General features: G+C 35.8%; 2 protein-coding genes across 3 annotated transcripts; both read right to left on the bottom strand.

Moving 5' to 3' along the window:
- Positions 1 to 13,726: 13,726 nt before the first annotated feature.
- Positions 13,727 to 754,785, bottom strand: Cdep (Chondrocyte-derived ezrin-like domain containing protein). Of its 2 annotated transcripts, none has more exons than XM_090413128.1 (29): positions 754,603 to 754,785; positions 721,131 to 721,277; positions 692,898 to 693,001; positions 682,115 to 682,204; positions 676,241 to 676,442; positions 641,518 to 641,622; positions 638,033 to 638,157; positions 579,744 to 579,841; positions 544,944 to 545,067; positions 518,694 to 518,781; positions 497,209 to 497,364; positions 470,860 to 471,020; positions 461,812 to 461,886; positions 451,537 to 451,823; positions 390,349 to 390,581; positions 347,146 to 347,235; positions 324,250 to 324,383; positions 301,520 to 301,604; positions 292,004 to 292,190; positions 254,956 to 255,006; positions 193,276 to 193,334; positions 181,564 to 181,635; positions 138,352 to 138,420; positions 122,961 to 123,133; positions 87,803 to 87,909; positions 76,745 to 76,920; positions 64,662 to 64,769; positions 55,835 to 55,986; positions 13,727 to 14,102 (listed from the first exon to the last, which is right to left on the bottom strand). In XM_090413128.1, exons 5-29 carry the CDS (start codon positions 676,394 to 676,396, stop codon positions 14,060 to 14,062), a joined length of 3,114 nt encoding a protein of 1,037 aa, XP_090269254.1. In that variant the 5' UTR covers positions 676,397 to 676,442; positions 682,115 to 682,204; positions 692,898 to 693,001; positions 721,131 to 721,277; positions 754,603 to 754,785; the 3' UTR covers positions 13,727 to 14,059. The 2 variants fall into 2 exon arrangements, with proteins under 2 accessions (XP_090269254.1, XP_090269263.1); XM_090413137.1 differs by lacking the exon at positions 754,603 to 754,785 and adding an exon at positions 754,293 to 754,374.
- A 108,362-nt stretch (positions 754,786 to 863,147) lies between these two features.
- On the bottom strand, positions 863,148 to 960,065 carry LOC150109430 (SH2/SH3 adapter protein dreadlocks-like). The gene is made up of 3 exons (XM_090408151.1): positions 960,001 to 960,065; positions 912,532 to 913,553; positions 863,148 to 864,012 (listed from the first exon to the last, which is right to left on the bottom strand). Exons 1-3 carry the CDS (start codon positions 960,017 to 960,019, stop codon positions 863,812 to 863,814), a joined length of 1,242 nt encoding a protein of 413 aa, XP_090264277.1. The 5' UTR covers positions 960,020 to 960,065; the 3' UTR covers positions 863,148 to 863,811.
- Positions 960,066 to 970,348: the final 10,283 nt, after the last annotated feature.

The following is a 970,348-nucleotide window of genomic DNA, read 5'->3' as shown; positions in this document are numbered from 1 at the left end:
TAATGGAGGAAAGAAGTAAAGTAAAAAATAAAAAAAGGACAGAAAGAAGAATATAAGAAAATGGATAAGCAAATTAAAGATGAATGTAAAAGAGTAAATCAATGTAAGTAAAATAGATCAATCAAAAATATAAGGAAATAGAACAACTAGATGAAGAAAATAAAATTCCAGAGAAATATAACAAAATTAAAGAACTCAACCTTAAGAAAAATCGAATTAAAGGATCAGTCAAAGGAAAAGATGGAAAAATTATTGTCAAGCCCAAAGATATTAATAACAGATAGAGAGAATACATTGCAGAACTATACGATGACAGAAGCAGATCAGAAATCCCTAAAATTGAAGAAGGGAATGAAGGACCAGAGCTACTCAATGAAGAGATAAAAAATGCAACAGGTAGTTTGCCAAATGGGAAAACACCAGATGATAATATACTGGCAGAAATAATTAAAAACTTGGGAAAAGATGGAAGGAATTGTTTGAGAGACATTATAACGAATGTATACAACACAGGGAAGATACCAGAGGATTTCAAGAAGTCTAATCTCACACACACATCTAAGATTATATTGAAGATAATAAAAAAATCGAATACATGCAAAAATAAAGAACCAAATTAGTGAAACATAAATGGTTTTGCGGAAGGGAAAAGGCACAATGAATGCCATCTGGAACCAATCTTGTATAACTGAAAGAACAATTGAATTAGGCAGATTGATGCATCTGTGCTTTAGAGATAGACTTCCAGAAGGCATTTGACAGACTCAAACACAATAAATTATTTGAAATCCTTAAAGAGTATGATATTGAAAAAAAAAAAATCTGAAAATAATCTCACAACTGTATACTGCAGACAGAAAACTGGCTTGCAAGATGAGAAGAAGACGGACATTAAAAGGGAGTAAGACAGGGATGCGTAATCTCCCCAATACTATTTAACATCAATAGTTAATGAAGAACATTGAGGAAATTGAAATAGGAATCAAGATTAATGGAAAATACATAAATAATATAAGATATGCTGATGATACTGTCTGTGTTCATAGCTGATTCAAATACAGGATTGGAAAAAATGCTAACCAAGATAATCCAAAATGGAAAGGAGTATGGAATAGAATTAAACCTTAAAAAGACCAAACACATGATAATAAATAAAGGAAGTACAATAAAAAGCAAATTAGAAGTGTTAGGTCATAACATACAACAAGTAGAAACATACAATTTCCTCGGATGCATATTCATAGAGACTGGGACAGTCTCTATGAATATGCATTTAAAAGTTACAACCAACTTTTTTATGATAATGTTATTGACCAGTTCATAAAGAAGAACCATAGGGTAGAATTTGTATTCAAGTAGCTAAATTGAAAAAGATAGAATATCATTTGTAAAATAAATGTTGTATTTGTATGATTAAATGTACATAAATTTCTAAATATATAGTTTTAAATGGTCAGTAATTCATTATTCTGCTAATCAGACTTCAATCACACCTCTCACTCCCTGAATGATAACAAGAGCAAGTGTGAATTTCAAGACCAGCATTCGCCCCTGGAGAGAGTAATTGTAAAAATTGGAAGAAGATAGTGAGTGTAAGTAAGAGAGTGAATTTGTACTTTCTGAGGAATAACTTAAGATAGTTGGTAATATCCTTAAACAATGTAGTTGTGATTGAAGTATCAACACTGCTACCAATTCATGAGAGTGATCATGAATACTGATTTGGGAAGTGGTCATTCAGAGTAAGATTACTGTCAAGAGAAAATATACATGGAACAATTACTTTACTTTTTTTTTAATTGTAAGTATAGTAATTGCTCTAACAGATGTGTTTTTGTGTCCATAAATTCTACACAGTGATTTTACACAATCTTTCTAGAATTACACATGCAAAAAGTGTAATTCCTAAAATCCTAGAGGGACTGAAAGTGAAAGAATCTGAGGTGTGTTACATGTTGATGGGGTTAGATATTAGTAATGCTGTGGCTATGAATGACATATCACCACATATTTTTAGGGAATATGCAAAAGAGTTGACCAGTTGTTTAAATGAGAAGGGTCCATAAGTGAAGGAAGACAAAATAGTGTTATTACTCAATATTGGTGTTAGGAGAGATGGTTCCAGTTATTGACCAGTCTTTATATTAGCAGACAGGACTGGATTGATAAATATAGGATTCTCTATGGTGACATGCATTGGTTTGTGAAGGGTAGATCTTGCTTTGGCAATTGACTTGCATTTCATAAAAAGACAAAGGCATCAGATAAGAGACTTATGTAGTACAGTGATATTCTTAGATTTGCAAAGGCATTTGACAGATATTTGTCATGTCAAATGCCTTTGATGGGATTTGCTGCAGAAGATTGGATATTGATAATAGATTAGTTCTGAATGATACCAGCAGGTTGTATATGGTAGGATAGAGTTCCCAAAAAGAATGGTGACCAGTGATGTGCACAGGATTCTATTCCCCCCCCCCTCCATGCTGTTTAATTTATTTAATGATATTTCTTCCTAACTGACAGGAGATATTACAATTGATTGCTGATGTAAAACTGGGGAATTTTAAGAAGTGATGCTGATGTCATCTCCTTTCAGGAAGATTTAAATAGATTTTTATCTGGAATTTTCGGATGTCGTTGATTTATATCTTTGTGTGTTTCCTGTAGACACAGTATATCACAATTTAGTTCTTGACAAAGTTTATGCAAGAGTTCTTTATGTGTTGAGAGGCCCTCTATATTCACACAAATGATTGTCATTTTAGGCTCTGATAAAATTTTGTCCTCTCTTCTGAGGTCATTTTAAATAGATAAGATGTGGAAGCAAAAGTAAAAGGCTGTGCACTGTATGTATGGATGGAGCTGTGCTTCATGGTGGATAATATTCAGGATTGATGAGGGGGATGATGGTTCACAGTGACCCACAGTTCAGAGGGCACACTGCTAGTGTGAAAACTACACAGTGCATTGCTGTTATATGATATGGAGCACACTGACAAGTAGAGATAGGGAGATGGGTTGATGCATGGACTTGATTCAAATTTGGTTGCCTAGCCTCCATAGCTCAGTTGGTATAGATGAGCTCTTTGGTTAGAAGGACATGGATTCAATCGTTTCAATCTCTTTAATCAATCAAATGGTGAGTTAGTCTCTTACAGAAGTAGAGGTTTCGTCTCTCCTGGAAACTCTGTTTTTTCATCCCTCAGAACAGGCAAACCAGTCCCGTGAACACACAGATCTACAGCAATAAATAAATGGCCCTTAGGAGACGTAGCAGAGGGTGATGTGCCAGCTGCATTAATTCATCTTAACCTCATAATCAGGGAACTCTACCCATCCTAAAGGAAAGATGGGTTGAAGAAGAAAGGCCTCTTTTGTATGTGGAGACTGGCATTAGGCAGACCACACACAGACTGTACTGAAATTTGGTTATCTAGTTTCTTGCTCAGACCACACACACACGGACTGTACTCAAGTTTGGTTACTCAGTTTCCGTTGTGATGTGGAGAGACTGGACCCTCTACAGAGACAAATGACCGACTAAGGCAGTAGTAAGTCACTGAAATTTGGTTGGGAGAGATGTCGAGGAAAGGTAAATTGTAGAATTTAGTGCACAGTTGGAAAAGAGGCAAGATGATAAATGTTTCATTTGGTAAGGAGATTTTACTGGATTAATAAAGGTGTGTGTGTCTCTCTCTCCTTAACAAAATACATGCTATTTCTGTTTTTTTTCCACCAATTTGTCTCTCCACTTGCTATCATTTATATCTGGTTATGTTTATTTATTTAGAAAACAATCTGGTAATAGCAAATACTTTATTTAGCCACCCTCCTAGAAGACTTTACACATGGAAAAGTCCCGGAGACAGCTGTAGGAACCAGATTGACTATATAATGATTAAAAAAAAGATTCCGGAATAACATCTTACAAGCCAAAACATATACAGGGGCTGATATTGGATCAGACCACAATCCTGTGGTCATTAAAGTAGCAATAAAATTAAAGAAAACATAGAAAAATATGATCTTGGCTCCCTTAAAAATCAAGAAATACAAGATAAATTTTTAAAGGAACTGGCACAATCCACTGCAGTTAATGTTCCTGATCCCACCAAGTATCCTTACCCTAAAGATGAGATTGAGGATAGATGGTAGAAATTTAAAGAGGAAATAAAAAAGGCAGTAAAGCAAACAATTCCCAAATTTGAGAAAAAAATGAGTAAACCCTGGATGAATGACAAGATACTGAAAATGACGGAGGAAAGAAAGAAACACAAAAATCGTCTTCAATACAAGAACTTAAACAAGGAGATCAGGAAAGAATGTAGGATTGCAAAAGAACCATGACTCAACAACAAATGCAAGGAAATTGAACTTCTGGACAAAAAGCATAAAACCAGGGAACTTCATGAAAAAGTTAGGGAGCTAACTAACAAATCTTGCAAAAGGGGTAGGCTCTCATTGCATTGAAGATACCAGTGGAAGCATCCTAATGGAGAAAAACAAAATAAGGGATAGATGGGTAGAGTAGTCAAAGGAGCTCTACAATCGTGATAGAATAGATAAGCCAATGCAAGAAGATTTGGAGGGGCCAACTATTCTTACCTGGGAAGTAACAAATGCCATTAGGAAACTGAAACCAGGAAACGCTCCAGAAATGGATGGAATTATGGCAGAATATCTAAAGGCTTTAGATGATAAGGCTATAAGATCACTGACTGACATGTAACAAAATATTCGAAACTGGACACCTGCCAAAAGATTTTAAGCACTCAACGTTCCTACCAATACCTAAAAAATCGAAGATAATCAAATGTGAAGAATACAGAACAATCAGTCTGATCATCCTAGAAAGAAATAAACATAAAATCAAAATGGAAATTAATGAAACACAATCTAGTTTCCAGGAAAATAAAGGAACTAGAGAAGGACTCTTCAACATTAGAACTATTATAGAAAGATATCTGGAGAAGCAGAAAGAAGTCTACTTATGTTTTATTGACTACACAAAGCCCTTTGACAATATACAACATGAACAACTAATCAAATGCATCAGAAATTTAGGAGTAGATGGTAAAGATACCAGATTACTGATAAATCTATATTGGGAGCAAACTGCTTCAATAAAAATATCAGGAGAAATCTCAGAGGAATTCCCAGTAAAGAAGGATGTCAGACAAGGCTGTGTTCTTTCTCTTATATTGTTTAACCTCTATACTGAAAATATCTTCCAACAATTAGAAGAATTTAAAGGAGTCAACATAGGAGGCAGGAATATAAACAACTTAAGATATGCAGATGATACAGTACTGCTAGCTGAACATAAAAAAGATCTTCAAAACCTACTAGAAGAGACGTTGAAGCTAAGTGAAAATTATGGACTTAATTTCGACTTCAAAAAAACCAAAACCATGCTGGTAACAAGAGAAAAAGGGAAAATACCCGATATAAATATTAAGATCAGTGTAGAGAGTTATATATATTTGGGTCAACCAATTACAGAGAATGGGAAAGTGTGATAAGGAAATATTAAGAAGAATAGAAATTGCTAGATCAACCTTCATTCTGCTCCTTATGCTATATGGAGCAGAAACCTGGACAATATCAAAATATTGTGAAAATAAACTAAAAGCCTTTGAGATGTGGATCCTCAGAAGAATTCTTAGAGTCCTATTGCTGCCAAAAAAACTAATTTAGAAATATTAGAGATGATTGGAGAAGATAGGAATCTGTTGAAAACCATTAAGAAAAGGAAAACCACCTAGCTTGGTCACATACTAAAGCATGAATCCCTACAAAAAAAAAAAAACACTTCTAGAAGGAATGATACAAGGAAAAAGAAATTCTTAGTGAAAATTTAGGAATATATATTACATAGTACATATATATAGTACATAGTCTATATTTAGAACAAGTATAGACTATGTACTGCTTGATATGATCCCATTTACATCACATAATTAACATCACAAAACAAGGAAACTACAAGTTATTTGTAGTTTCCTTGTTTGCCTGTTTATTCTTTTTAGGGAATTAGGTTTCAACTGGTTTGAACTATAGTAATGGCTAAGTTCAATCAGTGCTTCAGAGAGCTTTTGTTCTACACTTTCAAAATGATCTGCCTGAGTGGCAATGGCACGATCATCAGTGTAGATAAAACTTTTTGTATCTTTGGGGAGAGGCTGGTCATTTGCACAGATGTTAAAAAGCATTGGGGCGAGAACACCGCCTTGAGGGAGGCCGTTCTTCATTCCTCCAGTGACTACATTGTCCTTGAAATTCAACAAAATATCTTTGATTCTGAAAAAGGCATCGAATTAGTTGAGCTACCTTATAATCTTTCATCATTTTGTACAGTTTACTTAACAAGATCGTAAGCAGCAGTTAAGTCTATAAAAACTGCCCCTGTTATTTTCCGGTTCTCAAAACCATCCTCAATATATTGTGTTAGTTGAAGAACTTGTGATGTACAACTTTTCCCAGCTCGAAAAGGAGTGGATCGATTATCCTCATTAGTTTTTCGAGGATCATTTGCTCAAGAATCTTATATAGATGACACAATAGAGAGATAAGTCTATAATTTTTGGGATCACTTGCATCTTTTCCTGGTTTGAGAACTGTAATAATTCTAGCTCTTCTCCAAACTTTGGGTATTTTGCAGGTATCAATACAATTGTTGAATAAATTCAGCATTCAGTCTTTGGTCACAGGACCAAATTCCTTGATTTGCTCAATACAAACTTCATCCAGACCCTGCAGATTTTCCTTTCTTACAAATTTTAATTGCTCCATTAAGTTCTTCCATTGTAAGAGGTTTTGAGAAAATAATTGTTTCTTTTCCGTATTCCCTCTGAAGTCCTGTCTTTTGTATTTGAATTGGATTTATAGGTTTGCCACTTTTAAGAAGCTGGTGTGGTATTTGATTTGCCGAGACATTAGAATGTGTCGAAGCTTTGTTTGGGTCATGGCTGAGGCACCTAAGTAGCCTCCTGGCTTTTTGGCTACTCCTTCCCATATCTATTTCATTCATTAACTTTATCCATTGTTCCTGTTTTGCTTCAGATATGGATGCAACAACCTATTGTCCGCTTGCTATAGTTTCATCACTAAAAGGATCTCTTTCAAATAAGTTGTGGTTATTTGAAATCCCGAGATAACTGATAGAAGTTGAGCAGTTATCTCGGGAGGTAATCCTTGGAAATAGTTAATTCTACATCCTCTTGAGATGGCTTCTTGGGAGCATTTCCGAACAGCTTCAATGAATCGATCATAGGCATCTGAAATTGGTTAATGTTCTTGATTTTCTCATCTAATAGGTTGGAAAATTTTTCCCAGTTTGCCTTTTTAAAATTATATCTTCGCCTAAAGCAAACAATTTATGGTCGAATCGCTGCTAGTAATTGACACATTATAGGTCGATGTTGTGAATTTGGAATAGACATACAAACAGCTTTTACGTACTGGTGGGCTACTTTGTCACTTACAAAGATGAGATCTGGGTTATAGCCCGTTTCCATCTTCTGCTGTAAAAATGAAAGAGGATGTTTACTGTCATGGATAAGGGATAGATGGTATGATTCAGCTCATTCCAATACAGCCTCTGCATTCGTATCATCTTGCAGGTAACCCCAGACGCTACTGTGGCTATTAAAGTCACCAATAAAGAAAGACACTTTCTGCCTGTCAACATTGGCAGGAGGTTTAAAGGAGAAAGATGCACTCAGGGGTTTGTAGATTGAATAGATGACAGAATTCCTCAATTCTACAGTGATTATCTGAAGGTCTGGTCTAATGAAAATGACACTATCATATTTGCTATGGGGATGTTCCACTGCCAATTTCATTCCTGGAATTTTCGGATGTCGTTGATTTATATCTTTGTGTGTTTCCTGTAGACACAGTATATCACAATTTAGTTCTTGACAAAGTTTATGCAAGAGTTCTTTATGTGTTGAGAGGCCCTCTATATTCACACAAATGATTGTCATTTTAGGCTCTGATAAAATTTTGTCCTCTCTTCTGAGGTCATTTTAAATAGATAAGATTAAAATCTTTAGCCACAATAACTGCATAAAAGTTGCTTCTCCAATAATATTTGTATATTTGAGTCTATATTTCAACCTGAAAGCTGCTCTACTTTGATTCTCTTTAAAATTTTCTTACACATTTTTCTTTTCAATATGATATTCAGTTTTATTCAGCTCAAAACTAAATGATCATTTCCTACTTCAAATCCCCTATATATATTCTTGGTATTGTAAATTAGCATGAAGATATCACTATCAAACATAGTTTTTCTTGTAGATAACATAGTTTGATAGTGAGATCTGCAACCTCCATATTTGAGGGATGATAAGCAAAAATTTCTCCCCTGCCAATTCCCCATTTTGATGCTTATACACACCATTATTTTATAAACCTTATAACATTAATACGTAATACGTAAAATCTTATAACAATATAAGATTTTTTTTTTAGAAAATTTTGCAAATTATAGATGCTCTAAAAGCAATTTTATTGCTCTCAACTAAAAAAATTACAATAAGCCATTAAAACTTATTCTTTTAATGGCTTATTCTACATTTCTAGTAGAGCAACAATACTTGAGGTTTCCTTGCTAGAAGAAAATTCTTTATTTGTTTTCAATATATCAATATCAAGGGTCCAACTTGAATCAGTACATAGTGAAACATTCTTCTTATAAATGTAGCAAGATTTTTTCAATTGGTTAGAAAGTAAATTTGACAAGAAATTATATTCCGGTTTTAATCCTTTACCTAAGTGTGAGTAAACAAAAGTTTGCAAATGAAGTTCTTCATGTCATGTCAAAAGGATGCTTCATGAAGAAGATAATTTTCTGTTATAGATATCAAAATTAAAATACTTTCTTTTGATAAAGAAAAGTATTAAAGCCTGTGCAGTTCTCACCAAGCAAAAAGTTTGAATTTTTACTTTGTGGATAAAGTATTAATTTAACTTTTCAAATACACAAATAGCTGTTACTGATATAGACCTCTAACATATGTCATACAGTATCTAATTGTATGTAATTTACAGTTCTTAGAGAACAATATCAATTATTTTAACAGGTTGTCCAGGTGTCCTGGGTTTCTTAGCCGTGAGGAGGTTGCGATCAAAAAAATTGCGGCTTAGGTCACATGTATCCGAGAGATACATTCATTACTAGTATGTGCTGAAATGCAATAAAAAAAAATAAAATGAAAAAAATAAAAAACACTGCAAATATAATACATGATGGTTTATTTATTTTCAGTTGCAATCTAGAAATTATTAAACAAAGAAAAAACAACACCTAAACCAATACTATACTGACATCAGAGTTCGCGGTATCTCTCAGATACAATTTACTATAAAATATCACAAACCTTTACATAACACGTGTTAAACTAAACTGATGGCATAAACAGTGCGGAATATCACTCGTAATATATGTATGCACAGCTAGTCATGACCTCCAAGCTATAACTGGATATGCGTAAGAATATTTATATTAAAACAATTTGTTTGTATCTGTCAAATCAGCTGCGACCTCTACAGGGTTAAGGACCAGAAGGTGGTAGAAAATTCAGACACGAGTGACTAAGCTGGTGACAGGTCTGTGGAATGCTCCCTATGAGGATAGGTTGCAAGTTTGTGGATTTACAAAGTTTAGTTGACAAGCAGAAAGGAGGGGGCATGATAGAAACTTATAAGATATTAAAGTGGATTTATAAAATTGATGGAGAGGAAAATTTTCAATATATACCAAATAGAGAACCATCTGTGGAAACTGCATAAGAGTGTAGTTAGTAGGGGGGGTGTGCAGACCAGATTTTTTGCATGGCGAATGAGTGGAATGGATTGCTCAAATTAGTTGCGAGTTCCTCTGACAGTGAATGAGCTTAAGGAGAGGTATGATAGGTTTTGTGTGCTTAATAGTTTAGTTTAGGTTTCCCACCATGGAGATACCACATAATAATCATTATGTGTTCCCCCTCCCCTCCATATGACTGAGGCCAATAATTAACAAGTTGACTTACTGCTGAAGTGAAGTCTGTAGTAACCATACAGGATAGAATTTCTATCCATTCATTTCTTGACATCTTGCAAGTTAGAACCCAATTTTGACGCTAATTTTCATTTTAATGATACAAATCACGCAACGATATTTAATTCATTATGAAGATTTTAGGTAAACACCATTAATTTAAACTATCATAACAACTCGCATCTTAATTATGAATTTTCATTTTTATAATTTCATACTTTAGTTCTTCTTTATGTTTTTCTCATCATTCTTTGAATTTGTTCCCTTTTTTCTGTTCTTTGTGTATTGTCCTTGATGAATAGTTCCTCACCAGTTCCCTTGATGTACCATTTACTCCTCCAATACCCTCAATGTTTCCCCACCATTTTGTCTGTTTACTGTCCTTAAGTATGGTTTCTCTATATATTTTTTACTTTGTTTTTGATTATATCATGCATATTTAGTTATTATGAAGATTTTCATTTAACTAGCATTAAACTATATGATTTTGAAGCAACTTAATTTTTCCTCCTGAATTTTTATAATTTCATACTACTATTTTAGTTGTGTTCTTTCTATCCTCTCTCCCTTTCTAGTTTTGCATCATTAGAAACAATTGAATAATTGCTATCAAATCATTTCATATATCACTGATGTAAAAAAATAAACAACAGAGAACCAAGTACTGAGGTTACCACTAGTCACTGGCCTTCTTCTGGATTTTCCTATATTCTACTGATATATATCCATCAGACACTCTCTTATTCCAATCATCAGCATTATCTCTCTCATTAGCTTCAATTTATGTAACAAAGTTCAATGGTATCCTGCCAAATGTCTTTGCAAAGTCCAGCAATATCATCAAGTAGTCATTACCCTTATCCAACTCTGTTGTGAAGGGTAGTTCTTGCCTTAGTTAGCTAATTTGTAAGGCAAAAACTACCCTTCACAAAGCCATGTTGTCCCTTATAAATTATCATATTGCTATTCACCCAGTCCTGAATTCGGTCTTTCTCGAGTTGCTCCAATACCTTAACCACCATTCCCGAAATAATGATTGGCCTATAATTTGCTACTTCTATCTTAGTCTCCTTTCTGCCTCTTTCCATTCCATTGGCAACCTTCCTGGTACTTAGGCTTAAATTAAACTGCTTGGTAAGTGAAGCTGAAACTCCCTTGCATATTCATGTAATGCATAGGTCAATATGCCATCTAATCCCATGGCCATGTTTGCATTAAGATTCTGTGATATCTTAAGCACCTCCAGTTCTTCAATCTTTATTCTTCTCTTATCGGTCACATTTGACATTGCAATATCACCACCTAGATGATACACTCTAGCAAAACCATTGCTTAATAACTATTTGGTTTGTTTCTCTTACTTCTCTACTATATTTTTCTTCTTCTAGCTTTACAAATCTTTATGAGTTTTAGCTTGCAAAACAATTTTTAGCCATTCTTTTCTTTTCTGTGCAATATTCTTCCAATTCTTAACTTTTAGAGTTCTAAGATCTTTTTGTACATCATCAAATCCATCTTTTTCTTGGTCTTTCTTTCTTCCTTTGTCCTAATGGTTTCCATTCAAATATTTTTTAACTCCTCTATCTTATTCCATTCTTTCTATATGCCCCAATCATGCTATTCTTTGTGACTTTATATATCTTCAAGTTCTTTCAAAGATTCTCAAATCTATCTTTTTGCGTTAATGACTTCTCTACCATCAGTATTTTTAAAATTCATCCTTCCATAGTCATTTCTCCTTTTACCTGCCACACAGCAAATGACCTCTTTAGGATTTGGCTTCATCAGAGCTTTCTCTCATAATTAGCTGTAGCCTTCCTTACCCATACAAGTCATCCTTCTTGCTTGTACCTTGTACTGTCATGGACAAGCTGATTATTTTTTCTTTATACTCTCTCTCCACAACATTTTCTCTGTCTGCAACTCCTGTTTAATGATGCTGTTCATCTATTTAACTCCAATCTGATTTATTCTTCTGACTGTGGAAATATAAATCTGATGCAGCTTTCTTCAAACATCCCTTGAACACCTTCCATACACCACCAAATGTGCATTAAACTAGCAGTTCAAATTCTGTATGCCATTGCATGCTAGTTTATTTGGCTTGAATTATTTTTCCTGAGATTACTCCCTTTTTATTTCTAGTAAAATTTTGATGTTTTCATCCATACTTTAAAAAATGATTCACAACATGAATTGGATTTATGCTTCTCTCCATGCAAAAGTTGAAAATAAAGACTGATAATGATTCTGATTAATATTTGATTTTTTTTTTTTTTTTTACTGAAAAACAATATAAATTTGTCACAGTATACTGTGACAAAGGAATATAGTTTAGTCCTTAGTTGTTTGAAGTTTAAATTACTTCATAATAGTTGGCTACCAACTTGAAACTACCATTTTTTTTTTTTTTTTTTTTTGATGGTGGTGGTGGTGGGGGTATAAATTAAGGACCAATTAAAGTCCTGTGGAGCAGGGAGAAATATAATCTAAAGATACTTGCTAAATCTTGGTATGAGATAAAGCAACAGTTACCCTACCAAATGTAACACTTTGTGTATTTATTTCCAGATAATGAGGTGAAAGATTGTTTTTTTTTTCCCTATAAATTCACTATAGCAAACTCTGTGCTAGATATAACAAACTGTTTCTCTGGTTTCAGTATAGTATAAAACATTTAGTGACCATGGCAGGACATCTAACCATCCATATCTAACATATTAAGAGAAAGATGAAACGACAAATGTTCTATGGTTATTTCCATATCTTAACCGGCCAAGACGTATATATACGTCCAATTTATTATGTATGCGAAGTGCATATTAAAATTGTAACACCATTGATATTACATTGAAATATATGATGGATACGAAGCGTATAAGGATGCGTATTTGATCCATATGGCCGGTAAGGTGGTTAATTATACTGGTATTTCTTAAGATATATACCCAAGAAAGTTTCCAGACCAAAAGTAATGTGACATAAAACAATGTAATCTGCATGATTCTGATGATGTGTAATAAAGTCTAATATTATGTCTAGTACACTAAGGTGGCATAACTAAAGTTGCACAGACATTAAAATTAGACAGCTGTTAACTTTTAATTCTGGCTAATTGCAAATGTTATTATTGATCTGTAGAACAGTGTTCAGTAGTCTTAAACCCATCACCTGTGTGGGATCCTCAAGAATGAGACAGACCTTGATTTGATATGCTACTACTACTACTCAGCGAAATAAAAAATTAGTTGCTTGATGTAGATTTTTATGGAAGGACTTTTATAGAACTATTATGATTATTAATATAATTCTTATTTACTTTATGAATGGAAAAATGGAAGAGGAATCGTGTGAATTACTCAAATGAGGCTCAAAACAGAAATACGATGATGAAAACTATTCTTTCCTTTTCCAACATTAGGGTTTCTGATTTCATATCTGCCATTACATATATTGACAGACATTTGTAGATAAATCTGATTATTTATTTATTTATTTTTTTTTTTTTTTGAGTGGGAGAGTGTGGTTTTGTTTTTACACACAAAATAAATTTCTTTTATTCAGAAGATATTTAAGTCACTTTATTATAAGCCATATCTAAGAACTAGGTATTCCATCTTAGGTAGAAAGTAAATTTCAGGTAGAAATCAACACATTACAGAAAATACAACTGTCTGGAGCTCAGTAACCTGCCACTATATCAGCACCATTTTATTTGTTATAAATGCAAATACCATAATCTTATAAACTGACAATGTGTAAACAGCATCAACATTTTTACAGAATTAAAAGTTGTCATGCCAAAAAGAAATAAAAATTTATAGTTGTCCAAACTCTAGGAAGTAGGGTCCTTATAGAGAACAGATGTCTCGGTTGAGACTTCAATAAAGTGTATGAATTGAGTCTTTTCTCATAGCAACATTATAATTTCAACAACACAAAAGATGATTTGATCATTGATGAGCTGCATTACATTTCACAGATGCCTGATATGTTCAGGGAATGATGTTATGCATCTCGTAGTGTGGCACTTTTTATCACTTCCACCCACCTAGAGAGGGGGAAAAAGTAAGTTATATTTTGATTAAAAAATAAAATACAGTAAAACAGATTTCTATAATTTGTTTTATGATGATGATAACATACACACACATATGCTTTGGAGTCCCCCCTATTACGGATTCCTTATACCAAGTAATTAGCTGAATAAGTCAACTCTATGTCCGTGCATAATCTATTAGTTTGTCAGTTACATGTATCTCAAACTGTTTCAAAAACTAAAGTTTTTTTTTTTTTTTTTTTTTTTTATTGTTTTTAACATTCTTGTAATTTTAGCCAATGACAGAGGACATCTCTATTACAGAGGAAATGATTAGATATCTTTATAGCAGGAGGTATTTAATGAAAATTAGCATTTTTGTATGTAAGTCTTGTGATAATTTTTGTAATTAAAAGGTTACAACAAGCTGCAAAACTTGCCTCTAACCTTTCCAAAGATTCAATGAAAGCAGATGCAGAAATAACTGTTATATAACCATTAATATAACTTATTTAAGTTAAGGGATATTACATCCCATATTGTTTCATAGCCGAATAAGAAACTCAAAGAGTTTCATGCTGAATATAGTAAATATATAAAGTTCGGTGAGTCCAAGCATAAGCAAATACCTGGATAGTGTTACAACTGACCCTTTAGGGAGTGCAACACTGAGGCAACTCATGGTAAGGGTGGAGCAAGCTCCGATCACTATTCTTGATATTTCCCCATAATGTGAAACCCAGCTCCTAGGAGCTGGGTTTCACATAATGTATTTCACATTATGGGGAAATATCAAGAATAGTGATTGGAGCAACTCGTGGTAAGGGTGGAGCAAGCTCTGATCACTATTCTTGATATTTCCCCATAATGTGAAACCCAGCTCATAGGAGCTGGGTTTCACATAATGTATTTCACATTATGGGGAAATATCAAGAATAGTGATTGGAGCTTGCTCCACCCTTACCATGAGTTGCCTCAGTGTTGCACTCCCTAAAGGGTCAGTTGTAACACTATCCAGGTATTTGCTTATGCTCGGACTTGCCGAACTTTATATATTTACTATATTCGGCATGAAACTCTGAGTTTCTTATTCGGCTATGAAACAATATGGGATGTAATATCCCTTAACTTAAATAAGTTTATGTTGCCGAATTGAAGCCTTTGGCTCTTCATATAATTAATACATTAATATAACATCTGCAAGCAAATATAAAAATATTTGCTTGTGGATGCTATACTTTTACTTTAACTGCAAGCAAATATCAATTTGGTATTTAAATACAGTTATATATTGTACAGCAAGCCGCCCATTATAACCAATTACTTGAAAAGTCCCAACTAAACCTCATAGGATATAATGCTATTTATGCTAAGAGAAATTCACTACAGCAACCTATAACAAACTATTTCCTGTGGTTCTTAAGAATTTATTATAGTGAACATCCATAGTTCTCTGTAGTCTATAGAGTAGGATTTCTCAAGTATGTAAGAAAATAAATACATAAAAAACATTTACAAAATCTTTTAGTTTACCTGCAAGAGAATGTAGGCTACAAATAGTTGAGACCTTGACTATGATAAGTAATCCAATGTTCATCCTCACTGCTTACACCACTCTGAAAGACCTCCACTTTGTTACTGACCAGATACTGGATACTCTTTGGAACACACTTATTTAAACTGCATTCTATATTGGTTCCAAAACTTGATTGTTAACAATCATCATGTTCTAATGGTACAACATAAATCAAATATCACACAAAACCTCACCAGCCCAGAAGTGTTGAGTTAACAATGATAAGTCATCTGCTTGAACTTCACTGAATCCAATTTAAGTATGCACATTTACAGTAATGCTGTTATTTATTAGTTTCTAAGAAAAAAAATCGAGTCATTAGAAAGAGCAATGAATTAAAGCATAAAGTTTTTTTTTTTTTTTTTTTTTAGAAAGCTTAAAAACAGAGTAAGAAATGAATTTTGTTGGGAAAAAGGGATAGAGCTAGTAATAGACAATAAAATCTCTTAAGAAGCACATGGTGGAAGGGCCATCTGGTTCTCCAAAAGATGCCCCAAGGCTGTGCAAATGAAGAACCAAGCATACTGCAACTGGCTATCATCAAGAACTCTGCCTTCTCTCACCACTTACAGCAAAGCCTGAAAATAGCTGCAAGAAAATCAATCCATCAAAAACCAATTTCCAAAGAGTCAAAAGCTGGAAACTTGCATCATAGCTAAATCGCAGCTATGCATTTTGGCCAAAATTTTTGTCCAACACTGCTCCCACTACTCTTGCACCCAGATGGGTCTATTGCATCAATCACCCAGAGAGAAAGACAATCTCCTTGCATCATACTTTTCCCCAAATGCCTACATAGATGATTTTTGGTAAATGTCCCCAGCCATTCCAAACACTCAACACCTCCTCTAACCTTTCACCAGAACCTGATAAGAAAAATACTATCCAAATTAGATACCAAAAAGTTCCCTGGATCTGACGGCATTTGTCCAATTGGCCTGAAGATTTGTACACCATAGTTGACTCCTATGTTGGCTTTTTATGCTTTCTTACTCCACAGGCATCTACCCTACACCCTGGAAATTAGCCATGTCCAACCTATTCCCAAGAAGGGTGACAAATCCTTACTATCAAACTATCACCCAATCTCTCTCACCTCAGTCTTCTCTAAAGTAATGGAGAAAATTATCAGCAGCCAACTTCTAAGCTATCTTAAAAGTGCTTAACTAATAAATGACTGCCAGTATGGATTTTGCATTCAATCCACCAATGCATTCAACAGGGGATCTGCTCACCTATGTCACAAACATCTCAATAAGCACCATGGAAAAGTGTGGTTGCACTAGATATCTCCAAGGCTTTTGACTGGGTCTTGTACAAGGGGGCCTATTAAGTAACCTTCCATCATTCAGCAACTGGGTTGCCAGTTTTCTTACTCAATGCACATTGTGTGTGATGGTTGACAGTTCCCTGTCTTCTGACTGTGCAACTAATGTTGGTGTCCCACAAAGTCCTGTTTCTTCTATACATCAATGATCTGCTCCAGAGTTGATCACCAATCCAATACACAGTTTTGCCAATGACAGTAAACTACATTCCTCCTCCTCACTTGACAAACCCTGCACTAAACAAACCACAACAATTTAAAACAACTTCTGCAAGCCTAAATTCTGATCTCCAAACCATTCTTTGATGGGGCTTGGATAACTTTCCTAATTCTATTTTGGAAGTTTTTTTTTTTTTCACTTGGTTAGACTAAAAATTATATATTTAATTTAATCCTTTATCCAAGTGTAAGCAAACAAAGTTAGCACCTGAAGTATCTTCAGGACTGGGGAAACTCGTGGCAAAGGTGAACTGAGTTCTCATCACTTTCCTTAGTATCCCATAATGCAAAGCATATCTCCTTGTGGACATGTATAATGCTATGCATTATGGGAAGGGTCACTACCAAGATCAGTTTCGACCTTTATTGAGGTCTCTTGAGTGGGAGCCAGACCCAGAGGGGATACCAAGGTTGAAGCAATGCAGAAATCATATTTCCATATGCCAGTTTATTAAATTACTCTGGATTAGAGAAAGATGTTGGAAGTTTTTTTTCACTTGGTTAGACTATATATATTCAGTTTAATCCTTTATCCAAGTATAAGCAAACAAAGTTTGCACCTGAAGTATCTCCAGGACTGGGGCAACTCGTGGCAAAGGCGGACTGAGTTCTCATTACTTTCCTTAGTATTCCATAATGCAAAGCACATCTCCTTGTGGACATGTATAATGCTATGCATTACGGGAAGGGTGCAAACTTTGTTTGCTTACAATTGGATAAAGGATTAAACTAAATATATAATTTATATATATTCTAACTGAGTGAAAAAAAAAATTCCAACACCTTTCTCTATTCCAGAGTAATTTAATAATACGGTGTGACATATTTCGGCAACTGGCATATGGAAATATGACTTCTGCATTGCTTCAACCTTGGTATCATCTCCGGGCCTGGCTCCCACTGAAGAGACCTCAATAAAGGTCAAAACCAGTCTGGATAGTGACCCTTCCCATAATGCATAGCATTATACATGCCAGCAAGGAGATGCTTTGTATTATGGGATACTAAACAAAGTGAAGAGAACTCAGTCCACATTTGCCACGGGTTTTCCCAGTTCTGAAGGTACTTCAGGTGCAAACTTTGTTTGCTTACACTTGGATAAAGGATTAAACTAAATATATACAGGTAACCCTCGTATAATGCAGTACTTATACAACGCAGTCTACAAATTGTAGTATCCCTAGTTCAACGCGGTCTATGATTTCTAGTAACCTAACCCTTTATTTTTTTTTTCATATTTTTCACCGCGGGACTTAAAAATCTAATTTTATCTTCGTTAAATTTGTGTCTGCCTGTATCGTGCAAGTAGTTATAAGTATCGAATTTAGTTTTATTGTATCACTGAATAAGGTACTGTACAGAGGGCTTTTGCAGTCTGTGTCATTCTCAACAAATAGTGCAATTAGAGACAGATGGAATAAAAACGGCACTAACTAATAAATCATGTCCCCTCCCACAGAAACTACGCTGTGTAGACTTAATTCTCATGGAAAGGCTTAGACGTTGGTGTTGCATTGTTACTAAATAATTTAAGGAAATTACAATGTAAACTAGGATATACATTAAAATAAATTTTAATATACTTCGATATTTCGGCAACGTCACGATGCCATTTTCAAGGAACTTAAGAACAAGACACGTGCACGCAGGCACAACAAACAGTAAGTGAGGAAGAAGCAAGAAGCTATTTTCTCATAAAGTCCTGATGGTGCCCCCTAGCAGGAAATGTTGGTATTCTTGGGCGATTGGGCTGAAAGTCTTCTGATGTAGATTTCCCAAATTTGAGGCAGGCTCATGCAGTCAAATTTGTTGAGGTTTGGATTGTTTCTTAGGGCTGAAGCTGATTCCATGAAAAGTCTTTCATATTTGTATTTACTACAGTGTATTATCATGGCTTTCTTCCACTGTATTCTATGGCAGGTATCCAGCGCATGGTCAGCAAGACCAGAGTGCCTGTATTGGTGAAACCGGATGTAGTCCTTGTGTTCTGAAATTCTGATATTTGCTGTCCTGCTAGTTTGGCCAAACTAGGACAGCTTACAGCTGCAAGGGACCTGGTATATACCAGGTAGGTCTGGGGGGGGGGGGGGGGTTGGTCTTTAGTAGAGCACATAAGGGATGCCAATTTTTTTATATGGTCTGTAACAAGAAGTCATGTGTTTTTAGGATTTTTGTAATTTTTTCCGAGGTGCCTCGGATATAGGGTATGGTGATGGATTTAGAGTAATCCTTGTTGTGTGTGTGTGGGGGGGGGGAGGTTGCAATATTTTTTTTTATTTTTTTTTTGGGGGGGGGGGGGTAGCCATTGGCTGAGAAAGTGTTGAGAATGTTAGTTCTGTGGTTAGGGCATTGTCATTTGAACAGATAAGTTTAGCCCTGTTGTGTAGTGTCTTAATGACTCCATATTGTTGCGATGAGGGGTGGTGGGATTATTTGTGAATGTATCTGCCTGTATGGGTGGGTTTTCCATAGACTAAGAAAACCAAGGTTCCATCAGGTTGGCGGGTGACTAGTGTGTCTAAGAAAGGAAGGCAGTTGTTTTTTTTCCTCTTCCGGGGTGAATTTGATTCTGGGGTGTTGGTTGTTTAAGTGTGTTAGGAAGGAGAGGAGTGCATCGGAGCCATGTGGCCAAATAGTGAACACATCATCAACATAGCGAAGCCAAATGGTTGGTTTTTGTGGGGCAGAGTTTAAGGCTTTCTCTTCAAAGGTCTTCATATAAAAGTTGGCCAAGGGTGGGGAGAGTGAAGAACCCATGGCTGTCCCCTCTATTTGTTTGTAGAATTTTCCTTGCCAAACAAAATAGCCTGAGTTCATTGTGAACTGAAATAGGGCTGTGATATCGGGAGGAAATTTAGCTTGGATTAGCTCTAAGGATTCTTTGAGTGGGACATTTGTGAATAAGGAGGAGACATCAAAACTGACCATTACGTCAGTGGGTTTGAGTGTAAGGTTTTCTATGCTGGCTTTGAAGTGGGCTGAGTTTTTTTTTATGTGTGAAGGTGTGTTGCCAGTATAATGTGAGAGAGCTTTGGCCAAATGTGGGGGAATCAATGGCATCCACTATGGGACGTAATGGCACATTTTCCTTATGTATTTTTGGGAGTCCATAAATACAGGGGGGTATGGAGTTAAATGGTTTTAATTTGTGAGTTATTTCCACAGGCCAAGAAGTGACTTTAAGGAGCCTGTGGAGTTTTCTAATTTGCGAGTTGGTGGGATTGTACTCGATAGGGAAGTAAGTATCCCGATCTAACAATAGAGCTTTCAGCTTACCGGTGTAATCCTTTTGGTTAAGCAATACTGTGGCGTTCCCTTTATCAGCTTTAGTGATTATTATTTCCTTGTTTTTCTTTAATTCTAGTAGAGATTTAATTTCCTCACTGGGCATGTTGGCTTTTGGTGGTTTAGCTTTGGTCAGAACACAAGCCACATCCAGTCTAATATTATTGGGAACGTGGTTTGGAAGGTGTCGTATCCTGCATTCAATTCGTATCATAATATCTTCAGCAGGTATTCTTCTGGGTGCAATGGCAAAGTTGTGGCCACGTGAGAGGGCATCGAGTGCTTCAGGTTTCACACTAAACGACGAAAGGTTGACTATCGTTTTGGTAGGAAGTTGTGGTTTCGAGATCGAGATCTTTTTTAAATTTTCAAATTTTTTGATGTGTCGATCTCGTATAAAATAGACCAAATTTTGTGGCTTAAGGTGCTTGAAAGGTCATCTTCGAGGCATTGGATAGTTAAGTTAGCATCATTCAGGAAATGGCGAGTCGTAGCGATTTGTTCCCTGAGCACAGCTTGGCTGGCACGGTTATAAAAACGAAGAGCTTTTGCGAAGAGAAACGGTGCTTGAATTTGAAATTTTAGGAATTACCTGGTTAACCCAGCAGCATTTTAGGAACGCAAGATGATTCAGTTGTCTGGATATCTTTAACTTCATTTTACCGTAATGGCATGCTTTACGTGCGATATCATTTCCGTGGATTATCGTAATTCTAGTGGAAAGGCTTAGATGTTGGTGTTGCATTTTTACTAAATAATTTAAGGAAATTACAAAGTAAACTATGATATACATTAAAATAAATTTTAATATACTTCAATATTTCGGCAACATCACGTTGCCATTTTCAAGGAACTTAAGAACAAGACACGTGCACACACAGGCACAACAAACAGTAAGTGAGGAAGAAGCAGGAAGCTATTATTTCTCCTAAAGTACTGATGGTATCCAACAACAGGCAATGTTGGTATTCTTGGGCGATTGGGCTGAAGGTCTTCTGATGTAGGTTTCCCAAATTTGAGGCAGTCTCATACAGCCAAATTTGTTGAGGTTTGGATTGTTTCTTAGGGCTGAAGCTGATTCCATGAAAAGCCTTTCATATTTGTATTTACTATGGTAGATGTAAGCTGTCCTACTTTGGCCAAACAGGCAGGACAGCAAATATCAGAATTTCAGAACACAAGGACTACATCCGGTTTCACCAATACAGGCACTCTGGTCTTGCTGACCATGCGCTTGATATCTGCCATAGAATACGGTGGAAGATAGCCACGATAATACACCGTAGTAAACACAAATATGAAAGGCTTTTCATGGAATCAGCTTAAGCCCTAAGAAACAATCCAAACCTCAACAAATTTGGCTGCATGAGACTGTTTGAAATTTGGGAAACCCCCACCAGAAGATCTTCAGCCCAATCGCCCAAGAATACCAACATTTCCCGCTAGGGTGCACCATCAGGACTTTAGGAGAAATAATAGCTTCGTGCTTCTTCCTCACTTACTGTTTGTTGGGCCTGCGTGCACGTCTTGTTCTTAAGTTCCTTGAAAATGGCAATGTGACGTTGCCAAAATATTGAAGTATATTAAAATTTATTTTAATGTATATCCTAGTTACGTTGTAATTTCCTTAAATTATTTAGTAAAAATGTGTAGACTTAAGCAAAAACCATACTGCACTGAAACACAGTATCTAACTAAAAACTATTGTCCAGTTTTTCAATTATGAAATGTGTTTTTTTATTGCAGTTGAAATTCTCGATGTCATTATGACAGATCACAAAGGCTAACTTAAAATTAAAGACTATCAAGAATTGAAACATGCCATATAATGAATGTGTGAGTTCGCCTGCTACCTCAAACGCAAACAAGAAGCCATAAAATTCAACTAAGGATAGAAACGTTTGTGTGAGTTGAGCCAGTTAGTAATGACAAGTTCCAACGGAACGATAAATGACACCCTGTTGTGAATGTGTAAAAACTAATAGTGAATGTTGTTATGACAGTTTGAGATATTATGGGATTTGATTGAAGAGAATTAGCATTTCAACTCAACACTTGTCGGTTGCTTTTGTCTTTGGGTCGCGCGTTCTTTTGTTAATACCGTACCAATCATATGTACGTCTTTATAGCTGCTGTCTTGTGTAAAACAAAATTCAGCTTCTACGTATTGTAACAATTAAAAAAAAAAACTTGAATAATTTATAAGCGTATAAAAGGATATCACCTGTAAATCGTTGACGTGCCACCTCTGGCACGAGTGCCATAGGTTAGCCATCCAGGGTTTACTGTAAAGTGTTTATTGTTGAAACTTGTCTTTGTTTTCTGCCAGGAAAGCGCATTTAAAATCATGAGTGTGTTATTCAAGCAGACCAGTTTATTTTCTGGTGAGTTACATATGTAATGCTTTTTTTTTTAATGTAAAAGTTTATTTTTATTGTAATGGCCACTAAAACTGCAATGAAAGGGAAAAAACCAACATTGAAGAGGAAATTCATTTCTCTCGAAAAAAATTAAAATCTTGGATCGGTTGAAAATTGGAGAAAACCAAGAAAACCTTGCAACCAGGAGTTGTTCAAGGACTCTGAATTTCAATGAATCAACAATTTGGACATTCAAACAAAATGAACATAAAATCCGAGAAAGTGTTATTGCTGGGTCAACAGTAAGTGCAAAGCAGGTTGCTCGTGTTCACGATATTCTAATAGAAAAAAATGGAGAAATCTCTAATGATTTGGATAGAAGATTGCACTCAAAAGAAAATTCCTTTGGATGGACACCTTATTAAGCAAAAAACTCTAAGTTTATAAACATTTAAAAGAACTCGATCAAGATTCTTCAGAAGAAATCACTCAGCATGGATTTTCTGGCAGCAAGGGATGGTTCGAAAACTTTAAAAAGCGGTTTTCTTTTGTATAATCTTAAAATCCAGGGAGAATCAGCATCAGCAGATGTTGAAGCTGCCCAGAAATACCCAGCAGAACTTTTAAAAATCACTAAAGAAGGTGGTTACAGTGCAGACCAGGTGTTCAATGTGGATGAATCTGGGTTATATTGAAAAAAAAATCCGAAACGCACTTATATTTCGAAAAATGAAAGATCAGCTCCTGTATTCAAAGTTTCCAAAGATAGAATTACTCTACTGTTTTGTAGTAATGCATCAGGTGATTACATGACAAACCCAATGTTTATTACCCGATCTGCAAATCCTTGTGCGATGAAAGAGCTCGACAAGTCCATCCTACCTGTTTATTGGCAGACCAACAAAAAGGCATGGGTTACAGCTAGCATGTTTGAAAATTGGTTTTTTAAGTGTTTTGTACCTGATGTAGAAAGTTACACAAAGAAAAAGAATATGGACTTCAAAATTCTACTAATTTTAGATAATGCACCAGGCCACCCAACAAATTTAAGCCATCCGAATATTAAAATAACTTTTTTGCTGCCTAATACTACTTCACTTATTCAACCACTCAACCAAGGAATAATATCAACATTTAAGTCATATTATATTCGGCAAACATTTCAATTAATTTTGGAAAAAATGGAATCTAATCCAAACATGACACTGCCTCAAGCGTGGAAAGAGTTTTCAATATTGAATTGTGTAAAAATTATTTCTCTGTCCATTAAGGAATTACAACCCTCTATGCTGAATGCTTGCTGGAAAAAAATAACGTAATGGAACAAAATTTTGTACCTCCAGTGGATGCCGAGCTACGTCGTATAATAAACGTCGCACACATTTTTGGTGGAGAGAGCCTTTGCGATATGGTTGAGAATGAAATTAGTGAATTAATTGACAGAGAAACAGATTTAAATGAGAAGGAACTAGTACAATTAATAGATGGCGTCGAACCAAATGGTGGGGAAAGTTCTGCCGAAGATTCTGATTATGATGAATCCGTTAAAGAAATCAGTTTAAAGAAATTAGCAGAAGGATTGGACTTGGCAAGAAAGTTAGGAAGTTATTTTACGGATAATGATCCCTCAATGGAGCGCTCGGGAAAATTCACGAGACAATTGGATATTTGTTTAGAACCATATTATGAACTTTATAAAAAATTGCAACATAGTGGAAAGCAAAGTCTTATTACTGACTTCTTGATGACTAAACCAGCCGAAGTATTCAATGAGAATTATACAAATGATGTCCAAGAGATTCCAAGTGGTGATGACCTCCGGCCACTTAAAGAACATCTATGAAATGTTATTTCTGAAGACAGTGATGACGATTAAAATATGTGCTTTATTTTATTGTCTCTAAAACATTTTATGCATTATGTGCAATGAAATTTATGTACAATTTGTAATTTTTATAATTTTATACTACGTATTTGTAATAGTTTATGTTTTCTTAACTTACATGAATTACCTGAATTAAATAAAAATATTGTTTTTGTTGGATATGTCATTGTTGTTTATATAATTTTAAAAAAAGACGACTTCGGAACCTAACCCTACTTTTTCTATGTGATCTATGCCTCATATAACGCGATTTATATAACGTGGCATTTCTATGGAACCTAACATCCGCGTTATACGAGGGTTACCTGTAATTTATTTGCTAATTTTAATGCCTGCAAAATTCAGTTCTGCCTTATTTCCCACAAAAAAAAAGAACCATATTATCCCAGCCTTACCTTTGACAACACCCAAATTTCTAGACAAGATGAGATCTCTCTTTGAGATTACCATGACATCAAGGTACTCTTGGCATAAACATGTTACCACCATTGCTTCCTCAGCATCCAAAAAATTAGGATTTCTCTTTTGAACAGCTATTAACCCTGTACAAATCACAAATCCATTCATCCAGCAAGTACTGCTCGCACATCTTAGGAGTGCCCCTAAGAGCTCTCTACAAATACTCAACACGATATGGAAGAGAGCAGTCAGACTGACTAATGACTCATCTCCTACCAACTCATTCCAACCACTGTTGCACAGGCACTAGTATCTACTGCATGCATCTTCTATAAATATTTCCATGGTAAATGTTCATCAGAACTATCCTCAATAATTCCCTCTCCCCTACTAAATTCACTAAATAGTGTTAATATTCACTGAAATGTCACTGAAATAGTGGATGTTAGGTGGCTACCACCCAACATCCCTTTATAGTCAAACTCCATACTCATAGAACAAGTTTCTCTTCCTCCTCCTTCATTTCTACTGTTGCTGTATTGTGGAACAGCCTTCCATCGCATGTGTTTCCCAAGGAATGCAATGCACATGCCTTCAAATCCAATGTGAACAAGTTCCTAGTTTCCCGATTCTCTTCCCACACATGGTACTAATGTGCTATAGGCTGACCAACCAATCTCTTGTGTGTGGGTCCAACATAAAAAAAAAAAAAGTAAATAAAATAAAAAAAAAAAATCAGGCTATGAGCATTGCCAACAGAAATCTTGCACATTTCTTCAGATTTGTATTGTCAGTGCTCACGTTATTGTTGTTTAACTTGAGTCTCATCACATACATAATTGAAATGAGTGGAAGAACAAGATAATTCCATTACACAAGGATGGAAGCAGTGGTGTAGCTAGGGGGGGTGCGGAGGGGGCGGTCTGCCCTGGGCGGCACTTTGAACCTTTTTGGACTTTTGCAGTTAATTCTAAAATACAGTTTCGAGAACTCATTTCCAAATATTGTAATACTAATGCGAATTTTCCTCACAATTGCTTTAAGTGTTGCTAGTTGTGAGAGGAGTTTTTCTAAATAAAATAGATTAAGAATTACCTAGGTTACTCTGAAATAGACTTCGCCATTGTCATCGACGATTTTGCGAACAGAAAAGCAAGAAAAATAACATTTTAAAATGTTGAAATTAAAGTTTTACTTCAAAAATAAACATAGTGTTTTAATTTATTTCCCTATACATTGTTTTGACTTTTTCTAGTATTTTTGAGAGGGGTGGCAAAAGCTCTAGCTATGCCACTGAATGGAAGCAATGACATATATGATGATCACATCAGTGGATTATCGTTGCTGTGATCATCAGAGTATTGGAAAGGTTGGTCAAAAATCACTTTCACCAGTAGGGAGATAGCAGCATGGTTTGTTTAAAATAAATCTAGTTTTAGCAATTTGCACACATTCTATAATGGAGTGACAGCAGAGGAGGATAAGAGAAATGGATATAAATGATATCTCTGGATTTTGCCAAGGTTCATTTCATAGGATTCCATATTCAAAGTCACTATACAAACTCAGAGGGTTTGCAAATTAGCTTGTGATATGCATAGGAGATTGACTGGCTGACATGTATCAGAAAGTGATATACGGAGGTGTTGATACTAAGAGAAGGCAGGTGACTAGTGATGTGCCACATGGTTTTATACTTGGGCCAATGTTGTTTAATTTGTGTATAAATGATATTCTGGATGATCTAGAGGATGATATCCAGTTATGATGCCAAGTTAGACAAATGATGATAAGAAAACATATCTGATACAAAATCTCTGCAGACTAATTTGAACAGCCTAATTCTGTGGAGAAATGTTTAAGTGTTTAATGTTTCTAAGTGTAAGTTTAGGGGCCAAACTGTTATTCACCCAAGTTATATGATTTTGATAAGATCACATATGGACTACTGTCTGATGATAATTGTCACCTAGGTTTCAAACATATAGAGAGACAACTGAATAGATCCATCTGCTGATAACTTGCCAGCCCATCCTAATTCTTTTAGCATCCAGTGGATACCCTTCTAACAGGATGTACAAGTGAGGGTGACAACTGAACATTAAGTCAGAAGCCCTAGTTGGTTCACATTCCTTTTATGTGGATGTCTACTTCCATTATCTAGCTTTGACCCTTCAGTGATCCTCAAAGAAAACAGCAATTATAGATATTATCTTGTATAGTAAAACTGCATAATGTAAAAGTTGTCTTCCTCAATCAAAACTAAACAACTATTGTTAAAGAAGCCACACATTTACAAAATATATTGTGATATTTGTTGTGTAAAGTAAAACAGGACATTTGGAAGAAATTTGAATAAGTGAACACACTGAAGATGCACAACAGAAAGAGAGCACATAAACAGGATTTAGTTTTTATATGGCTACAGACATTAAGATGTCTTATCATATTGCATAGAAAAACATGTATGAAAGTTTTCTGCTTTCAGAGGTGAAGATATTTGATTTGTTCAACCAAGGAGGTGTGTGGTGAAGCTGTTTTTCAAGGATAGAAAAATCCAAACTTTATGACAAACTCAAAAAGTTAAAGAGACAGTCCAGCACAGAAGAAAAGTTTCTCCCAAATAACTCAGCAGATACTCTCAGGGAAACAGAGTATCTGCTGAAAAATATAAGAAACATGAGCTATGTGAAAAAGTAGCAAACAAAAGATATAGGGAGACTTCAGTGAAAACGTTGGTTAATGTGTTCTCCAACCAACAGACTGCAGGTTTGAATGTTGCTGTAGACATGGATGATTCCAGTTCTTTCAGTGGGGATGGATCTCCTATAAGATGATGAAATGATCTCCTAAAATGCCTTAAAAAAAGCTCCAAATTTGATTATTAGAGCAAGGTTTCCACATTATGAAAAAATAAATGATAAATACAAAAAAATGTATAAAGTTAAAAAAATAGGAAATTATCCCTTGTCCATCCATGCTACTAATGTACTATATATAGATTTGCTGCCTTTCATTGGTGGGGATTTTAAAAGAAGAGGAAAGAGCAATAAAAGGAAACAACAACAGATATGATAAGAGTGACAGAGAAATTTGAATTTGGTAACATACAGAAACATGATAAAGGTAAGATATTCTGGATGATGAGCAATTACTTTAAAAGATTGTTCAATGAAATACATATTGACAAAAGAGGGGACAGGCAATATTAAATAGAAATGCAATTGGAGCTATAGGGAGACAAAGGTAAAGAAACTTAAAATGTAGAAAAGCATCTGGAATACATGATACTCAACCAGAAATGCTCAAATATAGAGGTATAAAAGCATACAGTGGCTTCATTGCATATGATTGGAATAGAATTTTCATATAATCCATCTATGAAAAATAAAAAAAATAAAATATATATAAAAAAACTGAATGTGAAAATTAGAGGAATTTCCCTATAGTGTGTTCCAGATAAAGCATACTTGAGAACAGACTACCAAAAATTGTGGAAGAGAAACAGTTAAGACTGGGTACTACTGGCTAGGAGCTGTCAAAACCAGATTTTTACCGTACAACAAATCTATAAGAAGGATTTATAGTTGAGTTTTTCATAGATCTGTTAGACATATGATAAAGCATATGACAAATGAAAAGATCTCAAAACACTACAGTTATGTGGTAAATAAAACATTGCACAAAGGAATATATAGCCTACTGAAGGAGGTATAACATGGTTTGATGTAAAATTAAGTGTAAGAAAAAGGATTTATCAGGTTTGTTCAAAAAGTTCCATGACAATTATTATTATTATAAAGAAAACTGGACATGCTAGCATATTGCTTTTTTAAGCAGAATATGTATACAGGCAGATCCTAACATGATGAAATAAGCCTGAAGTCACATATCACCTAAGTCACTTGCAGTGCTTCGATGAATGAACACAATCCCCCCCACACACACACCTGCCCTGAGTGTCCCAATGTCAGGAACACGCTCATGATTTGGTGGCTTGTTTGTTTAAAAAAAAAAAAAAAAGAAAAAAAAAAGAAAAAAAAAAAAGAAAAAAAAAAAGTCATTACCAATCAATGAATTGCTATTCAAGAGCTTGCCTGTGAAACAGAAATCTCACTTTTATCTTGCCACAAAATTCTGAAAGGAGATTTGGAAGTAAGGATTGCTGCAAAGTTTGTGCTGAAACTCCAGCTCTTTCAACTCGTGAGTTGCTGGCTCAAAAGAAAACAGTTGTACCTCGCTCACTCTATTCACTAAATGTGGCTCCCATGACTTCTGTTTACTCCTTAAGCTAAAATCTGTACTTAAAGGATGAGGGTTTGGGACATAAAATGAAAGTAAGCAGAATGCAACAGATTAACTCATTACCATTCTTTTAGAACAGTTACAGAAAATGCTTGGAACACAGTACTGAGGCAAGAGGAGAATATTTTGAACCTAGTTAAAAAAAAAAAACTGAAATATATTCCACTCAATTCTTTAATTTAGGCAGTTAAATCTAAACAAAATCAGTATCAGGTATAACTAAATTGAAACTTCTAGAAATTATCACTGCATTTTCAATGGAGAACCTATAGAACAAGTAACATATGTCAACTATTTATGCACAATTTTTAGTGAAGAGTGAAGACGGAAAATAAATTTGTAAAGAGATAATTGAAAAAAGAAAGCTAATATGGTGTGGTGGGTTCTAAATAAACAAAATTAAGCTAGCAGCACGTAAAACAATGAACAAGCTGATGTTAACTTATTAACACAGTAAAAAAATTATAAGCAAGCTTTCGTTTAATATGGGGTTCTTTACAATATGCTTTTTAGCTGCAGTTGATTTGATTAAATTAATGGAAGGAAGGCATTTAATAAAAATAATTGCATAGTGATATCAGCATTTTAAATTGTATACACTTTTTACTATTTTTTACTATGATTTTAGGTTTCTTATGTCCTTTTTAAAAATTTGAAAGTTTTTTCACTTGGTTATACTATAAATTAAAGCTGCCAAGAAATTATATTCTTTATTTCATCCTTTATCCAAAGTGTAAGCTAACAAAGTTTGAGCATGAAGTTGCTTCACGACTGGGCTACTTGCATATAGAGGCTAAAAGACTTCACATCATTAGTATCCTTAAATTGCTTTAGTATCAGGACTGGTTTCGACCTTTATTGGGGTCTAATCAGTGGGAGCCAGACCCAGAAATGATACCAAGGTTGAAGAGTAATGCAGAAGTCATATTTCCATATAGAAGTAGTCAAAAGGTGTCTCACCATTTTGTGTTTTACTTAATGTAATATTTTATCCTATAATTTATGTCTTAATTGAAAATCTTGTACCTAAATGACTCTCTTCAAATGCATCTCAACTTCAAAGGAAGCTAATGTAATTTAATTTCCGAGAATTCTGTTGTTCAAAGAGTAAACACTACAAAGATAGGCTAATGATATCACAACACCAGCATTTTCATTTAAATGCAATGCTCCCATTAATTTAATTTAAAGCAGCTGTAGCCAAAAAAATAATTTATTACTGTAGGGAGCTCCATACTAAACAAAAGCTTGCTTTCATTTTGTACTTCAGTCAAAGTAGCTACATGAACCACAGGTTCAGAATATCACTAAGTTATTATTAACACAGTTTTTCAATCTTCAAAGGTACCTGTGGCATAATTATAAAACAATAAAAATTACACAATAATCACAGTAATAAACTTTAATGACAATACAAATATTTCATACTGAAAATAACAGTACATCATCATTAGAGTGCGGAAACACTGTAATGATGATGGAAAAAAAGCAAATCAAAGAACAGGAATACAAAGTACACATGGAAAATGAGACACTCCAAACGTTAAGGAGAGAGTGACAATCATTCTGATTCAAGTTTGGCCAATGTAAAAGGGCTTCACAACTTTCTTTGAAAAAGTGTTCATATTTAAAACTGCTTCTATGAAAAAGACGAGCTTCATCCCATAGGATACTGCTAGTGTCAATACTATGCTCTGCCAGACCACATTTTTAAGGTTTCACATAGCCAATGTAGTACTGATGTACATTAATTAGTTCTTTTTTTCTATGGAACAACCTGTCTGCCCAACGTATGTCAAATTACATTCTCAAGATAATATTAAACCAGAAATAAACACTCACATATGGAGGTTTAAATGGCTGCAATGCATAATTTAGAAGGCATGGTCTGAATCCATTTCCAGATAAAAAGGGAAATAAAACAATGTGTGAGAAGTAGAGAGGAATTTCACTACTAAGAGTTCAAGTAGGATTTATGAAAGATAAAGCACCAAGAGAAAAGCTAGTCAAAATGTTAGTTATATAGTGTAAACTAGAGATTATATTGAACAATACATAGGCTTTTAAGAAGGAAGTTGTGAGACAAGGGTGCATACTATCTCCATTGTCATTCATAATGAAGGAATCTGGTATCAAAATTGGAGATGTCAATTTCACCTCCTTACTTTATGCATCGTGTTATACTCTTAAATCTAGTACACCTTTAGGATTCTTTAAATAAATAACTGTCATAAAAAATATGGCATGAAAATCAGCAATAGAAAGAACTATAAAAGAACATGGAAAATATGAACTATATTCTCAGTGGTGAACCTACAAAACAAATATATCAGTCCTCTCAAGTACGTGAAGATGGTAAAGTAATTATAAAAAAGATAATACAACAGAGTAAGCAAAGTGGTATAGTTGGGAGTCAACCAAATAAATTTGTGGAATAAGGGAGAAATGAGTCAAAACACTAAACTAGCTATATACAAGACAGTATTCAAACCATTTTTAACTTATGGAGGTAAGAGCTGAGTTAGAATAAATCAGCTGATCAAAGAGTAGAGGCCACAGATATGAGAGTTCTGAGAAAAATTAGAAGTGAACAGATTTGGTAAATTTAGAAATCATTTTCTGGAGAGTACACTGTGCCCAGCAAGGCAATGAAAAGAAAGTATCTTTAAACTCTAAAGGATACATCTCCAGAAGTAAATTTTTGTACAGTGTAGTAGCCTTCTTATGCACCATGGCTTGGTTTTCAGCAAAACAGGCAACTTTTTCACAATGGGGGTTAGGGAATGGTTGCACAACACCAATAATCTGTACTTTGATAATGATTAATCCATCCTCTCTTTTACTACAAGGATAGAATTTCTCACTCTAATTGGTTTAACACAGTTCTATGGCCTTTATTCTTCAACCTATATTCTCTATAACTTTCACTTCTACAACAACAGCCAAAGTTTCTATACTATGACAACCTACTCTGAAGTTCTTGTTATTGCATCTTATCCAAGTACAAACTCAAGATGACAGGACACTATTCATGTTTTGATTAAATATATATATTCAAATCCAGAGAGGAGGTGAATCTCATCCTGATCCACTGCTGCTGGCAGGAAACGTTTAGATTCTTGCAATGTTGTCCCATCAGCTGAATAATGCAGAATTAAAACCAATATTCAGCAAAGGCAGTTGTAATTAGTGTTTCCACAAACACCGATGTTATCTTAGCAGCAGCAAGACAATTGTAAAGTGGAGAGGGGGAAGATTTCTTTCCTTCTTCACTTCCTATAGTACATTTGCACTGTGGACTAATAATTAGGTAATCCTTAGATAATGATTAGAAAATCTGATTAGATAACCAGAAACTCTGCTCGGAAAACAGGAGCTTGCTTTTTTTTGTGCTGGTGATAAAATTCATCTACTATGTAAAAATATTCACAAACATCCACGTCCGCATGGTGAGATTCACATTCTGCTGTTGCTTGGTGAGCTGACAGAATTAACTTGTTTTTAGGTAATATTGTTGGATTCTGAATATATAGAGATTGGAGTAATTATTATTTGCTTCAGAATCCAACATGATCTTCCATCACAAAGGCTAGACTTGTAAATATTATTTAATGTAAACAACTTATTTTACATTTTAATATTCATATAACTACTTTAATTATGTCTAATATCTAATTATTTAATCAAAGATATATGTATTAATAATGAAAAGACTGTATTAAATATTATTAAGCTATTTTAGTTATTACTATGTTAATATTATAAGAACTTCTCGTAGATAGGCTTATACGTTGGTTATGCATTTCTAAATAATTTAGGGAATTGAAACAACGTAGATCCGAATATAAATTAAATAATACTTTAATAGATATTTCCGATATTTCGGCAATGTCTCATTGCCATTTTCTAAAGGAACTTACAAAAGGCAGGAGCACAACAGGCCCTAACAATATAGTAACTGGAAATATTGTTAGGGCCTGTTGTGCTCCTGCCTTTTGTAAGTTCCTTTAGAAAATGGCAATGAGACATTGCCGAAATATCGGAAATATCTATTAAAGTATTATTTAATTTATATTCGGATCTACGTTGTTTCAATTCCCTAAGTTATTTAGAAATATAAGAACTTCTATTTGATAATTTAACTGCGCATTAATTGAAATATAAATATTCTTTATTTATTCCTGTTTGTGAAAGTTTAACGTTATGCAATACCTCAATTTTATTATATTTTGTTTTGGTTGTCATGGAAACGTAAGTAAGCGAGCGCGAGAATTGGAATACAACGTGAGGAGAAGAGTTATTGAAAAGAGTTTTAGATCATGAGAACAATTTAGGCGGGAAAAACAGATATATAAGCAACGAACACTGGAATCATTAATTAATTAGGAGAGTAGAGCATTAGAGATTTATTAGAGAGAGAAGATTGGTATTAGGTTGAAATCGGGCATTCAGCATTCGGCAATCACAGTGCAATAATAGCGAGTCGGCAAGTCACTCAAGCAACTAAATAAAGTCTACAAGTTGAGAAGCAGTTAGCTAATAAGTTTCTGAATAACAAATAAAGCAACGGAAGATAGCTGAGTGACTACTGAATGACTAGCGATATTTTAGTTGAGATTTATTTTCAGGGCCGACCTGTCAAGGACACACTGAAACGTGAAGCATAGTAAGAAGTAACTAGAGAATAAATAGAGGCAACAGGGTTGCGTTTAATGATAGCGGTGTTTAGAATTATAGTGCCTAAAGAATTATTTGAATGCCGGAGGAATGAACATCTGTACATATAAAACCCCAAGTTAAAGAATTATTGTGTATTGCCCTAATTCAAGAGTAATCAGTAGTGCTTCATACAAGAACATCTGATTATATGTATTGTGCCCGTAAATTAATTCAGTTAATGCTAGAAGATTTATTTTAATGAGTGCTGTTTATTGTTAAAAGTGTTTACAGTTATAAAAAGTGTTTGTGTGTATGTTGATGAAGGTAGAAGCTTAACAGTAAGATTATTCCAACTTTAATATTTCTGTTCAGAGAAGTGTGCGAGTTTCATCTTAGAATTCCCTGATATTAACAGTAACTATCGCGGAGAATTAAAAGAATCATAAAATTAAAAGTGTTTGTTTGTTTGTGAAGAAAAATTACTGAAATTTTTATTGTATCTTGGAACTTAAGAAACTGTGAGAAGACTGTAATATAGAGGTATCAGATTTATCTTGTCAGAGTTTGTATGATTGTACTTATCGGAGAAGCTGAAGAATTTGTGATATCTTAATTACTGATTTGAAGTTAAGTGTGAAATTTATGATTTTAAAATTAAATGTTTGTTTCTGTTAATCAAAAGTTGTATTTTGCCTGAATCTCTTTTACTGCACCATTCATAAATTATTCGAACCAAAGCGGGTAAATTAAGTAAGTCAAATATACTCGGCCAGTATATATTTTAAGGAGAGATAGTTGAAGGTTGATTTCCCTTCAATTCTTGAACTAATTCAGATATAGAGTGGCGCAGTCTATAAATATAAATTTTCTCTATATTTGAATTAGAAACCAACTAGCAACTATTTTTAGGTTAAGAACATCGTAGTAAATAACATGTCGGATCCAGAGTATAGATTAAGAAGAAGTAGGATCCAACAATATCTTCAACCGTTTTTTTAGCTTCCATAATCTCCAAAATTATGATAGAATTATGGAAATTTCTAATGTATTAAGAGTAATAACTTTAATTTCCTGATATTTCTACCTTTATATTAATGTCACCATCTGGAGTACACACACGTGTGTGTGTGTGTCGAGGGAGTCTTTGGACTCCCTGGAGGTGTCATGTAATAATAATAATAATAATAATAATAATAATAATAATAATAATAATATATATATAGAAACAAGTTATATCATCATCATCAGAGTTTAAACCAGGGGGTCTTAAACTCAAATGCAGCAAAGGGCCAGTCAATTAGATGTATATCAGATGTGGGCCATATTCAATATTATTCTGTGAATCAAAACATAAACTAAAAAAAGAAAGGCTCTAACAAAGGCCCTTTTGTTGCTGGGCCTTTACGACTTACGTAAACAGTTACACCACCATTTAAATTTTAAATTTATAATCATTTTTATTTTTAAATTTTAAAAATACAACAAGTTTAGAAAATATACATTCAATTACATTTTATTCATACTTTAAGAAAATTATTTAAATACATATTGACTTATAAAAGTAAAGATTTTTATCTACGAGTCCTTTTTTTAATTTGATTTTGATTGTGTTGCAATATGAAGCATTGCATTTAATCTAGAATCTTTTATCTGTGAGCAGAACTTTGACTTATTAAGTTTCATAATTGAAAATAATTGCTCACATACATAGGTGCTTCCAAAGATTGACGACATTTTTGCACAATAAATTTTATATTTGGGATATTTACTGCCGAAGTATTTATAAAAATTTGGTATGCCAACTTCATTATATATTTTTTTTGATATAAAATTCAGAGAATTATAGCAATAAGTTTTACTTTTGTTTAAAGTGGTCATAAAACATTTAGAAGTTTGAATTTTTTCTGTTTTAATCCCCACAGGATGTTAGAAACATTGATTTTTAGAAAATAAATCATTAAGGTTGCGGGTCAGATACGAAGCCTTCGTGGGCCATATCCAGCCCGCAGGCCACCATTTGCGACCCCTGGTTTAAACAGTATGTCAAAGTAACACTAATTTGGTTTAATGCCACCATGTGTCATTTGGTTTAATGGAAAGGAAATCAAACTTCCAGAAGAACTGGAAAAGTATTAACTAGATATAATTAGCATTATTGAGACAAAGACATAAACAGGTAAGATCTTGCAAAATAATAAGTATAGGATGTTGTATTCAGGAAATAACAGTCAAGGAAAGGAAAGGAGGGAGTAGTGGTAGCATTCAGCACTGAACATAAAGATAAGCTTCTTGATTGGAAGGCAATTTCAAGTAGAGTTATGTGGCCAAACTTCAAAATGGAGAAATGAAACTTTGTGCATATGACCCCCAAAGAGGTTATTATGTTGGAGGTTTAATGGATTTTTTACAACACTCAAAAAGAATTAAAATAGAATTTAATACTTCCTATATTTCGTCCTAGTCACTAGGACATCTACGGGGATTACAAAAACAATTAATGTAACATGCACACAAAAACTTACAATACTAAGCCCAACCACGTGGGTGACACTAAAGTCCTATCTAGGTGGCCTGGAATGTAAGGTGGGACCTCTGGTGATGAGTGTTTCCCAAATCTTCGGAAGTTTAATACAACCATATTTATTAAGATTTGGTTGGTTACTGAAAGCTGCTGCTGCTTCTAAGAAAAGTCTCTCTTTCTTGAATTTCCTGTGGTGGAGCATGGTGGTTTTCTTCCATGATACTCTGTGGGTGGTGTCCAAAACAATGTCAGCCAAGCCTGAATGGCCATAGTTGTGTTTAACGATGTACGACTTGTGTTCCTCCAGGCGGATGGATGCTAATGATCTGCCTGTCTGTCCAAAGTACGCAAGCTTACAGGAACAGGGTACTTTGTAAACTCCAGGCAGAGAGAGAGAGGAGGGAGCTGATCTTTCGTAGAACGGATAAGGGTAGCAAGTTTGCAGTAGGGCTTATATGCTGTGTGTAGGTTATACTTTTTTAGTATCTTGGCTATTTTTTCCGAAGTGCCACGGATGTAGGGTATGGTGATGGCATTTTTAAAATCTTGTTGACAAGGGGGACGGGGAATGGGGGAGGAATTGATTATTTTTTTGATACTGTGTTCGCTGTAGTCATTGGAGAGGAAAGTTCTGTGTATGTGGTTAAGCTCAGTAATGAGGGCGGTTCCACTGGAACAAAGATTGTGGGCTCTCTTGGTAAGAGTTTTAATGATGCCATATTGTTGCGAGAGATTCAAAAAAATAATCAATTCCTCCCCCATTCCCCGTCCCTCTCGTCAACAAGATTTTAAAAATGCCATCACCATACCCTACATCCGTGGCACTTCGGAAAAAATAGCCAAGATTCCTCCCCCATGCCCCCTCACCGGAAATTCCGCTTCCTATATAAAAAACTCGACCCACTTTAAAGCCCCCACAGAAAATTTAACCTTGAATAATACAAACATATTAGTAAGCTTTGATATCTCCTCTTTGTTTACCAATATTCCCTTATCTGACACTTTATCTCTCTTAGAAAACGTTTTTCCCTCTGACATCTTAGATCTCTTTTCCTTTGCCATCAACTCTGGGTATTTCTCTTGGAAGAACAAAATCTACAAGCAGATAGAGGGAACCGCCATGGGTTCCCCCCTCTCACCCCACCCCTTGCCAATTTCTATATGGAAGATTTCGAAAAACGAGCCATAGACTCAGCCCCACTCAAACCTTCTATCTGGCTAAGATATGTAGATGATGTGTTCTCGATTTGGCCTCATGGCCCAGACACGTTAGACTCCTTCCTCAGTCATCTCAATAGCCTACATCCAAGAATCCAGTTTACTATGGAAAAGGAAAAGAACAATTGTTTACCCTTCCTAGACACCTTAGTCACACGCCTGCCTAATGATACACTTTCCTTCACTGTATACAGAAAACCCACACACACAGGCATATACATTCACAAACTCTCCCACCACCACCCCTCGCAACAATATGGCATCATTAAAACTCTTACCAAGAGAGCCCACAATCTTTGTTCCAGTAGAACCGCCCTCACTACTGAGCTTAACCACATACACAGAACTTTCCTCTCCAATGGCTACAGCGAACACAGTATCAAAAAAATAATCAATTCCTCCCCCGTTCCCCGTCCCTCTCGTCAACAAGATTTTAAAAATGCCATCACCATACCCTACATCCGTGGCACTTCGGAAAAAATAGCCAAGATACTAAAAAAGTATAATCTACACACAGCATATAAGCCCTACCGCAAACTTGCTACCCTTATCCATTCTACGAAAGATCAGCTCCCTCCTCTCTCTCTGCCTGGAGTTTACAAAGTACCCTGTTCCTGTAAGCTTTCGTACTTTGGACAGACAGGCAGATCAGCATCCATCCGCCTGGAGGAACACAAGTCGTACATCGTTAAACACAACTATGGCCATTCAGACTTGGCTGACCATGTTTTGGACACCACCCACAGAGTATCATGGAAGAAAACCACCATGCTCCACCACAGCAAATTCAAGAAAGAGAGACTTTTCTTAGAAGCAGCAGCAGCTCTCAGTAACTTAATAAATATGGTTGTATTAAACTTCCGAAGATTTGGGGAACACTCATCACCAGAGGTCCCACCTTACATTCCAGGCCACCTACTACTGCCCTTAGAGGGCGCTCCACCTAGATAGGACTTTAGTGTCACCCACGTGGTTGGGCTTAGTATTGTAAGTTTTTGTGTGCATGTTACATTAATTGTTTTTGTAATCCCCATAGATGTCCTAGTGACTAGGACGAAATATAGGAGGTATTAAATTCTATTTTAATTCTTTTTGAGTGTTGTAAAAAATCCATTAAACCTCCAACATAATGTCCTCACAGCACTTAAGCCTCTACACAAGAACCCCCAAAGAGGGTTCACCTAGGGAAGAAGTGGAAGAATGGTTTGAGTCATTAGACCAGGTAGCTGACGTAAAGAAAATGGAAAAAAAGGTGGTCCTTGTTGGAGATCTACACAGCAGAATAAGAAATGAATCCCTTCAGGCATACAGGAACTGTTTAGGAAAATTTGTAGAAAATGGCAAGGCAGTATCTGCTGTACTTCTGCTCATGAAATGGACTAGCCATTACTAACACCATGCTCCAACATACATATCTGCACAAGTTCACATGGAGAGAAGACACAAGAAATAAGAAAAGCATCATTGACTATGTCACTGTTGATAATGAATTCATGCTGGTTCAGGATATGAGTAATACAGAGGATTTGATATTGGAAGTGACCATTATGATGTTTTAAGGATACTTGTGACATAAAGACTGAATACATTTGAACGTTTATTCAAAGAAAGCGTAGAGGCCTTACTCCATTGTCCTAACCTGAATCGGAATGACTGTATATCTATATCAAAAATCTGGGAAAGTCTAATCAGGATAACTCATTAATTCATATTAATTTTGTTATTTAGTATTATTAATTAATATCTTTATTTCAATCATGTCTCTGCTTAAAAATATTCCGTTCATATTAAATAACAAAATTAATACGAATTAATGAGTTATCCTGATTAGACTTTCCCAGATTTTTGATATAGATATACAGTCATTCCGATTCAGGTTAGGACAACGGAGTAAGGCCTCTACGCTTTCTTTGAATAAACGTTCAAATTTATAACGGGAACTATTTAAGAGGTGAGTTTTTGACCAAAGGATGTTGTGGTTAGTTTCAGTCCCATGCTGAGCCAATCCAGATTTTTCAGGTCAGTTGTGATGAATGGAGGATTGATGTTCTTAGATTCTTTTTTCAAGAGAATGTCCAGTTTGTCTAAAATAGGAGAGATCACAGTTGCAGGGAATTTGATAAACTCCAGGAAGAGAACATAGTTGAGCGTTTGTTTTTAGAAGAAGGAAAATGGGAAGATAATTTGTTAATAGGTGAATACGTAGCTGTTAAATCATATTTCTTCAGAATTCTTGCGATAGGTTTTGAAATACCGGAGATATATGGAATTGGAACTCGACGTATTGAATCTTTATTGTTTTCTGGTGGATTATAAGAATCGAGAAGATGTTGAGTACTCTTTTCGGAAAAGCCATTGAGTTTCATGTGTTGTTGGATAGTAGAAAGTTCTTTCTGTAGAAAATTAGAAGCAGAACAATTAGTTTTGGCTCTTTTGATTAGACATTTTATGATTCTGTTTTTTGACAAGGATGATGGGCTGATTCTTTAAGAATATAACGACCTGTGAACGTTGGTTTCCTGTAAACAGTAGTTGTAAGAGTATTTGAAGGTGACTGGATGAGGAGAATGTTTAAAAAAGATAACTGGTTGTTTTCTTCCATTTCCATAGTAAACTATACGATGATGTAAGGGATTGATACTGTTTAAAAAAGAAGGTAAGGAGTCTTGTTGTGCGGCCATACAGTAAAGATGTCATCTATATATCTTACCCAAAAGGATGGTTGAGGGAAAATAGATGAGAAGAGGACTTTTTCTAGATGTTCTAAATAAAAGTTGGCTAAAACAGGAGAGAGGACGTCCCATGGCCGTTCCTTCTACTTGGCTGTAAAATTTGTTTTGACATTTTCAGAGCCTGAAACAGGCTCTGAAACACTTCTCTCCTTCTTAACACACTTAAACAACCAACACCCCAGAATCAAATTCACCCTGGAAAAAGAGGAAAAAAACAGACTCCCTTTCCTAGACACACCAGTCACCCGCCAGCCTAATGGAACCTAGGGTTTCTCAGTTTACAGAAAACCCACACATACAGGCAGATACATTCACCAACAATCCCCCCCCCCCCCCTCACAACAATATGGAGTAGTGAAAACACTATACAACAGGGCTAAACTAATCTGTTCAAATGACTTGGCCCTAAACACTGAACTAAATCACATCCTCAACACTTTCTCAGCCAATGGCTAACCCCCCCAAAAAAGTCCAAAAAATATTAGAACCTACAAACCACAGATCCCCCCCCCCTCCACAACAAGGATTATTCTAAATCCATCACCATTCCCTACATCCGAGGCACCTCGGAAAAGATTACCAAAATCTTAAAAAAGCATGACCTGACCTCCTGTTACAAACCTTACAGAAAATTGGCATCCCTTATCCGCTCCACTAAAGACCAACCACTTACCCTAGACCTACCTGGCCAGGTCCCTTGCAGTTGTAAACTGTCTTACTTTGGCCAAACGGGCAGGACAGCGAATATCAGAATTTCTGAACACAAGGACTACATCCGGTTTAACAAGTACAGCCATTCTGGTCTTGCAGATGGATACACGCCACAGAATATGGTGGAAGAAAGCTACAGTAATACACCGTAGCAAATACAAATTCGAAAGACTATTTATGGAATCAGCCTCAGCCCTAAGAAATTCTCCAAACCTCAACAAATTTGGTTGTATGCGACTGCCCCAAATTTGGGAGGCTTACATCAGCAGACCTTCAGCCCAACGGCCAAGAACACCTACTTAGCCCGCTAGAGGGCACCATCAAGACTTTTAGGAGAACAATAGCTTCATCTCTTCATTCCTAGTGTGTTTGTAGTGCCTACGTGCACGTGCCTTTTTTTGTAAGTTCCTTTAGAAGATGGCAACATGATGTTGCCAAAATATCAGAAAATATTTATTAAAATATAATTTAATTTATATCCTTAACTACGTTGTTCAATTCCTTAAATGTTTTAATAATGCATAACCAATGTATAAGCCTGTCTACGAACATATTACCTTTGCCTTGTGATTTCATGTAAATAATTCATATATCATTCTAGACTACTTCATTGCATACGTCCCTAGCTGAATCATTGAATTTTTTCTTCAGAATTTGCCACTGAAATTTCAAGGTTTAATTCTTGTTTTCAAACTATTTCATGTTTTTCAGTAATGTGTGTATAGTTGAATCAACAGTTTACGTGTAAAAGCGGATTAGATTTAATTCTTTTTGAAGTTTCTTACATGCTGTTCTTTTCAGTGGAATATTAATTTTTATCCTGCTTAGAACTAAGTAATGGTCACTGAATAATATAAGCATGTAAACACAAGAAAGATATTTAATTAACCAAACATTTCGGTCTGGAAATAGCAGACCATCTTGAGTGGCATTACAAGAACAGTTTAAAAAAAAAAAAAAAAAAAAAATACAAGGTGGAATACTAACAATAGATCATTTAAAAATAGAACAAGCCGTGTGATGTTATATCATTAAGTATTAAACGGAATATTTTTAAGCAGAGACATGATTGAAATAAAGATATTAATTAATAATATTAAATAACAAAATTAATATGAATTAATGAGTTATCCTGATTAGACTTTCCCAGATTTTTGATATGCTAATCAAAAAAAGTTAATCATATAGTGATGTCATAGTAGCCTGAACATCTTATGCGGGTACATATCAGGAAATTGATGACGATGAAAAATATATGAAACTGAATATGTATCCAGCTTAAGCATAACCATATGAATAAGATGCTATTGCCTCATAAAAGGCTACAAAATTCAAATTTCAAAATGAAAGCATAAACTTAACATACATCAACCACTTTATTAGCATAAACATATGTGAAATACATTCTGATTTACGCTCATGCGTAGACCCACACTTCACTGTGCAGGTGTGGGTCTATGCATGAACTGAAAATCCCACAGAATAGGTCAGTTTCTTTTCAGCAGGGAAGATGAATAGGCTGAATAATGCTCTGGATATGAGAAGGAAGCATGTGAGGAAGTTAATGATGGTGGTAGGAGCAAATGATATCGTTTGGCATAGGGAGAATGTGAGTATGGATATCAGAAGATTATTGAGAAGAGTGAAAGACAACACTGTGCTAGGAAGAGTAGTTGGTGTGCTGCACAAGTATAGCAATGAGATAAGGTGAGGTGGAGAGCAAAGATCATGAATGGTATGTTAGTAGAAATGTGTGTAAAGAAAGGAGTACAGTTTGTGAATGTGTAGGATTAGCCTGAGGGACAAATTAATTGTATAACAGTGGCAGAATTCATCTGAATGGCTCTGGTGTGAGTGATCTGGAAAGGCTGCTGCTGAGAAAAAGTGTAACGAGCAATGCAAACGAGGTGAGTGGAAGTCAGAGGTGAGCTAAATGAGCAGGAGAGTGGACCAGGTGAAACCAAAGTGTCTATGAATGGAGATGAGAGTAGTGTGAGGAATGAGAATGTAAGAACAGGAATACAAATTAGATGGTGTGGGTGTCTGTGTGGGGGGAACAACACTGTGATAAGGAGAGTGGATTCTGAAAGCAATAATGAATGCATATATGAGGATGGTGAGCATATGGATGGAATAGCCTGGAATGCATGAGGAGTGGGAGTCTGGGAAGAGATACGTGGAACAAAGGGCAGAGCTGAACAGCCTGAAGCAAATATGGAAAAGTCACAGATGAGGGAGTGACATGGGTAGGACTAGTTATAGACTAAGAAATGAATTGCTGTGCTTATTTATGAATGCCAAGACTATCAAAATGAAGGGAAATGAAATTGTTATGTTGATTGAATCTAATCAACCTAGTTAGAATAACAACTTGAAGAAAAATATCAAAATGGAGACAACAGTTGGGTCATCGAGTACAAACAAGGAAAATTAGTGCAAAAATCAAGTAACACCACTAGTAGCCACCATGGAGATCAGTATGCAGGCACTGCATAGGAAACATGCAAGACCCTAGCAGTCGAATACAGGGTGTTTCAAAAGGGTGTATACAATTTTGCAGAACAGAGAATAACTCAGAAGATATACAAAAGCTGTGAGTGAGTGTCATAATGTAGTGAAACACGTCAATTTTTGGTCACGTAACTTTATTACCAAATGACAACACTAGATGGAGTGATACATCGCACCATTTGAAAATGGGGACTTTCAATGGTGCAGAATGAGCACGTTGTGTGTTTAAGTTTGAGAAAACATGCAATACAGCAAAGAACCTCCTAGTAGGTGCACGATCTATGCATGGTACAAGAATTTTGTGGAAACAGGCTGTTCTATGTGTCATCCAAGGTCAATGCGAAGGCCATGTGCTGCCGATGTTGTTGAGGGTAAATTTCTAGAGTGTTAAATGTAGAAGTTTGGGAAAGTTTCCAGAGAAGACCTGGCAAGTCAACCAGACGGGTGCCTGGTTGACTTGCCAGGTCTCATCAAATTGGAATTCCACATACATCTACATTTAACACCCTAGAAATTTACCCTCATGCAACATTTGAAGAAAGATGATAAGAAGATATGCCAGAATTTCTGTACGGAAGTGATCGATAAGATAGAACAGAATGAGGACTTTTTGGCCATGATCATTTTCAGTGATGAGTGCACTTTTCACATAAGTGGGCAAAGAAACACAAACATTGCAGAATTTGGGGAAGTGAAAATCCACCTGTCATCATAGAACATGTTCATGGCACCCCAAAGGACATTTTTTGCACCATAAGCAAGAAGAAAGTGTATGGACCCTTCTTTTTTTGGGGTCTACCATACTGGTGGTGTGTATCTGGATATGCTACAAGAGTACTTAATACCACAATTAGACGACAATGACCATGATGGATGCTTATATTTCCAGCAAGATGGAGCACCTCCTCATTACCTGAGAGACGTAAGGTCGTACCTCGACACCTGATTTTCAAGCAGATCAATTGGTAGAGGGGCACCTGTAGCATGGCTGCCACATTACTCCAACCTTACACAGATTTTTTCTTGTGCGGCTTTGCGAAAGATCAAATGTTTGTACCACCACTACCAGCCAATTTGGATAAGCTGCATTCCAGAATTACTACCACCATTGCTGAAGTTATGCCAAATATGTTCTGCCACGTGTGTGGCAGGAAACTGATTACAGATGGGATATCTGCAGAATTACTGGAGGCAGTCATATCAAACTTTAACCATCTGCAAATACAAATGTAGCATAACAAAGTATTTTAATAAAAATAGCTTATTTATTGCTATTTACCTTCTACTGTCATTCAAAGTTGTATACCCCCCCCCCTTTTGAAACATTTTCTATATGCTGCACAGAGCCTTGCATATCCACTATCCACTTCACTAACATCTGTGGCCTCAACTCCAATCTTATTAGTGTCCACTACCATCTCCAGTCTACCAAACTCCACCTACTCTTCTTGGCAGAAACTCAAATTTGACCTCCCCCCAGTGCTATTCATCTCAATTTCCAAACTACACACTCTTTAACTCCTTTTGACCCAAGAGTGGCATCTGCGTATATATCTGCCCTGACATACTTTGCCAGAGAGATCCAACCTAGAATCACCCAACTTTGACCTTTGTTGGTTGAAAATCTCCCTTCCCCCATTCAGTCAAATTCTTTTGCTGTCTCTATCGCTCCCAATGCCACCACTACTCTAAGCTGTTTATTTTTCTCTCTTTAAAAACTGATTTTCTTCCGTCCCACTTCCCTAACAGTGAAATCATCCTCCTGCAAGATTTTAATGTCCACAACGCCAACTGGCTTTCCTCCTCCAGTTGTACAGATCTAGCAGGCAGAGATGCTGAAACATTTGCCATCACCAGTGACCCTTCCAAATACACAATGAATGTAGTGGGCCCTTAAGTAATTCCAACCATAATATAGTGCTCGTCTCCTCTCCCATGCAAACAAAGCTTACACAGCCACTTCCATACAATGGTAGGTTGGCATTATAACAGTGCCAAGTGGGACAGCCTCCGTGACTACTGTGCCTCATTTGGAAACAATTCCATGAGGAATTATTTCCATTCCCTGGAAACAATTGTGCCTCATTGCACAATTGTTTCCAGCCTAATTGCTTCCAACTTAAGCATATGCACCAAAAGTATCAGAAAAGTAATCCTTACTGGCATGGAAAAATACATTCCCCACACTACTTTGAACTGCCATCCCTTAACTACACCCTGGTTCTCCAAAAGATGCATAAATAAATAAAAAATCAAGCATACTACAACTGGCTGTACTGCATCATCACCCACAGAAAAAGCCAATCTTCTGGCTTTACACTTTGCCTTCATTGCATGCATAATTGACCATGCCATGGTAAATGCCTCCCAACCATTCCAGATACCCAATATACAATGCCCTATATTCCTTTGCCAGAAAGAGATCAGAAAATGTCCAAATTAGACACAAACATCTCCTGGTCCTGATGGCATTCCTCCAATTGCCCTGAAGGTTTGTATGCCAGAACTGACTCCTATCATATGTTGCCTGTCTATACTCTCTTACTCCATTGGTATATATATCCCACAGCCTGGAAATTGGCCTATGTTCAACCCATTCCCAAGAAAGGTGAGAAATCACTACTGTTAAACTACCACCCTATCTCGCTCACCTCAGTCCTATCTAAAGTAACAGCACTACCATAGATTCTAAAAACAACAAACGTTTTTTAGAATCTGTGGTGGCAATCAGAAATCAACCGAATTTAAATAAATACGGTAGCATTAAACTTCCCAAAATTTGGGAAGCATTAATTATCAGAGATTCCATCTTACCTCCTAGGCCACCTACAAATGCCCAAAGAAGGTGCACCACCTAGATAGGACTTTAGAGTCACCCAAGTGTTTTACTTAGTATTGTGTTGTATTTGAGTGTGTGACAATAGTTTTTTTGTAATTCCTGAAGATCTCAGTGACTGAGATGAAATATTGGAAGCATTAAAAATCAGTTTTAATCCTTTCCTAGTGCTGTACATATTCCATTAAACCTCCAACATGATGTCCTCACAGCACTTAAGCTCCAACACATGGGCAGTTATTGAATACTGCTCCTCTCGCATTTGGAGTGGGGGAACTGAGCGCTCCCTCAAAATGCTTGACTCAATACAGAGGATAATTAGATTGATTAATAACCCATCTCTTACCAATTCTTACCACATCTTACCTCCTAGGCCACCTACAAATGCCCAAAGAAGGTGCACCACCTAGATAGGACTTTAGAGTCACCCAAGTGTTTTACTTAGTATTGTGTTGTATTTGAGTGTGTGACAATAGTTTTTTTGTAATTCCTGAAGATCTCAGTGACTGAGATGAAATATTGGAAGCATTAAAAATCAGTTTTAATCCTTTCCTAGTGCTGTACATATTCCATTAAACCTCCAACATGATGTCCTCACAGCACTTAAGCTCCAACACATGGGCAGTTATTGAATACTGCTCCTCTCGCATTTGGAGTGGGGGAACTGAGCGCTCCCTCAAAATGCTTGACTCAATACAGAGGATAATTAGATTGATTAATAACCCATCTCTTACCAATTCTTACCACATCTTACCTCCTAGGCCACCTACAAATGCCCAAAGAAGGTGCACCACCTAGATAGGACTTTAGAGTCACCCAAGTGTTTTACTTAGTATTGTGTTGTATTTGAGTGTGTGACAATAGTTTTTTTGTAATTCCTGAAGATCTCAGTGACTGAGATGAAATATTGGAAGCATTAAAAATCAGTTTTAATCCTTTCCTAGTGCTGTACATATTCCATTAAACCTCCAACATGATGTCCTCACAGCACTTAAGCTCCAACACATGGGCAGTTATTGAATACTGCTCCTCTCGCATTTGGAGTGGGGGAACTGAGCGCTCCCTCAAAATGCTTGACTCAATACAGAGGATAATTAGATTGATTAATAACCCATCTCTTACCAATTCACTTCTCCCAGTATTGCATAGGTGTTTAGCTTCTGCAATATGTGTATTCTATAAATAATTCCATGGCAAATGTTCATCTGAAATAGCATCAATAATTCTCCACTCAGTACTAAGTCCGTTGGAACATGTGCAGCTGTAACCGTCACAGTACACCCTGAAACTCACAGAACAAGTTCCTTTTCCTCTTCCTTCATCCCTGCTACTGTTGTATTGTGGAACAGTCTTCCCCTCTTATGTTTTTCCCAAGGAATACAATATACAGGCTTTTAAATCAAATGTAAACAAGTTTCTCCTTTCCTAACCCATTACCCATATAGTACTAACATACTATAGGTTGATTAACCAACCTCTTGTGTATGGGCTCAACATAAAAAAATATGTTTATCATGAGGATAAGGAGAAAGAAGGGAGGGGTAGTGCTGTTGATAATAGCAGGGGAATTATGTCCACACAAAGTTGAGATATAAGGGGAAAATAGTGGCAGAGGTTTTTGAAGCAGTATGGTATAGGGTGAAGGTTGATAAGAGAAGACATTTAGTTGGGTGTTGCTATAGACAAGAATGTTGAGGGTGGAGATACACACATACAAAAAAAATTGCACAGGCACTGGGTTTAGTAAGCAAGAGAAGGGTGATTTTAATTATAGCAATATTGACTGGAATGAACAGACAGCATCAGGGAATAAGAAGAATGAATTTTTTGAGTTCTTTAAGAACAGCTTCTTAGGCAATATGTAATGGAGCACACATGAGGGTTAGTTTTAGATCAATTCATATAATTAGAGGGCTCACTTGTGAATGGAGTATCAAATCTTTCTCCATTTGGTGAGAGTAACCATGATGTGGCCAGAGTGGTCGCCAATCATGAAAATTTCTGTGAAGAAGGGATATAGTGGAGCTCCAAGAACAGTGATTATTGATCAACAGCTAATTAACAGCAAAGTCTGAGTATATTCAAAAGGTGAAAAGGCTAAATATGGTGGGAGTAAAATCGATGAATGAAGGGGCAGTGATAGAAGCATGAAATCTGGAAGAAGACACTGCAGTGGCAATACAAAATGAATGTTGGTCATCATCAGCTGCATGAAGGGTACGATGAACAGGCCAGGAAGGTAACTTAGCTGGTAAAGACAGCAAAAGTGTACTGAGAAGAAATTAGCCAATCAAGGCAAAAAAAAATCCTAGCAAATTCTTTCCATATGTGGTAAGTAGAAGACAGAATGACTGACTATGTCAGGGCAGGATGATGCTAGCAATGACAATGGTAAATTAGTACCTGAAGCAGAGGATATAGTTGTAGTATTCGATGTATTTCACTGTTTATCAAAGTATTTCATTCTTGTGATGATGACATTATGAGAAGATGGAGCATAGAAAGCATAGTGGTGGAGGAAGAACTGATGGTGAGTGAGCAAGAGGTATATGAGGACTTAAGTAAAGATTATGTTAATAAGGCAGCAGGACTTAACAATATATCACCGTGCATTTGGAAAGAATGCTCTAGAGCAGAGATTCCCTAATTTACTTTATTGGTTTGTGATACATTTTACACTTTGTCATTCTCTATGCAGGATACACAAAGATTATTGAAGAAAAAATGAAAGAGTTTGAGAACAGGAATCAAACCTTGGAGATTCAGTGGCAAACTCTGAAGAAAACATTGATTGATTCTGCCAGAGAGGCATGTGGTGAGGTTTGCCTGTAAGGATAAAAAAATCAGAACTCCCTGGTGGACACAGGAAGTTAAAGAGGTAGTGAAGGAAAAGAAGAAAGCATACCAAAAATTCCTGTCAAATAAGTCAGCTTGTGCTCTTAGAGAATATAGAGAACAAATGCAAGAATGCTAAACACTGTGTAAAACTAGCTAAACAAAAGTCATGGGAGGACTTTGGCAAGAATATAGAAAATAAATATCAAGAAGGTGGCAAAATATTCTGGAGGTTGTTGAAGAAGCTTAAGAATGGAGGAAAGAGTGCTGTAAAAGAAATTAGAGATGATAAAGGTGACATGAAAACAGGAGAAAAAGATATCCTTGAAGTATGGAGTAATTACTTTGAAAAACTGCTAAATGAAACAAGCAGTGATGACAGCACAGTGGTAAAAAACACTGACCAGGCATGCAGTCAGGAATACATATCCATACTTGAAGTAGAAAAAGCCATCAAAGGCTTGAAATGTGGAAAGGCAGCAGGAGTAGATGATATTCGACCAGAAATGCTGAAGTATGGTGGTATAAAAGTCTTACAGTGGCTGCACTGCATAGTTCAGAAGGCCTGGACAGAGGGACGAATTCCTGATGATTGGAGTAGAGCTCTCATAGTACCCATATATAAAAAGGGAAATAAAACTGCATGTGAGAATTACAGAGCTATTTCCTTACTGAGTGTTCCTGGCAAGATCTATGCAAGTATACTTGAGAAACGGTTGAGAAGAATTGTGGAAGAAAAGCTTGGTGAAGAACAAGCTGGATTCAGGCCAAATAGAAGATGTCAGGATCAGATCTTCACTTTACGACAAATAGTCGAGAAAGCATGGGAATATAACAAAGATCTGTATTTAAGTTTTGTCGATCTGGAAAAGGCATATGACAAGGTGCCAACAGAGAAGCTATTCAATACGCTGCAGTTATATGGTGTCAATGGGGCATTATATCAAGCAATACTTAGTCTTTATTTGAGTTGTAAGTCAGCAGTTAGAATTGAAGGAAGTACAGGAAGATGGTTTAATGTTAAATCTGGTGTGAGACAAGGATGTACATTATCCCCTCTGTTATTCATTATCTATATGGATCACATTATGAAGGAAAGTGGTATTAAACATGATATCAAAATTGGAGATGTTAATGTCAGCTCTTTGCTTTATGCGGATGATGTTATACTTCTAAATAAATCTGCTACAAGTCTGCAAGATTCTCTGACTAAATTGAATAGCTGTTGTAATAGATATGGTATGAAGGTCAGCAATAAAAAGACAAAGACAATGAAAATAGGCAGAATCATTGAAAATGTCAACTGTGTTGTGAATGGAGAACCTGTGGAACAAGTAAAACATTTCAGCTATTTAGGCACGATTTTTACTGAAGATGGTAAATTAAATATAGAAATAGACAACAGAATCAGCAAAGCTGGTATGGTGGGAAGTCAATTGAATAAATTCATATGGAATAAGAGAGAAATTAGTCGGAACACTAAATTAGCTGTATACAAGACAGTGTTCAAACCAGTTTTAACTTATGGATCTGAGAGCTGGGTCAGAAGTAAAACACTTGGCCAAAGACTAGAGACCACAGATATGAGAGTCCTGAGAAAGATTATAGGCGTGAGCAGATGGCATCAATGGCAATATCATGTTAAAAATGAGGATGTTAGGAAAATACTTAACTTTGTCAGCATCCAGGAATGCGTTAGCAGAGCTAATCTCAGGTGGTATGGTCACTTAAACAGAATGGGCGAAGAAAGATTAGCAAAACAAGTGTTCTCTGCCAGGTTGGCAGCAAAACGACCCAGAGGAAGACCAAGATATAGGTGGATTGATACGGTACAAAGTGCTTTAAACGATAGAAATATAAGATCTGATAATGTTGGAGTCTTGACAAGTAACAGACTGATTTGGAAGAAAATTGTAGATAGGAAATTAATAATAATGTAATTTTTTTCATGTAGTACTATCATATCTTGTACACCCCTTGAGGGTACATGGCAGGAATTTGATGATGATATGTAGGATACTAACAAAGCATTGTTTAGCATTGATACTTGTTTTAAAAATGTACTTTTTTTTTTGTTCTTTCAATTTCAAACTGTGAAATTGAAAGAACTGTGAAATTTTGAAACCACTGTTCTAAGGAATTAATTGCACCCTCAGCACATCTGTAACATGAGTCTTGCAACAGGGCAAATCCCAAAGGAGTGCAAAGTGAGAAAAATTGTTCCACTTCACAAAGGAGTGGAGTGGGGAATAAGACTAAGGCTACAAATTATAGGTAAATCTGTGTGTCTGGAGTGGTTAAGGAGGTTAGTAAAAACTAAGATTCAGAATTGGGTTGATAATAGCAATATTCTATGATTAGCATGAGACTGTTAGGGGGATTCATGTTTTAGCAGTCTGTTTATGTACTATAACAAGGTGTCAAATTCACTGGTAAGGAAGATGTATATACAGTGGTATACTTGGATTTTTCAAAAGCCTTTGATAGACAACAGAACAAGCTCGTAACTAAACTGAAACAGATGGCAGTGGATAAGAGACTAGTGAGCTGGATAGGTAATTGGCTGTTAGAGATATCAGTGAGTTGTGTATGATTTTGAGTGGTATCCAAAAGAGGAAGGTCACTAGCAAAGTACCAAACGAATTTATCTTGGGGCCATTATTGCTTAACTTGTATGTTAATGATATTGGGACTGGCTTAACTGGATATATGCAGTTGTTTGAAGAGTATGCAAAATTGGAAAGAATTATGAAGAGCAGAGCAGATGTTTTGGCCTTTTCAGGAGGATCTCAATAGACTATGTGAGTGGAGCTATCAATTTAATGTTGCAAGGTTTTGAAATTTGGTAAGCAAGATTGGAGGGAGAAATTTTGAAGGAGGTACAAAAGGGATGAGAGATCTGGGAGTGATGGTTGATAGAGGCTTGAAGTTTAGGGATCATCACGTTGCTAAAATTGGTCATCATAATGAATGATGGCGATAATGACGAGGACCTTGACATGTAGAAGCAAAGAGATCATGGTTCCCTTATATAAGACCCTGATTAGGCTGCATATTTACTATTGTTTTGCAGATTTGGTTATCTAATTTTGAAAGGGATGAGGATATATTAGAGGATCCAGAGAAGGTTCACTGTCAATTTCCTCGTAATCCCACATTCCATGGAATGTGGGATTATGAGGGCAGATTGAGGGAATGCACTTGCAGAGTCTTGTGAAAAGAAGATGAGTGGATATGTTGAGATGTATAAGTTGGTAAGGAGTTGTCAGCAGATTAATGTGGAGGAGATTTTTAAAAGAGTAAACAAAAAGAAGTGGAAGCTGTACAAGAGGGTGTGAGTGAGTGGAATGCACAGTGTCCGAGAGCATGGCAAGTAGAGAAACTGTTAATCTCCTGCAATGAGTTTTTACTCCATGGATGCTTGATGATAATAATAATAACAGTAAAACTCTTAATTTACCACCTTTCTAAGTTGGTAAATGTTGCTTATGGGTAGATGATCTTTCAATAAAGATGATGCAGCAAGTCTAATTTAGCAAGTTCAAGGAATTTGTGCTTTTTCCTGATGATTTGTTAGCTAATTAGACAGTGAAACATATCAAAGTTCATCTAACCATTGTACTAAAATCTACCTCCCTTACACCACAATAATGTGGTGTAAGGGATGTAGATTTATTTATTATTTTTGTGACTAAGAGATGTGACTAGAGATGCTGAAATGCAAGGTCTCACTTTCCAACATGCAGATTTTTTTTTTTAAAGCGAGTGTAGAGATAATCCTGTCTTTCCTAAAAATAAAGGAGAATGTTAATTTTTAAAAAGCTACGATAATTTATGAAAGAGCCAGTTTTGCTTTATTACAGCTTAAAATACAAATTATCAGATTAGAACTTTTCACTCTACAGAGTGAAAAGCTTATTATTATTTGCATGATGTTTTAGCCAGTTCATTAGTCCTGGAATGCCATATGCTGTATGCATTCTTTATATAAACTCAAAGTATATAAACTTTATATAAACTCAAAGTATATAAACTTTATATAAACTCAAAGTTAGACCAGGAAACTTATTCCGAGAACTAAGATATTTGTTCAAGAAATTTAATCACTTATACCATATCATATATGGAAATACAAAGTCTCTGCCAGTAAAGTAATTATAAATCTTTCTAATTATAAGCTAAACCAAACAGCATCTTCACAATTTTGAACAAAGATCTTGATTTTTCATTCATCCTGCATCACATTCTCAGGGTTGGCATAATAGCTAGTGTTGATAAAAGCCAATAGGTTTTTATCTCACTGATCCTCTTTAATGAAAGCTCATTTATCCAAAAGCAGCATTACTGCCTTAAAAAGGAATGCTTTAAGAGATTTACATAACAATCATGACATCATCATTTATCTCACTGCATCCTCTTTAATGAAAGCTCATTTATCCAAAAGCAGCATTACTGCCTTATAAAGGAATGCTTTAAGAGATTTACATAACAATCATGACATCATTATCTGCAAGTCTTTGAGAAATAATTTGATCGTTACCAAAGCAAAGAAAAGGCTGTAGTTGTTCCAGATAAACAAGAATACTGTAAGAAGATTACATTAATGCTTTGAGACTATTCTATTTATTGGCTTCCCTCGTTTGATCCAAATGGTAGCCAGATCAATAGGCTTAAATAATCTCATTGATAGTGTTTCGGATTGAATGAAGAATTAAGGAAAAAATTTAAGACTTCCCATGAACATCCTTCAAGATTATGTGGTTTGCCTAAGATTTTTGAACCTAGTGCTCAATAAAGCCTGTTGTTGATTGCATCAATTATCCTACTTACATGTTATCAAAATATTTATCCAATTTACTGGCTACTTCCACAAGAAATTCTTCAACTTATATTAAAAAAACTTTGGACTTTAAAAATCACTCTAGCAAGATATTTCTATCTGATATTGTCAAACTTTCTGATTTTGTAATTCACTTTGAATATTTCACCTTTCAAAACAAACTATATCAACAGACTGAAGGGGTAGTGATAAGAAGGTCCTCTTTTCTCCAACTTTTGCCAACTATTTTATGGAACACTGAAAGACATCTCCTTGACAATCTTTTGCTCAGAGCTACACACTAGTACAGGTATGCTAACAATGTTTTTGCAATTTGGAATGGTTCTTCTGATTTACAACATCTGATATCCAAAATAAATGCACTTCATTCCAGAATTCACTCTTTAGAAAACAACACAGTTTTTTTGGATCTGTTAATCCTTTGTCAGCCTCACGGCAATGACAATTCTCAGTATTGCAGAAGAATACTCACACAGACCACTATATTCATGCAGAATTATGCCATCATCCTTCTCAAAAAAAAAAAAAAAAAAACAGTTGGGATTACCAAGATCTTAATATATTGTGCCCGTTCCTTACATTCATCTGATGAACTTCTACAGAAAGAATTGCAACACATTTGGTCAACTTTCTTGTCAAATGTTTCTGTGAAGTCTTCATTGATAAAGCATTCAGCAGCTATAGAATCTATGCCTCTTCTGTTCAAGAGGAAATCATTTATATGCCACACCTTTATGTGACAGGAATTTCTGAACATATTGCAAAAAATTTATAACCATCAACATTTTTGTGGCCTTTTGTCTTGTCAATACCTTTCTCTCATCTCAAGAACAAGCTTACTCTTCTTAGTTTTTTTTTTTTTTTCTGGGTGCTTACCATGCTTATCTTATTATGGACAATCTGGAAGATTTGCTTTTATATGTTGCAAAGAACATAGGTCTTGGATCAAGAACCATGAGCATGAACATTCAGCACTTGCTGATCATGTTATCTCTATCAAACAGAATTCTTTAGAGGAATAAGACTGAACTCCTTCATAAGAGCAGATTTCTATGGAAAATCTTTACAAGGACTCTTGTACAAATGGTACTCTGTTGCTGAAACTTAAATAGATAGTCTAGAGTTGTTTCCTTTATGGGAGACAGTACTTTTTCAACATGCTAATGTTTCCTAATTTTTTTAAATTTTAGTTTGGAAAGTGTTACTATTTTTGTTACTTTACTGTAGCTACTATGGGAGTACTTTTTTTAAAATCTTTCTGTTATTTGTATAATTTACTGTTCCATTTCTGTTACTGAAGATGCCTGTGAAACATGAGCAAAAAAAATTTAATTAAATATCAAGATCTTTATGTGAGTTTTCTGTCTTATTATTATTAGAATGCCAACTCATAGTATTCCAGTTTTAAAACAAGAAGAAGAGCAGTGTTATATAAATTTTCCAATAAGCAAATTGCTTTTCATGCACTACTACAAATGTTAATGCATATAAATAATGTATTTTAACAACAGATATGCATACATACCGACTGTATGTATATTCACTTTCAGCTCTGAAAAAGTAAACATGATTCTTGAATTGCAGTTTGAACACATAATCTTTGTTGATGTTATCATGTTCACTTGGACTGGTAACTGTATATCCTAGAAGAGGTAGGCTGGCTAATGGAAAGTCATCCTAAGGGAGGGAGAAAAATATGAGGTTCTACAATCATCATTAACATGTGCGTGCATGCATGCATGCACGCACACACACACATACATGCAGATGTGAAAGTTTTATTATTTTTTTTAAATTATGGTAACAAAATAAACACACAATACAGCAATTCCTTGATTAATGCATTCTTTAAAACAGGTGTATTAATCGAAAACGCACTAATCAAATATAATAACCTTGGGAAAAAGTATAATTCGTTCCTCAAATTTCTTTTTTGACCCTTAATTTTACTGCTTCTTTCTTCATTTTCAAGATATTCTCAAGAGATTTCACAGAAACAATTTGAGTTTGAAAACAGTCAGCCAAATTGTTTCTGTGAAATCTCTTTTGGCTGATTGTCAGTGGTTAAATTTTCTTCATATTCTTCAGGATCTTCCCACTGTGTATCTAAATTTAGTAGGTTGGAATCATTCAATTTCTCAGAATGAGATTTAATTAACTCTTGGATGTTTTCATTATCAATCTCATCAAAACCCTGTTCACGTCCGATGTTGGCAATTTCCTCAATGACATTATCCATTTTAATTGAAAAACCTCTAAAATCATTTGCACAATGTGGAGGAATGTGCTTCCAAATGGTTCGCATATTACTAGCAGTATTTTCTTTCAACTTTGTGACTTTATAACCAGGCTGAGATTTCTCTGATCTGGTCAGAAATGTCTTGAAAGGCATTTACTTAAAAAAAAAACACGGTTTCATCGACATTCAATATTTGTTGGTCACAATAGCCACTTCTTTCACAGAGATTTTCTTCAAAATCTCTGTATGATTTGCAGCCACCTTCTTATCTGTACTTGCAGCTTTCCTGTGATTCGAATATGTAGGCTTTCTCTTTTTGAAATGCTCACATCACCCAGCATTAGTATGGAATTCTTCTTTTTCATCATTGATAGCCCTTTCTTTCAAGGTTGCAAAGAGACTTAATGCTTTTGATTTAATAAGGTCAGTGCTTAGTGAGATCCATTTTTGGTTACAATTTTCGATCCATGTAGAAAGAAAGCTTTCTAATTCAATCATTAAAATACTTTGATTTCGAGTGGTCTGCATGCATGATGAACTTGAAGCAGCATTATCTTTCTCTTTGTATTTAAGCAGTTTTTTATGCTTAAAGTTGCTCTTATAGTTGATTCACCTATTTTGTGTTCTTGTCCTATCTTTGTTCTAGACTTGCCTTGTTCATTTTTCTTTATTATTTCAAGTTTTTCTTCCAAAGATTACTTTTCAAATCTTTTTCACACTTCCACTTTTTTTGCTTACTAATTCTTTTACTTATGATTCAAGGTTGGGAAGATACTTTAAAATAAACAAACAAAAAGTAAGGAAAAAAATTGCAGAGGAGGCACGAGATATGATTAGCAAAATGCTATGTAATTAGCAGACAACATAAATTTTGGTGGTAAATCTGGAACATAGTGTACATGAAAATGGTATAATATGGTATTAAATAATAACTCTGTAAAATGTTTTAAATTGGTAACTAAATTATTTCATTCTGGTGAGTGATTTTTTAATAGTTAGCCATAAAAAAATATATAGATAGAATTTTTTTTTAAATCTGTAACATTTATTTTTAAGATGTATATAGATGCACTAATTGAATTTTAGAAGCACATTAATTGCATTTAGGTATAGAAAAAAATTGATGCACTAATTGAAAATGCACTAATCAGAGATGCATTAATCGAGGGATTGCTGTAGAGTAATTTTTCAATTAACCATCCTCTGATTGGGTGATATAGGCAAAATGGGAAAAATGACAGTTTTAGATATTTGTGGGTGTTGTACTTCTAAGGCCGGAACAGGCCATGCTAGGCCTAAATCCTCGATATGCATGATGATGATGATGAGATATTTGTGGATGTTAAAAAAAAAGGAATGTTTTGCATCTCTTTATAACTTGTTTTAAAATTCTTTTTTAAAGGTTTTTTCAATTATCCTTCTTCTGATTGGGTGGTATAGGCAAGATGGGAAAAAAAAGAGTTTTAGATATTTGTGGGTGTTAAAAAAAATAAATGTTTGCATTTCTTTATAACTTTTTAAAATTCTTTTTTGTATGACTTCTTTTACTTTAAAAAATGGAACCAATTAATTTTGCATTAAATATAATAATAATGTGTGTGTGTGTGTGTGTGAAAAATGTAAAATATTCACATTTAATTACTTTATGTATTTCAACGTATCCCACACCATCTTTTTTCATGCATTAGGCCTAAATGGCTTCATTCCAGCCAAGCATCTTCACTCCTATAAATCTGAGTTTGTTAATCATAGAGATAACTTGACATATAGGAATGTAAGAAATAATTAATAAACATAAGACAGATTTAACTTATGTATATATTTTATTGGTATAAAATTTTCACCCTGGTATCAAGAGTATCTTCGGTATGACTCAAATTAAACAACAAGAACAGAAACCAGTATATTCAACAATGAAACTAGAAAACTGCATGCGCGTGATGTAGAGCATCATGGTTCTAATTAAAAATAACTTTAACAAGAGATTTAAAAAAATAAAAATTAATTTAAATTAACTCAGGAATTTGTGAAGAACTATTTCCCATAAGAGGAATAAGTCAAATCCATCATTTGTATTTGGATTCGGTCAATGTAGCAAGGGCTCACAATTCTCTTTGTATAGCTGTTTCCAAGAGATTATTACTATTATCTAGAAGCTTAATTTTCTTCCAAATACCTCTGTGTCTGGTGGTGATAGCATTCTCTGCAAATCCCAAATGCTCTGGCTCATGGAATTAAATGTAGTCTAAATGTTCATCACAATGCACAGCTGCACATCTACCTCTTTGGCCAAAATACATCTATCTATATGTTCACTGAACATCCACAGATGCTGTATGGTCACTCCGATGCTCAGTGATGTTCACATCATTCTGATGAAACTGAAGTGCTATAGATCTCACCTTACCAGAACATGCATTGATAGTCAAGCTTTACTATCAACAATGCAGTAACGCTAATGTTGCGCTTCGAGAATTCTGATTTGAAGGATAGGAGGAGAAAAGGTCCAACGACAATAACAAATCTTAGAAAAATGATTTTACAATTTGAATATAGCAGATCTTTAGCAGTGAGGCCAGAACGAGGGTGCAAATGGATTATTCCTCAACAAGTTGGCAAAGGTGCAACTGCAGCCAACTTGTTGAGGAATAATCAAACTGCTGAAACAACTGCTGCCTTATTCATTCCATGGAATACGGAATGAATAACACACAAGACTCCAGCACTGTTGAAAGTTTTTCCACTTGTTTATACTATAAATTAAAGGTGCCAAGAAATTATATTCTTGGTTTAATCCTTTATCCAAGTTTGCAGGTGAAGTAACTTCACAATAGTCATTATACATGTCTGTAAGGATATGTGCTTTGCATTATGGGATACTAAGGCAAGTGATGTGAAATTATTAGCCTCTATATATGAGTTGCCCTGTGGTGAAGTTACTTCACATGCAAACTTTGTTTGCTTACACTTGGATGATAGATTAAACTAAGAATATAATTTCTTGCCATCTTTAATTTATGGTCCAGCAGTGCTGCAATATCAAGACACTGGACATGTCATACTCAAATGTGTGGAAAATCCTGCATCGAATGCTGAGGTTTTCCCTCTACAAGATCTCCCATACTCTCAAGCTCTGCTTCATGGTGATAAGGAAACTCGAATGAAGTTGTCCTGACATTCTTAGCTCGAATGGAGGTGAATGATGCATGGCTGTAGAAGATCTTGTGGATTGGTGAGAGGCACATTTTAATCTGAACAGTAGTGTTAACTCACAAAATTGCTGCATCTGGGGTGCAAATTCCATTAGCCGACACAGTCAAATTATTATATGAAGATTACCCTCCAAATATCGCCAAGATTTTTGAATTTGTTATCCATTCAGGTTATTTTAGTTGGAAAAACAAGTTCTACAAACAAGTTGAGGGTACTGCCATGGGTAGCCCTTTGTCTCCACCTCTGACTAACTATTTTTTGAAACAATTCGAAGAGACTATGTTTTCATCCATTCACCCTCAACCATCTCTTTGGTATCGTTATGTCAAAGATGTTTTTGCCATTTGGTCACATACTGAAGATGAGCTTTCCACTTTTCTACAACAGATAAATAGCCTTCACCCTCGTATCCAATTCACCATGGAAAAGAAAAATTCTGGTACTTTACCATTTTTGGACATCCTGCTTACTCGAACTTCTTCTAGTACCTTATCTACAAGCGTCTTTCGAAAGCCCATTTACTGGCAGATATATTCATAAAAAGTCTGCTCACCACACATCTCAAAAATTTGACATTCTTAAATCTCTAATTAATACAGCACATAAAGTTTGCTCTTCTCCAGAAATCTTACACCAAGAACTTTCCATCATTAAAAAGTTAATGGAATCTAATAATTACCACCCTAATCAAATCCAACAGATAATTGAATCTTATGTTCCAATCCCAAAGGTTTCTTCAACAGTCCGAAGAGTTCCAATCCCTTACATTCCAGGAATCTCAGAACCTATAGGTAGAATTTTAAAAAAAGTACCAATTGATTCCCACATATATTCCTATGAACAAAATTTCTTCCTTATTATGTTATTATTCCTTATTTCTTCCTTATTATGGACAAACTGGCTGTTCTGTGGAAAAAAGAATTAAAGAACATCAATATTATACTGATTACAACAAACCTCAGAAGTCTGGTCTAGCACAACACAGTATTAACACTACCCATAATATCCAGTTGTAAAAAGCTATTCTCCTTCATATTTGAAGCTTTAGATGCAGGTTCAAATATAAATGCCTCTTTAAAGAAAGTTGTAAAGTTATTTTACACTGACCGAATTTAAATCTGAAAACACACCCGAACTCAACATCACCGGAGTTAAAGATCAGTACTATCAACATAAGAAGCCTGAATGGCAAAGAAATGGAGCTAGCTGAGGAATTAAATAAGTACCATATCAACATAATAGGGGTGACAGAAACAAAAAAGACAAAAACTGGTGAGATCTTTCTGAACGATAAATACAAAATGTTATATTCAGGCAATGACAATCAAGGAAAGGAAAGAGTAGCCATAGTATTCAACACTAAATACGAGGCTAATCATCTTGAATGGCAGGCAGTCTCAAGTAGAGTGATGTGGGCAAATATGAGAATGGGGAACTGGACAATGAGACTTATTTGTGCCTATGGTCTCACAGAAGATTCTACTAAGGTAGAAGTGGAGGAATTTCATGCTTTAGAGAAAACCACTGACACAATGAAAAAAGGAAAAATGGTCCTTGTTGGGGATCTAAATAGCAGAGTAGGAAACGATTGTCAAACATACAAAAATATTTTGGGAAAATTTGGAGAAAAGAGCAAAGCTAATAATAATGGCAAATACTTGTTGGATTTCTACTCAGGACATGAACTGGTTATTACTAGCACCATGTTCCAACATAAAAATGTGCACCAATTCACATGGAGAGAAGAGGCAAGGAATGAGAAAAGTCTCATCGACTATGTTATTGTTGATAGTGATGTTTTCTCCCTGGTGCAGGACACCAGAGTGTACAGAGGATTTGAAATTGGAAGTGATCACTATTTAGTCTTGAGCAGGATAAAATTGAATTTCATATTGAAAAGAAGAACATGTGAGAAAGTTTTAAAGCAAATAAAAGTTGAGCAGCTCTTAGATGTGAACTGTAGACTAAAATATACAAACATTATTCAAGAAAAAAATGAAAGAGTTTGAGAAGAGCAACCAAACCTTGGAGATTCAGTGGCAAGCCTTGAAGAAAACACTGATTGATTCAGCCAGAGAGGCATGTGGGGAAGTTGTCTGCAAGGATAGAAAAATCAGAACTCCATGGTGAACACAGGAAGTTAAAGAGGTAGTGAAGGAAAAGAAAAAAGCAGATAAGTTCCTGGCAAATAAGTCAGCTTTTGCTCTTAGAGAATACAGAGACAAATGTAAGAAAGCTAAAGACTGTGTAAAACTAGCTAAACAAAAGTCATGGGAGGACTTTGGCAAGAACATAGAAAATAAATATCAAGAAGGTGGTAAGATATTCTGGAGGTTGTTGAAGAAGCTTAGAAATGGAGGAAAGAGTACTGTAAAAGGAGTTAGAGATGATAAACGTGAAATGAAAACGGGAGAAAAAGATATCCTCGAAGTATGGAGTAATTAATTTGAGAAATTGCTAAATGAAACAAGCAGTGATAGCACAGTGGTAAAAAACACTGACCAGGCATGCAGTCAGGAATACATATCCATACTTGAAGTAGAAAAAGCCATCAAAGGCTTGAAATGTGGAAAGGCAGCAGGAGTGGATGATATTCGACCATAAATGCTGAAGTATGGTGGTATAAAAGTCTTACAGTGGCTGCACTGCATAGTTCAGAAGGCCTGGACAGAGGCACGAATTCCTGATGATTGGAACAGATCTCTAATAGAATCCATATATAAAAAGGGAAATAAAACTGAATGTGAGAATTACAGAGGTATTTCCCTACTAAGTGTTCCTGGCAAGATTTATGCAAGTATACTTGAGAAACAGTTGAGAAGGATTGTGGAAGAAAAGCTTGGTGAAGAACAAGCTGGATTCGGGTCAAATAGAGGCTGTCAGGATCAGATCTTCACTTTACGACAAATTGTTGAGAAATCACGCGAATATAACAAAGATGTGTGTTTAAGTTTTGTAGATCTGGAAAAGGCATATGCCAAGAGTGAGAGAAGCTATTCAGCATTATATGGTGTCAATGAGGCATTATAACAGGCAATACATAGTTTTATTTAAGTTGTAAGTCGGCAGTTAGAATTGAAGGAAGTACAGGAAGATGGTTTAATGTTAAATCTGGTGTGAGACAAGGATGTACATTATCCTGTCTGTTATTCATTATCTATATGGATCATGCATTATGAAGGAAAGTGACATTAAACATGATATCCAAATTGGAGATGTTAATGTCATCTCTTTGCTTTATGCAGACGATGTTATACTTCTAAATAAATCTGCTACAAGACTGCAAGATTCCCTGACTAAAGTGAATAACCGTTGTAATAGATATGGTATGAAGGTCAGCAATAAAATGACAATGAAAATAGGCAGAATCGTTGAAAATGTGAACTGCTTTGTGAATGGAGAATCTGTGGAACAAGTAAAACATTTCATCTAGTTAGGCACGATTTTTAGTGAAGATGGTAAATTAAATACGGAAATAGACAACAGAATCAACAATGCTGGTATGGTAGGAAGTCAACTGAATAAATTTATATGGAATAAGAGAGAAATTAGCCAAAACACTAAATTAGCTGTATATTCAAGCCAATATTAACTTATGGATCTGAGAGCGGGGTCAGAATTAAAACACCTGACCAAAAACTAGAGACTGCAGATATGAGAGTCCTGAGATTAGGGGCATGAACAGATGGCATCCATGGCAATATCATGTTAAAAACGGGGATATTAGAAAAGAACTTGACATTGTCAGCATCCAGGAATGTGTTAGTAGAGCTAATCTCAGGTGGTATGGTCACTTAAACAGAATGGGAGAGGAAAGATTAGCAAAACAAGTGTTCTCTGCCAGGTTGGCAGGAAAACGACCCAGAGGAAAACCAAGATATAGGTGGATTGATACTGTATAAAGTGCCTAGACAATAGAAATATAAGATCTGATAATGTTGGAGTCTTGACAAGTAACAGACTGATTTGGAAGAAAATTGTAGATAGGAAGTTAGTAATGATGTAAATTTTTCATGTAGTATTATCATATCCTGTACACCTCTTGAGGAAACATGGCAGGAATTTGATGATGATGATGATGACGAATTTAAATCGAAATGACTGTCTCTCTCTCTCTCGAAGATCTGGGAGACTTTTATTTTATGTAATCATTAAAAAAAAACAATTATCTTAAATATTAATTATTTATTAATTTCTTTCATTTCCTAGCTCGCGACATTGTTGTCGCAAGCTAGGAAATTAAGTGATTCACCGAATGTTCGTTACTTGTATTCCATTCCTATCTGTTTGTAACATTGAAGTACTATTAGTTTTAGTATGAAATGTACTATTAGTTTTAGTATGAAATATCTGTACCTTATTTATTAATTAAAAGTTGTTACTGTGGGCCTACATGTTCTTTAATAAATGTACTGTTAATTTCAGTATGAAGTATTTGGGCAATTTCATGAAAGTTTATGACTATGTTTATTGTGTGTTTTTTCTAGTTATTCTGTAGCATTCACATAAATATCCTGTAAACACTTCGAGGGAAAGAAAGTATGATGAGTGATGATGACTCATCATCATCATTAAAAAATTTGTTTTAAATAAGCTATTTATTTAAAACAAATGTTTAGGAGGGAAAGAAAGAGGAAAAAATCGTGTCAAACAAACATAGGAACATAATTTCTATTAAGACACAAACACATATACATAATTTACCAAAAAAACCTGCCAAGTTAGAAATACCTTAGAAAATTAAGTTGTGTGTGTGTGTACATGTATGTATGCATACACTAGTTCTCGTTTTTTCTAGTATAACAAGAATATTTTATTAGGATTACTATTATTACAATTTCTGGAACATGAAAAATAAAATGTTTACAGAATTGTAAACAGTTCAAAATTTATATCTCACCTGATAAGATTTGTAGAAAAATAGGCAAAAATTAGTGAACACAACCCATAGCTTTTGCCAGCCACTGCTGTTTTTAAACTTTCGGAGAAGATAACCACTGAGGTAGTGCTATAAAATAAGATGACATTTTCATGTTAACAAATAATAAATATTATTTATTGCATTTACCTACAAAAAATTTTTTCTTGTTAATGTTTCATGATATTTAAGAAAATTTTACCAAATATATTTCTTTGTACATAAAAAGTACTAAAAAATTATAAAAAAGATCATGCTGAATGCAAAGTTTCTTTTACTTTCAGATACAGCAGCTCTTTTCTGTGATTTATGCATTTGATTTCAATGTCTCTTTCAAAAAAGTAGCATAATTGGCTATTAATGAATATAAATATAGATCAATGTAAATATATTCAGATATATAACACATTTATTACAAAGAAAGATCATATCCAAATTTAAGATATAATGGCTGAGTTGGGTATAAGAAAGAAAGAAAGAAATCTCTTTCCTCCATACATATCCAACTCATCTATGACCATGTTAGAAAAGAGAAAAGGAGGAGATAATTAGGAGAGTGGTAGATACAATGGTAACAGGTAATTGTCAAAGAGAAAGATCAAGAATTAGATTATGAGGATCTGTTAAGGAATATATGAATGAATGAATTTAATCCTGGGATCTGCCACTTGAACATAGTTCAAGTGGCAGATCCCAGGATTAAATTGCTAGAAAGAAGACCATATTTATTAAATATATTAATTATCACACCAAGATATTTGATGAAATGAAAAAGTGCAAAATACTAATATGTCATTGAATGTTTGATGCTTTCATAAAACATTAAAAATTATATATATATATATATAATTATATATAATTAATTTTTTAACTTGGGGATACTGTATATTAGGGTTACCAAGTAATTTTATAAGCTTGGTTATTTAACTCCTAATCCCAAGTAAGCAAACAATTAAGTTTGCACCTGAAACATAGTTCAAGTCGATGGTACAACACCAAGGCAACTCATTGTAAAGGTGGATAAAGCACATCTCACTAAAAGATGTATACTGCAATACATTATGGGTGGGGTCACTACCCGGATGGTTTCAACCTTTTTTGAGGTCTCCTCAGTGAGTACCTAGACCCTAAATACCAAGGTTTTTAGTAATACAGAGCATTATCAACTTTACCTATACAAGTTGCTGCAAGGTGTTTTTATTTTTAATAAGAATCTCTGGCGGAGATAATACAGATGTAATTAATTTTTTAACTTGGGGATACTGTATATTAAGGTTACCAAGTAATTTTATAAGCTTGGTTATTAACTCCTAATCCAAGTTAAAAAATTAATTACATCTATATCTCCTCCAGAGATTCTTATTAAAAATAAAAACACCTTGCAGCAACTTGTATAGGTAAAGTTGATAAGGCTCTGTATTACTAAAACCTTGGTATTTAGGATCTAGCTACTCACTGAGGAGACCTCAAAAAAGGTTGAAACTGGTCTGGGTAGTGACCCCACCCATAATGTATTGCAGTATACATCTTTTAGTGAGATGTGCTTTACATTATGGGAAAATACTAAGAATAGTGATCAGAGCTTTACTCACCTTTACAATGAGTTGCCCTGGTGTTGTACCATCTTTAGACTTGAACTATGTTTCAGGCGCAAACTTAAATGTTTGCTTACTTGGGATTAGGAGCTAAATAACCAAGCTTATAAAATTACTTGGTAACCCTAATATATATAGTAATCTACCATTAAACCAACACAATGGGAAAGCAATTTGCCATTCTGAAAATTGAAGGATTGGATAACTGAAGTACAATTACATGGTTCTGTACCAGAAGTCAGTTGACATGCAAGGATCAATTCACTGAAAGTTTGTTGTTTTAAAGGTTAGATAAATGGCACAGTGTACACACACACACACACACACACAGAATAATTTTGAATGAATTACTTTTGATGTCTTGTCATTTTAATATGTGAATAAGAATATGCTGAAAGGTTTGTTACAACCTATGAATAAACAAGACTGTAGATTATAAAAATCTACAGTCCTGTTTATCGTTACTCTTAGAGAGGAAGATTCCGTGGGTCGAATATGCCTTCCATATTTTTGGGATTTTTAGACCATCATTATTGTTCAGATTAGGATTGTTTGATAATAATCTCACAGGCTTCCTTAAATTTGTGTTCATATATGCAAATTTAATATAATATTTAATATAATTTTATTTGATTTTGAACAATAATGATGGTATAAAAATCCCAAACATATGGAAGGCACATATTCGCCCCACGGAACCTTCCTCTCTAAGAGTAACGATAAACATGACTGTAGATAATCCAGGATCCTAAATCAAAAATGACAATTGTAATGCTAAAAATAGGACATCATTGTTACTGAAAGAAAACTATCTATAAGAAAAAATGTTTGCTCATGTTATCATGAACAGAATTTAGCTCAATGTAGTTTCTAAATAATTAATTAATTTGTAATTTTTTTTTTCACTAGAGGTCATGCCAGTAGAATAACCTGTGATCAAATCATTGTTTCTCTAGCTTTCTGTGTAATGTAACTCAGCTTGTCCTGTATATTTGTATATGCTTCAGATGATGATCTTAATATGAGGATCGAAATGTTGGGAAATTAAAAGAGTTATTTATAACACGGTTGTAAAGTCCATAATTTCTAAAATGAGTAAAATATATTTCCTAAATGTTCTGTTTAATTTTTAGTATGTCTTTGCCTTATATTTGTATTCCTGAACAGAAATAACAGTCTTTTCTTGTTCTTACCAATGTAATTTTTAAATTATGTGAATCTTATCCATGCATGATTGTACACTTTGGATGGGATAAGGGTTAGATAATCTAGAAACCCTGCTCCAGAAAACAAGCATGGATCTTTTCCGAGCCACAAGGCTTCCAATGAGCAGAATGGTAGTTGCACACTTTAGCAGGCAAATGAAATTTATCTACCACCTAAAGGTATTCTGCAAACATCCATACCATAATATGAATTTGCAACAGATTAGTGGGAAGCAGGAATGCTATCTACTTTGTCAAACAGACTGACAATAATATTAATTATTAACATTATTAACATCAGTGTGTTAATAATTATTATTAACACACACACCATGCTAATCGAACTGTGCTTTAAACTCATTCAACATGTCTGCATTTAACACAATGTCAGGCAATGCAGTCTACTCACTGACCATTCTCCATGTAAAGAGCCTGTTTCTCATTCCCTTTTCACACCTGCCTTATACAATTTCTAGGACTAGCCGTTTATTCTATCCCACCCCTCCCATTCAACGAGAAATTTCTTCCATTACTATTACCAACCCTTTATCAAATTATGTACCTTAATCTGTCTTCATACACCACATTCCAAACACTAGTTACCACCTTGGTCAATCTTCTCTGGACCCTTTCTAATATATCCTCATCACCGTGAAAAATAGGTGATCAAATCATGCACAATAATCCATGTGGGGCCTGATCTGATATATATGACAGCCAGTTACTTATCCTACTCAATAATCTAGTATTCAATCCCATCTGTTTCAATTTAGTTACCAACTTCTATGGAAATCTATCAAAGGTTTTGGCAAAATCTAGGTATACCACTGTATATGCATCTCTTTTGTGCAGTGCATTCATCACTTTCTTAGTACATAAATACATATTAAAACATGATCTCCCTTTAACAAATCCATGCCAGCAGTCACAGAGAATACTGCTGTCATCAATCCACTTCTATCTCTCACCAACTTGTCCAACACCTAAACTACATCTCCAGATATACAAATTAGCCTATAATTTGTAGTGCCAGCCTTATGACCACCTTTGCAAAATGGAATAATTTTACCTTAATTTCAATCCTGTGGAACTTGTGCTACTGCAAGATCCTTGTTCATCAGGTATGCCACCTGACTAACTTCCTAGAATGTTCCCTTAAGAGAAGTGGTGATATGTCATCAAGTCTTATTGAAATCAAGCTTATTTACCATCTTATATACCTCTTGCTTGCTTACCTGTAATTCATCTTCTACCATTTCTTTTACAGTTGAGCTATGATTTCACACTAGTGAGGATGAAATACCCTGATGAATTGCTCACTGAATATCACAACTATGTCCTCTGAATAGAAGGTGAGTTTTAGACCAGAGAATGTTGTGGTCTGCATCTATTTCGTGCTCCAATCCAAATTTATCGAATTTGTTGTGAAGAATATAGGACTGATGTTCCTGTATTCTTTTTTCTATTGAAAGTCCAGTTTGTCCAAAGTAGGAAAGCTGGCAATCACATGGAACTTGATGTACACCAGGAACAGACAGTTTATCTTTAGATGATAGGAAATATGTGGACAATTCATTAATGGGAATATAAGTAGCTACTAAATCATATTTCCTCAGAATTCTTCAAAATAGGCTCTGAAATGCCAGAGATGTATGGGATTGGAACTCGATAGATTGATTGTTTGTTATTTTGGCTGGGTTTGTAGGAGTCAAAAAGATGTTGTGTAGTATTTTTTTTGAGAATCCATTTAGTTTCATATACTGTTTGATAATAGACAGTTCTTCCTGTAACTGATTGGGAGTAGAACAATTACTTCTAGCTCATTGAAACTAAATAGCTTCTCTGAAAAAACTACACAACATCTCGATTCCTACAAACCCAAGCAAAATATTTTATTATTTTAATAATAATAATAAAAAAAAAATAATGGGGTTCTAAAGGATGAAAGCGATATATCTGAGAGGAGACCTCCACAAAGCCTTTAAAGGAATGCGGAGAACCAATCAGGGCTTCTGACATAATGTCCAATCCTCACCTTCTTGTGGTACACCCTGTTCGGTAATTACCTGGATATTGAACGAACGAGGATGGGCTGGCAATTTGGGATTTAGCCGACCAAATTGTATTCTTATTGGCTTAAACCAAAATAAAAAATGATGGTACAACATGACAGAATTTCATGTCAGCTGGGGTGTTGCCCAGTTAAACAAGTTCCCCGTTGTTTTTGCCAGGGAACCAGGTCAAATAGAGAAAAGTCAGCTACTGGAATAAATCTTAAAACTCACCCCTATTTAACATCACCAGAGTTCAAGATCATTACTATCAACATAAGAAATGGAGCTAGCTGAGGAATTGGATATACCAGATCGACATAATAGGGGTGACTGAAACAAAAAAGGCAAAAACAGGTGAGATCTTTCTGAGCAATAAATACAAAATGTTATATTCAGGCAATGACAATCAAGGTAGTAGCCATAACACTAAATACAAGGCTAATCTTCTTGAATAGCAGGCTGTCTCAAGTAGAGTGATGTCAGCAAATATGAGAATGGGGAACTGGACAATGAGACATATTTGTGCCTATGGTCCCACAGAAGTTTCTACTAAGGTAGAAATGAATGAATTTTTTTAGGATTTAGAGAAAGCAACTGACACAATGAAATAATAAATTTAGTTTAATCCTTTATCCAAGGGTGAGCAAACAAAGTTTGCGCCTGAAGTATCTTCAGGACTGGGGTAAGGTGGTACAACACCAGGGCAACTCGTTGCAAAGGTGGAGCAAGCTACCAACACTCCTGTCTCAGTATCTCCTATAATGCAAAACACATCTCCTTGCGGATATGTCTAATGTTATGCATTAAGGGAAGGGCCACTACCCACACTAGTTTCGACCTTTATTGAGGTCTCTTCAGTGGTAGCCAGGCAATGAAAAAGGAAAAGTTGGTCCTTGTTGGGGATCTAAATAGCAGAGTAGGAAATGATTGTGAGACATACAAAAATAACTTTTAGAAAATTTGGAGAAAAGAGCAAATCTAATAATAATGGCAAATATCTGTTGGATTTCTGCTCAGGACATGGACTGGTTATTACTAACACCATGTTCCAACATAAAAATGTGCACAAATTCACATGGAGAGAAGAGGCAAGGAATAAGAAAAGTCTCATTGACTATGTTATTGTTGATAGTGATGTTTTCTCCCTGGTGCAGGACACCAGAGTGTACAGAGGATTTGAAATTGGAAGTGATCACCATTTCATCTTGAGCAGGATAAAATTTAATTTCATATTGAAAAGAAGAACATGTAAGAAAGTTTTAAAGCGAATAAAAGTTATTCTCTGATGTGAGAATAATCAGCCAGAGAGGCATGTGGCAAGGTTGTCCTGCAAGGATAGAAAAATTAGAACTCCATGGTGGACACGGGAAGTTAAAGAGGCACTGAAGGAAAAGAAGAAAGCATATCAAAAGTTCCTGGCAATTAAGTCAGCTTATGCTCTTAGAGAATACAGAGACAAATGTAAGAAAGCTAAAGACTGTGTAAATCTAGCTAAACAAAAGTCATGAGAGGGCTTTGGTAAGAACATAGAAAATAAATATCAAGAAGGTGGCAAGATATTCTGGAGGTTGCTGAAGAAGCTCAGAAATGGAAGAAAGAGTGCAGTAAAAGGAATTAGAGGAGAAAAAGATATCCTTGAAATATGGAGTAATTACTTAGAAAAATTGCTAAATGAAACAATCAGTGACAGCATAGTGGTAGAAAACACCAGGCATGAAATGTGGAAAGGCAGCTGGAGGTAGATGATATTCGACCTTAAATGATCAAGTATGGAGGTATAAAAGTCTTACAGTGACTGCACTGCATAGTTCAGAATGTCTGGACAGAGGGATAAATTCCAGATGATTTGAGTAGAGCTCACCTAGTACCAATATATAAAGAGGGAAATAAAACTGAAGGTGAGAATTACACAAGTATATTTGAAATATGGTTGAGAAGGATTGTGGAAGGGAAGCTTGGTGAAGAACAAGCTGGATTTGGGCCAAATAGAGGCTGTGAGGATCAGATTTTCACTTTACGACAGATAGTTTTGAAATCATGGGAATAGATCTGTATTCAATTTTGTAGAGATCTGGAAAAGGCATATGACAAGATGCCAAGAGCGAGAGAGAAGCAATTCAAAACGCTACAGTTATATGGTGTCAATGGGGTATTATATCAAGCAACTTAGTCTTTATTTGAGTTGTAAGGGAGCATTTAGAATTGAAGGAAGTACAGGAAGATGGTTTAATGTTAAATCTGGTGTGAGACAAGGATGTACATTATCCCCTCTGTTATTCATTATCTATATGGATCACATTATGAAGGAAAGTGGTATTAAACATGATATCAAAATTGGAAATGTTAATGTGAGCTCTTTGCTTTATGCAGATGATGTTATACTTCTAAATAAATCCGCTACAAGTCTGCAAGATTCTCTGACTAAATTGAATAACTGTTGTAATAGATATGGTATGAAGGTCAGCATTAAAAAGACAAAGATAATGAAATTAGGCAAAAACACTGAAAATATCAACTGCATTGTTAATGGAGAACATACGGAACTGATAACTGTTGCTATCGCTGTGCCACTGTATACTATGGCTATCTATTTATGCTGTATTATTAATTTCTTATTCTTGGTTCTATCTCTTACTCTACCTTCCGTGACACTATATTCTTATAATTGACTTATATTCAGTCTTTTCCGGAACCTTGGGTTAAGGATTGAAATCACCATACCTTCCCACGCAAACTCTGGATGTAAGTTTTGGAACCCCAGATATTTCCTTGTGACTCTCTTGATCTAAAATTTCGTCAAGATTGGCAACGCATTGGGCCTGGCTCGGCTGCTGCCTCCTTAGTTAATCGCTTCTGGTAACCATCATTTTTGATCTGGACGATTTGCTGTGATCGACCTTCACCTCATTACCTCCTTTCGACTTCTCTCTGTTCTAGCCACAACTGTTGACCTTGATGGCCTTATATTCAGTCTTTTCCAGAACCTTGGGTTAAGGATTGAAATCACCGTACCTTCCCACACAAACTCTGGATGTAAGTTTTGGAACCTCAGATATTTCCTCGTGACTCTCTTGATCTAAAATTTCTGCCGACTTCTCTTTTCTCCCCTTTCATATGTCTTTAATCCATTTTACCGGACTGTGGAACTATGTTTGAATCTTGCCACCCCTTTCTCCACTGACCTTGAGGGTCGTCTAAGACTGAACGTGTAAACAAAAGGGTTCTCTTACACTTTAATCAGAGCACTGACACCAAATAACCTTCTGATGGCAAAGGCATTGCCCCTGGCTTTACCACTTTGAAATTCCTTGTTTGTGCAAGCTAGCAAGCTAATTCCCTTTGGGCTTTATATATTGGCTTTTAGTATTCTATTTACAATAACAAAGTTTATTTTTACAAGCTTTTCTAGATGTGACCTCTGTAAAAGTCGATGCAATAAAAAATATAAAAATTTACTCTGCATCGAATTTTACAGAACAAGTAAAACATTTCAGCTACTTAGTCACGATTTTTAGTGAAGATGCTAAATTAAATATGGATATAGACAACAGAATCAACAATGCTGGTATGGTAGGAAGTCAACCGAATAAATTATATGGAATAAGAGAGAAATTAGCTAAAACACCAAATTAGCTGTATACAAGACAGTATTCAAGCCAATATTAACTTATGGATCTGAGAGCTGGGTCAGAATTAAAACACCTGACCAAAAACTAGAGCCTGCAGATATGAGAGTCCTGAGATTAGAGGCATGAACAGATGGCATCAATGGCAATATCATGTTAAAAATGCTAATCTCAGGTGGTATGGTCACTTAAACAGAATGGGAGAGGAAAGATTAGCAAAACAAGTGCTCTCTGCCAGGTTGGCAGGAAAACGACCCAGAGGAAAACCAAGATATAGGTGGATTGATACTGTATAAAGTGCCTAGATAATAAGAAATATAAGATCTGATAATGTTGTAGTCTTGACAAGTAACAGACTGATTTGAAGGAAAATTGTAGATAGGAAGTTAGTAATGATGTAATTTTTCATGTAATACTATCATATCCTGTACACCCCTTGAGGATATATATCAGGAATTTGATGTTGATGATGATGATAATAAAAATAATAATTTTTTTTGTCTTTTTGCTGAAAAAATACAGGATACAGGAAGCAACATTATGATAGGAGGCAATGTGCCTTGGATACATATGTAGGATGTGAAGGAAAAGAGATGCTAAGTCAGCATTATCTTTGGATAGTGTAACAGTGGTGTCATCAGGATGAGAGATTGGCAAAAGCGTAGGTGAACAGAAGGTGCATCCAATGGCTTTAGCAAGGGACAAGAAGGCATGGCTTCCATTTGGAGAGGAGGCAAGTCTTCATCTGTTGGCCTTTATGAAATTATATTTAGATCTGCTGATGAATATTTTGCATTTGTGGCATGTTTCAGCATAGACTGAGTACAAAACTGGAGTGATTAATGTGAGCCATCTGCAGTAAGCTTAATTTTTCCCTTCAGCTGCTTTGTTGCAATTCTGTTTATTTATTACCTGTCTTATTTGGCCTTTTGACCTTCGGAATGTAAATCCTCATTCCATGATATAGCTTCAAGCTGTTTACTAAGCTTTTTGGAATCACTGGCCTTGTAGTTCCACATATATACTTTTATCACACGTACTGATGGAATATAAGAATGTGTGCTAAAAGAGTGTTCAGCTGGACTGGCTATTCCTTTGACCAGGCTGTTTAACGAGTCTTAGAACAGAGAAGATTCCACAGGAATGGAAAGAATGTATGGTAATTCCATTGCACAAGGGTGGTGCAAAGACTGATGTATCCAACTATTGACCAATTAATATCTCAGGAGTGGTGGTGAAGATTTTGGAAAAGTTGGTTAGGGCTCACATTCAGAAATGGATTGACAGAGAATCTCTACTTTGCAATGAGCAGCATGGGTTTACTAAGGGAAGATCATGTTTTAGCAACTTGTTCACATTTTATAACAATGTTATCATTGAACTAGACAGGGGGGAATGAATACACCATTCTTCTTGACTAGTTCAATGTCAAATCCTTCCCAATATCATTAATGTACAGATTGAATAACAGTGGACAAGCACTGATCCTTGTGGTACACTACTTGTTACCTTAAATCTTGCAGACTCAGATCTCCCGTATACCACATTTTGATATCTGGCGTCAGCCATCTTCTTGTCCAAAAGTATCATGGTGTATATGATACTTTTGGATTTTGCTAAGGTTTTTGAAAAAATACAGAATGGTAGATTGTTGCATAAATTGGAGAATATGGGTTTGGATTATAGAATATTAGGGTAGATAAGAAGATGGCTGATGGACAGGTATCAAAAAGTGGTATACGGGAGATCTGAGTCTGCAAGATTTAAGGTAACAAGTAGTGTACCACAAGGATCAGTGCTTGTTGACTGTTATTCAATCTGTACATTAATGATATTGGGAAGGATTTGCAAAATGACATGCAGCTATTTGCTGATGATGCAAAGATAGGTAGAGTAATCAGGAATGCTGTTGATATGCAGTACTTCCAGAATGATTTGAATAGGCTGGAATTGTGGGTATGGGAAAATGGATGCCAGTTTAATGTCTACAAATGTAAAGTCATTCAGTTTGGCATGATTAGATATCCAATGTCATATTATATTGGTGGGATTATGCTAGAAGAAACTGATCAGGCTAAGGATCTTGGAGTGTTAGTAGATAGAAAGTTGAAATTTAGGGTCGATGTAGCAAAGACTGCAAATATGATGGTGGTCTGAAAAGTTCTATCTATGCACAAATAAATATCACCTATGCATCATATTTAAACCACATATCAAATTAGCAACTCTCATCCACTCACCTAAGGACAAGCTCTCTTCTTTATCATATCCTGGAGTATATGAATTGCCCTGTTCTTGTGAACTTTCCACTGATCACTCTAGTTTCCTGATGATAACAGTGTATATGCATACATGTGTGTGTGTGTGTGTGTGTGGAGGGGGGATAATTTTTGTATAATTCATTTGTAGATCCACCTTCAACCAATGCTTCTAACATTGATGGCATTTATCTTCAGTTCTAGTGAGATTTGTTTTTCACTTTTCACCGATCATCATAGTTTCCTGATGAAAACAGTGTATGAATGATATTTTATTTTATTATTTTTTTTTTGGGGGGGGGGGGACAAATCTTGTTTGATCAGACAATAGAGGTGGCATGATATGACATTTCATCATGATGTATGTCATCCCCCCCACACACACACATCTGTCAGCAATGGGAAAAGAATTTTGCTTTTTATAATTAATGAATTAAAAAACATTGATTTGAAAACCAACAATATGACATACAAATGCTTTATAATATTGTATTATGGAAATTTTAATTGTTCAGTCGGATTATTTTTTTTTGTATTCAGAAAGAAGCATTCTAAGAGATACCAAATTTTTGGCTAGGAGATACAGACCACCCACAGTATGCAACATTTACTGGGGGGGGAGAAACAATTCTGTCTATTTTTACTATGAGGTTTTTTAAATGGTTCCATTCTCTTAGTTCACTGTGGTCTCCAGTCAATTGCAGGAATGACTGGAGAATGATCCCAAGCACAGAAGGCTAACTCAAGGCAGTTAACTCAGATAAGGCTAACCACCCTGGGTATCAGTCATCTTTGCACTTAATTTCAATTGGTGTTTTTGTTTGTTCAGCTACTTGATATTGGTGAAAAAAAAATAAAAAATAATAGCCTTTGGCTACTTGATGATATAAAAAAGCTGAGGCCTTTTTTCCTATCTTGCATGCTATTCACCTGTCTTTTCTTTCTCCTTTTATTATCCAACTCTCTTGCACTCCTATACTAATTACTCTAACTCCATGATGAATACCCCTTTACTTTTACACCTCAGTAGAGGTTGAAACCGGTCTGGGTAGCGACTCTTCCAATAATGCACAGCATTTTATACGTCCAAAAGGAAGGGTGCTTTGCAGTAAGCAATACTAAGGCAATTAATGTAAAGTCATTGGCCTCTATATACCAGTAGCCTACTCGTGCAGATACTTCACGTGCAAACTTTGTTTGCTTATACTCAAATAAAGGATTAAACAAAAATATAATTTCTTGGTAAATTTAATTTAATTTCTAACCAAGTGAAAAAAATTTTCTACATGAGTGTTTTTCTAATAGTTTAAGAATAAAAAGTAATCACCAGCATTGATCGGCTATAGTCATTCTTTCCTACGCTAGTATTACGGTGCCAACACACATGAACAGTGGTATTAGATCGATACTGTTGATGCTTGTCAGTTGATCCTGTACCACTACTTAGCTGCTCTGTTGTAGAATAGCTGCCATCAGCCTTTTCAACAAGTTCATCTGATGAACCTAATAAAAAAATACAAAAATGATATTTTATTGAATATCATAAAACACATCTGTTGTGAATAAAACTTAAGTTCTGATAACTTCTGCACAGCTATATGATAGGAGCTAGTATAAAACAGCAATTTTTTTAAATAAAAGTCCAGAGGTATGATCACTCATTTAAGAGGGTAGCAGAAAGCTGCAGGATTCATATACAAAAGGTGATATGATTAAAACAAAAATTATATCAATGTATAGTGGGCGTGATGACCATATGCAGTGCTGAATTAGGTGAAGTTTTAAATCGAAGATGCATCAACATCTGTTGTATTCAAGAGACAAAATGGAAGGAGTTTAAATCAAGGAATATTGGAAATGGATGCAAACTCATCTACCATGGCAAGGTAGCAAATTGTAATGGAGTCAGTGCAGTGTCCAACAGTGAATTTCAGGAGCATATTATGGAAGTTACTTGAATAAGCAATTGCACAATCACTATTCATTAGCACTAGATATGTGACCATACATGAATGTCATCACTGCTTATGCCCCACAAACCATCTGCAGTGACCTAGAAAAACAGTTATTCTGGAATGATCTTGATGACTGTCAGCAGTCTATACCATCAAATGAGATAAAATAAACAAGGAGGTCTAGAAAGTTCTGATGAACACCTAGAACAAAAATGATATTAAATCAACTGATATAACCACAAGAAAGAACATATCAGAATATAAGTTACCTTCATAACTCTGCTACTGGTATATTCTTTCTTGTGGTGTTATATCAGTTGCTTTAATATCTTTTTTTGCTCTAGGTGTTTCCAGACCCTCCTTGCATAGGCAGTTATTTCAATGGCCATGTAGGAAGGATGAGTGAAATCTACCAAGGAGTTCATGGCAACAAAGGTTATGGGTCTATAAACCCACAGAGTGAAGACACTATGCTTTACATCAATGTATGATTAAGTAATTATTAATACCTTCTTCATGAAACCTACAGAACACTTTATTATTTATAAAAGTAGCAACGTAAGCACTCAAATTGATTATATTATGATAGACTGCCTGTCCCTCAAGACATTCAAAGACTGCAAGGTAATACTGGGAGAAATGCTGGTGGCAGAGCTTCTGATGCCGAACAGAGTGATGGTATATTCTTTACAGAAGATCTTTAAAATGCAATGGCATAAACTTGACAAGCAAGAGGGATAAAATCTATGTGAATATCTTGTGAATTATTTGCATTGCGAAGGACTTAGAGGCTCAGTGAATAAAATATGAGATGACTTCCAATGATATTGCACTAAACAGGCTGCACACCATTTAGACATATCGAAGGGACCTATAAATGGCAATAAGGAAACCTAATTGCAGAAGGAAGAAATACAGAACAAGTTTCACAATAAGAAAGTTCTTTTCAAACAATAACAGTGAACCAAAAAGTGAAGAAAACTGCATTGCATATCAAGCAGCAAAGGAGGCGAGAGGAACCATAGCACAAGGAAAAGCTTGCAATGCAGATGATTTTTTTATGCATTTCTTGAAATGGACAAAAAAAAAAAAGGAAATCTTCAAGATCACAAAACAACAATAGCTCAAAATACATAAAGAATGAACAGGGGGTGTTACTGAAAAAGAATGAGGACAAAAGATAGAGATGGAAGAGTATTACCATGACCTGCTAAATGAAACCTAGTGAAGTTCTGCCTGACCTACCAACAGAATGTCCTGTGTCAGAGATTACAGAATCAGATGTAAACAGAGGAACTGACAAAATAACAAACAACAAAGCCAAAGAGCTGATGATATTTTGGCTGAATAGTGGAAATGCTGGGCATGGTAGGTGTGACCTTTGTGACAAATTTTTTCAACAGGATTCTCACAGAGAGAATGCCAGACAAATCGAGAAAAGACTATCTGAAACCGTTCTATAAAAATAAAGGAGTGCATGTGACCCTGTGGGAAATATAGAGCCATAAAACTCATCTCTCATACATTCAAAATATGGGAGTAAGTGCTTAATTGGAGATTTCAGGAGCTAACAAATACCACTGAAAATCAGTGCTGGTTCATTTCAGGAAAATCCTCAATTGATGCCATACATTCAATCAGATCACTAGAAAGGCACAAAGATAACAAAAAGACATGCACCTAGTATTTATCGACCTTCAAAAGGCCTTTGATCACAGAAGATCCTGGAATATTATATTAGCAAAGTGAAAGACATATTGGAAGTCACAACCAAAGTGAGAGGCTCAGTAGGAACCACCAAACAATTGATTTTCTTGGTCATAGATTATTATTATTATTCCTGATACCTCCAAGGAGTCTGAAGACTCATCGCGGGAGGACATCTACAACTGTCTCTACACCTAACCGCTACTACGAATCATCTCCATCAACGCCATCTACTGCCCACCTCCACCGCCACCACAACTAGTAATTTTTGTCTGTAAATTGCGTGTGTTCTGAAGGGCCGATTTGTATGTATGTGGGATGAAAAACCCGAGTTTCCGGGAGAAAAAACCCTGCTACCTCCGTATGAGATCGGCTAACTCACCTTCGAATTGAAATTGACCAGATAAAGATTCCTCCCGTCGCGACGAGAATCGAACTTAAGCCTATTCCAATCGAAGGGCGCAATGTACCGTCGTTCTTCCAATTGCGCTACGGAGGACATCTACAAGGTTTTGGTATAAAAAAATTCTTTAACTATTCAGTTCCCATACTAAACCTGAATCAAGCAGAACTACTGAGGCAAATGAGAGATCTGTGAAGTGAAGCCATTCCTAATACTTCAATGATCTGGTGAAATACAGATACAGATACAGATTGCAAATTCATTATGTATTTGCAAATTTCCCTTTTATGTTTGACCTAAGTGAATAGTTGCCATTAGTACTTGCTGTGCATGTGTAATCTTCTGAACAGCTTGAAATTTGCAGTTTTCCCTTTTATATTTGACCTAAGCAAACAGTTACCATTAATGCCTGCTGGGTGTTGATTTACGTAAGGGAAGGGAACAAACTTCTGAAATAGCTTGTATGTCTCCTTTCAGTGGAGGCTACTACTTTCTGTATTCCTATGTATACAGATAGATAGATACTATGTATATGTAGCATACAGATAGATACTACGAAAATAAGGCCAATAGTTATTTCAAAAGAGAATTTGAAGATTTTGCTTATAAAGCTCTTCTTTCTAAGTGAGGATAAGAAACAAACAAATAAACATATCCAGTCTCCATCATAAGGATAAAAACTCTTTCTCTAAAGGTTTTGGTATAAAAAAATTCTTTAACTATTCAGTTCCCATACTAAACCTGAATCAAGCAGAACTACTGAGGCAAATGAGAGATCTGTGAAGTGAAGCCATTCCTAATACTTCAATGATTATCCAAAAGCAGACATTCAATGTTCTGCCCCATGAGATATTTTATATGCTGATGACACTGTCCTGATGAGTGATGACCCAGAAAACCTACAGTTGATGCTAAATAAGTGGAGAATAGCACTGGAAAGTGGTGGCTTGTGAATCAGTACAAGTGCTGTGATTTTTTGAACAGCCCTAACAATGACATCATATACTTTCAAGATACCCCACTCAAAAAGGCTGACAGCTTTAAATACTTGGGCTCAATCTTCACAAAGGACAGCACCATTGATGAAGATGTGGAACACTGCAAGAACACTGGTTGGATGAAATGGAGAATACTGTCTGTAGTATCATGTGAGAGAAGGGTGGCAGTGCAAGTAAAAGGGGAGATATATAAATCAGCAGTACAACCTGCCATTATATATGGCATAGAATGTTGGCTTCTTAAGAAACTACAAGAACAAAAGCTACACGTGTGTGTAATGAACACATTCATGTAAGCTTCAAAGTTAGATTTATTGGTGATAAAATAATTAGATGAAATGGAGACATCATGAGACAACCTGTGGATCACATGATGTGTATGGAACTTAGGAGGCATGGTAGACCCTGTTTAACATGGATATCCCTTATAAAAAAAAAAAATCTCCAACTGCCCATTTGGAGACATTGACAACCGAGGATAGAATATCCTGGCGATTACAGCCTAGAAGAGCCGAACCCAAGGATATTGCTATATATATATTCTTTCAATAATGAAGAAGATAAAAAATTGCTGGTTAATGTTAATGGAAACATCTTGAATTCAAAACAACAAAGATGAATAGACAAATAAAACCTGACACAGATAACTTTGGTGTGCTTGTTTTCTTTGCTGTTCAAGGACACTGGTGGATATCAGCATCTTAGTATGATTTCTGGTGCTCAATCATACAGATAGATACTACGAAAATAAGGCCAATAGTTATTTCAAAAGAGAATTTGAAGATTTTACTTATAAAGCTCTTCTTTCTAAGTGAGGATAAGAAACAAACAAATAAACATATCCAGTCTCCATCATAAGGATAAAAACTCTTTCTCTAAAGGTTTTGGTATAAAAAAATTCTTTAACTATTCAGTTCCCATACTAAACCTGAATCAAGCAGAACTACTGAGGCAAATGAGAGATCTGTGAAGTGAAGCCATTCCTAATACTTCAATGATCTGGTGAAACTGGTCAAGTACATAATGAATTTTCCTCAAGATGACATTCATAAGAATACAGAAAGTAGTAGCCTCCACTGAAAGGAGACATACAAGCTATTTCAGAAGTTTGTTCCCTTCCCTTACGTAAATCAACACCCAGCAGGCATTAATGGTAACTGTTTGCTTAGGTCAAATATAAAAGGGAAAACTGTGCAAATTTCAAGCTGTTCAGAAGATTACACATGCACAGCAAGTACTAATGGCAACTATTCACTTAAGTCAAACATAAAAGGGAAATTTGCAAATACATAATGAATTTGCAAATTTCATCAAAGATACATCGGCATTCACTCATACAGAGGTAGAAGGATTTTTCCTCCAGGAAACTCAGGTTTACAGACAAAAACACATTACATCTAATAGTTGTTGAAAGTTTTTTCTAATTAGTTATAGTATAAATTTAAAATGCCAAGAAATTATATTCTTGATTTCATCCTTTATCCAAGTGTAAGCAAACAAAGTTTGAGTGTGAAGTCACTTAACGACTGGATACTTGCATATAGAGGCTAATGACTTCACTTCGTTGCCTTAGTATCCTATAATGCAATGCATTATGAGAAGGGCCACTACCCAAACTGATTTCGACTTTTGAGGTCTCATCAGTGGGAGCCAGACCTCGAAGTGATATCAAGGTTGAAGTAATGCAGAAGTCATATTTCCATATACATGTAGTCAAAAGGTGTCATACCTTATTTGAGTATACTACGTATATATACAGTATTTTAGTAATAAGGAACGACACATTTTGACTACTTGTATATGGAAATATGACTTCTGTATTACTTCAACTTTTGTAGCAGCACTTCTGGGTCTGGTTCCCACTGAATGAGACTTCAATAAAGGTCGAAACCAGTATAGGTAGTGGCCCTTCCCATAATGCTATGCATTGCATTGGTTGATGTGAAGTCATCTTCTATATATAAGGTAGCCCAGTCATGAAGTTACTTCACGTGTAAACTTTGTTTGCTTACACTTGGATAAAGGATGAAACCAATAGTAATATATTGGTTTCTTAAGATGGTGCCAAATGCCTGTGGTCATTCTGGCTGTTGTATCATATGCTAATAATAATAACCTTGCTTATTTTTGCATCATCAGCAAATAGTTGTATGTCTCCTCTAATATCCTTCCCAGTGACATTAATATATAGACAATACTAGCAACCAAAACACTGATTCCTGGTGTACACCACAGTTTACCTTAAATACTATATACTCAGCCATCCTGTTATTCATGCTAATAGTTTATAATTCAATCCCATATCCTCCAACTTATGCAACACCCTTTCATGCTGTACTCTGTCAAAAGCCTTAGGAAAGTTCACAGTGTATCCATTCCCTCTAAAGCACCCATAACCTTATTATAAAATTACTGTACTGTGAATAAATTCATGAAAAGATGTGACAGCTGGTGAGGCTGATATATAGACTATCTCAATTAGGCAAAATGAGGAATTGAAGTATGTGTCAGGTTGTGAGATAGTTATGGTTGAAGAAAGCCAGAATGTGAGTGAAAATAGTGGCTTGATAGGGAATTGCGATGTAGTACAAGATGGCAATGAGAGCGGTGATCAAAGAGAGAGTGAAAGAAACTAAACAGAGAGAGAGAAAAATGGTTTAAATGACAAAAAAAATGAGAAATTATTTGTAGGGAGTGAGATCGCTAGGTTGCACGGAGTGATACAAAGTGCACAGTGGCAGTTGGAGCACCTGCAAAACTCTTTCCAGAGTGCCTCGGCTAATGGAAATAAACAAGTGTTTGAAAGGAAAAATAAGCGTAAGAGTGGGAGAGTTTCAGAAATGAAGGAAAGAGTGTTGTATGGTGACTCGATATTAAGAGGAGTGATAGATGGGAGTTTAACTAAATCGTACTTACTGGGTGAGAAATTTAAGGATGTAAGTGAGAGTATTAGAGTGCAAAAACAGAGGGTGAAAGAATTGATAGTTGTGGCGGGTACGAATGAATTGAAAGGAGATAAATTTTTTATGAGAGAGGACGTGAAAGTATTGTTAAAGGTAGCAAAAGAAAAGAGTGACAGAGTTAGGATGGTGAGTCTGTTGCCACGGTACGAGAGAGAGGAGTTTAATCACAAATATCATAATCACATAATCGCAAATGACTTTATGCGCAGGTTATGCAGACGGTGTGGTGTGGAAAGAGTTTGATGGGCAAAAGGATTTATATAAGATGGATGGCCTGCATTTGAATGGATTTAGTGTGCGGAGACTGGAAAAAGTGTTGCTGAATGAAGTGAAAATGGATGTGCAGAACCAGGGAAACTAGAACTGCCAAGGAGGGGGGGGGGAGTGGATATGTGGACATCAGTGAGAAAGTTGAGAGTAAGAATGTATATAATGTACCCAAGCCAGTACTAAGGACAAGAAATCGGAATGGCATAGTTAGAATAACACATCAAGATAGGGGTGGGACAAAGGGACCTCTGCATTTCATGTATACTAATGCCAGGAGTATTAGGAACAAGGAAGAATTTTTGGCCTTGATTGGCTCTTCCTGGCCACAGGTTATTGGCATTAGTGAAACATGGCTGACGGAATATGATATAGTTAGTGGGATAGAACGTGTAGGTTATAGCGTGTTTAGGAGGGACAAAGAGAATAAAATGGGGGGAAGGAGTGTTATTGATGATAGCTGATGAACTGCAGCCAAGTAGAATTGAAGTTGTATTGCAGGATAGTGAAAAGAACTCACTTGAGGCTATTTGGTGTGAGATTGAGACTGGCAGAACAAAATATACAGTTGGGTGCTGCTATAGACCAGGTGATGGAATAGATGGTGGAGATAGTATGCATAAACAAATTGATGAAATGAGTGGAAGGAGGGTAATTATTATGGGGGATTTCAACTATGGTAACATTGATTGGAAGGAGGAGGAGAGGACACATGTGAGGAAGGAAATGGATTTTATTCAATTATTAAGGGATAACTATCTGAGACAGCATGTAATTGAAAATACTAGGGGTTTGAGAGTGTTTGATGTGGTAATAGCATCTGAGAATTCGACTGTAATGAATATGACCATGTTGCCACTTATTGGTGAGAGTGATCATAGGGTCTTGACTTGGGAGGTGGCTAAAGGTGTGGAATTTTCAATTAAGACAGGGAATATGTGGAATTACTGTGCTGGCAAGTATGACAAGCTTAGGAGATTGCTTGGAGCAGTGCCATGGCATGTAAAATTGCAAGGGCTGGATGTCGATAGAGCATGGGAAGTGGTCAAGGAGCATTTACAGGAGGTTATGGCTGATTGTATACCTAGGGTCCGAATAGTAAAACAAGTAGGGGTTAAATGGATGAATAACACCATTAAGCTTGAGCTGCAAAAAAAAAAAGGAACAATTGTGGAGGAAATTTAAAGAGAAAGGTGACCCAGGCACATGATTGGTATAAAGCAGAGGCCAGATGGGTAACGAGTGTGGTAAAAAAAGCAAAAGTGGATTATGAAAGGAAACTAGCTATGCAAGCTAAAGAGAATCCCAAACAGTTCTTTCAATATGCTGCAAGCAAAAAAAAAACTATACACAGCAGAACGATTTTAAGGAATGCCGAGGGTAAGGAGGTCACTGAATTAGTCCATATAGTGGAATTACTGAGCGAGCACTTTGCAAGAGTATATCATCCAGGTGGTGGCATTGCAAAAATGAAGGAACCATCAGTTTATATGGGAATTGTGATGAATGAAGTGGAGGTGAATAGTCTATTACAGAACCTTAATGTGAATAGATCTGTGGGATTGGATGGTATACCGGCACGGGTCTTACTTGAAGAGGCTAAAGAATTATCAGTGCCCTTGACCATGTTGTTTAATCTGAGTCTCAGGTCTGGTTTAGTCCCAAAGGTGTGGAAAGAGGGGAAAATAGTTCCACTGCATAAAGGAGGATCCAAGACCACTGTTGCAAATTACCGACCGATCAGCATATCAGGAGTCGTTGTCAAGGCCTTGGAGAAAGCAGTCAAGGGAAAAAATACAGGAATGGACTGGTGAAAATGAGACACTAGATGGGGGACAGCATGGCTTTGTGAAGGGTAGATCATGCCTCAGTAACTTGCTCAAGTTTTATAACACAGTGACGGCTGAACTGGATAAGGTTAATGGGTTTACAGTGATACTGCTGGACCTGGCTAAGGCATTTGACAGGATACCACATGGAATTCTAATCCGTAAACTGCAACATACGGGAATGGATATAGGGTTGGTGAGATGGATAGGTGGGTGGTTGATGGAGATATATCAGAGTAGTTTATTCAGGAGTAGAGTCCAAAAGACGGCCTGTGACTAGTGGTGTACCACTAGTCACAGGGGAAAATTGTTCGTTAACGATATAGGGAAGGATCTAAGAGGAACAGTTCATTTGTTCTCTGATGATGCAAAGTTGGGAGGGCAATAGTGAATGCAGAAGATGTCAAAATCTTACAGGATGACTTAGATAGATTGGAGTTCTGGGCTAAGGAGAATGGATGTCAATTTAATGTGACAAAATGTAAGGTTATGCATTTTGGAGTGAAAAGATTAGCAGCAGTATACCACATTGGTGGAACTGTACTCCAGGAGATTGATGAGGCCAGGGACTTGGGAGTGTTGGTGGATAAGGAAATGAAGTTTAGGGGGCACATTGCTAAATCAGCTCATCAACTCACTTGGTTGTTGAAAAACACTTGACGAGCAGAGACAAGCAAATTATTGTACCTCTGTACCGAGCCTTGATAAGATCTCATCTCGACTACTGTGCCCAGATTTGGTCACCTAGGTTTCTTCTTGATGGGGAGGAGGTGGAGAGGATCCAGAGAGAGTGACCAAGATGATAGCAGGTCTATGGAATGAACCTTATGAGAACAGGTTGAAGATTTGTGGGTTGCAGAAATTGGTTGATAGGCGGAAAAGGGGAGATATGATTGAGACATTCAAATCGCTAAAGGGTTTCTATAGGATTAATTCAGAGGATATTTTTCAAATGCCTTAGCCAGGACTGGTGGTGAGATAGGGGACACCTATGGAAACTGGGCAAGAGTGTGGTTAGGTAAAGGGTGTTAGAGCTGGGTTCTTTACTTTTAGAGTGATAAATGAGTGGAATAAGCTACCAGAGTCTGTTGTGGGTGCTATGACAGTGAGTGAGTTCAAGGCAAGGTATGAAAGATACTGTGAGAATGTAGTATGACAGATACTGTGAGAATGGATAGTTGTGTGGACATGATGTTTAGGGCCTCCCTCGATGAGTCTAAGGACTCCGTGGAGTCACCTGTAATAATAATAATTATTATTATACATGTCTGCAAGGAGATGTGCTTTGCATTATGGGAGATACTGGGACAAGGAGTGATGAGAGCTTGGTCCACCTTTACCACGAGTTGCCTCAGCCCTGAAGATACTTCAAGTGCAAACTATGTTTGTTTACACTTGGATAAAGGATTAAACTAAATTTATTATAGACTAACCAAGTGGGGAAAAACTTCCAACATCTTTCTCTAAATTCAGAGTAATTTAATATTAAGGTGGTCCACCTTTTGGCAACTCATATAGGTAAATATGACTTCTCCATTGCTTCTGCCTTAGTATCACCACTTCTGGGTCTGGCTCCCACTGACAAGACCTCAATAAAGGTCGAAACCAGTCTGGGTAGTGGCCCTTCCCTTAATGCATAGCATTATACATGTCCACAAGGAGATGTGCTTTGCATTATGGGAGATACTGGAAAAAGGAGTGATGAGAGCTTGGTCCACCTTTACCACGAGTTGCCTCAGCCCTGAAGATACTTCAAGTGCAAACTATGTTTGTTTACACTTGGATAAAGGATTAAACTAAATTTATTATAGTCTAACCAAGTGGAAAAAACTTCTAACAATTATTATTATTAGACACCTCCAGGGAATCCAAGGACTCATCGAGGGAGGGCACTTGCTCTACAGCTCTGTCTCCACCACTCAATCCACCGACCGACTGCACCTACACCATCTACCGGCGACCACCACCACTACTGATTTCCACCGAAAATCACAAACATCCAGCACCATGGTGGGATTCGAACCCGCAGCTTTTTGGCTGGAGAGCGGATACGCTAACCACTAGGCCAGCCAGCCAGCCTGGCTGACCGAGTGGTAAATGCAAAAATATATTGGTGATATTGCTATTCCGTGGATGAGCCACACACCTAGTACACCCTGAATATTTGCCCTTGTTTATCAGAATCTGCAACATTAATACTTCAGAAATAAGCATATTTAGAATTTTTAATCTTCAAATATTATACTTAATCATTAGTACTTACTACAAGAATGCAGACTAGAATAAATCAGTCTGTCATCTTTATGGTCCCTAGCAGTTCTAATAGCTGCCGTTAGATCTGTTAACCACTTATGTCTTTCTTCTTCAGAACTATATGAAATAAATTAGACAATCTACTTTTAAAATATATCTTTCATTATAAAATTTAGAAGGAAATTAACTGAACATATACAGGGAAAACATGTGAAAGCATTAATGAACTTGTAGGAAGCAAAAAAAAAAAAAAACAAAAAAAAAAACATTCACTATAAACAACTGGGATTGGAGATAACATCTGTATTGCTTCTAGATGAATGCCTAAGTTTCTGTGGTTTAGCAGTCCTGTAGAGAACTTCCAGTATTGAGACCACACATTTTTAGATAAATATCGAGTTTAATAAGTCATCAGATTTGCATCAGATTGTAAGCTAAAGTCAGGGGTACTAGCAAAAGTTATACAGGAAAAAAAAAAAAAAAGACACTGGAAACGATTAATTATACATATTAGATGTTATTAGAACTTCACAACTGGTACATACAAACAAATAACAAGAATAAAAAAAAAAAGTTTAATTACTGTATACATGTTGGAACAATGCTAGTTCTCACATTCTGAAACTTGTAGAGCTAAAAACAAGTGGTCTCAATACTGGTAGCTTTCTACAGAATCCCTATTGTTGTGTCCTGAATAATCAAAAATTGAAAATAAAAAAATTTAAAGTATTCAGGAACAACTACCTTCAATTGTAGGCAGAGAATGTTGTGTTTTGGCATGGAAATTGAAATGAACATTATAATTTAAGGCAAAACTGAAGAAATGTCTAGTCTAAGAAATGTGTGACTTAACCCGTTTGGTACAGAGTCAAATGAAGGAATTTATTTAAGGTTATTATTTAATTACAGTATCCCATTCTATGTATTGTGTGAAAGCAAGTTGAGTGTAAGCTAAAGTCCAAGTCACACTTTAACCGTCCAGTACAATGTATGGCCTAAGAGAATGAGAATTTATAAGGAAAGCGAAGCTAGAACCCATTCTTGGAAGAACGCCACGCGCAAGTGAATGAGTGCCGTGCGGTAATCAACGTAATTAAGCGCGAGAATCTCCAAGAAAGAGAGGGAAAATATAAGGGTCAAGCTCCCCCGACACAGGGCTTTCTGGTTCCTGCGCTCTTGAAAGTTGGCTCTCCATCTCCACCAATGGGATGATTCCGGGTCGGCCGTAGAGGTCATGAAAGGCTTATCGAGGTTCGCGAAGCAGAGCTAGCTATCTCTTCATAACAGAATAGCTAAGCTATATTGAGTGACCGATGATATAGATGTATTCCTGAGGTTCCAGAGAAAGACCAGAACGGCACATCGCCTTATCGACTCGGAGAACCTGATTGTGGTGCTATCATAAGTGACCCGAAGAACGGTAGCCCACAAAGGTGCCTTGATGTCTAGACAAGGCTGAAGACAGAACAGAAAGTCATTCCATGGGATGGTAACGTAGAATGTTAAAGTATCTGATTTCCAATTAAAGATATGAGTGAACTCCGTAGGTTAATTTATGAATGGACAAGTTGTAGAGAACTTGAGTGATTATCCCATTTGGCAGTAACCTGTCCCTGTTTGGAAGAATGTTTCCCTAGAAAGGATCTGTATGTGAAATAACTTTAATATATTGCGAGAGATGATTAGTGACCTTGGTGATTAATGATAAGATAATTTAAGCTGAAAAATTGTAGGTTTATAGGAACTCTATGGTCCAAGTTATGGTTTATGCATTATAGCATTAGTATTGATATCAGAGTTTTGCTAGGAAGGTGTTTAAGTTAATCATGTACCTTATAAATTTCATGTATATCTCTTAAGCCTTAATAAATATGTTTTATATTATCTGCCTGAATCCAGCCAATTTTATGAATTCAAATAGCCACTCATAAAATTACCGAACCTAGCGGGAGGGACATATGAAGGTAGTTTAATCTTTCAGGCCATGACTGTATGTAAAACAAAGAGAAGTGAGAATAGTTAGATTAGTGTTTGAAATTTTATTACTGTGTATTATTCTGAGATAGCCACCTTGGATAAGAATCTTATCTATCCTCTGTATTGGCTGGTGCAGCAAAAAATAAATTCGTCAATATTTAACCGGCAGACTGTCTCAGAGGACATAATTTTAGGGCCTTGTCCCATACATAGACAAAGCCCTAATGAATGAAAGGATTATACATGACAAAATTTTGGGTGCGGCCTAAATCATGGTTTGTTTAAGAAAAAAAGTGATAGCTGATTTATTTAACTTATTATATTAGAAAACTATTACAGAAGCCGGAAAGGACGTAACTATATGGGAGAGTATAGAAAACAGTGGTGAAGACAATAGCAACGATAGGAATATACAAAGTAGAAGAAAACATAGATATAACACTATTGCTTGTTGGGAATAATACCAAAGAAAGTAGTAGTATTCAGAACAACTGAAAAGTCCAGCCAAAGTTAAGAATATTGCAATTTTAAGCTCATTATGATAGTGTCTGATAGCATAATTTAAAGACCTAAAATCAATGATCAAAGTACTAATCTAAATCTAACCAGCAACAAATACAACTTGGAGATTAATCACGATAAGACAAATGTCAATATTACAATAAATAATAAAAGAATAGAACAAGTAGACTGTTTCAATTATCTAAGATTATTAGTCAGTGAAGATTTAACTATCAAGCATTAGTGGTTGATAGTTTAGGATGGTCAGAAATGAAAAAGTTAAATAAAATATGGAGAACAAAAAAATTAGTCAAAGCCTAAACTCTTCGACTCAATGATCCTTCCAGTGGTGCTCTATGGAACAGACAGCTGGATCACTGGCAAACAAGAAAATTAAAAGGTTTTGAATTAAAGTGCTTGAAATGAATCAACAGCACAAAGTGGTTACTGAGAATGTTACTGGCCATCTGCAGTCTCATTTGGTGATGGGACTGCCATCTCGAGGCCTTCAAGCTTGTTTAAAGAGGTAGGAGGAAATTTTAAAGAGAAGACATAGAGATAGATTAGAGAACAAAAAAAGACAAATGATAAAGTAAAGGAAGGGTTGGGTTACACTGATAACATCCTAAATGGACTACATAAAAGATAGCTCCAGTGGTTTCGGCACATAGCCAGGACGTGCCAAGAAAGACTGCCTTATGTCCTTTATGGAAGGGTTGGGATTGACCAAGGAAGAGAAAGACTAAGAAGATGGTGTGAAGCAATGAAGATCTGCTCAGGCTTGGCTTCTTTACAACAGGTGGCAAGGTTGGCTAAGAACAGAACACAATGGAGGAAAAGAATCCACAGAATACTCATCCTATCCTGAATGGATGAGAATGATGATGATGCAACTTTGGATGGGGCTTTTTAGTAGTTTTTCATTATGGCAGTATTCATTATAGTGAATGTCTGTTATTGCAATATCTCATGATACAACAATATGACTGTAAATTAAAGGTGCCAAAAAATTATATTTTTGTTCAATCCTTTATTCAAGTATAAGGAAACACAGTAAACATAGTTTGCATGTGAAGGATCTTCATGACTAAACTACTTGTATGTAGAAGCTAGTTATTATCATTATTATTTTATAATACTTAAATATTAATATATTTAATTATTTTTAATAATTACATTTTTTAGAAAATACCTTGTGGCTTACAAACATTCGAAAAAAATATCCTATTTGGTTCTTGGGCTTTGGAAACTAGATAGAGAATTAAATTTTGCCACTAAAGTTTATTTTTATGTTTAAGATGATTAAGACATATCATCAGATATAACCAAAACACTGACTTGAGTCTTTTTTTTTTTAGTGAGTTAAAATTCAACTAAGAAAGTTACTAGCCATCTGCAGTCTAGCTTGGTGATGGGACTGCCATCTCAAGGCCTTCAAGTTTGCTTTAAAGCAGTAGGAGGAAATTTTAAAGAGAAGACATAGAGATAGATTAGAGATAAAAATAGATTGACCCATAGACCTAGATTTCTCGAATAACATTGGGGTCATGAGTTAACAAGAGTTAGCTGAGGAATCCTATACAGGAAACGTTAAAGAGCAATGGGTCTATCTCAATGAAGAGGAAGGAGAGAATAGACCTCGCTAGGAGATCATGAGAAAGCCACTTCCCTTGCTATCAAGATGATAATCCACTATGGCCCTGTTGGTTCACGAGTCCTTATTTAACATATTCAAACCATCCCACCATATCGGGTGGGCTTTCCTATCCTCCACCCAGGGGACGTGCTCTCTAGAGGTTACAGAGTCCTATGCACTAACTTGTAAGTTAAATGAAGTTTTCCCACTTCAGAAGGTTCTGATAATGCCACATCTGAACTGCTGCCAAGAAGAACTACTGAACTACTTGGCTTCCAAGAAGATGAGGAGATATCTGAAAAATTTTAGTAGAAGATAACCTAGATAACTGGCCTATGAAATTACACACATCAGAGCAAACTGAGAGAATGTGGTCTTCTTTAAAGTTTGAGGAGATATGATAGGACACAAGTGATATTTTGCAGATTATGGCAGGTGTATGTATGTGTGGGATGGGGGGGGGGGAGAAGAGGTGAAACCTGATGTCATACCTTTAAGCTGAGGAAGGATGTAGTTAGGAAGCATGTGAGGTTGAAGTTTTCATGGCATGTAAGTGTGTAATGGGCTACCATTAGACATTGTGAGTTCATCTTTTGATTAATATATTCAAAGAAAGAGAGATACTGTTACCATAGTTCTCCCTTATCTGCAGATTCGCTTTCCATGATAAACCCCGGTCTGAAAATATTAAATACAAAATTCCAGAAATAAACAATTCATAAGTTTAATTGTACACCATTCTGAGTAGCATGATTAAATCTCGTGCCATCGCACCTGGGACGTGAATCATCCTTATGTTCAGTGTGCTCACGCTACCATATACGCTATATGCATGTTAGTCATTTAGCAGACATCTCGGTTATCAGATAGACAGCTGCGGTATCGCAGTGCTTGTGCTCAAGTAACTTATTTTACTTAATGGTCCTAAAAGCTCAAGAGTAGTGATGCTGGCAATTTGGATATATGCCAAAGAGAAATAATAAAGTGCTCCCTTTAAGTGAAAAGGTGAACGTTCTTGACTTCATAAGGAAAGAAAAAAAAATCATATGCTGAGGTTACTAAGATTCCATTCACATTCACAAAACTTTTATTACAGTACATTATATAATTGTTCTATTTTATTATCATTTATTGTTAATCTTACTGTGCCTAATTTATAAATTAAACTTTATCATAGGTATGTATGCGTAGGAAAAAATGTATATATAGGGTTTAGCATTATCTGAAGTTTCAGGCATCCTCTGAGGGTACTGGAATGTATCCTCCACAGAGGGGGAGGGGAGGTTACTGTATTATTACAGTAACCTCTATGGAGTCAGCAGACTCATTGTGGGAAGCACACTTAACTAGCAACATGTCTATCTTATTGAACACTGAAATCACTTACACTCTCTGTATTCACAATACATTCCACTCACCAACCACTCTCTGCTTTTCATACCTTTCTACACCACATCTCTACACAAACTCCCAGAAATGGCTTCTCATTCTTCCCATCTTATCCTCCACTCTTTTTACAATCCCTTATGTATTAATCAGTAAAATACTTTATCTAACTTGAAGGTCTCTATTATATCACCTCTTTTCTTCCTATCTATGAAACTTTGCAATCCACATTCCCTCTACTGCTCTGCATAACCAACACTCCAGAGTTCCAATATTACTTCGAAAATTCTAGTGTTTCCACATCATAATGAAAACTAGATGATCAAATATGAGCACAATAGTCCATGTATGGTCTGACCAATCCCTTGTACAGATGTACCACAACCTCCTTATCCATACATTTCAATGTACTTATCATAGTAGCAGTACGATGTACAATCTACACAATACTTGCAATGTGCCCATGGAACTTTAATCTGTTGTCTACCATCAGTCCAAGATGCCAAATTGCATCAAATTCCTAAAGCACAGCTCCACCAATACAATATGCATCCCAAAGGGCAGCAGCTTGCATTTATTAATATTAAAACTCCAAGCAAAAAAAGGTGTATTCAAATCTTCCTGTAGAGAATTATCAGCAATAGTCCTGATGATATATATGACAGGTATTTATAGAGCAACCAAAAATGGCCCTCCCTGGATGAGTGCTTGGACTCCACAGAGGAGCATTAATAATAATAATATATAATTAAACAAAAGTTTTATCCTGACATTTTACATTTTATAATGGCTGTGCTTTATCCCCCCCCCCCCACCAAAAAAAGCTTTCCTTTTACTAAAAAGGGTTATTTATTTTATCCCATAAATCCAGTAAGAGTATACTCCAGAAAAAGGCAAAATGCACCATCAGTGATTGTTGTTGATGTTTAGAAATATGGCCAAAGAAATTAAGGCTTTGAGCCCAGTGTATTATGTTTGCTAGTTGTATGTGTTCTCCTGGCAAGTTTGCTTGTTTCACAGGATGAAATAAATGAGGTTTCAGGAAGAGTAATAATTATTATTCATTTTTATATGCAGTTTACAATGGTGCATAAATACTATTAGAGTTCTTCCTTCTCCATCTGTGATATATATAATGGTCTAGGCTAGATGCACCAATTTCAGTGAAATTAGGCATTTATTATTATATGGGCATTTCCAATAAGTCAGGAACTCATTAATGGAGGGCCCTTTGTAAATTATGCAATGCATAAAAACATGCCATAACCTCTCCTTGAAAAAAGTTTACAGAAAATCAGTGACAACTTATTTCATTCATTTACATATGCCATGAGAAGTACCTGGATCTCACATCTAGCTTTCAAGGAATATACCAAGTTGTGCCTGACCTGGCATGAGCTGCAAATTTCCCTTGAGTCTATACTATAAGATGGCCTTTTTCAATGTGCATGTTTCTATCAGACTACCTCTCTGACTCCTATTTTTCAAACTTAGAACATCTCACTCTACAGTCTGTCTTCATATGAAAAATTCCACAGACTAGACATTATCTTGGTCGCAGCACTGAATCTTTCTGGCAGTTTCTTCATCTTAATGTAACTCATGTTACTGTATCAAAGCACAGTAATCTTATCAAAGCCCTGTAAAATGCAGGAATAACTTCATTCTTCCTACACATTAGTGTTATTTTCAGTACTGCAGCTGTACAATGTGATGACTAACTACCTATCTATCTTAAAAATATGCATTCTAAACTTTAATTTACTGTCTTCTAACACCCCCCAAGTCTCTTGGATCTGAACCACTTGCAGCAAATTCCTATTAATATAATACTCAGTCTACAATGTCTTACTCTAAAAGGCATAATAATCTTTCACCTTTCATTTAATTTTAAATGTCAACTCCATGCACAAGATGCCAAAAATCTATACCATTACATTACCTTTTGTAGGAACGTAATGAGAGAAATGAAGACCTGATTAATGTGTTTCTTGAAGAGCTTGGGATTGTATATATTTCAGAAAATGGCATGGAGAAAGCTATTTCCAAGAACTGGGATGATATGATATGAAAGAAGAGTATCAGAAGTTATTCTGATAAATTTGTAGCCAAACTGTGTATGGATGTTGACTAGCAGCTGCTGATGTTCTTACATGATTAGAGGGAAGTGGAGAAATGGTGCTGGCCAGCTCTGTTATGAAATGCCTGTGAATGTGTAAAAAAAAATATGGCTGAAACAGGGCATCTCTGAGAAAGTGACTGATATGAGCCAGCGAGAGAGGGATTATCTATTAAGCAGAACTAACTTAATCAAATCATGTATTCTTAGAGAGGTTGTAGGTACACCACTCCACCTCAAATGCAAGAACAATATTCCAAGTTTGAGCAAATTTGGGTAAAGTAGTAGTAGGAGTTGTGCAGATGAAAAGCAGTGTTTTGAATGAAAGAGAACAGTGTTTTTTGGAGGCTATGAATGTGGTGTGTATTTTTACATATGCCCTATCCTGATACAAATTAGCTCAAGAAGTGTAAACTGATCTTGACTGGAGAATAACATACTATGAAAAGTAAGGGGAAGTGAAATAAAATCTTTCTTTCAAGAAATAAGGATTGTTTTTTGTTAAGACTAAAATTTCCTAGATTTTCTTCATGCCATCTGAGAATAGTAAGGAGATCAATGTTTAAAACATTGGGTACAGAAGATTTTGAACCTTGAAGCATTATAAGGCTTCTTGTATGAAGAAGAGAGATAGGAAATCAGCAAAATTATGCAGATGATTTGTGTTTATTCATTAATGTGCAGGAGGAAGAGTGTGAACAAAAGCACAATTCGCTGAGATACTCCCAGCGCTGATAAAGAAATCCAATGACAGGAGACCACCTACCATGACATGCATTGAATGACCAGAAAGAAAACTGGCAGTTAAATCACAACAGCGCAGGAAGGATACCATAAGACTGTAAGCTTGGTAAGAAGACCTATGTGATCAGACTGCAAAAATTTGGAAATATTCACAGTGAGTTTCTTCAGACTTTTCCATGGATTGTGTCCAAAGGTAAGTAAGGTCAGTTAAGAGATCTGCTATGGAACAAGAGTGGCAAAATCTGTACTAGTGAGCCTCTGGGTAGTAAAGAAATTGGTGGTTAATGACTTTCTACTTTGTTTTTGAGAGTAGATGAGGGACAACAGCTTGATAAGACAAGAAGTTTTTTAAGGACAGGCTGGATAAAGGTTTGATTTCGTGCTGTTAGGCATATACCAAATGAGTATAATAGCTTATATTGGTGATAGAGGATGGCTGTTAATTCTGAAGTACAAATTTTTAGCACAGTAGGAGAGATACTGACTGGATTGGGGACTTAAATTGATGCATATCAAGTACCTAACTAATTTTTAGGTAATGTTACCATCATACCATCTGGATGTGTGAGAGAGATGAAAACGAGTGATTTTTTTATTTGGGTGGAGAATGCAACACTTAATATTCTCTTTATAATCAACTGAGAGAGCAATGAGTGGGGATGAAGGTAAGAAAAAACATCTTCCCTAAATTTTAAACCATCATTATATCTTCAACACTGGAATTACACCTACAGCAAGAACTGCAGTTCTTCAAAAACTTGAAGAACTGTAGTCCCTGCATAATCAAAAGTTAACCAAATTTTTATCCTGGAAAAAAGTGTCAAATGGAACTTAGTCCTTTTTTAGACCTAATGACTTCTACCACATCACTATACTGTAAACCTACTTTTTTCTGGATATTACATAGAATGAACATCTGCATACCATCCTTCCAAAAAATACAAAATAATCATATCTTTAGTGTCAAGAGTTCACAATCTCTTCATCACAAACATCTCTTTGGCAAGAAATTATGATTATCAAACAGACTTATAGTCTAACTGGTTATAATCCAATAAATCATTAACCACTTCTCTCCAAAGAGATAACTTCCTCCATAGGATTCCAAATCCATATATTAAGGGCAGTTTGGCACACGTCTTCTGTTATTAAGAAATTTGAACTTTCTGCCATATACATACCTATCAACCAAATCACCCCACTGTTGTCATAATCCTAAAGATAGAATTTCCCCCATTGTTTCTGCCAGGAATCTGTCAAATTCCATTTACCTGAAACTTATCCTATTTTGGACAAACAAACTGATTAGTTGGACAATGTATTTCAGCATGCCAATCATATATTTAATTGATTAAAGATCACCAGTCTGACATTGTAAAACATAAGATTAACACTAGTCACAGGATTATTTAGAAGGGAAAAAAAATTTTGGGTATTTCAAATAGTATGGTCAATAAAGGAACACATCCTAGCAGATATTGTAAGAGTGCATAAATGGAACTAGTGGCATCCCTAACACTATTTTTATTAAAAGCCCTGTAAGTATTGTGCGAAATTCTATAACACAGTGATTTTAAGGAACACATATACTGCATTATAAGAAAGAAACAGCAGTAATATTTATTACTGAAATTATTATTATTATTATTATTTTTTGGGCCATGCATGCACAGCATGACTGCCATTTTATAATTATGCATAATCTCTAACTATAATAAGAGAGAGAAGACAATGCAAATATTACAATAATCAGAATAATAATAAAAAAAAGCCGATTCCATTTTTACCACATCAGTTCAATACATCTATTGAAAATACTATAAAAATTTTGTACATATGTTTTCTTACTTTATTTAAAAATGTGTGTGTGTGTGTGTATTTTTATAAACAAAAATTCAAAATTTCCAAATCAGATCAAAGAATCTGACATCACCAAATTTCAAAATTCTGCTTGCATAAAACACTATAATTTCTTTATTTTTTTTCCCCATTTTAGTTCAGGCAATTTTCAAAAACAACATACAACGATTAGCAAAAGATTTCTTGGGAATAAAATAAAATTTAAAAAAAAGCTAAATGTTTTGCATGCTATCAATCGAGCAAACAATCATTTATTTCCATTATGAGGCTTTGATAATTCTCCACACTCAAAAAATAAAAAAAATTCACTGGATTGGCTTGCATTCAGAGCTAGATTACTGAAGCAAGAAATGTGAAGTTCTTAGTAAAGTTGGAGGGTAGCTCTAATTTTAGCTTAACAGTCTAGAAAATCAATACAAATATAAATTTTTCCTGTGTAAATTTTGTCTAATTACACGAGGTTACAGTATTTTTTTTGTTCTTATGGAAACAAAAAACACATTTTTATGCTCTTCACAAAATTTATACAAGAGAACGATATTTCAAAAACAGTTGCCATTTGCACTACTTAAAGCTGCAATCCATTCTCACTATTTTCTACGTAATTGCAAATTACAAATTTACAATTATGTAGAGAGCACTGCATCATAAGACAAATGCTATGCTATGGAATCAAAAAAATTGGAATAATCAAAGAAAATGTGTTGAATGATTTGCAATTCTAATTTATTGCAGAGAAAATAATTATTACCAAATATGAATTAGCATAATCTAAATCTATGTACTATGTAGATTATAACCATATGTAGATAACCATGTAAACACACAAAAATGTTGTATAAATTATAAGAAAACTGTTATTAGAATTAGAATTGCAAATAATTCAACACACTTTGTTTGATTATTCTAATTACTAACTCCCTATCAGCAGTTTTCCTTCAGCTTAGTCTGTTATTTGTTGGAACTCCAATATTTCATCTTAAAACAAGTGTCAAACTGCATCAGTCCAGTTAGAATCAATACTGATCACCCTGTGGCAGTCCCCCCCCCCCCCAATCGCCATTTGCTAAACCTTCCTCTCCTGTTCCGTTTACGTGACAATATTAGGTTAGACATACTCATACATTCTTAAAGCTAACAATATTTGATCTTTCTAATATCTTCATTTTTAACGATTTTATCACTGATGCCATCTCTTTACTCCCCTTATTTTCTTATAACTTTCATATCTGTAATTACTATTCTCTGATCAACTGTTTTATTTTTCAAACAGCTCTCTGATCCATACGTTATGTATACAGCTGGTTTAGTGTTTTGACTAATTTCTCTCTTATTCTATATGCATTTATTTATTTAACTCCATAACCAACATTCTTATAGTTATTCTGTTGTCTATTTCCATATTTAATTTGGCATGTTCACTAAAACACCAAATAAACTATTTTATAAAAAAAAAAAAAAGATGTTTATTAACTAGCTTATATAGCTGGATTTCAAACCAGCATCTTCAGAGCACACAAAGCAATGTTGTAGTTTATATGTCACATTGAGTAAGTGAAACAATTCAAATTGTAACAGACAAAAAATCTCAAGTCCTATTTTGGTACCAGCTAATGTTATAAAAAAAATGAAGTCTTACAGCTATGTAGGAGTTGACCTTAAGATAAATCAACAAATTTTTGGTAAATTAATGCAATAACATACTTGTTCAGGTTAGGAGAATTCTTCATAGATGTGGCTGACTCTAAAATAATAGCTATGTGACCAGTAGGAGGAGAAATGATTGTGGAAGAATGACATTGTGGGATAAAAATGAGAATAGAGTGACTGATGCAGAGGACATAGTGGAATTGTTCAATGAACACTTTATTGGTGTATTTCATCCAGGAGGAGTAAATTTTAATACTAGAGGGATAGGGCAGGTTTGAGGTTTAGAGGTGCAGGAGGAGAGCGTGTTCCAAATATTGAGTACTCTGGATGTCAGTAAAGCTGTGGGACTGGATGGTATTTCATGAGTTTTGAGAGAATGTGCTAAAGAACTGACAGCTCCTTTGACTTGGCTTTTCAATGAAAGTCTGGCTATGGGAAAGGTGCCCAGGGAATGGAAGGAAGGTAAGATAGTGACATTGCATAAGGGCGGTAGCAGATTGGAAGTGTCTAATTATAGGCCAGTTTGTGTGTCATCAGTAGTTGTTAAGATCTTGGAGAAATTAGTTAGGGACCGTATACAGCATTAGGCAGATGAGGTAATGTTATCTGCGAAAGTCAACATGGATTTGTGAAGGTGCGTTCTTGTTTTAGTAATATGCTAGTCTTTTATAATAAAGTTACAAGAGCAGTAGATGTGGGAAAGGCATATACTGCCATTTTCTTGGATTTAGCAAAGGCATTTGACAGGGTGCCGCATGATAAGCTGATATTTAAGTTGCAGCACATGGGTTTGGATGTCAGGTTGGTCAACTAGATTCAGGATTGGCTGTCCGATAGTTATCAGAGAGTTGTGTATGGTGGGGCAGTTTCAAGGAGGCAGAGGGTTACAAGTGGGTACTGGGACCTATATTGTTTAACCTTTATATCAATGACATTGTCAGTGGATTGCAGGGAGATATTCAGTTGTTTGCAGATGATGTGAAGCTGGAAAGGGTTATTAGTAATAGTGCAGATGTGGTAGCCCTGCAGGAAGATTTGAATAAGCTAGACAGATGGGCAAATGAATGGGGGATGCCGGTTTAATGCAGCAAAACATAAGGTCTTGAGGTTTGGGACACTTCATACTCGACTGGAGTAGTTGTACTGGAGGAAGAAGGGGAGACAAGAGATCTGGGGGTTGACGATTGATAGAAACCTGAAATTCAGGGGACATATTGCAAAGGTGGTGAAGGTAACACAGAGGATTGTTGCAATAATGAGAAGGACGCTGACCTGCAGAGATAAAAGAGCTATCATTCCATTGTATAAGACCCTGATCAGACCACACTTAGACTATTGTTCTCAGATTTGGTCCCCAGGATTTGAAGGAGATAAATTAATTAAATTAACTGTGGAAAGGGTACACAGGCAGATGACAAAGATGGTGTCAGGACTGTACAATATAAGTTGAGGATCGGCTGAGGGAATGTGGACTGCAGAGTTTGGTGGATAGAAGAAGGAAAGGTGATATGATTGAGACTTTTAAACTGTTGAGAGGTGGTTACAGGGTTGACACTTGGGAGTTCTTTCGCTTGGTTGAACAGCAGGAAGGAGTGATGACAAGGGGCCATCCCAGGAAGTTACAAAAGGAAACTGTGAGCAAGGTGAGGAGTGGTTTCTTTGAATGGAGAGTGGTTGAACCGTGGAATGCATTGCCTGATACAGTGGTGAGAGCAAGAATGGTCAATGAGTTTAAGGAGTGGTATGATAAACTTTGCATTTCCTAGGAGAGACCTTCCATGATGAGTCTTGATAGACTGTGTTTCCTAGGAAGAATCTCCTACAATGAGTCATTTGACTCCTTGGAGTCCTAAATAATAATAATAAATAGCACATTCATTTTCTTCCATCTAATGTGAATTGGTAACCAAATTGTCATCTGCCAGTCCTGACTTGACATAATAATGGTAGCAAATGTATTTTGTATGTTCTCCAAGGCAGATATTAACAGATCCCGTCTACCCATAGTAGGCCAAATCATAGTCACAAGGAACTTCACACTCCAGCATATGTTAGAGGATGGAGTTTGTCCTTAGGAGAGTAGATCAGAGTTGCTAATTTAACATATGGTTTGATATGGTGCAAAGGCCATGTTTTATTAATAGTTTGGCTATCTTTTCAGATGAACCTCTGACACAGGTAATAGGAATAGTAATGTTTTGTTCTTGTGTGTTAGAGGAGGGAAAGTAATGGTCTATGTAGTATTTTATCTACAGGATGTCTGCATTGGACCTCCCTAGTTTCAAAGAATGGTAAAAAATCAAAATGCACAAATATGTAAGTTTTGGGTACGTTCCAGAGCCCCTACAAGTTTCATCCAGATTTTTTTTTTACAAAAATCTGGTGAGTGTTCCTTCTCATTTGTAAAATTTCAACATGGTCCATACACTTAAGTAGTAGTAATACGTTGAAACTAGGTAGGCCCAATGTGGACACCCTGTATTTTGTAGGAATTATAGACATTGGCCAAGAAAATATGGTGCAGATATTTAAGTCTGTGGAAGAGCTGTATCAATTTGAACAAATCACTCTGGCTCTGTGTGCAAGTGTTTTTAAAATACCATACTGCTGTGCAGGATGATGGTGTGATTATTTATGTAGATATCTTCCTGTGTGTTAGCTTTCTGTAAATGGAAAAAGATAGTAATCCATCTGAAAGGCAGGTGATTAACGTGTTAAGAAAAGGCAAATTATTCTTATTCTTTTTCTAGTGAGAAGTGAATTTTGGGGTGTTCACTGTTTAGGTAAGTGACATAAGCATCCACAGTCTTTTCCATGGGGGTCAAATGGCAAACACATCATCAATAAAGCGTAACCACACTAGGGGCTTGTATGTAGCTGTGGTAAATATTTTGTTTCTTTTTCAGACAAAGAGAAGGAGGGATCCATAGCAGTATCATTAATTTGTTTGTAGATTTTTCCTCCTCGTGTAAAGTAACCTGCATACATTGCAAATTTAAATAATTCAAAGATATAAGAGGAAAATTTAGACTTTATTAAATTAAAAGTGTCTATTAGTGGAATCATTAGTAAATAGAGAGGTGACATGGCTAATGGTTTCTTGGCCAATGGCTACAATTCCTAGAAAATAGATAGATAAAATACTACACAGCTATCACTTCTTAATCCTCTAACATGCACGAACAAACCACTATTCCCTGTTATGGTTTAAACGTGACAATCAGTAAGTGAAACAATTCAAATTGTAACAGACAAAAGATCTAAAGTCCTATTTTGGTGCCCTCTACATTTGCGAAAAAAGAATTATTGCTATGTAGGAGTTGATCTTATAACAGTCTCCAAATTTTTGCCAAATTAATGCAACCATACTTGTTCAGGTTAGGAAATTTCTTCATAGCCTAGGTTGACTCTAAAAATAATTTTTCTGATCTGTGATGATTTCTAAATAGCACATTGGTTTTCTTCTATCTAATCCTGTGTGAAGGGTTGTCAAAAGTATGGTCTGTCAGTCCTGACTTGCCATAATAATGTAGCAAATGTATTTTTTCTGTTCTTTGAGGCAGATGTTAATGGATCTTCCAGTCTGCTCATAGGAAAAGAAGTCAAAGTATTAATAAAACATGGCCTTCACACTACATTTAAACCACATGTTAAATTAGCAACTCTGATCTGCTCTCTTAAAGATAAACTCCAGCCTCTAGCATATCCTAGAGTGTATGAAGTTCCTTGTGACTGTGACTTGGTTTACTACGGATAGACAGGAAGATCTGTTAACATCTGTCGCAAAGAACATAAAAAATACATTTGCTACCATTATTATGGCAAGTCACGACTGGCAGACCATACTTTGGACACCCCCTTCACACAGAATTAGATGGAAGAAAATCAATGTGCTATTTAGAAATCATTACAGATTAGAAAGATTACTTTTAGAGTCAACCAAGGCTATGAAGAAATTTCCTAACCTGAACAAGTATGGCTGCATTAATTTGATAAAAATTTGGAGACTGTTATAAGATCAACTCCTACATAGCAATAATTCTTTTTTCACAAATGTAGAGGGCACCAAAATAGGACTTTTAGATCTTTTGTCTGTTACAATTTGAATTGTTTCACTTACTCACTGTCACATTTAAATCATAACATGCTGCTTTGTGCTCTGAAGATGCTGGTTTGAAATCCATCAAAACATAAGCCAGTTAATAAGTATTTTTTTTTATTTTATAAAATAGTTCATTTGGTGTTGTTTATGTTGTTATGTTGTGTTTTGCATTATGGGAGATACTGAGATAGGACTGTTGGTAGCTTGCTCCACCTTTGCAAGGAGTTGCCCGGTGTTGTACCACTTTACCCCAGTCCTGAAGATACTTTCAGGCGCAAACTTTGTTTGCACACACTTGGATAAAGGATAAAACTAAATTTATTATAGTCTGACCAAGTGAAAAATAAACTTTCAACATCTTTCTCTAAATCCAGAGTAATTTAATAAAAAGGTGGCACACCGTTTGGCAGCTCCTATAGGAGGAGATGACCTTGCTAATGCTTCTGCTTTGTTATCTCCACTTGGGCCTGGCTCCCACTGAAGAGACCTGTTTCCAGCGGCCTTGAGAGAAAGCTCCATGTTCCAGTCCTTCAAACCTGTTCCAGCGGATTCCAGCAACAGTTTACGAGAACCGAAAAGAGAGCTCCGATTGAAGTCCTGCTACCAACAGGGTCCTGCCTTGGTAAGATTCCTTGTTCTTTTTGTGGGTTTTTTAGGCCTATACACGGCATTCCGTTAATTTATAGGAATAGACTATCCTTGGAAAGTCTTCTTCCTTTCTTTCTTTAAGTAATAATGTCTTCGGTTTTACCGAGGGTAAGAACCCTCGGGTTCGAAATTGATGCTAATATTGAGAAGAGGACGTTTGCGAAGACTATAATTAACTATGTCGGGGCAGACAACATTTCTGGTTTTACCCCTTACGGGGGGGGGGGGGAAGGTTTCAAGTTGTATGCACTAACGTTGCAACTAGAGAAAAATTACTGAAAGGAGTCGAGTGCCAGGGAAAAGTTTTTCATCCTTTTGTGGTAGGAAGTTTTTCCAAAAGTGTAAGAATAGATCGTTTCCCAATTGAATATCTCAAAGAAGACACTGACATCATCACTAAAGTCTTCTCGAAATGGGGAGCCGTGCGGGATATAAAAATTGGAACGGACGCTGACTTCCCTCAATGGAAGTCAGGAGAAGTCACTTTTTCTGTCATGATGAAGGCAGAAATTCCGAATTTCGTCAAAATAGGATCGGCCAGGGTAATGGTTAGCTACCCTGGCGTAAAGCGACAGTGTTTTAAGTGCAGTGCCCTCACGCATCTCGGGGCTCAGTGCCCGAAAATGAAATGCAGGAACTGCCTGACAGCGGGCCATACATTGCAGAATTGCCAGTCGGCCTGTTTAAAATGTGGTAACACAGACCATAAAGTGGACACCTGTCCAAGTAGAAACCATGCAGAAAGAGTGGGAGGTACTATTACTCCCAACACTGCAACACCGGAAAACAATATCAGTGGCATGGAGCAGAACGACTTCCCAACCCTGGAGGCTGCACATGAAAGGGCAGCAACAAAGAATCACACCGCCACATCGCAAAATGAAGCAACAGAGAAACCTACAGCCAAAATTGTAGAAGCAACCAGGAAAGACACAAAGCATGAGGAGCAAGCCAACGACCAAACCACCACCACAGAAAATAAACAGAAACACCAGCAGGAAGGTCCTATCATGGTAGTTGAAGAAATAACAGAAGAAGAAACAGTAGAAATGGAAATTCATAGCGAAGAAACCACACAAAAAAGGCCAGGCAGCCCTGAAGAAGGAAATGTAAAAAAACCAAAACCAGGGAGTCCGGGCATAGCTGAACCTGGAAAGGTAATAGCAGAACCCACAAAGTACCCTTATGCAAAAGCCAATGCGACAATACCACATCTACTAAAAGACTTCCCCGAGGAAGAGAAGGCTTTACGAAATGGTATAGAAGCATTCGGGGATATCCTACTTATCCTCACAGGGAAAAACGGGCCTAAAGTGGTAAGCGCAGAGTGGAACGATATGTTTGTTGAAGACATAGATGAAATCACTCCAGAACAAATCGAAGAATTTATTGATGCAAAGGATGACGCAGGAGCAGCATTGTACAGAGGCCTAGGAATGTTAAACTACTCCCGCGGAGAAAAGTTAGCAGATCACATCCTCAAAACCCACAACAACAGAAAGCAGGAGGATGTAAGCCTTGCTTAACAGGCAGACAAGTCAGTAGATTCGTCGTACTGAGCGACCAGACTCGGGAAAAAAAAAAAAAAAAAAAAAAAAAAAAAAAAAAAAAAAAAAAACCCTTTTTCTCTTTCCATTTCAGATTAGAATTTTTGTTATGAAAAGGTATTTGTCTATTCCACAGGAGGGGGTACCCTGAGAACCTGGGCTGCGAAGGCCTACATCGAGGCAGTGCAGCTACTTGTGAGCTGCATCACTCAGGCCAGGCTCTTCCCCCGCTCTTCTGGTCATTCAGTTTGAAATTCCGAAATTCACCTAGTTTCTTATTTCTTTGGTTCTGTCTTACAAATTGTTATATGTACGTTTTAATGTTATTTACCAGTTTCCTTTTTCATGTGTTGCTTCTTTCATTTGTTTTTCCCCCGCTTTCCTCGGGCGGTCATCTGAAGAGGTGACCGACCGAGGAAAGCTGAAAAGAACGGATGGAGGGAGATAATGTCGGAGATCTGCTTGGTGCTGACATTTAAGTCAGGCCAAGTAGATCGACTGAGGCCTCTTTTAACTATCTACTACTATCCACTCTACCTTTCTCCTCCTCTCTCACTATCAAGCTGACTCTCAGCACAACTTTTTTTTAAATCTAAAGAGGCCAGTGATGAAAGGCATGAACTCCCATTCGACCTCAATAAAGGTCGAAACTAGTCTGGGTAGTGGCCCTTCCCTTAATGCATAACATTATACATATCCGCAAGGAGATGTGTTTTGCATTATGGGAGATACTGAGATAGGACTGTTGGTAGCTTACTCCACCTTTGCAAGGAGTTGTCCAGTGTTGTACCACTTTACCCAGTCCTGAAGATACTTTCAGGTGCAAACTTTGTTTGCACACACTTGGATAAAGGATTAAACTAAATTTATTATAGTCTGACCAAGTGAAAAATAAACTTTAATATATATTTTGGCAATGTCACGTTGTTAAAATGTATTATGAATAACATTCATCACCTAAGTTTATCTATTAGATGTTCACCAAAAATTGTATATAAATAGCTAACATATTTTACTTATTCTATACGATCTCCACTGATAATGCAGGTGATGTTATTTATGATAATGCTTATTTTCATCTTTTAATGCTAATTTTTATGCCAATTTGTTATTGCACTTATTCGATTTAGAGAATTATGAAGACTAGTTCAGGATGTTCAGTGGGATTAATGGGCTTTTGCACGTTATGTACACTAATGCCAGAAGCACTCGGAACAAGGGGGGGAGGATGATTTTTGGCATTGGTTAATTCATCCTGGCCAAAGGTTATTGGCATTAATGAGACATGGCTAACAGAAGATGATATAGTTAGTGTGATAGAACATGAAGGATATAGAGAAAAGAATTGGGGGGAGGGGTGTTCTTGATTATAGCTGATGAATTGAAATCAAAGAGAGTAGAAGTTCAACTGCAGTTAGATGCAACTACAGCCAGAGGATGGTAAAGATGATGAGGATAGTATGCATTGGCAAATAGCCTCAATTAGTGTAGGATGTAACTAAGATGAAAAGCCAAACGGCTATTTTTTTCTGGCGAGGTTGATAAGTTATAAAAATCCCTTATTGTTTTTCAGCCAGTAAGCGAAACTAAGATAGAAAACTACGATCTGAACGTTTCATGCCGACGAATCCAAGCGTAAGTGACCACTTGGTAGTGCCACACCACGGATGGGTAATTATTATGAGGGATTTCAACTATGGGAACATAGATTGGACAACTGCAGAAATTTTCATAAAATGTTTTTTTCATTAAAATAAGCACCTTCAACAATCAACAACTTTTTCCCAATGAGATACAAGTTTGTAAATTCAGCTTTTATTAAACGTTTTGTCTTTAGAAGTGATAAACCTAGTAACCTCGGCTTCGATCTCTGTTTTATTGCAGAAATGTCTATTTTGCATGTGATTATAGCATCAAAAAAGGGTGATAATCACTTACTCGGAGAAGTGTCACGAGAATATGAAGGTTGAGGGAGAATCTCCCATCCTAAAGCACAAATCTTCTCACAGGTAAGTTTTGCAGTGTGAAGTTTTGTGCTATCCTTTAAGAATAGCACTTTCTTCTGATTAACTAGTTCTTGCTGTTTCTGAAGCAATGCATCCTGCACACACTCAAGTTGCATCAAGTAGATCTCGGTCATAATTGTTTGGCCTGCAGCAAGAAACTTGTAATGGACAATACTGCCCCCCCCCCCCCCCCACACACACACAAAGTATAGTCTTCTGGGGATGAAGCAGTGCCTTTGAAGTGTGTGCCAATGAAAAGTTTGCTTTCTGTAAGAGTACAAGATCCATTTTTCATCACAAGTGAGCAAATAATTCAAAAAGGCTTGTTTTTATTATGTGAAAGAAGTGAAGAACAAATTGATAGCCATTGAAGTTTATTGTCATCTGATAATGCATGTGGGACTGCTTAGATTCCATAATTTTCCCAGTTGATGCAAGTGTAAATGAATTGTTTCACCACTCATGTTAAACATTTGTGCAAGTTCTTGACATGTTAATGTAGAATTATTTTCAACAGCGGCATGTAATTCTTCATTATCAATAATGGAGGGTTTTCTTAAACAGTGCATCTTCAAGAGATTCATCACCAGAAACAATTTTTTAAGTCATTTTTGCACAGTATATTCTGCTACACATATCTTACAGGATGGTTCTGAAGCCTTCAAACTGCATCAGTTTAAAGCATCAGAGACAAATTCTCTGATGAAATTACTAGATCTAGCACTCTTTAAACCTCCTAGTATATTCCATCACATGCTGTCTCAAGTAATTATTCCATAGTATCAGGTAACAAAAAAAAAAGTTTGTGTGGTTTTTGGTAGAGTTTGTTGCAATGACTTGTTTTATTTTGTAATAGTTTGTAGAGCCAATTTTTTATGTGTCATAAGGCACAAATACGCATCAGTCAATTGGTGCACTCTAACTTGGCGTGCACTCCTTTTCTGTGACTTTGAATTCTTTTAAAATGTGTACAGCATCTTTTCCAGATGCAACACGTATCTTACAGGATGCTTCTGAAGCCTTCAAACTGAGTTTAAATTCATAAAGCAAACAAGCCCAAATTACACCAGGTTCAAGTGACATTTTAAAAGGTTTAAAGTCACAGAAAAGGAGTACACACAAGTTAGAGTGCACCAATTGATCGACACATATTTGTATCTTATGATACATAAAAAATTGGCTTTGCAAACCACTACAAAATAAAACAAGTCATTACAGCAAACTCTACCAAAAACCACACAAACTTTTTTTGTTACCTGATACTACGGAATAATTACCTGAGGTAGCATGTGATGGAATATACTAAGAGATTTAAAGAGTGCTAGATCTAGTAATTGCATCAGAGAATTTGTCTGACCATGTTGCCACCAAATAGTGAGAGTGACCATATGGTCTTGACCTGGGAGGTAGCTAAATGTGTGGAATTTTCAGTTAAGAGGGGAGGAGCGGTATATGTGGAATTACAGGGCTGGTAAGTATGACAAGCTTAGGAGATTGCTTGGATTAGTGCCATGGCAAGTGAAACTGCAAGGGCTGGATGTCAACAGTGCATGGGAAGTGGTAAAGGAGTGTTTGAGGGAAGTAACTGCAGGCTGCATGATGTTTAGATCCTCCCTTGATGAGTCTAAGGAGTAGACTGTTATAATAATTTATTTCCAAAGTGTAACATCAGTTGCATAAACAAAGAGCTGAATTGAAGCTCTCCAATTTTGATATAACATTTAATGCCAATTTCCTTTATAATGTGATCCATATAGATGATGAATATGAATGCAGTTAGTGGTACTCTTGTTTTGCATATGATTAAAATTACATGTATCCAACGATTTTTTTTTTGTATACTCATGCTAGAGGTTTAATGGAATGAAAATAGAACACAAAATAAATAAAACAACAGTTTAATGCTTTGAATTTTTCATCTCACTGAAAGATCTTTAGGAAGTACAACATAAACTGTATCAAACACAGTTTGTTTGTGTTTAACATAGCCACATGTATTAAAATTATGTAAATACTCTTTAGTCCCAAGTTACAACCAATGCTTTCTACTAGTGTTCACAGAGGGTGCCCTTCCAAGCTGGCCAACAGAATTTAGTACTAAGTTCCACTTTACTTTGTGTTGCGTGTGTACCTGTGCCTGTTGTAATTTATATAGTGCACTCTGAAGACATTTGAGCAAAAGAGACAAAATGTTGAAACATTAAGTGTTTTTTTAAATTCATTCTTGTAGTGTTTTTATTTCGTTAAATGTCTAATTTGAGTCACATATAGAGCATGTACTTTTATCAGTTCTAAGTGAAGACTTACAACTTAAATATATATACTTTGCACAATATCTCTTTTACTACATACGACTATAGTGTTCCAGATTTAGAAATCATAAATATAGATTCTTTTCACATTCCTATGATTTCTCTACTACTATATCTGTGAAAATCTTATCTTGATAAATCCTGTATGGTTTGAACCCATACAGTCCATAGTCTTTCTTAGCTTCTTCTCAAGTAGGGTTATATAAATTTCAGATTTATACTTTCATTTGTGACTCAAAAGACAGTCAACCATTTGACTGGCTACATTTTGAATTATGTATTTTAGCAACTGCAAAATATGTACTATGCAAACTTGCATAGTATATAAGCAAGTATGTAAAACACAGGCTCCCTTTAACAAATCCATGCTGACAAGCACAAAGAATGCCATTGTTACCAACCCACTTTAGTATCCTATATCTCACCAACTTTTCCAATACCTTAACTACAACTTCAGATATACAGATTGGCCTATAATTGGTTACCTTAGCTTTCCTTCTACCCCTTTGGGACTTGTCGGTGCAAAATTCTTGTTAAACAGGTTGGCTAATGCTGGTGCTAATTACCTGGAAAATTTCCACAAGACACGTGGTGAAATGTCATCAAGTCCTATTGCCTTATTGACATCTAGCTTATTTAACTCCGCATATACCTCTTGCTTATTCAGTATTATGTCTTCACTAATTTCATTCTCCACACTTCGGCTTCTGATTTTGCATGGAGTATGAGACACCTTGATGAAACGTACACTGAGCACTTCAACTATGTCCTCTGCAACAGTCACCAAATCTCCCACTTCTATCCATTAACAGCATCTTACCATAATCAATTTTTCCTTCTACTTACCACATATCAAAAAAACTCAAGGATTTTTCTTAGTGTGAATTGCTATTTTCTACTTGTTCTGCATTCTTGTTGTTCTTTCCAACTGAGTTCACTCTTCTGGCCTTCTTTTGATACTCTTCATGCAACTGATTATTACTATTATTCATCTTGTGCTGCCTCCAAAGCCCCTTCTTCTTTCAGATTTCATGTTCCTCATTTAATTTCCTCGTTCATCCATTTTACATCTACATTATTCAGCCTTTTTACCTTTGGAAATACATTCACACATTGATGCTGTTATGTATTTCTTTGTCAGTTCCTAAGCAGTATTTTCATTATTGGTCAACTCCCCATTCCATGCCATAGTTCCAAGTTGTCTCCTAAGCTTGCCATAATCACTAGCCTTGCACTTCGACATATATAGTTTCGTCAAAGAAGCCTTCATATGGCTAGCCACAACCCATGTGATCACTTTCACCAACTGGAGGAAGGTGCGAAAGCTCACTCACAATTACATGAAATAAATTAAAGATGACAAATTATATTCTTGGTTTCATTCTTAATCCAAGTGTAAGCAAACAAAGTTCGCATATGAAGTAACTTCACGACTAGGCTACTTCTATATAGAGGATAATGCCTTCACATCAACTGCCTTAGTGGGAGCCAGACCAAGAAATGATAACCAAGGTCGAATTAATGCAGAAGTCATATTTCAATATATGAAGGGGTACTAAAAAATAACCAGAATTTTTTTATAAAAAAAAAATTATTAAGGTTATAATACCATATTCTAGTCTCCTTCAAAATACTCTCCATGTGAGTCCATGCACTTGTCCCAACGTTTTTTTCCCACTGCTGGAAACAGTTCTGAAACTGTTCAATTGGAATACTGTTTATGGGCTTCAGCAACATTTCTTTCACTTTGTCCATATCAACGAATCTTTGCCCTTTCATCATTTTCTTAATTTGTGGGCATAAAAAAAAGTAATATGGAGAGACAGAGATTGGGCAAGTAGCGAGGGTGGGAAACAACTGCCATGCTATTTTTTTTTTTGTTAAGAACTGTTGGACAGACAAGGCCATGTGGGCTGGGGCATTGTTGTGGTGCAGCAACCAATTTCCGACACTCCATATATCTCTAGCCATTTTTGTCACACACTATTGCCCAGTCTTCACAAAACGTCGAGATAAAAATGTTGGTTCACTGTCTATCCAGGAGGAACAAATATTTTGTGTACAATTCCATTCACATAAAAAAAAAAAATAAATAAATAAAATAAGATTGTCTTGAAGTTTGATCGAACTCTATGTGCCTTCTTGGGCCTCGGTGAATTTGCATGTTTCCATTGCCGCTGATGCTTGTTTTGTTTCTGGATCATAACTGCAGAACCAAGACTCATCCCCAATCACAACTTTTGAAAGCAAGTTCTAGTCATTAAGAACTTACCCCTTCAAATCACGGCAAATACTCACACAATTTTTTTTTTTATATCCTCTGTGAGCAAACAAGGCACAAATTTAGCAGATACACACATTTCATTTGCAAATCTTCTGTTAAAATTCACTGGCAAGAACTCCATGACAAATTCATCTCCTCAGAAATATGCTCAATGATTTTTTGCCAATTTTAATTGATTGCTTGGGCCAATCTCAGATACTTCATATCTCTAGCTGTTTTCGTCACACACTATTACAGTCTTCTCAAAACGGTGAGATAAAAATGTTGGTTCACTGTCTATCCAGGAGGAACAAATATTTTGTGCACCTATTCAATGTGTTCAGCATTTCTGCTTGACAAAGGTCAGCCAGATTATGGTTGGTCTTCAACTGATATGTCCCCATTTTTAAAATGGGAAAATCCATTCACAGACTTGTGTTTTACCTAAAGCTTCATCCTTAAAGGCTTGTTAAAGAATAACAATAGTTTCAGCTTCAGTTTTACTCAAAAGAACACACACACTGTTCCTTATGGTCAGCCATCACAAAATCGCCAAACTTTCATGTAAGCATTAACAACAACAACAAAACAGTTCACAGAGGATGACACCATTTGCCAGACTGGTGCACAAAACTATATATTTATGGGGCTTAGCTGCATCATCCATAACTGGTAAATCCATGCATTTTCCAGTTCCAGTATCCGTCAAAAGGTGTCACACCTTATTACTAAAATACTCTGGATTAGTGATAGAAGTTGAAAGTTTTTTCACTTGGTTATACTATAAATTAAAGATGCCAAGAAATTATATTCTTAGTTTCATCTTTTATCCAAGTGTAAGCAAACAAAGTTTATACATGAAGTACCGTATTTGGTGGCGTATAAGACTCACTTATTTTATTCGAAAATACGTCTGAAAAACAGGGTGCGTTTTATACACCAATACTTAGTTTTTTATTACTTTCATTTCTGGAAATTTTCTCTGTTCCGAGTTACACGATTTCTTTCTTGCTTCCTTGTGGCGTGTGTGAGAGAATTCCAGTTATGTAGAATTCAGTTGATGCACAGTCATCGACGATCACAATTGTGTTCCTGTTTGTTTAAACTTTCCAATTGTTGTTGCAGTTGTTGTGAATGGTGATAAATTTCTGCTGTTAAATTTTCCCGAAATTTCTTGGCAAATTATGGCTGAAAAAACAGTTACAATTTTTGTATATTTATATAATATACATTCAAATATATAGAAATATAAATATGTCATATTTATATTTGAAATACTGTAAATTCATTATAATATTCAGTGATAAAGTTTTTTTCCTAAAATATGTGCACAAAAAAGGGGTGAGTTTTATAGGCCAGTGCGTCTCATATGCTGGCAAATACGGTAATTTAACAACTGGACTGCTTGTATATTGAAGCTAATGACTTCATATCAATTGCCTTAGTATCCCATCATGCAAAGCACACATCTTTTTGGGCGTTTATGATGTTATGCATTAGGGGAAGGCACAATACTCGGACAGGTTTCGACCTTTATTGATGTGGAAAAATAAAAAAGTAAAGGTGTTCATCATAGGCCTAGAGTAGTCAGTATAGGGGTGCAAGAGAGCGAGAGCCTGATAATGAGAAAGAAAAGATAGATAAATAGTATGAGAGAGAGAAAAAAATGCCTCAGCTTCTTTAAATCATCATATAGCCACTATATTTTTTCATCAGCATCATGCAGCTGGACAACGAAAACACAAAGATGACTGATATCCAGGTGGTTAGCCTTATCTGAGTTAACTGCCTTGAGCTAGCTTTTTCTGCTTGGGATTGCTGTCCAGTCATTCCAGCAATGACCATAAAACCTGTTCCAAATACACAGGGCAAAAATGGCAGCTGTAGAATGCATGTTCTACTGTTTCCAATCGGTAAGAGATGTCACAGATTGTATCTCTATTTGGTGGCATTTACTGGAAGGCAACCATATGCAATTTTCCAAGCAAGATCCCTCCTGTTAGGGTATCTTTGGAACTTCAGTAAGTTATGAAACAATGTTATTGTCAGTATCCAATTGTGGAAGTTTGTGGTGAAACAGGTTAAAGATTTCTTCATACATAATTTTACTTTTATTCATGAAAAGAATGTCAATGTAGAATGTTGTAGCAATCTTGAGTTAAGACCAGAATGCTGTAGTATTCAGGAACAATCTCAGCTTTTGGACCTTTATAATCATTTACTCCAAAAAGATGAAAACTAAGGTAATACAGGAGAAGGTCTGCAATATTTTATGGATTTTTGAAGCTGTACTGCTTAAATAACAGAATTTTAAGACTGAAAGTCCAAAGCCTGCATTCTTATTTGATAGTTGAAGAAATTCTTTTATAACTTCTTGGCATTGGCTGGACCAGAAAAATTGCAGAGGTTTACTATATAATTATTTTTCTTCAGCTTCTGTAATGTCTGAAATATATTTTACACACAACTGAGCAGGGAAGATTATGGTTTTAAGTACTATGGCTTTAGAAGAAAAGGAAAGTGGTCCAATTTTCCAGTCTTCTAAGGTTTCAATGTTCCAGAACTTATATACAAAAACATTATATTTGGTAAGTGGAGAAGGGAATTCCAAGTATAATGAGGGGTTCTCTCTTTGGGGTTAGTCCAAAAGGAATGCTTCCAAGATCCCACTTTCCGAAAACTTTTAATTTTGTCTTGTCTGCATTAGCAGTTAATCCACTGATTTTGCTGAATTTTATCAAAATACCAAAAAAAAAATATATGTGGAATCATTATCCCTCAAAGTGCCTACTACATCGTCAGCATATGCTAATACCTTATTTTCCTTCACAGTTGAAAGAACTGTTATTTCTCTAAACAATTCAGCACATGTATTGTTGACTTACTGCAAGAAAGGTTCAAGAGCCAATGCAAAGATAATTGACTCTTTTTTGAATTTTAAGAGAGTCTGATAGGAACACATTAACTAGGAGGCAGGTAGTTGAACTGACATAGGCTCCTTAATAACAGATAGCAGCTATTTGTCCACATCATTTTGTTGGATGATGCAGAACAGAAAGGGAAGCTGGACATGAGTAAAGTTTACTGATGGCACTGTCATGCTGCTTTTTCATATTAAATAAGCAGAATAGATCACATAATAGAATCAGATAAAATTCTACTGCTCGGCCTGGAACTCTATATGCCTGGTACTTTTAGTTATGTATCTTAATATTTTGAGCCTGTTATTAATAATATGGAAAAACGTCTTGCAGTCAGTATTAGATAGAGCAATAGGCCTCCAGCTGTTGAATAAGGTATGACCTCTATTAGATTTTGGAATGAGCATGGTATGGCTTGCTACAAATTCACTTGTTATGTGTCCTACAGATAAGAATTAAACAGCATAACTAGAATGTGAAGAATAAAATCCCAGGCCTAGTGGTAAAGTTCTATCTCTAGATCAACAGGTCTTAGTGATTTTCTTGTCTGGTAATCTTTACAGGCTGTGATAACTACAGATGCTGTAGTGGGTCTGTTGAGCCTGTCTTGGATATGAACAGGAAAGGCATTAATATTCAGAGTTATAATTTCCCACAGAACTATTGTCTTCAATCAGATATTTACAGTGTTTTTGAAAGTTGTCAAGGATGTGTTGAGTGGTGGACATGTCTTCACCATCATTGCAATTTCGGTGATAGTCCTTTCTTCACGGAATTTGGTGAACTGTCTATTGAAGAATGCAGCTGTTGGTTTATCTACTAAGTGCTGCAGTATTCTTATTTTTAAATTTCTTTCTTCTACTTGTTTATGCCTTTCCACTTCTATCTCTACGTTTATGTTATATCATTAGATGCTGCTGCATTCTATACTATTGAGTTAGTTTGCTATGAACCAGCTTCTCGCTCTTTATACAGTTCTTGCAACTTTTTTTTTTCATTCAACGAAAGCCTGTTCCTTTCTGCAATCAATTACATTCTGTTCTACTGCTCATTTGAATTTTAACCACATATCCAATTTCCAGGTAGCATTATAGAAGTTTGAATAGAAGACCTGGAGTTTGATAAAAAAAAAAAAAAAAAAAAATCAATCAATGGGAAATTTGGTGGAAGTCTCCATGATCCAGAACTGATCTTTACTTGTTTCATGCAGCAGAATTTAATTAGTACGGGATTATGATCTGACATACTGATGTCAAGATGTTGTTGTGGATGTTCTACAGCAAGAGTGTTTTAGTATTCAGGAACAATCTCAGCTTTTGGACCTTTATAATCATTTCCTCCAAAGAGGAAAACCCTTATTGAGGTCTCATCAATGACAGCTAGACCCAGAAGTGATACCAAGGTTGAAGTAATGCTGAAGTAATATTTTCATATACAAGTAGCCAAAAGTTGTCACACCTTATTACCAAAACACTGCATTAGAGATAGATGTTGAAAGTTTTTCCACTTGGTTATACTATAAATTAAAGATGCTAAGGCAAGTGAAGTCATTAGCTTCTAGATAAGAGTTGCCCAGCCATGAAGTTGATTCAACATGCAAACTGCTTGCTTATACTTGGATAAAGGATTAAACAAGAATATAATTCTTAGCATGTTGAATTTTTAGTATAACCAAGTGGAAAAACTTTCAATGGCTTGTTGTTTAGCTTGTCAGTGTTATCCTCATATGAGGTAATGCAGAAAGGAGATGATATGATTAGTGAAGTGTTGCTGATAAGTTTTTATCTTCTAGATTTTGGATGAATTCTTCAGTCTGTGAAGGAGCAGTTGTGTAGCCTGCTTCTTATAAATTATTTTCCAGTTTTTTTACAGTTTCTTTCCATTATTTCAATTTCAAGACTACCATTCTTAATTTTGAAGCTAGTTATTTTCTTTTCATATAGATGATGAGTATACTGAAAAAACTTTGAATCAGTAAAAAAAACTTTATTATTTTTTCTTTAAAATAATAAAGTTTTCTTTACTTTTTGTGATTTTATCAAGTGTTTGTTTGAAAGTGCTGTCTTAATTAAACTAAATTGGAAGATCTGGAAACTCTTCTTTATGCCTCTCCAATATATGCACTTTCTTTAATTGTATCACTTGCTTTCTTTTTATTAGTATGAGGTGGCTCTTCATAGTCCATGAACTCTTCTGACTATGTGGAGTTTCATTTGACAATCCACAATCTTCTTCATCTTTACATTTTTTATGATTTCTTATTTTTTAATTTAGTTCCTTAGTACATGTTTTAATTTTTTTGTTTATCTTCTGTATTTTTTATTAATTTATCTTTTCCTTTTGATGATCTTGCCTGCAAATTAAGTTCTTTCACATGTCTTACTTGTTTGTCTGTTTCTTCTCCAATTTCTCTTTGTATAACAGTTTCATTTGCATTTCTGCCTGTATCTATTCAGTTGTTATACTAAGTTCATTCATTGGTAATTTCAACTAATGTTGTTCCATCCATATTTGACTCGGAAAGTGGCTCCAGCAGTTCTGGAATTTTGGGGCTAATTTCTGGTTGATTTTACTTGCACACTTTTTGTGATTTTATCAAGTGTTTGTTTGAAAGTGCCGTCTTAATTAAACTAAATTGGAAGATCTGGAAACTCTTCTTTATGCCTCTCCAATATATGCACTTCTAAATGGCTCTACCATGTTCTCACTTTTTTGTTGAAAGTTCTGAAAGACAGGTGGTAATGTGATGTTCAGAAATTTTGCATTTCTGACATGGTTTGAGATGATATCATTAAAGATATCATCAAATCACAAAAAGGGCACAAGTAAAATCAACCAGAAATTAGCCCCAAAATTCCAGATTAAAGAATACCTTCTAGATACTACATATGTCTAATGATATCTTTAGTATGATTTTATAAATTAAGTTTTTTGTATGACATTATAAATTTATACATGTAACTATTCTGCACTCTTATGTTTACCTTTCTTCAGTGAAATGATATGATTAACAATGTAACATCACACGGCTCGTTCTAATTTTGAATGATCAACTGTTTGTATTCTACCTTGTAAAAAACTGTTTTCTGTCTAGCCACTGATGATCATCATCATTTATTTATAATTTTCAAATTTTAAATAAGGAAACCAATCAAAACAAATAAGTAGTATGTGTACACTAAGATAGGACTTGGAGATTCTTATGATGTGAAGGAAAATCAGGCTTCTCTGTCATATGCTAATTGACAGATCTCTGATGCAGAGAGTTGGAGGAAATGGAGAGAATAATGCTGATGTAATTCCAACACTGAGTTTGGGGTCTGCCTCTTTTTCTTTATCAATCTGTAGGGGCGTTGATGACCACAACATCAAAAAGTCCAGAGGGCGGATGTCTGAGTTGGGCCAAGCCATTTAATTTGGTTTCTTTGAACAGTGCTGACTGGAGGATCTTGCTGGGTTTCATCTAATATAGTAGAGTTGGGAATGTGGTCTTGCAAGGAGTAATCCAGGATATTTCTTAGACAAGTAGTTCCAAAGCTATTTATAATATTGGTTGCTGCTTTTGTTGAGATGTTCCAGGTCTGGCAGCCGTACAGAAAGATAGACTGGCTGGTGCACTTGTAAAGATGAATCTTCATCTCCTTTGAGATGAGGCTCGATTTCCATACTTTATTAAGACTGCTGAGAAACTGAAGTGCTTTCTATTTTCTTGTCTTAATGTCTGTTAAGGAGTCTGAGATGTGTGATCCTAGGTATACAAAGTCCTCTACTTCGTGAAGGTGATCAATTTTGATTTATATAGATGTGTCAATCTATCTGATTTTTTAATATCTTTTTTTTTTTTTGGGAATTTATTTTTACTCGAAATATTTCTGCGGTTCTCCTAAGGCTGTTGAAGTGGTTTTGGGCATCTGTAATGTTGGAGTCAATGAGGCCTATATTTTCTGCAAAGATCAGGTCTTCAAGGTGCATCTGTATATATGGATCTTTGATGAGAATTCCAGATTTAACTTGAATCAATTTAAAAATATAGTCAGTCACTATGATGTATACTAATAGATTACAATTATAAATAGGGAAAACTGTCTGTTTTGTCTCCATTAACTAGTACTGTGGCTTGATATCCCGCAGGGTTCCTTGACTGCCCTGATAATTTAGGTGGAATGCCATAAAATTTGAGTGTTTCCCATAGTCGTTCCTCGTCAACAGAATCAAATGCTTTATTAAAATCAATAAAGTTCAAAAGCAATGGTAAGTTCTTGTTCTTTGAACTTCTATTAGTCTTCTGATGCAGTTTGTGTGTTCTAGAGTACCACATTTTTTGAGGAATCCATCCTGGTTTGTACAAAGTAATAGAGTCATATGTGGTTCAATTCTATTTAATATCATTCTATTGTAGATTTTTAGCGCAGTAGAAAGGAGTGTGATTCCTCTGATGACAGTTTGTTATTTTCAAACTGAAATATCTGGCAGTATATTAAATATACTTTTCTTGTGCTAACGTGCAGATAATTCTTAATTTAAAACATTTAGCCTTGGAGCAGTTACCACTGAACTGCCTGTGTGAGCCACAATGCAACCTTAAAGCCAGACTGGGAAGGGATAGCAAGGTTGAAGTAATGCAGAAATCATATATTTCCCATCATGAAATCTATGAGTGTAAGCAAAAAAGCTTTATGAGTGAAGTATCATCATGACCGAGATAAGTAGCCCAGCAAAAAAAAACTTTCAACATATAAATGACGAAATCTTGCAGTTTGTGTCCATTTTGAATACATCTATCTTCTGCAAATCTCCTTATATCTGTTTTGTATTTCCTGTTTCCTATTATAACATTTAAATCCCCTGCTTGTAGTAAATAGTCTGGTTTATCTCTAACTTTTGCAAAGAACACTACAGTTCTTTGCAAAAGATTTTACTTCCGGTAAATATGACCTGATCATTGTTATATGTCCTCCTAATGTTTTAAGTCTAATTTCTATTAGTCTTTCAGTCCAGTAATTATACAACATTGTTCTTCATAGATTTGTGTATCATTATACCTGCTACTGCTCAGTTTCTTTGTTTACACTGCTATAGATTTGTTTGATAGATTTGGTACCTTTTTGCTTTTTCTATTTCTATACAGTCTTGTCATAAATACTGTTACAACTTCCACATAGCCCATGCTACCCACAGAATTGCATTCCATTAGTGGCACTGTTTGCAGCCAACATAAACATGGTTTTCAGTAGAGAGAGAGAGAGTTGTCTAGCTGTATGAGCTAACATATATTGGGAAAATTATGAGACCAGTGTAGCAGTAATAGCACTTCACAAGGTTGAAATTGCCACCTGTTATTTTCAAAAAGCTAAAAACACTCAGGATCAGTAGGATGTTTGTATACTGGACTATTAACCATTATAACGATAAAGAAGACATATCTAACCACCAAAGAGCAGTTCAACCAATTTGCATGAGAACAAAACAGCTTGTAAGGGCTGTGAAGACACGCCTCACCGTAATTCTATGAAAGCAGAAAGCAATGTCGCAAGAGATGAAAATTTAACAGAGAACAAAGTTACAGGTACTAACTGATGACCTAGTGGTGAGAGCCTATCACTGTTCTAATGGACACTTCCTAACACCACAACTTAAGTGGCAGAGGGTGATCAAAGGCGCCTACCTGACTTCTCATCTGTGAAGAATATATTCTTCACACCTTCTTTCAGAGTAGGCAGTGGATCTTTCAACAGGACTCTGTCCCACACAAGGCGAGGATTTGCCTCCAACCACACAACAGTAGTTGGAGGCAAATGTGCCCAATCACACATCACCATCTGATTGGCCATCTGGAAGTTCTGATCTGAATGCGCTGGACTTCAAATCGTAGTTGAAGCTTGAGAGTGTAGCCTGCAAAAAATGACACCTAGCAATGCCAGCCTGAAGGTGGATTTTGAGCGAGCAGTGACAGCGTTTCTGTTGGATGTGTGCATACTGCCATCATTATGTGGTCTCACAAACTTTGGGCATGAAGGCAAAAGAGGGACGTTGCTACTGTATGCACTTTATACATGTGGTTTCTATGTGCTGGAAGCTGTAAAGGATTTACTGATAGATTAAAGGTTTTACATTGTTCAAGTTCTAACAGTATTTATGGCTAGACTACACACACATATATATATATATATATATATATATATATATATACACACACTAGGGGGCTCTGCCCCCTGATGCCTACAGCACCCCCCCCCCCCCCCGTGTTCCGGACTGGTAGGCCGGTTCTCCTTAAATTCTGATGACTTGAATTTTGAAGACTCGACACTCAGGGTAGCCCGAGTTTCAAAATGTTTCAAATAACTTGACAAAAACATTACAGCCTACATCTGTTTCCAATTTCAGCTTATCATTTTATAGTATAGAGTAGATATATATTTTTACATTGGCATGGTTTAGTTGTTCATCAAGTTCCCCTTCTGTTATCTACGATGCTCCTTACATTCCAAATTGCAGTTTTCATTATACATTCCTTCTTACAGTGTCATTACCTTTTCCCAAATCATGGTAATTTTCCCAATAGTCCGTCTGGCATTTCTTTGGCTGAGACTTGAAAGCATATCAAATTTCCCCAAGACAGGTTACTGGCCTTTCGCATGGCAGGTCCAGTGGTAGGGTTGCTATTTAATGCCTCTGGACAGGCAGTTCTAACAGCATTTGTTCTGGTAGGGTTATACCACCCATACCTGGTTGCCAGTGCCTTGTTTGTACTTTTAGAACAGGGTAGACCATAAGAGGATGAGGTTGGCATTTGAGGGGGGCTATATATTATGCTTGGCCATCCATTATGCTTCACACACCGAAGGCTGTGTGGTGTGAAGGTGGCTATTATACTTTATTGCTATCAAAATAGTTGGAAGAATGTAGGAAGTGCATGGATCCTATAAGAAATAGAACATTAAAATGTATAAAATGCCAACATTCACCAGGAGTAGACTTTTTTTTTTTAACTGGTTTGATTATGAAGCCTTTTTATTGGTTGTTCATTAATGCAATATTATTTTTTACATTTTATCGTGCTTTCTTAGATATATCATATCATACAACATGTAAACTTATTTCATTTTTCAACCGATTTAAAATAATGTATATTCAATAATTTATAATTTCTATCAAATGCCTTAATTATTATATAATTAAGGCATTAATTATTATATTAATTATACTACCTTGTTAAAGCCAACAGTACATTCTATGAGGATGAGACAATTAATGCCTTCAATAACAAATCTACATTATAATAATATTAATAATAGGTTTTTAAAAGACATTCAGAATATGCAATGTCTGATAGCAGAGAGAGAGATCTATTACACAGTAAATTCTCAATATACTAAACACTGTTAATGTAAACTCAGTCACTATAATAAACCACAGAAAAGTAATGGCTGAAACCAATAGCATCAATGCTATTCTTAAAGAAATTTTGCTATAGCAAACCTTTCACTATACCATACCTAGCTGCAACCATAAGTGCTCTATTTCCACCATAGATAGTGAAACAGTTAGTAACTCCCATTTTAGGCTCTGTTTCTTCTACCATTACTCCATGGAGAGCTAGCTGGCCATGCACTTTAAACTGAAGCTGAGGAGTTGCTGCCCGACTTGTGTACAGTAGCATATCTGAAAACTTAAAGTAAAAAAAGGAATTATGAACTAAATTATCAAATAAGTTGGTGAAATTTGCTCACTGTTTACTCAACATAAATGCTTCTTCAATAAGATTTGACATAGAGAATTTACTTTTAAAATGTGACTGCCATCTATGAAAAATTGAAACAATATTTTATCTAATTTTTGCCAGCCCATGTGTGCATGAAAAATATTTTATATGCAAGTTTCCAGTTTCAGACTCAATGTGTGTAGTACACATCTTTGTTAAAAGATCTTGTACATTGCATGCTAAATATTTTTCATATTTAGCATGCAATATGAAATTCGATAGATAACGCGCGTTATCTATACAAAAAGGTCTACATTTGTTAAAAATGAACATGCACGGTATACATTAGAAAGGTATGAGAGGTAAATCAAATGTAATAACAAAACTAAGGTAGAAGTATTACTTAATATTTATTGAACATTACACTATTCAAATCCAAAAAATTCTTCATCAGACTCAATACTGAAAGAATCAATTGCATTAAAAATTCCGTTTGGTATTTCTTCAGCTCCATAATCATTGTCTCCAGACACCACTGCATTCCCTTGTGCTTTAATGAAACCATTTCTAACACAGTTTTCACTTACAGCAGCCCAACTTTCTACAATCCATGTAACTATATCTTTATATGACATTCTTTTCTTCTGCCCTGTTTCGTTATATTCATGGATGCCATTCATCATCCAGTCTTCCCACTTAGCTCGCAAATTGTCTTTGAATGGTTTATTTACTGCAAGATCAAGGGAGTTGGAGTTTTTTTGTTAAACCACCTGGAATGACGGCCAATTTGGAATACTTACAATTGTTTTAACTTCTGCTGTCGTGTGTGCCCTACACGAATCCAACACTAACAAAGATTTTGGTTTGAAAAATGCCATTTTTCTCTTTCGGCACACATTCTCCAACCAAAATCCGGACAAACACCTTCTAAATCTCGTAGCATGTTTCCTCGTATGTAAACATTTCAGGATTGTTTCAGCCTTTTGCCATTCACGAACACTACTTTCTCCCACACTGAACAATCTACCAGCTTCACGATTCCATTTTTCCTTTACTACTTCTACCACTTCAAGATTGAACTGTGCTCTGTAGGGTTTTCTCTGATAAGTACTTCTGTCTTCCATGGGTAATTCAGATCTAATAACAAAATATAAACAAATAATGATTTACTTTATAACATATTTTAAAACAGGATATACAGAATAATCGACCACTGCTACGAGCAACACACATGCTTTCAATGAATTCCTCCATCCTCTGTCTGTACTTCCTAACTCTACCGCTAGTTGGTGCATGAGCGTTATCTATACATCAAAAGGAACGATAAAAATGTTGGGGTGCGCGTTATCCATCGAAAAATACGATACATATATATATATACACACCGCATATACATACATACATACATACATATATATATATATATATATATATATATATATATATATATATAAATGTGCAGTTTATAAACAAAAAATTACATCACATTTGTTCAGCCACTCAAATTTAAACAAATTTGCAGTTTTTTTTCTGCTTTATTTTAGACAGTGATATTTTGAGAGTTTGATGCACTAAAACCTCTAATGTAATATTTCTCATATTGATGTTGCCTCCCCTCCCCCCCCTTTTTTTTTTCATTTGACTATAACCTGTAAAATTGTGAGCACTACATGAATTATCTGAAATCTGCCAACACTGATTGAACGAGTTCAAGTGAATGTTCTGTCTTAGATAATAGACAAATATGCCTCTGTAACTTGCTGACATCAGCATTAGTTACTTTTAGCCTGTGATGTGTGGGTGTTCACCCACAAAGCAAAAGCTAAAGTAACTAAATAGAGTGTATTATGTTGGAATGAGTTGGAGCAATATTGAAGAGGAGGCAATGAAGAAATTACTAAATAAAATAAGTGAAAAGCATGATTGAACACATAATTCATTTTTATAGTATGTTCAAAAATTGACTGTAAATTAGAAATTCTGAAAGACTTAAAAAAAATTGTGCATACAGTTACTTGGTATGTGCACTCCCTTTTGGACCAGTGTCCACTGCACATATACATGGCTTAGAGGGAACACTGGTTGAAAACTTATTTCTTTTTCTTTTTATTTTTTAAATAATTCTGAAGTGCTGTTCCATAAGACCAAACATGAAACTTTTTTCGTGCCACTTCAAGCCTCTAATAAGTGAGGCAGTGATCTTAGACTGAGTGACGAAATTCATTTCCCACAGTCTGATTGTTGGAGAGTGAGTATATGTTCCAGTTAGCAAATCAGGCCTCTCAGAGTTTAAACATTTGAATGATCCTTACCTTAATATGAAGCTCAACTGTTTGCTTTCAGTGAAAATTCAGAAGCACAGCAATGTATTTTTCTTTATTAATACTTTCTATTAAATAACAAAGTTACACTTAGGAGACATTATTTCATTACTGCTTTTGGATCATCAGTCTTATCAAGTCTCTGACATAATTGGTTCTTACTTTTTAAAACTGTTCAAAAGATTTAAAGGCAATCCAAAGGCCTTCATGCCATTTTTGTTTCACCCCTGCTTTGCTATTCTTTTACTTGCCATTCTGTTTTCGTAGCTTAATTTCAAGGTATTTAAATTTGTATAACTTGTTGTGATAAATATATTACAATATGCATAATAAGAACTTCTTACTACTATCCTTATTTCATTGAAGGAAAGCAAAGAAAAATAGAATTTCTTGTTTCAGAAGAAGAGGGAGAGTGCATACTAGAGGCATGCAAACTTTTGTTTGCATACTCCCTAAGAGAGAATTTGCAATGTGTTATTATCATTATCTAGTCTTGGAGTTATTGAACAGTGAATCTCTTCAAATCAAGATTGCCCTCAGTATCTCTATCAATCTAGCTCGTGCTGAGGGGAGTCTGATAAGAGTCACAACTGAACTTTATACAAAGTCAATGGCTCTGTATAAGAAGCTTAGTCGTGAAGATATTTCAAGTGTAAACTTCTTCTTAGGCTTGGGTGAATAAATATGATAAAAGTGATGTGCAAGGAATACCATGTGCATAAGGATGATGTCAGTTATGAAAATTATAAGGAGCAGGCCAGAAGAGTTATGACAATTGTATGGTTAGATCTATTTTATTATTATTTATTAATTGTATGGAAAGTTATATCTGAGTATGAAAAAACTGCATGCATGAAAACAACCAAAAACAGATTCTATCATTATGCAGAAAGTAAAAGAAAAAATGAATGTGCAAAAGAATAGCTATTGAAGGTAGATGACATTCAACTCATTCAACAAAATGAGTGCTCATTTTTTAAAAAAGCTATCAACCTGGTGTATGCAATACAAAGCTCAACACTATCTGTATACTGGATGAAAAAACTCAGGTGTATGATGATGATGAGGTACTAGAGCTATTACATAAACTGTACACCATGATACTTTTGGACTTTGCTAAAGCTTTTGACAGAATTCCACTTTCAAGTCTGTTGCATATGTTGGTGGGTTATAAACTACTAATTTGGATAAAAGGATGGCTGGCAGACAGATTACAAAATGGTGTATGTGAGTCTGCAATAATTTAAGATGATTAGTTGTATACCTCAGAAATTAGTCCTTGGTCCATTGTTATTCAATATTTACATTAATTACATTGGGAAAGATTTAACAAATAACATTACAAGAAATGCAACAAGCAATACAGCAAAATAAATCAGGAAAATCCCATAGAAAAGATAGAATAAATATAGAACTTATTAAATTATTATTATTATTATTATGTGACACCTCCAGGGAGTCCAAGGACGCATTGCAGTAAGGCACTCTACTCTACTTCGCTAAATACATCTCACCATTTCCACTACTACTTAATCCTACTTCGACTACAACAATCAACAACATCTATCACCCATCATCACCAACAACAGTATTTTTTGTCTGTAAATTGTGTGTGTTCTGAAGGCTGATTTGTCTGTACATGGGATGAAAAACCAGAGTTTCTTGGAAAAAAAAACCTGCTACCACCGTATGAGATCAGATAACTCACCTTCAATTGAAAAAGCCTATATATACACACATAAGTTTGTCAAATGACTTTTAAAATTATTTAACAATATACAGCAGCAGCAAAGAAAAAACCTAGAAAGTTGGAATAAGGCATTATCATCCCAATATATAAAAAATGCAAAAAGTGCAACTGTGAAAACTACAGAGGAATAAGCCTCCTAAATACATGAATATTAACTTCAAAACTTAAATCATATGTAGAAGATAAATTTGTGAAAAACAAAACAGCTTCTGAAAAGGACAATCGTATATTGACCTAGATTTTACATTGAAAATCTTAATGGAGAAATGTTGTGAGTTCAACATAGAAACACACATAACATATGTAGATTACCAAAAAAATTTGACAGTCTTAAGGAATGAACTGTGGACCATACTCATGAAGCAAACATTCCAAATCGGCTGCTTGCAGCAATAACTAACATGCATCAAAACAACCGAATAGCTGTAAGAATCAGTTTTTGTTGAGAGTTTTTCACATGGCTATACATTAAATTAAAGATACCAAGAAATTATATTCTTGTTTAATCATTTATCCAAGTGTAAGCAAACAAAGTTTGCACATGAAATATCTTCACATAAGTTACTTGTATATAGATGCTAACTTCTCCATTACTTCAACATTAATATTTCTTCTGGGTCTGGCTCCCAATGTTGAAGTAATGCATAGGCATACAGGGTGTCTGAGCTACAAAAATACACACATATCTCAGCATCTGTATGGTTTATTAAAATACTCTTTTGTTATTATACAGAGTAACTCACCAAGTTTTTATGAAGGTTAGTGAAGTTCACCATGGGCATCCTTTGTAGCTGGACAGATGTCAAAATAATCCTCGAGCTCCTGTGAAATGTTTTCTGGCATCTGCAACTTTATTAGAGTGCTGCAATGATATGCTGTTTCAAATCACAGCCCAACCTCAAACTTTATCTGGTGTACACACACACACAAACACAGTCTTTAATATAAAGTCCCATGCAAAAAGTCCAATGGAGTTATATCCAGAGACCTAGCTGGCCAGGCAGTTAAGCCTCCTTTTCCGATCAAACGTCCATGCCTCATTCAAAAATGTAGTAATAACTTGATGAAAGTGTGGTGGAGCATCATCTTGCTGAAACGTGAAACCTGGGGGAATCTGTGGAAAAGCAAAGATCTGCAGCATGTCAAGGTGTATTCCATCACTGTGGGCTCCATGAAAAACAAATTGACCGATAATGCCATTTTTGTGAACTCCTAACCAGACTTTTGATGTGTCCCTTTCATTTTGGATCACTTGGTGAGGATTTTCATACCCCAAATGCAGCAATGTGTTATAACTTTCCCTCATATATGAAAGGTTGATTCATCACTGAATAACAACAGATAATTGGGATTGTCATCGATACAGCTGATCATCTCAGCAGTGAAATCAGCTCTCAAGTGATCATCTGGCTGAAGGTGTTGAAGAAGTTGAAGTTTGTACACATTGCAAACGGAGATGTTTGTGAACAACGTTGTGAACTGTTGAACAAGGGATCTGCAGTTCATTAATTGACTTACATGGGTTCCTACAGAATGACACATGCACCAGATCCACAGTCTCATCAGTCACACACTTTTTTGGGTGTTTCCCAGTTTGTAAAACTGGGAAACACTGGGAAACATTCTTATCCCAATGAAGAATGGATTTTGATGTGGGAGGATCTACAGTCCATTCCCATCATGCACACTGCTGAACATGTGTAACTGATTAAAATTCAGCTAACCAATGCACACACGGCACCTTTCACTGTGGTGTTCATATCTTGACTGAGGCAATAGCCATTTGGAAGTTTATTTTTCACTTGGTTAGACTATAATAAATTTAGTTTAATCCTTTATCCAAGTGTGAGCAAACAAAGTTTGCACCTGAAAATATCTTCAGGACTGTAGCAAGGTGGTGCAACTGTTGGCAACTCGGAGCAAAGGTGAACTCGGATAAGTCCACACACACTTGGATAAAGGATTAAACTAAATTTATTATAGTATAACCAAGTGAAAAATAAACTTCCAACATCTTTCTCTAAATCCAGAGTAATTTAATAATAAAGTGGTACACCGGTTGGCATCTCATATAGGTAAATATGACCTCTCTCTTGCTTTTGCCTTAGTGTCACCACCTCTAGGTCTGCCTCCCACTGACGAGACCTCAATAAAGGTCGAAACCAGTCTGGGTAGTGGTCCTTCCCTCAATGCATAGCATTATACGTGTCTGCAAGGACATGTGCTTTGCATGGTGAGAGATACTGAGACAAGGAGTGATGAGAGCGTGGTCCACCTTTGCTCCGAGTTGCCAACAGTTACACCACCTTGCTACAGTCCTGAAGATATTTTCAGGCGCAAACTTTGTTTGCTCATACATGGATAAAGGATTAAACTAAATTTATTATGTAATAGCCATTCTTATGCTGTTTTTGCACATACACAACTATGCATGTGCACTAGTGACCTTGAAAGTGTGACAAATTGATCTTTAGTTTGAGAAAATATAATGAGTGGTTCTCACATTATAAGCCATCATTTTTAGATACCTCTAGCCTGGAAACTCTATATATCTCCCACATACAGAGTATTTTAATAAGTTGTTACATCACTTCACTACTTGTATAAAGGAGATATATGACCTCTTCATTACTTCAACCTTAGTATCTCTTTTGGATCTGGCTTCCCACTGAAGAGACCTCAATAAAGGTTGAAACTAGTCTAGGTAGTGATCCCTGCTGTAATGCATAGTATTATACACCCAAAATGATGTGTGCTTTGCATTATGCAATACTAATTCAAGTAATGTGAAATCATTAGCTCTCTATATATAAGCAGCCTAGTCATAAAGATATTTCACATGCATAATTTGTTTGCTTATGCTTCGATGAAGGATTAAACAAGAATATAATATCTTGGCATCTTTAATTTAATGTAAAGAATCAATGAAAATGTAAATCAGTGATAGAGTAAAGAAATAGAAGAAAAAAATATAAAACCAGCATTTAAAGTGGATCATGAAACTATACTTAATATCCTTTTGTTTGTAGAATCAAATAATCATAGCAAGAAGTGAAGATTAACCCCAGAGATCAATATACTTCTTAAATATATTTTTTAAAAAATTTGGAATGCAATTATCAAGAAACAAGACAAAAATCATGCTTTTAAAGGAAATCTCCAGTGAGAAGTAAAATCATAATGAAAAATAAAATTTCAGAACTAATTAACTGCTTTCAATACCTGAGATGTGCTATATCATATACCAAAGAAGCTGACATTGATATCAAAATTTCAAACTTCCTAAAGATAACAGAGAGGATCAATAATATTTTCAAACTTCAAAAGCATACAAGAATAATAGTTTATAAAGTTTTGGAAAGACCTACTGTATTGTACAGAAGTGAATTATGGACCATAAAAACTATAAAATGCAAAAGTAAAAAGAATGAAAACTCAAGAAATGAAATTCCTACAAAGGATAGCAGGCTATGTTCTCTGCGACAAACAAAGAAGCACAGAAATACAAAGAGAACTAAAAATAGGAAAAAATATACTAATATCAAAAGAAGCAAACTGAATGTACCGAAGAGTTCAAGCCTACCCAAAAATATACTCCAACACCATCCAGATGAAGGACATGGAAGTCGGTGACAACCAAGGAAAAGATGGAATGAAAACAAAACAGGCTATTTGGCCTAAATCCCTGAAAGGATGATGATGGGAAGGATTTAACAGGAGACATATCTATTTGCTGATGATGCAAAGACAGACAGGGTAATTACAAATGCTACTGGCATGCAATGCATGAAGAATGTTTTGAATAAGCTGGAATTGTGAGCATTTAAAATGGCTGTCAATTCAAGTTCAATGTCCTACTTAGGAAACTTATGAACTTTGGTGTAATGAGATATCCAATTGGCAGGATTATATTAGAATAATCTGACCAGGCTAGGGATCTTGGAGTTTAGTAGATTGGAAGTTGAAAGTTAGAGCCATACAACTCAAGAAGATAACTGTAATGCTGAAACTATTGTGCACAGATCTAGTCGCCTTGTTTCTGAAGTGATGTACATACAGTGGAGAGGGGCACAAAGGAAAGTGTTAATGATGATATCAGGATGGTAGAATGTAGGTTATGAGGGCAGATTGAGAATTTGTGAACTAGCAAACAGGAGAAAGAGGAGTGACATGAAACAGACCTACAATCTTATGACCCTTTCATAAGTTCCTAAGGAGGATATCCATGGAAACTGACAATTAATGCAATCAAGAAAGGAGCAAGAGTCAGATTTTTTCCTCTTCAGGAATCTTTAACTAAATTGAATAATTGCTGTGACAATTTAACAAGAAAATTAGCAATAAAAATACAATGGCTATTGAATGTATACAGAACATACAAACTATCAACTGCATTTATTTTGTGCCATTCTTACTAAGCATTAACTAAGACTAAACATGATCACTCTGACATTCCCCAAAGTCTGATTCAGCTATTAATTGTAAACAGTTCAAATATTCCTGTTTTGTAGTACAGCATTTTTTTCTTGCTTAATTAATAGCATTTGTACAAAGAATAAAACCAAAGTGCTGAAAGCATCCCTCCCCTTTCCCCTGTTCTCAAAAGAAGCATTTAAATAAATAATTGCTTATTTACATAATTAGCTTCATATACTGCTTTTGATTTTTGCAGTAAACTTAAGCATATATTTCAAAGTGCTTTGCTTCTTGGAAAAAATAGTTATATCCTATATTACCTGATGCAAATTCCAAATAATTTCCATTATCTATTCAGCGAACTTGAAATATGTGAAAGAAAAAAAAAAAGGAAATTTATTTGAAGACACTCAAAACTGAGTACAGAAAGAGAAAGAACTTTAGCAGCCATTTTTAGGTATATTCATAATGTGAATTAGAGTATGCTTATACTGCTGTGTAAACATAATGTATGAGCTAATAACAGACTGCCCAAACCTGTTATGAACTTGAATACATTCATATTCACAAATTTATTATTTTTATGAAAGTTATACTAAATATGAAATGATAAGATCAGAGAGAATTGTAATCAAAGTGAGATAGCGTTATAATAGGAAATGCCTCTATGTGTTCAAAACTTAGAATACTATATGAAATGCCATTTAGCATTTTATCATATAAAAGATCATACAAAAGTATATTGGTCCAGATAAAGCATTCAGAAGGACGGGGAAAAAGATAAGAAAATTGCTTAAAAGCCAAATGAAAGTTTGCTACTTTTTTTCATTTTCTTCATTGTAATTATCCTTAGTTAATGTCATATCTCTGAAAATTAATTCTGGCAGAAGGAAGGAGAGAGATACTTTCATCCTGTACACAATACAATACATGTTTGCTATAGTAGATATCTATAGTATTTGGTCCCTGGGTAAGCAGATAAAAATCCCTAGTTTGAGTGTGAGATTGAAATCAAGTACAGAGTTGCATTTTTTGCATATATGTAATGTTTTTGTGAGATTGACCACTTCACTAAAATGAAACTTCACTAAAAAAGCTACCTTGGAAAAAAATTTTTCCAAGGTAGCTTTTTTCATCACAAGCTGGACGTCTCACTTGTCATATACTAGTTCCTTGCGGACCCAGAGAGGTTGCTAAAAGATGAAATTTCCCAATTAGCATGCAGGTAGATAGATGTTATCTGAATGGCAGATGATTATATCAAGGAAAGTAGACTCATTTAAGCACAAGTAACATATTTTTCCATGTATAAGACAAACCCTACTTTTTCGAACCCAAAATTAAGAAATCAATATTTTAAACATAAAACAGAACATATTTGATATTTTTTTAAATATTCAAAGTATATTTAGTAATTAGGTAATATTTTTAAGATACATACTAAGATGCATTTTTAGGGATGCATTTTCTGGGCTAACTTGGTTCATGTTTTCATGGTCAACCCTTCTCTCCTCATGAAGTTGAAGCACAATTTTGCCTTTCTTGTGAAATCAACAATGTTCATTTCTCTTGCAAACCTTTTTGCCTCATATTGAATAAGCTTGGTTGACACACATATCCCACTCTGGCGCTGCTCCATAATCCAAGTCTTAAGCCTCTGTTCCAAGTTTGGCCATTTTGCTGGTTTTCCTCTTAAGGCCCTCTTCATTTTTGGCATCTTGAGTAGTTGTTCTTCCTGTTTTCTCCACTGTCTAATCATACACTCAGTGGAAGGAGGTCTAAACTGTCTCTCTGAAGCTTTGTTTCCATGTTCTTTTGCATAATTGATGACTTTTAACTTGAATTTTGAAGAATATGACAATCATTTTTTTATTTTCGGACATTTTTGTGGGCTAGTGCTCAAAATGTTGTTAATGCATTGATTTACCCAGCCAAAGAGTTGCAGATGAATGAATGCTTTCAGAGTTCTGATTGGTTTATTCAGAATCAGTCGTTAATGACGTCAATTGACAGAGTTAACAAATGCTAGTGATTGACGGAAAACTGTTTACAGAGACAAGGTACTGGCAGTTCCCCACAGCAACTGCAGGTCTCTCAACCGGTTATCCCCTGTGTATAAGATGACCCCAATTTTTGGTCAAAAGTAGTTGGAAAGTTTAGGAAAAAGTACATGGAAAAATATGGTAATTAATAATATTTAATGGTCAGAGTGGAATTGAATGAATTGCAAAGCAATCTTCAACAGTAACAGATTCTGGGGAGTTAGCAATAATAATTAATTTTCTTTATTTATTTTTTTGATAGTCTCATTAAACTTACTTCTCCTCAATGAATATGTAACACATGGATGCAATAATGCAATGCAGGATTGTAAAGTCTCAGCACAGCAAATGATTAGTTAGCAATGGGAAGATACAGAAAGCAGTTTTTAAGTTTACAAAGTAAATGCATTGAATGTAAAATCTAAAAGCTTAACTAAGATGGAATAATTTTTAACCTTTTAACTGTGGAAAGCCATCCAACATCAACAATGCACAAAGTTTGTTGAAATAGCATTTTAAAGGGAAAACCTATTTTTAGTGGACGTTAATTTTACTTCCTGGTAAAGACTACCATTATGCATATTACTGAAGGACTGAAGTGGCTTGAAAAATTTCCCATTCGGTCTGTAGAGCATCTTTCTGGTTTATTTAACCCATAGTACCTTTCATGAACTGGCTTCACATAATAAAAGAATAAATAAATAAAATAAAGGAAGAACTTGAAATTATAAAAATAATTAATGAAGAAATGCCTAAAAGCCCAACCTAAAGTTATTAAAAGTCATAAAAAGACACATACAAAGTGTGACAATTTAATTCCCAGAACAGCTGCGTAGTATCGTCCCTATGGATTTGGTTGGAGTTATGCGAGTAATCATCTTTGTACATGTTTTAACTAATGTGCACGTAAACCTCAAGCCAAGAGCCATTTGCCAGTTGGCTATTGCAAAACAATAGAGATCAATGCATAAACCTTGGCATAAAAATGTGCGATTGAAATTTGGAGCAGCATGTTAACATCAAATTTTGTGTGAAAATCGACAAAACTGCTACTGAAATGCTGGAGCTGTTGAAAGTGGCATATGGTGTGGATACTCTGAAAAAGTCAAGTGTCTTTGAGTGGCATAAGAGATTTAAAGGTGGGCGAGAAGATGTGAACGACGACCCCAGAAGTAGGCAGCCAAAAACAAAAATGATGGATGCAAATGTGAACAGAGTGCAAGATTTGATATGGTCTGACAGATGATTAAGTGTGTGATTAATGGCTGATGAATTGCAAATGAATCGACAAACAGTCAAGGTAATTTTAACTGAAGAATTGGGTATGCGAAAGATTTCTGCCTTGGATCTTGATGGACGAACAAAAGCAGTGGGGGATTCAAGTTGTGACTGATCTTTCTACAAATAAGCACATGTTTCCGAGAGTAATTACAGGTGATGAAACCTGGTGCTTCCAGTATGATCCTGAAACAAAACGCCAGAGCATCCAGTGGAAAACCCCGAGTTTGCCACATCTGAAAAAAAGCCCGCATCTCATGTTTGCAGTTCAAGACCATGCTGGCGTGTTTCTTGGTTTCACAAGGGGATAGTCCACTATGAATTCATCGAACACAGACAAACAGTCAACCAACAATGCTATTTAGAGGGTGCTGAAAAGATTATGAGATTCTGTTCAAAGAAAAAGATGAATTATGGTCTGACAGGTGGATCATCCATCAAGACCATGCGCTCATCGTGAGAGAGTTTCTGGTCAAAAAATCTATTACCGAATTAGGTCATCCTGCTTATTCATCCAACTTAGTTCTCTGTGATTTCTGGCTGTTTCCAAAATTATAGACTGCACTAAAAGGATGAAGATTTTCTGACATCGCTGATATCCAGCATAATGTGATAAAGTTATAATATATAGACACGTTTACACAAGAATATTATATTTTAATTTGCCAAATATTTCAGTCTGAAAATAACAGACTATCTCAGTGGCAACATAGGAACAGTTTTTTTAACAAGGTGGAATACCAACAATTGATCATTCAAAAGTAGAATGAGCTGTGTGATGTTATATCGCTAAGTATTAAAGAGAGGAAAACCTTTTTTTTTCAGAGTAATGATTAAATTAAAGATATTAATTCAAAAATTCATATAATAATCTTAATTTATAAATAACATTAGACTAATGTAAGAATTAAAGTCTTAATTAAAAAAAAAAAAAAATATATATATATATTAATGTGTTATCCTGATTAAACTTCCCCATATTTTTGATAAAGACATACAGTCATTTCGATTCAAGTTAGGACGTTGAAGTAAGGCCTCGGCACTTTCTTTAAATAAATGTTCAAATTTATAGTAACATCTGTGTAGGAGGTGACTCTTGGACCAGAGGATGTCGTCGCTTGTCTCTATTCCGTGCTGAGCCAATCCAGACTTATCGGATTTGTTGTGTTAATGTATGATTAATGTTCCTGAATTTTTTTCTATAGAACATCCTGTTTGTCCAAAGTAGGACAGATTGCAGTTACAAGGAACGTGATATATACACACTAGGCAGAGACAGAGTTGAGCGTTTATCTTTAGAAGGGGAAATAGGTGGATATTTTGTTAATAAGTATATAAGTGACTGCTAAAATCATATTTCTTCAGAATTCTTGAAATTTGTTCTGAAATCCCAGAAATATAAGGAATTAGAACTCAACATATTGAATCTGTGTTGTTTTGGATTGGCTTGTAAGAATCGAACAGATGTTGTGTACTCTTTTCGGAGAAGCCATTTAATTTCATGTGGTGTTTGATGGTTGAAAGTTCTTTCTGTAATTCATGAGGAGTTGAACAATTAGTTCTGGCTCTTCGGATTAAACATTTTATGATTCCTGATTTTTGATAAGGATGATGAGCAGATTGTTTGAGAATATAACGTCCAGTGAAAGCGGGTTTTCACTAATGTTATTTATAAATTAAGATTATTATATGAATTTTTGAATTAATATCTTTAATTTAATCATTACTCTGAAAAAAAAAAAGTTTTCCTCTGTTATTTTCAGGCTGAAATATTTGGCAAATTAAAATATAATATTCTTGTGTAAACGTGTCTATAAATTATAATCTTAATGTCACAAGTTTCTCCAAAGAATCAAATGTGATAAGGAACTCAAGAGTATTCTGAAAAAAGAGTTCCAGGCCTGTTTCCAAAAATGGGAACACCATCTAAACCAGTGTATAAATGCAGAAGGGGACTACCTCGAAGGTGACAGTAGCCACTAGTGTATAGTTCCGAATGTAGGCTTTTTTTACAGGTGCATTCCGGGAATTAAATTGTTACACCTTTGACACTACATAAGCTTTATCATCTCATTAACAACATAAAAGAAGCAAACCATATTCATGCACCCATATATTAACCTTTGTCAGTACTTATCATGAATGGTTACGTCTCATTATTGGTCTGTTTAAACTTGTATGATAGCTGTTTCAACTGTTTTCACCTGAGATCAGAAACACAATATCTTCATCCATCAGAAGTACCAGAGCATAAAACATTTTCAACACAAATAAATTTATTGAAAATTAACAATAAAAGATATTTTTACTGAAAGTACCACTAAATCTTCAGTGTGAAATATTATATGTTGCTGTTTTTCAATAAATTTATTACCACTTATTATCATATAATAAATTTAGCTTACTCCTTTATCCAAGTGTGAGCAAACAAAGTTTGCACCTGAAAGTATCTTCAGGACTAGGGTGAGGTGGTACAACACCAGAAGACTCCTTGCAAAGGTGGAGCAAGGTACCAACACTCCTAACTCAGTATTTCCCATAATGCAAAACACATCTCCCTGCGGATATGTCTAATGTTATGCATTAAGGGAAGGGCCACTACCCAGACTAGTTTCGACCTTTATTGAGGTCTCTTCAGTGGGAGCTAGGCCCAAGTGGAGATACCAGCCAGAAGCATTAGCAGGTCATCTCTACCTATAGGAGTTGCCAAATGGTGTGCCACCTTTTTAATAAATTACTCTGGATTTAGAGAAAGATGTTGAAAGTTTATTTTTCACTTGGTTAGAATATAATAAATTTAGCTTAATCCTTTATCCAAGTGTGAGCAAAAACAAAGTTTGCACCTGAAAATATCTTCAGGACTGGGGTGAGGTGGTACAACACCAGGGCGACTCCTTGAAAACCACCTTTGCAAGGAGTTGCCCTGGTGTTGTACCACCTCACCCCAGTCCTGAAGATATTTTCAGGTGCAAACTTTGTTTGCTCACACTTGGATAAAGGATTAAGCTAAATTTATTATATTCTAACCAAGTGAAAAATAAACTTTCAACTTATTATCATAGGTTCACTTAATAAAGTTAAGAAGCACCTGCAGTTAATTAGCCATTAGTTAAGTGAAATCGTAAAACAAAAAGCAAGAAAAAGATTAATATGTGGGAAGTGTTTGCATCTTGGGGAGCATTTGTATCTTTTAAGTAAAGCAAAAGTAATGCAACTCATTCTGCAAATTTGCAATTTCATTTGCTCTTGATCACTTTTGAAATGTTCAGTTTCAATGGGTAGCAGTGTTTGACTACTTAGAGTAAAATAATAATAATGGAAATTTGTTTTCCTTCCTTTTAAAAGAGGAATTTGTAAAAAAGAGATGTTGTTACTTACAAGGAAAAACATTCGTTGTTGATAACCTTTTCTAGACAACTTCTGTAAGCATCCTTCACGTATAAATTTCTAAAAGAAACATTAACCAATTATAACTTTCATAATATATTTTAACTTTATAAATTTTTACTAATTCAAAAACAGATCTCTCCTTAGAGAAACCTTGATCTTACTAATACTGTGAACTAATATTGTATATTACAATAACAAAATCGTAAACATAAGAAAATCGACTGTAAAACCCACATTATTTCAGACAGTAACACATCCTGTTAAGGTTAGGTACCAAGAGATGGCAGCACTTGTTTGCAGCCTATAATTAGTGATAGGCCAGCTATCTCTGATTGGCTACCAGTGGAGACTGAACTGCCCACTCAATCTCCAAAAGCATAGGGTTAAAAGGCTTCGCCTACTCCCTATAAGGGAATAAAAGGCATTAGCTGATTATTATATATAACTGTATTTTCAAATTAAAATTTTGCACAGCCGGATTAGCATTTAAAGCAAGCTCTGTAGTCCCTTTTTTAAGGCCAGGTAAAACTCTGGAACAGTGCTATGGCTTCTGTTGCTATTTATGCACTGTGAATATTTGTACAAAATGCATTCATCAAGACCTTCAGAAACAATGCTTTAAGCAATTCATAGTTGGAGAAAATATGTTTTAAAACTGAAGTGAAGCTCCCTTTATGTAAGTGCCTTATAGTCCACAATTATGTGGAAAATTTTGCTATCTAGCAACATTTTGAAAGACACCCTCTTACAACAAATCAATCTTCATTAACTGATCAAATTCACTATGGAAAGGCGAATGCCAGTAATATATCCTTTATGGGCATCTTGCTTATCTGCATCTTCTTTGGCACTTTACCCAGGGGTGCTTACTGTAAACTCACTTTCACTAGCAGATATATTCAACATGATTTGGCTCATCATTCCTCTCAGAAGACCAGAATAATTAAAACTTACCTAACAAAGCCCATTTCTGCAGCTTTACAACAAGAGCTTCTCTCATCCAAACCGATGATACAATTAAATTATTGTAATCCTCCACAAATCTCCCATATCTTTGAATTACCCTAAATCCACTTTCACTGGACAATATGTACAAAGTTTTTCTCAGAAAATCATAGGTCAAAACATTACTTGGTACAGAACTTTACAAGAACTTCTTTTAGTCAAATGGGTGTGATGCAATTAAAAGGTTCACGGTTCAACAAATCCAACATAATTTTAATTACTACAGACCCACACCCTGGATTACCACAACAGAGTGTTGAGTTCCTAATGGATATTCTGAACCTGATGGTAGAATTTTGAGGTCCAGAGCAGGCTTTTACTAACACCTATTTATGCAGAATTCAAATCTATACTCTTTGCGGTAAACAAGCTATGGCTTTTACCAACTGAACTACAGAGGCAGGGATTTATTCCTATTAACAAAATTTCTGGCTTTGCAAAACCTAAGGATAAATTTTCTCCTCTTTCTTTTTTCTGGCATCTACCAAGGTCCACAGGAAGGTCACCTGTTGTATTTTGGACAAATAAGTTGCTCTGGAGAGAAAATATTACTGAGTATCAATGGTGCATCTATTATCATAAATCTTACAAGTGGAGACTGACAAAGTAGGGTCAATGTTGAACAGAGAATTCATTGGAAGGATACTCATCCATCTCCTAGTAGTTTTAATATGAATGTCTGTCTGTGTGAACTTTGAAGCTGAATATGAAGATAAAAGCTTAAAGACCCTATTATGGAGTCCTGATTTATATTAAAATAAGCTGTCTATTGCAAGTGCTACCGATAGCCATGATCAAAACCACAACACAAGTGCTGCATAACATATGTATAGGGTTCATGAATTCAACAACAAATGCCATCCAATTCCATTTCACAAATATACATGGTCTCTGTTCCAATCTCAACAGTGTCCACTCCATTCTGCAAAACCCTACATACTTTTCCAAAACTCAAATTTTAATATCCTTAAGCACTACTCCCATCTCAGTTCTCTCAATTATACACTCTTTGACTCCTTTCAATCCAAGGGTGACATCTGTGCCTATAATCACTTGACCTTTGATCTTCCTTGGCTAAAAATCTCCCCGCTCCCTCAGTCAAATTCATCTGCTGTCTATACTACTCTACTAATGCCCATTATAAACTCTCCTCTTCTCTTCTTGAATGATGATTTTCTCCATCTGACTTTCCTAATAGTGAATTTATATTCCTTAGAGATTTTAATATTTATAACACTAACTGGCTTTCCTTCTTCAATTGCACAGACCAAGCAGGTAATGATATACATGCCCAACCTTAGAGTTATCAAGCATCTATCTGACTTTTTCTAAATCTGTTCATGCCAATTGTCTATAGATGGATGACAGTGATAAAAGCAAGGTCTTGATAAAAATCAGCAAATTCCATTCAGCAGTGATTTATTAGATGAGAAAAATATAAGGTAATTCTGAGTTACAGGATAAATACAGTAATCATCTCTTGTTTATCCAACCATTGAATTATCAGAAGGGAAAGTTCTGATAATTGAAGTGAAGTGCACGAATACAATTACAGGGTGTTTTACCAGAAGTCAGTTGACATTCAAAGGTGGGTTAACTGAAGGGTCATTGTTTTGTAGGTCAGATAAATGATAGATTACTGTACTAGTGGAATAGGAGTATATGAAAAGACAATCCAAAACAGGAGTAACTGGAGCATAACTAGTCAAAATAATTAATAAAATGCAACCATGGCATCCAAGACTAGATAAGATTCTTTTTCCTATGAACAGTCCAAGCTTGCAATATGAAATGGTGAGTGTTTAAGATGACAAAAAAAAAAAAAGAAAAAAGCATTTACTGATATTATCAATGAAGCTAAATGTAAATAAAAAGACAGAGACTATTCTCCCTCCCACTTCTAAGGATGTGGCAGAGAGGCTTAAGGGACAAAAAAAAAAAGCAATTGTGTGAATACAATGTACATTTCATAATTATTTTCTAAACACTATTCTTTCATGTTACAATTAAGAGCTCTCATTATAATAATTATTGATGCCAAAATCACTGATTTCCATGTCTTTTACAAGAAAGAAAAATAATAAATTGAAAATGAGAAATCCAGTATGAAAATAATGTTTTTTTTTTTTACATACAGGCATACCCTATTCAAATGACATTAAGTTCCAAGCCACCATCCTATAGTAATAGCAAATCACTGCCTTTTTTTTTTTATTTGTGGATGCATGTAATAATTTAATAAAATTTTTTAAGCAGTCATATTACCTTGATAGACCTGTTTTACTCAGGATTTCTCCATGAGTGCAGATCTCAAAGATGCCTCCAACGATCTCGAGCCTCTCTCTTCCATGTTATACCCATAGATTTCACTAGTGGATCTTCCCATCTTGTAGGTGGTCTTCCTGCTTTTCTCTTTATTCTTGGTTGCCAGTTGAGTATTCTATATGTCCATCTGTTATCCCTGAGTCTGGCTATGTGACCTGCCCATCTCATCTTGCTTTCATATATTGCAGCTACCACATCTTTTATGCCTGATCTCTTTCTTAGTTCCATGTTTCTAACATGTTACAAATCCTGCGTTCTATTGCACGCTGAGTTATTCTGAGAGTCTCTTCTTCTTTTCTTGTCATGTTCCATGTTTCTGATCCATATGTGAGTGATGGAAGTATGTCACTATTAAATAGTTTTGCCTTCGCAGAGATGTCAAGATTTGGATCAGAAAGTGTTTCTTTTAGTCTGTTGAATGATAGCCATGCAGCTTTCTTTCTTTTTGCTAGTTCTTCAGATGAATCGTTATTCATTTTTATTGTTTGTCCTAAGTAATTATAGGAGTTAACTTGTTCTATAGGGATGTCATCAATACATAGGTGACTGTCACTTGTGTAGATGTTTTTGATCCATTTTGTTTTTTCTAGATTCATTTCTAAGCCTATCTTATTGCTGTTTGTGTATATTTTTTCACCCATTTCTTCTAGGTCTTTTGGTTGTGGGATATCAGTACTAGATCATCGGCAAACATAAGGATTTGTAGTTTTTCACCATTTATGCTTATTCCTCTGTTTGGGTCTATTTTTTTTTCAGAATGTATTCTAAAGTGCTGGTAAATAGATTTTGGGAGATCACATTGCCTTGATAGACCCCCCTCTCTTTATATCTGATTTATAGATTGATCAAATAAGGTTATTTGTATGGTCTGATTTTTGTTAATTTCTTTTATCATGTGGATGTAAGTAGGATCTACATTTATTTCCAGTAAGGCACTGATGACTGCATTGTGTTCTATGGTATCAAATGCTTTTTTAAAATCAATAAAGAGGAAACATAGAGGGATTCGGTATTCTCTGCATTTTTCTGTTAGTTGTGAAATGATCTAGATATGATCCATTGTGGAGAAGCCTTTTCTGAATCCTGCCTGCTCTCTACTGGAGTTGTATTCGAGAGTGTTTTGGATTCTGTTCAGTATTACTCTGTTCATGATTTTACATATGTGAGAGAGAAGACAGATTGGATGATAGTTTTTTATGTCTTCCTTGTTCCCTTCTTTTTTGAATAGAAGTATGGTTTTTGAGGTCTTCCATTCCCCTGGAATCTTTCTTTCTTTGAAGCACCACGTGAATCTGGCAGCCAACGCTTTGAAAATAATTGGTCCACCTTGTTGGATTTCTTCAGCCTTTACATGATCAAGTCCTAAGGCTTTACCTTTACTCATTTTCTTAAGGGTATGTTCTATTTTTTCTGGAAGTACATCTGGTATATTGCTTGGTTTTGGAATGATAGGTTCTGAAACTTGGCACTTAGTTGCATTTTAAAAATTCTCCACAATTTCTTCTATCCTTTTTCGATTAGTATGTTTTTCTCCATTTTGATCCTGTAAAGCAGATGGAATTGACTGTTTAAAATTTAAGTCTTTCTCTATTTTTTTCAGGCTGGTTTTGCCTACACTGCTTCTCTTAGTTTTTGTATCCTGAAAACGTTGTAGTCTTCTGGAATTCTTTTCCTTAGTAACTTACATATAATTTTGTATTCTAGAAAATTTTCTTCAGTTCTTTTCTCTTTTTCAGTAGTTCTATAGTTTGAGATGAGAGTCGTTCTCTTTTCTTTTGTTTCACAGGAATTTCTGATTTTTTCTTTCACTCGTTGAATTTATTAATAAAGTCAATATAGTCATCATTTATGTAACAGTTTTTAATAGTCCATTCAGTCTCTTCTATGTATTTCCTGAACTTGTGGTAGTCTATTTGTTTGGGTTGTCTTTTGCGGTTTGATATTGCCCTGATATGTTGTTCTTTTTTGTGGTCTATTCTTATAATGGCTCTCAGGAGTCTGTGGTCAGAATCTATGTTGAAGTATGTTTCACCTATTGTACCAGTCTTTTACAGTCTGTTAAAATGTAGTCAATTTCATTTTTTTGTGTCTCCATTTGGTGATTGCCAAGTCCATCTTCTTCCTGGTGTTTGTTGAAAAAAGTGTTCATCATAAAGAGTTGTTCAGCTGCAGCAAATTCAGCTAATCTCTCTCCTCTTCTATTTCTTTCTCCCAGGACATGTGGTCCTATAAACTTTTCGTTTTCTTTTCCACATCCTATTTTGGCATTAAAGTCACCACCAACGAATGTGTATGTTGACTTGTAATTTAATGCCTGTTCAAGATTCATGTAAAAATTTTCTATTTCTTGATTATCAGCTACAGATGTTGGAGCATAGCAGGATTTTAATTTTATTGTTATACTGTTCTCTATTCCAATTAAGAGTACACCTATTCTTTCAGATATGATGTAACGAGAAAAGATCGACATGGTGAGCTTAGGTTTAACAATGAAGCCCACCCCGCCTTGTTTGTCATTGTTTGAGGATGCTCCGAGGAGTATCTGTGAGCCATTGTAACATCTTGCTGTCAGTTCTTTCAATCCTTTTGTTTCATTCACTAGAAGGATATCCAAGTTGATATTGGTTAATCAATCTATTCTGTAGTCTCTTGCCAAAGTTCGAGTCATATATGTGCACATAAATGATGTAAATAAATCATTCATTTAAGTCAGATATACAAATGAATAATCTAGAATAATTTTTGCAAATGAAAAAGTTCTGAATAACTTGGTTTAAGGAAACAAATCAACCAGTTTGGTCATCAAGCTACACCATTAAATGTTTTTCCATTTTGGCCATAAGATTATAGCATGTGGCCTCTCTCTCAGTGTTTGATATGTCATCATCATTAAATTTAATAATTTTAATCTTAGTATTGTCCAACCACAGATAAGAACCCCAGTTGGCTAGGTGCCAAGAAGAAGAGTCAATTCATGTTGAAGGGGAGAAAGAAATAAGGGGATGTACTAATTGGTCATCGACATGCGAAATCACGTGCTTTTTACATAATATTTTCCAACTGTTATACAAGCAAAATAGTTACCACTTTATAAACTACAAAATATTCATAAGAGAGAAGTTAATTTTCTCACGTGTAATAATAAACAATTCATTCACGATATGGACTGATTACCCTATTATCGGGATGGATTCTCCTTCTTCTGACATGCCAGAAGTGTCGAAGGATCTCGCACCTGTGAGCACACTATATCTTTATATATACTTTTATATTTTGCAGCAAAACATAAAAAAACAAAGAAATACAGCAATGACAATGTCAGTTCACGAAAATTTCATATCGGCTGCATCATGTTGGTCTCGAATGCAGTGTCATAAAAGTGGGTGTTTGCAACTGAAGAGTTGAATGAATCAATCGTTGTAAAGCGAAGCATCATAAAGCCAGGTATTACTGTACAGCACTATTTAAATTAAGGGGGATATTAAATCCCACATTGTTTTAAAACCGAATAAGAAACTCAAAGATTGGAATCAGAGAGTTTCATGCCGAATATGGTAAACTATAAAAATATCGGCGATTACTAGCATGAGCTAATGTAAGTAGTCCTAGTACGTAGTACAATACTGGGCAACTCGCAGCAAAGGTGGCAAAGTTCTGATAGCTATTCTTGGTATTTTCCATAATGTAAAAACACATTTCCTAGGAAATGTATGCTGTTATTACATTATGGTGGGAGGTCACTACCCAGACAGGTTTCAGCCATTTTTGAGGCTTCATCAGTGAGTAGCTAGACCAAATTAATACCAAAGTGTATAGCAAAAAGAACTTATATACTCTGCTATATGAGTTGTCAAACAGGTGCACCCATTAAGTTACTTAAATATAAAGAGCCAGTAGGCTTCATTTCGGCGATATAAATATTATTTAAATTAAGGGGATATTAAATTCCACATTGTTTTAAAACCGAATAAGAAACTCAAAGATTGGAATCAGAGAGTTTCATGCTGAATATGGTAAACTATAAAAATATCGGCGATTACTAGCGTGAGCTAATGCAAGTAGTCCTAGTATGTAGTACAATACTGGGCAACTTGCAGCAAAGGTGTAATAACAGCATACATTTCCTAGGAAATGTGTTTTTACATTATGGAAAATACACATTATGAAAATGTGTTCCCTATCTGGCCGCATGGGTGACAAACTCTAAACACATTCCTTAGCCACCTGAACAAACAACATGAACGCATACAATTTACCATCAAAATTGAAAATCAGAACTCGCTCCTGTTCCTAGACACATTAGTCACACATCTCCCCTCAGGCATTCTATCCTTCACGCTCTACCGAAAACCAACACACACACACACACACACACACACACACACAGGTCAATACATACATACAAATTCATACCACCACCCATCACAAAAATATGGAGTCATTAATACCCTTAAAAACAGGGCCATAACAATTTGCTCTAACCAGCAAGCCCTGAAGCAAGAACTAAAAATCATCAGCGACACATTCATAAATAATGGCTATAACAAAAATACTATCAATAAAATACTCCATAAAACATCAACAAAAAAAGAATCTAGATTACAGTAAAACCATAGCCATCCGATACATTAAAGGGTTATCGGAAAAAATCAACAGAATCCTACACCATTATAACCTCAATGCCACCTACTAAACATAAAACCATATTCAACTCCTCTAAGGATCCTCTCCTCCTCCTCCTGAAGTCTATTGCATCTGCTGCACCTGTAATTTACCGTACATCGGTGAAACAGGATGTACAATCCCTATACGTAAGAAAGAACACATAAGACACATTAAATATAACCATTTTGGTGAAGCAGGCCTCTCATATCACGCGCTCAACACCTTACACCAAATCGCCTGGAAAAGCACCTGCTCTTCACACCATACAAAAACCTGGTAAAGGAAATTTAAGGAAGCCTGCGAAATTCTGATAAACCATCCAAATATTAACAACAATGGTGCCATGAACATTCCAAGAATCTAGATGGCACACATTCAGCCTACCTAATACATATGATCCAGCATAAGTCAGGACTCTAGCCAACTTCTAGCTAGTATCAGAAACCATTCCATACCAACTGGTTGGAATGTACATGTGTGTATATATATATATGTGTGTGTGTGTGTGTGTGTGTGTGTGTGTATTCACAAGCTTTGACTCGGTTGTTATGATACATTTTAAAAATAGAGATTTAATGACTTTAAACCGAGATAAAACATTAAGTTTTAATGAGAACGATGCAACTAGTTTCAGCTTTTTACAGCCTTCATCAGCATCCACTAAAGGTAGAAAATAATAATAAAAATTGAAGTTTCTAAAAAACTGAGAATCACAGGTAAAAAAGCAATACATAATTGACATATAAAAAATATTTTTTCAAGTTGTTCTATCCAATGTGCCATTGTTTATTGCATGCGTGCTTGTAGGCTCTCGTGAATGCCAGTATTGAACAACTGCAGTATGGCGATCAGGGATGTTGTAACTCAAATTGTTGTTTAAGTGTTCAGGATTAAGGAGGATTTCCCTGGATTCCACAATTTTCCTTTCAAACTCATCACTGCAGCAAAAAATGTTTTCGGATTTATCCTAGCAAACTGAGTGACTTCGGAGATCATCATGAGGATTGTTTGAGAAAAAACAAGTCTATGTGTATGTATATACACACACACACACACACACACACACACACACACACACACACACACACACACACACACACACACACACACACACACACACACTTGTTGTTGTGTCCAATGTAATTCTACAACCAACAGATAATATTAATAATAGGACTCTAGCATTGATGTATATACTATTTATTTATTTTTTTTCCACTAGAGGTCAGGGCAACAATTGTTGTAACGGTTAGTCAGTAACTTTAACAAACCAGATAGATTGTAGTGCAGCTTGTTCTCTGTATATAGTGCATATGCTCCAGAAGATGACCTTGATATAAAAGTTGAAACGTCGAATGCAGAGTTTAGTTATATTAAACTAAAGTTTTACTCAAACGCGGTAGTTGTCTCCATAATTTTCAAAAATGTGGATAGAGGGGACAGCCATGGATTCACCACTCTCCCCACCCCTGGCCAACTTCTTTATGGAGACTTTTGAAGAGAAAGCCTCAAACTCTGCCCCACAAAAACCCACTGTTTGGCTTTGCTACATTGATAATGTGTTCACTATTTGGCCACATGGCTCAGATACAATCCTCCTTAACACACTTAAACAACCAACACCCCAGAATCCAGTTCACCTTGGAAAAAGAGGAAAACAACAGTCTCTCTTTCCTAGACATGCTAATCATTCGCCAGCCTGAAGGATCCTTGGTATTCTCTGTTTAGAGAAAACCCACCAGCAATCCCATCCACCCCCATCCCCTCACAACAATATAGGTTCATAAAAACAATATATAACAGGGCAAAATTAATCTGTTCAGATGACAATGCCTTAACCACTGAACTAAACCACATCCTTAATACTTTCTTAGCCAATGGTTACGACCCCCAAAAAATATTAAAACCAGATAACCACAACCCCCCCACCCCACCTCTCATAACAAAGTTACACTATTATTAAATTGTGATAGATTGTGTTTTAGGAATTCTAATCTTATCATAGTTTAACATACATAACCCAATGAAAAGGAAAATAAATAGATGTGTTTGTCTCTAGGTATTATAATACGGCTTTGTAAATATGTTAAATGTTTCAAACTTAAGAAAAAAGAGTATTTATCAAGTATTTCAACAAAAGACCACTCACTGGTTTGTGTAAATAACAGTGGAAACGTAAATACTTAATATTTGCTAGAGCCATAAGTATTAAGAGTTGACTTGCATAAATTTCTAAAGGGGATGTAAATCCAAAGGTCACGAAGCAGCAATGCGAAAGGAGCGGTTTGCCCCGGCAATCGTGTACCGATGGCGCACGAGAAGGGTAGCGGAGAAAGGTGGACAATGTGACGTCGACCCATGTGAAAGTGCTAGGTGGACATTGCGGAGTGTGAGAATCGCTGAGATAAAAGGTGAAATAAAAGAATCAAGAACCCCCCCTACACAAGGCTTTTTGTTCCTGATCTCCTGGTGTTGTCTCTCGGTGCCATGAACTGGAGAAGGGTGGAAGCGCCTCCACTCCGGAGGTTTTGATAGAGACATCGGTGGAAGCTCGAGGTCCGTAGTCCCGTGGAGCGAGAATAGGCCCAGCTGTTTCCCAGAAGGAAGGGTTAAGCGCTCGTTATGCAGAGATCGCAAAAGTTCACCGAGAGCCACGTGCATGCTTAAAGCCAAAGAGGAATCTATGGAAAATTCGATCAAGGAGAAACAGATTCCTGAAGATTAATTAATGTGATGAATGTTCAAGATAGATAAGTAGAATTTATTCATTTTATTAGCTATGGATGAAAGGATTTGTGCCGTGTTGTGATTCAGAGGAAAGAACATTAACAGTATCATAAAGAACTGAACTGTAGTGATGTTGAGATAAATACCGTAAATTTACTGTCTCCTTAAGGAATTGAATTATAATATGTGTTTAAGGAGTGTTATGATAAAATTCAGAGTGAAGAGTGATATTAATAACAAATTGTAAAAGACATTGATGCTATCTAGAGTGGTTTGGTTGTGACTGGATTGGAATAATTATTGCTGTAAATATCATACCTAGTTACAGTGCTTATTTGTTAAGATTGATATTACGAATATAAAAATAATCAGTTTGAGTATCTGTATGTTGTTAGAGTGTTTTAATGTTAACCTAATTGTCAGGAACTCTCCTAGAATGAGAACTAAAATAACATGTACTGTATATATATAATTATAGTGTCCAATAAACGTTGCTTTTGAATCCAATTAAGACTGTCTGTAATTTGGAATCCGATGCACCTCTTATAAAAGTTAATATGAACCTAGGCAGGAAATTAGAAAGAAGAGATTTTGGCCACATCTGCAAGGCCAAGGTATCACTTAAGTACAATCTAGTGATCGCCTCTTGATTGATATAGTTTATTTAATCTAAAAGCCCTAAGTGGCGCAGCAATAAAAAATAAATTTCTTAGTGCTTTATGAGAGGTTGATATTTACTCTCTGATACTCCGGTATTCGCTGGACCCTGAAGCAATTCCATTGCTATTCAGAGGTACCACGTGATACATGAGAAAGAGTCTTATGAGTATTTGTATAATAGACTAAAAAGTACATATATTAGAAGGAAGACGACACAACATAAACGGCGCAGTCAGCTGACAGGATGTGGTTTGTATAACTAAAATAAAAACTATATACAAATCACAGTAAGCTGGTTTTGGATTCCAACCAGAAATTCTTAACAAAAGCAAAGGTTAATTAATATTTGTGTTACCTTAGAGGCAAACATGACGAACCCTACCAGTAGTTCCGAAATGAGTAATAGCGAATTTTTTAGATGTACCAACCCATAGTAAGTGTTTCCTCAATTCTCAGGGGAGGAAACAGAAGATGTCATGGCATTCTTTAGTTATATAGAGGAATTAAGAGAGGTTGGAAGATGAAGTGATTTTCAGCTGCTGGTTTTACTCCGAAGCAAGCTGATAGGAAAGGCCAAAACCTTCCTACACTCCTCTCCCATTCTTAGAGAGATCCTGGAATACTCAAAATTTAAGGAGGTCCTAATTTCTAAATTCCCCAAATTGAGAAGTCTGGAACCAAACCTATGGAAGCTCCAGAGGTGTTCACAGAAAGACAGAGAGAGTGTCTCTGAATTTCAGGACAGGCTGCTATTGGTGGCCAGTATGCTGAATGTCTCAAATGAAGAAAGACCTCACTACTTGGACTAGGCTGTGTTCCAGCAATTCAGAATGGGGGTGAGACAAGAGCTGAAAGAAACAGCCTTCAGCAAAGGAATATCCAACTTGAATCAGTGTTATCAAGCTGTGAAAGAAAAAAGAGCAGATGCTTGGGGATATTCATCCTGCAACTGCCACTGGCCTTGTGAACATCGTTGAAGAGGACGCAGCTCAGTCAAACATCAAGAACCAGAAAAAGAATACAAGGAGAGGAAGGATAAATCCAGACATAAAAAGGGAAGCAAAGGAGATAATGTTGAGACAGTAAATAGAGTAGCAGAAGCCACTCCTGACTTATGTGATATTAGAGACATAATCAAACAGGAAGTGGAAAGTCTTCAACAACCTGTTATGAACCGACTGGATGAAGTAATGAATAAGTTGGGAGCAATATACATGAGGACCCCAGAACCATCGAGTACCACAATTGAGGAAACCACGAAACTGATTCATGAAGAAGTTAACAGGTTACAAAAGCCCTTGCTTGATCAACTGGACTCAGTCATGTAGAGAATAGGAGCACTGACTTCCCAGAACATCTTAGAGCCTCCATCAAATTTGAGGAGAAATAATAACCAGAATGAAGGAAGGGAACCACCAAGATGTTTCAATTGTAACAAGATTGGTCATCTTGCTCACAATTGCTTCATCGGTAGGAGGCGATCTAGCAACAGTTATACCGAGGAACAAAGGTCACAGGTATATGCTAATAAGACATGGAACAGAGATCAAAGACGCAGGGAGAAATCATATGGAATGACAGTAAAAAGAAGAGTATGTGGATACCGTTGTAAGGCCCTAATGGACACTGGCTCTCAGTCCTCAATAATTTCTGAGGACTACTTCAAGTTACTGGAGCCCATATAAGAAACAAAGTTACATGCCTACAAAGGTCCATGAAAATATCTGGAGTTACACCTTCCACAACTCTGGTGACAAAATCCGTAAGACTGAAGGTGTATCTGCCTGAATTCAGACTGAGTGTTTGGCAAGAGTTTCTGGTCATGTCCAGAACATCTCTCCCACTCATCAAACTGATTTTAGGCGATGATTTCTTGAGGAGGTGCAGCTTTAGATGTGACTATGCAAGAAAGGAAATACATCTCCTTGGTAGGAGGCGAATCTTTCAAGAAGACCACATAACAAATTCTTGCAAGAAAGGATGGGGTTCATCCATAAATAGACCCCAGAGATGTAATGAAAGGGCACAGATCAACAAGTTGATTACCATACCAATGTGATGACTCGAAATTGAAGAAGCCCTCCTTGTCTAAAGAGACAGGCTCCCAAGAGCTCCATGTGTCTTTGACCGAAGGGACCTCAGAGATGGTTACTAACAATGTTGAGAACCCAAGCCCCACCAAAATTCAACCTGATATGGTGAAAGTGAACTATGTCCACATTAGGAAAGAGAGGGAGAGTGTCAAGAAAACCAAGGCTTAGTATTGGCAACACCAGTGATAATGGAAACAACCTTAAACACACACTGAGAAATTTTAAGCAAAACCGTTCACAGTACGAAAGAGGGAATTCTGGAAAAGGAAGCCTAAGCTCGAATAAACCTCGATATGTTGTACCAAGGACCAAATGACTAAGGTTTATCAGGCAGTTCTTTAGCAGCTTCAAACAAACATTGCATTTTAAAAAGCAAAGCCATCCACAGTATGAAAGGGGGAAAGGAAAGGAGCCATTACATGAGACCCCCCCCTTAGAACAGAAAGGAGGAACACTTGAAAAGGAAAATTTTAATTGGAAGGAGGAACCTATGTTAAATTGTGATAGATTGTGATTTTAGAAATTCCAATCTTATCATGGTTTAACATACATAATCCAATGAAAAGGAATACATGTTTGTCTCTAGGTATTATAATATGGCTTTGTAAATATGTTAAATGTTTCAAACTTAAGAAAAAAGAGTAGTTATCAAGTATTTCAACAAAAGACCACTCACTGGTTTGTGTAAATAACAGTGAAAATGTAAATACTTAATATTTGTTAGAGCCATAAGTATTAAGAGTTGTTGAATGACTTGCACAAATTTCTAAAGGGGATGTAAATCAAAAGGTCACGAAGCAGTAATGCGAAAGGAGCGGTTTGCCCCAGGCAATCGTGTACCGATGGCGCACGAGAAGGGTAGCAGAGAAAAGTGGACGCTGTGATGTCGACCCACGTGAAAGCGCTAGGTGGACATTGTGGAGTGTGAGAATCGCCGAGATAGAAGGCGAAATAAAAGGGTGAAGAACCCCACACACAAGGCTTTTTGTTCCTGATCTCCTGGTGTTGGTCTCTAGGTGTCATGAACTGGAGAAGGGTGGCAGCACCTCCACTCCAAAAGGTTTGATCGAGGCATCGGTTGGAAGCTCGAGGTCTGTAGTCCTGTGGAGCGAGAATAGGTTTAGCCATGGGCAGTTCCCTGTCACCACCAAGTGCAGATCTGTTCATGGAAAAATTAGAAAATGACATCCTAGCAAAAATAACTCTGAAACCATCAGGTTTGGTGGAGATATGTTGACAATGTGTCCATCGTTTGCAAAGGCACAGAAGATACCTTACATGAGTTCCTCAAAAAATAAATTCGTTCCATCATAAAATTAAATTCACATTAGAATTAAAAAACAACCATCTATTACCTTTTTTTGATATACTAGTTAAAAAACAAGAATAATGGATAAATCAAGCTTACAATCCATCGCAAACCTACAGACACCGGACGTTATCTTCATTTTACATCTAATCATCATTATGCACAGAAACTTAGCATCATACATATGTTAAAAAAAGAGCAAAAAATATCATCACAAAAATTCTTTTATTTTTAAAAAAAAAAGCTTTTATTATTAGAAATATCCAGTCATCTTTTAGAAGGGAGATGCATTTTATTAACCCAATTTGAGACTACCATTCTGCTTACTGGAGGGCTGAAAAGTGGCTTGAAAAGGGTTCATTGTTTGGTCTTTAGAGCTGGGTTTCTGGACTATATAAAAATTAAATAAAAATGAAGAGCTAAAAATCAAGAAGCAAACTTTAGCATACTCAAGGTACTAATGTACTATAGGCTTATAACCTTTTGTGGGTAGGAAATCACATAAAAAAAAAAAAAAAAAATTCTAATGAATTGGTCATTGTACTGTCAAGAGTTGTTTAATGTTATAGAGCATATACTGTCTTTTCTCATCTTCTTCTTCTGTTAGAAACCTTGATGAAATCTTAATAATATAGGCGAGCCTCTGATTCTGGAAAAGATACATAGCGTATACAAAGGTCCTGATTTTGCAATTATGCTTGAGACAATTATACTTTTTTTTTTTTTTTTGAGCTAACATTTCTGATGTGGAACACATTCTCAATAAGTCTAAACCTCCTCCTAATCTGGCTTATCTGGAACCCAGAGTTGCCATGCTACCCTTAAAAATACAATAAGGAGAGGATATAGTAGTTCAAGAAAGGAAAAATACTATAAATAAAATGAATTTTAATGCTGCATGACCACACCACATGTCATCCACTCTACGATGATCCAAATCTAGCCAGTTGAACAGACTAAACATATTGATTGATTCCATCTACATTTGAGATGATGAAACCAAAAGGAAGCTTAAAACCTACCACAGCTACCATCCTAGATTATATAGTCTTCCCATAATACAGAAAAAGATGGTCCATTAAAACCTGATATATGTGGTTGACTACAGCGGTTCACACGTTAAAAAGTCAAAGCATTTCTTTACTTTTCTTCATTTGTAAATCCACATCCTTTTATCGAAAGCATTATTGATTTTAAAGAAAAAAAATCTTAGAGCTTCATATTAGTCAAGATCACCTCTTTATTAGTCTTTATATCGTGTATCATGTCTTCATGAATATGAAGACATGATACACGATATAAAGTTATGTAAACAAGATTTTCATGCAGATAATGTTCTTTTTTCAATTCTGTTTATCCATTTTATTAATTAATATGTCTGAACAAATTTAATCAACAAACAGAGGGTACTGCCATGGATACTCCTCTTTCACTACTTTAACAAAGTACCCTAAGGAATGGTTTGAATAGTGACTGTTATTTAACATCCATTCCAGACCCTTAGTATATTACAAATAAGTAGATGAAATCTTTGCAGTATGGCAAGGTTCCCTATCTGAATTTACTAATATTATTATTCATCATCATATACAATTTATTCCAGAAATTGAAAATTACCAATGTATTTTCTTCCTAGACCTCTTCCAAATTATTTATCAGCCAGATGAGATCCTTCCATTTTTGATCTTTAGAGAGAAATCCCACACTAAACATCTATGATCTGTTACACCATAACTGTCAAAAATTTCACACCATCTGACTAAATCTCCAAATTATTTAGGTTCACTGGTATGAAAGTGGCCTTTGATCCAATTAATAAACTTCTCCCCTTTCTGAGTTCTGCAAAGAAGAGATTTCTCCCTTTGGCTGATCCTGGCATCTATCCAATTCCTGTGCCTCTCTTCTTGTCTACCATACTTCAGCAGCTCTGTTGCTGTTCACCACGAGAAACGTCCAGACTTGCTGAGCATGCCTCTCCTCTAAACAAAGGATCGTTTGGAGGTGATCACTGGATCACCTAAAGATGTGAAACTTTGTTATATCACACTAATCTGAAAAGATCTGATTGGTTTAAGCATTTCTCCTTATGAGAAACTATTCTTTTTTACAGAATTCACTAGAGGATTTTTTTAAATTATATATATATATATATATATATATATATATATATATATTATTAGAATGCTGGTTTGCTCGGTTTGTTATCATATTTGTTAAATTTTAATGACTAAACACCAAGGATTTAAAATTAGAACTTTAATAGAACACGACTATTTTCGTCAGAAAGCCAACTTCATCAGGTGTAACAGCATAAAAATATGTAAAACAGAAAGACCATAAAAGCATTGCATTTCTCAAATAACTAAACATGACAATTAACTGTAATAAAAGTTTAACTGGGAGAGTGAGTTCTAGTTGAAATGTCATGTGCATGCATGCATGTGAATTCACGTGTGTGCCAATATTGAATGACAGAACTATGCGAGCCTGGCAAACTGTAACTTAGGTTACTATTAATGTGGGAGGCATCAAAAACTATTTCTTTCAATTCCAGTATTCATTTCTCGAGTTCGTCGTAACATTTGTGAATGTTGGTTATTAAATTCTATTTGATGTTGGAGGCTTTCAACATTGGTGCTTGCAGAAAACAATACAAGCCAAATCTGGGGAATAGGGTGAATGTTCCAACAATTCATAGTACAGATCCCTTAATTTTCCCGTTGCCAAAACACCTTTGTGGGCAGGTGCATTGTCCTGATGAAAGATGATTTTTTTCTTCTGCAAACAGGGTCTTTTCTCCTGAATTTTTTCGTCTAGTCTGGCTAAAAGATCAGAATAATATTCCCTGGTTATTGTGTTAACCTTTTCAAGATAATCAATAAACAAAATGCCTTTAGCATCCCAAAACACCGATGCCATGACCTTTCCTGCTGATAGAACCGACTTTGCCTTCTTTGGCACTGAACAACCGGCTTCTGTCCACTGTTTTGACTGCTGTTTGGATTCTGGTGTGTAATGGTGAATCCAAGTGTCATCCATAGTAATAAATCGACGCACAAAATCAGTTTTATTCTTGTTAAAATGCTCCAAGCACTGTTCAGAGATTATCATGTAAATGTTTTTGATCTGCTGTGAGCAAGCACAGCATCCATCTTGGCAAAGCTTTTTCATTTGCAATTCTTCATGCAAAATATATCCTACATGTTCTTTTGAAATGCCTATAGTCTCAGCAATTTCACGCACTTTGACTTGCCGATCATCCAATACCATATTGTGCGCTTGATCAATGATTTCTGGTGTTGTTACACTTTTTGGACGTCCTTCACGTGAATCATCTTCAAGGCTGATACGGACACATTTAAACTCGGCAGGCCATTTCTTAATTGTTGTTGAAAATGAAAGAGAAGAGTGCCCATAAACTTTTATGAACTTTGAATGAATTTCTTTTGGCGTTAAACCATTTACAAAGAATTTATAATTGCACGATACTCAATTTTATCCGTTTCAGGGGAAACAGACAACACTTTTGCTTCTGAGCTGTATAAAACAAACTACTTGATAGAATGACTTGCAATTTCACATGGATGCTTATGACAGATGCACTAATTTAGAAAAAAAATTTTTTGCGGATAGCGTTGCCATCTTTGGCCGAGGCTGAGAACTTTTCGGACCACCTTTGTATACATATAAAGCAAAGTATATTAGATTATTAAAAACTGTATATCAAAGTCAACAGCCAGTCTAAAGCTAGAACATCAGGGAAAGGAATGTGGTATTGAGATAGGAGTAAGGCAAAGAGATCCGATATCACCCAAATTGTTTTCTGCTATATTAGAAGTCTTTAAGAATGTCTTCCGGGAGACTATGGAATTAGCAACAATGGAAAAAAAAATCATATTCGCTTATATTTTGCAGATGAAATGGTTCTTTTAGCATAAAATTAAAAAGAGGCTCAGGAAATGCTAAATGACCTCAATAGAGAAAGCAGGAAATAGGTTTAAAGATTAATTTTAAAAAAGAGAAAAACTAAAACCAAACCGATGCGAAACTGAGATCAAATCAAAGTATAATTAACAGATAATCATATTGAAATTGTGGAGGACAATATTTACCTTGGTCAATCAGTTAGTATTAAGGAAAAATAAGTTACAGAACCAAGTAGAAGAATCACATAAGGAAGCAAAGCATTTCAGTTATATAAAGATTATCTGTTAGGTGATTTACCGATATGCCTAAAGAAAAAGCTCTTTAATATATGCATTAATCCAGTGTTTACCTATGGAAATACAGTAGCGAATAAATTAATCCAAACACTCACATTTTAAAGAAAAATTTTAATTTTGCAAGAAAATAAGTACAAAAATTAAACTCCAACTTCATCTAATAATTTACATGTGCGCTTCTGTTCCTAATAAGATCATCAATTCACTTGGGCATGGACTATCAACAAAGAACACATTTTTCTGATTTCTGCATCTCAAAACCATATTTTTATAATGGATTATATTAAGTTATCCTTTGTATCACAATTAAATTTTCAAAGTCTCTTTTTCACTATGGCCCCAAAATTTTCTATTGGGTTAATGTCAAGAGAGTAACCTGGCCACTCAAGCAACTGGATACTGTGATATTTGAGGAACTTTTTCACTCATTTTGAAGTGTAGCATGGAGGAAGATACTGTTGGAAGATGTCTTTCTGGATCTGTGGAACCACTTCTTTCTCCAATATATTTATGTATTGGTCACTTTTCATCATACCCTCAAATAGGCACACGTGATCGTGGACAGCATGTGTAAAACAATGCTAGAACATCTTTTTTTAGCTGGATGTTTAGGAGTTTATTGACAAAGAAATGACTCTCATCTGAGAATATGACCTCCCAATTCTCAACAATCCAATCCTTGTAACACTTTTGCCCACTGGAGACGCTTATTCTGCATAGCCTTGATCAACAGTTGTTTCTTTTTTGCTCTGTGAACAGTCCACCCTGCTTTTAATAATTTGTCATGTAAGAAACATAAAGCAACTAGCTGCCATCTCAATTTAAGTCTATACCAGACAATTTGGATTTCATTTGCTTTTCCTAACTAGTAAATGACCTCGAGTAGGTGCAGTTTTCCTTTTTTGCCCACAATTTCCATTTCTGTCAGAAGAAAAGGTATCTATCTCCCTAAACCTCTTTAAAATCACATTAACAGTACCCAAACTAACACCATACTCATTGGCAATTTGTCTTTGTGTCATGAATGTGTGGGCTGAGAAAGAATACATATTTTTGAATGCTTTCTTGGAGATATATCCATTTTATAGCTACACAAAATGAATAAAACACTACAAATGCACTTGTTTACACTCAAACACCCAACACTATTAACCCTTTAACTGCTGAATTAATTTTGCAAAAAATTTATAAATAAAATCAATTAAAATTCTTACTGAAGTAAGAAGTCCGGACAGCATCATATATTCTTGATATACACTTGTTCACTCACAAAAATGGCAATAATAGTATTTTATAAAATTTGCATAATCAAGGTGTCCACTTGATTAAGCAAATCACACACATTAATTTATGTAGAATCACCAGGATCCTCTTCATCTGAAGTACACAATTCATTTAACTCCGTCAATTCTTCTCCTGACTCATTTGTTGTCAACAATTCATCAATTTGATCATCAGTAAGATAACGCAGATATTTACTGATAGACGCCATATTGTGACATCACGGATCCCACAGTCACGTGGTTTATGCATCATGCTGTATATTATTATTATTTGCGACACCTCCAAGGAGTCTGGAGACTCATCGCGGCAGGACACCCACTGTACAACTCTCAGTCTCCACCCGAACCTCTACTACCAATCATCCACATTAATGCCATCTACCATCCTCCACCACAACTAGTATTTTTTGTCTGTAAATTGCATGTGTTCTGTAGGGCCGATTTGTCTGTATGCAGGATGAAAAATCGAGTTAAATCAATTTTTCATTGATCGAGTTAACTGGATCGTAGCAAGGTCGCCATATAGCAGTTAAAGAGTTAATAAACATAGTAGCATGCAGCACTCAACATGATAGTGAATAGTGAACTAAAACCAAAACTGAAAATAGTAAACCAAAACCAAAGGTACTGTGAATTGAAACAAAAACCAAACCAAAACCAAAAACTTCATGAAAATTTGGCTTGTTCGAATTAATTTGCTTGCTACTGTATTGTCAACTGCGAATGGCACCATGTACAGTCTGTAAGTGTTTGTGTGCATAAGATTTGATAAATTTTAACTTTTTATAATAGATTTGTGTATATATTTTATGGTAGTAAATGATAAACTAGACTAGTATCTACATATATTTTATACATTCATGACATACCTAACTTTTTCTTAATTTTTTTTGATATTACTAAACTATATGGCTCGTCTATGAGTTTTTTCAAATTATTGTGAATCTCAAAAAACTTTTCTAATATATTTATTGAAAAAAATCCACATATCAGTGGACCCACACAGTTCAAAACCATGTTGTTCAAGGGTCAACTGTGATTTGATAATACAGTTTTCAATATGAATAAAATTCAAACAGTATAGTAAGGCTTCAGCACTTGTGAACAAATTTTTATAATTAATTAAAGATGCTTTGCTTAAGCAGTCTGGTCTCACAAAAGGATTCTATGGCTAGTGTCCGTCCATTCCATGCCAAGTCAATTCAGACTTATCAGGGTTTTATCAGCTAAATATAGTACTGACATTCAGAAATTCACTCTTCAGCTAAACAGCTTGTCTGACCAAAGTAAGATAGGTTACGGAATCATGAAACTTGAAAACATGACAACAAAGGGGCAAGGTGATCATTTATTTATTTATTTCTTCATATGGGGTTTCCTCCTCCCCATTTCTACTCCAGGGATTAGGTGTGTGTGTGTGCATATATATTTTACGACTGTAAATTTGTGTGTATTTATGGGGCTGGTTTGCTTGTTCTGAGAAATGAAAACCAGAGTTTGGAATCAAACCGAAGTCCAACCAAAGGGCTTTGTATATACCGACTGAGCTATGGAGGCTCTAAGATGATCATAAGAGAGGAAAATAGGTTTTAAAAAAAAATGATGGGTGGCAGTGACCTACAAATTCATGAAAACTCTCAAATCAAGTTCACAGATATTTCTCACATTTGGAGTAATAATCCTGTGGACTTCATCTTGAGTTGTCAGGTGCAGAAAGAAATGGTTAATAATTTTTCAATCACATTTGAATTAACCATTTAAAGACTTTATTTGCTTAGCAGTTGATATTTTCTGTCTTTTCATGTAATATTATTGCAAGTATACACCACTTGAGGATCATATTAGGAATTTGATTATGGCGATATTTTTGGGCTTGATGTGTAGAGAACTAATGCACTCAGCATCATTTGTTACAAACTGATGTAGAATAAGAACTATCAGTTTCTCACTAGAGAGGAATATCTAGAAAGGACAATACTCCTTGTATTTCCTTTTCAGGAATAAATATAAATTTTAGGATGGAGAAAATTTAATTTTTTAAGAAGTACATAAATATTTTGATATAAACTGATATAAATTTTTTTAGGAAGAGTAGAGAGAACAGAAGAGAAGGGGTGTGTGCTACTAATGATATCAGATAACTTGAATTTAGTTGGAGTTGAGACCTATGATTGTAACACTAGTAACAATTTTTCTTTAAAGCTATCTAGTGTGAGGTGGAATCTAACAAGATCAAATACATAATGAGGTGTTGTTACAGACACAGTGCATCAGTTGCTAGTGACGAAGAAATGCATCACCAAATAAAGACCATGGGCGTGAAAAAAGTAATCATAATGGGGACTTTAATTATCCAAACATTGATTGCTTAGCAATAAAATCTCATGATAAGTATTAAACTGAATTTATTAAGCTGTTTCTAGGCAACTTCCTCAGGCAGCATGTGACAGAAGGAACTCTAGGTCAAAGTGTATTAGATTTGATTATAGTGTCAGGGAGTGTTTCACTTAAATACCTAACTATTCTGCCTTCAGTTAGTGAGAGTGATCATGCAGTACTCACTTGGGAAGTGGCTAAGCTAATGAATGTTACATGCTGAACTAAAATGCAGGAAATTATGACTAACTGAGGAGTGTACTGAGTTCAGTGCAATGGTATAGGTTGCTGAATGGGAAGAATATCAACAGTGAATGGGAAGCAATTAAAAAATATTTAAATGATGCAATATCAGAATGAGTCCTGAGAGTTTGAAGAATAAATAGAGTAGAAGTCAAATGGATGAGTAATCTTATCAAACAAAAGATTTGTAAGAAAAGGATGATGTGGAAAGAATAAGAATACCATGTGCATAAGGATGATATCTGTTATGAAAATTGTAAGCAGCAGGCCAGAAGAATCACAACTGTTGTACAGAAAGCTAAGTCTAAGTATGAAAAGAAAGTGGCTCTACAAACTAAAGACAACCCAAAGAATTCTATCGATATCCTGCAAGTAAAAGAAAGAATGAATATGAAAGAATAACTCTCGTGAATGCAGATGGTGTGAATGTGACAGATGCAGAAGAGGTTCTTAGACAAATAAGTGCCCATTTTGCTAAAATCTATGAAGCCGGTATATGCAACATTGAGTTCACTGTTACCTCTTCAATGGATGAAGAAACTCAGCTGTATGAAGAGAAGTAGAGCTGTTACACAAACTGATTAGGAATTCAGCAATAGGAACGGATGGGATATGAGCCTTGGTGACAGAGTGTTCAGATGAACTGAATACTCCTTTAACCAGGCTATATAAGAGTCAAAGCTGTATAACTGAGAGGAGACTTCCACATAGCCTTTAAAAGGAATGAGAAAAACTGACCAGGGCGTCTGACTTAATGTCCAGTCCTCACCCTCTCGTGGTGAACCCTGTTAGGTATCTGCCTGAATACTGAATGAACGAGGATGGGCTGGCAGTTTGGGATTTAGCCGATCAAATTGTATTCTTATGGATTAAACCAAAATATAAAATCAGATACAACATGAAAGAATTTCACACTGGCAGGCTTCACTGAGTTTAACAAGGTTGTTTTCTCCATAAACCAGGGCAAGCAGTGAAAAGTCAGTTACTGAAACACATCCCAACTCAACATCACCGGTTTAAGATCGGTACTATCAACATAAGAAGCCTGAATAGCAAAAAAAAAAAAAAAAAAAAAAAATGGCGCTAGCTGAGGAATTGGTTAAGTAGCAGATACACAATACGGATTGATTGAAAGGAAAGGAGACAAAAAAGACAAAACATGGTGAAAATTTCTGAGCAATAAATACAAAATTTGATATTCAGGCAATGAGAATCATGCAAAAGAAGGGGCGGTATTGAACACAAAATATGAGGCTAATCTTCTTGAATGGCAAGCAATATCAAGGGGAAATAAAACTGAATCTGAGAATTACAGGGGTATTTCTCTAGTGAGTGTTTCTGGTAAGATTTATACAAGTATACTTGAGAAACGGTTGAGAAGGATTGTGGATGAAAAGCTTGGTGAAGAACAAGCCAAATAGAGACTGTCAGGATCAGATTTTCACTTTACGACAAATAGTTGCGAAATCATGCGAATATAACAAAGATCTGCATTTAAATTTTGTAGATCTGGAAAAGGCATATGACAAGGTGCCAAGAGAAAAGCTATTCAAAACATTACAGTTGTATAGTGTCAATAGAGCATTATATCAAGCATTACTTAGTCTTTGAGTTGTAAGTTAGCAATTAGAAAGGAAGTAAGTACAGGAATGTTAAATCTGGTGTCAGACAAGGATGTACATTATCCCCTCTCTTATTTATTATCTATATGAATCACATTATGAAGGAAAGTGGTATTAAACCTCATATCAAAATTGGAGGTGTTAATCTCAGCTCTTTACTTTATCCAGATGATATTATACTTCTAAATATATCCAGTATAAGTCTGCAAGATTACCTGACTAAATTGAATGACTGCTGTAACAGATATGGCATGAAGGTCAGCAATAACAAGGCAAAGAAATGAAAATAGGCAGAAGTATTGAAAATATCAACTGCATTGTGAATGGAGAACCTATAGAACAAGTAAAACATGTCAACTGCTTAGGCACAATTTTTAGTGAAAATGGTAAGAAAAATATAGCACCATCATTCTATATTTTCTATATTTTGAAAAATGAAAAGTTGGTCCTTGTTGGGGATCTAAATAGCAGAGTAGGAAATGATTGTGAGACATACAAAAATATTTTGGGAAAATTTGGAGAAAAGAGCAAAGCTAATAATAATGGCAAATATCTGTTGGATTTCTGCTCAGGACATGGACTGGTTATTGCTAACACCATGTTCCAACATAAAAATGTGCACAAATTCACATGGAGAGCAGAGGCTAGGAATAAGAAAAGTCTCATTGACTATGTTATTGTTGATAGTGATGTTTTCTCCTTGGTGCAGGACACCAGAGTGTACAGAGGATTTGAAATTGGAAGTGATCACTATTTAGTCTTGAGCAGGATAAAATTGAATTTCATATTGAAAAGAATAACATGTAAGAAAGTTTTAAAGCGAATAAAAGTTGAGCAGCTCTCAGATGTGAGCTGTAGACTAAAATACACAAAGATTATTGAAGGAAAAATGAAAGAGTTTGAGAACAGGAATCAAACCTTGGAGATTCAGTGGCAAACTCTGAAGAAAACATTGATTGATTCTGCCAGAGAGGCATGTGGTGAGGTTGTTTGTAAGGATAAAAAAATCAGAACTCACTGGTGGACACAGGAGGTTAAAGAGGCAGTGAAGGAAAAGAAGAAAGCATACCAAAAGTTCCTGTCAAATAAGTCAGCTTGTACTCTTAGAGAATATAGAGACAAATGCAAGAATGCTAAACACTGTGTAAAACTAGCTAAACAAAAGTCATGGAAGGATTTTGGCAAGAATATAGAAAATAAATATCAAGAAGGTGGCAAAATATTCTGGAGGTTGTTGAAGAAGCTTAAGAATGAAGGAAAGAGTGCTATAAAAGGAATTAGAGATGATAAAGGTGACATGAAAACGGGAGAAAAAGATATCCTTGAAGTATGGAGTAATTACTTTGAAAAACTGCTAAATGAAACAAGCAGTGATGACAGCACAGTGGTAAAAAACACTGACCAGGCATGCAGTCAGGAATACATATCCATACTTGAAGAGAAAAAGCTATCAAAGGCTTGAAATGTGGAAAGGCAGCAGGAGTAGATGATATTCGACCAGAAATGCTGAAGTATGGTGGTATAAGAGTCTTACAGTGGCTGCACTGCATAGTTCAGAAAGCCTGGGCAGAGGGACGAATTCCCGATGATTGGAGTAGAGCTCTCATAGTACCCATATATAAAAAGGGAAATAAAACTGCATGTGAGAATTACAGAGGTATTTCCCTACTGAGTGTTCCTGACAAGATCTATGCAAGTATACTTGAGAAACGGTTGAGAAAAATTGTGGAAGAAAAGCTTGGTGAAGAACAAGCTGGATTCAGGCCAAATAGAGGCTGTCAGGATCAGATCTTCACTTTACGACAAATAGTCGAGAAAGCATGGGAATATAACAAAGATCTGTATTTAAGTTTTGTCGATCTGGAAAAGGCATATGACAAGGTCCCAAGAGAGAAGCTATTCAATACGCTGCAGTTATATGGTGTCAATGGGATATTATATCAAGCAATACTTAGTCTTTATTTGAGTTGTAAGTCAGCAGTTAGAATTGAAGGAAGTACAGGAAGATAGTTTAATGTTAAATCTGGTGTGAGACAAGGATGTACATTATCCCCTCTGTTATTCATTATCTATATGGATCACTTTATGAAGGAAAGTGGTATTAAACATGATATCAAAATTGGAGATGTTAATGTCAGCTCTTTGCTTTATGCAGACGATGTTATACTTCTAAATAAATCCACTACAAGTCTGCAAGATTCTCTGACTAAATTGAATAGCTCTTGTAATAGATATGGTATGACGGTCAGCAATAAAAAGACAAAGACAATGAAAATAGGCAGAATCATTGAAAATGTCAACTGTGTTGTGAATGGAGAACCTGTGGAACAAGTAAAACATTTCAGCTATTTAGGCACGATTTTTACTGAAGATGGTAAATTAAATATAGAAATAGACAACAGAATCAGCAAAGCTGGTATGGTGGGAAGTCAATTGAATAAATTCATATGGAATAAGAGAGAAATTAGTCAGAACACTAAATTAGCTGTATACAAGACAGTGTTCAAACCAGTTTTAACTTATGATCTGAGAGCTGGGTCAGAAGTAAAACACTTGACCAAAGACTAGAGACTTCAGATATGAGAGTCCTGAGAAAGATTATAGGCGTGAACAGATGGCATCAATGGCAATATCATATTAAAAACGAGGATATTAGGAAAGAACTTGACATTGTCAGCATCCAGGAATGCATTAGCAGAGCTAATCTCAGGTGGTATGGTCACTTAAACAGAATGGGCGAGGAAAGATTAGCAAAAGTGTTCTCTGCCAGGTTGGCAGGAAAACGACCCAGAGGAAGACCAAGATATAGGTGGATTGATACGGTACAAAGTGCTTTAGACGATAGAAATATAAGATCTGATAATATTGGAGTGTTGACAAGTAACAGACTGATTTGGAGGAAAATTGTAGATAGGAAATTAATAATGATGTAATTTTTTTCATGTAGTACTATCATATCCTGTGCATCCCTTGAGGGTTCATGCAGGAATTTGATGATGATGATAAATATAGCACAAGACAATTACGACGCTAAAACGAAAGGCGCAGCCAATCACCCACAAATGCAGTTAGGAGCAACCAACGACCACCATCAGACCACTGTCTGGTTATCAACCAATCGGATTACAACCTCACCCAAGGTGAACTCTCGCTACTATAGAAAGGTTTAAATTACTCCATTGCTCAGAGGTCAGTAAATAAACTAGATATAATCTATCATATCGAGAGAGGTTTAAGATCCCTCCCTGACAATTTAGCTGAAAATACGGATGGAAATTGCCTGTTTACTAAATTCAACCAAAAAATTAAGCAGCAACCTAAACAAGGCTGAAAAACTGGCCCTCAAATCCCTGAAAAATAACTGTGAGATTATTATCACAAAAGCAAATAAAGGGAATGCCACTGTTGTTTTAAATCGGACAACCTACATAGAAAAAATGAACCATTTGGTATCGGACCACAACACCTACCAAATGATAAATTACAACCCCATGCAACGCAACAAAAAAAAAACTACTTAAATCAGTTAACACGTGGCCGGAAGAAACAATTAAAAAATTAATACTGCAGTATGCCCGCGCGCCCAGAATTTATGGCCTGCCAAAAGTACACAAAACAGACACATCATTACGTCCAATTGTGGAAGGAATCGACAGCCTGAATTACCAACTTGGCCAAAAAATTAGCAGCCACACTCAAGGAACTGGTTGGTCATTCCCCTTCTTACATAAAAAATACACAAAATTAAAAACATTACACTCAACGACCAAGATCTATTAGTCAGCTTTGACATAACTTCCCTTTTCACCAATGTCCCAATCAATGATACTATGGAAAAACTTTTATTGGGATTATATTGATCAAGTGTATATAATAAACAACTAAGTTATACCAACTAGTTTCACCAACTAAGTCTTTTGGCATCTTCAGGGTACATAACTGATGTAAGGCACTAAAAAGTAAAAAACTGTTACAAACTAAAATCAACCGATTCCAATTATATTAAACAAAGAACAGAGCGCGTACAATACATTCATAGAGCGTGGATGATCTCACTTGTTATTTAGGAACGTTCTATAGTTGGCACTATAATTGAGTTCTGGCGAGTTGAAGGATCTGATAAGGGTGTTCCAGATCACGGGCAAGATTAGTCCTTGGTTCCTGTTAAGGTTTTGTGTACAGCGGGCAACTGTTGTGGCCTCCTTAAAAATTCGGGAGCGGAAGTCCTCCTCCATGTAAGGAATTGTGCTTCTATCCCACTCTATGGTATGGTTCGTTCTTGAGAAATGAAAAGCTAAACCCGATTTTTCTTCTCTGTTATTATTGACGTCACCTATATGTTCTTTTTGCCTAATTTCAACGCTCCTTGAAGTTTGGCCGATGTAATTCAACCCGCACGAGCATGGTATGTTATAAAGCCCAGCATATTTTTAAAAGAACAATTCCATTCAAGACGAGAGAAACATATTTATTTTAAAACATCTTTGGCACTTCTACGAGAACGGATACAGCATACTAGATTTCTTTTAAGCCAAATAGATTTAGACTGTTATCAGCTTTATGACGATATTTCTAGTACTTTAGATCAAGATATATGGTCGCATTTGGATAGAATGGTCACTACTAGCTATGATAAAGCCTTTACAACAAGCAAACGAAACCAAATCAAAAAATTTAACGATCTTTATACAAAACGTTTTAAGTCAAAACTTTCTCTACCAGACAGCAAAGTTATTTTTAATTTGTCGGATCATGTATTAACAAAACCGGAGATCAATATACTAAAAAAAGGGTTCAATTTTGTGATAACACTTCATAATGTCCCTAAAGTGGATATCATTTGTAATATAGAAAAGGCAGTCTTGTCGTTACTGGAACCCATAGCTAATGATATTAGATTAAAAAGTAGTATCATCCTCTCATCTTCCAGAACTCCTAACAAAAACATCACTACTCTGGAAAAAAGAACATTGTACAGTTTAAAGAAAAAGAAAGACATTATCATACTGAAGGCAGATAAGGGTAATTCAACAGTGATTACGAAGATAAGATTAACAGCTTATTGTCGGATACATCAACCTACCGTGTCCTAGTCACAGACCCAACACTGAAGAACCACAATGATACCAACGATTTAATACGTCATATGGAAAACTGGTCTATAGACTTAAAACGAAGATTGAAATCCATGCATCCACTAACACAAAGACTATATGGCGCTCCTAAGGTACACAAAAATGGAATACCACTACGCCCGATTGTGGACGGAATCAATTTGCCAACTTATCTGTTATGTAAACACCTGGCAGGCCTCCTCAAACCTCACATCCATAATTCGGACACTTATATAAGAAATTCGCAACATTTCATTGAGAAACTGAACAACATCTTTATCTCCAATATGGATTTACTCGCCAGCCTGGATGTTACATCCCTATTCACTAACATCCCTGTGGAGGAAGTGATCAACATTTTAGGAAGTTTGCTCCCACAAGACGTTACTTCTCTGTTCCGTCATTGTTTAACATCAAACTTTTTCTTATGGAATAAAACCATATATCAGCAATTGACTGGCCTTGCAATGGGTAGCCCCATCTCACCATCTTGTGCTGATCTCTTTATGGAGGATTTTGAAAGTAAAATCCTTAACTCAAACAGACCCTAAACCCACAGTATGGTGGAGATACGTGGATGATATCTTTATCGTTTGGAACCACACAAAAAAGGACCTGTTCGACTTTCTTAAGAAAATCAACTCTCTACACCACACAATCAAATTCACTCTAGAACTTGAAGAAGATAACCAATTATCATTTCTGGACACTTTAATTAAGAAGCTTCCGAATGGTGGTATCAACCTCTCAGTTTACCGCAAACCTACCAATACAGGACGTTATTTACATTTCACTTCCTCACACCACATTTCTCAGAAACTTAGTATTGTACACATGCTGAAGAACCGTGCCTCTCTCCTTACAACAGATCAACAAGACCTCCAGGAAGAACTATCCCTGATATCCACAAACCTTATCATGAATGGATTTCCTCGAAGACTTGTCCACAAGATACTTTTCTCTGAACCCCGACAAAGACAACAAGATGATGTACGTTATATTTCTACCATCGTCATTCCATACTTAGGGACAGTTTCAAATAAGATTGCTAGACTCCTTAGACCACATAAAATAAGAGTGGCCTTTAAACCCACAGAAACGATTAGACAATTCTTAAGATCTCCAAAAGATAGCCATCCTTTCTCCAAATATGCTGGGGTTTATAACATACCATGCTCATGCGGGTTGAATTACATCGGCCAAACTTCAAGGAGCCCTGAAATTAGGCAAAAAGAACATATAGGTGACGTCAATAATAACAGAGAAGAAAAATCAGGTTTAGCTTTTCATTTCTCAAGAACGAACCATACCACAGAGTGGGATAGAAGCACAATTCTTTACATAGAGGAGGACTTCCGCTCCCGAATTTTTAAGGAGGCCACAACAGTTGCCCGCTGTACACAAAACCTTAACAGGAACCAAGGACTAATCTTGCCTGTGATCTGGAACACCCTTATCAGATCCTTCAACTCGCCAGAACTGAATCATAGTGCCAATTATAGAACGTTCCTAAATAACAACAAGTGAGCTCATCCACGCTCTATGAATGTACGCGCTCTGTTCTTTGTTTAATATAATTGGAATCGGTTGATTTTAGTTTGTAACAGTTTTTTACTTTTTAGTGCCTTACATCAGTTATGTACCCTGAAGATGCGAACAGACTTAGTTGGTATAACTTAGTTGTTTATTATATACACTTGATCAATGTAATCCCAATAAAAATTTTTCCAGAGCTTTTTGGTCAAGAAAATTAAACGTTTTTTAACAATGATACTATCTTGCTCTTACAGAACATATTTCAACACGACATTACGGTCCTCTTTGCCCACGTGCTCCGCTCCGGATATTTCGTGTGGCAAAACAATTTTTACCTTCAAAAAGAGGGTACAGCCATGGGCTCACCACCCCCCCCCCAATAGCGAACTTTTATATGGAAGACTTTGAGCAACGAGCTCTAGAGTTGGCTTAGATATATTGACGATATTTTTGCCATTTGTCCTCATGGTCACGAAGCACTAAATACATTCCTTAGCCACCTGAATAAACAACACAAATGCATCCAATTCACCATTGAAGTAGAAAAAAACAACTCTCTTCCGTTCCTAGACACACTTGTCACACGTCTTCCTTCAGGCTGTCTCTCCTTCTCAGTTTACCGCAAACCTACACACCCAGGCCAGTACATAACAAAACTTCTTATTACCACCCAAAGCAAACACTAGGGTTCATAAGCACCCTTAAACACAGAGCTCAAACTATTTGTTCAAATGAACAAGCTCTAAATCACGAATATGAGACCATCAAACATACCTTTATAAAAAATGGATACAGTATTAAAACCATTCACAAGATCCTCTACGAAGATACCACTAATAACAAAAAAAGATTTCAAGAATGCTATTGCTATACCATATGTTAGAGTTATTTCCAAAAAAATAGACACCACACAAATACAACATCAAAACCACCTTAAAACCCTCGACAAAATTAAGACACCTACTCAGTTCTTCCAAGGATCCTCTGCCACATGTAGCCCACCCAGGGGTTTACAAAATACAATGCACATGTAACATACCATACATAGCGGAAACAGGGCGAACCATCCCAATCAGGAAGGATGAACACAAACGACACATAAAATACCTCCATTTTGGAAAAACAGGCCTTTCTGACCACGCACTCCAAACATATCACAGAATTGATTGGAAAGGTACCAAGTCCCTACACCGCACCACAACCTGGTTCAAGCGGAAATTCAAGGAAGCATGTGAAATGCTCAAACATGATCCGAATCTCAATAAAAATGATGGTCTAACCATTCCAAGAATGTGGAGGATCCATCTGCAACCTTCATAGCAACCACAAAGAAAATTCTCAATACAAGAAGACTTGGTGAAGTGTTTTTTTTTTTTTCCCCCCCTGAACATTCAATAGCAACCTTACTGTACAAATCCAGAAGATAATCATAGTATAACAATATGAACTGTATAATTCCAGAAGAATCCTAGTACGTGAGGACTTTAGCAGAGGTTGTTTTTTTTTTAATCACTAGAGGGCAGGCTAAGAAAAAAGATTAGTTAACAATATAGATATAATTTACCTGTATAGAGTGCAACAGCATGTAGCTTGGTTCTTATACACATGTATCCTTCGGATGACCTCAATACAGGGGTCGAAACGTCAAGTTATTATTTTATTATTAATCAGTAGAATAATCTTTTCAACACGTGTGTTCCCTAAATTCATAAATATAAATAAATATCAATGTTGGAGCCTTGACAGGTAACAGATTGATTTGGAGGAAAATTGTAGATAGGAAGTTAGTAATGATGTAAGTTTTTCATGTAGTACTATCATATCCTGTACACCTCTTGAGGGTACATATCATATCATGAATTTGATGATGTTGATGTTGTTGTCAAAGATTTAAGTTTTTTTAAAGTGAATTTTGGCAGGTTGCTGCTATTAGCTGTGTAGTGCCACAATCTATGTTTATAAAAGATTCATTTTTCTATTGTTATCATTGGAATCCATGAATACAGTAATGCTATCTTTGTCTACTTTTTAAAAGTAAGATTCATGATTTTTATTTAGAGAAGAGGTACTTAATTTTGGAAAAAGAAATATCTAATCTTTGTTTTTGAACTTCAAAGTGCAACGTCTAAGTTCAAAAATACCAAGAAACTTTACTAAGAGAAAGATGATTAATGTTATGCTCTCATCAGGAAAGTACATTAGTTCATCCTCTGTTAGCATGTGATTGAAAAGATTAATCCCCCCCCCTTCTATCATTTGTATTTTAGCTGGTTTTTATCAAATATCAGTAGGGAATTTATATACTTCCAGTTAAGATATTAGAGTACTTTTTCATAAGATTTAATAAGCATGTTAAGAGAGATCAAATATCAAATTAGTGTCTAAAGCAGAGGTCGGGAACCGGCGGCTCTTGGCTGAACAAAGTGTGGCTCTTTTATATTGAATTAAAAGATACATAATTAATACAAACAACTAAATATTGTTTTTTGATACGGCCTGTTCGTGGTGCTAGATACTATGCATGTGATGTGTGTTACGCATGAAATTTTATGACACGAACAACTGACAACTACGTTACATTTGAAATAGCATTAAATGTTAACCCCTGCTTAAGGTAACTAGTGCCATGGCAAAAATAAATACCACGGTTTTTATCTGTCAAAATAAATATTCTGTTAGTTAACTTATTATTGTGGTACTAAACTGGTGTTTAATTTAGTGTCAGGTAATGTTATGCACAAATTAATTTTTATTATGTTATTATGTTGAATTTGTGTTTTTACATGCAGATAAATTTGTGATAATAACCCTCCAAATATGAGTTCAAGAAGAAGAAAAATAAATAAAGAAAACAGAGGATTCAATAAAATGTGGATAGAGAAATTTGCATTTATAGAAGTAAATGGAAATCCGCAATGTTTAATTTGCCATCTACGACTTCAAAATAACAAATCAAGTAATGTCAAACGACATTTTCGAGGAAAACATTTAGACTTCAGTAAAAAATATCCTGAGGGTGATAATTGAAAAAAAGCTATTGAAGAATTACAAAAGAAAACATTGTTTCAGCAAAGAAATTTGTCAACTTGAACGAAATCTTCATCGATTACTACTGAATAGTACAATTATAGAAGCACGTTTTTTGTTATCCTTTGAAATAGAAATGGGAAAACCTTTTACCGATGGTGAATTTCTAAAAAATTGCATGCATAATGTCTCTGAAATTCTATTTAAGGATATGAAAAATAAGGACGAGATACGTAAAAAAATTAAAGATTTACCTCTTTCGGCTAGAACTGTCAAGGAACTGATTGTAACAATTTCTACAGAAGTTTCAAATATGCAAATTATGGATATTAATTCTGACGATTTTATATCTATTGTGGTTGATGAATCAAATGATATTTCCGATATGGCACAATGCTATGTGATGGTTAAATATATGACATCTTCCGGTATTTGAGAAGAACTTCTTGATCTGCTAACACTTAAAGGACACACTACAGGTCAAGATATTTCAGAAAACCTTCTAACAAGTTTACAGAATAAAAATATAAATATTAATAATATAGTATGCACTGCGACCAATGGCAAGCCTTCTATGATTGCAAAAAATAAGAGGTTTGTTAAATTATTCTACACTCATATTCCACATGGAGCTATTTCATTTCATTGCATTTTGCATCAAGAAGCTTTAGTTGCAAATTCTTTGGAATTATAACCAAAACTAAAAATAGTGATGGATGTTGTTGTGCCAATGATCAATTTCATCTGATTTCAGGAGTTGAATCACAGACTTTTTTTTGATTCATTTTTAGAGGATCTAGGTAGTCAACATAAAGATTTAGGGACATTTACATCTGTACGATGGTTATCAAGAGGAAAAGCATTAAAAAGTTTTTCCAGTGCTTAAAAGAAGTAATAGTTTTCTTAACCACTAAAAATTATAACATAAATCATGTGGAACTTCTCAGTAATCCCAAATGGATACAAAATTTTTGTTTTTTACTTGATATGACAGAACATTTCAATAAGCTAAATTTAAAGTTAGCAGAGCTAATCTCAGGTGGCATGGTCGCTTAAATAGAATGGGAGAGGAAAGATTAGCAAAACAAGTGTTCTCTGCCAGGTTGGCAGGAAAACGACCCAGAGGAAGACCAAGATATAGGTGGATTGATACGGTACAAAGTGCCTTAGACGATAGAAATATAAGATCTGATAATGTTGGAGTCTTGACAAGTAACAGACTGATTTGGAGGAAAATTTGTAGATAGGAAGTTAGTAATGATGTAATTTTTTCATGTAGTACTGTCATATCCTGTACACCCCTTGAGGGTACATGGCAGGAATTTGATGATGATGAAATTTAAAGTTGCATGGGAAGGGAGACACAGCCTTACAATTACTAGAGGAAGTCCTTACCTTTGAACAGAAACAAAGAGTGTTTTTTCGAAGATGTTACTGAAGAAAAATTTATATATTTTGAAAATCTAAAAAAATTATAGATTGAATTTAAATCAAGAAAAAGTTGATTGCAAAATATTCGCTGCAATTTAAGATATTCACTGTAATATTCGCTTGTAAATGAATCTAAAATTACTGTAATTTTAGATTCATTTACAAGCAGATTTCAGAATTTTAAAAAACATCAGGAGATGATGAAATTTATATTACATCCGTTAAATTGCAATTTAAAATTAATAGATATTGAAGCTTTTCCCAGAATATCAATTGCAGAACTACAAATGGAGCTTCTAGAAATTCAGAATAAAAGCATCTGGGTACAAAAACTTCAGGAAATGGTAGCACAAATTGAAGAAAATGAGGAAACTATGGAAGAAACACCACAGGAAATTATATTTAAATGTTGGAATTCTTTCCCAACTAATTATTCAAATGCCAGGCAACTTGCTTTTGGGGTTTTGACTCTTTTCGGTTCAACATACAATTGTGAACAATTTTTCTCTCAATGAATTACATTAAAAATAAGTATAGGAACAAATTGACTGATGAAAGTTTGAAAGCCGAATTACTATTAAAGTGCACGACATACAATTCAGATTTAAGTAAATTGGCTGAGAAGATGCAAAATCAAAAGTATCATTAGTAAATTTTAAATCAAAACAATCAAATACCTATTAAAATACATAATATTGTATTTTTGTTCGGACTAATTCTTTTTGCAATACAAATTCTGACTTTTTTGCAATATTATACTTACTTAAACATGTTTTGTGATTAAAAACTTAATCAAACTTAATGTTGTTTTATTTATTGAACATATAAAAAAAAATGTATATGCAAACATAAAAGTGGAATTTGATATCTGGAAGTACTGAATTAAAAACAAATTTACCTAAGTTTGAACTAACAGCAACTTTGAGTCACCAGGAAAAAGCGAATTGAAGTTGCGGCTCCCAAAATTTTGTTTCAATTAATTTTTTTGGTGGAATGGCTCTTTGGTTCAAAAAGGTTCCCGACACCTGGAGACTGACATTTCTAAAGCATTAGAAATGTCAGTCTCCAATTCTGTGACTGCAAAAGCATTCTTAGGCAATTTTTATTTTGTTGACAAATGTAACTGATGAAAAACAACTTGACCGATGATAAATGTTATGTCTTTGCAGTGATCATGCAGTTTCTTTTATCCTAGTAAATAGATGAAGTAATTCAGCTGTTCATTTAAAAAAAAAAGTGGTGTAAAATCTAAAAAAAAAAAGTTACATTTTTAAAAATAAAGAATTTCAGACATATCGCACTTGCTGTATGCAGTGTCAATGTTCTGCATAAGGTCATAGGTGACTGCTTATATATAACTGGTAATTGACTTAAGGAATTTACAATGCATAAAACGGATATTAATTAAAGGAAACTTTAATGAATACCTTTAATATTTCGGCAACATCACGTTGCCATCTTCAGGAACATACAAATATGGTATGTGCAGGCAGGCACTAACAAAAGCAAATGAGGAAGAAGGCAAGAAACTAATATTGTTCCTAAAGTCCTAATGGTGTCCCATAAGGGGGCTAATTGGGTTGTCTTGGCCGTTGGGCTGAAGATCCCATGATGTAAGTCTCTCAAATTTGGAGCAGTCTCATGCACCCAAATTTGTTGAAGTTTGGAACGTTTTTTAGAGCTGCTGATGATTCCATGAATAATCTTTCATACTTGAACTTGCTGTGGTGTATTATTTTAGTTTTCTTCCAACAAATTCTATGGTGGGTATCTATGGCATGGTCTGCAAGCCCAGAGTGGCTGTACTGGTGAAACCGGATGTAGTCTTTGTGTTCTGAAATACTGATATTCGCTGTCCTGCCTGTTTGGCCAAAGTAGGACAATTTACAGCTGCTGTAAATTGTCCTACTTTGGCTAAATAGCAAATATCAGGACTGGTGAATAACTGGTGAAACCGGATGTGGTCTTTGTGTTCTGAAATCCTGATATTCGCTGTTTAGCCAAAGTAGGACAATTTACAGCTGCTGTAATTTGTCTTACTTTGGCTAAACAGCGAATATCAGGATTTCAGAACACAAAGACTACATCCGGTTTCACCAGCACAGCCACTGTGGGCTTGCAGACCATGCCATAGATACCCGCCATAGAATTCATTGGCAGAAAACTAAAATAATACGCTACAGCAAGCTCAAGTATGAAAGATTATTCATGAAATCATCAGCAGCTCTAAAAAACGTTCTAAACCTCAACAAATTTGGATGCATGAGACTGCCCCAAATTTGGGAGACTTACATCATGAGAACTTCAGACCAACAGCCAAGACAACCCAATTGGCCCGCTAGGGGGCACCCTTAGGACTTTAGGAACAATATTAGTTTCTTGCCTTCTTCCTCATTTGCTTTTGATAGTGCCTGCGTGCACATACCATATTTTTATGTTCCTGAAGATGGCAACGTGATGTCGCCGAAATATTGAAGGTATTCATTAAAGTTTCCTTTAATTAATATCCGCTTTATGTGCTGTAAATTCCTTAAGTCAATTACCAGTTATGTATGACCAATGTATAAGCCTTGCTACAAGGACTGCTTATGTAGGAAAGTTGAAGTATTGCAAGAATGGATTATTGACTTCAAATATTGTGCAGAATGAGACCCTAGTTCCTGTTCAGATTGCCATATAAGCAAACATCCATAGAAGTCTATTATGAAAAGATGACACAGGATTATTTTTGAGATAATGCATTAAAGCTGGTGATTATTCATGCTCTACAAAGATATGGGCAGTGAGGTCTGAGTATGCCCTGGTTCGAGGGCAATGTTGCTATAGTGTTCATTTTCCTGAATTTTGTAGCATCTATCAGTTGAACCTAGATAAGTTCTTGGAAAGAAACAATGTATTTTGGTAATTGCAAAAGGCTTTGAAGTTCCTCCATGTAGTTAAAAATGGAGTGATACTACTGGGTTCATTCCTAGTAAGAGAAATGAACTAACAAGCTCGATTTGATGATTTAAAGAAATAACTAAAATTTTGCCATCCTCTTGTTTCTAGGTTGTCTTTATAAATTTATGAAAGAAGACTACTACAAGTAATACTTTACCAGCAGATGGCAGAAGTTCCCCTAGTTAAGTCTTCTCAGACTATTTAAGCTAAACTTCTGAAGAGCCACACTGATTCTATGAAAATTCTCCTGAATTAATTGGGAAAATTCTCCAAAATTCAAGTCAATTATTCTGACATTCTCATTAATTATGAATATAGAGAAAAACTATTTTGTATACATAGTTGACTATACTATAGTCAATACTACTATTAACAAACTATAGTCAATACTACTATTAACAAACTTTGGGAAAGCTCACGATAAAGGTGAGCTTTCCCAAAGTCTAGCTGATACAATCCTATGTTAAAATAAATTCTTTATAACAAACTATCAACTATTATTACTAAATACTATTACAAGCAAACTATTTTTATGGTCCCTACCTGCTATAGCAAGAAATGACTGTACACAATCTGCTTTCGCTGAGTACACCTTTATTTATTTATTTATTAAACACTCTCTTTGCTACTTTTACTTTAAATGGAAAAACAAAATCTATAATCATCAATATGGTCTAGCTACAGGTTCCCCCTGTTATCACAGTGATGGCAAACTTATTCACGAAAAAAACTGTAGAAGCTTTATCACAACTTCTGAAACCAGACAAATGATAGCTTTACTTGGATGATGATGATGTTATAGTTTGGAAACAGCCACAAAAACACACAGATCTGAATAACCTTCTAGATTTTCTAGTCTCCAACAAGATATGAAATTCCCTACATAAGTAGAGAGGAACTACAGACTTCCCTTTCTAGATATGTTGTTCATAATGGAAATGGGCATATCACTTATATCCTCTGGTTGTGCCATATATTTTTACCACAACAAACAGAAGTTTGGCATTAGCATTACAATAAAAAAAAACAGAGCTATCCATCTCACAGGAAAAGACATTGAAAATACAAGTCCCAGTCCTGAAGATACTTCAGGACTGCAAACTTCATTTGCTTACATTCGGATAAAGGATTAAACCAAGAATATAATTTCTTGGCATCTTTAATTTAGTAGACCAAGTGGAAAAACTTCCAACATCTATCTCTAATCCAGAGTATTTTAGTACTAAGGTGTGGCACCTTTTATCTACTATTATATGGAAATATGACTTGTGCATTACTTCAACCTTGGTATCACTTCTGGGTCTGGCCCCCCACTGATGAGACCTCAATAAATGTTGAAACCAGTCTGGGTGGTGAGCTTTCCCACAATGCACAGAATTATACATGCTATGCATTATGGGATACTAAGGCAAGTGATGTGAAGTCATTAGCCTCTATATACGAGTTGTCCAGTCCTGAAGATACTTTAGGTGCAAACTTTGTTTGCTTACATTTGGATAAAGGATTAAACCAAGAATATAATTTCTTGGCATCTTTAATTTATAGTATAACCAAGGCGAAAAACTTCCAACAACAAAAACAGACATTGATAAAAAGAAAAAAAGTTTGGCCTTCTCTATGACCAATACATTCTTAATAATTGTAGCAATTAAATCATATCAATTAAAAAAAAAATTGTTTTAATTGCTATGCAGGAAAGTCCCATGTACCATTATGGATATACAGATATAAGGATTTCAAATGTACTGGGCTTCTATAGAATCTATATGTACACGTATATATATATATATATATTATTGAAATTAGGATTTACTCGGGATGTATACATTTATAAAAATAAATTTAACTGACTAGAACCCGAGAAAGTATAACAAAAACCTTTAATACATCACGACTAGTTTCATCGGTGCTCCGACTTCTTCAGGTGAGAAATAAAAAACATAAGATATAAAAATGACAAGGTAAAAAACATGGACTTTCCAGCTTAATAAAAAGCAGAATAGTAACAGTCATATTTGAATAGGTGACCGCGTGCTACCGTTGGCATGAGTTGAATGTGTGTGACAGCTAATTTTAGAGCGCCAGTACTGGATTGCTGTGCTATGGGAATCAGGCAAATTGTAGCTTAGATTGTTGTTCAAATGTGAAGAAGTTGGAGCACCGATGAAACTAGTCGTGATGTATTAAAGGTTTATGTTATACTTTCTCGGGTTCTAGTCAGTTAAATTTATTTTTATATATATATATATATATACTATGTTGACATAAGTATTTGGGCACCTAGTTGTGGTCAAAAAAACGAGTTTTAATTATATTTCTATTACCAAGTGGGAACACCTTTGGCCAGAATGAGTAGTAACTACCCTTCAGGGCAAGCTTTCAACTAATTTCTGATATGTTGCAACAGTAATATTCTTCCATTCCTCATGCAAAGCTACCCAATTGCTGATGATGGCTGCTGTGGTCTGGAGTGAATTCAGCATTTTAATTCATCCCAAAGATGTTCGATGGAGTTGAAGTCTGGACTCTGAGCCCAGCCAGTCCAACACTTCAACGCTATTTTGTAGCAACCAATCTCAGCCACACAGTGCAGTATGGCATGGAGTATTGCAGTGCTGAAACATGCAAGAGCATTGCTGAAGCACTTCCAAATGCAAGAAGCATGTAGTCCAGATAGCAGTCAAATGCCATGGTTTTGGGTGCATCGACCAATGGACCTAACCCTATCCAACTGAAACATCCCCATACCATTAACTGAGCCTTCACCAAACTTGACAGTTGGAATGATGCAGTCCTAGCAGAACTGTTCCCCAGGTAATCTCCATATCCAAGCACAACCATCAGAGTGAAACATTTGGATGTGTGGTTCATCACTCCATAGGAACTCTTTTCAAATCATTTATGGTCCAGGAAAGGCATGAAAGAACCAGTCCAAACATCATTTGGCATTGTGTGTGTGGGGAGGGGGTGATAGAATCTTTTCACAGCTGCTCTGCCATGGTAACCTAAGTTGCACCTCTCTGCAGACAATTCTAGTACTGACAGATGTTCATGCAGCCATTTCCAGGTTGACTGCAAGGTTCAGCTGCTATAACAAGACATTGCAAAACAGAACTCACCAATCTCAGTCAGTGAGTGTCGGTGCTACCACACCAAAGAAATGCCCTGGGAAGGGGCATTTCTTTGGTGTGGTATATTTGAATATTTTAAGTTGTCATGTTTAGGTTTAGCTGTTCCGAGTAGAAGGGAGTTTGGTAAAATAGTGAAAGAAGTGAATATTTTATATTTTTTGAGAATTTACAACTTTTCAGAAGTATGGTTATCATAAACAGCCATATACAGCCTCCATATCTGGAGGCTGTATAAGGAGGGTGTGAGCAAGGGAGTGAGGAGCAGGTTTTTTGCATGGAGAGTGGTGAGTGATTGGATTGCATTGCCCGAGAGTGTGGTGAGTGCAGAGAGAGTGAATATATTTACGGTGCGGTGTGCTAAACTGTGTGTATAACAGTGGGCCTCCCACGATGAGTCTTTGACTCCGTGGAGGTTTTTATAATAATAATAGTGATAAACAGACTATTAATAAACTGTTATTTTAACCCACCTGTTCACCATATTGAAGATAATAATTATATAAAAGGTATATAAGTAAAGTGGATATTAGATCCAGCATTATTTCAAAGCTGAATGTAGAAACTATGAAAGTTTCGTAAAAATAAGTTGACCAGAGAGCTTATGGGAATACACTCACTGGCATTCATGAGTGTTGCCTTAGTGCGCACCACTTAGAAAACATAGGCACTGCCCAAGTGTCTATATATTCACTTTCTATTAGGAAAAATTTCTGTTTCTACTAGAAGCCTTTTTGGGTCTTTATTTTAGTAAATTATGTAAAACGTTTTCTATCTCTTCCATATAGCAGCTGCATTTCATCAAAGTTAGCTAAAATTGAATTCAAGTTGAACTAACTTGATGAAGTCTTGTACATTCATATAATAGTTTTATTGTCATTCCTTGGCTTTTAGTCATTTAACCTTTTTATGATCAACATAAATATCACAATCTATAAACTCTGCTGTTTATACAGAAGGCATAGGTTAGACTGGAAGTTGCAAAATTTGGGAAGATGAACATCATAGCAACTCCTCCCAAAAATAAAATCAGGCCTCACTACTCATCTTTGCAGAACATCATGAAATAAGAGGGTCATCAGCTTTAATGCCTTATGTCAAAAATGACCTTCAGTCCCATCCTTCCAAGCAGACTGACAAAGATGTATGTTCACATGGCAGTCTGAACAGGAACTAATCTCATTGTGCATGATACTTGGAAGTCATTAATCATGTGATATACATGATCTTTCCTTAACTAAGAATGATAATGTAGCTCTGCTGTTGACAATACTGCACTCTTGAGGTATCAAAAGCAGAGCTACACCAGATTATAGCTAAATGCACAAGTCTGATCAAATGGACTGAATAAGTCCGAAGAAAGTGTGGAGAGAAAATACTGCATCTTTCAAATACAATGTCTAAATACCATGTTTTTCTGAAGTTATCTAATTGTGAATAATCTGATTATTATATTACCAGAAGCAAAGTGTATATATAATACTTATGCTTACCCGTCCTGAATGAAGAAGGTTATCAATTCCTATGAGATCTCTTTGAAGTTCCATGAGCTTTACAAAGTTTTCCTGTGCAAATGCAGAAAAACATCATATTATCCACCAAATGATAAATGCTAGAATAACTTAAAGTCTTTATTAATTTTTTTTAAAATTTTATTTTGCATACTGCAGCTTGTTAAAATTTAAGAATATAGAAATGAATAATGAATTCATGTTTATCATAATTTCTCAAGGAAAGTAGTAAAACTGCATGAAATATCACACAATTTTTGTGGCCTGAGTCATCTACTAGCATATGGGATATTTTGCAGATGACTCTGTATGAAAGAAAGGGAAAATATACATTTCTCATGCCAGACAACATATTGTATTGCAAGGGACTCTATCATAAATGGATTGAGTTCGGATTTATTGGCAAGGACAGTAAAGGTAATATAGTTAAATAACATCTTATGTACAGGAAAAAAATAATAGTAAGAAATACACACACACATGTATACAGTGGCTATAATTAAACTTCTATTCAGAGCCTTACATAGCTTGATCTAACAACCAAAATGTCATCAAATCCAGTAGAGAGACTAATCAAGACATGTGAAGAAGGATTTCGTGAAAAAAGTTTGAAAAGTCACTGATAGGGTGAATATGGCACTATACAATGTAAAAAAAAAAGGCATTAAAATAGATGCACAAATGAATAACAAAGCACACCGAGTTCCCCCCAAGCGAAAGAGGACCTGGTTCAATATGGCCACCATTCTCATGGACCATAAACTGCATCCTGTACACAGCATTCTCAACAGCAGAATGCATCATATCTGAAGGAATGTTCCTCACACTTTGTGATATACTGTCCTTTAAGACTGCCAAATTCGAGACACAGCAGCATGATAAAAGTTGGTCTTCAGGTAACTCCACAACCAAAAATTGCATGGAATAAGATCAGGGGAGCAAGGTAGTCATGCAACTGGAAGGAAACAACTAATCACGCTTTCTTCTGAAGTGATGCTGTAGAAGTTGCATCACTGGTCATGCAATGGATGGAGGTGCTCCATCTTGCATAAAAATGATCTCATCTAGACATTGTCCTGAAGTAGTAGAATGACGAAATTGTTCAGCATATCGCAATATTTCCATTGGGTAATGGAACAAGTTACTGGTCCTGTCAGAATATGTCCTCAAAAACGAATGACCCCTATTATAAACTCTCCTGTGAAGCCACACCAAACAGTAATTTTCAGTGATTGTAATGGAACTGTAAACACCGATAAATGTAAACAATTTTGTGTCTAGAGTCCCATCCAGATAAAAACGTAACTCATCTCCCCCAGAGAATTTTCTATGGCCAAGCATCGTTGACTTCCAATCTGACCAGAAATGTCAGTCGCTTATCATAATCATCGTGTGCAACTGCTGTACAGGGCTGATCTTGTATAGATAAAATGTAATAATTATGTGCAAGACTTTCCATACCGTGGAATAAAGCATATCCATTTGTTGAGCTACTTCCATGGGTGCTGCTACTTTCAGCAACATTTCTGTGTGACCTGTCAACAATGGTGGTGGCACTGGTTTCTGTCCTCTGCCAGGTCAAACCTAACTGTGTTAGCTGATAGAAGACCTCGATGCAAGTTCTGGTGGGTTCTAAACTCACAAAGAGTGACTGATGCACTGCATTCATTAAGGTCAAATAACTTTACAAGTAATGCATGATAAATTAAAGTGAGGTGCATTTTGAAACCAACTATCAATACAAATGTGTTTATGTTTATAGTGCTTATATCAGAAAAATAGGTGTTCAACTTTGTTTTATGCAAATTTTCAGCTTCGTGGGCTACAAGTGCCATATTCCCCCTATTGACAATTTTCAATTTGTGTGTTTACAGTGCTGTTTGTTAAATCGAGCTACATAAGGCTCTGAACAGAGGAAGCTTAAGTACTTGATACTTGAATATGATCAGAGTCCTTTTGACTCTGATCATAGTAATTTCTTACTTGGGCATGAGCACATTTGAAAGCAACATTGTACCTTTGGAAGATGAAGTCGATTGTGCTTTATTGGTACACAGACATGCTAAACCATTACTAAGGTTACAGCAGTACATAAGGTAATAAAAAATAAACAGATAAATTAGTAAATAACATGTATTTAAAAAAACGAATTTTTAAAATTAAGCAATGGTGTATCTAACACGAATAGCATATATGATCAAATGTATCTGTATAAATTAATTCTTGGTAAAAAAAAAAAAAAGTTAAAAACTTCACGCAATTGGAGTAAGTCTAAAAAGATCTGCCTGGGTGTATATAGGTAAATGCGATTAATAAAAATTTAATTCCTTTTTCAAGCGAAGCAATAGTATTTTGCCAGAACATGGCAAATAGCAAACATCATAAAGCAATAGATGTGGATTGTACACAGGGGTGAAGATAGCCTGTAAAGAACACAATGAGCTTCATAAATCATACATTTTTGATAGCAGTTTTCTTTTATGTGTGCAAAGGCAACCTGAAAGGCATGAAGTTCAGCTTTATAATTACTGCACTTGAGGAAGGTTTGATTGGATATAATGTGGTCAGGAAACACAGCAGCACAACTAATAGTGGTCACAGATCTAACTGTCATTACAGACAGGTAAGAAATCAGAGTACTCTGCTCTGTGCACTTTAAACAATTTCAGGCAGGCAGATGAAGTATGACTTCCTTAGTTAGCATAGCGAGAAGTTGCATGATGAAGTGCAAACCTAACATGGAGAAATGATGTTATTATGTTTAAAACAGATAATGTGTCAGCATTCATGCCAATAGCTTGCATAATCTCTTTCACATACATTCCAAATAGGTGAATAGCAGCTTGAGATATGTAATATTGAGCTTCCAAATGTAGAGATAAAATACTATTCCACATAGGGTGCTTAGGAAGAAACTTTATTTTTGAACATAGATAACTGTTTCTGTTGAGAGAGGAGGTTCATTTGCTTTGATGTAAAGGCTTTGAATGGGTTATGTGTGAAACACCAGTAGCTATTCATATACTCTGGTGGTTAGATCTTATCCAACCACCAGAGTTTTCTCTCTCTCAAAGTGTATACAGTAAATTCGAAACCCAGAATCAAGCTTTGATCGAACATGTGCATGATAAAGGTGAAGCAAAGAATATCAATCTGCACTCTATTCTGTGGACCACGAAGTGTGAAGGATATTCAACGCTTCTGGTGGAAAGATTTATACATTGGTAATGGTATTTATTTAAGGAAATTAGCAACATATACTATATATTAATTAGAAAAAAGCTTTTATTTAATACTTCTGATACTTCAGCAAAGTCAAATTTCCATCTTGAGGAAAAAAAAAAAAAAGAACAAATTGATATGTGCAGGCAGGCATTAGATAAAGCAAGATTCTTACTTAATCTATGCAGCATTTATGTGTATGTATCAATTTGCTCTTTGTTCCATTAAGACGAGTTGACTTTGCCAAACTATTAGAAGCATTAAGTTTTTTGTAATTAATATATAGTATATGAGCCTCCATAGCTCAGTTGATATAGACGAAGCCCTTTGGTCGGAAAGACCTGGGTTTGATTCCTGTCAGTGACACGAGAAAAATTTCTCTGGTCTAATATGGACGTAGGGGCATTTTTTGCCCAGAAAGTCCGGTTTTCATCCCTCACAACAGGCAAACCGGCCCCGTAAACACATGCATCTACAGACATAGGACACACCAGGAGGCATAGGGCTAACCACCTTATCCTTGAGTTACGGTTGCAAAGTCCAAGAATACTTGCAAAGGTCATGGGTGCTTAAGTGCCTGTTAGGACCACTGATAGGATAGGATAGTATACATTGTTAATTTCCTTAAATAATATGGATATTCAATTTTGTTTTGTACTTTTCCTCTTAGTTGACAAATGTGTGCAAGGAATGAAAACCTTCTGTCAAAAATGAGTCTTAAGAATTTAGTTTATGTTGCTACTGTCATAGGTTATCTCATCCTTAACTTTGGGTCTAGGTGAATAGTGTGTGTGTGTGTGTGTGTGTGTGTGTGTGTGTGTGTGTGTGTGTGTTGGCAGAAATATACACTGGCACTTTGTTTCTGCTAGAAACTTGAACCCATTACTACAAGCCTATGAAGAGATAGAATTTAATTAGTTGTTGAAGTAGCCTTTCTAATAAATTGTGAAGTCATCGACGCACAGTACTGTCTACTGTGAGAAGAAGTTGTTCTATGAAAGCCACATTATGTGCTGGAGGGAACACCATTGTTTCTAAATACCAAAGCAGTCTGATATTTGCAATTTTTTCCATTATCTTACAAAGATAGTTGTTCAGATTGATGTGTCATTAATTGTGTGCTTACATTAGAGAACTTTTCCTGGTTATGAGATGGCAATGACAATTGATTTATGCCATGAATCAGGAAACTCTCCATCAGTAAGTGTTCTGTTTTACAGTAAGAGAGGAAGATCCACTGAAGATGTTTTATCACCTCATAATGAAATCAGGCTCTACTGCACTGGCATGAGAAAGTAAAAGAGCTCTTTTTTGTTTCTCCTTCGAAAAGTTCAGCCACTGTTTCTCTTTATATTCTTTCAATGACAAAAATCATGAGGATAGGAAGCTGTTGCTGAGATTCTATCAAAGCTTTCCTCTAGAGCAGGGGTGCACAAGTTAAATACTACTGCAGACCAAACATGTAATTGTTACACTTACACAGGCTGCATTTTTTATAACTTGAATTTTTATGGAAAAATAAAATGTATGTAAAGTTCAATAGATATGTTTATTGAAAATAGCTAAAATGCTATTTTCAATAAATGTAACTATTGAACTTTATGTGATACACTATATTTTTTTAATCAAAAATTTTTTGAATATCCACCAGTGAATTGGAAGTTGCTGTTATCAATACGTCATTAAAATTTGTATCCATGAGATTTGCATGTAGCAGTTTGTTGCAGTATGCATGTGCTCCCAAATAATAATGTAATTCTTATACATTTGTATTTCCAGGATCAAAGAGTTTATAAAAATCGAGATAAGCATTCTTACAATGTCTGCTTTTCAATAGTGTTGAATTCTGCAGTTCCATTTCAAGTTACAAGTTTGGTTCATAATTTTCTGTGTTCATGGAAAAAGGATCTATAAACAAATTAAACTTGCCCTTTTTCCATTTCTAAGTCAAAAAATCAAACATGAAATTTGTGTACAATTGTGGACAATGATGACAAGAGTACCTGTGTACTGATCATAAACTGATTTCTGTTAAAGTGCAGGGATCATAAACAAACTCTTCTCCTTAATAAAAATATTTATTGACATCAAGAACAACAATATATCGATTACTGATTTTTTTAATAATTTAATATTATACAAATATTTTTTCTTCTATTTATTTAATTTACGGTGAAGGTTGCATCAGGCCCACGGGCCATATGTTATGCATACTTGCTTTAGAGTGTCTGCAACTGCTTTACATTCTGCAATTACACATCATGTTCCAGATAAATGAATGGTGTGTTTTACCTATCCTAAACTTTCTGGATTTATTCCATGCAACTTTTGAATTGGTTGTATAACTGATAGATGATGTAAACTCAATTCATGTTGTTTTTGTCTCTGATGTCTAACATAACATGCTTTGGCCCAAGCATATTTAAAAGATTTGATGAGTTAAGGTATCTGCAAAATATAGACCATGCTCTGTCTTGATATTTTCTGGCTGCTTGACACTCTGGGTTCTACCATAGCTTTGGACAGAGTGGAAATTGAGATGATGTTTTTTGGAATTGCAATTATTGCTGCCTGGACAATACAATCTATAACATACATCAATGTTTCACTGATCGGTGCGAGTGTTTGGCTGATTGATTCAGCAGTAATTTTTGCAAGATGGAAAAAAATATTCCAGCCAGTTTTGTCAATTTTTCATGTGGACATCTAGGTAGAAAAACATGGTCCTATGAGGATACAGTGCAAATCAAAGGAAAATTATCACTTCCATACATGTTCTTTTTGACATCCCACATGAACAGTGGAAGGATGGAGGAGGAGGAACAGATTGTAAGATCTATTGAGAATATGAATGGAAAGGCAGAAGAAGGTATCATGTTCATTATTAAGAAGGGAGGAGAGAATGTTATTGTCAACCATACATTCAATGATATAGCCTTATCTATTCATGCTGGCACTGCAGTTGGCACAGCAATAAGAGGTATGGACCGAGGCAGTCGCAACATAAGATTATCAAGGATGATCTAACACAGAACCCAGTGGTAAATAAAATAAACATATTTGTAATAAGAAGTCACACCTATAAGCATATTGCTATCACTTTCAGAGAAGTATTAAGCTGGATAAAATGGAAAGGAGTAAGTGTAATTGTCTATTAGCAGAGTGACTTCATCACAAGCAGGACCATCTCCAGTTGTCCTTATGAATAATAGTGCAATGCTTTAAGGTTCATTAAGTTTTAAATATGTTTTCTTTCTGACAGAAATAGACTGGTTTGTGTTTCCACAGAACAAACTTGATATTATTGATATTTTGGTGGAATCTACAAAATTTTCACTGTAAGAATTTCTCTATTATTCTGACTTTGTAGACTTGTCTGATTTCTGAGATATTGAGGGCTTACAAAGCTTTGTCTGGCTAATATTTGTCAATTGATTTAGGGAAGATGGGATGGGATGACTAGTACTGAACTCTTCTTCTGGAAAAATGTTTAATACATTAACTGATGTGTCTGGATCAGCTGTTGTGTTTAGTGTACTTTTAGCGGATTCAGAAGAATGCATTTTTTTTCTGTGGGGGGTGCTTTTCTGTGGGTGGTTTTCCTTTTAGTGATATCCTTGCCACATATTTTCTTCACAAATGGGTTTTCATTGAAAGTGATAATTTGAGGAGTTGTTTCAGGAGCAATACTGTAATAGGCGAGTTAACTAATGTGCTCCGCAGAGAAGTATGTTAAAATTATTGGTTGGTGCAATAGATATGTATTTGAATTGCTTTTGATAATTTCTTAACTGCTATCTTCTCAGCATAAGAGGATTTCAGGAAAGGCATTCTAGTTACTAGCTTCCAACTTTGCATCCCGATAAGATAAAAACAGAACAAACTACAGTCATCCCTTGAATTAGGCCTGGGATCTGATCCATCAGGCAGGAAGTGTCGATTCGAATGCAAGTTGATACGTTAAATCAATAGAGTTATAGGGATTAGGGACTTAACCGTAATAAGTATACTGTCATTTTAATTTTTAAACCTTATTATAAAACTGTACTGTGTGTTACTGCCACTAGAAAACAGGAGAATAATCACCCAAATCTTCCTCCACAATCACATCTTCATTACCTTTCCTGTGTGAATGATCCGGCTGTGGCTTTTCTGGTATAATAACCTTTGTTTTTTTGATAAAATGTCCAATTTGCTTTGCTTATTCCTCTTCTTCTTTTCAGCATAAATTTGTTCATAGCAAGCAAGCGCATCATGTATACTTTCGTTTCTATTATTAAGTAGCATTCAACATTGGGTGTCTATGTCTTTAGCCATTTTAAGAACATCACTAATTGCAAAGAACATTTCTGCAAGACTCTTCACTGTAAATTGTTTGACTACCTCTCTTCCTTTTCTCGTTTTTCCTCTTTCCTGGTCGAACTTGAGGAACAGTTGTTCCTCCAGTTCGACCATTTCTTCAGGGGAACTTTCTACGTCCTAGTTGTACTGAGGGTGTGGACGTGTCATCAACAGCATGAAGCCATGACCCAGTCATGCCAAGTCAACTCTATTCAAGGAGGTGGTGGCTCTGTGATGGTTTGGGGGAGCCTTCTCATGTGAGAGATTAGGTCCATTAGTGTGTGTGTGTGTGTGTATGTGTGTGTGTGTGTGTGTGTGTGTGTGTGTGGAGAGAGGCCCTTAAAAACTGTGAGTTACCAGTTGGCTGATCACCTCCACACTTTCATGGCCTTCAGGGATCCTGCAGCAGATGGTCTGTTTCATCAGGACAATATACCACCCTCTGGGCTGCAACCACCCAGACATAGCATGAGGAACACACATCTGAATTTGGGACCATCTAGATGCCCACAAGATTCTGGATTTAAATCCAATAGAATTTCTTTGGAATGCTGTAGAGCTATACATCAGATCCATGTATTCAAGACTGATGTCTAAGGTGCAGTTGATACAGGCATGGCTGAAATTACCTCCAACAACCCTTGCACATATGGTAGAGTCAATGCTTCATAAAATACAAGCTGTTATTCATGCTAGAGGAGGGCCAACATACTATTAGGTAGGTATCTCTAATGTTTTGCCCAATGAGTGCATTTTTTGTAATTTTAAAAAAATTTATTTAAAAATCTCATACATCCATATTTCTAGCATCTCAAACTGAATATCATCTAATCAGCTGCACTTTGCATCCCAATTACTGACAGCTTTTCCTATTTCCAGTATTGAAATATACTCATGAAGTGATCCCACAACATCATATTATATCCCTCAACATCCTATCATAGCTGTATGAGTGCCCATCTCATTTAATAATTTTTCAAACCACTTATTTTCCCTTTTTATGCACTTATTATCACTACTTTTACAATACTCTTTCCTCTATTTCTAAAATTTTTTAATAGCCTTCAGAATATTTTGCCTCCTTCATGATATTGATCTTTGATATTCTTCACATGTACTTTTCTTTAGCCATTTATATATATATATATATTTTTTATATTTCTTTGTATTCTCTTATATATTTCAGCTTTATTCTCTATAAGCAATTAAGCTTATAGTGAATAAATATATGCCATGAACCTTTGATATAATTTTTTCTTTTCCAAGACTGCCTATCTCTTCAAACTTTTTAAATGAAGTCCACCATGAAGTGAGATCTTCCTGTGATTCAAACAAAAGAGAATTTTATCATATGTTTCCCTAAATAAAACAAGCAATGCTTTCTTCAGATTTTGCCACTAAGTCTTGTTTTCCACTTTCTTTCCAATAATATTATATATTTTAGTCTACAGTTCATCCCTAAAAGGTATTCACAAGTAGTATGATTCTTTTTTAAAAAACTTTTGTACCTATTTTTTTCTTTTCAATGCAACAGTAATTTTTATCCTGCTCGAAACTGAATTACCAGGTATCTCAATTCCTATTTCAAATCCCAGTCTACTCTCATATTGTGAATGAGTCTTCATTTCGTACTCTGTTGTTAGATCTCTAATAGGACCAGCTTTCCTTCATGTCAGCTGTCGTCAACTAATGACTAGAAAAATCCCACTACCACTTCTTCCTTGCTATAAACTTTTGTGGGACTACAGTCATAAATAAGTCTCACTGTTTAATTTCCCACTTTAAAATTTTGAATATCTCATGACTTAACTGCAATTCAAGTTTATTTTCATGTTTAGTATTTAATACTAAGCCAGTCAACTTCCCTAATCATTACTTCCCAAACCTAACATCTCACAGTCATTTATTTATAAATTGTTTATAAATAAATATATCATAAATAAGTACCACACTTATAAGTACAGGTAACCCTCGTATAACGCAGATGTTAGGTTCCACAAAAATGCCGTGTTATATAAATCACGTTATGCGAGACTCAGATCACATAGAAAAAGTAGGGTTAGGTTCCAAAATCGTTTTTTTTTTTTTTTAAAGATTATATAAACAATGACATATCCAATAAAAATATATTTTTTATTTAATTCAGGTAATTCATGTAAGTTAAGAAAACATATAAACTATGAAACAAACACATAGTATAAAATTATAAAAAATTATAAATTGTACGCAAACTTCATTGCACATAATACATAAATGTTTTAGGCAAAATAAAATAAACTGCATATTTTAATCGTCATCACTGTCTTCAAAACTAACATTTCATAGATGTTCTTTATTTATGAGTGGCCGAATGTCGTCATCACTTGAAATCTCTTGGACATCATTAGTATAATTCTCATTGCATACTTTGGCTGGTTTAGTTATCAAGAAGTCAGTAATAAGACCTTGCTTACCACTATGCTGCAATTTTTTATTAAGTTCATAATATGGAGCTAAACAAATATCCAATTGTCTCGTGAATTTTCCGGAGCGCTGCATTGAGGGATCATTATCCATAAAATAACTTCCTAACTTTCTTGCCAAGTCCAATCGTTCTACTAATTTCTTTAAACTGAATTCTTTAACGGATTCATCACAATCAGAATCTTCGGCAGAACTTTCCCCACCATTTGATTCAATGTCTTCTATTAATTGTAACAGTTCCTCCTCATTTAAATCTATTTCCCCATCAATTAATTCACTATTGAAGAGATTGGAGCACTCATGAAGAAGTTCACGAAGGTTGAGTCTCATGTGCTGATTGAAACCGAATGCATCTTTCTTGTTCAATTGTTACCTTGGCAGTTTACAGTGAGTGGGTTTATCTCTATTAACAAACGTGTATATCACAAAAGCGATTTAAGTGGCCATTACTATAATTTTTTTTTCACATAAAAAAAAGCATTACATATTGTATGTAACTCACCAAAAAATAAAGTGCTCAGCTGAGATTAACACACTTATGATTTTTAATACACTTTCCTGGCAGAAAACAAAGACAAGTTTCAACAACAAATACTTTATACAGTAAACAATTGACGTACATGCATGCTAAAGGGTATTCCCCCTAATATAAATTCGCTACTTATAAGTACATGCACGCCATGGGTAGACGCAAATGTAACAAAGATAAAATTTGATTTTTAATCTGCACGTTGAAAAATATAAGAAAAGATAAAGGGTTACTACAGTTTGTAGACCATCCTAAATCGAAACCGCATTGTATATGTACCGCATTCAACAAGGGTTACTACAATTTGTAGACTGCATTATATCAAAACTGTGTTGTATAAGTAACGCATTATACGAGGGTTACCTGTATTTATAAAGTACTTTAATTGTTTATTTTCTTTGTCATGGTGTTTGCTAATCTCATATAAATGTGGAAGGGTTTTCCTTCTCAGAAATTTGGGTTTTTTTCATTTCTCACAAAACAAGCAAGCTTCTGAAAGTCATATGGCTTTTTAGGTTTAGTTGCTCTGGCTATAATTCCAAACACTAACAAAACAACTTCATCTTAGCAACACCAATTAAGTCAACAAGATAGTTCTGCTGGCTAGCCTCTTTTCCACAGTTTTTTTAGAGGGATGGATCCTAGCATCAATTTTGTCAGTTTCAGGTTGTTCCAGTAGCAGACTCACCACTTTTCACCTTGTTTCACTGACAAAAACACAAGGGAGTCTTGATTAATAAAACTGCTAGTCCATTATTCATTCATTCATTTGGCATTCAGGTGGATAATCTAGAAATGGGACTACTCCATATTTCTTTGTTTCAACGTATCCCTTGAGACACTTATGTAGGTATCATTCGTATTATCTAGCTTTGACCCTTAAATAATCTGGGAAGCATCTTCAAGAGCTATGAAGCCAGTGTATTATGTCTGTGTAAATTGTTGTTTTGTAGGTTTGTCTGTTTTGAGAGATAAAAACCCTAATTTCTGGGAGGAAAATCTGTGCCAACTACACATGAGACTAACTCACCCTTCAGATGAAAGCCTGTATGATATGTGAACTAAAAACAAAGTAAACTATATATAAGGTATGAGCATAGGATTTTATTATATAAAAAACTATTTCAATTATCACTTACCAGAGATGATACAGTTGATACATTATCACTAGTGACCTGCTTGAAGTTCATATGGACAGCTACATATAACATGTTAATACGTTAACTGATTACTGATTCCAAAATAAAGATTAACACTAACAAGTGTATAAATCAATTACACAATCTCACTCTCTAAACTAAAACATTCAAAATATAATTTATTTCGCAATTGCTTTCTCAAACACACAAGACTAAATAATGACACTTTTTAATTAAAAGAAATCAAAAATTTTAGTGTTCCAGATTGAAATGAGAATAAATCAGATAGCATATGATCAGAGTTTTTGGTTAAACACACAATTCTGGCTGCATCTTCCGTTTGGATAATGAATCGGCATACTACCCAGAGCAGAATAATGATTTACGAGCAGTAAATGTGATTATATATATATATATATAAATTATATATTACAGATGTGACAGCTTTAATATATATATATATATATATATATATATAAGATATGTTGTGATCACTACTGAAAAGCAATGCTATATTTGAATGCAGAATCATATAAGATACAAAAATAGTGGTCTGATGTTTGTGGATCATATTTACAATGAAATTAAAGTTTTTTAAAAAGCTGTAACCACATGCACTCACCCAGAATTTATGGTCTTTCCAAAGTTCAGAAACATAATGTTCTGCTGGTAAAGATAGAGACAGTTTTAATTATTACCTAGCCAAAAAACTGGCATCAACAATCAAGGGGTTGGAAGGTCAATCTCCCTTTTATATAAAGAACACCCAACACTCAGCAAAGATGATTTATTATTCAGTTTTGACATTTCTGCCCTGTCCTAATCAATGACAGAATTCTTCTCTTAAAGAACACATTTCTGTCTGAAATCACAGGTCTCTTTGCCCATGTACTATGTTCTGGTTACTTTGTGTGGCAAAATAATTTTTATAAAGGTTGGTCGATTGGTAGAGCCTCTGCTACTAATGGCTCAGTTAAGTAAGTTTGAGCACGGTTAGTAGTTGGAAGGGGGCCAATCGTTCGATGCTGTTGGCACACTCTCCCTCGATGAGTCTTTGGACTCCCTGGAGGTGTCAAATAATAATAATAATAATAATAATAAAAAGAAGGTACAGCCATAGGCTCCCAAAATCTCTCCCACACTCCCAATTGATAACTTTTATATGGATTCTGAGCAATGTGCTCTAGATTATTTTACTTTAAAACTTACAAGTTTGGCTTAGAAACATTGATGATGTTTTCATCTGGCCATGCAGCTGCAAATTTTAAACACCTTCACCAGCAACCTGAACAAACACAACATGAACAGATACAATTTGCCACATGAAACTGAAACTCACTTCCTTTTCTGGATACTTTTTATCATGCATCTTCCCTCAAGCAGTCCATCCTTCACTGTCTACTGCAAGTTCATACATACTAGCCAATATACACATGCTAACTCTTACCACTACGTTTCACAAAATTTATAGAGCCATTAATACCCTCAAAAATCAGAACTATAACAATTTGACCTAATGAACAAATTTTTTGCTCTTAAGCAAGAATTACACATTATTAGCAATACATTTATAAATAATAATAATAATTATTATTATTATTATGTGACACCTCCAAGGAGTCCAAAGACTCATCGAGAGAGGGCACCTACTCTACAACTCTCCGTCTTCTCCACCACTCAATCCACCAACCACAGCAAACCGCATCATCTATACCAACCATCTATGGCCTACCACCACCACTAGTATTTTCACAGACAATCACAAACATCCATCACGACGAGATTGAATCTGCAGCCTTTTGGCTGGGAAGCGGATATGCTAACCACTCAGCCAACCAGGTTGGTGACAACTATGGCAAAAATACCATGAATAAAATTTTTCATAAAACTACACCTAAAATGTAAATAATATAGATTACAGTAAAACCACAGGTATTCCATACATTAAAGGATTATCAAATAGGATAAACAGAATGGTACACTATTCCAACCTTAATGCTACTTTTCAATAACCCATAAAAATTAAAAAACATATTCAACTCCTCCAAAATGATTCACTTGAGAGCGATAATTCTGCACCGGATTTTAATGAAATTCTGTATTTAAGATCACTATTAAAATTTCTCAAAACATTTCAAATTTTAGTTTCAATAGAACCACTTGTAGTGACAAATGAGGCAAAGCAAATTTAACATCTAGAGCAGAGAAGGCAAAAAATGGCAAGTTTCATTAACTATGCTCTAACTCTGGTAAGGCTTCTATTTTTTAAAAAATAACAAAATTATCAACATTTAACGGAACCCCCTGCTATTATTCTGTGATACTGTGAACTTTTTACTGCCATCAAGATAATTCTCATGAAATGGCAGAAATATTGACAAGTTAAAATTCATTTCAAAAAGCTACAAACACCACTGTCTGTAAACAATTACAATAGCCTGCTATCTGAATGTATATTTGTTCACATGCATTCGATACATGCAGTGTATGACCTGGTTAGATGAGTGGATCTCTGCTTTCCAGCAAATAAGATGAAGATTCAAATTTGAATGTAGCATTGGCTGTTTGTGAATATCTTTCACAGTGGATGATGAATTTCATTATCTGATGTTTTTATTATTTATTTTTTATGTGAATACCACACACAAAAGGTTGCAAGCCTATCATGCATTATTAAAATGAGTAGAAGTTAAATAATTCAGAAACCATAGAAACCAAGCAGAAAATTTTCAATCTACTTCAGGCCTGAAGTGGCATGTCAACATCATTGGTGTTAGTGAAACAAAGGAGACCAAAACAGGGAAGATTCTTTGAAATAATTATTAAAATTCCTTAGAAAATGTGATTAAATAACAAATAAAATGTGTGGGTAGACACATGAAAGTTTATACTTCCATATGCCAGCCTGGATGGCCGAGTGGTTAGCATATCCGCACTCCAGCCAAAAAGGCTGCGGGTTCAAATCCCATGGGCATGGATGTTTGTGATTGTCTGTGGAAATACTAGTGGTGGTGGTCGGCGGTAGATGCCATTGATGTAGGTTGCAGTCAGTTGGTGGATTGAGTGGTGGAGAGAGAGAGAGTTGTAGAGCAGATGCCCTCCTTCGATGAGTCTTTGGACTCCCTGGAGGTGTCAAATAATAATAATATCAACATCTTGACAAGATACTTCTTGTCAACACTAAGGCATGGAAAAAAAACAGAGTTTATATATTTTATCTATGAATTTGAGTTTTTAAAGGTGCTTGTGGTAATAATGAACAACATTATACACATAAGCACAAGAAATTAAGATTCAACAGTCACAAAATAAGGAACCATCTTCAATGAAATACCAAATTCAAAAGATACGATAAAATAAAGGATTACACCTTCATAGTATAATTTGATTATTATTTTAAAATCAATTTATTTATATTTTCTGAGAATCAGAATCTCCCAAACTTTTGGTACAAAGAAATAATTTTGAATGAGCTTAAATCAATGCATTAAGACTTTAGGACCTTCTTTAAATAAAAATTCATATTCAAAATGTTGTCTATGGATTAGGTGTGTCTTTGACCAAAGAATCCTATGATTAGTGTCGACTACTGCCTGAGCAAGACCAGACACATAAGCTTTCAGATAAAAGATGTAATAGTGGCGAAGTCTCTTCTCATCAGAATAGCAAGTTTGTTCAAAGTATAAGAGATGATATTCACAAGGTACCTGGGAAGCACTCACACAGAAGAGTCAATCATCAAATTCCTGAAACACACTCTCAAGGGAGTGTAAAAGATACTATGAAAGGACTAGATGAAAAAGTTACATTCTTACTAACACCCTATTGACAACATTCCTCTAAATTAGCCAGTTATTTGTCAGGACTACAATACAATCAAAACAATAGTTAAGTAATTCTGCATACCTGTATGGGATTTATTTAAGAGTATAACAACATTATAAACTAAAAAACTTAGACTTACATCTTCATCTAGGCTTAATGCCACTTTCTTTATAGAGATTATGTAGAACAGTGGATCTAGTATATATTTCTTTCCTTTGATTTTACAAGAGTGGCTATCTCCTATATCTCCTTTAATTTTAACCATTGATTTACAACTTAAAAACAGACTGCGTATTGCTCGACATAATGTCCCGTTTACACTATACACTTGTAGCATTTTGAGCAGCTTTTCTCTTGACAACTCATCAAATGCCTTTTCCAGGTCTACTAAACTTAAAGAAGTCCTTGTTATCCCATATCTCTTCACTCTTACAGTGATAATCTGATCCTGACAACCCATATTTGATCTGAACACAGCTTGATCTTCTGTAAGTTTCTCATTCACAATTTTACTTTGAATCTTTTCAAGTATTTACATAAATCTTATCTGGAACAGTCATTAGAGAAATTCATCTGTAATTCACACATTCAATTTTATTTTCCCTTTTTTTTTTTTTTTTTTACAAATGAGTACTATTAGAGAGCTTCATTCCGATCATTAGAAATGATCTAACCATGACTTCTGAGTTATATAAGTGCAGCAACTGCAAAATGTTTAATATATTTGAGCATTTCTGGTCAAATACCATCTGCTTTGGCTGTTTTTTATTTATTTATTTATTTTTTTGGCATTAGGCTTCTAATGGTACTTTTTACCTCAAGTACTGATGTGTACTCCTGACTATATTTCCATAGAATATGTTCCATCATTCTTCTATTACTTCTTGTGTCTACTGCCCACCACCACTATTTCCACAATCACAAACATCCATGCCCATAGTGGGATTCGAATTGGCAGCCGTTTTTTTGGCTGGAGAACGGATATGTTAACCACTCGGCCAGCCATTATAGACTCTACAACCATGTTATAAATAATTATTTTTCATTTCCTGACATTTCAACCTTCATATTAACGTTATCATCTGGAGTATACACATATATATACAGACACAAGCTAACTTACATTTCACACAGTATGCTGAAGAGACAATGATTTGATCAATGGTTATTCTATTGACCTCTAGTAAAAATAAAATAAAATTACAATAAATATATGAAATAAAATAAATTAACTACATCTAAGCTATATTCTATTTAAGACAACATCGGAGAAACATTTTTTTATATAGATAGTTTTGTTAAAGTAAAAATGATGTCCTAATTTAACATGATAATTGTTATATTAGATTTAGGATCCTGGTTTACCTATGGTCCTATTTATAATTAACTCTTAGGGAGAAAAGTTAAGTGGGTAGAATATGTGCCTTCCAATTATTGGGATTTTTAGACCATTATTATTGTTAAGATTAGGTGATTGTAAAGAATCTCGCAGGCCTCTTCAATTTACGTTCATACCATGTTTTGGTGTGATGTAAACAATTGGTGCTTTTCCAGTGGATTCTATGTTAAGTGTTCAGGGCATGATCAAAAAGACCAGCTTGACCATAGTTATATTTAATGTGTCGTTTATGTTCCTTTTTTCTGATAGGAGTTGTGTGTCCTGTTTCCCCTACATAGGGCAAATTACAGGTGCAATGAATATGGTATACTCCAGGGTGGGCCAGTGGAGGGAGTGGATCCTTGGATGAGTTGAGTAAGTTCTTTAATTTTGTAGGAGGTTTAAAGGTGGCTTTAAGGTTGTATTTTTAATTTATACATTAAAATTCTGTTTATTTTGTCTGATATCTCTTTGATGTATGGAATGGTTACAGTTTTATTGTAGTCTTGTTTATTTTTGTTTCTAAGTGAGGTCTTCTACAGAATTTGTTGATAGTATTTTGACTGTAACCATTTTTTTTTATTAGGTAATCCAGGATCCTAAATCTAATATAACAATTGTCATATTAAATTAGGACATCATTTTTACTGTAACAAAAACTATTTATATGAAAGAATGTTTCTCTGATGTGTCTTAAATAGAATATAGCTTTGATGTAGTTTTCATTTCATTTATTTATTGTAATTTTATTTTATTTTCGCTAGAGGTCAGGCCAGTAGAATAACCATTGATCAATTCACTGTCTCTTCAGCATACTGTGTGAAATGTAATTTAGCTTGCTCTGTATATGTGTGTGTGTGTGTATATATATATATATATATATATATATATATATATATATATATATATATATATATATATATATATATAGTATCCCTTGCTTAACGCGGTTTTACTTAACGCAGCAAAATTAATTGCGACAATCCCTTGATATACGTGACAAGAGTTTTTTTTTTATTAAAATGTCTTTAAATTGACCACGCAAAAACATGCAAGTCTCAAGGAGTGTTTCCTGCCGAGAGAAAGAAAGTTGTAAGAAGACGTCGTCATTCCTTCCATTAAGCATTTAAGAGTGGGTATATTACAAGTTCCAATTGTTCTGGTGTATTTAAAAAATACAGCAGAACTTCGCGTTTAGATAATGCACCTAGTCATCCAAATTCTCTTAATGATCTGTGTTTTTATTTTTTCTACCAAATACGACATCATTGCTACAACCCATGGACACGGGCTTCATTGCAACTTTCAAAGCCTATTTTCTTAAGACATTCTCAAAGGCAGTAGAAACAACAATGGGAGAAAATGCGATTACGCTACAAGAATTTTTGCAAAATTTTAACATTAAACATGCAATTGAAAACATTCATGACTTGTGGGAGCAAGTGTCTTTTAGCTGCATGAGAGCTGTTTGGAGAAACCTTTTGCCAGAATGCGCTAATGACTTAAGTGGTTTTCAAAATCCTGTGAACAACGTGGTTGAAGAAATCGTTGCAACTGGTGAAGACTTTGGTTTTGGTGGTGTTGATGCAGAAGATGTTAAAGAATTATTGGATTCGAACTCAAAAGATTTCAGTGACAACAATCTTCTTGAAATTGAACAACAATGTGCATATGAAGATAACGAACAAATGGAATGTGAAGATGATGTTCCAAAAGAGATAACAATCAAAGAACTGGATGGAATATTTTACAGTTTTTAGAATCGCTTAAGCAGCAAGTAATGCATATGGATCCAGATATTAATCAAAGAATGCTTGTTTGCCGAGGTCTAGAGAGTCATTTTGCTTGTTATCGTAGAATTTATGCTGATAAGAAAAAACTAAAACTGTTCAAATGACTCTTGATAACTTTTTTTGATAAAAAATTGCAGTGACTAATGTAGGTACAAGCATTTATTAAACAATTACTTTGCATTCATTTTTTACCTTTCCTAAAAGAGTACCATATAAAACGAATTATTAATACAGTAATCGATAATGGACGAATTGTAATTTTTACCATTGATTATTATATTTGATTAACGCGATTTTGATATATGCGGTAACATTGAGGGATTAATTAATCGCGTTAATCAAGGGATACCTGTGCGTGTGTATATATATGTGTGTGTGTGTGTGTGTATACTCCAGATGATGACCTTAAGGAGATCGAAACATTGGGAAATTAAAAATATTTATTTATAGCATGGTCGTAAAGTCCATAATTTGTGTAAAATGAATGCTGATCACCGTATAACACTAAAGGAAAGGATCTAGAATCTTCAGTTTTCATATCATCTTTATCATCTGTAAAAGATTTCTTTTACATTACTCTTTCCTCCATTTTCATGCTTTTCAGTAGCCTCAAGAATATTTTGCCACCTTCCATATCTTACCAAAATCTTTCCATTACTTTTATTTAACTACTTTCACATATTGTTCCACTTTCTTACAGTTTTGTCTATATTCTTTCAGAGCACACAACTGAGAGAATAAAGAGAAAATCCAACAAAAGAACAGAAATGAGCAATAGTTCTCATCTTCCTTTTTACCCTCTTTTACCTTGCGGTGTCGAGGGTTTATTAATAATCGGACCTCAAACCATTCACAGGATTAGGTGGTCAGCCCTACGCTCTGGTGTATCGTATGTCCTGTAGTGTTGAGTTCTCAAGGCTGGTTTGCCTGCTTTGCGGGGTGAAAAACCCCAGGATAAACTGGGGAAAAAACCCTACTGTCCACTTGGATATGTCTGAGAAAGATCATTAGCTCCTTACGTCACCAACGGGAATTGAACCTAGGACACTCCTTCCCCAGGCATATAGTTGAGAAGCTAGGCTAAGCGAGCAACAATAGTTATTACTATTAAAAAATAAAAAAAAAAAGATGATCCTGAATTCCTTATATAGTAGAATATTAAATAATTAAACATTAGGGAACAATTTAAAAACACGCATCACATATACTGATTTTGAAAAGCATTTCATAAAGTAGAAAGAAATATTTTATTTAACATATGACAAGAAAGACAAATACCAAATAGCATTCTAAGAACTACTAGTGTGTGTAACCATAACGAAATATAGACAAAATTGAATTCTATCATCTTGAAGAGAAAACAAAGGGTTAGACAATGATGTCCCCCATCTGCTCCTGTATTTAACATACATTTTAGGAGTTAGACAAGGATACTTCCTATCTGTTACTCTATGTAATGTACTGCTGAATGCCATAAACCAAAACCATCAAAAAGGATTGGAAATACATTCAGACAAAACAAGATGTATGAAAAACAAATACTGCAAAGATTATACAATCATTCTAGAATTCCACACCATCGAAAAAGTTGAAGATTACATCTACCTTGGACAGTCTATAAAAATGAATAACAACATATCAAACGAAATAGCAAGGAGAAAAAAAACTGCTCTTGAATGGCCTTCAACAAAATAAAATCAACAATTACCAACCAAGACATAGATATAGAAATAAGAGCTCATCTTTTCAATAGTCATATCCTACCAGCATTAACTTCTAGCAGTGAGACATGGAACACAACATTAAAATAAGAACAAAGCTTATTAACTCAACATGCAATAGAAAGAACAATGTGCAATATAAATAAAATAGATCACATAAAACACACAGAAATCAGGAAGAAGTTTGGATTCAAGGCTTGGCCTCCCATTTTTGGGTATTATAACTCACTACGAGGTGGGGTCGTTACACCCATGCTCAACCATGTGTAATTGTCTGTTTAGTGTTGTGTTCTTAAGACCAATTTGCCTGCTTTGCAGGAGGAAAAATCCCAGATAAACTGGAGGAAAACCCTGCAGTCCATGCCCAAGACCGGCTAACTTGGATATGTCTGAGAAAGATCATTAGCTCCTCACATCAGCGACGAGAATCGAATGCAGGAAATTCCTTTCCCAGGCATATGGTTGCAGAGCGTGTAACCACTCAGCTAACTGCACAGACCAATAAAAGCAATCTACAACAGCAAAAGTAGATGGGCACAACATCTTGCCAGAATGAGAGACAACATATGGACAGTCGGAATAACAAATTAGTATCCGAGAGAAATTAAAAGGAAACCTGGAAGACCAGCCTTAAGGTGGGAAGACCCAACGATCAAGAAAGTTGAAAGAAAATGGAGAAGACAGGATCAAAACAGGAATGGCTGGACTCTTTACGACCTAAAGTCATGGGGAAATCCTGACGAAATCAGAGGTCCATTAAGGTAATAATAAAATGTAATGGAAAAAACCATCAATGTGTTAAACTATCCTCTAAGGTGAATTTAGATACAATCCTTTTTTGCCAATAACCAGGTGATTCAAAATAATAATTTAAAAAAAAAAAAAAGTAAAGATTTTAAAGGTTAGGATCAAACTAGAAGTAAAATAGTAATAAATAACAAAATATGCATTCTAAATATGTAAAAGTTAATTCTTTTACATATTTAGAATGCATAATTTCATATGAAGATGAAAAGCTATATAAAGATGAAAATTACAACATTCCTACAAATAGCAGGTGTAATAAATTCTGTTTAAACTCAACTTGGTAGAAAGACAGGATCAGTTTATAATACATTAGCTTTACAAACACTCCTGTATGGAATTGAAATTTGGACAATAAAACAAAAAATATAAATAAAGATTAATAGCAGATGAAATGAAATTTATGAGGTAACAGCAAAATATATCCTATTTGAACATAAAAGAAAAATGGAAAAAATAATGAATGCATTAAATCAAGAACCAAGAGAGAAAAAAAAAAAGAAATATAAATCCAATTGAATGGAGCATGTTAAAAGAATGCAAATGGAAAGAATACCCAAACAAGTTCATCATTATAAACCATCATGAAAAAGAAGACCAGGCTGCCCATTGAAAAAGAGTTGCTGATAGCTTCTGAGACTGGAACAGGCCATAATAAACCGAAATTCTTGAAGGGCATGATGATGACTTCTATACACATCATTTGTGGCAAAAAAAAAAAGGCATAATCAAAATCTTACTGAATAGAGCTCACTTCATCTGTTTAGCATTCTTCAACAAGAAATGGATTGCATTTGAACAATTACATGGGTTCAACTTCCAGAAAATCCAAAACACTGTACATTAACAATCTGATTTCATGTAACTCTAAAATTGAATGTAGAGTTTCATTTTCCTGCACTGCCTAGTATTCTTCTTTGGATACTTAGACATTTGTTGAAAGATTTTTCACTTGGTTCTACTATAAATTAAATATGCCAAGAAATTATATTCTTGGTTTAATCCTTTCTCCAAGTGTAAGCAAACAATGTTTGTGAGTGAAGTACCTTCACAACTGTGCTACTTATATAGAGGCTAATGGCTTCGTATCAACTGCCGTAGTATCCCATAATGCATATCACTACCCAGATTGGTTTCAACCTTTATTGAGGTCTTATTAGTGGGAGCCAGACCCAGAAGAGATGGGTTCTCCCATCTCTTCTGGGTCTGGAGAAAATTTTTGAGGCATTATTAGAGAAAGCATCTGATATAAAGAACAAAGAAAAGCTGGTTGTTCTTGGAGATCTTAATAGCAAAGTAGAAAATGATTACAAGACATACAGAAATGCTTGTGCAAAATTTGGAAAAAGAACAAAAGTAATAATAATGGTAAGCATCTCGGAATTTCTGTTCGGGACTACACTAGTCATTACTAACATCATGTTCCCAAGATATGAACAAATTCATATGGAGAGAAGACATTCACATGGAGAAAAGTGGTTGGAAGTTTTTCCCCACTTGGTTAGACTAAATTGAATTTAATAAATTTAGTTTAATCCTTTATCCAAGTGTAAGCAAACAAAGTTTGCACTGAAGTGTCTTCAGGACTGAGGCAACTTGTGGTAAAGGTGGACCAAGCTCACTCATCAATACTTGTCTTAGTATCTCCCACAATGCAAAGCACATCTCCTTGCACACATGTATAATGCTATGAATTAAAGGAAGGGCCACTACCCAGACCGGTTTCGAACTTTATTGAGGTCTCGTCAGTGGGAGCCAGACCCAGAGGTGGTGATACTAAGGTGGAAGCAATGGAGAAGTCATATTTACTTATACGAGTTACCAAAAGTGTCTCACCTTATTATTAAATTACTCTGGATTTAGAGAAAGATGTTGGAAGTTTTTTCCCACCTGGTTAGACTATAATAAATTTAGTGCAAAGCGCATCTCCTTGCAGGCAGGTATAATGCTACACGTTTAAGGGAAGGGCCATTACCCAGAACAGTTTCGAACTTTACTAAAGCGCATAGCATAGCATTATACATGTCTGCAAGGAGATGTGCTTTGCATTGGGAGATACTAAGACAAGTAATGATGAGAGCTTGGTCAACCTTTACCACGAGTTTCCTCAGTCCTAAAGATACTTCAGACACAAACTTTGTTTGCTTACACTTGGATAAAGGATTAAATGATCAACTAAATTTATTATGGAGAAAGTCATTGATTACATTATTGGTGAATAATGATATCTGAACACAAAAGCATAAATGGGATTTGAAACAGGTGATCACAATTAAGTTTTGAGCAGAAACTAAACATCATATTGAAAGAATAAGTAAAAAATCAAAGTTGTGCAGCTTGGAGATGAGCTGTGGTTTCAAATATTCATATATCATTAAAAAATCAAAGAGCATGAAAACAAGAACAATCCTTAGACTCACTAAAGAAAACATTAAGTGATTCACCAAATGGCTGCATCAATTAAAGAACACCAAAGAAGAACTATGTGGTGGACCAGGAAGTTAAAGAGGCAGTCATGGAAATTTTCTAGTAAGTGTAAGCTAGGTGAATTTCAAGAGAATACAGTAAAGAAATGCAAGAGAGCAAAGTAACGTGTAAAAGTAGCCAAAAAAAGTTATGAGAAAACTTTGGTTGAGAAGAATATAGAAAATAAATTTCAAGAAGGTGGCAAAACATTTTGGAGTTATAGAAATTATAGAAATTAAAGAAAAGAGTACTGTAAAAAGAATTGGATGATTCAAATGACATGAAAACTGAAGATAAAGATATTTTAGATGTCTGTTGTAATTACATTGAAAAATGCTAAATGAAACAAGAAGTAATGGAATGGTGATTGAAATTATTCAAACAGAACACAATCAAGAGTACATATTAACACTTGAGGTAAAAAAATCTATGAAAAACCTGAAATGTGGAAAGGGAACTGGTATAGATGATATTTGGCAAGGAAAGTTATGGAGCCGTTTCTCTACTGAATATTCTAGGTAAGAATTCTACAAGCATACCTAAGACGAGGCTAAGAAAAATTGCAGAAGGGAAACCTCAAGAAGAAGAAGTTGGGTTGAAGCCAAATAGTGGTTGTCAGGATATTAAGTTTTGTAGATATGGAAGAGGACAGGACAAGGTTCCAAAAGAAAAATTGTTTGAAATGTCAAAATTATATCGTGTAAACAAGCAAACAATATAGTCGATATCTAAGCTGAAAGTCAGCAGTTAAAATCAAAAGCAGATTGCAAGAAGATGACCAAATGTAAAATCAGATGTAAGATGAGGGTACACATTATGTCCACAGCTATTCATCATCAGTATGATGAATAGCTGTGGACATAACGTGTACCTTCAAATTATGAAGGAAAGTAGCATGAGTCCTGATATCAAACCTAGAAATATTAATCCTAGCCATTTCTTTTATGCTGATGATGTTATAGCCTTAAACAAAATCAGTATATGTTTTCTGGATTTCTTAACTAAAATGAATAACTACTGTAACAAATTGGGTATTATTATTTATATGGCTACCTATATAAATATAAAAGTATATATTTCTATTATTTATATGGGGACCCACACTATCCATTAACGAAATACCTATCATACATCTCCTTAAACTTACTCACTGTTTGGGGGTGCTCAAAGCCACTGATGGCAATCCATTCCACTCATTCACCACTCTCCAAACAAAGAACCTAGTCCACACATTTAATAGCCACACCCTTAGACAACTTCCAGGTGTGACCCCTTGTTTTTTCCCCCTACTCCCTGTGTAGTGAAAAATTTCTTTTGTGTCAATCTTATAGAATTTCTTTAGTAACTTATAAGTTTTTATTATATCTCCTCTCCTCTATCTGTCAGCTAACTCTGCAACCCACACTCTTTCAGTCTATCCCCACAGGAAACATTCCACAGACCGTTCACGGTTTGGTCACTCATCTTTGAATCCTCTCCACCAACACCCAGTTCCATAGAAACACAGGTGATCAAATCTGTGCACAGTAGTCAATATATGGCCAAATCACAACCTTATAAAGTGGGATAATAACTTCCCTATCTTTACCTGTCAATGTATTCTTCAACATTCAAGTAATCCTGTACTATACTATAGTAATGTACTATAGGTGGCGCCTGCGAATAAGTAATGTTAAACTTGTGCTCCCGCATTTTATCGTAATTGTGTTTTTTGTGCAAAATAAGCAGCAAACGGAAAAGCAACAGAAGGTACTAAGCAGCTGATTACTTCAGTACAACTCGTAAGTACCCAAAGTCCATTAAATCTGCTATATTTTACAACTAAAAAACAGCCACGTGAAAGTGTATTGCCTACTGTGTGAAGTAAAGATGGCGGCAATAAAGGCCAACAACGGAAGATTACCTCGAGTCCTGTCAGCGTAGCGTCACTGATCACCAACAACCGAATGACATTACGAAGTGAAGCAGCTGTGAAATCGAAGTCAAAGAAAGGAAAAAAGGTATATTGTGTGATTTCTGTTGCAACTGGCTACATATTTACTGCGTGAAATAAATGAATCGCCGCACAAGCTTTTTAACGATCTAAACCAGCGCTACTTCTGTACAACGTGCCTCCCTTTTGTAAAACAAATACTAATCCTAGGCAAAAGAATCAATAACCTCGTGATCGATACCTTCTCCTCCAAAATCGGAAAGTTGGAAACTGAGCTCAAGATGCTCAACGACCAGTGCTCGACCCTCAAGTGCGCCCGTGCCTGCTAACGAACTTCGTGAACTAATCACATCATCGGTACATGAGTCGCTTGAGGTCAAAAATAGAAACCTCAATGCTGTTATCCTGAAATTTCCGACGGAAAATGGTAAATCCTTAAAAGAAAACGTCGGCAAACTTGCAAGAGAATGCAATTTCAATCCCAGAAATATCGTCAAATGCCATCGTATCAGACCCATAAACAAAAGAATGGACTGAAAGAACTTTCCACGTCTCGTGAAAGTGACCTGCGACTCACCAATAAACACAACCAAATTCATAACAGCGATAAACAACAAGCTAAAGGACACTTGCCCCCCCCCCCCACCCAGTCACGCAAACGTGCTCGACCTGATTCAACCTTTGCTCACAGAGAGCAAAGACGTCAGCTCCGAAGACAAGTAGAAAAACCAAGTGACGCCACTAACAGCCAGAATGCAGACACTGCATAGGAAACGTGCAAGATCCTTGGGGTCAAATCCATGCCTCACAGAACCTTGCATATCAACTTCACCAACATCCGTGGCCTCAACTCCAACCTTAATAGCATCCACTACCATCTGCAGTCCACCAAACCCACCTACTCTTTTTTTAGAGAAACTCAAATCTCACCTTCCTCAGCACTATTCATCTCAACCTTCCTAACTATACACTATTTAACTCCTTTCGACCCAAGGTGGCGTCTGTGCATATATCTGCTCTGACATACCCTGCCAGAGAGAGCAACTAACTTGGAATCGCCTGACTTTCACTTTCTTTGGTTGAAGATATCCCTCCCCCACTCAGTCAAATTCATCTGCTATCTCTATCGCTCTCCAAATTCCACCAATCACTCTGAGCTCTTTCATTTCCTCTCCTTAAAAGTTGATTTTCTCCAATCCCACTCTCCTAACAGCAAAATCATCCTCCTGGGTCATTTCAGCGTCCATAACACCAATTGGCTTTCCTCTTCCAGTTATACAGATCCTGCAGGCAGAGATGCTGAAACATTTGCAGTCACTAATGACCTCACACAAATTGTTCAATAACCAACCAGAATACCAGATAACCCAAAACACTCCCCAAAAACCTTAGATCTCTTCCTTACTAATGACCCCCTCCAAATATGCATTGAATGTAGTGAGCCCCCTGGGTAATTCTGACCATAACTTAGTGCTCAGATCCTCCCCCATGGAATGCTTACACAGTCACTCCCATACAACAGTAGTTTGGCATTATAACAGTGCCAAATGGGACAGTCTCCGAGACTACCATGCTTCATTCCCATGGTTAGACTATTGTTTCCGGTCTTCCAGTCCAAAAATATGCACTGAACGCATCACCAAAGTGATCCACACTAGCATGAAAACATATATTCCCCACACCACTTAGACCTGCCGTCCTTCCTCCAAAAATTGTGCCAAGGCTGCATAAATGAAAAATCAGGCACCACAGCTGGCTCAAATCAAGAAGCCCATCCTCATTCAATGCCTATACTGAAGCCCGAAACAAATGCAAGAAAATTATCAATACTTCCAAAACAGAATTTGAACAGGCCAAAAGCAGGAAGCTTGCAGCCTGTCCAAAAGGCAGCCGTGCCTTTTGTTCTCTTACCAAGGCAATTGGCCGTAACTTTTGCCCTACACTATTCCCAACTCTTTCATACCCAGATGGCTCAATTGCAACATCACCCACAGAAAAATCTAATCCCCTAGCATAACACTTTGCCTCCAAATGCACACATAACTAAATAACTGCCCAACATACAATGCCCCCTGTATCCTTTTGCCAAAAACACATCACAAACCTGTTGTCTAAATTAGACACAAAAAAATCTCCTGGCCCTGATGGAATTCCTCCAATTATCCTGAAGGTCTGTGCACCAGAACTGACTCCTATCCTATGTCACCTGTACACACTCTCTTACTCCACTGGTATATATATATATATATATATATATATATATATATATCCCAAAACCTGGAAACTGGCCTATATTCAACCCATTCCTAAAAAGGATGACAAATCACTGCCATCTAACTACTGCCCTATTTCACTCACTTCGGTCCTGTCTAAAGTAATGGAGAAGGTCATCAACTCTCAACTCCTAATCTACCTGGAAGGTACCCGGCTATTAAGCGACCACCAGTACGGATTACAACAAAGCCATTCAACAGGATATCTACTCTCATACATCACCCATCACTGGACAAATGCCATGGAGAAATTCAGTGAATCCCAAGTAGTTGCACTTGATATCTCCAAAGCCTTTGACCAAGTCTGGCACAAACGTTTACTAAGCAAACTCCCATCATTTGGACTGCTTCAGGACTTCTGCAGATGGATTGCCAGCTTCCTGTCTGGACGTACACTATGTGTGATGGTAGATGGCTCCCTATCCTCTCACCATTCAACTAATGCTGGGGTCCCACAAGGTTCAGTTCTCTCACGACCCACTTCTTTCTATATATCAATGACCTACTTCAGTTGACCTCTAACCAAATACACGGTTTTGCAGATTACAGCACATTACATTCCTCCCTTTCATTTGACAAACCCTACTCTACACAACTCACCTCAACCCACAGAACATCAACCACCACTGCCTTAATTCCGACCTCCAAACCATCCGACAATGGGGCTCAGATAACCTTGTCAATTTCAACGCTAGTAAAACCCAGTTCTGTCTTATTTCTCACAAAAAAGAACCATTTCCCCCCAGCATTGTTTTCAATAACACTCGAATTCTCAGACAAGATGAAATTTCTCTTCTCAGAATTACCTTAACATCAAGCCTCTGCTGGCATAAACACATCACAACCACTGCATCCTCGACGTCCAAAAAAAACTAGGTTTTCTCTTTCGCTCAAGACTCTATTTCACCTCTAAACAGCTGTTAACACTATACAAGTCTCAAATCAGCCCAGCTCTCGAATACTGCTCTCGCATCTGGAGTGGGGCTCCAAAATGCTTCCAAAAAGCTCCCTCAAAATGCTTGACTATACAGAGGAGAGCAATAAGACTAATAAATGACCTATCCCTCACCAACTCACTTCCCCACTTTCACATAGATGCTTAGTCTCTGCAATCTGTATATTCTATAAATATTTCCATGGGAAATGTTCAACTGAAACATTATCAATAATTCCCCCACCCTGTACTAAGCCCATTGGAACACGTACAGCTGCCGCGCCCAACATCATTTCACAGAACACCTCGAAACCCACAGAACAAGTTTCTTTTACTCCTCATTCATCCCTGCTACTGCAGTACTGTGGAACAGTCTTCCCCCCAGACATATTTCCCAAGGAATACAACATAACAGGTGTTCAAATCAAATGTAAACATGTTTGTCCTTTCACAACCCACCACCCATATACGGTACTAACGTACTATAAGTTAACCAGCCAACATCCTGTATATGGGTCCAACATTAAAAAAAAAAAAAAAAAAAAAATCCTTTCAGCTATTTTGCAAACTCTTGCAGTATGAACTCTGAATTTCAAATCTCTATCTACCATCATCCCCAGATCTCTGGCCTCATCAATTTCCTATAATCTAGTACTATCAGTATATGAAATATTATTATTATTATTATTATTGTTGTTCCGGGCAACTCCAACGAGTCAACAGACTCATCGAGAGAGGCCCTAACATCATGTCAAGAACAACTATTCGACATTCACACAGTATCTATCATACCTTGCCTTGAACTCATTCACGGTCATAGCACCCACAACAGACTCTGGAAGCTTATTTCACTCATTCACCATTCTCCAAGTAAAAAACCTAGCTCTAACACTCTTGTCAACCACACTCTTGCCCAGCTTCCATGCATGGTCCCTAGTCCTCCCACCACCAGTCATATTTTCAAAAATATCTTCTGGATCAATCTTGTAGAAACCCTTCAGTAATTTGAATGTCTCAATCATATCACCCCTCCTTTGCCTATCGTCCAATCTCTGCAACCCATAAATCTTCAACCTATTCTTATAAGGTTCATTCCACAGACCTTCTAACATCTTGGTCACTCGTCTCTAGATCCTCTCCACTTCCTCCCCATCACGAAGAAACCCTGGTGCCCATAACTGGGCACAGTAGTCCAGATGGCATCTTATCAAGGCTTGATACAGAGGAACAAAAACTTGTTTGTCTCTGCATGTTAAAGTATTTTTCAGAAGCCAAGTGATTTGGTGAGCTGTTTTAGTCACTTTTGTAATGTGCCCCCTAAACTTCAATTCCCTATCCACCAACACTCCCAAATCCCTGGCCTCATCAATCTCCTGGAGTACGGTTCCACCAAAGCGATATACTACTGCTATTCTTTTCACCCCAAAGTGCATAACCTTACACTTTGCCACATTAAATTGACATCCATCTTTCCTACCCCAGTCCTATAAACTATCCAAATCATCCTGTAACATTTTGACATCCTGTGCACTCACAATTGCTCTGCCCAACTTTGCATCATCAGCAAACAAGTGAACACTTCCTCTCAAATCCTTTCCTATATCATCGATGAACAAATTGAAAAGCAGTGGTCCAAGAACAGAGCCCTGCGGCACACCACTATTCACAAGCCGTCTTTTAGACTCCACTCCTGCATAAACCACTCTCTGGTATCTCTCCTTCAACCACCCTCCTATCCATCTCACCAACCCTATATCTATCCCCATCTGCTCCAGTTTACTGATTAGGGTTCCATGTGGTATCCTGTCAAAGGCCTTGGCAAGGTCCAGTAGTATCACTGTAAATCCATTACCCCTATCCAGTTCAGCCGTCGCTGTGTTATAAAACGTGAGCAAGATACTGAGGCATGATCTACCCTTCACAAAACCATGTTGTCTGCCATACAATATCCCATTTTCATCTATCCAATCCTGTATTCTTTTCTTGACTAATTTCTCTAAGACCTTGACAATGATTCCTGATATGCTAATCAGTCGGTAATTTACAACAGCAGTCTTGGAACCACCTTTATGCAGTGGAACTATTTTCCCCTCTTTCCACCCCCTTGGGACTAACCCAAGACTCAAATTAAACAAAATGGTCAAGGGTACTGACAATTCTTTAGCTGCGTCTCGTACGACACGAGCTGGTATACCATCCAATCCCACGGATGTATTGACATTGAGGTTATGCAATAGACTACTCACCTCCACTTCATTCACCACAATTCCCGTATAATCTACTGGTTCCTTCATTTTTGCAATGTCACCACCTGGATGATATACTCTTGCAAAGTGCCCACTCAGTAATTCCACTATATTGACTGATGCAGTGACCTCCCTACCATCGGCATTCTTTAAAATCATTCTGCCATGTACATTTTTCCTTTTACTTGCTACATATCTAAAAAACTGTTTAGGATTCTCTTTAGCCTGCATGGGCAATGTTCTTCGTAATCCTTTTTTGCTTTTCTTACCACACTCGTTACCCTTCTGGCCTGCGCTTTATACCGTTCATGTGCCTGCCGGTCACCTTTCTCCTTAAATTCCCTCCATAGTTGTTTCTTTTTTTGCAGCTCAAGCTTAATGGTGTTATTCATCCATTTAACCCCTACTTGATTTATTATTCTGACTCTAGGTATACAGTCAGCCATTGCTTCATGCAAACACTTCTTAACTGCTTCCCATGGCTGGTTCATTCAGTCGACTTTTGCTCATATGCTCTAGCTGCTGTTTTGCCCTTTGTATCGCACCATTCAACAACGTGATCTCACTCATTGCATCTATCTCATCTTTTGTATTCTCTGTAAAACCATTAATACTATCATTCACACTCTCACAATTCTCTGGTACAACCTCGCCGTTTCTTGTCATATCCCTATTTTCTTCATTCTGAAGTTTGACAAAAATATCACACTCACGATCCGAAATACACTTCAATTCCTCATTTTCCCTACATTTTCTACACATATTCACTCCTTTATTATCATCTAACCACACTCTGACCGCACTCCGCAAAGCATACATTTCGCAGATAGTACACTGAATCATCTCCTTTACATTACCGTTCTTGAAAGAAGATAGCAAACCATCATTACTGGCCGCCATTTTCCTTTGTACTGGAGCCATACTAGTAACGTATTTTATCAAATTATAAATTATAAACACCAAAAACACACAAACAGATGCACTAACAAAGCAAGGCAAACAAAACTACGCAATATTAAAGTAAATTTATCAACGATAACTGAAAATAACGCTTATCTTTTCAGGAGCTTTCACGAACACTAAACACTACGAATCCCTCTAGCGTCGACTTCCCAACATAGATTATGTTATAAAACACTTAATACACTAACTACACTAATAAAACTACCATAATACACTAAAATTACACAATTAAATCCAACAAAATATTAATAAATCAACAAAAATCATAAATCTTTCAGGAGCTCTCCGAGCTATCCCAAAATGTATTACCTTACATTTTACAACATTAAATTGACAACTACTGTTCTTTGCCCACACTGCCAATTTATTTAGGTCATCTCACAAGATATCCACATCATCTTTATCAACTACTCCCAATTTTGCATCATCAGCAGCAAAACACTGAATATCGCCCTCAAATCTTCTGCTATATCATTAGTATAGAAATTAATGAGTGGTGGTCCTAGTGCAGAGCGCAAGGGCAGTCCAATAGTCATCCTCATTTGTCTAGACACCACATAACACCACCCTTTGATGTCTAGCTATCAGCCATCCCTTATATATATTTTAAATAAGTTAAGAAATTATTGACCTTTTCAGTTAGCTTACATTAGATACTCAGGTGGCACTTTTTTAGAATTGTCCATAATTGTTTAACTGCCTTTCTGTGATCTTGTACTGACAATGCTTATGATAATTAGGTGAAAATTCTACGTTAATAAAATTTTCTATGTGAATTTTCCTCTATTTTAAAAATCTTTTAATTAAAAACATACAGTTCACAATTGAGATTGAAAAATAGAACACACTTCCATTTCTAGATACACTTGTCATACGTCTTCCTTCTGGCAGTCTTTCCTTCACTGTGTACCAGAAACCGACACATACTGACCAATTTATACACATAAACTAGGTGTCATTAATACTCTAAAAAATAGGGCTTTGAAGATCTGCTCCAATGAACAAGCTCTGAAAGATGAATTTAAAGTTATCAGTAATACTTTTCTAAAAAATGGTTACAGCCAAAACACTATTAACAAAATCGTCTACAAGACCTCAATAAAAAACAAAGATAAACCAGACTACAATAAAACTATAACCATTCTTTACATTAAAAGGAACATCAGATAAACAGAATACTACAGAAATACAACTTCAAAGCCACCTTTATACCTCCTGCAAAATTAAAAAGCTTACTTAACTCATCCAAAGACCCACTCCCTCCACTGGTCCACCCTGGAGCATACCGTATTTATTGCACCTGTAATATACCATATAGAGGGGAAACAGGGCACACAATTCCTATCAGACAAAAGGAACATAAACGACACATTAAATATAATAACTGTGGTGAAGGCTGGCCTTTCTGATCATGCCCTGAACACTTTACATAGAATTGACTGGAAAAGCACCAGTTGTTTTCATAACACCAAAACATGGTATGAATGCAAATTTAAGGAAGCCTGTGAGATTCTTATCAACCATCCCAATCTGAACAACAATGATAATCTAAAAATCCCAAGTACAGTATATGGAAGGCACATATTCTACCCACAGAACCTTTCTCTCTAAGAGTTAACTATAAACAGGACTGTAGGTAATCCAGAATCCTAAATCTAAAATAACAATTGTAATGTTAAAAATAGGACATCATTGTTACTGAAAGAAGACTATCTATAAGCAAGAATGTTTTTCTCATGTTATCTTAAATAGAATTTAGCTTTGATGCAGTTTCTAAATAACTAATTAAATTGTATTTTTTTTTTCCACTAGAGGTCATGCCAGTAGAATAACCAGTGATCAGATCATTGTTCCTTTAGCTTACTGTGTGTAATGTAACTCAACTTGTCCTTGTATATACTCCAGATGATCTTAATATGAAGATCGAAACATCGGGAAATTAAAAGAGTTATTTATAACATGGTTGTAAAGTCCATAATTTCTAAAATGAATGCTGTTCACCATGTAACACTAAAAGAAAGGAGTCTTTTAATTACTTTGGCCTGCTTAGCTAACGTTCTCTCAAAATCTGATTTAATCTTCCTTACCATGCTTGTTATCCTTCTTCCTTTTGCTTTATGTTGCTCATGAGTATGCTGGCCACCTTTTTTTTGTTTAAATTCCTACTACTTTTTTTTTTTTTTTCCTCCAGCTCCTGCTTGATATTGCTATCATCCATTCAATCTCTACTTTGGTCTACAGGAGGTTTATCCTGCTGACTCTGGATGAGTAGTCTGATACTGCATCACTCAAAACAATCCTTGACCACTTCCCATGGATTGATGACATTCATTCCATGTAGCTTATTATGCCATGCCATGCAATGCTCCAAGTTGCCTCCTAAGTTTGTCATAAATACCAGCTTTGTAGTTCCACATAAACCCTTTCTTGATCGAAAATTCCCTATGTTAAGCAAATTTCCAAGACAAGACTGCATGGTCACTTTCCCCAATTGGAGGCAAATTTGCTACTGTAATTATAGATAGATCTTCTGATGCTATTACCAGATACAGCACTCTCAAATCCCTGCCCCCCCCCCTCCACCACATGCTGGTTCAGGTAATTATCCCTTAGTAACCATATAAATTCCATTTCCATTTTGCCATGTGCCCCTTTCCACCTTCCAATTTATATCCCTATAGCTGAAGTCTCCCACTATAATTGCTTGGACTATAATACTCTCCCACTATAATAACTGCATTCGTTGTGTCAATCTGTCAATGCATGTCATCTACATCTTCTTCTGGACACCAAAGTCAATATCAGCAGCCAACAATATATTTTATTCTATTGACCTTTATGTCACAGCAGATAGCCTCCAATGAACAATATCTCTCAGATCTTCCTTAACTTCTATTTTTGCTGGTTAAAGTTCTTCAGCTATCATTAATAATACCCCTTCTCCTGTCCTATTTCCAGTGTCGTCCCTGAAAATATAATATCTGTTACATTCTATCCCTGTAACTACACTATTCCCTGATATCCAGGTCTCACTGCTGACAATAATGTTTGGCCAAGTTGAGATGACCAATGTCAAAAACTCCTCTCCTTTATTTCTGATACTTTGGACATTCGTGTATATGCATTTCACCATTCCCTTGGACCTAGGGTTGCCCTTAGATAATGCCATTACCTTCCCCATTCAAATTCGAAACCTGGGACTGCACCTAGCTCTTCACAGTCATTCCTGCACTCATAACTGTGAACACAAAAAAAAAAAAAAAAAAAAAAAAAAAATGCCAGCTGCATTCTGAATGGAAAACCTATAGAAAAAATAAAACATTTCAGCTATGCTATATTTAGGCTCAATTTTTAGTTCAAATCAAGAATGAAAACTGAAAACAGAATATGCAAAGCCAATTCCAGCTCATGTCGTGCATGAGTCGGCTAAAGAATTGTCAGTGCCCTTGACCATCTTGTTTAATTTGAGTCTCGAGTTTGGGTTAGCCCCGAAGGGGGTGGAAAGAGGGGAAAATAGTTCCACTGCATAAAGCAGGTTCCAAGACTGCTGTTGAAAATTGCCGACCGATCAGCATATCAGGAGTTGTTGTCAAGGTCTTGGAGAAAGTAGTCAAGAGGAAAATAAAGGAATGGATAGATGAAAATGGGATACTGTATGGGGGACAGCATGGTTTTGTGAAGGGTAGATCATGCCTTAGTAACTTGCTCACTTTTAAACACAGTGATGGCTGAATTGGATAAGGGTAATGGGTTTACAGTGATTCTGCTGGACCTTGCTAAGGCCTTTGACAGGATACCACATGGAATTCTAATCAGTAAACTGCAGTGTGCAGAGGATGGATATAGGGTTGGTGACATGGATAGGAGGGTTGTTGATGGAGAGATATCAGAGAATAGTTTATTCAGGATTAGAGTCCAAAAGACGGCCTGTGACTAGTGGTGTGCCACAGAGTTCTGTTCTAGAACCACTACTGTTTAATTTGTTCATTAATGATACAGGAAAGGATCTAAGAGGAACAGTTCATTTGTTCGTTGATGATGCAAAGTTAGGTAGAGCAATAGTGAATGCACAGGATGTCAAAATTTTGCAGGATGATATAGATAGTTTGGAGGACTGGGCTAAGGAGAATGGATGTCAATTTAATGTGGCAAAATGTAATGGTATACATTTTGGGGTGAAAAGATTAGCAGCAGAATACCACAGTGGTGGAACTGTACTCCAGGAGATTGACAAGGCAAGGGATTTGGGAGTGTTGGTGGATAGGGAGTTGAAGCTTAGGGGGCACATTGCAAAAGTGGCTAAATCAGTTCATGAAATCACTTGGTTACTGAAGAATACTTTGACGAGCAGAGACAAGCAAGCTATTGTTCCTCTGTATCGAGCCTTGATAAGACCGCATCTACACTATTGTGCCGAGGTCTATGGAATGAATCTTATGAGAACAGGTTGAAGATTTGTGGGTTGCAGAAATTGGTTGATAGGCAGAAGAGGGGGGTGATATGATTGAGACATTCAAATTAACGAAGGGTTTCTATAAGATTAATTCAGAAGATATTTTTGAGAACAGGACTGGTGGCGGGAGGACTAGGGGCCATCCATGGAAACTGGGCAAGAGTGTGGTTAGCAAGGGTGTTAGAGCTAAGTTTTTTACTTGGAGAATGAGTGGAATAAGCTGCCAGAGTCTATTGTGGGTGCCATGACTGTGAATGAGTTCAAGGCGAAGTATGATAGATACCGTGTGAATGTTGAATAGTTGTTCTTGACCCTCAATGAATCTAAGGACCCCTTGGAGTTGTCAATAATAATAATAATAATATTGCTAGAAGCCAACTGAAAAAAATTAAATAGAATAAGAGAGAAAATCAGGCTATCAAAAAATCAGAATCAGAAAACAGCAGTGTTCAAACCAAATGATCAACTTATGAATGAAAACTGGATTAGAATAATATGGCAGAATCATATTAAAAATGAAGACATTAGGAAGGAATTTGACATTGTTAGTAGGAATATATGAGTAAAGCTAATTTCAGGTGGCATGTTCACTTAAACAGAATGGGGATAGAAAATGTTAGAAACAGGTATGCATTGCCAGGAAAAGATATAGAAAGGTTAAGATGAAATGAAGTTAAAAACTGCCTTTGAAGACTAAAATAAGATCTGACAATATTAGCATCCTGACAGATAAATGACTGATTTGGTCAAGTCATGGTCAGAATGGAGTAATTACCTATTACAGAATACTTTGCTCAAAAATACACCTAATCCATGGAAGTTATTTTAAATACAAATGTTTAAATCAGAAGAACAAATTTGTGTGACATATTTTTGAGATTGATGGTGACTGATGTATTGTGGATATGTTATATGCCATCGTCATTTTTGACTCTTGGTGATCTTGTGAACAAATGCTCTCCCGTCTCAGTCAGCCTCTTGTCCTTTCTTTCAGTAATTGTAAGTTCAAGTTGGTAAGTTCTTTTATGTTTTCCATCCAAATCTTTTGTGGGTCTTCCCCAACATAACTGCCTTTTCCAATGGTTCAACAGCTCACATAATATATCCAAAGCACATCAACTACTGTTCAGCAATCATCATATCCAAGAAGCATTCTGTCTTCTTTATACTCTCTAAAACCTTAATGGTCATTTTTTGCAGTCCATGGGATGGATAATTAATAGTATCCTCCACACCCATAATTCAAATCAATCAATTCGCTTTCGGTCTTTCTTCTTAATAATCCAGCTTTCACAATTCTAACTTTCATCACATTACTCACACCTCTATCTTTCATAATTTTTGTCAGATTTAACATAGCTTTTTTTTTTCCCCCCAAGACTATCCTTCTTTCAATTTGATCTTCACATTTACCATCATTTCTGATTCTGGACTGCAGTAAATCATAACTTTCAATGATTTCTATTTTATCTCCCTTTATTATAAATTCATTTAAATTGTCAGAAGCCATCACTTTTGTTTTGTTGATGTTTAAATTAAGCCCAGCTTTGTTACTTTCCCTCTTAACAAAATCAACCATTCCAGATATTCCTTAGTTTCTGCTATGAAGGTTGTATCATCTGCATATCTTAAAGTATTTTTTTTTCTGCCACTAATCTTAATTCCATCTGGATCTTTCTCTAAGTTCCTATCCCATAATATATTCGCTATATATATTAAAAAGATAGGTGATAGTATACAATACTGCTACACCCCTTTTTCCACTTGACCACTGCCTATTTCTCCAAAGATTGTTTTTACTGAATGCATTTTTGAAAATTATGGAGACAATACCGTGTTTGAATAAAAACTTTAGTTTAACATAACTAAAATCTACAATTCGACGTTTCGACCTTTATGTCAAGGTCATCTTCTGGAGCATACAAATATACACAAGAAACAAGCTATACTACAATCAAACTGGTTCGTTAAAGACACTGATCAACCGCTACCACAATTGTTGGCCTGACCTCTGGTGAAAAAAATAAAATAAAATAAAATAAAAAATAAAAAATTATACATCAGGATGTGCTAATGGGAGGAGAGGATCCTTAGAGGAGCTGAATATGGTCTTAAGTTTAGTGGGTGGTTTAAAGGTGGCATTGAGGTTATAATGTTGTAGGATTCTGTTGATTTTTTCCGATAACCTTTTAATGTATGGGATGGCTATGGTTTTACTGTAATCTAGATTCGTTTTTGTTGTGGTTTTATAGAGTATTTTATTGACAGTATTTCTGTTATAGCCATTATTTATGAATGTGTCACTAATGATTTTTAGTTCTTGTTTTAGGGCTTGCTGGTTAGAGCAAATAGTTGTGGCTCTGTTTTTAAGGGTGTTAATGACTCCATATTTTTGTGCTGGGTGGTGGTATGAATTCGCATGTATGTATTGGCCCGTGTGTGTGTGTCAGTTTTCGGTAGACCATGAAGGATAGACTGCCTGAAGGAAGACATGTAACTAGTGTGTCTAGTAACGGGAGCGAATTTTGATTTTTGATTTCGATGGTAAATTGTATGCGTTCGTGTTGTTTGTTTAGGTGGCTGAGGAATGTGTTTAGCGTTCGTCACCCGTGCGGCCAGATCGCGAACACGTCGTCGACGTATCTGAGCCAGACTGTCGGTCGTAGTGTGGCGGAATCAAGAGCCCTTTGCTCAAAGGTTTCCACGTAGAAGTTAGCAATTGGGGGGATAATGGTGAGCCCATGGCTGTACCTTCCTTTTGTAGGTAGAATTTGTTTTGCCACACGAAGTAACCGGACTTTAGTATGTGGGCAAAGAGGGCCGTAATGTCGGGCAGAAATTTGTTCTGTAGTAGGAGAATTATGTCATTGATGGGGACATTAGTGAAAAGGGCAGAAATGTCAAAACTGACTAATAAGTCAGTCTTTGTCGAGTGTTATGTTTTTGATTTTGTTTATAAAGTGTTGTGTGTTTTTTATGTAGGAGGGGGAATGACCTACCAACTCCTTGAGTGTTGCTGCTAATTTCTTGGCTAGGTGGTAATTGGGACTGTCTATTCCTTTCACGATTGGTCGAATGGGCACATTTTGTTTGTGTATTTTTGAAACCCCATATATTCTGGGGGGGGGGGGGGGGTCGGGCGTAGTGGGGTTTGAGTTTTTTAACCGTGTCTGGTGGCCAAGAAGTGACGGACTTTAGTAGTTTTTCTGTTTTATCCTTTATTCTTTTTGTTGGGTTATAATTTACCATTTTATACGTGTTGTTATCGGCTACTAGTTGGTTCATTTGTATTATGTATGTTGAACTGTCGAGGACAACAGTGGCACTGCCTTTATCTGCTTTCGTTATTATTATGTTTTGTTTGGCTTTTAATGATTTAATTGCTGCTAATTCTGTTTTAGTCAGGTTGTTCTGTATGGTTTTCTTGGTATTTAGGACATTACTGGTTTCTAGTCGTATTTTATCTGCTATATTGTTAGGTAGGGATCTGATACCTCTTTCAATGTGGTAGATAAAATCCAATTTGTTTACCTTTTTCGGTGCTATTGCGTAGTTCAGTCCTTTATTCAGTAGCGTAAGTTCGCCGTTGTTCAGGGTGTGGCTTGATAGGTTAATCACATGGTTCTTGCTTGTCGGTGGTTGGTCGCTCCTTGTCTCCCTTGTTTGTTGTTCATTGTTGTTTCTCGGGGAGGAAGTCCTCTGATTGGATGGATTCCTGTGATTGGCTGCCATATTTTGCCGTTGTTTCAAACTGTGGAATTTTTCCTCGAGTTTTTCCTTATTCTTTTCCAGGGTATGCTTGGCCGAATTGTCAGTAATTCTTTCAAGTGTTTGTAGAATGTCTGGATTAACATAGTTCGATAGTTCTGATTGTAATTTAGAAATTGTAATTTTATTTTTAATTTGTATTTTTTTTTTTTTTTTCCTTCACCAGAGGTCAGGCCAACAATTGTGGTAGCGGTTGGTCAGTGTCTTTAACGAACCAGTTTGATTGTAGTATAGCTTGTTTCTTGTGTATATTTGTACACTCCAGAAGATGACTTTGACATAAAGGTCGAAACGTCGAATTGTAGATTTTAGTTATATTAAACTAAAGTTTTTATTCAAATATGGTAGTTGTCTCCATAATTTTCAAAAATGCATTCAGATCACCGTGCAAGCCTAAAAGAAAGGATGTTTTTACTGAAGCTTCTTGGTTGTCATATAGCTCTCACATCAAAAGAATTACAGGCTCAGGTATTCCCATTGAGCTCATTATAATCCATAATGAGCTCAATGATCTGTTGTGATCAACATAATCAAAAGCTTCCTTATAATCAATAAAACAGATGAATACTTCCTTCTGAAATTCTCTTGTTCTTTCCATAATCCATCTCATGTTTGCTATTTGGTCTCTAATTCCTCTACCTCTCCTAAAGCCTGACTGTTCTTGTGGCATTTCTCTATTCACATATGGCTCCAGCCTTTGTTGGATCACTTTTGGCATAACTTTACTTGCATGAGAAATTAAAGCCAGTATATTTTCTACCAAACCTATTGACAAAATTTCAGTCAATATATTCACTACTTCATCCACAGTCATTCTCAATAATTCCACCGACACTCCATCAGCTTTTCCTTTTGGAAGTTGTTCGATTGCTGATATCACTTTGCTTTTCATTATCATGGGTTTCTCAACAAATTCTCTCTATTCAAATTCTCCTTCAATATTATTATCTTTCTTGTACAAATCTTCTACACTCTATTTCCATTTTTTTTTTTTCAATGCTTTTTCTTCTTCCATCAGACGTTTTCCCAAATTACTCTTTACAACTCCTAATCTAGAGATAAACTTCCCTGTAATATCATATATTTTTATAAACAAATCTCTTGTTCTACCCGTAATGCTGCCTTCTTCAATTTCCTTTATTTTGTGGATTTATCAACCTGTAAAAGCTGGTTTTTATTATTATTATTACCCCAAGACCTCATGGAGTCAAAGACTCATCTGGGAGGTTCTTTTATCACACACACACATCTTATCATACTGTGTCTTAAACACTCCTTGCAGACACCATACTCTCAGGCAAGGCATTCCAATCATTCACAACTCTGCATGGAAAAAACCTGCCTCTCACTCCCCTACTCACACCCTCTTTATAGTTTCCAGGGATGACCTCTGGTTCTCCCCTGATCTCCCACTGTTCTCTGTAGAACTTCTCCACCACTGATCTTATAACAACCCCTTACCAACTTGTAGGTCTCTATCATATCCCCCCCCCCCCTCTTCCTCCTCTCCACCAGACTCTGCAAATTACATCTACCTTAGTCAGAACTAAGGTAGATGTAATTTGTAGATGTTTCTGACTAAGGTAGATCAGAAACTACCTTAGTCAGTCATTTGGACTCTTTCCAACATCTCTTCATCCTTCTGAAAACCCGGTGACCAAATCTGGGCACAATAGTCCATGTGTGGCCTAATCAAAGCCTTATACAACGGAACAAGAATCTCTCTACTTCTACACGTCAGTGTCCTCCGCATCATTCCCAAAAGCCTTTGTGTTGTCTTCACAATTTTGGCGATGTGTCCCTGTCCCCTAAATTTCAGATCCTTATCCACAATCACCCCCAGATCTCTTATTTCCTCTACTTCCAACAATATATTCTCACCAAGCATAAATTCTGCATCTCATCTTTGTTTTCCAAATTTTAAAACCTTACATTTTGCAACATTGAACTCGCATCCCCATTTCCGTGCCCAATCACTCAATTTATTCAATTCTTCTTGCAAGGCCACAACATCTTCACTACTCTTTATGGTTCATCCCAACTATGCATCATCTGCAAACAACTGAATATCTCCATCCAAATCTTTGCCAATATCATTAATATACAAGTTAAACAGTAATGGCCCTAAAACAGACCCCTGAGTTGCTCCACTAGCGACTTTCCTTTTCCTGGATATCGCACCCCCATACACAACTTGTTGAAACCTATCAGATAGCCAGTCTTCAATCCAATGCACAAATCTAATATCCAACCCCATCTGCTCTAGTTTGACTGTCAACTTATCATGAGGTACTCTATCAAAAGCCTTTTGCAAAATCCAAGTATATCACTGTGTATCCTTCTCCCTCTGTCCAAGGAAGCAGTCACTTTATTGTAATAAATAAGTAGATTACTAAAACATAACCTCCCTTTAGCAAATCCATGCTGTCCATCAAAGATAATACCATTGTTGTCAACCCAACTCTGGATCCTAGTTCTCACAAGCTTCTCCAACAACTTAACCACAACACCTGACACATAGACAGGCCTATAGTTTGATGCTTGAGTTCGATCACCTCCTTTATGAAGTGGCACAATCTTGCCCTCCTTCCACTCCTTAGGAACTTGACCAAATGCAAGAGTCGTATTAAAATATGTGTCAAGGCAGGTGTCAACTCCATGCCACATTCCTTCAGAATAAGTGGTGATATATTATCAAGTCTTAGAGCCTTATTTACATCTATTTACATTTTACGTAAATTTACCTTATTTACATTTTTGATAGAAGTGAAGATGAATCTATCTTGTTTCTGTAGGATGAGTAAATTTAGAAAGGACGTTCTTTCAGAATGATGTTCTGGTTCTGTGTAACTTCAAACTGCAAAGACTTGTTTCTCAGAAGGATCTCTTAAACAAGAATGGAAACAACCAAACAAACAGTCTTACTAAATGGAAATACTCAGGACTAACTCAGAAAATTCTTGGTTATACATGACGTTAAATTTTTCAGGAAATGACATCGTATACTAAAATATTAATTAAAAATACATTTAATCAATACCTTCCTATATTTCAGCAATATTACATTGCCATCTTCTGGGAACATAAAACTATGATATGTGCAGGCAGGCACTAACAACAAGCAAATGAGGTTGATGAAGGCAACTGAAGTTGGTCCTAGAGTCCTAATGGTACCCCCCCCCCCCCCCCAGTAAGTTAAACTGGGTTGTCTTGACTTGAAATGATGTTCTTTGGATGCAAGCTTTCAAAATTGGGGCAGTCTCATGAACCCAAATTTGTTGAGATTTGAGAACTTTTTTAGAGCTGAGGTAGATTCCAGGAATAATCTTTCATACTTATATTTGCTGCAGTGTGGTAAAGTGGCTTTTTTCCAGCGTATTCTGTGGTAGGTATCTAGAGTATGATCAGAAAGTCCTGAGTGGATGTATTGGTGAAACTGGATGTAGTCTTTGTGATGATCGGATATCCTGATATTAGCTGTCCTACCTATTTGGCCCCAGTAGGACAGTTTACAACTGCAAGGGACCTGGTATACTCCAGGTAGGTCTAGGGGAAGTGGCTGGTCTTTGGTGGAGCAGATGAGGGATGCCAATTTCTTACATGGTTTGTAGCAGGTAGTCAGGTCATATTTTTTAAGATTTTTGTTTTTAGACATGCCCCTGGATATAAGAAATGGTGATAGATTTAGTGTAATCTCTGTTAAGAGGGGGAGGAGGAGGAGTTGTGGTTAACTGGTTTTAATATTTTCTGAATTTTTTGGGGGTTGTAGCCATTGGCTAAGAAGGTGTTAAGGATATGGTTAACTTCAATAGTTAGGGCATTGTTATCTGAACAGATTAATTTAGCTCTGTTATATAGGATTTTATAATCCCAGATTGTTGTGAGGGGGAGGGGGGGGGATTGCTGGTGAATGTATCTACCTGTATGGGTTGGTTTTCAGTAAACCGAGTAGGCTAGGGATCCATCAGGCTGGCATGTAATCAGAGTATCTAGGAAAGGGAGATTGTTATTGTTTTCCTTTTCCAAGAAAAACTGGATCCTGAGATGTTGATTGTTTAAATGCGTTAAGAAGTTGTGGAATGTATCTAAACCATGTGGCCAAATAGTGAACACATCATCCACGTAGTGCAGCCAAACAGTGGGTTTATGTGGGGCCGAGTTTAAGGCTTTTTCTTCAAAGGTCTCCATAAAGAAGTTGGCCAGGCGTGGAGAGAGTAGAAAACTCATGGCTGTCCCTTCTATCTGTTTGTAGAATTTTCCTTGCTGAACGAAATAGTCTGAGTTTATGGTGAACTGAAATAGGGTTTTATCTCAGTTTTATAACTGATTTATCTTATTCGTGACCTAAACTTATCATATATGATATAGTATATCATATTTACTTTCACTTTATTACTAACTCAGAAAATAATTAACAACGAAATAGTCTGACTTTATGGTAAACTGAAATATGGTTTTATCTAAGTTTTATAACTGATTTATCTTATTACTCTCCTATACAGCAACCTAGACAAGAAATCCACAGGTTCTGTATGCTATATTATATTAAAGGCATCTCTGAATAGGTGGTAAAAATGAGAAAATATAAACTTATTGCTACCTGTAAACCCATTAACCAAATTCTTGCTTTCTCCAAAATACAAATGCTCACCACCAATGCTACCAGGAATATACAAAGTGCTGTTTGAAACTTGTCTTACTACTGAGAAACAGAAAGATCTTCCAGTAAGATATATCTGAAAATTAGGAACACATCCAGCTCATCACACCTCAGAAATCTGGCTTAGCACAACATGGGATTGAAAACACTAGCCACAGGATTCAATAGGAAGACATCAAACATAGATTGTGGCATTAAGATGATAATGATGTAGAATTCTATTAATTTTTTCTGACAACTCTTTAATGTATGAATGAAGTTTAATTAACAAAGTATTATGAAGAACTTTATTGATGATATTTTTGCTACAGCCATTATATATTAGCAAAAATAATTATCAATAAAGTTCTTCATAAAACTTTATCAAAAAACATATATAAAAAAATACATATAATATAAATTACAGTAAAACCAAAGCTATCCCATACATTAAAGAGTTATCAGAAAAAATTAATAGAATTCTAAACCATTAATCCCAAAGAGTTCTTCTGCTATGTGGCAAGTAAAAGGAAGAATGACTTTGGAAGGATAACTTTAGTGGGCACTGATGGTGTTGAGGTGACAAAATCAGATGTAATAATCAAGTTACTGAGTGATCACTTTTCAAATATGTATCATCCAAGTGAGGATATCTCTGTACCTGTAGCAATAACTAATGTGAGAATTGAAGTTAAGAAATCAGAGGTATTTAATATATTGCAAAATTTAAATGCAAACACTGCTGCAGGTTTAGATGGAATATCAGCTAGGGTGTTGCGTGAATGTGCAAAGGAATTGTCAACACCTCTTACTAAAAGGTTATTTAACTTAAGTTTGAACTCTGGTATGGTCCCTAGGGAGTGGAAGTCAGGCAAAGTGGTTCCTTTGCATAAAGGTGGCTCTAAAACTGTGATAGTTAATTACAGACCAATCATCTCAGGAGTAGTGGTAAAAGTATTGGAAAAGTTGGTTAAAGACAAAATTCAAGAATGGGTGGATCAGGATATGATACTCTATAGAGGCCAACATGGTTTTGTTAAAGGTAGATCCTGCCTTAGCAATCTATTAACTATTCATAATAGAATAACATCTGAGTTGGACAAAGGAAATGGCTACACAGTGGTACTTCTGGATTTTGATAAGGCCTTTGACAGGATACCCCATGGCACATTGTTATGCAAATTGGAGCAGATGGGAATGGATACTAAATTGGTGATATGGATAGGAGAATGGCTTAGGGAAAGATACCAGAAGGTGGTGTATGGAGGAGCCGAGTCCAGGATGAGGCAGGTGAGCAGTGTTGTGCCTCAGGGCTCTGTGCTTGGGCTTTTGCTGTTTAATTTGTATATAATTGATATAGGAAATGGCTTAAAGGGAGATATTCAGTTGTTTGCTGATGATGCAAAGTTTGGTAGCGCAATAAAAAAATCAAGCTGATGTTGAAAGTTTGCAGGATGATTTCAATAAGCTGGTAGAATGGACAAAAGGTAATGGATGTCAGTTCAATGTGGAAAAGTATAAAGTTAAGAATTTTAGGATTAAAAGATTACCAGCAGTGTACTACATTGATGGAACAGTACTCCAAGAGATTGATGAGGCTAGGGACTTAGGGGTGTTAGTAGATAGGGATATGAAGTTCAGGGGACACATTGCTAAGGTGTCCAAGATTGCACATAGGATTACATGGTTGTTGAGGAACACACTGACATCCAGAGATAAAGAGGTTATTATTCCCCTTTATAAAGCGTTGATACTTCCACATTTGGATTACTGTGCTCAGGTCTGGTCACCTGGATTCCTTGGAGATGAGGAGGCTGTGGAGAGGGTTCAGAGAAGAGTGACTAAGTTGGTAAGTGATGTAAAAAATGCTCTCTACATTGATAGATTGAGAGCTTGTGGATTGCAGAGGTTAGTTGATAGGTAGAGAAGAGGGGATATGATAGAAACATTTAAATTACTGAAAGGTTTTTATAGGATTGATGCAGGGAAAATGTTTCAGATGTGTGATAGAGATGGAAGAGCAAGAGGTCATTCCTGGAAATTAAAGAAGAGCGTGGTTAACAAGGGTGTGAGAACGAGGTTTTTCACCTGGAGTGTGATGAATGAGTGGAATTCATTGCCTGACTTAGTTGTGAGTTCTTCTTCTGTAAATGAATTCAAGAAGAGATATGTGGGATAGTGTTTTGCTAGTTTGGGTCTCCCACGATGGGTCTACTGACTCCATGGAGATACCCGTAATAATAATAAGAATATAATCTTAATGTCACTTTTAAACCACATATAAAATTAAAAACATATTCAACTCCTTTAAGGATCCTCCCCCCCCCCCCCCCCATTGGCTCACCATGGAGTTTATTGTAACACGCACCTGTAACATACACCTTATATTGGTGAAACTGGACGTACAAACCTCATCCGTAAAAAAAGAACATAAACAACACATTCAATTTAACAATTTCGAAGAAGGCTTCTCAGATCACGCTATAAACACCCTACACCAAATTTGTTGGAAAAGTATGTGTTCTTTACATGATACAAAAGCTTTGTATGAACAAAAATTTAAAGAAGTCTGTGAAATTTTGATTAACCATCCTAATCTTAACAATAATGGTGGCATAAAAATCCAAAGAATTTAGATGACACACATTCAGCCTACTTAATTCTTCAAGTTTAACAGCAAACCCTGACTTTGGGAGTCTAAGCAGTTATTTTAGCTTTTATTGGCCACAATCCACACTATTTTGTTTAAAATTTATATGTACACTTACACTTATATGAGTAACTTTTGTGTGAACATGTTGCTTTCTAGCTTAATTTATACGCGTGGATAGGCTTATGTGTTCATCAGACATGTTGTAATAGATTTCACGGTATGATATGAACACAGATGGATAAGAAAATAACTCTTTATTAACTTAGAAGCTAATATTTTGCTAGTATTATATCCAGCATCTTCAGAGCATACAACACAAAGTTTGTTACAAAAGCAAGACAATCACAATCCGGTGTAACAGTGGGGCTAGTATAAGTAATTGCGGCATGCAACACAAGACTAAAGTCCTAATATGCCGCCTAATATCTAGTTTAAAATAAAAAAAAAATTAAAAAAATTCAAAGTTTTGAAATAGTAGTCGAAATGATAGTCTTAGAAAGCTTTAAAAAATAAAATAAAATAAAAGTAATAAATATTAATTTGGTCTTAGGATGACTGTCTCCCAAATCTTTGGTAGATTTATACAGCCATACTTGTTAAGGTTTGGAGTATGTTTTAAGGCTTCTGTTGATTTCAGGAACAACCCCTCTGACTTGTAGAAGCTTCTGTGCATTACTTTTGTTTCTTTCCAATTGATCCTGTGTGCAGGTGTATCCAAAGCATGGTCTGCCAGACCCGACTTGCCATAGTGAAAGTGTCAGATATATTTTTTGTGTTCACTAAGGCAGATGTCCACAGTTCTTCCTGTCTGTCCGTAGTAGGTTTGATGGCAAGAACATTAAGTCTTGGACACAATTTTGCCGTTACTCCTAAAGATGTGTCTAAAACCTAAATAATGGCTTCCGTTGAACGTGGGATTTACGACTTGCCTCCAGCTATAGCCAATAATATTAGGTTAGACATGGCCAATATCCTTATCCATTCTAAGCCTCCCAAAAATAATATCCCACATAAAGAAATAATAGCTCTAAAAGAACTACGCAATAACAACAACATTACAATAACCAAATCAGGCAAAGGAAACGCCACTGTAGTAATGGATACAACAGAATATGAAAGCAAAATGCATGCACTGCTCTAAGACCGGTCCTAGATATCAAATCATAGATTGAGATCCCACCAACTCAATCTATGATTTGATATCTAGGACCGGAAGAGTAAGGCGTGCAAGTTACTGAACAAAGTCACTTCCTGGCCAAAAGAAATTTTCAAAAAATTCTTTTGGCCAGGAAATTTTCAAACCCTTACACGTTAAAACACCCAGAATATATGGTGCTCCTAAAATACACAAACAAGGTACACCTTTGCGTCCTATTGTAGATAGTATAAACAGTCCTACATATAAACTAGCTAAACATTTAGCCAAATTACTAACTACTTCAAACAATTCTCCTTCTTTTGTTAAAAATTTTACCCACCTAAAAAGTATTTTAGAAAACCACACCGTAACTAGTTCAGACCTAATGGTGAGTTTTGATATCACTTCATTATTCCCTAATGTACCACTGATTGAAACACTTAACTTACTAAATTCACAATTTCCCCCAGATATATTTCAGCTATTTAAATTCACAGTACAGGCAGGTTATTTTACATGGAAAGGGAAAATATACAAACAATTAGATGGGACAGCTATGGGTTCCCCTTTTCTCCCCCCCTTAGCCAACTTCTACATAGAACATCTGGAAAAATTAGCCATCAACACAGCCACTCTCAAAGCTATTCTCTGGCTACGCTATGTTGATGATGTGTTTGTATTTGGCCACATGGCCCAGACACATTGAATACATTTTTAGTGCATCTAAATAGCCAGCACCCTAAAATCCACTTTACAATGGAACTAGAAGCCAATGACTGCCTGCCCTTCCTGGACACACTGATCACACGTCTTCCAGAAGGGTCCTTATAATTTTCAGTTTATAGAAAACCCACACATACAGGGAGATACTTACACAAACAATCACATCATCACCCTTCTCAACAATATGGTATCTTAAAAACACTAACCCATAGAGATAGAGCAATCTGTTCCAATGACATTGCTCTCACTGCTGAACTTTCTCACCTACATCACACCTTCTTAACCGATAGTTAGAATCCCCATAAGATAGATAAAATACTAAATGCTACCCAGAAATCCCCTCTATCTACCACAAAAGACTACAACAAAACTATCACCATCCCATACATTAAAGGTACATCTGAAAAGATATCTAGGGTGCTTAAAAAACACCAACTATGCACAGTATTTAAACCTTATGTAAAATTAGCAACTCTCATCCGTTCACCTAAGGACAAATGCACTCCTTTATCACATCCAGGAGTCTATGAAGTGCCCTGTTCTTGCCATCAAGCCTACTACGGACAGACAGGAAGAACTGTGGACATCTGCCTCAGTGAACACAAAAAATATATCCGACACTTTCACTATGGCAAGTCGGGATCCAATTGATCCTGCACACAGGAACAATTGGAAAGAAACAAAAGTAATGCACAGAAGCTTCTACAAGTCAGAGAGGTTGTTCCTGGAATCAACAGAAGCCTTAAAACATACTCCAAACCTTAACAAGTATGGCTGTATAAATCTACCAAAGATTTGGGAGACAGTCATCCTAAGACCAAATTAATATTTATTACTTTTATTTTATTTTATTTTTTAAAACTTTCTAAGACTATCATATGGACTACTATTTCAAAACTTTGAATTCCCCCCTCTAGATGGCGGCATATTAGGACTTTAGTCTTCTGTTGCACGCTGCAATTACTTATACTAGCCCCACTGTTACACCGGATTGTGATTGTCTTGCTTTTGTAACAAACTTTGTGTTGTATGCTCTGAAGATGCTGGATATAATACCAGCGAAATATTAGTTTCTAAGTTAATAAATAGTTATTTTCTTATCCATCTGTGTTCATATCATACCGTGAAATCTATTACAACATTTATTTAATTTAGTAACCTAATAGATAATAACATGACTCTAGCTTTGATGTAGTAAGGTTTTCTTTTTTCACCAGAGGTCTGGGCAATAGTTTTAATGGTTGACCAATTCAATGTAACTTTATCATGTAGATTGTAGTGCAGCTTGTTTCCTTGTATATATATGTGTATACTTCAGATGATGATCTTAATGTGAAGGTCTAAACATCGAGTGATTATTTTGGTTTATATTAAACTGAAGTTTTACTCTAACACAGTAGTTGTTTCTATAATTTTTATGATTAATTCTGATCACCATGTAACCATGAAGGAAAGGATTTGATTTATCTCGGTCGTGACCTAAACTTATCATATAGCATATCATATTTGCCTTCAACCATATTATTCAGATATGTGAGGGTCATATCTTTTTTGAATCAATGCATTGACAGATCAGTCTCAATGTGTCTCGCAAATCAATTTATTTAAACCCAGAAATCAAGCATTGACACAACAAAATCTCAAGACCTAGACAATTACAAGTAATTCTACTTTAGATATCCTACAATTCTATCATAAAATCTAAGAATAACTTCTGGTATTCTTACTAGTTATTCTTGCCCATTAAACAATAAACTTATCAATGCATGCTTTATCAGCAATAACTTACGTTTACAGCAAATAAGCCTATTCTTAGGATAGGTACTTATTCATTTACATTGATAACATTTATGTTAACACAATTGACTGTGGAACAAAACACAAAATATGATTTGCCCAGAAGTACTTACAATTTCTCCTTGAACTTAAAACGAATTGCATAACATATGTTTCTTTCATTTACTACAGTCCTCACTTGAGTTCTTTGTCTTCAAGATCTTTCTTTCTTCAGACTGCATGCATATTCTTTGTTTCTTGCCATTTCCTTTGTCTTCAGTTGTCAACAATCTTCAACTTTCAGAGTCTATTAACTAGTGACATGGCGGCATTGGCCATTTGATATGTGCTATCTCTGACTGGAAATTTGTACAGGCTTCCCACTGGTTATTTTGTCTTCTATAGTCAATAATTCTTAACTTTCGGAGTCTATTAACTAGCGATGTAGCAGCATCAAACTACTGTTTGATTAGTGCTATCTCAGATGAGCTCTATGGTGAAGGACAGTTGAACTTCACATGGTGGTGGACCCAGGGAAGATGATGAAAACTTTAAGACATGATCTTCTTGATCTTGATTTTCCCTTTCAGTCGTTTCCGACAGTAGGTGACTCTATAGGCATTGCCCACAAAGTATTCCTGGTGGGATTTTTACAGGGTAATTCACCATTGCTTTCCCCAACCTCCAATTTTTTCCGGGCTCAGGACTGGCATATGTCTGGGAAGTATTCATGACTGTAATTCATGTGTGGTCACGGGGCCTGTTTGCCTGTTCTGGGGGACGAAAAATCCGAATTTCTGGGTGAAATAATCCTCTACCTCCATATGAGACTGGATACCTCACCTTTAGTCAAAAGAGACCTGATAAAGGTTCTCACCTCACGGACAGGAATCGAACCCAGGTCTTTCTGACCAAAGGGCTTCTTTGATCAGAAAGACGCTTCTTTTTCGATGACCAACAGTAGACTTCATGTGGTGGTGGACTCAGGGAAAAGAAGGTGAAAACGATAAGACAATTTCCTTCGAGACGTGAGAGCTTGTATATGCCCAGGACTCAGCACAGTGTGCAAGCGCAACACTAATGTAACCATATACTAAAATATGCTAACATCAGGATGCAATGACATCACATTTCATACTTCACACATTTGGTTTAACACAGTTTCTTAATGAAATTATTACTTAATGAAAGGATTTTTGGTAAGTTTACAGGCAATGACTATTCTCTCTCTCTCTCTTTCTATATATACATATATATTCATCTTTTTTGACTGACTGAATCTGAGAAAATAGATAAGTTAATTTAATGGAGCACACAACATGTTTTGTCAAAACGACTTCTTTGTATGGTAACACTTAAAGCAAATTAAAAAAACCATAAAAACACTGTGCCATCATAATAAGAGACTTGTAAACTGAAGTTAAGTTTGAATTGTCGTTATAGTCCGTTCTGTAGTTCTATTTTTGTGCAAATGCGAGCGCGAGTTCACGCGCATGCCAGTTCACACACAACAGCAACCTCAGTTATAGTATACCTGACTCGCATAGTTCTGCCATTAGATACTGGCATACAAGTGAATTCATACATTCGCATTTGCACAACAATAGAACTACAGAACAGACTATAATGACAATTCAAACTTAACTTCAGTTTACAAGTCTCTTATCATGATGGCACAGTGTTTTTATGGTTTTTTTAATTTGCTTTAAGTGTTACCACACCTGAAGAAGTCGTTTTGATGAAACATGTTGTGTACTCCATTAAATTAACTTATCCATTTTCTTGGTTTCAGTCAGTCAAAAAAAGATGAACATATCTAATCACATAGTCAATGTAACCAATGATCACACACACATATATATATATATATATATATATATATTCATATTTTTATAAACTGACTTAAATCCGAGAGTTAAAACAAACAATTAAATTTATTTACAACACAACATGTTTCGTCAGAAGGCCGACTTCTTCAAGCATTGAAAGCAAATAAAAAACACTATAAAGAAACATTGTGTCACTGAAATTCGACTATTATAGATTACAGCTAACTTTGAACTGGACCTACAGTCCATAACAATTTCTTTAGACTTGACTATGCGGCGTTCTACCTCGTCGTGGCATATATGAAGATTCGAAGTTGTTGTCCAGTTTAGCTCATGTTGGCGGCTTTCATTATTTGTGTTTACTGAAAACAGGACATGGCTTGACAGGGCACTTGCTCTAGTTCTTTTGTAGACAATGTCTCTCTGGTGTTCTTCGAAGCGTAGGAGGATGGATTTCTCAGTCTGGCCATAGTATGCCAAGACAAGGCAGAACGCGCATAGTCGAATCTAAGGAAATTGTTATGGACCCTCATCATATAAACAGTAACCTTAGTTGCAATTTACCGGACTCATTCACCTCTGCTATCAGATTCTGGTGCACTCGTGAATCACACGTGCACAGATGCCTAACAATAGAACTTTAACACAGACTGTAGCTCCAGCTCACAGTAGTTAATAATAGTCGAATTTCAGTGAACACAATGTTTCTTTATAGTGTTTTTTATTTGCTTTCTGTGTTTCTTAACGCCTGAAGAAGTCGGCCTTCCGACGAAACATGTTGCATTGTGAATAAATTTAATTGTTTGTTCTAACTCTCGGATCTAAGTCAGTTTATAAAAATATAAACATATCCCAATTCCGAGTTAATATACCAGATAGTCATATATATATATTTATTTATTTATTTACCTTTACACAAAACTTGTAAAATAAACATAAAACATCATTATTCATGTGAGATTTTATAGTTGGATGGTATCCAGTGGAAAATGTTATGAAGCACTTAAAATTTAAAACCTGAGGACATCTCCAAGCAGATCTGTAGCATCTAGGTTTGCTAGAATTAAGTCTTCCATTTTTTCAATGAAATGTGACTTTTATACATATGACTAGTGAGTGTTTGAAAGAGATTTATTTTTGATTTGAACAGTTGAGCTATGAGCAACAAAAATGCTTCAAAATCTTTTTTTGTTGGACACCATCTAAACTGTTCAAACAAAGAAAACACATTCTTCCACTTTTAAGAAGTATTCTCGTAGATAGGCTTATACATTGGTTACGCATTTCTAAATCACTTAGGGAATTGAACAACGTGCGAATATAAATTAAATTATACTTTAATAAATATTTCCAATATATTGGCAATGTGACGTTGCTGAAATATCGGAAATATTTATTAAAGTATAATTTAATTTATATTCGGATCTATGTTGTTCAATTCCCTAAGTGATTTAGAAAAGAAATATTCTATAAAGAAATAGGGTTTTGCTGTGGGCGCCTCAGTTTCTAGTCAAATTATTCATGTAATAATCTCAGCAGGAGGGAAAAAATACTGCCAAAACTAAAATTTAGTTACATTATATGAATGATATATTCTTTGTCTGGCAAAGTTCAACAGAACAACTAAAAGAATTCACAGACTACTCAAATGACCAACATTTACATATACTTTTTAATCTAGAACTTAAAAACAATGATTTCTGAACATATTCCAGAAATCTCTGAAGAGAACAACCTCAGTTATTTAGTAAAGAGGAAAGCCTACATACATCAGATGATACTTCCCTGCTGACATCTCACCACCATCCCATGCACAGAAAATAGAAATAATTAAAATGCTAAGAGACAGAGCATACATTTCTGACAACACAGAGATGAAGATTTATAGAATATTTTTTTTTTAACTTGGTTATAAATGAAACTTTTTTTTTCCCTTTTATGTTTGGTTAAAGGATTAAACAAGAATATAATTTCATGGCAAGGTTAATTTACAGAAAAGATGAATCAGGAACTTACATAATTCATTTCAGACAAACTATGGACTCTACAACCATGTTGTAAATAACTATTTTAATTTCCCGACATTTCGACCTTCATATCAAGGTCATTATCTGGAGTATATATACATATACAAAGACAAGCTATATTACATTTCACACAGTAAGCTACAGATACAATGATTTGAACAATGGTTATTCTACTGGCATGACCTCTAGTGAAAAAAAAATAATAATAATAAAAAATAAATATAAGGAAATAAAATAACTACATCAAAGCTATATTCTATTTAAGGTTAATTTACAGAAATTTACTTTGTTATCTATTTAAGATAACAACAAAGAAACATTTTTTCATATAGATCGGTTTGGTACAGTAAAAACTGATGTGAGTGATTGAAATCTGACATTTTATGTTTTTGCAAGTGACATTTTTATCACTTAATGTATTCCTTAATCCCTATTCTTTTTTAATGGCTATTTCTTTAAATGTATGATTTTAATTATTTATATGTATGCTCTTGTATTTTCTGTAGTTTACACACGAAAAAAAAAATTAAATTACATTTAAGATCCTGGATTATCTATGGTCATATTTATACTCAACTCTTAGGGAAAGGTTAAGTTGGTTGTATATGTGTCTTCCATATTTCTAGGATTTTTAGGCCATCATTATTGTTAAGATTAGGGTGGTTGATAATAATCGCGAAGGCCTCCTTAAATTTACTTTCATACCATGTTTTGGTGTTATGCAAACAACAGGTGCTTTTCCAGTCAATTTTATGTCAAGTGTTCAGGGCATGATCAGACAGGCCAGCTTAGAAATTAAATTTAATGTGTCATTTATGTTCATTTTATCTGGTGGGAATCATGCATCCTGTTTCTCCTATATAGGGCAAATTACAGGTGCAGTGAATATACTCCAGGGTGGGCCAGTGGAGGAAGTGGATCCATGGATGAGTTGAGAAAGTCTTTTAATTTTGCAGGAGGTTTAAAGGTGGCTTTAAGGTTGTATTTCTGTAGAATTTTGTTTATTTTGTCTGATATCCCTTTAATGTATGGAATGGTAAGAGTTTTATTGTAGTTTAGTTTATTTATGTTTTTAAGTAAGGCCTTGTACAGAATTTTGTGGATAGTATTTTGGCTGTAACCACTTTTTAGGAAGGTATTGCTAATAACTTTTAATTCATCTTTAAGTGCTTGCTCATTGGAGCAAATCTTCAAAGCTCTGTTTTTTAGTGTGGTAATGACACCTAGTTTTTGTGTTGGGTGGGTGGTAGGAGTTTATGTGTATATATTGACCAGTATGTGTTGGTTTCTGGTAAGGAATGACTGCCAAACAGAAGACGTGTGAATTGTATCTAGAAACGGAAGTATGTTCTGAATTTCAATCTCAATTGTGAATTGTATGTGTTTGCTTTAATTGTTTAGGTGGCTGAGGAAAGTGTCTAATGTCTGGCAGCCACGGGGCCAGATAGCGAAAATATCATCAACATATCTAAGCCAGACTTTGGGTTTTAAAGGAGAGGAATTTAGAGCACATTGCAAAAATGTTCCATGTAAAAGTTAGCAAAGTGAGGGGGGGGGGGAATTGGCTGTGCCTTCTTTTTGAAGGTAGAAAGCGTTTTGCCACACAAAATAGCCAGAGCATGGTACATGCGCAAAGAGCGCTGTGATAGTGGGAGGGAATTTATCCTGTAATAGAAGGATTGTGTATTGATTGGGACATTTGTAAAGACGGCAGAGACATCAAAACTGACTAATAAATCCTATTTTTCCAGTGTAATGTCTTTGATTTTGTTTACAGAGCGTTGTGTGTTTTTAATATAGGAGGGGGAATGACCTACCAACTCCTTGAGTGTTGATGCAAGTTTCTTGGCTAGGTGATAATTGGGGCTGTCTATACCTTCGACTATCGGCCGGAGTGGTGTGTTTAGTTTGTGTATCTTTGGTAGACTGTAAATTCTAGGGTAGTGCGAGCGCAGTGCGGAAGTAATTTTTTAACCGTAACTTCGGGCCATGGCTGTGGCACAGCCATGGGCTCACCATTATGCCACAAGTCATTGCTAACTTTTACATGGAACATTTTGAGCAAAGTGCGTTAGATGCCTCTTCTTTAAAATCCAAATTTTTTTTTTTTGCTAAATAATTTAAGGAAATTACAACATCAACTAGAATATATATTAAAATAAATTTTAATATACTTCAATATTTCGGCAACGTCACGTTGCCATTTTCAAGAAACTTAAGAACAAGACACGTGCACGCAGGCACAACAAACAGTAAGTGAGGAAGAAGCAGGAAGCTATTATTTCTCCTAAAGTCCTTATGGTTCCCCCTAGCGGGCAATATTGGTATTCTTGGGCGATTGGGCTGAAGGTCTTCTGATGTAGGTTTCCCAAATTTGAGGCAGTCTCATGCAGCCAAATTTGTTGAGGTTTGGATTGTTTCTTAGGGCTGAAGCTGATTCCATGAAAAGCCTTTCATATTTGTATTTACTACGGTGTATTATCATGGCTTTCTTCCACCATATTCTATGGCAGGTATCCAGCGCGTGGTCAGCAAGACCAGAGTGGTTGTATTGGTGAAACTGGATGTAGTCCTTGTGTTCTGAAATTCTGATATTTGCTGTCCTGCCTGTTTGGCCAAAGTAGGACAGTTACAGCTGCAAGGGACCTGGTATACACCAGGTAGGTCTGGGGGGGGGGGGGTCTTCAGTAGAGCAGATAAGGGATGGCAATCAGAGGGGACAGCCATGGGTTCCACTCTCCCCACCCTTGGCAACTTCTATATGGAGACTTTTGAAGAGAAAGCCTTAAACTCTGCCCCACAAAATCCAACCATTTGGCTTCGCTATGTTGATGATGTGTTTGCTATTTGGCCACATGGCTCCGATGCACTCCTTTCCTTCCTAACACACTTAAACAACCAACACCCAGAATCAAATTCACCCTGGAAGAAGAAAAAAACAACTATCTTCCTTTCTTAGACACACTAGTCACCCGCCAGCCTGATGGAACCTTGGTTTTCTCAGTCTATAGAAAACCCACCCATACAGGCAGATACATTCACCAACAATCCCACCACCCCTCCTCAGAAGTCATTAAGACACTACACAACAGGGCTAAACTTATCTGTTCATATGACAATGCCCTAACTACAGAACTAAACCACATTCTCAACACTTTCTCAGCCAATGGCTACCCCCCCCCAAAAAAAATCCAAAAAATATTGAAACCAGTAAACCACTATCCCGCTCCCCCCCCCCCCTCACAACAAGGATTACACTAAATCCTTCACCATACCCTATATCCGAGGCACCTCGGAAAAAATTACAAAAATCTTAAAAAAACATGACTTAACTGCTTGTTACAGACCATATAAAAAATTGGCATCCCTTATCCACTCTACTAAAGACCAACCTCCCCCCTCCCGACCTACCTGGTGTATACCAAGTCCCTTGCAGCTGTAAGCTGTCCTACTTTGACCAAACAGGCAGGACAGCAAATATCAGAATTTCAGAACACAAGGACTACATCCGGTTTCACCAATACAGCCACTCTGGTCTTGCTGACCACGCGCTGGATACCTGCCATAGAATACGGTGGAAGAAAGCCATGATAATACACCGTAGTAAATACAAATATGAAAGGCTTTTCATGGAATCAGCTTCAGCCCTAAGAAACAATCCAAACCTCAACAAATTTGGCTGCATGAGACTGCCTCAAATTTGGGAAACCTACATCAGAAGACCTTCAGCCCAATCGCTCAAGAATACAACATTGCCCGCTAGGGGGCACCATCAGGACTTTAGGAGAAATAATAGCTTCCTGCTTCTTCCTCACTTACTGTTTGTTGTGCCTGCATGCACGTGTCTTGTTCTTAAGTTTCTTGAAAATGGCAACGTGACGCTGCCGAAATACTGAAGTATATTAAAATTTATTTTAATATATATCCTAGTTGACGTTGTAATTTCCTTAAATTATTTAGTAAAAAATGCATAACCAACGTCTAAGCCTTTCCATGAGAATTTAAAATCCAAAGTCTGGCTTAGATACGTTGATGATGTTTTCACTATCTGGCCCCGGACATTAGACACTTTCCTCATCCAGCTAAACAAACAAAGCGAATGCATACAATTCACAATTGAGATTGTGACTCAGAACACACTTCTGTTTCTAGATACACTTGTCACACATCTTCCATAGTGCAGTCTTTCCTTTGCCTTTTTCCAGAAACCAACACATATTGGCCAATACATACATAGATACATGTAAACTCCTACCACCACCCAACACAAAAACTAGGTGTCATTAACACACTAAAAAAATGGAGAGTTGAAGCAATGAGCAAGCACTTGAAGATGAATTAAAAGTTATCAGCAATACCTTTCTAAAAAATGGTTACAGGCCAAAATATTATACACAAAATTCTGTACAAGACCTTACTTAAAAACAAAAATAAACTAAACTACAATAAAACTCTAACCATTCCATACATTTAAAGGATATCAGACAAAATAAACAGAATACTACAGAATACAACCTTAAAGCCATCTTTAAACCTCCTGCAAAATTAAAAAACTTACTCAACTCATCCAAGGATCCACTCCTTCTACTGGCCCTCCCTGGAGAATACAATACTCACTGCACCTGTAATTTGCCCTATATAGGGGAAACAGGATGCAAATTCCTATCAGAAAAAAGGAACATAAACAACATATTAAATATAATAAGTATGGTGAAGTCGGCCTGTCTGATCATGCCCTAAACACTTTACATAAAATTGACTGGAAAAGCACCTGTTGTTTGCACCAAACCAAAACATGGTATGAACGTAAATTTAAGGAGGCCTGTGAGATTATTTTTAACCACCCTAATCTTAACAATAACGATGGCCTAAAAATAGTAGGAATATGGAAGACACATACTCGACCCACTTAACCTTTCCCTAAGAGTGAAGTATAAATAGGACCATAGATAATCCAGGATCTTAAATATATATAATTTATTTTTTTGTGTGTGTGAACTACAGAAAATGTAAGAGCATACATATAAATAATTAAAATCATACATTTAAAGAATTAGCCATTAAAAAGAATAGGGATTAAGAGATAAAAATGTCACTTGCAAAAACATAAAATGTACTCACGTCAGTTTTTACTGTAAGAAAACGATCTATGTGAAAGAATTTTTCTTTGTTGTTATCTTAAATAGAAATGTGGGGGGGGGGGTGGGGGGGGGGGGGGGTGGGGGGGGGGGGGGGTGGGGGGGGGGGGGGGTGGGGGGGGGGGGGGGTGGGGGGGGGGGGGGGTGGGGGGGGGGGGGGGTGGGGGGGGGGGGGGGTGGGGGGGGGGGGGGGTGGGGGGGGGGGGGGGTGGGGGGGGGGGGGGGTGGGGGGGGGGGGGGGTGGGGGGGGGGGGGGGTGGGGGGGGGGGGGGGTGGGGGGGGGGGGGGGTGGGGGGGGGGGGGGGTGGGGGGGGGGGGGGGTGGGGGGGGGGGGGGGTGGGGGGGGGGGGGGGTGGGGGGGGGGGGGGGTGGGGGGGGGGGGGGGTGGGGGGGGGGGGGGGTGGGGGGGGGGGGGGGTGGGGGGGGGGGGGGGTGGGGGGGGGGGGGGGTGGGGGGGGGGGGGGGTGGGGGGGGGGGGGGGTGGGGGGGGGGGGGGGTGGGGGGGGGGGGGGGTGGGGGGGGGGGGGGGTGGGGGGGGGGGGGGGTGGGGGGGGTCCTCTGGGTCGTTTTCCTGCCAACCTGGCAGAGAACACTTGTTTTGCTATTCTTTCCTCTCCCATTCTATTTAAGTGACCATATCACCTGAGATTAGCTCTGCTAATGCATTCCTGGATGCTGACAATGTCAAGTTCTTCCCTAATATCCTCATTTTTAATATGATATTGCCATTGATACCATCTGTTCACGCCTCTAATCTTTCTCAGGATTCTCATATCCGCGGTCTCTAGTTTTTGGTCAAGTGTTTTACTTCTGACCCAGCTCTCAGATCCATAAGTTAAAACTGGTTTGAAAACTGTCTTGTATACAGCTAATTTAGTGTTCCGACTAATTTCTCTATTATTCCATATGAATTTATTCAATTGACTTCCCACCATACCAGCTTTGCTGATTCTGTTGTCTATTTCTATATTTAATTTACCATCTTCAGTAAAAATCATGCCTAAGTAGCTGAAATGTTTTACTTGTTCCACAGGTTCTCCATTCACAACACGGTTGACATTTTCAATGATTCTGCTTATTTTCATTGTTTTTGTCTTTTTATTGCTGACCTTCATACCATATCTATTACAACAGTTATTCAATTTAGTCAGAGAATCTTGCAGACATGTAGCGGATTTATTTAGAAGTATAACATCAACCGCATAAAGCAAAGAGCTAACATTAACATCTCCAATTTTGATATCAGGTTTAATACCACTTTCCTTCATAATGTGATCCATATAGATAATGAATAACAGAGGGGATAATGTACATCCTTGTCTCTCACCAGATTTAACATTAAACCATCTTCCTGTACTTCCTTCAATTCTAACTGCTGACTTACAACTCAAATAAAGACTAAGTATTGCTTGATATAATGCCCCATTGACACCATATAACTGCAGTGTATTGAATAGCTTCTCTCTTGGCACCTTGTCACATGCCTTTTCCGAATCGACAAAACTTAAAACAGATCTTTGTTATATTCCCATGCTTTCTCGACTATTTGTCGTAAAGTGAAGATCTGATCCTGACAGCCTCTATTTGGCCTGAATCCAGCTTGTTCTTCTCCAAGCTTTTCTTCAACAATTCTTCTCAACCATTTCTCAAGTATACTTGCATAGATCTTGCCAGGAACACTCAGTAGGGAAATACCTCTGTAATTCTCACATTCAGTTTTATTTCCCTTTTTATATATGGGTACTATGAGAGCTCTACTCCAATCATCGGGAATTCGTCCCTCTGTCCAGGCTTTCTGAACTACGCAGTGCAGCCACTGTAAGACTTTTATACCACCATACTTCAGCATTTCTGGTCGAATATCATCCACTCCTGCTGCCTTTCCACATTTCAAGCCTTTGATGGCTTTTTCTACTTCAAGTATGGATATGTATTCCTGACTGCATGCCTGGTCAGTGTTTTTTATCACTGTGCTGTCATCACTGCTTGTTCATTTAGCAGTTTTTCAAAGTAATTACTCCATACTTCAAGGATATCTTTTTCTCCTGTTTTCATGTCACCTTTATCATCTCTAACTCCTTTTACAGCACTCTTTTCTCCATTCCTAAGTTTCTTCAACAACCTCCAGAATATTTTGCCACCTTCTTGATATTTATTTTCTATATTCTTGCCAAAGTCCTCCCATGACTTTTGTTTAGCTAGTTTTACACACTGTTTAGCTTTCTTACATTTGTCTCTGTATTCTGTAAGAGTAAAAGCTGACTTATTTGCCAGGAACTTTTGATATGCTTTCTTCTTTTCCTTCACTGCCTCTTTAACTTCCTGTGTCCACCAGCGAGTTCTGATTTTTTTTATCCTTGCACACAACTTCACCACATGCCTCTATGGCATAATCAATCAATGTTTTCTTCAGAGTTTGCCACTGAATGTCCAAGGTTTGATTCCTGTTCTCAAACTCTTTCATTTTCTTTTCAATAATCTTTCTGTATTTTAGTCTACAGTTCACATCTGAGAGCTGCTCAACTTTTATTCGCTTTAAAACTTTCTTACATGTTATTCTTTTCAATATGAAATTCAATTTTATCCTGCTCAAGACTAAATAGTGATCACTTCCAATTTCAAATCCTCTGTATACTCTGGTGTCCTGCACCAGGGAGAAAACATCACTATCAACAATAACATAGTCAATGAGACTTTTTTTATTCCTTGCCTCTTCTCTCCATGTGAATTTGTGCACATTTTTATGCTGGAACATGGTGTTAGTAATAACCAGTCCATGACCAGAGCAGAAATCCAACAGATATTTGCCATTATTATTAGCTTTGCTCTTTTCTCCAAATTTTCCCAAAATATTTTTGTATGTCTCACAATCATTTCCTACTCTGCTATTTAGATCCCCAACAATGGACCAACTTTTCCTTTTTCATTGTGTCAGTTGCTTTTTCTAAAGCCTCAAAAAATTCCTCCACTTCTACCTTAGTAGAACCTTCTGTGGGACCATAGGCACAAATAAGTCTCATTGTCCAGTTCCCCATTCTCATATTTGCCCACATTACTCTACGTGAGACTGACTGCCATTCAAGAAGATTAGCCTCGTATTTTGTGTTGAATATTATGGCTACTCCTTCTTTTCCTTGATTGTCATTGCCTGAATATAACATTTTGTATTTATTGCTCAGAAAGATCTCACCAGTTTTGGTCTTTTTTGTTTCAGTCACCCCTATTATGTCGATCTGGTACTTATCTAATTCCTCAGCTAGCTCCATTTCTTTGCCATTCAGGCTTCTTATGTTGATAGTACGGATCTTTAACTCTGGTGATGTTGAGTTGGGGTTTGTTTTCAGATTTGTTCCAGTAGCTGACTTTTCGCTGTTCGCCCTGGTTCCCTGGCGAAAACAACGGGGGCTTGTTTAACCGGGCGACGCCCCAGCCGGCATGAAATTTTGTCATGTTGTACCATCATTTTTTTATTTTGGTTTAACCAATAAGAATACAATTTGGTCGGCTAAATCCCAAATTGCCAGCCCATCGTCGTTCGTTCAGTATCAAAGTAGATACCTAACAGGGTGCACCACGAGAAGGTGAGGATTGGACATTAGGTCAGAAGCCCTGGTCGGTTCTCCGCATTCCTTTAAAGGCTATTTGGAGGTCTCCTCTCAGTTATACAGCTTTGACCCTTTAATTTCTTGACAAGTTTAATTTAGCTCTGCGATGCTCACTGGGGCGACGCATTATCCCAGGGGACTCAATTTTCTTCTACACATTAGTCGTGGATGTGCACAGCGTTTCACATACCCAGCTATACTCTAACCAACAATCATTCTCCACATTAGTCAATGAGTGAGTGTAGTTAATGAAGTATGTGTTGTTCAGCAAGAACGCTGGGGTGATAGCATACTCCAGTGAGCATTAGTGCGTGTTAAATTTGTGTTATTCACCAGGGCTATTTCTATGAATGCCAATGATAAATGTTTTGAAGATTTCATTAATACTGCTTTGAACGAAACCCTCCCTCCTGATTATGAAATTGAATACGATATTGACAATAACGAACATGATGAAGACCATGTTCATCTGAACAAAGTGCTTCATAAGATGAACATTGTTCATGATTCTGGTCCTGTAATAAAAGGTAAGAATGGCCATAAGTGGTCTTCTAATCCACCAACAATCAGAACACTTTCAATTAACATAGTTTTGAGAATTCCTGGGACACAGGGTGAAGCAAAAAAAAAAAAGCAAAAAAGGAGATTGAGGCATGGGACATTTTCTTTACAAAGGAAATGATTGATATGATTGTGAAACATACTAAAGAAGAAATTTCTTGCCAGAAAGTGTCATATACTGCAGAGACGAAGTTCACAGGTTCAACAGACGACATTGAAATTACAGTCCCATCGGACTTTTGTACATTTCTGGTCAACAAAAAGACAATCATCTAAATACAAAAGAAATGTGGTCTCCTTTTGGTGCAATTTATCGCACCGTTATGAGCGAAGTGCAATTCCAATTTTTGATAAATTGTCTTCATTTCGATGACAATGATCTTAGGGACCACAAGGATAAATTTCTATAGGAGAAATTCATTTGCCACTGCACTGCATCATACACTCCTCATGAGTACTGTATACTATTGATGAACAGCTCTTGTCTTTTAAGAGAAATTGTCCTTTCTGTATCCACAAATACGGATTCAAAATAGTTTGTATACGTGATGCTAGAACATTCTACATGCTCACAGCTATCCCATACATTGGGAAAGAGAATCGTCGACCAAATACATTGCCACTCCCTATATACTACGTAAAAGTTCTATTTAAAGCAATCCACGGAACAAAGCGAAACATAACCATGGATAAGTGGTTTACTTCTATTTCTCTAATAGAAATGATGCTCAAAGATCATAACCTTACCATAGTAGGTATACTTAGGAAGAACAAACCAGAAATTCATGTGTCATTTCAGCCTGATAAGAAGAAAGAAGTGCGGTCTTTGCAGTTCGCTTTTGACTGAGATAAGACATTAGTATCATTTTGTTCAAAGAAGGGTAAGTCTGTGCTCATGCTATCAACAATGCACAGTGACAAGAAAGTTGATGAGGTCTCTAAGAAACCAGAAGTTAAACTTTTTTATAACAACACAAAAGGTGGTGTTGGCAGTTTCGACCAGATGGCTCACAACTACACAACAAACTGCAAAACCAGAAGATGGCCTGTGCGCTATTTTCAAGGGATGCTGGATCAACTTGCAGATAATTATCCAGAATAATAAAGAAAAAGATGATTAGGCACCAATACTTGAAGAATTTGGGCTTGAATCTTGTGACACCACATATGAAAAGGAGACCGGCTCAGCCGCTGTCTAGAGAACTTACGAATATCATAAAGAAAGTTCTGAACATCCAAGGCAATGAAGGCACCAATGCTGGTCCTGCTGAGGCTGAGGGAGCTCCAGAACCTAAAGTGAAGAAGCAAGCTAGATGTCAGATCTGTTCACGAGCCAAGGATCAGAAAACCAAAGCCGTTTGAGTATGTGACATTTCTGATGAATATACTAGAAAGAATTAACGTTCTAAATGATTTATAAACTGATTTTGATGCATTTTAGTCTTTTTTAAGCTTTTATTAGATTTACTAACTACAAATCATTCACATGGTAGAAAAATGTTTTATTTTTGTGTAATATATTACTAAAGCCAACATCAATTTTTGACACTCATTGTTTGTTTTGTGTAAATAAGTTCGTCATGTGTATTGCAAGGTATTTTTTTCTTCATGTACATTTTAACTGAAACCTAATAACACATTTGCACAAGAAAAATTAGAATATATTCGTTTTTTGAATGTTTTTGTTAGAAAGTATGACACTTGGTAAATATCAGTAAAAATTTAAAATTATATAATATTGTATTTTATTTTTTTATTTTCCCCTCCTTTTTCTCCTTTCAAGATATCGTAGAAGGTAAAATCTGTTAATAGCTTGGGCTATCTAAACACAATAACAGTTTCAATTACCTATAGTGGAGGGAGGGGGGAGGAAGAGATGTTGTGGGGTGACACCATACCCCACATGAGCAGTGATGATGTCCAAAAAAGGATGAGTAGTCCAGGATTAATAATAACCATGTAACCAACTTTCTACTGATATCTTTCCCACTCAGTAACTGTCACCATGACTAAAATCAGTATTCTCTTGAGTTTGTTGAAATTTCCATCTTTGTAGTTTAGCATGAAACCTAGTCTAGATGAAACATCCACATAGTTAGCTACTTCACCAATCACTATAACATGATCACTATCACTAACTGGTGGCAAAATGGTCAAATCCTTAATCATTGCTGATACAACATATATTACATATGACAAACAGGATCATCTTGAGAGATCTACATGTCAGAACATGTTAAAGATATAGAAAAGAAGGGAAAAAAATAAATCCAGATTAGTCTATCATACATCCAATGAAGTTTATCATCTGCTTTGATAGTAAACATATGTATAGTTGACCCTTGAACAACATGGGGGGGGGATAGAGGTGCAGACCCTAACCTCCCACCCCAATGTGTGTGTGTGTGGGGGGGGGGGGGGGGGATAGGGTCTGCGCCCCTGATTTTTTTTTTTTTTTTTTGGCCAGAAGCCTTACCAATAACATAAACAGTCAATTAATACATATTTTGTATGTTATATGCTTTATATATTGTATTCTTACAATAAAGTAAGCTAGAGAAAATAAAATCTTATTAAGAAAAATCATAAGGAAGAGAAAATACATTTACAGGACATACTATATGTCCTGTAAATGTAAAACAGACAACTTAAACTGAGTTAAAGTTGTCTGTTTACAACATGAATCGTCTGTCAGTACCTACATAAATAGTGTCTTATATGATACAAAACACCGTAGATGTTTCACATATTACTAACACTAGACATCAAAATGGAAAAGATAATGTAAAAAAGAAATCCATATTTATTTACAGGTATAATGAATCATGCATTGATAATGAAGAAACAAAATATGATTGCCTTATGGTAGCCTAGTGTAATTGATACGACTGCTTCATGGTAGCCTAATCTATACAATAATGAATGAATTGTTATAAAATATTTATTTTATGCTAATTAATTGATAGATAATTTTATGAAGTTATGATTTAATACTGCATCATTACATTTGTTTACATTTCTCTTGACTGCAAATGGTGCCATGTACGGTCTGTAAATGTGTGCGCATAAGTTTTGATAAATCTTAACTTTTTTATGTAATAGATCTGTGTATATTTTATGGTAGTAAATGATAAAAGAGACTAGTATCTACATATATTTAATGAAATCATGACATAGTTTTCAATTTTTTCGATATTTCTAGGCTACTTGGTTCATCTGCGAGTTTTTTCAAATTGTCGCAAATCTCCAAAAAATTTTCCAGTATACTTATTGAAAAAAATCCATGCAGATGAAGCCCACAATGTTGAAGGGTCAACTGTACGATAACCAGGGGTGGCTCATGCAGGCACTGCGGAACTGCAGCACCCCCAATTTTTCTCAATATATTAATATATTTATTAATTTATTTATATTTGTTTGTAATATTTATTTTTATCATCAACAATCCTATACAATTCACTTACTTTGTATAAAAAAATAATAAAAATCCATTTTGTAGCACTTAGGAGGGTGGACGTTAGCAGCACTGTGTTTACCAAAGTGTCATACTGCTAAGTGCAAAAGCATATGCACGTCATAGTGAGATGGGAGCTATTAGCATAATGCAGCACTGTCCGTTGCACAGTTCCACTGTTGTTTATATGCAGCTTGTGCTAGTAGAAGAGTGTTCATAGTGCTTATCGTGTATACTCCGTCTCTTTAAATATTTGGACATTACAATTAAATCCTTTAATTGTAATGTCCAAAAATTATAAATCCATTCCTTTAATTACAAATAAAGGAATGGATTTTATTTTTAAGTAATTTTGAATTATACTAAACTGTATAATTTTATCGATAATAAACAATATATTTTCATGTTAATTTTTTTTTAAATTTTTAGCATAATTTTGATATTTTATCCAAACATGTATACACTGTACTTACAGTATGTATGTATGTATATTTCGAAAGTTGCAACACCCCCACGATTTCAAGCCACGAGCCGCCACTGACTATAACTGCTTTGTTAGAAAATTTAAGGAAACTTTAGAAATGTTGTGCACACCTACTGAATGCAATAAAAATCATGGAATCATCTTACACCAAGTGTAGTCATTGTTCATCAAATATTTTATGCACACAAACCTTGGACATGATTCACATTATGTTTTTTGAAATGCTATAATTCCAACTAGTACATATGACATCACACACACACACACCATCATTTTGCTAGTTTACAACCATTGATTCTATTCCATTCCATTCCGGCTTTCATAGAGTAAAGGTCTCTAGTTGTTTAATTGATATCTACAAACTCTTATGAAAAAAAGCATTATACATATTTGATCAGAAAATGCTCAAATATGTAAGCATAAATGTTCTGCAGGGGCTACACTGCACAATTCAGAGTGCCTGGTCAGAAAGTTGAATTCCAGATGATTGGTGTAGAACTCTCATAGTTCCCATCTACAAAAAAAACAATACAGATGAATGTGAAAATTACAGAGGAATTTCTTTACAAAGTGCTCCAGGTAAGATTTATGCACACATTCTTAAAAATAGGCTGAGAAAAATTGTGAAAGAGAAACTTGAAGAAAAACATACTGAACCAGGTCAAACAGAGGTTAGTCAGTCAAGTCAAGATCAGATTTTCACTTGATGACAAATAGTCGAGAAATCATGGAAATACAACAACATTCTGTACATTAGTTTTGGAGATTTGGAAAAGGCATATAACAAGGCACCTTAAAAAAGCTTTTCAAAACACCACAATTATATGGAGTAAATGGAACATTATACTAAGCAATACATAGTCTATATTTAAGTTTTAAGTCAGTAGTTAGAATTGAAGGAAATACAGGAGGATAGTTGAACGTCATACAAAGGTTAAGACAAGGATGCACATTATCTCCACTCTTATTGATCATTATATGGATTGCATCATGGAAGAAATTGACATTAAATGTGATATTACAATCGGTTATATCAGACTTAGCTTTTTGCTTTATGCATGTTGTACTCATAAATATAGTATACAACCAGTGAAAGTCTCAGGGACTCTCTAACTAAATTACATAACAGGTGTAACGTATAGTGTTCAAACCAGTTTTAAGTTATGGATCTGAAAGTTGGATGAGAAATAAAGCATTTCAGCAAAGACTAAAGATGACAGATATGCGAGTTTTGAGAAAAAATATGAGAGCAAACAGATGGCAGTAATGGCAGAATCATATTAAAAACGGAGATATTAGAAAGGCACTTGACAAAGGCTGACCTGACTATTATTAGGTGGTATGGCCACTTAAACAGAATGGGTGAGGAAAGATTAGCAAAATAGGTATTTCATGCCAAGATTGCAGGAAAGAGATCCAGAGGAAGACCAAGGCCTAGTGCAGTATTTCTCAACCTTCTTTCATATGTGCCCTATTTTTTAATATTAGTTTTTGTTGTGCTCCTGACCTTCCCCCTGCAATTCTTGTGTTGAGACACTGACAAAACCCATAAAAGTTAACAAAACAAAAACAAACAAACAAAAACAAGGAATTAATTAAAATTTTAAAATATTCATACAAATTTAAATATGTCATCAAATCTTTCAAAAATGGTATAGATCTGGCATCACTGCACAGACCGTTGAATCATATTAGCCTTTTGGAAACATTCACGATTTCATCACGGGAAGTCTCGAATGTTCTGGAAATGTTTCTGCAAGTATAAATAGGGGTTGAAATGGTAAGACAGCAGTAACACTGCAACAGTGAGAAGTCAATGGTCGGTGTTATTTTACTTCTATTCGCAACCACTGTGATACAAGGTATAAAAACAATCTTTTCTAGTGTAGAAAAATGGATAAATTTTTAATTGGACATAAGCAGGCATCTGACAACTGTGGAGCGTCAGCGTCAACAATTCAGGTTCACAAAATATCACTCCAAAAATAAAATCAAGCAGATATGCAGCAGAATATTTCGATTTCAGTTTTACAAAGACTGAAGTAAATGATGATGAACCCCTATTAAATAGGGGTTGAAATGGTAAGACGGCAGTAAAATTGCAACAGTGAGAAGTCAATGGTCGGCATTATTTTACTCCTATTCGCAACGACTGTGATACAAGGTATAAAAACAATATTTTCTAGTGTAGAAAAATGGATAAATTTTTAATTGGACATAAGCAGGCATCTGACTGGAGCATCAGCATCAACAATTCAGGTTCACAAAATATCATCAAAATATCTCCAAAAATAAAATCAAGAAGATATGCAGCAGAATATTTAGATTTCGGTTTTACAAAGACTGAAGTAAATGATGAAGAGAGACCAATTTGGAAACACTTCATAAGGAGAATGTTAACAAACCTCAAGATCTTTGCTGCCAAACTAAAATGTTGTAAAAAGCAAAAATCTATCATTAAAAAAGTTTTGTCTGTAAATGAAAAAGCTTTATTAACTTCTTTCAAAGTCGCATATAAAATATGCTAAGTGCAAAAAGCCGAACACTATTGGAGAAGATCGAATTCTGCCAGCTGTGATTGATATTGTGGAAACTATGCTTGGAGAAAGTTTTACTAAACAATTATAGTTCATACCTCTATCAAATGATTCTGTTGCTCCGTGAATTAGTGATACATGTGAAGATATGCAGCAACAACTTTTGTCGAAGCTTTGTGACCAATTATTCTCAATTCAGCTTGACGAAGCAACAGACAGCAATAAGGAATGTCATTTAATTGCTTATGTCTGATTTTGTGATGGATTATTTGCATTGATGGTGCTCGAGTTATGTCTGGAAGGTTTAAAAGTTTACAAGCCCTTGTAAGGGAAAAATCCTCAATGTATTTAGAAACATTGCATGATTCATAGAGAAGCTCTTGCTGCAAAGGAAATGAGTCCTGGTCTAAACATTGTGTTAACAACAAAGAAACAAGGAAGTGACTTATTTGTGATGAAATTGAGCTACTAGTTGGACACATTCAAGAAACTAAGTATATTAAACTTGCAACTCCAAGGAAAAAATACACATATCTTAGAGATGAGGGACAAAGTTAATACTTTCTGAAAAAAAAACTAGAGTTATGGAACAAAAAGGTAAAGCAACAAGAATTTTAAATGTTTGCAAATGTGGATGAATTTATCAAAGCCTACAAGGCAGAAGAGCAACACGTCAAAGTTTTATTTACAACTATTGAAAATCATTTAACAATGTTGACGAATAATTTTAGAAACTATTTTATAACCAACAACAATATAATGGCGATGTACAAGTGGGTTAGAAACCCATTTCAAATTACCCCTGAAGGTTTCTCAACTGAAGAAGAGGAACAATTTATAGACTTCATGTCAAGCAGCAAAATCAAAAGACAATTTGCATCTAAATCGCTGTTTGATTCACTGTTTGTTTGATAGTGTTGATGATGAATTTTCTGCACTAAAGTCAAGAGCTTTTTGTGCATTTCTGTCATTTCCAAAAATCTTATCTTTCTGAAATTGGGTTTTCTGCAGTGGCTGATTAAAAACAAAATATAGATCTCGGTTTAATGTAGAAAGGGAACAAAGAGTGTCCATTTCTAATGTATCACCATCATATGAAAAGCTTTGCACTACAACACAAGCCCAAGGAAACCATTAATTTTTAAATTCATTGTTATTGTTTAGTTTTAATTAGTTGCTCGGTATATTTTGCAATAATATGTTCCCATAAGAATAAGCTAGTTTATTCAATACAGCAGATTTCATACATTTTATTATTTTATTTTCAGAGTGTATTTTATGTTTTTAAATTGTTTTCGTGTCAATAAATAGTTTCATTAAATGCTTTTGTTTCAATAAAGTAGTTTTTCCTTTGATTTCACTCCCCCCCCCACCCCCCCAATTAGGTATTTTGCGTCCCTTTGGGGACCAGTGATTCTCATCCCTATAGGTTGAGAATCACTGGTTTAGGGGGATTGCTTCAGTCAGAAGTGCAATGAAGAACAAAATGTTAGATATGTCAATACTGGAGTGCTGACGAATACTAGACTAACCTGGAGAGAAAATTGTTGATAGGAGATTATATAATAATGTAAACTTAGTCAAGTAGTGCTGTCATAGTAGCCTGATACGTACCCTCAAGAAGTGAGGTTACACATCAGGAATTTGATGATGATAAACTAGGAGAGAATTGTAGAACTAATAAAAATTTTTTATCTTAAAACTATGTAGTCACTAATACTAGAACTCTCCAGAATTTCAACATAACCACAGAAATCTCAGACTCAATTTCCCAGAATGTTTTATTTTAGTTTGTGTCCAACTTCTTGAGATGAACACAAACAGATACAAGTACTTTGACGACAATATTTTTCTCCAAGGTATGACAGCATCTTCAAACGATGTGCACAAATTCACTGAGAAAGGACACATGGGGAAAAAAAAAAGTACAATTGATCATAATATCATTGATAGTGATTCTGTTGTGATTCTGACATACTTGGGATTTGAAATTTTTCTAGAATATTTTCATTTAGAAATCAAAAACATGAGTTCTGAAAAGTGATAGGCTAATTTGGAGGACAGTTGTCGACAAAAAAAGACAAGACATTAATAATAATACAAAATTAATCATCTAGTGCTGTGATGGAATCCTGTATGCTATTTCTAATCGCTAAACAATTTCAATGGATAATTGCTCTTTGGCTTGATGGAATTTAATGAAATTTTGAATTTAGGAACACTACATACTGTCATTTCAGCTGGACTATTTAACACACACACACACACACACACACACACACACACCGTGTGTGTGTTAGGGCCAAATTCAGACTTTAGATCTTTTGTCCATTACAATTGTACTGTTTCACTTACTCACTGTCACTGATACATTCCATGTTGTGCTCTGATGCTGATTTGAAATTCACCGAAATATAAGCAAGTTAATAAAACATCTTTTTTATAAAAGCGTTCATCTGGTGTTATTAATACTGTTAAAAATAAGTCATGAATAATCTTCAACACCTAAGCATATCTGTTAGATTATTTTCATGTTAAATGGAAGAGAGGAAAACTTACTTTTGCAGTTCTTGAGATCTGGATGTATATGACCATAATGGCCAATTAATTCTAAAAATAAAATTTAAAATAAAGTTAATGACAATGCTTTATATTATTTCACAAGGAGAAGTTTTATAAAAATTTATGATAAAAATCAAATAAGAGAAATAAAACTTATGAAGGCAGATTATCAATCATATCTGATGAGACATAACAACGAATGTTGCTGGCTAAAATAAGCAATTAATACCATATTATTAACTGTGAAAATAACAGGATAGAAAAAGTTAAGGTTGCACCATCACTAAAGTGATACATGAGAGAATTTTGTCTGTTTAATAGTGACAGTACAGTAATTATTCTAACAATCACTTCTGCCTTAAAAGAATACTTTCTCTACTTTGAGAAAATGCCAAAAAAAAACTAGAATTCTACATAGTAGATGCCATGTTTCCTTTCTAGAGAAGAATCTGTCTCTGGTTTGTATTTCCCTCTACAGTGGAGTGGTGGTGGCTACGCTGGACATGTTTTCTGCCATAATTGTTCAAACAGGACAGTGTTTCCCAAAGTGTGGTATGCATATCCCCAGGGGAACATGAAGGACCTTTACGGAATGCAGCACTTTTTTTAAATAAACAAATTTATTTCTTTTTCCTTTCATATTTTTGTCTCACTATTGTCACATATCAGCGTAGATCTATTCTATAAATAATTTTTCAATAACTAAAAGATATAACTGTCAGATTTTAGGGAAAGACAATGTATACTAAAATATTAATTAAAAATTATAATTAATACTGCTCATTTTTCAGTAGTGTTATATTACCATCTTCAGGGATCACAAAATAATGATATGAGCAAATTCTAGCAAACAGATAGAGGAGGGAGGGGACAGCCATCGGCTCTCCACCCCTGGCCAACTTCTTTATGAAGATCTTTGAAGAAAAATCCTTAAACTCGGCCCCACATAAACCCACTGTTTGGCTATGCTACATAGATGATGTGTTCGCTATTTGGCCACATGACTTGAGTACACTACAAAACTTCTTAACACACTTAAACAATCAACACCCCAGAATCCAGTTTACCTTGAAAAGAGAATAATAACAATCTCCTTTTCCTAGACACTCTGATTACATGCCAGCGTGGTGGATCCCTAGCCTTCTCTGTTTACAGAAAACCAACCCATACAGGTAGACACACATTCACCAACAATCACACCCAACAATATGGGATTATAAAAACTCTATATAACAGGGCAAAATTAATCAATTCAGATAACAATGCCCTAACTACTGAACTTAACCATATTCTTAACACCTTCGTAGCCAATGGCTACAACTCCCAAAAAATATTAAAACCAATTACCCCCCCCCCCACTTCATTGCTCTAAATCTATCATCATTCCTTATATCCAGGGTACTTCTGAAAAGCTAATAAAAATCCTAAAAAAAAATACAACCTGACGACCTGTTATAAACCATATAAAAAACTGGCATCCCTTATCTGCTCCATCAAAGACCAGCCACTTCCCCTAGACTTACCTGGGGTATACGAGGTCCCTTGAAAGTTGCAAACTGTCCTACTATGGCCAAACAGGCAGGGTAGCTAATATCAGGATATCTGAACATAAGGACTATATCTGGTTCCACCAATACAAACACTCAGGACTTGCAGACCATGCTTTAGACACCCACCACAAAATACGCTGGAAGAAAGCCACTTTACTACACCGCAGCAAGTATAAACATGAGAGATTATTCCCGGAATCAACATCAACTCTGAAAAACTTTCCAAACCTCAACAAATTTGGGAAGCTTGCATTCTTAGAACATCAGCCCAACAGCCACGACAACCTAGCATCCTAAAGGGGGCACCTTTAGGACACTAGGGCTGACTTCAGATGCTTTCTTCAGCCACATTTGCTTATTGTTAGTGCCTGCGTGCTCGTATAATTATTTTGTGATCCCTGAAGATGGTAATATAACATTACCAAAATATCGGAAGCATTAATTAAAGTTTTTAATTAATATTCTAGTATACGTTGTCTTTCCCTAAAATCTGACAGTTAAAAGATATAAAGGAAGTTTTAAACAAAATGTCTCTTGCTATGTCTCGAATGACCTCCGTTTGGGTCACATCAGGTTGATGGAATGATTCCTTCCCAACTACATGGTTGGCACTCTTTGGGAGATTTCATTTGTCATAAACTTTTTTTTTACTGAAAATTTAAATTTCAATAATGATAAGGATATATACATTTATGAACAATATTGTATATTATAACTACTGAACTGAAAGCAATAGAAATTAGGCTCAAAACATTAAGAAGCATATGTCTTAATTAACAATAATTAAGACATATGCAGCACCAGAAGGGAAAGAAGACAGTAAAGCCTTTCACAAAAAAAGTGCAGAAGGTCATAGATAAAACAAAAAAAAAACAGACTATTTACTACTAGCAAGGGATTTAAATGACAGAATAGGAAACAGGAAATACAAGAAGTATCCACCTTACATTTTCAGGCAGATCGGTGTTAGACTAGCAATAACGCAAACTGCCTTGAAATATATTGTTCTGTATCCTTTATTTATTCATATGGCTATAAGACAAACTCTATTTGTCTTTTGTCAGTTTTTCTTTGATTTTAATGCATGTTTCTAGGCAGGTGCAGCATAAGATATCAATGGTAGTATAGCTCTGAGATATATATATATATATATATATAGTATTTCAGCACTTGTTAGCCTAATCTCCACTTTATCCTTGCTGACTTAGCTAGAAGGTTTACTATTTGTAAGCTTATTTTGGAAACATATGAGATGTTCTTGTTGAAGATAAATTTTTCATCTATTGTTACTCCTAGGTATTTTACTTTGCTGGTTACCTCGAGAACTTCCCCATTTAAGAAGGCCATTACAAGTTGTTTTGATATTTTCATATGAGATGTGAAGCACTTTAGACTTGGTGCTATGCAAGGTTACTTTCTTCTCGTGTGCCCACTATGCAATTTTCAAGAGTTCCTGGTTGGCTGTTATGTTTAACTGTAAGCCATCGCATTCTTGAATCATCGGCAAAAGCTATGACTTTTGTTTTCAGTAGTGAAAAGTAGTCTTAATAGTGAGTCGTATTCAATGTTCCAGAAACCTTGCGGACAGCCTTGTTTGACTTCTTTTGTTATGGCTGTGATTTTTTAATGTCTTGGTTGCTCTTCTGTCTGTAAAATAATTTTTTGTAATGTAGAGTAGGTTTTTTGGACACCTGAAAGCTACTGATTAATTATAGCTGACCACCACGCAGCATCGAAGGCTCCCTGTACATCAAGTGAGATCAGTAGTACTTTTTTTTTTTTTTTTGCTGTAGAATGTCTTTTGCGAACTCTTTAACCTCCATAATTGTGTCTACTGTGTTCAACTGAGGTCTAAATGCATATTGATAGTTGCTTAATAGGTCTCTTGAGTAGACAAAGTGCACTGTTCATCATCATCAGGAATAAACTCGTTTATCATAATAGCTGCAGTTTCTGCTACGTTTTTAGCGCACATCTGTTTTAATAATGTGATAATATACGTGTTGCTGTTGCTTGCTGCTAATTTATACATACAGTTCCAAGGATTCAATACAGAATTTTTTCCATGATTATGTTTTTGCATTTGTAATTTTGCACTGATAGCTGTATTTGTCTTTATAGTAGTTCTGTCTTCTACTCTATCTTAAATCTTGATTATTCTATGTTCTTTGATATAGAAGTCATCTCAGTGCATTTACACAAATTTCTTAGGAATGTTAGTTTGTCATTCCACCAAAGCACTGATTTTCTTCCAACAGTGTTTAGCTTCTTGGTTGTTTTGAGTGGGTTCCATGAAAATTCATCGAAAAACAGTTTATCAAATGCAATTCATCAAAAAAGCAATTCGCCAAATAACAAACTATTTACTACTAGCAAGGGATTTAAATGACAGAATAGGAAAAATTGCAATTTGTTGAAAATGCAATTCAGAAAAAACAATTCACTGATAATTTTGCAATGAATTCTTCCATAATTAATTAAAAAGTAATTTTTCTGCAAATTTATTGTTTAAAAGTGTTAGATAACAATACCCAATGTTACTATACAGACAACATATGTTAGTAGTCATTGAAACATAATAATTATTTTGTTGTATTTAGAACATTTTATGAATGTACATACTGTTTCATTGTGAAGATAATAATTTATCTCTAGAGAACAAATTTCGTTCTAAAAAATTTTCTCACAATAACATTAGTCAGACCGAAATTAAAACTATAATATATATATATCTTAACTGTAAAATTTCATTAAATTTCATCCAACCAGAGAGGAATTGTTATCATTTCGAAATTTCTTCACGAAAATGCAATAACAAAAGTGATCCATTCAGAACTAAAACTGAACCATACAAACAGCTTCTTGCACCAACAACTTCTACAAATTCCACAAAGCCAGAGTTATTATAATAGATAATTTCAGCACTTTTCTTTGTAGTCCCAAATATAGATAAATTGAAAACTGGAACGGTTCGGCAATTTTTGTAAAAGTTTCACATGCCAATATTCAGTAAAATTCATCATTATCAAATTCCAGATATGTACCCTCAAGGGTACAGGATATGATTGTACTACATGAAAAATTTACATCATTACTAACTTCCTATCTACAATTTTCCTCCAAATCAATCTTTACTTGTCAAGACTCCAACATTGACAGATCTTATATTTCTATCTTATAAGGCACTTTTTACTGTATCAATTCACCCACATCTTGGTCTTCCTCTGGGTCTTTTTCCTGCCAACCTGGCAGAGAACACTTGTTCTGCTAATCTTTCCTCTTCATTCTGATTAAGTGACCATACCACCTGAGATTAGCACTCTGTTAACATATTCCTGAATGCTAACAATGTTCTTTTCTAATATCCTCATTTTTTAACATGGTATTGCCACTGATGACATCTGTTCGTGCCTCTAATCTTTTTCAGGACTCTTACATCTACGGTCTCTAGTCTTTGGTCAAGTGTTTTATTTCTAACACAGCTCTCAGATACATAACAATGCCTTGTACACAGCTAATTTAGTATTTTGACTAATTTCTCTCTTATTACATATATATTTATTCAGTTGTCTTCCTACCATACCAGCTTTGTTGATTCTATTGTCTATTTCTATATTGAATTTACCATTTTCACTAAAAATCGTGCCTATGAAGCTGAAGTGTTTTACTTGTTCTATAGGGGTTCTCCATTCATCAATGCTGTTGATGTTTTCAATGCTTCTGCCTATTTTCATTGTCATGTTCTTGTCATTACTGACCTTCATACCATATCTATTACAACATTTATTCAAATTAGTCAGGGAATCTTGCAGACATGTAGCAGATTTATTTAGAAGTATAATATCACCTGCATAAAGCAATGAGTAGAAATTAGCATCTTCAATTTTGATATCAGGTTTAATACCACTTTCCTTTAGAATGCGATCCATATAGATAATGAATAACAGAAGGGATAATGTACATCCTTGTCTGACACCAGTTAACATTAAACCATCTTCCTGTACTTCCTTCAAATTCTAACTGCTGACTTACAAATAAAGACTAAGTATTGCTTGCTATAATGACCCACTGGCACCATACAACTGCAGTGTTTTGAAAAGCTTCTCTCGTGGCACCTTGTCATATGCTTTTTACAGATCTACAAAACTTAAATACAAATCTTTGTTATATTCCCATGATTTCAAAACTATCTGTTGTAAAGTGAAAATCTGATTCTGACAGCCTCTATTTGGCCCGAATCCAGCTTGTTCTTCACCAAGCTTCTCTTCCACAATACTTCTCAACTATTTCTCAAGTATACTGACATAAATCTTACAGGAACACTCAGTAGAGAAATACCTCTGTAATTCTCACATTCAATTTTATTTCCCCGCTTTATATATGTGTACTATGAAGCTCTACTCCAGTCATCTTGAATTCGGCCCTCTGAACTATGCACTGTAGCCACAGCAAGAATTTTATACTTCCTTACCTGAGCATTTCTGGTTGAATATCATCCACTCCACCTGCCTTTCCACGTTTCAGGCTTTTGATATAACTTTCTCTACTTAAAGTATGGATATGTATTCCTGATTGCATACCTGGTCAGTGTTTTTTTACCACTGTGCTGTCACTGATTGTATCATTTAACAGTTTTTCAAAGCATATTTCAAGGATATCTTTTTTCTCCAGTTTTCATATCACCTTTATCATCTCCAGTTCCTTTTACAGCACTCTTTCCTCCATTTCTGAGCTTCTTTAACAACATCCAGAATAACTTTCCACCTTCTTGATATTTATTTTCTATGTTCTTACCAAAGTCTTCCCATGACTTTTGTTTAGCTAGTTTTACACATTGTTTAGCTTTCCTACATTTGTCTCTGTATTCTCTAAGAGCACAAGCTGACTTATTTGCCAGGAACCTTTTTGATATGCTTCTTCTTTTCCTTCACTACCTCTTTAACTTCCTGTGTCCATCATAGAGTTCTGATTTTTCTATCCTAGCAGACAACTTCACCACATTCCTCTCTGGCTGAATCAACCAATGTTTTCTTCAGGGCTTGCCAGTGAATTTCCAAGATTTGGTTCCTGTTCTCAAACTCTTGCATGTTTTCTTGATTAATGTTTCTGTATTTTAGTCTACAGTTCACATCTGAGAGCTGCTCAACTTTTATTCGCTTTAAAATTTTCTTGAATGTTCTTCTTTTCAACATGAAATTCAATTTTATCCTGTTCAAGACTAAATGGTGATCACTTCCAATTTCAAATCCTCTGTACACTCTAGTGTCCTGCACCAGAGAGAAAACATCACTATAAACAATAACATATTATTATTCATGACACCTCCAAGGAGTCCACACTGCACAACTCCCCGTCTCCACCACTACACTGAATCTCTACCACCAATCAACAATACCAGCGCCATCTACCATCTACCACCAGCACCACAGCTATTATTTTTTTGTCTGTAAATTGTGTGTGTGTTCTGAAGGGCCGATTTGTCTGTATGCGGGATGAGTTTCCGGGAGAAAAAAATCTGCTACCTCCGTATGAGATCGGATAACTCACCTTCAATTGCAAAAGTACATATAAAGATTCCTCCCGTCATGACAAAAATCGAACTTAGGCCTTTTCCAATCGAAGGGCGCAATGTACCGTTGTTCTTCCAATTACACTACAGAGGCGCTTAACATAGTCAATGAGACTTTTCTTATTCCTTGCCTCTTCTCTCCATGTGAATTTGTGAACATTTTAAAATCCAACAGGTATTTGCCATTATTATTAGCTTTGCTATTTTCTCCAAATTTTCCCAAAACGTTTTTGTATAATCATTTTCTGCTCTGCTATTTAGATCCCAACAAGGATCAACTTTTCATTTTTCATTGTGTCAGTTGCTTTCTCTAATGCTTCAAAAATTCCTCCACTTCTGCCTTAGTAGAACCTTCTGTGGGACCATAGACACAAATAGTCTCATTGTCCAGTTCCCCATTCTGATATTTGCACACATCACTCTACTCAATATCGTCGTCCATTCAAGATTAGCCTCGTATTTAGTGTTGAATACTATGGCTACTCCTTCTTTTCCTCGATTGTCATTGCCTGACATCAGTTTTGTCTTTTTTGTTTCAGTCACTCCTATTATGTCGATCTGGTACTTATCCAATTCCTCAGCTAGCTCCATTTCTTTGCCATTTAGGTTTCTTATGTTGATAGTACCAATTTTGAACTCCATTGATATTGAGTAGGAGTGTGTTTTAAGATTTGTTCCAGTTTATGGTTTGCTGTTCACCCTGGTTTCCTGGCGAAAACAATGGGGGCTTTGTTTAACTGAATGACTCTGCAGCCCCCATGAAATTCTATCATGTTGTACCATCATTTTGTAACTTGGTTTAAGCCAATAAAAATACAATTTGTTCAGTTAAATCCTAAACTGCCAGCCCATCCTCGTTCATTCACCTAAGGTTCAGGTGCACCTAACAGGGTGCACCACGAGAAAGCGAGGACTGGACATTAGGTCAGAAGTCATGGCCCATTCCATTAAAGGCTATGTGGAGGTCTACTCTCATTTATACAGCTAGAGTAAAATTCATCCCATAATAATTGCTGTACTGATGTCACATATTCCTACTAGTAATAATAATGGAGTCTCCATAATTCAGTCAGTATAAATGAAGCGATTTAGTTAGAAAGACGTGGGTTTGAATTTCATGTACAACACATAATTTTTATCAGTCCTCTTCAACTGAAGCCGAGTTAGCAGGTCTAATACAGAGATGGTAAGCCTTTTCCTCTGGGGAAACAGGTAAATCAGCCTCACGAACACACACACTATAGACATGAAAACAGTTATCGGACAAGAAAGACAATAAGAAACCACATTGTTCTATAATTATTCCCTAGTAAAGTAGCATTACAATACCAGGAATCATTAGGTTGAAGAGGATGACGGGAATAACATTAATCATTATTACTACTGCTACTAGTACTACTACAAATAATACACTTACCATAATATTTTTGATTAATTAATCCTTTGATATAAAGGATTTCTCAGAATATATTAATAAAATATACAGGAATACAGAGTAAAAATAATGAAAAGTTGGGGGGGGGGGATCATCATTCTTGAAGATCTTTTTAATCATGTTTCACTTATCTACTCCTTTTTCTGTTATTCCTGATTGACAAGAAGTGAAATAGGCCCTTATCACCCTAAGGGCCTCATAGGCAAGTAATTGCAGTTAATAAGAGGAGGAATAAGCTAAAAATACTGATGAGTATACACGTGGGTACATTTCTGGGTTTTGAGGAGGTGACTGATGCAGTTTGTTAAAGGAAAACAAAAAAAGGTTGAAATGTTCTCTTTGAAAAAAATTAAAACAGAAATGATGAATAAAGAATTAGAAAAATTAAAAAAAAAAAAACTTAGCTTTTTTGAAGCATGCTCATCTGTCAAAGTCCGCGCAGTTAGCCTAGTGGCTATGCGCTTCGCAACCATATGCCTGGGGAAGGAGTGTCCTAGGTTCGATTCCCGTCGGTGACGTGAGGAGCTGAAGGATCTTCCTCAGCCATAGCCAAGTTAGCCAGTCTTGGGCGTGGACAGCAGGGTTTTTCCCTCAGTTTATTCTGAGGTTTTTCATCCCACAAAGCAGGCAAACTGCCCTGAGAACTTAACACTACAGGCCATAGGATATACCAGGGCATAGGGCTAACCACCTTATTCTGTAAACGGATTGAGGTCCGATGATCAATGGACCCTTGACACCGCAAGGTAAAAGAGGGTATAAAGAAGATAAGTTAAAGAAGATAAGATCAGATGTGTGTGTGTCATCTGTCATTATATTTAGATGAGTAGCGGTTGGAAACCACATTCAAACTTTTGAAGGATTCCAATGGTCAGTGGGCCACAGTTAAAAAACAGAGTACTAACGGAAAATAGGACTGAGTTGAGTTGTTTTGAAATAAGGCCTAAGCAACTGGCCTTATATCACTGTGTGTGTTTTTTTACTATGTGGTTCACTTGTTTTTCAGCACGGAAAACCCAAGTTTCAGGGAGAAGAAATACCTTTCCATCCTTGTTGGAGGCTTAATAGATTTTTTACACAACACTCAAAAAGAATTAAAATAGAATTTAATACTTCCTATATTTCGTCCTAGTCACTAGGACATCTACGGGGATTACAAAAACAATTAATGTAACATATACATAAATAACAAACAATACTAAGCCCAAACCACATGGGTGACACTAAAGTCCTATCTAGGTAGAGCGCCCTCTAAGGACAGTAGTAGGTGGCCTGGAATGTAAGGTGGGAACTCTGGTGATGAGTGTTTCCCAAATCTTCGGAAGCTTAATGCAACCGTATTTATTGAGATTTGGTTGGTTTTTGAGAGCTGCTGCTGCTTCTAAGACAAGTCTCTCTTTCTTGAATTTGCTGTGGTGGAGCATGGTGGTTTTCTTCCATGATACCCTGTGGGTGGTGTCCAAAACATGGTCAGCCAAGCCTGAATGGCCATAGTTGTGTTTGAAGATGTACGACTTGTGTTCCTCTAGACGGATGGATGCTGATCTGCCTGTCTGTCCAAAGTACGCCAGCTTACAGGAACAGGGTACTTTGTAAACTCCAGGCAGAGAGAGAGGAGGGAGCTGATCTTTCGTAGAATGGATAAGGATAGCAAGTTTGCGGTGGGGCTTATATGCTGTGTAGGTTGTACTTTTTTAGTATCTTGGCTATTTTTTCGGATGTGCCACGGATGTAGGGTATGGTGATGGCATTTTTAAATCTTGTTGATGAGAAGGACGGGGAATGGGGAGGAGTTGATTATTTTTTTGATACTGTGATCGCTGTAGCCATTGGAGAGGAAAGTGCTGTGTATGTGGTTAAGCTCAGTAGTGAGGGAAGTTCCACTGGAACAAAGATTGTGGGCTCTCTTGGTAAGGGTTTTAATAATGCCATATTGTTGAGAGGGGTGGTGGTGGGAGAATTTGTGAATGTATCTGCCTGTGTGTGTGGGTATACAGAAAACCCACATATATAAAAAACTCGACCCACTTTAAAGCCCTCACAGAAAATTTAACCTTGAATAAGACAGACATATTGGTAAGCTTTGATATCTCCTCTTTGTTTACCAATATTCCCTTAATTGACGCCTTATCTCTCTTAGAAAACGTTTTTCCTTCTGACATCTTAGATCTCTTTTCCTTTGCCATTAACTCTGGGTATTTCTCTTGGAACAACAAAATCTACAAGCAGATAGAGGGAACTGCCATGGGTTCCCCCCCCCTCACCCCCCCCCCCTTGCCAATTTCTATATGGAAGATTTCGAAAAACGAGCCATAGACTCAGCCCCACTCAAACCTTCTATCTGGCTAAGATATGTAGATGATGTGTTCTCTATTTGGCCTCATGGCCCAGACACGTTAGACTCCTTGCTCAGTCATCTCAATAGTCTACATCCAAGAATCCAGTTCACTATGGAAAAGTAAAAGAACAATTGTTTACCCTTCCTAGACACCTTAGTCACACGCCTGCCTAATGATACACTTACCTTCACCGTATACAGAAAACCCACACACACATATAGGAAGTATTAAATTCTATTTGAATTCTTTTTGAGTGTTGTAAAAAATCCATTAAGCCTCCAACATGATGTCCACACAGCACTTAAGCCTCTACACACGCTTTCCATCCTTGTATGATGGTGAAAGGACGTTTCAGCAGTTTCATTAAACGAGGTGGAGAACTTTTCTCTCCGCAGTTTCTGTAATTTTGTAGAAAATAAATTTAGAATGGAGGAGTGTTTTTTTTTTTTTTGTATACATTCACACCCAGGTTTTTGGTAGTTTTCTATTTTCTAGATGAGATGTTTCTTAAAGTTGAATTTTCTGTTTTGAGTTTTAATGACATGATTCATAACATTTGACCAAAATGTTCAATGTCTTTCCATATGTAAATATCTGCCACATAAATATGCTTCGACCGAATCGACTTTTTTCTATTTCATACCTTCCTTTCAAGAACAACGTTTAGGTTGAAATTCACACATTTCAATTAATAAATGGTGTTTAAATATTATATATAAATGAGGGAAGTGAAGGTTCATAATAACTAAAATTGTTAATAACTAAAATAACACCTAATGTGATATGCAATGGACGTAAAATCATCAGTTTGTGAATAAGATTTCGAAAACTGTATTTTTCAATTTCTGAATAACGTCAATTAGGTGCTGACACATGGCAGTCAACACTAACATAAAATTTCACAAAAGCAGTTGTCTTTTGTAAAACTGACCTAGATTTACTTCTCGATATACTGTATTTGTTTAAATGCAAGTGCAAACAACATGAATTTTGGCAAACATGATTATTAAGTGTGAAATACAAGCCCTTCAGAAATGTATCAGTGGCAATTAATGCAATTTTCCTACAAACTATGTCAATATCAATTGCAGTTCACTTATTTCAAATTCAGACTTTTACAAGAAAACATTATCCATTCCATCAAACGGTGATTTTTTAAAAAGCTTAATACTGGAATCGCTTTACTCGTTCCATGTTTTGAAATGTGTGCTTCTAACACTTTCAGTTAAGAGACTAATTATATATTGTGTAAGAGATTTGTTTGGCCCACATTTACTTCACCACCACCTTCTCCAGTGGTTCTTCTCATATAAACAATGTAGATATCTTGTAAATATTTGCATTTCTGAGCTACAACCATCTTTGAAGGAAATAAACAACATGCTCTGCCCTTTGATTTTATAGACTTCCAAGCAGGGAATAAAGGGCTAATTCCCATACTGGTACACATGCCGTATAACCAACTTTAAAGTAGTTTTATTAAATACTCCTGGTAACGAAAGCCGGATGTTCATGTTCAAATCATTTATCTGTATCATAGTTTTTGTTTCTTGAAAATATTGTTTTATTCCTGATTAGATTACCTTTTAAGTCAAATTAATTTTTAGAAAGAAAAATTCTTTCTGAGAATTTCCAACACCTATGGTTTCAATCTTAGAAAAATGATGGCAAGCAGTTCAAAGAAATGGCAGCTTGAGTAAATACCAACTCATCAAAACTGGTGTTCATCTAGGCTCAGTTCTGGATAAAAGTAATGTGTCTTGGGACTTTTTCATTATCTATATAAACAACCTCTGTTCAATGGAACTGAAGGGGGAACCTAATCCGCTATGCTGATAATACGGCAATAGTTTTCTCATAAAGCGACATGGCAACCTTAAAACTAATGGGGGAATCTGATTTATTAAGCCTGCGTGCACACGCACGCACGCACGCACACACACACACACACACATGGTTAAGTGAAAACAAAATCAAAATGACCATTCAAAATTTATCCTATTTGAACTGAAGGATAGAGAAGCAGTTTTGCCAATTAAATATACCACTTCCTGTAACCCTGGGTCCACTCCGCTTGGTTCTACTATAAATTGAAGTCATTAGCTTCTATATATGAATTGCCGGGTGCTAAAATTACTTCAGACACAAACTTTGTTTGCTTATACCTGGATAGAGGATTAAACCAAGAATATAATTTCTTGACATCTTTAATTTATAGTAAAATCAAAAAATCTACCAACATCTATCTCTAATCCAGAGTATTTTAGTAATAAGGTGTGACCTTTTGGCTACTCATATATGGAAATATGACTTCTGCATTACTTCAACCTTGGTATCACTTCTGGCTCCCAATGACGAGACCTCAATAAAGGTTAAAAGTGATCTGGGTAGTGACCCTTCCTGTAATGCATAGCATTATACATGTCTATAAAGATATGTGGTTTGCATTATGGGATACTAAGGCAAGTGATGTGGATGTGAAGTCATTAGCTTCTATATACGAGTTCTTCCCTAGTCCTGAAATTACTTCAGGCACAAGCTTTCTTTGCTTACACTTGGATAAAGGATGAAACTAAGAATATAATTATTTGGCATCTTTAATTTATAGTATAATCAAGTGGAAAAACTTCCAACTTTTAAAGCCTATATTATGCACTGGTATACTGAAGAATTTGGTATGGTATTTGTAGCTTAGGGGAGCATACAAAATATCCTTGGTAAATTGTACAATCTATGCAACAGAATATTAAAGAAAATCTTCATGTTTAATCACACTGCACTGCAATTAGGAACTATAATTTAATTCTCCCCAATGTCAGGTATGGCATACTTATTTTCTTACATAGAAATAAACCTTGGATTAGCCTCATTGACTAGCACTGCACCCTCAGACACAATGATGTAATTTTCATATCTCAGTAAAAAAAAGTATTCTGGAGTGTCAATGCACATAGGAAAACACACCAGGAGAAGAGAATATAAACATGGAATTGTTTAAAAATGCAAGTGAAATATTTAATGAACGAATCCTAAAATTCTTTAAAATGGCCTAGATTTCTGGAAAAACCCTAAACTATTGAAACAAAAGCATCATTGATTATGCCAATTTATAAAGAAAGAAATGAACATGACTTCAATAACTATAGGACAATAGGTCTCCTAAATGTAGTGTACAAAATATATGCAGGAATATTAAAATCAAAACTAAACAGTATTGCAAAGAACAAACACTAGAAGAACAGAAAATGCACTCCAAAAAGGCTGTTCTTCCATAGACTCAATTTTCACTCTAAAATTATTAATTCGAAATATAAGTGAATTTGGAAAATGTATGTAGCCATCATAGGTTACGAAAAACTTTGATAAAATTAACAGACAAAAATTATTTAAAATATTAAACAATCTAAATATACCAAACCAACTCTTACAGTCTATTGAAGACTATATATATAAACAATCTTAAAACAGCATAACCCATTTCGTTTACTAATAAATCCGCAAATAAAGATTATATGCATTATTATTTGCAGACGATCAAATTGTATTAGCTACAGCAGATGATCTACAGAGATCAGTAAATTCATTAAATGAAATTTCAGAACAGTATAATATGGGAATATCAAAAGTCAACAAAAATAATGGCTTTCAAAGGAGAAAACCCAATAACAATAAAATAGTGAGAGATAATAAAATATTAGAGCAAGTAAATACTGTGAAATACTAATACTTCATACATAAATGTGATTTATGTATGAAGATGAAAAAGATATAGACATTAAAATATCAAATTGTTTTAAAGTAAACAGTATAAGAAATAATATATTTTAAGCCATCCCTGGTATAAAATACACCAGAATCAGACTATATAATATTCTGTCTAAACCAGCTTTATATGGAAGTAAAATGGATCATTAAATAAAAGAGTGGATGAAAATGGATTTAAACAGCAGAGATGAAATTCTTATTAAAAAAAAAAACTGCTGGATACACCAAGTCATCTGTCAGTGATATCACATGGGCCTTTGGTTCAAGTGTGGAATTATGGGTGAGTACATTTGGTCATATGTTGGGGTCTTTGGGTTGAATGTGGAATTATGGGGGAGAATATTTGTCTATAGGTGGCAGCATGAGTTTTCAAATAATTTAAGTGTGTGGTATTTCATCCCTAATTTAGACTGCAGGAATTTTTAGTTTAGAAACGGCACAGACGTTGCACTAAGGCGTAATAACAATGTAAGGTATCATAATGGCAAAACGACACACGCATGACATCATCTGCGTGAATGTTTATATTTTATGGGAATGGACAGGCTAAACTAACTTATAGAAGACAAGACTTGAGTGCATTTTCAGTTTAGTTTAGTTCATTTCATTCCAAGATCATTTTGTGTTATGCTGTGTATCTGGTAAAGTAATATAATGGATGAGCCACAAAAGCCATTGAAATTTTCTTTCTTCGGGAAAATAGGACGAGACAAAACACTCCATATGTCTATAAAGGATGGAAGCTGATTTTTTTTTTGGGAGATATATACAATTTGATGTGGTTATCAAGAAGCAACTGGGAATAACTGTGACAAGTTGGCACAATAGCCTCGGTTATCTGCAGTGTAGGGTAGATTATGAAGTAGACATCTGAGACTGTAATATTCTCAAATGCCAAGATGGTGAACTTATCGTCGATGCAACAGGAGATTGTGTAAACAAAGTTTTCTCTTTCAGCTGAACGATTTTCACCCAAAACATACAACATAGACAATCATATACAGGTCATAGAAAGTGAATTACCTGCTATCTGAATTATGGATCGGATAATTGCAATTCATCTCAACTCTTCAATGGTTAAATTAGAATTTCAAAACTTTATTCGGTTCGAAAAAGATTGTTTATTTTGCACTATGAAACTTATGGATACAACTAACGCGTTAGAGTAAAACTTTAGTTTAATATAAACCGAAATATATACTCTACGTTTAGACCTTCACATAAGGTCATCTTCTGGAGTACACATATATAAAGAAACAAGCTGCACTACAAACTACATGGCAATTATCTATTATTTGCCTGACCTATGGTGTTAAAAGAAGACCTCACTACATCAAAGCTAGAGTCCTGTTATTATTATCTAATAGATTACAAGTTAAATTAAGTGGAGAGCAACATGGATTAATAAAAATGGAAAAACAAAATTTTGGATTATACTTGGGTATCAGAGAGAATAATCAAAGTGAGAATGAAAATTACAAATCAAACATTCAATATTTTTGGAACTTATGCACCAGTAGATGGAAAAGAGGAAGAGACAGAATTTTACGGAAAACTTCAGAAATGCATTGATGAAACAAATAAAAATGAAGCAACAATTCTGATGGGAGATTTCAATGCTAGAGTGGGAAGTAACCCAATTAACAGGATGCATTGAATCAGAGGGAGAATCAGTAATCAATAACAATAGAATTTTATTAAGAGACTTCTGCATATTTAACAATATAAAAATCAGGAATACTTTCTTCAGGCATAAAAATATACATAAGTACAGATGGGAAGCAAGAGGAACAAAATCAATAATAGATTATATTATTATTAACAACAAACAAAATAATAATATCATGGATAAAAGGGTTTTTAGAGGAAGTGAAATTGATAGTGATCGTATGTTAGTTGAAAGCAGACATGAATTCTTAAAAGAATCATATATTTCAAAAGAAAAAAAGATAACAAACCAACATCTAATAAACAGTTTAAAATTCACCTCCTAGAACAGGAGAGTATTAGAAACTTATATAAAAGCAGAATAAGAGATAAAATAAAACTAACCACAAACAATATTGAAACTGATGAGAAAAATATAAAGGAAGCCATACTAAAAGCAGCAGAAGAAAGTTTAGGATACAATCAAGAAAAAAAAAAAAAAAAGACTCAGAACTTGGAATAATGACTTAAAAGGAATTAATCGAAAGGAAAAAACAGGCCTTTAAAATCTATTTGCAGAGTAAAAACAATGCTGATTATATACAATATAAGAAATTATGAGCTGAAGTCAGAAAGCTTTCCAGAAGTATATCTGCAGAGAAGATTGGAGTAAATAAATCATTACAGCAGGATATCAACTGGACCACAAAGAATAAGTTTTAAAATTTTCAGGCAACTACAAACAGCAGAAAATGACCAATTAAGAAATAATCTAATTTCCAAAGAGGACTGGATAGAACATTATAAAATATTGTGGAATGAAAAACAAGAAATACAAAACAATGACAAAATGCACAAAATTTAAGATATCAATATACAGGAAAGTACAGAAGAAATAGTAATGGAAGAATTAGAAAAAGAATTTAAAAACTTAAGAAATAGAAAAAGTCCGTACCTGGATGGAATGTGCATTGAGCTCTTTAAATATGCAGACAATAGCATAAAAGAAAACCTACTTAAACTCTTCAATAATATCTGGAAATATCAAAGATCCCAAAAAAATGGGAAACTGGAGCAGTAATAAATATTCACAAAAAAGGTCCCAAGGACAAATGTCGAAATTACAGAGGCATTACTCTCTTAATAACAGCATCTAAACTACATGCAAACATCTTAAAGAACAGACTAATTAAATATACAGAAAATTATTTAGAAGAAGAACAGTGTGGTTTTAGAAGAGGGAGAGGATGCCTCTTTTACAATGCAACAGATCATAGAAAAAAGAAAAGAATTTAACCTGCCTACTTTCTTCTATTTATTGACTATGACTGGAAAATGTTACAAGATGATAAAATACCTCCTAAATTGATTAAAGCAATAAAAAGTCTATACAGAGAAACAAAAATTTGCATCAAATTTGCAGATGGAACATTATCAGAACCTATAACTATAAATAAAGGAGTAAGACAAGGTTGTGGCTTATTCCCATCTTATTCAACATTTATATAAACAGAATCCTAAAAGAATGGAAAACAACTGTCGAAGATGGAATTAAACTAACAAATGATAAACAGTTAAATTCAATACTTTATGCAGATGATCAAGTACTAATTTCAAATTCAGAAGATAAACTCCAAATTGCAACTAAACATCTAAATGAAATAGCAAATGTCAAACTTATGCTTAACAATAAAATAATAGAACAAGTTACAGAATTCAAATACTTAGGAAATACAATCTCGCAATACGATACTGATTCACAACTGGAAGCAAGACTACAAATTTACAACAGAATAAATGGCATAATCAAAAGAAATTTTGGAAAACAAATGACTAAAGAAACTCAATTAAGATTACATAATATGACCTCTAAACCATCTCTCAAATTTGGAAGTGACACTTGGATTCTAAAACAAAGAAACAGACAAAGATTGGAAGCAGCACATATGAAGTTTCTAAGACCTCTCCTGGGACTCACTAGATTAAATAAAAAGAACAATACAGAAATAAGAGAACGATTAGATACAAAAAACATTGTACAAGAAATAGAAGAATATCAGCAAAATTGGTTAAACCACATAGAAAGGATGAATAACAATAGGATTCCCAAACTAGCATATAAATATAAACCTACAGAAAGAAGAGACATAAAAAGTCTATATTTGAATTGCTCAGATGACGATGATCAAAATATTCTTGTCTCACTCTAGTATTTACCAATGATAATTTAATCTCACCACAAAGCGTACTCTTTATGCTTCTCACATAAACAGCATGCGTGAAGCATAGCTAATGTTCACTTGATCTTTATGTTTTCCATATTTAAAACTATATTAAATCATAAATTAAGATGAGAGCTGATGCACTATGCACTCTTAAAACTTTCATTCATCAATAAAAATGCAACCATACAGTCAAATTGATGTGAATTTTGTAACGTAGGTTCCAGAAGTAACACGACAGCACACATCCAACCAAAACAGGCATGAGACGCTACTGATATATTATATGTTAAGATTTTTTTTAGTGATTTGATGATTTTTTAAGAATAATTATTTTATTAGCTAATAAACATATAATACATGTATTAAAATTTAAAATAAAATAAATTAATATTTACAAGAAAAATTTGATGCATAATTCGTGTCTTATACTGCGAAGAATATTTTTTTCCAAAAATTTGACTTGAAAGATGTGATGCGTCCAATACAATGTGTCTTATAAGGCAAAAAAAATGACACTTCTGCAGATATAAAGGTATAAAAACTTTAACAGATAGATGTCCACTTCTTTCTTATTGGAGCTTTGGAAGATTTAACAGGGCCAAAATAGAAATTCTTATTCTTACCCCCCCCCCACTAAGTCGGTGAGGAGTTGTTACCAGATTAATGTGGAGGAATTTTTTTTTTATAGAGCAGGGGGAGACAAGGATTCCTAGAGGTGATTCCTGGAAACTGTATGAGGAGGGTGTGAGCAGGTAAGTGAGAAGTGAGTTCCTTGCATGGAGACTGATTGGCGAGTGAAATGCATTGCCTGAAAGTGTGGTGAGTGCAGAAACTATGAATAGGTTTATGGCATGGTTTGATGAGCATTTTGCATGAGAAAGTATAGCCTTCCTGCGATAAGTCCTTTGACTACATAGAGGTTAGATATTAATAATAATAAACCTATGTGATTTTGAGGTTGTCTGCAAGGATAAAAAAATCAGAACTCCCTGGTGGACACAGGAAGTTAAAGAGGCAGTGAAGGAAAAGAAGAAAGCATATCTAAAGCTCCTGGCAAATAAGTCAGCTTTTGCTCTTAGAGAATACAGAGACAAATGTAAGAAAGCGAAACATTGTGTAAAACTAGCTAAACAAAAGTCATGGGAGGACTTTGGCAAGAATATAGAAAATAAATATCAAGAAGGTGGCAAAATATTCTGGAGGTTGTTGAAGAAGCTTGGGAATGGAGGAAAGAGTGCTGTAAAAGGAGTTAGAGATGATAAAGGTGACATGAAAACAGGGGGAAAAGATATTCTTGAAGTATGGAGTAATTACTTTGAAAAACTGCTAAATGAAATAAGCAGTGATGACAGCACAGTGGTAAAAAACAATGAACGGGCATTCAGTCAGGAATACATATCCATACTTGAGGTAGAAAAAGCTGTCAAAGGCTTGAAATGTGGAAAGGCAGCAGGAGTAGATGATATTCGACCAGAAATGCTGAAGTATGGTGGTATAAGAGTCTTACAGTGGCTGCACTGCATAGTTCAGAAAGCCTGGACAGAGGGACAAATTCCCGATGATTGGAGTAGAGCTCTCACAGTGCCCATATATAAAAAGGGAAATAAAGCTGAATGTGAGAATTACAGAGGTATTTCCCTGCTGAATGTTCCTGGCAAGATCTATGCAAGTATACTTGAGAAACGGTTGAGAAGAATTGTGGAAGAAAAGCTGGGTGAAGAACAAGCTGGATTCAGGCCAAATAGAGGTGTCTGGATCAGATCTTCACTTTACAACAAATAGTGGAGAAATCATGGGAATATAACAAAGATCTGTATTTCAATTTTGTCGATTTCGAAAAGGCATATGACAAGGTCCCAAGGGAGAAGCTATTCAATACGCTGCAGTTATATGGTGTCAATGGGGCATTATATCAAGCAATACTTAGTCTTTATTTGAGTTGTAAGTCAGCAGTTAGAATTGAAGGAAGTACAGGAAGATGGTTTAATGTTAAATCTGGCTTGAGACAAGGATGTACATCATCCCCTCTGTTATTCATTATCTATATGAATCACATTATGAAGGAAAGTGGTATTAAACATGATATCAAAATTGGAGATGTTAATATCAGCTCTTTGCTTTATGCGGATGATGTTATACTTCTAAATAAATCCGCTACAATTCTGCAAGATTCTCTGACTAAATTGAATAACTGTTGTAATAGATATGGTATGAAGGTCAGCAATAAAAAGACAAAGACAATGAAAATAGGCAGAATCATTGAAAATGTCAACTGTGTTGTGAATGGAGAACCTGTGGAACAAGTAAAACATTTCAGCTACTTAGGCACGATTTTTAGTGAAGATGGTAAATTAAATATAGAAATAGACAACAGAATCAGCAAAGCTGGTATGGTGGGAAGTCAATTGAATAAATTCATATGGAATAAGAGAGAAATTAGTCAGAACACTAAATTAGCTGTATACAAGACGGTGTTCAAACCAGTTTTAACTTATGGATCTGAGAGCTGGGTCAGAAGTAAAACACTTGACCAAAGACTAGTGACTGCAGATATGAGAGTCCTGAGAAAGATTAGAGGCGTGAACAGATGGCATCAATGGCAATATCATATTAAAAATGAGGATATTAGGAAAGAACTTGGCATTGTCAGCATCCAGGAATGCATTAGCAGAGCTAATCTCAGGTGGTATGGTCACTTAAATAGAATGGGAGAGGAAAGAATAGCAAAACAAGTGTTCTTTGCCAAGTTAGCAGGAAAACGACCCAGAGGAAGACCAAGATATAGGTGGATTGATACGGTACAAAGTGCCTTAGACGATAGAAATATAAGATCTGATAATGTCTGAGTCTTGACAAGTAACAGACTGATTTGGAGGAAAATTGTAGATAGGAAGTTAGTAATGACGTAATTTTTTCATGTAGTACTATCATATCCTGTACACCCCTTGAGGGTACATGGCAGGAATTTGATGATGATGATGATGATGAGGAATTAGATAAGTACCAGATCGACATAATAGGCGTGACTGAAACAAAAAAAAGGCTAAAACTGGTGATATCTGTCTGAGCAATAAATACAAAATGTTATATTCAGGCAATGAAAATCAAGGAAAAGAATGAGTAGTCATGGTATTCAACACAAAATACGAGGCTCATCTTCTTGAATGGCAAGCAGTGTCAAGTAGAGTGATTTGGACAAATATCAGAATGGGGAACTGGACAATGAGACTTATTTGTGCCTATTGTCCCACTTCTACCTTAGAAGGTTCTACTAAAGTAGAAGGGGAGGAATTTTTTGAGGCTCTAGAGAAAGCTACTGACACAATGAAAAAGGAAAAGTTGATCCTTGGTGGGGATCTAAATAGCAGAGTAGGAAGTGACTGTCAGACATACAAATATGTTTTGGGAAAATTTGGAGAAAAGAGCAAAGCTAATAATAATGGCAAATACCTCTTGGATTTCTGCTCAGGACATGGACTGGTTATTACTAACACCATGTTCCAACATAAAAATGTGCACAAATTCACATGGAGAGAAGAGGCAAGGAATGAGAAAAGTCTCATTGATTATGTTATTGTTGATAGTGACATTTTCTCCCTGGTGCAGGACAAAAGAGTGTACAGAGGATTTGAAATTGGAAGTGATCACTATTTAGTCTTGAGCAGGATAAAATTGAGCAGCTCTCAGATGTGAACTGTAGACTAAAATACACAAAGATTATTGAAGGAAAAATGAAAGAGTTTGAGAACAGGAACCAAACCTTGGAGATTCAGTGATAAGCCTTGAAGAAAATCCTGATTGAAACAGCTAGAGAGAGGCATGTGGTGAAGTTGTCTGCAAGGATAGAAATATTAGAACTCCATGGTGGACACAGAAAGTTAAAGAGGCAGTGGAGGAAAAGAAGAAAGCATATCAAAAGTTACTGGTAAATACGTCAGCTTGTGCTCTTAGAGAATACAGAGGAAAAATGTAAGAAAGCTAAACAGTGTGTAAAACTAGCTAAACAAAAGTCATGGGAGGACTTTGGCAAGAACATAGAAAATAAATATCAAGAAGGTGGCAAAATATTCTGGACGTTGTTGAAGAAACTTAGGAATGGAGGAAAGAGTGCTGTAAAAGGAGTTAGAGATGATAAAGGTGACATGAAAACGGGAGAAAAAGAGTCTTACAGTGGCTGCACTGCATAGTTCAGAAAGCCTGGACAGAGGGACGAATTCCCGATGATTGGAGTAGAGCTCTCATAGTACCCATATATAAAAAGGGAAATAAAACTGAATGTGAGAATTACAGAGGTATTTCCCTACTGAGTGTTCCTGGCAAGATCTATGCAAGTATACTTGAGAAACGGTTGAGAAGAATTGTGGAAGAAAAGCTTGGTGAAGAACAAGCTGGATTCAGGCCAAATAGCGGCTGTCAGGATCGGATCTTCACTTTACAACAAATAGTCGAGAAAGCATGGGAATATAACAAAGATCTGTATTTAAGTTTTGTCGATTCGGAAAATGCATATGACAAGATGCCAAGAGAGAAGCTATTCAATACGCTACAGTTACATGGTGTCAATGGGGCATTATATCAAGCAATACTTAGTCTTTATTTGAGTTGTAAGTCAGCAGTTAGAATTGAAGGAAGTATAAGAAGATGGTTTAATGTTAAGTCTGGTGTGAGACAAGGATGTACATTATCTCCTCTGTTATTCATTATCTATATGGATCACATTATGAAGGAAAGTGGTATTAAACATGATATCAAAATTGGAGATGTTAATGTCAGTTCTTTGCTTTATGCAGACGATGTTATACTTCTAAATAAATTTGCTACAAGTGTGCAAGCTTCTCTGACTAAATTGAATAACTGTTGTAATAGATATGGTATGAAGGTCAGCAATAAAAATACAAAGACAATGAAAATAAGCAGAATCATTGAAAATGTCAACTGTGTTGTGAATGGAGAACCTGTGGAACAAGTAAAATATTTCAGCTACTTAGGCATGATTTTTACTGAAGATGGTAAATTAAATATGGAAATTAGTCGGAACACTAAATTAGCTGTATACAAGACAGTGTTGAAAACAGTTTAAACTTATGGATCTGAGAGCTGGGTCAGAAGTAAAACACTTGATCAAAGACTAGAGACCGCAGATATGAGAGTCCTGAGAAAGATTAGAGGCATGAACAGATGGCATCAATGGCAATATCATATTAAAAACGAGAATATTAGGAAAGAACTTGACATTGTCAGTATCCAGGAATGCGTTAGCAGAGCTAATCTCAGGTGATATGGTCACTTAAACAGAATGGGCGAAGAAAGATTAGCAAAACAAGTGATCTCTGCCAAGTTGGCAGGAAAACGACCCAGAGGAAGACCAAGATATAGGTGGATTGATACAGTACAAAGTGCCTTAGACGATAGAAATATAAAATCTGGTAATGTTGAAGTCTTGACAAGTAAGAGACTGATTTGGAGGAAAATTGTAGATAGGAAGTTAGTAATGATGTAAATTTTTCATGTAGTACTATCATATCCTGTACAACCTTTGAGGGTACATCGCAGGAATTTGATGATGATGATGATTTTTTTTTGCTTCAGCCAGAAAATATCAAGAGGTTAAAAAAAATTTCTTCAACTGTCAAAGAAGCATGAAGGATTTCGTCTTCCAGTCTTAAAATACTACTATTTAAGCAATAGAGCTCCAAAAAAAAATCCGTAAAATATTGCAGACCAATCATGCAGGCTTTCTGTAGTACTACCTGGGTTTTCATCTCTCCCTGTTTGGAGTAAATAATTATAAAGGTCCAAAAGCTGAGATTTTCCCATTGAGTCTAATAAAGAGGGTGCACATTCAAACTATACTTGGTAAAATCACAAACGTGTAAAAGAAAATCAGCCAGGAATTATTCCCCCAAAATTCCAGAACTGCAGGAGTTACTTTCCCTGTAAATTACATATAGAACAACATTAGTTAGAATTAACAATAATGAATCTGGAATACCAACTGAACAGATAAAAGACCCAAATAAATGAAACTGTTATACAAGGAGAAATCAAAGAAGAATAAAGAGAAAAGCAAGTAAGAATCTGAAAGAACTTAATATCTTAATATCCAGACATGATCATCAAATGAAAAGATGAATTAATAAAAATTAAAAAAAATGATGATAACCAAAAAATTAAGACAAACTAAAAAAAAAAAAAAAAAAAAAAAAAAAAAAAAAAAAAAAAAGGAATAAAATCCAAAAGGAGAAGAAATGATAAAAAATGTAAAACTGAAAAGGTTGTGGATCATCAAATGAAGACTCCTCTGGCTCAGAACAGTTTATGGACTATGAGGAACCATCTCATGCTGATAATAAGAGAGAGAGAATTAAAGGGTGTATGCGTGCGTGTGGTGGAAAACAAAGTTCATTGATGCAAAGTTTTCTCAGTATGATTATCATCTAGAAGTAAAGAAAATAACTAGCCTCCAAATCAAGAACAGTAGCCATGAATCTGAAATCACAAGTAACTGTAAAAAAAAAAAAAAATTACAAGAAGCACACTACATAATTGTTCTATTGCAAATTGAAGATCTAATCAGATTCATCTAAAATCTAGAAGTTGAAAACATACCTGTGAGATTTCACCAATCATATCATCTCTCTTCTGCATTTTCATATTAAATTATTATTACTATTATTATTATTATGTGACACCTCCAGGGAGTCCAAAGACTCATCGAGAGAGGGGTACCTGTTCTACAACTCTCCGTCTCCACTACTCCACCAGCTGCAACTATCTTCATCACCTACACCAATGCCATCTACCGCCGATCACCACCACCACTAGTATTTTCACAAACAAACATCCATGCCCACAGCGGGATTCGAACCCGCTGCCTTTTGGCTGGAGAGAGGATACGCTAACCACTCGGCCAACCAGGCTGGCAAATTATTAGCAGAGCATGGTTGTACAAGGATTCCACAGGTCAGTTAAACAAGACGCTGTATGGAAGTGTATGTTATGCCATAATATTTTTTGTTTCTTGAAGAAACATACTCATACTTCTGCAGATATGAAAACTTAAACAGATAATTTTTTTTGTTGGTAGATTTCACAGGACTGGAGTTGAGTTTCTATTTCTTGTGACCTCCTCCTTGGGTCATTCTGTATTATCGTAAAGAATGCAGAAGGATGAATCTTGACAATAGCGTTTAAATAATGTGGAGTTTTATACAAATAGCAGGATACCAAAGAAGTGGAAAAGTATGATATGCACAGTTCTAAAAATGTCTAGACAATTCTCAACTAGCATACATATGAAGGATTCATAACTTTAGCATACACTTACATAAATCAAGGTATTAGTAGCAGTCTTCACCAAATTTATATCTCTTCTTCCTTTAGAAATACAATATTTCTAACAAAACATTTTGACCAGAACATGTCAGATCATAATCCAGTTCTACTGAAACTTCTCTGCATGGAATAAGTTGAGACTGGTTGCAAACCATAGAGACTTTGACCAAATTTACCGCTGATCTATTCAACCAAACTCCAGACCCTCTGTTCAAACTCAAATGATACCTGGACCTGCTCACAATTCAAACAAGCAGTAAATATGATCAAATGGGGGGGGGGGGGGAAGGAAGTATAAACAGGGAACCTGGTTCATAGCAAACCAATGCAAAGGTACAGAATACAGCAACATTTACAGACATCAACATAGAGACAGAAATTAATAATAGGAAGAAAGAAAGAAATTTTAAAATAACAATACAGCAGCACTTAAGCAGATGGTCATTTAGCTTCATTCTTCAATAGACAGTTCACTAAATTCCATGAAGAAGAACCATCATCTAAATCTGTGTGGATGATGAAGACATGTCCACAACATAAGACATCCTTGAATCCTTTCAAAAACAATATAAAAATCTGACTGAGGACAATAGTACTGTGGAAAATTATAACTCTGTCGAGCCTGTCTTGTTCATATCGAAGACAGGTTCGACAGACCCATTACAACATCTGAAGTTACAAGAGCCTATAAAGATTGCAGACAAGAAAATCCCCTGGACCTCATGGTCTAGGGATAAAACTTTATCACGAGGGATGGGATTTTATTCTTCAGATTCTAGTTATGATGTTTAATTCTTTTCTCTATACAGTTCGCTTACCAAGCGAATTTGTAGCAAGTGGTACACATCCTCATTAAAAAACTTAGTAGAGATCATTCTTAATCAACAACTGGAGGTCTATTTCTGTATGAAATACTGACTTTTAGGCCAGTATTTAAGGTTTTCTGCATTATAAATAACAGGCTTAAAGTAGGAATGAGATACATAATTAAAAAACACACGTCTATGGACTGTGCAAGGTTCCGGTCCAAGCAGTAGGATTTAATCTGCTTCTGCTATGCCATCTACTCCACCTAGTTAATATGAAAATCAGCCAGTTGCAGTACTCAGATCTTAATCAAGCATTTGATAATGTCCAGCATCCCTTTTTTCCCCCACATTCTCTAGCAAATTGGTGTTGGAAAAAAGACCGCTATCTATTATTAAAGGAACTAATACCAATATCCTTTCCTTTAGTGTTACACGGTGATCAATATTCGTTATACACAAATTATGGACTCTACAACCATGTTATAAATAATTAACAATTCCTGATGTTTTGACCTTCATATTAAGGTCATCATCAAGAGTATATACACACACATAATATATATATATATATACAAAGACAAGCTAAATTACATTTCGTACAGTATTCTGAAGAGACAATTAAGTGATCAACAGTTATTATACTGGCTGACCTCTAGTGAAAATAAAATAAATCACAATAAATAAATGAAATAAAATAAAATAACTACATCAAAGCTATATTCTATTTAAGAACAATATCAGAGAAACATTCCTTCATACAGATAGTTTTGTTACAGTAAAAATAACGTCCTAATTTAACATGACAATTGTTATATTAGATTTAAGATCCTGGATTAAATACGGTCCTATTTATAATTAACTCTTAGGGAGAAAGGTTAAGTGCATAGAATATGTGCCTTCCATATTTTTTGGATTCTTAGACCATCATTATTGTTAAGATTGGGGGGGGGGGGTGATAAGAATCTAACAGGCCAACCTATATTTTCATTCATGCCATGGTTTGGTGTGATGTAAACAACAGGTGCTTTTCCAGTCAATTCTATATTAAGTGTTCAGGGCATGATTAGAAAGACTAGCTTGACCATAGTTATTATATTTAATGTGTTGTTTATGTTCATTTTTCTGATAGGAATTGTGTGTCCTGTTTTCCCTATATATGGCAAATTACAAGTGCAGTGAATATGGTATACTACAGGGTGGGCTAGCTGAGGGAGTGGATCCTTGGATGAGTTGAGTAAGTTATTTTAATTTTGCAAGAGGTTTAAAGGTGACTTTAAGGTTGTATTTCTGTAGTATTTGGTTTATTTTGTCTGATATCCCTTTAGTTTATGGAATTATTATGGTTTTATTGTAGTCTAGTTTATTTTTGTTTTTAAGTGAGGTTTTATACAAAATTTTGTTGATGGTATTTTGGCTGAAACCAATTGTTTTTTTTTTTAGGTTGATAACTTTTAATTCATCTTTACGTGCTTATTTATTGGAGCAAATCTTCAAAGCCTTGTTTTTTTAGTGTATTAATGACCCCTAGTTTTTATGTTGGGTAGTGGTAGGAGTCTGTGTGTATATATTGGCCAGTAAGTGTTTGTTTCCGAAAACCGACTGTGAAGGAAAGACTGTCACAAGGAAGAAGTGTGACAGGTGTAGCTAGAAACGGAAGAGTGTTCTGTTTTTCAATCTCAATTGTGAATTGTATGCATTTGAGTTGTTTGTGACAGAAAATTCCCTGAGAATTTACCGTCTAACAAAGATTCACAAACAAAACAAACCACTCCGGCCAATAGTTGAAGGTATAGACAGCCCCAATTATCACCTAGCCAAGAAACTTGCATCAACACTCAAGGAGTTGGTAGGTCATTCCCCCTCCTATATTAAAAACATACAAGACTTTGTAAACAAAATCAAAGACATTACACTGGAAAAATAGGATTTATTAGTCAGTTTTGACATCTCTGCCCTCTTCACAAATGTCCAAATCAACGGCACAACCCTTCTATTACAGGACAAATTCGCCCCCAATATCACAGTGCTCTTTGTGCATGTACTATATTCTGGCTATTTTGGCAAAACACTTTGTACCTGCAAAAAGAAGGCGCAGCCATGGGCTCACCATTATCCTCCCACACACCTTTTGCTCATTTTTACATGGAACATTTTGAGCAATGTGCTCTAGATTCCTCTCCTTTAAAACCCAAAGTGTGGCTTAGATACTTTGACAATGTTTTCGCTATCTGGTCCATGGTCACCAGACATTAGACACTTTCCTCAGCCGCCTAAACAAACAACACAAACAATTCACAATTGAGATTGAAACTCAGAACACACTTCCGTTTCTAGATACACTTGTCACACACAATTACTAAATGACTTAAGGAATTCACAATGTAAACTGAAATATAAATTAAAATAAATTTTACATATACTTCCTATATTTTGGCAACATCACATTGCCATCTTCATGGGAACATAAGATTAAGACACGTGCACGCAGGCACTAAAAACAGCAAATGAGGTCGAAGCGAGGAAACCACTGTTTTTCCTAAGGTCCTGACGGTGCCCCCTAGTGGGTTATATTAGGTATTCTTGGCCGTTGGGCTGAAGTTCTCAAGATGTATGTCTCCCAAATTTGGGGCAGTCTCATACATCCAAATTCTTCCACCGTATTCTGTGGCGTGTATCTAGAGAATGGTCTGCAAGCCCAGAGTGGCTGTACTGGTGAAACCGGATGTAGTCCTTGTGTTCGGAAATTCTGATATTAGCTGTCCTGCCTGTTTGGCAAAAGTAGGACAGCTTACAGCTGCGAGGGACCTGGTATACACCAGGTAGGTCTAGGGGAAGTGGTTGGTCTTCAGTGAAGCGGATAAGGGATGCCAATTTTCTATAGGTCTGTAATAAGGTCATGTTTTTTTAGGATTTTGGTAATTTTTTCCAAGGTGCCCCAGCTATAGGGAATGGTGATGGATTTAGAGTAATCTTTATTGTGAAGGGGAGGAGGGGGGGTTCACTGGTTTTAGTATTTTTTGGGAGTTGTAGACTCTTTGGCTGAGAAATTGGCTGAGAAAGTGTTAAGAATGTGATTTAGTTCAATGGATAGGGCATTGTCATTTGAATAGATTGGTTTAGCCCTGTTGTATAATGTCTTAATAACTCCATATTGTTGTGAGGGGAGGGGGGATTGTTGGTGAATGTACCTGCCTGTATGGGTGGGTTTTCTATAAACTGAGAAAACCAAGGTTCTATCAGGCTGGCAGATGACTAGTATGTCTAGGAAAGGAAGGCTGTTGTTTTCCTCTTTTTCCAGTGTGAACCTGATTCTGGGGTGTTAGTTGTTTAAGTGAATTAGGAAAGCGAGGAGTGTATCAGAGCCATGTGGACAAATAGCGAACACATTATCAACGTAGCAAAGCCATATGGTAGGTTTTTGTGGGGCAGAGTTTAAGGCTTTCTCTTCAAAGGTCTCCATAAAGAAGTTGGCCAAGGGTAGGGAGAGTGGTGAACCCATGGCTGTCAATCTGTTTGTAGAATTTTCCCTGCCAAATGAAATAGCCTGAGTTCCTTGTGAACTAAAATAGGGCTGAGATATCGGGAGGAAATTTAAGCTTGGATTAGCTCTAAGGTTTCCTTGAGTGGGACATTTGTGAATAAGGAAGAAAGGGTCAAAACTGACCATTATGTCAGTATGTTTGAGTGTAAGGTTTTCTACACTGGCTTTGAAGTGGGCTGAGTTTTTTAAGTGTGATGGTGTATTACCAGTATAGTGTGCGAGCGCTTTGGCTAAATGTTCGGCTAATTTGTACATGAGAGAATCAATGCCATCTACAATGGCATGTTTTGCTTATGTATTTTTGGGAGCCAATATATATGGGGGGGGGGTGTCTAGAGTTAAAAGGTTTTAGTTTGTTAATAACTTCCACAGGCCAAGAAGTGACCTTCTTAAGGAGCCTATGAAGTTTTCTAATTTGTGAGTTGGTGGGATTGTATTGAATAGGGAGGTAAGTATCCTGATCTAATAAGAAAGCATTAAGCATTAAGCTTACCTGTGCAGTCAGCTTGGTTAAGCACCATGGTGGCATTCCCCTTATCCACTTTGGTGATTACTATTTCTTTGTTTTTCTTCATCTCCTGTAGAGCCTTATATCCACTATTGGATATGCTGGATTTTGGTGGTCTTGCTTTTGTGAGAACACAGGCTACATCCAGTGTAACATTGTTGGCGATGTGGTTTGGAAGGTGGTGGATACCGCGTTAAATCTGGATCATTATTTCTTCGGCAGTATTTTTCTAGGAGCAATGTCAAAATTGTGGCCACATGCAAGAGCGTTGAGTGCTTCAGGCTTCAAAATAACTGAAGAAAGGTTGACTACAGTGTTGAGTGGTAGTTTTCATTTGGAGGTAGAGAAACATGCCAAACCTCAACAAATTTGGGAGAAATACATCTTGAGAACTTCAGCCCAAAAGCCAAGAATACTTAATATAGTCTGCTGGAGGGGGGGGGGGGGCACCATCAGGACTTTAGGAAAAACAGTAGTTTCCTAGCTTCGACCTCATTTGCTGTTTTAGTGCCTGCGTGGACGTCTTAATCTTATGTTCCCATGAAGATGGCAACGTGACGTTGTCGAAATATAGGAAGTATATATTAACGTTTATTTTAATTTATATTCCAGTTTACATTGTGAATTCCTTAAGTTATTTAGTAATCATGTGCAACCAACATATAAGCCTTTCTACAAGAATTACTTGTCACACACGTCTTCGTCGGGCAGTCTTTCGTTCACTGTTTACCAGAAACCAACACATATTGGCCAATACATACACATAAACTCCTACCACCACCACCACCCAACACAAAAACTAGGGGTCATTAATACACTTAAAAAACAGCACTTCAAAGATTTGCTCCAATTAACAAGCACTTACCATGGTTACAGCCAAAATTCTGTACAAGACCTCACTTAAAAACAAAAATAAACTAGACTACAATAAAACCATAACCATTCCATACATTAAAGGGATATCAAAAAAAATAAACATAATACTACAGAAATACAACCTTAAAGCAGCTTTAAACCTTCTGCAAAATTGAAGAACTTACTCAACTCATCGAAGAATTCACTCCCTCCGCTGGCCCATCCTGGAGTATTACCATATTGCAATATACCATATTCAGCTGTAATTTACCCTATATAGGGGGAACAGGATGCACAATTCCTATCAGAAAAATGTAACATAAACAAAACATTAAATATAATAACTATGGTCAAGCTGGTCTTTCTGATCATGCCCTGAACACTTTACATAGAACTGACTGGAAAAGTCAATTCTTTACATTACACCGAAACATAGTACGAATGTATATTTAAGGAGGCCTGTGAGATTCTACTACAGAATCTCACAGAATATCAACCAGCCTAATCTTAACAATAACGATGGTCTAAATATACCAAGAATATGGAAGGCACATATTCTATCCACTTGACCTTCTTCCCTAAGAGTTAATTATAAATAGGACTATATTTAATCCAGGATCTTAAATCTAATATAACAATTGTCATGTTAAATTAGGATGTTATTTTTATAACAAAGCTATCTATATGAATGAATGTTTCTAGGATATTGTCTTAAACAGAATATAGCTTTGATGTAGTTATTTTATTTCATTTATTTATTGTAATTTATTCTATTTTCACTAGAGGTCAGGCCAATAAAATAACCATTGATCAATTCATTGTCTCTTCAGCATACTGAGTACAATGTAATTTAGCTTATCCCTGTGTGTGTGTGTGTGTACTCCAGATGATGACCTTAATATGAAGGTCGAAACGTTGGGAAATTAAAATAATTATTTATAACACGGTTGTAGAGTCCATAATTTGTGTATAATGAACCAATACAGCTATCTGCCTCCTAGTTAATGGGTCCCTATCAGATCCAGTCAAAATTCATACAGGAGTGAAGCAAGGTCTTAGTCCACTGCTCTCTGCGTTAGTGGATGAATATTTTTTTTTGCAGGAAGTTAACGTGTGCTGTGTGAAGGATAACTGTTCCTTCAACTATGAAGCAAAATAAGATATTAGCATGCACATATAATGTAATAGGTACTTTGAAGGATAATGATTCCATATACATCTGTTTTGGTAGTTTTGAAAAATTCAGCAAAAATTAGTGGATTAACTGCCAATGCCCAAGACAAAATTAAAAGTTTTTGGAAGTGGAATTCTCCAAAGCATTCCTTTTGGTTCTTAAAAGAGAGAACCTCTCACTATACTTGAAATTCCCTTCTTTAATTGTAACCCAATATTACAGTTCAAAAAACTTATATACAAAAACCTTAGAAAGCTGGAAATTGAGTCACTTTCCTTTTCTTCTAAAGCCATAGTACTTAAAACCATTATCTTCCCTACTCAGCTATATATAAGAAATTATATAAATCAAGTGGATATTAAATCCAGCATTATTTCCAAGCTGAATGCAGAAACTATGAAAGTTTCGTATAAAATTTGACCAGATAGCTTACGGGAATACACTCACCAGCATTTATGAGTTGCTGTAGCATAATATCCACTTGATTTTAATAATTTTGCATCACTGAAATGAAGCCTTTTGGCTCTTTATTTTTGTATGTAAGAAATATTACAGACATTATGGAAGCTGAAAATAAAGCTTTTAAACACAAACACTGCACATTAACAAAAGCTATATTATAAACTAAATAACATAATTTGCACTGTACTGTTAATTAAAATTAGTGATGCAGTGTAACAAATATATATGAACCTTTTCCAAAGGCACATACCTACAGTCTTCTTTGATGCATCTTCCAGTAGAATCAATTTAATGGAAACAAATGCAAATATATGCAATTTTGATAAGGAGAAAATGATAAAATTAGATAAACGATTTTGGTACATCAGTGTCAGCATGAAATTTATTAGGAATCATATTGGTAAGACAGCTAGTATACTGCTTAGTTATACACATATAAGCTTTTAGTCAGGGCAATACTAGCCAATCTCACCAATGATTTCAAGAAAACCAAGAACATCACAGAAGACTGACAAAGGTGTATATAGAAGGATTTATTATGTTATTATAAGAATCAGTTGGTTAGGTGTAAACTGATTTATCTAACAGGAAATATATAAGATAGATATGACAAGAATTGTGAATTCTTGTTGAACTAGACTCTACTAGAGGGTATAATAAGATAGTAAAGAGGAGAGTCAAAACTAATATATGTAGTTCATTATTTAGTGTTAAGGTAGAATATATATGGAATGGCCTTCAACACTGGGTTATTAAAGACAGTTTATGCAATTTTAGTGAAGAATTAGATATTTGTTATGGCTGGAAATAAATTAACTAACATTATCTATAGAATATATCTTGATTAGTAATGATGTACATGTCAGGATTGTTATGTGCTTGTATATATAAAAAAAACATGTTTTAAATAAATTAAAATTTCAAAAAAAAAAAAAAAAAAAAAAAGAAAAGAAAAGAAAAAGAAGGATGTGAGAGAATGAAGGAGAGGAACAAGATAAGTATTGAATATACACCAGAATTTTGTAATGCATGTATCATATTAGGCATAACAGAACCTGTTATCATTTCACAGCACTCAGAAATAGTCTTGGTTGTAAGAACGCCTGGGTGCTCTGTTGTTTCCCCTCACAATTATAAAACTGGCTCCAAACAAATTTCTTAATAGTTATGTGTATATACATATATAAATATGAACTTAATTCATCTGTGCAATTTAAAACCATATTTGTAAATAACTTGTTTTTCATGATCTCTCTGTGTCTAACAGAGGTTGCATGTTTTGTGTGGTCCAAATTCAACTGCAGGAAATATATGTAATCCTTTTAATACTATCAAAGGATGTTTTTGAAGTAAAATGCAAACCAGCATGCATTTCACATTCTAAACTTACTTCATATTTATCTTCATCTCAAGACTAGTTAGATCCTTCTCATTATTTAAAGCAGATTACGTACTTCCAGAGCCTTCTGTACTATGGACAATGGGAATATCTGAGTACATCAGGCAGAATCTTTTACTAGAAGGAACAAATGATTGCATATCTCCAAGAGACACAGATTAGTAGCAAAATACATGATTTTTGAGTACCACAGGAGTCCAATGAAGAAAAATTACAGAGTTCTTTGGAATAGCAGTTTCTAGACAGATTTTATAATTAAGCTGTGAAAGCTTAGAATGCAGGCTTAATTAAATTTGGAATGACTTCCCCAGTTTATCCTAGATTTTTTAAGTTATAAAAATGAAGTCTTCCATAGTTAATTCAAAATATCCCACATACTAAAGCAAAAGCTCAGCTGAATACAAGATGAGGGTAGTAAATGGCTCATACAAAGCAAATATCAATTATCATGACAGTCAGAGGTATGTGGATCAAAAGCTTTTTAATTCCTGGTTCATTTCCCCTATTATTGCTACCCATTCATTTTGTAAATATAATAAAAAAAATTACTATTAAATATCTGCATTCCAGTACAGTTAATTCTCCCTACTGTAAATTTGACAGACCAAAAGAATAATCTGTTACACTAAAAAAATATCTGCTATACTGAATTACCTTTAGTGTACCATTGATGCTACATGGCTTCTGCAGGGACTAATTAGTAGTTTGCTTTGGCAAGTGAATTCACTGTAGTGTTATTTGCTATAATGAGTATTGATTCTATGATATCTTGCCTTTCTTCATGTATAAGAAATCCAACGGCCTGATTGCAAACATGCAATCAAGTAATCAGACTTAGTCAGAAAATTAAGTAGCACCTCTGCTATCAGATCAAATCCCAGTGCAGCATGAATGCATCTCAAAATCTTAAGGGGGAATATAATTTTTACTTAGTAAGATCACCACCCTGCTAAATGGCAAAATTAAGAGGCTTCAGAAAAATTACAGGTTTTGTGTCTAAAGTACATTCACCCGTTGTTTTAAATGTAGCTTGGAAAAGTACTAAATGTACCATAGGTTACCAGTTGTTGTTGTTTTTCTGGGGAGGAAGATATTAAAAAAAGTACTTTGACCTCTTTTACCTCATTTTAGCAATGAAAAGTATAATTCTATCTCTACACCTACTTGTCCATAAATGCATATGCTATCTAGCTGGTTTCTACATATGAGATGGCTAGTTCACTGTAAATTGGAAACCATTACTAATTTTAACTTGAGTTGAAAGATGAAATTTAAGACTGTATTTGGCAGCCTGTCAAAATAACTGAATATCTGGTTGGCCAAGTAGTTTGCACATCTGCTCTCCAACTAACAGGGTGGAGTTAGAATCTCACATGGGCAATGAATGTTTGTGACTGTCTGTACGTGGGAGATGAATTTAATACCCCAGTAGAAGGTCATCATTCTACTTAGTGCAGGCCTGAAATGGTTGAAAAAGTCTTCAGAGCAGGGTTTCTGGATGTGTGAAGAAGTATCAGAAAAAAAAAATCCTTAGCTCATACATGGTACTAATGCATTTTAAGTTTACACCCTTTCATGGGTGGGAGTCACATAAAAAAAAAAAACACTACATATCTGGACTATATAGTATTGATAATGTTGCATACTATAAACATAGTGTAATATAACTATCGATTTTATTATTAAATTAACAAAATGGGAAGCTCAAACTACTATCTAAAAAAAAAGTGGCTTATGGCTGCATTTAAGGTTCTGATTTAGCCAACCTATACACAGAACAGCAATGAAATTTTATGCATAGACAACTCATATCATCTGACTGCCCAAATTTTAAAAAAGACATCAATGATTTCATTAAATTAATTCAAATAAGTTAATGAGATTAAATACCTTATCCAATTATTAAATACAACTGTTTAAAACTGACTTGTCTTTGAGCATTCTTTGAAATAAAAATCAGCAAGATAAATTATACTGCTTATAAATTTTACCATAAAATTATTTTCAATGAGTTTAATTATAGACTACATTGCTCCCTCATAATTTCACTCATGAAAGAATGGTAACTAGTCAGCAGCATTCAGCTCTTAGATGGTAAACTTCACAATCTCAAAAACTGGTGTTTTTCAGATTCCACATGGTTGTTAGTTCTGTGTTATGACAATGTAAATTTATCGTAAAAGCAAAGCACCAGGAAAGAATTACAAAAGCATGCTAATAAATTCCAATCTGAATATGAATTTCTCTTCATACTTTTGGATATCAATGGTACATATAATGTTTGTTATTATATAACAAATTATATCAAGTTATAGCAACTAAATTAACATTTTATATTTTGACAAAAACTTTCTACTTTTATAAACTTTAATTGCAATTAATACAAGTCATACTTTTAGAATAATAAAGGAAAAAAAAACATATTTACGTACTTTCCAAAAGATTGCAGTAATGAAAAAGCCTTTGAGTTGGTCTTAAGAGGAAGCTTGTAAGGGGTAAATAGCAAACCCTTTGTATTTCAAAGTCACAAAACATTCTTTCAAAATGTTGATTATAATGGTATGCACTATTTAGCCGCTCAAGCACAATAGGCAACTTCTCAGTATACTGATCATAAAACTAAAAAAAAATAATAATAATATATATATATATATCTTGTATTATTATCCATAAATTAATGAAACTGTAAAAAAGTTTTAGAAATAATCCAAGTCAAAAAGCTTTCATACGTGAACTGCAATTCATGTATGAAAAGTTTTTTGCCAATTCACTCAATGCCAACTATTTAGTGGGCATTGAGTGAATGAATTTGAAAACAAGAACCAAACTTTACAGATAAAGTGATAAAGAAGCATGTAGTAAAGTGATTGTAAGAAGTTAAAGAGTGCAGGAAAAATTTAACCATATAGAAAGATCTTAGCTAGTAATTTACTTGCTAAATAAACAAAAATAAATAATAAACAAATTATTATTTTTACGGCTATTTGGTCTGCTTTTGTTTAGGAGTGCCCCTTTTTTAATGTCATTGGCTTTTTACTCAAGAATTCTTAAGGCATTGCAGATGTATTTTAGAAAAAAACATATGTAGCATAATAGAAGAAAATTTACACATACCTTATCTTGGATGTTCTTGCCTGTCTTCTTTCTGTGGTGTGCATACGTCTGCTGTTATGGTGTTGAAAGGGGGAGTGGGAGCTTAGGCAATGTGGGAGAATTAATTTGAAAAAACCTGTTTTTTTTTTATAAAATATATACATATATTATTTTTAATGGTGGGCGGAGCACTTTTTTTGTAGGGTGGGAAAAAGATAAAAAAGGGGGCTGAAAATAGAAATTGTTTTTAAGGGGAAGGGTTTATGGGAAAAGGGGGCTGGGGACAGGGTTGACTGGGTGTGAGCTGTTTCGACCATGTGAGTCATCGTCGTCGTCTGAACTCATGGAGGAAGTGAGTTCAGACGACCCACACGGTAGAAACGGCTCGCATCCTGTCAACCCTCTCCCCGGCCCCCCCTTTTCCCATAAACCCTTCCCCTTCCCCTAAAAAACAGTTCCCCCCCCACTCCCCTTTCAACACCATAACAGCAGAAGTATGCACACCACAGAAAGAAGACAGGCAAGAACATCCAAGATAAGGTATATGCGAATTTTCTTCTTTACGCTACATATTTTGGCTTCTAAAATACATCTGCAATGCCTTAAGAATTCTTGAGTAAAAAGCCAATGACATTAAAAAAGGGGTACTCCTAAATAAAAACGAGCAAAATAGCCATAAAAATAATAGTTTTTAAGAGGAGTAACACCTAACGAACAAAATTTTAAAAAAATGTACAAAAGTAGTAAACATAAAGTCTGTGGAAATTTTGATGAGAATATATAAAATAAATATCATGAAGACAAAATATTACAGACAAATAAAACTTTTAGAATAATGCTGTTTACAGAATTTCCTGTAATGAAAAACAAACCCTTGGTTGTTGCCTATTTGTTCAATTGAGATAAGCCACTGCTTGTTAGTGCTGCATAAAGCATGGATGGTTATAGAAGTCTTCTCAGGACAAGCTATTATAATTCATTGTGCTTCTAAGGATTGTCTTTTTTTTTTTTTTTTTAATGTTCCGTATCAAAGCAGCATTAAAACTGAAGATTCTGTATAGTCAACTATACAAATATTTTGGATGTAAAACATATTAAAAATGTCATCATCAAATTCCTGACATGTACCCTCAAGGGGTGTATACAGGATATAATAGTACTACATGAACAATTTACATCATTACTAACTTCCTATCTACAATTTTCCTGCAAATCAATCTGTTACCTGTCAAGTTTCCAACATTATCAGATATTATATTTCTATCTTCTAAGGCGCTTTTTACTGTATCAATCCATCTATATCTTGGTCTTCCTCTGGGTCTTTTTTCTGCCAACCTGGCAGAGAATACTTGTTTTGCTAATCTTTCCTCTCCCGTTCTGTTTAAGTGACCATACCACCTGAGTCAGAAAAAGCAATTTGGAGCATGATATTTAGCAAGAAATACCAACAAAAATATAAAGGTAAAGAGTATTACAGTGGCTATACTGCATAATTCAGAACAACAAAAAAAAACAACAACTAGAAATTGAATTCCAGATGTTTGTATTAGAGTTCTTATTCATAATAATGCTTAGCAGTTATTCTGCTAATATTTCACTGATTTTTGACCCAGCATCATCAGAGTAGAATCATAACTGTGACAGGCACACAGAATTAAACTAAGTCATTGTAGAAACAATTTAAATTGTCACTGACATTTAATGTTCTTACATGGCTCTCCCTATGGATTGAATAACTGCAAAGTTAATTTAGAGATGTCTAGCTATTAGGTCTTTAAATGAAGTCTCTCAGATCTTTGGTAAATTAATGCAACCATACTTGTTGAGGAGGAAAGAGCGCTTCCTAGCTGATTCTGATTCTAAGAATAACCTCTCAGAACTGGAATAATTTCTATGTAATACACACGTTTTTTCATCTGATCCTATATGTGAAGGAATATCCAGGTCTGCCAATCCTGACTTGCTGTACAGATGATCCCGAATGTAATTTTTGTGTTCTTCAAGGTGGATGTTAACTGATCTACTAGCCTGTTCTAACTTGACACAAAGAACTTTATACACTCCAGGATGTTCAAGAGAATGTAGTTAATCTTTACGAGAATGTATGATGGTAGCCAGCTGAATGAAAGGTTTGAAAGTAGAATGGAGAGCATATTTGCAGAAAACTTTGGCTACTTTTTCTGACGTACCCTTAACGTATGGGATGGGAATGGTTTCGTGGTGATCCTGTGTGCTGGAAGGATGGAGAGGTGCATGCAATATTTTATCTATTTTATATGAGCTGTAACCATTGGCTATAAAGGTGTTGTGAAAGTCCCTGAGCTCAGTTTCAAGGGCTGTGTCATTTGAAATAGCCTTGGCTCAGTGAGTAAGTGTTTCGAGGATGGCATACTGTTTAAAAGGGTGATGGTGTGAAAAATTTTGAATCACAGCAGGAAAATTAATCGTTCTGGCAATGTTTGATTCGATACTTAGCCTGGCCAAATCCACAAGATGTTCCTGAGACAATACAGACCTTAAATAATTCTTAATTAGCTTAAGTTTGCTAAATGACCTCTCTACTGTTGCTGGAATTGTTAATAGTAATCTTAAGCCAACATAAAGATTTGGAAATAGGTCATCAAATATGTATTCTGTTAACAAGTTCACCAGATCCAATGGCTTTAACTGTGCACTTACAAAATTTGCTTTATGTAATGAGGGTAAATGTTGCATTTCTTTTCCAAAATCATCACCATGGTGAGATATTTTTCCATAAGAAATCAAATTTTACCAAAACGTAAAACACATACTTTCTGAAGTAGGCCCTTTCTGGAGTAACATCTGTCATTCATTTCTTCCAAGTTAGCATAAGATGTGCTGTTGTCATATGGCTTTGCCCTCCTGTGCCTAACTCCATCACATCTATGGGAGAGTCTTATTTCTATATTTAGGTTTGACAAAACCAATTTGGCTTCGTTCCACATGCATTTCCAGTTATTTCGAAGTTTTGATAGCACTGTGAAGAGCATTTCTATGTTTGCTAATTCAACATTCATGTGCTACTTCAACATTTATGGCATCTCTAGCATGAATGATTTTGTTGCAAATATCTATGCTAGCTAATATTTTGCACCAAATGGCTGACATCAATACAGAGGAAATGTGTCACATATAATAAAATTACATGGACTTCATTTCTTGTTTTGGCAGTCAAATTTACTTGTAGGAGGTCTTCCGATGCTAATTTAATGCTAGGCAAGTGAGTTGCAAAAGGCTTTACACATTCAACATGATCTGACCATCTTGTTTCAGACATACCATGAAGAGAACAACCAATATAGTTTGCAGTAATTCCCACCACTTAGGACTGGAAATGAACAGGTAGTACACAGTTTGAATTGTTCCAAAAAAGGTCATTGCTTCAGGCATTCAGCAGCATCATTTCCACATACACCAGATGTCTTTTTCTTCTTTCTCATCTGTCATATGTCAGGCTGAGTGAACCTATGTGCAAAGATTTGCACATAGGTTCTATCTCTGGCTATTTCTGTCATCTCTCTGAAGCTTGATAATTGTGACCTTTCCTTCAAAGACTGGAGCCAAGTTCTTTTTTGGTCTACCTCTTGATCATCTTCCTCCAATAATTCCATTCAAGACTATATTGTACCAGATTATTGTACCAGAACTAAAAAGTACCAAATACAATTAAAAACTATTCCAGGTAAGCTGGTAGCTTTGTATATGCTATGTATACACATATATGTATCGAGCTACAAATGAAACTCTGAACAAATATATTAAAATTATATTATTTCAGTAGAGTTTGGACCCCAGATTTGGTACTTTTTCCACGTATTATGATATTTCTGTACTTTAGTACTCAAAATTGCAACAAATGGGAAAAAAAAAAAAAAAAAAAAAAAAAAAAAAAAAAAATGCAGAGAGAAAAATTACCAAAAAAGATCTTAACATATAAACCTAGAGGAACAAGAGATTGGGGATGATCAAGAAGAAGATGGACTGAGTCCAGAACAGGCCACTTGGCCAAGAACCTGGATAGGAAGAAGAAGAATTGTACTAAATCTGATACATTAGTACCAAATGGGACAATGATGCATTAGACTATCATAAAACAGTACTGAAGCAGCTGTCGTGGTGATATAGAAAAATGGAAAAGTGGTGGGATAAATATGACCCCCACTAATCCATTTAAGGGTTAAATTGCACTGGCATAGTGATGTTATGATGAAAGTAAACATTTTTCATTATACCTAGTGGTGAGCTATAAGGGGCTCGCAGAAGCCCTCCCGAGCCTTTTGTTAAATTTTTCTCAAATTTGCGAGCCTCTTGTTTACTTTTTTATTTAAAAAAAAAAAAACATACTTTTTTGAAATATATTAAGTGACAAACTCATGCTATAACCTAACAAAGTGATTTTATTAAATAAAATATTATAGTTACTGTTACTACCATTTTGCAAATAACAATTCACTTTTGGTAATTGCATATAAATAAATAGAACTATAAAATAATGCCCCTTGATTGGTACCGTTGATTATCACTTGAAGTATAAAAACAAAAGAGAAATAATGTACTTCAATATTATTGTGTTTAGATAATATTTATTTATTATTTATAGATTGTTTGTCATAAAATCTTCTATCGCAAACAAAACAAATTTATTTTGTTTATAAAAAATGCGGACTATTTCATATGTGCGATTATAAAAGATTTTATTCTTGTGTAGCTCAGTGGATGTGGCATTTGCACACCATGCCGCTTGACTGCATAAAGGATGACTTCTTGGTTTCAAATCTAGTCGGCGACTAGAAGAAATTTTTCTAAGCCTTTTTTCACCGGTTCCCAAGTTAGTCGATCTCTGTCATGGCCAAGCGGGTTTTTTTCTCTCGGAAAATCGGGTTTTTCGTCTCAAACTCAAGAAAATCAAGCGTAGAACCCACATTATTTCAGACATTAAATACGAGTGTTCGGGTCAAGAACAAAGAGATGGCGGCACTTGTTGAGCTGTCTCTCTTCACTGCGTGCCGCTTAATTAGTGATAGAGCCTTGGGCCAGCTATCTCTGATTGGGTACCAGTGGAGATTGAACTGCCCACTCAGTCTCCAAAAGTTAGATAGGACTAAAATGGCCTTGCCTACTCCCTATACATGGGAATAAAAAAGTGTTAGTTGATTTTATATATATATATATATATATATATATATATTTTGATAGTTAAAAAATGTTTTTTTTATGTAAGATAAATTAACACAGATGATTGTGTGCAAATATTTCATGTTTAGATCATGAAATATTTGTTTAAAAATGACTGCCTTTACAGGTTGATTGTCCCCCTCATACTTTTTGATTGGCATTTGTACACAAGCTGTATTAATAAAAGTTTTTGTGTGAAATATGGCTTTTTTTTTTTTTTTGTTCGACGATGCGGGCCCTTTGTTAAAATTTTCATAGCTCACCACTGATTATACCTCTATATTTCCCAATACTATAATAATATGGATCATAATTTCTATGAATTTTAACATATAAAACTATATAAGCTTACACAAAATGTGAATGCTAGTCTCATGCAGTATTTGGAAACATTTTATGAGCTCCCAGGAAATTTCTAGCTCCCCCCTCCTTTGGCTCCCAGCCCCCCCTTCATCACCCTGGGTGCAGGTGAGATGCCCCCCCCCCCTCTCATGGACCCTGCAATACTGCACCAAAAGTTGGTTGATATGCAAGGGTCAGTTAACTGAAGGGTCATTATATTTGAATTTGATAAACAGTAATTATCCTTTATAAATAGATAACAGAACATGCCAGCTGAATAAATTTATATAACATAAAATAGAACTTAGCCAATTAACCAAAGAGGAGTATTCAAGATGGTATTCAAATCAATTTTATCTTGTGGTTTGCAAAGATGTATAAAAATGAAGCAAATGATCAAAAAGAAGTGACCAAGGATTTGAGAATTCTGACGGAAACTTGGGGAGATATCAGATGGCATCATTAACAGAATTATATTAAATAAATAATGGTATTAACAGTATTCAAGAAAGTGTGAACTAATCTCAGATGATGAGATTAAACAAAATGAGATAAGAAAGGTTAACAAAGGAGGTTGTTGCATTTATGTAGTACCAGTAAGACCAAATTGTAGAAAACTTGAAATTCAGTATTATATCTTGCACTCCTGAATTAAGTTAATGACACCTCTATATTTTATCCCAATATAAAACTGTCTTCAAAATACTAACACATTACGTTCACTTTAGTTCTCTCCATAACAGAGAAAGTCCTCAGTAAACAACTAACTTCTGTACCGCTAGAGACTCATCAGTCACACCACCTTGATGGCTAAATGGTTAGCATATATATTCTCCAACCAACAGGATGCAGGTTTGAATCCTGCACATAGGCATGGATGTCTGTGATTGAATTTTACTGTCCAATGTTAGACTACAACCCCCCACTTACTGGAGGCCTGAAGTGGCATAAAAAAGTTTGATGTTTGCTCTTCTAGAGCAGGGTTTTGAAAAAAAAATAAATGAAAAGTACAAAAAAATACAAAATCAATAAAAAATATATACAAAACCAAAACTTAATGCACCCTCAGTATAAATGTATAACAGGTTATTCATACTGAGGGTGAGTTAAACTTTGTTTTTGTATATATTTTTATGCAGTTCCTACCCACAAGGGTTGGAGCTACATAAAAAGAATTCAATAATTGATTGTATAGGTTCCATCACAACAGATCTATGGCAGATCCCCCACTCAACATCATCTACCTCTAGAGACATGCTATGGAAAGGTTTGGAGAAACCCTATTCTGTTGCATCAAGATCTGCTCAGAAAATTAGCTCCATTTGGTCTGTCTTCCAATCTGCAATCTGATAGGTGGTTTTCCTTTCTATATTGGGTCCTGCAAATCATAATAAACAGCAGTTTTGTTTGAACTTTCCAACTAATGCAGGAATGCTCAGGAGCTCTTCTGTATCCTACCCTCTTTTCTCTTATGCATAAACGACCTATGACCTTACCAGTTTTGCTGGCAACAGTACACTCCACTCTCTGCACTCATTTGAAAAGCTATGCTTTAAGCATAGACCCTCATAATATTTTCCAATGAAGTGAGGATAAATTGAAACAAAACCTCCATTGAGTGAAGGACTCATCGACGGAAGCCATACATCAACCATGCCAGCTGTCATACCTTCTCTTTAACTCCTTCACATTAGATTCACTCACCTTCCAGAAGGAAACCATTCCACTCACTCACTCACAGTTCTGTGAGAGAAAAATCTAGCTCTCACTCTTAACTTCCATGGATGCCCAAATATCCTCTCCCCACCTTCCATATAATGGAAAATTTTACTAAGCAATATTCTATAACACACACACTCTGAAAAGGTTATAGACCTCTAACATATGACCCCTCCTCTTTCTTTTGGCTACCAGTGTCTGCAATTCATATATTCTCAATATATCAATGTAAGCAGAATTCCATAATCCCACTGTCATTTTTGTAACTCTTCTTTTACAGCCTTCCCATAGCTTCTGCTACAGAAGTACTTCTCAGAAAATACATACAATACTAAACCATACACAGCGATGATTGTGATTAGTTCTGCACATCACTGTGTGTATTCATTATATGTTATTAGAACAAATGTCAACATGAATGTGATGTTTCACAAGAATACAAAACATGAAAAACATATCAGGTTGCCAATATTTTTTAACAAGTAGGAAGGTTTTACTTAAACATTAATCACTTATATGCTTAAAAAAAAAAAAATAATGATAATGAACAAATGGATTTGCACCAGTGGCGGCCCGTACATAAGCACTGCGACACCCCCAAAATGAAAGAATTAAATTTTGTTTGTGTTTATAAATAATAACAATGCTTACAACATTATATAAATGCAGTACAAACATGTTAAAGGTACAGCTTATGTTTTAACATTGATTGTATAGTTAATAATTGGAATTGTTTGATTAACGCTTTAGATTACAAAACAAATGCACTGCGATCTAAAGCCGATATTCATTTGCTCGTCATTGCATGTTACCTCATTCCCAACTGTAACTGCTCAAATGGCAGTGTATTTTTAGTAAGCTTACGCGCCTTATTTCTGTGAGATATGAAAAGTTTATTATTGGTGCATGTGCGTGGTGAACTATTTTTTGTAAATCTCATTTTATTTTGTTAAAATAACATATAATTATTTATTTATTATAGATACAAGGCTGAATTATGACGAGTGTCACTGTTGAAAATATGAAAAGAATAATATTTTTTCAATTATCGTTACACGAAACAAATGCACTGCGATCTAACATCGATATTTGTTTGCTGTCGTTGCACGTTACATCATTAGATATACTGCCGCTTGAGTAGTGTATCTTATGCCTGTGCTCGTTATTTCTGTGAGATATGAAATGTTCATTATTGGCGCATGTTTGTGGTCAACTTTTTTTTTGTAAATCTTATTTTATTTTGCTAAAATAACATAATTATTTATTTATTATAGATACAAGGCTGAATTATTACGAGTGCCACTGTTGAAAATATGAAAAGAATTATATTTTTTCAATTATCGTTACACGAAACAAATGCACTGCAATCTAACGCCGATATTCATTTGCACTTGTCATTGTTACGAAACTTTTATTGTTGGTGTTTGTTTGTGGTGAGGATGAAATATTTTTAATAAAGAAATTTTTAATATGTAAGTTTATTTATTAATAAATTCGTCGCTGATTAGGAAAAAAAGTGTTTTTTTTTTTTTTTATATGCAGCACCCCCACTTTTCACTGGCCGCCACTGATTTGCACACACTCATAATAACACTTACTTCTGCCATGTGAATTTTTCCTAGAAGAATATCACCAACCCCTTGAAAACTTTGCTGAACGGATGAAATTCCTGCCTTTCCTTCCCTTATGAAACAGATAATAATTTAATGTTAAATAGCAATAAAGAATGACCAATTCAAAATTTATCTAAAAGAGCATAAGTCTTATTAGGAAAGTAAAGATAGTCATACCCCCCTTTGTACACAACTCACCAATATATGTACAAACTTATTTAAAACCTTTATTTTAGGTAGATTTTTTTTGTTGTTTTTATTTAATTCTCATCAATGAAAGGTTTTGAAAACTTTTTTTTTAAATTAAATTTCTATATACAATTTGTATTTCTTTTATTTAATTTTTCAAAATACAGAAAAACTGATCAATAGATGAAACAGAACTTCTTCAAGCTACTTCATGTCTTCAATAATAAGGTGAATATCTATCTAGGTGATAAAATTTATCTCCCATCTAAAGACATTCACAAACATTCATACCCATGACAGGATTCAAACTCCAGCCTAGTGGTTGGAGAGTGGATATGCTAAACACTTGACCAACCAGGTTGAAATATTATTTAATACAGCATGCAATGAACTTAGTTTTCTGCTTTATTTACATTGCACAATTAATGCAGGAGATAAAATTAGAAAAGCAGCAGCAAAAGTTTGCATAATCCATTTGGTTCCGATTTTTTTTTTTTAAACAGTAATATAAATGTGCAAAGCTTTGTGGATAAGGAGCTGACTGCATATACCAACCTATAAGGCATAAAATAAAATGTTTAACATTATGGATCAAAACAATTTTTGAAGAGAATATCAACTAAAAACATACCTGAATATTTCTGAAGGGAAAGATGATCATCATATCAGTTTGAACTATCAAATTTGATAACTTATATGGTTATTTTATTTAGTATTGAAATTAAATAGGACTGAAAGAAGTACTAGACTGAAATAGCAGAAAGAAATGTAGAACCAATAAATGTAAATAAAAAATATGATATAGTAAGATTATAATTATAATACAGTAAAAAAAAGTCAAAGAACATAGAAAACCATGAAACATGCAGAACTTAAAAAGTAGATGTGAGCAGCCAGAAGAAACAACAACAATAGTATTCTTCCTGCTTTGAATCAAAGCTTTGAGAGTAATGTTATTCCATTGCCATGTAGATGCCATTATGTACATATTTGCATGAGACATTTCGGGGAATGTAATTTCGATTTGCTTTTCTTAGAAAATTAAATCAAAGGTGATGATTTTTTCAATAGATGAATACTGCTTTAATTGCATGGCATGATTTATGGTTTAATAATAATATTTCAGTAGAGGAATTTTTGTTGATATAACTGGTTTGTATTCCTTCTTTGAGGTTCAACGTAAGTCAGGTATGAGAAAGTAAATTAAATGGAATTTCAAAGAATGAAGAGCAACTCCATTGTAGCTGGTATTGCATCCCAGTTGATAGCTAAATGTGGAATCAACATTGTGAGAGTAACATATCAGATGCCATTATTGTAGTTCTATGTTTTAGTAAGTGGTGTAGTTCACTATTGGTGAAGACAATTCTGTAATTGGAATGTTAAAAAATATAGCTTTATAGATGTTATGAATAGATAGGAACTAAGACTATATTTTGTGGGAAGGGGTGATTTTTTGACTGAATGCAGAGTGGTCTAAGCAGTTTGGATGTTGCTAGAATATATCTAAGGCATAGTAAGGTAATATCTAAAAGATATTACCTTACTATGCCTTATAAAAGATATGAAGTAAACTACACTTGACAAGAATTATATTCTAGTTTAATCCATTACCCAAGTGTAAGCAAACAAAGTTCATGTATCAATAAAAATTGAATGTCTGTGTAGTAAACCTTCCCATAATGCATAGCAGTGTATACATCTGAAAGGAGGTATGCTTTGCATTGTGGGATACTGAGGCAATTGATGTGAAGTCAACATGCCTCAGTATCCCACAATGCAAAGCATACCTCCTTTCAGTTGTATACACTGCTATGCATTATGGGAAGATTTACTACACAGACAAATTTCAATTTTTATTGAGGTGAAAGGTAGATAGTATGAGGGAGAGAGAGATAAAGAAAAAAGGATTCAGCTCTTTTAATATCATAAGGTAGCCAAAAGGCTATCCTTTTTTCACTGCATCTGAACAACCAAAAGACCAACTAAAACTGAAATCCAGAATTGAGTTGACCATAAAACCACAGTGAAAACTTAGAGGATAGAACCATTTAAAAATCTCTCACAATAAAAACAAACAGAATTTTATATTTTCCTACTGGCAAATATTGAATAGTATGGGTGGTCTAAACCACTACTGTGAAAAATTTGGTATCCCCCAGAATGCTGCTTTCTAAATACAACAATTATCAGGCTGCACAATAAAATTTTCATAATGCAATATTGAAAAGCATTTGTATGCCACGGTAATGGTTTTCCCTAAATTTCCATAAATGATATTTTAACTCTAATTATAAAAATCAAAATTCTCTTCCCAACATTGACAGGTGGTAGGCATTGCATAAACATGTTCTGTTGTAAGTAATGGAAGGCCCAACACATCTGTTCCAAATAGACAAGACAAGAGGACAGTTGTAGAATGCATGGTGTACCGTTTCCAATCTGCAACAGATGCCACAGATTAAATCTTTGATGTTTAAATACCTCCATTCAATGACATATACTATAAGGTGATCATATGAAATTCTCCAAGCAAGATCCCTGCTGTTAGAGTATCCTTGGAACTTCAGTATGCTATGATACAAAGTGCTATTGTCAGTACTCAACTGTGGAAGTTTGTTTGTGGTGAAAGAGGTTAAAGACTGCTTCATACCAAGTTTTGCTGTTATTAATGGAAAGAATGTCAATACCAGAATATTATATCTGTCTTAGGGTTCAGCATGGAATATTGTAGTATTCAAGAACAATCTCAGCTTTTGGACCTTTATAATCATTTACTCCAAATAGCAGGAGATGAAAACCCATGGTGATACTGAAGAAGGTCTGCACATGTGTGATTGGCCTGCAACATTTCATGGATTTTGAAACTGTATTTCTTAAATAATAGAACTTCAACACTGGGAGCCCAAAACCTCCATGCTTCTTTGATAGTTGAAGAAATTCTTTTTTACCTTCTTGGCATAGACTGAACCAAAAAAAAAAAAAAAAAACACAGTTTTATTATTATTAATATCTAACCTCCATGGAGTCAAATCACAGGAGGTCTATACTCTCTCATACAAAAATATCATCAAATCATGTCCTAAACCCATTCACAGTTTTAGCACCTCACCACACTTTCAGGCAATGCATTTCATTCACCAATCAATCACCATGCAAAGAACCTGCTTCTCACTTACTTGCTCACACCCTCCTCATAGAGCTTCCAGGAATCACCTCTAGTTCTATGCTTGCCTTCCTCTGCTCTATAAAAAAGTCTCCTCCATATTAATGTGGTAACAATCCCTCACCAACTTATATGTCTCAATCACATCCCCTCTTCTTCTTCTATTCATGAGCACGAGTCCAGAGAACTAAATCTTCTCTGGATCTTCTCCTGGGTTTTGATCTCTTTGAAAACCACACAAGTAAATCTGTGCACAGAGTCCATATGTGGCCTGATCAAAACCTTATACAAGAAAACCATAACCTCTTTGCTTCTGCATGCAAATGTCTTCCTCATTATTGCCATAATCTGTTGGGATGGTTTTACAATTTTAGCAATGTGATCCCTAAGCTTCAAGTCTTTCCACCTTCACTCCCAGATCTCTCATCTCCTCCACCATCTGCAAAATTTGTCCATTAACTGTATACTCTGAATCCCAACCTTGCATACCAAATTTCAAGACCTTGCACTTTGCAGCATTAAACTGACTGTTTCACTCATTTGCCCACTCAAACAGTCTATTCAGATTCTCCTGCAAGGCTGCAATGACTGATCTACTTTTCATAGCTCTTCTCAACTTTGCATCATTATCAAACTGCTGCACCTCTCCAGTTAACCAATATCACTCACGTACAAGTTAAACAATAATGGTCCCAAAGATCCCTGTGGCACTTCACTAGTGTCCTTTCTCTTGTGGGATTACACTCCACCATACATAACCTGCTGATCACGCTGACAGCCAATCAGCTATACAACTTGCTAGTCTTTTATCTAATCCCATCTGTTCAATTTAGCTGCTAGGAGTCTATCAAAGGTCTCAGAAAATTGAAGTACATCACTATATATATATATATATATATATATATATATATCTCTCCTTTTATTGAGTCAACTTGTTTAATATGTAAGCAGATTGCTGAGATATAACCTCCCCATAACAAAACCATGCTGACCATCATAAAAGAATACTGCTATCATCAACCTAGTTTTGAATCCTTGTCCTCACCAACTTCTCTAACACCTCAACAATCCCCAGACACACAAATTGGCATATAAATTGTAACCTCAGCATTCTCTCTCCCAACCATCCCTTGTGAAGTGGAACAATTTTTCCCGCTTTCCTTTCCTTTGGGACTCACCATGTTGCAAGACTCGTGTTAAACAGGTGTGCCAAAGTTGCTTCAAAATCATTGCCACCTTTCCCCCTCTTGTATCTCAACCTTCTGCAGACATAATTCTTCTCTATCAGCAGCAGCACTCCTGCTCCCTTCTTGCCTTTGTTATTTTTGCAAAAAGCACCATATTCCTCCATTTCTATTCGCATCAAGATGTCATTCTCGTCTAACCATTCACTTATTCCAAGTATTTTCAGGGACATAAATTCAAAGCAACAATTTCATCTTCCTTATTTCTCATACTCTTGGCATTCATAAATAATCATAATTCATTTTTAGGTCTGTAACCAGTCCTATTCATATCCCCCACCCCCATTTGTAGTAAGTAGACACCTGCTCCTGTCTACTCACTCTGCACCATATATCCCCTGCCCAGACTCAGTTCCCTCCATATATTCCAGCCATTCCTTTCCTGACAATCCACATGTATTCATTACAATTCACTCTCCTTACAATGTGTCTCCCTTGACTCCATACTCCACCCTGTTTCTATGTCCAACTTGCATTCCTGTTCTCACATTCTCCTCTCCATTCAAAACCACATCAGTCTCACCTGGTGAACCCTCCTGCTCATTCACATTACTAACTTCCACTGATACCTTGTTTGTATCACTCATTATGCTTCCTTCCAGCAGGAACCTTTCCAAATGACTCACCCTGAAAACATTCAGATACATTCCATCGCCTCTTATACAGTTCCATTCATCTCACACACATTCACAAACTGGATTCCTTTCTCTTCACACATTTCTGCTAACATTCTATTCAAGATTTTTGCTCTCTGCTGCAACTCACCATTTTATCATACCTGGGCAATACACAAACTGCCCTTCCTACTACACTGTCTTTCACACTTCTTAATAATCTCTTGATATCTATTCTCACATTCTCCTTATGCTCAATGAAACTGCACATAAGGAGAATTTTCTTATTCCAACCATAACCACTAACTCTCTTGCATGCATATTCATATCCAGCACTTCAATCACGCTGTTCATTCTCCCTCCTAGAAAACATACTTTGTGCTCGCTTTCTCTGCTACACCTTTTATAATAATCTCAATATAGTGCTATTCTTGAATTATTTGCTATTTTTTTTCTCCACTATCTTTCATTTTATTTTTTCACACTCTTCCATTCATATCCACTACACACATCTAATTTCATTCTGCATATACCTCATCTCAATCATTTAATTTTTCAATTCTAGTATTCCAGGCAATCATTCCTGCTACCACTTCGTCAGCCAGACTTTCTTCCATTCACACAATTACATTGCTCTTCCTTTGTCATTTTGGGACACTTCTGCTTCCATAATTATGCTTGATTTTCTTCTTTTAATAATTTTAGGGGAGACCATACTCCTACCAGGCGCGCGTCCCCCGGATGGAGGATGGGGGAAACCCAAATGGGTTGCTCTGAATAAAGAATAAAGAGCCGTGGACCAAAGGATGTAGCAGAGGCATGGCAAGCTGGCTACATTATTATGCCAGTAACTTTCATGGTCTACAACCCGAGATAGTGCTACTGCGTATGGGACAACTGACGCACCTACTCGAAGACCACATAGAGTAGGTGAGAAATCAGCAATGTGGTCAGTCAAGGATGTGAAACATGCAGCCACCCTCAACATAAGATCACTATACCAACCTGGTAAATTGCAATTAGTCCAGGAAAATTTAAAAAGACTGAAATGGAGTATTTTAGGTTTATCAGAGACACATTGGTGAAGAGATGGATTCATGGATTTAGCAGAAGGAAGACTGTACTTCTCAGGAAGAAAACATAACATACACAGAGAAAGAGTTGCATTATTAATTGAAAAGAAACTTACACACTCAGTAATTGAAATAAACCCAGTGTCTCCTAGAATAATCACAGCCAAACTTCAAGCAAAAGAAAAAGGTCAAACAATTTAAATAATCCAAATATATGCACCAGACAGTAACCAATCAGAGGAAGAATAGAAAATTTCTATGAAGAACTACAGCAGGAAATAGATAATCCCAAAAATAGAGAACTCATGATAGTGATGGGGGATTTTAATGCTAAAATAGGACAGTTCACAGCAGACAAAAAAGATGTGATGGGGAAATTTGGATACGGAGAGCTTAACAACAGAGGAGAACAATTACTCCACTTCTGTAAAGCAAATGATCTAATGATTACAAACACATTGTTCTATTAACGCCCTAATAATAAATATACATAGACATCCCCAGATGGTAATATAAAGAACTGCATAGACTATATCATCATAAACAAACAATGGAAAAGATCGGTAAATAATGTACGAACATTAAGAAGTTTTGATTTTGACACTGACCACAAAATATTAACTGCCAAAGTGAAGATAAAATTCAACAGGAAAAACAATATCAGAAAAGAAGAAAACATCAACCTATCAAAACTAAAAGACAGCTCAAGCAGAAGTCGATTTTTAGAACAGATGTGCTGAAATTAAAACCCTCCATCTTCCAGAACAGCAGAAAATACTGGGAAGAAGGAAAAGAAACAGTGTTATCAATTGCAAAAGACACTCTAGGTTCCAAACCCAAAATAAACAAACAGTGGATAATCCAAGAAATCATAGTTACCATAGTAGAGAAAAGAGAGGCCAAGATATTTGTAAACCAACAAACAATGAAGACAATAGAGAAAAATACAGAGCACTAAAAAATAAAGTTGATAACCTATGCAAAAAAGCCAAAGAAAAATGGTTAGAAGAAAAAGCTAAGAAATGCCAAGAAGCATACCAACAAAACAACCTAAAAGTCTTCCATGATACTGTAAGAGAAATTACAAAGGAATTCTCAGCAAAAGCAGTAACAATGATAAACAACAAGATGACTGAAACCAGGAATATTGAATATATAAGAAAAATCTGGTCAAACCATTTTAAGACTATCTTCCACCCAGGAAACAAAACTACAATGCCAACAACAGGAGAAAATAATGATCACCCAAAAATTTTACAAGTTAGATACGCAATAAAACAGATGAAAAACAATAAAACATCAGGCATCGATACTATTCCTACTGAACTGTGGTCATATGGAGGCAGCATATCAATAGAATATTTAACAACCCTATTCAATAAAATACTACAAACAGGAGAAATCTCAGATGACTGGAGAACTGGAAAGATCATCCCAATATACAAGAAAGGAGACAAAAGAGACTGCAGAAATTATAGACCAATCAATTTACTCCCTCACACCTATAAAATTATACAAAATAGATTAAAAAAACACCTATGAAGAAATGATAGGCATAGAACAAGCTGGTTTCCGAGGAAACTATTCAACAATAGACCAAATTTTCACATTGCACCAACTAGCAGAGCTCAGCTGGGAAGACCATAAAGAACTATATTGTTGTTTTGTGGACTTTAAAAATAAGCTTTCGATAACATCAACAGAGAAATCCTTCTTAAAATTCTACTAGAAAAAGCAATAGACAAATATATAAAACAGTTTCTGATAAAATATTACTCTAAGACAAACGCAATAATTAAAAAGGACACACTCACAACAGAACCCATAGAGATCCAAAAAGGAGTAATGCAAGGATGCCCATTATCCCCATGCCTATCCATGCCTATTCAACTTCATCTAGAAGAAGTTGTAAAGAAGGCAATAGACAATGAGCCTGGAATCAATGTCAATGGTTTAAACATAAATAATATCAAATATGCAGATGATCTCGTCCTTATTGCAAGAACCCCAAATGAACTACAAAAGTTGATCAACAAGCTAAACGAAACCTGTAAAACATATGACATGACAATAAACATACAAAAGACAAAAGTGATGAAAATAGGGAGGAACGGAACTACCATCTCAGCCACCCTAAATGGAGAAAAAATAGAACAAGTAGACAACTTCATATACCTTGAATCAAAACTAACAGAAACAATAGATGAACTCAAAACAATCAAACACAGAATAGCGATAGGATGGACCACCATGGGAAAATTACAGAAAATCTGGAAAACAAACAAGATATCTAAGCAAGCCCAAATCAAATTATATGAAGCAATAATTATACCAACAGTCATCTATGGAGCAGAAGCATGGACAGTTAAAAAAAGAGAGGAGAAAAAACTGCTGGCATTTCAAATGAAATGCTTAAAAAAATAAATAAAACAAGTTGGATAGAAAAGAAAACAAACATCAGAGTCAGACAAGAACTATTGTATAAAAAGACAATAATAGAAAAAATTAGAAAACAACAACTGAGATGGTTTGGACACACTGTACGCATGGATGAAGACAGACTTCCTAACGTCCTAATCAATACTTTTCCAACTGAAAAAAGAAGACCCGGAAGACCAAGAATTACCTGGCTGAAATTAATAAAGAACATCTCGGGATGCAGAACATATAAGGAACTTTTTCGAACAGCAAGGAATAGAGAAGAATGGAAGATCCTGCTCAAGAGAAGACTCAACCCCGTCTTAGATGGAAGAGAAGAAGAGAAGAATAATTTTTTTTAAATAATTTTCATATTAACAATCTTCACACTCATATTCTCAAGATCACTCTTCTTTCTATCATTCTTAGTCTTACATCCATCACTGGCTTTCACCTTTGATCTATATTCTTTACTTCTGGTTCCCAACTTTCATTCAAATCACTGCAATCCATTAACATATCACATTTTCTACAGACCCTCACTTTCTCACTTCTCTTATTTAATCTCTCAACAAACATTTTCAGAAACCATACTGGCACATAATATTAATTTAGTACAGATATTTAATAAGTAATTTGATGTATATAATTTAATACATCACTGATATTTAATAAGATATCTATAATATGACTATGATAAGAAATCCCTGTGAGATGGTAGATGATAGTAGTTTTGAAGTAACGTGGGTGACGAAAAGTTCTGTAAGTTGGCTCCCCTATGACTTCTATCTGTAAGAGATAGAAGTCAGAGGGAGTCAAATCTGGGGAATATGGTGGATGTTCCAACAATTCATAGTGTAGATCTCTTAATTTTCCCATTGCCAAAACCCTGAAAGACCAAAAATTCTGTTTGTAAATATTTTGATTCTACTTAAAAAAAAAATTGCTGAAATTATTATATTTAGTGAAAGTATATCTGAAGGAAATCAGTTTTGTATGTTTTGTTAAGCTGTGGTCATTTATAAGCAGAGTGTGGACAACTTCAAGGGTTTTTCGGAACACCAGTATGACATGTATATAGAGGAAGGCATCGAAAGAAGAGGGAATACTGTCATATATGATTATTTCTTTTATTTGCCTGAAAAGTTCATCAGTTTTTATTAATAAATTTTGAATATTTTAATAATGGTTTTATTAGCTGATTAACTAGGAGATAAACTTTGAGGGGAGGGGGATTTTTATTGATTATCTCAGAGATTATGGGACATATGGTATGGCTCTAGTTTATGTATCTTTACTAGCCCAAAAATAGCAGGAAAACAGCTGACTTTTTCAGTTTGTTTTATGATACTATTAGTGGAATCAGTTGCAATTGATTTATAAGTATATGAGTATTAATGCCAACTGTCTCCTAATAATAATATTAAAATTTTGCTTTCTTTCCTAATTATATTAGGATTTTGACCTCCAAAACCTCCCAATTCACTATTCAAAAAAACCAGGAGTGTGCAAAAGATCACTTGCTAATATGGAATTTACTATGTCAGAGCACATCAAGGACTTGGGAGGAAAAAAAAAATGCACAAATCAGGATTACTAGCACAAAGAAAGATATAAAACATCAAGTAATATGGTGCATACAAAAACGGTCCACTACAATTTCTTCATTAGAGAATTCAGAGTCATTAGAAAGGTTAAAAAAGCCCAAATCAATGCAGTAGGAAGCAAGATATGATCCGACATTAGGTTTTTGGTCACCTTTCTTTAAAAGCCTGATTCGCCTGATTCTCACCACATGGCTAGAAATCATGTACAATGAGTCATGGGCTTTCTCTCTCTCCCACTCTCTGCTATTAATGGAGAAGCAGAGAGAGGTGTTGTTGTGTAACTCAACCACTGTATTTTTTAATTCACTCTCCTGATGAAGTGCAAAACTATATTAATATTCAATAAAATCTGACAATAGTTTACATATCAAATTTAACTGTCAAGTTAATTGAACTTGAAAGCTGAAGAAAATATAAGGATTTAAAAAAAAAAAAAAAAAAAAAAAATTGAAGATATTAATATGACAGAATAGAGGGTCTAATTTTTAAATTATTTTCCAATTGATGACTTTTTACATATTTATTTATTTTAAACATCTCTTATGGGCATTTTCTAATATTGAGTTTCAACACTATATTCTTGGAGTACTTAAGCGTCAAAACTGTATAACTGAGAGGAGACCTTCATATAGCCTTTAAAGGAATGCAGAGAACTGACCAGGGCTTCTGACTTATGTCCAATCCTCACCTTCTCGTGCTGCACCCTGTTAGGTATCTACCTGGATACTGAACGAATGAGGACGGGCTAGCAATTCGAGATTTAGCCAACCAAATTCTATTTTTTTTTAATGGATTAACCTTACCAGCCATTACGGATCAAATACACATCCTCATACGCTTCGTATCCATCATATATTTCAATGTAATATCAATGGCATTACAATTTTAATTGCACTTCGCATCCATGGAAACTTGGACATAGATATACATCCTGGCCGGTAGCATGGTTAAACCACAATGTAAAATGATAGTACAACATCAAAGAATTTCATGTCGACTGGGGTATTGTATGATTAAAAAAGGTCCCCATTGTTTTCACCAGGGAACCAGCGCGAACAGTGAAATGTTAGTTACTGGAACAAATCCTGAAACACATCCCAAATTAACATCACCTGAGTTTAAGATTGGTACTATCAACATAAGAAGACTGAATGACAAAGAAATTGAGCTAGCTGAGGAATTGGTTAAGTAGCAGATCAATATAATAGGGAAACAAAAAAAATATAAAAATATATAAAAAAAATAGTAAGGAAACAAAAAAAAAGACAAAAACTGGTGAGATCTTTCTGAGCAATAAATACAAAATATTATATTCAGGCAATGCTAATCAAAGAAAAGAAGGAATAGCCATAATATTCAACACTAAATACGGGGCTAATCTTCTTGAATGGCAGTCAATATCAAGTAGAGTGATGTGGGCAAATATCAGAATGGGGAAACTGGACAATGAAACTTATTTGTGCCTATGGTTCCAACAGAAGAAGGTTCTACTAAGGTAGAAGTGGAGGAATTTTTTGAGATTTTAGAGAAAGCAACTGACATAATGAAAAATTGGTCCTTGGAGATCTAAATAGCAGAGTAGGAAATGATTGTCAGATATACAAAAATGTTTTGGGAAAATTTGGAGACAAGAGCAATGCTAATAATAATGAAATACCTGTTGGATTTCTACTAAGGACATGGACTGGTTATTACTAACACAATGTTCCAAAATAAAAAAATGTGCACAAATTCACATGGAGAGAAGAGGCAAGGAATAAGAAAAGTCTCATTGACTATGTTATTGTTGATAGTGATGTTTTCTCCCTGGTACAGGACACTAGAGTGTACAGAGGATTTGAAATTGGAGTGATCACCATTTAGTGTTGCGTAGGATAAAATGGAATTTCATATTGAAAAGAAGAACATGAAAGAAAGTTTTTAAAGCAAATAAAAGTTGAGCAGCACTCAGATGTGAACTATACACTAAAATACACAAACATTATTCTAGTAAAAATGAAAGAGTTTGAGAACAGGAAACAAACTTTGGAGATTCAGTGGCAAGCCCTGAAGAAAATATTGACTGATTCAGCCAGAGAGGCATGTGATGAGGTTGTCTAAGGATAGAAAAATCAGAACTTCAAGGTGGACACAGGAATATAAAGAGGTAGTAAAGGAAAAGAAAGCATATCAAAAGTTCCTGTTGAATAAGTTCAGTTGTGCTCCTAGAGAATACACAGACAAATGTAAGAAAGCTAAACATTATGTAAAACTAGTTAAACAAAAGTCATGGAAAGACTTTGGTAAGAACTTAGATCCTAAAATAAATATCAGGAAGGTGGCAAGATATTCTGGAGGCTGTTGAAAAAGCTCAGAAATGGAGAAAAGAATACTGTAAAAGGAATTAGAAATGATAAAGGTGATATGAAACACATCCCTTTGGTGAAAATTGCTAAATGAAACAATCAGTGACAGCACAGTGGTGAAAAACACTCAACTGGCATGCAAGCAGGAATATATATCGATACTTGAAGTAGAAAAAGCAATCAAAAGCATGAAATATGGAAATGTAGCGGGGGTAGATGATATTCGAGCAGAAATGCTCAAGTATGGAGGTATAAAATTCTTGCAGTGGCTACACGGAATAGTTCAGAAGGCCTGGACAGAGGGACAAATTCCAGATGATTGGAGTAGAGCTCTCGTAGTACCCATATATAAAAAAGGGAAATAAAACAATGTGAGAATTGCAGAGATATTTCTATACTGAGTGTTGCTATGCAGGTATACTTGAGAAATGGTTGAGAAGTATTGTGGAAGGGAAGTCTGGTGAAGAAGCTAGATTCAGGCCAAACAAAGGTTTGCTGCTTCACGACATATAGTTGATAAATCATAGGAATATAAGAAAGATCTGTATTTAGGTTTTGTAGATCTGGAAAAGGATCATTATCCATGTGGATCATTATCTACATGGATCACATTATGAAGGAAAGTGGTATTAAACCTGACATTCAAAATTGGAGATGTTAATCTCAACTCTTTACTTTATGCAGATTACACTTCTGGAACAAGTCTGAAAGATGCCCTGACTAAATTGAATAATTGTTGTATATAGATTTTGTATGAAGGTCTGCAATAACAAGACAAAGACAATGAAAATAGGCTGAAACATTGAAAATATCAACTGCATTGTATCAAGTAAAAAAATATCAACTGAATGGAGAATCTACAGAACAAGTAAAACATTTCAGTTACCTAGGCACAATTTTTAGTGAAGATGGTTTAAGTATGGAAATAGACAATAGAATCAACAAACCCAGTAATGGTATAAAGTCAACTGAATAAATTTATATGGAATAAGAGAGAAATTAGTCAAAACGCTAAATTAGCTGTATACAAGACAGTGTCGAAACCAATTTTAACTTTGGATTCTGAGAGCTTGGTTAGAAATAAAACACTTGACCAAAGACAGAGACAACAGATATGAAATCATGAGAAAGATTCCAACAGATGGCATCAATGACAATATCATATTAAAAATGCTGATATTAAGAAAGAACTTGACATTGCTAGCATCCAGGTTTGTGTTAGCATAGATAATCTCAGGTGATATGGTTACTTAAACAGAAAGATTAGCAAAAAAAAGTGTTCTCTGCCAGGTTGTCAGGAAAAAGACCCAGAGGAAGAACAAGATATGGGTGGACCAAGACATTATATACATCTCCTTGCGGACATGTATAATGCTATGCATTAAGAGAAGGGCCACTACTGTTTCGAACTTTATTGAGGTCTCATCAGTGGGAGCCAGACCCAGAGGTGGTGATACTAAGGCAGAAGCAATGGAGAAGTCATATTTACCAATACGAGTTGCCAAAAGGTGTCTCACCTTATTATTAAATTACTCTGGATTTAGAGAAACATGTTGGAAATTTTTTTTTTCCCACTTGGTTAGACTATAATAAATTTAGTTTAATCCTTTATCCAAGTGTAAGCAAACAAAGTTTGCTCCTGAAGTATCTTCAGGACTATGGCAACTCGTGGTAAAGGTGGACCAAGCTCTCATCACTCCTTGTCTTAGTATCTCCCATAATGCTAAGCACATATCCTTGCAGACATGTCAGGTGCAAACTTTGTTTGCTTACACTTGGATAAAGGATTAAACTAAATTTATTATAGTCTAACCAAGTGAGAAAAAAAACTTCCAACATCTTTTTTCTAAATCCAGAGTAATTTAATAATAAGGTGAGACACCTTTTGGCAACTTGCATAGGTAATTTTGACTTCTCCATTGCTTCTGTCTTAGTATCACCACCTCTGGGTCTGGCTCCCACTGATGAGATCTCAATAAAGTTCGAAACCGGTCTGGGTAGTGGCCCTTCCCTTAATGCATAGCATTATACATGTCTGAAAGGAGATGTGCTTTGCATTATGGGAGATACTAAGACAAGGAGTGAAGAGAGCTTGGTCCATCTTTACCACGAGTTGCCTCAGTCCTGAAGTATCTTCAGGACTTTAATTCAGAAAATACTGAAGTCCTGAAGTATCTTCAGGACTTCAGTATTTTGCTTACACTTGGATAAAGGATTAAACTAAACTTTTCTAGAACTGTATCTGTGGTTTCATTCCATTAAGTCAATGGCTCAGTCACAGGGCTGGCTTAACACGGTAAGCAGGCGATGCTTTACATCAGGGTGCTGAAGATGGTAGAAAAAAATAAAAACCTATTTTAATATTAGTGTTTATTAAATGTGTATATGCACTAAATATATAGTAATAAATGCTGTGTCTTTTAGTAACATTTAGGCACAAACTGCATGCTGTTTTTTTTTTTTTTTTTTTTTTTTTTTTTTTTTTTTTTTTTTGCTATTTGTAGTATAGAGCTAGCAGAAGCACTAGACAAGCCGGGCACTGAGTTACAGTGGGGGCCTTTACACTACCGACTTTCTCTTTTTTTTTTTTTTTTTTACATACAGCATGCATCACCAGTTTGGATGTGAGGTGTGCACATGTACTCGTTAAACTGTATTAGGAAGTGGTACTGTTTGTACATCATCAAATTGTTGATTGCTAAACACAGTGAATGTATAGTTAATTCACACTAAAGTAGATTCAAAATTTAAACTAAGGCTTTACAAATCAAAGAAAAATTTATGCATTTATTTAAGTATTTATTTTTGTCTTACCAAATTTTTTGTTAAATAGATTTTTTTATTTCGGAATTGAACTCCTGGAACTTAATTATAAATAACTACTCTATCTAATTTTTTACTGGTTTGAAAGTTTTCACAGACAGTATTCATTTCCTATTACCTATTTTAAAATCTTAAAATTTCCTATTTTAAGATTTGATAAAAGAAGTAAGCCAATAATATTGTTGTATCTGCCGAAGCAGATACTTCTAATTCCGGACTATTTCTTTGTAATCTCAATCATTTGTTCAGCAATCTGTTGACATTATTCTAAGTTTTAGAAATTCTATTCTATATTTTCACCATATAAAAACTGTTTACATGTATGCAACAAAAAAGAAAGTTAAGTAGTGTTAGATTTTTTTTTTCTTAAAAAATTCCAAATATGATGACTTTTACTGCTGCTGGAAATAACTTTTGTCTTAGAAATACCAGACAACAGACAATAATCTCAGCTGGAGGTAAAGGCTAAAGCTTAGATTACTCTTAATGCTGCTGAAAAAGAAAGACCACTTCTTTAGAAATCACACTAAAGAGCCTCAAGCAGTAGTACATAATATATCAGCAATATCTTGTTTTGTTTTCGATTATATCCTAAATAGAAATACCAAGATTTCTTTTACAGTCTGATACAATATTTATGTCAAAATTATTTCTTAATTTATAATAGTTGCAATTTCACATTTTTATTGAAAATTTATAAATTATTTGATGCAATTATTTAAGAAAGAAAGAAATATCTGAATTTAAAAAAATAGGTGCATATGTGTTACATACGTGTTCAACTCTTCTTTTTTTTGGGGGGGGGGGGGGGACCACCTATTCATCCTGATATCTGAAATCTTATTTTCAAAACCATTCACAACACAATTGTTACAAACGTAAATCATTTGGGGAGCATACTCATACAATTTAGTGTAAAATTGCAGTAAAAGTATAGCTACTTTGCTACCTATCTAAACTAGTGGTAAATGTCTTTTCCAAATAACATGCGGTGATTTCTTCTTTGTACTAAAAGAAAATGCCAGATAATGATGATGATATTAAGAATAATAATAAGAAGAAAATATGTAGCATTTAAGTGGAGATTTCAAAATGAAGTGCGATTTACAATGTACTTTCTTTGTGCATGTTTTGAAAAGAAAGCACACGTGATTGTTTTTTTTGCTGTTTTTGTCAACTGAACATCGGAAATAACGAGAATGACTAACTGTAGCGGATTTGTAAAGTTTATGACCTCTTGACTTAGAAGAGTGAACCTGTGTTACCTGCAGTTTCTTCCATTAGGAAATTCCAAGTCGACATTTTGGATATTTTCTACTGGTTTTCCCGTTCAGTCGTTTCTGACAGTAGGTGACTTTGTAGGCATTGCTCACGTATTCATGACTGTAATCCATGAGTGTTCACGAGGCCGGTCTGCCGGTTTGGAACGTAAAACCCAAATTTCCTGGTGAAAAACCCCCTACCTTCGTATGAAACTGGCTAACTCACCTTGAGTCGAAAGAGACCAGATAAAGATTTCTCATGTCACTGACGGGAATCGAATCCAGGTCTTTCCAACCAAAGGGCTTCGTTTATACTGACTAAGCTACTGAGGCTCGGTTGTTTCCAAGATATATATATATATATATATATATAAAAAATATTCATCCTTGATTTGCTTCCTTGGCCTTAAGTAAAAGACTGGTTATATTCCACTAATTCAAGCCCTACCCCAAGGGCCTATGAGTTGTGAAAATACCTTCTAAATATGAATGCTGTGCCAATCAAAGTGGCTTTTTGCAGCTGCCTGGTTTTTAATCCTTCTAACTCAAGTGCTTCCAGATGTTTTTTTAATGTTTTGGGGTACCTAAAGCACCTATTATTATGGGAACAACTTTCATTTTCTTTTCCAAATTCATTGAACTTCAACCTGTAACTCACGATACTTTGTAATTTTTTCAGTTTCTTTTTCGTCAATTCGGCTATCTCCTGGTACTGATATTTCGATTTGGTCAACTTTATGCTTCCAATAGTCTTTAGATACTTTAAACCCATACTTTTTACATAAATGGCAGTGAATTATCTTAGCTACATTATCGTGCCTTTTACAGTACTCAATTTGTGCGATTTTGCTGCATCAACTTATAATGTGGCCTACCGTTTCTTCCTTCTCTTTGTACAATCTGCATTTACTATCTTCTTGATTTTTTTTTTTTGTATTTCTGCCTTCATAATATTGGTTTTAATGGCCTGTTTTTGTGCTGCAAAAATTACCAACTCTGTTTCTTTCTTTAGTGTTCCATTTCTCAACCACTGGCAGGTCAAGTTTGCTGTCAGTGCTGTGATGGTACTTTCCATGTAATGTCTTATTTTTCCATCTTTCAGTTCTCACTTTTACTTTGTTGATTGTATTCCAATTTGGTCTCCATGTGTTTAAATAAATCCTCTTTCCTTACCTTAATTAGAAATTTTTCCATTGTTTGCTGCAGATAATCATTCAGATTTTGTTTTTTTTCTTCAACAACTTGCTTTACTTGTAATAATCCTCTGCATTCTTTTTTGCATGATAGGTAGAGCCTATCAATGTCACTGTGAGGATTGAGGGCATGGTGCATTGTCATTAATTTGAGTTTTTTAGTCTAAATTCTCTACCTCTAGCTGGGTCCATTCAACAATGCCTGCTGAATATCTCAGAACAGGTATGGCCCAGGTGTTAATTGCTTTAATCAAATTTCCAGCGTTAAGCATTGACTTAAGGAGTTTTCTTAGTCACCCCATTCATTCTGCTCTAGTTTTTTCTTTGATCTTATTGTGCAATATTTCTGATGCTTCTAAAATTCCCAATATTTGTAGCTATCTTTGAAATTTATTGCCTTGAGTTTTTTTTGCCATTAAGCAGCTCAATTTCATTCAGATCTTCAAACTTTCTTCCTGTTATCCCAGCAATTGAGCATTTATCTAAGCCAAAATCCATTGATATATCTTGACTGAATATGTGCGTACAGTTTTAAGCAATGATCTAAGTTCATTCTCTGATTTTGTGTAGAGCCTTCAGATCGTCAATGTATAAAAGGTGAGATATCTTTGCACATTTTTGTGCAGTTTGGTACTATGAGCAATTTTATTTAAAATTCTAGTTAAGGTGATCAATGACAAGATAAACAATAATGGGGATAATGAGTCTCCTTGAAAGATACCCCTTTTTATGTTTACCTCCCCAATTTCTTCTCTATTCAGAACCAACGTTTTCCAATTTTTCAGGCTGGTTTGCAAGAATTTTTGTATATTTTCGCTAATACCAAATAGTTCTGTGTATTTTAAAATCAAACTCTGAGGCACTGAATCAGGGGGAATAAACTAAGACAAACTCTTATCTGATGATCCTCCTATGCCCCTGGAAACGTTCAGTCTGGACAATAATCTGGTCCAGTGCGGGTGGCTTTTCATGTTGAAGGAGAGAAAGGAATAAGAAGATATACATATTCGTCACCAACACACAAAATCACATGCTTTTGCTTTTTTATAATCTATCGAAGCCACAAGAAGGCTGATTTTCTACGTTTGCAATTTTTCAGAATCATTTTGTCAATCAGCAACTGGTCTGTTGTGCCTCTCAAATTTTTGCTGCTACCTTTTTGTTCAATTGGAAAAAGATAATTTGCTTTGAGATAGCTGTACATTTTGTCAGCCAGAATGCCTGTGAGTAGCTTAAACTTTGAGACAAGCTACTCAAAGATCTCCATTTCAACCAAAGTAGGACTTCTGTTGCTAGTGCACTACATACTGAATGATGTTGATACAACTTGATTTGTTCTATATATTCCTTAGATTTGGACAGAATCAGTTGTACTGTAGACTCATTGAGACCTAGCACCAAGCCAATGCTTGCCTTGCTTTGACTATTATCAAACCATTTAATAATGTCCATATCCAAAGTAATAACTTCATGTTTTTTCTTATCAGATTTCACTGCCATATCACTTTTCCTTTTGGGCATGGTGAACTTTTACAGAATATTAAATACACTGCTTTGACATGTCTGCCATGGATGGTTGTCTAAGCAAAAATACTTATGAGAGCTTGGTTGTGAGGCAGAAGCACAATCTGGTGTTAGAATGGTGCTTCATGAGTGTTGATTCTTAATTTTGAATATAACTTATCAATTGCTTCCTTGTGGCCAGGGATCCTAAAATACTCCCTGGGTCACGGACTCTAACAAATTTATTTGTTCTGGGCCAGTTAGAGTTGTCTATTTTAATAAACTGTGGGCCCTTTCCCTGCTCTAGATAACTATCCTGCTTGACTCTAATCAGGCAGGATGGTGTCCAGATTTTTTGGGAGATTGCAGTTGTGCCCTTTTCTAGCCTCAATATTACTTAATCACTCCTTCCCGTTTTTGTCACGGTCCGTGTTTTGGTGAGTGGCAATGTCGTTCTCAAACACAATTCGATGACCAGGATTCGACTATAAACATAGTTTTATTTTACACTATTAGTATACATGGAACATAAATTAATCAATTCGTTAATTCCCTTAAATTAGATTAAACACTTTAAGTAGCATTACATGACAATTTCAGAATATGACATATCTATTATCTTTCAAGAGAGGGCATGCACATAGGTATATACTAAGAATTGTCTAGACATGTATCTTTAGGGAGACAGCTAAGGTAACACACACACACAAAAATGTTTTTTTTTGCAAGGATCACATAACATGGCTCTTCGGACTACCAGTCCAATGTCCCTAAAAGTTCCACTAACTAACAAAATAGTCTCAGTCTTTCTTTCTACAAATGTGCTTAAACCGAATTTTTCATTCAACACTCCCTCTTGAACTTTAGATAGGTCAAAATTACCTTACCATTTCTTGCAGCATACAGTCTCACTCAATCACCATGTGCGAGTCATGTGCATATCCTGGTTGGACCTTTGTTCACTCTGCAGATTGCTTTCCCATCTCATGGATTGACGTGCACTGGATTTTCACTGTCATTGGGAAACATCTGAGGTGCTTGTTTGGAACTTTTGCACCCTACAGGAGGGACATCACGGTTCGGGTTTCATTTTGGATCCGAGCCCCTTTTTCGTCGGTCTGCACTTGGAGGTTTTTTGTTGGACCTCCTTCTCACATCTTTCCTCTTCTTCCTCCATTCTCTCGATTTTCCGACCATCAACTCCCTTTTTCTCCTGCAGCTTACAGTCACATCGAAGACTTTCATCTCAAACCCGTGAGAGCTCCTCCAAGAGAATTTGCAAAATCTTGCTTGTAAGGTTAAACAATGGGTTAATCAAGGTTACCTTATGGCTCTTAGTCATCACTGTGGCATGCACAGTTTCATAGAATCTGTCCTTGGGTTGATTGTCAACATTCCCCCCCCCTTTTTTTTGTTGCAACTTATGCATATTATTCTTCCGTTTCTGTTTACACATATTATTTTCCACTTCCAATTTACACACACATATTTCCCTTTTAATTCACACATATTAATATTTTACAATGCTTCCTCTCCATTGGGTGAATAGATATACACTTAATAAACAATTATATGATACACTTCACCCCTTTCCTTATTTCTTTCTAGTACAATTTTCACCAGCAGTACAGGTATTTTCTTTATTTAGGCTCCATTCTTGTTAGATCCTGAATGAGGGTCTGTCTAGCAGAGGCAGGCCTCATTAACGATCTAACAATGGCAACACTGGTTACAGAGAGCAGTTTTTTTGGGTGTCTTTTTTTTTTTTTTTTTGTAATCGGCTGCACTATTTGAAATTTAAGGGGACATATATAGAGGAATGGTATAAATATTTGTGACCATATTAACTGAAACTCACATTGATCAAAACTGTATATATCAAGGTTACATCTGATTTTATATCAAACCATTTTGATATAAAATCAGATTTTAGAAATCAAAAATTATGAAAATAATCAGAAACTTTTAAAACATCAATTCTAATAACTTTCTGAAACATTCAAATGCATTGTTATTTTTCTAACACTGAAACAAATTTCTCAAAATATGTTTAAATCATACCACAGAAACATAAGTCATAGTGCAGTTGTTTACTGCTGTATTCGTCTTGCTCATTTTCATTTTATATACATACACACATATAGTATCCCCTAAGGATATCAATGAGTGATTATTGAATTTGATTATATTATAAAATTTGATTTACAAGTTCATTATTTGTTGTTCTTTTCAATATTATATAGCATAAAACTAATCAAGCTAAAATCTGAATCAGATTGAAAGAATTAAAGAGATATTTAAAGTAGTTTATGCACAAAGAAAATTAATATATAATGATACCAGGAATACTTCTATTTATTTATTAAAAACGGGAACATATTAACGATGCATATGGTACATATTAAAAAAATGTACATATTTATTTCAGAGCATTGTCATAGGAAATCTGTAAGCAAACTAAAAAACAAAAATGAAAAAATTCACATATAAGAGCAATTAATAGGCTTGATGCATCAATGACATGCACTGTTCATTGTTTTAGAGAGACTGTAGGTGAAGCAGCAGAAGTTAGATGTGCTGCAAGATCAGATAAGTCATTTCAAAACATCATACAAAGTAAGTCAGGACTCACTGAACATCACAAAAAATATATGATGTTCAACTCTTTAAATATCATATCTGAAAAATGACTTCCTACCTCACTGATATTGTAGCAGGCTGAACAGAAACCAGAGCCTCAGTTGGAATAACATTTGGAATTACTTATCCGGCATTGCAAAACAGCTGATCTGTACTAAGCCTTGTCTATAAGGCATTCAAAAAAATGAACAAATGCAATAGATGTATTGCATAAATATATGAAAGCATAAATATCTTCAATTAAAAATAAAAATTTTTAATTGAAGATATTTATGCTTTCGTATTCATCATGATTATGGCATCAGAAAAAAGAGTGAAATGTAATTGTGAGCATTCCAGGTTTATGATGTAAAGTGTAATAAGAGACACAATCAAAACATGTAAATGTTATCAAGTATACCCCGTTCAAAAGCTATTTAAAACAATATACTAAAGCATAAAAGACACAGTACCATCAAATTATATTTATCCTCTCATTCATTTTCATTTCAATATACAATGCATATATAAAAATAATGAATCATTCACAACCAGATACCTTGTTCAATTTTTAAATCTAATACAAAACTAGGAAAATTAGAAAAATTAAAACAAATAAAAAAGAAAGAAAAGAAAAAAAAAAGCATCACACTACTAACCATGCAGCAAGCCTTTGTTCTAACTCTCGCAGTAAAGAACAATGAAACTCATATAATGGATCCACGACTGAAAAAAGAAGAGCCAATGCATCAGTTGGCATGTTTTCTTCCTTGCTGACTTCATCTCTAAACCACTGAAAATTATATCACAACATTAACACAACATTATATCACAACATAACATTACACATAGATGAGCAGTAAATTATATCTATTATAGCATGTCCCTGAAAGTTATCACTTTGGCATTAAAAAAATTTCATGACACAAACTAAGATTTGGAAACTCACAGGTGGGCATGTGTTACAAATATGCATTTACTTCCATATATGTACAGGGAAAATAACCGTAAAAGAAGAAGGATATCCATTGAGGCAGATCAAATAAATGGTAAACTGAGAATGCAATGGAGGGCATGAACACACACACACACACACAGAGAGGGGGGGGGGGGATGTGTGTTTTGAGATGATATACTTGCTATTTTCTCTACTCACAATTGCAAGAAAAATTTAATACAGTACTAGGAAAAATATAAGGCAATGTATATACTGACACACGAACATTAGCATTGTAGGTGGTCAAAAAATGCTCAAAACATGATAAGAGTCCAGTATCTAATATATCTTAATGGTTGCATCTTGGAAAATGCATACCTTTACACTTACTTGTTCACTACTTCAATACAGTAGTGAACAAGTTAGTCTGAACAAGCCAAATTTTTGTCAAGTTTTTGGATTAGGTTTGGTTTTTGTTTCAGTTGATAATTTTGGTTATGGTTTAATATTTTCGGTTTTAGTTCATTATTTTGGTTAAGTGCTGCGTGTTTTAACTGTCTCTACAATTTTTATTAATAGTGTTATGCATTTTGAATAGTGTAAACAAGTTGACATTCATGGTGTTTAATTCATTTTGCACAGCTATAAAATGGATACATCTCCAAGAAAGCATTAAAAAAATATGTATTCTTTCTCAGCACACATCTATAAATCAAAGAGAAATTACCAATAGGTGTGATGTTGGTTTGGGTACTGTTCATGTGATTTTAAAGAGGTTTAGGAAGACAGGTACCTTTACTCCTAACAGAAAAGGAAATTATAGGTGAAAAAGAAAAACTACACTTACTCAAGATTGTATACTAGTCAGGAAAAGCAAAATGAATCCAAGATTGACTGCTGTAGAATTAAATAGACATAGCAGCTAGTGGAATTAATGTTTCTGACATGACAGTCTGTCGAAAATTGTTAGAAGTAGGGAGGACTGTCTACAAACCAAAAAAGAAACAACTGTTGACAAAGACTATGACTATTAAATTATTTAAGGAATTTACAACGTGTACTGGAATATTAATTAAAAGAAACTTTAATAAATACTTCCTATATTTCGGCAATGTCACATTGCCATCTTCATGGGAACATAAAACTATGACATGTGCACACAGGCACTACAAAAAAGCAAATGAGGTAGAAGAGAGAAACTACGTTTGTTCTTAAGAGTCCTAATGATGCCCCCTAGCAGGCTATATTGGGTTGTCTTGGCTGTTGAGCTGAAGTTCTCATGATGCAAGCCTCCCAAATTTGTTGAGGTTTCCAAAGTTTTTTTAGAGCTGAGGCTGATTCTATGAACAATCTTTCATATTTAAACTTGCTGCAATGTATTAACATGGCTTTCTTCTAATGTATTCTGTGGCGGGTATCCAGAGCATGGTCTGCAACCCAGAGTGGCTGTACTGGTGAAACTGGATGTAGTCTTTGTGTTCCGAAATCCTGACATTTGCTGTCCTGCCTGTTTGGCCAAAGTAGGACAGATTACAGCTGCAAGGGACCTGGTATACCCCAGGTAGGTCTAGAGGAAGTGGTTGGTCTTTGGTGGAGAGAATAAGGAATGCCAATTTTTTATGCCATCATTTTCCAATTTGTTTGTAACAAATAGGTAAATGATGAGAGTAGTCATATTTTTTTAAGATTTTGGTTATTTTTTCAGAGGTGCCCCGGATGTAGGGAATGGTGATGGATTTAGTGTAATCTTTGTTATGAAGGGGGAGGGGGCTTGTGGTTTACTGGTTTTTAACATTTTTTGGGGGTTGTAGCCATTGGTTAAGAAAGTATTAAAGGATGTGGTTTAGTTCAGTGGTTAGGGCATTGTCATCTGAACAGATTAATTTTGCCCTGTTATATAGTTCTCCTCGTAGAAAGGCTTAGGCATCGGTTATACATGCTTATTAAATTACTTAAGGAATTTACAATGTACAAATGATATAAATTCAAATTAAACTTTAATCCATATTCCAATATTTTGGCAACGTCACGTTGCCATTTTCACAGGAACTTAAAATAAAGACACGTGCACGCAAGCACTACACACAGTAACTGAGGACAAAGCAGGAAGCTGTTGTTTCTTCTAAAAGTCCTGATGGTGAAAAATTCTGAATATGAAAAATTTAAATTGTTCATATTTGGTCTAAATATATTAACAACTAATAACTTTATTTTAATGAGACCATAAGTTTTTTAATAATGATCATATAAATAGCCAACTAGTTTCGCTAGAAACGTTAGTAACTGTCAAGCAGCTCCATTTGATATTTCATGTAACGTGCATGCATTCCGATGCTTCAGTCAGTATCAAGTACATGATTACGCGTCACGTGGTTATTTGCTAATTGTAGTTCTGTTGAGCTGAGAGAAGAGATGAGATTTTTTCATATATCTTTAAGGATAATACCCTGAATTCTATTTAAATTATTGCCTGTGCGGAAAAACCTCATCTCTTCTCTCAGCTCAACAGAACTACAATTAGCGAATAACCATGTGACGCGTAGTCATGTACTTGATACTCACTGAAGCATCCGAACGCATGCATGCTATACCACATGAAATATCAAATGGAGCTGCCTGACAGTTACTAATGTTTCTTTATTCATTTAGTTTTTGGCATTTGTATTAGCACAGTTACAGCCTTAATGATATAATCACGTAATCACAAGAAAGATATTTATTTAACCAAATATTTCGGTCTGGAAATAGCAGAATGTCGCAAGTATCCTTAAAACAACAGTTACAGCCTTGAGAAAGCTAGTCAGAAGCTAGCGAAACTAGTTGGCTATTTGTATAATCTTTATTAAAAAACTTATGGTCTCATTAAAATAAAGTTATTAGTTGAAATATATTTAGACCAAATATGAACAATTTAAATTTACAGATGAAACACAAAGTACGTTGCTTAGAAAAAGACAAATGCAGAAAAGCTAAATTATTAAACCACCTTGCATTTCTGAAGAGATCTAGAGATTTTGCTATAATCCCAAAGTTCTTATTAGTTAAAGGACATATCCAGTCTAAAAAAAGCCAAAATAATCTACTACAAGACTTCATTAGTGCTATTAAGAGAAAAGATCCAGCACATCAGGTATGAATTAAACGTTATTGATGTGAAATGCTGAGATCAGTTTGACGACATTTCCAATAGCTTAGACTACACAACTTGGAATAACATAGACAATTTGTTGCATCGTAGCTATGAAAAAACTTTCAAGTCGAGTAAAACTACACAAATAAAAAATTTGAGGCACTTTACAAGAAAAAATACAAGTCTAACCACAGTCTCCCAGACAACAAAGTGATTTTTAACTTGTCGGATTACAAGACTTCATTAGCGCTATTAAGAGAAAGGATCCAGCACATCAGGTAAGAATTAAACGTTATTGATGTGAAATGCTGAGCTCAGTTTGACGACATTTCCAATAGTTTAGACTACACAACTTGGAATAACATAGACAATTTGTTACATCGTAGCTATGAAAAAACTTTCAAGTCGAGTAAAACTACACAAATTAAAAAATTTGAGGCACTTTACAAGAAAAAATACAACTCTAACCACAGTCTCCCAGACGACAAAGTGATTTTTAACTTGTCGGATTACAGGCTTTCAACTCATGAATCCGATATCCTAAAAAAGGGTTTTAATTTTTCTATCACCCCGAATTACATTCCAAAAATGGACTTCATATGTGGAATAGTAAAGAGTCTTTACCCTCTTCCAGAGGCTACAGCCAATATCGTTAGATTCAAGAGTACGATTATTCTTGCTACGGTAAAACCACCAAAGCCCAATACCACTCCATATGATAGAAAAGCCATTCGTAATTTATGTAACAACAAAGATATCATAATTACCAAAGCGGACAAAGGATATTCCACAGTCATTCTGAACTCGAAGGATTATTTTAATAAGATTAACTACTTACTGTCAGACAGTGCCACATACAAAATTATCAACAAAAATCCTATCATGACTAACCACCTTGAGACAAACTCCCTAATTCGCAATATGACAGACTGGCCAGATAAATTAAAAAGAAATCTCAAATCTTTGCACCCCGTTACACCTTGCCTTTATGGGGCACCTAAAATACATAAAGAAGATGTTCCACTCCGTCTGATTGTAGATGGAAGATCCTCACCTACTTACTAGCCAAACATCTTGCAAACTTGCTAAAAGGTAAAATTAGACAAACATAGACTTATATTAAAAACTGAACAATTTGTTGAAAAACTTAAGACAGTCAAATTATCACAAACGGACATTATGGCAAGTCTAAATGTAGTGTCCTTATTTACAAATGTACCGGTCGATAACATTCTAAAAGATCTCTTCCCTCAAAACATCGCCCATTTGTTTCATCATTGTCTCAAATCCAATTTCTTCAAAGTTAATGACATAGTATACCAACAATTAGAAGGACTAGCCATGGGCAGCCCCCTATGAGCCCCTGTTTATGGAAAAATTTGAAAATGATATTTTCTCTAACATTTCTCCCAAACCTTCGATTTGGTGGAGATATAGATGACATCTTCATCCTTTAGAAAGATAATATGGAAAACCTCTTGGTGTTTCTTAGTAAAATCAACTCACTACACGATAAGATCAAATTTACTATGGAACTCAAAAAGAACAAAGAACTACCCTTACTGGTTAAGAGACACTATAACAATTTCCAACTTTCTATCTACAAGAAACCCACAGATACAGGAAGATATCTACATTATTTGTCAAACCATCATAAGTCACAGAAACAGAGTATAATAAACATGCTACACAACAGAGCCCAAAAGTTTATTTCAAAAGAAGAAGATATACAGTTAGAACTGGCTCAAATCACAAATACTCTATCTCTTAATGGTTACCCTACAAACATTTTAAAGAAATTCTTGTTTAAAAATAACCTTCAACAACGTGAAACGGTGCCCCAAAACGTGTCCACAGCAGTCATACCATATGTGAGTACAGTGTCCAAGAAATTAGCAAGAATGTTAAAGGATCATAACATCAGAGTGGTTTCAAAACCAACTACCACGATCAGACAAATCTTAAGTTCACTACCTAAAGATAAGGTCCCATTTTTTAAATATCCAGGAGTGTATGAAATTCCATGCACATGTGGCCTTTCTTATATTGGACAGACTTCTAGAAGTCTTGAAATAAGACAGAAAGAACACATGGGGGGGGGGGGGGGATGTCAATCACAACAGAATCATTACATCAGGTTTAGCTCATCGTTTTTTAACTTTAACTTTTTAACTATAACCACGTTATAGACTGGAAAAACAGCTCTATGCCTTATATCGAAGATGACTATAGACACCGAACTTTCAAAGAAGCAGCAGTAGTACTCGCACAGGCAATAATTTAAATAGAAATTAGGGTATTATCCTTAAAGATATATGGAAAAGCCTCATCTCTTCATTCAGCTCAACAGAACTACAATTGGTGAATAATCATGTGATACGTAGTCATGTACTACTGCTGCTTCTTTGAAAGTTCGGTGTCTATAGTCATCTTCGATATAGTCATCTTCCGAATGCATGCACGCTACACCACATGAAATATCAAATGAAGCTGTTTGACAGTTACTAATGTTTCTGTATTCATTTAATTTTTTGCATTTGTATTAGCACAGTTACAGCCTTGAGAAAGCTAGTCAGAAGCTAGCGAAATTAGTTGGCTGACATTTATATGATCTTTATTAAAAAACTTATGGTCTCATTAAAATAAAGTTATTAGTTGTAATATATTTAGACCAAATATGAACAATTTAAATCTATTATTTGTATTTTTATATTTTCTATTATTTCTTTGTTCATGTTTTTTTATTATTATTATTTTATAGGTTTTTGGTTGTGGCTTGTTACAAAACTGTTCTATCTCTCATTGTGTTTTCCTTACTACTTGTTTTAAATGTACTAGTTTTACTCAATTTTTTTTCTATTGTCTTGGAATTGAGCCATTTCTGGTAACTTTTTTCTTCTTCTCCTATTTCTTCATCCAAGTTCCATAGTCCTCTTTTCTATTGCCTTTATTCTCTATTCCTAAGCTTTCTGTTTCTGCTTTTGTCAGGATTTGTTTCTATGATTTTCCCATTCATTCCTCTTCTATATCATTTCATTCATGTATGGTTTCTCTTTTTAAATCAGTGCATTTCTGATATCGTTGCCTAGTATGGAGATCTTGTAATGAAGAAATTTTGTAACTCCATTGATAGTTATTTTCCACTTCATATATTTTTAGCCATTTTGGCTAAAATTGAATTTCTGCCAATACCACATAATGATTAGAGCTTAATTCAAAACCTTGATATACTCTTACATCAAGGATTAACTTGGCTAATTTAAAATTTGAAATAATGTAGTCAATAACTAACTTACATCTTCTGGCTAACCATGTCCTGTATATATATCTATTTCTTTATGTTCGAATACAAAGTTCATTATTCTCATATTATTATAAATACAAAATCTTGCAGTTGTGTCTATTTTGATTACATATACCCTTACCTAATCTCCCTATGTTTGTTTAGTATTTCCGGTTTCCTATTCTGGCATATAAATCCCCTGCTAGTAGTAAATAGTCTGTTTTATCTATGACTTTCTGCAATTCTTTGTAAAATATTTTACTGTCATCTTCTTTTCCCTCTTCTGATGCATATGCCCCAATGATTGTTATGTTACCTCTTAATGTTTTGAGTGCCAAGAAATTATAATATACATTATTCTTGATAGATTTGTGTAACATTATACTGTTGTGTCCTGAATTAACCAAGAAAAAGAATTACCATTTAATTATTCAGGAACAACTCTCTTTGAAAATAGGCAGAGAATGTTGTGTGTTGGCTATATACTGGAAATGTATTTATATGTATATAACACTAAAATAGGAGTAAGACATTATATAACAAATGAAAGAAAATTGTAAGACCTAACCTGTTATGTATAAGGGTCAGATAAAGAAATTATTTAAAATACTGAATTAATTTAAGAACCCCATTTCATGTGTCATAAGATTAAGAAAACACACCAAGTGCACGCGTGATGTAGTGGAAGGAGCTGGACGGCATGGCGAAAACCCATGTGACCGCGTTGGCAGGCATCGCAATATACGAGAAACGCCGGGAAGAGCATGAAAACAAAAAGTTCGAGAAAACCCCACTCGAGGCTTATTTGGTTCCTGTTTCCTGACCTCTTGGACGTTGGTCCAGTCCGCACCAACAGAGAAGTTCCAGGCTGGCTATGGAAGGTATGGGTCGTCTGCCGCAGCGTATGGAATAGGGCTAGCTATTTCCTTGGACTAGGATAGCTAAGCAAAATATCGTGCGACGGAAGAACCAAGTAGATGCCGTCCGCTCTGGCTAAGCTCCTGAGCCATATCGCCCTGCTTGCTGAGAATCTGGCCGTACGGATGTCGAAGGTGACCAGACGAACAGCAGAGTGAGAAGAAGCCTTGATGCCCAGACAAGGCAGAAGAAAGGAATGAGTATCATTTCAGAGACGGTAATGTAGACTCTTGTATTATATATTCATGGTTGAGGAATTGTGTGTTTTCCAAAGAGCATTTTGTGTAGTGGACTTAATATATGGAACTTTAGGAACCATCTCCAACTTGGCATAGACCCATCTTTGTTTGAGAACTGTCTGCCTAGAATGCTCTATTTATTTTGTATGAATTAATTGTGTTCTGTTAAGTGATATAACTAGTGACCACGTGAGTGTAGAATGTGTGATAACTTGTAATGAGATAATGCTAAGTTACATATAGAGGTGGTCCAAGCAAATTTGTTCATGTATTTCATTAGTAGTAATGATCTTACTTAAATTTGATTCAGATTACCTAGTAGTAAGACTTTCATGTATCTTTTCTTTAATTAATAAATATGTTTCTTAGTACCTGCCTGATCTGGTTTAGTATATGAATTCAAACAGCCACTCATAAAAATATTATCAAACTTAGCGGGAAGAACCCACGTGTATAATTAAATAAAACGGACCATGACTGCATGCAAGAATATAGTGAACAGAAGTTAGATATTTATTGTAGTTTAATAACTGTGTATCACTCTGAGAGAGCCATCCTGGATAAGAGTCTCATCTATCCTCGGTATTGGCTGGTGCAGTTAAAAAATAAATTTGTCAATGCTTATCAGGTGGACTGCCTCAGAAGATATGTTAATGGCCACGTCTCATTCTAGGACAAAGCGCTAATGATTAAGTATCCTACACGTGATTAAACTTAAGAGCGGCCAAAGATTTTTGTTTGTTTAAAAAGGGGAAAGATTTAAGAGAACGAGTTAAGTATAGACTAACCTAAAGGCTAAAATAAAAAAGAGAAATTATAGAAAAGAAGATATAACAATACCAACTTTTGCTCTTTGTTCTTTTTTTTTATTTTACTACAGATTTGTTTATAGTTATTTGTTCTCTTGGCACCTTTTTGCTTTTTCTTTATTTCTGTTACTATACATATCTTTATAATGGCTTGGTTTAGTTGTTCAACAAGTTCTTCTTCGTGTGCAATACTCTTTACATTCCAAGTTGCGATTTTCATTATATGTTCCTTCTTTCAGCTTCATTTACCTATTCCTGAATCATGGATTGTTTTTGCCTGATAGTCTGTCAGGCTTCTCTTTGACTGAGACTTGAAAGGATATCAAATTTCCCCAAGACAGGTTACTAATCTTTCACTGGCTAAGTTCAGTAGTAGTGTTGCTACCTTGTAACTCTGGACAGGCAGTTCTAATAACATTTGCTGTTAGGATTATCCCGTCAATACCCTGTCACCAGTGCCTCATTTCTATTTTTAGTTATTTGTTCTCTTGGCACCTTTTTGCTTTTTCTTTATTTCTGTTACTATACATATCTTTATAATGGCTTGGTTAAGTTGTTCAACAAGTTCCTCTTTATTTCATGTTTTTTTGTTATTATTATTTTACAGGTTTTTTGGTTGTGGCTTACCAGCCCAGAAATATCAGTAAGATCAATAAATCAATTTATTTTTAAATCTCTTTTTGTTGTTTATATCACATGAGGTACTGATATGTTTATTTATTTCTCTGTGCAGTTTCCTCTTCCATTAAATTGCTTTTACTAGTAAAAGAAGGATTTGTGATTATACTTCCTAATCTGATATTACCTGATGTAAGACAATGTTCATGCTCAGTGTGAAAGAGTTTGTTAGAAGATTTTATATATATATATATATATATATATATATATATATATATATAAACTGAATGAAAAAAAAACAACAACAACATAGTCTTATTGGAAGTTAAAAAAAGCTGGAAAAACTCGGTAATAAAGAATAAATATTCACTGTAGAATGCTGCTGCGAAACATAATATTCCCAATCTGGAAGACTAATAATTATACATAAAGAACATTCATTAATTGTAAACCAGTTCAGTAACAGAGTCAGTGAATAAATTATTAATCCTCTACAATTACAAAAAAGAGACCCAAAAGATTAATTTTAGTAATTAGAAAGTCTTCAATCCAAAATAAGTTTATATTGTATATATATATATTTTTTATTTTATTAAATATATTTTTTTTCCCATATCTGATGATGTTCTAACGAAATGGCCAGCATCCTTCATGTACGTTACTAGTTTACCATGTATATAATCCATTTCATCTGAAGATGAGGATGGAGAGAAAGAACAAATTACGACTGCTGAAATCAAAAATGTTTTGGCAAAGTGGGAGGAAATTCAAAATGTTGCTATGAAATGGAATCCAAACAAATCGGAGGTTATCAGAACTGCAGATTTATTTAATGAAAAGGTCCATGCAGTTTTTCAGAAATATTTTAAAAAAGAGTCAGAAGCAAACAACCCTAAACATGTTTTTTACAGGTCCATTTGTCAAAAAACTCCGAAGTGAGCGCAATTGTCCTCCTGGTGAAGATTGATAATTAAAAACTGTTTTCATGAACAATTCATTTTCTCTTCTCATCTTCCTTTTACCCTCTTTTACCTTGCGGTGTCGAGGGTTTATTAATCTTTGGACCTCAAACCGTTCACAGGATAAGGTGGTCAGCCCTATGCCCTGGTCTATCCTATGTCCTGTAGTGTTGAGTTCTCAAAGCCGGTTTGCCTGCTTTGTGGGATAAAAAACCCCAGGATAAACTGGGGAAAAAACCCTACTGTCCATGCCCAAGACCGGCTAACTTGGCTATGGCTGAGGAAGATCCTTCAGCTCCTCACGTCACCAACCGGAATAGAACTTCGGACACTCTTCCCCAGACATATGGTTGCAAAGCACACAGCCACTAGGCTAACCGCACGGACAACTGTATTAGTAATAATATGAATCTGTGCCTGAAGAAAAAAAAAGTAGTACAGTAGATGAATTAATATTTTATTTTTCTTAACTTATATTCAAGAATATATTCATTCTACCTGAATGACTTTTGCAACCATTATCAGTAAATAAATGGGGGGGGGGGGGGAGGGAAAAAAAAAGAAATAATGTTTTGAGAGTGAAAGGGTAATTATATCAATATTAATGATGACATGGATGTTTATTACACAAATACATATTATTCCTTTTGTATACCTTTTTGTAGGTACATACAGATGTTTGCATTGTAATTTTTTTTTTAATGCCATGAGAGGCTTAAATTCATATCAGAATCTTAATAAATAAATAAATAAAACAACACAGTAAGAAATGTACACAAATGCTCAACATATACTTATTTTGAATACTGGCAAATTTTATTTTCAAACCAAAACTTTAACTATACTTAAAAATGGAATTATTTCATTATTATTATTGCACAGTGCCATGCCTCAATGGAGTGCTAAGATTTGTTGTGGGAAACCCAATGTATCAACATAATATCTATTGAACCCTTCCCTGAAACACCAACATACAAAGTACTCACAACTGACTCAGGCAACCCACTCCACCCATTCACGATTCTCCAAGCGACAAATCTAATCCTCACACCCTTGCCAACCACACTCTTACCCAACTTTCAGGGAGGATCTCTTGTTTTGCCCCCCCCCTAACCAAGTACATTTAAGTTACTAAAATGTTTGCCATATTGCTGACCCCTTTTATTTTTTCCTTTTACCCAACTTTTTGACCCACAAACCTTAATATACTCATAAAAAGAGCATTCCACAGACCAATCACATTGGTCACTCACCTTTGAATTCTCTCCAACTCCTCAACCCCCCCCCCCAAAAAAAAAACCCCAGATACCCAGACCCGAGCACAGCAATCTGAATGTGGTTACATTAAGTATCCATAAAGAGGACCAATAGCTCATTTATCTCTGCCTGCCAGTGCACTCAACAACCAAGTAACCATGTTAGTTGCCCTGGCTACTTTAGCAATATTCCCTCCAAACTTCAACTCTCTATTACCATTCCTAAATCCCTAGCTTCATCAATCTCCAGGAGTACAGTTCCAAGAGAAAAAGCTCTTCAAAACATTACAGTTGTATGGAGTAAATGGGACATTATAGAGCATACACGCATACAATACACAGTTGCTATTTGAGCTGTAAGTCAACAGTTAGAATTGAAGAAGGTACAGGAAGATGAGTTTTAAAAGAGGTATACCGTGAGTAGGCATATCGATACAAAATAAATAACGGAAAAAACTCACGTAGAAAGATTATTTAATAGTATAATTTTCGCCTGTGTGTCACAGGCATCTTCAGTACATTAAGCTCAAAAAACACTAACTGACAATTCCAAAAAGCGCCACCTAAGTAGCTGGTGTAAGATAACTAAAAGTCAATAACTTTCCTAAAAAAAAAAGAAAAAAAAAATTATAATAATAATACAATAAAAAGTTAGGAAAGATTAGCTGATTTGTAAAGTACTATCTCCCATAAAGGGGATAGATGTAAGCCGTCGGATCTGTTTAAGTTAGGAGAATGAAGTAGAGTTTCACATGTTTCTTTATAAAGGCGTTCCATGAGAAACTGACTTTTGTGAAGAACTCTTGTCTTTCTCCAATGAACTCTGTGTCTAGTGAAGACGGCATGTTCAGAAAGTCCAGACTTTTCAGGTTTAAAGTATTCAATATAAGATTGGTGTTCTTCTAGCCGAATAGAGGCAGATCTTCCCGTTTGTCCGAAATAAGATAATCCACAAGAGCACGGAATCTGGTAGACACCTGGATGATTAAGATGTGGAAACTTGTCCTTAGGAGAAGTGAGAAAGGTGGAGATTTTTCTAAACGGTCGAAAGGCAACAAAAATATTCAGTGGTTTTAAAACTTTTGCTATACGTTCACTGATGCCTTGTACATAAGGGATAGTAATGCACGTTATTTCCTCTGTGTTTGAAGAGGAAGACATATTAAAACTACTCAAAGTTCTTTTAATGAAGCAATTCTTATAACCATTAGATAGAAAGGAAGAAGTTATATATTGTAGTTCTTTCTGTAAAAGATCGTCTGAAGAACAAAAGGAGTGTGCCCGATGAACCAGTGTTTTAATAGATCCTGCCTTTTGACTGGGATGGTGATGAGATTCCGCATGGATATAGTGGCCTGTATGAGTCTTCTTTCTATAAACTGAGAAATGTAGGTTACCATCTGGTTGGCGAAGCATTAGAAGATCTAAAAAGGCTAACTGCTTATTTGATTCTACTTCTAGGGTAAACTTGATCCTAGGATGAAATGCGTTTAACTTAGTGAGAAATTGTTGAAGTTCACAAAAGTCAGTTTCTCATGGAATGCCTTTATAAAGAAACATGTGAAACTCTACTTCATTCTCCTAACTTAAACAGATCCGACGGCTTACGTCTATCCCCTTTATGGGAGATAGTACTTTACAAATCAGCTAATCTTTCCTAACTTTTTATTGTATTATTATTATAATTTTTTTTTTTTTTTTTTTTTTTAGGAAAGTTATTGACCTTTTTAGTTATCTTACACCAGCTACTTAGGTGGCGCTTTTTGGAATTGTCAGTTAGTGTTTAATTTGGAGCTTAATGTACTGAAGATGCCTGTGACACACAGGCGAAAATTATACTATTAAATAATCTTTCTACGTGAGTTTTTTCCGTTATTTATTTTGTATCGGTACAGGAAGATGGTTTGATATAAAATCAAGTGTGTGACAAGGGTTCAGATTATCTCCACTGTTATTTATTATCTATATGGATCACATTATGAAAGAAAGTGATATTAAACCCAATATCAAAATTAGTGATGTTATTCTCTCCCATGGCAGAACATATTCAAAGGCAAAGATGTTAGCAATGCATGGGATAAAATCAGCTGGTATCTGAGGAAAGCAATATCAGATTGTGTCCCCATGGTCAGGAAGACAAACAAGGTAGGCATTAGATGGATGAGTAGTAGTATCAAGCTTGATCTGCAAAAAAAGAAAATGTTATGGAGAATTTACAAGGAGAAAGGCGATCAGTACACCCATGAGCAGTACAAGGTTCAAGCTAGGAAGGTTACCAGCATAGTAAGAAAAGCTAAATAAGATTATGAGAAAACCCTACCCAAGGAGATCAAGGGTAATCAAAAAGAGTTCTGCCACTATGTGGCAAGTAAAAAGAAGAATGACTTTGGAACGATAACTTTAGTGGGTGCTGATGGTATTGAGGTGACAAATTCAGATGGAATAGTAGAGTTACCAAGTGATCACTTTTCAAAAGTCTATCACCCAAGTGAGGATATCTCTGTACCTGTAGCAAAAACTAATGTGAAAATTGAAGTTAAGAAATCAGAGGTACTTAGTATATTGCAAAATTTAAATGCAGACACTGCTGTAGGTTTAGGTGGAATATCAGCTCAGGTGTAAGGTGAATGTGCAAAGGAATTGCCAACCCCTCTTACTTGGATATTTAACTTAAGTTTGAAATCTGGTATGGTCCCTAGGGAGTGGAAGGAAGGCAAAAGTCACCTTTGCATACAGGTGGCTCTAAAACTGCAGTAGTTAATTACAGGCCAATCACCATCTCGGAAGTGGTGGTAAAAGTATTGGAAAAGTTGGTTAAAGACAAAATTCAAGAATGGGTGGATCAGGATATGATACTCTATAGGGGCCAATATGGTTTTATTAAAGGCTGATCCTGCCTTAGCAATTTATTAACTTTTTATAATAGAATGACATCTGAGTTGGACAAAGGAAATGGCTACACAGCGGTACTTCTGGATTTTGCTAAGGCTATTGGCAGGATACCCCATGGAATACTGTAGCACAAATTGGAGCAGATGGGGATGGATACTAAACTGGTGATATGGACAGGAGAATGGCTTAGGGAGAGATACCAGAAGGCGGTGCATGGAGGAGCAGAGTCCAGGATGAGGCAGGTGACCAGTGGTGTGCCTCAGGGCTCTGTGCTTGGGCCATTGTTGTTTAATTTGTACATAAATGATACAGAAAATGGCTTAAAGGGAGATATTCAGTTGTTTGCTGATGATGCAAAGTTGGGTAATGCAATAAAAAATCAAGCTGATGTTGAGAGTTTGCAGGATGATTTAAATAAGCTGGCAAAATGGGCAAAAGGTAATTTATTATTATTATTGTTCCGGGAAACTCCAAGGAGTCGACAGACTCATCGAGGGAGGCCCTAACATCATGTCAAGAACAACTATTCAACATTCACACAGTATCTATCATACCTTGCCTTGAACTCATTCACGGTCGTAGCACCCACAACAGACTCTGGAAGCTTATTCCACTCATTTACCACTCTTCAAGTAAAGAACCTAGCTTTAACACCCTTGTCAACCACGCTCTTGCTCAGTTTCCATGCATGGCCCCTAGTCCTCCCACCACCAGTCATATTTTCAAAAATATCTTCTGGATCAATCTTATAAAAACCCTTCAGTAATTTGAATGTCTCAATCATATCACCCCTCCTTTGCCTATCGTCCAATTTCTGCAACCCACAAATCTTCAACCTATTCTTATAAGGTTCATTCCACAGACCTGCTATCATCTTGGTCACTCGTCTCTGGAGCCTCTCCACTTCCTCCCCATCACGAAGAAACCCTGGTGCCCATAGCTGGGCACAGAAGTCCAGATGGGGTCTTATCAAGGCTCGATACAGAGGAACAACAACTTGTTCGTCTCTGCATGTTAAAGTATTTTTCAGAAGCCAAGTGATTTGGTGAGCTGTTTTAGTTACTTTTGCAATGTGTCCCCTAAACTTCAACTCCCTATCCACCAACACTCCCAAATCCCTGGCCTCATCAATCTCCTGGAGCATGGTTCCACCAATGCGATATACTGCTGCTATTCTTTTCACCCCAAAGTGCATAATCTTACACTTTGCCACATTAAATTGACATCCATCTTTCCTACCCCAGTCCTCTAAACTATCCAAATCATCCTGTAACATTTTGACATCCTGTGCACTCACAATTGCTCTACCCAACTTTGCATCATCAGCAAACAAGTGAACACTTCCTCTCAGATCCTTTCCAATATCATTGATGAACAAATTGGATGTCAGTTCAATGCAGAAAAGTGTAAAGTTATTTTTTGGGATTAAAAGATTACCAGCTGTGTACTACATTGATGGAACGGTACTCCAAGAGATTGATGAGGCCAGGGACCTAGGGGTGTTGGTGGATAGGGAGATGAAGTTCAGTGGACACACTGCTAAGGTGTCCTAGACTGCACATAGGATTACTTGGTCACTGAGGAACACACCAACATCCAGAGATAAAGAGGTTATTATTCCCCTTTACAAAGTGCTGATACTTCCACATCCGGATCACTGTGCTCAGGTCTGGTCACCCGGATTCCCTAGAGATGAGGAGGTTGTGAAGAGGGTTCAGAGGAGAGTGACTAAGTTGGTGAGTGATGTAAAAAATGCTTGATAGAGTGAGAGCTTGTGGATTGCAGAGGTTGGCTGATAGGCAGAGAAGAGGGAATATGATAGAAACATTTAAAGTACTAAAAGGTTTTTATAAGATTGATGGAGGGGAAATGTTTCAGCTGTGTGATAGTGATGGAAGAACAAGAGGTCATCCCTGGAAATTAAGGAAAAATGTGGTTAACAAGGGCGTGAAAACAACGTTCCGCGCCTGGAGGGCGGAAATGAGTGGAATGCATTGCCTGACCCAGCCATGAGCTCTTCGTCTGCAAATGAATTCAAGAAGAGATATGATAGAGATTGTCTTGATAGCTTGGGTCTCCCGCGATGAGTCTACTGACTCCATGGAGATACCCGTAATAATAATAATATTCTTAGCTCTTTACTTTATCCAGATGATGTTATACCTCTAAATAAATCCAGCACAAGTTTCCTGACTAAGCTGAATAACTGTTCTAATAAATTTGGTATGAAAATCAGCAATAAAAAGACAAAGACAATGTAAATAGGCAGAAACATTGAAAATATCAACTGTATCCTGAATGAAGAACTTATAGAACAAGTAAAACATTTCAGCTATTTAAACACAATTTTCAATGAAGATGGTAAATTAAATATGGAAAAAGACAAAAGAATTAGTAGAGCCAGTATGGTAGGAAGTCAGTTGAATAAATCTAATTTATTGATCTGCGAACTGGATTTCTTGATCAAAGACATGAGACCACAGATATGAGAATTCTGGGAAAAATTAGGGAAGCAAACTGATGACATCAATGGCAGTAGCATATTAAAAATGATGTTAGAAAGGAACTTCACATTATTAGCATTAAAGAATGTGTTAGTAGAGCTAATCTAAGGCAGCATGGTCACTTAAATAGAATGGATGAGGAAAGGTTAACCAAAACAGGTGTTTGATGCCAAGATGGCTGGAAGGAGACACAGAGGAAGACCAAGGTCTAGGTGGACTGATACAGTAAAAAGTGCCTTAGAAGACAGAAATATAAAATATGATAATGTTGGATGACAGATAACAGATTAATTTGGAGGAAAACTATTGATCACATATTAGAAATGATGTTAATTTTTCATGTAGTACTATCATAATATCCTGTATACATATCAGAAATTTGATGATCTTGTTAAGAAATTTAATGTCTAATTTTAACAACTGTTCTACATGAATATTACAAACAAGACATTTCCTGTATTTTCGCACATTGTGAATTTCACAACTTCATTTCATCATTTTACTTTATTCCAGTAGTGGTAAAAGGAGTGGACTGAGAACTAAAACAATAGATGACATATTACTATAAATATAGCAACCAACAGAATATCTTACCTCATCATCATCATCAAATTCCTGCCATGTACCCTCAAGGGGTGTACAGGATATGACAGTACTACATGAAAAAATTACATCATTACTAACTTCCTATCTACAATTTTCCTCCAAATCAGTCTGTTACTTGTCAAGACTCCAACATTATCAGATCTTATATTTCTATCGTCTAAGGCACTTTGTACCATATCAATCCACCTATATCTTGGTCTTCCTCTGGGTCGTTTTCCTGCCAACCTGGCAGAGAACACTTGTTTTGCTAATCTTTCCTCTCCCATTCTATTTAAGTGACCATACCATCTGAGATTAGCTCTGCTAATGCATTCCTGGATGCTGACAATGTCAAGTTCATTCCTAATATCCTCATTTTTAATATGATATTGCCATTGATGCCATCTGTTCACGCCTCTAATCTTTCTCAGGACTCTCATATCTGCGGTCTCTAGTCTTTGGTCAAGTGTTTTACTTCTGACCCAGCTCTCAGATCCATAAGTTAAAATTGGTTCGAACACAGTCTTGTATACAGCTAATTTAGTGTTCCGACTAATTTCTTTCTTATTCCATATGAATTTATTCAATTGACTTCCCACGATACCAGCTTTGCTGATTCTGTTGTCTATTTCTATATTTAGTTTACCATCTTCAGTAAAAATTGTGCCTAAGTAGCTGAAATGTTTTACTTGTTCCACAGGTTCTCCATTCACAACACAGTTGACGTTTTCAATGATTCTGCCTATTTTCATTGTCTTTGTCTTTTTATTGCTGACCTTCATACCATATCTATTACAACAGCTATTCAATTTAGTCAGAGAATCTTGCAGACTTGTAGCGGATTTATTTAGAAGTATAACATCATCCGCATAAAGCAAAGAGCTGACATTAACATCTCCAATTTTGATATCAGGTTTAATACCACATTCCTTCATAATGTGATCCATATAGATAATGAATAACAGAGGGGATAATGTACATCCTTGTCTCACACCAGATTTAACATTAAACCATCTTCCTGTACTTCCTTCAATTCTAACTGCTGACTCACAACTCAAATAAAGACTAAGTATTGCTTGATATAATGCCCCATTGACACCATATAATTGCAGCGTATTGAATAGCTTCTCTCTTGGCACCTTGTCATATGCCTTTTCCAAATCAACAAAACTTAAATACAGATCTTTGTTATATTCCTCGACTATTTGTCGTAAAGTGAAGATCTGATCCTGACAGCCTCTATTTGGCCTGAATCCAGCTTGTTCTTCACCAAGCTTTTCTTCCACAATTCTTCTCAACCGTTTCTCAAGTATACTTGCATAGATCTTGCCAGGAACACTCAGTAGGGAAATACCTCTGTAATTCTCACATTCAGTTTTATTTCCCTTTTTATATATGGGTACTATGAGAGCTCTACTCCAATCATCGGGAATTCGTCCCTCTGTCCAGGCTTTCTGAACTATGCAGTGCAGCCACTGTAAGACTCTTATACCACCATACTTCAGCATTTCTGGTCAAATATCATCTACTCCTGCTGCCTTTCCACATTTCAAGCCTTTGATGGCTTTTTCTACTTCAAGTATGGATATGTATTCCTGACTGCATGCCTGGTCAGTGTTTTTTATCACTGTGCTGTCATCACTGCTTGTTTCATTTAGCATTTTTTCAAAGTAATTACTCCATACTTCAAGGATATCTTTTTCTCCTTTTTTCATTTCACCTTTATCATCTCTAATTCCTTTTACAGCACTCTTTCCTCCATTCCTAAGCTTCTTCAACAACCTCCAGAATATTTTGCCACCTTCTTGATATTTATTTTTTTCTATATTCTTGCCAAAGTCCTCCCATGACTTTTGTTTAGCTAGTTTTACACACTGTTTAGCTTTCTTACATTTGTCTCTGTATTCTGTAAGAGTAAAAGCTGACTTATTTGCCAGGAACTTTTGATATGCTTTCTTCTTTTCCTTCACTGCCTCTTTAACTTCCTGTGTCCACCAGGGAGTTCTGATTTTTTTATCTTTGCACACAACCTCACCACATGCCTCTCTGGCAGAATCAATCAATATTTCCTTCAGAGTTTGCCACTGAATCTCCAAGGTTTGATTCCTGTTCTCAAACTCTTTCATTTTCTTTTCAATAATATTTCTGTATTTTAGTATACAGTTTACATCTGAGAGCTGCTCAACTTTTATTCGCTTTAAAACTTTCTTACATGTTATTCTTTTTAATATGAAATTCAATTTTATCCTGCTCAAGACTAAATAGTGATCACTTCCAATTTCAAATCCTCTGTACACTCTGGTGTCCTGCACCAGGGAGAAAACATCACTATCAACAATAACATAGTCAATGAGACTTTTCTTATTCCTAGCCTCTTCTCTCCATGTGAATTTGTGCACATTTTTATGTTGGAACATGGTGTTAGTAATAACCAGTCCATGTCCTGAGCAGAATCCAACAGATATTTGCCCATTATTATTAGCTTTGCTCTTTTCTCCAAATTTTCCCAAAATATTTTTGTATGTCTCACAATCATTTCCTACTCTACTATTTAGATCCCCAACAAGGACCAACTTTTCCTTTTTCATTGTGTCAGTTGCTTTTTCTAAAGCCTCAAAAAATTCCTCCACTTCTACCTTAGTAGAACCTTCTGTGGGACCATAGGCACAAATAAGTCTCATTGTCCAGTTCCCCATTCTCATATTTGCCCACATTACTCTACTTGAGACTGACTGCCATTCAAGAAGATTAGCTTCGTATTTTGTGTTGAATACTATGGCTACTCCTTCTTTTCCTTGATTGTTATTGCCTGAATATAACATTTTGTATTTATTGCTCAGAAAGATCTCACCAGTTTTGGTCTTTTTTGTTTCAGTCACCCCTATTATGTCGATCTGGTACTTATCTAATTCCTCAGCTAGCTCCATTTCTTTGCCATTCAGGCTTCTTACGTTGATAGTACCGATCTTTAACTCTGGTGATGTTGAGATGGGGTTTGTTTTCAGATTTGTTCCAGTAGCTGACTTTTCGCTGTTCGCCCTGGTTCCCTGGCGAAAACAACGGGGGCCTTGTTTAACCGGGCGACGCCCCAGCCGGCATGAAATTTTGTCATGTTGTACCATCATTTTTTATTTTGGTTTAACCAATAAGAATACAATTTGGTCGGCTAAATCCCAAATTGCCAGCCCATCCTCGTTCGTTCAGTATCAAAATAGATACCCAACAGGGTGCACCACGAAAGGTGAGGATTGGACATTAGGTCAGAAGCCCTGGTCGGTTCTCCGCATTCCTTTAAAGGCTATGTGGAGGTCTCCTCGCAGTTATACAGCTTTGACCCTTAATATCTTACCTATGAATTTATTAATGTAAATTCTGATTATTAATCAAATCTGGATGATCTAATACCATGGATTTCTTGAACTCCTCAATGGATGCTCATTCAGCATCGATGCAATTGCTTCTTTTCAAAACCTGTTCACTCACTACAAGAAAAATTCTGCTCTGTACCCATACTCACTTTCAGCAGTGATCATTCTTTTCTTTCCTACCATGTAATGAAAAATCTCACCTGTGCCTATCCTATAAAATCTTATCAACTTAGATGTGTCTACTATATCCTTTAATCTGTTCTCAAATTCAACATTCCATGCTGATATTATCTTAGTTACCCACCTTTGCACTTTCTCTACATTATTCTGAAACCCAGTCATCCAAGATCTGTGTAGTCCCCATACCATAAGATCAAGACTTTTTAAGAGGAACAACTTCCTTATCTCTATTCATCAGTGTCCTTATTAACATAAGTTATCCTTTATAATGGACTGCAACTCCATGTCCACCTTTACATCAAAATCCCTGAAGCCTTCTTAATTTGCTGGAGCATTTTTCCCACCAACATAATACGCAGACTCCATTTCATTCAATCCAAAATTCAAAATAGCATTGGTTGCAATTTTGGCTGAATCAAATGAAGCCAATATATTATGTCTGTTAATTGTGTTTGTGCACATATGTTACTAGATGGTTTGTGTATTCTGTAGGATGAAAAATACATCATCAAGATTCAACACAGCTTAGATGAAATTCAAAGCCTCCAGACTTTCCAGCTATCTCTTTTCAACTTCTAAAGAAGGACAAATGTCAGTGCTTGAGTGTATTACAGATGAATTTTACACTTGGTGACGTTAGCTTAACATCTACTCACACTATAAATTAAAGATACAAAGAAATTATATACTTGCTTCAATCCTTTATCCAAGTGCAAGCAAACAAAGTTTGCACCTGAAGTAAATTCAGGACTGGGCAACTCATATATATATATATATATATATATATATATATATATATATATATATATATATATATATATATATATAGAAGCTAACTTCACACCACTTGCTTTAGTATCCCATAATGCAAAGGCAAAGCACATATCCTTACAGATATGTATAATGCTATGCATTATGAGAAGCACTACTACCCAGAGGTGATACGAGGGTTGAAGTAATGCAGAAGTTATATTTCCATATAAGTAGCCAAAAGGTGTCACACCTTATTACTAAAATACTCTGGATTAGAGATAGAACAATTCATTTTATTAATGTTAATTTTTTTTGTAGCAAATACATATACTGTATAATAAATGAATGATATTTACCATATTTTTATGACATTTTAAATGAGTTTTATCTGCATTTTTAATATGTACTATGGTTGTGGGGAGGAGCCAGAACAAATTAATCGATTTTCAATTAAATCTTATGGGGAATCGCGCCTTGGATAACGATGGTAATCCTGGAACGGATTACCGTCGTTAACCAAGGCACCACTGTATATATTTTTTAAAAATATATTTTTAGAACTTAAATATATTTTATATTTTTATTTTATATATATATATATATATCATAGTTGCACCAAAGTCATTGCACAAATTAGATATGATCTCAGGTGATTTTTCCTTATCATTAAGTATGAACAACATGGATATGTTAACATTAAATTGATGAATCTGACAGAATTGCAGACATACAATTGTTAAAGTTTTGTGTTATAACAGTTTTCAAAGACACAGTATATTCATAGAACATAAAGAGAACATCATACTGAGCAGATATCTGCTGCCTTCTCTTCTAAAACAAAACATTTTAATAATTAAATTACTTACAACATTTATAAGCTCTAAATCTTTTTTAGATATGATCTCAGGTGATTTTTCCTTATCATTAAGTATGAACAACATGGATATGTTAACATTAAATTGATGAATCTGACAGAATTGCAGACATACAATTGTTAAAGTTTTGTGTTATAACAGTTTTCAAAGACACAGTATATTCATAGAACATAAAGAGAACATCATACTGAGCAGATATCTGCTGCCTTCTCTTCTAAAACAAAACATTTTAATAATTAAATTACTTACAACATTTATAAGCTCTAAATCTTTTTTGTATGTTCTTTCTGTCATAAGAAGTTCTTTAGCAATAAAATATGCTTTATCTGTTGGAATTCTCTGAAAAATACCAAAGCTTAATAAGTTTTTATTCATATAACTTAAAATGTTCAAGAGAATACTAATAATTAAACATTTTATATTAAACATATAAACCTGTGTTTCTTGGTCATTGTAAATATGTCATTCTACAAAACTGATTAAGGTATGCAATGATAGAATTAAAAAGAATAAACTTTAAATTACATAGAAGAACACAAATATTTTTTTCATGTCTTATACTAATATTTACAAAATACTATGATTAAATCTACTGAATAAGTTTATGATGGTTCATGCCAAGTTTCACATGGAAAACATTTCTATGTTCTTCCATGCAAGCTGCTTCATTTCAATTATGCTATTACGTACCTTTATCTATCTTTATTGGTTTTGTATAATGACATATTCACAATGACCAAGATATGCAAATTTCACTTGTACATTTAAGAGAAACAAATAAAATTCAACATGTCTAACAGAAGATGGCATACTAGAAAAATTCACAAAAAATAAGTCTGGAAACACCAGACATCAGTTATATTTGAAAATAACTGATATTTTTATGTGGATTTCTTAGAAGAATGATTTGGCATATCAGGCAAAAACTCATTGTTGCAAAAAGTTTCTAGACAATTTTTTCTTGGAGGTCTGATATGTTACTTAGGTGAACAGGATTCCAAATATGTAGAATGAGGCTCCGGTACACATTCAAGATAGCCTGAGGGCATATGACTTCAGAAAATTCCTCAAAGTTCCTTAACAGGAGGTACCGTCTAGGTGTGTAAGATTGAGGCAAGATAACTAATTAATTTTATGGTGCTCATGTAAATATGTGCTCTCTCTCTGTTTTTCAATTCAATGCATATTGCTTAGAGTTTTTTTTTTTTTAAAAGGAATTTCAAACTTCTTGCAGTCTGACCAATGTATGTTTTGCCGCAAGAACACAACATGGAAAAGTAAATGTCATTTGGAAAACAGAATATTCTGTAGGATATGAATCAGTTTGAAAGCAGTTCTAATGTTAACTTGTTCTACAAACTGAATTAATATGTCTAGAATTTACTCTTCTGTAAATACACAATAAGGTAATGGAACTTCTCTTTGTATTTGAACTATTACTGTATTTGTCTTTAGAGAATCACTTCAATTGCTAAGAGAAGAGTCAACTGTTTACCATTGGAGCGAGTGGGGGCGGGAGGTAGAGGATATCATGACAGCAATACATGAAAAATTTACATCAAAAATTCCTTCAAATTAATCTATTATCTATCAGGATTCCAATAATTTCAGATGTTATATTTCTGTGTTTTTTTTTTATTTTTTATACATACATACATACATATATATGTCTGTGTGGCTCTCACCCATGAAAGGTTTATTTGCAAACCTACAATATATTTGTATCATAGACAGGCTAAGGAAATCCTAGTCCCCACTGTCTTTATTGATTTTTACATAGTCCAGAAACCCTGCTCTAGAGATGAAACACGGAACTTTTTAAGGCACTTCGTAGTGTACCAATCCCAGATCTTGGTCTTCCATGGGGCATTTTTCCTACCATCCTGGTAACAAATACACACCTATTTGCTAACCATTCCTCTCCTATTCTGTTTAAGTGACCATATCATCTGAGATTAGCTCTGATCAGACATTCCTGAATGCTAACAATGTCAAGTTTTATTTTCAATATCCTTGTCTTTAATGTGATTGCCATTGATGCCATCAGCTCACCCACCTGATTTTACTAAGAACTCTCATATCTGTGATCTTCAGTCTTTGATAAATTACTAGTTGTTTATTATGTCAATATCAATATGTCATGGGTGTGTCAACTGTGTGTCTAGTGCCAATAGCATGAGATGCAAGGCCTGAACCTTCAGAATCCAAAAATCTTATATAATCTTGATATTCTTTGATTTTAATAGTAGCAGAATGACCAGTCTGTCCAAAGTAGTAACGATGACAAGTTACTACTTTGGACAGACTGGTAAAAACTGGGCAAGGATAAAGGTGATAATGTATCTTTGACAGTGCTAGGTGTACAAGGCCGTTGATAATACCTACTTTTTTGGAAGAATAATGATGTGAAGATGCATGGATATATCTACATGTAAAGGATTACTTTCTGTAAACAGAAAATTCAATATTTCCAGCACAATGTATTCGAGTATTCAAAAAGGGAAGATTATTGTTAGATTCACATTCAATAGCGAAGTCGATGAGAATATATATGACTTAATCTTTAAAGGTACCCATGGCATAACTATAAATAATAACTTAACATGATAACCACAGTAATTCACTTTAATGAAATAAAGGTATGAATATTTCATACTGAAATTCATTAAGGGAAGGGCCACTACTAATGCTTCTGCCTTGGTATCTCCACTTGGGCCTGGCTCCCACTGAAGAGACCTCAATAAAGGTTGAAACTAGTCTGGGTACTGGCCCTTCCCTTAATGCATAACATTATGCATATTTACAAGGAGATGTGTTTTACATTATGGGAGATACTGAGATAGGAGTGTTGGTATCTTGCTCCACCTTTGCAAGGAGTCACCCGGTGTTGTACCACTTTACCCCAGTCCTGAAGATACTTTCAGGCACAAACTTTGCTTGCACACACTTAGATAAAGGATTAAACTAAATTTATTATAGTCTGACCAAGTGAAAAATAAACTTTCAACATCTTTCTCTAAATCCAGAGTAATTTAATAAAAAGGTGACACACCATTTGGCAGCTCCTATAGGATGAGATGACCTTGCTAATGCTTCTGCCTTGGTATCTCCACTTGGGCCTGGCTCCCACTGAAGAGACCTCAATAAAGGTCGAAACTAGTCTGGGTAGTGGCCCTTCCCTTAATGCATAACATTATACATATTCGCAAGGAGATGTGTTTTGCATTATGGGAGATACTGAAATAGGAGTGTTGGTAGCTTGCTCCACCTTTGCAAAGAGTCGCCCAGTGTTGTACCACTTTACCCCAGTCCTGAAGATACTTTCAGGCACAAACTTTGTTTGCACACACTTGGATAAAGGATTAAACTAAATTTATTATACTTTTTGAAAATGATAACAGCAATTTTTAAAGTTAGTAGAAACTGTCGCTAAATTTGATTCGATAATGGCAGAACACTTGCATTGCATCCAAACATCACATAAAAGGAACACTGCTCATTATTTAGGTGATAAAATACAAAATGAAATCATCTGGATAATTTTTGAAGCTATAAAACAAAAATTTTTGAAATGGTTAAAGAGGCAAAATATTATTCATTAATTCTTGACACTACTCTGGATATAAGCCACACAGAACAATTATCTATTGTTATTAGATTTGTTAATCAAAATAAAGATACAAATATAGCAGAAATTCATGAACATTTTTTGGGTTTTCAATCTGTAGAAGATACCACTGGACAAGGACTATTTAAATTTTAAAAAAATTATTTGAAATTATTAAATATTAACATTTCAGATTTACGTGGCCAAGCTTATGATAACGGTTCAAATATGCGAGGTAAACATAATGGACTGAAGAAAATATTTTTTTATTCTCATTCATTAAATTTCGTAGTTAATGATGCAGCTAAGATATACTGTGAAACTAAATTTTTTTTGGGGTAATACAGGAATTTTAATTATTTTTCAATATCTGTGTAAGCGTTGGGCTATATTAAAAAAAAAACATATTCGTGTTTTAAATTTGAAACACCACTTTCTGCTACTAGGTGGGAAAGTAGAGTAGAAGCAATAAAGCCACTTAAAAATAATATCAAGGAAATTTACCAGGCTCTTTTTAATATTATGGATGATGAAACTAAAGATATCGATTCTAGAGTTCAGGCAGACAACTTAATTTCAAAGATTTATTCGTTTAAATTTATTTGCTCTGTTCATGTTTAGTACGAAATCTTAAGTCTTGTAAATGTTGCAAGCAAAATAATGCAGAATCTGACATTTGATATATAGGAAAAATTACAGAAAATCTTGATTATGTTATACAAGAATTAAATACTTGCTGAACAGATCAATAATTTGAAAATATTATTAGAACTGCAAAAGAAGTAGCAAACGATATTGATCCTATTTTTCCAGACATTCGCAAAAGAACAAAAACAAAAATGTTTGGTTACGAAGCATCAGATGAGACAACACATGATCCTAAACAGAATTTTTAAATAAATTTTTTCTTCGCGATTTTAGACACAACAATAACTTAAGTCACGGAAAGATTCATACTCTTAAAACAACATAGCAAGGACCTTAAAGTTATAAGAGACATTAGCAAATTAAAAGATTGGAGCGATGAAGATTTAATGAAACATTGTAAAGATTTGCACTTAAAAGTGAGCAACAATCAAGATTCCGAAAATTGCGATATTGATGGTATGACTTTATTTGAGGAATTAAAAAATTTGCAATGTTTTATTAAAAAAGAGTAGGCTCCTCAGGATGTTTTAAATTATATATACAAAAATAAATTAACTGACACATTTCCAAATACTACGATTGTGATGCATATTTATTTAACATTACCAATATCCATAGTATCAGGGGAAAGAAGTTTTTCAAAACTGAAACTAAAAAAAAAATTATTTGCGGTCAACAAAGTGCGGAGAGCGTCTAACATATTTATCAATTGAAAATAATATGGATTCATTAGACATTAAAGATATTATTAAAAATTTTGGGGTGGCTAAAGCAAGATGGATAAATATCTAAAATAAATCTACGTTTATCCTAATTGTTATATAGTTAAAAGCATATCTCTAATTTATCTTTGTTATGTAATATTTCTTTTTATATTAAAATAAAAATAATTTTTGTTTATATATATATAATGTATATTTATATAAATATATATATCAGAATATATATATCAGAATATATAAATCAGAATATATAAATCAGAATATATATATATAAATATATATATTCTGATGTATTTATATATTAACGAATAAACATTTTTGAAAATTTTTATTATTAAAAATTCCTTATTAATGAATTTCAGTGATTACAATGTTCTACTACTGTTAAATAAAATTTACTTTTAAGTATGTGTACTTCTTGTGCTTTGTTAAAAGTACTTTTTGTACTTTTAACAGAGTAAAATTTTTCGCAAAAATTTTTCATGGAAACTTATTTTATGGGGGCACCGAAAAAAGTTTTGCACAAGGGTGTGCCTCCTACTCACAGCGTGGCACTGATCCTGTCAAACATATTTGTGAAGTCTAACAGTATCACCATGTAGCCATTACCTATATCCAACTCAGCTGTCACTTTATCATAAAAATTGAGTAAATCACTGAAGCATGATCTACCGTTAACAACCCCCTTCCACACACACACATGCAGTATCACATAGGGCTGAATTAAATATCTCCAATTTTGATATCAGGTTTAATGTTACTTTCCTTCATAATAAAATTTAGACAGATGATGAATAACGGTAGAGATAATGTGCATGAAGTCATTTCCACTTGGTTAGAATTCCACCTTAGTATCACCACCTCTGGGTCTGGCTCCTACTGACGAGACCTCAATAAAGGTTGAAACCGGTCTGGGTAGTGGCCCTTCCCTTAATGTATAGCATTATACATGTCTGCAAGGAGATGTGCTTTGCATTATGGGAGATGCTCAGACAAGTGATGAGAGCTTAGTTCACCTTTACCACAAGTTGCCTCAGTCCTGAAGATACTTCAGGGGCAAACTTTATTTGCTTACACTTGGATAAAGGATTAAACTAAATTTATTATAGATAGTGTATACTCTTGACTCTCATGTGATTTAATATCAAACCATCTTCCTGCATCTCTTTCAACTGTAACTGCTGATTTACAACTCAAATATGGATTAGGTACATAGCAGTGCCATATGTGTGAACAAGTAGTTAGAAGAAAGAATGTGCTAATGCATTCCATGAAGACCTGAGGGTTGTAATCAGAGGGCAAAAACATCAGAAGAAAAACTTTTCTGGAGGGCAGATATGTGGGAATTAAGGCAGGATATGACAAGTTGGTTCAATGAATTGAACTGTATATGACCAGCAGTAGCTTGTGTTCATAAATGATAAGCAAAAAGTAGAGTATACTGGCCACCTCCGTGGAGCAGTGCCCATGGAAATACCTATGAAAAAGATAATACTGTATATCAACTGAGCATCTATGGGAAAGTGTATGGAAGGAGCTAGTGAGAGAGGGGGTCATCAATTAAGTGAATTGCTTGTTTCTGAATACAATCAAGTATTCAGAGACCAGTCTTAGGACACCATCCCAAATGTGGAAACAGTATTCTAAATTACATTGGGATGATTTGAGCTTTATTAATGCATCAGAAGTTGAGCAGGAGAGAAGTACTGTTCAGAATGAAAAAGAATGCCAAGTTTTTTTTGGAGACTGCAGAGATCATTATGGGTGACTTTAGTTATCCAAACATTGATTGGGTAGAAGAAAAATCTCATGATAAGAATGAAGAGAAATTTATTGAATTGTTGCAAAGCAACTTTCTCAAGCAGCATGTGAAAGAAGAAATTTGAGGTCAAAGAGTGCCAGATTTGTTCATAGCATCAGATGGGATCTTTTAAGAATATGACAGTGATCATGCCATGCTTTCTTGGGAATTATCTATTTATGTTGATGTTCTCATTAGAACAGGTTATATCTTGAACTACAGAACTGGAAATTAGGATCAACTCAGGAAAATAGTATCTTTGGTTCCATGGTATCAGTTACTGAATGGAAAAAATGTCAGCAATGCATGGAAATCTTTGAAAAAGTACTTAAATGAAACAGTATTTAAATCTATCCCTAGTGTTCGATGAATAAATGGGTTGGGAGTGAAATGGATGTACAACCTTATTAAGCAAGATATTAACAAGAAAATGATGTGAAAAGAATATCATGAGAATAAGAGTGGGAGGAGTTATGAAATATATAAAGTGCAGGCCAGAAAATAATGAGTATTGTATGGAAACCTAAATCAGAGTATGAAAAGAAATTGGCTATGCAGGCTAAAGGCAATCCAAAAGAATTTTAACATTATGCTGCAAGCAAAAGAAAGAATGAATGTGGAAGAAAAACTTTATGGAATGCAGATGGTACCCTAGTATCAGAAGCTAATGAGATTATCTTAGCTCACTTTGCTAGGATATATCAACAAAGTGGCTATGGTGCACAGTGCTACATTGGATGCAGAGTAAGAGGTTCGTGAAAATGAGGCTGAAGAGCTGTTGCCCAACATTGGATAAGAAATTGTCTATAGAGACAGATGGAATATCAGCCTGTTTGCTAAAGGAATGTTCAGTCGATTGGCTAGGCCTTTAACATGTTTGTATAGCCTGAGTCTGAGCTCAAGAATGATACCATAGGAATGGGAGGAATGTATGATAATTCCATTCTACAAGGTCGGTGCAAAAACATATGTGTCTAACTATCAACCTATCAGTATCTCTGGTGTGATAGTGAAAACTTTAGAGAAGAACAACTCGCAAGAAATGGGAAGACAAACAAGCCATACTCTGCAAGGAGCAGCACAAGTTTACAAGGACTGTCATGTTTTAGCAATTTGCTCATATTTTATAAAATGGTATGGCCGAGTCACATAAATGGAATGGATGCACTATGATGATGTTGGATTTTGCTAAGGCATTTGGTAGGATACCATACAAAGGCTGTTGCATAAACTGGAGAATATGGGATTAGAATATAAACTCTTGACTTAAATTGGTGGATGGTTGACAGACAGATATCAAAATTGGTATTTGGTGGATGTAAATCTGCCAGGTTTAAGGTCACCGGTGGTGTACCTCAGGGCTCAGTCCTTGGGCCACCATAGTTGAATCTATATACAGGTAGTCGTCGACTTACGGCCTATGCGCTTTACGACTGCTACTGCATCTCGCAACACATTACAGTATGAATTACTGTAACAGATTTTTCTACTACACTCACACGCCCTATCTGTGTGGTCCCCATAGCCTAATGGGAACAGTTGTGCATGTAGCGTCAGCCCACTGCCCAGTAACGTGTGTTTGGCGCAATTCATGCGTCTCGATTTCTGTTTGCATACATATTACGTTCACTATTTTTGGTTCAGTTATAATTTGTGTTACAATTACCATTTTTTAAAACCCCTAAACATGTTAACCAAGAGGAAAATGCCTTTGTCTACTCCTAGACCTGTCAAGAAAGGCCATTGAGGAAGGAAAGAAGGTGAACGCGATCGCACGTGATTTTAAGTTATCTCATTGTACGGTGTCGACGATTTTGAAAAACAAAGAAAGGATTCAGAATCAGAACTCCCTGGTGGACACAGGAAGTTAAAGAGGCAGTGAAGGAAAAGAAGAAAGCATATCAAAAGTTCCTGGCAAATAAGTCGGCTTGTGCTGTTAGAGAATATAGAGACAAATGCAAGAATGCTAAACACTGTGTAAAACTAGCTAAACAAAAGTCATGGGAGGACTTTGGCAAGAATATAGAAAATAAATATCAAGAAGGTGGCAAAATATTCTGGAGGTTGTTGAAGAAGCTTAGGATTGGAGGAAAGAGTGCTGTAAAAGGAGTTAGAGATGATAAAGGTGATATGAAAACAGGAGAAAAAGATATCCTTGAAGTATGGAGTAATTACTTTGAAAAACTGCTAAATGAAACAAGCAGTGACGACAGCACAGTGGTAAAAACCACTGACCAGGCATGCAGTCAGGAATACATATCCATACTCGAAGTAGAAAAAGCCATCAAAGGCTTGAAATGTGGAAAGGCAGCAGGAGTAGATGATATTCGACCAGAAATGATGAAGTATTGTGGTATAAGAGTCTTACAGTGGCTACACTGCATAGTTCAGAAAGCCTGGACAGAGGGACAAATTCCCGATGATTGGAGTAGAGCTCTCATAGTACCCATATATAAAAAGGGAAATAAAACTGAATGTGAGAATTACAGAGGTATTTCCTTACTGAGTGTTCCTGGCATGATCTATGCAAGTATACTTGAGAAATGGTTGAGAATTGTTGAAGAAAAGCTTGGAGAAGAACAAGCTGGATTCAGGCCAAATAGAGGCTGTCAGGATCAGATCTTCACTTTACGACAAATAGTCGAGAAAGCATGGGAATATAACAAAGATCTGTATTTAAGTTTTGTTAATTTGGAAAAGGCATATGACAAGGTGCCAAGAGAGAAGCTATTCAGTACACTGCAGTTATATGGTGTCAATGGGGCATTATATCAAGCAATACTTAGTCTTTATTTGAGTTGTAAGTCAGCAGTTAGAATTGAAGGGTGTACAGGAAGATGGTTTAATATTAAATCTGGTGTGAGACAAGGATGTACATTATCCCCTCTGTTATTTATTATCTATATGGATCACATTATGAAGGAAAGTGGTATTAAACATGATATCAAAATTGGAGATGTTAATGTCAGCTCTTTGCTTTATGCGGATGATGTTATACTTCTAAATAAATCCGCTACAAGTCCGCAAGATTCTCTGACTAAATTGAATAGCTGTTGTAATAGATATGGTATGAAGGTCAGCAATAAAAAGACAAAGACAATGAAAATAGGCAGAATCGTTGAAAATGTCAACTGTGTTGTGAATGGAGAACCTGTGGAACAAGTAAAACATTTCAGCTACTTAGGCACGATTTTTAGTGAAGATGGTAAATTAAATATAGAAACAGACAACAGAATCAGCAAAACTGGTATGGTGGGAAGTCAATTGAATAAATTCATACGGAATAAGAGAGAAATTAGTCGGAACACTAAATTAGCTGTATACAAGACAGTGTTCAAACCAGTTTTAACTTATGGATCTGAGAGCTGGGTCAGAAGTAAAACACTTGACCAAAGACTGCAGATATGAGAGTCCTGAGAAAGATTAGAGGCGTGAACATATGGCATCAATGACAATATCATATTATAAACGAGGATATTAGGAAAGAACTTGACATTGTCAGCATCCAGAAATGCATTAGCAGAGCTAATCTCAGGTGGTATGGTCACTTAAATAGAATGGGAGAGAAAAGATTAGCAAAACAAGTGTTCTCTGCTAGGTTGGCAGGAAAACGATCCAGAGGAAGACCAAGATATAGGTGGATTGATACGGTACAAAGTGCCTTAGACGATAGAAATATAACATCTGATAATGTTGGAGTCTAGACAAGTAACAGACTGATTTGGAGGAAAATTGTAGATAGGAAGTTAGTAATGATGTAATTTTTTCATGTAGTACTATCATATCCTGTACACCCCTTGAGGGTACATGCCAGGAATTTGATGATGATAATGAAGAAGAAAGGATTCGTGAAGTTGTTAAAGGTTCGGCACCCATGCGAGCAACAGTGATAATGAAACAACATACAGGGTCCATCCATGAAATGGAAAAATTATTGTTTCTTTGGATGAAAGATCAGATACAGAAGCAAACACCCTTAAGCCTTCTTACAGTGCAGTCGAAGGCTAGAAGTCTCTTTCAGACGCTGAAGGAACGTGCCAGAAAAGATTAGACTCAGATATTTATAGCAAGTACAGGATGGTTCAAAGATTCAAAAGAAGATTCATCCTTCATAGGGTTTGAGTCACTGGAGAATCAGCAAGTGCGAATGTGGAAGGAGCTCAAGAGTTTGTTAAAAGTCTGGATGAAATAATTACGGAAGGACGGCATCAACCAGAGCAGCTTTTCAACGTGGATGAGACTGGATTGTTGTGGGAAAGGATGTCAGAACGTACTTACATTCACCAAGAAGCCAAATGCATGCCTGGTTTTAAGGCACTTAAAGATAGGCTGACTTTGCTCATTTGGGGGAACATCGCAGGTTCTATACCGAAGCCTTTTTTAATTTATCATTCTGAAAGTCCCCGTGCATTCAAGAATGTAAAAAAGAACACTTTACCTGTATACTTCCGTTCAAACCGAAAAGCCTGGATGACTCAAACATTGGTTGAAGACTGGTTTCTAAATGGTTTTGTACGTCAAGTTCGTGAATGCTGCTTCGAGAAAGAAATTCCTTTAAATATTGTATTAATCTTAAATAATGCACCTGGCAATCCACCTCACCTAGACCACCTCCATCCAGATGTAAAAGTTTTTTTATTTGCCACCAAATACAACTCCACTCATTCAGCCTACTTTTAGGAGTTTTGAGGTGTCAGAGAAATAGGATAGTTTATTTAATTAATTGAAAATTAATATGTGGGTGGTCAGAAACGTTCTCGGCCTTGACCACAGATGGCACCACTATCGACAAAAGATTTTTTTTTCTAAGTTGGTACATCTGTCATAAGCATCCATGTGAAATTGCAAGTCATTCTATTATTTAGTTTGTTCTATACAGCAGTCTGAAGCAAAAGTGGTGTTGTTGTCTGTATCCCATGAAATGGATAAAATTGAGTATCGTGCAATTATAAAATTCTTTGTAAAAGAAGGTTTAACAGCAACAGAAATTCATTCGAAGTTCATAAAAGTTTATGGGCACTCTTCTTCTTCGTTTCTGATAATTAAGAAATGGGCTGCCGAGTTTAAACATTTAAAGCCTTGAAGATGATCCACGTGAAGGATGTCCAAAAAGAGTAACAACACCGGAAATCAATGAACGAGCACATGATATGGTATTGGATGATTGGCAAGTCAAAGCACGTGAAATTGCTGAGACAAAGGAACAGGCAGGATATATTTTGCATGAAGAATTGCAAATGAAAAAGCTTTGCGCAAGAAGGATGCCACACCTGCTCACAGCAGATCAAAAATTCACTCGCATGATAATCTCTAAACAGTGCTTGCAGTGTTTTAACAAAAATAAAACTGATTTTGTGCGTCGATTTATTACTTTGGATGAGACTTGGATTCACCATTACACACCAGAATCCAAACAGCAGTCAAAACAGTGGATAGAAGCTGGTGTTGCACCAAAGAAGACAAAGTCGGTTCCATCAGTAGGAAAGGTCATGGCATCAGTATTTTGGAATGTTAAAGGTATTTTGTTTATTAATTACAGGCAGCCCTTGGTTTACGCCACAGTTCTGTTCCTGAAAAACAGGCGTAAACAGAATCGGCATAAAACGAATGCAATTTTAATGGGAGGCATGAAGTCATGTTCTGTGCAGTCAAAAAATATGCACATGAAGTATGTGTAACATTATTATATTTAAAGCTTTGATAATACATACATATATATTTGTTACAATAAAATTATTAATAACAAAAACAAAACAAAATTATATACAAAAAATATGAAACTTCGAAGAGATATTACATATTTCTATTTTGAAGTTCCTGGTTTCAGATCATCTGCATTTTTTTTTAAAAAAAGTATCCAGTGTTAACTGCCTACATTTTCTTTTTCTTTCTTTAAGGATTTCGGTGTAAGGTCGAATAGATACGGTTACACTCCTTTTTACATTCGCACTCCGTTCTCAATCGTGGTCCATTTCACAGAGTTCATCAGTCAATGTCTCTATGCTTGCAAGGATACGCAGTAAATCGGCCATTTTCATATCTCTCAGAGGACTTCCTTCGTTTTCTTTCTCCTCTTTTGGATGTTGACTTAATTGTTTGGCTAATTCTTTTAAGGGTTCATTAGAAAGCGGTATATCATGGCTTTCTAAGACTTCTGTCACATCTTCAGCTGTAATATCGTACAATCCCACCTCTAGCGCAAGCTTGGTAACATCTTCAATAACATTCTCCTCTTGCTCTAATTCCTCGAAGTCGTGCATAAATGCTGGAAGAAGTTTTCCCCATGCTCATTTTAAACACTTTGCTGACACGTCGTTCCAAGTGTCTCGATGTTGTTAATGCCCTTCAAAATATCAAATGACCGCCAATAGTCTGTAATAGTTTTTCCTGAAGTGTCCAAAACTCTTACCATTTCCATAAATGTTATACGGAGGTAATAGTCTTTGAAGATTGATATAATCCCTTGATCCATCAGTTGCAAAAGCGATGTTTTGTTTGGGGGCATGTAAACAACCTTGCCATCCAATGGTGTTCTCCTTCGGGAAGAATTTGAAGATGTCCAGGGGCATTATCCAAGAGAAGCAATGCCTTGGCTGGCATATCATTTTCTTTACAGAAGCAAAGCATGGTAGGACAAAAATAATTTGTGTACCAATCTATAAAAATGTCTTGTGTAACCCTTCCATTTCCAATAGACTGGCAGCATGGCTTTTAGACCCTTGAAGGCATGTGGTGTCTGTGAATGGTACACCAACATTGGTTAAAGCTTCAAAGTTCAGAGACATTTGCTCCCAACAAATGTGTAAGTCTATTTTTTGCAGCTTTAAAACCTGGAGCAGAACGTTCTTCACAGGAAATGAAAGTGCATGATGGCAATTTTTTCCAGTGGAGCCCAGTCTCATCACCATTAAAAATGAGATCAGGAGGATAACTTCCTTGTTCTACACAGTCTTGAAATTCTTTAGGAAAAGCAGCTGCTGCCGCAACATCTGCACTTGCTGCCTCACCACATAATTTGACACTATGGCACTTACTCCGAGACTTAAATCTCATGAACCAACCTTTGCTTCCTAAAAATGTTTCTTCGCCTCCATCTGTCTTTTTAAGATCTTCAAAAATTGTTTTTGCTTTCTCAGTTATAACAGCCTGCGTCAGAGGAATGTTTTTCTGATTCAAGTCATCCACCCATAATGATAATAATTTTTCCATTTTTTCATGTTTACGCCTGCTATAACGTACATGTTTTGCATTTAGTGCTGCCATAGATTGTTGCGCAGACTGTTTTATTCTATCTTCATTTTCCATAATTGTAGTAATAGTCGATGCAGGTAAGGTCATTCTTCTACAGACATTAGCATGTGTCTGCCCATATTCCATTCTTTGAATCACCTCCATCTTCTTTTCAAGTGCAATTAATTTCCATGCCTTCTTAACACCAAGTTCTACTAATTTTTCTGCACTTCTATTATCAGACATGGTACGTAATTATGTACTTTATCAAATTTAAATACGTATGTATGTAAAAAAAAATAAAATAGAACAATTAGGAAGATTCAACATTAAAACTAGGTTTGATATATATACGTCGTAGTAGCTCGGTAAATACTCAAACACGAGAGTGCCTGCTAGCGTCGTTTCTCAGTCAACCACGCTACAGTAAGAAAGCACGTGCAGGCAACCGTCGTTATTGTGAATCAGTGTCAATTGAACTGCCGTAAACTGAGGGCTGCCTGTATTTTGAAAAGGGTAAAACAATAAACAGGAAATATTATTCCGATCTTTTATCCAGACTAGACAAAAAAATTTGTGAGAAAAGATCCGGTTTCCAGAAGAAAAAAATCAACTTTCATCACACAATGCACCTGCCCACAAAAGTGTTTTGGCAATGGGAATATTAAGGGATCTGCACTATGAATTGTTGGAACATTCACCCTATTCCACAGATTTGGCTCCCTCTGACTTCTATCTCTTCCCAAAACTGAAACTCTTTCTTGCTAGTCAGCATTTTTATTCGAATCAAGAGGTGATTGCTGCTGTAGAGGGGTATTTAGCAGATCTTACTGAGAACCACTAGAAGGACGGGATAATGGTGCTGGAGCATCGCTGGAATAAATGTATTAGTCTTAAGGGAGATTATGTTGAAAAATACAAATAATTTTGAAATTATAAATTCGTTTTTTTTTCATTGTTAGACCGAGAACTTTTCAGACCACTTTGTAAAAAGAATAAAATAAAAAATAATTGAATTAAAATAATATTTATTATACTTGGTTCTTAAAGTTAAATCTCATGCTGCTTTTGACTCATACTTGGAGTGTTAATATTTTGAATGTTGTAACCAATTCTTTTACTCTCACCCTGAATAATGATGCTCGCGTTGTGAAATATACAGGAATTGTTAGTATATTCTAATTTCTATTATATGTATTAAACCATTTTTAAAGCATTATGTCTACAATACATTTCTACTAAATGTCTAGTTAAATACCTCAGACAGTATGTAACAGAGGGCACATGAGGATTGAGAGTCTTGGATTTGGTCATCTCATCAGAGGATGTAGTTATAAATGAGGTGTCAAATCATCCACCAATTGGTGAGAGTGACCATGAGGTGATTACCTAGGTGGTTGCCAGCAGTGTGAGGACCTCTGTGAGAAAAGAGTAATGTGGAACTACAAGAGGGGTGATTATGAAGAGCTCAGGAGACAGCTTATGGGTGTAACATGGAATGAGGAGTTAGCTGGAAAAGAGATCAATGCAGCTTGGGGGATTTTCAAAAACTATCTAGCAGATGCAATGTCCAAATCTATTCCAAGGGTGAGAAGGTTAAATAAAGTAGGTGTGAGATGGATGAATAAAGAGATTAAGCATGCGATACAGAGAAAGAGGGCATTGTGGAGGCAGCATAAGCAAAGTGGAAATAACCAATTCCATGAGGTCTACAAAGACCAGGCAAGGAGGGTGACTTGGTTGGTGAGGGTAGCTAAAGAGAGGACTGAACAGCAGTTACCTAATGAAGCCAAAAAGAATCCTGAGTTCTTTCGATATGTAACCAGCAAAAGAAAGAATGATTATGGAAGGATGATATTGACTGGAGAATATGGTATAAAGACAGCTGTTGTAGAAGGTGTGGTGGAGATACTTAATGAGCAAATCATAAAGGTCTTTCAATCTTGTGAATGTGACTTCATGGAGATACTGAGAGAAGTAGATGATGGAGAGGAGAGACTGACTGTAAATGAGCAAGAGGTGTATGGGGATTTGAGTAAACTAAACTAGATGTCAATAAGGCTGTGGAACTTGATAATATATCGCCACGTATTCTGAAGGAATGTGCCAGGGAGTTGACACCTGTCTTGATATATTTTTTTAATAAGAGTCTTGCACTCAGTCAAGTCCCTAAGGAGTGGAAGGGGGGGGGGGGGAGATTGTGGCACTTCATAAAGGAGGTGATCGAACTCGAGCATTAAACTATAGGACTATCTGTGTGTCAGGTGTTGTGGTTAAGTTGTTGGAGAAGCTTGTGAGAACTAGGATCCAGAGTTGGGTTGACAACAATGGTATCATCTTTGATGGACAGCATGGATTTGCTAAAGGGAGGTCATGTTTTAGTAATCTACTTACTTATTACAATAAAGCGACTGTTTCCTTGGACAGAGGAGAAGGATGCACAGTAATATATTGGATTTCGCAAAGGCTTTTAATAAAGTACCTCATGATAAATTGATAGTCAAACTGGAGCAGATGGAGTTGGATATTAGATTGGTGCATTGGATTGGAGATTGGCTGTCTGATAGGTATCAACAAGTTGTGTATGGAAGAGCGATATCAAGGAAAAAGAAAGTCACTAGCAGAGTGCCTGAGGGATCTGTTTTAGGGCCATTACTGTTTAACTTGTATGTTAATGATATAGGTGAAGATTTGGATGGAGATATTCAGTTGTTTGCAGATGATGCAAAGTTGGGACAAACCATGAAGAGTAGTGAGGATGTTTTGACCTTGCAGGAAGACTTGAATAAATTGAGTGATTGGGCACGGAAATGAGGATGAGAGTTCAATGTTGCAAAATGTAAGCTTTTAAAATTTGGAAAACAAAGATGGGATGCAGAATTTATGCTTGGTGAGAATACATTGTTGGAGGTCTTGTGTAGAGGCTTAAGTGCTGTGAGGACATTATGTTGGAGGTTTAATGAATTTTTTACAACACTCAAAAAGAATTAAAATAGAATTTAATACTTCCTATATTTCGTCCTAGTCACTAGGACATCTACGGGGATTACAAAGACAATTAATGTAACATGCACACAAAAACTTACAATACTAAGCCCAACCACGTGGGTGACAATAAAGTCCTATCTAGGTGGAGCGCCCTCTAAGGGCAGTAGTAGGTGGCCTGGAATGTAAGGTGGGACCTCTGGTGATGACTGTTTCCCAAATCTTCCGAAGCTTAATGCAACCGTATTTGTTAAGATTTGGTTGGTTTCTGAGAGCTGCTGCTGCTTCTAAGAAAAGTCTCTCTTTCTTGAATTTGCTGTGGTGGAGCATGGTGGTTTTCTTCCATGATACTCTGTGGGTGGTGTCCAAAACATGGTCATCCAAGCCAGAATGGCCATAGTTGTGTTTAACGATGTACGACTTGTGTTCCTCCAGGCGGATGGATGCTGATCTGCCTGTCTGTCCAAAGTAAGCAAGCTTACAGGAACAGGGTACTTCGTAAACTCCAGGCAGAGAGAGAGGAGGGAGCTGATCTTTCGTAGAACGGATAAGGGTAGCCAGTTTGCGGTAGGGCTTATATGCTGTGTGTAGGTTATACTTTCTTAGTATCTTGGCTATTTTTTCCGAAGTGCCACGGATGTAGGGTATGGTGATGGCATTTTTAAATTCTTGTTGACGAGAGGGACGGGGAATGGGGGAGGAATTGATTATTTTTTTGATGTTGTGTTTGCTATAGCCATTGGAGAGGAAAGTTCTGTGTATGTGGTTAAGCTCAGTAGTGAGGGCGGTTCAAAGATTGTGGGCTCTTTTGGTAAGGGTTTTAATGATGCCATATTGTTGTGAGGGGTGGTGGTGGGAGAGTTTGTGAATGTATCTGCCTGTGTGTGTGTGGGTTTTCTGTATACAGTGAAGGCAAGTGTATCATTAGGCAGGCGTGTGACTAAGGTGTCTAGGAAGGGTAAACGATTGTTCTTTTCCTTTTCCATAGTAAACTGGATTCTTGGATGTAGGCTATTGAGATGACCGAGGAAGGAGTCTAACGTGTCTGGGCCATGAGGCCAAATAGAGAACACATCATCTACATATCTTAGCCAGATAGAAGGTTTGAGTGGGGCTGAGTCTATGGCTCGTTTTTCGAAATCTTCCATATAGAAATTGGCAGGGGGGGTGAGAGGGGGGAGCCCATGGCGGTTCCCTCTATCTGCTTTAGATTTTGTTATTCCAAGCGAAATACCCAGAGTTGATGGCGAAGGAAAAGAGATCTAAGATGTCAGAGGGAAAAACGTTTTCTAAGAGAGATAAAGTGTCAGTTAAGGGAATATTGGTAAACAAGAAGGAGATATCAAAGCTTACTAATATGTCTGTATTATTCAAGGTTAAATTTTCTGTGAGGGCTTTAAAGTGGGTCGAGTTTTTTATATAGGAAGCTGAATTTCCGGTGAGGGGGGACAGAGAGTTGGCCAGCTGTTTAGACAGTCTGTAACAAGGTACATTGGTGGCATCTACTATAGGCCTGAGTGGGGAATTAGGTTTGTGAATTTTTGGTAAACCGTATATTCGGGGGGCGGGCGGAAATGTTTAAGTTTTTTCGTGACGTCGGGGGTCCAGGAAGTTACTTTTTTAAGTAAGATTTTTAATTTCTTAACTTGCGTTTTTGTGGGGTCGTGTTCTAGCGGGATGTAGGTAGCGCGATCGGGGAGGATAATGTTCATTTTACGATTGTATTCGCTGGTATTAAGGACAACTGTGGCATTACCTTTATCCGCTCTGGTGATGACGATACTTTTTTCTTTGCGTAGTTTCTGGAGAGCCATGCGTTGGGAATAAGATAAGTTACTTTTTGGAGGCGAAGAGTGAACGAGGATGTTGGCTACGTCGAGTCTGATGTTGTTGGCTACCTCCGACGGTAAGCGACTGATCCCCCGTTCGACGTTAACCATTACATCGAGCACCGGCACTTCTTTCGGGGCGACGGCAAAATTACGGCCGAGGCAAAGGGCGCTGAAGGCATCATCGTTGAGCCTTTTGAACGAGAGGTTTATTACTGTCTGGAGCGGTTGAATTTGTGGTTGTGGTTTGTCTTTAATCAGGTTGTTGTATTTCTTGACGTGTTTGTTTTTTATTTTCTGAAATTCTCTCTGTGCGGAAGTTTCCGAAATGTCAGAGAGAATCGACCAAAGTTCAGGGTTAAGAACGGTGGAGAGCTCCGCATGTAAGGAGCCAATGGTGGCGTTCGTCACTGCGAGGGCGGCACGAGTAGAGGCGATTTGCTCGCGTAGTAATGCTAAGCTGGCACGTTTGTATATCCGGAGTGCTTTTTTGGAATGGAAATTGATCTTCATTTTAACACATTTCGGTATCACACTTGTATCCCGACATCTTTTTAAAAAGGCCAGCCTATTTAGTTGTCTAGATAGTCGTAGTTTTGACCTACCGTATTGCTTGGATTTGCGTGCCTAACTCTTCTCCATGGATGATTAGAATTCTTGTGTAGAGGCTTAAGTGCTGTGAGGACATTATGTTGGAGGTTTAATGGATTTTTTACAACACTCAAAAAGAATTAAAATAGAATTTAATACTGCCTATATTTCGTCCTAGTCACTAGGACATCTACGGGGATTACAAAGACAATTAATGTAACATGCACACAAAAACCAACCAAATCTTAACAAATACGGTTGCATTAAGCTTCCGAAGATTTAGGAAACAGTCATCACCATAGGTCCCACCTTACATTCCAGGCCACCTACTACTGCCCTTACAGAAACCAACCAAATCTTAACAAATACGGTTGCATTAAGCTTCCGAAGATTTGGGAAACAGTCATCACCAGAGGTCCCACCTTACATTCCAGGCCACCTACTACTGCCCTTAGAGGGCGCTCCACCTAGATAGGACTTTATTGTCACCCACGTGGTTGGGCTTAGTATTGTAAGTTTTTGTGTGCATGTTACATTAATTGTCTTTGTAATCCCCGTAGATGTCCTAGTGACTAGGACGAAATATAGGAAGTATTAAATTCTATTTTAATTCTTTTTGAGTGTTGTAAAAAATCCATTAAACCTCCAACATAATTGTTGGTGGAAGAAATAAGAGATCTGGGGGGGGGGGGGTGATAGTGGATAAGGATCTGAAATTTAGGGGTCACATAGCTAAAATTGCGAAGACAACACAAAGGCTTCTGGGAATGATGCAGAGGACACTGACGTGTAGAAGTAGAGAGATTCTTGTTCCGTTGTATAAGGCTTTGATTAGGCCACACAGGGACTATTGTGCCCAGATTTGGTCACCTGGTTTTCAGAAGGATGAAGAGATGTTGGAAAGGCTCCAAAGGCGAGTGACTGACTAAGGTAGTTTCTGACCTCTGGAATGTCGAGTATGAGGAAAGATTGAGGACATGCAATTTGCAGAGTCTGGTGGACAGGAGGAAGAGGGGAGATATGATAGAGACCTACAAGTTGGTAAGGGGTTGTTATAGGACCAACGCTGGGAAGTTCTACAGAAAATAGTGGGAGATCAGGGAAGAACCAGAGGTCATTCCTGGAAACTGTATAAAGAAGGTGAGTATGGGAGTGAGAGGCAGGTTTTTTTTGTGCAGAGTTGTAAATTATTGGAATGCCTTGCCTGAGAGTGCAGTGTCTGCAGGAAGTCTGAATGTGTTCAAAGCACAGTATGATGAGCTGTGTGTGTGATAAAAGGACCTCCCAGACGAGTCTGTGACTCCATGAGGTCTTGGGTAATAATAATAATAATAATTATGGCGCAAATAGCTCATATGAGAAAGCTTTCCCCCATACTGCAAATTAGAAGGAAAAAAAAGGGTGAGAAGGGAAACAGAAACCCTACACAAAACACGACAAAGGCCCCTTCATGCCTCAATAAGTAGAGTGGTAGGTAGTGTTTCTCAGGTCAATGAAATACACCTACCAACTAGTTGGCATTTCCACCAACTTAAGGAGGTAAGGCAGCAACATTCCCATGATTTCTCAACTATTTGTGGTAAAGTTAAAATCTGATCCTAACAACCTTTATTTGGTGTAAATCCAGCTATTGTTCTTCAACAAAATTTCCCTTCCATGATTTTTCTTAGTCTTTTTTCAAGTAAGCTTGCATAAATTTTAACTGAAACAATCAGCAGGAAAGTTCCTGTTTAATTCTAATTCAGCTTTATTTTTCTTCTTATAAATGGATACTATGAGAGCTCTACTCCAATCATCTGGAATTTCATCTACATAATCCAGAATGCCTGTGCAGAGGATGAAATTCCAGATGATTGGAGTAGAGCTCTCATAGTATCCATTTATAAGAAGAAAAATAAAGCTGAATTAGAATTAAACAGGAACTTTCCTGCTGATTGTTTCAGTTAAAATTTATGCAAGCTTACTTGAAAAAAGACTAAGAAAAATCATGGAAGGGAAATTTTGTTGAAGAACAATAGCTGAGCATTTCGTGTTGAATATCATCAATTCAAGCTGCCCTTTCACATATCAGATTTTTGATGTTTTTTTTCACCTATCTCAATTACTGATATTTACTTCTCTTTGCATTCCTCTTGAACATTTTCTACCTAAGCTTTCACTGCTCATTTCATTTAAAAGTAATTTTAAATGAAATTTTTTTTTTAAAGTAATTACTTCACACATTCAGAATACTGTTATATTTAGTTTTCTATCACCTTTACCATCTCTGAGTCTTTATTCGGTACTCTTTCCTCAATTTCTAAGCTTTTCAATAGTCTCCAGAACATTTTGCTGTCTTTCTGATATATGTCTTCTAAGTTCTTACCAAAGTCTTCCCATGATTTTTGTTTAGCAAGCTTACTTTAATGAAGCGTAAGACTCACTTTTATAAGATTATGATAATCCCTAACATTTGTTTTGGATGTCAAAATAAGTTGGTATGGATATATCTTCCCACATGGGTTGACTTCCTATAGATGTCTAATGAAATTCCTCAAACATCAGTTTTGTTAATTCAAACAGCATAAAACAGAACTGTGTTATCAGTTTCTATTTCTAGTGTGAAATGAATTTTCATTTGATAGTTCTTTTTGAAACAAATTATTTAGGATATTTTTATAAACAACAAAGATATCTTTCCAATACAGCTACCACATATATGGTTTCAAGGTTACTCACAACAAAGCTTTCTCCTTGATTTTTTATTATATAAATTAGAAACAGAAGATGATAGTACTGGGGAGAGAATAACAAAACCATATTAATGGATATAAATTTTACCATTACAAGTGAAGCAGAATGTCAGTAAAAATGATTTCTTGTATCTGATGTAAACAAATTTTCTACAATTGATAGCTTCTTCAATTGGAATGTTCATGAATAATGACACATCCAAACTGGCTATGTCTGAATGACTGGTGTGGGTGGCTGATATTATCTCTCCAGAATGTGTGAAATTTTCAAGTCTTGATGTCAAAACAGTTGTGTTTAGAAAGCTGGCTGGCTGTATGTGTGCACGTGCACACACACAAACGCATGTATAGAGAGAGAGAGAGAGAGCAGGAGGGGAGTATCTAGGTGAGATTATATTGCCTGCTAACTGTCATAAAAGTATTCCACCTTCATGAATTTTTTATTTTTTAAACTCCATGTAGTCTAGTAGTGATCAGATGTCATGACCCCTCCAACCAATTCATTTGAGAAACCAAGTATGTGAATAACATAATAAGATGATTTGTCTTATGTCAAGACCAGGTGGGATCACTCTGTCAATTTTTAAATAAGCAAAAAGAGTCCCAATAAAATAGTGGTGATATTGGCATCATAATTAGTGCTGTTCATAATAACTGAGGCATTTTCCTTGTCAGCTTTGGGAATGATTATATCTTTGTTTTCAAGTAATTTTTTTAGAACCTCTTCTTAAAACAGTCATACTGCTTCATGGTAGATGGACATGTAATCAAGTGGATGCAGTAATAAGTCTGGTGTTGATATCATCCACCTGAAATATGCATTTAGTGGCCCTTTCAACATTAGCCATGGCACCTCCTTTTGGAGTACTTAATAGAATTAATGCTCTTTTATGAACAGCATCAAAAATGTTTAGAGAGGATTCAAGTACACAATCATATGAAGAGTATTCTAGGAATGGTCAGTTTAGGATTTGTACAGAATTAGTAGTAAAAGTATCCTATCGAGTGAACAAGAATGCCTAGTTTTGTGTTTATGCAAGAGGCAAATGTCAGTCAAAGGAAAGAAAGGCATCTGATCCTATTTGGTGATTTGTTACCAGAAATAGGGAAGATGAGGATGAGATCCTTTATTGTGAGGCCAGACTGTGTTCTAGTAGTAAGAAGGTGAGCAGTTTATCCTCACCCTAATGAAGATTGCTGGAGAGAGAGAGAGAGATCAATGTTTACGATCTTGAAGTTTGGTGTTAGAGACATTTACTCTCTTAGTGCATGCAATTGTGTCAGTTATGACTTGCATTATCTGTACATTACTTACTTGATTCTAAGCCGTTTAACTCAACTTCAAATAAAAAATAAATAAACAATCTGAAACAAAAGTACACAATCAACTTGTACACTGATTCATATCCCAAGATATCCCATATCCATATATATACACATACGTATTTATTTAATAGTGTTGACAATTTAACTCATTAAGAAATTGAGTATGTAAACACCTTTATAAACAAAAACAAATCTTTAATATACAAGGAGAGTCTGGAAAGTTCTGGCAAACACGAAGAACAAAAATGATATTAAAGAAACTGATATAACTACAAGAAAAAACATAAGTAGAAGAGTTATGAAGGTAACTTATGTTCTTATATCCTTGTATATGTCCTTTCTTATGCTTATATCAATTGGTTTAATATCATTTTTGTTCTTGGTGTCTATCAAAATGTTTTGTCCTTCCTCCCTCATGTATACACACACACACACACATCTTAAAATCCTCTAACCCCATGTTTCATCAAATTGTAATAATTTTTGCTTTTTCTTTTATGATAAATAAGAAGAATTGCTTCAATATAATTTTTGTTCTAGATGTTTATCCAAACTTTTAATCCCCCCCCCCCCCCGCCCCGTGTATGTGTGTGCACGCACAACACAAAAAATGTAATAATTTTTGCTTTTTCTTTTATGATAAATAAGAAGAATTGCTTCAATATAATTTTTGTTCTAGGTGTTTATCCAAACTTTTCAGTCTCTCCCCCCCCCCCCCCCCGTGTGTATGTGTGTGTGCATGCACAACACAAAAAATTAATATAACTAAGCAAGTGCCAATACACACTCCCATACCTGATCACAATCTGAAATCGTACAGAACGCCTGCACAATCCAAGTAACTCTGGACAAAATTCAAAGATTTTAGCCTAATGGTTCCAGCAGAAACTACAGGTGAACATGCAACAGAAATGGATACAGACTTAGGGATTCTTCCATATATAATCACTTAAAACTTACTAATACTGTTTTCAAGCATCAAGATTGCCATAAATTCACTTGGGAAACAAGAAATGGGCTACTCCATAGAGTCAGACTCATCAAGGGAGGCACTAAATCATGTCAAGAACTATCCAACATTTGCGCAATATCTATCACTCATTGTTTTGAACCCATTCGTAGTAATAGCACCCACAACAGACTCTGACAACTTATTCCACTCATTAACCACTCCCAAAGCAAAAAATTTACTTGTAATACCCTTGCTAATTTTCCAAGGATGGCCCTTAGATCTCCAACCACTAGACATGTTCCGAAAAATTTCATCTATATTAATCTTGTAAAAACTCTTCAGTAATTTATGTCTCAATCAAATCACCCGTTTTCCACCTGTCAACCAATTTCTGCAACCCACAAATCTTCAAACTGTTCTCATAAGGTACATTCCACAGAGCTGAAACCATCTTGGTCACTTGCTTCTGGATCCTCTCCACCTCTAAATCACTGCCAAGAAACTCAGTGACAAATCTGTGCACAGTAGTCAAGATCGGGTCTTATCAAGGCTCAATAAAGAGGAATAATAACCTGCTTGTCTCTGATCGTCAAAGTATTCTTTGATAACCAAGTAATCTGATGAGCTGCTTTAGCCACTTATGCTATGTGAGCTCTAACTTTTAACTTGATATCCACTAATACTACCAAATCTCTGACTTCATCAATTTCCTGGAGTACAGTTCCATCAATGTAGCATACAGTTGGTAATCCTTTCACCCCAAAATGCAAAACTGTACAGTTTGCCACATTAAACTGACATCCATTCTCCTTTGCCCAGACTGTCAGTTTATCCAAATCATCCTGCAAAATTTTATCGTTATCTGTATAAACTATTGCTGTATCTAATATTTCATCATTGGCAAACAACTGAACAGTTACTCTCAGATCCTTTCTTATATCACTAATGTAGAAATAGTAGATGCCCAAAGACAGAGCCCTGTAGCATGCTACTAGTCATAGGTCTACTGCTGAACTCTACTCCTGAATAAACTACTCTCTGATATCTCTCCATTAACCACCCTCTTATCCACTTCAGCAACTTTATATTCCATCCCTGTGTGCTGCATTTTATTGATTAGAATTCCATGTGGTATCTTATCAAAGGCTTTTGCAAACTCCAGCAGTGTCATTGTAAACCCATTACCTTTCTTCAACTCAGCTGTCACTGTATTATAAAACGTAAGAAAGTTACTGGGACATACCCTTCAAAAAACAATGGGGGGGGTGGGGGGGGGGGGGGGTGGGGGGGGGGGGGGGTGGGGGGGGGGGGGGGTGGGGGGGGGGGGGGGTGGGGGGGGGGGGGGGTGGGGGGGGGGGGGGGTGGGGGGGGGGGGGGGTGGGGGGGGGGGGGGGTGGGGGGGGGGGGGGGTGGGGGGGGGGGGGGGTGGGGGGGGGGGGGGGTGGGGGGGGGGGGGGGTGGGGGGGGGGGGGGGTGGGGGGGGGGGGGGGTGGGGGGGGGGGGGGGTGGGGGGGGGGGGGGGTGGGGGGGGGGGGGGGTGGGGGGGGGGGGGGGTGGGGGGGGGGGGGGGTGGGGGGGGGGGGGGGTGGGGGGGGGGGGGGGTGGGGGGGGGGGGGGGTGGGGGGGGGGGGGGGTGGGGGGGGGGGGGGGTGGGGGGGGGGGGGGGTGGGGGGGGGGGGGGGTGGGGGGGGGGGGGGGTGGGGGGGGGGGGGGGTGGGGGGGGGGGGGGGTGGGGGGGGGGGGGGGTGGGGGGGGGGGATCAAGTTCTGTGGTATCATGCATGTTACATCCTAAGTTATATATATTATATATGAGATTCATTGCTCTTGTGGCATTTGTTATGTATGCCAGAAAGGAAGGTTGGGAGAGATCCACATGTCTGAACACGTAAAAGACGTTGAATAAAAGAGCATAAATCAGATGTAGCATTCCACACAACTACTACAGGCTATCAAGTACTTTGGCAAGAAACAAAAATACCATATATTGATAATAACGGTTTTACAAGAAAATTTAAAGAAGACCTCACAAATGATTAGGATCCCTACATGAAAATAAAAATATCAAGTTTTAATTTTACATCAAGTATGGTCTGCTTTCATCAAAAATTTAACTGCCTCAGGCCTAGGATATAACACACATGATAGCAACAACTAGCAAAGTTCCAACACACACACACACATGCAGTAATGAATTTACTGTTGGTATTCTGGTTTAATAATTATATGTAACAGTTTTGAAGTTGTCAAACCATCTAATATGTGTAATTAATGGTTAATAGGCTTGTATTGTGTAAAACCTTTCTGTACCAGTACCCCTGATGATGTAAGTCTTATGACTTACAAAACTTGTCAGGTTTTAATTGTTTATTTTTATTAAACTCTTTATTTACATCATAATGTGGTCTCAATACCGAAAGCTACACAAAAACTTACGTTTGCAACTTCAAAGCTCATTATGATAGACGTGTTGCCGGTTGAGTGGGCTTCCTATGATGAGTCTGTTGACTCCATGGAGGTTACCAAAATAATAACTCTGGCCAACAAAAAAAAATTTTTTTTCTGCTGATTATGATCCGACACTTGTTTTTTACTAATTTGGGTGCGCTGATTTCAAATATCAAACCCATTTTTCTCTATCACGTCAGGTTTTCCCTCTATGGCATTTTGTTTTTGCTAATTTGTAAGTTTTTAAGAGTTTTAAGGAGGCAGTACTATTTAGAGGATCAAAAAAATCGATTTTTTAATATTATTTTCTGAAAGTATGTACTTTTAAAAATCCATTCCTAACTTTTTATCAAGAAATTCAAAAAATTCCCGAAGATATAGTCTATTATTCAAAGTAGTGCGCAGATCAGAATAGGAGCGCTCACCACTCACGCTTGTTAGTAAACAAATAAATGCGTAAGAACCTGCAATGACACGTACTGGCGCTTTGAATGTGAGAGAGGCCGATAACCGACCTAATACGTTTAGGTGATGAAAAGTAGGCGATGGCAACTACCTAAAACAAATGAAGCAGAAGTCAGTCAATCGTTAACATGAGCACTTATAACATTTCAATAAAGTCTCTAGTTTTTTTTGTCTTGTTAATTGCATGTTAGTCGGCAGTGAAGAAAATACATCATGTCTACTACTCAAAATTGTGTCAATAGTGTAGATTCCTTCTGCTACATTTGTGGCAACTTTACTGTTCCCAGTCAAAGGACAAATATCACTGATTTCGTTAAGAAAGTGTACTTTGCATACTTTGACGTAAAAATTGCAGATCAGGACAAGTCATGGGCTCCAAATAAAGTGTGTAAGTCATGTGTAGAAAATTTACGACAGTGGAGCAAGGGAAAACGCCAAAAATTAGCTTATGGCATTCCAATGATTTGCCGTGAACCGAAAAATCACGTAGATGATTGCTATTTTTATTTAGTTCAGACTTTTGGTTATAAGAAGAAGAATAAGAAAAAAATTGTGTATCCAAATCTCAACTCAGCAATTCGGACAGTTGCTCATTCCAATGAAATAGCCGTGCAATTTATAAAGGACTTCCTTTACTTGAGAACGAGCACCATCAGGATATGCCAGATGTTCTTGAGGAGCAAGACCCGGATGTTGATTTAGAAAATGAAAATTTCATTTCTAGTTCTGGACCGCAACGTTTTACTCAAGCGGAATTGAATGACTTAGTAAGAGATTTGGGCCTATCAAAGGAATCATTGGAATTGTTAGCTTCAAGATTAAATGAAAAAAACTTACTGGAGCAAGATACGAAGATAACTTTTTATCGTAGCAGGGAAAGTAATTTTGTACAATATTTTAAACACGAGTGTGGGTTTGTTTACTGTAACAATGTGTCAGGTTTACTAACTGAAATGAGTGTTGTACAACATCATCCAAATGAGTGCCGTTTATTTATCGACAGTTCAAGCAGAAGTCTCAAGTGTGTCATACTACACAATGGGAATGTATATTGCTCAATTCCTATTGGCTATTCAGTCCACTTAAAGGAAACATATGAGGACATTAAAAAGGTTCTGAAGTTATTAAAATATATAGACCATAACTGGATCATCTGTGTGGATCTTAAACTGGTGAACTTTTTACTTGGCTTTCAAAGAGGATATAGAAAGTTTCCGTGTTTTCTATGCCTCTGGGATAGTCGAGCTAGAAACCAATGCTGGAGTCAGAAACATTGGCCTCTTAGAATATCCTTAAATGTTGGAGAACAGAATGTTATAAATCAACCTTTAATCGACAGAGAAAAAATCATTTTTCCACCTCTACACATCAAACTAAGTCTTATGAAGCAGTATGTTAAAGCTTTAGATTTACAAGGTGACTGTTTCCAATACGTATGTGAAAAATTTCCATGACTTAGTTATGAAAAAATTAAAGCCGGTGTATTTGGACCACAAATTAGAACTTTAATGAGAGACACAAATTTCATCAACTCTATGAACGAAATTGAGAAAGAGGACTGGACTTCATTTACGATGGTTGCAAATAATTTTTTTGGAAACAAAAAAAGCGTGCAATTACAAAGATCTAGCGGAAACAATGCTTGAAATTTTCCAACGCCTAGGTTGCAACATGAGCATAAAGCTTCATTTCCTATACAGTCATCTTGATAGATTTCCCGAGAATTTAGGTGCTGTAAGCGATGAACAAGGCGAAAGATTTCATCACGACTTAAAAACTATGGAAGATCGGTACCAAGGAAGATGGGATTCTCACATGATGGCCGACTACTGTTGGAGTATTCAAAGAGATTGCCAAAACAGAACACACAGCAGAAATTGCTACAAACAAAATTTATTCCCTGAAACTCATGTGTAAGTAAAATTGTTATTTTTTTATAAATATTCTTGTAATTTTTAATGAATATTGTTAAGTAGTTATGTATCTAATTATCGGCCTCTCTCGCATTCAAAGTGCCAGTACGTGCCGTTGCAGGTTCTTATGCATTTACTCGTTTACTAACAAGCGAGAGCGGTGAGCGCGCTGATTCTGATCTGCGCACCGCTTTGAATAATAGGCTATATCTTTGGGAATTTTTTTGAAAAAAAGTTAGGAACAGATTTTTAAAAGTACATACTTTCAGAAAGTAATATCAAAAAAATCGATTTTTTTTGATCCTCTAAATAGTACTGCCTCCTTAAAACTATCAAAAACTTGCAAATTAGCAAAAAGAAAATGCCATAGAGGAAAAACCTGATGTGATAGAGAAAAATGGGTTTGATATTTGAAATCAGTGCACCCAAATTAGTAAAAAACAAGTCTCATATAAAAGTCAGCAAAAATTGTGTTGGACTGTGTAATCAATATCAAAAAAGAAACACATAAACAATGGATAAACACAAAATCAGAAATTAATTATAAACACAAAATAACAATTGCAAAAAAGCATGCCAAAAAATAATAGAGAAACATAGGATCACTTCATAGCAGAACAGGAAAGAGATCTTACAGTGAAGAGACCAAATACACACAAAATTCGAAGAAACATGACTAAGGAGATAAAAGAGAAAGTGAAACGTGAAATAATATAAAAGAAAACTTATCGCAAGATAGTAATGAAACTAAAACTGATATAATGCTAACTACTAACTATACGCTAGAGCAGCGATTTTCAACCGGTGTGCCGTGGCACATTGGTGTGGCGCGAGAGGTCATCAGGTGTACTGCAAGATTTATGAAAACAAATAAATTGAAAGAAATAATGTCATAATTTGAGCATTTATTTATTAGTGTCTGGTCTTCCCTCTTCTTGTGTGTGTAAATCAATCAAAATTATGCCTATTTTTTGCCAGATCATCAAAAAAATTAAAAGAATATATTTTTAGTGTGCTGCAAATTTTAATAATTAGTCTAGGTGTGCTGTATTGTGGAAAAGGTCGAAAATCACTGCACTAGAGGAAATAACATTACAAGAAATCCAATAAGCAATACAGCAAAGTAAATCAGGAAAATCAAAATCTCCTGGAGAAGATGAATAAATAAAGGATTCATGAAATATGTAAGCATCTTATTCATCAAACAACTTTTAAAATTCACAGAAACTTACATTTGCAACTTCAAAGCTCATTATTATGATAGATTGCTGGTTGAGTGGGCTTCCTATTCATTAAATATGTAAGCATCTTATTCATCAAAATCTTATTGATTTGACCACATATAGGAAAACCAACATCATTCATTAAGAACAGCATAGACTTCATAGAAAAAGTAAAAGATATACACATAAATCCTTCAGCCATATTAGTGAGTTTAGATGTGGTCAGCCTTTTCACAAAGATTCCAAGAAATGAAACAGTAAACATCCTGGAGAATCTCTTTTCACTGGGCATTGTGCAGCTCTACAAACATTGCATAAAAAACATGTTCTTCTTTTACCAAGACAAACTCTGGGAACAAAAAGAAGGACTAGCAATGGGTTCACCCCTCTCACCAGCTCTAGCAAACCTCTACATGGAATATTTTGAAAATAATGCTTTACAAAACTGGCACATAAAACCAAAAATATGGTTCTGCTATGTGGACAATATCATCATCATTTGACCAGGAACAGCACTAGAACTGACTGCATTTAAAGACTATCTTAATAACTTACATCCAAATATAAAATTCACTCCGGAACTAGAAGAAAATAAAAAACTTGCTTTCCTAGAAATAAATTGCATCCTTATAGAAATAAATGAAAGAAAAAAGCAGGTTATCATTCTCCATCTATAGAAAACCAACAAACACAAGAAGATTTCTTCATGCTACCTCACACCACCACCAACAAGCAAAAAATAGGCCTAATAAAAACTTTAAGGGATAAAGCATACAACATCCCCAGTACAGAAGAAAAGCGGAAAGAAGAAATACAATATTTAACACAGATCCTACAACTGAATGGTTACACAACTAAGATAAATAAGAAAATTCTCAACACAGCACTTACAAAAAAATAAACAAGAATTCATATGATTATGATTAAAATTCCTACGCAATGCAACAAAAACCAAGGTTTGATTTTAAATCAAGTTTGGTCATCGTTTATTAAAAATTTCTCCACACTTCAGACCTCGGACAGAGTAAGCATGAACCACAGAACACGACAACAAATAGCATTGTCTCCAACTAACACTCATTAACGGTTGTATAGATCTGTTATTCTGTTTTTTTAACAAACCTTTATGATGTTCATAATACCAACAAATGAACTTGTTTTTCGTAATTTCTTATAGTTTGTGCTTTAAACTGTTAGTTCTCTTTATCCCTGAAGATGTTGGTTATGACTAACAAAACTTGTTGGGTTATTTTTAGTACTCGTTTAATTTTTTTAAAAACAGTTCTCTAATAAACATGTGGTCACAAAACCAGAATATTTCTATTGAACTTTTAAAATTATTTAACAATATCTGTAGGGATCCCAGATACATTGAAAAAAATTACGGGACACTTATGACTGAGGGTGAAAGTTGCTTCTTCTGCAGCAAGATTCTTTTCCACTTCCCCCTCTCTTTCTCTTTCTTGGTAAAGAAATCACTGACTTTTGCACTTGTACTAGCTCGAGATGCAGATTTATGTCTTTTCGTAGCAATGTGCTGGGTAATGGCGGACTTTCCACCATACTCGACGCTAAACAAGCCACCACAAACCGTACACTCCACTTTATCTGTCTCGCCCAATTCAGCAGATTTTTTTAAAAAACGGAAATTGAGTTTTTAAAGCATCTGTATAATCACACTTCCTTTTTGGCATTTTCAACGTTCAACAGGGCCACAGGAGAATTGAAAAACCATACATTTTAACAACAGCCGTACAGCAATTAATATTCCGCAAACACCAACCTGTTTCTCTCGGAGCAAGCTTCTAAAATGGCATGGGTCAAGCGGACCGTTCCGTGCTATTTAAAGCTGAGCCAATATCACGGCACATGCCAAAATGTCAATGCACATGTGCACTGGTCTAATGAACTTATCATTGTTGCAGTGTTGCCATCACTCGCCTTGAGAAAATAACAATGTGTCTACAGTTCTCTGTAATGACAGAGAGTGATGTTTATAATAGAATAGAAATTGTAATGCATCGATTTTGTTATTCAGTCTTGAACTCTAAAATACAGGACAAAAATCTGTCCCGAAGAGTTTTCTCGGGACAACGGGACGCATTAGCCAAAAACGGGATGATCCCGTATTTTATGGGACATCTGGGATCTCTAAATATCTGGCAACAGCGAAACATTCTAGAAAGTTGGAATAATACAATTATCATCCCAATATATAAAACATGCAATATTCTTTTTTAAGTGCACTTGTGAAAACCACAGACAAATGAGTCTCCTAAATACTGGATAAGTTATACAGACAAATATTAACTTCAAAACTTAAATCACATGTAGAAGATAAACTTTGTGAAGAACAAAATGGCTTCTGAAAAGGAAAATCACGTATGCACCCAGCTTTTACATTAAAAATCTTAATGAAGTAGAATTGTGAATTCAACTTAGAAACAAAGCATTTGAAGATTACCAGAATGCCTTTGATAGGCTTAAGGAACAAACAGTGGACCATACTCAAGAATTTAAACATTCCAAATCAGCTGTTTGCATTAGTAACTAACATGTATCAAAACAACCAAATAGCTATAAGAATCTACAAAATAGTTACAGAACGGAAATCAATAAACAGGAGTCCATCTGAGATGCCCAGTGTCACCATTCTTGTTTAATATCTATATAAATGAAATACTAAAGAAATGGAAGAAAAATATAAAACAAACACAAACTGGATTATGGAACTGTACTTAACCTTTTGTTTGCAGATGACCAGATTAATCATAGCAAGAAGTGAAGCTGGACTAGAGAGAGAGAGAGATCAGTATACTCCTAAGCATAATTGTTATAGAATTCGGAAATCAAATATCAATAGACAATACAAGGATATTAGCTTTTAAAGGACTATCTCCAGTTAGAAGTAAAATAATGATTAAAAATAAAATTTTAGTACAAATTAACAACTTCAAATACCTTGGATGTGTTGTATTAAACAAAAGAAGCTGACAGTGATATCAAAATTTCAAGCTTCCTAAAGATAGCAAGAATCTTCTTCTTCTGCAGCTCCTCCCACTTAATTGGGGTCAATGTTGATAATGAGTCTCCTCCACACTTTCCTGTCTTGGGCTGTCAGCACATCCAAGTTCTTCATCCTCAAGTCCTCTTCTACCAGCTCCCTCCATCTCTTCTTTGGCCGCCCAAGCTTCCGCCTTCCTTGCACATCCATCTGCATGACCCTTCTTCCCACATATTCGTCCTCCCTCCTCATCACATGACCAAACCATCTCAACCTTGCCTCCTGTATTTTTGCTCCTAAGTTCGTAACTTTCACTGTTCCCCTGACATAGTCATTTCTCAGACGATCCTTTCTGGTCACACCGCACATCCACCTAAGCATTCTCATCTCTGCTACTACCCTCCTACTGATGTTATTTTTGCTCAGGGCCACAGTTTCTATAGCATATGTCATAGCTGGCCTCACTACTGTTCTATAGATTTTGCCTTTCAGATTGATCGGCACTCTCTTATCACATAACACTCCGGCCATCTCCCTCCAGTTCCTCCAACCCGCTTGTATCCTGCATCCCACTTCCTTCTCAGCTCCTCCATCTTCTTCCACTGTTGAACCTAAGTATCTAAAGTCTCTCACCTTCCTGATGACATTTCCTTCCAGCTCCAGATCTGTCTCCTGTCCGCTGCCCACTGTGCAACATATATACTCTATCTTACTTCTGCTCAGTCTCATACCTCTCTCTTCCAGTACTTTTCTCCATCTTTCCAGTTTAGTTCCCACTTCTTCTCTTGAATCTGCACAGCAAGATGTCATCTGCATACAACACTGTCCAAGGCGCATCTTCTCTCACCTCCTCTGTTACCACCTCCATCACAATATTAAACAGAAACGGACTTAATGCTGACCCTTGATGCAAGCCAACTGTTACTTGAAAACTTTCTGTCTGTCCCAGACAGGTCCGAACACTTGTCTTCACATTTCTGTACATTTCCCGCACCAACCTGACATATTTCTCCGGAACCATCTTCTCCCTCAGACACCTCCAGACTTCTTGCCTTGGCATGCTATCATATGCTTTCTCCAGATCAATAAATGCCAGATGTAGCTCCCTTTGTTTCGCTCGATACTTTTCCATCATCTGCCGTAACCAAAAGATAGCATCTGTTGTTGATCTACCAGGCATGAAGCCAAATTGTTCCTTTGCAATCTCCACCTCCTTCCTCAATCTACCATCAAGAACCCTTTCTAGGATTTTCATTGTGTGGGACATCAACTTTATTCCTCTGTAATTTTTACAGTCTTGCGCATCCCCTTTACTCTTGTAGATGGGGACAAGAGTACTCTCCCTCCATTCCTCAGGTATATTTTCCTGTTGGCAAACTTTCACAAACAGGTCCCACAGCAGGTCAATTCCCTCTTCCCCCAGTGCCTTCCATGCCTCCATTGGAATTCTGTTGGGGCCCACCGATTTTCCATTCCTCATTCTCTTCATGGCCTCCGTCACTTCCACTCTACTGATGTTCTGCACCATCCCCTCAGAAAGCCTGTGCCACAACTCTCTTGGCTTCTTGCTTTCTCTCTCTGTACACCTGTTCTCTTCCACTCTTGACTCATCCCCACTTCTGCTTTGCCTTCCTCTTAGCTGTCACTGTCACTTGTACATTATTATTCTTTAATAAAGATAGCAAGAATGATCAATAATATCTTCAAACCTAACCAAGTTCAAAAGCATACAAGAATAACAGTTTCAAAAGTTTCGGCACCACAGTCTCTCCAGAAGAAAAAAAATAATAGAAACTGGAGAAATGAAATTCTATGAAGAACAGCAGGCTAAACTCTCTGGGACAAAAAAGCATACAAGTACATAAAGAACTAAAATTAGACTAAGTATTGGAGAAAGTATACGAATACTGAAAGAAGTGGACTGAACATACAGAAAGAACAGACAGTTCCAAACTATCCAGAAAGATACTCTGATACCACCCAGTTGAATGACAACAAGGAAAAGATGGAATGAGACTGGAACAGGCCATCGGGCCTAAATCAGTGAAACAATGAGGATGATGATGACGGTTCCAGCAAAGCTTTTATCCCCTTGTATTTACATAGGAAGAAAGTTAATACAGAAATTGCTCCTGCATGTGTAACAGCAGCATAGATTAAGACAGTTCATTTTGCATCATTTTGAATCTTTAATTACTTTAGAATGAATTTTTTTTCTACAATGATAGTATCAACATACTTCCAGAAATAACTAGAACCATATCAAAAGCTTCGAATCACCCTTTGGACTGAGAAATTAAAAAAAAAAAAAAAAAAAAAAAAGTTAACGACTCACAAATGAACTTTACTAGGCCATTTTCTATATAAACTGGAAAGCAATAAAGTTTTCATTTTAAATAAATAGATCTTATATGGACTAATTCATATAATTCTCCCAACCTGAATGCCAATCTGAACATGTCAAAGATGAGAATGAAAGGAAGCACAAATCAGGATTGGCAGTACAACAGAAACCAAACATCAAGTATCATGGCAAAAAACTAAAATGCTACACACAGATTACAATTTTTTCTCAAAAGTAGTCAAGGAATCAGCTGACATGATCGAAGATCCACAACAGTGCAACAAAAAGCAAGGGATGATTTTACATCAAATCAGATCTGAAATTCAGCACAATGCACGTGTGGTTACCAGTAGTTAACAACTGGTATTCCATTGTTATTCCTCTTTTCAAATATTTCATTATACTCATTACCTGTAAAAACTTGTTTTATAGTTTATTCAAGTATTTCTATGTTGTTAAACAAAAGTTTTCATAAACATAGTAGAGTAATCAATAATTTATTCTATCCCAACATGTGGAAGAAGAGTGGAAAGCATTTCTAATACCATATTTATATCAGAGTACGTAACAAATGAATTTATTTTTTGCATGTTTTTTAATTTTGTGGGATAAGTGAATTTTAATATGGATATCCTACATCAGAATGTTTATGCAAAATGTCAAGAGCAACAGCATGTGTTTTTTCTTTAAACCTTTCCATATCATGTATCCAGGGTGATGCAGGCTAAGAGATCATGGATCAAGAGTGACAAAATCCATACTGGTGGTCACAGGTAGATAAGTCATTCATTAGATGGCTTATCTTGAGGATAATTTTTGACCATGACATTTTCACAAAGAATTTAGCAAGTACAGCAAGTCACATAGCAGTCTAAATATAAACAAAGGCCTTGCATAGCATTTGGATTTCTCTTACCTACAAAATTATACAAACAATGATTCATATTTATGAAGTTAGGGACACAAAACACACGTGTTGAAAAGATTATTTTACTGATTAATAATAAAATAATAACTTTACGTTTTGACCCCTGTATTGAGGTCATCTTCAGAGGGATACATGTGTATAAAAACAAGCTACATGCTGTTGCACGCTATACAAGTAAATTACATCTACGTTGTTAACTAATCTTTTTTCTTAGCCTGCCCTCTAGTGAGAAAAAAAAATTAAGTAAATAAAATAAAATAAACAAAAATAAAATTAAAACTACAATAAACTTTGCTAAAGTCCTCACGTACTAGGATTCTTCTGGAATAATAGTTTATAATGTTATATAAACTTTATAATTTACGATTATCTTCTGGATTTGTATAGTACAGGTTGCTATTGAATGTTCAGGAGGAAAAAAAAAAAAAACACTTAAAGTCTTCTTGTATTGAGATTTTTCTTCATGGTTGCTATGAATATTGTAGATGGGTCCTCCACATTCTTGGAATTGTTAGACCATCATTTTTATTCAGATCATGTTTGAGCATTTCACATGCTTCCTTGAATTTCCACTCGAACCAGGTTTTGGTGCGGTGTAGGGACTTGGTACTTTTCCAGTCAATTCTGTGGTATGTTTGGAGTGCGTGGTCAGAAAGGCCGGTTTTTCCAAAATGGAGAATATTTTATGTGACATTTGTGTTCATCCTTTCTGATTGGGATGGTTCGCCTTGTTTCCCCTATGTATTAGTATGTTACATGTGCAATCTATTTTGTAAACCCCTGGGTGGGCTAAGTGTGGCAGGGGATCCTTGGAAGAACTGAGTAGGTGTCTTAATTCTGTCGGGGGTTTAAAGGTAGTTTTGATGTTGTATTTGTGTAGTGTTCTGTCTATCTTTTCTGAAATGCCTCTAACATATGGTATAGCAATAGCATTCTTGAAATCTTTTTTGTTATTAGTGGTATCTTTGTGGAGGATCTTGTGTACAAACAATGGACTGCAAATAATGTGTACTAGATATCTGAGACCATTACCTGCCATCTTCACACCTGATTTAGCCTCAAACCATCTTCTCCTACATTTAAATTCTAACTGCTGACTCAAGGCTGAAATACAGGCTACATATTGCTGTGTATAATGTCCCCTTTACACCATAAAACTGCAGCATTTTTAAGAGACTTTTGTCTCTGGATATCTGCATATTCCTTTTCCTAAATACACATCCTTGCTATATTCCCATGATTTCTTAACTACCATATTTGCCAGCATATAAGACAAAATTTTTTTCTTTGAAAATAGGTCTGAAAAACAGGATGCGTCTTATACGCCAATACTCAGTTTATTACTTTCATTTCTGGAAATTTTCTCTGTTCCAAGTTGCTCGATTTCTTTCTTGCTTCCTTGCAGTATGTGAGAGCATTCCAGTTACGTTAGTTATGTATTCCAGTTATGGATAGATAACATTTGGTCTAGGTGCTCTGTCGGCCTGTTGAAGAAGCCTGCCCTGCTAGTATGGGGTCAGTTTTGTTCTCACAGAATAGAAGATGTTAAAAATAAACTCAAGGAATTGAAAACTCAGTTAGCTGTAATTCCAGGAGGTCTAACTAGTCAGCTTCAACCTTTAGATGTCTGTATTAATAAACCATTTAAGGGATTTATGAAGGAGAAGTGGAACACTGTATTCAGAAGACTGCTGGATTGCAGTCTTCAGAGTTTGAGGTTATGCCATCAGGAAGAAAAAAGAGGCCTAGCATTTTGCAAGTTTGTGAGTGGATATGAGCTTCATGGGATGCTGTGAAAACTGAGACAGTGGTTAAATCATTTAAGAAGTGTGGTATTAGTAATGCGCTGGATGGTACAGAGGACAGTTTGTTGTATGAAGACTCAGATTTTGATTTAGAAGATTAAAAGGTGGGTACTCTTTTCTAGTTAGATTAGGTATTTGTTGAAAGTAGACCTGCTTATTACTTTATATTTGAAATACTGTAAATTCATTAGAATATTCAGTGATCAAGTTTTTTTCCTAAAAAATGTGTACAAAAAAGGGGGTGCATCTTATACACTGGCAAATATGGTATGTTCTGAAGTGAAAATCTAATCCTAATATGATTTCACAACTATGTTGTAATTTTAAAACCTGATCCTAATATCCCTTATCAGGTAAAAAAGCCACATTTTTCTTCCCCCAAGTTTCACTTCCACAATTTTGCTTATCCACAAATATGCTTGCATAAATCTTACATGGAAGATGCAATAGGGATTACTTTGTATTTATCAGAATAGTTAAATATGTCACTCTAGAAGGTTTTTTTTAAGGATTAGGACCTGATCAAACTTCTTCCTACCTGAATTTTCCTAAAGATGTCAACAAGCACAACACAACATAACATGCAGATATATATTCTCTTTATTCATATGAAAGGTAAACAATGTATTGTAGTAATTGTAATTAGTCACTGTGTTATTTTTTTTAAATTATGATATTAGCTTTCTATGAAACCATGCTTGCATATATCAAAGATAAACATGTGCATTACTGGTATAATGAAGCATATTCTGTTAATTTATTTTCATGATATTGATTACAACATAGAATGATAAGAAAATAATTAATATTTATTAACTTATTAGCTGGTATTATATCCAGCATTTTCAGAGCACAAGAACAGTTTGTCACAGTACAAAAAACAACGTGAGAATAGTTTTAAAAAATTGTAATGGACAACATAAGGAACTAAAGTCCTAATTAAGGAATACAGTATGTTGGATAAAGAGAGAATACAAGTATTAATTAGATCTTAAAATGGCTGTCTCCCAGATTTTTGGTAAATTTATACAGCCGTATTTGTTGACGTATATTTCAAAGCTGCTGTTGATTCCAAAAATAATCTCTCTGACTTCTGTTTTGTTTTCTTCCATTTGATGTTATGTGACAGGGGTATCCAAGGCATAAACTAGATGTAATAAAGAAGAGAGTGTGTCCTCAGATGAAGAGATGAGAGTTGTCAATTTGACATATGGTTTGAATATGGTGCATAGTTGATATTTATTAAGTACCCTAGATATCTTTTCAGATGTGCCTTGAATGTACGGAATAGTAACAGTTATACTGTTACCATCCCATACATTCAAAGGAGGGGATTTCTGGGCTTAGTATTTAGTACTAGTATTTTTTCTATCCTAATAATGTGAAGTCATTAGCCTCCATATACGAGTTGCCCAGTCATGAAGGTACTTCACTTGCAAACTATGTTTGCTTACACTTTGACAAAGGATTAAACCAAAAATATAATTTCTTGGCATCTTTAATTTATAGTATAACCAAGTAAGAAAAACTTTCAACATTTCTCACATAGAAGAAAATTTTCATTCCAGACTTCTGAAGTAATCAATTACAGTCATCCAGTCATATGAATCATCGAATAAAAACCAAGGACTGATATTCAGTGATATACAGAAATCACTCATTAAACTTTTAACATCACAGACTTCGATAACAATCGCCTTCTGTTATTTAACTGCAGACAGCTAATGAATGACATGCAACCTTACATTTATTTGTTAGCATCAATTTATTTCTCTTGTAATGGTTTTTCAGTGTTTAGGCAACTTTGATATATATTTATATATATTTGATGTTTAATAATAAATAATGAAGCCATCAATTCTTTGTAATTACATGAAACCAGTAGGTGTAATTTATATACTTCCTTGTTATTACTGCATGTTCTTTAGTCATAAAACATTTTATCTTTTAATATCCCTGCCATATGTCTTAACGTCACAAGGTGATCCTGACAATTCCTATTTGATATAAACCCAAGATTGTTCTTCCCCAAGTTTCTGATTTTCATTCATAATTTTGCTTAGCCCTCAAGTATACGTGTATAATCTTATGTGAAACACTCAACAGGGAAATTTCTCAAAATTTTTGCATTGTTTTATTTCCTTTCTTATAGATGGGTACTATGAAAGCAATTCCAATAAGGCCCCTTCTGAGTTAGTGTAGTGTAAAGATGTAAACGTTGTATACCGCCATATTTACACATTTCTCATCGATCATCATCCTATTCCATCTGCCTTTCTATATTTCAGGTTTTCGGTGTCTTTTTTTTATTGGAAGTACATATAAAGTATTGATATGTACGCTTGACTACATTCTTCTTTAATATTTTTGAGAACTGTTTTGTCACTACTTAAATAATTACTTCAGGCATACTGCATATCATTATCATCATGTCATAAAGTCACTTTTAATACCTCTGATTATTTTTACCTTAATTTGTAAAGGATGATATATTTCTTGACATATCCTTACCAAGTTCTTCTCATGGCTTTTTGTTAGCTATTTTATATTGTACTCCATATCTACAGACTTACTTGCCTGAAACTTTCAATATGACTTCAGTATGTAAATCTGTATGTAAATCAGTATGTAAATTGGCTGCATCCATCTGTGTTTTTTCAGATTTTGCCACTGATTCTCTAATGATTGGTTTGTTTTCTGATTCTTTCATTTTTCTCCAATAGTTATTTTTGCTGGCATTTCCACTTGTCAGCCAGTTCTCAGATTCCAATCTTGATGGTTTTTCAAATCTTTATCCTGTAAGCCTCTTTTCTACATGTTCTCACAATGATACCTCTGCATGCAATCCTTGGTTTTTCCTCTTTTCTGCCTTCTGATGGACCAATTCATAATTCTTAGTGGACATTGCTCCTTTCATTCTCAAGACCTCTCTCCATGAGACTTTTCAATTTTCATCTGTTTGAATGTATGCATTTTCCTAGAGGTCCATATAAGAGCTCATATATTATCTGAAGTCATCCATTTCAAGAACTTGTTTGTTTTGGCAGGCTTGTCAGAGAAATATCCACATCCTCGACAGAAATAACCTTCTGAATAAAATAAATAAATAAATAAAATAAAATAAAAATATAAAGGTAATATTTTGGTCACAAGGATATTTAGCCTGGAAATGTCATTCTGGGACAAGTGTTGTTCTTTAACTTATAAATTCATCACATAGTGATGAAACATTGCTTCATCACTATAACCCAGAAACCAAACAACAGTTAATGGAGTGGAGACACAAAGGTTCTCCACGGTCAAAGAACATCAAACCCAGAAGTCAGCAGGGAAGGTTCTTGTCACTGTCTTTTGGGATATGGATTGTGTAATTCTTATTAAGTACCTCAAAAAAGGTGAAACTGTTAGAGCAGCAGTGTATTCAACAGCTCTGAAGGAAGTGAAGGAGGAACTGAAGAAAAAATTCTGCAGGAAACTGAGCACAGGTGTGTTGCTTTTACAGGAAAATGCACCTGCTGACATCAAACCCAACATACAATACACAACTTGGGCTTTCACTGTCTGTGTTACCCATCCTATCTGCCAGACCTGGCCCCATCTGACTATTTCCTATTCCCACATTTAAAGAAACTTAAAAGTAACAAAATATACCACAGATGATAAAGCCATATCTGCAGCTGAGGACTGGTTTGTGCAACAAGGGAAAGACTTCTTTTGTCAGAGTATTGCAAATGACGAGTGTATAACACTTTATGGAGAATATGTAGAATAATGTGTAAGTTACTCTACCTCAATTTCTTCATGGTGATTATCGCTACTTTTCAGCACACCCTCACAGATACAAGAGTCAGTCGTCTACAACCTACACTATTTTCATGCTATTCATTATATGTTCCACTATAGAATATATATATATATATATTTGTTTCTGACACAGCCATCTGGTTTCATGTACAGCTAAGATCTGAATATTATAATTTGATATGGCACCTTATTACACACTGAAGAGATCCAAGTTTAAACAAAGTTTTTATATTACAGATTCCAACTTGGAATCCATTAGTCAATTCAATTTACATATCATTGTGAACAATCTCTTTTTTAAAACCTAGAGCATAATTTTGTGACTCACCCCCATCTTTAGTATTAAATATAGCATTCTGCTTGATATATAATTAAATTCTTGTACTTACTCTCATATCTTTATGTATCACTATTCCAACTCCATGCTCTTTCATGTTTTTCAACTCTGTTATATATATTATTAGCAATTTGCTTTATTCTTTTGCTTTTCCCTCTCTCTTTTTCTCTAATTCCATACAAATAATGTTATGATTTTTGAGTACTTCAATTAATTCTTTTCCTGTCAGTGACCCTAAATTCCAGGTGCTAATTTTCAGTATTTCCTCTCACTTTCCTTATTCTGTTCCTGGTCAGTTCCAGTATAGCCATCCAGTCTTTCAAACTTCAGTTCCTTAGAGCAATTGGGTTTAACATTCTCTGGCAAGCTGCTAACCAAAATAGAGAATGCTGCCTGTGTGGCCGGGTATATTCATGTAGACTTCATACACAGAATGACCCTTCTGGAAGCATGCAGTTCCATTATGCTTCACCTACATCACACATTTCTCACTCTTCACTAATTCTACTTGTGTCTCACACAAGTAGAATTAGTGAAAAGTGAGAATTAGCAAAGTGGATATATGACTTATGTTTTCTTATTCAATGTACAATGTTACTTATCATCCAAGTTTGGAAGCAAGTAAACATTCTGCTTAAAATATAGATACAGTTCAATAATCATTATTACTACCTATGAAAAAATAAATGTTTTTAAAATAAAGCTACTTTTTTTGCAATAACTAACCATCTTTAAAGACAATTCTAAATTGCAACATACTTTCCGTCTAATTTCAGATTCAGTTTCAGATCTTGGCGAGGCAGGAATGCTCCTTTCATCCCTCAAACTACGAAGTGGTGAAGTTGGTGAACGACTTGAATCGTCATCACTAGAAAGACCTTTTGTAGAGGCAGATGTAGTTTCACTATGAATATTGCTACTACTTTTAGGTTGACTTGATGGACTTGGAAAATCTTTAGCTGGAGACTGATAAGGAGGTGGTGATTCAAATGCTACAAAAAAAAATAATAATAATAATCTACCCTATATATATATATATATATATAAAATGATAAGCCTTTTTATGTCACTTTTGAAACTCAGGGGCTATCCTGAGTGTCGAGTCTTCAAAATTCGAGTCATCAGAATTCAAGGAGAACTGGCATACCAGTCCAGAACTGGGGTGGGGGCACCAGGTTGGGAAGATCCCCCATTTGAAGACTCGACACTCAGGAGCGACCCTAATTGCCATGGAGGTTAACATTGCTAAAATGTTAACCTACTGCATTACTTAGGGGTAATCAGATGTTTAAGGAAGGATGACCGATGAAAACAATTTAAAAAAATAGTTACTAATACTTAATTATATAAATAACTTGGAGCTCAGCAAAGTTGCATATGTGTAACAGTTTTTAGCAGGCTAGAGTGGCAGTACAGTACCTATCATAGATATTTTGATGAATTGATATGCAAATAATGCTACATGGCCCTAATCTGAACAGAAGTGATGGGTTTAAGTTATTTCCCCTTATGGGATACTGTTCTTCATAGAGCTCACCCTGGTTAACTTTGTTTTTATTAAATATATAAAATAAAAAGAGTGTTAGAGCTTTAGAGCAATTTGGATGCTGCTGATATACTTTATTCCTATGTAAATTATGTGTTTTTATTTTTGATTCTTCATTTATGTTGTTTGTGACTTATTTATTTTTGTAATTCCCTCTGAACATGCCCTTGATACTAGAGTGGAAATTTTATGTAAATAAAACTTCTAATTTAAGTCTTGCATTGTATCAATTTTTGTTACCTATCATATCCCTCACTCCCAGAACTCATTCTCTATGACTTTTTGCTTCCTACTAAATGAAGATTTTAGAATATTTAAGATATATAGACTAATAAATCATAAGAAATAGTAAACATGAGCAGTGTTTTCAACAGTGGCAGAATAATTAATGGTGCATGAATTTGACATCATGGGTAGTGTCTTCCATATGCCTCTAATAAGATGTTGTGAATACCCAATGGGTGGACAGATATGAGATTATTATAGAATTAATAGTTGATCAGATATAAACTTGCTCCTTGAGTGAAAGAGGAGACATAATTTCTGAAATACTGAGGTGACATATTTGTAATATATTTAAGACAAGAAACAGCACAGAAGAAAAGAGACTGAAAGAAAAAAAAAATTTTTTTTTTTTTTTTTGTTAAATAAGAACTAAGACATGACAGTTTTACTAGCATCAAAACCCCAAAAGGTTAGTTTGGTGATAAGAACTGAAGTTATGGAAGCTGATATTCTGAAAGTTTTGTTGTTTTGCCTCGTGTAAACATTAACAACTGAGAAAGAGAAGAGATAACTGTTTACAACTAGTGCTGGGATCAAACAGTGGATTGGAGATGCAGTCAAATGAAAGTGGTCATTAATATACAGAATAAAGAGCCATGTGAACTCCCCATGCAAATTGCAAAGTCTGAAAATAAATATACATACCATTGCACATAATATGCAATGAGAAAGAAAAGAAGTCAGAAGACACACCATATAATGAAAGCTTACTTAATAGGTCTTTGTGATAACAATTGCCTTAGAGATAAAAAGAAATTCCATGCATTTGTCCAAAAGTAGGTGGCATAAGCTAGATCACCTATTCATTGGCAATAACAGAACTGAAGATCATTTTTCAGTGTAAAGGTTACCAGACGGCACTGAAGTTGAGAGTTAATAGTGTTCTGTTACATTAGAAAAGAATTATAGTCATAGAAATTGGATGATAGAGATTTGTGTCCTACTTAGAGCTTGAATATTAGCTAATTTCAAGTTTCAGAGATGAGAATGATGAGAGAATATAACGGTAACATGATCAACTCAGGAGTTGATCATGTTACCGTTATATCGGTAACATGATCAACTCCAATAACAAGATCATCAATGCAAAAATTGGAACAAAAGTAAGAAGCCAGAAGATTGGCTTTTTCCATGGTAATTATGCAAGAGAATAATCCACACATAAGAGGTGAAAGTAAAGTTACAGCCTTGGAGACTAAAATACATGACTGCCATTTGGACATGATAAATTTCTGTTGTTGGCCCTTTAGAAATCAATTTTGGATATATACTGATCATTTACATGTATCAGTTTTGTGCTTCGGCATAAAGAGAAAAACAAGTATGAAGATTTCAATGAAAGCCGATTACAATATGCTTAATTCCTCACTTGTACAGCCTTCACACACTTTCAAAAAGATGTAGAAGTCACACTTCAACCTTTACCTACATTTGTTAAAGTTCTGAGATAGTGTTCTCTAGTCTGATGATTTAATGCCTTTGACAAAGGGGGATAACATATTAGTGGACACCAATATGGATTCTGTTTCACAATACATATCAAAATTTGTTCATAATATTGGTAAAAGGTTGCATCTCTCAAAATCAATTATAGGTAACCTTATTATTCAGCTTAATGGAAATGCAAGGATGTCTTCTCAAGCCAAGAAAGACCCAAGATGACATCATTTAAGAGCAGAGGATATTCAGAAGGACAAAATAGAAATCTGAGAAAATAATCAAAGCAGGAGTTCATGTAACAGTATCACACTATATAAAGAGCTACAGTCTCGGTTTCTAGGGATCAGCAGGCTATACTTAAATCAAACATTAACCATAGCAATCAACGCTGCTGACTACGAAATGGTTCAAAGAACACCAGAGCAGTCTATAGAGTTACTAGAATTTGTTTATAATATATTCTTTAATTATTAAATGGAAAAGGGCACGAGGTTTGTCCAGGAAATTCCTGAACTTATGAATTATCACATCAACAAGTGCTGTTAGCTGCATACCTCATATGCTGCAATCTAGTGGCAACATTGAGAAATAGCCTAGTAAAAACCGCAACGTAATATTTTACTTAGTTATTGTACTACATCTGTTTTGTGCAGTGCATTTGGCAATTTTCTGTAGGGTTTAAAATGAGTGATTTTCATGATCAACGAATTTCTGTGAAGTTTTGTGCCAAATTGGGAAAATCTTTTAGAGACATTTGAAATGTTAAAAGCAGCATTTGGGAATAAGGCTTTCGGTTGTACTCAAACATATGAGTAGGGGAAAGGTTTCAAAGATGGCCGAACTTCAGTTGATGATGATTCCTGTTCAGGACAACTGTCAACAGCAAAAATTGAGAAAAATGTTGCAAAAGTTCATGAAGTTAACCATACTAACTGCCATTTAACTGTTAGAGAGGTAGCTGAAGGAGTAAACATTTTAAAAAATTTCTGTCATGAGATTCTTATGCAAAATTTAGGCATGCATAAGAATGCCTAAATTCTTAGGCATGCCTAGGCATCCAAATTTGTGCCTTGCCATTGACTGAGATCAAAATCAAATCTGAGTTGATATGAGCCAAGAGCTTTTCAATCGAGCTTATGAGAATGAAAACTTTTTAAAAGACATCATTACTAAGGATAAGATGTGGGTTTACAGCAACGACATCGAACAAAAGCTGAATTGTCACACTGGGTGTCAAAAGGGTCACCATGACCCAAAAAAGTGAGACAAGTGCAGTCAAATGTCAAAGTAACGATGACAGTTTTTTTTTTTCTTTTTTTCTTCAATTCTTAGGGCATTGTTCAAGATGAATTTTATTCCACAAGGTAAGACAGGGAACATGGAGTATTATCTTGAGGTAATGCAATGTCTTTGTGAGGCTATCTTGAAAAAAAAAAAAGGCCTAATGTGTGGAGGGAAAAACTGATGAATGCATCATTTATGATAATAGTCCATACATGCATCATTATTCACATCATCAAAATGTAAGTGTATACACACAGGGAAACAAATTACATTACAAGTCAAACAGTTTGCCAAAGCAACACTAATTTCATTAGCATCATTTTGCACATGCTAAAGTGGATTTAGGCTACCATGAACAACAGCTTTCCAGTCCAATCTAAAACCAGTCATGGTTAAATTTCTGTAAGAGTTCAGATCACTAATATTCTAGATGTTTTCTATTCATTTCCTTTTAGATCTTCCCAGCAGTATTTTTTCCTTTTACTATTCCATTAAGTAATATGTAAAATTCTGTTTATCATTATTTATAATCATGTTTTATTTCTAATCCAGTTCTCAGATCCATAAGTTAAAATTGGTTTGAATACTATCTTACACACAGCTATTTAGTGTTCTGACTAATTTCTTTCTTATTTCACATAAATTTATTCAGCTGACTTCCCAAGTTAGCAGATCTCATATGGAGGTAGCAGTTTTTTTTTCTTTCTCTTCTCCCAGAAACTCAGGTTTTTTATCCCGAATACAGACAAATCAGCCTTCAGAACACATGCAATTTACAGACAAAAAATACTGTTGTTGGTGATGATTAGTAGTGTTGAATTGAGAGAATTAAGAGAATTGAGAGAATTGTAGTGAGAGAATTAAGTAGTAGTGGAGAGGATGAGATATATTTAATGAAGTGGAGTAGAGACCCTCCCACAATGAGCCCTTGGTCTCCTTGGAGGTGCCCTGTAATAATAATAATCATGAAAAAGTTATACCATTACTAACTTGCAACCAACAATTTTCCACCAAATTAATCTGTCAAGAACAACAACATTATCAGATCTTATATTTCTGTCTTTTATGGCACTTGGTACTGTTATCAATTCATCTACATCTTGGTCTTTTTCCTACCAACTGGCAAAGAACACTTATTTTGCTAATCTTTCATTCTCTTTAAGTGACCATACCATTTGAAATTAGCTCTACTATCACATTCCTGAATGATAACAATGGTAAGTTCTTTCCTAATATTCTAATTTTGTTAATGTGATACTATCAATGATGCCATTTGTACACTCCACTAATATTTCCCATAATTCACATATCAGAAGTTTCGAGTCTTTGATCAAGAGTTATTTCTAATCCAGCTCTCAGATCCATAAGTTAAAATTGGTCTGAACACTGTCTTATATACAGCTAATTTAGTGTTTTGACCAATTTCTTTCTTATTCCATATAAATTTATTCAGCTGATTTTCTACCATACCAGCTTTGCTAATTGTGTTGTCTATTTCCATATTTAATTTACCATCTTCACTAAAAACGTATCTATTTTAGCTGAACCATTTTACTTGTTCTATAGGTTCATTCAGAATACAGTTGTTTTCAATGTTTCTGCCTATTTTTGTTATCTTCATCTTTTTATTGCTGATTTTCAAAACAAATTTATTACAACATTTATTCTATTTAGTCAGGGAATCTTGCAGACTTGTACTGGATTTATTCAAAAGTATAACATCATCTGAATAAAGTAAACAGCTATCAGATTTAATACTATTTTCCTTTATAATGTGATCTATATAGATAATGAATAATAGTGGCAATAACGTGCCCTTTTCACACACCTGATTTTACATCAAACCCCCTTCCAGTACCTCCTTCAATTCTAACTGCTGACTTAGAGCTTGAAGGTTTAAAGGCAAAAGAAATTCACTCGAAGTTCATAAAAGTTTATGGGCACTCTACTCCTTCGTTTTTGACAATTAAAGAATGGACTGCCGAGTTTAAACATTGTCATACCAGCCTTGAAGATGGTCCTTTGGATGTGAAGAATGTCCAAAAACTGTTATGAATGTAATTACTCCAGAAATTATTGATCAAGTGAACGATATGGTATTGGATGACCGGCAACTCAAAGTGCATAAATTGCTGAGATTATAGGCATTTCAAAAGAATGTATAGGATATATTTTGCATGAAGAATTGCAAATGAAAAAGCTTTGCGCAAGATGGGTGCCGTGCTTGCGCACAGCACATCAAAAACGCACTCACATGAAAATCTCTGAACAGTGCTTGGAGTGTTTTAACAAGAATAAAACTGATTCACCATTACACATCAGAATCCAAACAGCAGTGAAAACAGTGGACAGAAGCCGGTTGTTCAGCACCAAAGAAGACAAAGTCGGTTCCATCAGCAGGAAAGGTCATGTCATTGGTGTTTTGAGATGCTAAAGGCATTTTGTTTATTAGTTATCTTGAAAAGGGTAAAACAATAACTGGGGATTATTATTCTGATCTTTTAACTAGACTAGATGAAAAAATTGAGAAAAGACCCGGTTTCCAGAAGAAAAAAATCATCTTTCATCAGGACAATGCACCTGCCTACAGAGGTGTTTTGGCAATGGGAAAATTAAGGGATCTGCACAATGAATTGTTGGAACACCCACCCTATTCCCAAGATTTGGCTCCCTCTGACTCTATCTCTTCCCAAAACTAAAACTCTTTCTCGCTGGTCAGCATTTTTCTTCGAATCAAGAGGGTGATTGCAGCTGTAGAGGGAGGATATTTTGCAGATCTAACTGAGAACCACTACATGGAGGGGATAATGGCACTGGAGCATCGCTGGAATAAATGTATTAGTCTTAAGGGAGATTATGTTGAAAAATACAAATAATTTTGAAATTATAAATTCATTTTTTCATTGTTAGGCCGAGAACTTTTCAGACCACCCTCATACTTAGATAAATCTTACCAGGAACACTCAGTAGGGGAATACCTCTAATTCTGAGTTTTATTTCCCTTTTTTAGAGAGGAGTACTATGCTCCAATTACATGCAATTTAGCAGTGGCTACATTATGCAATGTACCCAGTGCTAAACTTTTATACCTTCATATATGAGCATTTCTGGTCAAATTTCATCTACACCAGCTCCCTTTCCACATTTTAGGTTTTTGATTACTTTTTTCTACTTCAAGTATGGATATATATTCCTGATTACATTCCTGCTGGGATTTTTCTACCACCATGGTGACAGTACTTGTTTCATTTGGCAGCCTTTCAAAGTAATTATTCCAGACATCTAGAATATCTTTATCTTCAGTTTTCACATCACCCTTACCATTTCTAATCCCTTTAGAGTACTTATTCCTCCATTTCTAAGCTTTTTCAAAAGCCTCCAGGATATTTGTCAATTTCCCAATACTTATTTTCTATGTTCTTATCAAAGTCTTCCCATGACTTTTATTTAGCTAATTTTACACAGTACTTTGCTTTCTTACATTTTTTTCTGTATTCTCTAAGAAAACCAGTTGACTTACTTGCCAGGAACGTTTATTATGTTTTCTTCATTTCCTTGACCACCTCCTTAACTCTCTGAGTCCACTATGTTGATGTTGTTCTGATTTTTCTATTGTTAAAGACAACCTCACCACACACCTCTCTGACTGAGTTTGAAAAAAGAACCAAATTCCTTCATTTTTTTCTTCATTGATGATGGTGTAATTTGAGTCTACAATTCACATCGGAAAGCTGCTCAAACTTTTATTATTTTTAAACTTTCTTACAAAATCTTCTTTTCAATGTGAAATTAAGTTTTATCTTGTTCAAAACTATGTGATCACTTCCTATTTCAAATTCTTTGTATACTTGTGTCCAAACATCACTATCAACTGTAAGATAGTCACTAGAACATATGAATTGAGTGCAAAAATTAAATAGAAAAGATTAAACAAGAAAGCCAGTACAAATAAAATACCAGTAAATTGTTATAGTAACTTCCTAAATTTACCTGGGATGGAGGAAAAATCACAGGAGAGCGGAAGCTGTGAAGAAAATATATACAAAGAATTCAACTTGGTTCGATAGCCTTCGGAAAACACCATGAAGCACTCAAAGGAAACATTGCAATCTGCCGTAAAAGAAAAATATTCCACAGTTGTATATTTCCAGTCATGAGATATGGAAGTGAAAGACTGACTAAATGACCAACAGGTTGAGTCTTACTCAGAGGAAAATGGCAAGTTCATTACTAGGTACTACCATTCAAGACAGAAAGCTCAATACTTGGTTCAGAGACATTATAATAGCAAAGATCCAAATAGCAAGCAAGTTATATTGCAAGTAACACTCAAAAATGGACAAAGTTGATACCAGAATGGTATCCCAGAGATGGAAAGCACGCTACAGTAATACCATTACTGTATAAGGCATTCTGTATAATGTCCATACTACTATAATTTTTTTTCTCTGATCTCCTGATAGATTTTCATTTCAACCCATGTTTTATTTTCCTCAAACAGTTGTTTTCAAAGCCTGTCAGTCTTTTTTTTTTTAATTTCCTGATTGATAACTCAAGTTACTGCACCATAAAGAACTGAAGGGCTGTCTTCTATGAGTAACCTTAATTTGTAAGGTTACTCATAGAAGACAGCCCTAGATTTATTTGGTGTTTAAAAGCTTCTTCATAATTTAGTTGGTGATCAATATGCCTAAGCAGTTGAATTTTTTACCCCAATTTTATTTCCTTTCACTTCTACGTTTTTCTCCATTTCTGCTTATTGCCATTGTTTTGGTTTTAATTAAATTTATCTGCATTGTACAGTCTTTGGTATTTTCAATCTTCACCAGACTTGGTTGAATAGCAAAGCATTACTAAATAATGCTTTGCTATTTCTCCTCTATAATTCCAGTACTCTATCAGTATTTTATATCTAGTCAGAACTTCTCTTTTCATTTATCCTAAACTTTTTTAAATAATTTCCATTGTTAACTTCTGCAAAAAATTGTTTAAAATTTTTTACAACATCCAGATTTTAGAAATGTTTTTATCTTCACTAGTCAGACTGCTTGTTTTATCTTTCATTTTTAGGGTATAGATTTGCATGTCTTTGAATATTTTTTTTGTGTTATATACTAATTTTGTATTATATGGATAATTTCATTCCAACATATCTTTGATTTATCCAATTTGATTTTGCTTCTCTACATTCAGGTGTAATTTTATTTTTTAAATGCTTGTGATTTTCTAGCAATTTAGGTGTGCTCTGAGTAGAAAGTCTTTTTTTTATCTTTTTCTTTTGATAACACAGATCTATTATTTCAGTAGTAAGCCAATTATTAGGTCTCTCTTTTTTTCTGTAATGTTTGTTTTATTGCATCTAATAATAATGCATTTCTTTCTTTTTTTTCCCCCAAAATTCATCTGTTTTCAAGAGTTAAAGATCCTATTTTATAATAATTTTTTCTTGAAACACATTTTGAGGTATCAAGTCTTAGAAGTTTTTTTTTTTTTTTTACCCTGTTGGCAGTTGTCTTGAATTGAAGTTTTATTTTTGCTGATAAAATTTCATAATCAGAATATATATATATACACACACACACGAATATTAATATGGTTTGAATGACTATAACACCGAGATTAAAAAGAATAAGGTTTAATTGTGAGACACTAGTTTCGTTGAGAAAATCAACTTCTTCAGGTGTCCAATACAAAGAATTATAACAGAAACATTGTAAAATAACAACAACAGATCTAATGTAAAAAACAAGTACAGTTTAAAAAAGAACGTGTGCTGAAATTCCAATTGAGGTAAGCTATGCGCGTGAGTTATCGCGAGTGTGCCAATATTGGACAGTAGAGATGTGCGCATCAGATAAATTGTAGCTGAGACTATTTATATGGGTTGAATCGAGTGATATTTCTTTAGATTCAAGTATCCTTCTCTCGAGTTCATCATAACAAGTATGTATATTGGATGTTTGAGACCAGTCTATGAGATGTTGGCAGCCTTCGTCGGAGTTTATAGAGAAAAGGACATGGCTTGAGAGAGCGCTGGCTCAGGTCCTATTGTAGGAAATGCCTCTTTTGTGTTCTTCAATACGTAAAAGGACAGATTTAGCAGTCTGACCGTAGTATAGTTTGCCACATTCACAAATGATCTTGTAAACTCCAGGATACTGAAGAGGGATATGTTTTACTTTAGGTCTACATGGAGCGAAGTTTAGGCAATGTAGTGAAATAAGTTTTAATGTTGAACTTCTTAAGAATTTTTGCAAGTTTGGTAGAGAGGGAGCTGATGCATGGCAAAGATATATATGCTCTTGGGGAAGAAGAATCTTCAATAGTAGGTAAACGACAGTGAGAGATAAATTTTTCAATGTTCTTAAGAGCGAAGCCATTATTAAGAAAGGTCCTTTTTAGTCAATTAAGTTCATTTTTTAATCTCGGTTTCGTCTGTTAATAAAGATCTGGCTCGATGTGCCAGGGTTGAAATGATACCAAATTTCTGCAGAGGGTAGTGATGGGAGGAAGCATGAAGGTATCTGTCTGTGTGTGCGTGGGCTTTCTAAAAATTTAGATTTTGATGTTTTCAGAGTGTCTTGTAAGTTTTAAGTCCAAAAAAGCAAGACAGTTGTTGGATTCTAATTCAGAGGTGAATTTAATTTTCTGATGGAAAGTTATATTAAGATGATCTAGAAAAATACTGAGGTTGTTTAAATCATGTTCCCAAATGAGGAAAACATCATGTATAAAACGGTACCAGATTTTGGGTTTAAATGTTGAGGAATTAATTGCCTTTTCTTCGAAGTCTTCAAGAAATATATTAGCAAGTACCAGTGAGAGCAGACTACCCATAGCTAATCCTGAGTTCTGTTTAAAATCTCAAAATCAACATCTCAATTTTTAGAAAGCCCCATTCCATAGAATACCAACATTTCAGCTCTAGAGACCAAACATGAAAAAATTTCATGTTTGGTCTCTAGGGCAGGGTTTCTGGACTATGTAAAAAGCAAATAAAAATACAAAAAAATTATAAACTTAATTTAAAAAAATAGAAAAGAAAACTTTAGCCCACTCATGGTTCTAATGTACTAAAGGCTTACAACTTTTCGTGAGCAGGATTCATTAGCCTGAACTTTTCAAAGATAGGTGGAAACAGTCTCCATCTTTCAAACCTTCCCTGATTTGAGCTCAAGCTATTAATGAATCAAAACTTTTCTGGTGAAAGAGTATGGAAGACCACTGCTCATAACTTACACATTGTAACATTGAGTTTCATGGTCAATTTTTGAGATGTAGGATTAAAAATCTGAGTGCTGGAGGATAAAACCCTACGTTCCTGTACTGAAGATCAACTTGGGTACCAGCCAAAGAAAGGTTTCAAAAAAAGTTCTACCATTTGGTGATTAGAATTAAACCTATAATGGTCTTTCCTTGCAAATGCTATTTCTAAAGGGCTACACAAGTACTTATGGCATTATTTTAAAATCATATGTCAATGTTTTTTCAGCCATGTATGATCTTTAAAATGTTTTCAGATCAACTACATTCATTCAAGCAAGCATATTTCTATAAACCATCTATATTATACCAATTCAATCCCATTTCGTAATATCAAAGAACCAATTCTTTAAAAAATTATAAAGGTATTAATTACGAAAGTCACCTTACAGATGTATGTTGCTCTCTCTGAGAGCAACATGCATCTGTTTGTTTTGGAAAGCTTAATAGCTTTCTAAAACAAAGGGCAATGCTTGCTCAATGTTGAAGAAACTTAATGCCTTAGCGATTATGGTCCTGGTGCTAAGGGGGTATGTGTGCTTTTGGTTCAGGTGCTTCGTCACTATTATAAATATTTAATAATAATAACCTATTTCTCAAATCCAAAATCAACAGAGGAACTGTTAAAGACACATGCAGATTGCCTAGGGAGGTTTCCACTACAAATGATGCATTGTTGCTAAATAGAAACCTTTTTACTTTATGCTCGCTTGCGTCTTGTTAAAAAGTATAGTCGAAAACGTTATTTATTCCCTTATGGGATCACGGATGTCTTCGAGGACGTAAGTCGAGGGATTACTGTAATAACAATACTTTCTTGGCATCTTTAATATATTATTATTATTACGTAACACCTCCAGGGAGTCCAAAGACTCTGAGGGAGGGCACCTACTCTACAACTCTCCATCTCCACCAATCGCAACTACCTTCAACTACACCAATGCCATCTACCGGTGATCACCACCACTATTTTCAGAGACTATCACAAATATCCATGCCCACGGCAGGATTTGAACCTGCAGCCTTTTGGCTGGAGAGCGGGTATGCTAACCACTTAGCCAACCAGGCCGGCCTGGTAGGTCTAAACAAAATGGTTTAGGCATTGAATACACTGGCCTGTGAAACAAACCTGGCTCTTAGAGTCAGATCTAGAAACTGGAACTGAGTGTAAAGGATATAGTATTACTTTAGAAATGACAAAAGAGATAGAAGAGGTAGGAGTACCACTAATTATATCAGATGAGTCCAATTAGGAGAAGAGAAAAAAGCAATAAAGTAATGAAATTCTGTGTAGCAGTGAGTTTCATCGAGTCTATCTAGTGTAATGTGGAGGCTAATAGGACAATATATATGGTGTAGCGTTACTAATAAACCTGAAGGTTTGTTTGTTGGGGAATGAAGAAATACTGCAAAAGTACCCAAAATGCTGGGTACTAAACGAATAATTATGAGTGATTTAAATTATTCAAATATTGATTGAGTAGCAGAGAAAACTCATGATTAGAATGAAAGAGAATTTATTGAGATGTTGTGTGAAATCTTCTCTCAAGCAGCATGCAAACAAGGAACTCTAAGACAAAGATTATTAGATTTCATCATAGCATCAGAAGGTGTCTTGGTTAAGGATATGACTGCTTGGCCACCAGTTCATGTTATGCTGTACTAACCTGGGCAGAAGCCAACAATGAGGATGGTTCAATAAACAATCGACAGGTTGCATGCTGAACAACAAATCTGGAAATATGATAAACTCATAAGAATACTATTTTTGGTTTAATGATATCAATTACTGAATCGTAACTATATCAGCATTGCAGAAGCTTTGAAAAGATGCAGTATCTGAATGTGTCCCAAGCATTCAAAGAATAACTACATCGAAAGTTCAGAGATATTTACTAATCAAAGTATGTACAAATATTTAGTTAAGTAATTCAGTATCTACATATAAATGAAATTTATAAAATAGTATAAATTAATTATTTGTAAAAAGTTTAAAGTATCATGCAATTTCTCCTAGTCTGATCACATCTGAGTGTCACTGCTTGAAAAGAAGTCAATAGACACCCCCATGGGTAAGGAGCATTGTGCCATGTAACAACCCTCATGTTTGTAGCCAATATAAATTGGAGGAATATGATGCTCCTTAGTCAGTGCAACGGTGTCAAGGTGAAATGGCTGCAAGAAGGAAATGGTGATAGGATGCCACATTGCAGGCCTATCTGTTCAGTAAATTGTTTAGAAATTGGGGCATCCCAGATTAACAATCAGTGAAACTGTACTGAAATGGAAGTGCAGGGAATCATCTGCAAGTGCTATCCACAGTGATGACCCAGCGCACTCACTGAACATGACTGTAGGCCGCTGTGAAGGATATTTAAAAACCGGCATTCTTTGGATAACAGGTTGAATATATAGAGTTCTGGGCATCAAATGGAATATGTATGGGTATGGCAGTAGCACCACAATATGTAAGCCCCACATTACCTGAACCAACATGCAGCATCATTTTCAGCGGTGCAAAGATGCATGTATAGTGGGATGTGGAAGCTTTGAAAACTGTCTTAAGCAGCAATGAATCACGCTACACCCTCTGCCAACACTTAAGGACAGGTGTGGCAGGTGCCTGCTGACTGTCTCTTACCAGAGTGTTAATCCCAACTATGAGAGGAGGTGGTGGTGTAATGGTATGGTCCTGTTCGGCTTGTGGTGCCATGAACATTGAATTCCGAGAGGTTTCTAAGCATTCTGAACAAAGCAATGCTTCCTATTTTGTGACATTTTTATGGAACTGACTATTATTCTCTTTCAGCATCACAATGCACTATGTTCTAAGGCTGTAACTGCATGGTTTGTAGACATGAATGTCACCACACTTGACTGGCCTCCACAGAGTCCCAATCTGAATATATCTGTGTGAACTGGAGTGTTGGGTGACATCAAAGGGATGTCCACCAAAACAGTCCAGGACCTCATTACATGCTTATAGAAAGAATGGTCAAAAATTCACACTGATTGCTATCATATGCTTGTATAAAGTATGCCCTGTAGGACTGATGCAGTGATCGGATTAAAATAAGGTCCTACATCTTATTAAGGTGGGTGCAATGGATGTTTGTCCTCACACTATGATGTCTTCAACTTCTTTCCAAACAATATATATGGCTCAGCTACATAGGTAAAATTTAAAATTTCCTCATATAACGTGCTGGCACTCCACCAGAATATGACAAGTGGTAAGACGCATGTTACACACACAAGTTGGTCACCAGCCTTCAGTAAATAAGAATATGCAAAATGACTGATCTATGCAAAGTCTAACAAGAACAACTTACTTTCTTCTGCTTCTATGTTGACTAGACTGCCAATGCTTAATTTCAGGTTTAATATGATGTCATTTATTGATCAGTACGTTCTACCCTTGAGGAATGAGCTTTGATCTTATAAACAAGCTGTAGTCTTTTAAAAGAACTATGAGCTGATCTTGCAACTGCAGTCCCACTTCCTTTAATTTCAATGGAGCTAGGCACAACCAAACATCAAAATTAATGGTCTTCATTTTGTAAATGGGTGTAACATTTCACAGCACTGGATGCTGATTATACACAGAAGAGGAGGAGATAGCCTGTAAAGAACTCGATGAATCTGTATAAATTACATGCTTAGGTAGCAGTTTTCTTTTCTATAAGAGCAAACTGAATGACATGCAATTCTGCTGTATAATTACTACAATAATAAAATGGGTTCTGGATGCAGATAGTAATCTCAGAAAACACAGAGGTACAGCCAAGGATGATCTCTGATCTTGAACCATCAATACAGATGAGCAAAAAATCAGAGTAGGCTGCTCTGTATGCATTAAACATCTGCATGTAGACAGATGGAGTGTGGGACTTCTGTAGTTGAAAAAGAAAGAGGCTGCAGATTGGAATGCAAATCTGCCATGGAAAGATACTGTTACGTTTGGTGTAGGCAATGTTGTCAACATTCATGCTAACACTTTGCATAATCTTTTTAACACATACCAAAAGGACATATAGCAGTCCGACATGTGTGATTTGAGCTTCCCAATACAGAGAAAAGAGACTAGTCCAAATATGATGCTTTGGAAGAGACTATTTTTATGGTAAAATTAAGAGAACTGCTTCCTTCTAAGTGATAGAGCTGGTTCATTTGCTTCAACATAAAGACTGAGTGGGTGATGTGTGAGTGGACAGGATCTAACTATCACAGGTTATTCTGCTTTGCAGAACCACAGACTTAAGATCCATAATCAGCTTTGCAAGTATAAGTGTATGATATAGACAAAGCAATGAATACTGGTTCACACTAAATTCACAGAACAGGATGAGTGCAAAGAAGGTGCAAGCAATGTAAGTTTTCTGTCAAATACGCGTCCCAAGAACTTGGCTTCCGTTGCTACTAGAAAAGCAGTCTATCCCATTCTTATTCAAGATCTAGGAGAAGAATGAGTTTCTGACAGAAGTGTACACACATTCGGCTAAAAACCTAAACCCAGTACTAAAAGCCCAGAGAGATATGATCAATTCTTGCTGAAGTTGTTTTTCAATTGACCTCAAGTAATGAGAGTGACAACTGTGTGTGAAGTCATCAACATATAGAGCATTGCCTACAGTGGGAGGAAGCACAGCCAAAAGTGCCACATTTATGAGAGAGCCTTGAAGGACATCCTTTCTTGATAGGTCCTGTTCCAGAAAAAAAGTTTTTAATAAATACAGGAGGGTGTCCTCTCAGACCTAGGCTATCAAAGGTCACTGAAACCAGATGTTCTTGTTTCAGGAATTTCTAAATGTATCAAATGGTCCAAAGTTGAATGATATCTACAAAATCCACATTATGTATTGAGAAGATCGTTGCTTTCTAAATACCAGGGAAGTCTGGCATTATTCCATAATTGCTTGTCTCTGGACAGCATCAAGGATTTTATTAAAGTTTTAGGTGCACATGAGTAGTATTCTAAGGATGAACTGATTTGCGATTTGTATATAGTTAACAGTTGGTTGGGTGTAAAACAGCCTCTTGAATGAAAGATAATGCCTAGTTTCTTGGATGCTGAGGAGGCTATTGATGTGATGTGTTTATGCCAGGAGAGACTAGAAGAAAGCATTAGTCCAAGAAGAGAGGGAGACGGAGAGATCTGGCCTTGTCTGGTGATTTGTGTATTACTGAGGGTAAAGGTGGGTGAACAGAGAGCTCTTTTGTGAGAGAAAAGGCAAAAGTATTTTGGTGGCAAGACAAGGTAGTCCTCACCCATTGAAGGATGTGTGCAGATCAATATTTAAGGCACTAGTTGTAGATGATATTGCAGCTTGGGATGTCAAAGCACTGCATGGTTGGTCATCAAGTGAGTGGGAGGAGTGGAGAGCACTATTATCTGCAGAGCTGTGGATAGTGGTGATTGTAAGTCATTCATGTATAAGAGAAAGAGAGGAGGTGATAGGACAGAGCCTTGGGGCATTGCAACATTGGTATTGAAGCTTGAAAAGAGGGAATCATTTACCATGACTTCAGAATGACCAGAGTAAAAGCTGGTTACCCAAGATGAAGTGGTTGGCCAAGTGGTTAGTGTACACACTGTCCAACAGGCTGTGGGAAATCCCACAGTGGGTTGTCATTGGGTGGGAGATTAATTTCTTTGCCCAGTGTGAGACCACCTGCCTACTTATTGGAGGCCTGAAGATATTTCATTTTTGGTTGCTAGAACCTGGACTGTGTAAAAAAAAAGTTAAAAAAGTTAAATATATATATATATATATATATATATATATATATATATATAAATTGATAAAAATATGGAAAAAAAAGGTTTGCAGATGATCAAATTTTATTAGCGACATCACAAGATAATCTACAGGGAGTGGTGAAATCATTAAATGAAATTTCAGAACAATATAATATGAAAATATCAAAAATAAAGAAAAATAACTTTCAAACGAGAAAACCCAATAAGAAGTAAAATAGTGATATATAATAAAATATTAGGACAAGTAAATACTTTCAAATATCTGAGATGCAACTTATCATATGAAGATGAAAGACATTAACAGGAAGAATAAGGAAACATTATAGATATGATGATATATACATTAAAATATCAATCAGTTTACTATAAACAAAATGTCAACTTTGTTTAAAGTAAAGAGCATAATAAACACTATATTTAAACCATCCCTAGTACAAAAACACACCAGAATCATAATAACATCCTGTCTAAACCAACTTTATTATATGGAGATAACACATGGATAACGAAAACAGGTTCAATCAGCAGACATGAATTTTCTCAGAAAAGCAGTATGATATACCAAGTGGGACCATAAAACAAATGAAGAAATTTTAAAATTCCCAGAATATAAAACCAATTAACTACTATATAAGTAAATATGTACAAAAATGGTTAGAACATCTAAATCAAATAGACAATAGTAGACTGTCAAAAATACTATATCGATATAAAATAAATGAGTAAAGAAAAATTGGAAGACCAAGAAAGCAATGGCATGACACTGGAACAAGCCACTTGGCCTAAATCCAAGATAAGAAAATGACCTTAGTCCACCCATGGTACAAAATGCACTAGATTTGTAAATGACATTTCATGGGTAGGATCAAAAAAAAAAAAAAAAATTACATAGGCAAGAAGACCAATTTGTTCAGTAGGTCTGAATGTTACACATGTTCGAAAGCTCTGGTCAAGGGCAACAGTACAAGCTTCACCAAACCTGTCTACAGCACATGTTCAGTGGTAAGTGATGTAATGCTAAAAGGTCAGCTGTGGATCTTGAACATTTAGAGGCCTACCAGAATGGGTGTACTGGTGGGCCACTAAATTATTATTATTATTATTATTATTACGATAATTTATTATTATTATTCAGGCATCCATGGAGTCAAAAGACTCATCGTGGGAGGTCCTTCCTAAGAAACACAAAGTCTATCAAGACTCATCGAGGGGAGGTCTCCCCACCCTAAGAAACACAGTCTATCATACCACTCCTTGAACTCATTGACCGTTCTTGCTCTCACCACTCCATCAGGCAATGCATTCCATGGTTCAACCACCCTCCATGCAAAGAAACCACTCCTCACCCTCTTGCTCATAGTTTCCTTTCGTAACTTCCAGGGATGGCCTCTTGTCATCACTCCTTCTCGCTGTTCAACCAAGCAAAAGAACTCCCCAGTGTCAACCCTGTAACCACCTCTCAACAGTTTAAATGTCTCAATCATATCACCTCTCCTTCTTCTATCCACCGAACTCTGCAGTCCACATTCCCTCAGCCGATCCTCATAACTATCATTGTACAGTCCTGAAACCATCTTTGTTATCTGCCTTTGTACCCTTTCCACAGTTAATTTATCTCCTTCAAATCCTGGGGACCAAATCTGAGAACAACAGTCCAAGTGTGGTCTGATCAGGGTCTTATACAACAGAATGATAACTGTTTTATCTCTGCAGGTCAGTGTCCTTCTCATTATTGCAGCAATTCTCTTGTGTTACCTTCACCACCTTTGCAATATGTCCCCTAAATTTCAGGTTTCTATCAATCATCAACCCCAGATCTCTTGTCTCCCCTACTTCCATAGAGTATGCAGTGTCCCATCGATGTTTCCCAAACCTCAAGCCCTTACATTTTGCTGCATTAAACCGAAACCCCCATTCATTTGCCCATCTATCTAGCTTATTCAAATCCTCTTGCAGGGCTACCACATCTGCACTATTACTAATAACCCTTCCCAGCTTCGCACCATCTGCAAACAACTGAATATCCCCTTGCAATCCATGGACAATGTCATTGCTATAAAGGTTAAACAATATACAGGGTGTTCGGGATAAATTTGACATATTTATAATTAATTATATTTTTCCGTAAGTTACATGTATTAACACACACTTCTCTTCATTTAAAAGTTTGGACCCTTCTTCATTCATATACAAGATGTCAGAAAGGATGGATAGCTGGAACCCACCTGAATCATGGAAGAGAATAACTTGTATCATGATGATTCGTGCCCCTCATCAAAATAAGGATATTACGACTGCTGCCCAATGCTCCCTGAATACAGTAAAAACAATCAGGCATGAACTAGAGACTTGCAATGGTGACTACGAGGATGTAGCAAGAAGAAAGATCCCTAGCAGACTATCTGATTGCGTTCGTACAGCAGAATTCCTCGCAAATCTGCAGGAACAGGTGTTGAAGAACCCTGGCATTGGAATTCGGGCTTTGTTCGTGGAGTTGCTAACTGTAGTCAAGCCCTGGATAACAAGGGTAGCCAATGGTAGGCCGTATGTATGGCAGCAGGATTCGGCCCCTTGCCACACCTCTGGGAAAAGTCAAAAATGGTTGTCTGAAAATTTCTACGACTTCACCAGTCCAAATGTTTGGCCTCCAAACTCCCCAGACCTTAACCCCATGGATTATTTTGTATGGGGCGCAGTTGAAAAAGACACCAATCGCACTTCCAGTAATACAAAAGCCCAGTTAATGGATAAAATTAAAACAGTTTTTGCGGCCCTTCCCAGGGAGACTGTAGCATCAGCTTGTTCGAGGTTCCGAAGCAGAATTGAAGCTGTGATCGATGCTAATGGTGGTTATTTTGAGTAAATCTTGTTGATAGTATTGTAATTAACTCTGCCTGTAATGTTTTTTTGTCAATTCATTAAATTTAATAGATACAAAGAAGATTTTCTTTTTCCTTACGAAACTGTCAAATTTATCCCGAACACCCTGTAGGTCCCAGCACTGAGCCCTGTGGAACACCACTTGTAACCTTCTGACTCTTTGATACTACTCTACCATACACAACTCTCTGATACCTATCGGACAGCCAATCCTGAATCCAGTTGACATCCAGACCCATGTGCTGCAACTTAAATATCAGTTTATCATGTGGCATCCTCCCTGTCAAATGCGTTTGCTAAGTCTAAGAAAATGGCAGTGTATGCCTTTCCCCTCATCTAATGCTCTTGTAACTTTATCATAAAAGGCTAGCATATTGCTAAAACAAGAACAACCCCTTCACAAATCCATGTTGACTCTCACAGATAACATTACCCTCATCTGCCCAATGCTGTATACGGTCCTTCATTACTTTCTCCAAGATCTTACTAACTACTGATGACACACAAACTGGTCTATAATTAGACACTTCCAGTCTGCTACCGCCCTTATGCAATGGCACTATCTTACCCGCCTTCCATTCCAAGGGCACCTTTCCCGCAGCCAGACTTTTCGTTGAAAAGCCAGGTCAAAGGCATTGTCAGTTCCCTAGCACATTCTCTCAAAACTCATGGTGAAATACCATCCAGTCCCACAGCTTTACTGATATCCAAAGTACTCGGTATTTGAAACACACTCTCCTCCTGGACCTCTAAACCCGAACCTGCCCTATCCCTCTAGCATTAAAACTGACTCCTCCAGGATGAAATATTCCAATAAAGTGTTCATTGAACAATTCTACTATGTCCTCTGCATCAGTCACTCTATTCCCATTTTTATCCCACAATATCATTCTTCCACAGTCATTTCTCCTCCTACTAGCCACATATCTAAAAAATTCCCTAGGATTTTCTTTGGATCTTAGGGCTAATCTCCTCTCATATTCCAGTTTCGTCTTCCTTACCATACTAGTCACTCTTTGGGCTTGTGTCTTATACTCTTCATGCATCTTCTCTTCACCTGTCTCCTTATATCTCTTCCACAGCCTCTTTTTTGCATGCAATTCCTGTTTAATATTGTTTGTCATCCACTTTAATCCAAATTGTGTCCTCTTGTTCACTCATGGTATACAACTTGCCATTGCTGCTAACAAATATTCTTTCAAAATTTCCCAAATAGTGGATGATTCATGCCAAGAGCTTGAATTATCTATTTAATATTCATCCCTTAGGTATGAATATTAAATAGATATGAATATCTATTTAATATTCATACCTAAGGGATGTATCGCAGTATGATGTGCGATATTCAGCTTCCCACCTAGGATGCTACAGAAGTGACTATTTTAAGGGCACAGTTAAGAAAATGGCTGTTTTTTCTATCTAAGTGAAAGAGCCAATTCATTTACTTCAACATAAAGGCTTTGGGTGGGCAATGTAGGAAGGCACCAGTAGCTATCTGCACACCCTAATGATGGATGGCATCAAGTCTTTGTAGACTACTCTGCCTTGCAGAACAAAGGACTTGACACCCACAATCCAGCTTTGAATGTGTGGCATGGATTGGGGGGGGGGGGGGGGGCAACTAAGCATAGTATATGGTGGAGTGGAATCTGGGAGAATAAAGGTGACTAGCAGAGTGTCTCAGTGTTCTGTGCAATTGCTTCTATTCTTTAATTTGTATATTAATGATATACAGAAAGATTTAAGGGGAGATATCCATTTGTTTGCTGATGTAAACCTGGGGAGGAGAAATAATTGAAAGAGGTTATGTAGATATCTTATAAGATGATGATAACTGTTATAAATAAGCTTATATATTGGTTAGACATACTTCTAATTTTTTTTTATGAAATGACAACATAAATTAAATTATTAATTATAAACACTTTAATTAATAACTACCTACTCTTCAGCAATGTTACATTGCCATCTTCAAGGATCACAAAACAATGATATGTGCACACGGGCATTCACACTAAGCAAATGAGGCTGAAGAAAGGCAACCGAAGTCAGTCCTAGAGTCCTAAAGGTGCTCCCACTAGGGGAATAAATTGAGTTGTCTTGGCCGTTGGACTGACAATCTTAGAATGTAAGCTTCCCAAATTTGAGGCAGTCTCATGCACCCAAATTTATTGAGGTTTGGGAAGTTTTTCAGAGCCGAGGCCAATTCAAAGAATAATCCTTCATACTTGTACTTGCTGCAGTGTAATAAAGTGGCCTTCTTCCGCCGCATTCTGTGGTTGATGTCCAATGCATGGTCAGCTAGTCCTGAGTGGCTGTATTGGTGAAACTGGATGTAGTCCGTATGTTCAGATATCCTGATATTGGCTGTCCTGCCTGCTTTGCTGTAGTAGGAAAGTTTGCAACTGCAAGGGACCTGATATACTCCAGGTCAGGTAGGTCTAGGGGAAGTGGCTGGTCTTTGGTGGAGCAGATAAGAGATGCCAATTTAATTTGTTAATGTGGTTTGTAACTAGTAGTGAGGTAATATTTTCTTAGGAATTTTGTTAGTTTTTCGGATGTACTCTGGATATGTTATAAAGAGTAATCTCTGTTATGTTACCAGCCCATTCCCCTAGACCAGTGTTTCTCAACCTTTTTTGGATCATGCCCAACCTCGACGTCTCAAAGATTTTGATGCCCCCCCAGCATAATAGTCAGTCAAATTCTGAAAAAGTATAACATAAATATGTACATGTACATTTTCTAATTGCCCCCTGTGGGGCATATGCCCCACATTGAGAAACACTGCCCTAGACCTACCTGGAGTATACTAAGGTCCCTTGCAGTTGCAAACTATCCTACTACCAAACAGGCAGGGCAGCCAATATCAGGAAATCCGAACATAAGGACTACATCCGGTTTCACCAATACAGCCACTCAGGACTTGCTGACCATGCATTGGATCCCCACCACAGAATACGCTGGAAGAAGGCCACTTTATTACACTGTAGCAAGTACAATAGATTATTCCTTGAATCAGCCTTGGCTCTAAAAAATTTCCCAAAAATCAACAAATCTGGGTGCATGAAATTCCCCCAAATTTGAGAAGCTTACATTCTAAGATCGTCAGCCAAATGGCCAAGACATCCCAATTTAGTCTGCTGAGGGGTACCTTTAGTATTCTAAGACAAACTTTAGTTGCCTTTCTTCAGCCTCATTTGCTTAGTGAGTGCCTACATGCACATATCATTTTTGTGATCCCTGAAGATGGCAATGTAACATTGCTGAAATATAGTAGTTATTAAAGTTTTTATAATTAATAATTAAGTTTACATTGTCTTTTCCTAAAAAAATTAGTCTAACCAACACAAAGCCTATTTAGAATTATTACTTTTTATTTATGCTGTATCCTGATTGTACTCGATTCTCTCCATTAAATGCTAAGGCAAATTTTGGTAATGTCATACCATATTGCACTGTATAGCATAAAGTATGTATACTGTAAAAAAAAAATTAATTAATTAAAGTAAAAATAAAAACACCGTGCTAATAGATGTGTAACTTTTTTTTTAATTTTACAGATTAAAAAAAAAAAAAATTCTGAGTAATAATACCTTGTATTACTCAAATCAATTCCCAAGTGCTCCCTAACCAATACCTTAAACATTAATCTTCTTGCCATTCTCCAGCATAGCTAGGATAAGGTGGGATGTGATAAGATCGCTTTCTCACATCTCACAGGTATTTTGTTTTTGCATTTTTTTATTAGTGTTTACATTTTCACTGTGTAACCAATAGGCTACCATCGATTCCCTCACTCTCCTCTGATCATGCAAAAAGACTAACTGTTTGTCGATAGCCACTGAACGTTCAGCTTCAGAGTTACTGAACAAATTTTCATCTTCTTCCATTACATCCTACCTTTTTTTTTTTTTTTTTTGAAAGTTTTCGTATGTCCCAAGATTATCACTGTTAAAAAACATGCTGTCACTCCTTATTTTCTTTTGGACATTAATAATGAATTTCCGATTTCAATTTAAAAACTAAACACCTAAAAAATGTTTGATTTTATATAAATATATACATATATAACATATTGTAGGCTCTTTAAACATTAACATTTAAAGAATAGCTGGTTTCCTTATGCTGTTGTTACTTCCTAGAATAACGAAAATAATGTAATTAACAAAACAGAACAAATTAGAGGGTTTCATTTGTTGTCCCTACAACAATAAAATGTACATAGTGAAATTAACAAACTGAGGATAATTAAAATGTTTGAAGCTCTAACTAAAATATTAAAAATTTTACGTTATAAGTATATTTCTGAAAATGGTAAAAACAAAATATTATGCAAGTAAATAAATCTGGTCTAAAAATTGAATGCAAGTATTTAAAAAAAAAAAAAAAAAAAAAAAAAAATTCAGGGTTCACCTCTGTTAGGTTTAATAATGAAAGTCAATAAGTAACTAATATTTAATATTTTTAAAATATTTTCACTGCAAGAAACACCTGCCAAAAGCACCACAAGTGATTCCCAAGACTGGATAATTTGATTGTTGTTAAATTCGGCGATAAATATAGAAAAGAACTAAGCAATTTTCAAAAGCCAAACAATCAGGTCCCAAATTTCTTAATATTGGCTTAATATCTTTCAAATATAACTTGAACATAAGTGAGATATTACACACCTCAGTCAACTTTATTATGCTTTCTCATATTGACACAAAAAATTTAGGATTTTCAGAATAAAAGGCTACAAGATTAAAGAAGTTTCTATTTATTTCAAAATATTTAAGTACAGCTGACAGAAAAATTGAACATGCCATAAGTGTTGTAAAACAAAATGCAACAATCTGATCTGACTTTATAAAAGCATTCAGATTTTAAATTACACGTGTCAGTGAACTCCTGTAAAATCTTCAGATCTAAAACAATAACATCTAAAGACGGTTTATATATATATCACAAAAATCGGTAAATATTTTACAACTTCATTAACTATAACTATTTTCACTTAAAAAAAAAAAAAAACACAGAGAAAACTGTAAAAACACTAAAATTTCAGATGCATTACATTCATAAGTTTGCATCATGACATATCTATCCACAACAAACACATACCCCATTGATTTAGTACATATGTTCACTTTGATAAACAAAGCATCATTTCCATATATGTGAAAATAATGCTACTGTCTGACCAAATATCCACTAGTATAAAATAAGATACTAATCAAAATTAAGCTATAATTATCACATTCTGTAGAACTTAATATATCCAATACAAGGAAGTGCAATTTAATTCAACCACATAACACACAAAAACAATTCACATACAGTTTATATCTGTCATTTCATTACATAAGAAGAATCTATCCCATACAGAATATTGTCTAGCATTCTTCACTATGTAGAATTATATCATATAGCATTGTGAAAGAACATGTTAATAAAATTTCCTTTATGCTAAAGAACAAATAAAGCACATATATTGAATGGACAAAAGTCTAAAACAATCTCTTTGAAGTAATATGGAAATATTGATACTTCTGTTTGCCCTTCATTAAGTTCTAATTGTTAGATTGCTAAAGATTTATTAAATTCAGAACACGTGAAAATTGTAACAAGATCAACAAAAAAAAAAAAAAAATTGATATTACTGACTAGATTAACATGCTATACAGTAGGTAAAATAAACAGTGCTGATGTGCACATAACACCACACGCCGACCTCGGCCATGAACGGTGTGCATTGTCATCTTTCTCTTGTTAAAGATGTTCTAACAAAATCATGCATTCTCTGCTCTGAGATCTTCCCACTAATATTGTATAATATGGGGAGATCTTAGAGGAGGTGAAAAAGATAGGGATATGGGAAGTGATGGTGGGCAAGGACCTGAAATTTCAATGATACTGCTAAAAACTGAAAGGACAGCACAGCAGATTATGACAACGATTCAAAGGACACTAACATACAGAAGCAAGGATGTTATAGTTCCATTGTATAAAGCTTTGGATTAGTGAGTGGAGATTTGGTTGTCTGTTTTTCAAAAGGATGAAAAGATATTCAAAAGGATTCAGAGCCAACTGACTAAGGTCAGCTGGTATCTGCAGTGTTGAGTATGAAGGAATGCAATTTACAATCTGGAAGATAGGAAGGGAGAAATATAACTGCAACATATAAGCTGATAGAGTTATTACCAGATCACTGTTTAAGGAAGGTGTTTAAGTTTTTTGCATGGAGAGTGGTGAGTGGCTGTAATACATTGTTTGAGTGTATGGTAAGTATAGAGACAGTGAATGCATTTAAGGCACAGTATGATGAACAATGTGTGACCTACCATGAGTCCTTTTGACTCCATGGGTCTAATGATGATAAACTGTTAATTATCATCTTCAACATATATTAAACACCTATTAAATCCATGCCCAGATAAACTTTTTTTTAATGCTCTATGAAAATAATCTTTTCTATTCTTCCCACAGCCAAGTATGTACCCCCAAATGACTTCATTATCACATGGAAAAATCAACATTTATGCAGTCCTTTTTCAGAAGAAGAAAAAAGTGAATGATCTTTCAAAGCAAAGTCCAGAGCATAGGGCGGGATAGGCAAGAAAGAATTAATTGATGTTATCAGCAGAGAGAATTCAAGTACTGCCATAATGCAAAAAACACCTTCCGACACCAGTCATCTGAATTTCTTTATGATAATCCCACCACAGAGGATCATAAACCTATCATATGCATTGCCATAATAATTCATAGAAATATCTCATCTTAATCCCCCCCCCCTTTTTTTAAAGCTTCTTAATACTTAAGATGGAGAAATTAATCTTATACACATTAGCTGCAAACTGTGTGTATGTTCTTTTCTTCTGGTTGGATTGCCTGTTTTGCAGAATAAAAAAACCAGAGTTTCCAGAAGGACAAATCTTGCTACTGTATATTACAATAAAATTTATTTTTAAGAAGCCTTAGAAGCTCAGAATGCCATTTAATTGAAAGATCAAGGTTCAAATACTGTCTAGGATGCAAAGACGCTCAATTTTATTCTGATATATATATATATTATCGTTAAATAGTGATATCATAAACAAGTGGACTAGAACTGAATTATTTAAGGCAATGTATGTTTGTGATTAGTATTATACTTGAAACTGAAAGTAAATTCCTTTAATGCAAATGGTAGATGCAAGATGCCAGAAAAACATCAAAGAAAAGTTAAAAATTATGTTTTGGTTAAGTTTTAAGTTATTTACCTCTAGCAAAGACACATGGTGACAGAACTATGTGGTCAGCAGAATTCACATAACATCATGCAGTATACACTAACCAGCAAAAAGAACGTTCCACTAACAACAGTTGACAAAAAACAAAAAAGTGGATAATTCAAATATAATGTATAATAGGATTGCAACTTTCCATGAAATTAATCACAGAATAAGTTTATTAAGAGGTGCAATGACATATAGTTTGATAAAGGCAAACTGATATGCTTTCAGCTTACAAAGTACTTTTCACAGATTTTTTTTTTCTTTTAGAGTTAAAAAAAGCAATCATTGATATTTCTTGTTAAGAAGAAACTATTGTAATATATGTGCTTGAGTAATGTTGTGTAAGAAATGTCATTCTTCATACTACAAGGATACAAAGTGTTCCTATCAGTAAATATTACTCTGTACTATTCAAAAGCAGGACTATTTTGTTTCTTCACTTAAATGATCTCTTGTTGAAAGAGCAATGGATTGCCAAAAACAAACTTTGAACTCAGAATTCAAATCAGAGATTGATATAATACTTAATATAATAATTTATCAGTAGGAGAGAAATAATGGTGTTAAACATTACTCGAGTTTTTACTGAAATGCACTTTGTGATAGGTCAATGGAATGTCATTCTTTGCTTGTGTGATTTGCATTAAAGTTTAATTATTTTATTCAACTGAGCATAACACAGAGCTTTATCTATTTCAGTTTAAATTGTGAACTAACATAATAATTAGTTCATGCATTTATAAAGTTACAATGACTTGTGAACCTGCTTGCTAGTGATTTTGTATATAATTACTGTAAAGAAAATTTGATTAAGCTATTTATTCAGTATACTTAGAGAAATTTCTATCTTCTGTCATAATAAATAAGATAATGTTTCTTTATATTTAGTTGAAAACATCAGAATTGAATAACAGCATTTGTAAGGGATGATGTCTCTATATCAGAAACAAACTATTAGTCATTAAACATTTAATTCATTCCTAGTGCTGTCATCATTCCACTAACCAAATAACGAGTTGCTACCTCAACTTATCTACAGATTCAGTAAGCAAAGATAAGTGGAGGCTAGGAGTGAAACAATATCTGTAGATTATTTTTATCTTTTTTTTACTTCAAATTTTAATTTTTTTTTTATTATTATTACTGTTATACACCCTAACTCAGGCAGTAAATTGTCAGCTCTTATGGTAAATTTTATTACATTAAATAATCAATTTTTAACTTTCTTGAAGTTGTGAAGTTTAACTTACAGTGCTACTAAATATCCCTTCCCTAGTATTTTTTTATTATTAACAATGTTATTAATATTATTTATTATTATTATGAGACAACTCCAGGGAGTCCAAAGACTCATCGAGGAAGGGCACCAATTCTACAACTGTCTCTACCACTCAATCCACCAACTACAACTAACCACAACTACACTAATCCCATCTACAGGCCACCACACTACTATTTCCACAGACAATCACAAACATCCATGCCCACAGCGGGATTCGAACCCGCAGCCCAAAAGGCTGCGGGTTCGAATACGCTAAACAAAGCTGAAACACATTATATACAATGTGTTCTTTCTAAATGTTTTTATTGCATACTTGTGCTGCCATATGACAGGGAAAATAAAACTAACTAAATAGCTGATTGTTCCATTATAAGGGTAATGAAATTAAGAAAACATATGGGTCGTGTATAAGCCAGATTTTAAAATAAGAGTAATCTATATGTCTGAATGAAAGGTATTAGAGAAAACTATTTAATTAGGACATAATAATTTAAGCAAAGATTGAAATTTTGAATTAAGTCAATAATCTCTGATAGAATAAACACTTGATTCAGCTATTCTGTGTTTGTGACAGCACAGAAAACTTCATATCTATGAAAAGGATACTTTGATTTACTGAGTGATTAGCTCACTTAAATCTCAGATATTTCAGATCTGTGCACAAGAAGTTATATCAGGAGATAAATGGCCTAAATTTATTACGAAAAATATTGGTTAGAATTAATGGAGGTACTCTTCTGCTTGAAACTAGGACTCAAAATTATAATCATAAAAGAAAAAACTTCTTTTCCTTAAATGTTTTTGTTATGAAACTTTAAAGATTCATCTCTGGTGGACTTGGACTGCTGTGTTCTATTCTTCATTATGTTGAGAATGAATCTTAACTTCTTTAAAGTTACGAATCAACAAAGATCTAGAATTATTCTTCAACTAGTATAGAACAATAAATGCACTAGTGCAGCTTCTTGTTGGTGATATAGATTTTTCTGATCATCATATGAATATTTGATTTCATATCTTATATATTTCATATTTATGCATTGAGAATCTGACATAAGAGATTATCCATAATAAAAACAAGGTTAGGTACCTTCAGGTGGATGGAATACAGCAAAGCAGGAATGCAGTATCCAATTTTTTACATAGCATTAGGAGGATAGGAGGACAAACAGGAATGAAGTATCCAATTATTTAAATTAAGGGGATATTAAATCCCACATAGTTTTAAAACCGAATAAGAAACTCAAAGATTAGAATCAGAGAGTTTCTTGCCGAATATAGTAAACTATAAAGTATCGGCGACACTAGCGTTAGCCAATGCAAGTGATCCTAGTACGTAGTACAATACCAGGGCAGCTCGTTGCAAAGGTGTGGTATTGTACTACGTACTAGGATCACTTGCATTGGCTAACGCTAGTGTCGCCGATACTTTATAGTTTACTATATTCGGCAAGAAACTCTCTGATTCCAATCTTTGAGTTTCTTATTCGGTTTTAAAACTATGTGGGATTTAATATCCCCTTAATTTAAGTAATGTTTTCATTGCTGAAATGAAGCTTATTAGCTCTTTATACTTAAGTAAATGAAGTATCCAATTTTTTATATAGCATTAGGAGGATAAATCAGATATGAACAAATGGATGAGTAGAATTTTATTAAACAGGAACTGCAGAAGAAGAAAATGCCATGAAGGATATAGAAGAAGAAGAAAAGTGATCAGCAAAGTCATGCATAATACAAAACATGGCAAAAAGAGTGAATAGTATTGTGAAGAAGGCAAAATCAGATTATGAGATAAAATTAATATAGAAAGAAATCTCAAAGAAGTCTTTTATTGCATTATGAGAAAAATGATTATAGGGGAATCAATGTAATAAAAACTGATGGAGAGAGAGATGACAGAAGTAGAAGAAACAGTAGAATTTTGAGTTATTACTTTGCACAATATGTACCATTCAGTGGAAAATGACTTGTGACAAGGATGACTATGGCAAAAACGGCTGATGAGCTCAACATGTTTAGAATATTACAAAATCTCACTGCAAATACAGCCACAGGGCAGATAAGACATCAGCTTGTATGCTACAGGAAAGTGCAAGAGATGGCAGGGCCCTAACAGACTGTTTAATTTAAATCTCAGCAGTAGCAGACAGGAAGGAGTAACAAAATAGGTTATCACATAAAGGAGACTTCAAACTAACATTTCAAATTATAGATCAATATTTCAGGAGTGGTATTAAGGTATTGGAAAAGTGAAGGTAGAATTGACAGAATATAAAACACAAAACCTTTTTCTGGAAATGAAACAGGTGATGAGTTTGAAAAATAATAGGATAAAAACCTGAAAAATCACTTAGATATTTTAATCGTTTATGGAGATATCTAAAAATTATAAAGAACTAGTTAATTTATAACAAAGTAAGACAAGATCAGAACAAGAATGTCTTTTAAGTGACCTCTCATCCACAAAAAGTGTAAACTTACACTACATTAATGTGCAGGGAATGTTTTCCCTCATACAAGGGAAAAGTGGTTTTGGTTTCTTTAAACAGAAAGATGTGAAAGTGCATATTAGTGGAAGCTAATTACTAAGTACTTTTACATTTGTTAAAGTTTCAATGATTTTTTTTTTTTTTTAATTTTCTTATTGCAAATATAGAAAAACATCCAAGTACTTGAATTTTGGCTGGTTAAATTTATATCACAAAATATATTTTTCACCTAAATGGCATCCCCACAACCACTTATTTATGGAAAAAAAAAAAAAATGAATCGAGATTATTTTTTGAAATATTTATAACAAAGAATCACAATGACTTATTACAATGGTTCTTCCTTTTTTTTAAAAAAAAATCTATATCCTAAAACATACAATCCACTTGTTTTAATGTCAGTCACAAAAATGCTTGGTGGCTACTATAAACACAGAATAGGCATTTATATTATAAAAAGTTGACTTTTTTTTTCCCTTTCTTTTTTTACATGAATCCTATTCACAAAAGCTATCAGAATATAGTATAGTAGAAAACTGTAGATGGTATAAGAATTAGATAATCTAGAAACTTTGCTCTGGATACCAAAAATGACTTTTCAAGCCACTTTAGGCTTCCAATAAGCAGAGTAGTTTCACACCAGCAGTGAAATCCACCTAAAGACATTTCCAAACATCCATTCAAGCCACTTCAGGTATCTAATAAGCAGAGTGGTGATGGTTTCACACTAGCAGCGAAATCCACCTAAAGACATTTCCAAACATCTATGTCCACATAATTTAACCCACATCCTGTTGGATAGAGAGAGAGAGAGAGAGAATATGCCAACCACTTAGCCAACCAATGCCAGTGTTAAACTGTGAATGAAATTGTTTTGTATGTTTTTATTCTTCATTCGCATTTAACATAATCTACCATATACTAAGCAAGACTTGTTTAAATATTATTTGTTAGTCCCTTGCTTAAGATTTATTATTCATGTATCATCCTCGAAATTTATCAGCTATTATTTAATTATATAATTTTAATGTATATTATACTATTGAAAGGACGCTGTAGTAAATAACATTTATCATATTACTTTATTCCTTCAATAATATTATGAGGAATTCTATGTATGTAACTTTTATGTGCCTTATATAAACTGTAACATATATTTTATTATTATTATTTGTAAATGAAATGAAAGAGAAATTAAGTAACTATAATTTTTTATTATTATTTTTCATTACTCAGTGTAAAGGTATAACCTTATGTAATGCTAATGCTTATGTTCTGTTTTGATCATTGCTATGGAGATAGAAACAAAATAGAACGCGCGAGCTTCGATTATTGGGAGAAGAGAAATTAATGAGTTGGACGGAGTGAACAAGTTTCAGGCGGGAAGAAGGAAGGCATATAAGCGAGAGGAAAAAGTAAACAAGGAGACTGAAGGGTAGGAAATTCAAGGGAGTAGCATTCAGAAGTGTACGGAGACGAGGAGAAAACTTATAGGCAGCTGAGAGTAAAGTCAGCGGTGGCAGTAATAGGAATTTAGTGCCGTAATGAGATAACTAAAAGACCAGAAGATTAATAGAAGATTCAGAATAAATCCACTGAGTTTTAGAATTATTACGTATTCCTATATCGCTTTAAAGAAGGATTGTACAAAGCTCAATTTGTTATACAGTAGTAAGCATGGAATAATTATTCTGCCTTACAGTAAGCCCGTCAAGAATTGTGTAGCGCGATTAATAATAATTCAGTTATCTCCTTGAAGAATTCTTTTGAATAGTGTTCCATCGGAGTAATAAGTGAATATAAGTTTGAAATGTGCTCACAATGAATCTGATGTGCTAAGGATTAATCCCGGTAAGAACAGTCCTATTTTATTTTATTTCAGTGTGAAGGTTTAAGTGATAGTTCCGTCTCGAATATCCTAACATTTACTGTGGCGTTTCACTGAATTTAACCGAAGTTAGAAGTTGAAAGTAATTCCCCATGAAGCAATAACTGCCACAATTAATAATGTTATAAGTGCTTGCTAAGTGTTAAATATAGAGTGTAACATAAAGTTAAACATAAAGTGATACCAGCAAATTTATTTAGTAAGAAATTCTATAGTATTGATCAGCATGAACAATCTTTATTATTGAGAGAACTGTGAATTTTGTATCTGAAGATTTGAAGTCTAATTTAATATGAATGTTCTGACCTGAAGAACTAAGTTAATTGTATTATCTTATTTTCGGAGTTAAATTCATGTATTTGTCATATAACTTTGTATTAAATGTTTTGTTTTATTGATTTCAATATTGTGTGTGCCTGATTCTTTTTCATTGCACCGCTCATAAAAAGTTCGAACCTTGCAGGAGCTCTAAGTGGAAAATATTAAATTCCGCCTGTATGAATAAGGAGACTGCTAAGTTAATTGAAGATTGATTCTACTATTTTACATAGACTAATCTAAATATAGGGTGGCACAGTATAAATATAAATTTCCCTACATTTTGATTAGTAATCAACCAGCAATTAATTGATTTTATTAAGAACAACATTACAACAAGATGGAAAACCATAGAGCCAAGAAGGACGTTCCAAAAGTCTCTTACAAGCAAAAGTTCAAACAAGCACTTAATAGCATGTACAGGCAAACTTACTTACCTTTGCTTACCACTGGTACTTATGAATATTGTAAAGACTAATAAATTGTAACTCCCAGTTCAATTAACAAAAAAAGAACCCTGCACTTATAAAACATTTTATGATGTACAATAAAAGGCTTAGTTTGGTAATTCCCAGTCAAGTGCTACAGTGAATATTCTTCAGGTGAACACATATCACAGATTAATGTTGTGCACATTTACACTTTTTTTTTAATCACTCTTGAAATATGGAAAACAAAAGCATTGACTGTGAAAGTGCAAAGAAACACAGACTGATTGCAAGAAAACTGAAATGGACATAACCAATCTGAAAATGTTGAATCACTTACTTCAAGTCATGTTTATAATGCCAATCATTCTGCTGTTGCAACAATTTTAAAAAGACAAAAAGATTATACTCACAACACAGGCTCGGTTCAGTCTAGTTATTTCTATAAAACAAAATAATATTAAAGAAATGGAGCACTGTATAACAATTTAGTTCCAGATCAAAATAAAACACTGGTTGAGTACTGAAATAATTCAAGACAAAGCCAGAAGTCCTTTTCAAGACATTAAAATACATACAGGAGAAATGTGCACATGATTTTGATGAATTTAAAGCCAGTGGCAGGTGGTTAGCTAGATTCAAGAAAAGAATAAATATGAAAAATCTTTCATCATATGGAGAGTCTTCATAAGTGTCAATCATGTTGCAGCCAAAGAATTTCCCTTGCCATTACATATTAATGAAATAATTGACATTATATATTAATGATATAGTGGAAGATTTAGGGGGGAGATATTTGCAAAACTAGGGAGGGCAACAGTTGAAGGTGATAAAGGTGATGTAGATATCCTGCAGAATGATTTAAATAAATGGGCAGTGTGGACAAAGGATAATGGCTACCAATTTAATGTTGCAAAATGTACAATTATGCACTTCAGGATGAAACGATTACAACGTTATATCATATTGATAGTGGTACTGGATTACAGGAAGTTAATGAGACTAGGGATCTGGGGGTGATGAGTTCAGAGGACAAATTGCAAAAGTTGGAAAAATAGCTCAAGGGATTACGTGGATGTTGAAGAACACTATGACAAGTAAAGATAGAGAGGTGGTTTGTGGTTTGGCTGTGATTTGGTTGCATCATGACAGTCTATCCACACACCTTCAAGTCTATCCTTATGGGAATAGACTGAAGGTGTGTGGGTTGTAGAGTTTAGTTAACAGGTGGACAAGAGGGGATATGAAACTTTTAAGTTACTAAAGAAATTCCATAAAAACACAAAAGAAATTTTTCAGTACATGGGAGTAGGGGAAGAATAAGAGGTCACCCCTAAAATGGGTGATTAGTAACGGTATGCATACTAGATACTTTGCTTAGAGAGTGGTGAATGAGTGAAATGAATTGCCAGAAGTAGTTGCGAGAGCCAGCGAATAAGTTTAAGGAGATGTATGATAGGAATCATGTAAATGATGGTTAGTGTGAGGCTGCCCTATGCTGGTGGGTTTATGGTAAATTCTCCTATGAATATTATTGTTCGCTGATTTAGTAAGCATTAGGTTGAAAAAATTATCAAATTGTTTTTTCCTTCATGCTTTATAGTGAAATGCAATCTATCATAGTTATTTAGTAATGTTAATATTACTAATAAAAAACTAGATTACCAGTTTTCTTTCTGGTCATTCTCCATGTGCCACATGTTCATGATTTCCACTCTTCAGATTTCTACATGAAACGCTAAAGTATCTCAAGACTCAATACTTTCATCCATGCTCTCCCTCTCATACATAAAAGATCATCTCTTTCTAACTTCAGATCCTTCTTATGGTTTACATTCTATTCCTCTTTTTTTATTTGAAACCTTGTTGTGCCTAATTATTCCCAATGTCAAGATCCTCCATAAGCAATGCCTTAAATAATGATCTCTACTATCTCCAATGAAATAAGACCCCCCCCACACTTCACTGCAACTTTGATAGTTCTGATCTCCAAGCAAAATCAGATCTCTCTCTCTCTCTCTCTCTTCTTTGAACTGAGTTATACTCACTTCCACCCTCTCCTGGTGCAAATCTGCCATATACATAACCTCCTTGGCATAATGACCCTGTTAGTTGTTATTTAAACAAATGTTAATAATATATAAATCCCAAATTTGTCCCACCTTCTCCAAGACTTCTCACATTTGGGATCCAAGGAAACTAATTTCCTAAAAATACTTGATACTTCCAGAAAATGAAAATCCAGTTGACTAATAAGGAGTAAGATTTCTCTCATCTAATGGCAGAATACCTGAAGGCTCATTACTTTTATGCAATTCAATGTAATCACTTTCTGATAGACATTCTGTTTCAGCCTTATGAGTTTCCTATAGATATTTTTATAAGCACTATTCCACTGATCTAGTCACCCTAGTCAACCTCATTCCATGAAAATAGAAGATGGTCAACATTCATATACAACATACCAAACCAATTTCTCAATCCTTCCACCGCTTTCATTTCACCTGCTCTATCTTCATACTGTTTTCCCTATTGACTGTAACATTCAGAAGTTAAGTTTCCTTGTTTCTTCTTAACCACTGTCTACTTAGAGAGCATATCAGTGCCGTGAGTGCGTGCATGTGTGTGAGGGGAGGGGGGGACTGATTTTGCAACTACCCATCTGTGGTGTTGATGTAAGTAATTTAAGGATGATTGCACAATTAATAAGATAGCAATTAAATATCTGGAGTAAAGGAATATAGCCGTTTTTCAGGAAATGATAGCTATTTAAAAATGTAAGTCAAATCTTTATTATTATTATGTGACACCTCCAGGGAGTCCAAGGACTCATCGAGGGAGAGTGTGCCAACAGCATCGAATGATTGTTCCCTTCCAACTACTAACCGTGCTCAAACTAGCTTAACTTTTTGCGAGCCATTAGTAGCAGAGGCCCTACATTTCTGTAGTCTATTGCACTTCTCCACAAAATGGTCTTCTAATTCGAAAAGCTTTGTACTTTAAACATGAGAAAGTAATTGTCAATATGAAAAACAGGGGGGGGGGGTACCAAGTCAGTAAGTGTATATATATTGTACTGAATATATGTGGAATTAAATAAGATACTGAGTGCTCAATGGTTACCATTTCACATGCTTATATTACTGTTAAGTCAGTAACAAGATAAAATGTTTAAAAAAGGGTTATTATTTATCCTTAAAAAGATCCAATGTAAATATCTTTTGAAGCCACATGGATCTGTTTGGTCCCCCCCCCCCCAAAAAAAGAGGAAGATACCATGTAAAAGAGAATCTGTTTAGCTTGTTCAAGCAAACAAAGGTCAGTAGTTGTAGTGACTGACCACTGGCAACTCTGAAAACTAAATTCTCATGCCTTGCTATATTACATAATGTATGTTAAAGAATATTTCTTACAAATGGACAAGCAGGTTATAACTTTCCATATTCTAATATATCTAAATATTTATATAATAAAGGACAAATACAATATTTTTTGTTAAAACATTAAAAACTTTTAGCTTCAAATTAACAAACACATTAAGAAGTCATGTACAATAACATTTAAATTTGAAATAAGAATTTTCTGTTTGCTGATAATTAAATATAATACTTTTGTCCAAACAATTTATACTTAAAATAATAACTTCACATCATACCAAAAATAATAAAATAAAACTTTGAATACTTTGAAAAAAAAAAAAAAAAAAAAAAAAAAACAAGATCAAACTTTTCATCCCATTTTACTCAGATTTGAAAGTAATAAAAAAATTTAAATAAAATGTTTTTAAATAAAAAGTACTAAAAAAAGATTAATATTTACTAAACAGAGTGCACTGGTTAATCTCAAAAAAAAAAAAAGACATTTTTATATTACTGTAAATAAAACATAAGTTTCATAAATCCCTGCTGCTTATAGTTCAATGACTAGAAATGTAAATACTTTTAAAAGTATAAAATCCAAATATCACTAAAAACAATCTTACACAAAAAATATCTGCACATGTATAAAATATAACTAAAAATGGCATATAAAAATATTCAATGGAATGAGTGTACTGTGCATAAATAAAATAAAATGGAAAAAAAAATATGAATATAGCAGTAAAGTTCAAAAAAAATTCTTATTTTGTATTTTTTTTTTTTTTTTTTTTTTTTTTATAAGAAAACCTCACTGAATTATGCTGACAATTAACAAGGCATATACAAAATATGTAGCAAAATATTTAAAAAAAAAAAAGAAAAAACTATGGAAATTATGATATGTATCACTAACAAAGTGGCTCGGGAGGTCACAATACCCACATTAGAATGTAGGATCAGGCAGTGGTTTAATTTTATATATATATCTGTGCAAGAAAGGGTGATTTACAACCACTGTAATTTTGAAACATAATATCTTTGACTTATAAATAATAACTATATTTACTGTAAAATTCCATGAAGTGATGCAAAAATATTTGTAGTTAATAACAGTACAAGAATAAGTGTAAAATTTATACTTGCTTTAAGGTGCTCAAGTGAAGTACAGCATGAGATAGAGGCAAGAAATATTACTTTTACAGTGTTATACAAGATCCTTCACAGAGTTTTAATTACATTATAGAAAAGCAGTCAATAGCACCAACTGGTGGTAATGGCAGATAACAAAGAGAGAAATCAATTTTAGAATCACTTTCTAAACTACAGAAAGAAAAGGAATAGATTGCCAAACTGACTAAATTCAACTCAGTTCCCTATTTTCTATTCAATTTTTTTCTGAGCTAATGAAATCTGTACTCGCTTAGAGCAAATATATAGAGAGAATTGTATTCTAATTATTCAAATAAAAGACCTGCTTTAAATTTAATCTAAGATAATTCATTATATTAAGAAATGGGATTAGTCATAGTGAAAAAAAATAGGGATAACTACTCATCTAGAAAAAGAAAAAAAAAAAGGATTGCATACACAGTCTAAATCTGTCTTTATAATGGAAATTAAATATATAAAACTTCCAAAAACATATACAAGTATATAATGCTGCTTATAAAAGTAAAAATGCATTGCCTAATAATGTATGAATAAAACAAACAATGCTAATACAAGAAACCGAATTGAAAAGCTGCTTACATGCCACGTATATAATACTGTGAAAGGTACACAAATATGTAAATCAAACACATTCACTTCTTTAAAATTTAACTTCAGAAGAGTGACATTTCATGTTAGAGACTTAATGCAGCAAAACAATACTGGGAAAGGATAAAAAATAATATTTAATTCTTCCAACATTTCTTCTCAGTCAAACACACAACCAAGTGAAACACATGGACGAAAGACTAGTCCTAACCTAGTCAGAACTAGTATTTCAGCCACGTCTCTAGTATTACCTCCCCTAACCTAGTTAGGAATATAATCTTTCGTCCATGTGTTTCACTTGGATGTGCGTTTTGTGACTGAGAAGATAGACTGTAGGAATTAAATATTTTTTTTAATTCTTTCTCAGTGCTGTTTCATTCCCCTAAGTCTCTAATGCGAGTTTCTCCCAGCACTTAAACACATGGACATTTCATGTTATCATAAACATTAGAGAATATCACGATATGTTAACTATCAGTCATCATTTGTTTTACTTGTGAGTCTCCACCCCCTTTAAGAGGCTAATCTTGTAAATAAAATTAGCTCAATGACTAAAAGCTCTAATCAATACTTTTCTCTCCCTCCCTTCCCTGGGTAAGAAGAATGCTATCAGTAGCATCTTTAAAATTTCAAAAAGGAGAATAACATATCTATTAACCATGAACTAAGTTCAAAGAATTATAAATGGCAAATAGCGAACTGAAAGCAATTTCATAAGAAAAAAGCCAGCCATTATAGAATAGCTCCATTCTCAATGTAATGATGAATTTTGATGGGTTTGTAAGAGATATCATTCATATGGATATCACTAACAGAGGACTGAGAGCTACATAAGTTTAATTCTCAAGCTTCTTTTGCATACAAATTATAATTCCAGTCAAAATTCTGATCACTTACTTGCATTCAGTCAACAGAGCATGGTTGAAGTGCAAGTTTGGGGATCATGCTCATTTTAAATACTGTTGAACAAAAGGCTCTTCTCTCACTGTATAACTATAACTATATATATATATATATATATATTTTTTTTTTTTTAATTAATGTCACAAGCTTTTCTTATGTCCCATTCATGTCACTTATTGTTGTACTTTGCCTCATTCTTGCAATAACCATTTGAAAAAATTATCTAGTCACACTTTGCATTAATAATAACAGGTCTTAAGCTTAAAGGCCTGCAAATATTCAAGCCAATTTGAATTATACTTACACCTACACCAGTTTTACTGACACCACCATGCTATGTTTTCAGTTATAGGAAGCTGACATAGATTTTGATTTGATTGTGCTGCAAGGAACTTTCCTTTATATATATATCCCCCCCCCCCCCCTCCATGGCTATGCGGTCCATTTCACCTTCCTTAATGAAGTAGGGCCAGTTGCCTGTTGTTGCTAAATACATAGCTTTTATATGCTGCCTAATTTGGATGATATGGCAATTAATTCTATATGTATAGTCTGCTATGTGTGTATGCGTGTGCATACATATGTATTTTCTTGTGAGTTTGTTTTAGAAGAAGAGAACTACTTTCTTTTTGTTTAAAGAAAATCAGTGATCTGCCAATAAAAGGCAGATGACATACTACAATCATACCATAGCTGAATGAAGGTTGAGAATACACAAGAAATGTATTTATATTGTAGTCAAATGTTTTCAAGGCTGAACTGGATTGCAACAAGTGTGAACAGTGTATGATGAGAATGAAAAGGGAAATACAAAAAGTAGTGAAATGCAGATATTCGCTTGGATAAACATTTTCAATGGATGCAGAGCAAAGACTGCATGTCTGTGTGCAAGGGAGTGGAGCAAATCAGCAAGAGCACAGAGGAGTTAATCTCTCTGGAGTGCACCAAATAATCCTGCTATTCAGATCTGGAATTTGTAGAACAATTGCGTGGGATGGAGGAGGGAGATGCTATCAGGTGGGTATGCTATGGACAAGAGAAGGCCAACCTATGTATAAGATGGATCTATTAAAAAATAAAAATGTTTCGACAGACTGATGATATGTATGGATTTTAAATAACAGAGCTCTACTGGCTAACGCCCTGTTATAGCATTTTGTATGATTACATGTGACTGTATAGAATTTAGTATAATTGTAGTAAAGTCCTTTGCTTTTTTCTGGTTGATCACTGTTTTTCTTTAGAGAAAAGGAAAACAGTTTCTGCTATGAGATGGTAACGTGTATACACACATGAAAATAATGCAGCAAGAACTATTAACATAATGAAATCTGCATTTACATGCTGCATAATAGTGATAAGCAGCGAATGTAAAATGAGCATAATAAATGCAAGTAAATAAACAAACAAGCAACTGAAACTGGATTCCATATTTTATGTTCGAATCACTGAAGTATCATGCCAAAAATAAAGCAATCATTCCATTAATTCCTAATTCAAGTTTAATTTCTTTTCTGAAACAATAAAACAATTTCCTTTCTCCAGTGCAATAAGCAGTGTATATAAAAGTTTCTCAGTTCAAAACAAATTTTTATTGCAATATAGTAAACAACTTTAGACAATAGAACTGGTATATTTAATGCCATGATGAAATCTAAAGCATTTCTGCATTTTGTCAAGTATGACTTTTTAAACTTAACATAAAACTGCTGAGCTACAAATACATAACATGGAATTTCTGTCCTATAAATGAAAGAACTTCTTATTTTACCCACCCAATAACATTATCTGCATTTATGATTTCATCAAGCATATAACAGCTATACACATACACATAACAATTCTATATCTTTAGAAAATTGGCATCAGTCTTCATTCATAGAACACAATGGTTCATACCTACCTACCTTTTTTACATATCCATGCAGTTTTAGCATATATTACGAGATATACCACAACAGTTTTTCAACCCACATGCTGCAATCCAGATCATGGGAAGGTTTAAAAAAAAATTAAAAAAGAAGCAAAAAAGTACAAATATGATATGGAAACCACATAGGTGTCAAAGCTCTGAGACCAATAACTGTTTCCAAGAGTAGTCCTAATTTACTATTAGAATCTTTTTGCTAAAATGTAAATTATCTTTTTAAAGAACCATATCAATTTTTAGCAACAGTTTCTCGAGAACAAACTTGTCTCAAAATATATAGAACCAATGGATAAAACATATGGACATCTCTTAGTTATGTAGTCTGGTCATGCCTTACTCTTTTATGGGAATTCCTATCACTGAAACATCATTTATTCTTTTTATTAACCTCCAATATTTGAATTCCATTATTAAACCTTCAATGAATACATATTACTTTAAATACTGCTACAAGAGAGAAAGAGAGAGAGAGAACAATACTCATTCTTTTGACAATTTTCTATATTCAATTTTGATCCGATTTTAAATTTTACGATATAACATGCATTCTATCAATATCATAAAAAAATTAAATGAATCATCTTTATTAAAAGGAATTTCCAAGCTCAAGTATTCTTAATATCTTCATCATCAAATTCCTGACATGTACCCTCAAGGGGGGGGGGGGGGGGGTACAGTGTATTCTAAACCCATAAGAGGTCGCAGTCATAAAAATTGCAGCTTAGGTTGCGTGTATCTGAGAGATACATTCATTACTAGTATGTGCTAAAATGCAATAAAACTTTAAAAAAAAAAAAAAAACTGCAAATATAATACATGATCGTTTATTTATTTTCAGTTACAATCTAGAAATTATTGAACAAAGAAACAAAGGGGAAAAAAAAAACTAAACCAATACTATACTGACATCGGAGTTCGTGGAATCTCTCAGATACAATTTACTATCAAATATCACTTTCACATTCGACTATCATTCTCATCATCGGATTCGAGTAACATTCAATGAATCTCTTCAACATCTGATGGATTATCCAATCGATATATTTTTCCAGCCATTTTCAATGGTAAATTTAAAAAAACTAAACCAATAGTATACTGACATCAGAGTTCGCTTTATCTCTCAGATACAATTTACTATCAAATATCACCAGTAGTGCACTCAGGATTTAACCTTTTTTTTTTGGGGGGGGGGGGGGGGGGAGAGGTAGTGCTCGGTCTGCCCAAGCACTACCTCGTTTGCCTTGCGTTCACAGCGGCTGTGATTCCCGAGAGCTATAGGGTACTCCCACCTTATGTGACTACTAATTCATAAGTAGTGTAGAAGACACGACACAACATAAATAAAAAAAATTAGAAAATTTTAATCAGGAAAAGATTTTTGGAAAATTTTCTAGTCGTTTTTTCCTTTTTCTTTTTGGAGGAGCCCCCTCAGATGCACCACTGAATATCAGACACCTTTACATAACATGCGTTAAACCCCTAAACTGACCGCATAAACAGTGTGGAATATCACTCATAATATATGCATACAATACGCAGCTAGCTATACACTAGATATTGTGCAAGAATATTTAAACAATTTGTTTGTATCTGTCAGATCATCCGCAACCTCTGCAGGGTTAATAAGTCAATAATGTTTAAATCTTTTGGTATGATTTTGTTGAGATTTGTCACAAATTACTGTAGAAGGAACAGGCTGAAAAATATTATCTGTTGCCTTAATAAAATTTAAATTTGTAAATCTATATAATAAAAGCAATACAATGGAAATGGCAGTGCAGTTTAACCAACCTCCACTTTAGGCTAATGGATCACTTTCAGGCAATCGTTAGTCTTTTATTATTAACAAATTAAATTTGTAGATTACTATTTATTCTGAAAATAATAAATAATCTAATCTTTAGCATAACTATAAACAATAAATTATATGATAATTGCAGTTGCCATCTATAAAAGACAAACTGTCACCTCTATACATTTTTGTCCTTTCTTTGCTGGCATTTACCAGATACCTTGTGAATAATCTAACATACTTTAGGCAGACAGACCGTTCCGTGGAAAAAATTAATTAACTAACATCAATATTTTATCAAATACATGAAACCTCAAAAGTCTAGTCTCAAAAGGATGCCGCTGAATAAGAAAACAGCCAGCAACATCTTACAAAAGGTAGGTCCAAATTATTCCTCCTATATATTTTTCATATATCTGTCTATATAAAGCATTAGTAATGCTCTAAAATTTGAGTAAAAAGCCAATGACATTATAAAAAGGTGAAAATAGGGTAAATAGCCATAAAAATAATATTTTCTTAGAGGAGTAACATGAATTTTCCGAGAAATAAAACCTATTCATTTTCGTATTTAAATGCACATCTCTTCATCTTCTGCATCATTAATTTTACATTGTTTTTTAGCCCCATTTTTTGTTCATAATAAATTTTAAAATATCCTAAAAGAATATACAGGTTTTTTTATTAGGTTTCTTTTCGAAATAAATCGCAATCTATAAATTTAGCCCTTGATCTGCATCATTAATTTTACATTGTTTTTTAGCCCCATTTTTTGTTCATGATAAATTTTAAAATATCCTAAAAGAATATATAGGGTTTTTTTTTATTAGGTTTCTTTTCAAAATAAATTGCAATCTATAAATTTAGCCCTGGGGAGGGGGCATTTACAGTGGAGCTGCTCCATTTTCATTATGCTCAGCTTTTGTCATATAGATTTATCTTGATTTTCAAAAATCCCAAGCAGAATTTTGAAACAATGAGTAATCACTTATCACTGTCTCTCCCTTACACATAAAAAGGAGCCATTCTGGTGACTTGATGGATTTCTGTGAATAATATATAGGACTGATACATGTTGTAAAGTGGATTCATTTTGATTTTAGTTTAAAATGTACAGCTTTTAATATTTAAATTATGTGATATTAACCACCCAACCAGCCATAACGTGTATAGACATCAAGGTTACCATGGATGCAAAGTGCATATTAAAATTGTAATACCATTGATATTATATTAAAATATATTATGGATACGAAGTGTATGCAGAGTGATGTATTTTATCCATATGGCCGGTTGAGTGGTTAAAGAAAATTATACAAAACATATGCTGCTGCATTATTGCAAACTTGAAAACAACAGTGCCTAATTAGGGGGAAAAATGCTAAGCCCCCCCCCCCCTTTTTTTTTTACCGTGTTAGGATTTTTTATTATTATTATTATTGCATATGAGTTCTCTGTGGAGACCAATGACATATTGTGGGAGACCAAAACTATCCACCAAATATTAATTGTATCTCTATTCAAATGCACTCACCAACAACTTGCTCAAACCTGAATCTGGCAATCCATGCCACTCACTCACCACTCTCCAAGTGAAAGATCTAATCTTTTGGACTTAGCTACACTCTTACTCAGTTTCTAGGGATATGATCCCATGCTCTGCTCACTCTATTAAAGCAATGAAAAATTTTATTTGTATCAATCCTATAAAACCCTTTTAGAGCATCCAACATATCCATCAAATTTAACTCTTTATCAATCAACTTCTACAACCCATAAAACCCTCAATCTTCAGATCAGGCATTGCATGGGCCACTCACCTTCTTGACCGATCACCGCTGGTTTCACTCCACCACTTCCTCATCTCAAAAAAGCATAAAAAAACAATTTGTGCACAGTAACTTAATCCAAATATGGCTATACAAAAGTCTTATAAAGGGGAATAATAACTTCCTTATATGTGCATGTTAGTGTTTTCCATTAACCAAGTAATCCTAAAAACTATCTTGGCCATTTTTTCAACATTCTCAACCAAATCCCTAGTATAAATTTCCTAGAATACAGTTTTATCAGTATAAATTTCCTAAAATACGGTTTTATCAATGTGGTCCTCCTCCATAAAGTAATGCATTTATCCCAAAATGCATTACTTTACCCTTTTCCACATTAAACTGGCATCCATTATCTTTTTCCAATACTGTCATCTCATTTAATTCACCCTTTTAGTATTTAAATTACATGATATTATAGAAAATTGTACAAACTATATACTGCTGCATTGTACCAAACTTGAAAACAACAATGAACTGTAAGCACTATTTAAATGTCATTTCAATTTTTTTTTGCTAATCTTACCATGTTAGGATTTATTATTATAACTGCACAAGTCTCCATAGAGACAAGACACATAAACCCTCATCACCCTTGATTAACTATTATGCTATCCAATTTTGCATCATCATCAGCAAACAACTGAATATTTCACTTCACAGTATTTTCGATGTCATTGATGTACAAATTGAATAGAAATAGTCAAAGCACAGTCATGAAGCACACCACTAGTCACATGCTCTACCTGGATTCTGCTCCTCAATATACACCTCACTGGTATCTGTCCATTAAGTATTCACAAGCATGTGCATCTCCATTTGCTCCAATTTGGGTAGCAGTGTTCCATCGGGTATCCTGCTGGATTTTTCAAAGGCATTTGCAAAATCCAGCAGTACTATGGTGTAGCTATTCTCTTTATTCCATTCAGTTGTCATCACTATATTATAAACAAGTAGATTACTAAGGGATAATTTATCATTCATGCAGTTATGCTGTCCCCCTATATATCATATTCTTATCTTATTTCTGAACTTAGTTTTTCAACTTCTCCAATACAATTTTCATCACACCCAAGACATTAATTGGTCTATAATTTAATCTTTTCCTAGTGGTATTCCTCACCTGGAAGAGATGAAATCACTGTGCACCAACATACTGGGATTGCAAAATGTCAGAACACTGCTATACAGTGAAACAATGATCACACTGAGCCAAAATTTTATGAGTACAGTAGGTTATCACTGAATTAGTAGGTAATGAGGAATCCACATAAGATGATCAGCAGGACAAACATAATGAAAGACATGCATGAAATGCACACCTTTAATCCTATCTTATTTCTATAATTTTTTTTAGGGATTAATGATTTTTAATGTTTTGCTGAAAGAGATCAATGAAAATGATTCTCATTTTCAGATGTTTAAGCATTCCCAAATGTTTGTTACATCGGAATTGCTTCCAATGCTTTAGTTGAGTGCCTTCTGCTTGTCACAGGTATTATTTGTACTCTGAAGATGGTAGTTAGAAAACTAGCAAAATATTATTAAGTTTCAATAAATGATTCATTTCTTCATTAATTCAAAATTTTCATTAGTTGATGTTGCTAATGCCATAAAGTGCTAATACGAATGATCAACCTTAAGCCTTCTAACACTTGTTATGTCTATACACAAATGCCAGGAAAATTAGAAACAAAACCTCAACAAATTTGGGTGCATGAAACTACCCCAAATTTGGGAGACTTACATTATGAGAACTTCAGCCCAACTGCCAAGACTACCAAATTAGCCCGCAAGAGGGCACCATTAGAACTTTAGGAACAATATTAGTTTCCTGCTTTCTTCCTCATTTGCTTTGTGTTAGTGCCTGCGTGCACATACCATATCTTTATGTTCCTGAAGATGGCAACGTGACGTTGCCGAAATATAGAAGTTATTCATTAAAGTTATCTTTAATTAATATACTTTATATGCGTTGTTAATTCCGTAAACTAATTACCAGTTATGTCTGACCAACGTATAAGCCTTGCTACTAGCAAAGTGGTTGAGTTTGTTGCTTTACTGGATACGTTGTTGCCTAAAATTGTTGGCATTAGTGAAACCTGGCTCTCAAAGACAGATGTCATAATGGAAATCAAATGCAAAAGATATTATTTTTAGGAGTGACAGAAGAGACAAGACGAGGAGAAGTATCCTCAATGATATCAAATGATGTGAATAGAGTTTAGATAGAAACACGCGAAAGCAATAATGGTAATACGTCCTGTTTAGCATTGAATTTGAGGCTATATGGTGTGAGGTAGAGGCTAACATGATAAAATACGTAGAGGGATGTTGCTACAGACCTGGAGGTTTAGGTGCTGGAGACAAAGAAGTACATTGTCAAATTATCCTAATAAGTACTAAAAGAGTAATTATTATGGATGACTTTGTGCAAATATTGATGGGTAGCAGAGGAAATTGTCTCAAGCCACATATGAAAGAAGGTCTTGGATGAGGATATAATTGTTTTGCCACCAGTTGGTGACAGTGATTGTGCCATACTGAACTAGGAAGTAGCCAAGTAACAGATTATATGCTGATATACAAATCTGAAAATTATGACAAACTCAAGAAAATACTATCTTTGGTTCCATAGTACCAGTTGTTGAATGGAAAGGATTTCAAATTGTTTAAATGATGCAGCATCTAAATGTGTCCCTGGGCTTTGAAGAACAAATAGAATGGGAGAGTTTATTTTTCACTTGGATAAATCCTTTATCCAAGTATGGGTAGTGGCCCTTGCCTTAATGCATAGCATTACACATATCCGCAAGGAGATGTGCTTTGCATTATGGGAGATACTGAGATAGGAGTAATGAGAGCTTTCTCCACCTTTGCAACAAGTTGCCTGGTGTTGCACTACCTTACCCCAGTCCTGAAGATACTTTCAGGCGCAAACTTCGTTTGCTCACACTTGGATCAAGGATTAAACTAAACTTATTATAGTCTAACCAAGTGAAAAATAACCTCTCAACATCTTTCTCTGAATCCGGAGTAATTTAATAATTAGGTTGCACACCCTTTGGCAACTCCTATAGGATGACCTCTCATTGCTTCTGCCTTCGTATCTCCACTACTGGGCCTGGCTCCCACTGACAAGACCTCAATAAAGGTCGAAACCGGTATGGGTAGTGGCCCTTGCCTTAATGCATAGCATTACACATATCCACAAGGAGATGTGCTCTGCATTATGGGAGATACTGAGATAGGAGTAATGAGAGCTTTCTCCACCTTTGCAATAAGTTGCCTGGTGTTGCACTACCTTACCTCAGTCCTGAAGATACTTTCAGGTGCAAACTTTGTTTGCTCACACTTGGATAAAGGATTAAACTAAACTTAAAATAGTGATATGCATGTGCAATGTCATTAAAAGAGATCTGTAAGAAGGATGATGCGGAAGGAAGATAATGTTACAAGTATTGTACAGAGCTAAGTTGGAGTATGAAAAGAAATTGGCTGCACAAATATAATAAAGTAACCCAAAAAAAATTTATCCTTATGCTGCAAGAAAAGAAAGAATGAATGTGGAAGAATAACTTTACTGAATGCAGATGGTACCCTAGTCTCAGAAGCAAGTGAAGTAGTTAAATAGATTTTAGTGAAGTGAGCTCATTTTAGAGCTCACTTCACTAAAATCTATCAACCTGGTTTATGTAGGTGTACTAAGTTCATCCAATGCTACCACTACATTGGATGAAGAGATAGAGATGCATGAGATGGAAGTTGTACAGCTGTTGTATAACCTGGATAAGAATATGACAATTAGAACAGATGGAATATGAGCATATTTGCTAAAGGAATGTTCAGCCAAACTTGCTAGGCACATGAAGTGTTTGTATAATCTAAGTCTTAGCTCAGGAAAGAAAGAATGTATAATAATCTCATTATACAAGGGTGGTGCAGACTGATCAACCTATCAGTATCCCTGGAGTAAGTGTAAAAATTTTAGAAGTTGATAGTAAGTGTAAAGACTTTAAAGAAGTTGGTAAGAACTTGGATACAGAAATGGATGGATAAACAAGATAATATTTTGCAAGGAACAGCAAGGGTTTACTAAAGGGAGGCCAAGTCTGAGTTGAATGAAGGGAATGGATACACTATGATATTGTTGGACTTTGCCAAAGAATTTGATAGGATAATACATGAAAGACTTGCATATGGGATTGGAATATACACTATTAGCATAGATAAGTGGGTGATTGATTGATGTGGGGGGAATGTCAATCTTCCAGATTCAGACCCCCCCATATATCACAAGGTGACCAAGGGTCACCTTGTGATATATGGGGTGGTCTGAATGGGGTGGTGTGAAATGATAATGAAAACATCATCTACATAGCGTTTCCAAACTTTAGGTGTTAAGATAAAGGAAGAGATAGCCTTGGTTTATGCAAAATCATGTCATCATCATCTCAAATACCCTGGTGTATATAAAATATTGTGTGATTGTGATATTCCTTATTTTGGGCAGACAGACAAATCTGTTGAATTGCGTATGGAAGAACACATGAGGGACATTACTTAAAAGAGACAGTGAGCCAGTGCATTATCAAGTCATATCCTTTTCTCGGCTAATCCTAATGATGAAAGCCAAAGTCACAAAGTCTGCTGGGAAAAATCTACTAACATCTTCCGATGCAGTGATGAACTAGAGAGAAAAATCGTGGAATCTAGGGAAATCATCTTCAATCCTGTTCATCTAAATAATAACTTGAGCTACAACCTCCCAGATAGTCATTCAGCTGTAATCATGTACTGGCGTTCACGAGATGCTACTAGCACGTACTTTCCCAACAATACAACTAACGAAAGAACAGCTTTAAATACAACCACAACGATTTAATGTCAATTATGTATAGAGACTCTCCATGATGTTCATAGTTTATTTAAGCTTCAGTGTTTTAGTGTTTTTACTTTTTTCTTTCTTTTATGTCACCTGATGAAGGCTGTTACAAGCCAAAACTAGTCATGTTTTATACTAAAACCTTTTTACTTAAATCTCAGTTCTAGTCATTCAATTCTTTTTAAAAAATACACACACACATATATATAAATCATATTGGAAAGGGGCTGACAGGAAATTAACAGTTTGCTGATGATGCAAAGAGAGGCAGAGAAATCACAAATGCCACTGATATACAGCATTTACAGCAGTATTTCCCACTGCTATAAATGCTGTATATTTTTTGGATCAAGAGCCACATCAATAATGTCCCCCCCACACACACACAGACAATGGTGAATGTTTTGAGTATATCAGTGATGAGGTGATGAATGCAACATCATTTTCTAATTGTTCCTCAAAATATTCAAATTGCCCCCCCCCCTCCACCCATGGGGCATACGCCCCATGTTGAGAAACAGTGATTTACAGGGTGATTTGAATAGGCTAGAAGTAGTGTGGGCAAACCATAATGGCTCTCAATTCAATGTTAGTAATTGTAAAGTTATGCAGCTTGGCATGAAGTGATATACAACAGCATATTATATTGGTGGGATTATGCTTGAAGTAATTGATGAAGCTAGATCTTGGAGTTATGATGGCTAGAAAGTTGAAGTTCAAAGTTACATTACAAACTGCAAATAACTCAAAGAATAATTGCAATGTAAGGATACTGTAGTCATTTTGCATGTTTACAAGGCCTTGATATACCAGCATCTAAACTACTGTGTGCAGATTTGGTCTACTTGGTTCCAGAGGGAATAAAGAAATGTGGAACAACTGCAAACAAGAGTTTACAAAGATGATATCAGGATTATGGAATCAAGATTACAAGGATTGAATGAGTATGCGGAATTCAGACACTGACTGATAGAAGAAAGAGGAGCGACATGATAGTCCTATAAACTTTTAAGAGGACATTATAGGATATTGGTTGATAAAATTTTATGTTATATGGAAGGTGTCAGAAGACAAGAGACCATCTGTGGAAAGTTTATGTGCAGTTAAGAAAGGGATAAGAACTAGATTTTCAAAAAAAGGTTGAGCTGTGAGTGAAGGAAACAGTTTGCCTGTTGTGGTGAGTGCATCTAGTGTGAATAAATTTAAGAGAAAGCATGGCAGCTGGTGTGGGTAATGTATGACTTCCCTCAATCAGTCCTTGACTTCCTTGAGGTCTAATAGTAATAATAATAACCAAGGTAGACACTCTACCTCCAATCAAGGAGACTGTGGGAAGGTAGGGTTGCTAAACATGTGGAATTCTCGATCAAGAAAGGGTTTTCGTAGACAGGCTTATACGTTGTTTATGCATTTCTAAATCACTTAGGGAATTGAACAACGTAGATTTGAATATAAATTAAATTATACTTTAATAAATATTTCCGATATTTCGGCAACGTCACATTGCCATTTTCAAAAGGAACTTACAAAAAGGCACGTGCATGCAGGCACTACAACACAGTAACTGAGAATGAAGGTATGAAGCTATCGTTCTCCTAGAAGTCCTGATGGTGCCCTCTAGTGGGCTAAGTAGGTGTTCTTGGCCGTTGGGCTGTAGGTCTGCTGATGTATGCCTCCCAAATTTGGGGCAGTCGCATACAACCAAATTTGTTGAGGTTTGGGGAGTTTCTTAGGGCTGAGGCTGATTCCATTAATAGTCTTTCGAATTTGTATTTGCTACGGTGTATTACTGTAGCTTTCTTCCACCGTATTCTGTGGCGTGTATCCAGAGCATGGTCTGCAAGACCAGAATGGCTGTACTTGTGAAACTGGATGTAGTCCTTGTGTTCAGAAATTCTGATATTCGCTGTCCTGCCTGTTTGGCCAAAGTAAGACAGTTTACAACTGCAAGGGACCTGGTATACACCAGGTAGGTCTAGGAGAAGTGGTTGGTCTTTGGTGGAGCGGATAAGGGATGCCAATTTTCTATAAGGCCTGTAACAGGAGGTGAGGTCGTGTTTTTTTAAAATTTTGGTAATTTTTTGTGAGGTGCCTCGGATGTAGGGAATGGTGATGGATTTAGAGTAATCTTTGTTGTGGGGGGTGGGGGGGGGGGGCTGTGGTTTGTAGGTTTTAATATTTTTTGGATTTTTGGGGGGGGGGGGGGGGGAGGTAGCCATTGGCTGAGAAAGCGTTGAGGATGTGATTTAGTTCAGTGTTTAGGGCCATGTCGTTAGAACAGATTAGTTTTGCCCTGTTGTATAGAGTTTTCAGCACTCCATATTGTTGTGAGGAGGGGGGAGGGGGTTATTGGTGAATGTATCTGCCTGTATGGGTGGGTTTTCTATAAACTGAGAAAACCAAGGTTCCATCAGGCTGGCGGGTGACTAGTGTGTCTAGGAAAGGGAGGCTGTTGTTTTCCTCTTTATCCAGGGTGAACTTGATTCTGGAGTGTTGGTTGTTTAAGTGTGTAAGGAAGGAGAGGGGTGTTTCAGAGCCATGTGGCCAAATAGCGAACACATCAATGTAGCAGAGCCATATGGTTGGTTTTTTGTGGGGCAGAGGCTAAGGCTTTTTCTTCAAAGGTCTCCATAAAGAAATTGGCAAAGGGTAGGGAGAGTGGTGAACCCATGGCTGTCTCCTCTATTTGTTTATAGAATTTTCCCTGCCAAACAAAATAGCCTGAGTTCATTGTGAACTGAAATAGGGCTGAGATATCACAAGAAAATTTAGCTTGGATTAGCTCTAAAGTTTCCTTGAGTGGGACATTTGTGAATAAGGAGGAGATGTTAAAGCTGACCATTATGTCAGTATGTTGGAGTATAAGGTTTTCTATGCTGGCTTTGAAGTGGGCTGAGTTTTTTTATGTGTGATCGTGTGCGAGTTCTTTGGCAAAATGTTTAGCTAATTTGTATGTGGGGGAATCAATGCCATCCACTATGGGATGTAATGGCATATTTTCTTCATGTATTTTTGGGAGTCCGTAAATACGGGGGGGGGGGGGGGGTATATACAGGGTGTTCGGGATAAATTTGACAGTTTCATAAGGAAAAAGAAAATCTTCTTTGTATCTATTAAATTTAATGAATTGACAAAAAAACATTACAGGCAGAGTTAATTACAATACTATCAACAAGATTTACTCAAAATAACCACCATTAGCATCGATCACAGCTTCAATTCTGCTTCGGAACCTCGAACAAGCTGATGCTACAGTCTCCCTGGGAAGGGCCGCAAAAACTGTTTTAATTTTATCCATTAACTGGGCTTTTGTATTACTAGAAGTGCGATTGGTGTCTTTTTCAACTGCACCCCATACAAAATAATCCATGGGGTTAAGGTCTGGGGAGTTTGGAGGCCAAACATTTGGACTGGTGAAGTCGTAGAAATTTTCAGACAACCATTTTTGACTTTTCCCAGAGGTGTGGCAAGGGGCCGAATCCTGCTGCCATACATACGGCCTACCATTGGCTACCCTTGTTATCCAGGGCTTGACTACAGTTAGCAACTCCACGAACAAAGCCCGAATTCCAATGCCAGGGTTCTTCAACACCTGTTCCTGCAGATTTGTGAGGAATTCTGCTGTACGAACGCAATCAGATAGTCTGCTAGGGATCTTTCTTCTTGCTACATCCTCGTAGTCACCATTGCAAGTCTCTAGTTCATGCCTGATTGTTTTTACTGTATTCAGGGAGCATTGGGCAGCAGTCGTAATATCCTTATTTTGATGACGGGCACGAATCATCATGATACAAGTTATTCTCTTCCATGATTCAGGTGGGTTCCAGCTATCCATCCTTTCTGACATCTTGTATATGAATGAAGAAGGGTCCAAACTTTTAAATGAAGAGAAGTGTGTGTTAATACATGTAACTTACGGAAAAATATAATTAATTATAAATATGTCAAATTTATCCCGAACACCCTGTATATAGAGTTAAACGGCTTTAATCTGTTGGTAATTTCTACGGGCCAAGAAGTAACTTTCTTAAGGAGCCTGTGAAGTTTTCTGATTTGTGAGTTGGTGGGTTTATATTCGATGTGGAGGTAAGTAGCCCGATCTAATAGAAGAGCATTAAAATGGTGGGGGGGGGGGGGGGTGGGGGGGGGGGGGGGTGGGGGGGGGGGGGGGTGGGGGGGGGGGGGGGTGGGGGGGGGGGGGGGTGGGGGGGGGGGGGGGTGGGGGGGGGGGGGGGTGGGGGGGGGGGGGGGTGGGGGGGGGGGGGGGTGGGGGGGGGGGGGGGTGGGGGGGGGGGGGGGTGGGGGGGGGGGGGGGTGGGGGGGGGGGGGGGTGGGGGGGGGGGGGGGTGGGGGGGGGGGGGGGTGGGGGGGGGGGGGGGTGGGGGGGGGGGGGGGTGGGGGGGGGGGGGGGTGGGGGGGGGGGGGGGTGGGGGGGGGGGGGGGTGGGGGGGGGGGGGGGTGGGGGGGGGGGGGGGTGGGGGGGGGGGGGGGTGGGGGGGGGGGGGGGTGGGGGGGGGGGGGGGTGGGGGGGGGGGGGGGTGGGGGGGGGGGGGGGTGGGGGGGGGGGGGGGTGGGGGGGGGGGGGGGTGGGGGGGGGGGGGGGTGGGGGGGGGGGGGGGTGAGTTAGCTCCACCTGATATATCTTAACATTAACTGTAATCCAGTGTGTAAAAGGTGTAACCAGGTAAGAGCAGTCCTTTTTGTATTTCAGTATGAAGAAATAAGAGTTAGCTCCACCTGATATATCTTAACATTAACTGTGGCGTTCTACTAAAAATAGCTGAAGTATGAAGCTTTAAAGTGTTTCCCCCTTGTAGATAACTGCCTCATAATTAAATTAGGTGTTTATTGACTAAGAGAGAATTAGAGAATTCTACCTTAAGAATAATTACTGTAAAATTCTGGAACATTGAACTGTGTGAACCATTTTTAATTATTCAGAAGAATATAGAATTGACAGCTGAATGTTTAATGTTTTATGTTTGTTGAGTATTTGAACTAAGTTGATATATAAAAGAATTGAATTACCTCATTGAATAGAGACAAGTTGTGATAATAGTATTTAAGCGTTGGAGAATAAGATCTGTAAATTTAACTTCAATCTTTAAACCAAACCCAGTGGCTACTAGTGTCTCAGAGATATTTTGAATATTGTTCAATTAGATTATCTTGCTTAGAAAATTATGCTTAAATGTACATGTTCTATAACCCTGTATTAAATGTTTATTTTATTGAATTCAATTTGTTGTTTGCTTGATGTTTCTTCATTGCACTGCTCATAAAACTTATTCGAACTTTGCAGAAGCCTTAAATGATAATATTAACCTCGGACTGTATAAAGTGAGATTGCAAAAGTTAGTTGATATTGATTCCTCTGTATTATATTATACTGCATCACCCTCTGAATATAGGGTGACGCAGTATAATATAAATTTCCTTATATTCGGATCAGTATCAATCAGCATCTAACAAAATAAAAACGAAATTTAAAGAAATAAGAATAGATCCAACTAACCAACATAAATGGATCAATTAGCAAGATGGATGACACAACACAGGGTATAGCATAGAGATTTTACAGACTGATGTCAGAATTGAGGTAGATATTGAAAAATATTAAAAATAGTCATGTGACTACAACAGTGGAGTCTGGATTGCATGCTTGCTCATGTGCTACAAGAATGTGTAAGAGAACTGGCAGTGTCACTTATGAAGTTGTTCAGTCTAAGTCTCAGCTCTTGTAAGATTCCAAGGGAACGGAAGAGGGTTACATAGTTCCATTAGATGAAGGTGACTCTAAGAGAGAAGTGTTAGAAAGTTGAAGTATTGGAAAAGTTAGTTAAACATAAAATCTAGCAATGTGTGGATAGGAATATGATACTTTATGGTGGCCAGCATGGCTTTGTGAAAAGGTAGGTCCTGCTTTAGTAATTTATTCACACTTCAATAATAGATTGACAGCAGAATTAGATAAGGGAAATGGCTACATTATGACACTGCTGGACCTTTCAAAGGCAGCTGACAGAATACTGCAAGAACTATTACAAAAGTTAGAGCAGATGATAATGGATATGAAGCTGGTAGAATTGATTGGGGGGGGGGGGGGGGGGGATTGGAGAGTAGTATATGGCAGAGCAGAATATAGGAGAATACGGGTGACTGGTATGCCTCAGGGTTCTATGCCAAGGCTACTACTCTTTAATTAGTATATTAATGATAAAGAGAAAAATTCAGTTGATTGCTGAAGATGCAAACATGGGGAGGGAAATTAATAGTTGATAAAGGTGATATGATATCCTTCAGGATGATTTAAATAAATTGACACTGTGGACAAAGGATAAGGACTGTCAATTTAATGCTACAAAATATAGGGTTATGCACTTCAGTTGAAAAAGTCACATACTGTGTATCACATTGATGGTACTGGATTGCAAGAAATTGGGAATAACGGTGAACAGAAAGTTGAAGCTCAGAGGCCATACTGCAAAAGTGGTAAAATAGTTCAAAGGATTACTTAGATTCTGAAAATCACACTAATGAGTAAATAATAGGGAAGTCATTATCTTGCTTTATAAGGGTATGGTTCAGCCCTCATCTTGACAATTGTGTACAGATTTGGTCACTTGGGTTTCTTGGGGATCAGGATGTGGTGGAGAGGATTCAAAGACTAGTGACCAAACTGGTGACAGATCTGTGGAATGCTCCATTTAACCTATTAAGAATAGGTTAAAGCGTGCAGGTTGCAAAGTTTGTTTGATAGGTGAGGGGACATGATAAAAACTTATAAGTTATTAAAAGGATTCTATAAGATTGATACAAGGAAAATTTTTTAATACATGATGAATAGAAAGAGAACTACGGGGCCACCCCTGGAAGATGTCTGTGTATGTGGTTAATAAGAGTGTGTGAACTAGAATTTTAGATTGGAGAATGATGATTGAGTAGAATGATTTGCCAGAATTAGTTGTGATTGCCCTGATATTGAATGAGATTAAGGAGAGACATGATATGTATTGTATGTAGAAAGGTTAGTGTGGGTCTCCCACAATGAGTCTTCCGACTCCATGGAGATACCCATATAATAATGACAGATAAGAAAGGAAATTCTGTTACTCAGTTTAGCATTTACATTCAACTGCCAACATATAAAATCACAAATTCAGATAATTGACTGTTAACTAAAAAACATGCATGTTGGCCTTCCATGGAGTTCACATCATTCCTTTCTCTTTCTCTACTTTTCTCAAAGCAACAGTTAACTAAAGAAAAAAACTTCTGTAATTACAAAAAATAATTTCTGCAACTGCAGATCAAGTAGTCACAATCACTTATATTTTTGACAACTACATAATACTAGTATATGCATGAGTTAATGCTAATATATCTTATGCTACTTTGATACTGCTGGAAAAAGAGAGGGGGTGTCTACAGATTGTTATGATTGTCCGTTGTAGATAACATACGATGATATAATCACAAAAAAACTGAAATGTCACTAGGCATTGACATGTACACACAAAAATATGCAGAGAAATCAATTAATTTATGTGACACAGTATTTTTAAATGTAAGTTTTTTTTTTTTTTGACTTGAAATAAAACTATTCCGCTTTTGAGATTTTGAATACCATTAGGGAAGATGACATTAATTTTACACAAAAACTCTGACAAAAATTGAAGCTAACATGCCATTATTAACAAATTAGTGAAAATGTGTCCACTCGAAAGTGAAGGGACCTAATATATCATCAAGCTATTTCCTATGGCCTGAAGTGAAACCATAAGAAATGACCTGGCATTAATGTGTTATACAGAAAGGACTACAAACTTTAACCAATTTTGAAAGTATACTGAAAGTAGTTTTGATAAACACCCAATTGCATTACAATTTTTTTATTTATTAATGCAAAATAACTCCTAATAGTATTCTATCACAAAAGGAGTTTTGTTGTAAGTTTAACTTGATATCTATTCTACTGTGCTTATTACGACATGTCTGCAACCTAATTCTTTACACTGAAAATGGAACTATTAAAAAAAAATAACAAGTTTTTATAAGTCGAATCTAGTGAATCTTTACTTCATGCATTCTTCAATTCAGCATTTGCTTTCATTTTAATACTCAATATTAAAGATTGTATTATATTACTTATATTACATTCTTTAAAGCCTCAATTAAGCTTATTCAGATTTTAAATGATCATTACATTTCATCCTCCCTACCCTTCTAATAGAACAACCATTTTCGACCAACTAATTTTTTTAAAATCTAGGCCTATCTGAAATGATTAATGATATGTTTAAATTTTTAGACAATATGGTCATCATATTACTCCAGTTAACTAACCAAACTACAAAGAATTGATATAAAGTTATCTAAAGATAAACAATATTTCTTGCTGTATAATAATGAAGGAAAAAGAGGTAACCAAAAGAAGCAGCCACTTCTTGTAGCTGCTTTCTGTCTGCTGTTTCTTTCCTATGCAATGATATAATCATGAAATATGAAGGATTACAGATTACATTTTATTCTCTCTCCTAGAGAAGATGAAATGTAATCATCATTTAAAATCTAAATTATGTAACTATAAAAACAAAATACAATAATACAATATTAATTCATTCTATGAGATAAACTATTTACAACCTAATTTATAAATATATAATTCTCTATAAAACTTGCAAACTGCAAATTAAAATATTAAAAGGATTGTAGAATATTTATACAAATGAAAAGATAACTAGTGAGAATATTAATTAATGCACAATAAACTTATTAGTTACAACTGTTATTTTAGTAAAGTTTTATTATTTCAGACATAAAGCCTCAGGAAATATGAATTACTTATGAAACATTTTGTACTCGCGAATATTGTGATAGATTTTGAAATGCCTTCAAGTTCCTGACCTCCACCAAGTAAGAGATGGATATAAGCACATGGCATAATGAATGCACAACAAAAAGTTTCTAATCTCTGCAATGTCAGTAAGCAGTTAATACAGAAATTGGATAGAAAAAGCAACAGGTATTACAGTGTACCTATTGTAAATGTTCATTGAACATGAAAGTGAAATAACCAAAAGTGTGCCAAAGTGCAATAACATTCACATATTAGTATACAAACGAGAGAAAGGAACAATGAAATAAGGAGTGTGCGTGTGCACACACAGACACACACATATATATACACATTAAAAAAAATATTCGTCAAAATAAATTTTATTTTGAATAATACAATGGAACCATATAATGAAGATTTATCCAACAAAAACTAACTGTAAACTTTATTTTCTGATTTTATGTTCATTTGAAAAGAGCAATGAAAGAGAATATAAAAATTAAATTTTATTTATAAACAATCATCAGAATAACTGGCTAAGGTTAAAATGAGCCTAAAAAGATTTTTCAAAAGTACTCTTTTGAAAGCATCATGCATGCATTTTAAAACTACAACATACCCGTACTGTTAGGCAAAAGAGTTTGCCTATAGTTCATTTTATGTGAAAATAAATTGAGGATATATTTCTGAATGAAATAGTTCTCAATTTTTCAGCTAATAAATACCAGATACAAGGGAAATATGATCATTATCAAATAAAAAGTAGGTTCTAAATAAGCAATTTATGTAAAAGCATTTAAACAAAATTATTTCAAAGACTTTCAAACGAATGAGTAGTACTGCTTGATCTATGAATATCAGCAATTTGGGCAGTTTCTTCCTCAGATAAACCTTCTGTTCTTTCAGTGATGTCATCTAAAATGTCCATACCATCATGAAGACTAATGTCATCATAAACAACTTCTCCCTCAACTGAACTACTCTCATCAAGATTTGGAAACGTACAACATTCACAAGAATAATTCCCACGAGAATTGGATAATGCTGGGGGCTGACCTACTTCTGAATACATTCCAAAACTTTGATCTAATTCATCGTCAGCAGCAGCAGTAACATCTTCATCAGATGAGAGAAAATTGTTATCATACAGCTGAAGATCACTTAGCCTGTGCATTTCACCAGAACCATCAGTATCTGTATGAGAACATATAATATCACTGCTAGAGGATGAATCTGATGTGCTTCCATCTTGTTTTTCCAAAAAATTTTCATTTCTTATTCTTTCATTAGTTAAATCAGAATCTGAAGACTTTGTTTGAAAACATTTATTATAATTTTTAGAGTGTGTATAACTGTTTGGCACTGAAGAGGAAAATTTTGCATCTAACTGGCCAGTCATGAAAAACCGTTTCTTTTCTAAATTCACTAATGAATCTTCTGAATTTGATGAGATAATGCAGTTATTACCACCCCCTGGAAAATTTTCCAATGAATCAATGCTTTTATATTTATAATGATATATGTAATCATCACTGGAATTCATTTTATCAGAAAAACTCGAAACATATGTGGTTTTGTAAATAGGAGAATATACTTCCTTTGACCTTCCTATTTGTTCCTTTTCCTCTTTCATGCCATGAACTGATGTCCGATTGTAAGATGAGTGTTGGGAAACTGTGGTTGCACATTTAAAGCTGGTTTCACTAGTACTACTTAAATATTGTTCCCGTCTGGATGTCAAGGCTAAGTTTTCATCTTTATCTCTTATGGACTTTGACAGTGCCCCTTCAGAAGCACATTTCTTTCTATTAAAATTATCAAAAATATTATCTATACAGCCATCTTCTAATGAATCATCTTGTGAAGAAAAGCTCCCTAAAGGTGGAAGCTGATGAATGGCAACAAAATCTACAGTTCGACTATAAGGAGATATACGACAAATTCTATTATCACGTTGATTGCTATTGCGAGAACCGTGGAAACGACTAGCACGAACGTAGAGTGTTGGGCTCTTATGACCAACTCGACAATGATCCAAATCAACCCTAACTCTATGTCTAGGAGATTTTGTTTTAAGATTATGTTTTCCTGATACAGTAATGTGTTGAGTATTGTCTAATTTACGTTTATGTAATACATAAGTTATATCACTAAAATTTTCTTCTACTAATGGCGTACATGATAGCTTTTCACCATTATTAAAATTACCTTTTTTTTTAGTTTCCCTTAAATTGATATTATCAATTATACTCTCACTACATGTATAATTTATATTAACTTCTCCTCCCTTATCCTGCCCATTCACCAGTGGTGCTTTTGATACAGGTGCCTCTTTAACTAAGTGACTCTCTGATTCACTATCAGAAGAAATGAAATTTTCTGTACTTTCTTGATCAAAATTACTAAATGATTTTATATCTAAATGATAAGAATCGTGTGATATATTTTCATCAGTATCATTATCCAGATAATCAGGACTATAGAGACTGCTTTCATCATGAGCAAAGCTTGGAGATTCCAAACCTGGGGGAAGATCTCGACGTTCAGGTGTCTCCTGTCCATCACCATTGGCACATAAGATACCATTAGCAATTATGCTTTCTGAAGCCTGGAGAGCTCGAGGTGAAGATGGCTGTGATATTGATATATGTTTCACAGGTGGTGAACTGGTTTCCTGAGCCTCATGTGACAGGACAACTGAGCCACAAGAATGGCTGTTACTCACTGGCAGCAAAGGTTGAGCAGACAAAGATGCACCTACAGTACCTAAACCTCGACGAGACGTGCCCGGAACACGGAGGCTGGTAGATCTGCCAAGAACAGGGACATGTGGGACAAGAAATAACTTTCAGTCATAAAGCACAATAAACAGAGATACAAAATTAAAGTTCATAATAGTTATCATTCTTGTCTAAACTTAATTTCGTTTAATTTTTAGTTAAAAGGTACATCAAAACTTTTACCCAATTGTAAAATCATTTAATATGTTTGATTATTAAAAATAATATTTAAATAAATTATGAAATGCAATCAAATTGTTAATAACAGAAGGGTATCTTATAAATTATTTGTATTCTTCAATTAACAGTCATCAAAATACATGACAGTTTAATCAATTAAGCTCACAGCCTCTCACTTCTCAACTAATGATGTTTTAGATGTTAGATTATCTTAATTGGCATTAAATTTCACATGAATGAAGGAATGAAGTAGAGCTTTGTATGCATGAATCTATGATAATGGAAGTAAAACAATGTAATTATAATACAGTTCTCTAATAGATGCCTCATGAATGTAATGCTTAAGGAAGAAAGAAAGATGGAATATTACACCCCTCGAATAGAAAAGACCTGAGCTGACTTCTCAAAATGATGGGAGGAATCTTTAAATCAGCAGTGCCCCCCCCCCCTCAAATGAAGGCGAGTTAGCTAATCGAGGTAGTGTGCAAAACATGGGTTTTCTCTTCCTAGATCCAGGTAAATCAGCCAAGTATGCATGCAATTTACAGACAAAAAACACCATTTATGGGTGTGGCAGATGGCGTTTGTTGTGGAAAGTGTAGTGTGCAAATGGAGGATTAAGTAGTGTAGGTGGTGTATTGTGTAGAATACCTTCTTGCAATGATTTCCTTGGAGGTATCCTGTAATAATAAGAATCACAATCATCGAGAGTAAACCTGGAAAATACCAATCTGATTTAAGAAGGAATGTCAGGATCTGATTCTTAATTTAAGGAAATAATCAATAGAGTGCATGCCATCTGCTCCACCCTCCCTAACTTTAAAATAGAACTGGATTCTATCAAAGGAATCATACAACAGAATGGCTGCAATTCCTAAGAAAATCCATCACGTAACACTCCCACATACTTGTTCCTCACGAACTCTGACCTTGTACATAAAGTTCCTATGCCTTAACACTTTAATCTCTGAACCAATTACAAGGAACCCGAAAAGTATAATTCTCCTCCACATTACCCTCCATCAAAAAGGAACAGTCTCCTCTTTTTCCTGCCCAGTTGTTTAGAAGGTCTCTTGTGATTGTCTCCTTTCATATTTTGATAAACAGGACATTCAGTTCAGAAAAGACTGCAGGAACATCAGTCCTAAATCCTATATAATAATAATAAAAAAACATAAGTCAGGTATAACTAATCATGGAATCAGCATTGACCACAATCTGCCCAACCCTGGAATACTGTACTCACATTTGAAATGGTATACTTAAAACCAAATTAAATTAAATCAGCCAAGAAATTATATGTTTAACCCTTTATCCAAATGTAAGTACCAAAGTTTGCACGCAAAAGGCTAATGACTTCACGTTATTGCCTTAGTATCCTATAATGCAAAGCATATCCTTTCAAGACATAACTAATGCTCTGCATTATGAAAGGGCTGCTATCCAGACTGGTTTCAACCTTTATTGAGATATATATATATTGAGATCTCATCAGTGGGAGCCACACACAGATACTTAATACAAATCTACATCACCACCATTACTGGTGATATATAGGCTGAATGGAAAGGTTCAAAGAAATGTGCTGTCCCTCTTGACATTTTCAGGGCTTCTGATTGTGTTTGTTTAGCATCAAGGACTGATAAGCAAACTGCCTTCTTGTCACCCTCTGTAATCAGACAGCAGGCCTTTGCTCTGATCGATCATTTCAAGTCATGGTGGATGATATTCTCTCTTCAATCTTCACCACCAATGCAGAACTCCTGTAGTGCTTTGTTCTATCACCTACTCTGTCTTCTATATAGATCACAGTTTTCTATATAGTTCACAGTTTTGTTGATGAATTCATCCTGTTTATTTGACAAACCATGCGATTCACAGACATCAATCTTTCAGATAATCTGTAACCATCCTGCACTAGGAGGAGGTTAATCTGTGACCTTCATTGCTACCAAAACACAAGCTTGCCTTATTTGTCTTCACAAAAGGATCTCATCTCACCTTCCCTTACTCTCAGTAATCCGCAAATCACCAGACAAGATCAGATATCTATCAATGGACTGATATCACTACCAACCTCTCCAGGAATAAACACATCACGTCAATAGCTTCCACAGCTTCTAAAAACCTAGGCATACTTTTTCACTTGATATACTATTTTTTATCCACCCAGCTGCAACACACACACACACACACACACACACACACACACACACACACACACACACACACACACACACACACACACACACACACACACACACTAACTCTACACAAATCCCAAATTCAGCCATCCTTACACACTACATCCCTCAGGCTACATGCAAAAAGGACATTCAGAAGTGGCTGAAGGAAAAAGAAATCGGTTTTACTTCTGATATGGTGAAAACAGAGCTATTGAACTTGGTGGCAAATGTCAAGAGTCAGTTTCAAAAATATCGCATCGACAGCACTGGCGAACAGAAAGGACACAGTTATTCTTCTTCCACCACCATATCATTGTGAAGTGAACCCCATAGAACTCATCTGGGTACAAATTAAGGGGCATGTTGTAGCTGAAAATATTTTTCAAAAAAAAAAAAAAACTTTCAAAATTTAAGATGTTGAAAGACTGGTCATGGAAGGATTTCAAAAAATTACTGAGTGCACATGGAAAAGTTGCATAACCCATGTTATTGAAGAAGAAGAAAAATTCTGGGCTCTTGATCAAATGATAGATGAGGTGATGGAAAACATATGTTTCACAGTAGATGACAGCTCTGAATCTTTATTCATTGAAGATGCACAATCTAATGATACTACCCCACAACCTAAGTGGTGTTGAGGAGCTTCCTCATTAAATTAATGAAAGGATAAGAGTGTTTATATATATTATTGTAATAAAATATGTCATGTTTGGAAATGTGCGTTGGAACGAGTGAAGTTCACTTCATAACGTAAACAATCACTGCTTATCTTAAGCCAGTTTATAATAAACTATATGACATCTACTTTCTTACAGCCTATCAGCAATTCCAGAAAATTCCAAGGGCAGACAGTCGCATACAGTCATCTTGGCCATGGAATTTCATATTAGCAATCATAATGTAATGTTATACCTAGAATGGTGTGATTTGGGCAATGACAGCTTTTAGGGGATTCTCCTACGCATGTGCTTAGTTACAAACGTGACGCACTTCACTGTTGCCATAGTAACAGCGAACTAATATTCTGCAGACAGCAAACTAATAACCTTCGGAAGCGATACGGCCTGTAGCATATTTCTTTACTTCCAAGATAACCTGAAAAAGAGTAGATGTTCCTATTTTAGGAAAGCACATCTCTAACGGTGTTCCCAGACTAATGTCGTCTTCAAAAGCCAGGTCATGTCTTTGAAAAAAGATGGTTGCATACCGAAAATCATGCAACAGGCTAGCTGATTAAAGCTACTGAATGATTTGCAATTTTTGGAATTTTCTTGCAGAAAATTCTATTTAAAAAAAAGGTGGATCAGATGATCTATGGATGAAGGTGAGAGATGCTAGGCAATTCCAAATATGGTCTTGGTCCTAAACCAGCTGACTGACATCAAAGCAAGGTAACTTTCAGTTCTTTCCTGACCTGACTGTTATAAATAGAATTTGATGTTTTTTTGCCTTTGCTTTTAAGGGTCATGAATTTCAGAGCATAAGCTCCAAGATAGATTGTTCTGAATTTGCAACTAAGGCAATGAGACCCATATTATGTCTGTAAATTGCATCTCCTTCTGGCCAGTTTGCCTGTTTTGTGGGATTCTTGCCAGAGAGTATTTGCAATTGCTTTTGAGTGAGTAACTGGGCATCAGCTTTAGAACTGAAGGGTGTCCTATATATCTGTACTTCATTCTCCAGATTTTTTCCCTCTTAGGTGCTGACTGATGTAGTGAAAGGAAATGTGAAATGTATCCACAAGTCCTTCTAACTCTGAGAACCAATATATCACACCAGGACTCGGATAAATTAAAAACCAATTAAGTTTTGTGTAGTGGGAAATCTGAAGGAGGTGCTTAGGAATTGTTTTAGTTGCTTGGCTTCTCCATGTCTGAAGTGCACAATAGTTTGAGGAAAGGTAGAAACTGACAATGTTTGGGTATGGTTGTTGTGGCAGCTAGCATTATATACTATATAATATGTTTCACGGACAGGAGAGGACTCTATAGAATCAACTTTTTCAGGTAAGGATGAGATTGATTAATTTTTCTATTGTGATAAATAGTACTTTCTACTTCCTAGTTAAACAGGAGTGAGAGAGAGAGAGAGAGAGAGAGAGAGAGAGAGAGAGAGAGAGAGAGAGAGATGGCAAACAGATTCTAAATTCGATAGCAGTGCTTCTTCAGGTAAACATGTGAATGTAACACATGTAAACATATTACTTCAACTGTTTAGGAGGAAAAGGTTATTGCTGTCAAGCATGCACTCAGTAATCATTCCTAGGATATCAGTTTATGCACTACCCCACACAGTACTACTGCCTTTTAAATCTCCCACTGCAAGTGAAGGGGATGAATAGCAACTACAATATGAAATCATTAAGGTCATTCCAAGATATATCGCTACTATATAGTAGACAGATTTAAAATACTTCAACAAGGGTCTCACTGACTTCTATGTCAGAAATGAGATGGACTTATTTGAATAGGACAGGGGTCGGCAACCTATGACCCACAGGCCACTGAGTGACCCACAAGAACAATTGGGGTGACCTGCCAAAAGTCTGTATTTGAAACCTAATAATCTAAATTTTTAAAAATAAAAAAGGAAACAAGTGAATTATTTTTTGTGTTTTAATTTTTAGGAATTGATAATTTAGAAATCTCCAGGGAGCTAGAGAAAGATATCAAAAATCAAACTTTAAACTGAATGTTAGGCATCAATCCCTTCAGCATTTATAGCAATGAAAAAAGTTGCAGTAGGTATTCTATCTGTATTTGGTTTGTCATATACAGGAAAACCTTGCTTAATGTGAATTCGATATGCATGATAATTAATTAGTGTGACTGAGTGAAATGATACTATTTCCCGCTTTAAGCAACTGATTAATCAGTTAACGTCATTTTTATATGTTATGTGAAAATTTTCGTTACGCAAAATTTTTTGTCGCCAATCTGGAAAAGCTGGAAGTCATTAAGAGACAGAAAAGTGGCACTAGTAATACAATGATTGTGCGAGACCTGGGATACAGTGGGTCTACAGTTTGGATTATATTAAATATGAGCAAAGAATACAAAGAACAAGGAAAAGTTGCTGCTGCTTCTTTAAGCATGCAGATCACCCAAAATAGAAGCCATTTAATGATCGAGATGGAGCGTCTTCTATCACTCTGAATTGAAGATTATAAACACAAAAAAGAATACCTCTTAGTACAGGGAATATTCAGGCAAAATCTCTCAATATTTTTACCTCAATGAAAGAGACCAAATTTCAAGAGGAATGTGAAAGCTTTATTGTGAATTTAGGATAGTTTGACCATTTTAAAAATAGAACTGGACTGCATAATGTAAGAATCACTGGGGAATCTGCTAGTGCTGATAAAGATTCTGAAGCCAAGTTTCCTGAATAACTGTCAAGGATAATTCAGAAGGATGATTATGATGACTGGCAAATATTCAACGTGGACAAAACTGGTCTTATTTGGAAGTTTTTATTGGCACTTATGCCAATAAAAACTTTCCTAGCTAAAACTGAAGCATCTCAACTAGGATACAAAGTATCTAAAGATCATCTTACACTTTTATTAGGAGGCAATGCAGAAGGCGACTTTAAACTCAAGCCTATGTTAGTCTATAGTTAGTTAATGAACTGGATAATGAAGATGTGAGAAACTTGCTCTATTCCCATTCAGAACAGTTAAGCGAGAATGATCTTCAACTAAAACTGCATGCATATGAAGAAGAAAATAAGGAGTGGCAAGAAGAGAATGTTACGACTAAAAAGCTAACTGCAAAAGAAAGTGAGCTAGTTTTCAATCACATTGAGTATGCCAATGAAATTTTGTTTGATGCTGATCCTGATATGGAATGAAACTTCGAAGTCTGCTGAATTCTTGATAAAGCGATTGCAAATTGCATGACAAGATGAAAAACATCGAGTAGGATCAAACATCTTTACTTATTATATTTTGTAAAAAAGTAGCTCAATCAAATGTTTGGACATTAAATAAAAATTTATGCAATTGATTTTTATTAACTTCATCATCATCATCATCAAATTCCTGCCATGCACCCTCAAGGGGTGTACAGGATATGATAGTACTACATGAAAAAATTACATCATTACTAACTTCCTATCTACAATTTTCCTCCAAATCAGTCTGTTACTTGTCAAGACTCCAACATTATCAGATCTTATATTTCTATCGTCTAAGGCACTTTGTATTGTATCAATCCACCTATATCTTGGTCTTCCTCTGGGTCGTTTTCTTGTCAACCTGGCAGAGAACACTTGTTTTGCTAATCTTTTCTCTCCCATTCTATTTAAGTGACCATACAGCCTGAGATTAGCTCTGCTAACACATTCCTGGATGCTGACAATGCCAAGTTCTTTCCTAATATCCTCATTTTTAATATGATATTGCTATTGATGCCATCTGTTCATACCTATAATCTTTCTCAGGACTCTCATATCTGCAGTCTCTAGTCTTTGGTCAAGTGTTTTACTTCTGACCCAGCTCTCAGATCCATAAGTTAAAACTGGTTTGAACACCGTCTTGTATACAGCTAATTTAGTGTTTCTACTAATTTCTCTCTTATTCCATATGAATTTATTCAATTGACTTCCCACCATACCAGCTTTGCTGATTCTGTTGTCTATTTCTATATTTAATTTACCATCTTCAGTAAAAATTGTGCCTAAGTAGCTGAAATGTTTTACTTGTTCCACAGGGTCTCCATTCACAACACAGTTGACATTTTCAATGATTCTGCCTATTTTCATTGTCTTTGTCTTTTTATTGCTGACCTCCATACCATATCTATTACAACAGTTATTCAATTTAGTCAGAGAATCTTGCAGACTTGAAACGGATTTATTTAGAAGTATAACATCATCTGCATAAAGCAAAGAGCTGACATTAACATCTCCAATTTTGATATCATGTTTAATACCACTTTCCTTCATAATGTGATCCATATAGATAATGAATAACAGAGGCGATAAAGTACATCCTTATCTCACACCAGATTTAACATTAAACCATCTTCCTGTACACCCTTCAATTCTAACTGCTGACTTACAACTCAAATAAAGACTAAGTATTGCTTGATATAATGCACCATTGACACCATATAACTGCAGCATATTGAATAGCTTCTCTCTTGGCACCTTGTCATATGCCTTTTCCAAATCGACAAAACTCAAATACAGATCTTTGTTATATTCCCATGATTTCTTCACTATTTGACGTAAAGTGAAGATCTGATCCTGACAGCCTCTATTTGGCCTGAATCCAGTTTGTTCTTCACCCAGCTTTTCTTCCACAATTCTTCTCAACCATTTCTCAAGTATACTTGCATAGATCTTGCCAGGAACACTCAGTAGGGAAATACCTCTGTAATTCTCACATTCAACTTCATTTCCCTTTTTATATATGGGCACTATGAGAGCTCTACTCCAATCATTGGGAATTCGTCCCTCTGTCCAGGCTTTCTGAACTATGCAGTGCAGCCACTGTAAGACTCTTATACCACCATACTTCAGCATTTCTGGTCGAATATCATCTACTCCTGCTGCCTTTCCACATTTCAAGACTTTGACGGCTTTTTCTACCTCAAGTATGGATATGTATTCCTGACTGCATGCCTGATCAGTGTTTTTTTACCACTGTGCTGTCATCACTGCTTGTTTCATTTAGCAGTTTTTCAAAGTAATTACTCCATACTTTAAGGATATCTTTTTCCCCTGTTTTCATGTCACCTTTATCATCTCTAACTCCTTTCACAGCACTCTTTCCTCCATTCCTAAGCTTCTTCAACAACCTCCAGAATATTTTTCCACCTTCTTGATATTTATTTTCTATATTCTTGCCAAAGTCCTCCTATGACTTTTTGTTTATTTTATTAACTTTGATGATTTATTAATTTTTTTATTAACTTTGATGATTTTATCCTCTAATATAGCTTATATAATTTTTTTCCAAATTTACACTAACTGATGGTTGAATTATAATTATTCCTCTTGTTTATTGTATTCACTTAACACGATTTCTGTTAGTACACATTAATTGATGGATTAATTAATTGCATTAAGTGAGGTTTTCCTGTATAACCAAATTTAGATCCTGTGCAAAGAAACAAAACCAAGGAGGTCGGTGAAACTATGTTTAAAAAAATATTTTTTGTTTGATTATAATTTTTATAATTGTTTACATATATTTATCATTATTTATATTATGTTTGCATTATTTATATACTTTTGTGATGAATTATGTACAAATTTGTGATTTATATATGTTTATTTGTGTTTGCAATATCAAAATAGTATTTGCAGTATTTGAAGAGAGGTAATAGTACAAAAAAAAAAAAATAATAAAGTATCCTAAGGGACATAACAAGTCCTACTTTCTCACAACTATATGATATCCAAATGTATATTCTTCTTCCCACTCAAGAAAATTAAAGAAGATAATTGGATAAGAAAATGGATAAATACCCTATTCCAGGGATCAGCAATGGGTCAGATTTTGTAATTTGTATGTTCACCACTTAATGTGCAGGGCACATAGCGTGAGGGGAGGTATGTTAGTAAAAAAAAAAAAAAAAAAAAAAAAAAAAAAGGTTTATAAACAAAGTACTAAGCATTACAGAAAAGCAAAACTTCATTCTTCTTATAAATAAATATGAAGAAGAAGAAACGTTTTGCTTTTCTATAATGCTTAGTACTTTGTGTATAAACTTTTTTTTTTTTTTTTTTTTTAACTAACATACCCCCTACCCTGCTATCTGACCTGCACATTAAGTGGTGAATATACAAATTGCAAAATCTGACCCATTGCTGACCCCTGGAATAGGGTACACGGTTATCCATTTTCTTATCCAATTATCTTCTTTTATCTTTGAGTGGGAAGTAAAGTAAATTACATTTGGATATCATATAGTTGTGAGAAAGTAGGACTTGTTATGTCCCTTTAGATACTTTATTTTTTTCTTCTGTACTATTACCCTCTCAGCATATGAGCATTTGTAGTCTTTTATTCCTCTTTGCTTCCTGGTATGTGCTGCTGTTTCTTGATCTTTGCCATCTTTCTCTTTATTCTATCTCTGACATGTCTGGATGTATACTGAATATTTTCCTCTTTCACAATTAGCATTTTCACAATCTTTGATTTCATACTCTTATGCCATGTTGGACAGAGATGATAGAACCATGAAAGGCAGTTTCAGTATAATGGTATTTCTGCACTGATACTCCAGGTTTGGAGATGTTAAATGTATGGTGTTCATAGTTGGTACAAAAGCATTACCACCATAATAATGTATTAAGATTTCAAACAGTTCGCTCTTGATCTTTCAACTCGCAGCAAATCTCCTCATTTGGAACATCGAGGAGATCCTGAATGTTATCAGTCAAGCTCAACTCTCTCTCTCTCTTCTTGGAACTGACTGTACTTTCTGGTATAATTACGTCACTTCTATATCGTCAGATACCAGCAAACTTGGCATCCTCTGTCACAAGAAGTAACTTTTCATCCATCCATCTAGTTAGCACAAATCTGTCTGACCCTGGAAGACTGCTCTCGTTGGGGGGGATAAATTAAACAACACCTGAATATTCATACAATTAAATGGAAGAATAAACATTCAGAAAGTCAGAATTCATTAGCCTACCTTTGAAAAGGCTGTCGCTTTACATAGTTTTCCCTTACAAATTCTACCATCTGTTTCTGTGTTCTTCCACTATACCTATAGAAGTTTTTAAAATTTTAAATTCTAAGCTAATGCATAATAAAGAATAGGATGAAAACTTTTCTTGAGCATTGCTTAGGATATTCTCTACTATACTATACTATATATATAACTAACAAGATCTAAAATATTTAACGATATTTTTAACAGCAAACAAATCATGAAAATGTAAAATATTTGGAATATTTCTTTGGAATTTGAGAAATTAAGTAAACACTTATTCATACATTAACCTTTTAGCCAGCTCAATCTGAGTGAAAGAAACTCCTCTGTTTGTTACATTTAAAAATAATTATAATTATCCCCTAGGCTCTTTTGTTTACTCCCACCCTAAAAATAAAGATCATACACCTTTGAGCCAAAAAATTAGAATAATCAAAGAAAATGTGTTGAATGATTTGCTGTTCTAATTTATTGCACAGAAAATAATCATTACCAAATATGAATTAGCATCATCTAAATCTACATATTTTGTAGATTATATAACTATGTAAACACATAAAAATGTAATATAAATTACAAGAAAACTCTTATTAGAAAACATTCACAAAATTAGAATAATTTTTAATGTGGTTCAAAATATTAGAATAATGCAAAAATAAATGCACAAAAATTACAGTCAAAGGGAAACCAACATGATAATTAGTACTTTGTTGCATCCCCCTAAGGTTTTATGACCATTCATAGGTGTACATATTATTTACTAGTGGTTCGCAGCCTTTTTAATCAAGACATGCCCATATGGTCTGTAGACTAGAAATAAGTTGATTTTTGTCTCTTAGGACAACTTGTTGAAGACGTTTCTTCATAATTACCCACAGATTCTCAATGGGGTTTAAATCTGGTGAGTATGCCAGCCAAGGAATTATATTGATTTGCCTTTCTTCGAGCCATCTAGTAGTGGTCTTGGAAGTGACAAGAAGTTGAATCTTGCTGAAAAAGGAAATCACCATCACATAAAATCTTCCGATGCTAGTAACATAAAAGTGCTCAAGAATTTCTTGGTACACTTTGTAATCGACTCTTTCATACACAATACACAGCTCACCTGGACCAGATCCTCTATAGTCATACAAACCCATACCATGACAGAGGTTGCAAATTTCACTGAACGTTTCATGCATTCTTTATCAAATGCCTCTTGCTTAACCACACTACCAGCCAAGACATCTATAGACATCAAGGTTATTATGGAAGTGCATATTAAAATTGTAATACCATTGATATTACATTGAAATATATCATGGATACGAAGCGTACGAGGATGCGTATTTTATTCATAATAGCCGGTTAAGACGCCAAACACGCAATCCCACGATGACCATGGGACACACAAAACATACTATCATTGCTAAAATGTACCTTTTTCCAGTCCTCTCGACCCAACAACAGTCTTTATTTACACCATCATACTCTGCCTTTTGCTTAAAAGTAATAAGTAGCTTCGTCTTAGGTACATGTGATTCAAAACCCAATTTGTGAAGTCATCTCAACGTCAGAGATTTAGACACATTCACACCTAGTTCTTTCTGTCTCCTGTGAAAATACCTTATACTTTGCAGTGGTTTTTCTTCATGATATTCTTCAACTTCGCTCATTTTTTGATAGTTATTACCTATCGACTGCTATTGCAGTGATTATTTTGATTAGTTTTAAAGAGCAAAGAACTACAAGCAGATGTTTGGCTAGCTTGTATGTAGGATCCTAGAGAATGCCCTACTGGTCTAAACAGCATGTTTATTTTTTTTTTTATGAACTTTGGGAAGAATAAGTATCTAGAATAAGCACACTATCATAATAAACAGATCTTTTTTTTTTTTTTTTTTTTTTACTTTTTTGGTCTCCAGTTCATTAGACTCCATCTAGAAGCTTATTTAATTGATAATGTGGAGCTAACTGAAATGAGGTTCCTTCGAGGGGTTGGGGCTGACAAGATAGAGTCAGAAGCTCTGCAATTCAGGAAACCCTCAATACTCAACTGCTGCTTCTCCGTGTTGAGAAATCACAGTTACGTTGGTACGGGCACCTGGTCAGAATGCCATAAGAGAGGCTTCCCCAGCAGGCCCTCTTTGCCAAGTCAGAGGGTGGGAGGCCAAGGACTCGCTGGATAGATTATATCCAAAACCTTGGGTGGACACGTTTGGGAGTCCCACCAGAACACCTGAGCTTAGTGGCGGAGGATCATGACCATTTAGAAGTTCCTCTTGCAGCTGCTGCCCCCCACAACCCAATTAGGAAAGGTGGGCCTTGAAGATGAATGAATGAATGTGAAGCTGACTAGAGACTAGAAATGTAACAGATTGTAGAATGATTTCATAATTATTCTGCAATCCTTATACCAGATTATTCACAGGGCTGGGCTTCCAAGAACATTATTATTATTATCCTCTAGGGCGCCAAGAAGCCATTGAGGGAGTCCTATACATCATTCACATCAGCTCTCATACCTTCTTTTAACTCATTCACACTAGATACGCTCACTATTTCAATAGGAATTGTTCTACTGACTTGTGATTCTGGAGAAAAGAAAGAAAAAAAAAAAACCTCTCACCCCTTCCTTAACTACACACAAACTTTCAACATCCATAGATGTTCCCTTGTCCTTTTCCCACAAATTTCATCACTCAATAACCTATAAAATTCTTTCAGACATTTATAGACCTCTATCATATAATCTCTCTTTCTCCTGTCTACCAGTGTCTGCAGTCCACATAATCTGAATCTAACCTTATAATCTACAATTCCTAATTGCAATATCATCTTTGTAGCTCTTCTTTGCACCCATTCCACAGCTTCTTTATCCCTTTGGAATGCAGAAGACCAAATCAGCACATGGCAGTCCAGGTGTGGATAGATTTTTTGAGTTAAATATGCAATTTTTGGCATGTGACCTTTGACCTTCAACTTCCTGTCCATGGTAACTCCAAGACTCTAGCATGTTTCTTCGAGCATAATTTCACGAATATGTGAATAACTTTACACTCGGTAACACTGAATTGACAGTCATTATCATATCATTTAGTAAATAGCATCCCTGATTGTCCTGTCTATCTTGGCATCATCAGCAAGCAATTCAACATCTTCTGTTAGGCCCTTCCCAATATTATTAATATGTAGATTAAATAATAATGCTCCAGGTATCAGAAAGTGGTATGTGATTTGCCAGATTTAAGGTGACCAGTAGTGTACTGCAGGGATCAGTTCTTCGGATATGCCAAAAGTTTATTGTGTAAACTGAATATAGGATTGGAATATAAACTCTTCGCTTGAATAAGTTGGTGACTGGCAGACTTTCATGTGGTATCCTATCAAATGCCTTAAAAAAGGCAAACAGTATCATAGTGTATCAATTTCCTTTATCCAATTCAGCCATAACATTATTATAAAATATGAACAAATTGCTCAAACATGGTTTTCTTGCTCTAAAATCTGTAGAGTTACTTCAGATACTGATAGGTCAATATTAGATACATCAGTTTTAGCACCACCCTTGTGCAATGGGATTATCACACATTCCTTCTATTCCTGTAGAATCTTTCCTTACCTAATATTCAAATTATACAAACATGTCAAGGGCCTAAGCAGTTTGGCTGAACATTCCTTTAGCACATATGCTAATATCCCATCTGTCCCAACTGTCAAATTCTTATCTAACAGAACTGGAAACCCCCCCCCCTCTCATGCATCTCCATTTCTTCATCAAATGTAGTGATAACACTGTGAATTATATTACATATACCAGTTGGATAGATTTTGGTGAAGTGAGCACCCATTACTACCTCATCTGCTTCTGATACTTACTAGGGTGCCATCTGTAAAGTTATTCTTCCGCAGTCATTCTTTCTTTTACTTGCACCGTATCGATAAAATTGTTTTGTGTTGACTTTGGCTGTGCAACCAATTTCTTTTCAAACTCCAATTTGGCTTTCTGTACGATACTTGTAACTTCTAGCCTGCACTTTATATATTTCATAATTCCTCTCACTTCTATTCTCACAATATTCCTTCCACATCAACTTATTTACTTAATAAGATTGTACATGTATTTCAGTACCATCCTATTTATTCTTCAAACTCTAGGGACATATTTAGATATCCCATTATTTAAATCTCTTCAAAGCTTCCAATGCACTGCTGACGTCCTTCCCATTTCAATAATTGATACTACACCACCAAAAATAGTATTCTCTTGAGTGTCATAATTTCAAGCTTTGTAGTTGAGCATGTAACCTATCTTCATTTGTACATCCACATAGCTCACTACTTCCCATGTCAGTATGGCATGATCACTGTTACCAAATGATGGCAAAACAGTTATATCCTTAACTGAGGCACCTTCTGATGCTATGATCAAAATTTAATATTCTTTGTTCTCAAGTTTCTTCTTTCACATGCTGCTTGAGAAAGTTGTCTCACAACAGGTCAATGTTTCTTCATTCTTATGAGTTTTCTCTGCTACTCCATAAGATTCAGATAATTTAAGTCATCCATAATTACTCATTTAATACTCATTAGGATAACTTGATAGGATTTATATTTAAAAAAGCTGTTAAAAAAAGGAATTTTCAATGGACAACTGAAAATTATAAGTGTTATTCGCTCTTTGTAATTTACTTTGAAATATGAATACATCAATTACAAAGAGAGGATAACAACATTAAAAATACTGTTATCAATTGTAATGAACATATTCATATCTACAAGTACTTAAATATCAACTCATATGTAGATCAGAAGCTAGTGATATCTTTTCTCCTCTCCTCCTACAAGTTTTTATGAACCTCTTTGAGACAATGAAAATAATTCTTTCCCCTCCTCATATATTTCACTCCTTAGTTGTATCTTCTTTGGTATCTACATTGTTATTCTGGAAGTTTTTTTCCATTTCCTTATTTTTTAATCATCCACTCTTAAAAATATCACAATTTATAAATACATAGAAGAACTACAGGAATGCCTCACTTTACAGTTTTGAATAACATGCTTTTGAATTAATAACTGAATAAATTGATGCAATTTATTTAATACATGTCAAAAATTCACTTAACACATTCCATTCGCACTGGTCCAGATAAAACTTCTAGGATTGTTCTCGACCTTGGAGCAAGGCATAGCTTTATCATATCACTAAATACAGTATAGAGACAATTAGAGTATGTACCTGTTTAGCAACAATTTGTGTTAATTAGACACAATCAGAATGAAAATGACTTTACTCCTTCTACAGACACTATATTGTTTACAATGAACCTTTGTTTTGCTTCATGTATACAATATAGTGTATGGTTGCATTATAAACAGGACTACCATGTATTTTCTACAAATTTGAATGTGGATGCTAGGACAAATGTGTTCAGTGCTGTTTATAATGCAGCCATACACACATCAGACGTAGTAAGCAATGTGATTCATGTTATCATTAAATAAGGATAGCATGAACAACTGTCTTACATACACATTTTTATAATGAAAAAAAATTATACTTCAACAGTGACTATGGATAAAATGAAAAATGATATAAATAGATAGTGCCAATGATTAAAAAAAAAAAAAAGTAAAAAGTTATGTCTAAAAGAAAACAAATTTAATAAGAGTGCAATGATAAGAAAGCTAAAATTTGCATGCGATTTTGAACTGAATGAGAAAACAATGTATGCTATTTTGAAACAAGCCAATGAATATACCAAAAAAAGGTGCAAGCTGCATCTATTTCAATGACTCTGCAAGACACTGGGAATCAAAGTGATCAAATAATCGAAATGGAACAATTAGAATCAATTTGGATATGACATCTATTAAAATTGACATTATTAAAATGAGGGCTTTATGAGGGCTTTAAGTCTATTTCCTACACTGAAATGATGAAAATGAAAAGGGCTTTGTTAGCTGATTTGGATTTAAAAAACAAATTGGATTACATAATGTTACAATTCGAAGAAAGTCTGCAGGTGCAGTTCAAGATGCTGTAGCAAAGTTTCCAGATTTTTTTTTTCCCCAAAAAAAATAACAGAAGAAAGTGGTTATTGTGACAAGTAATTTTCAATGTGGATGAAAAAGCTTTATTTTGGAAAAGAAGCCTTCCAAAACTTTTCTTCCAAAGAATGAAAAATCACAACCTAGTTATAAATCATCAAAAGATCAAATAACAATTTTAATGGGTGATAACAAAAGATATTCAAACTGAAGTGCATGCTTCTGTACCATATGCAAAATCCTAGGGTGCTCACTGCCTGATGTTTGGCATGCTAATAAAGCATGGATGACCATGAACAGTTATTGAACCAGTCATTTACTGATGACTGGTTCAATAATTTTTCTAACAGTTGAAGGATAAATGTAAAGAAAATAAACTTACTTTTACAGCTATGTTGCTTTTAGATAATTCCCCCAATCATCCCGTTTCCCCAGGTGATTTAAATTAAAATGTCAAGGTGATATTTACCACTAAATATGTCAATTTCAACTTTTAAGGAGTATTACATGAAAAGAACTTTTTAACAGGAATTCAAGAAACTACGTGAAGCAATCCAATTACAGCTGGGAGGTCTGGAGACAGTGCTTCAAAGATACAAAAGAGGCCACTTCTGTGCTGCATTTGACTTAGTTAACAAATTGCAAAAAATTATAAACAGATTATAGGCCTTACAAAATTCACAGCATTAAAAAACAATGACATTAGCTGGAATTACAGCCAAAGCTACAAAGGCTAATGTAATGTCTGTTAATTGTGTGTATTCTCTTAATGGTATGTCAATTTTGTAAGTTGAAAATCCCTGCCAGATCTGTATGAGATCAGCTAACTTGCCTTAAAGAGTAAAGCCTTGATTAAGAGGATTACAAGGGGGATTAAAAATGACTCATAATTTTTAAAAATAATTAATAGTAACAGACATATCAAGATTTTTATACAATAATATTCAGATTTATAAGACATTGCAATGAATTCATTCATCTTCAAGGCCCACCTTTCCTAACTGAGTTGTGGGGGCAGCAGCTACAAGAGGAACTTCCAATGGTCACGATCCTCCACCACCAAGCTCAGGTGTTCTGGTGATACTCCCAAACGTGCCCACCCAAGGTTTTGGATATAATCTATCCAGCGAGTCCTTGGCCTTCCACCCTCTGGCTTGACATAGAGGGCCTTGCTGGGGGAGCCTCTGGTGGCATTCTGACCAGGTGCAGATATCAACGTAACTGTGATCTCTCAACATGGAGAAGCAATGGTTGAGTATTGAGGGCTTTCTGAATTGCAGAGCTTCTGACACTGTCGAGTCTTATCAGCCCACAACCCTCAAAGGAACCTCATTTCAGCCTCTTGGATTAGTGTCCGCATTCTTTCGGTCATTACTCAACTCTCATGACCATAGGCGAAGATAGGGACATAGACTGTATTGAAGACAGCTAGCTTTGCCTTCTGGCTTAACTCCCACTTCAATACTACCGAATGGACAAGCTACTGCAATATTGCACTTGCTGAGCCAATCTGAGTATCTAACTCTACATCCCACTTTCCATCACTTGTGAATATGGACCCAAGGTATTAAACTTCTCCACCTGCCTCAGTGGGACTCCCTCGCATGTAGAGTGCACTGGGATGTTGTCTTTCTGGCTTCTGCACAAACAGCTACAAACCTATCCAGGGTCTGCTGGAGGTCATCTGTGAAAGAGCTAGCAGAACTAGGTCATCTGCAAAAAGCAGACGTCCAATGCTACATCTTCCAATTCTGACACACTCACTGCTTCGGCTGTGCCTATCAATCCAGTCTATAAATATTATGAAAAGGAGGGGTGACAGAACACACCCTCGGCAGAGGCCAACAGAAACTGTGAAAGGTTCAGACTTTGTGCTGTTTACCCTGACACAAAACTCTGGGCATTCATACAGGGATTTGACGGCAGCTAATAGTTGGCCATCCACTCCATACTCCTGTACTACTCACCAAAGCTTATCCCAAGGAACCCGGTCATATGCCTTCTCCAAGTCCAGAAAACATGTGCAGACATTCTTGGCATATTCCCAAGATTTCTCAAAGACTTGCCTTAAAGTGAAGATTTGGTCAGTTGTGCTTCTACCAGGACGAAAGCCACATTGTTCTTCCTGGAACTTTGACTGACCTATGCTCCTGCACCTTCTTTCCAAGTACCTAGCATATACTTTCCCAGGCAGGCTGAGCAGAGAGATGCCATGATAGTTGCTGCAATCTCTCTGGTCTCCCTTCTTGAAGACTGGTATTATTATTCCTGTCTACCATTGCTTTGGTGCTCACTCAGATATCCAAGCAACCTGACACACTCAAGTCAGCCAGCGAACCACGTCTCGATTTAAGGTTTTTAGCATTTCAGGCCGAATTTCATCATCACCAGCAGCCTTGTCTGATTTAACAATTTTATTGCCAAATGGACCTCTTCTGCTGTGAGACTAGTCATCGCCCCAATCTGCATCTCTTGGATGTCCATAACTGCTGGGCCACCTGGGGTAAGAAGACTCTCAAAGTATTCCCTCCATCTGTGGAGGATATCCTCCTTGGTTGTTAAAAGAGCACCATCATAGGCCTTAATTGCCCTTGCTGTGCACGATTTCCTCCCTCAAAGGCGGTGGATGGTCTGCCAGAATACTTTGTTTGCATTTGCATAGGATGAGTCTAATCTTTCTCCAAAGGATTCCCAAGCCTTCTGCTTTGTTGTCTTTACTGCCTCAGCAGCAGTTTTTCGTGCCTCAGTGTACCGGAAATGCATCTCAGGTGACCTGACCCTAAGCCATGTTAGGTAGGCCTCCTTTTTTGCCTGGACAGCTTTTTGGACCTCTTGGTTCCACCAAGGTGTCCTTTTCTCACTGTCCGTTGCCACACCGCTTTCTGCCACGATTTCTGACATCTCAAGATTTTTTATACAGTAATAATCCGATTTATAAGACACTGCAATGAATATTGGTGTTAATTATTTAACATATATGGTTATCTCTGAACTTACCTGAAAGAAGAACCACGACTAAATAAACGTGTTTTTTGTCGAGGTAGCTTTCTTACTTCAGTACAGCGGAAAAAAGCATGGTTTTCAATGCATTTCTTCCAAAAATTTTTGCATTCGTTACGTCCTTCAAAGAAAAATTCCACGGTGTCTTTATAATAGCCCTGTGGAAAATATTAAAAAAAAAGTTGTACTTTAAAATTGACTTTAATATAAAATCAAACATACTTTTAAAAAAAATGCAGCTGGAAGAACTGATTGTAGTTACAAAAGACTCCAAAAATTCATTATAAGCCCATTATATCCAAGCCATGAAGAATTACACTTTAAAATTTAAACAATAATAAAATATCTTACAAAAGTGAGCAATACAGATATTATTATTATTACACAGCATCTCCATGAAGTCCAAAGATTCCTAGCGAGAAGTCTATTCTAACCATTATTCACACAATGCCTATCAATTTCTCCTTAAACTCATTTGACAAGGCACTTGCAACTGCCTCTGGAAACTCATTCCAGTCACTCACTACTCTTAAAAATCTAGTCCTTATAATTTTGCTAACCGCACACATATATACAACTTCCAGTGAATAAGCCCTTGTTCTGTCCTGTCAACACATATTGAAATACAGTCATCCCTCGACTTATGTCTGTTCGAGTTACATCCTTTCGAAGATACGTACGTGATCCCATAATGGAATAAATAACATTTTCGACTATACTTTCGAACAAGGCACAAGCGAGCGTAAAGTAAAAAGGTTTTTATTTAGCAACAATGCAGTGGCAACAGTGCATTCGCAGCAACCTACCTTGGCAGTCGTCACTTGCTTCAACAGTTCCTCTGTTGATTGTGTTCGAAAAATATGTTATCTGTGTATTTATCGTTAAATATTTTTGCGATATTTTGTGCAACACGGCCCCTTCACCCCCAATTAAAAAACTTAGTGAAGAATCACAGAAAAAGAGGCAAGCAACTGATCTTGAAACGAAGTTGCAAGTTCAACAATTGTGACGAAGCAACAACAAGGTTCTATAGATGATTGGAAAAGCTATTTCCATCTTGTAGAGGACCTGAACCAAAAGCGCATACCCCTTAGCACTATGACCATAACTGCAAAGGCATTAAGTCTCTTCAACATGTTGAAGAAGAAAGCAGGGCCTGATTATGACTACGAATTGAATGCTTCTTCTGGTTGGTTCATAAGATTCAAGCAGTGTTTTGCGCTGCATAATGTGAAAATGTATGGTGAATCTGCAAGTTCCGATGAGAAGACTGCCAAGGAGTTTGTGGAAAAAATTGGATAAAATTATTAAGGAGGAAAAATATTTGCCACAGCAAATATTTAATATGGGTGAGACCTCACTGTTTCAGAAAAAGATGCCCAAGCGGACAATTCATCCACGAATTAGCTAAAATCTATGCCTGGTTTCAGAGCTCTTAAAGACCATGTTACGATTCTGTTAGGGGTAATGTGGCTGGATATAAACTGAAACCATTTGTGATATGGCACAGTGAGAATCCACGAGCCTTCAAAAGCATTAAGAAGCATACTCTTCCACTTCATTAACGGAGATAAAAGAAGTCATGGATGACTCAAAAATTGTTTATGGATGCCTTAATCAGCTGTTATGCAAGTGAAATGGAAAGCTATTGTGTGAAAGAAAATGTAGAATTTAAAATTTTATTAACCACGTTGCCGTCAATATGGATAAAATACACCACTCCTCTACACTTCGTATCCATCATATATTTTAATGTAATATTAATGGTGTTACAATTTTAATATGCACTTCGCATCCATGGTAACCTGGACGTATATATATGTCTCGGCCGGTTGGGTGGTTAACTCTAGATAATGCTCCAGGTCATCCGTCTTATATCGGTGATCTTCAAGTTTAAGTTAATGTTTCTCCCTCCAAACACCACTTCACTCATCCAACCAATGAATCAAGGAATTCTAGTAGTGTTTATAGTTTATTATCTATGGAGAATTTTATCACAAGTCATTTCTGCTAATGAAGGAAATGACCAGACTCTCATGGAATTCTGGAAAGCATGCAATATTTATCATGCTATTAATAATATTGCTGTAGTTTGGGAAGAAGTGACCTCTCAATGTATGAGTGGCATATGGAAAAAGATATTAAAAAGGTTTGTGCACAATTTGGTAAGTTTTGAAAAAAATGAAGACTCTTGTAAATTGAGTGAAGAAATAGTGGGCCTAGCAAACAATCTGAATCTCGAAGTGAATGATGACGACATAGTTCAACTCATAGAAAGTACCCGTGAAGTGTTGACCAACAAAGAATTGATCGAAGTGCAGGAACATGTTTCAGAAGAGGAAGAAGGAGACAAGGAAAAGGAAAAAGAGAAACAATGGGAGGTAGTTAAACAATTTACAGTGAAGGGTCTTGCAGAAATGTTCTCTGCAGTTAGCGATGTTCTCAAAATGGTTAATGACATGGATTCCAATGTTGAATGCTACTTTGAAAGGAAAGTACACATAAACAAATTTATAATGAAAAGAAGAAGAGGAGTAAGCAAAGCACATTGGGCATTTTCATTAGAAAAACAAAGGTTACACCAGAAGAGCCACAGCCTGGTCCTTCACATAGGGAAGGTAATGAAGATGTGATTGTGGAGGAAGATTTGAGTGATTATTCTCCTGTTTTATAGTAGCAGTAACACACAGTACAGTTTTATAATAAGGTTTAAAAATTAAAATGACAGTATAGTTATTACTGTTAAGTCCCTAATCCCAATAACTCTGTTGATTTAATGTATCAACTTACGTCCGAACCGACACGTCGTGTGATGGAACAGAACCCGGATGTAAGTTGAGGGATGACTGTATTATGAAAAAGAGGGGATATGTCACTATCATATCCCCTCTTTTCTGTCTATCATGTAAGCTTTTGGAATTCATAAACCTTCAGTCTATCACAGGGAACATTCCACAGGCTACTCACCTATGAATCCTCTCCATAACTTCATCTCCAAGCAACCCAGAAAACCAAATTCCCAAAGTTTTTTTTTTTAAATATTAGCATTTGATTAAAACACTTCAAAAAATCACAACTGAATATCATAATTAAGCCATTGTGTGCTATTGTCTTTCTTGATTCATCTCCTCAAAAGGCAGTTTAGTTCCTCCATAGTATGCTACACTGGATTCCATGAAGAGAAAAATCTAAGAAATGCAATCTTGACTTGATCAAAACAATGTCAATGCAGAAATTGAGCTATTGATCAGAACAAGTGATAATCAAATGGTGCTGGGATGACTGTACTAAGAGAGAAAAAGCTGCAGAAGATATATGTTCTCCTGATGTTGCCACAAGCAATCCAGTACTGTGTTATTGAAGAATGCCAACTTATTTGTATAGTGCTGGTAAGAGCTTAGTAAAACAGCATGTACCAGCTATAGCTGTTGAGATTAGAGGTTATAGCCAATGGCATATTTTTTCAGACCTAGCTCAATGTGAACTATGCTTTCAAAATCCCACTAAATTCACAATAGGACTTTATTATAAAACCAACTTCTTAGTAAAACAAAAACTGCTGCTTCACTTATGTTGATCCATTATGTGTGTAAGAACTGTTTAAATAAACTCAGCAATCAACACAAAATTCTTTACATCCGTGATTCCCAAACTGGGTTCCACAGAATCCTTGAGTTCTGTGGACTCTCTCTTCAGGATGTTCGGCAAGAATTATATAGGATGATGAAGCAGTAATTATATTACTGCTTCAACATCCTACCTGAGTGACAAATCAGTCTGCCCACCATGCCCACAAGTATCACAAAAGCACTTGCATTCTTTAACTGAGAGTGTGGGTGGACCACTTGCATTTTTTCCACTGAAAAGCAAATTTCTACCATTGTGTTCTCAGCAATATTTGTGAATTGTGAAGTATTTGTGAAGTGAAGAAATTGTGCTTTTATAGAAAACTATTTTTCTGTGGTAAAATAGCCATTTATTAGTGACCCATGGAGGTTTTTGAAAAGAAATATGTGTGAAGCAGATATTGCTATCGGTACACGTGATGTACAATTATCAGCCAAGTATGAGTGGACACCTCTCTCTCTCTCTCCTCAGGAAAGGAAAGAAGTGACCACTCCTCAAAAGCACCATCTTTGCAATGAAAGTTATTAAGCCATGGAGTTTACATGGACTAGAGAACAAGAAGGTCCTCTTCCAAAGTATACTGTGTGTGAAAAATAACTCAGTAATGGATTTATGATCCCAGCCAAGTTGGATTGTCATTTCTGTTCTAATCATGGCAAAACATCAGATAAACTAGTTTGCTACTTTGGAAAATTGGTAAAAATTACATGGAAGGTAGAAACAACTTTTGTAAAGAAATTATGTTTCCCAATCCCTGAAAAGGCTCAAGAATTAAGATATTTAGAGCTGAGAGCCCTAATAATGCCAGCTTATAAACTATTAGTGAAAACCATGTTAGGTAAAGAAGTTGAAAGTGAATTAGGTTAGTTAATGATATTAGTCATGCAATCAGGATGCAAAAAGGTAAGTAGAAAGAATGGATTGTCTGGGTTGGCACAAATGATAACACTAAGTCTCCTACCATGCTATGATAGAGGCAAAATGAGGAGGGCATTAATAGCCAATGAGTTTGTAGCAACAAGATTGATAAAGAATAATGTGGGATCTATAGATCTGTGTTGGAAAGAAGGATTTGTACAATGGTAACGGACTGCATCTAAATGGTTTTGGTGTTAAGTGTATAGAGAAAGAGAGCTTTGTTCACTGAGCATGTTGAAGAACAAATTCAAGAAAACTTAAATAATCAGGGTGGAAGGAGGCAAGTTTGTGTGAAAGCATGAGGGGCAAGTGAGTGTGAGAATGACCAAGTGTGGAATCTAGCCTCTCAAGCAAAAATATCAAATAGGGTAGACAAGTACAGAATGTGAAGAGTTTAGTATTTTCAGGAAAGATAGAGAAAATAGCATTGGGGAAGGGGTACTGCTGATTATAGTGGATGAAATACAGACAAAAAGAATAGGAAATATGCAGGAGGGTGGGTGTTCATTTGAAGCAGTCTGGTGTGACATTAGGGTCAGTAAGACAAAAATATACAGTTGGTTGTTGCTATAGGCTAGTGAGTTCCATGGATTATCTGGAAGACATGCATTGCCAAATTAGTATGAATGAGTACAGATCGAATGATTATTATCAGGGACTTCAACTATGGAGATATAGAGCAGAAGGAAGGAAGGAAATAGAATTTATACACCTACTAAGAGATAATTACTTGAGGCAACATGTGATGAAGGGGACTAAGGGAGTGAAAATATTGGATCTAGTCATAGGATCAGAGGAGCTATCCAAAACCAAAGTGGTCATATTGCCTCCAATTGGCAAAAGTGACATGCAGTCTTAACTTGGGAAAGTGTAAAACATGAGGAATATTCTATCAAGAAGGAGTATATGTGAAACTATACGGTAGGTGATAATAACAAGTAGGAGGAAGATTGAATCAGTGCCATGGCATAAAACACTGCAGGGTAAGAATGTTAGGAGTGCATGCGAGATAGTTACAGGTCATCTATAGGAAGCAATATTAAATTGAATACATAAGGTAATGAGGTTTAATCAGGTAGGAGAGTTAGATGGATGAGTAATATCATTAAGCTTGGGATGCAGAAGAAGAAAATGCTGTGGAGGGTAAATAAAGAAAAAGGTGACAAGCAAACTCATGAACAGGACAAGGCTCAGGTGACCAGCATGGCAAGGAAGGCAAAATCAGACTATGAGAAGAATCTAGCCAAGCAGTCCAAAGTTCTTTCGTTATGTGGCAAGTAAGAGGAAGAATGAATATGGAAGATTAACCTGAATGAGTGATGATGGTCACAAGGAGACAGAAGCAGATAAAATAGTCGAATTACTGAGTGACCACTTTGCAAGGGTATATCATCCCAGTAAGGTTGCTGCTTTAATATATGTGACAGATACTAGTGTGGGAACAGAGGTGGATGAATTGGAGGTTCTTAGGATATTACAGAATCTCAATGAAATACAGCTGTGGGATTAGATAAGGTAGGTGATAATGACAAGTGTAGGAGGAAGCTGGAATCTGTGCCATGGCATAAACACTGCAGGAAAAGAATGTTAGTAGTGCATGGAAGATAGTTACGGGTCATCTATAGGAAGCAATATTAAATTGTATACCTAAGGTAAGGTCGGGTTTTGTGAGAATGTGCAAGTGAACTGGCAATACCTCTGCACTGGCTCTTTAAGTCTCAGCTCTGGTAGAGTTCCAAGGGAGTGGAAAGAGGACAATTCGGTAGCAAATTATAGACCAATGAGTATCTCAAGGAGGTGGTAAAAGTACTGGAAAAATTGGTCAAAAAGAGAATTCAAGAGTGGGTGGATAAAATTATGATACTGTATGAGGGACAACATGGTTTTGTGAAGTGTTGGTCATGCCTTAGTAATTTACTATCTTTTTTTATAATAGAGTAACAACAAAGTTGCATAAAGGAAATGCTATACAGTGATTCTGCTGGATTTTGCAGAATTTCACAGAATACCACATGAAACTGTTATGCAAATTAGAACAAATGAAGATCGATATGACACTGGTTAAGTGGATAATAGGGTGGCTGCTAGACAGATATCACAAAGTGGTATATGAGGGGGGCATCAAGATGAAACAGGTGACTAGTGGCGGGTGTGCCACAAAGTTCAGAACTGGGACTATTGCTGTTTAATTTATACATAAATGATATAGGAAATAACTTGAAAGGATTTTGCTGATGGTGTGAAATTAGGTAGAGTGATACTTAATCAAGGTGATATGGAGAGCTTGCAGAACAATTTAAACAGGCTGTCACAGTACAAACAAAAAATAATGGGCTTCAGTTCAATGTGAAGAAATGTAAAGTTATGCATTTTGGGATAAACAGACTACAAGCTATTGTATCACATTCACGGCACTGTACTCCACGAAATAGAGGAAGCTAGAGGTTTAGGAGGTGGTGGTAGACAGAAAATTAAGGTTTAGAGGACATATCACACACTTGCTAAGGTAGCTCATAAGATCACTTGGCTATTGAAGAAGAACCCATTAACAAGCAGAGATAAGTAAGTTATTCCCCTTTATAAGGCCTTATACATCCACATCTGGCTTACTGTGCTAAAGTCTGGTCTCCTGAGTTTCTTGGGGATGTGGAGAGATTCGAGCTGAGTGACCAAGATTGAGTGGTCTGTGGAATGTTTTCTAAAAAGATAGGTTATTAGAGTGTGTGGATTGCAGAAGTTGGTTAATAGGAGAAAAGAGAAGATATGAGAGAAACATTTCAGCTGCTTAAAGGGTTTTATAGGACTGACTGATGCAGGGGAAACATTTCAGCACTTGGCTGGAGGAGCAAGAAGAAGGGGGTCATCGCTGGAAGTTGAATAAAGATGTGGTCAGTACTGGTGTTAGGACTAGATTTTTTGCTTGGAGAGTTGTGAATGGGAGGAATGAGATGTCAGTCAGTTGTGAGCACTTTTTCTGCTAATGGGTTCGATAGATTATGTAGATAGTTTGGGTCTCCTGCAGTGAGTCTTCAGGCTCCATGGAGGTGCCCCTACAATAATAATAATATAATACTATAAGTAGGCATAGAGGTGATGTATCTAGTTGTAGATATCTTTCATTGCTTGAAGAATTACAACCACCTTGAATTTTAAAGATCTGAAGTGGCTGCAGCAATGTTTGACCACTAAAACAAGGTTTTTGGTTTCTGCTCCTCTCCCCCCCCCCCCTTCTCTCTTCGCATTTGCAGTGAGAGTGGTACTTTTAATGCTAATTATAATGTATGGAGCCATCCCCTATTCTAGGTCACTGATGTAAAACAATTCTGCAGGCTAGCTGCTTGTTAGTGCATGGAACTGAACCAGTTATTAATGAATCTGGAGGCTACCTGATCAGCTGCATGTCCCATTTCCTTTTTATCTCTTCATTACCATATACAATGAATCACAACCACTTGCTTTGGCTCAAAACTACTCTACCAAATTAGCCTGTTCTTTTCATTGCTTTTGCTACTGCTATCCAAACTCCATTAACCACTCTATAAATTTGTTTTTCATTGTTAGGCCATATACGAGGGTGGTCTGAAAAGTTCTTGGCCTAATAATGAAAAAACGAATTTATAATTTCAAAATTATTTTTATTTTTCAAATAATCTCCTTTAAGACTAATACATTTATTCCAGCAATGCACCAGCTTCATTATCCCATCCCTGTAGTGGTTCTAAGTAAAATCTGCAAAATACCTCTCTATAGCTGCAATCACCTCTTGATTTCAAGAAAAATGCTGACCAGCAAGTGAGAGTTTTAGTCTTGGGAAGAGATAGAAGTCAGATGGAAAAAAATCTGAGGAATAGAATGGATGTTTCAACATTTCATACTGCAGATCCCTTAATTTTCACATTGCTGAAACACCTTTGTGGGCAGGTGCATTGTTCTGATGAAAGATGATTTTTTTCACTTCTGTAAACTGGGTCTTTTCTTATGAATTTTTTTGTCTAATCTGGTTAAAAGATTGGAATAATATTCCCCAGTTATTGTTTTACCCTTTCAAGATAATTAATAAACAAAATGCCTTTACCATCCCAAAACACCGGTGCCATGACCTTTCCTACTGATGGAACCGACTTTGTCTTCTTTGGCGCTGAACAACCAGCTTCTGTCCACTGTTTTGACTGGTGTTTGGATTCTGGTGTATAATGGTGAATCCAAGTCTCATCCATAGTAATAAATCGATGCACAAAATCAATTTTATTCTTTTTAAAATGCTCCAAGCACTGTTCAGAGATTTTCATGTGATTGTGTTTTTGATGTGCTTTGAGCAAGTGCGGTACCCATCTTGTACAAGCTTTTTCATTTGAAATTCTTCATGCAAAATATATCCTACACATTCTTTTGAAATGCCTATAGTCTCAGCAATTTCACGTACTACGACTCGCTGGTCATCCAATACCATATTGTGCACTTGATCGATGGTTTCAGGTGTTGCTACACTTTTTGGACGTCCTTCACATGGATCATCTTCGAGGCAAGTACACCCACTGTTAAACTCTGCAGCTCATTTCTTAATTGTTGAAAACTAAGGAGATTAATGCCATATACTTTTATGAACTTTGAATGAATTTCTTTTGCTGTTAAGCCTTCTTTTACAAAAAAAATTTTATAACTGCACGATACTCAATTTTATCCATTTCAAGGGCAACACTTTTGCTTCAGACAGTTGTATAAAACAAACTACTTGATACAATGACTTGCAATTTCACATGGATGCTTTTGACAGATGTACTAACTTTAAAAAAAAAAATTTGCCGATAGTGTTGCCATCTATGGTTGAGGCCGAGAAAATTTCAGACCACCCTCGTAGTATAGATAGAGTTAAGAGAATAATTATTTAATTTCTCGACAGGTAAAATAAAGTTATAGATTTCAGATACTGAAATGTGAAAAAAATCACTAAAAAGTATGAAATATGAAATTAGAAGGAAGTACAGGCAGCCCTCGGTTTACAACAGTTCAATTTAAGCCAATCCACAATAACGGCGGATGCCTGCACGTGCTTTCTTAATGTAGTGTGATCTGACTGAGAAACGACGCTAGCAGGCACACTAGTGTTTGAATGTTTACCAATTTAGTATGACGTGCATATATATATATATATATATATATATAAGGGGGTGCTTAAGGGTGCTTAAGGGTTAGGGGTGCTTAAGGGTCAAAGCTGTATAACTGAGAGGAGACCTCCACATAGCCTTTAAAGGAATGCGGAGAACCGACCAGGGCTTCTCACCTAATGTCCAATCCTCACCTTCTCGTGGTGCACCCTGTTGGGTATCTACTTTGATACTGAACGAACGAGGATGGGCTGGCAATTTGGGATTTAGCCGACCAAATTGTATTCTTATTGGTTAAACCAAAATAAAAAATGATGGTACAACATGACAAAATTTCATGCCGGCTGGGGCGTCGCCCGGTTAAACAAGGCGCCCGTTGTTTTCGCCAGGGAACCAGGGCGAACAGCGAAAAGTCAGCTACTGGAACAAATCTGAAAACAAACCCCAACTCAACATCACCAGAGTTAAAGATCGGTACTATCAACGTAAGAAGCCTGAATGGCAAAGAAATGGAGCTAGCTGAGGAATTAGATAAGTACCAGATCGACATAATAGGGGTGACTGAAACAAAAAAGACCAAAACTGGTGAGATCTTTCTGAGCAATAAATACAAAATGTTATATTCAGGCAATAACAATCAAGGAAAAGAAGCAGTAGCCATAGTATTCAACACAAAATACGAGGCTAATCTTCTTGAATGGCAGTCAGTCTCAAGTAGAGTAATGTGGGCAAATATGAGAATGGGGAACTGGACAATGAGACTTATTTGTGCCTATGGTCCCACAGAAGGTTCTACTAAGGTAGAAGTGGAGGAATTTTTTGAGGCTTTAGAAAAAGCAACTGACACAATGAAAAAGGAAAAGTTGGTCCTTGTTAGGGATCTAAATAGTAGAATAGGAAATGATTGTGAGACATACAAAAATATTTTGGGAAAATTTGGAGAAAAGAGCAAAGCTAATAATAATGGCAAATATCTGTTGGATTTCTGCTCAGGACATGGACTGGTTATTACTAACACCATGTTCCAACATAAAAATGTGCAGAAATTCACATGGAGAGAAGAGGCTAGGAATAAGAAAAGTCTCATTGACTATGTTATTGTTGATAGTGATGTTTTCTCCCTGGTGCAGGACACCAGAGTGTACAGAGGATTTGAAATTGGAAGTGATCACTATTTAGTCTTGAGCAGGATAAAATTGAATTTCATATTGAAAAGAATAACATGTAAGAAAGTTTTAAAGCGAATAAAAGTTGAGCAGCTCTCAGATGTAAACTGTAGACTAAAATACAGAAATATTATTGAAAAGAAAATGAAAGAGTTTGAGAACAGGAATCAAACCTTGGAGATTCAGTGGCAAACTCTGAAGGAAACATTGATTGATTCTGCCAGAGAGGCATGTGGTGAGGTTGTGTGCAAAGATAAAAAAAATCAGAACTCCCTGGTGGACACAGGATGTTAAAGAGTCAGTGAAGGAAAAGAAGAAAGCATATCAAAAGTTCCTGGCAAATAAGTCAGCTTTTACTCTTACAGAATACAGAGACAAATGTAAGAAAGCTAAACAGTGTGTAAAACTAGCTAAACAAAAGTCATGGGAGGACTTTGGCAAGAATATAGAAAATAAATATCAAGAAGGTGGCAAAATATTCTGGAGGTTGTTGAAGAAGCTTAGGAATGGAGGAAAGAGTGCTGTAAAAGGAATTAGAGATGATAAAGGTGAAATGAAAACAGGAGAAAAAGATATCCTTGAAGTATGGAGTAATTACTTTGAAAAACTGCTAAATGAAACAAGCAGTGATGACAGCACAGTGATAAAAAACACTGACCAGGCATGCAGTCAGGAATACATATCCATACTTGAAGTAGAAAAAGCCATCAAAGGCTTGAAATGTGGAAAGGCAGCAGGAGTAGATGATATTCGACCAGAAATGCTGAAGTATGGTGGTATAAGAGTCTTACATGGCTGCACTGCATAGTTCAGAAAGCCTGGACAGAGGGACGAATTCCCGATGATTGGAGTAGAGCGCTCATAGTACCCATATATAAAAAGGGAAATAAAACTGAATGTGATAATTACAGAGGTATTTCCCTACTGAGTGTTCCTGGCAAGATCTATGCAAGTATACTTGAGAAACGGTTGAGAAGAATTGTGGAAGAAAAGCTTGGTGAAGAACAAGCTGGATTCAGGCCAAATAGAGGCTGTCAGGATCAGATCTTCACTTTACGACAAATAGTCGAGAAAGCATGGGAATATAACAAAGATCTGTATTTAAGTTTTGTCGATTTGGAAAAGGCATATGACAAGGTGCCAAGAGAGAAGCTATTCAATACGCTGCAGTTATATGGTGTCAATGGGGCATTATATCAAGCAATACTTAGTCTTTATTTGAGTTGTGAGTCAGCAGTTAGAATTGAAGGAGGTACAGTAAGATGGTTTAATGTTAAATCTGGTGTGAGACAAGGATGTACATTATCCCCTCTGTTATTCATTATCTATATGGATCACATTATGAAGGAATGTGGTATTAAACCTGATATCAAAATTGGAGATGTTAATGTCAGCTCTTTGCTTTATGCGGATGATGTTATACTTCTAAATAAATCCGCTACAAGTCTGCAAGATTCTCTGACTAAATTGAATAGCTGTTGTAATAGATATGGTATGAAGGCCAGCAATAAAAAGACAAAGACAATGAAAATAGGCAGAATCATTGAAAATGTCAACTGTGTTGTGAATGGAAAACCTGTGGAACAAGTAAAACATTTCAGCTACTTAGGCACAATTTTTACTGAAGATGGTAAACTAAATATAGAAATAGACAACAGAATCAGCAAAGCTGGTATCGTGGGAAGTCAATTGAATAAATTCATATGGAATAAGAAAGAAATTAGTCGGAACACTAAATTAGCTGTATACAAGACTGTGTTCAAACCAATTTTAACTTATGGATATGAGAGCTGGGTCAGAAGTAAAACACTTGACCAAAGACTAGAGACCGCAGATATGAGAGTCCTGAGAAAGATTAGAGGCGTGAACAGATGGCACCAATGGCAATATCATATTAAAAATGAGGATATTATGAAAGAACTTGACATTGTCAGCATCCAGGAATGCGTTAGCAGAGCTAATCTCAGATGGTATGGTCACTTAAATAGAATGGGAGAGGAAAGATTAGCAAAACAAGTGTTCTCTGCCAGGTTGGCAGGAAAACGACCCAGAGGAAGACCAAGATATAGGTGGATTGATACGGTACAAAGTACCTTAGACGATAGAAATATAAGATCTGATAATGTTGGAGTCTTGACAAGTAATAGACTGATTTGGAGGAAAATTGTAGATAGGAAGTTAGTAATGATGTAATTTTTTCATGTAGTACTGTCATATCCTGTACACCCCTTGAGGGTACATGGCAGGAATTTGATGATGATGATGATATATATATATATATATATATCTCTGTTGAATCTATCTACTTGTTCAATTTAATGTTTTTTAGATACATGCTACTTATTTAAATTGATTAAGTACGTAATTACATACCATGTCTGATAAAACAAGTGCAGAAAAGTTAGCAGAACTTAGCGTTAAGAAGGTGCGGAAATCAATCACACTTGAAAAGAAGATGGAGGTGATTCGAAGAATGGAAGATGGGCAGACACGTGCTAATGTCTGTAGAAGTATGAACTTACCTCCATCGACTGTTACTACAATTATGAAAAATGCAGATAGAATAAAATAGTCTGCACAACAATCTACGTCAGTACTAAATGCAAAACATGTAAGTTATAGCAGTTTCATGAAGTTTATAACTTCATTTTATGAAGTTTTAAACTTCATGAAAAAATAAAAAAACTTATTATCATTATGGGTGGATGACTTGAATCAGAAAAACATTCCTCTGACGCAGGCTGTTATAACTGAGAAAGCAAAAACAATTTTTGAAGATCTTAAAAAGACAGATGGAGGCGAAGAAACATTTTTAGGAAGCAAAGGTTGGTTCATGAGATTTAAGTCTCGGAGTAAGTGCCATAGTGTCAAATTATGTGGTGAGGCAGCAAGTGCAGATGTTGCGGCAGCAGCTGCTTTTCCTAAAGAATTTCAAGACTGTGTAGAACAAGGAAGTTATCCTCCTGATCTCATTTTTAATGGTGATGAGACTGGGCTCCACTGGAAAAAATTGCCATCATGCACTTTCATTTCCTGTGAAGAACGTTCTGCTCCAGGTTTTAAAGCTGCAAAAAATAGACTTACACATTTGTTGGGAGCAAATGTCTCTGAACTTTGAAGCTTAAACCAATGTTGATGTACCATTCACAGACACCACATGCCTTCAAGGGTCTAAAAGCCATGCTGCCAGTCTATTGGAAATGGAAGGGTTACACAAGACATTTTTATAGATTGGTACACAAATTATTTTTGTCCTACCATGCTTTGCTTCTGTAAAGAAAATGATATGCCAGCCAAGGCATTGCTTCTCTTGGATAATGCCCCTGGACATCTTCAAATTCTTCCCGAAGGAGAACACCATTGGATGGCAAGGTTGTTTACATGCCCCCAAACAAAACATCGCTTTTGCAACTGATGGATCAAGGGATTATATCAATCTTCAAAGACTATTACCTCCATATAACATTTATGGAAATGGTAAGAGTCTTGAACACTTCAGGAAGAACTATTAAAGACTACTGGTAGTCATTCGATATTTTGAAGGGCATTAACAACATCAAGGCAGCTTGGAACGAAGTGTCAGCAAAGTGTTTAAAAGTATCGTGCGAAAACTTCGGAAAGCATGCAGATACTTGTTTCAAGAAAAATGCAGGTGATCCGAAACCAGGAACTTCAACAGAGAAATATATAATATCTTTTCGAAGTTTCATATTTTTTGTATATATTATCAAAGCTTTAAATATAATAATGTTACATATACTTCATGTGCATATTTTTTGACTGAGCAGAACATAACTTTGTACCTCCCATTAAAATTGGGCTAGTTTTACGCTGATTCGGTTTACGCCTGTTTTTTTCAGCAACGGAAGTGACACGTAAACTGAGGGCTACCTGTACATATTTATAATTCAGTTATTGTGAGTGGTTGTGGCGGGTAGGGGAAGGGGGGTTTGTGATTGGAATATTTCAAAACAAACATAAAATTTAAAGTAATGTCTCGGGTAATTTTACCATATATTTTACATTTAATAAACAGAATTATGATGATTGAAATGAGCACTCTACAAATAACACCAGTAATAATAATAATAATAATCTGCTTTGTTTTTCAACTATGATTTCATTTGAAATACTGAATATAAATTTTTGATATTTTAAATATTAGCCTCAAAATAAGCATGTAATGCAATTTCACATAATTTCTTGTTCATAAAAGCAGACAGAGTTGTTCACAAACAACAACAATATCTAAATCTGTATGCATAATGATTTTAAATGTTCATAAATCAGAATAGTGCAAAAATAAAAGAAATAATAATGTTTGAACCATATTTATTTCAAATGTTGCTTGTAGCTTTTTTTTTTTTTCCAGAATATTTTAAAATAACTGTTTACAAGCTTTGGAAAATGTTTTTTCCCAAAATGTATACTTGGAATTTCCAAATAGAGTAAATTTTAGGTAACACAGTTCACTCTTCTAAGTCAAGAGGTCATAAAGGTTACAGCTCTGCTACAGTTAAAGTTCATGTCATTCTTATAATTATTTCAGATGTTCAGTTGGCAAAAGTGGCAAGAAAATAATAATGTGCACTTTATTTTCAAAAATAAAGAAAGTAAGAACACTATATATTCCCTTAATGAAAAAGAAAACACTCTATATTTTTCTTATTATTACTGTTATTATCTGGTAGTACAAAAAAGAAATCACTTGAAAAATACATTTACTGCTAGTTTAGATAGACAGTTTTGAAATAGCTATACTTTTACTATTATTTTATGCTAAAATTATGAGTATGTTCACGAAGTCATTTAGGTTTGTAACTATTGTCTTGTGAACAGTTTTGAAAATAAATATCAGAAATATCTAAATTCTCGTGGAAAGGCTTAGACATCGGTTATGCATTTTTAACTAAGTAATTCAAGGAAATTTCTAAATCACGTAGGGAATTGAAACAACACAGATCCGAATATAAATTAAATTATACTTTAATAAATATTTCCGATATTTCGGCAACGTTTAATAGCCTGATCTCAGACTATTTCATTTGGCAGGAAAAATTCTACAAACAAATAGAGGGGACAGCCATGGGTTCACCACTCTCCCCACCCTTGTCCAATTTCTTTATGGAGACCTTTGAAGAAAAAGCCTTAGCCTCTGCCCCACAAAAACCAACCAACCACATGGCTCTGAAACAATCCTCTCCTTCTGTACACACTTAAACAACCAACACTCCAGAATCAAGTTCACCCTGGAAAAAGAGGAAAACAACAGCCTCCCTTTCCTAGACACACTAGTCACCCGCCAGCCTGATGTAACCTTGGTTTTCTCAGTTTATAGAAAACCCACCCATACAGGCAGATACATTCACCAACAATCCACCCCCCCCCCCCTCACAACAATATGGAGTGGTGAAAACTCTATACAACAGGGTTAAACTAATCTGTTCTAACGACATGGCCCTAAACACTGAACTAAATCACATCCTCAACACTTTCTCAGCCAATGGCTACCCCCCCCCCCAAAAAAAATCCAAAAAAATATTAAAACCTACAAACCACAACCCCCGCCCCCCTTCCCCTTCCACAACAAAGATAACTCTAAATCCATCACCATTCCCTACATCTGAGGCACCTCGGAAAAAATTACCAAAATTTTAAAAAAACATGACTCCGCCTCCTGTTACAGGCCTTACAGAAAATTGGCATCCCTTATCCGCTCCATCAAAGACCAACCACTTCCCCTAAACCTACCTGGTGTATACCAGGTCCCTTGCAGTTGTAAACTGTTGTACTTTGGCCAAACAGGCAGGACAGAGAATATCAGAATTTCTAAACACAAGGACTACATCCGGTTTCACAAGTACAGCCATTCTGGTCTTGCAGACCATGCTCTGGATACCTGCCATAGAATACGGTGGAAGAAAGCCACGATAGTACACCGTAGTAAATACAAGTGTTGGATTCTGAATGAAGAGAAATTTAAATTATTAATATCTCCTCAGAATCCAACATAATCCACCATGGCAAAGGTTACATTTGTAAATATTATTTAATGTAAATCACTTGTTTATAATTTAATATTCATATAACTACCTTTAATTTTATCTAATATTTAATTATTTAATCAAGGATATATGTATTAATAGTCATAAGACTGTATTAAATATTATTAAGCTATTTTATTTATTACTATGTTAATATTATAAGAGTTTGTATTTGATAATTTAACTGCGTATTAATTGAAATGTAAACATTCTTTATTTATTCCTGTTTGTAGAAGTTAACGTTATGCAATACCTCAATTTTATTATGTTTTGTTTTGTTGTCATGGAAACATATGTTAGATAGCTTGCACGTTTTTGGAACACCACGTGAGGAGAAGGTTTATTGAAAAGAGTTTTAGAAAGAAATCACGTGAGCAATTTAGGCGGCAAGAATGGATATAAAAAGCGAGGAACACTGGAAAAGAGAGAGCATTAGAGATTTATTAGAGAAGGATTGGCATTAGGTTGGAACTGGAGCTTTCGGCATTCGGGAATCACAGGGCGATAATAGCGAGTCGGCAAGTCACTCAAGCAGCTAAATAAAGTCTACTAGTCGAGAGGCGGTTAGCTAATAAGTTGTAGAATAACAATTATAGCTACGGAAAACAGCTAAGAGACTATTAAATAGACTAGCGATACTTGAATTGAGATTTAATTTCAGCGCCGACCTTTCAAGGACATACAGAACCTTGAAGCAAAGCACGGAGTTACTAGAGTAGTAGAGGTGGTAAAATTGAAGTTTACCGATAGTTGTGTTTGGAATTGTAGTGTCTAAAGAATTAATTAAATGCCGGAAAGGTGAATAACTGTGCATATAAAACCTAAGAATATAAAATATAAAAGTTAAGAATTTTGTATTGCCTTATTTCATGAGTGATCAGTAGTATTTCATGCAAGAACGTTTTTTTTTGTGCATAGTGACCGATGATTAATTCAGTTATTGCTTAGAAGATTTATTTAATGAGTGCCGTATACTGTTTAATTGTTTACAGTTATAAAAAGTGTTTACGTATAAATAGATGAAGAAAAAAGATTATCGGTAAGATTAATCCAACATTAATATTCCTATGCAGAGATGTGTGTTTCATCGTAGAATTTCCTTATGTTAACAGTAACTATAGCAAAGATTAACTGAAGTGTAAATTTAAAAGTGTTTGTTTGTGAAGAGGTGTTACTGAAAATTTTATTGTATTAAGGAACTGTGAGAAGACTGTATTACAGATAGCAGAATTACTATTGTCTGAGTTTGCATGACTTTATTATCAGAAAGGCTGAAGTGTTTATAATAACTTGTTTAGTATTTTGATCTTAAGTGTATAATTTGTGATTTTAAAATTAAATGTTTGTTTTTGTTAATCAATAGTTGTATTTTGCCTGAATCTCTTTTACTGCACCATTCATAAAATATTCGAACCAAAGCGGGAAAGTTAAGTAAGTTAAATAGACTCGGCCAGTATATAAAATAACACATAAGGGAAAGGTTGTTAAGAGTTGGTTTATCTTCAATTCTTGAACTAATTCACACATAAAGTGGCGCAGTCTTTAAATATAAATTTTCTTTATGTTTGAATTAGAAATCAACTTGCAATCTATCAATTAGTTAAGAACATCGAAATAGTAATCATGTCGGATCCAAAGTGTAGATTGAGAAGAATTAGGATCCAACACAAGTATGAAAGGCTTTTCATGGAAACAGCTTCAGCCCTAAGAAACTCCCCAAACATCAACAAATTTGGTAGTATGCGATTGCCCCAAATTTGGGAGGCATACATCAGCAGACCTTCAGCCCAACGGCCAAGAATACCTACTTAGCCCACTAGAGGGCACCATCAGGACTTCTAGGAGAACGATAGCTTCATATCTTCATTCTCAGTTACTGTGTTGTAGTGACTGCGTGCAAGTGCCTTTTTTGTAAGTTCCTTTTGAAAATGGCAACGTGACGTTGCCGAAATATCAGAAATATTTATTAAAGTATAATTTAATTTATATTCGGATCTACATTGTTTCAATTCCCTAAGTGATTTAGAAATGCATACCCAACGTATAAGCCTGTCTACGTAATTCAAGGAAATTACAACGTCAGTAGGATATACATTAAAATAAATTTTAATATACTTCAATATTTTGGCAACGTCACGTTGCCATTTTCAAGAAACTTAAGAACAAAACACGTGCACGCGGGCACAACAAACAGTAAATGAGGAAGAAGCAGGAAGCTATTATTTCTCCTAAAGTCCTGATGGTGCCTTTAGCAGGCAATGTTGTTATTCTTGGGCAATTGGGCTGAAGGTCTTCTGATGTAGGTTTCCCAAATTTGAGGCAGTCGCATGCAGCCAAATTTGTTGAGGTTCGGATTGTTTCTTAGGGCTGAAGCTAATTCCATGAAAAGCCTTTCATACTTGTATTTACTACGGTGTACTATCGTGGCTTTCTTCCACCGTATTCTATGGCAGGTATCCAGCGCATGGTCAGCAAGACCAGAGTGGCTGTACTAGTGAAAAAGGATGTAGTCCTTGTGTTCCGAAATTCTGATATTGGCTGTCCTGCCTGTTTGGCCAAAGTAGGACAGCTTACAGCTGCAAGGGACCTGGTATACACCAGGTAGGTCTTGGGGGGGGGTCTTTAGTAGAGCAGATAAGGGATGCCAATTTTTTATATGGTCTGTAACAAGAAGTTAAGTCATGTTTTTTTAGGATTTTTTGTAATTTTTTTTGAGGTACCTCGGATATAGGGTATGGTGATGGATTTAGAGTAATCCTTGTTGTGAGGGGGTTGTGGTTTACTAGTTTCCAGTAAACCACAACGAAGAAGGAGAGACGATTCAGTTTCTTGAAAATGGCAACGTGACGTTGCCTAAATATTGAAGTATATTAAAATTTATTTTAATGTATATCCTAGTGAAGTTGTAATTTCCTTAAATTACTTATTTAAAAATGCATAACCAACGTCTAAGCCTTTCCACGAGAATTACTATAATCCACGGAGATGATATCGCACGTAAAGCACGCCATTACGGTAAAATGAAGTTAAAGCTATCAAGACAACTGAATCGTCTCGCCTTCCTAAAACGCTGCCGGGATAACCAGGTAATTCCTAACTGTGTGAAATTCAAGCACCATTTCTCTTCGCAAAAGGTACTTCGTATCTATAACCATGCCAGCCAAGCCTTACTCAGAGAACAAATTGCTGCGACTCGCCATTTCCTGAGTGAAGCTAATTCAGCTATACAGGCACTTGAAGATGACCTTTCAAGCACCTTAAGCCATGAAATTTGGTCGATTTTATACGACATCTCGTGCACTGCAGCAGAGAAAGAATTTAAAAAAGTATGAGATCGACACATCAAAAAATTTTAAAATTTAAAAAACAACTCGATCTCGAAACCACAACTTCCTACCGAAATGGTAGTCAACCTTTAGTCAATTAATATAAAACCTGAAGCACTCGACGCCCTCACACGTGGCCACAACTTCGCCATTGCGCCCAGAAGAATACCTGTGGAAGATATTATGATAAGAAGTAAACGGGGGATACGACACCTTCCAAACCACGTCGCCAACGATATCAGACTGGATGTAGCTTGTGTTCTGACCAAAGCTAAACCACCAAAAGCCAACATGCCCAGTAAGGAAATTAAATCTCTACTGGAATTAAAGAAAAACAAGAAAATAATAATCACCAAAACTGATAAAGTATTGCTTAACCAAAAGGATTACACAGGTAAGCTGAAAACTTTGTTAGATCGGGCTACTTACCTCCCTATCGAGTACAAGTCCAACTCACAAATTAGAAAACTCCACAGGCAACTTAAGAAGGTCACTTCTTGGCATGTGGAAATCACTAACAAATTAAGACCATTTAACTACATACCCACCCGTATTTATGTACTCCCAAAAATACATAAGGAAAATGTACCATTACGTCCCATAGTGGATGGCATTGATTCCCCCACATACAAACTAGCTAAACATTTGGCCAAAGCTCTCTCACACTATACTGGCAACACGCCCTCACACATAAAAAACTCAGCCCACTTCAAAGCAAGCCAGCATAGAAAACCTTACACTCAAACACACTGACATAATGGTCAGTTTTGATGTCTCCTCCTTATTCACAAATGTCCCACTCAAAGAATCCTTAGAGCTAATCCAAGCTAAATTTCCTCCCGATATCACAGTCCCGTTTTTCAGTTCACAATGAACTCAGGCTATTTTGTTTGGCAAGAAAAATTCTACAAACAAATAGAGGGGAAAGCCATGGGTTCTCCACTCTCCCCACCCTTGGCCAACTTTTATATGGAGACTTTTGAAGAGAAAGCCTTAAACTCTTCCCCACAAAAACCAACCATATGTCTTTGCTATTTGGCCACATGGCTCTGATGCACTCCTCTCCTTCCTAACACATATAAACAATCAACACCCCAGAATCAAATTCACCTTGGAAGAAGAAAAAAACAACTGCCTTCCTTTCTTAAGTCACCTGCCAGCCTGATGGAACCTTGGTTTTCTCAGTCTATAGAAAACCCACTCATACAGGCAGATACATTCACAAACAATCCCAACGCCCCCTCCTTGCAACAATATGGAATAATTAGGACACTACACAACAGGGCTAAACTTATCTGTTCAAATGACAATGCCCTAACCACAGAACTAAACCACATTCTCAACACTTTCTCAGCCAATGGCTACACCCCCCCGCTCAAAAAAAATCCAAAAAATATTGAAACCAGTAACCCCCCTTCCCCCCCCCCCATTTTGCCACATTTTGCCTTCCTTCCTTAAAAGTTTTATGCCAGCGAAAAACATTTGTCCTCGACATTGCTTCATCGTGGAAAGCTTTGCATATCATATTAAAAGTGTCTGATGCCAATTTTTGCAAACGCACACAAAATTTAATCGCATAACGCTGTTCCAAGGACGTTTCCATTTCGACAACTGGTCGCGGCTCGTAAGCGTGCCGAAACAAGCTTGCGTTTAGTCACGTGACACTCTGGCACATCAGCCCATATGCGCCATCTATCAACCTCTTTTGTTAATACAGACAGGAACATTTCTTTATTCCACAGAAATTAATATTATGATGAGTGGTTTCACGACAGTAAAATTAATCATTACTTATTGAACAGCCCTCGTATATCCTAGTGACGTTGTAATTTCCTTAAATTACTTAGTTATAAATTGAAATATCTAAAAATTAAATAATTCCCAAAAAAGTTGATCAATGTAACACATACACGCCTTTTTTAAAAAAAATTGTTGTAAAGAAATATCTATATTTCTTCTTAGGTTGTCTGCTAATCAACAACGGAAAACAAAGCAAGATGACTTCATGAGAGATGTTCTCTCTCTCTTGTCTTTCTCAATGTCAGTGGGAATAATCTAAGCTTTAGTCTTTTCCTCCAACTGAGAGGATTATTATCTAGTATTTCTAAGACAGTTATTTCAAAAATGATAACCGGAATTTTTTTAAGGAAAAAATAAAAGAAAAGAAAAACTAACACTACTTAACTTTATTTTTTGTGGCATGCATATAAACAGTTCTATATAGTGAAAATATACCATAGTATTTCTAAAACTTAGAATAATTTCAGCAAACAGCCAGCTGAACAACTGACTCAAGATTGTAAAAGAAATAATCTGGAATTAGGAGTACTTGCTTCGACAGATACAACAATATTATATCCTTACTTATTTTGTCAAAAATATAAAATGAAGTAATAGATTTTGAATACTGTCTGTGAAAACTTTCAAACCAGTAGAAAAGTAGATAAAGCAGTTATTTATAATTCAGTTCCAGGAGCAGAGGTGGGGGGCAGGTGCAATTGGAAATCTTCAAAATAAGCATAAATTTTGAATCAGTCTGTATAGAATATCTTTCATATATTTTCAGCATATCTACAGTGGTTAAGCATTGGATATCACAGGAATGTGCATACAACAAAAAATCATCTGCTGCAATTTTAAGCACAAGGCAAAGGTGTTCCTGCTGAAATATCATTGGATATAAATTTTTGATATTAAAAAGAAATCTCACAATTGGAAAGCGAGTAATGCAATTTAACATAATTTGTTCATAAAAGCAGAAAAATCTCTTTCTAAAACTGAAGCACTAATCCTGATGATATGAGGTCATTTCAGGATTGATTATTTTCACAGATGTGAAATTCGTTTTTATTTTTGGGATGAGACACAATAAATTATGCAGCAAAAAAAAGTTTAAAAAGTGAAGGACAGTGAAGGGAATTCCACGTAACATATTTTTCAAGTATTCCAAGTAACTTCAAGTTAAGTGAGTCGCCCATTACAGTTAATCCACTAATGTCTCTATAATTGCCATCAAGGGGTTAACAGGGGGAAGGGTAATTACATGATAAAAGGTAGAATATCAATGACTTTTTTTTTTTTTTTTGATCCATGAAAAATGCTAAGGTGGTCTGAATATCTCATCAACCTTGGCCGTTAGGGAGGTTAAATCTGATATCAAAATTCAGAGGTAGTAAACTTGAGTTCTTTGCTTTTTGTAGATGATACTTCTCAATAAATCTCTCTCTTACAGGTCTTCAGAATCCCTTAGAGGACTATAAAAAAACCAACTGAATTCTCAATGTGAAAGTTATATAACAAATACAAGCCTTGTTGGCAAAGCTCCATCTAGAAGCACTAACAATTTTTGGCTGATAGGTTAAAACTCCATTATGGATACAGATATTTGTCTTCAGGTGGCAGAAGAATTTTGTTCTAATGTGAGACCACTACCACCCTGCTACTGGGAGGTTAGAATTGGCTCAAAAAATTCCATGTTTGATCTCTAGATCGAATTTCTGAATTATCTAACAGCCAACCTATGGTGATGTTTGAAGGGTACATATAAAAATATATATTTCAGTTGTTTAATTTTTAAATTGATATGGTGGGAGTTAGTGAAATAAATTTATAAAATAAGACTACTTAATCAAAACACTAAACTAGTGTATTATAGATGTGCAATGGAGATTTAACTTGTGGATTTGAGACATGAGTTAAAACTGAAACTTTTTATCAAAGACTGGTGACTGCAAGAGAGAGTACTTTTTAACCTTAGTAGAAAAACATTAAAAATTAAGATATTAGAAAGTAACCTGACATTAGCATCTGGAATAAGCTGGCCGAATTAATTAAGATAATAAAGATTAGAATAGGAGAAGAAAGGTTTGGAAAAAATTGTTTTGTCAACAATAAATAGCAGGAAAAATAAAATATAAATGACTGATGCAATTTGCAGCACCTTAGAACAAAACATAACACATTATATCATTGATTGGATCAGAACAGATTACTGGGGGGAAAGAAAAAAAAAAAAAAATTGACAATACTATAATCTTAACTGTTTTGGAGACTATCGCAGTATCCTCCATGAAGATACATATCAGGAAATGGCATTTTTCTCAAGACTTGGCAATACTTTTTTAAATTATGGCATAACTTACCAATCTCACAATTTTCTTTTAATTTTCTAGCAATATGTGCCAATTTACTACCTCACCAGCAACTTTATTATTTCTGCTTTTTTGGAACATGCTTCTTGAGCCTACTGTGAGGTCTAGTTTCTCTTTCCTTGGTTCAACAGATTTCAGTTCAGTCTCTAAGTTTTGCATTCAAATTGATTTTTAAACTTCACAGGACATTTTTCTTTTCAGTATAATTCTTATATTTATCATGTTTCAAACAACATGGTGACCACTTTCTATTTTAGATGTCCACCCTCCCTCATGAATTTATATCCTACCACCAACAGAGTAAATGCTTTTCATTCCCCTATTATCTTCACATTACATACATTTTTTACACTAAAACACAACATTAGCAATGATTTGTCAGCATCAAGAACAGAAATTAATCAATAAAGTAAGAATTAGTTCTGCCCTTTTTATTGAGTATTTCCAAAACATTCACATTCACTTCCCTCATTGCACTATCATAATCCAGAATTTTTTAATGTCTGTGAACAGCTGTGAAGGAGGTATTGAAGGAAAAATGGCACAGGAAACTGAGCAGAGGTGTGCTGCTTTTGCAGGACAATGCACCTGCTCACACTGCTCATGACCCAACAAACAATACACAATGTGGGCTTTCAATGTCTGCCTCACCCACCCCATTTGCTAGACCTGACCCCATCTGACTATTTCCTATTCCCAAATTTAAAAAAACACTTGAAAGGAACAAAATATACCACAGATGAAGTCATATCTGTAGCTGAGGACTGGTTCGTGCAACAAGACTTTTTTTCCCCCCTCAAAGGATTGCAAATGATGCAGTAGCATAACACTTCATGGGGAATATGTAGAATAATGTGTAAGTTACATGGTTCTACCTGAATTCCTTCATAGTGATTATCACAACTTTTCAGCACATGTATGTATAAGTATAAATACATATTTTTCCATGATAATTTTCATGGAGAATCCATGTGTTTAGTCTTGGTTTCTTCATGAGTGCAGATTACAAAGATGTCAACTTTCTCTCTCTCTCTCTCTTATTGACTTTAAATACAGAATCCTCCTATCTCCTAGGTGATCTACTAGGTTTTTCTTTTTATGTGTCTAGGATACCAGCTTGTTATTCTTAAAGTCTATCTATTGTCTTTCATACATGCTATATGTCCTGCCCACCTTTTTTTTTGTTTTGTTTTTTTTTGTTTTTTTTTTTGTTACAGATAGCTTCTACCACTCTTTGAATCGAGATTTTTTTTTTCTTATTTCAGTGTGTCTTATGTGATCTTTCTTGCTTATATTACACCCTTCTTTTTATTCCCCTTTGGGATGTTATCAGGCTTTGTTCTTCCTTTTACATTGTGTTCAATGTCTCGCTAAAGTAGGTCACTGTTAGTAGAATAATACTGTTAAAAAAGTATTCATCTTTTAGTGTGTGGGCACACATTTTAGAGACTATCACAGTATCCTCCATGAAGATGCATATCAGGAAATGGCATTTTGGATATGTAATAGTGTATTTCATCTAATTAAATGCTTTTGAAATAACCTTTCTGTGTCTATTCCATTTGATACATCACTATCCATTTTGATTGCTTATCCTAAATAAATATAGCACTCCACTCTAGGACTATTTTGCAATTTGATTTGTTGGTCATGACAGTTTTTTTCCATACATTTTGTCTTGTCAGGGTGTATTTGAAATCTTGCCATTCTACAGTACAAATCTATTTCATTCAAAAGTATTTCCAGTTCAGAAAGTTGATGAGATATCAGAACCACATTATCAGCAAACAGGAATATTTTAAGATTCTCTCTCTCCATCTACATTTACACCTCCATACAGGTTTGTGTTTTTGAGAATGTTTTCTATAATTGATATAATAAAGAGATTGTGAGAGATTACATCTCCTTGTCTTACAAGCACATACAAACACACACAAAAACAAGCAGAATTTGTAAATAAACCTTAATAAAAACCATAGAACTATATTTAAAATTGTTTTCAAACTTACGTATCCTTCAGGGTGTAACTTTATAAGAAAGCGCTTTCTCTTAAAGCTCAGTTTGCGTATTTTAGCCCAGGAGAAAGTATTAATTTTTGTAAAATTCTGGAAGACCAGTACACCCATATGAGCAACTGCTAAATTCAATGGCACACCTTCATGATCCTGCAGATGTAAAATATAACTGAATTTTATACCAGGAAATTATAATTTGAAGTTTAAAAGATTTAGTTCTGAAATGCCAAAGATTTATACTTAAAGGAAAATTTGATTGGGACCAACTATTCTTTGTGGTTAAAATTTTGATTTCAGCACATTATATAAAAAAGTAATGAATGCAATCTTATGTTTCCATTATAATTGCATTTGATAATACAAGCTTCAGAATTAATCTTACTACATAAAAAATAAGTCATACAGCAAACTCACACTATGGTAAACATAATCTTATAGTAAATTCTCTTACTATATGAAATACTCATGTCCTACCAAAGCAACTGTAGTATCAATGCCATTCTAAAAGAAACTGCTTGCTATAGCAAACTATTCCATAGTAAAAAATGATGATATGCGAGATCCATATGTTTACTTTTATAATTATTATTATACATGAATCTTCATGGAGTGTGAAGACTCACTGTATCTAGTCCACACTACCCATTATTTCCCACAACTATCTTACCTCTCCTTAAACTCATAAAATGACAAAGCCATCATATCCGCCTCTTGCAAACTAACTTCATTCATTCACCACTCTCCAAAAAAGCAAAAAATATTTCATGCTACTGTTAGTCACACCATTACAGTACTTCCAATGACATCTTTTCTCTCTATTTCTTTATCTGCTTTTGTCTTGTATCGAAAACTACTTCGACATATACCCTTTTAATAACTAATTTCTAAGATATATCCTCTTTTCTGCTTATCAAGCTTTGTAATCAATCTTTATAGAAGCATTCCACTAATCAGTCAACATTTTGGTCACTTGCCTCTGGATCCTCTCTGCACTACCACATCCTCAAGAAAACTAGGCAATCAAATCTGAGCAGAGTGGTCCAGATGAAGTTGTGTCAAAGCATTATAAGAGTGTTAGTAACGCTCTCTCTCTCATGTTTCTTAGCATCTAAGTCATCCTTTTAAGCTACTTTGACCATTTCTGCAATATAACCTCCAAACTTCAATGCCCCTAAATGTATCATCACTCCCAGATCACCAGCACCAGTTTCTTTTTTATTCCTTGTTCTTATTTTATTTTTAATCTGCCCCAAACATGTAAGGTCATAAGACCTATAAAAGATCGGTGATGTGTGTAAATAAGAGGATGAGAAGAAAGCAAGAATGTTTATTTTTTTATTTATTTATTTTTTTTTGAAAAAGTAAATTTCAAGATGGACTGTAAAAGGGTTGGTTAACAGCAGCTCTTGTTCTAATGATGTCGGCTGATTGATTTTTGGTTTTAAGAATGTGTGAGATGACTGTGACCTGTACAGAATCTAGCAAGAACAACTTTCTCTCTTCTGTTCCTATGTTGACTAGAATGCCAACACTTAATTTCAGGCTTTACCTTATGCAATTGTTTCATCAGTGTTTTGTGCCAGAAGTATTGCCAGTGGACAATTAACTTTGATTTTATAACCTGGATGTAGTCAGTATGAGGGACTGTCAAATATTATGTTGAAAAAGTATGAGCTGATCAAGAAGCTGCATCTGCCATGTTATTTCACTTAATTCCAATGTGGCTGGGAATCAAACATTAAATTAAAATTATTTTGTACAAGAGGTAGAGCACCATGCACTAAGCAATGCGTGTGGATTATACACTTGGGAGAAGATAGCCAATAAAGAACTCAAAGAGTCTGTATAAATTATACACTTTTGGTATGAGTTTTCTTTGATTGCACAAGTGCAAGATAAATGGCATGAAACTCTGCTGTATAATTACTGCAACTGAATGGGATCTAGTTGGAGATTGTAATGTTATGAACCACAGCAACACAAGTCAATAGAGATCTCTGATTTTGAGCCATCATTATAGATGGCAGGAAATGAAAGTAGGCTGCTCTGTGTGCATTGAACAATTGAAGGGTAGACGGATGAGGGTTTGAGACTTCTGTAGATGATAGTGAGAGTTTGCAGGATCAGGTACAAGCCTATCATGGAGGAATGCTGTTTTGTTTTGTGCAAGTAACTGTCAACACTCATGCAATAGTTTCCACTTCTTTAACACACATACCAAAAAGAACAGATGGTATTTTGACATTGTAGAGAAAAGAGACTAGTCCATGCAGGATGATCTGGAATGGACTATTTTTAAAGCAAAATTAAGAGACAAATGTTTTAGTTTAAGTAATAGAGAGGGTTCATTTGAATTAACATACACACTTGAAATGGGTGATGTGCAAAAAGCAGTGGTAGCTAATCAGATACCCAGATGATGAATCTAATCCAATCACTGGAGCATGCTCTCCCTTGCAGAACTGTAAAACCATAATTAAACTTTAAACATACAAGTGCATGATAAATGTGGAGCAAAGGAACATCGATCAGCATCCCATTTTGTAGAGGACAGAATACAGAGAATATTCAATGCTTTTTGCACTTATCGTGAAGATGGTGTGTGTGTGTGTGTGTGTGGACAGTTAACTTTCTATCAAAGATTAACCCCAAAACAAACTCTGGTATACTCCCAGGAAAATAGTTTGTCCCATTCTTATATCAAGAATGGGATGAAGAGTGCATTTAAAAAAAACTGAGTGCACAGACATTTTTTTTTTCTGCAGATAATCTGAACCCATGAGTGAGAGAGCCCATGAAGAGACACATCAATAATTTGTTGAAGTTGTCTTTCAATGACCCTCATGTTACAGAAGTGAAAGTAAATTGTGAAGTCATCGACATAAAGGAAATTGCCTACTGTGGGAGGAAGCTGTTCAGAAAGGGAGTTTGTTTTAATAGCCAAGAGGATCACACCATATCATTAAGAAGAGTCTTGAGGAACCTCCCGACTCTTCTTAATGATATGGCCAGCATAATATGCCTATCACTTGGATCTGGAAGACACAGCTGGATAGAAATTGAAAGTTCTTAATAAAAACAGCATGGTATTCCCTAAGACCAAGATTAAATAGGCCATTTAATATGTTAAGTCTACAGGCAGTATCACAGGCTTTCTCCATGCCAAAGAACAATGAAACCACATGTTCTCATTTCCAAAAATCTCTTATACAATTTCTAAACAAACCAACTGGTCCAGAGTTGATCAGTATCTACAAAAAGCAACATTGTGTTGGAAATAAGTATGTTGTTTCTAATTATGAGATAAGCCTTGCATTTACAATTTTTTCCTAAGACTTGACAACTAGTCAGAGCAATGGGAGACATAATTGTTGGCATGGGCTGGATCCTTGCCTGGCTTTGGGATTGCAATGACAAGTGACTTCAGCCAAGAGTCCAGAAACTTTTCCTTTATAAATATTCTGTTATATAGTAAGAGCTACAGCCTCTGGATATCAGGAGAACATGTCTGCAATCACCAGTATGAATCTGTTTCCTTTCCTGGTGACAGGGAGAAGCCCCACAAATCCATGGCCACAGCCACAGAAGGGACCGGGGTCATTTGAAGGGGGGCAGATGATGGGAGGTATATTATTTAATAATGGATGTCATCAGGGGGTCAACTGCACTAGGGTGAAAGACAAGAAGTGCTCTTTTTAGTTCTTCTTTAACAAATGATTCATTGTATGGCTCAAGCCCCTTAGTATAAAAGTTGAGTCCCTGTTTCTCTTGTTGTTCTTTTAAATTAAAGAAATCGGAGGAGGGATAAGAAACTGTTGCTGAGATTCTGGCGAAGTTTTCTCCTAAAGTGTCTACAATAGTTTTGGTATCAGCAACAATACATCCATTTTCCAAGGCAGACAAACGGTGTGTTCTGTATCTATCTTTCATCTTCAAGATTTTATCCCAAACAGTTTTTGAACTGTTGTTTGATTAATCGATGATGTAAATTTAATCCAGGATTGTTTTTGACTCTGGCATCTCACATAGTGTCCTTTGGCCCAAGCACATTTAAATGCTATTAAGTTTGTTACAGGATATCTACAATATATATCAGATGATATACCTTGATCTTTTTTTTGGCTGCTTGGCACTCTCAGTTCCAAGCAGCCATTTCCACTCCGTCCAAAGCTTTGGACGGAGTGGAAATCAAAATGCTTTTGGAACTGCTGCAGTTTTGGTTTGGTTTGGTTTATGTTTTATTGGCACAAATACAATGGGTCATACTGCACCAAAACAAAAGCTTGCAGCAGTACATGAGATTTACAGAAAGATAAAAAAAAAAATTTAACCAAGAGTGTGCACAGATAGTCAAAGATACATTAGTAAATAAAAAATAAATAAAGATATATACTAAAATATACAAAGTTAAGTTATACAGTGTCTTCATATAAAAAAAATTGCAAAAGTAACAGCTGAACATAAGGCCAGAGGTCACAGTGGCACACAAAATAATCAAAAATACATTAGTATATAAAAATATAAATGAAAATACATATAAACTGTATAAGGTTAAACAATCCATTATTATCTGCACATAAATAAAATTACAGCAAGGTTACAACAATTCAAAAGGTTAAAAAGTTAGTCATTCACAGATAATCAGTGATAAAACCAATATGTATATACAAAAGTCAAGTTAAACAATGTGGCTTACACATATAACAAAGTTACAGCAAAGGCAATTATATTATATATGTACAATTGTACATAAAGATCAAGTTAAGCAGTGTAGCAATCACATATAAATAGAGCCAGTAGTACACAAGGTTGGAGGAAGCACACACCTAAGCTTGTCATACTTACCAGCCTGGTAATTCTAATTGTAAATCTTAATTGTAAATTCGACTCCTTTAGCCACCTCCCAAGTCATGACCTTATGGTCACTCTCACCAATTGGTGGCAACATGGTCATGTTCGTTACAGCTACATTCTCAGTTGCAATTACTAGGTCCAGCACTCTCTGCCCCCTGGTATTTTCCAATACATGTTGCCGTAGATAGTTGTCCCTTAATAACTGCATAAAATCCAATTCCTTCCTCCCATGTGCCCTGTCCTCTTTCCAGTCAATGTTACCATAATTGAAATCACCCATAATAATTACCCTCCTTCCACTCATTTCTTCTATTTGCTTATGCATACTATCCCCACCATCCACTCCATCACCCGGTCTATAGCAGCACCCAATTGTATATTTTGTTCTGCTAGATTCTATCTCACACCAAACAGCCTCAAATGTGCTTTTTTCCCCATCCTGCAGTTCAACTTCTATACTCCTTGGCTGAAGCTCATCAGCTATCATCAATAACACTCCTCCCCCCTTTTTATTCACCCTGTCACTCCTGAACACGCTATACCCATCACATTCAATCCCACTAGCTTTATCATCTTCTGTCAGCCATGTTTCACTAATACCGACAACCTGTGGCCTGGAAGTGCCAACCATGGTGGCCAAAAACTCTTCCTTCTTGTTCCTAATACTCCTGGCATTAGTGTACATGAATCGTAGAAGCCCATTTGTCCCATCCCTACTTTGATGCCTTATACTAACTATCCCATTCTGATTTGTTGTCCGTCGTACTAGCCCGGGCATAATATACTCATTCATACACTTAACTGCCCCCCTAAAGTCTGCATATCTACTCCCCCCCCTTAATAAATCTAGTTTCCCTGAGTCTGTACATCCACTTCCACATCATTCATCAACACTCTTTCAAGTCTCCGTACACCAACTCCATTCAAATGTAACCCATCCATCTTATATAAGTCCTTTCGCCCATTGAACTCATTCCACACATCCACAAATTCCACACCACTCGCCATGCATAACCCACGCATAAAGTCATTGGCAATTATGGCCCTCCTTCTAAACACTTCGCTGTCATACCGCGGTAAGATACTCACCATCCTAACTCTCTCACTCTTCTCTTTTGCTATCTCAAACAACTCCCTCACATCCTCTATCATTTCCATTTTGTCCTCTTTCAAATCATTCGTTCCTGCCATGATTATCATCTCTTTCACCCTCTGTTTTTGCAGTCGAATAGATTCGCTGACGTCCTTTATGCTCGCACCCGGCTGGTACAACTTCGTTAAACTCTCAATTATTACGCCTCTTAATAGCGAATCCCCATACAGCACTCGCTCCTTCATTTTATTGACGTTTACAAACATTCTATTATTTGCCGTCACAGACTTCCGCCGGTTATTTGTCGGTACGTTCAACACACATTTTTCCATACGCTCCAGTTGTCTTTTGGCTCTGTGTATCGCGCCATTCAAACGGGCAATTTCGCTATTCGCATTTATCTCACCATTTTCATTATCGATCAAATCATCCATTCTTTCTGTGTTTCTATCTTCATTTACACTTTCAACGACGCTCTCACACCTATCTGGCACTACCAAGCAATTCTCTAGCACACCGCCATTTTCTACATTCTGACTATCATTAACGATATCAGTCTCGACACACGAAACACGCTTGAAGTCCTCATTCTCTTTACACTTTCTACACATATTAACTCCACTTTCACTTTCTAACCAGACTCCCACCGCTCTTCGCAAGGCATACATCTCACTCAATGCCATGGCATGTAAAACTGCAAGGGCTGGATGTTGATAGTGCATGGGAGGTGGTTAAGAACTGTTTGCAGGAGGCAATGGTTGACTGTATACCAAGAGTCCGAATAATAAATCAAGTAGGGGTTAAATGGATGAATAACACTATTAAGCTTGAGCTGCAAAAAAAGAAACAATTGTGGAGGGAATTTAAGGAGAAGGGTGACCCTCAGGTGCAGGAACAGTATAAAGCTCAGGCCAGGATGGTAACAAGGGTGGTAAGAAAAGCAAAAGCAGATTACGAAAGGAAATTGGCCATGCAGGCTAAAGAGAATCCCAAACAGTTTTTTCAATATGTTCCAAGTAAAAGGAAAAATGCTCATGGTAGAATGATCTTAAAAAATGCTGAGGGTAGGGAGGTAACCGAATCAGTCGATGTTGTGGAATTACTGAGCGAGCACTTTGCAAAAGTATATCATCCAGGTGGTGACTTTGCAGAAATGGAAGAACCAACAGCTTATACTGGAATTGTGATGAATGAAGTAGAGGTAACTAGTCTATTACAGAACCTCAATGTCAATACATCTGTGGGATTGGATGGTATACCAGCTCGTGTCGTACGTGAAGCGGCCAAAGAATTGTCAGTGCCCTTGACCATTTTGTTTAATTTGAGCCTCAGGACTGGGTCAGTCAAGTGTTTTAATTTCTAATCCAACTCTCATATCCATAACTTAAAACTGGTTTGAAAATCTTATATACTGCTAGTTCAGTGTTTCAGCTAATTTCTCTCTTACTTCACATAAATTTATTCAGCTGGCTACCCACCATACCAGCTTTGCTTATTCTGTCGTCTATTTCCAGATTTAACTTACATCTTCACTAAAAGCTGTGCCTAAATAGCTGAAATTTACTTCTGAATGGAGGTGCACTATAGGTACACCTCCATTCAGAATGCAGTTGATGTATTCAATGTGTCTGCCAATTTCATAGTTTTGGTCTTTTTTTATTGCTAATTTTCATGCCAAATTTGTTGCAGCTGTTATTCAGTTTAGTTAGAGAATCCTGGAGTTTTGCACTGGATGTATTTATTATTATTACGTAACACCTCCAGGGAGTCGACTCATCGAGGGAGAGCATGTACTCTACAACATTCCGTCTCCAACACTCCACTAATCACAACTACCTTCATCATCTACACCAATGCCATCTACCGCTGACCACCACTAGTATTTTCACAGACAATCACAAACATCTATGCCCACAGTAGGATTCGAATCTGCAACCTTTTGGCTAGAGAGCAGATACGCTAACCACTCAGCCAGCTCGGCAATTTAGGAGTACAAATCATCTGCATAAAGCAAAGAGCTAAGTTTGATATCTCCAATTTTAATATTCAGTTTAATGTGAACCATATACATGAAAAGAGTGGCGATGATTTTACATCAAACTATCTTTCTGTATTTTTTTTAATCCTAACTGCTGACTTAGAACTTAAATACAGACTATGTATCGTCCTGTATAATGTTCCTATTTATTAAATAACTTGAGGAAATTACAACGTACAAAGGATATAAATTAAATTTTAATCTATATTTCCAATATTTCGGCAACGTCATGTTGCCATCTTCACAGGAACTTAAAATAAAGACAAGTGCGTGCAGGCACTAGACACAGTAAATGAGGACGACGCAGGACGATATATTTTCTCCTAAAAGTCCTGATGGTGCCCCCTAGTGGGCTATGTAGGTATTCTGATGCAAGTCTCCCAAATTTGGAGCAGTCTCATGTAACCAAATTTGTTGAGGTTTGGCATGTTTCTTAGGGATGAGACTGATTCCATGAATAGCCCTTCAAATTTAAATTTACTACGGTGTATTATCGTGGTTTTCTTCCACCGTATTCTGTGGCGTGAATCCAGAGCATGGTCTGCAAGACCAGAGTGGCTGTGCTGGTGAAACCGAATGTAGTCCTTGTGTTCGGAAATTCTGATATTCGCTGTCTTGCTTATTTGGCCAAAGTAGGACAGCTTACAGCTGCAAGGAACCTGGTATACACCAGGTAGGTCTAGGGAAAGTGATTGGTCTTTAGTAGATTTTGAAAGTTTATTTTTCACTTGGTTAGAGTATAATAAATTTAGTTTAATCCTTTATCCAAGTGGGTGCAAACAAAGTTTGCGTCTGAAAGTATCTTCAGGACTGGAGTAAGGTGGTACAACACCAAGCAACTCCTTGCAAAGGTGGAGCAAGCTACCAACACTCCTATCTCAGTATCTCCCATTATGCAAAACATATCTCCTTACAGATATGCCTAATGTTATGCATTAAGGGGAGGGAAACAACCCAGACTAGTTTCGAACTTTATTGAGGTCTCTTCAGTGGGAGCCAGGCCCAAGTGGAGATGCCAGGCAGAAGCATTTGCAGGTCATCTCTACCTATAGGAGTTGCCAAATGGTGTGCCACCCTTTTTTAATAAATTACTCTGGATTTAGAGAAAGATGTTGAGATACTGAGATAGGAGTGTTGGTATCTTGCTCCACCTTTGCAAGGAGTGCCCTGGTGTTGTACCACCTTACCCCAGTCCTGAAGATACTTTCAGGCGCAAACTTTGTTTGATCACACTTGGATAAAGGATTAAACTAAATTTATTATGGTCTTTAGTAGAGCAGATAAGGGATGCCAATATTCTATAGGGTCTATAACGAGGTCAAGCCATGTTTTTTTTAGAATTTCGGTAATTTTTTCCGAGGTGCTTCAGATGTAGAGAATGGTGATGGATTTAGAGTAATCCTTGTTATGGGGGGGTAGTCCTTTTCTGAGAGATTGTTGAGGATGTGGGTTAGTTCTGTGGTTAGGGCATTATCATTTGAACAGATAAGTTTAGCCCCGTTGTGTAGTGTCTTAATAACTCCATATTGTTGGGGTGGAGTGGGGGGGGGGGTTGTTGGTGAATGTATCTGCCTGCCTGTATGGGTGGGTTTTCTATTAACAGAAAAAAACAAGGTTCCATTAGGCTGGCGGGTGAATAGTGTGTCTAAGAAAGGGAGGCTGTTGTTTTTCTATTTTTCCAGGGTGAACTTGATTCTGGGGTGTTGGTTGTTTAAGCGTGTTAGGAAGGAGAGGAGTGTATCAGAGTCATGTGGCCAAATAGCGAACGCATCATCAACGTAGCAAAGCCATATGACTGGTTTTTGTAGGGCAGAGTTTAAGACTTTCTCTTCAAAGGTCTCCATTAAAAAGTTGACCAAGGGTGGGAAGAGTGGTGAACCCATGGCTGTCTCCTCTATTTCTTTGTAGAATTTTCCTTGCCAAATGAAATAGCCTGAGTTCATTGTGAACTGAATGGCCTGAACTCATCTGGTTCTTCTCTAAGTTTCTCTTCCACAAATTTTCTCAACCTCTTTTTCAAGTATACTTGCATAAATATTACCTGGAATGCTTAGCAGAGGAAAATTTCTCTGTAATTCTCACATTCAGCTTTATTCCCTTTTTTATAGATGGAAACTATGAGAGCTCTACTCCAATCATCTGGAATTCAACCTTCTTACCAGATCCTCTGAATTATGCAGTGCAGCCACTACAAAATTTTGATACCTCCATTTTTGAGCATTTATGGTCGAAAATAGCATCTACTCTAGTTACCTTCCCATTTTGAGTTTTTTCTACTTTTTAAAGTAGAAAAAGCCATTTTTCTACTTTAAAAAGTAGAAAAATGGCTCTTGAAAATTTTCTTCTATAGTTCTGTCACTGCTTGTTTCATTTAACATCTTCCAAAGTAATTACTCCAGACATCTAGAATATCCCAAGACTTTCTTCCTGAATATAATCAATGCCAGTGGCATGATATTTTAACTGATAAAATAGCTAATAATTATTAGTTATTTTATCAGGAAAAAAAAAAAAAAAAAAAAAAAAAAAAAAAAAAAAAAATTTCCACCATGGCAAGCAAATCTAAGCAAATGGCCCAAGTTCCCGGAGTCCCTTAAATGGGACGGGGGGGTGCAAAGAATCTCTTGGCTCAAAATGGTGTATTCACTAAAACTAGGAACCTGGAATGTCAGAACCCTATATGAAGCAGATAAGCTAAGAAATGCTATCCATGAAATGAAAAGACTTGGAATTGGGATTTTAGGAATGAGTGAAGTTAAGTGGCCAGGATCAGGCAAAACTCAAATTAATGTATCACTCTTGAAGTAGCAAAAACAATCATCAAAACAGAGTTGGAATAATACTAAACAAAGATGCTAATAAATCACCGTTAACTTTCATCCCCTACTCAGATAGGATGATGTTATCAAAACTGAAAGGTCAACCACTAGATATTAATCTTATATAGGTCTATGCCCCTACTGCTGACAAGAATGACATCAAGATCAAAGAATTTTATGATCGTCTAAAAGAACTAATGAAAAACACAAAGAAACATGATATTAACATCATTGTGGGTAATTTCAATACTAAAGTAGGGAAAGATAGAAGTGCAGGTATAGTTGGAGAACATGGACTTTGAACAAGAAATAAGAGACCATGTTATTAAATTCTGCCAAGAAGGGAACGAATAATCACAAACACATGGTTTAAGCTACCATCCCAAAGGCTATACTTGGTGATCACAGGATAATAATGCAAATATAGTCAGAAACTAAATTGATTATTTGCTAATTAATCAACAATTTTGAAGTTCCATAAAGAGTACAAAAACCTATCCTAGTACGGATATTGCTTCTGATCATAATCTACTGGTGACAGAGTTAAAACTTAGACCGAAAGATATACTTAAGAAACATCAACAAAAAAGGTTTGATCTAGGAAAATTAAAAAACCTAGAGATAAGAAAAAAACTAAGTCAAGATCTGAATCAAGAGATAGCCCCTATCAAGAATGATGATATCATAAGGGTTGATGAATCATGGTACAAATTAAAATCTTTCTTCATAGAGAAATATACTAGTACCTTGTGTCCTGATAGAGCAGTAAAAAAGAAAGATTGGATAACTGACGAAATTCTCTCTCTCATGAATCAATGCAGATCATATAAAAATTATAGTCCAACAAAATATAAAAAGGTTCAAGAAAAGTATTAAAGAGTCAAAGAAGCAAAAATAATCTGGATGATTGTAAAGAAATTTGTAAAATATAAAGAAATAGATACGTCATGAAAATTATGGAAACTACCATGTTAGACTAAAACTTTAGTTTAATATAAACCAAAATAAACACTTGACGTTTCGACCTTCGTGTTAAGGTCATCGTCTGGAAGATTGGATATGCAGCAATCCCTCGATTAATACGCCCCTGATTAGTGCATTTTCGATTAGTGAGTCATTTTTTTTCAATACCCAAATTCGATTAGTGCGCCTATATACATCTTAAAAATAAATGTTACAGATTTTAAAAATTTTCGATCTACATATTTTTTATGGCTAACTATTTAAAAAATCACTCACCAGGATGAAATAATTTAGTTACCGATTTGAAACATTTTACAAAGTTATTTTTTAATGGCATACTACACTATTTCCATGTACACTATGTTCCAAATTTATCGCCAAAATTTATGTCGTCTGCTTTACATAGAATTTTGCTGATCGTATCACTTGCAATTGTTTTCCTTACTTTTTTATTTTAAATTATTTTTCTAACCTTTAATCATGAGTAAAAGAATTTGTGTAAGAAGGAGACTATTGTGATCAACAAATATTTAATGTCGATGAAACTGGCCTTTTTTTTGGAAGCGAATGCCTTCCAAGACTTTTCTAGCCAAATCAGAGAAATCTCAGCCTGGTTATAAAGTCGTAAAGTCGAATGAAATGATTGCTAGCAATATGCAAGCCGTTTGGAAGCACATTCTTCCACATTGCATACATCATTTTAGAGGCTTTTCAAATGAATCTAAGTTAATTAAATCTCATTCTGAGAAGTTGAGTGATTCCGACCTGCTAAATTTAGATACACAGCGGGAAGATCACGAAGAATATGAAGAAAATTTAATCACTGACAAGCCCAAAGAGGTTTCACAGAAATAATTTGAAAATAGTTTTCATACAATCAAAATTTTTCAGCAGCAATGCTAAGAAACTAACCATGGTGAAGAGAGAACCAGTAAAATTTGCAGAAGAGGCAATTCGTCAGTTGTATGAAAAAAAGAAACAGAATGCCTGCCAAACTACATTAGCTCAATTCTTTGTTAAGAAGCAGAATAATAAATTTATATTCTGAATATGTTTTATTGTCTTTCAGCTTCATGGTTTTCCTTTAACTAGTCCCTGAGATATACCGTAATTCTTTTATAAAAAAAAAATTAAGGGTCAAAAAAGAAATATAAGGAACGAATTATACATTTTCCCATAAGTTATTATATTCGATTAGTGCGTTTTCGATTAATGTGCCTTTTAAAGAATGCATTAGGCGCACTAATTGAAGGACTGCTGTATACATATATACAACAAAGAAACAAGCTGCACGACAATCTATATGCCATGCTAAAGTTACTGACCAACTTAAGGGGATAATAAATCCCCTCATTATTTTATGCTGCTGGAAAAATGGCCTCTTGGCTCTTTATCTTACTGACCAACTGTTACAACTATTGGTCTGACTTCCTGGTGGGGGAAAAAAAAAAAAACTGCTCAGAGTTGAAAAAATTGCTTTTCATACCAGTTCCACTATCCATACCAGTTGGTTGTAATTTATGTCTATACTTATATAAGTAATTTTTTTATTACTATTATATATTTATATACTATTATATTTAATATTAATTATTTCCTTTTTTTGTAAACATGATCTCCAGCTTAATTTAATTTTGTAACCTATCAGATAACAATAATAATATTAGGACTCTAGCTTTGATGTAGTAAGGTTTTTTTTTTCCACCAGAGGTCAGGTCAGTAATTGTAACGGTGCTGGTCAGTAACTTGAGCATGCCATGATGTAGATTGTAGTGCAGCTTGTTTTTTTTGTATACATGTGTATACTCCAGATGATGACTTTAATGTGAAGGTCAAAATGGTGAGTGTTTATTTTGGTTTATATTAAACTAAAGTTCTACTCTAACTCGGTTGCTGTTTCCATAATTTTCATGATATATTCTGATCACCGTGTAAGCATGAAGGAAAGTAAAGAAATATATCATGTTGGAGGCTTAATGGATTTTTTACAACACTCAAAAAGAATTAAAATAGAATTTAATACTTCCTATATTTCGTCCTAGTCACTAGGACATCTACGGGGATTACAAAAACAATTAATGTAACATATACACAAATAACAAACAATACTAAGCCCAACCACGTGGGTGACACTAAAGTCCTATCTAGGTAGAGTGCCCTCTAAGGGCAGTAGGTGGCCTGGAATGTAAGGTGAGAACTCTGGTGATGAGTGTTTCCCAAATCTTCGGAAGCTTAATGCAACCGTATTTATTGAGATTTGGTTGGTTTTTGAGAGCTGCTGCTGCTTCTAAGAAAAGTCTCTCTTTCCTGAATTTGCTGTGGTGGAGCATGGTGGTTTTCTTCCATGATACCCTGTGGGTGGTGTCCAAAACATGGTCAGCCAAGCCTGAATGGCCATAGTTGTGTTTGAAGATGTACGACTTGTGTTCCTCTAGACGGATGGATGCTGATCTGCCTGTCTGTCCAAAGTATGCCAGCTTACAGGAACAGGGTACTTTGTAAACTCCAGGCAGAGAGAGAGGAGGGAGCTGATCTTTCGTAGAACGGATAAGAGATAAGAGTAGCAAGTTTGCGGTGGGGCTTATATGCTGTGTGTAGGTTGTACTTTTTTAGTATCTTGGCTATTTTTTCGGATGTGCCACGGATGTAGGGTATGGTGATGGCATTTTTAAAATCTTGTTGACGAGAAGGATGGGGAATTAGGGAGGAGTTGATTATTTTTTTGATACTGTGAATGCTGTAGCCATTGGAGAGGAAAGTGCTGTGTATGTGGTTAAGCTCAGTAGTGAGGGCGGTTCCACTGGAACAAAGATTGTGGGTTCTCTTGGTAAGGGTTTTAATAATGCCATATTGTTGAGAGGGGTGGTGGGAGAGTTTGTGAATGTATCTGCCTGTGTGTGTGGGTTTTCTGTATACGGTGAAGATAAGTGTATCATTAGGCAGGCGTGTGACTAAGGTGTCTAGGAAGGGTAAACAATTGTTCTTTTCCTTTTCCATAGTGAACTGGATTCTTGGATGTAGACTATTGAGATGACTGAGGAAGGAGTCTAACGTGTCTGGGCCATGAGGCCAAATAGAGAACACATCATCTACATATCTTAGCCAGATAGAAGGTTTGAGTGGGGCTGAGTCTATGGCTCGTTTTTCGAAATCTTCCATATAGAAATTGGCAAGGGGGGGGGGGGGGGGACTCATGGCAGTTCCCTCTATCTGCTTGTAGATTTTGTTGTTCCAAGAGAAATACCCAGAGTTAATGGCAAAGGAAAAGAGATCTAAGATGTCAGAGGGAAAAACGTTTTCTAAGAGAGATAAGGTGTCGATTAAGGGAATATTGGTAAACAAAGAAGAGATATCAAAGCTTACCAATATGTCTGTCTTATTCAAGGTTAAATTTTCTGTGAGGGCTTTAAAGTGGGTTGAGTTTTTTTATATAGGAAGGGGACCTTCCGGTGAGGGGGATCAGAGAGTTGGCCAGCTGTTTAGATAGTCTATAGCAAGGTGCATTGGTGGCATCTACTATAGGCCTGAGTGGGGAATTGGGTTTGTAAAATTTTCTCCTGATGAAATCAACACTGTGTAACTGCAATTTAAATTTAGAGCTTAGAGTACACATGGGTAAATGCTATGTATGGTCTGTACTGCTGTATGGTGCAGAAACTTGGACCTTGAGGACAACATCAATAAAAAAACTTGAAGCCTTTGAGATGTGGTTATAGAGACAAATGTTAAAAATCCCATGTGCAGCAAAAACATTCAATCAAGGCGTACTGGAACAAATGGGGAAATCACGTGAACTTTTAGATACCATAAAAAGAAAAAAAGAAAGAAAAAACTGCATATCTTGGTTATCAACTTCATAATGAAAAATATAAGATACATCAATTGATTATAAAAGGGAAGATAAATGGAAGAGGACAAGGAAGATGAAGAAAATCTTCGCTGGCAGTTATCTGACAGTGGCCTGGCATGAGCTCTGAGGGACTATTCAGAGTGGCTGAGGATTGCTCAAAATTTGCCAAGGTGGTCGCTGACCTCCAATAGGAGATGGCACTCAAAGAAGATCAGAAAAAATAACATTGAACAGACTGAAGATAATGTAAGTAAATTGGTTTCTACTTCCCTGGATAGCTGATTGAAGACCAATGTTTTCATCTATACAACTTTAAACATTATTTTCTGCTCCTTATGAATTTTTGTACCCCTAAATTAATTTAATATGAAAAAGGCACTTACCCCTCTCTCTCTCTCTCTCTGTGTGTGTGTGTGTGTGTGAGAGAGAGAGAGACGTTCCTCATATCTTCAGAGGCATACAGAAGAATTCAGCTCATCATCTTTCTGAGAAATGTGGTGTGGTAAAATCAGTGTTCTGCAAAGATGCTTTTCCACTGATGTAGCCTTACAACAAATACACCTTATTATTACATACAGATGGAACAAGACTATACACCTTCTTTATCATTCACAGAAGCATAGACAATTATATCACTTTTTGAAAAGACTGCCATTGAGAGAAGGGTTCCAACTCTGTATCTAGCATTAACAAATGTGTAGAACACCAGTATTAGTTCATTACATTTAAATAATGCCATTAACCTTCAAGTTTTTTAGCCACTACTACAACGTACAGATCCTTTTTCTTTACCAGAAAAATAAATAATCTTATATGTATCCAGTGTTATCAGGTGGCAACCTCTTTCTCATTCTGGTTAAAGTGGCCATTTCAGTGAGAAGAGGATGAGTGAATACTAAGAACAAATCTCTTATCTGGTGAAATGAACTCGCCTGATCCAGTTCAGCATGCTGACAATGTTATCACACAGATTCCTCTGGAAAGATCATAAAGAGAAACAGTTATAGGTATAAACATCTTTTAAGGAGATTTTGAAGTTTAAGATAAGAAGCATTAGCATTTGGTGATTTACATAAATCTGTCATTTCATTTTATATACATTCATGTTCATAGAAACTGCATCACCTGCTGTAACATGCTGTTTTTTCGCTAATTAAATTTGAATGCCTATTTATTACAATGACTGTCACAAATAATGAAGGTAATATAACATTTTTATTTTTAATTAATATTTGGTTCTTTAAAGTAAAAAATGTGAGTGGCATAATTAGGAAATGACAACAAACTTGACAGATTTGCAAATATTTCAAATTGGAGTGGACAGTGATATTTTCAGTGGAAAAACAAATACTGGTATTAAAATTTAGTTAACTACACTGTTTTTTTACTAACATTCAAAGATAAAAATTCACTTTTTGCTGTTTAGTACTTCTTGGGGTTCTCCTCTTGCCTTTATTACAGCTTGGCATTAGAGGGGCATTGACAAAATCAATTTCCTGAAGAATGCAACTGTCAATTCATAGTTCCATACGATTATAATGGCTTCTTGGAACTCCCAAAGTGTTTTCGGCTTCTTGTGTATTTCAGTCTCCATTTAGTACCACAAATTCTCAATAGGGTTGAGATCTGGGCTGTTTCCTGGCCATGGTAGTTGCTGAATTGAGTGTTCATGAAGCCACTTATTAACTTGCAACAAAAATTAAAGCTTTTTTATATACTAAACTCAATTTGTATGCTACATTTTAGATTCACAATAACATTATGAATCTAATGATGAACTGAAAAATGCAGTTCATTATTAAAAAAGGTGTTTATCATTAAAAATGCAGTTCATCATTAAAAAAAATTTAACCTTTTTTTCATCAGAAAAAAATTACTCTTTTCCACTGATAAGGGGTCCATTTGGCATGCTCTTTGCACCAATTTAACTGAGCCAACCTAATTTTTTTGGTTAACGAGGCCTTCTTTTTAGGGTACCTGGCTATCAGTCATTGTTAAATTAGTGTTCTACTGACAGTTACAGAACTTGCCACAACTCCCGTTTCTTCTTCCCATTTCAGTTCTCCAAATGACATGATGATTTTTCATGCAGAACTGCTTTAGAACTCAATCTTGGCATGACATAGACAGTGGTTTTCTTCCTGTTCACCTTCTTCCTTTCAGCAGATCTGGTTTTGTTCACTTTTGACAGCAGTAGACTGACTATGGGACACCCTCTTAGCTATTTCATGAGAGGAATAGCCTTCTCTATTCAAAGTTTGAATCACACTTTTTTCTGCAAGGTGTTAACTGCACATAACTAGCTATAGCGATCTCTCAGCATGAAAATGCAAAAACTAGCTCGTCTATTTATAGCATAAAAAAATTGTGATTTAATAGCAGCAATTATTACATTATATAGAAACCTGTGGAAATGACAGATGATGCAATACAATGAAATATTTAATGATAAGCCAATGAAAATTGCATTTAACTACTAAAAATTATACTTATGTAAGGTGATGCAGTTTCTATGAACACAAGTGTAATTTCAACAGTCTATGGCACACAATATTTTCCTTGAAAAATTAGCCAGTTGTTTAGTTTTATACTGTTTCAAGCTATTTATTTTTTGAATCACTTAGGATGGAATGAGTTGTTCATTCAAAAAATGTGATTTTAATATTAGCAATAAACAAGTGATGCTTTTCCGGGTATGCATACTTAAATGCATAGATATCTTTAAAAATGTGGCTTTATAATTTAGCAGCCAGTTAACATTACTTAAGAAAATTTATTTCAAAAGAGTATTTTCAGTGTAGAAGTTGTAGATGTGTTTGGGTCACAAGTAAGATCGGATCAATTAAGCTGATTTGTTTCTGCTATCATTCTATTACTGTTTGGATTTACAGCCAAAGCAATTAAGGCTGTGAGGTCAGCATATTATGTCTGCTGTCAGTATTTGTCTGAAGAGTTTGTGTTTTACAGGATGAAAAAGCCAAGTTTAACAGGAGGGAAAAAAAACCTGTCCCCTCCATATGAGACCAGCTAACTTATATGCAATCACATTAAAGAACCTCATGAAGTATTACTATTCTAATAGTTAACACTCAGTTTATCCATTAACCATTAGAATAGTAATACGAATACAGTCTTAAGTATTTAACATAGTTGAATACTTAAGACTGGTTGAAACACAGATATTTTGGAACAAATATCACGAACTACAAGTATATTACAGGTGGAAATTTTTAAAAAAAATTGAACAATGAAGGTATACATAGAGACTAGAATCCTTCCATGTATGTACTTATGAGACATCATCATCATCAAATTCCTGCCATGTACCCTCAAGGGGTGTACAGGATATGATAGTACTACATGAAAAAATTACATTATTACTAACTTCCTATCTACAATTTTCGAAATTACGAATTTCTTCCTATCTACTTATGAGACAGCCAAAGGGGAAAAAAATAACACAGTTAGGATCATATGAGTAAGTACAAGAAATAAACAATTATATATTCAATCCATATAGTTCTTGATAATAATTTCCCAGGATTCTGGCATGGAAAGTTCTCACTAGGGTTGATAGTGCAATGTAAAAGGACCTAGAAACTTTCTTTAGAGATGTTTGTATTTATAGGAACATCTATATGCTAATTTATAATCATTCCAAAGGATTCTGTGGACAGTATTAGTAATCCCATGTTCTGCCAGACCAGATTTCTTGGAGACAGTGTAAGAATGATGTTCAGAGGTATGTATAGAAACATATCAACCTGTTTGTTCAAAGGTTTCAGTCTCAGCAGTTGCATGGGATTGAAACCATTCCATGCAGCAGTAGAGGAGGAATTTTATCTTTCTGAGATAGTATCATAGAATTGATTGAATGAACAGGCTTAAATCTGATAGAGATTTTGAACTTCTTTAAGATACAAGAGATGTGTTTTTAAACGACAAGTCATTTCAATGTCTTAACTAGATAGAATCTCCATCTAGGATGGAGATTCTATCGGAGCAATCTTTTCTAATAAAGGTGGAAAAAAAATAGTTGATAAGAGGTGGAAAAAAAAATAGTTGATAATCTCGTTGTTTTAAATCAAATCAAAGCCAAGCAACTTTCAGAAGTGAACAGTGCCATCAAATATACAAACATTAGAAAAATGAGAAAATGTTTGAAAACAAAAACCAGATGGTGAAGACCCAGTGGAAAATTTTGAAGAAAATATCGATTGTTTCACTGAAGGTACAGGTGCACGTGGCAAAATTGTAAGAAAACACAAAAAATCATAACTTTATAATGGACTTAAAAAGGTAAAGAGGCACTCCTGGAAAAGAAGACATCATATCAAAATTTCCTGGTAAGTCAACAGGTGCCCTAGGGAAATGTGTATAAAAATGTAGAAAACTAACCTATGTATAAAACGAACCAAAAAAAAAGTCAAACTTTGGTTAGAATGCAGAATATAAATATCATGAAGGTATCAAAATGTTCTAGAGGCAATTAAAAAGTTAAAAAATGGAAGAAAGAAAAGATAGGTTGTGAGGGAGTAAAAAAAAAAAAAAATGAAATCTAACTAAAACTGAAGTAGTGCAACACCAAACTGCCAAGACAAAGCAAAAAAAGATATGAAAAGACAGAATCCATTTGTTAAGGTTTAAGTGACGGGAGGAATTTACACTGGAGGCTTAATGGAGTGAAACAGCACTGAGAAAGGATTAAAAATAATACTTAATTCTTCCAATATTTCTTCTCAGTCACAGAGACATCTTCAGGGAGTACAATATGAGACTTGTAACATAGACGCGCGCGCGCGCACACACACACACACACACACACACACACACACACACACGCAACACAAAACTAAATGAAATATTTGGAGGAAAGACGAGTCCTAGCTAAGTTGGGGCACCATCTGTGGGCATTTGAGGGCACATCTGTTGGTGTCCCCAAATATAAACTGTCTCAAAGTATAAGCATTTTTGAGAAGTATTATGCAACCATATTTATTCAGATTAGGCTGATTTTTGAAAGCATGGAATCTTTTTCCAACTGATTTTATGAGCCATATCCAAAGTATGGTCATCAAGGCCTGATTCACCATTGCAGATGCCCCCCCCACCCTCCACCTTATGTAGGCAGCAGATGATCTTCCTATCTGTCCATAGAAGGACCAACTTGCAGGAACAGAGAAGTCTATATACACCAGGAAGTGAGAGAGGAGGGAGTTGGTTCTTAGTGAAGTAGCAAAGGGTAGCTAGTTTAAAGTGGGACATCAAACTGCAGACATTGCATTTCTTTAAGATTCTGGCTATATTTTCTGATATGTCTCAGACATAAGGGGGTGGTATTTACATTGCTAAAATCCTTCTGAAGCAAAGGTCATGCAGAAAGGATTCCCCCCCCCCCTGTGGGAACTGTAGTCATCAGATGGCAAGGTGTGATGCATATGATTGAGTTCTGTGTATGTTAAAAATATCATTGTATTCCCTGAAGTTGTCTCTGTGGCTGAGACAAAATACTTGAAGCATTAATTTAATCCTTTCTCAGTGCTGGTTCACTCCATTAAACCTCCAATATGAGATCCAGACAAGATTCAGACATTATTTCTCTGCTTTCCTCTCTCTGTCCCCTCCAACTCACAGCAACACAGCAATGTAAAGTATACAGTCTTTATGCAAATTACAATTTTCTCGCACAAAAGTTTATATACCACGGTAATAGCTTGCCAGTGAAGAAACCATGCTATAATGTTTTCTTCACTGACTGGTCTGCATGAATGGCTTCTCAAGAGGTTTTATTCTGAATCGTGTTAATGACATTAAATTAACTACTATTAATTTAATAAATCTGCAATATTTTCATTTACTTACTTTGGCAGGTGTCATCTTGATACCATAAAGTTCACAACGCCTAGCAGTTTCTAATAAGTTTAGATCAGCTTCAGCTGGAGACTGAGAACTATATATAAAATTTTAGATGTGACATTTTAGTATATATATAGTGTAGCAGTGCAACTATAGATAATGACATTCTAATGACAATATTTTTAAAGGATTAAAAATAACACATGTTAACGTAAAACACTTTTAAACTGAACATTAAAAATTTAACCACGTTTGCAATGAATTTTGGACAACCCAGAATCACTCATTTATGAATAGAAGAAATGCATATTAATAGCATGCCAAGTAAAATAAATAACTAGCTGAGTAACAGATGCATTTTATGCTATTTACCATAGTCATTTGAATTTTTAAAAAAAAAATTCAAATGACTTCAGATTCAAAAATTTATTTACAAAAAACAAAATGAGAAATGGAAATAAAATGTTAATTTTATTTCCCTTTCTCCAGAAGAACTTAAAAAAAATTGTACTATAAAGTTCAAATAACTATTCATATTTTCTAGGAGAATGACTAAACTTATCACTGATATTCTTCAAGTAGATGAGTAAAGATATTGGTCGTTCTTTCTCAGTAATCCCTTCTCCTCCATAGCTACTATTCTCATTCCCACTTGATGCTAAAATAAATTTCAATGAATGCTCCATTTTTAATAAGATGATTCATTATGTCAGCAAAATTAATAATGTAAAAACTGGTTACAGAAGATGTTGAAGCCTGGATTGCTTCAGCATTACAAGGTTTGTCAAATGAAGAAAATCAATGGAATGTCATATTTAAGCAAAACTATCCACCACAAAATCATATCCATAACGATTCTGTTCACAACGTCAGTCCTATACTCTTCCTGCTGTACATTACATTAATGGTATTCTCTCAACAACGCCTAGCAGTTTCTAATAAGTTTAAGATCAGCTTCAGCTGGAGACTAAAGTTCACAACGCCTAGCATTGTGAACTTTATAAGAGAATACCATTAATGTAATGAAAGCAGGAAGAGTATAGGACTGATGTATAGAGGATTTGTATCATGATAACTGTGAGAATTAGGTGCATTCTGAAATTCATCTAACAGGAGACAGAAAGGAGATTTAACTGAAGTTTATAAATTGATTCAAGGCATATATAAGACAGTAAGTTTGCTGCATTTGGCTGAATCAGGCTCTACTAGAGGACATAATATAAAGAATAATAAAGAAGAGAGAATGGGTATATGAAGTGAATTTTCACTTTAAGAGAGAATCAGAAAGTAATGCCTCGAGGATAAGTTTATTAAAATTCATGTCTAATGGTTATCTGATGTGGAACTGCAAAGCATGTTGATAACACTGCTATGTATCTGTGTATAAATATTAAAGATGAAAAAATAAAAAGGTGAGTGAATGAATAAGATATCAGAAAGAATTTAAACATTTGATTCCATAAGCAGGTAATGAATTTTGTGGTGAATATATTGGTTTGTTCATAGTGGTGATTAGTCAGTATATGGTTCACCTAATACTCATCTACCCCCCCCCCCTCTCAAAACGACCTTCTGCACTGAATTAGTCATTTTCAGACTGTGGCTATGGGGATTAGATTATCTCCAGATGATTCAGTCTCTCTCTCACAAACATAAAAACACCATAAATACATATGATTTTAGCGATGTGTATGTCCTGATATAAATATGAATCTGGGTAATTCATGAAGCTCATGACACTGTCAATGTATAGATGGACTATAATAATAATTAGTGTAGAGAAAAGCACAGAGCCCTGTGGTATCCAGATTTGATGCACAAATGCAAACAGAAGAGAGCATTCACCGTGACATGCAGTGAGATGTCAGTGGAAAGTAGTCACCCTATAGCAAAGGACTGAAGGTTGGATATATGCTGACGTAAAATGCTAGTATGCAGATACCATATCAGTAAGTAATACAGGATGGGTATAATTCTGGAGCACATGTTTTGGGCACAGTAGGAAGGATAGGATGTGGACCAGTTGGCATATTAATAGATAACCAGACTATTATTTTTTTTTTTTTGATAAATGAATGTTATGGACTTCACTTAATATTTCGGAATCAGATTCAGATTTGTATTAAGTCTGAATTTCAGATGAGAAATTTTTTGTCAGAAATTAGAATTCTGACTTGAAAAATGCTAGTTTCAATCTTGGATCAACTATAGAAATAATATATTATATTCCAATGAAGTATTAAATATTCTGTCAATTTTTTGAATTACTATATATGTTCATATAATAATGCCTACCAGTTTCGCTAGCAACTGTCTAGCTTTCTCAAGGCTTGAACGGTAAACACAAAAAAATGATAAATGCACAAAGTATAAAGAATATAAAACCGTTAGTAACTATAAGGTAGCAAAGTTGATACGGTCACGTGAAAATGTCAGCATGTATCGTGAATCTTTAGTCCATGCCCTGAACACGCGTTATATGATTGTTGACATACTGTAGTTCCATCAAACTGAGTGAACTGATTAAATTTTTCCAAGTCTCATTCAATATGGCACCTTGATTTCTGTTTAGGATGCTGCCTGTTCGTAGGACTACTGTTGCTTCTTTGAATAATCTGTGTCTGAAATCATCGTCTATGTAGGGCATAGAACTATTTTCCCAGTCTATAGAATGGTTAGAAGTTGAAAAGTGATGCGCTAAACCGGAGGTGATCATCCTGATATGATTGACATCTCCAACATGTTCTTTCTGTCTGATTTCAAGGCTTCTTGAAATCAGAAAGCTAGACAGTTGCTAGTGAAACTGGTAGGCATTATTATATGAACATATATAGTAATTAAAAAAACCTATGGTCATATAAACAATAATAAGTGTTAAACTGTGAATGAAATTATTTTGTATGTTTTTATTCTTCATTCACATTTAACATAATCTACCATATCCTTAGCAAGACTTGTTTAAATATTATTTGTTAGTCTCTTGCTTAAGATTTATTATTCGTGTATTTTCCTTAAATTTTATCAGTTATTATTTAAGTATATAATTTTAATATATGTTATGTTAATGAAAGGACTCTGTAAAAAAATACCATTTATTTTATTGCTATATTCTTTCAGTAATATTATAAGATATTCTATGTATGTAACTTTTATGTCTTATGTGAACTGTAACATATGTCTTATTTATTATATTTGTAAATGAAAGTGAAGGAGAAATTAAGTAACTATAATACTTTTATTATTATAATTCATTACTGAGTGTAAAGGTATAATCTTGTGTAATGCTTATGTTTACATTTTGTTTTGATCGCTGCCATGGAGACAGAAATAAAATAGAACGCGCGAGCTTAGGGCGTGAGCTGTGGTAATTGGAAGTAAAGAATTAATATGAGTTGGACGAGTGAACAAGTTTAGGCGGGAAGAAGGAAGGTATATATACGGAAGGTGAAAGTAAACAAGGAGACTCAAGGGCAGAACATTCAGGGGCAGGAACATAGAGAAGCACTGAGTAGAGTACGGAGACGAGGAGAAAACTTATAGGCAGCTGAGAGTAAAGTCAGCGGTGGCAGTAATAGGAATTTAGTGCCGAAATAGGATTAACTAAAGACTGGAAGATTAATAGGAAATTCAGAATAATTTCACTAAGTTCTAGAATTACTACGTATTCCTATATCGCTCTGAAGAAGGATTATGCAAAGCTCAATTTGTTATGCAGTAGTAAACATGGAATAATTATTCTGCCTTATAGCAAGTCCGTCAAGGTTTGTGCAGCACGATAAATAATAATTCAGTTATCTCTGTGAAGAATTCTTTTGAATAGTGTTGCTTGCTTCGGAGTAATAAGTGAATATAGTTTTGAAATGTGCTCATATTGAATCTGATGTGCTAAGGATTAATCCCGGTAAGAACAGTCCTAATTTACTTTATTTCAGTGTGAAGATTTAAGTGATAGCTCCATCTCGAATATCCTAACATTTACTGTGGCGTTTTGCTGAGTTTAGCCAAGTTAGAAGCTTAAAAGTCATTCCCCTTGAAGTAAGAACTGCCGCCATTATTAATTTAATAAGTGCTTGCTGACTAAATGTTAAATTATAGAGTGCAGCTGAATGATACTAGTAAATTTATTTACTAAGAAATTCTGAACTGTATGAACAATTTTTATTATTAGGAGAACTACGAGTTTAGTGTCTGAAGATATGATGTTTGATTATCTTATATTCGGAGTTTAATTTATGTACCTGTCATACAACCTTGTATTAAATGTTTTGTTTTATTGATTTCAATATTGTGTGTGCCTGATTCTCTTTCATTGCACTGTTCATAAAAAGTTCAGATCTTGCGGGAGCCTTAAGTGTAAATTATTAAATTCAGCCTATATGATTAATGAGACTGCTAAATTAATTGAAGATTAATTCTACTATTTTACATAGGCTAATCTGAATATAGGGTGGTGCAGTATAAATATAAATTTCCCTATATATTAAGATTAGTAATCAACCAGCAATTAGTTGATTTTATTAAGAACCACTTTACAACAAGATGGCGGATTGAAAACTAGGATGTACGATCCAACATAAGTTTTATATTTTAACACTTCATGACCAAATATGAATTCTGTCAATTTCTTCACAGGAAATTCTTTCATTGTTCCTACTCCAGAAGGAATCATTATTTTTGCCTTTGGATAAATGCATTTTCAAATTCTTAATAGTTTGGAGTATACTTAAAAAATGAAAGCAACATTGAACTCATGGTTTTGATATTTCCTCAAAAGGCATCAATAAATTTAAAAGTGGTTCCATTAAAGTCCACTGATTTGAGCTTAATGTATTTAAATTGTCAATTGTATATATATTTAATATGTTTTTGTTTTCTTGTATTTGCTGTAGCATATTAAAAAAAAGTAGAGTTCCATTTAGTAGATAATAATCCCTGGAAGTTACAAAAGGAAACTGTGAGCAAGAGGGTGAGGAGTGGTTTCTTTGCATGGAGGGTGGTTGAACCATGGAATGCATTGCCTGATGGAGTGGTGAGAGTGAGAATGGTCAAGACTCATCGAGGATGAGTCTTGACAGACTTTATGTTCTTAGGAAGGACCTCCCACAATGAGTCTTTTGACTCCATGGAGGCCTGAATAATAATAATAATAATAATAATTTTAAATAGCTGACATTTAATTCATTTTTAATATCTGTTAATTTCAAATATGCAGTGAATGTATGGTTAAAATATGCTACTTTTCAACAATGCTATTATATTTAATATCAATATATATACATGTTAATAGCACCCATTACTTCTAATTGCTACATATGAATGAAACAAAATACCTAAAATGTCAGTGTCATTACAATATTGGCACTATTGTTGCGAACTATGATGTGAATGCATGAAATATGTACAGTATATTTCATATATGTAACACACACACTACGAATACACAGATATTGATATCAAATTTAATAGTGTGTAGAAAAACAGTAGCACCATCTCACGGTTTTATTTTTTTATAAATTCATCTATGCTTGCATTTTTTCCCCTGTACTATTCCAGATATTTCTTGTTTCATATTTTACATTTAGCAAATTTTTGAGTATTCACATAAATCAAAAGACCCAAATATTTTTTTTTATTATTACAACAGCCAAATCTGTACTCTTTTTCAATATGTTAAAAGTTTATAATATGAAAAAACAGACAAAACTTGTCTGTTTTTTCATATTATAAACTTATAAAAGAGAGAGAGAGAGAGAGAGAGAGAGATTTGGTATTCAGGGTGCTAAAGCAGAAAATTTCCTGTTTACTTACCATGCATGACAGTACTGGTATGCTGTTGCGCATGATAAGTGGAAACTATTCCTCCAGTTCATTTCATTTGTTAAGACGTGCATGTAACAGGAAATTTTCTGCTTTAGCACCCTGAATACCAAATCTCTCTCTCTCTCTCTCTAGTGATTCTGCTGAAGCTGAATATTTTGCAAATATTCAGCTTCAGCATCTCTATTTCTGGCAATGTCTGATCTCATCCACTCATGGTGCCTGTCAGTAGGCATCTCCCTGGACACTGAACCAACAAGGATGAGCTGACAAATTGGGATTTAGCAGACCAAAAAGTGTTCAGTGGTGGTTTAAATCGTGCAGTGTTTGTATGGGAAGCTGGGCAAACAGGGAAAAATCAGTTACTGGAACAAACTGAAAATCAACATCAGCATCAATGGGAAAGAAACAAAACTGTGAGAAGGATTAGTGAAATACCACATCAACATAACTAGTGTTACAAACAAAAAAAGACAAAAACAAGCAAGATTCATCTAAACAACTACAAGATCAAGATGTTATATTAGGCAATAATGATCAGCTAAAGAAAGCAGAATTGATAATATTCAATAAACAATCTTTGTGGGCAATTAAAAGTAAAGTAATATAGGCAAACATTAAAATTGCCAACTGGACCATTACTCATTTATGGTAAGGAAGAGGTGGGAGGATTTTTTGCATCAATAGAGAATGCAGTAGACTCAAAAAATAACTAATTACCTTACTGAACTGAAAGACTGTTAGTGGGGAAAAAAAAAATTTCATTTTTGGAGATTTAAACAGCAGAGGAGGATACCAATACTGGATATACAGTAATGGTATAAAATTGGAGAAAAGACCAAGGCTAATAATACTAGAAAGTATCACCAGACAAGATATGGCATAGTGCTAATATCATGTTTAAACATAAAGATGCACATATAACCATGGAGAGAAGAAATAATTAAAGTCTTAATGCCTATGTTATTGTTCACAGCAATAGCCTCAAAGCACATGAATATATGGGGAATTTGAAACAGGAAGTGATCACTATTTAGTTTTGAGAAGCATAAAATTACGTACAATACTGTATGTAATTTTATGAAAAGAAAAGTGTGCACAGAAACTTTTAAAAATAATTAGATTCCATTGCTTTGAGAGGTAAAGTGTAGACTAATATAAAAATATTATTCAATGAATTTTTAAAAAATGAAAGCTTTTGAAAATAAGAATCAAACCTTGCAAAAGAAAACAGAATTAAGTCAAGAGGCAATTACAAATTAAGCGCATCAAAATTCCTAACAAATAAGTCAGCATGTGCTATGAGAATATAGAGAATTATTATTATTATTATTATTGTTCCGGGCAACTCCAAGGAGTCGACTGACTCATCGAGGGAGGCCCTAACATCATGTCAAGAACAACTATTCGACATTCACACAGTATTTATCATACCTTGCCTTGAACCCATTCATGGTCGCAGCACCCACAACAGACTCTGGAAGCCTATTCCACTCATTCACCACTCTCCAAGTAAAAAACCTAGCTCTAACACCCTTGTCAACCACGCTCTTGCCCGGCTTCCATTCATGGCCCCTAGTCCTCCCACCACCAGTCCTATTTTCAAAAATATCTTCTGGATCAATCTTATAAAAACCCTTCAGTAATTTGAATGTCTCAATCATATCACCTCTCCTTCACCTATCGACCAATTTCTGCAATCCACAAATCTTCAACCTATTCTCATAAGGTTCATTCCACAGACCTGCTATCATCTTGGTCACTCGTCTCTGGATCCTCTCCACTTCCTCCCCATCACGAAGAAACCCTGGTGCCATAACTGGGCACAATAGTCCAGATGGGGTCTTATCAAGGCTCGATACAGAGGAACAACAACTTGTTTGTCTCTGCATGTTAAAGTATTTTTCAGAAGCCAAGTGATTTGGTGAGCTGTTTTAGTCACTTTTGCAATGTGCCCCCTAAACTTCAATTCCCTATTCACCAACACTCCCAAATCCCTGGCCTCATCAATCTCCTGGAGTACGGTTCCACCAATGCGATATACTGCTGCTATTCTTTTCACCCCAAAGTGCATAACCTTACACTTTGGCACATTAAATTGACATCCATTTTTCCTAGCCCAGTCCTCCAAACTATCCAAATCATCCTGTAAAATTTTGACATCTTGTGCACTCACAATTGCTCTACCCAACTTTGCATCATCAGCAAACAAGTGAACACTTCCTCTCAAATCCTTTCCTATATCATTGATGAACAAATTGAAAAGCAGTGGTCCAAGAACAGAGCCCTGTGGCACTCCACTAGTCACAAGCTGTCTTTTAGACTCCACTCCTGAATAAACCACTCTCTGGTATCTCTCCTTCAACCACCCTCCTATCCATCTCACCAACCCTATATCTATCCCCATCTGCTCCAGTTTACTGATTAGGGTTCTATGTGGTATCCTATCAAAAGCCTTGACAAGGTCCAGTAGTATTACTGTAAACCCATTACCCCTATCCAGTTCAGCCATCACTGTGTTATAAAACGTGAGCAAGTTACTGAGGCATGATCTACCCTTCACAAAACAATGTTGTCCGCCATACAATATCCCAGTTTCATCTATCCAATCCTGTATTCTTTTCTTGACTAATTTCTCTAAGACCTTGACAATGATTCCTGATATGCTAATCGGTCGGTAATTTGCAACAGCAGTCTTGGAACCACCTTTATGCAGTGGAACTATTTTCCCCTCTTTCCACCCCCAGGGGACTAACCCAGACCCGAGACTCAAATTAAACAAAATGGTCAATTCTTTAGCTGCTTCTCGTACAACACGAGCTGGTATACCATCCAATCCCACAGATGTGTTGACATTGAGGTTATGCAATAGACTACTCACCTTCACTTCATTCACCACAATTCCTGTATGTGCTACTGGTACATTCGTTTCTGCAATGACACCACCTGGATGATATATTCTTGCAAAGTGCTCACTCAGTAACTCAACTATATCAACTGATTCAGTTACCTCCCTACCATCGGCATTCTTTAAAATCATTCTGCCATGTACATTTTTCCTATTACTTGCTACACATATAAAAAACTGTTTAGGATTCTCTTTAGCCTGCATGGCCAATGTTCTTTCGTAATCCTTTTTTGCTTTTCTTACCACACTCGTTATCCTTCTGGCCTGCGCTTTATACTGTTCGTGTGTCTGCCGGTCACCTTTCTCCTTAAATTCCCTCCATAGTTGTTTCTTTTTTTTGCAGCTCAAGCTTAATGGTGTTATTCATCCATTTAACCCCTAGTTGATTTATTATTCGGACTCTAGGTATACAGTCAGCCATTGCTTCACGCAAACACTTCTTAACTACCTCCCATGCACTATCGACTTCTAGTCCTTGCAGTTGTACATGCCATGGCACTGAACCAATCAAACACCTAAGCTTGTCATACTTTCCAGCCCGATAATTCCACATGTACCCTGTCTTAATTGAAAATTCTACACCTTTAGCCACCTACCAAGTCAAGACCCTATGATCACTCTCACCGATTGGTCGCAATGTGGTCATATTTGTTACAGCCAAATCCTCGTAATTATTAGGTCAACCACTCTCTGACCCCTAGTATTTTCCATTACATGCTGTCGCAGATAGTTATCCCTTAATAACCGCATAAAATCCAATTCCTTCCTCCCGTGTGTCCTCTCCTCACTCCAATCAATACGACCATAGTTGAAATCTCCCATAATAATCACCCTCCTTCCACTCATTTCTTCTATTTGCTTGTGCATACTGTCACCACCATCTTTTCCATCACCTGGTCTATTGCAGCACTCAATTGTATATTTAGTTCTGCTAGCCACAATCTCACACCAAATGGCCTCAAATGTGCTCTTTTCTCTATCCTGCATTTCAACTTCTATTCTCCTTGGCTGTAGCTCATCAGCTATCATCAGCAATACTCCCCCCCCTCCCTCCATTTTATTCTCCCTGTCATTCCTGAACACACTATACCCATCACATTCAATCCCACTAGCTATAGTCAGCCATGTTTTCACTAATGCCAATAACCTGTGATCTGGAAGTGCCAACCATGGCCAAAAACTCTTCCTTCTTGTTCCTAATACTCCTAGCATTAGTGTACATGAATTTAAGACCCCCATTAGCCCCAACCCTACCTTGATGCCTTATATTAACTATCCCACTCTGATCTGTTGTCCTTATTTGCTCGGGCATATAAGGACAACAAATCAGAGTTTGTTGTCCTTATATGCCTGTTTGTTGCCCCCCCCCCACCCCTTAATAAATCTAGTTTCCCTGAATTTGCACATCCACCACATTCAGCAACACTTGCTCAAGTCTTCTTACACCGTAACCATTCAAATGCAAGCCATCTATCTTATATAGATCCTTTCGCCCATCGAACTCACTCCACACGTCCACAAATTCCACACCACTCGTCATACATAGCCCACGCATAAAGTCATTCGCAATTATGGCCCTCCTTTTAAACATATCACTGTCATACCGTGGCAAAAGACTAATCATTCTAACTCTCTCACTCTTTTCTTTTGCTACCTCAAACAATTCATTCAGGTCTTCTATCATTTCCATTTTGTCTCCTTTCAAATCATTCGTACCTGCCACAACAATAATTTCTTTCACCGTTTCCTTTTGTTCTCTAATAGACTCAGTTGCATCCTTTATGGTCGCACCAGGTTGGTACGATTTTGTCAAATCCTCTCCTATCACACCTCGTACTAACGAGTCTCCATACAGCACTCTATCCTTCATTTTGTTCATGTTCACACTCATACGTCTATTTTTCCTATCATACTTTATTATTGGCTGGTTCATTCAGTCGACTTTTGCTCATATGCTCTAGCTGCTGTTTTGCCCTTTGTATCGCACCATTCAACAACGCGATCTCACTCATTGCGTCTATCTCATCTTTTTTATTCTCAGTAAAATCATTAATACTATCATTCACACTCTCACAATTCTCTGGTACAACCTCGCCGTTTCTTGTCATATCCCAATTTTCTTCATTCTGAAGTTTGACAAAAATATCACACTCACGATCCGAAATACTCTTCAATTTCTCATTCTCCCTACATTTTCTACACATATTCACTCCTTTATTATCATCTAACCACACTCCGACCGCATTCCGCAAAGCGTACATTTCGCAGATAGTACACTGAATCATCTCTTTTATACTACCGTTCTTTGATAAAGATGGCAAACCATCATTACTGGCCGCCATTTTCCTACGTACTGGAGCCATACTTACTTGCAAAGTATTTTATCAAATTATAAATTATACACACCAAAAAACACACAAAAGATGCACTAAGAGACGCAAGGCAAACAAAACTATGCAATATTAAATAAATTTATCAACGATAACTGAAAATAATACTTATCTTATCCGGAGCTTTCACGAACACTACACACTACGAATCCCTCTAGCGGCGACAGCCCCAATAAAATATGTTATAAAGACACACAAAATACTCTAAAGACACGAAAATCGTTCTAATATACTATGAAACCAATTTTCTAAGGAAAAAAACACACAAAAAACACCAATTTTACACGAATGCTAAATTACACCGACCACTCACCATATAACCTCGAACCCAAAATCTCGAATAACGTAAGATAGCAAACGAATGTGGTAAATATGGCTAAACATCAGGAAGGAAAGTAAATGTTCTGGAGATCATTGAAAAAGCTTAGAAATTATTATTATTATTATTATTACATCATGAAAATTATGACAGAATCTGAAACAATGAAAAAGGAAAAGTTGGTCCTTGTTGGGGATCTAAATAGCAAAGTAGGAAATGATTGTCAGACATACAAAAATATTTTGGGAAAATTTGGAGAAAAGAGCAAAGCTAATAATAATAGCAAATACCTGTTGGATTTCTGCTCAGGACATGGACTGGTTATTACTAACACAATGTTCCAACATAAAAATGTGCACAAATTCACATGGAGAGAAGAGGCAAGGAATAAGAAAAGTCTCATTGACTGTTATTGTTGTTTCTAAATGACTTAAGGAATTGAACAACAATAATAAATTTAGTTTAATACTTTATCTAAGTGTGTGCAAACAAAGTTAGCGTCTGAAAGTATCTTCAGGACTTGGGTAAAGTGGTACAACACCGGGCGACTCCTTGCAAAGGTGGAGCAAGCTACCAACATTACTATCTCAGTATCTCTCATAATGCAAAACACATCTCCTTGCAGATATGTACAGGGTGTCCCAAAATTCATGCAAGATTTAAATTTAGCGCCATTTGTGCGGTAAAGTGTTGCCAACGAGAAAAAAAGACAGCATGACAGCTGACAGTTCAGGGTTATTAAAAATGACCACACACAGCGAAGAGAGTTCGTTGAATGGATTATGGAATAACAACAAGTGGATGCTTATTTTTCGAAGAAAATCATCTTCAGCGATGAGGCTCATTTTCATCTTGATGGCTTCGTTAATCGACAAAATTGTCGCATTTGGGGTTCAGAAAATCCATGAGTGATTGTTGAGAAACACACAGCGAAGAGAGTTCATTGAATGGATTATGGAATAACAACAAGTGGATGCTTATTTTTCGAACAAAATCATCTTCAGCGATGAGGTTCATTTTCATCTTGATGGCTTCGTTAATCGACAAAATTGTCGCATTTGGGGTTCAGAAAATCCACGAGTGATTGTTAAGAAACAAATGCATCCACAACGTGTCACTGTTTGGTGCGGATTTTGGGCTGGAGGCATCATCATCAGTCCATTCTTCTTCAAAAATGCAGCTGGTAAGGCAATAACAGTTAATAGTGCTCGCTATTGCGAGATAATCCAGTTTTTTGTGCCTAAATTGCAAGATATGGATGTGGACAACATGTTGTTTCAATAAGACAGTGCCACATGCCATATAGCCTGAGAAACAATTCAATTACTGCATGAGTCATTTCCTGGTCATGTAATTTCCCCGTTTTGGTGATCAGAATTGGCCGCCCAGATCATGTGACTTAACGGCATTGGACTTTTTTCTTTGGGGTGTTTTGAAGTCTAAGGTTTATGCCAACAAGCCCATGACCACCCACGCCTTGAAGGAGGAAATTGAGCACTGTATCAATGAAATTCAGCCACATTTATGCAAAACGGTCATAGAAAATTTCGACAAAAGAGTGCGTATGTGCCAACAAAGCCGTGGAGGCCATTTACCTGATATGCTATTCCATGCATAACCCTATACCATATACTTTATGAATCAATAAGAAATTACAATTTTTAATTAAAAACCTGTGTTTTCTATCAAAATTACTTCTTGCGTGAATTTTGGGACACCCTGGATAATGTTGTGCATTAAGGGAGGAGCCACTATCCAGACTAGTTTCGACCTTTATTGAGGTCTCTTCAGTGAGAGCCAGGCCCAAGTGGAGATACCAAGGCAGAAGCATTAGCAAGGTCATCTCCTCCCATAGGAGCTGCCAAATGGTGTGCCACCTTTTTATTAAATTACTCTGGATTTAGAGAAAGATGTTGAAAGTTTTTTTTTCACTTGGTCAGACTATAATAAATTTAGTTTAATCCTTTATCCAAGTGTGTGCAAACAAAGTTTGCGCCTGAAAGTATTTTCAGGACTGGGGTAAAGTGGTACAACACCGGGCGCCTCCTTGCAAAGGTGGAGCAAGCTACCAACATTCCTATCTCAGTATCTCTCATAATACAAAACACATCTCCTTGCGGATATGTATAATATTATGCATTAAGGGTTATGCATTATGCAATATAATTATGCATTATGCATTTCTCTAAATCCAGAGTAATTTAATAAAAAGGTGGCACACCGTTTGGCAGCTCCTATAGGAGGAGATGACCTTGCTAATGCTTCTGCCTTGGTATCTCTACTTGGGCCTGGCTCCCACTGAAGAGACCTCAATAAAGGTCAAAACTAGTCTGGGTAGTGGCCCCTTCCTTAATGCATAATATTATACATATCCGCAAGATGTGTTTTGCATTATGAGAGATACTGAGATAGTAATGTTGGTAGCTTGCTCCACCGTTGCAAGGAGTCGCCCGGTGTTGTACCACTTTACCCAAGTCCTGAAGATACTTTCAGGTGCAAACTTTGTTTGCACACACTTGGATAAAGGATTAAACTAAATTTATTACAGTCTGACCAAGTGAAAAATAAACTTTCAAAAAAAGAACAACATAGATCCGAATATAAATTAAATTACACTTTAATAAATATTTCTGATATATCAGCAACGTCTCGTTGCCATTTTCAAAAGGAACTTACAAAACAACACGTGCACGCAGGCACTAGAACACAGTAAATGAGAATGAAGAGATGAAGCTATTGTTCTCCTAGAAGTCCTGATGGTGCCTTCTAGAGGACTAACTAGGTGTACTTGGCCATTGGGCTGAAGGTCTGCTGATGTATGCCTCCCAAATTTGGGGCAGTCGCATACAACCAAATTTGGTGAGGTTTGGAGAGTTTCTTAGGGCTGAGGCTGATTCCATAAATAGTCTTTTGAATTTGTATTTGCTACAGTGTATTAATGTAGCTTTCTTCCACCATATTCTGTGACATGTATCCAGAGCATAGTCTGCAAGACCAGAATGGCTGTACTTGTGAAATTGGATGTAGTCCTTGTGTTCAGAAATTCTGATATTCGCTGTCCTGCCTGTTTGGCCAAAGTAAGACAGTTTACAACTGCAAGGGACCTGGTCTAGGGGAAGTGGTTGGTCTTTGGTGGAGCAGATAAGGGATGCCAATTTTCTGTAAGGCCTGTAACAAGAGGTAAGGTCATGTTTTTTTTTTTAAATTTTGGTAATTTTTTTCCGAGATGCCTCGGATGTAGGGAATGGTGATGGATTTAGAGTAATCTTCATTGTGTGTGTGTGGGGGGGGGGGGCTGTGGTTTGTAGGTTTTAATATTTTTTGGATTTGGGGGGGGGGGGGGGGGGGTAGCCATTGGCTAAGAAAGTGTTGAGGATGTGATTTAGTTCAGTGTTTAGGGCCATGTCGTTAGAACAGATTAGTTCAGCCCTGTTATATAGTGTTTTCACCACTCCATATTGTTGTGAGGGGGTATGCATTTCTAAGTGATTTAGAAATGCATAACCAACGTATAAGCCTGTCTACGAGATATGTTATTGTTGATAGTGATGTTTTCTCCCTGGTGCAGAACACCACAGTGTACAGAGGATTTGAAATTGGAAGTGATCACTATTTAGTCTTGAGCAGGATAAAATTGAATATCATACTGAAAAGAAAAACATGTAAGAAAGTTTTAAAGCAAATAAAAGTTGAGCAGCTCTCAGACATGAACTGTACACTAAACTACACAAAGATTATTGAAGAAAAAAGGAAAGAGTTTGAGAACAACCAAACCTTGGAGATTCAGTGGCAAGCCTTGAAGCAAACCCTGATTGATTCAGCCAGAGAGGCATGTGGTTTTCTATCAAAATTGAGGTTGTCTGTAAGGAAAGAAAAATCAGAACTCCATGGTGGACACAGGAAGTTAAAGAGGCAGTGAAGCAAAAGAAGAAAGCATATCAAAAGTTCCTGGCAAATAAGTCAGCTTGTGCTCTTAGAGAATACACAGACAAATGTAAGAAAGCTGAACACTGTGTAAAACTAGCTAAACAAAAGTCATGGGAGGACTTTAGCAAGAACATAGAAAATAAATAGCAAGAAGGTGGCAATATATTCTGGAGGTTGTTGAAGCTTAGAAATGGAGGAAAGAGTGCTGTAAAAGGAGTTAGAGATGATAAAGGTGACATGAAAACAGGAGAAAAAGATATCCTTGAAGTATGGAGTAATTACTTCAAAAAATTACTGAATAAAACAATCAGCGATGGCACAGTGGTAATAAACACTGACCAGGTATGTAATCAGGAATACATATCCATACTTGAAGTAGAAAAAGTTATCAATAGCCTGAACGGTGGAAAGGCAGCCAGAGTAGATGATATGCAACCAGAAATGTTCGAGTATGGAGGTATAAAAGTCATACAGTGGCTGCACTGCATAGTTCAGAAGGCCTGGACAGAGGGACGAATTCCAGGTGATTGGAGTAGAGCTCTCATAGTACCTCATATATAAAAGGAGAAATAAAACTGAATATGAGAATTAGAGAGGTATTTCCCTACTGAGTGTTCCTGGTAAGATTTATTTAAGTATATTCAAGAAACGGTTGAGAGGAATTGTGAAAGAAAAGCTTGGTGAAGAACAAGCTGGATTCAGGCCAAATAGTCTGTCAGGATCAGATTTTCATTTTACGACAAATAATTGAGAAATCATGGGAATATAACAAAGATCTATATTTAAGTTTTGTAGATCTGGAAAAGGCATATGACAAGGTGCCAAGAGAAAAGCAATTTGATATGCTACAGTCATATGGTGTCAATGGGGCATTATATATATGAAGCAATACTTTATTTGAGTTGTAAGTCAGCTCTTAGAATTGAAGTGCAAGGAGATAGTTTAATGTTAAATCTAGTGTCAGAGAAGGATGTGCATTATCCCCTCTGTTATTCATTATCTATATGGATCACATTATGAAGGAGAGTGGTATTAAACCTAATATCAAAATTGGAGATACTGTTGTCAGCTCTTTGCTTTATGTGGATGATGTTATACTTCTAAATAAATTTGCTACAAGTCTTCAGGATTCCCTGACTAAATTGAATAATTGTTGTAATAGATATGGTATGAAGGTCATACCATATCTATTTGGTATGACTTTCATATCAAATAGACAAACCTTTTTCCTTTACACCAAATAGACAAACCTTTTTCCTCTACTCTCGGTTTATGTCATTCAATTCTTTTAAAAAATATGTTTAACAACCAACTTTGCAATCACCATATCCTCTGCAAGATATGTTTTCTCTGGGAACATTAAAGTTTTGAAATGAAATCTGGACTCTATCAAGGAGATGCTCTCTTAACCAACATGTTCAATCTATTGGAAAAGTCATCAGAGACCTAAGTGAACAAAGGAGAATGTAAATGGATGGGAACAACCCTGTTGGGCTATGCTGATGACACTGTTAACCTTGTAGACTCTTGTCAGAATTTTATGCTCTTTTCATCTAATTTAATCAAGGCAAGTAAGCCTATGGGTTTAGTCATAAACTATGAAAAGACAATGTATGTGTCTGCACATGCACATGCATTTCAAGGACCCATCAAGACCAATCAAACTCGTTGATTATATATTTGAGCAAGTGAACAATTTTTACTATCTAGGAGTCAACATTAACAAAAATATAATTTCTTGGCAATTTAATTTAATAACAGTCACAGTGATATGCATCAAATGATAGAGGAGTTAGCTGTAAGGACTCTACAGGCAAAGATCTGATACATATTTCTTTGATAGAATAAGACAAAAGTACATTTTAATTACCATGCTATTTCACTAATAATGTTCAAGTATTATCTCAGTAAGCTTGTCATGCAATCCATATACCTTGGATAGAAAATACATTATGAAAGGAAATGCACATGACCCTCAATTACCACATGTCACTGAAGGTCATGTATTATATCTCTGACACATCACTGAGGATCACTGTCAAAGTGATGTTCATTTACAGAACCTCATTATTCAACTTTGGTCATCACATTTCTATATCTGTCGTAATTAATTCAGATTTGATTTGTGTAAGTTTTGCTCTGATTATGCTAGCCATGATTATCTAGTGAAATATGAAATGAAAGTCAACTTTTGTCTTATTAAACACTCCTGTCTCAAAGATGTGCGAGTATAAACTGTTTGAATGAGTAAAATGTTAATTATCCTTCCAAGCCTAACTTGAAACTTTCACCACATGCCCATCCTTTATATGAAAGGTAGCTGAGAGAAAATTGCTGATATATATATATACAAGTTATTTTGAAAGTAATGCCTTTCAAAATAACTTTTGAAATGCATTACCACTGCATTTAGTAATGCATTTCTAAATATATAACTACTCAGTAATTACTGAGTAGTTTTGATAGTTCCACACCCAAAAGGGAGATAGCAGTGAAGTAAGTAAATAAATAGTTTGAAGCCTTTTATTTTCACGTATAATTTCTCAACATACCCCTCTCCTTCCCCACAATGTAATAAGTATGAGTATTTCAATTTCAGTCATTGTTGAAAATTCTTTAGGTTTTTTTTTTTTTTTTTTTTTTTCCAGAATCACATTCACACTTCTGAGGAAAAGTACAATGATATATTGATCTGGTTCATTTTAAAAATAAATATGCCCTGGAGATATCTTCATTTTAGGAAAGAAGAAGTCCAGTGAAGCCATTCAAATCTGATATCTTTGATAGCTCTTAAAACAGTGTTTCTCAACGTTTTTTTGATCATGCACCACCTCAACGTCTCAAAGATTTTCATGCCCTCCCCTCTAGCATAATAGTCAGCCAAGTTCTGAAAAAGTATAATATAAATATATACATGTACATTTTCTAATTGTCCCCCAAAATATTCAAATTGCCCCTCTGTGGGGCATACGCCCCATGTTGAGAAACACTGTCTTAAAGTAAACATGCTTGTGGCAGATTCATGTTGTTGTAATCATGCTGCAAAATCAGTGGCTGTTCCTTAGCATGAACTCAATTCATTGTTTCACATGTCTCAAGACCATCACATTAACAAATTTATTTTCAGTTTTCTACCATACATTGCTGCTGAGTAACAACTTTGTTTCCTCAAAAGACAGTCAGTATCTACTTTCTGAGAGAAGGTTGAGTTTGAATCTTTTGGCTCTTGTTGAAGTAAGGTGGCATATTCTACAGACGGAGTTTTGGTTCATAATGATTTATGCAACTTTTCTATAATTCCATTCTTGATTTTGTGAAGATAAGTATTGCCTTTCCTTGGGTAAAATTTGAATAATTTATTGTAACCTAGATATGTAATGATTTAGATGTACTTCTGAGGTTCAACTTTGGTCATCACATTTGTATATCTGTCATAATTAATTCAGATTTGATTTGTGTAAGTTTTGCTCTGATTATGCTAGCCATGATTATTTAGTGAAATATTAAATGAAAACCAATACGAATCCAATGTTTTCAGTTTTTGTGCTAACAATCTCTGACTTATTTGCTGATATTTCCCATTAACTGTCCAACTTTCTGCTTATGGAAATTATCAGTTGTGATTTTTGGCCATCCACTTTGTGATCAGTCATTAATGTCAACTTGACCATTACTATTTCTTGTTCTTCATGCCCAATGATGTGTAACATTTACATCTAAGTTGCTTTACCGCAAAGCCCTGTAATCAGTGGTACAGTAGTGCTCACATTTTCTTTTTCAAAAATTTGATTATTGTATGCAGTTTTACATACTTTGATAAACTTGCAAAAGACTTGTCTGTTGTTTGTGTACTGACTTGAGGGAATGAAATAAAGAAGATATGTTTCCAGGCCATCTCCATATCCTGAGTGTCTATATGTGTGTGTGCAGGCATTACTTTCAAAATATCCTCTCATGACAAACAAGTAAAGAAAAACATGTAGACAATTATAGTTGAATTTCAAATTCTTAGGGACTGCAGGAATAGTTTCACTATAGCAAGCTGTCTAACTATAACAATTTCTTTTAGCACAACATATCTCTCTGAAGCTTTGGTTAGGACTTTTCAGTAGTTTGTTATATTGAGCAAGTTTGTTATAACAGTTTGCTCTAGTGAGAGGCAACTATATTAAAAAAAAAAAAATCATTATGTGATGATATTTTTGCATAGTAACATTATTCATTTTCACTGTAATTGAATGTAGAGCCATATTGCTAATGTACTGTAGACATGATTTTTTTTTTTATGGCAAAATGCCAAATTTCATTAAATTATTATTATTATTATTATTATGTAACTTCTCCAGGGAGTCCAAAGACTCACCGAGGGAGAGTGTGCCAACAGCATCGAATGATTGATACCCTTCCAACTACTAACCACGCTCAAACTTGCTTAACTTTTTGCGTGAGCCATTAGTAGCAGAGCTCTACTACCAATCGACCAACATTCTATCAAGCTAGGGAGAAATTCTCATTTTAAACTGTTTTACAAATAAAATTGATCCATTTATGGCCAAGAAAAGAGGGATAGAATTATTAATATCATAATCAAATATGATATGTATACTTCATAGGGTTCAGAGATTATAATAGTACTACAGGGAAGTTGACATCATTACCAACTTGACAGTTTTCCCCAAATTAGTCTATTATGCCAGGACTCCAATATCATTAAATCTTATATTTTGGTCTTCTAAGGCAGTGATTCCCAAAGTGTATGCCATGCCGCCCTGGGGAGCTGCGGCTTCCTCACAAGGCCACTGTGATTACAAACTTTTCATAATTTTATTTCCATTTTCAATTCAATGTGATAGGAGTCGACATCTAGCAGACCTGGTGCAAACCAGTAACTAACTTAGTAATAACTGTTTGCAGAAGCCTCTACAAATGGTTACTAGATGGCGCTCTGCAATAATTAAGTTTCTCAATTGTTTCAGTAGTTTCTCGAACTTTCTCAGTACTTTGTGTTTGTATATAAATAGTTGTCAGTTCGCGCAGTCTAAGTGTTGAATTAGTTTTTGGAGATTGCATGAACTGGAATATTGTGATTTAATCAAGTGAAGTTTTTGAAGTATTTCTTCTCGTATGTATTTTTAAAAATGAATCGGTTTTTACTAAACAGTAATAAGTGTTGTGAGAGAGAAAATAAAGAGGGCACACCGTCAAATGGTGGCAAGAGTGTGAAGAAGCGTAAATATCGAAAATATGATGACAGTTATTTGGACTTTGGTTTTACGTCGACAGAGGTCAATGGTGAAAGGAGGCCACAGTGTGTACTGTGTATGACAGTTTTGGCACCAGAATGTGTGTGTATGTTGTATGTTATCAAGTAAGTTGAAACGCCATTTAGAAACCAATCATCCCAGCATGGTTAGTACATCTCGTGACTACTTTACCAGAAAGTTAAAAGAGTTAAATCAACATAAAGGTAATTTTTATAAGCAGGCATCAATACTAAGCAATGCTTTGCTAGCATCTTACAAGGTGGCACATAGAATTGCAAAATATAAGAAGCCTCATATTATCAGCAGAACTCATTCTACCGGCTGTTGTAGATATGGTTAATATTATGATCGGTGAGTCTGCTGGGAAGCTACTTTCAAAAGTGCCATTGTCCAATAACACCATCAGTCGCAGAATACAGCATATAGCGGAGGACCTCAATGATCAATTAATTGAAAAAATAAAAGGGAAGGAATTTGGGTTGTAGCTGGATAAGGCCACAGATAATAATAATGATGCTCACTTGATTTGTTTGCTATGTACTGTTTATAGATGGTGATAACATTGTAGAAGACCTTCTCTTTTGTAAAAGTATCACTGCTCGTGCTATGGCTCAAGACTTGTTCGAGATCCTTGAAACTTTTATATCCGAAAATAGTTTGAAGTGGACTAAGTGCGTTGGTGTCTGTACTGATGGTGCTCATTCTATATCTGGCTGTTATGGAGGATTGCAGGCACTTATTCGAAGCAAAGCCCCTGATGCACTGTGGACCCATTGCGTTATTCACAGGGAAGCATTCGCATCAAAATATCTGAGTCCTACATTGAACCAGGTCTTAGAATATGTAGTGAACGTAGTAAACTTTATAAGAACTTGGCCGTCGAAGGCAAGGTTTTTCAAAAAACTTTGTGAGGATATGGGATCTCAGCACACGTCTTTGTTGTACTATAGCACTTCGGGATGGCTCTCTCATGGTAATGTTTTGTCTCCTGCATTTGAACTACAACAGGAAATTTATATTTTTCTTAAAGAGGTAGACCACAAGTATACCGAAAATTTTGTGAATGAAGATTTTTTGGTAAAACTAGCGTACTTGTGTGATATTTTTGAAAATATGAATGCTCTGAATCTCTCCCTGCAGGAATGCAACGTGCACCTTTTAAAGTCAATTGAGATAATTTCAGCTTTTATAAAAATACTAAAACCATGGAAAAGAAAAATGAATGAAGATGGAGGCAAAGAATGTTTCCCCTTGTTACAACAGTTTTTGACCTCCAATGGAGTTGATTTCTCTCGAGGTATGAAATCCATTTTTGAAGAACACTTATCACAGCTTATCGCCTGGTTTGAGAAATATTTTCAAAATGATAATATCAATAAATTTGCATGGATTCAAGATCCATTTGATGCCAGTGCTCCATCTGAATTTACTGCTACAGAAGAAGAGAATCTTATTGAGTTTGTCATGCCAATATGTTGAAAACAAAATTTAGCAGCATGGAATTAACTGAATTTTGGATATCAGTAAAAGATGAATATCCCCTTCTGAGTAAAAAAGCTCAGAGAATTTTAATTGCATTTGCGACTTCCTATTTATGCAAAGCTGGATTTTCGGTGGTTGCTGTGATAAAAATGAAGTATGGCACGAAAATCAATGTGGAGAAGGCAATGAGGGTGGCTGTGTCCAGTTTGATTCCAAGATTTGAGAAAATGTGCAGTGATCAACAGGCTCATCCATCCCACTAATGATAATTAGTCGAATTTGTTCAATTACTTTTTTTTTTTGTGATCTTAAATACGTGTTTTATTTATTTTTACCTAACCCTTTAATTAAAAAAAATTATTCGCTATTTCAGAAACTGTACTTGTTAGAATTTGAAATAGGGCGCCTTGGAAAAACCTGGAATCAGCAAAAGCGCCGAAAATCGAAAAAGTTTGGGAACAACTGTTCTAAGGCATTCCTTCCTGTTTTAATCTACTAAGATTTTGGTGATTGTTCTGAGGTTTTTTCCCTGGCAAAAGACACTTGTTTTGTTAAGCGTTTCTCTTCCATTATTTTGAAGTGACTACACCACCTTAGATTATATCTGCTCATACATTTCTGAATGCTAACAATGTCAAGTTCATTCCTAATTTTCTAAGTTTTTTTTAAATATGTTAAAATATCTTTAAATATGTCAATTTCTCTCTTATTCTATATAAATTTATTCAGTTTACTCCCTACCATACTATTTTGCTGTCTATTTTCATTTTTGGCTTGCCCTCTTCATTAAATATTAATGAAGAGGGCAAGAACAAAACAACCTATATAGCTTGTTCTGTAAGTCAGCATGCGGTTGATGTTTTCAGTGTTTGTGCCTATTTTCATAGATTTTGTATTTTTATTGCTGATTTTCATATCCAGTTTATTACAGCCAATATTCAGTTTAGTTAGGGAATCTGAAAATTGGTACTGGATTTAAGAGTATAATATCAACTGCATAAAATAAAGAGCTGAGTAGAATATCTCCACTTTCAATATCAGTCATAATGCCACTCTGTGATCCATGTACATAACCTAGCATACACCCTCCCCATGTCCTTCTTGAAAATTTGTAATAATTAAAAAAAAGTTAAGCATCAAATTTCCAAATAATCTTCTGTTAATATACAGTTCCGTTTGATCCTTTTCACCTACAAGTGATGTTTCGTATGACTAAAAATTTTTGCTTTCACCCTCTAATGATAATTTTAGGCGCTGGTTATTTATGATAGTGATTTACAGTTTAAAGAACAACAGAAGAACAAAACAAATAATTTGTGTTAGTAATATTTCTCTGGTTTGAAACCAGCTTCTCTGGAGCACAAATTACAATGCAATAAAGACTTAACAGCACTCAGAATGTTGCAGAAACCATTCATGTTGTAACTGAAAAGAAACTGTCTTTATCAAGGGCTACATAAAAATAGTCATTTCACTAAATATGGTCATAGAATGAATATCTCATAGTCTTAGACAAATTAATGCAGCCATGCTTATTGAAGTTATGGAAGTATTTCATATCTGATGCTGATTTTAAAAGTACTGTTTCAGACCTAGTGTCTGCAGCACAGTTGTCTTCTTCAATTTAATCCTGTATGAATTAATATCCAGTGCATGATCTGCCAGTCCTGACTTGACATGGAGATGACTATAAATGCATTTTTTTATGTTCCTTCAAAATTGATGTTAACAGATGTAATCAATGTTCCTTCTAATTTTTGCTGGCTCATGTACACATGGAAAACATTTTCTGTGCAAGTTTCCAGTCACAGACTCTGTGTGTACTAATGTGGTATTTCTCACATTAATGATGACTTTTTTTCATCTAGCTGTAACTAAAATTGCAAGCATTAAATTAATTCACAGAAATCAGCATAGGTACAAAAATCCATCACCATTTGCATGAGTTCAAGTGACTGTACTATCTAGACACTAAACAAATACTTCTTTGCAACTTGCTGATATTAGCATGTTGCAGGCTAAAACTAGTTAGTGTTTTAAGTTGGAATGGGTTAGAGTAATATTGGAGTGGAGACATTGGAGAAATTACTAAATAAAATGGATGAAAAGTGTGATTTACTACATAATTTGAATTAATTTGTCTGTAAATTAGAAATTCTAAAAGAAAAAAAATTTGTGTGAACAGTTACTAGGTATGTGCACTCCTTTTGACTGGTGCACCCATGCACATCTTAGAGGGAACATTGTTTCGAACTATGCTAAGTTGCAGGCACTAGGAGCTATATTACATTCCAGGATGTGCAAGGGTGCATCAGTCAAAAGGAGTGCACTATTTTGTTTTTCAGAGAGTGGATGAAGGTTGCTAGCTAGATATGTGGCTTTGAAAGTGACATAATTATATTTGTGAAGAACTTGATCTTTCAGATGTATACTACTAACATGGGAAATGAAAATAGTTTGGTTGTGATCTTGTACCAAGTAAGTGGAATGGGGACATGCACTATTTTGTTTATTTTATAGGGGTTGTAGACCTTTTCTTGAAAAGTATTTCATAAATAACAGGATTTGTAGCAAGGTCCATGTCATTAGAACAAATAGCCTTGTCTTTATGTGAAGGTGTTTTGAAGACGCTGTATTTTAGGTAGATGGTGGTGATACTACAATGTAAGTACCGTCCAGATGCTGGTTTGGAATCCACTGAAATATTAGTAACTCAAATTATTATTGATTTGTTCTTTTGATATAATTTATACTATAGAGCACTATTATGATTTTTTTTCTCTAATTATATGGTCAATTATATTTAAAAGTTAAATTAATCCTCAGTTAAAAATGGAGTATAAAATTTTCAGTATTCCTAAATGATAGGGAAAAAAGTTAACTATTGTTGTGCACACACTCTCAAAAAGGTGCCTATCATGATCATATTATTACAAACCCCACATTCTCATTTCCTGGGATACTCAGTAAGAAAATTTCTCTTTAATTCTCAGTTTTATTTCCCTTTTTTTATGGATGGGTACTATAAGAGCTGTACTCAAATCATCTAGAATTTGACCTCTGACCAGGCCTTTCGAATTATGCAGTGCAGCCACTATAAAACTTTTATACCTCCATATTTGAGCTTTTTGGCTGAATATCATCTACTCCAACTTCTTCTCTATATTTTAGTTTTGTGATGGCTTTTATTCTACCACAAGCATCAATATGCACTTTTGACTGCATTCATCTTGCATGTTTTCTACTACTCTTGTAGTATTTTTTGTTTCGTTTAACAATCCTTTAAAGTAATTACTCCATATAGCTAGGATAGCCATTTCATGTTACTGTTATCATCTTATTTTCCTTTTATAGTATTCTTTCTTCCATTTCCTCCATGAGACTTTAATTATCCAAATATCGATTGGGCAGCAGCAGAATCTCATGAGAAGAATGAAAATGCATTTATTGCGCTGTTGCGTGACAACTTCCTCAAGCAGCATGTGGCAGAAGAAACTCAAGGTCAAAGAGTGTTAGATTTGATTATAGTGTCAGAGGGTGTTTCAGTTATAGATGTCACTATTCTGCCTCTAGTTGGTGACAGTAATCATGCAATACTCACTTGGGGGAAGTGACTAAGTTTATGAGTGTTCCATTCAGAAAAGGTTACATGCTGAACTACAAAGCAGGAAATTATGACCAGCTGAGGAGTATACTGAGTTCATTGGAATGGGATCGATTGCTGGATGGGAAAAGTATCGACTGTGCATGGGAAGCACTTTAACAATACTTAAATGATATAGTACCAGAGTATGTCCCGAGAGTTCAAAGTATGAGTTCAAATCGATGTGTAATCTTATTAACCAAGAGATTCGTAAGAAAAGGATGATGTGGAAGGAATGCTGTGTGCGTAAGGATTGATGTGCATTATGAAAATTATAAGCAGCAGGCTAGAATAGTCACAACTGTTGTATGGAAAGCAAAGTCTGAGTATGAAACAAAACTTCTTGCAAAGAAACACACACAGACATACTTCACCATTCTACTATTAAAGCAACGAATTATTTTTAAATAAACATTTAAATAAGAAACTTGTAAAATATTGCTTTTTGTATTCTCTTATATTTCAAAATGAAGAATTAAAATGAAATTTATGAAGATAATACTTACACATGTTTTCTATGATTTTCCATTATCTTGTGCTGAAACTCAGCATCCTGGTGAGGAACAAACTTGAATGAAGACACATAAGTGTGATCAGGATAATCTTCTGCAGCAAAATCTCCACATTCAGCTAAACAAATGTGTAAGCATTTAAAAAAACAAATTTTTTTAAATATGAGACTTTTTCTTTGGATTTTATTGGAACACGATTTTTTTATATAAATATATGTATACAATCGTCAACCAGTTTCACCAGCTTGGGTCTGTCTGACTTCTTCAGGACAAGAATAGTTACATTAACATTAAATGCTATAACAGAATAATGCAGTAACCACCTTAAAATCAGTTAAAAAAATTGAAAAGGACGTGTGACATTAAGAGCATAAAGCGTGAAGAATTATTAATTGTTAGTAGATCGCGTTTTTATAGTTTTTCGCGTAATTCAGTTGTGCTAAACATCGTGAATTTATTAAGCTTTTCCAAATGTCTTTTAATATCATACCTTGATTTCTATTGAGATACTCTCCTGTACAGAGTACCACTGCAGCTTCTTTAATGTTTCTACATTTGAAATCTTCTTCAATGTACGGCATGGAGCTGTTGTCCCAATCAATGGAATGGTTCGAAATTGAGAAATGATGGGCTAATCGTGAGATGTCTGTTCTGTTGTTGTTGACATCACCGATATGTTCTTTTTTTCGGATTTCTAGGCTTCTTGATGTTTGGCCTACATAGTTCAGTCCACAGGGACATGGGATGTTGTATACTTCTGCGTATTTGTAGAAAGTGATGCTGTCCTTAGGAGATCTTAACATGGGTCGTGTAGTTAAAATATAATTCAAAAGATTCTCTATAGAAACAGCCCACAGCAACAACCTCAAGTGACACAGTACACATCGTCATACCTTATGCAGTCTCCAACAAAACAGCAAAAGTCATGAAGTCTTTCAACATCAGGGTTGCCTTTAAACCTATTTTAACTACATAGCACATGTTAAGATCTCCTAAGGACAGCATCACATTCTACAAATACGCAGGAGTATACAATATCCCATGTTCCTGTGGACTGAACTATGTAGGCCAAACATCACGTGGACTAGAAATCCGAAAAAAAGAACATATTGGAGATGTCAACAATAACAGAAGAGACACGTCGGGATTAGCCCATCATCTCTCAATTTCAAACCATTCCATTGATTGGGACAACAGCTCCATGCCATACATTGAAGATTTCAAATGTAGAAACATTAAAGAAGCTGCAGTGGTACTCTGTACAGGAGACAATCTCAATAGAAATCAAGGTATGATATTAAAAGACATTTGGAAAAGCTTAATAAATTCACTATGTTCAGCAGAACTGAATTACGTGAAAAACTATAAAACGCAATCTACTAACAATGATTAATTCTCCATGATATATGCTCTTAATGTCAAGCGTCCTTTTCAATTTTTTTAACTGATTTTAAGGTCGTTACTGCATTCTTCTGTTGTAGCATTTCATGATAATGTAACAATTCTCGTCCTGAAGAAGTCAGACAGACCCAAGCTGGCAAAACTGGTTGACGATTGTATAAATATATTTATATAAAAAATCATGGTTCAATAAAATCCAAAGAAAAAGTCTCATATTTAGCAAAAAGGACCAAATATCAACAATAAAAACAAAATTTTTTATTTAAGTCTATTAAATCAATCAAATGACAGCATTATACATAATTATGATTAAAAGGCCTTTAATTTTGTGTTAACAAATGCAAGTACAGCAAAGGCTATGCTACACCAATTTACGGTTTAGAGCAGTACGGATTCCATCAAAGCCATTCAACAGGAGATCTACTCTCATACATCACCCATCACTGGACAAACGCCATGGAGAAATTCGGTGAATCCCAAGTAGTTGCACTTGATATCTCCAAAGCCTTTGACTGAGTCCGGCACAAAGGCTTACTAAGCAAACTCCCATCATTTGGACTGCCCCCAGGACTTCTGCAGATGGATTGCCAGCTTCCTGTCTGGATGCACACTATGTGTGATGGTAGATGGCTCCCTATCCTCTCATCATCTAACTAATGCTGGGGTCCCACAAGGTTCAGTTCTCTCACCGACCCTCTTCCTTCTATATATCAATGACCTACTTCAATTGACCTCTAATCCAATTCACAGTTTTGCAGATGACAGCACATTACAGTCCTCCCTTTCATTTGACAAACCTACTCCTACACAACTCACCTCAACCCACAGAACAATCAACCACCACTGCCCTTAATTCCGACCTCCAAGCCATCCACCAATGGGGCTCAGATAACCTTGTCAACTTCAACGCTAGTAAAACCCAGGTCTGTCTTATTTCTCACAAAAAATAACCATTTCCCCCAGCATTGTTTTCGATAACACTCAAATTCTCAGACAAGATGAAATTTCTCTTCTCGGAATTACCTTCACATCAAGCCTCTCCTGGCATAAACACATCACAACCATTGCATTCTCAGCTTCCAAAAAACTAGGTTTTCTCTTTCGCTCAAGGCACTACTTCACCTCTAAACAGCTGTTAACACTATGCAAGTCACAAATTCGCCCAGCTCTCGAATACTGCTCTCACATCTGGAGTGGGGCTCCAAAAAGCTCCCTCAAAATGCTTGACTCAATACAGAGGAGAGCAATATGACTAATAAATGACCCATCCCTCACCAACTCACTCCATCCACTTTCACATAGACGCTTGGTCTTTGCAATCTATATGTTCTATAAATATTTCCATGCGAAATGTTCATCTGAAACAGCATCAATAATTCCCCCATCCTGTACTAAGCCCATTGGAACACGTACAGCTGCACCCAACATCCTTACATCCTTTCACAGCACACCTCGAAACCCACAAAACAAGTTTCTTTTCCTCCTCATTCATCCCTGCTACTGCAGTACTGTGGAACAGTCCCCCCCCCCAGACATATTTCCCAAGGAATACAACATACAGGCGTTCAAATCAAATGTAAACAAGTTTCTCCTTTCACAACCCACCACCCATATAAGGTACTAACGTACTATAGGTTGACCAGCCAACCTCCTATATATGGGCCCAACACAAAAAAAAAAAAAACATAAGATAATAAGTATAAAAATAGGTGTAAAAGCAATGAGGTAAAAAAACATACAGACAAATAACAGACAAAAAAACTAATCTATATACCATCTGTGTACAATCTATAAATATACTCTCTGTGTGTGTATATATATATACATACACACACACACACAAGCATATATTATATATATATATATATATATGAGGGTGGTCTGAAAAGTTCTCAGCCTTGACCATAGATGGCAACACTATCGGCAAGATTTTTTTTCTAAGATTGTACATCCATCATAAGCATTCGTGTGAAATTGCAAGTCATTCTATCAAGTACAGGAAGCCCTCGGTTTATGGCGGTTCAATTTACACTGATTCGCAATACTGCCAGATGCCTGCACGTGCTTTCTTACTATAGTGCAGTCTGACTGAGAAACGACGCTAGCAAGCACTCTAGTGTTTGAGTGTTTGCCGAGCTACTATGACACATATATATCAAACCTAGTTTTATTGTTGAATCTACCTAATTGTTCTATTTATTTTATTTTACAAACATACATATTTAAACTGATAAAGTATGTAATTACATACCATGTCTGATAAAAGAAGTGTAGAAACGTTAGCAGAACTTGGTGTTAAGAAGGTGCGGAAATTATTCACACTTGAAAAGAGATGGAGGTGATTCGAAGAATGGAAGATGAGCAGACGTGTTAATGTCTGTAGAAGTATGAACTTACCTCCATCGACTGTTACTACAATTATGAAAAATGCAGATAGAATAAAACAGTCTGCGCAACAATCTACGGCAGTACTAAACGCAAAACATGTAAGTTATAGCAGGGGTAAACTTCATGAAAAAATGTAAAAATTATTATTATTATGGGTGGATGACTTGAATCAGAAAAACATTCCTCTGACGCAGGCTGTTATAACTGAGAAAGCAAAAACAATTTTTGAGGATCTTAAAGAGACAGATGGAGGTGAAGAAACATTTTTAAGAAGCAAAGGTTGGCTCATGAGATTAAAGTCTCGAAGTGAGTGCCATAGTGTCAAATTATGCGGTGATGCTGCAAGTGCAGATGTTGTGGCAGCGGCAGCTTTTCCTAAAGAATTTCAAGACTGGGTAGAACAAGCAAATTATCCTCCTGACTGGGCTCTACTGGAAAAAAATGCCATCAAGCACCTTCATTTCCTGTGAAGAACATTCTGCTCCAGGTTTTAAAGCTGCAAAAGATAGACACACTTTTGTTGGGTGCAAATGTCTCCGGAACTTTAAAGCTTAAACCAATGTTGGTGTACCATTCACAGATACCACGTGCCTTCAAGGGTCTAAAAGCCATGCTGCCAGTCTATTGGAAATAGAACAAGAAAGCTTGGGTTACACAAAATGTTTTTATAGATTGGTACACAAATTATGCAAATGGCAAATCAAATAAAATGGTGTGCCAGCCAAGGCATTGCTTCTCTTGGATAATACCCCTGGACATCCTCAAAACCTTGCTGAAGTAAGAACACCGTTGGATGTCAAGGTTGCTTACATGCCCCCCAAACACAATATCACTTTTGCAACCTATGGATGAGGGAATTATATCAATCTTCAAAGCCTATTACCTTCGTATAACATTTATGGAAATGGTAAGAGTCTTGGACACTTCAGGAAAAACTATTAAAGACTATTGGAGGTCATTTGATATTTTGAAGGGCATTAACAACATCAAGGCAGCTTGGAACGAAGTGTCAGCAAAGGGTTTGCCCTTGTCAGCAAGGAGCGTGCGAAAACTTCTTCCAGCATTTATGCACAACTTCGAGGAATTAGAGCAAGAGAATGTTATTGAGGACGTTACCAAGCTTGTGCGAGAGATGGGATTGGATGATATTACAGCTGAAGATGTGACAGAAGTCTTAGAGAGCGATGATAAACTGCTTTCCAATGAAGACTTAAAAGAATTAGCCGAACAATTAAGTCAACATCCAAAGGAGGAGAAAGAAAACGAAGGTGGTCCTCTGAGAGATATAAAAATGGCCAATTTACAGGGTATCCTTCCAAGCATAGGGACACTGACTGATGAACTCTGTGAAATGAACCACAATAGGGAATGGAGTGCGAACGTAAAAAGGAGTGTAACCGCATCTATTCAACCATTACACTGAACTCCTTTTGATACTTGGATACTCCTTTGGATACTTTTTTCAAACAAAATGCAGGTGATCCGAAACCAGGAACTTCAACACAGAAATATATAATATCTTTTCGAAGTTTCATATTTTTTTGTATATAATTTTGTTTTATTTTCGTTATTACATATATTTGTTAAAATAAAATTATTATGTATTATCAAAGCTTTCAATATAATAATGTTACACAGACTTCATGTGCATAATTTTTTTGACTGCGTGGAACATAACTTTGTACCTCCCATTAAAATTGGGTTAGTTTTACGTCGATTTGATTTACGCAAATTTTTTCAGGAATGGAAGTGGAGTGTAAATCGAGGGCTGCTTGTAGTTTGTTTTATACAGCTGTCTGAAGCAAAGGTGTTTGTCTGTATCCCCCTGTAATGGATAAAATTGAGTATCGTGGAGTTATAAAATTTTTTTGTAAAAGGTTTAAAGCCAAAAGAAAGTCATTTGAAGTTCATAAACGTTTATGGGCACTCCTCCTTCATTTTCGACAATTAAGAAATGTAATAACACCAGAAATCACTGATCAAGTGCACGATATGATATTGGATGACCGGCAAGTCAAGGTGTGTGTGTGTGTGAAATTGCTGAGACTAGAGGCATTTCAAAAGAATGTGTAGGATATATTTTGCATGAAGAATTGCATATGAAAAAGCTATGTGCAAGATGGTTGCCATGCTTGCTCACAGTAGATCAAAAATGCACTTGCATGAAAATCTCTGAACAGTGCTTGGAGCATTTTAACAAGAATAAAATTGATTTTGTGCATCGATTTATTACTATGGATGAGACTTGGATTCACCATTACACACCAGAATCCAAACAGCAGTCAAGCAGTGGACAGAAGCCGGTTGTTCAGCGCCAAAGAAGACAAAGGTCATGATATCGGTGTTTTGGGATGCTAAAGGCATTTTGTTTATTAATTATGCTGAAAAGGGCAAAACAATAACTGGGGAATATTATTCCAATCTTTTAACCAGACTAGACAAAAAAATTCGTGAGAGAGAAAACCCGGTTTGCAGAAGAAAAAAATCATCTTTCATCAGGACAATGCACCTGCCTACAAAGGTGTTTTGGCAATGGGAAAATTAAGGGATCTGCACTATTAATTGTTTGACATCCACCCTATTCCCCAGATTTGGCTTCCTCTGACTTCTCTCTCTTACCAAAACTAAAAATCTTCCTCGCTGGTCAGCATTTTTCTTTGAATCAGGAGGTGATCATAGTTGTAGAAGGGTATTTTGCAGATCATACTGAGAACCACTACAGGGACTGGAGCATCACTGAAATAAACTTATTACTCTTAAGGAAGATTATGTTGAAAAATAAAATAATTTTGAAATTATAAATTTCTTTTTTCATTGTTAGGCCGAATCTCATACTAAGCAGTTTCATTCATTCTACCACCACCATTTGAGATTTTTACTTTTGCAAAGGATTACTTTTTACAAAGCTTTTGCATCAGGATCTGAGTGAAGGATATGTTTTCAGCAGAAGTGTACGAGACAGTTTTTTTCCCCCTGCTAAAAAGCTGAACCCATTACTAAGAGCTGATGAAGAGACAATCAATGCTTGAAGTTGTCTCTCAATTACCCTCATCTTGCAGGAGTGACAGTAAATTATAAGGTCATCAACATAAAGAGCACTGCTTATTGTGAGAGAAGCTGTTCAGTGATTGAATTAACTCTGATAGCAAACAGTGTCACACTTAAGACAGGGTCTTGAAAACATCCTCTTCTTGATGATATGGCCTAGATAATGTGATTCCCCATTGAGACTTGAAAGCTTTGGCTAGACAAGTTTTTAAAAAAATCAAGGTCTCTTCTCAGACCAAGACTAAAAGAACTTTTCAGTATCCCATATCTCCATGCTGTGTCATAAGCTTTTTCCATGTCAAAGAAGACAAAATAGATGTTCTCATTTCAGGAAAGCATCTCTTATGCATGTTTCTAAATGGACCAAACAATCCAATGTTGATCAGTGTCTACAAAAGCCACATTGTGTGTGTTTTAGAAAGAAATTTCATGCTTTCAAAGTACCAGAGGAGCCTCATTTACTGTTTTTTCCAATATTATACAATGACAGCTGGTCAGATCAATAGGTTGATAATTGTTTACAGATGTTGGATCCTTTCCAGGTTTTGTGATGAAAGTGACGACTTATGCCAAGAATCCAGAAACTCTTTCTCTGTAAGTATTCTGTTATATACTAAGAGAAGAAGATCCAGAGAATGAAATGGAAGGTGTCATCAGGCCCCACTACACTAAGATGAGAAACAATAACAGTGCTCTTTTTAGTTCCTTCTTAAGGAATAGCTGATTGTATGTCTCTAGCCCATTGATACAAAAGATCAACCAGTTTTTCTTGTTGGTTTATCAATATTAAAAATAAAATCAGGATATGAAGGTGTTAATGATTTTAGTAAAATTTTCTCCAAAAATGTCAACCATAGCTTTGGGCGCAACAATAAGGTAGTCAAATAGTATGTTCTGTATCTAGAAAATTTCATTTTCCAGATTTTATCACATGATTTTTGAATTTCTTGTTTGATTAGGAGATGATGTAAATTACATCCACGGTTGCTTTTGATTGTGACATCTAATATAACATGCTTTGACCTGAGCACATTTGAAAACAATGAGATTTGATGCAGTAGGATATCTATAAAAGATATCTAATGCTCTGTCCCCATCTCTTTTAGCTTCTTGGCACTCTGGTTTCCACCAAGGTTTTAGATATCATGGAAATCAAGAAGTTTTTGGAACTGCAACTGTTGCAGCCTAGACAATACAATCTGTTATGTATTTCAATGATTCATTGATAGGTGTTTGACTGACTGTGTCAGCATTAAATTTTGCAAGATTAAAAAACATTCCAGTCAACCCAGTGTAAAATCTTGTATAGACAAAATTTTTAAATTAATTCTTTCTATACCTAGTTTACTTAGGAATTCAAATTAATTTAACATACTTGTAATTTTGGTTAATATTTAACTAATGACTTGCTGTACAACAACAAAGGACAAAAAAAAATGTCTGAATGAATTGTAACAATAGATTGTTAAGACAAAAAAAATATCCCAGACGGGATTAAGAATAAGACCTAAGGCCATCACACACACGAAGGTCAAGAATGTACGGGGTTTCTGGCCTTAACACAGCAACCTAAAGGGTGAGGGGAAAGACCTCTATGAATACCCAAGGAAATCAAAAGGTAGCAAGAACCAAATCGATTGAGCAGCATAAAAGGGGGAGACATCGAGAGAGCGGAGGAGACAAACACAGGAAGTTTTTTTTTTCGAGGATGGTCAGTCGTCATGAAGAGGGTTCGTTTCGGAAAAGGTGAGTTGAGTTAGCTAGAAGACTCCTTAGGAGGAGAGGTTGTTTCGATGGTTGTTGCTGGATAAGTTCGTTTTCGCCCAGTTTCTGTTCCAGCTCCCGGTTCGAGTATGTGTGTGGTGGATCATTTATGCAGTTTAGAAAGTAAGTTCTGGATTTCCGGCCGCCAAGGTTTCTGATGATCTCCGCCTGTGGAAGTGCCTCGTCGATATCAGTAAACAGTGCCCGTGTGTGTAAGCAATATCAGAAGGAAGAAGAGGATAACAATCTCAAGGGTATACTGATGTGGACTAGATGACTAAATACCAAGTAAGGTCTATTATATGTGATTTAACTAGAGGCAGAAATTGTAGCAGAGATTGCTCTAGTAGTTTTTTTTTTTTTTTAGTATTACTTCAGGACTGAAGGCAATTAGCTAACCATTGAGAAATAACTTGCATAGTTGTGCGAAATAAGATAGCGTTGTTACAAGGTGAAAGTTAATGTGAGTAATGTTATTTATTATCTAAGCTTGCCTGTGGTATGGTATGTGTAGGTCTGTTATGTTGTATGATTTAAGTATAGGCACAAATATTACCTTAGCTTACTTAAAGGAGAATTGTTGAACTAGATTGGATAATTTAAGATCTAAGTTAATATTGCAGAAAAGTACAGAGTCAGGAAAAACAATGTGTGCTTAGTGTTAACTTTATCATACTCTAATTAGCATGAATAAATTGTTTTGTTTTTCAAATAACTTGCCTGATTCCTATATACCAATGCACTTCTCATAAAAAGACCGAACCTGTGTGACCTAGGGAGATAAATAGTCATGACTGAAGAATAGAGTACTGCGTTGCTTGATGCAGGGATAAGTGTAAGAGATATTTCCATGCTTTGCTAAGTATTTTTTAATGAAAGGACATTTAAGTCCTATCTGTGATTTCTGATTGCGCAGTCGTAAGAAAAAAATAAATTTTTCAGAAATCAATATAGAAAAACGCTTACTGTTTAGACAAAGGGATTGACTCCAGCCAGAGGCAATTTCTATGTTTTAGAATTTTGTGCACGTGATTTAGCATAGTTACGACATTTAGAAAAGGGGAGGGGTCTAATTGACTGAAAAGATTAACTGTAGAAATCAAGCAACGGATTAAGAACGATGGAGTCATGACTGTTAAGTATAATAAGTTAAGTGAGTTGAAATAAACAAGATAAATAAGTATATATTTCGAACAAAGTATAGAATCAAAACTTAAAGTAGCATATATATTACAATAGAGCAGACGACACGATCGATTTTTACACCAGTCCATTTTCCATATGAGCATTTGTGTAGGAGAACATGATTTCTGCAAAGATAGAATACAAATAACAGGAAAATGATCACTTTCATAGATGTTCTGTTCAACATCCCACATATTCTGCAACAGATCTATCACAAAATACAAGTAGATAGCCATATGAAAAAAAGTATTGACTATTATTAAGAATGGAGAGGTCAAGATTGTAAGCATCTACTGTATGATATGACCTCAGCCATGTGAATTCGTATACGATCCCACAGAGTGCTGTATCCATTAAAGTCCCTCATAAGAAGTGCTGAGGTGGTTGGAATAGAAGATTATCAAGTTTGATTTTGTTTAACTCCTAACTCAGTGGTAAATATGTAGAACAAACTATAATAAAAAATTACACAGATAGGTGTATTGCTACTGCTTCCAGAGCAGTATCAAGTTGGACATGATGGAAAGGCTTATGACTGCCTACAAGGAAAGCTACACCACCATTAGTAGGACCATCTCCAGTTCTGTCCTTATGAACAACAGTCAAATTTCTTAAGGTGATGGTGTTATGTCCTGAATAATCAAAAATTGAAAAGAAAAAAATTTAAAGTATTCAGGAACAACTACCTTCAATTGTAGGCAGAGAATGTTGTGTTTTGGCATGGAAATTGAAATGTACATTATAATTTAAGGCAAAACTGAAGAAATGTCTAGTCTAAGAAATGTATGACTAAACCCATTTGGTACAGTCAAATGAAGGAATGTATTTAAGGTTCTTATTTAATTAGAGTATCCCATTCTATATATTGTGTGAAAGCAAGTTGAGTGTAAGCTAAAGTCCAAGGGGTCACACTTTAACCGTCCAGTACAACGTATGGCCTAAGGGAAAGAGAATTTATAAGGAAAACGAAGCTAGAACGCATTCTCGGAAGAACGCCATGCGCGAGTGAACGAGTGCCGTGTGGTAATCAACGTAATTAAGCGCGAGAATCTCCGAGAAAGAGAGGGAAAATATAAGGGTCAAAGCTCCCCCACACACACGGCTTTTTGGTTCCTGCACTCTTCAGCGTTGGCTCTCCATCTCTGCCAACAGAATGATTCCGGGACGGCCGTAGAAGTCATGAAAGGCTTATCAAGGTTCGCGAAGCAGAGCTAGCTATCTCTTCATAACAGAATAGCTAAGCTATATTGAGTGACTGATGATATAGATGTGTTCCTGCGGTTCCAGAGAAAGACCAGAACGGCACATCGCCTTATCGACTCGGAGGACCTGATCGTGCTGCTATCATAAGTGACCCGAAGAACGGTAACCCACAAAGGTGCCTTGATGTCCAGACAAGGCTGAAGACAGAACAGAAAGTCATTCCATGGGACTATTATTATTCCACGCAACTCCAAGGAGTCGACAGACTCATCGAAGAAGGCCCTAACATCATGTCAAGAACAACTATTCGACATTCACACAGTATCTATCATACCTTGCCTTGAACTCATTCACAGTCATAGCACCCACAACAGACTCTGGCAGCTTATTTCACTCATTCACCACTCTCCAAGTAAAAAACCTAGCTCTAACACCCTTGTTAGCCACATTCTTGCCCAGCTTCCATGCATGGCCCCTAGTCCTCCCACCACCAGTCCTATTTTCAAAAATATCTTCTGGATTTATCTTATAGAAACCCTTCAGTAATTTGAATGTCTCAATCATATCACCCATTTTCCGCCTATCGACCAATTTCTGTAACCCACAAATCTTCAACCTATTCTCATAAGGTTCTGCTGTTTTAAGGATACTTGTGACATAAGATTGAATGATATATTCACGTAAACACAAGAAAGATATTTATTTAACCAAATATTTCGGTCTGGAAATAGCAGACCATCTTCAGTGGTATTACAAGAACAGTTTATAAAAAAAAAAAAAAAAAAAAATACAAGCTAGAATACTAACAATAGATCGTTAAAAATAGAACATGCCGCGTGATGTTATATCACTAAGTATGAAATGCAATATTTTGAAGTAGAGACATAATTGAAAAAAAAAAAAATAATAATAAGTAATCTTGATTAGACTTTCCCAGATTTTTGATATAGATATAGTCATTACGATTCAGGTTGGGATGATGGAGCAAGGACTCCACGCTTTCCTTGAACAAACGTTTGAACCTATAACGGGATCTATGTAAGAGGCGAGTCCTGGACCAAAAGATGCTGTGGTCAGTTTCAATCCCGTGTTGAGCCAATCCAGACTTTTCAGGTTTGTTGTGAAGAATGGAGGATTGATGTTCTTGGATTCTTTTTTCAAGAGAACGTCCAGTCTGTCCAAGCTGAGCGTTTGTCTTTAGGAGAAAGAAAATGGAGAAGACAATTTGTTAATAGGTGAATAAGTACCTATTAAATCATATTTCTTTAAAATTCTTGTGATAGGCTCTGAAATACCGGAGATAAGGAAATGGCACTCGACGTATTGAAACTTTGTTGTTTTGTGGAGGATTATGAGAATTGAGAAGATGTTGAGTACTTTTTTCAGAAAAGCCATCGAGTTTCATGTGTTGTTGGATAGTAGAAAGTTCTTTCTGTAGATAATCAAAAGTAGAACAATTAGTTTTGGCTCTTCTGATGAGGCATTTTATAATTGCTGTTTTTTGATATGGATGATGGGCTGATTCTTTAAGAATATAATGACCTGTGAACGTTGGTTTCCTATACTGTAGTTGTAAGAATATTTGAAGGTGACCGGATAAGGAGAACATCTAAAAAAGATAACTGGTTTTCTTCTATTTTCATAGTAAACTTTATATGATGATGCAAGGAATTAATACCGTTTAAAAAAGAAGGTAAAGAATTTTTGCTGTGAGGCCAAATAGTAAAGATGTCATCTATATATCTTACCCAAAAAGATGGTTAAGGGAAAATAGATGAGGACTTTTTCTAAATGTTCTAAATAAAAGTTGGCTAAAGCTGGAGAAAGAGGACTTCCCATGGCCGTTCCTTTTACTTGGCTGTAAAATTTATTTTGACATACGAAATATCCAGAATGTATTACGAAATCGAATAGTTATATAATGTCTTGAGGAAAGATGTCAGCAAGTAATTTTAAAGTTTCCTTGAGAGTACATTGGTATATAAAGATTCTATATCAAAGCTAACCATAAGATCTGTAGGTTGTAATGAGACATTTTTTAATTTTTTTCTAAGAAATCTGAGGAGTTTTTTAAAAAAGAATTAGAGTTGCCAATGTAAGATTTCAATAATTTAGCTAGATATTTGGCTATACGGTAAGTAGGAGAATCAATACAATCTACTATTGGACGAAGAGGATAGTCAATCTTATGAATTTTTGGAAGGCCATAAAATCTAGGAGGTCTTGCAAAATGAGCTTTGTGTCCTCTCCTCACTCCAATCAATGCAACCATACTTGAAATCTCCCATAATAATTACCCTTCTTCCACTCATTTCTTCTATTTGCTTGTGCATACTGTCTCCACCATCTTTTCCATCACCTGGTCTATAGCAGCACCCAACTGTATATTTTGTTCTGCTAGCCACAATCTCACACCAAATGGCCTCAAATGTGCTCTTTTCTCTATCCTGCAATTCAACTTCTATTCTCCTTGGCTGCAGCTCATCAGCTATCATCAACAATACTCCCCCCCTCCCTCCATTTTATTCTCCTTGCCATTCCTGAACACACTATACCCATCACATTCAATCCCACTAGCTATATCATCTACAGTCAGCCATGATTCACTAATGCCAATAACCTGTGGTCTAGAAGTGCCAACCATGGCCAAAAACTCTTCCTTCTTGTTCCTAATACTCCTAGCATTAGTATACATGAATTTAAGACACCCATTAGCCCCATCCCTACCTTGATGCCTTATATTAACTATCCCATTCTGATTTGTTGTCCTTATTCGTTCAGGCATATTATACTCATTCATACATTCAACTGCCTCCCTAAGGTCTGTATATCTACTCTCCCCCCCCCCCATTTAATAAATCTAGTTTTCCTGATTTTGCACATCCACTACATTTAGCAACACTTTTTCAAGTCTCCTTACACTGAATCCATTCAAATGCAAGCCATCTATCTTATATAGATCCTTTCGCCCATCGAACTCACTCCACACGTCCACAAATTCTGCACCACTCGTCATACATAACCCACGCATAAAGTCATTTGCAATTATGGCCCTTTTTAAACACTTCACTGTCATACCGCGGCAAAAAACTAATCATCCTAACTCTCTACACTCTAGCTACCGCTTTGCCCTTTGTATCGCTCCGCTCAACAACGCGTTCTCACTCATTGCATCTATCTCACCTTTTTTATTCTCTGTAAAACCATTATTTTGCTCTGAATTAATACCATCATTCACACTTTCTACATTCACGCCCTCACAGTTCTCTGGTACAACCTCGCCATTTCTTGTCATATCACTATTTTCTTCATTCTGAAGTTTGACAAAAATATCACACTCACGACCTGAAATACACTTTAATTCCTCATTCTCCTTACATTTTCTACACACATTCTCTCCTTTATTATCATCTAACCATACTCCAAACTGCACTCCGCAAAGCGTACATTTTGCAGATAGTACACTGAATCATCTCCTTTATATTACCGTTATTGAATAAAGATGGCAAACCATCATTATTGGCCACCATTTTCCTTCTTACGGGAGCCATACTCACTGCTAACGTATTTTATCAAATTATGAAATGAAACACCAAAAACACACAAACAGACACACTAAGATACGCAAGGCAAATAAAACTACGTAATATTCAAGTAAATTTATCAATGATAACTTAAAATAACACTTATCTTATCAGGAGCTCTCAACAAACACAAACGACTACGAATCCCTCTAGCAGCAACCTCAATGGGATGGTAACGTAGAATGTTAAAGTATCTGATTTCCAATTAAAGATATGAGTGAACTACAGGTTAATTTATGAATGGACAAGTTGTAGAGAACTTTAGTGATTATCCCATTTGGCAGTAACCTGTCCATGTTTGGAAGAATGTTTCCCTAGAAAGGATCTGTATGTGAAATAACTTTGATATATTGTGAGAGATGATTGGTGACCTTGGTGATTAATGATAAGATAATTTAAGATGAAAATTTGTAGGTTTATAGGAACTCTATGGTCCAAGTTATGATTTATGCATTATAGCGTTAGTATTCATATCAGAGTTTTGCTAGGAAGGTGTTTAAGTTAATCATGTACCTTATAATTTTCATGTATATCTCTTAAGCTTTAATAAATATGTTTTATATCATCTGTCTGAATCCAGCCAATTTTATGAATTCAAATAGCCACTCATAAAATTACTAATGAACTGTGCGGGAGAGACATATGAAGGTAGTTTAATCTTTCAGGCCACAACTGCATGTAAAACAAAGAGAAGTGAGAATAGTTAGATTAGTGTTTGAAATTTTATTACTGTGTATTATTCTGAGATAGCCACCTTGGATAAGAATCTTATCTATCCTATGTATTGGCTGGCGCAGCAAAAAATAAATTTGTCAATATTTAAAAGGCAGACTGTCTCAGAGGACATAATTTTAGGGCCTTGTCCCATACATAGACAAAGCCCTAACGAATGAAAGGATTACATGTGACAAAATTTTGGGAGTGGCCTAAATCATGGTTTGTTTAAGAAAAAGAAAGTGATAGCTGATTTATTTAACTTATTAGAAAACTATTACAGAAGCCGGAAAGGACGTAACTGTGTGGGAGAGCATAGAAAACAGTGGTAAAGACAAAATGGTACTCACTAGGTTTTAAATATGTTTTCTGCAGACAACAAAAAGAAAAAAGTTTGTGTTTCTGCAGTAGAATCTTGATATCATTGATATTCTGGCAAAATCCATGGCAATTCCTCTGTGTTTTGGCTTTGTAGACTTTTAGGATTTACAAGAGGCTGAGCTTATCTTTGTCTGGTTTATATTTGTCTAATGATCTTGGGAAGTATGGACAGCCAATGTCCATCTCTTCCCCTGGAAAAATGTTTTCAATATATCATCTGAGGTGTCAGGATCATTTAGTAAAGTTAATTTACTTGCAATGTCCTTGAAAGTATCCTTTTTTCTTTTTCTTTTTTTTTTTAATGTGTGTATGTGTAAGGGGGGTGAGATGGCTGGTGGTTTATCTCTGAGTGAAATTCCTTTCTTTTTTTTTTTTTTAACAAGCGAGTTCTCATCGAATAGAAACATTTTTTGGAATTGTTTCAGTAGTGAGACTATAGGTCATCATGTGAATGATGCATTCCACAGAGAAGTACTCACAATCACAAAAAGTTCAAGAAATTATCAGATGGTGGTACAGACAGTTTTATGTAAGTGTTGATATTTTCTAAACTGCTACCTTCTCAGCATAAGAAGATTTAAGGACAGGTATAGTGGCAGGTTAACTTGCTTTTCTGCATCTTGATATATTTTGTTCTGTTTCATATTTCTTTTTTATCCTTCCACTTCTAACATGTAAGGGAGTAAGCTGGATGATCTCCCTGACAGTTGACATATTTAGCTTTCTTTGCAGAGCAAGTTTTGTGATGTCTTTACTACCACATCAGGCACAGATGGTATAGGCACAACAGGCAGTTTGGGCATGCCTATATTTCTGATATTTAAAGCATCTCAGTGGATTAGAGGGATGTACAGTCTAACAAAACAGTTGAAATACTCTACTTTTACACATAGAAGCTTAGGAGTATCAAAAGGAAGGATGATGTTTCTGGTTGGAACCAAGTGACCATCCCAACATATCAGGATGTGCTTCATACCCGTCACTTCCTGATCTTTAGCTCTGTACTTATCTCATCTGGAACATCTCCCTGATGTTGCAGATGAGATAACTTCCAGATCCCATTCTGATATCACTCCTCTACAGGAAATTGAGTGTTTTATGGGATGTCAATGTAACTGGTGTGCCACCCATTGTGTACCTTTTTTCTGAATGTTCCTGACTAGCTGTTTCCACAGGGATATCTCCAGAAAATACTTTTTTGACTGTTTTTGGAGATCCTGCCAGTCTTAACCTCTTTTGAATAAAGAAGGATGACATTTTTCCTATTGACTTTTCACTTGTTACATGGATGATCAGAAACAGTGGTGAATTTATACTGGTATCATGTCCTGTTTCTTGCTTCTGTATCATATGATGCATCTACAATATCAGTACTTTGTTGGGACCTTGTTAGGGCTATTGAAATATTTGAGGATAAAGAAATCATGCTGCAGAAGGTTTTTGTTTGGCACCAGAGTTCTCCATCCATCATAGAGCCACACATTAATGTCCACTGGCCAGAAAGCAAGCAATACCAGCATCACAGCAAGCCTTAAGCCCTGTCCCATGGGATAGGAGACATTGTGACATCATTCACCCTTGCAAGCAATGCCACTAGCTTCCAGGACTGCCCATCTTGCCAAAGTAGAGGCCAAAATGCTAGACTACCAGAATTCCCCCCCCCCCCCTAGAATGTCCACAGGTTGCAGTTGCACGGCACGGCAAACACGGTGGCAGGGCATTTAATTCCACTGATGGTGGTCTGGAAATCGGGATAGTAAATAAAGAGTCAGGAGAAGTAAAGCAAAGAAAAAGAGGAAGAATGAAAGGGGCCAGTACAATCACTGGGAGGTCCTCATCACCGTGAACAGGTGTCCGACGCCTCTGTGCTTAAGAGGGGAAAAGATTACTGTTGTCCAGCATATTCTCTATAACCCTCACACTGATGTATATTTATTTACATCCTCCATAAAAAGGATGGGGAAAGTAACTACAATATGAGGTCATCAAGGTCATTCAATAATATATCTATACTGGGAGGTAAGTAGATGCAGCACCCAGTAATAAGACATCCAACTGAGAGTGACAGCAACTGCCACTATGTTTGTGTTGAATGGGACTTGCTGGAAAGGGAACTGGTTGTCCACAAAAACAGCAACTCCTCCATGGGTGGGTCCACCCCTTCCACATCATGTCCTTATGGATGATATTAGCATGTCACTGGGCTTCAAGTATATCTCTTTTAAGCAAAAGCATACCAGCTTATACTTCTGCAAGATGGCCTTGATGTCAATGATGTTTTAACACAATTTGTGAAACTCCATTGCAGAAATGATTTCAGCATTTCTGATGGATCCATCTAGCTTCTGATATGAGAGGTCTTGATTTCAATAAGCTCTGGATTTTCATCTATTTAAGGAATTGTGGACAGCCAGTTTCCATTATCTCTGCAGGATAGAGTTCAACTTGATGACAGATCCAAGTGTCAACAAATTAAACTTTATCCAAGAACATTGGTTATTTCAATGTTTTTATTTTCTTCTGGTGAGGTGGGGAGGGAGGTGTCCATCCTATTATTGCTGGATGTGAAGGCATGTCTGATTCTTTGAGGAGTACTTTCCCTAAATAATGAGTTCTCTTGTGGCTGAATTAATTTTGGTTTATCATCAAGAGTGAGGCCATATTCTTTTTTTTTTCTTCTCTCTTATTCGCTGTAAGGAGATGGCCAGCAAATCATACCTTTCAGTAATGTTCTACTTATGTTGGGGGGGGGGGGGGGGCAGTCATACAAGCTATGGTTCCTTTGAACACTTTCTTTACAGTTGCAATCTCAGCATAACAGGATTGCTACTGTTGTGTTATACTTCCTCTTCACATCCTGATAAAGGATATTCTGCTCAGTTTTGATTATTTTTTTTAAACCTCCTTTTCATCCTTCCACCTTATGCATACTCAGGGAGTATGACGAGTGATTTCCAGCACAATCAGAGCATTTCAACGTTTTGTGCTTACAGTCTGTTTTCTCATTCTTTTTCTGCCCCACTGGGTACAGTCTGCAACACAGTCTGGGAGTGACTATATTTGACACTTAAAAGCAGTAAAAGGCTTTGGATGTATAGCCTAACAAGACAGTTGAGATATCCTGCTTTCACTGATATGGGGGGAGAGAGTTTTTTTGAATGCAAGGATGATATTCTGAGTTGAGATCAGGTGACAATCCTACATACAAGGCTTATTCTTATGACTGTCACAACTTGTCCTTCAATTCAGAGCAAATAGTCTTTATTGAGAACAATTTGACATCACTCCTTGATAAAATATCAAGTTTTGTGAAAGGCTGTTGTAATTGGTATTCCCGCAACAGATGTTGTACAAAAGTTGCAATGATTTTATCTGTGTGGCTGTTTTGGGAAGACAGTGAGAATGTTCCTGAAAGGAATTTAATAGATTCTGCCAACCATTCCATACTCTTCTGGATAAAAAAAAGTTAATTTTCCTCAGTGATATTCGTCTGCTGAATACATAATTAATAAAGACAGTATATCTGTTACTGTCTGATGTTTTCTATTTCTTATTTTTGTTTTCCATTAATGTGAAAATGGTTTACAAATTTGGTTGGCTATCATTGAAGGTCCCTAATAAACATTACTTTATTAGGGACCTTCAAAGAAAAGAAATTCAGTGCAAGGGCTTCCCACCCACCACAGCCACACATGAAACATCCTCTCTAGCAAGCAATGACTATGCTCAGGAGTAGAATGTCAGGGCATCCTCAGATGCCATACCAGCACCACAGCAGGCCATGAGTTCTGTCCCTGAACCCTGAGGAAAGAGACTTACTGCAACAATGTTGACACTTGCAGGCAAGTTTATCAGTCAACTGACCCCTGTTGAGCTATCTAGGACCACCCATTTTCCTAAATGTAGTAACCAAAGTGGCATGAGACTATCAGGATCCCACTTACCAGGTGTTCATGGGTTGCACCACATGGCAAATACAAAGGCAAGGCATGGCATTACATATGAGGGATGGTGATCTGGAAAGGAGAATGAGACACTCAAGAAAAGCAGAACAAAGAATGAAGAATGAAAAAGACCAGCATCATCTGAGAGGTCCTCTCCATGACAAACAGGCACCTGACATATGAGGGTGAAACTCTTGAGAGTTCTAGTATAAAGAACAAATAGCTAAGTAGGAGAAAAAACTAAGTTCTACAATTCACTACTACTAATTTCGTGAACATTGTTTGTACTCATCTTTTGGAGATGTTGCTTAATATGTATACAAGCTCACTGTAATGGAATCAAAGGTTAAAAATGATTTAAGATAGAATATGTACTAAGCAGGAATTAACATTTAAAATCGTTTTTTTCTGATCAACGGAAAAAAAAAAATTGGTGATTGGAAGTTAATAATGGTATAATATTTTCAAGTAGTACTATCATGATTATCCTGTACATCCCCTGAGGGTACATATCAGGAATTTCATCATCACGATGATAATGAAAATGCTTTTTCACTCGATATCTTATTGTTCAAACACTGTAGAAACTTTCTTACAGATCTGGGGAGGGGGGGGGGGGGTCATGTGGTGGGTTCATCTCTGTCTCCACTGCCTGCAAATTTATTTACATGTTATTTCAAAAGAAAGTCCTGAATAGCCACCATCTAAAACTCAAAATATGGTTACACTTTGTGGATGACTCATCCATCATCTGGCCAGGTTGATCAGTGATCAAAAGAATTTGTAAGCCATATGAACTGCCTGCCTCAAAGCAAATGTTTCATCCTGAAGTTGAAAATAAATGAATTACCATTTTTGACATACCCCTAGAAGTTCCTGAAGAAAACAAACTCTTATTTTTATAGGAAACAGTAAGCCAACCCATATTGGAATACCTCCATGCTGCATCTCATCACCACCTTGCACAAAATCTATGATAATTAAAACACTGAAGGACAGAACATATAGCATCTGTTCTAGAAACACAAAAAGGAACCAAAAACTTCAGTAGCTCAGCAGCATCCTATCACAAAACAGTTACAAGAAAAAAGACAATCAGCAATATCCTACAACCCTTCACCCCCCCCCCTCTCTCTCTCTCTCTCTCTCTACATGGTATGTTCGCCCTCTGAAAAATTCAAGAATGCAAAGGAGCAACAACAATACCATTCATCTAGTATAAACAATAAATTACACGATAACCACAGTAATTAACTTTAATGAAAAGGAAGTACAGATATTTCGTACTAAAAATAACAGTGCATCATCGGTGAGTAGAAACAAGCAAATCAAAGTACATAGAGCAGTCGGTGGTTTCAGAATTAAAAACTGTTGCTGCTTACTAGAAATTAATATTAATAAACAATTAAAATATTATTAAAAACTATTTTTGATGGTTACATAAGATAAGAATCTCCTAAAATGGGAGAGGGAGAGAGAATCATTCCGATTCAGATTTGGCCGATGTAAAAGGGCTTCGCAACTTTCTTTGAAAACACATTTATATTTAAACCTGCTTCTATAGAGAAAACAATCTTTATCCCACTGGATATTGTGTTTAGTGTCAATACTATGTTGTGCCAGACCAGACTTTTGAGGTTTCATGTATTCGATATAATACTGATGTTATTAATTATTTTTTCCACAAAACGGCCTGTCTGCCCAAAGTATGTTAGATTAGATTTCACAAGGTATCTGGTAAATGCTGGCTAATGATAGAGGTGACAGTTTGTCTTTTATAGATGGCAAAAGATGAGAAATTTTGTTGATAGGAAAATAATTGGAAATGAGATGATACTTCTTCAAAATTCTACCAATCGGTTCAGAGATGCCAGAAATATAAGGGATTGGAACCCTGTGGTCTGTTGAAGAATCCTGAGGTGTTGGAGCATAGGAGACAATTATCTGCTGGATTTGATTAGGTCTTTATCCTACTTAGCACTAAGCAATGGTCACTTCCAATTTCAAATCTCCTATAGATTCTTGTATCCTGAACCAGCATGAAGATATCACTGTGAACAATAATCAATCAGGCTTTTCTTTGATTATTGTGTATTCTCTCCATGTGAACTTAAACACATTTTTATGTTGGAACACGATGTTAGTAATGGCTAGTCTATATCTCAAACAAAAATCTAGCAGGTACTTATTCATTATTATTAGCCTACCATTTTCTCCAAATTTTCCCAATACATTTGTATGTCTGGGATTTATTTTCCACTCTGCTGTTTGAATCTTCAACAAAGACTACCTTTTCCATTTTCTTTACATCAGCTAACTGCCTCTAATAACTCAAAAAATTACTTCACTTCATTAGGAGAACCTTCTGTGAGACCACAGGCAACAAATAAGTTTCATTTTCTATTTCCCCATTTTGAAGATTGCCCACATAATTCAACATAAAACTGGTTGTACTAACTGTCTTCCAATCAATAATCTTCATGTTTGGTGTTGAATGCTATCACTACCTCCTTCCTTTCCTTGATCATTACTGCCTGAATGTAACATCCTATATTATTTAGTAGGATCTCATGTCATAGTCAACTTCGTCAGTAACACCAATCATATAACATGAATGCTAGCAGTATCAGAAACAAAGGGGTAGTTTGTTGCCTCGGTTAATATAATGGGACCTTATGTTATAAGCATTAGTGAGACCTGTCTATCACAAGCAGAGTTGTACTAACTGGTATCAAGTGCAAAGGGTATAGTATTTTTAGGAAGGATAGGATAGGAGAGGCTTGATTTTGATTTGATTTTTTTTTTAATGCTGCAAAGACATCAAAGGTCATACTGCACCAGAACACAGGTCACAGCAGTACATATAATTGGTTAATAGAACAATCAATGAGTAGACATTTTGCTAAAAGTTATGAACCTGGTATATGCAACATTAAACTCACTGCTACCTCTTCACTGCATGAGGAGGAAGTACTAAAGCTGTTGCACAAACTAAATAAGAATTCTGCAATAGGAACTGATGGGATATCAGCATGGATGCTAAAGGAGAGTTCAGCTGAATGGCTATTCCCTTGACCAACTTATATAATTTGTGTCTCAGAAAAGGAAAGATTCCACAGGAATGAAAACAATGTATGGTAATTCCACTGCACAAGGGTGATACAAAGACTGACATATCCAATTATCGACTAATCAGTACCTCAGGAGTAGTGGTGAAGATTTTGGAAAAATTGGTTAGGGCTTGCATTCAGAAATGGGTTCACAGTGAATCTCTACTTGCAATGTGAGCATTATTATAGAATGCTCATATTCTATAATAATGTTACCACTGAGCTAGATGAGGGGAATGGAAACACTATGATACTTTTAGATTTTCCTAAGGCTTTTGACAGAATACAGCATAAAAGACTGTTGCATAAACTGAAGAATATGGGATTGGATTATAAGCTATTGGCATGGATAAGAGGATGGCCGATTGACAAATGTCAAAAATTTGTATATGGGGATGTGAATCTGAAAAATTCAAGGTAACCAGTGATGTGAATCAAGGATCAGTCTCATCCATTGTTATTCAATCTGTACATTAATAATATTGGGAAAGATTTGACATACAACATACAGCTATTTGCTGATGATGCAAAGGTAAGTAGAGTAATCAGGAGTGCTGCTGATATGCAATACTTGCAGAATGATTTGAAAAGGTTGGAATTGTGGGCATGTGAAAATGGCCGTCATTGCAATGATAATAAATGTAACGTCACGCACTTTGGTGTGATTAGATATCCAATGTTATTATATTATGGTGGATTATGCTTGAAGAAACTGATGAGACTAGAGATCTTGGAGTTTTAGTAGACAGGAAGTTGAAGTTCAAGGGTCATATTAGCAAAAATTTGAAATACAACTCAGAGAGTAATGGCAATGTTGAAACGAACCTTGACATGTAAAGATAATGAAGCAATTTTGCCTCTTTACAAGGCCTTGATAAGACCTCATTTGGACTATTGTGTGCAAGTCTGGTCTCCTAGTTTTTGTGGTGATTCTGATAGAATGGAGAGAATGGGTGCAGACACCAGGAAACAGGAGAAAGAGAGGTGATATGATTGAGACTTACAAACTTCTGAAAGAGTTATACAGAATTTCAACAAATGGAATTTTTCACTTTATGGAGGGTGGAGAAAGGATTTGAGGGCTTCCATGGAAGTTGACAATGAATGCTATCAAGAAGAGAGAGTTAGGGCTAGATTTATCTCTCAGAGTAATGCTGATTAGAATGGATTGCCTTTGGAGTTGTTTGTGCAAGTAGCGTGAATGAATTCAAGAACGAGTATGACAGTTGGTGCGAATAGCATTGCCTCCCTTAATGAGTTCCCAACTCCCTGGAGGTTTCTCATAATAATAATAATAATAATAATAATAATCATATGGTACTTTTCCAATTCTTCTGCAAGTTTTTGTTGATGATTCTCATCTTCAATTCTTCTAACATTAGGTTTGTTCTTTTTTGAATTGGCATTTGTTCCAGTAGATGAATTTTTGCTGTTTGCCCTAGTTCTCTGATGAAAACAGTGGGGCTTTGTTCAATCAGGCAGTGCCTCAGCTAGTATGATATTCATCGTGTAGTACCATTATTTTCAGAGCAAGAAAAATTATGCAAAATCCTACTCGCCACGAATGTATTCTCCCAAGACCCCCCCCCCCTTTTTTTTAATAATATGTCCCAATAAGGAGTTCATTAGTAATTAATGGTGTTGTATAAGGCAAATATTAAGAACAGTAAAAGCAAGATTGATTTTTTGAAGATAGGTGTACCATGAATTTTTATTACTGGAATAGCCCTTTATATTATGCATATTCTTTTAGTTTTCTTAAAGTTACAAAAAAAAAAAAAAACTAGAAAGTTTTATTATTTATTAAATAAAAAGTTTCTATTTTGTCCAGTCCATAGCTACTCATCAGTCTGCTCAGGAGGGAGTGGACGAGTGTATTTTTTGAGCTTTGATCATGTTGATTTCTAGTTTAAGACAACAGGATAAAATTTGGTCAATTTCCGCATCAGGCTGGCAGGCGAGCTCACTGGCACAAACTTTATGTACCCATGTTAATTGCAACTCTTTCAGTAGAATTTTATTTGAAGTAAGCATTTATGATGTCTTAATGACATCAAAAATTGCAAATGCAATCAAACAAACACTTATTTCACGTAATTGAAAATTTGTCCAAATTGTTACAACAATTGTTATTACAACACGCGAGACTATGGCGAAGAGGTTCTGTGATAGAGGACATGTGATTCATTGAGAAGTGCCATTTTTATCCCAATTGTCTCAAATTGTACTATTTGTTGACAAATATACACAAACTGCAAATGTCTCTGTACCTTATTCAGTGATACAATAAAACTATTTGTTTCTCTTGCATCGCAGTATAGTGGCTGTTAGGAGGGACGTGTTGCTCACTATATTGGGACAGCTGCTTCCAGTCTTCAGACAGTATACATGGGAGTAAACATTTATCTATTCCTAACTGAAAATGAATCCTCCTATAATCTATAAGAGAAGAATGCATCTCATAAAAGCCAACAAACTATATGGGAATTCCACATGTTGTAGTGATGAGTTTCTGAGCGGCTTAAAAAAAAAGAGCCAGGCATTACGGCAAGCCCAAATCAGGAGAAAGGCCGGCGTAAACACTCAAAGCAGTTTCGCTCGTAAGTTTTTCCTTTTGTCACGGGAGATCAACCTTTTGCCGGAGCTGTATGAGTACCGCGGGTTGCAGTCCACAGCCCAATAATTCCCGACGAGATACTGCTGATGCCAGATGCTCCTGAAGAAAGCTCAAGATCTAAGATGAAAAGAAATGCCATAAAGACTTTAGTGCAAGACTCTTGACTGAATGTGCAATACAGAGCTTCTGTAAGTTCCATCCTTTTGTACATTTCCTCTTATAATCTAGGAGATATGTTGGAGACGAACTGTTAAGAATTAGTTTAATAGTAATAAGAAGTGTCCATAAGAGAGTCAACTGGCATGTTAGAAATTGATATCAAATTTGTAAGAATAACTTAACAGAGAGTTAGCTAACCTCTTCGCAAGTAAACAAGAAGTTTAATAAGTTGAATTTGTAAGCAGAGAGTAAATAAGTTTTTGAGTTAAAGAGATTATTTAGTGTTGAAGTAAAAGGGTTCTAATTTTATGCTAAAGATTTTATAGATGGGTAGAGAAAACAATCTCCCTGTCGTTTGATTCATGTATATTTCATATTAATGTAAATACTGAACATGTGTTTTAATTATTTGTTAAAAGAGTGCTCCCTGATCCTTTATTTTACAATGCACTGTTTCTAAAAATAATCGGACTTGTGTGCGGGAAACAACTAAGGCATTAAAAGCGCAGTTTAATTACTTAAGAACCATGACTGTTTATGTAAACTTTGATGAAGGAATTTATGCTGGTAAGAGAGAGAGAGAAATCTCCCGGACATTTTATTGAGTCTTATGCCAAATAATTGATAAACTGGTGGTGCAGTCTAACAAATAAATTTTCCAGTGTTCATAGGCATATGACTAGTAAATATGGAAGTGGACAAACATAGTACGCAATACAATAAGTAAGAAACGTTATGAGAGAAAAGCGCACACAGCTAATTAGAATAACAGTATTTCAAAGGCACAGTAACCAAGCAAGGTTTATAAATAACAAGTAATAACAGCAACCAACATTACAGCAGAACCAGTTCAGGAGTACAGCACAGAAGACAAGCTACTTTTATCACTTGAGGAAAATCCATCTGCGGTGCACTCTGCATTTCTAACTGATACCTAATGGAATTGATGGTAAGAGAAACTAACAAATATGCAGGTCAGTGCATATCTACAACTCAGGATTGTGAAACTCCAGGTAGGTGAATTACAAGAATTAAACTTATTAAGAACAAAAACTCAACATCACCAGAGTTAAAGATCGGGACTATCAACATAAGAAGCCTGAATGGCAAAGAAATGGAGCTAGCTGAGGAATTACATAAGTACCAGATCGACATAATAGGGGTGACTGAAACAAAAAAGACCAAAACTGGTGAGATCTTTCTGAGCAATAAATACAAAATGTTATATTCAGGCAATGACAATCAAGGAAAAGAAGGAGTAGCCATAGTATTCAACACAAAATACGAGGCTAATCTTCTTGAATGGCAGTCAGTCTCAAGTAGAGTAATGTGGGCAGATATGAGAATAGGGAACTGGACAATGAGACTTATTAGTGCCTATGGTCCCACAGAAGGTCCTACTAAGGTAGAAGTGGAGGAATTTTTCGACGCTTTAGAAAAAGCAACTGACACAATGAAAAAGGAAAAGTTGGTCCTTGTTGGGGATCTAAATAGCAGAGTAGGAAATGATTGTGAGACATACAAAAATATTTTGGGAAAATTTGGTGAAAAGAGCAAAGCTAATAATAATGGCAAATATCTGTTGGATTTCTGCTCAGGACATGGACTGGTTATTACTAACACCATGTTCCAACATAAAAATGTGCACAAATTCACATGGAGAGAAGAGGCTAGGAATAATAAAAGTCTCATTGACTATGTTATTGTTGATAGTGATGTTTTCTCCCTGGTGCAGGACACCACAGTGTACAGAGGATTTGAAATTGGAAATGATCACTATTTAGTCTTCAGCAGGATAAAACTGAATTTCATATTGAAAAGAATAACATGTAAGAAAGTTTTAAAGCGAATAAAAGTTGAGCAGCTCTCAGATGTGAACTGTAGACTAAAATACAGAAAGATTATTGAAAAGAAAATGACATCAAGGAATCAAGCCTTGGAGATTCAGTGGCAAACTCTGAAGAAAACATTGATTGATTCTGCCAGAGAGGCATGTGGTGAGGTTGTGTGCAAGGATAAAAAAATCAGAACTCCCTGGGGGACACAGGAAGTTAAAGAGGCAGTGAAGGAAAAGAAGAAAGCATATCAAAAGTTCCTGGCAAATAAGTCAGCTTTTACTCTTACAGAATACAGAGACAAATGTAAGAAAGCTAAACAGTGTGTAAAACTAGCTAAACAAAAGTCATGGGAGGATTTTGGCAACAATATAGAAAATAAATATCAAGAAGGTGGCAAAATATTCTGAGGTTGTTGAATAAGCTTAGGAATGGAGGAAAGAGTGCTGTAAAAGGAGTTAGAGATGATAAAGGCGACATGAAAACAGAAGAAAAAGATATCCTTGAAGTATGGAGTAATTACTTTGAAAAACTGCTAAATGAAACAAGCAGTGATGACAGCACAGTGATAAAAAACACTGACCGGGCATGCAGTCAGGAATACATATCCATACTTGAAGTAGAAAAAGCCATCAACGGCTTGAAATGTGGAGAGGCAGCAGGAGTAGATGATATTCGACCAGAAATGCTGAAGTATGGTGGTATAAGAGTCTTACAGTGGCTGCACTGCATAGTTCAGAAAGCCTGGACTGAGGGACGAACTCCCGATGATTGGAGTAGAGCTCTCATAGTACCCATATATAAAAAGGGAAATAAAACTGAATGTGAGAATTACAGAGGTATTTCCCTACTGAGTGTTCCTGGCAAGATCTATGCAAGTATACTTGAGAAACGGTTGAGAAGAATTGTGGAAGAAAAGCTTGGTGAAGAACAAGCTGGATTCAGGCCAAATAGAGGCTGTCAGGATCAGATCTTCACTTTACGACAAAGAGTCGAGAAAGCCTGGGAATATAACAAAGATCTGTATTTAAGTTTTATCGATTTGGAAAAGGCATATGACAAGGTGCCAAGAGAGAAGCTATTCAATATGCTGCAGTTATATGGTGTCAATGGGGCATTATATCAAGCAATACTTAGTCTTTATTTGAGTTGTAAGTCAGCAGTTAGAATTGAAGGAAGTACAGGAAGATGGTTTAATGTTAAATCTGGTGTGAGACAAGGATGTACATTATCCCCTCTGTTATTCATTATCTATATGGATCACATTATGAAGGAAAGTGGTATTAAACCTGATATCAAAATTGGAGATGTTAATGTCAGCTCTTTGCTTTATGCGGATGATGTTATACTTCTAAATAAATCCGCTACAAGTCTGCAAGATTCTCTGACTAAATTGAATAGCTGTTGTAATAGATATGGTATGTAGGTCAGCAATAAAAACTAAAGACAATGAAAATATTAGATGGTAAATTAAATATTGAAATAGACAACAGAATCAACAAAGCTGGTATGGTAGGAAGTCAATTGAATAAATTCATATGGAATAAGAGAGAAATTAGTCGGAACACTAAATTAGCTGTATAGAAGACAGTGTTCAAACCAGTTTTAACTTATGGATCTGAGAGCTGGGTCAGAAGTAAAGCACTTGACCAGAGACTAGAGACTGCAGATATGAGAGTCCTGAGAAAGATTAGAGGCGTGAACAGATGGCATCAATGGCAACATCATATTAAAAACGAGAATATTAGGAAAGAACTAGACATTGTCAGCATCCAGGAATGCGTTAGCAGAGCTAATCTCAGGTGATATGGTCACTTAAACAGAATGGACGAAGAAACATTAGCAAAACAAGTGTTCTCTGACAAGTTGTCAGAAAAACGACCCAGAGGAAGACCAAGATATAGGTGGATTGATATGGTACAAAGTGCCTTAGACGATAGAAATATAACATCTGGTAATGTTGGAGTCTGGACAAGTAACAGACTGATTTGGAGGAAAACTGTAGATAGGAAGTTAGTAATGATGTAAATTTTTCATGTAGTACTATCATATCCTGTACACCCCTTGAGGGTACATGGCAGGAATTTGATGATGATGAGATGTGCACAAATTCATCTGGAGATAAAATGAATAAAAGTCTCACTGAATATCTTATTTTGATAGCAACAGCTTCACACTGATACAGGACCAAAAAAAAAAAGGTACATAGGGGATGTCAAACAAAAAGTGATCATTTGGTTTTATCCTTGATACCATTTAAAAACATCAGATGCTTATTATCTGACTTTAGTTCTATTTGCTGACTATATAACAAATACTTTAGCTTCCTAAGAAGATAAACTAGAGCAAATGCTTCTTTCTCTATCATGAAATAATTTCTCACCGAGTCTCCTACTCAGGAATGCTACTAGCTACAGTTTATTTTCTTTGAATTGCTCCACTAAAACTGCTGTGCTATTTTGTGAAGCATTAGTTGAAATATAAAACTCAGATCCTAACACTTACAGTGAGCCAGAATAGGTGGCAACAAAACAAACCTAAGATCATTAAACCTTCTCTTCAAGGATTAGGCATTTGCCTTATCCATCTTCACTTGTCTTTCCATCTTGTCGCTGGTCTTCCCCTCTCTCTCTTTTCCCTTTGGTCTATATCTATCCACCTCTTTTGGTAGCCGATATCTTTCCATGCTAAATTGATGTTTTTTTTCCATTTCTCTCTATATTCTTTATAATCTTTTCATTTATGTTATAAAATCTAGTTATTTTCTGATGTCTTCATTTCTTATATAGTCCAATTTTGTGCATCCTTTAATTGTTCTTAAAAATTTCATCTCGGCAGTTGTATATTTTACTTCATCTTTCTTGTTTAACTATCTGTTTCTGAACCATATAACAGAGTGGGAGTGCTGATTCCTTTTAAAATGTTAGCTGAGTTTCTCGTCTTGTTTTTTTTTCGGTGTCCTTTTAAATGTTCCATAGATTTTCGGAAATTTCTTTATTTTTTCATTTATATCTTAATCTTTTAAATAGTAATTATTTAGACTGCATAATAACATGTGTCATCTGGTCTATTATTTTATTTTCTCTATAACTATTTTTGATCTAACATGATCCGAACCTTTAAATTTGTTTTTCTTTTATTGCATTTTCTATATCTGTGTTCCAGATTTTTAATGTTTTTTTTTATTCATTTTTGTTTTAATATTTTATTTTTCTTTCTTTATGGATTAAGTTTTTTTTGATTCTTCTTTTATATCTTCACTGATTTGGGCTTCTTTTAGGTAATTTGTTAATTGTGATTGATATAGCATTCGGATGCTTTCTTCTCGTAATAGATATACTTTGTATACTGTTCTATTTCTTATTTTTTCTCATTTACTTCCTTTCTCCATTTTACTAGTATTTCTATTTTAGAGACTGCTAAATAATGATCTGAAGAAAAAAAAAATTTTACTTCCTCTGTAACCATGTGCATCTCTCACATGTGGAGCTAGTTTCTGATTAGTAATGATATAATAAATTATAGACCTATTTCCTCTGCCATTCCAAGTATAATATATTTATATTATTTTTTTTGAAAAAAAGTATTAGTTATTTTAAATTATTGAAAGTACAGAAGTCTATAGTTCTTGACCATTTGTTATTCATGCAAATTTCTCCACATTTTCCTAAGACATTTGGGACTGATTATTTCTAACTCTAGCATTAAGATCTCCTCTATTAATATATAGTCACTTTTATTACATTTATTTAACTTTTTGTTCTTGACCATTTGTTATTCATGCAAATTTCTCCACATTTTCCTAAGACATTTGGGACTGATTATTTCTAACTCTAGCATTAAGATCTCCTCTATTAATATATAGTCACTTTTATTACATTTATTTAACTTTTTTTTGTAGTTTCTCATAAAATTGTTCAGTCAATCCTCTTTCCTACCTTCTTCAGGAGCATACACTCCTATGATATTTAAGTAATTTCTATTTGTTTTTAACTATTATAATTTGACCATTTACAATTTCATATTCTATTTTTCCATTTATTATTATATCACACCTCCAGGGAGTCCAAAGAGTCATTGAGGGAGGGCATCTACTCTACAGCTCTGCATCTCACTACTCCACCAACCTTCATCATCTAACACCAAGGCCATCTACTGCCGACTACCACCACTATTACTTTCACAGACAATCACAAACATCCATGCCCACAGCGGGATTCGAAATTGCAGCATTTTGGCTGGAGAGCAGATACAGGGCCATTTTAATCAATAATAAACGCTAACCATGTGGATATGCTAACCACTCGGCCAACCAGGCCGAGTGGTTAGCATATCCACATGGTTAGCGTTTATTATTGATTAAAATGGCCACACCACTAGAATTGCTAACATGTTGGGCCACTCCACTATACAGCATAGTAAAACCATCTATATCTTTTGTTCCTTTTAATTTCTTTTTTGTTTCTGTTATCATTTTGGTTCCATCAGGAAATATTAATATCAGCTATATTAATCTTTAGTTTTAGTTGATTTATCAATTCTAATTCCTTTGTTGTTGTTTTGCATATTCCACATGGCTACTTTTAAAAAGTCTTCTGTTGTGCTTTAATTTGAGAAAACTTAACTCCTTTTTTGTAAGATCAGGAAGAGGAGTGAGGTTAGCCAAACAATTTGAAATAAATCTCCTATAATAATGGTTTACCATTCCTACCAATCATCTAATTTGCTTAACAGTTGTGGTTACTTATAGAAAAAAACTACCTTAACATTTTCATTATCAGGTCTGATGCCTTCCTTATCTATAATATGGCCAAGATAATTCACTTTCTGAAGAAGTTCCATTTTGAGGTCTTTAGTTTTGATTTTGCCTCATGAATGCTCTTGATTACCACCTTCAGTAGTTCAGCATGCGAATTAAAGTCTGGAGAAAACAGCAGTAAACCATCTTGAAATACCGAAACACTGGTTCTAAAAAATTTAGATAACACTAAATTCATTAGTGCCTGAAATGACTACGCAGGGTTTTTGCATCCTGAGGTAATGTGGTTAATTTGTACTTGGACCAAGGTGTAAAATACTTCCAATCTTCCTTTCTCGAAAGGCATCTGATAGTAGCCATTATTAAAGTGTAACTTTGAGAATAATTTAGCACATGTAAAGTGGCCAAAAGTTATTCAATGTTACAAAGTGAAAAATTAACAGATTCGGTTACTTTATTGCTTGTAAATCAAACTCAAATCTAAGATCTCCATTAGGTTTCCTCAGTAAAAGAAAGAACTCTATAATAACTGAGCATGCTGAATATCTGAATTTTAATGATGGATATATAGATGGTTGCATGTATAGCATCTATGCTCTGTTTTTGCTCAAAATAGGCTCAAATAAGTGCATCATTTTTTTTCTTTTTTTGTTATGGTTCACTAATTTTCCAAATTGCTTTTCATGTTTGCAAGATATAAACTGAATGTCAGTTATACTTTCAAAGTGAACTTATGAGTAAGAACCATCTACAACAGCTTCCAGATAATTTCTCAAAACCACAAACATTTCTGACCACAGTATAGTTAACTGTCCCAGACTATAAAAGGAAATATACTGGTTTTATTTGTCATAATGAAATAAACCCAAGGTATTATTTGCTTTTATAATTTATATGTATTGGTTGAAAGTCTACCTAATCATTATAACTGTCTGAGATATTTATATGAATTCACTATCTCAACCATTACTTTATTTCCACTATTCTTAATTTATCCATAGGCACATTAAGGCTTACATAATTTAATTGTATAATCATATGCTCTGAATCTTTTGGTGAAGCTACTATTAGCATTCTCCATCTAGATACTATGAAACAATATACTATGTTGGTAAATTCTCAAGAGGGAGAGAGAGAGAATCTAAGAAGTCTACTAGAGAGGCCAAACATAGCACTCTTTACAATAAGCAGGGTAGTGGTTTCAAACTGCACAACAAAAACAGTCAACTACCTGAAGACTAACATACATTCATACCATAGTGGAATTCAACCCCGCAGTCTTTTGGTTGGCTGGTAGAGATGCCGTCTACTTGGCCAACTAAGTCAGCAAAATATGTATAAGGGATGAAACACTTGACATTCCAAGAGGAAAATTTCTGCATTTGGCATGAGAATAACTTGCCTTTACTTTGGGCCTTATATGTTTCTTGTACTGCAACAGGATTTGTGCAGTTCTGCAAACCAAAATCAGTCACAGTTACTATGACTTATAGAATGACGGAAATAATTAAGCATTCATACCAACTAGCTACTTCATAGTCTAGACCAGGGGTCAGCAACCGGCAGCCCATAAAAGATTGATCATACTTGCATGACATGTGGCAGTTCTGCAAACCAAAATCAGTCACAGTTACTATGACTTATAGCATGACGGAAATAATTAAGCATTCATACCAACTAGCTACTTCATAGTCTAGACCAGGGGTCAGCAACCAGCAGCCCATAAAAGGTTGATCATACTTGCATGACATGTGGCTGTATGTTGAATTGTTTAAATAATACATTTTATAATATGAATAATAAATTGAAAATAATTTTATACCTATACTTCGTGATATCCCCGTGCAAGTTGGTGTGAGTCAATCGTGTGAGTCATCACGAGCAGAGATAACAAAGACAAAGATGACTCGTGTGACAACAACCGAGATTTTGGTGCACTTTTGCAGTCACATTCCCTGGTATGTCTTTTAATATAATTCAATAACATCGATTATTATTTTCAGAGGATGTATATTTGTAAAAATAATTTCTAAAATTGGTTCAAGAAAACGTAAAATTGCAGATGAAGGAAAAAGGTTTAACGATGAATGGAACAGCAAGTACTTCTTTATTGAAATAGGGATAAGTCGCTTTGTAAGAAGTTTTTTCACTTGGTTATACTATAAATTAAAGATAGAAATTATATACTTGGTTTAATCCTTTATCCAAAGCCAGAAGCTAAAAAACTGCCAGGAATTTTTATTTTTACTTTTTAAAAAGTACTTCAGGTGCAAACTTTGTTTGCTTACACTTGGATAAAGGATTTAACCAAGTATATAATTTCTAAGCCACTTAGAAATTTGTCATAAAAGTGTTGCTGTTATGAAAAAATATATCAGACGCCATTACGAGAATGTTCTACTTTATCTTATAATCTCGTACTTTAAATATTTCTGTATTTTTTAAGACTGATATAATAAAAATTGATAACTGAAGTATTTTCTTCACTATTTTCTCTTAAACGCTTGTGGCCCGATTATTAAAAATAAAAGGTGAATGTGGCCTGCGAGTTTGAAAAGGTTGCCAACCCCTGGTCTAGACAAATAAAAAGTCAAGATCATACGAGATTTTCTGAATATCTAAATTTTAACATGCATGAAATAAAAATCAGTTTTTAAGTACATACTATTAACATAACCTGGAAACCAGTATCAAGAACATACCTTGAACAATGTATGATGCCATTAATGCAGCAGTATTATCATTGCACTGCAACACACTCAATGCCAAATCTCGTTTTATTTGGAGGCTAAACAAATACCTAAAAATATTAAATAATTACATTTCTGCCAAGTAATGTATGCTTCGTATGCAAACTAACAGTTACATATTTTAAAGAAAATATCTAATTTTTAGAAGTATACAAAAATTATTATTATAGTCATTGTCCAATACTCATATGGAATAAATAATAGATAAATTAATCAAAACATACCAAACTAGATGTATGCAAGACAGTTGTTGGTGTTATGTTAATTCTATGAACATGCATTCTCCATTCAGATGTGTCCCTGGCCATATCTTTCAAAATTTCCAAGCGCATTCCAGTTGCTTCTTTAACTCTATCCATCCATTTAATTCCTGGTCTGCCTCTTCTTCTGCTTCCATCAACTTTAGCAAGCATCATCATCTTCTCCAGACTGTCATTTGCTCGCATAATATGTCCAAAGTATGACAATTTTTGATTGATGATCATAGCTTCGAGGGAGCAATCTGGCTTTATTCTGTCTATCACTGATGCAGTCCATGGTATTCTTAGTAAGCGTCTCCAAACCCATAATTCAAATGCATCTATCTTCCTTCTTTCATTCTTTCTCAGGATCCAACTTTCACATCCATACAATACCACAGGGAATACCGTTGCTTTCATGATTCTGATTTTTGTTGCGAGGCTAATATCTTTAAAGATCTTGCTTAAATTTGTCACTACTTTCTTTCTGAGTAATAATCTTCTAACTTCTTCAGTACCATAACCATCTTTATCAATTCGGGATCCTAGGAACACAAAATTGTTAACTGCTTCCATTTTCTCCACATCTACTTCAAAATCATTAAGTTCACATGTTGCCATAACTATTGTCTTTTTGAGGCTTAAGACCATATTTAGCACTTTCTTCTTTAACTTGCATAATAAGTTCCTCCAAATCTTTGCATTCTGCTAGCAAGGTGGTATCATCTGCATACCTCAAATTATTAATATTTCTTCCACCAATTTTAATTCCAACTGAAGACTCCTCCAGTCCTGCCATTCTTAAAATGTATTTGCTGGACAAGTTAAACAAGTACGGAGATAAAGTACATCCTTGTCGCACCCTCTTTACTTATTGTGAAATACTCAGTTTCTCCAAGATCTGTTCGGACAGTAGCTTCGTGTTCATAATAAAGATTCCTCAGAAGGATAATGAAATGCCCTGGTACTCCCATTGCTCTTAACACATACCACAGTTTCACATGATCTACAGAGTCAAAAGCCTTGTTATAGTCAAGGAAACAAAAGGTAGACATTCTTTTGATATTCCTATGCTCTTTCTATTATCCATCTCACATTGGCAATTTGATCTCTTGTTCCTCTGCCTTTTTGAAATCCTGCCTATTCATCTGGCATTTCTCTCTTCATGTCCAGTCTTTTCTGAATGAACTTAAGACTTTACTTGCATGGGAAATCAGTGCTATAGTTCTATAATTTTCACACTCTCTTGCATCGCCTTTCTTCAATAAAAGGTATATAAACTAATTTTTTCCATTCCCTAGGCCATGTAGTTGTGATCCAAATTCGCTGACATAGAGCTGTTAAAATTTTAACTGCCTCTTCTCCCAGGGCTTTAAGCAGCTCAATAGGTATTTCATCTCCTCCTGGTGCTTTCTTACTGGATAGCTGTTGCAGTGCCCACCTCAAGACAGTACTCAAACCAATTTTAAGTTACAGATCAGAGATCTGATATTTCTGAGAAAAATTATGGGAGTGAACAGATAGCATCAATGACAAAATCATACAAGAAATGAAACTATTGGGAAAGAAGAAACTTGACAATCTTAGAATCATTCACAAATGTGCGAGTAGGAGCTAATCTCAGGTGGTATAGTCACAAATAGATGGGAGAGGAATGGCTAGCAAAACAGGTGTGTATGATACCAGAATGGTAGGAAAAAGACCCTAAAAAGAAACCAAGATATATATATATATGGGAGTTCTTAAAAGACCAAAAGATAAGATCTGTTAATAAAGTCCTGACAGATTAGACTAATTTTGAGGAAAACTGTCAATAGGAAGTTAGTAATAACAAACTTTTCATGCATTACTAATCAAAGTATCCTGTAATGTCATTGTATCTTAACCAAGCTACCGGCCAGGACGTATATATACGCCCATATTACCATGGATGCAAAGTGCATATTAAAATTGTAATACCATTGATATTACATTGAAATTTATGATGGATACGAAGCTTTTGAGGATGTGTATTTGATCTTTAATGGCCAGTAAGGTGGTTAAATACAATGACATTAGATAGCAGGTCTATGGAATGAACCTTATGAAAACAGGTTGAAGATTTGTGGGTTGCAGAAATTGGTTGATAGGCAGAAAAGGGGAGATATGATTGAGACATTCAAATTGCTAAAGCGTTTCTATAGGATTAATTCAGGGGATATTTTTGAGAACAGGACTGGTGGTGGGAGGACTAGGGGACATCCATAGAAGCTGGGCAAGAATGTGGTTAGTAAGGTGTTAGAGCTGGGTTTTTTACTTTTAGAGTGGTGAATGAGTGGAATAAGCTGCCAGAGTCTGTTGTAGGTGCTATGACAGTGAATAAGTTCAAGACAAAGTATGATAAATACTGTGTGAATGTCGAATAGTTGTGATGGACATGATGTTTGGGCCCTCCCTCAATGCGTCTAAGGACTCCTTGGAGTCGCCCGTAATAATAATAATTACAGTCACTGTATTAAGTAAATTTTGTAATTCTCTAAGTCCTGTAAATTCTTAATAGGCAGCCCTTTGAGGGTACCTATTAGGAATTTGATCATTATTTTTCAATATTTATAAGATCATCCTCCATGTCAGCATTTAAAATGCAAATTTTTTTTTTTTTTTTTTGTGCAGATTTTAAGTTTTCATTACAGAACTGTGCCGATTAATTTACAAATCAACTTGTCTTCAGCTATACAATTCATTCTTCTGAAACTTTTTTTACAGTGATTTTCAACTGCATACAGGTATCTTTTGCTTAATGCGGTTTTGCTTAACACGGCGAAATTAATTGCGGCAATCCCTTGATATATGCGGCAAGAGTTTTGATTAACGCGCCTTTAACCCTGCAGAGCTCGCAGCTATTTTGACAGATGCATGCAAAATGTTTAATATAAATATTCTTACGCAATTCAGTGTACAGCTTGGAGATCATAAGTAACTATGCATTCTTATGTTACAAGTGATATTCCACACTGTTTTTTTGCTGTCAGTTTGGTTTGACACATGTTATGTAAAGGTTTGTGATATTTGACAGTAAACTGTATCTGAGAGATACCGTGACCTCCGATGTCAGTATAGTATGGTTTAGTTGTTTTTTTTTTAATTCTTTTTTCAATAATTTCTAGATTGTACCTGAAAATAAATAAACAATCATGTATTACTGAAATAGAGATCCAAAGGCTTATTTATCATACATGTCCTCTAGGAGATGTGCTTTACATTATGGAAAATACTTAGGAAAGTGATCTGGAGCTTACTCCACCTTTATTAAGAGTTGTCCATAAGGTTGCTTATGCTTGCATCCGCCAAAACTTTTTTCTATATATTCGGCACGAAACTCTTGTAGTTTCTATATTCGGCTATGAAATAATGTTGGATTCAGTATCCACTTAATTTGTACCATCATGTATTATATTTGCAGTGTTTTTTCTTTATGTTTTATGGCTTGTTTGCAGAAGCCTTGAGAGTCATTTTGCTTGTTAACATAGAATTTATGCTGATAAGAAAAAAAATAAAACTGTTCAAACGACTCTTGATAACTTCTTTTGATAAAAAAATTGCAGTAAATAATGTACGTACAAGTATTTATTAAACATTTACTTTGCATTCATTTTTTATCTTTCCTAAAAGAGTACCATATAAAACGAATTATTAATACAGTAATAGATCATGAACGAATTGTAATTTTTACCTTGATTATTAGATTTGATTAACGCGATTTTGATATATGCGGTAACATCGAGGGATACCTGTATAGATGTTGCAAATTCCATGCCAATTAATTTCATTTTCCTACAAAAACTTGCCAGCCTGGTTGGCCGAGTAGTCAGCATATCCACTCTCCAGCCAAAGGGCTGTGGGTTCGAATTCCACCATGGGCATGGATGTTTGTGGTTGTCTCTAACAATACTAGTGATGATATTTGTGATTGTCTCTAAAAATACTAGTGATGATGTTTGTGATTGTCTCTAAAAATACTAGTGATGATGGGTGGTAGATGGCATTGATAGTAGTTGCAATTCGTTGTAGTTCATGGATTGAGTGGTGGAGACAGAGTTGTAGAGTAGGTGCCCTCCCTAGATGAGTCTTTGGACTCTCTGGAGGTGTTACATAATAATAATAATAATAAAACTTCCCCATTATTTTTCTGAAGGCACAGAACCAAGTTTGGATACGAACAAACTTGTTACTCTAAATGAAGCTTCCTCAATCACGGGAATGCCTATCCACTAGTCAGCAACTAGAATCAAACTTAGAATGGTCCTCCCTTTGGACAACCTGTGGACGTAAACAGCAATTTCACAAGGTTTACTTACAGAGATGGATATATTTTTATTTTATTCATTTTCTTGTAATTATTTTTAATGTATATATTTAGCCGGCCTGGTTGGCCGAGTGGATAGCATATCCGTTCTCCAAAAGGCTGCAAGTTCGAATCCCGCCATGGACATGGATGTTTGCGATTGTCTGTGGAAATATCAGTGGTGGTTGGCAGTAGATGGCATCGGTGTAGTTAGTTGATGATTGAATGATGGAGATGTAGAGCAGGTACCCTCCCTCGATGAGTCCTTGGACTCCCTGGAGGTGTCAAATAATAATAATAAAAATAATTAACAATATTCTCAACCCATACTTAACCAAATGCTAGCTTGCTTTTATTGCTAAAAACATTTCCACACGAGATTAGTAAAATAACTAATGCCAACCTTAATATAAACAATTTCAATGCATTGCAAATACCGACTTTTGCAAGAAACTGCATAGCCTTCATTCTTTACACACACACACACACACACAATGCAAAGGCACAAAATCTATTGATTCAGAAATCCGCTGACTTCATGGAATCTCCCAGAAAAAAAATTAATCGTCTGAATGCTTATTCATGTTTAGTTTGCTGAGGTGTCATTCAGCTAACTGGAAAGATAGCATAGCAACACCATTTAAGTTATTCTTTGTTAAATACTGGATTAAAATTACTATAGTGTATAATCAGAGCCTAGGCATTACCAAAGGGCTCATGTAGTGGATTAAACATAACCTTTTTGAAATCAGTTAATGTCTAAAATAACCAAATAGTGAGCATGCTGAAAGTGAAGGATTGGGAGAATTAAAAACCAATAAATAAAAAAGTGTTATATTGTGTGTATTCCAGATATGCAAACTGCGATTCCCCCCCCTCCATAGCAAAGCCTCTTTTACACAATGCCGATGTATATAAAGTTAGCTCACCTTTATGTATTTCTGAAGTTTCAGTAAACAATTTTCATTTTTTTAAAAAAGAGCAGACCACCAAAATGCAATGGTTTCATTTCTATTAATAACACCATAAAATGATTAAAACATAAATACAAGTATGTATTTACTGTTGTTAATGCATTCATTAACAACAGTTCTAATAGTACTAATACAGATTACATATAATTCTGTACAAATTTCTGATTTTTTTTCCCCCATTTCCAATCATATGTCATCTTCTACCTAGGAGGCTGGCTACCATGATGTGACTCATGGTTGACTATGAGTAACGACCCTATGTCTTCCGCATATTGTTGTAAGTATTCATGGACGTAAACCTGTGTGTGTGTGTTCATGGGGTTGGTTTGACTGTTCTGAGAGGATGAAAAAACCCAAGTTTCTAGGTGAAAAAACACATACAAAATTGGCTAAATCACCTTTAGTCAGAAGATACCAGATAAAAGTTCCTCACATCATGGACGGGAATCAATCCCAGGTCTCTCTGACCAAAGGGCTTCATCTATATTGACTGAGCTATGGAGGCTCTCTCATTTCTTTTACTGTGTCAATATCAGGACGAAGCACTCAAAAGTAAGTAGTATTGCACTGTGGGTTGTAACTCCAACAGCTGAATCAGAGTATAGCGATTTGGCTATTCTCCATTTTCTCCACATTACTCATCATAGTTTTAAAAATGTATAATAACTTTGAATTAAAAATGCAATATCTTAAAATTAAACTTAATACCTCCTTGGAAAAATTCATACTGGCCCTGTAGTAATTGAAATTTAAGAATTTAATGCTGTTATTAATCTGAAGAGTAAGTGTTTGAAAGTATATGTGTGTGCCTGACCTTAATACAAAACAAACTAAAATGAATGAAATGTATTAAAATTCTGAATAAAAATACTATTTTTATTCAGCATTTTATTTTTTTTATCTCTCGGCTTCCAGTCATTAATTATTTTTAAAAAATATGTCTTTCAGCTGAGTAAATCCATTATGCCACACACACATATATATTAATCAGATTATATGGAAAACCACAACAGAACAAGGTATCCAGTTAACCAGAAGAACTGTTATCAGTACAATGCTATACGCAGATGATCAAGGTTAGTCGATTGGTAGAGCCTCTGCTACTAATGGCTCACAAAAAGCTAAGCAAGTTTGAGGTGGTTAGTAGTTGGAAAGGGAACAATCGTTCGATGCTGTTGGCACACTCTCCCTCGATGAGTCTTTGGACTCCCTGGAGGTGTCACATAATAATAGAAAGAAAGCGCAATAGGGTGAGACACATTTTGGAAGTTTATTTTCCACTTCGTTAGACTATAATAAATTTAGTTTAATTCTTTATCCAAGTGTAAGCAAACAAAGTTTGCGCCTGAAGTATCTTCAGGACTGAGGCAACTCGTAGTAAAGGTGGACTAAGCTCTCATCACTCCTTGTCTCAGATCTCTCATAATGCAAAGCACATCTCCATGCGGATATTTGTATAATGCTATGCATTAAGGGAAGGGCTTGGTCCACCTTGACTACAAGTTGCCTCAGTCCTGAAGATACTTCAGGTGCAAACTTTGTTTGCTTACACTTGGATAAAGGATTAAACTAAATTTATTATAGTAACTAACCAAGTGGAAAATAAGAATAAACATCTTTCTCTAAATCCAGGGTAATTTAATAATAAGGCGGTACACCTTTTGGCAACTCGTATAAGTAAATATGACCTCTCCATTGCTTCTGCCTTAGTATCACCACTTCTGGGTCTGGCTCCCACTGACGAGACCTCAATAAAGGTTGAAACCGGTCTGGGTAGTGGCCCTTCCCTTAATGCATAGCATTATACATGTCCGCAAGGAGATGTGCTTTGCATTATGAGAGATACTGAGACAAGGAGTGATGAGAGTTTGGTCCACCTTTACTACGAGTTGCCTCAGTCCTGAAGATACTTCAGGTGCAAACTTTGTTTGCTTACACTCTTGGATAAAGGATTAAACTAAATTTATTATGGTGAGAGACATTATAACAGCCATTAAAAGATCCAAATAGCAATGGCCAAGTCACATTGCAGAAATAACACTGAAAAATTGACAAGATTGATATCTGAATGGTATCATTGATATGGAAAGAGAGCTACAGGAAGACCAAAGAGATGGTGGGATGATGGGATTAAAGAAATGGCTTGAACTCAGTAACATAGAAAAACTCAAGATAGGACTGAATGGAAGACTTTAGGGGGAGGAGCCTTCATCCAGCAGTGGACAGAAAATGGCTGATGAAGTTTGATGGATTCGTAAATATGGATAAATGGGAATTTTAGAATGATGTAGTATTTGGATAAGTTGCTTTTTTTGAAAGAATGCACATGATTTATGACTATGTAAATAGCATAAATAGCCGGTCTGGTTGGCAGAGTGGATAGTGTATCTGCTCTCCAGCCAAAAGGTTGAAAAAAAAAAAAAAAAGGTTGCAAAGGTCGAAGTTTCGAATCCTGTCGTGGGCATGGATATTTGTGATTGTCTGTGAAAATACTAGGGATGGTGGTGGGTGGTAGTAGATGGCGTTGTTGTAGATGAAGGTAGTTGCAGGTGATGGAGACGGAGAGTTGTAGAGTAGGTGTCCTCCCTCGATGAGTCTTTGGACTCCCTGGAGGTGTTAAGTAGTAATAATAATAATCTATTACTTACTGGAAATATTGGTGAGAAAGGAAGCTATTTATTTAGGTATGTTATTTTTTGGTTTAGAGCATTGGGTGAAACAGAGTATAAGTGTTAATGAACTGTGGTAAAATAACTGAACTGTTCATATAGTAAGGGTGACAAAGGAGGAGAAATGCAACTTTTTTTTTTCCCCTCCTACTCATGAAAGGTTATATACAAACGTATAATACACCTTGTACCATGGGGTTAGGTTAAGGATTTTATATTTTTTCAGCATTTTTTTTATTTTTCACATAGGTCTGAAACCTTGCTCTAGACCACATATGGGCAACCCCTGGCCCGCGGGCCGGATCCGGCCCTCTACTTCTTTTGATCCTGCCCTAATCTATTTCAGCGAAGTTTGTCTGATTCATAGTGGGAGAAAACATGGTGTTCTACTAACTCACATTAAGCTGACGTCATATGACTTGCACAAAACACTATGTTTTCTCCAACCAAGGTCTCTTTCTCACTTTCACTAGTGGCGTGTGTGTGAACGTGTTAAAACGTGTCAGTTCGGTACTTGCGTTGGTGTTGTGCTTTGTTCGGTGCCAGCATTGATGTTATGTTCTATTCAGTGCCTGCGTTGATGGTGTGTTCTGTTCAGTGCCTGCGTTGATGGTGTGTTCTGTTCAGTGCCTGCGTTGATGGTGTGTTCTGTTCAGTGCCTGCAGTGTACAAGACAGTTTTGTTTGACAGTTCTGAATATCGCTTATAAATTTGGTGCAATGTCAGGGGGTTATTGCAAAAAAAATAAAAGTAGATGCAGAGAATCATCAATTTCAAGACAACTGGACGGAGGATTATTATTTTATTCTGAATAAAGGTTTGCCTGTATGTTTGCTGTGCAACGAATCCGTATCCGTCAACAAAGTATACAACTTGAAGAGACACTTTACTTCGAGACATGCAAATCACCCAAAATTGATGGACAACTACAAAAAGATGAAATACAGAAGTTGAAGAACTTGGATACCCAGCAGCAAATGTTCAACAAGCAAAGAATGCAGCACCACAGCATTGTCAAAGCCAGCTATGTGGTAAGCGAAAAAATTGCTAAGCATTCTAAGTCATTTGGTGAAGGAGAATTTATCAAAGAATGTCTGCTGGAGTTGCAAGTATAACATGTCCTGAAAAGAAAAAAGACTTCAAGAATATTCGTTTAATGAGACGTACTATTGTCCGACAGATAGAAATTATGGCTGATGATATCAAAAAAAGTTTAAAAGAGAAGATTGTTAGATTGGAAGCATTTTCAATTGCTTCAGATGACAGCACTGATGCCTCCAATACAGCACAACTAGCAATATTTATTCGAGGAGTTGATGCGGATTTCAACATCACAGAAGAATTATTGGTGCTTCGGCCGGTGAAGATATATTTGAAACAGTCGACACAGCCTTCAAGAGATTTGGGCTTAAATAGAGTTCACTATCTGGCATATGCACTGATGGAGCCCCTGCAATGGTTGGTGCACAGGAGGAATTTATTGGAATAGTTCATGAAAGAGCAATAGAACTACAGATCCATCCGGAAAATTTAACAAATTTTCACTGCATTATCCACCAACAAAATCTGTGTGCAAAATCGATTAAATTCACAAATGTTATGGAAGTAGCCAGTATTAACTTTATTAAGTCACGTGCACTTAATCACCACCAATTTAAGGAGTATTTGGCAGACCTATTTTCGGATTATGAAGATGTGTCTTATTATTGTGAAGTGAGGTGGTTGAGTAAAGGTAAAATGTTAAAACGATTTTATGATCTGAGACAAGACATTGCAGATTTTATGGACGTAAAAGGAAACACAATTAACCAAGTAAAAGATGATGAGTGGGTGTGTGATTTAGCATTCCTTGTAGATTTCACCAGATACCCAAACGAACTGAATCTTAAATTGCAAAAACAAGGACAATTGTTTCATGAACTGCATGGACATGTCAAAGCTTTTTGTAATAAATTAAGATTGTTGGAAAGTCAGATAACAGCTAAAAATTGTTATCATTTTCCTACTCTAGCAACTCATAAAAATATCCCTTATAATTGTTATGGAGATAAACTGAAGGCACTAATAGAGCAATTCGATACTAGGTTTGCCGACTTCAAAAACAAAGACTCCATATTCGCTATATTTGATCGTCCGATGGATGCCGATATAAATAACGTGCCAGAAAACTTACAGATGGAACTTATTGAGCTTCGGTGGATTTAGTGCTAAAATCACAATTTAACAACATTGCTTTGATGAATTTTTATAAATTTTATTTGGTGAAAGAAAAATATACAAATTTACATGCCTTTTCAAGAAAAATCATTTGTCTTTTCGGCAGCACATATAGTGTGAACAGTTTTTTTCGAGGATGAAATACAATAAATCAAAAATTCCAACAAGAATAACAGACGAAAACTTCAAAAATTCTATGCGATTATCCTTAAGTAATATTAACGTCAATATTGATAGTCTTGTAGTTGAAGTATAAGGCCAATCTTCACATTAAATTGTTATGTGGTTCATTATATTATAAAATTTATGTAGAGCTTTATACCAAAGCATTATATTATAAATAAATGAAATATGAAGTAGCAACTTGTTTTAATTCATTTAATATTAATTTATTTTATTTAATAATTTGGTCCGGCCCTTGACTCGGAGACAGAATGATAATTTGGCCCCCGAACTAGGAAAGGTTGCCCATGCCTGCTCTAGACAAATGTTTTCAAGCCACTTCAACAAAGCAGTGATCTCACACTGAAATTCATCATTCAACTAAAGACAATCACAAAACATTCATGTCAATGGCAAGATTCAAAACCGAAGCCTGTTTGTTGGAGAATGAGTACACTAAACACTCAACCAACCAGGCCAACAATTTCCAATGCCAGTAGGTTTATAGTATACCTTAATACTAACATAATGCTCAGATCTGGTGAGAGTCAAATTACGAAAGTTTAGAGGTTTATTATCTTTATATTTGACAGACTTTCAGTCTATCGCTAAAGGCATTTAAAGAAACCATTACATCCAATAGTTGATTTCATAGGATCTCCCACTTATTATTTGACAAAATATCTTTCAAGACTTCTACAAAATTTTACTGGAAACACCACCTTTATATGAAAAATAGTTTTCACTTAAAAGAAAAAATTAAAGGTCTTCATCTTCAAGAATGAAATTATAATTTCAGTCTTGAATTTCTTATTTTTTCCTATTTTTATTAAATTTATATATTTTTTGTATTTTTGTTTCTTACATAATCTGAATACCCTGCTCTAGATACTAAACATGGGACTTTTTCAAGTCCCTTCAGATATGTAATAAGTAGGGCAGTAGTAGTCTTATGCTGACCTTGGGAATTCATCCCTACCTAAAGACGACCATAATTATGGTCGTCTTTAGATGGGGATAATATTTTAATATTAAGGCCTGTGATGGAAAAGTTGTGCGAGAAGTAATAATTGATTCTTATAGATTTTTAAGTGCTGAATTCAGAAAAAAGAGTAAAAAAATTCCATCACCCACCAATTTTATCCAATTTCTAATTTTATTGTTTTTATTAGTATTTGGATTTAAATTCAGCGCATTGGTATTTATTTTCATTCTCCTTTATTTACAGCTAATTAGTTGTATAAGTGCTTTTTTGAAGTACCTTTTTATAGTAAATAAAGAAATTTCCATGAAACTTCTCATTCTTAAGATAGGAGAGGGAGGGGGGAATGCAGATAAAAGGGCAGGTGGCTACTTTGAATCTGATTCGCTGAGATAATGGATGACTTTCCTGTTGTCACAAACAGTTACATTTCCTTGTGGGATTCTTTAGGTGAACTTTAGTTGTTGACTACTAAGGTTATCATATTTCTGAAAGGTGGCATATTTCTAAGTTAGTGTGAACATTTAATTTAATGTGTTTACGGGTTTTTTTATGTTTTTACGTAGTGTCGTGTAATAGTGTCGATGTCATTCGTTAAAATTCATTTCACTGCATTTTAAGGGCTGTTTGTAATGGTTTCAAGAGGTTGCAAAAATTCACCTGACAAAGAGGATATACCAAATACGTATGCTTTTTGTGTGAGTGGGACAGCCGAGATCGAGAGCAACATTGGATCAAGAAGGAATGGCCAGAAAGAGTCATATTAGAACCTGGAAATAAAAAGGTGTTACACGAAACTGATTGCTCATGAAAAAATCCTTGTATCCCTGCTTCACATAAAGCTGGGATTGATGAAGCAATTTGTCAAGGCTTTGACGAAAGAAGGAGAGTGTTTTAAATACATCTGTGTAAAATTTCCGGGATTATCTACAGCAAAATTGAAAGAAGGTATTTTTATCTGTCCGGACATCAGGAAACTTATGAAGGATTATGTGGATGATGTTATACTTCTAAATAAATCCACTACAAGCCTGCAAGATTCCCTGACTAAAGTGAATAACTCTTGTAATAGATATGGTATGAAGTTCAGCATTAAAAAGACAAAGACAATGAAAATAGGGGCAAAAACACTGAAAATATCAACTGCCTTGTGAATGGAGAACCTACAGAACAAGTAAAACATTTCAGCTACTTAGGCACAATTTTTAGTGCAGATGGTAAATTAAATATGGAAATAGACAATAGAATCAACAAAGCTGGTATGGTAGGAAGTCAAATGAATAAATTTATATGGAATAAGAGAGAAATTAGTCAAAACACTAAATTACCAACACTGCCTGTATACATGACAGTGTTCAAACCAGTTTTAACTTATGGATCCGAGAGCTGGGTCAGAAGTAAAACACTTGACCAAAGACTAGAGACCGCAGAAATGGGAGTCCTGAGAAAGATTAGAGGCATCAATGGCAATATTAGGAAAGAACTTGACATTATCAGCATCCAGGAATGTATTAGCAGAGCTCATCTCAGGTGGTATGGTCACTTAAACAGAATGGACAAGGAAAGATTAGCAAAACAAGTGTCTCTGCCAGGTTGGCAGGAAAACGACCCAGAGGAAGACCAAGATATAGGTGGATTGATGCAGTACAAAGTGCCTTAGACGATAGAAATATAAGATCTGATAATAATAAATTTAGTTTAATCCTTTATCCAAGTGTGTGCAAACAAAGTTTGCACCTGAAAGTATCTTCAGGACTGGAGTAAAGTGGTATAACACCGGGCAACTCCTTGCAAAGGTGGAGCAAGCTATCAACACTCCTATCTCAGTATCTCCCATAATGCAAAACACATCTCCTTGCGGATCTGTATAACGTTATGCATTAAGGGAAGGGCCACTACCCAGACTAGTTTCGACCTTTATTGAGGTCTCTTCAGTGGGAGCCTGAAGAGACCTCAATAAAGGTCCTGAATATACTTTCAGGCGCAAACTTTGTTTGCACACACTTGGATAAAGGATTAAACTAAATTTATTATTGTCTAACCAAGTGAAAAATAAACTTTCAACATCTTTCTCTAAATCCAGAGTAGTTTAATAAAAAGGTGGCACACCGTTTGGCAGCTCCTATAGGAGGAGATGACCTTGCTAATGCTTCTGCCTTGGTATCTCCACTTAGGGCCTGGCTCCCACTGAAGAGACCTCAATAAAGGTCGAAACTAGTCTGGGTAGTGGCCCTTCCCTTAATGCATAACATTATACAGATCCGCAAGGAGATGTGTTTTGCATTATGGGAGATATTGAGATAGGAGAGTTGGTAGCTTGCTCCACCTTTGCAAGGAGTTTCCCAGTGTTGTACCACTTTACCCCCATCCTGAAGATACTTTCAAGTGTGTGCAAACAAATAACTTTGTTTGCACACACTTGGATAAAGGATTAAACTAAATTTATTATAGTCTGACCAAGTGAAAAATAAACTTTCAAGATCTGATAATGTTGGAGTCTTGAGTAAATCCAATCAAAACAGACTGATTTGGATTAAAATTATAGATAGGATGTTAATAATGATGTAGAGTTTTCATGTAGTAATATTATATCTTGTACACTCCTTGAGGGTACATGGCAGGAATTTGATGATGATATATAATAATTCATATAAAATTAAAAAATTAATTATTTCAAAACTACATGAAAGCTAAATTATTTAAGATAACATAAGAGAAACCTTTCATATACATATTTTTCTTACAGTAACAATGATGTCCTAATTTAACATGTTAATTGTTATATTAGATTTAAGATTCTGGATTATCTACAGTCCTGTTTATAGTTAACTCTTAGTGAGAAAGGTTCCGTGGGTAGAATATGTGCTATCCATATGCTTGGGATTTTTAGACCAGCATTACTGTTCATGATTGATAAGAATCTCACAGGCTTCCTTAAATTTACGTTCATACCATGTTTTGGTGTGATGTAAACAAATAGTGCTTTTCCAGTCAGTTCTATGTAAAGTGTTCAGGGCATGATCAGAAAGGCAAGCTTCACCATAGTTATTATATTTAATGTGTTGTTTATGTTCCTTTTGTCTGATAGGAATTGTGCATCCTGTTTCCCCTATATATGGTAGATTCACAAAGGGAGTGGGTCTTTGGATGAGTTGAGTAAGCTTTTTAATTTTACAGGAAGTTTAAAGGTGGCTTTGAGGTTGTATTTTTGTAGTTTATCTGATGTCCCTTTAAGGAATGGTTATAGTTTTGTTGTAGTCTTGGTCGATTGGTAGAGCCTCTGCTACTAATGGCTCAGTTAAGTAAGTTTGAGCGCAGTTAGTAGTTGGAAGGGACCCAATCATTCGATGCTGTTGGCACACTCTCCCTCGATGAGTCTTTGGACTCCCTGGAAGTGTCAAATAATAATAATAATCTGTGTTTTTTTATTGAGGTCTTGTAGAGAATTTTGTTAATAGTGTTTTGGCTGTAACCATTTTTTAGGAAAGTATTGCTGATAACTTTAAATTCATCTTTAAGCACTTGTTCATTGGAGCAAATCTTCAAAGCCCTGTTTTTAGAGTAGTAATGACACCTAGTTTTTGTGTTGGGCGGTGGTAGGAGTTTATGTGTATATATAGGCCAGTACGTGTCGGTTTCCAGTAAACAGTGAAGGAAAGACTGCCAGAAGGAAGAAGTGTGACTAGAAACGGAAGTGTGTTCTGCTTTTCAATCTCAATTGTATGGGTTTATGTTGTTTGTTTAGGTGGCTAAGGAAAGTGTCTAGTGTCTGGCAGCCATGGAGCCAGATCGTGAAAACATCGTCAACATACCTAAGCCAGACTTTGGGTTTTAAAAGAGAAGAATCAAAAGCATGTTGCTCAAAATGTTCCATATAAAAGTTAGCAATGTGTGTGTGGGGGGGGGGGGGGGGGGAATAATGGTGAGCCCATGGCTGTGTCTTCTTTTTGTAGGTAGAAAGTGTTTTGCATACAAAATAATCAGAACATAATACATGCACAAAGAGCATCGTGAGGGAATTTGTCCTGTAAAAGAAGAATTGTGTCATTGATTGGGACATTCGTAAAGAGAGTAGAGACATCAAAACTGACTAATAAATCATCTTTTTCTAATGTAATGTCTTTGATTGTGTTTATGAAGCATTGTGTGTTTCTGATATAGGAGGGAGGGATGACCTACCAACTCCTTGAGTGGTGATGCTAATTTCTTGGTTAGGTGATAATTTGGGCTGTTTATACCTTCAATTATCAGCTGGAGTGGTGTGTTTTGTTGTGTATTTTTGGAAACTTCAGAAAATTAAAATAGCTATTTATAACATGGTTGTAAAGTCTATAATTTCGAAAATGAATACTGATCACCATGTAACACTAAAAAAAAAAAAGGATTCAAGGCCTTAATACAAAAATTGCAGCACTATACAGTCATCCAAACCTGGCCCACTATTCTTAATGGAATTTCAACAAATTGAATTACAATTTCTTACTTTTAATCTCAAGTAAAATAATCTCTCTTTCAGAGAGATAAAATAACTATAGCTCTCCATAAAAACCATTTTGTACTGGAAAAGACTATACACACATTCTATGAGTTACTTGTACTAAGTTTGTACTTATGTAGTTTTTCCCATAAGACTAGTATCTTTATTTCAAGTCACAATAATCTTACATTAGATTACATTACTAATGTGACATTGCTGTCACCATGCTTAATCTCTCTCTCTCTCTCTCTTACATTGTAGTCACCAACATATGGGCAGTCAAAAGGGCCTCTTAGCTTTTCAACAGTCTTTATTGTTGTCAAAATTTGACAGTGCTTTTAACATGGTTGGAGAGAGGATAAGGGTCACTAAGAGTGGTGACCACTCATGAATACTGTAAGACTGATTTAGAAATGAAACTAATGAAGTCTGAAGATAAAGTTTGTCAGTCATAGCACATGAGCTCAGTCTCTCAGCATTTACAATGGATACCATCATGAATGTTAGTCCTCTTATAGGAGAACATCTGAAAGGACATGCACCCTTACAGTCAATAACAGCACTTTACAGTATAACCACCAAGATAGGAAAAAAATAAATTAACTTGTTGAAGTTACTAATATTTTGCTGGCTTTTTACCCTGCATCTTCAGAGCACAAATTATAACCATGACAAGAAAACAGGCACTCAACTAAATCCTTAGAAGCAATTCAAACTGTAACTGAAATGGTAGCAAACAAATCAACATTTTTAGCATATCCCATCAGCCAGCAACCTAAAATAAACTTTGCAATAGAAAAAGTAAAACCTATCTCCCTTTTCTTCATTTTCTAGATCTACTAGTGGCACGACTTCCTAATGGCTTGTCCGTTTCCATTTAACCCACACATACAGACCATGTGTAGGTTTTTCACATTGCACCACCCATTCCAACAGTATGACATCCTCAAGACACTTACTAACCGAGCTAGAGCTATTTGTTCAAATGGCATGGTGAATGGCCCTTTAGCATTGAAATTGAACTCAGGAACCTTCATAACACCTTCTTACCAATGGCTACAACCCTTATAAAATAGATAAAATACTGCATGCACTCCAATCCCTCCTGCAACCAGCACAAGATCACAGCAAAACCATTCCCATCACTTATATTCAGAGTACATCAGAAAAGATGGGCAAATTTATTTGCTAGTATGACCTCCATGCCACTTTCAAACCACTCATTCAGTCAGCTACCTTCATCCATGCTGATTATTAATTTTAATGGTTTAAAATTATATGGACTGTTTATACTATCCAGAATGGGAACAATAGAATAAACAGTCCCACATACAATATAACCTTGCTGGACATTTAGCCAAACTACTAACCACTCTCGTAAACAATTCTCCCTAGTTTGTTAAAAATTCTACCCACCTAAAAAGTATTTTAGAAAACCATACCTTAAAAAGTTCAGACATAATGGTCAATTTTGATATCACCTCACTATTCACAAATGTACCATTTAATTGAAACCCTTGATTTACTAAAGTCGCAATTTCCCCCCTGATATATTTCAACTATTCAAATTCACAGTACATGCAGGTTATTTTATATGGAAAGGAAAAATATACAAACAATTAGATGGGACAGCTATGGGCTCCCCCCTTCCACTTAGCCAACTTCTACATAGAACACTTGGAAAAGTTAGCTATTAATTCAGCCACACTCAAACCAAAGTTTTGGCTACGCTATGTTGATGATGTGTTTGCTATGTGGTCACATGGCCCAAACACATTGGATACATTCTTAGCACATTTAAATAACCAGCACCCAAAAATCCATTTACAATGGAACTGGAAGATAATGACTGCCTGCCCTTCCTGGATACACTAATCACACGCCTTCCAGATGGTTCCTTATCATTAACGGTTTATAGAAAACCCACACATATAGGGAGATATCTATATAAACAATCACACCATCACCAATCTAAACAATATGGTATTCTAAAAACACTAACCCACAGAGCTAGAGTGATCTGTTCCAATAACATTGCTCTCACTGCTGAACTCGCTCACTTATGTCACACCTTCTTGGCTAATGGCTATAATCCCCATAAGATAGACAAAATACTAAATGCTCCCCAGAATACTTAATTCCCCCCACCCACTCTCTACCACAGAAGACAACAACAACAAAACTGTCGCCATCCCATATATTAAAGGCACATCTGAAAAGATATCTAGAGTGCTTAACAAATACCAACAAAGCACTATTTAAACCATATGTGAAATTGGCAACTCTCATCCATTCACCCAAGGACAGAATCTCTCCTTTATCACATCCAGGAGTCTATGAAGTGCCCTGTTCACGTTATCGAGCCCACTATGGACAGACAGGAAGAACTGTGGACATCCGCTTCAGTGAACATAAAAAAATATATCCGGCATTATCGCTATTGCAAGTCAGGTCTATCAGACCATGCTTTTAATACCCCTGCACACATGATCAACTGTAAAAAAACCCAAAAGCACAGAAGCTTTTACAAGTCAGAGAAGTTGTTCCTGGAATCAACAGAAGCTTTGAAACATACTCCAAACCTCAACAAGTATGGCTGTATAAATTTGCCAAAGATTTGGAAGACAGTCATTATTATTATTTTATTCACATAATTGATACACAGTCAAAACAAGATATCATATAAACAAAAATTTGACTGGTGATACAGAACAATTCAGATTCTACCCAAGAATCTAAGAAACGTCCGTCAGGCAGCATCGTAAAATATGGACTGTTCCAAGTAATGCTATTTTTTGTAGGTCATATGGGGTCACTTCGTTGATGTTTAATTGCTGTAAATAGTTGGACAGCTTCTTTGAAGTTGCACCAAGTGCACCAATAACTATTGGGATGACTTTGGTGTGTTTAAGCCACAGTCGACCAACTTCGACAGATCTTAATATTTAATCAAGATCTCAATATTTAGTAATTTTTTCCAGTTCTTTGTTGTTAATGTTGTTATCACTGGGTACTGCGATATCAATAATCCAAACCTGTCGATGTTCGATAATTGTGATGTCAAGTCTATTGTGTTCCAAATGCCGATCAGTTTGTATTCCAAAGTCCCAGAGAATTTTTGCTGTTTCGTTTTCCAGTACAGTCTTTATTTTATGTTGCCACCAGTTATCAGAAGTAGGAAAGCCATATTTTTTGCATACATGCCAATGAATTATTTTGGTCACTTGATCATGGCAGTATTTATAGTCAGTTTGGGCTATTTTGCTGCAGGCACTGATTAGATGTTCTACAGTCTTATCTTTCTGATTGCATAATCTGCATTTGCTGTTATTATTGATGTTCAAAATTTTTGCTTTCATTGCATTAGTTTGTAATGCCTTTTTTTGAGCTGCTAGAATAAATCCTTCTGTTTCTTTTTTAACATATCCGTATTGTAACCACTGCCACATCTTGTTCACATCAATTTTGTCCTCAGTATCTCAAAGAAATTGGCGATGCAAGGTTTTATTTTTCCAGCACACATATCGGTTCTTTTGTTGTTCCTTTTTGTAATTGTATGTTTCCTGTTGCTTTTAAAAGATTTTGTGTAATTGCTTGAAGCATTGGCTCAGAGCTATTATTGATGTAACTTCTTAAACTAATTTCTTCTTCTTCTTCCACAGTCTGTCTCACTTGCAGCAGACCCCGTCCACCTATTCTCCTCGGTAGGTACAACTGGTCAACATCACTTCGTGGATGTAATGCATGATGCATAGTCATTACTTTTCTAGTTTTGCGGTCCAGTTTGTCCAGATTTTCTTTAGTCCAATCTATTATGCCAGCTCTTTATCGGATCACTTGTATAGCCCAAGAATTCATTGCTCTAATTGTGTTTAATCCATTTAGTTTTGATTTCAGAATATTTCTAACTCTTTTGATGTATTCTGATGCTGCCTGTTGTTTAACTTTCGAGTGGAGAATATCATTGGCTCCTATTATTCCTAGTGTTGGATCCTACTTCTTTTCAATCTATACTTTGGATCCGATATAAGATTAATATGATGTTCTTAACTAGTTGATAGGTTATAAGTTGATTTCTAATTCAAATATAAAGAAAATTTATATTTAAAGACTGCACCACTTTATATCTGAATTAGTTCGAGAATTGAAGATAAACCAACTCTCAACTACCCTTCCTTTATATGTTGTTATTATATATACTGGCCAAGAATATTTAACTTACTTAATTTACCCGCTTTGGTTCGAATATTTTATGAATGGTGCAGTAAAAGAGATTCAGGCAAAATATAACTTTTGATTAACAAAAACAAACATTTAATTTTAAAATCACAAATTTTACACTTAACTTCAAATCACTAATTAAGTTATTAGAAACACTTCAGCCTTCCTGACAATACAGTCATACAATGGTAATTCTGCTATCTCTATTACAGTTTTCTCAAGTTCCAAATAAATAAAATTGCAGTAACACCTCTTCATAAACAAACACTTTTAAATTTACACCTCAGCTAATCTTTGCAATAGTTACTGTTAACATAAGGAAATTCTAGGATGAAACTCACACACTTCTCTGCAAAGGAATAATCTTACCGATAATCTTCTTTCTTCATAAACATTTACACACAAACATTTTTTATAACTGTAAACACTTTGAGCAGTATACGGCACTCATTCAAATAAATCTTCTAAGCAATAACTGAATTAATCATCGGTCACAATACACATAAACAAACGTTGTTGCATAAAGTACTACTGATCACTCATGAAATAAGGCAACACACACAATAATTCCTTAACTTGAGGTTTTATATGTAAGTTCACTCTTCCGGCATTCAATTAATTCTTTAGACACTACAATTCTAAACACAGCTAACGGTAAACTTCAATTTTACAGCCTCTACTATTCCCTAGTTACTCGATGCTTTATTTCAAGATTCTGTGTGTCCTTGACAGGTTGGCCCTGAAATTATGTCTCAATTCAAGTATCGCTAGTCTAATTAATAGTCTCTCAGCTGTTTTCCGTAGCTATAATTGTTATTCTACAACTTATTAGCTAACTGCTTCTCGACTAGTAGACTTTATTAGCTGCTTGAGTGACTTGCCGACTCGCTATTATTACACTCTGATCCTCGAATGCTGAATGCTCCGATTCCAACCTAATGCCAATCCTCTCCTTTCTCTCTCTCTCTTAATTCTATCTAATCTCCCTATTTTCAGCATTCTTCCCTTTTTATATCCATCCTTCCCGCCTAAATTATTCACGTGATTTCTTTAACTAAAATTGTTTTCAATAAGCTTTCTCCTCACGTGGTGTTCCAAAAACGTGCTCGCTTACTTACATGCGTCTCCATGACAACCAAACAAAATATAATAAAATTGAGGTATTGCATAACTTCTACAAATAGGAATAAACAAAGAATATTTACATTTCAATTAATGCGCAGTTAAATTATCAATTACGAACTCTTATGTTAATATAGCAATAAATAAAATAAACCTAATAATATTTAAATACAGTCTTTTCATTATTAATACATATATCTTTGATTAAATAATTAGATATTAGACAAAATTAAAGTAGTTATATGAATATTAAATTGTAAAATAAGTTGTTTACATTAAATAATATTTACAAGTCTAGCCTTTGTGATGGAAGATCATGTTGGATTCTGAACCAAATAATAATTACTCTAATCTCTATATATTCAGAATCCAACACTAGGAATTTATAGTGTTTGTCAGCTGAAATTGCTTTTATATATTTCTCTTAATCAAAATTAAAACTGCTAGTGTCATTAATTTTTCCTCATTTAATAGATAAAATTGTGCATATATCTAAACCGAAGTCCATTTTGATGTCCTGACTGAAAATACGAACTGTGTTCAATAAAGAATCTATTTGCTGGGCCAATTTTCCATACAACTTCAAGTCATCCACATACAACAGATGGGAAATTTTAATATAACATTTAGGAATTTAATATCCAAGTTTTGTTTTCTTCAGAATCATAGACAAAGGTATCAAAGAAATGTCGAAGAGCAATGGTAACAAGGATTCACCTTGGAAAATTCCACGTTTAATGCTGATATTTCCAAATCGTTCATTATTCACTATTAAAGTTGTTTTCCATGATTTCATAGCAGCAGCCAGAAACGAACATGTTTTTGCTAATAACAAATAGTTTTAATGATTTTAGGATCCAGGAGTGCGGGAGGGAATTGAATGCTTTCTTGTAGTCTATCCATGCCATGTTTAAGTTAGTTTTTCATTTTTTTGAATTTCTGAGAATCATTTTATTAATAGGGATCTGGTCTTTTGTTCCTCTAGATTTTAAAATATTGCCTTTTTGTTTAATCGGATAAATCTGATTATCTGATAAGTAGTGGTATATGGAATTTGCTATGATTGCAGTGAACAGCTTAAGCATAGTTGGTAGTCATGTTATTGGATGATAGTTACTTGGGTCTGCATCCTTATCCTCATCTTTCATGAAGAGAAAAGTGCGTCCAGATATCATCCAGTCTTCCACTGAGCCTGACTGCAACAAATAATTAAATTGTTCTGCCATTCGATCATGTAGACTGGTTAGATGTTTTAACTAAAATCCATGTAGTTCGTCTTTGGTAGGTACACTCCAGTTTTTTAATTTTCTAACTTGAGCACTGACCATTTATTTAGTGATAATGACATTTTGCATTTGTTTTATTTCTGATTCTATTTCCTTAATCCATGAAGCATCTTTATTGTGCTCAATAGGATTATCCCAGATTGACTTACAAAATTTGAGTATTTCTTCTTTTCCTGGTGAATGATGGTTTGCATTTGTATTTCTCTGGAGAGACTGAAAGAAGATGTTGGTTCTGTCGAAATTGCATATTTTGTACATATTGGTTTATCCTTGCTTCATATCTTTTAATTTTCGTGTAGTTGCTGTAATTCTTTGTTTTAGCTCTTCGGTAACTTCAGCAATTGTTTTGTTGTCCAAATTATGTGTGTTATTATTATTAAGAGAGAGACCTCCGGGGAGTCAGAGATTCAACGAGGGAGGCCACATACTACACACCAGCTATCATACTTATTCTTGAATTCATCCACACTGCTTGCACTCACAATGTCCAAAGGTAATTTATTCCAATCACGCACCACCCTCTGAGAGAAAAATCAAGCCCTCCCACCCTTCTTGGCAGCCTTCATTTTCAGCTTCCAAGGATGCCCTCTCATTCTTTCCCCACTCTCCATAAATTGAAAAATTCCATTAATTGAAATCCTGTATGACTTTTAGAAGTTTGTAAGTCTCAATCATATCACCCCTCTTTCACCTGTTTGCTAGTGTCTTAGAACACAAATTTTCAATCTGTCTTCATAATCAGTATTCCACAATCCTGATATCATTTTTAAGACTCTCTTTTGTACTCTCTCTCCAATATATCAAAATCACAACGGAAACCACGAGACCAGACCTGCACACAATAGTCCAAGTGAGTCTTATCAAGGCCCTGTAAAAAGGCAAAACGGCATCCTTATCTTGGCATGTGAATGTTTGTTTCAGCATTGCAATTATCTTTTCAGTTGTACTTGCAATCTTTGCCACATGACCATGAACTTCCTATCTATTAACCATGCTACCAGCCAGGATGTATATATATGTCCAAGTTACCATGGATGCGAAGTGCATATTAAAATTGTAATACCATTGACATTACACTGAAATATATGATGGATACGAAGTGTATGAAGATGTGTATTTGATCCATAATGGCCAGTAAGGTGATTAACACTCCAAGATCCCTAGTCTCAGTTTCTTTTAGCCTAATCCCACCAATATAATACGATATTGGATATCTAATCATGCCAAAGTGAATGACTTTACATTTACTGAGATTGAACTGCCACCCGTTTTCCCATGCCCACAATTCCAGCCTATTCAAAATCATTCTGCAAAGACTGTATATCAGCAGCATTCCTGATTACCCTACATATCTTTGCATCATCATCAGCAAATAGCTGTATGTCAATTGTCAAATCCTTTCCAATATCATTAATGTACAGATTGAATAACAGTGGACCAAGCACTGATCCTTGTGGTATACCACTTGTTACCTTAAACCTTACAGATTCAGATCTCCCATATACCACTTTCTGATATCTGTCAATCAGCCATCCTCTTGTCCATGCTAATACTGTATAACCCAAACCCATTTTCTCCAATTTATGCAACAGTCTACCATGCTGTCTTCTGTCAAAAGCCTTAGCAAAATCAAAAAGTATCATGGTGTATCCATTCCCCTTGATCACTGGTAACATTGTTATTACAGAATGTGAGCAAGTTGCTAAAACACGACCTTCCCTTGGTAAACCCATGTTGTTCATTGCAAAGTAGAGATTCACTGTCAACCCATTTCTGAACGAGGGCCCTAACCAATTTTTTCAAAATCTTCACCACAACTCATGAGATACTAATTGGTAGATAGTTGGATACGTCAGTCTTTGCACCACCCTTGTGCAATGGAATTGCCATACATTTCTTCCATTCCTGCAGCATTTTATCTGTTCTGAGACTCATATTAAAGAGCCTGGTCAAAGGAATGGCCATTCAGCTGAACACTCTTTTAGAACACATGCTGATATTCCATCAGTCCCCCCTATTGCTGAATTCTTATTCAATTTGTGCAACATCTCTAATACCTCCACCTCACACACCTACGTTTCGTCATCTAGTGAAGAGGTAACAGTGAGCTCAATGTTGCATTCACCAGGTTGATAGCTTTTAATGAAATGGGCACTCATTAAGTGACCAACCTCTTCTGCATCTGTAAACCTCACACCATCTGGATTCAGAAGTTATTCTTTCATATTCATTCTTTCTTTTACTTGCAGTATATAGATAGAAAGTTGTGACTATTCTAGCCTGCTGCTTATAACATTCATGATGGACATCATCCTTATGCTAATGGTATTCCTTCCACATCACCCTTTTCTTAAGAATTTCTTGCTTAATAAGATTACACATCCATTTGATTCCTACTATATTTATTATTTGAACTCTTGGGTATTTTTAAATGCTTTGCATGCACTGTCGATATGCTTTCCATCCAGCAACCGATCCCATTCCACTGAATTCAGTGTTCTCCTCAGTTGGTCATAATTTCCTGCTTTGTAGTTCAGCATGTAACCTTTTCTGAATGAAACATTCATAAACTTAGTCACTTCCCAAGTGAGTACTGCATCGCATGATCACTGTCACCAACTGGAGACAGAATAGTTACATCTTTAACTGAAACGCCCTCTGACACTATAATCAAATCTAACACTCTTTGACCTTGAGTTTCTTCTGTCACATGCTGCTTGAGGAAATTGTCCTGCAACAGCTCAATAAATGCATTTTCATTCTTCTCATGGATTCTACTGCTACCAATCAATATTTGGATAATTAAAGTCTCCCATTATGATTACTCTTTTCATGCTCATCTTTTCTATTTGCTGATGCATTTCTTCATCACTAGCAACCGAACAACCAGGTCTGTAACAACACCCCACTATGTAATTAGTCTTGTTAGATTCCATCTCACACCAGATGGCTTCAAACTCACTGCCATGTGAAATATTGTTAGTAGTATTACTACAATCATAGGTCTCAACTCTAACTGGATTTAAGTTGTCCGATATCATTAGCAGCACATCCCCTCCTCTCCTATTCTCTCTATCCTTCCTAAAAATACTGTACCCATGATGCTCGATACCAGTTAGTAGGTCTGATTCTGATAGCCAGTTCTCACTAATACCTACAATGTGAGGGCGCGACATATTGACTAAGGTAACAAAATCTATCCCTTTGTTTCTGATACTCCTAGCATTTGTATACAAACATAATAATCTACCTGTTAGTTCTTTTGTATTGTTTTGTCTGCAGTCTGCCTGACACAGTTGGACAACTTGCAGATCTCTATTATTCTCCAATGCCTTACACACATAGACATCTTTGCACACATATGATAGTCCGAACCGGTCAAACACAAACCCTCATCATCATTGCGAGCAAAGGTTGGGCGACTGGTAGAGCGTCTGCTAATGACTCAACAAAAAGTTAAGAAAGTTTGAGCGCAGTTAGTAGTTGGAAGGGATTTCAATCGTTTGATGCTGTTGGCACGCACACTCTCCCTCGATGAGTCTTCAGGCTCCCTGGAGGAGTCTCATAATAATAATAATAATTTCCATGACAAAGTCCATTCCTGTCATTAACACAGTTATATAGCATTGTTGCTCTTACATTCACACCATTCCTCCCTTTATAATTTGTTTTCCCTGACTCTGTGTTAGGTCTCATACCAGTTATTAGTTTTTCTACTAGACTCCTGATATCACGCATTCAGGTGTAGGCCATCACTCTTATAGAAATCCAATCTTCCCTCAAACTCACTCCACACATCCAAAAACTCACATCCATTCCTTCTACATAACCTATGTATTGAACTGTTTGCCATCATAGCCCTTCTTTTTAATTCATTTTTATCATAAATCATGTCATCTTAAGACCAAATTAATACCTGCTTTCTCTCTCTGAGCAAGAAGCCACGGCAAGAACAGGTGTTGGATTGACTGACTGGCATCAAGTTGGAAAAGGAGTTAGGCAAGGATGTTTACTCTCTCCTCACTTGTTTAGTATACATGCAGAGGACATCATGTGTGAAGCATTGGATGAGCTCAGGACGGAAATTAGGATAGGAGGTAGATTGATCAGTAATCTGAGGTATACCGATGATACAGTACTCCTTTGTAATGACATGGAAGAACTAGTACTAATTCTTGACAAAGTTAACAAGATCAGTAATAACAGAGGACTTCAACTCAATCCTAGCAAGACAAAGATCATGGTTCTCAAAGGAAAAACAAACAGAGAAGCTCTTGAGAAACAAGTGTACCTTAATGAAGAAAGAATTGAGGAAGTCAGCAAGTTTGAATAGCTGGGATCCATTATTAATGTGAAGAATTGCTGTTCAGAAGATGTCAGAAAAAGGTTAGGAATGGCTAAAACAAGTCAGAGACCTATCTAAAATCTGGAAGGATGAATCTATCTCCATGTGAACAAAGTTGAGAATTCTGAATGCAGTTGTTTTTCCAACAGTGACTTGGAACCTAAAGAAGTCAGAAAAGAAACGGATATCTGATTTTGAGATGTGGTATTACAGAAGGCTGTTGAGGATATCATATACTGAAAGGCATACAAATGAGTGGGGTATTAGAAAAGATCAGCAGAACTTTAAGGTTCCTTAAGGATATTGACAGAAGAAAGTTAAAATATTTTGGACACATAGAAAGGAAGGAAGGAAGACTTCTCAGAACAGTGATAGAAGATAAAGTTCCTGGAAAAAGAGGCAGGGGTAGACCATCAATGAGATGGATGGATGGCGTGTGTGGAGTGACTGATCTTCAGAGAGAGTTGAGGCCGCCAGAAAAGCAAACAACGGGACTACATGGCGAGGCCTGGTGTGGAACATCATCGAGCATCCGAGTGACCATGCGGCATCTGTAGATGCCCAGTGAACATAGTAGTAGTAGTTCTCTCTCTGTTTTTTTTTTTTCCCAACATAGATGGCACCTAATTAGGACTTTAGTCTTTGTGTTGCACATTACAATTGTTCAAACTAGCCCAACTGTTACCAGCGAAATATCAGCAATAAGTTAATAAATAGTTATTTTCTTATAAGTCTGTGTTCTCATCTATACCGTTAAAATTAATCAACATGAACGATGAGCACATAAGCTTTCCCACATGTTTGAGGATACCTTCATCAGTACTCCTAAAGATCTTCATCCTCTTGCATATGCTAGAATGCATGAAGTTCCTTGTGCCTGCAGCCTACTTTGGACAGGCTGTTAACATCCCTCTTGATAAAACCAAAAATTACTTCCATTATCACATATATGGCAAGTCAGGACTGGCAGACCATGCTCTGGATACTCCTTCACATAGGATTAAATGAAAGAAGACATTGGTATTACACAGAAAAGATTACAGGTTGGAGAGACTATTTTTAGAATCAACATCAGCTATGAAGCATTCTGCTCAACAATTATGGTTGCATTAATTTTCCAAAGATCTGGGGGACAGATTCTGAGACCAGATGGGCTGACTTATCCAAATTAACTTTATGGTTATCCAGCACACAGAGGGTGCCACGTAAAGACATTAGTTCTGTTTCAGTTACAATCTGAACTGTTTCTAATGAGTGCCTGTGTGTGCTCTGAACATGAGTAGAAAACTAACAAAATATCAGTAAGTTCAATAAATTAATTTATTTATCTCTTGGTGTTGTTTATATATTATAACACTGGAGAACAAAATTTTAGAAGTCATGTCCTCCAGATCAACACGAATATGACAATGAAAATGCAAAACTGGCTATGGTTTATGAGAGATCTGCAATAGTTTCTTATATATTGTAATAGAGTAATATGTACTAATCACATATAATGGTAAATGTCCACTTATACGCTCAACGTTACTTTGCCCTTGCTTATATAGCTGCTCAAGATCATCTCTAGCGATCGTCAAACAGTAGTCAGCCAACATGGAAGTGGACTACTTTCCCTGGTATCGTTTCTTCATCATTGCAATTTCCTGATGGAAACGTTCACCGTGTTCATCACTAACCATGCTGCAGTTGTCGGGGAAGAAATCCAAGTGGGAATGTTGTAGCCAAGTTTGTGATAAGGAGAAAACAGGTCCTCAACCAGTTCCTTGTAGTTTTCTGCACTGACATTTCTGAGGAAGTTAGCTGACACCAGATGAAACATGTCCCAAGCTGTTTTCTCATCACCCTATAGCATGTTGTTGAACATCTCATCAATGAAGAGCTCTCAATCTGAGGACCCAAAAACGCCCTTTAATTTTTGCTTTGCTGAAACGAGAGAATTTGTCAGCCAGGTACTTGAAAGCTGATCCAGTCTGGCCATGGCTTTTACAAAGTTTTTTAGTAGGCCGAGTTTGTTGTGTAGTAGCAGATAGCAGAATTTTGTGCATTTCTGTCAGTGCTAGGTGTTGTACATTCTTCTCCCTGACCTTCAGAGATTTCCTTGCAGATCAGTCTCTCTTCACACAGTGCAAAGTCATTGCTCAGATGTCCCATTCACACAAAAAACAGCAGTACTTCATATATGCTAGCTGCAGATCCATCCACAAAGACACCACCTTCAAGTCACCATAGAGATGCCAGCCTTGCTGTATTGAAGACATTCCAACAGCTGGTTTAGATGGTCGTATGTTTCTTTCATGTAGACGATGCGTTCAACTCAGATGGAAGTTATTAGTTTCTGTTATGCAGCAACACTGCCTCGAGAATCAATTTTTGATGAGTCTATGAATAGTCACCATTCGTGAAGGTCATGTTTGATTCAAAGGCACATTTCAACAGTGATGCCATCTACATTGTAGCAGAACACAAGATCATCTTCCTTTCGGAAATAAGGTGCAAACTGCTCGTGACGAGTGTGAAACAAAGTCACTCAGATATTTTCCTTGAGAAGATTTTTTCAATGTAGAAATCTTGATCCTTAATTCTGCTTTGGCCTTGAATAGCTCCAGATCGTGAACAAGATCGTTCAGTTCTTCTTGTGTGAGAATGTGGCACAGATCATGCATTGTGGCTGATATATAGATTATCATTAGACACCAAAGGCACAGGAGAACCTGACATTGGTTTGCCTCCATCCTCATCTTCCTCCAAATTGATGGAAAATTCTTTAGGAGGTTTGGGAATGGGAAATCCTTTGCAGTCATGCAGAACTGATCAAAGAGCAGATGGTATATTTGGGTACACCTTGTCCCCTTCTTTTTTCTTGTGATAATATGCAGAAGTAGCAGTGATTTGCATACCATAGGAACAGTAAATGACATCGACACTTTACTGACTTTTAGCCACTTCGGAAGATTTCTAGCACATGTACCAAAGCTTATGTGTGTGTGTGGGGGGGGGCAAGCCTTGTCCTGGTCTCACATCCGAAACAAAGTTAATATGCCATTTTCACTAACTGAGTGACGGTCTGTTTCTGGCTTGCAAACGTCACTTCCCTGCAATGTAACAAAAATGATTTACTCTATTAACACAAGTACAAGGCATCACTACTGCTGGATTTTACACTGCAGGGATCACTTGTGTAGTACTTATAAAGCAGGAGTAAATGGGAGCCACACAAACACTTGCTTACCCTATGAGACTTCACTGTATACTAATGATTGCATCATCTTTCAACAGTGCCATGACTCAACTGCATTGCATCAACCAATGATGCAATAAATAGTTCCTGGGGGGGGGGGGGTGCATGATAATTGGCTGATACAATATGTTGCAATCAGGAGATTGAAATACAGCATTGCCAAATGATACCTATGCATGCAATGCAGACTGGGTCTCGCCTAAGAGTCAATCAACAGATTTTGTCCTTTTCATGTTCAGAACATCAAAATTAATAAAGAATCACTATTTTCATTTCAGACAAAGGGAAACTGAGTGTTGTCCAGTGTAATTAATGACACTTAAGCTTTCCTGTAAGTGCGCCTTTAAAGTTGACAATTATAATGAAACAATACTTTTGTTGGATTCTGAATGAAGAGAAATTTAAATTATTAATACTCTCCTCAGAATCCAACATAATCCACCATGGCAAAGGCTACATTTGTAAATATTATTTAATGTAAATCACTTGTTTATAATTTAATATTCATATAACTACCTTTAATTTTATCTAATATTTAATTATTTAATCAAGAATATGTGTATTAATAGTAGAAAAACTCTGTGTTAAAATATTATCAAGCTATTTAACTTATTTCTATGTTAATATAGAATTTATATTTGATAATTTAACTGTGCATTAATTGAAATGTAAATATTCTCTATTTATTCCTGTTTGTAGAAGTTTAACGTTATGTAATAGCTCAATTTTATTATGTTTTGTTTTGTTGTCATGGAGATGCATGTAAGTAAGCGAGTGCGAGTTTTGGAACACCACGTGAAGAGAAGGTTTATTGAAAAGAGTTTTAGATCACGAGAACAATTAAGGCGGGAAGAACGGATATAAAAAGCGAGGAACGCTGGAAAAGAGGGAGCATTAGAGATTTATTAGAGAGAGATTGGCATTTAGGTTGGAATCGGAGCATTCGGGAATCACAGTGCAATAATAGCGAGTCGCCAAGTCACTCAAGCAGCTAAATAAAGTCTACTAGTCGAGAGGCGGTTAGCTAATAAGTTGTAGAATAACAATTATAGCTACGGAAAACAACTGAGTGACTACTAAATAGACTAGCAATACTTGAGTTGAGATTTAATTTCAGGGCCAACCTTTCAAGGACACACGGAAACTTGAAGCATAGCACGAAGTAACTAGAGAATAATTAGAGGCAACAAAGTTGAGTTTAATGATAGCGGTGTTAAGAATTATGGCACCTAAAGGATTAAATTGATGTCGAAGGAGTAGGCAACTATGCATACTAAACTTCAAGTTAAGGAATTATTGTGTGTTACCTTAGTACAAGAGTTGTTAGTAGAACACTGAATTAGTTAAGTGATGTCAAATGTAGTGCAAGCGGTTTGATCTATGCAAGAACGTTTGATTGTGTGTATTGTGACCGTTAATTAATCCAGTTATTGCTTAGAAGAATTATTTTAATGGGTGCCGCATACTGTTTAAATGTTTACAGTTATAAAAAATGTTTGTGTGTAAGTTTATGAAGAAAGAAGATTATCGGTAAGATTATTCCATTAATATTCCTTTGCAGAAGTGTGCGAGTTTCATCCTAGAATATTCTTATATTAACAGTAACTATTGGTGAGAATTAACTGAAGTGTAAAATTAAAAGTGTTTGTTTGTGAAGAAGTGTTACTGCAATTTTATTGTATTTGGAACTTAAGGAACTGTGAGAAAACTGTAATAGAGATAACAGATTTACCATTGTCTGAGTTTGTATGACAGTATTATCAGAAAGGCTGAAGTGTTTATAATAACTTATTTAGTATTTTGATCTTAAGTGTATAATTTGTGATTATAAAATTAAATATGTTTTTGTTAATCAAAAGTTGTATTTTGCCTGAATCTCTTTTACTGCACCATTCATAAAATATTCGAACCAAAGCGGGTAAATTAAGTTAAATATACTCGGCCAGTAAATATTTTAAGGAGAAATAGTTGAAGGTTGATTTTTCTTCAATTCTTGAACTAATTCAGATATAGAGTGGCGCAGTCTTTAAATATAAATTTTCTCTATATTTGAATTAGAAATCAACTTACAACTTATCAATCAGTTAAGAACATCGTAATAGTAATCATGTCGGATCCAAGGTAAAGATTTAGAAGTAGGATCCAACAATTTTGTGCTATCTTGAGGAAATGGAGAATCTGTGAATTTATGTGGATAGAAGATGAGATACAAAGGAGCACTCCTTTAAAAGTAATAATGAACTGAGGAATGTCAACTTTAAGCTGAGTTAAAGCCAATGGAACTAAAATGTGGCTGAATCTTTATGGCCAGTATTATCAACTTAAAAAAACACTGTTTTCATAATGTGAAAGCAAGTAAGTATAGGGTAAGTAGTGTAATATATATATTAAATACAACTGAAGAAATAATGAGTGAATTGGATTTATGGCAACAGTTGAAATTAACCTGTTTTGGGAAAAATACCAGAATGCACATATATTTTATATTTTAAAAAAATGCCTGCTTTCAAAGCTGCTAAAGATAGGATGCTACTTTTACTTGGGGTAAAGAAATGATTAACGGTTTCATCACCAAAGTAGAGAAATACTGTCAAAATAATAACATTCCTTTTGATAATTCAATATATGTGATTTTCATCTGAATGTTGAGTCATCTTTCTGCCACAACTCTGCTCGAACAGCTCACCAATCATGTGGTAATCACAAACTTCAAGGCTTACTATTTAAACAGAAATAAATGCTGATATGACACTCCAAGACATCAGGAAACATGGGATTTATCAAAACATCAAAAACATTGCAAAAAGCATAACAAGAGGTGACACAAAATCATGTAAATTCTATGCAAAAATAAGAATATTATGTTTATCATGTGCATGGTTGAATAGATCTGAGAAGGATGAGATGTATGAAGATATGGTAGATGAAATTATAAAGATTGCCAAGCAGCTGGAATTAGATAAATGAAACATGGAAGAGTTAAATGAACTGCATAGGGCAAATGAAGACCTTATTCAGTAAGATGCAGCCAAGGAAGAAAACCAGGTAGAGGCTTTCAGCAAAACTAAAAAAAAAGGAACAACAACATTTTGTAACCAGGATGATGGAACTCTAAGATCACAGTGATTGCACAATCTCAGAAGATAGAATAAAATGTCTTGTAGGTTTTAAAAATGAAAAGAAGGATTGATAATATACTGCCTATTATCACAAAATATATGAAGACTAATGACAGGCTTAGGTATTTGCATTGTAAATAATACCAGAAGAACAAACATCACCAGGATACAAATAATTTATTTAGTTAATAATACTTTGCTATTAATAAGATGCATATCATTCAATTCATGTGCAACTTATTAATAGCAAAATGGAACTAATGTCCTATCAAAGCACCCTCAAGAGGACAAACAATACATAGTGTTTTCAGAAACCAGGGCGAACAGTCAAAAATCAGCTAGTGGAACAAACTCAGCAATAGTAGAATTAGCAGAAGAATTAAAGACAGTGAGCTCTGTTATCTAACCTTCAGTGAATTAGTGTATCTAGCCTCACTTCTGTACAGAATTACATAATTGTACCTCCAGTTAGATCCTTCAATCATCCAACCAGCAAACTCTACTTCTACTGTGGTTGAATAATGGATGGATTACTCTATCACATCAATAAAATTGAAGTGACTAAACCAAAAGACAAAAACGGGCAAGATTCTTCTAAATAACTACAAGATGTTATATTAATGCAATAACAATTAGGAAAAGTTATGAGTAGCTATAGTGCTCAACATTAAACATGAGAATAACCTATAATGGCAGGTAATATAACAGGGACGTGAGCAAACATCACAACAGAGAACTGGATGAGGGTACATATTTCTGCTTACAGAAAGTTTCTACTAAGGAAGAAATGTAGAAATTTTTCAAGTCAATAGAGAAGATAGCTGATGAACAAATAAGGAAAGACTGTTCTTGTTGGAGATCAAAAGAGCAGAGTAGGAAATTACCGGACAGATAAGTGTGGTAGGGAAAATTTGGAGAAAAAAGCAAAGCTAATAATAAAGTAAGCACATGCCGGATTTTTGTTCAGGACATGGACTAGTTTACTAACATTGCTATTGCACTCAGACCCATCTGAGTGCTATTGCACTCAGATGTGTCTATTATATCATTACCCACAAAACAAAACTCATCTCCTGGCTAGTGTTGCCAATTTAGCTCTTTTGGAGCCAGATCTAGCTCTTTTTTTTTTTCTTCCCTAGCTCCAAAAATTTTAATCTAGCACCTAGCTCCAAATCTAGCTCCTTCCGGAATAGTTTCCACTCTTTTTAGTTGTTTTTATAACTTACTGTTAAAGAAATTGTTTTAAAAGTTTTCCAGATGCTCGCATTTGATAAGGAATTGTATTGTACATTTGGTGCGAGCATCGCACACGTTTCAAACGCATGATGACATCAGTCAGTCACGTGGCCCAACAGTCTGCCATTTTGTCTCCTTAAAGTTGATAGCACCGCTACAAATTAGTCTTTGCACAGTGTTCTGGTTGGTAGTTACGATAGCGAGTGGGAAGGTTTCAAAGACTGATTGGAAATCGTTGCAGTTAAGAGTTGTATACCCTTCTTCAAAAATGAGAAAAGAGAAAAATAAAGCTTACAAGCAAAAATTTAGAGAGTGGTTGCAAATGGGAATGTTTAGTAAATGGTTATGTGAAGTTCCTGGTGATGCTACAAAAGGCCACTGTAAGTTTGCAGATGTGATATAGCTACTAAATATTGTCAGCTTGTAAAGCATAGCAAAACTAAGAAACATCTTGCTGCAGTTCCATATAAGGCTGTTCCTATTACAAATATGCTTGTGAAAAAGTCTGAGGCGAACTTTGAAGGTAGGTTAGCATTATTTCTTTGTTGTCACTCATCATTCAACAGTTGCAATCATCTAGTAGAGCTCTGCAAAAATACCATCCCAGACAGTCAAATTATGACAAAGGTAAAAATGAGTTGAACTGAGTGCTCTGCAATTGTAAAGAATATTCTAAGTGAGCATTTTGAAGATCTAATTGCCGACATTGGAGATGAAAATTTCAGTTTGCTAATAGACGAATCAAATAATATCACAGTGAATAAGATTTTAGAAATGGCCATCATTTTTATAGCAAGAAATTCAACAAAATTATGCATACATTTCTGAGCATGGTGGTTCTAGAAAAGTGTGACACTAGTGGTATTGTGGCTGCACTGAAAAAAGAGCTCTTGACTAAGAAACCGGACATTAAAAATCTCATTGCAGTTGGTACAGACAACACCAGTGTTATGGTTGGTGTCAATAATGGCATTTATGAAGGCATATATTCCCTCCTTAATTTTAATTAGATGTGTATGCCATTCATTACAATTGGCAATGTCTCGCACTTGTGCAGAATCTCTCCCAAGAAAATTATAATTTTTAGTTGCCGAAACATATAAGTGGTTTTCACATTCTTCTTCAAGACAAGCAGCATACAAAGAGCTGTATCACACTATCAACGAAAATGATGCTCCTCTGAATATTGTAAGCAATTATGCAACAAGGTGGCTCTCCATTGAACCTGCAGTAGACAGAATTCTCAGCCAGTGGTTGGAATGAAGAACTCCTTCGAAGTCATGAGTGTGAATGAGAAATGTTACAAAGCTCAAATATTTTGGGAGGTGTACAAAGATGAAAGGAATCTGTTGTGCCTTTTATTTTTTGGATCCTGTTCTAGTTCAAGTTCAGCAAGTTAACAAAATTTTCGAATCTAACAGTGCGGATAAGACGAGATTATTTGAAGACCTTTCTCGTTTGATTCGCTCTACTGCTAATATGTTAGTGCTACCATCATCCACGGTTGACCCTCTAAAGTCAGAGATTGATGACTATTTGGATCCCAATCCAAATCATGGTTACAGATTTGAAAGAAAAATTTCAGAGTTGATGATACAAAAAAAAATAACGCAAAATGATGAGCAAAATCTTAGAAGTAGAGCAAGACAGTTTCTTCTTGGTCTCTTCAAACAGCTTAAGCAAAGGTTGCCTGAAAACTTGAATATTTTAAGAATGATGTCTTCTTTTTCTGTTGACAAAACCCTAAAACATATAAAAGAACCTGTTACTCCCATCTTAGAAATAATGCTGGAAACAGAAAAAAATGTTGCTGCTGCTGAATACCAGTACACTACTATCCACTTAAATAAATGGACAAATATAGAAAATACTGAGCTATTCTGGACTGAAGTACGAGAATATAAAGATGCATCTGGAATGAATCCATTTTAATAAATTGCTCAGTGTGCAATAAATTTATTAATACTGTCAAATTCTAATGCAGAAATTGAACGAATTTTTAGTTCCATGAATGTAGTTAAAACTAAATTACGAAACAAGATGGAATTGCCAATGCTGACAGCTATTTTGTCAGTCAAGTATGGCCTCAGGCGTACGTAACAAAAAGTGCTGTACAGAGTATGGAACGATGGACACATATAATAAAGATGAAAATCTAAGTGAAAATGTGGGTGAATTAAGCACAGAAGACTACATGGAAGACGTATTTTAGTCACTTATATGCAAGTATCACTTCAACTTGAATAAAGTAAATAACTTAAAAGTATCAGCTACTACTTTTAAAGTGACTTTAGCTTCAAATTTTTATTTTTAACTCCTTTTTAGCTCTCTTTTTCTTTTTTTTCTTTTTTTAAGATTTAGCTGTTTTTAGTAATTTTTATTTGGCAACACTACTCCTAGCATCATACTTTTCCTCAAATGTCTGCATATATGATTTTGGTAAATGTCCCCCAACCATTCCTAACTCAATATCTCCTCTGACCTTCAACACCAAGAAGTGATAAGAAAAATCCTATCCAAATTAGATACCAAAAAGTCCCCTTGCCCTGACAGCATTCCTCCAATTGTCCTGAAGACTTGCGCTCCAGAGCTGACTCCTATTCTATGTTACCTCTTTATGCTCTCTTACTCCACTGATACCTACCCTACACCATGGAAATTAGCCCATGTCCAACCTAATTCCAAGAAGGATGATGGATCCTTACATTCAAACTATTACTCAATCTATCTCACCTCATTTCTCTCCAAAATAATGGAGAGGACTATCAACAGACAACTTCTATGCTATCTTAAAAACATTAAACTAATAATTGACCACCAGTATGGATTCTGCCAATGTCACTCAACAGGAAATCTAATCACCTATGTCACAAACCTCTGGATAAACACCATGGAAAAGTTTGGTGAATCCCAAGTGGTTGCACTAGATTTCTCCAAGGCTTTTGACAAGTGGCACAAGAGCCTATTAAGTAAGTTCTGTTATTCAGTCTGTCCTGTGACTGGGTTACCAGTTTTCTCACTAGATGCACATTGCACGTGATGGTTTCCTATCTTCTAACTATGCAACCACCAATCCAATACACATTCCTCCTACTCACTTGATAAAATTTGCACCAAACAAACCACCAACCTCTGCAAGCCTAAATTCTGATTGCCAAACGATTCTTCAATGGGTGTCAAATAATCTTGTCAGTTTCAACACCTGCAAAACATTCTGCCTTATTTCCACAAAAAAGAACCAATTTGTTTCAATTTGTTTATGCCAAAGGGTCTTGATGTCAAGGTATTCCCAAAGGAGGGGGGGGGAGATCTCATCTGACAACACCCAAATCTCTAGGCAAGATGAGATCTCTCCCCCTCCCCCGTAGGGAATACCTTGACATCAAGACCCTTTGGCATAAACAAATTAGCCATTGCCTTCTCAGCAACCAAAAAATTAGGATTCCCATTAAGGCATTACTTTACTCCAAATAGCTATTAACCCTCCACAAATCACAAATCCACCTATCCAACAAACACTTCTCACACATCTGGGGAGGTGCCCTAAGAGCTTGCTAAAAATTATCTTCTATAAATATTTCCATAATAAATGTTCATCAGAACTATCATTAATAATCTCACCCTCTCCTCTCTCTCTCTACCAAATCCATTGAAATATGTACCCAACATCCCTTCACAGAACAAGTTTCAATAAGCAGCTGTATTCTGGAAGAGCCTTCCAAGTGTTTCCCAAGGAATACAAAGCACGTGCCTTCAAATCCAATGTGAACAAGTTCCTCATTTCTCTTCCTATACTCGGTACTAACGTACCATAGGCTGACCAACCGACCTCTCATGTACAAGCCCAACATAAAAAAAGAAAAATAAAGAAAAATAATTTTTAATAAAATGTTCCAATATAAAGATGAGCATAAATTCAAGAGAAGACAAGAAATAAGAAGAGCCAGCAGCTATATTATTTCCAATATCAGTATTTTCACAATGTTTCAGGACATGGTACATATAAGATTTGAAACAGGAAGTTATCATTCGGTCTGGAGCAAGATAAAAATAAACTTCATAATGAAAAAAACAATACATAAAAGTTTTAAAAAGAATCAAAAATAATCACACAACTGTGGAAGGCATATAGACTCAAATATGCAAATTTCTTACCCGCCCCCCCGCCACACACACACAAAAACAAGAACCAAACCTTGAAGGTTGCAGTAACTGATTCTAAAAAACCATAGAGTGATTCAGCCAGAAGTAGTATGTGAGGTTTTCTGCAAGGACAGAAAATAAATAACTCCATAGTGGATTATTCAAGATCTTAAAGAGGCAGTTGCAAAAAAGAAGAAAGTGTATCAAAAGGCTCTTGAAAATAAGTCAGCATGGGCTCTGAAAAATGGAGGAAATGAAAGAAAGCACAGTGTAAAATTAGCTAAAAAATTTCATGACAATACAGAACAAATATATCAAGAAGGTTGAAAATTGTTGGAGGCTATTGAAATAACTTAGAAATAGGGGAAAGAATAATGTAAATGGAATCAAATATAATACAGGTGATATGAAAACTGAAGATAAATACTGGGTTCAAGACTACTGGTGAATTTAGCACTCATGTAAAATTGGTCATTTTTATCTGTTTTATGTTTGTTTTTCCCTTAGAAAATTAGTGTTTTATAGTAGAATAATGTAGATTTTATGTTTTAAATGTACTTAATGTTTTATAACATATTTTTATTAAGATATTGCAGTATTAAATATAGTTTTAAATGGCATCAAAAACACACAAGAAATGTAGTGCTAAAAAATTAAGCAGCAAAAACAAAAGATGGAATCACGTGCTTTTCTACAATGTGGCACTCATCTGCGAAAGTTCAATATGCGAGAGGACATAAAAGGGTTACTGGAAGAGGCGAGAGCAAAGAGTGAGAAAGTGAATATTGTAAGTATATTACCTCGATATGATAAAAATTAAGTAAGGAGGGTTACGATGGCAAATGATTCTATGCGTAGGCTGTGTAGAAGAAATGGATACAAGTTTTGATGTGTGGAGGAAGTCTGAGGGAAGATTAGATTTCTACAAGAGGGACGGCCTACACTTGAATGCATTTGGTATCAGGAGTCTTGAAGAACTAATAACTGGTATGCGACCTAACACGGAGAGTCAGGGAAACTAAATTATAATGAGAGGAAGGGTGAGAATATGAGTGTAAAGCAACTGTGTTATATAACTGTGGACGGGAATGGGAATTATCATGAAAATAATATGAAGAGAGAATGATTTAGAATTTGTGTTTCAAATTCATTTTGAATTCTGAACCAGATGAATTCTATCAAGAATTCATCTGGTTCAGATCCATCAAACATGTGCAAAGGTATCTACATGTATAAAGCACTAGAGAAGAATAGAGATCTGCAAGTTGTCCAACTGTGTGATGCAGACTGCAGACAAGTGCATACAAAAACATGCAGGCAGATTATTATGTCTGTACACAAATGCTAGGAGCATCAGAAACAAAGGGGAACAAATGGAAACAAATAGATTTTTCTCTTATAGGCTGCTACATCATTGGAATGGATTGTCTTTGTTGTGTGTGCAGGCAGTGTGAATATAAATTCAAGAACAAGTATGATAGCAAGTGCATGTAGTATGTGGCCTCCCTCGATGAGTCTCTGACTCCCTGGATGTCTCTCTTAATAACAATAATAATAGTAAAGCTTTTCAGATATCTGGAGTAATTATTTCTGAATGATTACTAAATGAAATATGCAGTAACAAAATAGTGAGAGAAAATATCAAGTGGAATGCAAACGGGAGCACAAATTGATGTTCAGATACGAGGAGGTATCAAAAAGTCTCAAGACTAGCTCTGTTTACAAAAAATTACTTTATCTAAGTTTACTCACTATCACCTTCAAAATAGTCCTCTTGAATAGCAATACAGTGCTCCCAGCATTCCTGCCACTTCTGGAATCTGTCCTGGAAGTCTTCTTTTCGAAGTGTGTCAAGCACCTTCTGCGATTCACGCTGGATCTCCGCAATGGTGTCAAAATGGCGACCTTTGATCTTCGGGAAGAGGGCGAAGTCTGCAGGAGCGAAATCTGGCGAAAAGGGTGGGCAGGTGCAGAAGTGAGATCACGTTGTTTCCGCCGTGAAACTCACGTGTGAGGAGAGGTTGGTGACAGGGTGCATTGTCATCATGGAGCATCCAGTTTTTCATGTGCCACAATCCGGTCGCTTTTGCCGAATGTCCTCCCTCAGACACCTTAAAGCCTGGCAGTAGAACTTGCTATTGACGGTCTGGCCCCTGGGGACAAATTCTCAATGCATAATGCCACGAATGTCGAAAAAGACGATGAGCATGCATTTGGTCGAGCTGTGGACCTGCCTCACCTTTTTTGGTCATGGAGATGATGGGCTCTTCAACTGTGAAGACTGTTGCTTCGTCTCAAGGACATATCCGTACATCCAAGTTTCGTCACCGGTAATGATTCTCGACATGAAGGATGGGGTCATCCACAGCACTCTGGCGGAGTTCTTGGCAGACTTCGCCACGGTGTTCCTTCTGCTCCTGGGTCAGCAGCCTGGGGACAAACTTGGCAGCAACATGCTGCATATTCAAATCACATTTGAGGATTGCCTGGACTGTTCCGTATAACACACACCGACAATGGCAGCAATGTTATGGAATGTTCTCCGACGATCCTCATGCACAAGTTGCCAAATGGTTTCGACATTTTCAGGGGTTGAGCTCGCTGAAGGTCTTCCTGATCTCTCGTCGTCTTCCAGTGATGTTCTTCTACTCTTGAAGCACACGTGCCACTCAAAACACCTCAAACAACTCATTGCAGCATCGCCGTAAATTTGCCGGTCAAACGTCTCTGTGGCAGATTTGCCCAGTTTCACATAGAATTTCACATTAGCTCTTTGTTCTAACTTGCTGTCCATGATGAAATCGCAGACGAGGTAACACATGTGGTCAGAATAGCACCAGTTGCACAGATGTACACAGGATAATGTCTTTTGGCACACTGACTTATGAAGGTCAGTGCTCCCTGTGACTGTGTGTGCAGTCACAGGGAGTGCTGCCATCTGTTGCCATGTTACAAAACTAGTCTTGAGACTTTTTGATACCACCTCATTTGTGTTCAATATCAACTGAGTAGATACCTCGATACTTGAGGTAGAAAACTATCAAAATCTGAAATGTTGAAAGACAAGCTAGATGATATTTGACTATGCTAAAACATGGAGATATAAAAGTTTAACAGTGGCTGTACTGTATAATTCAGTCAAAAAATTCCAGAAGAAGAAATTTTTTGACTTAATTTGGCTGAGTTTTTGATAGAACAACAAGCTGTGATAAGGCCAGTTTGTCAGGATTGAATTTTCACTTTAAGACAAACAGTACAAAAAAATTCTGGTAACCTATACAGTGAAACCTTGATTCTTCATTTCCCTGCATATTTTGCCTGCCTTTTTGTTTCCCAGAACTACCACCATATAAATAACACTAATTTTTCCCGGTTCCATAGATTCTAGACCAGTTGTTTTATTATGTCGATTGCTTACAAATTACGGTCCTGATGCAACATTGTCCCACATGGATTTTTTTTTTTTTTTTTAATTTGAAACGGTGCAATCTTTGCTCAATGAACACTCAATTCAGTTACTACTGTAGCCAGGAAACAGCCCATCAACCCATTGAGAATTTTTGTTACCAAATGGAAACTGAAATACAAAAAAAGTCTAAAACACTTCAGGAACTCCAAGAAAGCATTAGGTATGGATGGAACCATGAACTGATGGCTGCATCCATCACGAAATTGATTTTGTCAATGCCCTACTGATGCCAAGCTGTAATAAAGGCAAAAGGAAGATCAATAAAGTATTAAACAGCAAAAAGTGAATTTTTAGCTTTGTATGTTGATAAAACTATGTAGCTGAACTAAATTTTGATACTGGTATTTGTTTTTTCAGTGAAATATCACTATCCACTTCATTTTGAAATATCTGCAAATCTGCCAAGTTTGTTATGATTTCCTAATTATGTGACATCTTGTACTAAAAACAGCCAATTATTAATCAAAAATAAAAACGTTATATTACCTTCTTCATTATTTGTGACAATTGTTGTGTTATTATGCCTTTTCAAATAGGCATTCAAATTTAATTACCCCCCCCCCCCCAAAAAAAAAAAAAAAAAAAAAAAAAAAACATGGTTACAGCAGGTAATGCAGTTTCTATGAACATGAGTGTATATCGTTTTTGTCTGAGATGTCTCTAAAAAATGCTGAATCAAGGTTTCACTGTATGTACAAGTAGCCCAGTTGTGAAGATAGTTCACGTGCAAGCTTTGTTTGCTTACACTCAGATAAAGGATTAAATCAAGAATATCTTGGAATCTTTAATTTATAGTATAACAAAGTGAAAACACTTTCAATAATATGTACATCGGTATCAATGTTAAAAAATACTATATATAATCAAAAGTTTAATCATTTTTCTTTGTCTGAGATGTCTCTAAAAAATGCTGAATCAAGGTTTCATGTACAAGTAGCCCAGTTGTGAAGATAGTTCACGTGCGAGCTTTGTTTGCTTACACTCAGATAAAGGATTAAATCAAGAATATCTTGGAATCTTTAATTTATAGTATAACAAAGTGAAAACACTTTCAACAATATGTACATCAGCATAAATGTCAAAAAATACTATATATAATCAAAAGCTTAATCAATTTTCTTTGTCAATATCACTCATTCATGGAAAGACTTGATGAAACTTTGTGGTAACTAGACATTTCCAAGGCATTTTGCATTCGTATGAAATTTAACCAGAGAGCTTACAGGAATACACTTGCCGGTATTTACGAGTTGCCCTAGCCGGACGTTATAGGAGAGATGCCTGCTATGATAGCACCCATATATTCACCTCATAATATTCTATTTTGATAGGTTTCACTGGCCTGACAGCTATTTCAAACTGGTTGGTTTTTGTCAGACACGAGGCAGAAACCTCATCATCATCATCAAATTCCTGCCATGTACCCTCAAGGGGTGTACAGGATATGATAGTACTACATGAAAAAATTACATCATTACTAACTTCCTATCTACAATTTTTCTCCAAATCAGTCTGTTACTTGTCAAGACCCCAACATTATCAGATCTTATATTTCTATCGTCTAAGGCACTTTGTATCGTATCAATCCACCTATATCTTGGTCTTCCTCTGGGTCGTTTTCCTGCCAACCTGGCAGAGAACACTTGTTTTGCTAATCTTTCCTCTCCCATTCTATTTAAGTGACCATACCACCTGAGATTAGCTCTGCTAACGCATTCCTGGATGCTGACAATGTCAAGTTCTTTCCTAATATTCTCGTTTTTAATATGATGTTGCCATTGATGCCATCTGTTCATGTCTCTGATCTTTCTCAGGACTCTCATATGTGCAGTCTCTAGTCTTTGGTCAAGTGTTTTACTTCTGACCCAGCTCTCAGATCCATAAGTTAAAACTGGTTTGAACACTGTCTTGTATACAGCTAATTTAGTGTTCCGACTAATTTCTGTTTTATTCCATATGAATTTATTCAATTGACTTCCCACCATACCAGCTTTGCTGATTCTGTTGTCTATTTCTATATTTAATTTACCATCTTCAGTAAAAATCGTGCCTAAGTAGCTGAAATGTTTTACTTGTTCCACAGGTTCTCCATTCACAACACAGTTGACATTTTCAATGATTCTGCCTATTTTCATTGTCTTTGCCTTTTTATTGCTAACCTTCATACCATATCTATTACAACGGCTATTCAATTTAGTCAGAGAATCTTGCAGACTTGTAGCAGATTTATTTAGAAGTATAACATCATCCACATAAAGCAAAGAGCTGACATTAACATCTCCAATTTTGATATCAGATTTAATACCACTTTCCTTCATAATGTGATCCATATAGATAATGAATAACAGAGGGGATAATGTACATCCTTGTCTCACACCAGATTTAACATTAAACCATCTTCCTGTACTTCCTTCAATTCTAACTGCTGACTTACAACTCAAATAAAGACTAAGTATTGCTTGATATAATGCCCCATTAACACCATATAACTGCAGCGTATTGAATAGCTTCTCTCTTGGCACCTTATCATATGCCTTTTCCAAATCGACAAAGCTTAAATACAGATCTTTGTTATATTCCCATGCTTTCTCGACTATTTGTCGTAAAGTGAAGATATGATCCTGACAGCCTCTGTTTGGCCTGAATCCAGCTTGTTCTTCACCAAGCTTTTCTTCCACAATTCTTCTCAACCGTTTCTCAAGTATATTTGCATAGATCTTGCCAGGAACACTCCGTAGGGAAATACCTCTGTAATTCTCACATTCAGTTTTATTTCACTTTTTATATATGGGTACTATGAGAGCTCTACTCCAATCATCGGGAATTCGTCCCTCTGTCCAAGCTTTCTGAACTATGCAGTGCAGCCACTGTAATACTTTTATACCACCATACTTCAGCATTTCTGGTCGAATATCATCTACTCCTGTTGCCTTTCCACATTTCAAGCCTTTGATGGCTTTTTCTACTTCAAGTATGGATATGTATTCCTGATTGCATGCCTGGTCAGTGTTTTTTATCACTGTGCTGTCATCACTGCTTGTTTCATTTAGCAGTTTTTCAAAGTAATTACTCCATACTTCAAGGATATCTTCTTCTCCTGTTTTCATGTCACCTTTATCATCTCTAATTCCTTTTACAGCACTCTTTCCTCCATTCCTAAGTTTCTTCAACAACCTCCAGAATATTTTGCCACCTTCTTGATATTTATTTTCTATATTCTTGCCAATGTCCTCCCATGACTTTGGTTTAGCTAGTTTTACACACTGTTTAGCTTTCTTACATTTGTTTCTGTATTCTGTAAGAGTAAAAGCTGACTTATTTGCCAGGAACTTTTGATATGCTTTCTTCTTTATCTTCACTGCCTCTTTAACTTCCTGTGTCCACCAGGGAGTTCTGATTTTTTTATCCTTGCACACAAGCTTACCAGATGCCTCTCTGGCAGAATCAATCAATGTTTTCTTCAGAGTTTGCCATTGAATCTCCAAGGCTTGATTCCTGTTCTCAAACTCTTTCATTTTCTTTTCAATAATCTTTCTGTATTTTACTCTACAGTTCACATCTGAGAGCTGCTCAACTTTTATTCGCTTTAAAACTTTCTTACATGTTATTCTTTTCAATATGAAATTCAATTTTATCCTGCTCAAGACTAAATAGTGATCACTTCCAATTTCAAATCCTCTGTACACTCTGGTGTCCTGCACCAGGGAGAAAACATCACTTTCAACAATAACATAGTCAATGAGATTTTTCTTATTCCTAGCCTCTTCTCTCCATGTGAATTTGTGCACATTTTTATGTTGGAACATGGTGTTAGTAATAACTAGTCCATGTCCTGAGCAGAAATCTAACAGATATTTGCCATTATTATTAGCTTTGCTCTTTTCTCCAAATTTTCCCAAAATATTTTTGTATGTCTCACAATCATTTCCTACTCTGCTATTTAGATCCCCCAACAAGGACCAACTTTTCCTTTTTCATTGTGTCAGTTGCTTTTTCTAAAGCATCAAAAAATTCCTCCACTTCTACCTTAATAGTACCTTCTGTGGGACCATAGGCACAAATAAGTCTCATTGTCCAGTTCCCCATTCTCATATTTGCCCACATTACTCTACTTGAGACTGACTGCCATTCAAGAAGATTAGCCTCGTATTTTGTGTTGAATATTATGGCTACTCCTTCTTTTCCTTGATTGTCATTGCCTGAATATAACATTTTGTATTTATTGCTCAGAAAGATCTCACCAGTTTTGGTCTTTTTTGTTTTAGTCACCCCTATTATGTGGATCTGGTACTTATCTAATTCCTCAGCTAGCTCCATTTCTTTGCCATTCAGGCTTCTTACGTTGATAGTACCGATCTTTAACTCTGGTGATGTTGAGTTGGGGTTTGTTTTCAGATTTGAAACCTTAAGAGAGCAAAAACTCCCAGTACTAAGGAACTTGAAACAATTAGGGCAACTTGTAAATACAGACGAATGTATTCCCATAAGCTCTCTGGTCAAATTTCATACGAAACTTTTATAGTTTCTCTATTTGGCTTTCAAATAAAGCTGGATTTAATATTCACTTGATTTTAAAAAATTTTGCATTGCCGAAATGAAGCCTTTTGGCTGCTTGTGAAATTCAGGTAGTTTCACTTTCCAGTCTTCAAGAACAATGGCCTTAATACATGAAATGTTGTCATCTGTCTTGCTTGATGAAGACCTGCCCACCCGGTGTTGATTTTCAATGTCGCCGCAGCCTGCTTTAAATTCATTGCACCAAAAACACACCTGCTTCTTTGACATCACCTTTTTGCCACACAGCTACCAGTTCATTGTTGAAAAGCTCCTTTTGCTTGCAAAAAATGAATAACTTCACAAACACCTGTTCTGGACCACACTCAAACGACAGTGGCCATCATGCAACTGGAATTAGCTATGAGACAACAGGAGCACCATACTGTAATGCCAGTCTTTTTGAACATTATTAATGGATCTACCTATTCACTATGTTTTATCTCATTCCCTTTCACCATTATTAAGAAAAAAAAGTTACCTTACTTTTTGGAAAACCGTCGCAGAGTATCTAATTTCCATTTTCATGTCATGTATATTATCTAATTTCATCTACATGCTCTTTCCTCCATTGTTGTTAATTTTTAGTACATAGACTACAGTACAATTTGTCACATTCCTGATATTGATTTTCTGTATTACAGTTCAAGTCTTCTCATGGCTTTGTTTAGTTACTTTGATACTTTGACACTGTGTTAGGACAATTCATCGCAGGAAAATTCTTCATGGACCATTCATTGTGGAGAAAATTCATCCCAGGAAAATTCTTAGCAAGAAAATTTGAAATCCTATTATCATGTCATTCCCATTATATATATATAAAAAAATAAGATATATTTTATGTATTATTTATTATTTCGATTATATTTAGCATTCTAAATTTTTTATTCCATATAAAATTATTAACATTCTTCTTTACTACAGGTTCTGATTATTAATTTTATTACAATTTTATTAAATTTTAGACAACTGGGATAGGGTGGTTAGGGAGAAAGATCACCATATTTAAGAATATTTAGGGATAATAGTTATTTCCAACTAATATTTATAGTTAATGATTAACATATTCCTATTAACTATTCTAATAGGAATAAAATTCTATTTAGTTAGAATAGTTATTAGGAGAATAAAATATTTAAGAATAGTTAGGGAGAAAGGGCACGATATTTAAAAATATTTATTCTTCTAACTGTCCACTATTTTTCTGTTCTGCACATTTAGACACCGATCCAGGTGCGATATATTTTTTTGTCTAAACTAATTCAGAAGATGAGGTGTTTCAGTTATTAAATATTCGTGTAATTTGAAAATCATTCTTGTATGCTGCTATCAATTGCAGAGCTAATTTAAGATCATAGGTACCTTTTGAGTAATTCTATTAAAGAAAATGATAATAAAATTTCATAAATCTATCATCATGTAAATCAGCATAAGCTAAATTGCCATCTGCAGCTGAATTACTAATCTTTACCTTTTCCTCCAATATTCTATGATACTAAGAAATTTTAAATTTTATATTTAACCTTCTTTATTAGAAAAAATATATATATATATACATACACAGTAAAACCCCTTGTTTACACTTTTCAGGGGACTGATAGAAAAAAGTGTAAATAGCAGGAAATGTAAAATAACATTTGAAAAAAGGCTAAAAGATGACTTACTGCTAGTATGTGAGTCTACATACTAGATTACAAAATTTAATAACTGAAAACAAATGAATTTACAATTACTTACATTTATCTATTTAAAAAATCTTTAATTGTTGATTGTTTTTGCTTTTCGTTTTTTTTTTTTTTTTTTTTTTTTTTTTTTTTTTTTTTTTACATAGCACCAGATTGCTTTGCATTGAGTTCAATGATTGACCTGTTTTTTACTATCGTGTTCAAAGTGGACATGGAGAACCCAAGATCTTTTGCTAAATGAACACGTGCTCTGGCATGCCAATCTACACGTCGCAGAATTGCCATCTTTTCTTCTACAGAAATACATTTTCTGTCTTTTTTCTCCATGTTACTAACATGGATAAAATCCACCACCACAACTTGAAAGCAACTTTCACATGCTAAATTACACAGCAGAAATTCTGCAATATCAATTCGTACTGTGATTGAAAAATCACGGTAACGCTCATCACTACATTACTGCTGCAAGCGTGCAAGTCACCGTGATGGTGGAAACGAAACTACAGCCGAAAGCAATGCCATCTGGGAACAGAAATGCGCAGATTTCCGCAGAAATTAATTTGAAAATCAGTATTGCCATCTGAGGAAAAAACACAAATCACAGGAAATAACATCCACATCAAGTTGTTAATGGTGGGAAAACAATATATCGTAAGAATAGGCCTTAACAGGACCAACGGAAAATGATGTAAATGGCAGGAAAATGTAAATTTCAGGAACGTAAAAACGGGGTTTTACTGTATATATAAATAAATACACACACACATTGAAAGAACAACTTAAATGTAAATACGTTTTTTCGTGTCAATTATGTACTGCAATTTTCCTGTGCTTCTCAGTTTTAAACTCCGGTGTTTTATTGCTGTTTCCTATTTTTAGAAGACACCTGAAGAAGGCTGTCAAAAGCCGAAACTAGTAGTGTTTCATATCATTAAAGCCTTACAATTATTCTCGGTTTTAGTCATTAAATCTCTTTATATATATTAGAAGACTAGTTCACTTGGTTGAAATACATGTTATTTAGGATTAAATGACTGGAAAACCAAGATAAGTAAAAACAAATTTTAATGGCACGACTAGTTTCGTCTTTAACAGATTTCTTCCCTATCTAGTCGGTTGTTAATAACATTATATTTCTGATTACAGTTTATTTCTGAATGGTTCACAAGAGAGGTAATTAATTGCATATTTCACTTTGAGAGTATGCACCATATATATTTTAGTAAAGAGATCTAAATATAAAATTTAAGAGTGTCATAAAATGCTAGTATTGGAGAAAAGGTAAAGACTAGTATTGCAGCCACAGATGGCAATTTAGCTTATGCTGATTTTCATTATTATGATAGCATTTACGAAGTTTTATTATCATTTTCCTTAATGTAATTACTCAAAAGTGAACCGTGATCTTAAACTAGCTCTGTAAACGATAACAGCATACTACATAGCTTTCCTATGCAAGAAAAATGGAGTCATTTTCAAAATACACGTGTATTCAATAACTGAAACAACTCATCTGAATTAGTTCAGATAAAATGTGTGTGTGTGTGTGTATATCACATCTAGATGGGTGTCTAAGAATAAATTTAAGAATAAATATTCTTAAATATGGTGTCCTTTCTACCTAAATTACCCTATTCCAGTTTTGTAAATATTGATATTCCATCAACAGAACCTGTAAGTAAGAAAGAATATTTACAACTTTTAAGACAAAACAAAAATTAGAAAGCTCACTGATCAATAAAATATTACTTTCACTGAATAAGAATAAAAATATTATGAAAATATAATTAAAATCTAAATAAATAATACATAAAAAAACTATATTTTGTGAAATTTATCTTGCACTGCATTTACTTTTCGTATATCGGTATCGATGTAATATCATTTCAATTTTCTAGCAAATAACATTTGCAGCAAATTTTACCACGATGAATTTTCCTTGCAATGAATTTTTCCATGATCAATTATCTGCAACACAATGAATTGTCAATGATGAATTAACCATGAAAATCTTTTGACATAATGCTTTGCTTTCTTACATTCTTCATTCTCTCAGAGCATGTCTGACCTACTTCTCATTCATTTTCAATATGCTTTCTTTTTTTTTTTTCTAAGATTTGATTCTTGTTTTCAAACTTTCATTTACTCTGGCTTTTTTTTTACCTAAAGTATTAATATGTACTCTTGACTGCATCATCTTGAATATTTTCTATCATTTGTTTCATTTAACAATCCATGAATGTAATTAATACCAAACATCGAGAATATCTTCAGATTAAATGCTACCTTTATCAGCTCTAATTCTTTTACAGTATTCTTTCCACCAGTTTTTTTTTTTTTTCCCAGTAGCCTCCAGAACATTTTGCCATCTTCCTGATATTTATCTTCTATTTTTTTAACAGTCTCCTCAAGACTTTTGTTTAGTTAAATTTACACACTACTTTGCCTTTATTCTCTATATTCTCTTATAGGATATTTTGACTATCTTAACAGGAACTTTTGATGTGTGTCCCCCTCTTTTCATGACTGACTCATTTATTTCTTTATTCTTTCCATGGGTTCTGATTTTTATCTTGTTCCAAACAATTTTTTTGACATGCCTACCCTGGCTGAATCACTTAATCTTTTCTTCAGAGTTTTTTTTTTAAACTCCATTTTACCTCAAATAATATTTGTATATCGAGTCCACAGTTCACTTTTGAAAGCTGCTCAACTGATTATTTTTAAAACTTTAGTACACAGTTTTTCATTTCAATATGAGATTGATTTTTTTATCTTTCTCAAAACCAAACATTTTCATTTCCTATTTCAAATCCCCTATATACTCCAATGTCCTGAACCAGCATAAAGGTATCATTATGAACTGTAAATCAGTCAACAAGACTTTTCTTATTTCTTGTCCTTTCTTCTCTATGTGAATTTGTGCACAATTTTAATGCTGGAACATTTTATTAATAACTAGCCCATAAATAAACAGAAATCCAGTAATTACTATTAGAGTGGTATCTTGCTAATCCGAACTAATAAAAACTGTGCTCGTTCGGATTAGCGAATTTTCCCCCAAGAGACAATAACTAGCGTTTAAGACAAAAATAATGAGATTCTAATGGTACATCAATTTAATTCTGTAAATAAATGAAGTAACTGATAGAAAAAAAAGCTGCTATACTGTAATGTAAAACTTCAAACTATAATACAGTACACAAGTTTATTTTAGTAAAAATTTTAGTTTGTATGTACCTGTATTGTTGGGGATTCTGATTTAATAAAATTGCATGGTTCAGTACATAACTTAATTTGCATAAAAAATATCACTTTTTTGTAAACAACACAAAAAACTTTCAGAAAATAACACAAAAAAATTTTTTTTTATTTCTTTGTAAAAAAAAGTCACTGATTTTCTTTTGCTTCTTGGAAGCTAAACTTTTTTCTAATGCTTCTTCTCTGAACTGCATTAGCAATAACACTTTGTGGAATGGCGTATCATCTGCTTAGCCCATTCTATATACACATTAAAACTGTCAACTGCCTCTTCGTGTTTTACTTTTTTTTTTCTTTATCATCATCATCTTCTAATTCATTCTGTAGCATCATATTTATAATTTCAGCATCTGATTTGATTTCAAATTCACTTTCAGTTCTACCTGTGATCCATTCCATAACATCTGTTTGTGAAATTTCAACATCTGGATTTATATTTTTAACCAATTAATTAATGCACGTTTTGAATTTCCTCTTTTTGTGTATCACCGTAGTTATACTGTATTGTAGTGATAATAAAATAAATAATAATAGTTAAAATAATAATTATTAAATAAAAATAATAGTACACGAAATAATAATACGTAATAAATAAAACTTTTTTTTCTTTCAAACCACAGTTCGGACTAAAGAGGTTCGGATTAGTGAGATACCACTGTATCATCAGCCTTGCTCTTTTCTCCAAATTTAGTATTATTAAGAATACACCTCCAAGAAATCCAAGGACCCATTCTCCCAAGATATTTCTATGTCTGGTATTCATTTCCTATTCTGCTGTTTGGGTCTCCAACAAGGACCTCCTTTTCCTTTATGTCATATTCCTTCTTTGACTCAAAAAATTCCTCCACTCTTTCCTTAGCAGATCCTGAATCTTCTCCGTGACCACAGCACAAGTTGGTCTTATTGTGTGATTCCCTATTTTGAAGTTTGCTCACATCATTCTACTTGAAAAAAAATCTAACATTGTTATCAATTAAGCTATGATTAAGTATGCTGTCACAATCATATGAAACTGATCAAATATTTCCAGTGAATGTACACTCAGTGGCTTTTAAGTACCATAAAACACTGAATGAGTCAAAATGAATCAAATTCGTTTATGCATGTTAATATTCATGTCATAAAAGTACAATTTGACCACATAAGATTTCTTCAATGTTTTCTTAGATGTAAACAAATAACAGATTTAGTGTTTTGCTACCTTTCTAAAATTATTGTAAACTTAACTTTTAACCATAAAAAACACCTTTGAATATATGACAGAAACCTTAAACTTCTTTTTTTTTTTTTTTTTGTTAATGTAAATCCCACCCAGAAACAAATGATTATAATATAGTGACAATGAATGTGCAAATTAATATACATTGTACAGAAGAAATTATAGGTGGGTGATCTGTCATCAAATAGTTCAAAAGAAAGAATCTTCACAACGAGTTAAGTCAATCAAGTTCATGAATAAAAGAGTCCATGCAGAATTAATCTCCAATATGCACAAAAACTATGGTATTATTAACTGGTAATTAATTTACGGAATTAACAACGCATATGAAGTATTTAATTAAAGATAACTTTAATGAATCACTTCTATATTTCGGCAATGTCACATTGCCATCTTCAGGAACATAAAGATATGGTATGTGCACTAAGGAACTAACCAAGCAAATGAGGAAGAAAGTAAGAAACTAATTTTGTTCCTAAAGTCCTAATGGTGCCCTCTTGCAGGCTAATTTGGTAGTCTTGGCAGTTGGGCTGAAGTTCTCATAATGAAAGTCTCCAAATTTGGGGCAGTTTCATGCATCCAAATTTGTTGAGGTTAGGAACGTTTTTTAGAGCTGCTGAAGATTCTTTGAATAATCTTTCGTATTTAAACTTGCTGCGATGGATTATTTTTGTTTTCTTCCAACGAATTTTATGGTGGGTATCTAAGGCATGGTCTGCCAACCCAGACCGGCTGTACTGGTGAAACCGGATGTAGTCTTGGTGTTCTGAAATCCTGATATTTGTTGTTCTGCCTGTTTGGCCAAAGTAGGACAATTTGCAGCTGCAAGGGACATGGTATACACCAGGTAGGTCTAGGGGAAGTGGTTGGTCTTTGGTAGAGCGGATAAGGGATGCCAACTTTTTATATGGTCTGTAACAGGAAATAAGGTCATATTTTTTTTTTTTTTGAGGATATTAGTTATTTTTTCAGAGGTGCCCTGGATGTAGGGGATAGTGATAGACTTGGTGTAGTCTTTATTGTGGAGGGGGGAGGGGGGTTGTGGTTTACAGGTTTTAGTATTTTTTGGGGTTATAGCCATTGGCTAAGAAAGTGTTGAGGATGTGGTTTAGTTCCATAGTCAGGGCCTTGTCATCTGAGCAGATTAATTTTGCCCTGTTATATAGTGTTTTTATCACCCCATATTGTTGTGAGGGGGTGGGGGGATTGCTGGTGAATGTATCTGCCAGTGTGGGTGGGTTTTCTGTAAACAGAGAAAACCAAAGATCCATCAAGCTGGCGGGTGATTAAAGTGTCTAGGAAGGGGAGGGTGTTGTTTTCCTCTTTTTCTAAGGTGAACTGGATTCTGGGATGTTGGTTGTTTAAGTGTGTTAGGAAGGAGTGGAGTGTGTCTGAGCCATGTGGCCAAATAGCAAACACATCATCCACATAACGAAGCCAAACAGTGGGTTTTTGTGGGGCGGAGTTTAAGGCTTTCTCTTCAAATGTCTCCATAAAGAAATTGGCCAAGGGTGGGGAAAGTGGTGAACCCATGGCTGTCCCCTCTATCTGTTTGTAGAACTTTCCTTGCCAAACGAAATAGCCTGAGTTCATTGTGAACTGAAATAGGGCTGAGATATCGGGAGGAAACTTGGCTTGGATGAGCTCAAGGGTTTCTTTGAGTGGGTCACAATTTCGCCCTAGCTGCAAAAAGGATACCTGCTGAAGAAATCATGATCCAAATAGAGTGTGGAATTCGCAACCTGCCTAACCATATCGCCAACAACGTGAGACTGGATGTAGTCGGTGTTCTCACTAAAGCCAAACCTCCGAAATCCAACTTATCCAAAAACGAATATACAGCCCTACAAGAATTAAAAAACAACAAAAAATAGTAATCACCAAAGCTGATAAGGGAAGCACCACTGTGGTACTCAATCAAAATGACTACATAGGTAAGCTAAATTCTTTAATACGAGACCGTACTACTTACCTCCCCATTGAATATAATCCGACCAACTCTCAGATTAGAACTATCCACAGACTCCTTAAGAAGGTCACTTCTTGGCCTGTGGAAGTCACCAACAAACTTAAACCTTATAACTCTAGACCCCCCGATTATATGGACTCCCAAAAATACATAAACAAAATGTGCCATTGCGTCCCATAGTGGATGGCATTGATTCCCCCACATATAAATTAGCCAAACATTTAGCCAAAACGCTCACACACTACACTGGCAACACACCATCACACATAAAAAACTCAGCCCACTTTAAAGCCAGTATAGAAAACCTCACACTCCAACACACTGACATAATGGTCAGTTTTGACGTCTCCTCCATATTCACTAATGTCCCACTCAAAGAAACCCTTGAGCTCATCCAAGCCAAGTTTCCTCCCGATATCTCAGCCCTATTTCAGTTCACAATGAACTCAGGCTATTTCGTTTGGCAAGGAAAGTTCTACAAACAGATAGAGGGGACAGCCATGGGTTCACCGCTTTCCCCACCCTTGGCCAATTTCTTTATGGAGACATTTGAAGAGAAAGCCTTAAACTCCGCCCCACAAAAACCCACTATTTGGCTTCGTTATGTGGATGATGTGTTTGCTATTTGGCCACATGGCTCAGACACACTCCACTCCTTCCTAACACACTTAAACAACCAACATCCCAGAATCCAGTTCACCTTAGAAAAAGAGGAAAACAACACCCTCCCCTTCTTAGACACTTTAATCACCCGCCAGCTTGATGGATCTTTGGTTTTCTCTGTTTACAGAAAACCCACCCACACTGGCAGATACATTCACCAGCAATCCCACCACCCCCCCTCACAACAATATGGGGTGATAAAAACACTATATAACAGGGCAAAATTAATCTGCTCAGATGACAAGGCCCTGACTATGGAACTAAACCACATCCTCAACACTTTCTTAGCCAATGGCTATAACCCGAAAAAAATCCAAAAAATACTAAAACCTGTAAACCACAACCCCCCTCCCCCCCCTCCACAATAAAGACCACACCAAGTCTATCACTATCCCCTACATCCAGGGCACCTCTGAAAAAATAACTAATATCCTCAAAAAAAAAAAAAATATGACCTTATTTCCTGTTACAGACCATATAAAAAGTTGGCAACCCTTATCCGCTCTACCAAAGACCAACCACTTCCCCTATACCTACCTGGTGTATACCAGGTCCCTTGCAGCTGCAAATTGTCCTACTTTGGCCAAACAGGCAGAACAACAAATATCAGGATTTCAGAACACCAAGACTACATCCGGTTTCACCAGTACAGCCGGTCTGGGTTGGCAAACCATGCCTTAGATACCCACCATAAAATTCGTTGGAAGAAAACAAAAATAATCCATTGCAGCAAGTTTAAATACGAAAGATTATTCAAAGAATCTTCAGCAGCTCTAAAAAACGTTCCTAACCTCAACAAATTTGGATGCATGAAACTGCCCCAAATTTGGGAGACTTTCATTATGAGAACTTCAGCCCAACTGCCAAGACTACCAAATTAGCCCGCAAGAGGGCACCATTAGGACTTTAGGAACAAAATTAGTTTCTTACTTTCTTCCTCATTTGCTTGGTTAGTTCCTTAGTGCACATACCATATCTTTATGTTCCTGAAGATGGCAATGTGACATTGCCGAAATATAGAAGTGATTCATTAAAGTTATCTTTAATTAAATACTTCATATGCGTTGTTAATTCCGTAAATTAATTACCAGTTATGTCTAACCAACGTATAAGTCTTACTACTAGAATATGGTATTATTAATGGAAGTTACTCCTATATAACTATGACATTCGCTAGTCATGTATTATTTACCCCAAGGTAAGTTGCTTCCATTTTATTTCTTCTTCTGTAAAGAAACTTTTAAATTTCAGTGAGTTAACTAAAACTACTTGAAAAGCAGCAATTTTAAAGAAATATGCATTCATAAGGAAATCAGAAGAATGATAAATACCTTTGTGATTACAAGAAATGGGTTCCAATTTCCCACATCAGAAACATTGGATCAAAGCAAAGTTTAAAAAAATCCCATTTAAGATAACCCAAGTTAGCTAATCTCATAACTAACAGAGCTGTCCTACTAAGATTGTCATCCCCAACACTAATCAGCTAAACAGCATATGCAATTGGCCAGCCTGACTAGCTGAACAGATAGCATTTCTGCTCTAAAAACTACATGGATGTTTGCAAATATCTCTGGGTAGTAGATTTTGATTCCAAGAATCATCCTTATTAGAGGAATAAAATGGTTGAAAAATGTTCCATGTTTTGTTGCTGAAGCAAGGATTCTAGATATTTTGGACAGGCAATGTATTTTGGCATCACCTATCAAAAAAAAAAAAAAAAAAAAAAATGGATCTTTATTTAGTGCAGGAATACAAATAGTTTATTTAATGTCATTTCCGTCATAAGTGCTATGTCAGTTTAGAAATGGCACAGCTTTGGGTAATGTTACTGAATAAAACACTAAAAAGACAAGGTGAGAAATGTTATTAAAGAATGATTCCTTCTAGCAAATTATTATGATTATGCGAATAATTATTTTAGGACTGAACCAGTGCAAAAAAAAAATTAATTTGACAACTCTCAAAGAGATGAAAATAAGATATAAATCAGAATAATAAACTGTTAATGAATTGGACATAAGCATATGTTTATGCATGAAATACCTATCTAGTTACATTAAGACTGCATTTTGCTGAAATCAACTATAATAAATTTAGTTTAATCCTTTATCCAAGTGTAAGCAAACAAAGTTTTCACCTGAAAATATCTTCAGGACTGGGGTAAGGTAGTGCAACACCAGACAACACTGGTGTTGCACTTCTTGTCTCAGTATCTCCCATAATGAGCACATCTCCTTGCAAACATGTATACTGCTCTGCATTAAGGGAAGGGCCACTACCCAGACCGGTTTCAACCTTTACTGAGGTCTCGTCAGTGGGAGGCAGATCCAGAAGTGGTGATACAAAGGCAGAAGCAATAGGAGAGGTCATATTTACCTATAGGAGTTGCCAACAGGTGTACCACCTTATTACTGAATTACTCTGGATTAAGAGAAAGATGTTGGAAGTTTATTTTGCACTTGGTTAGACTATAATAAATTTAGTTTAATCCTTTATCCAAGTGTGAGCAAACCAAGTTTGCGCCTGAAAATATCTTCAGGACTGAGGTAAGGTAGTGGAAAGGATTAAACTAAATTTATTATAGTCTAACCAAGTGTAAAATAAACTTCCAACAGCTGAAATCAACTAAGTCAAGTTTTAAGAACAAGCTATAAGATTTACCGTGTATATTCTTCTTCTAGCTGAGCTGGATCTGGAGTATAGAATTTTACACAGAAGAACATCACTGGATTCACCATTGAAAGTCCCATTTGCCGATATAATGGCTTCTCATAATCCAACCAGTACTGTAAAATTACAAATGAGTAATTATTTTATTATATTAAATTTTATGATTAAATAAAATTAATTAACTGTGAAGCAGGATTATCCTTCATTAGTGAAGGATAATCACAACACATAACACATCACATCATTATCAGAACAACACCGAGAACATTATGCATTGAGAACTATTCTTCATATCTTGTTTTAAATACAGAATTAATTCTGCTACTGTACAGAAAAATAACTCTATATTCATACTAGGAGTATACACATACGAAGGTGGTCTGAAAAGTTCTCAGCCTAACAATGAAAAAACGAATTTATAATTTCAAAATTTTTATTTTTCAACATAATTTCCCTTAAGACTAATACATTTATTCCAGCAATGCTCCAGCGCCATTATCACGTCTTTGTAGTGGTTCTCAGTAAGATCTGCAAAATCTTCCTCTACAGCTGCAATCACCTCTTGATTCGAAGAAAAATGCTGACCAGTGAGGAAGAGTTTTAGTTTTGGGAAGAGACAGAAGTCAGGGGGAGCCAAATCTGGGGAATAAGGTGGATGTTCCAACAATTCATAGTGCAGATCCCTTAATTCTTGTTAAAGCGCTCCAAGCACTGTTCAGAGATTTTCATGCGAGTGTGTTTTTGGTCTGCTGTGAGCAAGCGTGGCACCCATCTTGCACAAAGCTTTTTCATTTGCAATTCTTCATGCAAAATACATTCTACACATTCTTTTGAAATGCCTATAGTCTGAGCAATTTCATGCACTTTGACTTGCTGGTCATCCAATACTATATCATGCACTTGATCAATGATTTCTGGTGTTGTTACACTTTTTGGACATTCTTCACACGGATCATCTTCAAGGCTGGTATGACTACGTTTAAACTCGGCAGCCCATTTCTTAATTGTCGAAAACGAAAGAGAAGAGTGCCTATAAACTTTTATGAACTTCGAATGAATTTCTTTTGGTGTTAAACCTTCTTTTACAAAGAATTTTATAACCGCACGTGGTTATAAATTGTATAACCAATACTCAATTTTATCAATTTCAAGGGATACAGACAACACTTTTTGCTTCAGACAGCTGTAAAAAACAAACTACTCAATAGAATGACTTGCAATTTCAAATGAATGCTTATGACAGATGTACCAACTTTGGAAAAAAAAAACAATCTTGCCGATAGTTGCCATTTATGGTCGAGGTTGAGAACTTTTCAGACTATCCTTGTACATATATAAATTTAAAGACAAGTATATTACATTTCAAACAGCATGCCAAAACAACAATGATTTGATCAACTGTTAGCCTGACCTAGTGAAAAAAGAAAAAAAAAAACTACATCAAAGCTTTATCTTAGGACATTGCAATTACTAAAGTCAATAAAGAAAGTGCCATAGTTATTTTAAACCAAACAACTTGCTTGGATAAAATGCATGAATTAGTCTCAGACAACAGCACCTATCAACTTGTGAAATATAACCCAACTAACTGGATTAAAAAGAAAACAGAATTACTTCAATCAGTCATATTCTGGTCCTCAGATACAATTAAAAAACTTCTTCCACACTATGCTCGTTGCCAGAGAATTTCTGGTTTGCTCAAGATTCACAAGTAGAACGTACTGCTTTGGCTGGTAGTTGAATATATCGACAGCCCCAATTATCATCTAGCTAAGAAACTATCATCAACTCTCATGGAGTTGGTAAGTCATTCCCCTCCTATATTAAAAACATATAACACTTTGTAAACAAAATTAAGGACATAACACTTGAAAAAAGTGACTCAATAGTCATTTTGATGCCTCTGCCCTTTTCACAAATGTCCCAATCAATGACAATTCCTCTTTTACAGGACAAATTCCTGTAAAACAAGAATTGCTATCGATTGCCATAATATCATGACGCTCTTTGCCCATGTACTACATTCTGGCTATTTTGTGTGCCAAAATATTTTTTACCTGCAAAAAGAAGGCACAGCCATGGGCTCACCATTATCCACCCCAACTGCTAACTTTTAAATGGAAGCTTTTGAGCAACATGCTCTAGATTACAATGTTTTTGTATCTGGTCCAATGGCCACCAGACATTAGACACTTTCCTCAGCCACCTAAACAAATAACACAAATGTATATAATTCACAACTGAAATTGAAAACCAGCGCACGCTTCTTTTTCTTGATACATTTGTCACACATCTTTCTTCCAGCAGTCTTTTTTTCACTGTTTATCATAAGCCTATACCATACTGCCCAATATATACACTAACTCTTACCACCACCCCACACAAAAATTAGGTGTCATTAAAACACTAAAAAAAAACAATGCTTTAAAGATTTGCTCCAGTGAGCAAGCACTTAAACATGAATTAAAAGTTATCAGAAATACCTTCCTGAAAAATAGCTACTGCAAAAATGCTATCAAGATTCTTCACAAGACTCTACTTAAAAACAAAAATAAACTAGATTACCATAAAACTATAGCCATTCCATCATTAAACAATAAAGGGATATTACATAAAATAAATTTACACACCACTCTTTTACATCATCTATCCACTCTCGCCTTGTCTATCCTCTTCTATTTATACCATCAATTATAGATAACTGTAGAACAGATAACAGCTGTTATCTATTCTGCAGATAAGTCCAAAAAAAACCCCAAAAAACTTCAGTTTGCTTCGAATTATTTTCTGCATCAGATTCTCTTTGCACTTTACTATGCAATACGGTTCTTCATTTGTTACGTTTTGAATCCATCCAATTTACAGAATCTCTCTATAACATGTTCTTTTGAAAGCCAATATTCATCTCAGAGTCTGGCTATTACCCAGGTCTCACAACCAGAGAGCACTTGTGAATATGCATGTTTCCAGCACAAGTGCTTTATGGAAAGGCTCATCGATTGCCTGTTGGTTTACTTTAGCTTTTGTTATCCAAGATCTTATCTGTTTTTTACAGTCTAAGCCAGGCATCATGTTGCTCCCTAGTCCATTGATATGTATTTTGCTTTTTCATCTCTGTCCTCTATTGCTAACCTTTTCTTCCAAGTTCTGAACAATTTTCATATGATGAAAACACAGAAGCCACCACAGTTCTCCTCCTACTGTGTTCTCTTCTCTTTTGAACAGCTGATAATAAGCAATATCCATCATCATTCTTTTTACTCTTGTGCATGCATGCTCAGAAATGCAGCAAAGCAATTTTTGCTCTAGCCCCCCACTTTTTTAGAAAGTTTACAAACTATCTAAAAAATGAACATAAAAAATAAATACAATAAAAATAATATTAATTCTTTAACCCACCCACAGAACTAACGTACTATAGGATTTATAGCATTTCGTGGGGAGGAGTCATAAAAAATAAAATAAATAAAACTTACCTTTGAACCACAAGCATCTGAATATTCTAGACCAAAGTAATCAGTTTCAAGAAGATTCAGCATCTTGCATACTTGGTCAAAGAGTACTCTACCTAGAGCTTTATGCTGGGGGGGGGAAAAAAAAAAAAAAAAAGAAAATCTGGTGAAATCAACTGCTTATGCACAAATCAGCAATAATGAAAAAATTAAAAACAGTATCTAATTTATGTACAAGTGTAATGTTTTAAAAACCATTCATCCTTTAAAGCAGCAATTAACCAAACAATTCTTTGAAAACTAAACAAATTATAAAAATAAATAAATTTAACATTCTTTCTGCACTGAAAAATGCAGAGCACTTTAATTATACAATGAAATTAGAACATGGTATCATGCCATACATTTTCTAGTTTGTACTACAAACCAGTCATTCTAAAAAAATGGCTATCTGATAACAGACTAGCAACTTCAAATCAACTCTCACTACAGCAAATACCATTAGAACAAACTAATAATAGCAAACTACTCAAGTTCCAACTGACCTCTATAGCAATAGTAGTCTAAAGGAAAATCCCTATAACAAAATTACAGTTCCTGTGAGTTCTCTATAATCAACTGTACTTGCAGTTAACCTATCATCAAATGACCACCTGATGGTGTAATCCAAACTGAAAAATGTGCAAGTGAAATCATTTCACCTGTATAGCTATATATCAATAATCTTTTTAGTACTCTTACTACTGTAAAATCAGAGGGAATACAGGAATAACTCTGTAGGTAGTTTGCTGTGGTGAATTTCCTTCAGCGTGGCATTATGCCAATGGACTTTGGTTGGAGTTGACTTGCACTACAAAATATCGTCACAGTATTTCTAGTGAGCTACCAGCTGTAAGTGTATTTTGCATCAAATATCCACTACTCTGTAAATTATAGCACAGAAGAGATTTAAGCATGGTATCAAAATATTCATGTTGTTAGGTCTAAAGGGCCTACAACATGAATGTAAACTCACTCCATGAGCTGGAAGAGTTTACAAAAACTTGTTACAACTTTCTGCAAAAGAGAAAAAATTTACAGATAAAAAGTAAACTCCAATATGCTTTATTAAAAAGGTAATTGCCTTAGTGCATCTGTTGGAAAAGCCAAGTTTAAATAAAAGGCAAGCAGTCAATGTGGAATCAAGTTTTTAAGAATTTTAAACTATTTGACAAAAAAAAAAAAAAAAAAAAAAAAACTACATGGAACATCTTAATCTGGTACTATTAAAATACTAGAGAACGAGTAAAATTATTGTACTTTTTAATATTAAAATTGTTCAAATGTATATTTTTTGCAAATTATTTTTTAAAAAAATGATATCTGATTATGAAAAGAACAACTCCTCCTCCTGCTTCAGCAATGAGATTGTTAGGAAGGGAGAGTTACTCAATCCATATGTATATCTCATAAGATGGTTCCATGCCTATGATCAGTTTCTTGGCACCTCCTAACCCAGGTTTCTGACTTATCAACTCCCCTAATTCAGGTTCATTGCACTCCATATACTATACACACTGGTGTCTGACAGCTAAGGACAAATTACATTTTTACCTGTATATGAAAATAATGACTACATGAATTATATTACACAAAAAACGTGTTATAAATTTTGTACAAATTAAACTGCGATATGTTTTTGACAAAAGTTAAAAACTTCCTAAGGACGTAGTTAATGAATTAATGTTGTTGTCGAGTCCATTGAAGAGCTTCTAGATATGACCGTGGGCATGTAGGAATTAATGAATAGTGCTTATAAAAAAACCATGTGGAGAGACCTTTCAGAATGGAATATGTTCACCACGAACTGCGATGCAGCTCTCATAATGTTGTACCATGCTTAGCACCAAGTGATTCAGGAGTTCTTGAGGAAAACTGGCTCACTCTTCCTTCAGAGTGATAAGGCCTTGTGTTTTCTGGAGAAGAATTTAGAGCAGCAATGAGTCTCCCTATTGCATCCCAAATGTGTTCTATGGGGTTGAAATCTGGGGAGAGTGCTAGCAACTCAACTGACTTAATATACTCTGTCTCCATTAGTATTGCTACTGTTCATATATGATGTGGTGTGGCATTGTCATCCATAAAAATGAATTTTTCACCTACAGCACCAAGGAACAACCAAACATGACGCTGGTGAACAATATTGCCAGGAAGTTCTTCAGTCATAGTCCCTTTTTCCAGCACTTGTAGCTCAGTGCATCCATCAAGCATAATGCCCCCCCCCCCCCCCCCACGAAATGATCCCAGCACTGCCATATCTATTTCAAGAACATTCTCGTGATGGAAAGTGGTAGATTCTCATGCCAATCATGTGTCATCTAGAATCAGAGAAAAGATTATAATGACTCATTTGTAAAGAATAAATTAGTCCATTGGTTTCTTGTCTTATTTTTATGGATAGAACACCACTGAAAACATGCTCCACAACGAGTTGTGGATAAAGGGATGCAGATTACAAGCCTTTGGAAGTATAGGCCTACTAGTCACAGTCGTCTTGCCACAGTTTGTCGAGATATCTGCAAAACTAAGCTTGAATAGAGGCAACTTGAAAAGTGACTTGCCATGGTGCAGTGATTACGTTTAGCTGTTATAACCAAAAATCTGTCTTCATGCTCTGGTAGAGTGAGGGTGACCTCATAGCAAACATTTGGAACACATTCCACTGGTTTGAAAAGGTGCCCAGAGCCTGGATACAACACTATGTGAGATTCCAAGGTCTCTGGCAATATCAGTAATATTTCAGTAATGTCTGAGATATCTGCGTACCTGTGCTCAAATGGAGATGAATTGCAAAGTGACCTGCCGTGGTGTATCAATTACGTTTAGCTGTTATATGTGATCGTGCTGTGTGGTAGAGAAGAGCAACGTCTTAGATATTTGATTTTTTGGTGATTTATTAAGTGTTTTCTTAGATATAATGGTATATTTATACCATTATAATAGTGTATTATTGTAGTTTTTCAGTGTAATTATTGTACTACAGCATTTTATAACAGAATTGCAGAAATATTACTACTCTTAAAAATGACGCCGAAAACTCATCGTAACAAGGCAGTGTCTAAAGCTCAAGTTTTGATACTGAGGAGAACGTTTGTCCTGATGAATAAAAGTACTGCTGTAGTGATGGTAATAATTTATCTAAGGATAAGTTAACATTAGAAATATCTCGATTAAAAGAAATTATCAGAAAATCGACCATGTTTGACTAAACTTAGACAGGATAAGAAAAAGATCAGAACAAGAACAGGCATGAAAGTACTGAAGTTGGTAATCAAAATATTAATAACAAGGTAAGTCAGCTAAAATCTAAGAAAAAATAGGTCATATGGTTTGCACTTGCTGACAGTCACCACTTCTAGTTTCCCAAGAGTGAAAATTAAAAATATGACAAACATAATTGAAAACCAAAAAAGAAAAGCAAAAGAGATGGTAGTTCTGGTAGGTAATAATAATTTAAGTATAATTTAAGTAGTGACAAATATAGTATGAGAGAAGATTGGAAGAAGCAAGAAAGAAATGTGAGAGTAAAAATTGTAGGATTACTACCCAGATATAAGTGTACTGAGTTAAGAAGGAGGGCGATGACAGCAAATGATTTCATGCACAGGCTGTGTAGAAGATATAAATGCCAGTTTTTAGATGTGTGGGGGTGTGTTTGATGGCAGAAAAGACTTGTATAACAAGGATGGCCTGCACACTTGAATTCATTTGGCATCAGAAGCCTGGAGAAATTACTTCTTGGTATGAGACTTAATGCAGAGAGTCAGGAAAACTAGATCATCAAGGAAGGAATGGGTAAAATGTGTGAGAGTATTCAGCTATGGTATGCAAACATAATAAAGATATGAATGTCTTCGAGCATGATTATGTGTGTGGCAAAGGGGTGGAAAAATATGCTTTGGGTTCAGACCTTTTAAGAATGTCTGGGGAGGGAAAAGAAAATTCTAGAACAAGACCAAATAGATTGCATATCTAATTATAAGAATAGGCTAAGTCATAATTTATTATGTCTATACACAAATGCCAGGAGCATTAGAAACAAAGGGGTTTAGTTCGTTGCCTTACTGAATACAATGTGGCCTAAGATTGTTGCCATTAGTGAAACCTGGCTATCACATGGTAAGTGGGATCGAGTGTAATGGGTATACTATTTTTAGGAATGACAGAAGAAATAGGAGAAGAGGAGGAGGAGTGCTACTAGTGATATCAGATGCTTAAATCCATTTAGGGTAGAAATACAAGAAAAACAATGATGGTAACAATGTCCCATGTAGCGGTGAGTTTGAGTCTATCTAATATGAAGTGAAGGTTAACAGAATATATGGTGGGGTGTTGCTACAGACCTGGCAGTTCAGTTGCAGGAGACAAAGAAACATATTGGCAATTTAGCCTTATGGGTACCAAATGAATTATCATTATGGGTGACTTTAATTTTCCAAACATTGATTGGGTAGAAGAGAAATCTCATGATATGAAAGAAGAGTAATTTATTGGATTGTTGAGAGATAACTTTCTCGAGCAGCATGTAAAAGAAGGAACGCGAGTCAAGGAGTTTTGGATTTGTTCATAGTGTCAGAAGGGGGGGAGGTCTCTGTCAAGAATATGGCTATTTTACCACCAATTGGTGGTAAAATTATGTACTTTCTGATTATGTACTTTCAGGGTTATATACAAAACTGATTATGTCCTTTCAGGGATGTATCTAACTGAATTGATGCTCTGATTAAAACAGGTTACATGCTTAACTACAAAGCTGGAAATTATATTCAACTTAGGAGAATACTATCTTTGGTCCATTGGTATCACAGTTACTGAATGTGAAAATGTCAGCATCTTTGAAAAAGTGCTTAAATAGGGAGTATCTGAATGTATCCCTAGTGTTTGAAGAATAAATAGGTTGGTAGGGAAATGGATGTGTAACCTTATTAAGCAAGAGATCCACAAGAAGAAGATGATGTGGAAAGAATATCGTAAGAACAAGAGTGAGGGGAGTTATGAAATATATAAAGCTCACACCAGAAAACCAGTAAAGAGGATTATGAGGAAAGCTAAGTCAGAGTACGAAAAGAATTTAGCCATGTAAGCTAAAGGTAATCCAAAAGAATTTTATCATTATGCCACAAGCAAAAGAAAGAAAGAATGAATGTGGAAGAATAACTTTATTGAATGCAGATGGTACTCGAGTGTCGGAAACTAATGAGATTGTTCAGTTAATGAGTGCTCACTTTGCGAAGAAATATGAACCAGGTGTATGTAAAATGGTGCACAGTGGTAGTACTGCATTGGATAAAGAGTTAGAGCTTCATGAATATGAGGTTAAAGAGCTGTTGCATAACCTGGATAAGAATTTGTCTATAGGGACAGATGGAATATCAGACCGTTTGCTAAAGGAATGTCCAGCCGAATTGGCTACACCTTTCACATGTTTGTATAACTTGAGTCTCAGCTCAGTAATGGAAGGAATGTATAATAGTTCCATTGTACAAGGGTGGTGCAAAAACTGATGTGTCTAACTAACGACCCATCAGTATCTCTGTTGTGTTAGTGAAGATTTTAGAGAAGCTGGTAAGAACTCTCAAGGAGCAGCATAGGTTTACTAAAGGAAAGTAATGTTTTGGGAATTTGCTCATAATTTTATATTAATGTTACAGCTGAGTTGGATAAAGGGAATGGATACAGTATGATAATGTTGGATTTTTCTAATGCATTTGATAGGATATCACATGAAAGGCTGTTACATAAACTGTTACATAAAGTGGAGAATATGAGATCAGAATATAAACTCTTGACTTGGTTCAAAAAGGAGGCACAATGGAGCATGCTGTTTGCCGACGACTTTGTTCTATGCGAATCATCCCGAGAGAAGCTTGAAAATACCCTGGAAGAGTGGAGAAAGGCATTAGAGGAGAGAGGCATGAGAATTAACCGGCCGAAGACTGAATATATGTCAACGGGGAGTGACGAGGATATGGTCATACGACTCCAGGGTGAAAGGCTAATTTCAGGGAAGAAATTCAAGTATACCTTGGGTCAGTTGTCGAGAGGAATGATGACTTGGATGAGGAAATACAGCACCAAATAACATGCGGTTGGATGAATTGGAGGAAGATGAGCGGGGTCCTGTGCAACAAGAGAGAGTGAGTTGTAAGAGAAAAGGAAAGCTGTATAAGATGGTGGTGAGGCTGGTGATGCTCCATGGTGCAAAGACATGGCATATAACCAAGGCACAGGAGAGGAAGATGGAGGTAGCGGAGATGTGGATGTTGAGATGGATGAGTGGTGTGACAAAGGACAGGACAAGATAAGGAATGACTACATCAGAGGGACAGTTAAGGTGGGACCAATTGGCAAGAAGATACAAGAAAGTAGGCTGAGGTGGTTTGGACATGTAGAGAGGAAGGGTGAGGAGTATGTTAATAAATGAGTGGAGTATATGGAGTTGGAGGGAAGGAAGAAAAGAGGCAGGCCCAAGCTCAGGTGGAGGGTTAAGGTAACAGAGGATCTTAGGGAGAAAGGATGAAGTCCGAAGGACGCCCTGGACCGGAGAACTTGGAAGAGGAAGGTTAAAGATCGGTGCGCCGACCCCGTTTAACATGGGATAAGGCATAGTGAAAGAAGAAGAAGAAGAAGTGGGTGTGAATCTGTCAGATTTGGGAATCCGAAGAACTGTTGTTTTGGCTTGCACATTCCCTGAGATGCTTCGCAAGTGCAGCAGTAGGTGGCCTCCTCGGGTGATTTCAGGACACCTTCGGGTGACTGACTGGCCTGCATGCTATTCCTCCCTTCCAGGGTTAGCAGCCCTGGTAGGGTTAAGTTTTCTCGCTTACAATAACTCATCAGATGAAGGCTCCAACTCTTATAGGCCAGAGCCAGGAAACTCAGAGTGTGATTCCAGATGTCTGTTTCTTGTTTGGAGCAGGATCAGGAGGTGATCCTGCCACCTGTCCCAGAGACATCCTCAGGAAGAAAGTTAAAAGTAAGCTCTGCAAGGACTATCATCAACCCATTTTTTCAAGTTCTCATCATGCTTGTTCCGGCAGTCAAGGAGTTCCAAATCTCAGACACTTTGTGTGTCAGGTCTGCGATCATGCATTCTCCACTGCAGTTGGTCTTGGCGTGCATCGCACCTCGAAACATCCAGTGCCGAAGCCAATGTCGCAATAAGAACTGAGCGCTTCAAAGCAAGTTGGACTGTCAAAGAAGAAAAGATCCTTGCAGCTCATAAGAGCGAGTTGATGGCTTGAGGGATAAAGAACATCAAGAGGCTTAATTTAGGATGTTCCCATTAAGATCTTTGGGTGCCATTAAGTGTCATAGACGGAAAGCCAGTTACAAAGCCTTACTTCAAGAATTGGCAGCTCATCCGCCACAGGTAGGGACAGGTAACATCTCCGTATCTTCTGTCCCTGCCTCCCCATCTTCCAGCCACCATCCTGCTGTTGAAGAAGAGACTTTGATTATCAGACTGACATCATCTCTAGATGATCCTCCTTTTCCGGAATATAGCCATCAATTTCTTAAATCTCTCATCCAGATTCACATTCTTGGAATGAATTTCACAGATCAGTTAAATGACTACCTCCACGCTGAACTGTCCGAACACTTCATGCCTCATTAACATCAGCCCACGTCTCATTCTATGACTCTGTCAAATAGGAAGCAGAGGAATAGGGCCTATGCAGCTATGTAGGCCCTCTATAAAAAGAATAGAGGGCAATGTACCGAGACCATCCTTGATGGTGCCTCCCCTCCACCTCTAGCAGACTTACACGATGATTTTGTTAAATTCTGGAGTCTTTTCTGCTCCACCTCCACACTTCCCTGATGATGACCAACTTACGATATTGAGGTCCATTCCTGCCCTTCAAATATACCAGCCTATCTCCATCCAGATCAAAGCAGCTTTTCCATCCAATTTCTCCACCTCTGGACCTGATGGCTTTCCTGCGGCTAGGCTTCGGAATGTGCCATTGAAGATTCTTCAAGACATTGGCATTCTCCTTTCCAGTAAAGCAACACCACCATACCTACGTGCTTCAAGAACTATCTTCATTCCGAAGAAAGAAACTTCAAACTGTGCATCAGACTTTAGACCTATTACCATCTTCCCTGTGATACTTAGACTCTATCATAAAATCTTACTTCAAAGTCTGGCTTACGCTGGTTTGTGTAAGCCAGACTTAGTGATTAAAAGAGATGGTGACATTTGGGTAGTTGATGCCCAGGTGGTGGGAACAGGGTGCCCACTAGCCTATAGCCATATTAATAAGGTAAACTATTATAAGAATAACCGAGATCTAGTTAGTAAGATACAGGAGGAGCATGTGGAAACTCCAAGGTTTACCAGTGCCACAATCTCTTTACATGGTGTATAGAGCACAGATAGCTATAAGGACTTAAAACAGCTTGGGCTTATGCAAAAAGATGTAAAAGTTCTTTCCTTGTGGGCCCTACAGGGCACACTGGTGGCATGGCATTGCCACCAGAGAATGACTACAATGATGACTAGAACAGTCATAGGGTAAAACACTTGTAAAGACTCTTAGGCCTACATCAAGTCTGGACGAGATGTCTAGAAGTGGTGTAAGGGTAGTACTGCCCATAACCAGTACAAAGATTAATATAAAAAAAATAAAAAAAAATTACCAGTGGTGTACCTCAGGGTTCAGTCCTTGGGCCATTATTGTTTAATCTATACATTAATGACATCAGGCAGGATCTAACATCAGATGTGTAATTGTTTGCAGATGATGTGAAGATAGGTAGGGCAATCAGAGATGCTACTGATATTCAGCAATTACAAAATGATTTGAACAGACTGGAAATTTGGGCAAATGAAAATGGCTATCAGTTTAGTGTTAGTAAGTGTAAAGTTATGCACTTTCATGTGATTAATTAAAGAGCATATTATATTAGAAGATTATGCTATAATAAACTGAAGAGGCAAGGGATCTTGGTGTATTGGTGGATAAGGAATTTAAAGTTCAAAGGTCGCATAGTAAAAGTTGCAAATATAACTCAGAGGATAATTGCAATGTTGAAGCGAACCTTAACATGTAAGGATAAAGAGGTTATTTTGCTGCTTTAAGACCACACCTGGATTATTGGGTGCAAATTTGGTCTTCTGGGTTCCAAGGGGATAAAGAAGCTTTTCAAAACGTTCAAAGAAGAGTTAAGAAGATTATATCCGGATAATGGGATTTAGATTATGCGGACAGATTGCGAGTATGTAAATTTCAGGCTGTGGTTAACAGGAGAAAGAGGGGTGATATGATCGAGGTCTATAAACTTTTGAATGGGTGTTACAGGATATCAACTGATGAAAATTTTCATTATATGGAAGGTGGCAAGAGAACACAAGGGGCATCCATGGAAGTTGAATTTGTTCACAGTCAAGAAAAGAGTAGGTGCTAGGTTTTTCTCCTAGAAAGCAGTGAGATAGTGGAATAATTTGCCCTTAGAGGTAGTGAGTGCATCTAGTATGAATGAATTTAAGAGAAGGTATGATAGCTGGTTTGGGTGATTTATATGTTGAATTGGATTTAAACGGTATTGATGTGAACACAGATTGATAAGAAAATAACTATTTATTAACTTAAAAGCTAATATTTTGCTGGTATTATATCCAGCATCTTCAGAGCACACAAATAAAGTTTGTTACAAATGCGAGACAACTACAATCCGGTGTAACAGTGGGCTAGTATAAGTAATTGCAGTGTGCAACACAATTTCAAAGGGATGATTTAGATTCTCATTTACATTTAAGAAGGAAATTACAAAAGCCTGATATCACGAAAAGTTGTTTTGACTGAAATTAAGCTTTTACATTACATTATCAGGCCGTTCGGTGGATTTGCACTGCCTGAGTGCAAAAATTTTGTGCCCCCTTCCATTAAAAATTAAAAGATCTCTAAGTACAATAACACATTATAAATCATTTTATTATACTGCACATTAAGAAGAATGTACATTAAAATAAAGAAAAAACACAAAGAGTAAAAAAAACTTATTTTTATTCATTTCCTGCTGAGATGTTCTCTTCTGGCTTTCATTACAGAAAAATCTTTTATGATATCATCTAAATCTAAATTGCTACATATTTCATTTTCTATGCTTAATATGGATAAATATTTTAATCTTTCTTGTGACATACTCAATCGCAAGTGATTTTTTATTAATTTTAATAAGGATCTTTCTCCAGAAGCAATTGTTAATGGCATTGTTAAAAAAATATGTAAAGCTATTATCAAATTCAGAAATAACGTTAAATTATTTTCAAAAATAAATTGCAAAATATTTAAACATGTCATTTGTGGTTTTAAATACTCTTTAATGGTATCTAATTCATCGCTTAAATCTAGAACATTTATAACACTTTGTTTTCTGGTGTCATTAGATAACACAGGCCTGCAAAATTCAAGTCATTAAAAGTTGTCTGGAAACTATTAACTGTTTCTGATTTATTTTTAAACGCTGATTTCAAATATCTCTTCCATTTTTCTCTATCACATAAGGATTTTTCACAAAATGGATCTCAATATTACAGTAAAATAGCTTTAAAACCATTATATTAAGTAAAATAACAGTATTTAAAATTTTCGATAAACATTTTTGGAATGAAAGTATTGGAAAAAAATTGTTTAAGTAATGAAAGATTAATCTTTAGTTCATACTTTATATTTTGTTGTGGTGTCTTTTTCTTTTTTCCTTCAATGCTTAATTTTGAAAAGAAGTTTCTTTTTCTGTGAAATTTTTTTTCCCGGGTTATCTCTGTGCAACATCCAGCAATAGTCCGCCATCATGTTGACATTCCACCTGCCCTGATAGCTTCTTTCCATCTCCTTGATGTCTTGGTGGAATTGCCATCCTTGCTCTTTGCTGACAATTCCTAGATTCTCAGGAAAGTAGTCTAAATGAGAGTTGAGAAAGTGCACTTTGAAGTTCATGGAGCATCCCAAATCCTTGAATTTCTGTGTCTTGAATAGCATGTCTTCCACAATCATTTTATAGTTGGGGTCCTTGTGATTTCATAAAAATTTGGTCACCACCACTTTCAACGCTTCTTTTTCAACAGTTGCCATTTTTTCTTCAAACAGTTTATCCTTCATAAGTTTCCTGGTGTCCGGACCGATAAAAATACCATCTTTCAATTTTGATGTAGATAATCTGGAAATTTTGCAGAGATGTATTTAAAAGACTCTCCTTCTTTCGACAAAGCCTTGACAAATTGCTTCATCAACCCCAGCTTTATGTGAAGCAGGGGTAAAAGGATTTTTTCCTGAACAACCAAAGTTTCGTGTAACACATTTTTACTTCTAGGTTCTAATGCGACTCTTTTTGGCCATTCCTTCTCTATCCAATGTTGCTCTCGATCCTCTTATATATAAAATCATATATATGACTAAGATTACCGCAAACTGTCCATCCATGATCATTGTACTTAAGTTTGCTGAGAATGAAGGCTAAAAACATTAAAAAAAACTGCAAACACATTAAATTAAATCTTCAGAATAACTCAGAAATATGATAACCTTAGTAGTCAATAACTAAAGTTCAATTAAAGAATCACACAAGAAAATGTAAGTGTATGTGAAACAGGAAAGTCATCTGTTATCGCAGCAAATCAGATTCAAAGTAGCTACTTGCACTTTTATCTGCATTCCTACCTTCCTCTCCTATCTTAAGAACGAGAAGTTTCATGGAAATTTCTTTATTTACCATAAAATAAAGGAGAATGAAAATAAATACCAATGCACTGAATTTAAATCCAAATACTAATAATAAAAACGATAAAATTAGAAATTGGGTAAAATTGGTAGGTGATGGAAATTTTTTGCTGTTTTTTCTGAACTCAGCACCTAAAAATCTATAAGAATCAATTATTACTTCTCAGATAACTTTTCTATCACAGGCCCGTGTAACTTATTTTGTAGATCTAGACAATATTTCATTCCTGTTTCTTTCGGAATGTTTGATAAACTGGGAATGTCACAAAGAAAGCTAAAATTACCGTTACGTAATTTCAATAGTTCAAATCTTTCATTTAAAGAATATAAACTTGTGTCTAAAATGGCGAAAAAGAAATTGATTTTAAAATTCATTTCTGGCTCTTGAATTAATTCATCTGAGCTTTCATAATCAAACACTCTTTTCTTTTTAAGTCATCAAATTACTAACAGAAGAGGAAACATAGTTTCAGCTTCTATTTCTTTTGCTAATTCTCTTGCTTTGCAGAAAACATTTTGAAATTCTGCATCAGACATATAATTTTCTAAATTTTTTTTTTATTTTGTAATACTTCTATACCATTTTTAATACTAGAATCAATTTTTTGTAACACTTTACTAGCTACATTCACTAGTGACAAAATGTTGTACTATATCACAACTGAGCAGATAAATTTAAATGACTTTATTTTAACTGCCTGATATCAGTCAATCTGATATGGTTTCTTTGTGGTACCTAGAGTCAAGATTTTATACTCCCCAAGCTCAGACTATAAGAAGATTTATTATTCTAGATACTGAAGGGGAAAGTCATATCAGAAGAATCCTTTCTTTTAAGCTCATATCAGAAGACTTGTTATGTTCTCCTTCCAAGTAAAGATGTTAAAGATTTTCATATTCTAAAATGTGAGAGTCAGAAAGAAAAAGAGAGAGAGAGAGAGAAATCTACTTAGTTCAACAAAATGAAAAAAGGAACCAAGAAACTGTTTGAATAAGGAAGAATCTTAAATTTTTATTCTGACATTTAGTCATGTTCAACTAGACTATACTTCCCTGTATTGAAGTTATACATTGGTGCTGTTATTTTCTATATCATGAAATGGCACAGAAAAATGGCTAGCTGAATGATTAGTGTATCTGCTTAATAAACAATGGGCTGTGGGTTTTGAATCACATAATGAGTATTTTTCATTGTTATTAAGTAAGAGATGAATTTCACTGCCTGGTGTAAGACCACTGTCTAAATCAGGGGTTCCCAACCCTATGCCTGCAGGCACCATGGTGCCCGGCGACCAATTTGTGTGTGCCCGCTGCTGTTCAACCGTGTGCCGTATAGTTTGAAATAATCACGCAACAATTCATGGCATGCTATATGATGCATTCGTTAATGACACATGACGAGCATTAAACGCATGCAATATAAAGTAGACGTGCATTCGAAGTTGTTCATTCCAGTTTAATAGTTTAAACTGGAATATCATCATATTCTCCTAATTATGAAGCACTGGCCAATGAAATGCAATGCCAAAGATCACACTAACTTACATATATATATTTAAATTTTTATATAATGTAAACTTTTAAGTAATAAAACATTTGATTATAATGTAAACGTTGTATGTATTCATTTAACAAAAGAATTCAAAAAATTTGCTTGAAAAAATAGATGGTGCCCGTCGCCCTACCAGTATTTTAGAATGTGCTCTAGGAAACAAAAAGGTTGGAAACCCCGTCTAAATTATTGGAGGCGTGAAGTGACTTAAAAAAGTTCTGTTTGGTCTCTAGAGCAGTTATTGGGCTATGTAAAAAAGTAAATAAATAAAATATATCATCATCATCAAATTCCTGCCATGTACCCTCAAGGGGTGTACAAGATATGATAGTACTACATGAAAAAAATTACATCATTACTAACTTCCTATCTACAATTTTCCTCCAAATCAGTCTGTTACTTGTCAAGACTCCAACATTATCTGATCTTATATTTCTATCGTCTAAGGCACTTTGTACCGTATCAATCCACCTATATCTTGGTCTTCCTCTGGGTCATTTTGCTGCCAACCTGGCAGAGAACCCTTGTTTTGCTAATCTTTCTTCGTCCATTCTGTTTAAGTGACCATACCACCTGAGATTAGCTAACGCATTCCTGGATGCTGACAATGTCAAGTTCTTTCCTAATATCCTCGTTTTAATATGATATTGCCATTGATGCCATCTGTTCATGCCCCTAATCTTTCTCAGGACTCTCATATCTGCTGTCTCTAGTCTTTGGTCAAGTGTTTTACTTCTGACCCAGCTCTCAAATCCGTAAGTTAAAACTGGTTTGAACATTGTCTTGTATACAGCCAATTTAGTGTTCTGACTAATTTCTCTCTTATTCCATATGAATTTATTCAGTTGACTTCCCACCATACCAGCCTTGCTGATTCTGTTCTCTATTTCTATATTTAATTTATCATCTTCACTAAAAATTGTGCCTCTCTCTCTCTCTCTCTATGTTCACTGGGCATCTACAGATGCGTACGGTCACTCCGATGCTCGATGATAATCCGCACCAGGCCTCGCCGTGTAGTCCTGTCGTTTGCTTTTCTGGCAGCCTCAACTCTCTGAAGATCAGTCACTCCACACACGCCATCCATCCATCTCATTGATGGTCTACCCCCTGCCTCTTTTTCCAGGAACTTTATCTTATATCACTTTTCTGAGAAGTCTTCCTTCCTTCCTTTCTATGTGTCCAAAATATTTTAACTTTCTTCTGTCAATATCCTTAAGGAGCCTTAAAGTTCTACTGATCTTTTCTAACACCCACTCATTTGTATGCCTTTCAGTATATGATATCCTCAACAGCCTTATGTAACACCACATCTCAAAAGCAGATATCCGTTTCTTATCTGACTTCTTTAGGTTCAAAGTCTCGCATCCATAAGTCGCTGTTGGAAAAACAACTGCATCTAAAATCCTCAACTGTGTTCCCATGGAGATAGATCCATCCTTCTAGATTTTAGACAGGTCTCTGACTGTTGTTTTACCCATTCCTAACCTTTTTTCTGACATCTTCTGAACAGCAATTCTTCACATTAATAATGGATCCCAGGTACTCAAAACTTGCTGACTTCCTCAATTCTTTCTCCATTAAGATACACTTGTTTCTCAAGAGCTTCTCTGTTTGTTTTTCCTTTGAGAACCATGATCTTTGTCTTGCTAGAATTGAGTTGAAGTCCTCTGTTATTACTGATCTTGTTAACTTTATCAAGAATTAGTCCTAGTTCTTCCATGTCATTACAAAGGAGTACTGTATCATCAGCGTACCTCAGATTACTGATCAATCTACCTCCTATCGTAATTCCTGTCCTGAGCTCATCCAATGCTTCACGCATGATGTCCTCTGCATATATATACTAAACAAGTGAGGAGAAAGTAAACATCCTTGTCTGACTCCTTTTCCAACTTGAAGCCAGTCGGTCAATCCAACACCTGTTCTTACTGTGGCTTCTTGCTCCTTATACAAGTTGGCTATCAACCTGATAGTGTTTTGAGGAAAACCCATTCTTTTCATTACTTCCCACAGTTTCACATGTTCAACACAGTCAAAAGCTTTAGAGTAGTCTAAGAAACACATTACCAGCGGGAGTCTGAATTCTTTATATTTTTCTATGATCTGTGTAAGGCAAAGGAGCTGATCTCTGGTGCCCCTACCTTTCCTAAAACCTGCTTGTTCCTCAGGCATCTCTGCCTCAACTTTGGCCTCAATCCTATTTAGCATGATCATTAATAAAATTTTGCTTGCATGATATATCAAACTAATAGTTCTATAATTCTTACATGCCTTCTTATCACCTTTCTTGTGTAGTGGTATGAAAACTGACTTCTTCCAGTCTCTAGGCCATGATCCTGTCTCCCATATCCTTGTAATCAATCTATGAAACACTCTTATCCCTCCATCCCCTGTGGCCTTAATTAACTTCTGCTGGGATTTCATCTGCAACTGGGGCCTTATTGCCGTTGAGCTGCTTAACTGCTCTTTCACCTTCATGCCTAAGTGGAGGAGGTTCCAAATCAAAATTTTCTTGGTGGGAGGACTCCACATTTTCTTTATCCACTCTGCTGTACAGTTCCTCACGGTATTCTTTCCATCTGTTTTTGATTTCCAACTCTTCTGTTAGTAATGATCCATTCCTGTCTTTCATGACATTCAATTTAGGCTTAAACTTGTGCTTCAAGTCACGAACTAAATAAAACATACTTTTATAATTATGCCTTCTCATCTGGAACTCTATTTCTTCACATTTATTAGTATAGAACTTTTCCTTGTCCTGCTTGATGGCTCTTCTGCTTTCTCTATGTAATCTCTTGTATTCTTCGGTTCCTGTGTCTCTTTGTTTTCCCAACCGCCTTCTTTTGATTAGTTCCCATGTTGAATCTGATATCTATGGGTCTCTTGGTTTTCTTATTGGGCCGAGATACGTCTTCGCTGTATCCTGTATTATCATCTTGACTCCTTCCCAAAGCATTTCTGGTGAGATTTCCTCAATGGTCGCCAAAAAATCATCCAGCCGAGTTGATATTTCTTCTGTGAATCCACTAGGAATTACTCTAACATCCAATCTAACGGAATATGCCTGACCTGGAAGTTTTCGGAGTCTTAGTCTTACTTTGGCTCTTACCAGCTGATGGTCTGTACCACAATCTGCTCCAGGACAAGTATGCACATCAGAAATACTTGTCTTCCACCGCTGGAGAGCCAGGATGTAATCAATCTGGTGCCTTGACCAATCAATGTTAGATGTCCAAGTATAGGTCCGTCGTGGATGTTTCTGGAAGCAGGTATTGGTAATAACAAATCTGTTAGCACGGGCAAATTCCAACAGTCTTTCACCATGGGTGTTACGTTCACCCAGACCAAACATGCCACACTCTGGCCTGACTCTCATACTCTTTCCTAAGTCTCCTAAGATGTACAGTATGTCTCTCCTTGGTAGGCAGTCCAAAACAGTTTGTAAGTTTTCATAGAATTCTTCACTCTCTTCTTCAGGCCTATCTGTGTGGGGTGCATAAACTACCCCAATTGATATATTGGTAGGCTGAGCCTTAGTCTAATGAAGAGTATCCTATCATTAATGAGGTTATAACCAAGAAGGCTTCTTGGCTGAGCTGTCTTCAGTATCACAGCTACCCCATGATGTTTTGAGTCACCACCTGAGTAAATAACCAGCTTACCATCCTATCTTTTGAAGTGACCATCTCCATTCCATCTGGTCTCTGTAATTTCCAAGATGTCAATTTATACCTATCCATCTCTTTACAGACAATCTCAAGAGTATCCATCTGTAAGCCCTGGACATTACACGTGCCTATGTAAAATTCCTTTCTAAGATTAATCTTATACATTCTGTCTTGCTCATTCACAGTATCACTGACTTTTGATGGAGACTGTAATATACTTCTCGAACAGGACCCTCTGCCTAAGCCCTGAACGCGGCTGGTTATTCTGCGCGACAGCCGATGCAGCATGAGATGCGTTATTAGGCACAATCGTAGTAGCATTTTGGAGTGAAGTCACTGCAAGAAGAAAGTGGTAGGGTTGCAGAGGACATTTCCACATAAGATGAAATAGCAAAATAGGAAAGACTGCTGACCTTCATACCATATCTATTACAACAGTTATTCAATTTGGTCAGAGAATACTGCAGACTTGTAATGGATTTATTTAAAAGCATAACATCATCTGCATAAAGCAAAAAGCTGACATTAACATCTCCAATTTTGATATCATGTTTAATACCACTTTCCTTCATAATGTGATCCATACAGATAATGAATAACAGAGGGGATAATGTACATCCTTGTCTCACACCAGATTTAACATTAAACCATATTCCTATACTGCCATCAATTCTAACTGCTGACTTACAACTCAAATAAAGAATAAGTATTGCTTGATATAATGCACCATCGACACCATATAACTGTAGCGTATTGAATAGCTTCTCTCTTGGCACTTTGTCATATGCCTTTTCCAAATCGACAAAACTTAATACAGATCTTTGTTATATTCCCATGCTTTCTCGACTATTTGTCGTAAAGTGAAGATCTGATCCTGACAGCCTCTATTTGGCCTGAAACCAGCTTGTTTCCAGCTTTTCTTCCACACTCCTTCTCACCCGTTTCTCAAGTATACTTGCATAGATCTTGCCAGGAACACTCAGTAGAGAAATACCTCTGTAATTCTCACATTCAGTTTTATTTCCCTATTTATATATGGGTATTATGAGAGCTGTACTCCAATCATCAGGAATTCGTCCCTCTGTCCAGGCTTTCTGAACTATGCAGCGCAGCCATTGTAAGACTTTTATACCGTCATAATTCAGCATTTCTGGTTGAATATCATCTACTCCTGCTGCCTTTCCACATTTCAAGCCTTTGATGGCTTTTTCTACTTCAAGTATGGATATGTATTCCTGACTGCATACCTGGTCAGTGTTTTTTTACCACTGTGTTGTTGTCACTGCTTGTTTCATTTAGCAGTTTTTCAAAGTAATTACTCCAAACTTCAAGGATATCTTTTCCCCCCAGTTTTCACGTCACCTTTATCATCTCTAACTCGTTTTACAGCACTCTTTCCTCCATTCCTAAGCTTCTTCAACAACCTCCACAATATTTTGCCACCTTCTTGATATTTATTTTCTATATTCTTGCCAAAGTCCTCCCATGACTTTTGTTTAGCTAGTTTTACACAGTGTTTAGCATTCTTGCATTTGTCTCTGTATTCTCTAAGAGCACAAGCTGACTTATTTGCCAGGAACTTTTGATATGCTTTCTTCTTTTCCTTCACTGCCTCTTTAACTTCCTGTGTCCACCATGGAGTTCTAATTTTTCTATCTTTGCAGACAACTTCACCACATGCCTCTCTGGCTGAATCAATCAAGGTTTTCTTCACAGCTTGCCACTAAATCTCTAAAGTTTGGTTCCTGTTCTCAAACTCTTTCATTTTTTCTTCAATAATCTTTGTGTATTTTAGTCTACAGTTCACATCTGAGAGCTGCTCAACTTTTATTCGCTTTAAAACTTTCTTACATGTTATTCTTTTTAATATGAAATTCAATTTTATCCTACTCAAGACTAAATAGTGATCGCTTCCAATTTCAAATCTTCTGTACACTCTGGTGACCTGCACCAGGGAGAAAACAACACTATCAACAATAACATAGTCAATGAGACTTTTCTTATTCCTTGCCTCTTCTATCCATGTGAATTTGTGCACATTTTTATGTTGGTACATTGTGTTAGTAATAACCAGTCCATGTCCTGAGCAGAAATCCAACAGATATTTGCCATTATTATTAGCTTTGCTCTTTTCTCCAAATTTTCCAAAATATTTTTGTATGTCTCACAATCATTTCCTACTCTGCTATTTAGATCCCCAACAAGGACCAACTTTTCCTTTTTCATCGTGTCAGTTGCTTTTTCTAAAGCCTCAAAAAATTCCTCCAATTCTACCTTAGTAGAACCTTCTGTGGGACCATAGGCACAAATAAGTCTCATTGTCCAGTTCCCCATTCTCATATTTGCCCACATTACTCTACTTGAGACTGACTGCCATTCAAGAAGATTAGCCTCGTATTTTGTGTTGAATACTATGGCTACTCCTTTTCCTTGATTGTCATTGCCTGAATATAACATTTTGTATTTATTGCTTAGAAAGATCTCGCCAGTTTTTGTCTTTTTGGTTTCAGTCACCCCTATAATGTCGATCTGGTACTTCTAATTCCTCAGCTAGCTCCATTTCTTAGCCATTCAGGCTTCTTATGCTGATAATACCAATCTTTAACTCTGGTGATGTTGAGTTGGGGTGTGTTTTCAGATTAATAAATATTAATATTTTGTATATTTTTTTTTATTTTCCAAGTGAATTCTTGAAAGCTAAAAGAAAAGTTACATTCAATATAAAGATATGTACAAATTCAACTGACTACGTTATTGTTGACAGTAATGTCTTTGTGCTGGTTCAGGGTACAAGGGATGTGTGAACACTATTCAGCTTTCAGCAAGATAACAATAACTAACAATACTAAAAAGAAAGGTAAGAATGTCTTAAAAAGAATTAAGTATAGTATTTTTCAGTAGTAATATACATCTGTTATATTATCTACCGGATGGTCTCTACTTTTCTTTTTACTCCTTTCACCCACTGCTATTAAGTATTTAAGGGTTAGAAGTGAATCTTTTTCTTTTCATCTGATTGCAGACTCAGAGTCTGCAATCAGACATCTGAGTCTGCCTTCATCTGAAGGCAGACTCAGATGAGAGTCTGCCTTCTCTCCCAGGTATTTAATATATCTAACAGACTGGATCCCAAGATTCTGGTTAGTGTGGGAGGACTGGCCAAATATCCCCTTAAAGAAATGGAGTTCACAAAAATTGGAAGCCATAGCAGCTCAGGCCAAAATTGACATGATATCTCAAATATGATATCTACTTTTCAGACTAATCATGCAATTGACTCAAACCTAGATAGAATCTGTGAAGAACACCATGATAAGGAAAGTGAACATTTGTACTTATGTAAGAACTCTGAAAAGAGAAAAAAAGAAGAGTTGTGTGAGGCAGTGCAGATAATAAAGTTGGGATATACTTGAACTTACTGAAACTAGAAGAGAATAAAAATCACTGAAACAAGCAAGTACATATTTGGCAGGGAGACTAAGAGAGAGATTATGGTCAAAATACAGACAAACAGCTACAAATCCTTCATTGAATTTAGAGGAAGATACTGAACCACTAATCATAATAGAAGAATTATGACATGTCCTCAAATCAGTAAAGAATTAAGTCCAGGAGCATACTGTATATTATGAAATTGACATAATCCTACTATAATTGCAAATGACTATGTCAGACAATTAGCTAGCATTAACTGGTAATTAACTTAAGGAATTTAACACATAAAACGGATATTAATTAAAGGAAACTTTAATGAATACTTTCAATATTCCGACGTCACGTTGCAATCTTCAGGAACATACAAATATGGTATGTGTAAGCAGGCACTAACAAAAGCAAATGAGGAAGAAGGCAAAAAACTAGTATTGTTCCTAAAGTCCTAATGGTGCCCCCTAGTGGGTTAATTGTGTCTTGGTCATTGGGCTGAAGTTCTCATGATGCAAGCCTCCCAAATTTGGGGCAGTCTCACGCACCCAAATTTGTTGAGGTTTGGAACGTTTTTTAGAGCTGCTCATGATTCCAGAATAATCTTTCGTACTTGAACTTGCTGCAGTGTATTATTTTAGTTTTCTTCCAACGAATTCTATGGCGGGTATCTATGGCATGGTCTGCAAGCCCAGAGTGGCTCTACTGGTGAAACCGGATGTAGTCTTTGTGTTCTGAAATCCTGATATTTGCTGCCATACCTGTTTAGCCAAAGTAGGACAATTTACAGCTGCAAGGGACCTGGTATACTCCAGGTAGGTCTAGGGGAAGTGGTTGGTCTTTGATAGAGCGGATAAGGGATGCCAACTTTTTATATGGTCTATAACAAGAAGTTAGGTCATATTTTTTGAGGATATTGGTTATTTTCTCAGAGGCCCTAGATGTATGGGATGGTGATAGATTTAGTGTAATCTTTATTGTGAAGGGGGGGGGGGTTTCACTGGTTTTAGTATTTTTTGGGGGGTTGTAGCCATTGGCCAAGAAAGTGTTAAGGATGTGGTTTAGTTCAGTGGTTAGGGCATCGTCATCTGAGCAGATTAATTTTGCCCTGTTATATAGTGTTTTAATAACCCCATATTGTTGTGAGGGGAGAGGATTGCTGGTGAATGTATCTGCCTGTATGGGTAGGTTTTCTATAAACAGAGAAAACCAAAGATCCATCAGGCTGCCGAGTGATTAGAGTGTCTAGGAAGGGAGGGTGTTGTTTTCTTCTTTACCAAGGTGAAATGGACCCTGGGGTCCATATAATCCATAAAGTCCATATAATCAAGGGGGGAGGGAGTCTAGAGTTAGAAGATTTTAGTTTGTTAGTAACTTCCACAGGCCAAGAAGTGGCCTTCTTAAGGAGTCTGTGGAGGGTTCTAATCTGAGAGCTGGTAGGATTATATTCAATAGAGAGGTAGGTAGTACGGTCTAATAATAAAGCCTTAAGCTTACCTGTGTAGTCCTTTTGGTTGAGGCGTTTCCCTTATCTGCTTTGGTGATTACTATATTTTTGTTTTTCTTCATTTCTAGTAGGGCTGCATATTCGTCTTTGGATAAGTTGGTTTTTGGAGGTCTTGCTTTGGTGAGAACACCGGCTACATCCGGTCTGACTTCCAAAAATACATAAACAAAATGTGCCATTACGTCCCATAGTGGATGGAATTGATTTCCCCACATATAAATTAGCCAAACATTTAGCCAAAGTGCTCACACACACTATACTGGCAACACACCATCACACATAAAAACTCAGCCCACTTCAAAGTCAGTGTAGAAAACCTTTCACTCCATTGGTGAGTTTTGACGTCTCCTCCCTATTCACAAATGTCCCACTCAAGGAAACTCTAGAGTTCATCCAAACCAAATTTCTGCCTGATATCTCAGCCCTATTTCAGTTCACAATGAACTCAAGCTATTTTGTTTGGCAAGGAAAATTCTACAAACAGATAGAGGGACATCCATGGGTTCACCACTTTCCCCACCCTTGGCCAACTTCTTTATGGAGACCTTTGAAGAGGAAGCCTTAAACTCTGCCCCACAAACACCCACTATTTGGCTTTGGTACGTGAATGATGTGTTTGCTATTTGGCCACATGGCTCAGATGCACTCCACTCCTTCCTAACACACTTAAACAACCAACATCCCCAGGGTCCAGTTCACCTTTGAAAAAGAAGAAAACAATACCCTCCCCTTCCTAGACACTCTAATCACTCGACAGCTTAATGGATCTTTGGTTTTCTCTGTTTATAGGAAACCCACCCATACAGGCAGATACAATCACCAGCAAACCCCCCCCACACACACACACAACAATATTGGGTTATTAAAACACTATATAACAGGGCAAAATTAATCTGCTCATATGACAATGCCCTAACCACTGAACTAAACCACATCCTTAACACTTTCACTTTCTTAGCCAATGGCTATAACCCCCAAAAACTCCAAAAAATACTAAAACCAGTAAACCACAACCCCCTACCCCTTCCCCCTTCACAATAAAGATTACACTAAATCTATCACCATCCGCTAGATCCGGGGCACCTCTGAGAAAATAACCAATATCCTCAAAAAATATGACCTAAGTTCTTATTATAGACCATATAAAAAGTTGGCATCCTTTATCTGCTCTATCAAAGACCAACCACTTCCCCTAGACCTACTTGGAGTATACCAGGTCCCTTGCAGCTGTAAATTGTCCTACTTTGGCTAAACAGGTAGGGCAGCGAATATCAGGATTTCAGAACACAAAGACTACATTCGGTTTCACCAGTACAGCCACTCTGGGCTTGCAGACCATGCCATAGATACCCGCCATAGAATTCGTTGGAAGAAAACTAAAATAATACACCACAGCAAGTTCAAGTACGAAAGATTATTCATGGAATCATCAGCAGCTCTAAAAAATTTTCCAAACCTCAACAAACTTGGGTGCATAAGACTGCCCCAAATTTGGGAGACTTGCATCGTGAGAACTTCAGCCCAACGGCCCAATTAGCTCGCTAAGGGGCACATTAGGACTTTAGGAACAATATTAGTTTCTTGCCCTTCTTCCTCATTTGTCTCTGTTAGTGCCTGCGTGCACATACCATATTCATATGTTCCTGAAGATGGCAACGTGATGTGGTTGAAATATTGAAGGTATTCATTAAAGTTTCCTTTAATTAATATCCATTTTATGCGTTGTAAATTCCTTAAGTTAATTACCAGTTATGTATGACCAACGTATAAGCCTTGCTACAAAATTAGTTAGCATTAAGGAAAAACAAGATAAGGAAACAGAGAAATCAAACTAGGAAATAAATCATTTTGGCTCCATGAAGATCATCTGTTAGGAAATTTACCTGTATGTATGTTTGAAAAGAAAGCTATTTAATATGTGCTTCATTTCAGTGTTTATATGAAAGCAAGACATGAGCATGGGGCTAAAAAAAAAAATATGTAGTCCAAAGAACCTTAGAGAGAAGAATGTTCCACATAACCAAACAGGATAGAATTATAAATAACAGAATTAGAGAGATAACTAGATAGATATTGTAGAGCCTCCATAACTCAGTCAGTATAGATGAAGCCCTTTGGTCAGAAAGACATGGGTTTGATTCCCATCAGTGACGTGAGGAATCTTTATCTGGTCTCTTTCGACTAAATGTGAGTTAGTTGGTATCATACAGAGGTAGAGGGTTTTTCCACCCGGAAACTCAGGTTTTTCGTCCCCCAGAACAGGCAAACCAGCCCCACGAACACATGCTTCTACAGACATACCTTCAGGAATAAGGAGTAACCAACCTATTCTGTAGGATTTCAGTTACAAATGCCTACACAGTAAAAGTGTAAGTCTGTGCATGAGCATAAATTAGGATAGAAGATATTGTAAAGTACATGGAAATGGCTGGCCTTGTTAGCAAAACTAATGCCAGATTAATTTGAAGGAAAACTGTTGATAGGAGGTTAGTAATAAGAATAATGTAATCTATCATGTACACCTATAAAATATCGCAAAACCATACTAATGTTCATTTTTTATAGTATTATACTGTACATGCTGAGAAAATTTCAAAAGTAATAAAATAATCCAAAAATATATACATTGTTTGCATTTATAAATGCAATTATACACTTAGTATTACCAGAACTGCCAGGTGGTTAAACAGTGGCCGTAGCAGTAGTCTACTTGCTTACCATAGGCTGTAAACTTTAGGGATTTACAGAGAAATAATATTGCATGTATATTATTGTATGTTTGTTTACAGTAGTGTTCTTATACCATACCCTATTAATAACGTTCACATGATGTAGTGTTGGAAGTCATGCTGTCACTAGAGTTTCGCTTTGAATTTTGGTAATGAGCACGCATATTAATTGTGAGATTTCAGAATGGTTGTTGCTGGGTAATACTAAGACAGCAAACAGGTAAGCAGGAGAAGGGAATTGGAAAATGAAAGGAGAAATAAAATTAAGTTAATTTCTGTGATCTCAGAAAAGTTGTTATATGCATCTTTATCTACTCTCCTTTATCTAATGAGGAACTGTGAAGTTAATATTGGAGGACAGTATAATGTATCAAGCTTTCATAGATTAGTGAGAAAATTATATCGGTGCTTAATGAAAAGTAAGTGGTATATGTTCCATGGAACAAGATAGAATCTGCAGTAAATTTCCTTTTATAGGAAGTGCATGTAGAACTGCTCAAACGTATTCCTACTGTCTGAACAATTACTCTTCGTACTTCAGAAAGATGCGTTGAAGGAAATTTGCTTATTAAAAGAAGATGCATGCAAGTATAATAATCAAGTGATATCCTTAACTTCTTTTCTTGTGATTAAGAAACTAGATAGATACATTTGAATGAATGGATGAATGAATGAGTAGAAACAATAAATAAAATAAAGGATAAAGAAAAAGACTGGTGGTATAAATGTTGCATAGGAAGTCTCCATATTGTCAAGAGCAACTATAGAACTTGTAGCTGAATACTATATAAAGATTTTTGTATGGCATTTAATCTTATTCTTTTAGAATTGAATTTCACTGAGAAAAACAGAGTGAAAGATAACATTTTCTTTGAGCTCATATTATGTAATTTTATGAATGACCACATAGTTATTCTCTGTATTTAGTCAGAATTTGAGAGTTAGACATAAGAATATTAAAATTTACTAATTCTAATTCTATAGAAAATATGAATGTCAGATCTTCTTAGAGACAACATACAGAATTGTAACTATTGTATATAATATAATTGTTTACAGTAAAAATTAATATATATATATATACATACATGAAAGAATGATCATTAACTCGGTTAACATACATATTTTTATAAAGAATTGAATGACTAGAACTGAGATTTAAGTAAAAAGGTTTTAATATAAAAACACGACTAGTTTCGGCTTGTAACATCCTTCATCAGGTGACATTATAAAAGAAATAAAAAACACTAAAACACTGAAGCTTAAATAAACTATGAACAAATAGAGTCTCTATACATAATTGACATTAAATCGTTGTGGTTGTATTTAAAGCTGTTCTTTCGTTAGTTGTATTGTTGGGAAAGTGCATGCTAGTAGCATCTCGTGAACGCCAATATATGATTACAGCTGAATGACAATCTGGGAGGTTGTAGCTCAAGTTATTATTTACATGAACGGATTGAAAATGATTTCTCTAGATTCCATGATTTTTCTCTCTAGTTCATCATTGCAACGGAAGATGTTAGTAGATTTTTCCCAGCAGACTTTGTGACTTTGGTTTTCATCGTTAGGATTAGCCGAGAAAAGGATATGACTTGATAATGCACTGGCTCGCTTTCTCTTGTAAGTGATGTCCCTCATGTGTTCTTCCATATGCAATTCAACAGATTTGTCTGTCTGCCCAAAATAAGGAATATCAGAATCACACAATATTTTATATACACCAGGGTATTTGAGTTGATGATGACAAGGTTTTGGATGGCTTATTAAGAAACAGATCTTTGGAAGTGGAGTGAACAAGGTTCTGATGTTGTATTTTCTTAGAACCTTTACTAATTTATGTGAAACTGTACTTATGTAAGGAATAGATATATTGCCTTTGAATCTATTTGTTTCTTCTGAGTGATGTCTAGGAGGATTAAGAAGGAATCTTTCAACGATTCTCTTGGAATATCCATTAACTTCGAAAGAAGTTTTGAGATGGTTTATTTCTGTAAGAAGTTCATTTGGGTCATCCAGAAGTGAACGGACTCTATGTCCCAAGGTGGGAATTATTCCAAGCTAATGAGGAGGGAAGTGATGGGACTGACTATGCAGATATCTGTTGGTATGTGTGGGCTTTCTATATATCGATATTTTGAGTTTACCAGAAGAGTGAGTCAGTTTGACATCAAGAAAAGGCAAGGAATTATCTGTTTCAAGCTTGGCAGTAAACTTAATACTTTGATGTCAGCTATTGAGATGCTCGAGGAAAACCATAAGGGAAATCATGTCCGTGGCTCCAAATAATGAAGACATCATCTACATAGCATTTCCAAACTTTAGGTGTTAAAATAAAGGAAGAGATAGCCTTGGTTTCAAAATCCTCTAAGTAAATATTTGCGAGTACAGGGGATAAAGGATTACCCATAGCCAGTCCGTGATTTTGCTTGTATATAGTATCTTGAAATTTGAAGTAACCGGACCTGATGTAATGTGTAAGCAAGGCTAACATTTTTTTGGATAACTTGTCCTTGAGTAATGTTAGGACTTCATCTGTTGGGACATTAGTGAACAGGGAAGTTATGTCCAAGCTAGCCATGATTTGATCTTCATTAACTGTAATATCCTTGATGTATGTAACAAATTCTGTAGTGTTCTTGATAAAGGATGGTGACTTGCCTGAAAAACCTTTTAGGTATTTGGCAAGATATGTTGAAAGGTTGTATGTCGGAGAATTGATACCTTCTACAATTGGGCATAGTGGGGTGTTCTCTTTATGGATTTTAGGAACACCATATATGCGAGAAATTAACGGATGGAGAGAGCGTAGAGATAAGCGAACGTTTCGGGATAATTCAGTTGTTTGTACGATTTTGAAGTTCACGAGTTGGATCTCTCTTGAGTATTGAGTAGGTATCATTATGTAGTAATTCAAGCATTTTTATTCTGGTAAACTTCAGAGTTGAGGATGACTGTTGCATTGCCTTCATCCGCAAGAAGGATAATTATATCTCTGTTGTTTTTTAAACTTTTAATAGCTTTGCTTTCTGTTGAAGTAACGTTATCTGCAAGTGGTTTTGCGTTATTGATAATAAAGATTGATTCAATACATAGAAGTTTTGCATCTTGTGGAGGGAGAAAAGAAGTAGCTTTTTCTATTTTTGTAAGTAGTGTCTCCTTTGGTATAAATTTTGAGGAAGGAATAAAGTTTAGACCTTTATTAAGGATGCTTTTTTCTACATCTGAAAGTATATAAGATTTGTTGATAACAACTTTGTCAATATTGATGTGTGGTTTTGAGAAGTTCCTATTATTTTGTATTCTTTTTAATGTTTGTATTCTTTTTATATTTAGTTTCAATTGGTTTTTTGATTGTTCATCTATATGAGATTGGTGAAAAAGGAAAACCGATAGCCTTTGACTATATGATGATATAAAAGAGCTGAGGCCTTTTCTCTATCTATCTGTCTTTTCTTTCTCCTAATACTATCAGGCTCTCTTGCACTCCTATACAAACTAATCTAGGCCTATGATGAGAAACCCTTTACTTTTTTCATCTCGATAAAGGTCGAAACCAGTCTGGGTAGTGGCCCTTCCCATAATACACAGCATTATGCATGTCTGCAAGGAGATGTGCTTTGCATTATGGGATACTAAGGCAAGTGATGTAAGCTTTGTCCACCTTTACTACAAGTTGCACCAGTCCTGAAGATACTTCAGGCGCAAACTTTGTTTGATTACACTTGAATAAAGGATTAAACTAAATATATAATTTATAGTCTAACCAAGTGGGGGGGAAAAACTTCCAACATGTTTTGGTGTGATGTAAACAATAGGTGCTCTTCAAGTCAATTCTATGTAAAGTGTTCAGGGTATGATCAGAAAGACTAGCTTCACTATAGTTATATGTAATGTGATGTTTATGTTCCTTTTTTTCTGATAGGAATTGTGCACCCTGTTTCCCTTATATAGGGGAAATTATAGGTGCAATGAATACGGTATCTGCAGGGTGGGCCATCGGAGGGAGTGGATCCTTTGGATAAATTGAGTACGTTCTTTAATTTTGCAGGAGGTTTAAAGGTGGCTTTACAGTTGTATTTTTGTAGTATTCTGTTTATTTGGTCTGATATCCCTTTAATATGGAATGGTTACAGTTTTATTGTAGTCTTGTTTATTTTTGTTTTTTAAGTGAGGTCTTGTACAGAATTTTGTTGATAGTATTTTGGCTGTAACCACTTTTTGGAAAGGTATTGCTGATAACTTTTAATTCATATTTAAGTGCTTATTCATTGGAGCAAATCTTCAAAGCACTGTTTTTTTAGTGTATTAATGACCCGTAGTTTTTGTCTTGAGTGGTGGTAGGAGTTTATGTGTATGTATTGGCCAGTATGTGTCAGTTTCTAGTAAACGGTGAAGGAAAGACTGCCAGGCGTGTGACAAGTGTATCTAGAAACGGAAGTGCGTTCTGCTTTTCAATCTCAATTGTGAACTATATGCGTTTCTGTTGTTTGTTTAGGTCAGTGATGGCGAACCTCTTTACCCAGGTGTGTCAAGCATCTTTTTTTTTTTTTTTAAAAATATTGACGTTGATGTGCCACTTGCATACATGCATTATAAATTTAACTACATAATCATAGACGGTGACTTATACGTATCATATTAGGCTATTTATTTAATAGACATTGATATAAAATCTATGAATTCATATTATACAATTAATTTAATAAAGTGAAATTACAAACTTACATTACATTTAATGACTTTTCTGTTGCTGAGTACTGGTAGAAAGTTGCTTTATAGAAGGGCTATAGTGTGTACATTTTAATGCTACACAGGCAGCGCTCAAATCATTGCTCAATCTATTTCTCCCTTTCGATTTGATATTATTTAAGGCAGAAAATAGTTTCATAAGAGTATGTAGAAGAGAAAATTGTTAGAAGAGTTTTAGCAAAGATTTTAAGAGCATGAAAGTTTTCAGGAAGGCTATTCCACATGCTTAGAATTTCACAGTCTGAATTTTTACGCGTGGTATCATGCAGACATTCCCGCTCAAGTTCCTCTAATTCATTTCTAAGAGCAATAAACTTTCTTTTCCAGATAGGATTACACTGGAAGTTGGCTAGTTGCATTTCTAGATCTTTTGAATCCAACCACTCAAAGCCATCTAATTTAAGATCCATAAATTCTGTTTCATCAGGATACTTTATGAATTGGATTGCTTGTTCCAACATTCGAAATTGCTCAAATCTAGAAGAAAACGGCTCAGTTACTGGCTTTAGAACCTCGATAGATTGGTTGATATGTGGTTCACGATTTTTGGGGCTGGTTTCATTAAAAAAATTTTCACTCTTGGGAAATACTTAAAATTGTTATTTTCTAAATCACGTTGAAATATTTTGAGTTTATTCTCAAAGCTCTTGATCGTGGCAAACATAACATTGACAGATTTTCCGAAACCTTGCAATTGTATATTAAGTTCATTCAGGTGCAATGAAAATATGAAAAACATCAGTTTACTAGGTCAAGCAGAATCGTTCAACTGAGAAAATTCGTGCTCCATGCCCTTCATATTTAAATATAATTTCATTTCATTTAAACATTCAACAAACCGTTCTAGTACTTGGCCACGACATAACCATCGAATATTGTACAGTGATTCAACATCAGTGATACATTGTACACTGATTCAACTTCGCTTAAAAGTGAATTAAATTCTCGTTTGTTTAAAGCCCTGGCAGCAATAAAATTAGTTACCTGTGTCACAATTCTCATCACATCATCCAAATCCTTTAAGCCTGATTTCGCACACAGTGTCTCCTGATGTATAATAAATGGAAACAAACCAGGGTATGATGACCAACATATTCTGTAAATTGTTTCATAAAACCAACATTACGGCCAACCATATCAGGCGTGCCATTAGTAGTAATCAAAAATATCTTCGATAAATCTGTTTCTCATGGAACACTTTAACAACACAGTAGCATATGTCTTTACCTGTCATGTTTTGAGGTAAATTTTCTAACTTTATCAATTCCTCGTGCAGAGAATCACCGTGAACATACCTTGCAATAATAGCCAATCGAGCTGATAACGTAATATCTGTAGTTTCGTCGAAACAAATGGAAAAACAATGGCATGAGTTCAAGTCTTGTGGTATTTGATTTTCTATACCAGCATTCATTGATATAACTCTGTCTTTAATAGAATTCCTACTTAATGGTAACTCTTTCATGCACTTTACAATAGCATCCTTATTATGAAAGTCCTCAAATAAAAATGGTGCACACTTTACGAAAGCTTCTTTAATATAATCACCATCACTAAGTGGTTTCCCATGTTCAACAATAGTATGTGAAATACTGTAACTTGCAGCTACTAAATTTGAAGGTCCTGAAACAAATTTAATTAAAGTCCCTGATTGTGATTCAGCCAGTTTTAGATGTTGCGATATGTATTCTTTGCGTTCTTCAAAAGTTTTTTCTAAGAGCCATTTGTGCTTAGTTTCAAAATGTCTTCTTACATTCTAAATTCTACTCACAGATAGCTCACCACAATTCACAGAGAACTTTATTGCCTCTATCAATAACACCATATTGTTCAGTCCAGGCATCTTGGACATTTCTTCCACTTCCTTTCTGTGATAATTTTAGTTTTTTATTAGTGCTAGCTGCCATTGTAAAAGGGTTCACAAATTAAAAAAAGAGCACAATTATATACAGCGGTAATTAAGCAGTAATAATTAATAAGAACTAACAATTACTGGAAATGAATTATACACCTGCAACTCAAATTACTTAAGTGGCAGACCACGCAAGACTACTAATTCTTTCAGCAGGGTTGCCAGATTTATTACTGATACGTTCGTAGCAACCTTGTTATGTTTTACTCTCTATCATGCTACTAAATAGCAGCTATTTAGTAGGTTTTGTTGCGACATCATCGTAAGTTGTTACCATTTGCATTATTTAACAAAATTTACTGAATTTATTGCAACTATAAAAATGTTTTCATTTTTTACTCAAATAAATTCAATATTTAATGCTGCGAATTATATTTTCTGTTAAAGTGGTTTCAAATATATTTAGAACTTATATTACTCAGTCGAGAGACTTGGCATGCATGCATGCATGAACGAATTTCACACAGAAGTCAAATGAAAACTTTAATTTTATAACATATAAAGCATGTATTTATAAGTTTGTATCGTATAATATTGATAATAATTTTTATAAATTTTTATAATATCATATGACTATGCAGAAATTATAATGATTAAGAAAGAAAACGTAAACTTAAAACACTCGTTGTTTATAGGCTAGTTACAAAATAAAATAGAAATAAGCTGGCTAGTTACAAAATAAAATAGAAATAGGCTAACTATAAAATATAATTCTTTCAATGAACCGAAACATAACTTCGCCTTAACTGAGAGCGATCTTACACAATTTATCGCAGTTTTTTCATCAGAATACCAACATCTTTCAACATCCAAAGTGTGTCACCTGAAACCCTCAAGTGTGTGTCAGTGCTGACACACGTGTCATAGGTTTGCCATTGCTGGTTTAGGTGGTTGAGGAAAGTGTCTAATATCTGGTGGTCATGGGACCAGATAGCGAAAACACTGTCAGCATATCTAAGCAAGACTTTGGGTTTTAAACGAGAGTAATCTAGAGAACTTGGCTCAAAATGTTCCATGTAAAAGTTAGCAATGGGGGGGGGGGGGGGGGTAATGGTGAGCTCACATACTAAAAGCCAGAATGTACTACATGTGCAAAGAGCGCTGTGATATCAGGAGGGAATTTGTCCTGTAATAGAAGGACTGTGTCATTGATTGGGACATTTGTGAAGCGGGCATAGATGTCAAACTGACTAATAAATCATCTTTTTCCAGTGTGATGTCTTTGATTTTGTTTACAAAGTGTTGTGTGTTTTTAATATAGGAGAGGGAATGACCTACCTACTCCTTGAGTATTGACACTGGCTTCTTGGCTAGGTGATAACTGAGGCTGTCTATACCTTCGACTATCGAAGGTACAGACAGCCCCAAGGTTTGACTTCGGGCCATATGGTGACATATGGCCCGAAGTCAAACTTCGGGCTGATTTAAGTAGCTTCTCCATTTTCTTTTTTATTTGATTGGTAGGGTCATAGTTAACTTGTTGACTATGACTTGACTAACTACATTAACTAACAATGATCCTACCAATCGACAAAAAACAATATTTCCTTTCAGGTTATTTCCTATACCATTTACACACAAATTAAACAGTAGTGGTCCTAGCACTGAATGTTGCGGCATACCACTAGTCAACCGCTTTCGGCTGGATTGTGCTCCTCCATATACCACCTTTTGATATCTGTCCAGCAGCCACCCTCTTATCCACATAATCACTTCATATTCATCCCCATCTGTTCTAATTTGTGTAATAACAGAGCTCCATGTGGTATTCTGTCAAATGCCTTTGCAAAATATGACAGAATCATTGTATAACCATTTCCTTTATCTAAACTCAGCTGTCACTCTTTTATAAAAAGTTAGTAAATTGCCAAGGCATGACATGACCAACCCTTAACAAAGCTATGTTACCCCTCATACAGTATCATATTCTTATCCACCCATTCTTAAGTTGTCCTTTTTGACCAATTTTTCCAGTACTTTTACCACAACTTCTGAGATACTGATTGGTCTAAAATGTGTTACTGCGGTCTTAGAACCACCTTTATGCAAGGGAATTATTCTGTCCTCTTTCCACTCACTTGGAACTCTACCAGATCTGAGACTTAAATTAAAGAGCGTAGTCAGAGCATTGCCAGTTTCCTTACACATTCTCGTAAAATCCAAGCTGATATCTCATCTAATTCCATTAAGATTAATCTTCCATAGTCATTCTTCCTCTTACTTACCACATAATGAAAGAACTCTTTGGGATTTCCTTTGTGGTAAGGAAGGCAAAATCAGAGTACAAGAAGAAGCTAGCACTCTGATTTTGCCTTCCTTACCACGCTGATCACCTTTCTTGCCCGAACCTTGTACCATTGAACCATGAGTTTGTTGGTGACCTTTTTCCTTAAATACCCTGCACAGCATTTTCTTCTTCTGTAGTTCTTCTTCTTCTGTAGTTCATGCTTAATGATATTACTCATCCATTTAACTCCTATCTGATTAATCCTCCTTACCTTAGGTATACAATTTAATATTGCTTTCTCCAGATTCCCCTTAACTGTTTCCCATGCACTATTAACATCCTTCCCTTGCAGGGTTTTATGCCATAGCACAGATTCAAGCTTCCTCCTATGCTTGTCACAATCACCTACCTTGTAGTTCCACATATTCCCCTTCATGACAGAATATTCCTCATGTTTTACAATCTTCCAGGTCAAACATCATGGTCAATTTTGCCAATCAGAGGCAATGTGGCCACCGTGGTTATGGGTAGTTCTTTTGATCCTATGACCAGGTCAAATTAGTCTCACACCCAGAGTCCCTTCCATCGCATGTGGCTTCAAGTAATTATCTCTTAGTAGGTGTATAAATTCCATTTACCTCCTGCCATGCGATCTTTCCTCTTTCCAGTCTATATCGCCATAATAATCACTCGCTGTACTAATTTGCTGATGCTACACACACACACACACACACACACACACACACACACACACACACACACACACACACACACACACACCATAGTGGTCTCTATTTGTATATAGCAGTCCCCCAAAATGACATGTGATTCAATCATTTTATTTATCTAATTTCTGTGTTATATTATTATGTTTCAAAGTTAATTATTTTAATTTTAGGATTAGTATCAATTGCAATCTCAATTTATTTTCTAACCACCCACATGATGGGACACTGGCACATAGTTTAGTTCAACTCTGTAAAAAAACACTAATGTTCTTTGTTTTAGCTCACCTTGTGATTATGCTGATGTACTAATTTAATGGCCTATTAATTTCAAGCCAAAATATTTGCAATAATAAAATTATTCTTTATTCTTGTGAATATGTGTCTAATAATCATTACTATATCATAAGTGGCATTAAAAAATAAAATAAAACTAGCTATGTTAAATAAAAGTCAAATTTACATACTGAATTAGTCACTTTACCTGAATTTGGAAGGAAACAACAGAGTCATCTAACATATGGACTTGGACAGACATCATTTTGACTGATCTGCATGCTTCTGGTGATGAAGAATGGGCTTCCATGCCACTTGGACTACTTTGAGAATGTGGCAACGTCCCTGCAACATGCAATGACATCCTCCTTACCTTTTCTCTGGATCTTCATCAATGAAGTTTACTAGTCCTTCAAAAAATAAAAGTATACAGAACCCATAAAAAGCACACACCAACCAAAATTTAAAACAAACTTATCTAAAAAATTAAAATAAATTCATTTCTAATCAACCAAATAAATAATTTGAGTAATAAGAAATTGATTATTTTTGACATGTTTACAAAGGGGAAAAAAAAAAAAAAAACATTTCTGCCAAGGTGTTTGACCATATGACCAAAGATAAGATCATTACCAAGAGATTTATTAGGTGCAGTTTTCTCGATTGATGAATTTAGCTCACTTAGTGTAAATTCTTCGGAGAAGATGTCATTAGATTGGTAGTATGTTCTTGCTTGTTTTAGTATTTTACTTGCGAGTTTATTGAGGTGTTTGATAAGGTTTTTGCCAGTGTGTGTTTGCAATTTCTTGATCTGTAAGAGCTTTTTTCTCAGCATTATGATGAAGTTTGTTTTCTGTTGGTTCTCTTCTTTGATATTGTTGTCTAGGATTCTAATAATGTTCCAGTGTTGGCTATCTTTTCTTGGGTCCAGGTCAGAACCTAGTATTTTTCTTGTGTGTGCAATTAATGTTCAGTGGCTTTCCAAAAAAGTTTTTTTTGAATAAAGTGTGAATAAAACAAACAGGAAATGAAAAACAAATGAAAACTGCTTTACAGTATAATGTTACCTACAGATTAGTCCTGCTTATACAAATTTTTTTACACGGAACTCAACAATTAATCATAAGTTGATTTATGATACATCAAAAAATAAAGAAGAACTATTTTATGTATATTTTTGTAAATTTTAATAAAAAATTACAGTGATATAATCGGGTCCAGGATACAATTTCAGAATTTATTTGTTCATTTCCGGGAAGATCTGAAGGGGCCCGAATGGAAGACGACGTACATTCATAATTATATATACCATTTTGTATCATTCGTTGTTCGTTTAAACTCTTTTGACATCTTTTAGGCGCCTTTTCTTCTGCGGCGCCTGTGTATATTGCACACTTCACAAACACCACCAGCCGGGCCTGGTCCACGTCCTGCAAAGCTCTGTCAATTTCTCTTAATTGCACTTCCAAATTTCCTGCTCTATTTTGTGTATTATATCCATTAATTTCTTTCTGGATTAATCAGTTTTATTAATTCTGAACTGTTCGTTGATATTGACTCTTTCTGTATTCATTGAATCAATATTGTGATCTTTCGGGTATGGTATCCAGGTATTTTTCCCCGTTTGCCTCTTGGTATCATTGCTTTGGCAGCTTCCAATCCAACTCACAACTACTGGAATGTAACTGCCATTTTAAAGAAGTAATTAGAGGTTAGATATCTGCATGTCCTTAAACCTAACATTTGACAGAAATGTCAACCCAAGAGAGTAGCATCTGTAATCACAGCCAAAGTTGGCCTTGAATACATGATACTAAGGTCTGTGAAAATAGAACTGACATGCACTTATGTATAATTTTTGTAACAGTGTTGACATTTCATAAACTTTTTACAGCTTACATATAAAAAGGTTGGGATACCTGAAGTCATGTCCAGTTTGTTTCTAATGGCAGTATATAAATTTCAACTCACTGACCAATGATAAGGCTGTGGGCCTGGAAGTTTGCATATTCTAGCTAGATATACTCTTAATATGTTCTGAGCAGATTACTTCAATACATGAAACAACATTTAAAAATTATAAGAAGCTTACATAATATGTCATAAAATGTGGGGTGCTTAAGGGTCAAAGTCAAAACAAAACTTTTCATCACTAGATAAAACTACTATTCGTGGATTAAAAAACAACAAAGACATCATAATACTTAAAGCAGATAAAGGAAACAGTACTGCAATACTGAACTCAAAAGACTACGAGGACAAAGTCAACCATCTACTATCTGACTTGTCCATATACAGTCTTAACAAAAGATCCGACATTAAAAAACCACAATGATACCAATGAACTACTATGCAATTTATCCAACTGTCCAACAGACTTGATTAAACAACTAAATCGATGCATCCTTTAACTCCAAGACTATGGTGTTTCAAAAGTGCATAAAGATGGTATTCCGTTACGCCCAATCGTTGATGCAATCAACTCTCCTACCTACTTATTGTCAAAACATCTCTCGAAACTCTTACAACAACACATCCACAACTCAGAGAGTTACATTAAAAACTCCAGACAGTTTGTGGAAAAGCTAAAAAACATCAACATATCAGATAATGATCTTCTAGCAAGCTTAGATGTCACCTCTCTCTTTACAAACGTTCCTGTAGTGGAGGTCACTGACATCTTAAGTACCTTGTTCCCACAAGATATAACCTCATTGTTTGCTCACTGCCTAAACTCCAACTACTTTTCTTGGAAAAATAAGATCTATTAACAGGCTTAGCGTTGATGGGGAGCCCACTCTCACCTTCATGTGCTGACCTCTTTATGGAAGACTTAGAAAACAAAATCCTATCCCAAATTATTCCAAAATCTAAAATTTGGTTCAGATATGTGGACGATATCTTCATCGTATGGAACAATAACAAAGATGACCTATATGATTATCTCAAAAAGATCAACTCCTTCCATCGTTCTATCAAATTCACTCTGGAACTAGAAAGAGAAAACCAATTACCGTTTTTAGACATCTTAATCAAAAAACAAATTGATGGCAGTAAATCTATCGGTGTACAGAAAAACGACCAATACAGGTCGCTACCTACATTTCAGCTCCTCTCACCACATCTCACATAAACTCAGCATTGTACACATGTTAAAGAAGAGAGCAATTCGCATCACAACAGACAACGAGACCCTTCAACATGAGTTAACATTAATTTCCAACAATCTGTACTTGAATGGCTATCCAAGAAGACTAGTCAATAAAGTCTTTTTCTCTGAACCACCACAAAAAGGACAAGAAGATATTCAATATATAAAAACTATTACAATTCCATTTGTAAGTGGCATCTCCTACAAGCTCGCCAGCCTCCTCAAACAACACAAAATAAGAATAACATTTAAACCAATAGAATCTATTCGTAAACTACTAAGATCTCCTAAAGATAACCACCCTTTCTATAAATATGCTGGAGTTTATAATATTCCATGCTCGTGTGGCTCTAGTTACATCGAACAGACTTCGAGAAGCTTTGAAATCAGACAAAAATAGCACATTGGCTATGTCAAAAACAATAGACAGGGCATTTCTGGCCTATCGTCTCATTTCTCTACAACTAACCATGTCATCGAGTGGGACAAAAGTTGTTCCCCTTACTTAGAGGACGATTACCATTCAAGAATTTTCAAAGAAGCAGCCACAGTCGCCCATTCTACTGTCAACCTTAACAGAAATCAAGGCCTAATACTCAAAGAGATATGGAAAATCCTAATCAAATCTTTAAAAACAAAAGAAATGAACTTTAATACAAACTACAGAAAGTTCCTCAGCAACAGCTAGCTAACATTGTACACGCGATACATGTCTCACTCACGTTCGATACTATCCTATTTGTAATTATTCTAGTCAGTTTTTTCAGTTAATTTTGTCAGTTTTGCAGTTATGCATAATTGTGAGATTGTTTAAACTTATAATGTACCTTGAAGATTTCAACAGTTAAAGTGTGGCAAAACTAGTTGGTTCAGTTTAATAATAAAATTGATCAACACTTGATCTGCAACCAAATATTATTATTATTATAAAAAATGAAAGAGTTTGAGAAACAGGAAACAAACTTTGGAGATTCAGTGGCAAGCCTTGAAGAAAACCCTGATTGATTCAGCCAGAGAGACATGTGGTGAGGTTGTCTGCAAGGATAGAAAAATCAGAACTCCATGGTGGACACAGGAAGTTAAAGAGGCATTGAAGATAAAGAAGAAAGCATATCAAAAGTTCCTGGCAAATAAGTCAGCTTGTGCTCTTAGAGAATACAGAGACAAAGGTAAGAAAGCGAAACACTGTGTAAAACTAGCTAAACAAAAGTCATGGGAGGACTTTGGCAAGAACATAGAAAATAAATATCAAGAAGGTGGTAAGATGTTCTGGAGGTTGTTAAAGAAGCTTAGAAATGGAGGAAAAATGTGCTATAAAAGGATTTATTGATGATAAAGGTTACATGAAAACAGGAGAAAAAGATATTCTTGAAGTATGGAGAAATTACTTCGAAAAATTGCTAAATGAAACAAGCAGTGATAGCACAGTAGTAAAAACCACTGACCAGGCATGCAGTCAGGAATATATATCCATACTTGAAATAGAAAAAACCATTAAAGGCTTGAAATGTGGAAAGGCAGCAGGAGTAGATGATATTCGACCAGAAATGCTGAAATATGGTGGTATAAAAGTCTTACAGTGGCTGCACTGCATAGTTCAAAAAACCTGTACAGAGGGACGAATTCCCGATGATTGGAGTAGAGCTCTAATAGTACCCATATATAAAAAGGAAATAAAACAATGTGAGAATTTCAGAGGTATTTCCCTACTGAGTGTTCCTGGCAAGATCTATGCAAGCATACTTGAGAAGAATTGTGGAAGAAAAGCTTGGTGAAGAACAAGCTGGATTCAGGCCAAATAGAGGCTGTCAGGATCAGATCTTCACTTTACGACAAATAGTTGAGAAAGCATGGGAATATAACAAAGGTCTGTATTTAAGGTCCCAAGAGAGAAGCTATTCAATACGCTACAGTTATGATGTACATCATCACCTCTGTTATTCATTATCTATATGGATCACATTACGAAGGAAAGTGGTATTAAACATGATATCAGAATTGGAGATGTTAATGTCACTCTTTGCTTTATGCGGACGATGTTATACTTCTAAATAAATCCGCTGCAAGTTTGCAAGCATCCCTGACTAAATTGAATAACTGTTGTAATAGATATGGTATGAAGGTCAGCATTAAAAAGACAAAGACAATGAAAATAGGTAGAATTGTTGAAAATGTCAATTGTGTTGTGAACGGGGAACCTGTGGAACAAGTAAAACATTTCAGCTACTTAGGCACGATTTTTACTGAAGATGGTAAATTAAATATGTAAATAGACAATAGAATCAACAAAGCTGGTATGGTAGGAAGTCAATTGAATAAATTCATATGGAATAAGAGAGAAATTAGTTGGAACACTGAATTAGCTGTATACAATACAGTGTTCAAACCAGTTTTAACCTATGGGATGTGAGAGCTGAGTCAGAAATAAAACACTTGACCAAAGCCTAGAGACAGAAGATATGAGAGTCCTGAGAAAGATTAGAGGCGTGAACAGATGACATCAATGCAATTTCATATTAAAAACGAGGATATTAAGAAAGAACTTGACATTGTCGGCATTCAGGAATGCATTAGCAGAGCTAATCTCAGGTGGTGTGGTCACTTAAACAGAATGGGCGAGGAAAGATTAGCAAAACAAGTGTTCTCTGCCAGGTTGGCAGGAAAATGACCCAGAAGAAGACCAAGATATAGGTGGATTGATACGTTACAATGTTCCTTAGACGATAGAAATATAAGATCTGATAATGATATTATTGGAGTCTTCACAAGTAACAGACTGATTTTGGAGGAAAATTGTAGATAGGAAGTTAGTAATGATGTAAATTTTTCATGTAGTACTATCATATCCTGTACACCCCTTGAGGGTACATGTCAGGAATTTGATGATGTGTTATGCGATTTTTCATGATTTAAATTATTAAAACTACTTACCAAACTGTACACCCCATTCTTAGACAAATCATCTCATTTAGATCTTGAGGCCCTCCCAAAGGCAATGAATACAGTATTTCATTGCTGAATCTATTTAAAATAAAAATACATAAAAGGTTAAATATGGACAATTTCATGTATTTCAGATTCACATAATCACTGGTAAAGAAATGTACAAACAACATCTGAAATAATATTCACTAAGGACTATACTATAACAATCAATCTATACTATAAGATTCAGAACAAGTATGCAAGGAGGTTGAATTAGATGGCTGCAAGCTGAAAAATATGCATTTGATTACAGATATCTGATTTTTCTGCCAGATTATAGTATCTACAGAAACTTCCCTCATTATACATTATTATTATTTGACACCTCCAGGGAGTCCAAGAACTCACAGAGGGCAAGGCACCTGCTCTACAACTCCGTCTCCACCATTCAATCACCAGCTGACTGCAACTACACCAACACCATCTACCACCCACCACTATTAATATAAATGCTTAAATTTCATACTGAAATGTAAACATGCAATAAATCAGAAAATGAATATTATACACAGCTGTTTTTGCAGAATATTAATTTTTCAATGAGACCTCAATGACGAATAACACTCTTTTTTTAAAAGACTTTTCCACTTGTTAGCCACTGTCTGTTCTCAGATTCCATTCTCTGTGATATTTCCAATCTTCATCGTCTTCACTCCACAGCTCTCACAATTTTTCCACACAGCCTTTGGTTTTCCTCTCTCAAGGGATAACCAATTCATAATACCCAAAGTATACACATACACTTTTTTCTGTTGAAAACGTGAACCCATTACAAAGAGCCCACAGAGAAACTTGATCGATTGCTTGCTGAAGTTTGTCTTTCAATTACTCTCATGTTACGAGAATGACAGTACATTGTGAGGTCATCGACATACAGAACATTGTCTACAGTGGGAGGAAGCTGTTTAGTGATTGAGTTAACTTTAATAACAAAAAAATAAAAAATTTAAAAAAATAAAAAAATTTAGTGATGTTTTCTCACTGGTGCAGGACACTAGTGTACAGGGGATTTTAAATTGGAACTGATCACCATTTAATCTTAAGCATGATAAAATTGAATTCTTTTTGAAAAGAGGAACATGTAAGAAAGTTTTAAAGCGAATTAAAGTTGAGAAACTCTCAGATGTGAACTGTAGACTAAAAATACACAATCATTATTCAAGAAAAAATTAAATAGTTTCAAAATAGGAACCAAATCTTGGATATTTAGAGGCAAGTCCTGAAGAAAACAGTGACTCACCTAGAGAGGCATGTGATGAGGTTGTCTGCAAGGATAGAAAACTCAGAACTCCATGATAAACAGGAAGTGAAGGAAAAGAAGAAAGCATACAGAAAGTTTCTCGTAAATAAGTCATTTTGTGATCTTCAGAGACAAATCTAAGAAAGCTTAATACTGTGTAAAACTAGCTAAACAAAAATCATGGGAATGTTTTGGTAATAACATAGAAAATAAATATCAAGAATGGAGGTATAAAAGTCCTACAGTGGCTGCACTGCATAGTTCAGAAGGCCTGGACAGAGGGAGGAATTCCAGATGATTGGAGCAAAACTCTCATAGTACCCATATATAAAAAGGGAAATAAAACTGAAGTAAGACTACTTCAAGTTAAGTAGTGAGAATTACAAAGGTATTTCCCTACTGAGTGTTCCTGGTAAGATATATGCAAGTATACTTGAGAAATGGTTGAAAAGGATTGTGGAAGAAAAGCATAGTGAAGAACAAGCTGGATTCAGGCCAAATAGAGGCTGTCAGGATCAGATTTTCACTATATGACAAATAGTTTTGAAATCATGGGAATATAACAAAGATCTGTATTTAAGTTTCGTAGATGTGGTAAAAGCATATGACAAGGTGCCAAAAAAGAAGCTATTCAAAACGCTACACTTATATGGTGTCAATGGGGCATTATATCAAGCAGTACTTTATTTATATCTTTATTTGAGTTATAAGTCAGCAGTTAGAATTGAAGTACAGGAAGATGGTTTAATGGTAAATCTGGTGTGAGACAAGGATGTACATTATCCCCTTTGTTATTCATTATTTACATGGATCACATTATAAAAGAAAATGGTATTAAACCAGATATCAAAATTGGAGATGTTAATCTCAGCTCTTTTGCTTTATGCAGATGATGTGATACATCTAAATAAATCTGCTACAAGTCTGCAAGATTCACTGACTAAACTGAATAACTGTTGTAATAGACATGGCATGAAGGTCAGCATTAAAAAGACAAAGACAATGAAAATAGGCAGAAGCATTGAAAATATCAACTGCATTATGATTGGAGAACTATAGAACAAGTAAAACATTTCAGCTACTTAGGCAGGATTTTTAGTGAAGATGGTTAATCAAATATGGAAACAGACAACAGAATCAACAAAGCTGGTATGGTAGGAAGTCAAATGAATAAATTTATAGGGAATAAGAGAGAAATTAGTCAAACCACTAAATTAGCTGTATACAATGCAGTGTTCAAACCAGATTTAACCTATGGGATGTGAGAGCTGAGTCAGAAATAAAACACTTGACCAAAGCCTAGAGAGAGCAGATATGAGAGTCCTCAGAAAGATTAGAGGCATGAACAGATGACATCAATAGCAATATCATGTTAAAAACAAGGATATTAGGAAAGAACTTGACATTGTCGGCATCCAAGAATGCATTAACAGAGCTAATCTCAGGTGGTATGATCACTTAAACAGAATGGGAGAGGAAAGATTAGCAAAACAAGTGTTATCTGCCCAGTAGGAACAGAAAAAAGACCCATAACAAGAGCAAGATAAAGGTGGCTTGATACAGTAAAAAGTGCCTTGGAAGAGAGAAATATCATCATCATCATCAAATTTCTGCCATGCACCCTCAAGGGATGTACAGGATATGATAGCACTACATGAAAAATTTATATCATTACTAACTTCCTATCTACAATTTTCCTCCAAATCAGTCTGTTACTTGTAGACTCCAACATGATCAGATCTTATATTTCTATCATCCAAGACACTTTGTACAGTATCAATTCACCTATATCTTGGTCTTCCTCTGAGTCATTTTCCTGCAAACCTGGCAGAGAACACTTGTTTTGCTAATCTTTTCTCGCCCATTCTATTTAAGTGACCATACCACCTGAGATTAGCTCACCTAAAGCATTCCTGGATGCTGACAATGTCAAGTTCTTTCTCAATATCCTCGTTTTTAATATGATATTGCCATTGATGCAATCTGTTCATGCCTCTAATCTTTCTCAGGACTCTCATATCTGCAGTCTCTATTCTTTGGTCAAATGTTTTTTTTTTCTGATCCAGCTCTCAGATCCATAAGTTAAAACTGGTTTGAACACTGTCTTGTATACAGCTAATTTAGTGTTCTAACTAATTTCTCTCTTATTCCATACGAATTTATTCAATTGACTTCTTACCATACGAGTTTTGTTGATTCTGTTGTATATTTCCATATTTAATTTACCATCTTCACTAAAAATTGTGCCTAAGCAGCTGAAATGTTTGTTCCACAGGTTCTCCGTTCACATAAAGTTATTCAATTTAGTCAGCAAATCTTGCAGACTTGGCAGATTTATTTAGAAGTATAACATCATCTGCATAAAGCAAAGAGCTGACATTAACACCGCCAATTTTGATATCATGTTTAATACCACTTTCCTTCATAATGTGATCCATATAAATAATGAATAACAAAGGGGATAATGTACATCCTTGTCTCAGACCAGATTTACCGTTAAAACATCTCCCTGTACTTCCTTCAATTCTAACTGCTGACTTACAACTCAAATAAAGACTAAGTATTGCTTGATATAATGCCCCATTGACAGCATATAACTGTAGCGTATTAAATAGCTTCACTCTTGACACCTTGTTATATGCTGCCTTTTCCAGATCGACAAAACTTAAATATAGATCTTTGTTAAATTCCCATGCTTTTTCAACTATTTGTCGTAAAGTGAAGATCTGATCCTGACAGCCTCTATTTGGCCTGAATCCAGCTTGTTCTTCACCAAACTTTTCTTCCACAATTCTTCTCAACCATTTCTCAAGTATAATTGCATAAATCTTGCCAGGAACACTCAGTAGGGAAATACCTCTGTAATTCTCACATTCAGTTTTATTTCCCTTTTTATATATGGATACTATGAGAGCTCTGCTCCAATCATTGGGAATTCTTCCCTGTGTCCAGGCTTTCTAAACTATGTAGTGCAGCCACTGTAAGACTGTTATTTCAGAATTTCTGGTCAAATATCATCTACTCCTGCTGCCTTTCCACATTTCAAGCCTTTGATGGCTTTTTCTGCTTCAAGTATGGATATGTATTCATGACTGTATATCTCTAACTCCTTTTACAGCACTCTTTCCACCATTTCTAAGCTTCTTCAACAACCTCCAAAATATCTTACCACCTTTTTGATATTTATTTTCTATGTTCTTGCCAAAGTCCTCCCAAGACTTTTGTTTAGCTAGTTTACACAGTATTTAGCTTTCTTACATTTGTCTCTGTATTCTCTAAGAGCAAAAGCTGACTTATTTGCTACGAACTTTTGATATGCTTTCTTCTTTTCCTTCACTGCCTCTGTAACTTCCTATGTCCACCATGGAGTTCTGATTTTTCTATACTTGCAGACAACCTCACCGCATGCCTCTCTGGCTGAATCAATCAGGGTTTGCTTCAAGGCTTGCCACTGAATCTCCAAGGTTTGGTTCCTGTTCTCAAACCTTTTTTTTTTTTTCAATAATCTTTGTGTATTTTAGTGTACAGTTCACATCTGAGAGCTGTTCAACTTTCATTTGCTTTAACACTTTCTTACATGTTATTCTTTTCAATATGAAATTCAATTTTATCCTGCTCAAAACTAAATAATGATCACTTCCAATTTCAAATCCTCTGTACTCTGTGGTGTCCTGCACTGGGGAGAAAACATCACTATCAACAATAACATAGTCAATGAGACTTTTCTTATTCCTTGCCTCTTCTCTCCATGTGAATTTGTGCACATTTTTAAGTTGGAACATGGCGTTAGTAATAACCAGTCCATGTCCTGAGCAGAAATCCAACAGGTATTTGCCATTATTTTTAGCTTTGCTCTTTTCTCCAAATTTTCCCAAAATATTTTTGTATGCCTGACAATCGTTTCCTACTCTGCTATTTAGATCCCCATTAAGAACTAACTTTTCCATTTTCATTGTGTCAGTTGCTTTCTCTAAAGCAGGATCTCCAAACTACGGCCCGCTGGTCAGATGTGGTTCGCGATATGATTTTATCCGGCCCACCAATTGGACTAATTTTTCAATAAGAATCTGCAAAAAAAACACGGGGTGTTGATAGATTTCAAATGCATTAATTAAACTTGTGTTCAAAATATATTCCTGAATAGCAAAAAGTAACCATAATCCATTTTAACTGATCTTTTACAGTCTTTCCGACTGTAAAAGATCGGTTAAAATGGACTAACAAAGAAAAAAAATTTAAAAGAATTCAAAGCGAAATAAAATAGTTACATCCAAATAAACTTTTTTATCAAAAAAAAAAAAAAATTTATGTCACAGAAAATAAGAAAACTTTTAAAGTCGGTAAAAACACGATTAAAATGAACTAACAAGCAAAAAACGAAATAAAAACAAAATTTCCCAATCTGTATTCATTGACAAAAACTCGAAGTTATATGAAATTAAAAAAAAGTTACATGTAAATTGTTGGTGTATATTCAGTTGAAAAACTAATGACTAGCAAAAATTTAAACAAATTGTTTCCCTAAAGAAAAAAAATGAATTAGGCTATTTCAAAAAAAAAAAAAAAAAAAGAAACTTGATCAATTTTTATAAATTTTTGAACTCTGAGCAGTTCCCAAATTTGAAGAAATTTGCTTGTAAATTTATCTCTATTTTTGGGACAACGTATCTTTGCAAACAAATTTTTTCCCGAATGAAATATATCAAGTCAAAATACAGGGCAAATTTATCTGATGAACATTTGAAATCGCTACTTGTAATTACCACTTCAAAATTTGAACCTGAGTTTAATAAGATTTTAAAAACACAAACCCAGTTACGTCATTCACATTAATGGTTTTGTTATAATTTGTGATAAAAATATGAGAATTTGCTGATAGTGATCGTTGTCATTAATATACTATCATTTAATCTCACATGCTCTGTAATCAGTTTTTATCTGCTTTCAATAAAACTCATATCTAGTTCTAGAGTTTTTTATTACCACGGCCCGCTGAACAGTGCTGAAGTACCCAATGTGGCCCTCACGGCAAAAGGTTTGGAGACCACTGCTCTAAAGCATCAAAAAATTCCTCCACTTCTACCTTAGAAGAACCTTCTTTGGGACCATAGGCACAAAGAAGTCTCATTGTCCAGTTCCCCATTCTCATATTTGCCCACATCGCTCTACTTGAGACTGCCTGCCATTCAAGAAGATTAGCTTCGTATTTAGTGGTGAATACTATGGCTACTCCTTCTTTTCCTTGAATGTCATTGCCTGAATATAACATTTTGTATTTATTGCTCAGAAAAAGCTCACCAGTTTTGTCTTCTTTGTTTCAGTCACCCCTATTATGTCGATCTGGTACTTATCTAATTCCTTGGCTAGCTCCATTTCTTTGCCATTCAGGTTTCTTATGTTGATAGTACCGATCTTTAACTCTGGTGATGTTGAGTTGGGGTGTGTTTTCTGATTTGTTCCAGTAGCTGACTTTTTGCTGTTCGCCCTGGTTCCCTGGTGAAAACAACTGGGACCTTGTTCAACGAGGCGACGCCCCAGCCGGCATGAAATTTTGTCATGTTGTACCATCATTTTGTATTTTGGTTTAACCAATAGAATACAATTTGGTCGGCTAAATCCCAAACTGCCAGCCCATCCTCATTCGTTCAGTATCCAGGTAGATACCCAACAGGGTGCACCACGAGAAGGTGAGGATTGGACATTAGGTCAGAAGCCCTGGTCGTTCTCTACATTCTTTTAAAGGCTATGTGGAGGTCTCCTCTCAGTTATATAGCTTTGACCCTTAAGCACTCCAGATAGAAATATAAGATTTAATAATGTTGAAGTTTTGACAGGTAACAGACTGACTTGGAGGAAAATTGTAGATAGGAAGTTAGTAATGATGTAAATTTTTCATGTAGTACTATCATATCCTGTACACCCCTTGAGGCTGTGTGTGTGTGTGTGTGTGTGTGTGTGTGTGTGTGTGTGTGTGTGTGTGTGTGTGTGTGTATACATATATCAGGAATTTGATGATGATGATGCAAAAAAAAAAAAAGTGTCACACTCAAGACGAATCACTGGACAACAGCCTATTCTTGGTCCTGGTATTGTTATCTTGACCTATGATATGGTCAAGATAACATACTTCCCACTCTTACTTGGAACATTCGCTTGGACAGAAAGTTTCTAACAAATACAGGGAGATCCAAATTTTAGTGGTCTTTTAATATACAATATTTCCAAACTCTGTCATAAGCTTTTTCCATGTCAAAGAAACTGAAACAAGATGTTCTTGCTTTAGAAATGCATCTCTTATACAAGTTTCTAAACGAACCAAATGGTCTAAAGTTGAATGAAGACTATGAAACCCACACTGTTGTTGGATCCTACTTCCTCTCAATCTATACTTTGGATTTGATATATAGTTATTATGATGTTCTTAACTAGTTGATAGGTTGCAAGTTGATTTCTAATTCAAATATAAAGAAAATTTATATTTAAAGACTGCGCCACTTTATATCTGAATTAGTTCAAGAATTGAAGATAAACCAACTCTCAACTACCCTTCCTTTATATGTTGTTATCATATACTGGCCGAGTATATTTAATTTACTTATTTTACCCGCCTTGGTTCGAATATTTTATGAATGGTGCAGTAAAAGAGATTCAGGCAAAATAACACTTTTGATTAACAAAAACAAACATTTAATTTTAGAATCACAAATTTTACACTTAACTTCAAATCAGTAATTAAGATATCACAAACATTTTAGCTTCTCTGATAAGTACACTCATACAAACTCAGACAATGGTAAATCTGTTATCTCTAGTACAGTCTTCTCACAGTTCCTCAAGTTCCAAAATACAATAAAATCGCAGTAACACCTCTTCACAAACAAACACTTTTAAATTTACACCTCAGCTAATTCTCCGCAATAGTTACTGTTAGTATAAGGAAATTCTAGGATGAAACTCACACACTTCTCTGTATAGAAATATTAAAGGTTGGAATAATCTTACCGACAATCTTCTTTCTTCATCTACTTATACATAAACACTTTTTATAACTGTTAACACTTAAACAGTATATGGCACTCATTAAATAAATCTTCTAAGCAATAACTGAATTAATCATCGGTCACTATACACATAAACGTTCTTGCATGAAGTACTACTGATCACTTATGAATTAAGGCAATACACAATAATTCTTAATCTTGAGGTTTTATATGCACAGTTGTTCATTCCTCCTGCATTCAAATAATTCTTTAGGCACTATAATTCTAAACACAGCTAATGGTAAACTTCAACTTCACAGCCTCTACTATTGTCTAGAAACTTCATACTTTGCTTCAAGGTTCCGTATGTCCTTGAAAGGTTGGCCCTGAAATTATATCTCAATTCAAGTATCGCTAGTCTAATTAATAGTCTCTCAGCTGTTTTCCGTAGCTATAATTGTTATTCTACAACTTATTAGCTAACTGCTTCTCGACTAGTAGACTTTATTAGCTGCTTGAGTGACTTGCCGACTCGCTATTATCGCACTGTGATTCCCGAATGCCAAATGCTCCGATTCCAACCTAATGCCAATTCTCTCCTTTTTCTCTCTCTTAATTAATTAATAATTTCAGTGTTCATTGCTTATATATCCGTTCTTCCCACCTAAATTATTCTCGTGATTTCTTTCTAAAACTCTTTTCAATAAACCTTCTCACGTGGTGTTCCGAAACGTGCTCGCTCACTTACATACGTCTCCATGACAACCAAACAAAATATAATAAAATTGAGGTATTGCATAATGCTAAACTTCTACAAATAGGAATAAATAAAGAATATTTACATTTCAATTAATGCACAGTCAAATTATCAAATACAAGTTCTTATAATATTAATATAGTAATGAATAAAATAGCTTAATAATATTTAATACAGTCTTTTCATTATTAATACATATATCTTTGATTAATTAATTAAATATTAGATAAAAGTAAAGGTAGTTATATGAATATTAAATTATAAACAAGTGAATTACAAATAATATTTACAAGTCTAGCCTATGTGATGGAAGATCATGTTGGATTCTGAAACAAATAATAATTACTCCAATCTCTATATAATCAGAATCCAACACTGTGTATTGGAGAGAAGATTGTTGCTTTCTAAATACCAGAGAAATCTGACTAACTATTTTCTCTAGTATCTTACAATGACAGCTGGTCAGGGGTAATAGGTCGATAATTATTTTTGTTTGTGTTGGATCCTTTCCTGGTTTTCTGATGGCAATGACAATTGACTTATGCCAAGAATCCAGAAACTCATCCTCTATATTCTGCTGTATATTAAAAGAAGGAAATCCATAGAAGATTACTGTATCACATCTTTTATTTCTTACTTCTGTTATTGAAAGGCATCTCAATGGTATCATTACTTGGTTGGGACTTTGTTAGGGGGCTCCTGAAAGAACTGATAATGAAGACTTCGTGCTCGAGTGATTTTTTGTTCAGCATCAGAGCTCCCCACCCACCACAGAGCTATACATGGATACCTACTCTCCAGCAAGCAATGGATGAGCTCAAGAGTGGATTGCAGGGCTATCCCAGACATTATATGAGAACCATAGCATGAATTGGGTCTCCTTCCCCATGGTTCAGGGACAAGACCCAATTCATGCTATGGTGCTCACATTAGTGCATTATTGCAACACACTTCACCCGTGCAGGCAAGCCCACTAGCCGAATGATCTGTCCGGGCCATCCAGGACCACCAGTTATGCCAAAGCAGAGGCCAAAATGATACAGGACTACTAGGATCCCCCCCCCCCCTATATTGGATGTCCACAGGTTGCACTGCACAGCAAGCATTGCAGCGAAGTGTTGGATCCCAATGATGGTATTGTCTGGAAGATAGGATAGTAAAAAAAAGACTCAGGAGAAGTGGAGCAAAGAATATGTGAAGAAAAGCAAATGATAAGGAAGGTCCCCTCCACCGCGAACAGGTGCCTCACATGGAGGGGATGCTACAGAAGCAATGTGAAATCAGTTATGTGTGTAAATGTGAAATAGCACATTTTATTAATTATATTAGTTTTAATAATCAACTTCTAATATAATCACAATCAGAGCACATTAAAAAATGCAAAAATATTCTGACCATCTGTGCACATTCATTTGCTCAAGATGGAAGGATTTAATGAAATTTGGAATTGCAGATTGCTACTAAAATCTGTTGAGTAAACAAATGGTGAAACTCCATCTCAATTTAAAGATCAGACATTTATTATTTCCTTTATAAAGTCTTAATTAGCATTAATTTAGTCACATTTTTGAAGGAATGAAAGAAAAGTATCTCGTCTTTTTCTCATTTATTTAAATGAAAAAAATTATAATCACATCAGTATTATACTGAGGCAAACAAACAATATAATAGGCATATATCCTTAAAACAAAAACTTATGTGGACATCTTTTTCCCATAAATAATAATATAACTTTTAATTAAAACTTCGCACCTCCTCATTTCAATTTAACTTTATGAAAACAACCTGGCTGTTTCTCAATAATTTCTGCCAACCCAGAACCAAACATAGAGCTGATATCCAGAAGTTCCGATTACCTATAAAAATAAATAAATAAATAAGCAAAATATATTCTTGGATTATTTTATATAATTAAATCTATTATATGAAAACATGAAAGGTTATAATCAGATCCTAGGTTTTAACAAAACGTCCTTGCAGGCATGTTTTTTATTATAAAAACAAATGATAAAATGCTTCCATACTTTGAAATTTTGCAAAACATGTTGAGACAAAGCATCTGTTTTGTCAATCCATCTGAGCATCTGTGCATACATTCATCTGCTCTAGCTGGAAGGATTTAATGAAATTTGGAACTGAGGATCGCTACTAAATTTTGTTGAGTAAACAAATGGTGAAACCCCATCTTAAATATCAGACAAATTTTATTGATACAATTTGACAAAGCAAAATAATCTGAAATGTGACTACTTGACTGGATGAAAATTTAATGAAATTTGGTAATTAAGAACTCTAATAAAATCTGAGGCATTCCAAAGCTCATATCAGGCAAAATATTTTTTTAAAACTACAGTAAAATCTCTCGTAACCGGCACCCAATTAACTGGCAATACCAAAACAACGACACTTTCGAAGGTCTAAATTTAAACCCAAAATGTAAGCCTATGAGATAAGAAAAATATGCAATGGGCTTGCATTCAGGCAATAATGTCGTATGCACAGCCGAGTCGCGTGGGGCATGCAAAACGTATGCTTCACACAATACCCCCAGCAGTTCAATAGCTGAGAGAGAGAGGTCACATGGGTTGTTTCTGTATATTGCACAGCCAGAACTCGTGCCAACAAACTGCATTCGTATATGTACGCTCCTAGCCCATGTAGTGTCGCTATGGCTACTCCCGCAAAATGTAAGAGAAACGTTCTCGCTCTCAAGTTAAAACTCTAATTGCTGGAGAAAATGGAGAGAGGTGCCAGCAGAACAAAATTAATGGAGGAATATAAAGTTGGAAGTTCATCTTTGTACAATATAAAGAAACAAGGTGGTCAACTCCAGAGATTCATGATGCAAACAGAATCTACAAAAGCTGCAGAAAATCAGAAAACTGTAAACCAATCCTGGATTGAAGAATTAGATCTTGTGTTATATAATTGGTTTCCCTAGAAAGATCAGAGGGGAGCTTGCATTTTTGGACCAATGCTGCAAGAAAAAAAGCAAAGGAATTGCATGGGAAAATGAAGATGCAAGTGTGGCGAGTGTGGATTTTCCATTGAGGTGGCTTAACTGATTCAAAGAAAGGCATGGAATCCATAAGTGTCCGATGAGAATGGATTGTTATGGAAGCTTCCCATGTTGACTTTGGCTTGTGTGACGGAAGCCTTGAAAAAAGGGCTTTAAGCAGAACAAGGACCACGTAACTGTGGTGGTATGCACAAATGCTGCAGGTATGCACAAAGTATTGTCAGTGGTAGGCAAGTACCGTAATCCATGGTGCTTTAAAAATGTGACAAATCTGCCTATCTATTATCAGGCACAAAAGAATGCATGGATGGATTGTGACATATTCAAAGAATGGTTTCATAGTGTATTCATGCCCAGTGTGAAGGAGCATTTAAGGGAAAAGGGTTTACCACTAGACAGAAAAGTGATTCTTTTGTTGGACAAAGTAAATTTGTCCAACAAAAGAATCTCCACTCAACTTTGTTCACTCATCAATGCATAAAAAGGGAGAAGTAGTTCATCTTTATATTCTCGATGACTCCTTAGTCCATTGGTTGGATAAGGCTTATTACGCTGGGCGGCAGAAACATAACACGAATGTTTTCCACATTTGAGTCTTCAGCTGGGGGATGGGCGTGGCAGTTGTCATGCCCATCCCCCAGCTGAAGACTTAAATGTGGAAAACATTCATGTTATGTTTCTGCCGCCCAGCGTAATAAGCCTTATCCAACCAATGGACTAAGGAGTCATCGAGAATATAAAGATGAACTACTTCTCCCTTTTTATGCATTGATGAGTGAACTTTGAAGGTAGCATCCAAGATTTTCAGAAACAGTTCACATTGAAAGACACCATATTTACTTTGTCTTTTGCCTGAAGAATGTACAGAACATTACTTTATGTCGCTGTTGGCATAAATTGTGGCAAATCATTACATTTGAAGATGACGAATCAAGTGAAAAAGATTTTCGTGGTTTTAAAACACGTCCTGTGTCCAACATCTTGGATTTAGTAACACATTCGGAGAAGGTGAGTGAAGACAAGGCACATGCTTGGGTGGATGTAGACAATTCCGTTCCCATCACTCTCTCTTGATGACAGCGAAATAACCGAACATGTACTGGGAAAGAAGAAAGATGAGGAGGAGGATAACGGCATGCAGACCAAGAAAGTTACGTGGAAGGAAGATGATGAAGGATTGCAGACTTTCATAACATTTGCCAAGCAATGTTCATCTATGTCAGCACATGATGTTATGAAACTTCATTGTATACACAATCTGCACAGTTAGCCTAGTGGCTGTGCACTTCACAACCATATGACTGGGGAAGGAGTGTCCCAGGTTCGATTGCCGTCGAAGACATGAGGAATTTGAGGATCTTCCTCAGCCATAGCCAAGTTAGCTGGTTTTGGGCACGGGCAATAGGGTTTTTTCCGCCAGTTTATCTGGCGTTTTAAATCGCGCAAGCAGGCAACCTGGCCCCATGAACACACGTATCTACAGCCATAAATACTTAACCCCCGTGAGTGGGCTCAACTCACCCCAATACGGACAGGGGAGAAAACTGCATACGAATAAATAAATTGTATACACAGTGAATTTTTAAAGCTCTGTGACATTCTTGTAAGCAGGCAGATATTCGAAGTTATGTTATGTCGACACACTAAGAAATTCACAACTTTCATGCGATAAATACGTATACTGTAATTTTTAAATATTGTTTAAATTTGATTGTGTGAAATATAAAATTATGTATATGGGTTTTAAATTTTAAAAAATCCACACGATTTTTTGTTATTTATTTAATTATGGCCGGTAGATCAAAAAACACGACCAACAAACTTCGCACGTTGCAATTTCTACAGATGGCATCACAAAACATGAACAGGTAAGTTCTCGAAATATATATTCAATTATCCAGCAAAATCTCGTATCCAGAATCGGCAAAGTCCCATTGTTGTCGGTTAAGAGATTCTACTATATATAAAATTATACGTTACAAATGACAATAATCTACCTATAGTTAGACATATCAAAATGGCTCTAGATTCAATTGACGTAATAAAGAATAATGTCATTATATAAAAAAAAGCTATTGCAAAATGGACCTTTTTATGAATTTAAATCTCACAGACCACACTTTGAATACCATCAGATTCTGGCTGGGAAAAGGTCAAACTGTTTCATAAAAGTAAAAACACAAATAGCACTCTTCCATGAATATGACTTTGCTTTAAAATACTATCACAACAGAAATAAATTTTGATATATGCGAATATTTTCCCCTTAGATATGGAAACTTTCATGCTAAGACCTTTAAACCCAAGTCAAGAAATCAAGATCAGCTAATCATGTCAGCTAGACATATTCAATTTTAGAACTAAAGGCTTTGCTTCCTTGCTACAGTCTCATCATGTAGTGTTTTAACATATATTTACTTGTTTACAATTCCATAAAATGCTAATTTGAGTTTAGGAAAATATGAGAAATAATAAATTATTAGTTATATTATATGCATATTAAAATAAAACTAATTAGCTCATGTCTTGATCGCAGCTGCATTACACTATTAGAGTTCAAAGGAACAAATGCAGTAAATTGCATTCCTTTGAACTCTATATCATATAGCTCAGCTGTAAAGTTATTACAGTCCAGTGGAATCTGGGCACATATTCTTCTGTCTGGGAAGACAGCAGAAGATCCCACTAGTACCTTTGATATTTGAACCATCTATATAGACAAGTATAGTAATCCCTTGATTAGTGCATTTTCGAATAGTGCGTCTTTTTTTCGATACCCAAATTCAATTAGTGCGCCTCTAAAATTCGATTAGTGCACCTATATACTTCTTAAAAAGAAATGTTACAGATTTTAAAAATTTTCTATCTATACATTTTTATGGCTAACTATATTAAAAAATCACTCACCAGAATGAAATAATTTAGTTACTGATTTAAAACATTTTATAAAGTTATTTTTAATGGCATACTACACTACTTGCATGTATACTATGTTCCAAATTTTTACCGCCAAATACAACTTCTCTCATACAACCTATGGACCAGAGGATTATCGCAACCTTTAAGGCATACTACCTGAGAAGAACATTTAAACAGGCAATAGAAGAGCAACATTTGGTGAGAATTCTATGACATTAGTAGAATTCTGGAAGAAATTTAATGTTAAATCTACTATTGAAAATATTCATCGATATTGGAATGAAATTACTGCCAGCAATATGCGAGCCATTTGAAAGCACATTCTTTCACATTGTGCAAAAGATTATGGAAGCTTTTCAAATGAAATGAATAATGTTGTTGAGGAAATTGCCAACATCAGGCATGAACTGAGTTTTGATGAGATTGACAATGATAACGTCCAAGAGTTAATTAAATCTCATTCTGAAGAATTGAGCGATTCCGACCTCTAAATTTAGATGCACAGCGGGTAGGTCCCGAAGAATATGAAGAAAATTTAACCACTGATAATCAGTCAAAAGAGATTTCACAGAAACAATCTGAAAATATTTTTCGTAAAATCAAAGTTTTTAAGCAGCAATGCTTAGAGGCTAATCCTGATAAAGAGAGAAGCAGTAAAATTTGCAGAAGAGTAGAAGAGGCAATAGGGCCATACCGTCGATTGTATGAAAAAAAGAAACAAAATGCCTGCCAAACTACGTTAGCTCAATTCTTTGTTAAGAAGTAGAATAATAAAATTTATATTCCGAATGTTTTATTGTCTTTCAGCTTCATGGTTTTCCTTTAACTAGGCCCTGAGACATACCTTAATTCTTTTATATAAAAATTAAGGTTCTAAAAAGAAATTTGAGGAACGAATTATACTTTTCCCCATAGGTTATTATATTCGATTAGCGCATTTTCGATTAATGCGCCTGTTTTAAGGAACACATTAGGTACACTAATGGAGGGATTGCTGTACATCAGAGTATTCAATATGAGCTTGAAAGAGTTCTGGTAGACAGGAGAGACCTGTGGTCTACCAGCAACATTTATCCCAGTTGGAAAATTTGGTGCCAGCCTGTAAAAGGAAAAGCTACATAGTATTTTGTATGCATTCCACCAAGGAAGTGCGTTTAGTGGTATCTGTTATGTTGTCTACCCCTAATGTCATGATCGTGAATGGGGACTAGCCATGATAGAAAACTCTCTTTGGCAAAAGCAGAGACTTGAAATCCATAACGAAGTTTCAATAGTGTATTTCAAAGTATAAGCCACAATACAGCTTGAAGCTAAGAATATCTGTTTGCACTCCAAGAGGTTGAAGATAGAGTACAAAGGATGTTTGATGTTTTGTCTCGCAACTGGTGTGAAGGAGGTAAGGTAATTGAATTCATCATCAAAGATGAGTTAAGAACTTTCACTCTAGTGTAACTGGGATTAATGTTTGTGCTAGTCTGAGTTATAAATCAGGATTAAAAACACATCTGCAGCAACATGCACAAACTGAAAATCCAAACCTATTTACAAATGCCTATTTCGAAAATTGATCAATGGCTGCTGTAGCTAGCTGTCTTTCTATGACCTTCATATTATACAAATGACAGAAGATAGTAAAGTAATTCACACAGAGGGCATTACTTACAGTTAGAGGAAAATGTTTCGTTATCGAGTTAATCTTAACTTCAAAAAGTGTGACACTTAAGACTGAACCCTGTGGAACTCTCTCTCCTCTTGGGTGGTCAGGAGAGAGCAGTTCTCACTAGGACTGGAAGATTTGGTTGGATGAAATGATGTTGATTAAAAAAAAAAGGGGGAGGGGGGGGGGAAATCCAATCCCTCCAAGACCAAAACTCTGTACATCTTTCAGTATTCCAAATCTCCAAGCAGTGCCATATACTTTTAAGAGATCAATGAAAACCCAAAACAAAGTGCTTGCATTTTAGAAATGCATCTCTTATGGAAGCTTCCAGCCAGACTAGATGGTTGATTGTTGAATGATATTATATTATTATTCCGGGCAACTCCAAGGAGTCGACAGACTCATCGAAGAAGGCCCTAACATCATGTCAAGAACAACTATTCAACATTCACACAGTATCTATCATACCTTGCCTTGAACCCATTCATGGTCGTAGCACCCACAACAGACTCTGGCAGCTTATTCCACTCATTCACCACTCTCCAAGTAAAAAACCTTGCTCTAACACCCCTGCTAACCACATTCTTGCCCAGCTTCCATGTATGGCCCCTAGTCCTCCCACCACCAGTCCTATTCTCAAAAATATCTTCTGGATTAATCTTATTGAAACCACTTCAGTAATTTGAATGTCTCAATCATATCACCCCTTTTCTGCCTATCAACCAATTTTTGCAGCCCACAAATCTTCAACCTGTTCTCATAAGGTTCATTCCACAGACCTGCTATCATCTTGGTCACTAGTCTCTGGATCCTCTCCACCTCCTCCCCATCAACAAGAAACCCTGACGCCCATATCTGGGCACAGTAGTCTAGATGGGGTCTTATCAAGGCTCGATACAGAGGAACAATAACTTGTTTGTCTCTGCTTGTTAAAGTATTTTTCAGAAGCCAAGTGATTTGATGAACTGATTTAGCCACTTTTGCAATGTGCCCCCTAAACTTCAATTCCCTATCCACCAATACTCCCAAATCCCTGGCTTCATCAATCTCCTGGAGTGCAGTTCCACCAATGTGATATACTGCAGCTATTCTTTTCACCCCAAAATGCATAACCTTACACTTTGCCACATTAAATTGACATCCATGTTTCCTAGCCCAGTCCTCCAAACTATCCAAATCATCCTGTAAAATTTTGACACCCTGTGCACTCACAATTGCTCTACCCAACTTTGCATCATCAGCAAACAAGTGAACACTTCCTCTCAGATCCTTTCCTATATCATCGATGAACAAATTGAAAAGTAGTGGTCGGAGAACAGAGCCCTGCGGCATACCACTAGTCACAAGCCGTCTTTTGGACTCAACTCCTGAATAACCCACCCTCCTATCCATCTCACTAACCCTATATCCATCCCCATCTGCTCCAGTTTACTAATTAGAGTTCCATGTGGTATTAACAGAAGTATTAACTTCCATATTAACGGAAGCCAGACTGCGTTCTGTAAATGCCAGCCTGGCTAGCCAAGTGGTTAGCATATCTGCTCTGGCATTCATGCCATGAATGTTTGTGAATGTCTTTAGGTGAGAAATGTATTTCGTTGCCCAGTGTGAAACCACCATCTGGTGATTAAAGGCCTGAAGTGACTTGAAAAAGTTCCATGTTTGATCTCTAAAGCAGGATTTTCGGATCTGGTAAAAAAAAATAATAAATATACTAAAAAATATATAACATCAATAAAAAATGGGGAAAGAATTCTTAACCCACCCACAGTACAAATGTATTATATGTTCCCACATATCCAAGTGTCTTGTTACTTCCAACTAACGAGTTAATCATTTTTGCCCAGAATCTTGCACAAACAGCTGGTCAGAGTAAATGAATGGCAACATTTAAGCAAAGCAACTTTCATTTATTCTTTTTTAGCGAATGGCCTGTTGTGTACCATTCGAAGAAAACAGAATTTGTTTTTCGGCTTTGCATTTTTTGATAAGGAACTCAGGGGAGATAAGATCCTTAATCATTAAAACTTCTATTTTCTTTCTTTCTTTTGTTTTCTTTTTAGAACAAATATATAAAGAAAAAGCTATCAAATGATATAATTTAGCAAAAATCTTCTCTAGTGTGACAGCAATTGCTGTTCGGTGAGCAACTAACCATTACATTCTATGATGAAGAGCTGTTGGGTGGGTGTGTCTGCTTTTTCCTTTTCTGGATTTTGTCCAATATCTTTAATGCTGTTGGCTACTCACATTAAGGAAGATGTGTATTGGATCCAGAATTTTTTCTGGCTGTGATGTGCCTTGCTTGGGCATGTTTGAAAGCAATTAAGTTTGTTGCTGTGCAGTATCTGCAGAAAAAACCCAAGCTTTCTTCTGAACTTCTTGACTGCTGTACAATCATCATTCCACTGTAAAAGTTTGATGTTGCCAAAATATAAATTATCTAAAACATCGACCTTTTAAAGTGGGAACACACCTATATTTTCTTGTACAAATGTATTTTATTTTTTTCTATGTAAAGCTGTCTGTATAAAGAGCAAAATAAGCCCAAAGGGAATTAACTCGCTCATTGTTTAAGAAGGGATGTAGAAGTATTGAAACTAAGAGCATCGCCCGAAATTCGGCATGTCTTTTGAAAATTGTTTACAAGTCCTGTCGCAGGTGACCTTCAAGGTCGATATTGAAAGGGCGTGGCACGAATCAAAAGGAACGACCCATAGGTAGGATTAAGGAGGTAAAGGGAGAAAGTAAGATTGTCGGCGAATATTTGAGAAACATTATCCAGGGTTCTCAAAACTACTTGCAATACTCGCACAGGGACGTTAGGGGTCCCAAAAACTTAATCCAAGGTGCAGGGACACTGGTGTTTAAAAGGTTTGATTCTGAGATGAGAAGGGCTTCCTTTTCTTCATCCTGAGTGATCCATCCATGAGAGATCGAGTACAAGAGGTGCCATAAGTTTCGGTGGGGAAGACAGAGAGACCCGTCCACCGATAGCCACTCTAGTCACAGCTGAAGATATCCGGAGGCAATAAGTTAAGGAGAAATCTTGCTGTATTGGTCCTGAAGCTCTGACGCTTGTTTGAGTAAGTGCATGACCCGACCTACACAGAAATCCTTCGCTAGGCAGTTCAAGAGGCCAGAAAGCCTACCCTATATCCCGCAACTATTCATCGGTGACCTGTATAGCTTCGAGGAGAATTCCAAAACACGGAACGGAGGAGAGAAATCCCCCTCAAGCGCCGGAAAAAGGAAAAAAAAGAAGGAAGACACACACAAGATAGGAAGAGATTCATGTAAGTTTATCTATTCATTAATTGTTTGCGAATTAAGAAAGAATTCCCTATCAAACTGTAAAATTGTCTAGTTTAAGGAGATAGTATTTAGAGAGTAAACATTATTCTTAAATACGTGTAATCGCTAATGAGTAAAGCATGAGCGCAATTAATTTCCCTCAGAGAAAATATTGAGCTATTGAAATTTTTTTGATTAATTATATGTGTACTTATGATTGAATTTTATGATAGAGTATGTTCCTGCTATCATATCATTGGAATATTTGAAACTCAGTGAGGTGGACTGTATAAATATAACTGCCTAGATTATGATCAAGTGTTTGAAAGGAATGAGATTCTGAGAGATATATTTATATACACATGTATGTTGTATTTTGATTGATGCTAAATTAGGAATGTCAAGCACACCTGACAAATTCATGTTATGTGTAACTTCCTGATAGTTGTAATATAAAGTATGCTTGTTGAAAGTCTAACTAAGCAAGTGCAAAAGAATATACTAGAAACCAAGTTGAGTGATTGAGAAAGATGAAGAATTACCTTTCATAAATGAATCTTGTGATTTCATGTGATATGTACAATTATTAGACCAGAAATTAAACTTATTGTTATTATTGATAAAAATAATTGTCCGATTCAATCTTTTGCAATGCGCTGATCCTAAAGCACTATTCGAAACTGATAGTGGAAGAACCCCAATGATTAGTAGTGATTTAAGATAAAAAGAGAGTAACTTTGCCATGACTGTACACCTTGGCTAAGATAGGATATAAGTGATTATTTGATCTACTAGGGTATGAAAGCTTTCTTTTGCCTATAGGGGAATTTCAGAGGCGCAGTCTTCAAACAAATAAATATCTGGAGATCCCAGGCATGAGAAAAAAAAAATACCTACGGTAAAATAAGAAAGAAAATACAAAAATATTAAGTTAAAGAAAATAAAAGGTAATAAATAATTTACAAAGGCACAATAACATTATATTACAATGGCACAGCTGACATAAATAGAAAACCTAAATAGATAAATAAGCATGATAAGATAATTTATAAGATAAAGAAATATTGCTGATAAGATAATATAATATAAAGGAAAAAACCCATTTACAATGGCGCAGTTGTCAACAGGATAAGATCCAAGATTAGATAAAGGAGATCGGATCAGTTTTGCAAAAGATGAGGCCAACAAAGTGCATTAACAAGTGTATATATACTCAGTAATTTAGAGATCCCTTTGAAATTATATATATATATATATATATATATATATATATACTGTGCAAAATTTTTTCAAAAATGAATGTGGATAAAGTGAACTCAGAAGCCACTAACACGTTGGGTGAATAGAATTTTTTAGAACAATTAATCCCCAACTCATCATTCCATAATTCTCAGGGGAAGACCACGATGATGTACTATCATTTTTTAAATTTGTAGAAGGGATTAGGAACGTAGGAAATTGGTCGGATTTCCAACTTCTGATCATTGTGAGGAACAAATTAATTAGAAGGGCTAAAAACTACTTGTACCTTCTCCAATACTGAGAGATACTTTAGAGCAGGGGTTCCCAACCGTTTTGTTTCTTAGAGCACATTCAAAAATACTGGTAGGGCGATGGGCACCATCTATTTTTTCAAGCAAATTTTTTGAATTCGTTTGTTAAATGAATACATACAAAGTTTACATTATAATCAAATGTTTTATTACTTAAGTTTACATTATATAAAAATTTAAATATATATATATATATATATGTAAGTTAGTGTGATTTTTGGCATTGCATTTCATTGGCCAGTGCTTCATAATTAGGAGAATATGATGATATTCCAGTTCTTAAACTGAAATGTACAACTTCGAATGCGCGTCTACTTTACATTGCATGCGTTTAATACTCATCATGTGTCATTAACACATGCGTCATATAGAATGCCATGAATTGTTGTGTGATTATTTCAAACTATACGGCACATGGCTGAACAGCAGCGGGAACACACAAATTGGTCGACAGGCGCCATGGTGCCCGCGGGCATAGGGTTGGGAACCCCTGCTTTAGCATATAACAAGTTCAAAGAAACCCTGATATCCAAGTTCTCTAAGATCAGAAGTATGGGTCTGAACCTATAGAGGTTGCAAAGATGCACCCAAGAAAAAAAAGAAATCCACAACAGATTACTATAACAGATTGCTAACTTTGGCGAACAGCCTTAGCATATCTGCTGAACACAGGAGCCATCTAGATTGGGCAATATTTAACCAATTTAGACTAGGGGTAAGGGAGGAATTCCATGAGACGGCATATAAAAAGAGATTAAATAATTTAGATGAGTGTTTCCTTGCTGTAAAAGAAAAAGAAGAAAGAATTGGTGACTTTCATCCTGTATCTAGCACTAGTCAAATCCATGTCATAAATAAGGAATCTAACTCTAAGAAGGATGAACGGAAGGACAAAAACCCCAGAAATTTCGAAAGGGAGAGCAAAAGAACAAATTGAAAAAATGGAACACAAAAAAGGAGCGTTGCCTGTAAATAAAATTGAAGATGAGAGAATGACCACCCCAAATATTGACAAATCCTTGACAAGGGAAGAAGTACAATCGATGATAAAACAAGAAGTAGAAAGATTACATCAGCCCCTAATAGAAAGACTTCATTTAACTGTTAAACAACTACATGAAGTGACTAAAACAACCACAGAAAACCAGAGTCACGAACGAAGGGATAATAAGGGGAAAAGAAAGGGAGGAGCACCCCAATGCTACATCTGCAGGAAAATGGGACACATAGCTAGGAACTGCTTCCAAAATAGAGGAAGATTCTACCGGAGTAAACAATCTGAAACAAATACGCTGGGAGCTAGGCAACATCACACAAACTGGTCAAAAAAATTTAGAGAAGAGAATCCGAATCAACGCAACGAGCTAATGACCGTTATTCGTGGAGAAATAAAGGGGATACACTGTAATGTTCTATTGGACACAGGATCCCAAGTCTCAGTTATGAAAGAATCCCTGTTCAAGAGACTAAGGTCTAGAATCGATAATGGGGTCATGAAACTTCGGAGGCCAATCAGACTGAATGGTATAGCGAATCCTACTATTTATGTTGATAGGAAACTAAAAATAAGCATGTGGTTGCCCAACATTGATTTGAGTGTACTTCCTGAACTGCTAATTATCTCAGAACCTCCAGACGATAGAGTAATACTGGGTACTGACTTTCTAAAAAGGCATAGGTTTTCCTGTGATTTCAGTGCCCAGGAAGTTTCTCTGATGGGAGTGAAGCAGAAAAAGAAAAACACTCAGAGATTCCAAGCTGAAGGGGTTCATAAACATGTAGAAAAACAACTATAACATCAGACAGAATAATCAAGAATGTGAATGAAGAGAGGAAGAATGATCCCTCAGAGAGTACCATACACTTGGCAAGGCCAAATCGCACTAAGACAAGAATGAAAATAAGTAATAAGGATAAGCAAACTCATGCTAGGGAAAACAGAGATGGTGAAATTGATAAACCGGATGAATTTGATACAGGAAGCACCAATTTTGACAAAAAACGAGTATCGCAACTGTATAGAAACATATATCGAATAGAATGCAATGCCATCTCAAAGGATGATAATAAGAAAACTGAGTGGTACTCACCCCAGAGAACTGATAAACCTCGATGCAGAAGTACTATGTATAAAAAAATTTTTTGCATCTATATTTAAATGTTTGTAAAATTTTTTTTCATGAAAGGGTGAGCCTATGTAAAAGTTCGATGTTGCCAAAATATAAATTATCTAAAACATCGACCTTTTACAGTGGGAACACACCTATATTTTCTTGTACAAATGTATTTTATTTATTCTATGTAAAGCTATCTGTATAAAGAGCAAAATAAGCCCAAAGGGAATTAACTCACTCATTGTTTAAGAAGGGATGTAGAAGTATTGAAACCAAGAGCATCGCCCGAAATTCGGCATGTCTTTTGAAAATTGTTTACAAGTCCCATTGCAGGTGACCCTCAAAGTCGATATTGAAAGGTTAAGCTGAAGTTGAAATGCTGGAACGTTTTCTTGGTGGCTTCAAGAATATCAGTGTCTTTCGTTGTTCCCTTCATAGGTACGAGTGCTAGCAGTTCTTCTGTCACATTGAATCGTTGATCAATGCCACGGACAAAGATAGCCAGTTGTGCTGTATTCTTCACATCTGTGCTCTCATCTAAAGCAAGTGAATATGACATATATTCTGACGATTGTTTTTTTAAAGTTCCTTCAATATCATTGGTAAGTTCTTAGACATGTCATGCTACAGTTAACCCAGATGAACTTGGTTTTTTAAACACTTCCTTATTAGTTGGGCACAGAATATCCCAAGCAGCAATGAGACACTCAAACTTGCCGTCCAAGAAGGCTTTTGATTTTTTTAGCAATTTTTTCAACTATTACATAACTTATTTTGACACGCTTTGCTCTCTTCCCTCTGCCTTTTAATCATACCGTACTAGCATTTTAAATCAATTTGGAGATGGTTCACGTTGTCCACACAAAGCCACCCTTGAAGGTGATCGAAATTCGATGCATGCTTTGTCTCATAGTGTGATTTTCTATTGTATTCTTTTGATACTGACACTGACTCACAACAAATTAAACACACTGGCTTATCGTCGATCAGCACAAAAAAGTACAAATTGGTCCACTTTTCATTAAAAATCTGACAAGAATCACTTGATTTATGCTTTTTCCTTTTAGATGCCATAGTGCAGGAAGGTAAACCTAAAAAATGATCCAAAATAGCCATGTAACGGTTATGATCTACTGAATATGTATCACACTAATGAAAAAAGTCTGGCAATATAAAACCACAATAGGCTATGGCTGACACAACAAACCTATGTGCGCTTATACACGAATATCACACTCTTCACGACTGACTGACTGTGGATGAGATCCCCTTGTATTTATATGAAAATAACGAAGTATCGAGAACCTTCGAGATGTACCTGGAAGGTACTAGACAGTGCACTCAAACAAACTACTGCTTCAGCCATCTACCTGCGACGTTAGTACTAGTACTTAAGTACCGCTTGGCACTGGTAGATGACGAAAGAAGCAACTTGTTTTTATAGGATTTTATGTAAAGTATCAAATGCACAGCGTTTCTTGTGAATCTGGAAAACATCATACAATTCTAAATACTGCAGTATAGCTTAGTGGCCTGCGGGCTTCATTGAAATAATTTTTTATTTAATCACATTTTAATGTTAAGTAGTTATTTTTTCAAAATGGCCGGCAGGCCACAGGCAGCCCACCAGCCATGCATTGAAGACCCCTGCTCAAGAAGAATTAACAGAAGCATTAACCCAAGCAAAACAGGGAAGGCCTCAGAAGACAATACAAACTTGGGACTTATCAAATATGCAGAACTTGAATTCTCACTGAGGCTACTTAATTTTTATAACATGATTTGGAAAGAAGGAAAATGCCCATAAGATTGGACAAAAGCAATAGTTATCCCATCTACAAAAAAGGACACAAATTTGATTGTAACAATTATCGTGGCATCAGAGCTTACTTAGTACCTGTTATAAAATATATGCAAAAATCTTAACACATAAACTTAAACGTATAATAGATCAAAAATTAATAGAAGAACAAAATGGATTCAGAAAAGGCCGGTCTTGCATAAACTCTGCATTTACGTTAAAATTACTAATTGACAAACACAGAGAAATGAACATAGAAACAGACATAGCTTTTATAGATTACACCAAAGTATTTGATAAAATTATCAGAGAAAAACTATGGGAAATCCTGGAAGAATATAAAATACCAAACCAACTCTTTAGAACCTATCAAGAGAATAAAATATCTGTGAAGTACAATAATTTAACCTCAAGCTGGAAACCAATAAATAGAGCAGCACATCAGGGTTGCCCTCTTTCACCTGTTTTATTTAATATATACATAGATAAAATCATAAAAGAATGAAAGATAACTAATGAAGGATTCAAGATAAACCATAACAACAGATTAGCTACTCTACTCTTTGCTGTGACCAAATAATCCTTGGAAGCAATGAAGATGAACTACAAAAATCATTATACAGTCTAAATAACGTGATAAAAACATATGGTATGGAAATATCAACAGATAAAACAAAAGTCATGGCCTTCAATGGTGCTAATCCAATAAGAAGCAAAATAGTAATAAACAACAAAATAATAGAGCAAGTAAATACATTCAAATATTTAGGATGCACAATGACATATGAAAATGAAGCAGATATAGACCCGAAACTATCAAACTTTTTAAAAGTAACAGCCTTTTTAAATAAAATTTTTAAACCCAATTATGTACAAAAACACACACGAATAAGAATCTACTGTATTGTAGATTCTTATTCGTGTGTGTTTTTGTATCTTACTTTATTGCAGTGAGATATGGACAATAAAAAAGCAGATGAAAGAAGACTTGAATCAGCTGAAATAAAATTTCTGCGCAGAACTGAAGGAGTCACAATAATGGACAAAATCAAAAGTAACGAAATCATAAATAAACTTGGAATTACAAACTCCCTAAATGAAAGTTATTTGCTACAGAGAAAAGTGGAAAGAACACTTACTCAGAATGAATAGAAACAGAATAAGTAAACAAATTCTAAATTAGCACCCAAAAGGTACCCGATGCAGAGGAAGACCCTTAAAAAGATGGAATTGAGTCCGGAAAACAACTTGGCCTATAAGCCTGGAAAGAAAGAAGAGAAAAAGGTGGACCAGTCAGCTTGCTCAATTTTTCACCATGATAGAGTACATAACTCTCCATACAGAAAGGTGAATATCACAGGAAAGTGATCACTCCAAAATAGGTTGTCATCAGATTCCCACTAAAACAGTGGGAAAAAGGAGAGTGAACAGACAGTTAAATTAATGGCAGTTTCAAAGCACTTGGGTAAGCATATGGAAAAAGGTGTTGCTTCATGATTAGGATGAGGGATTATTGTTCTCAAGCATACATTCGACTTTTCCTCTGATGTCTGTGTGGCCACTACCCAACAGTGATGTATCCATTTAAATTCCCAAAGTAAGGGGGTTAGTAACTGCAATATGATGTCATGAAGGTCATCTTGAGAAATATCTGTGGCAGGAGGAAGGCACCAGCACTGTTATTAGTTTCAACTGATGGTCAGATAGCAACTACCATCGTCATCAAATTCCTGCCATGTACCCTCAAGGGGTGTACAGGATATGATAGCTACATGAAAAATTTACATCATTACTAACTTCCTATCTACAAATTTCCTCCAAATCAGTCTGTTACTTGTCAAGACTCCAACATTATCAGATCTTATATTTCTATCGTCTAAGGCACTTTTTACCATATAAATCCACCTATACCTTGGTCTTCCTCTGGGTCGTTTTCCTGCCAACTTGGCAGAGAACACTTGTTTAGCTAATCTTTCCTCGCCCATTCTGTTTAAGTGACCATATCACCTGAGATTAGCTCTGCTAACACATTCCTGGATGCTGACAATGTCAAGTTCTTTCCTAATGTCCTCGTTTTTAATGATATTGCCATTGATGCCATCTGTTCATGCCCCTAATCTTTCTCAGGACTCTCATATCTGCTGTCTCTAGGCTTTGGTCAAGTGTTTTATTTCTGACCCAGCTCTCACATTCCATAGGTTAAAATTGGTTTGAACACTGTCTTGTATACAGCTAATTTAGTGTTCCAACTAATTTCTCTCTTATTCTATATAAATTTATTCAGCTGACTTCCTACCATACCAGCTTTATTAATTCTGTTGTCTATTTCCATATTTAATTTACCATCTTCATTAAAAATCGTGCCTAAGTAGCTTAAATGTTTTACTTGTTCCACAGGTTCTCCGTTCAAAACACAGTTGAAATTTTCAATGATTCTACCTATTTACATTGTCTTTGTCTTTTTATTGCTGACCGTCATACCATATCTATTACAACAGTAATTCAATTTAGTCATGGAATCTTGCAAACTTGTAGCGGATTTATTTAGAAGTATAACATCGTCCGCATAAAGCAAAGAGCTGCTACTTCTATACTAGTATTAAGTGGGACTTGATGGAAAGGAGTATAGTTGCCCCAGGAATGGCACCTCATCCATGGGTAGATTCATACCCTGTCCTGTCCCTAAGAATGATGGTAACATTTTGTAGTGCAGGGTCATCACTCAGCTTCAGATATGGTTCCTGCAGGCAGAAGCATGGTGGTTTATATTTCCACAAGAAAGCCTTGATGTCACTGATGTTTTGATAGAATCCATGGCAATTCTATTGTGGGAATATTTTCATTGTTTCTTTTTGGTGGTATCATCTGGCTTCCAATTTTTTCAAGTTTTATTTTCATTAGCCTTGAATTTCTTTCTTTTTAGAATATTGTGGATGACCGGTGTCCATTATTTCTTCTTCATCAGGAAAAATCTCCAAGACATCAAACTGGATTCCCTCCAGAGCACTAGGTATTTTAATTGTTTCATGATATTCTGAAGGATCGGAGGTATCCATGCCATCTGATGTGACATCTATTAAAGAGTCTGGAGGTATGTTTTTGACCCTCTGTGGAGCACGTTCCATTAATTTTTTGATTAGCAGATTCTCATGTAGCGGAACCATTTTTGGCATGTTCTCTGTAGTGAGTCCACATCAATTTTTTTTTAATGTGCTCTAGAGAGAGACAGCAAGCAAATCATGCCATTCAGAGATGTTGTAGTTATGAGAATGCAAGAATGATGCACAAGTCCCTACTGACACTTTCTTGACAACTGCTGTCAGTGTAGGAAGGTTTATCACTAAGCATTGCTCTATTTGTAGTATACTGTTTTCTTGCCTCCTGATAAGTGAGGCATTGTATTTTATTTTTTTGGATCTCCTTCTCATCCTTCCACTTTTGACATGCTTGAGAGTAAATTGGATGGTCTTCCTCACAATTAAAGAATTTTGGTGTTTTGCTCTTGCAATCTTTGTTTTCATGGTATGTACTACCACATCATGCACAGATGTCAGAGCCATGACAGTTTGAGAATGATCCTACTTCTGATGTTTAAAGCAGTGTGAAAGGTTCAGGATGTAGAGCTTTACTGGGCAGTTTAGATTCCACTTGGTCGTGTATTAAAAGTAATAATGATGTTCCTGGCTGTAACTAACTAGTTGACCATCCCTGTGTATAATATTCTCCTCGTGGCTGTCACTCCTTGGGCTTTCATTTCAGAGTAGAACTCTGTCTGGGACATGAAGGAGGTCACACTTTAATATTACTCCTTGAGAATAATTCACAAGTTTTGTATGAGGTAACTGTGATTGGTATTCCTCCAATACATGTTGCACAGAGAAGATGCCATGATTGAGTGTTGTTTCTATCAGAATGGCCTCTTAATGGAGTTTTTTCCCCCATGGATTTTAGGGATCTGCCAACCCTGCTGGATGAAGAGTGACATCTTCCCAAATGCATAGTTGCCAGTTGAGTAATAAGAATGTTGGTACTGTTGTTGCTGCTGTCTGATCTGATGCTTTCTGTTTCTTCATTTGGTTTTTGGCTGATACTGCAATAGTTTCTGAACCAGGCTGGGGCTTGTTGAGGGCCTGATACACAAGAGGATGAAAAATTATTCATAATCAATGAGAATTTAATCTAGTGCCAGAGCTCTCCCACTCACATATATGGATGCCCACTCTCTGAAAGGCAATGACTGCATCTGGGAGTTGAACTAGCCCAAACTATATACCAGCACCAAAACAAGCTTTGAACTCTATCCCCAAACCATGGGGAAAGAAATTTTATTGTGGCACTGTTTATCCTTGCAGGCTAGGATAAACCTATTAGCTAACTAATCCAGGACCATCTATCTTGCTGAAGCAGAAGCTAAAGTAGAACAAGATTACCAGGATTCTTCCCCCCACCAAAAAAAAAAACTCCCAGAAAATCAGAAGCAAGACACTGGATCCCAGTGATGGCGATCTGGAAGATAGAACAGTAAAAAAGACTTAGGAGAAGAGCAAAGAAAGTGAGAAGCTTAGAAAAATAATAGGGCCAGTAGCATCACTGGGGGTCTTTTCTACCACAAACAGGTGCTTCAGATGGAGGGAAAAGGACAGAGGTATGTGGAATGAAGGAAGAAGATAAGATTCAGTGAGTTTGGAGCTGAACGATATATATATATATATATATATATATATATATATATATATGTGGATGGTGACCAGCAGCTCCTGTTTTTTGTACATGATTAGAGGGTAGTGAAGGAAGATTTTAAGACAATGCAAAAACAAGCATCCATGAGGAAAGCAATTGCAGGGGAGTCATCTATTAAATATTTCTCTTCTGGATACAATTTAAGTATTCTGAGGAAGGTTTTGTGTTGCTTCCCATCCCCATACATGAGGACAATATTCTGGGGGTGGTAGATTTGGGATTTATAAAAGTATTAGAAGATGAGCAAAGGAGAAGTGATGTTTAGAATGAAAAAAGAATGCTTTTTTTCTTTTTTTCTTTTTTTGCAGATTTTACTGGTTGTAATGTAAGTTTAGTGAGGGCTAACTTTTCATGGAGTACATGTTGCATTTCTGGCTTGGAGTGCTTTGGCATATTTGTCGGAAAACCAAAACTTGGATAAATGTCAAAAGAGTGGATAGACACTAATCACAGAGAGAATTTCAATTATTATATTGGAGCAAGTACTTGGATCAGAAGAGCAGAAGCAATAATCAGATCATGAATAGGAGGTGCAAAAAATTCCAACAGCCATTTCAACTGGCATTACTGCAGTGCATTAAGATATGAATGCTTAATCAGATCATGAATAGGAGGTGCAAAAAATTCCAACAGCCATTTCAACAGGCACTACTGCAGTGTATTAAGATATGAATGCTTGTATTAGCTGTGAGAAGGAGTATCTGTAGAAAATAAAACATCAACAATTATTATGTTCTGAGTTGCCAAGTGGAGAGCTAACATCAATGATGAGTGTTTGAAAGGAGTGCAGATTAAGAAAAAGCCTGTGAGTTGGGAGAATGAGGAAGATCATCTGGACGTCTGGTTGGGAGGTTAATTTGGATTTTTCATTACCGACAGCAAACAGTTTAGCTTATCTTCCAGCTTAGTCAGTGAAGTGAGAGACGGGAGAGTGAGAATTGTGGATTTTGAAGTCTCCAAGAAAGATCATATCTCTAGGTATTTAGACTTGGGATCAACTTTCAGAGACAGGTATCAAAAAGGCCTATAATCATCAGAATTAAAGGATCAATAAAGGCAGCAAGTGAAAGCAAAAAAGTGAGGCAAAGAAATTTTGAACTAAAACAAATCGTATAAAGGAGATTACAGGTCTAATAACCTTTAGCATGGAATATCAGACCAGGCAAAAGTACATGTTCTATCCTTCATGAAGAAGGCATCATTCCTGATGTACTTGTGGACTTTTAACTATGATCAAATGAGATTTCTATATATATTTTTGGGGTATAGAACAAATGGCATCAATGGCAGAATCATATTAACCCTTTGAGCAGTATATATGTAGAAAGTATTTTACCTTGGGTATAATAAATGTTAAAGATAAAACCAGGTTTAAAATAGCTTGGTATCTTTAACATATATATATATATATGTATATGTTTTCAACCATACATCTATCCCAAAAACAAATCAATGTATACATACATTTAAATTTTGAATATAGTAAAGAAGTAAATTTATGTTGGCTTTTGTAGTTTTGCATGGGGGAGGAAGTAATCTTTCAAACTTTTGTAATTTTTTTTTTTCATGTATTTATAGGCCACAGAAGGTGATAAGTAATTTTAACTCTTTGTTCAAAGGATTAAAAATTATAAGAAGAAAATGTAGAAAAGAACTGACATATTAGGCCTGGCCAGCCTGGTTGGCCGAGTGGTTAGCATGTCTGCTCGCCAGCCAAAAGGCTGCAGGTTCGAATCCAGCTGTGGGCATAAATGTTTGTGATTGTCTGTGAAAATGCTAGTGGTGGTGGTTGGCGGTAGATGGCATTAGTGTAGATGAAGGTAGTTGCAGTTGGTGGTTTGGTGGAGATGGAGAGATGTAGAGTAGGTGCCCTCCCTCGATGAGTCTTTGGACTCCCTAGAGGTGTCACGTAATAATAATATTTACATCCAGGAAAGTTAATTTGTCAATAATCTAACAACCTAATTCCCTTTAAGAATTAGATAATAAGAAATAGAGAAGGGAAAAAAAACTAAAATAAATACAGCCATAATTGATATAATTGCATATTTTTTTCTAGATTAACATGAAATAAGAAAACAGACTGCTTAAAATGTCTACAAATTTAAAGTCCTCATAAGTAATTTGTTTCTTCTTGAAGCCTTCACATGTCTTTGAAAAAACAAACAGCACTCCCTCTTATCATGTTGCATTCCATTTGTCCTGGTATCATCAATTCGTTGCATTGATGTCCTGGCAGTTTTTCAGTCTGCTTTGGTCACATTGCACCAAGGTTTTCAGAAGGAAGTTCGGATGAGAATGAAGGAATGAATTTCCAATGACATCCTGTTTCAACATTTTGTAGTACTTCATTGAAAAGAGAACAAACAATCATTTTCTGCTTTATTATTATTCAAAAACATTTCAATGATACTCCTGAATCATTTCCAGTTTATGATTCTATTTTAGTCAGACTTTTTTTTTAATACTCCCTTAGTTTGAAGTCAAACAAATACACTTCCTTTAATTTAGACGTTTTGGAAATCTTGGTGTTGGGCTCTATAGTCTTTTTTTGTTAAATGCTTAAACAAGCACTGGAGGGGGGTGGGGGGGGGGAAATAAAGTGAATTTCAGTCCACAGCCACAAGGATTTCCAAAAATTCTGAAGCAACTTATTTATTGGCCTTCATATTAGGAAAGCAGTAAAAGATGAATTTGAAAAGTATCACTAAAAGCAGAACTAGAAACACAGAAATCATTTAGAGATAATATTGACATTGCTTTGGGAGAACAAAGCCAAAAATTAGAAAGAACCACTTGATCAATTTATAAGATGGTTGAAGGAAAAAGCAGAGGGGGAGGATAAAGAAAGAGAACAAGGACAGCAGTGCCTTTGTTTTCACCTGGACTTCTTTCTTGAAAACCTGGCAAAGGACACTGGTTTTCTTAACATTTCCTCCCCAAAGTGGCTATACCACCTGAGATTAGCACTGCTAACACATTCTTGAATGCTAACAATGTCAAATTGTTTCATAATGTTCTCATTTTTAATATGATACTGCCAGTGATGCCATCTGTTCATTCTCCTAATCTTTCACAAGTATGTTTCTCTTGCATATATGTGGTCACCAGTCTTTGATCATGAGTTTCTTTCTAATGAAATGCTCAGAGTCATAAATTAATATTGGTTTGAACACTGTCTCACATACAGCTGGTGTGGTGTTTTGACTAATTTCTCTCTTCTTCCATACAAATTTATTCAATTGACTTCCTTTGCAAATTTAGAGATACCAGGTAGAAGCAATGGCGAGGTCATCTTTACCTATAGGAGTTGCCAAAAGGTGTGCCACCTTTTTATTAAATTACTCTGGATTTAGAGAAAAATGTTGAAAGTTTATTTTTCCTTTGGTTAGACTATAATAAATTTAGTTTAATCCTTTATCCAAGTGTGAGCAAACCGAGTTTGCACCTGAAAATATCTGCAGGACTGGGGTAAGATAGTACAACACCTGGCAACTCGTAGCAAATGTGGACCAAGCTAACAAGATGACCTCACCATTGCTTCTGCCTGGTATCCCCACTCTGGGCCTGGCTCCCACTGAAGAGACCTCAATAAAGGTCAAAACTAGTCTGGGTAGTGGCCCTTCCCTTAATGCATAACATTATACATATCTGCAAGGAGATGTGTTTTGCATTATGGGAGATACTGAGATAGGAGTGATGTTAGCTTGGTCCACCTTTCTACGAGTTGCCCGGTGTTGTACTACCTTATCCCAGTCCTGAAGATATTTTCAGGCGCAAACTTTGTTTGCTCACACTTGGATAAAGGATTAAACTAAATTTATTATCATCTGCATTAGGTAAAGAGCAACATTAACACCTCCAATTTAAATTAGAGACTCTTTCTTTCACTTTCCTTCACAATGTGATCCATACAGATGAATAATAGAAAGATAATGTACATCTTTGTCTTACACCTTGTTTAACATCAAATCATCTTCCTGTAACTCCTTCAATTCTGTATTTCAGTTGTCTTACAACTCAAATACAGTACTGAAGTATTGGTTGATATAGTATCCCATATAAACCAAAGCATTGTGAATAGCTTTTCTCTAGGTACCTTGTCATATACCTTTTCCAGATCTATAAAACTTAAATATACATATTCTCATGATTTCTCAACTGTCTTAAAGTGCAAATCTAATTCTGACAACCTCTGCATGGTCTGAACCCTGCTTGTTCTTCTCCAAGCTTCCCCTCCACAATTTTTCTTAGCCATTTCTCAAGTATACTTGCATAAATCTTACCAGGAACACTCAATAGGAAAATTCCTCTGTAATTCTCACATCCATCCTGGTGTTTAGGCTTCTATGCTGATTCTTCAGCATTGTGTTGTTTAAGGAAATTGACAACATAGACCAGAAATAATAAATAACATAGAAATAACTAAAAATATTTAATTATTACTTTGCATATTTTGCTGAAGTTAAATCAGCATCTTCAGGGATTAATATGCTGGTATTAAACACATGCATGCAGGCACACTATAATAAAGATGGAAGGGGAGAGATACTGGATGACCTAAAGTCCTATTATTAAGCCAACAATTGGCTTTGGTTAGGTGTTCTTAGTTGTTGGGCTGACTGTCTGCTGATGAGAATTTTCCATATGAGGGGCATTCTGATACAACCATATTCAATTTTTAGAACTCAATAGCAGACATTTATGAAGGTTTTTATAAGGAAAGAAAGAAAAACATTTAAAAAGGAAACACTTCTGAAGTTTTTATCGTTCTGCTGTCAACCAACCTACATATATATTATTATTCCATGACACTTCAAGGGACTCATCGAGGGAGGGCACCTACTCTACAACTCGGTCTCCACCACTCAACTCCATCCAACTACACCAATGCCATTTGCCGCCCACCACAACTGCTAGCATTTTCACAAACATCCATGCTCACAGCGAGATTCGAACCTGCAGCCTTTTGGCTGGAGAGCAGATATGCTAACCACTTGGCCAACCAGGACAACAATATACACACACACACACACACACACACACACACACACACATATATATATATATATATATATCCAAAAAAAGTTAACTTTTCTACAGAGTTCAATTGTTTTTTGGAATCCATCCAATCACAGAATCTTTCTACAGCATGCTCTTTTGAATGCCAACATTTACCTCACAGAATATTTGACCGTTACCCAGGTCTCACATCTATAGAGCATTTGTGAATATGCATGCTTCCAGTGCCTTCAAACTTTGTGTCAAGGCTCACTGCTTTATTTTCCCTTATCTTAACCACTGTATATGGGCTTACTTTTCATTTTGTTATCCTAGATCTTATCTCCTTTTCACAGTGAAAGGAACTGATTTCATTTAATTAATTGGAACACTGAATTGACAACTATTATCATTTATAATTCCAGCCTTTTAATGTCATTCTGCAAGTGCTATATATCAGTAGCACTGCTGATTATGCTGCCTATCTTTGCATCATTCAGTAAACAATTGAACACCTCCTGTCGAATCCTTTCTAATATTATTAATATACAGATTATCCATTCCCTTTACCCAGCACATCCCCCATTCCCCGTCAACAAGATTTTAAAAATGCCATCACCATACCCTACATCCGTGGTACTTCAGAAAAAATAGCCAAGATACTAAAAAAGTATAACCTACACACAGCATATAAGCCCTACCGCAAACTTGCTACCCTTATCCGTTCTACGAAAGATCAGCTCCCTTCTCTCTCTCTGCCTGGAGTTTACAAAGTACCCTGTTCCTGTAAGCTTGCGTACTTTGGACAGACAGGCAGATCAGCATCCATCCGCCTGGAGGAACACAAGTCGTACATCGTTAAACACAACTACGGCCATTCAGGCTTGGCTGACCATGTGTTGGACACCACCCACAGAGTATCATGGAAGAAAACCACCATGCTCCACCACAGCAAATTCAAGAAAGAGACTTTTCTTAGAAGCAGCAGCAGTTCTCAGAAACCAATCAAATCTCAATAAATACGGTTGCATTAAGCTTCCTAAGATTTGGGAAACACTCATCACCAGAGGTCCCACCTTACATTCTAGGCCACCTACTACCGCCCTTAGAGGGCGCTCCACCTAGATAGGACTTTAGTGTCACCCACGTGGTTGGGCTTAGTATTTTAAGTTTTTGTGTGCATGTTACATTAATTGTTTTTGTAATCCCCGTAGATGTCCTAGTGACTAGGACGAAATATAGGAAGTATTAAATTCTATTTTAATTCTTTTTTGAGTGTTGTAAAAAATCCATTAAACCTCCAACATAATGTCCTCACAGCACTTAAGCCTCTACACAAGAACACATCATAACATTATCACAAAATATGAACAAATTACTCAAAGTACCCTTCCAGGGTTGATTAAACCGGTGCTATTCCTTACAAATCATAGCCAGTCCCTCGTGTTGAATTTTTGTCCCGATTAAGCAAGAGCTCTAGAAGCTTTTCATACATCTACCCCCCCCTCACCCCCATCTCTCCATCCAATGCACTGATAAGCAATGTGCTCTTTGTTGCACCATGATAGAGAAGAGGGCTCAGTATTTGAACAATTGCATCTGCTTCAGATACAAGCATAATGTCTGCATTCAGTAAAGTTATTCTTCCACTTTATTTAGCATAATATTAAAATAATTATTATGAGTGTGGATGGTTCCCTGATGCCTCTAGCCTGCAAGCCAATTTCTTTTCACACTCTGTTTACGATATAATACTTGCAACACCTTTCTGGCCTGCTCTTTATCTATTTCATAACTCCTTTCATCTTTATTCTCACAATATTCCTTCTACATCATGGATGTGACTATTAAGAGATCCTTATGGATCTCTTAATAGTCACATCCATTTCACTCCCACTATTTTTTCTTCAAACTCTAGGGATATATTCAGATATGGCATCATTTAAGTATCTTTTCAATTCTTCCCATACATCACTAGCTAATTTTCTATTCAGCCATGAGATTGAATACAATATTCTCCTGAGTTTGTCATTAATTTTCAGCTTTGTAATTCAGCATGTATACTTGCTATTGGCAGTAACAATAATAGTCCAAGGACTAATCCCTGGGGTATATCACTGATCACCTTAAATCTGGCAGTTTCAAACCACTTTCTGATACTTATCAGCCACCTGCTTATCCAAGTCAAAAGTTTATACTCCAATTCCATATATCCTCCAATTTATGCAACAACCTTTCATGTGGTATCCTATCAAATGCTTCAGCAAAGTCCAACAGTATCTTCCACTCGTTTTATCCAATTCAGCCATATCATATAAAATATGAGCAAATTGCTTAGACATGACCTCCCTTTAGTAAACTCAAAGTACAGACTGTCTATCAACCCATTTCTGTATTTCTCACCAATTACTCTAAAATCATAACTCACTACTCCACTTCACCAAAACTGATTAGTGGTGCAAGGGTCAAACATTCCTGTGGGATCTTTTCTGAGCTGAGACACAAACCCAAGGGCCAAACCAGTTCATTTGAACACTCTTTTAGCATATGTGACAATATGAGGCTGATATCCAATCTATCGTATTTAGAATTTACCTTTTTTTTTTAAACACGCTGTGGTATAAGCTAAGTGAAGAGGCGTCATTTTAACTTGAATCACTGAATGTCTCAGGCTGCTTTGGCACATATGTTAGAAAACAACCAGGACTAGGATAAAGGTTGGGAATTTTGAGTAAAATAGAGAATAAATAAACTCATTTCAGTGAATAATTTCAGTTATTTGATCATAGCAAGTGCATGAATCAGGAGAGTGAAAACAACAAGTAAATTATGGGAAAAAGAGGCATAAAAAATCATTCCCAAAGATCATCTATGAATGGTACTGTTGTAGTCACAATATGAGGCCGAGATTCATGGGAGAAGGACAATCTGTAAATACACATGGACAATGCTTCTGGTAGGTTGGTAGATGATTTATGTTAGATCATTATTGACAGCAAACAATTCTGTTTCTCTTCCAATTTTGTCTGTGAAGTTAGAGAAGAGGATAGTGTCAATTATGGATGTAGAAATCTCCAAGAAAGATTATCCCAACATCTGTTTAATTAGACTATGTAATAAACTTCAGATATCAATAAATAACAGCTTAGCATAGACATCATAATTAGGAAAAAGGTAAAGGCAGAAAATATAATGGCAGGGAAATGGACTGCAAGGATGGTGATACAGAAAATAGGAAAGCATAAAAGACTAAAGACATAGTGGGAAGAAAAAGCAAAGCACTGAAAAAGAATGAATGGACCAGAACCATCACTGGAAGGTCAAAAACATATCATAAACCACCACCACATGGAAGAGTTGGTAACTCAGAACTCTCACTATATCACACAATAATATCAGTTAAAAATAGGAACATGAGATGGAGCCAGCTATCTGCCATGTTCTCAGCACTTATATGTTAGCAGATCACTATAGACTGAACTCAACTACCAGTGATAGCAATCTCCATCTTTACTAAGGCTGGAGACAGCTGTTTACTGATCTTCACAAGTGGTAAAAAAGTTAAACCCCCTTTGGAGAATAAAAACTGTGTCTGATTATTCAAGACGTTACAGTAACATTCACTTCTAGAAAACATATTATTCATGGGGGGGGGTCAAAATGTTACAATTTTTAAGATTTACTGTATGTGACTGTAGTGGAGAGAGACTTAAAATTTTTGAAAAATTCTCAGAATGAAGACTAATGAAATTCATGTCTAACATACTCATCACACAAACAGTCATGTGCTGTAGCAAATTATCATTTCAATAAAATATGAAATGTACAAAACAGAGAAATCAAGATATCTTGCACAATGCTCATCAGGTTGTTTTGTACCTTACCATAATTATTTTGCATTGTAGGCCAAAATATTTCGGACATTCCAGTAGTTATATTTTTTCAATCTGACACTGGATGTTCTGTACTAACAGTACTAAGCCTTTCATCTACTAAGTTGTTGTATAGACTAATTCTGCTAAAGGCTTAATCTGAAAATAGAAATGAAAACATATTACAGTATTATAAAAAAAATAATAACTCATATGAATCCTGAATATGTCATAACTTTAAAATTGCACTATCCTTAATTAAAATAAATTATTTAAATAAATAAAATAATAAATAGTAAGTAATAAATAATAAATCTGAACCATTAATAGGCTAATGATATACAATCTATCCCAGCCAAGACAATTCCATCTTCATGTGATGTGGGTTTCCATAAACAAAGCTCTGCCAACCCTGGCAAGTATTACCATCAAAAAAATCATATCTTCCCTAGGCTGGAAGAAATACTAAGTAGATCCCCTAAGAGTATAGATCAATGGTTCTTAACCTTTTTTTTGCCTGGCACCCCCTTTCAACTATTTGTATGTCCTGGCACCCCTGCTCAATTTTACACTAGGTTAATGACTCAATAAGATATGATATATTAGTCATCATCATCAAATTCCTGCCATGTACCCTCAAGGGGTGTACAGGATATGACAGTACTGCATGAAAAATTTACATCATTACTAACTTCCTATCTACAATTTTCCTCCAAATCAGTCTGTTACTTGTCAAGACTCCAACATTATCAGATCTTATATTTCTATTGTCTAAGGCACTTTGTACCGTATCAATCCACCTATATCTTGGTTTCCTCTGGGTCATTTTCCTGCCAACCTGGCAGAGAACACTTGTTTTGCTAATCTTTCCTCTCCCATTCTATTTAAGTGACCATACCACCTGAGATTAGCTCTGCTAACGCATTCCTGGATGCTGACAATGTCAAGTTCTTTCCTAATATCCTCATTTTTAATATGATATTGCCATTGATGCCATCTGTTTACGCCTCTAATCTTTCTCAGGACTCTCATATCTGTGGTCTCTAGTCTTTGGTCAAGTGTTTTACTTCTGACCCAGCTCTCAGATCCATAAGTTAAAACTGGTTTGAACACTGTCTTGTATACAGCTAATTTAGTGTTCCGACTAATTTCTCTCTTATTCCATATGAATTTATTCAATCGACTTCCCACAATACCAGCTTTGCTGATTCTGTTGTCTATTTCTATATTTAATTTACCATCTTCAGTAAAAATCGTGCCTAAGTAACTGAAATGTTTTACTTGTTCCACAGGTTCTCCATTCACAACACAGTTGACATTTTCAATGATTCTGCCTATTTTCATTGTCTTTGTCTTTTTATTGCTGACCTTCATACCACATCTATTACAACAGCTATTCAATTTAGTCAGAGAATCTTGCAGACTGGTAGCTGATTTATTTAGAAGTATAACATCATCCGCATAAAGCAAAGAGCTGACATTAACATCTCCAATTTTGATATCAGGTTTAATACCACTTTCCTTCATAATGTGATCCATATAGATAATGAATAACAGAGGGGATAATGTACATCCTTGTCTCACACCAGATTTAACATTAAACCATCTTCCTGTACTTCCTTCAATTCTAACTGCTGACTTACAACTCAAATAAAGACTTAAGTATTGCTTGATATAATGCCCCATTGACACCATATAACTGCAGTGTATTGAATAGCTTCTCTCTTGGCACCTTGTCATATGCCTTTTCCAAATCGACAAAACTTAAATACAGATCTTTGTTATATTCCCATGCTTTCTCGACTATTTGTCGTAAAGTGAAGATCTGATCCTGACAGCCTCTATTTGGCCTGAATCCAGCTTGTTCTTCACCAAGCTTTTCTTCCACAATTCTTCTCAACCGTTTCTCAAGTATACTTGCATAGATCTTGCCAGGAACACTCAGTAGGGAAATACCTCTGTAATTCTCACATTCAGTTTTATTTCCCTTTTTATATATGGGTACTATGAGAGCTCTACTCCAATCATCGGGAGTTCGTCCCTCAGTCCAGGCTTTCTGAACTATGCAGTGCAGCCACTGTAAGTCTTTTATACCACCATACTTCAGCATTTCTGGTCGAATATCATCTACTCCAGCTGCCTTTCCACATTTCAAGCCTTTGATGGCTTTTTCTACTTCGAGTATGGATATATATTCCTGACTGCATGCCTAGTCAGTGTTTTTTATCATTGTGCTGTCATCACTGCTTGTTTCATTTAGCAGTTTTTCAAAGTAATTACTCCATACTTCAAGAATATCTTTTTCTCCTCTTTTCATGTTACCTTTATCATCTCTAACTCCTTTTACAGCACTCTTTCCTCCATTCCTAAGCTTCTTCAACAACCTCGAGAATATTTTGCCACCTTCTTGATATTTATTTTCTATATTCTTGCCAAAGTCCTCCCATGACTTTTGTTTAGCTAGTTTTACACAGTGTTTCGCTTTCTTACATTTGTCTCTGTATTCTCTAAGAGCACAATCAGACTTATTTGCCAGGAACTTTTGATATGCTTTCTTCTTTTCCTTCACTGCCTCTTTAACTTCCTGTGTCCACCAGGGAGTTCTGATTTTTTTATCCTTGCACACAACCTCACCACATGCCTCTCTGGCAGAATCAATGTTTTCTTCAGATTTTGCCACTAAATCTCCAAGGTTTGATTCCTGTTCTCAAACTCTTTCATTTTCTTTTCAATAATCTTTCTGTATTTTACTCTACAGTTCACATCTGAGAGCTGCTCAACTTTTATTCGCTTTAAAACTTTCTTACATGTTATTCTTTTCAATATGAAATTCAATTTTATCCTGCTCAAGACTAAATAGTGATTGCTTCCAATTTCAAATCCTCTGTACACTCTGGTGTCCTGCACCAGGGAGAAAACATCACTATTGACAATAACATAGTCAATGAGACTTTTCTTATTCCTAGCCTCTTCTCTCCATGTGAATTTGTGCACATTTTTATGTTGGAACATGGTGTTAGTAATAACCAGTCCATGTCCTGAGCAGAAATCCAACAGATATTTGCCATTATTATTAGCTTTGCTCTTTTCTCCAAATTTTCCCAAAATATTTTTATACGTCTCACAATCATTTCCTACTCTGCTATTTAGATCCCCAACAAGGACCAACTTTTCCTTTTTCATTGTGTCAGTTGCTTTTTCTAAAGTGTCAAAAAATTCCTCCACTTCTACCTTAGTAGAACCTTCTGTGGGACCATAGGCAAAAATAAGTCTCATTGTCCAGTTCCCCATTCTCATATTTGCCCACATTACTCTACTTGAGACTGCCTGCCATTCAAGAAGATTAGCCTCATATTTTGTGTTGAATACTATGGCTACTCCTTTTCCTTGATTGTCATTGCCTGAATATAACATTTTGTATTTATTGCTCAGAAAGATCTCACCAGTTTTGGTCTTTTTTGTTTCAGTCACCCCTATTATGTCGATCTGGTACTTATCTAATTCCTCAGCTAGCTCCATTTCTTTGCCATTCAGGCTTCTTACGTTGATAGTACCGATCTTTAACTTTGGTGATGTTGAGTTGGGGTTTGTTTTCAGATTTGTTCCAGTAGCTGACTTTTCGCTGTTCACCCTGGTTCCCTGGCGAAAACAATGGGGGCTTTGTTTAACCGGGCGACGCCCCAGCCGGCATGAAATTTTGTCATGTTGTACCATCATTTTTTATTTTGGTTTAATCAATAAGAATACAATTTGGTCGGCTAAATCCCAAATTGCCAGCCCATCCTCGTTCGTTCAGTATCAAATTAGTCAACTAAATTAATTACCATCAACATATTTGAACTAATTGTTAATTAAAAATTAATGACTTGATACAAATTAATTTTTACTCAAAAAAAAAAAGGTGTAAACTTACTGTATTTAATAAGCCAATCATTAATGGCTACTCTTAGCCTGATGATATCCTGCTAATTTTCAATATTAGGTTCAATGTTTGACAAATGAAGTCTCCTCTTTCACTTATTTGCAATCTATTCCACTGCTTAGCTAATAATCACAACATGATGCTGAATCCTTTCACAACCAAGTATGAAGAAGGAAAAGCAATGAGCAGTAATTTTATTTCTTGCCAAAGCTGAGGATACTTGCATTGCAAGTTTGGCCAGAATCTTTCATACCCATGCTGTTGAAATTGTACTTGAGCTTCAAAATCATTTTTTAAGTCAATAAATTCTTCACACAAATTTGGATGAACAGAAGTGACATCAGAAAGAAATGGATTTATGACCCAATCGGATATTTTGAGCTCATCAGTCTTTGAATTTGATCATCAAGTCCTCTTTCAGTATCAGAAGATGGGGAACAATAACAATCCAAATCTGTATCTAATATTCAATCATCATCTATTATTTGTAGACTTGGGAACTGCAGAAAATCTCATCTTGCAATACTCTACTTGTAGAATATTAATTTGCTGATAAAAGCATTTATAATTCCCTTTGCTTTAATAAGATTCATGTTGCTTCCCTGCAATTTGATGTGAACCTCAATTTAATTTGGTAAACATATCAGAAAGATATACAATGTCAACCTTTTCCTTTTTTAGAACATTACATGTTCTCATTGTGTGAATTAAAAAATTTCAAAACAGTATCAGCGTCGCAGACAGTTTCCACTTGAGAGCCATCTAACTTCAATGTGAAGCAAAAGTTGCTCACATTCTTCTTCATTTCCATAGCAAAATTCCCAAAAAATACGGGTATTCAATGACTAGGCTTTTATCTTATTCACTGCTTTAATAACATCATCCGGTCTTATGTAATCTATCGTTGAGATGTTTTGCATTTAAGTGCTGTTTATGAAGAATGCAGTGAATTGTAAAGATATTTGGAACTGCTTCTTTTAAATGTGCTATAAATCCATGGTGATGACAATCATAGCTGGTGCTCCACCGGTTGCATATGCAACAATATTTGTGAGAGGAATGTTTTTAGCATTAAAAACAGTCTTTAACAACCTTAAAAATTGTAGAAGCTTTTGTATGAATTTTCAGTTGTTCAGTAAATAGAAACTCTTCAATTTCTTCATTAGTATTTATATAACACAAATAGGCCATTAACAAAGCTTCGTTATCAAGTGAAGTTGTCTCATCAAGATACAAAGAAAATTTTATGGTTTTTAAATAATTTCCAATGTCACTTGCCATTTCGTCAATTCTTGTTGATACTGAACTATTGCTGAGAGGAATTGATGATGTCATATTACTTTTACCTGGGCCAATCATTGTATCTAAAACTTCATTTATAGCTGGTAAGATGATAATTTTGCCAATAATATGTGGCTTTTCACATTTGGCAATTAATTTTGAAAGCTGATAAGACCCAACAAGTCCCTTCTCTTGTTACTTCGTTTTGCAACAAACTGTTTAAGTCCAGGACGATTTTTAAATTTAGTCTTTAATTCACGAAAGTACTCCACATCCTTTATTGCTTTATTTGAATGCTAAATTGGTAACTTCTCAGTATTTATGGATGAAATAACTCCATATTTTAAATATTCACTTGAATAGTGACTACACTTTCTTTTTTCACTCATTTTAATGGGCTACAGTGTTACAATATCGACGAAGGGCACTGCATGATACCATGGGCTAGATGTAAACTGCAAACCAGGGTTGTCCGTTAGACGTTAGGAAAAGTAGCAGATAAGTAGTGGATTCTGCTAAAAATAGTGCAAATTAATTATTTTCTATGTAGAAAATTCAAACCAAAAAGTAGCCCAATTACTAACTTTCAATGCAAAAATTCTAAAAAATAAGTAGCAAATAAATTTGAGTAGTATTGCCAGACATACAATATTCTGAACAGTGTTGTCAAACATAAAACATAAATAGGGATGCTAGATCAAATACAAATTTTTTTGCTTTTATTATATAAGTATTATACCATCCCCTCAGCACCCACGGAGGAAGCGGCGGGGGGATACTGCCCAAGTTATTGATATATATGATTCATCAACTAGTGAAAACCACCATCTGGCTTATTGGCGACCTAAAGTGGCTGTTGCAATATTGGGTACCGAGAGTTGGAATTCTAATTTTCTGCCCTCATTTCCTCTTGCATGTAGCTTGGGTGAAATCCTCGAGGATATGCCAAACTCACTGTAGGAATCTAAACCCCTGCATTTGAGGGTGCAGCAGTATAAGGAAGTGAATTTGCTGGCAACAAGCTGGGAGAACTTCCCAACCAACAGCACCAATGAAAAATCCAGTGAATAGGCTTAGGTATTATGGTATAAACACAACCAAAGGAACAAAATAAGTAAATTTACTTATTTGCTCCTCTGGTGTTTACACCATGAAGCAACGTTAGGAACAGCTGCCACTTACCCTACATACTAATTCACCCGGGATACACAGGGAAACTTGAGGTTATGCAATGGACTAGAAACTGAGTGCTGTGTGGTAAGCATGCTCCTACTCTAATTTATTACTTCCCAACATAATCGATAAAACAAACAATATCATTAATAGTACAAAATTATATTAAAATTATATTACAAAATTAATAGTATCATTAATAGTAAAAAAAAAAAAAAAAACTTCCTCAAGAAACATGAAAAAATTAAACTAGTCCAAAATGAAAGAAAAATCTATTCAAAAACCAAATCTACTTTACCAATATTTGGTAATCTTAACTGCAATATTATTATTATTTATGGCATCTCTATGGAGATCCAAATCAACCATCATATGCACAAATACTATCATACCTCCCCTTGAATCCACTGGTTGCGAGTTCTCTCGCAACCAATGGATTCAATTCTGGCAATCCATTCCACTCGCTTACCACTCTCCATGCAAAAAATCTGGTCCATGCATCCCTACTAACTACACTCTTACACAACTTCCACAGTTGGCCCCTAGTTCTCTATTTGTCATATACAGTCATCCCTCGACTTACGTCCGGGTTCCGTTCCATCCGGCAGGACGTAAGTCGAATATGACTTAAGTCGATACATTAAATCAACAGAGTTCTAGTGCTTAGGGACTTAACCGTAATAAGTATACTGTCATTTTAATTTTTAAATCTTATAAAACTGTACTGTGCGTTACTGCCACTATAAAACAGGAGAATAATCACCCAAATCTTCCTCCAGTATCACATCTTCTTTACCTTCCTTGTGCAAATGATCAGGTTGTGGCTCTTCTGGTGTAACCTTTTTTTTTTTTTTTGATGAAAATGTCCAATGTGCTTTGCTTATTTCTCTTCTCTTTTCATCATAAATTTGTTCATAGCAAGCAAATGCATCATGTACTTTTGTTTCTATTATAAAGTAACGTTCAACATTGGTCCATGTCTTCAACCATTTTGAGAACATTGCCAACTGCAGAGAACATTTTCTGCAAGACCCTTCACTGTAAATTGTTTAACTACCTCTTCATGTTTCTCTTTTCCCTCTTCCTCTTTTGCAACACGTTGTTCCTCCAGTTCGACCAATTCTTCGTTGGTCAACTCTTCAGGAGCATTTTCTATGAGTGCTCCTGAAGAGATGACATCATAATGAACTCATTATGATGACGACATAATGAACTATATCATCATCATTCACTTCGAGATTCAGATTGTTTGTTAGGACCACTGTCATATGTTTTTTGTTTTTTTTTATCTTTAACTTTATCTTTTTCCTTTCATGTACTCAGTTAATCTTATTTCCCTTTCTCTACCTTCAGTATCCATTCCTTATGCCGGAGATCTCTAGAAATTTATTTATTTATTACTAGCTGCGCCACTAAAGTTCTCCAAATGGCATAAGAAAATATTTATACTTCCAGTAAAGTTCCTCCTCTATAATTATATACAGTCGTGGCTAACTCTTAACTCAAAATTCGTATCAAATTCCAATCCCCCCCGCTCACAGGGTTGGGTTTTTTTTTTTTTGAGAACAGTGCAGTTGCGAAAAAAATCAGACGGCACTCCTTTTAAATATAACAAACATGTTTATTTATACTAAAACAGTAATACAAGGTATGCACTAAAAAGATGCTACTTTCCTTTCCTCTCTAAGCTAAGCACCTTAGAAAAAAAACATCATATAGGACAAATTCTTAGGCATGCAACAAATACCAATGACGTAAATTATTAAACAATTAAATTAGATAACTATTAACTATCAGCCCATTTACAGTCTAGGAATTACCATGCTTTGATTAACTATAACCTCCAATTCCAACCTTCACATAAAATATAACACTCTTTAAGCAAACTACTTTGCATAACATTATATTTCTTAATTCTATAATCTTGTCAGTTCTTCTGAAACAGTTCTTTACAATAGAATGCAAGTCAAAATTTTCATTAATATCTTTTACAATTACTTAAAAAACATCTCTATATGCGAACAAGTTTTCAATCTACTGTATATAGCAGTTCTATAAATTCAGTCTTTCAAAACAGTCCTTCACATCATAAATAAAAAAAAGGTTTCCAACAAAATTCAACTCACATGACTCCTCCATAGGTACAGTGCACTTAATCGTATTTCCTTTACAGACTTTTTCTGGATTCCTCTCTATGTTAGGGCTTGGTCTATCACTTTAGACGTTTCATGGATACCGTGTTATCCTCTGGAATGGCTGGAGCACGATCTTAAGACATTGTAGGCACTGCGACGTAAGGTCTGGCGGTCAAGGCTTTGTCATCCTGGTCCGCTATTCGCTCTGTAAGGTTTTGCCTCCGGTTACCCTCCACGACCTCATCCGGATCCGATGTAGTCCATGGATCGACTCCCTCCTCTTTTTCTCCTGGCGTCAACTCTGCCGATGCTCGATAGTCGATTCTATGATCCTTTTATTTGGCTTCTCGCGGAACCCTGCGTGAAGATTTTGGACCCCAGATATTCCCACAGAAACTTTGAATTAAGGTCTGAGACCTCCATACCTTTCACATGCAAACTCTTATCCTTTGGGAAAGTGCAGACTTCTAGTTCTCCCTGAAGTGTATGTTGAATCCTTTTACAGCATAGCATAATAACAGCTTCTGATGTATACCGCCCTTTTTAGCTATTGACCTTGGAGGCGGTATCAGACTGCTTTGGTTACAATAGGTTTCTCTTTCACCCAATACTAAGTGATAACATCAAATACATTTCCGAATTCTAAAGTATTGCCTCAGAACTTCTATTTTAAGACATCTGCTTACTCTATTTTAGCATGTTTAATTCCTCTGGGTCTCTATACATGGGCTTTTGGTATTAATTACATAGATAAATTCTAACATATTTCTGATTTCTAGGGCATTTTCTCCTGAACTACATATTCATATATCTTCTATTTACACAGTATCATGCTAATTTTTCTGTGCTAATTTATATGCGCTGTTAGTATTATTTACATATAAAATTTACATGTTTACTTTTTGTGAATTTTGGATGTGACTCCTGTAAAAGTCGATGTAATAAAATTTTGGAAAAATTATGACGCTGCATAGAATTTTACACAACTATTACAAACTTCCAAAATCATGCACAAACCTTGTTAATGCATTTTTCCATATGCCACTCATACACTGAGTGGCATTTTGTCCCAAGCCACAGCAATATTTTTAATAGCATGATAATTATTGAATGTTTTCCAGAATTGCATGAGAATCTGGTCATTTCCTTCAGTAGCAGAAATGGCTTGTAAAAAAGCTCTCCGTAGATAATAAGCCTTAACTCCCTGATCCATCAGGTGGATCAATGAAGTAGTGTTTGGAGGGAGAAACATGACTTTGAACTTGGTGAAGATCACCGCAATAAGAAGTTTAAGAATAATGACCTGGTGCATTATCTAGAATTAATAAAATTTTAAATTCTACATTTTCTTTCACACAATAGCTTTTTATTTCACTCGCAATCAACATTGATTAAGGCATCCTGAAACAATTTTTGAGTCATCCACGACTTCTTATTGCTTTGATAATGAACTGGGAGTGTATGTTTCGTAATGTTTTTTGAAGATTCATGGATTCTCACTGTGCTACATCACAAATGTTTCCGTTTATATCCAGCCACATTACCCCCTAACAGAATCGTAACATGGTCTTTAAGAGCTTTGAAACCAGGCATAGAGTTTAGCTTTTTGTGGATGAATTATCTGCTCGGGCATTTTTTTCCGAAACAAGGTGGTCTCATCCATATTCAATATTTGCTGTGACAAATAATATTCCTCCGTAATAATTTTATCCAATTTTTCCACAAACTCCTGGGAAGCCTTCTCAGCCCTTGCAGATTCCCATACATTTTCACATTATGCAATGCAAAACGTTGCTTGAATCTCATGAACCAACCGGAAGAAGCCTTGAATTTGTAGTCTTAATCGGGTCCTGCTTTCCTCTTCAACATGTTGATGACTTATTACTTTAGTGGTTAGGATCACAGTACTAAGCGGTATGCGCTTTTGGTTCAGGTCCTCTATCTATGATGAAAGTAGCCTTTCCATATCACCGATAGGACCTTGTCGTTGCTTCGCCACTATCACCAATTTAATGGAAGCAGATCTTTTCACAGCTTCTATGATTTTATCCTTATTTTTCAAAATGGGCATCACTGTAGAATGAGACCATCCGAAGTCATGTGTGATCACATTGACGGGCTTACCAGCTTCATGTTGCTTTATAATTTGCAACTTCATTTCAAGATCAAATGCTCGCCTCTTTTTCTGTGATTCTTCACTAGGTTTTTTTAATTGTGTGTGCAGGGGCCATGTTGCATAAAACATCATGAAATATTTAATGATAAATACACAAATAACTCATTTTTCAAACACAAAATCAACAGAGGAACTGTTGAAGACATGTGCCGACTGCTGAGGGAGGTTGCCGCTGAAAGCGCTGTTGCCACTGTGCATGCTTTACCTTACGCTCGCTTGCATCTTGTTCGAAAGTATAGCGAAAATGTTATTTATTCCCTTATCGGATCACGGACGTATCTTCGAAAGGACGTAATGCGAATGAACGTAAGTCGAGGGATGACTGTATTCAAAAACTTCACTTGCAATTTTATAAAGTCCTTTAATATCTTAAAAGGTTATCATGTCCCCTCTTTTCTGCCTATTTTACTAAACTTTGTAACCTACAAACCTTCAACCTATCTTCACGGGGAAGTATTCCACAGAGAAGTCACCATCTTGAGTAACCAATGAATCTTTTCAACCACCTCCTGGTCTCCAAGAAACTCAAGTAACCAAACTTGTGTGCATTAGTCAAGATGTAACCGAATCACAGCCTTTATCTTTATTTGTTAGCATGTTTTTCAACATCCAAATAATTCACTGAGCTATTTTAGCAACTTTTGCAATATGCCCTCTCTTTGTCCACAATTATCTACAAGTCCTTAGCCTCATCAATTTCCTGCAAATGAATACCATCAATATGATATACCATATGCAACCTTTTCAACCCAAAATACATAACCTTATCTTACATTTTATAACAATAAATTGACAATCCATTGCTCACAATGCCAATTTATTTACATTATCCTGCAGGACATCTACATCAACTCTTGCTCTCCCCAGTTTTGCATCATCAGCAAACAACTGAATATCCCCTCTTAAATCTTTCCCTATTGTTATACCCTGATACCTTCACTATGTGGAATTTTCAGTTATCATGGGGTAACATGAAGAGAAAATTAAATAAAACCCTTGTATAAGAGCTAATACATAAATTACTTAAAGAAAGAAAAATATTCTTGCATCCAAGTAAAACATATAACAAAAAAGTGTTTGAAGAACTAAATAATAAAAGAAGGAAATATTGCAGTTGTGAAAAAAAAAAAATTTGGCTAAGTAAGACAGAAAGGATTAGTCATAAGAAACTATGTGAGAGGCTAGAGATTAAAATATTAAGTAAATTCATAAAAAAATTTTGGAAGGGGGATTAAATTAGAGGCTAGCAAAAGAAAAACAACAGACTATCGCTCAGGGTCAATTCCTGGATTTAAACGTCGTCACGGGCTGGCCGACCAAAGGATGTTTGTCAGAAAAATGCCACCCTAATTGGTCGGTGAAGTCGAATCAAGTAAGGAGCGGAGAAAAGAAATTAAAGAAGGTGCCGTTAGGAGAGAAGGTATAAAAGGGTTAGAACCCCCCCCCATAGGGCTTTTTTCCCAGAGAGTTTCTTCACGAGTTTTTCGTAGAGGTTTCACATGGTTTTCCTGAGTGGCGGGATTGGAGTTATCTCCATCCTCACAACAAGGAAACAATAGTGAGCAGGATTTCGATTCCGTATTTCCTATGGTAAGAAACGAGGAATGCCATTTAGCTAAGGAAAGAAGGTATTATCTATGTGCTTCATCGTCCAGTGACAAATATGAGAAAGGGAAATCTGTAAAGAAGTCTGTGTCCACGTGGTGAGTTTCACAGCCATTGTATAGATGATTCAAAGTGCGTCCTTAATTCAAGAACGAAAAGTAAAGATCGCATAAGCACAGTTTAATGCAAAAAGAACTTAGGAGTGACCGATTATAAGAGAGATCATACCAGGATAGAACAATCGGAAAAAGGTAGATGCCAATATAGAAAACTCAAGAGAAAAAGGTACTGTAAAAATCTCGTGTTAACTGAAAATAGTCTGTAATTGTAATCATTATTTTATTACTGAACTGTTGAAGAGACTAAGGAAATTTATACTAGGACTTTAGTACATGACTGATTATAATGAAAATGTGCCTGTTAATATTATATAAGTAATTACGTGTCCTGAGAATTATGCATGTGTATTGTAACTTATAGGAAAGTTTTAAATGTCAAAGTTATGTGTTAGCATAGTGAAAGGATAATTTAATCTACATAGTTTTGGATAGTTAAATTGAGTGAATTGATTATATATGTCCATGTGCTACAGCATATAACGTATATTCAGACTAATATAGGGTTAACTAAGATGTTAATTAGATCTGGGATTATACATATGATTGTATGTGTTGAATTTGTTATGGCGGCATGATCGTAATACTCATATAGGATCTTAGCCAAATTACTTGTGATAAGCTAATGTTTTTTGATATTTATTGTGATAAGTTAATTAATTTGTGAATGTTTTCTTAATATTGAATTGAATTATATTAGAAATTGAATTGTACCATACTAATGAGTTTAATAAACCTTTGTTCATTGATAAAACAGTTGTCTGAAATTGCTGCCCAATGCACCACTTGAAAAACGTATGAACCTAATCATGCAGAAAATTAATGTGTTAAAAAACGAGATAAAGTGTCACGACTGCAATATTATTTCACATTCAGACATATTTTAGTAATTGCTCCTTGTTTTTGTATTTAATATCTCAAATTAAATGTCCCAAAAGGCGCAGTATAATATAAATATTAAGGACACTAAGGGGAGAAATAACTTAAATATTTGTATTTTGGGGTAATATCTCGTGCATAGATAATAGTCGAACATAGATAAGCAGAATTTCACTAGATAGAATAATGATCAAAAAATGGGACACAACACTATGATCATTAATATACAAAATAAATAGTGTCCCCAATAATACCTTTCATTGACCTCAATGTTGATATACATCTCTGTAACATCTATAACATTAGCAACTGTAAAATCACTCTGTAAGATACACCTTTGCAAAAGGATCACTCAAGCGACTCAACTCTTTCTTTTGGTTCAGTCACTTTCCTACCATGAGCATTGTTTAAAGTTATTCTACAATAGTCATTTTTCTTCTTACTTGCTACATAATGAAAAAACCTTCAATTGGGTTTACTTTTTTTTTGGCTTGTTTGGCTAATTCTTTCTCATAGTCTGATTTGGATTTCCTTATCATACTAGTCACCCTTCTTGCTTGCACTCTGCACTGCTCATGAGCATGCTGATCACTCAGAGGCATAGCTGGGGGGGGCCACTTTCAACCTTTTCGAACTTTTGCAGTTAATTCTAAAATACAGTCTCGAGAACTCAGTTCCAAATTGTAATATTACTGTGAATTTTCCTCACAATTGCTGTAAGTGTTGCTAGTTGTGAGAGGAGTTTTTCTAAATAAAATTGATTAAGAATTGCTTACGTTACTATGAAATCGACTTTGCCAATGTCATAGACAATTTTCTAACAGAAAAAGCAAGAAAAATAACATTTTAGAATGTTAAAATTAAAGTTTTGCTTCAAAAATAAATATAGCGCTTCAATTTATTTCCCTACATGTCATTTTAATTTTTTGTAATATTTTTGGTGTGTATTGAGAGGGGAGACAAACTCGGGGACCGCCCCGGAAGGCAAAAGCTCTAGCTACACCACTATGATCACTTTTTTCTTTTTTTGCAGCTCTTGCTTTATATCCCTACTCATACACTTAATTCCACCTTTGTTTATCCTCATAACCTTGGGTATGCAATCTGATACTGCTACCCTCAAGTAATCTCTGACCACTTGCCATGAACTGACATTCTTTCCTTGTAGCTTCTCAAACCATGGAACTGTTCCAAGGTGACTCACGAGTCTCTCATAATCACCAACCTTAGAATTGAACATAAATCCCTTCTTGACAGAGAACTTCACATGTTTGGCAACTTCCCAGAACAGGACTGCATGGTCACTCTCCCCAACTGGAGGCAGTGTCTACATTCCTTTCCTCCCTCCAATTGATGTCCCCATAGTTAAAGTCTCCCATAATAATTATTCGATCTTGTTAAATCTTGAATGAAAGGTTTATTATATTGTAAAATATTTTATTCAGATTTAACAGGTTCAAAACTTCCCGGAGAAAATGCTTGTATATGGGTATAAGTGAAATGGTTGATAAGAAATAACGAAACAGTCATTTAATTAAATTCTCCTATGTAATATAATGCTAAGTGTTCTTGTAAAATCAATAAGAGTTGAAATTTAGTGCAAGTTACGTTAACATGAGAAAGTTAGATTTAAGTATACAACAAGATAATCGGCTTAAAGAAATGACCCCGGGCAATCATGTACACGAGGTCCAAGTGCGCAGGTGTAGAACACAATAAGGAGAGAACGGTACCGGGTGCAAGTATTTTGGGTGTATTTAACAAAATTCAGTTTTGTTACAATACATGAGGCCAGAAAAGAGTGACGTAAGAGGGAGAACAGCTCAGGATGAATATATATAGAGCTTCGCGATACCAACTCGGGCTATTCTTTTGTTCGGGATTCCTGTTCCAGTCATTCCAGGAGAAGGTGCATGAGAGCGGTCAAAAAGAATGATGTCCAATGGCAGCTATGCGGCCAGATAGCGATCCAGTGAGAGCATAATCATCGGTACCACAGAAAAGCCAGCGCAAACCGATCGACGTGCGGAACCACGTGGACCGAACCCGGCAGAGCAGCTTCGCCCACATCGGAAAAGGTGATTCGTGATCGTAATCACTAGTTTGTCCTACTTGAAGACAGCCGACCGTAAGAGAGGGAAACAAGCTGTGTGAATTTTTTCAGAAGATAGAGAGAAAAAGCAAGAGAGATCCTGATGCTCAGTAATGTAGAAACTTTTCAATTCCTTTGTATGCAAGAAACAGTTACTGTGCAATAATGTGTGGATATGCCCAGTGATTGGAATTACAAAAATGAAACAGGACTTTAGTATCTAATCAATTAGCAGATTGTCTTAACTCTAAGTAAGAATTCATGTACAGTGTGATATTGAAATGCTAAAGTAAGTTATAGCCTGATAGTTCTTGAATCTAGAATAAGATAAATGCTTGTACAAGAATGTTAGTTGAATAGGATGATGTTAGAAATTTAACCAATTCTAGATATTGTCTCAATGTTTAAGACTAGGAGTATTAAGGTTATGCCTGGTTAATAAATTTCAAATTGTAGGAGAGATTCCCTTTTGTTAAGTGATCTTGATATTTGTATATCGTATTAGAGTAATGAATAAACCTCTCTTTTTCTCACCTAACAAATTGCCTGATCTGTGAACTCAATGCACCACTCATAAAAATAGAACCAGTGCAAGTTAAAATTTGGGGATAGCTACGACTGCAGTAAGAGTAAAAATACACCAGGTTTTTGTAATTGGGAATTTTAATTGCTTGATTATCGAATAATGTGTCATTCTGAGTGTTAACTCCCTGACAAGGAAGATTCTCTTGTCTAAGAATTTGGATGGCGCAGCTTTAACAAACAAATTTTTTCAAATTCTGACACTGAGTTAATTCCAGATTCGTATCAAAGAAAGTTAGCTTTATCTTTGTCTACCAAGTTTTGCACATGCGAGCAATTTAAGTAATGGCCATAGAACGAAAAGGGTGAAAGCAAGCGCGAGAATTTATGTCAAGTAATAGGGACATTCAATAAAAGTAACAATTAAAAATAAAAACAAACAACACAAACAAGAAAGGAAGAAAAAATTTAAGTCTACACTCATTGTGCTGATTTGCCAATACATGGCATCTACGCCTTCCTGTGGACCCCCTGGTCTATAGTAGCACCCAACAATGTATTTTGTCCCATTTGCCTCTATCTCACACCAGAAAGCCTCAAATCAATTATCTCCCTCAGGACCTAATATACTCTTTAACTTCTAATTTTGTTGGTTGTAATTCTGCAGATAGCATCAGCAATAGCCCACCTCCTGTCCCTTCTATCCTCCTTGAAAATACAATACCCTTTACATTCTATCCCTATAACAATATAATTTTCAGTGAACCAGGTCTTGGTGATGCCTATATATTTTTGGCCAAGTTGAGCTTACCAATTCCAAAAACTCCTCACCCTTACTCCTGATACTTCTTGCATTCCTGTACATGCATTTCAACGTCCCTTTGTACACAGTTATCCTTGTGTAATGTCATTACTAACCCATTTGAATTGGGGACCGGTGAAATCCTGTTTGCCACTGCATAATCATTACTGTACCTATGCTCACTGATCACAGGGTGGCTAGACACATTCTAGAGTTCATCCTCCCTAATATCTCTAGTTTTCCTGATTTTGTACTACCACACTCTCACTAAACAACACTTTCTCCAAACACAAAACAAATGCAGTCCATCAGGCATATGCAAGTCCTTTCATCCATCCAACTCACTTCATACATCAATGAACTGTACACTATTCCTCCTGCACAATCTTCTCATTAATTCTTTGGCAATCAGGGCGCTTCTTCTCAGTTCTGTCCTATCATAACGAGGCAGAAGACTCTCAATCTTTACTTTCTTCACCTTCATTTCGCTTCCACTAATAACTCTTTCATATCTTCTCTCATTGCATATTTCTCATCTTTCAAATCATTTGTGTCAGCTAATACAATCAACTCAGTCGCTCCCTTCTTCTGCATACTTACAGCATCGCTAACATCTTTTATCTTTGCACCAGGAAAACATGCTTTCGTCACTTTCTCATTATGTACACCTCTTATCATCGAATCCCATACAATATTCTCTTTCATGCTCTGTCCTTCCTTACCACTCACCAATCTATTCTACAGCCTGGAAGCAAGCCAGCATTCAACATATCCCAAAGAAAGGAGATAAAACTCAGCCATCAAATTATCATCCCACTGCACACACATTAGTTCTATCAAAAATAATGGAGAAAGTCATCAGCCAACCACTTCAACTACCAGGAGATCACCAGTTAATCATGACCACAAATTTCCACAGCATCTGATGAAATCTATCACAAAGGCCAACTTGTCATATTACTATTTTATATTCTATTATCCACCCAATGCAATGACTTGTCAATTTCTTGTCTGGCTATTCACTACATCTTTTTCCATAGATTTTGTGTTCCTTCAGGGATGTGTCCTTTTTTGCCATGCTCTTTATCCTGTTCATAAATAACCTATCACTAACCTCAAATCTTGCACAGTTTAATTAATGACTGTACTATCAATTCCTCTTTTTTCATTTGAAAAACCTTGCAGTGGTTATCTACACTACAAGACCTCTTATCAATGATCTCCTTGCCATATTTCTGTGGAGTGAGAACAACCTTGTCAAACTTCAACACCAACAAAACAACCCTGTCTTCTTTCATGCAAGAAAGACCACAGGGCACTTCCCCTCACAATGATAATACAAAGATCTCTACATGAGATCATGTAATATCCCTTCTTGAACTAACTTAGAACTCTGGACTCTCCTGGCATAAGCAAATCACATCATATCCACATCTGCTTTCAAAAATGTAGGTGTCCTTTTCTACTGAAAACAGTTTTCACATCAGCAACACCTAATACTGTATAAATCTTAAATCCACCCTATACCAGGATATTATTCTCACATAATCGGGGTGGTGCACAAAAAAACTCTTAAAACTTCATGATGCTATCTAGAAAAGGGCCATACAGTTAATATCACTTTTCATAATGCAAAACAGTCAGAACACATGTAGTTGGCAGCCATAATACACTACAGATATAGGATTAACTGACCTACCTATGTGCTTCAATGAAGCACAAGTTACTTGGCTATTATTGGGGTTTTCATTCCTACCTTAAAAATAAGGTAGGAATGAAATCGATGAGGAACAGATGATTTTCATCATTTGGTGTGAGATCACACCAAACACAAACACCATCTCACACAGGAGTGCTTAAGGGTCAAAGCTGTATCACTGAGAGGTTTGGTTTAGTTTGGTTTATAGTTTATTTGGCACAAAAACTACAAAGGTCATACTGTGCCATGCTAAAGGTTACAACATTAGCATTTACAGAAAATTGTAAACAATATGTCTGTACAAGAATCTAGTTTCACAAAGCAGCATCTCTAGGTAAACAGAACTGCTGCAGAGGGCACAGCAACACACAAGGTCAGAGGTTATTACAGTAGTGCAAAAATAGTTAACAATATAAGTTAATACATAACATGAAACACTAAGCCAGGGAATGCAGTATCTACATATATGTAAAATTATAATAGATGCCTTTATAGCAGTACAAAAATAGGCAAAAAGGGATTATTATACAATATGCATGGATGAAAATTAAATTTAGCAATGCAGTATAAACAGAATTACTAGAAAGTAAACAAGTAGGAAAGATGTCCTATAGCACTACATGATTATTCGAAAAATAAAGTAGTAAATAAGATACATACACAAAATGTATGTTAAGTGATGCAGTATCTACATATAAACAAAATTACTGCAGAGATTTCAGCAGTACATAAATAGGTAATTATAGGTTAACATATGTATATACAAAACAAGTCAAGGAAAGCAGTGTCTACATCTAGTAAGATTACAACAAACATTATTATACTAATACTTAAAGAGTCAGAAAGGAATTATTATATAGCATTGATGCATAAAATTAAAGTTTAGCATTATGGTATTTACATATTAACAAAATTACAGCAGGGTGATAGAAATATACAAGATCAAGGCCAATGGTAATACATAATTAGTCAGATTTAACCTAATGAATAATATGTATGTATAAAAGTTAAGTTAAGCAAAAAAAGTATTTACATATATACAAATTTATGGTCAAATGTGTTTGTACAAATTAATTCTTTCTAAAAAATTAAAAACATCATGCAATTTGCCTGAGTCTGCTAGCATTTCCCTGAGTGTATTGGCTTGGTTAGATAGGTGAAATTTTCATTCCTCTCACGTGTAAATTTTTCACAATCTACAAGAATATGATGAATAGTGAAATGTGTGTTGCATTTTTCACATATGGGAGGGTCATCAGCTCTCAGTAAATGAGAATGCGTAAGGTGACTGTGACCTATGCAGAGCCTAGCAAGGACAACCTCCTCCCTTCTCTTTGTACGTTGACTAGGATGCCAGTGTTTAATTTCAGGTTTAATGTTATATAATTTGTTTGTTGATGCTTCTTGCCATGTTAACTTCCACTGAGCAATTAGCTTTGATCTTATAAGTTGTCTGTAGTCTGTATATGGAGCTGTCAAACAGTATGTGGAGAAGGTATGAGCTGATTTAGCAGTTGCATCTGCAGCCTCATTTCATTTGATTCCGATGTGGCTGGGAATCCAGCAGAACTGAACATCGAAATTAAGGATTTTCATTTTGTGAAGCAGGTGTAGCACTTCATAAAGTACTGGATATGGATTATACATAGGAGAGGAGATGGCCTGTAAAGAGTTCAATGAGTCTGTATAAATTATACACTTTTGGTAGCAGTTTTCTTTATATGCACAAGTGCAAGCTGAATGGCCTGTAACTCTGCTGTATAATTACTGCAGTCTGGTGGGATCTGATTTGAGATAATAATATTAGGAAACACAGCAGCACAGCCAACAGAGGTGTTAGTTCTTGGATAAGAAAATGGGTAAGAAATCGGCATGTGCTGCTCTGTGTGCATTAACAATTGCAGGTAAATGGATGATGGGGTATAAGATTTCTGTAGCTGACAGATTGCAGGATGGTGTGCAATCCTGCCATGGAGGAATGCTGTTATGTTTAGTGTAGCTAATGTTGTCAACATTTATATTAACAGCTTGCACAGTTTCTTTAATATGCATACCAAAAGGATGTATATCAGTTTGATGTGTGTGATATTGAGCTTCCCAATGCAGAGAGAAGATACTATTCCATGTAGGGTGATCTGGGAGAGATTTTATTTTTAGGGCATAATTAAGAGACAACTGTTTCCGTCAAAGTGATAGAGCCAGTTCATTTGCTTCAACATAGAGACTTTAAGTGGATGAGTTGCGAACGGCACCAGTAGCTATCCGTATACCGTGATGATGGATGGAATCCAACCATCGTAGGTTACTCTGTCTTGCCGAACCATAGACTTGGGACCCATAATCCAGCTTTGAACGTATAAGTGCACAATAAAGATGGAGCAATGAAGCTCGATCAGCATCCCACTCAGTAGAGGATAGAGTGCGAATGAGGTTCAAAGTTCTTTTGCACTTTTCTCTTAGTTGACGAATGTGTGCTAGAAATGTGAGTTTTCTGTCAAGATGGGTCCCAAGAACTTAGTTTCCATAGCTACTGGAATAACAGTATGTCCCATTCTTAGCTCAGGATCTGGGTGATGAGTGCGTTTTCAACAGAAGTGTACAGACACTTTTTTCTGTTGAAAACCTAAATCCATTATTAAGAGCCCACAGAGAGACATGATCATTTGCTTGCTGAAGTTGCCTTTCAATTACCCTCATGTTACGTGAGTGACAGTAAATTGTAGTCATCAACATATAGAGCATTGTTCACAGTGGGAGGAATCTGTTCAATAATTGAGTTAATTTTAATAGCAAAAAGGGTTACACTTAAGACAGAGCCTTGGGGAACACCTTATTCTTGATGATATGGTCGAGATAGCGTACTTCCCACTCTGACTTGGAAAGTTCATGTGGACAGAAAGTTTTTAATAAATATAGGGAGGTGTCCATTGAGACCTAGGTTACAGAGGTCTTTTAATATGCCATATCACCAGGCTGTGTCATGAGCTTTTTCGATGTCAAAAAAAAACTGAGACAAGATGTTCTCGCTTCAGAAATGCATCTCTTATACAAGTTTCTAACCGAAATGGTCTAAAGTTGATCGATGTCTACGGAAATCACATTGTGTATTGGAGAGAAGACTGTTGCCTTCTAAATACCAGAGAAGTCTGGCATTAACCATTTTGTCTAGTATCTTACAAAGACAGATGGTCAGAGCAATGAGTCGATAATTATTTGCTTGTGTTGGATCTTTTCCTGGTTTTGGGATAGCAATGACAATTGACTTACGCAAAGAATTTGGAAACTCTTCCTCTGCAAGTATTCTATTGTATAATAAAAGAAGACCCATAGAAGATGATAATAGATGTTTTATCATTTCATAATGGATGTCATCAGGTACTACTGCACTAGGGTGAGATTGTAGGAGAGCTCTTTTTAGTTCCTCCTTGACAAATGGCTGAAGAATGTTGGTAGAAAAATTAAGCCTTTGTTTCTCTTGCTGCTCTTTCAGTATTAAAAATTCCGGAGAATATGAAGCTGTTCATATTCTCCGGAGTGAAAAAAGTGAAAAAGCCAAATATAGTAGGAATAAAATGTATAAAGAAATTAAGCAAACAACCTGAAAATAAATAGAGCTAACTGGAGATAGCACAAGATGAACGGTGAGGACAGCAAACATGCTGTATGAAGAGAAATTAGCCAGTTAAGCCAGGAGTTCTTTAGCAAGTAGAAGAAAGAATGATATAGATGGGAGGATAATGCTAGGGTTTTAAAATGGTAACCTCCCAATCCTCATGAATGTGACATCATGAGAAGCTTGCATGTAGAGGATATGGTGAAGGAGGTACTAATCACGAGTTAGCAGGAGGTATGCGAGGAATTAAGTAAGTTTGATTTTTTCAAGTCAACGAGTATTTAGGCTTAGGTTCTGGTTTACATTCACATTGCACTTTAATGGAATGATTTACAGCAAAGAGAAATAAATAAACAAGAAGTTAAATAGATTTTAATATTGTCTCAGTCAAAGAGACATCATCAGGAATACAATGTTAAAACTGTAATAACACACACAAGAAGCAATAAGTGGAAGAAATTAGATAGATATAAGAAACTTTAATTCTTAGGCCCCACCCAACATCTAAGACTAACCAACAGCACCCGTGGAATAGAGGGACCCTCACAGAACTTTAATCTTTATTTAATCTGCCTAATTTCTTCCACTTATTGTTTTTTGGTTTTTGTATGTGTTATTACAATTTCATCATTGTATTCCTGATGAAACTCTTTGACTGAGATGAAATATTGAAATGGATTAAACTTTTTGTTTAATTATTTACTCTTTGTGCTGCAACTTATTCCATTAAAGTGCAAGTAAGACTTAACATATCACCAAGTGCCTTGACATAATGCTCCAGTCAATTAATGGCATACCTGTATAACATGAGTCTTGCAACAGGTCAAGTCCCAAAGGGGTGAAAACATGGAATACGAGAGGACAGGAATGCTATGATTACAACATAAGCCGGCATCAAAATTTTAATCTGATAAGATTAAAATACAAGTCATTTTTCACAGGAAAAAACAGTGAGAACAAGAGGTCATCTCTAGTAGCAGTGTGGTAGAAGGGTTCTAAGCAATGGAGTGAGGGATTTTTTTTTTTTTTTTTTTTTTTTTTTTTTTTTTTTTTTTTTTTTTTTTGCTTGGAGAATATGGCAAGCAAATGGGATGCATTAAGTGTGTGATTAGTTTGAAATAGTGATAATCAATAATTTGATGTTAATGACATTACTGCTATATATATATAGCATATCTCTCTCTCTGTATATATATATAGAGAGAGAGGTTTTTAAAATGTTTGGCCAATACTCTGGATACTCATTCTACTGCTGATTCTGATGATAAAGGTTATAAAATTATAGTACTATAAATACTTTCTTATAGAGATACAGTATGCATGAAATTACTCTGAGAAGGTTTGTATTCCAGAAAAAAACCACACTGAAAAGGTTTGTATTCCGATATATAATACATAAGAAATTATCAAGGAAAACAACTACCTGCAGCTACATCACAGCAAATGTTCAAAATGGGCTCCATCCACAACAATACATGCTACACAGTAATGGCTGAGCAATGGCTGCACACATTCCAGAAGTCCCAGAGTATTTCAGATTGTCACACAACCATCAAAGATGCTTTGATGGAGCCTGTTTAATTAGGCACCAGTGCAGCATAAACCTTCAGCTATCCCCATAAAAAGAAATCCAGTACATTCATCAATTCATGGTGGCCATTTAACTGGCCCACCTCTACCCACCCACTAACCAGGATAACAGAATCAAGATATTCCCGAACAGTTCAACAAAAATGTGCTGGTGCTTCATCATGCATGATGAAAAAAAATTGAAAGAATAAATGATAGCAAAAACAGAATGAATGACGGCGAAAGTTGGACGCGTGTTGGACTGAAAGTACTGAAACAAAGAAAGATGAATGAGAGTAAAAGTGAGAAGAATGATAGCGAAAGTTGGACGCATGTTAGTCCGAAAGTACGGAAACAAAGAAAGATAAATGAGAGTTTAAGTGAGAAGAATGATAATGAAAGTTGGACGTATGTTGGACCGAAAGTACGGAAACACAGAAGGATGAATGAGTGGGAAAGTGAGAAGAGGGGGTCGAGAGTTAGAAAGTTAGAAAGATTTAATGATAGAGAGAATGTGTCGCGAGATTCGGAAAGTGAATTGGATTGGATGAGGCAAGAAATGAAATGGATGCGGAATGAAATTAAGAGAATTCACAGGTCAAAACTATTAAAATAAATCATGATGGCATGAAAGAGTTAACGAAAGATGAGCGAGTGGTGTTGTATGGCGACTCCATTATTAAAGGTGTGCTAGAGGATAAAATGCACAAGGTATGTTTTCCAGGCGGTAAAATGAGTAGAGTGATTGAGGCATTGGATATGAGGTGGGAGAGAGCAAAAGAGATAATAGTATTAATTGGTACAAATGATTTGAGAGAGAACAAAGAGCATGTCAAAATGAATATCAGGAGGCTGCTTGGAAAGATAAAAGAGAATAGTCTGACAGGAAGGGTAGTCAGTGTGTTGCCTAGGTATGATTGTGGTGAAATGATGCGGAGAGCAAGGATTATAAATGATATTCTGGCTGAAATGTGTGAGGAGTTTGTTAATGTGTGGAATGAGTTTGAGGGACGAAGTGAGCTGTATGGGAGTGATGGACTGCATTTGAGTGGTTATGGTGTGAGTCGCTTGAAGAGACTGCTGCTGGAAGGTAGAGAAGTGAATAGAGAGAATGAATCAGATCTAGAGGGGAGTGATGTGGAAGAGCAGGAGAGTAAGACAGGAGAGATTGAAGAAGTGGATATGAATGGGGAAGTGAGTGGTATGAGTATAGAAAATGAGAAAATGGGTCTGCAAGAGGAGCAGGGAAACGGGGAGGCTCAGGGTGGACAGGGGTACACAGCGTGAGAAAGGTGGATGCTCCAAGAGGAGGTGAGAGCATGTGTAGGCAGGAAAGAAATAGGATGACCAGGGATCAAGAGGAAACAGATGAAATCGCAAAGGGTTCTAAAATGAAGAAGCAGAAAGGGAAATGGCCCCAGTCCAGCATGGAGAGATCACATCGAGTGAGTGGTATCAGTGGAACTAGCTGTAGATCCAGAAATGAGCTCTCGTGTTTGTATACCAATGCTAGAAATATAAGAAACAAGGCGGATGAAATGGTTGCACTAATTGCGTCTGTTCACCCAAAGATTGTCAGAATAAGTGAGACATGGTTAGATGAGGACGACATCCAGACAGGAATAGAGATGGAAAGGTATGATGTGGTTCGTGAGGATAGAAGGGGTAAAAAGGGAGGGGGGAGTGCTATTGATGATAGAGAAAGAGTTATGTCCATACAAGGTAGAGATGCAAGAGGGAAATAGGGCCAGTGGTTTTGAGGCAGTATGCTGTGAGATAGAGGTGAATAGAATCAAATACTTGGTGGGATGTTGTTATAGACCTGGTAATGTGGATGGTGGTGATAGTGAAATGTATAGTCAAATAAGAAAAGGGTGATCATTATGGGCGATTTTAATTATGGCAATATAGATTGGAATGAAGAGATAGCAACTGGAAGTAAAGAAAATGAGTTTCTTGAGTTTTTGAGGGATAACTACCTCAGACAGTATGTAACAGAAGGCACACGAGGATTAAGGGTCTTGGATTTGGTCATCTCATCAGAGGATGTAATTATAAATGAGGTGTCAAATCATCCACCAATTGGTGAAAGTGACCATGAGGAGATTACCTGGGTGGTTGCCAGCAGTGCAAGGACCCCTGTGAAAAAAAGGGTATATGTGGAACTACAAAGGGGGGGGGGGTGATTACGAAGAGCTCAGGAGACAGCTTGCAGGTGTAGCATGGAATGAGGAGTTAGCTGGAAATAAGATCAATGCAGCTTGGGGGATTTTCAAAAACTATTTAGTAGATGTAATGTCTAAATGTATTCCAAGGGTAAGAAGGTTAAATAAGGTAGGTGTGAGATGGATGAATAAAGAGATTAAGCATGCGACACAAAGAAAAAGGGCATTGTGGAGGCAGCATAAGAGAAGTGGAGGTAACCAATTTCACGAGGTCTACAAAGACCAGGCAAGGAGGGTGACTTGGTTGGTGAGAGTAGCTAAAGAGAGGTATGAACAGCAATTAGCTAATGAAGCCAAAAAGAATCCTAGGGAGTTCTTTCGATATGTAACCAGCAAAAGAAAGAATGATTATGGAAGGATGACATTGATTGGAGGAAATGGTATAAAGACAGCTGTTGCAGAATGTGTGGGAAGATACTTAATGAGCAGTTCATAAAGATCTTTCAATCTTGTGAATGTGACTTCATGGAGAGATTTGAGAGCAGTTGATGATGGGGAGAAGAGACTGACTGTAAGTGAGCAAGAGGTGTTTGGGGAGTTGAGTAAACTAGATATAAATAAGGCTGTGGGACTTGATATATCACTGTGTATTCTGAAGGAATGTGCCAAAGTTGACACCTGCCTTGACATATTTTTTTAATACGAGTCTTGCATTTGGTCAAATTCCTAAAGAGTGGAAGGAGGGCAAGATTGTGCCACTTCATAAAGGAGGTGATCGAACTGAAGCATCAAACTATAGGCCTATCTCTGTGTCAGGTGTTGTGGTTAAGTTGTTGGAGAAGCTTGTGAGAACTAGGATCCAGAGTTGGGTTGACAACAATGGTATAATCTTTGATGGACAGCATGGATTTGCTAAAGGGAGGTCATGTTTTAGTAATCTACTTACTTATTACAATAAAGTGACTGCTTCCTTGGACAGAGGAGAAGGATACACAGTAATATACTTGGATTTCGCAAAAGCTTTTGATAGAGTACTCATGATAAGTTGACGGTCAAACTAGAGCAGATGGGGTTGGATATCAGATTAGTGCATTGGATTGGAGACTGGCTATCTGATAGGTATCAACAAGTTGTGTATGGGGGTGCGATATCCAGGAAAAGGAAAGTCACTAGTAGAGTGCCTCAGGGATCTGTTTTAGGGCCATTACTATTTAACTTGTATATTAATGACATTGGCGAAGATTTGGATGGAGATATTCAGTTGTTTGCAGATGATGCAAAGTTGGGACGAACCATAAATAGTAGTGAAGATGTTGTGGCCTTGCAAGAAGACTTGAATAAATTGAGTGTTTGGGCAAGCAAATGGATGCGAGTTCAATGTTGCAAAATGTAAGGTTTTAAAATTTGGAAAACAAAGATGGGATGCAGAATTTATACTTGGCGAGAATATATTGTTGGAGGTAGAGGAAATAAGAGATCTGGGGGTGCTAGTGTATAAGGATCTAAAATTTAGGGGACACATCGCCAAAATTGTGAAGACAACACAAAGACTTCTGGGAATGATGCGGAGGACACTGATGTGTAGAAGTAGGGAGATTCTTGTTCCATTGTACAAGGCTTTGATTAGGCCACACATGGACTATTGTGCCCAGATTTGGTCACCCGGTTTTCAGAAGGATGAAGAGATGTTGGAAAGGGTCTAAAGGCGACTGACTAAGGTAGTTTCTGACCTCTGGAATGTCGAGTATGAGGAAAGATTGAAAAGATGTAATTTGCAGAGTCTAGTGGAGAGAAGGAAGAGGGGAGATATGATAGAGACCTACAAGTTGGTAAGGGGTTGTTATAAGATCAATCGTGGAGAAGTTCTACAGAGAATAGTGGGAGATCAGGGGAGAACCAGAGGTTATCCCTGGAAACTGTATAAAGAGGGTGTGAGTAGGGGAGTGAGAGGCAGGTTTTTTTCGTGCAGAGTTGTGAATGATTGGAATGCCTTGCCTTAGATTGTGGTGTCTGCAAGGAGTTTGAGTATGTTTAAGGCATGGTATGATGAGATGTGTGTGTGGTAAAAGGACCTCCCAGATGAGTCTTTGACTCCATGAGGTGTTGTTTAATAATAATAATAATAATGAACCATATGTGCAGGCATGTTGCTAATGACATATCCCCCATCAATGTCAGAAACGTTTATATCATTGGCCATTGAGTGTCAGTGACAAGAATAATGAACCGATGAGGGAATCTCCAATTATACTATGCCCACCCAAACATTCAGAATCGTTGCTGGTGCTGGGACTGCCCGATTTCATTGTGACTGGCCAATGTTAACAATGCACGTTGTGAACGTTCACTAAGGCATCGTGGGTGAATTGAGATTCATCCATAAAACCTTGCAGAAGCCACTGGGCAAAAGCAGACTCAAAGGGGTTGGGGAGGAGAATCCACTGGTTAAAATACCTGTACATGTGGCATCTGGTACAAATACAGTTGTTCCTGATGAGATACACCATATACATCATAATTAGGTTTAATGGAAAGAAAAATAAAATACAGAGAAATAATTAAAAATTCTGAGTTACAATAAAAATTGTAGTAACACATGCACACAATAAGTGGAAAATGTTAGACTAGAAGCCTGAAGTCCTAAGACTGGGGGACCCCCCCTCTATAGATGCTTAGAATCCCTCTCAATGGTCATATTTCATCTGCTTAAATTCTTTAATCCAAATTTTAGTTTTAAATAATAATGATATCATGATCAGTTCTGACATTGCTTCTTTATTCCCCAATATCCCCCTTTCTGACACTATACAATACAAAGTTTATTATTCTCATCACATATGCATAATATTTATAAATATACAATTCAAGTATTACAATCATATTTTCTGTTGGTTTTTACATTTATTTTTCGTTGATTATTTTATGATTATTATTATTCAGGCCTCCATAGAGTCAAGAGACTCATCGTGGGAGGTCCTTCCTAGGAAACACAAAGTCTATCATACCACTCCTTGAACTCATTGACCATTCTTGCTCTCAGCACTCTATCAGGCAATGCATTTCAAGGTTCAACTACCCACCACGCAAAGAAACCACTCCCCCCCCCTCTTGCTTTTTGGCATTCTATAGAATGCCTAGGAAATGTGTGAAATTCTAAGCGTTTCATACTTTGACATCCCTCTTTCGGCATTCTATACAATGTCTAATTTAACACTTTGCTGGTAACATATATATAAATAAAATAATGGACTGATTTCTTTACTTTTTTTTTTTTTTTTTTAAACACAGTCTGGCCCTGCTCTAGAGACCAAACATGGAAATTTTCAAGCCACTTCAGGCTGTCTCAAATTATGTGTCCGACGCATTCTCAAATTGGCTCACATGACTCAGACAAATCAGACTTTTCTCCACCTCAACAGCCAGCACCATAGGATCCAGTTCACTACAGAAAAAGAAAATAATAATAGTCTTTTTGAGACACTAATTGGACTTTGCTAAGGCATTTGATAGGATACCACATGAAAGGCTGTTGCATCAACTGGAAAATATGGGATCAGAATATAAATTATTGACTACGATAAATGGGTGGCTGAGGGACAGGGTGGAATACACTTTTGCATTATGAGATTTCTAATGGCATATTATACTGGTGGGATTAGGCTTGAAGAAATCGATGTGACTAGTGATTTTAGAGTTAGAATTATGATAGATAAGAATTTGAAGTTCAAAGTTCATAACATCAATACATAAGGATAAAGTCATTTTGCCTCTTTGCAAGACCCTGATACGATTACACCTGGATTACTCTGCGCTCATTTAGTCTCAAGTTCAGAGGAGGAAAAACGCTGTAGAAAGGGTGCAAAGAAGAGTAACAAATATACAGATATTGAAAGTATTTCACTTGGTTATACTATAAATTAAAGATGCCAAGAAATTATATTCCTGGTTTCATCCTTTATCCAAGTGTAAACTTGGATAAAGGATGAAACCAGGAATAAGTTTGCGCATAAGTATCTTCATGACTGGCTACTTGTATATAGAGGCCAATGACTTTACATCGATTGCCTTAGTATTCCATAATGCAAGGCACATATCCTGAGACCTCAATAAAGGTCAAAACCTGTCTGAGTAGTGGCCCTTCCATTATGCATAGCATTATACATGTCTGTAAAGATATGTGCCTTGGGAATACATTATGGAAAGCGCAAGAAATATATCCACAATCACGATTATGGTCAGTCAGTCTAGCTGACCATGCTTGGATAACTTACATAGGATCAAATGTGAAAAAAAAAAAAAATATGCTTCAATACAACAAGTACAAATTTGACTTTTTTTATGTAATCAGCAACTTTAAAAAACCAACCTGATCTTAATAAATATGGTTATATGGTAGAGTTAACCTCATACTAAATTATTCAACTTGCTGTTTAATTACTTCTTTGTACTATATTCATTCCATTAAATTTTAGTTGAAGTATAAACCAGCAACTAAGCCTAAGCACAGATGGTTGTATTAAATGTCTCAAGATTTGGGAAACACCAATTCTTAGACCGCCCACCCAACAGCCAAGTCTAGCTATTAGCACCCACAAAGGATGTCCCTCCTTGGATTTCAGGCTTCTAGTGTAACATCTTCCATTTGTTGTGTGCTTTGTGTTATTACAATTTTTATAATCCCAGAAGATTTCTCTGTGACAGATGAAATGCTGGAACCTTTATTTCTTGGTACCAGTTTCTTTCCATTAAACCTATTATGAGTTTAAACTAGCACCTAAGCCTGAATACAATAATGTCATGTGGCCACCTCTGTGGCTATATTTATAACAATGTGCTATATATATATATATATATATATATATATATATGTAGGAAAACATTTCTATTCCTATGTGCATATAATCTATGGTCATCAGTATCAGTGGTAGAACAAGTGCCCATGAAATGCCTTGTACATTTCTTTACCCTACCCTGTCAGAGCGAGATCCTAATTTGCATTAACAGCAAATAAGAAGCTTAGGTCATAAGATCTTAGGAAGATGACTTGATCACCTGACTATATAATTAAAGCAGACTGATTGCACATTGAAAAACATCAGTTAATTTGAAACATAACTAAATATTTGGATGGCACAATCTGTCAACAACAATCTATTCCTATGTGCATATAATCTATGGTCATCAGTATCAGTGGTAGAACAAGTGCCCATGAAATGCCTTGTACATTTCTTTACCCTGTCAGAGCGAGATCCTAATTTGCATTAACAGCAAATAAGAAGCTTAGGTCATAAGATCTTAGGAAGATGACTTGATCACCTGACTATATAATTAAAGCAGACTGATTGCACATTGAAAAACATCAGTTAATTTGAAACATAACTAAATATTTGGATGGCACAATCTGTCAACAACAATGCATAATGAACAATATATAGAATATGAATAGAGACGGGCAGTAGAAAACCAACAGATCTGGAACACTAGACCTGATGAAATTATATAATAATTTCTAATTATATTATATTATTATTTCCCAAGACCTCATGGAGTAAAAGACTCATCTGGGAGGTCCTTTTATGACACACACATCTCATCATACAGTGTCTTAAACACACTCAAACTCCTTACTCCTTGCACTCTAAGGCAAGGCATTCCAATCATTCACAACTCTGCATGAAAAAAACCTGCCTCTCACTCCCCTACTCACACCCTCTTTATACAGTTTCCAGGGATGACCGCTGGTTCTCCCCTGATCTCCCACTATTCTCTGTAGAACTTCTCCACCACTGATCTTATAACAACCCCTTACCAACTTGTAGGTCTCTATCATATCTCCGCTCTTCCTTCTCTCCACAGACTCTGCAAATTACATCTTCTCAATCTTTCCTCATACTCAACATTCCAGAGGTCAGCTTAGAAATTATATAATAATTTCTAAAATAATTTCCTACATCCAGAAAGAAGTATTATTCTCTAAATTTGGCATGAAGTAAGGATTCAGTGATATCATAACGAGACATGCAAATCTGTAGTCACAACAAAGGCATAATGCCCTGTTTATTATGTGTTTAACTGCTTTAAGTATGTTAACAAGTTAACAAGACCTGATGGCAGACTTTAGAAAATGGATTATATCTGTTTCTAAAGTCTGCCTCTATCCAATTTCTAAATCTTCTAATTAATGTCGATTCTCCCAACCCAGTCCAGAGAAATTATATATCTATACTTTCAATTTTATCTCTAGCGGTGCACACACACACAATGCAGTGGATAGTGTATAAAATTAACATAACACAAGAAAAGGAGGGAATAATATTTATTCAAAGATCACATATTTTAACATGAAAATTACAGATCATCATCAGTGGTAATAGGCAGTTGAATACAAAGTAGAACTCAAATAATGGATTAATTTAAAACAGTGAGTGTAGCTGGTAATGACCTGTAATTTTCATGTCAGAATATATGGAATTTGAATAAATGTCATTCACTCCTTTATGTTATGCCTATTTTATGAAACCTTATAGCATAAATATCTTTAAAACAACAATAGTGCCACAAATGCTTGCAAATGGCTTTAGTTTGTACATGATTTTCTCTGATCAGTTTGAGACCCATCTGGTTTACTGGATGCCTAAAAAGACCATGTTTGGTCATTAGACAGTGTGTCTGGATTATCTAACCTTAGCCCATGCATGAAGCTAATATATAATAGATTTTGTGGAAGAGATGCACATTTCAAAAAATTGTCAAACTGATTTACTTTGTTACTATATCTACAGGACACAAGACTGCATTATCTGCTCGTGGAGTGCTGCTCCTCTACTGCTAAAGGCAAGATATGTGTGCAAGATATATAAATCCTTCTCAGCAGTATCCTAAAAACCTTGCTTCCCATTTATAGACAATAATGAATGCTCAGACAGCATGGTTTAAATCCAATGATATCTTCGAAATGATGGTAAAATAGTACTACCTAGATAAACATCCAGATCACATGTAGAGTAAACTACAACTGTAAAAGATTTTTTGAAGTTTTTCCATCATCTTTGCTATATACATTTCTATGCTGGTAGACAGATAAATCAACTGTTATTTTTAAATAATCCATCAAATGTCCTACATAATTGTTTAATACAGTTATCTTTTCCCCGATTTCATTAATGATCAAAATGTCAGCTGTAATGAATACATGCAATTGTAAATATTATGTAATTTTCTAAGTCTCTTCACTATAGCCCACAAATTTTCTATTGGATTAATGTCAGGAGAGTTGAGGATACTAAAGCAATTTTTAAAAAAAAGGGCAATTTTTTTTTTTTTTTCCAAAATGATATCTAACATTATTTTTACCACAAAGAACTATTAGTAGACTGTTACTTGTCTCTACTAATATATATAAAACATCACTCATAAAATATTTACCAGAAGCTTAAGCAATAAGGAATTGCTGATCATTCGCTCCAATTCTGAAGTAGTACAAATTCAAAACTTGTCATGTCAATAATATTGTACTCATTCTTTATATTAGAACTTATTCTGTAACACAACATGCTCCAATCCGAAGCCAATTTTGGGTACTTAATAAAAAACGAAGTATGCTCAATGAAATATAATATCGAACGCTCTCATTCTAAAAGCTACTAATATTGGCACATTTATCAATTTGACAACTCATTGAACAGAAAAAATAAAGTTACAAATCCGTTGATTAAGCAACAAAGCATTCACATACCAGTCTTCTGCCTTAATTGAATTTTCACGCCTTGTTAATTAAACATTTATCTCCATCAAAAAATTTTAATATAAACTAATACACCCTTATAACGTGTGCTTTTAAGTAACAAGTTCTAGAAGTAACTATTTATTTAAAAAAAAAAAAAACAATTGCAATAAAGAACCACAGCACAACTCAACAGAAGGGAGGAACATTTATAAAATAACTAATTTGCAGTAGTCAATGTAAAAGACATTCCGCTTGGAGGCGACAGTAGTATTCAGTTTTGCTCCTCCCATGACTTTGAAGGCGACCAATCTGTTCTTTACTTTGAACAGCATGTAGGGAGTAGCGGAATCCAAATACTCAATGCATACGAGTGGGTTGCAAAGGCTTGTTCACTAAATTTCAGATCTTACTAACATGGACTAGTTAATGTACGTTTCCATTGCCTTACGTGGTATTTTAACAAGCCATAAACATATTTTAAAAAAAATGGATATATATTTTCTATTAGAATAAATTAACGATGTCACAACTTATATCAGAGAGTAGAATGAATGAATCAATTAAAATGAAATACGTATATACAGTAGCGAAGAAATTAATTCAAGCACACATTTTAAAGAAAAATTTTAATTTTGCTAGAAAATAATACAAAAATTAGGCTGCAAAGGCTTGTTCACTAATTTCAGCTAAGATCTTACTCACATGGACTAGTTAATGTACGTTTCCATTGCCTTATGTGGTATTTCGACAAGCCAGTAAACATATTTAAAAAATGGATATATAATTACTTAAATATAAAGAGCCAACAGGCTTCATTTCGGCGATATAAACATTAATTAAATTAAGGGGATATTAGATCCCACATTGTTTTAAAATCGAATAAGAAACTCAAAGATCGGAATCAGAGAGTTTCGTGCCGAATACAGTAAAAAAAAAAAAAAAACTATAAAAGTATCGGCAAATACTAGCGTGAGCTGAATGCAAGTAGTCCTAGAACATAGTACAACTCGTTGCAAAGGTGGGGAAAGTTCTGATCAATATTCTTTGGTATTTACCATAATGTAAAAACACATTTTCTAGGAAATGTATGCTGTTATTACATTATAGTAGGGAGGTCACTACCCAGACCGGTTTCAGCCTTTATTGAGGCTTCATCAGTGAGTACCTAGACCAAATTATTAATACCAAAGGGTATAGCAAAAAGAACTTATATACTCTGCTGTACGAGTTGTCCAAAAAGGTGCACCCATTAAAAGAGAGTTTCATGTCAAATATAGTATAATAAACTATAAAAGTATCGGCGATTACTTTGCACTACGTACTAGGACTACTTGCATTAGCTCAAACTAGTAATCGCCGATACTTTTATAGTATATTATACTATATTCCGCATGAAACTCTCTGATTCCAATCTTTGAGTTTCTTATTCGGTTTTAAAACAATGTGGGATTTAATATCTCCTTAATTTAAATAATGTTTATATCGCCGAAATGAAGCTTATTGGCTCTTTATATTTAAATAACTTAATGGGTGCACCTTTTTGACAACTCGTATAGCAGAGTATATATGTTCTTTTCGCTATACCCTTTGGTCTACCACATTAAAATAGTGATTGTTTGATGTTTCTCCTGTAGCGTCAACAGCATGCTCGATCAGCAGAGTAGGTAAGACTTTTATTTTCATCTACAAAAAATTTTTCAGGCCCTCTCCTGTTCCCCACCCTGTGCAGCACTTGTCAGTTGAAGGGACAAGGCAGGTCCTGCCCCCACTTCAAGTCTAGATTTAATTATGGATTCACCATATGAGGATCTCCCTTTCAAGGAACTTGTAGCTATTTTTCGTCACATCGGTAACATATTACACATGAAATGGCCAGGAAAGGTTGAAGTCCATCAGATTATGGAGGTCGAGACAGAAGACCCTCAAACCTCCGAACTTTCTACCAACCTTACACATGACAGCCCCGCTACAACAACTGATGTAGATGCTAATGATTACCAGGAGGTCAGCAGAAAGACGAGAAAGAAAGAGTCTCTTGCTGCAGAACCTGAATCAGCACCTCAAATGGATACATCAGCACTATCTGGTGCAAGAACAGAGACAGATATATTGACACAGCCCAAAGAGAGGATTCCACCAGTCATCTTGAGATGTAAAGAAAAATGGTCGCCTCTTGCAGAGACGATGAAGAACAATAACATCAAGTTCTCATCAGCTAAAAACACAGACGATGGAGTCCGCATACAGCCCGAAGGAGCAACGGACTACCGCCAGCTCACCAGACTTATGGAAGAACAGAAAGTCCTATATCACACATACCAACTGAAAAGTGAAAAAAATCTTAAGGTAGTCATCAGACGTTTGGTAGAAAACATACTGACTTCAGATCACAAGGCTTGGAGCCGATCAAGATTTCACGCATGTATCGAGCAGACAAGCGCTCCATGCCTCTGGTCTTAGTGGAGATCAGTAAAGATCAGAGAGAAATTTATGATCTTAGAATAGTCTGCAACTTGGTCATCAAGACCGAACCACTCAGACGAAAGGCATCGGCTGGTCAATGGTATCACTGCCAAAAATATGGGCCTGCGGAAATGTTATGTAGAGCAGATTCTAACTGTGTAAAGTGTGGTGGCAACCATCCCTCGCACAGTTGCGTCAAGCCAATGACCACACCTGCTACATGTGCGAACTGCAGCGGCCCACATCCTGCCAATTACAAGGGTTGTTCTCTCCACCCATCCAACCTCCAAAAGTCTAGACAGGAGTTAGTCCCGCCCATTCAGAAAAAATCATGACTGCACCTGAAATCAAGCGCGGCTAGTTACACCAGATAAATCTTATGCTTCAGTGGTTTCCTCGCGTAACACCGAGGTACTTCCTGTAACTAGCAGTCAAAACTCCTCAGAAATTCTCGCTGCCTTACTAGGGGAGATGCTAACGGCCTTTAGCAAAACAAATCCAAGCCAGGCTAACACCAACAAATTCCTTAGGAATACTCAAGTCATCTTCTCCATCATTAATGACTAATCTGGCTTCAACATCAAATTCTATGCAGATAATATTCTGGAATGCAAATGGTCTCAACAACAAAATTTTGGAATTACAGGAACTTGTAGATCATTTACAAATTGATATTCTTCTCATTAACGAGACTCACCTAAGTCCCTGCGATAATCCCAAACTCAGAAACTACTTGTTACTTAGAAATAACAATGCCAGAGGTGGAGGCACTGCCATCTTTGTCAGAAGAAACATCCGCTATAATGAGATTAAGAAGACTAATACATCTAACCTCGAGGAGACAGGCATAGAAATACTACCAATAATGCAGGCAGCTTAAAGATTTATTCTGTTTACAACCCCCCTGGCAAACTTCTCCTACCCTCTGATCTCTCTCTCAGCTACTACATACAAATGAAGCAATAATTGTGGCAGGAGATCTCAATTCCAAGCATCCTTTATGGAACAGCAAGAATTTTAACAACAACGGAATGATCCTCTAAATTTTACCTTGAAGATAAACATTGTTATTGCAGGCCCGATCGAGCCAACACATTACGGAGCGACCGGCAGACCTGATGTTTTGGATATTGCTATATTTAAAAACATTTCTCATCAATTCCAACTTCAAGTGGTTGACGAGCTCAGCTCAGATCACAATCCAGTACTTTTAATTTTAGGAGGGGATCCTGAGCTCATTTGCAGCCAATCACACACTAACTTTGCAAAATTCAAGGCTAAAATGAACACTATCATAGACTCAGTACCTACTATCTACTCCCGTGAAGAACTTGACGCGGCAGTCAGCAATCTTGAATGTAAAATCCATTCTGGCTTAGCCGCAGCTTGTTCTGTTTCCACCCCCAGCTCAAGTAAACTTACTTTCTGAAGAAATCCTTGCTCTAATCAGAAACAAATATAGATTCAGACGCTACTATCACAACACTATCTCCGCAAGACCGTCAAGAACTAAATAGAGCGTCCAACCTAGTCCGTTATGCATTAAAAGATCACAGGAACCAGCAATGGGAAAGAAAACTCTGTTCTCTCAAAACTGAAGATAATTCTCTGTGGAAATTGACTAAAGCTCTCTGTACGAATCGCTCTAACATCCAGCCCATTCACGAAGAAAGAGGCCTTGTTTACAGAGATGATGAAAAAGCCGAAGCTCTTGCAGACGCTCTTCAACTTTAGTGCCGTCCTAATTATGCGCATGCGGATTCGGTCTTCATAGAGAAAATACATCGTCGAGTTCGTACTGCGCTTCGGCAGCCTTGTAGCCGTGAAAATATCTGTCCCACCTCGCCTAAACAGGTCTGATATATTGATATATTCCTTATCCTCAAGCCTGGTAAGGCACCTCAAATGTCACAGAGCTATAGACTTTTCAGTCTTTTATCATGCCTGGGAAAAATCGCAGAAAGAGTCATTCTCAACCGACTTAATGAGGAGGTGAATAAAATCAACATAATTCCATAAGAACAATTTGGTTTCCGTACCGGACATAGCACTACACAGCAAATTCACAGACTGACAGAATTCATCACTACAGGCTTTAACTGGAAACAACACACAGAAGCTATCTTTTTAGATGTTGCAAAAGCTTTCGATAAGGCGTGGCACAAAGGTCTCATCTATAAATTAATTTTAGCCAATATCCCTCTTTACCTTACTAAAATTATTGACTCCTTTCTAAAGGACCGTAAAATCTAGGTCAAGTTGCGCGGAATTCGATCCTCACTGAAAAAAATCACTGCTGGTGTCCCTCAAGGCTCGCTGCTCTCACCGCTGCTTTTTAACATCTTTGTTTCTGATGTTCCTAGCACATCACTAACCACTATAGCTAGTTATGCGGATGATATAGCAATTCTTAGCAGATCTCTCAGGACGAATATAGCTACGTAGCGCTAACAAACTGCAGCAACAAATATAGTGGTTTTCAGGAAATGGCGAATATTTGTAAATGCCGATAAAAGCACTGCCATTCTCTTCACAAGAAGACAAGCATCTCACTTCGGAGAAGTTAAACTGTTTAACACAGCCATACCGTGGAGATCTAGCACCAAATATATAGGCATTCAACTTGATAACCATTTAAACTTCAATTCCCACATAGATTATGCATGCAAAAAAGCAAACTCTGCAACTGTGCAACTCTATTTTCTCCTCAATCGAAGAAGTCAAGTGAGCATTGAAAACAAATTACAGATCTACAAAACAATTATCAGACCCTCTTTAATTTACGGATCGCCAGCCTGGGGGTCACACTTCCCGCACCAACATCAAAAAGCTACAAGTTATTCAAAATAAGTGCCTCCGTATGATTTTCAACGCTCCGTGGTTTGTCAGAAATGCTCTCCTACATCGCGATGTCGATATTACAGATATTCCCACGTTTCTCCATAACATTGCCACTGCTTATTTTTCCAAAGCAGCTGTTCATCCCAATCAACTCATTCAAGAGTCATCTAACTATGACGAACACGATAGGTGGAAACATAAGCGCCCGAAAGCTGCTCTTCGGTTCAGGCGCCCCCGTACAGCCCTAATTAGTGAGTCAGGTGCTCGCTAACCTCTAATATAAGTCTATTTCATAGCGATGAAGGGATCAGAATCCATGAGATTGATATCCATCAAGCCACATCAGTTATCAGTTATCGGTTATCCTTTGGTCTAACTACTCACTGATGAAGCCTCAATAAAGGCTGAAACCGGTGAGATTGCTAATATGAGTTCACTCTCTTAAGGTTTTTGCCTTACGGGAGCAATTTGAGTCTCTAGGGAAAGTGGTTTCCTGCACGGCTCGGTGAGGGGCTTTGTCGGTGAATGCTTTTCTTCGGAATATGAGCGGTTCTGCTCGGTGGTGGTGGTGGTGGTGATGGGTGGAAGGCCATCACTAAGTGGAGCTAACGCAGAGATGGACGGTCTTTCGCCGTGTCAATTGAGTGGCCTAGAGATCGTCCGCATTTTTAGAGAAGGTATTACTTATTCATAAGGCTGAAACCGGTCTGGGTAGTGACCTCCCACCATAATGTAATAACAGCATACATTTCCTAGGAAATGTGTTTTTACATTATGAAAAATACCAAGAATAGCGATCAGAACTTTACCACCTTTTACCACCTTTGCTGCGAGTTGCTCGAGTTTGTACTATGTACTAGAACTACTTGCATTAGTTCATGCTAGTAATCGCCGATACTTTTATAGTTTATTATACTATATTCGGCATGAAACTCTCTGATTCCAATCTTTGAGTTTGTTATTCGGTTTTAAAACAATGTGGGATTTAATATCCCCTTAATTTAAATAATGGATATACAGTATATGTTTCCTTAGAATAAATTAACGATGTCACAACTTATATCAGAGAGTAGAATGAATGAATCAGTTAAAATGAAATACGTATATACAGTAGCGTAGAAATTAATTCAGACACTCCCATTTTAAAGAAAAATTTTAATTTTGCTAGAAAATAAGTACAAAAATTAAACACCAAACTTTACCTAATCATATATATGTCCTCCAACGTTCCTAATAAGTTCATTCCTTCGCTTAAGCATTGACTTTACCAACATAGAAAATCTTTCTTATTTTTGATTCTCGACACCATACTTTTATAACGAACTGTATGAAGTTTCCCTTAGTATCACAATTTAATTTTCTAAGTCTCTTCACTATAGCACATAAATTTTCTATTGGATTAATGTCAGAAGAGTTGAGTTACCTGGATACTGAAGCAATTGGATGTCGTGATTTTTTGAGTAACTCTTTCACTTTTTCTTGAAGTGTGGCTTGGAGCGAGATCCTATTGGAAGATGAATTCGCTGCCTTTCTAGATCTCTGGACCACTCTTTTCTCTAATATTATTTTGTATTGGTCACTTTTCATCCATCAACAGGCACAAATGATCCTGGACTGTCATGTCTTAAACAATCCCAGAAAATCTTTTCAGCTGGGCGTTCAGGAGATTGTTAAATGTGGGCAGGAGAAGTGTTCTCGGTCGCTGATTTGCGAACATAGGGTACTCGCTCTCCTTGGACAAAGAAATGTCTATCATCTGAGAATATGATCTTCTTGCATTTTTCAACAGTCCCATCATTGTACACTTTTTCCCCCTGGAGCCTCTTTCCCTGCATAGTCTTTGTCAACAGTTGATTCATTATGTATCCGTTGACAGTCCTCCCTACTTCCAACAATCTTCGATAGACTGTCATGTAAGAAACATTAATCCCACTAGCTGCCAAATCTTTATTTAAGTCTGCAGAAGATTATCTTGGATTCATTTTGCTTTTCCTAACTACTGGGGGAACATAGTCTGTTTTTGTGGGGAAATAAGACAGAACTGGGTTTTAGAAGCGTCCAAGTTGACGAGGTTATCTGAGCCTCATTAGAGGATGGCTTGGATGCTCATTTCAAGGGAAGTTGCGGTTGATGTTCTGTCGGTTGAAGTGAGTTGTGTAGGGTAAGGTATATCAGATGAAGGAGAAGAGTGCAATGTGCTGTCATCTGCAAAACTGTGTACTGGGTTGGAGGTCAGCTGAAGGACATTGATATACAAAAGGAAGAAGGTTGATGAGAGAACTGAACCTTGTGGGATCCCAGCAATTAGTTGCATGATGAGAGGATAGGGAGCCATCTACCATCACCCATAGTCCGCCTCCAGACTGAAAGCTGGTAATCCATCTGTAGAAGTCCTGCGACAATCCAAATGATAGGAGTTTGCTTAGTAAACCTTTGTGCCAGATCCGATCAAAGGCTTTAGAGATATCAAATGCAACTACTTGGGTTTGCCAAATTTCTCCATGACATTGGTCCAAAGATGGGTGATATATGAGAGCAGATCACCTGCTGATCGGCATAGACGGAGTCCGTACTGGTGGTAGCTTAATAGCTGGGTACCGACAAAGTAGAGTAGGAATTGAGAATTGATGGTTTTCTTCACTTTAGATAGAACTGAGGTGAGTGAGATAATGCAGTAGTCAGATGGCAACGATTTGTCACCCTTTTTTAGGAATGGGTTGGATATAGGCCAATTTCCAAGCTTTGGGATATATATATATATATATACCAGTGGAGTAAGAGAGTATGTATAGTCAGCATAGAATAGGATCTGTTCTCTGCCATCATTTCTGCTGCACAGACCGGGACAATTGGAGGAATGCCATCAGGGCCAGGAGCCTTTTATGTGTCTAATTTAGACAACAGATTTATGATCTCTTTCTGACTAAAGGATACGGGGGCATTGTATATTGGGCAGCTGGAATTAATGGGGTGTTTGCCAGTATCAGTTATGCATGCATCATGCATTGGAGGCAAAGGGTGAAGGCAGAAGATTATCTTTTACTATGGGTGATGTTGCAATTAAACCATTTGGGTATGATAAGGGTGGAAATAGTGTAGGGCAAAATTTGCAACAGCTCATACAAAAATTCCATTGATGCAGTTTCGAAGTGTGACAAAATGATATATCCTAACATATATAACTTATTAAAAATATTTGCGATGCTTCCGGTAACAACATGCGTGAGTGAAAGGTCATTTTCTACCTTTTGCCTTTTATATAATACCCCTTTTATTTCCTTATAGGGAGAAGACGAGGCCTTTATACCCTATCAAGCTTTTGGAGACTGAGTGGGCGGTTCAGTCTCCACCGGCAGCCAATCAGAGATAGCGGACACATGTCTACCACTAATTATAGCAGCCACCGATGAAGAGGCTGGCAAACAGGTGCTGCCATCTATTGGTACCTAACCCTAACAAGATATTTAACTGTCTGAAATAATGTGGATACTAGGGCCAATTTTCTTGAGTTTACAGTAGGAAAAAAACCAGCTTTTCCGTTCCAGAGATCGATTATCTCGGGAATCGGTCGAAGAAAGGCTTAGAAAAAGTTCCTGCAGTCAGCGACGGCTAGTCTTGAACTTAAGTCTGACTTCAAGCGACCAAGTGCAGAGGATGCAAGCGCCACTTCCATTGAGCTACACAGGCCTCCTACTCCTCCTTCTCTTCTTCTTCTTCTTCTTCTTCTTCTTCTTCTTCTTATTATTATTATTATTATTATTATTATTATTATTATTATTATTATTATTATTATTATTATTATTATTATTCACATAATTGATACAGTCAAAACAAGATATCATATAAACAAAAATTTGACTGGTGATACAGAACAATTCAGTTTCTACCCAAGAATCTAAGAATGGTCCGTCAGGTAGCGTCGTAAAATATGGACTATTCCAAGTAATGCTGTCTTTGTAGGTCTCATGGAGTCACTTTTTTGATGTTTCATTGCTGTAAATAGTGATAGCTTCTTTGAAGTCGCTCTTGCCCCAAGTAAACCGATAACTATTGGGATGACTTTGGTATTTAAGCCACACCCGGCCAACTACGATTGCCAGATATCGATATTTAGTAATTTTTTTCGAGTTCTTTGTTTTGATCTATTGTGTTCGAAATGCCAAACAGCTTATATTCTAAAGTCCCAGAGAAGTTTTGCTGTCAATACTGTCTCTATTTTATGCTGCCACCAGTTACAGAAGTCAGAAGTAGGAACGCCATACTTTTGCATACATCGCAATGAATTATTTTGGCCACTTGATCATGGTGGTATTTAAAGTCAGTTTGAGCTATTTTGCTGCAGGCACTGATTAGATGTTATACAGTCACATGTTTCTAATTGCATAATCTGCATTTGCTGTTATTATTGATGTTCAAAATTTTTACTTTCATTGCATTAGTTTGTAATGCCTGTTCTTCAGCTGCTAGAATAAATCCTTCTGTTTCTTTCTTAATGTATCCATGTTGTAGCCATTGCCACGTTTTGTTCACCTCGATTTTGTCGTCAGTATCTCTAAGAAATTGGACATGCAAGGGTTTATTTTCCAGCGCACATATCGGTTATTTTGTTGTTCTTTTTTGTGATCGGATCTGTTTCCCGTTGTTTTTAGAAGGCCTCTTGTTTGAAGCATTGGCACAGAGCTATTGTCGATGTAACTTTTTAAGCTAATTCTTTTTCTTCGCAGTCTGTCTCACTTGCAGCAGACCCCCCCCCCCGTCCACCTATTCTCCTCAGTAGGTACAACCAGTAAATATCACTTTGTAGATGTAATGCATGATGGATATCATTAATTTTCTAGTTATGTGGATCAGTTTGTCCAGGTCTTCTTTTGCCCAATCTATTATGACAGCTGTGTATCGGATCATTGGTATAGCCCAAGAATTCATTGCTCTAGTTGTGTGCAATCCATTTACTTTTGTTTTCAAAATATTTCTAACTCTTTTGATGTGTTCTGATTCTGCCTGTTGTTCAACTTTCGGGTGGAGAATATCACTGGTTTCTAATATTCCTAGGTATTTATAGTGTTCATCAGCTGAAATTGCGCTTATATATTTTCTTGTTCAAAATAAAATTATTATCTTCATTAATTTTTCATTGTTTAATAGATAACATTGAGCATTTATTTAAACGAAATTACATTCTGATGTCCTCACTGAAAATGCGAACTGTGTTCAATAATGAGTCTATTTGCTAGGCCGATTTTCCATATAACTTCAAGTCATCCATATACAGTGGATGGAAAATTTGAATATTACATTTAGGAATTTTATATCCAAGTTTTGTTTTCTTCAGAATCATAGACAAAGGGATCAAAGAGATCTTGAAGAGCAATGGTGACAAGGAATTACCTTGTAAAATTCCATGGTGATAATCATACTACTACTACTAATAATAATAATATTAATAATAATAATAATTATTATTATTATAATTATTATTATTATTATAATTATTATTATTATTATTATTATTATTATTATATTATTATTATTATTATTATTATTATTATTATTATTATTATTATTATTATATTATTATTATTATTATTATTATTATTATTATTATATAACATTCTGTACTAAACCAAAAAAATAACATGTGAATTCTCTAAATGTAAATAGCCTGTATAATAATAATTATCACTTTGTCAAATTAAAAAAAAGATAAAAAAATATTTTGCATCAGAAGTCTGGAGGACCTAATGCAGAGAGTCAGAGAAACTAGATCATCAAGGGAGGAATGGGAAAAATGAGCGTCAAAGTTCAGTTATGGTATGCAAACGTGATAACAATATGAATGTCTTTGAACATGGTTATGTATGTGGTGAAGAGGTGAAAAATATGCTTTGGGTTCGAACCTTTTAAGTATGTCTGGAAAAGGAAAAGAGAAAATCCTAGAACAAAGCCAAATAGATTGCATATCTAATTATAAAAATAGGCTAGGTGGTAATTTATTATGTCTATACACAAATGCCAGGAGCATTAAAAAAAAAACGGGTTGAGTTCGTTGCTTTCTTGAATACGATATGGCCTAAGATTGTTGGCATTAGTGAAATCTGGCTATCAGAATCAAATAGGGTAAGAGGAATTGGGTGTAATGGGAATACTGCTTTTTTTTTTGGAATGATAGAAGAAATAGGAGAGTTGGAAAAGCGCAAGTAATGATATCAGATTACTTAATTCCAGGTAGGGTAGAACACAAGAAAACAATAATGGTAACAATGCCCCATGTAACGGTGAGTTTGAATCTATCTGATGTGAAGTGGAGGTTAACAGAATGAAATATATGGTGGGGTGTTGCTACAGACCTAGCGGATTAGTTGCAGGGGAGGAAGAAATACATCATCAATTTAACCTTTTGGGAACCAAACGAATGCCCATTAGAGGTGACTTTAATTTTCTAAATATCGATTGCATAGAAGATAAATCTCATGATAAGAAGGAAGAGGAATTTATTGAATTGTAGCAAGACAGTTTCTCAAGCAGCATATGAAAGAATGATCTCAAGAATAAACAGTGTTGATTTCTCCATAGCATCAGAAGGTGTTTCCGTTAAGAATGTGGCTATTTTACCATGAATTAGTGACAGAAATCATACCGTGCTTTCTTGGAAAGTACCTGATAATATTGATGTTCCCATTAGAGCAGTTTACATACTGAACTACAAAGTTGGAAATTATGATTAACTTAGGAGAATACTATCTTTGGCCGCATGGTGTCAGTTACTGAATGGGAAATATGCCAGCAATGCATGAGAATCTTTGAAAAAGTGATTAAATGAGGCAGTATCTGAATGTATCCATAATGTCGAAAAATAAATAGGTTCGGAGTGAAATGGAAGTGCAACCTCATTAAGAAAGCGATCCACAAGAAGAAGATGATGTTGAAAGAATATCGTGAGAATAAGAATCAGAGGAGTTATGAAATATATAAAGCACATTCCAGAAAAGTATCTTGCAGAAAGCTAAATCGGCATATGAAAAGAAACTGGCCATGAATGCAGATGGCACTCTAGTGTTGGAAGCGAATGATTGTTCAGTTAATAAGCCCTCACATTGCTAATATATATCAACCAGGTGTATGTAACATGGTGCACATTGCAACTGCTACATTGGATGAAGAGTTAAAGGTTTATAAAATATGACTGAAGAGCTGTTGTATAACCTGGATAAGAATTTGTCTACAGGGACAGATGGAATATCAGTCCATTTTCTAAAGCAATATTCAGCCGAATTCGCAAGTCCTTTCACATTTTTGTATAACTTGAGTCTTAGCTGAGAAATAATGCCATAGGAATGTATGATAGTTCCACAGTAGAAAGGTGGGGAAAATACTGATGTGTCTAACTTCCGACCTATCACTTCCTCTGGTATGGTAGTGAAGATTTTAGAGAAGTTGGCATGCCGAAATGGGTAGACAAACAAGCTATAGCAAGAAGCAGCATGGATTTATTAAAGGAAGGTGATGTTTTAGAAATTGCTCAGATTTTATAACAATGTTATGGCCAAGGTGGATAAAGGAAACGGATACATTATGATAATGGTGATTTTTCCTAAGGCATTTATAAGATGCAACATGAAAGGCTGATGCAAAAACTGAAGATTATGGGAATGAAATATAAACTCTTGACATGGATTAGAGGATGGCTGACAGACAGATATCAAAAAGCGGTATGTAGTGGGTGTGAATCTGCCAGATTTAAAGTGACCAATGGTGTAGTTCAGGGTTCTGTCCTTGGGCCATTATTGTTCAATCTATATTTTAATGACATCAGGCAGGGTCTAACATCAGATGTTCAATTGTTTGCCGATGATGCGAAGATAGGCAGGGCAGTCAAGGATGGTAGTGATTTCAGCACTTACAAAATGATTTGAATAAGCTGGAAATTTGGACAAATGAAACTGTCTGTTGGTTCTATGTTAGAAAGTGTAAAGTTATGCACTTTGGTGCGATTAGATTTTCAACAGCAAGTTATATTAGCGGAATTTATGTACAAGAAACTGAGGAGGCAAGGGATCTTGACATATTGGTAGATAGGAATTTGAAGTTCAGAGGTCACGTAGCAAACGTTGCAAATACAACTCAGAGGATAATTGCGATGTTGAAGCGAACCTTGACATATAAGGATAAGGAAGTCATTTTACCTCTTTGTAAGGCTTTGATAAGATCACACCTGGATTATTGTGTGCAGATTTGGTCTCATGGTTTCCAAGGGGGATAAAGAAGCTGGGTAAATAGTACCAAGAAGAGTTACAGAGATCATATCTGGATTATGGGATTGGATTATGAGGACAAATAGCGAGTATGTGGATTGCAGACTCTGGTTAACAGGAAAGATGGATTATATGATAGAGGTCTATAAACTTTTGAATGGGTGTTTCAGGATATCATCTGACGAAAAATTAACTTAAACATGGCATGAATAGACTATAAAACACTATTCGATTCCTCCCACACTCCTGGATCATAAAATTACTACAATTATTTGGAATTAGCAAAAATTATTTTCTGCTTGTTGCTATGGAAAATCATGGAAAACAACTTTAATAGTTAATAATGAACGATTCTGAGATATTAGCATTCTACATGGAATTTTCCAAGGTTATTTCTTCTCTTCAACATTTCTTTGATACCTTTGTCTATGATTTTGAAGATAACAAAACTTGGATATGAAATTCCTAAATACAATATTAGAATTTCCCATCTGTCGTATATGGATGACACTGAAGTTATATGGAAAATCAGTACAGCAAGTCGACTCTTTACTGAACCCAGTTCGTATTTTCAGTCAGGACATCAAAATGGAATTTGGTTAAGATAAATGTGCTATTTTATCTATTAAATGAGGAAAAATTAATAACGCTAATAATTTTATTTTGATCAAGAAAATATATAAAAGCAATTTCAGCTGACGAACACTATAAATACCTAGGAATATTAGATGCCAGTGATATTCTCCACTTGAAAGTTGAACAAAAGGGGCAGTTTACACTAAAAGAGTTAGAAATATTCTATCCAAAACTAAATGGATTAAACACTATTAGAGCAATGAATTCTTGGGCCATACCACTGATCCGATACACTTCCGGCATAATAGATTGGACAAAAGTAGACATGGGCAAATTGGACCAAAAAACTAGAAAATTAATGACTATGCATCATGCATTACATCCACGAAGTAATGTAGACTGGATGTCTTGTACCTACCAAGGAAAATAGGAAGACGAGGTCCACTGTAAATGATACAAACTGTGGAAGAAGAAGATATTAGCTTTAAAAGTTACATCGATAATAGCTCTGAGAAAATGCTTCAATAAATTACACAAGAAGGCCTTCTAAAAGCAACAGGAATCAAATCCGATAACAAAAAGGAACAGAAAAATAACCTATATGTGCGCTTTAAAAGTAAACCCTTGCATGTCCAATTTCTTAGAGATACCGAGGAGAAAATCGAGGTGAACAAGACGTGTCAATGGCTTCAACATGGATACATTAAAAAAGAAACTGAAGGATTTATTCTAGCAGCTGAAGAACAGGCATTACAAACTAATGCAATGAAAGCAAAAATTTTGAACATCAATAATAACAGCAAATGCAGATTATGCGATCAGAAAGATGAGACTGTAGAAGAACATCTAATCAGTGCCTGCACCAAAATAGCTCAAGTGGCCATGCAAAAGTATGGCTTTCCTACTTCTGACTTCTGATAACTGGTGGCAGCATAAAATAGAGATAGTGTTGGAAAACATAACAGCAAAAATTCTCTGGGACTTTAGAATACAAGCTGATCGGCATTTCGAACACAATAGATCTGACATCACAATTATCGAACACCGACAGGTTTAGATTATCAATATCGCAGTACCAGTGCGATATCGGTAACCCACACAACAAAGAACTATAAAAAATTCGATACTAAATATCGAGATCTGGCAATGGAAGTTGGCCAGCTGTGGCCTAAACACACCAAAGTTGTACCAATATTTTAAATTAAGGGAATATTAAATCACACATTGTTTCAAAACCGAATAAGAGACTCAACGATTGGAATCAAAGCTTTACGATCAGAACTTTACCCACCTTTGCTACAAGTTGCCCTAGTTTGTACTACGTGGTTTGGCTTGCGCAGAACGCAGAGCGTTACTATCTATGAGAGTGAAGCATAACGCTTTTAATCCCTGCTATTTGATAAGGTTACTGTGTAGGGAAAAATTTATGAGGTACGTGCTCAGCCCGAGTTGTGCAAGTTATAGATCTTGTAAGGGAGCTAGAATGGCCTTCGGTCGTCTATATTTGCATAATTCCGATTGATCATAATTTGCTGCTTGTTGGGCTAATTCATTGGGATGTGAGGACGATTTTCAGCAGTACTTTACTGCGAGAGTAAATATAAGGGACATTTGTGTCTCGATGAAGTTGAACAATCTTGATGTACCATGGTGCATTTAAGATCATGCCTAAGCATTTGTTTTGCAGTTTAAGGATATTTGAGCTTGAAGTATGGCTCCAGGCGGGGGACGCATAAGTGATTGTGGGACGAATAATCACCTGGTAGAGGAGCAATTTGATTTTAATATCTCGTTTGCTGTTTCTATTGATGAGAGGGTAATGCTGTGTTATGACTTTTGATGCCTTAGCACATAAGGATTTTGTATGCGGGCTGAAGGTAAGTTTTCTGTCTAGCAGTACGCCGAGATATTTGGCTTCTGTTTTCCAGGGAATCCTGAAGTTAAATAGAAAGATGTCTTCTTTGGGAGATGCTGAATTTTTTGTGAACAGAGGCGCACTCCTTTTTTGAGGTTTTACTTGCAGTCTCCAAATGGAGAACTAGTTTCAGCAGGTTATCTTTAGTTTCTTTGTAACAAGATGCAGTTTAAGAGATCTGACCAGTATTGCTGTATCGTCGGCATAGAGAGCAATGATAGATGACATCGGGTTATGTGGAATATCCGCCATGTAAATCGAGAAAACTATCGGCTCCAGGAAGGATCCTTGAGGCACTCCAGCCAAGATCAGCCGCTGGGTAGATACCGCCCCATTTAGTTTAACTTGCATGCGTCTTCCAGAGAGAGAGAAAGGAATTAATGAGGTGGATCAGATCCAATGGAATGCCGGCTAAAATCAGCTTGTGTAGGAGTCCAAAGTGCCATAATTTGTCGAAGGCCTTTTCTAAGTCAAGAAAGACTACTCCAGTCTATTGATACCAGTTGAAGCTGGTGGTAATGTCTTCAACTAGTCTATGGATCTGTTGAGTAGTGCTGTGGTGTTTGCGAAAACCAAACTGCTCTAAAGGTAGGATATTTAGCTTGTTTACAGAAACTTGAATTTTGGAGAGGATGACTTTTTCAGCGATTTTGCCCAAATTGGAAATTAGACTGATGGGATGATAACTTTGTGTCAGCTGTGGGCTGCCACAAAGTTATCGCCCAAAAAGCTCCTTACCATGCTTATAAATAAGGACCACATCTGCCAACTTCCAAGCATAAGTAAAGTACCGGTATTTGAATCTAAGCATGGCATTTAGCATTTCAGTGTAGCAGTTTAATAACTTTATTAGGGATGCCGTCAGGTCCAGGAGCTTTTTTATTTTTTAAATTTTGTATGATGTCGTACATTTCGGATGGAGAAGTAGGTGTGAGTTGGCTGGTACAGGTATCAAACTGTTTTATTAGGTATCTGACGTGGCGGTGGATTTTATAAATAGGATTGAAGTTCAGGTTTTCATATGCAGAGCTGTTTTGCTTTTCTAAGTTTTTGACTATAGTTTCGGCTTTTTCAGCATCTGAGTGAACTATGCCTAAATCCGAAGAGTTTTATTTTTAATTTTGATATTTCTTAACAGTTTCCAAACGATTTGATCACCGGGTGAAATGGAAGCTAATTTATCTTTCCATAGTTTGTTTCTGTGGGCCTTCAGTGCATCTCTCACTGCACTATTCAACCGGTTGAGTGACTTTTTATCCTGGCGAGCCCTGGTATTAAAGTATATTTTTCTTGCCTTATTTTTCTTCCTGATCAAGCTCATAATATCTTCTGGAAGTCTTTTAGAAGTAGGCGTATTTGAGGTGATAGATGATAAAGCTGCATTGATTTGTTGAGTAAATATATTGACTACAGAATCAATTTTTTCTTTAGGGTTAATATGAGGAACAGGACCAAAGTAGTTTGGGAGCACATTGGATAATTTTCCCCAAGGTATGAAGGTGTGAGGCGGGGGGAACAGTCCCTTCTGATTGCCTAATTGGAGCAGAATAGGGTTGTGGTCAGAGGCTAATTCGTGAAGTGAATCGAAGTTGTACTGCAATTTGACATTTTGGAGGACAACTATATCTAGGATGTCGGAAGAGCCAATTGGACTAAGATGAGTTGGTATTGAAGGATCGGCCACAGCTATGCAATTGGAACTTGAGTAGTTAAACAGTATGCGACCATTTTTGTTGGTAGATTTACTGCTCCAAGCACTGTTTTTTCACTGAATCCAGCAATGATGACCGGTCCTTTTATGCCAAGGATGGCATCCAGATCTGAGGTCAACAATGTTTTTGTTGGAGGGTTGTAAGAAGCAAAACCTTTTAGGTTTTCAACTGAGTTTGTGAGGACATTAATGCCTGTGAATTCGAGGTTGGTGGTTGCAGGATTGGTTATTGAATGATGGTTTATATAGTTTTTGATAAAGGTGGCTGTACCTCCACCTATATACCCAAGTCTGTCGTTTCTGTAAACCTGATACCCTCTGATTTTTAGGTTGTCAGCAGGCCTTGGGTGAGTTTCATTGATTAGAAGTATATCTGTTATTGAATTCCTGGATTTACAACACTTTGTTTTTGATACTGTTGGCGTTCTAAGCGATAATTCTAAGCGAATCTGGAGTGATTTCTTCCTATGCATCAGAGAGTGCAGATAATATGGATTGAGTTTGCTGTAAAAATCTTTTGTAACACTTAGTGATGGGTTTGTGTTGCTGAAATCCTGCAGAATATTTGCAAGAGAAGAGGTGATAATGGCTGATAGATTTGAATGTGGATTAGCCAGGTTCTGATTTTGTACAATCTGTTTGGAGCAGGCCACATCGGCATATGTTCTCATTTGATGTTGAAGATTCATTTTCTTAAGAGGCTCAGTTAATGATGAGCGAGCATCTGTTGTCATGTTCTCACTTTTGGAGAACTGAGGAGCCTGAATTTCAGGAACCCTCGAACTATATGACAAGGCAGGTTGAATATTTGGATCATTCCATCTGTTTTTAGGGTGATGAATATACCCTCTATAATTAGCGGGGTGAGGACCGCCACAATTAGCGCACTTAGCCGAGGTGGATTTTGGTTTGGTGCAAGTGTTTGTGGGGTGATTCTCGCCACATTTTAAGAATCTGTACTGAGCTTTGCACAACTTTTATGTATGGCCAAACTTCTGGCATCTGTGGCACAGCCCAGAAGATGCTCTTTTCCTCAATGGTTCTGGGGTGATTTTAAGTCCACAGATTGACTTTAGATTATAAATATCCTTGTAAATGTTATGAATCTCTACTAAAACTAGAGGCATAGGTGTCTTATTTGATCTGAACATTCTGTAAACTTTATAGGAGGTAGATCCTGTAAGTTGAGGTCAGTGACTATTTCATTCGTGTCAATATCCTCGGAGACCCCTCACTCGGAGGACTACTTTCAGATTTTTTTCGGAGGTAAGTGAAAATGTATGGTATTGTATTCCTCTTGCATCCAGCTCCTTTGTAAGATTTCTATAATCAGCCAGCATGGCAGACTGAATTTTTATGTCCTCATCTACATTTTTGGCCAATCTATAATTTATTTGTAAGTTAGCCACGGTGGTTTTTAGGGTATTTCCATCTCTGCTTCTCCCTTAGGATAATCGGTGGAACTTTCTCATTGGGAAAGGCGGAGGAGTCTGAATTGGGAGAGTCTTCGTCCATACCAACTTCATTTGTTGGTTCAGAAGCGAGAGTTTTTCGCTTCTTATGAGCGTGATTTTCTTCTTGATCAGTGGGATTAGAGGCAGACACCAGTAAATTGAGCTTTTCCTCCATTTGAGAAGAGTCTTCATTTTCTTCATCATCAATTTCGGGTAAAGAATATAAGTTTAAGTAGCTGGGCCATTCTTGTTCAAATTTTTTAAGAAGCTTTTTAATGAAAGTGAGTGCTAGCCCTTTGTTAAGAGAGAGTCGACGATGATGTCGGGAATATTATTATTATTATTGTTATTATTATTTTAACGGTGTCTCCATGGAGTCAAAAGACTCAACGCGGGAGACCCGACATTGACACACTAACCATTATTTACACAATGCCTGTCATACTTCTCCTTAAATTCGTTCCCAGTTGAAGCATTCACAACCACCTCTAGCAAAGCATTCCACCCATTCACAACCCTCACAAGTAAAAAATCTAGTCATAACACCCTTGTTAACCACACTCTTATACAATCTCCAGGGAGATTGTGCAAGAGTGTGTATCAATCAGTATCAATCCTGTAAAATCCCTTTAACGATTTAAATACCTCTATCATATCTCCTCTCCTCTAGCAGCTAGTTTTTGGAGCCCACAGATCATCAATCTATCCTCATAGGGAACATCCTACAGACCTGCAACAATCTTTGTAACTCGCCTCCGAATCCTCTCCACCACTTCCCCACCACCAAGAAATCCAGGCGACCAGATTTGTGCACAATAGTCCAAATGCGGCCTTATTAATGCCTTATAGAGTGGAAGAATAACCTCCCTATCAAGTTAGCAGGCCATTTCAGTTTGAACTTCTTTTGAAGTTTATTAATGAGTATGATAGCCGGCTCTTGGCAAGCAAGTCAGTGACAACATCCAAGTCAGGCACGCTCATATCGATGTAATTGCGTATGAGCGCAAATATAAAGCCCGCAGACATAGAGAACTGCCAGCAATGCCAAGCGTTGGCTAACGCAATATTCTACCAGCTAAACAATATAAGTGCAAAAATAGTCACAAAACGAAGAAGCTTACCTCTAAAAATTATTCGGAATCCCCCCCCCCAAAAATCACATTAATCAAAACGCAAGATTAGTAACTTTTAGTAACAAGTACACGTAAACTCTCTTCGTGATAGGCGCCATTTTTCGCAAGTCCATTCTTGGCTTACGCTAGTATCCGCCGATACTTTTATAGTTTACTATATTTGGCATGAAACTCTTTGATTCCGATCTTTGAGTTTCTTATTCGGTTTTGAAACAATGTGGGATTTAATATTCCCTTAATTTAAAATAATGTTACATCGCCGAAATGAAGGCTATTGGCTCTTTATTTATATTTTGATAAGTTGTTGTACCAGTAGTTGTTATCGGTACACTTGTCGCAACTTTATTTGGATAGCTTCTTTGAAGTTGCGTGAAGTGCACCGATGATGGTACCGATAGCTATCAACAATTAAACATCAGCGAAGTGACCCCATATCACCTACATAGAACAGAATTACTTGGACCAGTCCATAATAATAATAATAATAATAATACTTTTTTTTTCTTATTAAATAATTTCATTTATTGATTTATTTTTGTAAAATATACAACGCCGATTGGCATTTATAGGAAAATATAAAGGACTTGAAATTGATTAATTCAGTCCTAGTTCATCCATTTCATTAGGGCCGTACTTACACTTTTCCCTGGGTTGGGACCCTAGGCACTAGAGTGCTCCGGAGTACCTTCTCCCCTTACGAAATGAATAAAGAGAAATAAAAACAATTAATACATACAAAACTCTTTTATTACATTTATTACAAATATTTATGTTACGGGAAGGCAATTTATATCAATCTCAAATATTAAACTAGCGCTAACTAAAGGCACTACAAATGTTTTTTTGTTTTTTTTCTAGACTTCTCTTTCGCAAATGTATCAATAATATCATCATAATTCAAATTATGAAAAAATCATTTTCAATAAACAATAGTGAGAGTTGAGTAAATAATTTTTCACCCTTTTAAGAACAGAAAATGAACGTTACCTATTCCTGGCATGACTGCAAACATATCGTGGACACAAAACATATATGAAAATAAACAGTACTGTATTTGCATTCTTTAAAAGTCATATGATCAATTTAGATATCGAAGCAACGATATCCTTTTTTCTGAGCCATGTGTGTATGTGTGTGTGTGTGTGTGTGTGTGTGTGTGTGTTAAAGATACCAAGAAATTTTATAAGCTTGGCTGCAATCCCACTTTCCGAAGCAAGCAAACAAGCAATCAAACCAAGTTGGCGCCTGAAGCATTTTCAGGTCCGAGGCAACCCGTGGCAAAGGCGGACCAAGCTCCGATCACCTGCCTCAGCATCCCCCCCCCCACAATTGCATTGTGTGGATGCTGAAATAATAATAATAATAATAATAATAATAATAATAATAATAATAATAATAATTTACGAATCTACCTGACGGACTATTCTTAGATTCTTGGGTAGAATCTGAATTGCTCTGAATCATCAGTCAAATTGCTGTTTAAATGATATTTTGTTTTGACTGTGTATCAATTATGTGAATAAATACATATAGTAATTAAATTTTCACACAAAAATTTCTCCTTCGACTGATGACTTGATTAAAGAAAATTCTCAAAAATAATGGAAAGTGGGGAAGTTGAACTTTCCCATCAGTCTCCATAAAGTGAGACAAGGCTGAAATGAGTTAGCTTAATCCCTATAAGAGAAGAAAGGGTGTTAGTAGATTTTATTTTTCTATTTTTACCAAATAGAACCTCCGACCTAGAATTTTGGAGTTCGTAACTTTGATTCATGCAAGTAGGATTTCTCATCACAGAACCAAATGGCGAACAATATTTTCAACACTGTTTGAAAATTATCGCCAAGACTTTCCAATTCTCCCACTTACAATATAATGAGGAGCCTCCTTATCTCATGTGGTATAGACGAATCCATTCGTTGGATAGACACAGATTTGGATCTCGTAATTAACTATAGGAATGTTCATCAGGTGTTTTCACTCAAATGGTATGTTATCCGATCACATGCACATGTGGAGAATTTTTATCCACGAATCTTGGGATTTTCGCCCCTCTAAACAGCAAACTGGCCTTTAACTCAGATAGTTAAAACATAGGATATGAAGTGAGTGATGGAAGAGATCAGAGCCACATTATCGTATCTTTCCCATCTCAGGTATAAATCTCTGCTCATTCAGTCACCAAAAGTTATATAGGATTAAAACAGCCACGCCTCTGCTTATAATAAATAAAAGGCATTAGCTGATATTTTTTTATTTCATTTTTTCTCAAATCCTATAACAAATGCATTAATTTGTAGTTTTCATCTCATCAGAACTTTCGGTTGGAAATCCTACTATTAGTTTGTTTTGCACTCCCGTAGCGTTTGAAACAGAAATGCTCATTTACTCTTCGGTAAGAGAATACATGCGTGACAGTTCTTATTACATTAATCACATTCATGTAAATTCTTGTGCATAACATGATCAACAACAGTGCGTGAATTATAGCAAAAAAAAAAAAAAAATGGTAGTTTAGCATATGCGATACCGAAGACAAGTTTTCATCATCATCATCATCATTGTATTCAATATTCAATACTGTTATAGCAGCCTATTCTGATCTTCACCTAAACTATAATAAAATTTTCTGGAAACTTGGGTTTTTCGTCCTGTAAACTCAAGAAAACAGAGTTAAACATTCCTATGAAGAACAGATGGAAGAAGAGCAAATGGGATTTAGAAATAGCAGAAACATAATAGATGCAATTTTCACATTAAACAGATTAGCAGATCTTATGAGAGACAAAAATAAAAAACGCTACTGCTGTTTTATTGACTTCAAACAAGCTTTTGACTGAATAAGCAGAAACAAACTCATTAAAATTCTAGAAAACAGAGGGCTCGACAAATACCTATTAAATTGTATCAAGAAATACTATTCAGAAACACAAGCAATAGTGAATTACAAAAACATAGAAACAGATCAAATAGCAATTAAAAAAGGAGTTAAGCAAGGTCACCATATTTATTCAACCTATACCTAAATGAAGTAATAGACGAAGGGCTACAGATGTGTGAAAGCATAACTGTCAATGGAAGACATATACAGTAATCCCCCGATTAGTGAGTTTTCGATTACTGCTTCATATTTTTCGATACCCAAATTCGATTAGTGCGGCTCTAAAATTCGATTAGTGCGCCTATATACATCTTAAAAATAAATGTTACAGATTTTAAAAATTTTCAATCTATACATTTTTATGGCTAACTATTTTAAAATATCACTCACTAGAATGAAATAATTTAGTTACCTATTTAAAACATTTTACAAAGTTATTTTTAATGGCCTACTACATTATTTCCATGTACACTATGTTCCAAAATTTACCGCCAATATTTATGTCGTCTGCTATAGTACTTGCCCACAGATTCGAGACCCTTTGACACTTCTGCGCATGTTATAAAAAGGAGAATCCATTCCGATAATAGGGTAATCAATCCGTCTTCTGGGATGAGTTGTTTATTATTACACGTCGGAAAATTAACTTCTCTTTAATGATCATTGTAGTTTTTAAAGTGGTAACTATTTTGCTTATATAACAGTTGGGAAATTTTATCTATAAAGCACGTGATGTTTTGCATGTTGGGGACCAATTCGTACGTCCTTCATTTCTTTCTCCTCTTCAGCATGAATCAATTATTCTTGGCACCAAGACAAGCGAAGCTGTACAAAAGTGTGGGCGCACTTATAATTACATAGCGTTTTGATGGTCCTATCTCGTGCCTCCTTTGCAATGTTATATGAGTGTGTTTTCCTTACTTTTTTTTATTTTAGAGTATTTTCCTAAGCTTTAATCATGAGTAAAGGAATTAGTGAGCAAAAAAGTGGATGTGTGAAAAAGATTCCATGATGAAGAGAGAAGCAGTAAAATTTGCAGAAGAGTAGAAGAGGCAATAGGGCCATACCGTCGGTTGTATCAAAAAAAAAAAAGAAACAAAATGCCCGCCAAACTACGTTGCTCAATTCTTTGTTAAGAAGTAGAATAATAAAATTTATATTCTGAATATGTTTTATTGTCTTTCAGCTTCATGATTTTCCTTGAACTAGGCCCTGAGACATACCTTAATTCTTTTATAAAAAAATTAAGGTTCAAAAAAGAAATTTGAGGAACGAATTATACTGTTTCACATACGTTATTATGTAATATATATATTCGATTAGTGCGTTTTCCGTTAATGCGCTTGTTTTAAAGAACGCATTAAGCGCACTAATCGAGGGATTGCAGTAACACATTTAAAGTATGCTGATGACATAGTTATCACTGCAGACAGCTATTAAAAATTAGAAAATATCCTTACCAAGGTGCATCAAACAAGTGACAAATATGATATGAAAATCAATTTTAGAAAAACAAAATTAATGGTAATAGGAAGAAAAAGGGAAGCAATCCAGATTAAAATAGGAAACAATAATATAGAAGTAAAGCAGTTCAATTACCTAGGATCACTTATCACTGAGGACCTAGACTATTTCGAAACCATCAAACACAGCATCAAAAATGGATGGATAACAATGGGCAGACTACAAAAAATATGGAACAATAAAAGATTAAGCAAAAAACTTAAATTAAAGATATATAAAACAATGATAATTCCCACAGTACTCTATGGCACAGAATGCTGGATCTTAAGAAAAAAGAAACGGATAAACTCAATGCTTTTGTAATGAAATGTCTAATAAAAATCAATAGAACAAACTGGACAGAAAGAAAAACAAATGAAAAAGTCAGAGAATAACTTAACTTTAAAGAAACAATAATTACCACTCTAAAAAAGAGCCAACTGAGCTGGTTTGGACATGTTTCAAGAATGAACCCAGAAAGAATACGAAACATATTATTAAATGATAGAATCGAAGGGTCCGCGCAGTTAGCCTAGTTGCACTGAGCTTCACAACCATACTCCTGGGGAAGGAGTGTCCTAGGTTCGATTCTCATCGTCGGAGATGTGTGGAGCTTAAGGATATTCCTCAGCCATAGCCAAGTCAGCCGGTCTTGGGCGTGGACAGTAGGGGTTTTCCCCCCAGTTTATTCGGGAGGTTTTCATCCCTCGAACAGGCAAACCGGACCCGTGAACACACAGGATACAGCCATAGGATATAGCACGGCAAGGAAGGCAACGGGAAACTACCTTGCGCATAGTCACTTCCCTAGTATGGTAGCATAGCTGCCCCTACCATCCGTAAGGATGAAAGGAAATCATTCCATTCTAGAATTGAAGGACAGCACAGCAGAGGAAGACCAAGAAAGAAATAAGTTGACAACATTAAATAAAGAAAGCACCCACTTAAACTCCATAACAAACTTCATAAAAAGACAGCAGACAGAAAGAAATGGCAAAAATTCGTCATTGAGGAACTCAACCCGCCATAAGTGGAAGAAGAAGAAACTCAAGAAAATAGACCATAGAATCCACACTGTTTCAGACATTAAAAATATTGTGTTAGGGTCAGGGACCGCTAGATGGCGGCAATTGTTGACTGTCTCTTCACTATGGCCACTTCAATTAGTAATAGCCTAATGTCAGCTATCTCTGATTGGCTACCAGTGAAGATTGAATTGCCCACTCAATCTAGAAAAGTTAGATAAGGCAGCCTCTTCTACTCCATATACTGGAATAAAAGGCGTTAGCTAATTTTTTTACTCCTTCCCTATTGTTTCTCTTTCCATGAAAACAAATCTTAAGCTCACTTCAGCAAAATTCTTAAATTAGCATAATTGTTTTGGGTGCAGAGTTATGGGTGAAATTCTTGATGTGTATGGCTAAATACATAATAATCCATTACTCTATATTCCATATCTTCCAGTTCCAGTATAACTTTAATCATTGCGGATTTCCCATTAGCTAGACAGGTTATAGGCTTAGAGCCCTCCCCCTCCCCATCATTACAAGGGACTCCGAAAAGCTATAAAAAGTGAAATTGCTCAATAAGTTATAGTTCAGGGGTCATCGCATTCTAAAATCCCGCCCTTACTTAAATAAAATTCATGAAATTTCAAGCAAAGACAAGCAGATTATCTGCTTGTCTTTGCTTGTATTTCAAGCAGACAAATACAAACCCAAAAACTTTGAAATTCACTTCACAAATTGATTGGTCTTAGTTCCACACCAGCAGTGATCATTTTCATCTCTGGTGGCAAACTCACCAGAGATGAAAACTTTTTAACCTAAATCGAAGTTTTCAAACTTCTTTGAGAACTATGCGTCCGGTACTTTTACCATGAGTCCCTAACTCATGGTAAAAGTACTTTTACTTTTACCATGAGTTGCCTTAGTCTTGCACTACGTGCAGGATCAGCTAGACTTGCAACACTTGCAGGCGCAAACTTGACTTGTTTGTCTGTTTGCTTACTTGGGAAAAATGGAGTAAAACCAGGTTTAAAATAGCTTGGTATCTTTAACATATATTCTGTTGTATTTATATATTAATGAAATGAACATTTTTGAAAATTTTTATTATTAAAAGTTCCTTATTACTGAATTTTAGTGATTACGATGTTCTACTATTGTTAAATCAAATTTATTTTTATGTATGCGTATAAACTTTTGTACTTTTAACAAAGTAAAATTTTTCATGGAAACTTATTTTATGGGGGCGCTGAAAAAGATTTGCACAAGGGTGCCTCCTACCCATTGCGTGACACTGTTGACCACGGTCCTCTCTGTTCACTTTTCAGCACTTCAAATTTTGGTTTCTTCTTAGCCGATTTCGGTAACTTTTATATCACTGTCTTCGGCGTGACAAGTAGAGTTACTTGCGAACACTTTGAAATTAAAAACAGGAGTTAGAAGCACTTTAAAACTATAAAAAATGGGAGCAGCGATATCACCCTGTGCCGTTTGTATGCCTATATCATATTATTTACCTTGTGTAATGGTGATTTATATTTGCAAACAATTACTGTGATCGTTATTATTCTGTTATATGAATTCACATTATGCAAATTATAAAGATAATATGAGTGAAAAGTGTAACGTAAGACATTATAGCACAATTGTCTAAATATTATAAAACATGTAATTTGTCTGATAGGTAAAAAAAAAAAAAGAAAGAAAGAAAGTAAAGTGATACAAAATTATTGTACACATGGTAGTACAGAATTGTAAACTAAAATTGTCCAGTTTCATTGTTCATAAGTTTACAATGTATATACATGTAACTTATTTGAAAGTACTCGTATACTCGTATGCCGATATATACGCATGTATATAATGTAAATAAGTTGGTATAAATAATAAAGTTAAAGTTTATTATTAGTAGTAGTAGTAGTTGTTCGTTATACAAAAAATTCTGTAAAATCTTCATTGTTAATATTAGAAGAGCATGTGTCGTAAATCCATAATATACAGATAAAAAAGTATTATTAAAAATTTTAATTGAAATCCAATGCCGAAAATGAACCATGTATGCATCACTTAGTTCTGACGTTTGAAAAATTATGAGTTGTAATGTCACTCATCATGATTATTGTATATGTGTAAATATTTTAGAAATAAATTTATTATTATTATTATTATTATTATTATTATTATTATTATTATTATTATTATTATTATTATTATTATTATTATTATTATATTAAACTAATTAATAAATTAAATTAATTATTATTATATTTGCAACGAGTTGCCCGGTATTGTACTACGTACTAGGATCACTTGCATTGGCTAACGCTAGTGTCGCCGATACTTTATAGTTTACTATATTCGCCAAGAAACTCTCTGATTCCAATCTTTGAGTTTCTTATTCGGTTTTAAAACTATGTGGGATTTAATATCCCCCTTAATTTAAGTAATGTTTTCATTGCCGAAATGAAGCTTATTAGCTCTTTATACTTAAGTAACTTAATGGTTGCACCTGTTTGAAAAACTCGTTCGCAGAGTACATAAGTTCTTTTCGCTTTACACTTTGGTATTAGGTCTAGCTACTCACTGATGAAGCATCAAAAAAGGCTGAAACCGGTCTGGGTAGTGACCTCCCTCCATAATGTAATAACAGCATACATTTCCTAGGAAATGTGTTTTTATATTATGGAAAATACCTAAGAATAGCGATCTGAACTTCCCCACCTTTGCAACGAGTTGCCCGGTATTGTACTACGTACTAGGATCACTTGCATTGGCTAACGCTAGTGTCGCCGATACTTTATAGTTTACTATATTCGGCAAGAAACTCTCTGATTCCAATCTTTGAGTTTCTTATTCGGTTTTAAAACTATGTGGGATTTAATATCTCCTTAATTTAAGTAATTATTATTATTATTATTATTATTATTATTATTATTATTATTATTATTATTATTATTATTATTATTATTATTATAACTCGACAGAAGATATGTTACAGACCGTTAGAGAAATTAAAAACCTGCATCAAAGAGCTAACTGAAAGACAGCATAATTTAATTAAAGAGACAACGGACCTACGGCAAGAACTAAACTCTCTAAAGCAACAGTACGAGCTCTCAAACCAACAGCAGCACAAAAATGACCTCCTCATAAATGGTCTCCCAGAAATAGCTACGGAACCTCTAAGAGACACTGTAATACAACTAAGCCAAAAAATCGGCTCCCCCATTGAACCAAGAGACATCCAGTCAGTGCATCGGTTACCACAAAAAAGGAAAAGAGAAAATAATACCCGTCCTTCTCCCGTCGTAGTGCGACTCACCAACAGCCTAACAAAAACTACACTTATAAAAGCTAGCAAGATTAAAAATCCAGTAGTAAAGGATCTGAAAGGAGACGACGACAACACCCCAATATACTTGTCCGAATACCTTACTCCACACTATCAGAAAATATTCTACCAAGCAAGGAAAGTAAAAACAGAAAACAATTACCAGTTTATATGGATAAGAGACAGCAAAATATTCCTTAGAAAGACACACGACTCAAAACCAATCGAAATAAAATCCGTAGATGACCTCAACAGGCTGTCACATTGAAAGGAATATTGACAACTGGTAAAGAAGGACCAGCACCCCAACCAACATGAATGCACACCATCAAGCAGACGTAATCACCCCGGAACATGATAATTGCCACATTCTGAAATCAATATCAGAATGGAAACAACTGACAATCCCCAAAAAAAGGACTATCTATTCTCCACATCAACATCAGAAGCATTCAAAAATACTGGCTGACCCTGCAAGCTTATCTGAAGGAAGATATAGACGAAATAGACATTTTAATACTGACTGAAGTATCTACGACAAACGAAGATGCATCCTCCTACCAAATGCCACACTTTCAACAACACAAACACTGCAGACAAACAAAACGAGGCGGTGGTATAATAATATTTACAAAACATAAACTAGAAGTAACAGAAATAAACTATAAATTAGAATACGCAGAAAACATATGCATCGAAATTAAAAACATCAAACAAGAAAACTCCCTGATATTAAACGCAATATACAGACCACCCAACTTAAGCACCACAAAATTCCTAGAAGAACTAAACAGATGGCTTTCAGCCACGAAAGTAGGCACCTCAAAATATTTGATAATAATAGGAGACATTAATATAAACATTAGGAACATAAATAACAACACAGAACAATACCTAGACCTATTATCGGCATATAACATAACCCCATCCATACAGTCGTATACACGAGAAGAGATAGTCGGAAATACAACAACCTCAACCTGCATTGATCATATAAATATAAGGGCCCCTCCAAACAGCCACACAGCAGCCGTCATAACATGCAAGCTAGCAGACCATTATTTCACAGCATTGCAGTTACACACTGAACAAAACCCATAAAAATCACTGAGACTACAAAACAGTATCATAGCATTGTAAACGAAGCAATAGTGAACGATGAACTCAGAAAAACAGACTGGATGCAAATAGCATCTTTAGACTCTGCTGAAGCTGTATATAATAATCTTAAACTTGCATTTAACAAAATATACAACAAAGCATTAACAAAAATAAAAATACGCCCCCAAACGAAACAAAATCCATGGATAACAGACAACATACTAACAGACATAAAAAGAAAAGATGCCCTATGGAAACAACTTAAGAAGTCACCGAACAATATCGCTTTAAAAGCTGAATACAAAAGAAAACGGAATCTCCTAACAACCCAGATTCGAACGGCAAAAAGAAACTATTACAGCAACAAATTAACAACAGCACAGAACGACATAAAGGAAACCTGGCACCTGATTAATGAAATGCTGGACAATATACACAAAACCACTGCCACAGAAACAATAAAACACAGCTTTGCCTGCGACCTCAAATCCCTCAAACAGTTGGCAAACAACTTTCATCAACACTTCGTGAACTCTGTCCAAAAGCTACAAGAAACAACCTTTCCCCATACATACGAACATTCTCCACTAGGTCCACGAGCAACCCAGTCGATGTGGTTCCCCACAGTAACAAAGGAAGAACTATCACTGGCAATTCAACAAATTAATCCTAACAAAGGACCGGGGATAGACGGAATCAGACCAAAAGACATCAAGAAACACTCAACCGACCTACTTCCAGTTATACAAAAACTGTTAAATAAAATCTTCGAAACGGGACACATACCTTAAACACTGAAGACTGCATTAATCACACCCATACACAAACAGGGAAAAAGAAACATAATAAGTAATTACAGACCTATCGCCACGCTGCCTGTAATCAACCAAATCATGGAGCGCATTGAACATCAGAAACTCTCCACATACGTTGAAAAATTTCAAATCATACCCAAAACACAATATGGCTTTCAAAAAAATAAAGGAACAGCAACACTCCTGGAAGATTTCACAGATCTAATAAACGCTGCATTGGATAAAAACAGAATAACATTAGTGGTATTCATTGACCTAACAAAAGCATTTGACACACTAACACATAAAACCTTGTTAATGAAACTTACCCATATCGGAATTGGAGGTCGTTTACTCCAGTGGTTTAAAGCATACACGAAAAACAGAAAGCACATCACACGTATAGGATCAGCACACAGCAAAGAGGTACATGTAACCTGTGGAGTACCGCAAGGAGCTGTCCTATCTCCCATTCTATTTAACATATACACACACGACATAAGCCAACTCCCCCTAAAAAGTAAAATCTTCCAGTATGCAGACGACACTGCCATAGTATCCATTCACAACACTGCAAAAATCGCTTACAAAAATATGCAACACGGCATCAATCAAATCACTAACTGGTTAACCGAAAACGGCATATATATAAACCCTGGAAAAACAAAGCTAATGATATTCAAAAACCCCCAAACCCTGCCCATAGAAACTAATTATCTCACTATCAAACATTCATCCTCCTATACACAAAGTGCAGAACCTAAAATCACAACCATCACACAGGTGAAAACAACACGCTACCTTGGACTTCACTTTGATGCAAATCAAAGTTGGAATAGCCATATAAACTACCTACATACCAAGCTTAGGATAATAGCAAGCAAACTATACAGACTAAAAGACATTGCCCCAACCCACATAAAAATACTAATCTATAAAGCATTATGTGAAAACATTTTAAGATATGCAATCACATCATACGCATTCTGCGCAGACTACAGACTTAACAGGCTACAATGGTTGCAAGATAAAATGATAAAACTGATATTCTGGGAACAACCCACTCTTATGCAGGAAGCATGGACAAAACACAAAATATTTAAGGTGAAACACTTACGCCACTACACAGTCATGTTAAAACACTACTACAGCCCAACATATAGAGTAACCAGAACAACATATCAAATAACAAGACCACAGTCAACAAACTACATAACATATAAGTACAACAATCACTACGGCAAAGCCACCCGAAACTTCTACGTACCTGACATGATAAACAAACTGCCGTTCGACAACAGAAACTGAGGAACATACAGAGAGCTGAAACAGGCACTATATAAATATTATAGCGAGAATGAAAATTAGAGCAATTCCTGTTTCTCTCTCCCCCACCACACATACACACACACACAAACCTACGACAACCACCCCCCCCCCTCAAAAAACTACCACTACAAGAACACAAAGAAACAAACACACCATGTCTAAATCCAACCCTATTTGCACAAAAAAAAAAAAAAAGGTTAAACTGTAATAGCAGTCGAAGTCTTTCAGGCACGTACCAACAAACAGTAAAATCAACACCTGACTTGTGACCACTATAGGAACACAACCATGAAACCACCACCCTCTGTCATCTATTATCTTCCTCAGATAAGCTCTGTTAAGCTTCGAGGAAGAAAATTACTAACTTGCAAGTATCTGTTATACACACTTGTAATGCGTTATAAATATTATATACATATAATTACTACAGCAACTATGTATGCAATTCATCTGAGACAAAAAAATAAAATAAAATAAAATAAAAAATTCTGTATAATCCTTATTATAAATACTGTAAATATTATTATTGTATGTAACTTATACTGAGACATAATAAAATGTAAAAAAAAAAAAAATTATTATTATTATTATTGAATTGTGTGTGTATGTTGCATTACTGCAATGTATCATGAATTGTGTGTACATTGGTGCCAATCCATATTTAGCTAGTTTAAAAAAATGTATATTCATATTTATAAAATGTACTCTGCATTTTGTATATCGAATTTTCGCACTGTACAGAAAAGATAATATGTTTTTCATTGTGTGTGTGCAGATACTCTGTGTGAGAAAACCTTATCATTTTCATTGTTAAAACAAAAACAAATAAGTCGTTTATTTAAAAAAAAAAAAAAAAAATTATTGAATTTTTTTATTATTATTATTATTATTATATTCTAAACTCAAAAATTCTGTATAAACCTTATTGTAAATATTGAAAATATTATTATTGTATGTAATTTATACTGAGACATAATAAAATGTTTAAAAAAAAATTATTATTATTATTATTATTATTATTATTATTATTATTATTATTATTATCCATTCTTGCAGCAAGCAAGAAAACAAGCCCGACAACATCGATCCTAACTGACAAGAAATTCCCAACACCAATTCATATAACTGAACACTGGACTCCATACTTTAAAAATCTTTTATACCAAGCAAGGAAGACAAAAACAGAGAAAAACTACAAGTTTTCCTGTGGACTAAGGATTCACACATATAGGGTGTCTCAAAAAATGTATACACACTTTAACAGCTGATAACTTACTTAATTTTCGTTATTTTGCAGGTTTAACGGATTTGAAATAATGACTGAAATCAGACTAAGCTTTGAGGAAAGAAAATTTATCCTAAAATGCTACTGGAAGTGTCAAAACGAAGTGGAAGTGGAAAGACAGTTTAGAAGAGAATTTCAACGAGATCCACCCAAGAGACTCACTATCACTCGAATTAGAGATAAATTTGAAGAAGATGGAACTGTTCAAAATGTCCATAACCAACGATCAGGAAGACCACGAACAGCTATGAGGTCCGCAATAGAAAAAAGGTTGATTGAAACGTATCGTCAAAGTTCAACAAAATCTGTGCGACATGCGTCTCGCGAGATAGGGGTACCAAATCAAGTGTCCATCGCATGTTGAAGCGCAGTCATTGGAAAAGCTACATTCCAAGAAGAGCACATGCTCTCAACGAAGATGATCCGGATAGGAGAATGCAGTTTTGTGTGGAGTGATGAGGCCACATTTAAATTAAATGGGTCAATTAACCGGCACAATTGCACTTACTGGGCACCTGAGAATCCACATGTCATGGAGGAACATCATGTAATTTACCAGGAGTGATGGTGTGGTGTGGCTTATCAGTACACGGATTAATTGGCCATTCTTTTTCAACGGTACTGTAACTGGTGCCAATTACTTGAACTTGCTGCATGAAGCTGTCATGCCACGTATTCAAGAGGAATTTGAGGATGAGGACTTTTATTTTCAACAAGTTGGGGCACCCTCACACTACCATCGAGATGTGATGGCCTATCTTGACGAGACTCTTCCCAACAGATGGATTGGAAGAGAGGTTTTGTAGAATACCCCCCGCGTTCACCAGACCTCACGCCAATGGACTTCGTCTTATGGGGATTTATCAAGGATAAAGTTTACACTTCAAAACTGGCAACAGTCGATGACTTGAAAGCAGCAATCGAAAGAGAATGCGCCCAGCTACAAGACGAAATGATTTTCAGTGTTTTGCAATTCCATTGCTGCACGTTATCAGCGGTGCCTGGACTAGGACGGTCATCAGTTTGAATACAGACGTTGAGGGATGAAGAGAACATTTATGTAGTGTACTTTAAAATGAAAGTTAACTGTATTATACTAAATACCAACTGTATGATCATTCAATGTGCGTATACATTTTTTGAGACACCCTGTATTTACGAGAAAGAATGGAAACACTCGAGTTTATATAATTGCAAGAGAATCCGACCTACACAGCCTAGCAATATAAAACACTAACTCTTCACATCCCTAAGAACAAGATTAGAAATCACTTAAAAACTATATAATGGAGATCTCATATATAGGCGAATATATCCAGTCAGACAATATAAACTTCAAGGAGTTTGAGTCTTTGGAGAAATGGTCAGACACCTTTTCCACCAATGCTGACTTCACTATCGTACACACAAACATAAGAAGTATAAAAAAAAACACTGGCTTACATTGATAACACTGCTCAACTACACCATGACAAACGTAGATGCACTAATACTGACCGAAGTTGCAATAAACGACACAGAAATTTACGCATACAACATTAATAATTACCAAACTTACAACTTATATAGACCAAACAAAAGAGGGGGTGGAATCGTGGCATTCATCAAAGAAAAACAAACTCATTTCGAACATGCGGAAATACTAATTTTGGAAATCACAAATAGCCACAAACATAGCATCAAATACACAATAAACATAATATACAGACCCCCAGATCATAATCCACGAAGCATGGCTAAGCGGCATCGAACCCCGTACAACACATAGGCTCATCCTAATAGGAGACATTAATATAAATTCTCTTGACCATACTTCTTCAACCACTAACACATACCTTGATATACTAAGTCAGTACAACATAAACCCTACCATTAACTCCCCAACAAGAGAAGAAATAGTCAACAATTCATTAACACAATCATGCATTGATCATATCGACATACTGGCTCCCATCCATACCTATACATCACCAGTAATTAACGTCCAAATTGTCGATCACTACCTTGTCTCAACTTCGTTTCATTACGTTACCTACTCCCCTCCTCCCACCACCACAAAAGTCGACAAAACTCGATCATATTAAAGAGCATTGTCGATAACCATGTAAAAAATACATGGTTATCGACAATGTCATGGAATATAACAACAACATGAAGCAAACATGGGCTACACTCAATGAATTAGTAACTCGAAAAAAAGAAAACTTCAGCACAAGATTTAATTGCAAAAATGTTCGGTCAGGACACAAACCAAGAGGAACTACCAGACTCGTTTAACCATGCATTCACAAACAATATCACACCACTCAAAAAAAAAAACAACCTACCAACGATCAACAAAATACTACCGACACAAAGTCAACGAAAAATTAAGCACTTTCCACCTATAACAAAACAGGAACTGAAAGAAGCACTCTTACAACTAAACCAAAGACCACTCCAGGAATAGACAAAATAAGACTCACAGACCTTGTAACACACTTTGAACAAATAAATCCCATAGTTTTGAGACTCGTGAACATAATATTCGACATTGGCATTATTCCACAACAACTAAACACTGCAAGAATTACTCCAAATTTGCAAACATTGTAAAAGAAACGATACGCAGAACTACAGACCACAGCTACCCTACCAGTCATTTCAAAAATTCTAGAAAAAACAACACACACCAGACTACAGAACTATTTACAGAAGTACAACATCATCTCAAAAAACCAATTCGGCTTTCAGAAAACAAAAAAGCACCATCACATTATTAGAAGACATCGCCGACGCAATAAACAAAGCTCTCGATAAAAACAAGTACACCGTCCTTATACTACTTGACTTAACCAAAGCATTTGATACACTTGAACATGACATACTACTCACCAAACTATACTCAATAGCTATAAGAGGAACACTGCATACATGGTTCAGGAACTACCTCTCAAACAGAACACAAGTAACAAAAATAAGTACATTTCACAGCCGGGGTATACAAAAAAAAAAACACGATGTCCCTCAAGGCTGCATATTAGCACCCATTCTAATCAACATATACATTAACGATGTTTATAACATGGCCATAAGAAGTCAAATATTTCAGTACGCAGATGATACCACACTACTAGCAATCCAGACAGACATCAACATGACACTCTCCAAAAGCACAAGACCTAAATAAAATCACAACATACTTCTACCAAAGTGCAATTGTAATCAACGGCACCAAAACACATGTTGATAATGCACAACCCAAGAATCATTTGTCCCCCCCACAACTATCGATACACTGTTACACATACCGCTGCATTAACAACAACAAAAACCTGTCAATGTCCCAAAATCAAACCTGTAACATATGCAAAAGTCTCTACATAGATTGCCACCTTAAACGGACTAAACATATAGAATACCTACATACCAAACTCAGGATCATCGCAGCAAAACTCCTCCAAGTAAAAGACATTATTCCATCTAACATAAAAATAACTCCTGTATCACGGTATCTGCGAATCCCTATCCAGATAGTGTAACAGTCTATACAAACACATCAAACAGCCACCTAACAAAATTAGAAATATTGCATAGGAAAATTGTGTCAACAGTGATTTGGACACCTTACACGAAACAACCAATATCCGACCAGCACCTGGCTATGCACAGAATCCTGAGCATAAAAAATCCGAAACACTACATAACATTAATAAGGAATTACTTCAACATCATCTATCGAAAGAACAGAGACACATCGTATAACACGACCTACAACAACTCTCTACATCCCTATATCCCTCAACAGCTTATACGGTTCTTTTGTGAGATCACATCAGATACCCACACTACTCAACAATCTACCAAGAAATTTAAAACACGTAGATAACTACAGAACATTAAAACACGAACTCTGGAAAATATACCATTAACACTAATATACACAACACAAATCACTAGCATCTAATGCCTACATCTCATCCATAAACAGTAACAACAAGCTAACCCCACTCTCTTCATAAAAGCTAACCCAAGCTTCGAAGTAGGTGGGATTAATCCGCTTCATTCATCTACATGTAATCCTCATAATCAAAGACTGCAGATTATGTAACAAAACAGTCAGTAAGGTGTATAACAATAATGAAGATACCGATAACATTATTCAGATAAGCTCTGTAAAGTTTCGAGGAAAAAGTCACCCAAAGAAACAAGTAAATATTATAGCTGATTTAATAAAAAAAATGAATCATTGTAAATTTAAATGCATCGTTGTAAATATTAATGTGAAAAAGATGTAAAACAAATTGCTAATATCATTATGTATGCAATTTAAATAAGATATTTTCATAGCATTCTGTACTGAATATATGCATGTTATTTATCTGAGACATTATCATATTATTATTAATCATTATTCAAAAATTCTATGCAATCTTCATTGTTAATATTAGGAGAACACATGTTGTAAATATAGATGCAAAAAAGTATTATTAAAATTTAAATTTTAATTTAAATGCAATGTAGGAAAAAAATCACATGCAGCACTACATGCTGAATTTTGTAAAAATTACAAGTTGGAATGTAACTAAAGATGATTATCGTAATTGTGTAAACGTTTTAGAAATCAACATACTTACTCTAAAAATATTTCATTATTATAAAAAAAATCTTTTTTATCTATTGTAAATATAACATTGTAAATACATTAGTGAAATTGCAAAAAATGTAGCATTCTTATTATAATTTATATATGTTTATATATTTGTACTTAATCTGAATTATATATTTGTAAATACTCTATATATGTATATATGAATGACAATAAACTTATTCTATTCTTTAAAATTATTATTATTATTATTATTATTATTATTATTATTATTATTATTAAAGGCCTGTGTAGCTCAGTGGAAGTGGTACTTGCATTCTTCTCCCAGAAACTCGGATTTTTAGTCCCGTGAACTCAAGAAAATCGACAGTAGAACCCACATTTTTTCACACAGTAACATATCCTGTTTGGGTTAGGTACCAAGAGATGGCCGATCTCGTAATCGGTGCCACCTATGATTCCGGCTGGCATATTAGAGAATGGGCCAGCAATTTCTAATTGACTGCTGCTGAAGACTGAACTTTCCGTTCTGTCTCCAAAAGCTTGATATGGTTTAACGGCCTCATCTACTTCCTATTAGGGAAAAAATGGTATTAGCTTATTTTTTGATGCTTTAGTATTATTAATAATGTTATTATTATTTTGTGTGGTGACACACAGAATCCTGAGCATTAAAAATCTGAAACACTACATAATATTACTAAGGAATTACTTCAACATCACCTATCGAAACAACAGGAACAAATATCGTAAAACACGATCCACAACAACTCTCTACATCCCTACACTCTTCAACAACTTATATGGTTCTTTGGTGAGATCACATGAGATACCCACGCTACTCAACAACCTACCAAGAAATTTAAAACACATACATAACTACAGAACATTAAAACACGAACTCTGGAAAATATACCAACAAAGTTAATATACCATTAACACTAATATACACATCACAAATTACCAACATCCAATGTCTACATCCCATCCATAAACAGTAACAACATAAATAGTGAAGGCTAATCCCACTCTCTTCATAAAAGCTAACCCAAGCTTCGAAGTAGGTGGGATTGATCTACCTCATTCATCCATATGTAATCTTCATAATCAAAGACTGCAAATTATGTAACAAAATAGTCAGTATGGATCATAATAATAATGAAGATATAGATATTTAAAAAAAGTATATTAATTTGTATCCAAAGAAAAAATATTGAAAAGAAATAATGTGCCTTAAACTGCATACAGTATAATGTACAGAGCATCAAGTGGAATATGCATTAATTGTAAATATGTAAATACTCTGTACGATGAAAATAGAAAAATTGTTATTTGATACATAATGTGTAAACATGCAAAAAAATGTTTGTAATAATCATATGTATGTAATTAATCTGAGAAATTATCATATTATTATTATTATCCATTATTCAAAAATTCCGTGTAATCTTCATTGTTACTATTAGGAGAACGCGTGTTGTAAATATAGATGCAAAAAAGTATTATTATAAAAAAATATTATTATTATTATTATTATTATTATTATTATTATTGTATTTTTTTTGGAGACTGAGTGGGCAGTTCAATCTCCACGGTTATTATTATTATTATTATTGCGCTGTGCAGGCATACAAACGGTCGCACGGTGATATCGCTGCTCCAGTTTTTTATAGTTTTAAAGTGGTTCCAACTCCTGTTTTAAGTTGAAAGTGCTCCCAAGTAACCCTACTTATCACGCCGAAGACAGTGATATAAAATTCAACGAGATCGGCTAAGAAGAAAACAAATTTTGAAGTGTTGAGAAGGGAACAGAGAGGACCGTGGTCAACAACCAGCGAAGAACAAAGGACGTCGCCATCTTTATAATCACGCCTCACTGCCTAAGGGAAGAAAGGTGAGTCATGAAGTGTATCAAATGCCCGGAGGAGTTATCGTCCAACGGAAATAATATAACTTGTACGAAATGCAGTAGGATTCTACACTTAAAATGTGCCGGCTTTTCAGAAACAACCGGGCAACATAAATATGAACCCGATGTAACACGTGAGGAATGGAAGTGTGTAATTTGCATGAGGAACAAAGAAACGCACGTAAGGCAGCCACCTACGATGCAGCCGATTATACAGGCAAAATCAGATGACGAACTGAACAGACAAAAAAACGCAGGTGAGTCCTATAATAATTTAAACTCTTTAAGTATACTAATAGAAAACGGTCTAGTGACTATAAAAGCCAGCTTAGTAGATCTTGTGCAAGAACGTTTTAAGAAACAGAACGAACAAATAATAAAAAAATCTAGCGAATATGAAGATTTGGTAAAACATAATAATTTAGCAGTTATAGAAGTGTTGCAAACAGTAAAAGACATTAAAATGAGCATTAACGCACTAAAAGACAGGCAACACAATTTGATGAAAGAGACATCCGAACTCTCAAGAACTTCATTCTCTCAAACTACAATACGAACGTTTAAATCAGCAACAACATAAAAAAGATCTTGTCATAAACGGTCTTCCTGAAACTGCACCTACAGAAAACCTCAGAGACGTGGTTTTAAAATTAGGCCATGTAATTGATATCCCCCTACATCTTAACGACAGACCGTAAATCGGATTCCTAGGAAGAGCAAAAACCAAGGTTTCCCACGACCTGCACCAGTAATAATTCGTCTTAAGAGCAAGTCCACAAGAGACAATCTCATAAAAGCCAGCAGGCAGAAAAAACCAGTTGCCAAGGACTTGAACGTACAGCAAGACAATACACCAATCTTCCTATCCGAATATTTAACACCATACAACCAGAATCTGTTGTACCAAACAAGAAAAGCAAAAATGGAAAAAAATTACCAATTTTTGTGGACCAGAGATGCCAAGATATTCATAAGGAAGTCACAAACTTCAAAGCCGATACAAATTAAAAGCACAGAAGACATAGAAAGGCTGCCACTGTGAAGAAAAAAGCCTCCTAAATAGTTCAAAAAGAAGCCCACAATAAAAAACGAACTTGAACCATCAAGACAGATGCAATAACACAGGATATATCGGCAATTTCACTTTGATCCGACCTTTCAGATCATTCATTTGAACTCCCAAAGATCTGTCTACTTCCAACACAGCAACCAAATCAATAACAAATATATGTATATATAACCAGTATCACCCTCAGATAAGCTAATTACAAAGCTTCGAGGGTGCAGTTGAGTTACATCCCAGTAGCAGTATTTATCTAAAATTATTCACTTAACATTCTGTAATGAATCCTAGTAGTAAACAGAAAATGTGATAGTAATACTTCAGTTATATATTTAAGTATAAAATTATATATTTAATTTACAATTTAAAATTAAAAAAATTATTATTATGTAAACTGCAACATAAGTAATATTGTTTAACTTGTGAGTCATTAATAATAAACACGATTACTATGATTATTATTAATGGTAATAATACACACTTTTTACTCTTGTGTCAATGAAAAATTCTGCCAATGATAATAATATTAAGAATAATTATAATTCTTACTGAACCATTTTGCAAGAAAAAGATGCATTGTTGCCTAAATATTAGTATACTCATGTAATTATTTGAGAGATAATAAACTATAAAATAAATAATAATAAATAAAAATTATTGTTATTATTACAATTATGTATATTCTAAATTCAAATATTCTGTATAATCCTTATTGTAAATATTATTATTGTATGTAATTTATACTGAGACATAATAAAATGTTAAAAAAAAATTATTATTATTATTATTATTATTATTATTATTATTATTATTATTATTATTAATATGTATGTTCTAAAATCAAAAATTCTGTATAATCCTTATAGTAATTACTGTAAATATTATTATTGTATGTAACTTATACTGAGACATAATAAATTGTTTTTTTTGTTTTTTTTTAAATTAAAAAAATAAAATAAATAAAAAATTATTACTATTATACTCAAGATAACTATTGTATATATGTATGTGTAAATATTTTAGCAGTGAACAAAAATATTATTTATTTAAAAAAAAAATTATTATAATTTAAAAATATTAATAACTCGCCAGTATTTTTTTATTCACAATTGTAATGTATTATAAATATTATGTATATATATATACGTTTATATAAAACTATTGTTGTATCTATGTATGTAATTTATCTGAGACAATAAAATGTTTTTTTAAAAAAAAAAAAAAAATTATTATTATTATTATTATTATTATTATACGGCATCCCTATGAAGTCTAGAGACTCATCGTTGGAGATCCAACTTAACCATTAAACAAACAAAACCTAGTATACCTCTCCTTGAATCCATTCACTGTGAGGGAACTCATACCCAATTCTGGCAACTCATTCATCACTTTCAACGCAAAAAATCTGGTTCGCACACCCCCTACTAACCACATTCTTACACAACTTCGAAGGATGGCCCTAGTCCTCTGACCATTTGTAATATATTAAAATTTTTCATATGCATCAATTTAGAAAAACCTTTAATATCTTAAAAGTTTATATTATGTCTCCTCTTTTCTGCATATCAACTAAACTTTGTAACCCACAAACCTTCAACCTTTCCCCATGTGGAGTATTCCACAGATTTGTGAATCTTTTCGACCACCACCACCTCCTGTCCCCAAGAAACCCAGGTAACCAAATCGGTGCGCAGTGGTGAAGATGTGGTCGAATCATATCTTTATGAAGAGGGATAATAACTTCCTTATATTTACTTGTGAGCTTGTTTTTCAACATCCAAGTAATTCTTTGAGCTATTTGACCAACTTTTGCATATGCCCTGTGAACTTCAAATCTTTGTCCATCATTATCCCAAATAACTCATTATAGCCTCTATGTGAATGAAATAAAATATAGAATTATATTAGCTATTTACTTTTCTTCTTTAACCTCTTTCCATCCACTGCTGGATATAGACCTCAATAACTTTCCAGTTCTGTCTGTTTTTAGCCAGTGTCCACCAATTCATGTCAAATCTTTGTAGATAATCCATTCATTTTGTGGCTTGACGACCTTACCTTCTCTTGGTATCCACTCTGTGCTTAATTTTGGCATCTTTCATCTGGTAGCCTACTAATATGGCCAGCCCATCTGAACTTACATGGTTTACAACACCCTAGAATATTTTCTACTTCAGTCATCTTTCTAATTCTAATATTTCTTATTCTATCCCATTTTAGGTGGAGCATCCTTTGCTCCAAAGCTCTTTGGGCACACGAAACCTCTCTTCCTGTTTATTAGTTGTCGCCAATGTTTCACATCTATAGGTAAACATTGGAGTAATGCAAATATTAAAAAGCTTTCTTTTTAGGCATATAGATAACTAGTCCTGGGGGAGACCTGACTCCTACCAGGCGCGTCCCTCGGGTGGCGGATGAGGAAAACCCCAACGGGTTGCTCCGAATAAAAAATAAGGAGTCGTGAACCAAAGGATGCAGCAGAGGAGTGGCAAGCCGGCTGCATTATTCTGCCATTTAACCCTATGAATCAGGAGTCTCCACTGTGTCAAAGAATGTTACTGCGTCCGAGGAAACCGACGCGACTGATCCTAGATCACAGGGAGCAGTCGAGAAGTTTAATATGTGGTCAGCCAATAGAGCTTCGCATCTCTTAACCTTAAATATAAGGACACTGTTAAAACCTGGAAAAATAAATTTGAAAGAAAAAGAACTTGCTAGGATTAAATGGGACAGTGTAGGTTTGGCTGAAACCCATTGGACAGGAGAAGGAGGTATAAATCTAAATTCAGGAAAACTATTCTACTCGGGCAGAGAGGACAATATACATAGAGAAGGAGTCGCCATTTTAGTGAAGAATAGTCTACAAAATACAGTCATGGACATAGAACCACATGGCCCAAGAATGATCGCTATTAGATTAAAAGGTAAAGAAAAAAATGTTCACTTTACAATAATTCAAATCTACATCCCCGACCAATCACATGAAGATGAAGAAATCGATACCTTTTATGATAAGTTGCAAGATCTCATAGACAAGACCAATAAGAAAGATATATTAATAGTGATGGGAGATTTTAATGCCAAAATTGGGAAGTTCACCCCAGGCATGGAGGATGTTATGGACAGGTTCCGAGTTGATAACAGAAATGAAAGAGGTGAAAGAATATTAGAATTTTGTAAAGCAAATAATCTATTTATCTGTAACACCCTTTTTTTCCATAGACCTTCCCACAAATACACATGGACCTCACCAGATGGTACAACAAAGAACTGTTTTGATTACATTCTAATCAAACGCAATTGGAAATCATCAGAGCAAAATGTTAGAACTTTAAAAACTCCAGACTTCGACATTGACCATGAACTGCTAGCACTGCTAGCAGCAAAAATTAAACTAAAATTAAAGTATCGTAAATCACGAGCTCCTATCAACAAAGTGGACCTGTCAAAACTGAAAGAGAAATCTATGCAAGATAATTAGCAGACACTAATAGGAAATGAGTTTAGAAAATTATCCTATTACAATATAGAAAATACATGGAATCAAGGTAAAAAAAATTGTTACAAGTACTGCAAGAAATATAGTTGGTACAATATCAAGACCAAATCATGAATGGATAACCCCTGAAATTCTACAGGGTGTTCGGGATAAATTTGACAGTTTCGTAAGGAAAAAGAAAATCTTCTTTGTATCTATTAAATTTAATGAATTGACAAAAAAACATTACAGGCAGAGTTAATCACAATACTATCAACAAGATTTACTCAAAATAACCACCATTAGCATCGATCACAGCTTCAATTCTGCTTCGGAACCTCGAACAAGCTGATGCTACAGTCTCCCTGGGAAGGGCCGCAAAAACTGTTTTAATTTTATCCATTAACTGGGCTTTTGTATTACTGGAAGTGCGATTGGTGTCTTTTTTAACTGCGCCCCATACAAAATAATCCATGGGGTTAAGGTCTGGGGAGTTTGGAGGCCAAACATTTGGACTGGTGAAGTCGTAGAAATTTTCAGACAACCATTTTTGACTTTTCCCAGAGGTGTGGCAAGGGGCCGAATCCTGCTGCCATACATACGGCCTACCATTGGCTACCCTTGTTATCCAGGGCTTGACTACAGTTAGCAACTCCACGAACAAAGCCCGAATTCCAATGCCAGGGTTCTTCAACACCTGTTCCTGCAGATTTGCGAGGAATTCTGCTGTACGAACGCAATCAGATCGTCTGCTAGGGATCTTTCTTCTTGCTACATCCTCGTAGTCACCATTGCAAGTCTCTAGTTCATGCCTGATTGTTTTTACTGTATTCAGGGAGCATTGGGCAGCAGTCGTAATATCCTTATTTTGATGGCGGGCACGAATCATCATGATACAAGTTATTCTCTTCCATGATTCAGGTGGGTTCCAGCTATCCATCCTTTCTGACATCTTGTATATGAATGAAGAAGGGTCCAAACTTTTAAATGAAGAGAAGTGTGTGTTAATACATGTAACTTACGGAAAAATATAATTAATTATAAATATGTCAAATTTATCCCGAACACCCTGTATATATAATGCACTATCAATCTCATCACTTTCCACCACAAAAGCTCAGAATTATTCTACCTTAGGACACAGAGCATATTCTCTTTTAAATGAACCAGATGAGTTCTAAAAAGAAATAAATCACCTTTCTCTTATCTTTAAACAAAATGGATATTCTGAAAAAACAATTAAGAAATTTCTTCTGGATCCTCCTAGGCAGTGTACTATGGAAACTACTAATTTTAAAGGTAGCATCTCCATCCCTTACATTACTTCAGTCTCCAATAAATTGGCTAAAGTCCTTAAAAAATACAACATTGGGATGTTTTTCACTACACTTCCTAAAGTCCGTTCTCTTATAAGCCATCCGAAGCCCATTCATCACAACCTGAAATATCCAGATGTTTACAAGTTATGGTGCGATTGTAATATTCCTTATTTTGGACAGACTAACAAATCGATTAAACTACGTATAGAGGAGCATAAGAGAGACATCTCCTATAAAAGCTCACATGCATCTGCACTATCCAGTCATGTTCTTTTCTCAAATAATCCTCATGATGATCTAGAGAGTCACTCAGTTTGCTGGGATAAATCCGAAAATATTTTTCGCTGGTGATGAGTTTGAAAGGAAAATCGTGGAGTCCAGGGAAATCATTCTTAATCCTGAACATTTGAACAGCAATTTGAGTTACAACATCCCTGATAGCCATGCTGCAGTTGTTCAATACAGGTGTTCACGAGAACTTGCAAGCACGCACGCAACAAACAATGACGCGTTAGATAGAACAACTTGAAAAATAGAACGTTTTTTGTCACTTATGTATTGCATTTTTGTCTGTAATTCTCAGTTTTTTGAAACTTCAATTTTTATTATTGTGTTCTACCTTTAGTGAATACCTGATGAAGGCTGTAAAAGGCTGAAACTAGTTGTATAATTTTCATTAAAACTTAATATTTTATCGTTTAAAGTCATTAAATATCTATTTAATGACTTTAAACACATGAAGATATTACGAAGATATACTGACAGCACACATGAAGATATTGACTTATTCTATAAAGATCTGACAGAGACAATAGAAACAATACCAAAGCAAAATGTACTAATTATTGAAGGAGATTGGAATGCTAAAAGCGGAATAGATAATGATGGTTTGAAAAGTGTCATGGAAAAATATGGTTTCGGAGAAAGAAATGAACGAGGTGAAAAAATGTTAGAATTTGCAGTAGATCACGAGATGATGATCTGTAACACAAGATTCGAACAAAAGGACTGTAGAAAATGGACGTGGCGATCAGATGATGAGAAAACCAAGAACATGATCGATATGATTACGTTTCAAAGAAACGAAAAGACACGGCAAGAATAAGTGAAGCAGAAATAGGAAGAAGGTACAGAACAGTGTTAAAAGAGAAACTTAAAAGTGTGGAAAAAGAAGAAAATTCAAATCTAAGAGTGAAAGAGATAGAAGACGGAGTTGAAGAAACAGTACCAGAAGAAGAGAAAATCAAGAAGAAGTGGATTAGACAAGAAACACTGAAGTTAGTACAGGAGAAGAGAATGTTGAAGATAAGAAGGATACCCCAGAACAAATAGAGGAGCAGTATAGAATAAAGTGTAATGAGGCGAAAAAAGCAGTCAGAATGGGCAAGATGAAGTGGTTAGAAGCCCAGTGCAATAATATAGAACACAGGGGCGAATCTGGTCTTGAAATTCAGGCTTGCTCTTGTTATCATTCAGGGAGTGAGAGGTGTGATTAAAGTCTGATTAGTAGAATAATGAATTACTGACCATTTAAAACTATATACAGGGTGTTCGGGATAAATTTGACATATTTATAATTAATTATATTTTTCCGTAAGTTACATGTATTAACACACACTTCTCTTCATTTAAAAGTTTGGACCCTTCTTCATTCATATACAAGATGTCAGAAAGGATGGATAGCTGGAACCCACCTGAATCATGGAAGAGAATAACTTGTATCATGATGATTCGTGCCCGCCATCAAAATAAGGATATTACGACTGCTGCCCAATGCTCCCTGAATACAGTAAAAACAATCAGGCATGAACTAGAGACTTGCAATGGTGACTACGAGGATGTAGCAAGAAGAAAGATCCCTAGCAGACGATCTGATTGCGTTCGTACAGCAGAATTCCTCGCAAATCTGCAGGAGCAGGTGTTGAAGAACCCTGGCATTGGAATTCGGGCTTTGTTCGTGGAGTTGCTAACTGTAGTCAAGCCCTGGATAACAAGGGTAGCCAATGGTAGGCCGTATGTATGGCAGCAGGATTCGGCCCCTTGCCACACCTCTGGGAAAAGTCAAAAATGGTTGTCTGAAAATTTCTACGACTTCACCAGTCCAAATGTTTGGCCTCCAAACTCCCCAGACCTTAACCCCATGGATTATTTTGTATGGGGCGCAGTTGAAAAAGACACCAATCGCACTTCCAGTAATACAAAAGCCCAGTTAATGGATAAAATTAAAACAGTTTTTGCGGCCCTTCCCAGGGAGACTGTAGCATCAGCTTGTTCGAGGTTCCGAAGCAGAATTGAAGCTGTGATCGATGCTAATGGTGGTTATTTTGAGTAAATCTTGTTGATAGTATTGTAATTAACTCTGCCTGTAATGTTTTTTTGTCAATTCATTAAATTTAATAGACACAAAGAAGATTTTCTTTTTCCTTACGAAACTGTCAAATTTATCCCGAACACCCTGTATTTAGAAATTTATGTACATTTAATCATACAAATACAACACTTATTTTACAAATGATATTCTATAATTTTCAATTTAGCTACTTGAATACAAATTTTACCCTACGGTTCTTCTTCATGAACTGGTCAATAACATCGTCATAAAAAGTTGGTTGTAACTTAATTTTCCCAAGCAACACGCACACTTGTAAAGGCTGGCTGAAGCTCACTGGCTAGAGCTATGTTGACTGTGTATGGACTGTGTTTAAGTAACAGAGTGAGACGACGTGAAATGGCTAAGCGCGCACATGAAATCACAGTGCTGCTTTGAGGACCTGGAAACTCCTACAATCGAGCAAGCCAAAGGTAGCTTTGACTAGACGAGCAAGCATCGGCCTTCGATACACAACGCAAAGCTAAATTATTGACGCGCAAGCTTAAGACGTTTTCTGTCTACAAAAATAAAAGCCTAAATGGAATGCTCATAAATGCATGCATTTATTAACAAATAAATATTACTTCTTTCTCAATTAATGAGCTTGCACAGCAAGCATAGTAAGCATGGAGAATTTGCCACTGATAGACCAGCACTATGGAGAGTATAAAACTAGGGAGGTGTTCAAAATTATTAGAACCATTAATAGCAGGTGGCAACCAAATCAGATCACAATTAAAGATGAAAAAGACAAAGTATTGAAGAATAAAGATAAAATTGTACAGCGGTGGACAAGATACTCTTGTGAGTTATATGACGAAAAACTAGATTTAGATAGCGTAGGGAAACTGATTGAAGAATTGAAGCTGATATCACCACGTAAATATGATGTAGACATTTTAAGAGGAGAGGTAGAAAAATCATTAGGACGGCTAAAATACAAGGGTCCTGGTAATGATAACATCACTGGAGAAATCATCAAATATGGTGGCGAAAGTATGGTCACAGAAATGCACCACCTCTTTAATATGGTATGGAAAGAAGGGAAAATGCCAGAGTATTGGGTGAAATCAATATTAGTGACATTATACAAGAAAGGAAATAAGCTAGAATGTAAAAAAATATAGAACAATTGCTTTGACGAGTCACCTTGGTAAGGTGATGATGATGATATTGACAGAAAGATTGGGAACACAATTGGAAGCATACCTTGCAGATGAGCAAGCAGGATTTAGGAGAGATAGAAGTACATTTCAACAGATTTTGAAAATGCGGTTAATAGCAGAGAAAGCTAGGAGAAAAAACAAAAACATGTAAACCTGCTTTGTTGACTTTCAGAAAGCATTTGAGAGTATCGACCAGAAAGTGACATTAGCAGTGTTAGAATCCTATGGAATTGATAGAAAACCAATAGCTATATTAAGATATGTTTTCAAGAATGCAGTTGCAGCAGTTAGAATAGGTGATGATTTGGGGAAATGTTTAGAACAAGCAGCGGTACTAGACAGGGGAATCCAATATCACCAATTATTTTCATCGCACATTTAGAAAGAGCAATGGATAAAATGAAGGAAGGTGCAAAAGGAATATCGGTACATGGGATGAGAACTCACAATTTGAGATTTGCAGATGACATTGTCATTATGGAAGAAGAAAGAGAACTACAAAAAACATTGAAACTGTTAAATAAGGAAGGAAAGAGATTTGGACTTGTTATGAACATGGGAAAAAACAAACAAAAACAATGGTATTTGGTGATAAGAACATGAAACAAAAGATACAAGTGATGGAATTGATATAGAAAATGTAGAACAGTTCACATATTAAAGTAAAATTACATAAAATTTGGACTATAAAAAAGAAATAAAGATCAGGATTGCAAAGGGAAGAACAAATCTGAAGGACATGGATAATATCTGGAAAAGTAAAGTGATCAGCCTGCAAACAAAACTGAGAGTGCTGGAAACATACATCTTTAGTCATACTGTATGGATCTGAAACGTTGGTAATAAATAAGGAATCAAGAAAAAGAATTTTGGCAATCGAAAGAACTTGTTACATAAAGATTCTAAGAATAGGATGGCTACAGAAAATCACAAATGAAGAGCTATTGGAAGATACAACCAAAGGAGAATCTAATGCAGAAGATTATAAAACGGAAGCTGCAATTATTTGGACACATCTACAGAATGAGTGAGGACCGGAAAATAAAGACATTCATGTTTGGTATTTGGGATGATGTAAACAGAAGAGGTAGACCATACAGAGAATGGATAGACAACATAAAGGACTGGTGTGGAATGGATGTACAGAAACTGGACACTGTGCACCTGACAAAGAAAGGTGGAAAAAGATAGTTAAGGAGGCATCGGATACCAACGGGCAGTGAGCCCACGGTTCTTAATGATGATGATGAAAAACTTTTCAGAATCGGTTCCCACGGTAGTAAAATTTAAATTTGAAAATGAAAATATAATAAGGATTATTTTTTGATATTCCATTTCAGGCCCCCTTCATCCTGGGCATGTGCCTGTGCACCTGCCTATTTACGTCATTGATGTCCGGCGCACTCTTTCTGTTACACATCCTCCAGCCGATTGGTGTAGGTAAAAAAGCTACTATCCGTTATTAAAGGAGCTTTATGCTAATTCAACTATTCGCCTCCTAGTTAATGAGTTCCTGTCACACCCAGTCAAAATTCAGAAAGGAGACAAGAAAGACTGCGCTCTTAGTCCATTGTTCTTTGCATTGGTTCTTGAACTTTTTTACAGGAAGTCGACAATACGTTTGCTGCGCGAGGAATAACAGTTCCTTCAACTATGAACGAAAATAAGGTATTAGCATATGCTGATAATGATGCAGTGGGCACTTTGAAGGCTAATGATTCCATATACCTCTCTTTTTTTTGGAATTTTGGAAAAATTCAGCAACATCAGTGGATTAACTGATATCTACTAATGCAGAATAAGACAAAATTAAAAGTTTTTGGAAATTGGGATCTTGCAGGCATTCCTTTTGGACTAACCTCTAAGAATGAACGCCTCATTATACTTAGAGTTCCCTTCTCCACTTACCCAATATTATCAGTTCAAGAACTTATATACAAGAATATCAAAACCTTAGAAAACTGTAAAATTGGTCACTTTCCTTTTATTCTAAAACCATAGTATTATACTCAAAACCATAATCTTCCCTGCTCAGTTGTACATAATAAATATTACAGACATCACATCGCAGAAGTTGAAGAAAAGCAATTATATAGTAAACCTGTGTAATTTTTTTTTTCTAGTCGATCCCAAGAAGTTAAAAAGGAATTTATTCAACTATCAAAGCAGCACGGAGGATTTGCGCTTCCAGTCTTAAAATTCTGCTATTTAAGCAATACAGCTTCAAAAATCCATAAAACATTTCGGGGACATGTTATATTGTGAGGACAGCACAGAGGATAATAGGAATGATGTGGATCGCACTGACATGTAGAAGAAAGGATGTTATAATTCCCTTGTATAAGGCTTTGATCAAGTCACATACGGATTACGGTGCACAGATGTATTAGGAGAGTGTGAGCAAGGGGCTGAGGAGCAGGTTTTTTGCGTGGTGAGCGTGGAGACTGAACATATTAAAAGGCTCGCTATGATAAACTATATGTGTAACAATGGGATCTCCCGCGATGAGTCTTTTGACTCTATAGAGGTTTTAATAATAATAATTTTATCTTTAAAATAAAAAATAAATAAAACATTTTGGTAGAAGAATCTGTTTCAAAAATATGCTACCTTTCATTTCGTCCGTTATTGCTTTCGAAAAGCTCTGTTAAGTAAAATAATCCGATAAAGTGATGACTTTACTTTAAATCTTTGAACTGTATCTGTCCAATCAACAAATATATCTGCACACTGCAACTATTTAGAATTATGCAATATTTGTTTTTTTTTAAAAAAAAAATTGTTTGCATTGATACGCATGCTAGTATCACGAATGCCACCTTCATCAATTGTCGCTCGCGTTCTTTAAATTATGAGAAAAGCCACTTGAATATATTCCTAAGTCTCGTTTTGGACGGTTAGCTGCTAACCGCAGGACTTGCTCTAGGCTAGCAGGACTAGCTGGCGAGGTATTTTTATAATTATTGTTTTTAAGTTAAATAGCTTACAATTGGTATAGAAAACAGTAGTAGTGTGAACTAGAAAGTAAAATAAAATTGCATATAATGCAACTGTTATTAATAATGCACTTATCTTCGAAGTGTTGTATGTATCACTTTTCTATACTTACGTTACCTTATTCTATTCTTTCTGGGTCGTCATCATCATCGTCAAATTCGTGATATATATACCATCAAGGGGGTGCACAGGGATGTTCTTTCTGGGTTTCTCTTTTTATTTAACTACGCGTTCAAATGCTATTGACAGGTTATATGCAATTCTTAAAACTGATATATAATAAGAGAAAAAAAAAACGTTTCCCTTACTATACTGTGCCTTAAAAATACCAAACTTTTCATAGAAAGAAATTATTACACTACTTGGAAAGAAGTAAACGGACTAGTAGTGTAAGGAACAAACAGCCGTCACGTCTACGTTAATAAGATGTAGGATCTCCTTTGAGAATTGGAGGTGTCACGTAATAATAATAATAATAGAAAAAGGAACAGACTTGTAATGTGTCACAGTATTACATTTATTAATTGGCAGAGGAATTATGAATTCTCGCTTTAGATGACGATGTGAATGCTATTTTTTTTTTTTTTTTTTAAATCTTATGACAGTTGTTAAAATAACTGCGAGTAGCTCTAGCAAGTGGCTAGGTAGTTAATTAGATAAAGCAAATACTCGTATGTAAATATTAAAGAAGTCTCTGACGACTACAAGTCGGTCTGGTAATAGGCATGGATGTTTATGATTGTCCCACTAACTCTATATAAACTAGGCATCTTCGGCGCTTCGAGCAGAAGACTTCACTCCCAAAACCCGGTGAGGTATGTGATTGACCATACGGTGTCTACGGGCGTCAAATTTTATTTTATTATTATTTTATTTTTTTGCTGACCACCACGACCACTAATAATATGGCAACTAATCCATATTATTAGTGGAATTCATACTATTAACAGAATCCGAGCCAGCGGAGAGGCGCTGGCTCGGATTCTGTTATAAGAGATGTCTCTTTTGTGCTCTTCAAGACGGAGAAAGATTGATCTATCAGCTTGTCCGTAGTAAGGTTTACCACAACTACAAATTATTCTGTATACTCCTGGAAACTGAAGATGGTGATGTTTTTCTTAAGGCTAACTAAGGATAGATTGGAGTTTTGGTAAAGTAGAGAAGCACGTTTTGATGTTGAACTTTTTTAAAATTCTAGCCAGTTTGGGGGAGAGGGAAATGTAAGGCAAGGAGATGTAAACACTGTGGGTAGCAGAATATTCATTAGTTTGTTGACGACGGTGAAAAAGAAGTTTCTCAATCCTTTTTGGAGCGAAACCATTATTGATAAAGGTTCTTTTGAGGAAATTAAGTTCATTTTGAAACTCTACATCGTCTGATAATAAGGATCTGGCCCGATGCGCAAGAGTAGATATAATGCAATGTTTCTGTGAATTGAATCCCGCTGTGGACAAGGATGTCTGTGATTGTCGGTGAAGTTACTAGTGTTGGTGGTCGGCGGTAGATGGCGTTTGTGTAGATGATGAAGATAGTTGGGGTTGGTGGAGACGGGGAGTTATAGAGCATGTACCCCCCCCTCCCCCGATGAGTCATTGGACTCCCTGGGATTGTGTAATAATAATAATGGTAATAATAAAAGTCATATATATCTCATATACAAGTAGACAAAAGCTGCTTGACCTTCTTAATAAAAATCTCTGGATGAGAGAAAGATACAAGAAGTTTTTATTTCTATATCTATATGTTCACTGGACATCCACAAAATGCCCTATGGTCACTCTAATGCTCAGTGATGTGCAACACACCAGGCCTCGCCATGTAGTCCTGTTGTTTGTTTTTCTGGAGATTTCAAATCTCCGAAGATTAGTTGCTCCACACACACACACACACACACCATCCATCTCATTGATGACTAGCCCTTCCTCTTTTTCCAGGAACTTTATCTTCTATTACTTGTTCTGAGAAGTCGTCCTTCCATCCTTTCAAATGTGTCCAAAATATTTTAACTTTCTTTTGTCAATATCCTTAAGGAGCCTTAAAGTTCTACTGATCTTTTCTAACACCCATTCATTTGTACTCCTTTCAGTATATGATATCCTCAACAGCCTTCTGTAGCACCACATCTCAAAAGCAGATATCCTTTTCTTATCTGACTTCTTTAGGATCCAAGTCTCACATCCATAAGTAGTTGTTGGAAAACAACTGCATCCAAAATCCTCAACTTTGTTCCCATGGAGACAGATCCATCCTTCCAGATTTTAGACACGTCTCGGACTGTTGTTTTATCCATTCCTAACCTTTTTCTGACATCTGAACAGCAATTCTTCACATTAATAATGGATCCCAGGTACTCAAACTTGCTGACTTCCTCAATTCTTTTCCCATTAAGGTAAACTTAATTCTCAAGAGCTTCCCGGTTTGTATTTCCTTTGAGAACCATAATCTTTGTCTTGCTAAGATTTGGTTGAAGTCCCCTGAAAAGCTTTATTAAATAAAAAGTCAATATTATATACCTAACAAAGATAAAACCATGACATTTTAAAATACGAATCTAAAATTGATTATTTATGCTTTTTTTCTCTTTCATTTAACAATTGCCTATATACGAATTTATTGCATTTAACACTTCTTCCTAAATCAGGATCATTTTCACAGAAAAAAATTGAAAACGTTTTCAATGTCATTCAAGCACCTTTTTAAATCTTTGGTTGCTAACACTTCTTCGGTAGGAACTTCTTTAATTTCGTCTTCATTATCTTTGGCTTCGTTGCTAACAAGTTTTTCTAAATCTTCCACTGAAAAACCATCATATTCTGCATTTAATAAATTTCTTACATCCTCTTCGTCGACACTTTCGAAACCTATTGATTGAGCCATCTGGATAACTTAATTTCTAATCTCTTGAATGTTATTTTCTTCTTCTAGTACAACTTCTGGTCATAATTCGCGCCAAACTACATTTAAGCATTTCTGAGTGACTTCTTTCCAAGAACTATTAATGTTTTCAATTGCGTCTTTAATGGTGTAGTTTTTCCAAAAAGTTTAAATTGACATTCGCTCTTTATCTTCTAGTTCAATTAAATTGCTTAATATATCATGCAGATAATAAGCTATGTTACTATTATTCCCTGATCCATCTTTGAATCAGGGAAGTTGTGTTTGCTGGAAGAAAGACAACTTGGACAGGAATGCATGTGTCTAACGTACTATTAAGATCAGTAGGATGTCCCGGAGCCTTCAGCGTTGTCTAACAACAAAAGAGCTTTTTCTTCGAAAGTATTTCTTTGGTAATACCGTTTCACTTCTAGACAAAAATGGTAACTTAAGTTAACAAACCAATCAGGAATAACTCCTCGGTAATCCACGCGTTTCTATAAGCTTTCCATCTTACAGGTAAATTTCTTTTTATGTTACCTTTTAACGCCCTCGGATTATCCGAATGGTAAACTAATAACAATTTTTATTTAAAATCAACAGAGGCATTTGATACAAAGAGTAACGTTAAACGTCTTTGGCTGCTTTAAACCAGCTGCTGATTTTTCTTCAATCGAAATGAAGCTTTTTGATGGTAGCCGTTTCCAGATCAAACTGCTTTCGTCAACACTGAACACCAAATTTGGTGAAAATTTTTCGCGTTCAATTATTTCCTTTAGTTTTTCTGGAAACTTATGCAGCTTCAACATCTACACTTTCAGCTTCTCCTGATAATTTTACAGTATGAATCCTGGCCCATTTTTTAAATGTCTCAAACCAACCACGAGAAGCCGCAAAATTTTACATAATTTCTTCAGTTTGTTTAGATTTCAGGTGATTAAACAAAAATCATGCTTTTTCTTGAATCACCATTTCAGTAAAAGGCATATGACGTTGTGACATATCTATCCACAAACTTAACATTTTCTCCATTTTTTCTAAAATTGGACTCCTTAAGCGAGTTAATTTTGCTGTTGTAATATCTGTACAATTCTGAGCAGACTGTTTTAATTTTTCTAATTGACTAAGTATGATTGTTAAAGTTGACTGTGCTAATCCTAAAGAATGTGCCACATCGGATTTTCTTTCACCCCTTTCAACATATACGATATGTAATTTATTTCTAAAGAAATTGCTTTTCTTTTTCTTGATTCCGACATTTTAACTAAATATTAATATTTACAAAATCTAAAATAATGCTATCAGAGAACATAAGTCATTTATCGCAATGAACCACACTGAAACACATCCTACGAAGTATCAGCAACGACTAAATTACACGGATAATGCGCGAAACTGTTGACACACACACACACACACACACACACACACACACACACACACACACACACACACACACACACACACACACACACACACACACACACACACACACACACACACACACACACACACACACACACACACACACACACACTTGGGAGTACATAACGAGTCGCCGTCGTTCGCCAATTGTATGATTGCCGGACATTGAACTTAAAATTTTAATATTTTTACGTAAAATGGAGCTTGAAATTGCGGACTTCGTTATATCGAGGCTTCGTTACCAGAGGAAACGTTAACTGAGGTATGAATGTATTGTGATTGTTACGCTTTTCAAACTAGTTTGTCTATTTGACAGCAGAAACTCCAGCGAGTCATCCCCTTCTATCCAAGATCGGAACTCGTTATTGTTTTGGAAGTTTTGTTCCTCGCGTTCCAGGGAAGTAGACTTCCTTCACTTCGATTATTTAGGGAAAATAAAATTGTGAATTTTCTGTTAAAATAACAACAACAAATGGGAATAGATCCATATGCATTTATGAACTATAAATTTAAAAACTGGAAAAAAAAAAGTAAATTGAAGCGCATCATTTTATACAATAAATGGTAAAAAGATCTTAATATTTTTCATTCCATCCCCCTCTTCTACCTCACCCTTCACAAAACTGAAGTCTGGTATACGCTAGCACTTTCACATTCTTGATGTAATTCTGTAGATATATCGCATACTGCAGAAAAGCACATTCGCACATAGCAGTTTGTTTTAAAACATGGTCGTTTCAATGAGAATTCTCATCCCTAAATTATCATACAGAAGAACTTCTATTTGCACGTGAAGTATCTTCACGACTGGCTATTTATACATTTGAGGCTGTTAACTTCACACCAACTGCTTTAGTATCTCATAATGCTCAACACGCTTTCTTTCAGATGAATATATAGCTATGCATTATGAGAAAGGTCCTCCTTCCCGCTTCTGAAAGGAAGTATGTTGTTGCATATATGATATTAAGGCAATTGATGTGAAGTCTTTTATACAAGTAGCGTACTAGAGAAGATACTTGACGGCTTTACTTGTTTTCCTTAGGTGAAGGATTAAAACAAGAATCAAATTTATTTTGTAACCAAACGAAAAAACTTTCTGATGTTAATTCCTTTTAAATTTAACCAATTTCTTATGCTTAATATGTTTCTCTAATCTGCAGATACAGAAATCGTGGTGGAAAGAAATGCCTCCCTTCAAAAGCAGCAAATATTGGCATCCGACAGGAGCCAAGAGGCACCTATAGGGGAATTTTTACGTAGCTAAGGCCCTTTTAGAAATGTTACAGCAAAGCTAGAAGAAAACTGTTCTTTAAAACTGCATATGCCGGCTAACTTTATGTGTATTACTCTGTTATTACTATGCATCAGCATCACCATGTAGTTTCTTTCAGTTCTGTTATGTAAAATTAATGACAAAATTATGAGTTTGATTAAAATATTTATTAATATCTTATTCAGGTTTACTACCTCGAAAACGTTTATACACACACTGCTTGGAAAGAAGCCAATGGACACCACAATGTGAGGAACAGACAATCATGGCGCCCACCTTAAAAATATGTGGAACCTCCTTTCGCTGTGATGACTGCAGCAATCCTACGGGGGCATGGTTTAGACAGGCGTACAATAGCGATCAGTTTGAATTTTTCAACCATTCTTCATGTAGTCATGTAATGAGGTCCTGGAATGTTGTAGGCAGTATGTTCCTTGACCTCATCCAACATTCTAGTTCATCCCACAGATGTTCAATTAGGGATGAGTTCAGGATTTTGTGAAGGCAATCAAATGTGGCAACATTCATGTCCAAAAACCATGCAGTTACAGCATCAGCCTTATGACATGGTGTGCATCGTGTTGCCTATACACTCACCGTATCACGATATACTGTAGATGCATTACTATTGATATATTTATTGGTTTTCCTTTCAGTCTGACAAGAGCAATTCTGATTTTCTAGGTTTAAAAATCCATCACATATCTTTGGAGTTTCATGAATAAAAAAACAAATTCACTCTTCGCCTCCACGTTGTACTCCCGAATTAAGCAAAAGGTTTCCCTCATCTATGACTAATTCTCCTACATGTGGTCATCTGAATTCACAAAATCCAACGATAGCATGACAGTTTAAACTGTAGTAGGTTGAGCTAACCACATTCCAGTACCAAGCATAAAAATTATAAGCTGTAGAGAGTTCTCTTTGTTGGTCCGTATAGTAATAGACTTTCCACCATCCCTGGTAGTCCGAAAATGGTGCAGTCCTTATTTGTCAGGGTGATGGCCAAGCTAGCATAGAAGGCTGTGAGACTATCTCCACAGTGTGATATGGGTAGATATGGACAAGTGGCACTAATCTCGTCTGCTGTCTTTAGCCTACTAAGTCAGGCAAATACCTAGGAGAGAGAAGACAGACTCGCATGAGTGAAACAAAATAGGAAAGCACTAGCTAGGTTGCAAGAATTTTATTCACTTTCTGGGCCTCTGTCATCATGTTTCTACATTTATATTCACTTCTTGGAAAGAAGTCTTTGACCCCCCCCCCCACACAGGGAAGGGCATTGCGCCCAGGGCCGCGCCATGCCATTGTGCAGATTGTGCCCTACACAAGGCGTTGCAGATGAAGGGCGCCATTTCACCACGGGAATTAATAAAAAAATATATATATATATATAAATTTTCTTATTCTTGAATTATATCGTATTGTATAAATTACACAATTACAAATTATAGTTAATGCAATAAAAATGAAATTTAAAATCAGTCAAATTATTATGAATTCTTAATAATCTAACAATATTTTTAACTTAATACATCACCAGTTTTATTATAATTTCTTTGAAGTGAAACGTTATCAATATTACAACAGATTTTATTTCACAGAGTAAGCATCGACAGCGAAAATTGTATAAATATTCTCGATTGCTTATTATATTTTTAGTGGGAATTATTAGTTTAAGACAGACCGTGAATTCATTCTTATGCTGTGCTTTGTCCTTTGTGGATGTGTGATTGTGACTGAAACAGTGACATTGTTCTGTAATTTTTGTTTATATCAAAAAATAAAAAATAAAATAATAAATCAGCTAACGCCTTTTCATTCCCGTATACAGGGAGTAGGCAAGACCATTAAGCCCTGTCTAACTTTTGGAGACTGAGTGGGCAGTTCAATCTCCACTGGTACCCAATCAGAGATAGCTGGCCCAAGGCTATCACTAATTAAGCGGCATGCAGTGAAGAGAGACAACTCAAGAAGTGCCGCCATCTTGTGGTCCCTAATCCTAACACTCGTATTTAATGTCTGAAATAATGTGGGTTCTACGGTCGATTTTCTTGAGTTTCCGGGAGAAAAAATCCGCTTGCCCGTGCTAGAGATCGACTAACTCGGGAACCGGTCGACAAAAGGCTTAGAAAAATTTCTTCTAGTCGCCGACTAGATTTGAAACCAAGTCTTCCTTCGTGCGGTCAAGCGCCGTGGTGTGCAAACGCCACATCCACTGAGCTAATGTTCTGTTGTATTTATATATTAATGAAATAAACATTTTTGAAAATTTTTATCATTAAAAATTCCTTATTAATTAATTTTAGTGATTACAATGTTCTACTATTGTTAAAAACATTTATTTTTATGTATGCATATAAACTGTTTTGTATTTTTAACAAAGTAAATTTTTTCACAAAAAGTTTTCATGGAAACTTATTTTATGGGGGTGCTGAAAATGATTTGCGCAAGGGCGCTTCCTATTCACGGCGCGGCTCTGATCGCGTCACGTGTTTGTAACTGGTAATTCTTCTTGTCAGGATGATGATCAGAGGAATATGATGCACCTAAGTCACTACAACTGTGTCCTGGTAAAATGGCTGTGAGACGGGAACAGACGGAGCTTTGAAAAATGCGTTGTGATAGGATGCCATATTGCAGTCCTATCTTTTTTGACAAACTGAGCCATTTCAGGTCAACAATCAGTGATGCCATACTGAGATGGAAGTGCAGGGCGTCAACTGCAAGTGCTACACCTCAACGAGCATGACCGTAGGGTGCTATGATGGATATGTAAAAACTGCCATTTGTCGGATGATGCGCTTAATGCAGAGTTACTGCCATCAATGGAACACGAATCTGCACAAAAAAACATTCAGAATTCCGAAGCTCACAACATGGATTTCCATTGTTGGACTACAATATACAAGCCCGAAATAACATGCAGTGTCTTCATTGCTGCACAGAGTGTGTATGTGGAAACTTGCTAAATCATGCTACATCCTCTACCGAGCCGAGCAGATGGACGGGTAAGGGTGTGACGAATGCCGGTGAATATCTCTTACTAGAGTGCGTTACCAAACTATGAAATAAATTTGAAGGAGGCAGTATGATGATATAGTCCTGTTTTTCCTAGTTTGGCCTCAGACCTGTTTGTGGTGCCATGAACAATGAACTATGAGAGGTATCTGCACATTGTGGAAAATGCAATGCTTCCTACTTTGTAATGTTTCTACAGAACTGACTATCGTCTCTTTCAGCAAAACAATACCATGTCATAACGCTGCTGCTGTTACCGCATGGTTTGTGGACATGAATGTCACACTTGACTGGCCTCCACAGAGTCATGATCTCAACCCTATCGTGCACCAGGTGAGGTAAAGCGACATCCACCCCATAAGTCCAGGACCTCCTCCGGACATTGATTGCTGTTGTATATTCGTAGAAAATATGAAAAAGGAGACCTACATCTTATTAAGGTTGTTTGTTCCTCACACCATGGTGTCCGTTGACTTCTTTTCAAGCAGTGTATATTTAAAGCAAGAGCAACATTAAAAGAAAATTTATATCCATTTTTATATCCCATGTAATTTATTCTTCTTACTCTGGAGGTGCTGTCATAGATGCATTCAGATATTCCACAACTACTTCACATGCACTGCTGATTTCTCTAATATGCAGGGCTCTTCATACTGTGTTCTCAAACTTATCAGCCACAACTATCCCTTTTTTATAGTTCACACGAGTTGTCACTTCCCTAGTCAAACTGCATGATCAGTCTCACCAAATGGAGACATAGGTGTCATCTCATATTCAAATGTTCTTACTAGGTGTAATATTCATGCATCTGGAGTTCTTTTCCTCACATGCTGCTCAAGTTATCTCTAACTCAAAATTTTCTCCCTTTATGTTGCAATGCTTTCTTCTCCCTCCAATCTATATTAACACAGAAATCACCCATAAAGGTTGGTCGATAGGTAGAGCCTCTGCTACTAATGGTTCGCAAAAACGTAAGCAAGTTTGAGCGCGATTAGTAGGTGGAAGAGGTTCAATCGTTCGATGCTGTTGGCACACTCTCCCTCGATGAGTCTTTGGACTCCCTGGAGGTGTCACATAATAATAATAATAATAATAATAATAATAATAATAATAATGACTTCTTGTGTACATGAGATTGATCCATTTATTGCATACTAAGCAGCTTCTTTCTCTCACCATTATTTGAGATTTTTACTCTCGCTGGATTTCATTACTCTGCAATCGTTAGCAGTACTTCCCCATCCTTCCTCTCCTCACTGAATACACTATCCGTATTAATACTCTTCCTGTAAGTCTATTCTGTCCTGTCAACATGTGGCAATAGTCACTGTGATTAACAGAAGACAATTCTTCTGTCATAATGGCAAAAATTGTTGGTCCCTTTGCAAATGCCAATATTTCTTCATCTGAGCATTAGTGATCATGTACAATAGCCATCCTCCAGGAAATTGTAATAATAATAAACTAATGCCTTTTATTCCCTTACAGGGAGTAGGCAAGGTCTTTAAACCCTAACTTTTGGAGACTGAGTGGGCAGTTCAATTTCCACTGGTAGCTAATCAGAGATAGCTGGCCAATGTCTATCACTAATTATAGGCAGCCACTGATGAAGAGACCGGCAAACAAGTGCTGCCATTTCTTGGTACCTAACCCTAATAGGGTATGTTTCTGTCTGAAATAATGTGGATTCTACGGTCGATTTTCTTGAGTTTATGGGAGAAAAAAACCCGCTTCCCTGTGCCAGAGATCGACTAACAAACTGGTCGAAGAAAGGCTTAGAAAAAGTTCCTCCAGTCGGCGACTAGACTCGAACAATAAGTCTATTTTCGTGCAGCCTAGTGCAGAGGATGCATGCACCATTTCCACTGAGCTATACAGGCCTAATTGAAATACTTGGGGTTGAACCCTATCAAGCTAGCATTTTTACAGTCTCTTTCTCTTTGTAATCAGTCACAAATTTGACTTTCCATCTTATATAGTCATACCCCGACTTATGCGAATCCGGAGTTATGCGATTTCTTATATGTACGTATTCCCGTCCCACTTCACGCCTCACGACTAGTCGTATCTTTCAGGCGCCAGCCGCATTTGCCAGTGTCGCACATGCTGTGAACAAGCACTGACGTGTTTCACGAGGTGTCCATTCATACACTATTTTTATAGCCCACAAACCTTGCGATTGTTTAATGTTATGTTCTTGATAAAAACTTTTATCACATAAAAAAATAATAATGTCATCCAAAAGAAGAACCGATTCTTCTACAGCTAGCAAGAAAAGAAAAACATTGACTTTGGAAACAAAACTCAACATTATTAAGGATTTTGAAGACAATGAAAATTTGTGAGCTAGCAAAGAAGTTCAATCTACAGGAATCCACAGTAAGAACAATCATAAAAGAAAGGTTTACAGATTTTGGAGGACATACATTCTAACGAGGAACGAATTGAAGCCACAAGGCAAGGAATAAAAAAAATCATTAGCTTGCTATGAAATTTTGTGTTACAAGAAAAAGACATTATGCCGTCAGACGAATCTATTAGATTTTATGAAACCATCGACATCGAAATAACTTTCTTTTTTTTTGTGTACGAAAAACTTCGATTATGATTATATTTCTTAAAAAATATAGGTTTTTGTAAACCTTTGGTCCCAATTGTATGTTTGTATATACAAATTATATGCAAAATTATACCCCGAGTTATGCGAATTCGACTTACGCGCTTTTTTTTTTTTGTTGGTCCCACCTACCGCGTAACTTCGGGGTTTTACTGTATATATATATATATATGTATATATATATATATATATATATATATATATATATATATATATATATATATATATATATAATAAAAGATTTTGTGCAACCATTCTGACACATCTAGTTTCCTTAACTATTTCTTCTCTTCTATTCTGAAGACAGGTTGAGTCCCATCTGAATAAGATCCACCATTCTCTGTCTAAAGCAAACTCTTTCACCGACTAGAGGAACTTTTACTAAGCTTTTTTCTGACCGGTTCTCGGGTTAGTTGATCTCTGACACAAGCAAGCGGGGGGTCCCCCCGCCTCGGGGAAACTCGTGTTTTTCGTTCCATAAACACAAAAAAATGACCGTAGAACCCACACCTTTCAGACAAATATTGTGTTAGTGATCACGAGATGGCGGCACTTGTTGAGTCGTATCTTCCCTGCGGGCTGCTGCTTTAGTGATAGCCTTGGGCCAGCTATCTCTGATTGGCTACCAGTGGAGATTGAACTGCCCGCTCAGTCTCCAAAAGTTAGGGCTAAAACGGCTTCGCCTACTCCCTATATACGGATAAAAAGGCTCAAGCTGATTTGTTTTATATTAATATTACATTATATATACATTACCTAATTATATACAGTAATACAATTATCCAAATTGACTGGGAAATCACATTCTGGAAACTGCATAATGAAAGTACAGCTGATAATATATCAGAAGTCAAGTTGAAATGCTAAACCATTCAAGAGTTGTTTGAAGGTTAGGTTAGATAATTGAGAGATCACTGTGTATGAATACCACTGATAAAAGATTGTAACCTATCATGTGGATCAGGCGTAAACTAAGAGTTAAGTAATGTAGAAACAAATACCTAAATAGTCTGATAGAAAAGCTTATATGCTGAATGTTTTTCATAATTTCGCTTACCTTTCAGATGTATCACTATCTTCTTCCATTTACAGAAAGCCTACGCACACAGGAAGATATCTATCTATATATATATAAACAATCACATCATCCAGTCCAACAGCATGATATTTTAAGAACAGTTGCACACAGAGCCAGTGATTTGTTCAAATGATACTCTCCTGACAATAAACTCCATCCTCTAGCATATCCTGGAGTGTATGAAGTTCCTTGTGACTTGGCTTACTATGGGCAGAGAGGAAAATCTGTTTAACATTTACCTGGGAGAACACAAAAAATGAATTCACTACTGTTGTGTCGGAAAAAGTGCTGATTCACTAATGGTGAGTCATCCTGCTTCTGACCCAGCATACGGTAACGATTAGGGATAAGGATAAGGACATACTTATGCCTCCAGAAGAAAAGCTAAAAGATAGTGTACATATGCTCACTCAGAAGTATGTCTAACCATCTTTAGTTGTAGATATTAAGTGATTTTGAGAAGCCCATAATTAAAGTTGATAATGTCTGTGTAAAAAATTAACAAGGGAAAATTATGTATCAATACTGAAATGTTATTATTAGATGTATATAAGATGATATATGTATTAGAGCCATGTCAAAAACAGTTCAGAGTTGCGGTGAGCAATCGGCCGCCGCTATGAGCATGACGTAGTCGTCGAGAGAGGACGCTCGCATTTACAATATAAGGTCCGGCGCGAGATTCAATCGCTCGCTTGTTTTCTGCCTGCGTTCCCGATCCAATTGCTGAAAGCTACGGAAATTTTTTTTCTATTATTGTTGCATTCTGCTAAAATTGTTGTATTGTACTAACTTGTTCTTTTTTGCATTTTTGTTTCACTAACCTTTAACCTGCTGGTAGCACTTCATTTAGAAGTGCTACGGGATTTCCTATAGAGTCTACGGACTCTAATTCTTTTTCCTTTTTTTTACAGATGCAGAGACTAAGATGAGTAAAGTGATCCTCGTCCCCCCCCCCAGGACCCAGACCTTAGGAGTGGAGATTCCAGGATTGGAAGACCCTAGAGTACTGACAAGAGTTTTAAAGGAGACCGTAGGAGCACAGAATATCTTCTCCTTCACTTCCTATGGAGGGGGTAGATTTCTGTTCGTTGTGAAGAATGCGACGACGAGGGACAAGCTCTTAGAGGGCTTTCAAGTCCAGGGGAAGCAGGTGAACCCCCACCATGGTCGGGTCCCAAGTGTGACAAATTAAAATCAGCCGCTTCCCCATGGACTATCTAGAAGCTGGAGACGATGTGCTCACGCAAACTTTCAACAAATGGGGGAAAGTGAGTAACATCAAGAACAGCGTCTGCCAGGAAGACCCCGCTTGGTTCTCCGGAGAGGTCACATTCACCATGGACATGCGGCAACCAGTGCCAAATCTTGTAACCATCGGCACGTCGCGTGTTCTAGTACAATATCCCGGAGTGCAAAGACAGTGTCTGCGATGTGGCTTGACTGAACATCTGGGTAGTGACTGCCCGCGAGCCAAGTGCTTCAGTTGTGTCGGCGTCAGGCACATTTAAAACTAGTGCCCACACCCCTGCCGAAAGTGCGCAAGCACAGAACACAGCGTAACATCTTGCTCTCTGCGCACATTTGCAGAGAGGGCAGGGGTGCCCATTGAGGCACTAGCTCCGCCACCTGTTAAAGACGCTGGTGGATTTCCGGTGCTCCCCAACACCATTGGGGAGAAGTCCTTCACACAAACTGTTTTGGGGAAGATTAAAAAGCGTCCTGCTACAACACCAGCAGAAGAGACTGTTTCCCCCCCAGCAACATCCGCTGAGGAAGCATTCTCCCCCCCTCGGACAGTTCCATCGTTCCACCACCACCATCGGAACAGGAACATGAACAAAACACAGCCGAGGGGAGTGCAGAAGTAGCTATGGATAGCATAACATCAGAGGAAGCTTCTTCCGTTCACGCTTCCAAGAACTCCCCTGCAGAAGCCAGTATTCCTTTTCCTGCAGAACAAACGACACAGGAGGGGATACAAGACCTTCCACCTCCTAAGGAACTTCCCAAAAAAAAGAAGGAAGTGGCTTCCCCAAAAGCAGAAAAGAAACACCACCGAAGCCACTCCAAAAGAAATACGGACTCAACAACATCTGAGTCCGAAATGGAGGTGGAAACCCCTTCCAGGCATAAAGAAAGTGTCATTTCCATGATAAAAAAATTAACTGGCTCCCAGTTCAATCTATATGATTATGAAACCAAAGACAATAAGATCATCAGTTTCAAGATTAATAACATTCGCCACGAGTTCGAGGTTTTCTCGAGCTCGTGTGTTAAACTGGAAGCCGGTCTGCAGGGAGCTGGATACTGTACCCCCCACTACAGATTGATAACTTAGTCAAATATGTAAAACAGCTTCACATCAAAGATCTAGGCCAGCCATAAAAACATCATAATGCCGCCATCCCCCTTCTGTGTTGCCTCCCTCAACATCAGAGGGCTCCGTTCCAGCTAAACAGCAGGAGGTGTGGAATATCATGCTAGCACATAACATCCGGCTCTTGTTCCTGCAGGAAACACACTTCTTTCATTTCAAAGATATGCAGGAACTGAGCCATAAGTACCCCGTAACATCATTTTGGAGCTTCGGGACAAGTCACAGTGCCAGGGTCAGGGTACTTATGCTAGCCCTCCTCCTCAGAGCCTTCCATAACATCCAGAGGGATACAGAAGGGAGAGTCCTTGCCATCGACTGGAAGTACCGGGGCTGTACCACCAGGTACATTAACATCTACACCCCGGCAGACCGACCATCTAGGCCTGCATTCTTCCAGTTGCTACACTACTACTTATATGGCACCCATCATGTCATCCTGATGGGGGGTCTTCAACTGTGTGGCAGACCCGGCCTACAACAAAGTAGGGGGTATTCCAAACACAGGTACAGCTGGCTACAGGGAATTGGAAATCCACCATAAGAACCTCCAATTGACACACATCTGGAGGGCTCACAACCCCTACTGTCAGGATTATACTTGGACAGGCCGAGGCATCAGCACACGGATCGACCACTTCTATTTAACACCATCCCTTGTCTCCAGAGCCGAGACAATAAGGCACGTTCCAGTGAACTATTCCATCTCAGACCATAAATTAGTCATGCTCGGGTACCATCCTTTAGCTGTTCTCGGCCAAGCTTAATCAACTGTGCTCCACCTGGAGCACCGCTGGCTGGGACTGGGACGCCTGGGCACGGCTTAAACTTACCATCAAAGACAATATGAAAAAATGGGGCCAGGAACGTGCCTTCCTCAGAAGAGCTCGGCTCTGTGATCTCTACAAGGAGAGGAACTGGCTCGTGGCCAGCCAACGCCAAGGCTTTCCATGTCACAACGCCATCCGTGACATTAATCTCGACACTGAATTGGAGAAGCAAAAGCAGGTGGATGAAAAGAACATTAAGATCCGTCTCCACCTCCGCTCGGAAGACAGGCAATCGGCCGCATTCTATAGCAGGCGATACGTCAACTTCCGGCAGGAGCGAACCATCACTACCATCAGTGAAGGCGAGTGTGACCACACCACAACACCTAACATCATGAACGCCTTCTGGGGGTACTACCGTCAATTCTACCAAGACAACAGTACCCCAATTCCTTCCCTGCACACATCCAAGCAGGGAAGGAAGAGGGGTACTTTTACAGGATGCACCTTTTACAGCAGCCGAAATAACATCAGCCTTCAAGCAGTGCCATACAAAGAAAGCGCCTGGGCAAGACGGCTTAAGCATGGAACTCTACCGAGGGCTGGGACCACATCCTCCCCATTCTCATGGCAATATTTAACATCTTCTTACCACCGAAAATATGCCACGAGAATTTCTGGAATGCCATAGCGTCTTCATCCCGAAGACCAACAGGGATCCTTCCATCATCAAGAACTGGTGCCCCATCAGTCTGTCGAACACGGATTACAAGATCCTCGCCCATGTTCTCAACAACAGACTGAAAATCGGGATGAGGTACATCATCAAAAGTACACGTGTATGGTGTTCCTGGTCGATCGATGGAGTTCAATCTCATCCTCATCAGAGAAGTGCTACGTCCGGTTAACATCAAGTACTCTATGGCACTGTTGACTATTGATCTCAACTGAGTGTTCGACAGCATCTGGCATTCCTTTCTCTTCAACATCCTGGAGAAAGTCGGGGTCAGCAGTGGACTCCTCAACATCATCAGAGGCGGCTACAACAACAGCTCCACTCACCTCCTCATCAACAGACACCTATCTGACCGCATTACCATCCAGAAAGGGGTCAAACAAGGGTGTTCCCTCAGTCCGCTGCTCTTTGCTCTAGCCCTTGAACCGTTCCTGCAGGCTGTCAACAACTCTCATGCAGTTAGAGGAATTTCACTTCCTCTCACCACGGATCCGCCTACGCAGATGACGTGGTGGGCACTCTTCGGGACGATTCCATACTAAACTTCAACATCCTAAAGAAGTTTAAAGTATCGGGGCTAACAGTCAACCGCGACAAAACTAAAATCAAGTTGTACGGAGTCTGGGACCTGCACAACATCCCTGCAGATCTCGTCCCTACTGCCGACCCCCTCACCATCCTGGGGAATCCCGTTTGAAGAACAGCCCGTGCTCAACATAAGACATCTCAACAATATCACCATCGAGAAACTCAAGACTGGAAAAATGGACAGCTGTCACTCTTCCAGGGCTAATGTCATCAAAACCATCATATGCCCTGCACTTCATCACGTCCTGAACATTACAAACATCAGCGAGGATCAGGAAATCCAGCTTTACAGGAAGCCCCTGAAGTTCTTCTGGGGAAATCTATGCCACGAAGTTGATATAAAGATCCTTCAACTTCCGGAGAAGCAGGGGGGCTTCGGCCTCCCTCCTTTAACATCAGATACCTAAGTAATACCGCTTTCCATCTAAACAGGGCACTGCAGACCACACATCCCTGCAGCTATCCTGTGCGGTATTTCTTAGGCTTCAAGCTTCCCCTTTTTGGGATCCCAGTGCACCAGGGTCCCAAGGCGGACATTGTTCCAGAAGACTAAAACAGACTGTGCCAGCTTATGCAACAACTCCACTCGTCGGGTGTGAACATCGCCACGATCTGGAAGTTATACATGGTATGACCATTTTTTTAACATCCTTCATACCAATGTTCCGGATCTGGGGATTAATAACGAGATCCTCTTCGGCAACCTCTCCAAACATCGAGGCTACCCGTTGAGAAAGGACCTGGCATGGAGGATTGCGTACGGACACCTTCCAGTCAACATCAACATCTGGCGGTTCCACAACACCCGGAACCCCTTTTGTGACTTCTGCAGGAGCCTGGACACCGTGGAGCACGCCTTCTACCGGCGTCCCATTTCCATCTACATCTGGAGGAGGCTAAGCGTCGAGCTCCGCATCCCCCTCTTACTGCAGTTTGCTCTGCCAACAACAAGCAGAAGTTAGTGGTATTTATTATTGAGCTCAAATACCAATCTGGAAGGTAAGAAAAAAATTTTCTAATCCGACTAATCCTCCCAATCTGTTGGATCTCTCTCAGATCGTTTTTTACATGTTCTACGGTTCCTTAAGGAGGTTTTTACATCTCGAAAGGGAGGCTCTGGGTGACACCACATTTAAGATCAAGTGGTGTTTACCTCCAATCCCGTGTAATGTCAGACACAACACCAAGTTCTGCCTGCTGCTGCTTTAAGATCTCCAGCTGCAGCAGCAGCTCCATTCCTAGTCATTTCCTTGGTCTCTGCGTCCCCCCTGAGGTCTGTTTTGTTCCCTGGTCTCCCATGGGGGTAGATCGGAGGAAAAACCCAGACTGCGCAGGCCTACTCGAGGCGGGCTGCTCACCTGGGCACCGGCTACCTCCGTGGTCTTTTCGATCTTGTGAGCCAGGAGCTTTGGGGTGAAAAGGCATCATCTGATAGCATGGAGCTAGCAAGATGTGTTATATGAGCTGTGGCCTACATTTCCTTTTTCTTACTCCCCACCTCCCCTCCCCTTCCTATTCCCTCTCCTTTCCTTTCCCATCCCCTCACTTCCCCACCTCAACCTCTGTCACTCCCCTCCCCTTCTTGCTCTTCTCTACTGGGGCACTCTGACCCCACCACTTTTCAGTAGGCCAGTGATGAGATCCCCCCCCTCACTTTCACCCCAATAGCTGTAGAAGTTTAGCGCCGGTGCCCCAGTTGCTGTACGTACTGTGCCGCCAGCAGTCAAAGAAGGAATGAGGTCGGAATTCCAGTAAAGAGCGGTTGATTAGTTATGCCAACGTGTAATCAGCAAAAGGCAAGCCTTTCGAAGAAAATAGAAGTTGCAGATGCCATGAGGATACGTGGTGAGAAAACGTGCAAGTGTAATCAAGGAAGTCTCAGCAACTCTGTGAAAGGACAAGAATGGTAATGTCCAAGTTTTCATACTCATTTTGAATAGTAACCAAAGAAAGAATAGGAACCAGGGAATTAAGGAGCTCCACACAATTAACTTTCATATAGTGCATAAAGGACTGGTTTTGGACTAATCTGTCTGTCTAGTAAGCTAGTGCCGCTCTAAGCTTATGCTGTGAAAGGAACCAAACCTTTGAACTGTTTATTTTGGAAGAAACATTTATATTATGTTAGAAATTAGTTTGAATATATGCTGTGAAAGGAACCAAACCTTTGAACTGTTTATTTTGGAAGAAACATTTATATTATGTTAGAAATTAGTTTGAATATTAATTAGGTTGGGAGAGGATAAAGCCTGAGCATAAATAAGAATATTATCCCATGTTAAATTACAAGACGAAATACATCTGATATCCTCTACACAAGGATTGTATATAACTGTGCATGTATTGTTTTTATGTGGGAACTGAGTAACTCTGTGTGAATTAACCGAGTCTGAACATAGTAACACAAAAGAAAGTGTTAGAATAATTTTAGGAGTAGATATTTTGGATATCTTATCTTAAACATAAAGGGGAGGGGAGTTCAGACTCTTTAGTATTAAAATTTCTAGTTAAAGTGTATATATGTTAGTATTTTAAAATAAATGTATTTCTTTAACCCAAAGTTCATGAGTCTGTCATTTTCTGAGATTTGAATTATCACTTATTAAACTTTCGGATCTGCACGATTTCGGAGGGGGAATCCATTGCCATAAAAAAAAAAAAAAAGGGGGGGACCACAACTGCAAATCACGTGATCTTTTTATATTTTGAATTGTTTAATTGCGTATCAGAATTCAGTTGCTGGCTGGCACAGCCGTTTTAAACAATTATAAATTTGTCAGCAACAGAATAGCTGATGTCGTAAGGTAATAGATAATAGAACTGCAGAATATATATCTATTATTAAACAAAAAAGGGAGATACCAAGACGTAACAATACCATTATTATGGCAAGTCAGGTCTGGCAGACCACACTCTGGATACCCTTCACACAGGATTAGATGGAAGAAAACCAATATGCTATTTAGAAGTCGTTACAAATCAGAAAACTTATTTTAGAGTCGGCCACGGCAATGTTCTTAACTTGAATAGGTTGCATCAATTTGGGAGACTTATCAACTCCTACATAGCTGTAATGTTTTTTTTTTTTTTTTTACATTAGAGTGTGCCAAATTAGGACTTATCTTTTATCCATTACAATGTGAATTGTTTCACTTACACATTGTCATATGTAAAGTATAACATGCTGATTTGTGGTCTGAAGATGCTGGTCTGAAATCTAGCAAAATATAAGCCAGTTGATTTTTATAAAATAATTCATTTAGTGTTGTTAATACCATTAAAATAAGTTATGAACCTAAACACAATATCATGATTTCATATCCAAAAATACATAAGTAATATATAGCTGCACTTTTGGGATATTAAAAAAAAATTTTTTTTTAAGATACTGTTTATTATGCAAACTTTAAATTTCCTAATGAAATTCTTTGACTATCTTTCTCCTCTCTCACATTTTAAATGCCAATTCTAGTGATTAAATGTTGGTAATAACCTTTGGCACAGCATAGACTAAGGCATAAAAAAACCATGAAAGCCTCTAGAAGACAAATATGAAACTTTATCAAACTGTGTTCAGATTCCAATGAGGATGGTAGTCAACAGCAGAAAATCTACGATTTAAGTGATATAACAATATCCAAAACTACTTCACATATGAGCATTGTTGCATTCAAATATAACAATATTTGCTTGACCTATAATCATACTACACTAATATTAATGAATTAATGCAATGATTTAAAAATATACAATATTTTTAAACATCCTGTTTCTTGTGACTTTTCAGAAGCAGAAATTAACAAATAATTTAAATATAATTATTTAAAATTAACTCAATTTCTGTGTGCTTATGAATAAAAGGCTTATGTACCAATAATCTAATTTTTTTTGTGGCATCACCAAGGAATAAGGACTGATCATGGAAGGGCACACTACTCTACAACACAACTCAGTCTCCCCTTCTTAGTCCTGGAATTATACACACCACAGCCACCACTAACATCAACACAACACCATCTACTACCACCAAATAGTATTTTTGTCTGTAAATTGCATGCATTCTCTTGGATAATGTTGCTTTCCAGTAATTGACACATGAAAACCAAAACAGAACACTAAACTGAAAACAATTCTTTTTATTTAATACTAAGAAATGTAAATATTAAACAGCTGCCAGTTACAGAGAACAAAATCTAATCTGTGAATGTACAAATATTATACAATACCACTGTTATGAAATACACTCAGTAGGAATATAAGACATTCTGGACACAATCACTTGATATCATTCTGATAGCCTTCAGCAAGCATGAGTAATGTAAAATCAAGAGTGTTTCAATGTTACAACATTACACAGATATCCTCTCTCAAAACACTGGTTTTAAATGGTTAAAAAAAAAACAAAAAAAAAACACTTTGCTTTTTCCATTTGAGTTCAGCTATACTGGAAATTAATTACAAAACATTTCTGTTGTATATAATTATATAAGATGTTAAGTCTTTATTAGTGTTACACTTCAGGCAGTACATTTCTGATATTAGGTGCCAATAATATTTAATGAGCATATGTAACATTTGTATAAATCAAAAGTAAGGCAATGGCAAATACAGTAGACTCGATTATGCTGGGTAATGGAGGGACAAACTTTTTCATTTATTCTCTCTATCTTAATCTGTTCACTGATATTCAAATATACACATCATAAAAGAAATAAAAAAAACTTTTCGCTCTTTTTGGTAATACAGTTGTTTCTGTTGGCAATATAATCCATATGTTCTCACTAGTCAAATACATAACATACATCATTAAGAGTAATGAAATACTGTAGTTGTGGGGGAGGGAAAGCAAAATAGGAACAGAATGAATAGGAACTAACAAAATTAAAGCTATATTCTAGTATATAAACTTGTGGATTACTTGAATGCAACAGTTAATTTGCAAATCAAACCACCAATAAATCAAGTATATATAGAGAAGAAAAGCCTATTTTTAAATGCAGTAAGGGAAATGAAAATTAGCACCATGAGACCAATATGATTTCTGATAACATAATACATACGTAGTTTACTTTTTAAAAGATGATTCAGCATCTTTTAAATTTCTTCACTACAGCTCTGAATATTAATAATCAATATCAGTATTTTTAAAAAGAGTTTGCCACTCTAGAGCTAAGCTGCCATTTCAAACTTCTGATTATTAGAAAGCTGTAATGATCTGAAAGGTTAGAAATAAGCAATGAAAGAAGATACGAAAGAGTTGTCAGATATTCACATTGCATTTTAATGGAATAACTTACAGCACAAAGAGAAATAATTAAACAAGTTTAATCCATTTCAATATTACTGGCAGGAGAGGTAATGACTGTAATGAATAGATCTGAGGAGGTGCGAGGTGATATGAAAGAGCAAAAAGTAGGGTAGGGACAGGTATTTGTTCACTTGCAAATGGGGAGGTGAATATTATGAATGAAGTAAGAGAGTGGAGGTACAACACGAACAGGGAAATGGGGGAAGTCAGGGTGGATGGGGAGGAACTTTATGAAACATGTGGGTGCTGAATTCAGAGGTGAATGTGTAAGCGGACAAACACAGATTGAGATGGTCTGGGATGGGAGAAGAGCTTAGGTGTGAGGAAAGTTGTAGAATTGGTGGTAATATAGAGGAAGCGACTGGGGAAGGTATTGAAGAGTCACATCGTAGGAATGACGTTCGTAGGACTTGTAGAAGCAGTAATGATTTCTTATGTTTATTCACTAATGCTAGAAGTATTCGAAATAAGGGGAACGAAATTGTTGCTTTGTCCGAGTCTGTTCGCCCCCAAATTGTTGGTATAAGTGAGACGTGGTTAGATGACGATGACATTCTGACAGGAATAGAGATGAACAGATATATTTTTCGTGAAGATAGACAGGGAAGAAAGGGAGGAGGAGGAGTACTGTTAATGGTAGCAGATGAGTTGTGCCCATCTAAGGTGGAATTGCAAGGTGCAAATAGTGGTCACAGTTTTGAGGCGGTATGGTGTGCGGTAGAAGTAAACAGGATGAAATATTTAGTTGTGTGTAGCTATAGACCTGGTAATATGGAGGGTAATGAGAAGGAAATGTATAGGCAAATTGGCCTAGCTAGCAAGAAATGAGTTATCATTATGGGTGACTTTAATTATGATAATATAGACTGGAAGCAAGAGAATGCATCTGGGGGTAAAGAAAATGAATTTTTGGAGTTTTTGAAAGATAATTACCTTAGGCAGCGCGTAACGGAGGGTACATGAGGATCAAGAGTATTGGAATTGATCATCTCATCAGATGATGTTATTATAAATGAGGTGTCAAATCTTCCACCAGTTGGTGAGAGTGACCACGAGGTGATCACGTGCAGGGCGACCAGTCATTCGAGGAAGTCTGTTAGAAAGGGATATATGTGGAATTATAAGACTGGTAATTACGAAAAGCACAGGAAATATCTTGCGATAATAAATTGGAAAGAGGAACTGGATGGAAAGGATATCAATGCTGCTTAGGCCATACTCAAGAACTATTTGGTGGAGGTAATATCAGAGTGTATTCCAAGGGTCAAGAGGGTAAATAGAGTGGATGTAAAATGGATGAATCAAGAGATAAGGTACGCAATCTGGAAGAAGAAAGTATTATGGAAGAAATACAAAATGAGTATTTATAACAACCAGTTGCATGAGAAGTACAAAGAGGTACTTCTCATGCAACTTGATAAGGGTAGCAAAAATGCAGTATGAGCAGCAGTTAGCTAAAGCGACCAAAAAAAATCCTAAGGAGTTTTTTCGATATGTCGCCAGTAGAAGAAAGAATGATTATGGTAGGATGGGATTGATTGGTGAAAACGGAGGAATGATAACTGCTGCAGAGGATATAGTTGAGATATTTAGTGAGCAATTTCTAAAGGCATTTCATTCTTGTGAATGTGGCATCAAGCAGAACTTGAAAGCAGTGGGAAAGGAGGAGCAGGAGGAACTGTTAGTAAGTGAACAGGAGGTATATGAGGAATTGAATAGACTTGATGTAAATAAGGCTGTGGGACTTGATGCTATTTCACCACGTATCTTGAGGGAATGTGCCAGAGAGTTAACAACAGCTTTTGTATATCTTTTCAACATGAGTCTCTCACTGGGTCAAGTTCCAAAAGAGTGGAAAGAGGGTAAAATTGTTCCAATTCATAAGGGAGGTGATAAGAGTAAGGCTTTGAATTATAGACCAGTCTGTGTGTCTAGAGTTATGGTCAAGGTATTAGAGAAGTTATTTAGGAATAAGATTCAGAATTGGGTTGACAACAGAAAAATACTCTTTGGTGGCCAGCATGGATTTACTAAAGGAAGATGGTGCTTTAGCAACCTGCTTACTTTTTCTAATAAAGTGACAAAAACATATACAGCAGTATATTTAGATTTTGCAAAGGCGTTTGATAAATTACCACATGACAAGCTGGTAATTAAATTGGAACGGATGGGGCTGAACAGTAGATTGGTTCACTGGATTGGAGATTGGCTGTCTGATAGGTATCAGCGAGTTGTCTATGGAGGAGCGACATCCCAGAAGAGGAAAGTTACTAGTGATGTACCTCAAGGGTCTGTTTTGGGTCCATTGCTGTTTAATTTGTATGTAAATGATATCTGGAGAGGTCTGAATGGTGATGCAAAGTTGGTGAGAACTATCAGGAGTAGTGTGGATGCTGTAGCTTTGCAAGAGGACTTGAATACACTGGCTGAATGGGCAAATAAGTGGGGATGTCAATTCAATGTTTCAAAGTGTAAGGTTTGAAATTTGGGAAGCAGAGATGGGATGTAAAGTACACAATCGGTGCAAATATCTTGGAAGAGGTAGAGGAAATGAGAGATCTGGGAGAGATTGCAGACGAGGGCCTAAAATTTTGGGGACATGTTACTAAAATAGTGAAGACAACACAGTGGATAATGGGAATGATGCAGAGGACATTGACTTGTAGAAGTAAGGATGTTATGGTTCCTTCGTATAAGGCTTTGATCAGGCCACATATGAATTGCACAGATCTAGTCACGTGGTTTTCAAAAAGATGAAATTGCGTTGGTAAAAGTTCGGAGGCGATTGACTAAGGTGGTTTCTGGAATGTAGAGTATGAAGACAGATTGACAAAATACAATTTGCAGAAATTGGTGGATAGGAGGAGGAGGGGGGGATGTGATTGAGACATATAAGCTGTTAAGAGGTTATTATCAGATTAATGTCGGGGAGGTTTTGCACAGAATGGGTGAGGATAGCAGGAGAACAAGAGATCATTCCTGGAAGCAGTATAAGGAGGGTGTGAGCAAGGGAGTGAGGAGCAGTTTTTAGCATGGGGAGTGGCGAGTGATTGGAATGCTTTACTCGAGAGTGTGGTGTGTGCAGAGACAGTGAATATAGGAGGAGGAGGGGGGGATGTGATTGAGACATAAGCTGTTAAGAGGTTATTATCAGATTAATGTCGGGGAGGTTTTGCACAGAATGGGTGAGGATAGCAGGAGAACAAGAGATCATTCCTGGAAGCAGTATAAGGAGGGTGTGAGCAAGGGAGTGAGCAGCAGTTTTTAGCACGGGGAGTGGTGAGTGATTGGAATGCTTTACTCGAGAGTGTGGTGTGTGCAGAGACAGTGAATATATTTAAGCCACAGTATGATAAACTGTGTGTATAACAGTGGACCTCCCATGATGAGTCTGACTCCATGGAGGTTTTTATAATAATAATTTCATCTCAGTTACAGATATCAGGAATATAATGTTAAAATTGTAACAACATGCAATTACAATAAGTGGAAAAAATTAGAATAAATAAAGACTAAAGTCCTATGAGAGCAGGGACGTAGCAAGGGGATGGTGGCACTTTGCGTTTAAGAAATCTTGCCATACTGTCTATAGAACAATTGAGTGATGAAATAGACTTCGACAATGTCATCGACGATTTTGCTAACAGAAAAGCAAGAAAAATAACATTTTAGAATGTTGGAATTAAAGTAGTTTTACTTCTAAATTAAAACACTATGTTTATTTTTTTTCCCTATATGTCATTTTGACTTTTTGTAGTATTTTTGGTGTGTATTGAGAGGGGCGACAAAAGCTCTAGTTATGGCACTGTATGAGGGATACCCTCTATGGGTGGTGTTGGCTAGCCTTAGATGCTAGGATTCCAACATCCAAGGTTAGCCAACAGCACCCATAGAGGGTATCCCTCATAGGACTTTAGTTTTTATTCTATTTAATTTCTTCCTTATTCTTTTTTGTGTGTCATATTACAATGTTAACATTGTATTCCTGATGTCTCTGTAACTGAGATGAAATACTGAAATGGATTAAACCTGTTGTTTAATTATTTCTCTTTGTGCTGTAAGTTATTCCATTAAAGTGCAACATGAGTTGCTGATAGAAACAAAAAAAAGTGGGAAAGTAAAAAATGGTGACTGGTGTCTCAGTGTGACAGGAATGAATTGAGAAGAGGGCCCATGATTGCAAATGAGGCAATCAGAAGATTGTGCTGTATTCAGTTTGTGGATGTGTGGACTAAATTTGATGGGCAAAAGGACTTATATTATGCCTAATAGACTGCATTTTAATGGTTTTCAAATTAGATGTTTAGAAAGAGAGTTGTCCAGTGAGAGGTTGTTAGTACAAAATCAGGGAAAAGTATTAGGGGAATGTAGTCAAGCATGGGTTTAGCCACCCTTCACAGGTTTCAAATCCAAATCAGTTGGTAATGACAATTACACAAGGGTAACTGTGGGACCAAGGGTATGTTGAAATGTAAGTACACAAATGCCAGAGGGTCCTACTTGGCCAAAAATTATAGGTATCAGCGAGACCTAGTTGAAAGAAAATGATAGTTACAGGGATAGAAGATGCAGATGCCATGCATTATCAAATTAAAATGAGTATAGACAAAACAATTATAATGGGGGCTTCAACTATTGGGACATAGATTGAAAGGGATAATGGCAAGATGGAAGTAGACTTCATATAGTTATAAAAATATTTTACTTGAAACAGCACATCATGGAGGGGGCAAGTAGTTTGAGAGTGCTGGATCTGAGAATAACATCAGAAGATATATCCATAAACAAGGTAGACACTAGTAATTATGACAGCCTTCCTGCAGGATGATTTAAATAAATTGGCATCATGGGGAAAAGAATAATGATTGTGAATTTAATGTTACAAACTGTAAGATTATGAACTTCAGGATGGAAAGGTTACATATTGCGTATCACATTAATGGTACTGGAAAATGCAAGAATTTGAGGCCAGAGACCTGGGGTTAATGGCAGAGAGCTGAAGCTCAGAAGGCATACCGCAAAAGTTAGTAAAATAGCTCCAAGGATTACTTGGATGTTAAAAAAATAGTGAAGATATGAGATTATTATCCCTTTTTATAAGAGTATGATTCAACCACATGTTGGCAACTGTGCACAATTTGGGTTTCTTGGGGATCAGGAGAGGATCCAGATACCAGTGACCAAGCTGGTGACAGGTCTTTGGAATGGTTGAGGATAGGTTGAAGGTGTGTGAGAGTTGCAAAGTTTAGTGGATAGCCAGAAAACAGGGGACATGATAGAAATGTATAAATTATTAAAGGGATTCTATAAGACTTACACAAAAGAAAATTTTCAATATACACAAATAGAGAGAGAGAACTAGGGGGTCACCTGCAGAAGTTGTGTAAGAGTGTGGTGTTAGTAAGGGTATGCAGACTAGATTTTTTGTGTGGAATGTGGTGAGTGCCCTGACAGTGAATGAGTTTAAGGAGAAGTGCGATAGGTTTTGCTTATAAAAAAAAGTTAGTGTGTATCTCCCATCATGAGTCTGCATCCCATGGAGATACCTGTGATATTAATAATGTTTGTATAGTATCATACATGCTATCAGAATACATTTTGATTTCACAGTATACAAAATTTTGTTTTTTAAAAATGTAGAATTTTTTTAATCATGAAAATAGCTTTCATTATTATGAAACTCCCCATCCCCCCCCTTTTTTTATTTATTTACTCTTTCTATGAAATGATTTTAAACTCAAAATCAAAAATCAAAATCAAGCCACTTTTTTTTTAAATATCAAATTTCTCCATAAATATTTAAACTTCAAAATCAGTCTCTAACAAGAATCCAAAGTCTGTGAAATAGCTGCCAGAGATCAGTGAAATGTTTTAAATACACTAATGAAAGGCAAATTGTGGTCTCAGTTATGATCATCTTTCAAATAACATATGAAAATTTTGCAAAAAAGTGAGACATGTTTACTAAGTTATCAAAAACCATTTTATTTCATAATGCAAAAATTTTGGTGATTGCAATTTGGCTAAGAATATACTTTCTTTAATCTTTTTTTTTTTTTTTTTTTAAATATTTGATCCAAAATACTAAGCCTTTTCTAGCTCTTTCTTCAGAGAAATGAATGAATAAGCAACAGTCAGCTATATTGATAATTAGGTTTGTTTGAAGTAGTTATGGACTGAAAAGATGGCACTTGGAGGGAAAGCTTTTATATTGCTGCAATTATATAAAAATGGCTAGTATGCAGTTAGAGAGGGATTTAGTAAATTTGAGGTTCATCACCATCACTAACCACAGTGACATTTTTCTTACTTTCATGCTCACTGTTACAACAAATTAAAGATAAGCACTCTGTATGATGTGTGTGCATTTCTGAGGAGAAAAAGCTACAAAAATATTAGGTGATAAACACTCCCTTTCTTTTTTGTTTGGTGCCTGAGAATACTTTGAATGCTTTCACATAAGAGTTGGCTAATTTTTCTCCCTATATTATTAAAAAAAAAAAAAACTGTCTTCCTTTGCTACCAAAACTTTGTCTACAAATATTCGATAAAACATTCAAGATAACACAGAATGAGTGAGTTGCATCAGGGATGACAAATCCAATTGGCAGATCATTTACAATTTTACTTAAATAAAAAAGTATTCATTTCTGAAAGAAGACAAATTGAATTTTCCCATCACAGAAGTTTGTTAATTAGCAAACAATTTTAACGATTTGGACACACAGTTCATTATATAGAGTTCATATGATGTTTAATACTAAAATGATGATTTCAAAAATAAAATCTTGCTAGTGCACAAGATAGCCTCCCAAGGTTGAAGTGACCCCAGAAGCCACTAATTGGCCATCCCTGAGTTATACGGACTACCTTCACAAAAATAGTTATGCTGATTTATACATGAAAAATAAAGAGGAAATGCAGAACTGAATTTATTAGGTAGCATTACAAATGTAAATGTCTAGTCCTTTCCCACTGTATAATAATTTACATTTTTTTTTCTTTCTAAAATTGCTCAAACATTATGCCCAAGTTTAACCCATTCAATAGTCTCAACATAATCTCAGCATACAAGAAGAATATATACCGTAACTGTTTCACACTTTATAAAAACAAACTTCACTTAAATATCTGATCTCGTAGTTCTTTATTCTCTTACAAGATGCCCTAAAAGATTTGTATATTAATGTATGTAATTCTCATTTTAATGGAATTAAATTAGAAATATGCAATTTATATGTACTGTGAAATCTTGTGGCACACTTTTGATAACATTTTAAATTACAGTAAAATATTATGAAAATAAAGGAACTAACTAACTATATATATATATATATATATATATATATATATATTTTAATGAAGATGCTAATTTACAAGAAAGCTGCTGTACATTGCTGAAGTACTAAAATTAAATTTTCTGGACTACTATAATTATTACAAATAAAACAAGTTCTACTTTTTTCTTCTTCAAAAAACATTATATGCTTAATATAATAAACAGTAATCTGTTTATGTGACCATACTGGAAGGCAATTTGCCAATCTATGACTGAAAGGTCTGATAACTGAAGTATAATTAAATGTTACTGTATCAGAAGTCAGCTGACATGTAAGGGTTGGTTAAACAGTAGATTACTGTATATCATATATTACAATTAATATAAATTACACAAGTTTTTTATTCATTAATAATTAAACACTAAGAATAAATGTTATCATTAGGGATAAGGTAATAGAATTATATCTTGGATGATTACAACTACAAAATTGAAATTTTGTAATTGTAATCAAGATGATTACAATTACACCAAAGGACCAATGTGGAGAAAGATCAATAATGAATACAAATACCCAACATTCAATCTTGCTCCACTGCCAATGATACTTGAATGAAAAAAAACACCTCAAGGAGCATATTCCAGGTTTATAACTGATTAAAAAAAAATTCAAACTAAATAGGATTTCCAACTGTACTGTGCCATACAAATACTGCAATACCTTTCAAATGCCAATGCAAAAATTAACTACAAGAAAGGCTATCAAAACTAAGTGCAGATGTGTTCACTTTACTGATATTTAGAGATGCTTTATTAAAAAGCATTTGTAAATATATCAGTAGATATTAAAGAACTAAATTTAATTAACGAAAAACAATTAACTAGATGTTTCACTATGTTTCTTAACAGCATTATCACTGTATAATTAAACAATTATAGGCATTAAAAAGCAATTGTTTATACTTGTGCCTTAGCTATCATTAAAGCACAAACAATTGATTATAGTTGTGTCATAATAACAACTAAGCCTCATATGCTAGTACAACTATGTGTTTACTAGGTTAAAATCAAAATGCTATCAGGAATTCAGAAATTAAAATTATATCTGAATGTATTAAAGATAAAGGCAAAAAGTACTTGATGTATACTTCACTTCCCAAGACTCCAGGTACATCGTTATGATTCATGATAGGCCAACGTAACAAGTCCATAGATTGTTCTTTAAATAAAACTTCATATTTGAGAATGTTTCAATGCAGTAGCCAGAGTTAGCCCATCAACAGATTTATGGTTAATGCTGGGCTCTGTGCTGAGTCTGACTTGTGATTTTATAAACTGAATAAAGTCTTGATGTTAGCAGGTCTATTTCTCTGCCAAATGATGTTTGACACATTAAGATAGCTGCACAGGCACATGCTCGATAAGTAATGTACTTGGAAACCCCCTTCATATACAGTATTTTTATGTATTTCAGGTTAATTTGGAGGATTACAACTGAAAGTGTCAATTTCTTTTTTTTTTGTCACTTTAGGACTGTCCATTTAACACTGCATTTTAATTTTTGGAATTTCTTGTTGAAGAGATACTTCCGACAAATATTGTGAATTTTTGTTAACAGATAGTATCATAGTGTGGTGTGAATGATGCTGTGCAACATGGGAGGCAAGAATTAGGAGAATTAAAGGCAAAAGAATCAGGTCTTTCAAGTGTTGCTTAGGTTAGATGTTAATAAGGCTGTGAGACTGGATGACACATCACCACATATTTTTAAAGAATGTGCAAAAGAGTTAGCCATGTCATTTAATGAAAGTCTTGCAGTAGGGAAAGTTCTAAGGAGTGGAAAGAAGGCAAAATGGTACCTCTCCACATGCATGGTTTAAGAACAGAAGTTTCCAATTATAAACCAGTCTGTACATCTGCAGTTGTGATCAAAATGTTGGAAAAACTAGTTAAAAATAAAGGAATGGATTGATGGACATACAGCTCTTATTTTAGCAATCTGCTTATTTTTGTAAAGGAGAATCCTATACAGTGATATTCCTGGACTTTGCAAAAGCATTTATAGATTATGACAATAAGTTGGTACAAGCTGCAATAGTTAGATGGATTGGAGAATGGCTCTCTGAATGATACCAGAAAGTTGTGTATGATAGAGTCATCTCAGAAAAGGAAGGTAACCATTGGTGTGCCTCAAGGTTCTGTTCTTGGACACCTACTGTTTTGACTTATTTGTTAATGATATTTCATGTAGATTGGCTAGGGATCTTCAAATGTTTGCTGATGTTAATTCTTTACAGGAAGATTTGAATAGACTTTTAGCTTGGACAAATGAGTGGAGTTACAGTTTTAGTATTAAGAAATGCAAAGTGTTACATTTTGGGATGCAGAGATATAAGGCTACAATACTGTATTGGTGGAGCTGTACTTCAGGAAGTGGAGGAGATTCAGGATTATGGAGTGACGATAGACACTGAAGTTCCAAGGACACATCACAAGTGTTGCAAAGACTGTACATCATATTGTGGCTATGATAAAAAAGGACATAGACATACAGAGATGGGGTGGTGGTGGTGCCTCTATATGAGGCACTGGTCAGACCACATATGGATTATTGTGATCAGATTTGGTCACCTAGTTTTCATTGTGATGTGGAAACACTAGTGAGGGCCCAAAGATGAATAACCAAAGTAATATCAGGACTCTGGAGTGTTGGTTATAAAGAGCACTTGAGAGAATGCAGATTACAGAGGTTGGTCGACAGGAGGAAAAAGAGGAGATATGATAGAAACCTTCTGGTTAGTTAAAGGATTCTATCATATTAATACAGAAGAAATTATCAAAAGAGTGGATGTTAAGATGGGGAGGGGGGGGGGAACAAAAGGTCCTCCCTGGAAGTTGTATAAAGATGTGATGTAGAAGGGTGCGAGCAGTAGATTTTTTACCTGTAGAGTGGCGAGTGAAATGCAGTGCCTGAGTGCAATGTGAATGCAAGTAGTGTAAATAATTTAAAGCTCATTATGATAGACATGTTGCTTGTTGCATGGGCCTCCCATGATGAATCTGTTGATTCCATGGAGGTTACCAAAATAATAATCACTCCATATTTTAATCTGAATATTGACATTTATGATAAATAGCAGTAAAGAGAGAACCTGCTTTATGCCAGATATGAATATCCAAGAAAGACCTTGATCCTTGTGATTTCAATCAACCTGGTCGTTCAACATATCTCTGATCATAGCCATATTCATCTCATAAAACTGTTTAAGCCTAGTTTGGCTCAGCACAGAGCTGAATTGCACTGACATATCTATTTCACTAAGTATATCTAAACACTTATGTTCCATAGTTCAACTAGAATAATAATGGACTTTCTATATCCAACTACAATAAAATAACTTTTTTTTTTGTATTATCCCATTCCTCATAGTGTTTTAAAGCAACTGATATCAGTTGCTTTAATATCATTTTTGTCTAGGTGTTTATCAAAACTTTCCAGACCCCCATATATATTTAATAATAATTTCATAATAAATTATGAACAACATTAGAAATTTAGGGAAAAAAAAGCATTTCTGAATTCTGGTATTTAGTATTTGAAATGCATCTTTAAAGTAATTTGCACAGCTCACAGCCCATATTACCTCATATATTATGACATTAGATCTGCTTTGATCAGACATGAGATCTTTCCTATTCTTGCTACTATTACACCATGGAAATAATTCCAAATTTAGTGCTTGGAAAAAGAAAAAAAAAAAAAAAAGAAAAAGAGCTTTTCATCCTAGAAAAATCACAAAATTATGTTAATGTAAAATGAAACAGATTTAATGTTTTGCATGTCATCATATAAATGTTATAGTGGTTATTATTCATGGTAACTTTATAGTATTCATTCAACATCACACAAGAACAAAAATAAATGTAATTTATTAAACTGTTGATATTTCACTGGTTTTCAAACCAGTATCCTACAGGCACAAAAACAGTTATAAAAGGCATTAGAAGATGTACTTGAAGGTGCAAGGTGCTCACACTCTAGCTCCCTAGTATATATGTATATATGGGGGAAATCACAGACAGCATCGTTTTCACTCAAAATGCACCTGCTCTGGTTATACAACTGTAAATCAAGATTTAACAATTGTTAATGTGAATTAATATTAAAGCTATAAGTATAATTGTTAATTCAATTAAATATAAGAATTTAGATAACAGAATTATTATTTAAAAAAATATTAAATCTACAAACATACTTCTTAAGGTCAACTTTAAAACTGAATTAAGTTAGATCTTTATTTAATGCTCCATATGGCAATGATTTCACTCCAAATATCTAAAAATCATTACTCAAAATAATGAACGAACAAATTGTGTATCAAAAAACAGGAATTAAGGCAAAAAGTAACTAAGGCGACGAAGCCAGCGTATTATTGTTGGCTTTGCACATGTTCAAACAGCCAAGTTCTTTTATGGGGTGAAGAACTTGAGTTTAAGGGAGTACAAGCCCTGACACCTGTGGGTCTGGTACACTCAATTTAAGTTGAAAAACCCATATAAAAGTTCCTCAGATGGTTATGTTCTAGGTGGGATTCACACTCTGGTCTTTCAAACCAAAGGGTAAATGTCATTAATGTTCTCATGACTATGATATTGGAGCATGCCAGTTATTGAAGATAATTGCCTAAAACAGTAGTATATGATAGATGGATGGGGACTATGATTTGAAAGTATAAGATCTAATGAGAGAATCAGAAGATTGGTCCATAACCAATGCTTGACATGTAGCAAGCAAGTAATTATGACATACTTAGAAAGCAGATTGTAGTATTATAGTATCAGAAACTAAAGAGAAAAGACATTAGAAGTGATAAGGAAATGGTCAGAGAATGCTTGATGTGTGTGTGTGTGTGTGTGTGTGTGTGTGTGTGTGTGTGTGTGTGTGTGTATATATATAAAACATCAAATTGCATTCTCACATTAAAGAGGATAAATTGGGTGGGAGTTAAATGAATGAGTAGCATCATTAAACAGAAGTGTTTTATGGAGAAAATGTTATGAAAGGGAATATAAGAACAAACATGATCAGTGAAAGTATGAACAGCACAAAGCAAACAAGAAGAGTGACAGCATGCCAGGGAAGATAAAATCAGATTCTGCTTTCCAGCTGTTCAAGAAACAAATCAAAAACTTCTCTCTCCCTGACCACCTACTTGTACACAGAACTCTGGTGTTAAAGGTTATTATTTATTATTATGTAACACCTCCAGGGAGTCCAAAGACTCATCGAGAGAGAGCATGCCAACAGCATCGAATGATTGACCCCTTCCAACTACTAACCGCACTCAAACTTTGCTTAACTTTTTGCATGAGCCATTAGTAGCAGAGGCTCTACCAATCGACCAACTTTTTGCAATCATTTGTGTATGTAGGAGATATGCTAAAAAATCCTTAAAAGTTAACAGGACAAAGAAAATATCCTATAGTTCTTTTATGTGATAAGTAAAAGAAAAAGAAGAAATGATTGTGGAAGGATAACTCATAAATGTAGAGATAGGACAAAAGTTAGAGAGAAAAAAAAAAGTTGAATTACTGAGCAATCACTTTACAAGGAAGTATCTAGAGAAAGTGTAGAGGTGCTTGGGATATTGTAAAATCTTGATATAAATACAGCAGTAAGATTAGATACCTGTCTTTCCATGAAATATGAGAGAACTGACAAGGTCCCAAGCAAGTGGAATGAGAGGGCAAGATAGTATCACTACATAAAGGAGGTTCCAGGACAGAGGTTTCAAATTATAGAATGTTCAAATATTTCTGGAATAGTGGTCAGATACTAGATACTGCAGAAAAGTTGGTAAGGCATGAATTGGGGTATGGTTAGACAAGAATACAACAGTCTATAATAGGGGATAATATGGTTTTGTAAAGAGAAGATCCTGTCTTACCATTTTATTTTCTATACTAAAATAATAGTTCAGTTAGATAAGGGAAATTATTACATTATTTGCTGTACTCTGCAGAGGCATTCAACAGAATACTGAACTGATTACATAACTAGGATAAATAGGAAAGGATATGAAGGCAGTGATATGGATTAAATACTCTTTGATGTCTGGTCTCTGACAACACTATATAGTAAAGCAGAATCTCAAAGGTAGGCAACAGACTATGCTACAAGGCTCTATATTTAATTTGTATGTTAATGATAACACGAATAATATGATTATAATATTATTCATATCATTCATATAATATGAATATCCAGTTGTTTGCAGGATGATGATAAACTGGGTAAAGCAAAACTAAATGAAAGTGATATAGAGGGTCATACAGGATGATTTGAATAGTATGACATTTTAATAGACAAATTATAATGGCTGTTAGTTGTGTATTTTGACTGAAGAATCAAAAATATGCAGGTATAATATAATACTGTGTATTATACTAGCGGAACTACATGTAGAAAAAAAAATTAACCTAGGGATCTGGGGTGACGATGTTGAGGAATATACTGCAGAACTGGAAAAAAGCAGATCACTTAGATGTTGGAAAACTCATTAGAAAGCAAGGATAATGAAATTGTCCTTTACATGGTCTCCATTAATAATCAATATCAAAAATTGTATCACTTAAACAGTAAATTTATCATTTAGTAACTAGGTACATAATAGAGATATGAGCACCATTGCATATCTATCTTTCCTACCATGTAAATGGTAGTAAACAATTATAACATTTCCTATATTATTTACCTATGAATGAAAATTATATAACTTCAGAATATCCACATAAAAGTGTAGTGCTGATACACTACTAGCAAACCACCACCACATAAACTAATGTGTAACAACCAGTGCCGTGAAGTTTTCTTTTTAATAGGTTCTTAAAAAATAAAGTCAACTCACTTCATATGTCACAGATTCCATTAATTAATAGTTAGTATTCTGCATGCCATTTAACTGCAATGAGCTACAGTGTCTAATCTCTTATATTAATGGATCTGTCAAGTCTTCTAACCTTTTGACTAGTGCCCAGCTTTGTTCCCAGTTTGAAATTTTGTGTTTGATATCTGGCCTAACATGGCAGTCTTGACAGACTATCACCAGTATTTTGTTTTTAGTTGTTTAAATATATGGTAATTAAAAAAAAAAAAAAAAAAAAAATATATATATATATATATATATATATATATAAAATCAGATATTCACACATAAAATTCACTTATACAGACAAATATAACTATCTGGTTTTATCAAATTTAATAAATTAAAATTAAGTTTACATATCAGTACAAACATAATAGCTAAAAAAACAACTAAGGAATAATAAAAAAACGTTGCAACATACAGATACATCCTTTGGCAAAATCGTGGGTAGGCTGTATATATATAAGTTTAAATGCACAAAAATAAAAGACAATTCACTAATAAGTGAAACACACAATCCTTTCACACAGTGAGTGAAAGAAAGAAAATAGAGGAAATATTAAAAAGAACTGCATTAAGAGAAATTAATAGGAATACTGAAAGTTTATTTTTCACTTGGTTAGACTATAATAAATTTAGTTTAATCCTTTATCCAAGTGTGAGCAAACAAAGTTTGCGCCTGAAAGTATCTTCAGGACTGAGGTAAGGTGGTACAACACCTTACTTTATTGAGGTATTGTCACCCTGAAACTTGGAGCTGGTATCTCCACTTGGGCCTGGCTCCCACTGAAGAGACCTCAGTAAAGGTCGAAACTAGTCTGTGTAGTGGCCTTTCTCTTAATGCATAACATTAGACATATCTACAAGGAGATGTGTTTTGCATTATGGGAGATACTTAGATAGGAGTGATGTTAGCTCTTGCTCCACTTTTGCAACGAGTTTGTATGTGGTGAGAATTCATTGTGGGAATCTAGACCAAAACTTCCCAAATGACAGTAAGAAAGAAAAACAGTACAAACTAAGGCCAAACAAATAAGGCATCATTTCTCACACCCGGAAAGGACTCCTTCCCATTCCAATTACGTTTACAACTTAAATCCTCAAGGAAGGTTGAAAACGAAAGTAAAAAAATGGGACACATACAAGAAAGCAAAGAAAAAACAAACAAAAAACCTAAAGATAAATATGTATAATGTAACAATGCTTTTGAAAGAAAATAGCAAAGCACAACTAGATAATGCTCTCTACAAATTGGATTCTGATATAATAGGACTATCTGAAGTAAGAAGAATTGAAAGCCAAGTTATCGAGAAAGTGAGATATATACTTCATACAGTAGGAGAAAGAGGAAGGATAAAATTTACACTTTATGTAAGTATAAATTACAAAAGACTAGGCTACTTGTATACAGAGGCTAATGACTGTACTTTAATTGCCTTATTATTCCACAATGCAAAGAACATCTTTTCAGGTGTATATAATACTACGCATCGCGAGAAGAACCACTATCCACACTGGTTTCAACCTTTACTGATATCTCATCAAGACAGATCCATAAGAGATAGCAAAGTTGAAATAATCACAAGTCATATTTCCCCACATACAAATAGTGAAAAGGTGTAACACCTTATTATTAAACAAAGCTGATAAGGTGTGGTAACAGACTGAATAAATTTATTTAGAATAAAGAAATCAGCCAATGTCCAAGCCAATTTTAATTTATGGACCTAAGAAAATTACATTAGAAAAAAAAAAGTATATATATATATATAGAAAAATATAGGAGAATTAAGCTATGTGTAAAAGTAGCTAAACAAAAGTCATGGGTAGGAATACAGAAAATAAATATTAGGAAGGTAACAGAATGTTCTGGAGGCTATTGAAAAAGCTTAGAAATGAAGGAAAGAATACTGTAAAAGGAATCAAAGATGATAAAGGTGACATGAAAACTGAAGATAAGGATATCCTAGATGTTTGGAGAATTACTTTGAAAGACTTAAACGAACCAAGCAGTGGCAGAACCATAATAGACAATTTTCAAGAGGAATGCAAAGAGGGTACATATCAATACTTGAGGGAGAAAAAGCTGTCAAAAATTTGAAATGTGGAAAGGCACCTGGAGTAGATGATATTAGACCAGAAATGCTTAAGTATGGAATTATACAGTTATATAAAGTTTTGCAAAGGAGTTATACAGTTACACAAAGTTTTGCAGTGGCTACACAATTCAGAATACATATTTCAGAGGGCCTGGTCAGAAAGTTGAATTTCCAATGATTGGAGTAGAACTCTCATAGTACCTATCTATAAAAAGGGAATACTGAATGTGAGAATTACAGAAGAATTTCTCTACTATGTGTTCCAGGTAAGATTTATGAAAGCCTATTTGAAAAGAAATTGGGGAAGATTGCAGAAGAGAGACTTGAACAACCTTGGTTCAGCAGTTGTCAAGATCTGATTTTCAACTCAAGTCAAATAGTTGAGAAATTACGGGAATATAAAAAGGATGGGTACTTAAGTTTTGTAAATCTGTAAAATGTCTGTAAAATGCATATGACAAGGTGCCCAGAGAAAAGCTTTTCAAAACACTACAATTATATGGGGTGAAAGAACATTATACAGAACAATATGTAGGTTATATTTAAGTTGTAAGTCAGCAGTTAGAATCAAAGGAAATGTGGGAAGATGGTTTCATGTAAAATCAGGGATAAGACAAAGATGCACATTGTCTCCACTCTTATTAATCATCTATATCAGTGGTTCTCAACCGCTGGGCCACAGCCTGGTACCAGGCCCTGGCATCAATTATACTGGGCGCCAAGAAGTTCTCCTGGAATTTGTCATTTTTAGTTTTCTAAGCATTTTTCATGAATAGATATTTCATAGTGGAAATATTCTGAGGAGAATAATATTCATGAATGTGTCAAAAAGCTCAGACCCAGAACGCCAAAATAATATCTGTGTAGCAAATGTCAGTGACCAAGCTGCATATTTTTAAACATGGAAGTATTCATGAATTATCATTAATTTTTACACATCAAAATCTTTCAACATTTGGGAAAGGAATACTGCTGTTTACAACGGTCATAAAAATTGCCTGCAAGCTGATTACAACAATTGTATCCTCTGTTCTCAAAACTGAATGAAATAACATCTGTGTTGCAAATGTCAGTGACAATCAGCAAGGAAGTATAAAGAAAATTTTTCAGCTGAAATTTAAGATCAAGGCAGTCCGTCCATATCCAGTTCTCAAATCTAGTAATATACTGTTTCTTCGCAAGTTTGCATTTAGCGTGTAAGTGCTTGTTTCGAAACCAGAGTGCTGTTATTTTTTAAAAGTTATTGACCTACAAATTTAAATTTTAATATGAATAAGAGACAAGGGACTTGGAGTTTGGAGTAAAGAAATCTTGTATTGAAGGTGTCTGTGACACAACAAATAGCAATTCATCCATCTCAAGCCTACAGAGTGATCTCTAGGATGTACAAGAAGAGGGGAAAAACTACCAGCACACAGAAGAAAAAGTCTGCATTCACTTTTATTTACAACAACATAATAAGTACTTATAATAATATTTATAAATTTTTGGTGATCAGAATGAGGGGTATGTCAATGAAAATCAGCAGAAATTAATTTAATGATGTTGGCTTGAGGAAACTACAATATGCTACAAGATTTCATTAATCCAGTGATTGATAACTAATTTAAATGTAATTTTATATTTGTCAACATGCCACACCATATACATAAGTGTAATAATACTCTTTATGATTATGCCATAATGTACAAACTTTAAAAAAATTTAGAAAGGTATTTACAAATAAATGTGTTGGAACCGGGCCCTTGTCTTATAAAAAAAAATTTACTGGGCCGCGGTCTCACAAAGGTTGAGAACCACTGATCTATATGGATCATATTATGAAAGAAGTGGCATCAATCCTGATATTAGAATTGGAGATGTCAAACTGCTATTTGCTTTATGCAGATGATGTATTCCTAAGCACATTTAGTGCAAGTCTCCGGGATTCACTAACTAAATTTAATAACAATTGTAACAAATTTGGCATGGAGAATAGAAAACTTCAGCTGCATTCTGAATGGAGTCCTATAGAACAAGTAAAATATTTCAGCTATTTAAGCATAGTTTTAAGTGAAGATGTTTGGTTAAATCTGGAAATAGACAACAGAATCAACAAAGGATCTAAAAATTGGGTTAGAAATAAAGCACTTGATCAAAGATTAGAGACCACAAATATGAGGGTTCTGAGAAAAATTAGAGGAGTGAACCAATGGCATCAATGTCAGAATCATATTAAAAATGAAGATATTAGAAAGGAACTTAACATTGTTAGCATTCAATAATGTGCCAGCTGAACTAATCTAAGGTGGTATGGCCACTTAAATAGAATGGATAAAGAAAGGTTAGCAAAACAAGTGTTTGATGCCAAGATGGCAAGAAAGAGAGACTCAAAGGAAGACCAAGGTCTAGATGGATTGATTCAGTCAGAAGTGCCTTAGAAGCACAAAACTTTAGATGTGACAATATTGGCATGCTCACAAGTAAGATTGATTTGGAGGAAAATTGTTCATAGGAGATTAATAATAATGTACACACAATCATGTAGTGCTGTCACAGTAACCTGAACACCACAAGGGATGTTCAGGTTGCTATGACAGAGGAAATTCATGATATATATATATTAGAAATAAAACAGATAAATCAGAGTAAGCAGTGGACTTCAATGGCAGAATCATTAAACATGAAAATATTAGAAGGGAATATGATTATTTGTATTCAAGTATGTATAAGCAAAGTTAATCTGAAAGGAGAGGAAAGGTTTAGCACAAAAGGCTTTAATAGAGAAAATAAACCTAAATAAAGACAATATCCAGATGGGCTAATAGTGTCCTTAGAAAGCACCAAAATGTAAGACTTGACAATGCTGGAAACCTGGTAAATAACAGATTAATGTTGGAAAAAAATGCTGATACAAAGTTAGTAATTATGTCAATTTAATTATATAAAACTATCATGGTATCCTATACATCTCTTGTAGTACATGAGAGGAGTGATAATGATGTTTATAAGGATTGTAACAGCTTAATAACACATATCTGGCATACAGCACTTGCCTAGAACTACTAGCCGATTGTTGTTCAAGTCAATACTGTAATTTCTGTGTTCTCTAATGAGATGCAACTACAATTTTTGGTACTGATGCATTTAATCATGCGCTTTATTATTTGGCATTATTGTTGCTAAGAAAACTGGGCACAAAGTTGCAAAATTATTTGACCTGAATAGCTAACTTGCTATGGAATGTACTGTGATATAATTTCTTAATTAAATCAATCTATACTACAATTACTGAAATGAATAAGATAATCTGTTGACTACTGAAGAAAGGCTTGAAAATGTCTTTGGGACCTTCTGATCTCAATTGTAATGCTAATACTCATGGATGAAAAAAAAAAAAAAAGCCTGATTATATTACACATTCTAAGGTAAAAACAAAACAAATGTTACACTTTTAAAAATGCAGTAATCTTATGTAGAGAAAAGATTAACCAAACCATAATACAACAGTAGCAGCATTAACTGCTAGAGAAAACTAAGGATTCAATAACAGAATTTAATGGGTTTTAAGTGCTCTAATATATATCTATAATGAGAATCCACCACAAAGTTTCATAGCAGCTCAGACTTTTGACATTCATCAAAGGGATAAATAAGTACAGCAGACAGTCAACTTGGGTAAACTCATACAGGTTTACATAAAAAAAGTAAACCCTATTCTGAATTTAGGAATTTCTATATAATAATATGATTCTGTTCATTGTTGACTAAGATGTGAGTGACATCATGCTTTTGTTTCCATGACACAATGATTACTGTGCCTTGATAGTTCAAACTGGTAGAAATCAGTAAATGTTTATTATGAAGTGCATGGATGTTTGTAAGGTCTGCTGTCATAAAAGTAGTCATTTGCTACTGAAAACAAATGATATAATTAATTACATAATTTGGGCCGCTTATAATATGGTTTACAAGTTGCATGCTTTGGCACATACTGCTCTAGTGTATTTTTTTAAGTAGCTAATACTATTAAAAATATATCTTTTTATTGTTCATTACCATTTTATACAGATATATGTTTTCACAGTCTAGCTTGTTAAGGATTAGATATTTAGCAAGGAATAAAAATCTACAACTTTCCAGAAATCGAAGCATGCAAATTAAAAAACTAAATGTACACTTGTTCCTCTTGCCAGAGGATTTCCCAGAATAATCCAATAAAATAAAAGATTATACTATAATTATCTTGAAACTAAAATTTCTGACAGCAATGAAAATAAATTGATAATGCAACATCAAGTTAAATAGTGTCATTTGATATAAACAACTTATATTTTTATTTTCAATGATTTTTGATAATGATTTCTAATAATTATTAATCTAGAATAGAAAACATTTCTTTAATAATCTTCATAAATCAGCCTTATTTTAGTTTAATGAAGCTAAAATAAAAATATAATAATGGCCACATAATATCTATAAACTTGTATCAAACTATGCTCAACTTACTGCTGCCAGCATGAAACTATAAAATCATGAATTACTCTAGATATACATGCAAATTGACCCTGCTCCCTTCCATACTTGGCAACTTCCATAAGGGTTTTAATATAAACAATAAGCTAAGCATATTTCCCTATGTTTATAACTTTTTATAATTATAATATTTATAATTATGCTGTGGCCTTGCAAGAGGACTTGAATACATTGGCTAAATGTATTCAATGGGTGGGGATGTCATTTTAATGTTGTGAAGTGTAAGGTTTTGAAATTTGGGAAGCAGAGATGGGATGCAGATACACAATCAGCAGAAATATCTCGGAACAGGTAAAGCAGATGAGAGATCTGGGAGTAATTGTGGATAAGGATCTAAAATTTTGGGGACATATTGCTAAAATTGTGAAGACAGCACAGAGGATAATAGAAATGATGCAGAAGGCACTGACTTGTAGAAGTAAGGATGTCATGGTTCCCTTGTATAAGGCTTTGATCAGGCCACATATGGATTACTCTGTAGAGATTTGGTCACCTGGGTTTCAAAAAGATGAAGATGTAGTGGAAAAGATCCAGAGACAATTGACTAAGGTGGTTTCTGGTCTCTGGAATAATGTTGAGTATGAAGACAGAGATTGAGAAAATGCAATTTGCAGAAACTGGCAGATAGGAGGAAGAGAGGGGGATATGATTGAGACATATGCTGTTAAAAGGTTATTACCAGATTAACGTCAGGGAAGTTTTGAATAGAATGGATGAAAATAGGGAGAATACAAGGGGTCATTCCTGGAAGCTGCATAAAGAAAGTGTGAGCAAGGGAATGAGGAGCAGGTTTTTTGAATGGAGAGTGGCGAGTGATTGGAATGCACTGCCCGAGTGTATGGTGAGCACAGAGACTGAACATATTTAAGGTGCGGTATGATAAACTGTGAATGTGTGTAACAGTGAGACTTCCTGTGATGAGTCTTTCGACTCCATGGAGGTTTAATTTTAATAATAATAATTAATAATTATTATTATTCAGCATATATAAATGTTAATCACCATATGATTAACTGTGCTGATATTCATGCAGCGTAATGTAATTAATAATCATGTAATACTTCAAACCAACATAACATAGCATGCTTATTTTGTTAAGGAGCAAGCACCCTATGTTTTGAACACACTGGCTTTGACCTGTAATTTAATGATTAAAAATATTATGACATACAATGCATTTAGAGACATACCTGGGGTAGACCTGGAGTATTTCATGTTTCTATCTTCATAAACTTCAAATGTGGACAGACATTAACAGACAATACTATCATCAGTAAATTGTTTAAAAGCATAAGAACCCTCTAAATTTGTATTTAGGAAACTACATGAAAAAAATTTCAGAAATACTTCAAACATTTAAAATATGTTCTATCAAATGCATATACTTTAAAATACAAATTTATAGGTTTTAAGTGTTGTGTCCATCACATGCCTAATTTTATTCTGTTGATATAATGAAGAATTCTTTAAAACAGCTTATAAAATGCATTAGAGAAATGAGGATGTAAAATGAACAAACATGAAACTTGCCAATTCCACCTCATGAAAATTGAATATTCAAGATAAGGATCCCCTCAACTGATTTTATGTCTTAAAATTAAACAGAGGCAGAAAATTTTCAAATTTCTAACAGCGAGAAAACATAACTCTCATTACTATTTAGCACAAAACTACAAGGATATCTGGTAAAAATACAAGATAACAATCTGCATATTATGTCATAATAAGTTATAACATTACTAATATTCATCAGGAATAATTTGTTTCCAGTTGCTGTGTTTGCATAATGGTCAAAGCAACTAAAGGTCATGAGGCCAATGTGTGTCTGTTAAATGCACTGTGTTCTTCTGGGTAGTTTTGCTGTTTTACATGATAAAAAACAGTGTCACCTACAATACAAGACCAGAGGTGCAAGCCTTAGAAATGTTCTTCACATGTTAGGAGATTTAAATTCAAGTCTTTCTATTTCCAACAAAGAGCACTGACATTTTCCATCCTTTAGTTTGTATTGTTACTTATTCATTATTCTATTTTCTAGCTAACAACACACACTATAATTTATTCTACTTTTACAACTGCAACTCAAAGAATTTTAGCTGTCCATGAGATATAATTCCACAATGTAAATTTATTTCTACATGAATAAAAACAAATGTACCTTAATACCATTTCTTAAATGACTACAAACTATATGTGCTCAAATAATCATCACTGGAATGCTACACATGGTTTAAAACTTATGTTATATATTAAAATATACGGAAAAAACCCTGGATTTACACAAACAGGAAATATAAATAACTTATTGCAACTGATACCAATATAAATCATCTATTCCAACATTTATCTAATCAGATAATCAGAAAAATATCACTGCTTAGCATAAAACACTTGCAGAGCAGATGTCTGGCCACAGAAACTGATTATCAGTTCCTATATTAGCTAAGTTGACTAAATTCTAAGTATGTGACACAAAAGCACTGCAACTGGTACATAAAATAGCTCAACCATCTGCTTAAAAAATTGCAAATTTAAATCTATATATTACAGCTGTCATTTTCAAGTTGATTCTGTGATCAATTAATCACCACTCTGCATTTTTACATGTAAAGTGATGGGTGAATATAATGTATTACCAAAATATTTTGTGAATACTGAAAGCAATAAGGAATTAGTTATATATGTTAGTTAAGCAGACTTCCACCATGAGTTAACTGACTCCACGAAGACTGTTATAATAATAATACATGGAATGCTTCTCATGCTGGTATTATGCCTTCAATCCTATTTAATTTCATGTAAGTGAAATCCACTCAATTCTTTAAAACAGCAAGCCAAAAAATTCTCTTCTGCATAAAGGACTGACTAATGGAATGGCTAGTAGATGTGACATTCTCTCTTTTTATAAACCTCATCACTATGGAGTTCTCTCATGGATTTCATATTAACAATTTCTGATTAATATATGAATGCTAAACAGATATAGATTTTATATAAACATTTGGTTTTTTTTTGAAAGGATTAGTATCTTTCAGGGATCTTAAGAGATGCTATAATTTTTGGACTGGTTTATAATCAGCTTCAACATTTACCATGAGAATACAACTGAATCCATGTTCAATTGTTCATATACTGCATTTTTATATTAAATTTAAATTCTAGGGTACTGATTTCTTTCTTATTGGCAGACAGATGGCAGCTGATTAACATGAACAGGTTTTCAATAGACTTCTATAAGTACTTTTTGTTTTGTCTGTAATATCTAAAAAAAAAAAAAAGAATTTATGTTGCTTGTGATATCAATCAAACATTGGCTTTTGATGATGTGTGCTAAGGATGAAAAAATTTAGTCCACTGACCATGTGGAAATATCAGTGTATCTCCATGAAGTAGGATCTCACCTATTCCAACAGGCATCAGTAAGCAATGAAAGAAGTAAAAAAATGATACATATGAAACATAACAGAAGTAATTCTGCATTCCTTTATCAAAGCTCACCATACTTCATTTCTATATGTCTAGTACCTTGAAAAAAACCTAATTAGAAACAGCAAAACACACTGAGAATAGGATTGTATACTAAACAATATTAAATCTCAGTTAAATAATTGTCATGAAATCTTTCCATTAATCATTCCATGTCAAAAATATACTTCAGAAAACTTAAGAGTTAACAGAGAGAATCTTAAAACACTCCACTTGTTATTTTAGTCAACATAATAAAATTTCCACTTTGTTATGCTGACTGAAGAATCAATTCTTCATTATCATCTTTCTTTTTTTTTTTGAAGAACAGATGAGTATAGATGCAACATTCCATAATACAGCCAACACAAAGGACAAAGCACACTAAATTAGGATATTAAATCACCAAAGGAGATTTATTATATTATAGTAACAAAAAAAAGTTTGATCTGCACAGATTTGCAGTATCTGATCCCAGAATCAACAAAACAATGCTGTTAAATTAAAGATACCAAGAAATTATATTCTTGTTAATCTTTTATCCAACTAAGCAAAGCAGTTCAACTAAGCTACTTGCATACAGAGGCTAATGAGCACATTAATTGCCTTAGTATCCCATAATGCAAAGCACACATCCTTTTAGGTATGTATAATGTTGAAATTATTATTAAAAGATTTTGGCATCTTTAATTTATAACCAAGTAAAAAAAAAACAACAACTAGCTCTAATCCAGAGTATTTTAATAACAAGTGTTACACCTTTTCACTATTTGTATATGGACAATATATGACTTTTGCATTATTTTAATCATAGTATCTCTTCTGAGTCTGGCTCTCACTGATGAGACCTCAATAAACGTCAAAACTGGTCTGGGTAGTGGCCCTTAACTTTTTTTTTTTGTGTGCAACTGTTGCAAGATGCATTGTGAGTTCAAGTGTGAAGATGGAGTTATTTACCTTTTTACATCATGATCATATGGATCGAACCTGCAACAATGGAAGAATATTTTTATAAATGAAAATTATAAAGTTTTTTTATATATATTAGCTTTTGCAGCTTGAAAGTTGATACCTGTCAGTTAAAATCCACAATGGATTTTTCTTCTAAAGATAAGAATTCAGGTCTGTAGTTTTCAACATATGTATAGAAATAATTCCCCTCCCCATTTTTCTTTCTTGAACTCTTACAAAATATGAGGCAGTCATTTATTTGGTGATTAAAGCAAAATACTAGCTTAATTAAATAAAAATTAGTGAATTATCCTGTTCCTTTCATCAAACAAACAAATAAATAAATAAATAAAAACATAGTCAACCACCACTATTCACCTTGCTCTGGCCAGAGCAAACTTAGCTTAAAAGCAACTGAAAAGTTGATGCTAGTCAACTTTTCAGTTGACACTTAAGCCTATTTAAAAAGATTAATATGGAGATACAAACATTCACCCTTCCAAGGCTATATGTTAGTTCAGGAATATCAAATCAGAGCACATATAAACATACAATAATCCCTCAGTTAACAGAGGTTCAATTAGAATGCTTTTCAAATTAACGTGGTTCATATATTCATACCAAGTCTTGATAAACACTCTAAAATTCAGTTAATGTGGCATCTGGCAAATTATTTATTTTTTCAAATGACATATATGAAATTGACATGCAAAATGAATGACCATGCATATATGCACAGCAAAACCACCTCAGCTTATCTCACCATTATTGGATGATCGGTAAGTCATGGAACATGACATAGAAAGAGCCCACCTTTGTGAAGCAACTATAAAGTTTTTTAACATCAACAGATTTTTTTAATTTTTTTATCAGTTATGAAAAATCACATCGCAAAAATGCCTTCCATTTTTGGCTTCTTAAAGACAGGCCTTTTCTATGGAATGTTCCATGACTTATGGGACACCTTATATACAGCATATTTTAAATTAAAAACTTAAATAATATCTCTCATTTAAGCAAAATTCGAAGTGATAAAAAGATTTCAAGGGGTGAATCCGTCAATAAACAACATTGAATAAAGCACACACAAAAGCTTAGGGAAGTAATTAATGTTATTGAAGAAACGGCAAGTCATGGAACATGACTGGAAGAGTGGATGGTTTAGATGAAATAGACACCGAATGTTTGCAAATTACTTGAATCCCATTCAGAAGAACTAAGTACAGATGATCTCTTTAACTCAGATGAACAGAATGCATATGAAGATTCAGACACGAAAGATTGTGGAGCAGATGAAAATGCACAAACAAAGAAGATAACTACAAAAGAATTTGATATAATGTTTCACTTTGGAAATAAGTTTCAAAACTTGGGGATGCTAATCCTGAGACTGAGCAAGTATGTAAAACCATCAAAACTTGGAGAAAATGGCAATTAAAAAAAAAAAAAAGATGTGGTTTAAAAATTTTAAGTGGTTTCATTTAAGGTGAATTTCTGCTAAAAATAAAAAAAAATAATAATTATCAATATCTATAATATTTTCAGCACTTAAACTGCAATAAAAAAAAATTTTTTTTTCAACTTTGAGAAAAAAATAGTTTTTATACTGTATAATAATGAATCCATGTTAGCTGGGAAACATATGGTAGTCTGTATTTAGTTTTGTGTGGGAATTGAGGAGTGACAGAATAATTCACAGCAAACAAGTCATGATTTCATATAAAATTTGTCAGACATTACAAGAAAACAGAGATATTATACTACATGTGAAACTAATTATATCATTGAAAAACAATGGGCAATAGGATATTACTGTCTGCTGAAAGTGTTTTTGAAAAAAAAAAAAAAAAAAACAGTATAAAAATGATTAACACTCTACCTCTTATTAATAAAAAGCATTTCCTGTAAAATTTCAAGTTCCATTTTTTTTAAAAGAGAAACAGAAAATGAACCTTTGCCATCAGAATATGCAGCTCCAGTTTATACCAGTCATCTCAATGTAAAATGATTTTGTGAAATGGAAATATATAAAATAGCTCATATGCTGTTTACTTTCTGTTATCATGGAGAGAAACTTTATTCTCTACTTATATCCCTTCTCATTTTCCATATTTATTCAATGTCAAAGAGTGAAGAATGACCAGAGAATAGGTGAATTCAGGCATATCTCTACTGCAATTAATCTGTTGATTCTTGTGCCCTTAAGTAGGTGCAAGGATACTAAATACTCAACAACATGAATAAAATGGCTACACATCTTATATATCCTACAACAACACACTAAGAAATTTTTTCTACATTTTATTTAAAAATAATAATACCAGAAAGGAATAAACTGAGATGAAATTCACCACCAGTCTCCATATCCCATTAATCCAGTTATGTGACATTTTGTGATTTCAATACTTATCTATGTTTTCTGTTGTTTTTAACTTGTAATTTTCTCTTTCCCAAATTTGAATATGTTACAATATTCATATATTTTTTTAAATTATTATTATGTGATACCTCCAGGGAGTCCAAAGACTCATCAAGGGAGAGTGTGTCAACAGCATTGAATGATTTACCCCTTCCAACTACTAACTGCACCCAAACTTGCTTAACTTTTTGTGAGCCATTAGTAGCAGAGGCTCTACCAATTGATCAACCTTTGCTGGCATTTTTTTTTTTTTTTTTTTTTTTTTGAAGCTAATAAGCTACTCTTCATCAGGTCACCCCAATACTAGTCTATCATTTTCAAAAAAAAAAAGACCCTAATTTTTAAAAGTCATAATTTGCTGTGCATTAGCAAATGCAAATATATATATGTTATGTATCATTTCTACATTTTCAGAGCAACCACTCCTAGAAATAAACATTTTTAGTTGAATGATATATGGGAATTCTTTTTTAAAAAAAATTCTTTTTTTTCTTTTTTTGTCTATAATTCAAGTCATACTATTAATATATTTTTTTATTTTTATTTTTTGGTCTTGAAAAATCATCAGAAATCTTGTTTATGGTAGGTACCAAGGTATTTTTAAAGCTTCTGAGACATTCTAATTTGAAGTTTTTATTTTTATTTTATTTTTAAATAAAATGAATGTGCTAATGTCTTTTATTCCCTAAAGAAAACAGACAAGCCATTTAGCCCTAAATTTCGGAAAGTGTGTGTGGAGGAGGGGGGGGGACAACAACATGAACAACCTCCACTATATGCCAATCATAGAAACCATAGCTGGCAAAAAAAAAAAAAAAAAAAAAAAAGATTTTAAATGGTACTCAGGAAGGGAATATGACTGCCACCATCTATTTCATGGTCTCTAACACTACATATTATTGTCTGAAATAGAAGTCCTATGTTAATATTCTTGAATTATGGGATTAAAAACCAAAGTTTACAGAAGAGTTTCCTCATGCCCATGCCACAAATTAACTTGGGAAACTGGTGGAAGAAAAGCTTAAAAAAAAGTTTCGGTCAGTGCAAACTTATAACAGTCTTCAGGCAGCCTAGTGCAATGGATGCAAACACCATTTCCACAGGGCTAAACAGGCCTATTTTTCTTGTTAGTGTGTCTTAATCCATTATAATGTGAATAGTGGCAAACTACATCTCCATGATTAAGTTGCAATACTGGCTGAAAGTACTGCATCCTTCAGAGGATGATTCTCTTTACCAGTTAATTTTTCTGCAGCTTTATCAGGTGTTTATAATATCTTAGTTGCATTTTTTTCCTTTATAAAACAAATATTTTAATCTGAGTTAAATATGTGTGTAATATTTTAATATTAAACATTTTCTCCTTACTGTTCTGTTTATCATTCTGTAATACAAAATACAGATAACAAAATGATATGCAAGCCTCAGTGGCTCAGACAATAATGATACTCTCTCTATGGTTAGAAATAATTAGGTTTTAATCCTATCTACGATGAGAACCTTTACAAGGTCTTTTCAAATGAAGATGAATTAGTTCTCTCTCTGATATTTCATATAGATTTCAGCATCATCCAGATGTTACATTAGCATCATCTAGATGCTGCAAAAATTGTTACCCAACAGCCTTTGTGAGGGACCAGAAGGCTTGACTGCCATCTGAACAGAGCATAAGTGTTCTAATTTGGTACATCAAAAAACAAATTTGAATTTCGTTTTTTTGGAAGCTGTTGTAGTGTGAAGCTAGAAATTATGGTCTCAAGCCACTGGTGATGTGCTGCATTTTTGCCTTGTCTTTATACATACACATGTTGGAGAATCAAGGCTCAACAGTGGTCAAGAATTTTTGGATAGAACAGAGAATGAAGGCCTTTATTCAAGTAAGAATGAATGGAAAAGTTTCTATTTCTGGAAATTCAGGTTTTTTCCCATTTTGCAAAACATGCAAATTGGCCTGAGAATACATGCAAATGATAAACATTGCAGGCTCCACAGATTGGATCAACCAATAATAGATTATTAATTAGATTTATAAGAAGCCAATTTATTTTCCTCTGACAACATCTTAGGGGGAAGGTAAAAGAGGTTTTATAGATCATGTGATATTTTAGTGCAAGGTTACAGATGTAAGGGTTAATTTTTATCGTGTGTTACTTTTTCAAAATAGGATATGAAGGCACCCATATCTTAAATATTACTAATAAATATCTTGAGTGCGTACTTAATTAAAAGCTTAGGTAAATTAAAATTATATACATGCAAGGATAGGTAGCCAAAATATCCATTTAATCCATAAACATCCACAGCAAGGCAATCAGATGGTTAATGTTTCCTTTGATTTACCAAAATCGGAGGGATCCATTCCTTCCCATCATCATCATCACTAAAGGAGATAAGTCCAAACTACGATTTTAGAGGCATAAGAACAAAGTATGGCAGATAATTGTTACCACTGTGATTCTAAGCCCTAACACTTCTTTTTGCATGCATATTATTGTTGTTATTATTATTATTATAATAGTGCAAGTTTTACAGTCAGTTTCTCTATGATGTGGTGTTGAAAATTAAACTTGAAGAGGGAAAATCAACTTGCCTGCATGAAAAATTAACTCTGGAATTGACCTTAGGAAATGAATCTACAACAGAGTTTCTTCTGGCAGTCTGGCATTGTGGTACAAGAAACACTGCGCAAAGCTACACAGTTACCTATTATTATAATGGAAACCTATATTAAAGTTTAAATGTTTAATATGATTCCCTCAACTTGAATAATTGAAATATTAATATTTCCATAAATCAATATTAAAACCTGAGAATGGTATTTCCTAACCTGGGTGACTGTCAAAGTCAACATCAGCGATTTGTAGACTACGGTAGGTTTCTAAAATTAATGTTCAGTAGGAACTCAATAACACCATGTATCCTGCAGTTTTATTGATCATCCTAACACGTAAGACTAATATTTTTAAGAAGGGAATTACAATGTAGAGAATATGCAAAGTTAAATTGGCATCATCAAGAAAATATACAGTAGATATGTGCATGTAGGTATTATACTGGGTAAGTGAGAGTGAAGCTGAGCAAATAAAGGTAGGCCTAAAGTCTTAAATTATTTCACTCAATGGTCTAGATAGGAAGTTCTTTCAAATGGGCTGATGGTCTGAGGATAAGCATTTCCCATTTTTGAGGCAGTTTAATGCATCAAGGCTTGGAAAGTTACTTAAAGCAGAGGCAGATTACAAAATGCACCTCTCATATTTATATTAACATGTAAAGCATCAAATCATGAGTAGCTGAAGAGGTGAAACCAGATGTATTCCAATTTCTTGGAGATTGAGATTAAGCTATCCAAATCTTAACAAATTTGGATAGCTTAATCAACACGAAACTACCTCAAAGCTGGGAAATGCTCATTCCTCAGAGCATCAGCCCAATGGCCAAGAATCTTATCTAATCCACTAGATGACAATATTTAAGACTAGCCCTACCTTCGACTGTCTCAGTCTTACTTGCCCAACGTAGCACCTGCAAGCACTTATCTATCGTAAAATGTTCTCTGATGATGCCAATTTGACTTTGATAAAATATTGGAAATATAAATTAAAATATATTTTAATTAGTATATCTTCTATGTTGTAATACCCTTCTTAAAAAGAACCTATAAGAATAATCAACATATAAAGGCTAAACACCAGATGTACCCTAATATAATGTAATAAATATGGGAATTTTATTTAAACATTAATCTTAGATGGCTGTTTGCTGATATCCTAATACAACAATTTTTATATAATGAAAACTGTGGTGAATTCATCACTAAAAACACACACATAACCACAGTGATTAGTTTAATATGTAAATATTTCATCCCAAGTATCTTGGGACATCATCAGTACAGTAATTCAAACAATACTAGGAATAACATTACACAATTTTGTATGACAATTTCCCATACTTTAGGAATAGTAAGAACGTCGTTGCAATTTAAATTTGGTCTATGTAGTAGGGCTTCAGCACTTTCTTTATATAGACGTTCATGTTAAATAAAGATCTATGTAAAAGTTGACTTTTCTCAATGGATCCTATGGTTTGGGTTTTCAACTCCGTGTTGAGAGAGACCAGAATACAGCCATATTAAACGGATATAATCTTAAAACAACTCAAAAAATCATCAGTCGCTTCCCCACACATCAACTTAGACAAGAAGAAGCCCATAGGATTCCCATACCTTATGTCAAATTTGAACGTCTTTCAAAAATTATGAAGAAATACAATTTTGCCACTACTTACAAAACCCATCAACCAGATATATAACTTGTTACCTTCTCCTAAAGACAAACTTTCACCTCTGATGTTACCTGGCATTTATGAGATCCCATGCTCCTGCAAATTGTCTTATTTTGGACAGACAGGTAGATCTGTTGAGAAACGCATCTTGAAACATCAAGACCACATTCGTCTTTTCAAACTGCAGAAATCTGGTCTCTCTTAACACAGAGTTGAAAACCCAAACCATAGGATCTATTGGGAAAAGTCGAAACTTTTACATAGATCTTTATTTAACATGAACGTCTATATAAAGAAAGTGCTGAAGCTCTACTACACAGACCAAATTTAAACCGCAACGACGTTCTTACTATTCCTAAAGTATGGGAAATTGTCATACAAAATTGTGTAAAATAGTCTCTTTACATATGTTTTTTTTTTTTTTTCAGTTATATTTTAATTTACTTCTATAACATGTTTCTGCATGCGTATTGAGATTCCACTGTAATCACGCCCTAACTGTATGTTATTCCTAGTACTGTTTGAATTACTGTATTGATGATGTCCCAAGATACTTGGGATGAAATATTTACATATTAAAACTAATCACTGTGGTTATACATGTGTTTTTAGTGATAATACAACAATTTCTTGCTGTATAATACAATACAATAAAAGGAGATGTGAAACTTGAGCATGTCATCCAAAGTTAGGCAGCATTTTAAAAATTTCTCAGATCATAGAAGAATGCCAGACAAGATAAGAAATTAGAATACTAAACTAAGTTCTTTTTCTGAACTTAATCTAGGTCTATTATAAAATGTAAATAGCTGTAAAAATAATATCCAATATCATATAAAACTTAAAATTATCAACATCTTGAAGAAATACAAAGCATATTAATCTAGGTTCTTATATAAGAAAGATCTCTTAAGTGAATATGTAGGTATAGAAATCAATGAGTTAATATCTGAATGTTTTGCAGCTTTCTCTATAAATAATAGCACCTTGATGTTATTTCTACTATATATATATATATATATATATATATATATATATATATATCAGTGGCGTCGCATGCCCATTTCGGTTGGGTGTGCTATTGCAGCTTATGCAACCCAAGCTACAAAATTTACATCAATTTGACTCTATGATTGCATTTTTATCGATGTATGAAAGTTTCAAAAGTGTATAGACCATCAATGCTCATCTTAATTGGTTAAATACAATTTATTGTAGGATAACTTTGAATACTTTAATTTATCAATTAATTGTAACCAAATCTGCACAGAGTGGGGGGGGGGGGGACAATGTATTTGTTTTAAGATACTGTATATTAGAAAACAATAATGAAAAAAAATGTTATATTTTATTTGGTATATTTGAATTACTCAAAAGGTGTAAAATTTGGAAGAGGAGGACAATGCTTACCTCCTTCAACTACAGTACTGTTTCCCCATTGTAAATATGGGCAAAAAAGTTATAAATTTATAGAAAATTATATATTAAAAACTTCTCTATATAATATTCTTTATATTATAAAAACTTGCCTACCACGTCAGTTCACACTTCATGCACGCAAAACAGATGAAACTCAGAAAACAAAAACGGCAACTCATGACAGCATTCAATTGGACTGGTTGACACAATAACCAATCCCAGCCTCTAGGTGCTATTGTCTCAGAGCTCACCCTGCCTCGCCTTCTAAACAGTTTAAAACTACCTGAATGCTAAGAATTTGATGTACTGCGCCATCTGTACATCATTTCAAAGGTGTACGTATTTTGAATGCACGCTCTGGACTATTAACGTGAATATTATGCAATGTTTACGCATTGAAAAGTGTCCTCTTCATGAAGCATTAGTATATTGTGTTTACTTTTAGGAATCACACGAAGTCTGAGAACAATTAGGGGAGTCTTTAACAGGAATAAACGCAAAAATATAATATCGGTGGATGAGCACCCTTATTCGCCCCTGATATATATATATATATGATTGATTGAATAAATTACTATGACTACTAACCACTACTGACCAGCACCACCAATTTCAGAGTAATATCTACTATAAATAAAATTCCAGATGAAATAATTTAACTATAATGTTTTTATTTTTTTAATCAGAGCAAGAAAAATGGAAGAAAAGAAATAAATTTTGATAAAACAGAAAATAAATGCATTAAATTACTGGCCATAATAGTTAATCGTACAAGTGTACTAGATTATTTGTTTGTATACAAATACAGATGCATGTATTAACAAAAATAATGGATTTATAAATAATATCACTAGAATGGTTTGGTAATTGAGATATTAAAAAAATCACCAGTTCATGACCTTCATTTTTTATATGGTGACTAGTTCTCCCCCCCCTTCCTTTTTTTTTTTCCCCAAAGAAATAAATACAGAAATCCAGCTAATCATTTCATCATTATGCATAAAATATTTAAGATTAAAAAGTTCCTATCCTCACTCTGTACACATTTTTATCTTATGGCAACATGATGGACAGATGAGACTTAATGGACAGTTTCTACAGTATCTTAACAATTAGGAAAACTGATGAGCTTCAGTTTTTTTGTTCCCCCCCCCCTATAATGTACACATTTCTCTCACATACATACACAAAATTAAAAAATAAATGATTGCTGATAAAAGAAAATTCAGCCATTCACACTAAAAGAAGATAGGTATTCACATAGTGCAGATGATGATCATTCTTTAAATGAAAGCTATAACAACACAACACATTAATTTTAAGGTTTCTTAAAAGGCTTAATAAGATACAATTTTTCTCCATCTGGTCCAGTATATATAGGAGCTCTTTTGTAATGTTCCACAAGTTCATCTAATGAGTTAAATCGTCGCTGGCCAATGCAATATACACCTCCTTCCATATGGACTTTGAAGTGCTTGTTCCGTGTAGGAGCCTTCAGAGATACAGAATAATCACCAGCCTGAGTTGGGAAAAGCAAAAAAGTGAATCATTAAGCTGACACGCAAAGAGTAAATACATTGCTCTAAACAATTAGGGGATATTTTAGTTTCTGTTGGATAATCATAAATTTCTGCAAATAATTATAACTATTGGGTACTTTATACATGAATAAATATTTCTTTCTTATGGATAGGGTGCAAGGGATGAGATATTGTTTAAATCAGGGTTTCCCAAACTGTGTTCTGCGGAAGGTGAATGAGTGTTCCGCGAGAAGTTCTCCTGGAATTTGTAATTTTAGTTTTCTAAGCATTTTTCATGAATAAATATTTTATAGTGGAATTCTGAGGAGAATAATATTCATGAATATGTCGAAAAGCTCAGACCCAGAATGCCTAATAACATCTGTGTAGCAAATGTTAGTGACCAAGCCGTGTATTTTTAAACGTGGAAGTATTCATGAATTAGTTAATTTTCACACATCGGAACCTTTCAACATTTGGGAAAGAGAATACAGCTGTTTATGACTGGTCATAAAAATTGCCTGCAAGCGGATTATAACAATGGGCAGCATATCCTCTGTTTTCGAAACTGAACAAAATAACATCTGTGTTGCAAATGTTAGTGACCAATCAGCAAGGTATAAAGAAAATTTTTCCACTAAAATTGAAGATCAAGGTAGTCTCTATCTGGATCTCGAATCTAGTAATACTGAATACTTTCTCGCAAGTTCGTATTGTAGTGTGAAAATGCTTGTTTCGAAACCATAGTGCCACAATTTTTTTAAAAGTAATAGTGCTATGTGATAAGAGGGTGCCGATCAATCTGAAAGGAAAATCTATAGGACAGTAGTGAGACCAGCTATGACATATGCTATGGAAACTGTGGCCCCGAGGAAAAATAACATCAGCAGGATGAAGGTAGCGGAGATGAGAATGCTTAGGTGGATGTGCGGTGTGACCAGAAAGGATCATCTGAGAAATGTGAGGGGAACGGTGAAAGTTATGAACTTTGGAGCGAAGATACCAGAGGCAAGGTTGAGATGGTTTGGTCATGTGATGAGGAGGGAGGATGAATATGTGGGAAGAAAGGTCATGCAGATGGATGTGCAAGGGAGGAGGAAGCATGGGCAGCCAAAGAAGAGATGGAAGAAGCTGGTGGAAGAGGACTTGAGGATCAAGAACTTGGATGTGGTTACAGCCTAAGACAGGAGGATGTGGAGGAGACTCATCACAAACATCGACCCTGCTTAAGTGGGACAAGCTGCAGAAGAAGAAGAACAGGCTTGCACATTTAAATTTTAATATGAATAAGAGACAAGGGACTTTGTTTAATTTTGGTATTAAGAAATCTCTTATTGAAGGTGTTTGTGACGCAACAGATAGCAAGTCATCCACCACCAGCATATAGGAGAAAAAGTCTGCATTCACTCATAAGTACTTATATTATAAATTTTTGGTGATCAGAATGGGATATGTCAATGAAAATCAGCACAAATTAATTTAATGATGTTTATGCTTAATTAATTAATAATTGATGATCAATCATTAATTAATAATAAAAAATCAGCTAAATTAACAATTAATTAATACATTACAAAATAACCAAGGTGTTCCGTGAAAATTTCAGGATTTGTGAAGTGTTCCGTTGCAGGAAAAGTTTGGGAAACGCTGGTTTAAATAAATGATATTTATTACAAATTTAACAAATTATACATTTTAGCTTCTTTATTCTTGTTCAAATTATACAAATAATTTGAACAATAACAACAACAATAGCAGCCAAAAATGCTTTTGTTAATTTTTAATAAGGCGTATTGTCTCCATTAACAGTCAAAACAGCTGTACGTCTTGATTGCATGGACCGGATAAGATGATCAAACAGTTCTTGTGGGATATTTCCCCACTCTTCTGTAAGAGCAATTTCAAACTCTTGAAGCGATCATAGTGGCACCAGTCAAGCAGAAAAGTGCCTACCTAAAGCATAGGCAGGCGGTAAGGCCCAGGCATGTTCGATTGGATTACAATCCGGTGAACAGGCATTCCAGTCCATTCATTCAATACCTTCTTCCTCAAATGACTCTTGTACCAAATTTGCAAGGTGTGGACAAGCATTGTCATCCATAAAAATGAATTCTTGGCCAATTGTAGCAACATATGGCCGAACTACAGGTTCCAAAATCTCATTGCGATACTTTAGGGCTTTAAGGAACTGTTTCTGATAAAATAGAGATCAGTATGGCCACCTATGCTTATTCCAGCCCATACCATCAAATTCCTACCTTGGGGTCTTTCACGAACAAACCGTGACTTATTTCTTGTTCCACTTACACACCATATCAAGATACATCAGTTATCTGGTTGCAGACTGAACCTGGACTCGTCACTAACAAGTGCCCAAGCCCAATCCTCATTTGTCCAATTGCGGTGTTCCTGTGCCCAAATTTCTTCGGCTCTTTTGTGATTTGCAGGAATTCAAGTAGAATGCAAACCAATGGTCTTCAAGCATATAAACCTATGGCATGAAGACGATTTTGAACATTTCCTGTCTTCAGGAAGCGATTCCAAAGTCGCAAAATTACGCTTTGAGATACATGACATGCTTGAGCGACAACATGGAAGCATTTGTCCAGCTTCTAATCGACCAATGGCTCTCCAAGCCATGGATTCCGGGATATTGTGTTGCTCTGCCATTTTTAACAAAATATTGGATGGTAGGTGACACAAGTTTACAACTGAAGTGATAATTATGCACTGTGGAAGTGAGCACAACAAGCCCCGCTTTTATACCCCGCCACCACATGCTAATATGGCTAAGACACATTTCAACAAGTCTCAACATGATTTTGTATGCAGTTGCATGTTCTACACTGTTATATATTAAGAATATTTTAAAATATTGTCTGACCACGGATCCGAGACCCTAGCCTGGCAACTTGCCAAGAAAAGTCAATTCATGTTGAAGGGGGAAAAGAAATAAGCTGAAGTACGAATTGGTTACCAACACGTAAAATCGTGCTTCATGCATAAAATTTTCCAACTGTTATATAAGCAAAATAGTTTTCTGACATGTAATAATAAACAACTCATCCCACAAGATGGATTGATTACCCTATTATCGGAATGGATTCTCCTTCTTCTGACATGCGCAAAAGTGTCAAAAGGTCGGGTATCTGTGGGCCTATAGTAAATGTGTTGCATTTAAATTATTTTTATAACTTTATAATTTACAAGAAAAACCTAAATATCCCCTAAGCAGTATATAAGTTTCGTTTCAATGTGTGTCTGTTTAGCTTAGTTACAACACTCTTGATTAGTAAATAATTTTTAAAATAAACTTAATTTTGAATTCTAAGATTCAGTTATGAAATTCATTTATTAGTCCAGGGAGTTTCATTTCAGAAATGCATGAGGAGAGAGAGAGAGAGAGAGAGGAGAATATGACTTTACTTCCATTATATGGAAGTAAAAAGTCAAACATACAGGTTATTCAAATGTGCATGTGCAAGAGGGTCAACAACCCTACAGGAAAACACGGATGGTTGCAAAAAAAAAATGATAAACTATTAATTCATCATTTGTCACTACCAATGATAGCATAATTAAAAAAAATTAATGTCTTAATTAATTTTAACATTACCATAAAAATGTGATAGTTTTATTACATTTTTAATATATACCAGGCACAGCAGAGTTTGCAAAATGTATAACATATCAGTGCAGAATGTTTTTTTTTTTTTTAAATGGTAATTCCATCCACAAAAGGTTATTCAACCTATGGTATGTTAGTATTGTGGTTGATAGAAAGGTGGGAAGAAACAAGAAACTTGTTAACAAGTGGATCTGAAGATCTGTTGATTGTACTCTTCAGGAAATACATAAGGAACGCTATTCCAAAAAATCTGAAGTATGAAGAAAACTTGAGGAGCAAGAAGGAACAAAATATTGAATCACTGCATGCAATTAACTGATTTAGATGAGAATTACTGATGCCAGTTCTGATAAACAGCATCCATGGAAATACCTGTAGGGCAAACAGGAGAAACTGAGTGTCTGTGTAAAAGAGAATGGAATGAATTAGTAGAGATAGATCATTAAATCAACCTAATATCCCTCACTCTCTGTACTGAGTCAAGTATTTTCATGGAATAGGGGAATCCCAATGTGAGAACAGCATTCATTGGCTGGATTTCTTAAAATTTACACAATAACACAAGGATGAATTTTTTTTAAATAATTAATAATACGTTTCCCCAGTTTTTGCCTTGTGCTGTTTTATATGCAACATCGCTTGGCTCTCACTATTTTAAATCATCTATTGTTCTAGTTATACCTTGTATTCCATTACCTAATGCCATTGAAGATTATCTGTAATTTTCAGATCGAAATATATGGCTTTAATAAATTTTATTCAACCCTTTTCCTTGTGTGTTCACATGAATTTTATGAAATGTTATGACACAAGTATCCTTAAAACAATAATGGCTGATGATTTCTACAGTTAACAGCTGTTCATGAGTAAAGTAATGCCTAAACTGAAAAAGAAAACAGAAGAGGCAATACATGTAATATGCTTGTGTCAAAAGAGATTTGAGGTCAGAGTAATCTCAAGAAGAGAAATCTCATCTTGCCTAGAGGTTTGCATGTTGTCAAAAGTAAGACTTTTTTTTTTTGAGGGAGAGAGAGAGAAATAAAATAGTAGAATATAGAAACATGGTGATGTGCTCTTTGAATTACTGGAGAGATTATAGTCTTTTAGGAAAAACAGTGTTATAAATAGATTCAATAGGTGTGAAGCTGGAAAACAAGTTGATGCTGGAAGACATTGACCAGCATCAGCTCATGTTCTTGCAGGACTTAAAGGAAAGAAGAAAATTATGATAGTCAGTTCAGCAGAGCACTGACTACAAAAATACCTAGCAGCATAATGGAGAAACAGATTGATCTCCTCTGGATAGCACCAAGTCTTTTTAGGAAGATTTTTGGTGCACCAACTCAAATGTAACAACAGAATTCTAAGAGTGGGTAGAATTGGAATTTTTAGCAGTTATGAGAAGTAATATCGTGATTGGAAAATAAGTTTTTTTTTTTGAGTCTGGAATTTTTCTGAGCCTAGAAATATAAGAAGAGAAACCTTAGACTGTATGAAGATCCAGATACAAAGATTTTTTTGTGGGGGGGGGGGGGGAGAAGTGAGACCTTTCTTGTAAGAAATAAGACAGGGCCATACTGTAGCAATGAAGTTCACAAGGCTATATTTGGAGTTAACTCCAGTGAAGAATGGCAAGCAGATAGTTTAAAGCAATGGTTATGAAAGATTTCGGAATAGCAGTGCACTACTGAAGAAGATAAAAGAATGAAGTATACTGCTATAAACAATGGTATCAACAGGATTTCTAGTCATTATAGCAAGAGACTGCATAAAAGTGCACACCCTCTGAATAATGAAGAAATCTGAGGAAAGGAAATTTTCCATGTTGCATGAGTGAATGATCAGAGAGGAAACTTTTGATTCCAACTGCAAACCCAGAAGTAAAACCATATGATGGTAGATTGAAGTATACTTCTATAAAAATCCACAAAAAATCTGAAAAAGTGATCACAAAAGTTGCTTTAAAATTTCCATGTCCTGTGTCCAAAGGTGAACAATAATGGTTAGAAGATTTCTGTGGTTCAAGAATAGTAGAATATGTACTGCTTATCACTAATTAGCTGGTGAATCTCCAAGGTAATGAAGTTAGCTATTGAGGATCCTCTCTGTTATTTCAAGAAATGCAAAGAAAGAACAGTCAGGGTTGACAGGCTGATGGCTTGATTTTCTTTTTTTTTTTTTGAAATAGGTTGAATAAAGACTTGTCTTCAAAAACAATAAATTACATGATAACCACAGTAATTAACTTTAATGAAATGAAAGTACAGATATTTCATACTGAAAATAAGAGTACATTATCAGGGTGTAGGAATCAAAAGAACGAGAATACAAAATACATACAGCAGTCAGTAGTTTACCAACTAAAAACTTTTGCCGTATGCATGCTAGAAATTAATATTAATAAATAATATTACTAAAAACTATTTTTGATGGTTACATAAAATAAGAATCTCCCAAATTTTTGGGAGAGAGAGAGAGACAATTGTTCTGATTCAGATTTGGCTGATGTAAAAGGACTTCGAAACTTTCTTTGAAAAGGTATTCATATTTAAACCTGCTTCTATAGAGAAGACAGGCTTCATCCCACTGGATACTGTGTTTAGTGTCAATGCTATGTTGTGCCAGACCAGACTTTTGAGGTTTCATGCATTCGATATAATACTGATGTTCATTAATTATTTTTTTCACAGAATGGCTGTTTGCCCAAAGTATGTTAGATTGCATTCACACGGTATCTGGTAAACGCCAGCATCTTTTGTAGATAGTAACAGATGAGAAATTTTGTTGATTGGAAAATGTGAGAACGAGATGATACTTCTTCAAAATTCTACCAATCGGTCCTGAGATGCCAGAAATATATTATTATTATTATTATTATTATTATTCAGGCCTCCAAGGAGTCAAAAGACTCATCGAGGGAGGTCCTTTCTAAGACATAAAGTCTGTCAAGACTCATCGAGGGGAAGTCCCCCCCTGAGAAACACAAAGTTTATCATACCACTCCTTAAACCCACTGACCGTTCTCGCTCCCACCACTCCATCAGGCAATGCATTCCACGGCTCAACCACCCTCCACACAAAGAAACCACTCCTTACCCTCTTGCTCACAGTTTCCTTTCGTAACTTCCAGGGATGGCCTCTTGTCATCACTCCTTCCCGCTGATCAACCAAGCGAAAGAACTCCCCAGTGTCAACCCTGTAACCACCTCTCAACAGTTTAAAAGTCTCAATCATATCACCTCTCCTTCTTCTATCCACCAAACTCTGCAGTCCACATTCTCTAAGCCGATCCTCATAACTATCCTTGTACAGCCCTGAAACCATCTTTGTCATCCGTCTTTGTATCCTTTCCACGGTTAATTTATCCCCTTCAAATCCTGGGGACCAAATCTGAAAACAATAGTCCAAGTGTGGTCTGATCAGAGACTTATACAACGGAATGATAACCCTCTTATCTCTGCAGGTCAGTGTCCTTCTCATAATAGCAGCAATCCTCTGTGTTACCTTCACCACCTTTGCAATATGTCCCCTAAACTTCAGGTTTCTATCAATCATCAACCCCAGATCTCTTGTCTCCCCTACTTCCTCCAGTATAACTCCTCCCATAGAGTATGCAGCATCCCATCGATGTTTCCCAAACCTCAAGACCTTACATTTTGCTGCATTAAACTGACACCCCCATTCATTTGCACATCTATCTAGCTTATTTAAATCCTCTTGCAGGGCTACCACATCTGCACTATTACTAATAATCCTTCCAAGCTTCGCATCATCCGCAAACAACTGAATATCCCCCTGCAATCCACTGGCTATGTCATTGATATAAAGGTTAAACAATATAGGTCCTAGTACTGAGCCCTGTGGGACCCCACTTGTAACCCTCTGCCTCCTGGAAACTGCTCCACCATACACAACTCTCTGATACCTATCAGACAGCCAATCCTGAATCCAGTTGACCAATCTGACATCCAGACCCATGTGCTGCAACTTAAATATCAGCTTATCATGTGGCACCCTGTCAAATGCCTTCGCCAAGTCTAAGAAAATTGCAGTATATGCCTTTCCCTCATCTAATGCTCTTGTAACTTTATTATAAAAGGCTAGCATATTGCTAAAACAAGAGCGTCCTTTCACAAATCCATGTTGATTCTCACAGATAACATTACCCTCATCTGCCCAATGCTGTACACGGTCCCTCACTACTTTCTCCAAGATCTTAACAACTACTGATGACACACAGACTGGCCTATAATTAGACACTTCCAGTCTGTTACCACCCTTATGCAATGGCACTATCTTACCTTCCTTCCATTCCCTGGGCACCTTTGCCAAATCCAGACTTTCATTGAAAAGCCACGTTAAAGGTATTGTCAATTCCCTAGCACATTCTCTCAAAACTCGTGGCGAAATACCATCCAGTCCCACAGCTTTACTGACATCCAGAGTACTCAGTATCTGAAACACACTCTCCTCCTGTACCTCCAGACCTCGTACCAGTCCTATCCCTCTAGCATTAAAACTGACTCCTCTAGGATGAAATACTCCAATAAAGTGTTCATTGAACAATTCCACTATGTCCTCTGCATCAGTCACTCTATTCCCATTTTTATCCCACAATATCATTCTTCCACAGTCATTTCTCCTCCTACTGGCCACATAGCTAAAAAATTCCCTAGGATTTTCTTTGGATCTTAGGGCCAATCTCCTCTCATATTCCAGTTTCGCTTTCCTTACCACACGAGTCACTCTTCTGGCCTGTGTCTTATATTCCTCATGCATCTCTTCACCTGTCTCCTTATATCTCTTCCATAGCCTCTTTTTCGCATGCAATTCCTGTTTAATATTGTTTGTCATCCACTTTACTCCAAATTGCGCCCTCTTCTTCACTCGTGGTATACAACTTACCATTGCTGATAACAAATATTCTTTCACAATTTCCCACGCACTGGTGATATCCCGGCCTTCCAATTCCTCCCTCCATGAAACTTCCCGAAGTTGACGTCTAAGACTATTATAATCACCTGCCTTATAATTCCACATAAGTTCCCGTCTCTTTGATACTCCTGCATGTCTATTCATTTTCCAAGTCAAAACCATATGGTCACTCTCTCCAACTGGTGGGAGAGACGTCAACTCAGTTATTATCAACTCTTCTGATGCTATAACCAAATCCAAAATTTTTGAACCTCTTGTTCCCTCTGTTACATGTTGCCTAAGACATTTGCCCCTCAAGAATTCTAGAAATTCCATTCCCCTATTGTTACATGCATCTTCCTCTCTCCAATTTATACTACTGAAGTTAAAATCTCCCATAACAATCATTCTTCTTGCACTTGCCAAACTTAGCTGTCTAAACATCTCCTGGTCCCCATCCTCTGTGCTCCTGGGTCTGTAGCAACACCCCACTAAATATCCTGTCTTGCCTACCTCTACCTCACACCATACGCTCTCAAAATCATTTGTCTCACTACCTTCCAAATTTTCCACTCTTAGAGGACATAGGTCATCACTTATCATAAGCAGCACCCCACCACCACGCTTTCCCCTCCTATCCTGGCGAAAAATGCTATACCCAGTGACTTCTATTCCTGTTTTTATATCCAATTCTGTCAACCACGTCTCAGTGATCGCAATAATTTTTGGCCAGGCTGATGCTATCTGCGCCACCAATTCCTCTCCCTTATTCCGGGTACTCCTGGCATTAGTATACAGCATATAAATGCCATTGTTTCTATACCCAGCATTATCCCTTCTAGACTCCACTGGGCTCAGTCTTACCTGACATTGTCTCCCTTCTCCCAAGTATCCATTCCCACAAGAGGCCACCCCTGCTATCATCCTCCCTGGGACACACTGACTCGTTCAGAACAGCAATCTCTCCAGATGCCTACGTCCTTCCTCATTCAAATGCAAACGGTCTCTCGCAAACAACTCCTCTCTTTCCTCAAACGCACTCCAAGCATCCACATATACCAGTCCTCTCTTGTCACACATTCTCGCTATTATGCCATTCAATATCACCGCTCTTCTGCTCAGCTCATCATTATCATACCTAGGCAACACGCACACTATTTTTCCTCTCTCTGTCTTCTTCCGTACAGTCTCAAGCAAAAATCTCATATCTCTCGCTGCCCGACTTACATTACCACTCAAGTCATTCGTTCCTACCATCACAATCATCTCATCCACCCTTTCACTTCTCTTAATTGCCATAGCCACCCTTTCTATTGTTCCTCCTGGCAAACACTCCTCACGCATCCTATCCTGAACACCACGGATCATTGAGTCACCATACATTATACCTCTTACCATTCCATCGCTCCTATTGTTTCCATTCTCTCCTCTTCTTTCATTCCCATACCTCTCTCTTCTACTGTTTCCATTCTCTCCTCTTCTAGCACTCCCATACATCTCTCTCATTCCCTCTCTCCTACTGTTTCCATTTTCTCCACTTCTAGCACTTCCATATCCCTCTCTCATTCTGTCTCTCCTACTAGTGTTTCCATCCGCTCGTCTTCTAGCATTCCCATACCTCTCTCTCATTCCATCTCTCCTACCGTTTCCATTCTCTCCTCTTCTAGCACTTCCATATCTCTCTCTCATTCCGTCTCTCCTACTGTTTTCATCCTCTCGTCTGCTAGCATTCCCATACCTCTCTCTCATTCCTTCTCTTCTACTGTTTCCAATCTCTCCTCTTCTAGCACCCCCATACCTCTCACTCATACTCCTTAAATTCTCTCTCTCTCCTACTCTGATTCGCCTTGCATTCATCTCTTCCATTCTCCTAATCTTATCTTTCATACTTCTGCTCTCATTCACTAGACATTCCACCTCCTCTTTCAACTCATCTATCTCCCGCTGCAGGTCAGTCACTCTTAATCTAAATTCACTCTCCCAAACAAAACCATCTCCTAAACTTCCACAGTCACTCACACCTTCCACACTATCAACCATTATTTTCTCATTCTCTCCTATCATACTACTCGTCTTCCTACTTTCATTCTCCGTTCCTGGAGCAACAAAGTCGGATATCGATATATCTAATGTAGTTATTTCCTCCAACTGCCTGCATTTTGCGCACATACGCTCTCCACTCTCTTTAACAAACCACATATGTAATTCCTTAGAAGCATACATGCCGCAAGTACTGCATGCCACAAAGTCTCTTATGATATTGCTAATAATCGAGTTCTTAAATGGCGGAGGACTTGGCGTTACGTCACTTGCGACTGCTGCTGAATCCACCATCATTCCTTACTTTCGAGTAGCGTAATCCTTAATAATTATTCAATTAATAAATAAGAGGGGAAAAAAGTACAAACATCAGAACATTTAAGTACTAATATAATTAAATAAAATGAAATATAACTAAATACAAAGTAACTTAGCTTCGTTTTGTCTTCCACCGTTACGCGTTCGATTCTGACGGTACCAACATATATTATATCGCGACAGCAACCCGAAGAAATATCTGTATATAATGAAGAAATATCTGTACTTTCATTTCATTAAAGTTAATTACTGTGGTTATTGTGTAATTTATTGTTTATAGTCATGCCACAGGTACCTTTAAATAGTAAACTTGTCTTCATGTTGTCAGTGTGATGCTGAATGAGTATGAAAGTCTGTAGAGACAAATAGGATGGGCATTAATTCTGCAGAGCAAACTATGAGCATAACTAGAGAGGGAAGCAGGGGAGATATCATGAACAGAAGACTTGCTGAGTATTCAGTATTCTTCTTATATCTGATAAAATAGAATAGTGATAATGCAATGTCTAGAATTTATTTTTTGACAAACTGGTGCTTGGACATATCTTGGATAGCCATGGAAGTGAGATGGGAATTTCAAGTGCTTCATTCAAGTTAGAATTATTTCTGTCATTCAATCACAGCAGGTATTTAGAACAGGTGAATGCAAGCTATACACTACACCATGGAAAGGAGAGGCAAACATCCTTAAGTGATCCATTTGGCTCTATTGCAAAAGACATGATACAAAGCAACGCTACGTCTATAAACAAATGCCATTCATCAGGACCATGTTCTTTCCACTGTTGCCATTAATCCATTAACAACGTTGAAAAAACACAAGACCAATAATTCCACAAAAAGTAATTCTAAACTGGAGAATTTTTAATACTGCAAATATTTCAACCAGAAACTAACTGGTCATCATCAGTTAAGTAATCTGATTTTATTGCAACCAGCTACTAGATGGCATCCGGCACGTAGCTTAGCTCCATAAATAAGATTAACATTCTTTGTTGCAGTTTCACCTTGTGATTGTGCTGATGCACTGAAGATGACCAGTTAGTTTTTGGTTGAAATATTTGCAGTAATAAAATTACTATATTCATGTTAATGTGTATGTAATAAATAAATTCTAAACTGAGCTTCTGCTTTTGAAATATGGTGATTATGTGATCAATTCAAAGATGGTCAAACTTTGTAGCCAAGACTAAGATTTCACCTTGCATTTTAGCTTCATATCACTCACAAGTTCACATTCAACTCTGCTTGGGTTATCAAAATGAAGTATTTGCATACTGTGAGCTGAATATCTAGTTCACAGAATAAAAATTGAGCTCATACATGAGAGAATAATGCTTCACCTTCACTGGAAGAACTGACTTCGTCCATAGTCCATGCCCAAGGTGACTCAGAAAATAGCAACATCATGAGATACTGGTCTCCAAGCTAATGGCAAATTTGGCTTCACTGAAAAGTTGAAGTTTGTTAAACAGAAGTTGCAATCACTTTCATGATCTCTAGGCTCCTGCCGCACTACCGAGAGAGCAAATGATACTGACACGTGTATCCTTTAACCATACTCAGACCTGCTCGAACATATATGACGAGTCCAAATCCAGTCCTGATCTTCCACTTCATACAATGCACGACTCATACTTTCCTGATTAAAAAAAAAAAAAGTAAACTTGTTTCACAGATGACTTGCAATCAAAAATTCTCATCTGCCCTTTGTCACAAGATTTTTTCCCCCTTTCCTGATATGAATTCTACCATGAAAGGTTGTAAATTTATTTAATAATACTTTCATACTGAAGTTAGCACTATGTACTGTGATCCTACATGTAAGGAGGCAGTTTTTTTTTTTTTTTTTTTTTTTTTTTTTTTTTTTTTTTTTTTTTTTTTTTTGTTGAGCCAATACATGAGAGGTTGGTTAACCAACTTATAGTTCAGTGGAACCTTGGTTGTTAAACGACTCTCATCTCAAATAAATCGATTCACAAACATTTTCCGAAGAAAAAATGCACCGGTTTCCGAACAGGTAAACCTGCAACCATGTGCTCCATGGGATGAGATGTACAGCGGGAGAGCGTCAGTTAAGCCACAGCCTCCGCTCAGAGCAGACATCTGCTCGAATTTGCAGTGCCTTTTCTTGATTTTCTTTGTGTTTTGTTGTTTTTTTATAAATTATTATTAAATAAGCCACCATGGGGGGGGGGGGAGAAGAAGGATAGCGATAGCAGCAAAGCAAAGCAAAAAGAAAAGTTGTTAGAACAACGATAGAGGTGAAAAAAGAAATCGCATCTAAACATGAAAATGGCACGCATCTTGGATCTTGTTGTGCAGTTCGGGATGGTGAAATCAATGATCTGTACAATACTCAAAAATAAAAAGGCAATCAATTTTCATCTATATTTTATCTATTTATTGTGTTTATTCTTTTTGAGTAAGATTTTATACAATTTCATTGTTGTGTATACGATTTTATGCATGAAGTACTGTTATAAAGGTTTAAATAAGCAATCATCTGGGGTTCGGGTATGGATTAATCCATTTTACATTAATTCTTATGAGAAAATGGTTTCAGTTTTCAAACAAATCAGTTTCTGAACAGCTTCTAGGAACAAATTATATTCGACAACCGAGGTTCCACTGTACATTAGTACCAGGCCTAAGCCCCTCCTGTGCTATACAACTTCAGATCTGGAAAATCTAAGCCATTCTCCAGGAGTATGCAATACATCCTGTATGCCCTGCAAAGACATGAAAAGAATTCTCTTGAAATTGGCCAGAAAGAGTCCATAGACAAATAAGAACTCTGACACTAGACACCACCAAAGGATATGATTTTCCAGACGTATCTGGTAGGATGTTGTGGTATTCTTGAAACAAATGCATTGGATTTTCAGCATACCAGGGAAGCTTATCACAATGGAAAGTAATGAATGGTAATTCAACACCCACAACATATACACTGAAATGACTAATTCATCTCTCTCTACAATGTCAGGTTTCCTCACTCTAATTTTAGCCTGAGTGGAGTTCTACAGTTTTATCCAACCTTTTTTCTTCAACCAATTCTCTATAACCAATACCACATCATGGTTTCTTCTGATATGTACTCAACATGTGTCACATCAATGTGCAACATGAGCCAAAGTTTCAATACTATGACAGCCTGTCTTGCAGTTCTTTTCATCACTTCTTTCTTAAATTATACAAGCTTGAGTTGGCAGATTTGCCAACCAGGATGGTATAACTATACCATAATGATCTCCACAGTCATTTTAAATGAAGAAAGTAGTTTGCTCTTACTTTGAGCATTGTGATCAAACATACAAACAAAGCTATCTCACTATGAAAGTAACATGTGATTATGTAATCCTTGCAACTCTGAACTCACTCAATGTTCAATGAAGAAAACTTATTTAATTTCCTTCATCGAGCATTGGGTGACAGAACAATAAGGATGCCATTCCTGTATTCAGCACATATCATGCTCAAATACCAAAAAAGCAAATTTCAGTGATGTACAATATAATAAGTCAACTTCAACCCCTTCATGGGTCTTGTTCCTCATATGTATATATAAAACCATACCTGATCTTACCTCAATATAACCTTATGATATCCAAGTAAAATCAATTAAGAAATTTTCTCTTTTTGAAATAGCAGAACTGAAAACAATTTGTCATGTCCATAATTTCTTCAGCATCTAAAAAGCTATAACATTCTTTTTAAAAATCTCAAATTCTCTGATGATTAAAGTAGCAACATCACTATCTATTCTAGGCCTAGCTTTGAATTCCTTATTACTGTCTTGTGGAAGAAGACTCGAAAATTAGCATTTCCCAAAAACTACAATTTATAATCATTTTGGGGAAGTGGAATTGAGTATGATATACAGACACCACTGATGGCAAGGTACTACAGGCTGTCAAAATTTTGTAGGTGGGATTGGTATAAAGCATCCTTACATTTGTTCCATTACCCCTCTATGAAAACATTTATATTTCATAGTTTGATAAATAATCAGATTTTTTAATCATTTTCATAATGCAAGGATAGACATAATCATAGATGAAGGCATGCATCATCTGGAGCAATACCTACTGCCAAAAAGCAATCAGAAGAATCTTGAACAACTTAATACCCAAAAGAGCTTCTAGTACCATCAGTTGTGCTCAAGAGATGTACTCCTGAACACCTGTTCTTTATCATTGATACATTAAATATACTAGGCTGGCATCTGCCCTACAGCATGGAAGCAAGTACACATGCAGCCAATCCTCTCTGCCACAAAATGGTGGTAAGTGTCTACTATCCAGCTATCAACCTATTGCTCTCACTTCAGATACCAACTCTTTTGATATCTGAAGAACTCTCAACAAACCAACAATATGGATTTCATCAATCAAGATCTTTAGCTTTCTGCCAGAAAGTTATAGAAGAAGAAGAATCACGATCAATCTGGATACCAAAAAGAGTTCCATTCGTTCCTGATAGTATCCCACCAAATATACTCTTGAATTAACACCTATTCTCTATTATCTCTATACTATACTATTTTTAATTGTCATCCACCCCACAGCAAGGAATAAAGCCATATACAATTCACAAAAAAAAAAAAAAAATGATAAGTGTAACAGGAAAAGGGTAATGAAGAAAATCAACTTTTTGAAACCCCCAAAAGTAATGCAGTTTTAATAATTTTTTTTCCCTTTTTTTTTTTTTTTCTTCCCCCAATCAACCCCACACAATAGAGGGAACTCTATAACACAAGTGATTAGAAAGCAAGAATTAACCTGTTAATATGTTTCTTGAACAGCCAGGAGTTGTCATTGGCAAAACAGTATAGGGTTGGGTGGCTGGCTGGTTTATGAACACAAGAACAGTGAAGGTCACTTTGCACCACGTGAAGTGATGACACTCCACCAGTATATGACAAATAGTAAGACTTGTTGCATTTTTCACACACAGGCAGGTCGACCATCAGCTGTCAGTAAATAAGAATGTGTAAGACTGTGACCTATGAGGAGCAAAGCATTCCTCACTTCTCTGACTAGAATGCCAATGCTTAATATCATGTAATTTGTTTGTCAGTGCTTCCTAGCATGAAGACTGCCATTGGACAATTAACTTTGATCTTATAAAGTGTCTGTAGTCAGCATATGGTACCGTCAAACAGCATGTCGATAAAGTATGAGCTAATCTAGCAGCTGCATCTATGTCATTTCCCTTAATTCCAATAAGGCTGCAAATCCAGCATAACCAAACATCGAAATTCAGGGTCTTCATTTTGTACAAAATATTGTAACATTTCACCAAGTACTGGATGTGGATTATATACCAGGAAAGCAATAGCTTGTAAAGAACTCAGAGTCTGTATAATTTACACACTTTTGATAGGAGTTTATATGCACAAGTACAAGCTACATGGGCATGCGACTCTGCTGGATAGTTTCTGCAATCAGGTGGGATCTGGTTGGAGATAGTAATGTTAGGAAATACAGCAGCACAGCCAACAGAGATCTGATCTTGAACCATTAGTATAAATATGGCAAGAAATCAGAATGAGTTGCTCTGTGTGCATTAAACAATTGAAGGTAGACAGGTGATGGTGTGTGGGACTTTTGTAGTTGAAAAGTGAGAGGTTGCAGGACGGAGCTGCAAGCATTCATGCCAATAGCTTCCATAACCCTCTTTAGTGCACATACCAAAAGGACAAATAGCAGTCTGATGTGCATGATATTGAATCTCCCAACATAGAGAAAAGAGCCTGGTCCATGTAGGATGATCTGGAAGAGACTTTGTCATTAGGACATAATTAAGAGAACTGTTTTTGTCCAAGTGATAGTCTGTTCATTTGCCTCAACATAAAAACTTTGAGTGGAAGATGTGCGAAAGGCATCAAGCTACCCATATACCTTGATGACAGATGGGATCCAATCATCACAGATTATTCTGCCTTGCAGAACCATAGACTTGAAACACATAATCCAGCTTTGAACGTAAAGGCGCATGATAAAGACAAAGCAATGAAGATGGATCTGTATCCCATTCAGTAGAGGATAGAGTGCAAAGGATATTCAATGTTCTATTGAACTTTCCTCTTTGTTGATGAATGTGTGCAAGGAATGCAAGTTTCCTGTCAAAGATGAGTCCCAAGAACTTAGCTTCTGATGCTACTGGAATAACAGTTTATCCCATTCTTAATTCAGTTAATCTGGGTGAAGAGTACATATTCAACAGAAGTGTACAGACACTTTTTTTCTGCTGAAAACCAGAATCCATTGCTAAGAGTTAATAGAGAAACACAATCAATTGCTTGCTGAAGTTGTCTTTCAATTACCCTCATGTTATGAGAATGACAGTAAATTGTGAAGTCAACATATACAGCTTTGTCTATAGTGAAAGGAAGCTGTTTAATGATTGAGTTAATTTTGACAGCGATAGTATCACACTTAAGACAGAGCCATGGGGAACACCCTGTTCTTGATATGGCCGAGATGGCCTACCTCCCACCTGACTTGGAAAGCTTGCTCAGACAAAGTTTTTAATAAATACAGGAAGGTGTCCTCTGAAACCTAGATTATAGAGGTCTTATAATATGCCATATCTTCAGGGTGTGTCATAAGCTTTTTTTCATGTAAAAGAAAATGGAAACTGGATGTTCTTGCTTCAGCAGGAATGCATCTCTTATACAAGAGTTTCTAAATGAACCAAATGGTCTAGAGTTGAACGACATGAAAGCTACCATGCATTGAAGAGAAGATTGTTGCTTTTTATGTACCAGAGAAGTCTAGCATTAACCATTTTCTCTAATATCTTAAAAAGACAGCTGGTCAGAGCAAATAGGCCGATAATTATTTGCTTGTGTTGGATTCTTTCCTGGTTTTAGGATAGGGGTAACAACTGATTTATGCCAAGAATCCTGAAACTCTTCCTCTGCAAAGTATTCTGTTGTATATTAAGAAAAGGAGATCCATAGATGACTGTAAATGTTTTATTCCATAATGGATGCTATCAGGCCCTACTGCACTAGAGCAAGACAGTAAAAGAGCTCTTTTTAGATTCTCAACAAATGGCTGTTTGTATGGCACAAGCCCATTTGTAGAAAAATTTAGCACTGTTTCTCTTGCTGCTCTTTCAATATTAAAAATTCAGGAGGAAATGAAGCTGTTGATGAGATTTTGGCAAAATTTTCTCCCGAAGTGTCAGCAACAGCTGTGGGATTAGCAACAACATATCCATTACAGTCTAAGGCAGAAAAACAGCTTCTCTATTTACCTTTCATTTACCAGATTTTATCCCATATGATTTTTGCACTGGTTGTTTGAATAATAAATGAGGTAAAATGGATCCAAGATTGTTTTTGACTTTGACATCTCACATAATGTGCTTTGGCCACAGCATGTTTAAAGTATATTCAGTTTGATGTGGTGGGATATGTATAAAATATACCCCATGCTCTGTCTCAATCTTTTTTTGGCTGCCTGGCATTCTGGGTTCCACCAAGGCATTGGACAAAGTGAAAATCGAGATGATGTTCTTGGAATGGAGGCTGATGCAGTCTATTACATACTTTACTGCTTTATTGATAGCTTTTTGGCTGAATATATCAACATTAAATTTTTGGCAAAATTTTCTCCCCAAGTGTCAGCAACAGCTGTGGGATTAGCAACAACATATCCATTACAGTCTAAGGCAGAAAAACAGCTTCTCTATTTACCTTTCATTTACCAGATTTTATCCCATATGATTTTTGCACTGGTTGTTTGAATAATAAATGAGGTAAAATGGAAAAATGGGAAATGGGTAAGATGGGAAAAAGTGTTCCAGTCAGCCTGATCCATTTTCCATATATGGACATCTGTGTAGGAGAACATGGTTCCTGTGAAGACATGCAAAAAAAACAGGAAAATGATCGCTTCCATATATCTTCTATTCAACATTCCATGCGAACAGTGGAAAGAATGGAAGAAGAGCGGAGCAGATTATAAGATGGATTGCAGAATATGAGCAGGTAGACATACGGAAAGATGTATTGAGTCTATTATTCAAAAGTAAGAATAATATAATAGTAAGAAGAATCATTGTTGAGAATTCATTCAATGATACAACCTTGTTTATTTGGGGTTGGCACTACTCGATAAAGTATTGGTATTGGGACCATCAAAGTCACCCATAAGAAGTATGGGTTCAGGCAGTTGCAAGATAAGGTTCTCAAGACTGAGTTCATTTAACATACTGTAATAAAAAAAATCACATGAATAGGTGATTTGCTACTGCTTCCAGAGCAGTATTCAACTGGACATAATGGAAAAGAGTATGACTTTCCACTAGGATAGCTACTCCTCCATGTGCAGGACCTCCTATTCTGTCCTTGCATACAACAGTGAAATTTCTTAAGGTAGGGTCTTCATTGGGTCTTAAGTATTTCCTGCAGACAGAAACAAAAAAGGTTTGTGTTTCTGCAGCAAAATATTGATATCATCAATATTCTGGTGAAACCCACGATTGTTCCATTGTAAAATTTTAAAACACATCAATACATCTGATGTGTTAGGGTCAGTTGGCAAGTTTAATTTACTTTCTGTGGATACTGAAGTATCCATTTTATCTCTGAGAATGTCTGGTGGTTTATCTTTAAGTGATATCTTTACCAAAACTTTTTTGACAAGAGTGTTCACATTGAATGAAATCATTTTTGGAGTTCTCAGAGTAAGACTGTAGGTCATGCAATTGATGCACACAACAGAGAAGCACTCATAATCACAAATTTCAGGTACAGTGAAATTATCAGATGGCAGAATAGACATGTTTGCGATGCTGTTGACATTTTTTTTTTCATCTTTCAGCTTTTGATATGTACAGGAGTAAGCTAGATAATCTTCCTGACAGTTGACACATTTAGCTTTTGCAGTGCAAGATTTGTTATCATGCTCTTTCTTACATATTGGGCATGCCCATATTTCAGGCATTTAAACCATCTTAGTGGATAGGGATGTACACTCCAACAGGGAGAGTTGAGATACCCTGCTTTTACAGATGTTAGAGACAAAGGTACATCAAAAGCAAGGATAACATTAATATTTGAACCAGATAATTCCTACGTATCGAAATATGCCTCACACCTGTGATATCTCTTTATCAGGAAGATCAAGGAGATCCCATTCCGATATCAAGAACCGAGTGTTTTATGAGGTGTTAGTGTGATTAGTATTCCACCCATTGATGTTGCTCTCAACAGTTTCTTGGAATGTTGCGACGTGTATCCACAAGGATATCACTAGAACATAATTTCTTAACAGTTTTGGGAGATCCTGCCAGTCCCTCCAAATCCTTTTGAATAAAGGGTGACATTTTCCCTATTGACTTTTCACTTATAGAATGATCAGAAATACTAGTATCATATATCTTTTGTTTGTTTCTTCTGTTACCAAATGCTGTATAAATGGTATCAGTACTTGGCTGGGACTTTGTTAGGGCTCCTGAAACATTTGAGGATGAAAAATTCATGCTCAAGGGTTTTTGGTTTATTGCCAGAGCTCCCCACCCACCATGGAGCCTATTGACTGGCAAGCAATGACTGTGCTCAGGATTGGAATGACAGGATTACCCTGGACGCTATACCAGGGTAGCCCTGGTACAGTATATGAGATATACTGCAACACTGTTGATCCTTGAAATCCAGGAGTGCCTGTCTTGCCAGGCAGTCCAGGCACAGTGCAAGACTACTAGGATCTCCCTTTCTTGATGTCCATGGGCTGCACCACATGGGAAACATGGCAGCAGGACATTGGATCCCAGTGATGGAGGTCTGCAAGAAAGGATAGTTAAAAAGACTCATGAAAAGTAGAGCAAAAAAAAAAAAAAAAAGATGAAGAATGAAAAGCACTAGTAAGGAAGCCTGTTCTAAAGCACAGAACTGAGTGTGAATGGTGACCAGCAGCTGCTCATGTCTTTATATGATTAGATGAAAGCAAAGGAATGGCTAGCAGCCAGTTCGATGGTATTAATTATTGAATAAAAAGGATATCAGCAGTGCACATAAAGCTTTGAAAAGATGCTTAAATGACGCAATACCTAAATGTGTCCATAGAGTTCGAAGAACAAATAGAATGGGAGTGAAATAGATGTGTAATTTCATTAAACAAGAGATCCATAAGGAATATCGTGAGAGGATTTATGAACCAAAGCTTAAGCCAGAAAAGTTATGAGTACTGTATGAAAAGAAATTGACTGCAGAGGATAAAGGCAACACAAAAAAGGAGGTTCCAGAGCTGTTGCATAACCTGGATAAGAACTCAACAATTGGGACAGATGGGATATCAGCATGTCTGCTAAAGTAATGTTCAGTTGAACTGCCTAGGTCCTTGACATGCTAAATGCATAAGTTTCTAGGATTTAGCATTTCTGTAGATAGTTTCTGGTAGTGAAGCCACATATTTTAAAATAAATAAGTGAGTTTAATAAATACACAAAAAGTTTTGTAAGTTGTCAGACTTACATCATCATCATCAGGGGTATTAGCAAGAGTTGTACAGAAAAGAGACTAGAAACAATTCATACGTATAAATAACCAGAATAAAAATATTAAACAATTACTGTATATGGATTGAAACAATGCTAGTTGCTGCTGTCACATTCTATAGCATTCCACATATCATAACCTAGATCTGCAGCAATTAGATTTTTAATGAAAGCAGACCAAACTTGGAGGATTAAGCTTTGATCTCTGTTCAATTGTGTAAGGATCGGCAGCATTTCAGGAGCTTCCTTGAACTTTCTTGTAAAAACAATTATGATCAATATAAAGCATTTTCAACATCTGTATTATTTGAGTATTAGATGAGGAAATATCCCACAAGACTGGAAAGAATGTTTGATAATCTCATTGCACAAAAGGGCACTGTTAAAAGTGATGCATCTCGTATCAACCTACCAGCATCTCCAAAGTAACTGTAAAGATTTTAGAGAAGTTGGTCAGAACTCGCATACAGAAATAAGTGGACAAATAAAATACTTTGCAAGAAACATCATGGGTTTAGTAAAGGAAGGTAATATCTGAGCAATTTGCTCATATTTTATGAGCAAATTTTATAATGTTATGGCTGAGTTGGGTAAAGGAAATGGATACACTGATAATATTGGACTCTGTTAAGGCATATGATAGGATACCACACGAAATGCTGTTGCATAAGTGGGTGGTTAATGACAGGTATCAGAAAGTGGTATATGGGAGATGTGAATCTGACAGACTTAGGTTCCCAGTTGTATGCCCCAGGGATCAGTTTTTTATTTTTAATATATACAGGGTGTTCGGGATAAATTTGACATATTTATAATTAATTATATTTTTCCGTAAGTTACATGTATTAACACACACTTCTCTTCATTTAAAAGTTTGGACCCTTCTTCATTCATATACAAGATGTCAGAAAGGATGGATAGCTGGAACCCACCTGAATCATGGAAGAGAATAACTTGTATCATGATGATTCGTGCCCGCCATCAAAATAAGGATATTACGACTGCTGCCCAATGCTCCCTGAATACAGTAAAAACAATCAGGCATGAACTAGAGACTTGCAATGGTGACTACGAGGATGTAGCAAGAAGAAAGATCCCTAGCAGACTATCTGATTGCGTTCGTACAGCAGAATTCCTCGCAAATCTGCAGGAACAGGTGTTGAAGAACCCTGGCATTGGAATTCGGGCTTTGTTCGTGGAGTTGCTAACTGTAGTCAAGCCCTGGATAACAAGGGTAGCCAATGGTAGGCCGTATGTATGGCAGCAGGATTCGGCCCCTTGCCACACCTTTGGGAAAAGTCAAAAATGGTTGTCTGAAAATTTCTACGACTTCACCAGTCCAAATGTTTGGCCTCCAAACTCCCCAGACCTTAACCCCATGGATTATTTTGTATGGGGCGCAGTTGAAAAAGACACCAATCGCACTTCCAGTAATACAAAAGCCCAGTTAATGGATAAAATTAAAACAGTTTTTGCGGCCCTTCCCAGGGAGACTGTAGCATCAGCTTGTTCGAGGTTCCGAAGCAGAATTGAAGCTGTGATCGATGCTAATGGTGGTTATTTTGAGTAAATCTTGTTGATAGTATTGTAATTAACTCTGCCTGTAATGTTTTTTTGTCAATTCATTAAATTTAATAGATACAAAGAAGATTTTCTTTTTCCTTACGAAACTGTCAAATTTATCCCGAACACCCTGTATATATATGTATGTCAATATAGGAAGAATACATTGGTTAAAAACTTCTTTCTTCAGGCATAATGGTAGTTGGCTTTTGAATATTGAATGTAATTTTCCAAATGCTTTCCACCCAAGCATCGTGTGTCTTTTAATTTCATCCATGATATTTTGTTCCTTTGATATCTGTTGTCCTAAGTATATGTAATGGTCTATTTGTTTAATTTCATCGTTATTGATTTTTATTATTTCTGGTTCGATATAGCTATTGAACATAACTTGGCACTTCTTTAGGCCAGCTGTTTTGCTAGCAATTTGGAGTTCATGGATACGAGTCTGTAATTCATGCGCAGTTGAAGTAAAGATAACTATGTCATATGCAAAGCATAAATGGCTTAAATATCTTAAATATTATTACACCTCGGAAAATTAACTTCTCTTTTATGATCATTGTAGCTTTTAAAGTGGTAACTATTTTGTTTGTATAACAGTTGGAAAACTTGACCTATAAGCACATGATTTTGCATGTCTGCGACCAATTTGTACATCATTTCTTTCTCCCCTTCAGCATGAATACACTATTCTTGGCACAAAGCCAAGCTAAGCTCAAGCAAGTGTGGGCATACTATACTAAAGCCACTTTGAAAGCCTGCCTGATCTTTTGGTTGTGCCAGGTCTAGGGTTGTACAAAGCCAATGAGTTAAGACTCATTGGCTTTTATTTACTTGTAAACACTTTGTAAACCACTGATAGCAGACTGATGGGTCAGCAGTTTGTCAAATCTTCTACCTCACCTTTTTTTTATGTATCAGAATTAGGGTAGCCTTCTTCCATGTTCTTGATACATCATTTTTCTTCAGGCATAAAGTAAATAGTTTTGCTAAGAGTTTGTAGATTATTTCTCAACCTGTTTTTAGAAGTTCAGCTATAACACCATCCTCATTTGCAGCCTTCCCATTTTGCAAGCTTTTGGCTGCTCCACATAGCTTCTTCTAGTAGAATCTGTGGTGCTTCAGCTGTTTCGTAGTTGTCTTCATTTAATTCATCATACTAATATAATACCGAGTAAAATTCTTCAATTCTTTTTGCTGTAGCATATCTATCTGTGGTTATGGTCCCATCTTGTAGTTTGACTGCAACCATCTGTTTATTGCTGTTCAACTACTGTTTGGCTTTTTTTGAGCCTACGGTTGTTTTCAATTGTTTGTTGTATTAATTTACAACTGAATTTTCTTGTTTCTTCTGTGATATGTTTTCTGATTGCTTTGCACAATGCAGTGTATTCAATTTTATTCTGTAGATTATTTGATTGCTTCATTTCTCTTCGTTTCTTCATAAGCTGTTTTGTTTTTTCAGATATTTTGTCTTGTTTCTGTTCTGTGGTACCAGTCATTTCAAGTGAGCATTGTAAAAAGTTTTGAGTAATAATATCATTGCTTTCTGATGGATCAGCATTGTCATCTATAATAAGATGTTTAAATCTATTGTTTAGCTCATGTTGAAATATATCTTTTTTTAATGTTGAGTTTGTGTATATCTATGTTATGCTTTGATCTTTGAAACAGGGTAGGCTTCCTTCTTTCTTTTTGGCAGTTTATTTGGATTTTACTGCGTACCATATATAATGGTCACTTCCAATGTTAAAGGTATTTATAAAAGAGCAGTGTTGAAAGCAATAAGCGCATCCTTATTGCTGAGGATAAAGTCAATTTCACTATTTTTTCCATTTGGACTTTTCCATGTCCACTTCCTAAGTGTTTTTTCTTGAAAAAGGAATTCATGATGTACAGGTTTTCTTTTGCTGCAAATTCTATTAACCTCGCTCCTCTATCATTTCTCATGCATTAAAGTCTTCCATTACAATTCTGAAATGATGTTTTCTTTATTGTAGAGTTGGGATATATCATGATATATATATAAAATATAATATACATAATGTGGAGAACCCATTCATGAGAGATTAGGCAACCTATACATAAATACTGTGGATGGGCATTTCTTGGATCATTGTTAATCTATACATTAATAATACTGGAAAGGGACTGACAAGAGATCTTCAGTTTCCTGATTATATAAAGATAGGCAAGGCAATCAGAGATGCTACTGATATGCAGCATTTACAGGATGGTTTGAATAGACAAAGTGTGGGCAAACGACAATAGCTATCAATTCAATGTTAGTAAACAAAGTTGTGTCCTTTGGCATGTGATTCAACAGCATATTATATTGGTAGGATTATGCTTGGAGTAACTGATGAGGCTAGAGATCTTTGAATTATGATGGATAGAAAGTTGAGTTCAAAGTCATATCACAAAAACTGCAAATACAACTCAGAGGACAACTTCAATGTTGAAATGAACACTGACATAAAGATGTGGTAGTCATTTTGCCTGCTTACAAGGCCTTCTTTATCCAAAGGGATAAAGAAACTGTGGAAAAGCTGCAAACAAGAGTTACAAAGATGATATCAGGATTATGGAATGTAGATTATGAGGAAAGAATGAGAGTATGTGAACTGTACATATTGATAGACAGAAGAAAGAGGGGATGATATGATAGGTCTATAAACTTTTGAGAGGGTGTTATAAGATATCAGTTGATAAAATGTATTATATGGAAGGTGGGGAAAGGCCAGGGGGGGGGGATCTATGGAGGTTAATTTGTGCAGTTAAGAAAGAAGGGTAAGAGGTAATTTTTTTTCCTCAAAGAACTGTTTCTCCCTTGGTGAGTCGCTGACTCTGGAGGTCTAATAACAACATTCTAAGAAAAGGAGATATATCTGGGATGAGAGACATTTGATCAGCAGGAGATGAAGAGTAGCCACAGAGACAAGTAGATGAAAATAATAACACAAAATATAACGAGTTAATTAGATTTTACATTAAAATACAATTAGACGCCATTTTAAAAAAGCTAAAACTGACAATGATAACTGGATTATATTTTTATTACCTCCATCACAAGTACATATTACTGCTACTATCATAATCATAAGTTTTATTTACAGCCATTCTGTCTCATGTCGTAAATAGTTAACATTTACTTATCGCATCTACTGGGGAATGATGGTCATAATGGAAGACGGCCAATGACAAGATAGAATATATATGCTTCATTTTATCTCACAGAGCACTCATACTGCAAAATGGCAACATAAAATAAGATATGCAGTACACAGGAGCAATTAGCTTATTTCTTATCAGTGATGGAAATATGCAGAATCTCTCTGTTAATAGTGGATATAATAAACTTGGAAAGCTGTGAAAGTAGTAGTTACTTTCCAAAAATATTTTATTATATTGATTATAATCTAAATATTTTTCGATTGTATTTTGATTCAAAAATGCACTAATGTAATTATTTGTGGAGACTTAGGAATTTTATTTCATTGAGTTTTTAATATCGAAAATTTTCAAACTTTAATTATAATGGTAGAAAATTATTGCTCTTTTCCATAAGTGATTCAAGATGTAATTGTCAGAAGTGAAAACATACCAAAAAAAATGGTATTAATAAAAATTAAAAAAAAAAAAAAACTTAATAATAAATGGTCTTGTACCACTTATATAAAATGCATCAATTTTTTCTCCTCAGAATGATAAACACTAATACATAAGTAGCTAACATTTCTGTTTCAACAACAGGCTTAAAATTAACCACAGCATTTACAAAAGCTTATAAATTGACCAGAGCAAAAAATAAACATGCGCCTATGATATATTAGAAACCATGAGTAGAGTACACCTGGGCTAACATCTGACAAGTGAGATATTTTCCTGACTGGTGAACCAGCCCAAAGTTTTTCATGCATGATCATAACATTCAAATTCATTAACCATTCATAAATTCACTATCATACTGAAAATACAATCCACCAATCCAACCATCATGCAAAAAATCTACTCCTCCCTTTGCTTTATACTTTCAATACAACTTTCAGACAGAAGAGAGGGGATTTAAAAAAAAGTGACTGTCTAAAGTGTCTCTTAAGTCTACTCCCTGTACCACGTATATCCTATTTTGCTTGAGACTTCCAATTATCTACTATATCCCATTTCAAGAACAACCCAACTGGAGAAAAACCAACATCACTTTCATAACTGCATCCTAAGATGCTGCTACCAAGTCTAAAACACTGAACCAAATGCTATCTCCATCAGATTCTGCCACAGCCGGTTATCTGTAGTAATTCCAGTAACTTAATATATTTCCTTGTATTGATTCATATTTCTATCTATAAAGTTAAAATCTGCCATAATGATTAACTTCTTTGTACTTGATTTTAAACTACCTAAATATTTTGCTATCATTCTTCTAATACATTTCCAGACAAAGAGCAACACCATACTAATTATCTCATCCTGCTTACGTCCACACATATCCACAACATATCATGAGAAGAGATTGGAGTTTTGCAAGTTACAGAAGCTAGATGATCAGCAGATAAGGGGTTAGGGGAGATATGTAGAGACATAAGTTGCTTGGGGAGTTATAGGATTGATGTGGATGAAGTATCTCAGTAAATTAATAATGCGGGGGAAAACTAGAGGTCATGGTTAACAAGGGAGCGAGGACTAGATTTTTTTGCTTGGAGTGGTGAATGAGTAGAATATACTGCTATCTTTAGCAATGCCTTTCACCCTTCTTGAAAAATGTGCATTTTTACTTCAAGCAAATACCTCATCCTCCTGCAAGAGCGTTTCAAGTTCACCAGCAACCTTATTAACTAACTCTCCCAATTCCCAAAGTATTCTGGCATTCATATCAAAACAAAGCATTACTTTTCTAGAATCTGAAACTGTGCTATTCTAATAATGAAGCTCCCCATCCTCCTCAAGTTCTGCTATACTTGGGTCATCCCTTCTTCCATCCTAGTCATTAAATATGTATTTAGACTGAGATAGAAAAAGAAGGGAATTCGCAGATATATATATATATATATAGAAGCCAAAATATTGATCATTTTCATCAATAATTTGCACCAGTTACTGAGATATTCTCAAGGTCATAGCAATCACAAGGCAGAAATGGGTAAATGTGTGTGCAAAATATTCAAATGCTTTGGCCATACCCAAGAGGGCAGTCAAGAGCAATCAGTTTTGTTGTTTCTGACAGAGAATGCAGTCAGATAATCAAGTCAGAAGGGAAGGCAAATCATTTGCAATCAGTTCTTAGAAAACTGTCCAACGAAAATATCAGATAATCCTCATAATTCTTTCATCATCCCATCACGTCTTTTCTTAATTAGCTCTCTCCAATTAAAATGCAGATATTTGTTCTCCTCTTGGAAATTCTGACCATAATCCCACCTGTATCTCTTTTTTCTACACATCTATCTCCTCCCAGCTAATCTCAGCCTCGTAAACCTTATGGCACCACAATGGCACTCAGCAGCATGGGATTTCTATGCCTCTCTTCTGTAGATCTGATTATGTTGCCATTCTCCTGATCCAAACACCTACTCTTATCAAATAACTGAAATAATCCTTACTGAAATGAGCTCTTCATTCTCCACTTCATACAAAATACAGAATATATTCAATCACTCAATTTACATTGGAGCATGAAACAAGTGACAATCATCAACAAATCCAAAGCAGACTTCATAAGGATAAGGGACAAATACAATAAACTTTCCTCTTACTCAACATAGTCGAACCTTCTGGTCCCTTGATAGAGTTGTCTCACTTCACTGCTCTCGCATCCTGATAGTAACCCAAAAGATAAGGCAAATTTTGTCATCAGCCATTTTCTCTGACTACTGTAATGATGCCTAAGGCATATCACTTCCTATAATATTACAAAGTACTTACTGCAGTCTTGCATCAGGATATCAGAGAAATCTTCATTTGTCTTGAAATAAATAAGTCTATTGTCCAGATGGTATACCTCCAGCTGTCCTCGAACCTTGAGCTCCAGAATTAATGTCCATCCTGTATCACCTATATAAGCTGCTAATCTGGCATCTACTCAACAACACAGAAGCAAGCCTTTATCCCATCTGTTCCTAAAAAGCAGGCAGCGACAATTCTACCATTTTCATCCATTAACATCATCTTACCATAATCATCCTTCCTTCTACTTGCCACTTATTTGGAAAAATTTTTTTTTTTCAACATCACTATGGAAAAAGAAAGGATGGACAAATAGCTTTCCTGGACATTTTCTCTTCTTATACCCCTTCTGAAATACCTGCTACTTCCATTCACCATAAGCCTACCTTCACAGTATGCTACACACACAGCAAGATTCAGAACATCATCCATTTAAAAAAAAAAAAAAAAGACATCTTCAAATCTTTGCTCAACAGAGCAAAGCACGTGTCATCAGCTTCAATTTCAAAGCTCTCCAAGATGAATTGAGCATGCAATGCATTTTACTACAAAGTGGTTCCTCCTCAAGGAAGTTTAAATGCATCTTACTCTTACAAGCCCATCACCAAAACCCCTGAACATTTACAGGAAGTCCCTATCTTATATATCACAGGCATCTCTGAGACAATTGCTAAGATCCTGGATGGATATAATTTACTTCCTGTTTTAATGAGATGTGCATGCATGTCTGAAATAATTTTCACTAAAGTTTTATTATGCATACAATTGTTAAACAGATTTATTTAATGTTTAAACTTGTTATGCAGTATGCCATGGTCAACTCCACAAAAGATAATAGGACCCTCAAAAATACATTTAAATGAGTCCATGCGACAAGCAGGTTTCAATGTGAGTTTTACTTGAAGCAACATGATTAGCGGAGTATACTATTAGATGATAGGAAAACTATGCAAAATTAAAATAACCCTCCAGAGTTTCTTACTCAGACTATTACTTATTTTGTTTGCAATCAAATGGGAATAACTGCACACAGTAGCACTGGCTTGCATCTTCCCTTTTTATTTATGTTTACATAAATTTATATTTTTGATGGCTGTTGGAGTAGATGATATTCAACCTGAAATATGGTAATTCCTGAATTAACCAACAGTAGAAGAGCAATTTACCAGTTGGATAACTAAAGCTGCAATTACCTGATACTGTTGTATCCCAATTTACGATTATTAGGCTTTCAACTATCCTTACATGTGAAACTCTACTTGTCTTTGTCCAATTCTTATTTATATAAGAGATATCACCCAAATACAAATATTCAAGCTTCTCCTAACTTCTCCTCAGTGTCCCTAAATATTTATTTTATACTGCGCCTTTCAGGACATTTAGTTTAAGATATAAAATTCAGAAACAAGGATCAATTACCAAAATATGCCTGAGTGTGAAACTAATACGCATTCGTGACCTTTATCTCATAACTTAATAAATCCCCCCCCCCCGCATGATTAGGTTCGTATGTTGTTAGAAGTGGTGCATTAAGTGGCAATCTCAGACAACTGTATTTCAATACAGTTGTCTGAGAGTTAAGAGTTAAGAGTTCAATAAACAAAAGTTTATTGAACTCTTAAACATGGTACAATTCATCATCAAATTCCTGCCATGTACCCTCAAGGGGTGTACAGGATATGATAGTACTACATGAAAAAAATTACATCATTACTAACTAGCTATCTACAATTTTCATCCAAATCAGTCTGTTACTTGTCAAGACTCCAACATTATCAGATCTTATATTTCTATTGTCTAAGGCACTTTGTACCGTATCAATCCACCTATATCTTGGTCTTCCTCTGGGTCGTTTTGCTGCCAACCTGGCAGAGAACACTTGTTTTGCTAATCTTTCTTCACCCATTCTGTTTAAGTGACCATACCACCTGAGATTAGCTCTGCTAATGCATTCCTGGATGCTGACAATGTCAAGTTCTTTCCTAATATCCTTGCTTTTAATATGATATTGCCATTGATGCCATCTGTTCACGCCTATAATCTTTCTCAGAACTCTCATATCTGCAGTCTCTAGTCTTTGGTCAGGTGTTTTGCTTCTGACCCAGCTCTCAGATCCACAAGTTAAAACTGATTTGAACACTGTCTTGTATACAGCTAATTTAGTGTTCCAACTAATTTCTCTCTTATTCCATATGAATTTATTCAATTGACTTCCCACCATAACAGCTTTGCTGATTCTGTTGTCTATTTCTATATTTAATTTACCATCTTCAGTAAAAATCGTACCTAAGTAGCTGAAATGTTTTACTTGTGACACAGGTTCTCCATTCAAAACACAGTTGACATTTTCAATGATTCTGCATATTTTCATTGTCTTTGTCTTTTTATTGCTGACCCTCATACCATATCTATTACAACAGTTATTCAATTTAGTGAGAGAATCTTGCAGCCTTGTAGTGGATATATTTAGAAGTATAACATCATCCACATAAAGCAAAGAGCTGACATTAACATCTCCATATTTTGATATCATGTTTATTACCACTTTCCTTCATAATGTGATCCATATAGATAATGAATAACAGAGGGGATAATGTACATCCTTGTCTCACACCAGATTTAACATTAAACCATCTTCCTGTACTTCCTTCAATTCTAACTGCACACTTACAACTCAAATAAAGACTAAGTATTGCTTGATATAATGCCCCATTGACACCATATAACTGTAGCGTATTGAATAGCTTCTCTCTTGGCACCTTGTCATATGCCTTTTCCAAATCGACAAAACTTAAATACAGATCTTTGTTATATTCCCATGCTTTCTCGACTATTTGTCATAAAGTAAAGATCTGATCCTGACAGCCTCTATTTGGCCTAAATCCAGCTTGTTCTTCACCAAGCATTTCTTCCACAATTCTTCTCAACCGTTTCTCAAGTATACTTGCATTGATCTTGCCAGGAACACTCAGTAGAAATACCTCTGTAATTCTCACATTCAGTTTTATTTCCCTTTTTATATATGGGTACTATGAGAGCTCTACTCCAATCATCAGGAATTCGTCCCTCTGTACAGGCTTTCTGAACTATGCAGTGTATCCACTGTAAGACTCTTATAACACCATACTTCAGCATTTCTGGTCGAATATCATCTACTCCTGCTGCCTTTCCACATTTCAAGCCTTTGATGGCTTTTTCTACTTCAAGTATGGATATGTATTCCTGACTGCATGCCTGCTCAGTGTTTTTTTATCACTGTACTGTCATCACTGCTTGTTTCATTTAGCAGTTTTTCAAAGTAATTACTCCATACTTCAAGGATATCTTTTTCTCCTGTTTTCATTTCACCTTTATCATCTCTAATTCCTTTTACAGCACTCTTTCCTCCATTCCTAAGCTTCTTCAACAACCTCCAGAATATTTTGCCACCTTCTTGATATTTATTTTCTATATTCTTGCCAAAGTCCTCCCATGACTTTTGTTTAGTTAGTTTTACACAGTGTTTAGCATTCTTGCATTTATCTCTGTATTCTCTAAGAGCACAAGCTGATTTATTTGACAGGAACTTTTAATATGCTTTCTTCTTTTCCTTCACTGCCTCTTTAGCTTCCTGTGTCCACCAGGAAGTTCTGATTTTTTTTTTTTTTTGGTACAATTCATCCTTTATCAAATAAAACTCAATTCAATACTAAGAATATATAATACAAATTTTCACTAGCTAAACACAAGTATTAGGTTAAGATCCTACATGAGAATTGTGATCATATCGCCATAACAGATTCTATACATACAAGCAAGTATAATCCTTAGAACTAGTTAATCCTTTGTCTAACCCCTTACTGATTTGATCACACTATAATTCTGTATTTTCTAGGACATATATAATCAGTTACTCTACATTTCTCACTAAGACAATGTGGATTAAAATTATCCTTTCACTGAGCTAATACACACTTTTGACCTTTAAAACTCTCTTAATTAAAATACAATGTACATACATAAATCTCTAAGCACATGAATAACGTATTAATAATAACAAGCTCATTATTATTCTAGTTTGACATGTGCTAAAGTCCTAGTATAATTCTAATTAATCCTTTCAACTGTTCAGCAATTGAACAATAACTACAGTTACATATGATTTGAATTGACACGAGATTTTACAGTACCTTTTTGACTTGGGTCTTCTACACTGGTCTCTACCTTTTCCCGATAATTTACCTTCCTAGGACAGACTCTTCTATAACTTATCACTCCTAAGTTCTTTTGGCACTAAGATTGGCTTTCACAATCTTTACCTTACATTCTTCAATCAAGGACATACATAGGATCATCTATTCTATGGCTGTGAAATTCACCATGTGGGCACCGACTTCTTTATAGAATTTTCTTTCTCTCGTTACGATCACTGGACAATGAAACACACTGACATTATCTTCTCTCTTTTTAACTAAACGGCATCAGTCATTTCTTACAATAGGAACACGGAATCGAAATCCCGCACACTTTCTTTCCTTATTGTGTCGGAGGGAGAAAACTCCTAACACATTACTCAGGAAAACTGCGCAAGACCTATAGGAAGACTCGTGAAGAAAAACTCTGAGGAAAAAAGCCCTGTGTGTGGGGCAGGTTCCTAACACTTTTATACGATGACCCCTACTGGCACCTCTTCAATTTCTTTTCTCCACTGACCAATTAGTGGCGTTTTTCTGCCAAAACATCATGCAGTCCGTGTGCATGCGACTGACACATGACGAAGTCTCAATTCAGAAATTATGACCTTGAGCTTTGGTTTTTGTTTAAGCTAACCTCTATGTCATCTATGCTAAATTAATCTCCTTTCCAAAATTTTCTAAGAATTAATTCGAATCTTTAATCTCTTATTTCAAGTGTAAAAACTAGCCTCTCACATACAAAATCCTATGACTAATCTTCGCTTTACTTAACCTTATTTTATCATATCACAACTGTATTAAAATTCCCTTCCTTTTTTTTTTTTTTTTTTTTTGTTCAACAAACAATTTCAGCTATATTTTTCACTTGGATGCAAGCACGTTTTTCTTTCTTTTTATTTTTAGTATTCGTTACTTTCAAAGGCTCTTAACGATATCTGCTTAGGAACAAGCTTGCTTACTTAGTTATCTATACAGGGATAACTAAGTAAGTTTGCTTACTTAGTTATCTATATCTTCTCTTGTTACATCATGATAACTGCAATTTTCACATTCTTAAGTTATCAGGGTGTAACAATACTCTTCTTCTTCACCCACAGTCTATATGTAGACAACTGGGGCACTATAAAGGTGACAGTCTTAACATACTCTCGCTAAGTGTTTCTGTCTTGGGTCAGAATCAGTCCATTTTCTAATATTATTTATCCAGGTGATTCTAGATCACCCCCAATTGTGCTTTTTTACCACAATTCTAGTTCTCTAGGTACTATATTAGATAAGCCATCTGATCTAGCTACACTACCCAGCCACTAGAGCTGTTTTTGATGTATTTTAGTGATGATAGTGAACAATTACAAGAACTAATTAAGGAAGAAAAAAAGAAAAGACTGTGATTATAATGGGATATTGGAATGGAGTTGTGGGAGAAGAAGAAGAAGAGGATATGAGTGTAGTAGGAAGATACAGACTAGGTCATGGAAATGAGAGAGGGGAAAGGTTAGTGGAATTCTGTAAAGAAAATAAGCTAATAATTACGAATACTTGGTTTAGAAAAATCTAAGAGAAGACTATACACATGGAAAAAACCCAGAGATAGGGAAAGGTATCAAATTGATTACATTATAGTAAAGCAAAGATACAAGAATAGTGTAAAAAAATGCATGCATGTATCCTGGAGCTGATATTTACTCTGACCACAACCTACTATTCATAGAAATAAATGTGAAACTAAAGAAAATAAAAGCTATGAAAAGGAAAAAATGGAACTTAGAGAAATTAAAAAATACCAAGGAATTTGGAAATAAATTGGAGAAAGAATTAGAAGAAACAAGTTTTGTCAAAACTGAAGATCCAGAAAAGAAATGGGAACAAGTTAAAGAGAAAATAAAGAAGACATTGGATATGTAAGAGCTAAAAGAATATAAAAAAAAACTTGGATAACTAATGAGATGATTTCTCTAATGGAAGAAAGAAGAAAATGGAAAAATAAAGACATCCCAGAAGGGAAAATACAATATAGAACCCTGAATGACAAATTGAGAAGGGAAGCAGAAAGAAGTAGAGAAGATTGGCTTAAAAAACGTGAAGAAATGGAAAATTATGAGAGAGTGGAAAGGTATGATCTTTTGTATGAAAAAGCAAGAAGCATGAATCACAAGAGAAATGGAATTCAAATCAGAGGCATAGAAATTAAGAATGAAGAAATCATAACTGAAGAAGATAAAATCCTAATGAGATGGAAGGAATACAGTGAAGATCTGTATGACAATTGAAATACACCAAATGAGTTGCCATTAGAAGATATAAAGAAGGTAAATGAAGATGATCTAGGCCCAGAGATTTTGAAGACAGAAGTAGAAATGGCCATTAAAGAACTAAAATGTGGAAAGTCAGAAGGACTTTCCGCTGAAATACCTGCAGAATTCCTGAAACAATTTCAGAAGGAACTGAAGAAATAACCAAAATAATAAATTTAATTTATAACAAAAGAAAATTACCAAAAGATTTTATGACATTTAATATTTATTACTAAATGTATAAAGAGCCAAAGGCTTCATATATTGGAGCTTGCTCCACCCTTACTATGAGTTGCCTCAGTGTTGCACTACAAATGGGTTATGTGTTGCACTATCCAGGTATTTGCTTACGCTTGGACTCGCTGAACTTTATATAGTTTCTATATTCGGCATGAAACTCTTCGAGTTTCTTTTTCGGCTGTGAAACAATATGGGATGTAATATCCCTTAATTTAAATAATTTTACATCGCTGAATTGAAGCCTTTGGCTCTTCATATATTTAGTAATTTATTAGGACACCTTCTTGGCAATTCTTATAGTAGGGTATGTAAGCTCTGTTCGCCACAAACTTGGTATTATCTAGGTCTAGCTACTCACTGATGAGACCTCAAAGGTTGAAACCGGTCTGGGTAGTGACCTTCTCTCATAATGTAGAACAGTAATACAGCTAACAGATAAGCTTAGGCGTTGATGGTTATTCATGACTTATTTTTCATGGTATTAACAACACCACAAACACTTTTATCAACAAAGATGTTTTATTAACGCTAATATTTCGCTGATTTTCAACTCAGCATCATCAGAGCACAACACACATGTAAACGCGACAGTGAGTGAGTGAAACAATATAATTGCAAAAGACAAAAGATCTAAAGTCCTATTTTTGGTGCCCTCTAACGAAAAAAAAAAAAAAACAGTTATCCAGGAGTTTTTCTTAGGATAACCGTCTCTCAAATTTTTGGCAAATTAATGCAACCATATTTGTTAAGGTTGGGAGAATTCTCCAAAGTCATTGCTGACTCAAAAAATAATCTTTCAGATCTATAACAACTCCTATATAGACACTCTTGATTTAATCAAGTCTAAATTTCCCCCAGATATTTTTGAATTATTTCAATTTACCATGAATGCAGGTTACTTTACATGGGGGAGGAAATTCTACAAACAGATTAATGGTACTGCTATGGGTTCCCCCCTCTCTCCCCCGTTAGCAAATTTTTACATGGAACACTTTGAAAACAAAGTACTTACCACAGCTACATACAAGCCACAAGTGTGGTTGTGCTATGTAGATGATGTATTTGCCATCTGGCCCCATGGACAAGACACTTTGGATGCTTTTGTCACCTACCTAAACAGTCAACACCCCAAAATTCACTTCACAGTAGAAAAAGAATCAAATAACTATTTACCATTTCTTGACACATTAGTCACCCGCCTTTCAGATGGATCACTATCTTTTTCTATTTACAGAAAGCCTACACACACAGGAAGATACCTACATAAACAATCACATCATCATCCAGTCCAACAGTACGGCATTTTAAAAACACTTACACACAGAGCCATTTGTTCTAACGATACAGCTCTGACCACTGAACTCCAGTACCTGCGCCATACGTTCTTAGCCAACGGCTACAATCCCTACAAAATAGATAAAATACTACATAGGCCCATTACTCTGCCCTCCCCTAATACACAAGAATACAACATGACCATTTCTATTCCCTATATCAGAGGTACATCGGAAAAGATAGCCAAAGTATTGTTGAAACATGGCCTTCGCACCACCTTCAAACCTCATGTCAAGCTGGCAACTCTGATCTGCTTGCCAAAGGATAAACTTCACCCTTTAGCACACCCAGGAGTGTATGAAGTTCCATGTGACTGTGACTTGGCCTATTATGGGCAAACAGGAAGATCAGTGAACATCCGCCTGGAAGAACATGAAAGATACATTCGCTACTATTACTATGGCAAGTCGGGACTGGCAGACCACGTTTTGGACACTCCTTCACACAGGATTAGATGGAGGAAAACGAATTTGCTATTTAGGAGTTGTTATAGATCTGAAAGATTATTTTTTGAGTCAGCAATGGCTTTGGAGAATTCTCCCAACCTTAACAAATATAGTTGCATTAATTTGCCAAAAATTTGGGAGATGGTTATCCTAAGAAAAACTCCTGGATAACTGTTTTTTTTTTTTTCCCATTAGAGGGCGCCAAAAATAGGACTTTAGATCCTTTGTCTTTTCCAATTATATTGTTTCACTCACTCACTATACATCGCGTTTACATGTGTGTTGTGCTCTGATGATGCTGAGTTGAAAATCAGCGAAATATTAGTGTTAATAAAACATCTTTGTTGATAAAAGTGTTTGTGGTGTTGTTAATACCGTGAAAAATAAGTCATGAGTAATACAGCTCCTAGGAGCTGGGTTTCATATTATGGGTAAATACCAAGAATAGTGATCGGAACTTGCTCCACCCTTACTATGAGTTGCCTCAGTGTTGCACTACCAAATGGGTTATGTGTTGCACTATCCAGGTATTTGCTTACGTTCGGACTCGCCGAACTTTATATAGTTTCTATATTCAGCATGAAACTCTTTGAGTTTCTTTTTCGGCTGCGAAACAATATGGGATGTAATATCCCTTAATTTAAATAATTTAATATTTATACCTATACCAAAGAAAAGGTATAGGTATAAATTTCAGTCTTTTCCTCATTTCCCATACATCAAAAATACTTATGAGAATCTTAACACAAAGAATTGCATCTAAGGTGGAAGAATTTCTTGGAAGGGATCAGTTTGGTTTCAGGAAGGGTAGAGGAACAAGTGATGCAACTGGACTGTTAACAATAATAAGTGAAAGAAGTCTGGAAGTGAATAAAGAAGTTAATATCTGTTATACAGATTTTGAAAAAGCTTTTGACTTTGTAAAATGGGATAAGATGGTGGAAGTAATGGAAAAGATGGGTATAGATTGGAAATACAGAAGGCTAATTATTTCACTATATATGGGACAAACTGCCATGGTGAGAGACATATATGGTACAACAGAACCAGGAATCATTGTACGAGGAGTAAGACAAGGCTGTTTTCTGTCACCAATTTTGTTTAACATGTATTCCGAAGCAATGTTAAAAGAGGCACTGGAGAATTCAGAAGAAGGAATAAAGATCGGAGTTAGACAGATATTTGCAATAAGATACACAGATGACAAGGCATTATTATCAAATACTGAAACAAGACTACAACATCTGTTGAATCCTGTATCAATTATGGAATGAAATTTAATATAAGAAAAACAAAGGTAATGAAAATAGCAAGGAAAGAGGCAAATATGGATATCAGAATAAATGGGAAAAAATTGAATCAAGTGAAGACATTTAAATATCTAGGAAGTGTGATTAGCAGTGATGGAAGATGTAAAAGTGACATAAAAGCAAGAATAGCGATGGGAAGGGATGCCTTTAATAGAAAATGGAATTTATTCAGAAGCAAAATGGATAGAAACCTAAAGAAAAGACTAATAAAACGCTATATGTGAAGTGTTGCCCTCTATGCAGCTGAAACTAGGACATTGATGAAAGAAGAAAGTAAGATTTTGGAAAGCTTTGATATGTAGATTTAGAGAAGGATGGAAAAAATCAAATGGACAGATAAAATAACTAATGAAGAGGTCATAAAAAGAGTAGAAGAAGAAAGAAGTCTGTTAAGGAGGATAAAAAGAATAAAGGGAAACTGGATCGGACATATTCTGAGAGGGAATGAAATCATCAGAGATGCCACCAAAGGAAAAATAGATGGAAAAAAACTCAGAGGAAGAGTAAGGAAAACAATGTTAGATGACATGCTGAATGGAGACAGGTACACAACCTTTGAAAGAGAAGAAAAGTTTTTGCTACTAAGAGAAGAACCTGCTCAATTGTAGAATACTCAAGAAGTAGTAATGATGATATTCGATTGTTCTGGCAATGGAGCAGATTTTCCTTCTAACCACACTATTTGTTACATGTGCCATGTATGGTAATCTTCAAACATTTTCTATAGCACTATACCTCGAGGGCCAATAAGTTTTTTTTCTCATTTCCCTTTTGAAACGCCCAACTCTCACATCCATATAGTAAGACAAATTTAACAAGGATATCAATGAGGTAGTCTTGAAGTTAGCTGCATTTTATTGCCCTTCCAAAATGGCTATATTGGCTGTAACCTCTGAAGAGCAACAGTTGGTTCAGCAATGCATGCTTTAATGTCATGTTTAGACCAGCCACCTCCATGTTGTAAGCTTCCAAAGTTGGTGAAATATTTCTACTTCGAATTTTTTATTGTTAACTAAAATTTTTATACGCATATTGTCTGAAGGCATTGTTTTTTATTTGTGAATGCTGGTCTTTAATCAATAATCACTAAATGCCTTAGAAACTGTCATTTCTTGTAACTGTTCATTCTCTGCTATTAAGTCAATGTCATCAGCATATCAGAGATTGATTTTTTTGCCACCAATTGTAATTCCAATAACACTGTTTATCAAGGTTAAGTTTATTATACGTTGCCAATAAAGCTTAAAACCATCGGTGAAAGTATGCCCCCTTGATGCACACCCCTTTCCATTTTGAAAGGCTTGGTGTAGTTGCCACTGATTTCTATTAAGATTTCTGAAAAACAGTAAAGAGTTTTAATTAGGTGTACTATTTTATTATTTATTCGATACTGGTTCAGTATTCTCCACAACTTCAACAACTGAATCAAAGGGCTTCTGTATATCTATAAAATTGTGACAGTATTTCACTGTGTTCAATTATTTTTCTCCAATGAGATGTACTATAAATAAATGATCTCTTGTACTCTTGTTTTTATGGAATCCTGCTTGGTTTTCTGCTTTCTATTTCCCTCTAAATCCTAGAAAGTAAGATTTTAAGGAAAATTTTGCTTGGATGATTGATTAAACTGATAGTTTAAATCATGCCAATGCTGCAAGATTACATTCTTTCCATCAAAAGTTTGCCATTTTCATCCTCAATTGACCATTTGTGTTAGTGAAGGGTTTTGTTAATTTCCTTATGATTTGGAAAGTGTTTCTAAGGTTGTTTCTTTGTAATTTCTTTTCAATCTTTCCTCATTCATTCATAATCCAGTCCGTTTTAGCAGTTTTATTATTTTTTTTATTTTGTTTAGTACATTATATTTTCCCTGCTATTGTCATCTTTGTTTATAGTTGATTTTAAGGTTCTGCCATGACACAGTAACCCATTCAAAGGGCAGCTAACTGAGAGATCACTCTCTGTCTGTGTGTGGGTGTGTGCACGAGAGAGAGAGAGCATATATTATGAAGATATCAATAAGAACTTCACATTATTAATATTTAAGCATGTGTCAGCAAAAACTAATCTAAGATTACACCTCATGATGCTATACATCATACAATGATAACGTAAAACATGTTTGTATAACCTGACAAACAATTCTTAATTATCTAATTTTGTTTACAAATAAATTAAAAAATTAAATTGTTAATAATTAAACACCAAATTGAGCAATAAAGTTTGCAAAAGAGTACTAAACAACAACAAAATTACCTTTTTTTTGTATAACTGCAATAAGTCATGAATATTATTATTATTGCATCCTCCATGGAGTAGGTAGACTCATCATGGGAGGTTCATTCAACTGACAACATATTTATCACACCAAATCTTAAAATCCTTAACACTCCCTGAATTAACAACACATACTGGTAATGTGTTTCATTCATTGACAATTCTCCATGTAAAAAAAATGTACTCCTCACACCCCTCTTCACCACACTTCTATATCAAATTTTTTCTCTCTTGCCTTCTACTCTTTTTATAATCTCATCTGGATTAATCCAACAAAATCCTCTCACTAACTTAAATGTCTCCATCCTTTCAACTCTTTTCCTCCTATCCACCATACTCTGCAATCCACATTTTTTCAAACTCTCTCAATAGGCAGCGGTGCAAAGTCTTAATATTGTCTTAGTCACTCACCTCAGGATCCTCTCCAATATCTTCACATCACACTGAAAACCAGGTGATGAGAATTGAGTAAATAGTCCAAGAGTGGTCTGATCAGTGCTTTATACATGGCACAACCACTTTCCTTATCATTACATGTTAGAGTACTTCTTATTAAAGAAGTACTATGATTTGCAGCCTTTGCAATACTAGCAATATGTCCTCTAAACTTCAGTCCACTGTCAACTATCCCTCCTAAATCTCTAATGTCATCCACTTCCTGCAGTACAGCACTGTCAATATAATAACAAGGCCCTAAATTTCTGAACTCCAAAATGTAACACCTTACACTTATTGATATTAGAAGTACAACCCACTCCTCTGTTCAAGTAAAAAGTATATTCAAATCTTCCTGAAGGGAATTAACATCAGCAGTGCTACTTATAATTCTTCTCAACATTGCATCATCAAACAATCAAAGATCCCCCACTCAATCCACATGATATATATCATTGGCATACAACTTAAACAGCAGGGGACCCAAGAACAGAACCTTGGGGTATGCCACTGGTTATCCTCTTTTTTTTTTTGAGACACTGCTCTGTCATACACAACCTGCTGACCAATTTAACCAATATACTATTAGTTATCATGTGGTAATCAAACGCTTTTGCAAAGTCCAAGAATATCAATGTATATGATTCGCCGTTATTTAACAAACCCATTACCATATCATAAAATACAAGTAAATTGATAACACAGGACCAACCCTTTACAAATCCATGCTGACCACCATAAACAATGCTATGCCATCAACCTAATCGTGTATTCTATTCCAATCTCTCCAACATCTTGACCACAACTACAGTTATACAGACTGGTCTATAATTAGAAACTTCTATTCTAGAACCATGCTTGTGGAGTGGTACTATTTTGCCTTCTTTCCACTCCTTAGGAACCCTAACCACTGCAAGACTTTCATTAAATAACCAGGGCATGGGCATAGCCAACTGTGGTGCACATTCCTTAAAAATACATGGTGACATGTCATGCACTCCAAAAGTCTTATTAACAACTAATCCAACTAACTCCTGATATACCTCTGATTCTTTTACTTCCAATTCTCCTAATACTTGCTTCCCTTCTATATATTGCACTGCATCATTTACACCAGTATGATATATGCTGATAAAGTGCTCATTCAATAATTCACTATATCCTTTACAACTATTATTTTGTTATTCTGCTGTGATGACTATTCACCAGTGTCCACCTGCCATAAATTATTTCTTTTGCTTTCCATATAGCAGAAAAATTCCCATGAGTTAATACACTGAGTATGATAAAATTACAATCACCGAGTGATTAAAATAATATAATGTGAAGTTATCTCAAAGCTAATTAAGATAAGAGAGTCTTAATTTCCTTAAAAAATTTGATGTACAATTTATCAGATGAAATATATTTCCAGTTTATCAAAAGTCGCTAACTATTCTTATCAGAAAAATCCTTAAGGCTCGCATTCAATATTATTATTATACGGTGTCCAAAGAATCATCGTAGGAGACACAATCTATTATACCTCTCCTTGAACCCATTAACAGACAAAGCACTCACAACTGACTCTGGCAACATATTCCACTCATTCACCACTCTCCAAGCAGAAAATCTAGTCCTCACAACCCTACTAACCACACTTTTATTCAACTCCCAGGGATGACCTCTTGTTCTGGTCATTTTAGCAAAGTGCTGGAACATTTATCCTATAAAATCCTTTAAGCAACTTAAATGTTTCGATCATATCCCCTCTTTTTCTCCTATCAACCAACTTCTACAATCCACACACCTTCTATCCTCATAGGGAACGTTCCACAGGCCACTCACCATCTTGGTCACTTGCCTCTGAATCCTCTCCACCACTTCCTCATCTCCAAGAAGCCCAAGAAATCAGACTTGAGCACAGTAATCGAGATGTGGGCATTCCTTATCTCTACTTGTTAATGAGTTCTTCACTAGCCAAGTAATCTTATGGATTACCTTAGCAATATGTCCTCGAAACATTAACTCACTATCTTGATTAACTATTAATCTACCTAATTTCACATCATCAGCAAACATCTGAATATTTCCTTTCGGGTTATTTCCTATAGCATTTATATACAAATTAAACAGCAATGGTCCCAACACTGAACCTTGTGGCACACCACTAGTCACCTGTTTTCACCTCAATTCTGCCCCTTCACATACCACTTTTTGATAGCTGTTCAGCAGCCACCCTCTTATCCACTTAACCAGTGTCATATCCATCGTCATTTGTTCTAATTTGCATAACAGTGTTTCATGTGGTATTCTGTCAAATGCCTTTGCAAAATCATCATGTAGCCATTTCCTTTATTCAACTCAACTGTTACTCTATTATAAAAAGTTAGTACATTATATTCGCAAAGTCATGTTAACCTTCATACATTACATATTTTATCTACCCATTCTTGAATTCACTTTTGTACCAATTTTTTTTTAGTACTTTTACCGCCATGCATGAGATACTGATTGGGCTAGAATTTGCTACTGTGGTCTTAGAACCTGTCTTATGCAAAGGAATAATTTTGCCCTCTTTCCACTCCCTTCGTAGAACTCTCCAGAGCTGAGACTTAAAATAAACAGCTTAGTCAAAGGCATTGCCAGTTCCCTTGCACATTCTCGTAAAGTCCTAGCTGATGTCCCATTTAATCCCACAGCTGTATTTATGATGTGATTCATGCAATATCCTAAGAACCTCCAATTCATCCACCTCTGTTCTTACATTAGTGTCTGTCATATACGTTAAAGCAGTTACCTCACTAGGACGATATATGCTTGCAAAATGGTCACTCAGTAACTCAATATTTTATCCGCTTCTGTCTCCTCATGATCATCATCACTTATTAAGGTTAATAGTCCATAGTTATTCTTCTTCTTACTTGCCACATAATGAAAGAACTCTTTGGGATTTCCTCTAGACCAGTGTTTCTCAATATTTTTTGGATCATGCCCCACCTCAATGTCTCAAAGATTTTGATGCCCCCCCCCTAGCATAATAGTCAGCCAAGTTCTGAAAAAGTATAATATAAATATGTACATTTTCTAATTCCCCTCAAAAAATATTCAAATTGCCCCCCTGTGGGGAGTACGCCCCACGTTGAGAAACACTGCTCTAGACCAATGTTTCTCAACCTGTGGTTCGCGACGATGGGACAGGTGGTCCACAGACAGGCATATTAATTAAATATATATATATATATATTTTTAATTATCCAAATAAAACAAATTAAAATTGAATAAGTAAGCAAAATTATTGAAATCAAATGGAGACTCAGAATGTTCAAAGGCAGAAGCAATAAACTATATTGTTGTTCTCTTCATCCCTCTTTTATTATTCGTCATTCTGCCACTAAACTTGTAGCGGCAAAATGACGAATAATAAAAGAGGAGTGAAGTGAACAACAATATAGTTTTATTGGCATAGACAGTATGGCAAGATTTCTTAAATGCCAAAAAAGAGCCGCCCGGGGCAGATATCCCACCCCCAGCTATACCTCTGTAACTTAGTGGTCCGTAGAATTGTTTTTAGGCATTTTACTGGTCCTTGGGCTTAGAAAGGTTGAGAAACGCTGCTCTAGACTGCTCAGCTAAATTCTTCTCATAATCTCATTTGGTCTTCCTTGCCATGCTGGTCACCTTCATGCTTAATGATATTATTCATCCATCTAACTCCTACCAAATTAACCCTCCTTACCCTAGGTATACAATTTAATACTGCTTTCTCTAGATGACCCTTAACTATATCCCATGCACTACTAACATCCTTACCCTGCAGTGTTTTATGCCATGGTAGAGATTTAAGCTTTTTCCTAAGCATGTCATAATCACCTGCCTAGTAGTTCCACAAATACCCCATCTTGATAGAATATTCCTCATGTTTTACAATCTCCCAAGTCGAGAGCACCTAGTGTCACTTTCATCAATTGGAGGCAATGTTGTCACCTTGATTATGGATAGCTCTTCTGATCCTATGACCAGGTCCAATATTCTGCCACCCCTAGTCCCCTCCATCACATGCTGCCTTAATTATCCCTCAGCAAGTGTATAAATTCTATTTCCTTCCTGCCATGTGATCTTTCTTTCTTCCAGTCTATATCTCCATAGTTGAACTCCCCCATAATAATCACTCGACCTGTACTCATTGTACTAATTTGGCAATGCATGTCTTCCAGATCATCTGTGGAACTCCCTGCTATAGATCAGAGAGTTATAGCAGGGAGTTCCACAGATGATCTGGAACATCAACAACCAACTGATTTTGTCTTATTGGCCTTAATCTCACACCAGACTGCTTCAAATGAACAGCCACCCTCCCACCTGTCTCTTGTTCTTTTTGGCTGCAATTCATCTTCTGTCATCAGCAGTACTCCTCCCCCATCCTATCTTCCCAGAAAATACTAAACCGTTCACATTCAATCCCTGTAACTACATCATCTGCTGTTAGCCAGGTCTCACTAATGCCTATAACTTTTGGCGAGGTCACACTAACCAATGCCAAAATTCCTCCCTCTTCTTTCTGAATTGACTACCCTATTCAATATTTTTGCTTGAGAGACTAGATTCCTCAGTCATTTTCACACTCACTCACTTCATGGGTGTCCTCACACAAACTCACTTACTTCCACCCTAATTGTTAAGTTTAAAACAGTGTTCAAACCAGTTTTAAGTTATGGACTTGATCAAAGACTATATCACTATATTAGAACCACACGAGGGCTCTGAGGAAAATTAGGCGAGTGAACAGATATCAATGGCAGAAATAAAATAAATCTGCTAATGCCTTTTATTACCTATACACAGTAGGCGAGGCCATTTAGCCCTATCTAACTTTTCGAGACTGAGGGGGCAGTTCAATCTACACCAGCAACCAATCAGAGATAGATGGCACAAGACCATCACTAATTATACATGGTACCTGGTGAAAAGAGGAGGCTGATAAGTGCTGCTATTTCATGGTCCTGAATCCCTAACACTATATTTTGCTGTCTGAAATAGTGTGGGTTCTAGGGCTGATTTTCTTGAGTTTATGGGATGAAAGAAAAAGTTTCCAGGAAAAAAAAAAAAAAAAAACTCTTGTCCATGTGAAAGACAGACTAACTTGGAAACCAGTTGAAAAAAGGCTTAGAAAAAGTTTCTCTAGTTTATGTTCAACTTTTATCGAACTTAGGTGACCATTCTTCAGGCAGCCTAGCACCGTGAATGCACACAATACTTCAAGTGAGCTATAAAGACTCTGTCAATGGCCGAATCATACTAAAAATGAAGATATTAGAAAGGAACTTGACATTGTTAGCATTCAAGAATGTGTAAGTAGAGTTAATCTAAGGTAGTAAAAAAAAATCAGCTAATCAAAATCAAGTCTTCCTTCATGCAGCCAAGCGTCGTGGTGTGCAAATGCCACATCCACTGAGCTACACAGGCTATTTAAATAGAATAGGTAAGGAAATATTAGCAAAACAGGTGTTTGGTGCCAAGATGGCAAGAAAGAGACCAAGAGGAAGACTAAGGTTTATGGGATTGATTAAGTCAGAAGTGCCTTGAAGCATGAAATGTCAAATATGACAATACTGGAGTGCTGACAAGTAACAGACTAATTTGGAGAGAAATTGTGGATAGGAGATTAATAATAATGTAAACTTAATCATGTAGTGATGTAACAGTAGCCTGAACATCCCTTGAGGGTAACACATCAAGAAATGGAGATGGAGATAAAACCACTAGCTTTTCCTGCCATAAAAATAGCATCTATTTTCCTTTTTATCTTCAAAAAACATGTACTCTTCAGCTCAAGGTATTTCTTATTTGCATAACTCCTAATCCTAAATATGTATACCTATGCTCTCGAAAGGATCAGCTTCCTTCCCTTTCCCATCTAGGAGTATACCAGATTCATTATTTTTATTGATTTTTCATATTATGGGCAGATATTCTTAGAAGAAAATGAGGATTATATTAAATTCCATGAACCTGATAAATCTGGTCTTGGCAGTCACACAGTTTCTTTGAGACATGATCTTCATCAGAAAGTGAGTGTTAAATCAAAGCCATTTTTAATGAAAAGATTGTATAAAGTTGTGATGTTATTTATCAACCCAACTGAAATAAGAATATACTCTTATTGAATATATAATATTAAAAAATATAATATCCCTCACTACTTTAACTGCTTTTTTTTTGTTTTTGTTTCAGACTAATGACACTGCAGGCAGTTCTCCCTCATGCTTGTAGCATCATATAACATACTTATTAGTAATAGCTATTCTCTTAAATTTAATTACTTTTATACTGAGAATGGTTAAGAATCATAACTGAAAATTCTGTAGTTATCAAAATTTATTTTCTATATGTCAGTACTTTCTGTTTCCATTATTAATCTAACTCTGGGTGTTAGTTCTGGAGTAAAATTTCTCAGCAGTAGAGGATTACCATCACAATCAGAGATATTGGTTTCTAGGCTATTCATGATTCTTTTAATGTCTTTCTAGCAGTATTAGTAAGCATCATGCTGAGTGCAATTTAGAAGTTACTTCAGTGAAGCTATTTAAGATGTAGTCAATGTAAATGTCCTCTCTGAAATTCCAGCAACTATGTCTACTAATAAAAATGTCAGCTATGTAGATGCTTCTCGTGTGCTGCCATGCTACTTACTCATTACTCGGCTCACAAAAGATTTTTTAGATTTACAGAATAACTATTCTATTTGCTATCATTATATTACCAAGTTTAATACTGCCAACCAACTTTAAGAAGTAATCAACTTATTCAAATAATTTTATCTGATTCCTAGAGAAAAACAGAAAATGTAAGAGACTATGACACACACTGAAATCAATCTTTAAAAATTTGAAGGATATTTATTTTGAATGTTGGTTATAGTTATCATAACTGTAACCAACATTCAAAATTAAAATATCTTTCAGATTAGTACTTTCGTGGTATAAACACCAATTGTTGTGTTGGTGTTGTTTATACAATTAGGCAATGTTATGAATAACTACCAACACCTAAGAAAATCATTACACTTATAAAACAGTTTTACTCATACGAACAATACTTACATTTGTTTCACTATCTCGAATTATGAAATCTCCATCTTCAGCATATTTATTAAGTATCTGATCACATTCACTACGTGTAATTTTACCAAAATACCATGGTCTATCACATGCTTTATTTTTATGCTGAATTCTAGGAGATCCACCACTGGCTCCACGTGGTGGTTTCAAAGGTTCATGGGGAGTACCGTTCATTTCCATTGCAACATTAGAAATATCACATATCTTATTTGCTGAGGAGTCTGAACCATTTGATTCGGATTTGCCTGATGATATGACTTGTAAGTAATTTTTAGGCACTAAACCTACTTGCCCTTTTTTATTGCGAGCTCTCCACCAGTCTGGGTCACCAGCTGGATGTTCCAAAATTTCTAACTGTTCACCTTTCTGGAAAGTAAGTTCCTCATCACTTTGAGATGTGAATGAATATAGCGTTATTACTATATCATTACTTTGTAGCAAATTCTGGTAAGTAACTGTCACGGGTTCTTCGGAAGGAATGTTTGGAACCACTTCAGGAGGGATTTCTTCATCTTCTTGAACATAATTTGAAGGAAACCAGCCAACATGACTATCACTTTCACCTTTCCACCATCCATCACTTGATTTTTCCATAACAATAACTCTTGTCCCTTTCATTAGAGATATTTCATCTGACTGTTGAGCATCATAATTATATTTTACCAAAGCCGAGGTGTTCAAACATGTTTTGTTTGCTGGGGCTACAATTTTTGGGGAATTAATATTAAGATCTTTGGCAGCTACAGGTGAAGAGGTTGGAGAGGTTTTAGATTCACTTCTCTTTCTTACTTTTTTCCTAATGCTGTCAAAAATTGAAGGCTTTTCTCGCTTTACATAATTTGAAGGAACAAACCCTGACTGATTTTTAGAATTCTGTACTTTCCACCAATGTTTACTATCATCAAGAAGTATTAATCTCTCATTTTTCTTAATGTCCAGTTCTTGACTTCCTTGAGCTGTATAATCATATTTTGCTATAACACATACTTCTTCACCACTCTTACCTATAAAAAATAAAATAAATATTAAAAAAAATTACAATCCATTATAAAACCGAATATTTTCAAATATAACTGAATAACTGAAAAAAAAAAAGGTTATTGAAAGAGCATTATTTATGTTTATAAAATCAAAAATTATTTAAATCACTTAAATTTAATATGTATATCGATGTATAAGGTACTCCATATACTGATAGTAACAATACAATCAATGCAAAATCAGTGTAAATTATCTAATTATTATAATTACATGACAACTCCAAAGACTCATTGAGGGAGGGCACCTGCTCTACAACTCTGTGTCCACCACTCAATCCACCAACTACAGCGAACCATGTCATCTATACCAACACCATCTACTGCCTGCCACCACCACTAGTATTTTCACAGACAATCACCGACATCCATGCCCAAGGCAGGATTCGAACCCGCAGCCAAAAGGCTGCGGAGCGGATACACTACTAACCTCTCAGCCAACACCAGGCTGGCATCATCATCATATTAAGTTTTATTGTGCAAAACTATGGTATGCCCACATTTGAAATACTATATGCAGGTCAAAGGCTCTTAATAGGATTGGGGGGGGGGGAGATACATGGACAACTCAGCCCATAACGGCACCATGAGAAACACGACAGAAAGACAACTTAAAACATGAGTGAATAAAATACTGTATGCAACAAATGATCAAATCAGTATAAAGATATAAAATAACCTTGATTAATGGATTTTTTTTACTTTATTCACTTCGAATCAGACAGAATCTATCCAAATGAACATGACTAAACCAGAATAGTCAAATTGAAATACTGTATAGAAGGCAATTTCCATTGTCTAAAGTAATGGAAAAGGTCATCAACAGTCAACTTCTCATTACCGCCAACTATTCAGTGACCACCAATGCAAATTCTATAGTCAAAATCCAGAGCAGATATTGTCCACATCACCTATCCCTGGATACATACCATGAAAAGGTTCAGAGACAACTGTGCAATTGACATTTTCAAGGCATCTGATGGGGTTCAGCATCACTTCTTAACAAAATGCCATTTTATGGTCTACCTTCCACCCAGAATAACTGAATTACCAGTTCTCAGGTCATTCACTGAGTGTAATTAGTAGAGAATGTTCTAGCTTTAGATTTTCCAACTAATGCAGCTGTTTTCTCAGGACACTGTTATTTTACCCACCCTGTTCCTTGAATATACTGGTTTCTAAAAATTAATGAACAAAGAGAAAAATTGCAATAACTCTGCGGCAGGGGGGGGGGATATATGAAAGTTAGGTACATTATGTAAGAATATGATGGCAAGCTTGGTTATTATATACAAATGAGTGGTGTTGTCAGCAGAATGTGCAAATGAACCACGGCATAAAAGCAGGAATTCTGGAATGGTTTTCCACATCATGTCTGAAGTGAGAACAAGACATTCCGTGATAGTCATATTTTTGGATAGGCCTCCAAGACAACATTTAGCCAATGAATTCAAGTGGCGAGCCATTCCATGATTCACAGACTTTAACCAATTTCAACAGTCACAAACAACTTCTCAGTGGGTGATCAATATATCTGATTATCTGCTCGCCGAAACAGGAGTGCTACCCAGAATCAGCTATGATCTGACCTTGTATCGGCTACAGGGACAGTGGTATCTGCTTCCACTGTGTGCAGAAGCCTTCACAAGGTGATCTCTGTATGCCAGGCACCCAGCAGTCTGCATGCCCCTATCTTCACACCACAGGAGAGTGTGTGAAATGGGCCAGGCTCCACATCAACTGGACCCAGAATAGGGGTTTGGTACTGTTTATAGACGAGTCTCAATTTGCCCAAAAAAGCAATATGAAGTGTGCTCTGATCTGGAGAACCAGGGACACATTATCACCCATCTAATATCCATGATAGGGACAGTCATGGTGGAAGTAGTGTGATGGTTTGGGAGTCATCTTGCTGGGTGGATGCACCAACACACATGTGATTCCTAGCAAAACCATGAATTTTGCAACTTATAGAGACAAAGTCCTATTTTTTTATGAAGGTGCAATAATGGAGACATTTATCTCACAAATTGCTAATGGTCATTCTCATCAAGTGAAACTCGTGGATCAATATCTTCAAGATGAGACTATCGTATGTATGGACTGGCTGGCCAGGTTTCCTGATCTTAATCCTATTGAATCCTTTCTTTCATAGTTACAGATCAACAGCATTCATTATTAAAAATTTATGGAAACAACTACTGTGTTACAGTAAAACTTCAGTTTAATGTAAACCAAAATAATCACTTGACATTTCAATCCTCATATAGAGGTCATCATCTAGAGTATACACATATACAAAGAAACAAGCTACATTACTCTATATGGTATGCTAAGTCACAGTAATATGGTCAACCATTAAAACTAATGGCCTGACATCTGGTGAAAAAAATTCATATCAAAGCTAGTGTACTGTTATTTATTATCTATTTGGTTACAAATCATTAAGATATGTTAAGCTAGAGAAGAACATGCTCTCACATAAATATAGATGATGGCCAATATGAGCTGAAATTATTGCTTACAGTCCTGAAGTAAGAATTTGCTGGAAAACTTGAACTTTAGTGGGCTGGATGTGTAAATTTTATTCATATGAGGATTTTGTATGATAAGAAACAGGTAGTTTTCCAATCAATTAGTGTAAGGTGTTAAGAGAGTGATTTGAGAGACTTGCTTTACCAAAATTGTTAAATCCAGTTTCACTAATATAAGTTACAGGTACAATGGATGCATATACCCCATGGTAGGCCAGGGCTGAGGGTGGGAGAAGATCCTTGGAGGAGCTGAATGTTTTATTAATTTTATAGGTGGTATAAAAGTAGCAAATCTGAAAATCTGAAAATAAACCCCAACTCAACATCACCAGAGTTAAAGATCGGTACAATCAACGTAAGAAGCCTGAATGGCAAAGAAATGGAGCTAGCTGAGGAATTAGATAAGTACCAGATCGATATAATAGGGGTGACTGAAACAAAAAAGACCAAAACTGGTGAGATCTTTCTGAGCAATAAATACAAAATGTTATATTCAGGCAATGACAATCAAGGAAAAGAAGGAGTAGCCATAGTATTCGACACAAAATACGAGGCTAATCTTCTTGAATGGCAGTCAGTCTCAAGTAGAGTAATGCGGGCAAATATGAGAATGGGGAACTGGACAATGAGACTTATTTGTGCCTATGGTCCCACAGAAGGTTCTACTAAGGTAGAAGTGGAGGAATTTTTTGAGGCTTTAGAAAAAGCAACTGACACAATGAAAAATGAAAAGTTGGTCCTTGTTGGGGATCTAAATAGCAGAGTAGGAAATGATTGTGAGACATACAAAAATATTTTGGGAAAATTTGGAGAAAAGAGCAAAGCTAATAATAATGGCAAATATCTGTTGGATTTCTGCTCAGGACATGGACTGGTTATTATTAACACCATGTTCCAACATAAAAATGTGCACAAATTCACATGGAGAGAAGAGGCAAGGAATAAGAAAAGTCTCATTGACTATGTTATTGTTGATAGTGATGTTTTCTCCCTGGTGCAGGACACCAGAGTGTACAGAGGATTTGAAATTGGAAGTGATCACTATTTAGTCTTGAGCAGGATAAAATTGAATTTCATATTGAAAAGAATAACATGTAAGAAAGTTTTAAAGCGAATAAAAGTTGAGCAGCTCTCAGATGTGAGCTGTAGACTAAAATACACAAAGATTATTGAAGGAAAAATGAAAGAGTTTGAGAACAGGAATCAAACCTTGGAGATTCAGTGGCAAACTCTGAAGAAAACATTGATTGATTCTGCCAGAGAGGCATGTGGTGAGGTTGTTTGTAAGGATAAAAAAATCAGAACTCCTTGGTGGACACAGGAGGTTAAAGAGGCAGTGAAGGAAAAGAAGAAAGCATACCAAAAGTTCCTGTCAAATAAGTCAGCTTGTGCTCTTAGAGAATATAGAGACAAATGCAAGAATGCTAAACACTCTGTAAAACTAGCTAAACAAAAGTCATGGGAGGACTTTGGCAAGAATATAGAAAATAAATATCAAGAAGGTGGCAAAATATTCTGGAGGTTGTTGAAGAAGCTTAGGAATGGAGGAAAGAGTGCTGTAAAAGGAATTAGAGATGATAAAGGTGAAATGAAAACAGGAGAAAAAGATATCCTTGAAGTATGGAGTAATTACTTTGAAAAACTGCTAAATGAAACAAGCAGTGATGACAGCACAGTGGTAAAAAACACTGACCAGGCATGCAGTCAGGAATACATATCCATACTTGAAGTAGAAAAAGCCATCAAAGGCTTGAAATGTGGAAAGGCAGCAGGAGTAGATGATATTCGACCAGAAATGCTGAAGTATGGTGGTATAAGAGTCTTACAGTGGCTGCACTGCATAGTTCAGAAAGCCTGGACAGAGGGACGAATTCCCGATGATTGGAGTAGAGCTCTCATAGTACCCATATATAAAAAGGGAAATAAAACTGCATGTGAGAATTACAGAGGTATTTCCCTACTTAGTGTTCCTGGCAAGATCTATGCAAGTATACTTGAGAAACGGTTGAGAAGAATTGTGGAAGAAAAGCTTGGTGAAGAACAAGCTGGATTCAGGCCAAATAGAGACTGTCAGGATCAGATCTTCACTTTACGACAAATAGTCGAGAAAGCATGGGAATATAACAAAGATCTGTATTTAAGTTTTGTCGATCTGGAAAAGGCATATGACAAGGTGCCAAGAGAGAAGCTATTCAATACGCGGCAGTTATATGGTGTCAATGGGACATTATATCAAGCAATACTTAGTCTTTATATGAGTTGTAAGTCAGCAGTTCGAATTGAAGGAAGTACAGGAAGATGGTTTAATGTTAAATCTGGTGTGAGACAAGGATGTACATTATCCCCTCTGTTATTCATTATCTATATGGATCACATTATGAAGGAAAGTGGTATTAAACATGATATCAAAATTGGAGATGTTAATGTCAGCTCTTTGCTTTATGCGGATGATGTTATACTTCTAAATAAATCCGCTACAAGTCTGCAAGATTCTCTGACTAAATTGAATAGCTCTTGTAATAGATATGGTATGAAGGTCAGCAATAAAAAGACAAAGACAATGAAAATAGGCAGAATCATTGAAAATGTCAACTGTGTTGTGAATGGAGAACCTTTGGAACAAGTAAAACATTTCAGCTATTTAGGCACGATTTTTACTGAAGATGGTAAATTAAATATAGAAATAGACAACAGAATCAGCAAAGCTGGTATGGTGGGAAGTCAATTGAATAAATTCATATGGAATAAGAGAGAAATTAGTCGGAACACTAAATTAGCTGTATACAAGACAGTGTTCAAACCAGTTTTAACTTATGGATCTGAGAGCTGGGTCAGAAGTAAAACACTTGACCAAAGACTAGAGACTGCAGATATGAGAGTCCTGAGAAAGATTATAGGCGTGAACAGATGGCATCAATGGCAGTATCATATTAAAAACGAGGATATTAGGAAAGAACTTGACATTGTCAGCATCCAGGAATGCGTTAGCAGAGCTAATCTCAGGTGGTATGGTCACTTAAACAGAATGGGTGAGGAAAGATTAGCAAAACAAGTGTTCTCTGCCAGGTTGGCAGGAAAACGACCGAGAGGAAGACCAAGATATAGGTGGATTGATACGGTACAAAGTGCTTTAGACGATAGAAATATAAGATCTGATAATATTGGAGTGTTGACAAGTAACAGACTGATTTGGAGGAAAATTGTAGATAGGAAATTAATAATGATGTAATTTTTTTCATGTAGTACTATCATATCCTGTACACCCCTTGAGGGTACATGGCAGGAATTTGATGATGATGATGATGATGGTATAAAAGTAGCATAAGATTGTTCTAGTAGCAAGGCTTATATGTTGGTCATGCATAACTGGTAATTAGTTTACGGAATTAACAACGCATATAAAGTATATTAATTAAAGAAAACTTTAATAAACAACTTCTATATTTCGGCAACGTCACGCTGCCATCTTCAGGAACATAAAGATATGGTATGTGCACGCAGGCACTAACAAAAGCAAATGAGGAAGAAAGCAAGAAACTAATATTGTTCCTAAAGTCCTAATGGTGCCCTCTGGTGGGCTAATTTGGTTGTCTTGGCAGTTGGGCTGAAGTTCTCAAAATGTAGGTCTCCCAAATTTGGGGTAGTTTAATGCACCCAAATTTGTTGAGGTTAGAAACGTTTTTTTAGAGCTGCTGAAGATTCCTTGAATAATCTTTCGTATTTAAACTTGCTGCAGTGTATTATTTTTGTTTTCTTCCAACGAATTCTATGGTGGGTATCTAAGGCATGGTCTGCCAGCCCAGAGCGGCTGTACTGGTGAAACGCATAAGATTGTAATGGCACAGAATTCCATTTATTTTATCTGATAACCCTTTAATGTATGACATAGCTATAGTTTAACTGTAATTTGTATAATATGCATTTTTGATACTTTTATGAACAATTTTGTTAATGGTATTTATTGTATGGCCATTATTTATAAATTTATTGCTAATAATTTGTAATTCTTCTTTAAGAGCTTATTCATTAGAGCAAATTGTTATAGCTCTGTTTTTGAGGGCGTTAATGACTTCAAGTGTTTGTGAAGGATGGTGATAAGAGTTATTACTGTACTGGCACCCTCATGGAGTCTGAAGACTCACTGCGGGAGACCCAAACTATCCACACAATCTATCACACCTCTCCTTCCTTGATCCCATTAACAGATAAAGCACTCGCAACTGACTCAGGCAACCCATTCCATTCATTCACAACTCTAAAAGCAGAAAATCTAGTCCCCACATCCCCTACACTAACTACACCTTTATTCAACTTCCATGGATAACTCCTTGTTCTGGCCCCTCCAGCCAAGTGCTGAAACATTTCCCCTGCATCAATCCTAAAAAACTCTTTAAGCAAGTTAAATGTTTCTATTATATCTCCTCTTTTTTCTCCTATCAGCTAACTTCTGCAATCCACACACTCTCAAACCTATTTTCATAGTGAACATTCCACAGACCACTCACCTCTGAATCTTCTCCACAACTTCCTCATTCCCAAGAAACCCAGGAACATAAGCATAGTAATCCAGATATGCACATATCAAGGCATTATAAAGAGGAATAACAACTTCCTTTATCTCTACTTGTTAATGTGTTCTTCAATAGTCAAGTAATCTTATGGGCTACCTTAGCAGTATGTCCTCTGACTGACTCTCTGTCTAGCACTACTACCCTTCAATCTCTGGTTGCATATATTTCCTGGAGTACACCATCAATGTGATACACAGCTTGTAATCTTCATCCCAAAATGCACAACTTTACATTTCTCCACATTAAACTGACACCCATTAACTTTTGCCCATACTGACAGCCTATTTAAATCTTCCTGCAAGCTCTCCACATCACCTTGATTAACTATTACTCTACCTAATTTCGCATAATCAGCAAACAACTGAATGTTTCCTTTCAGGTTATTTCCTATATCATTTATGTATAAATTAAACAACAATGGTCCCAACACCAAACCTTGCAGTACTAGTCACCTGTTTTTACCTTATTCTGCTCCTCCAGTATCACAATGATGGCACTGTACTCCAGGAATGGATATGACACCCCCAGTGTCATATCCATTCCCATTTGTTCTAATTTGCATAACAGTTCTATTTGGTATTCCGTCAAATGCCTTTGCAAGTTAGTATGTACCGTATTTGCTGGCATATGAGACGTACTTTTTTCTTTGAAAATAGGTCTGAAAAACAGGGTGCGTCTTATATGCTGATACTCAGTTTTTTATTACTTCCATTTCTAGAAATTTTCTCTGTTCCGAGTTACGCAATTTCTTTCTTGCTTCCTTACGGTGTGTGAGAGCATTCCAGTTACATAAAATTCAGTGGATGCGCATGTGCTGTCATCGACGATCACAGCTGTGTTTCTGTTCGTTTAAACTTTCTAATTTTTGTGTTGTTGTGAACGGTGATAAATTTCTGCTGTTAAATTTTCTCTAAATTTCTTGGCAAATTATGGCTGAAAAACAAAAACGCCGGCATTGCTACAATATTGCATACAAGCTACGTGTGATTGAGTATGCCAAAGAACATGGAAACAGGGCTGAAGAAAGGCATTTCGGGCCATCCCCAACTGAGAAAATGATAAGAACTTGGTGGAATCAAGAAGAGGATCTAAACAAAACAACTCAAAGTAAACATAACCTAAAAAGTGGAACTGGAAAATGGCCAGAACTTGAGGCAGAACTGAATGCTTGGATTTTAGACCAAAGAAAAGCGGGACTTTCAGTATCTACAAAAATGATTATTCATTAAGTGAAAGCCGCTAACAGAGGGATTGCCAACTTTACTGGATCAACATCATGATGTTCAAGATTCATGAAGAGAAACCAACTATGTATGCAGACTAAACCAAAAATATCACAAAAGATGACATCTGATTATGAAGAAAAATTTACCGAATTTCATCGATTCGTCATTAATGCAAGGAAACGAAAGATAAAGTTTTTTCCTAAAAAATGTGTAGAAAAAATGGGGTGCGTCTTATATGCTGGTAAATACAGTATATATACTATATAATGTTAGTATTTATATTAGCATGTACAGATACAAGTTAGCACATATATACTGGCTGGTATGTGTAGGCTTGCAGTAGACAGTCAAGGATATTCTGCCTGAGGGAAGACATGTGACGAGTGTATCCAGGAAAGGAAGTGATTTTTGTTAATTAAGAGGGAGATGTTAAATCCCGTTTTATTTTATAGCCGGGTACAAAACTCGGGTCGAAATCATTCGACCTGTAAAGAGTTTCAATGCCGAAAAAACTATCGGCAGAACCAAGTGTAAATGATCACTTGGATAGTACAACACCAGGGCAACTCTATGCAAAGGTGGAGCAAGTTCCCTCACTAACTTTAATATTCTTTCATAATGTAAAACCCAGCTCCTAAGAGATGTATATATATTGTTTTATATTATGAGAAGAGGTCACTACCCAGACCGGTTTCAACCTTTTTTGAGGTCTCATCAGTGAGTAGGTAGACCTGGAATATCAAGGTTTTAAGTGAACAGAAACTTACATACCTCTACTATCGAATTGCCAAAGTGGTGTACTATATATTGTTAAATAATGTAAACTACAAAGATAATAAGCCGAAAGAATAAAACGGAATTTAACATCTCCCTCTTAATTAACAAATTTGCCGGTAAAATAGCCTTTCGGCTTATCTTTGAAGTGAATTTTGGTTTTCAATTTCAATAACAAATTGTATGTGCTTAATGTTGTTCGTTCAGGTGGCTAAGGAAGGTGTTTAAAGTTTGGCCGACATGTGGCCAGATAACAAAATCATCCACGTATCTAAGCCAAACTTGTGGGTTTTAAAGTAAAGGAACCTAGAGCATGTTGCTCAAAAGCTTCCATATCAAAGGTAACAATTGCAGGGAAGGGAGATAGTGATGAGCTCATGACTGTATCTTCTCTTTGTAGATAAAAATTATTTTGCCACACAAAGCACAAAGTAACCAAAATGTAGGCAAAGAGAGCCGTAGTACTGGTCAGAAATTTGTTCTGTAAGAGAAGAATTGCGTCACTGATTGGGACATTTCTGACAAAGGCAGAAACATCAAAACTGACTAATAAATCATCTTTGCAGAGCATTATGTTTTTAATTTTGTTCGTGAAGTGTGTTCTTTATATAGGAGAGGAATGATCTACCAACTCCATAAGTGTTGACGCTAATTTCTTGGCTAGGTAATAATTAGGTCTGTCTATATCTTCAACTATTGGCTGAAGAACATTATGTTTGAGTACTTTGGGAATCCCATATATTCGAAGAGTTGGTGTAATGGGATTTTTTTTAACAGTGTCCGATGGCCAAGAAGTGACAAACTTAAATAATTTAACAGTTTTCTTCTAATCCTGTTAGTTGGATTAGAGTTCACAAATTGATAAGTACTGCTATCAGAGATTAATCGATTCATTTGATGAATGTAAGCATATCTGTTTAGAGTGACCGTGGCATTACCAAAGGTAATGCCACGGTCTAGTATATCCTTATTAGCTTTTAATGACTTGATGGCTGCTAGTTTTATTTTGGTGAGATTGCTACATATAACTTTCGTTTTATTTAAAACATTACTGGTTTCTAAACAAATTTTATCAGCTATATTATTTGAAAGAAATTTAATGTCTCTTTCTGTGTGGTATACAACATCCAGTTTATTAACAATCTTTGTGCCTACTGCAAAGTTAAGTAGTGAAAGTTGACCATTATTTAGGGTGTGGCTAGAGAAGTTGATCACATGGCCATTGCTTCCATACGGTCAGTCACTCCTAGTCTCCCTTGTTCGTTGTTTGCTGCTAGAGTGACATGCCAGAGAAAAGATACCTTGATTGGTTATATCAGTGGAGTTCAAATTTTGCTGTTGTTTTAATATATGAAATTTAACCACAAGTTTTTCTTTATTACTTTCCAGAATATCTTTAGCTGAATTATCAGTGATCCTTTCAAGCACATTCCAAATATCAGGATTAAAATAACTCGAGTTCAGATTGCAAATTTAAAACTTGATTTTGGGTCATTGCTAGGTTTTTGCAGGCTGTTTGAATTTGCTCCCTAAGTATTGTTTTCTCTGTATGGGAATAGATTCAAAGTGCTTTGGTAGAAGTAAATTTCTTTTTCAACCTGATGCAGTTAAGAATAAGATTGCTGTCTCTGTACCTCTCCAAAAAAAAGCCAGCTGACTGATCAAAAGTGAAACACAACTTTTGCTTACCATAATAATTGCAATGCTTGTAACATCTCCATGGATTATGAGAATCCTTTCCTTCATAGTTACATAGTGATCAGTATTCATTATTAAAAAATTATGGAAACAACTACCGTGTTTTAGTAAAACTTGAGTTTAATATAAACCAAAATAATCACTTGACACTATCACTAAATAACTTAAGGAATTCACAACGTATACTGGAATACAAATTAAAATAAAATTCAATATATACTTTCTATATTTCCTATATATACTTGATACTATTATCTTCATATTAAGGTCATCATCTGGAGTATACACATATATACATCTGGGATGCTCTAGGTGGACATGTTGCTGCTCTCAACTTCCCCCCCCCCCTCCCCAACTCAAAACCTTGAAGAATTCAGCGAGCTTTGCAGGAATAACAATTGTTATTACCAACTGACCTCCTGGACACCATTATAAACAGTATGAAAGGTTGGAAGGAATGACTACATTCCTTACTGAGGTATTCTGATCTCTTGTTTTTGACCATTATCTTCATGTATCCATTTGTTACTAAATTAAATCATTTACAATTTTTGTATCATCATACTACTTTTTACCAAACTGCATAAAAATGAATCAGTTTTTGAGTTGTGATATATTTCTTTCTTCTTTAATTTATAAAAACCAATGTATCATAGGTAAGCATAAGTTTGTTATAAATTCTGCAACTCTCTTTGTGTGTGTGCAAGTGATATTAAAAGAAACTATGAATTATGATGTGTATTCATTATCTTGCCACATAGTATTTAAACCAGCAACACCTTCTTCAGTTACCTAAACTAAAAAGCAAGCATTACTTCCACTTGAAATAATCCCTTTCTTCCCATGATGATATAAATTCTGCAAATTCCAGTTTGTTATAAATTCTGCAACTCTTTTTGTGTGTGTGCATGCAAGTGATATTAAAAGAAACTATGAATTATGATGTGTATTCATTATCTTGCTACATAGTATTTAAACCAGCAACACTTTCTTCAGTTGCCTAAACTAAAAAGCAACATTACTTCCACTTGAAATAATCCCTTTCTTCCCATGATGATACACTGAAATGTTTCAATAAAAACATTTATTAGGCAAATCTTACACTTTATGAATCTTAACGTTCTTATTCTTGGAGAAGATTTTTATAGTAACACATCCAATAGGTCCTCCATTTTGTTTAATATTATTACAGAAGATTGAGGATGTCCAAGTACTCATTGAAAAAATATCTTCCTGAAAGGTGCACACCAACATTTGTAATGATGTTGCAAGTCTAAACTGAAAAATTAAAGCTATCAGTTTCACAAGGTCAGCAAGCCGTCTTCAAAAATGTCTTTCATAAATCCCCATACAAAGTTATGTGGATTCATGGGCAAACAAAACTGTAGTCAAAAATACCTGCAGATGTGACAATTACCAAAACAGCGTGAAATTACACTTGCTGTGTGGAGCCATCTTGAATAAATCCTGGGTATTTGGAAGCACTGATGATTACAGCCAAAATAAAGGCTGAGGAAAGGATATCACATCTGTTAATCAGATGTGTCTCTGGTCAATTTATTCTGCAGGATGAAAAATTCAAGTTTCTAAGAGGAAAACCTTTACACCTCTACAATAAGGCTAACTTGCCTTCAGTTAAAAAGCTCTTATAAATGTTCCCAGGATCTTAAACAGGATTTTGAACTCTGGCCTTTCTAACTTAAAAGCAAATGTTGAATCATCCTCAAAAATGGCCTAAAAGAACACTAGTATCCAGTACACTCATTACTGCAAAATCATTCTACAGAATATGAGGGAGTACCTAAAAATAATCGGAATCTCAACTTTATGTGCGTACATTTTCTAGTTACAGATGATGCCACTAGCCATCACGAGTGTGCAGTTTTCTGTGCCAGTCTGGCAAGTGGCATCATTCTGTGTGATATGGTTTGTTGTTAGTGCTTACTAGCAAGTTTAGCAATTTTGTGATCTGACCACAAGGAACAGAGAGTGCATGAAATTTTGTTTTCTTTTTGGGTAAAACTGCAGCTGAAACTACTGTTATGCTTTGGCAAGCCTTTAAAGGGCACTTTAGGTAAGATGCAGGGCTATGAGTGGTTTCCCATTTCAAAAAAATGGGAATATGTCAATTGAAGACCAACCACAATCCGGCCAACCCTTGAAAAGCAGAAATGATGAAAACATCACAAAGGTTTGCCAGGCAATCAATGAAGATCATTGAAAGACCACTGAGCAAGTTTCTGAAGAGAAAAGTTTGTCATGAAGTTCATGCCAGTGAATTTTAACAGAAAATTTGCAAATGAAATGTGTGACCCCCTAAATTTGTGTCTCGTTTGCTCACAGAGAATAAAAAAAAAAAAAAAAGAGGAAAAAAATAAATAAATCATGTGAATGTTTGTCACGATTTGAGGGAGCAAGTTCTTAATGACCAAAACTTTCAAAAGTTGTGACCAGGGATGAGTCTTGGTGGTACAGTTATGATCCAAAAACAAAACAAGCAAATTTTGTTTTTGAAACATGCAAATTCACCGACACCCAAGAAGGCAAGTCAAGTTCGATCAAACATCAAGACAATGTTGATTTTTTTTTTTTTTATGTGAATGGAATTATACATAAAAAATTTGTTCCTCCTGGACAGACAGCAAACCAACATTTTTATCTTAATATTTTGAGAAGATTGCATGATAGTGTGCAACATAAACAGCCAGAAATGTGAAGTAGCAGAATTGGTTGCTGCACCATGACAATGCCACAGTCTACACGGCCTTGTCTGTCCAACAGTTCTTAACGAAAAACAGCATGGCAGTTGTTCCCCACCCTCCCTACTTGCCCAATCTCTCTCTTCATGGAACTTTTTTTTATTCCTGCAGATAACGAAAACCATGAAAAGACAGAGATTCATTCATGTGGACAAAGTGAAAGAGAAGTTGCTGGAGGCCACAAACAGTATTCCAGTTGGACAGTTGCCAGCGGCAGAAAAAAAAAAAAAAAAAAACACTGGTACAAGTGCAGTGACTCACATGGAGAATACTTTCAAGGAGACTAAAATATGGTATTATAAACTTAAATAAGTTTTTTTTAAAAAATAATTCCAGTTATTTTTTGTGTACGCCTCGTATGTACGAGAGTGGTCTGAAAAGTTCTCGGCCTAACAATGAAAAAATGAATTAATAATTTCAAAATTATTTTTAATTTTCAACATAATCTCCCTTAAGAACTAATACATTTATTCCAGTGATGCTCCAGAACCATTATCCCATCCCTACAGTTGTTCTCGGTAAGATCTGCAAAATACCCCTCTACAGCTGCAATCACCTCTCAATTTGAACAAAAACGCTGACCAGAGAGGAAGAGTTTTAGTTTTGGGAACAGATAGAATTCAGAGGGAGCCAAATCTGGGGAATAGAGTGAATGTTCCAACAATTCATAGTGCAGATTCTTTAATTGTCCCATTGCCAAAACACCTTTGTGGGCAGGTGCATTGTCCTGATGAAAGATGACCTTTGTCTTCTGCAAACCAGGTCTTTTCTCATGAATTTCTTTTGTCTAGTCTGGTTAAAAGATCGGAATAATATTTTCCGGTTATTGCTTAACCCTTTTCAAGATAATTAATAAACAAAATGCCTTTAGCATCACAAAACACCAATGCCTTTCCTGCTGATGGAATGGACTTTGTCTTCTTTGGCGCCAAACAACCGGCTTCTGTCTGCTGTTTGGATTATGGTTGTAATTATTATTATTATTATTAAACAAGACCTCATGGAGTCAAAGACTCATCTAGGAGGTCCTTTTATCTCACACACATCTCATCATACCACGTCTTAAACACATTCAAACTCCTTGCAGACACCACACTCTCAGGCAAGGCATTCCAATCACTCACAACTCTGCACGAAAAAAACCTGCCTCTCACTCCCCTACTCACACCGTCTTTATACAGTTTCCAGGGATGACCTCTGGTTCTCCCCTGATCTCCCACTATTCTCTGTAGAACTTCTCCACTATTGATCCTATAGCAACCCCTTACCAACTTGTAGGTCTCTATCATATCTCCCCTCTTCCTTCTCTCCACTAGACTGTAAATTACATCTTTTCAATCTTTCCTCATACTCGACATTCCAGAGGTCAGAAACTACCTTAGTCAGTCGCCTTTGGACCCTTTCCGACATCTCTTCATCCTTCTGAAAACCAGGTGACCAAATCTGGGTACAATAGTCCATGTGTGGCCTAATCAAAGCCTTATACAATGGAACAAGAATCTCCCTACTTCTACACGTCAGTGTCCTCCGCATCATTCCCAGAAGTCTTAGTGTTCTCTTCACAATTTTGGTGATGTGTCCCCTAAATTTTAGATATCCTTATCCACTATCACCCCCAGATCTCTTATTTCCTCTACTTCCAACAATATATTCTCACCAAGCATAAATTCTGCAGTCCATCTTTGTTTTCCAAATTTTAAAACCTTACATTTTGCAACATTGAACTCACATCCCCATTTGCTTGCCCAATCACGCAATTTATTCAAGTCTTCTTGCAAGGCCACAACATCTTCACTACTCTTTATGGTTCGTCCCAACTTTGCATCATCTGCAAACAACTGAATATCTCCATCCAAATCTTCGCCAATATCATTAATATACAAGTTAATAGTAATGGCCATAAAACAGATCCCTGAGGCACTCCACTAGTGACTTTCCTTTTCCTGGATATTGCACCCCCATACACAACTTGTTGATACCTATCAGATAGCCAGTCTCCAATCCAATGCACTAATCTAATGTCCAACCCCATCTGCTCTAGTTTGACTGTCAACTTATCATGAGGTACTCTATCAAAAGCTTTTGTGAAATCCAAGTATATTACTGTGTATCCTTCTCCTCTGTCCAAGGAAGCAGTCACTTTATTGTAATAAATAAGTAGATTACTAAAACATGACCTCCCTTTAGCAAATCCATGCTGTCCATCAAAGATTATACCATTGTTGTCAACCCAACTCTGGATCCTAGTTCTCACAAGCTTCTCCAACAACTTAACCACAACACCTGACACACAGATAGGCCTATAGTTTGATGCTTGAGTTCGATCACCTCCTTTATGAAGTGGCACAATCTTGCCCTCCTTCCACTCTTTAGGAACTTGACCAAGTGCAAGACTCGTATTAAAAAAAAATATGTCAAGGCAGGTGTCAACTCTCTGGCACATTCCTTCAGAATACGCAGTGATATATTATCAAGTCCCACAGCCTTATTGACATCTAGTTTACTCAACTCCCCAAACACCTCTTGCTCACTTACAGTCAGTCTCTCCTCCCCATCATCAACTGCTCTTAATCTCTCCATGAAGTCACATTCACAAGATTGAAAGATCTTTATGAACTGCTCATTAAGTATCTCCACCACACATTCTGCAACAGCTGTCTTTATACCATTTTCTTCTATCAATGTCATCCTTCCATAATCATTCTTTCTTTTGCTGGCTACATATAGAAAGAACTTCTTAGGATTCTTTTTGGCTTCATTAGCTAGCTGCTGTTCATACCTCTCTTTAGCTACTACCCTCACCAAACAAATCACCCTCCTTGCCTGGTCTTTGTAAACCTCATGGAATTGGTTATTTCCACTTTTCTTATGCTCCCTCCACAATACCCTTTTTCTCTGTATTGCATGCTTAATCTCTTTATTCATCCATCTCACACCTACCTTACTTAACCTTCTCACCCATGGTATACATTTAGACATTGCATCTACTAAATATTTTTTGAAAATCCCCCAAGCTGCATTGATCTCTTTTCCAGCTAACTCCTCATTCCATGCTATACCTACAAGCTGTCTCCTGAGCTCTTCATAATCACCCTCTCTTGTAGTTCCACATATACCCTTTTCTCACAGGGGTCCTTGCACTGCTGGCAACCACCCAAGTAATCACCTCATGGTCACTTTCACCAATTGGTGGATGATTTGATACCTCATTGATAATTACATCCTCCGATGAGATGACCAAATCCAAGACCCTTAATCCTCGTGTGCCCTCTGTTACATACTGTCTGAGGTAGTTATCCCTCAAACACTCGAGAAACTCATTTTCTTTACTTCCAGTTGCTATCTCTTCATTCCAGTCTATATTGCCATAATTAAAATCACCCATAATGATCACCCTTTTCTTATTTGCTTGGCTTATTTGACTATACATTTCACTATCATCACCATCCACATTACCAGGTCTATAACAACATCCCACCAAGTATTTGATTCTATACACCATACTGCCTCAAAACCACTGGCCCCATTTCCCTCTTGCATCTCTACCTTGTATGGACATAACTCTTTCTCTATCATCAATAGCACTCCCTCTCCCTTTTTACCCCTTCTATCCTCATGAAACACATCATACCTTTCCATCTCTATTCCTGTCAGGATGTCATCCTCATCTATTCATGTCTCACTTATTCCGACAATTTCTGGGTGCACAGATGCAATTAGTGCAACCATTTCATCCGCCTTGTTTCTTATACTTCTAGCACTGGTATACAAACACAACAACTCATTTCTGGATCTACAGCTAGTTCCACTGATACCACTCACTCGATGTGATCTCTCCATGCTGGACTAGGGCCATTTCCCTTTCTGCTTCTTCATTTTAGAACCCTTTGCAATTCCATCTGTTTCCTTTTGATCCCTGATCATCCCATTACTTTCCTGCCTACACACGCTCTCACTTCCTCTTGGAGCATCCACCTTTCTCACGCTGTGTATCCCTGTCCACCCTGAGCCTCCCCGTTTCGCTGCTCCTCTTGCACACCCATTCTCTCATTTTCTATACTCATACCACTCACTTCCCCATTCATTTCCACTTCTTCAATCTCTCCTGTCTTACTCTCCTGCTCTTCCACATCACTCCCCCTCTCGATCTGATTCATTCTCTCTATACACTTCTCCATTTTCCAGCAAACTCATTCCACACATTAACAAACTGTACTCCCATCTCCTCACACATTTCAGCCAGAATATCATTCATAATCCTTGCTCTCCACCTCATTTCACCACAATCATACCTAGGCAACACACTGACTACCTTTCCTGTCACACTATTCTCTTTCATCTTTCCAAGCAGTCTCCTGACATTCATTTTGACATGCTCTTTGTTCTCTCTCAAATCATTTGTACCAATTAATACAATTAACTCTTTTGCTCGTTCCCGCCTCATATTCAATGCCTCAATCACTCTACTCATTTTACCGCCTGGAAAACATACCTTGTGCATTTTATCCTCTAACACACCTTTAATAATGGAATCGCCAGACAATGCCACTCGCTCATCTTTCGTTAACTCTTTCATGCCATCATGATTTATTTTAATAGTTTTGACCTGAATTCTCTTAATTTCATTCCGCATCCATTTCATTTCTTGCTTCATCCAATCCAATTCACCTTCCGAACCTCGCGACACATTCTCTCTCTATCATTAAATCTTTCTAACTTTCTAACTCTCGACCCCATCTTCTCACTTTCTCTCTCATTCATCCTTCTTTGTTTTCGTACTTTGTCAAACATACGTCCAACTTTCACTATCATTCTTCTCACTTTCACTCTCACATATCTTTCTTTGTTTCCGTGCTTTCGGACTAAAATGCGTCCAACTTTCGCTATCATTCTTCTCACTTTTACTGTCATTCATCTTTCTTTGGTTCAGTACTTTCGTTCCAACATGCGTCCAACTTTCGCCATCATTCATTCTTTTTTCGCTATCATTCATTCTTTCGATTTTTTTTACTTGCGATTTCTGCATCACGCCATTTCTACTTTCATTCGTTCTCTGAATTTCGTTTCTTTCCGCCTCACTTTCGTCCCTTTTAACATCCGTTACGGTTGTCAAATCGCTCTTTTTCTTTTTTCCTGATTTTTTAACATTTTTTCGCCTGTCTTCCTCACCATCCTTCTCTTTCAAAAGTGCACTCACAACACAATCGGTACTAGCACTTTCTGTCATCAATTTCATATTCGCATTCATCAATTCCTCGTTCAGATCACATTTCGCACACACCCCTTCTTCCATCCGCACTAAACATCCACAAATCATTTATGTAATCGAAGGAATACATATAACAGACCTCACACTTAACGAAACGACTGAAATCTAAATTAAAGTCATGGAATGACAATGCCACCGCCATTTTTTTCCCCCCCTGCAGGTTACTAGGTCTAATATTTACGATTTCGTATTTAGTTTAGGCAAGAAAAAAAAAACCACACTAATAATATCGGTAGTGTACAACGTTTACAGCAGCTCTTACTTAAACAATTACGCATATATACTTAATTATTCCTAGTAAAACTTATCTGAATCAGGAGCTCTTCAAAACACGTCCGTAGCGTTTGACCCACTAGCACCCTCCAAAAGGCTTAGAAAAATTTCCTCTAGTCGGCGACTAGACTCGAAACCAAGTCTTCCTTCCTGCGGCCAAGCACCATGGTGTGCAAACGCCACATCCACTGAGCTACACTCCTACCAACTAGATTCGAAAGCAAGTCTTCCTTCGTGCGGTCAAGAGTTGTGGTGTGCAAACGCTATGTCCACTGAGCTATACAGGCATTTTTACAATAATGTAATGGTGAATCCAAGTCACATCCATAGTAATAAATCGATGCACAAAATCAGTTTCTTGTTAAAACGCTCCAAGCACCATTCAGAGATTTTCATGCGTGTTTTTGATCTGCTGTGCAAACACAGCACTCATCTTGCACAAAGCTCTTCATTTGCAATTCTTCATGCAAAATATATCCTACACGTTCTTTTGAAATGCCTATAGTCTCAGCAATTTCATGCACTCTGACTCGCTGGTCATCCATATCATACACTTGATCAATGATTTCTGGTATTGTTACACTTTTTGGACGTCCTTCACGTGGATTATCTTCAAGGCTGGTACGGCTATGTTTAAACTCGGCAATCCATTTCTTAATTGTCAAAAATGAAGGAGAAGAGTGCCCATAAACTTTTATGAACCTTGAATGAATTTTTTTTGTCGTTAAACCTTCTTTTACAACCGTATGATACTCAATTTTATCCATTTCAAGGGATACAGACAACACTTTTGCTTTAGACAGCTGTATAAAAGTATAAAACAAACCTTGATAGAATGGCTTGCAATTTCACAGGGATGCTCATGCAAGTTGTACCAACTTAGAAAAAAAAATCCTGCCGATAGTGTTGCCATCCATGGTCAAGGCCAAGAACTTTTCAGACCACCCTCGTATTTTTGAAATGGGAAACCATCAATAGAGGTTACAGTTTGGTTGAAGAAGATCACTCTAATTAAACAATGATTTGATATGGCTATCCAAGTTGGACACTGTCTGAACTTAAATGTATGCTTCATCTGAAATTTAGGTATTGCATAACACTGCATTTCTCTGCTTTGTTCATGCAAATATATAACGACACATCTGGACTAATGTACACAGATCTGGACACCTAGATTCCATGGGGATGAATTGGTGGAGATGATCCAGAGGCAAGTGACAAAGATTGTGGAAGATCTATGGAATGCTCCCAATGAGAATAAATTGACAGAATGTGAGCTTCGGAACTAGCTGATGGTGAAAAAGAGGAGATATGATAGATGCATATAAGTTATTAAAGGAATTTTATAGTATTGACACTGAAGACTTTTCAGTATGACTCTCAGGTGGTATGGTCACTTAAACAGAATGGGCGAAGAAAGATTAGCAAAACAAGTGTTATCTGCCAGGTTGGCAGCAAAACGACCCAGAGGAAGACCAAGATATAGGTGGATTGATACGCTACAAAGTGCCTTAGACGATAGAAATATAAGATCTGATAATGTTGGAGTCTTGACAAGTAACAGACTGATTTGGAGGAAAATTGTAGATAGGAAGTTAGTAATGATATGATTTTTTTCATGTAGTACTATCATATCCTGTACACCCCTTGAGGGTACATGGCAGGAATTTGATGATGACTTTTCAGTACATGACAGGAAGGGGGGGGAAAGGTATCACAAGTGGAAATTGTTAAGTGCATGGTTAGCAAGAGAGTTAGGAGTAGATCTTTTGCTTGGAGGGTGGTGAATGGGTCACCAGAGGTGGTTAAAAGTGCTTTATAGTGAATGAGTTTAAGGAGAGGTATGACTGGCATTGTGTGAATCATAGTGCTAGTGTGAATAACGGAACTCCCAAAATGAATCTTCTGACTCCGTGGAGATGCATTTATAATATTAAAATTGGAGTATTCTTTGTTCATCTTGTTTGGAAAGTTTCTACAATTCAAATTTTGTAGGGAAATATTTTCATAAAATTTAACTGAATTGTGATATTCCATATTCACAAACTGTTTTTCTGGAATGTGCTGTATTGCAACTGAATGCTTCAACATTACATGGAATGAATGCTAAGAATACATTATCACTTATCAAGAAGAAATGGTCAAGGAAACACAAACTGCTGGAACAAATTAAGTATAAGGTTTTCTCAAAGTTCCCATCAAGTTCCAAATGAATTCTGAAACTGTCTATGTAACAAGTATACGTTCTGTTTTAGCAAACATGCTAAACTACTGAATGCATGTTATCAACCACTACCATTACTGAGGGTAATGCATGCAAATCAGATATAGCATACTGCTGCTCTAAACATTTCATATCCCACCTTATGCATGTAAACTCCTGCAATCAATTAGTCCACATTATTATCATATCTATTATTTCCTTTTCCATTATTTCAATTAGTGGGTCCTCAAAAAAATTGATTCCAAATTAACACCATCATTAATGGCTGTTATAATAAAAAGAAAAAACAAAACTGAGGTTTGCAAGAGCATTTTGAATTATCACCTAAACAGGAATGACAGCCTCAATATCAAAATTCTGATATATATTTCTGCATGAGTTGATTAGTTAAGTGAACAGAATCATTGGCTTTCCAACCAACAGAACATGGGGGTTTAAATCTTTATCGCATTAGCTAATCTTAACAGAAAAAGTAATTTATGCAACACTGCTTTTAATAAGAAAAAAAATTATTTTTAATGAAGTAAGCTGAATTTTTAGTATAAATTTTAAATCTTTATTTCTCTCTGATTATTTTCAACAACTGGATGAATTAAAGCATATTATTATAATTGTATGAACATTTCCATGGAGTCTGAGCATTGTTGCAGGAGATCTATGCTAGTTCTATTCATACAATACCTATCCGTTTCTCACTGAACACATTCACTGACAAAGCACAACAAACTCTGGCAACCCATTCCCCTCATTCACCATTTTCCAAGCAAAAAATCTGGTCCTGATACCCTCAATAACCATGCTCTTACTCAATTTCTAGAGATTACATTGTTTTATTCTTTCTAATCAAGTACTGAAAATTTTCTTCTGCATAAACCTATAGAACCCTTTCAGTAACATAGATTTCTATCTTATCCCACCTCTTTTTCCACCTATCAAACAACTCTGACGAGATAGAAATCTACAACCAAACCCTTAATCTATTCTCATGAGTAGCATTCACAGACATTCATCATCTTGAGTTGCCTCTAGATTATCTCCACCACATCCTCATCCCCAAGACAGATGACCAGAGTTTGTGTATATATATTTTTTTATTATGTTAAGCCCATATACAGGAGGTTGGCTGGTCAATCTATAGTACGTTAGTAATGTATATGGATGATGGGTTGTGAAAGGAGAAACTTGTTTACATTTGATTTGAAAGCCTGCATATTGTATTTCTTGGGAAATACGTCAGGGGGGGGGGAGACTGTTCCACAGTACTGCAGTAGCAGGGATGAATGAGGAGAAGAAACTTGTTCTGTTGGTTTCGAGGTGTACTGTAAAAGGATGTTGGGCAGCAGCTGTACATCTTCCAATGGGCTTAGTACAGGGTGGGGGAATTATTGATGCTATTTCAGATGAACCTTTCCCGTGAAAATATTTATAGAATATACAGATTGCAGAGACCAAGCATTTATGTGAAAGTGGGGGGGAGCGGGTTGGCGAGGGATGGGTCATTTATTAGTCTAATTGTTCTCCTCTGTATTGAGTTGAGCATTTTGAGGGAGCTTTTTGTAGCCCCACTCCAGATGTGAGAGCAGTATTCGAGAGCTGGGCGGATTTGTGACTTGTATAGTGTTAACAGCTGTTCAGAGGTGAAGTGGCACCTTGAGCAAAAGAGAAAACCTAGTTTTTTGGAAGCTGAGGATGCAATGGTTGCGATGTGTTTATGCCAGGAGAGGCTTGATGTCAAGGTAATTCCATGAAGAGAAATTTCATCTTGTCTGTGAATTTGAGTATTATCGAAAACAATGCTGGGGGAAAATTGTTCTTTTTCTTGAGAAATAAGACAGAACTGAGTATTACTAGCTTTGAAGTTGACAAGGTTATCTGAGCCCCACTGGTGGATGGCTTGGAGGTCAGACTTAAGGGCAGTGGTGGTTGATGTTTTGTGGGTTGAAGTGAGTTGTGTAGGGTAGGGTTTGTCAAATGAAAGGGAGGAATGTAGTGTGCTGTCATTTGCAAAACTGTGTATTGGGTTAGAGGTCAACTGAAGTAGGTCATTGATATATAGAAGGAAGAGGGTCGGTGAGAGAACTGAGCCTTGAGGGACCCAGGCATTAGTTGCATGGTGAGAGGATAGGGAGCCATCTACCATCACACATAGTGTGCATCCAGAGAGGAAGCTGGCAATCCATCTACAGACGTCCTAACGCAGTCCAAATGATGGGAGTTTGTTTAGTAAGCCTTTGTGCCAGACTCGGTCAAAGGCTTTTGGAGATATCAAGTGCAACTACTTGGGATTCGCTCAATTTCTCCATAGTGTTTGTCCAGTGATGTATGAGAGTAGATCTCTTGTTGTACGGCTTTGGCAGAATCCGTACTGATGGTCACTTAATAGCCTTCTAATCTACCTTCAAGGTAGATTAGAAGTTGAGAGTTGATGATTTTCTCCATTACTTTAGATAGGACTGAAGTGAGTGAGACAGGGTGGTAGTTAGACGGCAATGATTTGCCACCCTTTTTAGGAATGGGTTGAATATGGGCCAGTTTCCAGTTTTGGGATATATATACCAGTGGAGTAAGAGAGTGTGTACAGGTGACATAGGATAGGAGTCAGTTCAGATGCAGACCTTCAGAATAATTGGAGGAATTCCACCTGGGCCAGGAGACTTTTTTGTGTCTAATTCAGACAGCAGGTTTATGACATCTTTATGGCAAAAGGATATAGGGGGACACTGTATGTTGGGCAGTTGGAATGACTGGGGGGGGGGGCATTTGCCATTGTCAGTTATGTATGCATTGGAGGCAAAGTGTGATACCAGGCGGTTAGGTTTTTCTATGGGTGATGTTGCAAATGAGCCATCTGGGTATGATAGAGGTGGGAATAGTGTAGGGCAAAAGTTATGGCCAATTGCCTTGGCAAGGAACCAAAAGGCACGGCTGCCGTTTGGACAGACTGCAAGCTTCCTGCTTTTTGCCCGTTCAAAATCTGTTTTGGAAGTATTGATAGTTTTCTTGCATTTGTTTCGGGCTTCAGTGTAGGCATTGAATAAGAATGGGGTTCTTGATTTGAGCCAGTTGTGGTATGCCTGATTTTTCATTTGTACAGCATTGACACATTTTTTGGAGACCAGAGTTTAGTTAGGGGATGGACGATCTGAGTAGTGTGGGGAATATATGCTTTCATGCCAGCGAGAATGACTTTGGTGATGCATTGGGTACATATGTCTGGACTGGAAGACTGGAAACAATAGAATTAATTAGAATTGACTAACCATGGGAATGAAGCATAGTAGTCTCGGAGACTGTCCCATTTGGCACTATTATAATGCCAAACTACTCTTGTGTGGAAGTAAATGTGTAGGCGTTGTTGCATGGGGGAGGAGATGAGTTGTGGACAGAATTATCCAGGGGGCTTACTACATTCACTGCATATTTGGAGGGGTCATTAGTAAGGATGAGATCTAGAGTATTTGGGGAGTGGTTTGGGTTATCTGGTATTCTGGTTGGTTTTTGAACAATTTGCATGAGGTCATTTGTGACTGCAAATGTTTCAGCATCTCTGCCGGCAAGATCTGTATGACTGGAAGAGGAAGACCAGTTGGTGTTATGGACATTGAAATCACCCAAGAGGATGATTTTGCTGTTTGGGGAGTGGAACTGGAGAAAATCAACTATATATATATATATATATATATATATATATATATATATATATATATATGCTGACCATACTTACCGTTTTGAATGGGACAGTACTGTTTTTTTTTTTTTCATGTTTCCCAGCCCTCCCATCATTTAAATAAATACCGTATTTTCCGGTGTATAAGACACACTTTTTTATCTTAAAAATTCATCTTAAAAATGGGGTGCGTCTTATATAATGAAGGTAAAGATTGTTTCCTCTTTTCAAAGTCATACGCATTAACCGCCTACAAAGTCAAGATCTTTGTAGGCGGTTAATGGTGCAATCAAATTGATGCGTGACCTTCACACGACTTCTAGCACGTCATTGGCTAAGAACGGGGAGTCCCTATTCAAGTTTCATAATATCTTATCCACGTAATCAGTTACCGATGTTTATCAGTATTGAGTTGACGTGTTGAGATATTTTGTGTTTACTTTGATATTTCCCCGTAGATTTTAGTGATGGAAAAAAACAGGCAACATTCATATTCTTCAAGTTACAATTACCAAGTTACAAATTCCAAGAGTGCAATACTGAATTGGCTGTCATACCAGGAGGACTTACATCACAACTGCATTCACTTGATGTATCTTTAAACAAACCCTTTAAAGTCTTTATGAGGGAAAAGTGGAACAAGTGGATGATGAATGCCGGTGTACATCAGCTAACACCAAAGGGTGCCCTGAAACGGCCATCAATCTCTCAAGTGTGCGAGTGGGTTAAGACATCTTGTCGAAAATGAATGAACAAACTATTGTTAAATCTTTCTTGAAATGTGGAATTAGCAACACCCTTGATGGAAGTGAAGATCATTTCTTATATGAAGATGAAGAACAAGAGAAAGAAGAAAGAGAAGAAATTAATGATGATAGAGAAGAGTCAGATGACAGTGACAAGGGTTTTGCAGGTTTCTGAAAGGTCAGTTTACTATTAAAAATTACCTATTATTTTATCCATTGTTTTAAAAATCATACTTTCAAGTTTAGGTTTTTTCCAGAAAATTGTATTAAATTTCTTGGGTGCATCTTATACATAGGAGCGTCTTATACACCGGAAAATACGGTATGTCAATTTTATCCTGTTTTTAATAAAAACTATAAATATACTTTAATATTGGTCAATCATAAATTATTATTCATAACCTATAATCGTATATCAATATCATGGATACCAGTAATTTGTATAACCATGGAGTAGCAATGTTCAATACTAAATATCAATATCTGCATTGATTTATTCAAAGAAAATAAAAAATACATGTTGGCAACACATGCACGTCTCAAACACGCCGTATGTTCTGCCTGTATGCTAACCGGAGGCTTTGTTATTCAATGGCGGTGGTTTAAATTTGATATTTTTTAAAATATTAAGTCTTATTTTTTAATGTTTTAAGGCTATCCTTGCAATGTCAAAGAGGCAAAACTGCAGATTTAATGACGATCTCCAGAATGAATTCAAATTTATTAAAATAGACAAGCTGTGTAGTGATGGACCAAAAGTGGTATGCCAACATCGTAATCTCCATTTTTCCGTTGCTCATGGAGGCAGAAGCGACATCAACCATCTACATAGCCAGAAACATAAGGATGGTGAAAAGACTCTGGCTTAAGTTAAAAATATCAGCTCATTTATAGTGAGGAGTGGGGATAGTGAAAGCGATAAAATTGTAGCAAGTGAAGCTCTTGTTGCTTATCATACTGTGTGTCACGGACAAAGTATTCACACAAATGACTGCTTGTCGACCTAAAAAAAAAAAAAAAAGATCGTTTAAGTCCTATCTAGCTTTTGGAAACTGAGTGGAAGTTCAATCTCCACTGGTGGCCAATCAGAGATAGCTGGCCCAAGGCTATCACTAATTAATCAGCACGCAGTGAAGAAGACGGTCGATAAGTGCCACCATCTCATGGTCCCTAACCCTGATACAATATTTTTAAAGTCTGAAAATAGTGTGGGTTCAACTGACTAGCAATGGGTTCACCCCTCTCACCAGCTCTAGCAAACCTCTACATGGAAAATTTTGAAAATAATGCTTTACAAAACTGGCACATAAAATCAAAAATATGGCTCCGCTACGTGAACGATATCTTCATCATTTGGCAAGGAACAGCACTAGAATTGACTACATTTAAAGACTACCTTAATAACTTATATCCAAACATAAAATTCACTCTGGAACTAGAAGAAAATAAAAAACTTCCTTTCTTAGACATCCTTATAGAAATAAATGAAAGAAAAAACTGGTTGTCATTCTCCATCTATAAAAAACTAACAAACACAGGAAGATTTCTTCATGCTACCTCACACCACCATCCCAAGAAAAAAACAGGCCTAATAAAAACCTTAAGGGATAAAGCATACAGCATCCCCAGTACAGAAGAAATGCAGAAAGAAAAAATACAATATTTAACACAAATCCTACAACTGAATAGTTACACAACTAAGATAATTAAGAAAATTCTCAACACAGCACCTACAAAAATCTGAAATAAACAAGACTTCAATAATGCAGTCACCCTTCCTTATATCAAGAATGTAACAGATAAATTAGCCAAATTACTCTACAGGTACAACATAAAAGTGACTTTCTTGCCACTTGAAAAAATATCAAGCTCTCTTCATCCTCTGAAACCTCCATATCACCCAACGAAAAAACCAGGGGGTTTATAATATTCATTGTTCCCGTGGCATCTGCTACGTAGGCCAGACAGGGAGATCCGGGGAAATCCGCATGAGCGAACATCAAAAGGATGTACAAAAGAAGAGAGAACATAAATCTGGCTTAGCATATCACACAGCTTCCACCAGTCATGATGTACTCTGGGATAGAACAAACATGTCCTATATATCAACACAAGAAAATTCAAAGAGGCAGCAAATATGATTAAAATTCCTATGCAATGCAACAAAAACCAAGGTTTGATTTTAAATCAAGTTTGGTCATCGTTTATTAAAAATTTACCCACTTCAGACCTCGGACAGAGTGCGTGTAAACCACAGAACGTCACAACAAATAGCATTGTCTCCAACTAACATTCATTAACGGTTGTATAGATCTGTTATTCGATTTTTTTTAACAAACTTTTTTGAAGTTCATAATGCCAACAAATGAACTTGTTTTTTGTAATTTCTTATAGTTTGTGCTTTAAACTGTTATTTCTCTTTACCCCCGAAGATGTTAGTTTTACGACTAATGAAACTTCTCGGGTTATTATTAGTACTTGTTTAGTATTTTAAAAACAGTTCTCTAATAAACATGTGGTCACAAAATCGGAATATTTCTATTGATTTATTTATATTATTCATATATGTTAAGAAAAGGAAGTTGTTGAAATATATAACAAAATTAACTGTGAACAAATGAAATGTACTTTACTATTCAGTTAACCAACACAAAACGCAAATTTAGTATTTTGTTAAGAAACCTGTACGAGTTACACTATGTCTGTTGATATATTGCAACCATGGCAACAAACTTTAGACAATCTTTTTATATTCTAGAATTATCCGTGCCAACTCCTAAAAAAGTCTTATTTTCTACTGCAGTTTAGAGGTACTAGTTTTGGCACATATTCAGCAGTCCACCTCATTTTTGAATGGATTAAGCTCTGGATAATTAGCTGGAGCTAAAATATGGATGCACAAAAGCTTCAAATCAGCTATAACGCAGAATTCAGAAAGCAGTGGACACTGAGAAGATGCAGTCAGTTTTCTGCATTCGTTACATATCATGTGAAGGTCTCCACACTTATCTAGTCACCTTGTATACATAAAGATATTTGCCTATTATTACTGCCTATAAATGACACAGACTTATGTTATTATATAACTTAAAACTGTAATGGTTTTTGTTATCTGTAATAAGCTTCTGACATATTTGAAAGTGTTTCCCATGCCCTTAACACATCTTTAACAAAACCATTTTACACTGAAGGACTTAATTGTCTTATAACTATTTCATTATTCTTAATGTAAGAATTACAAAGGTATTTTCTCTGTTGAATGTTTTCCAGGTAAAATTTATGCAAGAATACTTAATAAGATGCTAAGAAATGTGAAAGAGAAACTTTGGCTTGAATCCAGTGTATTCTTCCCAAAGTGCCACAGAATCAGATTTTTACTTTAAGACAAAAAAGTAGGAAATTATGGATGTATTATATCTATACTTAAGTTGTGTGTGTGTATGTATATATATATATATATATATTTTAAAAGAACTGAATGACTAGAACCGAGATTTAAGTAAAAAGGTTTTAATATTAAAACACTACTAGTTTCGGCTTGTAACAGCCTTCTTTAGGTGACATTATAAAAGAAAGAAAAAACACTAAAACACTGAAGCTTAAATAAACTAAGAACATCATAGAGAGTCTCTATACATAATTGACATTAAAACGTTGTGGTTGTATTTAAATCTGTTCTTTCTTTTAATCCTCCTAGACATCACTCAGAAGAAACAAATAAATTCAAAAGGCAATATATCTATTCCTTACATAAGTACAGTTTCACATAAATTAGCCAAAGTTCTAAGAAAATACAATATCAGAACCTTGTTCACTCCACTTCCAAAAATCCGTTTCTTAACAAGCCACCCAAAACTTTGTCATCATCATCTAAAATACCCATCAATATAAAATACACAATTTTATATATTGTGTGATCACAATCACACAATATATAAGATATTGTGTGATTGTGATATTCCTTATTTTGGGCAGACAGACAAATTTGTCGAATTGCATATGGAAGAACACATGAGGGACATTACTTACAAGAGACAACAAGCCAGCGCATTATCAAGTCATATCCTTTTCTCGGCTAATCCTAATGATGAAAGCTAAAGTCACAAAGTCTGCTGGGAAAAATCTACTAACATCTTCCGTTGCAATGATGAACTAGAGAGAAAAATCATAGAATCTAGGGAAATCATCTTCAATCCTGTTCATCTAAATAATAACTTGAGCTACAACTTCCCAGATAGTCATTCAGCTGTAATCATGTACTGGCATTCACGAGATGCTACTAGCACGTACTTTCCCAACAATACAACAAACGAAAGAAAAGCTTTAAATACAACCACAACATTTGAATGTCAATTATGTATAGACTCTCTATGATGTTCTTAGTTTAAGCTTCAGTGTTTTAGAGTTTTTTCTTTTTTTAATAATGTCACCTGAAGGAAGCTGTTACAAGCCGAAACTAGTCGTGGTTTTATATCAAAACCTTTTTACTTAAATCTTGGTTCTAGTCATTCAATTCTTTTAAAAAATATGTATGTTAACTGAGTTAATGATCATTCATATATATATATATATATAAAAGCATGTATACCAACAGGAAAACTGTTTGACATACTGCAGTTATATTTTTGCATTTATTCCTTTTAAAGACTCCCTAATTGTTTCCTGGTTTCATGTAATTCCTAAAATTAAACAATATACTAATGCTTAATGAAGAGGACACTTTTCGACATAGCAAATATAATGCAATGTTTGCGTAAACATTGCATTACATTTGTGTTAATAGTCTAGGTGTCTGTATTTGTGATTGCACACCTTTAAAACAGACATGATAGCACAGAATGTCAAATTCTTAGCATTCCAATGGTTTTGAATGGCCCAGAAAGCAAGGGAGGGTGTGCACTGAGACAATAGCACCCAGAAATCGTTAGTGGCTGTGATTGGTTACTGTGCGAAGCAATCCAATTGAACATTGTCATTAGTTCCTGTTTTTGTTTTCATCTGTTTTATGTGCATGAAGTGTGAACTGACGTGTTTACAATGGAAAACAGAGTTAACAATGTACTGAATGTCCCACTACTATATATATATATATACACACACACAACATATATTGGTATCACATAAAATTATAACAATCTGTAAACAGTATAACCCATTTATTATACAAATAAATCCACAAATAAAGATAGACACACCATTATTTATGGTGTGTCTATCTTTATTGATCAAATTGTATTAGCTACATCCAAATATGATCCAAATGAAATTTCAGAACAATATAATATGAGAATATCAAAAGAGAAAAATAATGGCTTTCAAAGGAGAAAACCTAATAAGAAGTAAAATATGGGTAGATAATTATTATTATGAATAATTATATACATATGCACATAATAATCATAATTATTGTGTGCGGCATCTCCTGTAATGAGTCTGGAGACTCATTACAGGAGACCAAAATCATTATATGCACAAATCCTATCATACCTCCCCTTGAATGCATTCACTGTCAGGGAACGTGCAACCAATTCTGGCACTCCATCCCACTCACTCACCACTCTCCGTGCAAAAACTCTAGTCTGCACAACCTACTAACCACAATCTTAAACAACTTCCACGGATGGCCTCTAGTTCTCAGACTGTCATATATATATATATATATTGAAAAATTTTGCTTGCATAAAGTTTCTATCACGTCCCCTCTTTTCTGCCTATCAACTAAACTTTGTAACCAACAAACTTGCTGAAAGTTTATTTTTCACTTGGTTAGACTATAATAAATTTAGTTTAATCCTTTATCCAAGTGTGAGCAAACAAAGTTTGCACCTGAAAGTATCTTCAGGACCTTACTGGGGTAAGGTAGTACAACACCAGGCAACTCGTTGCAAAGGTGGAGCAAGCTAACATCACTCCTATCTCAGTATCTCCCATAATTCAAAATGCAAAACACATCTCCTTGCGGATATGTATAATGCTATGCATTAAGAGAAGGGCCCAGACTAGTTTCGACCTTTATTGAGGTCTCTTCAGTGGGGAGCCAGGCCCAAGTGGAGATACCAAGGTAGAAGCATTAGCAAGGTCATCTCTACCTATAGGAGTTGCCAAACGGTGTGCCACCTTTTTATTAAATTACTCTGGATTTAGAGAAAGATGATGAAAGTTAATTTTTCACTTGGTTAGACTATAATAAATTTAGTTTAATCCTTTATCCAAGTGTGAGCAAACAAAGTTTGCACCTGAAAGTATCTTCATAATAAACTTGCAACCTATCCTCATAGGTAGTATTCCACAGACCTGTCACCATCTTGGTCACTCGTCTCTGAATCTTTCTGACCACCTCCTGTTCACCAAGAAACCCAGGTAACCAAATCTGTGCACAGTAGTCAAGATGTTGCCAAACCATAGCCTTATAAAGAGGGATAATAACTTCCTTATCTTCACTTGCTAGCGTGTTTGTCAACATCCAAGTAATTTGTTATTTAACCGACTTTTGCAATTGCCCTCTGAACTTTAACTATCATATCCCCAAATCCCTAGCCTCATCAATTTTCTGCAAACGAATACCATCAATATGATACAACATATGCAACTTTTTCAACCCAAAGTGCATAACCTTACATTTTGCAACATTAAACTGATAATCATTATCCTCTGTCCACAATGCCAATTTATTTAAAACATCCTGCAGGATATCTACATCAGCTTTATCAACTACTGCTCTTCCCAGTTTTGCATCATCAGCAAACAACTGAATATCCCCTCTTAAATCTTAACCTATGTCATTGACATACAAATTAAAGAGTTGTGGTCCTAGTACTGAACCTGGAGGCATTCCACTAGTCACAATCATTCTTCTAGACTCTACTCCACCATATACTACTCTCTAGTGTCTGTCCATTAGCCATCTCTCTATCCATGCTACTAGCCTCATATCATTCTCATCCTCTCCAGTTTTTGTAATAGTTTTCCAAGTGGTATTCTGTCAAATGCCTTGGCAAAGTTGGGCAGTAATCATGGTGTAGTCATTAACTTTATCCAATAATACTATCACTTTATTATAAAATGTGAATAAGTTACTAAAACAGGACCTACCCTTTACAAAGCCATGCTGCCCACTATAGATTATCACATCCCTAACCACCCACTGTTGTACTTTACCTTTCACCAACTTTTCCAATACTTTAACAACCACTCCTGATATATTAATTGGTCTGTAGTTTGCTACATCTGTCTTGGAGTCACCTTTATGCAATGGCACTATCTTACCCTCTTTCCACTCTCTGGGAATCCTGCCAGAGATGAGACTTAGACTGAACAATCTTGTCAGAGGCAATGCAGTTCTCTTGTACATTAACATAGAACACGGGCTAATATATCATTCAGGACCACTGCTGTGTTCACATTCATTTTTTTTTTAATATGCTGAACAAGTCCTGTTCATCTACCTCAATGCTGATATGCATATCTGTAACATTAGCAACTGTAAAATCACCACCTGGATGATACACCTTTGCAAAATGATCACACACTCACCTATTTCTTTTGGTTCAGTCACCCTCCTACCATGAGCACTGTTTAAAGTCATTCTACTATAGTCATCATTTTCCCTCTTACTTGTTACATAGCAAAAAAACTCTTCTGGGTTTACTTTAGCCTGTTTGGCTAATTCTCTCTCATAGTCTGGTTTGGCCTTAATACTAGTCACCCTTCTTGCTTGGACTTGGTTTATCCTCCTGACCTTGGGTATGCAGTCTGATACTGCTATCCTCAAGCAATCTCTGACCACTTGTCTCTCATAATCACCAACCTTATAGCAGAACTTCGACCCTTTCTTGACAGAGAACTCCATATGTTTGGCAACTTCTCAGAACAAGGTCACATGGTCACTCTCCCCTAATTGGAGACAGAATGTCTACCTTGGTAATGGATATATCTTCTGATGCTACTAACAGATCCAACATCCTCAAACCCCCCCGTCCCTCTCTATATCATGTTGTTTCATGTAATTATCTTTTAGCAACTGTATAAATCCCACTTCCATCTTGCAACGCTCCCTTTCTTCCCTCTAATGTCTCCACAGTTAGTCTCCCATAATAATTGTTCACTTACATTATGCTGATTCACCAATACATGGCATCTACATCTTCTTGTGAATCCCCTGGTCTAGAGCTGCACCCAACAACGTATTTTGTCCTATTTGACCTCTATCTCACACAAACAGCCTCAAATGAACCATCTTCCTCAGACCTAATATCCTCTTTAACTTCTAATTTTGTTGGTTGTAATTCTTCGGCTATCATCAGCAATATCCAACTTGTTGTTCTGTTCCTTCTATCCTCCCTGAAAATACAATACCACCCTTTATATTCTATCCCTGTAACTATATAATTTTCAGTCAAAGGTCTTACTGACGCCTATAATTTTTTGGCCAAGTTGAGCTTGCCAATGCTCAAAACTCCTCACCCTTATTCCCAATTCTTCCTGCATTCCTGTACATGCATTTCAATGTCCCTTTGTACCCATAGTGACTCGTGTAATGTCATTACCAACTCATTTAAATTTTACATTACCAACCCACATAATAAATTTTTGGAACAAGTAAATACTGTACTTTCAAATACTTGGGATGCACATATGGAGATGAAAAAGATAAACATTAAAATATCAAATTTTGTTAAAGTAAATGGCATAATATATTTAAGCCATCCTTAGTACAAAAACACACCTGAATCAGACTATATAATGCTCTGTCTAAACCAATTTTATTATATGGAAGTGAAATATGGACCATAAAAAAAATAATAATAACAAAAAATGGATTCAAATAGCAGAAATGAAATTTCTCAGAAAAACAGATGGACCATAAAACAAATGAGAAAAATTTTCAATCCCTGAATATAAACCCAATTAATCACTAAATGGTTACAGTATCTAAATTGAATGAACAATAGCAGACTTAAAAAGTGATGCCATGAGACTGCAACAGGCATTTGGCCTAAAATTCATGATAAGAAGAAAAAGGATTTCAGTTGTCTGTAAGAAGTGAATAAGAAGATGGTTTAATGTAAAATTGTGTGTGTGCGCGCGCACGCACGCACGCACGCACGCACGCACGCACACACACACACACACACACACACACACACAGCAAATCTGGCATGAAAATCAAATACTATATAAATAGGGGACCATGGAAATCATTAACCATATTCTCAATGGAGAACAAGTAAAACAGTTCAGCTATTTAGGTAAATAGCTGAACAATAGAAAATTAAATTTAGAAACAGGTAATGGAATAAGCAGAGCTGATATGGTAGGTTGCCAGTAACCTAGCAGCTATGTGAGACAGTGTTCAAACTAATTTTAACTTATGGATCTGAGAGTTACATTAGGAAAAAGAACAGCTGATCAGAATCTAGACACCAAAGATACCAGAGAATTCTAAAAAAATATAAATAAATAAAATAAAAATTAGGGAAAATGAACAGATGGCTGCATTCATATTAAAAATGCAGATACAACACATTAAATAGAGAAGACAACATTAATAAGAAACTAGTAATAATGCAAACTTAATTATGTAGTACTATTATAGCATCTTGCACAATCCATGAAGGAATTCGATAATAGGAATTTGATTATTTAAAATATATAAAGATACTACTTTTACTCTTCCAAATCCCCTTCTGTGACTGGAAGGTAAAAGTTTTGGTACCCATGTTAATCATATCCACTCATATGCCTGTTATATGTTAAAGATACCAAGAAATTATATAGTTGTTTTTAATCCTTTACCCAAGGAAGAAAAACAATGTTTTGTGCATGAAATATATTCACGCCCGAGCTACTTGTATATAGAGGCTAATGACTTCACATCACTTGCCTTAGTATGTATCCCATAATGGAAAGGGCCACTACCCAGACCAGTATCAACCTTTATTGAGGTCTCATCAGTGGGAGGCAGACCCAGGAGAGATACCAAGGTTGAAGTAATACAGAATTAATATATATCTCATATACAAGTAGTCAAAGGTGCTCGACCTTATTAATAAAAATCTCTAGATGAGAGAAAGATGTTGAAAGTTTTTTTTCTTACATTGGGTTTATTATACGTTCAAGATACAAAGAAATTAATATACTCAGGTTTAATCCTTTACCCAAGGAAGCAAAACAATGTTTTGCACATAAAATACATTCACGTCGGAGCTATTTGTATATAGAGGCTAATGACTTCTGGTTTCCACTGATGAGACTTCAATAAAGGTCGAAGGGCCACTACCCTGGTCTGAGTAGTGGCCCTTCCCACTATGCATAGCATTTTACACATATGAAAAGGGGGGGGGGGGTGCTTTGCATTATGGGACACATACTAAGGCAAGTGGTACAAAGACATTAGCCTCTATATACAAGTAGCTCCAATGTGAATACATTTCATGCACAAAACATTATTTTGCTTCCTTGGGTAAAGGATTAAAACCAAGTATATAATTTCTTGGTATCTTTAACATATAATAAACCCAAGGTAAAAAAACTTTCAACATCTGCCTGTTGTTTAAGAGATACTTGTGCCAAGAAAGGTTTCTTCAATTAACACAAAAACACAAGGGATAAGTAATACTATTTATTTAAGGTTATATATTTTAGCATGAATATTAGGCCATCATTCTTCTTCTTCTCCTCCATCATCTATGTGGATGATGATGAGGCTGAATGAACTCTTTCTGCTGTCTGTCTGTCCCTGGAGAGTTCGAACAATTTTGTCCAGTTTGGTATCACTTGTTGCAATCGCCATCATTAGTGGCAACAATAGTTAATTATGAAGTAGAATGTGAACAATGGGTTGATTAGAAAAAGTAAGAGCCACGTGATGTTGAACATAAAACAATGTAATGGTATAACTGAGGAAATATTGCAATAGTGACAATTCATTAGCTGTCTAAAAAAAATGCTATTTGATTAAAATAAGACTTTTCCGTATGAGAGAGAGACACATTCTGATTTCTGTTTGAATGATCAAGTAAAGCCTCAGCACTTTCTTTAAACGTATGGGAATCCTACGGACTTCTTCCTGTCTGGTTTGATGTGTGGAGAAGTGATTGGTGATTTTTTTTGAGTTGTTTTAGGAATATATCAATTTAGGATGGCTATATTTTTTATTGCTTCTAATTCCTGGTTTAAAAAATCTTCAGAGGAGCAGAATTTGTGTGCTCTGGAAACTAGATTTAATAATGCCAGATTTCTGAGATGGATGATGAGCGGAAGAATTGTGAATGTAGCGACCTGAGAATGTAGGCTTGCGAAAGACAGATGTAGTGATGGAACCGTCTTCTTTTCTTTGGATGTGTAAATCCAAAAAGGAGATACCCTGTAGAGATTCTTTTTCTAACGTAAAGTTGATGTGATGATGAAGAAGGTTAATGCATTCTTTGGATGTGTAAATCCAAAAAGGAGATACCCTGTGGAGATTCTTTTTCTAACGTAAAGTTGATGCGTTAACCTTCTTCATCAACTCATCAACTTTACGCTAGAAAAAGAATCTCCACAGGGTATCTCCTTTTTGGATTTACACATCCAAAGAAAAGAAGACGGTTCCATCACTACATCTGTCTTTCGCAAGCCTACATTCTCAGGTCGCTACATTCACAATTCTTCCTCTCATCATCCATCTCAGAAATCTGGATTATTAAATCTGTTTCCAGAGCACACAAATTCTGCTCCTCTGAAGATTCTTTAAACCAGGAATTAGAAGTAATCAAAAATACAGCCATCCTAAATGGATATAATCCTAAAACAACTCAAAAAAATCATCAGTGATGTCTCCACACATGAAACCAGACAGGAAGAAGTCCGTAGGATTCCCATACCTTACGTCAAAGGCATCTCCGAACATCTTTCTAAAATTATGAAGAAATACAATTTTGCCACTACTTACAAACCTATCAACCAAATTTACAACTTGTTACCTTCTCCTAACGACAAACTCTCACCTTTGATGTTGCCTGGCGTTTATGAGATTCCATGCTCATGCAAATTGTCTTACTTTGGACAGACAGATAGGTCTGTTCAGAAACGCATCTCGGAACATCAAGACCACATTCGTCATTTTAAACCGCAGAAATCTGGACTCTCTCAACACAGAATTGAAAATCCAAACCATAGGATCCATTGGGAAAAGTCTAAACTTTTACACAGATCTTTATATAAACATGAACGTTTATACAAAGAAAGTTCTGAAGCCCTACTACACAGACCAAACTTAAACCGCAATGACATTCTTACTATTCCTAAAGTATGGGAAATTGTCATGTCATACAAAATTGTGTTAAATAATTTTTTTTTGTTACTTCTGTAACACGTTACACACGTTTAATGAGATTCTATTGTAATCATGCGCCCTAACTGTATGTTATTCCTATTATTGTTTTAAACTACTGTACTGATGATATCCTAAGATAATTAGGATGAAATATTTACAATTAAATAATTTTCACTGTGGTTAATACATGTGTTTCTTTTAATTATAGCATGAAAAAAGCGAGAGAGAGATCAAGAGCGATTTCATAGCAGCAATGTCTGAGTATGTATTCCAAAGGCGAAAAGACTAAGTAAGGCGTAGAAAGTTTTTTCACTTGGTTATAAATTAAATCAAAAATTGTTTAATTAATTATTATTTAATCCTTTATCCAAGTCTAAGCAAACGAAGTCTGCACATGAGGTTTCTTCATGACTAGGTTATTTGAATATAAAAGCTAATGACATCAATTGCCTTAACATCCCGCAGTGCAAAGCACACATTCATTTGGGTATGTATAATGCTATGCATTATAGGAAGGCCACTACCCAGACTTTTCTTAAGGTCTCATCAGTGAGAGCCAGACTCAGAAGAGATACCAAAAATATAATTTCTTAGCATTTTTAATTTAGGCTAAATAAGGCGTGGGGTCACTTAAGGGTCAAAGTCAAATAACTGGGAGGAGTCCTCCACATCAAATTTCCGAAATGCAGAGAACTGACTGGGACTCAGTAGATACCCTGTTAGTAGGTATCTACTGAGTACTGAACGAATGAGAATGGACTAGCAATTTGGGAAATGACCAAATTGTATTTTATTGGCTTAAATTACAAATGCATATGATGGTACAACATGATGAGATTTCACACCAGGAAAATTTCCAGGAAACCTGGGCAAACAGTGAAAAATCAGCTACTGGAATAAGCTCCAACTCAACATCTAGAAGAAAAATAAACTCAACATCAGAAGAACTGAAGACAGGAACCATCAATATAAGGAGTATTAATGAAAAGGAAATCGAGCATGCAGAAGAATTGGAAAAATACCATATGGACATGATTGGCATTGCTGAGACAAAGAAGACAAAAACAGGTGAGATGTTACTAAATAAGTATAGGAGGTTATTTACAGGCAATAATGATCAAGGAAAGGAAAGAGTAGCAACAGCATTCAACACAAAACATGAAGATAAACTTCTTGATTGGAAGGCAGTTTCAAGTAGAGTTGTGGGCAAACTTCAAAACTATGGAAAATGAAACTTATTGTACCTCTGGTTCCAAGGAAGAAGTGAAGGAATGTTTTTGAGTCATCAGTACAGGTAGCTGACAAAGAAAATGGAAAAAGTGGTCCTTGTTGGAAATCTGAACAGCAAAGTAGAAAATGAATCCCACCAGGCATATAAAATCATTTGGGGAAAATCTGGAGAAAAGGGCAAAGAATAATGGTACAATGGTAAGTACTTACTGGACTTCTGCTCAGGACACAGACTATTCATTACTAACACCATATGTCAACATAAAGATGTGCACAAGCTCACATGGAGAGAAGATACAAGAAATAAGAAAAGCTTCATTGACTAAGTCATTGTTCATAGTAGTATCATCATGCTCATTCAGGATACAAAAGTGCACAGAGGATTTCAAATTGGAAGTGACCACTACTTTGTGCTAAGCAGGATAAAAATGAATATCACACTGAAAAAACAGTATGTAAGAAAGTTTTAAAAAGAGTTAAAATTGAATAGCTTTTACAAGTAAATTGTAGACTCGAGAATACAAGCATTATTGAAGAAAAAAATGAAATAATTTGAAAACAAGAACCAAACATTGGAATCTCAGTGGCAAACTTTGAACAAGATATTCACTGATTCAGCTTGAGAGGTATGTGGTGAAGTTGTCTGCAAGGATAGAAAAATAAAAACACCATGGTGGACACCAAAAGTTAAAGAAGCAGTCCTGAAAAAGAAGAAAGCATACCAAAAGTTCCTAGCAAATAGAAAGAAGCTTAGAAATGGAGGAAAGAGTACTGTAAAAGGAATCAAAGATGATAAAGGTGACATGAAAACTGAAGATAAAGATATCCCAGATGTCTGGAGTAATTACTTTGAAAGACTTAAATGAACCAAGCAGTGACAGAACCATACTAGAAAATTTTCAAGAGGAATACATATCAATACTTGAGGTAGAAAAAGCAGTCAAAAACTTGAAATGTGGAAAGGCAGCTGGAGTAAATGATATTCAACCAGAAATACTTAAGTAGAGCAGTATAAAAGTTTTGCAGTGACTACACTGCATAATTCTGAAGCCCTGATCAGAAGGTCAAATTCCCAATGATTGGAGTAGAGCTTTCTTAGTACCCATCTAAAAAAGGGAATGAAACTGAATGTGAGAATTACAGAAGAATTTCTCTACTAATTGTTCCAGGTAAGATTTATGCAACTATACTTGAAAAGAGTTGGAAAAGGTTGTGGAAGAGAAATATGGAAAAGAACAAGCTAGATTTAGGTCAAATACAGGATGTCAAGATTAGATTTCACTTTAAGACAAATAGTTGAGAAATTGTGGGAATATGACAAGTATCTGTGTTTAAGTTTTGTAGATCTGTTAAAGGCATATGACAAGGTGCCCAGAGAAAAGCATTTCAAAACAATTATATGGGGTGAATGGAATATTATACAGAGCAATACATAGTCTATATTCAAGTTGTAAATTAGCAATTAGAATTGAAGGAAATACAGGAAGATGGTTTGATGTAAACTCAAGGATAAGATAAGGATGCACATTATCTCCATTCTTGTTCATCATTTATATAGATCACATTATGAAAGCCTGATATTAGAAATGGAGATGTCAAACTTTGCTCTTTGCTTTATGCATAAAGATGCACCATCTGCATTTTCATGCAGATGTTGTATTGTACTCCTAAATACGTCTAGAGAAAGTCTCCAGAATGCACTAATTAAATTAAATAACAGCTGTAACAAATTTGGCATGAAAATCAATAATGAAAAGACCAAAACTACGAATATAGGCAGGAGCAGAGCAAACTTCAGCAGCCTTCTGAATGGAGATCCTATAGAACAAGTAAAATATTTCAGCTATTTGGTCACAGTTTTTAGTGAAGATGGCAGGTTAAATCTGGAAATAGACAACAGAATAAGCAATGCTAGTATGGTGAGTGGCCAGCTGAATAAATTTATATGGAATAAGGGAGAAATTAGCTAAAACACCAAACTAGCAGTATACAAGACGGTGTTTAAACCAGTTTTAAGTTATGGATCTGAGAATTGGATTAGAAATAAATCACTTGGTCAAAGACTCGAGACTACTGATATGAGGGTTCTAAGAGAGTGAACCAATGGTATCAATGGTAGAATGATATTATCTCTATCGCTCTCCTAATACCTCCAACCACTCCAAGCTCTTTAATTTCCTCTCCTTAAAAGTTGATTTTCTCCAGTTCCACTCTCCTAACAGTGAAACCATCCTCCTAGGTGATTTTAATGTCCATAACACCAACTGGCTTTCCTCTTCCAGTTGTGCAGTTCCTCCTGCAGACAGAAATGCTGAAACATTTGCCATTGTTAAAAACCTTACCCAAATTGCTCACAAGCCAACCAGAATACCAGATAATCCGAATCACTCCCCCAAATACCCTAGATCTCTTCCTTACCAATGATCCCTCCAAATATGCAGTGAATGTAGTGAGCCCCCCCTGGATAATTCTGACCACAACCTAGTGCTCATATCCTCCCCCATGCAACAACGCTTACACAGTCATACCCACACAGGAGTAGTTTGGCATTATAACAGTGCGAAATGGGACAGCTTCTGAGATGACTATGCTTCATTCCCATGGTTTAACTATTATTTCCAGTCTTCCAATCCAAACATATGCACTGAACGTATCACTAAAGTAATCTTCAGTGGCATGAAAACATATATTCCTCACACCTCTCTGAACTACCATCCCCTATCTAAACCATGGTTCTCCAAAAGATGTGCCAAAGCTGTACAAATGAAAAATTGACAACTGGATCAAATCAAGAACTCCATCCTCCTTCAATGCCTATACTGAAGCCTAAAACAGATGCAAGAAAATTATCAACGCATACAAAACAGAATTTGAACAGGCAAAAAGCAGGAAACTTGCAGCCTGTCCAAATTGTAGCATGCCTTTTGGTCTCTTGCCAAAGCAAATGGTCATAACTTTTGCCCTACACTATTTCGACTCCTATCATACCCAGATAGCTTAACTGCAACATCACCCACAGAAAAAGGATAATCTCCTGGTTTCACACTCCGCTTCCAATGCATGCATAGCTGACAATGGCAAACGCCCCAGTCATTCCAACTATCCAACATACAATGCTCCCTATATTCTTTTGCTAGAAAGGGCTCATAAACCTGTTGTCAAAATCAGACGTAAAAAAAGGCTCCTGGTCCTGATGGCATTCCTCCAATTGTCCTGAAGGTTTGTGCAGCAGAACTGACTCCTATCCTATGCCATCTGTACATACTCTCTCTTACTCCACTGGTATATATCCGAAAACCTGGAAATTAGCCTATATTCAACCCATTCCTAAAAAAGGTGACAAATCACTACCATCTAACTACCACCCAATCTCACTCACCTCAGTCCTATCTAAAGTGATGGAGAAAACCATCAATTCTCAACTCCTACTCTACCTTGAAGATACCCAACTATTAAGCGACCACCAATATGGATTCCGTCGATGCCAATCAACAGGTGATCTGCTCTCATATATCACCCATCTCTGGACAAATGCCATGGAGAAATCTGGCAAATCCCAAGTGGTTGCACCTGATATCTCTAAAGCCTTTGATTGGGTCTGGCACAAAGGTTAACTAAGCAAACTTCCATCGTTTGGACTATCTCAGGACTTCTGCAGATGGATTGGCAGCTCTCTGTCTGGACACACACTATGTGTGATGGCAGATGGCTCCCTATCCTCTCACCATCCAACTAATGCTGGGGTCCCACAAGGTTCAGTTCTCTCGCCAACCCTCTTCCTTCTGAATATCAATGACCTACTTCTGTTGATCTCCAACCCAATACACAGTTTGGTGGATGACAGCAGATTGCACTCCTCCCTTTCATTTGATAAACCTTATCCTACACAACTCACTTCAACCCACAGAACATCAACCACCACTGCCCTCGATTCTGACCTCCAAGCCATTCGCCAATTGGGCTCAGATAACCTCGTCAACTTCAATGCTAGTAAAACCCAGTTCTGTCTTATTTCTCACAAAAAAAGAACCATTTTCCCCCAGCATTGTTTTCGATAACACTCAAATTCCCAGACAAGATGAAATTTCTCTTCTCAGAATTACCCTGACATCAAGCCTCTCCTGGCATAAACACATATCACAACCATTGCATCCTCAGCTTCCAAAAAAACTGGGTTCTCTCTTTCGCTCAAGCCATTACTTTACCTCTAAACAGCTTAACCTTATACAAATCGCAAATCTGCCCAGCTATCAAATACTATTCTCACATTTGGAGTGGGGTTCCTAAAAGCTCGATCAAAATGCTCGACTCAATACAGAGGAGAGCAATTAGACTGACAAATGACCCATCTCTTACCAACTCACTCCCCTCACTTCCACAGAGCAGTTTAGTCTGTGCAATTTGTATACTCTATAAATATTTCCATGGAAAATGTTCATCCAAAACAGCATCAATAATTCCCCCACTCTGTCCTAAGCCCACTGGAACATGTATAGCTGCCGCCCAACATCCTTTTACAGTACACCTTGACACCCACAGAACAAGTTTCTTTTCCTCCTCCTTAATCCCTGCTACTGCTATATTGTGAAGCAGTCTACCCCATGATGCATTTCCCAAGGAATACAATATACAGGCTTTTAAATTGAATGTCAACAAGTTTCTCCTTTCCCAACCCTCTACCCATATGCAGTACTATAGGTTGATCAGCCAATCTCTCGTTTATGGGCCCAACATAAAATTAAAAAAAAAATAAATAAATAAATAAATAAAAATTAAAAATGAAGATACTAGAAAGGAATTTGACATTAGCATTCAAGAATGTGTCAGCAGTGCTAATCTAAGGTTTCTTATTTAAGTGTGGCCACTTAAATTAGAAAGGTTAGCAAAACAGCTATTTGATCCCAAGATGGCAGGAAAGAGATCCAGAGGAAAACCAAGGTCTAGGTGGATGGATTGATTCAGTCAGAAGTGTTAGGGGGAGAGTGAGCAGTTCTAGGTGTCAGATGATGTGCTAATCCATGCAACGATTGGTTAACTGCGAGTTTAATTATTTGAAGGTTAAATAATTCAAAAATTACTATGACTGCATATGAAATGAAAAAAAAAAATAATAATAACATATATATGTGTGTGTGTGTGTGTGTATATACACACACATCCTTAAGGGATGTTTATAGGAGTGACCCAATGGCATCTTACCAGTATAGAAAGCATATGGCCAGCTAAGTCCCAAACTACCAGCCCATCTATATTAATTCAGTATCTGGGTGCATAATTACTAAGAGGGTGGAGCACAAGAAGGTGAAGATGGGACTTAGTCAGAAGCTCTACTCAGTTCTCTATATTCCTTACAAGCAATGTGGCCATTTCATCTCACGAATTTAATTACCTTTACATAAATGTCCTAAATGCTATATATTCATTGTTACTATTTTTAACTTAAAATTGTAAAGGGCCACTGCCTAACATATTTGGATATGTTCTCCCACCATATCTGATCTGATCTGATTTTTCCTTTTCAGTTGTTTCCAACCATAGGTGACTTTTGTAGGCATTGCCCACAAAGTACTCCTGGTGAGTATAATAAATTTAGTTTAATCCTTTATCCAAGTGCAAGCAAACAAAGTTTGTGCCTGAAAATATCTTCAGGACTGGGGTAAGGTAATGCAACACTAGGCAACTTCGAGCAAAGGTGGACCTAGCTCTCATCACTCCTTGTCTCAGTATCTCCCATAATGCACAGCACATCTCCTTGCAGACATGTATACTGCTATTCATTAAGGGGAAAGGCCACTACCCAGACCGGTTTCAACCTTTATCGAGGTCTCGTCAGTGGGAGGCAGACCCAACCATGGAAATACTAAAGCAGAAGCAATAGGAGAGGTCATATTTACCTATAGGAGTTGCCAACAGGTGTACCACCTTATTATTGAATTACTCTGGATTTAGAGAAAAATAAACTTCCAAAAACCTACTCCTGGTGAGATTTTTACAGGGTAGTTCACATTGCTTTCCCCAACCCCCAAATTTTATCCAGGCTCAGGACTGGCAAATGGCTGCGACGTAATCATGACTGTAAGCCGTGTGTGTTCACGGGGCCAGTTTGCTTGTTCTGGGGGGACGAAAAACCTGAGTTTCTGGGTGATAAAAAACCCCGACCTCCATCGGCTAACTCACCATTCATCGAAAGAGACCAGATAAAGGTTCCTCAAGTCACTGACGGGAATCAAATCCAGGTCTTTCTGACCAAACGTCTATACTAAGTGAGCTATGGAGGCTCTCATAGACAACTACAGAACATTAAAACAAACTCTGGAAACTATACCAACACAGTTAATATAGCATTAACACCTACACACACATCACAAATCACCAGCATCCAACGCCTATATTCTATCCATAAACAGTACCAAACAACATAAACAGTGTAGGCTAATCCCACTCTCTTCATAAAAGCTAATCCTAGCTTCGAAATAGAGAGAGGGATTAGCCTGCCTCAATCAACTAATCCTCATAATCATAGACTGCAAATTATTGTAATGTATATGTCAGTACGGTGTACAATAATAAATGATGATACTGATATGAAAAACAATTCTGTGTATTTATATTCAAAGAAAAAATATTTAAAAACGAATGAGGTACTTAAACTGCATACAGAATTTTGTATACAAAGTAGAAAATGTAATATGTCTTAACTGTACATATGTAAATATTTTGTATGATGATAAGAGAAAAAAATGAATTTTTTTTTTCTCCCATCATATACCTGTAACAAAAACATTTTTCTGTAAGACTTAAAACTCATCCTTATATACGAGTTCTCTCATACTCTTAAAAGAATACTTCAACATTGTTTTATGAATAATCCCAAGCATGAAATACAGAAAAGTAAACATACACGTCTTTACCCAAATAAGTAAGCCTACTACCAATAAACTATTTATCAAAACTTAAATTTATAAACAAACCACACCAACTTCATATTTAGAGACAAACGAATGCCATACAGTATTTCTAAATGTGGAGTGTGCGTGAGTACGTTAATATAATTTTTCTTTTACAAATAAATACTATTTGAAAACTGTTCAATCATTGAAAAAAACGCAAGAAATGAGCGTTCGTACCTAACTTTGCATTCAACATTATAACACCTCAAAATAATTCTTACTATAAATAATGTGTAATACACGCACTACTACCAATAAAACGCGAGAAACTTTGGTTATCACCCATCCACCTGCCTGTTCCTTTCACTCCAAATCAGAAACAGTGTAATTGTTGACAGAGATGTAAAATAAGAAAGAAACATAAAATAAAATATAAAATAAAATATATTTGCTGCATTTTTTTTAAATGTATCATTATATAAAATAATCATAAAACGGAGAAAATTAAAAACAGAATAAAATTATGAAAACATTATAAAAGGGTATTTAGTCAAGCTACAAACAACTGAAAGTATATTTAGTAGAAATACATAACCTGCAGCCAAAGCTGCTTACAAAAAACGATCCTTGTGTCAAATCTCTTTAATTCTCTTACTTCTAATAAATGACAGCATGTTGCTTTCGAAAGATGTTTCATAGTTTTTCTTCTTATATCTTACAACACAGTCCAGTGTTTTGAGTATAAAAGAGAAAGAAAAAAAGAATATATTAACTAAAGAAATTTGTTCCCGAAGGATGTAGCAGAACTCTTTTAGTACCAAATGACTATTTTGGGAAATAGGTGGGCACACAGCCTCCGATCTTAACCATATCCAATCGTTCGATGCTGTTGGCACACTCTCCCTCGATGAGTCTATGGACTCCTTGAAGGTGTCAAATAATAATAATAATAATTAATGATAGTTAAATTCAAGCCAGGGAAAGCTTCTGGTGGACTTCTTTGAGAGAGAGAGAGAGAGAGAGAGGGAGGGAGAGAGAGAGAGCAGACAGTTGCTATTATCTCGTATACCTAAACTCTAACTGGTATAGTATTGTCTTCTGAAATAATGTCTCTATTGTCTAAATTTCAAAAACTGGGAAGTTAAAAATCTGAGTTTCATGGAGGAAAACCGAACACATCCGCGAGAAACCTAACTGAATAAGTAAGTGAGTCACTTCCATTCCTGACTAATTCAGAAACAGTAGCCGAGGAAAAAGTTCTTCTATTCAGCCACTAAAATCTTACTTATGTCTGAGATAATATTATTAATAATCATGATAACATATAAATAATAATAATAATAATAATAATAATAATAATAATAATAATAATAATAATAATAATAATAATAATAATAATAATGATAATAATAATAATAATAATACTCTATAACAAACGTATCCGTGTAGCGACAGGAGAAATTGCATGCTTCAGTGATGCTGAGAGCTATGTTCGCTGTAGCTTAGCTACAAACACAGCAATCCCTTGTCAGACAGGTTTCACTTAAGGAGTCAGGATAACAGTGTTCCATACCATAGGGTAATGACAGAAGTATCAGGAACACCAGGGAGGAGTTTTTGGGATTAATTATTGCAACCTCGCCAAAAGTTATAGACATTAGTGAGCTAACACCAGATAAAGTAGTTACAAGGATTTAATGTGAAGGGTTTAGTATTTTCAGGAAAGATGAGGGGTACTGCTGATGATAGCAGATGAATTGCAACCAAAAACAAAAAAGGAGACATGGGGAAGGTGGGTGTTCATTTGAAGCAATCTGGTGTGAGATTAAGACCAGCAAGACAAAATATACAGTTGGTTGTTGCAATAGACCAGGGTGTTCCACAAATGATCTGGAAGCCAAGCATAGCTAAAGTAGTGCAATGAGTACAGGTCTAGTGTTTATTATGGGGGAGTTGAACTATGGAAATTTAGACTTGGAAGGAGAAAAGATCACATGCAGGAAGGAAATAGAATTTATACACCTCGTGAGAGATAATTGCTTAAGGCAGCATGTGATGGAAGGGACTATGGGAGGGAGAGTATTGAACCTGGTCATAAGTTCAGAAGAGCAATCCATAACTAAGTTAAAAACATTGTCTGCAATTTATGAAAGTGACTAGGCGGTCTTGCCATGGAAAATTGTAAAACATGCTCCCACTAGCCAAATGCAGAAACATTTCCCCTGCATCGATCCTATGAAATCCTTCAAGTAACTTAAATATTTCTATCATATCCCATTTTGCTTATCAACCAACTATTGCAGGAAGTTCACAATCTATCCTCATTTGAAGCATTCCACTGTGGCGGTTTCATCGCCTTCGTCATACAACTCTGGATGGTCTCCAGCACTTCCTCATCCCCCAAGGAACACAGGTGACCTGATGTGGTGGTATAATGTATTTATAAAGAGGAATGATAACTTCCTTATCTCAGCTTGTTAGTGTGTTCTTCAACAACCAAGTAATCCCGTGAGGAACCCTGGCTATACAATAACAATATGATTTCTAAACTTCACTTCTATTCCATCAACTACCACAACTTTCTGGATTAATCGGTTTTCTGGAGTACAGTTCCCTCATTCTCGTAGACATCTCATAATCTTTGTATTCCAAAATACACAACTTTCCACATTTTCTCATTTAATTGACATAAATTATGTTTGACCATAGTGTCAGTCTATTTAAACCATCCTGCAAGCTCACGATATCAATTTGAATAATTATTAATCTAACCAACTTTGTATCATCATCAGCAAACAGCTAAATATCTCCCTTCAAATTATTTCCTATATTATTTATGTACGATTTAAACAGCAAAGATCCAATGACAGAGTCCAATGGCACATCACTAGTTACCTGCCTTTTCTTGCATTCTGCTCCCCATATAGTACTTTTGGGTATCTGTCTGTCAGTCATCCTTTTATCCATATCTCCAGTTGCATATCCATACCAATTTTTTGCAGTTTGCCTTTGAATTCAATGTGGTATTCTGTCAAACGTCTTTACAAAATACTGTAGTATCATTGAGTAGACATTCCCTTTGTCCAACTCAGCTGTCACCCTATTATGAAAAGTTATTAGATTACTATGATAAAATCTACCCTTCATAAAATCATCCTTCTATAATATTGTTAAGCACCCATTCTGAATTCTCTTTTTGACCAACTTTTCAAGTACTTTTACCACTCCTGTGATATTGATTGGTCTATAATTTGCTGCGACAGACGTAAATCCTCTTTATACAAAGGAATGATTTTGCTCTCCTCACAATCTCTTGAGACTGTGCTATAGCTGAGTCTTAAATTTAACCATGCTACCATGCCAAGATGTCTATAGACATCAAAGTTATCACGAATGAGAAGTGCATATTAAATTGTAATACCATTGATATTACATTGAAATATATGATGAATACTAAGCGTATGACGATGCGCATTTGATCCATAATGACAGGTAAGATGGTTTCCTTGCACATTCCCTTAAATTGCAAGCGGATATCACATCCACTCCCAGACCTTTTTTATTCAGATTCTGCAATATTCTAAGTACCTCGAATTGATCAACCTCTTTTCTCACATCAATCCCTCACACTTCTGCCATAAGAATATCTTAACTTCGATGGTATACCATTGCAAATTGTTCACTCAGTTGCTTAATCGGTTCCTCTGCCTTTGCAACTTCTCTATCATCCGCACTCATTAATTTATCCTTCCATCGTAATTTTCCTCCCACTTGCCAGATAACGAAAAAATTTTGGGATTTCCTGTCACCTTCTTGGTTAATTTCTGCTCTTAATCTGATTTTGCCTTCCTTATGCTGGTCACATTCCTTGTCTGATCCTTGTGCTATTCATGAGTTAGCTGGTCACCTTTCTTCTTTTATATCCCTCACTACTTTTTTTGTTACTTATCCTGAATGATATTACTCATATATCCATCTCCTACCTGATTTATTTCCTCCTGACATTAAGTATACAGTGTGATATTGCTTCCTACATTTACTCCTTGACTATCTTGCAATGCAATGTGAGCATCCTTCCTTTTCATATCTTTATGCCACAGTATTGCTTCAAGCTGCTTCTTGCTTGTATCATAATTACCTGCATTGAATTTCTACATATATATGCCTAATTAACCGAAATTTTCTCGTTTTGTGATCTCCTGAGTCAAGAACACATCATTTGAGGTAATGTAAACATCATGTGAACAAGGCGACCATGGAGTGGGAAAGGAAATGCACAACTGATCAAGCTGGCTTCCGAGAAATGTTCATCTTAGTTATGGACAGGTCATCCTATGACAAGATCCAACATTCTCGTACCCTGGGTCCTCTTATATGGCTAAGAAACTTTGCAGGTATACATTGTGCGTAATCCAGAAGAGATATCTGAGAAAAAGATAGAAGTTTCAAAATTCACCAGCAGAAAACGAAGTAAACACCAAAGGGACGGGATTGGTGTTTGCTTCGTTTTCGTATCATGCAACTCACAGGTGCCAGGAGAGAGTTGAAAAATATGGACACACGATTTTTTCTCTTCTTTCCGGTTCTTTCTACCATCCACAGCGATGCAACAAACCTTATCCCAACAAGCTTTTCTTGAAAAGCTGCACTACCTAAACAATTGCAATGCTGTTGCTGCAGTTCACGAATTTCGTCACCTGAACAAATGTCGACGAATTCCACTTTCTCCATTTGCTCTCCGACGAATGATTAGTCGTTCAAAACAAGTTGATGAAGTTGCTACTGCTTTGTAGAGCAGGCTATGTATAACAGCTTTGGTTCCTGGAGTGCACATTCTGTAAAAAGACACAAGGATATGACTTTCACAACTGTCTAGAAAATTCAATGGAAGATTCTGCATTTCTACCCTAATAACCCTGATCTAGATTTCTCGCCCAGAGGATTTTGAAAGTCGACTAACATTCGCTTTAAAATACCTTACGCGCGTCAAGTTTGACGCTACGTTGCCGTGTATGATTTTGTGCAGAGATTAGGCTCATTCTCACATGAACGGAGCTGTGAATACTCACAATTGCCGGGATGGTACGCAAAGCTCTCATGCAAATACCTTTGCTTTCACCTAAGGTTAATGTATGGTGCGGGTTTGTTTAACCATTGCACCATTCTTCTTTGACGACATTGGCAGTCTGGTACTGTTACCTGCTCAGTTAATACTGAGAGGTATCGCGATATGATAAACAATTATGTTTTGTCACAGAGATAGCAATGCTCGGGCATGTATTCAGTCATTTTCATGCAGAATGTGGCCCCTACACACATCGGTCGATCCAAATAGGAGATTCTTTAAGACTATTTCGCGGAAGTCAGAGTGATCAGTTGCCCGTTTCCCACTCCATGGTCGCCTTGTTCACACGATATGACCCCCCCCACACACACACACACCGTGACTTCTTGCTCTGGAAATTTCCCAAGGACAGATAATCGGGATCATCCTGATAACTTGCCACCGCTGAAAGACGGCATAACGTGGCATAAGCACATCATCTGGCTCGTCCAGCTGCGTTCTGCTATTGAACGCACTGTGCAAAGGATGCAGTTTCATCCTTTGCACAATGTACCAGTAAGAACAGCACACTGAACAGTATACAGCCTGTAAATGCGTAACAGAAGTGAATATAAATATGTTATTTATGCTTGTGTCGCTTTTGTTCTTCATGCACGCACGCACGCACGCATGCACGCACGCACGCACACACACACACACACACACGGAAAAATTACTATCTACATTCGGTACATCATCCCTGGTAGTGATTTATTAAACTACTTCTTTTTCTTTTTCTGAGATATCGCTTCCGCATGACGCACAATGTATTCCAGCAAAGTTTCTCGGATTTTGCATCACTGGGTGCAGCTCTACAAAGTATGCTTTGATTTTTATCATCCTGTATATGCTCTCCTACCCACCCCCTCCCCCGACACAGAATGTACCTGTGATTTCCGGCACATGTACATAAAATAGATTTTCCAGAATATAATTCTAACCTAATATTTAATTAACCTAAGATTTAATGCTGTGGTTGTACTTAGATCTGAAGAAACTAGCTTCAAAAATCGTGGCTGAGTGTTTGTTAAAGCCAACCTCACGTTATCGTCAATATGTACGATGTTTCTTGCCTTTGTTTTCATATGAAGAAGCGTTGAAAATCCACTCTCGCAGAGATATTATTATTATTATTATTATTATTATTATTATTATTATTTGACACCTCCAGGGAGTCCAAAGACTCATCGATGGAGAGTGTGCCAACAGCATCGAACGATTTGACCCCTTCCAACTTCTAACCGCGCTCAAACTTGCTTAACTGAGCCATTAGTAGCAGAGGCTCTACCAATCGACCAACCTTTGCCGGCTATGTAGGAGCAAACGGAAGTAGAAACCGAATGATAAGCATGTGACATTTGGATATGACTGGTGATAAAAATAACTTTTGTATTGAATTTCGTATCGTAGTGAATATTTTTTTTCAGTTTATTATTTGTAACATAGAATTTTATTCTGATGATCAAAAAATAACACGCTGACGACTTTGATTCCCTTAAAGGGACTAAGCGTGGCCGTTGTAGCCCTATCTAACTTTTGTAGACTGAAGGGGAAGTTCAAATTCCACAAGAGGCCAATCAGAGATAGCTGGCCCAAGACTATCACTAACAGTATTCGTCATCTGGTGAAGAGTGGCAGCTGGCATCTGCCACTATTCTCGCGGTCCCTAAGCCTAGCACGATATATTCATTGCCTGAGATAGTGTGGGATCTACTGACGATTATCTTGAGTTTACGGGACGAAAAACCCGAGACCTCCTGGGGAGAAAAATCCTCTTTCACGTGTAGTGCCAAAGATCGACTACCACGGGAAATGGTCAAAGAAAGGCTTAAAAAATGTTTCTTATCTAGTCGGTGACTAGATTTGAACCTAGATCTTCCTTCAGGAGATCAGTCGTTCTAGAGTCCAAACTCCATTTCCACTGACGCTACATTTGTATATTTTGTTTTTAGGGAATGAATCTAGGTCCACCGAGGCGGAAATTTGAAAAAATCTTAAAGGCCAGCAATGTCAAATAAATAAAATAATATAAAATGTTTAATATGTATGACACGACAGGCCTTTGATATTTTTGAAGTATCCACTGCACTGGACCTCAAGTCACTTCCCATCATTTATCAAAATTCAGTGTTACAATTACCAGTAGAATATTGCAGTGCAGCCATATTGAAATAAATAAGAGTTGAAGATCTTCGTAGTGAATTTTCCTATAAAAGTAATTGCAGCCAAAAATAACCGCGATGATATGCCCGAAAACATTTGGCGACCCCTTTGGCGGCCATATCCCACAGCTTGGAAAACCGGCAGCTATCTTATTAAACAAAGTCAATGACTTTAATTCTTTACAATAATTCCATAAAACACACTTTATTTCTTTATTCGTATGGAGTTTCCTCCCTTTTTCGCCCCCAACCCTATTGGGGTGAGTTGAGACCCTGCATGGGAGGTTAAGTATTTATGGCTGTAGATCCGTGTGTGTGTTCATTGGGCAGGTTTGCCTGCTTTCGAGATGAAAAACGCCAGATAAACTGGCAGAAATAACCCTACTGCCCGCGCCCAAGACCGGCTAACTTCACTATGGCTGAGGAAGATCCTCAAATTCCTCACGTCTTCGAAGGGAATCGAATCTGGGACACTCCTTCCCCAGTCATATGGTTGCGAAGCGCACAGCCACTAGGCTAACCGTGCGGACGTAAAACACACTGAATGATTTGAAACAACTTCGCTATTCAAAGTTCTTAAATTATGAACGAATGCATTCATTCTATCACCTTCTAATCACTTAATAATCGTTTTAATCTATTAATGAAACCTTCATCATTGCTATTAAAAACTATGATAAATTGACTCTCAGCAGCAGTGATATGGTACAATGACCATGAATAAGTGACTCGAATAAGGACTCAATCTTGAAATATGCGCTTACTAAGGGAGTAACCACTTTTATTTCCCAAAGGCGAAAATTTAAAATATGACAAACGTAATTGAAAACCAAAAAAGTGAGAGATGGTAGTTTTTCTAGGTACTAATAATTTGAGTAGGGACAAATAGTATGAGAGAAGATATGAAAGATCTGTATGAAGAAGCAAGAAAGAAATGTGAGAGATTAAAAATCGTAAGATTACTACCCGGATATGATAGTACTAAGTTAAGAAGGAGGACGCAGATAGAAAATAATTTCACACGCAGGCTGTGTAGCAGAATGGATTCGAATTTTTTTATGTACGGAGTGTGTCTTTGATGGCAGAAAAGACTTCTATAAGAGGAATGGCCTGCACTTGAATTCATTTGGCATCAGGAGCCTGTATAAATTAAACCTGATATGAGACCTAATGCAGAGAGTCAGGAAAACTAGATCATCAAGAGAAGAATGGAGAAAATATGTGTGAAACTTCAACAGTGGTATGCAATTACATACCATACATTAATGATGAAGATATGAAAGTCTTAGAACATGGTTAAGTATATGGCGAAGGGTTGGGAAAATATGCTTAGAGATCGGACCGTTTAAGTATGTCTGGGAAAGGGAAAGAGAAAATCCTAGAACAAGGCCAAATAGATTGCATATCTAATTATAAGAATAGGCCAGGTGGCAATTTATTATGTCTATGCACAAATGCCAGGAACATTAGAAAAAAAAACGGGATTGAGTTCGTTGCTTTCTTGAATGCGATATGGCCTCTGAGATTGTTGGCATTCGTGTAGCCTGGCGATCAGAATCAATTATGGTAAGAGGGATTGGGTGTAATGGGAATACTATTTTTAGGAATGATAGAAGAGATAGGAGAGGAGGAAAAGTGCAACTAATGGTATCAGATGATTTAATTCCAGGTAGGGTAGAACACAAGAAAACAATAATGGTAACAATGCCCCATGTAACGGTGAGATTGAGTCTATCTGATGTGAAGTGGAGGTTAACAGAATGAAATATATGGTGGGGTGTTGCTACAGACCTAGCGAATTAGTTGCAGGGGAGGAAGAAATACATAGTCAATTTAGCCTTTTGAGAACTAAACGAATGATCATTAGAGGTGGCTTTAATTTTCCAAATATCGATTGCATAGAAGATAAATCTCATGATAAGATGGAAGAGTAATTTATTGAATTGTTGCAAGACAACTTTCTCAAGCAGCATGGAAAGAATGATATCAAGAATAAACAGTGTTGGATTTCTTCATAGCATCAGAAGGGGTTTCTGTTAAGAATGTAGCTATTTTACCATGAGTTAGTAACAGAAATCATACCGTGCTTTCTTGGGAAGTATCTAATTATATTGATGTTCCCATTAGAACAATTTACATACTGAACTACAAAGTTGGAAATTATGATTAACTTAGGAGGTCCCATGGTATCAATTACTAAATGGGCAATATGTCAGCAATGCATGGGAATTTTTGAAAAAGCGATTAAATGAGGCGGTATCTCAATGTATTTTTCAGATATCCATAATATCGATAAATGAATAGGTTCGTAGTGAAATGGATGTGTAACCTTTTTAAGAAAGCGATCCACGAGAAGAAGATGATGTGAAAGAATATCTTGAGAATAAGTATCAGAGGAGTTATGAAATATATAAAGCACAGGTCAAAAACTAGATTGCAAAAAGCTAAATCAACATATGAAAAGAAATTGGCCATGAACTCACATGGTACTCTATTGTCGGAAGCTAATGATTGTTCAGTTAATAAATGCTCACATTGCTAATATATATATATATATATATATATATATATATATATATATATATATATATATATATATATATATATATATATATATATATATATATATATATATATATATATATATATATATATATATATATATATATATATATCAGGTGTATGTAACGCAGTGCACAGTATTACTGCTACAGTAGATGAAGAGTTAAAGGTTCATAAAATATGACTAAAGAGCTGTTGTATAATCAGAATAAGAATTTGTCTACAGGGACAGATGGAATATCATTCCATTTGCTAAAGCAATGTTCAGCCGAATTGGCTAGACCTTTCACATTTTTGTATAACTTGAGTCAGAGCTCAGAAATGATACCGCAGGAATGGAAGGAATGTATGACAGTTCCATTGTAGTAAGGTGGGGAAAAACTGATGTGTCTAACTTCCGATCTATCACTTTCTCTGGTATGGTAGTGAAGATTTTAGAGAAGTTGGTAAAACTCGCGTGCCGAAATGGGTAGACAAACAAGCTATATTCTGCAAGAAGCAGCATGGATTTACTAAAGGAAGGTGATGTTTTAGCAATTGCTCATATTTTTTAACAATGTTACGGCCCAGATGGGTAAAGGAAACGGATTCACTTTGATAATGGTTTTTCTACGGTATTTGATAGGATACAGCGTGAAAAGCAGTTGCAAAAACTGACGAATATGGGAATGAAATGTAAACTCTTGAAATGGATCATGGGATGGCTGACAGACATATATCAAAAAGTAGTATGCAGTGGGTGTGAATCTGCCAGATT

The sequence above is a fragment of the Typopeltis vanoorti genome, chromosome 2, assembly GCF_054136105.1.
Source record: "Typopeltis vanoorti isolate ZY-2024b chromosome 2, IOZ_Tvanoo_1.0, whole genome shotgun sequence".
Taxonomy (NCBI): domain Eukaryota; kingdom Metazoa; phylum Arthropoda; class Arachnida; order Uropygi; family Thelyphonidae; genus Typopeltis; species Typopeltis vanoorti.
Note: the sequence above shows the minus strand (reverse complement) of the source record. Positions and strands in the feature narration are given on the sequence as shown.

Excerpts from the sequence above, each read along its gene's own strand:
- LOC150109430 (XM_090408151.1), bottom strand. Across the intron at positions 864,013-912,531 it reads TTCGAGATAGTGAAACAAAT|GCTGGTGATTATTCTGTATC; the intron begins GTAAGTATTGTT and ends TTCCCAACTCAG.
- Cdep (XM_090413128.1), bottom strand. The coding sequence starts at position 676,396 with ATGTCATTGCATGTTGCAGGGACGTTGCCACATTCTCAAAGTAGTCCA. Across the intron at positions 347,236-390,348 it reads AATCTGAAATTAGACGGAAA|AGAATTCCAACAGATAAAGC; the intron begins GTATGTTGCAAT and ends GGTATTTTTCAG. Across the intron at positions 123,134-138,351 it reads AACAACGAATGTTTTTCCTT|TTTTCAGATATGCTACTGTA; the intron begins GTAAGTAACAAC and ends TTTTACTTTAAG.